Here is an 895,366-nt window from a genome sequence, read left to right as displayed (position 1 = left end):
AGTGCCCTTGATTCCTCAGCAGGCCACTGTTGACCCCCGCCTCTGCAGGAAACTGCTGGACACTCACAGGCAAGTCTGGCTCAGTCTCTTGTGGGGACACTGCGCCTTTCTCCTTGCTCCTGGTACACACAAGGTTTTATTTGTGCCCTCCAAGAGTCTGCTTCCCCAGTCCTGTGGACGTTCTATCATCAAATCTCACTGGTCTCCAAAATCAAATTTCCTGGGGATTCTCAGTCCCTTTGCTGGATCCCCAGGTTGAAAAATCTGTTGTGGGTCCTAGAACTTTCTTAATTAACAACGTGAGAATTTCTTTGGTATAATTGTTCTGCAATTTGTAGGTTATCTGCTTGGCGGCTTTATGGTGGGGCTCATGGTAACCTCCTCCAAGAGGGCTTATGCCCTCTTATGCTACATGTCCCAGGTCTGCTTCAGCCAGAGCCCCTGTACCCACAGCAGGCCAGTGCTGACCTGAGCCTCCACAGGAGACACACAAACACTCAAAGGCAGGTTTATCTCAGTCTCTGTTGGTTTCCTGGGTCCTAGTGCACACAAGGCCTTGTTTGAGCCCTCCAAGCATCTCTGACAGGTGTGGGGTTTGATTCTAAACGTGATTTCACCCCTCCAACTGTCTTCTCCTTTGCCCTTGGATGTGGGGTATCTTTTTTTGGAGGGATCCAACATTCTCCTCTTGATGGTTGTTCAGCAGTGAGTTGCAATTTTGGAGTTCTTGCAGGAAAAGATGAGTGCATGTCCTCCTGTTCTGCCAAAGATTCAAAGGATTAGACTTGATAGACAGAGTGCCTGAAGAACTATGGACAGAGGTTCCTAACACTGTACAGGAGGTGGTGATCAAGACTATTCCCAAGAAAAATAAATGCAAAAAGGCAAAATGATTGTCTGAGGAGGCCTTACAAATAGTTGAGAAAAGAAGAGAAGGGAAAGGCAAAGAAGAAAAGGAAAGATATATCCATTTGAATGCAGAGTTCCAAAGAATAGCAAGGAGAGATAACAATGCCTTCTTCAGTGATCAGTGCAAAGAAATAGAGGAAAACAATAGAATGGGAAAGACTAGAGATCTCTTCAAGAAAAATAGAGATACCAAGGGAACATTTCATGCTTAGGTGGGCACAAAAAAGAACATAAACGGTATGGACCTAACAGAAGCAGAAGATATTAAGAAGAGGTGGCAAGAATACACAGAAGAACTATACAAGAAAGATCTTCATGACCCAGATAGTCAAGAAGGTGTGTTCACTCATCTGGAGCCATACATCCTGGAATGTGAAATCAAGTGGAACTTAGAAAGCATTGCTATGAACAAGGCTAGTGGAGGTGATGGAATTCCAGTTGAGCTATTTCAAATTCGAAAAGGTGATGCTGTGAAAGTGCTGCACTCAATATGCCAACAAATCTGGAAAACTCAGCAATGTCCACAGGACTGGAAAATGTTAGTTTTCATTCCAGTCCCAAAGAAAGGCAATGCCAAAGAATGTTCAAACTACCACACAGTTGCACTCATCTCACATGCTAGCAAAGTAATATTCAAAATTCTCCAAACGAGGCTTCAACAATACATGACCGAGAACTTCCAGATGTTCAAGCTGGATTTAGAAAAGGCAGAGGAACCAGTGATCAAATTGCCAACATCTCTTGGATCATAGAATAAGCAAGAAAGTTCCAGGAAAACATCTACTTCTGCTTTATTGGGGCTTCCCCTTGTGGCTCAGCTGGTAAAGAATCCACCTGCAATGCGGGAGACCTGGGTTCGATCCCTGGACTGGGAAGATCCCCTGGGAAGTCTACCCACTCCAGTATTCTGCCCTGGAGAATTCCATGTGCTGTATAGTCCATGAGGTAGAAAAGAGTCGGACATGACTGAGTGACTTTCACTTTCTGCTTTATTGACTACTCCAAAGCCTTTGACTGTGTGAATCACAACAAACTGTGGAAAATTCTTAAAGAGATGGGAATACCAGACCACCTTAACTGCCTCCTGAGAAATCTGTATGCAGGTCAAGAAGCAACAGTTAGAACTGGACATGGAACAATGGACTGGTTCCAAGTTGGGAAAGGAGTATGTCAAGGCTGTATATTGTCACCCTGCTTATTTAACTTATATGCAGAGTGTATCATGCAAAATCCTAAACTGGATGAAGCTCAAGCTGGAATCAAGATTACCGGGAGAAATAGCAATAACCTCAGATATGAAGATAACACCACCTTAATGGCAGAAAGCAAAGAGGAACTAAAGAGCCTCTTGATGAAATGAAAAAGGAGAGTGAAAAAGCTGACTTAAAACTCAACATTCAAAAAATGAAGATCATGGCATCTGGTCCCACCACTTCATGGCAAATAGATGGGGAAACAATGGAAACAATGACAGAATTTATTTTCCTGGGCTCCAAAATCACTGCAGATGGTGACTGCAGCCGTGAAATTAAAAAACACTTGCTCCTTGGAAGGAAAGCTGTGACAAACCTAGACAGTGTATTAAAAACCAGAGACATTACTTTGCCAACAAAGGTCTGTATAGTGAAAGCTCTTGTTTTTCCAGTAGTCATGAATGGAGGTGAGAGCTGGAGCATAAAGAAAGCTGAGCACCAAAGAATTGATGCTTTTGAACTGTGGTGTTGGAGAAGACTCTTGAGAGTCCCTTGGACTGCAAGGAGATCCAACCAGTCCATCCTAAAGGAAATCAGTTCTGAATATTCATTAGAAGGACTGATGTTGAAGCTGAAACTCCAGCACTTTGGCCACCTGATGTGAAGAACTGACCCATTTGAAAAGACCCTGATTCTGGGAAAGATTGAAGGCGGGAGGAGAAGGGGACGACAGAGGATGAGATGGTTGGATGGCATCACTGACTCAATGGACATGAATTTTGAGTGAGCTCTGGGAGTTGGTGATGGACAGGGAAGCCTGGCGTGCTGCAATTCTTGGGATCTCAAAGGGTCAGACATGACTGCGCAACTCAACTGAACTGAACTGACTGAAAAACATGAGAAGGGACACCTAACCAGACATCAAAGCTCAGGAAAGTATAAAGGAAGTGGTATACAAAATGTGACCTGAAGGAGAAGTAAGAAAAAGTGGCAAAGGCGGAAAGAGTCTCTAGACAGAAGAAACAGCATGTACTAAGGCCCAGAGGAAAAAGCTTGCATATTTGGAAGACTTCATGTAGCTGAGTAGGGCTAAAATATATATACAGCAAGAGAAAAAGTGATGTAATATGAAGGACTTTATGGACACTATTAGGATCATCCTAAGAGTAATGGGACATCATAGAAAATAGATTTTGCAAAGAGGGGGTACAAGATCAGAAGCTGAGAGACCAGAAATTATTGCAATATCTCATCAAAAAATGATCTTGCCCAGGAGTTGGCAATTACAGACCAAAGGCCAAAGGCCTATTTTTGTGTGGTACACAAAATAAGAATTTTTTACATTTAAAACTTTTTAAAATAATAATATTTCATGACACATTAAATTCAACTCTCAGTGTTCATAAATAAATCTTATTGGAACACAGTCACACGATCATTTATGAATTTATATAATCTTTTTTATTACTTCAGGAGATTTGAGTAGTTGTGACCTGCAAAGCCTGAAATATTTACTAACTGGCCTCTTACATTAACAAATTTGCTGACTCTTGATCTTGGGCATAAAGCTAAGGAGGTGTCAATGAGGGAGAAGAGATATTTGGAGACTGAATCAATAGAACTTGATGAAAGATGGAATGTGAGAATAAGGGACAGTCACAGGTGATATCCAAGTTCTCTTATTTTGCCAACAATAATGACAAACACTTTCATCACCTTATCATGTGCCAGGCACTGATCGAAGTCATTTAAGTATATTAACTTGTTAACCTGTTTAACATCTTTATGAGATAATTGCTATTTTTATCATCCCCATTTTGCTTATGGGGAAGCTGAGGCACAGAGGTCCAGTAATTTTTTCAAGGTCACACAATTAATGTGAGGTGAGAATTGAATCCCGGTTGTCTGGTTCCACAGCCTCTACTCTTCATCTATAAATTCAGAATAGGGAACTCAGTAGGTAAAATTAGTGTGGAGGGAAATGATAAATGCAGGTTTTGGACATTTACAGTTGCTATGAAACATCCAAATGAAATGTCCAGTAGGCAGTTAGATGAGTCTGGTGCTCCAGGTATGGGAGGGAGGGATCTGGATATAGATATAAACCTGGCAGTCAGCTGGCAAAAGCAATCATGGGAGAGACAGAAATTACCCAGGGGAAATAAGAAGAGAAAAAGGCTAAGAATGAAACCTTGAGGACCACCAATATTTAAACAAAGAGCAGAGAAGAGCATCTCACAAAAAAGACTGAGAAGGAGTAGTTACAGAGGTCAGCAGCAAACTGGAAAATTTTTTCATTTTTAGTGAAGTGGTGTATGTAAGTGTCTAGTATACTAACCAGCATACGGTAGGCATCACAAATGGTAGCTCCTTTTACTACTGAAGTCTTATTTGAAAGGGCCAGCTCTTTCTTAGCTGTGGAATAGGGCTGTCTGTTCCAAATCTTTTCCACATTCTCGTGTCTTTAAACTCCAATCTCACCTTGCAGTTCTTAGCAGACCTCACCTCTCTACTTTAAGGAGAAATTCGAGATCTTTTTCTTGTCTGCATCAAAATAGTCCATAATTCCTCATCTTTTATCCTTGCCTTCTGTTTCTGGCTTCCTCCAAGAATTTGTCCCATGGTTTTCCCGAATCTTATTAAATACTTCTTAAGCCTTCCATCCCTCATTGCTACGTTCCTCAGTTCTGTCTAACTGGGGCATATGTTTCAAAAACCATCTTTCAGACCACTTTTCTCTCTTCCTCTGATCTGTCAAACTTTTCGTAGAATTCAACCTTATTTCAATTTTTTTCATCTCTTTGGATCAGATTTCTGTCTCCACCATTTACTGAAGCTATATTCTTCAAAACCACAGAGGGCCCCTACTGTTTGACTCATGTATTGTCCAATCACTACTTTCAACCATGCTATATTAAATTGGCCTTTCTTGTCCTTGTATTACATGTTCTGTAGAGTCCATAACTTTCTGGTTAATAAAGCCTGCTGCTGCTGCTGCTAAGTCACTTCAGTCATGTCCGACTCTGTATGATCCCATAGACGGAAGCCCACCAGGCTCCCCCTTCCCTAGGGTTCTCCAGGCAAGAACACTGGAGTGGGTTGCCATTTCCTTCTCCAATGTGTCAAAGTGAAAAGTGAAAGTGAAGTCGCTCAGTCGTGTCCGACCCTTAGCAACCCCACAGACTGCAGCCCACCAGGCTCCTCCATCCATGGGGTTTTCTAGGCAAGAGTACTGGAGTGGCTTGCCATTGCCTTCTCTGTAATAAAGCCTAGTGTAGTTTAAAACTTTGAATCAAGGGTAGGTTTGGATGAAATCACAGAAAATCTAAAATAAGAATTTTTAAACAACATAGGTATCTACTTCTTTCATGTTTTTTTAAAGAAAAAGTCCAGAGGCAGGACTTGCACAGTTAGCATGGTAGTTCCACTGTCATCAGGGACTCGGTCTTTATCTTTATACACCACCATCCAAAAACATCTACCTTCAAGACTGTCTTTTAGTACAAGATAGCCTCTGAAGTTTCAGCATTTCAGACAACAGTAAGGAGAAAGGGAAAACAAAAGGGCCTACCTTCCATCTGAGTCAGCACCTTCTAAGAAATTTCCAGTTTTAAGCAGTCCACATAACACTTCTTTTACAGTTCTTTGACCATAACTTAATCACTTTACCATGCCCAATGGGAAAAGAGCCTATAAAAACAGGCTTTTAGTAGATACATGAACTTGCCAAGCAAAATGGAAGTTCTAACATCAAGGAAGAAGGAGAGGATAGACTTTGGATGGCAACTAGTAGTTTCAACCACAAACTATAATCTGAAAATATTTTAAAATCTCATCTCTTCTTTTCCCTTCTCTCAAGATCTAGCTCTTCTGATGTGTTGGTACAAACAGGAGAGGAAGAGGAACTAGGGCAGTAGCACACTTAGAACCAGACTAGAAGGAGCCACTCTGGGGAAGACTCTCCTTCTTTCAGGTAGAGGGGTCCACAAAGCCAAAGAGATTTGCCCAAGAGCTTAAGAAGTGGTCAAGGGACAGCAGTTGGTAATAGAGGTGGGAGGTTTGAGTTGAGGTGAAAAAACTCAAGGTTAGGAACTTTGAAGAATGAGGAAGAATCAGAGTAAGAGAAGGGAGGTGGGCCAGGAGCCATAGTTGGAAGACCAACTCTGCCTGTGCTGCCACATTCTGGTGTGAAACTCCAAAGACTTCAAAAATTCTAAATTCCAACCAGTCCATTCTAAAGGAGACCAATCCTGGGTGTTCATTGGAAGGACTGATTCTAAAGCTGAAACTCCAATACTTTGGCCACCTCATGCGAAGAGTTGACTCACTGGAAAAGAGTCTGATGCTGGGAGGGATTGGGGGTGCGAGGAGACGGGGACGGCAGAGAATGAGGTGGCTGGATGGCATCACCGACTCGATGGACATGAGTTTGAGTGAACTCCAGGGGTTGGTGATGGACAGGGAGGCCTGGCGTGCTGTGATTCATGGGGTCGCAAAGAGTTGGACACGACTGAGCGACTGAACTGAACTGAACTGAACCCTGTCTTACATGTTGTTTTGAAAATATGTTCATCACAGTAGGAGGATAAAACATATATCGTTTAAAAGTTTGCTAGTTTGATTTATAACGTGTAAATATTTAGAGCTATGGTATGTAAGCTGCCATTGTACACTTGTCCTGGGCCCTGCAAATGGTTGGGGTGGGTCTCAACAATTGTCTGCCCAACTGGGAAAGATCACAGTTCTTGCCCTTATGGTTACCTCTGCTTCTTTGGAATTACTCATTCTTGTTATGAAAAATGATGGAAATTCAGACTACTCCATAGCCTGCTAAGTCACTAAAGTAGTGTCCGACTCTTTGCGACAGCATGGAAGGGGTTGCCATTTCCTACTCCAGGGGATCTTCCCAACCTAGGGATCAGCCCACGTCTCATGTCTCATGCATTGGCAGGTGGATTCTTTACCACTATAGCCACATGGGAAGCCCCCATAGCCTACCTCCAATGCCCATTTGACATCTCTCTTCAGTTCCTTTCCCTTCGCTTCCATCACGTCTCCTACTCAAAAATACATTCAACAGGAAATCAGCTTCCCTTTCCCACATAACCACGACTCCAAACTCACTTGGTGGTGAGAATAGAGGAAAAGCATTGCTTCCCTGGGAGAACAAAAATCCTCTTGCTATAAACACACAACCTGGAGTGGGTTGCCATTTCCTCCTCCAGGGGATCTCCCAGACCCAGGGATTAAACTGGACTCTCCTCTGTCTCCTCCATTGCCAAGAGGATTCTTTACCACTGAGTTACCCGGGAATTCCGATTAATTAAGGTACTATGTTAAATATACTTCGGTCACTGTCCTAAGTGATAGAAGAAAAATAAAAATATGGGTACAGTCCTTACCCTCATGTGCCTCTACAGTAGAGTTGGAGAGACTGACAAAACTGAAATTAATCAAACATTCACACAAAGAAATATAACAACTTTGATAATTACAAATAAAAATAAATGGTATAAGAGATAAAACAGAAGAATTCAACTTAAAGAAGTCATGGAAGGCTTCTCTAAGGAAGTGTCAAATTGAAATGTAAGGATGAGTAGACTTCAACCACTGAAAAGAGAACAGATGCACCTTTACCCAGTGAAGGCAAAGACCTTGCAGAAGGAGAAACATGGTGACGTTGAAGAGTTGGTAGAAGAATCATTTGGCTGGAGCAGAGAGGTTGGGGGATGTACTAGATGAGTCACAGAGGTTGGTAGGATCTATGCCATGCAGGGTCTTATAGACAGTGTTAAGAATGCTTGTCTTTACCATATGAACACTGAGAATCCATTGAAGTGTTTAGATTTGAGAATGGCATAATCCTGAAATCTTTGCTTAAGGATGGATTAACTCAATAAGTAATTCTTCGATCAGATTTCTGCTCTTCCCCATTTATATTCTCCTCTGGGCAAACCACCCACTTTCAAGTCATGAGTAACTGCACAAAGACTGAAAACAAGTGGTCAATGATACAAGAGGAAAATTAGGAGTATGCGATGTCAAAGAAGCCAAGAGAATTTTTCAAGAAGGAGGAAGTAAAGAAGAAGAGAGTGATCATTAGTAGTCAAAGCTACTGAGAGTAAAATGTAAATTTAATATGTCCATCACTTCCAAATGCTGATGGCATAAAGCCTGAATTTCTTACTCTGGTAGAAGGCCCACAACAATTACCTTTCCATTATTTTTCCCATGACAATGCTAAAATGAGCCTTTTAGATAAGGTGCCCTTCAGATAAGGTGCCAAATTTTCTTTTTAACCTAAAACAGATAGTATACTCTGCCTAAAAATCACCATTTGCTATATCTTCTGCCCATCACTACTTATCTAAGTACTGCCTATTTTCTAGGCCCTGACCCTATCTTACCTCTCCTATGAAGATTGCTGTGGAGGTCATTAGAATATACTTCTCAGATCTCTGATTGCAGTGAGTATAATTGACTGAGGGCACTAGCTACTGACCTTTGAAATTCATCACTGTTTGCAACTTGTCCAACTGTACTTAGAACTTAGAACTGCACTGGGGTGTAAGATGCTTACACTCAATCTTCCTTCCCTCATCCTTTCACTCAGAGTCAGACTTGTTTTGTAATCTGATGGCTGATGGCTCTTCCAGCATCCCCTTTTTTTTTTTAAACTCCCTATTTTCTCTACAGTCGTTTCCTCCCGTACATTTCTTGCATGATTAGTCTTGTTTTGCATCATTTCTCAGTGACCTGAACTTACACAAGTGGTACCAGAAGTGGTCCAAGAAAACAGGCAGTAAGATAAGAACTTGGACTGGCTTATCTACTGTCTATTCAAAGGCACACCAAGCTGGTTTGTAGGTGGAACCTAGGTAGTAGCTCAACTGCTAAAGATTCTACCATTGTTAACCCGGGGAAATGGTGCAATGGATGGAAATGCTGTGGCAGATGTGATGACACAAGCATTTTAAAACGTGGGAGTAGGATGGGGGGCACTTCCCTGGCAGTCCAGTGGCTAAGACACCACACTTGCAATGCAAGGTGCACAGGTTTGATACTTGGTTGGGGAACTAAGATCCTGCATGCCATGTGGCATGGCCAAAATAAATAAATAAATAAAAACATGGGAAGGAATAATGCTTACAAAGTAAAACTGAGTGGTTACTACCAAGTTGTATTTATGCCTGCAGAGAAATCGTGAGAAATAGAAGGCCATTAACAACAAGCAATTTTTGGTTAAGCAAGAAGTCATAGGCCTTTGGGATAACTTACAAAGAGACCTTTATGTCCATCAGGGGAAGGGAATACACAGCTGAGTTGCAGGATGAAGACCTAATTGTTAGAGTACCAGAGCTCCAGAGACGTTGGAATGCTCAGCTAAGGCAGGTCTGCAGTGGCCTCCAAGGGCAACAAGTTACAGCATAGAGTTTGGTGGATGGGGTGCCCATCTGATTTAACACATACAAGACACAGTGTATGTGTTAAAGCAGAGATCTCTAAATGGTGCTATGTCCTCATTAGGAAAGATACACGGGTCTAGGAACCAAGAGATAGAAGCAGAAGTGACCTCGCTTGCTATCACACCCAATGTCCCACCAAGGAGTTTTGTGCTTCCTGGACCCATCGCACTTTTTTTTTCCTAATTTACCTGGCTGTGTCTGGTCTTAGTTGTGGCACATGGGATCTTCAGCATGTGGGCTCTTATTTGTAGCGTGTGGGATCTAGTGCCCTGACCGGGGATTGAACCCAAGGCCCCTTGCTTTGATAGTGCAGAGTCTTAACGCTGGATCACCAGGGAAGCCCCTAGACCCACAACTCTTAACTCTGCAGGTTAGACATCCAAGTCCCCAAACAGGGCACACTTTTGCCAGAAGATATAATGAGGACCCCTTTAAACTACAAGCTGCAACTGCTGCCATGGCTCTTTGAGTTCTGTGCGTCCAGGACCACAGGTGAGAGGAATCACTATCCAGCAAGGGTAATTGACTCTGTTTAGCTGGGTGGGGGTGGGGTGGGGTGGGGACATGGCTTTTACATAATGGGGACAAGGAGGAAACATGTGGAAGCCAAGTGATCCACTTAGGTGCCTCCTGGTATTGTTGTAGCCATAGAATGCAATGTGGCCTGAGAAAGGTTCAGACTCTCCCAGGATGAGAGTTTGGGTCACATCACCAGTTAAGTCAATAAGACCTGCCAAGGTGATTGCTGAGGGTGAGGGGACTTGAGAATGGGTGGTGAGGGATGGAGAGGATGAACACCAGTTGTGGCTCTGAGAGTAACTGCAGCCACAGAGGCTATAGCTTGTGCTGCTAAATGCCCTTGTTTGAGTTTCCTCTCAGAAAGAAAGGCCCACAGGAACAGGGAGGAACTGCTTCCTAAACCTACGGGAAGAGGCAGATCTGTGTGGGGGTGGAGGGTAGACTGTGGTGGCCCTGAGGATATACCTTTCAGATCTCCAACTTCAAGGAATATAACTGACCAAGGGCCTCACAGCTGCTCTCCGAATTCCCTGGCTGGATTTTCTCCAAGGCTGTACATCCTGTAGGCTGCTCCTAGTCCATGACTGAGCGTGGCAGGGAAACTGAAGTTCCTGGGAGATGCGGGGCTTATCAGGTGGATGACTTTGCTCAAGGACTTCTGGATGGTCTGGCTCCACTTTCCTTAACCTACTCTGCAGTTTAAGATGCTTCCACCTAGGACTTCTCTCGGAGAAGGCGATGGCACCCCACTCCAGTACTGTTGCCTGGAATATCCCATGATGGAGGAACCTGGTAGGCTGCAGTCCACGGGGTCACTAAGAGTTGGACACGACTGAGCGACTTCACTTTCACTTTTCACTTTCATGCATTGGAGAAGGAAATGGCAACCCACTCCAGTGTTCTTGCCTGGAGAATCCCAGGGACAGCAGAGCCTGATGGGTTGCCGTCTATGGGGTCGCACAGAGTCGGACACGACTGAAGTGACTTAGCAGCAGCAGCAGCAGCAGGACTTCTCTGGAGGTCCACTGGTTAAGATTCTGAGCGTCCACTGCAGGCGGTGCAGTTTCAGTGCCTGGTCAGGGAACTAAGATCCCGTATGATGCGCAACACAGGCAAAAATAAAAAGATGCTTCCACTCGGATCACTTCTCACATTCTCCTTCACTCAGGGTCAAGTTTACCTTATACTCATAGTCTAGAGTCTCTCTCAGACTCCCCTGGCTCCCGCTGCATTTTCTCTCACTGCTGTGCTCTGCTCTGCTTAGTCACTCAGTTGTGTCCAACTCTTTGAGACTATGTGAGTAATGCGACTATGTGGTGAGCCTATAGCTCACCAGGCTCCCCAGTCCAAAGGGATTCTCCAGGCAAGAATACTGGAGTGGGTTGCCATGCTCTCCTCCAGGGGATCTTCCCAACCCATGGATCAAACCCAGGTTTCCCACATTGCCGGTGTCTTTACCTTCTGAGCCACCAGGGAAGCCCTTTCTCTCACAAGCATTTACCTTAATACATTTCTTATAAATTCAGTCGTGTCTGGGTGTCAGTTTTTTGGAGGACCTGGACTAAACACCTGCTCTAAGCCCTCAGCAGTCAGGGACAACTTCCTATTTTGAACTTTTATGGCACTTACCTGCACCACATACTTGATACTTCCCAAGTGCTACCTAAGAAAACAAAACTTATTTCTCTATATACATTCACATCTTCCCAGTAGTTTAGAAATCTCATGGAGATAGCTACCATTATGTCACCCTTGTCAACCTCTGCACTTCACCAAGTGCCCTACACAGAAGGAATTCAGTGCGACAGTCATAGGAAAGAGGTTGTCAAGGACGCTGCATTTTTCAGACTATCCTGCACCCCAGGATTGATGTTCCCCATTTACTTCCACTTCCTGGTGTACTATCTCTTTCCCCACTCTTCAATCCCCTACTCAAAGAGTTCCCCATCTTTTCAGGTTGCTTTCATCTTTACTTCCCTGATCCCCAACCCCACACACTTTACCACATATATTGATTCAGAAGAGGATGTGGCATAGGCAGCATATTGGCAACCACACTTTTGCGATTCCCTTTCTGTGGTGTGGAGTCATTGCTAGAAAGTGGCTGGCCAGTCAGGGATCACATGGCCATGCTTGCTCCTGTATCCAGGGATAGCTGGAATATTCAAGAAGCAGGACTCCTCTTCACTTGTCTTCTTCCCTATTCTCCAGTTGAATACAGAGGACTCTGGGGATAGTGAGGCCACAAGATGGAAGATACCTCGGCCCCTGAAACACCATGTGGAGGAAAGCTGCCCACCATGTAAGGAACACCTATACTGGAATGCTGGATGAGTGAACAATAAGCTTCTATTATGTTAGGTCACTGAAATTTGGGGGTTGGTTCATTACAGTTGCTAGCATTATTCTGAATAATACAGAAATCATTTGTCCTTTTCTTGGCTACTCACCATTATAACTCCCTTTTATTTAGAAGGAGTCTCCTTTCATGGGACTCTTGACAAATGGATTAGATCGTTTTCATGCTAGAGTGTGGGCATTTCACTTAGTCTCTGACAATCTGACACATTCCCACTCAAAACTCCAAATGTGGGAGTAACACAAAGATACATAACAGTATCAAAACCATTCACAGTAGTGGTATGGCCTTGAGAATCCAGGGGCAGTGCCAGCATGGCCTGGCAACAGTGTTTTTTAGGTCACTGTTCTAAGCAGACTATTCTTGTGGCATGACCTTGGCTCTGTTTTCCTACTTCCAAATTCACTTACTTTTTGACTTTTCTTCAGACTTCTTGACAATTCCTTCCTTGCAATATTAGCTATCTTATGCAGAGCTACAGAATTGGTTTCATCTATACTATCCTTCCTATCTAATTGGCCTCTCTTCCCAAGCTACAGTCAATGAGATTAATGTTTATTAAGCACCTAGAGCATACCCAGCACCATGAAAGGCACTTCTAAATATGCTGTCACACTTAATTTAATCCTTCCATCTCTTCTATAGAGTCAATATTAATATTGCTGTTAATAAATGGGAAAACTGCAGCTCAAAGAGATTAACTGAGTTTTTTCAGTGCTGTGTTACTTGAAATTCCATTTTTATGGCATCAAAGCATGTTTTTTCATTGTGCCAGAAACCCTTCACTAACTCCTAACTACTGCAGTGCTCCTCTCTAGGGCCTCTTGTAGCCTGTAATCATCTGATTCTGGAAGTATGAAATACATCAATATTTACTTGATCCTTTCCTACATATAAAAGAGGTTCTAGAGAAAATTCTCCTATTGTATCTGCTTTCTAAGCTTTCAAACAATGTGTTTTTCATTTCCTTTCTAGCCCTTCCCTGCTCTTCCATATCTTCCTTTCTCTTTCATCTTTCCTTGTTTTCTCTTTCTTTCTCCTTCCGCGCTCCCTCCATTCCTTCTTTCATTTTTCCCTTCCTTCCTTAACAAAATAACATATCATGTGGGACAGCAGATGGCACTTGGTGGCATCACATCATTCAACTCCCCTGCTGACTTTCCTTAGAATGCACTGCCTTTTCCCAAACCTCCTTCCTTCTTTCTCTCATTCGCTTAGGGTCATTCACACTTGCATCAGTCATAAGATTGGATGAACCATGCCCTAAAGGAAAACGGCTATCTTTATTACTTTTGATATTCCCCAGGAAGTATGTCTAAAACATCAAAAACACCATTGGGAAACTGTATAGGCTTCCCATGCTCCATGAGAAAGAAGTTTCTTTTTTTTAAAATTTTTTTAATTGAAGGATAATGGCTTTACAGAATTGTGTTGTTTTCTGTCAAACCTCAACATTAATCAGCCATAGGTATGTATATATATCACCTGCCTTTTGAATCTCCCTTCCCATCCCACCCCTCTAGGTTGATACAGAGCCCCTGTTTGACTTTCCTGAGCCATACAGCAAATTCCTGTTGGCTAACTATTTTACATATGGTAATGTAAGTTTCCATGTTACTCTTTCCATACATCTCACCCTCTCCTCTCCTTTCATGTACATAAATCCATTCTCTATGTCCATTTCTCCATTGCTGCCCTGTAAATAAATTCTTCAGTACCATTTTTCTAGATTGTGTATATGTGCATTAGAATACGACATTTATCTTTCTCTGACTCACTTTACTCTGTATAATAGGTTCTAAGTTCATCCACATCATCAGAACTGACTCAAATGCGTTCCTTTTTATGACTGAGTAATACTCCATCATGTGTATATACCACTACTTCTTTATCCATTCATCTGTAGATGGACATCTAGATTGCCTCCATGTTCTAGCTATTGTAAATAGTGCTGCGATGAACAATGGGATACATGTGTCTCTTTCAATTTTGGTTTCCTCAGGGTAGATGCCTAGGAGTGGGATTGCTGGGTCATATGGTGGTTTTATTCTAAGTTTTTAAAGGAATCTCCATACCATCTTCTATAATGACTGTATCAATATACATTCCCACCAACAGTGCAAGAGTGTTTCCTTTTCCCCACTCCCTCTCCAGCATTTATTGTTTGTAGACTTTTTGATGATGGCCATTCTGACCGGTGTGAGGTGATGTCTCATTGTGGTTTTTATTTGCATTTCTCTAATAAGGAGTGATGTTGAGCATCTTTTCATGTGTTTGTTAGTCAATGGTATCTCTTCCTTGGAGAAATGTCTGTTTAGGTCTTTTTCCCACTTTTTGATTGGGTTGTTTGTTTTTCTAGCTTTGAATTGTATGAGCTGCTTGTGTATTTTGGAAATTAATCTCTTGTCAATTGTTTCATTTGCTATTATTTTCTCCCACTCTGAGGGTTGTCTTTTCACCTTCCTTATAGTTTCCTCTGCTATGCAAAAGTTTTTAAGTTTAATCAGGTCCCACCTGTTTACTTTTGTTTCTATTTCCATTACTCTAGGATGTGGGTCATAGAGAATCTCGCTTTATGTCATCGAGTGTTCTGCCTATGTTTTCCTCTAAGAGTTTTATAGTTTCTGGTCTTACATTTACGTCTTTAATCCATTTTGAGTTTATCTTTATGTATGGTGTTAGGAAGTGTTCTAATTTCAGTCTTTTACATGTAGCTGTCCAGTTTTCCCAGCACCAATTATTGAAGAGGCTGTCTTTGCCCCATTATATATTCTTGCCTTCTTTGTCAAAAATAAGGTACCCATACATGTGTGGGTTTATTTTTGGGCTTTCTATCTTGTTCCATGGGTTCATATTTCTGTTTTTGTGCCAGTAGCATACTGTCTTAATGACTGTAGCTTTGTGGTATAAGCTGAAGTCAAGAAGGTTGATTCCTCCAGATCCATTCTTCTTTCTCAGGACTGCTTTGGCTATTCAGGGGCTTTTGTGTTTCCATATGAATTGTGAAATCTTTTGTTCTAGTTCTGTGAAAAATGCCATTGGTAATTTGATAGGGATCACACTGAATCTGTAGATTGCCTTTGGTAGTATAGTCATTTTCACAATATTGATTCTTCCTACCCAGGAACAACATGGAATTTCTCTCCATCTGTTTATGTCGTCTTTGATTTCTTCCATCAGTGTTTTATAATTTTCTGTGTACAGTTCTTTTGTCTCCTTCGGTTCAGTTCAGTCACTCAGTCGTGTCCGACTCTTTGCCACCCCATGAATTACAGCACGCCAGGCCTCCCTGTCCATCACCAACTCCCGGAGTTCACTCAAACTCATGTCCATCGAGTCGGTGATGCCATCCAGCCATCTCATTCTCTGTCCCCTTCTCCTCCTGCCCCCAATCCCTCCCAGCATCAGAGTCTTTTCCAGTGAGTCAACTCTTTGCATGAGGTGGCCAAAGTATTGGAGTTTCAGTTTCAGCATCATTCCTTCCAGTGAACACCCAGGACTGATCCCCTTTAGAATGGACTGGTTGGATTTCCTTGCAGTCCAAGAGACTCTCAAGAGTCTTCTCCAACACCACATTTCAAAAGTATCAATCTTCGACAATCAGCTTTCTTCATAATCCAACTCTCACATCCACACACGACCACTGGAAAAACCATAGCTTTGACTAGACGGAGCTTGGTTGGCAAAGTAATGTCTCTGCTTTTTAATATGCTATCTAGGCTGGTCATAACTTTCCTTCCAAGGAGTAAGCGTCTTTTAATTTCATGGCTGCAATCAGCATCCGCAGTGATTTTGGAGCCTAAAAAATAAAGTCTGACACTGTTTCCCCATCTATTTGCTATGAAGTGATGGGACCAGATGCCATGATCTTAGTTTTCTGAATGTTGAGCTTCAAGCCAACTTTTTTACTCTCCTCTTTCACTTTCATCAAGAGGCTTTTTAGTTCCTCTTCACTTTCTGCCATAAGGGTGGTGTCATCTGCATATCTGAGGTTATTGATATTTCTCCTGGCAATCTTGATTCCAGCCTGTGCTTCTTCCAGCCCAGCATTCCTTATGATGTACTCTGCATATAAGTTAAATAAGCAGGGTGACAATATACAACCTTGATGTACTCCTTTTCCTATTTGGAACCAGTCTGTTCTCTATGCTCTTAGCTACTTTGAAATATGAAATACAGTATTATTAACTATAGTCACTAACCTGTACATTACAGTCTCCATGACATATTTAGTACTGGAAGTTTGTACCGGTGCTGGAAACCACTAATCTGAGCACTTTTTAAAAATTCCACATATAAGTGAGATTATACAGTATTTGTCTTCCTCTGCCTGACTTATTTCACTTAGCATAATACCCTCAAGGTCCACCCATGATGTCACAAATGGCAAGATTTCATTTTTCCTCATGGGTGAATAATATTCAAATTATATTATTTACCCATTCATCCATTGGTGGACACAGGCAGTTTCCATTTCTTGGCTATTGTAAATAAAGCTGCAGTGAACATGGTGGTACATATACCTTTTCAAATTAGTGTTCTCATTTTCTTTGGACAAATACCCAGAAGTGGATTGCTAGATCATATGGTAGTTCTGTCTTTAGTTTTTTGAGGACCTCTATAATATTTTCCATAATGGCTGTGTCAATTTACATTCATACCAACAGTGAACAAGTGTTCCCTTTTTTCCCACATCATCACTAACAGTTGTTATTGCTTGACTTTTGGTAATAGCCATTTTAACAGGTGTGAGACTAATACCTCATTGTGGTTTTGATTTGCATTTCTCTGATGATGAGTGATATTGAACATCTTTTCATATAACCATTAGCCATTTGTGTGTGTTCTTTGAAATGATGTCTATTCAGATCCTCTGTCCATTTTTAAATCAGATTATTATTATTTTATTGTTGAGTATGTGAAGCCGAAGAATTGATGCTTTTGAACTGTGGTGTTGGAGAAGGCTCTTGAGAGTCCCTTGTACCGCAAGGAGATCCAACCAGTCCATTCTAAGGGAGATCGATCCTGGGTGTTCATTGGAAGGACTGATGCTAAAGCTGAAACTGCAATACTTTGGCCACCTCATGCGACGAGTTGACTCACTGGAAAAGACTCTGATGCTGGGAAAGGTTGGGGGCGGGAGGAGAAGGGGACGACCGAGAATGAGATGGCTGGATGGCATCTCTGTGGACATGAGTTTGGGTGGACTCCGGGAGTTGGTGATGGACAGGGAGGCCTGGCGTGCTGTGATTCATGGGGTCGCGGAGAGTCGGACACGACTGAGCGACTGAACTGAACTGAACTGATAGTTAGTTTATCGGAGAAGGCAATGGCAAGCCACTCCAGTACTCTTGCCTGGAAAATCCCATGGACGAAGGAGCCTGGTGGGCTGCAGTCCATGGGGTCGCTATGGGTCGGACATGACTGAGTGACTTCACTTTCAATTTTCACTTTCACACATTGGAGAAGGAAATGGCAACCCACTCCAGTGTTCTTGCCTGGAGAATCCCAGGGACGGGGGAGCCTGGTTGGCTTCCGTCTGTGGGGTCACACAGAGTCGGACACGACTGAAGTGACTTAGCAGCAGCAGCAGCATAGTTAGTTTATAATGTGTTTAATTTGTGCTATATAGCAAAGTGACTTAGTTATATATATATTATTTTCCATTATAAATTATCACAGGATAGTGAATATAATTCCCTGTGCTATACAGTTGATGCTGCTGCTGCTGCTAAGTCACTTCAGTCGTGTCTGACTCTGTGTGACCCCACAGACGGAAGCCCACCAGGCTCCCCCGTCCCTGGGATTCTCCAGGCAAGAACACTGGAGTGGGTTGCCATTTCCTTCTCCAATGTGTGACAGTGAAAAGTGAAAGTGAAGTCGCTCAGTCGTGTCCGACCCTTAGCGACCCCACGGACTGCAGCCTACCAGGCTCCTCCATCCATGGGATTTTCTAGGCAAGAGTACTGGAGTGGCTTGCCATTGCCTTCTCCGGTGCTATACAGTAGGACCTTATTATTTATCCATCCTATATAATAGTTTCCGTTCCGTTCCGTTCAGTCACTCAGTCGTGTCCGAGTCTTTGCGACCCCGTGGACTGTAGCCCACCAGGCTTCTCCGTCCATGGGATTCTCCAGGCAAGAATACTGGAGTGGGTTACCATTTCCTTCTCCAGGGGATCTTCCCGACCCAGGGATCGAACCCGGATCTCCCGCATTGGAGGCAGACGCTTTAACCTCTGAGCCACCAGGGAAGCCCATATAATAGTTTGCATCTGCTAATTTCAAACTCTCAATCCTTCCCTACCCCACCCCCACCTTTGGGAACCACAAGTCTGTTTTCCATATTGTGGGTTTGTTTAGTAGATATGTTCAGGCTTTCCTGGTGGCTTAGAGGTTAAAGTATCCGCCTGCAATGAGGGAGACCTGGGTTCGATCCCTGGGTTGGGAAGATCCCCTGGAGAAGGAAATGGCAACCCACTCCAGTATTCTTACCTGGAGAATCCCATGGACGGAGGAGCCTGGTGGGCTACAGTCCATGGGGTCACAAAGAGTCGGACACAACTGAGTGACTTCACTTAGTAGACATGTTCATTTGGGTCATAACTTATTTTATTTTAAAATTTTAATTAATTTATTTACTTTTGGCTGTGCTGGGTCTTCGTTGGTTTGCATGTGCTTTCTCTAGTTGCAGCACGCAGGCGCTACTTTTCACTGCAGAGCACAGGCTTCTCCTTGTGGTAGCTTCTGTTGTTTCGGAGCATAGCTGTAGGGCATGTGGGCTTCAGTAGTTGCTACATGGGGACTCAGTACCTGTGACTTGCAGAGCATGGGCCCAATAGTTGTGGCACAAGGGTTTAATTGTGCCACAGCATGTGGAATCTTCCTAAACCAGGGATTGAACTTGTGTCCCTGCATTGATAGGTGGATTCTTATCCACTGCAGCACCAGAGAAGTCCTTGTGCCATAGTTTAGATTCCACATATAAGTGATATCACATGGTATTTGTCTTTCTCTTTCCCACTTATTTACTATAATAATTTCTAGGTCTGTCCTTGTAACTGTAAAGAGTATTATTTCATTCTTTTTAATGACTAAGCAAAAAGTCCATTGTCCACATATTCTTTTTCCATTCATCTCTCACTAAATATTTTGGTTGTCTCCATGTCTTGGCTGTTATAAATAGTGCTGCTATGAACATAGAGGTACATGTATATTTTTATAGTTTTGTCTGGGTATACGCCCAGGAGTGGGATTGTGGGGTCATATGGCAATTCTATTTTTAATTTTTTGAGGAACCTCCAAACTGTTCTCCATAGTGACTGCAATAACTTACATTTCCATCAACAGTGTGAAAGGGTTTCTTTTTCTCTACACCCTTTCCAGCACTTGTTATTTGTAGACATTTTAATGGTGGCCATTCTGACTGATGTGAGGTAAGAGTTCACTGCTGTTTTGAGTCAATTCTTTTAAAAAACCTCTTTGTGTGTCTTTCTCTGTCTCCATCTATTGCCTAATAATTCTATTTCTTTGGAGAACCCTAATCCTGACTAGTATAGTATGGAAGATGGAAAATGTGAGCCTGACATAGACATTGTAAGAGAAGGAAGAGGAGATATGTTGAGGAGGTCAGGGAATGCTGAAAGGTGGTATCAACAGATAGCAAAAACTTCAAAAGAACAGCAGCCCATCAAACATGGAAGAGAGGCCTGGAAGTGCCTCTGGAAAAAAGGATAAGCTCTGTTCATTTCCCACAGAGCCCAAGGAGTCAGAAAAGATGAAGATTTTCCAAGATGACTTGAAAAATGTGTGGACTGGGGAAAACCAGGTTCCACATCTTAATAACAATTTTAACTGGAATTTAAACCAGGGGTCTTGTGACCCAATCTCAGTAGTCAAAGAAACATGGTCTAGAAAAAAACAAAAAGTGAATTTAAAGTACTTTCCCCCTTCACTTAAAAAAAATAGAACACTGAGGGATAAGTGCATTCATAATTTATCAGTTCAGTCGCTCAGTCGTATCTGACTCTTTGCGACCCCGTGACTCACAGCACACCAGGCCTCCCTGTCCATCATCAACTCCTGGAGTTCACTCAAACTCATGTCCATCGAGTCGGTGATGCCATCCAGCCATCTCATCCTCTGTCATCCCCTTCATAATGTGCAAGAAACATTTAAAAAATCCTCTGTTCCCACATGGATGGCAGCTGCTTGCCAAAATTTCCTCTAACACCCTTTCGTCCTACCTTCTCTAATCCAGAGAGGATACCAGTATTTCACTAATCCTAACTGACAGAGAGCCCCTGGCTTCATTCCTTAATTAACTGCTGAACTTGCCCCGAGGCCACGCCTCTCACAGTCCCTTAAAATGGCACATTACTCTAAAATGCTCATAGTTGCCCTTCTTTCTTTTCTTCCTCTTTGACTGGGGGTCAGACTGAACTGCAATGTGACTGATGGGTCTTCCAGCCTCTCCCAGGTGCTGTCCCATTTTCTCTTATAGGCGATTACCCTAATTGATTTCTTCCATGTTTAATTCCTCTCTTGGCAGCTGCTTTTCTGAAGATTCTGACTAACCCACTCCCCCAAATATGCCACCTCTTCCAAATTTACTCCTTCCATTTCACGCATCTTTGCTGACAGTGGTCACTGACAAGCATAGAATGGCCAGATCAAGGTGACTCCTGTCTTGAAGTGAAGAAATAACTCAAACAGCCCAGAGGATGCGAGGATTCCAAAGGGCAATTGTTGAGTACTTAAATCTTCCTCCTCCTTCTCCCACCTCCCTAGGCTTACATCTGAAGTAGGAGAAATAACATGATAGATCTTCAGAATTCTGTACAGTATTGAGTAGCCAGGGTGGGTTACTAGAACAGTGACGAGGAAGACTGGGAGGAGAAAGAAAGGAAGGGAAAGAGAACTACCTGGACAGGGCTCTTAACAACTCTTAATAGCTGTTTATGGATCCCTCCTGTGCTGTGCTTTCTGTTAAACACACGTTGCTGCTGCTGCTGCTGCTGCTAAGTCACTTCAGTCGTGTCCGACTCTGTGTGACCCCATAGACGGAAGCCCACCAGGCTCCCCCGTCCCTGGGATTCTCCAGGCAAGAACACTGGAGTGGGTTGCCATTTCCTCCTCCAATGTGTGAAAGTGAAAAGTGAAAGTGAAGTCGCTCAGTCGTGTCCGACCCTTAGTGACCCCACGGACTGCAGCCTACCAGGCTCCTCCATCCATGGGATTTTCTAGGCAATAGTACTGGAGTGGCTTGCCATTGCCTTCTCCGTAAACACACGTTACTCAAAGTTAAATAAGAAAAACAAACGTCTTTGCTGCCAGAGGGACCAATAGTCTCCCTAACTCAGGTAGAGGGAGGATCAGGGTAGACTGCCTGAGGAGGTGATACCTGAGCAGAGCCTGGAAAGATGTACAGGTCTAGGAGAAAATCTCCTGAACCACATGCTGTTGCCTAAAGCTCAATTCAATTCCACAAATAACATTCTGAAGGCCTATTTGTTTTAGGTCTTCTTCTAGGTGCAGGGGTCACAGCGATGAGCAAGCTGCCATGGTCCCTGCTCTCTGGCTTGGGAATCTCACTGGGAAGAGAGCTAAACACAGATTGAAATGTTAACACAGTGTGAAATGAGCCACAGGAGAGGGATCTGCAAAGGACCTTAGGACAAAGGTGTCCCAATACCCCAAGGCAAATCAAGTCCCAGTTTCAGAATATGGCAAAATTCTTCACACTATAATTTACCACCGTTCTCCCTAAAGCTGGGAACACAATCATGTATATGAATCTGGACAGGCCATTACTCCTGGAATGCAGTTACCTTCTTAGAGATTAACTCCCCTTGACACACTCAGCCTTGCCCAAGTTCTTCCCTGTGCTACCAGGCTGGTCCTTAGTCTGCCTCTCTAGGTTGACTGTGCATGCACGCTCAGCTGTGTGCTCAGTCGTGTCCAGCTCTTCTCGACCGCCAAGGAACTGCAGCCCACCAGGTTCTTCTCTTCATGGAATTTTCCAGTCCAGAATACTGGAAGGTTACCATTTCCTTCTCCAGGGTATCTTTCTGATCCAGGGATCGAATTTGTGTCTTTTGTGTCCTCTGCATTGGCAAGTGGATTCTTTACCATTGTCCCACCCAGGAGGGACCCAAATGCAGGGCCAAGAGCATCTATTAATATTATGGAGTCAGAGATCTGCAGGTGGGTTTGTCCAGTCATTTGACTTCAGGCCTAAAATCCTCAGCTTCCCTGCATATCTAGGTGAACATTCACACTCCAGGAAAGCAGTAAGTACTGGTGGTTTGTTCTTGGCAGATAGCAACTGCTCAAAAACATTTGCTGAATAGAGCTGTATTAACACTGAAATCTCAGGCCACAGTTTGGACTTTATGAATGCCCTGGCTGTGAGCTCAGTGTGATTAATGATCAACTTCAGCAGTTTCCTGGGGCGAAGAATATAAAATGTACACCTTATTCTTTTCTTTGAAGAGCCGACTGTTAGCTGGGGAACCAGACAAGTTCCCAACAGTTCAGTTCTAAAGCCCTAGAGTAGTGGTTCTCAAACTCAGAGCAAGTACTGAAATCACCTAGAGGTCATCTGTTGAAACAGATTGCTGGCCAAACCCCCAGAATTCCTGATTCAGTAGGTCTGGGATGGAATCTGAGAATTTGAAAGTTTGCATTTCCCTACTGGCCTTCAGGTGATGTTGACGCCAGGTGCTCAATAAGTCGTACATAATAATCTCTGTGTTTGAATCCTGGTTCCATTTCTGTACTCCATGCTGGAGTACAGCTTTACCTCTCTTAATTTGCCTCATCAGTAAAATCAGGATAATAGCTAATACAGGAAATGCTTAAAGTGACACTTGGTACAATGTTCCATAAAGGTAATTATTGTTGTTCAGCCACTCAGTTGTGTCCAACTCTTTGTGACTGCATGGACTGCAGCACACCAGGCTTCTGTGTCCCTCACCATCTCCTGGAGTTTGCCTAAGTTCATGTTCATTGCATTGGTGATGCTGTCCAGCTATCTCATCTTCTGACACCCTCTTCTTCTGCCCTCAATTTTTTCCAGCATCAGGAACTTTTCCAATGAGTCATCTGTTTGCATTAGATGACCAAAATACTGAAGCTTCAGCATCAGTCCTTCCAGTTAATATTCAGGTTCAGTTCAGTTCAGTTCAGTCGCTCAGTCATGTCTGACTCTCTGCGACCCCATGAATCACAGCACGCCAGGCCTCCCTGTCCAACACCAACTCCGAGAGTTCACTCAAACTCATGTCCACGGAGTCGGTGATGCCATCCAGCTATCTCATTCTCGGTCGTCCCCTTCTCCTCCTGCCCCCAACCTTTCCCAGCATCAGAGTCTTTTCCAGTGAGTCGATCTCCCTTAAGATTGACTGGTTTGATCTCCTTCCTGTCAAAGGCACTTTCAGGAGTTTTCTCCAGCACCACAGTTCCAAGGCATCAATTCTTTGGCTTTCTGCCTTCTTTATGGTCCAGGTCTCACAAAACGTGACCACTGGCAAGGCCATAGCCTTGACTATATGTACCTTTATTGGCAGAGTAATGTCTCTGCTTTTCAACACAGTCTAGGTTTATCATCGATTTTTTACCAAGAAGCAATTGTCTTCTGATTTCATGGCTGCAGTCACCATAAGCAGTGATTCTGCAGCCCAAGAAGAGGAAATTTGTCACTACTTCCACTTTTCCCCCTTCTATTTGCCATGAAGTAATGGGGCCGGATGCCTTGATCTTAGTTTTTCTAACATTTAGTCTCAAGCCAGCTCTTTCACTCTCTTCCTTCACCCTGGTCAAGAAGCCCTTTAGTTCCTCTTCACTTTCTGCCATTAGAATGGTATTACCGTATATCTGAAGTTTTTGATGTTTCTCCCGTCTGTCTTGATTCCATCTTGTAACTCATCCAGCCCAGCATTTCGCATGATGTGCTCAGCATATAGATTAAACAAACAGGGTGACATCAGACAGCTTTGTCATACTCTTTTCTCGATCTTGAACCAATCAGTTGTTCCATACAGGGTTCTAACTGTTGCTTCATGGCCCCCACACAGGTTTCTCAGGTCTGGAATTCCCGTATCTCTAAGCGCTTTCCACAGTTTGTCTTGATCCACACAAGGTTTTAGTGTAGTCACTGAAACACAGATGTTTTTCTGAAATTCCCTTGCTTTCTCTATAATCCAGCGAATGCTGGTAATTTGACCTCTAGTTCCTCTTTTCTAAATCCAGTTTGGACAGCTGGAAGTTCTTGGTTGCTACGTGAGGACACAACTACTGCTGCTAAGTCGCGTCAGTTGTGTCCAACGCTGTGAGACCCCATAGACTGCAGCCCACCAGGCTCTCCCGCCCCTGGGATTCTCCAGGCAAGAATACTGGACTAGTGGTCTAGGTAGCCACAAAAAGCAAAGGCTAAGTCCCTCTTTTGTGCAACCTGGAGGGCACAACACAGACTGATCCATCCCACACGTCTTCTCAGGGTGACGCTCTAGCGCAGCCTCAGGACTCCAAGGCCTTTCTCCCAAAAGCCTTCGGTATTCCAGCCCACAAGCTCCCTACGTCCCGCCCATGCTGCGCAGGCGCAGACACCACAGAGCGCCCACTTGAGGCACATGCGCACTCCGGTTCGCTGCAAGAGCAAAAATGGCTGCAGCAATGCGCGTGGCGGTGGCCGGGGCCAGGCTCAGTGTTGTAGTGAGAAGTCTCCGGGGCGGGGTGCGCAGCTTGTGCACCCAGCCCGTATCGGTTAACGAACGCATCGAGAACAAGCGGCAAGCTGCACTGCTGGGAGGAGGGCAGCGCCGCATTGACGCGCAGCACAAGCGAGTGAGTCGTGAGGGGGTCCAGTCCAGCCAGCCCGCCCCCAGCGGTTGCGACCTATCACAGCGAGTGCGGCTCGCTGCGTAAGAGGCCTCCCAGCCAATCGACGCGAAGTCTTGAGGGCTGGGCGGGGCCGAGGATGTTCACCTTGTGAACCTGATGCCTTTAACTGGGCAGGTAAAACCAGGACAAGCACCATTGTGCTTTGTCACTGTCTGCTTTCTTTTCGGAATTTTAGACGAGCCTGGCTGGGCTCCTGCAGCTCACCAGTTGGACAAGTTACTTATTCCCCCGGAGTCAGTTTATTCTTAACAGAAAATGGCAATAATTCTCCCCTCATAATCTTAGTGGAATAAGATAATGAAACAATGATAGGCACGGGGGGTGGGCGGGATCTTGCTCTTCTCATGCCCGGTTTAAGAGTGATAGGAGCTTCTTGCCCCATTATGCAAGCAGGAAAATCAAGACATTTGGCAGGGGAAGTTACATGGTCAAACTTTCCTTCACTTGGGTAGGCGTGTGGTTTGTGTAGGAAACTCGTGGAAACTCTCCCCCCAGTGCCAGCTGAAACTCTTACGGGTCTCAGAGTACATCGACCTGCTTGCTGGGTAGGAAGGGCACCCTAGGAAGCAGGGGTTTGGGTTTTTCTTTTTTTCCTGGGGTTGCTCGGGTCAGTTTGGGTGTTTGGTTGAAGTGAACAGCTGAAGCACTGCCACCCACTGCCCACGGTGCTTCTGTGGATCATATTAGTAGCAGGAAAAAAAAACTGAGGCCTAGATCAGTGACCTGGGACTTGAAACGAGGCTCACCCAGTGGGTCCTGGACACTTGTGAGTCTGGATTGGTGTGCTGGAATAGTTAAATAACCAACCTGGAAGGCACAAAAATGAAATTCTTAAGAGATGAAGGACACTGAGGCATAAACTCACAAACAAGGGGGAGGTGGGGTCTTCAGTGAGGAGATTTGTACTAGCCCTTTATTAAGTTTAAATTGAATGTTGATTTAGGTGTTGTAAATACCCACTTGATAAGGGCCTGAAGGTGACAGTTCCTTTTTGCCTTTTGGGAGTGAGATGTAAAGTTGGTTGATAATGTGTGGTGCCAGGAGTGCCCCTCAACCCCAGTGGCTGTGTTTGTGAGGGAACTTCAGATCGTCCTCTGCAAAGGCCTGTCGGTGGGCTGTGCACTCTTTCTGTTGGGGTCCATGACCCAGTCCCTCCCTGGATCATCACCCCAACCATTTCCAAGTGATCCTACTGGCTTTAGATGTAACCCCCAGAAACTGTTTTTCTTTTGCCAAAGCTGACTTAGTCAGGAGGCTGACTTGGTTTAAACCTCTCACTCCACCCCCTTTTACACAATTTTTGGACTACTTCCATAGGGTAGATTTCCAGAAGTGGAATTACTAGGTCAAAAGATCTGAATGTTTTTCGACACTGATATATATTGCCCAATTGCTTTCCTGAAAACTTATTTTACACAGTAATGTGGAGGATTGCCTTTTTGTGTTAATATGCAGTGCTAGCTTTGGTCTCTTTCTTAAGGGGAAAATATAGCTAGTTAGAGGTGTTTTTTGTGTTGTTTTCTTTTCTTTAATAGCGGTGGTGGGGTTCCCTATAGGAAGTCTGTGAACCTGGGGGTGTAGCCTCAGATGCTTTGCAAAGCCTGCTTTAGTTTTCTACCTCCTGCTTCTCCATTCTTCTTTTTATTGACCCTTGGGTCTCCAGTAAATGTTTGTGGAACTAGTTATCTTGTTGCAGGGTCAGGCTCTCCTTACCCCCTCATTTGTCCTCTCCACCTTTTCCTCCTACTCTTTATTTGTTTTCACAGTGGCTCCTGGAGCAGCTGGTTTGCCCCGATTGCCTTACTGGCTGAATTCTACTGATAACACCTGTCTCTTGGGCAGGTTGATGGAATAGACAGAGGGCTTTCATGTGGAGTGAAGGCAAACCCAGTCCTCCTGGCCCTCCCATGAACACTCCTTGCCTACTGATGTCATGACACTGCTGAGTGATTTTTGTTGCCTTTTAGGGAAAGCTGACGGCCAGAGAGCGGATCAGTCTCTTGCTGGACCCTGGCAGTTTTGTTGAGAGCGACATGTTTGTGGAACACCGATGTGCAGATTTTGGAATGGCTGCTGATAAGAATAAGGTATCTTTTCACAATGGTGCAGGCCTCCAAGTTGCATTCACCAGCTGTGGCCCTGCTGATCTACTACTAGATAATAAAGTCCTGCCGGAACTCAGAATACATTGAAAATTTTCAAGTATCAGGTTCTGGAATTGCAGAAGTGCCTCTTGAAAAGCACTGTTGGGGCCTCCAGGTTCCCCACTCACCTTTGTCTGCAATTGGAGGAATGTGGGTGCAGTGCTCATGCCTTGTGCAAGGTGACTGGCCTAGCTCCCAGGGCTCTGGTGTGGTTTCCCAGTTCTCGAAAGTGTAGAATGACAAACTTAGAAGGAAAGTTGAGAATGTCTTTTGAATGGGTTCTGTTCTGCCTAGGTACCAGGGACCCCTAAAGGCTAACCAGTCACCTCTTTGACATATTTTAAGTTTATGCTTTGGAGTTTTGGAGGTCAGAGTCACCGACACCTATTCTTTCGACTGGGTGTTCTCCAAGGTGCACGGAGTTCTTTGGACTCACTGGGTCCTTTTTCTTCAGGTCTGTGATCAAAGATTTGTAACCTTGGCAATAAACTAGCCAGCTCCATTTGATTCATTATGAACCACACAGTGACTATCAGAATTCCAAGCAAAATGCTAGGTTTACCTTAAGGTTTGAGGGGTGGTATGTGGCTTTGCAGAAATTGCCATGTTTCTTTGTATGTCCTCTTCTTTCCTCTGAGCCCTCAGTAGTGACAGCCCTAGGCGGGGGTCTCCTGATTATTCTACTTCTTGGAAGGATACAGTGCTTTTCATTTCTGGTGATGAAGCAGGAGCCCAGTGCTTGCTGTTTCAGAGCTGAGGCGGGGAGTGGGGGATTCCTTCATGTTCTGTATTTATACTGAATTTTAAGGGATTTGGGGTGGAGTTTTTTTTCTTTTTTAGGGTGGGATCTTTCATTGGGGCATAATTACTAGATTCATGAGAGAAGTATTTGGATTTTTTAACCTTTATTTTTCTGTTTTTCTGGAAGTTTCCTGGAGACAGTGTGGTCACTGGACGAGGACGAATCAATGGAAGACTGGTTTATGTCTTCAGTCAGGTATTTTCTACTCTAATTGGCTGAGCTTCCCTTGAGGGCAGAGCCAGGAGCAAAATGTTCTTTTCTTTGAAAAGAAAACAGTTCTGGGGAAAGAATGCTTACCTATAGTTGGGGCTGGTGAGGGAATTATTTTTATTATTTTTTTAGTACATATGTCCAGAGTATTATACTAAGTGTTTTTTTTTTCCTTAGGGAGAAAGAGTCCTTAATCTGTTTGGGGGAGGATCATAGGGCAGTAGTCTTGTAAGCGGTCTTGGAAGACAGGACTTTATCCAAGTGAGTGAGATTCCCCTTGGCAGACTGGGTGTATACTGGGAGGGCTGCCGTGGTCTGGGCAGTGGCTGCATTTGGGCAGAGGGGAGTTGACTCTCAGAACCATGGGCCCTTTTAGACTTTCATGAATATGTTCAAGCAAGTTTTGTTAGGCTGTATCAAGACAGTTTCTTCACATGGAGACTGTAGAAGAATGTGGTAGACAGAATAGTGACACAAAATCCTAATCCCTGAAACCCATGAATATGTAATTTTACCTGGAAAGTAGAATTAAGCTTGCAGATGGAAAGTAGAATTAAGCTTGCAGATGGAATAAATATTACTAAATCAGTTGACTTTAAAATAGAACAGCTTGGGTTATTTAGGTGGGCCCAGTGTAAGCACAAGGGTCCTTAGAAGTGGGAGAGAGAGGCAGAAGGGGATGTTGGAGTAAGGCTATGTGAGAAGGACTCCGCCTGCCGTTGCTGCCTCAGAAGAGGGCAGACAGAGGTCGTGAGGGGAGGAAAGCAAATAGATGGTCTCTAGAAGTTGGAAAAGATAAGACAAGAGATTCTCCCCTGGAACCTCCAGGAAGGAGCATAGGCCTGCTAACCGTGATTTTAGCCCAATGAGACCCACGTAGGACTTCTGAATTACAGAAGGTAATGAATATGTATTGTCTCAAGCCACTGAATTTGTGGTAATTTGTTACAACGGCAATGAAAACTAATGCAAAGAACATGCTGTATACTATTTTTTTGACTTTTTTTTCCCCCTCCACTAAGAGATGGGAATATATATATATATAATTGTAAATATTCTGTAAATTGTTTTACAGATCTTAAAAGTAGAGAGCTTGTTTAGGAACCTAGAATGTTTTCTGGGTTTGGTAGTAAAATAATTATACTTGATTATACTTGATTATTTTAAAATTTAAACCATACTAATTTGCGAATAGGATTACTTTTGAAATATTTTTTAAAACTTTTTTATAAATGAGTCTACCAAATGCCTGACTAGAAGGAATCATATCTTTTTTTTGTCATTTAGGAGAGCTCGGCAAAAAATTGTACAGAAGGAACTATTAGTAAGATAGCTAGAACAAAGAAGGTTATTGTGCTTTTTGGGCACAGTGTTCTCTGAACTTTAAGCAGATACAAAAACTCATTGAATTGCTACTTTGAGCGCCTTTTCTGCTCCTGTTTGGTGGGAGTGTGGTGGAGGTGGAGATGATGAGACAGTTCTTGTCCTGAAGAAGCTAATCATTTTGTTGATGGAGTGGGGCAGAACAGGAATGGCTACATCTGCAGTGAGGTTCCGGGCTAGCTCTCAGGACACAGAAAGATTACATTTGGATCCAGGAAAGCTTTAGGGAACATGGGGCATGTGAAACAGGCCCTGAAAGATACTGAGGGGGAGAATGATGAGCTAGCTTTTTTGTAGTGATCACCCAGATGTTCGTGTCTGCAGGTCTTTTTTCTGGAAGGAGCATTCATTTTTCCAGAGAAGCAGTCACAGCCTTTTGCACGATAATTGGCTGTAGATGTGTTCCTGGTGGAGGGAGGTCAGCATTGGTTCATCATTCACTGTACAGATTGGAAATCTCACCTGTTTTCAGCCTCATCTTTGCTGCCTATAGTGGCGGGGGTTGTGACAACAGCCCTCTGGTTAGGTTTCTTTAGGGCATAAACATCCTTTCTCCTCTCCAGGTAAAGAAGAGGCCCTGTGGGGTCTAAGTGCTCTCAACCCAGACTTTCTGTTAGCCACTTCCCACCACACTTTCTGTGGTTCCTGGGCTGTCCCCTCCTGAGGTTACTCCCTACACAGGTGTAGAGGCTTCCACTTGCTCCAAGTTAGATATTCTTGTGCTTTCAGTTCGCTCACTTGTTCACTCCCTCCTCTGCTGCTGTTTGCTCTTCCTTTTTTGTCCTCTTGGGCTGAATCTGTTAGTAATTCTCTACTATCTTTTTGAGGGGGTTTTAGGAAGGAGGTCATTCCTACAGAAAACTTTTTATATCAGGAGGTAATGAAAATCTAGAGGCAAGAAGCAGCAGTGAGGACTGTCATTCACTTTTTTCACCTCTTTTGTCAAAACAGCAAATATATCCTCGTAATAGAAGTGCCTGTTTGACCTCCATAGAATCTGATTTTAGGGGTTAATTCTGCATGAAAACTTTTCCTTTCCTCAGAGCTACAAATCTTTTTTGTAGACAAAACCTAGGTCTTTTGCTCTTTACATTACATGAACCCCTTTTAAGATATTTTATTCACTACTTATTCTATGGAATAGTTTAGAAGTCAGACTTTTCCCCCAATCTTTTCAACTTTTGAAAATGCTTTAAAAACTTTAAAATCTGTCAATTTTTCATTTCCTCCTCCTAGTGGGTCTTTGTCCCTGCCTAGTCATTACATATTTTTTGATTTAATTGTTTTCTTTTTAGGATTTTACAGTTTTTGGAGGTAGCCTGTCTGGAGCACATGCCCAAAAGATCTGCAAAGTAAGTAAGGTTGCAAAACAAACTCAGTACTTTCATCAGTTAAACAGGGTGGGTCAGAGGTGTGCAGGATGTGGTGCTGACCTGAAGGTTCCTTCAGTCCAGGGCAGGAGTTCTTAACATTTTTTTGTAACATGGATCTCTTTGGCAGTCTTGTGAAGCCTGGACCCACATTTTTACACATGCATAAAATAAAATATGTAGGATTAGAAGGGATTAAAAATATTAAAAATCACATATGTAATATATATGTGATTTAGCAGTGGATACACTCTGGTTTCAAAGTAGGTATGAATGAAAACAGTATTTTGAGATTATCTGCAGGAATTTTAAGGGGACGTAAAAATCTGTGACTTCTATTTATGACAAAAATCACAGGTATTTCTGATACTTCTGTGGTTAATAAAGATGTAAGATTTTCCTCTCCAAGTTCATAGGCTCCTTGCTCTAAGGGTCCAAGTTCACAAGCCACTTTGGGTTCTTGGGACCCCAAGTAAAGAACCCGTGGTCTAGGTGGAGAGTTCAGTTGCTAAAAGAACAGTGCAGGGATTACATGATGGTATTTAAAAACCTCTGCTAGAGATTCGATGCTCTGAAAGTGAGTAATAGTGTAGATCACATTGGGAGAGTTTTGGAATTAAAGGTGCTGTGCTTAGTTGCTCAGTTGTGTCCTACTCTTTGCGACTCCATGGACTGTAGTGCGCCAGGCTCCTCTGTCCTTGGGGATTCTCCAGGCAGGAAAACTGGAGTGGGTTGCCATGTCCTCCTGGGGATCTTCCCTACCCAGGTATCAAACCCAGGTCTCCCGCATTGTGGGCAGATTCTTTACTGTCTGAGCCACTAGGGAAGCCCAAAGGGAACTATGGCCCGTACTAGGATTGAACCTGCATCCTTGGCGTTACTAGTACCACGCTCTAACCAGCTGATCTAAAGGTAGACATTACTTAATAGCTGGGGGGGTTTCCCTGTGTAACAGAACACCTGGCTTCTCGATGTGGTCCTGTCATGTGTGACTCCTGAGACCTTGGGCCAATCACTTCACTTTTAAACCTTCCTAATTTTTGTTTTCTTACTGCCTTTGTTATGATGGTTAAATGAGGTAATGGAAGTGAAAGTACTTTGTAAATTCTCTAGCACTGTTAAAAATGTTGCTCATTAGACTGTCAACTACTGACCTGTGAGAAAAATCTGTGTTGTTGGAAGTAGAAGGCCTGAGCCTGGGTTCTGCTTAATAGATGGGTCCACATTTACTTTCACAAAAATACTGCTTTGGGGGACTTCCCTGGTGGTCCAGTGGCTAAGACTCCACGCTCTTGATGCAGGAGGCCTAGATTCGATCCGTAGTTAGGGAACTAGATCCCATATGCCACAACTAAGACCCAGTGCAGCCGAATAAATACGTAAACAGTAAAAGAAAAATGTTACTTTACCATTCTGTCTTCTATCAGTTCTTTCAAAAGAGTAATCGGAAGCAAAACTGACTATTGAAAAAATATTACAGCCCGGGCCTCTGGCTCTGGAAAGTGCCATGAATAGTCTTAGCCTCTGCTAATGGGAAGTTCTTTGGCTCTGGGCTGCTTGGGGGTTTTTAATTAGCCCTTTAAATATTTGATTCTCTGTCTTCCATGAAGGTACCCAGTCACCAAGGGGAATGAAGCCAGTGTTACCAACTCCTGTTTTGAAAAGTACATTCAAAACGTTTTCTAGAAAACCACTGTGGTACTTTGTAAATATGGTTTTTCATAGCAAGATCAGTTGCCTCACAAAAAATTTCTCTGCTGTCTCAGATCATGGACCAAGCCCTCACAGTGGGGGCTCCAGTGATTGGACTGAATGACTCTGGGGGTGCACGGATTCAAGAGGGAGTGGAGTCTTTGGCTGGCTACGCAGACATCTTTCTGGTGAGAAACTGTTCAAAGATAATCAAAGAGTACAGGGCTGAGTTCTCTAACCTGTGTGCTGGTTAGAGCTTCCCCATCTCACCTCCTTGTGTCCTGTGGCTCCTTCCTGTGTCACTGGGGGTGGCATGAGGGCTGGATGAAAAGAAGAGAGATGGGAGTTCCCTAGATGCCTAGTGGTTAGGACCCTGCCATATTCCGGGTTTAATCCCTGGTTGGGGGAACTGAGATTTCGCAAGCAGAGTGCTGTGACAAGGGGAAAAAAAAGCAAGAGAAGTACAACGGGGAGGATTTTCTTCCTTTTTTACTTGTAGAGGCCTCATACTTACTAGGGAAAAACAAAATTAAAGATCATTTAGAAGCAAAACTCACTTAAATATTTTTTTTCAAAAGCAAGGAGGAAGGAATCTGAAAGGTTAAAATGAACTGACTTGCTGGAATTAGGAATTTTCTTATTATAATTTTTTTTAACTTTTAATTTTATATTGGAGTATAGTTGATTAACAATGCTATGTTAGCTTCAGATGTACAGTGTAGTGATTCGGTTATATGTATACATGTATCTATAGGATTGGAAATTTTAATAAAGCAGTGCTTTTTTTTTTTTGGTTAAGACATTACAAGATCATTACACAGTACAAAGTTCAAGCTGTAGTGCAAAGAAGAAAGAAATCTCCCTTCCCCCAGACCTCACCATTCAGGAACATTTGGTGAACATCATTTCAGATGTCTTTCTGCTTTCTTACAGACTGAAATTAAAGGGAAAGAAATAAAAAAGAAACACAAAAATAAATTAAATGTGTTTTTTGTAGTGGGAAGTGTATTGTGAGAGTATAGTAAGGGAGGCTGGGGTGAGGGAGAGATCCTGCCAAATGGAAACTTAAGAGACGGGACAGGTCAGCATTTCCAGGGAAGGGAGGAGAGATAGGTCAGAGACAGGCAGCCATTGTTTCTAATCAGGCCAGCTGTTCTTGTTGTCCTATGGCCTGCAGGCTTATGGGGGTTTTTATTCCTGGCCACTGCCCTCTGTGATCAGACAGAAAAATGTGTGTTTACTTTGTGTATGATACTCAGCTAGTTGTGGGAGCACTTGGGTGCACTGAGAAGCCACTTTGTAGATCTTAAACCTACTTTTTAATCTAAAACTTGAGCTCTAGGGATAGCCCTCTAGGGAGTAAAGGAACTCCTGTATATCGTTTACCCACATTCACCAGTTTACATTTTGCCTGTTTGCTCTTATCATTTTCTCTCTCTCTATGCATATTTGCATGTTGTACTTTTTGGAAACATTTGAGAATAGATTGGAGATTGTGCACCCTTTATCTCCTAAATCCTTCACTGTTTTCTAAGAACAAGGACATCCTTGTGTAAACAGAGTACCATAGTTAGGAAAGTTAATATTGACTCATCAATGTTATTCATAGGTTTTTATTCATATTCCATCAAATGATCCTAATAAAGACCTTTAAGTTACTCTCCACTCCCTGGGCGCAACCCAAAAGGAAATGGCAACTCACTCCAGTACTCTTGCCTGGAAAATCCCATGGACGGAGGAGCCTGGAAGGCTGCAGTTCATGGGGTCGCAAAGAGTCAGACAGGACTGAGTGACTTCACTTTCACTTTCTTAGTTGTCATATCTCTTTAATCTCCTTTAATATGGAACATTTCCTCAGATTTTCTTTGTCTTCCATGACTTCTGATATTTTTAAATACAGCTTTATTGAGGTATAATTTACAAGTCATAAAATCCATCCATTGCATACAATTCAACAGTTTTTTAAATATAGTTAGAGTTATGCAACCATTACCACAATCTACAGTTTAGAATCTTTCCTTCCATAAAGATCCTTTTTCATCTGACTCTCTTCACTTAGCATAATGTTTTTGAAGTTCATTCATATTGTACTGTTTATCAGTGGTTTGTGTTTATTGCTGAATAGTATTATATAGATATACCACATTTTGTTTATCTAATTGATGGACATTTGTATTTCTACTTTGACTATTATAAATAATGCTGCAATGTACATTTGTGTATAACTCATTGTGTGGACATATGTTTTCATAACCCTTGAATATATTCCTAAGAGTAGAATTATTGCATCAAATTGTTGAACCCAAGTTTGTGTGCCAGATGCACAGTGAGACCAAACAAAGCTAAAATGTTGGAGTTTGGAGTGGAGAAAGGGCCAAGGAAAGATCTGAACTCCTGGATGGGTTTCAGGGAAGAGTTTTTGGGAAGGTTAGGGAGGGGAGTAGCAGTGTGTATGACCTTCCTCTATCTGGTTGATGGTGAGATAACATGGTGGTGTTCCAGGAATCTCACTCATCAGCATTCTGGTTCCAGCCAGGCTGGGGTCCAGTGCTTGTGCTTAGTCTCAAGTTACCATCCCCCACCTTGGTGGTAGAGGACCTTAGTTTCTGTAGAATTCAGAGATATGTGTCAAATTGTTAGGCACATCCCCTGAGGAGGAACAAACCCAGGCCCCATTCACTCCCTTAACTAGTAACTGTTTGAATCTGCCCTTTGGAACTCAGGGAAGGTCTAGGAGGCTGAACCATTTTTCCTACAAACAAGAATTGGGGGACACAGTAAGATTTTTGTACTTGGGAAGATCTTACAAGATCCTGCTTGACTTCATTGTGATAAGTTTATATGTAACTTTATAAGAAACTGCCAAAATTTTTTCCAAAGTGGCTGTAATTGAGGGTTTCAGGTTCTTACCATCCTTGTTGACACTTAGCCTTGTCATCCTTTTTCATTATAGCCATTTCAGTGATAGGTAGTGGTATCTAAGGTTTTAATGTGTATTTTCCTGCTAACAAATCCTGTTGAGTATTTTTTAATGTACATAGTAGTCATTTGTATATTTTATTTGCTGAAGTGTTTATTCAGATCTTTTGCTCATTTTAAAATTGGATCTTGAGTTGGTGAGAGTTCTTTATATACTCTGGATATAAGTCCTCTATCAGGTACAATTTACAAATATATTTTTCTAGTCTATAGCTTTTTGTTTCTTAATGGCTTTTGAAGTACAAAATTTAAAATTTTAAAGTCCAGTTTATCAGTTTTTTCTATTGTGAATCATGCTTTATTTGTCATATGCAAGAACCCTGCCCAATATATCAAGAAGTCGTGAAGATTTTATCCAGTGTTTTGTTTTTTTTAAATGGAGTTTTATAGGTTTTGGCTTTCATATGAGGTCTGTGATCCCTTTTGAGTTAATTTTTGAGTATGGTGTGAGGTCAGGGTCCAAATTCATCCTTGTCTCACCACCATTTACTGACATGATCATTCTTTCTCTCTTGCATTGTCCTGGCACTTTGGTGGAAAGAAAATCAATTGACATAAATGTAGGGGTTTCTTTCTGGACTCAGTTCTTTTCCATTGATCTATGTGCTTATCTTCACATCAGAAGTACACTCTCTCCTGGTATTCGGATATGGTGTTTGTTGGTTCATTTGATGTTTTTCCACAGTTCCCTCAGTCTCTAACCTTTTTTTTTTTTTTTTTCCTTTTCCGCTGTTCCTCAGAGTGAATAGTTTCAGTTGTCTTGTATTCAAGTTCTCTCAGGTTCTTCTGCTTGCTAAAATCTGTTAAACCCCTTTAGTCATCTTTTTGTTTCAGTTATTGTACATTTTAACTCCAGAATTTATGCTTGGTTTCTCTCTATAATTTCTATTTCTTTACTGTCCTTCTAATTTTGTTCACGCATTGTTTTCCTGATTCCCTATAGCTCACTGAACATATTTAAGACAGTGAATATAACATCTTTGACTTATAACTCCATTGTCTAGGCTTCCCAGCAGTAGTTTTTCTCAGGTTCTTTTTTTCCCTGTAAATAGACTATACTAGGCTGTTTCTTTGTGTGTTTGGTAATTTTTTATGTACTAGACATTGAATTATGTTTGGTAATGTTGGAAATTAATTCTCCCACTTTTTAGATTGCTGATTTTTGCTTATTGGGGGCTGAAAAGTGAAAGTGTTAGTTGCTCAGTCGTGTTTGACTCTTTGTGAACCCATGGACTGTAGCCCACCAGGCTCCTCTGTCCATGGGATTTTCCAGGCAAGAACACAAGAGTGAGGTGCCATTCACTTCTCCAGGGGATCTTCCTGGCTCAGGGATTGAACCTGGGTCTCTTGCATTGCAGGCAGATTTTTTTACCATCTGAGCCACCAGGGGCTTCCATTTGTGACTTTTCCAACTTAGTTTTGTAAAATGTTTTCCATTTTTGTGGCCACTGAAGTTTTAATTCTGTTGCAGGAAGGGGAACCCCTTCCAGGGCCTGAAAGTGGGCTCTTGTCAAACACTCACTGAGGGACACACTTGCTAACAAAGCAAGAGATTTTATTGGGAAAGGGGTACCTGGGTGGAGAGCAGCAGGGTAAGGAAACCCAGGAGAACTTCTCTGCCACGTGCTTTGCAGTCTCAGGTTTTATGGTGATGGGATTAGTTTCCAAGTTGTCTTTGGCCAATTTTTCTGTTTCCTGATGGCACACACATTTCTCAGCCAAGATGGATGCCAGCGAGAAGGATTCTGGGAGGTGGTAGGACACCTGGCACCTCCTTTTGACTTTTCCTGAACTCTTCTGGTTGATGGTGGCTTATTAGTTTCATGTTCTTTACCAGGACCTCCTTCATAAAATAACTCATGCAAATAGTTACTATGGTGCCTGGCCAGGGTGGGCAGTTTCAGTCAGTGTGCTTCCCCTAACAGTTCCATTTCTCTACAGTCACCTGGTGACCTGACAAAGATTTCTTTAAGTATCTGGCTCCTAGGAGATGAGAAGCCCCTTTAAATCCCATCTCAGCTGGGAAGTGGCTTTAGCCAGTCAGGGGTAAAACTGGGCTAGCCTCTGTGCTGGCCTCCCATTGATCAAAACCCGTGATCAGTAACCAAACCCACGAACCTGATTTTTGGAGGACAAAGCCCTTGTTACCCACCCTGACACCAGCTAGCCACTCTAGGAACCCAGGCTGCCACACGGTTGTAGGCTGTGGGAAGGTAGCTACTGAGATCTGGGACTCTTTACTGAAGTGCTGCAATGCTTGTACCTGGACACACCTTGAGCAACAAAATACAGAGAAACTATATGGCACTAAAAATAACTTCATGCATGGGCAGTCAGGACAAATCCTGGACAAAAGATGCAAAGAAACCAGAAACGCAACTGCTAATTCTAAGGAGCCTGGAGCAAAAGCAGGGTACTGTGTGTGCCCTCTGCACAGAACACTATCTAGGGGGTGGGCAAACCACCTAAGCCACTCCTCTGGTCTGACACCTGGACACACCCCTACCCTCACCCAATATAATGAACAAGCTCACTACCTGCCCTGCCTCCCAATTTGGGGAACCAGCAACCAAAGGAAACTTGTTTATTCTTGCTCCTCCCTGCTGAGCATGGGTTTCCCCCTCCCCCTGCCCACCCCAAGCCTCCCCTGAATTTCTTGTCTGGTCTCTAGTCAATTTCTGCTAATTAAGGAGGCCAAGAACTCTGTTGCAAGACTACTATGCTAAGTGTGAAAATTGACTGAAATTTGCCTACCTCTTTAGGAAGTCTTTCCTGGAAGCTACAAGTGTTCCCCTAGATTCCAGAGTTTCAAAAGAGTTGCTTCAGACAGTTCGGGCCAACTCCGTAGTTATTTTGGTGGTGGGATGGATTCCTTTTCTATAATCTTCTTTGATGTCACTCAAATATTAATGTCAAACACATATTTTTAAATGTACCTTTTCAGTTCCTCTAAACTTTTGGTACTGTATGAGTTTTTTAAGTGGTTACTCTTGTTGAAACTCAGCCTCTCTTCACAGGTGCCAAGTAGAAACACAGAGACAGAGTTTTGGGTGAAGTAGAAAAGACTCGCTTTTATTGCTTTTTCAGGCAAAGGGGCCAGAGTGGGCTAATGCCCTGAAGACTGTGTGACCCACCCATGGAAGTGGTAGTGAGGAGTTTTGTAGTGTTCAAGGAGCAGGGCGTGATCAGCTCGTGGACAGTTCTTGGATTGTTTGGCATCAAGGTGAAGTTTCTAGCATCATCAACAGTGGGGAAATTAACAAGATGGCTCCAATCAGGCTCTCTCATGCCATATTCTCACACCCTCTCACCCTATGTTCTGTGAATAATGTCTTTTCAGGGTTATGTAACAGCTGAGATCAAGTATAGCAATAATCCTGCCCACCACGAGGTCCTCGCTTGGCCACCAGCTACTGTTGGTCTATAAGTATATATAAGCTTCACCTGAAAAGCCCTGGCTGCTGGGGCGGCATCATGGTTATGTTATGTGAGATAATGTGATGACTTGGTTATGGCTATGTTGTGGCTGCTGCTACAGCTGCTGTGTCAGCTAGGAGAGAGGCTGTGTTATGGCTGCCGTGCCAGCCAAGAGAGCATAAACATGTCTGCAGTTCCTGTGGCTCCTCGTGTCTTCTTCCAGCCTCTTAACTTGCCTACCCTGGGTTCAGTGAACAGTGTGAACAGCAAAACAATTGGCATCATGAACAGGATCAGCAATACAGTCAACCTTCTGGTTTCAACCAGTCCAGGGTCTATGTTCCAGTGGTCAGCAGTTTTCATCTGGAGGGGGTCTGCTTCCTGTAAAAACAACTTAGGAATGTGTGTCAGGCGTTTATATCTTTCAGGAAACTGGCAGTTTGATGATTGTGTTATGTGGCAGAATTATAGTCTAAATTGTTACCAGTTCCTTAGCCCAACAGCTATTCTTTTTTTCTACATCTTCACATTTCCCACTTATTAACTCTTGAGTCAGCATTTTACTTCAAAAGACAAGGACATGGGGCTTGTACATGGTTTCAACTCTAAGGGTAATATGTAAGTTTATCTATTTCAAATTGATCCTGACTTAATTCTGGTAAAATATAGGAACTGCTCCAACAGAGCTCCATTTTTATCTTCCTTTCTTTGTGCTGTTATTGTTATAAGTCTATGTTTTATGCACCCTTGTTGTTTTAAAAGTACTAAGAGAGAGAACTATGTTTATGCAGTATTGTATATTTAACCGCAAATTTACTAGTTTTAGTGTTCTTACTTCTTGTGGATTTGAATTACCATCTGGTGGTGTTTTCTTTCACCCTGAAGGACATCCTGAGCTTGTGTGGGCAATGATAGAGCCTTGGTTAAGAATGCCTTAGATTCCCACTGTTCTTATCGTACAGTCAGCAGTTTTTCATTAGTAGACACGCCTCTGTTAATGTTTGGTTCAGTTTTAGAGCCCTGAAATGTTTTTGACAATTTAGTGATATTTTATAGTTGGTTTTTGGGGAGAGAGTTTTCTGAACTCTTCACTTTGTCATAACTGGAAACCTGTTCACCCAGCTTGATATTTTCTGCAGAATATGGACAGCTTTTCTTCATCTTTTTAAAATAATTGTGGTAAAATATACATAATAGAAAACTTGCTAAATTTAAACATTCATAATGTACAGTTCAGTGGTCTTGAATACATTCATGATTTTATGCACCTGTTATCATTGTCCATCTCCATAACTTTTAGTCTTTCAAAACTGAAAACCCATTAAACAATTACTCTCTGTTATCCCCTTCCCCAACCCCTGGTAATCACCGTTCTACTCTGTCTCTATTATTTTGACTAAATAGCTTATTTAAGGAAAATTGTACATCATTTTTTTGTGACTGGCTGAATAATATTCCACTGTATACACATACATTTTGTGTATCCATTCATCTGTTGATGGGCATTTGGGTTGATCCCACTTTTAGCTATTGTGAGAAATACTGCTATGTATGTGGGTGTAAAATTCTCTCTTTGAGATGCTGTTTTGCATTCTATGCAGTATATCCCCAGAAGTAGATATTGTGGGTTGGAAAAGAATTTCCTGACATGAGACAGACTGAGAGGAGGATTGAGTTTATTAGAGTGGGAGATGCTGTTATAACAGCGGCTGGCTCAAGCGAGAGCCCATGCTTTTTGTGGACTAGTAGCCAATAAGGAAATTGCACCCCACTCCAGTACTCTTGCCTGGAAAATCCCATGGACGGAGGAGCCTGGTAGGCTGCAGTCCATGGGGTCGCTAGGAGCCAGACACAACTGAGCGACTTCACTTTCACTTTCATGCATTGGAGAAGGAAATGGCAACCGACTCCAGTGTTCTTGCCTGGAGAATCCCAGGGATGGGGGAGCCTGGTGGAATGCTGTCTATGGGGTCGCATAGAGTAGGACATGACTGAAGTGACTTAGCAGCAGCAGCAGCAGCCAATATTTGTAACTTCACGACAAAGAAAATTCCTGCTGGAAGGGTGGCATTAGGTGATTGGTGAGGATGCTGTCAGGTGGTGAACAAGGTGGATATTTTTATCTTACATGCTGTCAGAGAACATGCCAGTTTAGATCGGAGTGGCTCTCGGCAGCAGTTGTTATGGGGCTCGGTCAATTCTGGAGATGACCTTGGTTGTGGGGCTCCACATCTATGGCCTTGGTACAAGGCCTTGCACCTGTGACCTTGCATAGGGCTCCACAGTAGACTTTCTGGATTGTGTGATAATTCTGTTTTAAAACTTTTGAGGAACCACCATGCTGTTTTTTGCAGCAGCTGTACCATTTTACATTCCCACCAGCAGTGCACAAGGGGCCCAATTTCTCCTCATCCTTACTGACACTACTTGTTTTCTATTTATTTTTAATAGTTGCTATCCTAATGCGTGTGATGTGGCATCTCATTCTAGGTTTGATTTGCCCTCATGCAAGTGATTCTGAGCTGGAGGGAGGGGCTTGCAACAATGAAGTGAAGTGCAACAACAATGGCTGCCTAACTTCCTAATTGCACCTCTGGTTAGAATCAGCAACTGACCATCAGAGCATAGGTTTCCAGTATTTGGAGGACAGAGTCCTTTTTGCCTTCGTCTGGGTAAACTGTTCCAGGAAAACATGCATAGGTACATGTGCCTCATGGCTCGGGGTAGGGGCTGGGTAGCTGCTGTGCTAAGAGCTGAAATTGAAATGAACCACAATTTGCCTTATTAATCTTCCTCTGGAAGTTAATAACCTTCAGTAGGGTCTGGAGTTCCACAAAGTTACATGAGGCAGATTCTGCCAGTGCAGTTTTTGTCTAGGTGGGGTGTCAGATTCCTGGTGCTTCCCACTCAACTATCTTCCCAGAATCCTCTCTATAGATCCTTTTTGTGCTGTCCTGAGCTATGTCCTATGAGTTACAAAAATTGGGCTCAGACCCAGGGCAGGGCTAAAAACGGACATACTTCTCTTAAGCTGACATGGCTCAGGGAAGGATAGAAGCTGGTCATTGGCCTCATATCTTGTCTGGGTCCTCCAGCCCCCTGGGAAATCATGTTTTTCCCAAAAGATGTCCTGAGGGTTGGCTCTTCACAGCACCGTTGTCCCTGTGGAGCCCTTCTGGCTCCTGCTGCCTCCTTATTGCCCATTTGCTTTGTCTAGGGGAGGGCAGACATTGAAGACTCAGGGTAAAGTAGCACTTAACCTCTTTATCTTACCCTATAACTATTAGGTATCCTCTGTGTGGAGTGGGAAGGGGCTCCAAGTAGAAGTCAAGGGTCTAGGATAAGTGTTGGCCCTGTGTATTATGCCTAAGGTTTCCATTCATTCTTCCAGCCAGCATTGTACAGACAGAGGCTCTGGCCTGAGGTGTGTTTAGAGGTGGGGTGAGAGTGGTGGGGTCCTCTCTGAGTTCATGTCCGGGTGGAGCTTTTTGGGGAATGAATGCCCTGCCAAGGAGAGAAGACGTTATTTGGTCCAGAAAGTAATATGTCAACCCTCTCACCAGTTATGGGGAGAAGATCCCATATACAGTTTTGGAAGAAACTGTACAGATGAGTTCTCTTGGATAGAATTTCTCTGAATAAAAGCCAAATGTACTTTCATTGTTGCCTCTGTCTTTCTGCAGATAATGCCTTGAACACCTCTGTAACCAGATACCTTTGCTTTCTCTTTTGGCAGAGGAATGTCACGGCATCTGGAGTCATCCCTCAGATTTCTCTGATCATGGGCCCTTGTGCTGGTGGGGCTGTCTACTCCCCAGCCTTAACAGATTTCACGTTCATGGTGAAGGTAAGAAAGAAATGCCTGGTTCTCCTGCTCTTTGAGAGTTATGCAGCACCTCACCTGCAATAGCAATCATTCCTGGCCCAGATCTGGGTTGTTATCTATACAGTTGTATTAACTTTCAATGTAGTGATGATAAAATCTTGGTAGGGAGAAAGTTTTGGCATGAAAACTGCAGCTTGTGTGGATTCAGTGGCAGAACGTGCTTGTGTGCTTCATTGGTGGGTGATTTTACTTGCTGATATAAATTGCAGATGATTTTAGGTAATCGAAGGATTCTGTCCTCTGCCCAGACAGGTGATTATTTACTGGATTCTATTAGAAAGTTTCTCATGGAAAACTTTTCTGTAATCTGTTTCATTGAGAAGTTGTTTCTTATGTTCTGCCTTTATTTCTTCAGCTCTTTGCCATTCTATTATATTTTGTCTATAATGGTAATGTTAAAATCTGATTTCTAGCTTCATTGTGCAAGTTACATATCTTTATTACTGATTTAGATGACTTGATATTTTAAAATGATTTTGGGGGACTTCCCTGGCAGTTTAGTGGTTAAGACTTTGCATTCCAATGCAGGGAGTTTGGGTTTGACCCTTGGGTCAGGCAGATCCCCTAGAGAAGGGAATGACAACCCACTCCAGTATTCTTGTCTGGAGAATTCCATGGACAGAAGAGCCTGGTGGGCTGTAGTCCATGGGGTATAAAAGAGTCAGACATGACTGAGCGACTAACATACTTTTCTGGGAGCTAAGCTCCCATAGTCCTCATGGCCAAAAAACCAAAACATAAACAACAGAAGCAATATTGTAACAAATTCAGGAAAGACTTTAAAAATGGTCCACATTATAAAAAAAAGTCATATAAATGGAATCATACAATATGTAGCCTTTGAAAAAAATAAGCCTATTTGAAATCATATGTGTGTAATAACCCTTACCCTGATACTTAAAAAAGTCTTTTCTCTTAAAATATTTTTAAACATAATGAGCAATAAATGTCAAGACAAATTAGTGTGCAAAATGAAAGAGAATCATCCAAGATGAAAACAGTGTAAACACAGGGAGCATACATAGGAAACACTTTTCTCTTTGGCATTAGGAATTAAGGTTTAGCAGAGTCCTTACCCCTTAACTATTTTTTCTTAGTGATGGATTAAAAACAACCTAAAAGTTCAATGTTCAGTTTAGGGCTTTAAAAATTAAGATGACCATTTCCCTTACTTCCTGAACAAAGTGGGATTCCTTGAACTTTGCCCACTAAATCTGTGTATGCCATACCTACCTGGTGCTATCCTAATTGTCTTCCTGCGTGGTAGGAATGGAGGTGTGGGGTCAGTTCCTCTGGCTAAAAACCTCCTTACTTACATGATGGGATTTTAAAACATTTTCCCCTGTTTTATTGAGATATAATTGACATATAACATTGTTCTGGTTTAAGGTGTACATGTTGATTTGATACTTACATATTGCAAAATGATTACCCCAATCCAGTGCCATTCCAATTTTGTGATGATAACATTTAAGATCTACTCTCTCAGCAATTTTCCAGTATATGATATGATATTTACTGCTAGCTAACCACATGTTGTACAGTAAATCCCTGGAACTTATTCATCTTATAATTGGAAGGTTGTATCTTTTGATTAACATGCCCCCCCCCAACTTGGTAACCACCATTCTTTTTCTACTAGTTCAGCTGTTTTAGAGTCCACATATAAATAAGATCATACAGCATTTCTCTTTCTCTGACTCATTTTACTTAGCAGATGCTAAGCAAAGTGCCCTGAGGTTCTATTTGTGTCACAAATGGTAGGATTTCCTTTTTTATCATGGCTTAATATTTCTCTGGGTGTGGTTGTGTTTATGTATGTGTCACATTTTCTTTATTGATATGCATATCCAATGGATAATGCTGTGTATATATGTATGTGTGTCACATTTTTTTTAATCCATTCATCCATTGGTGGGCACTTAGGTTGTTTCCGTATTTTGGTTATTGTGAATAATGCTGTATTGAACATGGAAATGCAGATATTTCTTTGAGGTCCTGATTTGATTTCCGTTGGATATATACCCAGAAGTGAGGTTGCTGGATCATTTTATAGTTCTGTTTTTAGCTTTTTGAGGGATCTTTCCATATTTTTTCTACAATGGCTGTATAAATTTACATTCCTACCAATGTGCACGAGTGTTCCATTTTTTCCCACATCCTCATTAACACTTGTCATTTCTTGACTTTTTGGTAATTGCCATTCTAACAGGTGTGGTTTTGTTTTGCATTTCCCTGATGATGAGTGATATTGAGCATCTTTTCATGTACCCATTTTTATATTCTCTTTGAAAAAATACCCGTTCAGATCCTTTGCCCATTTTTTAATCAAAAAAATTTTGCTGTTGCTTGAGTTCTCTATATATTTTGAATATTAACTCCTTATTAGATATATGATTTGCAGATACTTTGTCCCATTCAGTAGGTTGCCGTTTCATTTTGTTGATTGTTTCTTTGCTCTGTAGAAGCTTTTTAGTTTGATATAGTCCCACTTACTAATTTGTTTTTAAAAATTCATTTATTTATGGCTGTGCTGGGTCTTTATTGCTGTTCTAGGTGCGAGGGCTTCCGTAATTGCAATGTGTGGGCTCTAGAGTGCTGGCTCAGTAGATGTGGTGCATGGCCTTAGTTGCTTGGTGGCATGTGTGATCTTCCCAGACCAAGGATCAAACCTGTGTCTCCTGAACTAGCAGGTGGTTTGTTTGTCACTGAGCCACTTATTTTGCCTCTGTTGCATCCCCTTTTGGTGTCATACATAAAATTATTGTCAAGAACAGTGTTAGGGAATATTTCCCCTGTGTTTTTTTCTAGAAGTTTTACAGCTTCAGGTTTTTAAGTTGTTAATTCATTTTAAGTTAGGTGTAAGATATGGGTCCAAGTCCAGTTTCACCTTCTGCGTGTGGTTATCCAGTTTTCCCATAGTAAATTTATTGAAGAGACTACCTTTTCCTCACTGAGTATTCTTGATTCACTTGTCAAGGATTGATTGACTGTATATGTGAGTGCTTGTTTCTGGGCTCTTGATTCTGTTCCATTAGTCTGTGTTTCTCTTTTTATGCCATGACAGACTTCTGTTGAAAAATGCCATTGCAGTTTTGATAGGAGTTGCATTGAATTTATAGATGGCTTTGGGTAGTATGAACATTTTGACAATATTTTTATCCGCAAACATGGGTTCCCTGCCCCCATTAATTTGTGTTGTCTTTGGTGTTTTTCATCAAAGTCCAATAGTTTTCAATTTCTTGGTTAAATTAATCCCTAGGTATTGTAATGTTCGATTGTGAATCAAACTATTGTGAATAGGCTGGTTTTATTTCTTTCTCAGACATTTTGTATATAGTGTATATTTTGTATATAGTATGTAGAAGTATAGCTGATTTCTGTGTTGACTTTGTATGCTTTGTCTTTTATTCCTGTGTTTTCATCCTAAGTAATTCCATTCTTCACTGGTAAAACTTTAATACCTACGTATTAGCACCATCTCCTCTTTCTCATCCTCCACAACTAATCATTAAGCCTTAACCAGTCTGCATCTTAAACTGCCCATGTGTTTAATGAGAGTACAGTAAAAATGCTAGCAGATTCTCTTTTAAAGGACTCAGTTCAGTTCAGTCGCTCAGTCATGTCCGACTCTTTGCGACCCCATGAATCACAACACTCCAGGCCTCCCTGTCCATCACCAACTCCCGGAGTTCACTCAAACTCATATCCACAGAGTCGGTGATGCCATCCAGCCATCTCATTCTCTGTCGTCCCCTTCTCCTCCTGCCCCCAATCCCTCCCAGCATCAGACTCTTTTCCAGTGAGTCAACTCGTCACATGAGGTGGCCAAAGTATTGCAGTTTCAGCATTAGCATCAGTCCTTCCAATGGACACCCAGGACTGATCTCCTATAGAATGGAGTGGTTGGATCTCCTTGCAGTCCAAGAGACTCTCAAGAGTCTTTTCCAATACCACAGTTCAAAAGCATCGATTCTTCGGCGATCAGCTTTCTTCACAGTCCAACTCTCACATCCATACATGACCACTGGAAAAACTATAGCCTTGACTAGACGGACCTTTGTTGGCAACGTAATGTCTCTGCTTTTTAATAGACTATCTAGGTTGGTCATAACTTTCCTTCCAAGGAGCATCTGCAGTGATTCTGGAGCCCAAAAAACTAAAGTCTGGCACTGTTTCCACTGTTTCCCCATCTATTTCCCATACATTTATATACTTGTGCAACCATTACTACCAGAAATTTTTCATATCTACCACAGCTGAAACTCTGTACTCATTAAATGTCAGTTCCTCATTCCCCACTCCCAGTCCCTTTCTATATCAGAATTTTTGGACTCATACAATATTTGTCTTTTTGTGACTGGCATATTGCGGTTAGTATGTCTTCCCAGCTCATGCATATGGTAGCATGTGTCAACCTTCCTTTATAAGAGTGATTGTATTCCTTTGTATCTACTGCTATATTTTGTTGATTGATCTGCCAGTGAACATGTGTGCTGTTTCCACTTTTTGGCTATTGTGAATAATTCTGTAAAAAACATCAGTGTATATATATCTGTTTCAATCCCTGATTTCAATTCTTATGGACGTATATTTAGGAGTGGAGTTCATGGGTTCAGTTTGGTTCAGTCGCTCAGTTGTGTCCAACTCTTTGTGACCCCATGGACTGTAGCACGCCAGGCCTCCCTGTCTATCACCAACTCATGGAGTTTACTCAAACTCCTGTCCATTGAGTTGGTGATGCCATCCAACCATCTCATCCTCTGTCGTCCACTTCTCCTCCTGCCATCAATCTTTTCCAGCATCAGGGTCTTTTCAAATGAGTCAGTTCTTCGCGTGAGGTGGCCAAAATATTGGAGCTTCAGCTTCAGCATCAGTCCTTCCAATGATTATTCAGGACTGATCTCCTTTAGAATGGACTGGTTGGATCTCCTGGCAGTCCAAGGGACTCTCAAGAGTCTTCTCCAACACCACAGTTCAAAAGCATCAATTCTTGGGTGCTCAGCTTTCTTTATAGTCCAACTCTCATGTCCATACATGACTACTGGAAAAACCATAGCTTTGACTAGACAGACCTTTGTTGGCAAAGTAATGTCTCTGCTTTTTAATATGATGTCTAGATTGGTCATAACTTTTCTTTCAAGGAGCAAGCGTCTTTTAAATTCATGGTTGCAGTCACCATCTGCAGTGATTTTGGAGCCCCCCAAAATAAGGTCTCTCACTGTTTCCACTGTTTCCCCATCTATTTCCCATGAAGTGATGGGACCAGATGCCATGATCTTTGTTTTCTGAATGTTGAGTTTTAAGTCAACTTTTTCACTTTCCTCTTTCACTTTCATCAAGAGGCTCTTTAGTTCTTCTTCCCTTTCTGCCATAAAGGTGGTGTCATCTGCATATCTGAGGTTATTGATATTTCTCCCAGCAATCTTGATTCCAGCTTGTGTTTCATCCAGCCCAGCATTTCTCTTGCTGTACTCTGCGTATAAGTTAAATAAGCTGGATGACAATATACAGCCTTGATGTACTCCTTTTCCTATTTGGAACCAGTCTGTTGTTCCATGTCCAGTTCTAACTGTTGCTTCCTGACCTGCATGCAGATTTCTCAAGAGGCAGGTCAGGTGGTCTGGTATTCCCATCTCTTGAAGAATTTTCCACAATTTATTGTGATCCACACAGTCAAAGGCTTTGGCATAGTCAATAAAGCAGAAATAGATGTTTTTCTGGAACTCTCTTGCTTTTTCAGTGATCCAACGGATTTTGCCAATTTGATCTGTGGTTCCTCTGCCTTTTCTAAAACCAGCTTGAACATCGGGAAGTTCACAGTTCACATACCATTGAAGCCTGGCTTTAAGAATTTTGAGTATTACTCTACTAGTGTGTGAGATGAGTGTAATTGTGTGGTAGTTTGAGCATTCTTTGGCATTGCCGTTCTTTGAGATTAGAATGAAAACTGATCTTTTCTAGTCCTGTGGCCACTGCTGAGTTTTCCAAATTTGGTGGCATATTGAGTGCAGCACTTTCACAGCATCATCTTTTAGGATTTGAAATAGCTCAACTAGAATACCATCACTTCCACGAGCTTTGTTCATAGTGATGCTTCCTAAGGCCTACTTCAGTTCGCATTCCAGGATGCCTGGCTCTAGGTGAGTGATCTTAGCATCGTAATTATCTGGGTCATGAAGATCTTTTTTGTATAGTTCCTCTGTGTATTCTTGCCACCTCTTCTTAAAATCTTCTACTTCTTAGGTCCTTTCCATTTCTGTCTTTTATTGAGCCCATCTTTGCATGAAATGTTCCCTTGGTATCTCTAATTTTCTTGAAGAGATCTCTAGTCTTTCCCATTCTATTGTTTTGCTCTATTTCTTTTCACTGATCACTGAAGAAGGCTTTCTTATCTCCCCTTGCTATTCTTTGGAACTCTGCATGCAAATGGGTATATCTTTTCTTTTCTCCTTTGCCTTTACCTTCTTTTTTCAGCTATTTGTAAGGCCTCCTCAGACAACCATTTTGCTTTTTTGTGTTTCTTTTTATTGGGGATGGTCTTGATTCCTATCTCCTGTACAATGTCATGAACCTCCATATATAGTTCTTCAGATACTCTATCAGATCTAATCTCTTGATTCTATTTCTCACTTCCACTGTATAATCATAAGGGATTTGATTTAGGTCATACCTGAATGGTCTAGTTGTTTTCCCTACTTTCTTCAATCTAAGTCTGAATTTGGCGATAAGGAGTTCATGATCTGAGCCACAGTCAGCTCAAGTCTTGTTTTTGCTGACTGTATAGAGCTTCTCCATCTTTGGCGGCAAATCATATAATCAATCTGATTTTGTTATTGATCATCTGGTGATATCCACATGTAGAGTCTTCTCTTGTGTTGGTGGAAGAGGGTGTTTGCTATGACCAGTGCATTCTCTTGGCAAAATCCTATTAGCCTTTGCCATGCTTCATTCTGTACTCCAAGGCCAAATGTGCCTGTTACTCCGGGTGTTTCTTGACTTTCTACTTTTGCATTCCAGTCCCCTATAATGAAAAGGACATCTTTTTTGGGTGTTAGTTCTAGAAGGTCTTGTAGGTCTTCATGGAAGTGGTCAACTTCAGCTCCTTCAACATTACTGGTCGGGGCATAGACTTGGATTATCATGATGTTGAATGGTTTGCCTTGGAAACGAACAGAGATCATTCTGTTGTTTTTGAGATTGCATCCAAGTACTGTATTTCAGACTCTTTTGTTGACTGTGATGGCTACTCCATTTCTTCTAAGGGATTCCTGCCCACAGTAGTAGATGTAATGGTCATCTGAGTTAAATTCACCCATTCCAGTCCATCTTAGTTTGCTGAATCCTAGAATGTCGATGTTCACCCTTGCCATCTCCTCTTTGACCACTCCAATTTGCCTTGATTAATGGATGTAACATTCCAGGTTCCTATGCAATATTGCGCTTTACAGCATTGGACTTTGCTTCTGTCACCAGTCATACCCGTAACTGGATGTTTTTGTTTTGGCTCTGTCTCTTCATTCTTTCTGGAGTTATTTCTCCACTGATCTCCAGTAGCATACTGGGCACCTACCGACCTGTGGCGTTCATCTTTCAGTGTCCTATCTTTTTGCCTTTTCATACTTTTCAACAAAATGGTAATTCTGTTTAATATTTTGAGGGAACATCACACTGGTTTTGCACAGTGGCTGTACCATTTTACATTCCCACCAACAATGCACAGAAGTTCCATCTTCTCCACATTGTTGCCAGCACTTGTTTTCTGTTTTGATGATAGCTATCTTAGTTTGTGTGAAGTGATATCTCATTGTGGTTTTCATTTGTATTTCCTAATATAATTAGTGATGTTGAGCCTCTTTTCATATTATTTGCCATTGGTAGGGGCTTCCCTGGTAGCTCATTCGGTGAAGAACATGCCTGCAGTGCAGGAGATGTGGGTTTGATCCCTGGGTTGGGAAGATCCCCTGGAGAAGGAAATGGCAAGCCACTCCAGTATCCTTGCCTGGAAAATCTCACGACATAGGGGCCTTGTGGGCTGCAGTTCATGGGGTCGCAAAGAGTTGGGAATGACTGAGCAACTGATACGTTCACTTTCACATATCTTTTTTGGAGATGTCTGTGTCTTCTTGATTGGATATTTTTTTGAGTTATAGAAGTTCTTTGCATATTCTGATATTACTGCTTAACAGATACATCTTTGAAAATATTTTCTCCTGTTCTGTGGTCTGCTTTTTTAGTGTTTTTTGCACAAAAGATTTTAATTTTGATGAAGTCTGTGTACTTTTGTTATCTCTGCTTTTGTTGTCATACGTGAGAAATCTTGCCAAATCCAGTGTCACAAGAGTTTCCCCTTTTTCTTTTCTGAGTTGTATAGTTGTATAGTTTTAGCTCTTATGTTTTGAATTAATTTTTGTATATGATATAACCTAAGGTCCAATTTCATGTTTTTGTATGTGGATATCCAGTTTTCCCAGCAATATTTTTTTTCATTATAGTTTATTGTAGGATATTGAATTTAGTTTCCTGTGCTCTACAGTAGGTCCTTGCTGTCCTGTTTTATATATAGTAGTGTGTATCTGTCTGTCCCAAACTCCAAATTTTTTCCTCTCCCTACTCCTTCCCCTTTGGTAACGATAGGCTTGCTTTTTGTTTCTAGGGGTCTGTTTCTGTTTTGTAAATAAGTTCATTTGTATCATATTTTAGGTTCCACATATAAGTAATATCAGATGATATTTGTCTTTCTCTTAATCCCTGGTGACTCAGATGGTAAAGAATCTGCCTGCAGTGTAGGAGACCCAGGTTTGATTCCCGGGTTGGGAAGATCCCCTGGAAAAGGAAATGGCAACCCACTCCAGTATTCTTGCTTGGAGAATTCTAATGACAGAGGAGACTGGCAGGCTACAGTTCATGGGGTTTCAAAGAGTTGGACTCGATGAGTAACTAACTTTCATTTTCTTTGGTTCACTTGGTATGATAATATCTACATACATCCATGTTGCTGTAAATGGCAATTATTTTATTCTTTTATTTATTATTTATTTTTAGTAAAAAAAATTTTGGCCATACTAAGTGGCATGTGGGATCTTAGTTCTCCATCAGGGATTGAACCTGTGCCTTTTGCAGTGGAAGCATGGAGTCTTAATCACTGGATCACCAGGGATGTCTTTCATGCTTTTTTTATGGCTGAGTAGTACTTGCCCTGGAGAATCCCAGGGACGGGGAAGCCTGGTGAGCTGCCGTCTATGGGGTCGCACAGAGTCGGACACGACTGAAGCGACTTAGCAGCAGCAGCAGCAGCAGTATTTTATTGTATATATGTAGTACATCTTCTTTATCCAGTCATCTCTTGATGGACATTTAGGTTGCTTCCATGTCTTGCCTGTTGTTAATAGTGCTATTATAAATACTGGAGTGCATGTATTTTTTCTGAATTAGAGTTTTATCTGAATATATGCCCAGGATTCCAGCATAATGTTGGATTCCAGCACCATTTGTTGGAAAGACTGTTCTTTCTCCATTGAATGGTCTAAGGATCATTGTTGAAAACCACTTAACCAAGTATGGAAGGGTTTATTTCTGGGCTAATTATTCTGTTCCATTGGTCTGTATGTCTGCTTTTATGCCAGTTCCACACTTTTGATTTTTATAACTTTGTAGTAGGTTTTGAAATCAGAAAGTGTGAGATCTCCAACTTAGTTCTTTTTAAAAATTGTTTGACTGTCATTCTTTTATTGCATCAATTGAGATGGTTTGGTTTTTTTTTTTTCCTTCATTCTATTAAGGTGGCATATCACATTGATTAGTTTTTGTCTGTTGACCCATTCTCAAATTCCAGGAATAAATCCCATTTGATTATAGTGTATAAACCTTTTAATGTTCTCCTTTGGTTACTGCGTATTTTGTCCAGGATTCCTATGTCAATATTCGTTATGGATATTTGTAAGTAAAAAAATATATCTTGTTTGACTGCATGCAGAGTCTCTTGAGGCTCCACATCAAATTTAGGATGGATTTTTCTATTTCTTCAAAAATGTCATTGGGATTTTGATAGGGATGACATTGAATCTGTACATTCTTTCTGGTAGTTTTGACATCTTAACAATATTGAGTCTTTCAATCCACAAACAGTGGTCTTTTCCATTATGTTTTCTTTAATTTCTTTCAGAAATATTTTGTAATTTTCATTGTACAATTTTTCTTTTTTCTTTTTTTTTTGCCTTTTTGCCTTATTCCTAAGTGCTTTATTCTTTTAGAAGCTGTTGTAAATGAACTTGTTTTTGTAACTTCCTTTTCAGATTTTTCTTTGTTAGTGTACAGAAATGCAACTGATTTTGATGTGTTAATTTTGTATCCTGCAACTTAATCTGTTCATTCTAACTTTGTAATCTTTAAGATTTTCTGTATATAAAATCCATGTCATCTGCAAACAGATAATTTTATTCTTTCTTTCTAATTTAGATGCCTTTTTCTTTTTTTGGTTGTTTTGATTAGGTCTATGTTGAATAGAAGTGAGAAAACGGGCATCCTTACCTTGTACCTATTCTTAGAGGAAAGCTTCTAATCTTTTACCGTTGGGTATGTTAGATTTAGGTTTTCCGTATATGACCTTAATCATGTTGAAGTAGTTTCTTTCTAGTTTTCTGAGTATTTTTATCATTAAAGAGTGTTGAATTCTGTCATACTTTTTTTGCATTGAGATGATCATGTAATTTTTTTCTTTGTTTTTTGTTAATGCGGTGTATTACATTGATATTGGTGTGTTCAACCATCCTTATATTTCAGGAAAAAATTCTTCTTCGTTTTGGTGTGTAATTCCTTATAAAGTATTGTTGGATTAGGTCTGCTAGCATTTTGTTGAGTATTTTTACGTCAGTATTTATATGGGATATGGATCTGTACTTTTCTTGTAGTGTCTTTGTCTGCTTTGGTATTAAGGTAATGCTGGGTGTCATAGAATGAATTAGGAGATATTTCCTCCTCTTCAGTTTTTTGGAAAGAGTTTGAGGGGATTGGTGTTTAATCTTTCTTAATATTTGGTAGAATTCAGTGGTGAAACCACTTGGTCTTGAGCTTTTATTTGGGAGGTTTTTGATTACTGATTGAGTCTCCTTACTAGTTACAGGTCTATTCAGATTTTCTACTTTTTCATGATTCAATCTTGGTAGTAGGTTGTATGTTTCTAGGAATTTGTCCATATCATCTAGGCTATCCAATTTGTTGGTATAGAATTGTTCATAGGACTCTTATAATCTCTTTATTTCTGTAGAATTAGTAGTTATGTTTCCACTTTCATTTCTGTTTATTTTTTTTAAATTTTTTTCAATTTTATTAAAATATAAAGCACAATGCCAAAAACATTCAGTTCAGTTCAGTTCAGTTCAGTCGCTCAGTCGTGTCCGACTCTCCGCGACCCCATGAATCACAGCACGCCAGGCCTCCCTGTCCATCACCAACTCCCAGAGTACACTCAAACTCATGTCCACAGAGTCGGTGATGGCATCCAGCCATCTCATTCTCCGTCGTCCCCTTCTCCTCCCGCCCCCAACCTTTCCCAGCATCAGAGTCTTTTCCAGTGAGTCAACTCGTCGCATGAGGTGGCCAAAGTATTGCAGTTTCAGCTTTAGCATCAGTCCCTCCAATGAACATCCAGGATTGATCTCCTTTAGAATGGACTGGTTGGATCTCCTTGCAGTATAAGGGACTCTCAAGAGTCTTCTCCAACACCACAGTTCAAAAGCATCGATTCTTCGGCGATCAGCTTTCTTCACAGTCCAACTCTCACATCCATACATGACCACGGGAAAAACCATTGCCTTGACTAGATGGACGTTGGTTGGCAAAGTAATGTCTCTGCTTTTTAATATACTATCAAGGTTGGTCATAACTTTCCTTCCAAGGAACAAGCGTCTTTTAATTTCATGGCTGCAATCAGCATCCGCAGTGATTTTGGAGCCCAAAAAAATAAAGTCTGACACTGTTTCCACTGTTTTTCCATCTGTTTCCCATGAAGTGATGGGACCAGATGCCATGATCTTTGTTTTCTGAATGTTGGCAGTTAAAATTTCACCAAATGAAAAAATACTATAGAATACACAGTTGTAAAAAGCTACATTAAGTTATTTTACAACTGCCTCAACCACTCCAGTGTTCTTGCCTGGAGAATCCCAGGGACGGGGGAGCCTGGTGGGCTTCCGTCCATGGGGTCACACAGAGTTGGACACGACTGAAGTGACTTAGCAGCAGCAGCAGTAGCAGCAAGCTGCAAAAAAGAAAAAAAAACCCAGTGCCATACCTAGGTTATCCCTCTCTCAAAATAATGCCATTTATGTTATAAACCATGAGCACCCCATCAAAAGATGGGAACTGCTTTTGTTAATTCATATATATATATATATATATATGACTGTATCACTTTGCTACCTGAAACAAACACAACACTGTAAATAAAATGTAGTACAATATAAAATAAAAATAAGTAACAGACCTTTGGGGCTTTACACTGAGTTAGAGTTCCTATCAGAGGGATAACAGCACCACAGCTGTACTGAATCCTCATGAAAGAGGCACACAAATGACTGGATTACAAGAGTTACAGGAATGAGAGCTGCTCACTTCCCAGAAACTACAGCTCACAGAAAACCAACAAAGGCACGAGATACAGACCATTCACTTATGAATGTGTAAAACTCAAGAAAGTCCACATTATTCCTATAACATGTTGAAAGTGCTTCAGAATGTAAAAAAAAATTTTTTTTGTCTTGGGCAGCACTGGATATTCATTGCTGCATGTGGGCTTTCTCTAGTTGTAGTGAGGTGAATGGGGGCTACTCTCATTGTGATGGGTAGGCTTCTAATTGCAGTGGCTTCTCTTATTGAAGAGCACAGGGTCTAGAGTGTGCATGCTTCAGTAGTTGTGGCTTCTGGGCTCTAGAGTGTGGGGTCTATAATTGTGTCAGGGATCAAACCTGTGTCCCCTGCATTGGCAGGTGGATTCTTAACCACAGGACCACCAGGAAAGTCCCCCTACTTTCATTTCTGATTTTAGTAATTTGAGTCTCTTTTTGCTAAGTATTGCTAAATATTTGTCCATCTTGCTAAATATTTGTCAATTTTGTTGATGTTTTTGAAGAACCAACTTCTGGTTTTACTGATTTTTTTTTTCTCCATCTTTTTCTGTTTTTCACTTATCTCAGTTCTAATATTTATTTCCTTCCTTCTGCTCTTTAGGTTTAGTTCTTTTTCTCTGGTTAAGTTCCTTAAGGTGTAAAGTCAGGTTCAGAACTTTCTTAGTGTAAGTGTTTACAGCTTTAATTTCTCCTCTTAGCACTGTTTTTGCTGTATGTCATGAATTTTTGTATGTTTTCATTTCTTGATATTTTTTAATTTCCCTCGATTTCATCTTAGTCCATTGGTTGTTTAAAGAGTGTGAGGTTTAACTTCCATTTATTTGTAAGTTTCTAGTTTTCTTTCTGTTTCCAGTTTCATTCCATTGTGATTAAACAAGATAGTTTGTATGATTTCAGTTTTAAAAATTTATTAAGCTTGTTTTGCATATGACGGTGGGAGGAGACGGGGACGACAGAGAATGAGATGGCTGGATGGTATCACTGACTCGATGGACATGAGTTTGAGTGAACTCTGGGAGTTGGTGATGGACAGGGAGGCCTGGCGTGCTGTGATTCATGGGGTTGCAAAGAGTTGGACACGACTGAGCGACTGAACTGAACTGAACTGAACATGTAGTCCATCTGATGTAATACTTTTGTTTACCAAGCAGATTCCAGTTCAGTCAGTTGTCCCAAAAACTTCCTTTGTAGCATATTCTTTAGTACAGGATCCATTTCGGGATCTCGTATTGCATTTAGTTGTTATATTGCATTAATTTCCTTTACCCTGTGACAATTCCTCAGATTCTTTGTCATGACATTGAAGGCTGCAGAATGAATTATTTCATAGATGGTTGCTCAGTTTGGTTTTATCTGGCATTTCCGCATGATCAGATTCAGATTAGATATCCCAGTCTGTCTACTACATTAGTGATATTGTATCCTGCTTAGATGATCACATCTGGAGGCAAGTGGTGGCCATCTGCCCTTCATTGATGATATTAATTTGATTGTTGTTGAGGTGTTGTCTGGTTTCTCCACTGTGTAGTTACTGTTTTTCCTTTGTAGCTGATTCTCACTGGAAAGATGCTTTGAGGCCATATAACTGTTCCACGTTATACTTTTGCTCCTTGATTAATATCTATTGATTATTCCTGTCCAAACCAATCTTTACAAGATGGTTATTTTCCAGCTCCACCACTTGCTTCATATTAATTGACATTCTACTTTAAGGAAGCCCTGCATTTCTTGGGCATTTGTTCATTTCATTGACTTAATATAGGTTCATGGATTTCAGATTTTACTGAGTGGTTTATAACCGATTACTATCATTATTTTGATGCTCAAATCGTCCTTACCTTAGCCAGTGGGAGTCCCTGTAAGCTGGCTTCTGTGCCCTTTTGTTAGGAGAACCTGTGTCAAATGAATACTTTATGGATAGTGTGTTTAAGTTCTTGAACTTTTTCCAACCCTGAAGTCATGAAGATACTTTCTGTTTTCTAAAGGCTTTTTTTATTTTGTGTTTTATGTTTTCATCTAAAATTGAAGTGGCTTTTACACATAGAGGCTAGTGTGATTTATTAAAAATTTTTTTTTCCAATACAGGTACCTAGTTGACATAGAGCCTTATATTGAAAAGAACATTGTTTCCTGCTCTGTAATGTCATTTGTGTCACGAATCAAGTGTCCATATATCAAGAGTGTTTATTGCGCTTTCTCAATCCGTTTGCTTATCTCTGTGGCATTCAATGACAATGGCTTTATAACAAATGCTAATATCTAGTACAGCAAGTTGTTCCCCCTTATTTTCTTTAAGTTTTATGGATATGGGATATTCTTGACCCTTTGCATTTCCACATATTTTACAACTTTGAGATATAATCGATGTATGGTGAACTGCACACATTTAAGTTGTGTAATTAAGAGTTTTTTGATGCATGTTTATAGCCATGAAGCTATGACCACAATTAAGATAATGAATATAGCCATTACTTCCCAAAGTTTCTTCATGTATCATTGTAATTCATTCTTTCCTACCTCCCAGCCCTGTCCTCAGGCTCATATGCTTTTTATCACACTAGATTAATTTGCATTTTCTAGAATATTATGTTGATATAAACAGAATCATACAAAATGACATTTTACAAAATAACATTTTGTATGTACAAAACATATACCAAAAGTATGTACTTTTTTTTTCATTTACAGTTTTCTAAAATTTTATTTTATTTTATATTTGACTCCACTGAGTCTTTGTTGCTGTGCACGAGCTTTCTCTAGTTGCAACAGGCAGGGCCTATTCTAGTCATGGGTGTATGCTTCTCACTGTGGTGGTTCTCTTGTTGCAGAGCATGGGTTCTATGCACGTGGGTTTCAGCAGTCGTGGTGCACGGGCTTAGTTGCAGGACTAATCTTCCGGGACCAGGGATTGAACCTATGGCCCCTGCATTGGCAGGTGGACTCTTAACCACTGGACCACGAGGGAAGTCCACTATGTAGTCTCTTTTTGTTTGTTTTGTGGCATGGGGCTGGTTTCATTCACTTAGGATAATTATTTTGAGATTCACTTGTCGTTGGATTTGGGCTGTTACTAATTTTTGGCTGTTACAAGTTATGCTTTTATGAACATGTGTTTGAGTCCATGTGTAGAGTAGAGAAGATAGACCTCTCTAGCTAGGCCATTCTAGCAAGATTCCAAACCACGGAGCCATAAAATAAAGATTGATATACACAGGTAATTATCTAAGGACTAATGTCCTTTATATAAAAACATCTATCCAGTAAGAAAATGGGCAAAGAATATGAACAGTGAGTTGACAGATAATTGTAGTAAGATATTTATTGCAAGATTGCTTGCTATAGCAAAACTCTGGAAACAATCTAAAAGACCATCAGTAGGTGACATCAGTAAATATGTGAAACATATTTTGCTATACTGATGTGGAATAATCATTAGGAAGTTCCAGAACAGTGTGTGGGGTACTGTGCTAGAGAGAAAATAAGAAGGAAAAAAATATATAAATGCTCCCATATGCATGGATGACAGAGAAACTGACAGCGGTTGCCTTTGGGGGTGGAAATTGGAGGCCTGGAAATAAGGACTGGCATGTAGACTTACATTCCACCGTATCCCCTATTCTGATTAAATATTTTACAATATGTCTTTATTATCTTTAAGTTACAAACTAGAAATCAAAGCTTATCAGTCTCTCAAAACATTGATTATTATCATTATCTCCAGATGGCTTCACTTAAAGTGACTGGTTCATTTTAGGCAAGATGCCGGCCAGTGCCTTTCTTCGTCTATAAATAAGGTGATAATAGTACCTAGGCTTTAATGACATAGTCTGGTGAAGTGCTTAGGAAAGTTCTTAGTGCATAGCAAGGTCTGCGTCAGGGCCACCTCTTAGGGTGTGGCCCTGCAGATGAATGACCCTGAAATGTTAGCTACACTGCAGTTCATTTTACTGAGAGAGAACCAGGCAACGGAGATTTTTTGATGGCAAGGCAGGGAAAACATGGGTCTTTACTTTGGTTAGGCATCTGTGAACTGTATCCTAACCTGGTTCTGCCACTGTGTCACCACCTTCTCTGAGATTGAACTTTCTGGAATTCTCTGGTTTCAGGACACCTCCTACTTATTCATCACTGGCCCTGACGTTGTGAAGTCTGTCACCAATGAGGATGTTACTCAGGAGGAACTCGGGGGTGCCAGGACCCATACCACCATGTCAGGTGAGGGGCCTTGAGGCTCATGTCACGGTTGTCAGACAGTGAGAGGAGGCATTGCTAGAGCTGACAGTCTGTTACAAATATCGCTTCATCGACAGAGTTTATTTGAATAGACTGTAGTGTGATGTATTGTCTATAGACAGTAATAAATGTGGATTTATATCTCAAACTTGTTAACTAACAGGGTACTTCTAATGCTTTTGTAGTCTTTGAAAAAGTTGAGCTAACTAGAATGATGGCTATAAGAATTATGATTCATGTGAGTATGCTGCTGCTGCTGCTGCTAAGTCACTTCAGTCGTGTCCGACTCTGTGTGACCCCATAGATGGCAGCCCACCAGGCTCCCCCGTCGCTGGGATTCTCCAGGCAAGAGCACTGGAGTGGGTTGCCATTTCCTTCTCCAATGTGTGAAAGTGAAAAGCGAAAGTGAAGTCGCTCAGTCGTGTCCGACTCGTAGCGACCCCATGGACTGCAGCCCACCAGGCTCCTCCGTCCATGGGATTTTCTAGGCAAGAGTACTGGAGTGGCTTGCCATTGCCTTGTTGATCTTAAAAAATTGCATTTTGATGTGACTTTTTAAAAAGAAAATAATTATTTGACTGTTCTGAGTCTTAGTTGAGGCAAACAAGATCTTTAGTTGTGGCGTGTGGGATCTAGTTCCCTGATCAGGGATTGAATCTGGGTCTTCTGCATTGGGAGTGGGGAGTCAGCCACTGGACCACACCAGGGAAGTCCCTTGGTGTGGGACTTCTTTTACTCCAAAGTTGGGCTATGTTTTAAGAGTCAGTGGCATCTTACCAGTCACCGTTGGCCAGTGAGCACATGGTCAAGACCCGTGTGCTCGTGAACGTGGTCTTAGCTTTTCACCTCCTTAAGGTTAAGTGTCACATATGCTGGAAGATTATCCTTTGCGTTCACCATTGAAAGATGCTGTTTATACACAGAGGGATGTAATTGGGAGCAGAGCATGAATCTGATATTAGAGAAGACAGTTGTTGGAATAATGATTGGAATTCCATAATTCCTTGGCAAAAGACCTCAAGTTGTGAAAGGATTGAGCACCACACAGCAAGCAGTGTAACCGAGGACAGGAGAAATTGCCTCTTTGAGAGATTTCAGAGCATCGAGAGGCTGGTGGATGATCTGTGCACCTCGCTGTGTTGTGGTTAAGGCATTGGGTCATCATTTGATTGTCAGCATTTCTTTCTTAGTGTACGTATAGTCGAGGTATGTCTTAATGTCCGTGAGGTCTTAACATTTGATGAAATTTGGTTAAAAAATAAAAGTCAGATCTCTTGATTCCCCCAACCCACAGAAGTTGTTCCTCCCCTATCTTGGGTGGGGGTCACCTTGACACATCCCTTTCTCTCACCCCTCAGGTCCTTTCAGCTCTCTGGCCAGCACACTTCTCACTGCTGACCCACAACTTGTCACATTCCTATCTCAGGGCTCAATTGGCAGCAGTTTTTTTCTTCAGTTCAGTTCAGTCACTCAGTCGTGTCCGACTCTTTGCGACCCCATGAATCACAGCACGCCAGGCCTCCTTGTCCATCACCAACTCCCTGAGTTCACTCAAACTCATGTCCATCGAGTCGGTGATGCCATCCAGCCATCTCATGCTCTGTCGTCCCCGTCTCCTCCCACCCCCAATCCCTCCTAGCATCAGACTCTTTTCCAGTGAGTCAACTCGTCGCATGAGGTAGCCAAAGTATTGGAGTTTCAGCTTTAGCATCAGTCCTTCCAATGAACACCCAGGATTGATCTCCTTTAGAATGGACTGGTTGGGGAATATAAAATAATGTTGCGACTTTTTTTTCCCTTTGTTCGTAGTCTTGACTTTACTGTAGATTTATAGATCTGATTTTATAAACCACAGTGCAGAAGTTCTTAAATTAATACCATGATTGGAAACTGACCATAGTATTTTCAAAAATGTATATATTTAATTAGAATATAGTTTTATAATGTGTTCATTTCTGCTGTACAACAAAGTGAGTCTGCTATATGTATACATACATCCCCTCCATTTTGGACTTCCTTCCCATTTAAGTCACCACAGAGCACTGTGTAGAGTTCCCTGTGCTATACAGTAGGTTCTCATTGGTTATCTATTTTATATATAGTAGTGTCTATATGTCAGTTCCAATCTCACAATCCATCCCACCCTAAATAATGTTGAGTCTTGATGGAGTCTTAGATTTGATGAAATATGCAATTTTTTTTCCTGACTGCAGTAGTATTACATGTTTGTGGTAGACAATTTAGAAACTATAGGAATAAAAATCACTAGGAATTTTATTACCCAAAGATAAACACCATTCATTTTTTGGTTATACCTTGCAGTCTTTTTGTGCAGATGGATGTGAATATACAACTGCATACTCCAACATAGGTGTATAATGTTCATTTGTGGCCTGTTTTTTCATTTGGCAGCTTAATGTAATGAATGACTGTTTGTGACATTGTATTTTCTTCTATAACATCATTTTAGCTTTAAAAGCATCATTTGGTGTCCTGAACCTTAGGCTCTTGGGCTGTGTCTGATGCACTTAGCTCTGTAGTCTTAGAGTAAGACCCAAACGATGCTCTACATGCACACACATATATATTTATTTTAGTAATAGATTTATTGAGATATAATTCACATAGTGGGCTGTGTTTGGGAGAGGGGACAGGGGAAACCCCAGTGACTAGGTGATATTAAGGCAAAAACTTGTATAATATAAGCAGTGACCCCTGTAGGGGTGTGGATTCAGAGCAGAAGAAACAGGCTGCATACACAGAAGATCAGCCTGATGGTGTGTGGTGAGGTGCCATCCTCAGTGGAGGGGGGCAGCAGCAGGGCTGTCAGCCAGCCTGCCCTGGAAGGGGCAGGTGGGCACGAAGCTGCGTCTCTGGGCTGACAGGCAACCTGACTCATCACGTCCTCCCTGTCTCCTCAGGCGTGGCCCACAGGGCTTTTGAGAATGACGTTGATGCCTTGTGTAATCTCCGGGAGTTCTTCAACTACCTGCCTCTCAGCAATCAGGACCCAGCTCCTGTCCTTGAGTGCCATGACCCCAGGTGAGTTGCAGGTTGGAGTCCTCCTCTGGTCCCCCTGCTCTGCCTGGATCTCCAGGATCTGCCCTTGTGGGCAGCTGGGAGTAGATTGTGGAGTGGAGTCAGGTGTAGGCATGGTGTTGGCATGTCTGGGTACAGAAGCCAAGAAAGATATAATTTATTTATTAAAAATTTTTTTCTTTAAAAATTTTTTTTTGGCCATGCTGTGTGGCATGCGAGATGTTATTTCCCCAACCAGGGATCGAACCTGTGCTTCCTCCAGTGGGAATGTGTTGTCTTAACCACTGGACTGCCAGGGAAGTCCCAAAAGATTTTATTTTCTTTTTTCCTCTCTGCGTGCTGTGATTCATGGGGTCGCGGAGAGTCGGACACGACTGAGCGACTGAACTGAACTGAACTGAACTGAATACCTGACAAGTAGCTTGGGAATAAAAAAAATGGGGCCCCAAAATATTATTTCTGATAGTTTTAATTTGTTCGGAAATGAGATAGATTTTGTATTAACATGAAGTAAATCAGTGTGAACTGATACCCTTTAGGAAATGTGCTTATGCACACTTGCTTGTGCTCAGAAGCTAGGGCAGCCCTGGGGAAGGCCTTGTTGCTGGCCACCCTGTGAAGACTTCCTTCACTTTCCTTCTTGCTTATTTGGGCCACTGTCTGATGTGGCGGCACTCCACAGAGTAAACCAGAAGCCCAGCTGGGGAACCACTGCTCCAGGCCTCTGGAGGCTTTCTTCTCCACTTCGTTTCCTCTCTGATTTTGAAGCACTCACGTGACCTACACGACTTCTGCAGAAGGATTTGAAATTGTGTCCCTCGAGAAGAAGCCATTTTCAGACCCTCCCCTGTGGGTGGACCTTTTGGGCTGTGTCTGGGCCAGAGCTGCTCTGAAGAGTCATGTCCCCAGGACCTCTCCCTGTCTGCCTGTCTTACTCCTCAGGGGACCCAACCAGTGGCCCACTGTGTGTGGTCGTGAAAGGGAGAGTAGTCACAAGGCCCAGAGCAATGGGCACCGCCTCCCTTTCTGAGCCTCTGCACTGTGTGGGGGTTCTTGAAAAGTTTAGGACATCTTTGAAGGTATTATGGACCAAGGCCCTACACATGTCTGAATAGCCTGGTTTGGCCCAGCAATAGCTGCTCTCTCTTCAGTCCCAGGGAAGCTGTATGTGTCTGAGTAAACAGCGAATGAACAGTAGGGAGGCCTTTGTTACTGGGTGGGGTGATGCCCAAAACTGCAGTGTGGGAATTGTCTTGTTCCCACAAGACAAAATTGGATGGGCATTGTCTTGTTCACTACATGTCTTTTAGTGCCCTGTACAGTCCCTGGAATGTAAGACGTGTTCAGAGGATAAATGAAGGCATCACCACATTCAGGGAATAAGCTCATTTTTTTTTTCTCTAAATGAAAATGGGAAGATCTTCTGGGTTAATATCAAGCTCAGTTTCATTTTAATGTGGTGATAACATAGGAGTGTATCTTGGGGGACTGCTTTGCAATCCCGGCAGGGACAGAATCAGTCCAGCCCCTACACTCTGTCTCCCCTATTTCCCTCTCCTATGCTCCACCACCCACAGAAGGTAACGGGCTCTTCCATATTGATTAAATCTACTTCTTTTTCTACCCAAAGTGACCGTCTGGTTCCTGAGCTTGACACAATTGTCCCTTTGGAATCTACCAAAGCCTACAACATGGTGGACATCATACACGCTGTGAGTCCCACATCTGTTTGTCTGTCTGCTGGCTTGGCAGTGTGCATGTCCTTGTGCTTTGGCTCGGTGAGGAAGTGCGGGACCCACACGCCTTCATAGCAGGCACCTCAGGCAGGGCATGGAGTGGCACAGAACCAGGGCACTGAGGAACATGTTGTGGGAAGAGTTAGTGGCTGTGGTCACCCTTCTGGCTCAGATGGACCTGAGGGAGGGGCAGCATTTGGGCCGGCAGAGCCCAGAGGTCCTGAGCTGGCACTCTGGGGCCCATGGAGAAGGGACCATGTGTCCAGAGCCTGGAGCTGAGGTGGGTTGACTCTTCACACACTTCTGTTTGGGGTCTCATGCTTGGAGGGCGTTTTGTTTCTCTAGAGAAAGGAGAGTTCACGAGGCATCCTGTGACAGAGTTGAGGGATATGTGTGTAGGTCTGAGGAGCACAGGAGAGTCCTATGTACTTTTTCTTGATGTAGTGGGCTCCTGACTCATTAAGTGAAGAGGACAGTGTTGGAGTGAACTGGAGGCACCTGTCCATGGCCCTTGTCTCCCTCCTGCTTCCCTATGTGCACTGAGCTCTCAGCTCTTCTTGCTTAATTCAGCCCAGGCAGCTCTGTGGGGACAGCCTCTCCCAAGGCCCTGGCTCCCCCAGGGACCTGTTCCTTCTCCCCTGTGCTGTAGGAAGCCAGCATGAGTCAGCAGCTGATCCTTGTTGCCAGGATCATTACCTGCTGAGCACCATGTGCGCCCCCTTTCCAGCATGCCCTCCTCTGACCTTGGCCTTCACTACTCTCTGCACCTAGCACTTGTCCTGTCCATCTTTCACTGTTTCTGTCCTTCCCTTTCTTCCGGAGCCCTCAGGCCTTCTGGACACTTCCTTCCTGGCCCAGCTTGGACTCTAACATTGTGCTAGATTTTGGTAGCCAGGCACTGTTCTCACTGACAGCTCTGCCATTGTGCCAGATGTTAGTAGCCAGGCCCTGTTCTTAGTGACACTGTGATGGACAAAACCCCACCTTGGTGACCTCACCTCTGTGTAAGAGATTCAGAGAGCAAAAGCATACCCAGCATGGGTAACTTTAGGTCAAAAATTACAGTGAATAAGGTAAAATGGGGTCTTTGTCATCTGTGCCCTGATTCTCCTTTGATCCTATGGAGCGCCATCCCTGCTTCAAGGCTGCAGTCATCTGCCCATCCACCCAGGTGGCCAAAGTATTGGAGTTTCAGTTTTAGCATCAGTCCTTCCAATGAACACCCAGGATTGATCTCCTTTAGAATGAACTGGTTGGATCTTCTTGCAGCCCAAGGGACTCTCAAGAGTCTTCTCCAACACCACAGTTCAAAAGCATCAATTCTTCGGTGCTTAGCTTTCTTTATAGTCCAACTTTCACATCCATACATGACTACTGGAAAAACCGTAGCCTTGACTAGATGGACCTTCGTTGACCAAGTAATGTCTCTGCTTTTTAATCTGCTATCTAGGTTGGTCATAACTTTCCTTCCAAGGAGTAAGCGTCTTTTAATTTCATGGCTGCAGTCACCATCTGCAGTGATTTTGGAGCCCCCAAAATAAAATCTGTCACTGTTTCCACTGTTTCCCCATCTGTTTTCCATGAAGTGATGGGACTGGATGAAATGATCTTAGTTTTCTGAATGTTGAGCTTTAAGTCGACTTTTTCACTTTCCTCTTGCACTTTCATCAAGAGGCTCTTTGGTTCTTCTTCACTTTCTGCCATAAGGGTGGTGTCATCTCCGTATCTGAGGTTATTGAGGCACCTTTGGAAATTATGAAATGAAGGAAGAATGAAGAAAGAGATAAATTTATGTGTTTGCAAGATAAAAACAAAAATTTGAAGGTCTTAATACCCCTTTCCCTATCACTCTACTATCAAGACTCCCATTAACTAAATGGCACTTTGTTATACTGACAGAAGAGGGTGCTCTTGAACTGGGAATCTTGTTCACCATCCAAACTGCCAACCTTGTTCATTCAGATACAAGTAGTTTATCTATATAAAACTACTGAAATTAGAAAACCAAAAATGAGAATGGAAAACTTCAATTGACAAAACTCCTTTCAGAGTAAGAGTTCCTTCAGCAGATGATCACCCTGCAGTTGTGTTCAGTAGCCTCAAATCATTTGAACTGTGAAAAATTCAGAAACGAATAACAGAATAGACATAAAATAGGAAGAAGTAAAAGTTAGTGGTGACTGAATTAAAACGTGGGGAACAAAATCACATATCAGAAATGAAGACAATTATAAAGTGCTCTAGGGAGAAAATTTGAATGAAATTTAATAAGGAATGTTGAAGAAAGGGGAAAGACAACCAAGAATATAAAGAAAAGGGTAGAAAAAATCAGAAAACAAGTGATTAAAGTGGCAAAGAAGACTGAACATACATATAACTGGAGTGTCTGCCGAAGGACAAATAGGAATAGAACTGATGTGTAAAACTGTAATCCAAGAAAGCATTCAAGAAATAAGACCCCGAGCTACACTCCCACTGAGTATATGGGAAAATTAACCAAGAATGATGAAACTCTAGTTAATATTCACATATAACCATTAGATTAAAAAAATCCTCAGATCAGTCATGATTGAGCACAGAGCGCACATACAAACAGGATTTTAGGTCTAACTGTTCTATTATATCATTTAAAGATTGTGTTTCCTTGTTAATTTTCTGTTTAGTTGACCTATCCATAGATGTAAGTGGGGTGTTAAAATCTCACACTATTATTGTGTTATTGTTAATTTCCGCTTTCATACTTGTTAGTAATTGTCTTACATATTGTGGTGCTCCTATGTTAGGTGCATAAATATTTATAATTGTTATATCTTCTTCTTGGATTGATCCTTTGATCATTATGTAGTTTCCTTCTTTGTCTCGTTTCACAGCCTTTGTTTTAAAGTCTATTTTATTTGATATGAGTATTGCTACTCCTGCTTTCTTTTGGTCTCTATTTGCATGGACTATCTTTTTCCAGCCCTTCACTTTCAGTCTGTATGCATCCCTCGTTTTAAGGTGGGTCTCTTGTAGACAACATATATGGGGGTTTTGTTTTTGTATCCATTCAGCCAGCCTTTGTCTTTTGGTTGGGGCATTCAACCCATTTACGTTTAAGGTAATTATTGAAAAGTACGATCCCGTAGCCATTTTCTTTATTGCTTTGGGTTCAAGTTTATACACTCTTTCTGTGATTCCTGTCTAGAGAAGATCCTTAAGCATTTGTTGGAGAGCTGGTTTGGTGATGCTGAATTCCCTCAGCTTTTGCTTGTCTGTAAAGCTTTTGATTTCTCCTTCATATTTGAATGAGATCCTTGCTGGGTATAGTAATCTGGGCTGTAGGTTATTTTCTTTCATCACTTTAAGTATATCTTGCCACTCCCTTCTGGCCTGAAGAGTTTCTGTTGAAAGATCAGCTGTTATCCTTATGGGAATCCCCTTGAGTGTTATTTGCTGCTTTTCCCTTGCTGCTTTTAATATTTGTTCTTTGTGTTTGATCTTTGTTAATTTGATTAATATGTGTCTTGGAGTATTTCACCTTGGGTTTATCCTGTTGGGGACTCTCTGGATTTCTTGGACTTGGGTGATTATTTCTTTCCCCATTTTAGGGAAGTTTTCAACTATTATCTCCTCAAGTATTCTCTCATGGTCTTTCTTTTTGTCTTCTTCTTCTGGGACTCCTATGATTCGAATGTTGGAGCGTTTAACATTGTCCCAGAGGTCTCTAATATTGTCCTCATTTCTTTTAATTCCTCTCTGTTTCATTTATTTCTACAATTCTATCTTCTAGTTCGGTTATCCTGTCTTCTGCCTCTGTTATTCTACTGTTTGTTCCCTCCAGAGTGTTTCTGATCTCATCTATTGCATTATTCATTGTATATTGACTCTTTTTTATTTCTTCTAAGTCCTTATTAAATCTTTCTTCCATCTTCTCAATCCTTTTCTCCAGGTTATTTATCTGTAACTCCATTTTACTTTCAAGATTTTGAATCATTTTCACCATCAAAATTCGAAATTCTTTATCAGGTAGATTCCCTATATCTTCTTCTTTTGTTTGTGTTGGTGGGCAATTATCTTGTTCCTTTACTTGCTGGGTATTTCTCTGCCTCTTCATCTTGCTTATATTGTTTTGCTTGATATAATAGAACAGTTAGACCTAATAGATATCTATAGGACATTTCACCCCAAAACAATGAATTTCACCTTTTTCTCAAGCGCACACGGAACCTTTTCCAGGATAGATCACATCCTGGGCCATAAATCTAGCCTAGGCAAATTCAAAAAAATTGAAATCATTGCAAGCATCTTTTCTGACCACAATGCAGTAAGATTAGATCTCAATTACAGGAGAATAACTATTAAAAGTGCCAACATATGGAGACTGAACAACACGCTGCTGAATAATGAACAAATCGTAGAAGAAATCAAAAGAGACATCAAAATATGCATAGAAATGAATGAAAATGAAAACACAACAACCCAAAACCTCTGGGACACTGTAAAAGCAGTGCTAAGGGGGAAGTTCATAGCAATACAGGCACACCTCAAGAAACAAGAAAAAAGTCAACTAAATAACCTAACTCTACATCTAAAGCAACTAAAAAAGGAAGAAATGAAGAACCCCAGGGTCAGTAGAAGGAAAGACATCATAAAAATTAGGGCAGAGATAAATGCAAAAGAAACAAAAGAGACCATAGCAAAAATCAACAAAGCCAAAAGCTGGTTCTTTGAGAAGGTGAATAAAATTGACAAACCACTAGCCAGACTCATCAAGAAACAAAGGGAGAAGAACCAAATCAATAAAATTAGAAATGAAAATGGAGAGATCACAACTGACAACACAGAAATACAAAGGATTATTAGAGAATACTATCAGCAATTATATGGCAATAAAATGAATAACCTGGAAGAAATGGACAAATTCCTAGAAAAGTACAACTTTCCAAAACTGAACCAGGAAGAAATAGAAAATCTGAACAAACCCATCACAAGCACGGAAATTGAAACTGTAATCAAAAATCTCCCAGCAAACAAAAGCCCACATCCAGACGGCTTCACAGCTGAATTCTACCAAAAATTTAGAGAAGAGCTAACACCTATTCTACTCAAACTCTTCCAGAAAATAGCTGAGGAAGGGAAACTTCCAAACTCATTCTATGAGGCCACCATCACCCTAATCCCAAAACCTGGTAAAGACCCCACAAAAAAAGAAAACTATAGGCCAATATCACTGATGAACATAGATGCAAAAATCCTTAACAAAATTCTAGCAATCAGAATCCAACAACACATTAAGAAGATCATACATCATGACCAAGTGGGCTTTATCCCAGGAATGCAAGGATTCTTCAATATCCGTAAATCAATCAACGTAATACACCACATTAACAAACTGAAAAATAAAAATCATATGATTATCTCAATAGATGCAGAGAAAGCCTTCGACAAAATTCAACATCCATTTTTGATAAAAACCCTCCAGAAAGTGGGAATTGAAGGGACATACCTCAACATAATAAAAGCTATATATGACAAACCCACAGCAAACATTATCCTCAATGGTGAAAAACTGAAAGCATTTCCCCTAAAGTCAGGAACAAGACAAGGGTGCCCACTCTCACCACTACTATTCAACATAGTTCTGGAAGTTTTGGCCACAGCAATCAGAGCAGAAAAAGACATAAAAGGAATACAAATTGGAAAAGAAGAAGTAAAGCTTTCACTGTTCGCTGATGACATGATCCTCTACACAGAAAACCCTAAAGACTCTACCAGAAAACTACTAGAGCTAATCAATGATTACAGTAAAGTTGCAGGATATAAAATCAACACACAGAAATCCCTTGCATTCCTATACACTAATAATGAGAAAATAGAAAGAGAAATTAAGGAAACTATTCCATTCACTGTTGCAACGAAAACAATTAAATACTTAGGAATATATCTACCTAAGGAAACAAAAGACTTGTACATAGAAAACTATAAAACACTAGTGAAAGTAATCAAAGAGGACACTAATAGATGGAGAAATATACCGTGTTCGTGGATTGGAAGAATAAATATGTAAAAATGAGTATACTACCCAAAGTAATTTATAATTCAATGCAATCCCTATCAAGCTACCAACAATATTTTTCACAGAACTAGAACAAATAATCTCACAATTTGTATGGAAATACAAAAAACCTCGAATAGCCAAAGCAATTTTGAGGAAGAAGAATGGAACTGGGGGAATTAACCTGCCGGACTTCAGGCTCTATTACAAAGCCACAGTCATCAAGACAGTATGGTACTGGCATAAAGACAGAAATATAGATCAATGGAACAAAATAGAAAGCCCAGAGGTAAACCCACGCTCCTATGGACACCTTATCTTCGACAAAGGAGGCAAGAATATAAAATGGAGAAAAGACAGTCTCTTTAACAAGTGGTGCTGGGAAAACTGGTCAGCCACTTGTAAAAGAATGAAACTAGAATACTTCCTAACACCATACACCAAAATAAACTCAAAATGGATTAAAGATCTAAATGTAAGACCAGAAACTATAAAACTCCTAGAGGAGAACGTAGGCAAAACACTCTCCGACATAAATCACAGCAGGATCCTCCAAGACCCACCTCCCAGAATATTGGAAATAAAAGCAAAAATAAACAAATGGGACCTAATTAAAATCAAAAGCTTCTGCACAGCAAAGGAAACTCTAAGCAAGGTGAAAAGACAGCCTTCAGAATGGGAGAAAATAATAGCAAATGAAGCAACTGATAAAGGATTAATCTCCAAATTATACAAGCAGCTCCTGCAGCTTAATTCCAGAAAACTAAGTGACCCAATCAAAAAATGGGCCAAAGAACTAAACAGACATTTCTCCAAAGAAGACATAAAGATGGCTAACAAACACATGGAAAAATGCTCAACATCCCTCATCATCAGAGAAATGCAAATCAAAACCACAATGAGATACCATTTCACACCAGTCAGAATGGCTGCTATCCAAAAGTCTATATGCAATAAGTGCTGGAGAGGGTGTGGAGAGAAGGGAACCCTCTTACACTGTTGGTGGGAATGCAAACTAGTACAGCCACTATGGAGAACAGTGTGGAGATTCCTCAGAAAACTGGAAATAGAACTGCCATATGATCCAGCAATCGCACTCCTGGGCATACACACCGAGGAAACCAGAATTGAAAGAGACACATGTACTCCAATGTTCATTGCAGCACTGTTTATAATAGCCAGGACATGGAAGCAACCTAGATGTCCATCTGCAGATGACTGGATAAGAAAGCTTTGGTACATATACACAATGGAGTATTTCTCAGCCATCAAAAAGAATGCATTTGAATTAGTTTTAATGAGGTGGATGAAATTGGAGCCAATTATACAGAGTGAAGTAAGCCAGAAAGAAGAATATCAATACTGTATATTAACGCATATATATGGAATTTAGAAAAATGGTAACGTGAACCCTGTATAAGAGACTGCAAAAGAGACATAGGCATTTAGAACAGTCTTTGGGACTCTGTGGGAGAGGGTGAAGGTGGAATGATTGGGGAGAATGGAATTGTAGCATGTATATTATCATAAGTGACCAGTCCAGGTTCAATGCATAAATTTTCCTCTGTTCATTTCTTTGCATTTGTGCTTTTTTAATAAAAATACTTTTAACTGTAAAAAAAATAAAAAAAAAAACAACAAACAAACAGGATTTTGAGGCAAAAAGATGAAAACTTACACGGTTAGGAGGACTAGAGTAGCAGCAGATTTCTCAAAGGCAACAGCAAAGCAAGGCAACGATAGAAAAACACATCTGGAGACTCCAGGAAAGAGTATGGGACTGAGGATTTTATGTCTGACCAAGCTGATATTCATGTATGATGACTAAAGATAACTAGTTTTAAATAGGTAAAACTGAGGGAATTCTGTGTTCCCAGGTGTTTCTTGAAGCTACCAGAGGATGACATCCAACCAAGAGATAACTGGAGAAGTTTTAGCAAAGGGATTGATGCTGCTGCTGCTGCTAAGTCACGTCAGTCATGTCCGACTCTATGCAACCCCATAGACGGCAGCCCACCAGGCTCCCCCGTCCCTGGGATTCTCCAGGCAAGAACACTGGAGTGGGTTGCCATTTCCTCTCCAAGGGATTGATGGTACTTATTTAATTATAAGACTAAAACTGGTTTGGGAATGAGTGTTTCAATTGGAGAAAAAAATGCCACTGAAAGATGAAAGAGAAGGATGAGGGAAAGAGTATAACAATAAGTTCACTGATAGTTGTGGCTCAACAGATTTTAAAAGTAGACAGCTCAGTTAATAAAGATATTAAATGGGGAAACAGACTAAGAGCATTAAAAAGGTATAATTACAGTGGCAACCACTAGGTCAAAAATATATATCTTTTTAAATAACAACATAAAACATATCATTTAGAAGAGCAAATACAACATGATAAACAGAATAATTATAAGAATAAAAATCTGAAATACCAATAAATATGAATGGCTTAACTTATTAAATTCATCTCATTTACTAAAAGAAAAAGATGTTCAATATACCTCATAAAGCAAAACCAGCAATATGTGATGTACAGGAGACAAAGTGATTCTGAAAAGTTAAACATAAGGGATGGGCAAAGGTATGTCAGGAGAACAGAAATAGCAAGTATGTGTGAGCCTAATATTGGATGATGTAAAATTCAAATATTTACTGTGACAAGCAAAGACATTTTCAAATGTTAAAAGCCATAATTCACAGTAATGATAAAAAGGTCTATACCCTAGATGATACAACTACTCAGTCGAAAGTGAAAGTGAAGTCCCTCAGTCATGTCCGACTCTTTGCAACCCCGTGGACTGTAGCCTACTATGCTCCTCAGTCCATGGGATTTTCCAGGCAAGAGTACTGGAGTGAGTTGCCATTTCCTTCTCCAGAGGATCTTCCTGACCCAGGAATCAAACCCAGGTCTCCCGCACTGTAGGCAGACGCTTTACCGTCTGAGCCACCAGGGAAGTCCAAATGATACAGCTACAATCTTAGAAAAAGAAAAGCTATAGGATGTTCAAGTAGACATAGGTAGAAACAACTGAACACACCATAATTAGTACAATGTACAAAATAATTAATATATGGAAGACCTCAGTAACATCATAGATAGATATTATGAATGTGTTTCAGACTTTACAGCCTGGTAAAAGGCAATGAGGAGAAGGCAATGGCAACCCACTCCAGTACTCTTGCCTGGAAAATCCCATGGATGGGGGAGCCTGGTAGGCTACAGTCCATGGGGTCGCTAAGAGTTGGACATGACTGAGCAACTTCACTTTCACTTTTCACTTTCATGCATTGGAGAAGAAAATGGCAACCGACTTTAGTGTTCTTCCCTGGAGAATCCCAGGGACGGGGGAGCCTGGTGGGCTGCCATCTGTGGGGTCGCACAGAGTTGGACATGACTGGAGCTTCCCTGGTGGCTCAGAGGTTAAAGCGTCTGCCTCCAATGCGGGAGACCCGGGTTCGATCCCTGGGTCGGGAAGATCCCCTGGAGAAGGAAATGGTAACCCACTCCAGTATTCTTGCCTGGAGAATCCCATGGACGGAGAAGCCTGGTAGGCTACAGTCCACGGGGTCGCAAAGAGTCGGACACGACTGAGCGACAGAACGGAACGGAACAGAAGCGACTTAGCAGCAGCAGCAGCAAAAAGCAATGAATCTTATTCTCAAGTGCACATGGAACATTTACAAAAGTTGATCACATATTTGGTCAGAAAGCATCCTAGCAGCCCATAAAGCAAAAATATTATAAACAACACTGATCAAAACTAGAAATTTAGAGCTACAACAATAAATATACTCATTTGGAAATAAATTTTCTGTTAAACAATTCTTGGATAAAAGGAGAAAATAAAAGCCAAAATGACAGAATTATCAGGTGGTGCTAGTAATTAAGAACCCGCCTACAAGTGAAGGTAGATGTAAAAGATGTGGGTTTGAGCCTTGGGTCAGGAAGATCCCCTGGAGGAGGGCATGGCAACCCACTCCAGTGGTCTTGCCTGGAGAACCCCATGGACAGAGGAGCCTGGTGGGCTATAGTCCACATGGTCTCAAAGAGTTGGACACGACTGAAGCAACTTGCACACATGACAGAATTATAAGAGAATCAAGGTAATAAAAACACTTCATATCAATATCTACAGAATACTCTCTGTGAGAGGAGGAAAATTTATAGCCTTCAATGCTTAGTAAAAAATGAAAGAAGGAAAAGATACTAAATTCTGTACTCAAAAAGCTGGGGAAAAATAAAATATTCTAAAGAATTATAAGAATTTAATAATAAAGCAGAAATTTAAAGATTTAGAATATAGGAAAACAATTGTAGCTAATGGAATAGAATAACTACTAGACAAGTTAAAAAGACAAGTAAAAAGTGCAAAGGTAGAAATATAGATCAATGGAACAAAATAGCCCAGAGATAAATCCACACATCTATGGACACCTTATCTTTGACAAAGGAGGCAAGAATATACAATGGAGAAAAGACAATCCTTTAACACGTAGTTGTGGGAAAACTGGGCAACCACTTGTAAAAGAATGAAACTAGAACACTTTCTAACACCATACACAAAAATAAACTCAAAATGGATTAAAGATCTAAACGTTAAGACCAGAAACCATGAAACTCCTAGAGGAAAATAGGCAAAACACTCTCTGACATAAATCACAGCAGGATACTCTATGACCCACTTCCCAGAGTAATGGAAATAAAAGCAAAAATTAAACAAATGGGACCTAATTAAACTTAAAAGCTATTGCACAATAAAGGAAATTATAAGCAAGGTGAAAAGACAGGCTTCAGAATGCGTGAAAATAATAACAAATGAAACAACTGACAAAGAATTAATCTCAAAAATATATAAGCTGCTCATGCAGCTCAATTCCAGAAAAATAAATGGCCCAATCAAAAAATGGGCCAAAGAACTAAACAGACATTTCTCCAAAGAAGACATATGGATGGCTAACACACACATGGAAAGATGCTGAACATCACTCATTATCAGAGAAATGCAAATCAAAACCACAATGAGGCACCATCTCATGCCAGTCACAATGGCTGCTATCAAAAAGTCAACAAACAATAAATGCTGGAGAGGGTGTGGAGAAAAAGGAACCCTCTTACACTGTTGGTGGGAATGCAAACTAGTACAACCACTATGGAGAACAGTGTGGAGATTCCTTAAAAAGCTGGAAATAGAACTGCCATATGATGCAGCATTCCCACTGTTGGGCATACCAGAATTGAGGAATTGAGCATTTCTGGGCATAGCAGAATTGAGGAAACCAGAATTGAAAGAGGAAAGAATTGAAAGAGGAATTGAGCAGTTCTGGGCATACAGAATTGAGGAAACCAGAATTGAAAGAGACACGTGTACCCCAGTGTTCATCGCAGCACTGTTTACAATAGCCAGGACATGGAAGCAACCTAGATGTCCATCGGCAGACGAATAGATAAGAAAGCTGTGGTACGTATACACAATGGAATACTACTCAGCTATTAAAAAGAATCGTTTGAATCAGTTCTAATGAGGTGGATGAAACCGGAGCCTATTATACAGAGGGAAGTAATTCAGAAAGAAAAACACCAGTACAGTATATTAATGCATATATGTGGAATTTAGAAAGATGGTAACGATGACCCTATATGTGAGACAGCAAAAGAGACACAGATGTAAAGAACAGACTTTTGGACTCTGTGGGAGAAGGCAAGGGTGGGATGATTTGAGAGAATAACATTGAAACATGTATATCACCATATGTGAAACAGATCACCAGTCCAGGTTTGATGCATGAGACAGGGCACTCAGGGCTGGTGCACTGGGATGACCCTGAGGGATGGGATGGGGAGGGAGGTGGGAGGGGGGTTCAGGATGGGGGACACATGTACACCCATGGCTGATTCATGTCAATGTATGGCAGAAACCACCACAATATTGTAAAGTAATTAGCCTCCAATTAAGTAAATTAATTAAAAAAAGAAAAAAGTGCAAAGGAAATATAAGAAATTTCAAAATCACAAGAGGTTAGTTGAACTGGACATTTTATTTGGAAAATACATTTTACCAAAAACTGACCCTCTTAGAGATAGAAAGCCTCAGTTCAGTTCAGTCGCTCAGTCGTGTCCGACTCTTTGCGACCCAATGAATCACAGCACACCAGGCCTCCCTGTCCACCACCAACTCCTGGAGTTCACTCAAACTCATGTCCATCGAGTCAGTGATGCCATTCAGCCATCTCATTGTCTGTCGTCTCCTTTTCCTCCTGCCCGCAATCCCTTCCAGCGTCAGAGTCTTTTCCAGTGAGTCAACTCTTCGCATGAGGTGGTCAAAGTATTGGAGTTTCAGCTTTAGCATCAGTCCTTCCAATGAACACCCAGGACTGATCTCCTTTAGGATGGAGTGGTTGGATATCCTTGCAGTTCAACTAGACCCAATTACATAGTAGTTGTTTCACAAAAATAGCAGCAGGCCTAAATAGTTTCATGTGGGAATTCTATGAAACTTTCAAGACCAACGAGTGACAATGCTACATAAATTGTTTCAGAGACTAGACATTAAACACACACATACACACGCCCTTTACAAATTCTTTTCATGATGCAAATATGGCATTGATAATTGAACCTGATGTAGAGTAGAAAAATATTTCAGATTGGCATCACTTACCATCACTTGGCAAGAATACCAAATAAATGTTAACAGATTCCAATACCTTGTTAATATATACCATAAGGAAGTAGGATTTATTGGAATGCAAGATCAATCCTGGGTATTCATTGGAAGGACTGATGCTAAAGCTGAAACTGCAATACTTTGGCCACCTCATGCGACGAGTTGACTCACTGGAAAAGACTCTGATGCTAGGAAAGGTTGGGGGCGGGAGGAGAAGGGGATGACTGAGAATGAGATGGCTGGATGGCATCACCGACTCTGTGGACATGAGTTTGAGTGAACTCCGGGAGTTGGTGATGGACAGGGAGGCCTGGCGTGCTGTGATCCATGGGGTCGCGGAGAGTCGGACGCGACTGAACTGAACTGAAGGTTGGTCATATAGAAAATTTATGCTGTACTCTGTTAAAAGATGGAAGAAAGATCATGTAGTTGTTTTCATAGATATTGAGAAAAGATTTTTTAAAAAGTTCAACACTTAATACACACAAGAGACTAGGAATTGATGAACATTTAACATGATAGACATGTGGAAATACACTAAGATCTGGGATGCTGTCCATCTTCACTATTTTTTAACATTGTACTGGAGGTATCAGCCAATGCAATTCAGCAAAGAAGTCAATTAGAGGCAAAATGCTTTGGAAAGTTTAACCTATGCTTGTGGAGGACATAATATGCTAAAGATGCTAGAGAATGTGTGATAAATAGAATAAATAGGGAACAGGATATAAAATTCACCTAGGAATAGTGTTCATATACACAAACGATAACCAATTGTATATGGTAGTGTAAAAACTCCTTTTATATAGCAGTAAAGATAGAACTGGACATGGAACAACGGACACCTTTGCAAAACTGGAAAAGGTGTCGGTCAAGGCTATATATTGTGACCCTGCTTATTTAACTTTTATGCAGAGTACATCATGTGAAATGCTGGGCTGGATGAATCACAAGCTAGAATCAAGATTGCTGAGAAAAATATCAACAATCTAGATATGTAGATGATACCACTTTAATGGCAGAAAGAGAAGAGGAACTAAAGAGCCTCTTGATGAATGTGAAAGAGGAGAGTGAAAAAACTGGCTTAAAACTTAACATTTAAAAAACTAAGATCATGGTATCCGGTCCCATCACTTCATGGCAAATAGATGGTGAAAAAGTGGAAACAGTTGCAGACTTTTATTTTCTTGGGCTCCAAAATCAATGTGGACAGTGACTACAGCTATGAAATTAAAAGACACTCGCTTTTTGGAAGAAAAGCAATGACAAACTTAGGCAGTGTATTAAAAAGCAGAGACATTGCCTTGCCAACAAAGGTCCGTCTAGTCAAAGTTATGGTTTTTCCAGTATTCATGTACGGATATGAGAGTTGGACCTAAAGAAAGCTTTCAAATTGTGGTGTTACAGAAGACTCTTGAGAGTCCCTTAGACAGCAGGAAGATCAAGCCAGTCAATCCTAAAGGAAATCAATCCTGAATATTCACCGGAAGGACTGATAGTGAAGCCGAAGCTCTAGTACTTTGGCTACTTGATGCAAAGAGCAGACTCACTGGAAAAGACCTTGATGCTGGCAAAGATTGAGGGCAGGAAGAGAAGGGAGCCACAGAGAATGAGATAGTGGGATGGCATCACTGACTCAATGGGCATGAGTTAGAGCAAACTCTGGGAGATAGTGAAGGACAGGGAAGCCTGGAGGCTGCAGTTTATGAAGTCGCAAAGAGTCGGACACAACTTAGCAACTGAACAACAACAAAGATAAAATATTTAGTAATAAACTTATAAGGCAAATTTTAAAACTTCTGAAAAACATGAATATAGGCTTAAACAAATGCAGACATCCCTTGTTCCTGGATATTGAGTTAATATAAAAATGTCAAAACAGAAACTGGCCATATCCTTTTTAAAGCATGCTATAGTTAAAACAGTATAGTCTTGACACATAAATAGTGGAATAGAAGAGAAATACTAGAAGTTGATTCAAGTATGTATAGAGTTGAGGCACATATGATAAAGCTATTATGTCAAATTCTCGGGGCAAGATTAGCTTTTTAATGATGCTAAAGAATTTGCTGGCAGTTCAGTGGTTAGGACTCCACTCTCTCACTGCTGAGGGCCTGCATTCAGAAAAAGAAAATGGCCCTCCCCCCAAAAATAATGGTGCTAGGAGAAGGCAATGGCAAGCCACTCCAGTACTATTGCCTAGAAAATCCCATGGATGGAGGAGCCTGGTAGGCTGCAGTCCGTGGGGTCGCTAAGGGTCGGACACGACTGAGCGACTTCTTTCACTTTTCACTTTCCACTTTCACACATTGGAGAAGGAAATGGCAACCCACTCCAGTGTTCTTGCCTGGAGAATCCCAGGGATGGGGGAGCCTGGTGGGCTTCCGTCTATGGGGTCACACAGAGTCGGACATGACTGAAGTGACTTAGCAGCAGCAGCAGCAGGTGACTGGATATCTGGTTGCATGCTCAATCCCTAAGGTGTATTCTACTCTTTGCAACCCTGTGTACTGTAGCCCACCAAGCTCCTCTGTTCATAGGATTTCCCAGGCAAGAATACTGGAGTGTGTTGCCATTTCCTTCTCCAGGGAATCTTCCTGACCCAGGGATAAAACTTGCATTTCTGCATTGGCAGGTGGATTCTTTACCGCTGAACCACAAGGCAAGCCCAGATAGCTGGTTAGGAAAATATAAAATTATATTTTTAGTTCATACCATATACAAAAATAAACTACAAATCGATCAGAGAACTAAATATAATAAGTGAATTAGTACTAAACGAAATCATGGATCAATTTCTCTAGGAGAAGATAAAGGATTTTGAACTGATTTAAAATGCAGTTTAAGTTAAAAAATTGATAAATTTGACTGTGTAAACATTAAAAAATTCCACTCCACATAGTAAAAAGTACATATAGTTAAAATACATCCAGGAATGGGACTTCGCTGGTGGTCCAGTGGCAAAGACTCCACACTCCCAATGCAGGGGACCAGAGTTCAGTCCCTGGTCAGCGAACTAGATCCCACATGCAGGAATGGAAGAGTTTGCATGCTACAACTGAAAGATCCTGCATGCCACAGCAAAGATCAGAGATCCTACGTGCTGCAGCTAAGAGCCAGTGCAGCCAAATAAAAACATGAATATTAAAAAGACAACCAGGAATTCCTTAGTGGTCCATTGATTAGAACTCTGCTTCCACTGCAGAGGGCTGGAGTTCACTCCTTGGTCAGGGAACTGAGATCCCACACGCCCTGAGGTGTGGCACAAGAGAAAAAAAAAGACAGCAACCTGGGAGAAAATATTTGTGACATGTATCACAACTAAAGGACTGATAACGCTATATGTAAAGAACTTTTTTAAAAATTAAGAGAACAAAGACTAAAATTGATAAAAAGAAAAAAATTATGGATAGCTCACACACAAAAAAGATATGAAATGGACCTTAAACATCTTAGAAAGATGTTCAAGTTTACTCATAATGCTAGAAATGCAACTTAAAATTATACTGAATTGTTTTTCCTTTGTCAGATTGGCCAAAAACTAAACACTTGGAAATACTTTCTGTGGTAAGTCTGTGGGGAGTAGACACTCTGATATATCGCTGGTAAGGGTTATGGTGATATCTGAGAGTTTGCCCTTGCAGTCCCACCTCTATGGATTTACCTTGAAGATACACTTCCCACCATACAAAATTATAGATGAACAAGGTTACTACTGTTACATCATTATTTATGATTACAAAATATTCTAAGCAACTTGAATGTCAGTTTCACAATAATGTAAACAACACATAGGAGATTGATTGAATAAACTATGGTACATATACACAATGCAGTGCTATGCAGGAGTGAAAAAGAATGAGGTAGAGTCCTCTGAACTAATATGGAGTGATTCCCAGGAAATATTAGTTGAAGAAACCCAGAGTGCAAGAGAGAGTATTTCTCTGTCTAAGGTGGAAGGGGGATCACAATGTTATAAATGTATCTACTCATTTCTGTAATACACACACAAATCATAAATCGGAAAATGATGACATTCGTAACATGGTGAGTGGAAGAGATTGGGAATGACATTATTAAACTGTGTTAATGTTTACATATTAAAAAATAAAATCAATACTGAGTGGTTAACCTTTGAAATAAAAACGAACACGACTGTGTTTCAAGTGAATGACTTGAACACAGTATTTTGACTCTATACCTTTACTGTAATGACAGAAATAAGGAAATGGTGAGTTGAAGTTATATTTTCTGTGTGTGTATTTGGCGGTCATATGAATTCTGAAACGATTTCATTTTTATTTGCAGATTGACTAAATGTTTTGAGGTTAATGGAGTTAGATTCCCCTGTAGGAGAAAGAGGTATGGAAAGGGATGTACTAGAATGAACCCTGAAGTTGAACTAGAATGAAGGTATCAGTGTGAACTCCTGATTTTCATATTACTCACAGAAACGTGTATATGTGTGTGTCTGTGGACTTCCTATCTCTGTGCTCTGGAATAGCTTCTTGGAAGTAATTATTTATCCCACCTCTCCACCCCAGGGACCTGGGCTTCTTGGCAAAATGGCTGTTTATATGTTTAGGGCAGGAAAAAAATATGAGATGAACCTGAAAGTGAGATCATTCCAGAATGTAAGGTAGTGCTCAAAGAATGATGGATAAACATCAAAAGGGCATAGGGTCTATCCTGAATGAACTCTCACTGTCAAATATGGGAAAATTTGAACTTAAAGAGATATTGGTAAAGATTGTAATCCACATGATAAAATATAAATCTGTAGATTCACACTGTGGATTTTCCATTAGTAAATGGAAAAGGCAAAGACATTTCTAACAGTAGAATGCCAAGTAATAAGTGGAGGAGGAAAATGGAGTTAGAGAAATCATTTGACAGTTATTGTGGCAGTAATTTGGGTTCCCTGGTGGCTCAGAGGTAAAGAATCTGCTTGCCAGTGCTGGAGATGTGGGTTTCATCCCTTAGTTGGGAAGATCCCCTGGAGAAGGGAATGGTAACCCACTCTAGCAGTCTCGCCTGGGAAATCCTATGGGCAGAAGAGCCTGGCCAGCTACAGTCCATAGGGTTGCATAGAGTCGGACATGACTGAAGTGACTGAGCACTCATCCATAAATGCTAAGTAAACCTCCTGAGTAAAAACTTGATGAAGAATAGGATTTTTACTTAAGTTCAAAATACTTCCCCACAGAATACTAATTACAAGTGGAAAAATAATAACTTTACAGGAGAGAAACCTGGCATATCTCACCACTATTAATGGGCAAATTGGCTGTGCGTGCCTTTTGATGTGATGCACTTGAGAGGGTCACTTCTGTGATATTCTGCCAAAAATGCTTAGGCTGAAATAAAACATGAACAAACATGAAACCCAAATAACCAAATAACCGACCTGTTGTCTTCAAAGGTGTCATGAACATGAAAGACAAAGATGGAGGGGAAAAATTTAAGGGAGGCTAAAGAGACATTACCACTAAAAGTACCAGGTGACAGACTTTTGTTGCTGTAAGAGGTGTTATTGGAATTGCTGACAAAATGTGAATAAGATTTTATAATAGATGATAATCTTAATATTAGCATCCTTATTTTGACAGTATCATTGAAGTTACCTAGAAGACTGTCCTATTTTTAGGGGACAGACACTTAGGTACTTAGAGGTAAAGAAGGAGCATGTCTGTAATTCTCAAAACTCGGAAAAAAAAGATTGCTTGTATATACATACATAGTAGTAAATACAAATACACACTTATATACTTGAGAGACTAAGAGAAGAGCAAGGTAGTTAGATAGAGAGAGGGAATGATAAAGCTTAGATGGTAAAACGTTAATAACGGGGAATTTGGGTGAAGAATATTTAAATTTTTTGTACTATTCTGGAAATTTTTATGTAAGTTTGAAATTATTTCAAAATAAGGTAAAAAATGTGTTAAATATGCCAAGTTAAATAGAACCTTTAAAAAGAAGGGTGCACTTCTTTGTGGGAGATTTGTCTTCCCCCAACTGTGCACAAGGAGGAAGTACTACCTTTGCCCATTGTCCTGTTCACAGGGAGAGCCTGTGCTGGGGAGCAGCTGTCCTGCCTGTAAATCTGTAAATATCTGACTTTATGTAATGTGGTTATATCTTGTTTATCATTTTGAGCTCAGGAGTGAATTTATCCCTGCAGGTTGTTGATGAGCGAGAATTTTTTGAGATCATGCCCAGTTATGCCAAGAACATCATTGTCGGTTTTGCAAGAATGAACGGGAGGACAGTTGGAATTGTTGGCAACCAACCTAAGGTGGCTTCAGGTAGGAGGGAAATGCTCTAGATACAGACCTAAATCGGGGTAGGGGATGGATGGGGGCCAGGGCTGCCTGCGCCCACAGTGCCTATCTTCTGCCTTTTCCTCAGTCAAGGCCTTCTATGGCCAGAGAAACACAAATAGATGTTGCAAAAGCTCCTTTCTCTCTTAATTTCTCAAAATTAACATACGCATCTGAAAATGCTTCTTTCATGCTTCTCTAGTTTGTTTTTTTTTAATGTTTAAGGATTGCTTTTTAACTTTTAAGCTCTTTGCTTTTTTCAGAGGTTTGCCTTCTGTCCATCTGGTTATGCTATGACTAACCTACTGAACTGTGAGCTCCATGAGGCCAAGGGTGTTGGTGTCTTGTTCATAGTTTTATTGCTAGTGCCTTCAAGGGTGCCAGGTACAGAGTTATATGTGACAAGTTAACAGCATCCTGCTGTGCAGTTTTCTGGTGAGATGGCCACACTTGCATCCCAGCCGGGTTGATTGGGACTATTCCATGCTTGTGCTCAGGGTGGGGTTGGGGACTCTGCTTACCACTTCCCTCCTTACTATCTTCCTTCTTAGGTTTGAATCCCTGTGTGGGATGCATACACCTTCCCGTTTTGACCCAGTCTAATCTTTTGTTTCTGCCATGGCAATTTCTCCTTGTCTTTAGAAAAGGGTTTGTAAAAATGTTTTTTCTTGTGGTAAAATATATTAACATAAAATTTGCCATTTTAACCATTTTTTTGTGTTAGTGAACTATGGTTGATTTACAGTATTGTGTTTCAGGTGTACACCAAAGTGATATATATATGTGTGTGTGTGTGATATATGTCACTTCAGTTTAGTCGTTCAGTCATGTCCGACTCTTTGTGACCCCATGGACTGCAACATGCCACGCTTCCTTGTCCATCACCAACTCCTGGAGCTTATTCAGACTCATGTCCATCAAGTTGGTGATGCGATCCAGCTATCTCATCCTCTGTTGTCCCCTTCTCCTCCCACCTTCGATCTTTCCCAGCATCAGGGTCTTTTCAAATGAGTCAGTTCTTCGGATCAGGTGGCCAGAGTATTGGAGTTTCAACTTCAGCATTAGTCCTTCCAATGCATATTCAGGTCTGATTTCCTTTAGGATGGATCTCCTTGCAGTCCAAGGGACTCTCAAGAGTCTTCTCCAACACCACAGTTTGAAAGCATCAATTCTTCGACACTCAGCTTTCTTTGTAGTCCAACTCTCACATCCATTCAAGACTACTGGAAAAATTGTAGCTTTGACTAGACAGACCTTTGTTGGCAAAGTAATGTCTCTGTTTTTTAATATGCTGTTCAGGTTGATCATAGCTTTTCTTCCAAGGAGCAAGCGTCTTAATTTCATGGCTGCAATCACCATCTTCAATGATTTTGGAACCCAAGAAAATAGTCTGTCACTGTTTCCATTATTTCCCCATCTATTTGGCATGAAGTGATGGGACTGGATGCCATTATCTTAGTTTTCTGAATGTTGAGTTTTAAGCCAGATTTTTCACTCTCCTCTTTCATCAAGAGGCTCTTTAGTTCTTCACTTTCTACCATAAAGGTGGAGTCATCTGCGTATCTGAGGTTATTGACATTTCTCCCGGGAGTCTTGATTCCAGCTTGTCCTTCATCCAGCCCAGCATTTCACGTGATGTACTCTGCATAGAAGTTAAATAAGCAGGGTGACAATATACAGCCTTGACGTACTCCTTTTCCTATTTGGAACCAGTCTGTTGTTCCATGTCCAGTTCTCACTGTTGCTTCTTGACCTGCATACAGGTTTCTCAAGAGGCAGGTCAGGTTGTCTGGTATCTCATCTCTTGAAGAATTTTCCACAGTTTGTTGTGATCTACACAGTCTAAGGCTTTGGGATAGTCAGTAAAGCAGAAATAGATGTTTTTCTGGAACTCTTGCTTTTTCCATTATCCAGCAGATGTTGGCAATTTGATCTCTGTTTCTTCTACCTTTTCTAAATTGAGCTGGAACATTTGGAAGTTCATGGTTCACATACTGTTGAAGACGGTTGGAGAATTTTGAGCATTACTTTGCTAGCGTGTGAGGTGAGTGCAATTGTGTGGTAATTTGACAATCTTTAGCATTGCCTTTCTTTGGGATTGGAATGAAAATTGACCTTTTCCAGTCCTGTGGCCACTGCTGAGTTTTCCAAATTTGCTGGCATATTGAGTGCAGCACTTTCACAGCATCATCTTTCAGGATTTGAAATAGCTCAACTGGAATTCCATCACCTCCACTAGCTTTGTTCATAGTGATGCTTCCTAAGGCCCACTGCAGTTCTCATTCCAGGATGCCTGGCTCTAGGTGAGTGATCATACCATTATAATTATCTGGGTCATGAAGATCTTTTTTGTATAGTTCTTCTGTGTATTCTTGCCACCTCTTCTTAATATCTTCTGTTTCTGTTAGGTCCCTACCATTTCTGTCCTTTATTGAGCCCATCTTCGCATAAAATGTTCCATTGGAATCTCTAATTTTCTTGAAGAGATCTCTTGTCTTTCCCATTCAATTGTTTTCTTCTGTTTCTTTGCATTGATCATTGAAGAAGGCTTTCTTATCTCTCCTTGCTATTCTTTGAAACTCTGCATTCAAGCGGGTATATCTTTCCTTTTCTCCTTTGCCTTTCATTTCTCTTTTTTTCTCAGCTATTTGTAAGGCCTCCTCAGACAACCATTTTGCCTTTTTGCATTTCTTTTTCTTGGGGATGGTCTTGATCACTGCCCCCTGTACAATGTCACGAACCTCCATCCATAGTTCTTCAGGCACTCTATCTATTAGATCTAATCCCTTGAATCTATTGTCACTTCCACTGTATAATCATAAGGGATTTGATTTAGGTCATACCTGAATGGTCTAGTGGTTTTCCCTACTTTCTTCAATTTAAGTCTGAATTTGGCAATAAGGAGTTCATGATCTGAGCCATAGTCAGCTCCCAGTCTTTTTGCTGACTGTATAGAGCTTCTCCATCTTTGGCTGCAAAGAATATATTCAGTCCAATTTCAGTATTGACTATCCCATGGTGTCCAGATGGTTATAGGTTATTATAAGATATTGAATATAGTTCTCTGTGCTGTACAGTAAATCCTTGTTCTTTATCTATTTTATATATGATAGGGCATGTATATACTTGTTCTTTTGTCACTAAATTGTTTCTGTCTCTTTTGACAGACAGTGACCCCATAGACTGTAGCCCTCCAGGCTTCTCTGTCCATGGGATGTCCCAGGCAAGAATACTGGAATGGGTTGCCATTTCCTTTTACAGGGGATCTTCCAAACCCAGGGACTGAACCTGCATCTTGTGCATTGGCAGGCAGATTCTTTACCACTGAGCCACCAGGGAAGCCTCATACTACATTTTATTTAATCATTCTTCTGTTGATGGACACTTGGGTTGTTTCTGCCTTTTCTGTATTGTGAATAATGTCACAGTGAGCCCTGGTGTTTATGTCTGAAACCCCATTTTCAGTTCTTTGCATATATACCTATATTTTTACATATATTATGAGTTAGGGGTTCACTTTATTCTTTTTTTAAAAAATTAATTTACTGATTTCAGTTGGAGGCTAATTACTTTACAAATTGTGGTGTTTTCCAACATACATCAACATGAATTAGCCACGGGTGCACATGTGTTCCCCATTAGATCCCCTGTCCCACCTCCCTCCCCATCCCATTCCCAGGGTTATCCCAGTGCACCAGCCCTGAACCTGGACTGGCGATTAATTCACACATGATAATATACATGTTTCGACGCTACCCTCTCAAATCATCCCACTGTCACTGTTTCCCACAGAGTCCAAAAGACTGTTCTTTACATCTGTGTCTCTTTTGGTGTCTCGTATATAGGGTCATCCTTACCATCTTTCTAAATTCCATATGTATGCGTTAGTATACTAGATTGGTGTTTTTCTTTCTGACTTAGTTCACTCTGAATAATAGGCTCCAGTTTCACCCACCTCATTAGAACTGATTCAGATGCATTCTTTTTAATGGCTGAGTAATATTCCATTGTGTATATGTACCTCAGCTTTCTTATCCATTCGTCTGCCGATGGACGTCTAGGTTGCTTCCATGTCCTGGCTATTGTAAACAGTGCTGCGATGAACATTGGGGTACACGTATCTCTCAATTCTGGTTTCCTCAGCGTGTATGCCTAGCAGTGGGATTGCTGGGTCGTATGGCAGTTCTATTTCCAGTGTTTTAAGGAATCTCCACTCTGATCTCCATAGTGGCTGTACTAGTTTGCATTCCCACCAACAGTGTAAGAGGGTTCCTTTTTCTCCGCACCCTCTCCAGCATTTATTGTTTGTAAACTTTTTGATAGCAGCCATTCTGACTGACATGAGATAGTACCTGACTGTGGTTTTGATTTGCATTTCTCTGATGAGTGATGTTGAGCATGTTTTCATGTGTTTGATAGCCATATGTATGTCTTTGGAGAAATGTCTGTTTAGTTCTTTGGCCCATTTTTTGATTGGGTCGTTTATTTTTCTGGAATTGAGCTGCAGGAGCTGCTCATATATTTTTGAGATTAATTCTTTGTCAGTTGCTTCATTTGCTATTATTTCCTCCCATTGTGAAGGCTGTCTTTTCACCTTGCTTATAATTTCCTTTGTTGTGCAAAAGCTTTTAAGTTTAATTGGGTCCCCTTTGTTTCTTTTTGCTTTTATTTCCATTACTCTGGGAGGTGGGTCATAGAGGATCCTGTTGTGATTTATGTCAGAGAGTGTTTTGCTAATGTTTTCCTCTAGGAGTTTTATAGTTTCTGGTCTTACATTTAGATCTTTAATCCATTTTGAGTTTATTTTTGTGTATGGTGTCATTCTTTTACAAGTGGTTGCCCAGTTTTCCCACAACCACATGTTAAAGGATTGTCTTTTCTCCATTGTGTATTCTTGCCTCCTTTGTCAAAGATAAGGTGTCCATAGATGCGTGGATTTATCTCTTGGCTTTCTGTTTTGTTCCATTGATCTATATTTCTGTCTTTGTGCCAGCACCATACTGTCTTGATGACTGTAGCTTTATAGTATAGCCTGAAGTCAGGCAGGTTGATTCCTTCAGTTCCATTCTAGTTTCTCAAGATTGCTTTGGCTATTTGAGGTTTTTTTTGTATTTCCTTACAAACTGTGAAATTATTTGTTCTAGTTCTCTGAAAAATACCATTGGTAGCTTGATAGGGATTGCATTGAATCTATAGATTGCTTTGGATAGTATATTGATTTTCACTATATTGATTTTCCAATCCATGAACATGGTATATATCTCCATCTATTTGTGTCCTCTTTGATTTCTTTCATCAGTGTTTTATAGTTTCCTATATATAGGTCTTTTGTTTCTTTAGGTAGATATATTCATAAGTATTTTATTCTTTTCATTGCAATGGTGAATGGAATTGTTTCCTTAATTTCTCTTTCTGTTTTCTCATTGTTAGTGTATAGGAATACAAGGGATTTCTGTGTGTTAATTTTATATCTTGCAAGTTTACTATATTCACTGATTAGCTCTAGTAATTTTCTGGTAGAGTCTTTAGGGTTTTCTGTGTTGAGGATCATGTCATCTGCAAACAGTGAGAATATTACTTCATTTCCAATTTGAATTCCTTTTATGTCTTTTTCTGCTCTGATTGCTGTGGCCAAAACTTCCAAAACTATGTTGAATAGTAGTGGTGAGAGTGGGCACCCTTGTCTTGTTCCTGACTTTAGGGGAAATGCTTTAAAAAATGCTTTCAATTTTTCACCATTGAGGATAATGTTTGCTGTCGGTTTATCACATATGGCTTTTATTATGTTGAGGTATGTTCCTTATATTCTTGCTTTCTGGAGGATCTTTATCATAAATGGATGGTGAGTTTTGTCAAAGGCTTTCTCTGCATCTGTTGAGATAATCATATGGTTTTTATCTTTCAATTTGTTAATGTGGTGTATCACATTGATTTGCAGATATTAAAGAATCCTTGCATCCCTGGGATAAAGCCCACTTGGTCACGATGTATGATCTTTTAATATGTTGTTGGATTCTGTTTGCTAGAATTTTGTTAAAGATTTTTGCATCATCAGTGATATTGGCCTGTATGTTTTCTTTTTTTGTGACATCTCTGTCTGGTTTTGGTATTAGGGTGATGGTGCCTTCATAGAATGAGTTTGGAAGTTTACCTTTCTCTGCAATTTTCTGGAAGAGTTTGAGTAGATAGGTGTTAGCTCTTCTTTAAATTTTTGGTAGAATTCAGCTGTGGAGATGTCTGGTCCTGGGCTTTTGTTTGCTGGAAGATTTCTGATTACAGTTTTGATTTCCGTCCTTGTGATGCATCTTTTAAGATTTTCTGTTTCTTCCTAGTTCAGTTTTGGAAAGTTAAACTTTTCTAAGAATTTGTCCATTTCTTCCAAGTTGTCTATTTTATTGACATATAGTTGCTGATAGTAGTCTCTCATAAGAGTTTGTATTTCTGTGTTGTCTGTTGTGATTTCTCCATTTTCTTTTCTAATTTTGTTGATTTGATTCTTCTCCTTTTTTTTCTTGATGAGTCTGGCTAATGGTTTGTCTATTTTATTTATCTTCTCAAAGAACCAGCATTTACCTTTGTTGATTTTTGCTATGGTCTCCTTTGTTTCTTTTTCATTTATTTCTGCCCTAATTTTTAAGATTTCTTTCCTTCTACTAACCCTGGGGTTCTTCATTTCTTCCTTTTTAGTTGCTTTAGATGTTCAGTTCAGTTCAGTTCAGTTCAGTCGCTCAGTCATGTCCGACTCTCCGCGACCCCATGAATCACAGCACGCCAGGCCTCCCTGTCCATCACCAACTCCCGGAGTTCACTCAAACTCATGTCCACAGAGTCGGTGATGCCATCCAGCCATCTCATTCTCCGTCGTCCCCTTCTCCTCCCGCCCCCAACCTTTCCCAGCATCAGAGTCTTTTCCAGTGAGTCAACTCGTCGCATGAGGTGGCCAAAGTATTGCAGTTTCAGCTTTAGCATCAGTCCCTCCAATGAACATCCAGGATTGATCTCCTGTAGAATGGACTGGTTGGATCTCCTTGCAGTCCAAGGGACTCTCAAGAGTCTTCTCCGACACCACAGTTCAAAAGCATCGATTCTTCGGCGGTCAGCCTTCTTCACAGTCCAACTCTCACATCCATACATGACTACGGGAAAAACCATAGCCTTGACTAGACGGACCTTGGTTGGCAAAGTAATGTCTCTGCTTTTTAATATACTATCAAGGTTGGTCATAACTTTCCTTCCAAGGAGCAAGCGTCTTTTAATTTCATGGCTGCAGTCAGCATCTGCAGTGATTTTGGAGCCCAAAAAAACAAAGTCTGACACTGTTTCCACTGTTTTTCCATCTATTTCCCATGAAGTGATGGGACCAGATGCCATGATCTTTGTTTTCTGAATGTTGAGAGTTAGGTTATTTATTTGTCTTTTCTCTTGTTTCTTGAGGTAAGCTTGTATTGCTATGAACCTTTCCCTTAGCACTGCTTTTACTGAGTCCTATAGGTTTTGGGTTGTTGTGTTTTCATTTTCTATGCATATTTTGATTTCTTTTTTTATTTCTTCTGTGATTTGCTGGTTATTCTGATGTGTGTTGTTTAGCCTCGATGTGTTTATATTTTTAATAGTTTTTTCCTGTGGTTGACATCTAATTTTACTGCATTGTGATCAGAAAAGATGCTTGAGATGATTTCAATTTTTTGAATTTACCGATGCGCGATTTATGGCCCAGGATGTGATCTGTCCTGGAGAAAGTTCCGTGTGAGCTTGAGAAAAAGGTGAAATTCATTGTTTAGGGGTGGAATGGTCTATAGATACCAATTATGTCTAACTGGTCCATTCTGTCATTTTAAAGTTTGTGTTTCCTTGCTAATTTTCTGTTTAGTTGATCTATCCATAGGTGTGAGTGGGGTATTCAAGTCTCCCACTATTGTTGTGTTACTGTTAATTTCCCCTTCCATACTTCTTAGCATTTGCCTTACTTATTGAGGTGGTCCTATGTTGGGTGCATGTATGTTTATAATTGTTATATTTTCTTGGATTGACCCTTTGATCATTATGTAGTGTCCTTCTTTGTCTTGTTCCATGACCTTTATTTCAAAGTCTATTTTATCTGATATGAGTATCGCTACTTCTGCTTCTTTTGGTCTCCATTTGTGTGAAATATCTTTTTCCAGCCCTTAACTTTCAGCGTGTATGTGTCCCTTGTTTTGAGGCGGGTCTTTGTAGACAACATATATAAGGGTCTTGTTTTTCCATTCAGCCAGTGTTTGTCTTTTGGTTGGGGCATTCAACCCATTTATGTTTAAGGTAATTATTGATAAGTATGATCCTGTTGCCATTTACTTTGTTGTTTTGGGTTTGAGTTTATAAACCTTTTCTGTGTTTCCTGTCTAGAGAACATCTTTTAGCATTTGTTAAAGAGCTGGTTTGGTGGTGCTGAATTCTCTCAGCGTTTGCTTGTCTGTAAAACTTTTGATTTCTCCTTCATATTTGAATGAGATCCTTGCTGGGTACAGTAATCTGAGTTGTAGGTTTTTCTCTTTCATCACTTTAAGTATGTCCTGCCATTCCCTTCTGACCTGAAGAGTTTCTTTTGAAAGATCAGCTGTTATCCTTATAGGAATCACCTTGTGTGTTATTTGTTGTTTTCCCCTTGCTGCTTTTAGTATTTGTTCTTTGTGTTTTATTTTCATTAATTTGATTAATATGTATCTTGGGGTGTTTCACCTTGGGTTTATCTTGTTTGGGACTCTCTGGGTTTCTTGGACTTGGGTGGCTATTTCCTTCCCCATTTTAGGGAAGTTTTAAACTGTTATCTCCTCAAGTATTTTCTCATGACCTTTCTTTTTGTCTTCTTCTTCTGGGACTCCTATGATTTGAATGTTGGGGTGTTTTACATTGTCCCAGAGGTCTCTGAGTTTGTCCTCATTTCTTTTAATTCTTTTTTATTTTTTTCTCTCTGCTTCATTTATTTCCATCATTCTATCTTCCTCCTCACTTATCCTATCTTCTGCCTCTGTTATTCTACTGTTGGTTCCCTCCAGAATGTTTTCGATCTCAGTTATTGCATTATTCATTATTGATTGACTTTTTTATTTCTTCTAGGTCCTTGTTAAACATTTCTTGCATCTTCTCAATCCTTGTCTCCAGACTATCTGTAACTCCATTTTGTTTTCAAGATTTTGGATCATTTTTACTATCATTATTCTGAATTCTTTTTCAGGTAGTCTCCTTATCTCCTCCTCTTCTGTTTAGTTTTGTGGGCATTTATCATGTCCCTTTACCTATTGAATATTTCTCTGCCTTTTCATCTTGTTTAGATTGCTGTGTTTGGGGTGGCCTTTCTGTATGCTGGAATTTTGTGGTTCGTCTTTATTGAGGAGGTTCCTCCATGTGGGTGGGGTTGGACATGTGACTTGTCAAGGTTTACTGATTAGGGAAGCTTGCCTTGGTGTTCTGGTGGGTGGAGCTGGATCTCTTCTCTCTGGAGTGTAATGAAGTATCCAGTTGTGAGTTTTGAGGTGTCTATGGATTTGGTGTGACTTTGGGCAGTCCGTCTTTTAATGTTCAGGGATATGTTCCTGCATTGCTGGAGAATTATCGTGATATGTCTTTCTCTGGAACTTGTTGGATCTTGGTTGGAGCTTGGTTTCAGTGTAGGTAGGGAGGCTTTTGGATGAGCTCTTGTTGATTAATGTTCCCTGGAGTCAGGCGTTTTCTGGTGTTCTCAAGTTTTGGATTTAAACCTCCTGCCTCTTGTTTTCAGTCTTATACTTACAGTAGCCTCAAGACTTCTCCATCCATACTGCACTGATGATAAAACGTCTAGGTTAATGGAGAAAAGATTCTCCACAGTGAGGGACAGCCAGAGAGGTTCACAGAGTTACATGGAGAAAAGAAGAGGCAGGAGGGAGGTAGAGGTAACCAGGAGGGTAGAGGTAACCAGGAGGGAAGAGGGGGAGTCAAAAGGGGAGAAAGCAATCCAGCCAGTAATCAGTTCCCTATGTGCTCTCCACAGTCTGGAACACTCAGAGAGGTTCACAGAGTTACATAGAAGAGAGAAGAGGGAGGAAGGAGATAGAGGTGACCAGGAGGGAAGAGGGGGAGTCAAAAGGAGAGAGATTTAGCCAGTCATCAGTTCCCTAAGTGTTCTCCACAGCCCGGAATACACAAAGAGATTCAGAGAGTTGGGTAGAGAAGACAAGGATAGGGAGGAGATAGAGGTGACCTGGGAGAGAAAAAGGAGAGTCAAAAGGGAGAGAGGGCAATCAAGCCAGTAATCACACTCCTGAGTTAACATGGGTACTGAAGATTGGATTCTTAAAGGTACAAAATTGATAACAAATACCAAAAAGCAAAGATCAAAAATCTGGAGTAGAGGTTTAGTTCAGTTCAGTCGCTCAGTTGTGTCTGACTCTCCGCGACCCCATGAATCACAGCATGCCAGGCCTCCCTGTCCATCACCAACTCCCGGAGTTCACTCAAACTCATGTCCACAGAGTCGGTGATGCCATCCAGCCATCTCATTCTCGGTCGTCCCCTTCTCCTCCGCCCCCAACCCTTCCCAGCATCAGAGTCTTTTCCAGTGAGTCAACTCGTCACATGAGGTGGCCAGAGTATTGCAGTTTCAGCTTTAGCATCCGTCCTTCCAGTGAACACCCAGGATTGATCTCCTTTAGAATGGACTGGTTAGACTCTCAAAAATACAATATTAAAAAAATAAAACAAGATCAGAAAAATTATAAAAAATATGTATGAAATTTGCTTTAAAAATAGGGTTTTATTTCGGCAAGGTAATATTAGGTTATAAAAATGATAATTAATAGACTAATAAAGGAATTATAATTTAAAAATTAAAAAACATTTAAAAAGTAATAATACTAAAATGTACCTAGAAATTTCTCTGGAGCTGTTGCAAGCAGTGTGGGGTCAGTTCAGTTTCAGATAATTCCTTGTTCCGGCTTATACTTTTTCTCGAGGTCTGTAGGCCCCTTCCAATGTAGTTGGTCCTAACTACAGGGTTTTAATCTGTTGCACCTGTCACTTCCAAAGTGGTTCCATCTGTTTATTTTGGCTTCTTCTGTTTGCAAGTCTCTTCAGTGTCTAATTTCCTCCCTGACACAAGGGGGCAGAGGTGATCACTTGTTTAGGCTCACTTGTTCAGTCATGCTGTGGGAAGGGAGGAACACTGCAAACAAATATCATTGGCATGTGTGGGGAGTGTTCGCAGTGCCTGGGCCACACTGGGTTTGCACCCCTCACAGCGTGTGTGCTTTTCTGGTCTACCCTGCTCAGGCTCCAGGTTGCTCTGCAGGGGAACTGTCTAAAGTGGGCCTTGGGTTGCATGCACTTCCCAGGTTTAAGCCACTCAGGTTCAGATTCTTGGGTATGCCACAAAGGCACAGACTCAGTTGGTCCTGCGTTTTGTGCCCTTCCCAGGTCCAAGCAGCTCAGGCAACCAGGTGCTTGGTGAGCACACTCTCCCCAGGTGGGGCGGTGCATCTTATCCCTTCCCTGGTCCTAGCCACTTGGTTTCCTGGGTACGCCGTGGTAGCGCTGTTTCAGGTGTGCTGTGTGTCTCCTCTGGGAGCTGATCTCTGGCTGTGACCCTCCTGGTGGATGTCAACTGTCCATGATCCCAGGAAGACTTGGTTAGCAACTGGGGGCCTGCTCACAGTTTGGTGGAGGATACCGGTCTCTGGGGCAGAGATTGCCCCTTTCCTTCCAGCTCTGGCTGTTGCCCACCTGCCTCTCTGCCTCCGGTGGGGGATGGGCCAGTCCGCAGCCAGCTCGCTCTTCTCTGGTATTCGCTGAGTCCTTTGTTCTGTGAGTGGCCTGGCAGTGCCTTAGGTTAGAGCTTTTCCCGGGAAAGTTCTTTCTCTCTCTCTTTTTTTTTCCTCTCTAGCTATCCCACAGTTTGGGTTGCTGTCTCAGGTTAGCTCCCTCAGATTGTCCTTATGGCATTCAGGCCCAGTCCTTACCCTAAGTAATGCAGCCCACGCCTCCCTGTTCAGCCCCCGCTCACTGGTGGCAGAAGCAAGCATCTGGTCTACTTTTCCTCTGGGAGTTGCAGTTAGGTGTGTACTCTGTGGGTTTTATTTATTTATTTTTTCCTCCCAGTTTTGTTGCCCTCTGAGATTCTAAATCTTCCCACAGACCCGCCGGTGAGAGGGTTTCCTGGTGTTTGGAAACTTCTCCTCTTTCATGACTCCCTCCCTGGGATGGGTCTCTGTCCCTAACTCTTTTGTCTCTCTTTTTATCTTTTATATTTTGCCCTACCTCTTTTTGAAGACAATGGGCTGCCTTTCTGGGTGCCTGGTGTCCTCCGCCACCAAGTTCAGAAGTTGTTTTGTGGAATTTGCTCAGTGTTCAAATGATCTTTTGATGAATTTGTAGGGGAGAAGGTGGTCTCCCCGTCCTATTCCTCTGCCGTCTTATGACCACCCCCCCACTTTATTCTTTTGCATGTAGAAACTTAGTTATCCCAGCATCATTTGCTGAATAGACTATTCTTTTCCTATTGAATGGACTTGGCATTTTTGTCAGAAATCAGTGGTCTAGAGATGTATAAATCTATTTCTGGTTTTTCAATACCGTTCTTTTTGTCTGCATATCTGTCCATATGCTGCTATTACATTGTTCTGATTACTGTAGGTTTGTATTAAGTTTTAATATTGGGAAGTGTGAGTCTTCTTGTGCTGTTCTTTTTCAAGATTATTTTGTAGCCCCCTTGCAGTTCCCTATGAATTTGACTATTGATTGGCCTTTATATTTTTGCAAAAAAGGGTGTTGGAAGTTTGATGGTGATTGCAGTGAGTCTATTGATCACTTCGTGTAGTATTGACATTTTAACTATGTAAAGTCTTCTGACCCATGAACACAGGATGTCTTTCTATTTATTTTGGCCTTCTTTTATTTCTTCAGCAGTATTTTATAGTTTTTACTGCGTAAGTCTTTAAGTAACATCTTGGTCAAATTTACTCCTGTTTTATTCTTTTAGATGCTATTGTAAATGGAATTCCTTTCTCGGTTTCCCTTTCAGATTGTTTATTATTGGCATATAGAAAGCCAAGTATGCACCTGCTTTTGGTTTGCTGATCTTGTAACCTGCAACTTTGCTGAAATTATTAGCTTGAGTAGCTTTCTTCTATATTCTCTGGAATTTTCTATACATAGGATCATGTTTATGCAAATAAACATAGTTTTAGTTCTTCTCTCCAACTTGGATGCCTTTTTATCATTAATTGCTCTGGCTGGAACTCCCAGCACAGTGTTGAATAGCAGTGGTACTGGTGTGCATCCTTGTCTTGTTCCTGATCCTAGGGTGAGAATTTTGTGTTTCATTATTGAATAGGATGTTAGCTGTAGGTTTTTGTACATGGTCATGATGTTGGGGATGTTTCCTTCTGTTTGTAGTTTTCTGAGTGTTTTTCATGAAAGGTGATAGATTTTGCCAAATGCTTTTTTCTGTGTCAATTGAGATGATCATGTAGCTTTTGTCCTTTGTTGTATTAATGTGGTATATCATACTGATTGATTTTTTTGTATATTGAACCACTTTTGCATTTCTGTAGGTTTTGATAAATGTATAATGATATGTATCTACCATTTGCAGCACCATACTAAATGGTTTCACTTGCCCTAAAAATCCTCTGCCTATTCATCACTCCCTTAGCCATAACCCTGATAGCCTGACTGGCAGTCACTCATGCATCTATTGCTTCTATAGTTTTCCAAAATTTTGCAAAATACTGTGTAGTTAGAATCACACAGTATGTAGATTTTTTGAATCAGCCCCTTCCATCTAGTTATATGGGAGAAGCTGGCATGATAAAGCTGTTTACTCTGTGATTCAAGTTTCCCCCATGTCTTGTTATTGCTTAATATCTGATTTCTTTTTAGCGTTAATATTACATTGTCTGGTTATATTACAGTTCATTTTTCTGTTAACCTACTGAAGAATGTCTTTGCTGCTTTTAAGTTTTGGCAGTTATGAATAAAGCTGCTAAAAATACATATGCAAGTTTTTATGTGGACATGCATAAGTTTTCACCTCATTGGGTAAATATGGAGGAACATGATTGCTGGCTCAAAAAAGTAAGAGTGTGTTTAGCTTGTAAGTGAATTTGTAAGTATGTTTAGTTTGCCAAAGTGTCTTCTAGAGTGGATGCACTAATTTGCATCCCTACCAGCAATAAGAAGAGTTCCCTTGTTCTACATCTTTTTTCAGCATTTGGAGTGAGTGTTCTGAATTTTGGCTGTTCTGATAGGTGTGTAGTGAGTCGTATCTCATTATAATTTGCATTTCCTTGATGACGTATGATGTAGAACATATTTTCATATTCTTATTTGCCATGTCTGTGTTTTCTTTGGTAAGGGGTATGTTCAGGTCTTTTGCCTATTTTTTCAGTTGGGTTGTTTTCTTATTGTTGAGTTGTTTGACCGCAGTATAGAGGTAAACTGAAACAAGCTCAAGAAAATGAGTTTATTCAGGAATAGCAGAGGAACTGTAATTCAGGACAAGCAAACTGTAGCAAGTTACAGATAAGTCCGTTGAGGGTTTGGGGCAGGTTGTATTTATGGACAAGGAATGTAAAGAGGGGAGAGTTCAGTTAGAGTCAGTTAAACAACAAATGGAGATCAGCCTTGAAAACTTCCTGAGCAGATAAAAATCAATTTAGCCACAGAAACAAAACTCAGTTCAGCCCCCTCTTAGAGTCCAACCCAACCTGGGTCATCTCCTGTTTTTTAAACTTCCCGAAGTTTGATATGAGACAGCCCCTGGTCAACCCCCTGTCATCTGAGAAAATTTTGGCACTACTGGTGTTTAATAAATCAGGCATGTTAGAGAAATCAGTTTTTTAGTCTTTAAGTTTTGTCTCCCTGAGGACGAATGTATGAGATTCTCCATTTTATATCCTCTCCATTTTATATCCTATTTTAAACTGAAATTCTTTCACAAGTTTTAAGAGTTCTTTGTATATGTTAGATAGCAGGCTTTTGTCAGACTGTGTGTTTTGTAAGTATTTTCTCTCAGTCTGTGATTGTCTTCTCATAGTCTGGATAGTGTCTTTCACAGAGGAGAAATTTTAATTTTAAGTCCTGCATACCAATTATTTCTTTCATGGATCATGCCTTTGAAAGTAGTGTATCTAAAAAATTAAGTGCCATACCCAGGGTCACCTAAGTATTCTCCCATGTTGTCTTCTAGGAGTTTTATGGTTTTGTGTTTTACATTTAGATCTGTGAATCCATTTTGAGTTAATTTTTTGTGAAAGGTATGAGGTTTAGATCTACAGTTTTTTTGCGTAGGGATGTCTGGTTGGTCCAGCATCATTTGTTAAAAAGACTGTCTTTCTTCTACTGTATTACCTTTGATCCTTTGTCAAAGATTCAGTTCATTTCAGTCACTCAGTTGTGTCCAACTCTGCGACCCCATGAAGCACCCCAGGCCTTCCTGTCCATCACCAATTCCTGGAGTTTACTAAAACTCATATCCATCGAGTCGGTGATGCCATCCATTCATCTCATCCTCTGTTGTCCCCTTCTTCTGCCCCCAATCCCTCCCAGCATCAGGGTCTTTTCAAATGAGTCGACTCTTCACATGAGGTGGCCAAAGTATTGGAGTTTCAGCTTTAGCATCAGTCCTGCCAATGAACATCCAGGACTCATCTCCTTTAGAATGGAGTGGTTGGATCTCCTTGCAGTCCAAGGGACTCTCAAGAGTTTTCTGCAACACCACAGTTCAAAAGCATCAATTCTTCAGCGCTCAGCTTTCTTCACAGTCCAACTCTCACATCCATACGTGACCACTGGAAAAACCATAGCCTTGACTATACGGACCTTTGTTGGCAAAGTAATGTCTCTGCTTTTTAATATAACTTTCTTTCCAAGGAGTAAGCGTCTTTTAATTTAATGGCTACAGTCACCATCTGCAGTGATTTTGGAGCCCCCCAAAATTAGTTTATTTTATTTATGTAGGTCTGTTTCTGGACTCTGTTTTGTTCCATTGATTTATTTTACCAATACCATACCTCTTTTTGATATTGACTCTTTCTTTCCATGAACATGGAATCTCTCTTCACTTATTTAGCTTTTTCATTTTGTTCATAAGAGCTTTGTAATCCTCCTCATATAGATCTTGTATTTATTTTGTTAGATTTATGCCTACATATTTCTTTCTGGTGGAGGGGCATGTGTTAATGTAAATGGTATTGTGTTACTAATAGTTTCAAATTCATTGCTGGTATATAGAAAAGTGATTTACTTTAGTAAATTCACTTTGGATCCCACAACCTTGCTGTAATTATTAGTTTCAGCAGTATTTTTGTTCTATAGGATTTTCTGCATAGATAATCATGTCATCTGTAAACAAAGTTAGATTTCTTCCTTCCCAGTCTGTGTGGCTTCTATATATTTTCTTTTTGGTTTACTGTATTAACTAGGACTTCCAGTACAGTTTTTAAAAGGAGTAGTGAGAGGGCACATTCTTGCCTTTATACCTGATCTTAGTGGAAAAGTTTCTAGGTTTTCATCGTTACATATGATGTTAGCTGTGGGTTTTTGTGGATATTCTTTATCAAGTTAAGAATGTTCCCCTTTAGTTCTAGTTTGTTGGGAGTTTTTGATCATGAGATGCTGGATTTTGTGAATGCCTTTCTTCATCTGTTGATATACTCATGTAGTTTTTCTTCTTTAGGTGTTGATGTAGGGGAATATGTGAATTGTTTTCAGATAAATTATTTATTTGGCTGTGCTGGGTCTTAGTTGTGGTCCATGTGGTCTTCAGCCTTTGTTGCAGCATGAGGGACCTTCAGTTGTGGCATAAGAACTCTTAGTTGCAATGTGTGAGCTCTTAGTTGTGGCATGTGGGATCTAGTTCCCTGACCAGGGATCAAACCTAGTCTCCCTGGATTGGGAGCATGGAGTCTTAGCCATTGGACCACCAGGGAAGTATGTTTTTCAGATGTTGAATCAGCCTCGCATACCTGGGATAAATCCCACCTGGGAGTAGTGTATAATTATTTTTTTCTATTCCTGAGTTTGATTTGTTTAATATTTTATTGAGGATTCTTGCATTTATGTTTGTGAGAGACACTGGTCTGTAGTTTTCTTGTAATGTTGTTTTAGCATTAGGGTGATGATGGCCTCATAGAATGGGTTAGGAAATATTCTCTCTGATTGTATCTTCTAGAAGGGATCATAGAGAACTGGTGCAATTTCATTTTTAAAGGTTTTGTAGAATTCTCCACCAGTGAACCTTTTTGGAGTGAGTTTTTTGTTGTTGCTGTTTTGTTTTTTGGCTACACCACATGACTTATACAATCTTAGGTTCACTGACAAGGGGTTGAACATATTCCCTGGCAATGAAAATGTGGAGTCGTAACCACTGGACTGCCAGGGCATTCCCTGAATTTGTTTTTTAAATCATGTAAGAAATAAAAAGTGGCATTACAGTAATAATGCCAGAAATAATAACCAGAAATACAGTAATGATGACTTTCATATTTCCCCATGTAGTCATCTTTACTGGAGATCTTGATTTCTTTATATGGTTTTGTGATACCATCTGTTTTTTATTTCAACCTGGTGGGCTTGCTTTACCATTTCTTATAGGGCAGGCATAGTGGTAACAAACTCTTCAGCTTGTTTATCTAGAAACGTCTTAATTTGTCCTTCATTTTTGAAGGACAGCCTGCCAAGTATAGACTTCTTGGTTGAGATTTTACTTTTTCAGCACTTTGTCTCTTAAATTTTTAATTGAAGTATATAATTTGCTGTATGTTATAGTGTACAATATAGTAATTCACAAATTTTAAAGTTTATAATTTAGAAATATTTATAGTTGTATATATATTTATAGTTATAAAATATTGACTGTATTCACCATGTTATACAATGTATCCCATAGCTTACTTTATATCTTGTGCCTCTTACTCTCTTACCCCTATATTGTCCCTCCTGTCTTATTTCTCCCCATTGACAACCACTAGTTTGTTGTCTACATCTGTGTCTGATTCTTTTTGGTTGTATACACTAGTTTGTTATATTTTTTAGATTCGATATATAAGTGATATACAGTATTTGTCTTTCTCTGGCTTATTTCGCTTAGTATAATGCCCTCCAAGTCCTCCATATTGCCACAAATGGCAGAATTTCATTCTTTGTATGTCTGAGTAGTATTCCATTATGTGTATGAGTGTTAGTTACTCAGTCATGTCTGACTCTTTGTGACCCAGTGGACTGTAGCTGGCCAGGCTCCACTGTCCATGTTATTCTCCAGGCAAGAATACTGGAGGAGTAGTCATTCCCATTTTCAGGTGATCTTCCCGACCCAAGGATGAACCTGGGTCTCCCACATTGCAGGCAGATTCTTTACTGTGTGAGCCACCAGGGAAGCCCATTATATGTATATACCATTTTTCTCTATCTGTTCATCTGTTGATTGACACTTAGGTTGCTTACATATCTTGGCAATTATAAATAATGCTGCTATGAACATTGGAGTGCATGTATCTTTTTGAATTAGTGGTGGTTTTTTTTTTTTATATATATACCCAGGAGTGGAAATTACTAGGGAAGAAACACTGAACAGACATTTTTCCAGAGAAGAAATGCAAATGGCAAACATGCACATGAAAAGATCCTCAACCTTGCTAATCATCAGGGAAATGAAAAATCAAACCCACAATGAAATATCACCTCACACCTGTCAGAATAGCTATCATCAAAATGAACACAAATGTTGGCAAAGATGTGGAGAAAAAGGAGCCCTTGTATACTATTAGTGGGAATATATATTGGTACAGCCACTATGCAAAACAGTATGGAGGATTCTCAAAAAACTAAAAAATAAAACTACCATATTAAAAAAAAATAGGGAGAGCAAAGACTGCCGCCATGTTCTGCCTAGCAATCTGTCTGCTGCACACCCTGGTGTATCCCTCCAGGACCTCGCTTCAGAGAGGGGAGGTTAGAGTGATGAGTCTGTGGCTTGGAAGAGTTTCTTCACCTGACCACTCTGGGCACCTTAATCTCAGACTTTCAACTTCCAGCACAAGATCAAGCCCTGAGACTTTAGAGTGGGAGCACTGACTCCAAGACCATGGACTACCAGAGAACTAACCCTAGGGAGTATCAAATAGTGAGAACTCATGCAAAGGAAACCACTTGAATACAAGACCCAGCATCACCCAACAACCAGTAGCCCCTGTGCAGGATGCCTCATCTAAACAACAAACAAAAGAAAAATATAAACCCAATCATCAGCAGATAGGATTACCAACTCACTCAGCCTTGCCCATCAGAGGAAAAACAAACAAAAGCTCAGCACAAATCCCACCTATACCAAGCTTACACAAACCACTGACCCAACCTTGCTGCTGCTGCTGCTAAGTCATTTCAGTCTTGTCCGACTCTGTGTGACCCCAGGGCAGAAATCAAAAGGAAGAAAGAATTCAATCTTAAAGCCTGGGAAAAGGAAACCTCAAACACAATAAGTTAAAAAAAAAATAGTGAAAAGGCAGAGAAATATTACACAAATGAACAAACTAGAAACGCAGAAGTCCAAATAAATGAAGAGGAAATAGGCAAACCAGCTGAAAAAGAATTCAGAATAATGATAGTAAAGATGATCAAAAACCTTGAAAACAAAATGGAGAAAATGCAAGAATCAATTAACAAAGATCTAGAAGAATTAAAGAATAAATATACAGAGACAGAAAATACAATTACTGAAATTAAAAACACTCTAGAAAGAGTCAATAGCAGAATATCCGAAGCAGAAGAACAAATCAGTGAGATGGAAGATAAAATGGTGGAAATAACTTCTGAACAGCAGAATAAAGTAAAAAAAAAATGAAAAGAACTGAGGATTGTATCAGAGACCTCTGGGACAATATCAAATACACCAACATTCAAATTATAAGGGTCCCAGAAGAAGAGAAAAAGAAAGGGTATGGGAAAATTTTTGAAGACATTATCATTGAAAATTTCCCCAACAAGGAAAAGGAAATAGTCAATCAAGTCCAAGAGGCGCAAAGAGTTCGATACAGGATAAACCCAAGGAAAAACATGCCAAGACACATACTAATCAAACTAAACACAAAGAAAGAATATTAAAAGCAGCAAGGGAGAAGCAGCAAGTAGCATACAAGGGAAACCCCATATGCTTAACAGCTATCTTTCAGCAGAAACTCTGAAGGCTGGAAGGGAATGGCTGCTGCTGCTGCTGCTGCTAAGTTGCTTCAGTCGCGTCTGACTCTGTGCGACCCCATAGACGGAAGCCCACCAGGCTCCCCCGTCCCTGGGATTCTCCAGGCAAGAACACTGGAGTGGGCTGCCATTTCCTTCTCCAATGCATGAAAGTGAAAAGTGAAAGAGAAGTTGCTCAGTTGTGTCCGACTCTTAGAAACCCCATGGACTGCAGCCCACATTTAAAGTACTGAAAGGAAAAAAATCTACAACCAAGATTACTGTACCCTGCAAGGGTCTCATTCACAATTGATGGAGAAATCAAAAGCTTTTCAGACAAACAAAAGAGAATTCAGTATGACCAAACCAGCTTTACAACAAATGTTAAAGGGACTTATATAGCCAAGAAATACAAGAGAAGAATAAAGATCTACAAAATCAACCCCAAACAACTAAGAAAATGGCAATAGGAACATATGTAGCAGTAGTTACTTTAAATGGAAATAGATTAAATGCTCCAACCAAAAGACACAGACTGGCTAAATGGATACAAAAGAAGAGCCATACATATGCTGTCTACAAGAAACCCGCTTTATACCTAAAGACACATACAGACTGAAAGTGAGAGGATGGAAGAATATATTCCATGCAAATAGGAAGGAAAAGAAAGCTGGAGTAGCAGTCCTCATATCTGACAAAATAGACCTTAAAGTAAAGAATATTACAAGAGATAAGAAAGGACACTATATTATGTCAAGGGATCAATCCAAGAGGAAGACATAACAATTATAAATATTTATGCACCCAACACAGGAACACCTCAATATATAAGACAAACACTAACAGACATAAAAGGAGAAATGGACAGTAACACAATAATAGTAGGAGACTTTAACACCCTACTCACACCAATGGACAGATCATCAAAACAGAAAATTAATAAGGAAATACAAGTCTTAATGATGAGATGGATCTCATTGATATCTGCAGGACATTACATCCAAATGCAGAAGAATACACCTTCTTAAGTGCACATGGAACATTCTCCAGGATAGACCACATCTTGGATCACAAATCAAGCCTCAGTAAATTTAAGAATATTGAAATGGTATCAAGCATTTTCTCCGACCACAATGCTGTGAGACTAGATATCAATTATAAGAGAAAACTGTAAGAAAAACAAACACATAGAGATTAAACAACACGTTTGTAAATAATCAACAGGTTACTGAAGAAATCAAAAGGGAAATCAAAAAATTTCTAGAAACAAATAACAATGAAAACATGACAACTCAAAACCTATGGGATGCAGCAAAAGCAGTTCTAAGAGGAAAGTTTATAGCAATACAAGCCTACCTCAAGAAACAAGAAAAACATTGAATAGACAACCTAACTTTACACCCAAAACAAGTGGAAAAAGAAGAACAACCCCCCCTCAAAATCAGTAGAAGGAAAGAAATCATAAAGATCCTAGAAGAAATAAATGAAAAAGCAATGAAAGAAACAATAGTAAATCTTAATAAAACTAAAAGCTCATTCTTTGAGAAGATAAAACTGACAAACCTTTAGCCAGACTCATCAAGAAAAAAAAGGAAGAAGAATCTAATCAACAAAATTAGAAATTAAAAAGGAGAGATTACAACAGACAATGCAGAAATACAAAGGATTATAAGAGACTATTATGAACACTATATGGGAATAAAAAGGATAATCTGGAAGAAATGGACAGATTCTTAGAAAAGTTCAATCTTCCAAGACTGAACCAGGAAGAAATAGAAATTATGAACAACCCAATTACAAGCACTGAAATTGAAGCTGTGATAAAAAATCTCCCCCAAATCAAAAGCCCAGGACCAGATGGCTTCCTTCACAGGAGAATTCTATAGCACATTTAGAGAACAGCTAATGCCTATCCTTCTAAAACTCTTTCAAAAAATCACAGAGGAAGGAACACTCACTCCAAACTCACTCTATGAGGCCATCATCACCGTGATACCAAAAACAGACAAAGACAACACAAAAAGGAAAGCTACAGGTCAATATCACTGAAGAACATAGATGCAAAAATCCTCAACAAAATTTTAACAAACAGAATTCAGCAACACATTGAAAAGCTCATACACCATGATCAAGTTGGGTTTATTCCAGGAATGCAAGAATTCTTCAATATATGCCAATCAATCAATTTGATATACCATATTAACAGATTGAGAGATAAAAACCATATAATAATCTCAATAGATGGAGAAAAACCTTTGACAAAATTCAGCACCCATTTATGATTAAAACTCTTCGAAAAATGGGCATAGAAGAAACCTACCTCAACATAGTAAAGGCCAAATATGAGAAGCCTATAGCGAACATTATTCTCAACGGTGAAAAACTGAAAGCATTCCCCTTAAGAATAGGAACAAGACAAGGGTCTCCACTTTCACTGCTGTTATTCAACATAGTTCTGGAAGTCCTAGCTACAGCAATCAGAGACGAAAAAGAAGTAAAAGGAATCCAGATTGGAAAAGAAGAAATAACGTGCTCACAGTATGCAGATGACATGATACTGTACATAGAAAACCCTAAAGATAGTATCAGAAAATTACTAGAGCTAATCAGTGAATTTAGCAAAGTGCAGGATACAAAATCAATACACAGAAATCATTTGCATTTCTATATACTAGCAAGGAAATATCAGAAAGAGAAATTAAGGAATCAATCCTATTCACTGTTGCAACAAAAAGAATTAAATATCTAGGAATAAACTTACCTAAGGAGACAAGAGAACTAACTGTCCACAGGAAATTGTAAGCCACTGATGGAAGAAATCAAAGACGACATAAACAGATGGGGAGATATTCCATGTTCCTGGGTAGGAAGAATCAATATTGTGAAAATGACTATACTACCAAATGCAATCTACAGATTCAATATGATCCCTATCAAATCACCAATGGCATTTTTCACAGAACTAGAACAAAAAATTTCACAATTCATATGGAAACACAAAAGCCCCCGAATAGCCAAAGCAATCTTGAGAAAGAAGAATGGAGCTGGAGAAATCAAGCTTCCTGACTTCAGATTATACTACAAAGCTACAGACATCAAGAGAGTATGCTACTGGCACAAAAACAGAAATATGGACCCATGGAACAAGATAGAAAGCCCAGAAATAAACCCATAACCCATTGGTACCTTATTTTTGACAAAGAAGGCAAGAATATACAACGGGGCAAAGACAGCCTCTTCAATAAATGGTGCAGGGAAAATTGGACAGCTATGTGTAAAAGAAAGAAATTAGAACGCTTCCTAACACCACACACAAAAATAAACTCAAAATGGGTTAAAGACATAAATGTAAGGCCAGAAACTATAAAACTCTTAGAGGAAAACATAGGCAGAACACTGTATGACATAAATCAAAGCAAGATCCTCTATGACCCACCTCCTAGAGTAATGGGAATGGAAACAAAAGTAAACAGGTGGGACCTGATTAAACTTAAAAGCTTTTGCACAGCAGAGGAAACTAAGCCTGGTGAAAAGACAACCTTCAGAATGGGAGAAAATAATAGCAAATGAAACAATGACAAAGGATGGATTTCCAAAATATACAAGCAGCTCATAGAACTCAATGCCAGAAAAGCAAACAACCCAATCAAAAAGTGGGAAAAAGACCTAAACAGACATTTCTCCATAGAAGACATACCAATGACTAACAAGCACATGAAAAGATGCTCAACATAGCTCATTATTAGAGAAATGCAAATGAGAACTGCAATGAGATATTGCCTCACACTGGTCAGAATGGCCATCCTCAAAAAGTCTACAAACAATAAATGCTGGAGAGGGTGTGGAGAAAAGGGAACGCTCCTGCACTGTTGGTGGGAATGTAAATTGATACAGCCACTAGGGAAGATGGTATGGAGATTCCTTAAGAAACTAGGAATAAAACCACCATATGACCCAGCAATCCCACTCCTAGGCATCTACCCTGAGGAAATCAAAATTGAAAAAGACACATGTATCCCATTGTTCATTGCAGCAGTATTTACAATAGCTCAAACATGGAAGCAACCTAGATATCCATCTACAGATGAATGGATAAAGGAATTGTAAATATACACAATGGAATATTACTCAGCCATAAAAAGGAAAGCCTTTGAGTCAGTTCTGATGAGGTGGATGAACCTAGAACCTGTTATACAGAGTGAAGTGAGTCAGGAAGAGAAAGGTAAATATCATATTCTAACACATATATCGGAGAAGGCAATGGCAAGCCACTCCAGTACTCTTGCCTAGAAAATCCCATGGACAGAGGAGCCTGGTGGGCCACAGTCCATGGGGTCGCTACTAGTCGGACAAGGCTGAGCGACTTCACTTTCACTTTTCACTTTCACACATTGGAGAAGGAAATGGCAACCCACTCCAGTGTTCTTGCCTGGAGAATCCCAGGGATGGCGGAGCCTGGTGGGCTGCCATCTATGGGGTCGCACAGAGTCGGACACGACTGAAGCGACTTAGCAGTAACACATATATACGGAATCTAGAAAAATGGTACTGAAGAACTTATTTACAGGGCAGCAGTGGAGAAACAGACATAGAGAACAGACTTACAGATATGGGGAGAGGGGAGGAGAGGATGAAATGTATGGAGAGAGTAACATGGAAGCTTACATTACCGTATGTAAAATAGATAGCCAGTGGGAATTTGCTGTATGTTTCAAGAAACTCAAACAGGGGCTCTGTATCAGCCTAGAGGGGTGGAATGGGAAGGGAAGTGGGAGGAAGGTTCAAGAGGGAAGGACATAGGTATACCTATGGCTGATTCATGTTGAGGTTTGACAGAAAACAACAGAATTCTGTAAAGTAATTATCCTTCAATAAAAAAATAAATAAAAAATAGAACTTTCAGCACTTTAGATATGTATCCCATTGTCTTCTGGCCTCCATGGTTTCTACTGAGAAATCAATTTGTAATCTTATTGACGATTCTTTGTATTTGATTAATCACTTACTTTTGCTACTTTCAGGATTCTTTTTCTTTAAATAGTCTGACTGTAATGTGTCTCAGTGTGGATATGTGTGAGTTTAGTCTACTTAGGCTTACAGTTTCTTGCTTTTGTTTCTTCACATCTTGTGCCAAATTCGAGAGAAGTTTGGACATTATTTCTTCAAACAATGTCTCTACCCGTTTGTCCTCTGTCCTCCTTATGGTACTGACTTGCTGTATATATTGGTTTACTTTATGATATTCAGAGTCCATTAGTCTCTAATCACTTCAGTTTTTCTTTTCTTTCTGTTCCTTTGATTGGGTAATTTAAGTTTTTGTATTTTCAGGATTCCTCATCCTTCTTCCTATCTTCTCAATTCTGTTGAACCCCTGTAGCCATATTTTTGTTTCAGTTATTGTACTTTTTGGTAATAGAATTTGTTTGGTTCCTTTTTGTAATTTGTTTCTCCATTGATATTCTCATTTTGTCCGTACATTTTTCCCCCTGTTTTTTGTTTGTTTGTTTAGTTCTTCTTGTTTTTCTTTACCTCTGTAAGCATATTTAAAACAGTTGCTTTAAAATCTTTGTTTAGTAAATTTATTGTCTGCGCTTCCTTAAGGATGATTGTTTATATTTATTTTGTTCATTTGAATGGTTCTGCTTTCCTGTTTCTCTGTATGCTTTTTTTTATTGTTGTTGAAAACTGAACACTTGAATATTATAATGTATTAAACTCTGGAATCATATTCTCCCCCTTTTCCAGAGTTTGTTGTATTTTTGATTGTTGAATGCTGTAGTAGTCCATTTGTCTAGTGACTTTTCCTAACTGTTTTTGTAGAGGCTGTATTCCTTGTTCTCTTCCTTAGCTTGTGTCCAACTACTGTTTTTGACTGAGGTGCCAAAATAGATAAGAAAACATCTCTTTTAGTCTTTGCAATTTGGCTCTGTGTTGAGGCTTTCTTTCAACACTTGGCCAGACTTAAACAGAGTTTAGGAATCAGCCCAAGTTAAGCTCAAGATCCTGTCAGGTATTTTGTTTTGTAATGTTATGATTTCATTTTCATTCATCTCAAGGGATTTTCTTTTTTAGAAAAATTTTGTTCAAGTATAGTTAGATGGCATCATCGACTCAATGGACATGAGTTTGGGTAAACTCTGGGAGTTGGTGATGGATAGGGAGTCCTGGCATGCTTTGGTTCATGGGGTTGCAAAGAGTCGGACACGACTGAGTGACTGAACTGAACTGATAGTTGATTTACAGTTTTGTGTTAATTTCTGCTATACTGCATAGTCAGTTGCATTCTGATTTATCATAGGATGTTGAATATTTTTCCCTGTGCTATACATTAGGACCTTGTTGTTTATCCACTCTATATATAATAGATTGCACCTGCTAATAACCAAACTCCTAATTTTATTTCCCCCATACACCCTCCCCCTTGGCCACCATAAGTATGTTTGTTCTCTGTCTGTGAGTCTGTTTCTGTTTTGTACATATGTTCATTTGTGTCATATTCTGTATTCCACATATAAGTGATATATGGTGTTTGTCTTTCTGTTTCTGACTTACTTAATGTGATAATCTCTTGGTCTGTCCATATTGCTGCAAATGGCATTATTCCATTCTTTTTAATCGCTGAGTAATATTCCATTGTGTGTGTGTGTGTGTGTGTATACACCACACACATCATTCTGTTGCTGGACATTTAGGTTCTTTCCATGTCTTGGCTGTTGTAAATAGTGCTCTTATGAACAATAGGGATGCATGCATCTTTTCAAATTATTGTTTTGTCTGGGTATGTGCCTAGGAGTGAGATTGCTGTGTCATATTTCACCTCTATTTTTAGTTTTTTGAGGAACCTCCATACTGTCTTGTATTGAACTGCACTAATTTACATTCCCACCAACAGTGTAAGAAGATTCTCTTTTTTTTTACTCTCTGCTGCTGCTAAGTCACTTCAGTCGTGTCCGACTCTGTGTGACCCCATAGACGGAAGCCCACCAGGCTCCCCCATCCCTGGGATTCTCCAGGCAAGAACACCGGAGTGGATTGCCATTTCCTTCTCCAGTGTGTGAAAGTGAAAAGTGAAAGTGAAGTTGCTCAGTCGTGTCCAACCCTCAGCGACCCCACGGACTGCAGCCCACCAGGCTCCTCCATCCATGGGATTTTCTAGGCAAGAGTACTGGGAGTGGCTTGCCATTGCCTTCTCCGTTTCTACTCTCTAGCATTTATTATTTCTAGACTTTTTAATGTGGTCATTCTGACTGGTGTGGGGTGGTACCTCATTGTAGTTTTGATTTACATTTATTTAATAATTAGCAGTGGTGAGCATATTTTTGTGTGTCTATTGGCCATCAGTGTGTCTTTGGAGAAATGTCTGTTTAGGCCTTCTGACCATTTTTTGGTTGGTTATTTGCTTTTTTGTTATTGAATTGTAGAAGCTGTTTATATATTTAGGAAATTAAGCCTTTGCTGGTTGCATCTTTTGCAAATATCTTCTCTCAGTTGGAAGTTTGTCTTTTTCATTTTGTTTATGGATTCCTTTGCTGTTTGAAAGCTTATATGCTTGGTTGATCTCATTTGTTTATTTTTGCTTTTATTTCTGTTGCCATGAGAGACTGACTTATGAAAATATTGATGCGATATATGTCAGAATGTTTTGCCAATGTACTGTTCTTGGAGTTTTATGGTGTCTTGTCTTACATTTAAATTTTTCGGCCATTTTGAATTTCTTTTTGAGTATGCTCAGAGGGTGGTTTACATGTGGCTGCCCAACTTTCTTAACACCACTTGCTGAAAGACTGTTTTTTCCCGTTGTATACTATTGCCTTCTTTGTCGAAGATTGTCCTTAGCTCTGTGGGTTTATTTCTGGGCTCTCTGTTTTGTTTCACTGATCTATCCAAGGTACTTTCTAATTTTCCTTCTCAGACCTTTTCTGAGCATACATCTCGCTCTAGGCATATCTGCCTCTTTCTGAAGTCCCTTGTATATGCAGTTGCTCTTGAATGTCCAAATTCTGCCCCACCCCCGCCAAACCCCACTCTGCCTGTTTTTTTCCTCCCTGGCCTGAGGTGATCTCAACTGTAATCTTTTGCCCTAGATGTCTGTCAGTTCAGTTCAGTCGCTCAGTCGTGTCCGACTCTTCGCGACCCCATGAATCACAGCACGCCAGGCCTCCCTGTCCATCACCAACTCCCAGAGTTCACTCAAACTCATGTCCATCGAGTCGGTGATGCCATCCAGCCATCTCATTCTCTGTCGTTCCCTTCTCCTCCCACCCCCAACCTTTCCCAGCATCAGAGTCTTTTCCAGTGAGTCAACTCGTCACATGAGGTGGCCAAAGTATTGCAGTTTCAGCTTTAGCATCAGTCCTTCCAATGAACACCCAGGATTGATCTCCTTTGGAACGGACTGGTAGGATCTCCCTGCAGTACAAGGGACTCAAGAGTCTTCTCCAACACCACAGTTCATAAGCATCAATTCTTCGGCGGTCAGCTTTCTTCACAGTCCAACTCTCACATCCATACATGACCACGGGAAAAACCATAGCCTTGACTAGACGGACCTTGGTTTGCAAAGTAATGTCTCTGCTTTTTAATATATTATCAAGGTTGGTCACAGCTTTCCTTCCAAGGAGTAAGCGTCTTTTAATTTCATGGCTGCAGTCAGCATCTGCAGTGATTTTGGAGCCCAAAAAGTAAAGTCTGACACTGTTTCCACTGTTTTTCCATCTATTTCCCATGAAGTGATGGGACTAGATGCCATGATCTTTGTTTTCTGAATGTTGAGCTTCAAGCCAACCTTTTCACTCTCCTCTTTCACTTTCATCAAGAGGCTTTTGAGTTCCTCTTCACTTTCTGCCATAAGGGTAGTGTCATCTGCATATCTGAGGTTATTGATATTTCTCCCAGCAATCTTGATTCCAGCTTGTGCTTCTTCCAGCCCAGCGTTCCTCATGATGTATTCTGCATATAAGTTAAATAAGCAAGGTGACAATATACAGCCTTGACGCACTCCTTTTCCTATTTGGAACCAGTCTGTTGTTCCATGTCCAGTTCTAACTGTTGCTTCCTGGCCTGCATACAGGTTTCTCAAGAGGCAGGTCAGGTGGTCTGGTATTCCCATCTCTTTCAGAAATGTCAGTGGTTCTTTTTTCTCGCAGTGAGCAATGACTGCTACTTTTGTGGTCTGGGTGAGTTCTGAGTTAGATACAGAGATGAAAGGCTTGCATCATCTTTCAGGGCACCCTCACATAAGGTGGAACAGACCTACATGGTGATTTGTGTCTGAGGTCGTCTTTGCTTCCTCTACAACCTGGGAGAATGTGGGGCAAGTGTAATTCAAAATGCCACAAAACTTTTCTGCCATTTCTAAATTGCCTTTTTCCTGATTCAGCGTTTGCTTAGTTAACTTGCCTGTTTCAGAATTTTGACAAAGTTAGTTCTGACTGTTTCTGCTTGTTTTTTGATGTTTCTCTTTGAGGACAGGAGCTCCGTGCTGTCTGTCCCACCGTTTTGTTGTTTAGAAATCATGTTTACACACACTGAACGTGCGTTTTGTTCCTGTGGTAAGTTCTCCTCTGTTCACGTATTCTCGAGTTCCTCCTCCTCACTGTGTCTGTCCCTGGCGTGGACTTCACGTGATTTCCTGTGTCTGCACAAAGAGATTTCTTGTCCCGAGACCATGTCTGCAGGTTCTGGAACCCTCCAGTACAGGCACACTCTCACAAGCTCACTTTTGAAGAAACTGCTTGGCTTATTCTGGAAACTTTATCTTCAAATACCTAGACTTCTATCCCAGGGCCTTCCTGAGCCCTGACTTGGGTCTGAATACTTGGTTGCATTCCAGCTTCCCTCCTTCTGACCTTGTAATTTTCTTTGTGATGTTTATGGAGTGTCATAAAGTATCAGAGGCTCACAGAGGAGGCCTCTGTCATGGTTCTCATTTCTGTTCCTTTTTTATTGATGTAGTTGATTTACAGTGTTGTGTTAACTTCTGCTATACTTTTTCATGTTCATGATTAACCATGGGGTATTGAATATAGTTCCCCAGGCTCTATAGTAGGACCTTGTTGTTTATCCATCTTATGTATACTGGTTTGCATCTGCTAATCTCAAACTCGCACTTCTCCTCTCCCCTTTCTTGCCTCCCCCTTGGCACGGGTTCTTATTTCATCCTTGCAGAATTTGCCAGGGCTCATTGGACTCCCTGGGTGCCAGATGCTCTGACAGGCCTGGACTATGATGAGGAAGCCAAGCTCTTGGACCTAGGGCCCACTCTTGGCAGCTCAGGGTCACAGGTTTTCCATTTCTATTTTCAATTCCCTAATGATTTTATCTTGTTTTGGTTGTCATTGCTCATATTTTTCTTCTTTTTGATTTTTATTCTGACCTCTTTTCCATTTTGCGGTTTCTTAATTTAGAGTTGTCTTCACCCCAGGACTCATCATTCGCATTCTTTATTAACATAGATTTGGATAGAGAGGGAGGAGGGGAGATTTAAAACATTTTTGTTTTACTGAGTTATCATTTACAGACCATAAAATGCACAGCTTTTACATACTCATTTGGGTGGGTTTTGGCAAGTTGACAGTTCATGTGTGCTAAATCACTTCAGTCATGTCTGACTCTTTGTGACCCTATGGACCGTAGGCTCCATGGGATTCTGCAGGCAAGAAAACTAGAGTGGGTTGCCATGCCCTCCTCCAGGAATCTTCCCCACCCAGGGGGAAACTCTCAACCTGTAATCACCATCCAAAATAAGATATAGAACATTTCTATCATCTCAAAAAATGCATTTAGCAAGAGGGAAGCTTTGCCTATTGTTCTTACTTTTTGAGTTGTCTTTTTATTGTTGATTTCTAAGGTTCTTTATATATTCTGATGTGAACCCTTTGTCAGATATGTGTATTTTAAATATTTTTTTCCTGGTCTGTGACTTGTTTATTTGTTTAAGTCTTTTGACTCACATTATTTTTTAAAAGTGGTAAAATCCTTTTTATCAATGTTTTACTTCTGATTAGAGCTTTTTGTGTCCTGTCCAGGAACTCTTTGCCTACTGCAAGGTTTTGAAGATAGTCCAAATCACCTTCTTGGAACTTTGTGGTTGTGGGTTATGCCATTTTGGGTTGATTTTTGTGTGTAGAGTATGGAGTGAAACAGTATTACCATTTGTTAAGACTTGCTTTCCACATTGTTTTGGTGCCTGGTCTGAAATCAGTCCTGTGGGTCTATTTCTTCCCCTTCTGTTCTGTTTTGTTGCTGGTTTTGCCCACCTTTATGCCTCTTCCATCTTGTCCTGATTTCTGAAGCTTTATGGTTCTTGGTGGTTCTCAACTAGAGACAATTTCGATGTATTGGGAACATGTGGCTATATTGGAAACAATTTTGATCGTCACAGTCGGTGTGAGGGGTGGCGGGGGGCTCCTGACATCTGGTGTGTCTAACCCAGAGATGGCGGCTAAGTATTCTGCATGCAGAAGTCAAACCCCCATAGCAAAGAATCATTCGGTTCAAAATGTTGGTAGTGCCAAGATGGAGAATCCCTGCTTTTGTGAGTCTTCAGGTCAGCTAGTGGAAGTCTTCTGATACTGCTATTTTAAAAAAAATACCATTTGACTAGTCTGTCTCCTTCGTATTACCATATGAATTTTAGAATCTGCTCATCAGTTTCTGCAAAGGAATTTCCTATGATTTTGATAGGAATTGCTTGAAAATGCAAATTTGTCCAGCTATGCTAGCCTAGCTATTAAGCTTTAAATCTAAAATAATAGTATAAGTAATTAAGATTCAATATGATTAGAAGCTTAGTCTCTCACTTTCCCTAGTCATATTTCAGGTGTTCAGTAGCCACATGTGTCTAGTGGTTACTATGTCAACAAATAACAGAGCCAGAGAACATTTTCATCATAGAAAGTTCTCTTGGACAGCACTGGCATAGTTCAGTTTGGGAATTTATATATTCTTCTGATCCATGAGTATTTAAGTTTTTTATGGACATTCTTTATCAGATAGTAGAAGTTCCATTGCACTTATAGTTTACTGCTAGTTTTTAATTATGAATATTGGATTTTCTCAGATGTTTATATCTGTTGTGATGACCGTATTTTTTCCTTTAATAATTTCACTGCTTTTCACACATTAGATCAACTCAGGATTCTTGGGTTAAACTGCACTTGACTGTTTTTATAATATCTCAGGACTTTCTGCATCTGTGTTCATGAGGGATTTTACTCTGCATTTTCTTGTCCCAAAACAAGAAGTTTTGGTATCAGGATAATGCTGGCCTTATAGAATACTCTGCAGACTGTTCTGGGTGAGGGCATTTACTAGTAATTGAGCTTTTTCTATTGTGTGCCATTTTACCGATACCATCTCCTTTAATCCTTTCAAATATGGTGGGGCTTCCCTGGTGGCTCAGTTGGTAAAGAATCTGCCTGCAATGCAGGAGACTCCGGTTCGATCCCTGGGTCAGGAAGGATCCCCTGGAGAAGCAAATGGCAACCCACTCCAGGATTCTTGCCTGGAAAATTCCATGAACAGAGGAACCTGGCGAGCTATAGTCCATGAGGTCACAAGAGTTGGACACAACTTAGTGACTAACCCACCACCTCCATAGTAGGGCTAGTAACATCCCTCCTTTTCAGGTGGGGAATCTCAGACTCAGAAAGTAATTTCCCCAAACACATGGCTGTAGTTGATGGAGGCAGAATCCAATTCCAACTACACAGACTCTATAAGACCAGCCCTTGGATGAGGCCTCCCACTGTGGGCTCCAGGGGTGAGGTAGGCTGTGCCTCAGGTGACAGCTACCCTTCAGTTCACAAGACAAAGTCTGGATGTCTGTGCTGGGGTGTGGTGCCAGCCCTCGGGGCTGAGCCACTGCTGGGTCCTCTGGCCAGTGCCAGGTGGATTCTTCTGTCTCCCCTGTTTTTCTTGGAGTATGAAGCCCTCCTTTAGTTTCTCTGATGACGAAACTTTGGTACCCCTGTAGAAACCAGCTCTGAATGGTTGCCCGGTGTGGGTGGGACTGGAAGTGGCCTAGAAGCTCAGCACAGTGGTCTCCGTCTTTCTAGGATGCCTGGATATTAATTCATCCGTGAAAGGGGCTCGTTTCGTCCGATTCTGTGACTCCTTCAACATTCCCCTCATCACGTTTGTGGATGTCCCTGGCTTCCTGCCTGGTGAGTCCCTGGCGGAGGTGGGTCAGGAGAGGCGGCTTTGCCCAGTGAGCCGCCCACGTTATTTGGAGATCCTCGCACAGCTCCCTTAGGATTTGTGACGTTTCATCTTCTGGGTGTCTGGAGGGTGGGACTGGCTGGGGGTGGCCCTGTGGGGAAGGGGAAGCCCCCACAGCTGAGAGTGGGGGTTGACCCTGGGGAGATTCTGTGGGGATCCAGTAACTTGCTCGTGACACAGGCACTGCGCAGGAGTATGGGGGCATCATCCGCCACGGCGCCAAGCTGCTCTACGCGTTTGCAGAGGCCACTGTGCCCAAAGTGACGGTCATCACCAGGAAGGTGAGGAGCTCAGGCTGGAGGCTGGAGCCCACTCACCCTCAGCGGCGAGGCCTGGGGGTTGGGGGTCTGGCCGAGAGGGTCAGAAGTGCTGGAAGGAGTCTACGCCTCACTCCCCTTAACAAGTTCTCGAGGATGGCTCGGCGTGAATGGTCCTGCAGACACGTCCAGCAGACACATCCCTGCTCATCTGGGAACTGAGAGCAGCAGTGGGAAAAGTCCAGAAGACCGTGACTGTGAACTGTGAAAGCCTGTGGCTGCACCCTGGTATTCCCGGGCCTCCCAGCCCTGGGCCTTCAGGAACCCAAGAGGGCCAGTCTTGCTTTTCATCCTCATTTCACTTGGCTTCCTGGGGTCTTATAGGGACGTGATCTGGTTGACTCAGCCTCTAACATTTAGCATTTGGGACTGTTCTAGGCCTACGGTGGTGCCTATGATGTCATGAGCTCCAAGCACCTTTGTGGTGACACCAATTACGCCTGGCCCACGGCAGAGATTGCAGTCATGGGAGCAAAGGTAAGACCTTCCAGCTTTCCCTTCTCCTGGCTCCAGGGACTCGACTCTCCCCACACAGCTGGGAAGTGTTGGGAAAAGGCCTGGGCCTCTGGGGTCTAGACCCTGGCAATCCCCCTCCTGCACTTTCACTTCGGGCATGGACCCAGGTAGTAGGGGCCTCAAGTGGGTTCAGGGATTCAGTAGAAGGGAAAGGGCTGAGTCAGCTGAACTAGTTGTTGGAGGACTGGATGTTTCCCCAACCCCATCCCCAGCTCCCAAGAGGGCCTGGAGCCACTCCTGCAGCCCACGGAGGCCGAGGTGCAGTCCTGACCCTGCTGACTGTGGGCAGGGCACTTTCTGTTGCTTAGTCTACTCGCCACTCTTTTCCTGCTTTGAAATAGCTGTCGGGGTTGAACCAGGTATCTCCCAGGCCCCAACCTCCCCAAGCTGACTTTCAGGGGTTCTGCCAGGAAGGCTTCTCTCTCAGTCCTCATTTTTCTATGTTTGCATTTTAGTTTCTCTGCCTCTAGCCTTTGAGTTGTGTGCTCAGGGCTCAGGATAATGAAAAAGTGTAACAGCATTCTGCTTCCCTTGATAAGGGGACCTTGACTCTTAATAGTGGAAACTGGGCCAAATATCTTGGCCTCAGAGAAGGACAAATGCACTTGCAGAGATTAGGACAGAATCTAGGGACGCCAGTGATGCCTTGATCTGGGCCACCCATTGGAGCTGTGGCTGAGCATCCATTGCGGCTGTGGGGTTATGGCGGCCGCTCAGGCACCTGGTGTGGCCACGTCTCTCCAGCACACTTTGTTTACCAAGACATCTGCAATCACTTCCAGTGATGTTTAGAGGAGGGGGACCTACCTTGGTCTCTCCGGGGCCTCCAGGATGATCACCTACTCCTCTTGTGACAGGGTGCTGTGGAGATCATCTTCAAAGGGCATGAGAACGTGGAGGCTGCTCAGGCAGAGTACATCGAGAAGTTTGCCAACCCTTTTCCTGCAGCCGTGAGAGGTGGGTCTGTGGTGGGGAGAGCAGCTGGGCTCAGTTGTTGGGTTGCTTGATGCTTATTTTGCTCCAGAAGGCCTGCCTTTGCCCTTCCTGTTGAGTCTGGAAATTGGTGAGGGCTGGTTGGACCATGAGCCGTCATCACTTAAGGGCAGAGGGGCCTGTATGGGCCACTTTGTAACAGTGATCAAGAAAACATTACTGAAGTGGCTAAATCTCTCTTCGTGGTATTCTAGTTACCCAGTACTGTGAAAAATCTACTCAAAACAAAGTGGTCTAAAATAACCTCCCTGCACCTTCCCCTCATAGTTCTGAGTGTCAGCATTTGGTCTGGGCTGAGCTGGGTAAGTGGTTCTGCTGGGATCAGTCATGGAAGTATGTCATCTAGCTGCCTGACTGGGGCTGGATAGTCCATGGTGGCCCCACTCACATGGCTGGTGCTGGCTGTCAGCTGGACTCTCCTTCATGGGGTTGCTTATTCTTTGGGAGGTGAGTCCACGCTGCTCTTCAGGGTGTCCTGAGGGCAGCAAGAGGGTGAGAGGGGAAAGAAGGTGCTTTGAGGCCTAGGTGTGGAAGCTGCAATGTTACTCTTGCTGCATTCTATTGGCCAAGGCAATTTACAAGGCCAGGTGAAGAGGTACAGTCCACTTTCTGATGGGAAGAGTGGCAAAGTGGCAGGATGGACTTATGCACAGGATGGGACGAATGATTGTAGTGAGTTTTTAAAAATAAAAGTGTGTTTTCTTCCTTTTATTCCCTACTAGCTTCATCTTGACAGGAGGGAAGAGGGGTCACATTTTCCTTTTCTTGCTGAATGTTTCTGGGCCAGTTTGGGACCTGCCAGAGGAGCAGGGGGCTCCTGGGGTCATGAGGAGGTTCGCAGGACCGAGCCCCTCTTGTGTTGGCCTGGGCCCTATGCACACTGTTGGCCCTAGAAGGTGGTGCCCACACAGCACCCCGTGAGGGCTGGGTGGGCAGGAGGTGATCCGCTTCCTTTCCTGTGCTTCCCCAGGGTTTGTGGATGACATCATCCAGCCTTCCTCCACACGTGCCCGGATCTGCTGTGACCTGGATGTCCTGGCCAGCAAGAAGGTACAGCGCCCTTGGAGGAAACATGCGAATATTCCATTGTAAATGAATCAGGGAAAGATAAACCAGGAGCTAATTACTGCCTGGCCATTTGTATACGCCCCTGCCTTTGCAGTCATGAAACCTGGGAATCTAAATACCATTAATCACTTGAAATGGCTGTTTATTAAATTCTAGAAAGATTTCATTTGTGCCTTACTGTAAAATTATTTTATTAAAACTCTTAACTGATATATTTTGAGCTTTAGTTTCTTTCTTTTATTCTTTTCTTTGTGGTAGAAATCTGAAAAATGAAGAAAACTAGAAAGGAAACACTATAGTATTATCCCTTTGAGCCCTCTGAAGGTGAGATAATAAGCCTTTAGAGGGAACTACTTATCTGCTTCAGCTTCAGTTTTCTTACTTACAAATGATATAATATTTAAATGTATACTATCCTTCTGTTTCCTTCAGGAAATGTTGAGGATTAAAGGTATTTATAATTGTGTGGTATTTATAATTGTGTGGTATACATGTGTGTGTCTATCAGAATAGATGCTTAGGAAGCATATATTGTATAGTAATTGTTTACCTTATGTTAACTTCTTTCCAGAAATGTGTTCTCAGATTTTAAAAAACTTTTTTGGAAAATTTCAAACCTGTGGAAATGTGGCGGGAGTTGTATACTCTTTACCTAGATTCTCCAGTTCTTAACACTTTCTACATTTGCTTCATCTCCTACATAAGTGTATAATTACTACTTTTATTGACCTATTTGAGAGTAAGTTGCAGAATCATAACCCTTTGTCTCTCCAGATTTCAGTGTTTATTTCCTATGAAACAAGGCTCATGGTCTTACATGGTCTTTAATGAGACTGACATTTTTGAAGCATGTTTGTCAAATATTTTGTAGACAGTCGCTCAGTTTGGGTCTGTCTGATTGTTTACAGACATTTAGATCCAGGTAAGAATAATACACAAGAGTGTTCTTTTCTTATGTTAGGAAGCATATGTTTGTTTTTTCCCATTATTGATGAAATTGAATCTGATCACTTTATGATTAAGGTGACAGCTGCAAAGATGACAGCCTTTGTAATCTTCTCTTTGTAATTAATTAGTAATGAATCTGGGGGCATTTTGTAAGCCTGTCAGCACACTTCTGTCTAGTACTTGTAGTATGATTCTTGCCTCAATCAGCTGTTCTGTGTTGGTTGTAAAATACTATATTTCTGATCCTATCATTTTATCCATAAGGAAGGATGGAAGGAGTTTTCTCCTCTTCAAAGAAAAATTTTTAGTATCAATTTAGACATGTAAATTACTTTTTCATTTTTAAACAGTTTTCCTGAAGTAGTTTATTTTTCTTACTGTTTTCAGTTGTGTCTGACTCTGTGACCCCATGGACTGTATCCCGCTAGGCTCCTTTGTCCATGGAATTCTCCAGGCAAGAATTCTGGAGTGGGTTGCCGTTCTCCCAGTCCAGGGATCGAACCCGGGTGTCCTGCAATTGCAGGCAGACTTTTTACTGTCTGAGCCACTAAGGAAGCCTTTTCTTACTAGGCTAATCTATCACCCTATCAAATTTTCAAACACACGTTATACTAGTTTGTTACATTTTTCTCTCTGTCCCATACCTTCTTCACCCCAGGGTTTCTTTTTGTAAACAAATTTATTTATGATTTTTGGCTGGGCTGGGTCTTTTTTGTTGTGTGGGCTTTTCTCTAGTTGTGGCAAGTTGGGGCTGCTCTGTAGTTGCACTGCTCAGGCGTCTCGTTGCGGGGCATAGGCTCTAGGGCGTCTGGTTTCCCAGCAGTTGCGGCTCCCAGGCTCAGGAGCACAGGCTCAGTAGTTGTGCTGCACGGGCTTAGTTGCTCTGAGGCATGTGGGATCTAACCGGACCAGGGATCAAACCCGTGTCTCCTGCATTGGCAGGAGGAGTCTTTACCACTGAGCCACCAGGGAAGCCCCACCCTAGGCTTTCTCAAGATTGAGAATCATATTTCATAGCTGAAATCTGTGCTTGGTACATAATTTCATAAATGCTGGTTTTTAGTGAATGAGTATATTCAATCATGGGTTCTTTAAAGATTTAATGTTACTCATTTTGATGTTCAGAATTTCCTAATATGGCCAGAGGGGTGCTCTTTCAAGCTGGTTTCTTAGTCCTTTTGATGTATTACAGTAATTTTTTGTGCACTTGCTTATTTTTTGACACAGGATAATAGGTTCATCATTTTCCTTAGAGCCGTGGTTTCTTTTAGTAGATGAAATTTAGATGCAAACATTGACACTAGATTTTCACATTGATACTGGGTTGTCATTGCTTCTAGGTATTTTCAGCAGACTATGAAATATTTATCCCGGTATGTATGTGTGTGTGTGTATATATATATATATGGGGAACATATATACATGAAAATATATATTATGTATATTTTTGAAGTTTTGAGTTCATATTGAAACTTTTAATTCTAATATAATGTATAAGTTATTTGCCTTCCTTTTATTCCATAATTAGGTCTTCTACACTGATGAGATGGGCTCTTATTCAGTTTATACTTGACCCTTGAACACTGCGGGGTCAGGGGGGCCTGCCCTCCTGATGTTGAGAAGCCACGTAAAATATAGTTGGCTCTCCCTATATGCAGACCCAATCTGTGGTTCCATGTCCAGGATTCAGTCAACTGTGTGCCATGTAGTACTGTAGTAGTTACTGTTGAAAAACCTGTTGAAGTGGACTTGCCCTTGTTGAAACCTGTGTTGTTTAAGGGTATTTTACTCACTTGCTTAGTCCTACGATAAACACCAATTTCAGAGATACTACAGCTTTATCAACATCAAACCTTCTAAAGTAAAGTTCAAGACTTTTTTATAATTGTTTCAAAAAGAAGGTACATGGTTATTTGGATTAGTAACTTGGGTGGTTATCATTTTTAAAGAATCAGTCCTTTATGTTTATAGATTTTTTTCTCCCACCCTTGTTGATTTTATTTTTCTGAGTATATAAACTATTAAGTTAGACCAGAAATGGTGATTTTAAATGATTCCAACATGAAGATTTAAGTATGGGTGTGCTTCTCTGAGGTGAGAATTCTGAATCCTCCAATCCCTGATGGCTTTCTTTGTTCCAGACTCTTAGCTCCAAAGGTCTGTAAGCCCTGCTTGATTGTATCATTTAAACTCAACTAAACCTACATGTGACTATTATCATGGACTATCATCCACTTTTTCCATTTCCACCAGTCACCCCACCATTCTGGATAGATAGGTTTATGCCCCAGAGTTATTTTTCTTGAGCATCTTCCCTCTGTTGGAGAATGGGAATCTCCCACTCTAGTTGGATTCCGAGTTTGTTTTTTTAAATTTAATTGGAGGCTAATTACTTTATTGTATCGGTTTTGCCATACACTGACATGAATCTGCCCTGGGTGTACATGTGTTCCCCATCTTGAACCCCCCTCCCACCTTCCTCCCCATCCCATCCCTCTGGTTCATCCTAGTACACACACCAGCCCCGAGCATCCTGTATCATGCATCGAACCTGGACTGGCGATTCGTTTTACAAGTCTTCCCCCACCTCTTGCCCATCTCTGTGGCCTCCTGCTAAGCCAGAAATCTTGTTCTAAGACTCATTCCATGTCCAGATCTTGTTGCATTTCTAGCACTTCTAATGGATAGCACCCTGCTCTCCAGAGTCTGCAGCCCACACAGAAGGTTCTTATGTCCCTGTCCTGCCTCTAGTGAGTTCTGAGAATACTGTCTTGCTTCACGTAGCTCCAATCTGCTCATGCTCAAGGGCCTGACTTTCCCATTAGTTCATCGCAATTTGTATTGAGATGATTCTGCTCATAACATGTATTTTTTAAAGCAGCTTATGTTGTGTTCCTCACCCTCCTTCCTTTTTTAGACCAAAAACAGTTGTCTTCCAAGCTAGGTGATAAGTTCCTAGTGGGTAGAGATGTCTGGCCAGGGGTCCATTTCTCTTTGGCACCAGCAGTAAGATTAAGCTGTTGGAACTGGGAAAGGAGTGGTGGCAGATTCCTGGGTTTTTAGAGGCCTCCTGGCTAAGAAAGAATCATATAGGTTGGCTAGTGTGTGGCTCAATAGCTTGAAGTTGCCCAGCCAATCCAGTTTCTGAGGTCTGCCAATCTAGGATTTGGCCCATTTGAAAACCAAGCTGGTGATGAAGGAGACATGAGGCTGTAAGATCTTGGCAGCTTTGTCCAGTAGACCAGCCTCTGTGGGTTACAGAGTGGCATCGAGTTCTCAAAAGGCATGGTGTTTAGGCATGCCTTTCCCAACTGTGGTCTTTAGAGGAAAATGCTGAATCTTATAACCAGAGAGGACTTGAGTGTATTTAGTAGGTAGGCACTTCCCATGTCCCTACTGTCTTTGTGGTAATTTGTGTGTCTTGGGAGTAGAAAGCTATCCTTGACCTCTGCAGAGCAAGGCACTTAGGAGGGCAGGGATGAAACCTTACCTGAGTTTGGTCTGCTGTGAAGAACCTGAACAGGCACTAAGCCTTTGCTTCCTGTGAAGATCTGGCTCCTTGTTTGATTCTGAGAGCAGGGCCAACAGTCACAGCCAGGGTAGAATCACACCTGGGTAAAGCCCTGGTCTAATCTCATAAGCACAAACCTTCAAGATGAGCTGCTAGAGCCCCAACTTAATCACCTTCTGACTTTGGCTGCCCCAGAGTCCCCGCTGCCCATTTATCCCCTGCATTCCTGCTTCTCATGGACATCTCAGGCCATCTAATGAACACAGCCCAGAGAACACAGTGGGGCCCATAACGTGTAGCACATGATTTTGTGCAGTGACATCTGGCAGCAGTGTCAAGAGAAACCTTCACTTTGGCAGCCATGTAGAACACAAGTGGTCTTTAAAGGGTACAGTCATGCATAAGTGCTGGGTCTGGATCTCAGGTGGGGGAAGGTCCCAGGCTTCAGACCATTTGATAATCCATGAACGCCTCCTCCAACACTCGGAGACTTCCTCTTGAATGCCCACTTGGTGGTCTAACCAGTCTTTCCCTCTCTCCAAGGAAATCCAATGGATGAAAGAAAAGTGATGAGCTTCCTAAAATTCTACTTGCTTAAAAAAGTAAAGCCTCACTGATACAGTGATTTACTGTTGTTTTAACAAATTATCCTAAAGAGCAAATTCTCAGTTCTTGGTTAAAGAAAAATGAAAGCTTCATCATTCTGTTGAAGAGGACGAGAAATCACCTCTTTTAAGCTTTACCTAATAGGAACAATAGGATGACTACCACAAGCCTGATTTTGAATAGTTTATTAAAGGAAAGGTGAAGCATCAGTTTCAAATTGTACAAAAGGAAAAAAAACCTCATATTGCAAATGTACAATTTACAGAATTACTAGCAAAACCAATCAAGGAGACACTGAAAATACAAAAATTCGATTGACTTCAAACTAAACTGGAAACCCATTGGAGTAGATACTAAGCCTTTTCTGTCGTGTGGTTGTCTACGATTCTAAGTTGGCATTGGTTTTTCCACATGAAATTGTCCAGCAAAGGACCAATCCGTGCAGGTGCCAGGGCACTTCTCAGCCTGCTCCTCAGCCAGAGCCACAGGGGGCAGGGCTGGTATGGTGGACAGTCCAGTCATCCCTGCCCCTTCATGTCCAGTGAAATCCATATTTCTGGAAGAAAGCGATACCCCAGCCCCCAAAATGAGCCCAGGAATCGCTAAATTAGCAGATAAAACATTTTTGGTGACCAAGTTTTTTTCAGAACTGTACAAATGTTGAGAAGTTTGTTTACTAAAAGGATGAATAAAATAACCCATTTTCCTTTCCCACATAGTCACTGGGTGCACAGATTTGTTTTTTAAAAAATGCTTTTTTTTTTTTTTTTTGGTAAAAAGGGAAAGCAAAGCCTCATCATTCTGTTGCAGCTACTTTAATAACCAGCCAGCAAACAGCTGTGGTGGATTGGTTTGCAATTTCTGAGGCCTACTTTTAAAATCAGAAAGGAAGAAACTAAGTGGGCTTTTTAAAATAACAGTAGCAGCAAGTCATAAAAAATCTAAGCAGAATGTAACTAAACCATCAAAGGCTGTCCTGAAGATTCATAATTTCTTTCCCCCAAAGAATTATCCTTAATATGCACATTTAACACTGAAATGTAGCTGTATTTCAAGGTAAGCTTAAGAACTTCACCCTCTAAGCACAGACTTCTATGCAGCACATACTTCTATAATTGGTAAACTTAATTCACAAAATTAGTGCATAAGGGTATTAAGTGCATGGGAAGTAGACACGGTTATGTTACACTTAAAATTACGTTTGAATGGCAAAGGAGTTCATGATTATCTTTTTAAGAAAATGGAAGTCCATGTGACTTGAATTTGGCAGGGCATGAAATAAGTGATAAAAACAGCAAACTGATAACTTGAGAACCATTTTTGTTTTACTGAGAATACTTTATTTGCTGGTAGAAGTTGCTAAAAATGCACAGAACAAATACCAATAGAAAATGTACTGTATTTGAGTCTCCCTATTCTATATAAAATGAACGGTGTACAGCATCTGTTGGAAAAATGGCTGCATGGACATTTCTTATTTTATGCCCCCTTATAAATAAAAATAAACCTTTTTATTCAAGAGTATATAAAATCTGGGAATTCATATCCATGTCCACAGAGAGTGTGTGGTTTTTGGCAGAGATGCACTGTCAGAATTTCATCATAGCTTGTCAATATTCTGCTCCTCCATATTCCCGTAATTCCACATGGTCAACCAAATCCAGTGAGCTCCAAAAACACTCTTCGGCAATTAGGGTGAGCTGCTTACTCATAGGTTTAATAAAAATGGTTAGCTTTTAAAACATAAAAAGGCAAAATGTTAAAACGGTTTTTAAATTGTACAACAGGAAAATAAAGTTAAAAATATTTTTTTTTTACTCAATGCTGAGTTTTCATAAAACAGGTGTATTACAGTGTTTATCTTGACAGCTGTTTTAAAAATTTAAAATTTCTTCCTCCCTCCAGAAAAACACACACATCTGTACTGGGATAAGTCCAATAACAGGACACAAATGATTTTTCAGGTCAGTCTCTCTGAGGTGACATTCACCAACATTCCCTTGGGTAATTTACATGCACCTCTTCTGTCACTGCAAAAAGGGATTGACCTTAATCATTTGATTAAAAAACAAATCAGATCACATCAAAAGTGTTTTTTTCCCCATACAAGCTATCACAGTATATAGGCCTCTAGCTCTAAATAATAGAGTTCCAGATTTGTAAATTTTCTTCAGACTTCAGAACATAGGCATTCCAAATCCCTAGAAAAAATGAAACACAATTATTAACTTAATGCATAAACAAGACCCAGAAAACACAAGAAAGAACAGTAACAATTTAACATTTACTGAATCGTCTTCTATGATAGCTGCAGAATCAAAGAAATCTGGCCTCAACTCAGCTCTCTCTCGTCGATTTCTTGACGGGGGCTGGAAAGAGAAACCGATACTTAATTTTCTCCTGAGATACATTAAGACAAACTGTGATAATCAGCTAATACTTCTATGGTATCATTAATATAAATAACTGTTAAGTGTCACTTTGAAAGGAAGAGTCTGACTTATAGGAGCATACATTAAAGAAAAATCTAACTTTGGCTTTTATCACTTAGTTTATTTTTAAAAAGGCTTTCAAATTACAATGACTGTATAAAAGCATATAATTTGGGGGCTTATAAACAACACACCTTTCAATCATGGAATAATTATAAGATTATTATAATAATTATTATTATAATAATAATAATGACCAAACAGTAGGTGACAAAACTTCACTAAATTCGCTACCCCAAGTAGGTAGATGGAGAGCTACTGATGGGTGGGTTGAAGGAGGCTATAGACCGGATATGTCTCATTTACACTTCTTATCAGACCTTTTCATTATGTAAAATTCAAAACACATAAAGCATACTGTTATGAGCTAAATTATACCCCTCAAATTAATATATTTAAGTGCTAACCCCTAGACCACAGAATTTGACTGCATTTGGAGATAGGGTGTTTAAAAAAAGAGGTGAGTAAGGTAATAGGAGATCATATGAACGTGAACATGAAATTGCTCAGTCGTGTCTGACTCTTCGGGACACCATGGGCTATAGCCCGCTAGTCTCCTCTGTCCATGGGGATTCTCCAGGCAAGAATACTGGAGTAGGTTGCCATTTCCTTCTCCAGGGGATCTTCCCAACCCAGGGATCGAACCCTAGTCTCCTGCACTGCAGGCAGATTCTTTACCAACTGAGCTACCAGGGAAGCCCAGAGATCATATGGGTGGGTTCTAATTCAATGTGATCTATGTTCTTATAAGAAGAGGAGACACACACACAGGAAAATCATGTGAAGACAAGGGAGAAGATGGATGAAATCAACGTTGCTGACACCTTGCTCTTCTAACCTCCAGAACTGTGAGAAAATAAATTTGTTAAGCCACCCAGTCAGAGGTGTATTTGTATGGCAGTCTAGCAAATTAATACACAGAGGAAGCAGTATGATGAACCCCTGTGCACCTATCACCCAGCTTCAACAATTTTCAAACATTTGGCCAATCTTGTTTCATTGAATCGCCTGTTTTTTTTTTCTCTCATGTCATTTCACTTCTGACAACTTCAGCGTGTCTCTTAACAGATCTCTTTTTAAAAGAACATAACCACCATGTATTTCTGACAAAGTTAATCATTTCTTAGTATACCTACACTAAGTCCATATTCAGATTTCCTTATTTTAAACATGTCTCTCTGTACTGAATAGATAAGGTCCATATTCGGCAACTGGTTGCTACGCTGGGGCACAGTGTATATAGTCAGACTCCAATTTAAAGTAGGGGAGGCCAGATGCACATGCTGCACTGAAAGACAGATCTAGGGAAGCGGTTTTTCATGAATATAATAAGGAGCCAGTTCCTATTATTGCCAGAATTCAAAATCTGACTTGCTTTGAAAGCAGGTTTGAAAAACACAAACTCATCCAAATGCCACACCCACTGCTGGTCAATGTTACCTCCTTTTGTCCCTCACAGGGTTCTTAAAACAAGAGCATCATCTTACACCAACGCTTTCACATATTTTAACCAAAAAAAATGTATTGAACTTCCTTACCAGGTCAATAACCATGGTGTCTTCAAATTCTTCGTTCATATCTTCTAATTGGCTCCGGGATGACATCATCACATCTTCAAAGATGGGCTCAGCATCTTCCTCCATGAGACCCCGACTGATATGAAAAGATACAGTCAGAAAGCTGTTCAGATGCATAGAACCTGGGATCCTGACTCTTATATTGGGTTTGCGAACCAGTTAAAGCACCTTCCAATTGCAACCAACAGACTGCACAAATTGTGCTACTGAACTCAGGTAATTAAGGATCATTCATTTGGTTCACTCAAGATTTCATCTCAGTTCATCAGAAGGAAGTTAAATGCAATAACCATATTACTAGCTAACTATGTACACAAATTCCCACAGAACTCTGATTGGTACCATTATTATCCAAAATTTACAAAGGAGGAACTGGAAGCACAGAGGTTTTAGAGCTTACCCAAGACCACACAGCTGACAAAGGACAGCACTAGGATTTAAATGCTGAACGTGTTAAGAGCCCGTGCCCTCCATTCCTATTCTATGCTGCATAGCATATTTGAGTTAGGATTTTAACTCCTAAGACTAAACATCAGAGAAACCCAAGTCATTACACAAAACGACCATCATCACACAGTCATCATGGTCTCATGACACTTGATGGAGCACTTACACGGCGTGCCTTACTCCAGTTCTCACTTTCATGTAGTTCATTCCTGTCCTGTCCTTCCGATTTAAGTCTTCTAATTTCGGCTGGCCTAACCAAGAGATCTGCATCTGAGGACTAAGAGAGGGTAGTATTATTCATTTTGTGGCAGCAGAGGAGGGGTTTAGGTAATCAGTCTCATGATAAAAAGGCATGGTTGGCTGGTCTAATCCCCATGTAAGGGGAGTTAGCTAGATTTATTCCAGGGTCAAGGTTGAGATTGTTATCAAAGGACCTGTCTTGGCAGAAATGGTAGTAAGCTGGAGATCCCTAAGTCCCCAAGAGCTGTGGCAGCTAGTTGTTAGGTGTGAAGGCAATCGGAATATGTCATCCCCAAATATGCCTCTTTGAGACAGAAATTATTTTGAGCTGAAGGCAATTAATAAGCAGCAAAATACAAAAAAGAGTTCCCCTTTCATCCTAAAATTGTAGGAAATAAATTATCCTTTTACTAGAGACAGACTCTGATGAGCCCAGAGATGGCACCAGAGGAACCTGCAAACAAACCTTGCTAAAGAAATGCTCATTCTTCCTGGCTAAGGAAGATGAGGACTACTAGCCCTGGTGCCACCCCTAGTCCAAACTCATGTGTCTTGCTATTTCTTCACAAATGTATTGTTTCTTTGTCTAAAAGGCTTAAAAGCTTCCTACCCTGGTTACTTCTTCAGGTCTTCCTTCTCTTGTGAAGGCTCCCCTGTATGTGTAAAAATTTAATTTTATATACTTTCCCCTGTTAATTTGTCTTTGACAGTTTAATTTTTAGACCCAGACAGGGGCTCTAAGAGGGTTGAGGAAAACATTTTCCTCCCCTATTAGGTGCTTCAATTATCAGCTTAATTCCCCAAGTCCCTACTAAACAAGAATGCTTCTCAGACTTCTGTATCCAGCTGCTACCCTACTTACAAGTGTTCCTAGCTGGACACTCAGTCCCCTAAGGGACAGGAATGATGCTGACTTGGTGGCTCAGAGCTCTCCAGAGTCGAACAAGGAAGGGTAGACCACATTTTTTCTCAGTCCTTCTGAGGAAGTTTGGCGTCAGGTACATGCTGGGCCAAATCTTCACCTGCACTCTATCCTTCCTGAAACATGGACACTTGCATACATATGCTTCTTGAGAATTTTATAGGATGCAACCTTGGATGGGATGACTTTTTGGTAGCTAAAATCTGCCACATGACGTTCTCTCAAAGCAGCTGTCTTTGTATCATGTGAGGCTACCACCTTGATTGAACTTATAAAACTACAGCAGGAAAAAGATGACAGACCACAGCCAGGAGGGCCTGACATGGTATAAAGTCAGGAAAGCAAGGCAGGCTGCTCAAATAAGACTTCCCACAGCCCAAGGAAGTGAAGTAGGAATGTTGGTCATAAGGCAAACTCCCCTCTAAGACTTCTCAGTTATGCAGGAGCTGACAATAATTATCCTTTCAGCTTTGAAGACGGCAGATCTTCAGAGAAAAGATTCCTTATGAAAACCCAAGATCTGAATACTTCTAACACTTCTAACCTGTCTCTTTTCAACCTGCTAAGTTTGTTGAGTTTGAGTGAGAATTCTTTTATCCATCAGAATAACTCACAGAATTACTCTTAAATGAATAGAAACACAAGTGAGGAGCTTAAAGACTTTCAAATTTGAATGAAAAAATAACAAAGAAAAAGTTAAGGTTTTCATAGCAAAAGTCATGCCATCACCCTGACTTTTCCGTGATTTGCAGAGCCATGGTACCAGAAAACACTTTAATCTCTGGTGTGGGAAAAGGTAAGAGCTTGATTCTCTTTTACAGAAAGAGCAACTATTCTCAGAATTTATCACCACTTTAGAAGATATTATATATCTTCTAATAAAGTTATTTAATCTCTTGGTGGTTTTGTTTTCTCATGAATTGAGAAAAGAATATGCTCAGATGAAATAATTCTTCTTACTTAAACAGTTGAAGGTTTATGCCAAGAAAACTAGTTTTTACTACTCACTTGTGTAAAAAGTCGGGCTCGGAGCCATGTTCAGACTCAGGCTCCTGAATCTGCTCTCCCATGGGCCGGCTGTTCTCCCGCAGGACGGTGGAAGTGAGCTGTGGTGCGGGAAGGGGGCCAGGAGTCTGAATCATGGTGTCAGTCCTGTTCAGCCACGTATTATCCAGGCTTTCATCTGTAAAATTCCAGTCGGAGTCACAGAATGTCATGGGTGGAATGAACTCTGGTAGAAGTTACAGCATACATTCAAAGAGCATGGCTCTGGAGTAGACTGTGCAGGTTTGAATTCCAGTTATACCACTCACTTGTGTGACTTTGTATAAACTATTAAATTTCCAAAATTCAACCTCCTCATATACAAAATGGAATATCAGTAAATGCCCTCCCTATTGTAAGGATTAAATGAGGTGATGAATATAATCAGCAAATAAATGTTAGCTATCCTACATTATCATCTCTTCCAAGTCCCTCCACCTCCACAGAGAGGAAGAATGTAGCCAGCCAGAGACTCCCTCTCTATCTTCCTTTGCTCAAGCAATAAAGGGCCTATTTTCTGGGTCTTACAGAGGCCCCAGGCAGTAGCACTGCAAGTCTGGCTTCACTGAGAAATCAGCAAATCCTATTACACAATTAGGCTCTGGTCACCAGACAAGTAACTCTCTGCCAAGTTATACTTCCAGGGCTGGATTGAGGGTCTGTTTTCACACCTTTAACTTCGAATTCTTTAGGGAAGTCTTCCCCGGTCACCCTGCTTGGCCCCCACGTACCATTCTTTTTTAGCTTCTAGAGGAAACAGAATCATTCTTGCTCACTTAGGGCTTAATTTTATATACTGTCCTGGCAGTGATCTGTAATGTGCATTTGCTATCTCTGTAATCAGATTTAAGTTTCTTCAAGAGACCGGGAACTATTTTTTTCTTCTTCTAAAGATCATTCATAAAGAGTTGAACAGATTAAATCACTGTTTATAGCATCATTTGCATACCTAAAATGCATAGATAAAATACTATGTAATTATAAAGTTCTACCTATAAAATTTAAATTACAGTTGATCCTTGAACAATATATTCAACAAAATATTGAACAATATATGAACAATCCTTGAACTGTGTTGGGTCCATTTAAACATGGATTTAAAAAAATAAATATGTATTCCAGTGTTATATGCTTCATGGTTGGCTGAATACATGGATGCAGAACCATGTATATGGCCTGTAAAGTTAGATATGGATTTTCAGCTGTGTAGGTGGTTGCTCCCCCTCACCCCATGGGTTCAAAGTCAACTGCATTTTCTTGTGTCAGAAGAATTTTATCACAAGATGTATTACGAAGTTTTCCTCCTCCATTAAGTCACAGAGACCATGTACACGTGAGGCTTCTCTTTAGCCATCAAGCATTTCTGTCGCTCTCAGGTTTTCTAAAATTTTGTCAGGTGCACGTATGTTCTAGATAAGCTTTTTTGTTCCTGGAAATATCTATCTACTATCTGGTTAAGGTCATTCCACTGATCTGAAGCTCACTACCAAATCTAAGTCAGCCAAGATTACATCTTATATTCATATCACTTTCATTTAACTCAAAACTGTTATTCTCTGCTGCATTTAAAATTTGATGACCATAGGAATGGTTTCATTTAGGTTTTTTAACTTGGTAAACCAACTTTCAGCTTTCTACTACACGTTATCTCCAAAAAAATCTTCCGGGATCCATTAAGAAATTGGTCACTCCCTGTTTCCAGAGAACCTGTTTGGTCCATCAGAGCACTCACCCTGCTGAACTGAAACTGCCTGCTTCTGTCTCCCTTTCTGTAGTATGAACTCTTTTTTAATACCAAATCCCCAGCATCTAGCACAGTTCTTAGGATAGGGCTTGGTAAAAACTTACTGAATAAAATAATAACTTCAGGAAGAATGTATTCTTCTTGAAGAGATCCTCCTAACCCCTCAAGATTCCTCAATGAAAACACTTCATGCAAAGCTCTCTCATCTTCATCCCAAACTGATGAAACCCTATTGCTTAAGGGTTCTGGACATCTAATCTACCTTAGTCACTTGGTAAATCTGAAACTGATATGGAGAATGATTTTCTTTTTTGCAATTAAATGGTTACCAAACTGGGTTATCTGGTCACATATACCTCTCTGTACTGAGCACACTAATGACTAACTCTCCATTAGTGTGTAGGTAAGTGGGTATCTAAATTCTCTAGGCCTCTGTTTCTTCTCTGTAAAATCTGGGTAATAGTGCTGAACTCAGAACTGATTTATAAATCATCTACACAGCATTCATTATGTGCCAGGAACTGATGTAAGTGCTTTACTAACATTGGTCAAATAAATGATTAAGTGATAGAATGTAAGTACACAGCAAGGATTTGATGAATGCTGGCTCATAAATGCATACTACACCTAAGAAAAGCTGTGAGCAGAAAAAAAAAGTCCAGATAGGTGAATAGATGTGGGGTGCCCAGATAAAGACATTTTCAAGAGGAAATGACTGAAATCATTCTTTAGAGAAAAGTTGAGGATCCTATACTATAAAGATAGGGTTCTGTTATTTTCATTTTCTGGACCAAAAAGATGTTAAGTCCTAAAGTTGAAACTTGAAATCTTAAACTTTAACATTAATTTTGTAAATATTTTCAAATCTTTTTATTCTCTTTGAAATATATATTCAGCCTAATCCACTGACTAATGCTAGATGAGGGGCAATACTATGTGATGACAGCTAACATTTATCAAACGATGCCTTTGTGTCAAGCACTGTGATAGGTAATCACTGTCTGTGTACTAAGTTTTTTACTTAAGAGTATCTCATTTAATATTCACAATAGCCAACAGGACAAGTACTCAGATCATCCTTCATCTGCTCAGTGATTGAGGCTTACAGAAGTTCAGTAACATGCTCAAAGGTTATACAGCTGAAAAACAAGAAAGCCAGGTCTGTATTCTAGAACTCTGAATTCAGAGTTTGTGCTCTTCATCAATAGTTAATACCACCTCCTCAATGATGAAAGAAACATTAGACTTAAATTCTAATTAATTCTGCTACAGATTTCAGCAATGTCTTTGATGAGTCACTGTTTTTAAGGTAGCAGAAGTAAACAGAAATTTGTAAAAAGAAGCATGTTGCTGTCTTGGTTTGGAGAAATTTTATCAGGAGAATCATGGAGATGGAGGAAGATTATTTGAGGAAATAAGCATTTTTACTTTGCGTTTTCTCTTAGTTTAAGAATAATCCTTAAAAAAAAAAAAAGAATAATCCTTTGGGCTTCCCTGGTGGCTCAGATGGTGAAGAATCCTGCAATGCAGGAGACCTGGGTTTGATCGCTGGGTTGGGAAGATCCCCGGAAGAAAGGAAGGGTTACCCACTCAAGTATATTATGGCCTGGAGAATTCCACGGACAGAGGAGCCTGGCAGGCTACAGTCCATGGGGTCGCAAAGAATCGAACACAACTGAGCGACTTTCACACTTTTGTTTTAATAGCAATCTTTAGTCTTTTGGAATATAGGAATTCCTACTCTTGATCACATTTTCATGACAATTCAACTCCCTGTTCCCCATAGCCTATGAGTAATCTAGATCTAGGAGGTCTAGATCTAAAACTAGATCTGACCATCACTATTTTAATATACAAAAATAGATTTTCCAACAAAGCAGTGGAAATGGAAAGTTGTTTTGGTATATTCAAGGTGCTGCAGAGTTCTACCCTCAACTTACCAGAATCTCTCCTATATTAGGATGCATGTTGATAGAATAACATTATGACTGTCTTATTTTAAGTTTTAATGTATTAGAGGTCTAAGATAAGGGAATCATTTTGTAAACCTTCTGTTTCCTTTATTTCTCTGTGCTTATCTTTCTGTGTTCAATGCTTTTTCAACTTTTCTTTGACCCTCTTCTGCTCGACTTTTGTCTATTCTAACCTACATGCCTACACCTCTCTCAGTGTGTATGAAACACACAAGGAAATAATGTGCTTAACAGTATTATCTTGCTTCAACAGAGTATTCACCGCTTTATTTATCTTGACAGGCACATTATTTGCCTCACACCATAAAGGTACACTTACCTTCTACTCGTTTTTTGTGAAGTGGAGGTCGTCCTTTCTTATTCCTTACTGAGGAGGTTTTGCTGCTGCTACTTCCACTGTTCACAGACATTCTATCATCTTCACCGCCAGTGACTAAAGAATTTCTGTAGGAGATGAGTGGAAGCCATACATCCTCCCTCCTTTCCATCATTTGTTCCGTAAGGAATTTTTCTAGGTATGAGTGACTACAAACAGAACAGAAGCAGTAATTTTTATGGAAGCAGTTCATGCATCACTTATTTTTTTCATAACCTGAAGCTCTCTTCTCTCTCTGAATAATCCTTAAAGATACACTGTTGACAGTGGTTACCTCTAGAAAGACAAGGATTGAGAATTTAAGATTTTGCTTCACATTATCTCTGGAATAAGCAATGTATTACTAAGGGTGTGTGTTTCTTCCTTTATTCCTTTTTTTGTTTTTAAATACCAATGTTCAAAAAAAAAAAACAAAACAAATCAGAAGTTTGGCTCAAAAAGGATACTGATTCTCTTTTAAAATGTTCAAACAGGGAAGGATTTCTAAAATGGTGGAGTGCGGAGAGTGGCATACCCTGTCCCCAACAAAACCACCTTTTTGGTGGTAGACGTTGAGAGTGGGGGATGCTAGGGGGTCTATGGGATGGGAACTGTCTGTACCTTCCCCTCACATTTGCTATGAAGCTAAAACTGCTCTAAAAAAGTAAAGTTAAATAAAATAAATACTTTATATCACATGTTTCCCTCTTGGTCTAGAAGACTGTACACGGCCCAAGGCTGCCCTTCTCAGGAGCAATCAGGGAGGATAGCTTCTAAGCTGCTGGTCTCCTGACTGACCATGGGGCAAAGTAAACAATCTGAACTGTGACAGCAGCTTTTAAAAGCCACACACATATCCAACAGTAAAAGGTAAAAATCTAACTTGCTAAAGAGGTTTAAGCACAACCTTTGAGAGGCTAATACAGGTTAAATGATTGAAAAAACAAAGAACAAAGATCTGAGTAGGGACAGTAGAGGCTGTGTATTGCAAGGGAAACAGACCTCACACAGTTAGTTGATGCAAGCCTATAAACAAATAAACAACCAAGTAACCAATAACATCAATCTCTAGGGAGATAAAGAATGAACATCATGAGTAGATAAATTATTATCTCATGATATATCATATGTGCAATATGTTATCTAAAATGGTCACTTTTCAACTTATGAGACATGCAAAGAAATAGGGAAATGTAATCCATATATAGGAGGAAAAAAAGCAACTAACAGAAAACTTGGCCCAAAACAGTGCAAAGCAATTATTATACATGTATTCAAAGAACTAAAGAAAACAATGTCTAAAGAATTAAAAGTAAGTCCCATAATAACACTATTTCTCATTAAATAGAGAACATGAATAAGAAGACAGAAATGATAAAGAATCAAATGGAATTTTGGAGTACAACAATGGAAATTAAAAATTCATTAAAGGTGCTCAACAGATTTGAGCTGGCAAAAGAGAAGTCAATAATCTTGATCATATATCAATAGAGATTATGTAATCTGAAGAGCAGAGAGAAAAAAAGTGAAGAAAAATGAATAGTGCCTAAGAGAAATGTGGGATATCATTCAATACACTGACATGTGTAATGGGAGTACCAGGAGAAGGTGTAGAAGCAAATTTGAAGAAATATGGCTAATAACTTCAGAATTTGATAAAAGACAATCAACACATCCTCAAACCTCAACACTCTAAGCAGTATAAATACAAAGAGATCCACAAAGAGACGCATCACAATGAAAATGCTGAATGCCAAAGATTAAAAAAATCTAGAAAGTAGTTATAGAAAAGTAACTGATTACAAACAAGGGAACACCAATAAGTTTAAAAGCTGACTTCTCATCAGACACAGTAAAGGCCAGAAGGTAGCAGGATTACACAGTTAATATGCTGGAAGTAAAACACTATCAAACAAGAATCTTGTATCTAAAAAACTATACTTCAAAGGTAAAGAGGAAATAAAAACACTCTCAGATGAACAAAGTGTATAGAGAATTTGTTGGTGACTGACTTGCCTTACAAGAAATACTAAAGATCTTCAGGCTAAAAACAAATCACACCAGAAAGTAATCTGAATTTACATGAAAAAACTATGAGTGTGGAAGAGTAATTACCAGGTAGTCATAAAGAACAACATAACTGCCTACTTATCTTTTCATTGATTTAAAAAGCAACTGTATAAAACCATATGTACTACTGTGCTGTTGGGCCAATAACATAGAAATGTATATTTAACGATGTACACAAAAAAGTGGATAATGGCAAAGATGTATTGGAATAGGGAAATGTTGTGAGAGAGAGATGGTATTTCACATCCACAACTAAGGAAGAACTGAAAAATGTAATTAAGGACTGAAGGAATTAAAATGTTACACTAGAAAATACCTATTAATATCAAAGAAGGCAATAAAAGAGGGAAAAATCAAAGAGAGACATATAGAAAACAAAGTATCATGGCAGAGACTGTTTTAAAACAAATAACATGATCTAATAACAAACAGCATAACAAATAACCTCATTTTATTGTGCTTTGCTTTACTGCATTTTGCAGATACCTCAGTTTTTACAAATTGAAAGTTTGTAAATATAAGCCTGCATTGTCAGATGATGGTTAGTATTTTTAAGCAACATGTGTTTTTAAAATGAAGCTATGGACATTGTTTCATAATGCTATCACACACTTAATATACTACAGTAGAGTGTAAGTACAACTTTTCTATGCACTCACTGACAAACCAAAAAATTCATTTGACTTCATTTATCACAATATTTATTTTCCTGTGGTGGTGAGGAACTGAATCTGTAATATCTCTGAGGTATGCCTATATATGCTGTCTATAAGAAACGTACTTTAGATTCAAAGGCAAAAAAGGTAGAAAGTGAAAGGATGGGAAAGGAAAGCTATACTATGCAAACAGTAACTAAAATAGAGCTGGAGTGGTTACACACTAGTATCAGACAAAATAGACTTTAAGACAAAAATTTTCTAGGGACAGAGAAGGGGGTGGAGTTAACAGTCAATCCACCAGGGAGACATAACAATTATATATACAACCTAACAACAGAGTCCCAAAATACACATGAAGCAAAAACTAAGAACTGAGAACTGAGAGGAGAAATAACAATTCAACAAAAATAGTTGGAGACTTCAATACCCCACTTGCAGTAATGGACAGAACTAACAGAAAATAGAAGACTATTATGTTATGAAGAAAACTATAAGCCAACTGGACTTTGATTTTATGGAAACAAGTCAAATACAAAATAAAACTAAACTACAACTAATATAAAAGGAAAGAGGAAAGTGTTCCACAATGGTTAACCTAGTGTTAACCATTAAATAAGAGATCTTTGAATAAGAGAATAAGAAATCATTCCCACTTGCAAATTCTAGGGTACTGAAAGGTAAGCAAAGAAAAACTATATAAAAGTTTAAAAGAAAATTATAGTCCTTGAAACTATCAAAGCCTAAGTTATCAATTACATGATTAATTTCCTTCAAAAATTGTAACAGAATTATAATGTGAGTGAAGTTGCTCAGTCCTGTCAGACTCTTTGCGAACCCATGGATTGTAGCCTGCCAGGCTCCTCTGTCCATGGGAGTTTCCAGGCAAGAGTACTGGAGTGGGTTGCCATTTCCTTCTCCAAGAATTATAATGGTGTCATGATAAAAACCACTTATCCTGTAACGTGCAACTTACACAGTCTTTTTGTCTTGCCGAAGAAGCTTAGATGAAAATTCACTTAGTACTTCTAGGAAAGCCAGATTAGGAGGTGGGTATTCTTGTCCTTTCTGATTTTGGTATTTAAAGGCAAATTCTATGCCATCCCTGAAATAAAAGAAAATATTGTCTTATTTTTCCAAATAGCTAGTATAGTTCTTCAACAGGCTAGAATTAAAAAAAAAAAATAAGTGGGAAGGCAGCAAAATCATCACTGAAGGTAAAAATAAACTCAAATGGTAAAGTAATAATTTGCATGACATAACTGCACAATAATATTTAATTTTAGTATTTATAGTGGAAAACAACTTATGTTGTTAAGTTATATTTCAAAACTTAAATTGTAAAAAATAAAAAATAGCTATGCAGCCACAAAGCTAAATTTCTGTGTAGCTTTCAGAGGTCATAGAATACCCTGGAAAGATACAGAGATTGTCAGAAAATTTGGTTCTTAAGAGTTTTTATAAGGTACTTAAAAATTTTTTTTTATTATTCAGTTTTCAATTATGAAATGAGGATGCACAGTGTTTTTAAACTTATGTCTCCCACAACATTTTCTCACTGATAGCGTGACAAGAATATTTTGTTAAAACTTTCCTTGAAAAGTCTAACATTTGTTACTTTAAAATAATCGGTCAAATAATAGTTGTTTTTGGTAAGTTTCAGTAAACCAGATTGTGTATAACAGTGTTTATTTAGTTCACTCACTTGTGGAGTGTGGCAACTGCTTCTCGTGTCTTGATCTGGTCCAATCCGAATGTAAGGGCAAAGCGACGTGCCAATTCTTTAATGCCACTGACATGGGCAGATGTCCTATCTAGGTTAGGCCCTTGCTCTTGAACAAGTTCATTAAACAACTGGTAGAAAGAAAAAAAGAGGAAAAAGTTCATAGCTAAGAAATATTTATTTACTGTTAGAATAGGTAATACAATTTTAAAAATATTTAAAAGCCATATGGTACAATACGTATTTCCCTTCTTGTATTAACAGTAGCCACACTTTCCCCTTCTCCAAGTCATCTACTATTATCTACTATTTCTCGAGCTCATTTTCATGCTAGTTGTGTGATTACATGCAAACCAGAATTTATTTTTCTACCAAAAGGAATATATTTTGGGTTGGGGAAAATGTTTACAAAAATATACTATGTATTCTTTTTGTTGTTTTCACAGGAATGGCAATATATGAAACGCAGGGTTCAGAACTTTGTTTCTCACTCATTACATCTTAGACAAGAACATTATGTAAAAGAAGATCATTAAAATATATGAAATGTTTTTTCCCATCCAATGACAAAATACACAAAAAAGTTCTAAAACTGAGTGACAGGGTTTATAATAACATATACATTACATGTATTGCATCAAAATAACAGAATCAAAACTCTAGAATACTAAAGAATATAAATGACATCGTCATTCTGCCACCAAAGTTAGACACTTGTATCTGCCTCCTCTTCTATTATGAGAGAATGAATAGTCCAAGCTCTGATCTAAAGCTACTCCCTGCTTACGTACTGAATCTCACCGCCCTTTACCTACTTAGTGGTTTGGTCCTGTGTACTGCTTTTTCCTGAATCATTAACTATTCCCTCTCTGTTAGATGCATTCATCTTAAAATACAAACAACCTTAACTTCTTAATTCCATCTCCTCTGCCAATTACGGATGCATCTATCACATTCTCTTTACCCAACGATCCTGAGAAATACTGTTTATATTTGTTTTCTTTACTTCCTCACCTCCCAATCTCTCAATTCACTCTAAGCACACCATTTCATGGAAATAGCTCTTATCTTCTATTAATTATGTTGTCTACTTTTTTAGGTTTCTTTAGCAATAGACTGGCTTAAACTACTTACTCTGCCATGACTAGAAACAGCAGTTCTTCCAGAGATTCTCAAATTTATTCAAAGGCAATTGTTTATAAATTATTAAACTTTAAAATGTTTTCAGAGATAGCTGTACACAATAGCCTTAAACTCTAAAATTTACATTTAAAATAAATACAAAGAATATATTTCACTGTATAAAATTCAAGGAATATCAAAGTAAAATTCTCTTTTCTCTTTCAAATATCATTCTTCTCTCCAAAGGTAATCAATGTTAGGGTTAAAGTTTGAAAGTTTTTTAGACCAATTCAGACAGACACATTAATATATTACACATACATAAAGTTTTAATTTTTGTTTATATGGTATTGTACTATATTTTGTCCTGAAATTTGCTGTTTTTCACTTTTGTCTTACAATTTTTTTAGCTATTTCAGAATAAGTTTATTTTACTAGTCCTATGTTGATGAACATTTAGACTATTTAGAATCTTGCAATATTACATAGACTCTTGCAGTAAAACTATCTTTCATATACACGGTTTTGTGCATACCTGAATGTATCTATGCAGATAAGTAAGTAGGAAAAAACTGGTTCAAGAGGAATGTATATCTTAAACTTTGAAATATACTGCAAAATATATTCCAAGAAGGTAGGAGCAACTGCTTTCACAAGGGACCTTTTTCTTTCTGTATCTTTAACAATCATTGGTATATCTATCATTTTAATTCATGGCAGTCTATTTGGGAGTGATAAATATCTTCTTGTTTCAATTTGGATTATATTAATTATTAATGAAGTTATGTTTTTTCACATGTTTATTGCTTTTTAAGGAAAAGTTGCCTCTTCTGAAAAGTCGCTTTTTTCATTTGCTCACTTTTGTATGGGATTTGTTTACCTTTATTACAGATTTGTAGGATTTACTATGTATGATTAAAAATATTTTCCCATAATCTGTCATTGGTTTTTTAATTTTGTTCAGAGTGCTGGCTGATATATAAATCTGCTTAAGTTTATATATATAATCAATTTTTTACATTGTGGCTTCTCTCCTGGAGGACTTCCCTACTCCAATATATAAAAATATCCTTTTATATTCTTTTAAACTTTTAATTTTATATATATATATATATATATATATATATAGTCCACCTAGTAGTTATTTTGGCTACATGTTAGGTAGGGCTATTTATAGCCATTTCTCCAAATACATAGTCAATGGACCCATCACCTATTAAAAAGGAGCTGATCCTTTCCCCACTGACCTTTATCAAAGGCTAAATATATACCTACATACATACCTATAGCCACTATTACCCCTCATCTCTACTTTAATACTAGGCATTTATTAGGAATCTTCTTTAGGAAATACATGTGACATATTTTCTTATTTGAATACTACTGTTTCCCCTTCCCTTATTAAATACTTTTTAAATGTATTTTCATATTTGTTCTTTAAAAATGGTAACTTTTTAAATATCCAATTTGGCATTTCATCTGGCCTAAGAGTAGATCACCTTTAGGATTTCGCCCATTTGAAATGTAAACTATAGGACTGTCTTCCTAAAGAAAAGACACATAACACATCTTTGTACCAGTAAGTATCCATAGTAATGTATTAATATAATGATCTAATTTAAATGAGGTAAGATAACTAGCACATAATAATAAGCACATGCCAATACTCAATTATATTAATTCTACTCATTTCTTTTCCTTCAAATTTCTTACCTGCTGTAAACTGAGAATGAGGGTCTTGGCACACTGAATTTTATCAATTTGCCTAGTTTTACTCAATGTTTCCTTAATAATATCACCATAGTCATTGTAATACTGTAAGGAAAAGAAACACAGCTTTAAAACTTTTGATATTTCATGAGATAAAGAACAGGCTGGTGAAAAAAATGGAAAGGTGAGTAAAGACATGTAATTTTTCATGTTTGAAACCTAATGAGAGTTAAAAGATATTGTCTAATGTTAAACAATACACATTGGACATTTAAAATTATGAATTAAATAATAAAACTAGAGAAATGGGAAATTCAAAGAGGAGAAATGATATATGTGAGCAAAATTACTCATTCTTTACAACATGGATTCAACAGACACCACTTGTCCAGATCAAGAAACAGAACTCTGATAGAAACATCTTGAAGAACTAAAACCTAAACAGTCAAAATTGCTTACTTCTGTGGAGAGGGCCTAAACAAAGGAAGGGTAGATTACAATAACGGATTTAACTTTTCATTAAATACTTTTGTGTACCCATTTCCTCCTACAATGTCTGTATTTTACTATTATATATAATGTAAAAAATAAAAACAGTGATTTCTTCAACAATGATTGGGAAAAATTCAACTAATTTGATAATTCAATTTTTTGACACAGGATTTAAAGAGTTTTCCTTGTGAGTTAATAATTAGGAGAAACTCTGAGACTATTAAATCTGGATGTTATTCCCAAATTAAAGCCTAAAACCTATAACCTATGTAAAGAAATGAGTATATTAGCTTGACAATTGCATTTTATCTTCAAGAAGATGGGTATATTTCCATGATGGCAGGTGAAAAAAAAAAAAAAGGGAAAGCAAGAAAAGGGGAAAATATCTCAAAAGAATCATCTTTCAGTGCAATTAAAAATTATCTCAGTACAGATAAAAAGATATATGAGAACACTAAAGCAGTTCAACAGGTAGATCAACAAAAATTCAGATTTTTAATAATCACACAGAGAAATGAGGCAAAAAGCCAAACAGACAAGGATATATAAAGAATAGTAAACAGCAATTAAAATATTCATAAAAGATTAAAGCCTATAATGAATACAGGTGTGTAAAAACTGCTAAGGATGATAAAAGTTTGGATAAAGCCTATTTCTTGAACCCAAAACAGTACTGCTGAGGGACGACAAGGAAAACCATGGTAAGTCATATTCATCCAACCAAATCCTATTTAGATATTACTTTTGGAAGCCTGCCCTGGTTGCTCACTTAAGTGTCTATATATCTATGCTTGCTTTGTAATTTATACATCTATCACCACAATAATCATGCTGAGGTTTTACGTCTAATGGAAAGAATTAAGCTTTAAGTTAGAGAAACCAAATGTCAGTTTTTGCTACTTCAATAGTTGTGTGATCTTTGAAAGTTACTTTGACTCTCTGAGCCTTGATTTCCTTGTCTATAAATGATGATTTAATAAATCACAGTTACTGTAGTCAACAAAGATAATATAAAAGTCTTAGAGCAGTCTCTCGAACATAAATGGCATAGAACATAGGCAGCTATTCATTATTAGCATGTTATATAATGTTTACATTTCAGTTTCTCTGTAATCTATAACTGCCTTAGTACAGAAATTATGTCTCATTTAAACCTCTGGCTACCAACATAGTACTCATCACATTGGAGTTGTCTGCTGCTGCTGCTGCTAAGTCTAGCAAAATAGTTACTGTGTCATAACTAGAATGAAACTCAAACACGGACAAAGACACAAGTGAATCAATGGCATACACAATATTCTGAACATGGGCAAAATAAAACACCGTCTCTGACATAAAAACAAGGCAAAAATATGTACACCGATAAGTATGCCTGTTAGGTTTTATCATAAAGATTTTTGAGGACTGCTTTTTTTGAGTGTCAGAAACAAAATATGTGAGAGCACCCAGGAAGTCAGATACTTATCAGAATGGTGTAAAACCCTCGACATCTCCTTACCTCCTGCAGGAAAAAATCCCAAATTCTCACACAGCATATAAGGTCTAACCTCATTTAATATTTTTAAATCTTACCTCTAGCTCCATTCTCATAAGCAATCTATGTTGCTATATCAAATTACTTGCATTTTCCTCAATTTCCTTTGTCTTTATACAAGTAGTCCAATCTACCTGAAAGCCCTTTTACTAGTTCTTTGCTTGACTAATGAATGTTTCTCATCTCTGACTTAGTTCAAAAGGCATATCTAATGGTTTTCATTAACCCTCGTATTTCTTAAGAGTTTATCTATTTTATATATTTCCAGGAACCCCTACACATATCTCTCTACATTGCAGAAATGCAATTGTCTAATCACTTGACTGTCGCCAGTTTTATACCACTTTGGAGTAGGAATTTAAAAATCTTCATTAACTTTAGTGCCTGGCAGGTAGCATGGTAGGCACACATATAAACGTATCTGGAGAGATGTCATAGGGAAGACAGAGCGTTTTCTTCCATAAGAAGGGTCCATGGCCTTAAGAAAATAAAACAGCATTCTTTCTTATAAATGTAAGGAACTCCTACTTCATGGAATTAATATAATGGTATACAGTGATAAAAAACTCATAAAAAAGAGAAATTTTAAATATGTCAGAAAACCAACAATAATATTTAGGTAAAAGCTGTCAATTTTAGCTTGCTCACTACTTTTTCATTTTTAATTGCAAACTTCTAAGGCATTTAGGTCGAATAAGAAAAACAAGAATATGAAGCTACCATCTTAATCAATCAATCAATAAATGTCCTTGACCCATTAAAAAAAAAGACTATGAAACTATACCTTCATGTAGTGTTTAAAGATGTCTGCAGCTGCATGCATGTCAACAATATCATAGATGATAAGTTTGCTGAAGGCAGCAAGTAGATTCCTTCTCTTGTGTAAGGCCTCAATTTTATTAGCTTCATCTTCTTCATCACCCTCTAACCACAGAAAATAAATTAGTTATGAACTTTGGCCCTTTAGCCAAGGTAAAACATTGCAGACAATCTGTAGAACAAATAACTAGGCTATAACTTTACAAGTAGGTACAATTTAGTTTTAGATAGGATAAAAATTATTAGCTATACTGATTATTTTAGGGTGCTATATTTAACTCATATGCAGAGTATATCATGAGGAACGCTGGGCTGGAAGAAGCATAAGCTGGAATCAAGATTGCCGGGAGAAATACAGATATGCAGATGACAACACCCTTATGGCAGAAAGTGAAGAGGAACTCAAAAGCCTCTTGATGAAAGTGAAAGAGGAGAATGAAAAAGTTGGCTTGATGCTTAACATTCAGAAAACGAAGATCATGGCATCTGGTCCCATCACTTCACGGCAAATAGATGGGGAAACAGTGGAAACAGTGTCAGACTTTATTTTTGGGGGCTCCAAAATCACTGCGGATGCTGACTGCAGCCATGAAATTAAAAGACGCTTACTCCTTGGAAGGAAAGTTATGACCAACCTATTTATTTTTTTAATAAAAAAAACCTCTGCTTTTTTTTAATTAAAAAGCAGAGACATTACTTTGCCAACCAAGGTCCGTTTAGCAAGGGTATGGTTTTTCCCGTGGTCATGTATGGATGTGAGAGTTGGACTGTGAAGAAAGTTGATCACCAAAGAATTGATGCTTTTGAACTGTGGTGTTGGAGAAGACTCTTGAGAGTCCCTTGGACTGCAAGGAGATCCAACCAGTCCATTCTAAAGGAGATGAGTCCTGGGTTTTCATTGGAAGGACTGATGCTAAAGCTGAAATTCCAATACTTTGGTCACCTCATGCGACGAGTTGACTCACTGGAAAAGAGTCTGATGCTGTGAGGGATTGGGGGCAGGAGGAGAAGGGGATGATAGAGAATGAGATGGCTGGATGGCATCACCGACTCGATGGACATGAGTTTGAGTGAACTCTGGGAGTTGGTGATGGACAGGGAGGCCTGGCATGCTGTGATTCATGGGGTCGCAGAGAGTTGGACACGACTGAGCAACTGAACTGCACTGAACTGTTACTTAGTTACATATTTATTAAACACTAAGCACTAAGGTTCTAGGAGATTATCATAGCAAAGATTAGTTAGAGAAGCAAACCATATATAGATTTTTTTCTCATATTTTTTTCATAACACTACTGTTGTCCTTTTACCTTTAAAATGCTGCCTTTTATCGGAATATTCCTTATGTGCTAAGTGCTAATCTATTTCTACAGAGAAGAAATTTCCAGAAAAATTTAAGACATGGGGAAAAGTTTTCTTTTAGAAATATATATGGGGCGTAATGGAAATTACATGAAGGAGTAGTTTTCAGTTCTTATCTTAAACATGGTTACATTATAAGCTGAGAAATAAAGTATATTTTGCAAACCATGTTATGTACATACACATTTTTAAAAGCAAATCATTATCAAATGTTTCAAATAAGTAGTGTTTATTCCTCATTTTTTAGATTCTCAGGTTTATCTGTTTCTAATCCCCCTCTAAATATCTCCACAAGTCTCCAGACGATAAAAGTTGACACAGTTGTTTCAGGTTCTGTACTGACCCTCTCACGTCTTGGCCTGCCCTTGTTTAGGGACAGTGTTCTTTTTCTCTTCTTCACATGTATATTCATAAAATAACTTATTCTCAACTTCTCTCTTCCCTTTCTATTACCTGATCCTGCTGTGGAGCATCAATCCTTTTGGAAGTTGGAAATCTTTTTGCTTAGGACAAGTAGCAGGTAAATATTGTCTCTTGAAATTAACATGAACTCAGAGATCCTTTTACACAGTCTAGTATTTTCTAAAATGTTCTGTTAAATAAAGAACATTCCAATAGCACCAGGTAGATCTGTGGATTTGATATGCCACAGATCTTACTTAAGAAAGCTTAAATCATCTACTTCACAAATAACCTATTTTATATAGTATTTATTTATAATTATTTATATCCAGTCTTATTTTGCTAAGTTTTCATTCTGGAGGCTCAGAACAATTTTGACTGGTGAGGTTTCATAATATTCTTTTAGTATTTAGTATCTTAGAGTGACATTTTGTTAATTTAAGTAATATATGATCACTACTCAGGAACAGAAAGGAACTTAGATGCTCTCCTTTAGAAAATTGTGAGCCTGGATGCAGTTCTATTAGGAAAAAATCTATCTTAAACATACACTTCAAACATATGGGAACTGACAAATGTACACAATTATCCATTATAGTATAGCTTAGCATAGCAGAAGACTGGAAACTAGTCAAATATCAATCAATGTGAGATGAATAATATAAATTATGCTATATTTAAATAATAAAATACTGTGTAGCTATTAGAATTAGAATAAGGAACTCTCTGTACTTAGTGATGGGGAAAGATCTCTAAGGTACTACTATGTTAAAGGAGAGACACTTCACTGTGTATATTATTATTCTTGATTTCTGAATTATATGAATGTATTAGCTTTTGTTTAAAAGAGAGAAACTGCAATATTTTTTAGGACTGAATTGGAAATTCTTTCTTCAATCTCTTGAGGTTGTTAAGACAAGATCAATATTGACAAGATGACAGCTGCAAATACCCATGCTCTGGTTCTCCTCATCTTGGTCAATGAAAACATGATCCATCACAAAACTGAGGAGTTCAGACTGAAGTCCAGTATCTGGATTAAACACCAAAGGCTGAAGGCCCTCCCTGCCACCTGTCATTAACTGGTGGCTAAAAATCATCAAAAGATCACAGAGTAGCATGAAAGCCTGGAATGAAAAAGGAAATTCATCAGTAAAACATTGTACAGTAATAACTACAAATGACAATATACTAAATGAAATGCAGTTCAGTAATAGTACCATAATAGAAATGCTATGTATTCAAATTGCAGTTACTTAATTTTGATTTCCAAACATAATAAAATTACTTTTTCCTCATTATATTCTAGTCATATTTAAGACTCTTCACTTCCCCTAAATATAAACTATTTTTTTATTTGGCTGTATTAACTCAAAACGATTAAGAGATTTTTGACTTGAACTTATAAAAAATGAACTGAATTCAACTCTGGAAACACAAAATTGAATTACTATATTAATGACAGAGATTATAAATCAATCATATACTGCATAAGCAAAAAATAAACACAAATCTTAAGATAAGCTGTATAATTCAATCAATTACAATGTAGTACACTAAATCTGTAAGCTACCATTTTGGATTCTTCTTTTAATAATCTACTGCAAAACAAAATTTTGAACCGTAGGTTAAACTTGGATTTAAGATCATTCACATAAAAAACAGTGATGCAAAGCTTCCCAACAAATGTACTCACATACAGAACTTTCAATATATTTTCCCATAGAGAATACATTATGGTTATAATGCCAAATTTATCCTATTTAATGGATGGTACAAAATAAACTTGTGTCATCAATTTACTGTTATGGAATAACTGAGGGCTCTTAACCCTAAAACAATCCATTCACCCCCCTCTAAAAATTGACTTCTGTGGAAAACACAATTTTGGTATATATTTGGAGCTGGTTGTATACTTGGCTGTTTACATCCAGCAAGAATCATGGAAATTCATGGTCTAAGTACACTATCATGAAATACATAAATTTAGTCACTTGAAAAGAGGAGAGCATGAAAGGAATCTAGGGAAATGTATATTTTTAACTGAGGCCATACTTTTGCATGTCACCAAACAGTGATGATGCAGAAACACTGAATTTCTGACTTAAATGTCCTGAGTTAGGTACTTTTAGATAGCACTGGTCAAGTTCAGAAGATTTAGAGAATAAGGTTTAGGAAAGATAATCTGTGTTCCCATTTTAAGCTAGATGCTGATAATAAAGAAGAGACCTGTGATACCCTATTTATAAGATGAGATAGCACAGGGTAAGTACTATTGTATTCTTTAACTAGATATAGACTCTCTCCAGTTGAACATCATAATAAAAAAACAGCATGGAAAAGATATATCTTTTTTTTTTTTTTAAATAGAAGCTCTTCCTAGTAGAACAGTTTTAGTTTACAAAATCACTTTTTGAAAATGGTATTTGCTTGGGCTTCACTTTGACCGTCTTTGGTCTACACCCCTTGCGAAGGGGTGAGAAGTCTGTTGGCCCAATGGAATATGCCTATCAGCACCCCAACTTTAAATCTCTGTCCAGGGACAGGGATTCAGGAACTCCCTGCCCTTACAGACTGGATTCTGCTACGAGGGGCTGCATAGGCATCCTTCTGAGACACAAGGCATCTCCAGTGTGTACTCCTAGGCCCCAGGATAGTTAAGGAACTACTAGTTTAAGGAAGTGATGCTGATAGTATGGATATGTGGGCTAAACTGTTCACATGCATATGTGAGAAGTTCTATGTGGCGTGGGAAAGAGCTGAAGGTACGATGAGAAGAAAGAGGACACTAAGCCAGCTCCCATTCTGGTACAGAATCCTCAGGTTCTGGTATAGAATTCATAAGAATCAAGAATTCTAAATTTAAACCTGACCTCACTTGCCAAGGTACAAAGATGTATAACTAGTTTGTTAGCTTACTTTATAACTTAAATATTTAGACATCTATACTCTTGTCCCAGGTCCCATAAGGTAAACTACATGCTAAGAACTGCCATAAAAAATTACATCTTAAAAAAATTTACATCTTCTTATGCTTCTTCAACACATTTGAGTTATTTATATTGAGAGCTCTTAACTGACAATCTCTTACCTGTTCCTTCACTGGAGTATTAACATTAGATAGGCACTGCTGGCAAACAGCCAGAAAGGACTTCACTGTTTTCCTCAATACCAACAAGTCCTCCTGTAAGACACAAATTTGCAAGCATGAATTACAGTATTCTTGAAAACTGAAGAAACAATAAATGGAAAATAGCCAAACTAGTTTATGGTTAAGGAAATTCATAAAACCAAATTTATCACTGGGAACCAAATCATAATTTCCTAGTTATCCTAATGGAAGGGGCAGTGAAACTGATAATCTCAAATACTCTGTTCAATTTCACTTTGGAATGCTCAGTATGATTTCCTCCAACATATTTCCTTTATAAATATGGTTTACTTGGGCTGGTATTAAAATTGATAGTCATTCCTATAACAAATACTAGATGTAGTAAAATAAGGAAGTGCAGCAGCATTCTGAAAAAAAAACCAATTAAGCAATAAACATGTACTGAATTTTTCCCATATTCTCAGCACTCTGCAAAATGTCAAGGAGAAGAGATAACTTTAAAATAGTGTACATGTCCTCAAAGAGTTAATATTTTAGCAGGGAGTTAGACCAATCATAGAGTAACTAATTAATTTTTTGGTATCAATTCTAACTGTAGCAGACAGACGTGGCTGAGTTGGAGGTAGCTTCATAGAAAAATGAGCTTTAGTCCAAGATTGGATAGGTGAATAGGATTTAATCAGATGGCCATATTACAATATTCAACATGAAACACTAGAAAACTATAAAAGGAAATTTAAATTTATCAAGTCGTTATAAAGTGCCAGGCACTGGTAAGAGGGCTGTTGTATAATTTAATATTTATATTGATTATAAGTAGTAGTTATTATTAGCAAAGATTGAAAGCAGGACTGTCTGATATCAGAGCCCACATTCTTTTCACTGACTAATGAGCAAGATGCATGCAGATAAGTCAGTATTATATTTATATTTAAGATAGTAATGAAGAATAATTAAATGAGCTTAGGCTGGTATAGAAATCACTTTTAAAAAGTATTCTATGAAACCAAGATTCTTTAAGCTTTTCTATTTTGCCTAGTTGACAGTACTTATTCCTTTTTGGAATCTTCACATCCCAAATAATGATACTTCAAAAATTACATATATTTCCTTTTGCTAAAATGAGTGCAGTATTTAGAAGGAATAAGACCCTCTTGTGCAGAGTAGTAAAAAGGACACTGTCTCCAGAACCTTTAATGTTCCTATAGATTAACATCCAACAATCAAACCTCGACATTCCCTGATCTTTAATTTCAAAGACTCACAAAGCATTAGGGGAAAGAGACAAGAGAATAGGCAGTAACAAAAGAATGTAAGGAGTCCTTACATTGGAAAACTTAACCCAGAGTCAAGAGCAGTCACAGCAGGGTTGCCAAAGAAGAGTTCTGAACAACTGAAAATCATCGACCTATAAGGAAAGGTGTTCCAGAGGGCACAGAATGTTCAAAAGCCTGGAGGTGCTTTTGAGAGACTACTGTTAATTTATTGCAGTTGGGGGTGCAAATAGGAGAGTGGTGAGAGAAAACTGAAGAGAAAGAGGACCCATTTCCATTTAAATAGAATACAATTTAAAATGCCATGTTAAATTATTTGGCTATTATCCTGTCAGCAATAAGGAGCTAATGAATAAGGATTTTTATCATGAAGTTGCTAAAAATTTATGCTAAGGAATCATACTCTAAGGGAGAAAGATGTAAAATAATAAATAAAGTCTTAATGGTTCATTGGAAGGACTGATGCTAAAGCTGAAACTCCAATACTTTGGCCACCTCATGCGACGAGTTGACTCACTGGAAAAGAGTCTGATGCTAGCAGGGATTGGGGGCGGGAGGAGAAGGGGATGGCAGAGGATGAGGTGGCTGGATGGCATCACCGACTCAATGGACATGAGTTTGAGTGAACTTCGGGAGTTGGTGATGGACAGGGAGGCCTGGCGTGCTGTGATTCATGGGGTCGCAAAGAGTCGGACACGACTGAGCGACTGAACTGAACTGAATAGTATTAATAATAATTAGTCTTCTCTTGAGGGTTTATTATGTACCAAATGCTGTGTTCTAAGGGGAATGGTGAAGAGCAAGGAAGCTGCCATGCTGCAGTTCATGGAGTTGTAAAGAGTCGAACTGGCAACTGAATGAACGACAATGAATGGGCATAAATTTTTATTTAAGTCTCACAATCACCCTATGAAGTGATTAATATGCCTGTATTACAGAGGAGGAAACTGAGGTTCAAAGCACCTATAGATTCTAAGTGATAGAGTAAGGATCCATACCTAGTGCCATAGGACTCTAAAGCCTATGCTTCTAACCATCATCCTACAGTTCATCATATATTAACAGACACCACAGGAATAATGTGAAAATAAAATATTGGGCCTAAAAATAAAATGTCGGTAAAGATGTCAACAGAGTGTAGAGAAATTAAAGCAGAATTGATAGCATTTAGGAGCTAACAGGAACAGAGGATGTTGATGTGACTCCTAATTTCTAGGCAGTTGCCTACTAGATAGATTATGGTATAAGTCACCAAGATAGTTAATACAGGAACAAATGCTAAGGTAACAAGTTTGGCTTTAGGGATGCTGATCTGCAAACCCTGAAAGATATCGTTCAGTAGTGAGAATAGGAAAAAGGAGACCAAAATGGCGGGGGCTAAAAGACAAGGAAGGGAAAAGCCTGTGAAAATAGAACAAACGGAGAGAGGACCTTAGGTAAAACAAACAGCCCTCTAGGCTAGCCCAATTTACATAGGCCAGGTTCAGGGGGAGGAGAGAAAACATAAAGAGAGGAGCCAAAATTGAGCCTTGGGCTTTCCTTTTCTTGTCTTTTGGGTTGGACTGCCCTCACACCTTGAGGATGTATTTTCCTTTGCTTGCCAATAAAACTGAGCTATAACACTGGTCCATCCATCACTTCAAATTTTTACTGCGACTGAGGAAATTACATGGGGAATGCTTAAAATTCTCCAAGACAGGCTTCAGCAATACGTGAACCGTGAACTTCCAGATGTTCAAGCTGGTTTTTAGAAAAGGCAGAGGAACCAGAGATCAAATGGCCAACATCCGCTGGATCATGGAGAAAGCAGGAGAGTTCCAGAAAAATATCTATTTCTGCTTTATCGACTACGCCAAAGCCTTTGACTGTGTGGATCACAATAAACTCCGGAAAATTCGGAAAGAGATGGACATACCAGACCACCTGACCTGCCTCTTGAGAAACCTGTATGCAGGTCAGGAAGCAACAGTTAGAACTGGACATGGAACAACAGACTGGTTCCAAATAGGAAAAGGGGTATGTCAGGCTGTATATTGTCACCCTGCTTATTTAACTTATATGCAGAGTACATCATGAGAAACGGTGGGCTGGAGGAAGCAGAAGCTGGAATCAAGATTTCCGGGAGAAATATCCTCAGATATGCAGATGACACCACCCTTATGGCAGAAAGTGAAGAAGAACTAAAGAGCCTCTTGATGAAAGTGAAAGAGGAGAGTGAAAAAGGTTGGCTTAAATCTCAACATTCAGAAAACTAAGATCATGGCATCCAATCCCTTCACTTCATGGCAAATAGATGGGGAAACAGTGGAAACAGTGTCAGACTTTATTTTTTTGTCTCCAGAATCACTGCAGATGGTGATTACAGCCATGAAATTAAAAGACGCTTACTCCTTGGAAGGAAAGTTATGACTAACCTAGACAGCATATTAAAAAGTAGAGACATTACTTTGTCAACAAAGGTCCGTCTAGTCAAGGCTATGGTTTTTCCAGTGGTCATGTATGGATGTGAATGTTGGACTATAAAGAAAGCTGAGCACAGAAGAATTGATGCTTTTGAACTGTGGTGTTGGAGAAGACTCTTGAGAGTCCGTTGGACTGCAAGGAGATCCAACCAGTCCATCCTAAAAGAGACCAGTCCTGGGTGTTCATTGGAAGGACTGATGTTGAAGCTTAAACTCCAATACTCTGGCCACCTGATGCGAAGAGTTGACTCATTTGAAAAGACCCTGATGCTGGGAAAGATTGAGGGCAGGAGAAGAAGGGGATGACAGAGGATGAGATGGTTGGATGGCATCGGCAACTCAATGAACACGGGTTTGGGTGGACTCTGGGAGTTGGTGATGGACAGGGAGGCTTGGCGTGCTGTGGTTCACGGGGTCACAAAGAGTTGGACACGACTGAGCAACTGAATGGAACTGTAACACTGGTCTGCCCACTGCTTCCAATTTTTGTTGCGGTGAGACAGAACCGAGGAAACTACAGTCCCCTGACAATATCCTACTAAAAATGTCTAATAGGCAGCTGGATGAGTTCAAAGTCCACAGTTAAAAAATCTGAGAAAGAAGAGATTTGGGAGCCCTCAGCATTTAGAATCAATGGAAGCAGATGAGACCGTTAAAAAGAGAATATGTAAATAGGGCTGACAAAAGTACCCTGGGGAACACCAAAACGTAACAGATGGAGAAGAAAGAAAAGCATATGAAGAAATCTAAGAAATAGTCTGAGGAGTAGGAACAAAATCAGAATATGGCATTCCAGAGGAAAGAAAAGGAAACATTTAAAAATGAGTAGAATTGAGACTTCGCTGGTGGTCCAGTGCTTAAGAATACACCTTGAGCACTGTACCTTATATAAATCACTGCAGGGGATGTGAATTTGATCCCTGGTCAGGGAACTTGGATCCCATAGGCTGCAGGGAAACTAAGCCTCGTACCACAACTTAAGACAAGCCTAAGCACCACAACAAAAGATCCTGTGTGCTGGACTGAAGATCCCCCATATTGCAATGAAGATCGCACCTGCTGAAACTAATACCCAATACAGCTAAAAAATAAATAAATAAAAATATTAAACAGCAATAATGAATGGAATAGTTAAATGATGACAAATGTCACCAAGAAAAAAGAAAAGGACTTGAAAGTGTTGCAAGAATAAAGCAACAATGTTATGAGTGACCTCAGGGAGCACACATTCAAAGGGATTGTTGTTTAGTTGCTAAGTTGTGTTCAACTCTTTTGTGACTCTGTGGACTGCAGCACACCAGACTCTCTCCATGGGATTTCCCAGGCGAGAATACTGAAGTGGGTTGCCATTTCCTTTTCCAGGGGATCTTCTGACCCAGGACTCAAACCTGTTTCTCCTGCATTTACCACTGAGCCACCAGGAAAACTCTTCAAAATAATTTCGTTGTTGTTGTTCAGTTGCTAAGTGGTGTTTGACTCTTTGCGACCCCATGGACTGCAGCATGCGAGGCTTCATTGTCCTTCACTATCTCCTGGAGTTTGCTCAAATTCATGTCCATTGAGTCGGTGATGCTATCTAACCATCACCTGTCGTCCCCTTCTCCTGCTGCCCTCAATGTTTCCCAGCATCAGGGTCTTTTCCAATGAGTAGGCTCTTTGCATCATGTGGCCAAAGTACTGGAGCTTCAGCTTCAGCATCAGTCCTTCCAATGACTATTCAAAATTGATTTCCTTTAAGATTGACTGGTTTGATCTCCCTGCAGTCCAAGAGACTGTCAAGAGTCTTCTCCAGCATTACAATTCGAAGGGATCGATTCTTCCCATGTGGCATGAGAAGTAAAGAATCTGCCTGCCAATCCAGGAGTCACAAGAGATGCAGGTTCTCTCCTTGGGTCCGAAAGATCCCCTGGAGTAGGAAATGGTAACCCACTCCATTATTCTTGCTTGGAAAATCCCATGGATAGAGAAGCTTGGCAAGCTACAGTCCATAGGCTCACAAAGAGTCGGACATGACCAAGCACACACACTCATTCAAAGGAATTAAAAGGGCTTAATACTGCAATGGTAGAAAGGATAAGAAAGCAAGCAACTCTTTCAAAAAAGTCTGACTGTAAAGAGTGAGAGAAAAATCGGACAGCTACTAGAGAGGTCATTGGGGGTCTTTTGTTGTCCTTTTCAATAGAAAAGATTTGAGAATGTTTGCTGAATAAATAACTGAAAGAAAAACAAAATGCAGGCCATGCTATGGACCAGTTTAGACCTTAGAGAAACTGTATCTCAGTATTACAGATTTAAAAAAAATCTATAAACAAAAGCATTGAAATATGTATTCTCTGAGGTTCTATGGCATTCTGTGATTCTGCAGAATTAATCTAGGCACTCAAATGAGAACATACAGGTGCTAACTGGTAAACCTAGTATTCAAAGGATGAATGTTCACTGTTCCTGCTGGTACCTAGAACAGTGTTTGGCACATGGGCAGATGTTTAGTAAATACTTGCTGAATGATATCCAAGTACATATAAAACAGACAGCACAATCCAAGGGACAAATAAATGTGTTCATTTTACTACACAATAGTTAAAAATGAAGGTAGGAGGCATTAATGCTCCTTTATTCCCTTAAATTTCATGGTTACTGTGCAGTTTGAAGCAGTCTAGGGAATCAGCTATTGCTGGAGTTGGAGACAAAAGATTCCTTTAAAGGTCAATCATAAAGCAGATGTGCCTTATATAAAATGATTACTTGCCAATCCATCTGAGAAGTTGTAAATTTAACATCACAACTAGGTAAGCAACCTACAGATTGCTTACTAATCAGCAGTAGCATTTTAAGAATGTGGAAATGGAAAGCAACTAAGGAAATAGAAGCTTTATTTAGCAGTAGTTTAGCACAGATTGGGATAGAACTTCAGCATTCAGTGCTCAAGAAAGTTAACTTAATTGTAATCAGTTAGAACCTACTGAGAGAAGTCTAAGTACCAATAATTTTAGGTAAACAGGTACAGATACTGTATATTTAACAGAGGTAGCTAACCTCAAATTGTAAATTCCTCTGAATAGCTGAGAACAAAATTTTAGTTCTTTTGGATTTCAGAACACTGTGCTTTATTTATTCATCCTATAATTTTCCTACAAACCTCATTATGCCAGCATCTCACACTACATAAAGTTAACATCTATTGGCAGTTACTGTGTACTAAGCACTAATCTAAGCTTCTCACATATTAATTCAACTGTGACGGGTATAGACATTATTACTTTGATTCTACAAATGAAGAAACAGGCTCAGAAATGTTAAACGCAGACCCAAAGACAGAGTTAGTAAGTGAGGTAGTAAATTAACCAGAACAGTTTGCTTCCAGAGTCTAAAGTCTTAACCATTTTGCTATATAGTGACTTTCTATAATGCAGGAAAATTAATCTACTGAAGAAACAGGCAGCATTATGGAGGTAAGAAATATGAAACTCAAATTACTCAAATAAACTTATATATAAACAAAAACTCAGGTCAACCCAAAAGACACTGAAAAAGAACAACACATGAGCTAACTTATCTGTAATAGACTGTAATTTTAAGTGACTAAAATTTTTAGGGAATGCCTCTAACACTCTGAACATGACGGAATTCTATTTAAATTCTTTCTAGCCAGAGTACCTGCATTATAGTGATAAAAAGTGAAGCTAGAGTTAGAATAGTAATTTCTTCTCTCAGTCCATATAAGAGAATGTAGACTAAGAATACAGTGCTTCCTTATAAATGCTTTTCCCTAGATGAAACCAGTATTTTCTCTTATTTTCAGAAAGCAGCTTGGGGTTAAGAGCACTTTTCCTAAAGTAGTTATGGAAAGGAATTCAAAAGGGTCAAGTGAGAAGATGATACTGAGATTTAAATTAGAATATCTTGGCTATGTTCTTTTGTATGCATTTTGCAAGTTGCTTCACTAAGAGAAGCTTTTGCTTCCCTGTAGATTTAGTGGAACCAAGAATTAAAAGACTGAAACCCAATATGCTCAAATGTGAAAGGGCTAAAAGCGCTTTGGTTTTTCAGTGATTTATTGTTAAAAATAAAAGAAATCTCTCTTAATGAACTAACATGATGTTTTGAAAATATACCCTAGTCAGCAAAATCTCAACAAAGAAGAGCCCCAAATAAGGCTGGCACAATTAAGATGGTGAATTTATCATATAAACTATATTAGAAATTTTCTCAAAGGTACAAAGATTCAAACTTGACTTCCCCTAACATCTTGGGAAGAAAAAATGCAGATTTTCCTTTAAGAGCCAAGTATCTCAATATGATTATAGTCAGTGAGGAAAGATAAGGGTTTAATTCCTAAACACACAAAACATGCAGATCTTGACAGATTTTTTTTTTTTTTGTCATACCACAGGGCACGTGGGATCTTAATTCCCTGACCATGGATCAAACCTGCACCCCCTGCATTGGGAGGCAAAGTCTTATCCACTGAACTCCCTGGAAGACCCAAACAGGCAGATTTAAATGGGTGATTTCCTTTCATTTTTGCATCATAATTGTATGTGTCTACAGGAAGATTACATTTGGCTCTCCTTTTATCCACAACTATGAAATACCATTTAGATAATCATAGTAACTGAAGCCATGGAAAAACTAGCAATAAATATCTAAAACTAGTTCAACATTATCTGACAATTGTACATTTTCAGAGTATGCAGAAGTAAAACATGGGAAGTTGTGAAATAAGGACATAGATCAGGCCAAAGATCTTAGAATATGAGAATAAAGCCTGTTAAGAATTTAGTGAAACATTTTTGTGATTAAAAAATGGGGCACGAAACTAAGCTAGTTAAAAACAAGACCAAGGGGTTATTATACTAGGCCAGGTACTGGCAAACCTTTTGGGTAAAGGGTCAGATAATAAATATTTTAGGGTTTGTGGGTCATAATGTCTCTGTTACAACTACTTAACTGCCTTTGGAGCAAGAAAGCAGCACATAAATGAATGAGCATTATTGTGTTCCATTAAAACGTTCCTTACAAAAACAGGTGTATAGTCAGATCTGCCCCATGGGCTATAGTTTGTCTAGTCTGTATTGGGCTACAAAGCTCTTTGGACATATAAACTGTATTATACTTTTATGCACTTAGCATCATTACTAACATAAGGTTCATTAAATTATTTTTCAGCTCAACTAACTCATTATCCATAGTAAATATGACAGAAACATATTTAACTAGGTAATTTATTCACTTGGGACACATCAGTGGGCAAGAGACAAAAGCCTCACCATTGCTGTAGGGTAAACCCTATGGAATATCTTTGAAACTGCTTTCATGCACGAGTAACTGCTACTAGCTTCTCTTCTGAAGATAATGAGAGTGTGCCAATTTTGTGAATATACAGTAAAATACTGGATTTTAAAACCCCAAATGTAATACCTAGTTTTCAGTGTTGCTTTACTTCGTGATCTGAATCCCCACCTGCTGACTCCTGCCATTGCCTCAAGGGTAATCCACTTGATCTAGGAACCCTTAAGCTGCCTACTGTAGTTCCAAAACATCTTCTGATTTCTCTTTTCTGTGGTGTACAAAGATGCAGGAAGCTAAAGGAGGAGTCAGTGCGACAGGGGGAAAGTAGTGTCTGTTAGGAGCAAAGCGAGAGATGTGAATTCTCAAATTTTTCAAAATACAGATGGAGGACAAAATCTACCACGCTATATTCCAAACCTACACTAGACACTGAACATAACTTTATATAGCAGTTCATTTGGCATTAATTTTTGGTTTTTGCAGGGGAGAAGATTAGGAAAGCACAGGCTAGGACTGCAATTTAATGCAATCAAAGCAACAGTTATTGCTGATTAAAACATTTCTTTTAATTTAATCTTCCCAACAACCCTATCCAGCGATGAATATCACTTATTAGGAAACTAAAGTTCAAATGTGAAGTAATTTGTATACCTTTGTCACAGGTGATAAGAAATGGAGCCAAACTTCAAACTCAATTTAACGACAAAGGCCATGTTTCAACACAAAAAATGCTGGAAAGATATCCTATTTAAAAACTGAAAGTTTCCTATATATATATAAATTGGGTCAGCAAGAAGAAATCATTTAAACACATACCTAGTAATTACAAATGGCCACTGGAAAAAACATTTTCAAAATAAAAAACCTACTGCAGAAAGGAAAAGTGATTATCACTCAGGGAATATTAAATAATATAAAATACTTACATTCTTTTATTCAAATAAATGGCCTGACAGAAAAGTAAACTTCCTTTATCATTAATTTTGGTGGAGAAAGATCTCCAATTTCTGTACTGAAGAGTGGGAAGTGTTATGCTTTGTTTAAATATTATTTAAAAAAAAAATCTGGCCACACCACACAGCATTAAATATTGTTAACATTGCTTTCAGCCTCTAATAAACTCAGTTAAAACACATTTTTACATTATAATAATGGTTATTTAGAATAGATCTTCTCAGTCCTAGCTCATTGCTTAGATCCTGGGGTATTAAATAAATTAGGAGTTAAGAGTATTTATAAAGCGGTACTTTAAAGACCACTGTCCCTGTGCAAGTAAAAACAGCATCCAAATGGACAGGCTAGTGAAGCTGAGGAAGCCTTATGCTGTCCCTCAAGGGGTGGGAAGGCATTCCTTACCAGAAAGCAAGCTCCAAAAAGTAGAGGCCCAGGAACAGGGTTGCAAACACAGCATGGAATTCTTAATAAGATGTTGGAATCGTGAATTGTACATTCCTCTCTAAGTTGAACATATTTACTTCTGATTTCCAGAAATTTTTAGAATGTTAAAGTTGGATAAAATTTTGGACAAGCTGGGAGTTTAGTATAAACAGCCATCTACTTATGTATTCCAAATTAAAAAAAAAAATAACACCTCCAGGAGCTGAAAAAGAAAGTATAAAACAAGTCCCAGATCTTTCCCTCCTAACTTTCCTAGACCAGCCAATCAGGCACTTGAGACTGGACACAATATTAATAGAAACAAAGCTATCAAAAAATCACTCTGAAGTCATGGACCAGTCAAAAGAAAAGGCTTAAAACTAAAACCAAGTAGATAGTTATTGAGGATACACTTCTTAAGAAATAAAAAGGTAGGGGAGGGGAGATCTAGAAAAGAATGAAGCAAAATAGTTGTATACTTTGTTCCTAGAGGGATAGGTACTGTTGCCAGCTGTTGGCCTCATTGCCTTCCCCTTCAAAGCAGTGAACTCTGCAGACTGAGGTGTATTATCTGTATTTTGTTATTTTAAGAGTTAGGCGGCAAGGACCTGAGTGAGCTATCTCTTTCTTATTCACAGATATTAATACTCTATAGGACTTGGAAGGGAGAGCAAGAGGTCTAGAAACAAGACTGTGGATTTTTATACACAGCAAGGTTAAACATTTCTCCTCATGGGGCTTGGCCACCATCAGTCCCATCTTTACCTTAACTGTTTGGAGGTAAACAAGTTGAAATTTGCAGAGGAGAACCTTCAGTCAAGAGTGTAATGGAGGAACAAATTTCGAAATAAACATGCTATACTTCTCAGTAATAATTTGACTTGTAGCTCCCTGAGGGGTGTAGATTTTCTTTAATTTGAAGAATTAAGGATAAAGCCTGGGTCCAGAATACAGGGATGTTTCCCCCAGGCCATTCCTACTACTGTCTAGAATAGAAACATGCAGGGTAAGGCAGAGAGCACTACAAATTTAAGACTACAGAGAGTAGGACAGCTCCTCTCGGGAGGAAAGAAAAATTGAGGATAAATTCTAGATCCCCAGGCCAAAAAAGGCAACAGGGGCATGAGTTCAGCCCTAACACTTATTTACCTGGCTCTTTAAATGTCTCTGTATATGTCCAGAAGGAGCTGAAGGAAGAAGTGGGTTTTCTGCTACAGAGAAGAGCAACTGAAGGCTGCTTCTACAGGACCAGCACTAGGGGGCACTGGAGCAAAGAATACTGAGCATGACCTGTGAGACTGCCAAAGAGCTTCAACTCTGGAAATTAGGGGACAGAGGAAATAAGCATTGGTGAAACCCAGTGGACTTCCATTTCAAATAAAGATCTAATCCTGTTCTTGACACAGTCCTCTCATATACTTCATTTTATAGAATACTGTTCACTGTTAAGTTATAATTTGAATTTCAACTTCAAACATAACTACCATTCATAATCCCCCAAATGACAGTGTTCATGACAACAAAGAAAGAAGAAAAGTAAATTTTAGAAAGTACTCGCTAAAGAACAATTTGGCAATGTGTATTAAGCCTTAATACAATCTTTGACCAAGCAATTCCATTTCCAAGAATGTAAGATGAAAAAATGCAAAACACAGAACAAACTTTTGCACCAGAATGTCCATCATAGAATTAATTTTATTACTTAAAATGTGTAAACAATCTAAATATCCAAGAGAGCAGTAAAATAAATTATAAGCTACACTATGTTCTATCATGCATACATTAAAATATTGTCTATAAACATTCAATACCTGAAGAATATGTTATGTTAATTGAAGAGACACAAAATTATAAATACATCATAATCTTAATAAGACTGAAAAGTATGTAAGAAAAAGTACTGAAAGAAAATACATCAAAATATTAACAGGTAGTAAGATTTGGAAATTTCATTTTATGTATATAGTTTTTATAATGAACACGTAAGTAAGAAAACTCAAATTTATGAAAACCATTCTACCTTATATTTTACACCAAAACCAAACATGCATAATTTATTAAAATTATGAGAGACATTTTCAGAGGTTTAAATGAATTTCTATAAATATAACAAAAATGAGCAGAGAAAAACAGCATTCAGGTGGCCAGCTCCTCACTAAATAAATGGCTCATTCGATATTAACAGTTATTCAACAATAAAAAAAAAATTAATTCATGCCTTAAGACTTTCATGTTACCTCTACAAAATCAATATTACAAATGTTAAATATATAGACCCAAAAGGTTTGCTGTATTACATTTAAATTTCAGGAAACAAATTAAAGGGGGAAAAAAAAGGACAGAGAATTTCAGGTGCATCATTAGCAAAGTTTTCCATATACTTTAATTAAGCCACTGACACTATAAACTGAGCCATTTAAAAATAATGGTAACTTCTCAAGAAAGCTTTGGTACATATACACAATGGAGTATTACTCAGCCATTAAAAAGAATGCATTTGAATCAGTTCTAATGAGGTGGATGAAAATGGAGCCTATTATACAGAGTGAAGTAAGCCAGAAAGAAAAACACCAATACAGTATACTAACTCATATATATGGAATTTAGAAAGATGGTAATGATAACCCTGTATATGAGACAGCAAAAGAGACACAGGTGTATAGAATAGTCTTTTGGACTCTGTGGAAGAGGGCAAGGGTGGCATGATTTGGGAGAATGGCATTGAAACATGTATATTATCATATGTGAAACAAATCACCTGTTCAGGTTCAACCCATGATACAGGATGCTCAGGGCTGGTGCATGGGGATGACCCAGAGGGAGGATAAGGGGAGGAGGGAGGTGGGAGGGTGGTTCAGGAAGGGGAACTCATGTACACCCAGGGCGGATTCATGTCAATGTATGGCAAAACCAACCAATATAATATTGTAAAATAATTAGCCTCCAATAAAAAATTAAAAAAAAATCATGGTAACTTCTCATTTAAATACCTTGAGGGATACAGAATGACCACAGAAAACTGCCATGTGTCATACTTTTTCAATATACAACTGACAACTGATATTGTTCAGTGAGGAAATCAACCAATGTGTCCTTAGAAAATTCGCTTTAAAAAAAAAACAACTACAACAAAACTCCTTAAAAAGTAGTTGTATTAAAAGCTTAATAATACAAGATTTTAAGGAATAGTAACAGAAAGACAGTATGTTGAGATTCAAAGAGATTTGTGCTGTGTGATTTTAGACAACTCTCAATTTTTGTTAAGTATTAGGTTCCTTTTCTGTAAAAATGGGATTATAATATCCACAGGATTAATAATCCACAGGATTACTAAGCAGATTTAATTAAATTAGAACATTTATATTGATTAATAACATGTAAAATATAAACAAGGCAAAAATAACAATGTCCCCTTATAGGTTTCATCAAATTATTTTAAAATTCCTTTATAGCTTTAATATTATATTTATAAACAACAGAAGAATGCTGTAACAGCAAATAAGATACAGAATATACTATGTACTTTTTGAGTATTCATCTAAGTCCAAAAACTCAGTGAGTTATTTATGATAAACCAAAACTTAAGATTAGAAGATGGAGAATCAAAAAATTTTCATAGTAGTAGTTTTTTAAAATTAATTTTTAAGATACTAATATTCACTTTAAATATCAACAACAAAAATAATCCCTCAAAAAGTATCAAAAGGTATAAATGGAAAAGTAAATTTCTCTCCTTATATCTGCCCCCAAAGAATTTCTACTTCCCAGAGGTAATCATTGTTAAGATTCTTGTATATTTATCCAAACATCTTCAGTATAGCAGTTTTTAACTTTAGCATAGGTTGTAGAATTCTAAAGCTAGAAAAGATTGGCGCACAACTATAAACTTCATAACAAAGTAACCTGAGACACAGATAAGTGATTTTTCGGTTGTTACTAGAATATGGAAAATGATAAAATGCTTTGATATAAATTATTTATTTTAAAATTATTAAGTGACTTGACTCAAGATTATTTTCATAACAATGATGTTGCTGAGTCTACACTTAGGAATTTGATACCTTATCAAGTGGGATGTTACTAATACAGATTCATGTATAACAAAGCTTATATATGTGACTCGTACATTTTCAAAGATATCCTATATCATATAGAGGATTAGAAAGTTTGACAATTCCTGATCTTATTATTATAAATAAGAATCATTAAAATAACTATTTTAAAAGAAAAATATTAGCAATGGAAGATTAATTTTTCAAATTTGTGTGTATCCTAAAGATTCATGTTTTATACGGTTATCACTTTGAGCAAATCACTTCTAAACTACAGACACAACCAATATATGATCACTAAATATACTTTGGTTTACAAAAATTACCAACAACTTCAAAGTGAGAAGAAACATCCTGAGATACTGCTAAGGAAGGAGAATTTCACATGTGATATAAATGCACAAAAAACCAAAATGGAAATCAGTGAACACTACAGCATCTAAAAGATGCTAGGGCACTCTTTCTGGAATAAAGAAAACCAGTGTTGGCTACAAAATCTGCATTGCATTGTGGCAATAACAAAAACAAAATCAGTAGAATGACTAAAGACAAAAAGGAAGCTATTTTCATTAGGAGAATATATCAGACGAAAGTTAAACAGAAAGGCAAAGAATCTCAAAATAGCTCTGCTGCAACAGGATTAAAAAAAACCAAAATATTCTGGACTTCCCTGGTGGTCCAGTGGTTAAAATTCTGTGCTTTCCATGCAGTGGGGCATGGGTTCGATCTCTGGTCAGGGGTTAAAAAACAAAATATTCAAAGAAGGAAGTCCAAGAAAAGATTCTTACTCTAATTATGGAATTTTATTGTAAAGGGGCAAAATTTAAATGAAGGAAATAACCACTAATTATGCTAAAGTTTTAGGCTAGCGTATATTCCAAATTTACTAAAATGCAGTTATCATCATTCAGTTAAAATACAAATAACTCAGACAATGAAAATAATCTCAGTGGAAAAACAATATAAAAGTCAAATAAACTAAGTGAAAAATTCAAATAAACTAATTATGCATAACATATAAACTCTTGCTTTCAAATTTTAATTTATATATATATACACTCTCTGTTAATCTTTTCATGTAAAAGAATATTTCAAAAAACATGAATATGTTATATAGTTTTAAAGTGATTTTTATTTCCAATAAAAGAAGATTAACCTTGATTTTTGCTTTTCAAGACTAAAACTTTTAATAAAATAGAAAAAAAACCAAGAAGCCAACAAATTAATCAACCTCCTTCTAACTGAAAATGAACAAAACTCCCAATTACTTCCAAAGGCAAAGAAATCCTCCAATCATTCAACGGAAAAGACAAAAAAAAAAAAGTTTTTCTCCAAGAAAATAATACTCTGTATAAAGCAGTTGGTTCTATATGGAAATGTATTATTAACATTGTTACTGGTTGACTAGCTTCTGTTTTGTTAAGCTAAGGAGGATATATAAACAACATAGTCTCTTTATTTGGTTCTTTATCAAGTGTCTGCTCTTTGTGCATATGTTCTAGCCCCTTTGATTTCATAAAACAACTTCAATATATTTGTTTTGTATTTATGTCAGATAATTTCAATATATAAAATATTTTTTAGTCTGAATCTCTTCATGGTTTCTAGTCTTCTTTTTAGTAAAGTTGGTTTTTTAATATGAGCTCATTTTTCTTAAAACTCTGGAAAACTTGCTGAGGCAACTTCCTTCAGAAAGGATTTATATTTGATTCTCTTAGATGCTTGGGGATACTACCATTATATAACATTTTAAATCCAAATCTTATTTATTCCCTCATGAATGGAACTGGTATGAGTTTATTTCTAATTTACCCTTATGCTGGGAGTAGCTCTTTTTGGGATCCCAACTTTATCAAGGGACATGCTACCTATTAGACATTCCTCTTCAGGAGGGCTTTGGAACTTGTCTAGATTAGCAAATATCCTCAAGGCTAAGTAGGTGTTAGTACTCTGCTTAACTTTCTTGGATCTGAGTTTCACTTAACTTCTGGTTTGTATTTTCCCTTTGTTTTGCATGGCCATGGGTAAATTAAAAATTAAAATTTTATCCAATGATTTGAAATGTTCAAAAACAAGAGTGTTGTTTAGTTTGGGCCCCAAGGTGCCATAATGCCAGAACTACACACTACACACTATTGTCTTTCAATATTATTCTCTTTCTTACAGCATATCACCTATCAAAGCTCTTGTGGTTTCAAGTACAGTTATTTCTCAAAAGAATTTAAACTTCATGTATACATACAACTCTGTGGCTATTGCTTGAAAAACTGTTTATCTTTCAAAGGTGTAAAATATATATATATATATGTTTAGGATAAAACAAGAATTGATAACAATAATTATAAATAATATTATGAGTTAAGCAAGATTATTGTGCTTTAGTAATAATCCTTCTGCCTACGGAAACTCTTACTTACTTTGGAAGGAGAACCATCAGTAATTTTCACCAACTGCCAAAGAATCGAGTAATGGGAACACTGCAGTGCCTGTACGACTATCTGTATCAAATAAAAAATTCAAACAAATGAGACATAATTTACGTTTGTACAATATTAAGAGAACAATATTTATCATAGCTTTTATCTCACAATAAAGTTTCAAGTGCAAATAGTTGTAGAATTAATAAGAATGCACAAAATAATATTTAGTTAAAAAAGACAAACCAATCAATCTAGAGAATACAGATATAATGTATCTCAATAAATATGAACCCGAATACACTATGCTTTAAACAAAAATGCATTGTCATGAATACTCTACTCAGTCAAACTTTTAGGAAGAGATTGAAGAAATTGTTTTATCCAAATGCTACACTTAAATGATTACTTGTTTAAAGAGTTTTTAATATGAAATATAACACTCACACAGAAATGTGCATAAACATACATAAAACTTAATGACTGAAGTATATGAAGAAAATGCTGTCACAGATTAGTGTGTGTTTGTAGATAAATGTGGATATTCTTTGATACACCACCAAATACTTCAATCTGTACTTGTGAGAGAAAGCAAATGACATCTTTCTCTTTCATGAAAATAGTTTGACCTTATGAGCCTGCCTTGGAATCTCCCAGGCTCCCTGGGCCACATTTTGATAATCTCTGCTCTGAGAACAGGATTGCTGGGTATGTGTGTATTTAACTTTACAGGAGATAGTACCAAATTTTTGTCCAAAGTGGTTCTAGATAATATTCTTTGACAGTTCTTGTGGCTCCATGTTTTTATCTACATTTGATGTCATCACATGTTTTACATCTGGTGACTTTATGTATGAGTAGTATCTTAATGTGGTATTAATTTATATTTTTATAATTATCAACGGAGATGAGCACCTTTTCATTTTTTATTAGGGCTGAACCCCTATTCTGTAAAATATTTATCCATATATTTCAGCAAGGCAAACAGCAGAATTTAGGAAAATAAAAATTAAGAATCATAAAATTTCATTTTGGATAGGGCTTTTATTAACATTTTTGTTTGAATACATGATTAATCTCTACTGCAATAAAGCATACCAGATATGATACTCCATTATTATAGTGTCTATATTATTTTCCCCTCTAAATAGACTAAAAATCACAAGAATGAAAATATGTATAAGATAAGTCAAAAGAGAAATCAGTAAGTGGAATGCTTTAGGAAGCAGAAATCTGATTGGTTTTACTTTAAAAATTTCAGATCCAGTGCATCGTCTCAGCTCTGAAAATAACTCATCAGAATTAGAAGGATGAGTGGTGCTGCTTTTCATACAATACTAATAAGATGTCAAGGTTTTATTAAACATGATAATTAAATGCCTGATTTATGTCAGAATGCCAGAAATAAGACTTACTGAAACACCGTCAACTTATGAACATTAATGCTAAAGAAATCCTCTTACTACACTTAGAAGATACTCAATATGGTACACTTCTGGTCCTGAGACACCTTCTGATAACTTCTACCTTATAAAAAAAGTATTGAAGAGGTGTGTGTGATTTAAAACTTTTTCTTGAATTTGAAACTATCTGTATTGTTAGATTACTAGAAAAGCGATAAACAAAGAACATTAATCAATGGGAAATTAAGATAAGGAAAAAACTATTGTTGAAGATCTGCTTAATTTTGGTTATATCTATCCTAATCATTACAAATATCACTTCTTTTCATTCCACATTTCTATGACCTATATACTAGGAATTACTCAAAATGTATTTCAAAGTTGTGCATAAGTTTATTAGATTTAGAAGAGAGAAACAGGTCACTTCAATACCTATCTCCAATACAGCATCCCCATTTTAATTTTCAATACAATGGTATTCATCATATGTTTACTTCAGAAGGGCTCCACAGTATTATTTTAAAATAAAAAGCTCACTCTCATTGATTGGCAAACATTTTGCTTTCTAACAGTTATAATTATGTAACAATATAGTTGATCACACTTCAAAAGAAAATTCAGAACTCTTTCTTCCAGGCTTTACACCAGTCATATTGATTTTTATCTCCCATACTAGTAATGTTATCCTAAATCTGAAAGTCATTTTTATTTAGCAACTTCACCTTTTTGTAGTACAGGTAAAACAAGAAAGACAAGCAATTAAAAACTGAAAAAGCCGAAAGATAATTCTAACCTAGGAGCAGGACAGTCCTTCTGCCTTTTCTTGACTAAGACTGCTCTGACTCTGGAAAGGATCTTTTAATAATACCAAATAAATGGGGAAATAGTGGAAACAATAGCTGACTTTATTTTTTGGGGCTCCCAAATCACTGCAGATGGTGACTGCAGCCATAAAATTAAAAGATGCTTACTCCTTGGAAGGAAAGTTATGACCAACCTAGACAGCATATTAAAAAGCAGAGACCTTAGCCAACAAAGGTCCATTTAGTCAAGGCTATGGTTTTTCCAGTAGTCATGAATGGATGTCAGAGCTGGACTATAAAGAAGGCTCAATGCTGAAGAATTGATGCTTTTGAACTGTGGTGTTTGGAGAAGACTCTTGAGAGTCCCTTGAGCTGCAAGGAGATCCAACCATCCTAAAGGAGATCAGTCCTGAGTGTTCACTGGAAGGACTGATGCTGAAGCTGAAACTCCAATACTTTGGCCAACTGATGCAAAGAGCTGACTCATTTGAAACAACCCTGATGCTGGGAAAAATTGAAGGCAGGAGAAGAAGGAGATGACAGAGGATGAGTGGTTGGATGGCATCACCGACTCAATGGACATGAGTTTGGGTAAACTCCGGGAGTTGGTGATGGAGGGAGGCCTGGCGTGCTGCAGTCCATGAGGTTGCAAAGAGTCAGACATGACTGAGCAACTGAACTGAACTGAATTGAGTAATAGAATCTCTTCCAACCCTACTCTTCTGACCTCATTTTTGCACAAGGTAATGGGGTTCCCGGAAGGACATAGTAATGTATACTGCACACTTCTGGGCAAAAATTAGTTAAGAAGAAGGACTGCTTTCTTCATCCTTTCCTCCCCTATCTGCCAGCAGGATACCAACAATCCAGGAGACCGTGGGTCTCTGAATGACTTGGCTGTGCAGTGACACCTACTTCCCGTAATTGTGCTTTATGGTTATGTAAGTGAGGAATTACTTTTTATTGTGTTAAGCCACTGAGATACTAAGATTATCATAGCAGCTAGTATTACCATAACCAACATAAAAATTCTTATTAGCTCTTTTAAAAAAATAATTACTTTAATCTATTTAAAGGAGCTAGCTCTATCTTTGATTAGCAGATTGAATTAATGAGAATCATTCAACCTATAACTAATGATATATCTTGGAGATGAAGGTGAACTGTATTTATTACATGTAAGTAAAGACTAAGTATCAAGATTGCAGGGAGAAATATCAATAACCTCAGATATGCAGATGACACCACCCTTATGGCAGAAAGTGAAGAGGAACTCAAAGGCCTCTTGATGAAAGAGGAGAGTGAAAAGGTTGGCTTGAAGCTCAACATTCAGAAAACGAAGATCATGGCATCTGGTCCCATCACTTCATGGGAGATAGATGGGGAAACAGTGGAAACAGTGTCAGACTTTATTCTTTTGGGCTCCAAAATCACTGCGGATGCTGACTGCAGCCATGAAATTAAAAGACACTTACTCCTTGGAAGGAAAGTTATGACCAGCCTAGATAGCATATTAAAAAGCAGAGACATTACTTTGCCAACAAAGGTCCATCTAGTCAAGGCTATGGTTTTTCCCGTGGTCATGTATGGATGTGAGAGTTGGACTGTGAAGAAAGCTGAGCGCCGAAGAATTGATGCTTTTGAACTGTGGTATTGGAGAAGACTCTTGAGAGTCCCTTGGACTGCAAGGAGATCCAACCAGTCCATTCTGAAGGAGATCAATCCTGGGTGTTCATTGGAAGGACTGATGCTAAAGCTGAAACTCCAATACTTTGGCCACCTCATGCGACGAGTTGACTCACTGGAAAAGAGTATGATGCTAGAAGGGATTGGGGGTAGGAGGAGACGGGGACGACAGAGAATGAGATGGCTGGATGGTATCACCAACTCGATGGACATGAGTTTGAGTGAACTCCGGGAGTTGGTGATGGACAGGGAGGCCTGGCGTGCTGTGGTTCATGGGGTCGCAAAGAGTCAGACACGACTAAGCAACTGAACTGAACTGAAAGACTAAGAGAAAATCTTAGGAAGTTTAAAGTTTTGAAAAACTGAATCTGCCTGGAAAATAAAATCTGACAAGAGACTAATAATAGGAAAAATGATTATTACACTAAGAATGGGGAAAATGTTTATGTAATATATATGCATGTATAGATATATATCATCTACATATACGGGACATGTTTAAAATTCTGAAAACCTGGGGGCACAGTTCTTGAGGTTCTAGCCTTCTATATTCCCCCTTTGCCTGGCAAAGTAATAAAATTCTGAAAATCCACATAATGACTGGGATAAATTAAGACTCTTACTTTTTTTCTGTTTGTAAGATACTTTAAGGGGAAGGATGATCAAATATTTTTAGTGGACAAGTGCATGACAAAAGAATGAACTGAACTTAATACTAGTCTGCTTCTAATATCCAAAACTGGTCTTTTTATTTATCATATTTAGACTTGGTTAACATGAATAAAAAGAGCTTTAAGGTAAAAATTAATAACCAACATGGTTTCATCAAAATGGATATAAGGCTGGCAAATAAGTACATGTAAACATTCATTAGCATTAAGAAAACATACATTAAAAAACACAGTGAAACACCAATACATATCTACTCAGATGGCTAGAGTAAAAATTGCTGACGATATGAAGTGCTAATGAGAATTCAGAACAACTGGAACTTTCATACATTGCTGGCAGAAATACAGAATGGTACAGTTACTCTGGAAAATGATTTGGCAGTTTCTAATAAAGTTAAACATATACTTACCAGAAGACCTTGCAATTACACTCCTGGGAATTTACTTTAGAGAAATGAAAATTTATGTTCAAACAAAAGACTACACAAATATTTACAGTGCTTTTTATTGTGATAGCCAAAAGTTGAAAACAATCCAAATATTTTCAACTGAATGACTAAAAATAGTAATGCATACGTTGGTGCAAAAGTAACTGCAGTTTTGCACTGCTGAACTTTGCCATTTGATACTGGAATACATTCTTAAATAAATCGGTTATGCTGTACACCATTTTAATGCACATTTATTGCTTTATGTTTTTTTGCTAAAGACTTATTACTTGCTGTTTATTTTAGACTAGAGAAATCATGCTACTCAAAAAGCAAATTCGATTTTTTTATTCGAGTTCAAAATGTGTTGTAAAGCAGCAAAGACAACTTGCAATGCCAACAGTGCATGTGGCCCAGGAACTGCTAACGAACATACAGCATGTGGCAGTTCAAGAAGTTTTGCAAAGGAGAGAAGAGCCTTGAAGATGAGGAGCGCAGTGGCCAGCCATCGAAAGTTGACAACGACCAATTCAGAAGATCACTGAAGCTGATCCTCTTACAACTACATGAGAAGTTGCCCAAGAACTCAACATCAACCATTCTATGGTCATTTGGCATCTGAAGCAAATTGGAAAGGTTAAAAAGCTCCATAAATGGGTGCCTTATAAGCTGACTATAAATTTTAAAAAATCGTTGTTTTGAAGTGTTGTCTTCTCTTATTTTATGCAACAACAATAAACCATTTCTCTATTGGATTGTGATGTGTTACGAAAAGTGGATTTTATATGACAACTGGCAACAGCTAGCTCAGTGGCTGGACCAAGAAGAAGCCCCAAAGCACTTCCCAAAGCCAAACTTGCACCAAAAAGGGGTCATGGTCACTCCTTGGTGGTCTGCTACTAGTCTGATCCACTACAGTTTTCTGAATCCCAGTGATACCATTGCATCTGAGAAGCATGCTCAGCAAATCAATGAGATGCACTGAAAACTGCAAGAATCGCAACTGGCATTAGTCAACAGAAATGGGCCCAATTCTTTTCCATGACAATATCCGACCACATATCACACAATCAATGCTTCAAAAGTTGAACTAATTGGGCTATGCTGTTTTGCCTCATTCTCCATATTCACCTGACCTCTAGCTAACCGACTACCACTTCTTCAAGCATCTCTATAACTTTTGCAAGGAAAATGCTTCCACAACCAGCAGTAGGCAGAAAATGCTTTCCAAGAGTTCTTGAAACCCTGAAGCATGGATTTTTTATGTTACAGGAATAAACAAACTTATTTCTCATTGGCAAAAATCTGTTGATTGTAGTGGTCTCTATTTTGAATAATAAAGACTTATTTGAGCCTAGCTATAATGATTTAAAATTTATGGCTTGAAACTGCAATTACTTTTTCACCAACATAAATATCTACACAATGGACTAACAATGAGCAGTAAAAACAAACCAACTACTGACTCACACAATAACCTGGATTAATCTCAAAGGCATTATGCTCAGGGTTTATACTAAAAAATTTCATTTATTTGGAAATCTCAGAAAGACAAAACTATAGTGATGCAAAACAGATGAGTGATTTCCAGTAGTCGTATGTAGGTGGTGCAAGCATATGACTGTGAAGGGATAATATGAAGTTTTGGGGATGATGAAACTGTTCTGCATCCTGACTGTGGTGGTAACCACATAAATCTATACATATGTTAAAATTCTTCACATAGGAAGGAAGTCAAGTCAGTTTTACAGTATAACAATGAGTAAGAACCAATGTGGCAAAGAGTAGAGTTCACAGTAGTATTTTTGAGTAAATGCAAAAAAAGCACAAATATGGAAGCAAGTCATAGTGTCATAAACTAACAAAAATTATTAAATAAAAAGGAGAGATTCCTAAATCCTACATGTATTTTGGGAATGAGAGATCATCCACTGTTGCATTACCAATATGCATACTATATAAATTTTTTTTAAGACTGAAAAACTCAAGCAAAATATTCAAACAATAAAAGGGCTCAGTAGTAAAGAATCCGCCTGCCAATGCAAGAGACATGAGTTTGATCCCTGTTTCGGGAAGATTCCACATATGGAGGAGTAACTAAGCCCTTGCACATAACTGTTGAGCCAGAGCTCCAGAGCACAGTAACCACAGCTACGGAAGCCTGCACGTTCTAGGTCTATGGTCTATTTTGAGTTAAGTAAATGAACTCAGAGTCTTTTTTTTTGGCATATGGATATCCAGCCATTTCAGCATCACTTTTGAAAAGATCATCCTTTCTCCAAAGAACTGCCTTGACACTTTTTTCAAAAATCAATTGACCATATATGTGTGGGTCTATCTCTGGATTCTCTATACTGTTTCTTTGATTTATTTATGTCTATGGGGTCACAGAGAGTTGGATATGACTGAAGTGACTTAGCAGCAGCAGCATCCTCTCTTCAATGTCACACTAAAACTTTTTACAGTCTTGAAATCAAGGAGAGTGAATCTTCTTCATTCATTTTTAAAACATTCTTTTGGTTATTTTATTTCCTCTCCATATAAATTTTAGTATCAAGTTGTTATTTTCTACAAAAATATTTTGCTGAGATTTTAACTGGAATTGTGCTGGATCTAATAAAGTTTGGGGAGAACTGACATTTAAACAACACAGAGCTTTGTAATTCACAAACTCAATATATCTTCATTCATTAAAATCTTCTTTGATTTCTATCATTAGTGTTCTATAGTTTTCAGTATACATATCCTGCACATATTTTGTTGGATTTATACCTAAGTATTTTGCATCTTTTGGTGCTACTGTAAATGGCACATATTTCTAAAGTTTCATTTGCCAGTGTTTATCACTAAATAACTGGCTTTTATACACTGTTCAGTTCAGTTCAGTCGCTCAGTCGTGTCCAACTCTCCGCGACCCCATGAATCACAGCACGCCAGGCCTCCCTGTCCATCACCAACTCCCGGAGTTCACTCAAACTCATGTCCACAGAGTCGGTGATGCCATCCAGCCATCTCGTTCTCTGTCGTCCCCTTCTCCTCTTGTCCCCAACCTTTCCCAGCATCAGAGTCTTTTCCAGTGAGTCAACTCGTCGCATGAGGTGGCCAAAGTACTGCAGTTTCAGCTTTAGCATCAGTCCTTCCAATGAACACCCAGGACTGATCTCCTTTAGAATGGACTGGTTGGATCTCCTTGCAGTCCAAGGGACTCTCAAGAGTCTTCTCCAACACCACAGTTCAAAAGCATCAATTCTTTGGCGATCAGCTTTCTTCACAGTCCAACTCTCACATCCATACATGACCACGGGAAAAACCACAGCCTTGACTGGATGGACCTCTGTTGGCAGAGTAATGTCTCTGCTTTTTAATATACTAACTAGGTTGGGCATAACTTTCCTTCCAAGGAGTAAGCGTCTTTTAATTTCATGGCTGCAATCAGAATCTGCAGTGATTTTGGATCCCAAAAAAATAAAGTCTGACACTGTTTCCACTGTTTTTCCATCTATTTCCCATGAAGTGATGGGACCAGATGCCATGATCTTTTGTTTTCTGAATGTTGAGCTTCAAGCCAACCTTTTCACTCTCCTCTTTCATCAAGAAAAAGCCTTGAAAGCCTCCTTTCATCAAGAGGCTTTTTAGTTCCTCTTCACTTTCTGCCATAAGGGTGATGTCATCTGCATATATGAGGTTATTGACATTTCTCCCAGCAATCTTGATTCCAGCTTGTGCTTCTTCCAGCCCAGCGTTCCTCATGATGTACTTGTAGTTTGTATCAATTCCATACCCTTATCTTGCCCCTCCCCCATACCTTACCCTACTGGTCTTGAACAGCTGGTTTTTAAACTTACAAAGCAGTAAGTATAATGGTAAAATTTACAACAATATAATTTTGTTTTTATTTTTACTGAAGTATAGTTCATTTACAAAGTTGTGTTAGTTTCAGGTATATAGCAAAGTGATTCAGTAATATATACATGAGTGTGTGTGTATACAGATTTCTCAGATTCTTTTCCCTATAGGTTATTATGAAATACTGAGTATAGTATTCCCTGTGCTATACAGAAGGTCCTTGTTGGTTATCTGTTTTACACATAGTACTGTGTATATGTTAATCCCAAACTCCTAAATTACCTACCCCCTTAAAATTAAGTTTTTTGAGCACTACGAATCTCTAGTTTTCCACTGAGAAATCCATTGGTAAAGTCACTGTTAATTTCTTATGTATCATTCCAGAAATAGTCTGTCAATCAAAAGGTACATGTATATATAAATCTTATCATTCTTTTAAATTTACATTGTTCTGTTCCTTGCCTTTTTCATAAAATTTCTTCTCACAGAGAATGTTATAGAACAAATAATATCAACCCCACTCTTTTAATTATGACTACACAATATTACACAGAATCAAAACAGTCCTTCCATAGATAACCAGTTTTCTGTTGCTGGACATTTAAAACTATTTTAAGCTTTAAATTTTAAAGTAATTTTGCAATGAATATCTTTGTACCTATGTCCAAGTACATACCTGTAGTCTAAATTCCTCAAACTACTAACGCTCAATGTCCACTTTTAATTTTGATAAAGACTGACAAATAACCTTCCAAAAGGATCCCACTGATTTTTTCTCAGAACTGTATCTGAAAGTATGTCAGTATTAAAAAAACGAACAAACAAAAAACCCAACTCCATAACGTTTTGACACACACATATAGTTGAAAATTACTGGTATAGAACCCAGACTGGACAGAGGATGAAACTCAGGTTACTAAGACAAAATCGGCAGCTACTACTATAATCTGCAAGAGAAGATATGAAGGACGAAACTAAGGAAATGGCAGCAGGGCTAGAAGAATGATGACAGGAAGAGATACTAAGGAGGTAGAATTTTTAAAAAGATCAAAAGTCTCTTGAGGTTAAACACTGCTTCCAAGATACCCTTATACTTCCAGAACCTGACACTCAAACACATTTTTGGTCAATAAGGACCAGAGAATTAAGTAGATGTGTGTGGAAGGGTCGTGAAGATGTTCCAAAAAGTTCTGTTATGGCATGCCCAAAGAATAGTCAGAAGTTGGTAAGGGAAAACATTTCTGTAAGGATGTAGCCTTTCAAGGAAAGCATGACTACATCGATATACTTCGAGAGAAAACATGGTCCGATTATTTATATAATAAGCCTTATTATAATCATAAGCAATAACTTGACTAAAATTAAACTTAATCCCAAATACTGTGTTATGTCTAAAGAAATATGTTGAGGGCTTCCCTGGTGGCTCAGTGGTAAAGAATCCACCTACCAATGCAGGAGACAAGTTTGATCCCTGTTTCAGGAAGATCCCACATGTGCAGAAGCAACCAAGCCCATGCACATGACCATTGAGTCTGTGCTTGACAGTCCAGGAACTGCAACTACTGAAACCGTCTAGAAACTCATAGAGCCTGTGCTCTGCAAGAAGAGAATCCACCACAATGAAAAGTCCATGCACTGCAACTAGAGAACAGCTCTCTTCCACTCACTGCAACTACAGAAGCCTGTGCAGCAATGAAGATTCAGCATAGCCAAAGTTAAAAAAAGAAAAAGAAAGAAAAGTGTTGATTTTCAGTTCACAATGATAAAGTATCAGCATCTAATCTCTCCCCATAATTCTCACTAGAACAATACAAAAGAAGTTTGGAAAAAATATAAAAATGTAAAATAATAAGAGTTTGACATGGGACAAACATCAGAAGGCATGGAATACTATAAACAGTAGTAGCAAACTAGCAGTAGAAAATTTGAAAAGACAATGAAAATAATTTAAAAGCTTAGTTTAAGAAGGTATGAAGCAGTTATGAGGCTGTGGGGAAGTTAATGTCTATTTGCTTCAGTTTAATAATCAATAAAATGAGAATAACAATGTATATTCCATAGGGTTGTCAGGAGGCTTCAACAAATGTTGCATACAAAGACTTAAAATAGTACATGGTACATAATAAACACAAAACTAAAATTCTCTATTATTGATGGCTTGACAGGTCCAAAGTTACTGACATGATTAACTTCCTTTTTTATGTATTTAATCACACTATTTTTATATAGAAAATATTTACCAAAATAATTTATGAATTTTTCTTTATTGGCTTTCAATTTTTAGAATATGGAAAGATGATTCTTGGAACTATGTATTAAAGCAGAATTTTAATATTTAATTTTTCTTAGATGTTGCCTAAGAGGAGTTTTAGATAACTTACAGATATACTAACAAGAAATAGAAAACAGGATAAGAAGAATTTAAATATTTAAATTTTTTGCCTTCATTTTTTTTAACCAAATTAAAAATAGTATGAATACTACAATAAATTCTGAAATGCACACTCTATACAAGCCAATGACTACTGTGTCAAGGAGTTGCAGTAAGTTTCATGTTTTCCATAGGTTAAGAATTCATTAGCATGGTGCAGGGCCTAAACAGACCTTAGAACATATTCTTGAGCCAGAAAGTATGGTAATGCTCAAAAAGATATTTAAAGCACACAGGAGTAGGCTGGAAAGAAATTCCCTCTGGCTAAATCTACAACAACTTGAGCACCAAAATAAATAACAATAGTATTGTTTTAACCAGATGAATAGAATAGGAATAAAATAGGAAACCATAAGTCCATTATACTACTAAATTTTTAAAAATAAGTTTAAAATTTAAAAAGGTAAATTAATGAACAAATATATAAGTAAATAACTATTGGGAGTAAGGAAAAGCTCTTTCTTACAGCAGAGGACCAACTAATAAATATAAAATAAAAGAAAATCACCACTTCAGTTACCATTTTGTGACTATCATAGTAATAAACGAGTCAGGCAAAATCATAAATGAATGCTCAAATTATTATGTCAAAGTTTGATAGGAAACAGGATAATATACACAGTCTTAAGGAATCTTCCCAGATTACTTACGCATCAAAAAAGAACATGGCAACTCTACACAGGAGTTACTTGGTAGGCCTCACTTACTAAAGTGATCAAAATTAATTATTTCCAATACTGAACAAACTGCCATCATGTGCTTCCTGATGTGATTCACTGAAAACAGAGTATCATTTATGTAGCATTCCTGCCAAGAATGCATAATCTAAATCTAAACATGCAGATCAGACAAAACTAAATGGAGAACATTCTATAAAATAACTGGTCTGTACTCTTCAAAATGTCATAAAAGACAAGCCTGAATGACCATTAATATTTAAAGGAGACCAAAAAAAAAACCCTGAAGATATTACAAAAATGTAATGCATTATTATGACTTGGATCCAGGGCTGGAGAAAAATTCTAGAGTATTATTAATATTTTTACACATGCACATTATTATATGGGGAGGAAGAGAGAGAGAGGGAGAGAGCAAGTGCAAACGTGAGTGTGCAACTATGGGAAATAGACAACTGATGAACGGAAGGAAACAAGTTAATTTTTCTTTTATAACTTTTTTATAGTTCAACTTTAAAAACGTATTTTAAGAACAGCTAGATTTTTAAAAATTTGGTTTTACATATTGTACTATAATAGTTAAAACAGCACTGAAATGAGATCATGGAAAGAGGAAGGAAAAGAAGAACTCAGTGAATCCCAAAGAGTAGAACTGTAAAACTTCTCATTGAAATGGTTACCATAGAAAATGAACAGTCAAACATAAAAGGACAATACAGTTCCACAAAACAGTTGGTAAATAAATTTTAATCTACCTTCAAAATGTTAAGCATAACTGAAGTTTAATAATAGTACACATTGTGGTAGTTTTCTGATATATATTTTGGATTCTAAATGAAAGGAACAGAGTTGGAGTTTAAAAAAGCAAGCTTGCATGGCAATGGCTACACACTCCAGGATCCTCACCTGGAGAATTTCATGGGCAGAATGGACAGAATTCCATGGACAGAAGAGCCTGGCGAGCTACAGTTATGGGGTCGCAAAGAGTTGGACACAACTGAGCGACTAACACTTCTACTTTTTTATTTTCTTGGTCCTATGAAGAAATGACTGAATTCACGTTTTGGATTTTCAATACTGGGTATCTAAAGAGATGCTTCTAAGAGTTGCTAATGCTAAATAATCTCTAATTGCTAAAATGAATACAAGTACAACCTAGTAATGATGTACTCAAAATGCATACACATGATTAAAGTTTAAAGAATGTGCCTAAGAAGTTAACAAAGCTAAAGCAAATGTCACATAAATATGTCCTTTTACTCAAAGAAATCAAAATAAGATGGGGTAAAAAAATGCATACGTAGTACAAATAAATAACAGAAATCTAGCATAATCACCAAAAAATATTGGTGATACTATAACAAGTCAGGTCTAAAACAAAAAATTACACTGACTAAAAAGCAATTACATTCTTTAGAAAGACCACTGAGAAATGATGGTATTGAGAATTAAAAATAAATTTAGATATAATCTCCAGACAAAACAGCAAAGTGCTGTTCTTATTCTCTTCTTGAGGAAAATAAGTAGACCAAAAAAGAGATTATCTTAACTCTATCATTTCAAGTCTGAAGCACAGCTTAGAGTATCAGTGAATTGCATTTAGGCTACTGAGAAGTTTGAGATAAAAAGAGGATAAAAGTTGGAAGAGTCAACAATAAATGAAGAACAAACAAGGGGTCAAATACTCAATATTTTTGCACAAACTAATAAAACATCTAATACAATCAGGGACATTTGTTATTAAGAGTGCCTACAAAGTAGAGATCAAAGATATGAATTAAGGCAACTTAAGAGTTAATCATAGCAATAATAAAGCATTGTTTCTGCAATTAAGTTTTAATGTGAATTAATAATTTTGTTACATCTATTGACATTGTTATTGCTTTAGTATAATGAAATGTCATTTAAGCATCCCATATTACCAAAATAGGAATGGATGAACTCACCCTTAAACATCATCTGTACCTAACCACAGGGATAGTATTAAACCACAGGGATAGTATTAATATTTTGGTCTATATGAATAAGTGTCTGCAATGTACAAAATAACTCTTACTTCTTAACAACATATTGTTACTGTTAATTAGCAATAATTACAATTGCTAATTAATAACTCACAACTTAATTCTCACATAAAAATATTATATTCTTAATTCTCTGTATGATAACTGACAGAATCTCTTTCAGACTACAGAAACTTTTTCACTCCAACCTACATATGAATACAAAAGTCTAAAAATCTGCTAAAAGCCTCTAAACTTATTTAACTATGATTCTTCCACAAAAACTAAGCCATATCTAAGGCTTACTCTTATCAATACCTAGAACAGTGCCTGAAACACACATGATCAGAAATTTTCATTACATTAAATTGATCAAGTTGTGAAATTGCTTCTAGAGTAATTAATGGCATTTTTCCTAAAAGAGTAACAATACTTACTTCAAAATTAAAAATTCATATTAAACTTCTGCTACATTTTGGCAAACTTTTTCTATTTTTTTCTGTTCAAATCTGAAGGTAAAATATACCTATCTGTAACACTCAATCACTATGGTGATAATTCTCAAAGGAGGTGGCTGAATTTAAGAATTGTCAACTATGTTTCCATGAAAGGCTTTTGATAATCCTACACGATCTCAGAAAAGCTTCGCTTTCTAAAATGACACAGAAGGACTTTATTGGCGGTCCAGTGGGTAAGATTTTGTGCTCCCAATGCAGGAGGGCTGTGTTCGATCCCTGGTTGGGAAACTAAATCCCATATGCATCCTGCAATGGAGTTGCAAGCTGCAACTAAGACCCAGCACAGCCAAAATAAATAAATAAATAAAACGACATGGAAGGAATAACGATAAACTCCTACCTGTTCTGGCATAGCTCCATGTTCAATTCCAGTCTTCAATAATCTGTAGCAATTACCAAATAGATCCCATTTTGTGAGATCATGAGCGCTAAAATAAACAAAGATGCATTAACTTTATTCTAGAGTGGAAGAAAGTTTAAATTTGTTGAGCTCAGTTTCAATGGGGGAAAAATAACATAATTTCATTTTCTAGCAGAAGTATAAAAGTTCCATAAGGAAATGTTCAAATCTCCAAACTTAGAAGGAAAAAGAGAAAGAGGGGAAGAAACAGAGAGAGAAAAGAAAAAGAGGGAAGATGGGAATGAGGGAGAGAAGAGGACAGAGGTGGGCAGAGAAAGAGAGCAGAAGCTGATATTAGGAATTCATTAAGAGAAATCAATAATACTATGTTTAAGTGAAGGTTACCATTCTTTCTAGTATATTTTAAAGCATATTTAAACAAATTCATTTATAATTTCAAAGTATAAATACATTTTTGAAAGAGATCTGTAATCATCACAAGATGGAGACAACAAAAGACACGAAAGACAAAGTCAGGGTAAGGGAAACATGGCACAGTTCAAAAACTTTAGTGTAGCCGTCTACATGGGCTGAGGACTTCTGAGTGAGGTAAGACTGACACTGTAAATTCTCATGAGCTCTGCTACTAAAAACAGTATGATTACTGGCTGTCAACTTTTATTTTCAAGTGTCAAAATATTTTCTTGAAAAGCAGTTTTGACACTGGTTGTCAACTTTTATTTTCAGATGTCAAAATATTTTTTCAGATATGAGTCTATCTCTCCATGGAATTCCGAAAATATACTTGTGTATACAGAAAACGCTTAGATTTTAGACACTGCTTTTGAAATGACTCTGAAGTATTTATTAAAGTAAGAGCTATACCTAAATATTCTTTTTCACAACAAAATTCTTTACTTCCCCCTCTTCATGGAGACGATAAACATGTCTCATTACAAGGGATATGTAAAGTAGAATTTGAAAATGATACCTATTTCACTGATCTGAGCCTTTTTTCCTTACTCAAATCCAACTGTTCTATCTACACAGTAAGAACACAATAATAAACAGGCAAACAAGAACAATTCAGGGAAAAAAGCATATGGAAATAACTTTTATGGCTTTTGTCAAAATTGTGATTCTTATTTAGCAAGCTTTCTAAGACCTATGAACTGAAAATTATACCTACAAAACTCTAGCTTACAGAGTAAGCCCATCTAATTTGTTAATAAAACAAATTATCTTCAAGTTTTTACAATGTAGAGTGTACATTCACTATGCTGAAAGATAAATCTTATTCCATAAGTAATCAAATAATAACAAAAAACTCAATTTATCTTGAGAAAATCTGAATAAAAAATTTACATCTCAATATTTGTCTAAAATTTCCCATTGTTACACAGATGCTAAACATTACAATCAGTTTGTTTTATGTTAATGTAGGATATTCACTAAATCTACTTTAAATAAAATGACATACTTGTGAAAAGAGGTTAACCGCTTTAATGTAGAAAGAACATTGTAAATATCATCATCATCAGCTTCTTCTCCCTATAATCAGAAAGCAGATAGCACCTCACTACCATAAATTTACTCATCCTCAAATTCACATGAAAGTCTTTTAATACATACCATATAAAGAAAAATTCTTTTGAATTATACAAAGAGTACATATTCACTGCTGGTAAATGAGAAAGTACAAATAAGCAAAATACCAGAAAATAAACAACACCTGTTAAGTTCAAAATCCAGAGATGACCACTTTTGCATTTTAAACAATGTCATAAACATGACTTTGTATCCTTTTCTGATTAATACCTTAGGATAAATTCCTTGCAACTGCTGAGTGGAAGGATATATACTTTAAATATTTTAATGGTTATTTCAAAGATTTTACTCTCACTTACATGTTTAACTGTAAAATCACAGTAAAACTTTTAAAGTAGTTGAAAAAAATTAAAAGTTAAAATTAAAAATAGGGGAAAATTGATTATAGGGATTAAAAAGAAATCCTATGAGCCTGGCTGTCAGGACATACAAAGCTGTGGGAATTCCAGGTTGCCTTATATAGATTGAAGGAAGATGGCAAGACTCAGGAATCACAGAAATAATCATAAAAGTAAACAGTTGGAGGTGCTTGCTGCTTTCCTAGGCACACCACTGGTGAGCAGTCATTCGTTATTAGCACACTTTATTTTCATGTTCTATTCACTATTACATCATAATAGTTCAGTAATATTAAAATGCAATTTAGATTCCAGGAATAGAAAATGAAAAACATGAGTTAAAAAAGCTGGCTTAAAAAGATTTTCCTTAAAAGAAAAAAACAAAAAAACCTGCTTGTTATGAAACAGGTTTTTTAAAATAAAGTGTAACTAAGGCTGATCTTTATAAAATGAACTGCAATAATGCTGCCAAGCTGTGAAAACATTAGAGAATTCTACTAAATTTTATTTTAAAATGGAAAAAATTTACAAACTCAGCTACCTTGAAAATTATTAGCCAAAATTATTATATGTATACATTAACTTTAAAAACCAACCTCTTGCAATAGATCTTCCACAGAATGATTGAATCGATCTACAAACTCATCAATCAGTTGGCTTCGAGCTATGTCAACTCTGTTCTGGATGGTATACTCTTCACTGCATAAGATGCTATAGGTTTTACTGCAGGCTTCCAGAACATCTGATTCTACATGTTTCTCCACAACAAATTTAATCTGTTTTAATAAAGCATCTAGATGCTGCAGAGGAAAAAAAACTATGATATTTAGATTAATAACAAAAAACAAAACTAAGGATCTGTCATATAATAAGCCTATATATTACATGAAAATAAAATAATCCAGTTAATAAAACAGACTGTAATAGCAGAATTTCAATTTTACAGTTTCTTACCTTTTCCATTCTACCTGTGCTATAAATTTCTAGATCAAAATACTGTGGGATTTGAAGCAAGTTTGCTACCTTCTCTGCATCTGCAGAATACTAGAAGAAGAAGCAAAGAAAAAGATGTAACTACTTTAATAGTACAGTGTAGTAAGCAAATTTGGTGGCATACAATCACAAAACTGAAAATGGAAACTGTACCTTTGACAGCAACATAGGCAGTGTGATAATAAAATGCTCAGTCAACTTGTTTCTATCGTCAATTTGAGTTTTCCTTTCTTTGGCAGTTAGCACCTAGAAATAAATTTAAATGTGTAAAGAATAAGTGTCATGTACTAATTTATAAATCTAGAATGTTACAAAGATGATGAAGCACTGGCAGATAATATAACAGAATTTTCAGAAAAGTTTAACAAACTACTAAAATAAATGTATCTAGTTTTACTTAAATTACTAATAAACATGTACTCGTCCTTTATTAAATAGCAAATTATTACTTGTTTAGATTAAATCAAAAGAAAAACATTTCTAAAAAACCAGTTACAATATTTGAGACAGAGAGGTATAGCCTGTGGTCACTGAGCAGACTAGAGCCCATCACCTTAACCTGTACTCAACTAGTTAAACCATAGGTGGTTCCAAAAATAAAACATTAAAACGCAGGCTCAGTGAGGATAATTATTTCCCCCAAGTATTCTGCAGTTTGAAGAATTTACCACCATAATTTTGAATGATTTTACAGGACAGAAACATTCTGATATAAACTGCTACTTTGTAAATGTAAACCTCAATGTCTGATAACATATGAAAGAACAGGACGTCCTATATAAATGTTCTTTCAGGGGCTTTATTGCTTTTCAATAAAATCATGGTATCCGGTCCCATCACTTCACGGCAATTAGATGGGGAAACAATGTAGATAGTGACAGACTTTACTTTCCTGGGCTCCAAAATCACTGCAGATGGCGACTGCAGCCATGAAATTGAAAGACGCCTGCTCCTTGGAAGAAGAGCTACGACCAACCTAATCAGTGTATTAAAAAGCAGAGACATTTCTTTGCCAACAAAGGTCTGTACAGTCAAAGGTATGGTTTATCTGGTAGCCATGTATGGATGTGACAGTTAGACCAAAAAGAAGGCTGAGCATCCAAGAATTGATGCTTTTGAACTGTAGTGCTGGAGAACTCTTGAGAGTCCCTTGCACAGGGAGATCAAACCAGTCAATCTTAAAGGAAATCAACCCTGTATATTCAATGGAAGACTGATGCTGAAGCTGAAGCTCTTAATACTTTGGCTGCCTGATGTGAAGAGCAGACTTATTAGAAAAGACCAATGCTGGGAAAGATTGAAGGCAGGAGGAGAAGGGGACAACAGATGATGAGGTGGTTGGATGGCATCACTGACTCAATGGACATGAGTTTGAGTAAGCTCCAGGAGATGGTGAAGGACAGGGAACCCTGGCATGCTACAGTCCACGGGGTTGCAAAGAGTTGGACACGACTGAGCAGCTGAACAACAATTGTTCTTCAACCTCTTAAAACATAAACATTCTGGAATGATCTATCACCAAGTGTTTAGTTTAGCACAAGATAATTAAAGGGGCTACATATAAAAAGAAATGTTATGTATATAGAAATGTATTTATATGTCTTGAAATTCATTAAACAATGTATGAAAGGTCTAAGGATATTGATTTTAGGGTAATAGCTATTGTCAATTAAATGGTCATTGTGTCAGGCACTCTATGTACATGAACTCATTTAATCCTCATGGAATCTTTAATGGGAGAGCAAAAATGGCATAATACCTATGAAGGGGGAATTTGAAAATATCCAACAAAACTGTACACAATTTTTTTCTTTGCCCCAGCTACATTACTTTAGCAATCTACCCCACCAACACACTTGGCACAAATATGAAATGATACAGGATTATTCACCTCACATTATTGCCAGCAAAAGACTGGCAACAACCAAAAAGACTCTCAATAGTCTATCTGCAAAATGAATCCTATTCAGACATAAGAAAATACAAAAAATCTGCAAGTAAAGTTATGTAGTAATGCCCAGGATATACTGTCAAATGAAAATATAAGGTACAGAACACCATATAAAATATGCTATCTTTTGTAGGAGATAGGCGATTGAAAGGGAAGAGGATGGAGAATAAGAATACATGCCCCTGTATTTGTGTATGCATTTATCTACATTTGCAATATGAAACACTGAAGGAGAGAGAAAAAAACAAAGTTGGATACAAGGTAGAAAAGGGATACCCTTTAGGGAAGGATTTAAGAAAGACTTCTCTAAACATTCTGATTTTTTAACTAAGTAAATTCTTTATGTATTTCCAAAAAATAAAGATGCGAAACAAAATCAAAGAGGTAAAAACTCTGTTATGATAAATTTAAGTCAGAAATATTAATATGAATGCATCATTTAAGCACAATGTATATATACAAATATATGTATTTCTTAGCTCTACATACTAATGGTACCTAGCAGAAATGATAACCAGTTGACAATGAGTATTCTCAGTGAATCACAACAAACTGTGGAAAATTCTTCAACAGATGGGAATTCCAGACCACCTGACCTGCCTCCTGAGAAATCTATATGCAGGTCAAGAAGCAACAGTTTGAACTGGACATGGAACAGACTGGTTCCAAATCAGGAAAGGAATACGTCAAGGCTGTATTACTGTCACCCTGCTTATTTAACTTGTAGGCAGAATACATCATGAGAAATGCTGCACTGGATGAAGCACAAGCTGGAATCAAGATTGCTGGGAGAAATATCAATAACCTCAGATATGCAGATGACACCACCCTTATGGCAGAAAGTAAAAAACTAAAGAGCCTCTTGATGAAAGTGAAAGAGGAGAGTGGAAAAGCTGGCTTAAAACTCAACATTCAGAAAACTAAGATCATGGCATCTGGTTCCATCCCTTCATGGGAAATAGATGGGGAAACAGTGGAAACAGTGACAGACTTTATTTTTTGGACTCCAAAATCACCGCAGATGATTGTAGTCATGAAATTAAAAGAAACTTGCTCCTTGGAAGGAAAGCTATGACCAACCTAGATAGCATATTAAATAGAAGAGACATTACTTTGCCAAAAAAGGTCCGTCTAGTCAAAGCTATAGTTTTTCCAGTAGTCACGTATGGATGTGAGAGTTGGACTATGGCTGAGTGCCGAAGATCGATGCTTTTGAACTGTGGTGTTGGAGAAGACTCTTGAGAGTCCCTTGGACTGAAAGGAGATCCAACCAGTCCATCCTAAAGGAAATCAGACCTGAATATTCACTGGAAGGATTGATGTTGAAGCTGAAACTCCAATACTTTGGCCACCTGATGAACTGACTCATTTGAAAAGACCCTGATGCTGGGAAAGATTGAAGTCAGGATGAGAAGGGCATGACAGAGAATGAGATGGCTGGATGGCATCACCGACTCAACGGACATGGGTTTGAGTAAACTCCGGGAGTTGGTGATGGACAGGGAGGCATGGCATGCTGCAGTTCATGGGGTCGCAAAGCGTCAGACATGACTGAACGACTGAACTGAACTGATCCTTAGTGACAAGATTCTGATTTTTACATACTATTCTCTATCAAAAGGAACTAGTGCTTGTGGGAGATTTCTGTTCTAGGGTAATGTAGCCTACAGTGTAGCTCCCAAAAGACCACTGTCTCCTAGTATTCATGCCCTTAATAGAATCTCTTCCAAAAATGAATAAGGCTGACAAGTGTAACCTAAAGAATATTGTGAGAATGATGCTATATGACTTTTGAGGTCATAAAAGACATAGAAGTGTCCACTTTATTCTCTCTTGGATCATTCATTCTGGGGGAGGCTTGCAGCCTTGAAACAGTACTACTAAGAGGTCAACATGGTAAGGATATAAGGCTTCCTACCAACAATAAACACTAACTTAACAATCACATGACTGAACCATTATGGAAGTAGCAAATTTATTATCAAGACCTCAGAGGTTAAGGCCCTGGCTTAACTGTAACCCTATGAGAGAATCTAAAGTAAAAAACAGCTAAGTCATTCACAAATTTCTGACCTACAGAAAGTACAGGAGACAATGAATACATATTCCTTTAAGCCTCGAAGTTTGAAGTACAGTTGTCCCCGTTAACTGTGTGGGATATATTCCAAGATGCCCAGTAGATGTCTGAAATTGCTAATTGTCCTGAACCGTTGATATACTATGTTTTTTACCAACACGAACATGCCTATGATAAAAGTTAAATTGATAAATTAGGCATAGTGAGAGATTAACAACAGTAACTAACATAACAATTATAACAATATACTGCAATAAAATTTGAATATTTTCATTCAAAATATTTTAAAATATTTTTATATAAATATTTTATAAAAATTTAATTCCTTTCAAAATATTTTATATAAATTTAATTCCTTTTCCATCTTAACTAAGAATTCATCAAGTATTGTGGCCTTCACTTTTGCACTTTGATGTATCACAGCAAAACAAACAGGAGTTTCCTTTTCCTTCCTCACAATGTCACAGACAGAAATTTATTCTTAACAAACATCTTTGCAAACTCAGCACATATTTTTTTCTCTCCCTGTTTAGTCTAGAACTTTCACCTTTTCACTTAGAGGAAGCAGTTATGGCTTTTCTTTGACATATCCAAAACGCCAGCATCACTGCTCTTGTGCATTCAGGTCAATATTAAATACAATAAGGGAAACTTGAACACAATCACAGCAATACTATTATAGCAGATTTGATAACCTACAAGAGCTACGAAGTGTCTAACTGGTGGAGTACATTGGACAATGGTATGATTCACGTTCCAGGTAGGATGGAAAGAGACAAAGCTGGATGTGTGAGAATTTTTACCATGCTTCTCAGCATAGCATGCAACTTCAAACTTATCAACTATTTATTCTTGAATTTTCCATTTAATATTCTGGACCACAGTTGACTGGTAATTAAAACTTGAGAAGAGAAATGATGGATAAGGGACAACTACTGCAATTCTTTTTAATGTAGCAATAGAATGCTAGTATAAGTAGTAAAGGTAGAAAGTGAACCTGGAACATTTTGCTCTAAAAGAAAGCACCCAAAAAACAGCAGTATGTCAAAATGACAAGGAATTAGCCCAAAGGGGCTGTCAGTCAAAATTACATTCTGTCATTGTTTCATCAATTTCTCTAAGTTTATTTTTTTCCCATCTGTACTCTAGCCTGGAAAATCCCATGGATGGAGAAGCCTGGTGGGCTGCAGTCCATGGGGTCGCTAGGGGTCGGACACGACTGAGCGACTTCACTTTCACTTTTCACTTTCACACATTGGAGAAGGAAATGGCAACCCACTCCAGTGTTCTTGCCTGGAGAATCCCAGGGACGCGGGAGCCTGGTGGGCTTCCGTCTATGGGGTCACACAGAGTCGGACACGACTGAAGTGACTTAGCAGCAGCAGCAGCAGCATTTTAAGGCAAATTGCTGGTATATCATTTCACCCCTAATATTTAAGTACGTATTTAACAGATGAAGATGCAAGAACAGACTTTACATCTCCAATATTAAACAATAATCCCTTATTATCATTATGTACCCAGTCACTACTTTTCTCAATCTTTACTTTTTGGAATCTTTCCTATATTCATGTGGGTGTGCTAGGTCGCTTCAGTTGTGTCTGACTCTTTGCAACCCTATAGATTGTAGCCCTCCAGATTTCTTTGTCCATGGGATTCTCCAGGCAAGATACTGGAGTGGGTTGCCACGACCTCCTCCAGGGGACCTTCTTGATCCAAGGTTCAAACCTGTGTCTCTTAAGTCTCCCTCACTGGCATGCAGGTTCTTTACCACTAGCACCACCTGGGAAGCCCTAATGTTCACATTTAATGAAATTATTAATATGGTTAAATTTATATCAGCCACTAGGCTATTTGTTATCTATGTATCTTTTTTTCTCCCCTCTTTTCATTCTTTATTGTCTTCTTTGCAATTAAACATTCTTCAGCATGCAAATGTAACTTCTCTGTTGATTTTGTTCTTCTTTTTTAGGTAAGAGAAGTTGCTCCAGGGGTTACAATATATCAATAGCTCTTCAACTTATTACAAACAACCTCAAATTAATAGTGAATTAATTACAACAAAATACAGCAATTTCACTCCAAGAGAGTTCTATTTCCTTTACCCTTCTTTGTGCTATTGTCACACGTCTATGTATATTACAATCTTAACACTATAATGCTAGTACTATTGCTTTAAATAATCTCATGTCCCTTTAAAAATTAAAAAAAATATACAGCCATTTATACCCACCCACATATTTATCATTTTTAGTACTTTCTATTTCTTCCTGTGGATTATAGTTTCCATTCTTTACAACTTAAAGAATTTTTTTTTTAGTGTTTCTTCAAAGGCAGGTCTTTTAAACAATATGTCTCTCAATCTTTGTTTACATAGGAATATTTTCATTTCACCTTCATACTTGTAAAATAATTTTACTGAATTTAGAATTCTTGGTTGGCAATTTTGTTGTCTTTTGGTGACTGTCATTTTACTGTCTTCTGGCCTTAAATGTTTCTGATAAGTCAAACTATTAAACCAATTGCTGCTATCCTCCACATTAGTTCTTTTTTACTTGCTGCTTTCAAGATTTTTCATCTTTGTCTTTCAACAATGTAACTTGTGTTTATACTATTTTTTTTTTTTAATTTCTTGGATCTATGGATTAACATTTCTCACCAAATTTGGGAAGTCTCTGGAAATTATTAATATTCCTTTAAATGTTTTTCCTTCTTGTCTCTTTCTCTCATTCCTTTCTTTCTAGGACGCCATTACACAAATCTGGTGCACTTGACGTTGTTTCACACATTTCTTAAGCTCTATCATTTCTCTTCATCTTTTCCCCTGTTTTTTACAAAATGAATAATTTCTATTAATCTTTCATGTTCACTCTTTCTTCTGTCATCTAAAATCTGTTGAGCTCATCTAATAAATTATAAATTTCTGTTACTGTAATTTTCAACTCATAAATTAGCATTTGAAAAACTGAAATTACTCACTCCTTATTTCTTGTTACCATCAGTTCAGTTCAGTTCAGTCGCTCAGTCGTGTCCGACTCTCCGCGACCCCATGAATCACAGCACGCCAGGCTTCCCTGTCCATCACCAACTCCTGGAGTACACTCAAACTCATGTCCACAGAGTCGGTGATGCCATCCAGCCATCTCATTCTCCGTCGTCCCCTTCTCCTCCCGCCCCCAACCTTTCCCAGCATCAGAGTCTTTTCTTGTTACCATATTTTCCTATAATTCTCTGAACATATTTTCCTGTAACTCTTTGAATACATTTACAAAAAGGGCTCTTAAGTATCTGTTAAATCCAACAACTGGGCCTACTGAGAAGCCATTTCTTGTTTCTAAGCTTTTTCTTTTACATTTTAAATTAAAATTTTTTTAACCTGCCCTGGATCTTTATTGCTATACGTGGGCTTTCCCTGGTTGTAGTAAGTCTGGACTATTCTTCGTTGCCGTGCATGGGCTTCTCATTGTGGTGGCTTCTCTTGCTGCAGAGCACAGGCTCTAGGCATTCAGACTTCAGTAGTTGTGGCAGTATGGGCTTAGTTGCTCTGTGGCAGGTGGGATCTTCCCCGAACAGGGATCAAACTCGTATCCCCAGCACTGGCAAGTGGATTCTTAACCACTGGACCACCAGGGAAGCTCTTGAGAAATCATTTCTATTGTCTACTTTCCCCCCTGAGTATGGTCACACTTTACTGTTCATTTTTTTTTTTTTTGGCATGGCTTTAATTTTTCTAGAAAAGCAGACATTTTGGGATATCCTGTAACAGCTATGTATTCCAAAATTATTTTCCTAAGTTTCACTTTAACAAATAAATCTTTAATTGAGACTGTGTGTATCTTGTCTCTCACATGACGGATGGGTTTCTGTTAGCAATTTTATTCTTTTTTTTTACCTGTCTTTCTAGAAGTTTCCTCTGTGTTTCAACACATCACTGGTTAGCCAATGATTTGGCAGAGACTGTGTTCAAATGCTCCAAATATATAAGACTCCTCCTCTCTGAGACCTAATTTGCTGTGGGATAGGGAGCACATTCAAGGTTCAGTCAGTTTGTTAGTTTTCTTGATTTTTATTTTCTGTTGGGTTCTCTCAGGTTTCCCAATCAGCCAGGGATGTATTAAGAGTTTATTAAACCTTTTATGGCTTTCTCATTTCCAGTATTTTTATGGTTAGATTCTTGGCTGGTCCACTATTCTTATCAATTGCAGATACTATCTCTGAATGTCACAGGTGAAACTTTTTCTTATATGTGTTTCTTTCATTTCTAGTTGACAAAGTTGTGGACTTTTCCCCTCTTGTCCCATACTGAGTCTTTTCTCTCTGATAGCAATTGTATGCAGGTTTTTGCATACAGTGCCACTTTGGTAAAACTAGAGATGTCACCAATCAAACTTGTGGGTTGTGAGCATTGTAACCCTAGGCAAAAAGGCTGTAGACTCCTATAGCTTTAAACTGAAGCTTCAGCAGTTTTTCAAGAATATAAGCATACCTCATTATATTTTGCAGATACTGCATTTAAAAAAAAATATCCACCAAATTGGAACTCTGGAACAACCCTGTTTGAGCAAGTCTATTGGTGCCATTTTTCCAGTAGCATTTGCTCACTTTGTGTTTCTGGGTCACATTTTGGTTATTCTGGCACTATTTCAAACTTTTTCATCATTATTATTAGATTTGTTCTGGTGTGAACAACAATCTTTGATGTTACCACTTAATTTGTTTTGGGGTACCAGAAACCATGCCCATATAAAATGGGAAACTTACTCGATGAATGTTGTGTCTCACTGCTGCTCCGTCACCTAGCTGTCCTCCCATCTTTCTCCCTCTCCTCATGTTTCCCTAATCCCTGACTCAACAATACTGAAATTAATAACCCTGCTAACCCCAAATAAGCCTATTAAGTGTTCAGGTGAAAAGAAGCTTCATCACACATCTCTTACTTTAAATCAAAAGCTTGATGCAGGTGAAAGAGGAGAGTGAAAAGGCTAGCTTAAAACTCAACATTCAAAAAACGAGATAATGACATCTGGTAATATCACTTCATTGCAAATATATGGGGAAACAATGGAAACAGTGACAGACTATTTTCTTGGGCTCCAAAATCACTAAGGATATGGTGGCTGCAGCCAAGATTTTAAAAGATGCTTGTTCCTTGGAAGAAAAGCAATGAGAAACCTAGATAGCATATTAAAAAGCAGAGACGTCAGTTTGGTGACAAAGGTCCGAATAGTCAAAGCTCTGGGCTCTGGTTTTTTCAACAGTCATGTATAGATGTGAGAGTTGGATTATAAAGAAGTCTGAACATCGAAGAACTGATGTGTTTGAACTGTGTGCTGGAGAAGACTCTGAAAGTCCCTTGGATAGCAAAGGGGATCAAACCAGTCAATCCTAAGGAAATCAACCCTGAATATTCATTGGAAGGACTGATGCTGAAGCTCCGATACTTTGGTCACCTAATGCAAAGAGCTGACTCATTGGAAAGGACCCTGGGAAAGACTGAAGGCAGGAGGAGAAGGGGATGACAGAGGATGAGATGGTCAGATGGCATCACTGACTCAATGGATATGAGTTTGAGCAAACACACAGGGAAGACTGGTGTGCTACAGTCCATGGGGTCTCAAAGACTTGGACATGACTTAGCAACTGAATAACAAAAACTAGACATGATTAAGCTTAATGGGGAAGGAGTGTTGAAAGCTAAGACAGGTCAGAAACTAGGCCTCATGAGTCAAACAGTTAGCTAAGCTGTGAATGCAAAGGAAATGTTCTTGAAAGAAATTAAAAGTGCTACTCCAGTGAAAACATAAATAATAAGAATAAGAAAGTGAAACAACCTTATGGAGGATATGGAATCAGCTTTAGTGATTTGATAAAAGCAAACCAGGTATAACATTCCCTTATGTCAAAGTCTAATTCGAAGCAAGGCTCTCTCTTAAATTCTATCCTGAGAGAAGTGAGGAAGCTCCAAGAGAAAAGTCTGAACCTAGTTCATGAGATTTAAGAAAAGAAGCCATCTCCATAACATAAGACTTCAAGGTGAAGCAGCAAGTATTGATGCAGAAGTTGCAACAAATTATCTAGATCTAACTAAGACAAGTAATGAAGGTGGCTACGCTAAACAAAAGATTTGCAATGTAGATAAAATAGCATTATATTAAAAGAAGATGTCACCTAGGATTTTCATAGTTATACAGCTGGTGACTTTAAGCTGAAGCCAATGTTCATTTCCCTTTTTGAGAGTCCTAGGGCCCCTTGGTGGTGGTGGTTTAGTCGCTAAGTCATGTCTGACTCTTGAGACCCCATGGACTGTAGCTTGTCAGGCTCCTCTGTCCATGGGATTTTCCAGGCAAGAATACTGGAGTGGGTTGCCATCTCCTTCTCCAGGGAACCTTCTCAACCCAGGAAATGAACCCGGGTCTTCTGCACTGCAGGCAGATTCTTTACCAACTGAGCTACGAGCTGCCTATCACAATATTCATTTTGCAGCCTCATGGATCAAAGGCCCCTTGAATTATGCTAAATCTACCCTGCCTATGCTCTATCAATGTGGCAACAAAAGTCTGGGTGATAGTACATCTGTTTATAACATGGCTTTAGCTCAGTTCTGTTGTTCAGTTGTGTCCGACACTTTGCGACTCCATGGACTACAGCATGCCAGACTTCCCTGTCCATTACCAACTACTGGATCTGGTGATTTGGCAAGTATTTTAAGCCCACTGTTGAGATCTATGGTTCAAAAAACAGATCCCTTACAAAATATAACTGCTCACTGACGATGTATCTGGTCACCCAAGAGTTCTGATGGAGATTCACAAAGAGAATAATGTTGTTTTCATGCCGCCTAACACAATATTCATTTTGCAGCCCCATGGATCAAGGAGTAATTTCGACTTTTAAGTTTTACTAGCTAAGAAAAATTTTGTAAGGCTATAGCTGGCATAGACAGTGATTCCTCTGATGAATCTGAGCAAAGTCCACTGGAAACTTTCTAAAAAGGATTCAGCATTCCAGATGGCACTAAAAATATTCATGATTCAAGCAGAAGAGGTCAAAACATCAACATTAACAGGATTTTTGAAGAAGGTTACTTCAACTCTTATGAATGACTTTGAGAAGTACAAGGGGTTCTGTGGAGGAAGGAACTACAGATATGCTGGAAATAACAAGAGAAAGAATTCAAAGTGGAGTCTGAATATGTATAAACCTCATGACAAACACTTTAACAGATGAGTTGCTTCTTATGGGTGAGCAAAGAAAGTGGTTCCTAGAGATGTAATCTACTCATAGTGAAAATGCTGTGATGATTGTTGAAATGACAATAAAGGATTTAGAATATGACACATACTTAGTTGATAAACCAGTGGCAGGGTTTGAGAGGACTGACTCCAATTCTGAAAGACTTCTACTGTGGGTCAAATGCTATCAGACAGAATTACATGCTACTGAGAACCCGTTTTCAAAAGGAAAAGTCCATCAATGAGGTAAACTTTATCGTTGTCTAACTTTACAAAAAAAGATGTTCTTTTCATTATAGGGGACTGGAATGCAAAAGTAGGAAGCCAAGAAACACCTGGAGTAACAGGCAAATTTGGCCTTGGAGCACAAAATTAAGCAGGGCAAAGGCTAATAGAGTTTTGCCAAGAGAACACACTGGTCATAGCAAACACCCTCTTCCAACAACACAAGAGAAGAATCTACACATGGACGTCACCAGATGGTCAACACCGAAATCGGATTGATTATATTCTTTGCAGCCAAAGACAGAGAAGCTCTCTCTATACAGTTAGCAAAAACAAGACCAGGAGCTGACTGTGGCTCAGATCATGAACTCCTTATTGCCAAATTCAGACTTAAATTGAAGCAAGTAGGGGAAACAACTAGACCATTCAGATATGACCTAAATCAAATCCCTTATGATTATACAGTGGAAATGAGAAATAGATTTAAGGGACTAGATCTGATAGACACAGTGCCTGATGAACTATGGATGGAGGTTCGTGAACCTGTACAGGAGACAGGGACCAAGACCATCCCCATGGAAAAGAAATACAAAAATGCAAAATGGCTGTCTGAGGAGGCCTTACAAATAGCTGTGAAAAGAAGAGAAGCGAAAAGCAAAGGAGAAAAGGAAAGATATAAGCATCTGAATGCAGAGTTCCAAAGAATAGCAAGGAGAGATAAGAAAGCCTTCCTCAGTGATCAATGCAAAGAAATAGAGGAAAACAACAGAATAGGAAAAACAAGAGATCTCTTCAAGAATATTAGAGATACCAAGGGAACATTTCATGCAAAGATGGGCTCGATAAAGGACAGAAATGGTATGGACTTAACAGAAGCAGAAGATATTAAGAACAGGTGGCAAGAATACACAGAAGAACTGTACAAAAAAGATCTTCACGACGAAGATAATCACGATGGTGTGATCACTGACCTAGAGCCAGACATCTTGGAATGTGAAGTCAAGTGGGCCTAAGAGAGCATCACTACGAACAAAGCTAGTGGAGGTGATGGAATTCCAGTTGAGCTATTTCAAATCCTGAAAGATGATGCTGTGAAAGTGCTGCACTCAATATGCCAGCAAATTTGGAAAACTCAACAGTGGCCAGAGCACTGGAAAAGGTCAGTCTTCATTCCAATCCCAAAGAAAGGCAATGCCAAAGAATGCTCACACTACCGCACAATTGCACTCATCTCACACGCTAGTACAGTCATGCTCAAAATTCTCCAAGCCAGGCTTCAGCAATACATGAACCGTGAACTTCCAGATATTCAAGCAGGTTTTAGAAAAGGCTGAGGCACCAGAGATCAAATTGCCAACATCCGCTGGATCATGGAAAAAGCAAGAGAGTTCCAAAAAAACATCTATTTCTGCTTCACTGACTATGCCAAAGCCTTTACCTGTGAAGATCACAACAAAATGTGGAAAAACAGAAAGAGACGGGAATATCAGACCACCTGACCTGCCTCTTGAGAAACCTGTATGCAGATCAGGAAGCAACAGTTAGAACTGGACATGGAAAAACAGACTGGTTCCAAATAGGAAAAGGAGTACGTCAAGGTTGTATATTGTCACCCTGATTATTTAACTTGTATGAAGAGTACATTATGAGGAATGCTGGGCTGGAAGAAATACAAGCTGGAATCAATTTTGCCGGGAGAAATATCAATAACCTCAGATATGCAGATGACACCACCCTTATGGCAGAAAGTGAAGAGGAACTAAAAAGCATCTGATGAAAGTGAAAGAGGAGAGTGAAAAGGTTGGCTTGAAGCTCAACATTCAGAAAACAAAGATAACGGCATCTGGTCCCATCACTTCATGGGAAATAGATGGGGAAACAGTGGAAACAGTGTCAGACTTTATTTTTTTAGGCTCCAAAATCACTGCAGATGCTGATTGCAGCCATGAAATTAAAAGACGCTTACTCCTTGGAAAGAAAGTTAAGACCAACCTAGATAGTATATTAAAAAGCAGAGACATTACTTTGCCAACCAAGGTCCGTCTAGTCAAGGCTATGGTTTTTCCCGTGGTCATGTATGGATGTGAGAGTTGGACTGTGAAGAAAGCTGATCGCCGAAGAATTGATGCTTTTGAACTGTGGTGTTGGAGAAGACTCTTGAGAGTCCCTTGGAGTGCAAGGACATCCAACCAGTCCATTCTAAAGGAGATCAATCCTGGGTGTTCGTTGGAAGGACTGATGCTAAAGCTGCAACTCCAATACTTTGGCCACCTCATGCGACGAGTTGACTCACCGGAAAAGACTCTGATGCTGGGAGGGATTGGGGGTGGGAGGAGAATGGAATGACAGAGAATGAGATGACTGGATGGCATCACCGACTCGATGGACATGAGTTTGAGTGAACTCTGGGATTTGGTGATGGACAGGGAGGCCTGGTGTGCTGTGATTCATGGGGTCGCAAAGAGTCGGACATGACTGAGCAACTGAACTGAAACTGAACTGAACTTTAAGAAATTGCCACCAGCAAAAAGACTCTAAGTTTCTGAAGGCTCAGATGATAGTGCTTTTCTTTAAGTAATAAAGTATTTTTAAATTAAGGTATGTACATCATTTTTCTAGGCATAAGGCATTGTACACTTAATAGACTACTGTATAGTGTAAATACAACTTTTATATGCATTGGGAAAAGAAAAAAAATATATGTGCCTAGCTTACTGCAATATTTGCTTAATTGTAGTGGTCTGGAACTCAACCTACAATATCTCTAAGATATGCCTAGTAATAGTTCTCAATTTGTTTGTTTTTTTAAATCTGTGGTGAATTTCCAGAACCCTGACATGGGCTTTGATTTTTTTTTTCCAGTTTCATTCTTTTTTTTTGGGTAGGGGGTGAAGAGGAAGGGAAATTGCCTACTTCTTCATACTACCAGAGCTAGTCTTTCCATCTGTGATCATCTCAGTTCAGTTCAGTCGCTCAGTCGTGTCCGACTCTTTGCGACCCCATGAATCACAGCACGCTAGGCCTCCTTGTCCATCACCAACTCCCGGAGTTCACTCAAACTCATGTCCATCGAGTCAGTGATGCCATCCAGTTATCTCATTCTATGTTGTCCCCTTCTCCTCCCGCCCCCAATCCCTCCCAGCATCAGAGTCTTTTCCAGTGAGTCAACTCGTCGCATGAGGTGGCCAAAGTATTGGAGTTTCAACTTCAGCATCAGTCCTTCCAATGAACACCCTGGATTGATCTCCTTTAGAATGGACTGGTTGGATCTCCTTGCAGTCCAAGGGACTCTCAAGAGTCTTCTCCAGCACAAGGCAAACCATTCAATATTACAGTAATCCAAGCCTATGCTCCAACCAGTAATGCTGAAGAAGCCAAAGTTGAACGGTTCTATGAAGACCTACAAGACCTTTTAGAACTGCTGCTGCTGCTAAGTCGCTTCAGTTGTGTTTGACTCTGTGCGACCCCATAGACGGCAGCCCACCAGGCTCCCCCATCCCTGGGATTTAACACCCATAAAAAGATGTCCTTTTCATTATAGGGGATTGGAATGCAAAAGTAGGAAGTCAAGAAACACCTGGAGTAACAGGCAAATTTGGCCTTGGAGCACAAAATTAAGCAGGGCAAAGGCAAATAGAGTTTTGCCAAGAGAACGCACTGGTCATAGCAAACACCCTCTTCCAACAACACAAGAGAAGCCTCTACACATGGACATCACCAGATGGTCAACACCGAAATCAGACTGATTATATTCTTTGCAGCCAAAGATGGAGAAGCTCTATACAGTTAGGAAAAACAAGACCAGGAGCTGACTGTGGCTCAGATCATGAACTCCTTATTGCCAAATTCAGTCTTAAATTGAAGAAAGTAGGGAAAACCACTAGACCATTCAGATACGACCTAAATCAAATCCCTTATGATTATACAGTGAAAGTGAGAAATAGAGTTAAGGGACTAGATCTGATAGGTAGAGTGCCTGATGAACTATGCACGGAAGTTTGTGACATTGTGATCATCTCAATTCATCTGGAGTAACAATGAAAGATCTAATCCTTAGGTAGGTTGATAAGGAGTGTGGGGTCCTCAAGGAGGAAGGGGTCCAGAGCACTTGAGGAAGAAGGGGTCCGGGGCTCTCAAGGAGGAGTAAAGGACAAACTTTTTCTACATTGCTTTGTCTTAGTTAATGTAACAGTGTATCTTGCTTGAAGACATGTTTCTCCTTAATAAGAACCTTTTGACTAATCTTGTTATCTTAAGATGTATGTTGTAGGAGTGGATCTGGTAAGACCTTTCAATTGTTAGTTCTAATCCTGTTAAATTTCAGATGTATGTTGTGGGAGTGGGTCTGGTAAAAGTATATAAGGCCTTGATAAGAATAGTGAGGGGGGCACTCTTCATCCTCCTTCTGATGTCTATGTCAGAAGGTTTCTCTGTCCTTTTTCACTTTAATAAAACTCTGTTACACAGAAGCTCTTGAGTGATCAAGCCTGGACCCTGGTCCTGAAGCTAAATCCTCCTCAGAGATCACAAATCTGACATCATGCACTGTAAGCTATCCGCAATAACACCTGCATTATTAGCCTCATACTCTGGGTGAGCAAATTAACAAAGAAAATGGTCAACTGTCCAAAGATTACATAGATGCTAAATGGAAGAGTTTGCAAAACTACATAGTTTGCCTTCAGAGCCTTTCTGTACTTTAAACAAATATAAATGTGAAAATTCTTAGGATACTGAACTAGAAGCAGGCACAGGTGCATGCAGCATGGATGAAAAGAATCTACTTTTGGAAAATGAGTAGACAGGATATAAGATGAAGTACCACAGCATGTATCATTTACAAAAATTTCATGTTTTTAGGAATACATACGTCAGTAAGTATTCAAATATTTGAAAGAGTTGTTAATTTCTTTTTTTTTTTTTAAGATTTCTCACTAATATAACTTACTCTCTTGCCGGTACCCCTTCCCACTGGAGGATGTGCCTCAGCAGCTTGACGAATTGTACAAACCATTAGCTCTATAAGAGCACTCTCCTGACGGTCGGACATTGCTAAAGTCAAACAAAACACATTAGCATAAGTAGATAGTTTTATAATAGCCACATATCAAAAATGCACACAATTATTAAAAAAAACCTTCAACCTATTACTTAAAGACTAAGGTTAAGTTCTATTCTTTGTCCTTTTTATCTTTTCAATAATATGTATCTGTCATAAGTCAAATAAGAAAGAGGCACACAAAGTAAAGAAAAAAAGGATAACCTCTGGTTTCTTCTAATACCTAATTTCTTGTAATATCATACTTCTGAGTTGGGCAATGCCACAATTTTCCTTCTACATCATTTCAAAGTTTACACATCTTTTGCCTTTTTTAGTAAGAAAAAAATTAACAATAGATTTTGAATATCTTTCAAGTCATGACACATATGAATAATTACCTTAAATAATTACAAGTTATTACATAATTTGTGTTCCACAGTTTATTCAACCTTTTCTATTAACATTCACTCAAATTTTCCTCAAATTCTGGTCACGTTTATAAAAAATTCAATAACAAGTATCATAAATACACACATATTTATGTAACTAACACTTCTATTTCTTCAGAATAAATGTCAAGAGAGGGAGTAATAAGTCAAAGGTTAAAATCTTGGTACTGACAAATCAATAAGGTTACTTACTGCAATCCACACCTCCAAATGCAATGATGACAATGTTTGATTCCTCTTATGCCTGCCAACACTGGATGTTACAAGTTCCTTTAATTTTTGCCAATCCAATCACTGAAAGTGGTATTTCTTATTTTGCTCCTGCATAATTAGTGGAGTGCATTTTCTTGTATATTAGTTAAAAATTTTTTTTGGAGATTTTTGTTTATTCTCTGCTAATTTTTCTATTGTTATACACCTTTCTTGGACTCTTATATATTAGCAGCATTAACTTTGTCTTAAATGATGCAAATATTTTCTCATAGCTTGTTCTTTTGGTTTTAGACTCCTCATGGTATCTTTAGTCAGAAATAGTTCACTTTTACAGAGTCGTATCTATACTGATTTGTTTTATGACTTTCAGATTTCTCTCTTTGCTTTCCAGGATTTTTATTTATTTTTTGAGAGATAGCTGACATTCAATACCATACAGGTTTAAGTTGTACCACACAATGATTTAATTTACTTACATTGTGAAATAATTACCACAGTAAGTTTAGCTAATATCTATCATCTCATATAGATTAAAATAAAAGTCTTTTGGGTTTCTTGCATTGCTTTCAAAGAGCTCCTTTCTCCTAGAGATTAAAGAAGTATATTTTCTTCTCTGTCTCTGTTGCTTGCTTTTACATCTCTTATCTATCTGAAATTTATTCTGCTGATAGTATTAATATCAGGTATGGGTCTGTGTACTCCCACCAGATGAGCACTCAATGATGTCCCTACCACTGTTAAAGAAAATCAGCTTTCCTTGGTTTATTTGAAATGTCACCTTTTAACATGTTTTAGACGCGCCTATATACTTTGATGTATTAATATTTCTGGATTCTTTAGTTTCAGTGTTATAAAGCCATGCTGTTTTGATTATAGCAACTTTATAATGTCATAATATACCTTAATGTGTAACTTAATTCAACTAATTTGAATGTTCAGTGGAACAAATTTCCCTTATCTAATCCTTTTCCTAAAAAATTTCTAATTTCTAAAAAGCTAGTAGCAAACAATTTATTAAGTATTATCTATATGTAGGGCACAATTATAAATAACTTTTCAAAGCACTCAATTAATAATAGACCCAAGATATGAACCCAGGCAGTCTGACTTCAAGGTCTATGCTCTTAAGTACTAATTTATACTGTCTTTATAACATATGCATGAAATTCTGCATAAATTTTTTTATCGGAGTATAGTTGATTCACGGTGTTGTGTTAATTCAGGTGTACAGCAAAGTGAGCCATATATATATATTCTTTTTAGATTCTTTTCTCATATAGGCCACTAAAGAGTACTAAGTAGTTTCCTATGCTATACAGTAGGCCATTATTAGTTATCTATTTTATATATAGCAGTGTGTATATGCCAATCCCAGTCTTCCAATCTGCCTCAACTTTCTGGTAACCATGTTTGTTTTCTGCATATGTAACTCTATTTCTGTTTTGCAGATTGTTCATTTGTACCCTTTAAAAAAATATTCCACATATACCTAATATCATATATTTGTCTTCTCTGTTGGACTTACTTTACTCAGTCCATGTAAGTTTTAAAATCATTATACTTAGTTTATTTTCTCACCTCACCTTTCAGAACTCTCTCAAATGCACTGGAATTTGAACTGGTATTTTTAAGAAAATTATACATTATGTTGGAAAGAACTGATATTTTAATCATCTTTCCAGCCAGGAACATGATACAACTCTTCATTTATAAGATCGTATTCGACATTATTTAATGAAACATTATGATTTTCTTCACACTGATTCTGTACTTTCCTTATTGAATTCATTCCTATATACATAGTTTAGAACATTCTGAAACTAATTTTAATAGTTTAACTTTATCGTTGTGTCCTTCCTCGTGTTCTTTTCTCTGTATACTTGTTTATGCTAAAGATAAATTAAAAAAAAAAAGAGACCAATACATACGGGGATTATAGAGACAGAACTAGGCATAGAGAAAAAATAGTAAGAGCTTTGGAAGCTGATACATTTATAGATTATTTCAAAATAAACTGGGGCAACACCAACACAAAGGAAAGCAAAGACATTACATCTTATCCCTTCAGTTCAGTTCAGTCGCTCAGTCGTGTCTGACTCTTTGCGACCCCATGAATCACAGCACGCCAGGCCTCCCTGTCCATCACAACTCCCAGAGTTCACTCAAACTCATGTCCATCAAGTCAGTGATGCCATCTAGCCATCTTATTCTCTGTCGTTCCCTTCTCCTCCCACCCCCAACCCCTCCCAGCATCAGAGTCTTTTCCAGTGAGTCAACTCGTCGCATGAGGTGGCCAAAGTATTGGAGTTTCAGCTTATAATCAGTCCTTCCAATGATCACCCAGGATTGATCTCCTTTAGAATGGACTGGTTGGATCTCCTTGCAGTCCAAGGGACTCTCAAGAGTCTTATCCCTTATTCTATACCAAAATCATCCTGAACAGGAATATGTATGAACATCTTAATTCAATCATTTTTAACACTTTAACTGATAGGAAAAACACATGAACTTTCACAGAAACAGCTTCAGCTTTCCATTTATACTCTCTGATTCAATGCTTAATAATATGAAAAAACTTTCCATGCAATAAAACAATCAAAGTTTCTACTTTATGATTTAGAATTTCTTATTTTTTCACATTTGGCTGGGGATAAAGGAATGATCCCCTGGAGAAGGAAACGGTAACCCACTCCAGTATTCTTGCCTGGAGAATCCCATGGACGGAGAAGCCTGGTAGGCTACAGTCCAGGGGGTCGCAAAGAGTCGGACACGACTGAGCGACGAAACGGAACGGAACGGAAAGGAATGACAAGACTATGAACTATTGGGTCAGCTAAAAAGTTCATTTGGGTTTTTACAGAAAAACCCGAATGAACTCTCTGGCCAACCCAATAAATGCATTTTCTATTATTTATGAAAGAAATCTAGTTCTGTGGAAAGTGAGGACAAAGAAAACCTTATCAAATATAGAAATACCCTTCTATTATACACTAAAATCTATAGATTAGTGTTGAAGAATAACTCAACCTTAATACAGTGTCTAATGCCATCAGCTTTATTAGTGTATAATTTGAAACCATCCATTTTGATAAGGCAAATTCAAAACAACTGAAATTTAAAAGTGAAAACAAGCAAGCCTTAAGCCACAGTTGAGAGCCAAATAGTCACAATGGCAGAAAGGAATGCGTGCTGTTTGCTCTATGAATTATTAAATAACTGCACAACTTTTTAAGTTTTCAGAAACCTCTTTACACATCATCTCAATTTCCTCATTACTGATTTCAGTCTTATCACCTTAAACTCTGGCTTTTCTCCTTAATACCACTGAAAAGAAACACTAAAAAGTCACTGATGACCTAAATCTTCACTTAAAGCTGATGGTCTTTGCACAGTCCTTTTTCTCCTTCTCTGCAATATTTGATATCATTAACCATAGCTCTCTTGAACACCCTCTTTACTGGGCCTTCTATAGTGTACAGTTATCTCCTACCATCCTTTTTATATAGCTTGCTCTCACTCTTGCTCTTCCTGCTTTTGTCCCCTTCTTATCCACAATTTTAAAAACCCACATGGGTTTTTTATTTCTATAATTTATCTTCATCTTTTGTATTTTTATTATCATTTTCCATAGAGACCACTGCAACAGTTATCTAACTGATCTGCCTATTCCAAAAATGTTGACAAAAAGCATTTTTCTTAAAATATGAATGCGATCATATCACTTCCCTGTTTACAATCTTTCAGTGGCTTTCTGTTACACTTTATTATAAACTAACTAAATCCACTTATGAACTTAAATATTCTACATCATCAGGCCTCTGCCTCTATCTCATCTAGTGCCGCTGACCCACAGTGCTCCAGCTATTGCAGCTTCTGAAATATAACAATATCATTCATGCTATAGACACTCTGCAGTTACCATTTCCACTATCCAGACAGCTGTTTTTTCTAAAGGCTAGCCCCCATATCCTTTAGATTCCTGGCTCATGGATGGCATCCTTGGAATCTCCTTTTGATATTCAGTCTAACGATGGACACCTTATTATTATTATCACCTATCACAGGTACTTACTAACTTTTGAAATTATTCTGACCACTTAGTTTTGGTCTACCATCCCCACTTGAAATGTAAGCTCCGTATTGGCAGTCAGCTGTCCCTGCCTAAGACTATACTCACAATGCTTAGTATAACAGCACATAAAAGGTGGTCAACAAATATGTTCATATTATAACTGAATTAATGACTCCCTACCTAAGAATTCCACTTATCCACATTACGTCAGTCTCAACTGGATCACAGAATTCTAACCTTTAATGACCACAGAAGTTTATCTAATAAACAAGACTTTTCTTAATAAATGAAGAAGCTAAGACCCAGAGAAGTTAAATAACTTAGCTATGGCCCTGTTTTTGCCTGATTACCTGTTATCCAGACCTTTACATTACACTGAAAATTTTAACCAGCAATTTGATTTTGCTGTAGAATACACATATATCCCCACAAACAACCATCTCTTAAAAACACTGCAAAGTAGTCTTATAGAAGTTGTGATTTATTATTATTTTTCTTTTCCATTATGGTTTATTATAGGATATTGAATATATTAACAGTTCCCTGTGCTATACAATGGAACCTTGTTTATCCATTCTATATACAGTTGGGGTTCCCTGGTGGCTCAGATGGTAAAGAGTCTGCCTACAATGCAGAAGACCAGAGTTTGATCCCTAGGTCAGGAAGATCCCCTGGAGAAGGAAATGGGAACCCACTCCTGTATTCTTGCCTGGAAAACCCTATGGATGGAGGAGCATGGTGGGCTATGGTCCATGGAGTCACAAAGAGTTGGACACGACTGAGTGACTTCACCTTTATACAGCAGTGTCCATCTGCTAGTCCCAAACTCCCAATTCAACCCTTCGCCCAATCAGCAACCACAAGTCTGTTCTCTATGTCTGTGAGTTCATTTTTGTTTCATAGATAAGTTCATGTGGGTCATATTTTAGATTCCACATATAAGTGGTATCATATAGTATTTGTTTTCCTCTTTCTGACTTACTTCTCATAGTGTGATAATCTCTAGGTCCATCCATGTAGCTGCAAATGTCATTCATTCTTTTTTATGGCTGAGTAGTATTCCACTGCACATATGCACCACATCTTTTTCATCCATCCATCTGTTGATGAACATTAAAGCTGTTTCCACATCTTGGCTACTGGAAATAGTGTTGCTATGCACTCGGGGTGCATTTATCTTTTTGAGTGATAATTTTGTTTGAACATGTAGCAGTTATGATTTAAATTTCTATTGGTATTCTTTGATAACTATTTTGAAAAAAATTTAGTCCTATATTTCCAACTGCTGACTAGACTTTCACCCTCTAGAATATCTATCAAACTTCACTTACCTAAAGTACAACATAACTTCTAATTAGTCTTAAGAAAATAAGTTACTATGGCATTTTATTATATAAAATACAGCAAAATAGTAGCTCAGAATATTGATTTGGATGTCATTCCATACCAAAGCTTATATGTGGTACAGCATGCATACGGACAAATGTATGAAAAAAAGTTGAATCAGGATTTCAAAATAGTTCTGCACTTGTTATAAATAAATTCTCCATCCTTGCCTTTCCAGATTCAACCATACCCTAAAATTGTGGTTGATTTAAAAAATTTCCATTTTACAATCTGCTTTTCTAGTTAAAATCAAACCAAATCAAACCAAACCAAGCCAACTTGCTGAAAGTTAAATCCAATGTCAACTAAACTTAAACCACAAAGAAAATCTAATAATAATATATAGTTATTTTAAGAAGGCAGATCCATCTAGAACACCTTGATGACTAACAGTCATGGTAGTTATTTTCTAAATGACATGTTTTATATATTTAAATGAGAGTGAAAAGTTAACAATACCAAGGACTTCCCTGGTGGTCCGGTAGTTAAGAATTAGCATTTCCGCTTGGAAAGAACACTAAGAGATGGTCACTATTAAGTACAGATAATCTATTGCAGGTAATGGCTAATTCTGCTCTTATATACCCGAGAGCTGAACTACACAGAAAAGTAGGAAAAAAAAGAATAGAGAATCAATAGTAAACTATTTCATTTAATACTCACAATAGCTCTTTAAGAAAATAAGAAAAAGCATCTAGGTTTTAAAAAGTAATCTAAGGAACAGAAAAGACGATAAAAGTAACAAGGATAGTTAGATATCTGAATCTGTTTCTTTCAATTATAAAGTTCATTACAAGCCTCACTTACATCAAGGTATCATCTCCATTCTAGGAATTCATATAGATTACATGAAATAGTCATTTTTTAAACTACTGTTATGGGAAAAAACACTAGGCCATTCAGGTATGACTTAAATCAAATCTCTTATTATTATATAGCGTAGGTAACAAAGAGAATCAAAGATTAGATCTGGTAGGCAGAGTGCCTGAAGAACTATGGACAGAGGTCTGTAACACTGTACAGGAGGCAGTGACAAAAACCATCCCAAATAAAAAGAAATGCAAGAAGGTGAAGTATCCAACATCCGCTGAATCATAGAAAAAGCAAGGGAATTTCAGAAAAACATTTACTTCTGCTTCACTGACCATGATAAACCCTTTGACTATGTGGATCACAACAAACTGTGGAAAATTCTTAAAGAGATGGGGGATACCAGACCACCTTACCTGCCTCCTGGGAAACCTGTTTGCAGGCCAAGAAGCAACAGTTAAGAATTGGACATGGAACAACAGGCTGATTTCAAATTAGGAAAGGAGCACATCAAGGCTGTATAATGTCACCCTGCTTATTTAACTTACATGCAGAGTACATCATGATAAACACTGGGCTGGATGAAGCACAAGCTGGAATCAAGATTGCCAGGAGAAATATCAATAACCTTAGATATCCAGATGTCACCAACCTTATGGCAGAAAGTGAAGAGGAACTAAAGAGCCTCTTGATGAAACTGAAAGAGGAGAGTGGAAAAGCTGACTTAAAACTCAACATTCAAAAAACTAAGATCATGGCACCCTGTCCCATCACTTCATGACAAATGGATGGGGAAACAATGGAAACAGTGACAGACTTTATTTTCTTGGGCTCCAAAATCAGTGCAGACTGTGGCTGCAGCCATGAAATCATAAGACACTTGCTTCTTGGAAGAAAAGCTATGACAAACCTAGACAGTGTATTAAAAAGCAGAGACATCAGTTTGCTGACAAAAGTCTGTCTAGTCAAAGATATGGTTTTTCCGGTAGTCATTACGGATGTGAGAGTTGGACCATAGAGGCTGAGCGCTGAAGAATTGATGCTGTTGAATTGTGGTGCTGGAGAAGACTCTTGAGAGTCCCTTGGACAGCAGGGAGATCAAACCAGTCAATCCTAAAGGAAATCAGTCCTAAATATTCATTGGAAGGACTAAAGCTGAAACTGAAGCTCCAAAGCTTTGGCCACCTGATTCGATGAGTGGACTCACTGGAAAAGACCCTGATGCTGTGAAAGATTAAGGGCAGGAGGAGAAGCGGGTGACAGAGGATGAGATGGTTATATAGTATCACCAACTCGATGACGTGGGTTTGAGCAAGCTTCGGGAGATGATGAAGGAGAGGGAAGCCTGGTGTGCTGTAGTCCACAGGGTTGCGAAGAGTCAGATATGACTTATTGACTGAATAACAACATTCTGGGCTAGACTGAAAAACAAGCTATATGGAAGAGGCATTGCTAGCTTTAAGGAGCTAATATTCATATAAGCTTTTAGAAGATGAATGTTTTATTAAGTATACATATCCAGTCTGCTGTTCATGTTATTACACAAAGTGTAACATTAAGATGCATACTTCAGAAATTATCAGTATAGCAATTATTTCTCCGTATTTCTTCTTTTTCTTAATATTTATTTATTTGGCTGTGTTGGGTCTCAGTTGCAGCATGTGAACTCTTGGGTTCAGCATATGAAGTCTTGTTCCCCTTTGAGGGATCAAACCCAGGCCTCCTGCACTGGGAGTGTGGAGTTTTAGCCACTGGACCACCAGGGAAGTTCCCTCCCTATTTCTTGAACAGCTAAGTAAGTGACTTTACTGTTGGTTTCCTGATTTTAATGTTAAAAAAAAAATATAACGAAAGATGGGATGATTGTGGTCTAATTAAACCTTGTATGTGAAAGGCCAAGTACTAACATACAGCAAAAAGACTCTGGATGAACCTTTTTTTTTCTTTTTACGTTAAGTACGTCAGTATTTTGTATCTCGAATCAGCATAAAGAAAACCTTGAATGCTCCATGACGTTTATAGGGTTTTAAAAACTTGTGAGACATGCATGACTGTAGTCCTAATATAGAAAGAAGTTAGATACTATTAAGACACCTTTGCTTGTTACAGGAAACAAACTGTTCTCTTTGCAAAAAAGATACACAGTATACCTGCATATACTCATTTTTAAGAAGTCATTTATAGAGGATGGTATGATTATTAATATGAACCCAAAACAATATGTAAATCAACTTATCAAAATACTGTACCTTCTTCTCCTTGAACAGGTTCTTCTAACAGCAATTCTGTCATACATTCCCAGTCTTTCAACAGTTCTTGAGAGCTCTCCCACAAACTGTCCACCAAGTAGGCAGCATGTTCATGTAACTAAAAATAACAAATCAAATGTGACTGAAGACCATTTAATGAAGAAACTACTACTAATATATTGAGCTATTCAGCCATTTTGTTTATAATTAAAACTGTTGGCAATGTTTTCAAGAGCCACCTAGAGAATACACACACATACACACACTCTTGCTTTCCACTACTGATAATGGGGATACCATATATAGACTCAATCAATTTTTAAAAATAATAGTAAGGTTAAGGATCTCCTAGTCCAATGGCATGGTCTTTAATGAGTAAACTGAGAGGACAACTAGTTAACAGAACTCCTGAAGTTACATTTGGATTTATGCCACTATTCATTACTTTTGGTTTGTCTCTCTATATAACAACCTTTAAAAAAAAATCAATTACTTTCTCCCATAATTTCATTTGAAACATTGGTACCAGCCTTACTTTTTATCTGTTTTCTTGGTAAAGGTCAAACTGTAAGTTACTCCATATCTCTGCTTTTCCCCCTCTAATTTCCACTTAATTCAATGAATCTGTCATTTTACTACACCTTCACTCTTTGCTGCTTATTACTTGACTATTTTCTTTGGAATCCTTGTTCCCACAGTAAACAAATGCTCTCAAGTTCCTCATCAAACATTTCATGCTCAACTCTTTTCTGCTCGTCAGTCACTAAACTGTGAAGAATATTAATCTCTTTAGAAAAGGTAAGTGGAGGTGTTGGCCATGTTCTAGTTTCTGCTACTTAAAATTAACTTCTCTATCCTTGTATGAAAGTTCTACTACCTCTGAATCTCATGACAACCACTTTCTAGATCAGCATTTCTCAAACTTTAAGACTGCACTGGCTGTTATTATAACTTAATGTGTTGAGATCAAAGTTTTAAAAAAAGGAAACAGTAAAAAAGAGTGTATAGCACATAGAATGTTAAGTACTATTTTATACATCAGTCATATGTTCTTGTATTTGTGAGAGAAAATAGTTTTACATTATGAGAAGGGGTCTGAAAATGTGAAAGTCACCTTAGTAGACCTACTGGTTATCTACTGATATCCTGGTACATTTTGCAGGTGAGTTGCTTTTCTTCCTCATTCCTAATTCTATCATTATTCTTAACTTCTATGTAAATTTTGATGACCTATTTAAAACTGCCTCATTTCACCTCTTGAATTCTGTACTTCATTTCCACTGCATTTTAAATCTCACATTGTTTTCTGAAATGCCTCAGGAAACTATGTACACACTCATGCACACTCAACATCCACAGTTTTGTCAACCAGAGTAGATAATACTGATCAGCATCTCTGTTCAGAAAGAAGATGGGCAAAGGGTTGCAGCCAGATATAGTCAAACTTTCTAAATGACATATCCTAGGAAAATACACCTAGACAATCAGTAACATCATTCCAACAGTGACAGGCACAAGTACTGTGCACAACCTGGTATCAAAAATGAAAATTAGCAGCAGAAAACAGAAAAACCAGTAGCTTTTTAAATAGGCTACTAAGCCTATGCAGAAATGGAGTTACTATTTAGTGGGTATAGAGTTTCAATATAGGGAAGATTTTGAAAAAGTTCTAGAGATTGATGGTAGTGACACCTGGACATCCATGTGAATGCACTTAATGCCAATGAACAAGTACACTTGCTGCTGCTGCGTCACTTCAGTCGTGTCCGACTCTGTGTGACCCCATAGACAGAAGCCCACCAGGCTCCCCCGTCCCTGGGATTCTCCAGGCAAGAACACTGGAGTGGGTTGCCATTTCCTTCTCCAATGTGTGAAAGTGAAAAGTGAAAGTGAAGTCGCTCAGTCGTGTCCGACCCTTAGCGACCCCACGGACTGCAGTCTACCAGGCTCCTCAATCCATGGGATTTTCTAGGCAATAGTACTGGAGTGGCTTGCCATTGCCTTCTCCGACAAGTACACTTACTAGTAGCTAAAATGGTAAACTGTTTCACCAAAATTAAAAAAAATGCTGAGTAAACTTGAATTTATGCTTGGCATATTTAACCATATCTATAGAATAGGTATAAAAAATTCACAATTATATTTTTGGCAGATTATACGTTCAATACATATCCTCCCTGTCCCTTTTAGTTCTGAATTCTGGACTTATATATGACATTGCCCCTTCAGCTGTTCATAAGCATTTGTTAATTATATCCAGTATCTATCCAATTCATTTTCTGGTTTAATTTTTGATTAAGGTGTATTTGTAAACATTTAATCTCTTTATTTCAACCCTATATGATAACCTGCCTTTTAAATAAAGCATGTTAGTCCATTTACATTTATTGAGATTACAGATGTTGGCATCTGCTTCCCCTGTGCTCTACTAATGACATTTTCTTTTTTTTTTTTTGAAAATATGTGCTTCCTGCAGAGTTTTTTCCTAACTTGTTTTTTCCATCACCATGATCACCCAAATTTTAAAATTTTATTTGCCTTAAGCATAACAGCCATATTGTTTAGCTTGATTCCTAGACTTATTTGTTCACTAATATTTCTTATTTTCTTGTTATTGCATCAATTTTTCACTTTGCTAAAAAACTTCCTCAAGTAATACTTTGCATATAGGATACAAAGGTAGTAAACATTTTAACTACATATCCTTTGCTTAGTTCTCCCCCTTCATTCTCTGTTTTCTTTAGAGTTCCTACTAGAAAACATAATAAACTTTCTTAACCTGTACCCCCTATTTCTTAATTTCTCTCTCATATTTTTAATTTCTTTCCTCTTTTGAAAAAAATTTTTTCCTTTCTGGAAAAAAAAATCCCTTGATCTATAGCTAATCCTTGGTTATGTCAATTCAGGTCATTTAATGATCCCCCTTTTCCTCACATTTTGAAAATCATGTTAATTTCTAAGAACTCTCTTCTTCTTTCATAATTATTTCTTATTGTATTTGGGGGCATTAATAAAAAATTTGCATATGTCAGGCCTTGTGCTTCTTTTTCATGGTATTTTATTTTCAGGTTTCAGAGTTTCTTGGGTACCAGCATACATACATAAATATATTAATGAACCCAGACTGAAGAATACTAGTAGCTAGAATGCTTTTCTTAAGTCTGATCACGAGGTCCTAGCTTCCTTGGTTGTGAAGAAACTGGTAAGGGGGATATATAGTCAGGCAGGCTAATTGTAGGTATGCACTTTTATTTTGAGTGCACAAGTTCCCTGTCCCTACAGTTCAGTTCAGTTCAGTCGCTCAGTCGCGTCCGACTCTCCGCGACCCCATGAATCACAGCACGCCAGGCCTCCCTGTCCATCACCAACGCCCGGAGTTCACTCAAACTCATGTCCACAGAGTCGGTGATGCCATCCAGCCATCTCATTCTCTGTCGTCCCCTTCTCCTCCCGCCCCCAACCTTTCCCAGCATCAGAGTCTTTTCCAGTGAGTCAACTCGTCGCATGAGGTGGCCAAAGTAAGTATTCCAGTCTCAGCTTTAGCATCAGTCCTTCCAATGAACACCCAGGATTGATCTCCTTTAGAATGGACTGGTTGGATCTCCTTGCAGTCCAAGGGACTCTCAAGAGTCTTCTCCAACACCACAGTTCAAAAGCATCGATTCTTTGGTGCTCAGCTTTCTTCACAGTCCAACTCTCACATCCATACATGACCACGGGAAAAACCATAGCCTTGACTAGACGGACATTGGTTGGCAAAGTAATGTCTCTACTTTTTAATATACTATCAAGGTTGGTCATAACTTTCCTTCCAAGGAGTAAGCGTCTTTTAATTTCATAGCTGCAGTCAGCATCTGCAGTGATTTTGGAGCCCCCCAAAATAAAGTCTGACACTGTTTCCACTGTTTTTCCATCTATTTCCCATGAAGTGATGGGACCAGATGCCATGATCTTTGTTTTCTGAATGTTGAGCTTCAAGCCAACCTTTTCACTCTCCTCTTTCACTTTCATCAAGAGGCTTTTGAGTTCCTCTTCACTTTCTGCCATAAGGGTAGTGTCATCTGCATATCTGAGGTTATTGATATTTCTCCCGGCAATCTTGATTCCAGCTTGTGCTTCTTCCAGCCCAGCGTTCCTCATGATGTACTCTGCATAGAAGTTAAATAAGCAAGGTGACAATATACAGCCTTGACGTCCTCCTTTTCCTATTTGGAACCAGTCTGTTGTTCCATGTACAGTTCTGACTGTTGCTTCCTGACCTGCATACAGGTTTCTCAAGAGGCACGTCAGGTGGTCTGGTATTCCCATCTCTTACAGGTACCCACAAATTATTGGGGTATTTATTCACGACTTTGCTTCTCAGCCTAATGTCTATATCCCAATGCCTGGATCAGCATTTCTAAAGTGAGGAATAAGCTCCATTAAAGGGCAGTCACGTAATTATTACTGATAACTTATTCCTTTCACCATCCTTTGTTGCTCTCTCTTGTCTTTAACATAGTTCAGATTTCTACTAAAAAAGTCTCAAAAAAATTTTTTCCCTATTTTTGTCTTCTGTGAGGGAACGGGTTACTTAACTCTATTGCAATGAATTCATAATCATTTACTTTGCATTGTTCTGTCAACTGGTAATGTCTCATTCATTTTGACATTTTTAGCCTAAGGTTTTCAGTTGGATGAGTTGTTGGCAGAATTCAAGGCTTCAAATACTGTGATTCCCCTAGTATTGGCATTTTTAAGGATGATTTTTCTATGCCTTAAATGACAGCATATTAAAATTTAACTCAGGAATGTTGTCACTGTTCTGGAAATTTTTTTGTGTGTATATTCTCAATATAGATGCTAATGCCTTGGACCATTTCCTCTTTCTGAGTATAAGGTGGTGGCTTAGTAAAATGCATTCTGTTAACACCAATAACCTCTTGTTTCAAACTCAATGTGTACACCAGCAGGGCATGACAGTATGTTGGCCCATTTTTTTTATTAAAAATTTTAAGTTCAACAGTATTAGCAACAACAATCAGTACAACATAGTCTGTCAGGAACTGGTTTGACATAATATTCATGATACCATCTTACTGTCTTGGGGCATCTGTGATGGCCACATAACTTGCTACTCTCAACCTCTGCAAGAATACCAGGTAGACAGATCCATGATTGAGGAAAAAAAAATTTTTTATGTGGCCAATAGGGTAAAAGGTTACAATAGTCTTTCAGACAATTCATACCAAGGATCTTCTATTTTAAGTGAAAGATGAAGCTATTAACAAGAAAGATCTTGAGGCATTCTCAATGGCCATAAAGCAGCCCTGGGATTTAAAAGGATCTGGAACCCTAACAATGAAACAAAAATTTACTTTCTAAAAACACTTTTTGGTATCATAATTTTATAAAAACAGCATGAAAATCAGGTTGTGCAAGCATTCTTTGTATTCCTTTGAAACATGAACAAAAAAGGTTGCTCATTAATGGATAAAAAGTCATTGTACAGCAAAATAATCAGAATTATATTATATACATAAATTAAAATTACATTTATGTGGGGTGAATTTTACCCTTCTATATCTAAGCATAATTTTATAGCGTTTCCTCTAATCTTGTATATAACAAACTAATTTCATTTTCCTGGTGACTTTAATTAAAATTTTCTCAGTGTGTTCCCACTTGTCTTTAATTGGTTTCAAGGTTATTCATAAATATAGTACCTCATGTCAAATAGTTAACTCTTCTGTCAAACAGTTAATACTCTAAAGGAGCTCATGGTATAATGGAATCTTACACTTACTCCTTTTATGAAAAATCATTTACAGTGAAAATAACCATTCTAAATAATTAAGCCTAAATTTGTAAATACTCTTATACTGGGTTTATTCTCTGCTGAAACAGAGTCAGCTTTGGTAATCGTGAAGAACATATTAAAAAACTAAAACACAAGAAAAAGTTATTCTGGGGGGGATTTCCTGGTTGTTATATTCATAATATATCTATTAACTTTCTGTCTTAAATGACTGCCATAATTGGCCTTATCATTCTATATGCCTAGAAGTACAGTTATAATACTTCTAGATTATCCGGAAATGTTCTGGGTTATGATTAACTGCTTTGGAATAATTATTAACAGCATCTTCGTCACTCTGAAAAGCATCAGTTTAAAAAGTTTGTATAGTAAGTATCATGGTCACACTACCTACAGGGAAATCTGGACTTATCATACACAAGTACCATTTATCCTACTATTTGGCATGTATTTCAAACAACGACAATCTCAAATACACTAGGTATTTTTTCACTTGAAACCAATGACTGCTAAAAAAGTTGTGATGGCTTAAAAATGCCACTTTTTGGTATAAAAAGAAAGAAAAACTAACAGGTAGATCTCTTAATCTTGATTATTTCACCTATGCTGCTGCTGCTGTTACTAAGTCGCTTCAGTCGTGTCCGACTCTGTGCGACCCCATAGATGGCAGCCCGCCAGGGTCCCCCGTCCCTGGGATTCTCCAGGCAAGAACACTGGAGTGGGTTGCCATTTCCTTTTCCAATGCAGGAAAGTGAAAAGTGAAAGTGAAGTCACTCAGTCGTGTCCGACTCTTAGCGACCCCATGGAATGCAGCCCACCAGGCTCCTCCATCCATGGCATTTTCCAGGCAAGAGTACTGGAGTGGATTGCCATTGCCTTCTCCGTAATTCACCTATAATTCATATATAAAAGAGGAAAACCCTATGGACTGCAAACCTCTTTCAAATCAATATTTTATAATTCTATTATTAAAATGTTACTACTTAACATCCCAGGAAATTCCAGGGACAGAGGAGCCTGGCGGGCTACGGTCCATAGGGTTGCAAAGAGTTGGACAGGGCTTAGCAAGTAAAGAACGACAACATCATCCCAGTAAAACAAAGGAATAGGAAAGATAATCAGTTTAGTCAGTTCTTACTAACTGATTGATAATTCAACTATAAGCTAGACTTATTCTACTTTTATGATCTCTAAGGTTTCTTTCAATTCAACTTTTTACGAGCCTATGACTAAAATATTACTAAAACACACATTATAGCAAAATCAGAGGAATTCAGAGTAAGGTATAATCAGAATCCCACCATATTACAAGAATATGGGTTTAATAAGCATTCAACACCAGCTGTATGCTAGTATTACAAAATAAGAAGAGAGATTTTAACAAACAATGCTTCCTATGGAACAGGAGGTCATAAACACCAATATTATGATCATGAATCAACTAGAAACCCTTAAATATGATTTGCAGTTGTTTTTGCAGCTGACAAGAATGTCACAGAAGACAACTGGGAAATATATTTTAATGTTTTTGTAACATTTTAGTAAAGAGCAGCAAACACATAAAACAGCAATACCATTTCAAAAATAGAGCAGTAATACACATCACAAATTACTGCCATGAAGAGAGGATGAAACTGTAAAACTAAGTACTTAACTGCTTTATATATCAAAAAAGTAAAGTCTTTGTGCTTTCAGAGATCCAAAACACTTTCTTTCAATTACTAATCAAGTTCAACTAATCTGATCATCATATTCTCCAAACTTTTCAGCAGTTTAATAGTATATGTGTATCTCATCTCTATCAATTTTTGATACTACTGTTACGATTAAAGTCAAAATTTTAAATAGGAATTGATTATTGCAAAATACTTTTAATCTCATTTCTTTAAAACCTAAAGGGTTAAGGGTTTAATTTGAATAGTCTATCATAGGTATGATATTTACTGAGTAGTGTTTTTCCTTAATCATTCACAAGCATCTGTATTTCACTCCGTAATAATATCCACACTTGCTTTAAGAAAATAATGCTTTGGACTCTTGCTATCCAAGTGGTTCCTGGACTTCTGGTCCAGAAGCATAAACAAAAAGTAGTATCTCAGATTCCAAGTCAAGGGTAACTGAATTAGAACTGGCATTTTAAGAAGATCCCCACAAAATTTGTATACATATTTAATACACTGTTCTTAAACACATCCTTTACACAAATGCAACTCTCCAGTTGGTTTCATTTTGACTGTATTCTTTCTCTATCTGTTCCCAACTAACTTAAAAAATATCAGCAATTCCTTCACTTTTCTGGCTCTGCTTTGCCCTAACCCCACTCTTTCCACTAATCCTTACATCTCTCTCTGATCTTAATTCTTATAGACTACCTGTTTGTCTCTCAATTCCTCATTTCTACAGAGTATCTCCAGCACTTTCAAACGAGCAGTCAAACAGCCTTTTATGTTTCTCTTATTCCTAGACATTCCCATACACACCAAAAATACTCTTTCCCCAAGTAAAGTTCAGGGTCCTAGATTTCTAGATTTTTGCTACCTTTATTTGCAGCTCTGTTCCCACTCATTTCTAAGCCAACAAGTTTAATTCAGAGTTTCAGGTGTAAGTTTGCTATCCCTCCATGTTATACCAGCAGTAGGAAATACAGTTCTAACATTAAAGAACATTTAAATGGGCAAACTAAAGTTCATATGTGCAAACAGATTCTGATAGATAATATGTTATGGATGTTAACTGTTTGATAAACTGACATGGAAATGCTGCATGAGCTTGCACGACTACTAATTTACATTCAAATTCATATTTTTCCTTTTCCTTAAATAACTTTCAAACAAGATAGAACCAGTGGTTTTGACAGCTTGAAAATGTTCATATACTGTTTCAATAATATAATTTTTCTTTTTATTTTGGCCATACCACACAGCTTGTAGGATCTTAGTTTTCTGACTAAGGATTGAACCCAGGGCCTCTGCAGAGAATTCCCTGGTGAACCGCTGGATCACCAGGGAATTCCCTAAATAATATAATTGAAAAGCTACAGGTAAAAAGAAAAGTTGCAAAAAAAAAAAAACCAAAAAGCAACAAAAAAAAGTATGCTGTATTGCAATGCAGGACTATAAAACTTTAAAAGCTGCTAACCTATATTCAGTGTTAATCCATACCTGCACACATATTCTCAAAAAAGGTTGAGTACTGATCCCATTATCACGGAATCAAATTTATGGAGGTAAGGAATTTCCTGGTGGTCCAATGGTTAGGACATGGGCTTTCACTCAGGGATCTAACATCCCACAAGTTGCGCAGCATAGCCAAAAAATTTAAAATATCCATGAAGGCAACTCTGTAAAGTCTTGTCTTCATTTGATTAAAAAAAATCACTAATTGCAATGATTAAATGACAATTTTACTTAAAATGGAATTTAATACAACAAAATAAAGAGCTATGTTAAAAATTTACCTCACTTTCAAGAAAGAAAAGGACAAGCATCCTAATAAGGTTCCCATTCGGACTGTTTCTCCCCCTTCTCTTTGCTAATGCTTCTTCTGCTTGTGGGTCATGTCTGCTAAACAATCTGGAAATAAGTAACAAAATAAGAATATTACAAATTTACATGGATATGAATTTAAGTCTTCTCCTTCAGTATACAGATTTCAGTGTTTAGACTAAAAAATAGACTAAGTGCATGTGCACGTACATTTCGTAAAAAACAAACAAGAAAACCAAACTTGATCATGGAATTCTGAGTCTACTCTACAGTTTACTTAACAGATTTTAAAAGATCACAATATTAAATGGTAGGAAAATGCTAAAAAGATCATTCGCTTTTTCAAAAGTTTTCCAACTGAGTATTTCCAGGGCAGGGGAATAAACGATGCTTATGAAGTGAAGCTTTTGTCTGCATAGGAACTGACTCAATTTTCTCAAAGAAATAAAAAATAATGGAGGCTTACATTGGTAGATATTTTATAAAATGTTAAATTTAAAAATTTTCAGCAAATGTTTCAAATGTAGACAAATATAGTACAGATAAAGTTACATATATCCAAGGGCTCTTTCTGATTCCAATGTTGCCATTAATGGCCTCCATTTTGTAGATAATGAACCTTTTTAAATCTTTTTTTTGAAACTATAGAAGCAAAACATTCTTTCTAAAAATACAGAAGTAATAAATTCTTAATAAAATTCCTTTTGATAAGGTTAAAGAGACTAACTAGAATATAATAAAAAAAAGGAAGGGAAATTAAGACTACAACATACCCCTGATATTCACAACAGACAACACCTCAAGATAAATATGGAAATAGCACAATTCTATATTAGCCAATGAGTCAGAGTCACATCTTACTGTAAAAGTCATGCCTGAAAATTCTGACTTCTTCAATTTCATTAGCAGCATGCCCTACTAGCCAGTTTCCTTCTTAAATATTTTTTTACATAGAAATAGCTCTTTGTTGTTTTGAGAGGTATCACTGAGTAAAGAGGGGCTTCCTCAATGGCTCAGCTAGTAAAGAATCCACCTGCAATGCAGTAGACACAGGAGATCAGGTTTGATCCCTGGATCAAAAAGATCCCCTAGAGGAGGAAGCAGAAAACCACTCCAGTGTTCTTGTCTGGAAAATTTCATGGACAGAGGAACTTGGTAGACTGAGCACCCTCAGTCTTAGCCTACTTTGTAGCTGTCCACAGAGAAACAGGTTTAAAAAGAGACAGTGAGACAAATATATAAGTTATAAGCAAGAGTCCCTTTACCACTGAGTAAAGAGCATTTTGTGATTGCAGCACCACGATGCTGATTATCAAAGTTAATCACCCATGTACAACAGTTGCCCAGTGCATGATTTATATCTGTGCTTACCATAATCACACATAATTACAAATCATTACATGTAAAAGACCTCTGGGTTAACCTGTCAAAGTCACTAAGTTAAATCTATGAATAAAAACAAAAACACAGCAAAACATCCCCTTGCCCAAGAATATGCTTATATTTTAAGGATGAATTAATAAATTACAGAATATATATAGTAGAGACCATGTCAAAAACATATTTCATAAGCATGTTTAATTACATCAAAAAACTCTCATTAGCTCTATGCTTTGTCAAAAAATTGGATGAGATTTTGCTTTGAAATTAAACTGTAGCTGCATATATATTTCTACTATCATCACAGATTACTGACTAAAATAATCCTCCTACTAATAAGATGAAAAAAACCCTGAAAACTTGGGAGGTATTTTGAAGACAATTTTAGATTACCAGTGTTGAGAAGTTAAGATGAGAACACAGAATTTTAAAAGGGAAAACAATCTGATGAAATAAAATATCAATTACTCAGGTAAGTCTTTATAAACTTCAAGCACTTCTGCCATCTCCATTTACAAGGAGCTGACTAGCTGAGGACTGTCCTTTTAGATTTTAGATCAAAGGAATATATCACAAGGGACATCTTTCTCAGGGATGTGATTCATGATGTGTATGTAAGAATGTTACAGCCCACAGAATTTGCAGTGGCCACTTCTAGCACTATTTTCAGTAACTCTTTCTTTTACTAACTATAAAACAATAACAAAACAAAAACAGAAAAGTGGAACTTGTTTCATATAGAATTAACTCACTTTTTGTGAAGGAATTCTCCAGCTGCCACAGCAACAGGGCGATGTGCTGAGTACACCAAATGGTAAACATTTTCACAGTCTTCATTGGAAAGAGCTTCTTCACTTCCACTGAAAAATTCAGAAAAGTAAAACTGAGCCAAAAAAAGTATTTACTGTCAGTTCTACCTTTATCAAAATTTTGTATGGTTCTTTATAAAAGCTCAAGGTATACTGATTTTATTTTTCCACTCTTTTTAGTTGAGTTTGAAAATAATATTTTTCTTTACCTATAAATGGCACTTCAATTGTTATATAAAATTCAGAAAATACAGATAAAAAAAGAAAATAAAAGGTCCATATTTCTTCCCATACACACCTATAGACAACGACTCTTAATACCTTGGGATATATATTAGTCCAATTTAGCTCAGTTTCTTTAAACGTGCATAATTTTTTTTTGTTAACAGACATTAGTCATATATTCACCCGTTTCATAGTTAAATTGTTCTGTGCTATGTCACTCTTGCCAGAACTATTTTATGGTTTATCACAATATTTACAATACTATTTAGTCTTCCTTCTATATAAAATGGATTTATTAGTCATAATCACTCCTTTACTAATGAAAATTTGCTGTCTTTCTTTTCATGTAGTCTTAAAGTTTCAACCTTTTATTGGTTTGCTGGAATGTATCTTTAAGTATTTTTTTCCGAAAGAGGGAGTATCTATTTCCTGACTAATAACATGGTTAAAACATTTGAAAAGATTAAAGATTAATGACTGGATGGGGTACAGAATGTTTGGGCTGTACAGGTTCTTGACAAGATGTAGCAGTATAAACTCATTCCACAGAATTCAATTCTGGAGATGCCTCAGAGACTAGAAGGAGACTGAGGGATCTGTCAAATGAATATAAATTAGAATGACCTTTGCAGCAAAATAATGTAGTTGCATCACAGTGTAAGGGAGAAACTTTAGTTCTGAATGACAAAGAGCTAGATATCAAGGATGGGAGACAGATTAGAAGCAGTTTAATTTTAAAGTTCACTCTCTTCCCCTTTCAACAAGGCCTAAGTTTTAACCATTTAATTATATGTATATAAATCAGCTCAATGGACTAATGCCCTCAGGATGAAGTTAAACTCACAGGAAAAAAAAATTAAGATTTCTCAGTAACCCAAGCTCATAAGGGAAAGGAAATAATCCACACCAAAAGAAGAATAAACAGAGAAGAGAAAAAGAATTTAAAGATAGTACAACAGGATGTTAAAGGTGACTTTAACTTGTTATTTTGAGGAAGTTTTGGTAGACATCTCACAAGCCAAGAAAAATAAGGCCAGATTATTTCATGCAGTGCTATAAGAGACTGGAGAGTTAGTTTGTGAACCTCACCATATAAGTAGAAATCAGGACACAGAGCAATATAATGAGCAGAAATTCATACTTCCTCCAAGTTTCCTTTAGGCCACACATGAAATAATTAAAGAGATTCAGCCTGGATAGTTTTAAAAGACATGTTGCCCAACAAGGCCATATACAGGGCAAGTGACTCAAAGAGAGGAAACCGAAAGCCAGGTGCTGAATCACAAATAGCCAGAGGAAGCATCATTCACTGTGGGGAACCACTGTCATAAACACCCAAAGTGGGGATAAGACAGGAGGGAAAAGGGCAGGACACAAACGCTAGATAATGACGATGGGGAGCACATGCTGGCATGCTGGACAGGCTGGAGCCAGCTGAAACCACGGTGGCTTTGAGAATAGTACAGTTATTGACCTTTGGCTCATAATACCTTCACTGAAATACTAAAAAGCACTCCTTTCACACCATGTCAGTTCTGAAAAGGACCATAAAAGGCCAAAAAGAGGGGGCAGTGGCCCAATTCTTGGGAAATCCCCACCCTTCTCCAAAATAGCAAGAATATTTCTCCTACTCATTAGCCTATGAAATCACTTAACCCCAAAAAATTACGTCCCCATGCCCCTGGGCCTATTTCACTTTCCCAGAGGACCCTGTGCCCTGGGGTGGCTCTTGCCTTCTGATACAGACTGCATTCTGTCTATGGAATGTGTATCACTAAATAAACTTGCTTTCCCTTTACTATGGTTCCCTCCTAAATTCTTCCTGTGGGTTGCCAACGGCCCTCACTTGGAGGTCCATCCTAAGGACTTCTGTGGGTCTCAGGATGACATCCCCATCTCCTGCAACAGGGAGAGCTCTCTGAGGAATCCAGAAAAGGACCAAAGTTATCTAATGAATTAGATCATCTGACAGAGTTGGAGGGCCATAACTGTACTTTTTATATAAGATATGTTCTCCCATTATTTCCTCCAATGAAAACACAGAAAAGAATCTTAAAAATAGACTTTTGAAACTAGCCAAACTACCTTCTAAATTCAGGATAAAAGTATGATTTTTTTTTTTTAGCAAAACAAGGTATCAGATAGTTTGAAAAACACTCTTTAAAAAAGTAAACTAGCCAGAAAATATAATACTGGAGGAGCCTATGAGACACTACTATAAATAAGGCAGAGTGCCAAAGAATTAATGCCTTCAAAACTGTGGTGCTAGAGAAGACTCCTGAATGTCCCTTGGACAATAAGAGGATCAAACCAGTCAATCTTATGGGAAATCAACCCTGAATACTTGTTGGAGAGACAGGTACTGAAGCTGAGCATAGTGAAAGCCGCTCAGTCATGTCCGACTCTTTGGGACCCCAGGGACGGATACAGTCCATGGAATTCTCCAGGTAAGAATACTGGAGTGGGTAGCCTTTCCCTTCTCCAGGGAATCTCCCCAACCCAGGGATAGAACCCAGGTCTCCACATTGCAGGCAGATTCTTTCCCAGCTGAGCCACAGGGGAAGCCCAAAAATAGTGAAATGAGTACCCTATCCGTTCTCCAATGGATCCTGCTAACCCAGGAATCAAACCGGGGTCTCCTGCATTGCAAGCAGATTCTTTAACAACTGAGCTATTAGGGAAGCTGAAATTGAAGCTCCTTTATTTTGGTCATCTGATGCCAACAGCCGACTCCTTGGAAAAGTCCCTGACGCAGGGAAACATTGAGAGCAGAAGGAGAAGAGGGCGTCAGAAGATGAAATGGCTGGATGGCATCACCGATCCAATGGACATGAACTTGGCAAACTCTGGGGAATGGTGAGGGACAGGCAGGCCTGGCGTGTTGCACTCCATGGGGTAACAAAGAATGGGACATGACTGGACGACTAAACAACAACAACAAATGAGAGAATTACTCTTCCTTGAAGGTAAGGGAAGAAGTATTGAAAATATCAAAGCAGTTAACACCTGCCTGAATGAGCAAGTATTGAAACTAAATTTTAAAAAAAAGGGTAAAAAAGTAATCCTTAACAACAGATTTTAAACTCTAGACAATTTCAATGAAAAAGATGAGCGGGTGGAATGAGGTTACTTTTTGTTCAAGGGAAAGACATTGATAAGCTTGTAAGATTCACATGTAGATTATAATCTACTTGTCACAGTAGTCATAATCTTCATAAATGACAAAGAAGATATAATGATAAAGTAAATACTATCAGAAGATGTACAAATCATGAATAGAGAGGTACTGATCTATATACTCCAAAGTTTATCAAACAACAGTGTGTAAGAAAAGATAAGATAGTAGTTGAAGATTCTAACACATCCACCTGAAAAATAGGCAGAAAAAAAAGTAAAGTTATAGATAATTTGGATGACACTGAATAAATTCAAAGCAATGAATGTAAATACATAACTATATAAGCAACACAGGTAAGTACCGTTTTATACATATTTAGAAAATTCAGAAGATTGACCAAACTATGCAGAACACATTCTTAAATAATACAATAAAACAGAAAGAATAGCTTTAAACAATATGATCTAGGGAGAACATAAATTACTACTGAATAATCCATGATTAAACTGAAAGTCATAATAGTAATCAAAATATTTATCATTAACTGTCTATAAAAATATTTCATGTCCAAATTTTTAGGAGACTAGTAGTGAAATTGAAAGTAGTACTTAAAGGTATATTCATTACTTTAAACATGATTATTCAGAAACAATAAACAAATAGCTTAAAGAAGCTAATTCACTGAAAAGAACAGTAGAATGGACAAACCTCTGGCATGATTGATCAAGAAAAAGGGGATACAAATAAGATAAATGATGAAAAACAGAAATAACAAAAATAGCAAAGTTTTATGAATAAATATATCATAAACAATAAAACAATAAAGTTGAAAACTGTCACAAAACTGATATATTTTCAAAAGCTTATAAAAAGCCAAAATTAATATAAGAGGAAATAAAGATTAACTTCAGTTCAGTTCAGTTCAGTCGCTTAGTCGTGTCTGACTCTCTGTGACCCCATGAATCACAGCACGTCAGGCCTCTCTGTCCATCACCAACTCCCGGAGTTCACTCAAACTCACGTCCAGAGTCGGTGATGCCATCAAGCCATCCCATTCTCTGTCGTCCCCTTCTCCTCCCGCCCCCAACCTTTCCCAGCATCAGAGTCTTTTCCAGTGAGTCAACTCGTCGCATGAGGTGGCCAAAGTATTGCAGTCTCAGCTTTAGCATCAGTCCTTCCAATGAACACCCAGGATTGATCTCCTTTAGAATGGACTGGTTGGATCTCCTTGCAGTCCAAGGGACTCTCAAGAGTCTTCTCCAACACCACAGTTCAAAAGCATCAATTCTTCGGCGATCAGCTTTCTTCACAGTCCAACTCTCACATCCATACATGACCATGGGAAAAACCATAGCCTTGACTAGACGGACCTTGGTTGGCAAAGTAATGTCTCTGCTTTTTAATATACTATCAAGGTTGGTCATAACTTTCCTTCCAAGGAGTAAGTATCTTTTAATTTCATGGCTGCAATCAGCATCTGCAGTGATTTTGGAGCCCCAAAAATAAAGTCCGACACTGTTTCCACTGTTTTTCCATCTATTTCCCATGAAGTGATGGGACCAGATGCCATGATCTTTGTTTTCTGAATGTTGAGCTTCAAGCCAACCTTTTCACTCTCCTCTTTCAGATAACAGTTAAAGAAGTAGGAATGATGATCAAAGACCTCTCCTCAAAAGAAACTTAAAACTGATATGGCTTTAACAAGAGAATTCTCTCCAACTTTCAAGAAGAAATTAATCTTTGTCATAGAAAAGTTATTTCAGAACAGAAAAAGGGTGAGAAATTACTGATAATTTACAAAGAGTACACATATAACTCTGATTTCAAAGTTGGATGAAGAAAAGAAAAAAATGTCAAAGCTATATATAACACAACTGTGAAAATCCTAAATAAAACATAAAACTGTATTTAAGCAAATTACAGTGAAAACAAATATGTCACGTTCAAACAGGATTTAGTTTAGAAATGCACATGTGATTTGCCATTAGACAAATCTATCAGTTTCATTCACTCATCTATGTAAAAAAAACAAAATCCCAGAAAACTGAGAATACAAAAGAATATTTTTCATATCAAAAACCTATCTCAGTAACTGCAGAAACAAAAAACTTTAGATGCCTTCCCAGAAAAAGAACAAAAAAATCCACTATCAGGGATACTTTTCTAGGGCTCAATATCCTGGCTAATGGAATTAGACAAGAAAATGAAACAAAAGTTTTAAAATTAGAAAAGGAGAAGACAGAACTAAAATTGTCTTCACTTCATAAAATAATCTACATGGTAAATTCAAGAAAATCAAACCATCAACATGGATAAATGTTCTGATATGCTGCACATTAAAGACAAACATGAAATTTAAGGTTCCCTGTCTTAGCAATAATTCAGTAGAAAATATTTTAAAACTAAATATTAATCACATAACAAAAAACCATAAAGTATTTAAGAATTAACCCAGTAAACACTACTGCTACAAAACAAATTTAAACATTATACAAGACTTAATGAGATCTGAATAAAGGAGTATATCATTTTCATGTATAAATGATATATATAATTATAAAAAATTCCATTCTCTCCTAAATTTATCATAAAATTAAATGCAGTTATTTTTTTCTTTGGCCATGCCACTATAAGATCTTAGTTTCCCAGCCAGGGATCAAACACTTGTCCCTGTAGTGAAAGTGCAAAGTCTTAACCACTGGACTGCCAGGGAAGTTCCTAAACGCAGTTCTAATATTTAAACTCCCAACCAAAGTTTCTGAGGAATTAGACAAAAGTACCTTAAAAGTTCATAAAGAAAAAAGTAGTTAAGTGCATTTTAAAAAGAAAGGCAAAGAAGGTAGTGATCAATAAGAGGCCATATTTATAAACACACAACATCTAGTAGAATATAAAGCCACAATAATAAAGAATATGGTAGTACAGCAGAAAGAGGTAAAAAGAGACCAAAACAACAAGAGACCCTGGCATTCATGATATTTGGTATATGACAGATATAACATCACAAAATAGGGAGTGGAGGATTTGTAATGACTTTGTCAGGTCTTGCATTCTCTCATACAGATTCTTCCCGGTTTTTACTTAGTTCTATATATGAAACTATTCCTATTTTAAAATCTATATCATATTAATGACATAATTTAATCACCTTGCTTCCTTTCTTTTACTTCTGTACCATTCCAAAGAAGTCTATCTGAAAAACCTAACCCTTTGAGGTCTTTTCTTTCTCAATTTCTCTGTCTCTCTCTTTAAACAGAAGAACCCACCTGCCAATGCTGGAAATGTGGGTTCAATCCCTGGGTTGGGAAGATCCCTTGGAGAAGGAAATGGCAACCCACTCCAGTAATCTTGCCTGGGAAATCCCATGGACAGAGGAGCCTGGTGGGCTACAGTCCAAGGAGTTGGACATGATTTACAGATTAAACAATAACAACGTTACTTCATTGATACCTTTTCTGGATTGCATAAAATAACTTTTACATAGAGGAAATAGAAAATATTCTCAATAAAAAACAAAGAGAAAACATTTTGTTTCAAATTTAACCTTAAGAAAGCAAAACCGAAAGTGATAAGAATATACATTAGGATTATATATGTGAAGGGCACTAATAATGCTGGGAAACAACATTAATATTTTAACAGACTAAATTAAAATATTATACTTACTGAAGTATTAGTGTAACCAATCGAATAGCTTCAACAGCAACATCATATTCCTTATCAAGTGTCATTGATACAATGCGATCCTAAAGAAAAGTTAGAAGTCAAACCAACCATGAACAGAAAACAAGCTGAGAAAGATCTGAGGTAATGTTTTGGGGAGAGATGATGGAAGACTAATGATAGATTAGTCTAATGATGATTAGATTAGATGGAAAGTTTTCCTTTTCAAATCTTATCATCATGGTCCTATGCACACACAGGAGGTATTGTAAATGTTTATAATCTTTATCAACTAGCATTCTCTAAGAAAGAGACAAACCTTACCTTGCAAAATCAATATAACTGTAAAAAGACGTCCAGGAAAAAAATCTTATTTTAAGCAGGAGAGCTTTCCATTGAAGGTAATAAATAAGAACTCATGTTGGTAATATCTTTTATAAAGCAGAGATATTTAATACAGGTCTATTTAAAGAATATGTAGTAAAGAATATGAGCTACACTTGCTATGGTAATGCCATTTGCTAAGCTAGCTATAATAAGCATTTTTAAAGGGAAAAAGAAAAGAAGTTAAGCATTCTTACCTTGAATCGGTTAGTGAATAGCTCTAATTTGGGGAATAATTCTCTATTGGTATACAGACTTTGTAGAGCTTTCAAACACTTCAGTCTGACTTCTCCTTGCTTCAGAAATACAGACAAAACCAAAACACAAACAGTCAATTCCATGTCACAAAAGTTAGATTTTCACAAAAGTTACATTTTCAAGTCTATATGAAAACTAAAGTGATTATCAGCTTTACCATTCATTTTATACTGTAATTTGACATAAGAGAGAACCAAGTAATTATATTGTACTTACATTTAACTAAAAATGCACTAAAACCCCTTAGTTAGATGAGAGTAAGCCTACTCTTTTTTCAAATGTGTATCAATTCTGGTTCAACATGAAATATCTCCTACAATCATACTGTGGCACTGTGAGATAATTTTTAGTCTTTGATTTTAATTAAAGAAGGGTATGTTAATTTCTCCTTTCTGCAAAAAAAAAATCTAACTTCATAATAAAGTATTATCACTCATTTATTTAACAAATATTTACTAAATGTCTTTTATATTCCAGAAAGAGCAGTTAGGAAAACACGATAAGGGGAAGAATGTTTAAAATAAAGGCAAAATGATAGTCATGTGTCCTGGGGTTGCTCTTTACTAGGGAAATGTAATAAAATCATTAACTTGGAGTAGATGTTGGTAATCAAAATGCATTCAGGATCACATGGAAACTTAGCCAAATCAAATGATTCAAAAGAGAATGAAATTTCAATGTTCAAAAAGCAACATGTTACACAGTGGGTGTCCAAATTTTGGAATCAGACAAAGCTAGATTTCCAATTCTATATATTATTAAAGAGATGATAAGTACACTAAAACCATCCCCAAGAAAAAGAAATGCAAAAAGGTTGTCTGAGGAGGCCTTACAAACAGCTGAAAAGGGAAAGGCAAAGGAGAAATGGAAAGATGTATCTACCTGAATGTAGAGTTCCAAAGAACAGCAAGGGGACATAAGAAAGTCTTCCTCGGTGATCAATGCAAAGAAATAGAGGAAAACAATAGAATGGGAAAGACTAGAGATGTCTTCAAGAAAATTAGAAATACCAAGGGAACATTTCATGCAAAGATGGGCACAGAAAAGGACAGAAACGGTATGGACCTAACACGAAGCAGAAGATACTAAGATGTGGCAAGAATACACAGAAGAACTATACAAAAAAGATCTTCATGACTCAGATAACCATGATGGTGTGATCATTCAACTAAGAGTCAGACATCCTGGAGTGTGAAGTCAAGAGGGCCTTAGGAAGCAATACTATGAACAAAGCTAGTGGAGGTGATGAAATTTCAGCTAAGCTATTTCAAACCCTAAAAGATGATGTTGTTAAAGTGTTGCACTCAATATACCAGCAAATTTGGAAACTCATTAGTGGACACAGGACTGGAAAAGGTCAGTCCACACAATTGCACTCATCTCACACACTAGCAAAGTAATGCACAAAATTCTCCAAGCCAGTCTTCACTAGTACATGAATCAAGAACTTCCAAATGTTCAAGCTGGATTTAGAAAAGGGAGAGGAACCAGAGATTAAATTGCCAACACCTGTTGCATCATAGAAAAAGCAAGAGAATTCCAGAAAAACATCTCCTTCATTGACTGTGCTAAAGCCTTTGACTGTGTGAATCACAACAAACTGGAAATTTCTTAAAGAGATGGGAATACCAGACAACCTCACCCGCCTTTTAAGAAATTTGTATGCAGGTCAAGAAGCAACAGTTAGAATTGGACATGGAGTAACAGACTGGTTTCAAATTGAGAAAAGAGCACATCAAGGCTGTATATTGTCACCCTGCTTATTTAACTTATATGCAGAGTACATCATGAGAAGTGCTGGGCTGGATGAAGCACACGCTGGAATCAAGACTGCTGAGAGAAATATCAATAACCTCAGATATGCAGATGACACCACACTTATGGCAGAAAGTGAAGAAGAACTAAAGAGTCTTTTGATGAAAGTGAAAGAGAAGAGTGAAAAAGTTGACTTAAAACTCAACATTCAGAAAACTAAGATGATGACATCTGGTCCCATCACTGTGGCAAATAGATGGGGAAAAAATGGAAACAGTGACAGACTTTATTTTCTTGGGCTCCAAAATTACTGCAGATGGTGACTGCAGCCACGAAATTAAAAGATACTTTCTCCTTGGAAGAAAATCTATGACCAATCTAAACAGCATATTAAAAAGCAGAGACATTACTTTGTCGACAAAGGTCCATCTAGTCAAAGCTATGGTTTTTCCAGCAGTCATCTATGGATGTGAGAGCTGGACCATAAAGAAAACGGAGCGCCAAAGAACTGATGCTTTTGAACTGTGGTGCTGGAGCAGACTCTTTAGAGTCGCTTGGACTGCAATAGATCAAACCAGTTAATCCTGAAGGAAATTAGTCCTGAATATTCATTGGAAGGACTGAAGCTGAGGTTGAAGCTCCAATACTTGGGCCACCTGATGTGAAGAACTGATTCACTGGAGAAGATCCTGATGCTGGGAAAGAGTGAAGGCAGGAGAAGGGGAAGACAGAGGATGAGATGGTTAGATGGCATCAGCAACTTGATGGACATGAGTTTGAACAGGCTATGGGAGTTGGTGATGATGGACAGGGAGGCCTGGGGTGCTGCAGTACATGGGATTGCAAAGGGTTGGACGTGAGCAAGAGATTGAACTGAAGTACACTAATCATTCTGATACTAGTTTTCTCACTTACAGAATATGATTCTGACTTCATAAAGTTGTTTTAAAATTTTGCTGGTAAAAGTTTTTAACAATAAGCGCTGGGAATGGAGCCCTGAACTGTTCCATTTACAGATTTCTGTGATGTGATTACTCTCTCCACAGCCAATTTCAAGATACCAATCCTGAACTGAGATAAATGAATGGATGGGCACTGAACGCTGATTCAAGGTAGCTCAAGCACACCACTATGAGATATGCTTGTTGGTCAAGTCTCTAGCACAGAGAAGGTATCTGTGGAAGTTGCTGTTGATGACCTGCCCAGATGTCCAAATCCTAATATACACGGCTAATCTTCCCACTTCATTCTGTATTGACAGCTAATGGAGCTTATCTGCATTTTTCTCTGGAGAATTGACCATGGCTGGAAAGAACCACCTAGTACAGAGATTCCTATGCTCTATTTTGTCTTTGTCTCCTTCAGGATGAAGCTCATAGCCATTGGGGAATGATATAGGAGGGTAAAAGAGCCCAATCTCCTGTCTCAGGACAGGATGACCTCTGAGGTGCAATTTATTCTTCAAAGAAACCACATTTCTGTCAGTGTCTCCTACTTTATCCTATATTCCTCATTTACTTACAGGTTTCTCCTGAGAATATAAACTTCAATGTATTTCTAGCACAAAAATTTCTGACTGAGGCTGAGATTCTAGGGAATGTGACCTAAACACTTGGTAGCAAGAGTGGTCCTAACAAGCAAACTTCACTGATGGGATTCTGAAGATGGATCACTCGAAGGAAGAGCTACTATGAGGATGGATCCAATCACTGTTTGTAAGTGAAGTCAATGATAGTCTCTGACATAGAAGGGTAGCCGTTTGCTAATTCACTTGTACATGAAAGGAGATATGCACTTAGCTTGTACAACATGACAAGCATTTGAGGAATAACGTTGTAAATAAAGGACTACGGAATTGGGTGGCTGTCACTGAGAGTGCTGAAGAGAGAAAATGACAGACTAATTAATCACCAGTTTAAATTAACAAATGGCAACATTTAAGAGACTTTCATCTCCTGCAGATAAAGAGTTCATTATATTGAAGACTAGACTGAGAACTCAATTTTAAGGGTGGCAGAATTTATGAGACATTGATCTCAGGCAAGTCTAAGCCAAAATCATAGCCATATAGGAAAGAAGTGGGAGTTCAAAGACTAGCTGGCAGATGTAGATAGAACCATGAACTTGAAAATTTCCATGAACATGTGGGCCTGCAAATAAGTATCAAGTTCCCCTGTTAGAAGAGAGCATGCTTCTTCCACCTAACTATCCCCTTGAATATATGGAAACCTCAAGTGAAGCAACTACTTCAAGGACAATGCCAGTAGCTTTCCTCATGTTCTATACCAACCTTCCCTTGTGGCCACAAGCTAAGGTCAAATTTCAGTATGGCCCAAGTGGGGAAGTAATAGGTCTGCTAAAGGAAGAGGAAGATTATATTGCTGTAAGTGCTACAGGAATGGGCCAATTTGAACAAGTAAGAACCGAGAGTGGATGCTAAGGGTACTGGACTAGGAAATGGGAATATCAAACAAGATAAGAGAGTTTCTGGATATGGGGCACTCTTTCTTGCCTCAGGATTTAAGGCCCATGCAAATAGACTAACATTGCTGGATGACCTCTGGAAAAAGCAGTGGTGCATATTAAAGAAATAAGAGATCCAAGAATCATTGTGGCAGACTGTGAAGAAAGGCAATTAAAGCACAGTGAAGTAAGCAATATATAGGACCTACTGTATAAACTCAGAAGACCTACTGGATGGGTATGTTCCTCAGGAGGGCCTGGACAATACTGTTTATCAAGGCAATAAAGAAAAGACTGGGGGCCCAGGCATTACTGAGAAACTACAAAATGGCTGTGTTCTGGAGGGTAGAGCTGGCAACAGAACAGACTCAAAGAGAATTCAGTTTCCACTCCAACAACAAAAATGATAATGAGATAACAGAATAGCAGAAACAAGGTAGCATCACCAAACTAGTAGATGCAGGTGGACATGATAATTGTAATGGGCAGAGCAATGATGAAGAGCAGCCCAAGGGGTCTGTGGAAAATGGCTCATAAGATATGGCTTTCCTGGAAGGAAGATATATGAAAAGCCAACAAAAGTATCACTTAATATATATCCATGATCACAAGGGATCAACAACAGACAAGCAAAAGATTACATACAGCTGACCCAAAGTAAAATTATAACTCCAGATTTAAGAGAGCATGTAAGAAGTTTCTTTACCTCTAAATTTCAAAATAAGGCCAAAAAAGATGAAATTACTTTCACCCAATCAAGTTCACACAGCAAATTATACATAGAACAAAGACATTAATCAAGTTTTATCCACACCTTGTTTGGTGATGCTTCCTAATCAAGTACCTCTCATACAAAATCTTTGTTCTTTACCTATAACATGGCTTGCTTATATTACAGGAACTTAACTAAATAACTTTATCAATAACTTAAATGAAAAAGCCACCTGCAATTTTGGTAATTTTTCTCTTTTGGGACTCCATTATACTCTGAAGCTGCTGCTATCACAGAGCCTAAATGCTTTGTTGTTATTACACAAAATCTTATTCAGACCTGAGTGCTCTTTAACATAGTGCCTAACCCACTGTGTTGCTTGATAAATATTTTTTGATTAACTATATAAAAATGAGAAAACAAAAAAGAAACACAGAAAAATTTGTGTGGACTATAAAGACAACTGAGCACTTTTGAACTATGGCATTGGAGAAGACTCTTGAGAGTCCCTTGGACTGCAAGGAGATCCAAGAAGAGGGGGTGAGTTATTTGTCAGAGACACAAAAACGTTAAGATTTTTGCAAAATTATTTTTGAAAAAATGTCAAGAGCTACAAGAATAAAAAAAAAGATGGCATGATTTCATAATGGGTTGTATTTAAAGGGACAGTTTTCATACTTATAGGAGAAAATGTTAATTGTTATTAAAATGCATACATATAACATGAACACCTCAATGGGAATACTGTGAAAGAGTTCAGTTCAGTTAAGTCACACAGTCGTGTCCAACTCTTTGGGACCCCACGGACTGCAGCACGCCAGGCTTCCCTGTCCATAACCAAGTCCCAAAGCTTGCGCAAACTAATGTCCATCGAGTCAGTAATGCCATCTAGCCATCTCATCTTCTGTTGTTCCCTTCTCCTGCCTTCAATCTTCCCCAGCATCAGGGTCAGTTCTTGGCATCAGGTAGACAAATTTTGGAGTTTCATCATCAGTCCTTCCAATGAATATTCAGGACCAATTTCCTTTAGGATGGACTGGCTGGATCTCCTTGCAGTCCAAGGGACTCTCAAGAGTCTTCTCCAATGCCACAGTTCAAAAGTGCTCAGTTGTCTTTATAGTCCAACTCTCACACCCATACATGACTACTGAAAAAAACCACAGCTTTGACTAGACAGACCTTTGGTGGCAAAGTAATGTCTCTGCTTTTTAATATGCTGTCTAGGCTGCTCATAGCTTTGCTTCCAAAGAGCAAGCATCTTCTAATTTCATGGTTTCAGTCACCATCTGCAGTGATTTTGGAGCCCCCCCCAAATAAAAGTCTGTCACTGTTTTCATTGTTTCCCCATCTATTTGCCATGAAGTGATGGGACCGGATGGCATATTCTTAGTTTTCTGAATGCTTTCACTCTTCTTTTTCACTTTCATCAAAAGGCTCTTTAGTTCTTTGCTTCCTGCCATTAGTGTGGTGTCATCTGTGTATCTGAGGTTACTGATGTTTCTCCTGGCAACTTGATTCCAGCTTGTGCTTCAACCAGTCCAGCGTTTCACATGATGTACTCTACATATAAGTTAAATAAGCAGGGTGACACTATACATCCTTGACGTACATAGTAGCTCTGTGAATAAAGAAGTTACTCATAGAAGGCCATCCACATGTTTTTGTGGATGAGGCCCTTTAGACCATTTCAGGTGCTGATAATCTTATCACTGAGTAGTTCCTATCACTGAGTATATAATAGGGTATTAACATTTTGGCTGTATATAGTACTGACCACCACCACTGCCTCATAGGGTATGTACGACAAGGACAAATTCAAGCACAATGGGACAGGTGTGCTCCTAACCAACTCCAGAGCTGTCCAAATCATGGTACACTGTTCAACAAAAATACTAAATCTATGGTGGGGAAAAGGACATCATTCTGCTAATTCAAGATAATACAAGCAGTCCAATCTGGCCCAAAAGGAAGGCCTCCAGAGACTAGAGGTTGACAGATTACCAAAGGATAAACGTGGAAGTTTGAGCTTTTGCCCCAGCAGTTTCTGATATTATCACCATCACTGAGACAGTGCAACCCATATGTGAAACAAGCAAGCTGTGACTGATCTGGCTAAGGCTTTTTATTTGATCCCTTTGCAGAATGAGGTCATGACCAATTTTTGTTCACACTGAACAGCCTCCAGTATATTTCTACTGCACTCCTGCAGGGATACCTAAATCATTCTGCAATATGCTACCAGAAGGCAGGGTTTGATCTTCAGTAAGTCCAAGCGCCCACAGAAATTTTAGTCATCCCTTAATTAATGACATGGCTACAGTGCTGCTAATGACATGGAGGCTACAGTGCTGTACTGGGCCACTGACACTGAATGATTAGTGCCAATTTGACTATAAATCCAGATAAAGTCCAGGCCCTAGGCACAGCAGGTGCAATTTCTAAGGCTCAGGGTTCAAAAACGACATTATGGCATGGTTTACTGACAGCTCTATGAAACAAAGGCAGATAAGTCCTGCTAGGTTGCAGCCACCATCCGGAACAGTGGATGGCTATCTTTTGACTATCAGGTGTCAGCATTTCAATAGGCCAACCTCTGCACTATGGTAATAGCAGTGCAGGTCACCCCTACTACCATTCCTTGTAACATTTTTCACCAACAAGCAGGTTGTTGCCAATGACCAAGCCATCCGGTCAGGAAAATGGCAACTAAAAGACTGGATCCCCCATATGGGAAAAAGAACTATGGCAGCAGCTTGCTCCCTGGGAAGAAAAAAACATACGTCACTTATGTAGATACTCATGGAAAAGGATCTTCGCTTTATATTTATTGAAGTATAGTGGATTTACAATATTATATTAGTTATAGGTATACAACATACTGAGTCAATATTTTATAGATTTATCCTCCATTTAAAGTTATAAAACATTGGCTATATTTCCTGCTTTGTACAGTATATCCTTGTAGTTTGTGCCTCTTAATTTCCCACTCCTTCCTGGCCCTCTTCACTTCCCTCTCCCCACAGGTAAACACTAGTTTGTTCTCTATATCTGTAAGTTGGCTTGTTTTGTAATATTCATTCATTTTGTTTTTAGGTATGTATTAACATGCAGTATTTGTCTTTCTCTGACTTTTCACTAAGTATAGTACTCTCCAGATCCATCCACGTTTTTGCAAATGGCAAAATTTCATATTACTATACGGCTGAGTAATAGTCCATAGTATGTGTGTATATATGTATATATAACACATCTTCTTTATCCATTCATCTGTTGATGAACATGGGTTTCTTCCATATCTTGGTTACTGTAGATGATGCCATTATGAACATAGGAGTGCACATATCTTTTCAAATTAGTGTTTTTGTTTTCTTTGGACATAAATCTAGGAGTAGAACTGCTATATCACATATATTTTCAGTTTTTTTAGAAACTGTCATGTTGGTTTTCACAGTGGCATCTCCAATCCATTCCCATGAACACTGTAGGTAGGTTTCATTTTCTCAACATCCTTAACAACGTTTGTTACTTATTGTAGTTTTGATGACAGCCATTTTGACAGGTATGAGGTGATATGTCATTGTGGTTTTGATTTGCATTCCTATGGTGATTAGCAATGTTCAGCATCTTTTTATGTGCTTGTTTGTCATCTGTATGTCTTTGGAAAAATGACTATTCAGATCTTCTGTCCATTTAAAAATCAGGTTGCTTGGTTTTTTGATACTGAGTTGTATGAGCTGGTTTTAACCCCTTATCCATCATATCATTTGCAAATATTTTCTCCCATTCAGTAGGTTGTCTCTTCATTTTGTTGATGGTTTCCCTTTCAGGAGGTTGTCTTTTCATTTTGTAGATGGTTTCCTTTGGTAAAAGCTTTGCAAAACTTTTGAATTAGTTAGGTTCTATTTGATTATTTTTACATTTGTTTCTTTGGCCTTAGGAGACTGAGCCAAAAAAATACTGCTATAATTTATCTCAAAGAGTATCCTGCCTGTTTTCCTCTAGAAGTCTGTACTTTTGGATTACATTTAGGTCTTTTTTTTTTTTTTTTTTTAAGACAACCAACACTTTTATTTGCATTTATTTTTTGCGGCATTTATTCCCGGGCCATAAGTTTTTGTTTCTTCAGTTTCTTCTGAGATATCTTTTTCTTTTCTGCAACCTCCTCTTCTGATTTAGGAACAATCTGTTCTTTTTCAGTAAGGATCATCTCAATGTGGCAGGGAGAGCTCATGTAGGGGTTGATCCGACCGTGAGCTCTGTAAGTCCTGCGCCGCATCTTGGGGGCTTTGTTCACTTGGATGTGCTCAATGACCAGAGAATCCACATCTAAGCCTTTAAGTTCAGCATTACTCTCTGCATTTTTGAGCATGTGTAGTAAAAATTCAGCACTCTTTTTGGGCCACCGACCCTGCGTCCAGCCCCACTGTTTGGCCTGTGCACACCTACCAACTCCACCATTGTAACGACGGAATGGCACACATTGCTTCTTTAAAGTGACATCCTTCAGATACTTGGTGGCTTTTCGGATATGCATACCCTTTATGGCCTGGGCAGTTTCACGAGTGTTCTTAAGGTGAACACAAAGATTTGAACCTCTTGATTTGCATGATTTTGTGGGGTTTTCTGGGTCAAGTGAATAGCGCACCATTTTTAGGCTTCACCTCAGGCCGCTTACCGGAAAAAGTACATTTAGGTCTTTAATCTACTTTGAATTTATTTTTGTATATGGTGTGGAAAAATGCTATCATTTCATTTACATATAGCTGTCCATCTTTCCCCACACCAAATTTTAGAGACTGTATCTTATCCATTGCATAGTCTTGCCTACTTTGTTGTAGATTAATTGACTTTATTTTTGGGCTCTCTATTCTGTTCTATTTATCTATGTGTCTGTTTTAGTACCAGTACCATACTTTGATTATTGTAGCACTGTAGTGTCGGAGAAGGCAATGGCAAGCCACTCCAGTACTGTTGCCTAGAAAATCCCATGGATGGAGGAGCCTGGTAGGCTGCAGTCCGTGGGGTCGCTACGGGTCGGACACGACTGAGCGACTTCACTTTCACTTTTCACTTTCACACATTGGAGAGGGAAATGGCAACCCACTCCAGTGTTCTTGCCTGGAAAATCCCAGGGATGGGGGAGCCTGGTGGGCTTCCATCTATGGGGTCACACAGAGTCGGACACGACTGAAGTGACTTAGCAGCAGCAGCAGCAGCAGCAGCACTGTAGTGTAGTCTGAAGTCAGGGAACATGGTATCTCCAGCTTTGTTCTTTTCTGTAAAGGCTGCTCTGATTATTTAGGGTATTTTGTAATTCCACATACATTTTAGGATGACTGACTCTACTTATGTGATAAATGACATGAGTATTTTGATACAGACTGCAATCGGTAGATTGTTTTCAGTAGTATAACCATCTTAACAGTATTCTTTCAGTCTGAGACCAAAGAATATCTTTCCATTTTTTATATCATTTATGATCTTCAACAATATTTTATAATTTTCAGAGTACAGGTCTTAGCTGGAGTAACAGGCAAGTTTGGCCTTGGAGAACAAAATGAAGCAGGGCAAAGGCTAACAGAATTCTGCCAAGAGAATGCACTGGTCATAGCAAATACCCTTTTTCAACAACACAAGAGACGACTTTACACATGGCCAATACTGAAATCAAACTGGTTACATTCTTTGTAGCTGAAGATGGAGAAGCTGTACACAGTCAGCAAAAACAAGACCTGGAGCTGACTGTGGCTTAGATGATTAACTTCTCATAGCAAAATTTAGGCTTAAACTAAAGAACGTACTAAGCCGGCCAGGTATGACTTAAAGAGAAAGTAAAAGTCGCTCAGTCATGTCTGACTCTTTGTGACCCCATGGACTTAGTCCATGGAATTCTCCAGGACAAAATAATGGAGTGGATAGCCCTTCCCTTCTTCAGGGGATCTTCCCAGTCCAGGAATCGAACCAGGTCTCCCAGACTGCAGGCAGATTCTTTAACAGCTGTGACACAAGGGAACCACAATACTGGAGTGGGTAGCCCATGACTTCTCCAGGGGAAATTCCCAACCCATGAATTGAACTGGCGTCTCCTGTATTGCAGGCGGATTCTTTATCAACTGAGCTATGAGGGAAGGCCACAACTTAAATTAAGTCCCCTATGACTATGCAGTGGAGGTAACAAATAGATTCAAAGGATTAGAAATTGTAAACAGTGTACTTGAAGAACTATGGATGGAGGTCTGTAATATCGTACAGGAGGTAGCGAACAAAACCATCCCAAAGAAAAAGAAAGGCAAGAAGGCAAAGTGGTTATCTGAGGAGGCCTTACAAATAGCTAAAGAAAAGGAGAGATGTGAAAAGCAAGGGAAAAAGGGAAAGGACTATCCAACTAAATGTAGATTTCCAAAGAACAGCAAGGAGAGACAAGAAGACTTTCTTCAATGAATAGTGTATACAACAACAGAACGGGAAAGACTAGACATCTCTTCAGGAAAATTGCGGCTATCAAGGGAACATTTTGCCCAAAACTGGGCACATTAAAAGTCATAAATGGTAGATACCTAGTAGATGCTGAAGAGATCAAGAAGAGATGGAAAGAATATATTGAAGAACTGTACAAAAAAGATCCAAATGAACCTGATTACTATGATGGTGTGGTCAGCCACACAGAGTCTGGCATTCTGAAGACTGAAGTCAAGTGGGCCGTATGAAGCACTGCTGTTAATAAAGCTAGTGAATGCAAAGGAATTTCAGTAAAACTATTTAAAACATTAAAGGATGATGCCATCAAGGTGTTGCATTCAATATGTCAGCAAATCTGAAAGACCCAGCAGTGGCTACAGGACTGGAAAAAGTCAATTCTTATCCCATTTCCAAAGAAAGGCAGTAACTAAAGAATGTACTGACCACTGGACAATTGCAGTCATCTTCCATGCTAGTAAGGTCATGCTTAAAATCTTACACACTAGGCTTCAGCATTATGAGAACAAAGAACTTCCAGATGTCCAAGCTGGGTTTAGAAAAGGAAGAGGAACCAGAGATCAAACTGCCAAGATTTGCTGGATCACAGGGAAAGCTAGAGAATTCCAGAAAAACATCTACCTCTGTTGCATCAACTATGTCGGAGTCTTTGACTGTGAGGATCACAGTAAACTGTGGAAACCTCCTAAAAAAATGGGAATACCAGACCATCTTAAAACCTGTATGCAGTGAAGAAGCAACATGTAGCAGCCTGTATGGAACAACTGATTGGTTCAAGACTCAGAGAGAAGTATGACAGGGCTGTCTGCTGTCACCCTGTTTGCTTAACCTATACGTTGAGAACATCATGAGAAATGCCAGGCTGGATGAGTTACTAGCTGGAATCAAGATAAGCGGGAGAAACATCAACAACCTCAGATATGCAGATGATACCACTCTAATGGTAGAAAGTGAAGAGGAACTAAAGAGACTCATGAGGGTGAAGGAGGAGAGTGAAAGACCTGGTTTAAAACTAAATATTAAACTAAGATCATGGCATTTGGCCCCATTACTTCATAGTGAATAGGGAAAAGGTAGAAGTAGAGATAGATTTCCTCTTCTTGGGCTTTAAAATCACTGTGGACGGTGCCTGCAGTCATGAAATCAGAAGACATTTGCTTCTTGGCAGGAAAACTGACAAACCTAGACAGTGCACTGAAAAGCAGAGACATTACCCTGACAAACATTCATACAGTCAAGGCTATGGCCTTCCCAGTGGTCACATATGGTTGTGACAGCTGGACTGTAAAGAAGATGGAGAGCTGAAGAATTGCTGCCTTTGAACCATGGTGCTGGAGAAGACTCCTGAGAGTACCCTGGATAGCAATGAGAAAAAACCAGACAATCTGAAGGGAAATCAACCCTGACTAGTTGTTGGAAGGACTGAGGCTCCAGTATTATGGTCATCTGATGTGAACAGCTGACTCACTGGAAAAGTCCCTGATGATGAGAAAGACTGAGAGGAGAAGGAGAAGAAGGCGTGAGAGAGATGGCTGGATGGCATCACTATGCAATGGATATGAACTTGGGCAAACCTCAGGAGGTGGTGAGAGACAGAGAGGCCTGGTGTTTTGCAGTCCACGGGGTCGCCAAGAGTTGGACACGACTGGGTGAATGAACAACAGCAACAGGTCTTTCATCTCCTTGCTTAAGTTTATTCCTAGGTATCTTATTTTTTTGATGTAATTATAAAGTATAATTGATTTACAGTGTTTTGTTAGTTTCAGATGTAGAACAAAGTGAATCAGTTACAGATATACATACACCCACTCTTTTTCAGACTTTTCCCCATTACAGGCCATTACAAAGTATTGAGTAGAATTCTACATGCTCTACTATAGAGTTCTGTGCTTCTGAATAGATCGTTATTAGTTATCTGTTTTATATACAGTAATGTATATACATCAGTCCCAATGTTCCAATTTACTCTTCTTACCCCCTTACCCCCTTGTAATCATGTTTGGTTTCTATGCCTGCAATTATTTCAGTTTTGTAGATAAGTTCATTTGTACTAGTCAACAGTTTATTTTTAAAATTTATTAACTGAAGGATAATTACTTTACAATATTGTGATGGTTTCTGCCATACATCAACATGGATCAGTTGTATGTATACATAGGTCTCCTCCCTCTTGAGCCTCCCTCCTACGTCCCTCCCCATTCCACCCTTCTAGGTTGTCAGAGTCCTGACTTTGGGTTCCCTGCATTATACAGTAAATTAACACTGGCTATCTATTTTACAAACAGTAATATATATGTTTCAATGCTACTCTCTCAAATCATCCCACCCTCTCCTTCCTCCACTGTCTAAAGTCTGTCCTTATGTCTGCATCTCCTTCACTGTCCGGCAAATAGGATCAACCTTACCATTTTTCTAGATTCCATATATATGCATTAATATACCATATTGGTCTTTCTGACTTATTTCACTCTGTATAATAGGCTACAGGTTCATCCACTTCATTAGCATTGACTCAAACGTGTTCCCTTTTCACAGCTGAACAATATTCCATTGTGTATATGGACTACTACTTCCTTATCCATTCATCTCTTGATGGACATCTAGGTTGCTTCCATGTCTTAGCTAATGTAAATGTGCTGCAATTGACATGGGTGTACCCCCCTTTTAGACTCCATATATAAACAGTACCACAGGATATTTGTCTTTCTCTGATTTACTTCACTCTGTATGACAATCTCTAGGTCCATCCATGTTTCTGCAAATGGCATTTTTGCATTCTTTTTCATGGCTTAGTAATATTGCATTGTATACATGTACTACATCATCTTTATCCATTCCTCTGTTGATGAACACATAGCTTGCTCCCATGTCCTGCCTACTGTAAACACTGCTGCAATGAACACTGGGGTGCAAGTATCTTTTCAAATTATGTTTTTTTCTGGATATATGCCCAGGAGTTGGACTGTGGGATTATACGGTATCTCTATATATAGATATGCAGACTGTTTTCCACAGTGCATGTACCTGTTTACATTCCCACCAACAGTTAGGAGGGCTCCCTTTATTTCACACCTTCTCCCGCATTTACTGTTTGTTGATTTTTTGATGATAGCCATTCTAACTGGGGCTTCCCTTATAGCTCAGTTGGTAAAGAATCTGCCTGAAACACAGGAGACCCCAATTTGATTCCTGGGTTGGGAAGAACCGCTGGAGAAGGGATAGGCTACTCACTCCAGTATTCTTGGGCGTCCCCTGTGGCTCAGCTGGTCAAGAATCCACCTGCAGTGCGGGAGACCTGGATTCGATCCCTGGGTTGTGAAGATTCCCTGGAGAAGGGAAAGGCTACCCACTCCAGTATTCTGTCCTGGAGAATTCCATGGACTGTGTCGTCCATGGAGTCCCAAAGAGTTGGACACGACTGAGTGACATTCACTTTCATTCTGACTGGTGTGAAATGATACCTCACTGTAGTTTTGATTTGCACTTCTCTAATAATTATTAATTTTGTGCATCTTTTCATGTATTTTTTAGCCATCTGTATGTCTTCTTTAGAGAAATGTCTATTTAGATATTGTGCTGTATTTTTACTCTTTTTTTTTAGCTTTATGAGCTGTTTGTACGTTTTGGAGATTTATCCTTTGTCTGCTGCTTTGTTTACAAGTATTTTCTTCCATACTGAGAGTTGCCTTTTTATGTTTCCTTTGCTGTGCAGAAGCTTTTAAAATTAGGATTCATTTGTTTATTTTTATTTATATTACTCTCAAAGAGGTGAATTGAAAATATCTTGCTGAGTTTTATAGTATCCAGCTTTACATTTAGGTCTTCAATACATTTTATCTTTGCGTATGATGTTAAGAGAGTGTTCTAATTTCATTCATTTATACGTAGTTGTCCAGTTTTCCCTGTACTACTTACTGAAGACTTTCCTTCTTCCAGTTTATATTCTTGCCTTCTGTCATAGACTAGGTGTCTACAGGTGCATGGGTTTATCTCTGGACTTTCTATTCTGTCCATTTAATGCAGTTTTAAATGGTACTGCTTTCATGCCTTCTTTTCCTGATAGTTCATTATTAGTATATAGAAAAGCAACAGATTCTGGTATATTAATCTTGTGTCCTGCAACTTTACTAAATACACTTATTAGTTCTAATAGTACATTAGTGGACATTTTAAGGTTTTCCAAATACAGTATCATGCTATCTGCAAATAGACAGTTTTACCTTTTCCTTTCCAATTTAGATGCCGTTCATTTCTTTTCTTGTCTGATTCTTGTGGCAAGGACTTTCAATACCATGTTAAATGGAACTGGCAAAAGTGGGGCATTCTAGTCTTGTTCCTGATTTTTAGCAAATTTCCACCACGGAGGATGATGTCAGCTGTGGGTTTGTCATGTGTGTGTGTGCTAAGTCACTTCAGTTGTGTCCGACTTTTTGCGACCCTATGGACTGTAGCATGCCAGGCTCTTTTGTCCATGGGATTCTCCAGGCAAGAATACTGGAGTGGGTTGCCATGCCCTCCTCCAGGGAATTGTCCCAATCCAGGGATCAAACCCGTGTCTCTTACGTCTCCTGCACTTATGTTACCACTAGGGCCTCTTAGGTTTGTCATAAATAGGCCTTATTATTTGACATATGCTTTCTTGATATCAACCCTGATGAGAGCTGGTGAATTCTGTCAAATGTTTTTTCTGTGTCTACTGAAATGATGTGGTTATATTCGCCATTTTGTCAAAGTGGTGTATCACTGATTCATTTTCAGCTATTAAATTATCCTTACATCCATATAATAAATTCCAGTTGATCATGCTGTATGATCCTTCTCCTATATTGCTGAATTAGCTCCATTCATATTTTGTTGAGAATTTCTTCATTTTTATTTATCAGAGATGTTAGTCTCTAGTTTTCTTTTTCTGATAGCTCAGTTGGTAAAGAATCCGACTGCAATACAGGAGACCCCGGTTTGATTTCTAGGTCGGGAAGATCCCCTGGAAAAGGGATCGGCTACTCACTCCAGTATTCTTAGGCTTCTCTTGTGGCTCAGCTGGTAAAGAATCTGCCCACAATGTGGGAGACCTGGGTTTGATCCCTGGGTTGGGAAAATCCCCTGGAGAAGGGAAAGGCTACCTACTTCAGTATTCTGGCCTGGAGAATTCCATGGACTATATGGTACATGGGGTCGCAAAGAGTCGGACATGACTGAGTGACTTTCACTTTACTTTTTGAAGTATCGTTGTCTGGTTTTGGTATTGGGTCATTGGAAGGACCGATGCTAAAGCTGAAACTCCAATACTTTGACCACCTCATGCGAAGAGTTGACTCACTGGAGAAGACTCTGATGCTGGGAGGGATTGGGGGCAGGAGGAGAAGGGGATGACGGAGGAGATGGTCGGATGGCATCACCAACTCAATGCACATGAGTTTGAGTGAACTCCGGGAGTTGGTGATGGACAGGAAGGCCTGGCGTGCTGTGATTCATAGGGTCACAAAGAGTCGGATATGACTGAGCGACTGAACTAACTAACTAACTAACGGTGGCCTCATGGAATGAATCTGAAAGTGGTTTTCAATTCTTGGGAATAGTTTGAGAAGGACAGGTAGTACCTTTTCTTTATGTGTTTGGTAGAACTCCTCTGTGTAGCCATTGGATCTTGGACTTAAATGTGCTGGGAGTTTTCTGACCACTAATTCAGTTTTACTACTAGAGACTGTTCAGCTTAGATTATTTCTTCCAGAATCAGTCTTGAAAGATTGTAAGTTTCTAGAAATCTACCCATTTTTTTTCTGGGTTTCCAATCTGTTTGCATATACTGCTCATGGTACTCTCTTTTGAGTTTTTTGTATGTCTATGAGGTTGGTTATAGTTTCTCCTCTGTCATTTCTTATTTTGCACATTTGGGTTCTCTCTCTCTTTAACAAGCCTGGCTAAAGGCTTTTCCGTTCTGCTTATGTCTGCAAAAAAAAATCAGCTCAGCTTCACTGATCTTTCCTATTGCATCTTTTTTTTTGGGGGGGGTGGACGGGGGCCTTTATTTCATATATGTCGTCTCTGATCTTTATTATTTCTTTATTCCTGCTGACTTTGGGCTTTGTTCTAACTCCTTCAATTGGTAGGTTAGGTTGTATGGCTTGAGATTTTTCTTGTAGACGTGTATTGCTACAAACTTCCCTCTGAGAGCTGCTTTTCTATATCCCATGTATTTTGGCAAGTTATGTTTTTATTTCCATTTGTCTTGAGGTATTTTCTGATTTCCTCTTTAATTTCTTCACCGACTCACTGATTTTTTTTAACAGTAGCATTTTATTTTTCTTTTGTAAAGAACTAACATGCCTGAGTTTGCAAAGGACCTTTCAAAATACATATAAGGAATTCATGTGCCAATCAAATTTGTGCCCAGTAGGTTGCAACAGATGCCTGGGTCCATCTATAGGAAAAGGAGTCCACTTCAGATGCAAAAATGGGTCAGGGCTCAAAAGGTGACCTAGAAGTCTAAGGATGTAATAAAATCTTGTGATTCTCATTGACATACTTAAATCATCCAGAGAGAAGAACTGGGATACGTTAACCAAGGACTTGGACTTGCCTGAGTCTGGCAGATCATTCTCATCAAACCCCTGACCACCAGCCATAGGCAAGGATGATGCCTCATTGTCGTAAAGACTGGTCAGGCTATGGTATTACTATTCCAGTCGGGCATGTGGATGCCAAAACTATCCTAGCTGCCCTTGAATAAAACATACATCATATTTTTGGATACCCCACGTGACTTGACTCTGTCCAAGGAAAATCTTTCACTGCCCAAGCAAGACAACAATGGGCACACTCCTATGGACTATGGAGACTAAACACTCCAGTTCAAGGGAACAAGGCTCTGCAAGACATATTGGGAAATACTCAGTTTGATCGTGGTAGAAGTGAACTAGGCGGTCAGGTGATCACAGAATTAGGTGATGTCTGCAAAATCACAATCTCAACATGTCAATCATTATTTTTCTTTTTTTCCCTTGGAGTATACAACTTTGGGGTGGTCTGAGGTTCTGGGTACCAATGTATCCCAGATAGGGCTCCTTGACTCTAGTCTTGATGTGATGCTTCCCATGGGCACTTTCCTCCTATGGGATACCACAAAGGTGAGAGATGAAACCAAGCAGTACCAGGATGTTAGCTAGGATCCTTCTAGTAGTGCTGGCCTGTTGCTGACCACTCCAATCAGGTGGGTGATGTTATCACGCATGTGAAGTTTGTGCAGTCCTTCTTAGACTGGCAAATTGAAGCTAAAACCTTTGTGTTTTGCTTCAAGCAAAACAAGTATAATGCAAGAAAGCAGGAGAACTGTACACATAAGCTAAAAGTAAAAACACTATAGAGTCATATTTCCTAACTGGAAAGGACAGAGAAAGGCAACCTAGAGTCATGAGCATAAATACAAAAAGAGAGTAAGATATTTAGCCCAGGGCACAAGATTACTAAAGGTCTATTTAAATTAGATCTCTTCTGTGTCATTCTCAATGTTAGAATTAAAACGAATGGGTAGGAATTTGGAAATAAGTTTTGGCGGAGAGAAAGACAAATTTAATTTCTAACAACTCCTTTAGCTAAACTAGAAATTGTTTGTCTTTCTACTGGCCAAAACTTATACTTTAAAACTTACACAAACCAGCAGCATTATAAAAAACTTTGTCTTATTTTTAGGAGGGTAAACTATATAACAGTAATATCAGCCTGGCGTGCTGTGATTCATGGGGTCGCAAAAAGTCGGTCACGAATGAGCGACTGAACTGAACTGAATATAATAGTTATATAGCATTATAGTAATACAATATATATAGTATATAATATTCTAAAATAAAAACAGAATATCAAATTATTCTATACACCTTAAACCAAAACAATGATAAAGGCAATTATATTGCAATAAAAATGGAAAAATGCAATTGGTAATTAAAATGGAATCTTAAAAAAGAGAGAGAAGAAATTGTATCAGCTCATTAGAAAAGGCACAGGTTGGGTCTGAACACAGAAGCCATAGCCTATACAAAGAGCAGTTTCAACGAGATGATTAAATGGAGAGAAAGGAAATTACTTTGATCCTCAGAGGAAAAAAAAATACAAGGTGATGAAAAGGGAATAACAACAACAACAAAATGTTCAGAAATAAATATTTAACACTTATACCCTTTTCTACGTAAAGCAACTGGAGATCACACAAGAAGTTTTTAAAATCGTTCTATGGAAAACTCCTTAAATCATTATATCAACAATATAAAAGAGAAATCTACCTCTTTGACAGAAGATTTCTATAAACACAGTTTAGTGATTTATTTGAAAAGGGTGGTGATTTTTTGATAAGTAACATCAAATTGGTATTTTCCCCAGAATTTGTAGACATACATAAGTTCCGCTAAAACTAGTAAATGTTACTGTTACTGAAATTCAGTACAACACTCTACTAGGGAGATAAGGAAAGGAGGAAAACTGGTATGGTAGCAGTGGAGAATAAAAATGAAAGACTTTAAACTATTCCTACTAAGAGGTTGGTCTTTTCGGGTTTCATAGTGTAGATATGCCTGCATAATGGCACAGGGTGAAATCCTGTAATGTCTCATACTGTAGTAAAATTTAACTGGATGCACCTAAGATGAGGCTTAGACATGAAGGTCCCCAAAACCACATGAAGACTGGAAAACGAAAATGAAATCGAGCATGGGATTTATTAGTGAAGAGAAAAGAATCTGAATTGCTAGGGAAAATAAATATTCAGGAAAAAATTCGCTATGTACATTCCCCTCACATGAGGTAGGAAATAAGAACCATCTATTTCCATCTAACCTTCTAATCATCAAATAAAAAACAGTAATTGTGAAACTGACCAACCCATCTGTGATGCTCTGAAGTATCTCTTATAGCAAAAATGGCATTAGTAAATTCCATTGGGAACTGTCATTATAATTTAAGCAATTTTGTCATTTTCTATATATCTTTTATAATACTTAGCACACTACTATTAAAAAAACATGTCTGGGGGACTAGATCAATATGGCAGAGAAGTAGGAGGTGGAGCTCATCTTCCCACAGATACATCAAAAATACGTTTATGTGTGGAAAAACTCTCACAGAACATCTACTGAACGCTGGCAGAAGACTTCAGACTTCCAAAAGGGCATGAAAAGTGGGTAGGGCAAAAGAAAAACGAAGAAAAGAGAAAGGAATACAGATAAGACCTATGCCTCCAGGAGGGAGCTGTGAAAGAGGAATGCTTTCATCACACGAGCAAGTCCTCTCACTAGCAGGGACACAGGTGGAGCTTTGGAGCCTCAGAGAGCCCAGCAATAGGTGTGCAGAGGGCAAAGGAGAGTCAGGTCCTGACCACCCAGCACTCTGCAGCCTGAGATACCTGTCTGCCCACCGGGTGGAGATGGTGGGGGCTGGGTACTAAGGCTCAGGCTTCAGCAACCCTGGGGACTGGACTGGAGCTGGCTGCATGAAGACAGCCTGAGGGGCTAGAGTGCAATGCACTACAACCGAAGGAGTTTGGGAAGAAGCCTGGGCCTGCCAGAGAGCCATGTGACCATTGTTAGGAGGTATGTGAGGAGAGGGGTGGGCCAATGCTGCTTTCTCCATGCACTTGCAGGCAGCAGGGCTCTGCCTACAAATACTCCAGGGGAGGCTGTGAGCTGTGGCTGCCATCTTGGACTCCAGATGCAGGTGCAGACTGCTGCTGCTGCTGCCACCTTGCCAAGAATTCTGTGAGTGGGTGTCACTGGCCCCACTTCCCCAGAAGTCAGCATGGCCTCACTGCTGAGGGTCCTGTGATCCAGGACCAACATCCCCAGAAATGAGGATGGCCCACTGCTGCTAAAGAGGACCCTGTGACCTGGTACCAATCATTGCTCCCACCTCCCAGGGGTGCAGAACACACTGTCGCCACCTAGGGTCCCACGCTCAGTGGCCAACTTTCCTAAAGACTGGTGACTTGCTGCTGCCACTGCTAGGGACCCGCAACAGGAGGTAATAACTGATGTGCCTCCCTGGAAGCGAGCACCCGCACACCTCCTATCAAAGGGACAACAGCCAGCATAGGCTGAGGAAAGAGACAGCAAGCATCTAAACCAAAAACAGCCCTCAAGTCAAAAACAAAAATTGAATCCACACAAACTACACAGGGACATTGTTGTTCGGTCACTAATTGGTGTTTGACTCTTTGCGACCCCATGGATTGCAGCATTCCAGGCTTCCCTGTCCTTCACTATCTCAAGGAGTTGGTCAAACTCATGTCCATTGAGTCAATGTCGTCATCCAACCATCTAATCCTCTGTCACCTCCTTTTCCTCCTGCCCTCAATCTTTCCCAGTATCAGGGTCTTCTCAACGTCAGCTCTTCACATCAGGTGGCCAAAGTATTGGAGCTTCAGCTTCAGCATTAGTCTTTCCAATGAATATTCAGGGTTGATTTCCTTTAGGATGGACTAGTTTGATCTCCTAGCTATCCAAGGGACTCTCAAGAGTTTTCTCCAACACCACAGTACAAAGGCATCAATTCTTCAATGCTCAGTCTTCTTTATGGTACAACTCTCACATCTGTACATAACTACTGGAAAAACCAGAGCTTTGCCTAGACAGACCTTTGTTGGCAAAGTGATATATCTGCTTTTTAATACATTGCTTAGGTTTGTCAAAGCTTTTCTTCCAAGGAGCAAGCATCTTTTAATGTCATAGCTGCAGTCACCATATGCAGTGATTTTGGAGCCCAAGAAAATAAAGTTTGTTACTGCTTCCATTTTATTCCCATCTATTTCTCATGAAGTGATGGGACTGGATGCCACGATTTTAGTTTACTGAATGTTGATTTTTAGGCCAGCTTTATCACTCTCCTCTTTCACTTCATCAAGAGGCTCTTTACTTCCTCTTCACTTTCTGCATGAGGGTAGGTGTCATTTGCATAACTGAGGTTATTGATATTTATGCTGGCAATCTTGATTTCAGCTTGAGCTTCATCCAGCCAGGTATTTCTCATGATGTACTCTGTATATAAGTTAAATAAGCAGGGTGACAATATACAGCCTTGACATACTCCTTTCCCAGTTTGGAACCAGACTGTTGTTCCATGTCAGGTTTGAACTGTTGCTTCTCAACCTCCATACAGATTTCTCAGGAGACAGGTAAGTTCATCTGGTATTCCCATCTCTTGAAGAATTTTCCACAGTTTGTTGTGATCCACACAGCTAAAGGCTTTAGCAGAGTCAATGAAGCAGAAGTAGATGGTTTTCTGGAATTGCCTTGCTTTTGCTATGATGCAACGGGTATTGGCAATTTGATTTCTCGTTCCTCTGCCTTTTCTAAATACAGCTTGTACATATGGAAGTTCTTTGTTCACTTACTGCTAGAGCCTAGCTTGAAGGATTTTGAGCATTACCTATTAGCATGTGAAATGAGTGCAACTGAGCAGTAGTCTGAACATTCTTTGACATTGTCTTTCTTTGGGATTGGAATGAAAACTGACCTTTCCCAGTCCTGTGTCCGCTGCTGAGTTTTCCAAATTTGTTGGCATATTGTTTGTAGTGATGCTTACTAAGGCCCCCTTCACTTCGCACTCCAGGCTATCTGGCTCTAGGTGAGTGATCAGACCACTGCGGTTATCTGGGTCATTAGACCTATTTTGCACAGTTCTTCTGTGTATTCTTGCTACCTCTTCTTAATATTTGTGCTCCCGTTAGGTTCATACTGCTTCTGTCCTTTATTGTGTTCATCTTTGCATGAAATGTTTCCTTGGTATTTCTAATTTTCTTGAAGAGACTGCTAGCCTTTCCCATTTTATTGTTTTCCTCTATTCCTTTGCATTGTTCACTTAAGGCATTCTTATCTCTCCTTGCTATTCTTTGGAACTCTGCATTCAGATGGGTATATCATTCCTTTTCTCCTTTGCTTTTGCTTCTGTTCACTCCTGCTGATAAACAGCCTTCTAAGACCACAGTAGATAACTGTTCCTTCTAAACTCAGAGTAAGAGAAATATAAGAAAATGAAAAAGCAGAGGAACCACTTTCAGTTAAAAGATCAAGAAAATGCCCCTGAAGGAATAAACAATGTAACAGACCTCTTCAGTCTAACAGATAGGGCCTTCAAAAAGCAGGCATTGAAAATACTGAAGAAATTAATAAAGACTACTGATGAAAAAGCAGGTTTGGAAGTAGAAGCTACCAAGAAGTGCCAAGAAAAATTAGAAAATTCCTTTCCTGAGACAAAACCTGAGCTCAAGGCAATGAATAGCAGAACAAATGCAGAAAATAGACTGATAAAAACTACTGAATCAAAGCAGCAGACAGAATGCAAAAAAAAAAAAACAAACACCAACATAAAGAGACCTATGAGATAATATAAAGTGGGTTAATCTATGCATAATAGGAATTCCAGAAGAGGAAAAGGAGGACAGAGGATTAAAAACGTATTTGACGAAATTATGGCAGAAAATTTCCCAAACTTAAAGAAGGAAACAGATATCAAGATACAGAAAGCACAGAAGGTCCAAACAAGATGAACACAATCAGATCTACACAAACACATATTATAATAAAAAAGGCACAAGTTAAAAGGAGAGGATTCTAAAGGCAGGAAGAGAAAAAAGTTTTGTTTTTTTTTCCCCAAGCATTTCCCATAAGGCAGTCAGCTGATTTCTCTACAGAAATATTGCAGGCCAGAAGGGAGTGATGAAATATATTCAAAATCTTAAAAGAGAAAAATCTGCAACCTAGAATATTCTAGCCAGCAAGATTATCATTTAGAATAGGAGAAGAAATAAAGAATTTTTCAGAGAAGCAGAAATTAAAACAACACAGCAATACTAAAGTGAGTGAAGTAGCTCAGTCGTGTCCAACTCTTTGCGACCCCATGGACAGTAGCCTGCACCAGGCTCCTCAGTCCATGGGATTTTCTAGGAAAGAGTACTGGTGTGGGTTGCCATTTCCTATCCTAAAATAAATATTGAAAGGTCACTGCTAAATAAAAAAGAAGAAATAGGAAGGAGGAAATCACAACTGGCAAGTAAAGCACTTAAATTAGCCAGAATATGGATGAAAAGGAAAAAAAAAAGCCCTACTTGTGAAAGCGATGATAAACACAAGGAAAAGCAAAAGAATAAATATGAAGATATAAAAAGGGACATCAAAATCATAAAATGTAAGGAAGGAGAGTAAGAAAATGCAGATTCTTTTTCTTTCCTTTTTTTTTAAGAATGTATTTTTGAGCCCATATGAGTATCAGTATCAAGTGGATTAGGAAGGGGTTAACAGACTTGAAAAAACAGGGCAACAACAAATTAAAAACATACAAGAAATCCATAGATTTTAAAGCAAAGGCTGAAAGATAAAGGGCATTAACAATGATAAAAAGATCAATACAATAAGAGGATTTTACCCACTTCAACATATATGCACCTAATATATGAGCAATACTGTCAGACACAAGGGGAGAAATCAATATAAATACATTCACAGCAGGAGACTCTAGCATTCTACTCACACCAAGAGACAGATCTTCCATACAGAGAATCAATAAGGCAACGTAAGTCCTTAATGATACAACAGAATAGCTCAGCTTAATTGGTATTTTCAGGATACTACATCCAAAAAAGAAAACAAAAACACAAAACCCCAAATAAACATTCTTTTCAAGCGCACATGGAACATTCTCTAGGACTGACCACGTCCTGGGGCACAAAACTAACCTTAACAAATTTAATAGTACAGAAACTGTTTCAAGTATCTTCTCTGACCACAATGGTATGAAACTAGAAATCAACCACATGAAAAGAAATGAGAAAAAAATGATGACCTGGAGACTAAATAACATGCTACTGAAAAATGGGTCAATGAGGAAAAAAAAATACCTTGAGACCAATGACAATGAAAACACAATCAAAAAATCTGGATGCATCAAAAGCAGTTCTCAGAGGAATGTTCAGAGTGATACAGGCCTTGATCAAAAACCAAACAATTTCAAGTAAACACCCTAAGCTATCACTTAAAAGAATTAGAAAAAGGAGAAAAAACAATAACAAAAAATTAAAGTCGAAGGAGTGAAATAATAAAGATCAGGATGGAAAGAAAATAAAGATAAAAAACAACAACAACAACAAATCCAAGAGCTGGTTCTTTGAAAGGGCCAACAAAATTGACAAACCTCTGGCCAGGCTCACCAAGAAGAGATGACACCCAAATAAACAAAATGAGAAGTGAAAAAGGAGTAATTTCAATTGACAGTGCAGGGGGGGAAAAAATGGTAAGAGAATACTGCAATTATACAGCAACAAATTTGACAACTTAGAAGAAATGGACAACTTTGTAGAAACATATAGACAACCAAAATGGAATCAAGAAGAAATAAATAATTTGAAAAGACTGATCACTAAAAGTAAAATACAACCTGTAATTAAAAAACATCCTAAAAAAAATTCAGTCCAGGACCAGGTGGTTTAACAGACAAATTCTACAAATATACATACAAGAACGTATACTGATTCTTGTCAAACTCTTAGAAAAGACACAAGAGGAGGGAACACTCCCAAAGACAATCTATGAACCCCATCACCCTGATACCAAAATCAGACTAAGACATTACCAAAAATGAAAATGACATGTCAGTATCTTTGATGAATGTAGATGCAAAAATTCTCAACAAAATACTAGCAAACCGAATCTGCTGCTGCTGCTAAGTCACTTCAGTCGTGTCCGACTCTGTGTGATCCCAAAGACGGAAGCCCACCAGGCTCCCCCGTCCCTGGGATTCTCCAGGCAAGAACACTGGAGTGGGATGCCATTTCCTTCTCCAATGTGTGAAAGTGAAAAGTGAAAGTGAAGTCGCTCAGTCGTGTCCGACCCTCAGCGACCCCATGGACTGCAGCCTACCAGGCTCCTCCATCCATGGGATTTTCTAGTAACACATAAAAAAGACAATATACCATGACTATGTGAGATTATATCCCAGATTTATAAGGAATAGTTTAAAATATGCAAATAAATGAATGTAATAACATTACATTAACAAAAGAAAAGTAAAAATCACATGATCATCTCAATAGATGCAGAAAAAGCATTTGACAAAATTCAACATCCATTCATGATAAAAATTCTTACCAAAGTTGGAAAAGCGGGAACAAAGCTCAACATACTAAAAGTAATTTATCAGAAACCCACAGCCAATATAACACTCAATGAGGTAAAATGGACAGCCTTCGCAGTAAAGGCTGGAATAAGACAAGGATACCGACTGTCACCACTTCTATTTAATACAGTTTGGGAAGTTCTAGCCACATCAATCAAACAAGAAAAAGAAATAAAAGGTATCCAAACTGGAAGGTAAAATTTTTACTATATGTAGATGACAAGATACTATACACAGAAAATTCCAAGGACTCCACACGAAAACTAATAAGATATAAAAGTGAATTCAGGAAAGTAGCAGAATACAAGATTAACATTCAGAAATCTGTTGCATTCCTTTATACAAACAATGAAATATCAGAAAGGGAATGTAAAAAAAAAATACTATTTTTAAATGTAATTTTAAAAAATTACATCAAAAATAAAATACTTAGGTATAAACCTGGCCAAGGAGGTGAAAGACTTATATGCTAAGAACTACAAAACATTAATAAATTGAATAAAAATTTCAAAAAATGGAAAACTAACCCATGTTTTTGAATTCGAACAATTAACACTGTTAAAGAAGCAATACTAGCCAAAGTAATCCGCAGAGTTAACACCATCCTTATCAAAATACTCATGACATTATCCAAAGAACTATAACAAATTTATATTGAACCATAAAAGACCCAGAATTGCCAGAGCATTCTGAAAAGAAAAAAAAGAAATAAGCAAGCAGGAGGCATAACTCTCCCAGACTTCAGACAATACTACAAAGCTACAGTATTCCAAACAGTGCGGTACTGGTACAAAAATAGGCTTATGAATCAAAGGAATAGAGGGCCCAGAAATAAACCTATACAACCATGATAAATTAATCTTTGACAAAAGACCAGAATATACAATGGGAAAAAGAAAGTCTCTGCAGCTAGTGGTGCTAGGAAAGCTAGAGACCTGCATGTATCAATAAATCAATGAAGTTAGAAGACATCTTCACACAATGAACAAAAATAAACTTGAAATAGCTTAAAGACTAAACATAAGAAAAGACACCATAAAACTCCTAAAAAAAGCATAAGCAAAACACTCTCTGACATAAATTGTATCAATGTTTTCTTAGATCAGTCTCCCAAGACAATAGAAATAAAAAATAAACCAATGAGACATAATCAAATTTATATACTTCTGTATAGCAAAGGAAACCATTAAAAAAAAACACTGAAAAATCTGTGGAATGGGACAAAGCATCTGCAAATGATGTGTCAGAACAACTCAATACAATTTAACAACAAATAACCAAATAACCCAATCAAAACATGAGTAGACAACCTCAACAGACCTTTCTCCAAACAAGACATACAAAAGGCCACTAGGTACATGAAAAGATACTCAACATAACTAAATTATTAGAGAAATGCAAATGAAAACTATAGTGAGGTACCACCTCACACTGGTCAGAATGGTTTTCATTAATAAGTCTACAAGTGATAAATGCTATAGAGAATGTGGGAAAAAGGGAACTTTCCTACACCATTGGTGGGAAGGAACGTTTACACAGCCACTATGGAAAACAGAATAAAGGTTTCTCAGAAAACTATAAAAACAGGATTATTATATGATCCAGTAGTCCCACTGCTGGGAATATACCTGGACAAAACTGTAAGTCAAAAAGATATGTATACCCCTATATTCAGCAGAGACTGCTTAATATAGCAGCACTGTTCACAATAGCCAAAACACAGAAATGACGTAAATGTCCATTGACAGATGAATGGATTAAGATGTGGTAAATATAAACAATGAAATAGTACTCAGCCATAAAAAAAAAGAAATAATGCCACTTGCAGCAACATGGATGCATCATACTAAGTGAAGTTAAGTCAGAAAGACCAAGATAAATATCATGAGAACTTGTATGTGGAATCTAAAATATGCTACAAATGAACCTGACTACAAAATAGAAACAGACTCACTGACATACAGAACAGACTTGTGTTTGCCATGGGGAAGGAGGAGAGGGAGAGAGATGGACTGGGAGGCTCGTAGATGCAAACTATTACATTCAGAATGGATAAAAAACAAGGTACTAATACATAGCACAGGAAACTATACCGAATATCCAGTGATAAATCATATTGGAAAGGAATATTAAAAAAAGGAATATATGTATCTGTATAACAGAGTCATTTTCCTGTACTACAGAGATTGGATAATATAAATTAACTATTCTTCAATTTAAAAAAATTTAAACTTGCCAACCTATTAAAAAAATAAATTGCCCTGAGCTCTTTAAAAATAAAAAACTAAATATGACCTACAGGCTAATAATGGTAACATATAGAAAATAAGTCTTAATTGTGGACACAATGGAGAAAAGAGAGGGTAGGATGAAGGGAGAAAGTAGCATTGACAAATACATATTCAGTTCAGTTGCTCAGTTGTGTCTGACACTTTGAGACCCCATGGACAGCTGTACTTCAGGCCTCCCTGTCCATCACCAAGTCCCAAAGCTTGCTCAAACTCATGTCCATCGAGTTGGTGATGCCATCCAACCATGTCACCCTCTGTCATCCCCTTCTCCTCCTGCCTTCAATCTTGCCCAGCATCAGGGTCTTCTCCAATGAGTTAGTTCTTTGCATTGGTGGCCCAGGTACTGGAGCTTCAACTTCAGCTTCAGTTCTTCCAATGAATATTTAGGACTGATTTTCTTTAGGATGGACTGGATTGATCTCCTTACAGCCTAAGGGACTCTCAAGAGTCTTCTCCAATACCACAGTTCAAAAGCATCAATTCTTTGGCACTCAACTTTCTTTATGGTTCAACTCTCATATCCATACACGACTACTGGAAAAACCATAGCTTTGACTAGATGGACCTTTGTTGGCAAAGTAATGTCTCTGCTTAATATGCTATCTAGGTTGGTCATAGTTTTTCTTACAAAGAGCAAGCGTCTTTTAATTTCCTGGCTGCAGTCAATATTTCCAGTGATTTTGGAGCCCAAGAATAAGTCTCTTACTTTTTCCATTGTTTCCCCATCTACTTGCCATGAGGTGATGGGATTGGATGCCATGATCTTAGTTTTTTGAATGTTGAGTTTTAAACCACATTTTTCACTCTCTTCTTTCACTTTCATCAAGAGGTTCTTCAGTTCCTTCTTGCTTTCTGCCATAATGGTGGTGTCATCTGCATATCTGAAGTTATTGATATTTCTCCCGGCAATCCTGATTCCAGCTTGTGCTTCATCCAGCTCAGCATTGTGCATGATGTACTCTGCATGTACGTTAAATAAGCAGGGTGACATTAGACAGCCTTGATATACTCCTCTTCCTATTTGGAACCAGTCTGTCGTTCCATGTCTGCTTCTAACTGTTGCTTCTTGACCTGCATACAGATTTTATGAGGCAGGTAAGGTGGCCTGGTATTCCCATCTCTTTAAGAATTTTCCACAGTTTGTTGTGATTCACACAGTCAAAGGCTTTGGTGGAGTCAATAAAGCAGATGTTCCAGATTTTTTTCTGGAACTCTCTTGCATTTTCAAAGATCTAGTGGATGTTGGCAATTTGATCTCTGGTTCCTCTGCCTTTTCTAAATCCAGCTTAAATATCTGCAAGTTCTTGGTTCAGGTACTGTTGAAGCCTCACTTGGAGAATCTTGAGCATTATTTTTCTAGCATGTGAGATGAGTGCAGTTGTGTAGTACTTTGAACTTCTTTGGCACTGCCTTTCTTTGGGACTGGAAAGAAAACTGACCTTTTCCAGTTCAGTGGCCACTACTCAGTCTTCCAGATTTGCTAACATATTGAGTGCAGCACTTTCACAGAATCATCTTTTAGGATTTGAAATAGCTCAGCTGGAATTCCATCACCTCCTCTAGCTTTATTTCTTAGTGATACTTCCTAAGGCCCACTTGACTTCACATTCCAGGATGTTTGGCTCTTAGTTGAGTGATCACACCATTGTGGTTATCTGGGTCATGAAGATCTTTTTTGTATAATTCTTCTGTGTATTCTTGCCACCTCTTCCAATAGATTCTGCTTTTGTTAGGTCCATACTGTTTCTGTCCTTTATTGAGCCGATCTTTGCATGAAATGTTCCCTTGCTATCGCTGATTTTCTTCAAGACACCTCTAGTCTTTCCCATTCTACTGTTTTCCTCTATTTCTTTGCGTTGATCACTGAGGAAGGCTTTCTTATCTCTCCATGCTATTCTTTGGAACTCTGCATTTAAATGTGTATATATATTTTTTTCTCCTTTGCTTTTCGCTTCTCTTTTTTCTCAGCTATTTGTAAGACCTCCTCAGACAATCTTTCTGCCCTTTTGCATTTCTTTCTCTTGGGAATGGTCTTGATCACTGCCTCTTGCACAATGTCACGAACCTCGGTCCATAGTTCTTCTGGCACTCTGTCTATCAGGTCTAATCTCTTGAATCTGTTTGTCTATTCCACTGTATAACTGTAAAGGATTTGATTTAGGTCATACCTGAATGGTCTAGTGGTTTTCCCTACTTTCTTCAATTTAATTTTGCAATAAGGAGCTCATGATCTGAGCCACAGTCAGCCCCTGGTCTTGTTTTTCCTGACTGTAAGAGCTTCTCCATCTTCAGCTGCAAAGAATATAATCAATCTGATTTCAATGTTGACCATCTGGTGATGTCCATGTGTAGAATCATCTCTTGTGTTGTTGGAAGAGGGTGTCTGCTATAACCAGTGTGTTCTCTTGGCAAAATTCTGTAAGCCTCTGCCCCGCTTCATTTTGTACTTCAAGGCCAAACTTCAGCTATCTTGTGCCTTTCTACTTTTGCAATCCAGTCCCCTATGATGAGAAGGAATCTTCTTTTGGTGTTAGTTTTAGAAGGTCTTGTAGGTCTTCATAGAAACCAGTGAACTTCAGCTTCTTCAGCATTACTGGTTCAGGCATAGACTTGTATTACTGTGATACTGAATGGTTTGCCATGGAAACCAAAACAGATCAGTCTGTCGTTTGTGAGATTGTACCCAAGTACCACATTTGGACTCTTTTGTTGACTATGAGGGCTACTCCATTTCTTCTAAGGGATTCTTGCCTAAAGTAATAGAGATAATGGTCATCTGAATTAAATTCGCCCGTTCCAGTCCATTCTAGTTCACTGATTCCTAAAATGTCAGTGTTCATTTTTGCTATCTCCTGTTTGCCCACTTCTAATTTACTCTGATTCATGGACCTAACATTCCAGGTTCCTATGCAACATTGTTATTTACAGCAATGGACTTTATTTCCATCACTAGTCACATCCACAACTGGGCGCTGTTTTTGCTTTGACTCCGTCTCTTCATTCTTTCTAGAGTTATTTCTCCACTCTTCTCCAGTAGCCTATTGGGCACCTACCGACCTGGGGAGTTCATCTCTCAGGGTCCTATCTTTTTGCCTTTTCATACTGTTCGTGGGGTTCTGAAGGCAAGAATACTGAAGTGGTTTGCTATTCCCTTCTTCAGTCAACCATGTTTCGTCATAACTCTCTGCCATGACTCATCCATCTTGGTGCTGCTAAGCTGCTTCAGTCGTGTCCAACTCTGTGTGACCCCATAGATGGCAGCCCACCAGGCTCCCCTGTCCCTGGGATTCTCAAGGCAAGAACACTAGAGTGGGTTGCCATTTCCTTCTCCAATGCATGAAAGTGAAAAGTGAAAGTGAAGTCACTCAGTCATGTCTGACTCTTAGCGACCCCGTGGACTGCAGCGCACCAGGCTCCTCTGTCCATGGGATTTTCCAGGCAAGAGTACTGGAGTGGGGTGCCATTGCCTTCTCCATCTTGGGTGGCCCTAAATAGAATGGTTCATAGTTTCACTGAGTTAGACAAGGCTGTGGTCCATATGATTAGGTTGCTAGTTTTCTGTTATTGTGGATTTCATTCTGTCTGCCCTCTGGTGAATGAGGATAAGAGGCTTATGGAAGCTTCCTGATGTGAGAGCCTAAACTATCATGTAAAAATGGATAACTAGTGGAAAGCTGCTATATAACACAGGGAGCACAGCCTGGCTCTCTGTGATGACCTAGAGGGGTTGGATTTGAGCAGAGAAGGAGGCTCAAGAGGGAGGGGAAATGTATAAAATTATTTCTGATTCACATTGTTTCATGGCAGAAACCAACACAACATTGTAAAGCCATTATCCTCCAATTAACAAATTTAAAAAAACAGCATAAAAAAGAAAGTCAAAGAATATTATCAAAATTACCCTAAAAGTCTAAAAATCAAGTTGCACTCAAAAAGATAAAATGCTGCGCTTCCCTTGTGGCCCAGTGGCAAGGAATCCACCTGCCAATGAAGGAGATAAGGGTTCTAATCCCTGATCTAGGAAGATCCCGCATGCTACAGAACAACTAAGCCTATGTGCCACAACTCATGAGCCTGTGCTCTAGAGCTCAGAAAGTGCAACTACTGAAGCCACGTTCCCTAGAGCCTGTGCGCTGCAAAAAGAGAATCCACAACACTGAAAAGCCTACATACCATAACCAGAATGTAGCTCAAGCTTGCCACAATTAGAGAAAAGCTGGCACAGCAATGAAGACGAAGCACAGGCAAAAATAAATAAATAAACATAAATTTAAAGTGTTTTCTAATACCTATGATACTCGTAACAATTCAAATAATGGAATATAGCAACTTTTAAAGACTGTTGTGAGATTTAGTTTTTTTCTGTGAATATCTGGCAGTTCAAGTTATAGGAATCTAGGCTATTCAGTGTAAAAATTCCAGTGATTTCTCATTCCTATCCTTTGTTATTTTAAGGATTGCATACCTAGTATTCAATACTGTGGGATTCCTTTTATGTCAGAGCCTTTGCTAAGAGAGTGAAGTACAGAGAGAGTTTAAGATCAAATATTCTAAAATCCATCAAATCTATTCTGATAAAAGTTCTACTATAGACATGACCCTTGAGAATCAAAATAAGAAAGCTTATTTAGTTTCTATGTATTAAGAGAAACAAGGAATCTCTTTTGATTATTGACTAGAAAAAAACTGTAATTGTAATTAGCTTCTTAAGATACTATCTCCTCTTAAATTTACATGTACCAGGCTGTCAACGGTGGTTTAAGATAGCATTACAACCAAGTAAGACAAGAGTTCTGAGACATGTGCTGATGTCTCAAGTTTCATCATGGCCACAAGTAAACAGTATTCAGCTATATCATCTCAAATTTCATTATTATTACACTTTTTTGAAAAAAACCCAACAAATGCCATCTTAATTTCAAGCTTTTTACCGTTAATATTTGCACAAAGCATATCTTCTATCAAAGCTGAGAACAGAGTAACTTACCCTGTCATGAAGAGTCCAGCCAACATATTTTAGGTAACTGTCATTCAAAAAGGCATCACTATACATTTTCATCCATACTCCAATTTCTTCAATACAAATGGCTCTAATTTCAGCAATAGCATCACTAGAGAAGGAAAAAACAAAAGAAAAAACAAAGAAAGAAAAACCTCTGACTAATATTCAAAGGTAGAATGGACTTCGTACTCATTTTCAGCAAGCAATAAAAACACTATTATCCAAATACTGGGCTTCCCAGGTGGTGCTAGTGTCTAACAAGCCGCCTGCCAATGAAGGAGACATAAGAGATGCAGTTCGATCCCTGGGTTGGGAAGATCCACTGGAGAAGGAAATGGCAACCACTTCAGTATTCTTGCCTGGAGAATCTCATGGGCAGAGAAGCCTGGTGGGGTATTTCCACAGGGTCACAAGAGTTGGACACGACTGAACCAACTTCAGTTCAGTTCAGTCGCTCAGTCGTGTCTCAATCTTTGCGACCCCATGAATCACAGCACACCAGGCCTCCCTGTCCATCACCAACTCCCGGAGTTCACTCATACTCATGTCCATCGAGTCGGTGATGCCATCCAGCCATCTCATTCTCAGTCGTCCCCATCTCCTCCCGCCCCCAATCCTTCCCAGCATCAGAGTCTTTTCCAGTGAGTCAACTCGTTGCATGAGGTGGCCAAAGTATTGCAGTTTCAGCTTTAGCATCAGTCCTTCCAATGAACACTCAGGAAGCAACTTAGCACAATCCAAATACTGTTACTTAAACATGCACTCTCAAAGGTCTCCAACTTGAATATTTTCTACTTTTTATATGACCTCTATAAAAACTACCAATAGGAAACTGAAAAAAAAAAAAAAGGCTTCTGGAAATCATCTTATTTTGACTGAAGTGACGTATTTTCAGCAGACTCAGAAATGGCATTTGCAGATTTCTGAAAACCTCACAATTATGGGATCATTAAATATGTTAACACTTCTAAGGAACTAGAGTATCAATATCCAAATACAGAATAATGTACAATTCAAAAACTGTTTCTCTAAATAACTGTGAGTTATAAGCTAGTACATATCTAAAGAATTAACCAAAAATAATTTTCATGAACAAATTAGTATTTATGAGGCAAAATTTTAGAAGCTTGTATTATTTGAAAATTTATGAGCATGTGTGTTCAGTCGCATCTGACTCTGTGATCCTATGGACTGTAACCCACCAGGCACCTCTGTCCATGGAATTTTCCAGGCAAGAATACAGGATTGGGTTGCTATTTCCTTCAACAGGCTATCTTCCTGACCCAGAAATCAAACCTGTGTCTCCTGCATTAGTAGGCAGATTTTTTATTACTGTGCCACTCGGGAAGCCCTTGAAAATATAGCTTACAAAACCCAAGACCTTAATTCATGTTTAGTCACAAAAGAACAATCCAGGTGACTACAGTATGAAGTTGTAGGAGAAAAAACTGCAAAAGTCAAGGTCTCTGGCTCTGTGCCCAGACAACTTTTCACCTCACCATCAGCATCCACCTCAACCCTCTTGGGATTACTTCTATTCTAAAACCTGTGTACCACACACAAACACGATATTAATTTTTTACCTTATCTTTCAACAGGTTAATAATTCTGGCTAAGAACACTCCCAAATTATGCAATATGGTAAACCCTACCTTTCTTTTGTAGATAAATATTAAAGGTTTCTGAGCTGCCATACATGAATACATAGTTAAAACTTTAGGTAAGTTTTAACTATCAAGGTGCTTTTCTTGGTTTCTCTTTTGCCATGAGGGCTAGTATTCTAATATTTAATTCTCTGTTCTAATAAATTTTAGTTCCTTCTAAGTCCATGTCATTGCTTAAAAATAAAAATATGAAACACTCTCTCTCACAAGGATACTACCAATTACAGAGTTAAGGTCTTCCTACATTTTTGCTGTTGTTGCTGTTGTTAATATCTTTTTCTCTATAGCATGGAGGCGAATGACACAGACTTTGAAGCAAGACCTCTTGAGTGTAAATCCTAACTCTGCTATTTACTAGCTGCAAGTTACTTCCCTCTTTTTTAATTTCCTCATCAGTAAAACAAGAATAATAATGGAATCTAGACCTCATAGTTACTGTGAGAAGGTGTACCTGTGAGAAGGTCTGAGAGTAAAATAAAATATTTAGAAATGTGTTTGCGTGCAGTGTGCTCAGTCACTTCAGTTGTGTATGACTCTTTGTGATCCTATGGATTACAGACTGCCAGGCTCCTCTGTCCATGGGTATTCTCAAGGCAAAAATACTGGAGTGTCTTGCTATGTCGTGCTGCAGAGGATCTTTCCAACCCAGGGATCAAACCCATGTCTCTTATGTCTCATGCATTGGCAGGTGGGTTCTTTACCACTAGTGCCACCTGAGAAGCCCAGAACTGTGTTCTGTACCTTCTAAAACCTTCCATAAATGTTCATTATTATAATCTTTTAATTATCATCAATCTACACATTCACATCTAGATAAGACAATAACATAAAAAGCAGCTTAACAACTGTAAAAGAATTTCACTGACCAGTAAAATACTGAATGCAATAGATCAAGGGCATTTTCTAAGTATGAAACACTTATTTTTTTCTGAATATGAAACATTTCAGACATTACAAGGTTATTAAACTTTAACTTCATATTACATATTTTGAAACTTTATATGCATTATATCTTATAGGTATTGTCTCCAACTTGATTTTTTCACAAGTCAGGTTTTTCAATTATACATACTGATTCACATAACTTCAACTCCAATATATTAACTTTAACTGATGTTCAGCGATCTTTTCTACAAATAAATAACAAATTACTTATACATTCTCTCAGTAGCAGACCCTGGTTGTTTCCCAGTTTTGGTGTTATTAACAATGAATGTCATAAGAATTTTCTTACATGTCTCCTTAAGAACATATACCTATCAGCACATTATAAGCGGCACCCAAAAGTGTTTAGCACAGAAAACACTAAAGTGCTTCACACGGGGTGAGGCAAGTACTTTTTTCTTGGAACATCTGTGTACTTGATGTAGAACATGGTCAAAGCAGGAATCCGCCTACAATGTAGGAGACACAGGTTCGATTCCTGGGTTCGGAAGATCCTCTGGAGAAGGAAATGACAACCCACTCCAGTATTCCTGCCTGAAAAATCCCATGGACAGAGGAGCCTGGAGGTCTACAGTCCATGGGGTCGCAAGAGTCAGACACGAGTTAGGGACTAAACCATGGTCAATGAAGTCTATGAGACAGTGCTGTTATACTTAGAAATAGAATTTATTGGGTGAGAATGAATACACATCTTTACCTTAATTAGACATTAACAATTTTCTCCACATAGTGCTTAAATTCCTGCCTGACATTGTGTTCTACTATTTCAAATAAATTTCCACCTCTAAGAACTACAAGTACATATACTTTGCGTTCTACTGGAGTAAGTCAGAAACAAAACAAACAAGCAAACAACAAAACAGCTCCCCATCCAAAAACAAAACATAAACACAAAATACCCATTTCAGCTCTCCCAGTCCTACCAAGCAGTCACTCCCAGAGATCTATTACACTTATTCCCTGATGAATTACTTTTGTAAAGACTAATCCTAAAATAAAAATAAAAAGCAAAACAAACCCAAACCAGGCTGATTTTTTTTTTTTTTAACTACACAATCTCAGGGAAGTAGGCAAAGGACAAAATGAATAGGTATAGCATTGCGACTAAAACTATAGTAATTATGGGACTTCCCTCATGATCCAGTGGTTAAGAATCTGCCTTACATTGCAAGGGACATGCACTGGATCCCTAATCTGGGAGCTGGATCCCACATGCCATGGAGCAAGTAAACCCATGCATCCCAACTATTGAGTCTGTGAGCTTCAACTGGAGAGAAGCCCATTCGCTACAATGAAAGATCCCACGAGCAGCAACTAAGACCTGATGCAGACAAAAAAAAAAAATGAATAAATAAATAAATATTACAAGCAAACTTTATTGACTGTTAAGGATGGTAATTCATAATATATAGCTCAATCATTCTTCTACTCATTACTATTGGTATTATCCTTACTATTGGAATGGAGATTGTGGGTGGCTTATTTCCAAGGCTAGAGAATATAAAGGTTTAAATTTATTTCAATAGGAAAAACTGAAAATAGTGTTCAAAATCTTTTTTTATAAACATATCTATGTCTAACTCTAAACTTTAATGTCTTTTTTTAAAGTATTTTTTGGTTGAGTATAGTTGTTTTACAATGTTGTGCTATTTCCTGCTATATAGCAAACTGAATCAGCTATATGTATACATATTCTAACGCCATTTTGGCTCACTTATTAGACTCCCCAAAGCTCATGTTTTTGGAACACAGCTCTCCTCTGTATGTACTGCCAACATTTTGATTCAGCGTTTCTTCTTGGAATCCCAGCCCCTGTCTACTTCAGATGCTCATCTGACCCTTCCAACTTCACTTTAACTGTGTGTGATAAGATAGCTCATTTTATGACGATTAAAAGTCCCTTGGTGATTCTTCTCCAATTTGGGTTTTGGAGTGCTAATCTACTTTGCGTGCTGATTCCACCCTATTAACTGTTCTCTACATGTAATTATATTATGTAATCACAGATTACGGAGTAGAATTTTTTGGTGGTGGTCTTAAAATTTCCATAGATTTGGTCAGTATTTTCTATTGTGGAGGCACATGCCTCTTTTCTTGAATATAGGTGTCTTTATTGCTTCCTGTTACATGGCAAAGATAACCAATATCATTAGTTTTCATACTGTTCAAGATGAGGGTGAAAGACGACAGTGAAAAAGCTGGCTTAAAACTCAAAAGTCAAAAACTAAGATCATGGTAACTGGTCCTATCACTTCATGGCAACTAGATGGGGAAAAAGTGCAAAGTGACAAATTTTATTTTCATGAGCACCAAAATCACTGCAGACAGTGACTGTAGCCAGGAAATTAAAAGATGTTTGCTCCATGGAAGAAAAGCTATGACAAAACCTAAATAGCATATTAAAAAGAAGAGATACCTCTTTGCCAAAAAAGGTCTGCATAGTTAAAGATATGGTTTTTCCAGTAGTCATGTATGGATATGAGAGTTGGACCATAAAGAAGGTTGAGCACCAAAGAAATGATGCTTTCTAACTGTGGGGCTGGAGAAGAATCTTCAGAGTCCCATGGACTGCAAGGAGATCCAACCAGTCCATCTTAAAGGAAATCAACCCTGAATATTCACTGGAAGGACTGATGCTAAAGCTGAAGCTCCAATATTTTGGCCACCTGATGCGAAGAGCCGACACACTAGAAAAGATCCTGATGCTGGGGAAGATTGAGGACAGGAGGACAAGGAGAGGACAGAGGATGAGATGGTTGGATGGCATCACTGACACAATAGAAATGAGTCTGAGCAAGCTCCAGGAGATAAAGACGACAGGGAAGCCTGGTGTGCTGCAGTCCATGGGATCTCAAGGATTTGGAAAGGACTTAGTGACTGAGAAACCACAACTATTACTTTTACTATTGTTAAAGGCATTTACCAATTAAGCCATAACAAATTTTCTTCTAGTTTAGTCCGTGAATGAATTCTTTAGTCCAAATATCTCAACTATACAGACTACAGGACTGTGATCATTCCTCATGCACAATGCCCTCATTCCACTCAGATTATGTACAATGATTATTCTTTTAAATTCCAGTAAAGTCTCAGTTCTTTCACGATCCATGGCATGTCCTCTTATCAGAGAATGCTTTCTTGCTTTTTAGGAACTAACATTCTATTTAAGTATATGAAGTAGGAAATGAAAATTTAGTACACTTCTAAATATTCCCTGGTTTGATTACAGTATATCTTTTGATACACAGATATTTTTCTCATATAAGACTCTTTCAATCCTTGATTTTCATGCTAAATTTATTTTTAATGCCTTAATCTACTGCTGAAGACCTCACTCCATTTCAAAAGATAAAATTAAGCTGCAGGTATTTGGACGTTTCCAAAGTAAAGATTAAAGTGGGGGAGAAAAAACTTAGTAAGACAAAAGGAAAGGTATAAAGACAATAATATGAGGAACTAATTTCTATTAGTTCTACTACTGGGGTCTTGAAATGAACAACTAAAAATGAAGTCAGAATATACATTGTTGTTGATATTTAGTCAATAAGTCATGCCTGACTCTTCATTGTGACCCAATGAACTGCAGTCTGCCAGTCTCCTCTGTGCATGGGATTTCCCAGACAAGAATACTGGAGTGGGCTGCCATTTCATTCTCCAAGGGCTCTTCCTGACCCAGGGGTCAAACCAATGTCTCCTGCTTAGAAGTGGATTCTTTACCACTGAGCCAATTGGGAAGATCAGAACACACTTTACCTGCAAACTTAAAGAAAAAAACTAGAAACGAACAATTCTGTGGCAATTAATCCTTTGCTGTACCTCTTTTCCACAGTATAAAAGAATAATTATATTCATTTCTATGGAAAACTTCCAAACTTTATTGATCCTCACAGTTACTGTACCTTTAATTTAATATCTGGACTTAAGTTTTTGAAGTCCTTTCCTGGAAGATGAAATTTAAATTGCTTTCCGTTAATTAATTTTAATTAGATGTTTTGTAAACTACTCTTATAGATGCTTTCCCAGTAAGAAAGAATGCTAAATTGGCAAATAAACAAATTTCAGGACAAATTCTTAGTTAATATACATGTTTTGACACAGTTATCTCTCTTATACAAGAAATCTCATGAGAGCACTAGAGTAGGAAGTATAGTTACGAATGCTGAGAAGGTATGCTACCTAAATTGTACAACACAGTAAATTCATGTCTCAACCAATTTTGTCACTAATGTTTTGCTAAAAAATTTAAGTTTTTCAAAACAGCACAACTCTTATAAGGTGGACAAAAGCCTAAGGGAGAAAGGAATAGCTGAAGGAGTCACTAAAAAGTCATACTGTATGATTCACTGGACTGTGAACAATAACTATACTATACATAGCTTGCAGAAAATGATTAAAATGGTCACTAAGAGAGTGTTAAATGTTAATAAAGGGCAGTACAGGGAACACTGAACCATGTAAAATGATGGAGGGAAACAGAGGGTCAAAGAAGGCTTCTGAGAGGCAGTAATGTTTGTATAGACCCAAACAGCTGAAACTCCCCTGGTTTGCTTACTAAATCCAGATCTTCCACTAAACTATTTCAGTATGACCAGTGTTATTTAAAGCCGGGGCCCCGAACCTCTGGGATTTAATTCCTAATGAAATGAGGTGGAGATGAAGTAATAATAATACAAATGAAGGGCACAATATATGAATACTTGCAAAACCATTCCCCTTCACCTCTGGTCCATGAAAAAAATGTTTTCGATGAAACCAGAACCTGGTACCAAAAAGGTTGGGGACCACTGATTTTAAGTGCATCAGAAACATAATAAGCTTAGAGAAATTAAAAATACATTTCCTTTCTTTTGCTGTATTATCCATTAGAAAAAATCCTGGCAAAATACATGACAATGCATTATTTAACTAAAAGTCTCCCACAGAACAGGTGACATAGTTATCTGCTATCTTGAGAGCCCCTTATACTGCAAGGAGATCCAACCAGTCCATTCTAAAGGAGAGCAATCCTGGGTGTTCATTGGAGGGACTGATGCTAAAGCTGAAACTGCAATACTTTGGCCACCTCATGCGACGAGTTGACTCACTGGAAAAGACTCTGATGCTGGGAAAGGTTGGGGGCGGGAGGAGAAGGGGACGACCGAGAATGAGATGGCTGGATGGCATCACCGACTCTGTGGACATGAGTTTGAATGAACTCCGGGAGTTGGTGATGGACAGGGAGGCCTGGCGTGCTGTGATTCATGGGGTCGCAAAGATTCAGACACGACTGAGCGACTGAACTGAACTGAACTGATCTTGTATTACCCCTTAACATGTAACTATTAGCAGAAGTTTATGTATAAGATTTGGAGAAGGCAATGGCAAGCCACTCCAGTACTCTTGCCTGGGAAATCCCATGGACAGAGGAACCTGGTGGGCTACAGTCCATGGGGTAGCTACTAGTCAGACACAACTAAGCAACTTCACGTTCACTTTCACGCATTGGAGAAGGAAATGGCAACCCACTCCAGTGTTCTTGCCTGAAGAATCCCAGGGACGGGGGAGCCTGGTGGGCTGCTGTCTATGGGATCGCACAGAGTCAGACACGACTGAAGCGACTTAGCAGCAGCAGCATGTATAAGATTAAAAACTGAATGTCAAGGATACATTAACTTTCAAGGAAAAATATATTTAATTTAAATTTACATTGAAACTATGGATTTGACCCACATGTTTAGGTCAAGGATAAAATCTTAGGAAGTAAGGAGACTAAAGCAATAGAATGGCAGGTTTACTCATAATAAATCATATCATCTTATAGTATAAGAACAGTTCTGAAAATATGTTTGGAAATGTTCTGTTATAGTATTAACAAATGAAAGACTCAACAGGTCTTTCTCAATGGGTTAGCACTGAGCTACCAGGGAAGCACAAAAACTAATAACATTTAAATACTTTTACTAACATTAAAATAAGTCTTTCTTTTCTGATTGCTTTTAAGACTTTTTCTTGGTCTTTGATGTTTCATACTTTGACTGTGGTATTCATAGATGTGAAATATTTTTCTTAATCTACTTAACACTCTTTAATTTTTTCAATCCATTTTTCTAACCAATTTTTGAAATTTCAACAAATTTTATTATTACTTTCCAGTATGTCTCTCTTCCTTTGAAATATTAGATAAAGGATTACAAAGCCTCTCAAATGATTCCCTTTTTTTTTTCAGAAAAAAGACATTCTATTACATTCTATGTCTGCATAAATTTCTCGGTATTATATTCTAATCTACTGATAGTCTCTTCAACAGTCTAAAGTATATTTTCTTCACTAAATATATATCCATTAATAAGAGTTTTTATATCTGGTATTTCAAAATTGTATTTTTAAGTCTACTTGTTCGTACTATATGCCATTTAAATGTTGAGTAAACTGTTCATTTGGTATATGAATTCCCCACATTCTGGACTAAAATGATACCAAAAGGATTCAGTCAGACAGAATGATCTTTTATTTTCTGTATTTCCTAAAACTGGGAGTTAAATCTAGCAACGTATACATTAATATTTACTTTTTGTTTGAAGTTGGTGTGGCAGGCGAGACACAAAGCATCAACTGAAACTGGCATCTCTCCACGGAACTTCTATTTCTATGTACATGCAATAACATCTTTCTTTAACAAATAAAACAGATTAAGAGATACTTCTGGAAAATCAATAACTGGTATTCATGACTAATGACTTTGGCAAGAAGATCATACTCTTCCATTTTGAGGAACTGAAATTCAATGTATCAAAAATGAACTAGTTCTTCAGGCACTCTATCAGATCTAGTCCCTCGAATCTGTTCGTCACTTCCACTGTATAATCATAAGGAATTTGATTTAGGTCATACGGAAATGGTCTAGGGGTTTTCCCCACTTTCTTCATTTTAAGTCTGAATTTGGCAATAAAGGAGTTCATGATCTGAGCCACAGTCAGCTTCCAGTCTTGTCTTTGCTGACTGTATAGAGACTTCATTATCTTTGGCTGCAAAGAATATAATCAATCTGATTTCAGTGTTGACCATCTGGTGATGTCCATGTGTAGAGTCTTCTCTTGTGTTGTTGGAAGAGGGTGGTTGCTATCACCAGAGGGTTCTCTTGGCAAAACTCTATTAGCCTTTGCCCTGCTTCATTCCATATTCCAAAACCAAATTTGCCTGTTACTCCAGGTGTTTCTTGACTTCCTACTTTTGCATAATGAAAAGGACATCTTTTCTGGGTGTTAGTTATAGAAGGTCTAATAGGTCTTCAAAGAACTGTTCAACTTCAGCCTGTTCAGCATTACTGGTCGGGGCACAGACTTGGATTACCATGATACTGAATGGTTTGCCTTGGAAATGAACAGAGATCATTCTGTCATTTTTGAGACTGCATCCAAGCACTGCATTTTGGATTCTTTTGTTGAGTATGAGGGCTACTTGATTTCTTCTAAGGGATTCTTGCCCACAGTAGTAGATATAATGGTCATCTGCGATAAATTCACCCGTTCCAGTATATTTTAGTTTGCTGATTCCTAAAATGTTGACATTCACTCTTGCCATCTCCTCTTTTACCACTTCTAATTTGCTTTGATTCATGGAGCTAACATTCCAGGTTCCTACGCAATACTACTCTTTATAGCATCGGACCTTGTGTCCATCACCAGTCACATCCACAACTGGGTATTGTTTTTGCTTTGGCTACATCCCTTCATTCTTTCTGGAGTTATTTCTCCATTGATCTCCAGTAGCATATTAGGCACCTACCGACCTGGGGAGTTCATCTTTCAGGGTCTTATCTTTTAGCTTTTTCATACTGTTCATGGGGTTCTCAAAGCAAGAATACAGAAGTGGTTTGCCATTCCCTTCTCCAGGGGACCACATTTTGTCAGTACTCTCCACCATGACTCGTCCATCTTGGATGGCCCTACATGGCATAGTTCACAGTTTCATTGAGTTAGACAAGGCTGTGGTCCATGTGATTAGACCGGTTAGTTTTCTGTGACTGTGGTTTTCAGTCTGTCTACCTTCTGATGGAGAAGGATAAGAGGCTTATGGAAGCCTCCTGACGGGAGAGACTGATTGAGGGGGAAACTGGGTCTTGTTCTGATGGGCAGGGCCATGTTCAGTAAATCTTTAATCCAATTTTATGTTGATGGGTGGCACTGTGTTCCCTCCCTGCTATTTACCAGGGGCCAAACCATGGTGGAGGTAATGAGGAAAACAGCGACCTCCTTCAAAAGATCCTATGCATGTACTGCTACACTCAGTGCCCCCAACCCTGAGGCAGACTACCACAGACCCATGCCTCCACTGGAGATTCCTCTAAACTAACAGGAAAGTATGGGTCAGTCTCTTGTGGGGTCACTGCTCCTTTCTCCAGGGTCCTGGTGCATACAAGGTTCTGTTTGTGCCCTCCAAGAGTCTATTTCCCAGTCCTGTGTAAGTTCTGGAAGCTCTATGGTGAGGTGAGAGGAGACCTCCTCCAAGAGGGCTTATGCCACACGCAAGTCTGCCACACCCAGAGCTCCTGTCCCTGTGGAAGTCCACTGTTGACCGCACCGCCACAGGAGATGCTCAAACACAGTTCTGTCTCAGTCTCTGTGGGATACCTGGGTCCTGGTGTGCACAAGGTTTGTTTGAGCCCTCTGAGTGTCTCTGGCGGGAATGGGGCTTTATTCTGAATGCAAATTCACCCCTCGTCCAATCTTGCTGGGGCTTCTCCTTTGCCCTTGGGCATGGGGTGTCTCTTCAAAGCTGCTCCTAGACAGAATGCATGATGAACTATGGGTAGAGGTTTGTGACACTGTACAGGAGGCTGGGATCAAGACCTCCCCTAAGAAAAAGAAATCAAAAAAGCAAGAGAGTTCCAGAAAAACATCTATTTCTGCTTTATTGACTATGCCAAAGCCTTTGACTGTGTGGATCACAATAAACTCTGGAAAATTCTGAAAGAGATGGGAATACCAGAGCACCTAATCTGCTTCTTGAGAAATGTATATGCAGGTCAGGAAGCAACAGTTGGAACTGGATATGGAACAACTGACTGCTTCCAAATAGGAAAAGCAGTATGTCAAGGGTGTATATTGTCACCATGCTTATTTAACTTCTATGCAGAGTACATCATGAGAAACGCTGGGCTGGATGAAGCACAAGCTGGAATCAACATTGCCGGGAGAAATATCAATAACCTCAGATATGCAGATGACACCACCCTTATGGCAGAAAGTAAAGAAGAACTAAAGAGCCACTTGATGAAAGTGAAAGAGGAGAGTGAAAAAGTTGGCTCTAAGCTCAACATTCAGAAAACTAAGATCATGGCATCCAGACCCATCACTTCATGGCAAATAGATGGGGAAACAGTGGAAACAGTGGCTGACTTCATTTTGGGGGGCTCCAAAATCACTGCAGATGGTGATTGCAGCCATGAAATTAAAAGAAGCTTACTCCTTAAAAGAAAGTTATGACCAACAAGACAGCATAATAAAAGGCGGAGACATTACTTTGCCCACAAAGGTCCGTCTAGTCAAGGCTATGGTCTTTCCAGTATTCATGTATGGATGTGAGAGTTGGACTATAAAGAAAGTTGAGCGCAGAAGAATTGATGCTTTTGAACTGTGGTGTTCGAGAAGACTCTTGAGAGTCCCTTGGACTGTAAGGAGATCAAACCAGTATATTCTAAAGGAAATCAGTTCTGGGTGTTCATTGGAAGGACTCATGTTGAAGCTGAAACTCCAATATTTTGGCCTGCTGATGCGAAGAGCTGACTCATTTGAAAAGACCGTGATATTGGGAAAGACTGAAGGCAGGAGGAGAAGGGGAGAAAAGAGGATGAGATGGTTATATGACATCACCGACTCAATGGACATGAATCTGGGTAAACTCTGGGAGTTGGTGATGGACAGAGAGGCCTGGCGTGCTGCAGTTCATGGGGCTGCAAAGAGCAGGACACGACTGAGAGACTGAACTGTATTGAGAGGAAATTATTCAAAAACAAAATCTCCTACAATAGAACAAATTTCAGGGGTAAAATCAGAACCCAAATTTGCTATGATATATTTTGTAAAATAGTTTCTAACAAAAGTTGCATGACGTACATTGCAAAAGGGAATAGTTACACCTGGAAATTGAAACAGTCTAATGAAACTGTCTCTGAGTAGGCCCAGTGGTTAAATACAGCAACAATTTTAAAGCTGATATAACGAATAGAATCAATGCATTACAAGAAGCTATACTCAAAGAATCAGATGAGAACATGAGAAGGACACGAGTGGATTATGATGAAGAAACAGCAACTAGAAAATAGGACCAACTGAAAAGTACAACAAAAAACCCTAAAATCTCACCATACTTTCAGCAGTATATTTGAATTGACAGAAGAAAAAAAAAAACCACCACCAAACCTGAAGGTAACAGAAAATATCCAATTAATTGAGATGAAAAACACTGAGAAGGAAAAGTAAGAAAGAGTGAGGAAGAGAGGGAGAGGGAGTGTGATGAGAGAGAAAGAGAGAATGTGAGTAAGCGCCAAAACCCTAAAACACAGTGTCATGTGTACCAACATTTGTGAAAAAGGAGTTCAAACAAAGAGAAATAAGAAAAAAATATTAGAAGAATCCATGGCTAAAAGTTTATGAAACTGATGAAAATCATTAATCTACAGATCCAAGAAGGTCAAAAAAATCTCAGGATAAACACAAATAGGTCCATATCTAAACAGATAAACAAACTGTGGCACGCTAATAAAAATGGGAAAGAAAAAAAAATGAACAATACAAAAAAAGTGATTCATGAGGTACAGGGGAAAAGAAAGACTAACAACTGAGTTTTTATTCAGAAAATATGAAGTTCAGTAAGTGGCAGAAAGGCATAGAGTTATTGCACGGAAAATAAAACTGTCCACCAAGAATTCTATACCCAGCAAACCTATCTTTTAAAAATGATGATGAAATAAGGCAATTCCAGATAAAGAAAGACTGCTAGCATACTTGCCTTACAAGAAACAGGAAAGAAAGTCCTTCAAACTGAAAGGAAATATAACTCTATATAATAGCTCACATTCATAGAAGAAGATGAAGTATGTTAGAAATGCTAACAAGAGGGTAAACAGAGAAGACAGAATGAACATTTACTCGTTTAATTTCCTTGAATAGCCTAAGATTTTGATAGTGGATAATAGTTAAGATGGCACTGTTAAGACAATAACAGAGATAAAAGGTATATGAAATAACACTACAAAGGAAGAACAAGAAAATGGAGACATACGGAAGGAAAGAAACTGTATTTATGTGAAGTTAGTCACGCTAATGGCATGGAATTTCTGTAGCAACCATAAAGAAAATAAAGAGATTATTTAATGATTAAAACCCAATGTCCATCTCTAGGCTCTCCACAAGAGACATGTTTCATGTTCAAAGACACAAGCAAGTTGTAAGTAAAAGGATGAAAAAAATATGTCATACATCAAGCAAACAGAAAAGAGCTTTAGGTATGTTATTATCAGGCAAAGAAGTCTTTAAGAAAAAGACGTTTCATATTTTAAAAAGGACATTTCATAATAATAAAAAGGTCTACAGGAAGATGTAACAAAATAGAATATATTCTTTTATGCACATGGAGTGTATTTTTTGTAAGAGGGAATCTAGTAAATTTGTTGTCCCTCACAATTTTTATTCAATATTATACTGGAGAGTCAAGGTAAGTATTAAAAGTGTCTTTGCTCACAAAGGACATGATCCTGTATGTAGAAAATCTTAACGAATCTAAAAAAACAAAACACTGAAACTACGGAATTAATGAGAATATTTTATAATTTTTGAGGAAGAAATAAATTATATTTTTAACATATTGATAAGAAGGAGTCTAGAACAAAAATTAAGGAAACAACTCACATTTGTAACAAAATAAAAATGAAAACATATAGAAATAAATTTAATAAAAGCAATAAAGACATATACTGAAAATAATATAAATTGCTAAAATAAACTAAAGAATATCTAAGTACATGCAGATACAACCTATACTCACAGAATGAAAAATGCAATATAATGAGGAAGGCAATTCTCTCCATATTGAAGTACTGGTTGATTATATTCTCCATCAAAATTCCAGTAAGCTTTTATGTAAAGACTGACAATCTAATTATAGAATTTTATATTCTCACTTTTATGCAGAATCTAAAACAGTGAACTTACAGAAATACAGAGTACAAAGATATTTCCCAAATGCTAAGGGTGGGAGTAAAGTGGGGAGGTATTGATCAAAGAGAACAAAATTCTAGTTTAAGGTAAAAAGGATCTATGACCAACCTAGATAGCATATTAAAAAGGAGAGACATTACTTTGCCAACCAAGGTCCGTCTAGTCAAGGCTATGGTTTTTCCAGTGGTCATGTATGGATGTGAGAGTTGAACTGTGAAGAAAGTTGAGCACCGAAGAATTATGCTTTTGAACTGTGGTGTTGGAGAAGACTCTTCAGAGTCCCTTGGAGTGCAAGGACATCCAACCAGTCCATTCTAAAGGAGATCAGTCCTGGGTGTTCATTGGAAGGACTGATGCTGAAGCTGAAACTCCAATACTTTGGCCACTTCATGTGAAGAGTTGACTCACTGGAAAAGACTCTGATGCTGGGAGGGATTGGGGGCAGGAGGAGAAGGGGACGACAGAGAATGAGATGGCTAGATGGCATCACCAACTCGATGGACAAGAGTTTGAGTGAACTACAGGAGTTGGTGACAGACAGGGAGGCCTGGCATGTTGTGATTCATGGGGTCGCAAAGAGTGGGACACGACTGAGGGACTGAACTGAACTGAACTGAGGGGTCTAATGTACAGTACGGTGACAATTTTTAACCATATTGTATTACACAGTTGAGAGCTGCTAAGGGAGTAATTCTTAAATAGTACCACAACTATAAATTTAAAAAGGTGAGGTAATGGAGGTATTAACTAACCTTACTGGAGGTTAATCATTTCAAAATATATGTGTTTCAAAGGACTTTGTTGTACATCTTAAACGTACGTATTTTATATGTCAACTAGATCTCAATAAAGCTTTTTTAAAAAAATTTCTAAAGTACTGAGATCAATACAGGTGGTATGGGTATAAGAAAAGATTAAAAAATCCAAAAATAAAACTTTGCATTTATAGTAATTTGACTCCCAAGAAAAGCACTAAAGCACCTCAGTTGAAGAACGGCCTTCCACCAATGGTACTTCGAAAAATAAACACCTATATGCAAAAAGTGTACTTATACCCTTATATATACCATATACAAAAATTAACTTAAAAATGGTTTATATATTAAATGATCAAACCTCTAGAATATAACGCATAAGAATGGGTTAGGCAAAATGTTCACAGATATGACATCAAAAGCATGAACAAAGAAGGAAAATTTATAAATTACTATGTTGCATTTGAAAACTTTTGCTCTTCAAAAGGTACCACGAAGAAAGAAAATAAAGTCATAGGCTGGGGAAAATTATGAAAATCACTTATGTGATAACACACCAGAATTAAGAATACAAAAAGTACTCTTATAAAATCCCTCTTGATAATTGTTAGAATAAAAAGACAGAAGATCAGTAAGGACAGAAAAGACTTAACCAACCATCAACCAACTCTGACCTAACTGGCATGAAAACAAAAGCATGATACATACTGTTTTCCCACTCAAAAGGAAAGTTTATCACAACAGAACATACTGTGGTACATAAAACAAATCTTATTAAACTTAAAAACAGTTAAATCATACAAAGTATATTCTCTGACTAAAATGAAATTAAATTAGGAGAAAATAATAGAAAGTTTTGAAATATCTGCAAATACACACAAAACTTCTAAATAATTCATGGTTCAAAAAAATAAATCCAAAGGGAAATTAGAAAGTATTCTGAACTAAATGAAAATGGAAACACCACACATCCAAATCTAGGGAAAATAGGTATAGCACTGCTAAGAAAGGAAATTATACGAGTAAAAAAGCTCTAATACTTTGGCCACCTGATGCTAAGAGTAGAGTCATTGGAAAAGACCTTGATGCTGGGAATGATTGAAGGTAGGAGAAGAGGGTGACAGAAGATGAGATGGTTGGATGGCATCATCAACTCAAGGGACACTGTCTGACTCTTTGTGACCCCATGTACTGTAACCCACCATGTTCCTCTGTCCATGGGATTTTTCAGGCAAGATTAGTGGAGTGGGTTGATATTTCCTTCTCCAGGGGATCTTCCCAACCCAGGGATTGAACCCAGGTCTCTTTACCATCTGACCTACCAGCGAAGCCCAATGGACATGAGTCTGAGCAAACTTCGAGAAACTGAATGACGAGCAAGCCTGGTGTGCTGCAGCCAATGGGGTCACAAACATTTGAACACAACTAACTAACTGAACAACGAAAGAATTATAGCAGAAATAAAAACAAGGATTAAATCAATGATCTCCGTTTCCACCTTGAGAAACTAAGGACAAAGGAAGGAAACCTAAAGAAAGCAGAAGAAAGCAAATAATAATAAAAAAAGCAGTCCTCAAGTGAAAAAGAAAACAAAAACAGTGAAGAACCAAAATCTCGTTCTCTTAAGAAAAATAAGTATAACTGATTAGCTCTAGACAGAAGATATGTGAGAGAGACATATGTAACAACCAATATTATGAACAATTTTATTGATTCTTCAGGCTTCCCAGGTGGCTCAGTGGTAAAGAACCCACCTACTAAGCAGGAGACGCAAGTTTGATCCCTGGGTCAAGAAGATCCCCTGGAGAAGGAAATGGCAACTCATGCCAGCACGCTTCCCTGGGAAATCCCATGGACAGAGGAGCCTGGAGGGCTGCAATCCATTGGGTTACAAAGGATTGGACACAACTTAGCAACTGAATGCCAAACACATGTTGATACTTGTTGAATATACTTCAACAACTTAGATGAATGTATTTTTTTTTGTAAGACAAACTGAACAGGCTTAAAACTACTAAAAAAAATTAATCTGTAGTTTAAAACATTCCTAAACAGACAACTCCAGGACCCAATGGTTTAATTCCTATCAGAAGAAGAAATAATACTGAATTATTAAACTGATCCAGAAAATTAAAAAGGAGAATAATCACAACTCATTCTACAAAGCCAGCATCTCCCCGGTAACAAAAGCAGTCAGAGGCATCTGAATAAAATTTAAAAACTTATATAAATATATGTGTGTATATATATTCCTGTTAAATACAGATGGAAAAATTCCTAGGAAAATTTCAGCAAATGATATCGAACAATAATAATAATAAAAGAATAACAGAGAGAGGAGCAGCCAAGATGGTGGAGTAGAAGGATCTGAAACTTACCTCCTCTCATGAGCACATGAATATCAGAACAATGCACAGAACAACTATCAGTGAAGAGTAGAATCCATCAGAAAAGATTTTGTAAAACAAAAGATATAAAGAAGTAATACAGTAAGATAGGGAGGAGGGGCAGACTCACAATATAATCAAATTATATACCCCAGGTGGGCAATCCACCTACTGGAGAATAATTATATTAGAGGTTCTCTCATAGGAGTGAGAAGTATGAGTCTGACATCAGGCTGCCTAGGCTGAGTGTCCAACTTGGGAAGAGGAGTGCCCAGAGCACCTGGCTTTGAAGGACAGCAGGGCTTGACTACAGGAGTTCCACACGATTGGGAGAAAGACTTCAGTCTTAAAGGGTGCACACAAAATCACAAGTGTACTGGGACAAAGAGCAAAAGTAGTAATCTGACAGGAGCCAGACCTTCCTGCTTGTATTGGAGGGTCTTCTGGGGAGTTGGGGAGGGTGGCTATGGCTCATCCTGGGGACACAGACACTACATAGACATATCAGAGAGTATTCATCTGCACAGATGCTCAGGGAGGCTAACATTTTGCTTGGGTCATTAATACAAAGTGCTGGCCCCATCCAACAGCCTGCAGACTCTAGTAATGGAATGGCTCAGACCAAACAACTAACTGGGTGGGGATGTGTCACTAGACAGGCTGCCTAAGACTTCCTGAGCCCTCACTTTCACCTAAAGACAGGCCCATAGACATGGCCTTAATCACTGGAGGGTCAAGACTAATTCTGTACGTATATCATCATGTGCGACTTTCAGGTGATTTAACTAGGAACAGTATTTGTTGGAACTGTTTGGTTCTCTGGAAGGAGCTCATAATAGGATTCCTTTCCAATCCCACCATATATACAACATAACCTTCTTTAGAGGAAGAGTGGCCTTTGGTGTGGTTGGGGTTGGTTCATTTCACTTCCCTAAGATCTCTTCCATTCCATATTACCAAGATGTTGGAAATGATTTTCAATGCTTGATTTAGATATTTTGAGTATGTCAGCTATCTCCTGAACGGTATAACATTGATTGTTTTCAATTAACGTCTCAATTTGACTGCCATCGACTTCAACTGCTCTATCCAACCTTGGAGCATTTCCTGAAAGAAATCCCCAGCATGAAACTTTGCAAACCACTTTTGACATCTTTGATTAGTCACAGCACCTTCTCTACACAGTGCACAAATCTTCTGCCACTTTAACGGCAGAAAGTGAAGAGGAACTAAAGAGTCTCTTGATGAGGGTGAATGAGAAGAATGAAAAAGCTAGCTTAAAAGTCAACATTTAAGAAGTGAAAATCATGATATCTGGTCCCATCACCTAATGGCAAATATATGGGGGGAAGGTAGAAACAGTGAAAGATATTATTTTCTTGGGCTCCATAATCACTGCAGATAGTGACTGCAGCTACAAAATTAAAGGATGCTTGCCCCTTGGAAGAAAAGCTAAGACAAACCTAGACAGTGTATTAAAGGAAATCAACAGCGAATATTCACTGGAAGTTCTGATGCTGAGGCTCCAATACTTCGGCCACCTGATGGGATGAGCTGACTCACTGGAAAAGACCCTGATGCATGGAAAGACTAAGGGCAGGAAGAGAAGGGGGCAACAGAGGATGAGATGGTTGGACGGCATAACTGACTCAATGGATATGAGTTTGAGTAAATTCTGGGAAATAGTGAAAGACAGGGAAGACTGGCAAGCTGCAGTTCATGGGGCTACAAAGATCTGGACATGACTTAGCGAATGAACAACATGGCAAAAAAATCAGGAAAAACAATAATTTACGTTCATGTACAGTGAGTGCCCTCCACACAAACCTGCAAGTTGTGAAATTTCAAAGATGAGAACATGTGTTTGCATGTCCAATTTATGTAAGTTAGTTCACATATCCAGCATACATTGTCATGTGTGTGCATCCTCTACAAGTGGCTGTTCTTTTCTGTACTTTACTGTGCAATACTGTATACAGTACAGTAGTATAGGACCTTTATGTAAGTCCAAGATGTCTGGAAGTAAGCATAAGAGCAGCGGTGATATAAGTGGTACTGCTAAGAAGTGCCAGGAATTGGAAGCTCAGAGAAAAAACAAAGAAGAGAAAGAAGAAATAACTCAAAGACCAAAGAGATCCATGATGCGGGAAATGGCAAGGGGATTTTATTTGAGGAAGTCTTATTTGTTTGTAGGCACAGGACCTTAACATAGAATAGTACATGAAGCTTGGAGCAGCGGTTCAGAATGCAATCTAGTGGTACTGTGTCATCTACGGTAAGAAAAATACAGCTACTACCCACATATCATGGGATCATTTTTTTTCCCCACGAGAGTACACAGAACTGAATCCAGAAAGAAACCAGAAACTGTGCAATCATCATCAGGTGTAAGTGAAATTGCACCTTGCTCTCTGTCTCTTATTGCTGACAATCCTTCAGCTCTACCATCTCCCACCCTTCCTCCCTCCTAGAGTCAGCACCTCTTTTTGCTCATTCACTCAATGCCAACTCCTGTATGTCAGCTGCTGTAATACTGTACTTTTTACAATACTGTAAAGATTTAAAATATTTATTGTTTGTTTTTTGTGTATTACTCGTGTATAAAAGTATTATAAAACTATTACACTATGGTACTGTATTACATGGGTTTCGCCGGTGGCCCAGCTGGTAAATTCACCTGCAATGCAGGAGACCTGGGTTCAGTCCCTGAGCTGGAAAGACCCCCTGGAGGAGGGCATGGCAACCACTCCAGTATTCTTGCCTGGAGAATCCCCATGGACAGAGGAATTTGGTGGGCTACAGTCCACGGGGTTGCAAAGAGTTGGACATGACTGAGAGACTAAGTACAGTACTGTACTATATAGCCAACTGTGTTAGTTGGGGGTTCAGGATAAATTTGTTGGACTTTTCAACACACTGGACTTAAAAATTTGCTCTCAGGACAAAACTCATGCTTGTGTAGGGGACTTAAAGCATGTATGTGTGAATTTTTGTGTGTGTATATATCTGAGTCACTTGCTGTGTACCAGAAACATGATACTGTAAATCATTTGTACTGTAAAAAATAAAACTGAATTTAAAAACATTCAAATGAAGAAAAATAATACATCATGATTATGTGGGTTTTAACCCAAGAACTGAAGGTTCAGTTAACATATGAGAAATCAACCAAATTAACTCACCACATTAATAGTCTTAAAAAAGAAAAACCACAAAATGATCTCAAAAGATGGAGAAAAGTACTTGACAAAACTCAGCATTTATTCCTAATGAAGTCTCAGAAAACCAGGACAAGACACGAAACTTCCTGAACTCAACAAAGTTAATCTATGAAAAACTTACAGTTCCAGTCTTAAGGATGAAAGATTTTATTAGTGAAAGAAATCAGAAGGAGACAAGAACAAGAATCAGGAGTACAATATGTAAATTCTATTTCTATAAAATTTTAGATAATGTAGACAAATCAGTTAGCTGATCAACGATTGCTTAAGGATGGGGAAGGTGAAGAGTGGTAGGAAGGGAGGAATTACAAAGTGTTATGAGAAATCTTTTCAGGATATGGACATACCTTGCCTGTCACTTTTACAGGTATGTGTGTGTATGTGCCAAAACATCAAATTATGCATTTAAATGTACAATTTATTTTATGTTAATTATATTTATGTAAGTATGTACATGCTTAGTCGCTCACTCATGGGCGACTCTCTGTGACCCTTTGGACTGTAGCCTGCCAAGGTCCTCTGTCCATAGGATTTTTCAGACAAGAGTATTGGAGGGCGTTGTTGATTCCTTCTCCTGGAGATCTTCCTACCTTAGTAATTGAACCCACGTCTCCTGTGTCTCTTGCATTGCAGACAGATCCTTTAACCATTGAGCCACTGGGGAAGTCCAAAAAAACTCCACAGCAGGTATATGGAAATTATTGCATTTTTGAAAATTAATTTGTTGATAATTTATTATTTATTATTATGAAGTGAAGGTCACTCAGTCGTGTCTGTTCTTTGCGAACCCATGGACTATACAGTCCATGAAATTCTCCAGGCCAGAATATTGGAGTGGGTAGCCTTTTCCTTCTCCAGGGGATCTTCCCAACCCAGGCCTCCAGCATTGCAGGCAGATTCTTTACCAGCTGAGCCACCAGGAAAGTATATGCAAGGAAGAGCATGTGATTCTCCATTCAGAGAATCCACACTCAAAGTAAAAGCCTTGGTTCTATTTCAGAGCTTTATATTTTGAATGACATCAAAATGATTTAAAGTAAATTATCAAAGTTACAAATTTTCCTTAAAAAAAAAAAAGCCCTCTACTTTCTCCATTTTAATTAACTTTTAAAATTAACTGGCCCATCTCAAGTTTCGAATGTGTCTTAAAAAAACAGTCCTATTATCTGTATCTGTGTCTTATCTATGTAAACATCACGCCTAACTAACAGAAAGCAACAAGCATATGTATTAGATTCATTAATTCTATATGAACCACTCAAGTAATTAATATTTTAAAAGTTCGCAAGTTTTACAGAGAGACACTTGCAGGAGAGCATGACAAAAACACTTCAGGAATATTTTGCTCCTATTTTCATGTATATAGTTGAAGGTAAAGAAGAATGATAATACAGAGATGCTGCATGATTTGCAAAGGTGCCCTTTCCTGTACACATTTCTCCCATAGCAATTTTTAAAACACCGCTGGTTAATTTGATCATGCAGTAAGATACAATGGGGCATTAAGCATGGAATTTAATTCTTTCAAAAATGAAGATAATGAAATCATATTAAGGCCACATTAACTTACTGATAGCTTATTAATTAAAATAAAATTGGTACAAACACAAGTACATAGGAAGTCTCTTAACAGTATATATTCTGAATCTGGAAGAACTTGTCAATCATAGTTGTGGTACAATTTTGACCACAGTTAATAGCATGACATTTATTTAGCTTTCATATACAAAGGTGCTTTCCAGCTAACAAAACAAGTAATTAAAGAGTTTATGTTTTATAATTGAGTAGGACTACAAAGAAGCAACAAATTAAGTTAAAAATCTTCTAAATGATTTTTAAAATCCCTTACCGGTATCTATGAACAAATATACCCTTAAAAATAGAGTTCATCATATTTTCGATTTCATCCTGATTTTCTTGTAGCTGAAATGAGAAATAAATATAAATTAAAATACTAATAATTTTATTTGAAATAAAGAGTTCCAATTATTTTAAATTCATGATTATTCTCATTCTGTGTAATTTTCAATCTTTTTTCTTAAGTATTGTGCAACAGATGTCTTAAATTACCAGGATCCTTTCATTTTTTTCTACAGCTTTACTACACCGGCTTAGAACCTCTTTCTGTCTCTCTCAACATGTATTACTGGAGAAGTAAATGGCAACCCACTCCAATGTTCTTGCCTGGAGAATCCCAGGGACGGGGGAGCCTGGTGGGCTGCCTTCTATGGGGTCACACAGAGTTAGACACGACTGAAGTGACTTAGCAGCAGCAACATGTATTACACAATGACTAAAAAAGAGTGGTATGGTTTAAGTGTGACCAGATGACTATCACAAATATCATTTGCTTTGGGAATAGGCCTCAATTTCTATACCTCTCCTGTCCAAACCAGGTCCCCTGCTTGGTTTTCTCAATAACAGATAATTCTTGATTATTATATTTGCCATTGTACAGGAAAGTTCCTATTCCATCTAAAGTATCCAAATATTAGTCTACATCTAATTAGCCTCAAAGTGAGTGTAGGTCAAATTCCCAATATAGGAGGAATACAAGGCAGCAAGCATCTTAGCCACTAGTGATGAAATGCAGCAACAAAATGAATACTATAGAAAAGAGATAAATTTCAGGCATTATTTCTCATTGGAGTTAAAATCTGAGTTCAATTACTACTGAAAAGGAATAAAACCAGTGATACAAAAAGTACATTCAATACAGTGACAATAAAATACTTTCAGATCTCCTCTTTTGCTATACAGTTTTACTAAGTTTGGGAACCATTCAAATTATTGAAACTTACTTTAAATTTACTTTTGCTACCTTTATTACACAAAAACTTAATAATTTATATAAGAGGTATATTGTTTGGTTAGCAGGACTACTAAAGAACAATTCCAAAACTTATATACAATTATTTCTAGTATGGAATGTGCTATGACTTGTATTGTGTTCCTCAAAACTTCATATACAGAAGTCTTAACTCCTAGACCTCAAACCTTATTTGGAAATAGGGTTGTAGCAGATGTAATTAGTTAACCTGGAGTCATGATGGAGTATGATGAACCTCAAATCTAATATGACTGATGTCTCCTTTTTATAAAGAGAAACTTAGAGACATACACAGTGAGAAGGCCATGTGAAGACTAGAGTTATCTTCTTTCCAGCCTACACAACTGTGAGACAATAAATTTCTGTCCTAAAGAAAAATCAGTTTGTGGTATCTGCTATAGCAGCCTAGCCCTCCAATACATCATAGACTATGATTTAATCAATCGTAAGTTTGCTCCTTCTTATTGCCAGTTATAACCCAGTATTTGTTGACAGTGATGTGTTTATAGCACTGAGATCTTATTCTTTTTTCAAGGTAAAACAGAGATTAATACTGTACATCTAAAATTTTATTTCTGATTGGATGAAAAAATGTTGCCTATAAAAATCCAGTTTAAAATCATTTTCGACCCGTATATGAAACTTTGACCATAAAACTGGGCCAATCTTATTATTCACAGAAATGTCTCATACATCTACAAATATACAGTCTTTAGCTTTCTTGTGGAATGCAACTTTGTTGGCCCCTAGTTCTGATGTTAGTATTTACTGTGCTTTCTGGTTTCACAGCTTGATAATCTTTCTGAGTTATCTAACTCTCAGACTACCTTCTTTCTAAACAGGAATGTTTTGTGATACTCTCCTGCCATCACACTGCACTCAGATAACCACTGGCTGGAATCAAATGCCAGATTCATTTGAAAACTTTGAGATCAAAGAATCTAGCTTTAAAAAACAAATTGAAGAATCTCAGTTACTGTGAAACTTACCTCTTTACGTTTTTGAAGCAGTAACTCCAACCTTTCGTTGGCTCTCTTCCCAATCATTTTATTTCTCTCAGCTTCATATTGTCTCTGGGTATTATCCTGATGAATACTGAGGTTTAAGGCAACATTCACCAGAGCAGTCATGAGCTTCATGGCTATGAAATAAAGGAAGATTATATTCACCTGTGAATCAGAACTTCAAAAGTTTACAATTTTGTAACAGAAATGGATGATGGAAGGAAACTAGTCAACTTCTATGTTTTATAATCTAGGCATAATTAAAATAAAAAGAAAAATTATTTTATGGAAATAAAATCATCATTTTAGTCTACAAAAATTTTCTCTGTGTCAGTGGCCCTATAAGCTTAGCTTATTAATATTCCTATGAAAAATAGACTCATACTGGGCGTTCTCTGGTGGTGAAGTGGCTAGGAATTGGCACTTTCACTGCCATGGCCTTGAGTTCAATTCCTGGTTGGGGAACTAAGATCCTGCAAGCTGCATGGTGCAGACACAACCAAGTAATGATAACAACAACAAAAAAAAACCCAAATACAAACACCACCACCACCCCCGCAAGTGACTCATTCTAATTATCAGCATGAAGAACTTAAATAGCATCTTCAACAACTCCTTTCCCTCACCTTCAAACATACACAAATCTAAGTGTGGGCATGTGTGCTTTCACTTCAGTCATGTCCAGCTCTTTGCAAGCCTATGGATTGTAGCCCACCAGGCTCCTCTGTCCATGGGATTCTTCAGGCAAGAATACTAACCAAGCCTTTTAGACCTCATTTCTGGCTACCAGTTCTCTGTATACAATTGCTTCCTTAATACCTGTGCTTAGATGCCTCACAGGTGTCTCAGCTGTGTACAATCAATTCATGACTTTTATTCCCATAGATGGTTCATCCCCTGTGTTCCTCACCTCAGTGAATGGCATAAATTTTGATTCCTGAAAAATGGACTGAACCTATGAAAAACATTAAATTCATCAAAAACATATTTTGTGATTTTCTGATTGATCTATTTTCCCTAGTCACAGTGTTCATGTACTTTTAAACATTCACCTGTATTCATAAATCTATTTAAATATTTTCAAACTTCTGTTTCAAATCCTCTGAGGAACAGGTATGACACAATACTTAGTCTTTTGTCTATTCCTATTCAGTTTCATCATTGAGATGATGACAGTATAGGGAAATCTGTTAAAGGAACAGAAGAACTTGTGATGGAAAAATAATCTCCTCTTTTTTCCCTTTAGTTTACTTATCTGCAATATGAATGCTCAGTTACTACTGAGTGTTTTGGAAGAACCAATACAAACATATACAATAATTAAATGAGCCTCCATTTCTTTCAAAACTTCCAAACTTTCCTTTAATTACACATAAACATATATACATAATGCTGGATCTATATCTATCTATTCATCTACACACATACACACGTGTTATTCTGAAACTCTATGTTTCAGATACTATCAACTGATACTGCCCTCAAACCAAAAAATAAGACAAAAATCCTAAAAACAAAATGCATTTAAGTTAGTGAGCTGTTAGGAATGCATTTAAATTAAAATGTTTCTCTTTTCCTGAGATACAACATCTAAATATAATATATTGAGAAATCCTGTGTTTCAAAATATAGGCTAGTGATTTGACAGCATTTTACACACTGTCAGTAGAATACCTCTGAGAGCTAAAAGTACTTTTAAAATTAACCTGTATAAAAAAGAATAGCTCAAAGACAGAACTGATCAGGGGCATTCAAACTGCCTAAGTCAAGAATAACTTTTCTTTTAGGGATAATATTTTAAGGGAGTTTGTCCTAAGCATACAAAGTCATACCCAAATGGAGCTTAATTCCGTTTATACTTCTCAACTTCTAATATAAAATGACTTGAAGATCAAGGAGTTGGAAAGCATTTAAATTTACACCAATTCTGTCTGGAATTAATCAGTGGACGCTGAGACATTAATGCTCTTGAACTTAACCATTTTTTGTTTTGTTATACCGCCTTGTGAACCCAGATCCCAAACTCCCCATCTGTCAGTTGTGTAATGACCCTTCTCAAGATCTCAGTATATATCAACATACTAAAAACAGAAGAAATGTAAAATGATCACTATATTTTTAGAAATATATTAGATGTAATAATGCAGTATTTAATGTTTATGAATATGTGAAATTTAAACTTCATTGAAACTTTCACCTTAAATACCAACATACAAGCAAATACAGCTAGTGAAGAAGACTCCTAACTTAACAATATAGCTACAATATGGGGATTGTGACAGGAATGAGAGTCCCCTGAACAAAGATCCATTCCTGCATAAAGTGAGCATGAATTAAGATTTAATGTTATTATTAAAAGAATTTTATACATTAATAATCCTACAGGAATTCAACCTGGTCTATGATATGGACTTTGAAAGTGTCTTCTCTTTGTTTACCAAAGTGAATACTTCACTTAGCATTCACATTTTAAAGATTAGCTATGGAATGACAAACTCTTCTATTGCTGTAGTACTAAGAGTGTGCTCTGCAAATATGTGCAGAATACAAATGGCTTATTACCAGTTCAGTAAAGTATAAATCTGTTGTTAAATGATTTGGTTTGGCCTCTTGTACTTCTGTTAAAGTCATAACAAGAACATGCTCTGGGGAGCTGCTGATTCCAGAAGAGAGAAATTTTGAGCACATCTAATCGAAATTGCAGCTTGGAGTCAAAACACATTTGCAGCCTAGAGTCTAGCCAGCTAATCCCTATTTAGTTCAGAGACTTCCAAGAAAAACTATAAACTTATTTGTTAGAAAAATAAATGTTTCTTGCTGTAAAAAATAAAAGTATAAATTTGAAAGTAAGTTTTTAGAAATTTTTATAACAATATGACAGAATAATCTTATATATATTGAGTCTATTAACAAAATGACACTAAGCATGTAATGTAAAAACTAGTCTTTGGCCACAAAAAATACTTATTTAGTGCTTCCCACTTATCTGCCAATCCGGACTAAAGCACTGTTCCGAGTATTAGAAGCTAAAGTGAATGAGACAGTATCTTCTTCCATAAATTTACTGTCTAGTGAGGAGAAGGCAAAGCATCAATAGATAGTATAAAATAAAAAAATATATCAGTTAAATAAAAATAAAATGTGGTTAAGAAAAATAAAGTATGGTAAAAAGGACAGAACACAATTGCATTTGTTTCATATGCCAGCAAGGTAATGTGCAAAATCCTTTGACTATGCCAAAGCCTTTGACTCTGTGGATCATAATCAATTCTGGAAAATTCTCAAAGAGATGGGAATACCAGATCCTCTGGCCTGCCTCTTGAGAAACCTATACGCAGGTCATGAAGCAACAGTCAGAACTGGACATGGAACAACAGACTGGTTCCAAATTGGGAAAGGAGTACATCAAGGCTGTATATTGTCACCGTGCTTATTTAACTTACATGCAGAGAACATCATGAGAAATGCTGGGCTGGATGAAGCACAAGCTGGGATCAAGATTGCTGGGAGAAATATCAATAACCTCAGGTATGCAGATGACACTACCCTTATGGCAGAAACTGAAGAACTAAACAGCTTCTTGATGAAAGTGAAAGAGGAGAGTGAAAAAGTTGGCTTAAAGCTCAACAGTCAGAAAACAAAGATCATGGCATTTGGTCCCATCACCTCATGGCAAATAGAGAAACCATGGAAACAGTGGCAGACTTTATACTTTTTGGCTCCAAAATCACTGCAGATGGTGATTGCAGTCATGAAATAAAAAGACGCTTACTCCTTGAAGAAAAGTTATGACCAACCTAGACAGCATATTAAAAAGCAGAGACATTCCTTTGCCAACAAAGGTCCATCTAGTCAAGGCTACGGTTTTTCCAGTAGTCATGTATGGATGTGAGAGTTGGACTATAAAGAAAGCTGAGCACCGAAGAAATGATGCTTCTGAACTGTGGTGCTGGAGAAGACTCTTGAGAGTCCCTTGGATGCAAAGGGATCCAACCAGTCCATCCTAAAGGAGATCAGTCCTGGTTGTTCAGTGGAAGGACTGATGTTGAAGCAGAAACTCCAATACTTTGGCTACCTGATGTGAAGAGCTAACTCATTTGAAAAGACGCTGATGCTGGGAAAGATTGAAGGCATGAGGAGAAGGTGATGACAGAGGATGAGATGGTTGGATGGCATCACCAACTCAATGGACCTGAGTTTGAGTAAACTCCGGGAGTTGGTGATGGACCGGGAGGCCTGGTGTGCTGCAGTCCACGGGGTCGCAAAGAGTCGGACATGACTGAGCGACTGAAGATTCAACAGTACATAAACCAAGAAATTACAGAAAAAAAAATCTGGATTCAGAAAAGGCAAAGAAACCAGAGATCAAATTGACAACATTCACTGCATCATAGAAAAAGCAAGGGAATTTCAGAAAAAACATCTTCTACTTCATTGTCAATGCTAAAGCCTTTGACTGTGGATCACAGCAGACTGTGGAAAATTCTTAAAGAGATGGGAATACCAGACCACCTTACTTGCCTCCTGAGAAACCTGTATGCAGGTCAAGAAGCAACAGTTAGAACTGGACTAATCAGATTAGATTAGAATCAACAATTTTGAACTGACTAGTTCAAAATTGGTAAATGTGTCAAGGCTATATATTATCAGCCTACTTATTTAACTTTTATGCAAAGTATATCATGCAAAATGCTGAATGCACATTGTGCTGGATGAAGCACAAGTTGGAATCAAGATTGCCAGGAGAAGTATCAATAACCTCAGATATGTAGATGACACCATACTAATGGCAGCAAGTGAAGAGGAACTAAAGAGCCTCTTGATGAATTTGAAGGAGAGTGAAAAAGCTGGCTTAAAACTCAACATTCAAAAAACGAAGATCCAGTCCCATCACGTCATAGCAAATAGATGGGGAAAAATGGAATAGAAAAATAGTGACAGACTATTTTCTTGGGCTCCAAAATCACTATGGATGGTGACTGCAGACATGAAATTAAAAGACACTTGCTTCTTGGAAGAAAAAGTATGACAAACCTAGACAGTGTATTAAAGAACAGACACATCACTTTTCCAACTAAGGTATGTGTAGTCAAAGCTGTGGTTTTTCCAGTAGTCATGTATGGATGTGAGAGCTGGACCATAAAGAAGGCTGAGTGCCAAAGAACTGATGCTTTCAAACTGTGGTGCTAGAGAAGATTCCTGCGAGACCACTGGACAGCAAGGAGTTCAAACCAGTCAATCCTAAAGGAAATCAATCCTGAATATTCATTGAAAGGACGAATGCTGAAGCTCCAATACTGTGGCCACCTGACGTGAAGAGCCAATTCACTGGAAAAGACACTGATGCTGGGAAAGACTGAGGACAGGAGGAGAAGGGGACGACAGAGGATGAGATGGTTGGATGGCATCATCAATTCAATGAACATAAGTTTGAGCAAATTCCAGGAGACAGGAAAGGACAGGGAATCTAGTGTGCTGCAGTTCACGGGGTCACAAAGAGTTGGACATGACTGAGCAACTAAAAACAACAAAAAAGGACAGTTGAGCAAACAGGCTGGTTAGGCATCTCTGAAGAGCTCACAATTAAGCATAAACTGAGGCGATGAACATGATTCTATAACAGAAATGTGCCCCAGGGAGAAGGAATAAAAAGTGCAAAGGTTATGAGGTAAACTGTTCATAAAAAGAGCAACATATTTGGTGTAGCTGAAGCATAGAAATAGGCAAGAGACAAGGCTGAGGAGGAAATGATAAGGCCAGGTTACAAGAGTTTTACTAGGAACTAGTTAGAACACAAGAATGAACTCTAAATAAAATACGACTCACTGGAAATTTTGGTGTGGGAGAGAAATAGCCTGATTCATATTTTAAAATGCTGTGTGAACATTTATAGAAGAGTAAAAGTGGAAGAAGGAAGACCAAATAGAAGAACACTGAAAAAGAGCTGCACATATTTTGTCAAAACCTTATTAAGTTGATTCTCAAATTTTTGGCCTTAGGCAACTCAGTAAAGCAATCCTGGCTTTGATGAGAATGGCAGTAAGAGGCAGAGAGAAAATCAGATCCAAAACATATTTCCAAGGTAAAGTTGAAAGAATATGATAATATAGGAAATTAGAGAAACAGCAAATGCAAGGGAAATTAGAAAGTCTTGTGTTTATTAGGTATCTAAGTGGAAATGGGGCTTCCCAAGTGGTTCAGTGGTAAAGAACCCGCCTGCCAATGCAAAAGGTGCAGATTCTATCTCTCGGTCAGGAAGATCACCTGGAGAAGGAAATGGCAACATGTTCTAGTAGTCTTGCCTGAAAACCCCATGGACAGAGGAGCCTCCTGGGCCTCAGTCCATGGGACTGCAAAAGGAGTTGGACACGACTTAGCAGCTAAACAAGTGGAAATGGTAAACAGATATACATCATCATCAAAATACTGGTTTCTAAAGCCATTAAACTGGATGTCATATTGATTCAATGGACTACAATTTAGTCACTAGAAACAAATGAGGCATTATTTGTATACTGAAAAGAAGTCTACCAATACACTTGTTAATGGAGAAAAAAAAGATGATTGTCAGTGTGTATATTATATTATTATTTATGTATAAAGAAGGAATGCATTATTTATTATTACGTGCCAGTCAGTCTTCTAAGCTCTTTACACACTTATTCATTTGTACCTCACAACTCTATCAAGTACTACAATTATCTCTTTTTTATATAAGAGAAATCTGAGGCACAGAGTAGATAGAGTTTTGGAAATTACACAGCCAGTAGCTGACAGAGATATAATTTGATTGCAGCCATCATGCACCACAGTCTAAGCTTTTAACCACTATACCATACTGCCTCTCACTGAATATGCATTTGCTATCATATTCATAACATATCATTGGAAGATATATTAGAAACAGGAAACTTTGGATGGATTCAGAGAAGAGAATTCATTGCCTGAGAGCCACGGGTAGAAGAGTGACATTTCAGTATATAACATTTTTAAATCTGGAATTTTAAATCAAATGACAGCATTACTCTCCTACCATAATTATTTTTTTAGAAGAAATAATAAAAACATGGAATTTGTTTTCACTTTATTCATTGAGGAGTGAATAAAGGTATAAAAAAATTAAAAGATCTTCAGATTGAGTCCTGAGATAATTCAGTATTTACAGTTTAGCTTTCTAAGATCCATCAAAATAGCATTTTAAGAAGGAAGAAGTAGCTATGTCTTTCAAGAAAGAGAAAGGTAACAATGGAACTGCCCAGTGATTAGGACACTAAGAAGGTAACTGCCGACCTCAACAAGAGTAAAGACAAGGTAGAGATAAAAACCCTACTGGAGTGGGTTTAAAAAGAGTTAAGAGGAAAGTGAGTAGAGACAACAAACAGAAATAATTCTTTTGAGATTTGCTTTAAAGAAAAGGAGAAAATAGGACTGTAGCTAAGGAGCATGTGGAAACAAGGGATGGTGGGATGGTCAGTCTTAGGTATCAACTTGGCTAGGCAATCAGTTCAGTTCAGTCGCTCAGTCATGTCCAACTCTTTGCAACTCCATGGACTGCACCATGCTAGGCCTCCCTGTCTATCACCAACTCCTGGAGTCCACCCAAACCCATGTCCATTGAGTCAATGATGCCATCCAACCATCTCATCCTCTGTCATCCCCTTCTCCTCCTGCCCTCAATCTTTCCCAGCATCAGGGTCTTTTCAAATGAGTCAGCTCTTCGCATCAGGTGACCAAAGTATTGGAGTTTCTACTTCAACATCAGTCCTTCCAATGAATACTCAGGACTCATCTCCTTTAGGATGGACTGGTTGGATCTCTTTGCATCCAAGGGACTCCCAAGAGTCTTCTCCAACACCACAGTTCAAAAGCATCAATTCTTCGGTGATCAGCTTTCTTTACAGTCCCAACTCTCACATCCATACACAACAACTGGGAAAACCATAGCCTTGAGTAGACAGAGCTTTGTTGGCAAAGTAATGTCTCTGCTTTTTAATATGCTGTCTACGTTGGTCATAACTTTCCTACCAAGGAGTAAGCGTCTTTTAATTTCACGGCTGCAATCACCATCTGCAGTGATTTTGGAGCCCCCCCCCAAAATAAAGTCAGACACTGTTTTCTGGCTCAGCTATGGAATCCAGTTATTTAAACAAACAGTAATCCAGGTGTTACTGTGAAGCTATTTTGTAGATAAAATTAACATCTATAAATAAAGGAGACTGCCCCCAATAATGTGATGGCCTCATCCAATCAGCTGAATCCATTACGAGCAAAAACAGAGGGGTTCAGGAGAAGCAATTTCTCCTTCAAGACTGTACAACTCCTGCCTAAGTTTCTGACCTGCAGGTCTGCCCTACAATACTGGAGTTGGGGACATATAAAACAAAAACAGGGACAAAAGGTACCAGCAAATAGGATGGATGAAATTAAGATTATGGACACTGGCCATTTAATCACTATTCAACAATTTGCAATTATGTTTTCTTAAACATAAAAATGAAAACTAAAAATCTTCCCTTATATTTAGTGATACCTACTATACTTTTGAAAAATATTACTGCAAACTCTAAAACTGTTTCATAGTGGGACAAAACTAAATTTTAAAGAGAGATATGATTATCTTCCTCTTTTAAAAACTGAAGTATCATTGAGTTACCATGTTAGCTTCTAGTGTACAGAAAGTGATTCAGCTATGCACATGTATACATATTCTTTTCCATAATGTTTTATTTTTACATATAAAATATATTATTATGTATTTTTACATATATATTTTACATAATGTTTACAGGACAGTAAATATAATTCTCTGTGCTATACAGTACAACACTGTTGTTTTATCTGTTTTATATATGGTAGCTTGTATCTGAAAATCCCAAACTCCTAATTTATCCCCCACCCCATTCCCAATCATAAATTTCTTCTGTATGTGAGTCTGTTTCTGCTTTCTAAATAAGTTCATGTGCGTCACGTACCATATGTCTTTCTGATCACTAGGTCTACCCACGTTGCTGTAAATGGCATTACTTCATTATTTTTTAAGGCTGAAGAGTATTCCATTGTAATCATGTTTCTTTAGGTTAAAAAAAAAAAACTTACTTAAAAAAAAGGTTTACAAGTTTCCACTTTACAAAGAATATTTAATAAATCTTTTGTCTCTTAAAAACCCAACCAAAATAATGAGAAATCAATTTTTATCCCCAATAAATCCAGAAAAAAACTTGGAATGCCAAACCATAATATGTTAATATATATATATGAAAAGCAGATGGATGAAGTATTCAAATCAAACTAAATGGTCAAAAAAGGTTGACAACTCTATTTAAAGAAAAAAGACAAAAACAAAGCAGTTTCACTCTGTAGAACCCAGAAGCATTAAGGAATTGGAGAAGTACTGACTTTTAGAGAAGATGGAGTGAAGTAAGGTCTAAATAAGAGCATTTCCAAGTCTGTATAATAAGCAATTAAATCTCCACTTGAACCAAGGCAGTCGTGTAATTCCTCCAACACAAACTCATCTTGGAAGTTAAAAAAGTTTATTCCCTAAAGAACATAAACAAGAGATTTGGATTCATCAGAAACAGAGGAGGGATACATGTGAAGCGCAGAGTGCCCTGGGTTCTCCTTCACCCTGTATAACTCCCAAATGGTAGGCAGCAACCAAACCTGACACTGAAAGATCCTTTTGCAAAGGAGCTGGACTTCCCCAGGGACAATAATTATCAACACCAACCCTATATGGTTCATAACGAAAACGGTAAGTGACCACAGGACCACCCTACAACGATGGTCACCAAAAAGGTTAAAGTCATTGCCATTGCCTGTCAAACACAACACACACATACAGAGGTAATCAGTTTTTTAGTGGTTCATTGTTAGCAATGATTAGAGAGCCAACAGATACTTAAGGAAAGCTTCCCATGAAAGATACTGATAAAAGAGAACTGAAACAGAGGTCAGAAAGGGGCACCAAAAAAACAAAAACAAAATTCTGAGTAATAACGCTGCCAAAGAGATAAGAGAAAATGTTACATCCATAATAATGTTAAAAAATGACATGGAGAATGGAAAAGAACTCCTAGAATATTTAAAATGATAATGAAAATTACCTCAACAAAAGTTGAAGAAATACAAGCAAAGTGAACAAAGAGAGTAAGGAATGAAAACTAAAAGAGAAATAAGAAACTTAGGACTGATTCAACCAGTTAACATCCAAGCAAAATATATTCAGCAGAGAGTAATGAATGGGAAATTATATATCTATATATATCAGGATATATCACCATGATATTTCAAAAAATGAAGCTTCCACAGACAAGAAACAGGATCAGAATCAGAAGTTTGAAAATGTATTGGAATTCTCAACAGCAATGCTGGAAACAAGATTAAAAATTCTCAAGAAAATCTTCAATGATGAATTCTGTACTGGGCCAACTAAACATAAGAATATAATGTATTTTTAAGGCATGTAAAATCTAAAATATATACTTTTCCAATGTTCTTTTTCTCAAAAAGCTATCAAAAACCATGCTACCTAAAAAGAAAAGAAAAGAAAAAAAAAAAAAGCCTGATCCAACAGAAGACAAAAGATCCAAATAATGGCAAAAAAGCTACATTAGTTAAAGGACATCTAGATTTTAGAAGATGAGGCTCCTATATTAAACATAATTATAAAAATTAAAAGCACAGAAAATGCATTCCATAAAAATTGATTATAATATCTTATTATTTGTTTAAAAATAAAAAATCCTCATATATATGTATACAAGAAAAACCTAAAAGGAAACACCAACATGTCATGGCAAAATTCAGAAGTGGTATGATTATGGCTGATTTTACTTTTGTGCTTTTCCCCTTTTCTGAATTCGTTAAGCTGTATATGTAATTTTATATGTACAGAAAATGTTTACATATGTAATATGAAAGCATTAATGGAAAATCTACAAGATTTTCTCAGTTTCTCTGCCCTCTTTAGAGTCAAAACAAGCAAGCTTTGTCATACTATCATAATTATAACATCAGACACTCACTGAATGATTTGTATATGTGAAACATTTAATACAAATTATTTCATTTAAGCCACATAACACTCCTAATAAAATGGGACTATTCGTATCAATATTATACAGATGAGGAAAGCAAGGCACCAAAGTTATGTAACTTGCCCAAGGTCACTAAGTTGACATAGAAAGGACATGCTTATAAAATGATTTTAAAAATCATAACTTTATTACGAAAACTAGCTCCCAAAAGAAAACTAATTTTCATACCTGGTGATAGAAAATAAGAGATAATTCTAAGAGAAAATGATACTTCTTCATTACTCTATCTATATTTAGATTTGAAAAAGCAAATTACATTTTAAAAGTTTACTATATTTTATGTATACAGTTACATGATACACAGTGGCACTTGCAGATTTGGTCAATTACTGGGCACTAATCCTAGAATACCGGAAATCTACCATATAGAAATTCATATCCAATTTGGTTAAGAGTCATAAAATAGCTTCTGAATTTAATAAAGAGAATTTGGCATTGAAGAGCCAAAAGACAAATAAAATGAAAGTGCATACTGTTTTCCTAATATTAGTTTTTGAAAGATCCGTTTATTTACATGTTTGTTTCTGATTTCCCCATCTTTAATGTCTTCTGTTACTAAAATAGTAGGTGTTCAATAAATTCTGAGGAATAAAAGACATGAATGAAGGGAAACACTGCAAATATTACTGGCTCTTTTTGTAATTACAGAGTAATAGCACTAGTTTACTAAATGTAAGGGACCATTCAGGTTTTCCTAGTTTCTTTTAATGAGATAGTTATCAACATCCTTCCCATTTTGCATACGAAGAAAGTCAAAATTACCCCAATTCGTAAAATACACAAAAGGATATGTATTCAGACAATCTGGTTCAGAACCCATTCTATGAACCCTATACTATATGGTTTCAGCAACTGAAAGCCAAAGAAAAGATATCAATTTACTGAGACAAAATTATTTTTGGTCTATGACAGGAGAACAAAGAAATTTCATATAGCTTGTCTTGCCTCAGTAAAAGTCCAGAGATGCTGACTTGCTAAAAGTGCTAATCAATAACAAATTATACGTCAATATAAAAATCAATCATATACCAACATAATGATGTTCAACAATGAGATATAAAATAAATATTTACTTCCTCAAGAGTCTGAGAGGCACCCATTATTGTTAAATAGTGATAACCTTCCAGCATAATGAAGCCACCTATCATATGATGATTTTAACCATATTTTCTAATTTTCACATAATTCATTTTAGAAAAAAATAGAACAAAATCAATCATCATGTTGCTATTAATAAAATACTGTACTCTTAATCCCTCTTTGTTCAAATTAGCATTTTTACCTTAGAAGCGAGACACAGCCATTATTAATCTATTTCTAATGTAGAAAATTATGAAGGTGAGAAAAAAGCAAAAAATAAAAATGGTAAGCCAACATTATTCATCTTGTTTTCTAACAAAATTTTAAAGTCAATTTCTAAAGTATGGGCATAGATTATAACAGCAAATGACTGAGTATAATATAACTATAAATCTGAAAAATAGATCCTTTGAGAGTAGAATTATCTTTATAATACCAAAGAACAAAGTGGTGAAACAAAGGGAATCCTACTTATTTTTGACCTAGAGGAGAAAAACATTTTTTCATGAAAATTTCATGAAATTGGAGAAAGAAAATATGGCCAATCTCAGATTGTAAATCCACCAAAATATTACTTATATATATTAATTCCACAAACTATGTTCTAACATATCTTAACTATTTAGCTATCTATTTATCTATCTATGTAGCTTCACAACAAAGGCACTTAACTATGAAGATTGTTAATGAAAAGTTTACTACAAAGTAAAGCTTCTTTACTGACAAACAGGAGAGTATGCTTTACAAGTACAATTAAAAGAATAGAAAAAAATAAGGAAAATGTAATATAACATCTAATTGTTAACAGTCTGTTTCAATTTAATGGTAAAAGAATTCCAAAAATAAAAGGGAAAGTTCAGTTTATCGCTAATGGAAAATGAAACTACTTCTACCTGGAGAATAGACAAACCTGAAAAACTACAAAATGATGAAAAATTTTAATTAAAATGTGGAAAAAATATACAATTAAATGGAAGGCATAAACACTAACAAATTGGGACACACTATTAATTAACAAGAAAATGGGATATTGGTAAACAGATTAAAAACACTACTGATAAGACCACTCTGATGACTTATGAATCTCTAAAACTTATCTTGTCTGTACCCTAGAAAACAACTAACCTGATTGTCTCTCTTCTCAGCTAAGATATAAGCAATGTCAAGGAGCATTTTATTCCAAAGCCGATAATCATATCTGGCCATAACTGCCTTGTAACTGTCCATGCACATAGTCTTTGAAGCAGAGGATTAAATTTTCCTGCCCATTTTATCTAGTCCCCAAGACTCGTCCTGCAAAGTGAATAAAAACGATTATCTTTAAATCTATCCCTCACACATATACCATAAAAGAAAAATAAAAGGGTGGGGGGAGGAGAACCAGAGAAGAGATTAAAGATGAAAAGAAAATATTCCTCGAAAAGATGGAAATTATTATCCAGCCAGGAATTAAATTCTCAGAAAGATTTCCACACTTTGTTGAAGGGTAGGACTGGTGTCTCACTTTTTATGAAACTGAACTTTGGAAGAAATGATCAGTAATGTACACAGAGAAATTACCATAGTATTCTGAAGTAAATTTGAGAATAACTTGAAAAATAGGTTAGCTTTTGAAAAATAAGGATAAACATAACATAGACCTCCTATTTTTCTTGGTACAACGCATTTGAAAAACAGCTAAACAAATGGGAATTGCGGCACACAGAAGAATGATAGATAAAAAGTAAATAGAAAATATAAAGAAAAAAGTACATATAAAGGGCAGAAAATGATAAAAGTAACGAAATTAGAAAAAATATACAGTATCAGGTAACTTTTAAGTAATAAGTAATATATTTATAGTACCTTGTCAAAAAAGCTACAACTTGGTACAAAGACTCTCAAAACACAGAATAAAATGTGCTTGATGTTTGTTCTATACAGAAAATTTTTTCAACAATAAACTGTGATTTTGCCTTTATAAAAAAGATAAAATTCAGTAAAAGATCTGCCTCTTTACCTAATAAATAGGAAAGAGACACTCTCAAAAGCATAACTGTGTGTCATGCGTGTTCCATATAGAATTGCAACTAAGGGAGTAAGGGATACTAATAATACAGATTAATCACATTGAATAAGGAAGGAAAACAATTGAAAAAAAATTATAAAAAATGCAGATGATTCTATATAAAAGTATCAAATTGGCTTTAGCTAACAGGTTAAACAAGAAAATGATAAAACTTTAAATCCAGGATTTGTAATGTATACTGCCCAAAGTAACAGCATCAGCTAGAAATATGCTAAACTTGGGGGCTAGGCCACACAATCCAGTAAGGACTGGAGGTGATTCTGGTGAATGCTAAAATTTAAGAATCAATGTATTTAATAACTTACATAAATGAGAAATCTAAATTTAAATTCAAAATAAAATGCAATTAATTATATTAAATCTCATTTTTGTCATGATAATGTGTATAAGTTGAATATAGTCAGTTATTGCTACTAAAAGGGATGTAATTTGGGAATAGTTAAATATATGTTTATGCAAACATACAGTTTCTTTATAAACATACACATATATATAAGAGAAAAAGAACAGTCATTTAGTCATTTTAGGTAAACACAGTTAAAATCATTGAAAAATTCAAAACAGCTAAATTAACAAAATTATCTCGTTACAAGAAAACAAGGGGAAAATGAATATACTTGACTCAGAAGTTATATAGATAATTCTAAAACAGAAGTAAAAGGGAAACTGATAATCTATCAGTTCTTCAGGACTTATTCTACCTACTTGAACTGACATAGAAATATTACCTTTAAGTTATTATACCCCTAGGAATACAAAGAATCCTAGCTAGGTCACAATTACCTATTACAATTAGATGGGACTGTTTAAAAATATATATATATATAAACAAATATTTACACATTTATGTATAATAACAATGAAACCATGTAATTAAGTAGGAAAAAAAACCTGTGAATTTGGAATTTCAATTATTATTTGATTTTATCAAAGAATATGGCCTGCTGGATTCCTAAAACTTACTTGGTTATAAAATAAAAATGCAAGAAAATAACTATACATTCAGAAAGAGATTTGGTAACCTTCATCAGAAAATTTCAATTTTCATTCTGAAGACTAATAAATGTCAGTTATCAAAATGAGTACAAATTTTACTTCAACAGAGCATAAAACCATTCATGCAAATCTTGGAGAAATATTGTGTTGTTCAAGAGCAAAGTAATTAATTTAAATGAATATTTCATCTAAATAAAGCTTAACTAGAATGGAATATATTTATCAAAACTAAATGAAAAGGAAATAAAGTGTTAGTTACTTACCAGCAAGAGTACTTGTATGCCTAAAAGCTCTGACCTGGGAGTCTGACAAACCAGTCAAAAGCGAGATTACTGTGTCCATCATATACTCATCATAAATTATGCTATACTGACACTGTCGAATCAGGACTCCAATAAATTCACAAAAGTTTGAACGAAATTTTTTCCACTGAGGTCCAGGCATGGTAAGGGGATAATCACCACTGTCCTAAAAGGGATAAGAACAAAAAAGAACATATTAAATATGATATATGACATCCAGTTCGATTTCTTTTTTCCTCCTACTGGAAAAGGAACATTTTTTCTCAAAGTATATGTGGACAGATACCAAGAGGTACATGATAGCTTTCTCCTTTTTGCTTGCTTCGGTCTGCACCTGCTAAATAATTGTTAATGAGTTTAAAATTATTATTTACAACCAGTATTTAATTCACTATTCTAAGTCATTCATTCAAAATAACAGTTTAAGTTTTGTTGTACTTGGGAACTAGTTTAGATAATTTAAAGTAAAGAAGAGAGCAAAAAAAGAAAGAAGTTTAACTAGAAAGGATTATTTGCTACTGAATTCAGATCAAACTATTCATGATATGTGTGACAGCACCTTTTACACATATGACAGTTATGAATCTCAAGAGTATAACCAACTTCCCACATATGAAATTTCAACCCTATTTCTACTAACTACTATGAACTTTTATTTAACTCTATAGTTTATGTACTGAATTTATTAACTTTTCAAAGAAAAAGCCTACCATGGGCTCTTGGTATCACCAGATTGTGTCATCTAATTTAAATTACAAAACTGACAGCTGAATCAAGCAGAGGTTTGTCATTCCAGCCTAAAATATTTTGGTGGAAAAATGGAAATTCACAAGGCAGAGAGTGAGAAATTCTGTGAACTTCCTTATTTGATTATTCACAATCTGCGGCTATTTGCTTTTTCCAGGCCAAAATGTGGTTAGGAAAATTGGATACAAATGAGGTCTTGAACTCTGTTGGTGTCCCATGAAAGAGTAATAATACTTACAACAAAAAAGAATCTCAAGAGCCTGGAACAGAAAGAAGGGAAAAGCATGGCACTTAGTTAAATACCTCACAAAGATAGTTAATTTTGGTATTACATGAGTACTACATGGGATGCTAAGCTCGATCAGCTCAGTTCAGTCGTTCAGTTGTGTCCAACTCTTTGCGATCCCGTTAACTGCAGCACTCCAGGCCTCCCTGTCCATCACCAACTTCTGGAGTTTACTCAAACTCATATCCACTGAGTTGGTGATGCCATCCAACCATCTCATCCTCTGTTGTTCCCCTGTTGTCCCACCTTCGATCTTGCCCAGCATCAGGGTCTTTTCAAACGAGTCAGCTCTTCACATCAGGTGGCCAAAGTATTGGAGTTTCAGCTTCAACATCAGTCCTTCCAATTAACAACAAGGACTGCTCTCTTTTAGGATGGACTGGCTGGATCTCTCTGCATCCAAGGGACTCTCAAGAGTCTTCTCCAACACCACAGTTCAAAAGCATCAATTCTTCCGTGCTCAGTTTTCTTTATACTCCAACTCTCACATCCATACGTGACCACGGGAAAAACCTTGACTAGACAGACCTTTGTTGACAAATGTCTGCTTTTTAATATGCTGTCCAGGCTGGTCAATAACTTTACTGCCAAGGAGTAAGCATCTTTTAATTTCATGGCTGCACTCAATCTGCAGTGACTTTGGAGCCCCTCCCCCGCCAAAAAAAAAAAATAAAGTCTGCCACTGCTTCTCCATCTATCTGTCAGGAAGGGATGGGATCGGATGCCATGATCTTAGTTTTCTGAATGTTGAGCTTTAAGCCAACTTTTTCACTCTCCTCTTTCACTTTCATCAGAAGCTCTTTAGTTCTTCTTCACTTTCTGCCATAAGGGTGCTGTCATCTGCATATCTGAGGTTATTGATATTTCTCTTGGCAATATGATCCCAGCTTGTGCTTCTTCCAGCCCAGCGTTTCTCATGATGTACTCTGCATAAGTTAAGTAAGCAGGATGACAATATACAGCCTTGACACATTCCTTTTCCTATTTGGAACCAGTCTGTTGTTCCATGTCCAGTTCTATCTGTTGCTTCCTGACCTGCATACAGGTTTCTCAAGAGGCAGGTCAGGTGATCTGGTATGCCCATCTCTTTCAGAATTTTCCACAGTTTACTGTGATCCACACACTCAAAAATTTTGGCATAGTCAATAAAGCAGAAATAGATGTTTATCTGGAACTCTCCTGCTTTTTTGATGATTCAGTGGATGTTGGCAATTTGATCTCTGGTTCCTCTGCCTTTTCTAAAACCAGCTTGAACATTGGAAGTTCATGATTCACGTACTGTTGAAGCCTGGCTTGGAGAATTTTGAGCATTACTTTACTAGAGTGTGAGATAAGTGCGATTGTGCGGTAGTTTGAGCATTCTTTGGTATTGTCTTTCTTAGGGATTGGACTGAAAGCTGACCTTTTCCAGTCCTGTGGCCACTGCTGAGTTTTCCAAATTTGCTGGCATATTGAGTGCAGCACTTTCACAGCATCATCTTTCAGGATTTGAAATAGCTCAACTGGAATTCCATCACCTCCACTAGCTTTGTTTGTTGTGATGCTTCCTAAGGCCCACTTAACTTCATGTTCCAGGATATCTGGCTCTAGGTGAGTGATCACATCATTGTGATTATCTGGGTTGTGAAGATCTGTTTTGTATAGTTCTTCTGTGTATTCTTGCCACCTCTTCTTAATATCTTCTGCTTCTGTTAGGTCCATACCATTTCTTTTATTGAGTCCATCTTTACATGAAATGTTCCTTTGGTATCTCTAATTTTCTTGAAGAGATCTCTAGTCTTTTCCATTGTATTGTTTTTCTCTATTTCTTGGCATTTATCACTGAGGAGGGGCTTCCCTGGTGGCTCAGAGGTTAAAGCATCTGCCTCCAACGCGGGAGACCCGGGTTCGATCCCTGGGTCGGGAAGATCCCCTGGAGAAGGAAATGGTAACCCACTCCAGTATTCTTGCCTGGAGAATCCCATGGACGGAGAAGCCTGGTAGGCTACAGTCCATGGGGTCACAAAGAGTCGGACATGACTGAGCGACGGAATGGAATGGAATGGATCACTGAGGAAGGCTTTCTTATCTCTCCTTGCTATTCTTTGGAACTCTGCATTCAAATGGGTATATCTTTCCTTTTCTCTTTTGCTTTTGGCTTCTTCTTTTCACAGCTATTTGTAAGGTCTCCTCAGATAGCCTTAAAGCTCTATAGGCTCCATATAAGCTCTCCTAAGCTCTATGCTGCTGCTGCGTCGCTTCAGTCGTGTCCGACTCTGTGCGACCCCATAGATGGCAGCCCACCAGTCTCCCCTGTCCCTGGGATTCTCTATGCAAGAACATTGGAGTGGGTTGTCATTTCCTTCTCCCAAAAAGGAACTGAAGGGGCGGTCTGAAACTTCCCAGCTCTTTAAACTGGGGATGTGGAAACACAGATTGTAGAGGGTAGCAGGATGGAAAGGTAACGTATTTCTCAAAGGTATCTCTGAAGTCTGCCTGCTGCTTCTATTTCACAAAAGCCTACCAGGCAAGAGTTTCTTTTGCCTTGTACCAACTGTGAAAGTCAACCACTGAGAGCTTTTAACCTGACCTGGGCCCCAAGGAAACAGAAAGAAAATAACCTTTCTGTTCAGGTCCAACAGCAAGAAGAAAGGAAGCCCAAAAAATCAGCATTTAGGAAAATCTAAATAAAAAATAAGTATACCTCAAAGATTCAAATGTAGCATAAAACAAAGAAAAAACTCTAGAGAACTTATATATATCTATATATTTGTACTTTTTGAAGTATAATTTATATATAACATTAGTTCCAAGTATAAAATATGATTCAATATCTCCATATATTTTTTAAAAAATCACCACAATAAGTGTAGTTGATACCTGTTACCATGAACAGTTAAAAAACTTTTTGTTTTTCTTGTGGTAAGAACTATTAAGATCTATTCTCTTAGCAACTTTTCAATATGCAATGAAGTAGTAACAAGTATAGTCACCATGCTTTACATCCCCAGGACTTACTTCATTATTGGAAAATTTGTATCTTTCGACCCCCCTTCACCCATTTTGAACATTTTGCACATAGCTCCACAATGACAAACACTAACATGTTCTCTGTATCTATGAGCTCAGCCTTCCTCTGTGTTGCCATTTTTCTTTTTCACAAATAAGTGGGATCATATGGTATCTGTCCTTCTCTGACTTATTTCACTTAGTGTAACAACCTCAAGGACCACCCATGTTGTCACAAATTCCAAGATTTCCTTTTTTTAACTACTGAAAACTATTTCTTGGGTGTGTGTGTACATACCACACTTTCTTTACCCATTCATCCATTGATGGACACTTAGGTTGTTTCCATATCTGGCTACTGTAAATAATGCCGCAATTAACATGAGGTTGCATATATCTAAAATACTTTATTTCTTTAGGAACTCAATTGATGAACCGAAGGAAAGGATGGTCACTGACAGAAGTTACACTTGTAGCCTAGAAAATAATTCCCTAGATGGGACTTGTGGAAAAAATCTTTTAAAATGGAAAAAGTAGGTTACTATGACCTCTTCAACCTTTGCCCTTTCCTTTTTGACTGGATTTGGTACTGATATTCAAAAGTCATTTTGTAACCATGAGGGGACATGGATAAAGATTCCTAGAGAGAAAGATGGAAAAAGTACAGGTTTTTGCTCTGTTAAGGTGTAGTATTAACCATGCTTTGTCTACTTGCAGATTTATTTTGTGTGAGACAAACGCCTGTGAATTTGAGCCACTACTAATCAGATTTTCTGTTACAAATTCATTTCTGTTACAGCAGAATTATGAGCAGTGGGGAAAGATAACTCAATAAACAATTTTTGTACAATACAACTTGTTTTTTATTAGAAAAACATTAGATATCACTATACCTTATACAAAATTAAATTTCCAATGAAATAAAAATACTCAACAAAAAGAGAAATAGAAGAAAATATGGGAGAATATTCTCAAAGTGGGTCTTTTCTTCAAACATATTTTAAAAAGTCAGAAGTTATAAAGAATCAACAAATTAAAAAAAAAAAGAAGAACCAACAAATTAAATCAACATAAAAGTAATTTTCTGCATTAAAAAAACACAACACTAAAAGCAAAATCAAAAGAGTAACAATAGTGTTTAGCTTCCACTTAGAATATAAATGCTACAAACAATGAAAATAGCTTAATCAACATAAAAAAATTATAGTTTTTCTTAATCCCATCTTGAGCTGAAGTAACTTGAACTTCAAAGAATAAGCTTTCCAAGAAAAGATGAGCCACAGAAACTCTACTGCCTGTGGCACAACCCAGGAAGAAAAGGTTCCGAGATAAAAAGAGATAAGAAATCATGCAAAATGCTAACAAATGTCAAAGACCAAGTGTGGGCCAACTTGTCAGCTCGAAATGACAAGGAATTCACACTCACTCCAAATCTCTTTTTATCAGTTGACCACAGGTTTCAACCAGGTAACAAAAGCCTGAGACAGCAGAAAAGACAGAACCTATTTTGATGCAGGCCTACAGAGGGTGATCCTCAACTGCTATGGGAAAGGTAAGACATACAGCTCACTTCTCTAGACCTTTCTCCACTAAAAGCAAGAAAACTTAATCTTGTTGGGGAGGGTCATGATGAAAGATTCATCATCATGGTGCAGGAAAAACCCACTATAGCTAGCAGAAGGGTAGAAAAAAGAATCCAACATACAAAGATGAGAAAAATAAGTTCTAAAGAACCTGTCCCAGATCACACAGCCACAAGTCTCCTCTGGTTCTGGGTTTGTAAAATCCATGTATTCTCAATTCTACAATGGAGCTTCACCTGGTTTTCTCCAGGAGCATTGGAGGACAGAATAACTGTCTAGTGAATACTCTTCCAAAGGAGAAAAACTCTCTTTTTGCTGCCAAACGGAGAGACAAAAAACTAATGAAAAGGCGTATTTTGGAAGTTCTGGGAACACTTCTGGGTGTGGGTAGGTAAGGCTGTCAAGCTTCAGAGACAAGAGTCAACAATAAGCACTAGAAGACTGTGAGCTTCAAATTGGGATTAAAATAGGAATCTTAAAAGATAAGAGGTCCACTGCAAGGCAGAATTCATGCAGCTAGCAGAGGTGGAAGGCTAACTGTCTAATTCCCAAGAATCATATTTGGGAACTCAATGTGGTCACAAATTACAAATATTTAAAGAATTAAAACATTTTCTAAGAATAAATTTAAGACATTTGATTTTTAACCCAGCTGATGGACATTGTTATAAAAAAGTTACCTATTTTTGGTAAAACGTGGTTTTTGCTTACCTAATTTCAACAGACTTTGCCCGAGGATATATATCACTATTGCTTAAATCAATGATTTGCAAACAACTCTTTGGAGAAACTATCCATCCACCCACTCATTTATCTATTCATACCATTTATTAAGTAACAAATAAGCTCTGGCACTATACCAGGTCCTCAGGCATAAAAACATGAGCAGAACAAGGATATTTTTCTAAGAATTTCTACTCTGTATTCTTTTTACAGTTTTACTGAGATATAATTGATATATCACACTGTAAGTTTAAGTTATACAACACGTTGATTTAAAACACATATATTGCAAAACTTCAGTTCAGTTCAGTTGCTTAGTCGTGTCTGACTCTTTGCAGGCCAGGCCTCCCTGTCCATCACCAAGTCCCGGAGTTCATTCAAAATCATGTCCATCGAGTCGGTGATGCCATCCGCCATCTCATTCTCTGTCGTCACCTTCTCCTCCTACACCCAATCCCTCCCAGCATCAGAGTCTTTTCCAATGAGTCAACTCTTTGCATGAGGTGGCCAAAGTATTGGAGTTTCAGCTTTAGCATCAGTCCTTCCAATGAACACCCAGGACTGATCTCCTTTAGGATGGACTGGTTGGATCTCCTTGCAGTCCAAGGGACTCTCAAGAGTCTTCTCCAGCACCACAGTTCAAAAGCATCAATTCTTTAGCGATCATCTTTCTTCACAGTCCAACTCTCACATCCATACATGACTACTGGAAAAACCATAGCCTTGACTAGACGGATCTTTCTTGGTAAAGTAATGTCTGTGCTTTTTAATATGCTATCTAGGTTGGTCATAACTTTCCTTCAAAGGAGTAAGCGTCTTTGAATTATAGCTTATCACCACTCAATTAGGTAACACCTCCAGCCCATTACTTTTTGTATGTGTGACATAAGATTTAAGATCTTCTCTCTTAGCAAGTTTTAAGTATGTAACACGTACTATTCAGTTCAGTTCAGTCGCTCAGTCGTGTCCGACTCTTTGAGACCCCATGAATCACAGCACGCCAGGCCTCCTTGTCCATCACCAACTCCCGGAGTTCAATCAAACTCAGTCCATCGAGTCAGTGATGCCATCCTACCATCTCATTCTCTATCGTCTCCGTCTCCTCCCGCTCCCAATCACTCCCAGCATCAGAGTCTTTTCCATGAGTCAACTCCTCGCATGAGGTGGCCAAAGTATTGGAGTTTCAGCTTTAGCATCAATCCTTCCAGTGAACACCCAGGATTCATCTCCTTTAGAATGGACTGGTTGGATCTCTATTGCTGTACTTTAAATCATTAGAACTTATTCATCCTGTAACTGGAAGTTTAAACTTTTATCAACTTCTCCCCATTTCTCCAATCCCCAAAAGAAACTAATTTCATTGATAAGATGAACACATTTAAAAAAATGTAAAAGAATTAAATACAATAATAGGAACTTGACAAGGGTATGTAGTACTTAGAAAGGAATGTCAATTCTCTGCAAAAGCAGTTGGACAGGGAAAACAGGGTCAACACCTTTTCGGGGCAATAACAATAGTGAAGGCCTATAAACAAAAGTACAACAATGGGAGTATAGAATGGGAGTATGCATTACATTTGGAATCTAAACCAGATTCGGTAACTAAGAAGAAAGATGGAGCTGGATCAAAGAAAGGTAAGGAAGCCAAACTTTACTTTGGAGAAAACAGGTGGTCACTGAATTAAAAAGCAGAGACATTACTTTGCCAACAAAGGTCCATCTAGTCAAACCTATGGTTTTTCCAGTAGTCATGTATGGATGTGAGAGACTGTAAAAAAAAGCTGAGCGCTGAAGAACTGATGCTGTTGAACTGCGTTGCTGGAGAAGACTCTTGAGAGTCCCTTGGACTGCAAGGAGATCCAACCAGTCCATCCTAAAGGAAATCAGTCCTGAATATTCATTGGAAGGACTGATGGTGAGGCTGACTCCAATACTTTGGCCACCTGATGCGAAAAGCTGACTCATTTGAAAAGACCCTGATGCTGGGAAAGGCTGAAGGCAGGAGGTGAAGGGGACATCAGAGGATGAGACGGTTAGATGGCATCTCCGGCTCAACGGATGTGAATAAACTCTGGGAGTTGGTGATGGACAGGGAGGACTGGCCTGCTGCAGTACATGGGGTCGCAAAGAGTTGGACACAACTGAGCAACTGAACTGAACTAAACTGAAGGATGTTCATCAACAGCTATGAGCTTTAAAAATGTATTTTTGGTTCCAATGTGAAAACTAGAGGAAAAGGTGAAGGAAATGGAGAAAAGGTGACTCTCCACTGCAGTCAATCCAAAACCAAAAGTGTGAGAGGAGAGACCGTTTAATATAGTAACAATAATGACAGAGAAAATGGGAGCGATGTGATGAATATTCGAAAATTAAAGAAATAAAATCTACTGAAGTAAAGTGAGTAATGGACAAAAATTGTTTTCTGTTTCTGGGTGGAACTTGTTTCCTTACAACAGGAAACAAAGAATTCTTTACTCCCTGACTCCTGCAGAAGGCATAACACTTTTAAGAATGCCTAACTAGTATATCCCATAAGCAGAGATTAACATCCTCTAATTTATAAATGATAGAGAATATCCTATTTTTAGACATCACACCACACTGGTATCTATAGTCAAAATAAATACAAAATTTCTGGAACACACTGTCAATGGATGCTAAAACCATTAAGAGGCAAGCTGACATAAGCAGAAGGTTAATAAAGTGCCAAATAATTTGAGACTTGAAAAGGGGAAAGTAGTTTCACAAAAAGATTCAACAGTTATTACCTTAAATCAAACAAGTGCTCAATCAGAATAAGCGGGCAACGTGACATTATGAGCTACCTACTGTGACAAAACATGAAGTATAGAGCATCACCTATGAAATTATCTTTCCATAGAATGTAAATATTATTTAACGAAGTCACTAGACCTAAGTTTCAGTTACAAAATAGAGGCTATGTTTTAGGAGGCTATACTATAGGAATAAATTAAATGATGCCATGGAGGGAAAACAAATAAAAATGTGAGTTATGTTTTTTAGTTGTCATCTAAAAGCTAATGTGATGCAAATAACAAAAAAAGTGGAGGAACTATTTCATATTTAAAAAGTCCTGAGAACACAACAATCAAGTGCAGTATGTAAATCAGTGTGTTTACTTCACTATTGTCTAATATTCTACTTATGCTTCTATCAACGGGCCATTTGCCATTGTTTTCTCGTCCCCCAGATATTTGCCTGGATGCTCCATCACCTCCTTCAAGTCTTTATTTAACGTTCTTCTGACTGTCCTCTTTAAAATAATCCTTCCCGTCCTAATTTCTTCAGTCTTCTGATTTATTATTCTGCATAGCATTTATTATCACTTGTTACACTCTTTTGGCTAATATACAGCCATTCACTAGCTTTTCCCCTGAATAAAATGAAAATTCCAATGATGACTGGGATTTTGGTTTATTCAGTGCTATATCTTCCATTTTTGGCATGGTTAATAGACAGTCAAATATTTCTTGGTAGAACAAACGAATTACCTCAAAAATAATACTGTCAAAATGGGCCTAAAATAATGGTTCACTTCAGCTCAGTTTCTCAGTCGTGGCTGACTCTTTGTGACCCCATGAATCGCAGCACACCAGGCCTCACTGTCCATCACCAACTCCCGGAGTTCACTCAAACTCATGTCCATGGATTCGGTGATGCCATCCAGCCATCTCATCCTCTGTCGTTACCTTCTCCTCTGCCCCTGATCCCTCCCAGCATCAGGGTCTTTTCCAATGAGTTAGCTCTTCGCATGTGGTGGGCAAAATATTGTAGTTTCAGCTTCAGCATCAGTCCTTCCAATGAACACCCAGGACTGATCTCCCTCAGGATGAACTGGTTGGATTTCCTTGCAGTCCAAGGGAGTCTCAAGAGTCTTTTCCAACACCACAGTTCAAAAGGACCAATTCTTCGGCGCTCAGCTTTCTTCACAGTCCAACTCTCATATCCATAAACGTATCTAAATGATCCCTAGCAATATTTTCCTTAATCATAAACTTTGCTAACTTTTGTTTCTTTAGGCATAGACAGAAATGAGGAAAATTACATAGTCAAAGCAGTAATGGGAGTACCAATATCGCTCCTTTTAAATTATGTCCTGCTCCACACTGATATCAGTTATTTAAGTGGTGTGCTACCAAATGTCTGGCCTCTACTCCTATCCTTACATCTTCACAAACATTTCATGAGGAGTGGTAAATGATTAATGGGTTTGTAAGAAAAAAAAATGCTTACAAACTTCAAGACATTGATTACCTCTGATGAGAAGCATTTTAGCAGTATTAATAGTTCAGTTCTTAAGATGAGGGTGGGAGATTTACATATCTTACACATTAAGTATATTTTTTGGTATGTACAGAGTGACATGCAATTTCTTTAGGTGGATGCATTAAAAAGTGTTTGAAACTATCCACATCAACATCTTTGAGTTCCTAAAATCACTAGAAGAAATCCCAAATTCTGGGGTATCATTATCTAAATTATCACAATGTCACAGTCTGTGTTTAACATCTGTGAATTTACATATCACATTGATCAGTAGAGTTCTTCATTTTAATTTTCCCTCAGAATGTCAAAAGGCATAAATAACTGTGTGTCATGGGAACAAAGAAAAGGATATATTTCTTATCTTTGGAAAGATCAGTAGAAAACATTTTTACAAAACAAAACTGAGTATTTTACATTTTATCATTAATATTTTATTATTAAATATATCCTTTGAACTTTTGTATTTAAATTATACTATACATTTAAAAACAACAAAAGTAACTATAAAAATTATTTACAGGAGAGATTTTGTGGCTGTCTGTCATGATGCACAAAAGAGAAATTGCTCTTTACTATCAGACCTCTGCTAAGTAAGCTGAAACTAACTCTTCCAAATTTGGCAAACCCTCAGACTTCTGAAGTATCAGTAAATTCATATGCCCATAGAAATATATGTACACTAATTAAGAAACAATATAAAAATACATTTGGAAAGAACAACTTTACAAGTCAATGCAACAAAAGTGTTATTATAATCTTACTCATCTCTGTATCTCTAGGATCTAGGACACTGTATCATGTGCTTAGGAGGACAACAATGTTTAGGACATGACTTATTTATTAGTACTAAATACAATGTCCTTAGTCTAATCTACAAGGCTATTTTCACTCTTTCCAGCTCTGTATCTCACTATCTCCGCCTCTACAGGCTAAACATCATCTTCTCTATAAGCTCTTTCCAGGTTTTACGACTAAACTTCTATTTATCTTTGGAAATCTAATTTTAATGGTTAAATAATCATTATCTGATGTATGGAGCATTCACACCTCACATAATGAATTTATCCTTTGGGTGTTCATGGGTCTTATATTTTTTAACTATTGAAGTTGTCAGTGTATTACTGCTATTAGTTTACAAAGCTCTTTCATCATTTAAACATAAATTCACTGTTGAGAGCTATAACTTTGTGATCTCTATAGTTTCTATCCAAAAGTTGGACATACATTAAGTGTTATTACTGAACAAATACAAAATTACATTAATACCACAGAAATAAGTTTGAAAGATCAAACAGTTCATTTAACACTTGTAAAAATAAAATTATCCCTAAAATAAATGTGCATCATTTATGTCACTCATCAATTACATCATGATTTTATAGGTATATTTTAAAACTGAAGGATATAATGCTTGAAATTACCACAAAGGAATAACCTCAATATACAGCTGATTATGATTAATGCAGATAGGGAGTTAATCCATTTCCCAGCAATACAAGTATTACTGTTGAGTCATACTTTGGTTTATGATTATTTCATTTAAGCATTTCTCATAATGAGAGTGTCTCAAAAAACTCAATCTAATTAAAGATTTAATATAAATCAATAGAATATAATTGATCTTTTAAGAAAAACTAGCTAAATTCCACGATTTATTCAGTTAGTCCTAGTTCAGTTCAGTCGCTCAGTCATGTCCAACTCTTTGCAACCCCATGAATCGCAGCATCCCAGGCCTCCCTGTCCATCACCAACTCCCGGAGTTCACCCAAACTCATATGCATCAAGTCAGTGATGCCATCCAGCCATCTCATTCTCTGTCGTACCCTTCTCATCCTGCCCCCAATCCTTCCCAGCATCAGTCTTTTCCAATGAGTCAACTCTTCGCATGAGGTGGCCAAAGTATTGGAGTTTCAGCTTTAGCATCAGTCCTTCCAATGAACACCCAGGACTGATCTCCGTTAGGATGGACTGGTTTGATCTCTTTGCAGTCCAAGGGACTCTAAAGACTCTTATCCAACACCACAATTCAAAAGCATCAATTCTTCGGTGATCAGCTTTCTTCACAGTCCAACTCTCACATCCATACACGACCACTGGAAAAACCATAGCCTTGACTAGACGGACCTTGGTTGGCAAAGTAATCTCTCTGCTTTTTAATATGCTGTCTAGGTTGGTCATACCTTTCCTTCCAAGGAGTAAGCGTCTTTTAATTTCATGGCTGCAATCACCATCTACAGTGATTTTGGAGCCCCCAAAAATAGTTAGCCACTGTTTCCCCATCTATTTCCCATGAAATGATGGGACCAGATGCCATGATCTTAGTTTTCTGAATGTTGAGCTTCAAGCCAACTTTTTCACTCTCCTCTTTCACTTTCATCAACAGACTTTTTAGTTCCTCTTCACTTTCTGCCATAAGGGTAGTGTCATCGGTATATCTGAGGTTACTGATATTTCTCCTCGCAATCTTGATTCCAGCTTGTGATTCTTCCAGCCCAGCGTTTCTCATGATGTACTCTGCATATAAGTTCAATAAGCAGGGTGACAATGTACAGCCTTGATGTACTCCTTTTCCTGTTTGGAACCAGTCTGTTGTTCCATGTCCAGTTCTAATTGTTGCTTCCTGACCTGCATACAGGTTTCTCAAGAGGCAGGTCAGGTGGTCTGGTATTCCCATCTCTTTAAGACACACGTAATAAAACCCACCAGAAAGTTATCATCTGGCTGAAGGTGTAACTATTACTTGTACCCATCTCCAGTTACTTCAGATTATACACTTAGAGTTACATATTAGGCAGAATACAGTAGTGGCTACCTATATGAACTTAGGAGCTAAATGATCTGGGTTCAGTTCCTGGCTTTGCCATTTACTAGTTTTGTGACCTCAGAGAAGCTTCTCTACCTTTATGGCCTCAATATTATCATCTGTGAAAAGGAGATACAGAAAACCTACCTCATGAAAATGTCAAGATTACATTTTTATGAAAAATACTTACAATGGTGCATGGTAGAGAATAGGTATGGTATCTGTATCTGCTAGTATTATTTTTCAACATGTTTCATTATGTCTTCAATAATTATACTTCAAGGTTCATAGGTATAATATTATTCCCAGTCTGAAACTTTTCCACAGTACAAATTGGATACAACTTCTTGAGTCTGTACTACTTTCCTACTCGATTATTCCTTTGTTTTGGCATTTCTTATATCCAACTCTGCTTCCTTTCTTTAATATTCTGTTTACCGTCCTCAACTTGGAGTAGTCTCCAAAGTAATACAGACAACACAAACTGAACAATGCACTGCAACAAAATAAAACTTTTTGTTTTTATCTAAAAAAAAGAATTTACTATAAATATTTAAAATAATGAATAAGATTGGTATGTCCTCACTAGGTCCATATTTCAGATTGTTCTGTGTCACAGATAGTATTTGAGGTATCCTATATGAGGTATTCTAGGAGAACAAAAATAGTTCAATGCTCTAAAGTATTGACACGAGAAATGGAATTCTTCACAGGTTGTTCATAAGTTACTTATTATCATTGCAATGGAGTTATGATTTATACTATGTTTAACTCTTCACAAAATGGAAATCCAACAATTTCTGGAGAAAACAGACACAAAAACAAAAATCTATAATCACAAGTGAATAACAAGAAACATGGAGGCACTGACACTTCCTGCACAAGCTCTCCTTTAAACTAATATAAAACTTAAAACCATGATGACAAGCTAATGACATTCATCACTAGAAACTCACCAGTAATTACCCTTCAGTTAAAAATAAATTAAAAAGAAACTGACCTAATAGTACAAGCATTTAATTTTATAAATAAATATATGCTTTAACAAACACTAAATATAATAAACAATAAATACACAGACTACTGACATGAGGATAAAAGAAAACAACTTCCTATTTTTATTTATTAGACTTAGTTCAGAACTAAGAAAATCTGCAACAATTAACTTTTTAAGCAATTTCCTTACAAGATAAGAACTACAGCCTTCTGAGAAGTGTGGGGAAGACATGGGCAGAATAATTTCATGTATAAAATTAGCCTTTTCATAAGTTTTATTACTAGAAATTTAGGTTAAAAATGTTTCACTGATAGAATATACAATCAAAAATACTTAGAGACTTTAAATTCAGTTTTCTATCATGTTTTGGCATCTCTTCACATTTTCTCAGTTTGTACTACTTAAACATTTTTACATTTCATAATATTATTAATCATTTGTTTAATAACTGCTCAAATGGATAAGCAAAAGGTACTATAAGTTTAAATTAACAAATTCACAGAAGCACATATGATTAGAAATGAGAAGAAAAAAAACCTAGAAGTCCTAATCACTATAAAGAACACAATAAACAACATTTAGAATTATGAGCAGAGCAATACAAAACAACACACATACAAATGAAAGGCAGTAAGTGAATACAGCACCCGTGAACAACACGGGTTTGAACTATGCAAATCCACACAGTTTTTCAAGTTTAAATAAATTGGGAAAGTTTTTTATAGATTTGCAAAAACTTGAAAATTAACTGGCAAACCACATAGCTTGTCAACCAAAAAACTTTAAGAAAAATAGAAATATCATAAATGCTTAAAATAACGGTATCAATTATTTTGTCACTACCATAAAATATACATAAATCTACTATAAAAAATTAAAATATATCAAAACTTATCCACACAAACACTTACAGACTGTCACATGGCGCCATTTGCAGTTGGGAGAAATGTAAACAAATGTAAAGATGCAATATTAAAACATAACTGCATAAAATTAACTATAGTACATAATGTATTACTGTCATAATTTTGTAGCTACTTCCTGTTGCTCTTTTAGTGAGTACTGGTTTAATATGCTGTGTAACACTAATCATCTCCATGTGAGCACTTTGTTTCTTTAGTAAACTGCACAGTTACAGTAAAATGGAATCTCTTGCTATTCTTTCATATTTAACATCATATTTAGTGCAATACCATGAGAAACCTTCAATAATACCATGAGACCCACAGGAAGTGCTACTAGTGACGCTGGAAGTGATCCTCTAAAGCAGAGAAAAGATGCTTGATATGTATGAAAGATTGAGGTCTGCAGCTGTGGCTGCCAACCATTTCAAAATAAATGAAATCCAGCATTAAAGATCATTTAAAAAGAAAAGGAAATTCATGAAATGATCACTGTAGCTATTTCAGCAGGCATGAAAACCTTGCACTTTTCATGATTTCTTTTTATTTCATATTGAATGCAGTTCTTATATTGGTATAGGACTGCTTCAAGAAAGGCATACCTATGACTTCTAATATAAGTGGAGAAAATATAGTCATTATATGAAAACATAAAGCGAAGAAAGGTGAAACATCTAAAGCTGGAGAATTTAAAGCCTGAAAAGGATTGTTCGATAATTTTAGAAAAAGTGTTTGCCTTAACAAACATCAAGATAACAGGCAAAGAAAATTCTGCTGACCAAGAGGCAGCAGACAAATTCCAAGTCTTCATTAAGACAATCACTAAGGAGAAAGGACAACGGCCTAAAAAAAAATTTTTTAACTTTAATTGAAATACAGTTGATTTACAATGTTGTATTCGTTTCAAGTGTACACCAAAGTTATTTAGGTGTGTACGTATATATATTTCTTTACTAACATTCTCTTCCATTATATGTTACTACAAGATACCGAGTCTAGTTTCCTGTGCTATAACTCTTAGGTACTTGCTGCTTATATATGTTATAATAGTAATGTATGTCTTTTGGAACCAAACCCCTTGTGCCTTTCAGTAAACCAAAAATTTGTTTTCTATGTCTGTATTTGTTTTCTACATAAGTTCATTTGTATCACTTTTATTAAATTTCACTTATAAATGATATATGATATCTGTCTTTCTGTTTGATTTACATCACTTAGTATGATAATCTCCTAGGTCCAACCATATTGCTGTAAGTGAGATTTCATTGTTCTTCTTTTTGTTTTAATGGCTAAGTAATGTTTCACGACACACACACACAGCACTCTTCTTTATCCATTCATCTGTCAATGGACACTTACAGAGCTTCCATGTCTTGACTGTTATCAATAGTGCTGCTGTAGACATTGTGGTGTATGTATCTTTTCCAACTATGCTTTTTTTTTCAGGATATGTTTTTTTCACAAGCCCAGGAGTGGGACTGCAGGATCATATGGTAGCTCAATTTTTACTATTTTAAGGAAGCTCCATAATGTTCTCCAAAGTGGCAGTCCCAATATATATTACTACCAACAATGTAGGAGGGTTCCCTTCTCTCCATACCTTCTCCAGCATTTATTATTTATAGACTTTTTGATGTAGGTCATTCTGACTGGTATGACGTGGTATCTTATTATAGTTTTGATTTGCATTTCTCCAATAACTAGTAATGTTGAACATCTTTTTGTGTGCCTGTTGGTAATCTGTATGCTTCTCTATCTCTTCTGCCCATTTTTTATTTTTTGACATTGAGTTGCTTAAGCTCTTTATTTCAGAGATTACTCCCATTTCAGTTGCATCATTTGCAAATATATTCTCCTATTCTATAGGTTATCTTTTTGTTTTTTAAATTATGTCCCATTTTTAAATTTGTTTTTGTTTCTACAACTCTAGGAGATGGATCCAAAAAGATATTCCAATGATTTATGTTAAAGAATGTTCTATGTTTCCATACAGGAGTTTTATACTATCTAGTCTTCATGTTTGGTCTAATCTATTTTCTGTTCGTGCATGGTGTGAAAGAAAGTTCTAATCTTATTTTCTTACATGTAGTTTTTAGAATTCCTGGCAACACTTACTGAAGAGATTTTCTACTCTCCATTGTGTATTCCTGCATCATTTGTCAACTTAATTGACCATAAGTGCATGGTTTTATTTCTGAGTTTTGTATCATGTTCTGTATGTTTGTTTGTGCCAGTACCATACCATTTTGATGACTGTAGCTTTGTGATATAGTCTGAACATGGGGTGCCTGCTTTCTCCAGAATCAGTTTTCTTTCTTAACATTGCTTTGGCTGTTTGTGGTCTTTTGTGGTTCCACACAAATTCTGTGAAAAGTCTAGTTCTGTGAAAAGTGCCACTGGCAATTTGATAGGAATTACACTGAGTCTGTAGATTGTCTTCAGTAGAATAGTCACTTTGACAATGTTGATTCCGCCAATCCAAAACTATTGTAATCTTCCCATCTAACTGTATCATCTTCAATTTCTTTCATATTTTACAGTGTTTGGAGTATAGGTTGTTTACCTCATTTTCTAGGATTACTCCTAGGTATTCTTCCCTTTGATACAATGCTAAATTGGATTTTTCTTTAACTTTCTGAATTCTCATTGATAATGTATAGAAATACAACAGATTTCTGTGTATTAACTTCATATACTTTAATTTTATGAAACTCATTGATGAGTTTCAGCAGATTTCTAGTACTATATTTAGCATTTTCTATAGGCAGTATCATCTGCAAACAATAAAAGTATTGTTTTCTTTATCAATTTGGATTTTTTTATTTCTCTTACTACCTAGACTAGGACTTCCTAAAGTGGCGAGAACAGACAACCTTATCTTGAATTACTGATCTTATAGGAAGTCCTTTCAGCTTTTCACCACTGAGTATGATGGTAGCTATGCATTTGTTCATGTATGGCCTCTATTATATTGAGCTCTGTTCTATGTCTGCTTTCTGGAAAATTTTTAAATATAAATGAATGTTGAATTTTATCAAAAGCATTTTTCTGAATCAATTAAGAGGACCATATGGCTTTTGTTTTCCAACTTGCTAATGCAATGTATCACACTTACTGATTTGCAGATATAGGAAAGTCCTTGCATTTCTGAGATAAATCACACCTGATCACAGTTTATGCTCTTGATACCATATTTGGTTTGCTTGTATTGTCTTAAAGAACTTTGTACCTATGTGCATCAGTGAAACTGGCCTATGATATATACAAATATATACATAATTTTTTTTCTTGCATATCGCGTGGTATCACACTGATGTTGGTCTCACAGAATGACCCTGGACATGCTCTTTCCTCTGCAATTTTTTGCAATTTTTTGAAATAGTTTTATAAGGATAGGTATTTTAGTTCTCTTCTAAGTATCTGATTGGAGAAGGAAATGGCAACCCACTCCAGTGTTCTTGCCTGGAGAATCCCAGGGATGGGGGAGCCTGGTGGGCTTCCGTCTATGGGGTCACACAGAGTCGGACACGACTGAAGTGACTTAGCAGCAGTAGCAGTAGCAAGTATCTGATAGAATTCAACTGTGAAATTATTTGGTTACTTTTGTTTGTTGGGCGTTTTTTAGTCTCACATTCAATTTCAGTACTTATAACTGGCCTAGTCTTCTTTTCTATTTCTTCCTAGTTCCAGCTTAGGGGACTAAATTTCTAAGAATTCTTCCACTTCTTATAGATTGTCGATTTTATTGGCATACAGCTGCTCATAGTAGTCTCTTAAGGTCCTTTCTATTTCTGTAATATCAGTTTTAGCTTTTCTTTTTAATTTCTAATTTTATTGATTTGGGCCATTTCCCTTTTTTTTTCTTGATGAGTCTGGCTAAAGCTTTACCATTCTTTAAATCTTTCAATCTTTCAAGGAATTAACTTTTACTTACATTGATCCTTTCTATTCTTGCTTAGCCTCTGTTGCATTCATTTCTACTTTGACGTTTGTATTTTCTTTCCATCTACTAAACTAGGGGTTTTCCTTGTTCTTCTTAATTGCATTTTGTGGATAGTAAGGATGTTTATTTGAGATTGCTCTTGTTTCCTAAGGTAAGAATGTATTGCTAGAAACTTTCCTCACAGAACTGCTTTTGCAGCATCTCACTGATTTTGAATCTTCATCTTTTCACTTTCATTTGTCTCTATGTCTTTACTGATTTCCTCTTTGACTTCTTCAATGATCCATTGGTTGTTTCCTAGAATACATGAAGTCTCCCTGTGTTCGTGCCATGTGCACACTTTTTAATTCCTGTAGTTAATTATTAACCTTATGTTGTGACTGGAAGAGTTGCTTAAGAAAATTTCAACATTCTTAAATGTACTGAGGCTTGCATTGTACCCGAGCATGTGATCTATCCTGGTGAATGTTCCACATATAGTTGAAAAGAATCTGTACTCTGCAGCACTAGGATGGAATTCTCTATGAATATCAATTAAGTCCATCTGGTCTAATGTGTCATTTCAAGTCCATGTTTCCTTTTTTTCTATTCAGATGATCTGGCCATTGATTTATGAGAAATGTTAAAGGAACCCTTATTATTGTGTTACTGTGAATCTCTCATTTTATGTCCATTAACATTTGCCTTGTACATTGAGGTGCTTTTATGTTGGATGCATTCCTTTACAGCTGTGATATCATTTTGGATTAGTCATTGTACAATACCCTTGTTCAGTTCAGTTCAGTCGCTCAGTCGTGTCCGACTCCTTGCAACCCCATGAATCACAGCACAACAGGCCTCCCTGTCCATCACCAACTCCCGGAGTTCACTCAAACTCATGTCCATCGAGTCGGTGATGTCATCCAGCCATCTCATTCTCTGTAATACCCTTGTTAGCCTCTTATACTACTCTTTTTTTTTTTTTTTAGTTTATGTTGTCAGATATGAGTCTTGTTACTTCCAGCTTCATTTTGACTTCCATTTGCAAGAAATATGTTCTTCTATCTTCTCCCTTTCATTCTGTATATAACTATAGATCTAAAGGGGTTCTCTTGTTGACAGCACATATACGGGTCTTTTTTTATATTCATTCACCCAGTCTGTGTCTTGCGGCTGAAGAACTTAACCCATTTAAATTTAAGGCAATTTTCAATATGTATGTTCTTACTACTATTTTGGTAATAGTTTTGGATTTATTTCTATAGCTCTTTTTCTCCCTTCATCTTCTGTTCTCTTATGATTTGATGATTTTCTTTAGTGTTCTGTTTGGATTGTATTTTCTTATATGTGTGTATATCTATTACAGCTTTTCCCACTGCGGTCACCATGAGTGTTTGATACAGTAGTCTGTACATACACATGAATGTTTTCAATTGCTGCTCTCTAGATTTCAAATGTATTTTGAACATCCTGCATTTATACACTTCTCCTTTCACAATTATTGGTATAGATACAATTTATGTGTGTGGATGATTTCCTATCTTTATTGAATGTTTGCTTTTCCTGGTGAACTTTCCTGCTTTGTAATTTTCCTCCTTCTAAAAAGTGGGCCTTTCTGCCTATAGAATTTCCATTAGTTCTATATCTGGTTGGGTGGGGCTGGATTCTCATAACTTCTCCTTGTCTGTAAAGCTTTTGATTTCTTCACTGAATCTAAACAAGAGACTTGGATAGTGAATTCTTGGTTGTAGGTTTTTCCCATTCCTCACTTTAAAGGTACTATGCCAACCCTTTCTTGTCACAAATTTTCTGCTGAAAATTCAGCTGATAACACTATACGGATTTAGTTTTATGTTATTCGTGGTTTTCCCCTTCATGTTTTTTTTTTTTTTAATATTTTCAATTTATCTTTTTGCCAATCTGATACTGTGAGTCTTGGTATGTTTCCCCTTGGTTTCATCCCATATGCTACTATCTATACTTAGTAAACTTAGTTACTGTTTCCTTTTCCATGCTGCAGATATTTTAAGCTATTACCTCATCAAATGTCTTCTCAGGCCCTCTCTCTCCCTTCTCTTATTAGGACTCCTATAATGCGAATGATGGTACATTTGACACAGTCCAAAAGATCACTTAAAATACTCCTGTTTCGAGAGAGGGCGGCATATGGGTCTGAGCAATCACAGATTTTGTTTCTGTAAATGGGGAAATGAGATTGAAGCAGACTGCTAACCGTCTATGGGACAGCGAGACAAACATGATGCATAAGCTGTACCCTTTGAGGTCACTGTCTCTCTCACCTGTACAGGAAGGTTGTGGAGGTCAAACCCTAAACCTTTGGAGTTGGAGCACTGACTCCAAGATCTTAGACTACCAGAGACTAAGCAGAGTGAGTATCAAAGATAGAGAAGCTCGATAGAGTCAGCAAAAACAAGACCAGGAGCTGACTGTGGCTCAGATCATGAACTCCTTATTGCCAAATTCAGACTTGAAGACAGTGGAGAAAACCACTAGACCATTCAGATATGATCTAAGTCAAATTCCTTATGATTATACAGTGGAAGTGAGAAATAGATTTAAGGGACTAGATCTGATAGTCAGAGTGCCTGATGAAGTATGGACAGAAGTTCATGACACTGCACAGGAGACAAGGATCAAGACCACCCCCAAGAAAAAGAAACGCCAAAAAAAAAAAACAACCACCAAAATAGCTGTCTGAGGAGGCCTTCCAAATGGCTGTGAAAAGAAGGGGAAGCTAAAAGCAAAGGAGAAAAGGAAAGATATACCTATTTGAATGCAGAGTTCCAAAGAATTACAAAGAGAGATAAGAAAGCCTTCCTCAGAAATCAGGGCAAAGACATAGAGGAAAACAATACAATGGAAAAGACTAGAGATCTCTTCAAGAAAATTAGAGATACCAAGGGACCATTTCATGCAAAGATGGGCCCGATAAAGGACAGAAATGGTATGGACCTAACAGAAGCAGAAGATATTAAGAAGAGGTGGCAAGAATACACAGAAGAACTGTACAAAAAAGATCTTCATGACCAAGATAATCATGATGGTGTGATCACTCACCTAGAGCCAGACACCTTGGAATGTGAAGTCAAGTGGGCCCTTAGAAAGGATCACTACGAACAAAGCTAGTGGAGGTGATGGAATTCCAGTTGAGCTATTTCAAAACCTGAAATATGATGCTGTGAAAGTGTTGCACCCAATACGCCAGCAAATTTGGAAAACTCAGCAGTGGCCACAGGACTGGAAAAGGTCAGCTTTCATTCCATTCCCAAAGAAAGGCAATGCTAAAGAATGTTCAAACAACCGCACAGTTGCTCTCATCTGACACGCTAGTAAAGTAGTGCTCAAAATTCTCCAAGCCAGGCTTCAACAATATGTGAATCGTAGATTTCCAGATGTTCAAGCTGGTTTTAGAAAAGGCAGAGGAACCAGGTATCAAATTGCCAACATCCGCTGAACCACTGAAAAAGAGAGTTCCAAAAAAACATCTATTTCTGCTTTATTGACTGTGCCAAAGCATTCGACTGTGTGGATCAACAAACTGTGGAAAATTCTGAAAGAGATGGAAATAGCAGACCACCTGACCTGCCTCTTGAGAAACCTGTATGCAGGTCAGGAAGCAACAGTTAGAACTGGACGTGGAAAAACAGACTGGTTCCAAATAGAAAAGGAGTACATCAACGCTGTCTATTGTCACCCTGCTTACTTAACATATGTAGAATACATCATGAGAAACACTGAGTTGGATGAATCACAAGCTGGAATCAAGATTGCCAAGAGAAATATCAATAACCTCAGGTATACAGATGACATCACCCATATGACAGAAAGTGAAAAAGAACTGAAGCGCCACTTGATGAAAGTGAAAGAGGAGAGTGAAAAAGTTGGCTTAAAGCTCAACATTCACAAAACTTAGATCATGGCATTTGGTCCCATCCCTTCATGGCAAATATATGGGGAATCAGTGGCAGACTTTATTTTCTGTGGGCTTCAAAATCACTGCAGATGGTTGAGTGCAGCCATGAAATTAAAAGATGCTTACTCCTTGGAAGGGAAGTTATGACCAACCTAGACAGCATATTAAAAAGCAGAGACATTACTCTGCCAACAAAGTAATCTAGTTAAGTCTACAGTTTTTCCACTAGTCATGTATGGATGTGAGAGGTAGACTATAAAGAAAGCTGAGTCCAGAAGAATCAATGATTTTGAACTGTGGTGCTGGAGAAGACTCTTGGGAGTCCCTTGGACTGCAAGGATATCCAACCAGTCCATTCTAAAGGAGATCAGTCCTGGGTGTTCATTGGAAGGACTGATTTTAAGCTGAAACTCCAGTATTTTGGACACCTGATGGAAAGAGTTGACTCACTGGAAAACACCCTGATGCTGGGAAAGATTGAGGGCAGGATGAGAAGGGGACGACAGTGGGTGAGATGGTTGGATGGCATCACTGACTCAATGGACATGAGTTCGGGTGAACTACAGGAGCTGGTGATGGACAGGGAGGCCGGGGGTGCTGTGGTTCATGGGTTTGTAAAAGTTAAACACGACTGAGTGAGTGAACTGAACATACAAAGCAAACAACCTGAATACAAGACCCAGCATCACACAACCACCAGTAGCACCCTGTGCAGGATGCCTCATCTAAACAACAAACAAAATAAAATACAAACCAAATAATCAGCAGAGATGATTACCATCTCACTCAGCCTTGGCCATCAGGGGGAAAAGAAACAAACAAACAAAAACTCAGCACAAATCTCACCCTATATGAAGCTTAAAGGAATCAACGGAGCAGCCTCAAGAGGGCAGAAACCAAAAGGAAGAAAGAATTCAACTTTCAAGCATAAGAAAAGGAGACCTCAAACACAGTAAGTTAAAAAAAAAAAAATGGAAAGGCAGAGAAATACTACACAAATTAAGGAACAAACTAGAAACACAGAAATGCAAATAAATGAAGAGGAAACAGGCAAATTATCTGAAAAAAGAATTCAGAATAATGATAGTAAATATAATAAAAAATCATTGAAAACAAAATGGAGAAGTTGCAAGAATCAATTAACAAAGACCTAGAAGAATTAAAGAATAAACATTCAGAGACAAACAACACAATTACTGAAATAAAGAATACTCTAGAAGCAAGTGACAGCAGAATATCTGAAGCAGAAGAACAAATCAGCGAGTTGGAAGATAAAATGATGGAAATAACTTCTGAAGAGCAGTATAAAGTAAAAAAAAAAAAATTAAAGAACTGAGGATTGTCTCAGAGACCTCTAGGACAATATCAAATGCACCAACATTCGAACTGCAGAGGTCCCAAAAGAAGAAGAGAAAATTAAATAATATGAGAAGATTTTTGAAGGGATTATAGTTCAAAATTTCCCCAACATGGAAAAGGAAATAGACAATCAAGTCCTGGAGGCACAAAGAGTCCCATATAGGATAAACCGGAGGAGAAACATGCCAAGACACATACTAAACTAACTAATCAAGACTAAACACAAAGAAACAATATTAAGAGAAGCAAAGGAGAAGTGACCAGTAACATACAAGGAAAATCCCATATGCTTAATAGCTGATCTTTCAGCAGAAATTCTGCAGGTCAGAAGGAAATTGCAGTAAAGTACTGAAAGGGAAAAATCTGTAACCAAGATTACTGTACCTGGCAAGGATCTCATTCAAAATTGATGGAGAAATAAAAGCTTTTCAGACAAACAAAAGTTAAGAGAATTCAGTACCACCAAGCCAACTTTATAACAAATACTAAAGGGACTTATATTGTCACAGAATGCAAAAGAGAAAAGATCTACAAAATCAACCCCAAACAATTAAAAAAATGGCAACTAGAACATGTATATCAATAATTACTTTAAATATAAATGGATTAAATACTCCAAACAGAAGACACAGAAGGGCTGAATGGATACAAAAAACAAGACCCATATATATGCTGTCTACAAAAAACTCACTTCAGACCTAAAGACACATATAGACTGAAAGTGAGAGGATGGAAAAAAAAATATTCCATGCAAATGGGAATCAAAAGAAAGCTGGAATAGCAATCTTCATATCAGACAGATTAGACCACAAAATAAAGAATATTACAAGAGATAAGGAAGGACACTACATTATTATCAAGGGATCAGCCTAAGAGGAAGACATAACAATGGTAAACATCTATGTACCCAACATAGGAGCACCTCAGTACATAAGACAAACACTAGCAGACATAAAAGGAGATATGGACAGAAACACAATAATAGTAGGAGAATTTAACACCCCATTCACACCAATGGACAGATCATCAAAACAAAAAATTAATAAGGAAATACATATCTCAAACGATACATTAGATGAGATGGATCTCACTGATATCTTCAGGACATTCCAATCAAATGCAGAAGAATACACCTTCTTCTCAAGTGCACGTGGAACATTCTCCAGGATGGACCACATCTTGGGTCACAAATCTAACCTCAGTAAATTTAAGAAAATTGAAATCATATCCAGCATCTTCTCTGACCACAACACTATGAAACTAGATATCAATTACAAGAAAACAACCGTAAGAAACACAAACACATGGAGATTAAACAACACGTTTCTAAATAACCAACAGGTTACTGAAGAAATCAAAAGGGAAATCAAAAAATTTCTAGAAACAAATGACAATGAAAACACAACTCAAAACCTATAGGATACAGCAAAAGCAGTTCTAAGAGGGAAGTTTACAGAAATATAATCCTACCTTAAGAAACAAGAAAAACATCAAACAGACAACCTAACTTTACACCTAAAAGAACTGGAAAAAGAAGAACAAAAAAACCCCAAAATTAGTAGAAGGAAAGAACTCATAAAGATCCTAGCAGAAATAAATGAAAAAGAAATGAAAGAAACAATAGTAAAAATTAATAAAATGAAAAGATGGTTCTTTGAGAAGGTAAACAGAATTGACAAACCTTTAGCCAGACTCATCAAGGAAAAAAGAATCAAATCAACAATATTAGAATGAAAAAGGAGAGGTTACAACAGACAACACAGAAATACAAAGGATTATAAGAGACTATTATGAGCAATATATGGCAATAAAATGGAAAATATGGAAGAAATGGACATTCTTAGAAAAGTTCAATCTTCCAAGACTACCAGGAAGAAACAGAAATTACGAACAACCCTACTACAAGCACTGAAATTGAAGCTTTCACCAAAAATCTCCCAATAAACAAAAGCCCGGGAGCACATGGCTTCACAGCAGAAATCTATCAAACATTTAGAGAAGAGCTAATGCCTATCCTTCTAAAACTCCTGCAAAAAATTGCAGAGGAACGGACACTTCCAATCTCATTCCATGAGGCCACCATTACCCTGATATCAAAAACAGACAAAGAAAACTACAGGCCAATATCACTGATGAACACAGACGCAAAAATCCTCAATAGAATTTCAGCAAACAGAATTCAGCAACACATCAAAACACTCATACACAATGATCAAGTCGGTTTATTCTGGAGATATAAGGATTCTTCAATAAATGCAAATCAATCAATGTGATACACCATATTAACAAATTGAAAATAAAAACCAAAAATCTGAACAGACCCATCACAAGCACGGAAATTGAAACTGTAATCAAAAATCTCCCAGCAAACAAAACCCCAGGTCCAGACGACTTCACAGCTGAATTCTACCAAAAATTTAGAGAAGAGCTAACACCTATTCTACTCAAACTCTTCCAGAAAATTGCTGAGGAAGGGAAACTTCCAAACTCATTTATGAGGCCACCATCACCCTAATCCCAAAACCTGGTAAAGACCCCACAAAAAAAGAAAACTACAGGCCAATATCACTGATGAACATAGATGCAAAAATCCTTAACAAAATTCTAGCAATCAGAATCCAACAGCATATTAAGAAGATCATACATCATGACCAAGTGGGCTTTATCCCAGGAATGCAAGGATTCTTCAATATCCGCAAATCAGTCAACGTAATACACCACATTAACAAACTGAAAAATAAAAATCATATGATTATCTCAATAGATGCAGAGAAAGCCTTTGACAAAATTCAACATCCATTTATGATAAAAACCCTCCAGAAAGTGGGAAAAGAAGCGACATACCTCAACATAATAAAAGCTATATATGACAAACCCACAGCAAACATTATCCTCAATGGTGAAAAACTGAAAGCATTTCCCCTAAAGTCAGGAACAAGACAAGGGTGCCCACTCTCACCACTACTATTCAACATAGTTCTGGAAGTTTTGGCCACAGCAATCAGAGCAGAAAAAGACATAAAAGGAATACAAATTGGAAAAGAAGAAGTAAAACTTTCACTGTTCGCTGATGACATGATCCTCTACACAGAAAACCCTAGAGACTCTACCAGAAAACTACTAGAGCTAATCAATGATTACAGTAAAGTTGCAGGATATAAAATCAACACACAGAAATCCCTTGCATTCCTATACACTAATAATGAGAAAATAGAAAGAGAAATTAAGGAAACTATTCCATTCACTGTTGCAACGAAAAGAATTAAATACTTAGGAATATATCTACCTAAGGAAACAAAAGACTTGTACATAGAAAACTATAAAACACTACTGAAAGCAATCAAAGAGGACACTAATAGATGGAGAAATATACCATGTTCATGGATTGGAAGAATAAATATTGTGAAAATGAGTATACTACCCCAAATAATTTATACATTCAATGCAATCCCTATCAAGCTACCAAAGATATTTTTCACAGAACTAGAACAAATAATCTCACAATTTGTATGGAAATACAAAAAACCTCGAATAGCCAAAGCAATATTGAGGAAGAAGAATGGAACTGGGGGAATTAACCTGCCGGACTTCAGGCTCTACTACAAAGCCACAGTCATCAAGACAGTATGGTACTGGCATAAAGACAGAAATATAGATCAATGGAACAAAATAGAAAGCCCAGAGATAAATCCACGCATCTATGGACACCTCATCTTTGACAAAGGAGGCAAGAATATAAAATGGAGAAAAGACAGTCTCTTTAACAAGTGGTGCTGGGAAAACTGGTCAGCCACTTGTAAAAGAATGAAACTAGAACACTTCCTAACACCATACACCAAAATAAACTCAAAATGGATTAGAGAGCTAAATGTAAGACCAGAAACTATAAAACTCCTAGAGGAGAACGTAGGCAAAACACTCTCCGACATAAATCACAGCAGGATCCTCCATGACCCACCTCCCAGAATATTGGAAATAAAAGCAAAAATAAACAAATGGGACCTAATTAAAATCAAAAGCTTCTGCACAGCAAAGGAAACTCTAAGCAAGGTGAAAAGACAGCCTTCAGAATGGGAGAAAATAATAGCAAATGAAGCAACTGATAAAGGATTAATCTCCAAATTATACAAGCAGCTCCTGCAGCTCAATTCCAGAAAAATAAATGACCCAATCAAAAAATGGGCCAAAGAACTAAACAGACATTTCTCCAAAGAAGACATAAAGATGGCTAACAAACACATGAAAAAATGCTCAACATCCCTCATAATCAGAGAAATGCAAATCAAAACCACAATGAGATACCATTTCACACCAGTCAGAATGGCTGCTATCCAAAAGTCTACATGCAATAAATGCTGGAGAGGATGTGGAGAGAAAGGAACCCTCTTACACTGTTGGTGGGAATGCAAACTAGTACAGCCACTATGGAGAACAGTGTGGAGATTCCTCAAAAAACTGGAAATAGAACTGCCATATGATCCAGCAATTGCACTCCTGGGCATACACACCGAGGAAACCAGAATTGAAAGAGATACGTGTACTCCAATGTTCATTGCAGCACTGTTTATAATAGCCAGGACATGGAAGCAACCTAGATGTCCATCTGCAGACGAATGGATAAGAAAGCTTTGGTACATATACACAATGGAGTATTATTCAGCCATTAAAAAGAATACATTTGAATCAGTTCTAATGAGGTGGATGAAACTGGAGCCTATTATACAGAGTGAAGTAAGCCTGAAAGAAAAACACCAATACAGTATACTAACACATATATATGGAATTTAGAAAGATGCAAATGATAACCCTGTATACGAGACAGCAAAAGAGACACAGATGTATAGAACAGTCTTTGGGACTCTATGGGAGAGGGTGAGGGTGGGATGATTTGGGAGAATGGCATTGAAACACGTATGTTGTCATATGTGAAACGAATCACTAGTTCAGGGTCAATGCATGTTATAGGATGCTCGGGGCTGGCATGCGGGGATGACCCAGAGGGAGGATAAAGGGAGGAGGGAGGTGGGAGGGGGGTTCAGGAGGGGGAACTTATGTAAACCCGGGGCAGATTCATATCAATGTATGGCAAAACCAACCAATATAATATTGTAAAATAATTTGCCTCCAATAAAAAAAAATTAAAAAAAAAAAAAAGAAAAACCAGATGATCATCTCAATAGATGCTGTAAAAACCTCTGACAAAATTCTGCACCCATTTATGATTAAAACTCTTCAAAAAATGGGCACAGATGGAACCTACCTCAACATAGTATAGGCCATATATGAGAAGCCTACAGCAAACATTATTCTCAGTGTTGAAAAACTGAAAGCATTCCCCTTAAGAATAGGAACAAGACAAGGGTGTCCACTTTCACTACTATTATTCAACATAGTTCTGGAAGTCCTAGTTACAGCAATCAGAGAAGAAAAAGAAATAAAAGGAATCCAGATCAGAAAAGAATAAGTAAAGCACTCACTGTATACAGATGACATGTAACTGTACATAGAAAACCCTAAGGACAGTATAAGAAAACTACTAGAGCTCATCAGTGAATTTAGCAAAGTTGCAGGAAACAAAATCAATACACAGAAATCACTCGCATTTCTATATACTAACAATAAAAAAATAAGAAAGACAAGGAATCAATCCCATTCACCATTGAAACAAAAAGAATTAAATATCTAGGAATAAACTTACTTAAGGAGACAAAAGAACTGCACACAAAAATTATAAGACATTGATGAAAGAAATCAAAGATGAGAAAAACAGATGGAGAGATATTCCATGTTCTGGGGTAGGAAGAGTCAATATTGTAAAAATGACTATAATACCAAATGTAATCTACAGATTCAATGTGATCCCTATCAAATTACCAGTGGCATTTTTAGCAGAACTAGAACAAAAAATTTCACAATTCATATGGAAACACAAAGACCCCAAATAGCCAAGGTAGTCGAGAAAGAAGAATGGAGCTGGAGGAATCAACCTTCCTGACTTCAGATTATACTACAAAGTTAAAGTCATCAAGACAGTATGCTACTGGCGCAAAAACAGAAATATAGAGCAATGGAACAAGGTAGAAAGCCCTGAAATAAACCCATGCACCTATGGGTACCTTATTTTTGACAAACAAATATACAATGTGGCAAAGACGCCTCTTCAATAAATGGTGTTGGGAAAACTGGACAGCTACATGTAAAAGAATGAAATTAGAACACTGCCTAACACCATACCAAAAGATAAACTCAAAATGGATCAAAGACCTAAATGTAAGACCAAAAACTATAAAACTGTTAGAGGAAAATATAGGCAGAACACTGAATGACATAAATCAAGCAAGATCCTATATGATCCACCTCCTACAATAAAGGAAATAAAAACAAACGTAAACAAGTGGGACCTGATTAAACTTAAAAACTTTTACACAGCAAAGGAAAGCATAAGGAAGGTGAAAAGACATCCATCAGAATGGGAGAAAATAATAGCAAATGAAACAATGACAAAGGATTAATTTCTAAAATATATAAGCAGTTCTTACAACTCAATGCCAGAAACACAAACAACCCAATCAAAAAGTGGGGAAAAGATCTAAACAGGCATTCCTCCAAAGAAGACATACAGATGGCTAACAAACACATGAAGAGATGCTCAACATCGCTCATTATTAGAGAAATGCAAATCAAAACCACAATGAGATTACCACCTCACACCAGTCAGACTGGCCATCATCAAAAAGTCTACAAACAATAAATGCTGGAGAGGGTGTGGAGAAAAGGGAATGTTCTTGCACTCTTGGTGGGAATGTAAATTGATACAGCCACTATGGAAGACGGTATGGAGATTCCTTAAGAAACTAGGAATAAAACCACCATATGACCCAGCAATCCCACTCCTAGGCATCTACCCCAAGGAAAGCAAAATTGAAAAGGCACATGTATCCCACTGTTCATTGAAGCACTACTTAAAATAGCTAGAATATGGAAGCAACCTAGATGTCCATCAAGAGATGAATGGACAAAGAAATTGTGGTACATATACACAATGGAATATTGCTGCTGCTGCTGCTGCTAAGTCGCTTCAGTCGTGTCCGACTGTGCGACCCCATAGACGGCAGCCCACCAGGCTCCCCCGTCCCTGGGATTCTCCAGGCAAGAACACTGGAGTGGGTTGCCATTTCCTTCTCCACAATGGAATACTACTCAGCCATAAAAAGGAACACATTATTGTATTCTAACGCACATATATGGAATCTAGGAAAATAGTACTGAAGAATTTATTTACAGGGCAGCACTGGAGAAACAAACATAGAGGATTCACTTATGGACATGGGGAGAAGGGAGGAAACGATGAAATGTATGGAAAGAGTAACATGGAAACTTACATTACCATATGTAAAATAGATAGCCAACAGGAAATTGCTGTATGGCTCAGGATACTCAAACAGGGGCTTCATATCAACCTAAAGGGATGGGATGGGGAGGGAGATTCAAAAGAGGGGATATATATATATATCTACGGCTGATTTATTTTGAAGTTTGACAGAAAACAAGAAAATTCTATAAAGCAATTATCCTTCAACAAAAAAAAGAAAAGAAAATACTGTTGTTTCTTTCCATTGTTTTTCCTTTATTCTAAACCACAATGGTGGTTTAGATAAACCACTATGCTGTCTACCAGTACCCTTATTTGGCCTTCCGCTTTATTTATTTAATGGTTCCTTCCACTGTTTCAGTTTTTGTATTCTCTAAATTTTTTCTTTATTTGATTTTTGGCTGTACTGGATCTTCAATGCTATGTACAGGCTTTCTCTAGTATGGCAAGCAGGGGACACTTTCTGGTTTCAGTGTGCAGGCTTCTCATTGCAGTGGCAGCTTCTCTTGTTGCAAAGCATGGTCTCTAGGGTGTGTGGGCTTCAGTAGCTGCAGCACGCAGGCTCAGGAGCTGTGACACATGGGCCGAGTTGTCCTACTTCAAGTGGGATCTTCCTGGATCAGGGATCAAACCCATGTACCGTTCATTGCAGGAGGATTCGTCACCAGTGGACTACCAGGAAGTCCTCGATACTGCATTCTTTATTTTTCTAATCCTTGTTAAAAAATTCTTTTAACTTATTCCTCTGTGTATCCATTCTCTTCCTAAATGTTTGCATCATGTTTCCAATCATTACTTTCTACTCTTTCTCATGTAGTTACCTATCTCCACATCATTTAGTTGTTTTGGAACTTAATTTTGTTCCTTTATCTGGAACATGTTCTTCTGTCATTTCATTTTGTCTAAAGTTCTATTTTTGGAGTACATGTGTCTCTTTCAATTCTGGTTTCCTCAGTGTGTATGCCCAGGAGTGCAATTGCTGGATCATATGGCAGCTCTATTTCCAGTTTTTTGAGGAATCTCCACACTGTTCTCCATAGTGGCTGTACTAGTTTGCATTCCCACCAACAGTGTAAGAGGGTTCCCTTCTCTCCACACCCTCTCCGGCATTTATTGCATGTAGACTTTTGGATAGCAGCCATTCTGACTGGTGTGAAATGGTATCTCATTGTGGTTTTGATTTGCATTTCTCTGATTATGAGGGATGTTGAGCATTTTTTCATGTGTTTGTTAGCCATCTTTATGTCTTCTTTGGAAAAATGTCTGTTTAGTTCTTTGGCCCATTTTTTGATTGGGTCACTTAGTTTTCTGGAATTGAGCTGAAGGAGCTGCTTGTATATTTTGGAGATTAATCCTTTATCAGTTGCTTCATTTGCTATTATTTTCTCCCATTCTGAAGGCTGTCTTTTCACCTTGCTTATAGTTTCCTTTGCTGTGCAGAAGCTTTTGATTTTAATTAGGTCCCATTTGTTTATTTTTGCTTTTATTTCCAATATTCTGGGAGGTGGGTCTTGGAGGATCCTGCTGTGATTTATGTCAGAGTGTTGTGCCTACGTTCTCCTCTAGGAGTTTTATAGTTTCTGGTCTTACATTTAGCTCTCTAATCCATTTTGAGTTTATTTTGGTGTATGGTGTTAGGAAGTGTTCTAGTTTCATTCTTTTACAAGTGGCTGACCAGTTTTCCCAGCACCACTTGTTAAAGAGACTGTCTTTTCTCCATGGCACTGAAACATGTATATTATCATATGTGAAACGAATCACCAGTTCAGGGTCAATGCATGTTACAGGATGCTCGGGGCTGGTATGCGGGGATGACCCAGAGGGAGGATAAGGGGAGGAGGGAGGTGGGAGGGGGGTTCGGGAGGGGGAACTCATGTACACCTGGGGCGGATTCATGTCAATGTATGGCAAAACCAACCAATATAATATTGTAAAATAATTAGCCTCCAATAAAAATAAAAAATTAAAAAAAAAAACAGTAAAAAAAAAAGTTCTATTTTTATTTTACGTATGTGTAAAAGTTATTATTCTTGACTTTGAAAAAGAAGCCCTCTGTTGAGTATGTCCTATGTGTTCTGGCAGTACAATTCCTTCTCATAATGCAATGGTCAGGTACCAGCTGGTCCCATTGTAATTTCTGACCTGTTTGTAGACTCAACTCCACAGGGTGTAAGACTGTATGTTTTTTGCTTCAGCTGTCTGCTCCCTGGTAGGTAAGGCTGGTCTAGAGTCTTGTGGAACTTTCCTGGTGGAAGAACATGGTGGGTAGAATTGGATCTTGGCTCTTTGGTAGACAGGGCTTTGTCAAAAGGTGTGCCAAGAGGTGGCTGTGGGATCAGGAAGTCTTTAGGCAGCCTCTTTATTGACGGGTGGGACTGTGTTCCAGTCCTGTTGCTTACTTGGTCTGAGGTATTCCAGGACTGGAACCTACAGGTTGTTGGGTGGTCCCAGGTCTTCGTGCTAATGTCCCAAGCAAGATGTCAACCTTCAGACAATTTCTTATGGATATGTTCACCGCCGACTTTTATGATCCAATAGAGCGCCACAGCCACATTCTCCCTCCCAGGAAGCCCTCTCTAAGAGCAGGATTAACTCCAGCCCAGGCTCCTGTGAAGGCACTGCTTTCCCTGTGAGTCCTGGCGCTCACACAACCTCATGTGCATCATCCAAGACTGGAGTCTCTGTCTTCCCCAGTCCTGTGGAGCTCCTGTGAGCAAAAGCTGCTGGAGTGAGAAGCCAAATAAATGCTCTGGAGGCTCTTCCTCCTGATGCCAGACCCACAGGCTAGGGATCCTAATGTGGGGCTCAGAGCTCTCACTCCCATTGGAAAATTTCTGTGATGGAATTATTTTCCAGTTTCTGGGTCTCTCAAGATGTACAGGGTTTGATTATATCACAAATGTGCTCTACCTATCACCTTGTGATTTCTTGTCTTTGGATGGAGAGTACCTTTTTGGAAGGTTTCAGTCTTTTTTATTTATGGCTGTACAGCAGTTAGTTGTAGTTATGATATTCTTATGGGAGGAAGTGAGCTTAGCCATATTGTTTTCTCTCCTGGCCAGCTAAGGATGGGGCACCTGCAGGAACTGGCAAGAGCCACAGACCCTTGCTTAGTGTCAACAGTGCTAGAAACTGCTCTTCAGCATAACAGATACCTCGCTGTTCACAGCTGGGTGTGTTTCTACATATCTCAGTGGCAGGAGAGTAGCTCAGCTTTTCTGGACTAGTGATCTCAGCTGCAGCTACTGTCTCTGGACTGAGCAGAAAGTTCCAACCACCCTGTCCTAGTCAACAAAACTTCTTGGAAAAACTTTTTTCCCTTCCAGCTTGGATCCAGTAGAGAGGGCCTGAATATTAACTGACAACCAACAGACTAAATGGAGAAAAGACAAAGTTTATTTACAACTGCACATGCTCAGTGGTATGTAAGTATGCCTGAACAAGTGTTTTGCAGATGAAAGTGCCCTTTTGTGAAAAAAAAAAAAAAATTATCATAAAGAACATTATTGATAAGGAAGAGAAGTGAGCACCAGCCCATAAGGCAAGAAGGTATATGTTAACTCTACTTTTTGTATACATGGAAGTCAGGTTTATCATCTGATAAGTCACTTCAGTCGTGTCCGACTCTGTGCGACCCCATAGACGGCAGCCCACCAGGCTCCCCCGTCCCTGGGATACTCCAGGCAAGAGTACTGGAGTGGGTTGCCATTTCCTTCTCCAATCATCTAGACTCCACTTAACTAAAAAACTACAAACTCCTCAGCCTTGAAGTGGAAAAGATGAACACTGGCTACCAGACTTTTGGTTGTACAATAAGAATGCATGGACAATGAGAACCCTTTTTCTGGACTGATTCCATTAATGCTTAGTCACTGAAGTTAGGAAGTACCTTGCCAGTAAGAGACTGAGTTTTAAAATTCTCTTCATAATGAACAATGCCCCCAATTACCCAGAACCCTATGAATTCAACACTGAAGGTGTCAAAGTAATCAAACTTTTCTCAAATAAAACATCTCTAATTCAGTCTTTAGATCAGGAAGTCACAGTTGTTGCTGTTCTGTTCCTAAGTTGTGTGCAACTCTTTGCAGTCCCATGGTCTACAGCATGCCAGGCTCACCTATCTTTCACTATCTCCTGAAGCCTGCTGAAATTAATTTCCATTGAGTCCGTGATGCTATCTAACTGTCTCATCCTCTGCCACCTTCTTCTCCTTTTGCCCTCAACCTTTCCGAGCACCAGGGTCTTCTCTAATGAGTTGGCTCTTCACATCATATGGCCAAAGTATTGGAGCTTCAGCATCAGTATTTCCAATGAATATTCACAGCTTATTTCCTCTAGGATTGACTCTCTGCAGTTCAAGGGACTCTCAAAAATCTCCAAAAGCACAATTCAAAAGCATAAATTCTTCGGTGTTTAGCCTTCTTTACGGTCCAACTTTCACATCCATACATGACTACTGGAAAAACCATAGCTTTGACTGTATGTACCTTTGTCGGCAAAGTGATGTCTCAGCTTTTTCATATATGGTTGAGATTTGTCATAAGCTTTCCTTTCAAGAAGCGTCTTTTAATTTCATGGTTGCGGTCACTGTTCACAGTGATTTTGGATCCCAAGAAAATAAAATCTGTCACTATTTCCACTTTTTCCCCTTCAATTTGCCATAAAGTGATGAGACTGGATGCCATGGTTTTCTTAGTCTTTGAATGTTGAGTTTCAAGCCAACCTTTTCACTCTCCTCTTTCACCCATACCAAGTTCTACAGTTCCTTTTCAACTACTGTCATTGGAGTGGCATCATCTGTGTATTTGAGGTTGAAATTGATATTTCTCCCAGAAACCTTGATTCCAACTTGTGATTCATCCAGCCTGGCATTTCACATAATGTATTCTGCATATAGGAACTTCCCAGGTGGCATTAGTGGTAAAGAACTTGCCTGCCAATGCAGGTAGATGTAAGAGACTCAGGTTTGATCCCTGGATTGGGAAGATGCCCTGGAGTAGAAAATGGCAATGTACTCCAGTACTGACTGGAGAATCCCATGGACAGATAAGCCTGGTAGATTAAAGTGACAGGGTTGCAGAGAGTCAGACACCACTGAAGTGACTCAGCATGCGAACACACACTCTGCACATAAGTTAAATGAGTAGGGTGACAATGTATATAGTACTGTTGTACTCCTTTCCCAATTTTGAACCAATCAGTTGTTCCATGTCTGGTTTTAACTGTTGCTTCTTGACTTGAATACAGGTTTCTCAGGAGGCAGGTAAGGTGGTCTAGTACTCTTATCTCTTGAAGAAATTTCCATAATTTGTTATGATCCACACAGTCCAAGGTTTTCACATAGTCAATGAAATAAGTTTTTCTGGAATTCCTTTGCTTTCTCTATGATCCAATGGATGTTGGCAATCTGATCTCTGGTTCCTCTGCCTCTTCGAAACCCAGCTTGTACATTTGGAAGTTCTTGGTACATTTGGAAGTTCACATACTGCTGAAGCCTAGGTTGAAGGATTTTGAGCATTACCTTGCTAGCACGTGGAATGAGCACAAATGTATGGTAGTTTGAACATTGGCACTGCCCTTCTTTGGGATTGGAATGAAAACTGACCTTTTTCAGTCCTACAGCTGAGTTTTCAAAGTTTGCTGACGTACTAAGTGTAGCTCTCAGGATTTTAAATAGCTCAGGAGGAATTCCATCACCTCCACTAGCTTTGTTCATAGTAATTCTTTCCTAAGGCCCACTTGACCTCACAATCCAATATGTCTGGTTCCAAGTGAGTGACCACATCATTGCGATTATCTGTATCATTAAGAACTTTTCTGTATAGTTCTTCTGTGTATTCTTGCCACCTCTTCTTAATGTCTTCTGCTTCTGTTAGGTCCTTAACGTTTCTGTCCTTTACTGTGCCCGATCATTGAATAAAATGTTCACATAAGGGCCTCATGATACACAGTAATCGATGGAAAGGATTGTCTCTGTACTATGGAAGATAGAACATCACAAGTCTGGAAGAACTTCACCACTGAAGTTGCCATTGTTGCTACAGAAAAAGTCATGAAAGCTATCAGACCTGAAATAATAAATTCCCACTGGAGATAAATTTTGCCCTGATGTTTTCCATCACTTCAGAGGACTTAGGAGAGAGCCTATCAAAGGAATCATGAAAGAGACTATGAATATGGCGTAAAATGGGGTGTGGTGAAGTGTTTTAAGATACAAATCTTGGAGAAATCAAGAGCTAATAGACACTACACCAAAGGAATTATGAGAAAATGACTTGATAGAGATGAGTGCTTCCAAACCAGTACTGTACAATGAGGAAGAACATATAGAAGAAACAATTCCAGAAAACAAATAACATTAGATAATCTTACTCAAACACTACTTTTAACTTCTTTTACAACAAGGACCCTTTTAATATAGGGCACTGCAACTAAAGCGAATGGTGGAAGGTTTGGTATTATATAGAAGCATTTTTATACAGATGAAAAAGCAAAATTCAGAGAGAAATCATGATATATTTGCATAAAATTACACTGAATATGCCTGTTTTCCTGCCTACTGTTCCACATCCTCCACATTTGCCATCTCTGAAACAGCAAGACCGAACTCTCCTCTTCCTCAGCATACTCAATGTAAAGATAATGAGGAAGAAGACTTTTATGATAATTCACTTCCACTTAAGGAACAGCAAATAATCACCATGCCATATACTTAATAAATGTATCTGCTGTATATGCATGTGTCTCAATGGAAAATATCCCACATAGCTCAGTAGGTAAAGCATCTGCCTGCAATGCGGGAGACCTGGGTTCAATTCCTGGATCGGGAACTTCCCCTGGAGAAGGAAATCAGAACCCACTCCAGTATTCTTGCCTGGAGAATCCCATGGACAGAGGAGCCTGGCAGGCTACAGTTCATGGGATCACAAGAGTCAGACAAACCTTACCACTAGCTTTATCTTTTTATGGCAAGAACTGTATGAGTTCTTGTGCCACCATCACTGCTTAAGTGTTCAATTATGGTTTTTGTGCAAGATATCACAAGCATAAGGTGCGTGATATTTTTTACACAGTGTTCTGTAATTTTACTTTCAAAGAGTTACATTACTATATAACACTATTTCTCATATAGCTAGAGAAACTATGTATCAGCATATCTTGTATCAGCTATATATGAGCTGAAACTATGTATCAGCATGATTGAAAAAATTGTTTCCAATAGTATATTATAAATATGACAGTAATACTATATGCTGTAAAAATTTTATAACAATTCATTCATTAGTGTAAAGGCAAGGCTACTATGAAACAATTTTATTAGTTACGCTAGGCTAATATAAAGCAACTATATTGTTGTCTTCTTCATCATCACCCATAAATCATCATAATTATAAATCAATATGAATTATTCACATTATCTTTTCATTTCTGACATCTAGTGTTAGTTATATATGTAACATCTACTATAGTCTTTTGTATCATATAAGAAAGTACTGATATAGGTACTAACAGATGATTCACCTTGTAAACTGATGACATTAACTTACAGTAATGATAAACATAGTATACAATACTGTAAATTTACTTTCCCCTTTTAATGATTTTAATGACATTTTATTTTCTCTAGGTTACTTTATTGTAAGAATATAGCATATACTACATATAAAACACAAAATACATGGTAATTGACTGTCAATATTATTGGTAAAGTTTCCAGTCAACAGTAGGTATTAGTAGTTAACTTGTGGGAGTGTCAAAAGTTATATTGACAATTTTCAGCTACAGAGGCATTACAGAAACCAATACCCATGTTGTTCAAGCGTCAGCTGACTATGAAACACGTTGTGTTGCAAAGATTCCCCAACATCAATGTCTTACTTAAATATCTGAAAACTACACAAACTGACCTTTGAGAAACTGTATCTAAGAATTTATATATGGAGATCTGATTCTAATAATCTCAGGAAGAAATACAATCACATTTTGCTTTAACTCATGACAACTGACTCCACCAGGAATCAAATATATCTACTGACCTTGAAGAGTTATAGACTGCTTTGGAAATTAACATATTTCTAAATTAGGTTGTTATTACAATTATAAGAGACTTTTGGCCTGGTAGAGATTTGTAGGGCTTTCAAAAAAGGTCATGTAATAACTGGGTATGACTAGTTTATAATAAGGAATAGAAGCTACAGCATACTATTTTTTCAGGCAATAACATACTTTTGACCACCTTTTTCAATTTAAACAGTTTTAATCGAAATGACTTCTACCTCATTTCACCTTTACTTCACTTCGCTATAATACAACATATTCAGTCATTCATTCAACAGAAGTTTAGTGGCTTTTCCCTATTAACTAGGTGTTTTTCTAGGATCTTGGGATCTCATGACTCCTTTCATCAGATATTTCAGAATTTTATCATGAATCATAATTTAAAAACTAACCTCTTTCCACTCCCAAGGAATTAAATGACCTATTTTAGTATTTAAGAAAAAAAAATGTGTATTTAATAATATGCAAGCATTTAAATGCATTCTCAAGTATATACACAGTAGCAAAAGATCAATATCTTTCTAAAGAACTGAAGATAAGAATTTTTGCTATCTGCATCTGAATTATAATTTCATTGAATTCATTACAGTGAACAATGTGTGATTCACTCCCACTTATGCTTATTATGTACTAAGCTCATAAGTCTTACCACTCTGCATCATCAATGACTTTTGCAAATACATAGTCTGTCCCTCCAAAACACAATACCACCTTTTAAACAGAATTTCCACTTGTTCTTGCTTCATTAAATCTTGTCATACTTGCAGACAATTATCATTGTCAGGTCTGGCACATCTTGTTCACTAATATCATCTCTGGAAATTTTGTGTATTTGTTTGTGTGTTTATTTATTTATTCATTATTCTGAGTTCAAATTTTTATTTTTCAAATTGTTTATACAAGAAAATCTCAAGCAAATAAGATCCTATTTTTTAAATGACATTGTTTTAAGCCACCTAATTAAAAGTATTATATATTTAAAATTGAAACTTGAAATATTTATTAAAATTTCTAATCATCACAATTATATTTATTTACTTATACATAGCCCTAGGAAATACCTAATTCTGCTTTAAGTTAATATATTTTAATAACAATAAAAATAATATTAGAACAGAATTGTTCTCAAACAGAATGCTGATTTTTAAAAGTCTTTGATTAGGTCAATAATCTCAAATATTCAGACAAAATGTTTAAGAATATGAAACATGCATTCTGAATAATTTCATTTGTTACACTGTATTCATTTTTGTTTTCCCCTCAGCCTGTTTTCATATATGAAGAGTTCTTATAACTTAAATCTTGGATTCCTCTTTTCACTTACCTTAGAATAATAGTTCTCAATAGTTGTTCTATGTTATAATCATCTGGTGAGCTTTTTAAAAAAAAATCCCTATGCCAAGGTCACATGCCTTCCAAATTAATCAAATGTCTAGGGCATGTTTAAGGGAGCCAGCCATCAGTATCCCAGTGAGACATTAATTTGCAGCTCAAATTTAGTTTGGGAAGTACTGTCTTAAAATAATCATTCCATTATGTGTCAGTCCTGGGAAGGTCCAAGACATATACCACTTTTAAATCTATAATCTGAATCACCTGTATTGCAGGCCACGCATGGGAGAATAGTAGCTGGTGAGTAAACCTACTACTTGCACCTTAACTGTATGTTACCTGGCTTTAACTTCTAACATAAAAACTCGTGTATTTACAACAACAAAAATATGTTTTACTGAACAGCAGCCCCACAGAAATTTCAGAATCTAGGGTTTTTTAATTTTAAAAGTGAACTTGGTGCATAACCTTATATTTCATCATACCCCAATAAAACCTGGTGTAGCACTCTGTAATTAAGAATATTAATATTTAACAGCAATGCATATATATATATATATATATATATATATACACCCCCCGGCAAACTGACTATGAGAAATAAAAATTGACTGTAAATAGTCTCATGTTAGTTGAGGATAAGTGGCCTTAGAGCCAAACCTGAGAGTTTGGATTAGGAACTGTCAGAGCTTTTTGAGATTACAGAAATTAAGGCAAGTGATTCTGAAATATTATGTCCATAGGTTACAATTCAAGGTCTTCCCTATGTCCCATAAATTCTGATTACACAGTCTGAAAGCCAGTGACAGAATGTTTATCTAGAAAGATGCACATTAAAACATTTTGATACTGCTGCTAAAGGTGAACAACTGATGAGAAAAACAAATTGAGCAGCCTACGCTTGAATATTTAGTATGTATTTCTAGTACTTTTTTCAATTAAAAAGAAATACTACTGCTACTATTAATAAAAAACCTAAACCCATCTTACTAAAAGAGTGGACTTATAAGAAAACCAATCCTTGTGGCTAGTGTTGAAGGTCAAAACAAAGGAACACCTATCAGAAAACATAAAATAATACCAAAGGCAGAATGTTAAAACAGGAACTGATGCTGGCCTAAAGCATGACATGAATTGAGTTCACTATAAAGAAATAAAACTGTTAAAGTGTCTCAAAAATAAATATTTGTGACCAGTATAAAACTACTTGAGAGAATATTTAAGTCTTAAAATGGAAAATCATGCATGATTAACTCGTGAAGACTAGCAAAGAAAACTCGTACTCTAAATAGAAATCAGATTATCTCAAGTAGAATGTTCCAAGTGGAAGTACTATACACACACACAGAAAATGGAAATGGGGCGGGGGAGGGCAGAGGGACACATGTCAGTGGCAGGGATACATATAAAATAATTTGGGGAATTACGGATTAAATTTAGGAAATTTTTCACTGTTAGGATTTCTAATAACCTTAAATAAGATAATGTGCTTGAGCTTTGACAATCTCTAAGGTAGGTATAATAGCCAGCCTTCTGACACTTCTTTGACCTCCAAACCCTTTTTTCTTTAAAACATTTAAGAGAACTAGTATTCCACAGAATATTAAACTGTTGGAGGTGCATTTATAAATTCAGGATTTTAGATGGTCTTCAAGAATGAATGTCAAGAATCAACTCATACTTCATACCACTAATTTTCCAACCATTATCAGCCATCAGTCATTATTCAGTGCTACTATCTCCATGAAATGTAATAAAATTTCCAAAGATGATTCACTTTGGAATTAACAGCATGGATTATCACATAAATAAGAAAATAGTATAACTTCTCTTATACTTAGTACCAAGCCAAAACATAACTTAAAATAATCAACATATTCACCATTTACAAGTACAAGCAGGCAATTTATATAAACAGTGAAATGCTATACCTCATCAAATTCTTCAGTCATTTTTCTGATGATTTCTGCATTCTGCATATTTCGAAACATCTCTATTCTCACAGTACCTGTGGAACAACAGATTCTATAGTTAATTTTTCCTCTCCATGCTAAAAGTTAAATTTAACTTGACTACTATTTGGAAAGCTTTATATGAAAGTGATTGAGTGTTTCTTTCTTCCACACACTTTTATTTTAAAGGAATCCCTTAAGAATTTAAAAATTCTTTAAACATTGAAAAAAAAAAAACACCTGAATAACCTATGAATTAGATAAGTCTAAGGAAAAATGTTGAGAAAAGTACTAAAGAAGGAAAAGACAAATAAAACAATGAATTTATGTAGTACAGAGGGCCCTAAAGATGACTTATGATAACCAGATATATGAGACTTCCCTGGTGGCAGATGATGAAGAATTGGCCCGCAAAGCAGGAGACCTAGGTTCGATCCCTGGGCCAAGAAAATCCCAGCTGGCTACCTTAGGCCAAAAAACATCCAAGTATAGAGAATTTTATATCCCTTCAAGGCACCCTCTGTTGTTGTTTTTTTTTTTTTTTGGATCATCAGAATATTCTCCTTTTATTTAAAACTAACTGTTCCTTAACTTAACAATACTTTCAGTCAAATCTGTTTTCTCTGAAGATGCCAGGAACTTCTACATAAGGATCAAACAAAGAAAAAGCTGTAAACCCCCTTTCATTCCTTCATACTTCTACCTTACTTTACTTTTATCTCAAATATGGCAATGTAAGTATTATCACTCTTATAAGAATGAGTGGTTTACACTGAAAATCTATGTTAAAAATAACAGAATTTAAAGAAAACTGAAACAAGCTTCAAAATTAATTTAGATACAAAGAATTCTGACATAATAATTAAAGGAGTTTCTGTTTTAGTTGGATAGATGTGTTGGACGCTAAGCCGTGTCTGACTCTTGTGACCCCATGGACTGTAGCCCACCAGGCTTCTCTGTCCATGGAAATTTCTCAGGCAAGAATACTGGGGTCAGTTGCCATTTTCTGATCCAGGAGATCTTCCTGATGCAGGGATCCTGCATTGGCAGGCGGATTCTTTACCACTGAGTCACCTGGGAAGCTCAGTAATTAAATGAGGTTCAGTTTCAACTGCATAAATGTAAAGTATTCAAGTTAAAAATCACAAGAATAATACTCAATAAACTGTAGGAAAATAATTAATTTATAACTTCTGATAGGCTCCTTGCAAATGATTAATATCAGCTCTATCTGAAGTCACAATTAGGAATGGAGGCAGGTCGAGTCTCTGAGTTGTACTATATGAAACAGCATAGAGCAATGAATTTGCCATTAAAGTCAAACCGTGATCTAGAATCAGAGTCTTAAAAAAACAGCAGTGGCATATTTAGCTCTTATTTAACTTAATTTTACTAATCTTAAAATGAGAAAAATTGTATTTGTCCTATCTTTAAATCAGAACCATTTTACAGCACATTTTATTTATTGATACATAGCTCTTATTAATTGTCAACAGGTATTCCAAATATTCAACTGTAGAAATGATAGGTTGGAATGAGAATGAAAAGGAAAAATGTTTTTAAATAGTTCTTCCCCTTAAAAGTTCTTAAAAACTTCCAATAATTTCTGGAAATATGCAATTTCCAAAAAAAAAAAAAAAGGAGAAAAATTTTACTATGATTTAAAATTTTATGAGAAAAAGAGTAATGCAGAGTATTCAGCAGCATTGAAAATAGGCTGTTTATGTACTATAGAACAGTCTATATTTTCAGAGGATTGAAAAAAATTATATAAAACAAAAATTTGCTAAACTGGTAAGTGAGCTCAAATAAAAATAACTTTCTGTTAGATATTCTTAAAAATCACTGAATTACATAAAATTGTTTATATTTAACTTTGCATGGGTCATGAAATATTGCACCAAACTGAAATAGATTTCCATAGATAAAAAGTAAGTCATTTCAGGAGTTAATTCATGGTACTCTTGATAAGTGGAAGGACTCATGCTGAAGCTAAAGTTTTAATATTTTGGCCACCTGATGCGAAGAGCTGACTCACTGGAAAAGACCCTGATGCTGGGAAAGATTGAGAGCAGAAAGAGAAGGGAGCGACAGAGGATGAGATAGCTGGATGGCATCACCCACTCAATGGACGTGAATCTGAGCAAAATCAGGGAGGTAGTGAAGAACACAGAAGTCTGGCGTACTGCAGTTCATGGGGTCACAAAGAGTTGGATATGACTTAGCAACTGAACAACAACAACATTTGATAAGTAAAATTACATTCATCTGTACTTATAAAGCAAAAGAAATAAAATTAGATGTTAAAATTATTAAACATGAGAAAAACTGTTCTTAGGGGGACAGAAATATTTTAGATCTTGAATAGAGTGTCATCAATATGGCTGTATGCATTTGTCAAAAGCTATCTATCTATATACTCTGGTGACTTTTAACGCATGGAAATTAGATGGTGGTAAAGTTGAGTCTTTAAAAATTTAAGAAAAAGGACAAAGCTAACCCTACTTCTTCAGTAATGAGTTGCACATATCACTGTTAAAATATTTCCAATGTAAATAATGCTCAACTACTCAATTTCCATAATTGACAAGGCAGTTTTCACATAGTGTGGAGTTTTAAATATATTTTCAATAAAATAGCTATGTTAGTTCATAAAGGGAGGACTATTTCACGGCATCAATTTAATGTGGTGAAGGGAAAGGCAACAAAACAGCAACCTGTATTAAAAGCAATATAAAAAACTTTAAAGATGACTATAATATACAAAAAACAATTACTAACAAAATAAAATCAGATGTTTAAAAGTCATACTTTTTAAAATGAACAGAAGCTTTGCATTGATATTTTTTAAGAAAGAAATTACCTTTGCTGCCATAATGACTGTGCCAAAGATGACCTCATTTACTTATCTTCCTCCTGTTCATTCTTCTCCAACTGAGTCCCACAATTCTACTGAAACTGCTTCCTCACACCGGTTATCTCTGAACTGCTACATCAAACAATCTTAGTAATAATCTATCTATTCTATTAAAAGCATTTGTTTATTTCATTGGTTCTTATAGAATTATATATTTGTGCTATATTTTCTGTTGATTTGTTTTGATTTCTTTCACTTACTTTTAGGCATTTAACATGTATTTAAAATACAGGTATTTTCTAAAGCTCCATTCAAGCATTCTTTGTCCATTTTTAAATTTTCTAGCCTGGAAACGGCCTCCATCTAGCTCTCCCAATAGAAAAAAGTATAGCTGGGACCACTATTTACTGATCTTTTTATTTTTCCATGAGCCTTGAAAACTTTCTGACATCTTAAGTTCCTCTGTCCTATTTTCTTTGATAATAACAATGAAGAATATTCAAGACTAATTTTCAAAATACATTAAAAAGCTAACCTCAGTTCATTTTTGGACTCTTCGTTCTTAAATATGAATATTTCTAATGGATTATCCTAAGATTATAGAGAATAAAGCTAAATAAATCTGAAATAATTCAGATTTATTGAAACAAAACTATACGAAAATATAGAATAAAAAAGAGTAAAGATCATCTTTCAAGCCCTTAAATACTAGCAAGTTACCTAAGAGAATCCTAAAAGAATAAGCCACCAATTTACATATTTTATGAAAGGTTGTTTCAGCAGGCTCTCCAGACAGGATTGTAGTTTTAATAAAGAAAAAGGAAGAACTTTGAAAATTGTCATTTTAAACTATGAATAATTTTAGAAACAGAAGTAAAATCAGAAATCTACCTGCAAATTCTTGATCATTTAAATTATGTCAAACACTGATGACAGCAGAAATTGATACAATCCCTGTGGGATGTGATTTCACAAATGTCTACAAAAATTACAAATTTATATTCCTTTTTGCCTTGATATTGTACTTGTTGCGAAGTATTCATAAAATCACATGTGTGCAAAATAATGAATACACAAGGTTATGCCCTGAAGCATAGTTTGCAACAATAAAGGTAAACACCCCATTTCCCCATAAATAAGAATCTGATTAAGTAAAAACGGTGATGGTAATGACAATGGTGGCAGGCAACATTTGGCTGCTCACTACCAACTAGGCACTGTATTAAAAAGTGCTTAAACTTCACAACAACCTTATTCAGAATATTTTTCTTCCATTTACAGATGAGAAACTTGAGACACTTAAGAGATTTAGCAACTTGTTGAAGGCTTTTCCAGCAGCAGATCCACGGCCTATATGTAGGTAGACTGGCAATAGATCCATGGAAGCCACTACTATTAAACGGCTCTTAAAGTCAACGGAAGCCATGGATATAAAATACAAAATTATCTATGACTGATATAAAAAGATCTGTAGAATATATTCATACACAAAGAAGAGAGGTATAGGTTCTAGTTCAAGATGGCAACACAGGAAGATCCTGAACTCACCCTCTCCCATGGAGATAGTCAACAATTACATATGCAAAGACTTCCTCTTAAAGAAAACCTGAAGGTTGGCTGAATGATGATTATGTATCCGGCAAAAGAAGAAAATCCCATCAAAGCAGCAAGACAGGCTGGCACTAAATATCATCAAATGTGGCACAAGATAAAACCAATCTACACTGCAGTGACCTACAACTTGGAGGGAACTCAAAACCAGAGCTTCTCCCTGAGGAGTGAAGGGCTCAAACCCCACATCAGGCATGCCAAATTTTAAGATACACCCTTGAGAGATGAACCCCATCCAAAAAAATCTACTTTTGAAAATCAACAAGGATCGCATCTTGAGACCCATAAAACAGCATCGAGCAGGAAGTTCTAAAAGGGCCTGTACAACTTGAACTCTTCCACCCAGGGCTCAGCTCAGAGGTAGGTTAAGGTAACTAAAACTTAAAGCAAATAAGCATCACGTGCTTATATTAAAACCATGGCCTAAGAGGCAGGCACATAATTTAACACATGCACATCTAGGAGCCTGCTGGAACATTCTCTGGGGTCAGAGAGTAGTGGGCACCATTTTTATACTTTCCCTTTGCCATGCTCTGGAGCACCAATATCTCCTGGAAAGGGGCCTACATGTGCCTGATGTCCTAATTTTTGCAGCTGCTGCCGACAATGTAATTCTTGATTACCTGGATCTGGAGGTCAGGGCAGTTTGCATTCCTGATCACATGGAACTGTAACAATCAGTGTCACCAGAACGGAGCTCCTATCCACCCGGTGCCATGATTTTTGTGACTGCTGCTAGGGGGACACCTTTGTTTCACTTGACTTTAGAGACCAGTGGGACTTAAAATTGTAGATCTCTCAACACCTTAGCCATTGAAGAAAGAGTTCTAAATCAGCAACCACTTCCAGTGAATAGGAAGAGGCAACAGATCCAAGAGTTTAATCTTTCTGTGAAAGAGATCTATTAGCTAGTAATTACGATTGTGACCGGAGGGGCAGGGTTCTCTTTAAACAAATATCTAGGGACTGAGCATTCCTTGTTCAATGATTTCAGACAGACGGCACTATATTCACCCTCACTCTCTGAAGTGTTCTAGAGCACCAGAGTCTACTGGGAGGAACGTTTACATGTATCTGGTGCCCTGTTTTTTTGTGTTTAACACCTGAGATTTTACAAATGGAACTCATGGCTACCTGATCACCTTGTCTGACAGAAGGGGCTGGGGTACCTGGGTGATGGACTGTGGCAGTTAGAGGGATGATTCTGGGCAGGTTAACACGCATAGACCACTGCACAAATAGTTGCCTGAAAGACATTTCCAGTCTATGAAAGAGGCTACTTTACTTCTCTCGGACCTTTGGATTGACAAAAAGGCTTAGGATTTGACACACATGTAGCAGCATATATGGAGCGGCTCTGTAGTCTGTAGACTGTGGATGTCATTTTGATGCTATCTTTGGCCTTGTCCAATTCGCCATAATCATCTACAAAGAAGTTATACACTCATCTGAAGCCTTGATTTTTGTGATTGCTCTCCAAGATATACTTTCAGATTGCCTGGCTCTGGTAACTGGTGGGTCTTATGCTTGCAGTCTTTTAGGACTGTATATATTATATCTACATATTTTTAAAAGCTGTTAGCTGATGGCCTGGCTTCTAGTCACCCTGAATGGAGGGGTGAAATATTCCACTTTGAGCCAGTGACAGGCATTGGCACATACTCAACTACTGAAAGCTATTAAAAATATGTTAGGCTGCTTCGACAACAAACAGAGGTTTGACAGATAACAAATAGTTAGGGAAAGGTTGAAAAAAAGGTTCATCTCCTACACGAGGCTACTCTCTCATATCTACAAGGGATGGTTATTTCACCCACTGTATAGCAACCAACAGTTGAGCAAAAGGAAGAAGCAGAGGAGTATGTTCCAAATGGAAGAACTACATTTTACCTTGTAAAGTAAAACTCATAAAGATATTCACTGAAATGGGGAGAATATGGGATAAATAATTGAGAACTTCAACAAGAGATGGAAAATATAAAAAGGTAACCAATACAACCACAGAGATGAAGAAGACAGCAACAGAATTGATAAGTACACTAAACTGGTGTAAGAGAAGACAAATGAAATTGAAGAAAGATTGATCAACTCAAAAACAAAACACTGGAACTTAAACAATGAACTGGAACTTCATCACAGCAGCAAAAATAAAAAACAATGAAAATAGCTTAAGTGATTTATGTTCAGTTCAGTTGCTCAGTCATGTCCGACTCTGTGACCCAATGAACCGCAGCATGCCAGGACTCCCTGTTCATCACCAACTCCCGGAGTCCACCCAAACCCATGTCCACTGAGTTGGTGATGCCATCCAACCATCTCATCCTCTATCATCCCCTTCTCTCCTGCCCTCGATCTTTCCCAGCATCAGAGTCTTTTCAAATGAGTCAGCTCTTTGCATCAGGTGTTCAAAGTATTGGAGTTTCAGCTTCAACATCAGTCCTTTCAATGAACACTCAGGACTAATTTCCTTTAGGATGGACTGGTTGAATCTCTTTGCAGTCCAAGGGACTCTCAAGAGTCTTCCCCAACACCACAGTTCAAAGCATCAATTCGTCGGTGCTTAGCTTTCCTTACTGTCCAACTCTCACATCCATATATGACCACTGGAAAAACCACAGCCTTGACTAGATGGACCTTTGTTGACAAAGCAATGTCTCTGCTTTTTAATATGCTGTCTAGGTTGGTCATGACTTTGCTTCTAAGGAGTTACTGTCTTTTAATTTCATGGCTTCTATCACCATCTGCAGTGATTCTGGAGCCCAGAAAAATAAAGTTGGTCACTGTTTCCACTGTTTCCCCATCTACTTGCCATGAAGTGATGGGACCGAATGCCATGATCTTAGTTTTCTGAATGTTGAGCTTCAAGCCAACTTTTTGACTCTCCTCTTTCACTTTCATCAAGAGGCTCTTTAATTCTGCTTCACTTTCTCCCATAACGGTGGTGTCATCTGCATATCTGAGGTTATTGATATTTCTCCCAGCAACCTTGATTATGGGATGGTACCCAATATACTAACATTCACATTTTAGGTCTCCCAGGAGAAGAGGGCAAGAAAGGAGCAAAATTCAGACATCCAAGTCCTAGAAGCCCAGAGAATACCAAATAAGATGAATTGAAAATGGCTCAAAGGAAGGCACATTATAAAATGTTAAAAGTTAAAGACAAAAGAATAATGCTAAAAACAACAGGAGAAAAGCAACTGGCTATACACAAAGACTTCCCATGAGACTTTGAACACACTTTTCAGAAAAAACTCTACAGGCCAGAAGGGAATGCATGATATATTCAAAGTGGTAGAAAAAAAAGTGGTTTGTAACCAAGCAAACTCCACCTGGAAGAGTTCTAATTCACAAATGAAGATGGGGGTGTTTTCTAGGCAAGCAAAAGCTAAAGGAATCTATACCATTAAATCAGTCTACAAGAAATGTTTAACGGACATCTTTAAGATGAAAGGAAACAACACTACTTAGTTATCAGAACACATATGAAATAATAAATCTCACTGAAAAGCAAATACTTAGTAAATTAGTAGATTAATAACTTGCATGTAAATAATTAGTTAAGAAATACATAAGCTTTTCAAAATGTTAAGTATAACATCACAAATATAAAACATGGAGTGTGAGGACAGAATAGACATACTGAGCCTTAAAATAGGATGAAACATAAGTTATTATCCACTTAAAATGCTGTTATAAATCTCATGGTAATCCAAAGCAAAAACCTATACTATAAATACACAGAAAATAAAGAAATACACACCTACCACTAGAAAAAGTTATCAAACTACAAAGGAGATGCAGAGAAGAAGAAAGAAACAGATAACTACAAGAACAGCTAGGAAACAAGAAAAAGGCAGTAAGAAAAAATCTATCAGTAACTACTTTTAGTGTAAGTGGACTAAATTCTCCAACCAAAAGACATGGAGTAGCTGAGTAAATTAAAAACCAAGTTCCTTCTTCGTGCTGCTGACATAAGACACACTAGATGTAAAGACACACAGATTGAAGTAAAGGTACACAAACACTATGCCATGTAAATAAAAACTAAAATAAAGCTGGGATAGATATTCACACATCACACAATACAGACTTAAGTAGAAGACAATTAATGGAGACAATTAAGTAAGAGACAATATAATAAAAATATAATTTAATGTGCAAAATAATGGTAAAGAGGTCATCCAACAAAAAATATAACACCTGAAAATATTTATGCATGAAAGAATTAAAGCAACTAATAAAAGAAACAAAGTGAGAAAGAGAAAGTGATATATAACAGAAGACTTTCATAACTTAAGAAAATAATTGCCATAAATGAAGTATTAGAGCAGATGGACTTAACAGATATACGTGGAACATTCCATCCAAAATCAACATTTTTTTCTAGTGCACAGGAAACATATTCTTAGATCATATGTTAGGCCATAAAACAAGTTTTATTAAATTCAAATGATTCATGGGGTCGCAAAGAGTCGGACAGGACGAAGTAACTGAACTGAACTGAACTGAAAGTTGTCTGGAAAGTTGGCAGAGAAGATGGGTTTCCCTGTTGGCTCAGATGGTAAAGAATCCACCTGCAATGCAGGAGATCTGGGCTGGGAAGATCCCCTGGAGTAGGGCAGGGCAACCCTCTCCAGTATTCTTACCTGGAGAATTCCCACGGACAGAGGAGCCTGGCTGGCTACAGTCCATGGGGTCACAAAGAGTTGTATACAACCGAGCAACTAAAAACACAGCACAATGTTGTGTGGAAAATTGGCATAGTAGATGAACATGACCTCACCCTTTCTGACAAAAACACTATAATCACAACTAAATCCTGAATAACCATGGTGGAGGGGCAGGAGCATGCTGGAAGCTACAAAAAACATACCTGAGATTCAAATAAAAAGAAGAAATGACAATGACACAGTAGGAGGGGTGGAATCACAATAAAATCAAATCCCATACTTGCCAGATTGATGAGCCACAAAGTGGTAAATAATTATACCCACAGAAGTTCCCCCTTGGTAGTGAAAGCCCTGGGTCCAGGTCAAACTTCCAAGGTTTGGGGTCTGGCAACAAGGCGAAGGGCCCCCAGAGAATCTGGCATTGAAGGTCAGTGGGGTAAGATCACAGAGTTTTCATAGGAATGTAGAAAACAAACTCCACTCTTGGAGGGTGCACACACGGTCCCACACACAACAGCACATAGGAAAAAAAAGCAGTGACCACATAAGAGTCTGGGCTAGACCTACCTTTTAGAATTGGATGGTCTTCTGCAGGGGTGGCATGGGGCGGGGGGGTGGTGGCTGTTGCTGACTGCAGGGATAAACACACTGGCAGTTTTGGCAAATATTCACTCATATAAGCCCTCCAGGAAACCATCATGTTCTCCCCAAGACCTAGCCTAACCCAACAGCCTGTAGGCTTCAGTGCTGGAAGGCCTCAGGCCACATAACCAGCAGAGCCCCACCCAACAAAAGACAGGCTGCTTAGGTCTTCCTGAGCACAGTGCTGCCCATCAGAAGAACAGGACTCAGCTCCATCCACCAGCGAAAGCAGGAATAAACCCTCCCACAAAGAAGCCTGCACAAGCATCTCAGACAGCCTCATCCAGCAAAAGGCAAAAACAGAAGGAGAAAGAAACTACAATTTTGTAGCCTGTGAAACAGAAACTGTAATAAAAGAAAAGCAGACAAAATGAGATGGTAGAGGAATATACTGCCAATGAAGAACATGACAAAACCTCAGGAAAGTAATGAAGTGAAGTCCAAATAGGAAATCTACTGGAGAAAGAATACAGAGTAAAGAAAAGGCAAGATTTCATGAAAAAAAAAAATGGAGGCAAAGATTAAGCAAATGCAAGAAATGTTTCAGTTCAGTTCAGTTCAGCTCAGTCGTGTCTGACTCTTTGTGACCCCATGAAGCACAGCACGCCAGGCCTCCCTGTCCATCACCAACTCCCGGAGTTCACTCAAACTCATGTCCACCGAGCCGGTGATGACATCCAGCCATCTTATTCTCTGTCGTCCCCGTCGCCTCCCACCCCCAATCCCTCCCACCATCAAAGTCTTCTCCAGTGAGTCAACTCGTCACATGAGGTGGCCGAAGTATTGGAGTTTCAGCTTTAGCATCAGTGCTTCCAACGAACACCCAGGACTGATCTCCCCTAGAATGGACTGGTTGGATCTCCTTGAAGTCCAAGGGACTCTTAAGAGTCTTCTCCAGGTTCAAAAGCATCAATGCTTCAGCGATCAGCTTTCTTCACAGTCCAACTCTCACATCCATACATGACCACGGGAAAAACCATAGCCTTGACTAGATGGACCTTGGTTGGTAAAGTAGTGTCTCTGCTTTTTAATATGCTATCAAGGTTGGTCATAACTTTCCTTCCAAGGAGTAAGCGTCTTTTAATTTTATGGCTGAAATCAGCATGCGCAGTGATTTTGGAGCCCTAAAAAATAAAGTCTGACACTGTTTCCACTATTAACAAAGACCTAACAGAACAAAAGAGAGAAGAACAATACAATAACTGAAATAAAAAAGACAACAGAAGAAACCAACAGCAGAATAACTGAATCAGAAGAACAGACAAATAAGCTGCAAGAAAAGAATGGTGGAAATCACATTTGCAGAACAGAATAAATTTTAAAAAAAAGAATGAAAACAGCCTCAGAAGCTCTGGGACACCATTAAATGCACTAATTTGCATTACAGGAGTCCTAGAAGAAGAGAGAGTGAGGACCTAAGAGAATATTTGAAGAGATACAAGAAAACTCCCTTAACATGGGAACAGAAACAGTCATCCGAGTTCAGGAAGTGCAGCAAGTTCCAGGCAGGATAAACCCAAAAAGGAATACACTGAGACACAGTAATCAGACAAAAATCAAATATAGAAAAAATATTTTTTTAAAAAACATAAGAAAAGCAAGAAGTAACATATAAGGGATATCCCTCCCATTAGGGTATCAGCTGATTTCTTAGCAGAAACTCTGCAGACAAGAAGGGAGTGGAATGATATATTTAAAGAGATGAATGGGTAAAACCTACAACCAAGAATTTCTTGTCTTGCAAGGCTCTCATTCAGATTCAACAAAAAATAAAATAAAAAACTTTACAGACAAGCAAAAACTAAGAGAATTCAGCATCATGAAACCACCTTTGCAAAAAAAGCTATGAGAACTTACCTAAGTGAAAAACAAAAGACCACTACCAGAAACAAGACCACTACTATGAATGGAAAAATTCACTGGTAAAGCCAAATATAAAATAAAGGTAGGAATTCATCTGCATACACATAGGATAACAAAACCACCAACTGTGAGGAGAGCAACAAATGCAGAATATCAGAAAGGCAACTGAATTTAAAAGGCAGCAACTTAGAATATTCTTGTTTTAGATTGCTATATCAAAACCTCACAGGAACTTCCCTGGTGGTCCAGTGGTTAAGACTCCATGATCCCAAAGCAGGGGACACGGAACTGATCCCTAGTCAAGGAGCTAGGATCCCCACATGCTGAACAGCAGGGCCAAAACAAAAATATCCCCCACTCCATCCTTTGGGCCTTCCCACTAATTAGGATTCTTCCTTCCAACGCATGGGATGCATGTTGGATCTCCGATCAAGGAGCTAAGATCATAAACGTGTCATGGCCAAAAAAAAAATCAAAACAGAAAACAAAAAAAATGCTATGAAAAATTCAATAAAAAATTTAAAAATGCTACACATAAAAGCTAAAACAAACCGTCACAATAAACACAAATAGAAACTCTAACAGATAAATAGACACACACAGAGAGAAATCCAAATACAACACTAAAGTTAACTATCATATCAGTAGAGAAGAGAACAAAACAGGGAGGGAAGAAAAGAAAGACCTACAAAAACAAATCCAAAGCAATCAACAAAATGGAAATAGTAACATACATTGAGATACCTACCTTAAATGAAAATGGATTAAATGCTTCAACCAAAAGACACAGACTGGATAAATAGATACAAAATCAAAACTTGTACATATACTGTCTACAAAAGACACACTTCAAATCTAGGGACATACAGTCTGAAAGTGAGGGATGGAAAAAAGTATTTTGTGCAAATGGAAATCAAAAGAAAGTTGGAATAGCAACACATATCAGACAAAGGACACTTTGAAATAAAGACTATTACAAGAGACAAACACTATATAATGATCAAGGGAAAAATTCAAGAAAAATACATTACAACTACAAACATATATGCACCCAGCATAGGAACACCCCAACATATAATAGAAATATTAAGAGCCATAAAAGGAAAAATTGGCATTAACGCAATAACAGAGGGTTAAGACCCCACTTTCGTCAATGTACAGATCATCCAGACAGAAGATCAATAAAGAAACACAGGTCTTAAATGGCATGTTAGACCAGATTGTCTTCACTGATATTTATGGAGCATATAATTCAAAAGCCACAGAAAGACATTCTTCTGAAGTGCTCATGGAATATTTTCTAGGACTGATCACATGCTGGGCCACAAAACAAACCTTGGTAAATTTAAGAAAATTGAAATCATATCCAGTATCTTTTCTGACCACAATGCTCATGAGATTAGAAACCAAGGATAGCAAAAAACTATAAAATACACAAACAAGTGGAGGCAAAACATGCTACTAAATATGGATCCTAGGTGGCAATAGTGGTAAAGAATCCACCTGCCAATGAAGGAGACACAAGACACATGGGTTCAATCCCCAGGTCAGGAAGATTCCCTGAAGTAAGAAATAGCAAACCACTCTAGTATTCTTGCCTGGAAAATATCCTGGGCAGAGTAGCTTATTGGGTTTCAGTTCATGGGGTTGAAAAGAGTTGGACATGACTGAGCAACTGAGCATAGCATAGTAATTACGAAGCTGTGAAAAACCAAAGAAATTTAAAAATATCTAGAGACAAATGATAATGGAAACACAAATATCTAAAACCTATGGGGTACCATAAAAGCTGTTCTAAGAGGGGATCACAATAAACTGTGGAAAATTCTAAAAGAGATGGGAATACCAGACCACCTGACCTGCCTCTTGAGAAACCTATATGCAGGTCAGGAAGCAACAGTTAGAACTGGACATGAACAACAGACTGGTTCCAAATAGGAAAAGGAGTACGTCAAGGTTGTGTATTGTCACCCTTCTTATTTAACTTATATGCAGAGTACATCATGAGGAATGCTGGGCTGGAAGAAGCACAAGTTTGAATCAAGATCGCTGGGAGAAATATCAATAACCTCAGATATGCAGATGACACTACCCTTATGGCAGAAAGTGAAGAGGAACTAAAAAGCCTCTTGATGAAAATGAAAGAGGAGAGTGAAAAAGTTGGCTTGAAGCTCAACATTCAGAAAACTAAGATCATTGCATCTGGTCCCATCTCTTCATGGGAAATAGATGGGGAAACAGTGGAAACAGTGTCAGACTTTATTTTTGGGGGCTCGAAAATCACTGCGGAAGGTGACTGCAGCCATGAAATTAAAAGACACTTACTCCTTGAAAGGAAAGTTGTGACCAACCTAGACAGCATTATTAAAAAGCAGAGACATTACTTTGCCAACAAAGGTCCGTCTAGTCAAGGCTATGTTTTTTTTTTCTTTCTAGCTTTTTTTTTTTAATTTATTTTATTGGAGGCAAATTACCTTACATTAATATATGGGTTGTTTTGCCATACACTGACATGAATCTGCTCCGGGGGTACATGTGTTCTCTTTCTTGAACCCCCCTCCCACCTCCCTCTTCCCCATATCCTCCCTCCATGTCATCCCCGTGCACCAGCCCCAAGCATCCTGTACCATGTGTCGAACCTGGACTGGTCACTTATGATAATATACATGCTACAATGCCGTTCTCCCCAATCATCCCACCTTCACCCTCTCCCACAGAATCCCAAAGACTGTTCTATATGCCTATGTCTCTTTTGCAGTCTCGGAAACAGGGTTCAGGTTACCATCTTTCTAAATTCCATATATATGCGTTAGTATACTGTATTTATGTTTTTCTTTCTGGCTTACTTCACTCTGTATAATTGGCTCCAATTTCATCCACCTCATTAAAACTGATTCAAATGCATTCTTTTTGATGGCTGAATAATACTCCATTGTGTATATGTACCAAAGCTTTCTTATCCATTCGTCTGCAGATGGACATCTAGGTTGCTTCCAAGTCCTGGCTATTATAAACAGTGCTGCAATGAACATTGGAGTACATGTGTCTCTTTCAATTCTGGTTTCCTCGGTGTGTAGCCCAGGAGTGCGATTGCTGGATCATATGGCAGATCTATTTCCAGTATTTTGAGGAATCTCCACACTGTTCTCTATAGTGGCTGTACTAGTTTGCATTCCCACCAACAGTGTAAGAGGGTTCCCTTCTCTCCACACCCTCTCCAGCATTTATTGCATGTAGACTTTTGGATAGCAGCCATTCTGACTGGTGTGAAATGGTATCTCATTGTGGTTTTGATTTGCATTTCTCTGATTATGAGGGATGTTGAGCATTTTTTCATGTGTTTGTTAGCCATCTTTATGTCTTCTTTGGAGAAATGTCTGTTTATTTCTTTGGCCCATTTTTTGATTGGGTCACTTAGTTTTCTGGAATTGACCTGAAGGAGCTGCTTGTATATTTTGGAGATTAATTCTTTATCAGTTGCTTCATTTGCTATTATTTTCTCCCATTCTGAAGGCTGTCTTTTCACCTTGCTTATAGTTTCCTTTGCTGTGCAGAAGTTTTTGATTTTAATTAGGTCCCATTTGTTTATTTTTGCTTTTATCTCCAATATTCTGGGAGGTGGGTCTTGGAGGATCCTGCTGTGATTTATGTCAGAGAGTGTTTTGCATACGTTCTCCTCTAGGAGTTTTATAGAATCTGGTCTTACATTTAGCTCTCTAATCCATTTTGAGTTTATTTTGGTGTATGGTGTTAGGAAGTGTTCTAGTTTCATTCTTTTACAAGTGGCTGACCAGTTTCCCCAGCATCACTTGTTAAAGAGATTGTCTTTTCTCCACTGAATATTCTTGCTTCCTTTGTCGAAGATAAGGTGTCCATAGGTGCGTGGATTTATCTCTGGGCTTTCTATTTTGTTCCATTGATCTATATTTCTGTCTTTATGCCAGTACCATACTGTCTCGATGACTGTGGCTTTGTAGTAGAGCCTGAAGTATGGCAGGTTAATTCCTCCAGTTCCATTTTTCTTCTTCAAGATTGCTTTGGCTATTCGAGGTTTTTTGTATTTCTATACAAATTGTGAGATTATTTGTTCTAGTTCTGTGAAAAATATCGTTGGTAGCTTGATAGGGATTGCATTGAATGTATAAATTACTTTGGGTAGTATACTCATTTTCACAATATTTATTCTTCCAATCCACAAACACGGTATATTTCTCCATCTATTAGTGTCCTCTTTGATTACTTTCACTAGTGTTTTATAGTTTTCTATGTACAAGTCTTTTGTTTCCTTAGGTAGATATATTCCTAAGTATTTAATTCTTTTCGTTGCAACAGTGAATGGAATAGTTTCCTTAATTTCTCTTTCTATTTTCTCATTATTAGTGTATAGGAATGCAAGGGATTTCTGTGTGTTGATTTTATATCCTGCAACTTAACTTTTAGTTGATTAGCTCTAGTAGTTTTCTGGTAGAGTCTTTAGGGTTTTCTCTGTAGAGGATCATGTCATCAGCGAACAGTGAAAGTTTTACTTCTTCTTTTCCAATTTGTATTCCTTTTATGTCTTTTTCTGCTCTGATTGCTGTAGCCAAAACTTCCAGAACTATGTTGAATAGTAGTGGTGAGAGTGGGCACCCTTGTCTTGTTCCTGACTTTAGGGGAAATGCTTTCAGTTTTTCACCATTGAGGATAATGTTTGCTGTGGGTGTGTCGTATATAGCTTTTATTATGTTGAGATATGTCCCTTCTATTCCCACTTTCTGGAGAGTTTTTATCATAAATGGATGTTGTATTTTGTCAAAGGCTTTCTCTGCATCTATTGAGGTACTCTTATGATTTTTATTTTTCAGTTTATTAATGTGGTGTATTATGTTGATTGATTTGGGGATATTAAAGAATCCTTGCATTCCTGGGATAAAGCCCACTTGGTCATGATGTATGATCTTCTTAATGTGTTGTTGGATTCTGATTGCTAGAATTTTGTTAAGGATTTTTGTATCTACGTTCATCAGTGATATTGGCCTGTAGTTTTCTTTTTTTGTGGGATCTTTACCAGGTTTTGGGATTAGGGTGATAGTGGCCTCATAGAATGAGTTTGGAAGTTTTCCTTCCTCAGCAATTTTCTGGAAGAGTTTGAGTAGAATAGGTGTTAACTCTTCACAAAAGTTTTGGTAGAATTCAGCTGTGAAGCCGTCTGGACCTGGGCTTTTGTTTGCTGGAAGCTTTCCGATTACTTCCTCTATTTCCGTGCTTGTGATGGGTTTGTTCAGATTTTCTATTTCTTCCTGGTTCAGTTTTGGAAAGTTGTACTTTTCTAGGAATTTGTCCATTTCTTCCAGGTTATTCATTTTATTGCCATATAATTGCTGATAGTATTCTCTAATAATCCTTTGTATTTCTGTGTTGTCAGTTGTGATCTCTCCATTTTCATTTCTAATTTTATTGATTTGGTTCTTCTCCCTTTCTTTCTTGATGAGTCTGGATAGTGGTTTGTCAATTTTATTTACCTTCTCAAAGAACCAGCTTTTGGCTTTATTGATTTTTGCTATGGTCTCTTTTGTTTCTTTTGCATGTACCTCTGCCCTAATTTTTACGATTTCTTTCCTTCTGCTAAGCCTGGGGTTCTTCATTTCTTCCTTTTCTAGTTTCTTTAGATGTAGAATTAGGTTATTTAGTTGACTTTTTTCTTGTTTCTTGAGGTGTGCCTGTATTGCTAAGAACTTCCCCCTTAGCACTACTTTTACAGTGTCCCAGAGGTTTTGGGTTGTTGTGTTTTCATTTTCATTCATTTCTATGCATATTTTGATTTTTCTTTTGATTTCTTCTATGATTTGTTCATTATTCAGCAGCGTGTTGTTCAGCCTCCATATGTTGGCATTTTTAATAGTTTTTCTCCTGTAATTGAGATCTAATCTTATGCATTGTGGTCAGAAAAGATGCTTGGAATGATTTAAATTTTTTTGAATTTACCAAGGCTAGATTTATGGCCCAGGATGTGATCTATCCTGGAAAAGGTTCCGTGTGCACTTGAGAAAAAGGTGAAATTCATTGTTTTGGGGTGAAATGTCCTATAGAGATCTATTAGGTCTAACTGGTCTATTGTATCATTTAAAGTTTGTGTTTCCTTGTTAATTTTCTGTTTAGTTGATCTATCCACAGATGTAAGTGGGGTATTAAAGTCTCCCACTATTATTGTGTTATTCTTAATTTCCCCTTTCATACTTGTTAGTAATAGTCTTACATATTGCAGTGCTCCTATGTTGGGTGCATAAATATTTATAACTGTTATATCTTCTTCTTGGATTGATCCTTTGATCATTATGTAGTTTCCTTCTTTGTCTCTTTTCACAGCCTTTGTTTTAAAATCTATTTCATCTGATATGAGTATTGCTACTCCTGCTTTCTTTTGGTCTCTATTTGCGTGGAATATCTTTTTCCAGCTCTTCACTTTCAGTCTGTATGTGTCCCTCAATTTGAGGCGGGTCTCTTGTAGACAACATATATGGGGGTCTTGTTTTTGTATCCATTCAGCCAGCCTTTGTCTTTTGGTTGGGGCATTCAACCCATTTACGTTTAAGGTGATTATTGATAAGTATGATCCCGTTGCCATTTTCTTTATTGTTTTGGGTTCGAGTTTATATACCCTTTCTGTGTTTAAAGTCTAAAGAAGATCCTTCAGTATTTGCTGGAGAGCTGGTTTGGTGATGCTGAATTCTCTCAGCTTTTGCTTGTCTGTAAAGCTTTTGATTTCTCCTTCATATTTGAATGAGATCCTTGCTGGGTACAGTAATCTGGGCTGTAGGTTATTTTCTTTCATCACTTTAAGTATGTCTTGCCATTCCCTCCTGGCCTGAAGAGTTTCTGCTGAAAAATCAGCTGTTATCCTTATGGGGATCCCCTTGTGTGTTATTTGTTGTTTTTCCCTTGCTGCTTTTAATATTTGTTCTTTGTGTTTGATGTTTGTTAATTTGATTAATATGTGCCTTGGGGTATTTCGCCTTGGGTTTATCCTGTTAGGAACTCTCTGTGTTTCTTGGACTTGGGTGATTATTTCCTTCCCCATTTTAGGGAAATTTTCAACTATTATCTCCTCAAGTATTCTCTCATGGTCTTTCTTTTCGTCTTCTTCTTCTGGGACTCCTATGATTTGAATGTTGCAATGGCAAGCCACTCCAGTACTATTGCCTAGAAAATCCCATGGATGGAGGAGCCTGGTAGGCTACAATCCTTGGGGTCGCTAAGGGTCGGACACAACTGAGCGACTTCACTTTCACTTTTCACTTTCACACATTGGAGAAGGAAATGGCAGCCCACTCCAGTGTTCTTGCCTGGAGAATCCCAGGGATGGAGGAGCCTGGTGGGCTTCCGTCTATGGGGTCACACAGAGTCGGACACGACAGAAGTGACTTAGCAGCAGTAGCAGCATATGTCTCTAATATTGTCCTCATTTTTTAAAATTCTTTTTCTGTCTCTGTTTCATTTATTTCTACAATTCTATCTTCTAGCTCGCTTATCCTGTCTTCTGCCTCCGTTATTCTACTGTTTGTGTCCTCGAGAGTGTTTCTGATCTCATCTATTGTATTATTCATTGTATATTGACTCTTTTTTATTTCCTCTAATTCCTTATTGAACATTTCTTCCATCTTCTCAATCCTTTTCTCCAGTTTATTTTTCTGTAACTCCATTTTGCTTTCCAGATTTTGAATCATTTTCACAATTAAAATTTGAAATTCTTTATCGGGCAGGTTCCCTATATCTTCCTCTTTTGTTTGTGTTGGTGGGCATTTATCCTGTTCCTTTACTTGTTGGGTATTTCTCTGCCTCTTCATCTTGCTTATATTGCTGTGTTCGGGGTGGCCTTTCTGTCTTCTGACAGTCTGTGGAGTTCTCCTTATTATGTAGTTACCTCATTGTGTGTGGGGTTGGACGGGTGACTTGCAAGGTTCCCTGGTTAGGGAAGCTTGAGTTGATGTTCTGGTGGGTGGAGCTGGGTTTCTTCTCTCTGGAGTGCAATGAAGGTCCAGTAAGGAGTTTGAGATGTCAGTGGGTTTGGGGTGGCTTTGAGCAGCCTGTATATTGAAGCTCAGTGCTATTCTCCTGTGTTGCTGGATAGCTTGCGTAGTATGTCTTTCACTGAAACTTGATGACCCTTGGGTGGGGCCTAGTTTCAGTGTATGTATGGAGGCATTTGATGAGTACCTATCAATTAACGTTCTCTGGAACAGGAGATCTCTGGTGTTCTCAGGATTTGGCCTTAAGCCTCTGCCTCTGGTTTTCAGTCTTATTCTTGCGGGAGGCTCAAGGCTTCTCCCTCTGTTACTTCCAAGGCAGTTCCTTCTGTTGAAAAAGCTCTACTGTTTTCTGGTCTCCTCAGTGTCTAATTCCCATCCTGACACCAGGATGCGGTGGTGGACACTTCCCCCTCCCACCCCCCGCCGGCTCTCCTATTCAGTCCTGCTATGGGGAGGGAGGAACAGCTAACAAATATCCCTGGTGTCTGTGGTAAGTGCTCACGGTGTCTCAGCTACACTGGGAATGCTCCCACTCGAGGCGTGTGTGCTTTCCCTGTTTATGCTGCTTAGGCTTTAGTTTGCTCTGCTGCGAGCTGTCCGTGGCTGGCGCTGGGTTGCATGCACTTCCCAGGTCTGAGCGGCTCAGGTTCAGGTCCTCGGGTACTCGACAAAGGAGCAGACTTGGCTGGGCCTGCATTTTGTGCCTTCCCCGGTCCTAGCAGCTCAGGTGACCAGGCGTTTGGCGAGCGCGGTCGCTGGGACTTATCGCCTTCCCGGTCCCTGCCACTCAGTTTTCTGGGAGTACAACCAGCGCACTTTCTCAGGCAGATATCGACCAGCCCGAACCCAAGAAGTCCTGGCCAGCAAGGAAGCCTACCTGCAGCTTGGCACGGGACGGCGGCTGCCCCCGCCCAGGTGCAGGGTGCCCTCCCCGTCGGTGTCGGTGGGGGCTGGGAGATGGGCCGCCCGCTGCCTGCTCGCTCTGCTCAGTGCCAGGTTCTGTGGGCGGGGCTGGCTTGGGGCTTTTTCACAGGCTTTTTCCAGCCCTCTCGCCCTTCAGCTGCAACCTCTGCTCTGGTATCTTAAGTTCAAGCCCTCAGTTTGCCCTGGAGCGTTCAAGCCGCGTTCTCCCTCAAAGCACAGCCACCAGTTCTCCCTCTAAGCGCCGCCTCCGGTTCTCCCTCTAACTCCGCCGGTTCTCCCTCTAAGCGCCGCTGCTGGCGCCTCCCTGCGCAGCCCCCGCTTGCTAGTGAGGGGCGCGGGCATCTGCGCTGCTTCTCCGCTGAGAGTTTCCTCTGGGCACTTAGTCTGTGAGTTTTAATTATTTATGTCTTTTGTCTCCCAGTTATGCGGCCCTCTGAGGTTCCACTCGCCAGTGTTTCCAGGTGTTTGGAAACTTCTCTTTTTTTTTTAAGCCTCCCTTCCCGGGACGGAGCTCCGTCCCTCCCTCTTTTGTCTCTCTTTTTATCTTTTTATCTATTTCCTACCTCCTTTCTCGTCGATTATGGGCTGCTTTTCTGAGTGCCTGATGTCCTCTGCCGGTATTCAGAAGTTTTTTTGTGGGATTTACTCAGCGTTCAAATGTTCTTTTGTTGATTTTGTGGGAGAGAAAGTGGCCGCCCCATCCTATTCCTCCGCCATCTTCCCGTGCTCCCCAAGGCTATGGTTTTAACCATGGTCATGTATGGATGTGAGAGTTGGACTGTGAAGAAAGCTGAGCGCCGAAGAATTGATGCTTCTGAACTCTGGTGTTGAAGACTCTTGAGATTCCCGTGGACTACAAGGAGATCCAATCAGTCCATTCTAAAGGAGATCAATCCTGGGTGTTCACTGGAAGGACTGATGCTAAAGCTGAAACTCCAATACTTTGGCCACCTCATGCGAAGAGTTGACTCACTGGAAAAGACTCTGATGCTGGGCGGGATTGGGGGCGGGAGGAGAAGGGGACGGCAGAGAACAAGATGGCTGGATGGTATCACCAACTCGATGGACATTATTTTGAGTGAAAACCGGGAGTTGATGATGGACAGGGAGGTCTGGTGTGCTGTGATTCATGCGGTCGCAGAGTCAGACACGACTGAGCAACTGAACTGAACTGAGAGAATAGTTAACACCTATCCTTCTGAAATGATTCTTTAAAAATAACTGCAGAGGAAGAAATATGCTGAAACCATTCTATGAGGCCATGATCACCCTGATACTAAACATTACAAAGATATCACACACAGAAAAAAGAAAACCACATGCCAGTATCAGTGATGAATGTAGACACAAAAATCATCAACAAAATGCTAGCAATCCAAATTGAACAAATGCCACATTAAAAGGATCATACACTAATGATCAACTGGAATTTTACTTTAGGAATGCAAAGATTTTTCAGTATCTCCAGAAATCAATAAATGGGATACACCACATCAACAAACTGAATAAAAAGCACATGATTATCTCAATAGATTCATAAAAAGCTTCTGACAAACTTCAACACCTACTTATAATTTAAAAAAAAAGTCTCTGCTCAAAATGGGCACAGAGGGATCATATATCAATATAATAAATACCTTCTATGATAAACCGACAGCTAACATCATACTCAATGGTGAAAATCTGAAAGCATTTCATATAAGATCAGAAATGCGAAAGGATGTCCACTTTTCCCACTTTATTTCAGAATAGTTTTGGCAGTCCTAGCCAGGGCAATCAGAGAAGAAAAAAAATAAACAAACAGAATCCAGATTGCAAAAGAAGTCTTAAAACTCTAACTGTCTGAACTTCCCTGGTGGTTCAGTGGTTAAAAATTCATGTGCCAAGGCAGGGAAGAAGGGTTTGATCTCTGGTTCGAGGACAACCGGTGCCATGCGACAACTAAGCCCATGCGCCACAAGTCCTGGGCCCAAGTAGCACAACTACTGAAGCCTGCATGCTCTAGAACCTGTGCTCCACAACTAGAGAAGCCACCACAATGAAAAGCCCGTGCACCACAACTGGAAGAGCACCTGCTCATCCCAACTAGAGAAAGCCTGTGGGAAGCAGTGAAGATCCAATGCAGCCAAAAATAAATAAATGAGTAAACAAATTTAAAAAAAGTTTGCAAATGAAATGATATTTAGTATACAGAGAAAATTCTAAAGATGCTACCAGAAATCTACTAGAGTTCATCAGTGAATTTGGTAAAGCTGTAGCATGCAAAATCAATACACAGAAATTTGTTCCATTTCCACATGCTAACAACAAAAGATAAATTAAAGAAACAATCCCAGACTACTCTGTTGGTCCAGTGGTTGGGAGTCTATGGGCCGATGCAGGGGACACGGGTTCAATCTCTGGTCCAGGAAGACTCGACATACTGAGGGGCAACTAAGTTCGTGCACCACGACAACTGAGTCTAGGCTCTTGATTCTGCAAGGTACAACTACTATGACTGTACAAAGGGACGACTGAAGCCCGTCCACTCTAGGGCCTGTGTGCCACAACTCCTGAACCTTTGCACTGAAGCCACAGAAGCCTATGCACCTAGAATCAATGCTCTGCAACAAGAAGTCGCCGCAATGGGAAGGCTGTACACTACAACAAAGAATAGCCTCCACTCATTGGAACTAGAGAAAACCCCCACATTTCAGCGAACACCCAGCACAGTCAAAAATAAATATGATTTTCAATAAAGAAATAAAATTTGATTTCAAAAAATTTTAAATAATAAACAATACCATTTATCATCACATCAAAAAGAATAAAATATCTAGAAAAAACTCCCTTAAGGAAACAAAAGTCCTGTACACAGAAACATGTAAGACACTGAAGATAGAAATTAAAAACGACAGAAACACATGGAAAAGATATACAATATTCTTGGACTGGAAGACTCAATATTGTCAAAATGACCGAAGCCAATCGATATATTTAATGTAATTCCTGTCAAATTACCAATGGCATTTTTCACAGAACTATTAATATAACAAGAAAAAAAAATCTTAAATTTGCATGAAGACACAAAAGATCCTGAAGCCAAATCAATCTTGAAAAACAAAACAGACCTGGAGGAATCAGGCTCCCTACCTCAAGGCTACACTATAAAGCTAAAGTCAATATCGAAACAGTATGGCATGGGCACAAACATACAAATATAAATCAATGGAACAGGACAGAAAGGCTAAACTCATCCACCTATAGTCACGCAATCTGACAAAGCAGATAAGAACACACAAAGGACCGAAGACAGTCTCTTCAATAAGTGGAGCTGGGAAAATTGTAAAGCTACATGTAAAAGAATAAAATTAGAACGTTCTCTAATACCATATACAAAATCAAACCAGACTAGAGATCTAATGTAAGACCAAATAGTATAAAACTACTAGAAGAAAACATAAGCAGAACACTCTTTGACATAAATCACAGCAGGATCTTCTCCAACCCATTTTCTAAAGTAATGGAAAACAAATAAACAAACAAGTGCGACCTAATTAAACTCAAAAGCTTTTGCACAGCAAAGGAAACCATAAACAGAACAGAAAGTCAAACCACAGAATGGGAGAGAATATTTGCACAGGATTCAACTAACAACGGAGTAGTCTCCAAAATTCACAAAACAGTTCATGCGGCTCAGTATTTAAAAAAAAAAAAAGGAACCCAATCAAAAAATGGGCAGAAGACCCAAACAGGCATTTCTTTCTCCAAAAAAGACACATCACCAACAGGCACATGAAGCGATGCTCAACATTTTTACTTATTAGAAAAATGCAAATAAAAACTACAGTGGGAAGTCACCTCACACCAGTGAGAATTGCCATCCTTAAAACCCTACAGTGAATGTTGGAGAAGGTGTGGAAAAAATGGAACCCTCCTACAGCATTGGTGGGAAGGTAAATTGGTACAGTCATTATGCAGAACTGTATGGCGGTTCCTTAAGAAACTAAAGACTACCATATGATTGTTAAGACCTACCTTAAGACCTGGTTCCTTAAGACCTACCATATGATCCAGAAATTCCAATCCTGGGCATGTATCTGCAGAAAAACATGGTTTGAAAGGATACTGGCATACCAACATTCATAGCAGTGCTGTTAACAATAGCCAAGACATAAAACAACCTAAATGCCCACTGACAGATAAAGAGATAAAGAAGATGTGGTACCAAAACACAAATTATTCAGTCATTAAAAAGAATGAAATAATACCATTTGCCACAACATGGACAGATGTGGACATTATCAGATAAGTGAAGTCAGAAAGAGAAAGACAAGTATCAAATAATATTGTATGTTGAATCTAAAAAAATAGGATACAAATGAACTATCTAAAAAACAGAAACAGACTCACAGACTTAAAAGAATGACCTTCTGGTTCCCAGCAGGGAAGGGTGGGAGAGGGACAGAAATGGGAGTTTGGGACTCAGATGTACACACCGCTATATTTAAAACAGATAACAAAGACCTACTGCATAACACAGGGAACACTGTTCAATATTCTGTAAAAATCTAAATGGGAAAGAACTTGAAAAAGTATGGGCTTCCCTGGGGGTTCAGAAGTAAAATATCTGCCTGCAATGTGGGAGACCTGGGTTCAAGCCCTGGATCACGAAGATCCCCTGGAGAAGGAAATGGCAGCCCACTGCAGTATTCTTGCCTGGAAAATGCCATGGACAGAGGAGCCTGGTGGGCTACATGGAGTTGCAAAGAGTCGGACATGATTGAGCAGCTAACACATACATTCATTGAGAAAGTATAGATACATGAACAATATACATAACCTATATGGTATACCTGAAACTAATACAACATTCTTAACAATTATGCTCTAATATAAAATAAAAATTGCAAGAAAACTTAAGAGGACTGAAATCATATTAAGCATACTTCGTGACCACAATGGTATAAAGTAGAAATCAGTTACATGTAAAAAACTGGAAATTTTACCATTTGCAGAGATTAAACCACATATGATATTAAATAAATAATGCATCAAAGAAATTTAAAGAAGTAAAAAATACCTTGAGGCAAGTGAAAATAGATATGCAACATGTCAAAATTTATGAGATACAGCAAAAGCAGTTTTAGGTGGGAAGTTTACTGAGATAAATGCTTACCTCAAGAAACAAGAAACCAATCTAACTTTATACCTAAATGAATTAGAAAGAGTAGAAAGAAATGAAGCCAAAAGTTAGTAGATGGAAGGAAATAATAAAGATTGGGACAGTAATGAGACAGAGACTAAAAGGAGAGTAAGGAAGATTAATGAAACGAAGAGGTGAATCTTTGAAAAATGAAACTGAGAAGTGTTTTGGCTAGACTCACCAAAAGGGGAAAAAAAGAGGATTCAAAAAAAGATATGAAAGAGGTGTTCTATCTGATTTTACAGAAACACCAAGGATCATAAGAAACTACTATAACCAAAGACATGCCAACAAACTGGACAACCTAGAAGAAATGGATAAATTACCTAGAAACAACCTATCTAAATAGTCAATCAAGTCAAAATAGAATATCTGAATAGATTACTAAAGAGATACAAGTAATCAAAGCTCTCCCAACAAACAAAATCCAAAACCTAATGCTTCATTGGTGAATTCTATCAACTATTCAAAGAAGTATTAATTCCAAACATTCTGAAACTCTTCCAAAAACCAGAATTGGGGGCAGGGGGAAGGGAACTCTTTCAAACACATTTCACAAGACCAGCATTATCCTCATACTAAAATCGGACAAAGATGACACAAAGAAAAAATTGCAGACCAATATCCCTGATGAACACAGATGTAAAACTCATCGAACAACAAGGCAAATCAAAGACCCTGCATGCTGCAATTAAGACCTGGCACAGCTAAATAAATAAATGAATAAATAAACAAATAAATACAAAATTAAACATCCATAAATGATAAATATTCTCAACTTAGCAGTTATAAAGGGAACTTATTGCAACACAGTATAGGCCATATATGACAAGCCTATGGGATTCCCAGGTGGCACTAGTTGGTAAACAATCTGCCTGCCAATACAGGAGATATAAGAGAGGCAGGTTCCATCCCTGGGTGGGTAAGATCCTCTGGGGTAGGACACGGCAACCCACTCCAGTATCCTTGTCTAGAGAATCCCCATGGAAAGAGGAGCCTGGCAGGCTACAGTCCACATTGTCGCACATAGTTGGAATATGACTGAAGCAACTTAGCATGCACGAATGCGTGACAAGCCTACAGCTACCATTATACTTCATTGTGCACAGCTGAAGCCTTTTCACTAAGATCAATCGGAACAAGACAACAAGGCTCACTATTGTCATTTTTATTTAACATAGTACTGAAAATCCTAGTCAGAACAATTAATCAAAAATGAACACATAAATAAAAGGCATCCAAATTGAAAACGGAGAAGTAGCACTATCACTATTTGCAAATGACATGATCTTATGCATAGAGAAAACCCTAAAGATTCTAACAAAAACGTGTACTACTAAACGAACTTAAAAAAATTGTTAAACTAAGGACAGGAACTAAAAGAGACAATAAACATAAAGTACTTAGCACAGTATCTGCAGGATATAAGATGTTCAGTTACTATTATACTCTCTTACTTTAAGCATTCATTTTTGAATAGATTATTCTGCAATTTCGGAGGCAAGCTAAGAGCCCTGATTTCTTACCTGACTTCTACTGGACTCCAGATTCCTACTTGTGCATGTTGCAGGTTAATGCTCTTTGGAGAATGAGATCATTCACCTCTTTTATTCCAGAATCGTGGAAAGTCATCCCAGCAACTTTCCCATCATCCAGACCTTTAGCTTCCACGTCCAGAGTGGAGCTGATCAAATACAACAGCAATAAACACCTGTGCCCCAAAAGCCTAGAACCTGTCACACGGAAAAACTATGGCCATAAAGAATTCATTCTTCAAGAAGTCAAGCAGGAACCAGCAAACTGTCTTATTCTTATATGTATGAATTCATGGCTTAAGGAACATCTCATCTTATCTTCTTCAATCTTTTCAATTCTATCTCTCCACTAGTTTATGATACCAGACAGACAGGAACATTAGCCTTCTCTGTATCTTTCCAACAAGATAAGCAGTTAGAAATGAAGAATGAAAAACAATCTATCTAAAAATAACAAAATATTTGTAGCTTTTATGACATAGTAACATTACAGCTCACTCAAAATTAAACCAGGGAGTTGGGATTTCATGGGTGTAGGACACTAACATTGCCTGGGAGTACTTAACAGCCTTCCAATCAGTAAATGTTTTCTAAGTAACTGGTCTGTGTATTTAAAAACTTTTAAGACTGTTTTTTTGCAGAGTGGATTCAGTTCAGTTCAGTCACTCAGTCGTGTCTGACTCTTTGCGACCCCATGAATCACAGCACGCCAGGCCTCCCTGTCCATCACCAACTCCCGGAGATCACTCAAACTCATGTCCATCGAGTCGGTGATGCCATCTCATTCTCTGTCGTCCCCTTCTCCTCCCGCCCCCAATCCCTCCCAGCATCAGACTATTTTCCAGTGAGTCAACTCTTTGCATGAGGTGGCCAAAGTATTGGAGTTTCAGCTTTAGCATCAGTCCTTCCAATGAACACCCAGGATTGATCTCCCCTAGAATGGACTGGTTGGATCTCCTTGCAGTCCAAGGGACTCTCAAGAGTCTTCTCCAGGTTCAAAAGCATCAATTCTTCGGCGATCAGCTTTCTTCACAGTCCCAACTCTCACATCCATACATGACCAAGGGAAAAACCATAGCCTTGACTAGACGGACTTTGGTTGACAAAGTAATGTCTCTGCTTTTTATTATACTATCTAGGTTGGTCATAACTTTCCTTCCAAGGAGTAAGCGTCTTTTAATTTCATGGCTGCAATCAGCATGCGCAGTGATTTTGGAGCCCCAAAAAATAAAGTCTGACACCGTTTCCACTGTTTTTCCATATATTTCCCATGAAGTGATGGGACCAGAGTGGATTACAGAGTCCAGATAAGTAAAATCTAATCTGATGAGGGACCAGAGAATCCAAGTATGTAACAGGATGGTTTGGTTGTCTTTTATTTTTTGTCTCATTTTATGTTACCTAATATGCAGCAGACTATAAATCAAACTAAAATGGAGAAAGAACTGTGGTAGTCCAGTGGTTAAGAATCTGCCTGCGAATGCAGGGGACACAGGTTTCATCCCTGGTCATGGACGATTCCACTGTCTCAGGGCAACTAAGCCTGTGCGCTGCAACTACTGAGCACACACTCTAGGGCTGGAGAACTACTGAAGCCTGTGCTCCACAACAAGAGAAGCCACTGTAAGGAGAAGCCCACACACTGCAAATAGAAAGTAGCCCCCACTCCACACAACCAGAGAAAGCCTGTTCACAGAAACAAAGAACCAGTGCAGCCAAAAATAAATTAATTAAATAAAATGAAAAAAATTGAAGATAAACATGGTTAAATTTACTAGAGAAAATCTGAGTCAAAAGAGGAGAAATAATGCTGAGGCTACTAAAACTGAGGAGTCACTAAAGGAACATTTGCATACCAAAAATGTAGAATGTAACAGAAACCTAGGATTCCAATGACCATATGCAAAGGTCTTTTTCAAGATTTAAAAGTGAGTGGGGAAAAGGTAGAGAGAGAGAGATATTTTAATTTCCTATTAATAAGCATTTCAAGCTTAATTATAAAAATCTTAGGATGTATTTGGTCTAATATATGAAAATATGGAAAAATTAACTCACAAGTTATTATAAATAAATATGTAGTTTCAGAAACATAAATCTTTTTAAATTGCATAAAAATAAAACTTGCTGTGATGTCTCCAGTGACACTCTGTCTCTAGATGGCAGCCTGTACTTCGCAACATTCTTTGTTAAGGGGAAAAAAAGTTAATATACTTCTTCCTCTGTAAATATAGAAGGGGAACAACAAAATAAATGCTCAAAAAGTAAAATCAAACATTGGCATATTATATGATGAGTACCAAGTCTTTCAAAACTGAATACAGTATATTTCATCAATATCAAGAACAGATAATTTTACTAAAATATTAGAATTTGAAATTTTGGAGCTTGTTTGAGCCATGCTAGTACAGCACAGGGCCAAAGCAATGTCCCACAGCTAAATATTTCAAACTATTTTCACCAAATCTTCAACAATATTATAATATCTTCATCTTCAGTGCTAGTGCTGTTCATACAGACAAGAATTAGAATAAAGAAAAGTGAGGAAAATAAACATGTTTAAACTGCCTGTCTGCCACCTGAGGCTCTATTAGTATTGCTAACGTAATTCGAGACAGACAGGCTTTCTTAATCCGTAGCACATGGATTCTTAAGTATCTATGAACCTTTAGAAACTATATGAAAATTTGGCTCTATGTACTTCTGTAGAGAAAAGTCCAAACTTTTCAGGACATTATTACAGGAATTTGAGAAATCAAAAAAAGTAAAAACTATCCATTGCAGAAAAAATACTAAAGATTTTTCTTCTTTGAAAAATAAACAGAGAAATAAAACTGTGACAGTAAAGAATAGCTCTAGAGAAGATTCACCCTGCATAATATGGTACAGAAAAGCAAAGACTGGAGTTTAAAATGGAGAGAAAAAAAGGCTGAACTCTTTCCCATCCTAATAAATCAAGCCATGAGTGAAATGGTACTGTTTAAAGAGAACCCCTATCATCTCTAAATGGAAAAGGAAAAAGCACAAGGGAATTTGCACATTAGATTAATCCATAAAAAGTGAAAATGTTATTTACCAACTATCCAATTTACAGAAAACACTACATATTTCACTCCAACTACATAATATAATTTAAGATTTAAATATTTGAGATTATGTAGGATTATCTGGCAGTTTCTTACCAAACTTCATGTAAATAACCAAGTCCTGTTTGTTTAGCCTATGTTTCAAAGCTTTATCAATAGAAGGTCCTAAATACTCTCAAGCATAGTTTTGTAAAATCGCTCTCATAAAATTTTTATGAGCCATTAAAACTTTCTCAACTTATCTCAACTATCTAAAAGGCCTTTTTTCTATTTTATCAAACTTAGGTATGTGATCAAAGAGAAAAAGAACTAACTGGTTTTAATAAGAGTCTCAAAAAGTTTTTCTTAAAGTGAATTCCCCAGTATTTTCTTAAAATATACATTTTATTTCAGAATAGTTTAGGCTGACAGAAAAGTTATGAACACAGTACACAGGTTGTCATATAAACCACAACCAGTTTCTCCTACTGTTAGAATGTGACATTAGTATCGCATACCTGAAACAACAAGCCAATATTGATAACATTACTATTTTCTGACTGACATTATTTTATTGAGAAATAATTAACATATATCACTGCATGTAAGTTTAACACATATAGCATGATGATTTGACATATATACACATTGAAATGATTACAATAGGTTCAGTTAACATCCATCATCTCATATTGTTACAATAAAAAGAAAAAACTCCTTGCGATGAGAACACTTAGGATTTCTGCTGAGCTTTCTTATTGGAGAATACAATTAAAAACCAAGATTTGGTCTACATGTGTCCATTGGGACTGGCTCACTATTAGTAGAATGTCATTTCCCCTAAACCCTCTCCACTGAAGTAACAAGGAAACACTTACGTGGGGCTTCCCTAGTGGCTCAGTCCCTAAAGAATCTGTCTGAAATGCAGGAAATGGCCTGCAGCACAGGAGACCTGGGTTCTGGAAGACCCCCTGCAGAAGGAAACAGCAACCCAACACACTTCAGCATTCTTGCCTAGGAAAGCCCATGGACATAGGAGCCTGGTGGGCTACAGTCCCTGCCTGCATGCTTATTCGTATCTGACTCTTTGTGACCTGTTGGAATTAGCCTGTCAGGCTCCCCTGCCCATGGGGTTTTCCAGGCAAGAATATTGGAGTGCGCTACCACTTCCTTCTCCAAGGGATCTTCCCGACCCAGGGATCGAACCTGCGTACCCTGTGTCTCCAGCATTGCAGGCAGATTCTTTACCGACTGTGCCATCGGGGAAGCTCAGTGCACAGGGTTACAAAAGCCAGATACAGCTTAGTGACTAAACCACCACCACCATACAAACATACCAATAAATATTTTCATGTGTAATAACATATATATATATTATGCTATATAAGTTATACTAATACCATCAACAGAATTACCAAATGGATTATTCTAATATCCTCCCCTGGCTTATCTATAATCTCTTCCTTCAAAGGCAAAAAACCCAGTTCCCAACATGAATCATATATTTAGTGAATTTTCCAACCTAAGCACACCTCAGAATTGGTAACTGACACTCCCATGGGAAACAACTTGCTATTTAAAGTACAGTGCTTATATACAGTTCCTTTTTTAAAAAAAACTGAAGTATAGCTGATTTATGGCAGAAAGTGAAGAATAAATAAAAGAGCCTCTTGATGAAAGTGAAAGAGGAGAGTAAAAAAGTTGGTTTAAAGGTCAACATTCAGAAAACTAAGATCACGGCATCTGGTCCCATCACTTCATGGGAAATAGATGAGGAAACAGTGGAAACAATGACTTTATTTTTTTGGGCGCCACAATCACCGCAGATGGTGACTGCAGCCAGGAAATTATAAGACGCTTACTCCTTGGAAGGAAAGCTACGACCAACCTAGACAGCATATTAAAAAGCAGAGACATTACTTTGCCAACAAAGGTCCGTCTAGTCAAGGCTATGGTTTTTCCAGTGGTCATGTGTGGATGTGAGAGTTGGACTATAAAAAAAGCTTAGCACCAAAGAATTAATGCTTCTGAACTGTGGTGCTGGAGAAGACTTTTGAGAATCCCTTGACTGTAAAGAGATACAATCAGTCCATCCTAAAGAAGATGAGTCCTGGGTGTTCATTGGAAGGACTGATGCTAAAGCTGAAACTCCAATACTTTGGCCACCTGATGCGAAGAGCCGACTCATCTGAAAAGACCCTGATGCTGGGAAAGATGGAGGGCAGGAGGAGAGAAAGAGGATGAAATGGTTGGATGGTATCACCGACTCTATGGACATGGGTTTGGGTGTCAGACTCCAGGAGGGTGACGGACAGGGATGCCTGGTGTGCTGAGATTCATGGGGTTGCAAAGAGTCGGACACGACTGAGCGAAGGCACTGAACTGATTTATGATATTGTGTTACTTTTGGGTGTACCTCAACGTGATTTCAGTTACTGAAATGCCCACATTCTTTTCTTTTATATTTTATTCAGTTCAGTTCAGTTCAGTCGCTCAGTCGTGTCCGACTCTCCGCGACCCCATGAATCACAGCACGCCAGGCCTCCCTGTCCATCACCAACTCCCGGAGTTCACTCAAACTCATGTCCACAGAGTCGGTGATGCCATCCAGCCATCTCATTCTCCGTCGTCCCCTTCTCCTCCCGCCCCCAACCTTTCCCAGCATCACAGTCTTTTCCAGTGAGTCAACTCGCCACATGAGGTGGCCAAAGTATTGCAGTTTCAGCTTTAGCATCATATTCTGTCTGTTCAGTCACTCAGTCGTGTCCGACTCTTTGCGACCCCGTGGACTGTAGCCTACCAGGCTTCTCCATCCATGGGATTCTCCAGACAAGAATACTGGAGTGGGTTACCATTTCCTTCTCCAGGGGATCTTCCCGACCCAGGGATCGAACCCAGGTCTCCCGCATTGGAGGCAGACGCGTTAACCTCTGAGCCACCAGGGAAGCATCATATTACAAGATACTAAATATAGTTCTCTGAGCTATATAGTAGATACTTCTTGTTTATCACATACAGTTCCTTTTGTCATTAATTATGAGCGTTCACTCACTTCTTGAGTTATTAAAACACTGTTTTCCCACATCCATTCAGTGAGGCTGAAAGTGAAAGTATTAGTCAGTCATTTCCGACTGTTTGCAACCCCAGGGACTGTAGCCTGCCAGGTTCCTCTGTCCAAGTAATTCTCCAGGCAAGAATAATGGAGCGGGTTGCCATTGTTTTCTCCAGGGGATCTTCCCAACCCAGGGATCAAACCCAGTTCTCCAGCACTACAGGCAGATTCTTTCCCACTGAGCCAACTGGGAAGCCAAACAAAAAGTTTTTTAAAAAGATACATGAAATACCCTGCAGTAAGTTTATTCCATGTATTTTTTTTTAATACAGTTAGATCCTTTATCCTTTTGTAATAGTCTGCATTCATCCTGGGATAACCTGATAGGTATTATTTTTAATTGTCATGCACTGATTTTTATTATTTGTGCTATAAACTTCTAGGGGCTTTGAAAAATGCATAATGCCCACATATCCACCATTACATTATCATAAACCATAGTTTCATCCCCTATTCAACCGTAATTCTTCCCCAAAATTCTGATGCTGATATGTTTACCATCTTTACAGTTTGCCTTTTCCAGAACGCCACATAAACTTAATTAACACATTATGAAGGCTTTTCAAACTGATCTCTTTCACTCAATAATACGCATTAAGATTGCTCTGTTTTTGCATGTCATGGGAACTCAATTCCTATTCATCAAGAAGGATTCATTGTATGGATGCACCGCAGATTATCCACTTCATCTTCTGAAAGACATCTTGGTTGTTTCCAGTTTTAGCAATTATAATTATTATGAAGGGCTTCCCTAGTGGCTTAGCTGGTAAAGAATCCGGATGCCAAAGCAGGAGACACAAGACTCAGGTTTGATACATTCAGGTATTTGTAGGCATATTAAGTTTCAAATCAGTTAGGTAAATACCTAAGAGCATGACTATTGGATTTATAGTAAAGCTGTGTTTGGTTTTATAAGAAACGCTTAGCTGTCTTCCAAAATGACTATGCCACTTTGTATTCCTACCAGTACTGAATTCTTTTTCTTCACATTCTTGGCAATAATTGATTTTATAGGCTTTTCTTGAATTTAGACTTTCTAATGGCTTATAAAGTGAAAGTCACTCAGTCGTGTCTGACTCTTTGTGATCCCAAGGACTGTACCGTTCATGGGATTCTCCAGGCCAGAATACTGGAGTGGGTAGCCTTTTCCTTCTCCAGTGGATCTTCCCAACCCATATATCAAACCGGGCTCTCCTGAATTGCAGGTAGACTCTTTACCAACTGACTTGCCAGGGGAAGAGCTTATATAATGGTATTTTAATTTGCATTGTGCTAATGGCAAATGACATGGAGTGTCTTTTCTCATGCTCATTTACCATCTGTATATTTTATTTGGTGAGATGCCTGTTAAGATCTTTTACCCACTTTTAATACAACTGTTTAATTTGTTATTATTGATTTTTAAGGGGTATCTGTATATTCTGGATACAAATGATTTATCATATACGTGTTTTTCAAATATTTCCTCTATGACACTTGTTTAAAAATAATTTGTTTTTTATCTATTTATTTTATTTTTGACTGAGATGGGTCTTCACTGCTGCGCTGACTTCCCTCTAGTTGTGGTGGACAAGCTTCCCATTGTGGTGGATTCTGTTTTTATGGAACACAGCTCTAGGGATGTGGGCCCAGTAGTTGTGACTTGTGGGCTCTAGAGCACTGGCACAATAGCTGTGATGGCATGTGGGATATTACTGGATCAGGGATTGAACCCATGTTCCCTGCATTGATGAGCAGATTCTTTACCATGAACCAAAAGGGAAGCCCTGTGATTTGCTTTTTGCTTTTCTAACCATTATCTTCTACAGAATGAAAAAAGTCTTTTAGTGTAATCCAACTTGCCAAATTTTTCCTTCCAGGGATTACATTCTTCATGCTGCTGCTGCTACGTCACTTCAGCCGTGTCCGACTCTGTGTGACCCCATAGACAGAAGCCCACAAGGGTCCCCCGTCCCTGGGATTCTCCAGGCAAGAACACCGGAGTGGGTTGCCATTTCCTTCTCCAATGTGTGAAAGTGAAAAGTGAAAGTGAAGTCGCTCAGTCGTGTCCGACCCTTAGCGACCCCACAGACTGCAGCCCACCAGGCTCCTCCATCCATGGGATTTTCCAGGCAAGAGTACTGGAGTGGCTTGCCATTGCGTTCTCCACACATTCTTCATGGTTACATCTAAAAAACTCATCGCTTAACCAAAGTTCATGGAGATGATCTTAAATGCTTCCTTTTACAAGTTTACAGTTTTGTATTTTAGAGGATTGATTTTGGCTATTTTAGTGTAAAGGAGTAAGCTCTGAGTTAAAATTCACTTTTTACATATAAACATCCAGTTGCTCTAGCACCATTTACTGAAAAGATATTTCTCCATTTAACTCTGTTTGCATCTTTATATAAATCAGTTGAATACATTTGGGTGATTTCTGTAATATTTTAAAAGAATAATTAAGAGGTATAAAAATTTGATACCTCATATCCAGGAAGCCAATGGAAACGAAAGGCAAATATATAACAAAATATTTCAGGTTCCATTCTATCCATATTTTAATAATGTTTATCCTGTTCACTTCATATCCAACAGTTTCTCATCAACAATAAACCTGTCAGAATTATCTGTGATTTCAAAAGCACTGTCTCCAATATATTACCTGCATAAGTCTATATTCAAAAGCTCTTTCAAAAACATGAAAATAGTAATGAGTTTAGACTTATAATTAGTCCCAAGAGATTCTAAAGTACATAAAAGTAGAAATTAATTTACAACAAAAGATGCATATATAAAATATGTCCAAACTGTGAAAATTTTTAAAATTTCAGTTATATTTATATATACACACACTTATCATTGTCCAAGGAAAGAATATACTTTTAATTGACATATACAAATTCTGATTATGTGCTATTTTAAATAATATTAGTAATAGGAATCTTTTAAATGCTACCAAAAATGTGTAAAACATTCAAAAAGCATCTGAAATATTACAAAGTTGTAAAAAAAAAAATTACTATGATAAATAACTAAAAGTTGAAACCCAAAATAAGGAAGAAACACCCTTTCTCTGATAACACTTTATGAATTCAGGACTCTAAAGTGAAACGTCAGGAGAAATAATTCTTTCATGAAGTGGGGGCTCAAAGAATTTAACCTCTAGATTCAGGTTAAACTAGCAGTATACCCCCCCTTCAAAGATCACTTCCGTCATTGCAAAGGGACTTGCCAGTAACTTGAAGCCATGATCCACGCTGTTTACAGCCATTGAAGACAAACGGGTCATTTGCCGTGAGAACTTCAAGAAATCCATTAAAAAACAACAATATATGACACCAAAAGATGAGTACCATGGGTCTGAAGGTATCCAATATGCTACTGGGGAACAGCGGAGTGCAACTACTAATAGCCACCAAAAGAATGAAGTGGCTGGGACAAAGCAGAAACAATGCTCAGTTGTGGATGTGTCTGGTGATAGAAGTAAAATTTGACGTTACAAAGACCAGAATTGCATAGGAACCTGGAAACAGGTCCACGAATCAAGGTAAATTCTTTAAGTCATTTTGTCTCTGCCCAAGTAAACAAGCTACAGAGTGAACTGCTAGTATAACAAGGATATACAGAACTACTTGCGGCTGGGGAAAATATCTATCACTCACCCTTAGACCGGAGAAGACAATGGCAAGCCACTCCAGTACTCTTGCCTAAAAAATCCCATGGATGGAGGAGCCTGGTAGGCTGCAGTCCGTGGGGTCACTAAGGGTCGGACACGACTGAGCAACTTCACTTTCACTTTTCACTTTCACACACTGGAGAAGGAAATGGCAACCCACTCCAGTGTTCTTGCCTGGAGAATCCCAGGGACAGGAGAGCCTGGTGGGCTTCCGTCTATGGGGTCACTGAGTCGGACATGACTGAAGTGACTTAGCAGCAGCAGCAGCACCCTTAGACGGGCACTGCCATAAGAACTCTGAGGCTTGACACTAGCAGGGGTGGGGAGAGGCCCAACATCCGGTGCTATACCAGCTCAGGAGGAAGTAGCCAGAGAAGACCTCAATGCTCCTATTCCCAAAGAATTGGGCCTCCTATCTCTTGAGTGGGGAATGTTAGGTACTTAGAATAGGAAGGAGTCCAAAATGGGGGTGACTACAAGATAAAGAAAGGAAAAAGCCTATGAAAATGGACAAAAAAAGACAATCCACGGACGACAGTGAAAACCTTAGGTGAACCAAACACAACTCTTCCTGGCTATCCCAATTTGCATAGGGAAGGCTCAAAGGAGGGGGTAGGCAGAAACAAAACATAAAAAGAGGAAGCATAGAAGACTCTACACATGGACGTCACCAGATGGTCCACATGGAAATTAGAATGATTATATTATTTGCAGCAAAAGATGGAAAAGCTCTATACAGTCAGCAAAAACAAGACCGGGAGCTGACTGTGGCTCAGATCATGAACTCCTTATTGCCAAATTCAGACTTAAATTGAAGAAAGTACTAGGCTATTCAGGTATGACCTAAATCAATCACTAACGATTATACAGTGGAAGTGAGAAATAGACTTAATGGACTAGATCTGATAGACAGAGAGTCTGATGAACTATGGACAGAGGTACATGACATTGTACAGGAGACACAGGGAGCAAGACCATCCCCAAGAAAAAGAAATGCAAAAAAGCAAAACGGTTGTCTGAGGAGGCCTTACAAATAGCTGGGAAAAGAAGAGAAGCAAAAAGCAAAGGAGAAAAGGAAAGATATGCCCATTCGAATGCAGAGTTCCAAAGAATAGCAAAGAGAGATAAGAATGCCTTCCTCAGTGATCAATGCAAAGAAATAGAGGAAAACAATAGAATGGGAAAGACTAGAGACCTCTTCAAGAAAATTAGAGATACCAAGGGAACATTTCATGCAAAGATGGGCTCAGTAAAGGACAGAAATGATATGGACCTAACAGAAGCAGAAGATATTAAGACGTCGCAAGAATACCCAGAAGAACTGTTCAAAAAAGATCTTCACAACCCTGATAATCACAATGATGTGATCGCTTACCTAGAGCCAGACATCCTGGAATGTGAAGTCCAGTTGGCTTTAGGAAGCATTACTACAAACAAAGCTAGTGGAGGTGATGGAATTCCAGTTGAGCTATATCAAATCCTTAAAGATGATGCTGTCAAAGTGCTGCACTCAATATGCCAGCAAATTTGGAAAACTCAGCAGTGGCCACAGGACTGGAAAAGGTCAGTTTTCATTCCAATCCCTAAGAAAGGCCATGCCAAAGAATGCTCAGACTACCACACAATTGCACTCATATCACACACTAGCAAAGTAATGCTCAAAATTCTCCAAGCCAGGCTTCAACAAAACTTGAACTGCAAACTTCCAGATGTTCAAGCTGGTTTTAGAAAAGGCAGAGGAACCAGAGATCAAACTGCCAACATCTTCTGGAGCAGTGAAAAAGCAAGAGAGTTCCAGAAAAATATCTATTTCTGCTTTATAGACTATGCCAAAGCCATTGACTGAGTGGATCACAATAAACTCTGGAAAATTCTGAGAGATGGGAATTATAGACCACCTGACCTGCCTCTTGAGAAACCTGTATGCAGGTCAGGAAACAACAGTTAGAACTGGACATGGAACAACAGACTGGTTCCAAATAGGAAAAGGAGTACGTCAAGGCTGTATGTTGTCACGCTGCTTATTTAACTTATATGCAGAGTAGTACATCATGAGGAATGCTGGGCTGGAAGAAGCACAAGCTGGAATCAAGACTGCCGGAAGAAATATCAATAACCTCAGGTATGCAGATGACACCACCCTTATGGCAGAAAGTAAAGAGGAACTGAAGAACGTCTTGATGGAAGTGAAAGAGGAGAGTGAAAAAGTTGGTTTAAAGCTCAACAGTCAGAAAACAAAGATCATGGCATCCGGTCCCATCACTTCATGGCAAATAGATGGGAAAACCGTGGAAACAGTGGCAGACTTTATTTCTAGGGGCTCCAAAACCACTGCAGATGGTGACTGCAGCCGTGAAACTAAAAGACGCTTACTCCTTGGAAGGAAAGTTATGACCAGACTAGACAGCATATTAAAAAGCAGAGACATTACTTTGCCAACCAAGGTCTGTCTTGTCAAGGCTATGGTTTTTCCAGTGATCATGTATGGATGTGAGAGTTTATAAAGAAAGCTGAGCGCCCAAGAATTGATGCTTTGAACTGTGGTGTTGGAGAAGACTCAAGAGTCCCGTGGACTGCAAGAAGATCCAACCAGTCCATCCTAAGGAAATTAGTACTGAATGTTCACTGGAAGAACTGATGTTGAAGCTGAAACTCCTATACGCTGGCCAACTCATGCGAAGAACTGACTCATTTGAAAATCCCCTGATGCTGGGAAAGATTGAACGGGGGAGAGGAATGGGACAACAGAGGATGAGATGGTTGGATGGCATCACCAATTCAATGGACATGAGTTTGAGTAAACTCTGGGAGTTGGTGATGGACAGGGAGGCCTGGCATGCTGCAGTCCATGGGGTCACAAAGAGTCAGACACAAGTGAGTGACTAAACTGAACATATTTTGTGGAACTTGTAGATGTCACAGCTGGGTTTAGAAAAGGAAGAGGAACCAGAGGCACCTTTGTTGTGAGGATCATAATCAACTGTGGAAACCTCTTAAAGAAATGGGAATACCAGACCATCTTACCTGTCTCCAGAGAAACCTGTATGTGGGTGAGGAAGCAACACGTAGCAGCCTGTATGGAACAACTGATTGGTTCAAGACTGAGAAAGGAGTTTGACACGGCTGTCTGCTGTCACCCTGTTTGTTTAATCTATACACTGAGCACATTGTGAGACACGCTGGACTGGATGAGTTACAAGCTGGAATGAAGATAAGCAGGAGAAACACCAACAACCTCAGATATGCAAATGGTACCACTCTCTAATGGCAGAATGCAAAGAGGCTCATGATGAGGGCAAGGAGGAGAGTGAAACAGCCAACTTAAAAGTATATATTTAAAAAACCAAGGTTGTGGAATCTGACCCATTACTTCATGGTAATAGAGGGGGAAAAGATATAAGGAGCAACAGATTTCCTCTTCTTGGGCTCTAAAATCACTGTGGATCGTGACTGCAGCTATGAAATCTGAAGATGACAGCTTCTTAGCAGCAAAGCTATGACAAACCTCGACAGTGCATTCAGAAGCAGAGACATTACTCTGCCAACAAAGGTTTGTACAGTCAAAGGCTATGGTCTTACCAGTGCTCACATACGGTAGTGAGAGCTGGACTGTAAAGAAGACAGAGTGCTGAAGAATTGATGCCTGGGAACCGTGGTGATGGAGAAGTCTCCTGGGATTCCCGTGGACAGCAAGATTAAACCAGGCAGTCTTAAGTGAAATCAACCCTGAGTATTCACTGGAAAGACTGATGCTGAAGCTGAAACTCTGGTGTTCTGGTTATATGATGTGAACTGCTGACTGACTGGAAAAGACTGAACACAGAAGAGGGCATCAGAGGATGATGTGGATAGATGGCATCATCGATGCACTGGACATGAACTTGGGCAAACTTTGTGAGACAGTGAAGGTCAGAGAGGCCTGGCATGCTGCAGTCCATGGGGTTGCAAAGAGTCGGATGAGAGTGGGTGACAGAAAAACAACAGAAATAGTGAATCTACGAATTTGGGGAGGGCCAAAAAAAACGTTTTTCTAGTGGGGGTTTTTTGTTGTTGTTTGTTTTCTTTGGTACTAAGTAGAAGGAGGTAAATGTGCCTGGAACATTTACCAATGTGGTAATCAAAAACTGGTCTTCTCACAAGGATCCTGAATTCACACAAACCAAACCAGAAAACTTCAAAGTGAACTTAGTGGCAAATGTTCCTAGATTGGTAATAGCGCTGGGCATTTGTCAGGTAAATGATAAATTCTCACTAGTATCTTTATCCTAGACTTAAATTTGAGAGAAAATACGGAGCTTGAAATAAAAGGTTAACTATATATATATCAAAAAGAAGAGTAACAGGAAAAAGGACAAGCACAAAAGAAAAAGACCAAAAAATACATGGAAATATTAGAATTAATAAAACCAGCTCTTTTGCCTCTTTCCTTTTTAACCATTTCTTCCCCAGCTAACCTAAAAAATGTAATTATAGAAATGAGATCATTAAGCAATTGAAACTAATTCCTGACATATTCTTTCTTGAATACACACTATGTCTTTCCTAACATGATAATTCTTGGCCCAGATACAAAGTAGTAAGAATCAACAATTTCGTAGTTAAAGAATGATAAGCCCTCTACTGCCAACAGTCCCCCTAAGGAATACTATAGGCAGATCCTAACTCAATGGTTCACTGAGATCTTTTCCTCTCCATTTCTCACTTTAAAAACTGTCATGGCTGAGCAGAATCTTTGAAGCTTGTCTTCGGACACAAGTTGACCATCTGCTCAGATCACTAGCTTTTCCAGTTAAAGCATCTTTCATTTGTACTGACACTTACCTCTCGAATCACTAGCTTATGAGCAGCAAGCAGTTAACTCTTGACTTTGGAAACATTATCAGATACAAATTATATGTTAGAATTATACTTAAATAGTAGAATTATCAGATACAGATTATAAATAAAGTAAATTTACTTGTTAAAAAAGGATAATAAACCACTGAATATAGACGGAGAACAAACTGAACTTCTTTTTCTTTAACAAAAGCCAAGTAGCTATAATGTTTAGAAATGGGTGAAAAGTAAATACAATAGGTTGGCACAATGGAAAAAAAGTACTTGAAGTGTAAGAGAGGGGGAAAGTTACACAGAGAACAGAACAAAAATTTAAAGATACAGAAATGAAAACAGAAGACAGTATGTAAAGAAGTTCAAAGACTGTTACCAAGGGAGAAGTGGAATAAAAGGAGAAGAAGCAATATTTTAAAAGACTGAAGAAAGATGAGCGCGGAAGAATTGATGCTTTTGAACTGTGGTGGTGAATACTCTTGAGAGTCCCTTGGATTGCAAGGAGATCCAACCAGTCCATTCTAAAGGAGATCAATCCTGGGTGTTCATTGGAAGGACTGATGCTAAAGCTGAAACTCCAATACTTTGGCCACCTCATGCGACGAGTTGACTCACTGGAAAAGACCCTGATGCTGGGAAAGACTGAAGGTGAGAGGAGAAGGGGATGGCAAAGGATGAGATGGTTGGAATGACATCACTGATTCAGTGGACATGAGTTTGAATAAGCTCCAGGAGTTGGTGATGGATAGGAAAGCCTGGAGTACTGCAGTCCATAGGGTCACAGAGTTGGACACTAGTGAGCAACTGAACTGACTACTGAAAATAAGCAAATGGAACAAAAAAGCTCTGTATCTAGAATATAATGTAGTCAAAATGTAGAAAATGGGAAACAAAAGGAAATCCTACACTTTAGGGAAAAAATTATTGAAAATGAGGGAAATGATTATTCCAAGTTCTCAAAAATAACGCAAGCCAGAACAGACTGGATTCTTCAGTGCTCTGAAGGGAAATATTAATTTATATACCCATTAAAATATATTTTAAGAAATAAAGACAAGTTAAACATATATCAGACAAAGTTCAACGAAGTCTACAGAATCACAAGAGACCTTGAAGGAAATTTCTAAATGATGACCAGCAGGCAGAAGTGATCCCAGATACATATGAAGAAAAAAATATATATGATATGGCATACACATGGATGAAACTAATAATAATTTTACTTAAAAAAATAATAATGTTTGAAATTATTTTGATTTTCTTAAATGTACCAAACTTGCTGTGTGGCCTACATTGTGATCAATTGTAGAAACTATCCCATGTGCACTTGATAAAAATGGGTAGTATGCTGCTTTTGGATGGAATTCTCTATAAATATCAATTAAGTCCAACTCATCTAGAGTGTCATTTAAGGCCTGCATTTCCTTATTGATATTCTGTCTGGATGATCTATTGATGAAAGTAGGGTACTGAAATAATACCAACCATCTTTTCTAATCACACTCTATGAAATTAGAAATAAACTACAAGAAAAAATTCTTAAGAAACACAAACGTGTGGCGGTTAAACAATACACTACTAAACAACCACTGACTGGATCACTGAAGAAATCAAAAAAGAAATTAAAAAAATACCTAGACACAAATGAAAATGAAAGAACAATGGTTCAAAATTTATGGGATGTAGGAAATGCCTTTGACTTTGTGGATCACAACAACTGTGGAAAATTCTTAAGGAGATGGGAATACCACACCACCTTATCTGCCTCCTGAGAAAACTATATGCAGGTCAAAAAGCAACAGTTAGACCTGGACATGGAACAACAGACTGCTTCCAAATTGGGAAAGGAATATGTCAAGGCTGTATATTGTCACCCTGCTTATTTAACTTAATGCAAAATACATCATGTGAAATACCAGTCTGGATGAAGCACAAGTTAGAATCAAAATTGCTGGAAGAAATATCAATAATCTCAGATATGCAAATGAAACCACCGTTATGGAAGAAAGCGAAGAGGAACTAAAGAGCCTCTTGATGAAAGTGAAAGAGGCGAGTAAAAAAGCTGGCTTAAAATTCAATATTCAAAAGTGAAGATAATGGCATCTGGTCCCATCACTTAATGGTAAAAAGATGGGAAAACAATGGAAACAGTGACAGACTTAATTTCTTGGGCTCCAAAATCACTGCAGATGGTGTCTGTAACCATGAAATTAAACGACACTTGCTCCTTGGAAGAAAAACTATGACCAACCTACACAGCATATTAAAAATGGAGACGTTACTTTGCCATCAAAGGTCCATCTAGTCAAAGCTATGGTTTTTCCATTAGTCATCTATCTTTGTGAGAGTTGGACTATAAAGAAAGCTGAGCGCTGAATAATTTATGAATAATTTTGAACTGTGGTGCTGGAGAAGACTCCTGAGAGTCCCTTGGACTACAAGGAGAGCCAACCAGTCCATCCTAAAGATCAGTCCTGGGTGTTCATTGGAAGGACTGATGTTGAAGCTGAAACTCGAATACTTTCACCACCTAATGCTAAGAGCTGACTAATTTGCAAAGACCCTGATGTTGGGAAAGATTGAAGTGGGGAGAAGAAGGGGACGACAGAGAATGAGATGGTTGGATGACATCACTAACTCAATGAACATGAGTTTTAGTAAACTCTGTGAATCTGTGATGGACAGGGAGGCCTGGTGTGCTGTAGTCCACAGGGTTGCAGAGTTGGGCATGACTGAACTGAACTGAACCCCATTTGAATGCAGAGTTGCAAGGAAAAGCAAGGAGAGATAAGAAAGCCTTCTTCAGTGATCAATGCAAAGAAATAGAGGAAAACAATGAAATGGGAAAGACTACAGATCTCTTCAGGAAAATTAGAGATACCAAGGACAGTCCTAAGGCACTGTGAAAAAAGTCAAGGAGTAGGCCCAATTTCTGGAAATCTCCACCTCTTCCCCAATATAGTTGGAAATATCCTCCCAGTAATTAGCATATTAAATTACCCAGTCTATAATAACTAACCAGGCCACATTTCATAGCCGCACTCGCCCTGGGGAATGGCCCACACTCTATCTGTGAAGTATGTTTCTCTCTGAATCTGAATAAATCTACTTCTTATCCATCAGTTTGTCTCACTGAATTCTTTCAGAGATGAGACATCCAGAACCTGAGCTTCATTAGGTCCTAAAACCAGGTACCATGGATATTGGGTGGGTTAGATTTCCAGTCTTATGGGTTCAAGTCCCAAACAGGGTTTTGGCCAGGTTCCAGTCTAACCACGTGGGTTCAAATCCTAAGATGGGTTTTGGCTGCGTTTGAGTGCACATGGGTTCAAGTCCCAATCCAAGGTAAATGGCTTCAAGAGTTCTCCAAAAGGCCTCCATCTCAACACTGTCAACTACAAACCAGCACTTGCCTGTCAACTACAAACTGGTACTTCCCAAAAGCATTTGGCAGCAAGTGAACAACAACAAGGGTTTTTGTCATCTGCTTCATGGTGACTGAACCCTGTCTGTGCTGTTGCAGCTGCTGACCTTCAATACCTCCTGAGGGGCATTCAGGGTGAAGAATGAGGCACTCTGCTTCAGGGAAACTGGTGAAACAGGTGTTCAGATAGTTAGATATTTTCAGAAACTACTTCAAGATCCCAGTGCTTGCCTCTTTCACATCTAGAAAATCACTAAATCCCTTCATGATGACATCAGCTCCTTGTGACTAGTAGAAAACCTTTTGTAAAGTAGGCACTTGATTGCACTTAACTTCCCTTCACCAAAATCTTATATATTCCCCACAGCCTCTTTGGAGCAGTCTATCAGAGCTGTCTGAGGTGCTATCTCCCAGGCTGCTATACTCATTCTTCCCCAAATGAAATTTAATTTGGAACTCTCACATTGTACATCATTTTATTTGACAACACTAAAACCTGGTTCCACTGAAGGGCCAGCAAGCTCCAGTGCTGGACTTCTCATGCCAATCAACTAGCAAAACTGGAACAGAACCCCACCCACTAACAGACAGGCTGTGTAAACACATACTAAACTCACAGACTCCCCAAAACACACAGGGGAGGCAGCACTGCCCATCAGAAAGAGAAGATCTTGATCTACCCAACGGAACACAGGCACCAGACCCCTCACTAGGAAGACTACACAAGGCACTGGTCCAAACCCAACCCACTGGACCGAGATGCTTTAAGTTAAGATAAACTATGACCCTGAAGCTTGTGGAAAGGGGACCCTAAATTCAGTAAGTTAAACAAAATGAGAAGATAGAGAAATATGGAGAAGATGAAGGAGAAAGATAAAAACCAACAAGACCCAAAAAAATGAAGAGGAAATAGGCAGTCTATCTGAGAAAAAACTTAGAGTAATGATAGTAAAGATGATCTAAAATCTGGGAAACAGAAGGAAGGCACTGATAACAGAATGGAGATCTGATAGGGAAGATACAAGAAATGTTTAACAAGAATTTAGAAGTACTAAAGAACAGACAATCAGCGATGAATGACTCAAAAACTGAAATAAATACTACACTAGAGGGAACTAACGGAGAAGGCAATGGCAAGCCACTCCAGTACTCTTGCCTGGAAAATCCCATGGATGGAGGAGCCTGGTAGGCTGCAGTCTGTGGGGTCGCTAAGGGTCGGACACGACTGAGGGACTTCACTTTCATTTTTCACTTTCACACATTGGAGAAGGAAATGGCAACCCACTCCAGTGTTCTTGCCTGGAGAATCCCAGGGATGGGGGAGCCTGGTGGGCTTCCGTCTATGGGGTCACACAGAGTCGGATACGACTGAAGTGACTTAACAGCAGCAGCAGCAGAGGGAACTAACAGCAAAATAACTGAGGCAGAAGAACAAGTAACTAAGCTACAAGATAGAATGATGGAAATAACTGAAGCATAGCAGAATAAAGAAAAAAGAATGAAAAGAAATGAGGACAGTTACAGAGACCTCTGGGACAACGTTAAACACACAAGCATATAAATTACAGGGGCCTCAGAAGAAGAAAAAAAGAAAGGATATGAGAGAATATTTGAGGAGATTATAATTGGAAACTTCCCTAACACAGGGAATAGCCACCCAAGTACTGGATACCCAGAGAGTCTCAAACAGGATAGACCAAATGAGAAACACAACAAGTGAAGTGAAGTGAAAGTCGCTCAGTCGTGTCTGACTCTTTGCGACCCCATGGACTGGATAGTCCCTGGAATTCTCCAGGCCAGAATACAGAAGTGGGTAGCCTTCCCTTCTCCAAGGGATCTTCCCACCTCAGGGATCGAACCCAGGTCTCCCGCATTGCAGGCGGATTCTTTACCAGCTGGGCTACAAGGGACTACAAGACACATATCAATCAAACTAACAAAAATTAACACAAAGAAAAATTATTGAAAGCAGCAAGGGAAAAGCAACAGATAACATACAAAGTGATGCCAATAAGATTAACAACTAAAGGAACTAAAAAAGAACGAAAAACCCCCAAAGTCAGTAGGAGGAACAGAATCATGAAAATTACAGCAGAAAGAAGTGAAGAAAACAACAGCAAAGATCAATAAAACTAAAACCAGGTTCTTTGAGAAGATAAATGAAATTCATAAACCATTAGCTAGACTCATCAAGAAAAATGGGAGCAGACTCAAATCTATAAAATTAGCAATGAAAAAAGAGAACTAATAATACACAACACAGAAAAACCAAGGATCTTAGAGACTACTTATAAGCATCTAATTGCAAATAAAATGACAACCTGCAAGAAATTGGAAAACTGTTAGAAAAGTATAACCTTCCAAGACTGAACCAGGAAGAAACAGAAAATATGAACAGATCAATCACAAATACAGAAATGAAAACTGTGATCAAAAATATTCCAAAAAATAAAAGCCCAGGGCCAGATGGCTTCACAGGAGAATTCTATCAAATGGTTAGAGAAGAGCTAACCACCTATCTTGCTCAAACTCTTCCAAAAATTGAGACGATGGAACACTTCCAAACTCATTTTACGAGGCCACCCTGATATCAAAACCGGACAATGACATCACACAAAAAAGAAAATTACAGGCCAATATTAGTGATGAACATACATGCAAATATCCTCAACAAAATACTAACAGAATGGAACAACACACTGAAAGGATCATATACTATGATCAAGTTGGGTTAATCCCAGGTATGAAAGGATTTTTCAATATACACAAATGAATCAATTTGATATACCAAATAAAGACACTGAACAATAAAAACCATATGATCATCTCAAACAAAACAAAATACCAATTTATGACAAAAACCTTCCAGAAAGTGAGGATATAGGGAACCTACCTCAACATAATAAAGGCCATATATGACAAACCCACAATAAACATTATTCTCAATGGTGAAAAACTGAAGGCATTTCCTGTATGACTGGCAACAAGCCAAGGGTACATACTCTCGCCACTATTATCCAATATAGTTTTTGGGAAGTTCTGGTCAAGGCAATCAGATAAGAAAAAGAAAAAAAAATCCAGATTGGAAAAGAAGTAAAACTGTCTCTCTTTGCAGATGACGTAATACTATATACATAGAAAACCCTAAAGATGCCACCAGAAAATTACTAGAGGTAATCAGTGAATTCAGTAGTCACAGCATACAAAATTAAAAAGAAATCTTTTGCAATCCTGTAAACTTATAATGAAAAATCAGTCAAATTAAGAAAACAATCCCACTCATCACTGCAAGAAAAACTTTAAAACACTGATGAAAGAAATCAAAGATGACACAAACAGATGGAAAGATATACCATGTTTTTGGATGGGAATGCTATACTACCCAAAGCAATCTACAGATTCAATGCATTCCCTATCATATTACCAATGGCATTTTTCACAGAACTAGAAGAAAAAATATCACAGTTGTATGAAAACACCAAAGACTCCAAATAGTCAAAGCAATCTTGAGAAAGAAAATGGAGCTGGAGGAATCAACCTTCCTGACTTCAGACTATACTACCAAGGAATAGTAATCAAGACAGTGTGGTACTGACCAAAAAAAAAAAAAAATATATATATATATATATAGATGAATGGAACAAGAAAGTCTAGAGATTAACTCACACACTGATGGGCACCGTATCTTTGACAAAGGAGGGAAGAATATACAACAGAGAAAAGATAGTCTCTTCTGTAAGTGGTGCTGGAAAAATTGGACAGCTATGAGTAAAAGAATGAAATTATAACAATACCATACACAAAAATAAACTCAAAATGGATTAAAGACCAACATATAAGTTCAGAAACCATAAATTATAAAACATAGGCAGAACACTCTGACATAAATCACAGCGCGATTCTGTTTGACCCACCTCCTAGAGTAAAGGGAATTAAAAAAAAAAAAGGGATCTAATTGAACTTAAAAGCTTTTGCACAGCAAAGAAAGTATAAGCAAGGTGAAAAGACAACCTTAAGAATGGGAGAAAATAACTGCAAGTAAAGCAACAAAAAAGTTCCGAAATAAACAAGCAACTCATGCAGCTAATTGTCAGAAAAACAAACAACCCAATCCCATAAAGGGCAGAAGACCTAACTAGATATTTCTTCAAAGAAGACATACAGATGGCCAATAAACACATGAAAAGAAGCTCAGGACTGTTCATTATTAGAGAGATGCAAATCAAAACTACAATGAGGTACCACCTCACACCAGTCAGAATGGCCATCATTAAAAAATCTACAAACAATAATTGCTGTAGAGGATGGGGAGAAAAGGGAATCTTCTTGCACTGTTGGTGGCAATGTAAATTGATACAGTGACTATGGAGAACAGTATGGAGAGTCCTTAAAAACTAGGGCTAAAACCACCCTCTGACTCAGCAATCTCACTATTGGGCACAGACCTGGGAAAACCATAATTTTTACACATGTACCCCAATGTTCACTGCAGGACTATGTTCACTAGCCAGGACATGGGAACCACCTAGCTGTCCATCAACATATGAACAATAAAGAAGGTGTGGTATGTATACACAATGGAATATTACTCAGCCATAAACAAACAAATGTGAGTCAGATGAACAGAGGTGGATGAAACTAAAGTCTGTTACACAGAGTAAAGTAAGTCAGAAAGAGAAAAATAAATACTGTATATTAATGCACATGTATGGAATCAAGATAAAACAGTACCGATGAACCTATTTGTAGAGCAGGAATAGAAACACAAGATGTAGAGAATGAACTTGTGGTAGAAGGAGAGGGTGGGACTAACATATACAGAGTAGCACTGACATATACATACTACTGTGTTTAAAACAGGTATCTAGTGGGAAGCTGTTATATAACACATGGACGTCAGTCAGGGTTCTGTTATGACCTAGAGGGGTGGGATGCAGTGGGGTGGGAGGGAGGTCCAAATGGAGGGGTTATATATAATTATGGATGATGTGAGTTTTTGTACAGTAGAAACCAACACAATACTGTAAAGCAATTATCCTCCAATTATCCCCCAATTAAAAACCAAGACAAAATAAAATACTAATACTTGGTTTTTGGTGCAAAAACTCCTATATATCCTGGGTCCTCCCTTATCTGTTTGGAGTAGTCCCTTTGAGCTATCTCATAGGCTATGTTTTAGGGTTAGGTCCTCAGCAAGTCCACAAGATAAAACATGAGAATCAACATTTATGTTGTGCATGTTTTTCAGTGGACAAACCCTAATGTCAACTAAGGACTTTAGTTAATAACGTATCAATACTGTTTCATCAATTTTAACAAATGTACAAGATGTTAACAAGTGAAAGTGAGGGGAGAAGAGGGTATATGGGAACTGTGTAATTTTTGCTTAATTTTTTTGTAAACCTCAACCTCCTATAAAAAATAAAGTCTACTTCAGAAAAAATGAAGACTCTACTTATAATGATTTCATTTATTTTTTTTCTTTTTCTTATTTTTTTTTATTGGAGGCTAATTATTTTACAATATTATATTGGTTGGTTTAGACATACATTGACATGAATCCACCCCGGGTGTATATGAGTTCCCCTTTCTGAACCCCCTCCCACCTCCCTCCTCCTCTCCTTATCCTCCCTCTGGGTCATCCCCGCACACCAGCACCAAGCATCCTGTATCATACCTAAAGTTCAGAAATAAAAATAAAAAACACAAATATAAGACTTTTTTATTCATGTACACAAATTTGGTGAGATGCATCAAAAACTGGAATGCCTGAAGCCAGTACTGGTCAACAGAAAGAGCCCGATTCTTCTCCACGACAATGCTTGACCACAGGTCACACAACCAACATTTCAAAAGTTGAATAAATTGGGCTACAAAGTTTTGCCTCATCAGCCATATTCACCTGACCTCTCACGGGTATCAACTACCTCTTCTTCAAGCATCTCGGCAAACTCTTGCAAGGAAAATGTTTCCATAACCAGCAGGACACAGAAAATGCTTTCCAAGAGTTCACCGAATCCCAAAGCACGGATATTTATGCTATAGGAATAAACTTACTTTTCACTGGCAAAAAATGTGTTGACTGTAATGGTTCCTCTTTTGTTTAATAAAGATGTGTTTGTGCCTCATTATAATGATTTAAAATTCCCCTCTGAAACCGCTATTACTTTTGCACTAACCTAAAAGCTGTGTGTCTGTCATCCTTACACCTTATTATACTGCCATATATCCTCCATACCAAGTTTGATGTTTCCCAGATAACTCAGTTGGTAAAGAATCCACCTACAATGCGGAAGACCTGGGTTCAATCCCTGGGTTGGGAAGATCACCTGCAGAAGGGAAAGGCTACCCACTCCAGTATTCCGATCTAGAGAATTCCGTAGTCCATGGGGTCACAGAGTCAGACATGACTAAGTGACTTTCATGTTTGATGAGAGTTTTTATCATGAATGAATGAATGCTGAATTTTGTCTACTGAAATGATTGTGTAATTTTATTCTTTTTATGAATGTGCTGTATTGATTTATGAATGCTGAACCATCCCTGCATCCCTGTATAAAACCAATTTAATCATGATGTATGATCCTTCTGATTGCTGAATTCTGATCTTAGTGTATGATCCTTTTGATGATTGCTGAATTTGGTTTTCTAATATTTTCTTGAGATTTCTGTAGCTATATTCATCAGAGATATTGGCTTGTATTTGGGGTGGGGGCAGTCTTTGTGTATTAGTGGCCTTACAGAATGAACTCAGGAAAGTTTCCTCCTCTTCAACTTTTTGGAAAAGTTTGAGAAGGACAGGTAGTAGATATTCTTAATATGTTTGGTAGAATTCTCCTGTGAAGCCATCCAGTCTTGGACTGCCCTCACTCTGTTCCGACATAAGATCGAGTCTGAGCTAGCTCCAAATCTCCAAGTCGTCACCCTATTGGCATTGGCAACCTTCACCCTAGAAGACTACGGTGTTAGAGGAAGGGTGCCGGAGCAAGTACCCAGTGCAAGCTAGAGTGTGCAATGGGACAGTTGCAGGAAATCAGTCTGAGTCTCAGGTCATTTTAAATCTGCTTCCTCCACCTTGTTCCCAAGGGGAAACAGTGTTTGTATGCAACCATCATAAGTGGAATTTTGGTTTTGTATAGCCATATTTACCATATGGCTTACTGGATTTCAAACCTGTTAAGGGGACTCATCTTCTTGGTTCACTTCAGTTCTTGATAATGGGCCCCAAATCTGGGTTGCCAAATATGGAACTCAAATGTCTCAAACCCTAGGAAGAATCCTCGTGCTTGTGATATGCTCTCCTTGCTAGGGGTGCAAGTCCAGAACTGATCATTTCTCTTCTCTTCCTACTCAACTCTGTGTGAATCTTCCTTTGCAGTCTTGGTTACAGAAAGGCTGTTCTATCAGTGTACAGTTTGTTTCAGTAACAGTAGCCACACGTGTACTGTATTTCTGAGATGTCCATCAGGGAGAAGGGAGCTCAGCATCCTCATACTCTGCCATTTTGATCTCTTTCAGAATTATTATATTGTTTTTACTAGTTTTGCAAACTGTTCCTCTTGAAATTTCTCAACTTTCAATATTACTCTCAAATAGTGATCATACATACTTCACTTTACTGGCTTCACCACAAACATGCTGGCTTATATGGCTAATATTAACTGGCAGTTGTGAAAATGGGCATCTCTGTCTTGTTTGACTTCAGTGAAAATTATTCTACTAGATTCCCTTCAGCATGATGTTGACTTTGGGGTTAAAAGGATTTTTCATCCTTCCATTTTTCACTTTCCAGAATTTACAAAAAAGTTGTAAGAAAAGTGCACGGGATTCTGAATATCCATCGCCAAATTCTCAGATGTGAACATTTTACCTTTTTTATCCTTTCCTTCTTCACATATCCCTTTATTTATCAATACTCCTGTATATATTTCCCAAAGCAAACAAAAATCTAATACAACTACAGAATAATGATCAGAATGCTGAAATTAACAATATATGTTCTAATTCAAAGAACTGATTTTGGAATTTAGTATTTGTTGCAATAATGCTCTCTGTGTCAAAAGAAAAATCTAAGATCATGTATTGCATTAAGTCCTGGAACAGTTTTCTTAGTCATTTCTATTTCATGACATGGACAGTCTTACAGAGTACAGGATAGTTATTATGGAAAATATACCTCAACTTGAGCTTGCCCACTGTTTTCTCATGAGCAGTTTCAGGCTCTGTACTATAAGCTAAAATAATACAAAAATAAGGCTGAGTTCTCATAAGTGCCTACCATGAAGCACATGCTATCAACTGGTTCAATAACTGTTTGCACTGTTTGCTTTCATCATTTGTTTACAGTGGTGTCTATTAACTTTGTACAGGTAAAGTACCATTTTATTTATAATACGTATCTTGTAAGGAGACAATTTGAGGAGGTAAATATTATGTTTTTCACTTTCCTCCACTAGTTTTGGAGTATAAGCACTGTGTTCAAATTTTAGTTAGTACTTTTTATACTCTTCAGCATGTGTTATTTATGTATGATTCAGCTATTCTGAGTGCATCCAAGTCGTGGATTTTCCATCCATCTTCACTGATTTTTCTTTTTTTCTGAGTATATGAAACATGAAGATAACTCCCAAAGTCAAGACTGTTCAAAAAGTATATTCCAGTAAGTATCTTCCCTCCACCCCAAATCCCTGTAAGTTTTCCACTCCATTTACATACACACATACCCTACAGGGGTCTTCCCTGGTGGCTCAGACAGTAAAGCGTCTGCCTACAATGCAGGAGACCCGGGTTCAATCACTGGGTAGGAAAGATCTCCTGGAGAAGGAAATGGCAACCCACTCCGGTGTTCTTGCCTGGAAAATCCCATGGATGGAGGAGCCTGGTAAGCTACAGTCCATGGGGTCGCAAAGAGTTGGACACAACTGAGCGACTTCACTTTTACTATACCCTACAGGTAGGCAATCATTATTCTGTGTCTTATCTTTCCTTTGTTTCTTTATGGTCAAGTGACCAGATACATGTGTATATTCTATTATTTCCCTTCTTTCCTCTAAAAAAAGCTGAATACTTTTAGACCCTCTTTCTGATGCTGGGAGGGACTGGGGGCGGGAGGATACGGGGGACGACAGAGAATGAGATGGATGGATGGCATCACCGACTCGATGGACATGAGTTTGAGTGAACTCCGGGAGTTGGTGATGGACAGGGAGGCCTGGCGTGCTGTGATTCATGGGGTCGCAAAGAGTCGGACACGACTGAGCGACTGAACTGACCTGAACTGAACTTGCACTTAAAAAAATAAATGTATCCTGAAAATCTCCCTCATTAGCCCACACAGTTTTTCCTCATAATTTTTTGCCATGCCAAAAAGCTCCATTGAGTAAGTTTTGCCACAATTTATTCAATCACTGTACTATACACTGGCATTTAGGTTGTTTCCAATATTTCACAACTACAAATAATATGTTACTGAAAAACCCTGTGCATTTATTTTTGTAAAATGGAAATACATCTTCATGGCAAAATTCCAGAAACAGTATGGCTAGGTCAAAAGATAAGAACATATGTAGTTTTGGTGAAAGTGAAAGTCGCTCAGTCGTGTCCAACTCTTTGCGACCCCATGGACTGTATAGGCCAGAATACTGGAGTGGGTAGCCTTTCCCTTCTCCAGGGATCTTGCGAACCCAGATACTGAACCCAGGTATCTGCATTGCAAGCAGATTCTTTACCAGCTGAGGCACAAGGGAAGCCCAAGAATACTGGATTGGGTAGCCTATGCCTTCTCCAGAAGATCTTCCCGAACCAGGAATCGAACCAGGGTCTCCTGCATTGCAGGCGGATTCTTTACCAACTGAGCTATGAGGGAGTTTTGGCAGGTAATGTCAAATTTCTATTTATGAGATATGTATCCACTTTTATTCCAACAAATAATGGAAGAGTGTCTGTTTCCTCACAGCCTTAACAACAGAGATTATAACTTACAATTTTTTCAATCTGATACATGAAAAATGGTCTATTATATAGTTGTATCTTACAGCTGTCTTTTTTCATATGTGCCATAATATCTGCTTACTACAGGTTCACAGGTACTTGAATCTATTTTAGATTTTTATTACATTGCACTAGTATGAGAGACAGTGAGCTTTCTCTTTTAAACATGTTAAGAAAATATGCATCTCAGTCTAATATACTAAAATGTTTTAAAATCTGTTTTGTCAAATGCCTTTTCAGGAACTATGAAGACAGCTGAAAGGAAAAATAGCAACAGATATGAACAGAAAACTGAAGAAAAAAAAAAGGCTCTCAAGTCACACACATAAGAGAAATACAAATTAAAATCATCCAAATACAAAACTTAACCATGGATCAATGACCTACACATAAGATCTAAAACTATAAAACTATTAGAAGAAAATATGGAGGTAAACCTTCATGCTCTTAGAACTGGCAATGGATTCATAGATTTGACACCACAAGCATAAGCAAAAGAAATGAAAAAAAAGTTGGACTTCACAAACATTTAAAACTTCTGTCCATCAAAGGACATCTTTAATAAAGGGAAAAGACAACCTACAGTGTGGGAGTTGTTGCAAGTTAAAAACAGTTCCATATTATATATCTGATAAAAGATTTAATATCAAGAATATACAAAGAATCTAATACAATAAATCACAGCAAAACTAAAACCCATCTAATTTCAAAATAAGCAAAGGACTCAAATACACATTTCTTCAAAAAAGACATACACATTGCAAAAACACAAAAAGTTGCCCAAGTCACAGGTAATAAAGAAAATGCAAATCAAAACCATAAAAAAATACCACTTCATACCCCCTAGGACATTAAAATTTTAAAACTGGAAAGTAAAAGTGTTTTAGAGGATGTGGAGAAATAAGAGTCTTCATACATTTCTGGAATTTAAAATGGTGCAGCTGCTGTGAAAACAATTTGGCAGTTCCTCAAAAACTTAAAATAGAATTACCATATGATCCAGCAATTTCACTCCTAGGTATTTACACCGAAGAATTAAAAAATAAGTACTTAAACAGATACCTGACCATAAATATTCATAGTAGCAATATTCACAACAACCAAAAAGTGCAAGTCCAAGTGTCCATCAATGGATGAATGGATAAATAAATTATAATATATACATACAATGAAATGAATTTTATCAATATATGCTACTACTTGGAGAAATATAAAAGATATGCTAAATTAAAGAGATCAGATACAAAAGGTCACATACTGTACAATCTCCTTTTACATAAAATGACTAGAACATAGGAGCAGACAGCAGATTAGAGGTAGCCAAAGACTGCAGGGAAGAGGCTAATGTGGAGTGACTAGTTAATGATAAGTATTCTTCTGGGGTGATAACAAAAAAGTTTTGATACCAGAAAGAGGTGGTTGTACAACACTATTAATGTGCTAAAAACTACTAAACCACCCACTTTAAATGGTTAACTGTGTAAGTGTATTTCACCTCAATTAAAAAAAAAAAAATCATACAATGTATTTTTAAATCATTCATAAGACCAATAAAAAAATTTGATAAAAACACTTTGTTGAAAAGACCAAATAGAAACAGGTATTTTCATGTATTACTGATAGGAGTAAAATTGATAAAATTCCCGTAACAGGAAATTTGGCAATATCTAATATAATTAAAAATATAATAACATACAGACATCCATTCTGCCACAAAGAACAAATGAGGTACACACAAAAGTACTCATTGTAAGAGCAAAAGATAACAGATAGTAGTCAATGCACTGTTAACATACAACATACAACTAGTTAAATAAATTGTTGTACATACATAAAAAGGAATACTTTGATGGTGGAAAAGAGGGAGAGGGAAGGGAGGAAATGGAGAGGAGGGAAGAAAGGGAAGAAAAGGAAGGGAAAGGGAGGAAGGGGAGAAATGTGAGGGAAGGGAGGGAAGGCAGGAAACCAATAAATTTCTCTATACACCAGTATCTTTTGTGTGAGAGGGGTGAGGAAGAAATGAGCATACATTTCCTACTCATACAGACAGACAGATGGATATACAACAAAGGAGTTAAGAAGTAACTCTGTGGAGACAGATGGGAAGGCAAGAAGTAGTAAAGGGTTTTTGATATACGTTTCTCTTCTTGTGTTTTTTTTTTTTTTTTAAACCATAGGAATAATTTACAAAAGCAAAAAATTTTAAGACTAACATTTGTTTTAAAATCGAAAATCATTCTAACAGGACACTTACATAGATTAGACAAAACCACATATGTAAAGCACTTCACCCAGTACTTGCCTTTCCCAGTTTAAGACTGTAAAATTAACAAACTCACTTTCCTTCAAATAAACTAATCCCTTGCCAATCCTCACCTAACTCTATGCTCCAGGTTGCTGCCACAAACTCTATGAACTAGAACGTGCTGTACTTTCTCTTCTTCTGAAATTTTTACACCAACTGTCAACTTGGACCTTTCTCTTCCACCCTAATTTACTCTTACTCAACACCTCAGTTCCAGTATCAAGTTTGTTCCTTTGAGATGCACTTTCTTACAAATATCCCCATATTCACACATACACAGAAACACACAGCCTAGGTTGAATCAGAAGCTCCTCCTGGTCATTCCTACACTACGTCTTATGATTAGACATGGAGACTCCAAATAGCGACAAGCCTGAATCTAAATCATGAATTCGGCACTTAAAACCTGAATGATGTCCAAAATCTAACCTAAGCCCTGAAGCCTTAGTTTCTTGAATGACAGAATAAAAATCATATCTGACTGATAGAAGTGTCAAACCAATATCAAATGAGCTAATGAATGTAAAGCACACAGCCTGGCACATACACTGCCAAGATGAAACAGTCATTAAATCGTAACCAATTTTATTACTCTCCTGGTAATGAGCAGTTCAGTGAACCACTGGTTTATTTTCCTCTTTTTCTTTGCAAAAATCCTTCTTTAAAAATTCAACAGGGACTTTCATGGTGGTCCAGTGATCAAGACTTCACACTATCACTGCAGTAGGCAACAGACTGGATTCCCAGATGGAGAATTAAGATGTTGCATGCTGCATGGCATGGCCAAATAAATAAAAAGCAAATAAACTCAAAGTAGAAAGGACATTAAAAAAAATCAGAGCAGAAATTATAACAAATAAAAATTAAAATTAAACATATTCTAACAGTTACTGGGGCAGGGATTGTCTTGATAGTATATATATATACTTTGGAACAATAACCTAGGTACTTTGTAAATACTTGATAAAATTCTTATGTTAATATGGTGAGTGATAACTTGTTCAGAAATAAGAAAGCCTTCAAGAAATCAATTTGATCAGTGACCTCAATAGAAGATCACCTTTCTGCACTGATAAGCAAAGAAAGCTGTTTACCAACTGATTTATCCCATATAGTACAATTTAACCTGTTAACATTTATTCTAGAGAAAAAAGGTCTCTATAAGTTACCTACAAATATGATAAAAATAACTTCACTTTTTAACAAATTGTCTGTGGATTCCAAATGACTGTAAACTTAAACCTGATTTTCATATTTATGTTACCTTCAAACATTTAACCTTCAAGTACTTCATCTACAAGATGAGGACTCAAAATAATGAATGTTAGCAACTGGCACATTTCACAATATAGAGCACAATACAAATAATATTAGTAAACATTAATTATAAAATCCTGTGATCCAAAAGGCCAATTCACAAACTCCTTAATTTCAGATTTCCTTCAAAACACTAAAATTTCAGAAATCTGTTACGAGTAAAATTGAACTAGGAAAAAGGAAAATATTTTTAAATAAAATAATTTTACCACAAAAGACTAGCAATTAATTCCAGAATGAATTATAAAATGATTAACACAAGGTAAAGTAAATTTGCTGGACTGACAAAGTCTCAGTGTAAATCATTTATTCCAACATTCTGTACCTCGACATCCTGAACACTGGATAAAAAAGTTGATTAAATCCAGAAGTGCAATGTCCCTGTCTTGTTTATATGATTCAATCCAGTCATCGACCACAGACTGTGGGGGAAAAAAAAAAAAAGAAAGAAATTTTAATTGATATTACAGCAAATGAATTTTTCATAAATTATTGGTTTTCTATGTATAGCTATTTAAATAAGAAAACTATTTAATTAAATCACATATATAATATTATACGTATTAATATAAAATTAAGACCATATATAATAAAATACATTTTTCCCAGGAACACAAGGATGATTCAATACGAGGAACTCAATTCAATTAATCAACAATGCAATGAAAACAATCAATGATTATAATACCAGATCTCAAAAGGTATCTGATAAAAATTCTGGAGCCATGCTTAATAAAAACATGTTTAGAAATACTGGGGTTATGTGATATGTTGGTAAACAACATAAAGACAAAGGTCAAAACATATTTCTTATGGAAACTTTAACACTTTTCAGCTTTAAGAAGAATGAGGTAAGGATGCATCCCAACACATTTAACACATATTTTAAAGATTTTAGTTTATGCAAAAATTAGTAAAATATCAATAAGGACAATTCTCCTTTTTTACTGAGTCTCTACTAATACAATTTAAAGATTAATAAAAAATTTGACAACTGACAAAACATAAAAGGACTAAATCAAATTTGAACATTAACAATATTATGAAATATAAATGGATTGAGAAGGCTACTCACAACTAAAATTATCTAAAAACAAATTAAAGGACTATATAAATTTTAATGAAGAACATTATAAAAACACCTTTAGGTTATAGAAAATGACTTAAATAAGTTCCATATTAAAAAGGCTTCATGCTGTATCAAGAAAGTCTTTCCAAATTGTTAGATAAATTTAATGTAATTCCATTTAGCATACTACCAGGCATAACTATTGAGAGTTTTGCTGGGGGTGAAGGGGAACCAGAAGAAATAGATAAAAATCACTTTTTTTAAAGTTTTAAACAAACTTTTATTTCTGTACTTAGCTACAACTATGTATAATTAATGCAGAAATCTTAAGGTATTCCTTAATGAAAGTTTACATATAAATGCACCTGTGTAACCATAACCAAAATGCAAATATAAAAAACCTTTCCAGAACTAAAACAGGCTGCCTCATGTTCCCTTCCAGTTAGTAACCATTCGGCAAGCAAATAGCTTAATTATTATTCCTTAACAATAGATATGCTTTTTAAATTCATATAAATACTATTATGTTTTGTGTTTGATTTATTTCAATGTTTTATCAGTGAGATTTGGTCATATTACTATGTGTTATTAGTAATTCCTTGTTTGTACTGCTGGACAGTGTTTCATTGACTTAACATACTTTATCTTATAACCCAATTTACTACTGATGTACGTGAGAGTTGTTTCCATTTTAGGGCTACTTCAAATAAAATTATTATGAACACAACTATACACATATTCTCACATAAACACTTTTTCTGCTGTATACATACCTAGTAGCAGACTTATTAACAAACAATATATATATATAGAGGTTTAGTACACAATGTCATACTATTTTCCAAAACAGCTGTATTAAATTATACTTCCTCCAGCAACATACGATATTGATATTCAGTGCTCCACATATCACTAATTCTAGATCTCATCAGCCCTTTTATTTTATCCCATTCTGATTGAACATTTCTCTTCTTTAGTGATCTGAGGAGCAATCATTTCCTTCTATGTTTAAGGGGAAGACCCTTTATTAAAAGCTGGTGTATATAACCCTCTCTCAACACATCAGCATCTGGCAGATTTTGTTTTTAAAGTATAAAGAAAATACAATGGTAGTGGCAGTTGCTCAGTTGTGTTTGAGTATTTGCAATCCCATGGAATGCAGCACACCAGGCTTCCCTATTCTTCACTATCTCCAAGAGCCTATTCATGTTCATTGAGTTGATGATGCCGTCCAATCATCTCATTCTCTGTCGTCCCCTTCTCCTCATGCTTTCAATTTTTCCCAGCATCAGGATCTTAAGCAGTGAGTTGAAAGCTGATCGCCGAAGAATTGATGCTTTTGAACTGTGGTGTTGGAGAAGACTCTTGAGAATCCCTTGTACCGCACGGAGATCCAACCAGTCCATTCTAAGGGAGATCAATCCCGGGTGTTCATTGGAAGGACTGATGCTAAAGCTGAAACTGCAATACTTTGGCCACCTCATGCAACGAGCTGACTCACTGGAAAAGACTCTGATGCTGGGAAAGGTTGGGGGCGGGAGGAGAAGGGGACGACCGAGAATGAGATGGATGGATGGCATCACCAACTCTGTGGACATGAGTCTGAGTGAACTCCGGGAGTTGGTGATGGACAGGGAGGCCTGGCGTGCTGTGATTCATGGGGTCACAGAGAGTCGGACACGACTGAGCGACTGAACTGAACTGGCTCTTCCCATCAGGGGGCCAAAGTATTTGAGCTTCAGCATCAGTCCTTCCAATGAATAATCAGGGCTGATTTCCTTTAGGATTGACTGGTTTGATCTCCTTGCTGATCAAGGGACTCTCAACAGTCTTCTCCAACACCACAATTCAAAAGCATCAATTCTTCTGTGCCCAGCCTTCATTATGGTCCAACTCTCACATTTGTACATTATTTCTGTTCAGTCACTCAGTCGTGTCCAACTCTTTGTGACCCCATGGACTGCAGCAGGCTAGGCTTCCTTGTCCTTCACCGTCTCCTGGAACTTGCTCAAACTCATGTCCATTGAGTCGTCCGTGATGCCATCCAACCATCTTGTCCTCTGTGGTCCCCTTCTCCTCTGCCTTCAATCTTTCCTAGCATTAGGGTCTTTTCTAATGAGGCAGCACTTTGCATCAAGTGGCCAAAGTATTAGAGCTTCAGCTTTACCATCAGTCCTTCCCGTGAATATTTAGGGTTGATTTCCTTTAGGATTAACTGGTCTGATCTCCTTGCAGTCCAAGACACTTTCAAGAGTCCTCTCCAATACCACAGTTCAAAAGTTCATTCATACAGGGCTACTAGAAAAACCATAGCTTTGACCAGATGCACCTTTGCTGGAAAAGTGATGTCTCTGATTGTTAATACGCTGTCTAGGTTGGTCACTGCTTTGCTTCCAAGGAACAAACCTCTTTAATTTAATGGCCTGCAGTCACCATCCACAGTGATTTGGGAGACTAAGATTAACAAAATGTTTCCATTTTTTTCCCCATCTATTTGTCATGAAGTGATGAAACCGGATGCTGTTAGTATTTTCAAAGTTGAGTTTTAAGCCAGCTTTTTCACTCTCCTCTTTAACCTTCATCAAGAGCCAGTTTAGTTCCTCTTCGCTTTCTGCCATTAGAGTGGTGTCATCTGCATATCTGAGGTTATTGATATTTTTCCCAGCAATCTTGAATACAGCTTGTGCTTCATTCAGCCAACATCTTGTATGATGCACTCTGCATATAAGTTAAATAAGGAGGTTGACAACACATAGCCTTGAAGTACTCCTTTCCCTATTTTGAACCAGTCCATTGTTTCATGTCCAGTTGAAATGGCTGTTTCTCAACCTGCATACAGGTTTCTCAGGAGACAGGTAAGGTGGTCTGGTACTCCCATCTCTAAGAATTTTCCAGTTTGTTGTGACCCAAACAGTCATAGGCTTTAGCATAAACAATGAAGCAGAAGTAGATGTTTTTCTGGAATTCTCTTGCTTTTTCTATGATCCAACGGATGTTGGCAATTTGATCTCTGATTCCTCTGCCTTTTAAAGATCCAGTTTGTATATCTGGAAGTTATCGGTTCATGTTGATTCTGAGTATTACCTTGCTAGCATTTGAAATAAGCACAACTATGTGGTAGTTTGAACATTCTTTGGCATTGCCCTCTTTATGAATGGAATGAAAACTGACCTCTTTTAGTCATGTGGCACTGCTGAGTTTTCCTAATTTCATGGCATATTGAGTGCAGCATTTTGCCAACATCATCTTTTAGGATTTGAAATGGCTCAGGTAGAATTCCATCACCTCCACTAGTTTTATTTGTACTAATTCCTCCTAAGGCCCACATGACCTCACACTCCAGAATGTTTGGTCTAAGTGAGTGACCATACTATCATGGTAATCTGTGTCGTTGAAGTCTTTTTTGTACAGTTCTTCCGTGTATTCCTGCCACCTCTTCTTAACATCTTCTGCTTCTGTCAAGTCCATACTGCTTCTGTCCTTTATTGTGCCCCATTTTTGCAAGAAATGTTCTCTTGGTATCTCCAATTTTTTTTGAAAAGATCTCTAGTCTTTCTCATTCTACTGCTTTCCTCCATTTCTTTGCATTGTTCACTTAAGAAGGCTTTCTTATCTCTCCTTGCTATTCTCTGGAATTCTGCATTCAGTTAGGCATATCTTTCCCTTTCTCCTTTGCCTTTCACTTGGGTCTTGTTTTCTCAGATCATTTTAAGGCCTCCTCAGACAACCATTTTGCTTTGCTGCATTTCTTTTTCTTGGATGGTAGTAGAGGGTAAAAAGAAAATGAGTAAGAATGAACAGCTTAGTATCTATTCAAGGGTCAGCTCTGTTGCATATTGTGTTTGGGTCTGTTGGCTAAGTTGGTGAGGCCTAAGAATGGATAAAGCAGGTCAACAGTGACTTTGAGACTCAGGAGTAAAGCAGAAATGCTTTGTGACCCAGGTAACCAACTATGGCACAAAGAACAGAGGGAGGCCATTTCCCCACTTCTACATGGGACCTGGCATTGTGAATGCACTCAATACTGTGACTAAATTTCTTTAGCTCCCAATGTATAATACAAATGTAAATTTATAATCCCACCAGTTATATATGAAGAGCCCAAAACATTCTGAATAAGTAACACTAGTGAGGAGGGAATTGCATTAGAATATTAGAAGAAATACAAGAATACTGAAAACAATGTAGATTGAAAGCAACATAGGACTAGAAAAGTAATATAAGACAATAGAGCACAGAAACAGATACAGGTATATTTGAAACTTAGGCTATAATAGAGGAGACATTTCAATTTTAGATGCAAAAGAGTGGTTCACTTAATACATGATACTGATATAACTGATTTTTCATCTGGAAGGAAACAAAGTTATACATTTTAAAAGTTATAAGAGTGTAGGAACCAAAGAATCTAAACAGTTAACTCCAAAAAGATAAGCCTTTCTTAGACTGGCAGACTGATAACTGTTAGAGACATTACCAAGTATGGACACAAGCACGTGGATGATACAACTTGTCATGATTTACAGGGCCTTGGCTGATAGGTGAAGAGGAGGATAAAATAAAAAACTTCATAATGTGCATCAAAACCAAATAGCTGGGAACATTTAATAAAGAGGGAAAAAAATCCATAGAGTACATACATGAGTTAAAAGGATAAGATATATGGCACATTTCTCACAGAAAATAATAAAAGCCAGTGAATAATGGAATGATATATTTAAAGAAAGAAAGAAAAAATGCCTATTGGTTGGATTAAAACCTAGCTTTTCCATCATCCCGTAAAAATCAATGTCTGGAGCTTCCCTGGTGGTCTAGTGGTTAAGAATTCTCCTGCCAAAGCAGGGGACATGGATTCCATCCCAGGCTGAGGAACAAAGATTCCATATGCTGCGGAGCAAGTAAGCCCATATGCTGCAATTACAGAGCCCATGCTCTACAAGAAAAGCTACAGCAATGAGAAGCACACGTACCCCAATGAAAAGCAGCCCCTGCTTGCTGCAACTAGAGAAAGTCCTCAAGCAGCAAGGTAGACCTAGTGCAGCTACATATAAATAACTAAATCTTTTTTTAAAAAACAAACAAACAAACAAACCAATGACTGAACAGCTATCCAAGAACAAAAAAAGATCCAGGAGATCTCTATAGTCCACTTAATGAAGTTTTAAGAACAACAAAACTGAGAACATTCACATTACAAGAAAAGGAAGGTTAACTTCATTTTCCCTGCATCATCCCATCCCCCAAACTGGCACCCTTCAGTGATAAGAAGAAATTTTTCACAGCTAAAAAGAACTCTTCTTGACAAGAAAAGGAATGTAGGGTGACTGATCAGCTTCCCCAGCTTCACAGTGGATTGTACAGGGGTTCTGCTTTGGTTTCATCCCACCAAGCCCAGCAACCTGAGATGTTACTGACCCAGCTATGAACGAGGAATAAAAGCAGAAGTGATATTATTAACAGAGAAGCAGCCAGAGGGATCACAGTTCACAGAGAACGGCTCTTCAGACAAACTCAGAGAATTTCACCAACGAGAAAGCCAAAGGCCAGCATAGTCACTGTAGACCCCTACAGATCTTGCCAGCTTTTCCCCCACAGGTATTTGTGTTTGTGTTCATTGATGCCAACTGCCTGAGTCCCTCTCTGTACCCTTTTCCCACCAATACTGAACCTACACTGTAGCCACTACAGTGGCTATTTTATAAATAAGGATATTTTATATTTTATAAATATATAAAATAAAGAAATAAACACACATACACACAATGGAAGAGAGGAGGAAAGATTATAATATGTTATAACTCTCTACAGCTGTGAGAGTTTAAGATGCCAGCCCCCTGAATCTCTACCCACCAAGGAGCCAGACAGCCACACCTGCAGCCAACTGGGGCTGCTGCAGCTGCACAAATGCAAAATACCAGCCTAACACCACCGCCCCACAATGAACCAGACCCTTGTGTTCATGCTCAGGGATTGTCCCTCCAACTGTGCACTAACAGACTGACATCCATCACTGGCCTCCACTGCAGTGAGCATGCACAGAAGGGATGGGAGGGATATGCAGCCACCAGTGAGAGCACCTACAACGAAGGCACCACAGAGCTTCCTGTGGGCCCAGATAAGGCCCTGCCTCCCGTCACTGGCCAGTACCAACAAGTCCACCTATACTTAGCCACTCCAAGCTGTGCACTGCACAACCCAGCCCAATGACCTCTGCCAGCCTTCAAAGCAGTGTGCACATGTGGACAGAGTGTGTGCAACCACAGATGACACTGATGGCCAGGAACTCCAGTTTGGCCAATGAGACCATAATTAGCACCAATCCTTGCTGTCTGCAGTGGTCCTCATCACTGTATGTATGCCTGTAACTTGCCTCTACAACAGCCTGCCTTGGTCCCTAGGTGATAAATCCCTAGTGAAGGCACTGCTTAGAACTACTACAGGGCTCTTCTCAGTGCTGAGCAAGAACCACACAGCTGTCAATGGTGTGTAGCCCAGTGGCCAGAGCTAACTACACATCATGTCTACAGGGATCCAAACTACCACACATTCCCCACATTGTCATCCTGCCACTATACCCAGGGTCACAGCATGTTCCAGAGTACTCTCACTCACAGGTAAAAAGCTGACCCTTATCAAATTCAGTATCTAAATTCTGGAAGAGGTTAACTGCTTCTTCAAATGAACAGACACGAAAACAAAGCAACTGGGATTATGAAGAATTGGGGAAATATATCTCTACCGAAGAACATAGTAAGCCTACAATAACTGGCTGATCCAGGAAATCTTTGCCTGACAAGGAGATTCAAAATAATTACAATGCAGATGGTCAGAGAGCTATAAGAGAACACAGATAAAAAACTAATATATCAGGAAAAAAATACAAAAACAAAATGAGTTCAACAAAGAAACAAAAAACAAAGGAGCCAAACAAATTTTGAAAATGAAGAATACAATGACTATACTGAAGAATTCAATACAGAATATATTAAAGAGATATACTTTTACTGGTATAAATAAATAGAAATTTGTTATCTATTACTGTATCTTTGATTACAGACCTTACTGCATTCACATTTAAAGTAATTATTGATATGTATGTATGACTGCCGGAGAAAGCAATGGCAAGCCACTCCAGTACTCTTGCCTGGAAAATCCCATGGACGGAGGAGCCTGGTAGGCTGCAGTCCATGGGGTGGCTATGAGTCAGACATGACTGAGCCACTTCACTTTCACTTTTCACTTTCACACATTGGAGAAGGAAATGGCAACCCACTCCAGTGTTCTTGCCTGGAGAATCCCAGGAACGGGGGAGCCTGGTGGGCTGCCGTCTATGGGGTCACACAGAGTCGGACATGACTGAAGTGACTTAGCAGCAGCAGCAGCAGCATGTATGATTGCCACCTTATTAATTGCTTTCAGGCTGCTTTTGTAGTTCCTCTCTATTGTTTTCTCCTTCTCTTGGGAAAAATGAAAATGGAAATATAACATACCAAAATTTATGGGATACAGCAAAAGCAGTTCTAAGAAGGAAGTTTACTGCAATAAACACCCATCTCAAGAGACAAGAAAAATCTCAAATTAACAACCTAATTTTATACTTCAAAAAACTTGAAATTAGTGGAGAGACGGAAATATAATAATAAAGATTCAAGCAGAAATTAAAAACTGGTTCTCTGAAAAAGTAAACAAAACTGACAAAACCTTTATCTAGACTCACCAAGAAAAAAAGAAGACTGAAATAAACAAACTCAGAAATAAAAGAGGTATTACAGTTGATTCCACAAAAATGCAAGGATAATGAAAGACTACTGTGAATAATCATAGGCCAACAAATTAGAGAACCTAGGGGAAAAAATTACTAAATTTCAGGACTTCCCCAGAGGTACAGTGGTTAAGATTCTGCTCTCCAACAAAGGGGGTGTGGGTTCAATCCCTGGTCAGGGAACTAAGATCCCACATGCTGCAAGCGTGGGACCAAATATTTAAATAAATAAATAAACCTGATTTTAAAAAATGAGTAATTCCTAGAAACATACAACCTAGTAAGACTATCTCATGATGAAACAGAAAATCTGAACTAGCCAGTTACTAGCAAGGAGATTGAATCAGTAATTAAAAACCTCGCAACAAAGTCCAGGACCAGAAGGCTTCACTGATGACTTCTAACAAACATTCTAGGAAGATGGTGGAGGTCTTCCAAACACATTTTATGAGGCCAATATTACTCTGATACCAAAGCCTGACAAAAAAATACCACAAGAAAACACCAATATTCCTGATGAACACAGATGCAAAAATCCTGTACGAATATTAGCAAATCAAACTCAACAATATATTAAAAGGATCATATACCTTGAGTAAGCAGGATTTGTTCCAGTGATGCAAGGATTGTGCAAGATGCAAAAATAAATGTAATACACCACATGAATAGAATAAAAGATTAAAAGTGCACTCTTACCACCACTTCTATTCAACTCTCCTAGCCAGAGCAATCAGTCAAGAAAAAGAAAATGTATTTTAAAACATTAAAGGTATCCAAATAGAAAAGGAAGCAAAAAAAATGTTTTTGCAGATAATGACCTTCCATACAGAAAATCTTCAAGACTCCATGAAAAAACAAGTCAACAAGTTGCAGGATGCAACAAGTAAGTTACAGGATACAAAACCAACATACGGAAAACAGCTGCATTTCTATACAATGTAAAACTGCATTTCTATATTAAATCAAATTAATAAATCACTAACTTTAATAGAAAACAATCCAATTAAAAATTGGCAAAGAATCTGAATAGTTTTACACAGAAGACATACAAATGGCTAAGAAATACATGAAAAGACACTCATCATCATTTAATCATCAAGAAAATGCAAATTAAAACCACAATGAGATATTAATGTCACACCAGTTTGGAATGGCTATTATCAAAAAGATAAGACATAACATGTGTTGGTGAGAGTGTGCACTGTTAGTGCGAATGTCAACTAGTACAGCCACTACATAAAACAGTACAGATGTTCATCATAAAATTGAAAACTGAAACCACCACATAATCCAGAAATCCCACTTATAGGTATATATATAAAGGAAATAAAATCAGGATTTTATTGAAATATATGCACTCTTATGTTCACTGCATTCACAATGGTCAAAATATGGAAATAACTTCAGTATCTTTTCTTAAAATTTTCTTAAAATTCCACATGTAAGTGTTACACAGTGTTTGTCTTTCTCTGATGTACTTCACCTAGTACAACAGCCTCAAGGTTCATCTAAGTTGTTGCAAATAGCAGGATTTCCTCCTCTCTCATGGATGAATTAGTATTCCTCTCCCCCCAACACACACATATAGTGTATCTCAATAAAGGTGGAGAAAATAAAGAAAAAACTGCCTGTCTAGAATTTTGTATATGGCAAAAAGATACCTTCAAACAAAAGCAACATAAAAACTTCACAAAGAAAACTAAAAACCAAACAAATAGACTAATAAAGATTACTCCGTAAAAACAGACAATGCAGACTGAAAAAAAATCAATCACGTGATATTTATAAGAGACACACTTGGAATAAAACAGCACATATAGGTTACAATAAAACGGAGAATAAATGTATACCATGCAAACTTTAACTATGAAAAACTATAAAATGCTGTTATGATTGTTACATTAAACAAAGAAATCAAGACAAAGAATATTATAAAGATTTTTTAAAAACTTTATAATAATAAAGTGGTAAATAATCAGGAAGATAAAATGATTACAAATTTTTATATACCAAATAATGAGTCCCCAAATACATAAAGCAAAATGTGAACTACAAGGAAAAATATAAAAATAGACAACCATATGTGAGATTTTTACTACACCTCTATTGGTAACTGAGGGAAGAAGCAAACACAAAAATTGTAAACATATAGAAGATTTGAACAGCACTGCTAATAAACATGATCTAATCAACATACAATCACAACACCAATTACAGAATACACACTCCTTTTAGCTACACACTGAATATTCACCAAAAGACCGAAGAGCAAGCCTCTATGAATTCTTAAGGACCAAAAAACACAGGGAAAATTCTCAGAATATTATGGATTTAAATTAGACATCAGCAACAAAAATGTTATCTGAAATATCCTAAATGTTTTGGTAATTAGGCAATATTTTGAAATGAATGATAATGAAAGTACAACATATCAAAATTTGTAGAATGCAGGTAAAACTGTGCTTAGAGGGAAATTTATACCTTCACATACTTTATAATAAAAGAAAGTTCTAAACCAATGATTTAAGCTTCCACCTTAAGAAACACACATTACATTTAAATGTTGGTTGCCCTCCGTTAAGGAACAGAGAAAGATATTACTCCAAGATTACAAGAAAAAACATTTCTAATAACACGCCTACCATCTCTCAGGGAGAAGAACATATAAAATACAAGTCACACAATCATTCTGGAAGCTAAGGTGACAGAGGCTCTATCATCCTCTAGCACTTTATAAGGTCATATAAGGTCATCCTCTATAAGAGGCTTCCAAAGTTGATCATGAGGAGTCCAAAGCCAGCTAATGGAAGAAAAAACATAGAGAAGCATGGCAGATTTTTATAATTCAGCTTTGGAAGTAGTATATAACACTCTGTCTAATACTTCATTAGCAAGAACGTGTAAACTAGCCACATCTAGATAAATGGGAAGCATGAAGTCTGTTTTAGCCAGTACCTTCCTGGAACTTTATCCACTATGAAAAAGGAAAAATAAATTTGGTAAGTGGCTAGTCATGTCTGCCAAAATCTGCCTCTTGTCTATAAATATTTATATATTTCTTCTTCCAACATAGAAAAAATACTCACCTGTCTGGATACTTTAAGTACTGCTTACTGGGGCAAAAATATCAATCTAAAATATTTATAAAAGAACGTTTCACAAAATTACATTATATGTGTACAGAATAAAATATAACTAAACAAACGAGCTATATCAATATGTTAGCACTAACAATATAAAGTTATTTGTGACATGCTAAGTGAAAAGAGAACTGTATGATTCTACTCTTAGATGATATCACACACATGCATTTTTAGTAGCATAGAAAAAGATATGCAAAAATTCAAACTGTGACACTGACAGGCTTGTCCTCAATTCATTACAAAAAGTTTAAATCTAAGACTTAACTAAAATGATAATCTCTGAGAAGTTACAGATCCTCAAAGAAAATACCATAAGCCAGCACATGAATCACAGATAACAGTGAAGTGACAAAAATCATGACATTTGCTATATGTTTTAATATTCTACAAATATGCTGCTGCTGCTAAGTCACTTGAGTCGTGTCCGACTCTGTGTGACCCCATAGACGGAAGCCCACCAGGCTCCTCCATCCCTGGGATTCTCCAGGCAAGAACACCGGGGCGGGCTGCCATTTCCTTCTCCAATGTGTGAAAGTGAAAAGTGAAAGTGAAGTCACTCAGTCGTGTCCGACCCTTAGCGACCCCACGGACTGCAGCCTACCAGGCTCCTCCATCCATGGGATTTCTAGGCATAGGACAGTATAATAAATTTATAGTAGTTAGAAGTATAGCTTAAAAATTGAGAAAGAAAAAATGGCAAGGATAAGAACAGAAAACAGAAAAAATGTGGAACAGAACAGTCAATATCATAGTTTAAAATGAGCTTTAGATTTGCCTCTAAGCATCCTAAAGTAAACCTAAAAGAAAGATTTTAGATATTTTTTCAACATTTTTTACTAATATCACATACATGTTTTCTCTGAATGCAAGTAAAAAAATACATACGACATAGGCAGACTGAGAAGTGTTTTTATTATTCCATGAAACTAGACCGTTATTTTAACCTCGGAAATAAGCTAAAATATTCATCTTTTCAGAGTTCTCTAAAGGCTACTCCTTGTTGTTGATTTTTGTGTTAATTTCATTTTCCGGCCAATCTAATCACCTTATCACTATCCTTTTACCCAACTGTATTATTGCTTAGAGAAATTTGTTTTTAAACTCAGATAAATGCTGTGACCCATCACGTGACAGTGTAGATTTTACTCCAGAGTTAGGAATGGAATCAAATTTTGTAATATCACTTCAATGTCATTTTTCAGAAAAATAAACCACTTTCATACTTTTACTTGACACTAATCTTGTTCTGTTTTTCTTTTGTTTTGTATTATTCAGCTTTTGAAATAGAAAGCACTTTCAACAAGTATACTTTTCAGTTTAACATGATACCCTAACTAGGTCTGAAGTTGAGTACTATAATAGTGATAAGTAAGTAAAACGGTACAAATATGTTAAAAATTATATTTTAAATATCTGTTCTCTTAATGGAAAGTTTTTATATTCCTGGCCTCACAGGAACTACAGGGAACTATTACTATAAAGTGAGTTGCCTCCTACTCCTAAAGCTGGGAAAACACTATCCAGTTAATAGAACTACTGGTTAGTGTGATATTCACAGGAATGGAGGCCACGGCAACACCCATTATTCATGAATTTCTGGCAATGGAAGGATCCTAAAAATTGGATTTGACCACCCAAATTAAAACGAGCCGAGCCTTAAGAAGTCAAAGCAAAATAATATGCCTAAAACACTCAGCAATCAAGAAGGAAAAAAGAAAATTGGGTATATATGAAACGGATGGAAGATTTAAATCATAAAAAGACTTTCTAAAAGTTTAAAAAAAAAAAAGACTATCAAATTTAAATATTCATTGGACCAATTTAAGAATAATCACTGTAAAGAATAAATTTAAAATCCTGGAAGGTGAATGGGGAAACAAATCTCAACACAAAAATATAAAAATGGAATTCATGAGGAAAAGGGTAAAGTTGAGATAAAATCTTATATCAGAAAGCCTACACAAACACCACTTCTACATACAGAGCATCCAACCCGCCTCTCTCTTAAGAAAGCAAAGAGCTGCCAACACCAGACATTTAAGGAAATCTTCATCAGTTACCAGTTTACTGTGCCTCAACTCCAAAGTTACCCTTCAGTTTTCTGCTCTGTACTAATGAGCAGATACTTCTCTCACAGTAAGCACTATTTAAGCTTTACTTGCATATAGCTCTGGAAGAACACTGCAGTAGGAAAGGGATCTCTCTTCCTTTTCATATGTCAGTCAAGTTATTCTTGCTCTTAATGCATAGTCCACTAGCAGCAATGATATAAAAGGAAATCCAGTGGTGTTTATCCCAGGCTCATGACAAGAGTGTGCAGTCCTTTGGCAACCTTATACCCTAGCCTGGGATTAGTGATTACCCTTGTGATGCAGGCCTACTGACACAGACATTGGCATCCTTCAGATCTCATGCTGGCAGCAGTGCCCCATCTTTCATGTACCATGTCTACCATGCTTAACACGGCTATAACTCAGTATTGTTTTCTGCTGCCCAATAGCTGTGAACCAGCTCTGGTTAAGGCAATCCAGTGAACTTCTCTGTTATTTAATAGGCTCTAACTCCACTTTCTCCTATAAGGTCTGAACTCCTGCCTAGGGAACCCTCTCTTCCAAGGCTGTCTTTCCTTGAGAAATCTCCTTCAGCCCTAGAAGATTTAGTGTTATCTTTACATCTTTATAGTTACTCTTCTATCATAGTTTAGTAATTATGTATACAATACATTTTACCAATTCAAATTACTCTGTTGTTTCCAACTCCCAACTGAATCCAGAAACGTACCGAAATAGTCCTGGGAATGGTTCCAAATGATAAACCAGTAAAGATGAGATTTGGGGACTGGTTTGGTCATATCCTGGGGATTAAACACAGGGCTGAGATCTTGGCCAAGCAAATGGGATGCTAGTAATATATGACACAGAGCAGTTTCAGAAAACCAGTGAACCTTTCAGCAGTGTTTCATGGTGATGAAGTGTCAACTCAAGAACATGCCTTTGGAACTTAACTGGATACTATATTTGCCACTGGGTTTCCCCAGTGATGCTAATGGTAAAGAATTGGCCTCCCAATGCAGGAAACATAATAGACCTGAGTTCAATATCTGGGTCGGGAAGATCCCCTGGAAGAGGGCATGCAGCACACTCCAGTATTCTTGCCTGGAGAATCCCACAGACAAGAGAAGTCTGGTGGGCTACAGTCCACAGGGTCACAAAGAGTCTGACATGACTGAATGACTTCACAGCACAGGATACGTCCCATTATGGTAGTAATGATGACAACTGAGCACTTAGAAAATGAAAACCTCAAGTCCATTAACTCTCAGCTTATGTCACATTGTGAGAACCAGAGAGCTGACAGTGCTGAAAGTCAAACTAAAAATTTAATTTTGTACACTCCTGAATTACAAAAATCAGCTAAATTCAGTCTCAAGTTTCTCATTTGAAAATTAAAACCTTAATGGGGAAAGAGTAAGATCCTGAAATTCGAATGGAGCATCTCAGTTCAGTTCAGTCGCTCAGTTGTGTCCGACTCTCCGCAACCCACGAATCACAGCACGCCAGGCCTCCCTGTCCATCACCAACTCCCGGAGTTCACTCAAACTCATGTCCACAGAGTCGGTGATGCCATCCAGCCATCTCATTCTCTGTCGTCCCCTTCTCCTCCTGCCCCCAACCTTTCCTAGCATCAGAGTCTTTTCCAGTGAGTCAACTCATCGCATGAGGTGGCCAAAGTACTGCAGTTTCAGCTTTAGCATCAGTCCTTCCAATGAACATCCAGGATTGATCTCCTTTAGAATGGAGCATCTAGTTAGTCTTAAATGAAAATAACAATTTTGACCCCTTCCCTACTCTGTAACCCTCCACTAGTAATTAGGAGCCTTCCATACAGGTGGAAATAGCTTGCTTTCCAGTGTCTAAGAACACTAGCCCTCTTTGGCTTAAAAATTTTCTGATAATCTCACAAGGAAAAATTCATGAAGGGTTATGCTCATTTTCCTAAAGACCCGCCACAGCCAACTCCTTTGGCCATTAGATTTAAAACTAGAGTCAAAACTCAGCATGATCCAGGGGGGACAGGTACACACTATGACCCAAGATGAAATAGCTTACATACCCAGAAGAAACTAGAGAACCATGTGTAGAGTGGATTCCTGAAGTATTTGACCACAGAGGGTAAAATATAATGCCACATCAGGACAAATTAATCGACATGGGTACACTTAGCAGAGAGAACAGATTTAATACACTAGTTCACGTAGCTGAAAGTGATGACCATTATTATCTAATTGGTACACCAAAAGCTGGATTTAAAGGCTGAGATGTCAGAGCTTTCTTGGCATTGATATGGAAGAAAGGAGGAAAGAATGTAATGATTGAGGGAGCTGAACTGGACTTATCATGTGAGAATTTCATACTGCCACTGCTCATCTATGTTACACAAGAGAGCCCAGAGAGCATTAGTGCAGGGAGGAACGACATCTACCATCCTTAAAAAAGGACTATGATTACTCTCCTTTGTAAGCCTGGTAAGAACAGGGAATGTGGTCATCAAGAAGAGCTTCCAGGCTTCAATGGAGATGATGAGAGCCAAGGAAACACAGTCCAAGAGGATATACTTAAACACCAAAGATAAGGTGGGTACATTACCTGTACAGAGCATCAGGGATGTACTTATCATCAGAATAATTTGGCAGCAGCTAAATGGTTACAGTGCCCCCAGGAACAAAACAGGTGTGCAGTCCATGTTTAATTTATATAACAGGAAAAATGCTAGATCTTGTAGCCAGAAGTCTGTCACCAACACATAGTGCAGAGTTAAAGCCTTCTCATCAAGTTAACTTCTCATCAAGAACTTAAAGCCTTCTCACTTGCCAAATCTGAGTTAGCTCACAGATGCAGAGTTGGCTGAATTAAGTGGAAACCAGGTCCCTTGCAAAAGGACCTAGCAGAAGTTAAGTCACACCACATACCCTCCTCTTAACCTTCCCCAGAGACTTGCAGCCACTAATTAGAGGTATTATATATTGTAAAAATCAAATAGTTATTAATAAACATTGTCTCTGAACAGCCTTTAATTCCTGGCACTGTGGTTCAGAAGTTAATTTAAGAAAGAGGTTTATGGTGATAGAGGATACATGAGTCAGGTGCTATACATGGAGTTGTTAACTCCAGCCTGACCAAGAATGAGGCCAAATGGTCCAGGAATTCACCCTGTGGTTATTTCCTTGGTTCCTGAATATATACTTGGAACAGACATACTTGGCAACTGGAAGAAACCCACATTAACTTTCTGACCTGTGGAATAAGAGGCATTACGGTAGGAATGTCTGAAGAGAGTTCATGGAACTTTCTTTCCTTACCAAGATAATAAACTAGGAGCAATACAACATTCCTGGGGGATTTACAGAATTTAACCAAAGACTTCACAGAGGGAGAGGTAGAGAAATCTATCTTATCCCTACTAAACTCATCAGGTTGGCCAACACTGAAGTCAGACGGAAACGGGAGAACAACTATGGATCACTGTAAACTTAATCAAGTGGTGACCTTCATGGCACCTGCTGCTGCTGCTGCTAAGTCACTTCAGTCGTGTCTGACTCTGTGTGACCCCATAGACGGAAGCCCACCAGGCTCCCCCGTCCCTGGGATTCTCCAGGCAAGAACACTGGAGTGGGTTGCCAGTGGCACCTGCAGACCCTGTCAATTGATATGCAGCTACCAACCTGGTTGCGCTACCCAGGCGGGCTCAGTGGTAAAGAATCTGCCTGCCAATGCAGGAGATGCCAGAAACATGGGTTTGATCCCTGGGTGAGAAAGATACTCTAGAGGAGGAAATGGCAACCCACTCTAATGTTCTTGCTTGGAAATCCAATGAACAAAGGAGTTTGGTGGATTACAGTTGATGGGGTTGCAAAGAGGTGGACATGACTGAGTATACACACACACAATCTAATGTCTTTTTTCCTTATTTACAAGGAACACTCAAAGTGAGTTTTTTTAATCTGGAGTGGACAAGAAAGTTCAACTTTCACAGTGTTGCCTCAGCACTATGTTAATTTTCCTGCTGTCATAAACAGCTTCATGGTTACCTACATCTCCCAATCTTTGAGAGTCAGGAATCTAGATACAACTCAGCTGAATCTTCTCATAGGGTCTCACCAGGCTGCAATCAAGGTATTTCCTATCCTACATTATCACTTGGAGGTGCAAATGAGAAAGAATCTACTACTAAGCTCACTTATGTTGTTGGGAGCATTTATTTCTTTGTGGTTGGTTAAAGAATTGAGGACCTTGACTGCCTGCTGGCTATTTGCTGGAAACAAGTTCCCCACAGTTTCTTGCCACATGGACTTCTCCAATATGATCAATTACTTTGTTAACCAACAATCGGAATCCTTAGACCAAATCGCCTAGCAAGACAGAATCTCGTATAACAAATGAAATTTAAGAATTGCACTCCCATCACCCTTGCTATAACTGACGTTCAGAAGCAAGTCACAGGTCTCAACACAGTCAATGGGACAAGTCAAGAGCATGAATACCAAGAAGGGGCAACACTTGACTCTACCGCCAAAGCAGTCCACAGCAATCTTGATCATCTTAACATTCCACAAAACATCACATTAGTTCACTATTTTCAGGACATGCCCCAAGCACTGAATGCCCAAATACTTAACTAACATGGCCATGGGGCCCCTAATGTTTTAAGGTTACTGCCCTCTATTTTGCATATATCTAAGGTTTGCTTCTACTTAACACCTTCTGTCCATCATAGTCAATGCTATCAAAAAAATAGTAATTATGTTGAATAAATCAGAAGAGAATGTTGAAAGAAATGAAAATATTTTGAGAAGCAGGACTGGGAGTAAGTAGGTAAAGTCATGACAATTATGCTCCCTGTACTCTTCAATTTCTCTAAAAAATCATGTTCATACATATAAAACAATTCACTTACAAAAGGAAGAAAATGAAGATATGGATGAGAAATACTAGGTGAATAAATAAAAACAGATATGCTGAGTGGAAATATAAACATTAAACTGGAATTTAAATTAGAAACACTAAACAGAAAATAGATATTATATAATTCTAAAAGGTTAAATACTAAAGACATTTAAACAAGTACAACGTTTGCTTTAAGTTTGCTTTCAGAATTCTCAATCCAATTATTTTTCATATAATTTTTTCTAATTGTTTTATGACATCACTGTGCATACTTAATTCTATAATACATTTTTAAAAATTATTTATTTATTTTTGGCTGTGCCAGTCTTCCTTGCTCTGTGCAGGCTTCTGGTTCTGGTGGGTTCTCTTGTCCCAGAACATGGGTTCCAGAGCATGCAGGCTCAGCTGCATTTGGAATCTTCCCAGACTAAGGATGGAACCAGTGTTCCATGCACTGGCAGACAGACTCCTGACCACTGGACCACCAAAAATACACTCTACTCATTAAGACTTTGGTGCATTATAGGAGATAAAGTTCTGCATTTTTTTTCAAGTTGTTAATAAAGTGACAACTATGAAGAGAAACAAATAGGTAGGGTACAATTTTTAACAAATTATTATATATACTTAGGTCTGTTTGTGTTTAACTGATCCATTTTCCAGTTGTTCAGACAATCACCAACATTAATATTTTCTGTAGTTTTATAGTCTACAAAATGGCAGACAAAGTCCCCTGCTACTCTTTGTTTTGAGAATTTTCTTGGCCACTTAAGTGTAATTTGTTCTTTTCAATCACTTCAGCAATTTCAAAATCAATGCCTAAAATTCTGAATGGTGTTGCATTATAAAAATAAATTAATTTTAAAAGACTTTTAAAGGAAATATTAATGAACAAAACTATTTCCGGAAAAAACTAATTTACGTTAAGTAAAGAAACAAAATCCTGGGGATTCAAAGTTCCACCATTTAAACACACTTTTTTAACTGATGTATACTTGATTTAGCATAAAGCTGATTTAGTATAATCTGATGTATAGTTGATTTAGTATATAGTTTATATTTCTTTATAAAAATATAGTATAAAGTATAAAGAAATATCGGAAAAGGCAATGGCAACCCACTCCAATACTCTTGCCTGGAAAATCCCATGGACATAGGAGCCTGGTAGGCTGCAGTCCATGGGGTTGCAAAGAGTTGGACATGACTGAGCGACTTCACTTTCACTTTTCACTTTCACGCACTGGAGAAGGAAATGGCAACCCACTCCAGTGTTCTTGCCTGGAGAATCCCAGGGATGGCAGAGCCTGGTGGGCTGCCGTCAATGGGGTCGCACAGAGTCAGAAACGACTGAAGTAACTTAGCAGTAGCAGCATAATGAAATTTACTTTTTCTTTATAAAGAAAAACTATATGGTATAAAGAAAGCTGAGCACCAAAGAATTGATGCTTTTGAACTGTGGTGTTGGAGAAGACTCTTGAGAGTTCCTTGAACTGCAAGGAGATCCAACCAGTCCATCCGAAAGGAAATCAGTCATGAATATTCATTGGAAGGACTGATGCTGAAGCTGAAATTCAATACTTTGCCACTTGATGTGAAGAACTGACTCACTGGAAAAGACCCTGATGCTAGCAAAGACTGAAGGCCAGAGAAGGGGACGACAGAGGATGAGATGGTTGGATGGCATCACCAACTTGATGGACATGAGATTGAGTAAGCTCAGGCAGTTGGTGATGGACAGGGAGGCCTGGTGTGCTGCAGTCCATGGGGTCACAATGAGTCAAGACACGACTGAGCGACTGAACTGATAGTTGATTTACAATATTGTGTTAGTTTCAGGTGTACAGCATAGTGATTCAGCTTTTCTTTTCCAAACTATATTCCACTATAGGCTAATACAAGATACTTGATATAATTCTCAGTGCTATACAGTAAATTTATGTTGCTTAATTATTTTATGTATAGTAGTTTGTATCTGTTAGTCCCATACTCCTAATCTGTCCCTCCGCTACTACTTCTGTCCTTTGAGGGTAACTGTAAGTTTGTTTTCTACATCTGTGAAACGGTTTCTGTTTTGTACACAAATTCATTTGTATTATTTAAAATCTTTTACTGAAATACAGGTGATTTAAAATATCACATTAGTTTCAAGTATACAGCATAGTGATTCAGTACTTTTACAAATATCTTCATTAAAAGTTGTAATAATAAGATAATGGCTATAATTCCCTGTGGGCTTCCCTTGTGGCTCAGCTGGTAAAGAATCCGCCTGCAATGCAGGAGACCTGGGTTCAATCCCTGGGCTGAGAAGATCCTCTGCAGATGGGAAAGGATAACCACTTCAGTATTCTGGCCTGGAAAATTCGATTGACAGTACAGTTCATGGGGTCACAAAGAGGAGGACACAACTAAGCAACTTGCACAATTCCCTCTGCTATACAATATACTCTTCTTATTGATTTTATATGTAGTAGTTTGTATGTCTTAATCACACAGCCAATCTAACCTAGACAGCATATTAAAAAGCAGAGACATTATTGTGCCAACAAAGGTCCATCTAGTCAAAGCTATGATTTTTCTTTTTTTTTTTTTTGCAGTTGACACCTGCTTTATAGTATAGCAGTAAAAAGGAGGGTCCATTACAGTAGAAAGAGCCTAAAGACAATGCAATATTCTTTTCAGCACTGGACAAGGGCCCCGCCAGAGAAGGAGTCCTGAGCATCCCGTCTGGGCCGTGACTCAGCCTCCTCACCTGTGGTCAGTGCAGATGAAGGGCCTGACAGGGCAAGTGCACACGCCATCATTGTACCTCCAAAGGAGGGAGTGCTTGGCAATGTCCACAAAACTTACACTCCCACTGTCACAATCAAGGAACACCCCAACCCTGCCCAAAGGTCTCTCTGTGCACAGAGGTGTGGTGGGGGCAGTGGTCCAGAGTTGGTAATGGTCATCCTGCTTTACACACATAAGGAGAAAGTTGTCCCTGTTGGACTCGTCCAGTATGCCTTTGTCCTTCCTTATCCAGGAATCCTTACAGATGCCTACAGCCCAGTCCCAAGAGCTGTCCATGAGCAGCATCTCCCAGTACTGTTTGCCGGAGGTGAAGCTCTGGGCTCCCCATGAAGCAAAACACTTTGATGTTCCACCATCCAAAGACGCATGGAGGCTGTCATGTTTATACTTCAGATTTCTTAGATCATCGAACAGCCTGATGTGCTGACTGCTTACTTCATTATTGAGTGAAAAAGTTACCCGGAAGTGGTTGAGCCAGTCCATCAGCTCAGCCGTGGGTCGCGCAGGGAGTTCTGGGAGCAGAGGCTGAGGCACGTGCAGCTGTGCTGACTCACTCCATTTCAGTTTGTCTCCCAATTCCTGGAGCAGCTCCACATTTGGTTTGTAGGACATTTTCTTGAAATCTTTGTGTACTACTTTGAGATCGGTCTTCTTTCCACTCAGTTCCTTGTCTCTTTCTGATCTGCTTACAAATCCTTTGGCCTTCTTTTGTAATAAACCCTTTGGGGTAATTTTCTCCCTCCTGAATAATTGGAGTTACCATCTGATAAGTTTTCTTAATCATGTCTCCGTATCCATTCACGTAAAACTGAGAAGTTCCTCCTGAGGTCCTGAGTCCCGGGTGTGGAGTCGTCCACGTCCCGTCCTGTGCCTCCATCTCAGCACTTGTGCCATGCTCTTCTGATGGATCTTTTGCTGTACTTCCTGATCCGTTAGATTCCAAAGCCCAAGAGGCTTGGGAATGCAGGTTGAAATGGTACATGGAATATTATTCTAAATATTGTTCAACCCATTCTCTGAATTTTTTAGCACATGATTATTTCACCTCAAACTATTAAGGGATAAGTTTCTAGCATGTCTGCCGCAATCTTTTTCAAAGAGAAATTCATTCTCCTATTTACCATCCAAGCGTCAGTTCCTTCACCAAGTTTTCTGAGGTTTCTTTCAACATCTTGTATCTTTTCCCAGAAAGATCTAATTTGGTTTGCCAGCTTCTTCTATAAAAGAATTGAATTTTAGCACCAGAAAAGATTGAGGTTTCAGACCCCAAGCGAGGGAGTGTGCTAGGGAAGGTCAGGTACAGGAACTGGAGGAAGACTAGCAAGGCCATAACAGGTCACCCCATTTCCCTGTTCTTCCTCACTAATGATCAATTTCAGGAGATTCCGCACCACAGAACCACACCCAGGGAATCATCCATTTAGGGAAGGGAATGAGGTTTTGTTGAAGATAGCTAATTTTCAGATACTGTGGCATCTTGTATCAGAGTTTGATTCTAGTGATGCTTATCCCCTGTTAATTCCAGTGTACTGTATCTTCCTTCTTTGTCCAGGGTTAGGAAACCAGGATCCAGCGGAAAAGACTTTTTATGCTTGTAGATTTTGGAGTCAAAGACTTTTTCTCAAAATGAAGGCTTTACAGAGCCTTGAGCATAATAACGTGTCATCCAAATAATCATGGGGGCTTCCTGGTGGCTCAGCAGTAAAGAATCCACATGCCAATGCAGGACATGTGGGTTCAACCCCTGGGTCAGAAAGATCCCCTGAAGAAGGAAATGGCAAGCCACTCCAGTATTCTTGCTTGGGAAATGCCATGGACTGAGGAGCCTGGTGGCTACAGTCCATGAGGTCACAAAGAGTCAGACATGACTTTACAACAAGTTGACTTCATAACGAAGTCAGTGGATACAAGTTCCATAAAGGCTGGTGTGCTATGGCATTTTCTTCACAGCTTTATCACTGCTAACTAGATTTGTACAGGCACTCAGTAAAGGGAAGGTTTATCTCTTCATCATCTCTTCATGATGATGAAGATCATCATCATGATCATAATATCCTTTTAGTCTCTTAGGTGTACCATCCCCAAGCTTCCTAAGTGCTCTCAGAGGCATCACTCACCCAGGATTCCTCAGCAGCCTCTTCAGCGGGACAGTGTCTGTGAGTCTTGTGCTCCTGACCTTGAGAGCAGACCAAACAGAGCAAGCTCTTGTCGGCTTCACGGAAGATCTTCTTTGTCTGCTTGTGGGTCCCACACAGGTGTTCCTCACACTTCAGGAATTGCCTGAGATTGGCTTTTCTGACAGTGGACACCAGATTCTTCAGAAGAAAACTGGTTTGGAGGTTTGTCTGTTCTGATTGTTGTCTGCACACCGGACAACTGGCAGGGACTTCGGCTTGTTCCGAGAAAAGACAAAGACAGGACCTGCAGAAGCTTTGCCCACAGTCCATGGTGACTGGGGCTAGAAGAAAGTTCAGGCAGACAAGGCGGGTGAGCTCCTTCTGGAAGGCTTCTGGGATTTCTGAGTCCATTTTCCTAAGGAGATGTAGAAACAGTTCACCCTGGAGAATAATGTAAAGTTGGCTTAGGGATCAAGAGTTCCAATGTGGTCGTGATAGCTTTCCAAAGTCTCAAGATCCAGGTGAGCTCCAAACACCCCCTCTCAGTACTGGAGAAAGCTATGATTTTTCCAGTAGTCATGTGTGGATGTGAGAATTGGACTATAAAGAAGGTTGAGTGCCGAAGAATTGATGCTTTTGAACTGTGATGCTGGAGAAGACTCTTGAAGGTCCCTTGGGCAGCAAGGAGATCCAACCAGTCCATCCTAAAGGAAATCAGTCCTGGGTGTTCACTGGAATGACTGATGCTGAAACTGATACTCCAATACTTTGGCTACCTGATGCGAAGAACTGACTCTTTTGAAAAGACCCCGATGCTGGGAAAGATTGAAGGTGGGAAGAGAAGGGGACGACAGAGGATGAGATGGTTGGATGGCATCACTGACTCAATGGATATGAGTCCAAGTAAACTCCGGGAGTTGGTGATGGACAGGGAGGCCTGGCATGCTGCTGCAGTCTATGGGGTCGCAAAGAGTTGGACACGACTTAGCGATTGAACTGAACTGAATGCCATAGCCCAACTTTTCCCCTCCCCACAGGATAAGTACTAGTTTGTTTTCTATATCTGAGTCTGCTTATTTTTGAATATACCTTCATTTGTATTATTTTTTATATTCTGCATGTGATATCATACAGTATTATCTTTCTTTGACTTATTGCACTAAGCATAATATTCTCTACGACCATCCACATTATTCCAAGTAGCAAGATTTCACTCTTTTTGAGGCTGAGTAATATTCCATTGTGTGTACACACACACACACACACACCACACACACCCCCACGTTTTCTTTATCCATTCAACAGTTGGGTATTTGGGTTGCTTTCACATCTTGGCTATTGTAAACAGTGCTGCTGAGAACAATGAGACGCATGTATCTTTTCAAGTTCGTGTTTCCATTTCTTTCAGATATACTGCGGAGACTGGATTTCTTGGGATTATATAGTAGTTCTATTTTTAGCTTTTTAAGAAATTCCACACTATTTCTCACAGTGCCTGTACCAATTTACATTCCCAACAATGGTGTGTAAGGGTTTCCTTTTCTCCACATCCTCTCCAACACTTGCTATTTGTAGACTTTCAGAGGACAGCCATTCTGACTGGTGTGAGGTCACTGTCAACTATTTACTAAATGTTGAATATATGCATTTTACTGTGGAAGGTGGTATAGTAGATACAAAAAGTGCTTGTCATAGTTGCTGATATTCAAAAACACTTAATCTTGAGGGTTTTTGGAGGGAGGGGCATGGGGGCAGGGAGGGACACAAACATATCATAAGTGTGTTGCTAGTATCTGGTATGAGAGAAGTTCATGCATTAAACTTGACTGGAAGAAGCTGTATACACTTTAAAGAAAGCTAAGGGAGTTTGCCTCACATTGAACAGATGTTTTTAAAATAGCAGTTAACTGTGACCACCTGTTTTTCAGTAAGCCATCAGAAGGAGCTGATAATGGAAAACGGAAGAGAAAATATAGCCTACTATTCAGTTGGCCAGAAGTTCATTCAGGTTTTTCTATACCATCTTATGGAAAAACCCAAATGAACTATTTGGCCAACCCAATGCTTACCAATAATGTCAGAGTTTAAGTTAAACTAGTGATTCAAGATGTTTTTATTTCATGAACCAGCAAGTCTATATATGATCTGAGAGATAAGCAAAGAGGTGGCAACAACAGTAAAATAATGAACAACAAAATATGAGAAAGACCGTTGATACTTGCCTTTCTCTTCTGAATGAATTACTTTCAAAGAGTTAATGGAACTATTCTGAACTGTTATGTTGCTTTGCATACTCACAACAGTCCTTTACTAGAAGAGATACTGATATCAAAACAACTAAAAACGTCCAAATGAGTTATTTCTTTATTAACCTCAGCATTTTATTCTAAGTAGCATTTTATTAGAGTACATTATCTTATACACATTTCAAAAGAAATGATTAATCAGTATTCTTGCCTGGAGAATCCCATGGATGGAGAAGCCTGGTAGGCTACAGTCCACGGGGTCGCATAGAGTCGGACACGACTGAGCGACGGAACGGAATGGAACGGAACTGACATTACACATGCTTGGCGAGGTCTGCCTTAGCTTAAAACTTGACCTCTCAGAATCCTTTTCTTTATAATTTCTCCAGCTTTAACCAAAACTTTAGCATGATGCCTTCTAAAATTCCCCTATAATATCTACAAATACAAGCCCCCCAAAAATCAAAACCACATTAAGTCTCACTGAAAGGTGAGCTTTCAATTTTATCATAAACCAAGTATGACTAAAATATTTTGTATCACAACAGACTGCCATAAATTAGTCTTATTTATTCTCACAAAGAGCCTAATGTGCACAATATCAATCACTGATATGGAAACTATAGGTAAAAGATGTTTAGTGACTCTCAAGGCCATCTCAACTGAATAATGAAAATTTTGTCTTCTAGTAGTGCAGCATTTTCCCCACTATTGTCTAATAAAGCTCAGTTTTAGGTCAATCAAAGCTAAAACTACCTAGAGAACTGAATGCACTGAATTTTCAAATCATCTTAACCCACGTTTATTCTGAATACTAAAGTTGGTAAATCTCTTAAAATGACTACATAACCTGTATCATTTATAAACATTAACACCACTTAGCCCACTTTTATCCTGCTCTAGAATACTACACAGTTTTTGGTTTCTTTCTCTTAATTCACTCTCCAACTGATTTTCCTTCCAACTATTTTCTCTGAAAACATCCAGAACTAGCAGTTCACTGTAAAATTCCTCTACACATTTAAAAAATTCAATGTCTCTATATTCTTGATGCAATCTGAAACTTGGCTGTTCTCCCTAATGGCTTCAGAATACTACATACTTCCTTTTTTGTGCTTTATGATAGCTGGCTTGAATTTCATACCCAAGCCACCCTATTTCTATCAGCATTCAAAACTCATCAGCCTTTAAGATCCTTGCCAGATGGCTTACCTTCCTACTACCCACCCTTTTTATGATACACTAATTATCCCCCAGGGTCACCCCCCACCCTCTCTCTCCCTGACATAACTGAACTTTTGTTTCTTGGTCAAGGTCTTCCCTTCCACCCCAATTAAAGCATTCCGAGTCAATTCTAAAATGTTAATAAAGATATATCCAATATCTTAAGATACATAATTTTTACTTCTGATCATCTGAAGAACCACCAACATTTTAAATTCAAATCCCCCAAATACATCTAAGACATTAAGGAACTACTTCCCCTTTGAAATCATTAAATTTCCATACTACCTGGCATGATCTCTGTTCATCAGACACAACGTTTTATAGCCACACTGAGCCTTTTGAGCCTCATCAATAAACTTCACTCTTGTAACTTCTTTATCTTCAGTTAATTTCTTTACCAATTATTGGAGTGCCATTACAATTTATCATACAAACTAGAAAAACTTAAAGGGTGAAAGGGGGTGCTATTAATTACAACAGAAAAGACTGTCCTAAATCTTTTCAGTCTCTGGCCAGGATTCTCAATTTGTGCTGCTGAGGCTGGCTTCAACCAGTAACACAAGGTTATTCTGGAATTAAATGTTCAAGTTAGTAGAAAAGTGGAGTTAAAGTCACCCTATTTTTTTCTCTTCCATTTTACTCTGGGATCGATTGAGTCCTTCTACAATTTATTAAATGAGTAAATATCATTTCATAAACCAAACAGTTCTAAAAGGATTTTTTAAATAACACCTTTAAAAAAAATCTTGCCAGTCCTTAGTATCACTTAAGAATAACCTACTATTGTATCAGTATGTAGAAAAAGTGTGAAATGGCTGGCTATAAATGACCAGGAAGTGATATCACAGCAGAAAAATCTAAGATATATGTGTGGATATGATGACATGATTATTAAAACTGATGATTGTAGTGAAAATATACCTGTCTTGCAGTTAATGCATGAGATGTTGTCATAAAGTTGGCAACAACATTTTCCAAGTATTGAATATATGTGTATAATGTACCTTCTAAAATCAAAACGACTAAATTATGAAGTACAGGTACTTCAAAACCAAAGTTATGCTATGGATATTATACACAAATGATTTCCTATCATATCTACTAGAAAAACCCAGTTAATCACACTCTTCTCCGTTAAAATATAGGATCTTAGTAAAAATACAGATTAATATTTGTCAGACCAACTTAAAATGGACAGGAAGAAAAGACCTAAGCACAACCAAGTTTAATGTCATAAGACATCAAAGTTCACAAGGAAAACCTAACAAGAAATATATCTAGACAAGCATCTCTGAATGATAAGTGAAAGTTGGAGTTTTCCTAGAGCATATGAAATATGTGACTTTCTTGAAAGTCTGTATTCATACACTACAGAATTTCTGTGGTAAGAAAACATTCATATTTGAGCACAAAGATGCTGCAAACAACAAAGCATATATACATACTTTTTAAAACTGTTAATGTCAGATTAGTTTGCACTGTTTCAAGTGATCAGAACCCTCAAAGAACTACAACTATTGAAAAGGAGTCGCTGGCACAAATCACATGGAATATATTTTTCCATTTTCTCACTTTCAGTCTATATGAGTCTTCAGGTCTGAAATGAGTTTCTTGTAGACAGCATATATATGGGTCTTCTTTGTGTATCCATTCAGCCAGTCTGTGTCTTTTGGTTGGAGCATTTAATCCATTTACATTTAAAGTAATTATTGATATATATGTGCCTACTGCCATTTTCTTAATTGTTAGGGGTTTGCTTTTGTAGATCTTTTTCTTCTCTTGTATTTCATGACTACTTAAGTCCCTTTAACATTTGCTGTAAAGCTGATTTGGTGGTACTGAATTTTCTTAACTTTTGCTTGCTTGAAAAGCTTTTGATTTCACCGTCAATATTGAATGAGATCCTTACCAGGTATAGTAATTTTGGTTGTACATTTTTCCCTTTCAGTATTTTAAATATATTCTGCCATTCCCTTCTGACCTGTAGAGTTTCTGCTGAAAGATCAGCTGTTAAACATATGGGGTTTCCCTTGTATGTTACTCATTGATTTTCCCTTGTGCTTTTAATATTCTTTCTTTGCGTTTAGTCTTTGTTCAGTTCAGTTGCTCAGTCATGTCCGACTCTCCGCGACCCCATGAATCACAGCACGCCAGGCCTCCCTGTCCATCACCAATTCCCGGAGTTCACTCAAACTCATGTCCATTGAGTCGGTGATGCCATCCAGCCATCTCATTCTCTGTCGTCCCCTTCTCCTCCTGCCCTCAATCCCTCCCAGCATCAGAGTCTTTTCCAGTGAGTCAACTCGTCGAATGAGGTGGCAAAGTATTGGAGTTTCAGCTTCAGCATCAGTCCTTCCAATGAACACCCAGGACTGATCTCCTTTAGAATGGACTGGCTGGATCTCCTTGCAGTCCTAGGGACTCTCAAAAGTCTTCTCCAACACCACAGTTAAAAAGCATCTTTGTTAGTTTGATTAGTATGTGTCTTGGTGTGTTTCTCCTAGGTTTTATCTTGTATGGGACTCTTTGTGTCTCTTGAAATTTATTGACTAATTTCCTTTTCCATGTTGGGGAAATTTTTTACTATAATCTCTTCAAAATTTTTCTCATAACATTTCGTTTTCTATTCTTCTGGGACCCCTATAATTCGAATGTTGGTGGGTTTGATATTGTCCGTGAGGACTCTTGACAGTATCCTCAGTTCTTTTCTTTTACTTTACTCTGCTCTTCAGAAGTTATTTACACTATTTTATCTTCCAGATCACTGATTCTCTCTTCTGCCTTAGATATTCTGCTACTGATTTCTTCTAGAGTGTATTTAATTCAGTAATTGTATTGTTTGTATGTTTATTCTTTAATTCTTCCAGATCTTTGCTAACTGATTCTTGAATTTTCTTCATTTTTCTTTCACGGTTTTTGATCATCTTTACTATCATTATTCTGAATTCTTTTTCAGGTAATTTGCCTGTTTCTTCTTCATTTATTTGGACTTCTGTGTTTCTAGTTTGTTCCTTCATTTGTGTAGCATTTCTCTGCCTTTCTTCTTCTTATTTTTTTAACTTACTGTCTTTGAGGTCTCCTTTTCCCAGGCTTGAATGTTAATTCTTCCTTTTGGTTTCTGCCCTCCTAAGGCTGGACCAGTGGTTTGTGTAAGCTTCATATAGGGTGAGATTTGTGCTGAGATTTTTGTTGCTGTTGTTTCATTGTCCAGTTATGAGCAAGTGAGATGGTAATCCTGTCTGCTGATGATTGGGTTTATATTTTTGTTTTGTTTCTTGTTTAGATGAGACATCCTGCACAGGGTGCTACTGGTGGTTGGGTGATGCTGGGTCTTCAAGTGGTTTCCTTTGTGTCAGTTCACACTATTTGATATTCCCTAGGGTTAGTTCTTTGGTAGTCTAGGGTCTTGGAATTAGTGCTCCAACTTAAAAGGCTCAAGGCTTGATCTCTTTTTGGCCACTCTGTGTAACAGGATGTTAGTTCCCCAACCAGGGATCAAACCCATGTCCCCTGATATTCTTTTGGAAGAGAAGCCATTGGAACGAAATTGATGTTCCAAAGCTTCTGTGAGCAGCATAGAAAGATATGACCACCACTATTTCTTCTCCATGCACTTACTTTTTCAAAATCAATTTCAAATATGTTACCACTCTCTTCATCTCTGTTCATGCTTATCAAAAATTCTAGTTTTGACTCCAGGTTAAGAAATCCTGTAATAGATCAAAACTCCTCAACAGGAGGAAAATCCTTTTTCTCTCCCATTTTCAAAGGCTTGGGTGTCCCATGAGGCTCAGCAAGTAAAGAATCCACTTGTCATGCAAAATCCCTGGGTTGGGAAGATCCCCTGGAGAAGGGAAAGGCTACCCACTCCAGTATTCTGGCCTGGAGAATTCCACAGACTGTATAGGCAACGGGGTCGCAAAGAGTCAGACATGACTAAGCAACTTCCACTTTCACTTTTTCAAAGGTTTAGGACTAAAGCCCAGAAAATAATCAGGAATATTATCAACATATATATAATTTTCTTAAACAGTTTAGAAAAAAATCGTGGAAATATTTTTTGAAAGGTTCTGCTTTATACATGATTAGTTAGTATATACAGTAAAAATCTACAAGAGCATATAATCCAAATTTATTGAGGTGGACAAAAGAAGAAATGCCAAGAAATCTCATTTATACCTCAATACATCTTTATTTATGCTTCCCTAAGGGCACAGCCGGAGAAGGCAATGGCAAGCCACTCCAGTACTCTCGCCTGGAGAATCCCATGGACAGAGGAGCCTGGTAGGCTGCAGTCCGTGGGGTCGCTAAGGGTCGGACACGACTGAGCAACTTCACTTTCACTTTTCACTTTCACACATTGGAGAAGGAAATGGCAACCCACTCCAGTGTTCTTGCCTGGAGAATCCCAGGGACGGGGGAGCCTGGTGGGCTTCCGTCTATGGGGTCACACAGAGTCGGACATGACTGAAGTGACTTACCAGCAGTAGCAGCAAGGGCACAGCATCAAAGAATCTGCCTGCCAATGCAGAAATACCGGTTCGATGCCTGGGTAGGGAAGATCCCCTGGATAAGGAAATTGCAACCCACTCAAGAATTCTTCTGTTTTTAAATTTATTTTTTATTTGATGGACCACTGCTTTACAATTTTGTGGTGGTAATGAATCCATGGAATTCTCCAGGCAAGAATACTGGAGTGGATTGACATTCCATTCTCCAAAGGATCTTCCTGACCCAGGGATTAAATCTGGATCTCCTTCATTCTAAGCAGATTCTTTACCTTCTGAGCCACCAGAGAAGCCCTAAGAATTAGACAGACTCAGGGAAGAATAAGAAACTTAACGTTAGTATCTTTCCTCCTGAAAATATTGACATTGCTCAACAAATAGCAGAACAAGATTGTCTTCTCTTGCTCATTTTTCCACTGTGGTTGGTAAACAGTTCAGTTCAGTTCAGTCGCTTAGTCGTGTCCGACTCTCCGTGACCCCACGCCAGGCCTCCCTGTCCATCACCAACTCCCGGAATACACTCAAACTCATGTCCACAGAGTTGATGATGCCATCCAGCCATCTCATTCTCTGTCATCCCCTTCTCCTCCTGCCCCCAACCTTTCCCAGCATCAGAGACTTTTCCAGTGAGTCAACTCGTCGCATGAGGTGGCCAAAGTATTGGAATTTCAGCTTTAGCATCAGTCCTTCCAATGAACACTCAGGATTGATCTCTTTTAGAATGGACTGGTTGGATCTCCTTTCTGTCCAAGGGACTCTCAAGAGTCTTCTCCAGCACCACAGTTCAAAAGCATCAATTCTTCGGCGATCAGCCTTCTTCACAGTCCAACTCTCAATGTATCTTTGAGAAACAGTAAACAATGCTAATACTTCAAAATCTATGCAACACAAAAACTGCAAGTTATACAGTTTATGTCTGGAACTTTGTTACAACTGCTGTCAAATAACCTAAGCATCTTAAGGCACTAAACTGATTATGAAATAGTCTGGAACAGTTCCAAACATCAGTTTAACACAGGCACAGAATAATGATATGTGACCATGAATCGTAAACAATAAAGGAGCTGAAAACTAACCCAAATATCTGAAATGGATTGACAATGATTACTGCATAAAAATTTAATCATTTATGGGAAAAACCTTGAGTTATAAAATCGGATCATTTCTGAAGTTAAAATTAAGTTACTATGATTCTAAGGTGTGTACCTAGTATGTTAATACCATGACTAAAGTAACTATTTCATTTATCCAATTACTATTTGGAGTTCTATTTAAAACATCTTCCTCTTATGTAAAACCTAACACAGGATAAAAATATATATATATAGGTTTATTTTCTTTTATTGGCATAATTCTGCTGCAAGTTCAAACTCTCTCGTTATATGTCTTCTTATTAAGAAAGTCACAAAAAATACTAGTAACAAAGTATATACAAATATTTTAATATAATGAAACATTACTAATATCAGCTATAATAGACATAAGCTGAAGAATAAACCCTGACATTTTCTGGACAGTCTTTTGCAAAAAAATTAAAATGTCTTTAGGCAACTAAATAAATATTCCCTTTTAAATGAGAAGCATATGTGTTAGTGGTCTGGCCACAGTGATACGGCCATTATGAAAGCCCAAATGAAGCCAAATTTTCCTCTCATCAATAAGCAGTACTATCAGATAATTCCGGAGAAGGCAATGGCAAGCCACTCTAGTACTCTTGCCTAGAAAATCCCAAGGATGGAGGAGCCTGGTAGGCTGCAGTCCGTGGGGTCGCTAACTGAGCGACTTCACTTTCACTTTTCACTTTCACACATTGGAGAAGGAAATGGCAACCCCCTCCAGTGTTCTTGCCTGGAGAATCCCAGGGACGGGGGAGCCTGGTGGGCTTCCATCTATGGGGTCGCACAGAGTCGGACACGACTGAAGTGACTTAGCAGTGACATATTCAGCTGATAAAGAATCTGCCTGCAATGCAGGAGACCTGGGTTAGATCCCTGGGTTGGAAAGATTCCCTGGAGAAGGGAAAGGCTACCCACTCCAGTATTCTGGCCTAGAGAATTCCATGGACTGTATAATCCATGGGGTCACACAGAGTTGGCATGGCTTAACTTTGACTTTTAGGGCTTCCCTGATAGTGCAGATGGTAAAGAATCCACCTGCAATGCAGGAGACCCTGGTTCGATTCCTGAATCAGGAAAATCCGCTGGAGAAGGGATAGGCTACCCAGTCGGACACGACTGAAGTGACTTAGCAGCAGCAGCAGCAGCAAATTCAGGATGAGGATGATACTTCTCTCTTTGTAATGCAATGAGAAACAGCTGTTTGTCAACTAAATTCACCCAAGCCTTCAAAAAGTATTCCATCACTTAAATGATTCTAGAATGTAATCCTAACCTTTTATTTCAGACATAATCAAAGATGACATTAATTTGTCTGCCTTTAGAGAATCAGATTTCTTATCCTTGGACTGAGTTCAGTTCAGTCGCTCAGTCATGTTAAGACTCTTTGCAAACCCATGAGATGTAGCAGACAAGGCTTCCCTGCCCATTACCAACTCCTGGAGCTTGCTCAAACTCATGTCCCTCAAGTTGGTGGTGCCATCCAACCATCTCATCCTCTGTCGACCCCTTCGCCTCCTCCCCTCAATTTTTCCCAGAATAAGGGTCTTTTCATAGAGTCAGTATTTCACATCAATCAGGTTGCCATGGTATTGAAGCGTCAGCATCAGTCCTTTCACTGAATATTCAGGACTGATTTCCTTTAGGATTGACTGCTTTGATCTGCTTGGTGTCCAAGGGACTCTCAACAGCCTTCTCCAATACCACAGTTCAAAGCTTTCTTCAAGGTCCAACTCTCACATCCATACATGACTACTAGAAAAATCATAGCTATGACTAGATAGACCTCTGTTGGCAAAGTAGTATCTCTGCTTTTTACCATGCTGTCTAGGTTTGTCATAGCTTTTCTTCCAAGGAGCAAGCATCTAATTTAATGGCTACAGTCACCAACTGCAGTGATTTTGGAGCCCAGAAAAAGAGTCTGTCATTGTTTCCATTCTTATCCCGTCTATATGCCAAGAAGTGATGGGACCAGATGCCATGATCTTCATTTTCTCAGAGTTAAGTTTTAAGCCAGCATTTTCATTCTCCTGTTTCACTTTCACCAAGAGGCTCTTTAGTTCCTTTTCGCTTTATGCCATAAAGGTGGTTTCATCTGCATATCTGTGATTACTGATATTTTCCCCTGCTATCTTGATTTCAGCTTGTGCTTCATCCAGCTCAGTATTTCACGTAATGTACACTCTGTATATAAGTTAAATAAGCAAGGTGCCAATATACGGTCTTGACTTACTCCTTTCCCAATTTGGAACCAGTCCATTGTTTCATGTACAGTTCTGTTGCTTCTTGACCTGCATACAGATTTCTCAAGAGGAAGGTCAGGTGGTCTGGTGTTCCCATCTAAGAATTTTCCACAGTTTTGTTGCTATCCACACAGTCAAAGGCTTTGGCATAGTCAATGATGCAGAAGTAGATGTTTTTTTCTGGAATTCTCTTGCATTTTCTATGATCCAACGGATGTTGGCAATTTGATCTCTGGTTCCTCTGCCTTTTCTGAATCCAGCTTGAACATCTGGAATTTCACGGTTCACATACTGTTGAAGCCTAGCTTGGGAGAATTCTGAGCATTACTTTCCTAGTATGTGAGATAAGTACATCGTGCAGTAGCTTGAACATTCTTTGGAATTGCCTTTCTTTGGGATTGGAATGAAAACTGACATTTTCTATTCCTGTGGCCATGCTGGGTATTCCAAACTTGCTGGCATATTGAGTGCAGCACTTTCACCAAGTCATCTTATAGGATTTGAAATAAATCAGCTAGAATTCCATCACCTCCACAAGCTTTGTTCCTAGTGATGGTGCTTCCTAAGGTCCACTTGGCTTCACACTCCAGGATATCTGGCTCAAGGTGAGTGATTACATCATCATGGCTATCTGGGTCATTAAGGTCTTTTTGTATAGTTCTTCTGTGTATTCTTGCCACCTTTTCTTAGTATATTCTGCTTCTGTTAGGTACATACCATTTCTCTCTTTTATTGTGACTATCTTTGCGTGAAATGTTCCCTTGGTTTCTCTAATTTTCTTAAAGACATCTCTAGTCTTTCCCATTCTATTGTTTTCCTCTATTTCTTTGCACTGATTTACTTATGAAGGCTTTCTTATTTCTCCTTGCTATTCTTTGGAACTCTGCATTCATATATATCTTTCTTTTTCTCCTTTGTCTTTTGTTTCTCTTCTTTTCTCAGCTATCTGTAAGGCCTCCTCAGGCAACCATTTTGCCTTTATGCGTTTCTTCTTAATTAATCTTAACCTTTTATTTTAAGCACAATCAAAGATGACATTATTGTGTCTGCTTTTACAGAATCAGATTTCTTATTCAAGGACTAAGAATAAGAAGGCATATTAGAAATGGGTCTTCAAAAGAGGTTGGGACACAAAGCCAGAAAGAAAGACAGTCCTAGGAAAAGAACTGTTAGGATGGAGACAAGTAGGTGAGAAGAACGGGATGGTGGTGAAGAAAGTACAATATTTGCCTTGAGTCAAGAATCAAATTCCACCCCGAAGTGGTCTGAGCACTGTTCTCTGACTGTCTCCACTATAAACATATGCTGGGGTGTACATTCAGTTTCCCAGTCCTGGACTCCTGCCTTCTTGTACTTCCCAACTCCCTCCTGATGTTGATCAGCAGGACTGCAATGCTAACAACCATGGCCAGCAGGACCATCACAGTGACTGGAACTAGCTGTCAAAGTTTCATGGGGGTTGGGTTGGATTTCTTATCCATGTAGAGATTACCAGCAGGGGACTTCCACGTAACTGCACAGTGAGATTTCTAGACCCAGAAGAGTAATTCAACCCTACCCTTGTCTCAAAATAGGCAGAGCGAAGAATGTCCATCTCATCTAGGAGCTTCTAAAAAGTGCTCTGTTGCTGCTTAATATAGATGGCGGAATGCCTGTAGTGCCAGCATGTAGCTGGAATTTAGCCAGCAGCAGTCACAAAAGAATCACTGCAGCTCAACTTCCCAGTCTGAGTTTAAAAGCCACAGACATCCTTACAGTGATGTTTTTGCAATAGGGTGTTTTGTTGAAGACTCAGATCTTCTTTTTCCAACTCACCGATGCCACTCAGGTTCACCAACATGATTACATCTAGTTGCACTGGTAGGCCTTCAAACAACATTTCCGTCTCATTTGCAGCTCTGCAGGCAATCAGTGTCCACAAAGGTATGCTTGCTAGGCCTTACTTACCAGGCTTTGACCATTCTTGTGGCAATTCATACATGGTTTATCTACAGGAGCTAAGAGGTTTAAAATGAAGCAGTTCATCTCAAGAGCCCAGTGCCTGGCACCAGGAGGACTTCCTCCCTCACCCCATTCCTAAAATATCAACTTATTCATGGAAAATGTAACGTGTAATGTGGCTAGCTGTCATCATTAGTAGAAATATTAGGTCCACAAGGGTCAAGACAGAGGAATGAGAAATAGGATTGAAAAGATAATCACCAGATTTAAAATAGGACCCAATATCTGCTATCTTGGGTAGAGACTACAATTGTGCTGCTGTGACAACTTTCTATTATGTAATATTCATTTTTTATAAATATAAAAATGTATAGCTGTTATAGTTATGATTACATATTCCTTAATGATTATTAAAGTATTAAAATATACCAACAATTTTGATGCTCTGTCAGTCTACCTACTGCCATTGCAAAGATCACCTATATACATTACATGTAAGAGAAATAGAAATAAACTATTATTTAAACAATGGCTATTTTCAGTTTTCTACATTTACCATCACCTAAACTTAATCTCTGAACTGAACTGAACTGAAACTTAATCTCAGTCGTGTCTGACTCTTTGCGATGGCAACCCACTCCAGTGTTCTTGCCTGGAAAATCCCATGGGCAGAGGAGCCTGGTAGGCTGCAGTCCATGGGGTCACAAAGAGTCGGACACAACTGAAGCAACTTAGCAGCAGTAGCAGCAAACTTAATCTAAATGTTTTATGTTTAGATGTTTTATTATGATACTGTTAAAAATCAGAATAAATCTTTTTTTTTTCATGATTTTTAAGTCCTATACCCCAATATCCTGTCACTGTAGTGTTTGTACTGATAAGCAGGTATTTCTTATATTACACTCAAATATTGATCCTATTCAAGTACTTATGTATGTATTTGCTTAATTTTATAAGGTTTCACTCCTCATCACCATTGTAGTATTTCCTTCTCTATTTCCTGACCATCTTTGTTATAAAGTTTCATTTCACGCAATAGTTCTAATTCTCCTAATAGTGATTGTCTCCTAAGGTTTGTTTCATTACCAATTCTTCTATAATTACACTTCTTACGACATTCTTCAGTTTTTTTTTCTTTTTTCAGTTCAGTCGCTCAGTTGTGTCCGACTCTTTGCGACCCCATGAACCGCAGCACGCCAGGCCTCCCTGTCCATCACCAACTTCTGGAGTCCACCCAAACCCATGTCCATCGAGTTGGTGATGCCATCCACCCATCTCATCCTCTGTTGTCCCCTTCTCCTCCTGCCCTCAATCTTTCCCAGCATCAGGGTCTTTTCAAATGAGTCAGCTCTTCACATCAAGTGGCCAAAGTATTGGAGTTTCAACTTCAAAAACAGTCCCTCCAATGAACACCCAGGACTGATCTTTAGGATGAATGATGGACTGACTGGTTGAATCTCCTTGCAGTCCAAGGGACTCTCAAGAGTCAGCTATTTTAATACTTCTTAAAACTTTTAAGCTTTTAATGAACATTCAGAAATTTAAAAACTATTATGGACATATTTATCCATTCAATTAACAGCTCAGGAAAGTATTCAATTCTCATACAGTCACTACCTAACAGTCAGTTCAAACACAAGTTAACAGGTGTGATTTTAATAAACTCATAAGTGCCGTTTTACTTTCCTTGGTGTCGTCATAAAGTAAGTAAAACTCACCTACACAAATCTTGGGGGAGAACTCCCCTGCATTTGATACCTTGAGATCTGGCATCTAACCCATTTGTAAGTTGGGTACTAGAAGAAACGAATGTCCTGTAAAAGTTTATACTTTTTTTTTTTTTCAGAACAAAGTTTCCTCCCTAAAAGAAAGAGAATGACTAATCACAGACTAACACCCTAAGATACCTGTGTCTTTCCCAATCACAACTTCAGCAGACAAAATCAGTTTTATCTTCATAGTCATCTGTCTAAAGCAAACAGGAAACCAACCTGTTCCACTGAGTTCAGTTCAGTTCAGTTCAGTCGCTCAGTCGTGTCCGACTCTCCGCGACCCCATGAATCACAGCACGCCAGGCCTCCCTGTCCATCACCAACTCCCGGAGTACACTCAAACTCATGTCCACAGAGTCGGTGATGCCATCCAGCCATCTCATTCTCCGTCGTCCCCTTCTCCTCCCGCCCCCAACCTTTCCCAGCATCAGAGTCTTTTCCAGCGAGTCAACTCGTCGCATGAGGTGGCCAAAGTATTGCAGTTTCAGCTTTAGCATCAGTCCCTCCAATGAACATCCAGGATTGATCTCCTTTAGAATGGACTGGTTGGATCTCCTTGCAGTATAAGGGACTCTCAAGAGTCTTCTCCAACACCACAGTTCAAAAGCATCGATTCGCCATTTATAGGCTTAATCCACTGCCTTATTCACAAAATTTATGATATCTATACATTAAGACCAAATGGAGTGCTCCTAGCATTAATCAACAGTTTGTAATGGTATATTAACAGACCATTTGACTTTTATGCAGAATTTCCTCTCCCATCTATGGTTAGTAAGTCTACGAAGGGAAGGGTCAGACAAGCTTAGTTCATACTGTATCTCTTGTATCTAATCCAATGCCTTAAACAAGAGCTCTCAATGAATTTCCATTGAATGAATCAACTGCAGCCCAACTTTTTAAGATGAAGTCTGGAGTACAAAATGCAAATGCCAATGGATTATAGAAATTCATTAAAATACTACTTCATAACTACTAAAGCAACAAATAACAGAATAATAGCTTGAATGTTCCAAAATTCAGTATGTAGTCAATGTCACGCACCTAAATGGCAAAATGTCCAAACCAAACTATTCCCACACCCATCACTAACACCTATATTCTTACAAATTTCCTTTCAGTGAATATCCCCAAGTCAAACAAACAGGAATTACTTGAGATTCTGTCCTCTTTCTCATCTTTCAGAAGCATCTTGCAGCCTTAATCTTTATAGAATCAGTCCCTTTCTCTTCCTCTTCCCCTTTACTGACACTATAAATTCAAACTTTCATTACTTACAAATTGGATTTAAAAAAAAAGCCTCCTAACTAGTCTCTCTGCTTCCAGCCTCACACATCCCAAATCATCACCTAAACTGTTTCCAGAAAAGTACTTCTAAAAATGTTAATATGATCATGTCATTTTCTTACTAAAATGCCATCAATTTCACAAAAAACTCACTGTTTAGACTCTAGCCTCTTTTAGCTCTATTTTTACTGGACGTCTTATGGCTTCCATTGTAGGGGTAGAGATTTTCTCTTTGTGTGTCACATTTCTGCTATTAAGAAGCTCCCTCTGCTACTGCCTAACTAACTCCTTTTCATCCTTCAAGTCTCAGGTCAAATTTCAGTTATACAGGCAAGACTTCCATAATAACCCTGTCCTCTCAGTTCAGTTCAGTTCAGTCGCTCAGTCGTGTCCGACTCTTAGCGACCCCATGAATCACAGCACGCCAGGCCTCCCTGTCCATCACCAACTCCCGGAGTTCACTCAAACTCATGTCCACAGAGTCGGTGATGCGATCCAGCCACCTCATTCTCTGTCGTCCCCGTCTCCTCCTACCCCCAATCCCTCCCAGCATCAGAGTCTTTTCCAGTGAGTCAACTCGTCACATGAGGTGGCCAAAGTATTGGAGTTTCAGCTTCAGCATCAGTCCTTCCAAAGAACACCCAGGATTGATCTCCTCTAGAATGGACTGGTTGGATCTCCTTGCAGTCCAAGGGACTCTCAAGAGTCTTCTCCAGCACCACAGTTCAAAAGCATCAATTCTTTGGCGCTCAGCTTTCTTCACAGTCCAACTCTCACATCCATACATGACCACAGGAAAAACCATAGCCTTGACTAGAAGGACCCCAATTGAATTTTCAGTGTTTTCAACCTATTCTATATATCTGTTTTATTATTCTGTGATACCTGTTTCCCATGAGAAAAAAACTGTGGTTTTATTTCTATACATTCAGGAACTATCTAGCACAACATCCAATTACAGGAGGTATGTAACAAGCATTAAGCCAGGAAAGTTGATTTTTCACAATTCCAGTCAGTAGAAAAGACTAAAATACAAAATGGTCATAAATAGTTGTAGGAATCAAAGGTTTGTGGAATGCCAGATAAATAAAAGAAACTAGGGTCTTTAAAACGAATCTTACCAAAGCCTTCACATGTCACTTCTCCAAAAGGGAAGGGATACAATCATTTTTCAAATATACTGGCAATATAAGTGCTTCTTTTGGGAAACATTTCAGAAATACTATCACTTTTATTTCAAATAATAAGATAGATAAGAAGGTCTAGACCATCCAGTTTCAACAACAGTTAATATTTTACATCCATATTTGTTTCTTTCTGCTTCTTTTTTCAGTTATTGCTATAGTAGTCCAAATACACTTGTCTGATCCCTTTAGGTATGTGTTTATATAAGTAGTATTATATATTATATATCATTTTGCAGCTTGCTTTGTCCCTTAAAATGCACTTCTAAAATCTGTCCATAATTACCTAAAGCTCTAGTTCACACTAGTTTTAACTGCTATAGAAAATTTAACTGTCTGAATATACCACATTAATATTTATCAGTTGTTCTGTTCACAGACTTTTACTTGGTCTTTCTTTTCACCATTGCTGCTGCTGCTGCTAAGTCATTTCAGTCGTGTCCGACTCTGTGTGACCCCATAGACGGAAGCCCACCAGGCTCCCCCGTCCCTGGGATTCTCCAGGCAAGAACACTGGAGTGGGTTGCCATTTCCTTCTCCATTTCACCATTACAAACTAACAATAAAAATTACTGTATGAGCCTCATCTGTAAAACTACACAAAAATCTCTCTAGAAGGTATACCTAGGAATTAAATTCCCTTTCTTCAAAGTATCCCAGTTAAAAAGAGAAAGACATAAGAAAGGTGTTTCCCACAGTGTAGAAGGTGAAGGTGAAGTCGCTCAGTTGAGTCTGACGCTTTGCGACCCCGTAGACTGTAGCCTACCAGGCTTCTCCGTCCATGGGATTCTCCAGGCAAGAATACTGGAGTGGGTTACCATTTCCTTCTCCAGGGGATCTTCCCGACCCAGGGATCAAACCCGGGTCTCCCGCATTGGAGGCCGACGCTTTAACCTCTGAGCCACCGGGGAAGCCCACAGTGTAGGAACTCATTAAACAGTTGCTAAATGAAGGAAAAATGAACAGATCATTTAACTTTTCTTAATACTGTCAAATTTTTCTCTAAAGGGGTTATACAGATTTGTATTCTCACTAGCTGGTACTCTACATCCTTACTGACTTTTAGTACTTTCCAGATATTTTTATGTTACTCAAATGAAGAGTATGAAACAGAATTTTATTCTATTTCACACCAAATTTTATTCATCCTTCCTTACTATTTTCTTAAATGGCCTACTGTTTCCTCTAACGTGTTTTGTTTATTACTACTTTACAGAATGCTGATTTTTTTTATAGTGTTAATTTTCTCTCTAGGAGTTTTATTGAATACTCATTAGTCTAATAGTCTAGGTCATGTTGAAATTCCTACATAGACAATTGTATATTCTGCAAATACGGATAATTTTATATTTTCAACTATTATACTCTAGTGCTTATTCCTGGGAATACCTTTACATTTCCCTATTAAAAATGGTGTGACGTGAGCTACAAGGTTTTTGTGTAATAACCTTTACCAAGCTATGGAACTTCCCTCTTGATGGTTCACTCACAAAGAGTTATTGTTCTCTGTGAGTATCAGCTATTATTTTATCAAATGATATTTATAAACATTCTACATCAATTTTCCCCTTGATATGATATCTGCTATATAATAGTAGAAGACTTTCTAACATTAAGCCACCCTTGCATTCCTAAGATAAAATCTGTTTTAAGTGTATTGAACTCAAATTGCCAATATTTTGAATCAGTAGACCTTTCTATGATTTCTTTTTCTACTTAATTTCCATTTCTACTTTTTTTATTCCTTTCTTCCTAATTACTTTAGATTTGCTATTTTTCTTTCTCTAAATTGATACTATTTTTGCTAATTAGTGCTTCTGCTGATATTACTTTTATTAACATTCACATTTCAACTGATTATTTAACTCTTTACTACATGAAATAATTTAAAGTGCCTTTCCAGATTTGTGACCATGAGGTAATGTAGAAAGGGAATTTATTTTGTATATTTCAATCTTACTTGCATTGTAGTCAGTGAAAAGGTTCAGGCAATCCTCAATGAAATATTTCAAGACTTTCTTTCAAGCCTCAATATTCTAGTTACACTGTGCAGGCACACCTTAGACCTATTAAGGATTTGGTTTCAGACCACTGCATGATAGCAAATATTACAACACGGTGAGTCACATGAATTTTTGGTTTCTTAGTTTATATAAAAGTTATGTTCACACCATATTATATTAAGTGTGCAGAAACATTTATGTCTAAACAATCATTGTACATACCTTAATTAAAAGATAATGCTGTTGGAAAAATGGTGCTTATAGACTTCTTTGATGAAGGGTTGCCATAAGCCTTCAATTTGTGAAAAATGCAGTATCTGCGAAGCGCAGAAGAAAAAAAAAAAAAAACAAACAGAAGGAATGCCTGTGTAATGATTTTCACTTATTTTACTTACTCCTGACAACAAACTCTAGATCCGAGGAAATGTGACTGAAAATTTCTACAAGACTACCTCTTCAAAACCTATGTCTCTTCTATTCCCTTGGAATTCTTCCCCTGCATATTTTGGAACCCTTTCAATCCACATCAAAGTCACTCAACTGCTCTTTCATATTTACTTTTTTATTTCTGGACTACATTCTGAATGACTGCGTAATGAATGCCAATTCTTGAATTCTTCCTTTGATGGCATCTAATGCGGCTTTTTAACCTCAGAAAAACCTATTTACTAAGTTTATTTCCTTTTTAGTATTAGGCAGAATTTCTTTCATCTCTATGGAAACTTAAACATACTTGTTTCTTTTATTTTTTACCCCTTCCTATGTTTTTGAGGTTATCTCTGCTCCATCTACTCACTTCATGGAGAACTAGATCATACACTGGGCTTAAAAAGAACTTCCTGCTCTAAGATGATACAGGAGATTTTTAAAAACCCCCTCACCAACCAAGAAAGTAGTCATTTTAATTCAGGTCCTGATTATAAGGACTATGTCTGTCCTCTCCTTTCCTTCATCTCACAATTTCCAAAAAGTAGGGTTTTAGCATAAGCCAGTATCCAAACTAGGGCCATCCTGAGTAGTAAAGACATCTCTATTAGTTAACTACATGTATAAGCACAAAGCACAGTCTCAAAGATAACCTAAGATATTTATTAAAAGATCCCCTTAAACACAAGCCTTAGCCTATGCAGCAGTTATCAGTGGCTTTCTTCCATCTCCTTTCCAGGTATGGGGTCTCATATTAGGCCCTGGCTTCATGTATTTTAAGCCTAATTTTATTCATACATGCTTCATGAAGCACCTTACATCCTTTTAACATACGAGATCCAAACTCTTGGCTACAAGTATCTACTTCTGCTGCCTTAAACCTAATGCTGACCACTAGGCAGTTTTTTTCTCTATATAAACTACAAAAACATTTAGTTTCCAAACCCATTAATGTCTACCCTCTATTTACTTTGTCTTTCATTACTTTATATTTGAAATGAAGGGATAATAAACACTGAAATTAGTGTGCCAGCTTCATTAAAAGACCTGCATTAATTTTTTAAACATGAATTTTTAAGCATTCCTTTCGCTCAGTGACCACTTTCAGGAATTTACATTGCAAAGGATTCCTACAGGCAATATTTATTAGGGATATATAAAGAGCTTCAAAGAAGTACTATTTTTAACACAATAAAACTACTCTTAAATAGTTATCTTAAATATACTTATTCTTCTTAATAAAGCAGTCCAACAGAAAACTAATAAGATAAATCATGCCTCAGCCATGTTATAGTATATAAACGTTAAAAACTGTAAGGTTAATCCACTGGAAAAAAACACCCACAACAGAATGCTGAATAAAATGGAAAAAAATTACAGCAGTTCGTAGATTAATATGAATACAGCTAGGAAACAAAAACATAAAAGAATAATAAAAAATTACAGCAAAGTAGAATATGGATAGGGTCACTTTCAATAGAAGAATAGTGAGAAAAAGTTGAAAAAATGAGTTAAAACCAAATTCTGGAAGGGACCAAGGTTGTGACTAATCTTTACCCTTTATAAAATACGAATCCAAAATAATTTAAAAAGAGAATAAAGTCTGAAAACAGCAATAGGGAAGAGTAATGTAGATGAAGAATACATCACACAGTGGGTGAAAAAGAAAAAAATCTTATACTCATCACCGAGTGAGTGAGTGCCGAGTGAGTGAGTGAAGTCGCTCAGTCGTGTCCGACTCTCTGCGACCCCGTGGACTGCAGCCCACCAGGCTCCATCGTCCATGGGATTCTCCAGGCAAGAACACTGAAGTAGGTTGCCATTTCCTTCTCCAGGGGATCTTCCCGACCCAGGGATCGAACCCAGGTCTCCTGCATTGCAGGAAGACGCTTTAACCTCTAAGCCACCAGGGAAACCCTGTGTATATCAAAATCAAATGACTAGATTTTGTTCACAATAAATACTGAAGATTTTATTTATATTAAATGAAAGCTGGAAAAATAAACTTTTGCATAAAAAAAGAAAGCAAAATAATGAAATGCAATTTTTAAATTTAATTTCCTTGATTTTCTGCTTGTGTCTCTACCTACAGATGGGAGGCAATAAATAGATTTTGATTAGAATTTCTATAGCCTGTTAACAATTTTTCTATTGCAGTTTGTATCTGTAATAGAAACTATCAAGCTTAATGGCTAAAAATCACTTAATATATTTCAAAATTTTATACTTTAATGTTGCCCACTGCTTTGGATAACTGGGAATTCAGTATTTCTTTCACCATTTAGCATCATCCCACCACTCCAACACCCTCCCCTTCGCATACAAATTCCAAAATTCCTGAACAAATCAATCCGGTAACATAAACTAAACCCCATTAAGGAATTAAAAAAGAAATACATGTAAAAAATAAAAGGTATACTAATGAAAAGTTGCCTGCTTTGGTTCTATATCTGTTTCATGAATTACCCAACTTTCACACTTAAATTGAAAATGAAGTATCAAAAATGAGCAAATACAAAATAGAAACATTCAACATACAATCATTAGTAATTAAAAAATGGAAATTAAAATAATGAATTAGTTTTATCTATATTGCCAAATAATTCTTAAATATAAAATATCCAATTTCTAGCAACACTTCTGGGGAAGGAAATGGCAACCCACTCCCGTGTTCTTGCTTGGAGAATCCCAGGGACGGCAGAGCCTGGTGGGCTGCCGTCTATGGGGCTGCACAGAGTCGGACACGACTGAAGCGACTTAGCAGCAGCAGCAGCAGCAACAATTCTGGTGAAAGATAAACTAGTACAAATTCTGGAGAATAAAATGGTATTTATTACTACATAGTTAAGAAATACTCTTAAAATAATTTTACCTCCAGTCCTTTAAAATGAAAAGATGTAAGGAACTAAATACAAATGATTAATAAGTTTTAAAATATTCTAAAAATGTAAACACACACTAAAGGAATCATAATACTTATAGTTTATCCTTAAAATGAATTAGTCAGAAGCCAATAAAGATGTGCTCTTCAAGACTATTTAATGACACTTGCTGAGTGAATGAGGGTAGAAAAAACAATGTAAGAAGTTATAAAAGATCACACAAACACAAATAACCATAAAATGTTAACTGTGGTTATTTCTAATTCATTACTTAAGCATTTTTCTACACCCTTTCTTCTTTCAAATATTCTTCAATACACATATGTTACTTACATTAAGTCAAATTCTAAAAATACACACAATTGAGGCAATACAAATTCTCAGGCAGTTCCTACTATATGCAAATTATTTTATTCAACATAATGTAATTTAAAATTTGTAATGTTAACTTACTATTAAACAATATGCTTTTCCTGACACTTTTACAAAAGCAAAGAAAAACCCTTAATAAATTTGACTACACAATCAACAATTGCATAAAAATGTCAAAATACACACTAACAGGTTTTACATGTTATTGACCCTATATTGCTTTATTAGTAAGATAGAAACACTTAAAATTTACCTGCATTGCACTTTTCCCCAGTTTCACCACTTCAAATAACGTGACAGGTTCCCCTTCACCATTCTGTTGAGGGTGCCCATTAGCTCGTCCACGGCCTGTTCCTCTAACTCCAGCTTCAATTCTACTCTTCTCTCCTGGTGATTTTCGAGGTTTCTTATTTGTAGACTGAATAAAAAAAGAGGAAAAGCAAAATTAAATGCAGGTATATTTGCCTTATGGAGAGTGATCTCAAATTATGTTTGAGCCTGTGAAAGGGAAGTTAGCACTGCTATAGGTAAGAGATAATTTCAAAAGAAGTTTTACAATGTTTGTATTGATTTTAAAAAAAGTGCAAACAGCAAAGTACAAGTTAATTTATACAAGGTATGAAAAGAAAAAGATTTACTATTTTGTACAATAATGACAATACTGTAACCCTGTCCTCAAATACGACCCCGTCTTGATATTTTCTTATTACCAACCTCAAGACTAGACTTCCTCAGAAATTATGTTCAACAAAATGCTACTTGAACAAACAGCATGTTCAACTTCTCCTTCAACTTAAGTACTAAAATATTTCTTATTCAGCCATGCAACAAACATATATTGACAATTTTGGGAACCATCCCAAGTACTAAAAATATGGCAGATATTCTGGCCTTGAAGTTGTTTTTCAGTCAGCTCAGTTCAATTGCTCTGTCGTGTCCGACTCTTTGCCACCCCATGGACTGCAGCACGACAGGCTTCCCTGTCGATCACCAACTCCCGGAGCTTGCTCAAACACGTCCATTGAGTCAGTGATGCCATACAACCATCTCATCCTCTGTTGTCACCTTCTTCTCCCTGCTTTAATCTTTGCCAGCATCAGGGTCTTTTCCAGTGAGTCATTTCTTTGCATCAGATGGCCAAAGTATTGGAGTTTCAGCTTCAACATCAATCCTGCCAATGAATATTTAGCACTGATTTCCTTTAAGATTGACTGGTTTGATATCCCTGCTGTCCAATGGACTCTCAAGAGTCCTCTCCAACTCCACAGTTCAAAAGCATCAGTTCTTTGGCACTCAGCTTTCTTTATGGTCCAACTCGCACATCCATACATGACTGCTGGAAAATCCACAGCTTTGACTAGATGGACCTTTGTTGGAAAAATAATGTCTCTGTTTTTAATATGTTGTCTAGGTTTGTCAGAGCTTTCATTCAAAGGAGCTAGCATCTTTTAATTTCATAGTGCAGTCACCATTTGCAGTGATTTTGGAGCCCAAAAAATGAAGCCTGTGTTTCCATTGTTTCCCCATGTATTTGCCATGAAGTGATGGAACCAGATGCCATGATCTTAGTTTACTGAATGTTGAGTTTTAAGCCAGCTTTTTCACTCTCCTCTTTCACTTTAATCAGAAGGCTTAGTTCCTCTTCGCTTTCTGCCACAAGAGTGGTATCAGTTGCATATCTGAGATTACTAATATTTCTCTCAAGAAACTTGATTCCAGCTTGTGCTTCATCCAGCCCAGTATTTCACATGATGCACTCTGCACAGAAGTTAATTAAGCAGGGTGACAAAAGACAGCCCTGACCTACTCTTTTCCCAATTTAGAACCAGTCCGTGATTTCATGTATGGTTCTAACTGTTGCTTCTTGACCTGCATACGGATTTCTCAGGAGGCAGGTAAGGTGGTCTGGTATTCCCATCTCTTTAAGAATTTTCCACAGTGTGCTGTGATGCACACAGTCACAGCTTTTGGAATAGTCAATAAAGCAGAAGTTTTTCTGGAATTCTCTTGCTTTTTCAATGATCCAATGTATGTTGGCAATCTGATCTCTGGTTCCTCTGCCTTTTCTTAATCCAGCTTGAACATCTGTACTGTTCATTTATTGTTGAACCCTAGCCTAGAGAATTTGGGGATTACTTTGCTAGAGTGTGAGATGAGTGCAACTGTGTGGTAGTCTGAACTTTTTTAGCATTACTTTTCTCTGGGATTGGGATGAAAACTGACATTTTCCATTCCTGTGGCCATTCTGAGTTTTCCAAATTTGCTGGCATATTGAGTGCAGCACTTTAACACCATCATCTTTTAGGATTTGAAATAACTCAGCTGCAATTCCATCATCTCCACTAACATTGCTCCTAGTGATGCTTCCTAAGGCCCACATGGCTTCACATTCCAGAATGTCTGGCTTGAGGTGAGTGATCACATCACTGTGGTTATCTGGGTCATTAAGATCTTTTTGTATAGTTCTTCTGTGTATTCTTGTCACCAATTCTTAGTATATTCTGCTTCTATCAGGTCCATACTATTTCTGTCCTTTATTGTGCCCATCTTTGCAAGAAATGTTCCCTCAGTATCTCTACTCTTCTTCAAGAGATCTCTAGTCTTTCCCATTCTGTTGTTTTCCTCTATTTCTCTGCATTGATCACTAAGGAAGGCTTTCTTTTATCTCCGTGCTGTTTTTGGAATTCAGATGGATGTATCTTTCCTTTTCTCCTTTGCCTTTCACTTCTCTTCTTTTCTCAAATATTTCTAAGGCCTCCTCAAACAACCATTTTTCCTTTCTGTATTGCTTTTTCTTAGGGATGGTTTTGATCAACACCTCCTGGACAATGTCACGAACCGCTGTCCATAGTTCTTCGGGCACTCTATCAGATCGAATCCCTTGAATTTATTTGTCCCTTCCACTGTATAATCTTAAGGGATTTGATTTAGGTCATACCTGAACGGCCTAGTGGTTTTCCCTACTTTCTTTAAGTCCGAATTTGGCAATAAGGAGTTCATGATCTGAACCACAGTCAGCTCCTGGTCTTCTTTTTGCTGACTGTATAGAGCTTCTCCAGCTTGTGCTGCAAAGAATATAATCAATCTGATTTTGGTATTGACCATCTAGTGATGTCCACGTGTAGATTCAGCACTTGTCTTGTTGGAAGCGGGTGGTTGCTATGACCAGTGCGTTCTCTTGGCAAAACTCTGTTAGTCTTTGCCCTGCTTCATTTTGTACTTCAAGGCCAAACATGCCTGTTACTCCAGGTATCTCTTGACTTTCTACTTTTGCATTCCAGTCTGCTATGATGCAAATGACATCTTTTTGGGTGTTAGTTCTAGAAGATCTTATAGGACTTCACAGAACCATTCAACCTCAGCTTCTTCAGTATTACTGGTTGGGGTATAGACTTGGGTTACTGTGATACTGAAATGTTTGCCGTAGAAAGCAACAAAGATCATTCTGTTGTTTTTGAGATTGCAGCTAAGTACGGCATTTCAGACTCCTCTGTTGACTTATGATGGCTACTCCATTTCTTCCAATGGTTTCTTGCCCACAGTAGTAGATGTAACTGTCGTCTGAATTAAATTTGCCCATTCTGGTCCATTTTAGTTCCCTGATTCCTAAAATGTCAAAGTTCACTCTTTCCATCTCCTGTTTGATCACTTCCAATTTACCTGGATTCACGGACCTAACATTCCAGGTGCCTATGCAACACTGTTCTTTACAGCATCATACTTTACTTCCATTACCAGTCGGTTCACAACTGGGTTTTTATTTTTGCTTTGGCTCTGTCTCTTCATTCTTTCTGAAGTATTTCTCCACTCTTCTCATAGCATATTGAGCACCTATCGACCTGGGGAGTTCATCTTCCAGTGTCCTATCTTTTTGCCTTTTCACACTTTTCATGGGGTTCTCAAGGCAAGAATACTGAAGTGGTTTATCATTCAGTTCTCTAGTGGACCACCTTTTGCCAGAACTCTTCACCATGACCAATCCAACCTGGGTGGCCCTACAGGGCATGGGTCACAGTTTCATTGAGTTAGACAAGGCACATTCTTCAATTAACAACCCATCCCACGTCCCCAACTTACAAAGAAAAGTCAACACCTGCTATCACCTTATCTATGTCTCACCTTTAGAGTCAAGATAGAGTAGCTTGCAGACACTATTGTTGTTCTCATTCCCATAAATTTCACTTATACATAAACTCATTAGAGTTACTGACCAAACTCACCAGTAAAATTAATGTTACTAAATTTAACAGACATTTTTTGCAACTCTCCCAGCAAGCCACATTATCCCTATGTGTTTCAGATATCTCTTCCCTCCCTATATTCCTTCCCCGTCAGTGTTACCTTCAGTTCAGTTCAGTTGCTCAGTCATGTCCAACTCTTTGCGACCCCATGAATCACAGCACGCCAGGCCTCCCTGTCCATCACCAACTCCCGGAGTCCACTCAAACTCATGTCCATCGAGTTGGTGATGCCATCCAGCCATCTCATTCTCTATCGTCCCCTTCTCCTCCCGCCCCGAATCCTTCCCAGCATCAGAGTCTCTTCCAGTGAGTCAACTCTTCACATGAGGTGACCGAAGTATTGGATCACAGAAAACTAGTCGATCTGTTACCTTAGGTCTCTAAGCATATTCTCAATCTTCATACGCTTTCTTGAGTGGTTTAGTTCTCTCTCATACCAGCCTGTTTTGGTTATCAATTTACTGTTCTCCAAATATACTCTATTTTGCCCCACTTTGTGATGCTGGAACTGGATTCAGTAAACATTTCTCCTGTCATCTGCTGCAATGGTAGGATTTATAACTCAAATGCCTTGGAGGAACACTACAAAACACAGCATAGTGGGGCTTCTCTTCCTGCTCTCAGGACACACTCCCATCATTCTCTATTCTTGTATTCTCCAAAGTACTCCTTCACTCCTCTTGATATTATAGTTAACAGCCTGACCTCTATTTGTGTGTGTGGATTAATACATAATAAATTTACTGCTTATTTTCAAATAAAGTATTTTTAGAACAGTGTTAGCTATACAAAATCAAGTTGTGAAGACAGTACAAGGAACCCCCACACATATTGTATCTAATTAGACCTATTATTAACACATTATTATCTGTATGACATATGTTACAATTAATGAGCCACTATTGACACATTAACAAAAGTCCATATTTAATTCAGATTTTCCTAGTTTTTTAAAAAAATGATCTGTCCCAGAAGCCCACCCAAGGGCTCTTAGACATGGTCACATCATGTCTCCCTAAGCTCCTCTTGGTTCCAACAGTTTTTACTCTTTCCTGGTTTATGGTGACCTTGAAAATTTTAAGGAATCCTGGACAAGTATTTTATGTTGTACAGGTATTTTATACAACGTTCCTCAACTGGGGTTTGTCTGATGTTTTTCTCATGATCAGACTGGAATTGTGGGTTTGGAGAGGAAGATATGAGAGAGAAAGTGTCATTTTTGTCACCTCACAATCAAGGGTATAGTCTAACACATGACTTATCACTCTTAATGCTGACCTGTTAATTAGTTGGCAGAGGTGATATTTGTCAGGTTTTCCACTGTAAAGTTACTTTTACTCTCCTCTCCACACTTCACCGCTTGGAAGAAAGTCACTATGTGCATTCCACATTGAAGGGTGAGGAGCTATGCTCCACCTCCTTGGAGGTTGAGCATTTACACATACTATTTGATATTCTTTCAGCATGGGAGATTTCGCTATTCTCTCTCATTCATTCAATCATTTATACTAATGTAGACCCATCAACATTTATTTTGGAGTACAATATTTTTTATTTTGTTGCTCAACTTGTTTCGGCTTTGGCCATTGAGAGATCTTTCAGTTTTGTCTCCTGTGTTCTTTTGACATATTATTGTGGGATAAACACACACATACGCCATTGTGTGTAATTTTTATTTAGTACTTGGTTACTTTCTGGCAGCAAAACATTCTCCATGATCATATTGTATATTCTGTTTTCCAGTTTTAGAATCAGGTAATAGTCCTGGTTCCTTTTATTAGAGACTTTTATTAGGAATGAAGATCTGGGCACTAGGTTTTGCTCCTTGATACCGAGTGCCCTTGCTTCTAGGCCCTTAAGTGGGCAAAACAATGAAATGTATTTCCAGATGTATACGCATAACTACAAATATTTCTGTATGCAATGATCTGTTATCTATATTAAGTTAAGCAAATTTTTTTTTGTAACTGGTATCTCCAACTCTAATCCATAAGCATATGGATGCTTCTTCCCCTTACTCATCTACAAACTCCCACTCCAATAGTGAGAAATCTGGCTCTCAACAGTGTGCTTATATAGCAATATTTTAAGCCCTATCCCACGGGAAACAATTTTTTGAACTAGACTGCAGTTCTTTTATGCACTGTGTACAGCAGTTTTCTTTGACTTTAGTCTTACAGACTCATTTCCAAAGTTACTAAAGTCAGCAGCAGAGTTACAGGATATTGATACATTCTACATTCCATCCTGGTATTCCCCCAACGTTATAAATGATTTTTTAAACATGTGAATTAATAAAATTCACTTTTTATGAAAAGCTCAATGATTTTTGACAAACACATAGTGTCATGTATGCACAATTATGGTATAACAGAAAAAAGTTTCACTACCTTAAAAAAATGCCTGTGCTTCACATTTAACCCTCCTACTTTCCCTTGGCAAACTCCAAAAATATTTTTTAATCACCACTACTGTTTTGTCTTTTACACAGTCATATAATTGTAGTCACACAGCATATATTTTCATGTTGGTATTTTTTCATCCTAACAAAACGAATTAAAGATTAATCCATGTCTTTCAGTGGTTGAATAGCTTATTTCTGTTTATCTGTAAACAATATTCCACTGCATGCACGTATCATGTTTTGTCACCCATTTACCTAACAGTGGACATCTTGCCCACCATTTTTGGCAATTAGGAATAAAACTCCTATAAGAATTTACATGCAGAGTTTTGTATAAACAAAACTTCCAAATCCACTGGGCAAACACCTAGGATTACCAGATCATACGGTAAAACTATGTTTAGCTTAGTACAAAACTTTCACAGTCTTCCAAAGTAGCAACACCATTTCACATTCTAACCAGCAATGAGCTCCAGCTTCTTTTGCTTCATATTCGTGCCAGGAAATTGGTATTGCCAGGTTCTTAGATTTCAGCCGCTCTAACAGGGAGATAGTTGTCTTAATTCACAATCCTTGAATGATAAATGATTAAAGAATTTTCTACAAATGATAATTCCTCACATTACATTTTTCTGTTAGAATTACTGGTGAAGATTTGTCTCCTGATTAGACTCTCCAACCTTGTACAATCCAACATCATAACCTCTATCCTCACAAAGCTATTAGGCTGGTGCGAAAGTAATGTGGTTTTGCATTGTTGAACTTTGCTGTTTGATATTGGAATAAACTATTAAATACATGTGATTATCATATGCATCATTTGAATGTACATTTCTCACTTTTTTTCCTAATGACTTAACACTTGCTCTTTATTTTATATTTCTTTTAGACAGAAAGCAAATATGAGCGATTTTTTTAAAATTTCAAAATGGGTCATAAAGCAGCAGACACAACTCACAACATCAACAATGCATCTGGCCCAGGAACTGCTAAGGAACATACAATGCAGTGGTGGTTCAAGAAGTTTTGCAAACTACACAAGAGCCTTGAAGATGAGGAGCATAGTGGCCAACCATCAGAAACAGACAACAACTGAGAGTAATCATGAAGCCAATCCTCTTAAAACTACACATGAAGTTGTCGAAGAACTGAATATCAACCATTCTACAGTCATTAGGCATTTGAAGCAAATTGGAAAGGTGGAAAGGCTTGGTAAGTGGGTGCCTCATAAGCTGACCGCAGATCATAAAAAACTGTCATTTTGAAGTGTTGTCTTTTATTCTACACAACAACCACAAACCATCTCTCGACTGAATTGTGATGTGCAAGGACAAGTAAATTGTATGGAATAACTGATAACAACCAGTTCAGTGGCTGGACCGAGAAAAAGCTCCGAAATACTTTCCAAGGCTAAAGTTGCACCCAAAAAGGTAACAACCACTGTTCAGTGGTCTGCTGCCAGTCTGATCCACCACAGCTTTCTGAATCTTGGCAAAACCATTAAATCTGAGAATTATGCTCAGCAAACCGATGAGATGCATTGAAAAGTGCAATGCCTGCAGTCAGCATTAGTAAACAGAATGAGCCAATTCTTCTCCACAAAGATGCCCAAACGCACATAACACAACTAAAACTTCAAAAGTTGAATGAACTGGGTGACAAAGTTCTATTTTATCTGCCATAACATCTGACCTCTCGCCAACCAATTACCACTTCTTGAAGCATCTTCACAAATTTTTGCAGGGAAAACGCTTCCACAACCAGCAAGACACAGAAACTGTTTTCCAAGAATTCACTGAATCCCAAAGCACTGACTTTTATGCTACAGGAATAAACAAACTTACTACTCATTGGCAAAAATGTGCTGATTGAAATGGTTCCTATTTTGATTAATAAAGATGTATTTGAGACTAGCTATAATGATTTTAAAATTCATGATCTGACATCATAATTACTTTTGTACAACTTAATATTTCAAACGGTAATTATATATACATTACCTTTTAGTTTCTTGTAACTTTTCAGACTCCCTTGGCCACATATTTTTGATATAAAGTTTAGGACACCTGTAAAAGTAGTCTCATTCCTGGACAAGAAATCATGGTGCTCTCAAATGAAAGAAACGGGTGATGGTCTGTATCAAACTTGCTTGACTGGTCCAGTTTCCAGTGGTGGCATCTTAAGAACTGAGTCATACTGACCAGTATAAAATAATATCTCATCTGTGGCTTTGATTTGCATTTCTCTAACAATTAGCAATGAGCATCTTTTCATGTGCCTATTGACCATCTATATGCTTTCTTTGGGAAAAGTATCTATTCTGGTCTTCTGGTCCCCCCTTTTTTGACTGTTTGTTTTCATAATATTGAGTTGCATGAGCTGTCTGTATATTCTGGTTATTAACCCCCTGTCAGTCATATCATTTAAAAATATTTTCTCCCATTCCTAGGTTGCCTTTTCTTTTATTGATGGTTTCCTTTGTGCAAAAGCTTTTAAGTTTAATGAAGCCCCACTTCTTTATCTTTTATCTCTTTTGCCATGGGAAACTACTTGAAGAAAATATTGCTACCATTTGTGTCAGAGAATGTCTAGCCTATTTTCTCTTCTAGGAGATAATATAGTGTCAAGTCTTTAGGTCATTAAAGCATTTTTTAGTTTATTCATGTACATAGTACATGGGAATGTTCTAATTTCATTGCTTAACATACAGCTGTCCAGCTTTCCCAACACAACTGACTGAAGAGGGTGTTTCTTTTCTTTTTCCCATTGTATATTCCTGCCTCCTTTGTCATAGATTACTTGACCATGAACACATGGGTTTATTTCTGGGCTCTCTATTCTGTTCCATTGATCTATTTTTCATGCCAATATCACACTGTTTCGGTTACTATACCTTTGTAGTATAGTCTGAAGACTGGAAGGGTTACCCCTCCAGTTTGTTCTGTTCCCTCAGTATTGCTTTGGCAATTCTGGGTTCCATATAAATTTCAGGGCTATTTGGTCTAGTTCTATGAAAATGTATGGGCATTTTCATATAGATTGCATTAAACCTGTGGACTCCTTTGGGTACTATGGATATTTTAACTAATAACTCTTCCAATTTAGGAGCATAGGATATCTTTCAATTTATTTAAATCATTTTCAGTTTCCTTTATCAATGTATTATCATTTTCAGGTTTATTCTTAGGTAATTTTTGACACAACTTTAAATGGGATTTCGCTTTAGTTTTCTCTTTCAGATATTTCATTTTACTATAAAATGCAACAGAACATCTCACACTGGTCAGAACAGCTATTATCAACAAGCCTAGAAATAAATGCTGAAGAGGGTCTGGAGAAAAGGAACCCTCCTACACTGTTGATGTTTATATAAACTGATACAGTCACATGGTATAGTATGGAGGTTCCTTAAAAACAAACAAACAAACAAAAAATCTAAAAATGAAGCTACCATATGATCCAGCAAATCCACTCTTGGGTATAAATCAGGAGAAAAATGAAAACCCCAATTCAAAAAGATACATCCATCCCAATGTTCACAGCAGCACTAAATACAAAAGTCAAGACATGGAAACAACCCAAGTGTCCCTAACAGTCAACTGGCTTAATATGTTCCACATATATATAAAATGTAGTATTACTCAAGCACAACAAAAAATATTACCATTTGTAGCAACACATATGTACCTAGAGCATATTATATTTAATTAAGAAAGACAGAGAAAAACAAATATTATATATCACTCATAAGTGGAATCTAAAAATTATATATAAAAGTATCTATATACAAAACAGAAACATACTCACAAGATGTAGAAAACAAATATGGTTACCAAAGGGGAAAGGATAAATTAGAAAATGGAATTAATAGATACAACTAAAACAGATAAGCAACAAGGATTTACTGTAAGCACAAAGAAATATACTCAATATCTTATAATAACCTATAATGGAAAATAATCTGAAGTATATAATCTGAACCACTTTGTTGCATACCTGAAACTAACAATATTACAGATCAATTATGCTTCAATTTAAATAAGTTAATAGAAAAACAAACAAAAAAAACTGAGTCTTTGCCTTAATTGGGAAGTTACTAATGCCTTAGAAACCTAGCCAGTAACTCAGTTCCCTGGAGTTAGAGTCCTATCCATTATCAGTTTGTCTCAGGGAGGGACTGAAATTCTATCCTTGAATCCCAGGTCACTGGGTGGGGCCCTCATAACAGGCTGTCAGGCAATACAGGTGCTAGCTCTAGATCAGATGTACCTTATGATCCCAGAGATACAGTTTCCCTGGTACAAGATGATCAGCTTACTCCATTTATCCCAGCTATTACCTGTCTAGTAAATTTTTCTTCCACTAATGGAAAGTGGACCTCCTTCCAAATATGTGCCTCAACCGAGTATGCATGGCTAGCTTCTAACGTCATATCTCACAGAGGCTCATTTATTCTACCTCTAAGAATGTATGCTTAATAGCCCAAGTGACAGTAAGTGGTAATATTATAAAATATACATAACATGAATTTAATCATGAGCAGAGACATGCTCAAATTGATTCAATCTAAGTGGCTCAGAGGTTAAAGCGTCTGCCTCCAATGTGGGAGACCCGGGTTCGATCCCTGGGTCGGGAAGATCCCCTGGAGAAGGAGATGGTAACCCACTCCAGTATTCTTGCCTGGAGAATCCCATGGACGGAGAAGCCTGGTAGGCTACAGTCCACGGGGTCGCAGAGAGTCAGACACGACTGAGCGACTGAACGGAACGGAAAGAATATACAGAACATAAGATATTAGACAATTTCTTCCACTCATTCAACACAATTTTTCTTTCTATATTCATTGTCCAGTTACTATGTGCCAAAAATATTAAGTACTTGATCCTTCTATATAGCAGCACACATACCTTTCAAAAAACTCACAGTGTTTAAAATGTATTTTTCAACATCCTAATACAATTCTGTCATTTGGTGGTGGAGAAGGGACACTGAAACTTCAAATCCCATAAACCATAGTGCAAGTGAGATATCTATGGTACACAGGGTTCAGGTATTCACTGCTATAGGTAATTCAAGGGACACTGTGGGGAAAAAAGATATGAATGAATATCTGGGGGGGGGGTAGAACTTCCTAAAACAAACCCTGACTCAATGTATAAAGTAATGAATTTTCTGGAAAACAGACTCAGGAATTCAAAAAGCTATATACATCCTTCACTTTGTGAAAATGATGCAATTTAATGTCAGAGTGTACTCTTGCCTGGAGAATCCCATGGATGGAGGAGCCTGGTATGCTATAGTCTATGGGATCAATAAGAGACAGACACAACTGAGCGACTTCACTTTCACGTTTCACTTTCATGCACTGGAGAAAGAGACGACAACCCACTCCAGTGTTCTGGGCTGCAGACTCCCAGAGACGGGGGAGCCTGGTGGGCAGCCGTCTATGGGGTTACACAGAGTCGGACATGACTAAAGTGCCTTAGTAGCAGCAGCAGACCAATCTTTAGAACAAATGCTTTACTACAACTCTATACTACTTAATTTAAATGTAAAGCCATACTTCTGGTAAACTATTTTAAGTTGGCATAGTTAGACAAGAAGATTTTCCAAAACTATTCTATCCCAAAAGTTCTTTACAGGATAAATTGCAGTCCACATGTACAATAACTTTTCTACAAACTTTAAGAAACAGAGAGATAAACTGACTTTTCATTCATTGTGCCTAACCTAAATTTATTCATGAGGAATGAATGTAAAGTAATCCCCATCCTTTCACAAATAATGAATATCAACATATGTGGGGTAGCTTAATGTAAAATCTTTAGAAATTAACAACTGAAACAGAAACACAAATAACTACAGTAAACTATACTATATTTAAAAAAAAAAAAGACTTTTCACAGAAACTTGCTTTAAGATAAGTATTGGAAGGGTTCTAAGAAAAGGAAAATAACTTCCACTGACTGATAATCAGGGAAAACATCACACAAGAGATAAGCATAACTGAGACTTGGTCAATTAAATAAGATTAATAAAATTAGATTAGCATGAACAGAATTTAGGAAACAAAGATTTCAAAAAGAAAATAAACACCATGAGCTAAGGTTCAGTTCAGTCGCTCAGTCATGTCTGACTCTTTACGACCCCATGAACTGCAGCACTCAAGGCCTCCCTGTCCATCACCAACTCCCTGAGTCCACCCAAACCCATGTCCATCGAGTCAGTGATGCCATCCAACCATCTCATACTCTGTCATCCCCTTCTCCTCCTTGCCCTCAATATTTCCCAGCATCAGGGTCTTTTCAAATGAGTCAGCTCTTCGCATCAGGTGGCCAAAGTATTGGAGCTTCAGCTTCAACATCAGTTCTTCCAATGAACACCCAGGAATAAGTGAAAAACCACAAGCTATATACAGAAGGACCAAAGATACGTATTTGACTGAATAAAAGGTTATGCGTTTACAAACACAATAAAATAAGTTAGAAGAACATGCTCCCCAATAAAAAGGTGCTTCTTAATATTCGAACAAGTTAAAAAAAAAAGAGGGTCAACTTGGCAGTGATTAAAAAAATAGGATGGAAAAGAGAAAAGTTTAAAAACAGGAAGGTAACAGTACAAAGTCCTTTAAAGTGAAGCCTAAAGAAAGGAACATTGGAAATGTAACAAAAGGGACAGATGTATAAGACATTATGAAACAAAAATTCATGAGACTTGGAATCTCCTTAGATATACGATGGAGGGGAAGGGATTTGGGATGAGGAAATTAAATGGTGACTGCTGTTTTAATTCTAGATTCCTGGAAAAATTATGGTATCCTTTAGCATAATTAAGGAAGCCAGAACTAAATGTTAGTCTATAGAAGAAATGTTCAATGAAAAAACTTTCAAAATAAAACAACAAAGCTGATTTGACAAAGAGGAGATAGATACAAATTCAACTGATAATTACATTTCCAAAACCGATCATAAACGTATGTAGGCTTAAGCTACAAAAGCTATTTTAAAAAGATATTTCAATTGCTTAGAAAATTAAAAATAGAAAAAGTGGTATGGAAAAGGACCAATAAGCAATTCAGAAAAGAAACACAAATAACCACTATTGCAGAACATATTGATGAAATGTTACAATACTTAAAAATTAGAAAAGATTTAATAATCAGTATACTCAAAAGTAAGATAGGTAATGCCATATATTTTGTTGTGTGAAAAGTAACCCAGTAACATACATCAAAAACTTTCAAAATATATAGCATATCTTTTGAGTAATAAATTCTTCTTTTAAGAATCTAGACTAAAAAGTATCTATGGCTCAGAACAAAATTTATTCTTGAGATATAAGCTTATGTCTGTATGGTTTAAATTAGTAAGCAAATTTTAACATATATTCAAGAATAGGGAATCAATTAGATAATTACATGCAGAATACTATGCAGTGATTTAAATTTATAAAATATCATAAAATTCATACCATTATAAATAAAAGTACCAAGGAATTTAGAATATCCGATTTTCAAAAATATATTCACCTGTTGACCTTTACTTCTGATACTCATTGCTAATATTTTGTTGTATATGCTATGCTAACTTTTCTATGCGTATGAATATATGGACAGAAAAGTGAAAATTTTCCTACTTAGCCTATGCAAATATGAAAGTTAAATAATGTTAAGAATATAAGTACTGGTTCTCACTTAAATAGAATGGAGAACAAAAAACATAATAAAACATTAAACCAGAGACTAAAGACAAGTGAGGTTACAGTTATGTTGATTTACATGACAACTAAAAGCAACATGAAATTCTGGATTGGATCATGAACCAAGGGGAAAAAAACTGTTTTATTTAGGGCATTATTTGAATATCAGGCAAAATCTGAATGAAATTTATGTACATAAGGTTAGTATTATACAAATATTGTTTTCGTGATTTTTCAAACATGTTCTGTGGCTGTGAAGAATATATCTGATTTAAAGAAAATGTATACTAAATAAAGTGCTAGGAGCAAAGTGGCATCATGTCAACAAAGTACTCTCAAAGAAAATACATACTTACATTTATGCATCTGTGTGTGTGTGTGTATATATATATATATAGAGAGAAAATATTATAAAGCAAACGTTGTAACATGTTAACATTTGGACGATATGCATGAAGAATCTGCACAGGAATTCTTTGTAGAATTCTTAGAATTCATCTGTGACTGAAATTATCTCAAAATTTAAAAAATTTTAAACACTAAGGAAAAAAAAGAGTGATGATTTAACAAAATTAAACACCATTCATTAACTCAATAGTCAATGAAGTCAAACACTAGTATACAGCAGTAAACAAACCAGACAAAAATCCACTACAAGCAGCTTACCTTCTAATAGGGGGAGACAGACAATGAATAAATAAATAAAGGATATACTATGTTAGATAGCAGTTAAGTACTACAGAGAAAGGGGAGAACACATACACACACACAGAGAAGATGAGGACAAAAAGGGGAGCACACACATACACGATGAGGACAAAAAGTCCCTTGCAGTAGGAGGGAAGATATGCAATTCCAGATACCATCCATAAGGGAGGCCCCACTGAAAAGATGACACAGGACTCTGAGGCAAGGAGCACACATGATAGGTCTCAACAAAAGCACATGATGGTGGCTTAACTCAGCATTACAGTAAAAAATGACTGATGCAATTTGCAAATCAATTAGACAACACATGTTGATAGTTTAGATATAGGCTGGGAAAGAAAGATTCAAGACTACATGGTTTACAGCTGAGTAACTAGAAGCACAAAGCTGCCACTATGGGAAAAGGGCTGAGCAGGGATAGGAAGCAAGAAAGTTTGTTTTTTTTTAATTATCTTGGGACCATTAAACAGCTAAATGATGATTCTCAATGGATACTAGATGTGGTCTGGAATCCAGAGTAAAGTCCAAGCTGGAAACATATATCTGGGTGACATTAGCTTAGAGATGGTGTAGACAGAGAAAACGATGTCCATTAATTCTTAACGTAATCACAGGGGTAGAATAAACCTGATACTATATAGTGTTTGTTTGGAGATCAATAATTATTTGAATTACTGTTGTCCAGTTGCCCAGTCATGTCCAATACTTAGGAACCCCATGGACTGTAGTACACCAGGCCTCCCTGTCCCTCACCATCACCCAAGTTCATGTCCACTGCATCGGTGACACCATCCAGCCATCTCTTCTTCTGATGACGACTTCTCCCTCTGCCCTCAATCTTTCCCATCATCAAGGACTTTTCCAATGAGTCAGCTGTTCACATCAGGTGACCAAACACTGAAGCTTCAGCTTCAGTCCTTTCAAGGAATATTCAGGTTTGATTTCCCTTAAGATTAACTGGTTTAATCTCCTTGCAGTCCAAGAGACTCTCAAGAGTCTTCTCCAGCACCACAGTTTGAAGGCATCACTTCTTTGGTGTTCTGCCTTTTTTATGTCCCACTCACAACCCTAAGTGACCACTGGGAAGACAAGAGCCTTGAATATACGGACCTTTGTCAGCAGAGTAATGATTCTGCTTTTCAACACATTGTCTAGGTTTGTCATAACTTTCTTTCTTTCGTCAGCAGAGTAATGTCTCTGCTTTTCAACACACTGTCTAGGTTTGTCATAACTTTCCTGCCCAGAAGCAAACATCTTCTTATTTCATGGCTACAGTCACCATCTGCAGTGATTTTAGAATCCAAGAAGAGGAACTCTGTCACTACTTCCACCTTTTCCCCTTGTATTTGCCATGAAGTAATGGGGGCCGGATGCCATGATCTTAGTTTTTTAATACTTAGTTCTAAGCCAGTTCTTTTACTCTCCTCCTTTACCCTCATCAAGCAGCTCTTTGATTCCTCTTAGTTTTCTGCCATCAGAGTGGTATCATCTGCATATCTGAGATTGCTGATGTTTCTACTGTCTATTTTGATTCCAGACTGTAAATCATTCAGTCCGGCATTTCTCATAACGTGCTCAGTGTTTAAACAAACATGGTGACAGCAGACAGCCCTGTCATATTCCTTTCTCAATCCTGAACCAATCAGTTATTCTATACAGGGTGTGAACTGCTGCTTATTGATTCACATACAGGTTTCTCAGGAGACAGGTAAGATGGTCAGGAATTTCCACCTCTTTAAGAGCTTTCCACAGTTTGTTAAACTCCACACAGTAAAAGGCTTTAGCACAGTCAATGAAACAGCTGTTTTTTTCTGATATTCCCTTGCTTTCTCTACTATCCAGCAGATGTTGGCAATTTGATCTCTGGTTCCTCTGCCTTTTCTAAACCCAGCATGGACTTCTGGAAGTTCTTGGTTCACATAATGCTGAAGCTTAGCAGGCAAGATTTTAAGCATGACCTTACTAGCAAGGGAGATGACAACAACTGTCCTATGATTTGAACATTCTTTAGTACTACCCGTCTTGGGAAGTGGGATGAGGATTGACCTTTTCTAGTCCTATGGCCACTGCTGGGTGTTCCAGATCATATGACATATTGAGTGCAACTCTTGGATAGCATCATCCTTTCAGAGCCACAATAATAACAAGTACGAATTAGGACATCTGCAAAGTAACAGTTCAGTAAGAAAAGTCTCTGAAATAATAACATACTGGAAAGAAACACCAAAAATGAGATGTCTCCTAAGAATTTAGAAATAAGGGAAATAATGCTGCCCAAAGCAGAAGTCCATATACAATTTGTTTTCATTTCACTGAGTCAACTAGTAAAATCAAAGATCCATCAAGTCCTTTTAACAAGAATGAACGGTAACAAAGAGTTTATGAACCAAAACTTAGAATTGTTCAAAATGGAGCCAGTTGATGGAAAGTGCCCAAGACATCTTCAGAACAGGTACTGTGGCATAACTCAAATATGATCATTCTGACAATTACACCTCTTAATTTTAATTAACATCTTGGTGTTTTGGCATTCTTGAGGGAAAGAGTTTGGAAGGTAGGTTATGAATTTAAATCCTAGCTTTGGTTCTTATACAACAATATATGTGACCTCAGCCACTTTCTTTTTTGTTTTCTACTTTGTAAAGTGCATCAGTTCAGTTCAGTTCAGTCGCTCAGTCGTGTCCGACTCTCCGCGACCCCATGAATCACAGCACACCAGGCCTCCCTGTCCATCACCAACTCCCGGAGTTCACTCAAACTCCTGTCCACAGAGTCGGTGACGCCATCCAGCCATCTCATTCTCCGTCGTCCCCTTCTCCTACCGCCCCCAACCTTTCCCAGCATCAGAGTCTTTTCCAGTGAGTCAACTCGTCGTATGAGGTGGCCAAGTATTGCAGTTTCAGCTTTAGCATCAGTCCCTCCAATGAACATCCAGGATTGATCTCCTGTAGAATGGACTGGTTGGATCTCCTTGCAGTATAAGGGACTCTCAAGAGTCTTCTCCAACACCACAGTTCAAAAGCATCGATTCTTCGGCGATCAGCTTTCTTCACAGTCCAACTCTCACATCCATACATGACCACGGGAAAAACCATTGCCTTGACTAGACGGACCTTGGTACAAGACGTATTTAACAGTACTGGTGTTAAGATTAAATGACACAAAAAACATCAGTGCAGTACAAACCCCAGAGTAGAAACTCAGGCAGCTCTTTTGTTTCCAAGGTTAAGAAATGGGTCTGAGTCAGGTAAAAATATAAAAAAGCTATGTGACTAACAAGTGTGAATATAAGGACTAGAGTCTAACACATGTCTCTAAAATGCTACTATCCTATGATGGTTGACAGTTTTTCCATTCTAGAAACATGGGATGAACATGTACTATTTACATGTTAGATTATGTAGTAGCAGTTTCACTAAAGTCAGTGCTAGTCTTTAAGTCGTGTCGGACTCTTTGCAAACTCATGGACAGTAGCCCACAGGGCTCCTCTCCCTATGGAATGCTCCAGGCAAGAATAATGGAGTGGGTAGTCATTCCCTGTCCAGAAGATCTTCCCTACCCACAGACACAACCCCAGTCTCCTGCACTGTAGACAGATTCTTTACAGCCTGAGCCACCAGGGAAGCCAATTTCACTAAAAAATAAAATCTTACTTCTAACCACAAAAGATCTAAGCATTTGGATACACAGACTCCTTTTCATCAGGAAATCAAAACATTGCGTGAATATAGCTGTAGACAAGTCAAAACTAAATAGGTTATAAAAAATAATACAACAGACTGCTGAAGGGGTGATAAATTCTGTTTACGAAAATAAATAAATAAAGTTCTTGAAGAAGACAGCACTTAACCTGAATCATTCAGTAAAGAATTCTAATTGGAGGGGTACAAATTCAAGAAAGCAATCATGTTTGCAGTTTATTCTATTTTCAAGCAACTTTAGTCTTATTTCAAAATGTGTACTTATAAACAATGAATCTGAGAGAAAGCAATGTGACTTACCAATAGTCTTAGAAAAACCATACAGTAGTAAGACAAACTAAAACAGTCTACTGCTTCTAGGTACAAGACTCTCACTTTGCCCAAAATGTTTTTTAAAGGAATACCATAGCATCAAATACTTCTACAAAATTAAGGATTATAAAGAGTGCCTATAATATATGTCTTTCCCTCCATTATTTTTCTACTTTACATAAAGGCGAAGGATAAAATCAAGTGTAAAGAAAACTGTAGACGTCATCCTTCTATCCCTTTCTTTGTTGTTGTTAAGGCTGTCTTGCAAAGTAAAAGCTATGGAGTTTCACTGAATCTAATAAAAAACTGTGGCAAACAGATAAATACTGACAGAACAAAATTAACATAAAAACATTTTTAAGTCACTACTAAGGACATACATATATAATAACTGGTTAAATAACACAGCCACTGATTGCAATAGGTAGATCAGGAGTCAAACTAACAAACTAATTTTTAAAAGATAATATTTCTGAGATGATTATAAACTTTAAATGTGTTATTGGTGATTTTACTAAAATACTGTCATCTTGCATTATGAGAATGATATTGGCTGCTGTTGTTTAGTTGCTAAGTCATGGAGTGATGTTTAAATAAGAGAGAAAGGAAGCCCTTATCTTTTAGATACATTCTGAAATATTCAAAGATGGAATGCTATCTAGAATGACCTTCAAAAATAACACAGGAAAGAAAGACTGGCAACGACTTGATAACTGCTGTAACTTAGATTTATATGGAGGGTTTATTATACTATTATGACTTCCATAGAAGGAGGCTAAATTTTTCCATAATAAGAGCTTTTATAAAATAAAATGTTAAACCTGCAGTAACAAAGTCAACTCATCTTTATACTCATAAAAGCGAGCATAAAATAATACAAGCCTTAACCCACTGATACCACTGACACTATGGTCTCTGACAGCACTACTTTCAAGTAAATGACAGTACTTACGGGACATAAAGATATCACACAGGAAGAGCACACAGAGCTTTTCTAAACCTCGCAATCATGTGTAAATGAGAACATATTCTGAGACTGAAAGCAAATATTACAAAAATGCGTAAAGAGTTCACAAGAAATCAGAGCTGCATCTAAAAATAAAAAGCAAGGAAATCATAACTACACCTCATTCCATATCGATCAGCTTCCCGATCCCTTCACATGGACTACCATTTATTTATAAGAGGCATGGAAAGCAAAAAGGATACTATAATTAATTTTCTTTTTCAAACCACTGCTAAGAATATTTATGAAGCAAAGTCTCCAAACATTTTAATGTGTCAGTGAGATTTTTAAAAGTATTAACAGTATTATAAGAACCTTTACTTGGTAACCATTATAGAAACAAAGATGACAAGTAAATACATACTGGAGGCCGGCCAGGTCGACCTCTTTTTCTTTTTCCTTTGACCTCTGTCTCTTCAAGTTCGCTGCCAGCATCAGAATGGGCAGTAGTCTCATTAGTTGAATCTCTAGAAAATATGATACATTATTTCAGTGAACAAATTAATAAATATATACCAATTAATAACACAATGCAGCTCTATTCCTCTAGTTTTCTTACCATTTGCTGTATATACACATATAGCTGATTAGAAGTGGTTTATACTTTCACGTTCAGAAAAAATCTTTAGCAAATTCAAAATATTACCTTCCCTGGTTAATATTATATAACAATGAAGAAAATGATTTTCCAAACAGAAATACAGACAAGGAAATGACTGTGGAAATGGCAGCTGCTATAGAAAATATAAAAAAATTAAAGGCTTGGGAGGAACTTTACTCATTTCATAAAATAATCAAAGTGTGTTAGTAAATGTTTAACAATGGCACTTCAAAAAATCTATGCACATAAATTATTAGAAACTGTACCAATATAAAGGAAGTAGAGCACACAACTTACAAACAATAATAAAATGCACAATACACTTTATCATAAATTCTATCTAGTTAAGTTCAGTCGCTCATTCAGGTCCGACTCTTTGCGACCACATGAACCGCAGCACGCCAGGCCTCCCTGTCCATCACCAACTCCCTGAGTCCACCCAAACCCATGTCCATTGAGTCAATGATGCCATCCAACCAACTCATCCTCTGTCGTCCCCATCTCCTCCTGCCTTCAATCTTTCCCAGCATCAGGGTCTTTTCAAATGAGTCAACTCTTCGCATCAGGTGGCCAAAGTACTGGAGTTTCAGCTTCAATATCAGTCTTTCCAATGAACACCCAGGATTGATCTCCTTTAGAATGGACTGGTTGGATCTCCTTGCAGTCCAAGGGACTCTCAAGTGTTCTCCAACACCACAGTTCAAAAGCATCAAATCTTCGGTGCTCAGCTTTCTTTATAGCCCAACTCTCACATCCATACATGACCACGGGAAAAACCATAGCCTTGACTAGACGGACCTTTGTTAACAAAGTAATGTCTCTGCTTTTTAATATGCTGTCTAGGTTGGTCATAACTTTCCTTCCAAGGAGTAAGCGTCTTTTAATTTCATGGCTGCAATCAGCATCTGCAGTGATTTTGGAGCCCAAAAACATAAAGTCTGACACTGTTTCCACTGTTTCCCCATCTATTTCCCATGAAGTGATGGGACCAGATGCCATGATCTTCGTTTTCTGAATGTTGAGCTTTAAGAAAACTTTTTCACTCTCCTCCTTCACCTTCATCAAGAGGCTCTTTAGTTCTTCTTCACTTTCTGCCATAAGGGTGGTGTCATCTGCATATCTGAGGTTATTGATATTTCTCCCAGCAATCTAGATTCCAGCTTGTGCTTCCTCCAGCCCAGTGTTTCTCATGATGTACTCTCCATATAAGTTAAATAAGCAGGGTGACAATAGACAGCCTTGACATACTCCTTTTCCTATTTGGAACCAGCCTGTTGTTCCATGTCCAGGTCTAACTGTTGCTTCCTGACCTGCATACAGGTTTCTCAAGAGGCAGGTCAGGTGGTCTGGTATTCCCATCTCTTTCAGAATTTTCCACAGTTTATTGTGATCCACACAAAGGCTTTGGCATAGTCAATAAAGCAGAAATAGGATGTTTTTCTGGAACTCTCTTGCTTTTTCCATGATCCAGCAGATGTTGGCAATTGGATCTCTGGTTCCTCTGCCTTTCTTAAAATCAGCTTGAACATCTGGAAGTTCACGGTTCCCGTATTCCTGAAGCCTGGCTTGGAGAATTTTGAGCATCTATCTAGTTAACAGATTCATATAAAATGATTTTGATAATTTTGTGAAACTCTTATATCCCTAGCTAACCTATGGTTTCAACTTATGAGTGAAAAGGCTTTTGACATGAAAGACAGTTGATACCTTTGTGCACTTTAATGAACAGAATGCAAAAGAAATGACAAAGCCATCTGTTGCAACTTCACTCATTGTTCAACGTTGTGAGCGTCTTCTTTACTGAATTGTATATGTTAATAGTTCTCGAACACTAGAAGGATATGTCCTCAAATTTTTGTGGTATCATAATATAATGACTAAAGACCTGATACATCTTTAAGTTTAATCTGCATTATTAACAATTTTTCCATCACTTTATTGAGTCCACAAACAGTGAAACAATAAACTGAGTCCTGATTTGTAGTGTTTTCTGATTTTCATAAAGTGAATACTCTTATCACAACCAAATTCAAACTACCAAAGTGACATCACCAAATACAGAGCTGAGAAGTAATTAACAATAGTAGTACACTACTACAAAGTATTTCCACCATACACGGCATAGGTGTAAATAAAAACCCTGAGAGCATAGAAAATAGTAAGATGTAAAATAATTAAAAGTGATGAGTTTTGAAAATTTACTTTTATTTTTAATAGGATTTATTTAATTTTAAGCTTGCATAATTTAACTTTCCATAATAGCTATGTTATATATGGGCTTCCCAGGGGTGCTAGTGAAAAAGAATCCACCTGCAATGCAGGAGACATAAGAGACATGGGTTTTATCCCTGGGTAGGGAAGACACCCTGGAGGTGGGAGTGGCAATCCACTCCAGTCTTCAGGCCTGGAGAATCCCATGGACTGAAGAGTCTGGAAGGCTACAGTGATCCATAGGGTTGCAAAGAGTTGGATACAACTGAAGCAACTTAGCACGCACACATGCATGCATGTTATATTTAACAAGGTCACAAAATTCCTGCAAATTTAATATTCAGCTCTCCAGGCCAATACAGACTGGCCCGAGCATGGCATTGGGATGAACCAGAGGGATGGGATGGGGAGGGAGGTGGGAGGGGGGTTCAAGATGGGGAACAGATGTACACCTGGGGCAGATTCATGTCAATGTATGGCAAAACCAATATAATAATGTAATTAGCCTCCAACTGAAATAAATAAATTAAAAAAAAAACACATGGATAATATTAACAAAAATATCTTCACTGAATTCTACATTACTTAATCTATATAAAACTGCAAATAAGAGGAAGGGTACAAAGCAAATGGTAAACTCAACTCACAACTTAAAATTTCTGAAACTGCTCCACCGAAGGTTCTTAGTTCCATCCTCTTTGTTTTGATCCCTTAAATTTCATCTTATTAGTATCTGTTCTTCTCCCTTTAAACTAACCTCTCTTGGAGATCTCATCCAGTTGATGTGGAACTTTTATGCAACTTTTATGCAAATGACTTCAGTATATTATCACTAGACCTATCTGTAATTCAAGATTTTCAACTGCATGTGTAACGTACTTCTTTTCATACCATCGCAAATTTACCACATAACACACATAAAATTAAGCCCAATCATAACTTATTTCTAGCTCTCTACTCACAGCAATATCACTAAATAATTTATTAATACCAAAATTTGCACTGTTTTATAAACTTATTATTGTCACCATTACCCTGTCTTACTCAAACCTACAATCACATCAGTCTTCCTCTTAGGCCATCAGTTAAAAATCCTCCTGAGTCGTCCTCTATATACTAATTCCGTCTCTCATTCTTTTAATGATTACTACCATAATCACAACTTTTTAAATTAATCACAGCTTATCTCTCTGCTTCTAACATTTCCCTGTCCAAGCCACTCTACACACTACTGTCATTAATATTCTCATATCATGTTCCTTCTTTGTTTGCAAACCTTCAAAGGCAATTTGGTATTTAAAACTGTAAATAAATATCTAGTCCAAGTGTCAGCAAACATTTTCTTTAAGGGCTATACAGTAAATATTTTAGGCTGAATGGTATGAAGTTCTCTGTATCTGATATTCAACATGGGGACAATAGCATGAATATGACCATTCATAATACATAAGTGAGCAGATATTGCTGTGGTCCAATAATATTTATAAAAACAGGTTTCTGAAACAGTATCAGTAGTCTTTCAATCAATGATTTAATTGAGAATAATAAATCATACTGCTTTTTCTCCTCACTATAATCCAAATAGACCATTTAGTCTATACTGTGCCGGTTTATAGACGTTACTTATGCACAAAACCTTATTAAGACAACATACTGATGTCTCACTTTTACAGATGAGGAAATGAAAGATCTGAAAACCTGATAATCCTGTTCATATTCACACAACTATTAAGTGGTAGGGTCCACTTAGATCTCAAGGTAAATGTGAATTCTCTATCTCCATGACAGGATAGCAGAATGCAAATATTATGTTCAGTATTTCTCTTATGTGGACAGAATACACTAGTACTTTTGAAGCTTATAAAAATCTCCAGGCAACTACAAAAGCAAATTTGTTCCAAGGATACAAAATGTGAGATTAATTTATCCTTCAGCAATAGTTCACTGACAACAGAAAAAAGTTCAATTGTTTTTTAATTCTTCACACTTCAGCCAGATTATAAGATGAAAGCTATTACCAACCAAACAACTAACATACTTCAATCAGTATATGTATTTTTTATTAGAATACATGATATATAAATATGTTTTTTAATTTCAAGCAAGATATAAGAATACAAGGAAGAGTTTCATTTCACTATACCCTAACTATGAATTACAATCTGCAGAACAAGATTATTAAGTTTTATCAGTACTGTCATAAATACTTATGTTCTGGCATATATATATATAAATGCAAAGCAATGTCTATATTTTAATTTTTTAAACTTAAATTAATAGGAATTTTCCTACAAATACAAAGGATTCCTAAATGTTACTCTATAATATGTTCCATATCTGTGAGTACTTAGACTGTCTCCAGTTTTTAATACTACAAACAGAGGTGAAACAACTATCCTTGCACCTTAACTCTTACTACACATCAACAAATACCTCTCTAGAACAGACACAGAAAGCTGGACCAAGGGCTATGCAAATTCAAACTTCAACCAAACTGCTCTACCAAAAAGCCTGCAAATGACTACTGGACATAAATAAAGAGAATAGAAAAATAATATTCAACCTTATAAAGTCATTCTTTTTAATTCCCTGAAAACTCTCTAAATTCTGTCTTACTCTCTCCATTTTCACTGTAATCATTTTAGCTCAAGTTGTTATTATCTCTGGCCTGGACACTGCAACACCTTTCTCCTGGTAAGACTCCTCGTTTCTTTTGTTGCCTTTTCCAATCAAATCACTATACTGTGTATTAAGAATGATTTTCAAAGTATATACCTTATTCTATCTCTCTCATGATTAAAACTCTATGATGATTTCCTTCTACTTCCAGGGGAAAACAACCTCAAAATTTTTAATTTAAGACTTAGCAGGTCCTATACAATACAGTCCTACTCCACTTGAAGCCACATCTCACCCCACTCTCCATCTTTAATCCTGAAAAAAGAAAAATCACAGCTTTCAGTCCCTCAAACACACTGTGATTCTGCCTATCACGATTCCTCCTACCTCACTACACTTCTTCCTCAGAAAAGTAGAGTAACTCAAGGCATGTATTAAAATTCTAATAAAATCCTTTAGCTTACCTTCAAAGTACCAATGGCAGTTTAAATCTATATGGTGGTGATTATTTGATTAATATCTATCTATATAAGCTTCATGGCAGCAAAGACAGAGTGAGTTTTTTCAACATGCTCTTTCTCCTCAAAGCCTGCTGCTGCTGCTAAGTCGCTCCAGTTGTGTTCGACTCTCTGCAACCCCATAAACGGCGGCCCACCAGGCTCCCCCATTCCTGGGCTTCTCCAGGCAAGAGTACTGGAGTGGGGTGCCACTGCCTTCTCCCCCTCAAAGCCTACCATAGCTCTAATACAACATTTGGTGGAATAAATATTATGTTGTAATTGGCAATATTTAATAATGTTTAATTAATAGTAAAGCTTGCCAGGTGGCTCAGACAGTAAAGAATCTCCCTGCAATGCAAGAGACCAGGGTTTGATCCCTGGGTCAGGAAGATCCCCTGGAGAAGGGAATGGCTGGCCACTCCAGTATTCTTGCCTGCAGAATCCCCTAGACAGAGGAGCCTGGAGGGTTACAGAGTCGGATAGAACTGAGGAATTAACACTTTCCTATTTAGACAAATGAAGTAGGGTAGGTATTGATGGCTTTTAGTATGTAAAGTAATTTGGATAGCATCTGTCTTAAAACTCTGGAGGAAAAATGGAAGGATAGGAGACCAACTGGAAGAAGACTACAATTTCTTAGAAAAAACACATATAAATGATCTGGAACTATAAAAACATATAAATAATTATGTAAACTGTTGGTCACTTTCATTATATCTAAACCACGATTATCATACACGATCAGAGTATATAGATTCCTACATTGGAGCTTAATGAAACATACAAAGGGAAAAGTATTTGCCATTACATGATCATATTTCCCAGAGAATTCGAAAATAAGATCAAATTCTAGATGTGTCCTATAACTCCAACAAAATCTAATTAGGTGCCACCAGAAATGCCAAGAAGGACTCATCAATTACAATCTCAGTCTCAAGGAAAAGAAGTTCTGGCATGGGGTGAGAGGGTGATATGAGATAGAGGTCTACAAACTCTTACCTATAAATAGTCAAACAAAATATTTCTGCTTTCAGGTAAATTTTTTCTCTAGCACATAAGCAATTCTGCAAAGGAGTCAGTGAGATTTGTTTCATTAGCACTTTATTTACAAAAGAAGTTGGCATGTCAAACCAGCCCATGGTCATAGTTTCTGCTGAATCCTAAAATAAGACAGTAACTTTTTTGTTCAGTAACATGGACATTACATACTGACATTACAATGCAAAGGCTATAAATGGATATAATAATTATACCCTCTAATAGTTTTTTTACTTCAGACATATTGCCCAACTATCAAAGAAGACATTTCATGTCTCATTAATAAAAGTATTTTGATAAACTGTTACATGCATTTAAAAAAATGAAAAGCTGTAATACTTACTGTAACACTGGTAACTCTGAAGTAATCATTGCTGCAAAGATCTTTCCACAATGCAGCAAAAGAATCAAGTGCTGTACAACTCAAAATAACCTCAAAGGTAATCCTGTTAATTAGAAAAGAAAGAAAGAAATTATTTTTCCAGTTTACTGATGTATAGTTGACAAACTGTAAGACAGTTACAGCAAGATAATTTGATATATGGACACACACTGAAGGGCTTCCCTCATTGAGTTAATTAATACATCCATCATCTCACATATCTTCATTTTTTTTGGCCCAAACATTTAATAAATTCTACTCTCTTAGCAAATTTCAATTATACAAGAAAGTGTTATCAACTACAGTCACCTTATTACACATTAGATTTCAGACCCTATTCATTTAGAACGAAGTTTGTACCCTTTAACCAATCGCTCCCTATTTCTACCACTTTGCCCTTGGCAACTACTTTTTCCACTATTATGAATCTTCCTGCTCTATAGATTTCACATATAAATGATTTCATGTGATATCTGTCTTTCTCTGTGGTGCTAGTTTCATTAGTATAATTCCCTCCAGGCTAATCCAAGTTGTCTAATGATCAGCGTTTTTTTTTTTTTTAAAAGACTGAGTAATATTCCACTGTGTGTACACAGAGATAACCAGGTTTTCTCTATTTGTTAAGTACATGGACACATAAAGCTGTTTCCATATTTTGGTTATGGTAAATAATGCTGCTGTAGTTCAGTTCAGTTCAGCTGCTCCGCCGTGTCCGACTCTTTGCAACCCCATGAACCGCAGCATGCCAGGCCTCCCTGTCCATTACCAACTCCCGGAGTTTACCCAAACCCATGTCATCGAGTCAGTGATGCCATCCAACCATCTCATCCTCTGTCATCCCCTTCTCCTCTTGCCCTCAATCTTTCCCAGCATCAGGGTCTTTTCAAATGAGTCAGTTTTTTGCATCAGGTGGCCAAAGTGTTGGGAGTTTCAGCTTCAGCATCAGTCCTTCCAATGAACACTCAGGACTGATCTCCTTTAGGATGGACTGGTTGGATCTCCTTGCAGTACAAGGGACTCTCAAGAGTCTTCTCCAACACCACAGTTCAAAAGCACCAATTCTTCAGCGCTCAGCTTTCTTTACAGTCCAACTCTCACATCCATACATGACCACTAGAAAAACCATAGCCTTGACCAGACGGACCTTTGTTGACAAAGTAACGTCTCTGCTTTTTAATATGCACAGCCAAGAGGAGCTACCCCACGTCCGAGGTCAGGAGCGGTGGCTGAGAGGAGCTACCCCACACCCGTGGTCAGGGGTGGGGGCCGAGAGGAGCTACCCATGTCCAAGGTAAGGAGCGGCAGCTGTGCTTTGCTGGCGCAGCCAAGAAGAGATTCCCCATGTCCAAGGTAAGAGAAACCCAAGTAAAATGGTAGGCACTGAGAGAGGGCATCAGAGGGCAGACAGACTGAAACCACAATCACAGACAATTAGCCAATCTGATCACACAGACCACAGCCTTGTCTAACTCAATGAAACTAAGCCATGCTGTGTGCGGCCACCCAAGACGGACGGGTCATGGTGGAGAGGTCTGACAGAATGTGGTCCACTGGAGAAGGGAATGGCAAACCACTTCAGCATTCTTGCTTTGAGAACCCCAAGAACAGTATGAAAAGGCAAAAAGATAGGACAGTGAAAGATGAACTCCCCAGGTCGGTAGATACCCAATATGCTACTGTAGATCAATGGAGAAATAACTCCAGAAAGAATGAAGGGATGGAACCAAAGCAAAAACAACACCCAGTTGTGAATGGGACTGGTGATAGAAGCAAGGTTCAGTGTTGCAAAGAGCAATATTGCATAGGAACTTGGAATGTTAGGTCCATGAATCAAGGTAAACTGGAATGCTGCTGTAAGAATGGGATAAATACATCCATGTGTTTGGGATAATGATTTCATTTATTGTGTATATATACTGAGAAGTGGGATTGCTATATAATATTATATATAATACCTAATACAACAGTCTTATTTTTAATTATTTGTTTTCTAGAGATTGTACCAAATTACATTTCCAACAACTGTGAACAAGACTTCTGTTCTGTCCGTATCCTCAACCAGAATCTCTCTCTAATCTTTTTGATCAAAGACATCCTCACATAGGTGTGAAGGAATACCTCATTACCTGATTTTCATTTCCCTGAAGATTAGTGATGTTGAGTACCTGTTCATGTAGATTTTATCTGTGTATATTCTTCAGAAAAATGTCTATTTAGGTCCTCTGAAAATTACTTTAAAAAAAATGAGTATGCCAGAATACACAGACTACAATCAACAGTACTACCAACTACCAGTACTACCAACAATCACACTCCTCTGTATTTACCCAAATGAATTGAAAATTCATTATTACTTAACACTTAAAAGTAATGTGCTATCAAACCAGGAAAGGACATGGAGGAAGCTCAAATACATGTTACTAACTAAAAGAAGGCAATGTGAAATAGCTACACCTTATATGATTTGAATGACATGGCATTCTGGAAAAGGTAAAACTATGAGGACAGGAAAAATATCAGATATGGCCAAACTTTATGGGATAGCAAAGATGAACAAGTGAGACCAAAAGATTTTTAGGGCACAGAATCTATTTTGTATGATGCTAGAAACATGGGTACATCTAAACTGTACATTTAAAACAAAACCCATAGAACATATAACACAAAGAGTGAACCCTAACGTAAACTACAAACGTTGGGTGAAAATGACATGTCAATGTAGGTTCACTGATTTTAACAGATGGATCACTGTGATGTGGGATGTTAATAGTGGAAGAGGTTATATGTATGTGGGAACAAGAAGTATGGGAGATCTCTCTAACTTCTATTCAATTCTGCTGTGAACCTAAAACTTATCTTAAAGCTAAAGTTTATTAAAAAAAAAAAAAAAGTAGCAGAGTGAGACAAAACAGAGCATCCAAGACAGGCCATGACACAACACCTAACAGAGTAACACTAACTAGAATTCAGACGGAGAGAGAAACATCAAGGCAAAAACAAACATTTGAAGAGGTAGCAAAGAGCTTTCCAAAAGTAATTTGAGATTTTAAAATACAGAAGAAAGATCAGAGAATTCACACGAATATTCTAAAATATAAATGTTGGTAAATATGAAGAAAATTCAAAAGGAAACAAAAGAAACATAATTCCTCACATACAGAGAAACAAACAATTCTGATCAGACTTCTCGGTAGAAACTATGCAAGCTGATTAAACAAGTCCATTCTAAAAGAAATCAATCCTGAATATTCAGTGGAAGGACTAATGCTGAAGCTAAAGCTCCAATTCTTTGGCCACCTGATGCAAAGCCAACTCACTGGAAAAGATCCTGATGCTAGGAAAGAGAGAAGGCAGGAGAAGGGGGCAATAGAGGATGTGATGATTGGATGGCATCACTGACTCAACAGACATGAGTCTGAGCAAACTTCAGGAGATGGTGAAAGACAGGGAAGCCTGGAGTCTTGGGGTCCATGGGATCAGTCACTCAGTTTTGTCTCTCTGCAATCCCATGGACTGCAGCACGCTAGGTTTCCCTGTCCATCACCAACTCCAACAATGTAAGCTGAAAGACAGATAAGCACTATTTGAAATGTGAAGTGGAAAAATCATGAAAATTGAATTATCAATCTTTCAAAAACGAAAGAAATGATGTCATGGAAAATGGAGCACTAGGGAACCTCAAAAATTAGGCCCTCCAGTAAAGGAACTTTTGTTGTTTTTTTAGTTATTAAGTCAATCCAACTTTTTGGGGACCCCATGTACTGTAGTCCACCAGGCTCCTCTGTCCATGGGATTTCCCAAGCAAGAATACTGGAGTGGGTTGCCATTTCCTTCTGCAGAGGAATCTTCCTGTCCCAGGGATCAAACCCACATCTTCTATATTGGTAGGTGGATTCTTTACCATTGAACCACCAGGGAAGCCAGAAGCAACTCTTAGTTTGGCCAAAAAAACAACAAAGCTCATCTCTTATGAACATCTGGAATCTAATAAAAGTTTATGATAAAGAGAGGAGTGCCTAAAAGATGTCTATTATATTTGATAAGAGAGCACAGTAGTATTTTTGCTTACTCATATGCCATCTACATAGCCCACAAGGACAGCAGACCAAGTTACTGGTGTGGCTTGCTAGTGCCCAAGAGAACACCATGGATCTGTTCTCTAAAACTGTAGCAGAGTGTTTTGAAGAGCTTCCTTTTTCTTTTTTTTGGAAAACTATCATCTTTCAAAAGCATTTAAACACACAGTGATACAAGTAGCTGTCTGGGGCAAGAGAGTGGAGTGCATAAGTATTAAACAATCTAAAAAGCCTCAAATTTAAAAAGGGGGAGGAGAAAGATATTTGGGGAATAAGTACTTTAAAGGGGTATCACATATGCAAGGAAATGGAGAGTATTATATGAATGCCCAGGGCTGGATGGACTCTTAGAGAAGAACTAAGAAGTACAGGCTTTCAATTCTAGGTGGTCTTTGCTCTCCGTGCAAGCACAAAGTGAATACTAAGGCAAAGCTGTAGGCAGCCAGCCTAATTTTTGAAGAAGTACCTCAGCTAATAGACAATCTGCAAAAAAAAAAGCAGAAATTAGTTGTTTCCATTAGCAAAAGAAATCTCGAAGATCACTGCTGAACAAGACAACAAAATTTTAGGACCCACACATGACAAAGAATACAGTCCTTGCAAAAACAGGTTAGCAAAGTAAATAAAGAGATGACTGTAGCCCTCGAAAAGACAACAGTAAACCATGGGGAGGAGAGAAGAACCTAGCGTGCAATGTTATAACACTGGACATATTGAAAATGTCCAGTTTTTAATAACATCAAAAATTCAAACGGCATACAAAAAAATATGAAATGATGGCCCATTAACAGGAAAAAAAAAATTCACAGAAATCATCTCCATCTAAGGCCAGATACTGAACTTAGACTTCCAAAAGTAGATAAACAATGAGAGACAAGAAAGAATATCTGAAGATACACAGCAAAAACTTAACCTATTTTAAATATAAAAATCCACACAATTAGTAAGACAAAGAACTCCAAGAAGGAGAAATTCAAAAGAGAGTCACACAGAGATAAAAACTATTAATAGTAGTTACCAATGGGAAGGGTGAAGGGTGGTAATATAGGGATGGGGGAGTGGGAGAAACAAACTACTGGGTGTAAGATATGTTTAAACATGTATTAAAAAACATGAGGAATATTGCTAACATTTTATAATAACTAAATAGAAAGTAATCTTTTTAAAGTCACACAGATACAAACTATAGTTGGCTCCTGAACAACAAGATTAGGGGAACTGACTTCCTGCACATTCAAAAATTTCATATATAACTTCACAGTTGGCTGGCCCATATCCATGATTCTGTATCAGTGCTCAACCAACCAGATGGTGAAGTACTTTAGTATTTACTGAAAAACATCTGTTTAATTAAGAGTGAACAAGTACAGTTCAAACCTACTTGATTCAGAAGTCAATTGTACAAACTGTAAAAGACAGATTAATCAAAGTATCTTAAAGAACAAAAACAAACAAGCTGACCACATACAAATAATCCACAGAATCCACAATAAGACTAACATTCGATTTCTCATTGAATACAGAAGCCAGAAGGAATTAGAATGACATATCTAAAATGTTAAAAGAAAACTGCCAAAACAAGAATTCTATACCCAGCAAACTATCACTCAAGAATGACAGAGAAACAAAGACTTTCCTAGAAAAATAAAAACTGAAGAAGCTTGTTGCTAGACCTGCAATGCCCTACAAGAAATAATAAAGGAAGTCCCTTATGCAGAAATGAAAGAACAATAAACAGTAACTTGAAGCCACACACACACACAAACAGAAAACACTGGAAAAATGAATTAAAAGGCAAATACAGAAGCCAACATCATTTATTTTTGGTTTGTAATTCCCATGTTTGTTTCCTTTATGATTTCAAAGAAAAATAATAAAATAGCATTTATGTATCTATGTTAATGAATACACAATGTATAAAGATATAGTTGACTTTCTAATTGAAGCATAATTGATTTACAATACCATGTTTGTTTCAGGTATACAGCAAGTGACTCAATTATACCATTTTACCAGATTATTTTTCGTAATAGGTAAAATATTATAGCTTTGTAGTAGAGTCTGAACTTTGAAAGGGCTAGGCTTTGTTCTTTTTCCTCAGGATTGTTTCAGCCAATTCTGGGTCTTTTGCAGTTCCATATAAATTTTAGGACAACTTTTTCTAGTTTTATGAAAACTGCCATGGATATTTTCATACAAGTTGCATTAAATCTGTAGACTGCTTTGTCCAAAATGTATGGACATTTTAACAATATAAATTCTTCCAATCCAAGATTATGGAATATCTAATTTTTGAATGAAAAGATACAACAATAATATAAGTGAGGGATGGGGACAGAAGCAAGATTTTACAAGTTATTACAGGTATACCTCATTTTATTGCACTTTGATTTATGCATTTTGAAGATACTGCATTTTTTTCCCACTAATTTAAGGTTTTGTGGAAACCCTGAGAGTCTATCACTGCTATTCTTCCAACAGCAGTTGTTATGTCTCTGTGTCACATTGTGGTAATTCTCACAATACTTCAAACTTCTGATTCTTATCATCATGTGTTATGGTGATCTGTGATCACCAAGGTTACTATCGTAATTGCTTTCAGGTGCTGTGAATGACACCCACATAAGCCAAAGAACATAGTCAATGAATAGTGTGTATATTATGACTACTCTACTGAACAGCCGTTCCTCTGTCTCTCTCCCTCTCTGTGGACCTATTCCTTGATATGTAATAATACTGAAATTAGACCAATTAATAAACCTACAAGAGCCACTATGTGTTCAACTCAAAGGAAGAATTGTATGTCTCTCAGTTCCAATCAAAACCTAGTTGTGATTAAGCTTAACAAAGAAGGAATGTTGAAAGCTCAGAGTGATCAAAAGCAAGGTCTCTTGCACCAAGCAGTTAGTCAAATTGTGAACTCAAAGAAAAGGTTCTTGAAGAAAATTGAAAATGCTATCCTAGAAAACACAAGAAAGATAAGGAAACAAAACACCCTACTGGTGATAGAAAGTCTTAGTGATCTCGATAAAAGATCAAACCAGTTACAACTTTCTCTTAAGCCAAGTCTAATCCAAAAAAGGCCCTAACTCTTAATTCTATAAAGGCTAAGAGAATTGAAGAAGCTGCAATAGAAAAGTGTGAAGCTAGCAGAGATTGGTACATGACACTTAAGGAAAGAAGCTGTCTCCTTAACATAAAAGTGCAAGGTAAAGCCGCAAATACTGATGCAGAAGTTGCACCAAATTAACTAGAAGATCTAGTTAAAATAATTAAGGTATTTACACTAAACTGAACTTCAAAGTCAAACTCCCTGGGGGTTCTCAGTCCCTTTGCCAGATCCCCAGGTGGAGAAATCTGTTGTGGGGCCTAGAACATTCGCAACAGTTCAAGAACTTCTTTGGTATATTTGTTCTCCAGTTTCTGGGTCGCCTGCTCTGTGGCTCTGTAGCAGGAACAATGGTGATCTCCTCCAAGAGAACTTATGCCACTCACAGCACCTCCCAGAATGATCCCAACAGCTGGCCACTTCTGACGCAAGCCTCCGCAAAAGACACACAGAAAGGCAGGTCCAGATCAGCCTCTTGTGGAGATCACAGCTCCTTTCCCTGGTCCTGGGGCACACAGTGTTTTGTTTGCACAAGAGTCTCTGGATGGTATGAGGTTTGATTTTAAATGTAACTGCACCCTTCTACCATCTTGTTGTGGCATCCTTTGCCCTTGTACATGGGGTATCTTTTTGGGGGGGTTCCGACATTCTCCTGTAGATGGTTGTTCAGCAGCTAATACACAGAGTGCCTGAAGAACTTTGGATGGAGGCTCGAATGTTCTACAGGAGGCGGTGATCAAAATCATCCCCAAGAAAAAGAAATGCAAAAAGGCAAAATGGTTCTCTGAGAAGGCCTTACAAATAGCTGAGAAGAGAAGAAAAGCAAAAGGCCAAATAGCTGAGAAAAGAAGAGAAGCAAAAGGCAAAGGAGAAAAGCAAAGATATATCCATCTGAATGCAGAGTTCCAAAGAACAGCACCAAAACATAAGAAAGCTTTCCTAAGTGATCAATGCAAGGAAATACAGGAAAACAATATAGGAAAGACTAAAAATCGCTTCAAGAAAATTAGAGATAACAAGGGAATATTTCATGCAAAGACAGGCACAATAAAGGAAAGAAACAGTATAAATGCAACAGACGCAGAAGATATTAAGAAGATGGTGGCAAGGATACACAGAAGAACTACACACAAAAAAAGTTCTTAATGATCCAGATAACCACAATGGTGTGATCTATCACTCATCTGCAGCCAGACCTCCTGCAGTGTGAAGTCAACTGGGCCTTAGGAAGCATTACTACGAAAAAAAAAAGCTAGTATAGGTGATAGAATTCAAGAAGAGCTACTGCAAATCCTAAAAGATTATGCTGTCAAAGTGACACACTCAATATCCCAGCAAATTTGGAAAACTCAGCAGTAGCCACAGGACTTGAAAAGGATAGTTTTCATTCCAATCCCAAAAGAAGGCAATGCGAAAGAATGTTCAAACTACCAAACAACTGCATTCTTTTCACATGCTTGCAAATTAATGCTCAAAATTCTTCAAACTACCCTTCAACAGTATTTGAACCAAGAGCTTCCAGATGTACAAGCTGGGTTTTGAAAAGGCAGAGGAACCAGAGATCGAATTGCAAACATCCACTGCATCATAGAAAAAGCAAGAGAATTCCAGAAAAAACATCTACTTGTGCTTCATTGACTACACCAAAGCCTTTGACTGTTTGGAACACAATAAACTGTGGAAAATTCTGAAAGAGATGGGAATACCAGACCACCTTACCTGCCTCCTGAGAAATCTGTATTCAGGTCAGGAAGCAATAGTCAGAACCGGACATGAAACAACGGACTGGTTTCAAATTGGGAAAGGAGTATGTGAAGGCTGTCTATTGTCACCCTGCTTATTTAACTTAATGGAAAGTACATCATGCGAAATGCCGGGCTGGATGATGCACAAGCTGGAATCAAGACTGCCAGGAAAAATATAAATAAACTCAGATATGTAGCACAAAGCAAAGAGGAACTAAAGAGCCTCTTGAGGAGGGTGAAAGAGAAGAGTGATAAAGCTGACTTAAAACTCAACATTCAAAAAACAAAGATCATGGAATCTTGTCTCATCACTTCATGGCAAATAGATGGGGAATCAATGGAAACAGTGACAAACTTTACTTTCTTGGGCTCCAAAATCACTGCAGACAGTGACTGCAGCCATGAATTAAAAGAGGCTTGCTCCTTAAAAGAAAAGCTATGACAAACCTAGACAATATATTAAAGAGCAGAGACATCAATCTGTCAACAAAGGCACAGCTAGCCAAATCTATAGTTTTTCCAGTAGTCATGTATGGATATGAGAGCTAGACCATAAAGAAGGCTGTGCACCAAAGAATTGATACTTTTGAACTGTGGTGCTGAAGAAGACTCTTGAGAGTCCCTTGGACTGCAAGGAGATCCAACCAGTGCATCCTAAAGGAGATCAGTCCTGGGTGTTCATTGGAAGGACTGATGCTGAGGCTGAAACTCCAATACTTTGGCCACCTGATGTGTAAAACTGACTCATTGGAAAAGACCAGGATGCTGGGAAAGATTGAAGGCGGGAGGAGAAGGGGATGACAGGATGAGATGATTGGATGGCATCACCGACTCGACAGACATGAATTTGAATAAACTCCAGAAGTTGGTGATGGACAGGGAGGCCTGGCATGCTGCAGTCCACGGCGTTGCAAAGAGGTGGACATGACTGAACGACTGAACTGATCTGGAAAAAACCACAGCTTCGACTATACAGACCTTCGTCTGCAAAGTAGTATCTCTGCTTTTTAATACACTGTCTAGGTTTGTCACAGCTTTCTTTATAAGGAGTAAAAGCTTTTTAATTTCGTGGCTGCAGTCACTGTCCACAGTGATTTTGGAGCCCAGTGGAAAATGTCACTATTTCCACTTTTCTCTCCATCTATTTGAGATGAAGTGATGGGACCAGATGCTGTGATCTTAGCCTTTTGCATGCTGAGTTTTAAGCCAGGTTTTTCACTCTCTTTTTTCACCTACATCAAAAGGCCCCTTAGTTCTTCTCTGCTTTCTGCCATTAGATTAGTATCATCTGCATATCTAAGATAACTGGTATTTTTCCTGGCAATCTTAATTCCGGCTTGTGATTCCTCCAGTCCTGAATTTCACATGATTACTCTGCAACTAAGAGATGGAGAAATATACCGTGTTCATGGATTGGAAGAATAAATATTGTGAAAACGTATATATTAACCAAAGTAATTTATAGATTCAATGCAATCCCTATCAAGCTACCAAGGGTGTTTTTCACAGAGCTAGAACAAATAATTTCACAATTTGTATGGAAATACAAAAAACCTTGACTAGCCAAAGCAATCTTGAGAAAGAAGAATGGAATTGGGGGAATCAACCTGCCGGACTTCAGGCTCTACTACAAAGCCACAGTCATCAAGACAGTATGGTACTGGCATAAAAACAGAAATATAGATCAATGGAACAAAACAGAAAGCCAAGAGACAAATCCATGCACCTATGGACACCTTATCTTTGACAAAGGAAGCAAGAATATTCAGTGGAGAAAAGACAATCTCTTTAACAAGTGGTGCTGGGAAAATTGGTCAGCCACTTGTAAAAGAATGAAACTAGAACACTCCCTAACACCATACACAAAAATAAACTCAAAATGGATTAAAGATCTAAATATAAACCAGAAACTATAAAACTCCTAGAGGAGAACATAGGCAAAACACTCTCCGACATAAATCACAGCAGGATCCTCCATGATCCACCTCCTAGAATATTGGAAATAAAAGCAAAAATAAACAAATGGGACCTAATTAAATTTAAAAGCTTCTGCACAGCAAAGGAAACTATAAGCAAGGTGAAAAGACAGCCTTCAGAATGGGAGAAAATAATAGCAAATGAAGCAACTGACAAAGAATTAATCTCAAAAATATACAAGCAACTCCTGCAACTCAATTCCAGAAAAATAAACAACCCAATCAAAAAATGGGCCAAAGAACTAAACAAGACACTTCTCCAAAGAAGACATGCAGATGGCTAACAAACACATGAAAAGAGGCTCAACATCATTTATTATCAGAGAAATGCAAATCAAAACCACAGTGAGGTACCATTTCACGCCAGTCAGAATAGCTGCTATCCAAAAGTCTACATGCAATAAATGCTGGAGAGGGTGTGGAGAAAAGGGAATCCTCTTACACTGTTGGTGGGAATGCAAACTACTACAACCACTATGGAGAACAGTGTGGAGATTCCTTAAAAAACTGGAAATAGAACTGCCATTCGACCCAGCAATCGCACTCCTGGGCATACACACGGAGGAAGCCAGAATCGAAAGAGACACATGTACTCCAATGTTCATCGCAGCACTATTTATAATAGCCAGGACATGGAAGCAACCTAGATGTCCATCTGCAGACGAATGGATAAGAAAGCTGTGGTACATATACATAATGGAGTTATTACTCAGCAATTATAAAGAATACATTTAATTCAGTTCTAATGAAGTGGATGAAACTGGAACCTATTATACAGAGTGAAGTAAGCCAGAAAGAAAAACACCAGTGCAGTATACTAACGCATATATATGGAATTTAGAAAGATGGTAATGATAACGCTGTATGCTGCTGCTGCTAAGTCACTTCAGTCGTGTCCAGCTCTGTGCGACCCCATAGACAGCAGCCCACCAGGCTCCCCCATACCTGGGATTCTCCAGGCAAGAATACTGGAGTGGGCTGCCATTTCCTTCTCCAATGCATGAAAGTGGAAAGTGAAAGGGAAGTCGCTCAATCATCAGCGACCCCATGGACTGCAGCCTACCAAGCTCCTCCATCCATGGGATTTACGAGATAGCAAAAGAGACACAGATGTATAGAACAATCTTTTGGACTCTGTGGGAGAAGGCGAGGGTGAGATGATTTGGGAGAATGGCATTGAAACATGTATATTATCATATGTGAAACAAATCGCCAGTCCAGGTTCAATGGATGATACAGGATGCTCGGGGCTGGTGCACTGGGATGACTCAGAGGGATCGGATGGGGAGGAAGGTGGGAGGGGGGTTCAAGATGGGGAACACATGTACACCCAGGGCAGATTCATGTCAATGTATGGCAAAATCAATACAATATTGTAAAGTAATTAGCCTCCAATTAAAATAAATTAATTTAAAAATAAAATAAAAAAGCAGGGTGACAACATATAGCCTTGAGGTACTCCCTGCCCCATTTTGAACCAGCCAAGATATGGAGGCAATGAGGAATGGACAAAATGTGGTGTGTGTGCGTACACACACACACACACTACATATATACATATATATATATACACACACACACACAATGTACTATTACTAGCCATTAAAAAGAATGAAATAACACCATTTGCAACAACATGGATGGACCTACAAAGTGTCATACTGAGTGAACTAAGTCACACAGAAATACTATATAACATTCCTTACATGTGGAATCTAAAAAGAAATGATACAACTGAACTAACTTACAAAACAGATACTCACAGAGTACAAATTTCTCATTGCCAGAGTGGGGATGGGAGAAAGGGATAATTACGGAGTTTGGGATGGACATATACACACTGCTGTATTTAAAATGCATAACCAACAAGAACCTACTGTATAGCACATGGAACTCTACTACATGTTATGTGCCAGCTTGGATGGGAGGGGGTTTTGGGGGAGAATGGAAACATGTATATGTATGGCTAAGTCCCTTTGCTGTTCACCTGAAAATATCACACTATTGTTTGTTAATCAGCTATACCCCAATACAAAGTTAAAGAAAAATGAAGATATAAGACAAGCAGGAAAGAAAAAAAAAGCAAAGTGTCAAAAGTCTTTCCTTATCAAACGTTCAGGCTCAGTCACTCATTTGTGTCGGACTCTTTGCAACCCCATGGACTGTGGCCACAGTTGGTGATTTCAATACACCACTTTCCAAAAAAACAAAAAAACCAAGATCCAGATATAAGATTAATAAGGCAATAGAGGACTTGAACAACAGACACCATAAATCAAACAGACCTAATAGACACGTAAGGAACACTCCACCCAAAAACAAAATATATCTTTTTCTCAAGTGCACATACAACATTCTACAGCATAGCTGATTAGGCCACAAAAAAGTCCCAGCAACTTTCAAAAGCTTGAAATCATAGAAACTGTATTCTTAGAGCAGAAAGAAAAGGAAGCAGAAATCAGTAACAGGAGAGAAACTGGAAAATTTGCAAATATGTGGAAACTAAACAACATACTCTTAAATTACTGAGTTAAAAAAGAAATGACAAATTAGAATACTATGAGACTAGTGAAAACAAAGACACTATATGTCAAAGTTTATGAGACACAACAAAAGCAGTACTCAAAGGGAAATGTAACTGTAAACACCCACTTTTTAAAAAAAATGTATCAATTCAATAACCTAACTCTCTACCTTAAAGAAGAGCAAATTAAACCTGTGTGCGTGCTATGTCACTGCAGTCATGTCTGACTCTATGCGACCCAATGGACTGTAGTCTGCCAGGCTCCTCTGTCCATGAGATTTTACAGGCAAGAATACTAGAGTGGGTTGCCATGCCCTGCTCCAGAGGATCTTCCTGACCCAGGCACCAACCTGCATCTCTCACGTCACCTGCATTGGCTGGCAGGTTCTAGCGCCATCTGGGAAGCCCAAATTAAACCTGAAGGCAGCAAAAGTTATGAAATAATAAAAATAAAAGGAGAAATAAACAAGAGTAGAGAAATTACAGAATTTATAAGGCTAAAATTTGAACTTTTTTTAAATGTATTGACATTATTGACAAACTTTCAGACTCAGTTAGTAAAAAAGAGAGAAGATTCAAATAACCACACTCATAAATTAAAGCAGGAATATTACTATCAACCTTGCAGAGAAGTCAGTAGTCGGTTGCCGCGGCAAGCCACTGCTGATCCATGCTCCAACCTCTCCAACACTAGTAGTTCCCTCACCAGGGATTGAACCCATGGCCCTGGCAGTGGAAATGTGGAACTCTAACCACTGTATCACCAGAGAATTCCCTCTAATGGAACATTTCATATCAAGTATTTCAAATTAATGAAGTTCTAAATTCATGAAAGTGTGTGTACTGTCAAAGCTGTCATCATGCAGCCGGTGTGTAGAACACTAAATGGAACGTAGTGTTGAACTGAACTGAATTCAACCTACATGAAGACTTGACATCAGGACCTCTACCTGTCTTTGAGCCTACAGGAGCCACCCTGCCATCCTGGTCTAAGCCCCACGCCAACTGGCTCCTAAGCCCTGTGCAGCTGCCCTGGATGAAGAGATAGGAGCTCCTCCCACAGTTACATGGTCTTTGTTCAGATGACTGAAGCAGACAAGCAGATGGTAAAACATCTGAGGCGGGACAAGACGTGCTGATATGATGCTCATTCTCTGTCTGCCTCTGAGGGCAAGTTGGGACCAGTAAGACCCAACCCTGGATAGGCCATTGATGCTGGAGACTGTGGCTTGGAAGCACTGAATACTCCTAGGGGTTCTGCTCCTGAGGGCTGAGGGGACCAGGTCTCCACTTAGGGAATACTAGGCAATGGCACCCCACTCCAATGCTCTCGCCTGGAAAACCCCAGGGACGGAGCAGCCTGGTGGGCTGCAGTCCGTGGGGTCGCTGAGGGTCGGACATGACTGAGCGACTTCACTTTAACTTTTCATTTTCACACATTGGAGAAGGAAATGGCAACCCACTCCAGTGTTCTTGCCTGGAGAATCCCAGGGACGGGGGAGCCTGGTGGGCTTCCGTCTATGGGGTCACACAGAGTCGGACACGACTGAAGTGACTTAGCAGCAGCAGCAGCAACATTCAGCGGAAAAGGCAATGGCACCCCACTCCAGTACCCTTGCCTGGAAAATCCCACGGATGGAGGAGCCTGGTAAGCTGCAGTCCATTGGGTTGCTGAGTCGGACACGACTAAGCGACTTCACTTCCACTTTTCACTTGCATGCACTGGAGAAGAAAATGGCAACCCACTCCAGTGTTCTTGCCTGGAAAATCCCAGGGACGGGGGAGCCTGGTGCGCTGCCGTCTATGGGGTTGCACAGAGTTGGACACAACTGAAGCAACTTAGCAGCAGCAGCAGGAACATTCAGGAAAGCCCTGCACTGGGGTTTTTCAAACTTTGGTGTGCATCAGAATTACCCAAAAGTCTTACTGAAATACAACTGCTGGATCCCATCCCCAGGGTTTGATTCAGAAGGTATGGAGTATAACTCAAGAATCTATATTTCTTTTTTTTTTTTAGCAACGCCATGCAGTTTGCTGCATCTGTTCCCTGACCAGGGATTGAATCCATGCCACTGGCAGTGAGAGCACAGAGTCCTAACCACTGGACTTTCAGGGAATTCCCAAGAATCTGCATTTCTAACTGTTCCCAGGTGATACATTGCTGGTGGGGAATCATAGTTTGAGAACTATTGCTATAGAGCCTGCAAGTGTTTCCTAACAGGATCTGATTAAAGGAATATTAAATTTATATATTTATTTATTTATAAATTCCCACCTTTCTTAAATTTCTAGAATTAAAAACCTTACAGAAATAAAAAAGGTTATAAGAGAATAGGAAAAAATTATATGCCAATAAACTGCATAACCTATATTAAATGGCTCAAGGAAAAGTAAAAGATTAGAACAAACCTATAACATTCAAAGAGAATCAGCTATCAAAACCTCCCAACAAAAAGTCCAGGATCAGATGGTTACACCAGTGCAGTCTACAAGCAATTTAAATAAATAACGGTGATCATTCTCAAAGTCTTCCTAAAAATATACGAGGAAGATTTCCTAACTCAATCTATGAAGCCAGCATTTCTTCTATATAAAAGCCAAAGACAGCACCCCCTCCCCCCAAAAAAAACCTACAGAACAATTTCTCCTATTAATATAAATGCAAAAATTTTCAAATAGAAAACATACAACTACATATTAAACATAATATATACCATGGGCAAGGGGGGCTTACCCAGGAATGCCAAAGTTGTTCAACATTAGAAAATCAATGTAATAAGATACATTATTAGAAAGGAAAAAAGAAACCACAAAATCATCTCAAATTAAGACAAAAAGCATTTCACAAAATCTCAAGGGACACCAAAGAGCCAAAACATTCCTTCATGATAAAAACATTCAAAAACCTAGGAAACTGAATGGAACTTTCTTAATATAATAAAGAGCATTTATGAAAAACACGTAACTAATTTCATACTCTGTTGAATGACTAAAATAAAAGCTATCCCCCCTAAAATCAAGAAGTCAACAATGTCCATTTTTACCATGGTTTTCAACAAATTAGTGTATGTTGAAGCAGAACAATTATGCAAGAAAGAGACATAAATCACATCCAAGTAGGAAAAGAAGTGAAACTATCTTTATTCCGTTCCGTTCCGTCGCTCAGTCGTGTCCGACTCTTTGCGACCCCATGGACTGTAGCCTACCAGGCGTCTCCGTCCATGGGATTCTCCAGGCAAGAATACTGGAGTGGGTTACCGTTTCCTTCTCCAGGGGATCTTCCCGACCCAGGGATCGAACCCGGGTCTCCCACATTGGAGGCAGACGCTTTAACCTCTGAGCCACCAGAGATGACATAATCCTTTATACATAGGAAATCTTAAAGAATCGACAATAGCCAAATACTAGTTGAAAACGGCATCAATGACTCAATGGACATGAGTTTGAGCAACCTCCTGGAGATAGTGAACGATAGGGAAGCCTGGTGGGCTGCAGCCCATGGGGTTGCAAAGAGTTGGACACAACTAAGCAACTGAACAAGTTGGAAAAAACTTGTAGGTGGAAGACAACATACAAAAATGAATTGTTTCTTTTTTAAAACTAGTAAGTTTAACAATGTTAGAGGATAAAAAATCAACCACAAAACAGTTTTTGTATAGTGACCATTAAAAAAAATGAAAGGGAACAAGATTACATTTACAGTTGCATTAGAATAAATGAAACGTTTAAAAAAGAAATTTAGTCAAGGTAAACGATTTGTTCACAGGCGGGAAGACAATATTACAAGGATGTCACTAGGTATTCAAAACAATCTATAGATTCAATACTGTAATTATCAAAATTTAATTCTTTTATACAGATAATCTCATCCAAAATACTTATGGAATCTCATGGAAAGGACCTTTAAAGCCAAAATGATCTTGGAAAGAGAGACCAAAGTTGGAAGTTTCACACTTCTGGAGTTCAAAATTCACCACAAAGTGACAGTAATCAAAACACTGTGATACAAGTATACAGACAAACATACAAACCAAAAGAAAAGCGCTTCCAGAAATAAATCTTCACATATTTGGTCAAATGGATTCTGGCAAGCAAACCAAGATCATGCAAATGAGGGAAACACGTTCTTTTCAAAAAAATGGTGCTGGGAAAATAGATATTCACATACAGGAAAAAAAGAAATTGAACCCTGGTCTTACATCATACACAAAAATCAATTGAAAATGGATTAAACATCTAAGTGTAAAAAAATTATAAAACTTCTTAAAGAAAAACTAGTGCAAAAGCATATGATAGTAGATTTGGAAATTATATCTTGGCTGTGACACCAAAGGCACAGGCAACAAAAGAAAAAATAAGATAGATTTCATCAAAATAAAAAAAACTTTTCTGCATCAAAGGACTTTATCAACAGAATCAGAAGGCAACCAAGGGATAATTTTTTAAAAATTGCAAATGATTTATCTGATAAGAATCACGTATCCAGAATACAAAGATGACCCTTGAACAACACAGGGATTGCAAGGTTCAACCACCCATACAGTTGAAAAATTACATATAACTTCACAGATGGCCCTCTACATCCACAGTTAGGCAGCTACAGATTCAACCAACTGTAGACTGTTTAGTACTATAGGATGCATTTATTGAAAAAATTCCATGTTTAAGTGGATTCACATAATCCATATTCATGCTGTTCAAGAGTCCACTGTAATTTCTTACTATCCAATTACAATAAGAAAATTTTAAAAAACAACAACAATTAAAAAGAAATTGTCAGAACTTCTCTGGAAGTTTAGTGGTTGGCAGTCCACCTGCCGATGCAGGGGACCTAGGTTCATCCCTGGTCCTGGAAGATCCCACATGCCTTGGAGCAACTAGGCGTCTGCACCACAATTACTGAGCCTGTGCTCTGGAGCCTGTGAGCTGCAACTACTGCACCCGTGAAGCTGAAGGCCATGCTCCACAACAAGACAAGCCCGGATGATGAGCAGCCCACGCACCGCAACACAGAGGAGCGTCAGCAAACCACACCCAGATAACACAGCCCGCACCAACAAAGACCCACCACAACCAAAATACAGAATAGCTTTTTAAAAATGGTCAAAGGACTCAAACAGACGCTTCTCCAAAAAAGATACATTATTGGCCAATAAGCACATCAAGAGTTTAGGTTCAACTTGCTGGGGAAATGCACATCAAAACCACAATGCAATAACATTTCGCAGTTTTGAGGATGGCTATAATCACAAAATGGAATATAACAAATATGAGAAAATCTTTGTCATCTCTGGTTAGGTAATGAGTTCTTACATGTTGACACTAAAAGGATCATTTATAAAAAGAAACAAAAAAGAGATTAACTCGACTTAATCTTTATTCTCTGTAAAAGACATTTGAGAGATTTTAAAAAGGCACACACTAAGAGAAAATACTTCCAAATCATGTAATTGAAAAAGAACTTACAGGAAGAAAATTTTAAACCTCAAATATAAGACAGAAAACAGGTCCGTTTTTTCCCCACAGGTGAAAGATTTGAACAGACACTTCAACAAAGAAAATAAAAGGGTGACATATATTCCAGGGGATGCTCTTTACCATTGTTTTGCTGTTTTAGTCTATTAAGTTGTATCCAAATCTTTTGTGATCCCATGGCCTATAGCTCGTCAGGCTCCTCTGTCCATGGGATTTCACAGACAAGAATACTGGAGTGGGTAGTATTTCCTTCTCCAGATGATCTTCCCATTAGGAAAATGGAAACTAGAAGTGAAATGAGATACTACTACATAGATATTAGCATGACTAAAATTAAGAAGACCATTTCAAGTGTTGGTAAGGCGTCAGAACAACTGGAAAACTCATACATAGCTGGAAGGAATGGAAAAATAGCACAATCCTTTGAAAAACAGTTCAGTAACCAGACACTAACTATTAATATATGACTAAGCAGCTAAAGTTGAACGGTTCTATGAAGACCTACAAGACCTTTTAGAATTAACAGCCAAAAAAGATGTCCTTTTCATTATATGGGAATGAAATGCAAAAGTAGGAAGTCAAGAAACACCTGGAGTAACAGGCAAATTTGGCCTTGCAGTACAGAATAAAGCAGGACAAAGACTAAGAGAGTTCTGCCAAGGGAATGCACTGGGCATAGCAAACACCCTCTTCCAACAGCCCAAGAGAAGACTTTACACGTGGATATCATCAGATGTTCAACACCAAAATCAGACTGATTATATTCGTTGCAGCTAAAGATGGAGAAGCTCTATACAGTCAGCAAAAAGAAGACCAGGAGCTGACTGTGGCTCAGAACATGAACTCCTTATTGCCAAATTCAGACTGAAATTGAAGGAAGTGGGGAAAACCACTAGACCATTGAGGTATAAATCAAATCCATTATGATTATACACAGAAAGTGAGAAAAAGACTTAAGGGACTAGATCTGACAGAGTGCCTGATGAACTATGGACGGAAGTTTGTGATATTGTACAGGAGACAGGAATCAAGACCATCCCCAAGAAAAAGAAATGATAAAAAGCAAAACGGCTGTCGGAGGACGCTTACAAATAGCTCTGAAAAGAGAAGCGAAAGGGAAAGGAGAAAAGGAAAGATACACCCGTTTGAATGCAGAGTTCCAAAGAATAGCAAGGAGAGATAAGAAAGCCCTCCGCAGCCATCAATGCGAAGAAATAGAAGGTGAAAAACTAGAGATCTCTACAGAGAAGTAGAGATACTAAGGGTGTTGGAGAAGACTCTTGAGCGTCCCTTGGACTGCAAGGAGATCCAATCAGTCCATTCTAAAGGAGATCAGTCCTGGGTGTTCATTGGAAGGACTGATGCTAAAGCTGAATCTCCAATACTCTGTCCATCTCATGTGAAGAGTTGATCACTGGAAAAGACTCTGATGCTGGGAGGGACTGGGGGCAGGAGGAGAAGGGGACGACAGAGAATGTGATGGCTGGATGGCATCACTGAATCGATGGACATGAGTTTGAGCAAACTCCGGGAGTTGGTGATGGACAGGGAGGCCTGGCTTGCTGTGATTCATGGGGTGGCAAAGAGTCGGACATGACTGAGCGACTGAACTGAACTGAACTGAAGGGAACATTTCATGCAAAGATGGGCTCCACAAAGGACAGAAATGGTAGGGACCTAACAGAAGCAGAAGATATTCTGAAGAGGTGGCAAGAATACACAGAAGAACTGTACAAAAAAGATCTTCATGACCCAGATAATCACAATGGTGTGATCACTAAAGAAGAGCCAGACATCCTGGAATGTAAAGTCAAGTGGGCCTTAGGAAGCATCACCATGAACAAAGCTAGTGGAGGTGATGGGATTCTAGTTCAGCTATTTCAAACCCTGAAAGATGCGCTGCACTCAATATGTCAGCAAATTTGGAAAACTCAGCAGTGGCCACAGGACTGGAAAAGGTCAGTTTTTATTCCAAAATCAAAAAGGCAATGCCAAAGAATGCCCAAACTACCGCACAATTGCACTCATCTCACATGCTTGTAAAGTAATGCTCAAAATTCTCCAAGCCAAGCTTCAGCAATACGTGAACCATGAACTTCCAGATGTTCAAGCTGGATTGAGAAAAGACAGAGGAACCAGAGATCAAATTGCCAATAGCAGCTGGATCACGGAAAAAGCAAGAGAGTTCCAGAAAAACATCTATTTCTGCTTCATTGACTATGCCAAAGCCTTTGACTGTGTGGATCACAATAAACTCTGGAAAATTCTTCAAGAGATGGGAATATGAGACCACCTGACCTGCCTCTTTAGAAACCTATATGCAGGTCAGGAAGCAACAGTTAGAACTGGACATGGAACAACAGACTGGTTCCAAATAGGAGAAGGAGCATGTCAAAGATGTATATTGTCACCATGCTTATTTAACTTAGATGCAGAGTACATCATGAGAAAGGCTGGGCTGGAGGAAGCAGAAGCTGGAATCAAGACTGCCAGGAGAAATATCAATAAACTCAGATATGCAGATGACACCACCCTCATGGCAGAAAGTGAAGAACTAAAGAGCCTCTTGATAAAAGTGAAAGAGGAGAGTGAAAAAGTTGGCTTAAAGCTCAACATTCAGAAAATTAAGATCATGGCTTCTGGATCCATCACTTCATGGCAAATAGATGGGGAAACAGTGGAAACAGTGGCAGACTATTTTTTTGAGCTCCAAAATCACTGCAGATGGTGACTGCAGCCATGAAATTAAAAGACGCTTACTCCTTTGGAAGGTGAGTTATGACCAACCTAGATAGCATATGAAAAAGCAGAGACATTACTTTGCCAACCAAGGTCCGTCTAGTCAAGGCTGTGGTTTTTCCAGTAGTCATGTATGGATGTGAGAGTTGGACTATAAAGAAAGCTGACTGCCAAAGAATTGATGCTTTTGAACTGTGGTGTTGGAGAAGACTCTTTAGAGTCCCGTGCACTGCAAGGAGATCGAACCAGTCCATCCTAAAGGAAATCAACCCTGAATATTCATTGGAAGGACTGATGTTGAAGCTGAAATTCCAATACTTTGGCCACCTGATGCAAAGAGCTGACTCATTTGAAAAGACCCTGATGGCGGGAAAGATTGAAGACAGGAGGAGAAGGGGACGACAGAGGATGAGAAGGCTGGATGACATCACTGACTCAATGGACATTTGAGTTTGGGTAAATTCCGGGAGTTGGTGATGGACAGGGAGGCCTGACGTGCTGCGGTTCGTGGGGTAGTAAAGAGTCGGACACGACTGAGCGACTGGACTGAACGGAACTGAAAGCAATGCCTTTCCAAGGTATTTACCAAGTGCAAAGAAAGCTCATGTTCTTACAAAAAAAAAGTACATTAATAATTAAATGCTTGTAGTAATTTATTCATAAATGCTAGACACTGTAAACATCCCCAAAGTGAAAGTGAAGTCGTTCAGTTGTGTCCAACTCTTTGCGACCCCATGGCCTGTAGCCTACCAGGCTTCTCGGTCCATGAGATTTTCCAGGCAAGAATACTGGAGTGGGTTACCATTTCCTTCTCCAGGAGATCTTCCAGATCCAGGGATTGAACCTGGGTTTCCCACATTGTAGGCACACAGTTTACCATCTGAGCCACCAGGGAAGTCCAAACATCCCCAAAACTATCCTTAATTAAAAGATTATAAATATACGATTAGCACATTCACAAGATGGAATACTATTCAACAATTAAATGAGTCTCAAGTACACAGACTATGTACTTACTGTAGAATTCCACTTACAAGACATTGTGAGAAAACCAGAGAACAGAACAGACCAGTGGTTGTTAGAAACTGGGGTAAAAGAGGACTGACTAGAAAGCGACAGCATAATAGAATCTGGGGGTTGAACAACATATCCAAATTACAACTTAACTTTTAAATCCAACCAGGATCTTCTGCAGAAACTCATTTAATTCTCAAATAATATCTCAAATAACTGAGATAATTCTCAAAACAAAAAGGAACTAAAATGAGTAACTACAATATTTTGAAAAAGAAAAAAGTGAGAAGAAACAAAATATCTGATGCCTATAAGTATACAAACTTACACAAGTTTAATAAGAAATACAAATATGGAATGCTTTACATGTTTATATGCAATTTACATTTTTTTACTTGGAAAAAGCACTGTGGAAATTCTACACCATTTGTTAATACTTATGTGTCATAAGTGTATTTAACCCATTCCTTAGGTTAAATACAGATCCTTAAGGATCTGTCTTCCTTAATCAGACAAACATTTTAATATATACTTTAAACTTACATAAACACAGTATGGGGCTTCCCTGGTAGTTCAGCTGTTAAAGAATCCGCGTGCAATGTAGGAGACCTGCGTTCGATCCCTGGGTGGGGAAGATCCCCGGAGAACAGAATGGCAACCCATTTCAGTATTCTTGTCTGGGAAACCCCATGGACAGAGGAGCCTGGAGGGCTACAGTCCGTGGGGTTACAAGAGTCAGACACGACTGAGCAGCTAAGCATAAACCTACTATAGTTTTAGTTTTATACCAATACAACTTTAAAAGTCAGAACACTCAGCTTACCTTCCTGCATTTAATATTCTTGCTCAGAAAATAAAGTCCACTGCTAGGTTTTTTTCCCTTAGGGGCTTCCCAGGTGGCACTAATAGTAAAGAACCCGCATGCCAATGCAGGAGACATAAGAGATATGAGTTCAATCCTTGAGTCAGGAAAATCTCCTGGAGGAGGGCAAGGCAACCCACTCCAGTCTTCTTGCCTGGACAGAGCAGCCTGATGGGTTATGGTCCATTGAGCTGCAGAGTCAGACACAACTGAAGCGACTTAGCACATATGAACACCAGGTTTTGGGATCAAAAAACAAGAAGTCTAGTGATGGTTTCAGGACAATTTTGAGCATCTCATTTTATGAGTACTTTACTTAAGTAAAATAATCCGGTGCACTCTTCTTCTCTATTCCCCATTTTTAATTAAGTCTCATTTTATTAAAAACAACCAACTTTGTCTCAGAAACCTATACATTTGGCTCTCTACAGCTCTAAAAAAATTTCCCTTGGTGGAGAAGGTATATAAAAATGATGCATACCAATCTTTCACTTAACATTTTACCACCCCTTAATCTTATTTCTGTTCTAATCATAGCTTTAAAACTTGTGTTTTCCATGATGGCGACTACCATGAAGAAAGCTGCAGAAGAAGTCAATGTCACTTTTGAAGATCAACAAAAGATAAACAAATTTGCACGGAATACAAGTAGAATCACAGAGCTGAAGGAAGAAACAGAAGTAAAAAAGAAACAACTCCAAAATTTAGAAGATGCCTATGAGGACATCATGCTTGCAGATGACGACTGCTTAATGATACCTTATCAGATTGGAGATGTTTTCATTAGTCATTCTCAAAAAGAAACACAAGAAATGTTAGAAGAAGCCAAGAAAAATTTGCAAGAAGAAACTGACGCCTTAGAATCCAGAGTGGAATCAATTCAGTGGGTGTTAGCAGATTTGAAAGTTCAGTTCAGTCACTCAGTCATGTTCGACTCTTTGCAACCCCATGAACCACAGCACGCCAGGTCTCCCTGTCCATCACCAACTCCCGGAGTCTATCCAAACCCATGTCCATTGAGTCGGTGATACCATCCAACCATCTCATTCTCTGTCAGTTACATGCAAAATTTGGGAGTAACATAAACCTTAAAGCTGATGAAAGTTAAACATTTTATATAATTTTTTGTAATTTAATAAACTTGAATATTATTTAAAATGATAATTTCCCCTCTTCAAATGAAATGGAAAGCAAAACTTTAAAAAAATTTTTTCATTTATTTAATGCAAACTTGCCTATTTTCACATCTTGTTTATTTATTTTATATTTTTAAATGAAGGCAGTATTCATCTATGTATTTTGCATAACAATTATATCAAGTGTAGGTGCTTTATGTCATGTTATTAAAATCAGTTAAGCAATCAAAAAAAAAAACTCTTGTTTGTACTTACTGCATTTTTCATAAGCCATTCTAAACACTTCTCTTATCATTCCAGCAATCTTCTAAATTTATCAGTGGTCATATAGTCTTCTATTTCGTTTTTATAGGTAGTCACCCATAAATTGGTATCACTCTATAACTAACTTACTATTATTGCTTTTTCTCTTTACTGAGAACATCCAACACTCATTAAAGCACCTACCTACATGCTAGACACTGTGCTAAATTTTACTTTCAATAAAGAAAATTCCCCATTCTTTCTGAATTATGTTGGTTTTAAAGATGCATGCATGCTCAGCCATGTCTAATTTTTTGCGACCCAACTATAGCCCATGAGGCTCATCTGTGTATGGGATTTTTTCCAGGCAAAAATACTGGACTAAGTTGCCTTGCCCTCCTCCAAGGATCTTCCTGACCTAGGAATCAAATGCGAATCTCCTGCACTGGCAGGCAGTCTCTACCACTGAGCGACCTGGAAAGATACTACACCTGAAAGAGCATATATAAATATATCTCTATCTCACTCTAAAGGTACATTTCTCTTCATTCCCAAGGTTATCTTCTAAGCTGAGCTGATTACTTCTCAGGGCTAACTCTTTCACTTCTCCCATGTTCTCACACTCAAAACAGAATGTAAAAGAGTTGTTCCTCTCATTTTGTCAAACTTCTGAGAGATAAAGAATGGCAACAAAAATAGTAAAAAGCAGGTAGAAAATCAATAAAGACACAAGTGAACTCTATGACATGATCAATCAACTGTATTTAATTGACATCTATAATTGTTTCATTCAACAACAGCAGAATTCACATTTCTCTCAAGCTTACATGAAACATTCATCAGAACAGATAACAAATTTGAAAAAGCAGAAATCATACAATGCATGCTCTCAGGCTACAATGGAATTAAATTAGAAATCATTAATAGATAGTTGGAAAAATCACAAAACACCTGGAAATTAAACAACATGCTTCTAAATAGCAGGAGTCAAAGGAGAAATCTCAACAGAAATTTAAAAATATTTCAGCTGAGTGAATATGAAAATAAAACTCATCAAAATTTTTAGGATGCAGCCAAAGCAGCTTGAAGAGAATTTATAGCACTGTCTGCATGTAGCAGAAAAGAAGAAAATCTAAAATTAATCGTCTAAGCTTCCAACCTAAGAAACTGGGGCGGGGGAGACACAGCAAAGTAAATAAAAACTAAGCATTAGAAAAGAAATAATAAAAACTAGAGCAAAAGGCAAAGAAGTTATAAAATAGTAAATCAACAACATGATGGAAGTGACTAAAATCAATTACTGCTTCTTTGAAAATATCAATAAAAATCAATAAACATCCACCTAGGCTAACTAAGAAAAAAGGACACAATATCAGAAATAAAAAACGAAATATCATTAGAGAAAACAATAACACAAAAAGGGTAACAACAGAATACTATGAGCATACTCACAAGATGTGAAACAGAGATGAAATTGACCCAATATTTTAAATATAAAATATGCCAAAACTCACAAGAAACAAGCAATAAAAACTGGCATATATCTATAAAAGAAACTGCATCAGTATTTTAAAACCTGCCATGACATAAAGAAGCAAACCCAGACAGGTTCACTGGTAAATTCTAACAAACATTTAAAGAAGCAGCCATAACCAGTTCTCTAACATATCTTCCAGAAGATGAAAGGAGAGGAGATACTTCCCACCTCATTTTATGAGACAGTATTAACATCAAATTTAGACAAACACACTGCAAGAAAATTATAGACCACTATCTCTCATCAACACAGATATAAAACCCTCAACAAAATAATAGCAATCAAAAATTTTAAATCTATTTAAAAAATTATGGACCAAAATCATGAGATTTATCCCAGGTACAGTTCAGTTCAGTTCAGTTGCTCAGTCATGAGCAACCCCATGAACTATAGCACTCCAGGGTTCCCTGTCCATCACCAACTCTCAAAGCTTCCTCAAACTCATGCCCATTGATTCAGTAATGCCATCCAACCATCTCATCCTCTGTCAGAACTTCTCCTGCCTTCAATCTTTCCCAGCATCAAGGTCTTTCCCAACGAGCCAGTTCTTCACACCAGGTAGCAAATATTGAAGCTTCAGTTTCAGTATCAGTCCTTCCAATGAAAATTCAGGACTGATTTCCTTTAGGATGGAATGGCTTGCCCTCCCTGCAGTCCAAGGGACTCTCAAGAGTTTTCTCCAACACCACAGGTCAAAAGCATCAATTCTTTGGCGCTCGGCTTTCTTTACTGTCCAACTCTCACAGCTACACATGACTACTGGAAAAAACATTGCTCTGACTAGAAGGACCTTTTTTGGCAAAGTAATGTCTTTGCTTTTTAATATGATGTCTAAGTTGGCCATAGCTTTTCTTCCAAGGAACAAGTGTCTTTTAATTTCATGGCTGCAGCCACTGTTTAGATATAGTTTCCCCATCTGTTGGCCATTAAGTGATGGGACCAGATGCCATGATCTTAGTTTTCTGAATGTTGAGCTTCAAGCCAACTTTTTCACTCTCCTCTTTCACTTTTGTCAAGAGGCTCTTTAGTTCTTCTTCACTTTCTGCCATAAGGGTGGTGTCATCTGCATATCTGAGGTTATTGATATCTATCCTGGCAATCTTGATTCTAGTTTGTACTTCATCCAATCCAGCATTTCACATGATGTACTCTGCATGTAAGTTAAGTAAGTAGAGTGACAACATACAACCTTGACATACTTCCTTCCCAATTTGGAATCAGTCTGTTTTTCTATGTCTGGTACTAACTATTGCTTCTTGACCCGCACACAGGTTTCTGAGGAGGCAGGCAAGGTGATCTGGTATTCCCATCTCTTTAAGAATTTTCCATAGCTTGTTGTGATCCACAAAGTCTAAGGCTTTGGTGTGGTCAATAAAGCAGATGTTCCAGATCTTTCTCTGGAACTCTCTTGCTTTTTCAATGATCCAACCGATGTTGGCAATTTGACCTCTGGTTCCTCTGCCTTTTCTAAATCCAGCTTGAATATCTGTAAGTTCTCTATTCACATACCGTTGAAGCCTCACTTGGAGAATTTTGAGCTTTGCGATCATGTGAAAAGAGTGCAACTGTGTGGTAGTTTGAACATTCTTTGGCACTGCCCCTTTTTTGGATTGGAATGAAAACTGATCTTTTCCACTCCTGTGGCCACTGCTGAGTTTTCCAAATTTGCTGGCATACTGAGTGCAGCACTTTCACAGCATCATCATTTAGGATTTGAAATAGCTCATCTGGAATTCCATCAACACCACTACCTTTGCTTGTAGTGATGCTTCCTAAGGACCACTTGACTTCACACTCCAGGATGTCTGGCTCAAGGTGAGTGATCATATCATCGTGGTTATCTGGGTCATTAATATCTTTATGTATAGTTTTTCTTTGTACTCTTGTCACTTTTTTTTAATATCTTCTGTTTCTGTTAGGTCCATACCATATACCTTTATTATGCCCATATTTGCATGAAATGCTCCAGTTATCTCTATAATTTTCTTTAAGAGATCTCTAGTCTTTCCCATTCTACTGTTTTCCTCTATTTTTTTGCACTGATCAATAAGGAAGGCTTTCTTAACTCTCCCTGCTAGTCTTTAACTATGCATTCAGATGGGTGTATCTTTCCTTCTCTCCTTTGCCTTTAGTTTCTCCTCTTTTCTCAGTATTTGTACAGACTCCTCAGGCAACCATTTTGCCTGTTTGCATGTTTTTTTCTAGGGGATGGTTTTGATCACTGCCTACTGAACAATGTCACAAAACTCTGTTCATAGTTCTTCAGGAACTCTATCAGAGCTAACCCAGTGAATCTCTTTGTCACTTCCACTGTATAACTGTAAGATATTTGACTTAGGTCTACCTGAATGGTCTAGTGGTTTTCCCTACTTTCTTCAATTTAAGTCTGAATTTTTCAATAAGGTGTTCATGATCTGAGCCAAATTCAGCTCCCAGTCCTGCTTTTGTGGACTGTATAGAATTTCTCTGTCTTCGGCTGCAAAGAATATAATCAATCTGATTTCAGTACTGACCATCTGCTGATGTACATGTGTAGAGTCGTCTCGTGTTGTTGGCAAAGGATGTTTCTATGACCAGTGCATTCTTATGGCAAAACTCTGTTAGCCTTTGCCCTGCTTTATTTTGTACTCCAAAGCCAAACTTGCCTATTACTCCGGGTATCTTTTGACTTAATACTTTTGCATTCTAGTCCCCTATGATGAAAATGGCATTTTTTTTTTTTTTTGGTGTTAGTTCTAGAAGGTCTTTTAGGTCATCATAGAACTGTTCAACTTCAGCTTCTTCATCATCAGTGATTGGGGCATAGACTTGGATTACTGTGATACTGAATGGTTTGTCTTGGAAACGAACACCATGAACAGCCTTCCAGGTTCCTCTGTCCATGGGATTTTCCAGGCAAGAATACTGGATTGGGTGGCCATTTTCTTCTCCAAGGAACCTTCCCGACCTAGGAATAGAACCCTGGTCTCCAGCATTGCAGGCAGATTCTTTACCATCTGAGCCACCATTAAAGTCCTTTATCCCAGGTACACATGTCTAATTAAAATTTGAAAATCAAATAATGGAACCCCTCACAACAAGAGGCAAAGAAGTAAAGCCACACAGTCATATCAGGAAATTCAGGAAAAACATTTTATAAAATCCAACACAAATTCATAATTTTTAAAAGAACTTTCACTAAATTAAAATGAATGGGAATTTCCTGAACTTACACCTAACACATACATAATGGGAAGAACTAGCCCTCTTAAAAACAAAGCAAACATATCTTTTACCACTCCTTTTGAACATTGTACTAGAAATTCAAGCTAAAGCAATAAGAAAAGGAAATAGGTATACAGACCGGGAAGGAAGAAATCAAACTTTCTTTGTATGCAGTTCACATGACTGTCTATATAGAAAAACTGAAAAGCCATTTTTCATATATAAAATGGACAAATGAAATTTGAAATTAATACATCATTTACATTGTTCAGTCGCTATGTCCTGTCTGACTCTTTGCAACCCCAAGGACTGCAGCACACCAGGCTGGCTCCTCTGTCCTCCACTATCTACCAGAGTTTGCTCAAATTCACGTCTATTGATTTAGTGATGTCGTCTATCCATCTAACCATTTACATCAGCACCAGAAAAGAGAAATATTTGGATATAAATCCAAAACAATATGGACAAGACCTAGACAAGGAAAATTCCAAAATTTCAATGAAAAATCTAAGAACTAAATATGTACTCAGTTGCATCTTAATTCTTTGTGATCCCATGGACTATAGCCCGCCAGGCTCCTCTGTCCATGAAATTTTTCAGACAAGAATATTGGACCAGGTTACCATTACCTACTCCAGGGGGATCTTCCCAACCCAGGGATAGAACCTGTGTCCTTTGAATCTCCTGCACTGGCAAGTGGATTCTTTACCACTGCACCACCTGAGAAGCCCAAGAACTAAATAAGCAGATAGCTATTCCTGGTTCAGATAAGAAGACTCAATATTGTCAAGATGTCAGTCCCATCTTGGTCCGTAGATTCAACACATTCCCTGCTGACTGCCTAACAAGTTAATTTCTATATATTGAAACCTGGTGCTAAAGTTGATTTGGAGGGCAAAAGATCTAGAATAGCCAGAACAATATTCAAAAAAGAACAAATTAGAAGACAAATTAAATATCTGAATTTAAGATTTGCTTTAACATGTCTAGAGCAATCAACACTGTGATAGTGGCAAAAAGAATAGACAACAAGATTACTAAAATAATACAGAGAGCCCAGAAGTTGACCCACCCAAATATAGTCAATTGATCTTTGACAACCGAACAAAAGTGATATAATGGAGAAAACATCATCTTTTCAACATATGATATTAAAATTGGATATCCATGTGGGAAGAAAAAGAAGAATCCAAACACAGATCTTATACCCTTCAAAAAATTAACTCAAAATGGATCAAAGAACTAAATATAAACTCAGAAGTAAAACTCTTAAGATAACATATGGGAAAATCCAGATGACCTTGGGTATGGTGATGACTTTTTAGTCATATGATGATGACTTTTTAGATACAACAGCAAAGACACGAACTATGAGGGAAAAATGATTGTTAAACTGGACTTACTAGAATTAAAAACTTCTGCTCAGCAAAGGACTATCAAGAAAATGAAAAGCCAACTCACAGACAGGGAAATAATATTTCTCTAGACATTTTTGTTTAATATTTTCAATATATTTTTAATCTTTTAATACCTTAAGTATCCAAAATATACAAAGAAGTCTTAAAATTCAATAAGAAAACATGCTTAAAATACGGGTATAAGACTCAAACACCTCACAAAGGAAACTACACAGTTGGCATATAAGCATATGAAAAGATACTTAACATCTCATGTCATTAGAGAACTGCAAATTAAAAAACAGTAAGATACTTCTACACTCAGAATGGTGAAAAGCCAAAAGATTGACAAAACCAAATGCTGACAAGTAAATGGAACAACAGAAATTCACTGCTGGCAGGAAAGCAAAATGGTATAGCAACTTTGGATGACAGTCTAGCAGTTTCTTACAAACTCCATATATTCTTACCATATGTTCCAGCAATCATGCTCCAAAGTATATATCCAAAGGAAGTAAAACCTCATCTCCACACATAAACCTACATAAAGATGTTTAGTAGTTTTATTCAAAATTGTGAAAAACATGGAAGAAACCATGATGTTCTTCAGGAGGTGAATGGATAAATAAACTGAGGTACACGCAGACAATGGAATATTACTCAGTACTAACAGGAACAAGTCACCAAGTCATGAAAAGACACAGAGGAAAGTTATATGCATATTAGTAACTGAAAGAAGTCAAACTGAAACTGCTACATACTCCATGATTTCAACTACACTGCATTCTTGACAAGGCAAAACTATGAGACATTAAAAATACCAGTGGTTGCCAGGGATTACAGGGCAGAAGAGATAACAGGTGGAACACAGGAGGTTTTTACAGCAGTAAAACTTTTTGTATGATACTATAATGATGGACACATGTAATGATATAGTTATAAAAAGTTATAGTTCATACACCACCAAAAGTAAACAGTAATGTTCCACTATGGACTCTGGGTGATAAGGACATGTCAGTATAGGTTCATCAATTAAACTCACGTTTGTACCGCTATGGTACAAGATAGTGGAAGAGACTGTATGTACATGGGGACAAGGAATATATGGGATAGTCTCAGTATATTCCATTCAATTTTGCTGTGATCCTAAAATTGCTCTTAAAAATAAAGTCTTTTTTTAGAAATAGTAAATAACTTATTAGCTGATTAAAGTTTTCCATGCAGTTAATTTATATCCTTGGTCAATTTTCTGATCTCACATGGATTTAAGCACATGTGTACACACACAGATACAGAGGCATAATGCCCCATCTACCTAAATATGCAGTGCCCCAATCTGCTTGCCAGGCACTGTGCCAAAGATGATGAGAGGAAGAAAAATAAAATTCAGAATATAATGATCAGTCTGTATCTTGCCTAAATAACACCCAGTTCTATAAACTCTCATTAACTTATTAAAGAACAAGGGTTAAAAAGCAGTATCTAACGCACAGCTTATTTCCAATTACAGGCAGTATCACCTGTGGAGTACAAAGTTCTAGTCTTTAATCAGAGGAATTCACTCTCCAGGCAGACTTACAATCTAATTAATTCAGGCCCCTATGTTATCATTCCTAAAATTTTATCTGAGCTGTCTTAAGAGAATCTTTTAGCAGTGAAGATGTATATACATACACATGTGGGTAGATGGTAGTGGGTGGCACATGATTTGCAAAGCAAAACAATAATTAAAATCGTGTTTCTGAAACTGTGGACTTTCCCAGTGATCCAGAGATTAAGAATCCACCCTGCAATGCAGGGGACAAGGATTCAATCCCTGGTTAGCAAACTAGGATCCCACATGCTGTAGGGCAACTGAGCCCTCACACAACTAGAGAGCCCATGCGCTTTTCGCAACGAAGATCCTGAATGCTGCAGGTAGGATCTGAAGTACTACTCTGTACCAACATAGAAGTGTTATACTCGTTTACTCTTTTAACTAGAATTATGATTGTTACCTATGTTCATGATAGCAAATTAAACATATTAAGAGAAAAAAAGTTTTCCAATACATAAATGTATGTCATAAAGATTTTAAGTAGATTTCAATCAAGAAAACAAAGTACCAATCTCTTTTCTAAGCAGCCTACAAATGAGAAAATTTTTCTAGTTCTTTTAGTGAATAAAAAGAATGCCAAAATAGAATTCAAACCTCCAAGTTACACAGCAATTCCTACTACAAGATGATGCAAATAGGAAAAGGCACTATTATGACACAGGAAATGGAGAAGTAATAAAATTTAGAAAACATTAATCCTCAAAATCTCAAATATTAAAGAGACAAGACAACTTACACCAAAATTGAATTACATGCTCAATGGGACAGTTCACTGGTAACAGCAAGCTGACTCGTTCATTAGTCCTCTTTTTCTATTCAAATATTCTAAAAAAGTATCCCCTTCTTTTACTATCTCCAGGTAACAAAGCCTTAAAAGGAAATATAGCAGAGGGCTTCAAGAATTTGGGCCCTGAATCCAGATCATCTGGGCCTTAAGCTTTCTAACTCTGTAACTCACTATGCCTCAGTATTCCCACCTCTCAAACAGGAATAATAATACTGAAAAAAAAAAGCTTCATATGGTCGCTGAGAGAAATAATTGGAAGAATGCCTATAACTTTAAAAAATATTAAGACCAAGTTACAAAAAGAAGTATATAAAAACATAAAGCTTTGCAGTCCCAAGTATCTGTTCTTTCTGCTCACTGTTACACTCTTAATGGGGCTTCCCAGGTGGCACTGGCAGTAAAGAACATGTCTGTCAATGCAGAAGACGCGAGTTCAATCCCTGGGTCGGGAATATCCCCTGGAGGAGGGCATGGCAGCCCACTCCAGTATTCTTGCCTGGAGAATCCCATGGACAGAGAGGAGCCTGGAGAGGCTACAGTCCACAGGGTTGCACAGAGTCAGATATGACTGAAGCGAATTAGCACACAGGAAAGCATACTCTTAATGCCTGAAACCTCGTAAAAATTTGTTCAATTAAAGTATGTGTCCATGCATGTATATTATGTAAACACATTTTTAAAAGCAGTAGTTTCAAAACTGAACATGAGAATTCTCAGATAGTTAACAAACCAAAATCAGCAGCATTTTCTTTAAAAGCAAACACAAAAATAGTTGACAGTAGTATTCTCAGTAACTGACTTATCTAGCAGTGACACTAAGATGTTGGGCAGATGAAGGTGGGAAGACAAGCAAGGGGGTTAAGGGATAAGATGGAGGAACAGAGCATATGAGAAATGGAAGAAAGTTGTTTGAAAAAGCCCCCCACAAGTGATCTTATATACACATACGACTCTACCACACAGATTAATGTCCTGGCACTAAGGGAAAATGACAAGCCAAGATAAGACTCCTGTCATATCCAGACAGCTTTGAATTTTTTTCTGTTTTGACCAAACTGTGCAAAGCTTTACATGTTTGCCTTGGAAAATGCAGTTCCGTGATAAAACATCCTCAAACTATTTCCCAAATTCTTCCTTCTTATCCTCTTCACATCTAGTCACATTTTCCCTTTACTTTTTATATTCCCATTACTTTATGTTCTTATAACTCTAAAACCAAGAGATAACAGCAAGAAACTTAAAACTCTCCTACGATCACAACTGTCACTGCTCCTCTCCCATTCAATTCAGTTCAGTCGCTCAGTCGTGTCCGACTCTCCGCAACCCCATGAATCACAGCACGCCAGGCCTCCCTGTCCATCACCAACTCCCGGAGTTCACTCAAACTCATGTCCACAGAGTCGGTGATGCCATCCAGCCATCTCATTTTCTGTCGTCCCCTTCTCCTCCCGCCCCCAACCTTTCCTAGCATCAGAGTCTTTTCCAGTGAGTCAACTCGTCCCATTACTCTACTCTTAATTCCATATTTCTTGACAAAACCAATTATCTTCTGCTTCTGTGCATGTGCAAATACTACCTCATGCCCAATAAAACCCTACTCCTCCTGAAGCAAATCCGAAAGCTCTGAACGTCTTAAAATATAGGCAGGGTTAAGAATCACACTTATAATAAGCTTTCATACCACGTTGTACATGCCACTCAGAGTACCTTTTGCTGCACACTATGTGTGTGTCTGTGTGAACATGTATTATTTTGTAAGTAATAGTTCCACAAATTTCTTTCAGTTCCTTACTTCTGTCACTCCACTGTTTTTTTCATTTTTTTAAATTTATTTTTTAATTGAAGGATAACTGTTTTACAGAATTTTGTTTTCTGTCTAATTTCAACATGAATCAGCCATAGGTATACATATATTCCCTCCCTCGTGAACCTCCTCCCCATCTCCCTACCCATCCCACCCCTCTAAGTTGATACAGAGCCCCTGACTGAGTTTCCTAGGGCAGTTTTAAGTTCACAGCAATTCACCACACAATTTTAGTAATTCATTTGCATTTCTAGCTCTATAGGAGATTTTATGATCTTCTAGGGAGAAATGTCTTCTCATCTTGCTCCTTAAGGAAATGTCTAGTACCTGGCACCCAGAAAGGTGGTTTACTAGCAAATGTAAAACATTAATAAAGTGGTAAGTGAAAGTGTTAGTCGCTCAATCGTGCCCCAACTCTTTCCAACTCCACGGTCTGCCCATGGAATTCTCTAGGCAAAAGACTAGAGTGGATTGTCATTCCCTTCTCCAGAAGACCTCCCCAATCCAGGGATCAAACTGCATCTCTTGCATCTCCTGCATTGGCAAGTGGATTCTTTACCACTGAGCCACCAGGAAAGCTCACTAAAGTGCTAAGTAAATTGCTAGTTCATTTATAAGTCTGTTTGAAATATTTATTTATGTGGCTAGTTCATTTATAAGTCTGTTTGAAATATTTATTTATGTGGCTTTAGTTGCACCATGTGAGATCTTTTTTTTAAAAAAAAAAAAAGAAGAAAACTGCAGTAGGTGAACTCTTAGTGCCAGCCGGTGGGATCTAGTTCCCTAACCAAGGATCAAACCCAGGCCCCCTGAACTGGCAGTGTGGAGCCTTAGCTAACGGACCACAAGGGAAGTTTTTAAAGCTATTGTGCATGGAATCTTTTTCTCACTATAATTTCTAACCAGTTACACAGCTGTCATAAAAACTGCCTTTTAGTTTGACTGAGATTTCTCATTTCTGGAACTCTGTACAGCACCAAAACTACAAAAGGGAATCAGAGTACAGTAAACTTCACCCCTGGTTTCTCTCTAGAGAAGGCTGAAGCCTCCTGAGTTAAGTTTCAAGAGTTTGACAGGCAGGTGTACTAGGTGAAAAATGTAGAAAAATAAAAAAGCATCAGTTGAACAGAGCCAAACCAGAGTTTTGATAAGGAACAAGAATCCAAAGTCAGATGCAAAACGACAAATCTAACAAACAGGAGTAAAATTACAAACACAAAATGGAACTAAGAGAAAAGAATCTTACATAAATTATTACATCAAGACCAGAGTAGACTGGAAACAAATAACAAAACTTCAAAGACTGCATGAATATGATACATGGATTTGTTGCAGAGTCAAGACATTTGCTCATCTTTATTATTAATCTAACTTAATCAAAATTTTAAGAAAGCATTACAAATATGTATCAATTATCATTTTAAGAAAAAAATTAAACTTAAATTTAAATATATAGCCCTCTAAAATGATCTTTAAAAATATTAAATTATACAACTAACCAACTACAAATATGTTATTGATTGGTCTGCTCTAAATTTAAATAGCATTAAAAATGCCATCAAACTTTAAGATAGCTAATAAGTAAAAATGAACACCAAGGAAATTAAGTTCCTTACATTGAATATCCTATACTAAGTATACAAGAAAGAATACAACTGCAAACACTTAACTGACATACTTGTCTGTGAAAATTTCCACAATATTCTTTTATTTACAATTCACTGTTTATCAGCTTGTACAATATTAATTTGCAAAACTAACTTTCTAACAGTAATACTAATTTTCAAAATAAAAACAATATAATAAACTTTTCTCACTGCAGAATGCATACTTCTGTTCTCTGGTTTAAGGATGAATGTGTAGTCTCCAGGAGACATTCTGGAACAGTTTTCTATATGCTTAGCTTCACAGGGGAATAAACCCACAAACTTAAAAAGACAAGACTATATTCTTCTAGAGCCCTCCATTCCATATCCCCAGTGGCATTTAAATGCCCGCAATGGTATTTGATCTATTAAATGCAAGGCAATGTTAGAAAATGTTGGTATCAAAAAATGTTTAAATTACGGTGCTTCCCATGGTCAAGTAGGGTTTATCCCATGGATGCAAGGATCCTTCAGTATACACAAATCAATCAATGTGACACACCGTATTAACAAAAGGAAAGACCATATGACATCCTCAATAGATGCAGAGAAAGCCTTTGACAAAATTCAGTACCCATTTATGATAAAAAAAAAAATTCAAAAAATGGGCATAGAAGGAATCTACCTCAACATAATAAAGGCCATATATGATAAACCCAGAGTAAACATTATTCTCAATGGAAAAACTGAAAGCATTACCTCTAAGATCAGGAACAAGACAAAGGTACCCACTCTCAACACTCATTTTTTGGAAGTCCTACCTATGGCAATCAGAGAAGAAAAGGAAATAAAAGGAATCCAGATTAGAAAAGAAGTAAAACTCTCACTGTTTGCAGACAACATGATACATGGAGCCCTAAAGACTATCAGAAAATTACTAGAGCTAATCAGTGAATTTAGCAACATTGAAGGATAAAAAATAATGACACAGGAATCACTTGCATTTCTATACACTAACAATGAAAACTCAGAGAGAAATTAAGGAATCAATCACATTCACCACTGAAACAAGAAGACTAAACTATCCAGGAATAAACCTACCTAAGGAGACAAAAGAGCTATATACAGAAAAATATAAGTCACTGGTAAAGGAATCAAAGATGACATAAACAGATGGAGAGATACTCCATGTTTCTGAGGTAGAAGAATCAATATTGTGAAAATGACTAAAATACCAAATGCAATCTACAGATTCAATGTGATCCCTATCAAATTACCAATGGCAGTTTTCAGAGAACTAGAACAAAAGAAATCTCACAATTCATATGGAAACAAGAAGGACCCAGAATAATCAAAACAATCTTGAGAAAGAAGAATGGAGCTGGAGGAATCAACCTTCCTAACTTCAGACTATACTACTACAGTCATCAAGATAATCTGATACTGGCACAAAAATAAAAATATAGACCAATGGAACAAGACAGAAAGCCCAGAGATAAGCCCAAGCAACTATGGACACCTTATTTTTGACAAAGGAGGCAAGAATATACAATGGGGCAAAGATAGTCTCTTCAGTAAGTGCTGCTGGGAAAACTGGACAGCTACATGTAGAAGTATGAAATTAGAACGCTTCCTAATACCATATACAAAGAAAAACTCAAAATGGATTAAAGACATAAATGTAAGACCAGAAACTACAAAACTCTTAGAGGAAAACATAGGCAGAACACTCTGTAACATAAACCACAGCAAGATCCTCTGTGACTCACCTCCTAGAATAATGGAAATAAAAACAAAAGTAAACAAGTGGGACCTAATTAAACGTAAAAGCTTTTGCACAGCAAAGGAAACTGTAAGCAAGGTGAAAAGACAACCCTTAGAATGGGAGAAAATAATAGCAATTGAAACAACTGACAAAGGATTAATTGCAAAAATATACAAGAAGCTCACACAACTCAATGAACAAACCATCTACTCAACAACTGGGCAAAAGACCTAAACAGACATTTCTCCAAAGAAGACATAGAAATGGCTGATAAACACATGAAAAGATGCTCAACATCATTCATTATTAGAGAAATTCAAGTCAAAACTACAATGAGGTATCACCTCACACCAGTCAGAATGGCCGTCATCAAAAAAATCCACAAACAGTAAGTGCCGGAGAGGGTGTGGAGAAAAGGGAACCCTCTTGTACTGTTGGTAGAAACGTAAATTGATACACCCATTATGGAAGACAGTACGGAGATTTCTTTTAAAACTAGGAATAAAACCACCATCAGTTCAGTTCAGTCGCTCAGTCGTGTCCGACTCTCTGCGACCCCATGAATCACAGCACGCCAGGCCTCCCTGTCCATCACCAACTACCAGAGATCACTCAAACTCATATCCATAGAGTCGGTGATGCCATCTAGCCATCTCATTCTCGGTCGTCCCCTTCTCCTCCCGCCCCCAACCTTTCCCAGCATCAGAGTCTTTTCCAGTGAGTCAACTCGTCGCATGAGGTGGCCAAAGTATTGGAGTTTCAGCTTTAGCATCAGTCCTTTCAATGAACACACAGGATTAAGGAATACGTCAAGGCTGTATATTGTCACCCTGCTTATTTAACTTATATGCAGAGTACATCATGAGGAACACTGGGCTGGAAGAAGCACAAGCTGGAATCAAGATTGCTGGGAGAAATATCAATAACCTCAGATATGCAGATGACACCACCCTTATGGCAGAAAGTGAAGAGGAACTCAAAAGCCTCTTGATGAAAGTGAAAGAGGAGAGTGAAAAGGTTGGCTTGAAGCTCAACATTCGGAAAACAAAGATCATGGCATCTGGTCCTATCACTTCATGGGAAACAGACGGAAAAACAGTGGAGACAGTGTCAGACTTTATTTTTTTGGGCTCCAAAATCACTGCAGATGCTGACTGCAGCCATGAAATTAAAAGACGCTTACTCCTTGGAAGGAAAGTTATGACCAACCTTGATAGTATATTAAAAAGCAGAGACATTACTTTGCCAACCAAGGTTCGTCTAGTCAAGGATATGGTTCTTCCCGTGGTCATGTATGGATGTGAGAGTTGGACTGTGAAGAAAGCTGATCACCGAAGAATTGATGCTTTTGAACTGTGGTGCTGGAGAAGACTCTTGAGAGTCCCTTGTACCGCAAAGGAGATGCAACCAGTCCATTCTAAAGGAGATCAAAACCACCATACGACCCAGCAATTGCACTATTAGCCATATGCCCTGAGGAAACCAAAATTGAAAACGACACCTGTACTCCAATGTTCACTGCGGTACTATATACAACAGCTAGGATATGGAAGCAACCTAGATGTCCATTGACAGATGAACAGATAAAAAAAGCTGTGATACATATACACAATGGACTATTACTCAGACATAACAAGGAATGCATTTGAGCCATATCTAATGAGATGGATGAACCTAGAGCCTATTACACAGAACAAAGGAAGTCAGGAAAAGAAAAACAAATACTATAAACTAACGCATATTTTGGAAAAGGCAATGGCAAGCCACTCCAGTACTCTTGCCTAGAAAATCACATGGACAGAGGAGCCTGGTGGGCTGCAAGTCCATGGGGTCGCTACGAGTCAGACACGACTGAGCGACTTCACTTTCACTTTTCACTTTCACACATTGGAGAAGGAAATGGCAACCCACTCCAGTGTTCTTGCCTGGAGAATCCCAGGGTCGGCGGAGCCTGGTCATCTGCCGTCTATGGGGTCGCACAGAGTCGGACACGACTAAAGCGACTTAGCAGCAGCAGCAACGCATATTTATGGCATCTAGAAAGATGGTACTGATGAACTATTTGCAGGGCAGCAATGGAGACACAGAGAACAGACTTATTGACATGGGCGGGGGGGAAAGGAGAGGGTGGGATCTATGAAGAAAGTTAACATGGAAAAACATATTGCCATATGAAAAACAGATAGCCAAGGGGAAGTTGCTGTATGACTTAGGGAACTCAAACCTGGGCTCTGTAACAACCTAGAGGGGTGGGGTGGGGAGGGATGAGGGAGGCAGGATCAAGAGGCAGGGGACAACAGATAGGAAGATATGGGTTAAGAAGATATTGGCATTTGGGGAAGCTAGGTGAAGGATGCAGACAATAAATCTCTATATAAATTTCGGGACTTAATTGACATTATCTTGGGAGGTAAAGAGAAAAATCCAAAATAACTCCCAAACTGTACACTAAATACACTTCTATTATAAGATCCAAGAACATAAAGAAAGAAACAGTTGATTTTATCAACTGATAATTCTACTTTCCCCCAAAGGTTGAAAACACTGCTTCATTCTTGTTCTGTTTTGTCACTAAATCATGTCCAACTCTTTTGTACCCCACAGACTGTAGTCCGCCAGGCTCCTCTGTCCATGGAATTTCAAAGGCAAGAATACTGGAGTTCTATGGGACTGTTCAGTTCAGTTGCTCAGTGGTGTCTGACTCTTTGCAACCCCATGAACTGCAGCACGCCAGTCCTCCCTTTCCATCACCAACTCCTGGAGTTTCTCAAACTCATGCCCATTGAGTCGATGATGCCATCCAACCATGTCATCTTCTGTCTTCACCTTCTTCTCCCGCCTCCAATCTTTCCCGGCATCACAGTCTTTACAAATGAGTCAGCTCTTCACATCAGGTGGCAAAGTACTGGAGTTTCAGCTTCAGCATCAGTCCTTCCAATGAATATTCAGGACTGATTTCCTTTAGGATGGACTGGTTGGATCTCCTTGCAGTCCAAGGGACTCTCAAGAGTCTTCTCCAACACCACAGTTCAAAAGCACCAATTCTTCGGCGCTCAGCTTTCTTTATAGGCCAACTCTCACATTCATACAAAACTACTGGAAAAACCATAGCCTTGACTAGACGGACCTTTGTTGGCAAAGTAATGTCTCTGTTTTTTAACATGCCGTCTAGATTGGTCACAACTTTTCTTCCAAGGAGTAAGCGTCTTTTAATCTCATGGCTGCAATTACCATGTGCAGTGATTTTGGAGCTCAAAAAACTAAAGTCTGCACTGTTTCCACTGTTTCCCTGATAATTTGCCATAAAGTGATGGGACCGGATGCCATAATTTTGAGTTATCTGAATCTTGGGCTTTAAGTCAAGTTTTTCACTCTCCTCTTTCACTTTTATCAAGAGGCTCTTTAGTTCTTCACTTTCTGCCATAAGGGTGGTGTCATCTGCATATCTGAGGTTATTGATATTTCTCCCAGCATTCTTGATTCCAGCTTGTGCTTCTTAAAGCCCAGCATTTTCCATGATGTACTCTGCATACATGTTAAATAAGCAGGGTGACAATATACAGCCTTGACGTACTCCTTTTCCTATTTGGAACCAGTCTGTTGTTACATATCCAATTATCACTATTGCTTCCTGACCTGAATACAGGTTTCTCAAGAGACAGGTCAGGTGGTCTGGTACTCCCATCTTTCAGAATTTTCCACAGTTTATTATGATCCACAAAGTCAAAGGCTTTGGCATAGTCAATAAAGCAGAAAGAGGTGCTTTTCGGGAACTCTCTTGCTTTTTCGATGATTCAGTGGATGTTGGCAATTTGATCTCTGGTTCCGCTACCTTTTCTAAAACCAGCTTGAACATCTGGAAGTTCACGGTTCACGTATTGCTGAAGCCTGGCTTGAAGAATTCTGAGCATTACTTTAGTAGCGTCTGAGATGAGTGTAACTGTGTGGTCGTTTGAGCATTCTTTGACCATCAGACTGTGCCATGCAACAAATGGAATTTCAATAAATCCTTAAAGGGGGAAAAATGTATTTCTGATAAAAACAATAATATTTTTACATGCCTCAAAATGAAATAATGTTCAATCCCACTAAGAAAATTACTAACAAAAGAGTGTTAAAAGCCAGAAGCTAGAACAATAGTAAATTCTTTCATCTTTTATGCTTATATTTTACACTTCCAAGGTTCCTAGAGCTGCTATAACAATGTGTCATAAACTGGGTGGCTTTAAAGACCATTCCCATGGAAAAGAAATGCAAAAAAGCAAAATGGCTGTCTGAGGAGGCCTTACAAATAGCTGTGAAGAGAAGAGAAGAAAAAAGCAAAGGAGAAAAGGAAAGATATAAGCATCTGAATGCAGAGTTCCAAAGAATACCAAGGAGAGATAAGAAACCTTCCTCAGTGATTAATGCAAATAAATAGAGGAAAACCACAGAATGGGAAAGACTAGCGATCTCTTTAAGAAAATGAGAGGTATCAAGGGAACATTTCATGCAAAGATGGGTACAATAAAGGACAGAAATGGTAGGTACTTAACAGAAGCAGAAGATATTATGAAAAGGTGGCAAGAATACACAGAAGAACTGTACAAAAAAGATCTTCACGAACCAGATAATCACGATGGTGTGATCACTCACCTAGAGCCAGACATCCTGGAATGTGAAGTCAAGTGGGCCTTAGAAAGCATCACCATGAACAAAGCTAGTGGAGGTGATGGAATTCCAGTTGAGCTATTTCCAATCCTCAAAGATGATGCTGTGAAAGCGTTGCACTCAATACGCCAGCAAATTTGGAAAACTCAGCAGTGGTCACAGGACTGGAAAAGGTCAGTCTTCATTCCAATCCCAAAGAAAGGCAATGCCAAAGAATGCTCAAACTACAGCACAATTGCACTCATTTCACACGCTAGTAAAGTCATGCTCAAAATTCTCCAAGCCAGGCTTCAGCAATACATGAACTGTGAACTTCCAGATGTTCAAGCTGTTTTTAGAAGAGGCACAGGAACCAGAAATCCAATTGCCAATATCATCTGGATCATGGAAAAAGCAAGAGAGTTCCGGAAAAACATCTATTTCTGCTTTATTTACAATGCCAAAGCCTTTGACTTTGTGGATCGCAATAAACTGTGGAAAATTCTGAAAGAGATGGGAATACCAGACCACCTGACCTGCCTCTTGAGAAACCTGTATGCACGTCAGGAAGCAACAGTTAGAACTGGACATGGAACACCACGCTGGTTCTAAATAGGAAAAGGAGTACGTCAAGGCTGTATATTGTCACCCTGCTTATTTAACTTATATGCAGAGCATTGGCCTGGAGGAAGCACAAGCTGGAATCAAGATTGCTGGGAGGAATATCAATAACCTCAGATATGCAGATGACACCACCCTTATGGCAGAAAGTGAAGAGGAACTAAAAAGCCTCATGATGAAAGTGAAAGAGGAAAGTCAAAAAGTTGGCTTAAAGCTCAACGTTCAGAAAACAAAGATCATGGCATCTGGTCCCATCACTTCATGGGAAATAGATGGAAAAACAGTGTCAGACTTTTATTTTTCTGGGCTCCAAAATCACTGCAGCCATGATTGTAGCCATGAAATTAAAAGACGCTTACTCCTTGGAAGGAAAGTTATGACCACCCTAGACAGCATATTAAAAAGCAGAGACATTACTTTGCCAACAAAGGTCCGTCTAGTCAAGGCTATGGTTTTTCCAGTGGTCATGTATGGATGTGAGCGTTGCACTATGAAGAAAGCTGAGCGCCGAAGAACTGATGCTTTTGAACTGTGGTGTTGGAGAAGACTCTTGAGAGTCCCTTGGACTGCAAGGAGATCCAACCAGTCCATTCTAATGGAGATCAGTCCTGGGTGTTCATTGGAAGGACTGATGCTAAAGTTGAAGCTTCCATACTTTGGCCATCGGATGCGAAAATTGACTCATTGGAAAAGACTTCGATGCTGGGAAAGACTGAAGGTAGGGGGAGAAGGGGACAACAGAGGATCAAATGGTTGGATGGCATCACAGACTCGACGGACATGAGTTTGAGCAAACTCCAGGAGATGATGAAGGACAGGGAAGCCTTTCATGCTGCAGTCCATGGGGTTGCAAAGAGTCAGATATGACTGAGGACTGAACAACAAGAGAATATTACTGTCCATGCCATTCATGGCACCTATTTATAAACTTGCCTCCTTTTATATTTATACATGACTATTTTGAGTTTTACGAGTAAGGCCAAGATCTTGGACATCTTCATATTGAAACATCTCAGCTATGTAGAACTCAGCTGAAAAGTAGGACAAATATTTTCCTATAAACAGAATTTTCTTCGTTACCTACAGCCTCTCCTAAACCATTACCACTCCTGCCCTCCCAGTATGTACAGGCTCTAATCTTCCTCAACAGTGGCATTCATCTACTCATTTCCTGGTCACCTACCCTACTCTTCATATTCACTGAATAAGTTTATATCTTAGTCAGAATTTTGCCTTTGTAAATTCTACCACCATGAGCAACACCTATCTAAAATCGAATACTCAAGACCTGAACCTTTTCAATTCCAAAGACCTTCACACACAGCCTTTGACTTCATCTACCAATTTTATACTGAACACTTAGCTAATCTGACCCAATCTTCCAATATTCAAAACTCCCTCATGCCCACACTATCCTTATCTCTGCTCCTCAACTTTATACACAAAGCCTAGCACTAACCACTGTCTACCTAGTCCCTTTGTCATCTTCTTTCCTTGTGTGGTGTGGTTTCATCGCTAAGACATGTCTGACTCTTGCAACCCCAGGGGCTCTATGTAGCCTGCCAGGCTCCTCTGTCCATGAGATTTCCCAGGCAAGAAGACTGGAGTGGGTTGCCATTTCCTTCTCCAGGGGATCTTCCTGACCCAGGAATTGAACCCAGGTCTAATGCATTGCAGGTAGATTCTTTACTGAGCTATGAGGGAAGCCAGTAACCCTACATGTGAACGATCTCTTAAACCACTTCCTCAACAACACGTTTTTACTATTTACTTTTCTTACTACTACTTCTTTAAGATCTGTCATGCAAAAGTCCAAGCCTAAGACAATCCCACATAGTACCTTCTCTTAAATATCTACTTAATATTCTGTTGTTGTGCTTAAGCTACTGAGCAGCTGGAAAAAGGATCAGACATGAAAATTAATACCACGCTAAACTGCAGTCTACAATTTCACAGGGAATCTTAATTCCACTGAAGCAATATTTTTATTTAACCCTGGTAGGTGCCCTTTCTTATTCTCTTTAACAACTACTTCAAAGTTTAATCTTAAGACCCTTTCCCTTGGCCAACTCCACCCTCCCTGAAGTTTATTTAAAAAAATAAGTCAGTGATTAAATCTGCCCAACTCTTAGCCTCTCCTTCACTCACTGTCTCTATTTCAGAACATAATTCTTTCTCTTGTTTTTGCTCTATCCCCTCATGTCATTACTTCATTCTCTACTTCTCTTTCTCGAAGTCTACAAACCACTCAAGTGTCCCCTTATCACTTAAAACAGAAAGACTGCAGCTCCTTATCCTTGGTAGGTACCACAGTATCTGTTTTCCTTCTTAGAAAAGTAAGTTATATTCACTGATTCCATCTCCCTGCTTCTCATTCCCACTTGCAGGTTTTTTATATCTGATTTTAGCCTTAATTTTCTGCTGAATTATACTTTCAAAACAATCACTAGGAAATATTTTTAGATTATGAAATTATCAATATTTTAAATGTTTCTTAAGGTCATTATCTTTTATAAATACATACTGAAATATTTACAGATGAAATGGTATGTCACAGATTTGCCTCAAATGAATATAGAATTGGAGATACACAGATGAAACACTATTAGCTATGAGTTGGAGCTGGGTTCATTACATACGGGTTTACTATACAATTCTATGTATTTCTATACATGGAATCTTCCTTAATAAAACGTTTATAATAATAAAGAACACAGATCTATATATTATAGTATTCTTTTCAACTAGACCATAATTTTTAACCACCACAGAATCCTTGAATCATCAACCTCCCCAAAATCCCCCAATCCTTGTCATCATGGGATGTTATATATCCTTCAGGTGTGTTGGAAAGGTTTAAATGTTGATTATATCAATTTTTGAAGCACCTGATCACTCCAAAATCTTATTTCAGATTTAACTACTTCTTCCTGTATACATTTCTTTAACTGAAAAATATTGACTTTCAGTTATTATGACAGTCCATAAATTGAGCATCTCTTCTCAATAGTACTTCTTGTCTTTCAAAAAAAACTAATAAAATTAAAATTTAAAATTCTGTTTTTCCTTCAAATTACTCATCTCATCTCACAGAGTTCATCCTGTCACCCAAGCTGAAAATCAGAATCCCTGAAATCAGCCTTGATTCCTCCTTAAAATCTTGCCCATTTTACCAGCAAAATGTATCTTAAATTAACTTTTAATCTCTCTAATCCTCCTCACACTGCCCTAATAAAGGCCCTCGTTGTCCCCCTGCGTAACTCAATAGTTTCCTACTCTTTATGTTTCCTTCAATTCAATAAACCATCCCAGAGCCAGACTGGTTTGTTTAAATATTAATCATCAGATCAGTTTAAAATCTTTCAAATAGATCCCTATCACTTCTAGGGTGAAACTCAAGTTCCTAAGCATAGCAAACAAAAATTGTAATGATCTGGTTCCTTCCTAGATTCACTTCCAATCTTTCCCTGACATTTTATAATACTACTCTGATAACACTAAATTACTTGCAGTTTCAATGCAAATACTTTTCTGTTTTATACTTTCATGAGTTTGTTCATGCTATTTACTCCCTCAAACGTTCTATTTACCATTTTGTTTGTGTGTTAAGAGTCCAGTGTGAGTTAATAAAGACTTTAATAAGGAAGCTAATGAACCAGGGCAAAATGAATAACTTGTTTTTATACCCAAAAAAGGTGAATAAAAATAATAAAAACTAGAATTTCAAAGTCCATAACAACACAAAAATTCTAAGTTATATATAGGATTTCCTGAAATGACAACCCACTCCACTATCCTTGCCCGGGAAATCCCAGGAACAGAGGAGTCTGGCAGGCTACATATAGTCTGCTGCTACTGCTGCTAAGTCGCTTCAGTCATGTCCGACTCTGTGCGACCCCATAGACGGAAGCCCACCAGGCTCCTCCATCCCTGGGATTTTCCAGGCAAGAATGCTGGAGTGGGTTGCCATTTCCTTCTCCAATGCATGAAAGTGAAAAGTGAAAGTGAGGTCGCTCAGTCGTGTCTGACTCTTAGCGACCCCATGGACTGCAGCCTACCAGGCTCCTCCATCCATGGGATTCTCCAGGCAAGAGTACTGGAGTGGGGTGCCAATGCCTTCTCCACATATAGTCTATGGGGTCGCAAAAGAGTCAGACACGACTTGGCAACTAAACAACAGCAGCAGCAACACAGGACTCCCTTATGGCACAGTGGATAAGAATCCGCCACCAAGGCAGGTAACACAAGTTTAATCCGTGGTCTGGGAAGACTCCACATGCCTTGAAGCAACTAAGCCTGTGCAGTACAACTCCTGTACTTATGATCTGGGGTCTGTGTTCTGCAACAGGAGAAGCTACTGTACTAAACCTGTGTACCACAAGAGTAGCTGTCGCTCACCACAACAAGAGAAAGCCCACGTGCAGCAACAAAGATCTATCACAGCCAATAAGCAAAAAATTTTAAGGTATGTATAAACTTATCAAAACACACAAGATATATATAAAACACTCAACTCTTACGAAGTTCATTTTAAAAGACTTGACTAATGATTATCTCTATTTAGTGAGGTTATGAACAACTTTTATTCCCTGTTTATGCTTCTCTGTACTTACTATAACCAACTAATATATACACGATAAAAGAGTTATGATTTTTAATTGAAATATAGTTAATTTACAAAGTTAACTATACTTCAATTAAAAAAACAATGTATTAGTTTCAGGTGTACAGCCAAGTGATTCAGATATATACCTTTCTCTCTCTCTCATATATATAAGCTCACATCTCAGTTCCAAATCTGCAACAATCCCTGAGGTACCTCCATAAAATCTGGACCTCTACAGAAACTAACAGTGAGGGGAAGAGCCTGTGAGGGAGGAGAGTGAATATTTATGACCACCTTCAATCCCAGCACTTCAAGAGAGGTAACACCCAAAATCAGGTGAGTGATTCAGAAAAAAAGGGAACGGATTGAAAAGAACACCGCCCCTTTAACCAGGAAAACATCACAGATATAAGCAGAAAGATCACAGGAAGGCCTCAGAAGAAAACAGCAGCAGGCATAAAAACAGTAAACTATCTTAATAAGGAAAATAGGTAGATTTGACTTGATGCAAATCAAAACTCTACACATCAAATAAAAACAAGCTAGCTAGGAAACAAACCATAAAAAACCAGTGTTCAAATTAAGAGTTGTCAACTTACAGAAACAGTGAAACTAGTAACAGGCAAGCAAACTGGTAAAGGATAAAACTACAGAGGAAATCTGGCTAATGCACTTGCAAAAAAATTCTTGGTATCACCAGTGAAAGAGATTTCATTATTCCTTTAAATTATTATATTTCTTTTGACTAATAGTGTGAAGTTAAATATTCTCCCCTCAAAAATATACTTTAAGTATTAATACTCGACAATGGCAAGTTAAAATCAGACTCATATTTCTGGTGTTACTTTACAATAAGAAACTTTAAACTCATTCAATAAAGTTGGGAGGACTACAAACATGCCCACTGTCACCGATAGTATTTAACCATGGTAAAGGTCCTGGCCAATGCCAGATGAAAAGAGATAAAGGAGAGAGGGAGGAATGAAGAAAGAGTGAGAAAATACAAAGCAAGAGACCAGATCATCAACACAGACAAATAATTAGAATCTACAGAATTTAAAGAGTCCAGCAGTATTGCCAGAGAATTCCAAAAAACATCTACATCTACTTTATTGACTACACCAGAGTCTTTGACTGTGTGGATCACAACAAACTGTAGAAAATTATTAAAGAGATGGGAATACCAGACCACCTTACCTGCCACCTGAGAAATCCGCATGCAGGTCAAGAAGCAGAACCAACCGGACATAGAACAACAGACTGGTTCCAAATTGGGAAATGAGTATGTCAAGGCTGTATATTGTCACCCTGCTTATTTAACTTATATGCAGAGTACATCATGAGGAATGCTGGACTGGAAGAAGCACAAGCTGGAATCAAGACTGCCGGGAGAAATATCAATAACCTCAGATATGCAGATGACACCACCCTTATGGAAGAAAGACAAGAGGAAATAAAGAGCCTCTTGACGAAAGTAAAAGAGGAGAGTGAAAAAGCTGGCTTAAAACTCAACATTCAAAAAACAAAGATCATGGTATCCGGTCCCATCACTTCATGGCAAATAGATGGGGAAACAGTGGAAACAGTGGCTGACTACTTTTTTGGGCTCCAAAATCACTGCAAATGGTGACTTACAGCCATGAAATTAAAAGACACTTGCTCCTTGAAAGAAAAGTTATGATCAATCTAGATAGCATATTAAAAATGCAGAGGTATTACTTTGCGTACAAAGGTTGGTCTAGTCAAAGCTATGGTTTTTCCAGTGGTCATGTATGGATGTTAAAGTGGGACTATAAAGAAAGTTAAGCACTGAAGAATTCATGCTTTTGAACTGTGGTGTTGGAGAAGACTCTTGAGAGTCCCTTGGACTGCAAGGAGATCCAACCAGCCCATCCTAAAGGAGATCAGTCCTGGGTGTTCACTAGAAAGACTGATGCTGAAGCTCCAATATTTGGCCACCTGATGCAAAGAACTAACTGCTTAGAAAAGACCCTGATGCTGGGAAAGATTGAAGCCGGGAAGAGAAGGGGATGACAGAGAATGAGATGGTTCGATGCCATCACCGACTCAATGGACATGAATCTGAACAAGAAAGCCTGGTGTACTGCAGTCCATGGAGTCACAAAGATTCAGACACAACTGAGCAACTGAACTGAACTGAACTGGTATTGCCAGATACAAGGTAACAGAAAATCCATACCATTTCCAACTAAAAAATAAAAAACACAATTTACAATGGAAACAACAAAAAACGTATATCTACCCTGGGTTTCTTAACTCACCATTTCCTGACATATGGAGCTAGATGACCGTTGTTGTGGGTGCTAGTGTGTGCACTGTAAGATGTTTAGCAACATCCCTGTCTTCTATCCACGAGATGCAGAAGCATCTCCCAAATTATCTCCAAGACAAACAAAAATGTCTCCAGACAAGGCAAATGGTCCCGGGGAATACAAAATGACCTTGATTAAAAATTAGTAATCAAAAATAATGAATACTAAGGAGAAACAAAATAAAATCTAATTTTAGTAAGATACATGAAAAATTCTGATCAATGGAGAGTCACTCCACACTCTTGGATGCATCAAATATACCAATTCAGTGGAATTCCCTTCTATATTCTAGCTGGATTTCCTTACTTTGGTAACAGTAAGCCACTTAATATAGAATCTAGTCTGTGCCAGCCCTAATATAACACTACACACATATTCACAAATTTAATTCTCAAAAGGGCAGGAAATTTCCCTTAACTTCATTTCACAAATTACAAAACTGAACCAGCCAGTTGTTAAGCAAGCCCAGGGTCACAGAATTACTACCTGAGACAACCAGGATTCACCCCAAGCTGACTGGGTCCAAAATGCACACTCTTAACCACTTCACTATCCTACCTGGCAAAACAACACAAAAACAACGCTAGAAAGACTGAAATGAAATGCCTGGAAAACAAGTACACTCCTAGAACCTGGAAGCAACTGGCTGTTTCCTACTAATATTGAATAAACTGACCATATCAGGAATTTATCTATAGTGGAAAAACCAGAATTCTCATGAACTCCTGGTGGGAGTACACACTAACACAATTATTCATAAGAGTAATCTGGCTTTAGTGAAACTGAGTATATACACACATAAACCAGGAATCCAAATCTTGAAAATATATCCATAAGTGGACATGTATCAGTTCAGTCACTCAGTCGTGTCCAACTCTTTGCAACCCCATGAACTTCAGCATGCCAGGCCTCCCTGTCCATCATCAACTCCAGGAGTTTACAAAACTCATGTCCATTGACTCAGTGATGCCATCTAACAATCTCATCCTCTGTCATCCCCTTCTCCTCCTGTCCCCAATCTTTCCCAGCATCAGGGTCTTTTCAAATGAGTCAGCTCTTCGCATCAGGTGGCCAAAATATTGAAGTTTCCACTTCAACATCCTTCCAATGAACACCCAGGACTGATCTCCTTTAGGATGGACCGGCTGGATCTCCTTGCAGTCCAAGGGACTCTAAAGAGTCTTCTCCAGCACCACAGTTCAAAAGCATCAATTCTTCTGGACTCAGCTTTCTTTATAGACTACCTCTCACATCCATCCATGACCACTGTAAAAACCATAGCATTGACTTGACCGACGCTTGTTGGCAAAGTAATGTCTCTGTTTTTTAATATGCTGTCTAGGATGGTCATAACTTTCCTTCCAAGGAGTGTCTTTTAATTTCATGGCTGCAATCACCATCTGCAGTGATTTTGGAGCCCAGAAAAATAAAGTCTGACACAGTTTCCACTGTTTCCCCATCTATTTGCCATGAAGTGATGGGACTAGATGTCATGATCTTAGTTTTCTGAATGTTGAGCTTTAAGCCAACTCTTCCATTCTCCTCTTTCACTTGCATCAAGAGACTCTGTAGTTCTTCACTTTCTGCCATAAGGGTAGTGTCATCTGCATATCTGAGGTTATTGATATTATTCCCGGCAATCTTGATTCCAGCTTGTGCTTCTTCCAGCCCAGCGTTCCTCATGATGTACTCTGCATAGAAGTTAAATAAGCAAGGTGACAATATACAGCCTTGACGCACTCCTTTTCCTATTTGGAACCAGTCTGTTGTTCCATGTCCAGTTCTGACTGTTGCTTCCTGACCTGCATACAGGTTTCTCAAGAGGCAGGTCAGGTGGTCTGGTATTCCCATCTCTTTCAGAATGTTCCACAGTTTATTGTGATCCACACAGTCAAAGGCTTTGGCATAGTCAATGAAGCAGAAATAGATGCTCTTCTGGAACTCTCTTCTTTTCTCCATGATCCAGCGGATGTTGGCAATTTGATATCTGGTGCCTCTGCCTTTTCTAAAACCTGCTTGAACATCTGGGAGTTCACGGTTCGCATACTGCTGAAGCCTGGCTTGGAGAATTTTGAGCATGACTATACTAGCGTGTGAGATGAGTGCAACTGTGCGGTAGTTTGAGCATTCTTTGGCATTGCCTTTCTTTGGGATTGGAATGAAGACTCACCTTTTCCAGTCCTGTGGCCACTGCTGAGTTTTCCAAATTTGCTGGCATATTGAGTGCAGCACTTTCACAGCATCATCTTTCAAGATTTGAAATAGCTCAACTGGAATTCCATCACCACCACTAGCTTTGTTCCTAGTGATGCTTTCTAAGGCCCACTTGACTTCACATTCCAAGATGTCTGGCTCTAGGTCAGTGATCACGTTATCGTGACTATCTTGGTCATGAAGATCTTTTTTGTACAGTTCTTCTGTGTATTCTTGCCACCTCTTCTTAATATCTTCTGCTTCTGTTAGGTCCATACCATTTCTGTCCTTTATCGAGCCCATCTTTGCATGAAATGTTCCCTTGGAATCTCTAATTTTCTTGAAGAGATCTCTTGTTTTTCCTTTTCTCTTGTTTTCCTCTATTTCTTTGCACTGATCACTGAGGAAGGCTTTCTTATCTCTCCTTGCTATTCTTTGGAACTCTGCATTCAGATGCTTATATCTTTCCTTTTCTCCTTTGCTTTTCGCTTCTCTTCTTTTCACAGCTATTTGTAAGGCCTCCTCTGACAGCCATTTTGCTTTTTTGCATTTCTTTTCCAAGGGGATGGTCTTGGTCCCTGTCTCCTTTACAATGTCATGAACCTCCATCCAGAGTTCATCAGGCACTCTATCTATCAGATCTAGTCCCTTAAATCTATTCCTCACTTCTTCTGTATAATCATAAGGGATTTGATTTAGGTCATATCTGAATGGTCTAAAAGGAAATAAATTAAATGAGAGTAAGACCTTAAATGAGTCAGTAATTACCCTGTGCCATGAAGTGAGGAGACTATTAATTCTACATTCCGCACTTGGGATCCAACAAGTAAATTTAAAGTAACTTCAAAGTAGGAAAAAAAAATGGAAAAAAAAAATTCTCCTAGAAAGCAACTAACATATTAAGACCTTTAAAATATCAGTAATCTTTGACTTACTGTTATTTTCTGAATCTATCTTAAATTTATTTTTACACATACAAATTTTTACACACTGTCCTGAAACATTTATAATAGGAAAAAAAAAACTGGAAACTATGCCCTATAAATGGACAGCAGTATATTTCATAAAACCATTAAAATAATGACTGTGAAATATTAAATGTGAAATGTTAATGAAACTTTATGGAAGGAAAATATATGAAGAGTGACTTGCACACATGTTTACAAACACAGAAAACTGAAAAGGAGATGCACTAAGATGCACTAAAATGTTAATGGGTGATTATCTGTGAGCTACATACAAATCTGTTCATGATTTCCAGAACTTTTCTTTAAATTTCCTAGTATTAAACACAAAACAGAAGTGCCATTTAATATTTTCATTTAAGTAACAGAATAATAATAATAATTCACTACTACCAGAATGCCCTAGGCAGACCAGGATCTAGGGTCACCAGATCCCCCAGATCACATGTCATTATCATTTAAAAACAAGTAATATTCTAAAATATTTCCAAATATCATACTGATGATGGGCATACAGGTTTAGTGTTTAGAAGTCATTTGTTGAACTTCCAAAGTGTTTTGTCAAAAAATTAATGGGGGTACCCCACACTTCTATGCAGTCTCTTATGAAAAGTTCTTTAATATCATAAAGGATTTCCTTAATAAGTGAAATACCAAAGGTAATTTAGGGTGTTACCAAATCCTAATTAATTTTTTATCATGCGTTAGTTTTGCTAGTAAAATAAGAAAATCTAATATAACCATACATACCAACAGTTACTCCTTAGTGTATCAATTTCAGCACCAGCACCATAATCAACTTTTTTAAAGCCTAACATAAAGTAGAAACAGCAGTCACTTAAATTAGTATAACTGCCCTCATTCTAACATCATAGCTACAAAAGAGATGGTAGGTAGATACTGAGAAAAATTCCATCATTTAAGTAGATATAACTGTGCCAATCTGCATGGCTCAATTTATTTTTACTATGGTAGTTCCTAATTAGACTTGATTTTACTTAATAGGCCTCAAAAGCCAAACTACACACCACCACCTCCCTTTTCACACCATTCCTATACCCCTAAGACAGACAGGTTCATGGGACTACAGAAAGAATCCAATGACAGCAGACTCTTAACTCAGGTAAATAGAGTCGATTTAAACTTCATTTTTTACCATTCTTTCTGAGCCTGCACAATTAGTAACCTTTCCATGTTTCAATCTGATTAACTCCTCTGAGGTAGGTGCTACGCACAGTAGAATATGGAATGTAACTGACAGTTTTGAGTGTTTCTTTAAACAACAGTAAATGAAGGAAAGTGACAACACAAGCTTCCAGCATTCTTAAAAGGGTTCAGAAAATTATTTTTCCAAAAATGTTTCCTGTCTTTCATTATTCATAAAACTAGTAAATTGTTTAAACAGTGTTATACATGTTAAAATTCTGTGTGTTAGTCTGTTAAACTTCAAGAGGTTTAAGAGGATGCCTTCAAAACCCTCTTTCATTTGCTCAATTCTCTTCTCAAGCATATTAGACTCCATTAACAGCCAATCATGTAAGCTGAGCTGCAAGTGACCCGAGAGTTGCCATAGCAACAGCTGCTTTCAGAAATACGTGTTATGCATTTTAAAAGCTCTCGCAGAGAGGATACCACATCTATCAATTAACAACCTAAGCTCAACACAGCACATTACCCTAATGAAAGGAGAAACTCAACTACCTTTAACAGGGCAACTACTTTGTAACAAAAGGGATATTTGATACTCTTGAATCAAAACGTTATCATGTTCTATAAATTTCAAAATTGAGCTTATAATTAATAACACAGAATATAAAGAATAGATGCAGAGCTTTTTATAAATTCACAAAACTGATACAGGAAAGGAGATTAAAATAATCAGAACTATATTTAGCAATGGACCATCAAAGGTAATAAACATAATATGCTATAATAAAAACTGCCAAATTTTCATGCAATTTTACTAATGAAAAAATTCGCCCTAATGTGGTACATTAAAATGTTTTCCAATGCACATATGGCGTGTGCACGTGTGTGTGTCACACACACTTCACAGATAAAAGATGTGCAGACAAGTAGTAAATACAAAAGACACTTCACTATTTTTAAGAAAAACTATACTTCTGGCAACTCATCAGAGATAAGACATCTTTTCTTCAAAGGCAATACTGATGAAATTCCTTCTCATGAAGAGATACACAGCTAGTCAGGGTTAACCAATGAAGTCATTTGAATAGTATGCAATTCTGCAATAAAAAACTTTCAAAAACAAATTTGTATCTGTAAATAACTTCAAATGTCTAATGCATTTACATGATTAAGGAAAAAAAAGTAAACAAAACTTAGAAGTCTTAAAAATATATATATCTAAAGCTATACTCAAAACATATAATCCATATAAAAAAACCACGTATAACAAGTATAACCCAAAGTGTCCAGGAAAAAGCTGCTACAACTAGGATAACTAGTTAAACTACCCTGAAATTACTAAAAATCTAATACTTTTGAAAATGTGATACTCAAAAACTATAAAGAAAAATATTATGAGTAACTACTCTAAAAGGAAACAATAAGTTAATGTAAAACTGTATGTCATACATATTTTAACTTTAAATTTTGTACAACTTGAAAGGAAAATAAGTTTCTAATAGGAGCTAGGGGAGGAAGGAAAAGGAGTTTGAGATTAGGAGAGGCAAACTATTACATATAGAATGGATAAACAAAGGTCTTACTGTATATAGTTCACAAGGAACTATATTCCAATATCTCATGATAACCATAATTGAAAAGAATATGGGGGTCAAAATATATATTTATATATCTGAGTGACTCTGCTCCACAGAAGAAATTAATAAAACATCACAAATCAACCATACCTCAATAAAACATAAATAAATAGGGGCTAATTACTGTTAACTACTAAAGGAGAAACTTTTTTAATAAGATATAACAAAGATGACGGAGAAGCAATGGCAAGCCACTCCAGTACTCTTGCCTAGAAAATCCCATGGATGGAGGAGCCTGGTAGGCTGCAGTCCGTGGGTCGCTAAGGGTCGGACACGACTGAGCGACTTCACTTTCACTTTTCACTTTCACACATTGGAGAAGGAAATGGCAACCCACTCCGGTGTTCCTGCCTGGAGAATCCCAGGGACGGGGGAGCCTGGTGGGCTTCCGTCTATGGGGTCACACAGAGTCGGACACAACTGAAGTGACTTGGCAGCAGCAACAAAGATGAAAAAGAAATGTTTGAATGGATATTAAATGAGACAATTAGCAACAATGACTAGGTGTGGCTCCAAACACATAGGAACAATCCTAGAAGGCCCAATGACAGAAGTATTATTTGTATTAATAAAATACTCATTAATTTCAATTAATTCCTTTGTTCCAAATGCTATCTCATCTCTAAAGAGTAGAAAAAAGTACATTTCTCCTTTCACTACAAAAACCTCACCCTTTTTACAACTCTATACTCCTTACACTTTTTAACCCTAAACACCATCAAACAAAATTCAAAACTCTAGCAACATATCAAAACTACTAATAATTAAGCTCTTCCAAGCAATTTTTATGTGTTAATTCATGGGATCTTCACAATAATCTTTATTATCTCCACTTTACAGACGATGAAACTAAGGTACAGAAAAGTAACTTACACCAAGTCACATAGCCAGTAAATAAGTCGTGGAATCAATGTTCTAACCCAGACAATCCGACTCGATATCCCTTACCTTTACCTATATATATGACACTGAAGTAAGTGAATATGGTTTACAACCTTCAACCCATCAGCCTAACTGATGTTTCTCCAGTTATTTCTTACCCTTGCTATCCTTAATTTAGTTAACTCATTCTTAGCTATGTCAATTACCCGGCTTAATAATTCCACCAAAGCAAAATTGAATTTGATTTTTTAAAATAAAAATCAAGTAGGCTGAAAACCCCCACAAAAGGAGGAATTTGCTCAAATATGAAACCTAGATTAAAAACAATGTTCAAGACGATAAAACAAAATGCCATTTCCTTCTTCTTATGCAAAAAAAACATGTATGTATAGATGAATATGGTTATGACAGGGACACAGACAAGTAACAATCAAATGCTTACTACATGTCACAAAAGTGAAGTGAAGGTCATTCAGTCATATCTGACTCTTTGTGACCCCATGAACTATATACAGTGCATGGAATTCTCCCAGCCAGAATACTGGAGTGTTGGTAAGCCTTTCCCTTCTCCAGGGGATCTTCCCAACACAAGGATCGAACCCAGATTCTTTACCAGCTGAGCCATCAGGGAAGCCCAAGAATACTGGAGTGAGTAGCCTATCCCGTCTCCAGCGGATCTTCCTGATTCAGGAATCAAACCAGGGTCTCCTGAATTGCAGGTGGGTTCTTTACTATCTGCGCTATCAGGGAAGCCCTAAAAGTCAAAGTTAAGCCGCACCAACTCTGTGTGACCCCATGGATTATAGAGTCCATGGAATTCTCTAGGCCAGAATACTGGAGTGGGTAGCCTTTCCCTTCTCCAGGGAATCTTTCCAACCCAGGGATCGAACCCAGGTCTCCTGTATTGCAGGCAGATTCTTTATCAGCTGCATATGTCACTGCTAAGTCACTTCAGTCGTGTCCGACTCTGTGCGACCCCATAGATGGAAGCCCACCAGGCTCCCCCGTCCCTGGGATTCTCCAGGCAAGAACACTGGAGTGGGTTGCCATTTCCTTCTCCAATGTGTGAAAGTGAAAAGTGAAAGTGAATTTGCTCAGTCGTGTCCAACCTTTAGCAACCCCACGGACTGCAGCCTACCAGGCTCCTCCATCCATGGGATTTTCTAGGCAAGAGTACTGGAGTGGCTTGCCATTGCCTTCTCCAGAATATGTCACTAGTACTGTCCTAAAAGTTTTTTTTTTTTAATATACTCTAAATTCTAATGATCACAACAACCCTAAGAAGTACATATTACTACTCTTACTTTAGAATAAGCAAACAAGTAGAGAGAAATGAGGTAATCTGCCCAAAGGTACAGAGCTAGTAAGTGGCAAAACTGGAATTCAAAAACCTCTGGCATCTTCATCATAGACAGCTTAACTCTTAATTATGACCCAACCAACCACTTAGCCCTGGTGAAATGGGGAATCAAAAGATTTTACAGGTTGATATGTCACACAGTCAGTCAACATAAACATTCCTAAAAGTAATCATGGCTATGCATGCAGATTTAACCATCATAAACTCGCAGAAAAATTGGAAAACACATCGCACAGTTGTGTCTGACTCTTTGAACCACAAAGACTGTAGCCCACCAGGCTTCTCTGTCCATGGAATTCTCCAGGCAAGAATACTAGACTGGGTTACCATTTCCTTCTCCAGGGGATCTTACCAACCGAGGGATTGAACCCAAGTCTCCTGCATTAGAGGCAGATTCTTTACTGTCCGAGCCAACAGGGTAGCCCAGTGTTAAATAAACTAAAGAACTTCCAATTCAAGATGGCAGACTGAACACACAAAGGTGCCTTTAAGAAAATACATCATAAACACATGGAAGAAAAAATCAGATCAGAAATTTTGGATAATACCTAGAAAAAAAAATTCAGATTAAGAAAACGTGAACAAAGGGAAATGAAACCAAGATAAGCACTTTGGGTCTTCCCAACAAAGTCAGAGCGGCTCCAAGCTGAAAATACTGGGTTGGCCAAAAAGCTCGTTCAGGATTTTCTGTAAGATCCCAATAAAAAGAGCAGGAGGTAAGGGTGGGATGTCATCCAGAATATAAATCAGTATATCAGTAATAAAAGAACTGCATTCCAAATAATTACTCAACTCTCCGTGCTTAAAGAAAGCTGAGAGCAGTGGTTCTTCATCTTACAATTAAGCCCAGGCACTAAAGTCCCCTTCAAACTATGCTGCTGTGCTCAGTTGCTGTCCAGCTGTACAGATCTGGGCAACCCCACAGACTGTAGCCAGCCAGGCTCCTCTGTCCATGGGAATCTCCAGACAAGAATAATGGAGCAGGCTGCCATTTCCTACTCGAGAGGATTCCTGAGCCAGGGACTGAACCCACATCTCCTGCATCTCCTGCACTGGCATGCAGACTCTTTACCACTGCACCATCTGGGAAGACCCTATTCAAACTACAGGTCTGAAAGATTGGTTACAGCTAGTAATTTTAACAGCCAGAATGAATAGTACAGAAAATGCAAAGTGAGAGTATACACTATTTCATGGAACTTTTGCTCAGTTATCAATCTATAAATTTATGTATGTGTATATGTACTAAGTTTCAATGAAAATATCAGAAGACTATTACTCAAATTAAAGTGTACAGGCCTGTGGAAGGCTCCTAGGGTGGGTGTTGAAGCATGAAAAAAAAGCAAAGCAGCAGCTGAGACACTCTCCACATAAGCTATGATGAGTTTGACAATTGTGGAAACCTAACAGTCTGCCTCCTCCTCAACTAAATACCTTAAAGCACTTTTTCCACCTTTGTTTCCAATATTTACCCACTAAGGAGCTTTTTTAACAATTTCACCCTGATTGCCATTTCCGTGCAATTGTAGTGGCACAGACATACTGTTAATTTGTGTACTACTGATACATGTATATCTGTGGTTTATACTTAAAAAGAGCCACTTTTTTTAAAACTCCATAACTGAAAGTGAAAGAGGAGTGAAAAGGCTGGCTTGAAGTTCAACATTCAGAAAACAAAGATCATGGCATCTGGTCCCATCACTTCATGGGAAATAGATGGGGAAACAGTGAAAACAGTGTCAGACTTTATTTTTCTGGGCTCCAAAATCACTGCAGATGGTGATTGCAGCCATGAAATTAAAAGACGCTTACTCCTTGGAAGGAAAGTTATGACCAACTTAGATAGTACATTAAAAAGCAGAGACATTACTTTGCCAACAAAGGTCCGTCTAGTCAAGGCTATGGATTTTCCAGTGGTCATGTATGGATGTGAGAGTTGGACTGTGAAGAAAGCTGAGCACCAAAGAATTGATGCTTTTGAACTGTGGTGCTAGAGAAGACTCTTGAGAGTCCCTTGGACTGCAAGGAGATCCAACCAGTCCATTCTAAAGGAGATCAATCCTGGGTGTTCATTGGAAGGACTGATGCTAAAGCTGAAACTCCAATACTTTGGCCACCTCATGCAAAGAGTTGACTCACTGGAAAAGACTCTGATGCTGGGAGGGATTGGGGGCGGGAGGAGAAGGGGACGACAAAGAGTGAGATGACTGGATGGCATCACTGACTCGATGGACATGAGTTTGAGTGAACTCCGGGAGTTGGTGATGGACAGGGAGGCCTGGCGTGCTGTGATTCATGGGGTGGCAAAGAGTCGGACACAACTGAGCGACTGAACTGAACTGAACCAATTTTTACCCCTTTAAGAATTAATGCCTAAGAGTAAATAAAGAAGCCTACCATAGTATAGGAAGGAATCTATTATTAAAACAAACCTGCAGCAGAGAAACTCACTTACCAACTTAGTCCTTTTTCCATAAGTATGAACAGACAACCAAGAGTTACTAGATATAAGGAAAGATAAAAGATGAAAAACCAAACAATAAAAATACCCAAAGAGGGCAGAGATGCAAGACCAGAGGGCAAAGGTCCCAACTGCAGAGGATTATTCACTCCCAGGCCTTAAAATCCACTGGTAATTCCCCAACTGTTTTTTTTTTTAATTACTTTATTTTAATTGGAGGCTAATTACTTTACAATATTGTAAAGTATTGTGGTTTTTGCCACACATTGACATAAATCAGCCATGGGTGTACATGCTTCCCCCCATTCCAACTGGTTTTTTAAAAGTTACTTGGTACTTGTGACTAATTTTTCTTTCCATTTTCTCCCTTTTGAACTGAAAAATCTAATAACTATCATCTTAATGCTGTCCCACCACTGTATTTTTGGGATGGATAACTACCTCGTTAGTTTCGTATGGCCACAGACAGAGAGCTTCACCCATACTTGAATTCAATAATTTAGACACAAAATTTAAGACTTCTAAGCTGATGATACTTAGAACTCCAAATTGATACTCTAAGAAGGATGAGGCCTTTGGGGATCTTGAGACAGGGTTAATGCATTTTTACATGTGAGACAGACGTGGATCACAGAAGCCAGAGGGAGGACTGTATTAGGCCAAAATTTTGGCCACCATGATCTCCACTCCCTGCAGTTACTTCTTTAAACATCTCACTACATGAGAAATTAGTTAGGGCCTTTTAAACAAGGAGATTATCACAGAGCAAGAGTCAGACAGGACTTAGGGACTAAACCACCACTACCACCATACAGGTAGACTATACAGACTATACAGGATTTAGAAAAGGCAGAGGAACCAGAGATCAAATTGCCAGCATCTCTTGGATCATCAAAAAACCAAGAGAGTTCCAGAAAAAATTCTACTCCTGCTTTACTGACTACACCAAAGTCTTTGACTATGCAGATCACAACAAACTGTGGAAAATTCTTAAAGAGATGGGAATACCAGACTACCATACCTGCCTCCTGAGAAATCTGTATCAGGTCAGAAAGCAACAGTCAGAACCAGATGCGGAACAACAGACTGGTTCCAAATTAGGAAAGGGATACATCAAGGCTATATATTCTCACCCTGCTTATTTAACTTATAAGCAAAGTACATTATCCAAAATACCAGGCTGGATGAAGCACAAGCTGGAATCAAGATTTCCGGGAGAAATATCAATAACCTAAGATACGCAGATGACACCACCCTTATGGCAGAAAGCAAAGAGGAACTAAAGAGTCTCTTGACGAAAGTGGAAGAGGAGAACGAAAAAGTTGGCTTAAAACTCAACATTCAAAAAACTATGATCACAGCATCCAGTCCCATCATTTCATAGCAAACAGATGTGGAAACAGTGGCAGACTTTATTTTGGGGGGCTCCAAAATCTCTGCAGATGGTGACTGCAGCCATGATATTAAAAGGCGCTTGCTCCTTGGAAGAAAAGCTATGACCAACCTAGACAGCATATTAAAAAGCAGAGACATTACGTTGCCGACAAAGATCTGTCAAGTCAAGGTTATGGTTTTTCCAGTAGTCATGTACGGATGTGAGAGTTGGATTATAAAGAAAGCTGAGCACTGAAGAATCGATGCTTTCGAACTGTTGTGTTGGAGAAGACTCTTGAGAGTCCCTTGGACTGCAAGGAGGTTAAGCCAGTCCATCCTAAAGGAAATCAGTCCGGAATATTCATTGGAAGGACTGATCCAATATGCTGGCCACCTGATGCTAAGAGCTGACTCATTTGAAAAGCCCCAGATGCTAGGAAACGTTGAAGGCCGGAGGAGAAGGGGACAACAGAGGATGAGATGGCTGGATGGCATCACCAACTCGATGAACATGAGTTTGAGTTAGCTCCGGGAGTTGGTGATGGACAGGGAAGTCTGGCGTGCTACAGCCCATGGGGTCACAGTCGGACACAACTGAACAACCAAATTGAACTGATACAGGTAGGTTCAAGTAATCACAAGCAAAGATGAAGGGAGAAGATCAAGGATCAGCAGAAGAGGCAGGAGAGATTTAAACCTTGAGAGGAACTCAACCCTCCATTGCTGTTTCTAACATGAAGGGGACCAAAACAAAAAGAACATGACAGGCCTCTAAATGCTGAGACTGACTCTTCTCCCCAAAGCCAGCCAAGAGGAAAAGAGACCTCAGCCCTAAAACAACTTCTATAAATTCTGCCAACAATCTGCATGATCAAGGAAATAGTTTCTCTCCTAAAGCGTCCAGAAAGGAACCAGTCCTGCCAACAGATTTTGGACTTGGGAAACTACAGACGATCAGCCTAGCCCACTGAATCTAACCTATGGAAAATGTAAGATGCCAAGCCCATGGTAATTTCTCAGTTGTTAATCGAAAGTCAATATAACTGATATCAGATGGATTCTACCCTTGCAGTCGAAGATGGGAAAGTTCTATCCAGTCAGCAAACACAAGACCTGGAGCTGACTGTGACTCAGATCATGAGCTCCTTACTGCAAAATTCAGACTGAAATTTAAGAAAGGAGGGAAAACACTAGGCCATTCAGGTATGACCTAAATCAAACCCTTATGATTATACAGTGGAAGTGACAAATAATTTCAAGGGATTAGATTTGATAAGGTGCCTTTAGAACCCTGAACAAAGTTCAAGTTCGTAACACTGTACAGGAGACTGTACAGGAGACAGTGGTCAAAACCATCCCGAAGAAAAAGAAATGCAAGAAGGCAAAGTGGTTGTCTGAGGTCTTATAAATAACTGAGAACAGAAGTGGAAGGCAAAGGAGAAAGGGAAAGATATACCAATCTGAATGCAGAGTTCCAAAGGATAGCAAAGAGAGATAATAAAGCCTTCTAAAGAGAACAAAAGAAAGAAAGTAAGGGAATGTTTTAAAAATAATGTCGATCAAACATAGTGTTCATAGGCTGGCCAATTAAATTTAAGTTGTTGTAACTTAATGTACGGAGAAGGCAATGGCAAGCCACTCCAGTACTCTTGCCTAGAAAATCCCATGGATGGAGGAGCCTGGTAGGCTGCAGTCCGTGGGGTCGCTAAGGGTCGGACACGACTGAGCGACTTCACTTTTCACTTTCACACATTGGAGAAGGAAATGGCAACCCACTCCAGTGTTCTTGCCTGGAGAATCCCAGGGATGGGGGAGCCTGGTGGGCTTCCGTCTATGGGGTCACACAGAGCCGGACACGACTGAAGTGACTTAGCAGTTAGCAGCAGCAAAGAGAACAATGCAAAGAAACAGGAAAACAATAGAATGGGAAAGACCGGAAATCTCTTCAAGAAAATCACAGATACGGAGAGAACATTTCATGCAAAGATGGGCACAAAAAAGGCAAAGACCTAACAAAAGGAGAACATATTAGAAAGACGTATCAAGAATACACAGAACTGTACAAAAAAGGTCTTCAGTTCAGTTCAGTCGCTCAGTCGTGTCCGACTCCTGCAACCCCATGAATCACAGCACGCCAGGCCTCCCTGTCCATCACCAACTCCCGGAGTTCACTCAAACTCATGTCGATTAAAAAAGGTCTTAATGACCCAGATAACCACGATGGTGTGGTTAGAGCCAGACTTAGAGCCAGACATCCTGGAGTGTGAAGTCAAGTGGGCCTTAGGAAGCATTACTACGAAAAAAACTAGTGACAGAATTCGAGGTGAGCTATAATCCTAAAAGATGATGCTATTAAAGTACTGCACTGTATACGCCAGTAACTTTGGAAAACTCAGCAATGGCCACAGGACTGGAAAAGGTAAGTTTTCACTCCAATCCCAAAGAAGGGCAATGCCAAAAAATGCTCAAACTACCGCACAATTATTCTCATTTCACATGCTAGCAAGGTAATACTCAAAATCCTTCAAGCTAGGCTTCAACAGTACGTGACCCAAGAACTTCCAGATGCACAAGCTGGATTTAGAAAAGGCAGAGGAACCAGAGATCAAATTGCAGACATACACTGGATCATAAAAAGCAAATGAATTCCAGAAAAACATCTATTTCTGCCTCTTGGCCTATGCTAAAGCCTTTGATTGTGTGGATCACAACAAACTGTGGAAAATTCTTAAAGAGATGGGAATACTAGACCACCTTATCTGCCTCCTGAGAAACCTGTATGTACGTCAAGAAGCAAGTTAGAACAGACATCAAACACTCAACTGGTTCAGAACTGGGAAAGGAGTACATCAAGGCTGTATATTGTCACACTGTTTATTTAACTTATATGCAGAGTTCATCATGTGAAATGCCAGGCTGGATGAATCCATAAGCTGGAATCAAGTTTACCGGGAAAAATATCAACAACCTCAGAAATGCAGATGATACCAGCCTAATGGCAGAAAGCAAAGAGGAACTAAAGAACCCCTTGATGAAGGTGAAGGAGAAGAGTGGAAAAGCTGGTTTCAAACTAAACGTTCAAAAAACTAAGATTATGACATCCAGTCCCATCACCTCATGCAAATAAATGGGGAAACAATGTAAACAGTCGCAGACTTTATTTTCTTGGGCTCTGAAATCACTGTAGATGGTGACAGGGGCTATGAAATTAAAAACCACGTGCTCCTTGGAAGAAAAGCTATGACAAACCTAGAAAGCATATTAAGAAGTAGAGACACCACTTTGCCAACAAAGGTCCATCTAGTCAAAGCTATGGTTTTCCAAAGTCATGTACAGATATGAGAGTTGTACCATAAAGAAGTGGTACTGAGTGACACAGAATTGATGCTTTCAAACTGTGGTACTGGAGAAGACTCTTGAGAGTCCCTTGGACTGCAAGGAGATCAAACCAATCCATCCTAAAGGAAATCAGTCCTGAATATTCACTGGAAGGACTGATAATGAAGTAAATGTTAACAATACTTGGGCCACCTGATGTGAAGAGCCAACTCACTGGATAAAACCCTGATACTGGGAAAAATTGAGAGCAGGAAAAGAAGGGAGGAAGAGAGGATGAGATGGTTGGATAGCATCATTGACTCAATGGTCATGAGTTTATGCAGACTCCAGGAGATAGTGAAGGACAGGGAAGACTGGAATGCTGCTTCCATGGGGTTGCAAAGATTCAGATTTGACATCATTGACTCAATGGTCATGAGTTTATGCAGACTCCAGGAGATAGTGAAGGACAGGGAAGACTGGAATGCTGCTTCCATGGGGTTGCAAAGATTCAGATTTGACATAGCAACTGAACAACACATGAACTTTGCAGATCAGAATTTTTTAGCTGAGAGCTTAAGTAACTTGCTCAATATCACATTACCATAACTACTGATATTCAGATTTAACCATAAGTAGTGTGAAATGTGTTCTTAACCACTGGAGAAAACAACATGAGCAAGAAGGAACAGAGATAGCTGGGCATCCAGAATGAAACTTGAAGACTTTCTCTGGCAGAAGCTAAAATATACAGAATTACACTCCTCCTTTATAGTTTCAACAAATCACTTGGTTCACAACTAAATTTTACAATTATAAAATAGCAGACACTATTGTTTAAAATCTATTTTTAAAGTCAACTGCTGGTCAAAACACAGTATAAATTACAGATTTTATAACTACGTATAAACAAAACTTTGATGAGGTAAAAATAACATCACAAGTTAACAAAAATTAAAAGAGAAGGAGGAATTATAAAAGGAATGTTAGATATACTAACTCCCTGGTCTTTCAAAACAGTAAGATAACATACTACCTAAAGTTGACAAATCCAAAAATAATAAGTTAGAGTATGACACTGGTATAAAAATTAACTTGTGAAGATTGTTTTCTGAGAGTTTTGGAGAAGGAGTAGATATTTTACTTTTCATTTTGTGCATTTCTCTGCTTTTTTAGAACCAAGCACATATATTACATCTATAACACTGAAAAAGATTTAGTAAACCTTACACACCTGGATGTGAGTCAAGTCAGCTTCTCTGGGAATCAGACCCGACATGCAGTTAGAAGTTAAAGAAATTCATTATGAGAAATGCCTATGAAGAATGAAGGGGAGGGACTTCCCTGGTAGAGTGGTTAAGACTCTAGGCTTGCAAAGCAGGGGACACAGGTTCCATCCCTGGTCCAAGAACTAATATAAGATACCACATGCCATGCAGCCAAAATGAAGAAGAAAAAAAAAAAAGAATGAAGGAGAGGAAGAAGAGCAGAAGCAGAAGCTGATAGGCAGAGAAACTGTTCAGGCTGTAACGCAGGTCTGAGTACTGTATGAGCCTCAGACCAGTGCAGCTCTGGTCTGCCAGCACAACAGGGAGCTTAGGTGCAAAAGATAAAGACAGTGCTAGGTCGTGTCCGACTCTTGTGATCCCATGAACTGTAACCTGCCAGGCTCCTCTGTCCATGGGATTCTCCAGGCAAGAATACTGTAGTGGGTTGCCATTTCCTTCTCCAGGGGAACTTCCAGATCCCCAAAGAACTGCCTTAAAAAGAACCCATGTTGGGAAGAAATGGAGAGACATTAGTATCCTGCTATACTCAGTTACTGGCAGACAGGTGCCTGGGAAGAACATGGCCACGCCTCAGTGCTGCAGCAAATCCTAAAGGCTCTGTTGCCTGAAGGCTGTCATCTAACACTTCTTAAGGTAGGTTTCTTCCAAGGGAGAGCTAAGCAGAATACCTATAGGGCTATTACAGATGCCATATAAAGGAATATACTCTGTAGCCACTAAAAATGTATGTTAGTTCTAATCTTCAATTACACTTCCTAAAGTTCTTGAGAGGTATCTCCAAGGCAGATTATTCAGGCTAGGGAAAAAAAACCAAATACTGAAGCTTTGTATTTCCATCCTATTTTCAACAAAGCAGCTCCATTGTTATCTATTTACTACATTTTCCCCTAAAATTAGTTTGAACTAATGGCTGCAATGCTAAAAAGAACTCAGAAACATCTCTGCCACAAAAAATAAATTCTAATTGAAAAAATTAACAAATTGTGTTTAGAATTATTCTTGTGCTTGTGTGTAAGCCTGTAACAGAAACATAAAAGACTATAAGGATAAATGTTATAGTCTTTTAAACATCAAGATGATATAACCTACTCAGTGGTGAGATTATAACTTTTTAATTTTTTTTGCTTACTTGTATTTTCTGTACTTTTTACAATTCCCATTACAACATCTGGCCAATCAGGGAAAGTAAACTCTATTAAAATTTAAAGCCCTGAACTGACAAACTGCCTCTTTCCACAACTTCAGATCTATATATTACTTCAAAAAATTACTTGGCATCTTATTAATAACAGAAAAAAAAATCACATTTACAAAGCCAAAGACAAAATCCCTTATATGTGGAATCTAAAGAAAAAAAATAAGTACAAATAAACTTATATACAGAAAAAAACTAGATCCACAGACTTAGAAAACAAACTTATGGTTACCAAAGGGGAAGATGAGGAAGATAAATTAGGAGTTTGGAATTAACATATACACACTAACATATTTAAAACAGATAACCAACAAGGACCTAACTATGTAGCACAGGGAACTATATTCAGTATTTTATAATAACCTATAAGGAAAAAGAATCTGAAAAAAACAGATATATACATATATTCATAACTGAATCACTCTGCTATATATCTAAAACTCACACATTGTAAATCAACTATATTTCCACTAAAAAAAAAAAGGAAGAAAGCAACATACTCATCCCCCGCCAAAAAAAGTCACATTACCAGTTATAACATTCACTTCAAAGAGCACTCTACCCATTAAGGAACAAGACCTGAATTTAATTATTCTAAACAACATACTTATATTCAACTAATGAAATCATGGCACTTACTATTTATAGCAGCACACAAATAACTAACACATATTACATAATTTTCAGGAAATTTTCAATGATTTGAATATATGTGTCAGGAACAACTTAAGTCAAATTACTCACCATTTCAATTTCACAGACTCCTTCAACATTATCAGCAATGTATGTAGTAAAAAGCACATAATTTCACATTTCTCTTTTGATTTTTCCAACCCTGTAGCCAAAACAGCTTCCAGTATTCCCCTTTAATAAATGCAGAATTTGATGTATGAGTCCAAGGTCGCAAGCAAGTAAGTGGCAAAGCCAGGGAAAAACACTGATTCACAACTGATTTTTAGACTACACTAGTAAGGCTCTTGCAAAACTCACCCATTCTCTCAGAACTCTTATTTACCAGAATAAAAAAATACATTCACTTTAAAGAAAAGAGCTAGAATTCTAGATTTTTTTAATTAACTTGAACTTTGAAGAAAAATAATGCATCCCAGTACATGCTGGGATAAATATTAAGTGACACTACCAAGAGTTTCAATAATGGATGAATTTTCCAGCTCATGGTGAACTGTTTTTGTTTTGCATCTATAAAGACTGTGCCAAAAACAACACAAAAACAAAGAGGCTCAATTTTTTAATGAGCTTTTATTCTCTTTAAAATAAATTGACCAATATGTGTATAAATCTTACAGCTCATGTTCTTTTCTCTTCCAAATGCTTTATAAACCTGTAACAGATACTATCTCATACTCTGTTTGGGTCTCAATACAGCCTTACTATTATCTTCGCAAACGCAGGCTAATAGGAAGCAAAGGAGAAAGCTAATGTCTGGATCCAGCATCTCTCTAGATAACTCCTTTGACAACATCAAGAAAAATATTGTTGTTGTAGGTGTTCAGTCACTAAGTCATGTCCAACTCTGCTGCCGTATGGAGTGCAGCATGCCAGGCTTCCCTGTCCTTCACTATCTCCTACTAGAGTTTGCTCAAACTCGTGTCCACTGAGTCGGTGATGTTATCCAACCATATCATCCTCTGTCATCCCCTTCTCTTCCTGTCCTCAATCTCCCAGCACCAAAGTTTTTGCTAATGAGTTGGCTCTTTGTATCAGATGGCCAAAGTATTGGAGCTTCAGCATCAGTCTTTCCAATGAATATTCAGGACTGATTTCCTTTAGGATAGACTGATTTGATCTCCCTGTTGTCCAAGGGACTCTCAGGAGTCTTCTCCAGCACCACAATTCGAAAGCATCAATTCTTCGGCGCTCAGCCTTCTTTATGGTCCAATTCTCACATCCTTATATGACTACTGGAAAAACCACAGCTTTCACTAGATGGACCTTTGTTGGCAAAGTGATGTCCCTGCTTTTTAATACACTAAGTTGGTCATAGCTTTCCTTCCAAGGAGCAAGGGTCTTTTAATTTTGTGGCTGCAGTCACTGTCTGCAGTGATTTTGAAGCCCAAGAAAATAAAATCTGCCACTGTTTTTCCCCATCTATTTGCCATAAAGTGATGGGATGGGTTGCCATGATCTTAGTTTTTCAACATTGAGTTTTCAGCCAGGTTTTTCACCCTCAAATAAACTAAGAAATACTTGAAAAATACTTGAAGAAGAATTTTAATAAAAATGCAATATACTGAAACGATGACCAGATACAAATGAACAGATACAAATAATGTAAGTGCAGAACCAACAAGGAATAAATTAACATTCTCATCTTTTGTGATTTATGAGGTAGCAGGAAGCTGAGCTGCTGAAACATGAGCTAAGTCAAATAAACCATTCAATAATAAAGCATATTTCTACAATTTCACTCAAATAAATATCCAGAAACACTCCTCTGTTTTGTTGCTGTTGCTGCTGCTGCTAAGTCACTTCAGTCGTGTCCGACTCTGTGTGACCCCATAGACGGAAGCCCACGAGGCTCCCCCTTCCCTGGGATTCTCCAGGCAAGAACACTGGAGTGGGTTGCCATTTCCTTTTCCATGTTGCTGTAGCTCCTTAACATGGAGCTAGCATTCTAGCCAACATATATGAGCCTAACTAGAATATAGAAATGTCATCAGAATTCAGATTAGCCCGCAAAAATGAAGCCCACAAACTGAAAATTACCGCTCCTGCTAAACGTATCAGTTAAGATGGAAACAGCATTTTTAATGGATGTATGTACACACAGAGATATGTGAGCTTCATTACAACAGAAGATCTTAAATCTGGGGATAAGTAAATAAGGATACATAATGAAAAGTAAGACTCCTACAACTCCTTATCCCAGAGCAACTAGACCCACCAGTGTAACCAATTGTGTCTGTATCTTTTCAGCTGTATTACATACCTAAACAAACATATATGCATATATGTGTACATTTTTAAAGTAATCCACTTTAGAGAAAGAAAAAGACTAAGACAAAGTTTTGCTATTTTGTATTTTTGACATCCACATATTTTCATTAAAATTTTACCACAAAACATAGAAATTAACAAAGTGATTTTTACCAAGATGTAAAAATCAACTAGAGAACCTGGAATAAAGTTATCACTGAGTAAATTTACCAACCACTCCACTCCATGCAAACACACACACATACCCCCCCAAGTCAAAAGAAGAAAAAAAAAAGAATTAGTACAGCTTCAGATTTTGAATACAAGATTTTGAATGCAAGAATACTGTTAGACAAAGGGCACAATAAAGAGACTGACTAAACTGCTGCTAAGTCACTTCAGTCGTGTCCAACTCTATGTGACCCCATAGACGGAAGCCCACCAGGCTTACCCGTCCCTGGGATTCTCCAGGCAAGAACACTGGAGTGGGTTGCCATTTCCTTCTCCAATGTGTGAAAGTGAAAAGTGAAAGTGAAGTCGCTCAGTCGTGTCTGACCCTCAGCGACCCCACAGACTGCAGCCTACCAGGCTCCTCCATCCATGGGATTTTCTAGGCAATAGTACTGGAGTGGCTTGCCATATAAGGGAAAAGAGACTGCAGAGCACATACCAACACAGATACTCAGGTCATGTGAACTGAAAATTGTCTAAAACCCTTCATTAATTTATGATTAAACCTTTTTTCGCATAGTTTAAAAGTAACATCGTGTACCTTCTATGTTCCTGCTGAAGTGTGAACATAAATTCAATTTTTTTCCACTGTGAGTGATGATGAATCTGATCATTTATTTAATGAAATGGTAAGATTTACCAATCTTTCCCTTTGCAATTTGTGGAGTGATATTGTTGCCCAGAATATCTTTCATGTAATGAATGGCATTAGAATTCACTGATGATCTTTATCTGAATCAGTTATTTCACTCGTGATTGCAAGATGGTAATTTTCTAATTCTTTTGTTTCTTTCACATTTACTCACTGGCATTTTTCTATTACAAAAAAAAAAAAAACACACACACCTTCCCCTTACAAGTGAGAGTAAACCATAGATCACCTAAAAATGCAGCAGAAATGCTCAATTCTTTACCTTTACTTAACCGTATTTTCAGAAGGGAGAGTTCATCCAACGTACATTTCTACTGTAGCAAGTCAGTTTCTCATTTTGTCTTATTGAGTACCCTTATGTATTCACAGTTCTTACATTTTCTATAATCAATTATAGTTATTCTTTTTGATGTCAAAATAGTTCAAAATTTAGCCAGTGGGGTTTTTATCATGCACAGGGAAAACAAAATTGGAGACCAAGGACTGTGTCATCTAATGGGCAGGCATAGAAATGAAAAACTTCCCCTTTCTCTTTAGACATTAGTTATGAAAAAGGGATTAAAATATTGAGGTAGTAACACTGTAGCATATATATACAACTTGAAATAGGGGTTGTTGGATTGTTATATTACAGTTTTCTAATCCCTACATCAAGTGGTCATTTCTGATTACCTAAATTCATCTTTGTTAAGCTTACTACTCCTTTTAGATTTAACAACTCAGGTGTTCTAATATATTACATAATATATTATCTAATAATTATATAATTATAATATATTATGAACATTTCCCTGGTGGCTCAGATGATAAAGCGTCTGCCTACAATGCAGGAGACCTGGGTTCGATCCCTGGGTCGGGAAGATCCCCTGGAGAAGGAAATGGCAACCTACTCCAGCATTCTTGCCTTGAAAATCCCGCGGACGGAGGAGCCTAGTAGGCTACAGTCCACGGGGTCGCAAAGAGTTGGACACGACTGAGCGACTTCACTTCACTATTATAACTAGTACAATTTTTCCTTCCAAAAACGAAATAATAAATGAAATGTCTATTCATCCTGGGCTCAGAACATACTTAACGTTATCAGAGAGTGAAGAGACTTTATGGTAAAAACTAGTTATAACTAAAAAGTTTTCAGCAAACACAGTCATTCAATGTTTTCAGTTCACAAGGAATACAGAAGACAAAGGAATAAGTTAAAGAATACCTCTGAAACAATTAAATTAAAAAAAAACGATTGAGACATTTTAAAAATAAGCAGTCTTGTCTAGTAAAAAGTCAGTATCTTACAAGGAAAAGAGCATGAGTTATTCTAGATTCAGTTCAGTTCAGTTCAGTTCAGTCGCTCAGTCGTGTCCGACTCTCCGCGACCCCATGAATCACAGCACGCCAGGCCTCCCTGTCCATCACCAACTCCCGGAGTACACTCAAACTCATGTCCACAGAGTCGGTGATGCCATCCAGCCATCTCATTCTCCGTCGTCCCCTTCTCCTCCCGCCCCCAACCTTTCCCAGCATCAGAGTCTTTTCCAGTGAGTCAACTCGTCTCATGAGGTGGCCAAAGTATTGGAGTTTCAGCTTTAGCATCAGTCCCTCCAATGAACATCCAGGATTGATCTCCTTTAGAATGGACTGGTTGGATCTCCTTGCAGTATAAGGGACTCTCAAGAGTCTTCTCCAACACCACAGTTCAAAAGCATCGATTCTTCGGCGATCAGCTTTCTTCACAGTCCAACTCTCACATCCATACATGACCACGGGAAAAACCATTGCCTTGACTAGACGGACCTTGGTCGGCAAAGTAATGTCTCTGCTTTTTAATATACTATCAAGGTTGGTCATAACTTTCCTTCCAAGGAGCAAGCGTCTTTTAATTTCATGGCTGCAATCAGCATCTGCAGTGATTTTGGAGCCCAAAAAAACAAAGTCTGACACTGTTTCCACTGTTTTTCCATCTATTTCCCATGAAGTGATGGGACCAGATGCCATGATCTTTGTTTTCTGAATGTTGAGCTTCAAGCCAACCTTTTCACTCTCCTCTTTCACTTTCATCAAGAGGCTTTTGAGTTCCTCTTCACTTTCTGCCATAAGGGTAGTGTCATCTGCATATCTGAGGTTATTGATATTCTAGATTACAAGAGAACAAAGACATAACCATAGGCCTTGATGCAGTGGGTTACCCATACACACAAGGGAAGGAAAAGATACTATGAAAGACCTTTGAAATCAACTAGGTAAATTTGAACAAAGCATTATATTATTATAAAAAACAGATCACTGGTATTTTTCTCAGACATGATAAAGTAGTCATATAAAAGAAACGACATTTTTAGACAATGTGGACTGAAATTATCTATGGAAATGAAAACTTACATCCACACAGACTTCTACACAAATGTTGGAGAAGAATTTATTTCTACTGGGTTAGCCAAAAATGTTCCTTTGGTTTTAAAGTAAAAACAAAAGACACACTTTTCATTTTCACCAAGAATTCTACTGAACAATGTATTCACCATGCATTTTGTTTCACTATCTTCTGCAATTTTTCAGGCAACTTCATAATTCCATCTTCCCAAACTTTTCATCTTTTTGAGCAAAGAACTGTATCAGGTGCCTTTTACAATCTTCCAGGGAATTAACACTTTTTTCCATTAAAATAATTTTGTAAAGATCAAAATAAATGGAAATCTGAAGGTTTAATCTCTGGTAAATACAGCAGATGAATCAGAACTTCCCAGCCAAGCTGTAACAGTTTTTGCCTGGTCAACAAAGAAACAGGCAGTCTTGGATTATCCTGATATAAGATTATGCATTTTCTGTTGACCAATTCAGATGCTTTTCATCAAGTGCTGCTTTCAGCTGGTCTAACTGAGAGCTGCACTTGTTGGAATTAATCGTTTGGTTCTCCAGAATAAGCTCATAAGAGAGGACCCCTTCTAATCCCAGCATGTACACAACATCACCTTCTTTGGATCAAGACTGGTGTTTGGTGTGGTTGGTAGTGGTTCATTTCACTAGTCCCATGATCTCTTCTGTACCACATTACTTACACTATCCAGTTTTCATCACTCCTCATAGTGTTTTAAAAACAGAACATTTTTGTTACATTTAAGTAGACAATCACATGCAGAAATAGAGACAAGAAGGTTTCTTCCACTTTACTTAGGTGGATCCCAAATAACAAAGCAATTAACAAACCCAAGCAGGTGCCAATGATTCTCAACGGCCGATTTAGATATTTTGAGTATGATGGGAATCTCTCAAGTGATAGAACATTAACTGTTTTCAATTAAGGTCTCAATCTGATTGCTATCAATTTCAACTGGTCTACCCAACCATGGAGCATCATCCTCTGAGAAATATCCAGCATGAAACTTTGCGCATTACTTTTGAGATCTTTTATCATTCACAGCACACACCTTCTCCATACACTGTACAAATACTTTTTAAAATTTCAGTTGAGTCTCTACCTTTGTTGAAATGCTAAAGCATAATATGCCAAAAATGTTGCTTTTTTTTCTTCCATCTTCAATATTATAATGTCTACACAAAAATGCACCAGTTCTGGTAAGTATTTTTTAAATCACAGTTGTCCCAAAACAATCTAACAAAATGCTTTTGAATTAAGTTTAAGATAACTAAGTGCTATAGAGCCATCATTGGAAAAAATTGAACAAACTTTTTGGACACACCAGTAACAGCCAAAAATGTCAACAAGGGACTAGACAAGTTGAATTCATTCAAACAACAGAATGCTTTGCATCAATAAAAAAGAAAAATACTGATACATACAACAACATGAAAGTGAAAGTCACTGAGTTGTATCCGACTCTTCACAACCCCATGGACTATACAGTACTAGAATTCTCCAGGCCACAATACTACAGTGGGCCACCTATCCTTTCTCCAGGAGATCTTCCCAACCCACGGATCGAACCCAGGCCTCCTGCGTTACAGCCGGATTCTTTACCAGCTGAGCCACAAGGGAAGCCCAAGAATACTGGAGTGGGACGCCTATCCCTTCTCCAGCAGATCTTCCCGATGCAGGAATCAAACTAGGGTCTCCTGAATTGCAGGTGACTTGTTGCTGCTGCTGCTGCTAAGGCATTTCAGTCGTGTCCAACTCTGTGCAAACCCATAGACGGCAGCCCACCAGGCTCCTCTATCCCTAGGATTCTCCAGGGAAGATTACTGGAGTGGGTTGCCATTTCCTTCTTCAATGCACGAAAGTGAAAAGTGAAAGTGAAGTCGCTCAGTTGTGTCCAACTCTTAGTGACCTCATGGACTGTACCCTACCAGGCTCCTCTGTCCATGGGATTTTCCAGACAAGAGTACTGGAGTGCCACTGCCTTCTCCGGCATTGCATGTGGATTCTTTACCAACTGAGCTATGAGGGAAGCCCTATACAACAACATATATAACTTTTAAAACGCACTGCCTCACCAAAAGAAGCCAAAAGCAAAACTATATACACTTATTGATTCCATCTGTTCTATTGAAATATTCGATCACATACAGTGTAACTGTAGCTGCCTGAGACAACGTACTGAAGGAAACACAAGGAAATTCTCTTGGACTGCTGAAAATGGTTTCATCTTGATTATGGTGGTAGTGGTTACAAAAACCTATACAATTGTCAAAACTAAAACCATATACTTAAAATTCAAACATAAACACCATCCCCAAAAAAGTTGATTTTAAGAAGAAACAAAAAAAATCCTATTCACAATTGCATCAAAAAGAATAAAATTCCTAGGAATAAATTTAATGGAGAAGAAAGAAGTACATTTTAAATTCAGTTCAGTTCAGTTGAGTCGCTCAGTCGTGTCCAACTCTTTGTGACCCCATGAATCACACCACGCCAGGCCTCCCTGTCCATCACCAACTACCGGAGTTCACTCAAACTCATGTCCATAGAGTTGGTGATGCCATCCAGCCAGCTCATTCTCTGTCGTCCCCGTCTCCTCCCGCCCCCAATCCCTCCCAGCAAAGACACCTATGAAAAAAAAAAAAAAAAAAAAACTGAAAATGACAGAAATAAATGGATATACCATGCTCATGAATTTAAAAAATTAATGCTTTATATATGCATATACTACTCAAAACAGATCAACAGATTCAATGAAATCCGTATCAAAATTCCAACAGCATTTTTCACAGAAACAGAACAATCCCAAAATTTGTATGGAACCATAGGAGACCATGAATAGCCAAAGAAATCTTGAGAAAGAATAACAAACCTGGATGCATCACATTTCCTAATTTCAGAACAGTATTATATTAGCAATGAAACAGGAACATAGATCAATGAAACAAAATACAGAGCCCAGAAATAAAATCAAGACTATACAGTCAATTAATTTATGACAAATGAGCCAAAAATATACAAAAGAACAATCTCAATAAACATTGTAGGGAAAACTGGACAGCCACATGCAAAAGAAAGAAATCGGACCACCATCTAACATCATGCACAAAAATTTATTCAAAATGATTTAAAGATTTGAATTTAAGACCTGAAGTCATAAAACTCCTAAAAGAAACTACAGGTGCTAAGACCCTTGACATTAGTCTTGTTAATGATTTTTTGAATCTGATACCACAGCAAAGGCAACAAAAGAAAAAACAAACAAGTGGAACAATATCAAATTAAAAATTTTCTACACAGCAAAGGAAACCATAAACAAAGTAAAAAGGCAACATACTGTATGGGAGAAAATATTTCTAAGCCATATACCTGATAAGGGATTAATATCAAAAATACATAAAGAACTCTCACAACAGCAAAAAAAAATCCAATTTAAAAACTAGTAGAAAATATGAATAGATATTGTTTTCAAAGGCATACTTATGGCCAATAGGTACATGAAGACACTCAATATAACTAACCATCAGGAAAATGCAAATCAAACCAAAATGAGTTACCACTTCACATGTTATTAGAATTTTGTTGTTCAATTGCTAAGTCGTGTCCAACTCATTGGCTATAATCAAAAAAAGAAAAAAATAAGTCTTGGTGAGAATATGGATTTGAAATAGCTCAACTGCAATTCCATCACCTCCACTAGCTTTGTTCACAGTGTTGCTCTCTAAGGCCCACTTGACTTCACATTGCAAGATGTCTGGCTCTAGGTGAGTGATCACACCATCGTGATTATCTGGGTCGTGAACATATTTTTTGTACAGTTCTTCTGTGTATTCTTGCCACCTCTTCTTAGTATCTTCTGCTTCTGCTACATACATACATTCCTGTCCTTTACTGAGCCCATCTTTGCATGAAGTGTTCCCTTGGTATCTCTAATTTTCTTGAAGAGATCGTTAGTCTTTCCCATTCTGTTGTTTCCCTCTATTTCTTTGCATTGATCGCTGAGGAAGGCTTTCTTATCTCTCCTTGCTATTCTTTGGAACTCTACATTCAGATGTTTATATCTTTCCTTTTCTCCCTTGCTTTTCACTTCTCTTCTTTTCACTGGTATTTGTAAGTCCTTCTCAACCAACCTAGACAGCATAATAAAAAGCAGAGACATTACTTTGCCAACCAAGGTCCATCTAGTCAAGGCTATGGTTTTTCCCGTGGTTATGTATGGATGTGAGAGTTGGACTGTGAAGAAAGCTGAGCACCAAAGAATTGATGCTTTTGAACTGTGGTGTTGGAGAAGACTCTTGAGAGTCCCTTGGACTGCAAGGAGATCCAACCAGTCCATTCTAAAGGAGATCAGTCCTGGGTGTTCACTGGAAGGACTAATGCTAAAGCTGAAACTCCAATACTTTGGCCACATCATGCGAACAGCTGACTCACTGGAAAAGACTCTGATGCTGGGAGGGATTGGGGGTGGGAGGAGAAGGGGACGACAGAGAGTGAGATGACTGGATGGCATCACCGACTCGATGGACATGAGTTTGAGTGAACTCCGGGAGTTGGTGATGGACAGGGAGGCCTGGCGTGCTGTGATACATGGCGTTGCAAAGAGTCAGACACAACCAAGCGACTGAACTGACTGACTGACTGAGAATATGGAGAAAAGGGACCACGTGTACACTGTCAATGGAAATATAAATTGGTGTAACCACCACGGAAAACAGTATGAAAGTTCCCCAAATATTAAAAATAGAACTACTACATGATCCAGCACTTCCACTTCTCAGCATCTGTCCAAAGGAAATGAAAACATTATCTCAAAGAGATGTGTATTCTCATGTTCAGTGCAGCATTATTCACAATAGCCAAAACATGGCAGGAAGCAATTTAGATTGCATGTTACATTTCATACACATACATGTGCATGTGTGTGCACACGCATGTACAAACACCTATATATGTAGCTATATATATATATATATATATACAATTAAATATTATCCACCTATAAAAAAGAAAGACAATCTTGTTATTTGTGAAAAATGGATGGAACATGGGGGCATTATGATAAGTCAGACAGAGAAAAAGAAATACTACATATTCTCTTAAATGTGGAATCTAAAAAATTTAAAACAAAGCAGAACACCAACTCATAAATACAGAGGGCACTGGTAGTTCTCAGAGGCAGGAGGTCAGGTCGGGAAAATGGGTGAAGGTAACCAAAAGGGACAAACTTCCAGTTATAAAATAAGTCCAAGGGATGTAACATACAGCATGGTGACTACAATTAGTAATGTTGTATTATATATTTTAAAGTTACTGACAGTATTAAAAGTTCTTATCACAAGAAAAAAAATCTGTAACTGTGTATTGATGGACATTTACTAGACTTACTGTGGGGACCACTGTGCAATACATACAAATATCAAATCATTATGTTGTATACCTGAAACTATTATAATGTTACACATCAATTATTATCGCAATAAAAAAGAGAGGCACTAACCAAAAAAAGTTTCTTAACTGCAGTGATGGATGTTTTCACAAGTGTATACCTATGTCAAAACTTAATAGTACAATTTAAAGTGTACAATTTAAACATGTACACTTTATTGTATGTAAATTCTAATTCAATAAACCTATTAAATACAAAGCTAAAGGGAGTCCTGAATAATTAGTTCCCTATTCCCCACTTGTAAATAAACAAGTGCTATGAACAACCCGTGAAATTGCAGGGAACTTTAAAAGAAAAAAAACTAAGGGAACTAGAAAAAAAAATTGAATATAACTGTGACTACAAAATTAACGAGTGTCTTTTTTAACTGTGAAACGTTAAATGACATTAGTTTAAATAAGGATCTAGACGGGAAAGCTCATGTGCCACAAACTTTGTGATACAAATCTCACTCCCCACCATCTTTTCACCCACCAACTTCCAGCCAAAAGGGACCATTTAACAAGGTCTAGCCTTGAGAAGGCAATGGCAAGCCACTCCAGTACTCTTGCCTGGAGAATCCCATGGATGGAGGAGTCTAGTGGGCTGCAGTCCATGGGGTCGCTAGGAGTCGGACACGACTGAGCGACTTCACTTTCGCTTTCACACATTGGAGAAGGAGATGGCAACCCACTCCAGTGTTCTTGCCTGGAGAATCCCAGGGACGGGGCGGCCTGGTGGGCTGCCGTCTATGGGGTCACATAGAGTCGGACACGACTGAAGTGACTTAGCAGCAGCAGCAGCAGCAGCAGCCTTGAGATTTGAAGACTACTTTGGAGTTACTGATAAAATCACTGTTGCTTCCCCTTCCTCTATCTTCCTGTGCTTGGTACCTTATCAACCACATGCAAACATGAAAAAGAAGTCAAGAATAAACTACGGAGCAAGAATTAATTATCTGTTCTGCTATCACTGTATCAGTGAAGCAATACAAAGGACAATTGTGTAAGAAAAATGAAGTTATCTTTTATCGAGCTGAGGTTTTCTGGTTTTCTGTTTCCTAACACCAAATTCAATGCTGAGTAATACAAATAAAAAGTCACCATTTCTGTTTAAACACTGAGATATAATTCACACATAAAATTCAATCTTATATACTTTAAGCAAACAATTCAGTAGCTTTCAGTTTCTTCACAACGTTGTATAACCATCACCACTATCTACTTCCAGAACATTTTCATCATCCCCAAAAGATACCCTACACCCACTGGTAGTAATTTCTCATTTCTCCTACCTATAGCCCCTGACAAATACTAATCTACTTTCTGTATCACTGCATTTGCCTATTTTGAACATTTTCATATAAATGGAATCATACACTATATGAACTTCTGGTTTTGACTCTTTTTACTTAGCATAATGCTTTCAAGGTTCATCTATCGTATCTAAAGCACAAATCGACACTTGGTTCCTCTTTATGGCTAAATATTGCTTTGTTGTATACCACATTGTTTTTAATCCATTTACCAGCCAATGGCTGGAAAAAAGAGCAATATACAAAAATCAATAGTTTTTGCGCTGAAGGAAGAACAACCTTAAAGTCAGAAGAATAAAATGTTTTCATTAAAAAAAGCAAAAAGATCTATAAAATACTTTTAAATAAATAATTTGGCAAAATATATAAAGAAAGCATACATTATTATTAAAAAATATAAACATTATCATATATTCAGAAAGCACTATCATAGACATGTCATTATCCATTATGCTAATGAATTTCATGGAATTCAAATTAGAACCTAAATGGCTTTTACAAACTGTTTTTAAGGAAAAAACGATCATATTTATATATAAGAACTAATGCTGCAAGCCAAAGATGAAAAAGGTTAAGCTGGAACCAGCATCTAATATGAAGACATATCACTGTTAGAAAAAACTACTCAGTATTTATACAGAAACATAATAGCATCAATAAAATAACAAACTGAGAGAAAGAGTGCCATAAAACTGAAAATTTTTAATAAATAAGGGCATTCCCTCAAGTTAGAGGAAAATGGATGGCTTCATTTCAGTTCAGTACAGTCCAGTTACTCAGTCGTGTCTGACTCTTTGCAACCCAATGGACTGCAGCACGCCAGGCCTCCCTGACCATCAACAACTTGCAAAGTTTACCCAAACTCATGTCCATCGAGTCGGTGATGCCATCCAGCCATCTCATCCTCTGCCGTCCCCTTCTCCTCCTGCCCCCAATCCCCTCAGCATTAGGGTTTTTTCAAATGAGTCAACTCTTCACATCAGGTGGCCAAAGTACTGGAGTTTCAGCCTCAGCATCAGTCCTTCTAATGAACACCCAGGACTGGTCTCCTTTAGGATGGATTGGTTGGAAGTCCAAGGGACTTGCAAGAGTCTTCTCCAACACCACAATTCAAAAGCATCAATTCTTCGGCGCTCAGCTTTCTTCACAGTCCAACTCTCACATCCATACATGACCACGGGAAAAACCATAGCCTTGACTAGACGGACCTTGGTTGGCAAAGTAATGTCTCTGCTTTTTAATATGCTATCCAGGTTGGTCATAACTTTCCTTCCAAGGAGGGAGCGTCTCTTAATTTCATGGCTGCAATCACCATCTGCAGTGATTTTGGGGCCCAGAAAAATAAAGTCTGACACTGTTCCCACTGTTTCCCCATCTATTTCCCATGAAGTGATGACTGGATGCCATGATCTTTGTTTTCTGAATGTTGAGCTTTAAGCCAACATTTTCACTCTCCTCTTTCACTTTCATCAAGAGGCTCTTTAGTTCTTCTTCACTTTCTGCCACAAGGGTGGTGTCAGCTGCATATCTGAGGTTACTGACATTTCTCCCAGCAATCTTGATTCCAGCTTGTGCTTCATCCAGTCCGACATTTCTCATGATGTACTCTGCATATAAGTTAAATAAGCAGGGTGACAATATACAGCCTTGATGTACTCCTTTTCCTATTTGGAACCAGTCTCTTGTTCCGTGCCCAGTTCTAACTGTTGCTTCCTGACCTGCATACAGACTTCTCAAGAGGCAGGTCAGGTGATCTGGTACTCCCATCTCTTTCAGAATTTTCCACAGTTTATTGTGATCCACACATTCAAAGGCTTTGGCATAGTCAATAAGGCAGAAGTAGAAGTTTTTCTGGACCTCTCTTGCTTTTCTGATGATTCAACGGATGTTGGCAATTTGATCTCTGGTTCCTCCGCTTTTTCTAAATCTAGCTTGAAGATCTGGAAGTTCTCAGTTCACGTACTGTTGAAGCCTGGCTTGGAGAATTTTGAGCATGACTTTACTAGCATGTGAGATGAGTGCAATTGTGTGGTAGTTTGAGTATTCTTTGGCATTGCCTTTCTTTGAGATTGGAATGAAGACTGACCTTTTCCAGTCCTGTGGCCACTGCTGAGTTTTCCAGAGTTGCTGGCACACTGAGTGCAACACTTTCACAGCATTATCTTTTAGGACTGGCAATGGCTCAACTGGAATTCCATCACCTCCACTAGCTTTGTTCATAGTGATGCTTCCTTAGGCTCACTCGACTTCGCACTCCAGGATGCCTGGCTCTAGGTGAGTGATCGATCACACCATCGTGATTATCTGGGTCATGAAGATCTTTTTGGTATAGTTCTTCTCTGTATTCTTGCCACCTCTTTTTAATATCTTCTGCTTCTGTTAGGTCCATACCATTTCTGTCCTTTATTGAGCCTATCTTTGCATGAAATGTTCCCATGTTATCTCTAATTTTCTTTAAGAGATCTCTAATCTTTCCCATTGTATTGTTTTCCTCTATTTCTTTGCAATGATCACTGAGGAAGGCTTTCTTATCTCTCCTTGCTATTCTCTGTAACTCTGCATTCAAATGAATATATCTTTCCTTTTCTCCTTTGCTTTTCGATTCTCTTCTTTTCACAGCTATTAGTAAGGCCTCCTCAGACAACCATTTTGCTTTTTTGGATTTCTTTTTCTTGGGGATGGTCTTGATCCCTGCCTCCTGGACAATGTCATAATGGTTTAATTAATTTTTTTAAAGTGTTGGTAATCTTGAAGAAAAAGTGGGTACTCTAATGTTGTAAGACATACAAAAATACACTCAACCAAACGTGAAGTGCAAAAAAAGGAAAAATCTTTCACGAAAAAAAAAACTGGGAAACATCTTATTCACAATTCAAAACTAAAAAGTATAAAGGGATTCACAAAAGCTTTTTGTACCTGGGGAGAAATAAAAACATCTGCAACAGAGGCAATGCATTAATGTAATATGACACAGTTAGCTCTTACAATATGGAAAAGAAAAACAACCCAAACAGAATTATTGCAAAAAGGATATCAAAAGAACAATTCACAAAAGAGGAAAATCAAATGCTCACAAAAAAAAAAAAAAAAGATGTCCAAACTCATTAGTACTCAGGGAAATTAAAATTAGAAATAACAATGAAATGAACATTACACCAACTAGACTGGCAAAGGCTTAAAAAGCTATAGCCCCAATTCCTGGCAGAGGTGTAGGACAAAAAGTATTACCACACACTGCTAATGGAAATTTTTGGTAAAAAGCAATTTGGCAACATCTACTTAAATAAAAAATATAAAAACCCTTCAACCCAGCAGTTCTACTTCTGGAAATCTATCCCAAAGAAATAAAATCATTTGGAAGAGAGGACATATTCAAAGACGTAATATTGTTTAAAATGACAATGAACTAGAAAGACTATTTCCATAAATGTGGGAATGTTTAAATCAATTTTACACAACACACAATTAAGCATTCTTTTGAAGTCACAAAAACAATGATTTAGAGTTACACTTCAAATGGACAGCAAAGTTACCCTTTAGATAGGGGATTTCTCTAAGTTACTGTTAATGAAAACAGAAAGGATGTAGAAAGTATATATAATGATCCTACCTTTTAAATGATCCTACCATTGACATCACAGAAAGTCTATATATGTAACTGGGAATACAAATACCTGTATAAGATAATATGAAGAGAGATAAATATGAAGCAATAGATACTATGCTATTTATACAGAATGAAGGAAAAGTTGAGAGCTAAGCCAAAAAGAATAGCAACAGGCGGATAAATTCTCATGTCTTTATGTAAAAACTATATGAATATTTTTAATTTTAAGCAGATATATCAGGATGCAAATTTTGTCCAATATAAGGATTAAAGAATTATACATAATAAAACTAAATTAAGCATTGCCTATTGTAACACAAAAATTTGATTTTTTGCATGCTAAAAATATATAAATATGAATAACTATCAACTGAATTATACAGAAGAAAATAAAATCATTCAAACTCCTGAAGATAGAAAAGGACAGGGAAGTCTGGCACGCTGCAGTCTATGGGGTTGCAGAGTCAGACACGACTTGGCGACTGAAGAACAAAAATTATAGTATCTCTTTGACTTAAAACATATTAATCTGAGAATTACAGTTCAGAACATTACAAAATAGCAACATATCTATGCCCTAATTGTGAAATATGCCTCTTTTATACTAGAACTGAAAACTGTATCAAACTCACCAATATTTAACTGTATGACTTAAATAAGCATCTTTCATATGTGAAATTCTCTTGGTAGCCTTAGGGGAAGCAACATACTCCCTTAAATTAGGTATAATCCAAGCAAGGCATTGTATAAACATGAGGTCAAAAATAAGAACTCAAATACCACACTATACAAACTCTGTATAAAATGAACACAGCATTGTCATTTACTATCATTATATAAACAAAAATAACTTTATTTTTTAAAATGTTTCAAGATTGAGCTAAACAATAGCATACTGAGAGAATTATACCCCTTAAGCAAATGGGATTTATTCCGAGAAAGCAAGGATGGATCAACATACTGAAATCCATCAATGTACTACACAGCACGTTAATGAACAAAGGGGAAAAAATTACATAATCATCTCAAGCAATAGAGAAAAAGCACTTTACAAAATGTGACACCATTTCAGATTAAAAACAACAAACTAGGAATAGAAGGAAATCATCTTTTTAATGATAAAGGCAATATATGAAAAATTCACAGCTAATATCATACCTAATAGTGAAAGGTTGAAAGCTTTTCTCTAAAATCTGGAAGGAGCTAAGGATGCCTACTTTCACCACTTCTTTTCAACACAGTATTCGAAACCACAACAATCAGGCAAGAAAAAGAAAGAAATGGCATCCAAATAGGAAAAGAAATAAAACTATCTGTAGATCATATAATATTACATGCAGAAAACCCTAAAGATTACACACACAGAGAAAAAGTTTAGCAATAATTTTAAAAATTTAGCAAACTTATATGATTAAAAAATAAACAAATATAAGCTATTTCCATATAATAAATATAAACAATCTGAAAATGAACAATTCCATTTATAATGTCATCAAAAATAAAATACTTAATTCTTAAAAAATTAGGAACAGAGTTAACATATGATCCTGCAACCCCACTTCTGGGCATACATCCAAAGGAAAACATAATTTGAAAAGAAACACACACTCCAATATCTATTGCAGCACCATTTATAATAACTAAGACATGGAAATAACCTCACTGTCCATCAACAAATGAATGGATGTTTATGTATCCCCATTCTACCTCCATACAAACACAATGGAATATTACTCAGCCATAAAAAAGAATGAAATGCCATCTGCAGCAACATGGATGAACCTATAGATTATTATAAGTAAGCCAGACAAATATCATGTAACACTGCTTACATGTGGAATCTAAAAAAAATGATACAAACGAATTTACAAAACAGACTCACAAAGAAAACAAACTTACGGTTACCAAAGTAAGGGATAAATTAGGAGTTTTGGATTAAAATATACACACTTCTATATATCAAATAGATGATCAACAAGGACCTATTGTGTAAACATAGAGAACTATACTCAATATACTATAATAACCTATAATGGAAGAGAACGTAAAAAATAAATATATATATTTATGTGTATGTGTGTGTATATTTTTTTAACTGAATCACTTTGCTATATACCAGAAACTAACACAACACTGTAAATCAACCATAAGTCAATAAAATAAAAAATAAAATTGAAAAATTGAAAATAAAATACTTTAAGAACAAATACAACAAAGAAAGCAAAAGCCTTATATACTAAAAACTACAAAGAGTTGTTTAAAGAAATTAAAGAAGAAATGAATGATCCAGTAATTCCACTTCTGAGTGTATACCAAAAACAATTAAAAACAGGACTTCAAGGAGATATATGTATATCCACATTCAGAACAGCATTATTCAGAATAGCACCTGGAAGCAATCCAAGTGTACACTGATGGCTGAATGGATAAAAAAAATTATACATACATGTAATTATACATTATACATATAATTCAGCCTTAAAAGAGATGAAAATCCTGACACACATTATAACACGGATGAACCCTGAGGTCATCATGCTAAGTGAAATAGACTAGCCACAAAAAGACAAATAGCGTTTGATTCCACTTATAAGGTACCTGGAGTAGTCAAATTCATAGACACAGAAAGTAAAATGGTGGCTGCCAAGGGCTATGAAGAGTGAGAAATACAAAGTTGTTTAACCAGTATGGAGTTTCAGTTTTGCAAGATGGAAAGAATTCTAATATTCACTGTACAATATGAAAGTACTAAACACTACTGAAATGTGCACTTAAAAATCAAGGTGGTACATTTTATGTTATGTGTCCGTCCGTTCCGTCGCTCAGTCGTGTCCGACTCTATGCGACCCCGTGGACTGTAGCCTACCAGGCTTCTCCATCCATGGGATTCTCCAGGCAAGAATACTGGAGTGGGTTACCATTTCCTTGAACACAATTTAAAAAAAAACCTGCAGCTAATTTCATTCCTTAATGTTCAGAAGACAGAAGCCTTCCCACTAAGATCAGGAACAAGTCAAAGATATCCCATCATCACTGTGGCTAATGCAGTTAAACATGGAAAGGAAATAAGAGGTATATGGATCGGAAAAGATGAAATAAAACTGCCTTTATTCACAGATGACATCACTGTCTATGCAGAAAATCTAAATGAATAGACAAAAAAATTCCTATATATTCATTTAGATTTTCTGCATAGACAGTCATGTCATCTGTGAATAAAGGCAGTTTTATTTCATCTTTTCCGATCCATATACCTCTTATTTCCTTTCCATGTTTAACTGCATTAGCCACAGTGATGATGAACATTCTGAAAGAGATGGGAATACCAGACCACCTGACCTGCCTCTTGAGAAACCTGTATGCAGATCAGGAAGCAACAGTCAGAACTGTACATGGAACAACAGACTGGTTCCAAATAGGAAAAGGAGTACGTCAAGGCTGTATATTGTCACCTTGCTTATTTAACTTCTATGCAGAGTACATCATGAGGAACGCTGGGCTGGAAGAAGCACAAGCTGGAATCAAGATTGCTGGGAAAAATATCAATAACCTCAGATATGCAGATGACACCACCCTTATGGCAGAAAGTGAAGAGGAACTCAAAAGCCTCTTGATGAAAGTGAAAGAGGAGAGTGGAAAGGTTGGCTTGAAGTTCAACATTCAAAAAACAAAGATCATGGCATCTGGTCCCATCACTTCATGGGAAATAGATGGAAAAACAGTGGAAACAGTGGCAGACTTTATTTTTTGGGCTCCAAAATCACTGCAGATGCTGATTGCAGCCAGGAAATTAAAAGACGCTTACTCCTTGGAAGGAAAGTTATGACTAATCTTGATAGTATATTAAAAAGCAGAGACATTACTTTGCCAACCAAGGTCCGTCTAGTCAAGGCTATGGTTTTTCCCATGGTCATGTATGGATGTGAGAGTTGGACTGTGAAGAAAGCTGATCGCCGAAGAATTGATGCTTTTGAACTGCGGTGCTGGAGAAGACTCCTGAGAGTCCCTTGGACTGCAAGGAGATCCAACCAGTCCATTCTAAAGGAGATCAATCCTGGGTGTTCATTGGAAGGACTGATGCTAAAGCTGAAACTGCAATACTTTGGCCACCTCATGCGACGAGCTGACCCACTGGAAAAGACTCTGATGCTGGGAAAGGTTGGGGGCAGGAGGAGAAGGGGACGACCGAGGATGAGATGGCTGGATGGCATCACCGACTCTGTGGACATGAGTTTGGGTGAACTCCGGGAGTTGGTGATGGACAGGGAGGCCTGGCGTGCTGTGATTCACGGGGTCGCGGAGAGTCGGACATGACTGAGCGACTGAACTGAACTGAACTGAAGCAATTATAGCAAGGTTGCAGGATACAAGGTTAACATGCGGAAGTCAATTGCTTTCCTATATTTCAGCAATGAGCAAGTGCAATCTGTGTCAACACCAAAAAACGAAATACTTAAGCTAAATCTAAAAAGTTATATGTCAGATCTATACGAGGAAAACTAATAATAATGAAACTGGTGAAAGAAACCCAAGAACTAAGTAAATAGAGAGCTATTCCATGTTCATGAATAGAAAATATTGTCAAAATGTCAGTTCCTCCCAAGTGGAGCTAGATTCAACACAATTCCAATCAAAATCAACAAGTTACATTATGTACAACACAAACTGGTTCTAAAGCTTATCAGTTCAGTTCAGTCGCTCAGTCGTGACCGAATCTTTGCGACCCCATGAATCACAGCACGCCAGGCCTCCTTGTCCATCACCAACTCCCAGAGTTCACTCAAACTCATGTCCATCGAGTCGGTGATGCCATCCAGCCATCTCATTCTCTGTCGTCCCCTTCTCCTCCTGCCCCCAATCCTTCCCAGCATCAGAGTCTTTTCCAGTGAGTCAACTCGTCGCATGAGGTAGCCAAAGTATTGGAGTTTCAGCTTTAGCATCAGACCTTCCAATGAACACCCAGGATTGATCTCCTTTAGAATGGACTGGTTGGATCTCCTTGCAGTCCAAGGGACTCTCAAGAGTCTTCTCCAGCACCACAGTTCAAAAGCATCTAAAGCTTATACAGGTAGGCAAAAGACAGAAAAACCAACACAATATTTTTTAGCTTTTAATTGTAAGATAACTGCTTTACAATTTTGTGTTGGTTCCTGCCATACAACGTGAATCAGTCATAAGTATACATATGACTCCCTCTTAAACCTCTCTCCCACCGCTGACACCATCCCACCCCTCTAAATTGTCAGAGCACTGGATTGAGCTCCCTGTGTTGTACAGCAACCTCCCACTAGCTATCTAGTTTAAATATGGTAATGTATATACTTCCATGCTACTCTCTCAACTCGAACCACCCTCTCCTTCCCCTGCTGTGGCCACAAGTGTGTTCTTTATGTTGGTGCCTCTATTCCTGCCCTGCAAATACATTCATCAGTACCATTTTTCTGGATTCCACATGTACACATTAACGTACAATATTAGTTTTTCTCTTTCTAACTAACTTTATGTAACAGGCTCTAGGTCCATCCACCTCACTAGAACTGACTCAAACTTCCTGCTTTTTATGTCTGAGTAATATTCCATTGTATATTTATATGTCACAACTTCTTTATCCATTCATCTGTTGGTAAGATATCTGGGTTGCTTCCATGTCCTAGCTATTGTTAAACAGTGCTGCAATGAACACTGGGGAATACGTGTGTTTCCCAATTATGAACCAACACAATATTAAAAAAATTCAGGGGGAATGAAACCACTCAACTTTAAAACTTTCTTTGAATCTATAGTAATCAAAGCAGTGTGATAGTGGCAAAAGACCCAGACAACTAGATTAAGAAAATATTACAGAGAGCCCAGAAATAGACCCACACCAATTTAGTCAACTGATCTTTGACAAAGGAGCAAGGGGTGATACAACGGAGAAGAAAGTAAACATTTTCAACAAAGGGTACTGGAACAAAGAGACACTCACATGCAAAAAAAAAAAAATCTAGATGAAGATTTTACATTCTTCACAAAAATGAATATAAAATAGATGACAGGCCTATATCTAAAATGCATAAAAATCTTAGAGGATAACAGAGGAGAAAAATCCAGATGATCTTGGGTCTGGATAGAATTTTTTAGATACCACATCAAAGGCACGATTCATAAAAGGAAAAAAATTAGGTTGGACTTTGATAAATTAAAAACCTCTCCTCTGTAAAAGACACTGCCAAGAGAATAAGCAAATTCACAGACTAGGGGAAAAATGTATATAAACAATATATCTAATAATGACTTATCTAAAATATACAAAGGACTCTCAGCACTTAACAGTAAGACAGACAACTCAATTTATAAAAGGGCAAAAGACCTAAATATCTCACCAAAGAAGATACTCAGATGGCATATAAAAAGATACTCAACAACACACATCTATCAAAATGGTCAGTCTGGAACACTGACAATATCAGATGCTGATGAGGATGTAGAGCATCAGGAACTCTCTTATACTGCTGGCAGCTATAACCACTTGGAAGACAGTTGCAGAGTTTCTTACAAAACTAACGTACCTTTACCATACAATCCAGCAGCTCCACTCCTTGAATGTTATCTAAATGAATTAACAACTTGTGCTCACATAAAAATATACACACAGATGTTTAGAGCAGTTTTATTCCTAATTGCTAAAACTTAGAAGCAACCAAGATGTCCTTCAGCATGTAAATGAATAAACTGTGGTGTTATTGAGTGATAAAAAGAAAATGAGTTATCAAGTCATGAAATGACATGGAGAAAGTTTAAATGCATATTTTTAAGTGATGTAGCCAATCTGAATATACTACATACTGTATGATTACAACTAAATGGCATTCTGAAAAAGGCTAAACCATGGAGGACAGTAAAAAGTAGCTGCCAGGGATTAAGGGGCTAGAAGGGATAAACAGGCAAAACACATTTTTTAGGGCAGTGAAACTATTTTAGGTAATACTATAATGGTCGATACATGTCACTACATTTTTGTCAAACTCAAAAAATAAACAATAAAATGAACCCTAATGTAAACTATGGACTTTGGGTAATAATGACATTATCGATGTAGATTCATTGATTATAACTAGTGAACCACTCTGTTGTTAATCAGGTTGGCTGAGAATGGGGGGGTCGTGGCTATTCAAGTATTCTCTACGCTTTCAGCTTAATTTTGCTGGAAACCTAAAATGCTCTTAGAAAAAGAAAGAAAGAAATGGAAGTATTGATAAATGCAACAACATGGATGAATCTCAAATGCATTCTGCTTAGTGAAAGAAACCAGAATAGGTGATTTCATTTATATGACATTCTTAAAGAGGCAGAACTGTAAGATGAGAAAGGAGATCAGTGGCTGCCAAGGTATGGGGTTGAAGAAACAGGCTGACTACACAGTGGCATGAGAGAATTATTACAACTCTTCTATATTTCGATTCTGATAGTTTCACAGTTGATGCATTTGTCAAAACTCAGGAAAGAGTAACTTCTACTTTATGTAAATTCCACCTCAATAAACCTGACATGAGAGAGAAAAATTTGCTTTCTTTAACATCAGAGGATATTCTTTTTGAGGAGGAAATGGCAACCCACTCCAGTATTCTTGCCAGGAAAACCCCATGGACAGAGGAACCTAGCGGGCCACAGTCTGTGGGGTTGCAAAGAGTCAGACATGACTGAGCAACTGAGCACACACACACATTATTAATAATATCTGGGATTTTTTCATTTCATCTAAAAACTTTAAAGGTTTAATACTTATGAATATAATGAATACAGTAATAATCTTTCTCCTTTACAAATTAAAATACAGAGTTTACCACATAACACTTTTTAATTTGAAATTTATAATAATTCCTATGTTCCTTATCGACTAAACTTCTTCATTTAATATTGCATATCCTCGAAAACAAGTAGTTCGTAACCTAAGAGTACAGTTCTCAAAGTGTAGTCCCTGGACTGGCATCAGTACCACTTGAGAACTTATTAGAACTGCAAAATATCAGGCCCCAAACTTAACCAGCTGAATCACAAATTCTCAGTTCGGGATCTAACAAACTCAGAAGAGCCCTAAAGGTAATTCTAACATTGTTTTAAGAACCCCTAACCACAGAGAATGAGATGGCTGGATGGCATCACCGACTCGATGGACATGAGTTTGAGTGAACTCCGGGAGTTGGTGATGGACAGAGAGGCCTGGCGTGCTGCGATTCGTGGGGTCACAAAGAGTCAGACATGACTGAGAGACTGAACTGAACTGAACCACAACTCAAGATGCATTAAATCAGATTTTCTGGGGGTGGGGTCCAGTCAACTGTAATTTTTTTTAATCTCCCCAGGTAATTCCAATGTACAACTAAGGTTTATTTTGATTCAGTAAGACTTGGGTTGGAATCAGAGGTCAGATTTTTAATAGCACTCCAGTCATTTCTAATGTTAGTAGCCTAAGGATCCACAATTTTTAAAAAAAATCATTCATCACAAATAATGACTACAACCCATTACCACAATGTACTGTACTTTTTTTTATTACTGCTAAAACTCGTCGACTTGAACATTCTGAAATCAGACACAATCCAGACATTTTAAAATCTGGAGTTATGCAGCAAAGAGAAATAGAAAATAAAGAGAACAAAATTTCCTCATCCTGACTGCATCCCCAAGATCTGTATCTTGTTTAATAGAAGAGCTAAAGTATATATTTATAGAAGCTAGACTATACAACAAATACTTAAGCAAATAAATATGAGGTACATTTGGCACAAGTGAGATATCCACAATCACATTTTTCAAAGAAATACACATTACAACTATAGAAGATCCGATGATTATTAAACTTTAGCACGAATACAGGCTCTGCTTGTTAAAGATTAATTTTATACACTTGAAGAAAAATAATGAATAAAAATAAATGACAGGTGAGCCAACTGTTAACTTTTGGCTATTAAAAACTCATTTTAGCACTAAATACTCTTTGTAAAACTTAAAGATAAATTTTTATTGGGTTTTAATATTATAAGACTCAACTTTTTGACATTTCTTTTCCTTTTTCCCCACTTTCCCCTGGCTTTCCATTTACAATCTTTAACAAAACATACACACACACACACACACACACACATATATATATAGATAGATCTAACAGTTTACTATTAACTTTTAGATACATTCTCTCAGTCCCATTAATAAGAAGCATTATCAATTTACAGAACAGGAAACTGTGACTAAAGGAGGTATTTATCCCAAAAAATCAAGTAAGTCAAGACATAAACCTATATTCTCCTGCCTTTCAATGCTATTTTATTCATTGCTAAAGACCAGTGATTGAACCCCACTTTAAGATCCACTGATTCCTGAAACAAACAGTTGCAAAGTAATTCTCCTTAAGATGATCCCTTACTTCCTGAACATGTCGTTTTGTCTTCCTGGAATTCTGTTTCATATCAAAAAGCAGTACACAAGTTTGTGGAGAACACACTTTCTTGTTTTCATGTTATTTTAATCTATATAAAAAGATAGGCAATCACTGCTTAAGGAATGTAAAGTTTCCTATAAAACTGGGGTTGCTGCTGCTGCTAAGTCACTTCAGTCGTGTCCGACTCTGTGTGACCCCATAGACGGAAGCCCACCAGGCTCCCCCTTCCCTGGGATTCTCCAGGCAAGAACACTGGAGTGGGTTGCCATTTCCTTCTCCAATGTGTACTCTTTGTAAAAATCTTCTGTGATTTACCTTCTAAAATCTAAATTCATTTTAGAAGGTATGAGAATAAATCCTGGCAGAATGTTGTTCCCATGGAGACTCTTAAGCAAAAATCTTCCATTTCTGGGATTCTGTATCTAACAATTCAACCATACTTGCTTCATAGTCAAGAATCAAAATAGTTTCCTATTTTGCTCACACTGAAAATACTTTGATACTAGTGCTATTTGCTAACCAGCTGTCTAACTGGCAAGATCAAATCATCTTCTTTGCTCCTATTAAAAATGTCTCCTTTTAATGTCTCACTAGCCTACTTAATTTTATAGGGAGATAATGTCTCTGCTGAGATAACTGTTTATTCATATACTTAAGGCACTCTGTGTCCGATTGCTTATCCACTGTTGTACTCTACTTTGTAAGACGAGGGTCAGACTTTTAAACCCTATCCCCTGACCTCCAAGGAAGGGAGAAAAGAAAGGATGGAGAATAATTAATCACCAATGATTAATGATTTATCAATTATGCCTGTGCAATGAAATCTCCAAAGGAAGCTCAGAGAGCTTCTGAGTTGGGAACTCATGGAGGTGGGGATGCCATGCCTCTTCTCCCACACCTGGCTCTATACCTCCTCTTCCATCAGGTGTTCCTGAGTTGTATCCTTTTATAATAAACCCATACTTTAGTAATCCTGAGTTTCATGAGCCATTAGAGCAAACTAATCAAACCCAAGGAGGAAAGTGTAGGAATCTCCACTGACAGCCAGTTGGTCAGAAGCACAAGTAACAACTTGGGTTAGTTACTGGTATCTGAAGATACGTGAATGTGCGTCTGTATGTCTGTGGGAGGAGAGGTGGTAAGCTGTGGTCCTGTGGGATTAAGTCTTTTACTTGTGTGATCTGATGCTGCTGCTAAGTCACTTCAGTCGTGTACGACTCTGTGCGACCCCATAGACGGCAGCCCACCAGGCTTCCCCGTCCCTGGGATTCTCCAGGCAAGAACACTGGAGTGGGTTGCCATTTCCTTCTCCCCAGGTAAAATGTCAGAATTGACTAAAATTATGGGATACCCAGCTAGTGACATGGAATTGCTTGATGTTTGGATAACCAACACATCTGGGCAGTGAGTCTTCAATATTGTAGCAGAGAAGAGAAGAAATACAAGAGTGTTTTTCTTTTCACCTACATAACCAAAAATTGTTCCAAATTAGAAAATCAGTCAACTGCATTTTCTCATCATCACTTGCTTATACTGGCCTGGTGCTCTTCATTGCCTTCAAAGTTTTCAAGGGTCCCTCATAACTATGATCACAGCAAAAAAACCAAAAAACCAAGAACTCTTTCATTCCTAAATGATGTTTACTTGCCTCATCATGTGCCATTTCCTTAGTGTTGTTCAGCTTTTCTTAACGTTATGACAATATGTCATTTTTCATCGTAATTCCTCTGGCCAAGTGTAAGAAAAAGTAAACTGAAGATTAAAAGCTTTTCAAAAATTGAACAAAATTCACAAAATTTATATTCTGAATTAAATGACTATATTAGAACAGTAACTTAAGACAGAGCACACTGAATCTGGGCCATCTTTCACAGACCTATGAATCAACAGACATCATAACAGTAGAAGACTTAGTTAAGAGAAAAACCAAAGGGATCAATCAAATCTTCAGTGTTGGAAGAGGTAGTTAATATAGGAGTTTCTTGATTAAGTAACTCATTTCCTTATTTCAGAATGGGGATCAATCTGCAATCTAATTCACTAGTCATATTTTCTGTTTATGACAACAGGAGCAATAAGTCTTTCTCCTTTAATTATCTTCATCTAAATAACCTAAGATGCTCTGAATATATTTAATTTCAATCATTAAAATCATCATGATGATTTGATTTTCATAATATCAGTTCAGCTCAATTCACTTCAGTTGCTCAGTCACGTCCGACTCTTTGTGACCCCATGAATCACAGCACGCCAGGCCTCCCTGTCCATCACCAACTCCCGGAGTTCACTCAAACTCATGTCCATCGAGCTGGTGATGCCATCCAGCCATCTCATTCTGTGTCATCCCCTTCTCCTCCTGCCCCAAATCCCTCCCAGCATCAGAGTCTTTTCCATTGAGTCAACTCTTCGCATGAGGTGGCCAAAGTATTGGTGTTTCAGTTTAAGCATCGGTCCTTCCAATGAACACCCAGGACTGATCTCCTTTAGGATGGACTGGTTGGATTTCCTTGCAGTCCAAGGGACTCTCAGGAGTCTTCTCCAGCACCACAGTTCAAAAGCATCAATTCTTCGGCGCTCAGCTTTCTTCACAGTCCAACTCTCACATCCATACATGACCACGGGAAAAACATAGCCTTGACTAGGCGGACCTTGGTTGGCAAAGTAATGTCTCTGCTTTTTAATATGCTATCTAGGTTGGTCATAACTTTCCTTCCAAGGAGTAATCGTCTTTTAATTTCCTGGCTGCAATCAGCATCTGCAGTGATTTTGGAGCCCCAAAAAATAAAGTCTGACACTGTTTCCACTGTTTCCCCATCTATTTCCCATGAAGTGATGGGACCAGATGCCATGATCTTTGTTTTCTGAATGTTGAGCTTTAAGCCAACCTTTTCACTCTCCTCTTTTACTTTCATCAAGAGGCTTTTGAGGTCCTCTTCACTTTCTGCCATAAGGGTGGTGTCATCTGCATATCTGAGGTTATTGATATTTCTCCCGGCAATCTTGATTTCAGCTTGTGGTTCTTCCAGCCCAGCATTTCTCATGATGTACTCTGCATAGAAGTTAAATAAGCAGGGTGACAATATACAGCCTTGATGTACTCCTTTTCCTATTTGGAACCAGTCTCTTGTTCCACGTCCAGTTCTAACTGTTGCTTCCTGACCTGCGTACAGGTTTCTCAAGAGGCAGGTCAGGTGGTCTGGTATTCCCATCTCTTTCAGAATTTTCCACAGTTTATTGTGATCCACAAAGTTAGAGGCTTTGGCATAGTCAATGAAATAGAAATAGATGTTTTTCTGGAACTCTCTCTTTCATAACATACAGGATTCTTATTATGAAAGACCAATGTCATGCTTTACATGAAACACAAACAAAGAAAAATGAAATGAATCTAGGAATAGGGCTCAAAGAAGAGTGGTGTGAGAAGTTGTACCAAGAACTCATGATTTTAAGTGGTGAGAATTACATACAGTTCAACCTAGATAGCATATTAAAAAGCAGAGACATTACTTTGCCAACCAAGGTCCGCCTAGTCAAGGCTATGGTTTTTCCCGTGGTCATGTATGGATGTGAGAGTTGGACTGTGAAGAAAGCTGAGCGCCGAAGAATTGATGCTTTTGAACTGTGGTGCTGGAGAAGACTCTTGAGAGTCCCTTGGACTGCAAGGAGATCCAACCAGTCCATTCTAAAGGAGATCAGTCCTGGGTGTTCACTGGAAGGACCGATGCTTAAACTGAAACACCAATACTTTGGCCACCTCACGCGAAGAGTTGACTCACTGGAAAAGACTCTGATGCTGGGAGGGATTGGGGGCAGGAGGAGACGAGGACGACAGAGGATGAGATGGCTGGATGGCATCACCAGCTCGATGGACATGAGTTTGAGTGAACTCCAGGAGTTGGTGATGGACAGGGAGGCCTGGCGTGCTGTGATTCATGGGGTGGCAAAGAGTCGGACACGACTTAGCGACTGGACTGAACTGAACTGAACTGATAACAAAAGTGGTTTTCTACAACTTACAAACTACCAGATTTTTGTGAGTTAAACAATTTCATTATATGCAGGCTTATGTTTACAAGATTCTACTTTTGTCTTCAAAGGTTACAAAGCCGCCTCCCTTAACTCTGCCCTCCCTTCTTTTTCAGCATTTTATGTTATGTTAGGCTTATTATTACCTTTGATTAAACTAATAAAGGAAGATAACTGTCAACGGCAAACAAAAGAAGATTATACATTTGTCTCTTAAAATATACTTCAAGTTTATTATACTTAGCTATTTTCTTTTAAACAATGGGTATCATTTTTAGGCAGCTTTACAAATGGCTGAGCATAACAAAATATTTAATTCACTAGCAACTAGAGGACAGCAAAACAAAACAATATACTAATTTTTACCCATAAGATAAGATAGAGATTCTTAATATTCAGTGTTAGTGTAAGCAATGCTCAAACTGAAGATGGGAATATAGATTAAAACAATCTTTTAGGAGGGCATATTTGACCTTCTAAATCTTCTGGAAATTTGACAGAAACATACAGCTCCTGAAGAAGGATAGATTTTGTTCTTTTACAACAATTGCATTTTATTTCCGTATGCTCAATCTACTATGCTCACCACAAAGGCTCTACAGGAAAATTCTTCCCTGCCTCCTCCAGTTTCTGCTGGTTCCTAGTGTTCCTTGGCTTGTGGATTAAACCTCTGCTTCCATCTTCACATCACCTTCTCCCCATACTTGTTGACTTCACATGTCTGCTTCTGTGTCTTCTCTTCTCTTCTAAGGATATTTATTACTGGGATTTAAATTCCACCCTAATCAAAGATGATCTTGCCTCAGGATCCTTAATAATATCTGCAAAGACCCTTTCTTTCAAAGTCACATTCACAGGTTCCACAATACTTTGGCCACCTCATGCAACGAGTTGACTCACTGGAAAAGAGTCTGATGCTAGCAGGGATTGGGGGTGGGAGGAGATGGGGACGACAGAGAATGAGATGGCTGGATGGCATCACCGACTCGATGGACATGAGTTTGAGTGAACTCTGGGAGTTGGTGATGGACAGGGAGGCCTGGCGTGCTGTGATTCACGGAGTCGCAAAGAGACACGACTGAGCGACTGAACTTAACTGATATAGATATATATAAAATTGTGTGTGTGTATATATATAAGAACATATATTTCTAAATAGCTAGAAAAAAGGTATGAAAGGATACAGAGAAAACTATTAACAGCAGTTACCTCTGAGGAAAGGAGGTAGATAAAAAAGTCAATGGTAATTATCATATCCTACTTTATACACTTCTGAAAAAAATTAAATAATGAGCACTTTATTTCCCACTGTCCTAGACAACTATTTTACACACACCCACACTAAATCTCTCTTCAATCCTACAACATGATGTTTCCCATCTTTGCTCAGCTTCCCCTTTCACAGAAAAAAACTGAAATTATCAGGAAACTTCCACAAACCAAAAACCCTTCATTTACCCACTCACTGGCACCTATGCCCACAGACTTGCCTCCGTCCAGTGAACTTGTCAAGGATATATTACCACAATTTCTCAAATTTTTTCCAACATCAATTTTTCACATACTAACTGATCATTCACCTCAGCACAGAAATAAATTTGCATTTTCTTTTAAACACCTCCACCAGGGATCTCCCAGGTGGTCTGGTGATTAAGACTTTTCCTTCTAATGCAGGGAATGTGGGCTGGTTCCCTGGTCATGGAACTAAGATCCTACATGCCTCAGGGTCAAAAGTATCATCAAATAAAAGAGAAACAATATTGTAACAAACTCAAGAAAGACTTAAAAAGAGTCCACAACAAAAAAAAAATTTAATAATAAAAATATCTGGAGCCCATTTTAATTACCTGTACTTGCTATTTCCAACGTTGCTCATTCCGTTGTTTCTTAAACTCATTTTTCTGTAACTTTTCCTCCACTACACCATCAAAAGAGCTAGCCGAAGTCACCAGTAACTCCTTTTTGCTAAACCTAACAGTCAATATTCAGTCTTCATCTTAACATGACCTATCAGCAGCACAAAAAATTAATTTAAAACATTTGTTGACTTCTGGATTACCTTACTTTTCTAGCTGTTCTTCTTTGCTGGTAACAACTTTACTGGATCCTCCTCTCCTTCCCTGGCTTCCCATGTGACTCAGTGGTGAAAGAATCTGCCTGACAATGCAGGAGACACAGGACGCAGTTCAATCCCTGGGTCTGGAAGCTCCCCTTGAGGAAAGGCAACCCACTTCAGCATTTTTGCCTGGGAAATTCCATGGGCAGAGAAACCTGGTGGGCTAGTTCACAGAGTCACAAAGAATCAAACACTACCGGGCACGCACACACATCTCTCCTCCCCAACCACTTGAGTACATACCTCAAAAACAACCCTAAGGCTCTTCCCTATCTATGATCAGTCTCTGCAGATGTAATTTTACAGATGTAAAGATCTAAACTATCTCAATTTTATATTTCTAGTATAGAAATCTTTCCCAAACTCCTGGTTTGTTTTATGCAACTTCCTACACTGACATCTTTCCTTTTCTCCTTTGCCTTTAGCTTCCCTTTTCTCAGATATTCATAAGACCCTCAGACAACCTTTTTGCATTTTTTTTCTTGGGGATGGTTTTGATCACCGCCTCCTGTACAATGTCACAAACCTCCATCCACAGTTCTTACAGCACTCTATCAGATCTAATCCCTTGAATCTATTTGTCCCTTCCACTGTATAATCGTAAGGGATTTGATTTAGGTCATACCTGAATGGTCTAGTGGTTTTCCCTACTTTCTTCAATTTAAGTCTGAATTTTACAATAAGGAGCTCATGATCTGAGCCACAGTCAGCTCCCAGTCTTGTTTTTGTTGACTGTATAGAGATTCTCCATCTTCGGCTGCAAAGAATATAATCAATCTCATTTCAGTATTGATAATCCAATGATGGACAAGTGTAGAGTCATCTCCTGTGTTGTTGGAAGAGGGTGTCTGTTATGACCAGTGCGTTCTCTTGGCAAAACTCTGTTGGCCTTTGCCCTGTTACATTTTGTACTCCAAGGCCAAGTTACTGTTACTCCAGGTATCTCTTAACTTTCTACTTTTGCATTTCAGTCCCCTATGAGGAAAAGGACATCTTTTTTTGGTTTTAGTTCTAAAAGGTCTTGATCATCACAGAACTGTTCAACTTCAGCTTCTTCAGCATTAGTGGTTGGGGCACAGACTTGGATTACTATGGTATCAAAAGGTTTGCCTTGGAAATGAACAGAGATCATTCTCTCATTTTTAAGATTGTACCAAGTACTGCATTTTGGACTCTTTTGCTGACTCTGAAGGCTATTCCATTTCTTGCCCACAGTAATAGACATAATGGTCATCTGAATCTAATTTGCCCATTCCAGTCCATTTTAGTTCACTGATTCCTAAAATGTTGATGCTCACTCTTGCCATCGCCTATTTGACCACTTGCAATTTACCTTGTTTCATGGACCTAACATTCCAGGTTCCTATGCAATATTGTTCTTTACAGCATCAGACTTTACTTTCATCACCCGTCACATCCAAAACGGGGCGTTTTTTTCACTTTGGCTACCGACCTGGGGAGTTCATCTTTCAGTGTCATATCTTTTGGCCTTTTCATACTGTTCATGAATGCAGAGTTCCAAATAACAAGGAGAGAAAAGAAAGCCTTCCTCAGGGATCAATGCAAAGAAACAGAGGAAGATAATAGAATGGGAAAGACTATATATCTCTTCAAGAAAATTAAAGATACCAAGGGAACATTTCATGCAAAGATGGGCTCGATAAAGGATAGAAATGGTATGGACCTAACAGAAGCAGAAGATATTAAGAGGTGACAAGAATAACAGAACTAGAGAAAAAAGATCTTCATGATCCAGATAACCACAATAGTGTGATCACTACCTATAGCCAGACATCCTGGAATGTGAAGTCAAGTGGGCCTTAGGAAGCATCACTACGAACAAAGTTAATGGAGGTGATGGAATTCCAGTCGAGCTATTTCAAATCCTAAAAGATGATGCTGTGAAAGTGCTGCACTCAATATGCCAGCAAATTTGAAAAACTCAGCAGTGACCACAGGACTGGAAAAGGTCAGTTTTCATCCTAAAACCAAAGAAAGGCAATGCCAAAGACAGTTCAAACTATCACACACCTGCACTCATCTCACACACTAGCAAAGTAATGATCAAAATTCTCCAAGTGAGGCTTGCAACAGTATGTGAACCAAGAACTTCCAGACGTTCAAGCCGGATTTAGAAAAGGCAGACGAAACAGAGATCAAATTGCCAACATTTGTGGGATAATAGAAAAAAGCAAGAGAGTTCCAGAAAAACATATACTTCAGCTTCACTGACTACAACAAAGACTTTAACTGTGTGGATCACAATAAACTGTGGAAAATTCTTAAAGAAATGGGAATACCAGACCACCTTACCCACCTCCTGAGAAATCTGTATGCAGGTCAAGAAGCAACAGTTAGAACCAGACATGGAATTAGAACCAGACATGGAACAAGGGACTGGTTCCAAATTGGGAAAGGAGTATATCAAGGTTGTATATTGTTACTCAGTTTATTTAACTTCTATGCAGAGTACATCATGAGAAATGTCTGACTGGATGAAGTACAAGCTAGAATCAAGATTGCCAGGAGAAATACAAATAACCTCAGATATGAAGATCGGAGAAGGCAATGGCAAGCCACTCCAGTACTCTTGCCTAGAAAATCCCATGGATGGAGGAGCCTGGTAGGCTGCAGTCCATGGGGTAGCTAAGGGTCGGACACGACTGAGCGACTTCACTTTCACTTTTCACTTTCACACATTGGAGAAGGAAATGGCAATCCACTCCAGTGTTCTTGCCTGGAGAATCCCAGGGACAGGGGAGCCTGGTGGGCTTCCGTCTATGGGGTCACACAGAGTCGGACACGACTGAAGTGACTTAGCAGCAGCAGCAGCAGCATGAAGAAGATACCATCCTTATGGCAGAAAGTAAAGAGGAAATAAAGAGCCTCTTGATGAAAGTGAAAGAGGAGAGTGAAAAAGCTGGCTGAAAACTCAACATTCAAAAACTAAGACTATGGCATCCAGTCATCGCTTCATGGCAAAGAGATGGGGAATCATGAAAACACTTAAGACTTTATTTTCTTGGGCTCCAAAATCACTGCAGATGGTGACTGCAGCCATGAAATTAAAAGACGTTTGCTCCGTGAAAGAAAAGCTATGACCAACCTAGACAGCATATTAAAAAGGAGAAACATTACTTTGCCGACAAAGGTCCATCTAATCAAAGCTACGGTTTTTCCAATAGTCATGTATGGATATGAGAGTTGGACCATAAAGAAAGCTGAGTGCCAAAGAATTGATGCTTTTGAACTGTGGTGTTGGAGAAGACTCTTCAGAGTCCTTTGGACTGCAAGGAGAACCAACCAGTCCATCTTAAAGGAAATCAGTCCTGAATATTCACTGAAATGCTGAAACTGAAACTCCAATCCTTTGGTCACCTGATGTGAAGAACTGATTCACTGGAAAAGACCCTAATGCTGGCAAAGATTGAAGGCAGGAGAAGGGGGTGACAGAAGACGAGATGGTTGGATGGCATCACCGACTCGATGGACATGAGTTTGAGCAAGCTCTGGGAGTTGGTTATGGACAAGGAAGCCTTGTTTGCTGCAATCCGTGGGGTGTCAAAGAGTTGGACACAACTGAGCGACTGAACTGAACACTGACATCACCACCAAGTATCTGCAAAGTTAACTTTCCCTACCATTAAATATCTACACCAGATTATTTATGTCTTCTGGTCTCTGGTTCTCAACAGTTTTACTCTTACCATCCTAATACAAATTTCAACATTCCACCTCTTAACACTCTCAATCACCCTACTCTGCTCTACTTTTTTCTCTTAGGAGAGTACTTACCACTTAATCTTTTTACTTATGTTCAGCTATTGTTTACACTGTGCCCTCCTCCTCAAATTGAAATGTAACTTTCTTTATGATAGGGATCTTTGTCATCTTTGTTCACTGATTTATCTATAACAGAGCCTGTCACATGATAAACACGCTTATTTGCTAAACTGATTTTTTAACTAAATAAAAAATGTAAATAAGAGAGTAATATGGAAGCATATACACTACCATTTGTATACTGGATAGGCATCAAAAATTTGCTATATGACTCAGGGAATTCGAACTGGGACTCAGTAACAATCTACAGGGGTGGGAAATGCTGGGAGGTGGGAGTCGACATTCATACATGTGTGGCTGATTTACATTGATGCATGGCCGAAATCAAACCAATATTGTAGAGCAATTATCCTTCAATTAAGAATAAATAAGCTTTTTTAAAATGTAAATTAAAAAGACATTCTTTATTCTGCTAATATATGTAGTTCACTTGGTCCCCAAATTTCACTTGTCTGTGATTTGCTCTGAACTCTTCTAATTGTGTTTCTAAAGATAACTGAAGAACTCTTCCTCTGTGACACATCACTCTGTGTCATATCTCCTGTTCAAAACATCAATTCAGTTTCAGTATTAACATATTCAGTTGAATAAACATATTTTAAAACTCATCCTTATTTTAAAGCTCTATCAACTCCAAATTCAGACCTCTCCAAATTCGTGTCTTTGACTGAAGATTTTAACATTTTCAACCCTCTTTTCAGAGAGAAGGTAGGAGGCTGATGCAGAATACTCACGTGGGTAGCTATTCCCAGATATAAATAGTATCTTCCTCTCTACTCTGACCCTACATTTGTACATTCTGATTTACCAAGGAGAATCATAAATAGATATATACTTTCCAAAAAGCTTCCCTAGACACTTCTAATGTTATATAACCCCAAACACTACATTGACAATCACTGAATTAAAATATACAAGGCTGTGTGATTCATAGTCTTTAAGTCTTCACATCTGGGATTCTCAAAGAAAAGTACTTTCAAAGGAACAAGAAGTGAATAGTTAAATTAATAGATTAATCAATAGATTTGATCAATAATAAGAAAGAAGGAGGGACCTACTAAGTAGCCACATTTGTCTACATATGACCACCTTCAAAATTCTTTGCTTGTTACCATACAACAGGCCTCCAATTCTTCCTCTTGTCTGCTAATATCTATAAATTTACTTTAGAAGATTCAAAACGGCCTAATTGTTGAAAAAGAATAGTTTATTCTTCCCTTTTTTTTATATTCTTCTACATGATTAAAATGTGACAATGTCCTTCCACCTTCTCTCCTTATTGGCATACCTCCCAAACTTTTTTTTTCCTCCCTGTCTAGAAAGCTTTGCCTAGAATTGGCAATTACAGAAAATGATTTCTAGATGCTCATGCTATCTTCCATTCCTAATCTTGAGCAATTAAGCACCAAGGGAACACAAAGAAAATGTATCACAAAACTGGGTCTCTCTCTGGAGTAGGAAATGGCAACCCATTCCAGTATTCTTGCTGGAAAATTCCATGGACAGAGGAGCCTAGTGGGCTACAGTCCATGGGGTCACAAACAGTTGGACATGACTAAGCACACAGACACAAACTGGGTTTCTCATCTTAATAACTTTCAAACTCAGTTTCCTCATCTGATAAACGGACACACAGAAGTAGATTACTTCAAAAATCCCTTCCAATTACAGGATATATGATTTAATGATTCTGTTACTTATAAAGGCATTGCTAGCAAGAAATCAACACAAGGTCTCGCAAAAACAATTTAAAAGGACATAAATATGCTTTCTCAAGTATTTTAAGTAAACATAATATTCCCTATCTTGAGTTACTGCATCTTCAAAAACCCTTATATATATTTTTTTAAATATCCAATTTCTCTAAAATATATTAAAAGCTTTTTTAAAATAAAAACCTGACTTCTAATCCTTGAATAGTTTAGTTCCTGATTAAATTTTAACCCCTAGCTGACACACCACCACCACTACTCTATCCTCAAATATCTACACGTGTACACAGCTATAAAACTCTTATTAAGAAAGAATCTTCTATTGAATTTATGGTTGCCAGGGCAGAAGGATGTGGGAAGAGAGGGAGTCTGGAATGGACATGTACACACTGCTATATTTAAAATGCATAATTAACAAGGACCTACTGTATAGCACGTGGATCTCTATTCAGTGTTATGTGGCAGCCTGGATGGGAGGGGAGTTTGGGGAGAAAGGATACAAGTATATGTATGGCTCAGTCCCTTGCCTGTTCACCTGAAACTATCACAATATTGTTAATCGGCTATACTTCGTACAAAACAAAAGGTTTAAAAAAAAAAAAAAGACCCTCTTCTTCAATGAATACATCAATGCCCCATACCTCATTATAGGAAATCTCTCCAAAGTAGTATTCTTTCTTTCTACTTTTTCAGGTAAGTCCTAGAAGTCACTGTATCCCATAATTAAAAGCAGCTCAGTAAAATAGCCAGAGGACCTGAACATGCCTCCAACCTTTGCCACTTAATAGCTGGTACTGGCCACCCCACTGTGTACATATACCTAACCACTCTGAGCATCAACTGTCTCCAACTGAAAAGATAAATACCTATCTTATGAGGAGGATGCTCTGAGGATTAAAATGGGTCATATAGTGCAACTTTCAGTGTCCTAGGAATACAGCAATTGCTCAATGAAAGGTGACTATTACTTTTGTGGGACTCATTTAACTAATCAATTCTATCTACTGAAAACTTCAAATGAAGTCAGCTAATGAACATCATAAAATATGAATACTTCTTTGACCCCCCCGTTTTACTACACAAATTAATGAGATTTTAATTATTGATTCAAACCTACTTTGACTATTCTTTTACATTTTTTAAATGAAAATCACTACTTGTTAAAATTATTTCCAACCAATAATGGCCAACATTAAATTAATTTAAATTATTAAATTAAATTAATAAATGTAACTTTATAAATTCACTTTAATTAAACTTATAATTCATTTCAACTATCCAGGTTCATTTACTGATTTTAGGTCAAAAATATTGATAATGATTATAAGCAAGCAAGAAAGCCCAGAAAAACACATGCAAATATTGAGAACAGAATGGAGAAACAGATGATAATAGTTGTGAAGACTCTAAAATTCTGCTTTAAAAAACAGCTGGAACAGCCAGACAGAAGATCAATAAGAAAATAAAGTACACAAACAATACTATAAGTCAACTAGATGTAACAGACATACACAGAACATTCCACCTACCAGAAGAACATATACTCTTCTCAAGTATACATGGAACATTCTGTGATATGCCACATGTTGAGGTTTCAAAACAATCCTTGATAAATTTAAACAGACTGAAATATACAATATATCTTCTTGGAGCGGAAATGGCAACCCACTCCAGTGTTCTTGCCTGGAGAATCCCAGGGACAGGGGAGCCTGGTGGGCTGCCATCTCTGGGTTGCACAGAGTCGGACACGACTGAAGTGACTTAGCAGCAGCAGAAATCAGTATCAGAAGGAAAACCGGAAAATTAGCAATATAAACCCACCTTTAAACAAGAAACAAGTCAAAGAATAGATCACAAAGAAAATCAGAAAATATTCCGAGACTAATGCCAAAGCCTTGACTGTGTGGACCACAATAAACTGTGGAAAACTCTGAAAGAGATGGGAATACCAGACCACCTGACCTGCCTCTTGAGAAACCTGTACGCAGGTCAGGAAGCAACAGTTACAACTGGACATGGAACAACAGACTGGTTCCAAATAGGAAAAGAAGTACGTCAAGGCTGTACATTGTCACCCTGCTTATTTAACTTATATGCAGAGTACATCATGAGAAACGCTGGGCTGGAGGAAGCACAAGCTGCAATCAAGATTGCCAGGAGAAATATCAATAACCTCAGATATGCAGATGACACCACCCTTATGGCAGAAAGGGAAGAAGAACTAAAAAGCCTCTTGATGAAAGTGAAAGAGGAGAGTGAAAAAGTTGGCTTAAAGCTCAACATTCAGAAAACTAAGGTCATGGCATCTGGTCCCATCACTTCATGGGAAATAGATGGGGCAACAGTGGCAACAGTGTCAGACTTTATTTTGGGGGGATCCAAAATCACTGCAGATGGTGATTGCAGCCATGAAATTAAGAGACGCCTCCTCCTTGGAAGGAAAGTTATGACCAACCTGGATAGCATATTAAAAAGCAGAGATATTACTTTGCCCACAAAGGTCTGTCTAGTCAAGGCTATGGTTTTTCCAGTGGTCATGTATGGATGTGAGAGTTGGACTGTGAAGAAAGCTGAGCGCCGAAGAATTGATGCTTTTGAACTGTGGTGCTGGAGAAGACTCTTGAGAGTCCCTTGGACTGCGAGGAGATCCAACCAGTCCATCCTAAACAAGACCAGTCCTGGGGGTTTTTTGGAAGGACTGATGCTGTGGCTGAAACTCCAATACTTTGGCCACCTCATGAGAAGAACTGACTCATTGGAAAATACCCTGATGCTGGGAGGGATTGGGGGCAGGAGGAGAAGGGGACGACAGAGGACAAGATGGCTGGATGGCATCACCGACTCGATGGACATGAGTTTGGGTGAACTCCAGGAGTTGGTGATGGACAGGGAGGCCTGGCGTGCTGCAATTCAGGAGGTCGCAGAGTCGGACACGACTGAGCGACTAAACTGAACTGAATGAAAATGAAATTACAAGTTACCAAAACCTCTATATAGCAAAGGCAGTGCTCAGAAAGTAATTTATAGCATCTATAAACTTCTACATTAAAAAACAGTATTTCAAATCAGTAACCTAACTTTATACCTTAAGGAAATAGGAAAAGAAGAGCAAACAAAACCCAAAGCCAGCAAAAAGGAAGAAAGACTAGAGCAGAGATAAATGAAATATAGAAAACAGAAAAACAACTTACAGAAATCAACAAACTTGACAAATCTTTACCTAGATTAAGAACAAACATCAAAACACAAATAATTAAAATCAGAAATGAAAGTGAGGGTATTGCTACCAATAACACAGAAAATAAAAGGACTATAAGAGAACACTATGAACAACTGTACACCAACAAATTAGATAATGTAAATGAAACAGACCAAAACTAACTCAAGAAGAAAATCAATATATTTCTAACAAGAGAATCAATCATCAAAAGCCTCCAGATAAAGAAAAGCCAGCTTCACTGGTGAATTCTACCAAACATTTTAAAAGAAATAACGCCCATACTATCAAACTCCTCCAAAAATTACAAGAAATACTTCCTAACACATTCTATGAGGGCAGTATTACCCTGACACCAAAGCTAGACAAAAGTACAAGGGGAAAAAAAAAGAAACACTACACAACAATATTCTTTATGAATATACACGCAAAAACCCACACAGAATATCACCAAACTACATACAACAGCACATTAAAAGGATTATATACCATGACCATATGAGAATTATCCTGGAATGGCTCACACAATTTCATCAGTGTAATAAATCATATTAATAGAACTTGGGGGGGAGACCATACGATAATATTAATAGACATACATACAAAAAGCATCTGACGAAGTTCAACAGCCTTTCGTGCTAAAAACAATATTCAGTTCAGTTGGCAAACCACTTCAGTATACTTGCCTTGAGAACCCCATGAACAGTATCAAGGGCAAAATGATAGGCTACTGAATGAGGAATTCCCCAGGTCGGTAGGTGCCCAGTATGCTACTGGAGATCAGTGGAGAAATAACTCTAGAAGGAATAAAGGGATGGAGCAAAAGCAAAACCAACACCCAGTTGTGGATGTGACCAGTGATAGAAGCAAGGTCCAGTGCTGTAAAGAGCAATATTGCATAGGAACCTGGAATGTTAGGTCCATGAATCAAGGCAAATTGGAAGTGGTCAAACAGGAGATGGCAAGAGTGAACGTAGGCATTCTAGGAATCAGTGAATTAAAATGGACTGGAATGGGTGAATTTAACTCAGATGACCATTATATCTACTACTGTGGGCAAGAATCCCTTAGAAGAAATGGAGTAGCCATCATGGTCAACAAAAGAGTCCAAAATGCAGTACTTGGATGCAATCTTAAAAACGACAGAATGATTTCTGTTCGTTTCCAAGGCAAACCATTCAATATTACAGTAATCCAGGCCTATGCCACAACCAGTAACGCTGAAGAAGCCGAAGTTGAATGGTTCTATGAAGACCTACAAGACCTTTTAGAACTAACACCCAAAAAAGATGTCCTTTTCATTACAGGGGACTGGAATGCAAACGTAGGAAGTCAAGAAACACCTGGAGTAACAGGCAAATTTGGCCTTGGAGCACGAAATGAAGCAGGGCAAAGGCTAATAGTTTTGTCAAGAGAATGCACTGGTCATAGCAAACACCCTCTTCCAACAACACAAGAGAAGACTCTACACATGGACATCACCAGATGGTCAACACCGAAATCAGATTGATTATATTCTTTGCAGCCAAAGATGGAGAAGCTGTATACAGTTAGCAAAAACAAGACCAGGAGCTGACTGTGGCTCAGATCATGAACTCCTTATTGCCAAATTCAGACTTAAATTGAAGAAAGTAGGGAAAACCACCAGACCATTCAGATATGACCTAAATCAAACCCCTTATGATTATACAGTGGAAGTAAGAAATAGATTTAAGGGACTAGATCTGATAGATAGAGTGCCTTTTGAACTCTGGACGGAGGTTCATGACATTGTACAGGAGACAGGAACCAAGACCATCCCCATAGAAAAGAAATGCAAAAAAAAAAAAAATACTCAGAAAACTAGGAATAGAAGGAAGCTTCCCTAACATAATAAATGAAATTTATGAAAAATCAATAGTTAACACTGAAGCTTTTCCCCTAAGATCAAAAACAAGATAAGGAAGCCCACTGCTATTTAACATTGTACTGGCAAGTTAAATTAGGCAAGATTTAGGCAAGAAAAAATTAAAGGGCATCCATGATGCTGAAGCTGAAGCTCCAATACTTGGACCACCTGATCCAAAGAGCCAACTCACCAGAAAAGACTGATGCTAGGGAAAATTGACAGCAGAAGGGGATGACAGAAGATGAGATGGTTGGATGGCATCACCGACAACGGACATGAGTTTGACCAAACTCCAGGAGATAGTGAAGGACAGGAAAGCCTGGCGTGCTGCAGTTCATGGGGTTGCAAAAAGTCGGATACAACCTAGTGACTGAACACACTGTAGAAAGGAAGAACTACTTCTAGTTGTACAGAACAGGATCAGATAGATATACAAACTATACCAAAGAATCCACAAAAAAGTTACTAAGCTAATAAAATAAGCCAAGTTGCAGGATGTAAGATCAACATACATAAATCGTGTGTTTTCTATTCACAATGAACAATACAAAAAGGAAATAAAGATAACTCCATTTATAACAACATCCAAAAAATAAAACAACCCGAACTAAGTTTAACCAAGGAGGTTAAAGACCTTTAAACTAAAAACGAAAAGAATACTGTTGAGAGAAATTAAGAAGACCTAATGAAATGGAAAAGCATCCCATATTCACAGACTGAAAGAGTATTTAATATTGCTAAAGTGGCACTACTCCTCAAAGTGATCTACAGATTCAAGATAATCCCTTTCAAAATTCTCATGGCTTTTGCAGAAATAGAAAAATCAACTCCTAAATTAATATGAAATTATAAAGGGCCCTGAACAGTCAAATCAATACTGAAAAAGAAAAACAAAGTTGGACAGTTCACATGTCCTAAAAGCTACTAAATCAGAACAGTGTTGTACTGGTACAAAGACAGACATAAACCAAGAGAATCCAGAAATAAACATAATTCTAGGGTCAACTGATTTTTTACAAGGATGCAAGACAATTTAATGACAAAGAAACAAATCTCTTCAAGAAAACATGTTGGGGTAATTTGATATCCACATGAAACAGAATGAAGTTGGACTCTTACCCCACACCATATAAAAGTTAACACAAAATGGATCAAAGACCTAAATATAAAGGCTAAAACCATAACATTCTTATAAGAAAATACAGAGGTAAGCTATGGACTCGCAGTTGGCCATGACTTCTTAGAGATAACACCAGAAATACAAGAACTTCATGGACAAAATAAACTGTACCTCATCAAACTTAACTTTGGACTCTATCAAGTGATTTAAAAGACAGTTCACAGACTTCAAGAAAATACACGCGAATCATACATCTGATAGGGAAGCCCTGGTGGCTCAGACGGTGAAGTGTCTGCCTGCAATGTGGGAGACCAGGGTTCGATCCCTCGGCCAGGAAGATTCCCTGAAGAATGAAATGGCAACCCACTCCAGTCCTCTTGCCTGGAAAATTCCATGGATGGAGGAGTCTGGTGGGCTACAGTCCATGGGGTCACAGAGTTGGACATGACTGAGCGACTGAACTGAACAAGAATGTAGACTAATAGGAAGCCTACAATGCTGGTGAAAATGTACAATGGTGCAGCCACAGTCAAGAAAAGTTTGGCAGTCCCTCTAAAAGCTAAACACTTATCTGGCATATGATAACTATGTGATCTGGCAATTTCACTCCCAGGTACATACCCAAAAGAAAACACAGGTTCACACAGAAATTCATACACAAATATTTATAGCAGCATTACTGACAATCAGCCAAAATGTGCATCAGATGAACGAACAAGCTGTGGTACAACTGTCCCTTGGTATTCCCAAGGGATTGGTTCCAAGACCCCATCACAGATACTAAAATTCACAGATGCTTTAGTCCCTTATATAAAAAGGCATACATACAATGGAATTATCATTCAGTCATAAAAAGGATTAAGCTACAACTTGGATAAACTTTGAAACCACTATGCTAAGTGAAAGCCATATATTAAATGATTCCATTTATATGAAATACCATAAATAAATCCATAGAGATTTGCTGAGGGTGGATTTCTAAAAAGTGTAGGGGGCAGTGGGGAGTGATTCCTTAATGGATATGCTGTATGTTGTTCTGGTGTTATGAAAATGTTTTAAAACTGGAAAGGTGTGGTTGCACAAAACTACGCACTAAATGTTACTTTAAAATAGTTAACTGGATGTTATATGAATTTTTCAATTTAAGAAAAAAAGGTTAATGGAAAACCAATATGAATTATGAAATACTAACTTGAAATAAACAGTTTCATTGCTTACTAATAGTAGTATTTATATCATTTAGGTGCCTAGTTCAATCCTCCAACGCTCCCAAATATAATGTGTAGTAAAAGTCACAGAATCTTTGAAATGTGTGGTACATTCTTACAATTATTTAAGCATGTGTATATTTACTAGTACCTACTTTATAACCAACCCTGATGTAGAATTTATGATATAGGAAAGTCAGATTACAGTATGATTTACATAAATGATGTATGGTTATTTGTCAGTGTAAATGAACTTTGCCCTAATTAAGGAAGAATTTGAGAACACCAGATAAGTCCCACAGAATTTACTCATAAAACATAATACATTTTCTGGTCTATTTACCCCTGGAAATATCCTTCCTTTCTGGATATTGTTTGTAAGGGCTAGGAAAGTTCAGTTCAGTTCACTTCAGTTGCTCAGTCGTGTCTGACTCTTTGCGACCCCACGGACTGCAGCACACAAGGCTTCCCTGTCCATCACCAACTCCCAGAGCTTGCTCAAATTCATGTCCGTCGAGTCAGTGATGCCATCCAACCATCTCATCCTCTGTTGTCCCCTTCTCCTCCTGCCTTCAGTCTTTCCCAGCACCAGGGTCTTTTCCAATGAGTCAGTTCTTTGCGTCAGGTGGCCAATGTATTGGAGCTTCATCTTCTGAACTGAACCGAACTGGCCTATCTACCCCAAAAAATATGTGGGTTTCGTTCTTTTTCCTTCCTTTCTGGGTATTGTTTTTAAGGTGTAGGAAAGTTCACCCACACAAAATTCCAATGCATAAGTTTTTATTAACTGAAGATCAGTCTTCCCACAGTACTGAAATCTGAATTCATAATGACTTTCCAAAAACAAATAAGCAGTTCAAGTATTATTTTATTATTCCATTCTCTAGGGTATTTTACTTTACCATTGTTCTCTGATACTTTTCTCTCTTACACTCTATTCCAGTGCTCCAGTTCCAGAGTTCCTGTCTAATGTTTTCTCTCACACACATACACCACTATGCAGAATTAAACCTACACTGTATACACTTTCCTTTCCACAGTCACAGAATTTCAAAATATCTTTCTATACTTCACAGTCATTGCAACCAAGGTTGGAATTTGCATAATGTACTTCACTTTAATGTTTATTTAGGTCATAGTCCTACCCTATTATAACCAGGGACCAGAAGAAATGATTTAATGCAAAGTAGAATTTGACAAGAAGAAAAATCTAAAACTAAAAAAAAAGTAAATATACCATTTAATTTAAGCAACTATTTTCGTAACTAGCTTAAAATTGTAAATGCAAAGAAAGGTCAAATGCCAAAAAAAAGAAAAAAGTCTATTCAACCATACTGGATTAAAGTGAAATGGTCATGTGTATGTATTTTTATCACAACACACAATAATCACTTTGTCTACCTTCTTTGAAAGCAAATGGAAAATACCATTATTAGAAGCAGTTACTTTGTGTAGTATCTGGAACCTGTCAGGCTTTAGAAATGCTTAAGATGCTTTGGGCAATTTGGCTTAGAAGTAGAACAAAATTCTGTTCACAAAAAATTTTGCTATAAAACTCCTGATTTAAAAAAAAAAAAACTCCTGATTAAAATATCCCAATTTCTGTGAGCTTACCAAAAAATTAAAGAGTACTTATAATAGCATTTTAAAAAACCAAATATCTAATAATAAATCTAACAAAAGATATGCATAACTTCTACCCAGAAAGCTATAAAGGACGTCATTTCTCCCCACCCCAAAACTGATTTAAAGCAACAATGCAATTCCAATCAAAACGCCAACAGGTTCTGGAGTTTTGTTTTTTTTTAATGGGGTGTGGGTGAGGGAAGACCTGACAGGATAGTTCTAAATTACACATGAAATGCAAAAATTAGACTAAAAAGTCTTGAGGGAAAAAATAAGGTAGGAAGACTTGCTTTGTAGAAAAGTCTGAGTCAACATTAAACTCAATAAATAAGGTAATGATATTAGTGCAAAGATAGACAAATAGATTGATGTAACAAGATGGAGGCACAGAGACAAAGCATGCATGTATGAACACGAATTATAAAAAGACGACACTGCAGAGCAATAGGAAAGGTTTCTGATGTCTTGTTTGTTTCTAAATGGTGCCAGGACAACTGGATATCTATATCAAAAAATATTAAAATATGACTTAAAATATGACTTAAAATACATATACAAAAGTCATTTCCAGGTAAAGTACACTCCTAAATAAGAAAAGCAAATAAAGCTTCTAAATGATTTAAAATAGTAACTTCGTAACATCCAAGTAAGGAATTTTTTTTAAACAGGACACAAAAAGCACTAAGCAGAAAGGAAAAAACTGCTAAATATAACTATATAAAACAACTCTGCACCAAAAGATACCAGTTTAAATGGCACCTTAGGCAACTACAGAATGGAAAATAGTAGGGATCTATTTAAACTGACAAAGGACTCAATATTAAGAACCTCCACTAATCAAAACAGAGACAATCCAACAGAAAAATGGACAAGTGATAAGAACAATCACTTCACAAAATAGCTTATAAAAAGAGCCAAAAGTGAGATTCTTAACAGCATTAGTATCCAGTGAAAATACAAACTTAAACCATCAAAAGTGGCTAAAACTTTAAAACACTAGGAGTAAGTGCTGAGGAGAACTATAAATGAAGGAAAGGGAATTCTCATATACTGCTAGTAGAAATAAAATACAGAAAAACAAAACTACTTTGGGAAACAACTTGGCATTTTTGGATGACATACATTAGGACCAGAAGATCTGACTCCAAGATACAGATCCAAGAGAAATGGCATTAAAAACATATAAAGGATTGTTCTTAGAAGCATTATTCATAATGGCCCTGACCTGAAAATAATCTAATGGACATCAACGGTAGAATGGATAAACTGTGGCATAATCACACAACTGAGTACTTATTAAAAATGAACTATGTCTTCACAACCTGTATGAATTTCACAAATACAGTACTGACTGAAAGAAGCAAGACATAAAAAAAACAGTGTGATTCTGTCCACGTGAAACTATAGACAAAGCCAAGCTATATATATTTAGGAATAAAGACTTGGGAGGTAGAAATATTTTTTAAAAAAAAGAGAAATTCTAACCAAGAAAAATCAGGATAATGATTCCTTTAGGGTAAAGGGATGGGGCTGTAATGCAAATGGGCATGCAGCGGAGGAGATTCTCCAGTGCAGACAATGTCCTGGTTCATGACCAAATCAGTTTCACAATGTTTACTTTATAATAATTAAGCAGTACATTTATGTTTGATGCACTTAATGCGCTTTATTTCACAGTTGAAAGTTCTTTTTGAAAGGCAAATAAATAGAGAAAGTCTGCTAAACATCTTAGTCAATTACTATAGCTAAAAAAGGAATATATAAAAGGTACACATAAATTGACATGAATCATTTCTAATGGCTCACATCACAGATAAAGAAGTCACTTTGGGCCCGGTCGCAAATGGTTTCTGCTCTGGTCTTGCTCTTGCTTAGTATGAATGCCTGCACCTTCCTTAGCTCAATTTTTCTCTATCAGCTTATCTTACCTTGAAAAAAGATAAAACTCTTTAGGGTTAAATCTTTCAAATCTGAGTTTTCTCCAATGAGTGCTATGCAAATCACCAGTGGCAAAGGAAGAGTTCCCGGTGCAACACTAAACAAGTTTTTAATCTAAAACAGGAAAATGGCAAAACTGCTGACATTTGTACCTGAAAAACTGAAGTTCTGTAAACACTTGTGATGACCCATTGCTTTGACCATGTGCTTTCAGGATGGTTATTCTAAAACCCAATTCAGCCATGTAGGTAACAGAAAACAACGCAAGTTTTACTTTTTTGTAAAGTCACCTAAGTATATTACTAACAAGTATGGTTTTATTACAAATATTTGAATTAACTAACTGGCCAAAGTAACTTTTAACATTATAATACTTAAGACAAAAAAAAAAAAAAAGAGTAAAAATGTGCATTATCTCCCTGGTGTGCAACAGCCCACAGTAGAAAGAAGCATAAACTTTCAAATTAAAGCTGCCCTAGACTGAAATTCTGACATTAAATAGTTGAAGGATTTTTGCAAATTACTACACTTTTGCAAGCCTTAGATTCCTCACTCATAAAGTGAAGATAACATACACATTTTGCAAAACACTTCACATTTCTGAGCTTTGATTTAGAATGAAGATAATAATACACATATCTTTCCAGCATTGTTGTAACAAGCAAGCAGGAATTTATGTAAATAAATGACCACAATGAGTTGTATCTAACAGGCACTTAATAGCTGCCCTCTGTTGGTTTTCCATTTCTCCTTGCTCTGCTCTGTAAATGCATGACGTGTAACACCATATGGTATTATTAACCCTGTACAATATCCATACTCCCAAAAATATTCACTTGCATCTACTAAACCTTTTCATTTTACTCTTTAGTAAATCTGAAAGCCCAGACTTACCATAATGTTACCAGTGACTTTGATATTACAGGCATTTTGGTATTAATAAGAAATCAATTCTGTGTACCAGGAAAAGAAAAACTGTACTCTTTTCAGAAAACAAAACAAAAAACAGACCATGAATCTGGGAGTATCCAGAGGATCTATAATGCTGATCAGAAATCACGTTATAGAAAGTTGTGTGCTGTGCTTAATCACTCAGTCGTGTCCGACTCTCTGGAACCCCATGGACTGTGGCCCACCAGGTTCCTCTGTCCATGGGGATTCTCCAGGCAAAAATATTGGAGTGGGTTGCCATGCTCTCCTCCAGGGGATCTTCCCAACCCAGGGATCAAACCCAGGTCTCCTGCATTGCAGGTGGATGCTTTACCATCTGAACCACCAGGGAAGACCAAAACTCAGGAAGTCAATTATGAATGTAAATTTTAAAAATTTCCCTAAAACTGCAATAAAGTAAATTCCAATGAGAAATGGCAAATTCCTTCTAACCTAACCTCATGTTTCAAAGATACTTCAGTCACTCAGTCGTGTCCGATTCTTTGAGACCCATGGATTGCAGCACTTCCCTGTCCAACACCAACTTTCAGAGCCTGTTCAAACTTATATCCATTGAGTCTGTGATGCCACCCAACCATCTCATCCTCTGTTATCCCCTTCTCCTCCTGCCTTCGATCTTTCCCAGTATCAAGGTCTTTTCTAATAAGTCAGTTCTTCGCATCAGGTGGCCAAAGTATTGGAGCTTCAGCATCAGTCCTTCCAATGAATATTCAGGACTGATTTCCTTCAGGATGGACTGGTTTGATCTCCTTGTTATCCAAGGGACTCTCAAGAGTCTTCTCCAACACCACAGTTGAAAAGCATCAGTTCTTCGGCGCTCAGCTTTCTTTATAGTCAAACTCTCATCCATATGTGACTGCTGGAAAAACCATAGCTCTGACTAGAAGGACCTTTGTCAGTAATGTCTCTAGAAGTTAAATAAACAGAGCGACAATAGACAGCCTTGACATATTCCTTTCCCAGTTTTGAACCAGTTCATTGTTTCATGTCTGGCTCTAATTGTTGCTTCTTGACCCACACACAGGTTTCTCTGGAAGCAGGTAAGGTGGTCTGGTATTCCCATCTCTTTAAGAATTTTCCACAGTTTGTTGTGATCCACATAGTCAAAGGCTTTAGCGTAGTCAATGGAGCAGAAGTAGATACTTATCCTCATGTAAATAGACCACAGAAAGCACAATCCCATTCTCTACACCCTCTAAACTTTGGGAGGAGAGGAAAATATAGAACTAAAAAACGCATAAAGAGACATTTCTTTAAAACACAGACACACACTCCAACTCCTGAGTTACAAATCTATTTTTAAGTATTAATATTTTCATTTTTAATAGCAGACATAATTAAAATTTTCTTTCTGCATCTCACTATTCTAAAGCAATAAATTCTTAGTAAAGGATTATTACTAATAGCATCAGGCATGATAATGGCTTTATCTTTAAGATGTCTAGGATTTGCTTCAAAATAATATCGGGGAAAAGGGAACAGATATGGCTATAGATGAAACAATACTGGACATGATAACAATTTTGAAACTGGGTAATGAGTATGTGAGTATTCACTGAACTATCCTGTCATCACCTACATATTTTAGGTTTTTCTGTAATTAAGAGCTAATTTTAATTAAAGTAACAAATTCTTCCCACAGTTTTATAGAATGTTTTGTCTTAATTTTTCAAATAATTACATTCACCTAATTGAAATTTAGGTTTTTAAACATATAGAACTATATTTTTACATTTTGTAATTTAGATTTTTTTTCTAGCTTTAGAAATAAAATCCTGTAATGTTATGATTTTTGTTTGCTGATAGCAACGAATATCATATATGATATTAAAATCCAATCAAAGAGACATCTAAAACATTCAGAAACCCTCACACACTGATAAGCAGAAACGTAAAGTGGTATAGCCAGTTTGGAAAATAGTTTGGCAATTTTTAAAATGTTAAATATAAATTTAACAACAATTCTACTCCAAGTTATCAATGGAAAAGAAATAAAAATATGTCTTCACCAAGGCTTTTACACAAACTTTTAACATCACTGTTCACAACAGCCAACAAATGGAAATCCAAATGATCATCAACTGGTCAATTTATCAACAAAATCAATATTCTTCAACAATAAAAGAGTAAGTACTGAAACATGCTATAATATAGATCATCCTTCAAAACCATTTAAATGAAAGAAAGAAACACAGAAGACCACATATTTTATAATTCCACTTATATGAATTATCCAAAAAGGGCAAATGAATAAATACAGAAAATAAATTAGTAGTTGCCTAAGTTTAGGGGTGAAAATGTGAAGTGACTGCAAATGGTTATGGAATTTCTTTGGGGACGACAGAAATATTCTAAAATTAGACTGTGGTGATTGTTGTACAGCTTTGTAAGTTAACTAAATATCACTGAATCATACACTTTAAGAGTATTTATGTTACATGAATTATACCTCAGTATAATGGTAAAGGAGGGGAAGACGGAGCAGAGGGACTGAAGTGCCTCTGAGATGATGAATCAATGGACAGGTTGATCTAAGTAACCTGACCAAAAATCTCAGCTAAACAGATGTCAGAACCAATACTGAGATCCCAACTTGACTACAAAATCCTTATTCGTCCTACATCCAGAAGTAAGGGTACACCCAAAGCAGTACTACTCAACTCTGCAAGGATAAATTCAATCCACTACTGAAGCAGTATATGGGACACAAAGAAAAAGGTCCCTTTAAAACTGAGGTAAAGTCAGAATGATAGAGAATCAAACATAAGAAATAAATCATCTGTAGAATGAAAAAAAGTAAATACATAAAATACAAATAAGGCAGCAAGGGAAGCAGAACCCAGCTCTTGTCCATGACTACATGAAAGCAGAAACCAAATTAACTGAATACTGAAGAGTGCTGAAACAAATTAAATCTGGCAGTTTGTCTCCAACACTGACTCTGGATAATGTTCTGACCCAGATCTGCTGCACTGCAGACATATATATAAGGCTATCACAGTTCAATAATACTGACAACTAAGATGACTGAACTTCCTTTGGGTTCATTCTAGGTTTACTAGTCGTTCTTCAGATTATAATCTGTGTCTGATACAGGTCTTCGGCAAGGAGCAGAATAAAATGACTAATGAACACAGACAGTCCGTTTCATTTGAAAGTTACATTTCTCAATGTACATCAATAGCCTGACACCCTGACTTACACCTCAGACTTCACCCGAAACCTAAATCACTCCTACACTTAAATAATAAATTGAATTTCTAAACATATCAATTCTGAGAACCAGAGTATGGTACATAGTTCATCAGTTCCTGCCACACTTAAGAACTGATTCATCAGACAGTCAGCCTTCCCTGGAGACACTCTACCGCTCTGCTGCATGCCTCTGACAACTGCAACTTGTATTTTGTTTGTTTAATAAACTAGACGAATGCTGCTCAGAAATCTGCAAATGTACAAAATGTACCCTCAAAAGACAACTTTACATATTCATTTTACATAGTTTATAGAGCACTGTTACTAACATCCTCTGAGATAACAAGGACATACATTCTTATCCCTAACATCAGTAAGGCTTATCCCTAAAAGTTATTCACAAAAAGACATGCTGCTAATAAACAGACTAGCTTGGATTAGAATCCAGATCTCTGGTCTCCAAATTCAGTTGTTCCTTCCACTTTAGACAATGCAAGTGTCTATAAAGCAAACCCAATAAAACCAAGAAAGCTTATGCTTCTACTAAAAAAAACAATGACTATTTTCTGCAGCCTTAAGAGCAGTCAGAGAAATCCATTAATAATAAGATAATCTTACAGGGATCAGGATGAACTATAATAGAAAGAAATGGTAAAATTTGAATAAAGGTAGGAAATTTATAAATAAAGACTTATAAACAACACTGTTTATAAACAAAAACAGCAGAAACAAAAATAGTTCCATCTGGAGCCAAATGAAGAATTTTAATCTTATATGTAAATGAAAAACAAAAAAAGTGCCTTTTCTCAGAGTCCTGTTAGATAGTCTAATGCTCTTTTTGTATTCTTTACCAAAAGGAATGACATTGCTTATAGACAGCGGTACACATGGACATCATCAAATGGTCAATTCCTAAATAAGACTGATTATATTCTTTGCAGCCGAAGATGGAGAAGCTCTATACAGTCAGCAAAAACAAGACTGGGAGTTGACTATGGCTCAGATCATGAACTCCTTATTGCCAAATTCAGACTGAAATTGATGAAAGTATGGAAAACCACTAGACCATTCAGGTATGACCTGAATCAAATCCCTTATGATTATAAAGTGGAAGGGACAAATAGATTCAAGGGATTAGATCTGATAGTGTGCATGAAGAACTATGGGTGGAGGTTCATGACATTGTACAGGAAGTAGTAACCAAGACCATTCCCAAGAAAAAGAAATGCAAAAAGGCTAAATGGTTGACTGAGGAGGTCTACAAATAACTGAGAAAAGAAGAAAAGCTAAAGGTAAAGGAGAAAAGGAAAGTTATTCCCATCTGAATGCAGAGTTCCAAAGAATAGCAAGGAGAGCTAAGAAAGCCTTCCTCAGCGATCAATACGAAGAAATAGAAGAACACAACAGAATGGGAAAGACTAGAGATCTCTTCAAGAAAATTAGAGACACCAAGGAAACATTTCATGCAAACGAGCCCAATAAAGGACAGAAATGATATGAACCTAACAGAGGCAGAATATATTCAGAAAAGATGGCAATACACCGAGAAACTATACAAAAAAGATCTTCATGACCCAGATAACCACGATGGTGTGATCACTTAACTAGAGCCAGACATCCTGGAATGCGAAGTCAAGGGGAACTTAGGAAGCATCACTACGGACAAAGTTAGTGGAGGTGATGAAATTTCATTTGGGTTATTTCAAATCCTAAAAGATGATGCTGTGAAAGTGCTGCACCCAATACACCAGCAAATCTGGAAAACTCAGCAGTGGCCACAGGTCTGGAAGAGGTCAGTTTTCATCCCAATCCCAAAGAAAGGCAATGCCAAAGAATGTTCAAACTACCCCACAATTGCACTCATCTCACACACTACCAAAGTAATGTTCAAATTTCTCCAAGCCAGGCTTCAACAGTATGTGAACCGTGAACTTCCAGATGTTCAAGCTGGACTTAGAAAAGGCAGAAGAACTAGAGATCAAGTCGCCAACATCCAAGGATCATCAAAAAAGCAAGAGAGTTCCAGAGAAACATCTACTTTTGCTTTACCGACTACACCAAAGTCTTTGATGGTGTGGATCACAACTATGGAAAAGTCTTAAAGAGATGGGAATATCAGACCATCTGACCTGTCTCCTGAGAAATCTGTATGCAGGTCCGGAACCAACAGTTAAACTGGATGTGGAACAACACACTGCTTCCAAATCAGGAAAGGAGGACGTCAAGAACGTCAGGTATATTGTCACCCTGCTTATTTAACTTATATGGACAGTACATCATGCGAAATGCTGGACTGGATGAAGCACAAGCTGGAATCAAGATTGCCAGGAGAAATATCAGTAACCTCAGATATGCAGATGACACCACACTTATGACAGAAAGTGAAGAGGAACTAAAGAGCCTCTTGTTCAAAGTGAAAGACGAGAGTGAAAAAGTTGGCTAAAAACTCAACATTCAGAAAACTAAGATCATGGCATCTGGTCCCATCACTTCATGGGAAATAGATGGAGAAACAAGGGAAACACTGACAGATTTTATTTTCTTGGGCTCCAAAATCACTGCAGATGGTATCTACAGCCATGAATTAAAAGAAACTTGCTCCGTGGAAGAAAAGCTATGACCAACCTAGACAGCACATTAAAAAGCAGAAACATTACTTTGCCAACAAAGGTCCGTCTAGTCAAAGCTATGGTTTTTCCAGTACTCATGTATGGATGTGAGAGTTGGACTGTAAAGAAAGCTGAGGGCCGAGGAATTGATGCTTTTGAACTGTAGTATTGGAGAAGACTCTTGAGAGCCCCTTGGACTGCTAGGAGATCAAACCAGTCCATCCTAAAGGAAATCAGTCCCGAATATTCACTGGAAGGACTGACGCTGAAGCTGAAACTCCAGTACTTTGGCCACCTGATTAGAACTGACTCATTTGAAAAGCCCCTGATGCTGGGAAAGATTAAAGAAGGGAGGAGAAGGGGGCGACAGAGGATGAGATGGTTGGATGGCATCACCAACTCGATGGACATGAGTCTGAGTAAGCTCTAGAAGTTGGTGACGGACAGGGAAGCCTGGTACACCGCAGTCCATGGGGTCACAAAGAGTCGGACATAGCCTAGCAACTGAACTGAACTGAAAGTTAATGATTTGGTTCCATTACAAAAAAGGCACTGACTGAGCTACCTGGGAAGCCCAAGAGGCATTGAAAAGTATACTAATCCAGCAATTCCACTCGAGGTATATGTATCCAAAAAAATTAAGAGCATATGTTCACCAAGAAACTTGTACAAGACTGTTCACAGCAACTTTAATAGCCAAAAACTGAAAACAATCCAAATGCCCACATACACACAAAAAAATGTATACATTTTGGTATATTCATACAGTAGAATTCTATATGGCAATAAAAAAAGAACTGTGGGTACATGCCACAATATGGATGAATCTCACAAACATCATATAAAGCAAAGGAACTCAGACAAAGTACAATTAAATGATAGCTACAAAAGTTGGAACAGTTTGGGGGAGGAGAGGGAGAAATAACTAAGAGAAGCTTTTGGGGTGCTGGAATTGTTTTAGATCTTTGATCTGGGAAGTGGTTACACGGTAAAAATTCATCAAACTTATGGGCAGTGTTCTTTACGTATTAACATGTTATACTTCAGTTGTAAAAGATGGCACAAGATATTTATTTGGAACCTTTAACACAACGCAGAAGAATGGTTTTAATCTTAAATTTCAAAACATAAAACTACTCCAAGAATGTAATTATAATTGAAGTGATTTTATACTAAAATCAGCTCACAGTAGATTCAACCAAAAGTATTACAAAGATAAATAGTTAAAATTTTGCTCTAAAATTTCTATCTTAGTTTGGTGTATGCCTCCAAGGGCTGGGCTTAGCAAATGTCAGGGTAATCTCTACCGAGCCTCATTTCAACATATTCCGGAAATAAAAGAGTAATTAAACCCAAGTTTATCAATGAATAGACATGATCATCTACTGAGAAAGAGGGTAAGTGGTTAAGTAAGGGGGTTACAGGAGAGTAAAAATTTTTTAATAACTGCTATGACAAGTGAAAAAGAACTAACTAGGCAAAAAAGAATTACTGGGTAATGGTGATGGTCCAATTAAGACTGGTAAGCACAAATAATTTAGTAGTGCCAGTCAGCGAACTTATGGTTTTTTCCAGATGTGCTCAGCAGGTCGGAGCCAGGTACATAGAAATCAGTAACTGATCTGTGGCTGAGTATTGACTGAAAAGATACAATGAAGAGACAAAAAAAGGAAAGCAGCACAACATATTTCAAAAGTTAAATAAGATTCCAAGCTACATAAGATAATTAAAGCAGGAGGGAGACAAGAGAGGTGTCAAAGGACTAAGGCTCTGGACTGAAAAGAAACTGTCAATGACTGTGTTCAAAAAAAAAAATTCAAAAATTCAACATATACAGAAATTCATGAACAGGTTTTTGATACAAAGTGCCATTTTTTTCTCACTATTTTAGAAAATGAAATGCTCCTAACAATTAAACAATTTCCTTTTTTAAGGGAACTAAGAAAGGTTACAAATGGAAAAGGTTAAATGTCTGAAGTATTATAATTACAAATTTATATTTTCCTCAACATTCTATGTAAATCCAAAAGTTTTCCAATAATATTTTGAATTAACTAAAGAAGCATCCAAATTTCTTGGTCAATCAATGAACCTTTACCATCTTTATCAAAAAATCTAACGTAAGCAAACAGGTCAATGCATACATCAATACACCCTTCTTTAATTGTGTGGGTATCCGTTTAAAGTCATATGACAAAAGAATTATTTCCCATTTCCAAGCTCTGTTCAGCTTGACCTTAAAAGTGAAACTGGTCAGTAACAACATGCAATGAATGAATGAAGTGTAAGTAGACAGGAAAAAGGTGGCTGAAAAGATGTAGGAACAAATAGCATAATAGAGGAATTAATCTCAGTAAAGAATGATTTTTCAGCTTATCTAAAGCTAAATGCAATAATCTCTAATAAAAAGATTTAAAGTATAACAATTAAGCTTAGTATATAATATGAATCTAAATTATTCAATATGGCTGAATTAAGCAGTATTTATTGTCTATTATTTTGCCCAGCAATGTGCTTGCTCCACTGCTATAAGGCACACATGCAAAAAACATGCCCCTACCCTGAAAGACACTTTATAGTATAGAAAACCATATGTGAATTATTACAGTCTATCACAATACAAACAATATTTTAAGTGCCAAACAAGTTAAGATAAGGTCATAGCAGGGTATTTGCAACTTAACCAATATGGTTATTTCGGGGGGTGGAATAATATCACTATCAGATCTCACAGGAGTACCTGATGTTTCTGACCGGCCTGGCTATGGTATGGTTTGGACTAAAGAACCACAGCTGCATTCACACTGAAGAATGGCAGCAGTAAGAGATTTGGGTTTTGTGTGTCACAGAAACATTACTAACATACACACATATGCACACACCATTTATACACAAAGGAACTTTGTTTTGGTTAATAAACATTCAGTATCTGTTTTACCTTTTAATATAATGCACCAAAACTATTAGCAAACTGCTTTCCAAAGCTATGTAAGTTAAACTATTAACAGAAATTATAATGCAGTGTATGTGTGTGGGGGGAGGGGAGCCAGCTAGGTTTTCTAACTAACCAAAATTAAGATGTATTTGCCTATACATCCACTCTGTAAAACTGTGCAGCTAGTATAGGCACACAGCCTCAAAAATCACATACACATGGAATTTCATTGCTTTAATTTCATCCTTTAGCTTCTACAATACTGCCTTAGAGTGATTTCTTGTCACCCTCTGTATCCATTCTTTCAACAAATTTTACTGTCTGATCAGCTCTTTGCAAATCCAAGTTTTCACCTGCCAGTGATCTTTAAAAAGTGAGTTTCCATACACAGAATCCATTTACATTATTAACACAAGTACTATCAGTAGTGCTATTAATCCATTTCAACATATCATACGTTAAATGGACTGGTATGGGATGTTTCTGACCACCTACTGTATTTCACATTTTCCCCCTATTTTAACATCTCTGAGATAAAGATGTATCTCACAATTAAAGGCATTTTATAAATGTGCTGAACAGACAGTAATTAAACACAGCGGCCACTGTTCACCCATGAACTCAAGCATAATTGTTGACTGACCTTGTCATCAATTGAATTGTCTGCACTGTCAGTTTCATGCATGTTGAGCTTAACTACATGCTAAATGTCTTATAACATTACTCCGCAATTTAATATTGAAATGAAAATTTACCATGCACAGAGTTACAAAAATTGAGATTAGTAAATAAAATTTCATTATTGCTAATAACAGTCCCAATTTCATGTTTTCCTGCAAAGCAACAAAGCGACTTATGGGATATGAGAACAGCCACAAGTAGAGGAAACTGTATTATGTTTTGCTACTGAGATACATGCTAAAGGACAGCCTATCACATGCCAAGCAATGGAAATGAAGGCAGAAGTTGTCAAATCTCTGGAAATAGATAAAAGGTTTGCAAGCAATGAGTGGCTGGTATGACCAATTATAGAATGCACAAGCATACAGCATTTTTTTTCTTACTGTCCATAAAATAGTGCTGTGTCATCTTTTAATGGCAACTCAGGTTCCATGAAATAAGATTTAAAAAATTAGAACTCATCATTCTTGGTCTTTCCCAAGGTGGGGCCAGGATGGCACTATCATTCACTCAGTTACTAAAGTCAGAAACCTGGAGATCATTCTTGACTCATCATTTCCAAAACATAAAAACAATTACATTGCTCATTATTACCTCTACTGCAACCATGGTGCAGGTACCATCACCTGGACAATGCATCAACATAACTTTTCCTTCTTCTATTCCAACTCTCAGCACAATTCAATATTCACAGAGCAGCTAAAGCAGAAGTTCTCAACTTTGGCACTAGTGATGCTTTGGACCAACAATCCTTTGCTGGCGGGGACTTACTGAAGAATGTTTAGCAGCATCCCTGGTCTCTACCCACTAATGCCAGTAGCACACATCATCACTCCCCAGTCATGACAATCAAAAATGTCTGCAGATTGCCAAATGTCCCCTGTAAAGCAAGATATACAGCCTTGACGTACTCCTTTTCCTATTTGGAACCAGTCCGTTGTTCCATGTCCAGTTCTGTTGCTTCCTGACCTGCATACAGGTTTCTCAAGAGGCAGGTCAGGTGGTCTGGTATTCCCATCTCTTTCAGAGTTTTCCACTGGCGTGCTATGATTCATGGGGTCGCAAAGAGTCGGATACGACTGAGCGACTGAACTGAACTGAAAGCAAGATAAAAGCCACAGTTGAGAATCACTGAACTAGAGGGAGGGATGTTGTTAAAATGCTTCCCTGCTTAAAACTCAATGGTTTTTCATTTTACATATAATAAAATCTGCACTCCTTACAATCCCTGCTAACTCAAACATTATCATACATAAGCCAGACTCTGGCCTACCCTTCAAGCCTCAGGTGAAGCCACTACACTGTTCCAGTATTATGCTCGCTCAATCCATTATCACCTCTCAGTTCCTAAAATACAACAGCCATTTCTGCTACAGAGCTTTTGCACCGGCTCTTCCTTGTGCCTGGACCATTCCCATCAGGTTTTGTGCAAGCTCAGCTTAAATTTAACATCCTCAAAGATGCCTTTCCTGACTGTATGTATCTCATTATTACCAATCACGGTACCCCAATCATTCCCTTCACAGCTTTTAACACAGTGCATGGTTATTCTGTTTACCTGATTATTGACTGTCTCTCACATGAAGACAAATACCTTGTCTGCCTTATTTTCAACATCGAGGCAAAATGAAATGAATGAACTTATCAGCTGGAGAACCTTAAGTACTAGATAAGCTGGTATCAATAACCTCAGCAAAACTCCCCTCTCATTCCCCACCTGTATTTATGACCATTCTCTTGAAGTGGAGAGGGGAAAGCTGAGAGGAGAGGAAGAGACTAACAAAGCCCTCATCCATAAAGTATCCTTGTCATCATCATGTTCTCTGAGGGATTGGGTGCAGATTAAATGACATATGTAATGAATCTAAAGCACTGGAAGGGTGTGAAAAACAGCCTGTACTTAATAAATGACGGCTTTATATGTAAAGCCTCAAGCACAATGCCTATACAGATAACTGCAAAATGACAGTTCTCTTGCCCCTTTTAATATCACTCTACCAACAGCTCACCCAGAATGGAGCAGGAATGGAATTTTGTACCTCAGAGATATACCTCTCCCCTTCCAGGCCTCCAGGAACCCAACATACCATACTAGATGTAACATAGGTTGGTTAGTCACATGTGCATACTGACTAAGGAAAGCCAAGTATCTATTAACCAAAGGCAACTCATCACAAAACAGCTTCAGAATTATATTTCAGTTAGCTTCAGTAAAGAAAATTACCACATGAATATTCAGTTTCTGAACCCAGCTTTAAATTAAACTCAGGAAAAGTATAAATTACTGTTTAACAATATCAGTGTTGGTTACTAAAAATATCTAATAAATCTAAGACAAATTTATTTACAGGAAATAAACGAGTAAGCTCTGCACAACTTTTAGCTAATAGTATGGATGTGAGAGTTGGACTGTGAAGAAAGTTGATCACCGAAGAATTGATGCTTTTGAACTGTGGCGCTGGAGAAGACTCTTGAGAGTCCCTTGGACTGCAAGGAGATCCAACCAGTCCATTCTAAAGGAGATCAATCCTGGGTGTTCATTGGAGGTACTGATGCTAACGCTGAAAATACTCTGGCCACCTCATGCGACCAGTTGACTCACTGGAAAAGACTCTGATGCTGGGAAGGATTGGGGGCAGGAGGAGAAGGGGATGACAGAGAATGAGATGGCTGGATGGCATCACCAACTCGATGGACATGAATTTGAGTGAACTCCAGGAGTTGGTGATGGACAGGGAGGCCTGGCGTGCTGTGATTCATGGGGTCGCAAAGAGTCGGACACGAATGAGCAACTGAACTGAACTGAGAGCAAAATGAGTGATCTTAAATTCCTTTTTAAAATATTGCTTCTGACAGCATTCTGTATATGCATGGGGGGGGGCGGTGGCAGGGGGTGGGGTGGGTAGGAATCTGAGGAAAGTGATTAAAGGAATACATTAAAAAGGGAACATAAAGGAAGCCAGACTGCCAGGGTCTGAATCCCCAGTTCTGCTAATTACTAGCTATGTGAACTCTGGAAAATCACTTAACTTCTCCATGTTTCAGTTTATCTGTAAACTGAAACTTAAAAAGTGTTCACCTCATGGGGTTGTTGTATGGATCCCATAAATTAATATATATAAAATGCTTAGGTAGTACTGCTATCAACATTATTATATTGCTGTTATCGTTATTTCGATTCTTTGCGTTATTATGGTTAATAGATGCCATACTGGATAGCACATAAAACATTTCTCTCACTGCAGAAAGTTCTATTAAATAACATTGTATCAGATTACCAGATAGAATGCCTGATGAGATAATGCATATATCTCCTCTAATTTTTCAGAAAGTGCTTTAAAAAAGGCACTCCAAACCCAAGTAGCCTTTAATAACTTTGACAAGTAAAAAGAACTTGGGTTTTAGTCCAATTTAACAGTCCACCTCATGTGACGAGTTGACTCACTGGAAAAGACTCTGATGCTGGGAAGGATTGGGGGCGGGAGGAGAAGGGGATGACAGAGAATGAGATGGCTAGATGGCTGGATGGCATCACCAACTCGAGGGACAGGAGTTTGAGTGAACTCCGGGAGTTGGTGATGGACAGGGAGGCCTGGCATGCTGTGATTCGTGGGGTCGCAAAGAGTCGGACACGACTGAGCGACTGAACTGAACTGAACCGTCAAAGAAAAGAGAAGTGGTGAAGGAAAGAGAGACTGTCTTCTATAAGGATCTCAATTCTACAAGATAACAAAAGTCTGTCCACCTTACCCTACTAAACTCTCTCAGCAAAGACTATTATCTAGAAAAGGAATTCATTGTTAATTATATTAAATATAATTATCAACATATTAAGAAAACAAATTTGTGATACAGTATTATATGTGCTTCTTTAACACAATAAATAAAAGATCTACAGATGGATCTAACAGCCCGATTTTAAAGCACTGCTTGGGATAAAAGATATTTTGAGATATCTGCAACATCTGTAATTTAATATGAAAATATTTCTGATTTCTATTGGTAAGAAAGCTACAGTATTGCTCACACAACTGTGATTTGTTACCTACATTCAAAATTAAAGAAAATGCGAAATCTCTCTTAGAGATTAGGGAAAATGAAAATATGATTATTTTCCCCTCTAAGTTTATGAATCCCAGGTTAAAAAATGTTGCCTAAGAGATTTATTATAGAGTTTATTTCTTAAGATTTTATTATAGAGTTATAAAAACTTGGACTCAAACCTACCACTTCTTAGCTAGGGAAAGTGGTAACCTCTCTACCTCATCTGTGAAATGTAATACCTACGTAAGATTGTGGTGTTATTTATCATCATGCTACTGGACAAAGTATTTGACACATTCTCAATAAACACATATTCTATTATAATCAGTAACCAAGTTGTCAGGGCCCTCTGTGCATCAGAAAGTCAGAGACTGGATGTCAGTTGGTCTGCGGTAGATACCAACCATTCTTTAGTTTATTTTCTTTTTTTTTAAACTTCTTCTATTTATTTTTAATTTTTTGGTTGTACTGGGTCTTCATCACTGCGGGCAATCTTTCTCTAGTTGCAGCTACCGGGGACTACTCTTCATTGCAGTGGCTTCTCTTGTTGGCGAGCACAGGCTCTAGGTGCACAGGCTTCAGTAGTTGCAGCACATGGGCTCAGTAGTTTTGGCTTGAGGGCTCTAGAGCACAGGCTCAGAAGTTGTGGTTCACAGGCACAGTTGCCCCACGGCATGTGAAATCTTCCCAGACCAGGGATTGAATCAGTGTCCCCTGCATTGGCAGGCAGACTCCCACCCACTGAGACACTGCTGCTGCTTCTAAGTCGCTTCAGTTGTGTCCAACTCTGTGCGACCCCATACACAGCAGCCCACTAGGCTCCTCTGTCCCTGGGATTCTCCAGGCAAGAATACTGGAGTGGGTTGCCATTTCCTTCTCCAATGCATGAAAGTGAAGTCGCTCAGTCGTGCCCAACTCTTAGAGACCCCACGGACTGCAGCCTACCAGGCTCCTCCATCCATGGGATTTTCCAGGCAAGAGTACTGGAGTAGGGTGACACTGCCTTCTCCGACTGAGCCACTAGGAAATCCCATTCTTTAGCTTATCTTTAAAGCTCCCAGGTGATTCTAATGTGCAGTCACTGGCCAAAGGACAAAGTTCTAACTCTACTTTGGCACACAAGGTGCTTTGGTCACTACTTACAGCTCTATATTTTAATCTCTCTCTATAGGTAACCCCAAGCCTCTTCACACACACTCAAACTAATGCTTCCTCAATAAGTGGGCTACAGCATCAGAATCACCAGAAAGACCTGTTAAAACACAAACTGCTGGCCTCTGCCTCAAAAATTTCTTGATACAGTTGGACTAGGGTGAGGGCCAAGAACCTGTATTTCAAACAAGTTCATGAACAGGTAATGTTAATACTACTGGTGCAGGGAGCACAATTTAAGAACCACTGAGTTCTAGACCAGATCACTACATTATCCTTCTGTATTTACCTGGAAAGCCATTCCATCTCCATCATCCCACTCTTGCCTGGTTAACTTCTACTCTTCTTTCAAAACTTACATAAGAATTTGTTTTCAGGAAGCACGTGCTCCTTCAACAAACCACTTCAAGGCATGTTATTACCTACTATAAAACTTATCTGCCCAAAAAAACACACTATAGAAAGTTCTTAATGGTACAATTATGTACAGGGTAGATATCTGCTACCATATGCAAGTTCTTTTCTAAGAACTGGGGGAAAGGGCCTCTGGGTAGGTGATTAGAAAATCATGAAAAAAGCAAACAGATAGTTGGTCAAGAAGAGTGAAATCTGGATTTCAGCCCTGACCAAGCCCCTTGGCTGGAGCACCTTTATGCAGAGCACCACCAATTCCACAGCCAATCATGGCACCCCAGCACAGCATACCACTAAAAGACAAAGGAATAGCACTGACCAATCCTGGATTTGAGAAAGGGAGAAACAGTGGGAGGAAGGAGCAATAAGGCTATTGGAAAGGATTTTTGGAACTTATCACACCTAAGTTCTGAGTCTTGAATTCTCTGCACATCAGGAAGACAAGAACTGTGCTTTCATGTCTTTATAACCAGAGTGTAAGGCACACTACAGATGTTCAATAAATGTCTGAAATAAATGAAAACTCAAAATGACTAAAATTATATGAAGACACTTGCTAATCTTTTTTACACCAAATCAAGACGTAAACACCCATAGCTAAAACCAAAAACTGTTAAGTACTATCTAAATATTAACGTATTTGGCCTGTACACTAATCACCTAGAGGAAAGCACGAATTATTCTAACCACCTGTTAGAAGATGAGACAAAGGAGCCTGCTGAAAACACACTCAGACTTAACTAAAGTCTTTAAAGTCAAAAACTTTGCATTACCTGATTCAGAGTTGATTTCCTCAATAGAGACTAAAAATTTTACAGGAATCTTGAAAACTAAGTCCAAGTCACAAATTTTACAACAAAGAAACTGAGGTTCAGAGAAGTACTGATTCAAAGACACACAGCTAATTAGTGGTAAAGCTGCGATTAAAACTCTTCTCTGCTGCTGCTGCTAAGTCACTTCAGTCGCGTCCGACTCTGTGTGACCCCATAGACGGAAGCCCACCAGGCTCCCCCGTCCCTGGGATTCTCCAGGCAAGAACACTGGAGTGGGTTGCCATTTCCTTCTCCAATGTGTGAAAGTGAAGTCATTCAGTCGTGTCCGATCCCACGGACTGTAGCCTACCAGGCTCCTCCATCCATGGGATTTTCTAGGCAAGAGTAGTGGAGTGGCTTGCCATTGCCTTCTCCGAAAACTCTTCTCTAGCCCTACACTAATTTTTCTTATATTGCATTCTCTTCACATTTATAAATTATTAAATATCCAAAACTTTTTTAAAAGCTCAGATTAACCCAGGTTTTGCTTCCTGTACCCCATTTTTACGACAGGAAAAGCAGCCATCTGACCATCTTACTTTAAGAACCTACACAAAGAAGTAACTTTCAAAATTATGTTTTGCTTTTGGTAAAGATTCATGCATAGTCTCTTTGCGAAATTATACACGCAAAGCTATTTTTATTTTTTTATAAATAAAAATCTTGATACAACCATCATATCTTCTCAATTACCAAGGAAGCATTACAATGGATTTCCAAGATGTATTACTTTCTAGAGTAAAAAAAAAAAAGAGTCTGATTTTTAAAATATATTTAACAATAAGCACAAAACTCTGGCTATAACCCTCATCTCTCTGTTAACCTGAGAACCTCGCCCTTGACCTCCCTCATTAACAGAACCTACTGCTGACCTAGCTTCACGTGCTAAGAAGAATCAGCTGGCGCTATGTGCTGCTGCTGCTGCTGCTAATTCACTTCAGTCGTGTCCGACTCTGTGTGACCCCATAGACGGAAGCCCACCAGGCTCCCCCGTCCCTGGGATTCTCCAGGCAAGAACACTGGAGTGGGTGGCCATTTCCTTCTCCAATGTATGAAAGAGAAAAGTGAAAGTAAAGTCACTCAGTCGTGTCCAACCCTTAGGGACCCCACGGACTGCAGCCCACCAGGCTCCTCCATCCATGGGATTTTCGGCGCTATGTGCTGGTAAGAACCAATTAATAGTCCTTGCTTCTGGAATATAATCTTATGATTTACCTGGATTTTAACTTTATTCACCTTTTAAATTTAACACTAATGTATTTACATACAAAACAGCATAGTCGAACAGTTAAAAGTTAACTTTTTAACTGATATATTAATCCATGAGGCATTAGTGACATTACACAGGTGAGAAAACTGAGGTTTAGAGAGGTTAAAGACTCTGCCCATGTTTACAAACCTAGGAAGGAGATGAATTAGAATCTGACACCAGGAGTGTGACTCAGGCCAGGAAATCTCTCGGACAACAGACAACGGCTTTCTTAGCCCTTCATTACATGACAGTGCTTCCCCCATCAGTGAACGCACAAACTTTTTAACTATCCCCACAGTACAAAGCATGCACCAGGGCATTTTCTTCCTGAAAATTAATTTAGGCTTTTACAATTAAGCAGAACATAGCTTAAGACATTCTTCAGCTTCTCTATCTTGCACTCTGTCATAAGAATTTCTGCACACATACTACTTTGTATTGTCTCTACTAGAGAACAGAGAAAGCCTACCTCTCAGTACTCTAAACGAGATACGAAAAAAAATAATAATAACCTAATAGAATTGACAGAGCTTCAGGATAACTTCAGGGAAGATAACGTCAGGATAGCTTCAGGGAATCAGTTACCTCAAAAGAGGCAATCGGGTCATATTCATGCTTGACTATGTATAAAACACTTTTTTTTTTTGCCTAAGACTGAGGAAACAAGCAGTGGCATCTCAAACCTCTACCTGAACCTTTAGACCAACTCAACAATTATGAAGAGAAATCTTGCCAGAGGCTAAAAACAGTACAGGTAATACTTAACTACCAAAGTCAAGGAAAGTGAAAGGGAAGTCGCTCAGTCATGTCCGACTCTTTGCGACCCCGTGGACTGTAGCCCACCAGGCTCCTCCATCCATGGGATTCTCCAGGCAAGAATACTGGAGTGGGGTGCCATTTCCTTCTCCAGGGGATCTTCCCCACCCAGGGATCAATCCTAGGTCTTCCACATTACAGGCAGATGCTTTAACCTCTGAGCCACCAGGGAAGCCCAAAGTCAAGGAACTACCCTGAAAAACTCTTCTAACTCTTCCTGATACATTAAAAATGATCTACTTTGGGGGAGGGGGAGTGACAACGAGAGGGGCATGTCCTCTTACCTCTGTACTTTATGCTTCCAAAGTATCCTGAACCTAATACTCTCACAACTTCCATGTATATCCCTATTAGCTTGGTTTGTTGCTTAGGGGAGTTTGGTTTTTAAATCTCTCTCAATAGAACAGAAGCTGTTTAAAAGCAAAGTCTATGTATTAAACAACTTTGTGTACTCACTACTAGTCATGGAGTGAAAGTGAAGTCACTCAGTAGTGTCCAACTCTTTGCGACCCCATGGACTGTAGCCTACCAGGCTCCTCCGTCCAAGGAATTTTCCAGGCAAGAATACTGGAATGGGTTGCCATTTCCTTCTCCAGGGGATCTTCCCCACCCAGGGATTGAAACCGGTCTCCCATTGTAGGCAGACGCTTTACTGTCTGAACCAAGTAGGCACTTGTAAATATTTATTGAAAGACTCTTAACTGGATTCCCATCACAGACATAAGACAACTGAGGCCTCTCGAAATCAAATGTTCTACTCAAGAGTTCAGTTCAGTTCAGCTCAGCTGCTAGGTCGTGACCGACTCTTTGCAACCCCATGAATCACAGCACGCCAGGCCTCCCTGTCGATCACCAACTCCCGGAGTTCACTCAAACTCATGTCCATCGAGCTGGTGATGCCATCCAGCCATCTCATTCTCTGTCATCCCCTTCTCCTCCCACCCCCAATCCCTCCCAGCATCAGAGTCTTCTCCAGTGAGTCAACTCTTCGCATGAGGTGGCCAAAGTATTGCAGTTTCAGCATTAGCATCAGTCCTTCCAATGAACACCCAGAGTCGATCTCCTTTAGAATGGACTGGTTGGATCTCTGTGCAGTCCAAGGGACTCTCAAGAGTCTTCTCCAGCACCACAGTTCAAAAGCATCAATTCTTCGGCGATCAGCTTTCTTCACAGTCCAACTCTCACATCCATACATGACCACTGGAAAAACCATAGCCTTGACTAGACGGACCTCTGTTGACAAAGTAATGTCTCTGCTATTCAATACACTATCTAGGTTGGTCATAACTTTCCTTCCAAGGAGTAAACGTCTTTTAATTTCATGGCTGCAATCAGCATCTGCAGTGATTTTGGAGCCCAAAAAAATAAAGTCTGACACTGTCTCCACTGTTTCCCCATCTATTTTCCATGAAGTGATGGGACCAGATGCCATGATCTTTGTTTTCTGTTATGTGATGGAAAAGGAAAGAAAACCAAATCTCTGTAAGATAAAACTTCAAAATGCAAAAGATTTCAAACAGCATAAATAAGGCTGAGATTAAAATGCCCTTTTAAGAGATTTAACTTGTGGGTTCTGAAAGTAAGCCTGAGTTTAAATCCTGACTCTCTCATTTATTAGCTGTGTGGCCTTGCAACAAGTCGTCTACAAAATACCATGCCTTATGAACCCCACCATTACCAAACATTATTGTGCCAATAATATATCTGCAATTAATGAAAATATAAAGAGGGTGAAGATATCAGGAAGACCTGAAATAGATTCTACAGCTGTGTTTATTTCCTTTTTCTGTTTTTCCTTTCTTTGTGAGATATATCAATTATATAGCATAATACATAAAATCTAAATAATAGTTTAAAGAATTATAAAGTGAGCACTCCATGTAAATACCACTAACATCAAGAAATCAAAGGATTCTCTATAATGTGTCCCTCCCTCATCACAAACATGAGACTTAATCAAACCTAATAAACTTATCTACTTAATTTAAGATTAAATAAATTTAACCTAACCTTTAAAACAGACAATAGCAATATAACTTCTTCACAGGGTTATTGCAAAATATTTATTGGTACACAGTAAATACTCAATGAGTGTTCCTTACACATACATTATACACCAGAACAAAGACATGAGGGACATGGAATAAAGTATGAAATCAATCTAGTGAGAGCATAAAACCCAGGGAGAAGTACAGTGCAGAGACAGAGCTAGAAAGCTAGGCTGGGGCCATCTAAGAAAGAAAAGAAAAATCTAAGCTACATAGGGGAAATTGAGAAAATTCACTGGGCAGTTTTGAAAGAATTTTCCATGGGTTTCCTGTTTTTCTGCCTATCTTAAAAACAGAGACACCAACTGTCTTTGATCCAATGTTTTCAAGTGTATTTGTAGAGTGAATTATTTTGGGAAAGAGAAACAGCATCTCCCTCAGAGAAAAGGAGATGTATGCTTACAACCCATTATAAAGATACAAGTTTCTCTAACCTTGGGATTCCTCTCCTCTAACACAACCCAATACACATGTGGGTGTCACATCTTCACTCTACCATGTACAAAGTGGGGCTCCAAGATCTCACACTAATGCTGATGCTGTGGCTACTGTTACTGCTGTAGTGCACTGTTCATCTCTAACCAAGGAGTCCCATGACTTCATTAAACTGTAGCAGGTTAACTTGTTAGCAAGTTAAATCTCAGTAAAATCTTAGAATTTCCACATTTTTAGACAGGCATTAGTACATAATCAATGTTCAATTAAACTGAAAGATGCCACTTCCATACTGTCAGAATGGATTAAAAAAAAAAAACTCAACTATACACTGCCTTCAAGAGGGACATTTTAAATACAAAGAAAAATTTAAAGTAACTGGATAGAAAAAAATACTACAGAAACAGTAAGCTCAAGAAAATTAGAGTGGCTGTATTAAATGAATGTGCCCAGTAAGAGCTTCAAAGTACAGACGCAAAAAGCAACAAAATTAAGGGAGAAATAGGTAATTCCACAGTCACAGATATTTTAACATCCTTCTCAGCAATTGATATAACTAGACCAAAAAAAAAACAAACAACAAAGTAGACACAAATGATTTGAAAAATGCTACCAAAACATCTGAATCTAACTGATATTTACAGAATAGTACACCATACAACTGCAGAACACGTATTTTTTTTCAAATGTGAAAAGTATATTTATCAAGATAAACCACATGATGAACCATAACTCAAGGTTCTACACATTTGAAAAGATTAAAACAAGCCTCAAAATGAAATTGTTAGAAATCAAAAACAAGATATCTAAAATAATGCCAAATATTTGAAAATTAAACAAAACCCTTTTTAAATAATCCCTGGGTCAACAAAGAAATCATAAAGCAAGTTAGAAACTATTCCAAAGTAAATGATAATAAGAATATCAAAATCTACCTCATTAGAACTGATTCAAATGCATTCTTTTTGATGGCTGAAAAATACTCCATCGTGTATATGTACCAAAGCTTTCTTATCCATTCATCTGCAGATGAACATCTAGGTTGCTTCCATGTCCTGGTTATTATAAACAGTGCTGCAATGAACATTGGAGTACATGTGTCTCTTTCAATTCTGGTTTCCTCGGTGTGTATGCCCAGGAGTGCGATTGCTGGATCGTATGGCAGCTCTATTTCCAGTTTTTTGAGGAATCTCCACACTGTTCTCCATTGTGGCTGCACTAGTTTGCATTCCCACCAACAGTGTAAGAGGGTTCCCTTTTCTCCACACCCTCTCCAGCATTTATTGCATGTAGACTTTTGGATAGCAGCCATTCTGACTGGTGTGAAATGGTATCTCACTGTGGTTTTGATTTGCATTTCTCTGATTATGAGGGATGTTGAGCATTTTTTCATGTGTTTGTTAGCCATCTTTATGTCTTCTTTGGAGAAATGGTCTGTTTAGTTCTTTGGCCCATTTTTTGATTGGGTCATTTATTTTTCTGGAATTGAGCTGCAGGAGCTGCTTGTATATTTTGGAGATTAATCCTTTATCAGTTGCTTCATTTGCTACTATTTTCTCCCCTTCTAAAGGCTATCTTTTCACCTTGCTTACAGTTTCCTTTGCTGTGCAGAAGTTTTTGATTTTAATTAGGTCCCATTTGTTTATTTTTGCTTTTATTTCCAATATTCTGGGAGGTGGGTCTTGGAGGATCCTGCTGTGATTTATGTCGGAGAGTGTTTTGCCTACATTCTCCTCTCGGAATTTTATAGAATCTGGTCTTACATTTAGCTCTCTAATCCATTTTGAGTTTATTTTGGTGTATGGTGTTAGGAAGTGTTCTAGTTTCATTCTTTTACAAGTGGCTGACCAGTTTTCCCAGCACCAGTTGTTAAAGAGACTGTCTTTTCTCCATTTTATATTCTTGCCTCCTTTGTCAAAGATAAGGTGTCCACAGGTGCGTGGATTTATCTCTGGGCTTTCTATTTTGTTCCACTGATCTCTATTTCTGTCTTTATGCCAGTACCATACTGTCTTGATGACTGTGGCTTTGTAGTAGAGCCTGAAGTCCGGCAGGTTAATTCCTCCAGTTCCATTCTTCTTCTTCAAGATTGCTTTGGCTATTCGAGGTTTTTTGTAATTTCATACAAATTGTGAGATTTGAATCAGTTCTAATGAGGTGGATGATACTGGAGCCTATTATACAGAGTGAAGTAAGCCAGAAAGAAAAACATCAATACAGTATACTAACACATATATATGGAATTTAGAAAGATGGTAACCTTAACCCTGTATACAAGACTGCAAAAGAGACATAGGTATATAGAACAGTCTTTGGGACTCTGTGGGAGAGGGTGAAGGTGGGATGATTTGGGAGAATGGATTTGTAGCATGTATATTATCATATGTGAAATGAATCACCAGTCCAGGTTCAATGCATGATACAGGATGCTCGGGGATGGTGCACGGGGATGACCTAGAGGGAGGATATGGGGAAGAGGGAGGTGGGAGGAGGGTTTAAGAAAGGGAACACAAGTACACCCAGGGCGGATTCGTGTCAATGTATGGCAAAACCAACCAATATATTAATGTAAGGTAATTTGCCTCCAATAAAATTAAAAAATAAATTAAAGAAAAATAATATCAAAATCTGTAAGCAACTGCGGTGCTTGGAAGAAAATCTAGACCTTTGTGTATTTAAATGAGAAAACAAGAAATGTCTGAAATCTCTGACCACTTTAAGAAGCTAGAAAAGGAAAAGCAAAATACATGGGGAAAAGAAAATTATAAACAACGGGAAAAAAATGAGAGAGAAAAGACAAACGGAGAAAACCAGCATGTTACTTTTGAAAAGATATACAGATAAACTAAGAATTAGACTGGTCAAGAAAAAAAAGAAAGCACACATTAATAACATCAGAAATTAAAGAGAGATCGATACAAATCCTACAAACATCCTAAAGATGACAAGGGAATTGTATAAAAGTTAATGTCAACAAACTTCTTTAAAAATACACCAAAACTGACATAAGATGAAACAAAATCTATGTCCAATTAAAAACAAAAAAGAATTTGAACTTACCAAAAGTCTCTCTACAAAAAAAAGAAAAAAATTTAAGTTCAAATGGTATCACTGATGAATTCTACCAGTCACGGAATATTGAACAAGGTCTTTCAGTAAGTAGAGGGAACACCTCCCGTAATTTTGAGAATATCATAATCCAAATACCGAAACCGACAAAAACATTACAACCAAAGAAAACTACAAAATAATATTCCTGATGAAAAAGTATCCCCAAATTCTAGCAAAACATTAAATATAAAAGAGATAATACACTGTGACCAAGTGAGGTTATCCTACAAATCAAGATTATTTTATTATTTGAAAATCACCACTGGGATTTGAAAAACAGTGGTAGAATGGATGAACACTTTGTTGCTAAATTTTGGCTATTGCAAACACTTTTTTTTCACATATTCCAGCATACAAGAATTTCTCTCATTAGGAATAAAAAGACAAAAACATAATTACTAGGTTCAGTTCAGTTCAGTTCAGTCGCTCAGTCGTGTCCGACTCTCCGCGACCCCATGAATCACAGCACGCCAGGCCTCCCTGTCCATTACCAACTCCCGGAGTTCACTCAAACTCATGTCCACAGAGTCGGTGATGCCATCCAGCCATCTCATTCTCTGTCATCCCCTTCTCCTCCCGCCCCCAACCTTTCCCAGCATCAGAGTCTTTTCCAGTGAGTCAACTCGTCACATGAGGTGGCCAAAGTATTGCAGTTTCAGCTTTAGCATCAGTCCTTCCAATAAATACCCAGGATTGATCTCCTTTAGAATGGACTGATTGGATCTCCTTGCAGTACAAGGGACTCTCAAGAGTCTTCTCCAACACCACAGTTCAAAAGCATCTTCAACGATCAGCTTTCTTTTCTGTAGACACATCCTTATTCCCACTTCAAGAATCATCTCTTTCCTAGGCTTATGCAAGAGCTTCCTCTTAGTTCTCTGCTTCCTTCTTTTCCCTACAGCGTCACAGTAGCAAGGATCATATAAATTATAGAGACTTATATTTTAATTCAGCTAACAAAGATCTACCAAGCCCTTACTTCATCACCTTTCTATTAAGAAATTTAGCTGTATCTCCTGAACAATTTTAACTCCTGGTTACAGTCTCTAAATCTTATTCTTAACTAAAACTGTCCTAATTGCCTTCTTTTGAAGATACTTTGCTTCTTAGACTGTGAAACCTCCAATATACCATGACCAATTTTTGCTCCCCTCTTTGTCCACCAATTGACCTGGGTTCGATCCCTGGTAGGGAAGATCCCCTGGAGAAGGAAATGGCAACCCACTCCAGTATTCAAGCCTGGAGATTTCCATGAACAGAGGAGCCTGGTGGGCTTCAGTCCACGGGGTTGCAAAGAGTACGACATGGTTGAGCAACTAACACCTTTCAGTATCTGTACTCCATTTTAAATAATTATTCTTTCTCATAATTCTCTCTTCAAAAGTAACTGAATCATACCACAGCAACTGTCTGATGTAGTAACTTTATCAATCTAACTGCCACTTTAATAGGAGAGTGATCTTAGTCACTTGAATTTAACTTCCCTTAGATTCAATCTCATTCCTAAAATGAGTAAAACAACAGGTATCAATCAATAATGAGAATTACATTATCTCTACTGCTTTTTTTATGCCTTTCTACTTAACTTTTTAATTTTTATTTTAATTTCCTCTATACGCAATAAAATCTTTCTACACAGGGAGGCACTTCAACTGAGGTACCAGGAAATACAAAAAGGAAAAAGCAGAAAGACAAAACAAGTATGAGTAAACTTATCAAGTGGGGTTACTACTTTGCCTAAGTGGTCTTTTTGCACATAAAGATTCTAAATTGTAAAGATACTTCTGTCCCCATGGCAAGCAAAATTCTAACAAACCACAGTGACTCACACTCATAAGCAACCCTCCAGTGTGGGAGAGACCTGTAATTATAATGGGATATCACTCCTGTGATTGTTATATGGCAAATAGGTTTTTACATATGTACTTAAGGTCCCTAATCAGTTGAGTTCATCAAAAAGATCATCCTGAATAGGTCTGATCTAATTAGATCAGCTTTAAAAAGGAGTCTCCTAAGACAGTCCAGAGGACAAAGACAGAGGAAGCCAGAGCAACTTACTCTTGCTCGCCTGGATGAAAGCAAAAAGTCATGACGTGAAAATGCCTATATGAACATGTGGTAAGGAACTGAGAAAGCCTTGCCAACAGCTAGAAAGAAGATGGTGACTCCAGTCATACAGCCACAAGGAAATTCTGCCAACAAGTAGTGAGCATGGAAGAAGGTCCTAAGCCTCAGATAAGAACTGACTCAACACAGCCAACATCTTGATTTTAGCCAGGTGAGATGTTGAACAGAAAGCCCCACTACAAAGTACCCAGATTTCTCACCTATATAAAGTGTGAGATAATATATTAACAGGTGATGTTGAAGGTGCTAAATGTACTCTGAATTTAACTTATATGCAGAGTACATCAAGATAAACACTGGGCTGGATGAAGCATGAGCTGGAATCAAGATTGCCGGGAGAAACATCAATAACCTCAGATATGCAGATAATACCACCCTTATGGCAGAAAGTGAAGAACTAAAGAACCTCTCGATGAAAGTGAAAGAGCAGAGTGAAAAAGTAGGCTTAAAGCTCAACATTCAGAAAACTAAGATCATGGCATCCAGTTCCAACACTTTATGACAAAAAGATGGGGAGACAGTGGAAACAGTGGCTGACTTTATTTTTCTGGGCTCCAAAATCACTGCAGAAGGTGATTTCAGCCATGAAATTAAAAGACTCTTGGAAGGAAAGTTATGACCAACCTAGACAGCAAATTAAAAAGCAGAGACATTACTGTCAACAAAGGTCCATCTAGTCAAGACTATGGTTTTTCCAGTAGTCATGTATGGATGTGAGAGTTGGACTCTAAAGAAAGCTGAGCACAGAAGAATTGATGCTTTTGAACTGTGGTGCTGGAGAAGACTCTTGAGAGTCCCTTGGACTGCAAGGAGACCCAACCAGTGCATTCTAAAGGAGATCAGTCCTGGGTGTTCATTGGAAGGACTGATGTTGATGTTGAAGCTGAAACTCCAATCCTTTGGGCACCTGATGCGAAGAGCTGACTCATTTGAAAAGACCCTGATGCTGGGAAAGATTGAAGGCAGGAGGAGAAGGGGACGACAGAGGATGAAATGGTTGGATGGCATCACCGACTCAACGGACATGAGTTGGTGACGGACAGGGAGGCCTGGCATGCTGCGGTTCACAGAGTCACAGAGTCGGACACGACTGAGCAACTGAACTGAAGCTACTAAATTTGTACCTCACTATACATAAAAAGAAAACTAATACAATGCAAAAATTTTCATTTTAATGATGAGAAAAGTAAGGCTCGAAGAGTGACACCCCAAAAGTCAAAAACCTAGGAAAAGTTTAACTTCAGTCCTGGGCTTTCTTCCTACCACAGCCCCCTTAAGGCTTTAAGACAGTCATTCAAATCAACAGTACTTGTATACTGTGTTCAAACAAGGCAACTCTAGAAACACTTTCCATATGGAAAATAACAATTTTCCATATTTCACATCTATTTAAATACCCCTAAGTTTTGCCAGAATATCAAAACTAAACTGTATATTGAGGAATTTCCAATCAAAGTAGATTGGTTGTTAAAATGACCATTGATAGACCACCGGAGTAAACTTAATGTACGTTTTGAAATATAAAGAAAAAATTGCAGCGAAACTCTTTGTCGGTTTTTCTAGTACTTTATTTAGATAGCAAACTACTTGTGTTATAACTATTCTCAAAGACTGAAAGCAAGTAAACAACCTTCCCGAACTTTTCTCTATTTCCCTGGAGCAAATTTTTTTAGCCTGAATTTTTCGTACAGTTATGAGTACAAGGTACACTATTCAATACAAAAGTTGTTTTTATTTTCACTGTTCTGAATCTCTATTTTCCTAAGTGCTTCACCATCAGAATTTGCAATTTTCTTAAAAAGGCACAGGAAAATCTAAAAGATGGAGTCAAATACCACCTAAGTCACAAATCACACAACTTTCTTTATGCCATGTCAAATACTTTCATAAACACTACGTTCGCGAAGAGATGGAAAAAACAACTCCTTTCTAGTCACAACCACGGGGATAAACTATACACATCATCTTAACATCGACTAACAGCAAATAATGCGCTATCATCGCATACAAACAGCATTGTTTTGAATCTATAAGTGTCCAAAACCACCCCCTGATTTACACTCCCGGGGCACGATTCTATGCAATATGAAGAGAATCGGTAACATTTCAAATGTTGGTAGAAGAGGTGACGTGACAATCCTAAAACCTGAAAATTTCTTAGTCCCCACAGCACACAAGCAGCACCCAGTTTGGACTCTCCAATCGAGGCCCAGGTTCAACTCCAAGCACTCCCGTTTCCCAGCTCTTCACCCCGCCCCCACCTCGAGAAAGGAGGGAAAACAACTTTTATTGGCCTCGTCTCCCGGGGGGCTGGAAAACTAACGGGGCAGTGCTCCGGCCTGGACACGTTTCACAAGGAGGCCTCCGTCGGGGGCGGGGAAGGCAGATAGCGGGAAAGCCCGGCTTTGACGTCCCCTCTGCCCCAGGCGCCAGGCCCCCGCTCCTCCCCACTGAAAAGAGGCCTGGGCCGGCCGCATCGCCGAGCGACCCCCAGGCCCCTCAGCCGAGGCGAGCTCGTTGTCATGTGACGCCGCCGCCGCCGCTAACACACCGCAGAAACGCAGGGCGGCGGATGGCATTCGCACCAGCCCGCCTCGGCCCGGCCCCGCCGGGCGCGGGCGAGTCCCGAGAGTCCGGGCGGGGGGGGCGGAGGGCGGGCTTGGCGGCGGGCCCGAGCGCGCCACAAAGGCTTCCGCGCCCGTCGCCGTAGTGCCCGAGCGGGCGGGGGCACAATTTTCGGGGCCCGCGGGAGGGGTGCGGAGCGACTAGGGTTCCGGGGTGTCCGCCGCGCCCACAGCCGTCCCCGCCGGCGCCCGGACGGCCGGCGACCGCCGCGCCCCGCACAGGCCTGCGCGGCCTCCCTCCCCCGCGCGGGGCCCGCGCCCGGCCCGCCCGCTCTCCGCTCGCGCTCTCTCGCTCTCGCCCGGCCTCCATCTTGGATCGGCGCTTCCAGCCCCCGCGCCGCTGCCGCCGCATTCCCCCTCTTTCCCGCCCCCCGCCGCCGTCGCCGCCGCCCGCGCTCACCTCAGCTGCCCATCCGGGCACCGCCGGCCGTCGACCTAGTTTCCCCCCAAAAGTCTCCGGTGTGTTATTCCCGATGTGGGGGGGTTGTTACGGGGTGGTCGCCGGGGGTTCGGGAGCGGGGGCCGCGCCTTCAACGGAGCTGCAATCCTAACCCGCCATCTGGTGGCATTTTCCACACGCCAATGGCGCCGCTGCAGACTTGGGTCCGGACCGCCCTCTGCTGGCCGCGGTGCTTACTGCCTCGCTGACGGGACGGGCCTGCCCGGAAAGGGGAGGGAGCTGAGGCGCGAGCTGGGGGCCGCGGCGGGGACGCGCGCGAACGCTTTCCTGTGGGGATTGCGCGCACGCGCACCAGCGGGGCGGGAAACGTGGCCGCTGCGTGGCGGCCCGGCCCCCGCACGGAGCGCTGGCCCAGCTCAGCCAATCGCAGGCGGCGGATACCTCTCCGTGAGGGGGCTGTGGACGGTTCGTGGGCCGCCTGAGGCGGGCGGAAGGATGGCGGCGGTGGCGCCTGCGCGCCCCGCCGGCTGAGTTGCCGCCCGCCATTTTTGGAGCTTTTCCGAGACCTGGGAGGGAAACCCGCCCCTGGCCCCTTCACCGCGGCCCCTCCCCAGGTCGCGGGACTGGCGCACCCCCGCAGCCCCGCCCGGCCCTGCTTCTCCCATCCCCCGCCTCTGCGGAAAAGCGCAGGGGTGGCAGCGCAAAACCACGCTCCCGCCTCTGCTGGTGTTAACCAGGCCTCGGAGCTTAGCATTGTACGAGCGATTTATTGTCTACTGTTGACGAGGTGCTTTCCCGGGCGAGGGTGAAAAGGTTTAGAGAGCTGTTTGGGACCTCCCTCGCCGTGCATCTAGACGCAACACTGCGCGCCCCAGGCCGATTGGCGTCGTCGCTGCCTTTAAAGCAGATCCTTTCGGTGGTGCCGGCTTTGCATAAGGCGGCAGCATTGGCTAGTTAGTGAGAAAAGAATGTGAGTAGATTGAGAAAATATAGCCTCCGCTCTGGAATCAGATTTCTCCTTCCACAGCCTAGGACTACTTTCAGTAGCTCCGAAATGGACGGGAGAATCCTAGCCGTTTAGCTGCCAAAAGAGAAACAATTGACTAGCGTGAGATCATGACCAAAATATGTCTTTGAATGTCGCCTTTTCCCTACTCTTCCCCACTCCCCGCCCGTCTCTGCCTGATCGTGGCTCCTACCTTTCACCCACTCAAAACTTTCAATACAAAAGTGAATCCTTAATCTCCCAGGTCATCGGCCCCATTTATGAGTAAATTCTCTTGTTACTGTAGCCAGCCAGCTCTATTTCTGTATTGCCTTAGAATCGTTCGACTCCTTTATAGTCTTAAGGGCCAGTCTCCGATAAATTATCCCTATTTCTGATTTCTCTCTCAAAGGTCACACTGTGTGGTTTTTCACTGGAGGAAGCCCCAGTTGGCTATGAAGTCGTGACTGCACTCCCACTTTATGTGTGTATATATATAAACTCATCTTTGGATGAATTCCTATCGTATTCTCTACAGACTGTTTCTCATTTTCCTTGTTAAGGTGCCGGTCCCGATCCGTACTAATAGATAAAATCATCTGGTTAACAGGGATCAGAGCCATGGAATTCTATATTAAAATATTTGTTGACACGCGTGTTCATGACCTTTCAAATTCTCACCAAATTAACCCATTCTCCCCCTCCCCTTCTCCCCAGAATCAATGCTTCTTCCAGGACTACCTATGTCGTCCATTCCTATTTCCTCTTTCCACCACTACTTTCCTAGGATCTTATATCTTCAGTATCTTAGCCATTGGCTTCTTTCTGTTTTTCAACAGTTTCCAAGGGCTTTTTAAAAATTTGTACTACTACCCCCAGTTAACTGTAATATCAACCTTCTTTTCACTGTCACCATTCTTAAAAGAAGTAGTCTCCTGCTTTCACTTCCACCTTACTCCTTACCTTTTATCAATCTAACCCATAATGCAAACTGAATTTACACTTTAAAGTCACACAAGTTCTAACTTCCAACCATTTTCTCATCCTCTTTTTCTTGGCACACCCAATCCTTATCCCCTTCTTGAAACCCTGTGACCTCCCCCCTTTTTAAGACAATTCCTGGGATCTATAACCTACCTGGTTTTCTGGTCTTTGTATTCCTTTGCTAGTGCCTCCTCTTTCTTCCAACCCATAGGTCAACTCTTAGCCCTCCGTGGTGGTCTCTACTACATTGTTGCCCTTCAAAAGTCTCTTAAAATTACTATCTGTTCCTGATTTTCCCTTAGCATTCCTCATTTTCAGCTTTCTTGCCAGGAAGCTCCAGTGCAAAATTCAACAGTTAAAAGAATGCATCTGTCTTACTCAAGTTTCTGATTCCTCTTCGTAGCTTTGTAATATCAGGTACACTCAACTTTTATCTATTTGATAAGATAAAGTAAAAGTGGGTCAGTCATCTGACCCCATGGACTGTAGTCCATGGAATTCTCCAGGCCAGAATACTGGAGTGGGTAGCCTTTCCCTTTTCCAGGGGATCTTCCCAACCCAAGGGTGGAACCCAGGTCTCCCGCATTGCAGGCAGATTGTTTACCAGCTGAGCCACAAGGGAACCCCAAGAACACTGGAGTGGGTAGCCTATCCCTTCTCCAGCGGATCTTCCCAACCCAGGAGTCAAACCAGGGTCTCCTTCATTGCAGGCAGATTCTTCACCAACTGAGCTATCAGGGAAGCCCAAGATAAAGTAGAAAGTTTAAGTTTAGTCGCTTAGTCGTGTCCAACTCTTTGCAACCCCATGAACTGTAGCCTGCCAGGCTCTTCCATCCATGGGATTTTCCAGGCAAGAGTACTGGTGTGGGTTGCCATTTCCTTCTCCAGAGGATCTTCCCGACCCAGGGATCGAACCTGGGTCTCCCATATTGTAGGCAGATGTTTTACCATCTGAGCCACCAGAGAAGTCTATAGGTCCTATAACAAGTTGACTTTGTTGCAGAACCATATGTTTCCCAGGGAGCCTCTGCTTTCATGAAATTCTTAACCAAGAGTCCAAAGATCTCGTCAACAGCTTTCAAACACCACAATTTTCATTAACAGCTTCAAGTTAGAGGCATGAACAAAAATGTCAAAAAGAATACCTGGAACTAGTGTGGATAGAGCTAAGGATTCTTAAGTATTATTTGAGGTAGGGAGTAAAGTATCAATAGAACAAACATTTTCTTAGTACAAGTTTCTTGGTGCCCTTTGGAATTTCTACCTCATCGTTAATTTCAAATGACCTGAAATGAGACTTGACCCACTTTGAAGATTCAGGTTGATAGGTTAGTTGTCTAAAGAAGAAGCACATGCCTATTAGACTTTTGTTTCAACTCAATCTCTTAGCCAGTCTGGTCCAAAAGTATATAATACAGAAAAGACTAAATTTGAAAGTTTTATTATATAAATTTTAATAGCATTACAGAATTACATGTAAATGTAATAATGCTTCACAGAATAAATTGTTAACATTTATTAACCAACAATGTGAAGAACTTTGCCTTATAAAAAGCTAACTTGTGGCTGTTTAGATGGCAGAACTCCTTTTAAATTTTGGCTGAACTTACATCTTTTTCCTTTCTGGATAATTTTAGCATGAAGAAGATTTCAAAGTTATTCCATTGACCTTAGAGTCCTGCTTAAAGTAAAAGACATTCAGCCAACTTGCTTCATGGCAGTAATGATTGCATTCCTTTTACGGAAACCTTTTTTTTTTTAGACTTTTTTTTAGAGCACTGTTAGGTTCACAACAAAATTGAGCCTGCACACGTGTATAGCCTCCCCTGTAATCAACATCATTCACCAGAATGACACAGTTGTTACTGAGGATAAACCTATATTGACACATTATAATCACTCAAAGTCCACAGGCAATTCCCTAGGGTTCACTCTTAGTATTGTACTTTCTATGAGTTTGGACAAATGTGTAGTGACATATGTCCATCATTATAATAGTTTTTTCATTGCCCTAAAAATCCTCCATGCTCTGTGTATTCATCCCTCCTCTTCCCTCATCCCTGGCAGTCACTAATTTTTATTGTCATATAGATAGGTAGCCTTTTCAGTGGCATCTCTCACTTTGTAATATGCATTTTAGCCACTTCCGTGCCTCTTCCATGTCTTTTGATGGTTTAATGGCTAATTTCTTTTTAGAGAATAATTCATTGTCCAGATATACCGCAGTCTTATTTATTTATTCACTCACACACACATACTGAGGGAACTGTTGTTTGCTTCCAAGTTTTGGCAATTATGAATAAAGTTCCTGTGGACTTCCCCAGTGGCTAAGTGGTAAAGAATCTACCTGCCAATGCAGGAGATGCAGGTTCAATTCCTGGGTCAGAAAGACCCCCTGGAGAAGGAAAAGACAACTCACTCCAATATCATTGCCTGAGAAATCCCATGGACAGAGGAGCCTGGTGGGCTACAGTCCAAGGGTCGCAAAGAATCGGGCACAACTGAGTCACTAAACAACAACAAACATTACTATATAGGTCTTTGTGAAGACATAAGTTTTCAACTCCTTTGAGTAAATACCAAGGAGTGTGATTGCTGAAACATATGATAAGATAGTTTTGTGAGACACTGCCAAACTGTCTTCCAAAGTGGCAGTACTATTTTGCATTCCCACCAGCAATGTAAGAGAGTTCCTGTTGCTCCATATCCTCATCAGCATTTGGTGTTGAAAGTGTTCCAGATTCTGGCCATTCTAATTAGTATGTTGTGATATCTCATTGTTGCTTTAATTTGCACTTCTCTGATAGCACATTATGTAGAACATCTTTTCCTATGCATATTTGCCATTGGGTATCTTCTTTGGTGACAAGTCTGTTAAGGTCTTTGGCTCATTTTTAAATTGGGTTGTTTCTTTTCTTATAGCTGAGTTTTAAGAGTTATTTGTATAACAGTCTTTTATCAGATATGCCTTTTGCAAATATTTTTTCCCAGTATGTGGCTTGCCTTCTGATTCTCTTGGCATTGTCTTCTCCAGGGCAGAACTTTTTAACTTTATGAAAGTCCAGCTTATCAATTATTGCTTTCATGGATTGTGTCTTTAGAGTTGGGTCATACATAAAAGGGTATCACCCTACCTATGGTCATTTCGATTTTCTCCTGTTATCATCTAGGAGTTTCATAGTCTTGCATTTTACGTTTAGGCCTATGATCCATTCTGAATTAATTTTTATGAAGGATCTAAGACCTGTGTCTAGATTCTTTTGGGGGGATGTGGGTATGCACTTCTTCCAGCAACATTTAATGAAAAAATTATCTTTACTCCACTGTATTACCTTATCTCCTGTGTCAAAGATCAGTTGATTATATTTATAGGAGTCTACTTCAGGGCTCTCTGTTCTCTTCCATTGATCTATTTGTCTATTCTTTCATGAGGACCACAGCTGTCTTGATTACTGTAACTTAATATTAAGTCTTGAAGTCAGGTAGTGTGTCCTCCACCTTTGTTCCTCTCCTTCAATATTATGCTGGCTGTTCTGGGTCTTTTGCCTCTTGATATAAACTTCAGAATCAATTTGTTGATATTCATAAAATAACTTGCTGGGGTTTTTATTTGTATTGCATTGAATCTAAGATCAATTTGGAAAGAACTGACATCTTGATGATATTGAGTCTTCCTAGCCATCTCTTCATTTATTTCGTTCTTTTCTGATTGTGTTCATCAGAATTTTATAGTTTTCCTCATATAGATCTTGTAAGAAAAACTGTTTAAAGTAACATTTGATTCATGATTCTCCCCTCTCCCATACCTTATAACAGAGTTCCAGACACACCTCTTGATATTTAGACTAAAGAAAAGTCTTCTGATTATACTTTGTCATACTTCACTTTGACTACCTCCACAAACCATGTGGATATCTGTAACATAGTATTTTAGGGACCATGACCACTGTCTCAATTTACTCTTCCCAAATCAAGTATTCTTCCTTTGCATTTTTCACTTGGCTGCAGGATATTTCCTGTTGCTTGTCAGCTAGACTTCTGCAAAAATCATAAATGGTTTCTACTCTTCTTTTCTACTCTTGCAATTAATGTGTGCTGCCAACTGGTGGCAGTAGTGTGCCATAGTGGCCTACCTATCAGATTAAACTGTGACTTTTTCCATTCCATTTTTTAAAACATTTTAATTTATTTATTTTTAATTGAAGGGCAATTGCCTTACAATATTGTATTGGTTTCTGCCATACATCAGCATAAATCAGCCATAGGTATACATATGTCCCCTCCCTCTGGAACCTCCCTCCCACCTCCCACCTCATCCCACCCCTCTTTTTTCCCAACTCCTTCTAAACATGAAAAATCAATTCTGTCCCAAGACCAGAAGTCCTCCCCTTTCAGAATCAGTAAAACTGGGTTTTACTGTCCCCCCAAAAACTGAGGAAAAGAACTACTCAGACACTTTAAAAAAGAAATCTCCTAAGCAGAGTGCTGGAGCTAGTAACGGTAGAATTCAGTTCAGTTCAGTCACTCAGTTCTGTCCAACTCTTTGCCAGGAAACAACGGTAGAATTAAGGACTCATGTATGGATGTGAGAGTTGGACTGTGAAGAAAGCTGATCGCCAAAGAATTGATGCTTTTGAACTGTGGTGCTGGAGAAGACTCTTGAGAGTCCCTTGGACTGCAAGGAGATCCAACCAGTCCATTCTAAAGGAGATCAATCCTGGGTGTTCATTGGAAGGACTGATGCTAAAGCTGAAACTCTAATACTTTGGCCACCTCATGCGAAAAGTTGACTCACTGGAAAACATTCTGGTGCTGGGAGGGATTGGGGGCAGGAGGAGAAGGGGACGACAGAGAATGAGATGGCTGGATGGCATCACCGACTCGATGGACATGAGTTGGAGTGAACTCTGGAAGTTGGTGATGGACAGGGAGGCCTGGCATGCTGTGATTCATGGGGTCGCAAAGAGTCAGACACGACTGAGCGACTGAACTGAACTGAACTGAAATGTCATTTAGGCTTCTGTGATATCTCATATGGTAAAGAATCTGCCTGTAATTCAGGAGACCTGAGTTTGACCCCTGGGTTTAGAAGACCCCCTGGAGAAGGGAATGACTATCCACTCCAGTATTCTTGCCTGGAGAATCCCATGGACAGAGTAACCTGGCAGGTTACAAATCCATGGGGTCACAAAGAGTCAGACGTGACTGAGAAACTAAGTAAATATCATTTAGGGTAAAGAGTAAAGTATCAATAGAACAGCCATTTGCTTAGTCCAAGTATCTTGGTGTCCTTGGAATTTCATTTTAAAAGTTCTGAAAGGAGGCCTGACATATTTCAGGGAGTCAACTTTGATAAAGGTAGATGTCTAAAATATTGTTTCCATATAAACCGAGCAACCAGTCTCTAATGTTTTTTTCAATCAAAGAAGTGTACAAATGGCAACAAATGAAACAAATTATACTGTAACAAATCAAACTGCACAAAAGAATTTATGATGAAAAGCAACAAATCTCATGCTAATCCTTTCTACCTCTAGGCCTATTCACCAGGGACAACCTATTTTACATGCTTTTGTTTGTGATTACTTCAGTATTTCTAAATATGCTCATATCGGTTTTAGACAGTATGTCAGACTTTATTTTTGGGGGCTCCAAAATCACTGCAGATGCTGATTGCAGCCATGAAATTAAAAGACGCTTACTCCTTGGAAGGAAAGTTATGACCAACCTTGATAGTATATTAAAAAGCAGAGACATTACTTTGCCAACAAAGGTCCATCTAGTCAAGGCTATGGTTTTTCCCGTGGTCATGTATGGATGTGAGAGTTGGACTGTGAAGAAAGCTGATCGCTGAAGAATTGATGCTTTTGAACTGTGGTGTTGGAGAAGACTCTTGAGAGTCCCTTGTACCGCAAGGAGATCTAACCAGTCCGTTCTAAAGGAGATCAATCCTGAATGTTCATTGGAAGGACTGATGCTAAAGCTGAAACTGCAATACTTTGGCCACCTCATGCGACAGGTTGACTCACTGGAAAAGACTCTGATGCTGGGAAAGGTTGGGGGCGGGAGGAGAAGGGGACGACGGAGAATGAGATGGCTGGATGGCATCACCGACTCTGTGGACATGAGTTTGAGTGAACTCCGGGAGTTGGTGATGGACAGGGAGGCCTGGCGTGCTGTGATTCATAGGGTCGCAGAGAGTCAGACACGACTGAGCGACTGAACTGAACTGAACTGAAGAACATACTCATAGAACACTCATAGAACACTCATAGAACATAAGGATTGTGTTAACAACCAGTCTTCTGATACTTCAGTTCAGTTCAGTCTCTCAGTCGTGTCTGACTCTTTGCAACCCCATGAACCACAGCACACCAGGCCTCCCAGTCCATCACCAACTCCTGAAGTCTGACACCCAAACCCATGTCCATCGAGTCGGTGATGCCATCCAACCATCTCATCCTCTGTCATCCCCTTCTCCTCCTGCTCTCAATCTTTCCCAGCATCAGGGTCTTTTCAAATGAATCAGCTCTTCGCATCAGGTGGCCAAAGTATTGGAGTTTCAGCTTCAACATCAGTCCTTCCAATGAACACCTAGGACTGATCTCCTTTAGGATGCACTGTTTGGATCTCCTTGCAGTCCAAGGGACTCTCAAGAGTCTTTTCCAACACCGCAGTTCAAAAGCATCAATTCTTCTGTGCTCACAGAGTCGGAGACGACTGAAAGCGACTTAGCAGCATCAGCTTTCCTTAAAAGTTACATTAATTTCAGCTCTTTTGTTGGTTATCTTTGTAACTTTTAACAGAACACTGTGAAACTCTAGATAATACTTCAATCTAAGACAATATTTCATGCGGACGAGTTGACTCACTGGAAAAGACTCTGATGCTGGGAAGGATTGGGGGCAGGAGGAGAAGGGGACGACAGAGAATGAGATGGCTGGATGGCATCACCGACTCAATGGACATGAGTTTGAATGAACTCCGGGAGTTGGTGATGGACAGGGAGGCCTGGCGTGCTGTGATTCATGGGGTCGCAAAGAGTCGGACACGACTGAGCGACTGAACTGAGACAATATTTCAATTCTAGTATTAATACCACCATTCTTCCTTCCCACCTTCTACTCACCTCTTAAACACAGTCAATATCATTTGTGTTTTGTCTGTTAGTTGATTCTAAATTAACAGCCAACTTCCAAGCTATAAAAATTCTGGGATTACATTTTATTCTCTAGGCTACCCACTCCAGTATTCTTGGGCTTCCCTTGTTGTTCAGCTGGTAAAGAATCCACCTGCAATGCGGGAGACCTGGGTTGGGAAGATCCCCTGGAGAAAGGAAAGACTACCCACTCCAGTATTCTGGCCTGGAGAATTCCATGGACAGTCCATGGGGTCGCAAGGAGTCAGAGCCAACTGAGCGACTTTCACTTTCTCTTTCTCTTTAAGATCTCTGTCACAACCACTAGAAAGCCACTCAAAACATGTAGAGCATCAGGATCAAATAAACTGTCTCCCCTTATTATCCATTGCCCAAATATGTGTGCAATACTTGAACCATAAGCTGCTTGTTTGGCTTTTTTGCTTCTAGAGCTTCAAACTGTACTTTTTTTCCTGGGTGATTTACATAGTTTATCTAATCAAGTTTTTCCGTTTTCTCTATCCTTTTACAGAGATGATCTCTTTCTTTTGTCCTCTGGTGATGACACCTGATTGACCTTTGGCCTTCTGACCCTACTTTGCCTAGCTGATCTTAAACTCTGTTGTACTGCTAAGAGCCTCCCTTTACTCTGCTCCAAAGTTGGAGCTACTCTTCTAGAATCTTGGTCTATGTTCTTGGTTAATCTTCTTGTTTTTCAGAAGAATATCTTCAGTTGCTGCTGCTGCTGCTGCTAAGTCACTTCAGTCGTGTCCGACTCTGTGTGACCCCATAGACGGAAGCCCACCAGGCTCCCCCATCCCTGGGATTCTCCAGGCAAGAACACTGGAGTGGGTTGCCATTTCAGGAAGTAATGCTGTCAATATAACTGAATTTACTTTCCCTTAAAACTCTTAAAGCATTGTCTAGTGTATTCTGGTATTCAGTGATACTGATAAACTGGGTGGAAGTGTGGTCTTAATGAATGACTAGTTGTTCAATTTCATCATCATCACCAGAAGCTTACACATGTTTAATTTGCTTTATTTGCTATAAATCATCACTGGGTAAAATATTTTATGGAAACACATTCAAATCAATTCCTGTGATTTTTTACTGAGTTTTTTAAATATCAAATTTTTTCTTAAAAATAACTTTTTTTACTGGTTTCTTACTAATTTTATCAAACTTTCATAAGTGATTTCTCAACTATGAGATGAACTGGAATCTAATATTAATTTTCTATTGCTACTGTAACACTGCCGAAAACATGTGGTTTTACAGCAATACAAGTTTATTATCTTACAGTTCTAGAGTCAGAAGCTCTAAGTAGTGTCCACAGGACTGAGTTCTGTTGGGAGTCTCAAGGTGAGAATCTACTTCCTTGCCTCTAGCTTCTAGAGGTTGCCCACATTCCTTGGCTCATGGCTGCTTCCTTAGATCACTCTTCTCTCCTCTATAATTTGCCCTTCTCTATTACACTGAGAAGAAGAACCTCTTAATATAAATACTACATGCATGTGACCAATTTTAAAAGTTACCTATCTTTTCCCCCTAGCCTCTTAGTTCTTTCAAGAAGCAGCCACTATTACCCAGTTCCAGAAGCTTTTGGACTATTTCTTTAATCTTAGTGTTATGACATTTCTAGGGATCAAATTTCAATAAAAAGTTACCAGGACCTTAGAGTTTTTCCTGAAACCATGGAAACAATCAATGAATATATGCATCTTCTTTCAATGATGTTTAGGTAGATGTGCATTGAGTACTTACTAGTATATATGGCAGATACTTGGTATTTTTTGTTTGTTTTGTGGGTTTAGTTTTATTTTTTACAGTTATATTGCGGTGTGATTGATATATAATAAGCTGCACATATTTAAGTATATGATCTACTAATCTGTAACCTACATAAACCCATGGAACCATCACCATAATCAAGGTAATATATCCATCAACTCTAAAAGTTGCCTCATATCCCTTTGTAATCCATCCCTCTCTGCCTTTATTGGGGTTTCCCTGATAGCTCAGTTGGTAAAGAATCCGCTTGCAATGCAGGAGGCCCCAGTTTGATTCTTGGTTTGGGAAGATCCGCTGGAGAAGGGAAAAAGCTACCCACTCGAGTATTCTGGCCTGGAGGACTCCATATCCATGGAGTCACAGAGAGTCAAACAGGACTGCGTCACTTTCACTTTTTTGGACTTCCCTCCTGACTCAGCCGGTAAGGAGTCTGCCTGCAATGCAGGACACCCAGGTTCGATCCCTGGGTTGGAAAGATCCTCTGGAGAAGGAAATGGCAACCCACTCCAGTATTCTTGCCTGATAAATCCCATGGACAGAGAAACCTTGCAGGCTACAGTTCATGGGGTCACAAAGAGTTGGACATAACTGAATGACTTCACCTCCTTCCTCTCTCTGCCTTTATTCATCCATTCAGGCAACTACTCGTCTGCTTTCTGTCACCATAGATTAACTGCATTTTCTAGAAGTTTATATAAACTGAATAATATATTGAAATGGAAAATGTTAGTTGCTCAGTCATGTGTGAGTCTCTGCAAGCCTATGGATTTGTAGCCTGCCAGGCTACCCTATCCATGGGATTCTCCTGGCAAGAATACTGGAGTGGGTAGTCATTCCCTTCTCTGGATGATCTTCCTGGCCCAGGGATTGTACCCGGGTCTCCTGCATTGCCAACAGATTCTTTACCATCTGAGCCACCAGGGAAGCCCTGAATAATACATTATGTACTTTTTAAAAATTTCTTTACTTGGTACAATTATTTTGAGATTCATCCACATTGTTGTGAATAGAAATTATTCATTCCTCTTTGGCACTGCTGTAGTGTTCCATTAGGAGAAGGCAATGGCACCCCACTCCAGTACTCTTGCCTAGAAAATCCCATGGACGGAGGAGCCTGGTAGGCTGCAGTCCATGGGGTCGTGAAGAGTCGGACGCAACTGAGCTACTTCACTTTCACTTTTCACTTTCACACATTGGAGAAGGAAATGGCAACCCACTCCAGTGTTCTTGCCTGGAGAATCCCAGGGAAGGGGGAGCCTGGTGGGCTGCCGTCTATGGGGTCACACAGAGTCGGACATGACTGAAGTGACTTCGCAGCAGCAGTAGCAGCAGCAGCAAGAATACACAGAAGAACTATACAGGAAAAGTTGTAATGACCCTGATAACTGTGATGGTTTAGTTGCCAGATATCCTGGAGTGTGGGGTCAAAAGGGCCTTAGGAAGCATTTCGATGAACAAAACTAGTGTAGGTGACAAATCTATAGCTGCGCTATTTCAAATACTAGAAAATGATGCTGTTAAAGAACTGCACTAAATATGTCAGCAAATTTGGAGAACTCAGCAGTGACCTGAGCTAAAAACTCAGCAAATCTGGAAAACTCAGAAAGTAGGGAAAACCACTAGACCATTCAGGTGTGACCTAAATCAAATCCTTTAAGATTATACAATGGAAGTGACAGATTCAAGGGATTAGATCTGACAGAGTGACTGAAGAACAATGGACAGAGGTTAGTGACATCGTACAGGAAGCAGTGATCAAGACCATCCCCAAGAAAGAGAAATGTAAAAAGGCAAAATGGTTGTCTGTCAAGGCCTTACAAATAGCTGAGAAAAGAAGAGAAGGTAAAGACAAAGGAGAAAACGAAAGATATACCCATCTGAATGCAAAATTCCAAACAATAGCAAGGAGAGATAAGAGAGCCTTCCTCAGTGATCAATGCAAAGAAATAGAAGAAAATAATAGAATGGGAAAGACAAGAGATCTCTTCAAGAAAATTAAAGATACCAAGGGAACATTTCATGGAAAAATGGGCACAATAAAGGACAGAAATGGTATGGTTCTAACTGAAACAGAAGATATTGGGCTTCCCTGGTGGCTCAAAGGTTAAAGTGTCTGCCTGCAATGCGGGAGACCTGGGTTCAATCCCTGGGTCAGGAAGATGCCCTGGAGAAGGAAATGGCAATCCACTCCAGTATTCTTGCCTGGAGAATCCCATGGATGGAGGAGCAAAAATACACAGAAGAGCTATACAAAAAAGATATTTCTTCATGACCCAGATAACCACAATGGTGTGATCACTCACCTAGAGCCAGACATCCTGGAATGTGAAGTCAAGTGGGCCTTAGGAAGCATCACTATGAACAAAACTAGTGGGGGTGATGGACTATTGAACTATTTCAAATCCTGAAAGATGATGCTGTGAAAGTGCTGCACTCACTATGCCAGCAAATTTGAAAAACTTAGCAGTGGCTACAGGACTAGAAAAGGTCAGTTTTCATTCCAATCTCAAAGAAAGGCAATGCCAATGAATGTTCAGACTACTATACAATTGTGCTCATTTCACACACTAGCAAAATAATGCTCAAAATTCTCAAAGCAAGGGTTCAACAGTACATGAACTGTGAACTTCCAGATGTTCAAGCTGCATTTAGAAAACTCAGAGGAACAAGAGATCAAGTTGCAAACATCCATTGGATCATAGAAAAAGCAAGAGAGTTACAGAAAAATATCTACATTTGCTTTATTGACTATGCCAAAGCCTTTGACTGTGTGGATCACAAGAAACTGGGAAATTCTTCAAAGGATGGGAATACCAGACCACCTGACGTGCCACCTGAGAAATCTGTGTGCAGGTCAAGAAGCAACAGTTCAAACTGGACATGGAACAACAGCCTGGTTCCAAATTGGGAAAGGAGTACGTCAAGGCTGTATATTGTCACCTAGCTTATTTAACTTATATGCAGAGTACATCATGTGTAATGCCAGGCTGGATGAAGCACAAGCTGGAATCAAGAATCAGTTCAGTTCAGTTCAGTCGCTCAGTCGTGTCCAACTCTTTGCGACCCCATGAATCACAGCACGCCAGGCCTCCCTGTCTATCACCAACTCCCGGAGTTCACTCAAACTCATGTCCATCGAGTCGGTGATGCCATCCAGCCATCTCATTCTCTGCCATCCCCTTCTCCTCCCACCCCCAATCCTTCCCAGCATCAGAGTCTTTTCCAGTGAGTCAACTCGTCGCATGAGGTGGCCAAAGTATTGGAGTTTCAGCTTCAGCATCAGTCCTTCCAATGAACACCCAGGATTGATCTCCTTTACAATGGACTGGTTGGATCTCCTTGCAGTCCAAGGTACTCTCAAGAGTCTTCTCCAGCACCACATACTGGGACAAATATCAATAATCTAAGATACGCAGATGACACCACCCTTATGGCAGAAAGTGAAGAAGAACTAAAGAGCCTCTTGATGAAAGTGAAAGAGAAGAGTGAAAAAGCTGGCTTAAAACTAAACATTCAAAAAACTAAGATTATGGCATCCAGTCCCATCACTTAATGGCAGACAGTTGGGGAAACAATGGAAACAGTGAGACAGACTTTATTTTCTTGTACTCCAAAATCACTGCAGATGGTGACTACAGTCATGAAATTAAAAGATGCTTACTCCTTGGAAGAAAAGCTAGGACAAACACAGACAGCATATTAAAAAAGCAGAGACATATATTGCTGACAAAGGTCCATCTAGTCAAAGCTTTGGTTTTTCCAGTAGTCATGTATGGATGGGAGAGTTGGACTATGAAGAAAGCTGAGTGCCAAAGAATTGATGCTTTTGAACTGTGTTGTTGGAGAAGACTTTTGGGAGGCCCTTAGTCTGCAAAGAGATCCAACCAGTCCATCCTAAAGGAAATCAGTCCTGAATATTCACTGGAGAGACTGATGCTGAAATTGAAACTCCAGACTTTGGCCACCTGATTCAAAGAACTGACTCATTGGGAAAGACCCTGATGCTGGGAAAGATTGAGGGCAGGAAGAGAAGGGGACGACAGAGGATGAGATGGTTGGATGACATCATTGACTCGATGGACCTGAATTTGAGCAAGCTCCGGGAGTTGGTGATGGACAGGGAAGCCTGGCATGCTGCAGTCCATGGGGTCTCAAAGAGTTGGACACCTGAGCTAAACTGAGTGGTGACCACAATTGGAAATGGTCAGTTTTCATTCCAATCCCAAAGAAAGGCAATGCCAAGGAATATTCAAGCTACGTACAATTGTGCTCATTTCTCATTTTGTTTTCAGTCACTCAGTCATGTCCAGCTCTTTGCAACCCCATGGACTGCAGCATGCCAGCCTTCCCTGTCCTTTACTATCTCCTGAAGTTTGCTCAAACTCATGTCCATTGAATTGATGATGCCATCCAACCATCATCCTCTGTCACCCCCTTCCTCCCATGCAGGTAAGGTTATGCTCAAAATCCTTAAAGCTACGCTTCAGCAGTATGTGAACTGACAACTTCCAGATGTACACACTGAGTTTAGAAAAGGCAGAGGAACCAGAGGTCAAATTGCTGATATTCGTTGGATCATGGAGAAGGGAAGGGAGTTCCAGAAAAATATCTACTTCTGCTTCATTGGCTACACTAAAGCCTTTGACTGTGCCAGACCACCTTACCTGTCCCCTGAGAAACCTGTATGGGGGTCAAGAATCAAAAGTTAGAACTGGACATGGAACAACTGACTGGTTCCAAATTGGAAAAGGAATACAATAAGGCTGTATATTGTAACCCTGTTTATTTAACTTATATGCAGAGTATATCATGCAAAATGCCAGGCTGGACGAAGCACAAGCTGGAATCAACATTTCCAGGAGAAATACCAACAACCTAAGATACACAGATGATACTACTCTAATAGCAAAAAGTGAAAAGGAACTAAAGAGCCTTTTTATGACAGTCAAACAGGAGGGTGAAAAAGCTGACTTGAAACTCAACATTCAAAAAACTAAGACTGTGGCATCTGGTCCCATCACTTCATGACAAATAGAAGGGGGAAAAGTGGAAGCATTGACAGATTTTATTTTCTTGGGCTCCAAAATCACTGCAGACAGTGACTGCAGCTGTGAAATTAAAAATTGCTTGCTCCTTGAAAGGAAAGCTATGTCAAACCTAGACAGTGTATTAAAAAGCAGAGACATCACTTTGCTGCTGACAAATGTCCACATAGTCAAAGCTATGATTTTTCCAGTAGTCATGTATGGATGTGAGAGTTGAACCATAAAGAAGGCTGAGTGCTGAAGAATTGATGGTTTCAAATTGTGGTGCTGTAGTAGACTCTTCAGAGTCTCCTGGACTGCAAGGAGATCAAACCAGTCAATCCTAAAGGAACTCAATCCTGAATATTCATTGGAAGGACTGATGCTGAAGCTGAAGCTCCAGTGCTTTGGTCACTTGATGTGAAGAGCCTACTCACTGGAAAAGACCCTGAAGCTGAGAAAGATTAAAGGCAAAAGAAGGAGCGGGCAACAGAGGATGAGATGGTTAGAAAGCATTTCTACTCAGTGGCCATTAATGTGAGCAAACTCTGAAAGATAGCAGACAACAGAGGAGCCTGGCATGCTACAGTCCACAGGGTTGCAAAGAGTCAGATGACTTAGTGACTGAACGACAACAACATGGACTGAATTGTGTCCTGTTCCCTCAAATTCATCAGTTGAAGTCCTAACCCCTCAAGTGATTGCCTTTGAAAATAGGGCTTTTAGAAGGTAATAATTAAGGTTAAATAAAATCTTATAGGGCTTCCCTGATGGCTCCGTGGTAAAGAATCTGCCTGCAATGTGGGAGACACAGATGCAGTTTTGATCCCTGGGTAGGGAAGATCCCCTGGAGGAGGACATGGTAACCCACTCCAGTATTCTTGCCTGGAGGATCCCATGGACTGAGGAGCCTGGTGGGCTACAGTCCATAGGGTCTCAAAGAGTTGGACATGACTGAAGTGACTGAGCACACATTCACAAAGCCTTATGAATAGGATCCTGATCTGATAGAATTGGTGGTCTTATAATTAAGAGGAAGTGACCTCTCTTTCTCCCTGTCTCCTTCACATTCCCCTCCCTTCCACCTCTTCTTCCCACTCTCCCCACCACACACAGGGAAGGAAAGGTCATGTGAAGATGTAGCCATAAGGCTGCTGTCTGTATACCAAGAAGAAAAGGTTTATTGGGAAGCAAATCAGCTGGCAGGCACCTTGATCTCTTCCTAGAACACTGAGAAGTAAATTTCAGGTGTTTAAGTCACCTAGCCTATGGTGTTTTGTTATGGCAGTCTGAGCTGACTAAAGCAGGTGGCTATTCCTTAGCTAGATTGATGCACTGTAAAAAGATAATGATAAGCTAATTGATTAATCACCAACCGAAAGCTAAAATGAAGACTATAGTACTTTGGTAGTGCACAAAGTAGCTGTCATCTCCTACAGTGGGAGACCAAAATAAACTCAAAGTGGCTAAGCTCCAAAAATTAAATTTTTAGTCAAGACAGATATATTAAGCCAGGTCAGGGCCCTGGTTGGAAAAGAATGGGGCTTAACACAGTAGATGAAGATATTCCCAGTAGTGGCCCACCCTCTGCTGAGACCTATTCCTTTCCCATTATTCAGAGATGGTACAAAGACTTCTTCCCATCAGCACAAGTGCCCTCCCTCTCAAGATTTGTTTGTATCCTGTCCAAGAGGCCTTAACTGAAGGTACGTCTCAATGTGCTGGATCTAATAGTGTAGAAAAATAATTATATTCCAAAGGAGCTTCAATATCTAGTCAGCATAAACTGAGAGAGTATGTGTAGAATTGAATTTTGAGGCTGCTTGATGAACAGCAAGGGAATGTGAGGATGGATAAGGATGAAATTAGATTTGAGAGCATCCTCCTAGTAGTTAGGATTTAACATCATAATTAAACCTCCAGGAGACAGTGTGAATTTGCTACTAGAATGATTTCTAGAAGCATAGAAAAAGCAATGATCCATACAAAGTTGGTTTAAAATCCGTAACTGCCCTGACAGACAATGGAAGAATTTAAAAAATCAATTGATTATACTGCAGACCATATACTATACACAGATGAAAAACCCACCAGATGATCAGATTACAGAAGGCTAGGAAGCTACATCATATAAAGACACAAGAAATGTAGCATTGTGAGGACACAAATATGATTAAGAGGCTCCATGGTGACTTTTTATCAGCCAGACTGATGGTAAAAGAAGCCGTTAAGGAGCTAATTTTATTGATAGCAACAGAGACAATAAGACCCCCAAATGATAGAGGTCAGGTTGTGGTGTTTAATGGTCAGAACCCAAGTTGGACAATTGTTGTCATATAAATTTAGAGGAGCAATTGGGGGAAATGACTTACAAGAATTTTGGAGACACCTGTATGCAGGTCAGGAAGCAACAGTCAGAACTGTACACGGAACATCAGACTGGTTCTAAATAGGAAAAAGAGTACATCAAGGTTGTATATTGTCACCCTGCTTATTTAACTTATATGCAGAGTACATCTTGAGGAATGCTGGGCGGGAGGAAGCACAAGCTGGAATCAAGATTGCTGGGAGAAATATCAATACCTTAGATATGCAGATGACACCACCCTTATGGCAGAAAGTGAAGAGGAACTAAAAAGCCTCTTGAGGAAAGTGAAAGAGGAGAGTGAAAAGGTTGGCTTGAAGCTCAACATTCAGAAAACGAAGATCATGGCATCTGGTCCCATCACTTCATGGCAAATAGATGGGGAAACAGTAGAAACAGTGTCAGACTTTATTTTTTGGGGCTCCAAAATCACTGTGGATGCTGATTGCAGCCATGAAATTAAAAGACGCTTACTCCTTGGAAGGAAAGTTATGACCAACCTAGATAGCATATTAAAAAGCAGAGACATTACTTTGCCAACCAAGGTCCATCTAGTCAAGGCTATGGTTTTTCCAGCGGTCATGTATGGATGTGCGAGTTGGACTGTGAAGAAAGCTGATCGCCGAAGAATTGATGCTTTTGAACCATGGTGCTGGAGAAGACTCTTGAGAGTCCCTTGGACTGCAAGGAGATCCAACCAGTCCATTCTAAAGGAGATCAATCCTGGGTGTTCATTGGAAGGACTGATGCTAAAGCTGAAACTCCAATACTTTGGCCACCTCATGCGACAAGTTGACTCACTGGAAAAGACTCTGATGCTGGGAAGGATTGGGGGTGGGAGGAGAAGGGGACGACAGAGAATGAGATGGCTGGATGGCATCACCGACTCGATGGACATGAGTTTGAGTGAACTCCGGGAGTTGGTGGTGGACAGGGAGGCCTGGCGTGCTGTGATTCATGGGGTTGCAGAGAGTCAGACACGACTGAGCAACTGAACTGAACTGAGGGGAAAAAATAGATGAGTGGTCAATAAAGGTGCCACTCAGTTTGTATCATCAGTTGAATTCAAAATTGATAGTCAGGAGACTAAGGCAATTGTCCCAATTAAAAGCAGGATTCCTTGCCAAGTTTTAAAACATGAATCTGTGTTTAGACCTGGAGTTCCACTAACTTAAGAAGGAGGAAGGAACCTGTAACTCATTGCAGATGTATTCAGTAATGATTCCCTCAATTTTTCACCAAAGTTTGGTCCAGAGCCCTTGGGCCTAAGGCTATTTACTCAGGTAAATGTGCAACTGGGAAAATGAGAATATATAAATTTTTCAAGGACTATTGATTATAGAGTCTGAATTGACATTGATACTTGGAGACCCAGGGAATCATCACGGCCTCCTTTTCAGAGTAAGTGCATACAGGGGCCATATAATAAGTGAAGTCCTATCCAAGTCACAGGTCAGGTCACAGTGGCCCCAGTGGCCTATAAAGTTACATGTTAGTCATGTCTTCAGTACTCACATATGTCATCAAAAGAGATATTTTTCACAGTGGGCACAACTCCCACACTGAGTCCTTGATCTATGAAGTAACAGGTATCATAATGGGGCAGGCCAACTGGAAACCTCTGAAACTGCCCTCTCCCTTAGCTAAGACATACATTTTGAAAAGTATTGCTGAGGAAAATGATGGCAATTCGTGCCACTCCTAAAGATCTACAGGATGTAAGGATGATGATCCCCATCATTCCTCCATTTTATTCACCAGTTTGGTCCCTGCAAAAACCAGACTGATTATGGAAAAAGATACAAAATATGATTATTTGCTAGAGTAGAATAACATAGGTTCTTTTCCATCTCTCTCAGAAACAAGCATCAGAAACAGTTCTCATTTACCTGTACTAGATAACAATATACATTAACATTTCTGCCCCAGGGCTGTAATTCTCCCACCCTTAGTAATAACACAGTTGTCAAGAACTGTAAAAGGTTTTGAGATTTTACCCAATTTGCAATCTGACAAGTTGGCCTGCCACTACTGTAGATGCTGGTAGAAGACATGAGACTCCTGGGTCAGAGTCAGTAGACTTTACTGTTCACAGCACAGCAAGCAATATGAGACTTACATTTGCACTGGTTTCCCTTGTTCCCCAAGAACCATGAGTAAGAAGTGGAGTGGTCTAGATACAGCTGTACATAGATACAGCAGTATCATGGCTGACATACTCTGAGTTTAGAGAAACTTATCAAACAACTTGCTCAAACTTTTCCCTGGATGCATTATCTTTATTATATTGAACAGTAAACAAAGCTGTCTTCTGCAAATGTCATAAGATATCACTTATACAGGGAGTGAAAAAAAATGACATAAATGAACTTATTTACAAAATAGAAATAGACTCACAAACGTAGGAAACATATTTACGGTTACCAAAAGGGAAAGCCGGGGGAAGGATAAATTAGGAGTTTGGGATTAGTGGATACACACTACTATACGTAAAATAGAGAAACAATAAGGATCTACTGTACAGCACAGGGAGCTATTTTTAGTATCTTGTAATAACCCATATGGAAAAGAATCTGAAAACAATATATATATGTATATAACATATATGGGTTTCCCAGGTGGCACTAATGGTAAAGAACCCACCTGCCAATGCAGGAGACATAGTGATACAAGTTTGATCCCTGGGTCGAGATGATCCCCAGGAAGAGGGCATGGCAACCCGCACCAGTATTCTTGCCTGGATAATCCAATGGACAGAGAAGCCTGATGGGCTACAGTCATGGGGTCTCAGAGTCAGACACAACTGAAGTGACTTAGCACAAAAGCCTCATAGCATATATATAAATGAATCCCTTTGCTGGATACCAGAAACTAACATATCATTGTAAATCAACTATATTTCAATTTTCTAAAAAACTTTGTCTTTTGTTCTGAAGAGAGACACCATTTCTATCTTCTAAAGTTGCTCCTGTACAAACATCCTTGAAAAGATAGCTCAGAACAAAAGCTGTTGGTTTCCTCAGGGAGGATCAACAGAAACAGATCCAGCAGAAAATTGCCTCCCAGGTCTGCAGAGTTGGAGGTACAGGTCTCCAAAGGCAACACAGTTTTACCAGCGAACACAGCAAGACTTCCACTGAGCTACAAGCTAGGCTGCTAACCTAAGCTCTTTGGGTTCTTTGACTGCAGGGACCAACAGGCATCAGTTTCTGAAAAACGACTCAAAGGATCTGGCTCAGAAGATTTTATATAGCCCTTGAGGAGGAACTAAAAGTCCTTAACTTTGCTTTGGAAGTGTTAGTCACTCAGATGTGTCCAACTCTTTGCGACCCCATAAACTGTAGCCCGCCAGGTTCCTCTGTCCATGGAATTCTCCAGGCAAGAATACTGCAGTGGGTCGTCATTCCCTTCTCCAGTGGATATTCCCAACCCAAGGACCAAACCCAGGTCTCCTGCATTTCTGATGGATTCTTTACCATCTGAGCCACTAGGGAGGCCCTAACTTTGCTTTATGGCTAAACTATTATTATTTTGTCTTGCTTGACTCTTTACCTTTGTTTCTGCATTTTCTTACTTCTCTCATTAAACTTGCTCTTTGGAACTTGGGGTAGGCCTAGGAGGTTAAAGCATTTCTATGGATGAGAGGTGGAGGACTGGGGAGGCTGTCTCTAGAAAGGCCCTGCTGGGTCCTGCTTGGTTTCAGCTGCAGTAGACACTGTGATATGCTGCCCAGATTCCTATTCAGTGGAGGATTTGTTACCCTGACTTCTGGGAATGCTATTAGCTCCTTCAGAGATGGTCTTCTCTGCAAAGAGGTGTGTCCGTTCCCAGAATGGCCCATATCCAATGACCTGGCAATGCCAGAGTATGAAAGGCCTGGCGTCTCAGTCTCAGTCAGTTCAGTTCAGTCGCTCTGTCGTGTCTGACTCTGCGACCCCATGAATCACAGCACGCCAGGCCTCCCTGTCCATCACCAACTCCCGGAGTTCACTCAAACTCATGTCCATCGAGTCGGTGATGCCATCCAGCCATCTCATTCTCTGTCTAATTTGGGATAATTCTTGGGGGCAGGGGATAGCATTTCAGCACCAGAATTCTTTGTGAGGTCAGCTGAGGCTCTCATTGGGCTTGCATCCCAATTTAACTTCTCTCTTCTAATTCTGCTTCCTTCTCCTTCCTCCCATAGATTTTGATACCAAAGTCACTCCTTAATACATATCCTGCCTATTAAAATTCAACTCAGAGTCTGCTCCCCAGGGGACCCAGCCTGAGGCAGGCATTTATAGTATTACCTCTTAATAGATTCTGTTCTGTTCTGTTCAGTCGCTCAGTCGTGTCCGACTCTGCGACCCTGTGGACTGTAGCCTACCAGGCTTCTCCATCCATGGGATTCTCCAGGCAAGAATACTGGAGTGGGTTACCATTTCCTTCTCCAGGGTCTTAATAGATTACTATGTACTTATTAAAAAGATACTGTACCTCCATAAGATGTGTTGGCTTGGAAAGAAACATTAAGTTAAATGAAATCAGGTTCAGTTCAGTTCAGTCGCTCAGTCGTGTCCGACTCTCCGCAACCCCATGAATCACAGCACGCCAGGCCTCCCTGTCCATCACCAACTCCCGGAGTACACTCAAACTCATGTCCACAGAGTCGGTGATGCCATCCAGCCATCTCATTCTCTGTCATCCCCTTCTCCTCCCGCCCCCAACCTTTCCCAGCATCAGAGTCTTTTCCAGTGAGTCAACTCGTCGCATGAGGTGGCCAAAGTATTGGAGTTTCAGCTTTAGCATCAGTCCTTCCAATGAACACCCAGGATTGATCTCCTTTAGAATGGACTGGTTGGATCTCCTTGCAGTATAAGGGACTCTCAAGAGTCTTCTCCAACACCACAGTTCAAAAGCATCGATTCTTCGGCGATCAGCTTTCTTCACAGCCCGACTCTCACATCCATACATGACCACGGGAAAAACCATTGCCTTGACTAGACGGACCTTGGTTGGCAAAGTAATGTCTCTGCTTTTTAACATACTATCAAGGTTGGTCATAACTTTCCTTCCAAGGAGCAAGCGTCTTTTAATTTCATGGCTGCAATCAGTATCTGCAGTGATTTTGGAGCCCCAAAAAATAAAGTCTGACACTGTTTCCACTGTTTTTCCATCTATTTCCCATGAGGTTAATATATAGTAAGAAAAAAATCTAGATGTATACCTTGGTGTTAATTATATTGATAGTAATTTTTCTTTTCCTTTTTACTATTTTCCTGCATTTTCTGAATATGTATGTTTATTTTTAATCAAAATGTGCAACAAAGCTATTTTAATTTTGGAAAATTAACTTTGTCATAAATAGACAATCTCTTCCACACCTAAGGCAGTAAACTGGTGTAAACAATCTGAAAATTAATTTAAATGTACATATATAGACCCTTAATTCCCAGTAATTCTATTTTGAGGAATTCATTCTTTGAGTATAATTTTAAATAGGATTAAATAAATTAATGAGGAATTGAATATACACAAAGATATTTATCACAGCTTTACTTCAATTACTCAGAAAAAATACACAACATAAATGATTCACATATATGCATGATATATGAAAAGTGAAAGTGAAAGTCACTCAGTTGTGTCTAACTCTTTGCAACTCAGTGGACTATAGAGTCCATGTTCTCTATGCCAGAATACTGGAGTGGGCAGCCTTTCCCTCCTCCAGGGGATCTTCCCAACCCAGGGATCAAACCCAGGTCTCCCACATTGCAGCTGGATCCTATACCAGCTGAACCACAAGGGAAACCCATACATGATATATGTGTGTGCATAAATTTTATAACTTCTCAAAATATTGTTTGTTTTCAAAGAATATTCATTAACATAAAATATTACACTATAATACTAGTAAATGGCAGAAATTAATATATAGAGTTATAGATACAGATTGATAATTAATAATCCCCATTACCTTGGGGATTGGGGATTGTTTCTTACCACCATATACACATAGATGCATATGTCTCCACACACATACATATACTCTCACAAAGGAAAAGACAGAGAAAGTATATCAAAATGTTAACAACAAATATTTCTGAAAATTGGAATTTCAGCTCCTTTTAAAAACCTTTAATTTTTCTTATTAAATAATATAATATAATGCTCATGATTATTAAAATAGAAAATTATATTGCAAAAAAGTATATGCAAGGGAAAATAAACCTTCCTAACACTTCAGAACAATATTCCTCCCCAGAGGAACCAGTTCTATAAATCAAAAGAAATATTTTTGTGCCCATATTGCCCTTTTTACGTTTTTAATTTTTTTACACAGATGAGTGCATACTATTAACATTGTCCCACATCATCCATTTTCTCTAACAACTGAAAGAGAAATAAGACATCTACTTTCTTTCTAATGACTGAACAGTATTTCACTGTGTAAATGTACCATATGGACATTTAGGTTACTTTTAATCATTTACTGTTGAAACAGTCTTATACATTTTTATCTTTTCATGCTCATGGAGTGTTCAGTTCAGTTCAGTTCAGTCGCTCAGTCGTGTCCGACTCTCCGCGACCCCATGAATCACAGCACGCCAGGCCTCACTGTCCATCACCAACTCCCGGAGTTCACTCAAACTCATGTCCACAGAGTCGGTGTGTACCTGGAAAATAAATAGAATTGCTAAGTCAAAGGGTATATGGATTTTAAATTTGTATCATTAATTTTAATTTCCCTTCAAAGAGAGAGTACCAATTTGTACCCACAATCTACCAGAAAACACAGGCAGGATATAAAACTAAAAATGCCTATAATTTCATTTTTCTAAAAAATTGAACTATATGATATTAATAACAAAAGCACTATCAGTAACTACACGAAAATGTTAATGGTTTATTTCTAAGGTATTAGAATTAAAGGTGATATTTATTTTCTTCTCTGTTTTTGTGAATGTTCCAAATTTTCTATAGTAAATATAGACTGTTATAGTCAGAGAAAAATGATGTCTTTAAAGTTAAACAATGTTAAGTGTATTATTCATTTTTATGTATTAATTTCTAGAAACTGAGTAGTGTTACAAACATAATTTTGTTTGCTACTTCTGAAGCTATAAAATAATATGGTATGCAACATATCATAAAGGAAAATGACTTATTAAACATTCATATTAGTGTTTAAATAATGAAAGAACCATTATAATAACTGTATCTAATTTTCACAACTGAAAAGATTCTTTTAACTTAGGGCCAAAGCACTGAATAACTCTTGGATGAATGGCTTCTGAGTACATGCATCATAAGCAGACATCTAGAACTAGAAAGAAACATGAAATCCAAGTCCAGGTGACCTTCCATTGGAAACAGAGAGGCCTAGGTATCTGCGTGTGCCTCTCAGAGGCTGAAACCAAGACGTATTTTGAGTCTTAAAGAGATTTCCCTTCTAACAGAAGGCTGGGAGAATCTGAGAATGAAGCAGTTCTCATTCATTTACCAAATATATTTGAGTACCTATTATAGTATATAAAGCCCCATGTTAGGTGTTGGGGAGACAATGATGAACAAGACAGACACAGTCCTAACCCTCTTAGAGATTAACATTCTAGCAGAGGATAAAAGCATTAAACAGCTAATTATATAATAACTAGGGACTAGATCTGCTAGGCAGAGAGCCTGATGAACTATGGATGGAGGTTTGTGACATTGTACAGGAGACAGGAATCAAGACCATCCCCAAGAAAAGGAAATCCAAAAAAGCAAAATGGCTGTCTGAGGAGGCCTTAAAAATAGCTGTGAAAAGAAGGGAAGCAAAAAGCAAAGGAGAAAGGAAAGATATACCCATTTGAATGCAGAGTTCCAAAGAATAGGAGAGATAAGAAAGCCTTCCTCAGCGATCAGTGCAAAGAAATAGAGGGAAACAATAGAATGGGAAAGACTAAAGATCTCTTCAAAAAAATTAGAGATACCAAGGGAACATTTCATGCAAAGATGTGCTTGATAAAGGGCAGAAATGGTAGGGACCTAACAGAAGCAGAAGATATTAAGAGGTGGCAAGAACACACAGAAGAACTGTACAAAAAAGATCTTCACGACCCAGATAATCACGATGGTGTGATCACTCACCTAGAGCCAGACATCCTGGAATGTGAAGTCAAGTGGGCCTTAGAAAGCATCACTACGAACAAAGCTAGTGGAGGTGATGGAATTCCAGGTGAGCTATTTCAAATCCTGAAAGATGACGCTGTGAAAGTGCTGCACTCAGTATGCCAGCAAATCTGGAAAACTCAGCAGTGGCCACAGGACTGGAAAAGGTCAGATTTCATTCCAATCCCAAAGAAAGGCAATGCCAAGAATGTTCAAACTACCGCACAATTGCACTCATCTCACATGCTAGTAAAATAATGCTTAAAATTCCAAGCCAGACTTCAGTAATACATGAACCGTGAACTTCCAGATGTTCAAGCTGGTTTTAGAAAAGGCAGAGGAACCAGAGATCAAATTGCCAACATCTGCTGGATCATCGAAAAACAAGAACGTTCCAGAAAATCATCTATTTCTGTTTTATTGACTATGCCAAAGCCTTTGACTGTGTGGGTCATAATAAACTGTGGAAAATTCTGAAAGAGATGGGAATATCAGACCACCTGACCTGCCTCTTGAGTAACATGTACGCAGGTCAGGAAGCAACAGTTAGAACTGCACGTGGAACAACAGACTGGTTCTAAATAGGAAAAGGAGTACATCAAGGCTGTATATTGTCACCCTGCTTATTTAACTTAAATGCAGAGTGCATTATGAGAAACGCTGGGCTGGAAGAAGCACAAGCTGGAATCAAGATTGCCGGGAGAAATATCAGTAACCTCAGATATGCAGATGACACCACCCTTATGGCAGAAAGTGAAGAAGAACTAAAGAGCCTCTTGATGAAAGTGAAAGAGGAGAGTGAAAAAGTAGGCTTAAAGCTCAACATTCAGAAAACTAAGATCATGGCATCTGGTCCCATCACTTCATGGGAGATAGATGGGGAAACAGTGGAAACCGTGTCAGACTTTATTTTTCTGGGCTCCACAATCACTGCAGATGGTGACTGCAGCCATGAAATTAAGAGACACTTGCTCCTTGGAAGGAAAGTTATGACCAACCTAGACAGCATATTAAAAAGCAGAGACATTACTTTGCCGACAAAGGTCAGTCTAGTCAATGCTATGGTTTTTCCCGTGGTCATGTATGGATGTGAGAGTTGGACTGTGAAGAAAGCTGAGTGCCGAAGAATTGATGCTTTTGAACTGTGGTGTTGGAGAAGACTCTTGAGAGTCCCTTGGATTGCAAGCAGATCCAACCAGTCCATCCTAAAGATCAGTCCTGGGTGTTCATTGGAAGGTCTGATGTTGAAGCTGAAACTCTAATACTTTGGCCACCTGATGGGAAGACTGACTCATTTGAAAAGACCGTGATGCTGGGAAATATTGAGGGCAATTCAATTTCAAACATGTATGAATTTTGAAAGAATTGTATAATGAAGAGTATACTTTAGTATATTGACCCCAGCTTCAGAAATATAGTGTATATACCCCTATATAGTTTTCCAACAAACCTTCTTTTAAGCAGATCAAAGAACTCTGAAACTGAACTATTTTTTTTAGTTTGAGAACAGGTCATTTTATGCAAAACCATCTCCTCATTGCCTTACTCTTTGTATATGACTCCTTAGTGAGTAGCCCCACCCTCCCCGCTGGAAATGCAGCTTGGCTCCTCCTCTTAATCTTTCACTGGCCAGTTGATAGTCTAGCTGGTCCTGCCTCCTACATACTATTCCTCTCCATTCCCTTTGTCATGGTCTTGGTCCAGGCTTTTGCATTTCTGGAGCCTGACACTTGAGATTTGGGACACTTCTTAGACAACCAGCATTAGGAGTTTAGTGTGTTTATTATTTATCTATTGCTGTGTACAAATTACCCCAAAATTTAGTGGCTTTAAACCATACACGTATATCATATTACAGTTCCAGTAGGTCACAAATCTGGGCAGAGCTGAGCTGGGTTCTCTACTTTACAGTCTTTCACAAGGCTGGGATCATGGTTTTAGCCCAGAGTCTATGACCTGATCTGAAGGTTCAACTGGGAAAGAATCAAATTCCAAGCCAACAACTCACTGGCTGTTGCACAGAGGACTTCAGTTCCTTGTTGCCTATTAGCTAAAACAGAGGTTCCCAACCCCTGGGACATAGACAGGTACTACTCCATGGCCTGTTAGGGACTGGGCGGCACAGCAGGAGGTGAGTGGTAGGCAAGTGAAGAAAGCTTCATCTGTATTTACAGCCACTCCCCATCACTTGCATTACCACCTGAGCTCCACCTCTTGTCAGATCAGCAGCAACATTAGATTCTCATAGAAGCAAGAACCCTATTGTGATCTGCACATGTGAGAGATCTAGGTTGCATGCTCCTTGAGAATCTAATGCCTGATAATCTGATCTGAATTATGGTGAGTTGTATAATAATTTCATTATATATCACAATGCAATAATAATAAAAATATAGTGCACAATAAACATAATGCACTAGAATCATCCTGAAACCATTCCTCCCTACCCTGGTCCATGGAAAAATTGTCTTCCACAAAACCAGTCTTTGGTGCCAAAAAGGCTGGTGACCACTGAGCTAGAAGCTCCCCTCAGTTCTTCGCCACACAGTCCTCTACTACATGAATTGCTGACTTCCTCAAAATGTTCAAGTCCAGAGACAATAGAGAGCATCTACTAGCAAGACAGAAGTTATAATACTTTATAACTTAGTCATCAAAATGACATCCCATAACTTATTCCATAGAATCAACTCAATAGGTCTAGCCCATACTCAAGGGGAGGGAATTATGCAAGGGTATGAATACTAGGAGTTGGAGAATCGTAAGAAGCCACCTTAGAAGTCTACCTACCACAGTGATACAGGAGGGAGCCTTTTACAATGGCCAGAGAGCAAAACTGAAAAGAAAGCTGAGGCCCGGGGAGACTTTGTGGTCCCCACATGTCTATGTTGGGCTTGAGGCCCAAACTCCAGCATATATTAATAGAAACTCACAGTAAAACACCGGTGAACAAGAACGAGCAACATAGAGTTCTACAGTAAAATACAGTGCAAGATGAAGTTATGTTTGGGACTTCTCTGGTAGTTCAGTGGTTAAAACTTCAGCTCCCAATGCAGGGACTATGGGTTCAATCCCTGGTCAGGAAGCTAAGAGCCTACATGCCTCACGGCCAAAGAAGAACCAAAATATAAAACAGAAGCAATACTGTAACAAATTCAATAAAGGACCTACATAAAAAATCTTTAAAAATATAGTTACATTTGCTATAAGTTTTTTTGTCAGTATAAATATTGGCTGCCAGGTATATTTATAATGCATTTTTCACAGGGAAGCCGTTTATATGTCATTAAAATACAGAATCATCTCTTGGCTTTTCTCATTGACCATTGTGCTTCAAGGGCTCACTTTCCTTGGTCACCTCTGAAATGTGAACATTATCCAGGATTAAGAACTGTGCTCTCTCTCTCTCTTTTTTTTTTTTGTGGTTACCTCTCATTTCTCTCCCTCACAACTCCTTCACTCACACACCATTAACAATTCAGAAAAAATTCCAGATCTACCTCATTAGTTCTCACTTCTCCAACTGCCTATTTAAAATGACCGGCTGTTCTTGGAACATTGCCACCAAGATATAACATCATAATCCTCCACTTAATGTGTCTCAAGCTAGAGTCATAATCTCTCTCTCAAAATTAATCCTTCAAATTCACACAGAGGAAATCATTAACCACAGATACTGATTAACTGTGGGGTAAGGGATGATGACTTCAGAATGGGGAGGTTCTTACTTTTCATGTTAATGATACATTTACTTTTCAGAAGGAGCACGTTCAATATAAAAATAAAATAAAAAGTAAATTATATTTTAAACCCAGTCGTCTCTTCCTCCTGACTTAAGCTGTTATGTTTCTGGTCATGGTTCCCCATTCCTGGTCATCCAGACTCTGCCTCCTCCTTGGTCCTCTCTCTTTCAGGGTCTATTCAAGTGTCTGAGGTGATAGGTACAGGTGTCACTTCATATTGTGACAAGAGTGAGTGATGATTAGAATGCAAACCAGAGAGACTCAAGGGAAAACCCATAATAAACCTGAATGTGGTGGGACTGTGGATAGGAACACAGGGAAGAAATTCTTGAAGTAGTTATTGTTATGGCAGAATTTTACATTGATTTCAGGGTATGAGACCAGAAAATTAGGTAGCCACTAGAAGTGGGCAGAGATTCCTAGGTGGCTCAGTGGTAGAGAATCCACCTGTCAATGCAGGAGCCACAGGTGATGCAGGTTTGATCCTTGGGTCAGGAAGAGCCCCTGGAAGAGGAATTGGCAACTCACTCCAGTATTCTTGCCTGGAAAATTCCATGGATAGAAGGTCCTGGTCGGTCAGAGGACCATGTGGTGATTCATGGTTGGTGTTAGAGTCAAGGCTGTCATAGAGGCAGAGGCAGGTTTATAGTGAAATCATTAAAACTTAAGCTCCAGGGTTATTGACATGCACGTAATTCTTTCAAAGCTCAAGAGAGAACCTAAGAACATTCTAATAGTGGTATATTTTTGTAAACTTTGCGAAAATAAGAAATTTATTTCCACTTAAATTTCTCCTGTGTCACACTTCTTGAGTTGTGCAGCATTGGAATAGCCATGAGCATTTTGGAAATCTGGCTAAGGAGAAGTTGAGTTGGAAAAACTATTAGTTTGGATTTAGTGAAGTATATTTATGTACTTGGGCTTACCTGGTGGTTCGGATGGTAAAGAATCCACCTGGAATGCAGGAAATCTGGGTTTGATCCCTGGGTTGGGAAGATCCCCTGGAGAAGGGAATGGTTACCCACTCCAGTATTCTTGCCTGGAGAATTCCATGGACAGAGGAGACTGGTGAGCTGTAGTCCATCAGTCATTTCTATATGTAGTAATTTATTGCTTACTTCCCTGGGTTAGAAATGTCTTCCAGGAGAACTCCTGTAAGTTATAACTCCCAGTATAACTCCCATTATACTGATTTACCTGGGATCATGACATTAAGGCATGAGTTAGAGGATGAATTGCCTTATGAAGTTGTCCACAGAACCTGACAATTGAAGTATATGGGGAGTGGAAACATAGTTTGAAATATATAGATCCAGATGTTACTCTGTGGAATATTTTAGCAATCACTACACATAATAATTATAAGCATGTAATTCTATTCTCATTCATGACTTTGAGAATATACTTAGTAACACAACATTTATAACTATAAATACTTAATACATACCTAAACCTTTTTGATGGAATTTCTATGAACTAAAATTTGTCAAAATTTCTGTGTTTAACTTTATGGTTAATTTGATACCACATACTGATATGGATAGACTTCTCTGGTAGCTCAGCCGGTAAAGAATCTGCCTGCAATGCAGGAGACCCCAGTTCGATTCCTGGGTTGGGAAGTTCCTCTGGAGAAGGGAATGGCTACCCACTCCAGTATTCTTGCCTGGAGAAGCCCCAATGACAGAGGTGCCTAGTGGGCTACAGTCCATGGGGTCACAAAGAGTTGAACACTACTGAGCAACAAAGTATAGCACAGCAGCGTTGATATGGACAAAGACAATATAAAACTGAAAATGTAGCACTACAACTGGAACACTGACAATGTACCAATGAGTGAGCCTCATCAGTTCAAAAAATGCTTAAGATTAGTCCTTGTGTTAGACAGAAATTAATTTTCTAACAGTTCTGGTGGCTAACAGTCCAAGATCAAGGTGTCAGCAAAGTTTTTCTTCTGAAATCTCTCAACTTGGTTTGTAGACGGCCATAAATGGAGGAAGAGTATTTGACAAAATCCAACGCCAATCATGACAAAAACTCTCAACAAATCAAGAACAGAGGAAAACTTTGTTAATCTGACAAAGAATGTCTATAAAAAATTTACACATGATATCATACTTAATGGTAAGAAAATAAAAGCATTCCTATTATGACTGGAAACAAAGCAAGGATATTCCTTTTTATCACTGTTTTTTATCATACTTGAATTCCTGGCTAGTGCAATAAGACAAGAAAATAGAACATATATAACTTGGAAAAGAAACTATATACATTTTAACAAAGACATCCATCTTTGTTCACAGAGGAAATGGTCATCTATGTAGAAAATCTGAAATAATTGGCTAATAAGCAATTATAGAAAGTTTGCAGGATACTAAATTAGTATCTTGTAAATAAAAAAATCAATCATTTTCCTATATATTAATGATGATGATGAACAGGTCAAATTTGAAATTAAAAACACAATACTATTTACACTAACTTTCAACAAATTAACTAACTATAAATCTAATAAAATATGGACAATATTTATATGAGGAAAACTATAACACTCTGATGAAAGAAATACAGAAAGAACTAAACAAATGGAGAGCTACTCCATGTTCATGGATAGGAACACTCAATATTGTCAAGATGTCAGTTCTTCCCAACTTCATCTATAAGTTCAATACAATCCTAATCACATTCCAGAAAGTTATTTTGTGGATATTTATAAGCTGATTCCCAATTGTGTATGGGGTGATGTCACCAAGATGACAGTGCAGGAGGCTCCAGTCTTGTCCTCCCACAACAGTTGACAATTAGAAGGTCATCCAAAACAAAAACAGCTCTGGGAGAGCTGAAGATTCCACTTAAGAAATTTCAGCCACACAGTAGGGAAAAAAACCTGAGAATAACTCACAAAAAGGAAAAATTAACGGTTTCATTTTGCCTGCATCATCCTATCCCCTAGGCCAACACTGCTCAGCTCCAAGAGAAAATTTTCCAGCTAGAAAGAATTCCCCTCATCAGTAATGGGAGAGCAGGATGAATAACCAGACTTTAGGGGAAATACTCAAGGGACCCAGTTCAGTTTCACCCCACCCAGAGACAAGCAAAGCTGAGATATACAGAAGTATATAGATATACAGAGATATATAGACATGTAGAGACAACCAGGAAGAAGTTCTCCCATTATCAGCCATGCAGTAGGAGGCACTGCACTTTCCAGTGATCAGCTATGTAGGGGACCCCAGCAGATTTTGCCACTGATGAAACCAAAGGCCAGCACAGCCACCAAGGACCCTCTACAGATTTCAATGGTTTTCACTCCACCAATTTTCACACTGGAAGACACCAGCTGTCTAAATCCCTCCCAGCTCCTTCTTTAGTCTCTTTCCCTCCTACCACTCCAGCCCAAGATCCATAAAAGCAGCCAGCCCCTGCCTCTACACCTGCATAAGTGAAAATGCCAACTTAGCCCCATGGGCTAACCTCCATAGTATTGCATGTGCCTGCAGTGAGATCCTGTAGCCACAAGAACACACACCAACAGCCAGAGCCCCCACGGTTGCTTCTGGATCCCAATCCAGCCCTGTCTCCTATCACTGGCCTGCACTGGTGAACTCAATTGCAGCTAGCCCCTTCAGCTGTGCACCTGTACCCTGTTGACCTGCATACTGTCACCAGCCTTTACTGCCATGCACTTGTTTCAAGATTTTGCAGTTGCACAAGTCCAGGCCAACAGCCAGAGGCCCCATGACTGCTTTTTGGCACAAATAAAGCCACTGTTTTGTCAATGGCTTGCACTGCTGATCTCACCTGCAGCCCTTCAATCTGTGAAATTTGCACACCCTGGCACAACTCCTGTCATTGTGTGCATTCTCATAGATTCTGTGGCCATAGGAGTACACTTGCATAGCCAGCATACATAGATGCCATTGTCCCTGAAGTTGGCCCTGGTCTTTAGTTCTGGCCCTAGTTGTCACCACTGAGTGTGTCAGCAACCATCCCCTACCACTAAAGAGGCACCTGCAGCTGGCTCCCACAGTCAAATGTGTGCACACAACTAGCTCCAGCCACCACCAGTACCTGCAATGATCTCCATAACCTGGAAGCACCCAACAGCCCTTATAGCCATTGTGGACTCCCCACAGTACTCACAAAAGACCACATAGTTGTCAATGCTGTGGACCTCAGCAGCCTGAGCCATTGTCATCACACACATCACGGATCTGGAGCTGCCACACATCCCTTCACATGACACCCTACACCACTAGACTTTGGGTCACAGCATGCTCTTGTGTACCCCACCCACAGGTGACTATCTTTCTTTACCAAAGTCAGTTCATAAAATCTGGAAGAGGTGACTTCTTTCTCAGAGGTGTAGACACCTGTAAAATGCTACAAAGATCACAAAGAATCAGGGAAACATGATACCACTAAAGGAATACAGTAAATCTCTAGTACCTGAACATAAAGAAATGGAAACATGTGAATTTTCTGACAAAGAATTAAAAATAATTGGTATAAAGATGTCCAAGAGCTACAAGAGAAAACAGATAATTTAATGAGATCAGGAAAACAACATAAGAATAAAATGGGAAGTTTAACAAAGAGATAGATAATAAAAAGGAGCCAAGTGGAAATTTTAAAGAATTAAATAACTAAACTGAAGAGTTCAATAGGGAGCTTCCACAGTAGACTGGATCAAGTGGAATAAAGAATTAGTGCACTTGAAGACAGATTATTTGAAAATATTCAGAGGAAAAAAGAATGGAAAGAAATGAAGAAATCCCATGGGATTTGTGGAACGCCATTAAGATAAACAATCTATGCATCATTGGAGTTCCAAAAGGAAAAGAGAGGGAGAAAGAGGTAGAAAGTTTATACAAAGAAATAATGACTGAAAACTTTCCAAATCTGGGGAGAAATTTGGAAATCCAAGTCCATGAAGCTAATTTCATGTTTCAATTCAAAACAAACCTCCCCAAGACAAATTATAGTAGAACAGTCTAAAATCAAAGACAAAGAGAAAATTTTTAAAGCAGCAAGAGAAAAAAGTCTCTCTCATACAAGAGAATCTCCAGAAGGTTATCCATGAATTTCTCAACAGAAACCATGCAGGCCAGGAGAGAGGGGCATGATACATTTAAAGTGCTGAAAGGAAACAAACAAAAAAAAAAACAACTGTCATCAAGAATATCTTACCTGGCAGAAATGAAAGTAAGATAGAGACTTTTTCAAACAAAAAAAAGTTCAGAATTCATCATCACTAGTCCTCCCTTACAGGAAATGATGAAAACAATCCATCAAACTGAAAAAAAAGACACTAATTCGTAACACGAAAAACAACACATCTGAAAATAATACTCAAGGCAATTCTGTGGAAGTTCAGTGGTTAGGACTTAGCACTTTCACTGCTATGTGCCTTGGTTCAATTCTTGGCTGGGGAACTAAGAGAATATTCCATCCAACAGCAAGAGAATATTGTTCTTCTCAAAAGAACATGGAACATTTTCCAGGACAAGTCATACGTTAGGCCACAAAACAAATCTTATCAAGTTTAAAAAGACTAAAAATGCACCAGTTATCATTTCTGACCACAATGGTATGAAACTACAAATAGAAAACAAGAGGAAAACTGGAAAATTCACAAACACGTGGAAATTAACACACTCCCAAACAACTAATAGGTAAAAAATGAAATAAAATAATATCTTGAGACAAATGAAAATGAGGGGGCTTCCCTGGTGGTCCAGTGGTTAAATATCCACCTTGCAATGCAGGAGACACAGGTTTAATTCCTAGTCGGGGAACTAATAAGATCCCATATGACACAGAGCAAGTAAGCCCATATGCCACAATTACTGAGCTCATGCACAACAACAAGACGGTTTGTGTGCTGTGGCAAATGATCTTGCACAATGCAATGAAGAAGATCTCGTGTGCCATAACTAAGACCTGACACAGCCAAACAAATAACTATTAAAATTTAAAAAGTGAAAATGGAGATACAACACACTAAAACATACAGAATGCAGCAAAAGCTGTGGTAAGAGGAAACTGTATAGTGATACATGCCTACATTCAGAAAAAAAAGAAAGCTCTCAAGCAAACCACCTAATTTTACACCTTGAGCAATTAGAAAAAGAAAAGCAAACTAAGCCAAAAGTTATCAGAAAAGAGGTAACAAAGATCAGAGTACATTGACATGAATCCGCCCCGGGTGTACATAAGTTCCCCCTCCTGAACCCCCCGGATTCATGTCAATGTATGGCAAAACCAACCAATATAATATTGTAAAATAATTAGCCTCCAATAAAAAATAAATTAATTAATAAAAAAACAAAGATCAGAGTAAAAATAAATGAAATAGAGAATAGAAGAAACAAAAATAGAAAGGATCAATGAGACTAAAAGTTGACTTTTGAAAAGACAAGCAATAAATAAATTTTTATCTAGATTTACCAAGAAAAACAGAGACAGAATTCAAATAAATAAAATTATAAATGAAAGAGGAAGCATTGCAATTGATATCACAGAAATAAAAAGGATCATAAAAGGCTATTAAGAACAATTATATGTCAACAAACTGGGAAACCTAGAACAAATGGATAAATCCCTAGAAACATTCAACCTACCAAAACTGAATCATGAAGAAATGGAAAATCAGACCAGCAACAAGTAAGGAGTCTGATCAGCAATCAAATCCTACCAACCAAGAAAAATCCAGGTGGCTTCATTGCTGAATACAACAATATATTAAAAGAATGAATTCCTTTCCTTCTTAAATACTTCCAAAAAACTGAAGAGGAAGGAACACTCTTAAATGCATTTTACAAGGCCAGCATTATCTTTTTAACACAGCCAGATAAGGATACTATAAGAAAAGAGAACTACAAGACAATATCCCAGATGAATATAGATGAACTAAATGAAAAATTAACTATATGAAAAAGAAATAAAGAAAACAATTCTATTTACAATAACATCAAAAACAATAAACTACACAGGAATAAATTTAACCAAGGAAGTAAAGGGTCTATACATAAAAAATTATTAGATATTAGATATTCTTGGGCTCCAAAATCACTGAAGGTGGTGACTGCATCCATGAAATTAAAAGATGCTTGCCCCTTGGAAGGAAAGCTATGACCAAACTAGACAGTATGTTAAAAATCGGAGACATTACTTTGCTGACAAAGGTCCGTCTAGTCAAAGCTATGGTTTTTCCAGTAGTGTGAGAGTTGGAGTATAAAGAAAGCTGAGTGCTGAAGAATTGATGCTTTTGAACTGTGGTGCTGGAGAAGACTCTTGAGACTTCCTTGGACTGCAAGGAGATTCAGTCACTCCATCCTAAAGGAAATCAGTCCTGAATATTCATTGAAAGGACTGATGCTAAATCTGAAGCTCCAATACTTTGGCCACCAATGTGAAGAACTGATTCATTGGAAAAGACCCTGATGCTGGAAAAGATTGAAGGCAGGAGGAGAAGGGGACCACAGAGGATGAGATGGTTGGATGGCATCACCAACTCAATGGGAGCAAGCTTGAGTTTGCTTGCTCCTGGAGTTGGTAATGGACAGGGAAGCCTGGCATGCTGCAGTCCACGGGGTTGCAAAGAATCGGACATGACTGAGTGACTGAATTGAACTGATTGAGGGGAAAACTTGAAGAAGATACAAATAAATGGAAAGATGTCTAATGTTCATGGATTAGAAGAGTTAATATTGTTAGTGTCCACACTATTCTAAGCCATCTATAGATTCAAAGCAGTCCCTATTAAAATTCCAATATCATTTTTTTTCAGAAATAGGAAAAACAATCCTAAAATTCATTTGTAATCACAAAGACCCCAAATAGGCAAAGCCATTTTGAAGTAACAGAGCCTGAGATATCATGCTTCCTGATTTCACATTATATTACGAAGCTATGGTAATCAAAACAGCATGGTACTGGCACAGAAGCATACACAAAGACAAATGGAAGAGAATTGAGATCATAGAAGTAAACCCACACATATGTAGTCAACTAATATGCAATAGGGAAAATATATTCTCTTCAATAAATGATGTTGGGAAAATAAGATGTTCATACAAAAAAGAATGAAACTGGATCCCTGTCTTACACCATTCACAAAAACTAACCTACAATGAATTAAAGACTTAAACATAAGACTTGAAAATATAAAATTTCTAGAAGAAAACAAGGGAAAGCACATGGGTATCAGTCGTGGCAAAAGTTTTTTGGATGTGACACTAAAAGTACAAGCAACAAAAGCAAAAATAAATGAGTGGGACTATGATTAGCTAAAAATCACATCAAAAGAATCAATCAACAAAATGAAAAGATGACTTAGGAAGGGGAGAAAATATTTATAAACCATATATCTGTTAAGGGGTTCCAAAATACATAAGGAACTTATACTACTCAATAGAGGAAAAACAAATAATCCAATCAGAAAATGGGTAAAGGGTCTGAATACACATTTTCCCAAAGAAAACATACATATGGTCAACAAATACACGAAAAGCACTCAAAATCACTAATCATCACTGAAATGAAAATCAAAATCACGATGTGATACCACCTCACACCTGTTAGAATGGCTATCATAAAAAAAAAAGATAACAGAGACTAGTGAGAATGTGGAGAAAAGGGAACTTTGGTGATTTGTTGGTGAGAATGTAAACTGGTGCAGCCACTATGTAAAACAGTATGGAAGTTTTCTTTAAAACTTGAAAATAGAACTGCATATGATCTGGCATTCCCATTTCTGGGTATATAGCCAAAGGAACTGATACCATTATCTTGAAGAGATATCTGCATACTCATGTTCACTGCAGTATTATCCACAGTAGCCATGACAAGAAAGCAAACTAAGTGTCCATCAGTGGTTGAAGGGCTAAAGAAAATGTGTTACTATGTGTGTGTGTATATATATATATATATATATATATAACTGCATGAAATATTAGTCAGTTAGAAAAAACTCTTTCCATTTGTAACAACATGAATGAATCTAGAAGGCATTATGCTAAGTGAAATACACAAGACAGAGAAAGACAAATATTGTATGATCTAACTTATACATGGAATCTAAAAGTATTGATGTCAGAGAAATAAAGAGCAGACTGATGGTTATCAGGGAATAAGGGGTAGGGAAAATGTCTGCCAAAGGGTGCAAAGTTTCAATTGTAAGGTGAATACGTTCCAGGGATCTAATGTACAGCATGGTGGCTATAGTTAACAATACTGTGTACTTGAAAGTTGCTATGAGAGTAAATCTTAAGTGCTCTCACCATAAGATGAACAGCACAAATGGTAATTATGTGAGATGAAGGATGTGTTAACTAACCTTATTGTGACAAACACTTCACAATATACACATATATCAAATCATTACTTGTACACCTTATGGTTACATGATGTTTTTATCAATTACATCACAATGAAGCAGAGGAAAATAAAATTAAGAATTTTAAATAATAAATAAAGTTTACATTGAAAGGCAAAAAATCCAGAGTGACCAATATAATACTGAAGGAGGAGGACAAAGTAGAGGATTGACATTATTCAGATTTAAGACTTAACTATAAAGCCACAGTAATCAAGATGGTGCAATAGAGGGAAAAGAATAGACAAATAGATCAATGGAATAGAATTGAGAGTTCAGAAATAGACTCCCATAAATATAATCAACTCATCTTTTTATTTATTTATCTAAAATTTATTTATTTTTTAATTGAAAGATAATTGCTTTACAGAATTTTGTTGTTTTCTGTCAAAACTCAGCCTGAATCAGCCATAGGTATACATATATCCCCTCCCTCTTGAACTTCCTCCCCAGCCCCCTCCCCTCCCCACCCCTCTAGGTTGATACAGAGCCCCTGTTTGAGTTTCCTGAGACACACAGCAAATTCCCGTTGGCTATCTATTTTACATATGGTGATGTAAGTTTCCATGTTACTCTCTCCATACATTTCACCCTCTCCTCTTTCCCCATGTCCTAATCAACTCATCTTTGACAAAGGAGCAAAGATGATACAATGGAAAAAATACAATATCTTCAACAAATGGTGCTGGAACAATTGGATATCCACACACAGAAAAAAAAATTTAGACACAGATCTTATTTTCTTCCAAACAAATTAACTCAAAATGGATCATAGACCTAAGCATAAAACACAAAGCTTATTATGAAACTCTTAGGTGATAATACAAAAGAGAAGCTAGATGACTTTGGGTAAGATGATACCGTTTTAGCAACAGCAACGAAGACACAATCCATGAAAGAAATAATTGATAAAGTGAACTCTGGTAAAATTAAAAACTTCTTCTCTGCAAAAGACAATGCTAAGAGAATCAGAAGACAAGCCACAGACTGGGAGAAAATATTTACAAAAAACTCATCTGATAAAGGACCGTTCGTTATCCAAAAGAACTCTTAAAACTCAACCATTAAGAAAACAACACAATTTAAAAATGGGCCAAAGACCTTAACAGACTTGTCACCAAAGAAGACACACAATGTCAAATATGCATATGAAAAGATGCTCTACAGCACATGCCATCAGAGAAGTGCAAATTAAAGCAACAATGAGATATCACAACATACTGATTAGAATGGCCAGAATCTGGAACACTTTCAACATAAAATGCTGATGAGGATATGGAGCAACAGGAACTCTCTTACATTGCTGGTGGGAATGCAAAATAGTACTGCCACTTTGGAAGACAGTTTGGCAGTGTGTTACAAAACTAAAAATACCTCTTACCATATGATCCAGCAATCACACTCCTTGGTATTTATTCAAAAGAGTTGAAAATGTATGTCCACACGAAGATCTGCATGGGAATGTTTACAGCAGCTTTATTCACGATTGCCAAAACTTGGCAACCAACATGTCCCCCTGTAGGTGAATGGACAAATAAACTGTGGTCCATCTGGACAGTGAATTATTATTCAGCCCTAAAACGAAATGAGCCACCAAGTCATGAAAAGACTTGGAAGAAACTTACTTGTATACTACTAAGTGAGAGAAGTCAATCTGAAAAGGCTACCTACTGTATGCCTTCAACTACATGACAGTTTGGAAAAGGCAAAGCTAAAGAAGCATTAAAAAATCACTGGTTTCCAGGAATAAAGGAAGGTGGGAGGGGGACTCCCTTAACCAATGCCTTGCAATGCAGCAAAATTGACCAGAAGTTACAAAGATTTCTCACATAACTCCCTGCCCATCACACACACAGCCTCCTCTGGTATCAAAATCCCATATCAGATGACTCAATACATGTGTCCCTTGCAATGCAGGGCAATGCAATGTTAACCCTAACCCTTGCAATGCAGGAGACATGGGTATTGGGGGAGCTAAGATCCCACATGCCACAGAGCAACTAAGTCTGCTTTGCCGCAGATTCTGAACCTGTGTGCTCTGGAGCCCATGTGCCCCACAACTAGAAAGTCTGTACCTGGCAACAAAAGATCCTACATGATGAAGATCCTGCCTGCCCACATTTTAAGAGTTGTTTTGCATAACTAAGACCTGATGAAGCCAAATGAATAAATAAAAAAGGAAGGAAGGAGGGATGAATAGGCAGAGCACAGAGCTTTTAGGGCAATGGAACTACTCTGTAGGACACCGTAATAGTTGATACATACCACAATGAACTTGTCAAAACCTATAGAACCCAGTGGGCTTCCCTGGTGGCTCAGATGGTAAAGAATCTACCAGCAAGGCAGGAGACCCAGGTTCAATCCCTGAGTTGGGAAGATCCCCTGGAGAAGGGAATGGCTGTCCACTCCAGTATTCTTGCCTGGAGAATCCCATGGACAGAGGAGCCTGGTGAGCTATAGTCTATTGGGTCGCAAAGAGTTGGACAGGACTGAGTGACTAATAGACACACACACACAGAGAACTCTAATGGGGCTTCCCTGGTGGCTCAGCAGTAAAGAATCCTCCGGCCAGTGTAGGAGACAAGAGACACAGGTTTGGTCGCCGGGTGGAGAAGATCCCTTGGAGTAGGGAACAGCAACTTGCTTCAGTATTTTTGTCTGGAAAATTCCTTAGACAGAGGAGCCTGGTGGGCTACACTTCACCAGGTCTCAAAGAGTCGAACATGACTGTGTGACTAAGGACAGCACAGCACATAGTACTCTAATATAAACTATGAACTTTGGGTGATAATGATGTGTCAATGTAGGTTTATCAGTTGTAACAAATGACTCACTTTGATGTGGGATTTTGATATTGGGGGAGGCTGTGTGTGTGATAGGCAGGGAGTTCTGTGAGAAATCTTTTTACCTTCTGCTCAGTTTTTCTGTAACCCTAAACCTGCTCTAAAAATCATCTAAAGGTTGAAAAAATATTGAAACAATTTATCTCAAATTATATTCTCCAATAAGCAGATTGAAAATGGAGTTTAGTGTGCTGGCTGTTTATGGGAAAGTGCGCTCAGAATCAACCCTTGCTGAAGATAGGGGAAAGAAGCAGGAGTTGACAGAGTGAGAAACCAAACTCTAGTGCAAGGCCAACAGTAGCCTTGGCCCCTCAAACGGAGTATAAGAGTGAGAATGGCCCTTCAAAGTTTTCCCAAGTTGGACTGAGGTGGCTAGGTCTTGATTTCCTGCATCTTTCTTCATTGAATATGGCCTGCCCTGAAAGACGAACCTTAGGTGAAGCAAATCTCTACAGACAAGACAACCTCTGAAGGAACTGAAGGCCAAAGGCTGTCTGCTAACAGCACTCCCAGTAGCTGGGACAGCAATCCTGCAATGAAGGGGATCTGAAACGACAGGTTACCATGTATAAAATATTTACCAAAGAGACACTCACCACAGCCGAGTGGCCTGGCTGCCAGGATGGAAGGAGGTAGTCTTCGATGTTGTATTTCAGAAAAGTAAAAATACAGTTGGAGAATCCTAACTTCAAACTTTAAAAGTTCATTTTAAATTTCTGATTCATCACTGACTAGTCCCACAAAAGCATTGCTAATCCTTGGAGGATATGTTTTCAAAATAACATTTTCAAGCTTTCAAATATGGAGAAGGGGAGAGGAATCACTCCAAGGTTGGACAACTAGTCAGTTGCTTGAAACCTTATAGTCTCTTTAAGTTTGGATTTTATCATTTTAAAAAAGTTGGTGTTTTCTCTTGCCTTTTTGACTCTGGCACTATCTTTGTTCACTTCCAGAAATTCATCAGCGCTTAATTCTTCAGTCTTCTTGTCTGACAGCAACAAAGAGCAGTGGAGTATATGTTTCATATTCCTTAATGAGATCTTCTTCTGGCCCTCAGCCTGCTGGCTTCTTGAAATGCAAGAAACACAGAGCCAACAGAGGCCAAGGGTGATGCAGCCCAGCCTGCATTCGCAGTGTGCAGCGGAGTCTCCAGGAAGGGCCTCTCTCAGTTTGCATGTAACCAGGAGGCAGAACTGATAGGTCAGCACAGAAGCCAGCCCTCCTCCTGTCCCAGTTCTTTTTTGAGTGGAACATTCAGTCACTCTGAGTCTCCAGGGAGAAATGACACAGGGCACAGAACTTGGTGACTTCCAGGGCTGGTGGAAGGCTCAAAGGATATCTTAGATGTGAAAATGTTTCATAAATTGGAATACACTGAATAATCACCAGGCAGGGTTTCTTTTTGTGTTTCTCCTAACAGTGTGACCTTGTAAAAATAAATACTCTTCCCTTGGCAAAAGGATTTTAGTCCCTTCCAAGGGCTAGGACAGCCTGGTGACCTGAACATGCCCTCAATTTCAGTCATGAGGTTTGGATTCCAATCCCCAATTTTCCACCACCTTAAACTCACTTAATCTCTCCTCTGAAGTAAGAGAATTGGACTCCATGACTACTGAGTCCCCTCCCAGCTGGGTTAAGCTGATGTGTGCTGAAGGGAACGGAACATATCAGGGTGGAGGACACATTGGTATACAGAGGAAAAAACACCAACTAGGATTTAGGAGACTGGAGCTCTGCTTCATTCTTGTATTAACTAGCTGGTGACCCTGGCCATAACACTAAAATTCTCTCAATCTTCCAAGAAAAGTGGATATAATATACTACTTTATAATAATATGTCAAGACTTACTATGAGGATTAAACAAAATAATTTATGTAAATGAATTACCTACCAGTGTCTGAGGGCCTTCTTACTTAACTATCTCATGGTCTGGTTGTGGCAGAAAGCAGGTAATTGGCACTGCTTTGCCGTTAGGCTCCAAAACTCAGCACCTGTTATAGGTAGGATCCACCAGCCTTGCAAGACTTGAGACATGAACTTGAAGAATGATGATTTTAGTATGGACCCTGAAGAGAATGGAAGTTCATGTTTCCAGCAGAGCCTGATGACAGCTGGGATACTGTGAGGCCTGATGCACAAAGCTGAGCCCACAACACAGGTCCTGCTATGAACTGAGGGGAAGGCCAAGGAAATTTCAATACATGTAGAAAGATGGTAATAGCATTACTTGGCTGGAATATTCCAGGAATTGTTAGTGGACATGTTAGTGAGCTGTAGTCACAATAATTCTGTGTAGCAAATGATCCCAGACTCATTTATTTTTGCTTGTGTATCAGAGAGTTGACTGATCTAGACTGGATTTGGTTAACTGGCTCTGCTTCAAGCTGTGGGTTCACCTGTGTTTGGCTCTTCATTGAAAATAGGGCTCAGATATGCTCCATATGTGTTCTCTCTAAGGCTCAGGCTGCAAGAGAAATTGTTTCTTAGGACAGTTCTCATGGTGACAGCCGAGATGCAAGAGGGCAAGCTGAATTGCACGAACAGACTTTAAGCTTTCCCATGCATAGTGTCCAATAATATCCTCTTGACCAAAGAGAATCACAAAGCTTTACACACAATAAGGAGAAATATATTCTGCCTCTAATGAAAGGAACAATAAAGTCACATGGCAAAAGGTGTGTTTGCAGGCAAAGGTGAAGAACTGGTGCCAATAAATCCATCTACCATACTGTCTAAATAATACACATCTGTTTAATGGGCCACAGAGATGTAATAGGCGTATTGTCTCATAATTCAGAGAGGTCTGGTCATAGAACAGGACGTTATTTGAGTTACCTTATGTGAAGGGTATATTATTGTAAGAGGTCAATGAACAATGTCTTAAGCATCTGAGGGCAGGAAACGAGGCTGCACTGGTGAGATGGGACTCAAACTAGGAAGTCAGGATGAGAAGCTGTTGCAGAGAAGAAGCCAAGCCAGACTTCATGTTGGAACTGTTTCTTTGACTTGCTTTTCATTGCTTTTATTATTCAGTTCAGTTCAGTTCAGTTCAGTTGCTCAGTCGTGTCCGACTCTCCGCGACCCCATGAATCACAGCACGCCAGGCCTCCCTGTCCATCACCAACTCCCGGAGTTCACTCAAACTCATGTCCACAGAGTCGGTGATGCCATCCAGCCAGTCATGTATAATGGCCTGCCTCAGAGGACCCTGTCCCTCTGCCTGACTGTAAACTACAATGCCTTTGTTCAGCTCATGGAGAGATAATCTGACCCTGCCCACCTGTGAAAAGCTATAACGAAAGGAAGAGATTAACACACCACTTCCAAAGGCTGGTCAATCCTTTGGAGATGTTATGCGACACTGAAGACCCTTTCACTTTATTTCCCTTCTCAATCCTGCTCTCCCTCTCTATTCTGCCTTTTGACTTTAGTTCCTCATTGCTTCTTTCTCTGACCCTACAAAAGAAATGCATCCAGACCCTGACAAGATGGTTACTTTGAGACACTAGTCCGCCTTCTTTTTGGTCAGCCAGCTTTCGGAATAAGTCCTTTTCCTTGCCTCAACTTTGTCTCGGATTCATTGGCCTGTCGCACAGTGAACAGAGTGAGCTTGGACTCAGTAACAAAGCTACCCCTGCAGTTCTCACAAAGTGGTATGGCTCTTGGTTTCTGCTTCTTTTGCATTTGCTTTATTAACCTGTTTCTCTGTGAGGACCAGTTTCTTCTTTCTTCTCAAGGTGACCCTTCTTTCTTTATTTTTGTTTCCTGTTAGCTGTGGTGCTGACTTGTTCCTGTGCTGATTTAGGCTCACTCTCTATGGTTTTTTATTAAAATATCCATCAGAGTTAATCACTTGCCTTTTCAGCTTAGAGTAATCAGAGAATTTGGTTGCCTTTGGATTGACTTCCATAGGTTCTAATAAACTGTGGCCAGAGGAGACAGGACTCCAGAGTGATCAGGAACTATGCAAGGGATCATGTCCATGGGTGGGTGGGGAGGTTGATTTAGAGGTAACAGTGAACATATCCATTTCACAGTTGCAGGAGATCTAGAAAAGGGAGAAAGTGCCACCCAGAGATATTCCACTACACTAATTCCCTAAAGGAATTTATGCAAAGTCTTACTGACACAGGTTCAAAACCTCTTCTTCAGTTTAGATTCTTGTTTCTCTGACCTCCTAGCATCCTCCATGAGTGTTTCTTCTTTGGTTCCCTCTTTAAATATTTATGCCCGCGGGACTCAGCTTTTATACTTTGCCCAGCTGAACATCACCTATGTCCAAGGCTACCTGTTGTTTATACAGCTGGTTGTGAGACAGTGTCATCAGGATTCTGTTTCTCTATATTCCTCTACACCAGCTCTCTGCTTGTTTCCTTCCTCTTCTTTATCTTTCTTCCCTCTCCCCCTTCCATGTTTCTCCTAAGAGCACACCCTGTCTTTCTTACCTCTGAATTCTTGCCTCAGGTTCTTCATCTAGGGAACCTCATCTAAGACACGTGCACATTTCTGAGTCAGTTACTGGTAGTTAAAGGGAGAGATTATGCTAAGAAATAACCAAGGTCACATGCCTGCCTATACCACATAAACCTGAATTCCCAAATAGCTTTCATTAAGAACTTTGAATTGTTCACTGCTGTGGCTCCTAGGTCCAGAATAGCATAGTGAAAGCACCTAATAAGTACTACTTAAATAAATTAAAAAGGGACTTCCCTAGTGGTCCAGTGGCTAAAACTCTGGGGTTCCATCCTTGGTCAGAAAACTAGAACAAATATTCCACAGCTAAGAGTTCTCATGCTGTAACTGTCAGGCGAGTGTATGCTCCTCGGTTCTGTGTCTCGTCACAACAAAGATTTGGGACATTAAAGCCCCCTTGGCATGTCACAGCTCTCAGGTCTTGGACAGACTGTGTTATAGCTCTCAGGTCTCGAACGGACCATGTTATAGCTCTTAGACAAATCAGTGTTACAGTTCAGTGTTACAGCTCTATTTTATTTAGAAGATAGCGGGAAAATCCATTTTTGAGGCATGAGGGCACGTTGATCCAAAGAAGCAGAGAGAAGAGGGCCCCAGCACGTGGGAGAGAGAGAGAGAGAGAGCCCTTTGGCTCCTCTTTTTATGTTTTTTTTCTTCTCCCTGGACCCGTCCTATGCAAATTGGGCTTAGTCAGGAGTGCTGTTCTACCTGCAGTCCTCACTCCAGTCCTCGGACCTTCCTTTGAGCTTCCTCTGTTCTATTTTCACGGCTTTTCCCTTCCCTGTCTTTTAGTGAAAGTGAAGCCACTCAGTCGTGTCTGATTCTTTGCGACCCCGTGGACTGTAGCCCACCAGGCTCCTCCATCCATGGGATTCTCCAGGCAAGAATACTGGAGTGGGTTTCCATTTCCTTCCCCAGGGGATCTTCCCAACCCAGGGATCGAACCCAGGTCTCCCGCATTGCAGGCAGACACTTTAACCTCTGAGCCACCTGGGAAGGCCTCCTTGTCTTTTAGCCACCGCCATTTTGGACTCCTTTTCCCCATTCTACCTACCTAACATAACTAAAGATCCTGCATGCCGCAACTAAGACCCAGTGCAGCCAAATAATAAAAATAAATAAATAAAGATAAATTTAAAAATAATAAAATGAAGAGTGAACTGAGTATGTATTTATTGATTTCCCCCAAAATTGGGAAGGGGAGATAACTACATACTATAAAGACGAACAAGCAGAACTAGACTTAAAAAACCAAAACCTCTTTCATGCTGCCAAAGGCCAATTTTCTCACAAAGACCAGAAACACCAAGTAGCTGTGACCCTAAGCAGTCCTTTAGGACTTAAAACACATTCCAGGAAATGTGTTTGTTGCTTACTTGCCATCTGGTGAGTTATGGAATTATTTCAAGTAGATAATAAGTATGTGCTTTTTGTTTAATATAGAAATTGTGGAGAGTAGCAACTAAATCCTGAAAACAGGTTTCTCGCTGAGTCATTCACCCTTGCTCAAGACAAGCTTTCACTTTGCATTGAATTTTAATGTGATGATTCCTCATTGTGCCCTCCCCCTCTCCCGGAGTCCCAGAGTCAGCTAATCAGTAATCTCTCTGTAGCTGAAGTAACAGCTGAGTAACAGTAACAGTTGACCTGACCCTCCCAGGCACTTCCAGGGACCCCCACACCTTTGCACTTCCCAGGACCCATTCATGATCTTTTCCCCAAGGGCCCTTGTGTGACCTCTTTGCAAACCACAGCATGGGACTGGAAAAAAAATACATTTGTTTTCCCAAAATTGATTAATTAAACCAAGCATGCTGGTACAATTCTAGCCCAAATTCAAGCGGTTTTGAGTTCCTTTGTTTTACTTGCTTGAGTAAAAGTGGGATCTCCATTGAGTTTTTGTAATAATGAAAATATTGGGAGTCACTGAAGAATCTTACTTCGGGGATATAGAAGTTTACAAAGATCATAATGGGTTGGACGGGAGCAAAAGTCCAGCCAGGGAGAGCCACCAAAAGGCTGTTTTGGTAGGCCAAGAGGAAGACTTGTTAATTTTTAAAAAAATATAAAAAATGCACTTTGGAATTGATCACCTCCCAGTGTCTGGGTTTACTTTGTGAAGAGGGAACCTGTACTGTGGAAACTGGAACTAACAAGGTTCTCACAGCCACTGTCTTCAGCATCTCATCTGAATCATCTACAATCTTTGCAGCTGTCACCAGGTGACAGGTGCTGGGAGCCTCAATCTTGGTGTGTAGCCTTCATGATTAGACCATGGACATGATTAGCCATGGACAAGTGGCAGTCCATATGATTTGGCCCATAAATACACACCTTATCATTGATATGAATTAACCAACTATTCATTATTAGTAGGGCTGAATTATTACTTTCATGAGCCTTGGCATTTTTAATTTGTATGCCTTTTTTTCCATTAATTTTTTTAAAAAATTGTATTTTATGATTGTTGGTATAAAGATGAATACAGTCCAGGCTGCATTCACTTTTTTTTAGTGTGTTATTATGCATCACAGAAAATTCACCATTTTAAGTGTACAGTTCATTGGCATTAAGTATACTGGATTCGTTTTTATATAGTCACTGTATTTATTTTTATTCTGATTTTTAAAAATTTTTTTTAATATGGACCATTTTTAAAGTCTTTATTGAATTTGTTCCAATACTGTTTCCATTTTTTGGCCCTGAGGCATATGGGATCTTAGCTCCCCAACCAGGGATCAAACTTGCAACCCCTGCTTTTGAAAGATGAAGTCTTAACTACTGGACCACTAGGGAAATCCACATTCTGATTTTCCAAAAAAAAAAAAATTGGTGGTCCCTTTCAAGTGTCACAGATCCTAAATGCTGTGCTTGCTATGCCTAACAGATAAGTTGGCCCTGACTATGAGAGGGCAAAAAGGATGAGAAAGACCAAAACTGAAATGTACTCAAACTCACTTTATAGTTCACATTCAAAATCAATATTCAAACCTGCGTTCCCACTCTGCAGGAGATATTAATCCTGGGAAGCAGTGTGTCTGAGTGGACAGAACACAGGACTCAGGCAGACTGAGATCAAGGGCTATTTTTACCCTGTCACACCAGTACAGGTGGGGCTCAGACAGGCTCCAAGAGGAGCCCAGGGGTGGGGAGCAGTGCCAGCAGACTCAGATATAGCACCAGCTTCAGGATGAGAGGTCTGGGCTGGGCTCCAGATGAAGCCCAAGACAGCCTCCAGGAGTCCAATGGGGAGAACCCAGAGTTCAGAAAAGGACATACATCTCAGTCACAGCTGCAAACTAAGGAACTAAATAAATAAGCAAACAGGAGACTGAGGGGAGAGGAGCAAATGCCAGTCAGGCCGCCTCAGAGCTGCTTTTCTCGAGCTTGCTCTGAGCTCCTTGTTCTTGATACAAATATCACGGGTTCCCTGAAACTCTGTGCCCTTCAGTACTTGTCTTCTCAAGCCTCAGTTTCCCCATCTATGCCATTAGGAATTGGACTAATGACTCCTCAGGTCCGATGAACCATTTGCCTCTTTTCTGCCTCCTGATATCTCCACCATCTTTCCTGTTCTAGTTCTGGATTGTTGAAATTCAGAGCTTAATGTCTACTTTCCGAGCACAGATTGCACCTTGGTAGATGCTGGACCAAATCCACTCCACAAATGAGCTTTGTTTGGCCTGCTCACTGTCTTTAAACTTTGAATTAATTGCCAACATCCCCAGACCAGGAAATGGCTCATAAAGCTCTGAACTTCTGCCTCCTCTTGTGAAGTGGCAGCTCTCCCTTTCTTGGGCCCACGTTGCCACATGGTCTTGGCTGGAGCTGCGTGGGAGTTGCCCCTTCTAGATGAGGCACACCTGCTCCAGGGTACCAGTCTCCGTCAGCCCACTTCACTCTTGCATGGTCCCTGTAGGCAGTTGGATTTCCTAACCCTGAAGGTAAAGATCACAACCTTATCTTATTTGCTGAATTTCATTTCTCCCACGCCTTGGCACTGTCCTTTGTGAGTCGGCTCAAAGCTGACTTTCATGCCTTCCAATCCTTGTGGTTCATTCTGAACAAAACCTCTGAGCACTGAGCCACCCACAGCTCATCTCCCCAAGGGGACCTTGATTCAAAGGGCAATTTTCCTGTTACCTACCCACCCCTTCTCTCGCTGATAATTGTCCTGAATCTGGAGATATTGGGATCCATCTGACTAAGGGTCGTTTTGCCTTTTCAGGGCATTGACTAAATAGACCAGAGGTGTCTGCTTCTGAGGAGTCAGTCAATTAAAGGCTGGAGGACTAAAGATGGACAGTGCTGGCTGGAAGCTTTGAGAGAGTTAGAGAGAGGAACCAAGAGAACATGGGAGCTACCAAGAGTTATGGAGCTAACATCGGCTACATGCCCACCTACCACTGCCATGTTACTGCCTGTGTTCACTCTGCATTTCCTCACAAATGGGTTCTGTGCTTTTTTTTTCCCCTTTGCTACAATTACAGAGGAAACTGTAACTGTTAATCTCAGTTACAACTGGACTAGAACAGAATGAACTTTTAAAGCAGTTCTTCAGAGATTTACTCATATCAGTTTGAGACAATTCAAGGATAAATTCAAGTCAAAATGATACAGATTCTACAAAGACATTCAAGTGTCATGTTCTAGACTGTTTTCCTGAACCAGCTGGAACATTATCCATACTGCAGTTTTCTCTTCCCTTCCCCTCCACATCACTGAACACCATCCTTCCTACAAGCTAATTATCCCTGGAACCTCTGCACTCCCTCCTGAGAGCCTTTGCTTTGGTTCAAGTAGCCTGGCCTCCTGGCAGCTCCCTACTGGCTCTGATCATCTCCTTGCAGCTGTCAGGGTGAAGATTCTAAACAGAAATCCAAGTATCCTACTTTCAAGCTTAAAATCTCAGAGGACTTCTCTCACAACTCCAGGGTAAAAGCTAAGTTTCTTCAGTAGCTGCTGGAATCCTACTGAGCCCTGATCCCTCTCCAGCCTCCTCCAAAGCCCATAGTCTCCAGTCACATAAAATCACCCACAAATGCTCAAGCAGTCTCATAAGTGTTCTACCTCTCAGTCTTTGCTCTGGCTATTATTATTATTATTTTGGCTGTGCTTGCTCTTCATTGTGGGGCGAGGGCTCGCTAGTTGTGGTGTGTGGGCTTAGTTGCTCTGAGGCAGGTGGGCTCTTAGTTCCCTGACCAGGGATGGAACCCACCTACCCTGCATTACAAAGCAGATTCCTAATCACTGAACCACCAGGGAGGACCCTGCTCTTGCTATTTCTTTCTACATTTTTCTTCATTGTGAAACTCTCCCTGGCAAACTCATACCCATCCTTTAAATCCCAGATCAACAAAGCCTCCCCTGGGCTATCCCTCAAGGGATTAGGATGGGACAGGATGCCAAGGTGACAGTTCCTTAGAGGCTGAGAACCAGAAAGGGGTGCTCTCTTGTGCTCAGTCATGGCCGACTCTTTGTGACCCCATGGACTGTAGCCCACCAGGCTTCTCTGTCCATGGGATTCTCCAGGCGAGAATACTGAGTGGGTTGCCATTTCTCTCACCAGGGGATCTTCCTGACCCAGGAATCAAATCTGGGTCTCTTGCATTGAAAGTGAGGCTCTGGCTATGAGCGGGGAACAAAGAAATAGACCACTTGTAATGAATCAGATTGCCAGTGCAGGAGACACCAGTTTGATCCCTGGTTCGAGAAGATCCAATGTGCCACGGAGCAGTGAAGCCCTTGAGACACAACTGAGCCTGTGCTCTAGAGACCCGGGAGCTGCAACAACTATAGCCCCTACGCCTATAGTTCCTGCTCTGCAACAAGAGAAGCCACTTCAGCCTGCGAACTGCAGCTAGAGAGTAGCCTACTCACTGCAACTGGAGAAAAGCTCCTGAAGCAACAAAGACCCAGCAGAGTCAAAAAATAAATAAATAAGAAACAGACCAGTGATCACAAGCTGGCAACTTCCCAGTCTATATTCTGTCTCCAGAAGTGTTTTCTTTGTCAGTTATAGGCTTTCATGTTTTTGAGGTTGAGCATTTGTTCTTTAGTTCTCTGTCCCCGAAGACCTCTGGGTAAATGAATGAAAGGCCTGTGGATGAAGAGCTGGAAAGGATGCAAAAGGGAGAGGTTTCTCTTTTATCTATGAGGAGTTGGCCACATGAGGTGGCCTGAGTGTCAAGAACCCTCACCCAACCTGATTCCACACCAGCAGCAGTGGCTAGACATTCAAGTTCAATAGAAGCCTTGCCCACATTTATTTCTTCTCTCTGCTCTCTACTCTCTAAGGATGGGCATATACCATGAAAGGCAAAGTTAAGAGTTGTCTGTATGGTCCTGGACCCCCATGTGCACTTGTCTAACTCACAGCAAGCCTGAAAAGCAGCAGAAGGTAGAGAACTTGGACTTTAAATTCAGACTGAGTTCACATCTCAGTGTTTTGTAGAATGTGGTGCTGAGAGCAGGTTATTTCACCTCTATGCCTTTATTGCCTTATCAGTACAATGGAGACACTGCTGCTTCTGCTGCTTAGTTGCTTCAGTCATGTCCCACTCTGTGCAACCCCCTATGGACTCTAGCCTGCCAGGCTTCTCTGTCCATGGGGATTCTCCAGGCCAGAATGCTGGAGTGGGTTGTCATACCCTTCTCCAGGGGATCTTCCCAACCCAGGGACTGAACCCAGGTCTCCTACATTGTAGGCAGATTCTTTACCACTGAGCCACCAGGGAATACCACAATGGGAATGCATGCTCAGTCGCTTCAGTCATGTCCGACTCTTACGATCCTATGGACTATTGCCCACCAGGCTCCTCTGTCCATGGGGATTCTCCAGGCAAGAATACTGGAGTGGGTTGTCATGCCCTCCTCCAGGGGATCTTCCCAACCAGGGACTGAATCCGAGTCTCCTGCATTGCAGGCAGATTCTTTACCCACGGAACCACCTGGGAAATCCACAGTGGGGATAGTCATATCTATAAAGTTGTGTGTATTAGATGAATTCACTGTGTAAACAGTGTTAGAGTTTTTACACAGAAAGGTCTATGTAAGTGTTTGCTATTCTTGGTTTTTGGGCAGTACTCTCCCTCCAGTTCACAAGGAAGAGTGCGGGGCTGGCACTTTATAGTATACGTAGGGTTTCTTATTAGTTTGACTGAAGGTGCCCCTGAGAGTAGCCATGTTAAAAGCGGATGCAACAGACAGAGCCTCCTCAGCAGGTCTGCTTCTTGCTGCCTGGGCTGCAAGAGTCAGGGATCAGTGCTCACAGATGGCCACCTGTGGGCACAAGCCTTGCCACCCAAGTTCTATTCCTTTCATCTTTCTGTCATCTCTGTGTAATAAGGTAAGGCTGGTGTGGCATGTTGAAAAAGAGAGAAGGTAGGGGGAATTTGATTTGCATCCTGCTGGTAAGGTCCTGTATCTTTTTCTGTATCCAAATAATTCAGAAACAAGGCAAAAATTTACAGAAAGCTTCCTGGGGAGCTCAACTACATTTCTGCAGCTTCTCCCTCCCTCTAACACTTGGTCCCTTCTGTCCTTGGTACAGGCTTCAGTCATAGCACAGGGCACAGCAGTATACCAAATTTTTTCAGTTCTAAGAAGTTACAGATTGTAAGACATCTTTTAATCTATTAACTTAGTAATAGATATCTGGGTCTATATCTATTACTAATAGGGATAAGCCATGTGGTAAATGTACTCATCCATTGACATATCTGATTTCAGAAGCTTTAAAATGTTTTTAAAAAGCATCTTTTTAACACAATGATTTTTTAAAATACTCTCTCTATCCAATAGACTTGTGAACTTGGTGGGGTCAGGGACAGTGGATTTTTGTCCCTCTCCCCACCCCCTCCTCCCACCAGGCCATGCCTGTTGATGCCCTGAATGAATGTTTCATTTGGAAAAATTTCCAGAACTTCCCTTAGTTACCATGGTAACCCAAAATTGGTTTCACAGTCCTGTGTACCAAGGGGAGCCCTGCTGAGGAAGGCTGCCTGCTGACCTGGACTCTGAACCATGCTGCAAATGCTGGCCTCCCTTCCCTTGCAAGCAGAACAATGATGGAAATGAAACATTTGAATGAAAACCTCAGGGATGCCCTTGCTAATATAAAACAGTTTGTTTAAAATAATTCTATCGTCAACTGTCAGATTTTCTTATCAATACAAAAAAAATCTGTCTCTCAAAGTCTCTTCTCAGTGAGCCCTAAATAATTTGAACAAAGAACTCTCAGTAGAGAGTTAGAAAATCTATTTTCATGGTTCAGTAATTTGTTGAACTTCTGTTGAATCCAGTTATTCTCTGAAAGTTTAGAGATTCTAGCTAAAAAAGAATGCCTATAAAAACAATAATAGCTTATATATATGTGTATATCCTAGGCTTCTGATAATGCTCCTGGCACTTTCCATGCATTTTTTTGTAAACACTTTATCACTTACTGTGTGCCAGGCACTGCTCTAAGCACTTTGCACATATTAATTCATTTAATCCTCATGGGAAACCTATGAGGCATCTTCTATTGTTATCCCCATTTTACAGATGAAGAACTTGAGATACAGAGATGTTCTAGTGACTTGCCCAAGGTCTCATAACTAGTAAGCTAGAGAGAGAAATTTCAAGCCAAGAACAGCCTAACTCCAGGATCTGTGTTTCTAACCAAGTTGCTATGCTGCCTTTTTTGATACTTTGAATAATTGTATAAAGGTGTTGGAGAAGACTCTTGAGAGTCCCTTATACTGCAAGGAGATCCAACCAGTCCATTCTAAAGGAGATCAATCCTGGATGTTCATTGGAGGGACTGATGCTAAAGCTGAAACTCCAATACTTTGGCCACCTCATGCGACAAGTTGACTCACTGGAAAAGACTCTGATGCTGGGAAAGGTTGGGGGCGGGAGGAGAAGGGGACGACGGAGAATGAGATGGCTGGATGGCATCACCGACTCTGTGGACATGAGTTTGAGTGAACTCCGGGAGTTGGTGATGGACAGGGAGGCCTGGCGTGCTGTAATTCATGGGGTCGCGGAGAGTCGGACACGACTGAGCGACTGAACTGAACTGAACTGATCATGCTTACTGGATTGGATACTGAAGCTCAGTCAGGTAACACATCTCTATGGCTTCTTCACTCCTGATCACATTCTGACCTTGAGAAATTCTGGAAACACTTCAATGACTTAGACTCAACGTTACATCTTCCACCTCCCCCCACACACATTCATACAGTCTCAGCAAATTTATAATGCTCTTCTCAAAATTATATTTAGGAGATTACAAACCCCAATCTTTGCAGATCAATTATTTTGAAGTGATCTGATGCTGGGGAGGATTGGGGGCGGGAGGAGACGGGGACGACAGAGAATGAGATGGCTGGATGGCATCACCGACTCTGTGGACATGAGTTTGAGTGAACTCGGGGAGTTGGTGATGGACAGGGAGGCCTGGCGTGCTGTGGTTCATGGGGTCGCTAAGAGTCGGACATGACTGAGCAACTGAACTGAACTGAACTGAACTGAAGGGATGCACTGGCAGGAGTTGAATATGCAAGCTTAATGAGTTTAATTAATTAGAAAAGAATATTCCTTTTAAGATCACAAAGGAACTGCTCTTTGAAGTGTGACTTGATAATTGGGAATACAGTAGCTTAAAGGGTTACAGCATTTGAATTGTATTACCTAAGAAAGGGCTCTAAGAACACAGAAGAGTGATTATCTCCCACAGGTGAGAGGTGGTCTTTAGGAAGAAAGACTCTAACACCCTAAAGTTGGGGTTGCTTTTCCCAAACCACATGGTGAATTCCTTGAACACAGAATAGTGAAGTGACCAACTACCCTGGTTGACCTGGGACTGTTCTGATTTTATTGCTCAAAGTCCCTCATTCTGAGGAAATCTTTCAGTCCTGGGAATACTGGGATGGTTGGTCATGTTAATAAACGACCAGTTATGAATGACAGTTTGAGGGAGAAATTCCCTGTTGGATGGAGAAGGGGATCTGAGGGGAGAGTTGAGGAGCATCCCAGGCAGAAGGAGAAGTTTGAGCAAAGGCCTGAGGTACAGAATGAGATGGTGGTTTGGGGAGGAGTTGTAAGGATCCCATGTGAGAGGGGGGCCAAGTGGAAAATGAGGCAAAAGGAGGGGGTTGGCCAAATAGGAAGTTGGTGGAATCTGAAGTAGCAGATAGAACTTTATGAGCCTGGCTCAATGCTAAGAAGTTTATCCTCAGTGATAAGGAGCATTATCAGGACTGGGAACCCTTTTATGGCGATGGTTAACTTAAAACAAAATAAAACAGTCGTAACTCAGTGGGCTTCAAACATTTTTGCTCTTATGTTCCCTAAAATAATTTGAAAACTATATATATTGTGCATTTTTTGCATATTTTTAAGTTGAACTTTAACATGTTTTTCATTAAGTTTAATCATGGCAAAGGATATACTTTCTGGCGCTTTATAAATATTGGCATTTTAAAATAAACTGTCATATCACTCTTTTAAATGAATCCAGTAGAATTTAAATACCAAAGCAATGCAGTACCATCCTCCAACCAATATCCATTTAAAACATACACGAACAGCATTTTTTTCAGTAGAAAATTTTGTACTGCAAAATTTCATTGCATCTTTTTTTCTCCTTGACCTTATATTTCCATTTCACTTCCTTCACAGAATTATATTTTTATGCTTGTCAGTCCTTTATTGATCACACTATCATACTTCTTTATGATAAAATTGTGTATATAAATTGAAATGGAATTTTAAAACATTTGCTATGACCATTAGCCTACATTAGACTAATTATTTAAATACTTTTTCTGGATTGAGTTATCATTAAAATTAATATGAAAGTGAAAGAGGAGAGTGAAAAAGTTGGCTTGAAGCTCAACATTCAGAAAACTAAGATCATGGCATCTGGTCCCATCACTTCATGGCAAATAGATGGGGAAACAGTGGAAACAGTGTCAGACTCTATTTTGGGGGGCTCCAAAATCACTGCAGATGCTGATTGCAGCCATGAAAAAGCAGAGACATTACTTTGCCAACAAAGGTCCGTCTAGTCAAGGCTATGTTTTTTCCAGCGGTCATGTATGGATATGAGAGTTGGACTGTGAAGAAAGCTGATCACTGAAGAATTGATGCTTTTGAACTGTGGTGTTGGAGAAGACTCTTGAGAGTCTCTTGGACTGCAAGGAGATCCAACCAGTCCATCCTAAAGGAGATCAGTCCTGGGTGTTCATTGGAAGGACTGATGCTAAAGCTGAAACTCCAATACTTTGGCCACTTCATGCGACGAGTTGACTCACTGGAAAAGAGTCTGATGCTGGGAAAGGTTGGGGGCAGGAGGAGAAGGGGATGACAGAGAATGAGACGGCTGGATGGCATCACCGACTCAATGGAGGTGGGTTTGAGTGAACTCCGGGAGTTGGTGCTGGACAGGGAGGCCTGGCATGCTGTGATTCATGGGTCGCAAAGAGTCAGACATGACTGAGCGACTGAACTGAACTGAACTTATTTGATTAAAGTAATATAAATATACCCCAAGTTTTGATAAGTAATACTAAACATCAAGATTAAAATTAATTGGAGTAAGTTTATTAATGAAGTGCAGGGCTATTTTAAAAATTAGTTCATGAATACATGGATGAAAATTATTTACTGCTGGAACAAGATAGCATCAGTAGCAACCATATTTCTTTTTTGTTTGCTTATATATGTGTGAGCCCTGAGAAATCTTATTTATATGAATAAGATGATGGAAATGGAAGGCATTTTGTTATAAATAAATGTCACTCAGGGCTTCAAACTCCTTTAAGTTATGTGCCACAAAATAATAGAATTATATATTATAAAAATTTATTTTCTTTGAGCTGTCAGCTGATAACTTGATTAGGTCCTCCTTCAATTTGGTGAAGAAATAATAGGAAACACCTTGCGTACAAAAAGTTTTGTAATCCAGTGATTCACCTCAGCACCAACACAAAATTATCAAATTCCTCCACCCCAATATACTCATACCCTTTTTTGGTACACCATAGTAAGATTCAGCCCACTCCAGTGTTCTTGCCACGAGAATCCCAGGGACAGCAGAGCCCGGTGGGCTGCCGTCTATGGGGTCGCACAGAATCGGACACAACTGAAGCGACTTAGCAGCAGCAGCAGCAGCAATAAGATTCAGGATGAGTGACAGGTGTGACTCTCTTTTGTAAAGAAGGAGAAGGAAAACTGTAAAACAATAGGTAGCTGCTGCTGCTGCTGCCAAGTCACTTCAGTCGTGTCCGACTCTGTGTGACCCCATAGACGGAAGCCCACCAGGCTCCCCCGTCCCTGGGATTCTCCAGGCAAGAACACTGGAGTGGGTTGCCATTTCCTTCTCCAATGTGTGAAAGTGGAAAGTGAAAGTGAAGTCGCTCAGTCGTGTCCGACCCTTAGCGACCCCACGGACTGCAGCCTACCAGGCTCCTCCATCCATGGGATTTTCTAGGCAATAGTACTGGAGTGGCTTGCCATTGCCTTCTCCGAACAATAGGTAGAACAGGATGTAAACCCACATCAGTCATTTAGCAGAAAAGAAATAAGAAAATCTTCATGTGCCTCTAGAGCTCTACAAGCCTCAGGTCAAAGGCCACTGTTGTGGGAGATGTTGTTGGCCCATATGAGATCTAAGATGGGAATGTCTTCCTCCTCAGTCCATAACCAACTTTTGAAATAAGAATTTTCTAAGAAAAAAGAGATCCCCTTCTCGTGTCTTGCCAAGTTGGCCTTTGTCTTGAAGATGCTTACCTTAGGAGGGCTCCTGCACCTTGAGCTTTCTGTCTGTAACATGACCCTCCTTCAGTTCTGCTTCTTAACCGTGGGCACTCCATTGGTGGCTGTCATCCATAGATGAAAAATACCAGGGGATGTCTTTCCTATCTTTATCCTGGTTCACAGGCGCTGACCCCAGGAAAAGACTCACTATCTTTGGAGGAGTCATTATCTTGTTTTGAACCTACAGAAAAGGAGATGGGAAAGGACCCAGAAAGCTGGGGTCCTTGACAGAGTTTTCCTCATGAACATCCTTCTAGAGTCCTTCTCTCTCTCATAACCTGCTCCCCACCCCCCACCACACACACACACACAAGCATGTGACAAAAACTGGAGATGCTTTAAACAGCAGGAAATCTATTTGGCAGGAGTGTGAAGAATACATTGAATGGGTCAAGACTAAAGGTAGTGAGATGACTTAGGAGACCATTATAGTTCATGCAAGAAATGCTAATGGCCTGAACTGAGGCAGGAACAGAGGCTCCTGGACAGAGGAAGCTGGTGGGTTGCAGCCCATGGAGTTGCAAAGATTCAGACATGACTGAGTGACTGAGCAACATTGCCCCATCAATGCCACTACCTGCACCCCCTGTTTCTTTCCTTCCTCTAAAAGCTAAACTTCTGACAAGAGTTTTCCATTTCTGTCTCTAATTCCTCAGGTTGCTTCTGCCTTTTCCATTTGACAGATCTAGATCTCTCAGGAATCTTCCGGCTATCTGATCAATGGCCTTTTCTCATCGTAGTCTTTTGTAGATGATGCCAGGAAGCAACAGTAGGGAAAGTGAGAAAGAAAAAGGAACACAGGCAATAAATGGTATCCTATCAAGTCAGTTACCTCTGTGATTAGAACTTAATGCTGCACAGGAACTCTGGGAGTCAGTGCAGAACATGGGCTCAAAATTATCCTAAGGGGTGTGGAATCTGGGGTATTTATACACCAACTCTAGTTAGTCATTGACTAAGGGCTGTTGCGCTGCAGCAAGGATAGGAAAGCACTAATTTCCTAGCACTTTTTTTTCTTTTTTAAAAAAAAGTACTTATTTTTAATTGGAGGGTAATTGCTTTACAATATACTGTTAGTTTCTGCCATACATCAACATGATTCAGCTATAGGTAAACATATGTCCTCTCCTTCTTGAACCTCCCTCTCATCTCCTGCCCCATCCAACTCCTCTAGGTTGTCACAGAGCACTGGGTTTGAGCTCCCTGCATCATACAGCAAATTCCCACTGACTGTCTATTTTACCTATGGTAAAGTATGTTTCCATGCTACTCTCTCAATTCGTCCCACCCTCTCCTTCCCCCAGTGTGTCCACAAGTCTTTTTCTATGTTTGTGTCTCCATTGCTGCCCTGCAAATAGGTTAATCAGTACCATCTTCCTAGATTCCATGTATGTGTGTTAATATGCTATATTTGTTTTTCTCTTTCTGACTTATTTCACTCTGTATAATAGGCTCTAGGTTCATCCACTTCATTAGAACTGACTCAAATACATTCTTTTTATGGCTGAGTAATATTCCTTCACATATATGTACCACAATTCCTTTATCTGTCAATGGGCATCTAGGCTGCTTCCATGTCTTTGCTATTGTAAAGAGTGCTGCAGTAAACACGGGGATACATGTGTCATTTTCAGTTATGATTTTCTCAGGGAACATGCACAGTGGTGGGATTGTTAGGTCATGTGGTAGCTTTATTCCTAGATTTTTAAGGAATCTCCGTACTGTTCTCCATAATGGTGATATCAGTTTACAGTCCCAACAACAGTGCAAGCAACCACACCCTTGCCAGCATCTCTTGTTTGTAGATTTTTTGATGATGGCCATTTTTTTGTGGGGTGATACCTCATTGTAGTTTTTATTTGTATTTCTCTAATAATGAGTGGTGCTGAAGTTTTTTTTTTTTTTTTTTTCTTGTATTTCTGTCCTGGCACCCTAAGCAAGTTCTAATTTCCATCTTTGTCCTGTCTTCTTAATAGCTGGTTTTCTTTCTTCTACCTCTTAAATAAGAGGTGGAACACCGCAAGATGGAACTCCAGTCTTTAGTCCTCTGTTCTTTCTTCCTTTTCACACTTACTTGATTGTTTTTCTATCCTCATTAACTTAACTCTTGCTTCTATGCAGATTACTCCCACTGTGTTGAATGTAACTATGTTCAATGGCTTTGCTGTTGAGATCAAGATTTATTTAAAGGTCTTCAGGAAAAAAAGACTTTGAATATCTTTTATAACTTAACAGACTGAAAAATCTATAAATGTCTGCTGGGAGTCATTCAGGAATTACACTTCCCACTGACGGTGTGAGAAGCAGATTCAATATATGACTCAGCTTGCAATCAATGGAGCATTATGCTTCAAGGAAATCGGAACGTCTCACACCAATTTAGAATTTGTCACTAAATCTAGTCTGACTCTTTGTCCAAAAAGAAGTGCAGCTCCCTACTGTCAAGGCCTGAGCTCCTGGGATCTTTGCCTATTTCCTGGGCAGAGCCATAATTAACAATTTTTGCTATCAAGAAAAGCAGCATGATGCATGTCCTCAAATTAAGCTAGTGTATGTATGTCTGTGTGTGGGTGAGAGAGAGAGAGGGTGGTAGCAGTGAATAATGAAAGGTTGGGTGAAGTCTGAGGGAAAAGTAAAGGGATGGCTGGCAGGCAGGTCCTTAGCTCTGGCTCCATCCATCCTACTGGCTGCTCAGGATGTAGTGGAGAGGGGACTGAGTTTTAGACTCTTAAACGGGACTTGGTCTTCTACTATCATCATTTATAATTTTCTTTTGTCCTCAGTCTTTGACTTATATTTAAGAGTAGAGCACTGAAGGGAATCTCCTGGTGGTCCTATGTTTAAGGCTCTGCACTTTCACTGCTGTGGCCTGGGTTCAATCCCTAGTTGGGGAGCTGAGATCCTGCAAGCCCTGTGGCATGACCACAAAAGGAAGAGTCAAGCACTGAAAATTTAGCTGGAACTGCCGAGCACACTGCAGGGGCTTTGTTCAAGAAGTCCCAGGAATTCTAATTCTTGATTGACTGATCAGTTATTAAAGTATATTTGATGTGCAATATTATATAAGTTACAAAAGAGTGACTCACAGTTTTTAAAGGTTATACTCCATTTATGGTTATTATAAAATATTGGCTTATGCTTCCCATGTTGTACAATATATCCTTGTAGCTTATTTTCTAAACAATAGTTTGACTCTCTTATACCCCTACCCCTGTATTTCCTCTCCCCCTTTCCCTCTCCCCAGTGGTAACTGCTAGTTTGTTCCATACACTTGTCAGTCTGCTTTTTTTGTTATATTCATTAGTTTTCTGTATTAGACTCCACACACAAGTGATATCATATGATATTTCTCTATGTGACTTATTTCACTTAGCATAATTCCCTGCAAGTCCATTCATGTTGCTGCAAATGGAAAAATCCCATTCTTTTTATGGTTGAGTAGTATTCCACATCTTCTTTATCCATTCATCTGTTGATGGACATTTAGGTTGCCTTCATGTCTTGACTATTGTAAATAATGCTGCTCTGAACATTGGGGTGCATGTATCTTTTTTAATTAGTGCTTTTGGTTTTTGGATGTGTACCCAGGAGAAAAATTGCTGGCTCATGTGGTAATTCTCTCAGTGGGAATGTAAATTCATGCAGTCACTGTGACAAACAGTGTGGAGGTTTTTCACAGTGGCTGCACCAATTTACATTCCCACCAACAGTGTACAATAGCGTTCCCTTTGCTCAATATCCTTGCCAACATTTGTTATTTGTGTTCTTTTTGATGATAGCCATTGTGACAGGTGTGAAGTGACATCTCGTTGTGGTTTTGATTTGCATTTTTCTGACACCTAGTGATATTGAACACCTTTTCATGTGCTCGCTGGCCATCTGCATTTCCTTTTTGAAAAAAATGTCTATTTAGTTCTTCTACCCACTTTTTAAATTGGGTGGTTTGTTTTTTTGATGTTGAGGTGTATGAGTTGTTTGTACATGTTGGATATTAACTCTTTACTGGTCATATCATTTGCAAATATTTTCTCTTATTCAGTAGGCTATCTTTTCATTTGTCAGTGATTTTCCTTGATGTGCAAAAGCTTTTAAGTTTAATTAGGTCCTATTTGTCTACTTTTGCTTTTACTTCCTTTGCTTTAGGAGATGAATCAAAAAAAATATTGCTGTGATTTACGTCAAAGAGTGTTCTGCCTATGTTTTTCCCCAGGATGTCTATGGTTTCTGGTCTTACATATAGGTCTTTAACCCATTTTGAGTTTATTTTTGTATGTGGTGTTAGAGAGTGTTCTAATTGAATTTTTAAACATGGGGCTGTCTAGTTTTCCCATCACCACTTATAAAGAGTTTGTCTTTTCTCTATTGTATATTCTTGCTTCCTTTGTCATAGAGATTAATTGGCCATAAGGGCATGATTTACTTCTGGGATCTCTATTCTGTTCTATCGATCTGTCTCTGCTTTTGTGCCAGTATCATACTATTTTGATAACTGTATCTTTGTAGCATAGTTTGAAGACATGGAGCATGATGCCTCTAGCTCTGTTTTTCTTTTTCAAGATTGTTTTGGCTATATGAGGTCTTTTGTGTTTCCATGCACATTTTAAAATTATTTGTTCTACTTTTGTAAAAAAATGTCATTGGTATTTTGGTAGGGATTGCATTGAATCTGCAGATTGCTTTGGGTAGTATGGTCATTTTAATATTAACTCTTCCAATCCAAGAACATGGGGTATCTTTCTGTTTGTGTCATTTTCAAGTTTTTATATATTCTATCAAAATATTTTTCATTTTTATTTTCCTTCTAGAAGTTTGAAGATGTTCTGCTTGTCCCTGTGTGTGTGTGTGTTTGCTTAGTCATGTCAGACTCTTTGTGACCCCATGGACTATAGCCTGCCTCTTCTGTCCATGGGACTTCCAGGCAAGAATACTGGAGTGGGTTGCCACTTCCTTCTCCAAGGCATCTTCCCGACCAAGGGATAAAACCTGCATCTCTTGCGTCTCCTGCTTTGGCAGGCAGATTCTTTACTAACCATGCCACATGGTAACTCCCAAGGGTTATGAAATTTCATTAAGATATGCTTTCATGTGGGCCTATTTTAGAGAGCCATGTTGGGTACTATATAGGCTCTTTCAATTTGCAAACTCTAGGATATTATCCTGAATCATTTCAAGGATTATTTCCTCACCTCTGTTTTCTCTGTTCTATTTTTCTGGACTCTTTATTTGAATGTTGTACTTCCAGAATAGGTCTTCCCATTGTCTTACATTTTCTATCCAATATTCCATCCTCTTGTCCTTTTGTTTCACATCATGGGGCACTATTCTTTTCCATCTCTTTTCTAACTTTAGAAAAAAAAGCTTTCAGGATTTCTGTGGTGGCACAGTGGATAAGAATCCAACTGCCAATGCATGGTCCATGGGTTTGATCCCTGGTCCAGAAAGATCCCACAAGCCTCGGAGTAACAAAACCTGTGTGCCATAATTACTGATCCTGAGTTCTAGAGCCTGTGCTCTACAGCAGGAGATGCCACCTCAATGACAAGCCCACACACCTAGAGAGTAGCCCCCGATTGCCACAACTAGAGAAAACCCCGGAACAGCAATGAAGACCCAACACAACCAAAAATATATAAATAATGATTTAAAAAAACTTTACTACTATGTTTTAAATTTTCAAAGGCTCCCTTTGTGTTCTATGAGCATTCTTTTTTATAAATATACTTTCTTTCTTTAATTGATGTAATATCCTGCTTTCTGAGAATTTGGGTTATTTAAAAAAAATTTTTTTTTCTCCCTGGATAGATTCTGTTTCCTCAAAATTACCTCTGTTTGTTCTGGTCTCTCTGAGGCTTTCCTCAGATGTGTGGTGATCTTTGACCTCTGCTCATATTTAAGGATAGAGCATAAAAAGCTGATTAGATGCTCTCAGAGCATAGATTGTGGCCTGTCAGTTGTTTATTTCACTGTGCAGAGGTCTAGGATTGCCAATGGCTAGCAAATCCCTATGTCAGAATTTTGAAGTCTCTCTCTTGAGCATCCGAATACTCAGAGAAGGCTCCTCCAGGGTCTTGGATGGTACAGGCCTGGCTGCCATTATTCTGGGAGTTATCATGTAGAAGAGGGCCAGTGGTTTTAACATTCAGTATGTGAACATTCACACCCTCCTGCTTTCCATGTGACTCTCCCTACCCTCAGTTAGGCCCAATGTCCTCCAGTTCAAGGACCCTCAGATTTCCCTTCTCCAGAGAGCACACCTCTTTGTTCTCAGAGGGAAGGCCTCTAGTCTTCCACTATGGTGGGGAAGAGATAATTTCCTTGCTGTGTGAATTGGGAGGGGAATCTGGGCAACTGACAACTTCTTAAAAGAACCTTAAATCAATCCATTTTATCTCCATCCCTTACTTTAGCCCCACTTTCCTGATACCTAGTGCTGCCAGTTCATGAGCTTTGGGGTTTTGCAGTGTAAATTGGGCTGCTTCTTATTTTCCACCATCACTGATTTAGGATTCTTTTTACTAGAGTCTTTGAAACCAGTTACTGCTCGTTTAAGCATTTTCTAACTTCCTGAATTCAGATAAAATTCAGTTGTTGTCCCCTCATCTTTTATCTTGGTCCTCGTAGATACATATCTTAAAAAAAAAAAAACAAACCTTTCCTGAACTTCCCTGGTGGTCCAGTGGTTAAGTATTTGCCAGCCAAGGCAGGGGGCACAGGTTCAATACCTGGTTCGCTCCCTAGTCCAGGAGGATTCCACATGCTGCAGAACACATGTTTGAGCCCCACAACTACTGAGTCCGTGCACCTGGAGGCCATACTGAGCAACAAGAAAAGTAACTGCAGTGAGAAGCCCGAACACCGCAACTGGAGTAGCCCACTCACTGCTGCTGCTGCTGCTAAGTCCCTTCAGTCGTGTCCGACTCTGTGTGACCCCACAGATGGAAGCCCACCAGGCTCCCCGGTCCCTGGGATTCTCCAGGCAAGAACACCAACTAGACAAAGCCTGTAAGCAGCAATGATGACCCAGCACAGCCAAAAATAAATACAAACAAAACAAAAACTCTTTCCTACTTGTTTTAGTGAGATTTTTGAGAGGGAGCGGCGGTTACCTCAAGCTTTCCAATTGTCATCCTAATTTAGGTGTCATGGGACAATACCTTGGATGTTTCCCCCCTAGTTAGGGCCCTCCTCTAGGAAATAGACACGGAGGGAGAGAGCACTGGGTCCCTGGAGAAGCTTCAGAAGAAGGGAATCCTATGTATCCAGAATACTCAACCTCTCCCCAGGCCAAAGGGGATGGGGAGTTAAACGCACACAGAGGCTGTGAGGGTGTTCTCTGAGGCTCACTAGAGACTCAGGAAGGTCAGGACCTGCACAGGAGCTTTTCCTCCACCATCTTCATCACCTTGCGGTACCCTGTCCACACCCCACCTCTTCCTTAATCCCTTCAGCCTGATTGAGTGTTTCTTAGTGATCTTTCCTATTATAGAAAAAAGAAGAACTCTTTATTGGTAACTTCTCATTTGTGACCTGTTAAAAACAAAATCAATTTCTTTGAACATTTTAGAATGCTGCAGGTGAAGAGAGCTTAGAGAACATTAAGTTTAATCATGCTCTTTAGAGCTAAGAAACTGGTAGGTCTAGAGGGGTTAATTGATTTGCTCAAGGTCACACAGTTGCAGGGCAGCAGAGCTAACAATAGAGCTCGAGCCATCCTCCCCCCGCCAGTTGGGAGCTCGTGCCCAACGCCACCTGCTGTGTGGGCAGACTGCCAGTCTGCATGTCCACGTCTCCTTAAAGATCATTAAAGTGTTTCATAAACTACCTCACAGCTGAAGCTAAGTTTGCTCTAATTTTTATCACGTTGGTTATTATTACATATGATATTAAATACCCTGTGTGAGCAGTTATATCTCCAGTTTTAAAGTGAAAAAGTCTTTGAGGATTAATGGAGCGAGAAGAGAGGTTATTTTGCATATAGAAAATTTGGTGACAGGCTGGTTATTGTTCTTCACCTGTGTTTAGAGAGGGCTCAGAGGGGAGAAAAAGTGAAATGGCAGGGGGGCAAAGGCAGGAAGCCCGGGGTGAGCCCCCTTCACCCCCAGTACTGCCGTTGGACTTGGGTCCTGGGGACCCTCTCCCAACAGACTGTTTCTTTTTTTTGTATTTTCATAGTCAAATTGAAGCAGAAAGACCCATATATTACAGATATTATTAATATTATACATAATAATAAGTGATGTGATAAAAATTAGAGCAAACTCTGTTCAGTTGTGAGGTGATTTATGAACAATTTTAATGATTTTTAAGGCAATGTGGACATATAGACTGGCAGCTTGCCCATATAGCCAGGGGTATTGGGCAAAGGCTCCTGTTTCTCATAAAGCCCCAAGGAAGGGTTCAAAGTCCTAGGGCAAGGACAGAGACTGAAGACAGAAGGGGTCCAGGACCCCTAGGAAATCGGTAAATTTTGGTGTATCAAGTGCAGACACTAGGATATTATTTTAAAAGAAATTTCCCTGAGCAAGAAGCAGGAGACAAAAAGGATCTGTACTATGAGGAAGAGTTGCTACGATTAGGTTGTTTCTGTTTTACAATTTTTAAAAAAAATTATTTAGTTTGATAAATGCTTGTTGAGCAGTAAGTCAAATCAAATCTGGTAGACACTGGAGGTAGCCTATATCACTATCATCGGTCACCCAATACATGTTTCCCTTTTTCCTGGTTAATGATATCTAATGCTTATTCCCATGATCCATGGGCTTCAGGGGAACTTGATGTCCATCTTCTGCTTTAGGGATGGAATATTTCACATGGGATGTGGTATTTAACTTAAGCTAAAAGGTATCATCTCAATCACCACAATGACTGGATCAGGGAAGGACAAATACAACCCTGGCTAAGCTCAAGATTTTGGTTCAAAAGTGGAAGAGGGAATGTGCTCTTCTTTCCTGCAAGTGAACAAGAAAGCCTGTGGGTCCTGGAGACTCAGACAGTCTCCTGGAGCTTCTTGAAACCATGAGGGGAGAAACCTGACAAAAATGGAGCCAACAAAGAACATGTAGATTTGAGAAACAGAGAGAAACTGAGTACTAATTTCATTTCAGCATTTGGTTAAAGCCTGGCCTGACTCTGGACTGTTCAGTTATATGAACGATTATATCTCTTTATTGCCTAAATCAGTACATTTAATTTAATTTAAAAAAACACACAGAGGAAAAGTCAAGATGGCAGAATAGGAGGACATAGAACTCCTTTCTTCTCACAACTACATCAACAGTTCAGTTCAGTCACTCAGTCGTGTCCGACTCTGTGTGACCCCATGGGCTGCAGCATGCCAGCCTTCTCTGTCATCACTGACTCCTGGAGCTTGCTTTAACTCAAGTGCATCGAGTCAGTGATGCCATCCAACCATGTCATCTTCTGTCATCCCCTTCTCCTGCTTTCAGTCTTTCCCAGCATCATGGTCTTTTCTAGTGAGTCAGTTCTTCGCATCAGGTGGCCAAAGTATTAGAGCTTCAGCTTCAGCATGTCTTTCCAATGAATATTCAGGATTGATTTCCTTTAGGATTAACTTGTTTGATCTCCTTGCAGTCCAAGGGAATCTCAAGAGTCTTCTCCAACACCACAGTACAAAAGCACCAATTCTTCAGTGGTCCATTCTTTATGGTTCGATTCTCACATCCATGTATGTCTACTGAAAAAACCATAGCTTTCAGCAAAGTAATGTCTCTGCTTTTTAATATGCTCTCTAGGTTTGTCACAGATTTTCTTCCAAGAACTCTACACATGGACATCACCAGATGGTCTTTACCAAAATCAGATTGATTATATTCTTTGCAGCTGAAGATGGAGAAGCTCTACACAGTCAGCAAAAACAAGACCAGGAGCTGACTGTGACTCAGATCATGAACTCCTTATTGCCAAATTCAGACTGAAATTGAAGAAAGTGGGGAAAACCACTAGACCATTCAGGTATGACCTGAATCAAATCCCTTACGATTATACAGTAGAAGGGACAAATAGATTCAAGGGATTAGATCTGATAGACAGAGTGCCTGAAGAACTATGGGTGGAGGTTCGTGACATTGTACAGGAGGCAGTGACCAAGACCATCCCCAATTAAAAGAAATGCAAAAAGGCTAAATGGTTGTCTGAGAAGCCCTTACAAATAGCTGAGAAAAGAAGAGAAGCTAAAGGTAAAGGAGAAAAGGAAAGTTATTCCCATCTGAATGCAGAGTTCGAAAGAATAGCAAGGAGAGATAAGAAAGCCTTCCTCAGTGATCAATGCAAAGAAATAGAGGAAAATAATAGAATGGGGAAGACTAGAGATCTCTTCAAGAAAATTAGAGATACCAAAGGAACATTTCACGCAAAGATGGGCACAATAAAGGACAGAAATGGTATGGACCTAACAGAAGCAGAAGATATTAAGAAGAGGTGGCAAGAATACACAGAAGAACTATAAAAACAAGATCTTTCTTTGTGACCCAGATAACCACGATGGTGTGATCACTCACCTAGAGCCAGACATCCTGGAATACAAAGTCAAGTGGGCCTTAGGAAGCATCACTGCAAACAAAGCTAATAGAGATGATGGAATTCCAGTTGAGCTGTTTCCAGTCCTAAAAGAGGATGCTGTGAAAGTGTTGCACTCAACATGCCAGCAAATTTGGAAAACCCAGCAGTGGCCATAGGACTGGAAAAGGTCAGTTTTCATTCCAATCCCAAAGAAAGGCAATGTCAGAGAATATTCAGACTATCGATATTGAAAGTACATCTACAAATGGAACAGTTCTCCCAGAGCACCTGTTGAACATTAGTGGAAGACTTCAGGCCCCTAAAAGGACAAGAAAAATCTCTTCACAACTAGATAGGAAAAGGGAAAAAGGAAAGCAGGAATCAAAAAATGGACCAACAACTCTGGCAGGAAGCTGAAAGTGAGAAGAGATTTTCCCAATCAGAAAAACCCCTCATGGTGGGGAAATCAGCTAAGACAGAAAGGGATGTTTGGTGGATTGAAGGAGAACATAGTGGATGGTCTGTGGAAGGCAGGACAGGGTAAGAACTGTGCACAAGGTCCATGCCACAGCCCTGCCCACCCTGGCCTGAGTAGTGTGTCTCACTGCAGGGGGGGCTGGGTGCTGCAAAGTGAAGGTCTGGAGCACAGACTCAGGGAGGAGCCAGCTGTTGGTTGTGAAAAGATAGCTTGAAGGGACAGGAGTAAAATAATATACAATGTGTTCTTCTCTTTTCCATTTCCATGTATGTGATCTTCTCTCTAGTCCTTCAAAGTTACCTACTAACCATGAGGGTGGGGATTATTAGGACTCCTGAAAAAGGAATTTAATGAGGAAAAAAATAGTCAAAGTTCAGTTTGCTACTTGAGTGCAGAAAGAAGAAAGTGAGAGTAAGAGTAAAGAGGTAGACTCTTGTGTTGATGACCTTAGTCTTCCAAGCAGAGATTCCAAGGTTATGGGGAAGCCAAGAGTAGAAAGAGCTTCAGTTCCACTCCTGATGTGAATGAGGGAGGAGGAAGCCTCACAGGTGGGCTTTGCACCAACACAGGATGGCAAAGCCGAGGGAAAGTGAGTGTGAGTCAAGGCAGAAAATTGGGGCTGAGGTGACACTCCCGACTCTCCTCATACTCTCGTAGAGTGTGGAAGGGATCCAGAGGTTCTTGCCTGCACTGTGAGGGATATGGAAAGTAGCTGATCGTGCAAGTTTGTCTGAGCAGAAGGTCACCACGGTGGCAGCAAAGTGACCTTGTAGCCAAAAGATGTTTGCAGTTTTTTCGGGCTAGAAATCCTCTGGAAATCACAGCCAGACATCAAGGGGATCCGTAGTGCCAGCAAGAAGCAATCAAGACCAGAGATGACTTCCCTGCTGCATCTGCTTGACTCTCCCTATTGATGATTCCTCATGTGATTTTTAACTTTTTGTTTGTTAACATCTTTTCCTCTGCAGGTTCTATGACTTGTGATTATGGATGAGTTTGACAGAGTGTTTATGTATTTGCACTTGAAACTGCAATACTTTGGCCACCTCATGCGACGAGTTGACTCACTGGAAAAGACTCTGATGCTGGGAAAGGTTGGGGGCGGGAGGAGACGGGGACGACAGAGAATGAGATGGCTGGATGGCATCACCGACTCTGTGGACATGAGTTTGAGTGAACTCCGGGAGTTGGTGATGGACAGGGAGGCCTGGCGTGCTGTGATTCGTGGGGTCGCGGAGAGTCGGACACGACTGAGCAACTGAACTGAACTAAACTGAACTTTTAAAAAATTATGGCAAATATTCATAACATACATTTACCATTTTAACTATTTTAAAGTGTACATATCTATTCGTGGTTAGGGAACTAAGATTCTACATGCCATGGAGCAACTAAGCCTGTGTGCCACAACTACTGAACCCACGCGCTTTGGAGCCCACATCAAAACTAGAGAAAAGCCTGAGTGCCACAATGAAAGATCCCACATGCTGCAATTAAGACTCATTGCAGCAAAATAAAAAAAGTTAAAAATAAAAAAAATAAAGTGTATGATTCTGCTTTGGCAGACATTCTCTGATACAAATCGTACCAATGTTTTCTTTGGTCAGTCTCCCAAAGCATTAGAAATAAAAATGAAAATAAACAAATGGGACCTAATCAAGGGTACAAGCTTCTACACAGCAAAGGAAATCATAAGAAAGAGAAATGAACAAAGATAATATACAGAATGGGAGAAAATATTTGCAAGTGATGTGACCGACAAGGACTTAATTTCCGAAATATGCAAACAATCATACAACTCGACAACAAAGAAACAACCCAATCAAAACATGGGCAGAAGACCTAAAGAGAAATTCTCCAAAGAAGGAATGCAGATAGCCAATAGGCACATGAAAATGTACTCATTGCTAATTATTAAAGAATTGCAAGTCAAAACTGCAATGAAGCCCTGTCACAAGAAGGGAGACCCTTCCAGGGCCCAAGGGTGGGCTCTTTTCTAATGCTCAGAAATGACTTGTGTGAAGAGAAACACACTGACAAAGCAAGAGACTTTATTGGGAAGGGGTGCCTGGGTAGAGAGCAGCAGGTTAAGAGAACACAAGAGAACTGCTCTGCCACAAAGCTTACAGTCTCAGGGTTTATGGTGATGGGTTAGTTTCCAGGTTGTCTCTGGCCAATCTTTCTGACTCAGAGTTCTTCCTGGTGGCACATGCATCATTCATCAAAGATGGATTCCAGTAAGGAGAATTCTGGGAGGTTTGTAGGACATAGGAACTGGTGCCCTCTCTTCTTTTGACCTTTCCAGAATTCTTCCTGTTGGTGGTAGCTTGCTAGTTCTGAGTTCCTTACCAGGACCTCCTGTTGTAAGATAACTTCTATAAGAAGTTACTATCTTGCCTGACCAGGGTGGGCCAGTCAGTGGTTTCCCTAACAGTATCATCTCATGCCAGTCAGAATGGTCATCATTAAAAAGTCAACAAATAACCAATGCTGGAGATGGTGTGGAGAAAAGGGAACCCTCTTACACTGTTGGTGGGACTGTAAGTTGATGCAGCCACAGTGGAAAACAGTATGGAGGTTCCTCAGAAAACTATAAATAGAATTACCATATGATCCAGTAATCCGAATGAATAATGAAAATGTGGTACATATATACCATGGAATATTACTCTGCCATAAAAAAGAGTGAAATTGGGTAATTTGTAGAGACATGGATGGACCTAGGGCTTCCTTGATAGCTCAGTTGGTAAAGAATCCGCCTGCAATGCAGGAGACCCCAGTTTGATTCCTGGGTTGGAAAGATCCACTGGATAATGGATAGGGTACCCACTCCAATACTCTTGGGCTTCCCTTGTGGCTCAGCTGATAAAGAATCTGCCTGCAATACGGGAGACCTGGGTTCCATCCCTGGGTTGGGAAGATCCCCTGGAAAAGGGAAAGGCTACCCACTCAGTATTTTGGCCTGGAGAATTCCATGGACTGTATAGTCTGTGGGGTTGCAAAGAGACGGACACGACTGAGTGACTTTCATTTTCACGGATGGACCTAAAGATGGTCTTACAGACTGAAGAAAGTCAGAAAGAGAAAAGCAGATGTCATATATTAATGTATATATGTGGAATCTGAAAAAAAAAATGGTATAGACAGTCTTATTCACAAAGCAGAAATAGAGACACAGACATAGAGAATAAATGTATGGATACCAAGGGGGAATTCTCCAACCTATGCTTCAACAATATGTGAACCATGAACTTCCAGATGTTCAAGCTGGTTTTAGAAAAGGCAGAGGAACCAGAGATCAAATTGCCAATATCTGCTGGATCATCAGAAAAGCAAGAGAGTTCAAAAAAAAAATCTATGTCTGCTTTATTGACTAAGCCAAAGCCTTTGACTGTGGATCACTGTGGAAAATTCTTCAAGAGATGGGAATACCAGACCACCTGACCTGCCTCTTGAGAAACCTGTATGCAGGTCAAGAAGCAACAGTTAGAACTAGACATGGAACAACAGACTGGTTCCAAATAGGAAAAGGAGTATGTCAAGGCTGTATATTGTCACCATGCTTATTTAACTTATCTGCAGAGTACATCATGAGAAACGCTGGACTGGATGAAGTGCAAGCTGGAATCAAGATTGCCAGGAGAAATATCGATAACCTCGGATAGGCAGATGACACCACCATTATGGCAGAAAGTGAAGAAAAATTAATGAGCCTCTTGATGAAAGTGAAAGAAGAAAGTGAAAAAGTTGGCTTTAAGCTCAACATTCAGGAAACAAAGATTGTGGCATCTGGTCCCATCACTTCATGGGAAATAGATGGGGAAACAGTGGAAACAGTGGCAGACTTTATTTTGGGGGGCTTCAAGATCACTGCAGATGGTGATTGCAGCCATGAAATTAAAAGATGCTTGCTCCTTGGAAGAAAAGTTATGACCAACCTAGACAGCACATGAAAAAGCAGAGACATTACTTTGCCAACAAAGGTCCGTCTAGTCAAGGCTATGGTTTTTCCAGTAGTCATGTATGGATGTGAGAGTAGGACTATAAAGAAAGCTGAGCACTGAAAAACTGATGCTTTTGAACTGTGGTGTTGGAGAAGAATCTTGAGAATCCCTTGGACTGCAAGGAGATTCAACTAGTCCATCCTAAAGGAAATCAGTTCTAAATATTCATTGGAAGGACTGATGCTGAAGATGAAACTCTAATACTTTGGTCACCTGATGCAAAGAGCTGACTCATTTGAAAAGCAGCTGATGCTGGGAAAGATTGAAGGAGGGAGGAGAAGGGGATGACAGAGGATAAGATGTTTGGATGGCATCACCAACTCAATGGACATGAGTTTGAGTAAACTCCAGGAGTTGGTGATGGACAGGGAGGCCTGGCATGCTGCAGTCCATGGGGTCGTGAAGAGTCAGACACGACTGAGCAACTGAACTGAACCAAGGGGGAAAGGGGTGGTGGTGAAATGAATTGGGAGATTGGAATTGATAAATATACACTATTGATACTATGTATAAAATAGATAACTAAGGAGAACCTACTATATAGCACAAGGAATGCTCTGCAGTGACCTAAATGGGAAAGACAACCAAACAAGAGGAGATATATGTGTGTGTGTATATATGTACACACACACACATATGTTTAGCTGATTCATACTGCTGTATGGTAGAAACTAACACAACGTTGTAAAACACCTATACTCCAATAAATTTTTTTTAAACATACAGGTACCCCTGTGTTCATAGCAGCACTACTTTCAATAACCAAGACCTAAATGTCCATTGACAGATAGATGAAGAAAGTATGGTAGATATATACAATGGAATATTTTGTGTGGGTGACCCTCTTAACAGTGAACTCCAGGTAACAACACAGTAACTGTCAGTTCAGCTACACCAGTGTTTCTGAAGACAAGAGCTTCTCCACCAAAGCAGGTTGTAAATAAATTTTGAATGGAACCTAGTATCACCCTGAAGGAATTCTAACTCCACAGTGCTGGGGTAGTTCACCAAAATGGCTTCAGAGTAGACTAACCTTACACAGTGCATTTTTAAAAAGACACATTTATTTCAGCATTATGATCAGACTATTACATTTAGCAATCGACAACTTGGGTGCAAAAGAAAAAAAATCTACATTAAAATCTTTTATTGGAATGCTTTACACTTTGCACAGAACAGAAACTAAAACAACCTGTTATACAATTAGTTACAAATACAGCCCTTTTTTGCCCATACACATGAGTATTTTTGCCCATACACATGAGTATTGTCTAAAACATGCTTTCTTTGTAGCAGCTAGGCCCTGCCACCATTGTGCTTGCCTGAAAGTTCACAAATCAGTGTAACCTGTAGCCTCCCTGTCACTTCTCTGGCTCTCCTCTCCTGCTAACCTTTGTTTCCTGGCAATAATTAAAACTTTCTGTCACTGCCATGGTTACTCGTGGTTTGGCAAAATATTGGCCTCCACCACCATTGGGGCCAGGACTTTTGCCTCCAAAGTTTCCTCTTTTCACGGGTCCAAAATTTGAAGATCAATTGTCATAACTGCCAAGATCACTGTAGTAGCTTCCACCACCTCCAAAATTGCTTACATCATTACCAAACCCATTATAGCCATCCCCACTGTCACCATATCCACAACCACACAGCTCCCACCAAAGCCACTTCGACAACTGAAGCTTCCTCCACAACCAAGGTTGTCATTTCCATCAAAACCACCTCCATGACCGCCACCAAAGTTTCCAGAACCACGTCGACCTCTTTGGCTGGATGAAGCACTAGCCATCTCTTGCTAAGATAGGGCTTTTTTACTTCACAGTTGTGGCCATTCACAGTGTGGTGTTTCTGAATGACAATCCTGTCTATGGAGTCAGGGTCATCAAAGGTTACAAAAGCCTCTCTCTTTTTGTCACTGCCTTGGTCAGCTGTGATTTCAATCACTTAAATTTTCCCATGCTATTTAAAATAATCTCTTACGTGATATTCTTCAGTGTCTTCTTTAATGCCACCAACAAAAATCTTTTTCCCAGTTAAGTGGGCATCAGGTCTTTGACAATCTTCTTTTGAGATGGCCTACTTTGGTTCCAAAAACTCTTTCATCCACCTTGTGTGGCCTTGCATTCATGGCTGCATCCACCTCCTCCACAGCAACGTACCTGACAAACTGGAAGCCTCTGGAGCGCTTGGGGTTTGGATCCCTCATTCCCACACAGTCTGTAAGCATTCCCTGTTGTTCAAAATGGCTCTTCAGACTCTCACTGTTTGTTTCAAAGCTCAGTCCTCTGATGAAGAGCTACTACAGATGTTCGGGCTCTTTGGGAGACTCAGATTTAGACATGACATCAGTGGAAGACGGTACACTTCAATGATGATTTTTCTGCAGCATCCATGAGCAGAAAAGAAAAGCCATAATTTTTTTAAATATCAAGATTTCTGGGAATTGTTTGGTGGTCCAGTGGTTAGGACTTGATGTTTTCACTGCTATGGACCAGGGTTCCATCCCCGATGGGGAAACTAAGATCCATCAAGCGTTGTGGTAAAACTGAAAATAAATCAAGATTTCTACCTCATATTTAAAAAAATAGAGGATCTTTCAGCACTGGATTTGAATTTCCTTAAGGTCTCTGAAGCTGAATGAACATCTACTCTCCCTATACAGCATTCTCTTTAGACATGATCTCCACAGATTTTTTTTTTCACATGTTTTATTTATGGAGAGGGATGTATTTTTGGGCCCCTGTAATCATAAAAGCAAACATTAATTTAGTGCTTATTGAGTGCCCAACACTGTCCTCCTCAACACTTTACACGTATTAATTAATTTAATTCTCATAACATCCCTGTGTAGTAGATTATCATTGTCCCTTTTTCTGATAAGGAATCTGAAGCACAGAGCTAGTAAATGGTGTAGTCAGCAAATGTGGTGAGGTGAAAATCGCTCAGTTGTATCTGACTCTTTGTGACCCCATGGGCTATACAGTCCATGGAATTCTCCAGGCCAGAATACTAGAGTGGGTAGCTTTTCCCTTCTCCAGGGGATCTTCCCAACCTGGGGATTGAACCCAGGTCTCCTGCACTGCAGGTAGATTCTTCACCAGATGAGCCACAAGCAAATGTGGTAATAGGGAACTAAATGATAAGGAAGAAAGAATTGATTGAGGGGAAAACAGACAGCTCTGCATATTGTTGGTGTCCTTTGTTTTGTACACAATTTGAAGGCTAAAGCAAGTGCATGATCTTTGAGACAGCAAGCTGTCTCATGTATTTCAAGGTTTGTGGTGGTGTGCCAGGTATTTGGGGCTTTCCTGGTGGCTCAATTGGTAAAGAATCTGCCTGCAATGCAGGAGACCCAGGTTGGATCCCTGGGTCAGGAAGATCCCCTGGAGAAGGAAATGGCAACCAATTCCAGTATTCTTACCTGGAGATTTCCCATACAGAGGAGCATTTGAGTTAATGAAAATCTGAATGCTCCTGAAATGGGTTGTTACTGTGTGTCACCCTGTGTGGATATGCAAACCAATTCTTAGCTGTTTAGCCCAGAGTGCTACAAGTATTGGACTTTGTGTCTAATCCCAAGAGTGAAGTTGTGGTGGCACTGATGGGGGAAACATGTATTTTCACAATGGCAATCAGGAACTCTAGCAACTTCTTCAGGCTTTCAGGAATTTGAACCATTTCCTGGGATCAGAAAAGAGGCCTTTAAATAAAGGCTGTATGTATATGGAAACTCAGCACAAAAATACATTTAAAAACTCTTTTCTGGCACCTCTTTCTGTACGAACAGCAAGATAGTTCACTATATTTTTTTAGTTGAAAGAACATTTCAGCTGCCATGCTTCTCATGCCAACATGATGTCATTTTCAAAAGAAACGCAATTCTAATATTAAAAACTTGAAAAGCAAACCTAAATCTTAACTGAAGTTTCTTTGAGAAGAAGTTGTAGTGGACATGTTCTATTTTCCACCTGCCTATCACTTTACAGTTTTTTTTCTGATAATAGAACCTCGATTTTCCTTTGGAGAATGACTCATCCCCTATTCTTTGTCCTCTGGACTAAAGCATATGGTTAAGTATATAATCCAGAGTTTGCTAATGAGAATAAGATTTTATCGGAACTACTAGGAAATATGTACTTTGTTTCTACTGGAATGATTAGCTATAAGGATGATATAGGTTTAACACTGGGGAAAGGTGAAGAGGTGGGGAAAAATCACTGCATGAAAATAAACACTTTGACGGCAACAGAGAGGGAAGGACCATATTTGATAACATTGTTTGCACCCTGGATCCAGCCATACATGCAGCTATCTATTTATAATTTTTTTTCAGTTAAATCAGTTTGCATTTTTGACACTTGCTGGAAAAAGTTCTCGATATTATAGCACAAAAGAAGAATTCCACTTAATACGCATAACAAAATATCTAAAAATCCTTTTTCCTGTTTCTTTGTACCTCTCAGTATCATTCAGAATGGCAGCTGTGCTAAATTTCTAGTTTTACTGTCTCAAATCTCCCAGAAACCTCTCTGAAACTCAGATTACTCTCTATCTTCATTTTTCTCACTCTGATTCTCAAAACTTTGGAGGTTCTCTTCCTCCCCCACTTCCTTCAGGAGAAACATAAGCTCTAGCTGAGTTTTGGGCATCAGTCTAGCCTTCTGAGGCTCCTTTTGCTTCTATACCCCTACTTCTTACCTAGATCAGCACAGTTAGTGCCCAGGGCGCTTTCTGAACAACAAAGGATCCTACCTCTTCAAATTGATGAAAGGCCAAAAATACATGTTTAATTTTCTGTTCTGGCCTCATTTGTATTCAGTACAAATAGTGAACATTAATTCTGTTTGCAAACAGCTACTCCTGGGGTTACCTTTCAGTAAATTTTGTCAGGATAATGCCTCAGTGTTTTGTTTTGTCTGTATGATTTGTTTAAGAGGGTGGGGTGGGGTGAGGAAAAATTAAGTTAGTTAAACCAGTTTAATTGTCCTTACAAGTCAGAGGAATGGTCAGGAAACCCAGCTAACATGAGTGCTATGGGCAATTGCTACTCACTATTCCCTTTCATTTCTCCCTCTTCGGGAACATTCTTTGGGTTTTTTACAGAAAGAGCTGGAGACTCTCATTGACAATTGCCTCACTCAGCAGCTCCTTCTTAAACACATTTTTTCAGACACTGTGCCCAAGACTCTTTAAGTGTTCCAAGGATTTTGACTCATTCAAAAGCAGCCCAGCTGCAGTTGGAAGGGCACCAGCTCTTGCTCCATAAAGGTCTAGATTGTCTCTACATTAAGAGGCATCCAAAAGTTCTGCTATGTTGTACACTCAGATGAACCCCAGCCCTTTTGTGAACACACTGAATGTGAGTAGTCTGAACCACATTCTTGGGTCTACTCAAACTGTCTTTGATGCCCTCAGGCTGGGGAACCCAGTGGGGAGACCACTATGATGACTGCGCAGAGCCTGAGAACTATCAGGATGAGTCTGGGAGACATCTCACCTTTTAAAAGTCCCATCTTTCTTTGACACTTTTTTTTTTTTTAACGAGTCTTCCCAGCCACAGTAAAGTCAAAGTCCATTATAGTATCTTGGAATGGTAGGAAAAAGGTGGGAAGATAACGATGGCATGGCACATCCAGGGGATAGTTGAGAATTTAACGAAGGGACTATTTAAAAAGATGTGGGCAGGGTTAAAGGAAACTTCTGGGAACCATAGGCTTCCCAGGTGGCTCAATGGTAAAGAATACACTTGCCAATGCAGAAGACTTGGGTTCCATTCCTGGGTTGGGAAGATCCCCTGGAGGAGGGCACCACAACCCACTCCAATATTCTTGCCTGGAGAATCCCATGGATAGAGGTGCCTGGTGGGCTATAGTCCATAGTGTCACAAAGAGTCAGACACCACAGATCCACTGAGCATGCACGTACTGGGAGCCATAACTAGCCCCAGGTCTGTCGGGGCAGCAGCAGCAGGTGGTAAACAGAACTAAGAGAGAACTGTAGATGCCCACAGGGTTGGAGAAATGGTGGTCAGATAAAGAATGCAGACACAGCTAACAGAGTGGCCCTCTGATGCTGCAAGGGGGAGGTCCTGAATAACATCCTGCCTTGTGATCCATCAGTGGCTCAGTGATAAAGAATCTGTCTGCAGAGCAGGAGCCGTAGGAGACCCGAGTTGGATCTCTGGGTCAGGAAGATCCCCTGGGGAAGGAAATGGCAACCCATTCAAATATTCTCGCCTAGAGAATCCACATGGTCAGAGGAGCCTGGCTGGCTACAGTCCATTGGGTCACAAAGAGTGGGACACGACTGAAGCCACTTAGCGTGTAAGCACTGTGATCCATCTCCTGCAGGTGCCTTCCATTGGTCAACACCAGGCAAAAAGCCAGAGGACAGTTGATGTCATCCCTAAAAGTCAGTCCTGAGTCACAGAGCAGGGCTGAATGGGTCTGGAAGGACGCAGGGAAAACCAGCAGTCACTTCCTATCTTTTCCCGCAGCTGGCACCTTGGTTCAGGCATCACCCTTGCTTGTCTGGCCTGTGATGCTGGCCTTCTTGCCCGTCCTCTTGACCCATCTAGTCCATTGCTTTGATAACCAGGTCTGTTTCCAAGAAGCTGTATTCATTCAGCACAGGATTGGGGTGCATAGACCTCTGTTGAGGAGCCAGCTCTGGAGCATCAAGACCTTCCCCCCAGAAACCTCATGGGTAAAACTTCCCGTGGAGTCCGGGATGCCCGAAGACCTTTCCGGACCATGATTTACTGATGCTAGACATATTTTCTGTTCTGTTCTGTTCAGTCGCTCAGTCGTGTCCGACTCTTTGCGACCCCATGGACTGTAGCCTACCAGGCTTCTCCATCCATGGGATTCTCCAGGTAGGAATACTGGAGTGGGTTATTTTAAATACACCTTAAACACAAACAGAAGGGTCGAAATGGATTGAGGCTGCCTCCCTGCCCCCTTCCAGAAAACCAAGTCACTAGGGCTGTCTGGCGATTGCTTCAAACCAGGTCTCTCCAAGGGCGCGTTTCTGAGGGCGTAGGCTGTGGTGGTCCGGGAAGGCAGTCTCCCGGCTCCTGGGCCCTCCCACCGTGCGGGTAGGGGAAGTCCCTCAGTCCCGGCACGAATACCCGGCGCCCCAAGTGGTCTTCCCCTGGGGCACCTGCGGGTGAGGGACCCGGGGAGCCGCAGAGAGCGCAGGCGCAGTGTCCGCGCGGGCGACGCCCCTCTCCCCGCCCAGCCCCGCGGCCTCCGCCGCCCTGGCCGCGGTTTTCCTGGCGAAGCCCGCGGTGGCCTCAGCGGGCTCAGAGCCTGGACCAGGCGCGCGGCAGCGGGCAGCCCCCGCCGGAGCACCGGTTCGCGCCTTCCTCGCCGCGACACGCAGGTAACCCGGCCGCCGGTCAGCACAGCAGACTGGGGACTTGACCCTGCCTGCCGGGCGAGCCCCCACCCATAAGGAATGGGGGAAGCCCACACACTCACTTTCAGCCGAGGCACCTCTGAGTCCCTCTCTGGGGCTGGGGCCGACCCGGGTGACGCGCCCCGTCCCCTTCACACCCTTTCTCCGGGGCTCTGCTCGACGCCTGAGGGTCCGCGGGGCCCCCACTTCCCAGCACTGCTCCCTTGGAAAACCTGGACACGGGTTCGGTAGGGTCAGCATCAGCTATGGCCTCTGCGCCCCCGTTTCCTGCCACCGTCGCGTGTATGTGTACTTCTCTGATAAAGGCCAGGGACTCTTGCTTTCCTCACGCTCAGGAGCCCACCCAAACCAGGATGAGTCCCTGTGGCGCCATGGCGTCAATTTCAAACTTTTTAAGAATGCTGGGTGGTTTTAGAAATAAGGCTAAGCGTATTTTCCTTTACTCTATTGCCGATTCTTGGACGCCTGTCTGCATGGTTTGAGATTTTCGCGGAGAATAAACGGTATAGCGCGATCCTTCCCACAGTGAAAGGCAAGGGCAAGAAGTAGTGGAGGAAGGGCCAGGCCGCGGCCGAGTGTGGTGGCTAGAGGCGCAGGGCAAGTCCACGCAGCCTCCCCCAGCTCCGAGGAGGAAAGTACCACCCCTCCCTGACCCGCCTTTGGGCCGTAGGGTTTCTACGCCACGTGCGCCCGTGTGGCCTCTTTGGAGAGAGGAGGATGGAGGGGTGGCGCGGGCCACAAGGAAGGGCGAGTAGGGGGCCTGCGCAGACTCGCATCTCTGTTCAGGCGTTTGCCGGGCTTGGCGGGGGAGCGGGATGAAAAGCTGGCGACTGAGTGACGATTGAGGGCCCAGAGACAGTGACGCACTGGGCGGAGGGGGCTGGGAGCGCTTGGGGAAGGGGAGGTGTCGGCTGACTTTAGGCTCTAAAGGACCTGATTGGGGTTGCCCGTGTCCGTGGTGCTGAAGTACCTCCAGCGCCTTCGTCGTCGGCTTAGCTCCCTGGAGGCGGCCTGACTTGCGGTTCTACCCAGCACCTTTGCCAGAAATAGCCGGCCTCCAAGGCAGGCGGCCAGAGTAGCGCCCGCTAGACAGTGAAACCCTTTTCGGATGAGTTGATGCTTGTTGCCTGAAGATAACCTGAAGGCAAATGTGGCTTATCCTGGGGGTGCAGATAAAGCATACGCCTAACAGGCTTGATTTACCTACATGGGAAGGCACAGGGTGAGCATAAACAAGAACTCTCACATATGCAAATACATAGCATATGTAGGATGCATGTGTGAGTATATACAAACATTACACACATGTAAATACACTTACTGGTTTTCAGCGCCATCACACACTACAAATTACACATGTTTTCTAGAACTTTTTTATAATCTATCTTTATTTTTTGACACCTTTAGTATTTCTGAACTCTGCAGAACCATTAACTTTCATAATCATCTGTTTCCAAGTCACAGAACCTGTGAATTAAAGTGTTTGGTATTTGGCTGAGCAAGAAAGTATTTACGCATGTTTTAAAATTATTTATTTATTTTACGAGGGCCTACTGTATAGCATGGTGCTTCCCTGGTAGCTCAGTGGTAAAGAATCCACCTTCCAGTGCAAGAGATGCAGATTTGGTCCCTGGGTCAGGAAGATCCCCTAGAGATGGAAATGGAAACCCACTACAGTATTCTTGCCTGGAGAATCGCATGGACAGAGGAGCCTGGCAGGCTACAGTCCATGGGGTCACAAAGGGTTGGACATGACTTAGTGACTGAGCACATTGAGCACCATATGGAAATCTGTTCAATGTTATGTGGCAGCCTGGATGGGACAGGAATTTAGGGGAGAGTGGATACATGTGTATGTATGGCTTAGTCCCTTTGCTGTTCACCTGAAACTATCACAGCATTGTTAATCAGTTATACCCCAAAACAAGATAAAAAGTTTAAAGTATAAGAAAATACACATATTTTAATTACAGAACAAATATAGTCTATAAAGAGGTAAAATTGATATTAATACAAGAAAGATGTTCCTAAACGAAGTTTAAACAAAAAGAATTAATGACAAATTTAATGGGAAACAATAGCTAGCCAACAATCTTATGGAAAGTTATAACCTGAAGAAAATAATGACTAAGATGTATCATAATGCCGATAATCTCAATTATACTGGTGGGATACGCTTTGTGAACTCTGTAAAGACTACATATACGCTCTTCAAAATGTTGAATAGCTGTGGTTTTTCTCTAATAAAATGTATACTCATTGTTAAGAAATTTGGGTAATAGGGCAATACATAAAACCAGAGAAAAACATTTGTAAATAGATTTTTAAAAAATTGAATTATAGTTGACTTACAATATTGTGTGAGTGCAGCAAGTGATTCGGTTATACATATATGCATTATATTCTTTTTTTCTGATTCTTTTCCATTATAGTTTATTATATGATATTGAGTATAGTTCCCTGTGCTATACAGTAAATCTTTGTTATTTATCCATTTTGTATTTGGTAGTGTGCATCTGTTAATCCCATATTCCAACTTATGCCACCCTTTCCTTTTGGTAACCATGTTTGTTTCTTATGTCTGTGAATCTGTTTCTGTTTTGTAAATAAGTTCATTTGTATTATTTTTTAGATTCCACATATAAGTGATGTAATATTTGTCTTTCTCTGACTTACTTCACTTAGTATGTTAATCTCTCAGTCCATTCATATTGCTGCAAATGACATTATTTCATTCTTTTATGGCTGAGTAATATTCCCTTGTATATATATACCACATCTTCTTTATGCATTCATCTGCTGATGGACACTTAGGTTGCTTCAGCATCTTGGGTATTGTAAACAGCGCCTCTATGAACATTAGGGTACATATATCTTTTTGAATTAGAGCTTTCATCTTTTTTGGATGTATGTCCAAGAGTGAGATTCCTGGATCACTATGGTAATTCTATTTTTAGTTTTTAGGACACCTCTATACTCAAACAGATTTTCTTTTAAATAAATCCACATGTATTTTAAATGAACCAATCTTCTGTTGGTTGCATTTTCACTGTATAATTTATCACTAATGTCTTTCAAATCAATATATATAAAACTAGGTCATCATTATTAAGTGTTGTGTAATATTGTACTATGTCAGCAGAGCAATTTATTTAAATAATCTCATAATAAAGAACATTTATTTATTTCTGATTTTTGCTGTTATTATACCATTCTGCAAATAGTGTTTTTGAGTAAATATTTGTGCACTTGATTATATCCTTGGAAAAAATTCCTAGAAGTGAAATTTATGGTTCAATGGATATATACGTTTTATTTTTGATGCATTTATTTCTTTAATTATTTATTATCTCCTCCCTTGTCTGTTTTACTCTTTACTATGTCCTTAGCATCTACACAATGTCAGATATATGTGTATTTAAGAAATGTTTGTTGGAAGAATGATATTTCTAGATTGTGCTACAGAAAATATATACCAGTATAAAAACTGAACTAGAATGTCAGAATCCCCACACTATTACCAAAATAATGTTTTTTTGTCAATTGGATAGGCAGTAAAGAGCATCTTTTTACATACTTACTGGTTATACTTATTTTTGTTTTGTGAGTTCCCAGCTCATAGCTTTATTTTTCTGTTGGTATGCTTATAGGCTTTTTCTTATTTGTGAAAATTCCTCAGATGCTAAAGATTTGGTTGCATATGTTGCAACTTTTTTTCTTTTAAAAAATTTTTAAACTTTATTATATTTTCTGCTGTGTAGAAAATTTCATTTTATATAGTCAAATCTATCTTTTTACCCTTTATAATATCTGACGTTTACATTTGGTTGTTCAGTTCAGTCGCTCAGTTGTGTCCGACTCTTTGCAACCCCATGAACCGCAGCACAGCAGGCCTCCCTGTCCATCACCAACTCCATCCTTCTATAATAAGTTAATCTACTATGTTTCATGATATTATAAAAAGATTACATTTTAAATTCTAGGTTTATACTCCCTTTTTCCTTTTTAAATTCATTTCATTCCTAGATGTAAAATTCTATTGAAGATGGCTTTGTGAGAAGTAATTGCTTATTTTAACCCACATGTACATAGGCTTGTCTTCTATGAGGAGTAACATGTTAATCAGTTTGAACCTTTTAATACTTATTCAGTTTCTAAATATTTAATGATTCAAAAAGATACATGCACCCCCATGTTCATTGCAGCAATATTTACAATAACCAGGACAAGGAAGTAACCTAGATGTCTGTCAACAGATGAATGGATAAAGAAGTTATGGCATATATACACAATGGAATATTACTCAGCCATAAAAAGGAACGAAACTGTGCCATTTGCAGAGATGAGGATGGACCTAGAGACTGTCATACAGAGTGAAGTAAGTCAGAAAGAGAAAAACAAATATCATATAGTGTCACTTATATGTGGAATCTAGAAAAATGGTACAGATGAACTTATCTGTAAAGCAGAAATAGAAGCATCAATGTAGAAAATAAATGTATGGATATCAAGGAGGTGAGGAGATGGAATGAATTGGAAGATTGGGATTGACATATCTACACAATTATGTATAAAACAGATAACTAATGAGAACCTACTGTATAGCAAAAGGAACTCTATACTCAGTGCTCTGTGGTGGCCTAAATAGGAAGAAAATCCAAAAGAGAGGGGATATGTGTATATGTATAAATGGTTCATTTTGCTGAACAGCAGGAACTAACGACATTGCAAAGCAACTACACTCCAATAAAAATTAATAAAAAATGCTTAGTGTTTTTACTTAAATGAAAGTGTTTTTACTTAAATGCCATTTAGTCTGTCATATTTTCAAACTGTTACTCTCTAATCTTTAAAAAAAGAAGCTATTCTTTAGAGTATTTTTTGTAGATGAAAGAAAATATGACCAACCCAGATAGTATATTAAAAAGCAGAGACATTACTTTGCCAACAAAGGTCCATCTAGTCAAGGCTATGGTTTTTCCAGTGGTCATGTATGGATGTGAGAGTTGGACCGTGAAGAAAGCTGATCACCGAAGAATTGATGCTTTTGAACTGTGGTGCTGGAGAAGACTCTTGAGAGTCCCTTGGACTGCAAGGAGATCCAACCAGTCCATTCTAAGGGAGATCAATCCTGGGTGTTCATTGGAAGGACTGATGCTAAAGCTGAAACTCCAATACTTTGGCCACCTCATGCGAAGAGCTGACTCACTGGAAAAGACTCTGATGCTGGGAAGGATTGGGGGTGGGAGGAGTAGGGGACGACAGAGAATGAGATGGCTGGATGGCATCACCGACTCAATGGACATGAGTTTGAGTGAACTCCGGGAGTTGGTGATGGACAGGGAGGCCTGGTGTGCTGTGATTTATGGGGTTGCAAAGAGTTGGACACGACTGAGTGACTGAACTGAACTGAACTGAGAGGAATCTTTGCCTCCTGGTGAAACGACTGAGTGACTGAACTGAACTGAACTGAGAGGAATCTTTGCCTCCTGGTGAACTGAATAGCAATTTAATTTTCCAGTTTGAGGTTGGAATTTGTTGATGGGGAAAATAATGATGGTATTAATCGTATTCTAACCAAACTGTCTTTTTTGAGCACTTTCGAACGTTTCATTGGTGATGAGCGTCTTGTCTCATTTTCCTTGTGGAGGTCACTTTGCCTCTGCCAGCAAATATGGATGATATTCTTAAATACTCCAGTAAGTCACAGTTCCAGGATGTTATGTGCCACTGCTCTTTCTTATTTCATGTTTCTCTGGCATTATTTTTATTATAAAATCAGGCACAGTAACCTTTTCCACCACCACACTTGTTTTTCTTTTGCCATTCTGTCCTTAACAGTTGATTCTCTAAGTAACCAAAGTATTGTTTAAAAGTCACTGTGTGCTGATCACTGGCTTGGGTGTCGGAAGGAGAATGATACCCACTTCAGTGCCTCTCCCTTCTCACTTTTCATCCATTTACCTTCTATTCTGGACACAGGAAATCCCCATCTACTTAGGGAAATGACAGAGATGAGCTGAGATCATTGAGTTTTTTCTTTCTGTGGACCAAAACTGTACTTTGCCCTATAAATGTTTATATATATATATATATATATATAAAGCCTAAAAATTTTGGCCCTTTATGAGCTTCCCTGATAGCTCATAAAGGTGGTAAAGACTCCACCTGCAATGCAGGAGACCCCAGTTTGATTCCTGGGTTGGGAAGATCTGCTGGAGAAGGGATTTGGCTACCCACTCCAGCATTCTTGGGCTTCCCTTGTGACTCAGCTAGTAAAGAATCCACCTGCAATGTGGGAGACCTGGGTTCGATCCCTGGGTTAGGAAGATCCCCTGGAGAAGGGAAAGGCTACCCACTCCAGTATTCTGGCCTGGAGAATTCCATGGACTACAGTCCATGGGGACACAAAGAATCAGAAACAACTGAGCAACTTTCACTTTCACTATATAACATTATACATGGTAAATACTTACTACTCTGATTTCTCTTATAGTCACTGCTGTAGCTGAATTATGTATGATCAATGGGTATATGTAATAATTTATGTGCACTTAACACTATTTCATGTATTGAATTTTATATTAATTCAATCCACATGTGTGTCATCATTACTTAGGTTCATTTAGTCATTTCCTGACTTCTCAAAATCACTTTTCTCTTTCCTTGTAGTTAAGGCCCCAGAGTATCAGCAACTTTATTGAACCTTGACTTTTACTTTGAAAACTTGAAGGAAAGTAAAGCTATTAGGTAATCTAATTTCCCATTTATTTTGCCTCTGGGCTCTGTGTAACTCTGGCTGAGACATTGATCTAAATGGGGGTGAGAGACTTGCTTGGTGGTCCAGTGGTTCAGAATTCACCTGCCAATGCAGGGAACACAGGTTGCATTCCTGGTCCATGAAAGTCCCACTTGCTTCGGGGCAACTATGCACCACAACTATTGAGTCCTTGTGCCCTTGTTGCTTTGCAACGAGAAGCCACTACAATGAGAAGCAGCACACCACAACTAGATAGTATCCCCTACTTGACACAATTACAGAAAGCCCACACATTGCAACAAAGACCCGGTGGAGCCAAAAATAAATAAAATTAAAAAATAATAAATGGGAGTGAGGATCCCAAAGATGAATGAGGCTGCTGAGGGTGGGATGGACTGAAGCCAGATACTCACAATTACTTCTTGGATGATTCCCTTAATTTAGAGCTGAGACAGAAGATAGTGTTAGATTGTAGAATTGTCACAACCAAAGCTCTGCACAACAAATGAGACCCAGAATTAGAGGTCTCTGGTTAAACGGGTGACTTTCTTCAAAGCAGGCAAGCTATACCATGCTCTCAGCATTTGTTGAGTCTGGCAATGCCTTAGGGTATGGGGATGCCATGAAGAAGATAAGGAGGACATAATCTCTGTTCTTGGAGCAGTAACACTTTATCAGGAGTAAGTGTTACATAAACAATTCACAGTGATACCTTATGCCAAGGATTGTAACAGAGTTCTGTAGAAAGTGTTCTTGAACCCAGAGGAGGAACAGGTGAGAGATTTCTCCCAAGTAGTTCAATGGCAAGCCACTCCAGTACTCTTGCCTAGAAAATTCCATGACGGAGGAGCCTGGTAGGCTGCAGTCCATGGGGTCGCCAAGAGTCAGACACGACTGAGCGACTTCACTTTCACTTTTCACTTTCATGCATTGGAGAAGGAAATGGCAACCCACTTCAGTGTTTTCGCCTGGAGAATCCCAGGGATGGGGGAGCCCGGTGGGCTGCCGTCTATGGGGTCGCAAAGAGTCGGACATGACTGAAGCAACTTAGCAGCAGCATCTGCAGCAGTTCTCCAGGAAGGTTGTGGGAATCTGGGTGGGAGTTTGCTGGATATTGCTTCATTGGGCAGTAAGTAGTTGATGACTTCAAGTTGGACTGGAAGATGACAGTGAATTTGAAGGCTGGCTGCCATATGCAGCTCTGTAACCTTGGGCAAGTCACTGAAGCTTGTTGATCTTCACTTGATTTGTTTTTAAAGAGGGACTAATTTTAGTGCCTACCTTGTTGGGGTTGTTGTGGGATTTAGTAAAACAGTACATGTGAAGCACTAGGTGCATAGTAGTCTAGTCAATTTATTTCTTGTCTCTCTATAAACAATCTGGACAAGTGTTTATTGATCATATTGCCACAGGTCAAAAGGATAAAAATATAAACTTTTTGTGTCTTCTGAATCGATGCATAATCCTCCTAATCTGGAAATTCCTCTCTTAGTTAGTTAGTTCAGTCGCTCAGTCGTGTCGGACTCTCCGCGACCCCATGAATCACAGCACGCCAGGCCTCCCTGTCCATCACCAACACCCGGAGTTCACTCAAACTCATGTCCACAGAGTCGGTGATGCCATCCAGCCATCTCATTCTCTGTCGTCCCCTTCTCCTCCCGCCCCCAACCTTTCCCAGCATCAGAGTCTGTTCCAGTGAGTCAACTCATCGCATGAGGTGGCCAAAGTATTGCAGTTTCAACTTCAGCATCAGTCCTTCCAATGAACACCCAGGATCGATCTCCCTTAGAATGGACTGGTTGGATCTCCTTGCGGTACAAGGGACTCTCAAGAGTCTTCTCCAACACCACAGTTCAAAAGCATCAATTCTTCGGCGATCAGCTTTCTTCACAGTCCAACTCTCACATCCATACATGACCACGGGAAAAACCATAGCCTTGACTAGACGGACCTTTGTTGGCAAAGTAATGTCTCTGCTTTTTAATATATTATCAAGGTTGGTCATAACTTTCCTTTCAAGGAGTAAGAGTCTTTTAATTTCATGGCTGCAGTCAGCATCTGCAGTGATTTTGGAGCCCAAAAAAATAAAGTCTGACACTGTTTCCACTGTTTTTCCATCTATTTCCCATGAAGTGATGGGACCAGATGCCATGGTCTTTGTTTTCTGAATGTTGAACTTCAAGCCAACCTTTTCACTCTCCTCTTTCACTTTCATCAAGAGACTTTTGAGTTCCTCTTCACTTTCTGCCATAAGGGTAGTGTCATCTGCATATCTGAGATTATTGATATTTCTTGCAGCAATCTTGATTCCAGCTTGTGCTTCTTCCAGCCCAGCATTCCTCATGATGTACTCTGCATATAAGTTAAATAAGCAAGGTGACAATATACAGCCTTGACGTACTCCTTTTCCTATTTGGAACCAGTCTGTTGTTCCATGTACTGAATGAGGAATTCCCCAGGTCGGTAGGTGCCCAGTATGCTACTGGAGATCAGTGGAGAAGTAACCCTAGAAGGAATAAAGGGATGGAGCAAAAGCAAAACCAATACCCAGTTGTGGATGTGACCAGTGATAGAAGCAAGGTCCGGTGCTGTAAAGAGCAGTATTGCATAGGAACCTGAAATGTTAGGTCCATGAATCAAGGCAAATTGGAAGTGGTCAAACAGGAGATGGCAAGAGTGAACATAGACATTCTAGGAATCAGTGAATTAAAATGGACTGGAATGGGTGAATTTAACTCAGATGACCATTATATCTACTACTGTGGGCAGGAATCCCTTAGAAGAAATGGAGTAGCCATCGTGGTCAACAAAAGAGTCCGAAATGCAGTACTTGGATGCAATCTTAAAAACGACAGAATGATTTCTGTTCATTTCCAAGGCAAACCATTCAATATTACAGTAATCCAGGCCTATGCCCCAACGAGTAACGCTGAAGAAGCTGAAGTTGAATGGTTCTATGAAGACCTATAAGACCTTTTAGAACTAACACCCAAGAAAGATGTCCTTTTCATTATAGGGGACTGGAATGCCAAAGTAGGAAGTCAAAAAACACCTGGAGTAACAGGCAAATTTGGCCTTGGAGCATGGAATGAAGCAGGGCAAAGGCTAATAGAGTTTTGTCAAGAGAACGCACTGGTCATAGCAAACATCCTCTTCCAACAACACAAGAGAAGACTCTACACATGGACATCACCAGATGGTCAACACCGAAATCAGATTGATTATATTCTTTGCAGCCAAAGATGGAGAAGCTGTATACAGTTAGCAAAAACAAGACCAGGAACTGACTGTGGCTCAGATCATGAACTCCTTATTGCCAAATTCAGACTTAAATTGAAGAAAGTAGGGAAAACCACCAGACCATTCAGATATGACCTAAATCAAACCCCTTATGATTATACAGTGGAAGTGAGGAATAGATTTAAGGGACTAGATCTGATTGATAGAGTGCCTGATGAACTCTGGACGGAGGTTCGTGACATTGTACAGGAGACAGGGACCAAGACCATCCCCATGGAAAAGAAATGCATAAAAGCAAAATGGCTGTCTGAGGAGGCCTTACAAATAGCTGTGAAAAGAAGAGAAGTGAAAAGCAAAGGAGAAAAGGAAAGATATAAGCATCTGAATGCAGAGTTCCAAAGAATAGCAAGGAGAGATAAGAAAGCCTTCCTCAGTGATCAATGCAAAGAAATAGAGGAAAACAACAGAATAGGAAAAACAAGAGACCTCTTCAAGAAAATTAGAGATTCCAAGGGAACATTTCATGCAAAGATGGGCTCGATAAAGGACAGAAATGGTATGGACCTAACAGAAGCAGAAGATATTAAGAAGAGGTGGCAAGAATACACAGAAGAACTGTACAAAAAAGATCTTCACGACCAAGATAGTCACGATAACGTGATCACTGACCTAGAGCCAGACATTTTGGAATGTGAAGTCAAGTGGGCCTTAGAAAGCATCACTAGGAACAAAGCTAGTGGAGGTGATGGAATTCCAGTTGAGCTATTTCAAATCTTGAAAGATGATGCTGTGACAATGCTGCACTCAATATGCCAGCAAATTTGGAAAACTCAGCAGTGGCCACAGGACTGGAAAAGGTCAGTCTTCATCCCAATTCCAAAGAAAGGGAATGCCAAAGAATGCTCAAACTACTGCACAATTGCACTCATCTCACACGCTAGTAAAGTTATGCTCAAAATTCTCCAAGCCAGGCTTCAACAATATGTGAACCGCGAACTCCCAGATGTTCAAGTAGGTTTTAGAAAAGGCAGAGGCACCAGAGATCAAATTGCCAACATCCGCTGGATCATGGAGAAAAGAAGAGAGTTCCAGAAGAGCATCTATTTCTGCTTCATTGACTATGCCAAAGCCTTTGACTGTGTGGATCACAATAAACTGTGGAAAATTCTGAAAGAGATGGGAATCCCAGACCACCTGACCTGCCTCTTGAGAAACCTGTATGCAGGTCAGGAAGCAACAGTCAGAACTGTACATGGAACAACAGACTGGTTCCTCTCTTAATGTTGCTTAAATCCCACGCTTCCTGCTTTTTACCAATTCTCATGCTATCCCAAACCAAAATAGGTCTAGTCTGAAACTGTCATTACTTTTTATTTGTTCTCTAGTACTGTGTTACAGCAAATACATACTTAACTGTATAATTTCCTTCTTTTAACATACACAGCACTTGTGTCTATTTTTGGTACTTATTAGCATATTTCTTTTCTCCCAAATGAATGTGTAAGTTCTTTAAGAGAAAGCATATGTTTTCTTAATTTTATCTCTCACAGTATCTTAGCACAGTGCCTTCCACACCATAGGCATTTAGTAAATATTGACTGAAGGAAAAACCATAAATGTGTGAGGATGCCAGAATAGCTGGTGTGATCTCAGGCTCCCTTCATAGAAATAGAGTCTCCTGAATAGGAGAGATCATAGAAACTGGAGTGGTTAATACGGGGAGATGAAAACCATGATTATATGTGGAGTAACTGAAAAAAGAGGAAATTTTCAGTCTGGAGAAGAGAAAACTCATGATGGGAGACTTGGGATGGGGAGGGTAGAAAAGTTCTTGATACTGAAATTTCCTGTGGAAGAGAAATAATTAGTGATGCCACACTAATATGTAGGAACAGACTCTGGAAATTATAGATAGAGAGGTTCTGACTGAATGTTACAAAACAATTTTCTAACAACCAGAATGATTCCCAGGTGACTGCTTTCAAAAGGAATAAGTAGGTTCAAACAGAAATTGTACTATTTGTTGCAGATGCTATAGAAGTTACAGTTGCTGTTAAAAGAATTGGAGTAGATGACCCCCAAAGACTTTTTCAACTCTCATGGTCATTAATTCTATGTGTATTATTATAATGTTGTATATGACTGCTGCTGCTGCTGCTAAGTCACTTCAGTCGTGTCCGACTCTGTGTGACCCCATAGACGGAAGCCCACCAGGCTCCCCCGTCCCTGGGATTCTCCAGGCAAGACTACCTTATAGTAAATATATAATGTTAATGTATATATTGCATATGGATAAAGACATATAATGTATGTATGTACAGATCATATAATCTCATTATCACTATATTGCCTAAGTTAGTGAAAGATGAAAATGACTTTTCAAAAGCTTGATCTTGATTATTTAAAATATTTTACTAACATCTTTTTTTATTTGAGGACAACAGTTTATAAAATATTGTCCTACATGTACACTGTGTGCTTAGATTTCAATAACAAGTTTAGTGATGGTTTTAGCATCTCAAATGCAAATAAGTGTTCTTTCAATCTCAAAATTAAATCTGAAAAGAGAAAACAAATAAGTGAGCCAGAGTCAACTTGTTCTGATTCAGATGAGTTGTGGTGTAAAGTTCAGGTATTCATTACTACTACCAATTTTATCCCTGATATTTATTTAACATTTACTGTGTACCTTGTTGTTGTTGTTTAGTTGCTAAATTGTGTTTGACTCTTTGCAACCCATGAACCAGGCTTCCTTGTCCTTCTTTATCTCCCGGAGTTTGCTCAAACTCATGTCCATTGAGTCAGTGATGCCATCCAAAAATCTCTGTTGCTCCCTTCTTCCCTCGCCCTCAACCTTTCCCAGCATCAGGGGTCTTTTCCAAAGAGTTGGCTTTTCACATCAGGTGGCCAAAATATTGGAACTTCAGCTTCAGCATCGGTCTCTCCAATGAATATTCAGGGTTGATTTCCTTTAGGATTAACTGGTTTAATTTCTGTGCTGTCCATGGGACTCTCAAGAGTCTTCTCCAGCACCACAGTTCAAAAGCATCAATTCTTCAACGCTCAGCCTTCTTCACAGGTACTGTATACCTAGCTATGTTTTAAGCACCTCATATGTATTAACTCATGTACTTCTTCCAAAAACTCTTATGTTATCCCCAATATATTTTTTCATATTTTATTTAGAAATAATTTCAAATTTATAGTAAAGTTTCATGCATAGTCCAACAAACTCTTGAGGTGAAAGCTAATTCTCATGTATACTTCACCCCAAGTTCTCCAATGATAAACATTTTTCAATGTTTTCTTTGTCATTCACTCAGATACTTTCTTTTTTTTTCTGAACCAATTGAAAATAAGTTGCAAATGTGATGCCTAATTACCCCTACTTAAATGTCTAGTCAAGGCTATGGTTTTTCCAGTGGTCATGTGTGGATGTGAGAGTTGGACTGTGAAGAAAGCTGATCGTCGAAGAATTGATGCTTTTCAACTGTGGTGCTGGAGAAGACTCTTGAGAGTCCCTTGGACTGCAAGGAGATCCAACCAGTCCATTCTAAAGGAGATCAGTCCTGGGTGTTCATTGGAAGGACTGATGCTAAAGCTGAAACTCCAATCCTTTGGCCACCTCATGCAATGAGTTGACTCACTGGAAAAGACTCTGATGCTGGGAGGCATTGGGGGCCGGAGGAGACGGGGACGACAGAGAATGAGATGGCTGGATGGCATCACCGACTCGATGGACATGAGTTTGAGTGAACTCCCAGTGTTCATGATGGACAGGGAGGCCTGGTGTGCTGTGATTCATGGGGTCGGACACGACTGAGCGACTGAACTGAACTGAAATGTCTTCCTTAAAGACCAGACACTCTCCTGTATAACCACAGAATTATCACCAAAATGAGGAACTTAACACATAATTCTGCATTGAATCCACAGATCTCATTCAGTATTTGTCCCTAATTCAGTATTTGTTCACTAATTTCCTTTTTGGAAAAATATTTTTAATTTCTTGTCTAGAATCAAATCCAGGGTTGTAATTGCATTTAGTTATGTCCCTTTATTTTATTTTTTAAATTATTTAATTGGAGGCTAATTACTTTACATTATTGTAAGAAAATCACCAATATAGTATACTAATGCATATATATGGAATTTAGAAAGATGATAACAATAACCCTATATATGAGACAGCAAAAGAGACACAGATGTACAGAACAGTCCTTCGGACTCTGTGGGAGAGGGCGAGGGTGGGATGATTTGGGAGAATGGCATTGAAACATGTATCATCATATGTGAAACAAATCGCTAGTCCAGGTTCAGTGCATGATACAGTTATGTCCCTTTAATCTTTACTTTGTGTTAGTTCTTAATTTCTTCCTTGTTGTTAGTGACTTTGACATTTTTGGAAGTTCAGACCATTCATTTGGTAGAATGTTCCTCATTTAGGTTTATTTAGGTTTGTCTGAGGCAAGTAAAATTAAAAGACGCTTACTCCTTGGAAGGAAAGTTATGACCAACCTAGATAGCATATTAAAAAGCAGAGACATTACTTTGCCAACCAAGGTCCGTCTAGTCAAGGCTATGGTTTTTCCTGTGGTCATGTATGGATGTGAGAGTTGGACTGTGAAGAAAGCTGATCGCCGAAGAATTGATGCTTTTGAACTGTGGTGTTGGAGAAGACTCTTGAGAGTCCCTTGTACCGCAAGGAGATCCAACCAGTCCATTCTGGATGTTCACCCAGATCAATCCTGGGTGTTCATTGGAAGGACTGATGCTAAAGCTGAAACTGCAATACTTTGGCCATCTCATGCGACGAGTTGACTCACTGGAAAAGACTGATGCTGGGAAGGGTTGGGGGCGGGAGGCGAAGGGGACGACCGAGAATGAGATGGCTGGATGGCATCACCGACTCTGTGGACATGAGTTTGAGTGAACTCCGGGAGTTGGTGATGGATAGGGAGGCCTGGCGTGCTGTGATTCATGGGGTCGCGGAGAGTAGGACACGACTGAGCGACTGAACTGAACTGAACTGAGGCAAGTTATGCATTTTTGGCATAGTTATACATTTTTGGCAGGAAAATGATAGATGTGATATTGTGTGTTTTCAGTGGATCTTATTAAGAGACACAATATTGATTTGTCTTTTTTTTTTTTTTGTCATTTCAAGTGAATTCATTTAATTCCAAGTAGTACAGAATTCAATATAGAACAAAGACTTAAGAGCACACTTCAGCAGGATTCTGGGTTCGATTTATGCAGGTCTCATAGCTAAGGTAAAAATGGCTAAGAACTAAAGAGGAGCTACTCTATGATTACCTACTAATTTACACAAACATTTGTTCTTAAATGTACGAGGTTCTAATACAACACCTCATTCTAGCTGTAGATGGCAACAGATGTTACAGCAGGAAATCCAGATGTTTAAACATGAATGGAATTAAGGATCATCATTGCCTCAGGCACAAGGAAGCTTCCTGTTTGCCAGATTTTTTAATTCCATTTGTGTCCATGGGGCCTTTCCCCGTGGTCTTCACTTTTAGCTCCTTGAGTTTCTTCTGCTCCTCGTTTTTCTGCTTGAATGCCTTATCTTCCTCGTCCATCTTTTTGTCTTGCTTCTTGGACTGCTTCAGGGGCTTCTTCTTGTACCTTTGCTGCCCAATATGGTGCCTGCCGCCCCTTCCCCAGTGATTGGTCTTTTTGCTGCTGATGAGAACTTCGAAGACTTGGTAAAGGTGATGACTTCTCCACTGTCAAGTTGTTATTTTTCCTTTTGTAATTTTTAAAAGATAATTTTATTTATTTATTTTTGGTTATGTTGGGTCTTCATTGCCGCAAGGGCTTTTCTCTAGTTGTGGAGAGTGGGAGTTACTCTTCATTTGTGGTGCTTAGGCTTCTCATTGCAATGGCACCTATAGACTCAAGGGTGCACAAGCTTCAGTAGTTGTGGCTCCTTGGTTCCAGAGCACAGGCTCAATAGTTGTGGCACACAGGCTTAGTTGCTCTGCAGCATGTGGAATCTTCCCAGACCAGGGATCAAATCGGTGTCTCCTATATTGGCAGGCGGATTCTTTACCACTGAGCCATGAAGGAAGCCCTCCCTTTGTAATTAATAAGCATTTTGTGGGGAGATACTTCAAGACTATGTCATCCTATTCTTCAGCAAACTTTCAGTCACTCATGATGATTCTTGCTTAAATAATTACTATGATGATTGCTAAATGGCAATTTTTCCAATTCCAATATTCATTTTACCTTTTTTGTTTTCTTTGGCCATGCCATGTGGCTTGTGGGGGCTTAACTCCTCGACACCAGAGATTGAACCCCAGGTGGAGTTCTAACCACATGACCATCAGGGAATTCCCCATTTATTTTACTTTTACTAGTTGGTATTCTATTGTAAGGGAGTTTTCTCTTTATTTATGTATTCATTTATTTACATCAATTTGGCTTGTGGATTTCTATTGTGTTCAGTGGATTACTCTCATTATTGACTTTGATACTGAAATTGTTACAGATTTGGTCATTTGAATCCCATCAAGTTGTTTCTTGTGTTGCTTTGAAATCTCTATTATTATCCGAGTACTTTCTAGTGTCAGATGTTTCAGATTCATCTTGTACTTTTCCTGTCCCTGCCATTTCAGTCATTTCAAAAGATATTTTTCCAAAGAGCCCTGCTTTCTTTCAGGAGAGAATGCAAGATCTGGGTGCTAGGTGTGGTCATTGCTACTGGAGTATCATTACTTTAGGCTACTTTAGGGCCATCCTGGGGTTCCCTGGTGGTTCAGCAGTAAAGAATCCCACCTGCCAATGAAGGAGAAAGATCCCATGAAGAAGGGAATGGCTACCCACTCTAGAATTCTTGCCTGGGAAATTCCATGGACAGAGGAACCTGGTGGGCTACAGTCCATGGGGTCACAGAGCTGGACAGGATTTATCGACTAAATAACAACAACAACAAGAACAATAAGAACAATGGCCATTTTAGCTGACAGAACTGGGGAACTCATAAGTACATATACACATCTAAAAAAGGTGAAGACTAGAATTAACACTGTGGTATTGGAGTGCAGTTTAAGATATTAAACTAATTTTAATATAAACAGATATTTATTAATCTATTAATAAAGTCTTCACCTTTTCTTTCTATCTTCCTTCTCTGATGGTGAGAAATCTGGTTCCCATTATCTTCAATATATTTAACCGTAATATTTGTTTATTCTGTCTTTATATAACCAATATCCTGACCTCATGGGCGATCTCCTTGGCCACAATACTTCCTCATGCTCAGTTTTGCTGCCTCTACCAGCCTCTTCACAGCCTTAAGTTACACAGCTAGGAAGTGGTGAAGCAGGAAAAAATGTGCAAAGTTGCTTAATTGCTTGACTGCAAGTTCTCCAACCCAAGAGTGTCTTTTGTGAAGTTGCTGCTGTGAAGATATACTCAAGGAAAAGGGACCCTTTGGCTAATGAGATGAAGATTTAAGCAGGGAGAGTGGCAGCTTTCAGGACTGTGCCTTCCATGGGAAACTTGGAGAATGAAGGATGGAGGCAGCCGAATGGTGCTACCTGCCAAGAACCACAGTGAGGGGATTCTCCAAAACTAGTGCAGTTCAATGATCAGTCAGCCAGCACCTCCACTGCAACAGGTCTCCACTATGTTTTGTTTCTGTATCAAGAGCACATTCCATTAAGACAAACATATTGCTGTGCTTTTATTTCTAAAGAGGGAGTGTTGCTTTTATTAGCAGTTCCTTAAATTAAAATGCTAGGAGCTGCATGATGGTGTCTGCTGTTGTAGTGCTGACTTCATTTCCTGGTCCAGAAGATCAGAAATCTGTTCATGTTTTAGAAAACAGCATGAGATCCATCTGTTCAGGTCAGATTTTTCCACATTAACATGGAGATTTATAGAGTGGTAACTTATGTAAGAAAAACCAATGATGATTATATTCTTTGCTGCTATTTGGAATCAACGTTATTTTGTCAGTCATGAAAATATAGTGATACATGTATACATGCACAATGAATTAATTCTTTTGAACACTGTGTATAATAAAGGCATCCACTTAGTTTATGTAGTATTTCACCTCTGTTTTGGTTTGGGTTCTAGACACCATTTATCCAGTTTCCCTTTGTAATATGGTCTGTTCATATGCAGTTTTCCTTGTAACAGAAGGCACAGAAATTTAAGAGCTACATTTGGCTTCCTGGGTGACTTCTGGTCTGACTGAAACACGGAATACTGATTATTTTTGCTCTGATGAAAGTAGCTTTTTTTTCCCCCCTGATTTTAAAGTAGATGCATGGCTTATATGAAAAATAAAACTAAAAAGTAAATAGAAGAAAGTGTTGAATAATTGAAATGTCACCATCCAAAGTCTAGATACAAATTGTTTTCTATAGGGTCATAGGATGAATGCTTTTTTATATCTTTTGTACCTTTCTTTTTACTTAGCATTGTGACATGAAGGGGCTTTCTAGGTGGCACTAGGGCTTCCCAAGTGGTGCTGGTGATAAAGAACCTGCCTGTCAATGCAGGAAACACAGGAGACGTGAGTTTGAGGTTTGATCCCTGGGTTGGAAAGATTTCCTGGAGGAGGGTATGGCAACCCGCTCCCCTATTCTTGCCTGGAGAATCCCATGGACCAAGGAGCCTGGCAGGCTACAGTCCATAGGGTGGCAAAGAACTGGACATGACTGAAGCAACTTAGCATGCATCCAGGTGACATGAAGATTTTTTATGTTAATATATGTGTACAGATATATTATCTTTTTTGATGACTGCATAATGCAATGCAATAGCATTGACTTTTTTGTTTAACAGGTCCCTCATTAAAGGATAATAATTTTCCATTTTTCACTGTGTAAAGAAAGCCGTGATGAGTGTCCTGGCTTGCCATCTTTATGTACTTTACTAGTGATCTCCTTTGGATATATTCTTGGAAATAGGACTGCTGGGTCAAAGACTTCACACACTCTAAATTTTCATACATGCTGCTGGTAAAATTAACTCTTGATGAGATGGATTATACTATGCTTTTCTTTCATATACAGTGTCCCTGCCAATGATGGGACTTTATAAAGTCTCTTTTCAGCTTTGTAGTAGCATCGTATATTTGTGTGCATTCTCTAAATGACATTAAAGGAGTGGAACAACTTTATTTATAAAAATATTTATTTATTTAGCTGGGTTGGGCCTTAGTTGTAGCATGCAGGATCTTCATCGCATCAGGATCATTCATTGCAGCACACAGACTCTTTAGTTGTGGCATGTGGGCTTCAGTAGTTGCAGTGTGCAGGCTTAGCTGCATGTGGAATCTTAGTTCCTGTATCAGAGGTAGAACCCACGTCCCATGCATTGCAAGGCACATTCCGTAAGCACTGGACCAACAGAGAAGTCCCCTGAAATAACTTTGATAAATCTATGTATGCCATCTAAGCAACTAGATGTTGTCAAGTTTCATTCAAAATCTGACATAGTTTGGTCTGAAATAAGATGGCATCTGGTCACCATCTTTTCTATTGCTTTATGTTGTTTCAGTTTAATAAGATGTATGGAAAGATGTGATAGAGTTGTAATGTCATCAAGTGGTGCCTATAGCATGAAGAATCAGTTAAATGAAATCAAATGTGTAAAATTTTGAACTGATTCATTTGGCATTTCTGTAAGTCTTGGCTTCAAGAGAAAACTCGGGCTTGGCTTTCTCATGGGTAAACAGCAGCAAGAACAGAGCAGGTAGTATATGTAATGTTTGTGGGATCTGAGAGTAGACTGTTGATCCTGGGTGTTCCTTTTTTGTTCAGGGACCTGGGGAGTTGGTAGCTTTCTTTGTACTCAGTTGGGCTATTTGATCATCTCTCATAAGAGTTAGGTAAAGAATAAACGACTGACAAGTACAACTTTAACAAGATATCAGAACAGCTATTTGATCATCTCTTATAAGAGTTAGGTAAAGAATAAACAACCGACAAGTACAACTTTAACAAGATATCAGAACAGCACGGTAATCTATTGTACATTTAATTAACATCTAACCTACTTGGTAATTTAACCACTTAAATACATTCAAAAAATGATGGAAACAGAAAAAGATCATGTTATTCCTTTCCCTCCCCCTTCCAGCAATGGCTTCCTGCCACTCTTGACAGATTCACCCAGCATGGCTGAATTTAAAGGTGCTGATTCACTGCAAACTAATTCTGTTTTGTTTTTGTTATTTTTTTTAAAGACAGTAGGAAAGTACGTGGTAGATGATAAATATGTGTTCATTGAGAATGGCAGATTTTATGCAAATTAATAAGTCCACTGCTTCAGAGATGAGACAGGCTCTTTCCTAGAAGCTGGGAGTGTCGATTATAAATGGTGAGAGACTTTGCATTTCAGCAAGTTCTTAGCTAGCTGCCAGCCGACACATTCATCACAGTGTGCCAGAATGGATTTTAAAACAGTACAACATATATTGCTCTTTTCCAGATCAGGCATCATCACCTTCACACAAGCCAAGTCAACCTGCTTGTTTGAAAACTGCCACATTAGGCTGTTTTTCAGGTTAATCTCAGTTAACCTTTTCCTTTCCTGATATACACAGTTCATTAGAATCTACCCAAGTCATTTGAGTACAGAAGAGACAGGCTTCTCACTTCAATTTTGCCTACACAGCAACTGAATGCCCAGAAGTTCCAAGCTGATGGGCAAAATAGAATGTTTAGCCCAGCTCTAAAACCAGACTGATCTGCAGGAGGAAATGGCAACCCACTCCAGTATTCTTACCTGGGAAATCCCATTCACAGAAGAGCCTGGCAGGCTATAGTCCATGTGGGTCACAAAGAGTCAGACACGACAGAAGTGACTTAGCACACACATAGCCAGACTGCTAGCTCTCATCCTCACCTCCCCTTTTTCACCCCTTTCCCTTTCCCACAGTTTGCACCTCTACATTTAATTATTTCTTTTTTCTCAGTCTTTTCCCCTCCCAGAGTTGACTCCTGGCAGCTCCTGCACAGCTGACAGCCCCTGGCTATCTCTTAGCTAACTTTCTGCCCTAGAACAGTCAGCTGAATCTGCAGCTCAAACTAGTGCTAGGCTTCCTGTTTGGTGCATCCTACCTCTCCTGACCCCATATCCACCCTGCTAGATCTCTCTCCCCACCTCACCTTAACTCCAAGCCCTTTAGCTGTAATTGTCTCCTCTCTATAACCCAGACTGACACAGGGTTAACCCAAACATCTTCAGGCCTTGCTCTAGTTTTCTCATAGCCCAGCAGAGCGCAGTACTTCTTAGATCACTGAGACCAGGGGTCCCCAACCTTCTGGGCACCAGGAGAAGGGTTCCTCAGGGATCTGGAACAAATATTTCTAACACAGAAAGTCAGAACTGTAGCCAAGTGGCAAAGATAACAGTGTGAGGACAATCTCAAAGGTGAAACCAGGAGAGAAATGAGAGACTGAAGAGCAGAACCTGTGAAAACTGATAGCAGACTGGGACAGAGTTCAAGGAGCAGTTATAGAATGTAGTTCAGAACTGAGTATTTTTGTTCAACCTGCATTTGTTCAATGTGTTTTGTGTGCTATGAATACAAATATGGATGAGAACTCTTGCTTTCATGGAACTTACAGACTACAAAGGAGATTGTGACTTGGCAAGTTCCCTTTAAATAGTGCCGGGATCTGTTGAGAAAGTGGACGTGGTAGATTAAAGGAGCTACATTGGGCTGTGCACAACCCAGAAAACTTGAGATGTACTGACAAGTCCTGCCTAGCATGGATGTGGGAGGAGATGGAGTCATACTGTGATGACTTCTGACTTCTCTGTGTCTCTGAGTCCTCTCAGAAATAGCTCTTTTTAAAAAATCAGAGGATTGAGTAACTTTTAATACTTGCCTGAAATTTGCTAGCTGGGCCTACAAGAAGATTTGAGAAGTGGTTGACAGAATGTGTAAGGAAGTTGTAAGAAACTCACTTTGATAATTGCATTTACAGAGAATTATTAAGTAGTCCACATTAAATTTCAAAGGTTTCTAACAACAGTGGAAGATGGATTGAAGGAATTTTTCGGATTCTGTCCTAATTAGCAGTTCTAAATTCTTATTTACCACAATTAACGTGTATTTCTGCAGTAGGAGCTCAAAGTGCTGTCTACCCATCTTTATGAAAATCTTATGTTATTATTACTCCACACCAATCCTGGTTGATTCTTTAAAAAATCTGTTCTAGCTTTCTTGATAAATTGTAGGCCATTTTCCCCAAAAAATAACTACATGAGGAACAGAATGTTAGGTAATTGTCTACCATGAATTATTGTTGTTCACCACCCTGTCTCATCAAGTAAAGAGTTAATGGCAATTCAAGATTATTGGAAGGGATCACCAGCATTATCTTCAGTCTTGGGTTCGTTAAACTGGCATTATGTATGAGTGAATACTCTTCCATAAATTCCAAAATATTAATGCTTTGTTAGCATCTATGTTGTTAAAAGCAGAATAAGCAGAAGAGGTTCCTTGACTGACAGGATTCAATTTTACATATCACATGGTGTAATACACAGTGCATCTGTGTATCTGGCAGGGTGTACCTACAGATAACAAAAATCACTCTAGCTCTTTGAATCATTAAGAGATATAACACAAGGGATCAGAAGCCTCTAAAATCATTGAAAGGGCTGGAGGAGCAGATTTCAATCTGGGCCTCCAGGCACATTTCCTGGAATGAATGTTTATATCCTTTAAAAAAAAGTTCCAAATTTAGAAATTTATAAACTATATGTAAGCCTTCTTGCAATAAAAACAGATCACAGAGGAAAATAAGCATTTCCTCTCTGCTGGTAAAAAAAAAAAAACATTCACAGCATTTCAGTAACATGAAGGAAGTAAGCTAATAGTTATTGGCTGCTATGTGCCAGGAATTGTTGTAGATGCTTAAAAAAAATTTTTTTTTAATTAAAAAAATTTTTGTTTGTTTTTGGTTGTGACAGGTCTTTGTTGCTGTGTGCCAGCTTTCTCTAGTGGCAGTGTGTGGGCTTCTCACTTTGGTGGCTTCTCTTGTCACCAGAGCACAGGCTCTATGCAAATGGACTTCACTAGTTGCAGCATGCAGGCTCAGTATTTGTGGTTTACTGGCTCTAGATCACAGGCTTAGTAATTGTGGCGCACAGGCTCAGTTGCTTTGCGGCATGTGGAATCTTCCTGGACCAGGGATTGAACTCATGTCCCTGCATTGGCAGGCAGATTCCTATCCACTGCACCACCAGGGAATTCCTTGTTCTAGATGCTTCAGGATCTATCTTTTTATTAAGTCCTTATTAAAAACATTTCCAAGGGTAATATCAGCCCATCTTGATGAAAAAATGGATGTTTAGAAAGATTACATTATATATGCACAGGTAGAAAGTGATAGAGGTAGAATTCAGGTTCAGATCTTCTGCCTCAAGAATTGGTAGACCTGTTGTCCAGCATTGTTTATTACTCCAAAGTCCTATCTGTGGTATCCAACCAAAGTTCTAACTCAGTATTTAATGACTATATCCAACAAGGCAGTTTACTCAGCCCTTGAGAGATGTTTTATAATTCACTTTTTTTCCTAGATGATCCATGAGGATGTGGTTCTTAAAAGCAAATGTCTCAAACAGTGTCACAGGAGTAAGCAAGCCATGGTAGTAAATAGATAGTAGATATTTTTTCTATCTCAGGTTAAAATAATCTTGTCCATGTCACTTGACCCAGAACTTTGCAGTCTCATCCAACACTTTTCTAGATCTTAAGAATTCTTTTCTGGGGAAAATCATGGATTTACATGCAAGAAGTAGCAACTGAACAACAACTAGTGTGTGGGTCTTCTCTCTAAGAATACAAATCTGATCTTTAGATATTCACAAAATGATGGTGTATGAGTTTTCTGTGTGCTGCTGTAACAAAGTACCACAAACTTGGTATCTTAAAACAACATGAATTTATTATCTGGCCGTTCTGTGAGTCAGAGGTCCAGTTCAGGTGTCACTGGGCTTAACCCAGGTGTTGGCAGGGTGTATCCCTTTCTGGATGTTCTAGGGAAGGGTTTACTTCCTTGCCTTTTCTAGCTTCTAGAGGCTACCCACATCTCTTGGTTCATGATTGCCTTCTGTCTCCAATGTTAGCAACAGCAGGCTGAGTCCTCACATTGCATCACTCTGACTTTGCCTCTGTTGACACATCTTCTCTGTCTCCCACTTTTAAGGACACTTGTGATTACAATGGGCCCAACTAGATAATCCAGGATGGTCTCCCTATTTTGAGGTCAATTGATTAACAAGTTTAACTCCATCTGCAACCTTAATTCCCCTTTGTCATATAAGGTAATGTTCTGGCAGTTAGGATGAGGTGGGGGGCATTACTCTGCCTACCATGAATGGTTACTTAATAGAGTAACATAGAAGAAAGGGCTTGGGAAGGCAGACCTTGATATGAATCTTATCTCTAGCATTAACTAGTTATGTCACCCACTAACTGGCAAATTATCCAGTCTCTCAGAACCTATTTCCTTATGTACAGAATAGAGATTATAACCTACGTCACATAATTTATTTGACCTTTAAATCGTAAAGTTCTTAGTATATGCCTGCCACAGAACAGAGGCTAAAAAAACATATCCTTATAATTAGAGAACCTAAGAAAGCTGATCGCCGAAGAATTGATGCTTTTGAACTGTGGTGTTGCAGAAGACTTTTGAGAGTCCCTTGGACTGCAAGGAGATCCAACCAGTCCATTCTAAAGGAGCTCAATCCTGGGTGTTCATTGGAAGGACTGATGCTAAAGCTGAAACTCCAATACTTTGGCCACCTCACGCGACGAGCTGACTCACTGGAAAAGACTCTGATGCTGGGAGGGATTGGGGGCAGGAGGAGAAGGGGACAACAGAGAATGAGATGGCTGGATGGCATCACTGACTCGATGGACTTGAGTTTGAGTGAACTCTGGGAGTTGGTGATGGACAGGGAGGCCTGGCCTGCTGTGATTCATGGGGTTGCAAAGAGTTGGACATGACTGAGTGACTGAACTGAACTGAACTGAGAACTATATTCAGGACTAAGCAATCCAAGAGAGTACTTCCCAGATGCTTGGAAGCACCTGTGCTTGATTTCCTGTGATTTCATTTTTCCTTTAACTCTACTTGGATGGTTACCTCAAAGTTTTTCAAAACCAAACAGTGTATTGATCCTGCTGCTGCTGCTGCTAAGTCGCTTCAGTCGTGTCCGACTCTGTGCGACCCCATAGACGGCAGCCCACCAGGCTCCGCCATCCCTGGGACTCTCCAGGCAAGAACACTGGAGTGGGTTGCCATTTCCTTCTCCAGTATTGATCCTAAATAAACACAAAAAATGAATGAAGACACACTTTGTTTCACTACTTGTCTCAGCCCGTTTCTCTCCTTAGATGACATCTGAACAAGGAACAAAGAGAGAAACATGAATCCTCTTGACTTATCTCCTATTTATTCTTTCACAATCTTTCCCTGGTCATCAAAAACTGTTTCCTCATTTACATTCAGTGAGAAAACTTCAACATTGTTATCTGTGCCTTTTCCTGGGATGGTTATAGATCAATCACTGCATAAAAGATCAGCGGCAGTTGGTCATATCATTTGCCTTTTAGCTGTCATAAAGCTGAAGTTAATGACTGACCTGTTGTGTTCAGAGCCCAATATTGGGTACATAGTAACTGGCCATTAAAAATGATATTTAATGACATGGAAAAATGTTTACAATGTATTAATAAGTAAGGGGGAAGTTATAAAATAGGATATAGTGTTTGATACCACTTTTGTTCCCAGGTGGCATTAGTGGTAAAGTGAAAGTGAAGTGAGCGAAAGTTGCTCAGTCGTGTCCAACTCTTTGTGACCCCATGGACTGTCCATGGAATTCTCCAGACCAGAACACTGGAGTGGGTAGCTTTTCCCTTCTCCAGGGGATCTTCCCAACCCAGGGATCGAACCCAGGTCTCCCGTACTACCGGAGGATTCTTTATCAGCTAAGCCACAAGGGAAGTCCAGTGGTAAAGAACTCACCTATGAATGCAGGCGACATAGGAGATGCAGGAGACCGGGGTTTGATCCCTGGGTTGGGACGATCCCCTGGAGTAGGAAACAGCAGCTTGCTCCAGTATTCTTGCCTGGGAAATCCCATGGACAGAGGAGCCTGGAGGGCTACAGTCCATTGGGTCACAAAGAGTCGGATATGTATGCTGCTGCTGCTAAGTCACTTCAGTCGTGTCTGACTCTGTGTGACCCCATAGACGGCCTCCTACCAGGTTCCCCTGTCCCTGGGATTCTCCAGGCAAGAACACTGGAGTGGGTTGCCATTTCCTTCTCCAATGCATGAAAGTGAACAGTGAAAGTGAAATTGTTCAGTCATGTCCGACTCTTAGCAACCTCATGGACTGCAGCCTACCAGGCTCCTCCGCCCATGGGATTTTCCAGGCAAGAGTACTGGAGTGGGGTGCCATTGCCTTCTCCTGGATATGTATGAGTGAGTATTTATATTGAATTACATCGGGGAAAAAATGTTCACAAATAGAAAAAAGCCTGGGGGGGGTCAGTAGTTATCTCTGGGTGGTAGGATTATGAGTTGTTTTCATTTTCTTTGCTTCCTCACATTTCTCAATTTTCTACAATAAATATGTTGCTTTTGAAATAGGAATAAACAAAATGTGGTGTTTTTTTTTTTCTTAAAGATCTGATGGTGGTGAACAGCTTCTGAGTGAAGCTTGTCCTGAGCAAGTCCAGGGAACTCTGTTAAGGAACTGTTGTGGTCTTGTTGGAGGGATTTACTTGACTGGGCCAAACTGTGACACATGTTCTGGAAAGCAGGGAGATAGCAACTGAAGTTCAGTCTGGTGGCGCTAAAAGATTTATATCTCTACACCCTTCCTAACTGGTTAATAATGGTTTAATTAAGAAAAGTAGATACATATTATTTAAGGGACAGATCTCGTTATGCCTGGATAATTTAATATTAAAGAAAATATGGGAGACCTAGCAGCAGAAATAGAATCAGAGGCAGAGAAGCTAAATACACACATTCTCTTAATAGCCAAACTTCTCACAATGTTTTATCATTCTCGAAATGTTATTAAGGACTTTAAAGTACTTTAATGATAAGGCCCCTTATTTGAGTTACTTGCCATTTAAATCCATTTGTTTATGTTACTTATGGGCTTCCCTGGTGGCTCAGTGGTAAATAATCTACCTGCAAGTCAGGAGCCATAGGATATACGGGTTTGACCCTGGGTTGAGAAGATCCTCTGGAGGAGGGCATGGCAACCCACTCCGGTATTCTTGCCTGGAGAATCCCATGGACAGAGGAGCCTGGCAGGCTACAGTCCATAGGGTCACAAAGAGATGGACACAACTGAAGCGACTTAGCATGCACGCATGCATGTTACTAATATTTTCTACTTAACAAAATTTGCTTCATTAAAAATAATCCATTCATTCACTCATTCATTCATTCAACAAACACTTACTAAACACCCATCTCATGCCAAGCACTGAGCTAGGTGCTGCAAACATAAAAGTCAGTAATATCTAATTTTAATACCTGTGGCGTTAAACCCCTCACAGGTCTAGCAGAAGAGAAAGACAAAAATATAGTTATAATTCAATGCATTCAATACATTCTATGATTGAAGCACTTTGGTGGGCATCTAACTCAGAGTGGGGGTGGGAAGTGGGCCTAGTGAAGATCTCCAGAGATGGGCCTTAAAAAATAAGCAGGAATTTACCAGGTGAAAAAGCAGGAAAAGAGTAATCCATAAAGAAGGAACAGCATATATAAAAATCCATAATCATGAGAAAGCATGACATATTCAGAGAATTTCCTGCAGTTTGCAATAGCCAGAACTTTTGTGCATATGAAGGACAAGCAGTGGTTGAGACTGTGATATTTCATTTTATGTGTCAACTTGACTGGTCAAAGATGATGTTGATATTGCTTACAATAGCCAGGACATGGAAGCAGCCTAGATGTCCACTGGCAGATGAATGGATAAGAGAGCTGTGGTACATATACACATGAAATATTACTCAGCCATTAAAAAGAATGCATTTGACTCAGTTCTAATGAGGTGGATGAAACTGGAGCATATTATACAGAGTGAAGTAAGTCAGAACGAAAAACACCAATACAGTATATTAAAGCATATATATGGAATTTAGAAAGATGGTAATAATGACCCTATATGCAAGACAGCAAAAGAGACATAGAGATAAAAGACTTTTGGACTCTGTGGGAGAAGACGAGGGTGGGATGATTTGAGAGAATAGCATTGAAACATACATATTACCATATATGAAATAGATTGCCAGTCCAGGTTCGATGCATGAGACAGGGCACTCAGGACTGGTGCACTACAATGACCTGAGGGATGGGATGGGGAGGCAGGTGAGAGGGGGGTTCAGGATGGGGAACACATGTACACCCATGGCTGATTCATGTCAATGTATGGCCAAAACCACCACAATGTTGTAAAGTAATTAGCTTCCAATTAAAATAAATAAAATAATTTTTTAAAAAGATGAAGCTGATGTTTCTGCAAGGGTGTTTTTTGATAAGCTGCTGCTGCTGCTAAGTCATTTCGGTTGTGTCCGGCTCTGTGCAACCCCATAGACGGCAGCCCACCAGCCTCCCCAGTCCCTGGGATTCTCCAGGCAAGAATACTGGAGTGGGTTGCCATTTCCTTCTCAAGTGCATGAAAGTAAAAAGTGAAAGCAAAGTTGCTCAGTCACGTCCGACTCTTCGCGACCCCTGGTAGTAGCCTACCAGGCTCCTCTGTCCATGGGATATTCCAGGCAAGAGTACTGGAGTGGGTTGCCATTGCCTTCTCCTTTTTGATAAGAGTTATATTTAAATCGGTGGATTTGAGTAAAGCAGATTGCTCTCCATAAGAAGGGTGGGCCTCAGCCAATCAGCTGAAGGCCTTAATAGAAAAAATCTGACAGCTCCTGAGGAGAAGGGAATTCTGCCAGCAGACTCTTTTGGACTTAAACTGCAACTGTTTCCTGGATCTGCAGCCTGCTGGGGTATTCTGAAGACTTTAGATTTGCCAGGATGCATAATTGGATGAGCCAATTCCTTAAAATTATTTTTTTCTTGTAACTGTATTTATACACATCATATTAATTTTGTTTCTCTGGAGAACTCTGACTAGTAAAGAGGGTAAAGGCAGAGGACAGGGAGACTTCTTCTGAATAGTCTTTAGTTTGAATGATCATGGGAAACTTCAGGTTTTCAGTTACCTACTGTTGATTGAACAGTGATGTAAGAGAGCAGCAGTGGGTCTATAAGATCCTATAGAGATGTCAGTCGTCAACTTCATTCCTCATTCTTTTCCATGTCGTCCACTTCTCGGTTTTCAAATCCATTCCATTCCATCCAACAGACATTTACTTCATGCCAGTATGTGCCAGAGATAATGGTGCACAAAGATTGGAGAGACCAGTTAAGACTTTGCAAAGGAGGAAGTAACACTTGAGCAAACCACTGAAGCACAAATGTGAGCTCTGCAGGCAGATAGGAGCAGAAAGGGGGAGGACCATGTCATTCCAGGCAGATGGAATCATGTGAAAAAAGAGCTAAATTTATTGAGCAATTGCTGGGTGCCATATTCTAGGTGTTTTGTATGTATTAAGTGATTTAATATTTTTATTCTACCCTATGAGTAGAATCTTATTGAAATTTTCAGAAGAGGTTAAGTAAGTACCCAAGGTCACATATTTAATAAGTTCTATTACTTAGACTCAAGTCCAGACAGTCTGGCTTCAATGATCACTTTAAAAAAAATCTCCATCCCTGTCTTCCTCAATCATGCAGTAGCCATAGATTGATTAAATCTTAAAGCCAGACGGGTCCCTAGATAATTTAGTTGAGTGGTTCTTGTACAAGAAAATTATAGATTAGGATCACTGAGGAGGTTTTTAAAAATACCAATGCCTATCATTGCCTTCCTTTATCCCCCAACTGGAGGAATCACAACACCACCACCTCCCCCCGCCCCGCACACACACACCTTTCTTTTCTTTTTTCCCCTATTTAAAAAAATTGCATTAAAATAGAAATAAAGCAAAACCTACCATTTTAACACTTTAAAAATATTCAACTCAATTACATTAATTACATTCGCAACATTGTACAACCACCACCACTATCTATTTCCAAAAGTTTTTGATTACCCAAAACAGAAACCTTGTAGCCATAACTCCCATTCATAACTCCCTCTTCCCCCAGCCCCCAGGAATCTCAAATTGATTTTCTATTTTTATGAATGTGCCTATTCTAAATACCACACATAAGTGGAATTATGCAGTATTTGTCCTTTTAGGTATGACTTATTTCAGTTAGCCGACTGTCTTCAAGGTTCATCCATGATGTAGCATGTGTTGAAACTTCATTCCTTTCTATGGATGAGTAATATTCAATTGTATGGATATACTGTATTTTCTTTATCCATTCATTTGTAAGGGCACTTAGGTTGTCCCTCTTTCCGCAAAGACATACTGAGGATCCACTGCTTTTTAAACTTAACAATGTCATACACAAAGAGAATAAAATGACAAAAGGAGGCAAGGTCTAAGTACCAGATAGGACAGGAAAAAGACCCAGAGTAGAGATATGTATACATTTTGGTTTGGATGGTAAGAGGCTAGTTTTTAGGGTAGGACCAACCAGTCCATTCTAAAGGAGATCAGTCCTGGGTGTTCACTGGAAGGACTGATGCTAAAGCTGAAACTCCAATACTCTGGCCATCTCATGGGAAGAGTTGACTCACTGGAAAAGACTCTGATGCTGGGAGGGATTGGGGGCAGGAGGAGAAGGGGACGACAGAGAATGAGATGGCTGGATGGCATCACCGACTCGATGGACATGAGTTTGAGTGAACTCCGGGAGTTGGTGATGGACAGGGAGGCCTGGCGTGCTGTGATTCATGGGGTGGCAAAGAGTCGGACACGACTTAGTGACTGAACTGCACTGAACTGAACTAGTGTCAGGGGTGCTCACGTGACTGAGGCTTTTATCCTACTTTTTGCATAGATATTTTGGATATTTTGTCATCATCACTCCTGTATCCTGTCAGAGAACTTATAATTTCAGGAAAATGAAAAGAGTTTATTCAGTTATGAAAGTGGAATGTGACTCTGACAGTGATAATGGCTTGTCCTTTTAGGCAATAGAATAAATATAATTTTTTTCCTGAAACTATTTGCATGAACAAGTGGTAGTTACTTTGGGGCTAGAACGTCAGACCAGGTTGTATCTGTGGGTGGCAGGAATAAAGCTAAGAAGGTAAGATGGGGAAAGAGTGAGTAGATTGGGAAGAGGAAAGGATGACAGAAGAGCGGGGAGGAGAGACTAATTTGGGGTGACCTATGACAAAGTTACAGACAAAACTCTGGGACAAATTTTCTTCAACAATAGAAGCTACTGACCTGCTCCACATGGACTACCTGGTGCCCTCCACATAGAGGGTGTTCAACAATATGTGCCAAATTAGTTTCCTAAAGTGAGTACCTTTCTTTTAAGTTCTTTCTGTTCAAAGTGAAGTAGGCCATTAGTTTTCTCCATTTTGGGGGGGTTTGTTTTCCACCCTTCCCCAATGTTCCACTCCACAATCTCCTACGATTTCATTTTCTCTCAAAGCCGAGTTGACCCATGTTTAGTGTTTAGCACATTGTCTGTACAAATGTAAATATCAATATATCTGTCTACTGACAGTATTACTATTGACTTCTTCCATATTTACTTGTTTTCATTGGATTTGAGAGTCATCAGTTGTGCCTTTCTTTTTTCTATGTTTTCCCATTCTTGCTTTTATAATTCTGATTGTTTCCATTAGAGCTGAAAAAGTTGTCATGTTCTCTGGCTAAATCAAGATCTTGTCTCCTTAGTCTCTTTCTGATAGCTATTGCAAGTATGCTTTAATCTAAGTGCTACAAAGGAGAAATTGATAACATGCCTTATTTTTTGCTTTTCTCAGATTGATGTAGATGTACTGTTTGTCAGGCAATAATCTGATGCAGTAGGAGTGCTATTAGAGTCCCTTGTACTGCAAGGAGATCCAACCAGTCCATTCTAAGGGAGATCGATCCTGGGTGTTCATTGGAAGGACTGATGCTAAAGCTGAAACTGCAATACTTTGGCCACCTCATGCGACGAGTTGACTCACTGGAAAAGACTCTGATGCTGGGAAAGGTTGGGGGCGGGAGGAGAAGGGGACGACGGAGAATGAGATGGCTGGATGGCATCACCGACTCTGTGGACATGAGTTTGAGTGAACTCCGGGAGTTGGTGATGGACAGGGAGGCCTGGTGTGCTGTGATTCATGGGGTCGTGGAGAGTCGGACACAACTGAGCGACTGAACTGAACTGAACTGAACTGAATATTTTAATTGCAGTTTCAGTAATTATATATAGTCAGTACTCAATGCTCAGTTGCTTAGTTGTATCTGATTCTTTGTGACCCTAGGGAATGTAGCATGCCAGGCTCCTCTGTCTGTGGGACTTTTCAGGCAAGAATATTGGGGTGACACAAAAATAAGCTCAAAATGGATTAAATTGCTAAATGTGAGACCAGCACTATAAAACTTCTAGAGGAAAACATAGACAGAACTCTGACAAATCACAGCAACATCTTTTTTGATCCATCTCCCAGAATAATGGAGATAAGAACAAAAATAAACAAATGAGACCTACTTAAGCTCAGCAACTTTTGCATAGTAAAGGAAACAATAAACAAGATGAGAAGACAACCCACAGATTGGGAGAAAATATTTACAAATAATATGACCGATAAGGGGTTAGTCTCCAAAATTTACAAACACTTAAATGATGCTTAACATCATCAAAACAAGCAGTCTACGCAAAAAATGGGCAGAAGATCCAGACATTTCTCCAAAGAGAATATACAGATGACCAACAGTCATATGAAAAGATGTTCAACACCGCTAGTTATTAGAGAAATGTAAATCAAAACCACAATGAGACACCTCACATCAGTCAGAATGCCTATCATTAAAAAATTCACAAACAAATGCTGGAAAGGGTGTGGAGAGAAAGGAACCCTCCTACACTGTTGTTGGGAATGTAAATTAATACAGCCATTATGGAGAGCAGGATGGAGGTTTCTTAAAAATAAAACTAAAAATAGAGCTACCATATGACCTTGCAATCCCACTCCTGAGCATATATCCAGAGAAAAGCATGATCTGAAAGGATATAAGCACCCCGATATTCATGACAGCACTGTTTACAATAGCCAAGACATGGAAGCAAACTAAATGTCCCATCGACAGAGAAATGGATAAAGAAAATGTGGTACATTTGTACAATGGAATATTCCTCAGTCATTAAAAAGAATGAAATAATGCCATTTGCAGCAACATGGATGGACCTAGAGAGTGTCATACTGAGTGAAATAAGTTAGATAAAGAAGGAGAAATATTGTATGACATCCCTTATATGTGGAATCTAAAAATAAATGATACAAATGAACTTGCTTACAAAACAGAAACTCACAGACTTAGAAAACAAACTTATGGTTGCCAGTGGGGAAGGGATAGTTAGGGAGTTTGGGAAGGTCATGTACACACTGCTATATTCAAAATGTATAACCAACAAGGATATATTTTATAGCACATGGAACTCTACCCAATGTTATGTGTCAGCTTGGATGGGATGGGGGTTTGGGAGGGAACGGATACATATATATGTATGGCTGAGTCCCTTCACTGTTCACCTGAAACTGCCACAACTGTTAATGAGTTATACCTCAATACAAAGTAAAAAGTTTAAAGTTTGAAAGAAAGAACACTGGAATGGGATGCCATTTCCTCCTCCAGGAGATCTTCCTGGCTCAGGGATCTGTCTTAAGTAATATATTTGAGTTAGAATGATTCTGCCAGGTTCTTTGAAATTTCTTTCTATATTTTTATAGAGATTCAGTGCACCCATTTCGCATGCTAGCAATGTTCAAAATCCTTCAAGATAGGCTTCAACAGTACATGAACTGAGAACTTCTAGATATACAAGCTGGATTTAGAGAAGGCAGAGGTACCAGAGATCAATCCAACATCTGTTGGATCATAGAAAAAGTAAGAGACTTCCAGAAAAACATCTACTTCTGCTTCATTGACAACACTAAAGCCTTTGACTATGTGGATCACAATAAACTGTGGAAAATTCTTAAAAAGAAGGAAATACCAGGCTACCTTACCTGCCTCCTGAGAGGAGAAACCTGTATGCAGGTAGCAACAGTTAGAACAGGACATGGTATAATAGACTGGTTCAAAATTGGGAAAGGAGTACATCAAGGCCATATATTGTCACTCTGCTTATTTAACTTAAATGCAGAGTACATCATGCTAAATGCCAGACTGGATGAATCACAAGCTGGAATCAAGATTGCTGGGAGAAATATCAATAACCTCAGATATGCAGATGATACCTCCCTAATGGCAGAAAGTGAAAAGGAACTAAAGATCCTCTTGATGAAACTGAAAGAGGAGAGTGAAAAATCTGGCTTAAAATTCAACATTCAAAAAACAAAGACCATGGCATCCAGACCTATCACTTCATGGCAAATAGATGGGGAAAAGGTGTAAACAGTGGCAGATTTTTTTTTCTTGGGCTCCAAGAAAATTTCTACATGACTATAAGCCATGAAATTAAAAGATCTTGATCAGTGGAAGAAAAATTATGCAAACCTAGAGAGTATATTAAAAAGCAGAGACATTACTTTGCTAACAAAGGTCTGTTATGGTTTTTCCAGTAGTCATGTATGGATGTGAGAGTTGGACCATAAAGAAGGCTGAGTGCCAAAGAATTGATGCCTTCAAATTGTGGTGCTGCAAAAGGCTGTTGAGAGTCCCTTGGACAGCAAGGAGAACTAACCAGTCAGTCCTAAAGTAATCAGTCCTGAATATTCATTGGAAATACTGATGCTGAAGCTGAAACTCCAATACTTTGGCCATTTGATGTGAAGAGTTAACTCAATGGAAAAGACCCTGATGCTGGGAAAGATTGAGGGAAGGAGGAGAAGGGGGCAACAGAGTATGAGATGGTTGGATGGCATCACAGACTCAAGGGACTTGAGTTTGAGCAAACTCTAGGAGATAGTGAAGGACAGGAAAGCCTGGTGTGCTGCAGTCTGTGGAGTTTGAAAGAGTTGAATGGGACTTAGTGACCAGACACAACAAGAGATTCAGTTGGTTTACCATAGGAGACTCCTAGGTTGTATGTCTCTTCTTTTTCCCCTCTTTAGTTGAATTTACTTATGTTGGTTCTTTTATAATCTGAGTATTTGAAATCTTATACAGTTAACTTTTCTTGTAGCCCCCCATTTACATCTTCATAAAAGTGTTCAGTTTCATGATTTGTTTACAGACTTAATTCATTTTGATCATTTACTACTTACACGCAATGTGAATATTATCACACCTTCTAAGAAGGGCAGACATTTACTTCTTCATGGTAAATCCCTCACTTCCTAAGTGTGACTGGTTTAAGAAAGGGCATGTTCTTTACTTTCTACTCTGTCATTTCTCACTTATCATTCTTGTCTTTCAAATTCTACTTTGTTAGTTTATTTAAGAACTAATTTTCTAGTTCCAGAGGTTAGAGCTTCAAGGAGGTTCTTTTCCCACTAAAACAGTAGGCACAAAAAGATATAGACTCAAAGAGTATTAATAAAATATAAGCAGACTTAAATGATGCCTCTAATTCTTCTGATCCTCATGGGTTGCAGTGGAGAAGAGAGAGAATCCAAAGAGGGGTGTTAAAGGTTATGCTAGGCAGAGTTCAGCACAAGGATTGGGTAGACTCATGCTCACAGCCTTTGGAGCATCAGAATATGGTCCCCTTTTTCATCAGTTTGGAGGGAGAATGGCTTCTCTCAGTAGGTCTCAGAAGCTATGTTTAATAGCACAAATCCTATGCATATCGTGATGTCTCACAATATCCTGGAAAGATGGTTGTTGAGTCTTCCCTTTCAGGTGACCAGTTAGGTATGGTCTTTTTATTTTCATTCAGGGGCAAGACTGTCCAAAGGTACCAGGGTAATAAGGTTTCTCAGGACTTGGCTTCTCAGGTATAAGGTAGTAACCTATCAGCTTATGATAAATATTTAGTTCAAAGCCAGTCTGACTCATGAGTGTCAAATATAACATCAGTGCCTACATTTAAATCACTATCTTATAATCAAGTTGCACTAGCTAGCTTTATATCTAAGACTTTTTACTATTTTAGGGTAACTAAAGAAAAAAGTTCTTATTACCAAGTGCCATTTGCCTCAGGCACCATAAGGGTTATGTCTAAGGATTCCCACTAAAACATAGGGATGCAGTGTTAATATTTTCAACTTTAGAACAGAAGTGATCTTGGGCCTTATGTTGTGGGATGTAGCTTAGGAAAGACCTCTTTTGGATACAAATACTGCTTTCAGGCTTGAATTGTGCCCATTGTTCAAGCAGACACCAACTATGTATCCTTTTAATCCATTTATGCCCAGCCTTTCAAGTGGATACATTTGTTCCTGGGGAGGCTAGTCTTCTGGTCCTGTTGTTTCACATTCCTTCTGCTCAGGGGAGTTGCTTTACACAGCTGAAATGGACATTTCTGCCTGGGAGGGGGACATCATACAAAGTCAGGGGCCCTGGAGCCATGAAATTAGTTCAGATTTCTCATCTCTGTAAAGAAGGAGGAGACGTTGAGTTGGCACATTGGTCAGAATAACTCAGAGCAGGTAGTAGAAAGTTGTGATCATTGAATTGCATGGTGATCCCTCATGGGAGGGATATCAAAACACTAGATATGTGAAATCATTAAACTGACAAACTGATTTTGAAGAGAGTTGAGTTGAAAGATCCCAATTATCATCTAAAACTCTTATCTTAAAATAGACATAATTATTGCTCTATTAGGTGGCAGAGCTAGAACTCAAAATCAACATATCTGGCTCCTAAATTTTTTATTTCTAGAAAAAAATTTTTGGTTTTTCTCTTTCTCCTCTTTTTTTCTTTATAGTTTACATATACTTAAAGCCCCAGTTCAGGCATCCTTTCCACCTGGAAATCTGCAAAGATCCTCCGTGTTTGGGTTTAGATGCCTTTTGTATGTGCCCTTTCCTGTATTCAAGTAGTTACTTGCATTACTGACTTTTAAAAATATTAAATTTGAATTACTTGCTGTCTCTTCCACTAGTTTTATTTATCTTTCTATTTATAGAGCCTGGAGTGGTGCTGGGGACATGGTACCTCATTATTTACTGAAATGTTCATAGGTTGAATGACTTAAATGTGCACAAATGTAAGTATTAGTCAGGATTCCATATTCTCTTCAAGAATTATACTCATAAAGCCTGAAATTAAATGAAAACTAGAGAGAATGAATAAGATCTTGAGACTTCCCTGGTGGTCCAGTTGTTAAGGCTCCATGCTCCCAATGCAGGGGGCATAGGTTCGATCCCTGGTAAGGGAAGATCTCACGTGTTGAATGTGCAGCCAAAAAAAAAAACAGAAAATCTTTACATATCCCTTTAGTATAAGATTGACTTCTGTATCAGTGGGATACAATATAATATTAAAGGTGTTGAGATATACCTGGAAGATATCAGGTATAGACTAATCCAGTGACAGAAAAGAAAAAGATGACACAGTTCAAATAATACTTTAAAATATGCAGTTGGACTAGGATTAAATACACTAATCTGTGCCTAACAGGATGCTGAATAAAATTTTCTTCTTCATTCATATATATGTATGTATACATATATACATCTCAAAGTGATTCAGTTATATACATGTGCATATATATGTATATACATATTAATAAAATTATTTTGCTGTACACCAGAAACTAACACATTGTAAATCAACTATACTTATTTGAAAACAAAACAAAACAAAAAACTTCCCTCTCACCTCAGAATTAGAATCCAGGATCTCACAACAAGGGACAAAATGTCCGACTTTCAAAAGCCAATCAATCTGGTCCAAATACAAGAGGCCTTTAATCTATCATTAAGACCATTCCTCCTTCCCATTCCTTAAAATCCTGGGAAAGGAAATAGGGTGTTCCAGTTATTTATTGCAGGTAACAAGTCACTCCAAAGCTTTAGTAGCTTAAAATGACAACACTCATTTTACTATCTGTCATGGTTTCTAAGATCAGGAATTTGGACCTTGGAAGGGCAGTTCTGACTCAGGGTCTCGTATAAAGTCAGATGAGTGGCTGGACTTGGAAGAGCAGGGGGCTGGAGCACCTGGGGGCTGACCAGGAATTTCTCTCTGTTCAGTCTCAGGACCTCTCCATGTGGTTTCTTTACATGGCTCATTTGAGCTTATTCACAGCATGGTGGCTTCTGAGCAACTGACCTGGTAGCTCAGAGCTCCAAGCACAAGTGTTGCAGCTAGGAAGGCATAGTTATATTTATGACTTAATTTCAGAAGTCATAACGGGTCACTTCTGCCATACCCTACTGGTGAAATAGTCACAAAAGTGGAGCTACTTTTAGAGGGAAGGAGCATAGACCCTACTCTATTTAATACTGTCAAACTCACATTTAAAAAAAACTAGACTTGTAGTATGGGGGCTACTAGATTGGTGGCTCTCTTTGGAAAACACAGTCTGTCAGTGGGATCATATCTGTTATGGGTCCTTGGTCCAAGAACAGTGTTGTGTTTTTTCCTAATGTGGAGGGGAGAGGGATATTCCCCTTTAAAATCTACTGAGGGTGAAGGTTACCAAATCATTATTTACAATGATTGGGTGTGCTTTCTTCTACCAACTGAAAGTCTGCTTAGACAGCACATTTTAATTTACTCTTTACTTGCTCGAGCAAAGAGTAGTAAGATTGGAGAGAAGGGGGCAGTGGTGAGTAGCTGATATAATACTCACTGGAGTGGTAAGGATATATGACTTTCCTGGGGTCAAGTGAATACTGTTGGTGTCTCACTAAGAGAACTTTCCAACAGGCAAGAGAAGCCAAAGAACAAAAACCTGTGGCCCATAGCAGCCTACATCAAGGATTTGTGCACTGGGGAGACTAAATAATTGATGCAAGATAGTCCGCATTTGGATGTCTACAACCTAGAGACTATCAATGGCCTTTTAGAGTTAGTACAGAAACAAAGACAACAATCAAAGACAGAATTTCACCATGTATTAGAGTCAGGGTTCAACCTGAGACACAGAACCAGTAGGATATTAATTATAAGGAATTGGCTAATGTAATTGTCAGGGGTGAATAACGAAATCTGTGGTCTGTAGGGCAGGCAATAAAAAAGAAAAGATCAGGAGCATGTTGGAAACCATGAGAACAGGCCAAAGCTTCTTGTCCACAGGTAGTAAGGAAGGAAGGTCATGAGAAGGCTGGAACCCTAATGACATGAACTATTTGGAATTTCTGAGCTCATGGAAAGCCTAATCTCTTTTTCACTTGTTTAGGTCAGAGGTTAACCCACTTCAGTATTCTTGCCTGGGAAATCCTATGGACAGAGGAGCCTGATGGGCTACAGTCCATGGGGTTGCAAAGAGTCAGACACAACTGAGTGACTTTCACTTCACTTCACCCAGGATAATCTTTCTTTTATTAACTTAAAGTCAGCTGATTAGGAACTTCTGTCACATCCGCAAAAACCTTCATAGGAACACATAGATTAGTGTTAAATAACTCGGGAATGTAGTTTAGCCTAGCCAAGTTTATATATCCAAAAGCCATCACACAGCAGCAATCAATGTCTGAGATATGTGTCCTTTCCCTTCCTCCCTGTGCCAATACACCAAAGAAGCTGGAGCCTAGCTCCTTTCTCTCAGAAGGAGTAAAACAGCAGAATGTGTCCTTCCCCTATTCATGCTCCTGGGACTAGAAATCTGGCTGCAGTGGGAAGGGGAAAGCTTTGATGGATATAAGCCACAATTTTAACAATTTTAAGCAAATAGGAATTTATGAAATGTCATTAAGATCCTTGCTGGGGAAAAAAAAAAAGATACTTGCTGACTAGCAAGGAAAGGCAATTTAACAGCAAATTTGGGTACAATGAAGGATTGCAGATAAAATTCCATTGAGTTGATACAAGTAAATAACAAAGTGATGAGATTACAAAAATTAGAAGAACTATTGCAGATGTTAAATAAGGAAGAAAAAAAAGTGACTAGAGTGGTCAGGGAAGGCTTGTTTCTAAAAGGCAGGATTTGGACTGGGCCTTCTTAAAAGATGAGCACTTTATAAAGTGGGAGCAGAGGGGAAACTAGTAGGAATAAAGACTTAAGAGAAACATGTAATGTGGGGTGTCAGGACAGGGAGAATACTGATGTCTCTGTGTTAAGGAGCTAAGTATTGATAGGGGCAAGCCTAGGCAGGGTCTTGAGAGCTAGGCAGAGGAGTTGAGACTCGGTGAGGTAGTTGGTAGGAAATAGTGCGTGTTCTTGAATGGGGAAAGTTTGAGGGAAGTTTTTTGTTTTGTTTGAATCTTTTAAAGGCATTAATGTGTCAGTAGTATAATATAGTTGGATTTTAGAAGAGAAGGACTAGGATTCAGGGGGACTAGTTAGGATGCTGTTGCAATATGCTAGAAAAATCTGATCCAGACTCAAAAGGTAAAATAAATTGGAGGAGAAAGGAAAAGTCTGAGAAATATTTCAGAGATAAAAACAATAAAATTGATGACCAAATGGAGTGTGATGGCAGAAAGAATAACTGAGTGTTCCTTGGTTTCTGGCTTGGGGAACTAGAAAGATGGTGGTATTTCAAACATAAATGAGGAATTTAGGGACAGAAAATCTATTTGGGAGACCAAGACTGTTAATTCAGTTTGTGACTAAAGCTAATGATTCAAAGTGGAAATATCCTGATAAAAGTTGAAAAAAAGAGAACATCCAGATTAGTTTAATAGCATTATGCATGAAGTACTGCAAGTTGGAGATCCAGGGCAGGAACTGAAGGGCTTGGAGGCACAGGTGGTGTTTTTTAAAATGACTCTTACAACTGAAGGTAGTGTCATTTAGAAGAGAAACGAATAAATAGGAACAGTTGGTTTACCCAGATGGTGTTAAAGAACAAAATGGGATTTGATTTCTGGACCGTGGTTTAAGATCCTGGAACTGATGAGTTTTTGGCAATGAAGACAAAAAATATAAAGGTTTCCTTTTTAAATTTTTTTTGTTTTTGGGGGAAGAAATCATTGGGAAGGAAATAGCAAATTGTTCTTGGGGAGAGGGGAAAGAACTAAAGAGGACTGAATGAACAAATACTCGTCTCAAAGAAAGAATAACATTGTAGAAGACACCCAGTGTTTCAAGAGTTAATTATAGGTGAAAGGAAGCTGAATTTATTCATATTCTTTGAGATTTTACTATATGCCAGCACCATGGCAAATCCTTCATACTACATGGACATCTTTCTACATCAGTAAAGATCAGCATTATTATTTTAAACGGAGGCATAGTGTAATACGGAGGATCATTCTGGTACGCTGCAATGAAGTCTCCTGTTCATACATTTTCCCACCCTTTTTATGTGCTCTCTTTTCTCAGTACCAGATGAACTTTTAAAAAAAAATTTAAACAATTATCATGATTCAAATAATATATTAAAAAGTATACAAAATGTTTTCTATTCTTATTTCCTGTCCCACCTCAAAGATTATTAGTTTCCTTTGTATGTTAGGTAGGTAAAAAGCATCTTGTGTTCATCTCTTTAGGGTAAAGTCTTAGATGTGTTATTGCTGAATTGAAGGGTAGTTGCAGTTAGAATCTTAAACCCATTGCCCAGTTGCTCATCAGAAAAGTTGTATATAGCAACAGTGGATGAATGTCACAAAATCAAAGAGAAAATTTTATTTTCTAGTTTCAGTATTCCATATATCTGAAGATGTATGGGAATCCAAAATAAATGTTTAAAAAAATCACGATAATTCATAATACTAGTTTTGGTATCATACAGAAGTGATTCTCCAAAAGAATCTGAACTTAATAACTTATAGACAAATGGACACAATCGGAAGGAAAGGTTTTCTCTACCTTGTTATTTATTTTTCTGTGTTTATCTTACTGGGTTGATAGGTAGGAATGAAAAAATGGAAAAAATCAGTTATTTATTATTTAAAGAAATACAGTTTAATGAGACAAAAAATAATCATGATGAGAAATTGGGGCTGACTTAGGATGAGAGTGAAAAAAGGGAAGACAATTTCATTGGAGCTTGTATACTGATAAGGCATATCGTCAGATCATCTCTTCCTATTACTTTAGAAAAAAAAAAAACTCCTGTTACAATCTCTGCTTTCTATTGTTGAATTGATGCATGAGATTATAATGGAATTTAAAACTATAATTCAACTGATGAACATGTACATTTGTCCTTTTTTATTTCTTAAATAGAATTGATTGCCTGGAGAAATGGATACTTCTCCCTCCAAAAAATATCCAGTTAAAAAACGGGTGAAAATACATCCAAACACAGTCATGGTGAAATATACATCTCATTATCCTCAGCCTGGGGATGGTGGATATGAAGAAATCAATGAAGACTATGGAAGTTTTATGGAAGAAAATCCAAAGAAAGGCCTGCTGAGTGAAATGAAAAGAAAAGGAAGAACCTTCTTTGGAACCACGGATACCTGCCCTCCAACAGAAGACCCAGTGACCAATGAGATTGGACAGTTCCAAAGCTTTGCAGAAAAAAATATTTTTCAATCCAGAAAAATGTGGATAGTGCTGTTTGGATCTGCTTTGGCTCATGGATGTGTCGCTCTTATCACTAGGCTTGTTTCCGATCGTTCCAAAGTTCCATCTCTAGAACTGATTTTTATCCGTTCTGTTTTGCAGGTCTTATCTGTGTTAGTTGTGTGTTACTACCAGGAAGCCCCCTTTGGACCAAGTGGATACAGACTGCGACTTTTCTTTTATGGTGTGTGCAATGTCATCTCTATCACCTGTGCTTATACATCATTTTCAATAGTTCCTCCCAGCAACGGGACCACTATGTGGAGAGCCACAACTACCGTCTTCAGTGCCATTTTGGCTTTTTTACTTGTAGATGAGAAAATGGCTTATGTTGACATGGCTACAGTTGTTTGCAGCATCTTTGGTGTTTGTCTTGTCATGATTCCCAACATTGTTGATGAAGACAATTCTTTGTTAAATGCCTGGAAAGAAGCCTTTGGGTACACTATGACTGTGATGGCTGGACTGACCACTGCTCTTTCCATGATAGTATACAGATCCATTAAGGAGAAGATCAGCATGTGGACTGCACTGTTTACATTTGGCTGGACTGGGACAGTCTGGGGAATATCTACTATGTTTGTTCTTCAAGAACCCATCATCCCATTAGATGGAGAAACCTGGAGTTATCTAATTGCTATATGCATTTGCTCTACTGCAGCCTTTTTGGGAGTTTATTATGCCTTAGACAAATTCCATCCAGCTTTGGTCAGCACAGTACAACATCTGGAGATTGTGGTAGCAATGGTGTTGCAGCTTCTAGTGTTACATATATTTCCTAGCGTCTATGATGTCTTTGGAGGGGTAATCATTATGATTAGTGTTTTTGTCCTTGCTGGCTATAAACTTTACTGGAGGAATTTAAGAAGGCAGGATTATCAGGAAATACTAGACTCTCCCATTAAATGAGTAATGAATACTTGATTATTATCTTGTTAATGTTCAGTTACTAATAGGTACACTGCCATTTTAATGTTCACTTTTTTGTGTGTATAACTGACAGAGTGCTAAATATAATTAATATATGCAGATGTAGAAAAATTTATTCTAGTCTTCTAAATATTAAATTATGTGGAATATCATGAATCTTGTCTCTTTGCTGTTAACAATAAGAGGTAATTTTTACTATAAAATTATTATTTATTATAAATAATAAAAGGTGGTAGAGAATGTCAACTTTTAGCACTAAAGAACACAAGACTTGAAGAAATGATTCCTTTCCAGTGGAAATTCAGCAGTCCTAAAGATTAAGAAGTTAGAAAAAATGTTCATGTCCAATGTTCTATAAGTGTTCAACAAAAATCCTTGAATATTCAGAACTCTATAAGATGAAATGCTGAATACCAAGCCCTGTTTTTGTCATCTGTTTGCAATAGGGAACTAGAGATGACTGGGCTGGGTAAAGTAGCTGCAGCTGAGGCAAGAAAGAGGAAACAAAGGAAAGGACTTGGTTTTTCACTGGCAATGGTGGTCGTCCTACCTTAGGAGAGCAAACTGTCTTCCCCTTGCTCCGGCCATACTAGGCAATGCATAGGAAATGGAGGTAGGGAGAATATGGATTCCTGCCAGCTCTACTTAGTCTATGCCATTTTGTGCCGTATGGTGTGAGACTGAATGCTGCAGGAGGGTCTACTCATCCTCAGTTATGCTGATCTCTTCCAAACGTGCCCTTGTTTATGATTTGTAGCAAGTACATGTGTGAGCTGCAGTAAAGGTACTCCATACTCCTGGAAAAGACACTAACAGTAATCATAGCACAGCAGAAAACTGAAAACTTCATGTACTGGATTCTTTTCAAAAGAGCTGCTGCCGCCACTAAGTTGCTTCAGTTGTGTCCAACTCTGTGCGACCCCACAGACGGCAGCCCACCAGGCTCCCCCGTCCCTGGGATTCTCCAGGCAGGAACACTGGAGTGGGTTGCCATTTCCTTCTTCAATGCGTGAAAGTGAAAAGTGAAAGCGATGTCGCTCAGTCCTGTCCAACTCGTAGCGACCCCATGGACTGCAGCCTACCAGGCTCCTCCATCCATGGGATTTTCCAGGCAAGAGTACTAGAGTGGGTTGCCATTGCCTTCTCCTTTCAAAAGAGCTAAAAGTCTATAAAATTGCATAAGGTAGCATTAATTTGGATCCAATTTGGGAAGTTTTTACTAATTTAGGACAAACAAATGTTGATATGCTACTGGTTATTAAGTTATTGTTCTTGAGCTATCTTAACTTCAGATATACTCATCTATAACTTACCTATGTGATGCTATGGCTCAGACCCTGCAAACTACATTTTTCCTATGCCAGCTGGTGTCTCGCTAGGTTAGAGGTGATAGCTGCTCTCTGTAGTTACCACATCTAGGCTACTTCAGTGTTCCCTTTTTGCTTTTCCAGTCCATCAACACCCAGTAGTAAGTTCTCTGTTGTAATATCTTTTGATTTCTGTTCTCTTGACTAACATGCCTTTGGACAATACCCCAAAGGAACCCACAGCCATTTGTAGGGTGTTTGTGTTTTTGGGAAAATGTTAACATTCAGATTTTCCAGGAATTACTGGCTCTCAATAGAAATTATGCAAGTTGAAGCAAAGAAACAAAAAGATCTGAAAAAAAATGAACAGATCTTGGAATGATCTCTACTAAGGAGTAAGAAATTTAGCATAAATATGAGTGTAGTCACAGAGAAAGAGAGAATGGCAGAAAAAAATACTTGAAGAAATGCTGGCCAAGAGTCTTCCAAATTCAATATAAAGATGCAATAACCAGCAATCCACACATTCAGGGAAATAAGTGAACCCCCCAGTAGCATAAATACAAAGAAAACCACACCTAGAAACATAGTGTAACTGCTGATAAACTCAGATAAAGAAACAAACCTTAAAAGCAGCCTGACCTACAGAAAATGATAAGAATTACAGCCAGCTTCTCATCAGAAACAGTGGAGGCAAGAAAGCAACAGAATGACGGTTTAAAGTACTGTTAAGAAGATGGGGAACACATGTACACCCAGGGCAGATTCATGTCAATGCATGGCAAAATCAATACAATGATGTAAAGTAATTAGCCTCCAATTAAAATAAATAAATTAAAAAATAAGAAAAAAAAAGAAAACCCTTTGATGGCTTCTCATTGCCTATAGTATAAAAACAAAGGCCCTTAACTTGCATAACCCACTCTTGCTTACACTTTGTCGTCTTTTGCTCTAGCAATGTTTTACTGTTCCTTCCTTTTTAAAAAAACTAAAAAAAAATTTTTTTATGGCGACCCCTCTATGTGAAAAGCCCTTCTCTTCTTTGCCTGCTTATTTACCTTGACTAGCCTGACCACACACACACCTCCCCTCGCATTGTGGCCTAATGTCTCCCTGTAGACGTCTATTGCTGTATTTACTATACTAAGTATCATTTTAAATTTCATTCTCTGACATTGGATGGAGCTCCTTTAAGACTGATTTTTAGATCTCTGGTATGTATTGTAGTGCTTAACACAGAGTGAACTCAATAAATTTTTGTTTAACTAATTCCCATAAAAGAGTAATAATACTCAACCCAGAAAGTGAATTTAGCTACCAGGGTTCACTAATTTCTACACTGCACAGTCAAGCCTGTGATTACTGACTTCTTACTGATTTAGTAGGTAGGATTTTGTTTTTGTTTGTTTTGTCTTATATAGTCCTTACAGTGATATTAAACCAGATCATTCTCTCTAATCACTTCTAACTACAAGTCCTCAATAGTTTCCTGGGAAAGGTCTTGAGACACGGAGGCTCATTTTTCCTTTGCTTGTCTTCCCAAATTCTTTCCTCTGGGATGAATGAAGTGAACTACCTATATGTTCTTATCCTAGATTGATTAGCTACCTGTATCTGAAACCCCATTTCTAGTCCATAGGTCGTAAGTTTTGACCTACATGTTGTTGCCTGATTCTGGCTAGTCTACTCAGAACTAATTAGCAGGGTTGATCCCCATTTTTGGTTTGAGTTCCGCTAAAAGAGAGGAAGAAGAAGTCAAGCACATGTTTCTATTTGGAAGTTGGGGAGACAGTGTGAAAGGTCTCTGGGAACCCACCCCTTAACAAACATGGGCTCCATACTTCTAAGTACACTCTAGGGGAATTTCATGCATGACTTCCTGTCTATCTACCCCAGTACTTTCCTCTCATTGCTGTTTCCTTATTTTTATTCTTCAATTCCTTCTCTATTTTTTGAGTTTTTTCTTTCTTTCTTTCTTAAGAGTTCCTGGTAAGAATAGGGTGATGAGGGAACATTTAAAGAAAAGTTAAAAGGAAAACACGTACTTACAGGAAACTAAAATCCTTTTATGAAAAAATTTTCTCCCTTATTTCTTCTATTACTTAAACAGATGGCACACAGTAGTTAAGAGATCTGGATCAAAATCTCACAGTCTGTTCAGATCATTGACCCATTCAAAATACATAATCCCTTACAAAATAAAATCTAAAGTTACGACTTCAGCATTTTTTTTCTGGGTTTATTTTCCCCATTTATGGAAGTGGTCTAAGCTACCTGATAGCAAGGACTATTTTACCTGTTATATTTGTATTTACATTCCCCTAATTCCATCACATGTTAAAAAACTAAAGTTGAACCGAGCCAGGTGTAGCTAAGTTTGTTATGAGGCAGGTGTACCTAACAGTTTGTTGTGTGAAACTATTTTGGAGAAATAGTTTCAACCTCTGGACAATGGGTTTATACAGCTTCAAAAATGAATGAAATATCTCAATCCATAAACTTTATAAAGTGTATCAACAAATAAAACTATTGGGTTAGACAGAGCTATAACAATAGTGTGGGCTGCTATAACAAAATGCCATAGCCTGGGTGGCTTAAACAACAACAATTAAACTTCTCACTGTTTTGGAGATTGGAAGTCCCACGTCTGGATGCCAGCATAGTTAGTTTCTGGTGAACGCTCTCTTCCTGGTTTGCACATGGCTGCCTTCTGTGTCTTCTAGTTGTGAGGACAGACAGCAAGACAGTGTCTATGTCTCTGCTGCTGCTGCTGCTGCTAAGTCACTTCAGTCGTGTCCGACTCTGTGTGACCCCATAGACGGAAGCCCACCAGGCTCCCCCGTCCCTGGGATTCTCCAGGCAAGAACACTGGAGTGGGTTGCCATTTCCTTCTCCAATGTGTGAAAGTGGAAAGTGAAAAGTGAAAGTGAAGTCGCTCAGTCGTGTCCGACCCTTAGCGACCCCACGGACTGCAGCCTACCAGGCTGCTCCATCCATGGGATTTTCTAGGCAATAGTACTGGAGTGGCTTGCCATTGCCTTCTCCGCTATGTCTCTGCAGTCACTTCTTATAAAGGACACTAATTCTATAGGATTAGGGCCCCGCTCTTATCATCTCAGTTAACCTAAATTATCTCTGAAAGGCCTTGTCTCCAAATACAGTCACATTGGGGGGTTAGAGATTCAGCATATGAATTTTGAGAGGGGACACAATTCAGTCCATAAAAGCCATGATAAAATATACAAAGGTATTTAGATCCTTAGAATAAATTCAAAATCCACTTACATTATTGACTTTAGATCCTAATTACAGATATAGATGGAGTTGCTGCCCAGATTTTCCTGGTCCACTTGCCCTGTCAAACTTGAGGCCAGGAAGGGGCCACAGGTGATTTATGCTTGACCATGTGATCCTATACATGGCAAGTGAACCATATTCCTCTATTAGGATCCAAATGAATAATTCTTAAGTTAAAATACAGAAAAGCAGAAACGAATGAAATTGGGAATCGAAGTTGTACTAATGCCTTAAACAATACTTACTGACGATCTACCATGTGCTAGAATTTGCCTGCAAAGTGGGAGACCTGGGTTCGACCCCCGGGTTGGGAAGATCCCCTGGAGAAGGAAATGGCAACCCACTCCAGTTACTATTCTTGCCTGGACAATTCCATATGTTACAGTCCATGGGGTCGCAAAGCGTCAGACATGACTAAGTGCCTAACACTACCATGTGCTAGGTACTGGGGAAAAACAGTCCTGACAAGATTCCTTATTTTACAATCCAGGTAGAGGTAGGGAGTAAAGAGTCCCCTTGCCAGTGCAGGAGACGCTGGTTGGATCCCTAGGAAATGGCAAAAGGCTCCAGTATTCTTGCTTGGCAAATTCCATGGAGAGAGGAGCCTGGCGGGCTTCAGATCCAGGGAATCACAAAAAGTCTGGCTCTTTCAGCAGGTGGATGGGGGAAACACCTGTGCACTACCAGGCTTCCCTGGGCGGGAAACGCCTAAGCAGAGCCACAGAGATGGCTGGGGAGGAAGAGGCAGGTGATGGGGTCTGAAGCTCCGGCGTGGGAAGAACCAACTTACTGATGGCAGTTGTCTGGGGCTGGGCCGCTAAGAAAGGACAGACCTGGCACCGAAAGTCACTGTCCTCACAGCAAGGCTACCGCAGCCAAGAATGGAAGCTACCCACGCACCAGGGCGCTTTGAAGGCCCTCAGACTCAGCTTATTTTGATTTGCGGTTCAAACTAAGGACACGTCTTACATTTTTCTCACAGGACCCCACGTTCAGCCCTTTTTGTTTGCTTTTCATTTTCGCTCCCAGTCCCTAAGAACTTTCCGCTGGTAAGACCTTCTTCAGGCGCAGAAACCAGAAGGAAGCTCACAGAGCAGTCGGGGCTTAACTCGGAAAGCAGTCAGTTTTGCTGTGGAATCTCTTGTGGCGCTGAGGAGGAAGGCCCCAGAATAATCAGCCAGAGACACAAAAGCAACAAAATCCAGGGACAGGCAGGGCGCTTCGGTCTCTCTCACTCCCTCCCGGCGGAGCAGCCTCAGCTCTACACCCAGCACAGCAATTGATTGACAGGCGGGCTAGCCCAATCCCAGGGCGGGAAAGACTGCCCTCGCGTCAGTGATAGGAGGGGAGGGGAAGACTGAACCTATCAGATTGGGCAGGGAGGGGGGTTTCCTGTCCGCGCGGCTCCTCCCAGGGCCTCGCGACCAGTCGGCGCTGCAGCCCCGCCCTCCCGCCGCGCGCGCCCCGCCCCTCTCCCCAGAGCTACGCGGCGGCAGAGCGGAGGCCTCGTGCCGTAACGGCCATCGCGGCGGCCGTGGCGGCGTCCTTGCCCACCTCAAGTGAGCTGGCGCCGCCCGGGCTCGGCAGAGGGGAGGTGAGACGGTCCTGCCGGCAGGCAGACGCACAGACAGCCTTTTCTCGTCCGGGGAATCCACATAGCCCGTTACTTGCCGCGGTGCTTCCTCTTCCCTGCCGAAGTTAGCTCCCGGGGCGCCGTCTGCCGGCCCGGAGCTAAGCCGGAGGGGGCGGGGAGGCCGCTGGGTCGGGCCTGGGCTTTTTGCCTCGCGGCTCCGCGCGACCCTCCGGCCACTGCCCTGGGCGGCGCAGCCCTACGACCTTCCTGTCCATCCCTGGAGCGTCGGGTCCGGGTGAGCGCTGCGGCCGGCCGCCCCCGGAGGCTGGGAGGTCGAGTGTGTGGCGTGCACCCTTCTCCTTTTCTTTTCCTCTCTAAAAGTCCTGACGGCTGTTGTGGCGCATTCCGAGGCCGCGGAGGTAGGGACGCGGTGGTGGTGGGGGCGCTCACCTCTAGGAGTGGGAGGGAGCCGTTCCGGGTGCGGAGGATGGACATCCTCGGGATGCGCCTCCCGCCCCTCCCCCCACCCCGCCCCCAGCCGTTTCCCTCGTCGGGAAATCTGGGTTATTTTAATATTATGGATGCGTACGTGAGTTACTTGGGCTTTTGACTTGAGTTGTAATATATCTGGGGAAAAAAATGTATCTTGATAGTTGATTTTGTAACCTTTCTTACGTGTGTCCATGAAAGTTTGCCATTAGAAGCTCGGAAAGCTGAATTTTGTGCGGGACTGAGAACCCTTACTTTATAGACGCCCAGTTTAGTGTCACACTAATGAACTAGTCACTTAAAAATAATTCTGCCTGTTAACTTTGGCAAGAAACCATGGGAGTTAGGAAAGGATGAGTTGAAGGAGAAGTTTCTATCCCCATCTTGGGTGGTGAGCAAAAAAAATCTCACTGTCCAGTCAGGACGAGTATGTGTTGCAAGTGGTATTCATTTCCAAAAATCTTATTTTGGTAGATGTAAGAAAGACCAACCGTACAGTTTATTAAGCAGATGGAAAGCGCTGTATCTCAACCTTCAGGGCGTTTACAGAGTAAATGAGGAAATTATCCAAGAAGAAGGTTCTGTTTGTCTGGTAATTGTCAGTAATGTTCAGTTCTTAAATAGGTATCCCACTCATAGTTTGATAGAAACTCGTGAACTATGCATTGGTTGATTAATAGTTTTATTTCATTTTCATTGCAAACTTTACCATTTTCTTCTTTGGAAAAATTGTGAACAGTTTCCAGAATGTTCAAGATTTCTCAGCTGTGCTTGTTCATATATTAAATTTTAAACTTGTTTGTTCTGTTTTTCTTAATAGTCTGGATTTTACTAGTGCTTTCAGGTCCTTGAAAATAAAACTTGAAACATACATGGTATGTTTTGTTAGATATTGAAATATATTTTAGGCCACTGGATTTTTGCACCTTTGAGAACTTCCCTGCTCAAGGTAGATTTGATGCAAATGTTATAATTCACTTGTCAGGAAGACTTAATAAATACATGTCCTGTCTATTTTATTCTTTTATAGTTTAACAATTTTTGCAGTTTATTTACCTTGTTAATATGGAAAAATACCAGATATTTTTCTGCCTACACCAGAAGACTAAATGATTTTCTTATTTAGTCAATAAGTAGAGTTGGAGGAAACTCTTGAAATCACTAAGCATTTAACAAATTCTCTGTCAATACTTTGCTGTGCTGTTTTAGGAAGACAACTGACAGAGCCAAAAATGACATTTAAAGATTATTTAATAAGGCAACAATTCTGTCTGGATGTTCCTCACTTTATTTGAAAGATATAATTTATAGTCTTCTTTCAAAAATGATTCCATATGCTGACTTTCTGTTGGTGATATTTATCATGCTTTAGACTACCCAGGCTTAAGCCCTGGTTTTATCTTAGACTTCCTCTCACCACATAACATTGGCCAATTTTTGTCAGCCATTTTCTGCAATTTCTTTCGGATATCTGTTCTTCCCACTCGTTTTCTTCTTTCCCCCAGTAGCTTTTAACCGGATTTTCTGCCTCTTTTCTCCCTGCTTAGTATGTTCTGGCTTCTGCCTTGTTCTAAAATATTGCTTCCACCGCTCTCACTGTTAAACGAGCATTAGTTCGTTGTTATTTATAGTTCAGAATTCCCAGCCTTCTAACAGTCTGCTCAGAACCTGTTTTTTCTAATGATAGCAATAATTCTGTATAGGAGCTGTCCATCCTAACACAAACCAATCTCTTGTTCTCATCTAGATTGTGTATTTTTCTGCCTTCATGTCTGTGGACACTTTGACTGCCTGTTTATTGCTAATATTCTTTAACAGAAATTTTCCTCCTTAAATTAAGTGGCCAAGTAAAGTCAGATTTTGTTGACATTTCATATTTGGTCCTTCCACAGAGCCTTCTAGATCTTTCTGTTCCCTGTGTTGTTGCTTTCCTTTGAACCCACAACCCTTACTGTTTTAGGTTTTTAATATGTGGACTTGTATTATAATACTATGGAACAATATTGTGGGAATGTTGGAATCCATCCTTCCATTTTATACATAGGGAAAATGTAATAGATACAGACTAAGTTCACTGAAATTCACCTAGTGACCCTGGCAGAGCTGACTTAAACCTTAATTTCCTACTTGATTTCCTAACTCAAGTTCTGTATATTAAAAAAATTTACGTGTATATTCTTATGAAGCTATACTTCTTTTCATCTCTTGCAATGTCATTTTGTATTGTTTGCTTCACATTACTTTGCATTTTGTGTATTAATTAGATTCAGAACTTCTGTATGAGGGGAGGGGAACCTTTATGACCTGAATTGTTTGAATCATTGAAACAGTGATTTAAAGTCTACATGAAGTTTCTCTAGCTTGTTGGGTATATTAATAGCATTAACTAAAATAATATTGGTGTGTCCACTGTTGAGTCCTATGACCCATTAAAAATGAATCTCTTAACAAGTTTTACTGTTGGATTTTAGTTTGAATCTCTTGTAAAAGAGAAACTCTTTGGAAGCCTTGAAAGTAAATGTGAACGATGTATTACTTGTAAGGCATCTGAGTTTATTGATCTAACTAAATGCTCTTTTTGATGGAACAGAAAACTTTTGCTATTTTTTCATTTTGTTCTGTCAAGAACCAGATTATTGATCAATTTATTTATTGAGCAGAACATTCTGAAAATCATTTGTTCCACTTGGAAAGTTGGAGAGCTTTTGTATGTTTGTTCTTCACACTCTGCCCCCCCCCACCAAAGTTTCTTTTAAAACCAGCAGCATAGAGTTTCCTTGGTATTTTTCTTAATATTTATGTAACAAGACAAGTAGCACAGAAAAATTAGGTGAAATATCTCAGGAGGGTATGCTTGACATTTTTGGCTTGAAACAAATTAGAAGCTATTTTTGTTTTATTTTTTGGTTGTTTGTGAATGGCTTATTTTTATTTGTTTAAATAAATTTTCTGCTAAAATAAACTGTTGAAACACTAATTCTCTTGTTCTTTATTCCTGAAATTGTACTCAAGAAGTGCTAAATTGGATAAGTGTGCTATGCGTAATTTCTGTTCAAACAGACCAGTTGAATAAAGCAGTGAGAGTATGGCTTGGGGAAATCTTTTTAAAAAATGAATGCATCTAAAGGGTTTTTTTTTTTTTTTTTGGTGAACCAGCCTTCCAAAAGTCTCAGTACATGCTTCAAAATCATGTTGCACTTAGATCAGTTCAGATAATAAATATAACAGAATTTAATATTCCTTGTACTTTATGCCTATTCCAGGTAGATTATGAAAACATTTTATTAATTAAACAGTGCATTGGAAAATTTTTGGAAATGCTTGATCACTTCCAGATACAGTATGTTTTTAAGTAACGTTATTTTTAGGTACATTTAGAATACCTCCTGTACCACCTCTCAATTTGCTGCCTGGGAAGTCAGTTAAATTTTTTTTTTTCTTTTTTTTTTTTTTCACGTGTTCTTAGAAAGCCCTTCGGAGAAGGCAGTGGCAACCCACTCCAGTACTCTTGCCTGGAAAATCCCATGGGCGGAAGAGTCTGGAAGGCTGCAGTCCATGGGGTTGCTATGAGTAGGACAGGACTGAGTGACTTCACTTAAACTTTCACACATTGGAGAAGGAAATGGCAACCCACTCCAGTGTTCTTGCCTGGAGAATCCCAGAGACTGGGGAGCCTGGTGGGCTGCCATCTATGGGGTCGCACAGAGTCAGACACGACCGAAGTGACTTAGCAGCAGAAAGCCCTGTGAAATTTTCCATGATTTAGCTTTTGCCAGCTTTTATCTGCATCTCTTGTCATTATCTTTTTCCTTTAGGGTGCTCTTTGGGCCTTGAATAACCAAGCTCCTTTTTCCCTTGTAGCCTGTCTGGCAGATGGCTTCCTTAGGGTAATAAGTATTAAGTTTGGCTGTAAGTAATAAAAGCACATCAAATAATTATTTCTCTCCTGTGCCAGAGAAATCCAGAGTTTGCATGGCACTCGTTTTTTAAGTGTTATTCCTAGTTTGTTTGTTTTTTTTCCTATTAGAAATAACTTTGAAATAAAGATCTTTGCCTTAGAAAATTTTCCTTTTGGTTAGTTCCTGTTGTGGGATCCAATTGAAAAGTCCATTAATTTCTTTAAAAACTTGTTTAGAGACAGTATTGTTATATTTTTTTTAATTGTAAGGTGCCCAAATTTCAGTATATCCATAATGAATTTTTCCATTTGTAGGCATCGTATTACCCGTCATCCAGGTCAAAGTAAAGAACGTTCCCAGTGCTCCAGAAGGCTCTCCCATGCTTCCTCCCAATCTGTGCCTCTTGGTTCCCAAAGTAATCACCGTTTTCACCTGTATTACCATAGATTATTTTACTTGTTCTTGAACTTAATGTAAGTGGAACCATACTGTATATACTCTTTTGTGGCTGCTTTTACTTAACTTTGTGTTTGTGGATTCACCCCATGATGTTGGGTGCAGAAGTAGTTGGTCTTATTCACTGATGACTATATTTTGTCGGATGAATAGGTATGAAAAAAAATCACCATTAATGAATATTTATTTCCATTTTTTTTAAAGCAGTTGTGAATAAAGCAGCAGTGAACATTTACTTCCAACTCTTTTAGTGGACATACACCCTTATTTCTTTTGAGCATATATATATGTTGGAGTAGAATTGCTGTTTTTGTCTACCAGTTTTTGCACTTGATCAAACTAGTTCTTTAGCGGGTCTACAGTAGTTTCCTGGGATTTCCCCCATTACCATAAAACTATTCCCTTTGCCTTAAATTTCTTATTTTCTGTGAATCATAATTTTTTTTATTGATTTGACCCCTCCTCCTTTTGATAGGTTATACCCACAGTAGATTCCTGTGAAAAGTTGAGATCTGCATTAATAAATCCTCCTTTATTTATGTAGGTCTTCCCACTGATTTGGTTGGTTGAATAATGTAGGTTGGAAATAATTTCCCTTAGAAATTCTGAAGGCATCTCTCCATTGTTTTCTCGTTTGTAACTGTTTTGGGAATTCTGAAGACATTCTGATTCCTAATCCTAATGCTTTTGGCCATTTTGGAATTTTTATTTCTTGAGACTGTGACTCTCATGAAATACATCTAGTTTTGTGTGTTTCCCTAGATGTTATTCACTGTCCATCCAAATCTACCAAATTATGTTCATCAGTTCTGGTAATTTTTCTTTAATTTCTTAATTGATGGTTAGATTAATTGCCTACGACTGCCATAACAAAATACCACAGACTGTGTTTTAAATAACAGGTCCTAATTTTCTCACAGTTCTGGAGGCTGGAAGTCTGAGATCAAGGTGCCATCCCAATTGGTTTCTGATGAGTTTGCTTCTTGGTTTGTAGACAGTGCCTTTTCACTGTGTCCTTACAGGGCCTTCTGTGGAAAGAACTGTATCTTTCCTCCTCTTAGGAGGATACCAATCCTGTTCGATTAGGGCCCCACCCTTGTGACCTCTCTTAACCATCCATTCCGTTCCGTCGCTCAGTCGTGTCTGACTTTGCGACCCCGTGGATTGTAGCCTACCAGGCATCTCCGTCCATGGGATTCTCCAGGGAAGAATACTGGAGTGGGTTACCGTTTCCTTCTCCACTCTTAACCATCAGTTCAGTTCAGTTCAGTCGCTCAGTCGTGTCCAACTCTCCGCGACCCCATGAATCACAGTACACCAGGCCTCCCTGTCCATCACCAACTCCCGGAGTTCACTCAAACTCATGTCCACAGAGTTGGTGATGCCATCCAGCCATCTCATTCTTGGTCGTCCCCCTCTCCTCCCGCCCCCAACCTTTCTCAGCATCAGAGTCTTTTCCAGTGAGTCAACTCATCGCATGAGGTGGCCAAAGTATTGCAGTTTCAGCTTTAGCATCAGTCCTTCCAATGAACACCCAGGATCGATCTCCCTTAGAATGGACTGGTTGGATCTCCTTGCAGTCCAAGGGACTCTCAAGAGTCTTCTCCAACACCACAGTTCAAAAGCATCAATTGTTCGGCGATCAGTTTTCTTCACAGTCCAACTCTCACATCCATACGTGACCACGGGAAAAACCATAGCCTTGACTAGACGGACCTTGGTTGGCAAAGTAATGTCTCTGCTTTTTAATATATTATCAAGGTTGGTCATAACTTTCCTTCCAAGGAGTAAGCGTCTTTTAATTTCATGGCTGCAATCAGCATCTGCAGTGATTTTGGAGCCCAAAAAAATAAAGTCTGACACTGTTTCCACTGTTTTTCCATCTATTTCCCATGAAGTGATGGGACCAGATGCCATGATCTTTGTTTTCTGAATGTTGAGCTTCAAGCCAACCTTTTCACTCTCCTCTTTCACTTTCATCCTAAAGGTCGTATTTCCAAATACAGTCATGTTGGGGGATAGGGCTTCAACATACGAATTTTGACAGAACACAGTTCAGTTCGTAACAATGGTTTTCTCTTCTCCTGTTTGTATCTCCTCTCTCTATGAAATTTCTGTTGTTTGGATCTCAGACTAGTCCTCTAATACTTCCTTTTTCTTTTGCTTTTCACCTCCTAGTCTCTTTGCTTTGTTTTATCTGGGAGTCTTTGTTAACTTGATTTCCTAAGCCTGGTGTTGAATTTTCCTTTTTTGTTGTGAAGATTTTTATTTTCCAAGAGTTGTTTTTCTCTTAAAACTTCTCTTTTATAGAGCACATCTTGTGCTTGTGTCATGGATGCCTTGTCTTTAATTTCTGAGTATAATTTAAAAAAATTTTTTTTTTTCTTTTTACAGCCTCTTTGCTTCTAAATTCGTCTCCAGCTCTTCTGTTGGAGGCTTACTTAAGTGTCAGTAATCCTTGGATGTTATCTAGAGAGTGAAAGTCTGAATTGATGGGGACTTAAAGACTTGATGGTGGCCTAAGTGAGCCATTTTTAAAGAAAACCCTGATTGATGTCCAGGAGGTGTTTTCCTCTTGAGTGTGGATTGTGAAGGAAAACGCAAATCTGCTTGAGGGCTGAAAGTTTTGCTGCTAGTTTTTTTTGGTGTGAGGGGCTGGATTTCTCAATCCCCTACTTTTGGTAGGGTATGTCAGTCTTTAATTATTTCTGGTGAGAGTGGGGAAGCCAACCATCTGAATGATACTACATTTTTAAAGGGTTGTAAAAAAGAGAATAATATGTAATGGAGACTATGTGTGGCCCATAAAGACTAAAACGTTTGCTATTTGGCCCTGTACAGAAAAGTGTGTACCTTGTTCTTGTTGTAATGGTTCTGATTTCCTTTAATAAAGATTCTAGACTATAACTACTTTTAGTCCTACTTAGGCTTAAGTTTACAATCTTGGAACTTCCTGAAGCTCTTTGTTTTAATTTAGTCTAATGCATAACATGGAAGTTATGACTAGGAATCGGTAGGATATACTCTATTCAGAGATACTAGATACTTTTAATTTAAAATCTCAAAAAGTAGACACAAAATATTGAAGAAATAAATCACAACACATAATGAGTGTACGCGTGCATTGTTCTTTGTCTTGTTACCTAAGTGCAGAACATGAGTACATACACTTTGAAAAATGGCAGAGGGGCAGTTGTATTAAGAACAAGCCCAAGTCATATTTTAAATGAGCCACTTTCAACTACTCTCTTGTAGTCGGTAAATCATAACTGGTAGAATAAATCGGCTCTAGACAGGAAGCTGTTGTGGGCAGTAATATATGTATATGTGTGTGTGTGTGTGTACGCGCTTGTCTTTTTCCACCTGATATCAGTCAGAAATGAGAGAATTAATGTAAGCTATGTGGCAGAATGGGAGAAACAGGAATTACATTGTTACAGGAAATAAATGTCCTATCCTTTAAATCCTAGCTGCCGAAAAAGTAAGTTATGTTTCGCCTTAATTATGAGAGCAGTCTCATCACAGGTTTCTGTATAATGATATTTTTTTTTCCTCCAAATGATAACTGTCTTTAGTGTTTATGTGTTTTTCTCTTTTTGGCTGCACCATGTGGCATGTGGGGTCTTAGTTCCCTGATCAGGGATCACACCCATGTACCCTGCTCTGGGAGCATGGAATCTTAACCACTGGACTGCTAGGGAAGTCTCTGTTGTCTTTTGACATGTATATTCCATAGTTGTTTCTATGAATATATAAACTCACGCTAACTTAAAAATAGGATCACATGCTACATCTTGTTTTCTAACTTGTTTCATATAAACGTCCTTTTAAGTCAGTATGAAAGTGAAAAGTGAAAGTGAAAGTCACTCAGTCGTTCATGTCCAACTCTTTGTGACCCCATGGACTAGTCCATGGAATTCTCCAGGCCAGGATACTGGAGCGGGTAGCCTTTCCCTTCTCCAAGGGATCTTCCCAACCCATGGATCAAATCCAGGTCTCCTGCATTGCAGGCAGATTCTTTACCAGCTGAGCCACAAGGGAAGCCCAAGAATACTGGAGTGGGTAGCCTATCCCTTCTCCAGCAGATCTTCCCAACCCAGGAATTGAACCAGGGTCTCCTGCCTTGCAGGCGGATTCTTTACCAACTGAGCTATCAGGGAAGCCCTGAGTCAGTATATATAAGTTTAAAGATTCTAGAGTCAGGCAACTTAAATTCCAGTATAGGTAGACTTCATCACTATTTGTTTGGGCTTAAGCCTTTTTTTAAGCTTATTCTTCAGAAGATTATTATAAGGTTTATATGATAAAGTTGGCTTAAAACTCAACATTCAGAAAACTAAGATCATGGCATCTGGTCCCATCACTTCATGGGAAATAGATGGGGAAACAGTGGCAGACTTCATTTTTTTGGGCTCCAAAATCACTGCAGATCGTGACTTCAGCTGTGATGTTAAAAGACGTTTACCCCTTGGAAGAACAGTTATGACCAACCTAGACAGCATGTTAAAAAGAAGAAACATTACTTTGCCAACAAAGGTCTTTCTGGTCAAAGCTGTGGTTTTCCAGTAGTCATGTATGGATGTGAAAGTTGGACTATAAAGAAAGCCGAGCACTGAAGAATTGATGCTTTTGAACTGTGATGTTGGAGAAGATGCTTGAGAGTCCCTTGGACTGCAAGGAGATCCAACCAGTCCATCCTAAAGGAAATCAGTCCTGAATTATTCTTTGGAAGGACTGATGCTGAAGATGAAACTCCAATACTTTGGCCACCTGATGTGAAGAACTGACTCACTGGAAAAGACCCTGATGCTGGGAAAGATTGAAGGCCGGAGGAGAAGGGGATGACAGAGGATGAGATGGTTGGATGGCATCACTGACTCAGTGAACATGAGAACAACTACATACTCTTAGATTATTATACAAAGGACTTCTCTGTAAAGATGAATGAGTGAAAGATGCATTAACTTTTACTCCCCTCCAAAGCCTACCAAGATTATCATATAGAATTCTTTTTTTATAGATTTGAACTGTACAGGTAAAGAAAATGGAAGAACCAATGAAATTTGGAAGCTGGAAAGCAACAGACTGATAGAAACATCTTCAGTTCAGTTGCTCAGTCGTGTCCGAATCTTTGCGACCCCATGAACCACAGCACGCCAGGCCTCCCTGTCTATTCATTACCAACTCCTGGAGTCCACCGAAACCTATGTCCATTGAGTCGGTGATGCCATCCAACCATCTCATCCTCTGTCGTCCCCTTCTCCTCCTGCCCTCAATCTTTCCCAGCATCAGGGTCTTTTCAGATGAGTCAGCTCTTTGCATCAGGCGGCCAAAGTATTGGAGTTTCAGCTTCAACATCAGTCCTTCCAATGAACACCCAGGACTGATCTCCTTTAGGATGGACTGGTTGGATCTCCTTGAAGTCCAAGGGACTCTCAGGAGTCTTCGCCAACACCACAGTTCAAAAGCTCAATTCTTCGGCACTTGGCTTTCTTTATAGTCCACTCTCACATCCATACATGACTACTGGAAAAACCATAGCCTTGACTAGACGGATCTTTGTTGACAAAGTATTGTCTCTGCTTTTTAATATGCTATCTAGGTTGGTCTAAGAAACATCTTAGTAGACTTAAAAATGTTCTGTTCTAAACTGGAAGTGGGAAAAATGGAAAAGAATCCTCAGGCTCAGGAATTCTTAGCATCAGGTATTCTTGTGGAAGAAGTAGGCGAGAGTGGTGCTAAAAATAGGATTGTTTGAAAGCCTGTTTAAGGAGCCAGCTCAGTCAATTCTAATAGCCAAAAAAGTAGAAACAGCCCAAGTGATTTACTGATAAATGGTAAATGTATATTATAATAAAAGTTGTGAGGGACTCATACATGTTGTAACATGAATGAATCTTAACTATATGCTTATGTGAGGGAAGCCAGTCACAAATGACCACATATTATGTGATTCTCTTTTGTATGAAATGTCTTGAAAATACGTATCTATAGACATCAGTTCAGTTCAGTCGCTCAGTTGTGTCCAACTCTTTGCGACCCCATGAATCACAGCACGCCAGGCCTCCCTGTCCATCACCAACTCCTGGAGTTCACTCAAACTCATGTCCATCGAGTTGGTGATGCCATCCAGCCATTTCACTCTCTATCGTCCCCTTCTCCTCCTGCCCCCAATCTTTCCCAGCATCAGAGTCTTTTCCAGTGAGTCAACTCTTTGCATGAGGTGGCCAAAGTATTGGAGGGAGTAATTAGTGGTGGCCTAGAGCTGGGAATTGGGGCGATAAGAGGGAGATGGGAAATGACTGCTCAAGGGTACAGATTTCTTCTTGGTGTAATGAAAATGTTCTAAAATTATGATTGTTACACAACTGAATATACTAAAATCATTGAATTGTATACTTTAAATTGATCGCTTGTGTTTGAGTTACATCTCAGTAAGCTCTTATTTAAAAAAAAAGAAGCATGAGCCTAGATATTTTTGTCAGTTTGTATAGCTAAGTGACTGCCTTCTTTACTACCTCTGCAGAAGACTGAAGGTTTATCCTCTGCAGTGGATAAAATGCAGTGTCTCTGAGAGAGGGATAGTTATTAGATATAATTGAAGATGAGGTATCCTACAGAGAACACTTGGATTATGTAAATGTGCTCAGTGTTAGAACCTTATTGAAGTCTCTTCTCTGGGGGACCAGAGTCTTGACAATCAAGTAGGAACTTAGATCAGGGGTCCCAAGCCTCTCGGATCTAATGCTTGATGTTTTGAGGTGAAGCTGATATAATAATTATAGGAAGAAAGTGCACAATAAATGTAATGCACTTAAATAATCCTGAAACTATACCTGATCCATGGAAAATAGTCTTCCATGAAACCAGTCCCTGGTGCTAAAAAAGTTGGGGATCGCTGTCTTAGAGGATGATTCTCGGTAGAACCAAGAAGAAAAGCTCTTTAAATTATACACAGTCAGTTTTTAGGGCCCAGCTTTTAAATATGAGCAAATCAAGGATCACCAGGTTGATGAGAAAAGCTTTTTTAATACAGGAAATCAAAACAAATAGAAAAAAAGAATTTGGAGCAGTCAGAGGGGAAAGAAAAAAAAAGCTCTTGAAAATTAGAGGGTAGTAGCAAGAAGAAAATACTCTAGAAGAATAGAAGTTAAAGTAGAAGCAAGTGCAAGTGTTAGTCAGTCGTGTCTGACTCTTTGCGACCCCATGGACTGTCCAGCTCTTCTGTACGTGGGGATTCTCTAGGCAAGAATACTGAAGTGGATTGTATACCCTCTTCCAGAGGATCGTCCTGACATAGGGATTGAACCCAACTTTCCCTCATTGCAGGCGGATTCTGTACTGTCAGCCACCAGGGAAGCCCTAGAGTAGACCTTGGATAAAGTAGAGGAAAAGATGGAAAACAAGTTAAAAGAAAACAGCAGTACAATTCAAAAGTCAGTCCAGGAGATCAACTTCCAAGTAACAAAAATGCTGGTAAGAGAACAGTGTAGAGAAGAAATATTCATGAACTGTTAAAAACACCCAGAGAGTTCAGGAACATCATTTTGCATATTGAGAGGTCCTCTGAATACTCAAGGAAAATGAATGAAAAAAGATAAATGTACTTGGAATCACTGTCTAGTCAGGAAAATGAAGACCATACTACTTAGGATAGAATTTTATAATACAAAGAATTATTTAGCCATATGTAATGGGTTAAGTTGTATCCCTGCAAAATAATATTTGAAGTCCAACCTGCAGTACCTCAGAATGTGTCCTTACTTGAAAAGATTCTTTTCAGAGGTAATCAAGTTAAAGTAACAAGATAAGTTCATAGAGTGTCCTTTAAGCCAGTATGACTGGTATTAAGATTTTTTTTTTTTGGATTTGGACTATTTTAAAGTCTATTGAATTTGTTACAATATTGCTTATGTTTTATGTTTTGGTTTTTTTGGCTGCAAAGCATTTGGAATCTTAGTTCCCTGACCATGGATTGAACCAGTACCCCTACACTGGAAGGCAAAGTCTTAACCACTGGACTGCCAGGGAAGTCCCAAGTGGTGTTCTTTAAAAACAGTTGGGGAATTTAGACATAAATCTGGACACAGGTATGCACAGAGGGAAGATGGCCATCTACAAGCCAAGGAATGCCTGCCTTGTAGAAGCTAGGAGAGAGTCCTGAAACAGATCCTTATTAGTACATTGAGACAGAGCATGGCCAATACTTTGAGTTTAGACTTGTGGCCTCTACAACTGTGAGACGTTGGAATCCAGTCTAGTTTGTGTTACTTTGTTACAGCAGCCCTCAGAAACTAATAGACTAGGTAAATAGAGGACTGAAAAGGCAATAAGGGAACTCTCAGGTATCACAAAGATAATTAACCGTAGGAAGTAATTTCTAGCCGCCCTTAGGTTTAGGAGAACAAAGAGAAGAGATTGGAATTATAAGAAATATTGAAGAGTGGCCCTGAGGCACTGGAACGCAAACTTCTAAGAAGTTGCTGTGTGCTCAGGAAGTAGAAGTATTTTAGGAGACCTGATGAGGCTGATCTGGGAATGGCAGGAGAAACACAAAAGTTGTTAACGGAAACCAGTTGCTGATACTAGAATAATTGCTATTACCAGAGTGAAGGTTGCCTGTTGATACTGAGCTGAAGGAGTGTCTCCCTGTTTCTTCCTTCAGTCTTCCAGTGTCTTGCTAGTGTCCCCTTGGGCAGAGTCTAACAGGAAGCCAGCTAGCAAAGAAATGTGGTTTGCAGGGTTCCAGCCCCTACAGCAGAGAAGGCAATGGCAACCCACTCCAGTGTTCCTGCCTGGAGAGTCCCAGGGATGGCGGAGCCTGGTGGACTGCCATCTGTGGGGTCGCACGGAGTTGGACACAACTGAAGTGACTTAGCAGCAGCAGCCCCTACAGAACAGTGACGAGTAGGTTTGAACTCTGGGACAATAGCTTACTAACCAACAGACACTGAAATATGTTATTGTAAAAGTTTAGAATACATGGGCCAATGAATATCTATAAACTTCCAGAGGGGGAGAAATGAGTCTCTCAACTTTAGAGATTGAGTATTCTCAACTGCAACCTCTCAAGCCGGAAGACTGAGCAATACCCTCAAATTCTGGAGGAAAATGATTTCCAATCTAGAATTCTCTACCCAGCCAAATTATTACGCACAAGTATAGAATGTAGACATTTTAAGTCATGCAAGGTTTCTAAATATTTCTCTTCCTCACTAATGCTATTGTGTGATTTGCTCCACCTACCAAAAGGAAGGAGTAAACGTCAGTGAGAGAAGAAGATGAGTGATATAGAAGCAGGAAATAGAATTCTAAAGAGACAGGATCCTTGAGGTAATAAAGAGGATTCCCTTAATGCTGCTGCTCCTAAGTCGCTTCAGTCTTGTCTGACTGTGCGACCCCGTAGATTGCAGCCCACCAGGCTCTCCCGTCCCTGGGATTCTCCAGGCAAGAACACTGGAGTGGGTTGCCATTTCCTTCTCCAGTGCGTGAAAGTGAAGTTGCTCAGTCATGTCCGACTCTTAGTGACCCCATGGACTGTAGCCCACCAGGCTCCTCCGTCCATGGGATTTTCCAGGCAAGAGTACTGGAGTGGGGTGCCATTGCCTTCTCCTTTAATGCTAACTGATTGCTAAGTGAAAGAGCAGTGAGTCTGGATTTGAATAGGTGAAAAGGCCCTTGTAGTTTTATGACAATGAAACTATTAGAATACCTTGTGTCTGTATCTCTTAATTTAGGCAATCAGCAAAGAGTTTCAAAAGCCACTCCATAACTGAGTGGTTTAAAATAATGATCATTTTATTTTGTTCATAGGTCCACATTTAGGCAGGACTTGGGTAGAGATGGCTTGTATCTGTTCCATGAGGTGTCATCTAAAGGTGGCTTACTCATGTTGCTGACAAGTTATTAATATTTGGTTGGGAGTTCTGTGGCTGGCTGTGGGTTGGGGACCTTGTTTCCTCTCCTGTAGATCTCTACCTAGGGCTGCTTGGGCTTTATCATAGCATGATGGCTGGACTCCAAGAACAGGCATTTTTAGAGTGTCCAGCAGAAACTGGAAATTTTTATTATGACAGTCTTGGAAGTCGGGTATTTTCACTTTTGCATAGTAATAAGCATACCAGTGTTCAAAGCTGGGGAAATTGACGGTCTCCTCCTCACTTCCCCCCCATTCAGAGGTGGTGTCTAAATCATAGAGAATCATGCAGTATTGAAGATACTGTTTCAGCCATATTTGGAAAATACAGTATGCCACATATATCAAACTGTTTCCTTTATATTGCCACTTGTATATCTTAGAGATTTTGAACTTAAAACAATCAAAATGAATTCTTGATTTCTTAGTCTTAAACTGCACCCTTTCCCCTCTTTCCTCCATTAGTCCATTTTTCAGTCTTTCTCATTTCGTTAAATGGTATTGCCATTTACCCAGTAGCTTGCTTTCTTTACTTCCCATACGTGTAGTCAATCCTGTCTCTTCGAACTCCAAATACATCTTGAATTCTTCTATTCACTATCTACACAGTCACCGTAACATTCAAGTCCAGGCTACCAAGCCACCATCATCATTTCACTTGGACTTTTGTCAGTATTTATTTGAGGTTAACATTTTATTAGTTTCAGGTATGCCATGTAATGATTCAAGTCTTTTTAAAAAATTGTGGTAAAATACGCATAACATAAAATTTACCTTTCTAGCCAGTTTTAAGTGTATATAGTTCAGTATTGTTACGTAAATTCACATTGTTGTGCAGCCATCTCCAGAACTTTTCTGCCTTGCAAAAACGAAACACTGCACTCACTTAACTTGCCATTCTCCCATTCCCCCAATGTGTGGCACCCACCATTCTCCTTTCGGGTTCTTTTTGTTTCTGTTTGTTTGCTCTGGATACTTCGTGTAAGTGGAATCACTGGCATTTGCTTTTTTATGGCTGCGTTATTTCACTTAGCATAGTCTTCATGTGCAAAATTTTCTTCCTTTTTAAGGCTGATAATATTCCATTAAATATATATACCACATATTGTTTATCCATGTGTTGATGGACACTTAGTTTGCTTCCACTTTCGGCTATTATGAATAATGCTGCTATGAACATGAATGTACAAATGCCTGTTCAAGTCTCTTTTCAGAAATTGCTGGACCACATGATAATTCTCTGATTTTTTGAGGAACTGCAGTACTTTCTTTTGAGGAACTATCACTCCTCCCTCCCTTCCTTCACTCCTTTCTTGATAGTAGCTATCCTAATGGATATGAGGTGATATCTCATTGTGGTTTTGAGTGTTGCTTTCCTAATGATTCATGATGTTGAGCACATTTTCATGTGCTTGTTGGTAATTTGTATCTCTTTAGTTGTTGTCGTTAAGTCGCTAAGACCTGTCTGACTCTTTGCGACCCCATGCCATGTACTCCACTATGCCAGGCTCCCTCTGTCCTTCACTGTCTTCCTGAGTTTGTTCAAATTCATGTCCATTGAGTCAGGGATGCTGTTTAACCATCTCATTCTCAGTCTCTCTCTTCTTTTATCTTTAGAGAAATGTCTGTATAAGTATTGTATTTAAAATTTTTGTTGTTGAGTCTTAGTCTAATGGACCAGTTTATATTTCTACTATTTTATTTTTTCCTTTAATTCTTTCAGTAGTCAAAGAATGGGTTTTAAGATTTCTGTATTAATTGTGATGTGCTATGGCGAGCCACTCCAGTACTCTTGCCTAGAAAATCCCATGGATGGAGGAGCCTGGTAGGCTGCAGTCTGTGGGATCGCTAACGGTCGGACACGACTGAGCGACTTCACTTTCACTTTTCACTTTCACACATTGGAGAAGGAAATGGCAATCCACTCCAGTGTTCTTGCCTGGAGAATCCCAGGGACGGGGGAGCCTGGTGGGCTTCCGTCTATGGGGTCACACAGAGTCAGACACGACTGAAGTGACTCAGCAGCAGCAGCAGCAGCAACAGCTCTATTAAGCAACAAATCTTAAGTGGCTTAACATGATGGAAGTTGATGTTACTTTCTCATGTCAGTCTACTGTATATGTATTTTGGAGGAGTAGTTACTAAATCATGTCCGACTCTTGCGATCCCATGGACTGTAGCCTGCCAGGCTCCTCTGTCCATGGGATTTCCCAGGCAAGAATACTGTTGCCATTTCCTTCTCCAAGGGATCTTCCCGACCAAAGACTCAAACCCGTATTTCCTGCATTGGCAGGTGAATTCTCTACCACTGAGCCACTAGGGAATCCCTTGTGAATAGAGTAGGAGTGGGGCTACCTCTATTCTATGCAGTAATTCAGAGGCGTAGACTCCTCTATCTTTTTAAGTTATCACTGTCACATAACAGTGTAGCTTTTGAGATGGTCTTGAAAAGGGAAGCAAGTATGGAGGAAGATTCTGGGGTCTGCTCAGAAAGTGGCATATATATATCACTTTCACCTACATTTCATTGGTCAGAACTGAGTCCCATGACTGCGCCTAACTACAGAGGCCACTGAAAAATGTTGTATAGCAGTTGTACTAATGAGAAAACACAGATATTCATAGATAGCTCTAGTAGTCTCTGTCACAGTGTGTATTAGATTGGAACTCGCCTGATTAAGGGCTTCCCAGGTGGCTCACTGGTAAAGGATCCAGCTGCCAGTATAGGAAATGCAGGTTCAATCCCTGAGTCTGGAAGATCCCTTAGAGTAGGAAATGGCAACCCACTCCAGTATTCTTGCCTGGAAAATCCCATGGACAGAGGAGCCTGGCGGGCTTCAGTTCACGGGGTTGCAGAGTCAGACATAACTGATTACAGCACAGCACAGCCCCAATTAAAACCCTTTAATAACTTTTTATTACCAATAGAATAAAATTAGCCTTTATCTGTTCCAGCCTTATTTTGTACCACTTCCCCCTTATTATTCTCAAGTTATATTAGATCATTTTCCATAATATGCCAAACATTTTTCCTGCTGGAACCTATGTGTTTTGCAGTTTCCTTTGCTTGAAGCACTTTTAATATTTAGATAACTTCCTCATTTCCATCTTCGTTATCAGCTTAAAATCCATTTCTAACTAAAATCCCAAACAAAAATAGCTCTTCTATTCTCTATATTTTAGGACAGCACTATGTTTATATATGTACAGCATTTACCACAGTCCTTAATTTTATTTGAAAAAAAAGTTTGTTTGCTCTAAGTAAAGCAAGAGATGTCTTTCTCACTTTTATACCCCTGCAATACCCAGCCAGTGCTTCACACACTCTATAGTCATTCCGTAAATGAGTTGTATGAATGAATGCCCATTATACTGAACAGACTGAAATGGAGAGGTTGGAGTGAATTAATTATAACGAACACTTCTAATGGTAGTTTAGGTGAATTGCTGAGGGCTTGGGTTTTAGTGGTGGCAGTGCCAATGGAACAGAAAAGGATGGACAAGAAAGGAAAAATGAATGCAAATTGCTGTGTGACTAAAGTGGGGAGTCTGGGTAAAGGGAATGATAATGGTTTGTAATTTACAGATGAGTAAAGAAGATAGAGGAGCCTGGTGGGCTACAGTCCATGGGGTGGCAAAAAGTTGGACATGACTCAGCACAAAGAGGATAGAAGAGTTGGCATTTTAGAGTTAACGATGAGTTGGGATTGATACGTGTTGAGTTTGACGTGATAGCAATACTTTCATGTAGAAATACTGAGGAACAGTGGCTTGGATTAGAGCTGCTGCTAAGTCACTTCAGTCATGTCCGACTCTGTGTGACCCCATAGACGGAAGCCCACCAGGCTCCCCCGTCCCTGGGATTCTCCAGGCAAGAACACTGGAGTGGGTTGCCATTTCCTTCTCCAATGTGTGAAAGTGAAAGTGAAGTCGCTCAGTTGTGTCCGACCCTTAGCGACCCCACGGACTGCAGCCTACCAGGCTCCTCCATCCATGGGATTTTCCAGGCAGAGTACTGGAGTGGCTTGCCATTGCCTTCTCCGGGAATCAGTTGACTAAGGTGGTAAGAAGCAGCCATGAAAATGGATGATCTACTGAGAGTGTATATACTGATAAGAGCAAGGGGAGAATAAAAAAAAGAGAAGCCAGATATGGAAATAAGGAGTAGGTAGAGAGGAGGAGAACCAACTTAATACAGGGTTAAGGAAGCCAAGGCATTTCAGGAAAGAAGGAAGTTTAACTTGACTGCTGCTAGTATGGCTATTCCTTGTGATGGCAATGTTAATGTCTGCTTCATAAGGTCACTGTGGGGATTATTAACATATTATATTAAAAGCACTTAGTGTACTTGCTCTTTTCCTTAAGTGCCCAGTAAATGTTTTGAAGTGAAATTCAATAAGACAATACAATTGAGCATCAAGGAGACATTAAGTAGTTTGTAGAGGAAAAAAAGACTTACCGGTTTGCTGTAGGATCTTTTCTTTAGATATACATTCTTTTTAAATGTTGTAGATAACATTTATGAATTTATTTTGAAGTGTTTTTAGTAGGAATTTTCTGACCTGAAAGTATGCAGAATCATAGCAGTACAGTGACAGTTCATCTGTTCATGCTTCTTAACCACATCCTTTTACTGAATCTTACTCCAGATGCATTTATAATGCAGGTGCTTCTTTGAAAGGCATTGTCCTTTAAACTGGGTTGAGATTAAATTCTTATTTAACATTGAAATTAAATGAAGGTATATTTAAAATGGAAGCATAGTTTAATATGTCAAATTGTATTAACTTCGAAGAGCACTTGACTTTTGGTAGCGGAACTTAGAGGTAGTGTGACGAAATTCCAGTTCCTTTTGTGTTGCTGCCACAAGATTCTGTCTCCAGATAATCAAGTAAGAGAGCCCCACGAGGAAAGGTGTGGGAGCTTTCCTGCGTTCATTTTCATTATTGTCTTTTTGTTTAGGGTTTTTTTGGCAGGTTAGCTGCCAAAAAACAGTTTGATTGTTCCATAGCTTGCCTGACCAGTTTCTCTTTTTTTCTTTTCTTATCTTCACATGTATTATTATGAGAAAAATAAATTATTGTTGCCTTTTCATGATCAATAGCAATCTTTAAGTAAGAGTAGTAGTTTGAAATAAAGGGTAAGGTAAAAAGTCAGGGAGGCAAGGAAAGACATGTATAAAGTGAAGGAGGGGAAGAGAAAAGGAAGCTGAGAGATAATTGGTGAATGACGCTTCTAAAGGTTATCTTTTGCTTTGCCTCAGGTTTCAACTTGCAGTGAATTAGCAGTTGAAAATTGTGTTGCCAGTAGCATATAATTGATGACTTTTAGGTCATTTGTTACCTGGAATGGACATCATTTCCTTATGAAATTCAGATATGACTGTCATTAAGTTAGGTGGGAGGATAGGGCAGGAAAGGATGATTATGTAGCAGACACTGTACTGTTTTACATATTACTTTGTTTAATCTTCGTAACAGCTCTGTAAGTAGATGTTATCAAAGCACAGAGAGTTTAAGTAAATTGCACATGGTCACATACTTAATAAGTGTCAGAGCAAGAGTTCAAGCTGTGATGTCTCTGTTTTCTTGTAGTTAAATCTTTTATTCATCCCTTTGCTTCATTCTATAGTCCCAGTCAGTCCTGGGCCCTGTTGACATTTAAAAAAAAAAAAAAAAGAAGCTTACTGAGATATAGTTCCCATACATACAGTTCATATACCATTCTGAAATCAACCACAAAAAGAGAAAATAAGAAAAAAAATGATTAAATGGAGACTTAACAACATGCTACTAAACAACCAATGGATCACCAATGAAATCAAAGAGGAAATCAAAAAGATACCTAGGGATAAAGTGTCCAATTCAGTCACTTTTAGTACTTTCACAGTTTTGTAGCCATTACCACATAGAACATTTATACCACCCCTGAAAAGAAACCCGACTCCTGTTGTCACCATCTGACCAACTCTACCCCCAGTCCTCCATTAATCCACTTCCTGTCTCTAGATTTGTTCATTCTGGGAATTTCATATAAATGGAATCATAATATGTGGTCCTTTGTGGCTGGCTTCTTCCCTTAGCATAATGTTTTTACGTTTCATCCATGTTATAACATGTATTTAGTACTTTGTTAATTCATTAGTACTTTACTATTTTTATTACTGAATAATATTCTGTTGTATGGATATAGAATATATGTTGTACAGATTTATCCTTTTTCATCAGTTGATGGACATTTGAATTGTTTCTCCCTTTTGACTATTAGATAATACTGTTAGAAACATTCATGTATGAATTTTTTAATTGTGGTTAAAATATACATAACATAGAATTTAACCATTTTAACCATTTTTAAGTATTGTTGTTTGGCTTGAAGTAGATTCACAGTGTTGTGCAACCATCACCACCAGCTAGTTCCAGAACTTTTTCATCTTCCTCAGCTGAAGCTTGGTATCCATTAAACACTTAACTTCTCATTCTCCCATTCTTTCTGCCCCTGGTGAAGTGAAAGTGAAAGTCGCTCAGTTGTGTCCGACTCTTTGCGACCCCATGGACTATACAGTCCATGGAATTCTCCAGGCCAGAATACTGAAGTGGGTAGCCTTTCCCTTCTCCAGGGGATCTTCCCAACCCAGGGATCGAACCCAGGTCTCCCACATTGCAGGCAGATTCTTTGCCAGCTGAGCCACAAGAGAATAACCACCATATTTTGTCTCTATGTATTTGACCTAGAAACCTTACGGTTTCCTTTTGTGATTGGCTTATTTCACTTAGCATAATGTCTTCACATGGTAGCACATCATTTTTAAGTCTGGTAATATTCCATTGATTGTATATATCATATTTTATTTACCCATTCATCTGTTGATGGACTCTGGTAGCTTCCACTTTTTGGTTATTGTGAATAGTGCTATGTGAATATGTGTGTACAAATATCTATTGTGCTATTATTTCTTTTGAGTATCTGGAGAAGTAGAGTTGTTTGATTATATTTTCAATTTTTAAGGGACTCCAAACTTTTCTGCAGTGGCTGTACCATTTCACTTTCCTACCAGTAATGCACAAGGGTTCTAAATTCTCCATGTCTTCACCAATACTTGTTATTTTCTGTTTTTTGATAGGATTAGCATCCTAATGAGTGTGAGGTGATATCTCGTTCGGTCACTAAGTTATGTATGACTCTTTGTGACCCAGTGGACTGCAGCACACTGGACATTCCTGTCCTTCACTATATCCCAGAGTCTGTTGCCCCTTCTCCTCCTGCCCTTGGTCTTTCCCATCATCAAAGGCTTTTCCAGAGAGTCAGCTTTACACATCAGGTGGCCAAAGTTTTGGAGCTTCAGCATCAGACCTTCCGATAAATACTCAGAGTTGATTTCCTTTAGGATTGATTGGTTTGATCTCCTTACTGTCCACGTGATTCTCAAGAGTCTTCTCCAGCACCACAGTTCAAAAGCATCAATTCTTCAGCACTCAGCCTTCTTTATGGTACAACTCTCACATCCGTACATGACTGCTGGAAAAACTATAGCTTTGACTATTTGGACCTTTGTTGGCAAGGTGATGTCTCTGCTTTTTAATATGCTGTCTAGGTTTGTCATAGCTTGTCTTTCAAGGAGCAAGCGTCTTTTAATTTCATGGCTGCAGTCACTGTCTGCAGTGGTTTTAGAACCGAAGAAAATAGTATCTGCCACTGTTTATATTTTTTCCCCCATTTATTTGCCATCAAGTGATGGGACCTGATGCTATGATCTGAGTTTTTTGAATGTTGAGTTTTAAGCCAGTGGCAGATTTTATTTGATTTGCATTTTCCTAATGGAGAAGACTCTTGAGAGTCCCTTGGACTGCAAGGAAATCCAGCCAGTCCATTCTAAAGGAGATCAATCCTGGGTGTTCATTGGAAGGACTTATGCTAAAGCTGAAACTCCAATACTTTGGCCACCTCATGCGACGAGTTGACTCACTGGAAAAGAGTCTGATGCTAGGAGGGATTGGGGGTAGGAGGAGACGGGGATGACAGAGAATGAGATGGCTAGATGTCATCACCGACTTGATGGACATGAGTTTGAGTGAATTCCGGGAGTTGGTGATGGACAGGGAGGCCTGGTGTGCTGTGGTTCATGGGGTCGCAAAGAGTCGGACACGACTAAGCAACTGAACTGAACTGAATGATTAGTGATGTTGAGCTTCTTTTCTTATGCTTGTTGGCATTTGTATATATTCTTTGCTGCTGCTGCTAAGTCGCTTCAGTCGTGTCCGACTCTGTGCGACCCCATAGAGAAGTGTCTATTCAGATTCTTTGCACATTTTTAAATTGGGTTTCGTTGTTTTGTTATTCAGTTATAAGAGTTCTTTATATATTCTGGATATCAATTCCTTATCAGATATGTGACTTGCAAATATCATCTCCCATGCCAGGATGGATTCCTTTGATGCTTAAAAGAATTTAGTTTTATTAAAGTCCAGTTTGTCAACTTTTCCTTGTGTTGTTGTGCTTTACGTGTTAGATCCAAGAAATTGTTGCCATGTCTAATGTGAAACTTTTGTCCTGTTTTCTTCTAAGGGTTTTATGGTTTTAGTTCTTCCATTTAGGTCTTTGATCCATTTTGGGTTCTTTTGTGTATATTGTGTAAGGTAAGGCTTCAACTTCATTGTATAAATTTTATGTGAATATAGATTGGGGTTTGTAACTAGGAATGGAATTCTTGGGTTATATGCTAACTATGTTTAGCTTTTCAGGGAGCTGTCAAAACTATTTTCCAAAGTGGCTATATAAGGGTTCTAATTTTTCCATGGCTTCTTGAATTCACACTTTATTACCTTCTGACTGGCTTGTTTCAGTGTTTTCTAGGCTGGCCTCTTTGGTATAATTTCTCAGTTCTGACTATCTACTGTCCCCTTTCACTAATCCATAATGTTGTTTGTTGTAGCATAAAAGTTTCGAGCTGAAAGGAATTACAGAGAATCATGGAAGTCAATTAATTCATTTACAGGTGATAAAACAGAGAAATTAGAAATTTGAGTCCAAGTTATACAGTGGTAATCTCAACACTTGACACCCTCCTTTATGCATAGTTTTTGTTTCCCTTTCTGTGTCTAAAACTCTGTACCTGACTGACTGCCTTAACCAGATCTCTTCCTCATCCTCTCCCCTAGAACAATCTAAAAGCAGAGTTGCATGTAGGTTGTAAGAGTATGTTATTGAATTATTAAGCGCTGTGACAGTTAGGACTCAATCCCAGTGGAAACTTCTGAGGATCTTGATGCTTCTCAGTTTGTCGATTCAGGGATGGTCAGGAGTGAACTGTATCACACCATCTGTCCTGTTCTCCACCAGCAGACCGTTGCCTCAGTGGGGAGTAAATTCTTTCTCCTTCCCTCCCCTATTTTAGGGCTGCACACAAGAGCCTGCTAAGTGGTGTCTCACTTCATGGCTTTAAAGAAGCCTCGGGGCACAAAGAAAATGAATCACAGTGAATGTTGTGGGGGAAGTAAGTCAGAACCTACCTGTAACTATTAGCCTTGGCTTATGCCTAGTGTGGTAGGCAGAATAATGGTCTCCCAAAGATATATACATCCTAATCTTCTAAACCTGTGAATATGTTACGTTGCATGGCAGAAGGAACTCTGGATATAGGTTGAGTTTTCTGGATTATCTGGGTGAACTCAGTGTCAATCACAGGGATCCTTATAAGAGGAAGCAGGAGTGTCAGTTTTAGAAAGAAAAAAAATGGAAAAACTATAAAATATTTAAAAAAGTGAAATAAAATTTATATAAAGGTTAAACATTTTAGAAACAACATATTGAGTATACATTTTGAAGAATTTCAATAAACTTTCATTTTAAAAAATAAGGATGACAGTGGAGACAGAGGTCATCACAATGATCTGGCTAGGAGCCAAGGAATATGGGAAGCTTCTAGAAGTTGGAATGGACAAGAATGGATTTTCCCCTTAAATCTTTTGAAGAAATATGGACTTTGATTTCAGCTCTGTAAAACTTATTTTGGACTTATCTCCACAACTTTAAATTGGTATTGTTTTAAGCCACTAAATGTATGGCAGTTTGTTTACATGGCATTAGGAAAATTAATACTTAGAATCAAAGGAGAACTGGACTGCATGAAGATGAAAATTTTTCTGATAGACTCTACACTTTGCTTCCAGCCTCACCTTCAATTCTAGCTGTTTTAGGCTCTTGCTGTGTAACAAATGACCATAAATGTCCCTCTTGCTCTGCTCAGATCTGATTGTTGTTCAGTTACTAAGTTGTGTCCATCTCTTTGCCACATGATAGACTGCAGCCCTCCAGTTTTTTAGTTCCATGTGTTCTTGAAAATAATTATATCCTTATATTTTTGTTTAGTGGAAAGTTCTCTATATAACCATTAGATTAAACTCATTAATTTTGTGGATCTATTCTATATACTTATTCTGATTTATCAGTTTTTAATACAAGTAAATTAGCAGTTCATGCAGTGGTTGAAGAGTGATTTTTTTCTTATAATTATATTAGTTTTGCCTTACTTAAGTGAGGTGTGAATAAAGTTTTAATGCATTTTATTAGTTTATTTATGCTTTTTTTTTTTTTTTTTGCCACCCTGCGCATTTTGTGAATCTTAGTTCCCTGACCAGAGATTGAACCCAGGCCCTGATAGTGCTGAAAGTGCTGAATCCTAACCACTGGACATCCAGGGAATTCCTGTTTATTTATACTTCTTTTACTGTGTATCATACCTCTTAATCATTCAGTTCAGTTCAGTCACTCAGTGGTGTCTGACTCTTTGTGACCCCATGAATCACAGCACTTCAGGCCTCCCTGTCCAACGAGATCTCCTGGAGTTCACTCAAACTCATGTCCATCGAGTCAGTGATGCCATCCAGCCATCTCATTCTCTGTCGTCCCCTTCTCCTCCTGCCCCCAATCCTTCCCAGCATCAGAGTCTTTTCCAGTGAGTCAACTCTTCGCATGAGGTGGCCAAAGTATTGGGGTTTCAGCTTTAGCATCAGTCCTTCCAGTGAACACCCAGGACTGATCTCCTTTAGGATGCACTCGTTGGATCTCCTTGCAGTCCAAGGGACCCTCAAGAGTCTTCTCCAACACCACAGTTCAGAAGCATCAATTCTTCGGCGATCAGCTTTCTTCACAGTCCATCTCTCACATCCACACATGATCAGTGGAAAAACCATAGCCTTGACCTTTGTTGGCAAAATAATGTCTCTGCTTTTTAATATGCTATTCTAGGTTGGTCATAACTTTCCTTCCAAAGAGTAAGCGTCTTTTAATTTCATGGCTGCATTCACCATCCGCAATGATTTTGGAGCCCAGAAAAATAAAGTCAACCACTGTTTCCCCATCTATTTCCCATGAAGTGATGGGACCAGATGTCATGATCTTCGTTTTCTGAATGTTGAGCTTTAAGCCAACTTTTTCACTCTCCTCTTTCACTTTCATCAAGAGGCTCTTCAGTTCCTCTTCACTTTCTGCCATAAGGGTGGTGTCATCTGCATATCTGAGGTTACTGATATTTCTCCCAGCAATCTTGATTCCAGTTGTGCTTCTTCCAGCCCAGAGTTCCTCATGATGTAGTCTGCATTAAATAAGCAGGGTGACAATATACAGCCTTGATGTACTCCTTTTCCTATTTGGAACCAGTCTGTTGTTCCATGTCCAGTTCTAACTGTTGCTTCCTGACCTGCATACAGGTTTCTCAAGAGGCAGGTCAGGTGGTCTGGGATTCCCATCTCTTTCAGAATGTTCCACAGTTTATTGTGATCCACACAGTCAAAGGCTTTGGCATAGTCAATGAAGCAGAAATAGATGTTTTTCTGGAACTCTCTTGCTTTCTCCATGATCCAGCGGATGTTGGCAATTTGATCTCTGGTTCCTCTGCCTTTTCTAAAACCAGCTTGAACACATGGAAGTTCACGGTTCATGTATTGCTGAATCATTAACCACCTATTAATGTTGTCATAATATTATTTTGTCTGATATATTAGGATTTCTACATCATCTTTTTTCTGTGTTGGTGTTTGCCAAAATATTTTAAAATTTATTTTCAGCCTATTTCTCTTATAAACAACTTTTAGTAGAATTTTGTATTTTATTTTTATATCAAATTTGATAACTTCTTACAAATGAACTAAACACATTTACATCTAGTAGACTGATTTTTTCTTTGATTTGTTTACCACTTTTACTTCTCTTTTTTCTGTCTTTGATGAGCTGATAATTGAATACTGCTTATAACTCAGTTTATAACAAAGTGGGAATATAGAATTACCTATTGACCTCATTGCTTCAGATACCAAATCCTTATGTGGCATCATCCTCAGCCAGTAGATCCTTGTGTACCTAATATGCTAGGGAACTGGGTGATAACAGTGGTAAATACTGATTTATTTCAGTATTGATGGTATTTCTGAAAGTAGATTTGGAAGCTTTTGCCCTTCAAAACTGCAAAAGAAGAAAAGGGAGGGAATAAGGAAGGAAAGAAAAACAGTTGATAAGATGTTTGTATTTAGCATGTGTTTTTTTTTTAATAACAAAATAAGTACACGCATATCCTATATAGCCTCTTGGCTTTACCATACTAACATTTTTTCACCAGTATCTGCAGGGACCCATATAGTTTTAATAACTGGTTGGATTAAGTTTTTAGAATGGGTAATATATGCCTGGTCTATAAAACTAATGATAGATAAAATAGAATTTTAAAAGATAAAGCCTTGTTTGAAAAAGTGAGATAAATTTATATGTGGGAGTAAGTAGTAGATTAGAAGTAAGACTTGCAAAGTGGGGTTGAAGCCTTGGCTGTGCCAGGATTTAGATATGGAAATAGTTGAGGTGGTCCTGAATTCATGTCCTGTAAGATCATAGAGGCTGAGAGTCACGCTTGATACTGGAGACCAGAGCTAAGGATACCGAGTAAAACCAGACATAGGGGTGGGTTGCCTTACTTGTTATGGGAGGCACACTACAACTGCCTGCTACTTGAGAGTAAAACTTACATGGTCACAGCTAACTCCAAATTTACATTATATTTTTTACTGGGGTTGCCATGTGCTGAGCTCAGTTGGGGACTTCTGTTATTTAGGAAGAAGAAAACAAATAAAAAGGCAGACAACTTAATGGTTCCTGCCATATGGAGGTACGGAAATTGTAAGAACTGTGTACAAGAGGATTTCAGATTCAGTGGGATAAGTATATATAGAGAAGAAGTTAGGTAGATGCATAGTGAAGGGATTGACTAACTCTGCTCAGAGATGTATGGGGAAATAATGGGAAAAAAAGACATAAATGAGATCATAAAGGATATTCAGGAGTTTGCTGAGTGAGGAAGGGCACTTGTATTGAGGAATGGAATACCATATGAAGGAAGCTTAAAGTTATGATGTTGATTCTGTAAATTTAATTATCACACACATGGTATTCTGTTAAGGTACCAAGAATACAAAGTGAAATGAGACTTTGTCTAGTTCATCTAAGAACTTGCTGGTGGGGAGATACTATTTAAGCTGCCTGTTTCAGTGACAGGACACTCAGCGCCTTAATAAATAAAAAGTGGTGTAAGAGCACAGTGGCCTGCCTGGTGCGCATGCTCAGTCGTGTCCAACTTTTTGCAACCCCCATGGACTTCAGAGGGATAACAGGCAGGAAGGCCCAGGGGTCTCCAAACGGAGGAAATAGGCTGCAAGTGTCAGACATTTCTTATCTCTCCCTTAAGAGGCAGGAGGAAACAAACTACAAGTGTCAGATTTTTTTTTTCCTTCTCCATACAAAATTAAAAGGAGGTTTCTCTATGGAAATGTTTTTCTTAAGCTATGTTAATGAAACTATGTATTTGCTTTGGAATTTGCCTTTCTTCAAAATGGCTCCACCTAAGACTAACTTTTTCTTTTCTCAAGCCTTGGGCTAATAATAGCTCAACAAACCAGTATTCATATCAATTGTTTTATGGCTGGGGGATGATACACCTCATGCCATCCTATCTCAAAAATGCATATTGTGGGAGAGTAGCCTGGTGAAACACTGTCAGCCTTGAGGTGTCTCTCTTATCTGATTAATAACTTTCTAACAGACATGAAACAGCTTGCTAAAACTAGCAAGAGGCGGCACTTTCCATCCCCCTTCTGATGTCTTATGTCAGAAGCTTTCTCTGTCCCTTTTTATACTTTAATGAAACTCTGCTATACAAAAGCAGAATGATCAAGGCTGGTCCCTGGTCCCAAAGTTAAATCTTCGGAGATCACAAATCTGACACCGTTCACCGTAAAGCTGTCAGACTGTAGCCCACTAGGCCTCTCTGTCCAAGGAATTTTCCAGACAAGAATACTGGAGCAGGTTGCCATTTCCTGCTCCAGGGAATCTTTCCAACCGAAGGATTGAACCTGTGTACTGCTTTGGCAGGCAGATTCCCACTGTGCCACCTGGGAGCACAGTGGAGAGGCACCTAAATCAGCCTTATCTGATGGTAAGAGAAATGACTCTTGAATTTAGGTTCCAAAGAAGGAGCAATGCAGAGACAAACATCTTTCAGTTCAGTTCAGTTCAGTCGCTCAGTGGTGTCTGACTCTTTGCGACCCCATGAATCGCAGCACGCCAGGCCTCCCTGTCCATCACCAACTCGCGGAGTTCACTCAAACTCACCTCCATCGAGTCGGTGATGCCATCCAGCCATCTCATTCTCTGTTGTCCCCTTCTCCTCCTGCCCCCAATCCCTCCTAGCATCAGAGTCTTTTCCAGTGAGTCAACTCGTCGCATGAGGTGGCCAAAGTATTGGAGTTTTAGCTTTAGCATCAGTCCTTCCAATGAATACCCAGGATTGATCTCCTTTAGAATGGACTAGTTGGATCTCCTTGATGCCATATTGGGGTAGCAGAACATGGATCTTTATGATGGAGCATAGGTGGGAATATGGAAAGATAGGTTTATATGAAGGTGGTTTTATTCTGAGAGCTAGGAGGAACCATTGAAGGGTTTTGAGTAGGGGACTTTAAAGCTCAGATTAATGTGGCTGTAGCATGGAGACTAGGTCATTTACAATTTAATAATTAAACAGAAAATGATTAAAAAGGGAAACATTAGACCTAGGAAGTTTAAATCTATTGGGTTGACCAAAAAGTTTGGTTTTTCCACAACATTTTACGGAAAAACCTGAATGAACTTTCTGGCCAGCCCAATGTGGTGCTGGAGAAGACTCTTGAGAGTCCCTTGTACTGCAAGGAGATCCAACCAGTCCATTCTAAAGGAGATCAATCCTGGGTGTTCATTGGAAGGACTGATGCTGAAGCTGAAACTCCAATACTTTGGCCACCTCATGTGACGAGTTGACTCACTGGAAAAGACTCTGATGCTGGGAAAGGTTGGGGGCGGGAGGAGAAGGGGACGACAGAGAATGAGATGGCTGGATGGCATCTCCGACTCTGTGGACATGAGTTTGAGTGAACTCCGGGAGTTGGTGACGGACAGGGAGGCCTGGCGTGCTGTGATTCATGGGGTCGTGGAGAGTCGGCCACGACTGAGCGACTGAACTGAGCTGAACTGAATATATACCTTTCCCTAACATTTTTAATATTGTACTATAATACATATAATACAAAATTTACCATCCTAAACTTTCTTCCCAGTTTTATTGAGATATAATTGAAATCGAGTGCTGTTAAGGTGTACAACATAGTGATTTGACTTACATATATCATGAGATGATTAGCAGAGTAGGTTTAGTGAATATCCATCATCTCATATAGATACAACATTAAAAAATAGAAAAAAATTTTCCTTTGTGATGAGAGCTCTTAGATTTACTGTCTTAACAGTGTTCATCTATAACTTGCAGCAGTGTTAATTATCTTTATCCTGTTTTACATTATGTCCCTAAAAGTGAAAGTGAAGTCCCTCAGTCGTGTCCGACTTTTTATGACCCCATGGTCTTTAACCTACCAGGCTCCTCCCTCCATAGGATTCTCCAGGCAAGAGTACTGGAGTGGGTTGCCATTTCCTTCTCCAGGGCATCTTCCTGACCCAGGGATCGAACCGGGTCTCCTGCATTCCAGGCAGACGCTTTAACCTCTGAGCCACCAGGGAAGCCCTACATTATTATGTCCCTAGTACTTACTTATCTTGTAACTGAAAGTTTGTACCTTTTGACTGCCTTCATCCAATTCCCTCTCCCCCAACCCCTCTGGTAGCCACAAAACTGGTCTCTTTTTCTATGAGTTTGTTTGTTTTTGAAGTCTAATTGACCTGCAACACTTATGTCTCTGATATACAGCATAGTGATTCATATTTCTGTATATTTCAAAATGATCATGATAAGTCGTCGTCATCTGCCACCATACCAAGGTATTACATTAATTATTGACATTTCCCATACTGTATATTTCATATCTGTGACTCCTTTATTTTGTAACTGAGAGTTTATACCTCTTAATCTCCCTCACTTACTTCTCCTGTTCCCCCGACCCCTCCCCTCTGGCAACCACGTTTGCTTTCTGTATCTTTCTGTTGTTATGTTGATTCTTTTGTTTTCTAGAGTCTGCATATAAGTGAAATCATTCAGTATTTGTCTTTCTCTGTCTGAGCATTGTACCCTCTTAGGTCCATTCATGTTGTTGCAAATGCAGGATTTCATCTTTTATATGGCTGAGTAATATTCTTGTGTGTGTGTGTGTGTGTGTGTGTGTGTGTACACATACATATATACCACATCTTCTTTATCCACTCACCTGTTGGTCACTTTGTTTCCATATCTTGGCTCTTGTAAATAATGCTGCAGTCAACATAGAGATGCATATATCTTTCTAAGTTAGTGTTTTGATTTACTTCAGGTAAATACCCAGTAGTCAAAATGCTGGGTCATATAGTAGTTCTGTATGTAGGTTTTTGAGGAACCGTGATACTGTTTTCTGTAGTGGCTGTACCAATTTACATTTCCACCAACAAGTGCATAAGGTTTCCATTTTCTCCGCATTTTCACCAGTACTTATTTGTCCTTTTGATAATAGCCATTCTTGCAAATGTGAGGTGACCTCTGAGTGAAGTCCTAAATCTATTTTTGAATGAAAATTACACTTGGAGGCCTTGAGGGGAAAGTAGAATTAAGTGCAGCAGTTAATGTGAAAGATGCCCAAATGTTATGATTAATTGCATGTTAAATAGGCTGGAATTTCAGGTGACCACGAGTTTGGTGTATGTCAGGAGAATATGGTTGGTAAATTTTACCATAAATATAGTAAAAGTGATGATGCAATCTAAACCTTATTTATACTGTACATTCCCCTGTCCTGGAAGTTTCGTACTCTTTTGGAAATATGTACAACTTCAAGTGACACTTTTAAGATGTACAATAATTAGAGTATACTAAAGAGTAAGGAGTGGAATAGTGAGGTGGTTAATATAATGAAAAAGAATTAAAAACATAAGATAAATATGGTCTTGTTTAGGCCATAAAATTTAAGGGGAAACTTAGATCATAATTTTGATGCTCAAAAAAAGACTTTGATTTTATCTTATTCAGTTCCCTTATTTTACAGATAAGGAAATGGATTCCTGGAGGTTGATGTGACATTCCCTGAGTCATAATGACTGAGCAATGTTTAGAACCCAAGTGTGTGGTTGAAAAGGAAATTGAATGTATCATAAGCATGTTTTATTCAAGGGGCAGTCAAGCAGGACTGGAACTATGGTGAGACAAGCAACAAAGTTGCCTAGGATACAGAATTGAAGGAAGTACTTTTCTTAGGTGCAGACCTTGCGCTTACAAGATCCTTATTTATCAGCGTAATATATGAACGTGATTTAAAATGTCAAATAAGACGAAGAGGTACCTCCCAGCCCAATACATTAGGGATAGCCTGAGGAAGCTAGGTGGGGTGATGGTAGAAGAGAATTGTCCCTTAAGCCCTAGCCCTCTGTGTGCAGTTATCTAACAGTTTGTGAGCACTTGTGGAACCTTGCTTCAGCCTCTGAGAACAGTGTAGGGTGTACTGTTGTCAGACTGGGACTGTTTCCTATTCTTTTTCCCTGAATCAGAGAATGTAGATTTTCCTTTATGCTTCTAAAGTTGGGTTCACCTACACAACCACCTGGGATTCTCTCAAGCTTGGCTGAAGAGTTAGAGAATCTATAGATAATCCTCATTTCTTCTGCGTTACAGCGCACATACCAATGTGGAGAAAATTGAGAGATAACTGTAAAAAAGACGTAAGATAAATCGGTGTTTTACTGTCATAGTCAAGTAAAACTGGTCTCTTTCTGACTCCTCTTTTGTTTTTGAGGGTGGAGTCGCCTAGTTTAGCTCCATTCTTCTTGGAAAAAGAACATGTTCCTTTTTGAGAGTCCTTTCACCCAGCAGTTAGGGGTTAGAGGCAGACAAGGCCAAGTAAAATGCCTCCTTCCATGTCTCAGGAAGATAGTTTGTTTTTACCAGCACCTCCAGGATGGATGACTCATGGAGTAGAAAAGCTCTCCTCCAACTAGTAGTAGTTTCCTTTTTCACATTACCCTGTGTGAGGAGAATGAAGCCAGAATATACAGCCTCTGTCTTAGAACTAGTAAGTATAAACTTGTTACGCTGCTCTTCTGGATCTGTCCTGTTTTCACCTGATACCAAACTTGCCTTTTAGGACCATTATATTTTTTGTTTTTTAGGCCTTTGGAATTCAAGGTTTTTATATTTTAAAGTAGGTGTGTCCTGGCAGCTAAGAGTTTATAAAGTGAAAAGAGAGGCTAAATCACCATGGATGTCCAGATAAATGTATAAACAGTGGCAACACACTGGACCTAATTTGCGCATGCAGTTGGCATAATTTGTTATACTGATTGGAAGTGAAATGTGTTTAAGATAAAGTCAGCATTATAGGTAGAATAAAAGTAACAAGAAGTAAAACTTTTCCCACTAGTCTATAAGCTCTTCCAGGACAGCTTTAGTTTTGTAGGCTGGTTCACTGACACTGTGCTTGGCACCTAGTAGGACCTCAAAAAAAAAAAACAACAACAACCAGTAAACATACAAGTGAAAGCTTGGTAAAATCAGTGATTTGGTTGTTTATAAGCACCACATAGTGTTCAGTGTTAGCTTTCATTAACCTATTGTAGTGTGTTTATATGTACATGTACAGGCACACATACACACAAAATTGTTAAATCTGAAAGTTTCTATACTTGCTAGTGTTAGAGTTTCCTTAATCCTCATCTAGCTTTTTATATTCTTGTTTTTTTCATTTTTCTTCCATCTGAAGTCTTCTTATACTATTCTTTTCTTGTTTGAATTTAATACTTTTTTTTTTCCAGTCAGTTCAAATGCCTATCATTCTTGTATGTTGACCCTTTTAGTTTGTTTTTAACAGAAAGGTAGTTTTTCGCTTGTGAAATGAAAAATTCAGAGATAGATCCTAGATAGAAGAATGATTAAGTTTAGAGGCTCAAAAAATGAAATCTAATCTTTATTTGCCTCTCAGCTTCATTGCCAGGTTCCACGTGCTGATGGTTACTCTGAGTATACATGTTCTCAGGCTTTAGTCTTTTGGGAAAAGGGTATCATCCCAGTAACCCCCCTAGACATACTGGGAGTCTTTCAGGATGAGCATATTGAAGTTAGTTATTTGGGGATTTCCCCTTCTTCATTGTTTACTGAGAGATCTGTAGCCCAACCTAACTTCCGGAGCCAGTCACTTGGGTATTGTCACTCTGCTGATTTTTATCAGAAACAGGAAGTTGTCAAGTTATGTACTAAAGTACAGTAGATTTCTAAAATTGCATTTGTATTAGCATGGGAGATTTCCCTTTAGAATCACTAGCTGGTTCTTTACTTTTTCCTTGGAATATAATAACTGGCTTCCCCCAAATGGTCATATTTATCATGATCTATATACATAGCAAGAAGCTTCCCAGGTGGCGCTAGTGGTAAAGAATCCGCTTCCCTGTGGTGGAGACAAAAGAGACACGGGTTCAGTCCCTGGGTACAGAAGACCCCCTGGAGCACGGCACGGCAACCCACTCCAGTATTGTTGCCTGTAAAATCTCATGGACAGAGGAGCCTGGCAGGCCACAGTCCATGGGGTTGCAAAGATGGGATACGACTGAAGTGACTGAGCACCCAAACATATGTAGCAAATATTACCCTTTCTCATTGTGTGCATATCCTCCATAGTATGAAGATGATTGTTAACATGACTTAGTGTCATTAATATATAGATACACCTAATAAATTTATAAAAGTAGGTTGGAAAGAACGTAGGTGTGTGGCTTGATGTTATTCCCACATTTAGGTAAGCAGTTCTCTAAAGGAGCTTCCCTGGTGGCTCAGTGGCAAAGAACCCAGAGGAGCCTGGTGGGCTACAGTCTATGGGGTGGCAAAGAGTCAGACATGACTTAGCAACTGAGCAACAGTAACAACAACAACAATGTTCCTAAAGTGGACCTTTTAGGGAGTTCATAAGGCCCAAACTGTTTTCATTAGACTGAGATGCTCAGTTTCTGTTTCCACTCTGAAATTACCAGAGACTGCTTGAAATGCAGTGTTACAAAGATGTCAGCATTTGGAAGATCTGCAAAACTTGGTGACTGTATATTGAGTGATGATACAATACCATATCTGAGTAAAAATAGTTACATTTAAGGCCAACCAATGAATGTTTTCTGCTGTATATTTAGTTTACATACAGTAGGATTCACACTTTGGGGTATGAGATTTGACACATACTTGGAGTGATGTAATCACAGTGTTGTAACACCAGTGTTAGTACAGAACAGTTCCTTCACTTGCTCAAGAAAAAAAAAAAAATTTCCTTCTTGCTTTGTAGTCATACTTTCTTCCCACCATTAACTTGTGAAAGCCACTGATCTCGTCTTTGTTCGCATTAGTTTTGCCTTTTCCAGAATGTCACATGTAGCCTTTGGAGTCTGACTCAGTGAGATAGCTGAGTCCTACATAAGTTATGTTTAATTCTGTAAGAAGCTGCTAGACTGTTTCCATAGTGGCTGTGCTGTTTTGCATTCCTGCAGCCTCATTCACACCTATTATTGTCAGTTTTTGTGTTTCCTTCTTTCTCCTCTATTTCACTTGCTTTCCTTGCTCCATTTTTCCCTCTTTTTTTCCTTCCTTCCTTCTTTACCTTCTTTCTCTTTTTAAGCCATTTAATAGCTGTGTAGTGATAGCGTTTTGTGGGTTTAATTTGCATTTCTGTAATAACTAGTGACATTGAAAATCTTTTCATATGCTTATATGCTCTCTATATGTCTTCTTTGGTGAAGTATCTGTTCAAATATTTGTCTGTTCTGGAACTTTCTGGTGGTCCAGTGGTTAAGATTCCATGTTTCCAATGCTGGGGGCACGGGTTCAATCCCTGTTTAGGAACTAAGAGCCCACATACTGTACAGTGTGGCCAGAAAGAAAAAAGAATATTTTAAAAAATTGCCCATTTAAATATTAAATATATAACATTTAATTAAATATATTAATTTAATAATCAGTGGCAAAGCATTTATTATTAAATGATAATTTAGTGTATGAAATCTCACATACTAGTGGTTCTACTGGCCTGGCCCCCATGACTTTGGGCTGGGAGTCTTTGTCAGGCCTGTTGAAATGCAGGTAATAGCCTCCTCTTTGGAAACTGGGGAGGCAGCCTTCATGATTTCAGAGTCGCCTTTGTGGTCCTTGTTCTCATGTCTTGAAGAATATCCCGAGTTCCCAACTGAATAGGTTTGTGGTCCCATCCTGTAAAAGTCTTCTAAGAAAACTGACAATCTTTCTTCTTCTTCCAGTTCAGATTGGCTGTTTCCTGCTTGGGTGTCTAATTAAGTCTAATTTTACAGCTGTACTAATCTCTTTATACAGGGGTACTTGGCCACAACCTTAGTGTTCTGAACATAGTGCTTTCTCATTTTTTCCAGTATATATTGGCAGAGAGTTTTTCAACTTAATATTTAAATTTCTGTTTACCATGTGACAAGATAACAATTCTATCTTTATTTCTCTACTTGCATTTTAGTATTAGCATTCAAGAGAAGCCATACTGCTGCTTCTGCACATTGTTTGGAAATAGCCTCAGCCAAATAGTTCAATTTCATCCTCAAAAGTTCTGCCTTCCACTGAACAATAAGACACGAACAAGTTGTCTTCTTGGTCATTCTTGCTAGAGAGTTAGCAATTTTCTTGATCATTTCAAATAACATCCTTTTGGTTTCAGAGTAAGTAAGTGTTAGTCACTCAGTCATTATCTGACTCTTTGTGACCTCGTGGACTGTAGCCCGCCAGACTCCTCTGTCCATGGGTTCTCCAGGCAAGAATACTAGAGTGGGTTTCCATTTCCTCCTCCAGGGGGATCTTCCTGATACAGGGATTGAACCCAAGTCTCCCACATTCATTTATGTTTTGTTTCAGTTTCATTGATTTCTGATCATTATTAAGTTCTTTTTCCTTTGGGTTTAGTGTGTTCTTCTTTTTCTAGTTTCTTAGGGTGGAAGCATGTATTATTGATTTGAGATCTTCTTTTCATACATCATGTAATAGCATTTTAATGCTGTAAATTTCCTTCCAAGCAGTGCTTTAGCTTCATCCAGCAAATTTTCATTTGCTGTGTTTTCATTTTCTTTCAATTCAGAATATTTTCTGGTTTCTTTTGAGAAGACCCTTTGGTGCATGAATTATTTAGAATTGTGTTGTTTAATTTCCAAATATTTAGAGATTTTCCAGTTACCTTTCTGTTCCTGATTTCTAGTTTAATTCCTTCATGGTCAGAGAACATATGCTGTGTGATTTCAGTTATTTTACATTTATTAAGGTTTGTTTTATGGTCCAGAATATGGTCTGTTTTGGTGTACTTGAAAGATTTGTACATATGTTGTTGTTGTTGAGTATAATTTTCAATTAGATTCAGAGGGCAGATATTTAGATCTTCTGTATCTTTGCTGCTTTTCTGTCTACTTGTTTTATGTATTATCAAGAGTAATGTTACAGTCCCCAAGAACAATGGTGAATTTCTTTACTTCTTTCAGTTTTGGTAGTTTTAGCTTCATGTATTTTGGAACTCTTGTTTTGCTGTTGTTCAATTGCTAAGTGGTGTCCGACTCTTTGTGACCCCATGGACTGTAGCACTCCCGGCTTCCCTGTCCTTCACCATCTCCTGAAGCTTGTTCAGATTTATGTCCATTGAGTCAGTGATGCCATCTAACCAACTCATCCTCTGCCACCTTCTTCTCCTTTTGCCATCAGTCTTTTCCCAGCATCAGGGTCTTTTCCGGTGAGTCATCTCTTCGCATCAAGTGGCCAAACTATTGGAATTTCAGCTTCCTCATCCGTCCTTCCAATGAATATTCAGGGTTGATTTCCTTTAGAATTGACTGGTTTAATCTTGCAGTCAGTCCAAGGGACTCTCAAGAGTCTTCCCCAGCACCACAGCTGGAAGGAATCAGTTCTTCAGCACTCAGCCTTCTTTATGGTCCAACTCTCACATATATACATGACTGGAAAAACCATAGCTTTGACTATACAGACCTTTGTTGGCAAAGTGATGTCTTTGCTTTTTAGTATGCTGTGTAGGTTTGTCATAGCTTTTTTTCAAAGGAGCAAGTGTCTTAATTTCATGGCTGCAGTCACTGTTCATAGTGATTTTGTTTGGAGCCCAAGAAAATAAACTCTGTCACTGTTTCTGTTGTTTCCCCATCTATTTGTCATGCGTGATGGGACTGGATGCCATGATCTTTTTTTGAGTGTTGAGTTTTAAGCTAGCTTTTTCACTCTTTTTCTTCAACTCTCATCAAGAGGCTCTTTAGTTCCTTTTCGCTGTCTGCCCTTAGAGTAGTATTATCTACATATCTGAGGTTATTGATACTTTTCCCAGCAATCTTGATTCCAACTTGTGATTCATCCAGCCCAGCATTTTACTTGATGTACTCTGCATGTAAGTTAAATAAGTAGGGTGTCAGCCGTGTCTTACTCCTATCCCAATTTTGAACCAGTCTGTTGTTCAGTGTCTGGTTGTAACTGTTGCTTCTTGACCTGCATACAGGTTTCTCAGGAGACAGGTAAGATGGTCTGGTATTCCCATCTCTTTAAGAATTTTCCGTGGTTGGTTGAGATCCACACAGTCAAAGACTTTAGCATAGTCAGTGAAGCAGAAATAGATGTATTTCTGGAATTCCCTTGCTTTCTCTGTGACCCAGTGAATGTTGGCAGTTTGATCTCTGGTTCCTCTGTCTCTTTGAAATCTAGCTTATACATCTGGAATTTCTCAGTTCATGTACTGTTGAAGCCTAGCTTGAAGGATTTTGAGCATAACCTTACTAGCATGTGAAATAATAGTTGTGTGGTAGTTTGTACATTCTTTGGTACTGCCCTTCTTTGGGATTAGAATGAAAACTGACCTTTTCCAGTCCTGTGGTCACTGCTGGATTTTCCAAATTTGCTGACATGTTGAGTGCAGCACTTTAACATCATCATCTTTTAGGGTTTGAAATGGCTCAGCTGGAATTCTATCACCTCCACTAGCATGGTTTGTCGTACAGCTTCCTAAGGCCCACTTGACTTCAGACACCAGGATGTCAGGCTTTAGGTGAGTGACCTTATCATTGTGGTTATCTGGGTCATTAAGACCTTTTTTATATAGTTCTTCTGTGTATTCTTGCCACATCTTTTTAATCACTTCTACTTCTGTTAGTTCCTTACCGTTTCTGTCCTTTATCATGCCCATCCTTGCATGAGTTGTTCCCTTCCCTTAATATTTCCAGTTTTCTTGAAGAGATCTCTAGTTTTTCCCATTCTGTTGTTTTCTTCTACTTGTTTGTACTATTCATTTAAGAAGGCTTTCTTATCTCTTGGCTGTTCTCAACCCATTCAGTTGGGTATATCTTTCCCTGTCTCCCTCGCTTTTTCTTTTCTTTCCTCAACTGTGTGTAAAGCCTACTCAGACAACCATTTTGCCTTCAATGAATTTCTTTTTCTTTGGGATGGTTTTGGTCACTGAGTCCTGTGCAGTGTTACGAATCTCTGTCCATAGTTCTTCAGGCACTCTGTCTACCAGATCTACAGAATATTAGAGTGGGTTCCCATTTCTTTCTCCAGGGTGTCTTCCAGACCCAGGGATCGAACCCACATCTGCATTGGCAGGTGAATTCTTTGCCTCTGAGCTACCTGGGAAGCCCCTGCTAATTTTCATTCTGAAATCTATGTGGTTAGATATTAATATAGCCACTACAGCTTTCTTTTGAAATAATATATGCTTGATCCTTTTACTTTTAATCTATACAGCATCATATTTAAAATGGATTTTTGGTAACAGTTGGGTCTTATTTGTTAATTTAAACTTGTAGGTGATTTATATAATTATTGATACATTTGAGTTTTATTATTTGTTATTGTTTGTTTCTTGTGTTTTTTGTTCTCATTTTCCCTTTTCCTTCTTTTGGATTGAGTGTTTTTTTTAATATGTTTTAATGTATCAGTTTTTGGCTATATCTCTTTGTCCCTCTTTTTAGTAGTGCTCTAGACTTTATAGTAGTATGCTCTAAATAATGTGCCATATATTTAATATTTAATTTTCCCCATATTATTAAATATAAATATAGTATATTAAATGAAACATTATATTTCCCCGGTGGCTCAGTTGGTAAGGAATCTACCTGCAGTGCAAGAGACCCACATGGGTCAGGAAGATCCTCCAGTATTCTTACCTGGAGAATTCCATGGACGGAGGAGCCTGGTGGGCTACAGTTCATGGTGTTGCAGACTTGAATGCAACTGAGTGATTAACACTTTCACCCCTTCTTCCCACCACCCCCACCCTCCCACCTCCCTGTGTATCCTTTAAGTTTATATTTTACAACTTAAGCTAGAACATAAAGCCTTAACAACTGTTTAGGTTCCATTGCCCTATCCACTTACATGATAATTGTCATATGAATTGTATATATATAGGTTGAAAACTCCCCCCATGTAAATGTTATAATATTCCCTTTCAAGAGCTGTGTATATTTTGAAGATCTTCGGTTCAGTTCAGTTCAGTCGCTCAGTCGTAAGATCTTAAGAGATGAAAATTAATCTTCTTATATTCACCCAGATATTTCCCATTTTTATTGCTCCTCCATCATTGCTGAAGTTTCATTTCCCTCTGATACAAAATTTTTTTAACTAGTTTTAGCCTTGAAACTTCCTTTACATTTCTTTTAGAGCTAGAGTGTTGGCAACAAAATGACATAATTTTGCTTCATCTGAAAATATCTTTATTTCATTTCATTCCTGAAGGATATTTTCACTGAATATAGAATTCTGAATTTTCAGTTGTTTTCTTCCAGCATTTTTAGATATGGTTCATGTTTTCTGTTGAAAAGTCATTTCATTCAAATTGCTCCCTATATCAGGATTTTTCAACTTTAGTACTTTGGACAGGATAATTTCTTGTTGTGGAGTTGTATCGTGTTCATCATAGGATGTTTAGCAGTATCTCTAGCCTATACCCATTAGCACCCCCCACCCCTGCCCCGCCACCCACGCAGTGATAATTAAAAGTGACTCTGGACATTGTAACATATCCCCAGGGATGTAAAATAATCCCCAGTTGAGAACCACTGACTTGTATGTAATATGTTGTTTTTCTCTGGCTGCTTTGAAGATTTTTCTTTTATTTATTGTTTTTAGCAGTTAGATTATGATGGGCTTGGACATGATTTGAATTTATCCTGTTTGGGTTTGCTTATTTTCTTGAATCTATAAGTTCTTGACTTTTGCTAACTTTTAGAAAGTTTCAGCTACTGTTTCTTCCAAGTATTTTTTTCTGAACCAATAGCTTTTCTTTAGGGTTTCCAAAGAGATGAATTGCTTTTTTGATATTGTCCCATTGGTCCCTGAAGCCCTGTTTTTTTCTTTTTCAAAAATATTTTCCCCTCTCCGTTCTTCAGGTTGGATAATTTTTATTGATCTGTCTTCAGGTTTATGTAGTTTTCCCTTTGTGGTATTTTGCTGAATGGGACCCTTCAAAAAGATATGTTCATTCCCTAATCTCTGGAATTTGTGAATATTACCTTATGTGGTAAACCGGTGTGATTAATTAATTTGAGGATTTTGAGAGGAGGATAAATTCCTGGATTATCTGGTAAACTGTAAATCCCATGACAAGTATGCTTATAAGAGTGAGGCAGAGGGAGATTTGCTAGACAGAAGAGGAGGAGGCATTATAACCGCAGGGGCAGAGTGATGCAGTCACAAGGAATGTTTACAGCCACCAAAAACTGAAAGAGGCAAAGTACAGGTTGTTCCCTAGAGCCTTCAGAGATAGTACAGCTCTGTCAGCACCTTGATTTCAGACTTTTTGATTGTATCCTTGATTGAGACCTTCAGATCTGTGACAGAATAAATTTGTTTTTTTTTTAAACCACCCAGTTTGTTACAGCAGTCATAGAAAATGAATACATCTGCCATCTTGATTCTGCGTTCTATCCAGTGAAGTTTTTATTTCAAATATTGTGATTTTTTTCATTCTAAAATTTGCATTTGATTCTATTTAATAGCAGCTTCTCAGATTTATTTTTCCATTTGAGTGTTTACCTTTACTAATGGGACACGGTTATATTGGCTACTTTAAGAGTTTTCATAAATCCAACATCTGGGTTATTTATTGGTTGGCATCTATTGGTTGCCCTTTTCTGCCAATTTTCAGCCAAATTTTCCTGCTTCTTGGTATGTTGGCTAAGTTGGGGTTATATACTGGACATTTGGAGTATTATGTTGTGAGAATTTGGATCCTGTTAAAATTCTTTGGGGAATTTGCTGTTGTTTAAGCAGGCGTCAATCTGGTTAGATTCAGAGAAGTTTTTACTTGGTTTTTATGGACAATAGTTCCAATATTAGTTTCAGTTTCTAAACCTTTGCTGTACTGATTGCATCTGTTTGCTGTATGCACTGGTCAGGGATGGACTGGGCTTGGGTGGCATTTATTTTGTATTTCATTTCTCAGTGCTTTTGTAATACTTCTTTGGAAATTCCATGAATGTCCAACTTGCTGGAGGTTTAGTACTTATGTTGGTTCATAACTAGAATTATAGATATTAAAGATTCACAAGCTCAATACTAGTTGAAGTGTTATGGATAGCTTTTATTCAATAAATATTACAGTAGGGAAAAGAGAATTCAACTTTGTTCAAAACAAAAGGCAGGAGGCTTTTTAAAAACTGGAGTGTGCTAAGGGAAAGGCATCAAGTGGTGTTGAAGTGAGGTTGGTCCATATACCTAGGGGAGAATTGTTACTTATCCAGAGGAGCAATAAACTTCTCTTTATAACAGAGGCAGTGGTGCAGGTTTTAGAGCTAAGTGAAAAGTCTCTCAGTTGTGTTCGACTCTTTGCGACCCTTTGGACTGTAGCCCACCAGGCTCCTCTGTCCATGGAATTCTCCAGGCCAGAGTACTGGAGTGGGCCACCAGGGAAGCCCAAGTTAGAGCAAGGCACCCACCAAAGTTAAATCCCTATATTCCTACAGGGTCTGGGAACAAGAATGAAAATTATCTTCTTGAATGTTTGTATTTTAAACAGATTGCTCTACGGTCCTTGAAAAGGCAGTTTTAGGTGGTAGACAATTATTATCTCAAGGGGGCAGAGGAAGTATTTATAATTGCAAGCTTTCTAAAGTAACTGCTCTAAGAGGGATTTCAGGGGCCTGTCATCAAGTTTTAGCTGGAACAGACAGTAAATTCTTCTGGCAACATTGAACTTTCTCAGGCAGGAAATTAAGGGGGCTGGAGGAGTCATCTTAGGGATGGAGCCATTAAGTTGTTGGAAACTATCCTGGTTGTTCACGTCTGTGTGAGAAGTCATTTATGGCAAAGCATTTATGCTGAGAGTCTGCAGTTTTTATAGATCAAGTTTGAGGCCTGGTCAAGAAGAGGGTTCAGAGGAGCCTGACTAGAATTTGGTCAAGAAGAAGTCTTTGTCATAGATTACATTCTCCTGCTCTTGTTCACGTGCGTGTTCCCCATATTCTCCAGTTCCTATAACCAGAAAAGTTGGGTTCTCTTACTAGACGTCTGAGCACTGAAGAATTGATGCTTTCGAATTGTGATGCTGGAGAAGACTCTTGAGAGTCTTTTGGACAGCAAGGAGATCAAACCATTCAATCCTTAAGGAAATCAACCCTGAATATTCATTGGAAGGAGTGATGCTGAAGCTCTAATACTTTGACCACCAGATGTGAAGAGCTGACTTACTGGAAAACACCCTGATGCTGTGAAAGATTGAAGGCAAGAGGAGACAGGAATGAGAGAGGATAAGATGGTTGGCATCACCGACTCAGTGGACATGAGTTTGAATAAACTCAGGGAGACAGAGAAGGGGACAGGGAAGCCTGGTGTGCTGCAGTCCATGGGGCCTCAGAGAGTTGGACACGACTTAGTGACTGAACAACAACACATACAGTTTCAGTCTCCCATGTTGTTGCTCAGTTTTGGGCACAACTATGCCTGCCTTCAGGGTGAAGTGGTTAGAGAAAGCATAGGTGTCCCTTTGGGTTCTTTTTTAAGAAGAATTATTTATCTTTTGGTTGTGCCACACAGCATGTGGGAAGCTCCTTCCATGACCAGGACTCAAACCCACATTCCCTACGTTGGGAGCACAGAGTCTTAACCTCTGGGCTGCCAGGGAAGTCTCCTCTCGCAATCTTAATGTATATGCTATCTCCACGACTGTGGCAGTAATGCAGATCCACCGTTGCTGGCCTTGGGTGGAAAAGAGGAGGAAAAGAGGAAAACAACCTCAGGGACTTAACTTACCCATTCTGGCTTTCAAGAGCCTTTTCCCCCAGTGCTTTGGCCAGGTGAGCTTCTCTTCCATATGAGGTTTTTCCTTACTGTACCTGCTACACAATTTCCTGTTCTACTTAGTTTTAGGTCAAAGCTAAGAAATAAAGTATGTGTGTATGGTGGGGTGACCAAAAGGAAATTTACTGTTCAGTCAAATTTCAAAGGAAATGTGTGTATTCAAAGAGAAATTTATGTATTGATCTTTTTTTCAAGTTGATTTTCCTCTTCAAGCTACCTATTGTATACTTCCCAGAGTCCTTAGGTAGCTGATTCTTTGCATTTTTTTCATGGAGGTTTTAGTTGTGATCAGTTGGAGAGAGGGTTTGCAGCAGGCTTATTTACACTCATCATTCCTGAAATTAAAAATATTTGGGCCAATGATTTTTAATATTTAAAACAGTATGGAAAAGTTCACTGATAAAGTTTTAGATTCCATATTAGAAACTAGTCTTTAAGAAACTGTGTTGCTTGTCATGTTTTGGTATAATACCAAAATAGAATCCACAGTTATCTGAAAACACTTTTAAAATACTCTTTCCCTTTTTCCAGCTATGAATTTATGTGAAACCAGGTTTTCTTTTCAGCCAAAACAATATTGGTGGTGGTTTAGTTGCTAAGTTGTGTCCGACTCTTGCAACCCCATGGACTGTAGCCCATCAGGCTCCTCTGTCCATGGGATTTTCCAGGCAAGAATACTGGAGTGGATTGCCATTTCCTTCTCCAGGGTATCTTCCCGACCCAGGAATCGAACCCAGGTCTCCCGCATTGCAGGCAGATTCTTTATTGACTGAGCTATGAGAGAAGCCCAAAACAATGTTGCAATACAGTAAATGCAGAAACAGATATGAGAATCTACCTTCTATTAAATAGTCAGACGTTAAAAATATATGCAAAAAATGTAAAATAATTCTACTCTTTTCATTAATGTTTTGTTTTAGAAAATATAATTTTCATTTAAAATATGTTAAAACATTGGCTTAAATGTGATTATATTTATTTGAATTAAAAATACCCCAACATTTTCTTACCTTTAATTTCCGTGGTAAATATTGATAGAACCAACATAAAAAAGCTCTTTAAGTCTTCAGGTTTTAAGTATGTGAAGGGATTTTGAAATCAAATAGTTTGAGAATTGTTGATTTAGTAGGTAATTGGTTTCCATGTATTTATAACTTGTATATTCCTCTTCTGTTCCTTACGAGTCAGCAGTAATCAAAAGTACATAAACTCAGGGTGAGGGGAGTGAAAAGAACATGTATTTGACTCCAATTTGACTCCCAGTTTCCACTGCTTATTTTCACAGGTTGAAAAGCCATTTTATTCCTTAATATCTGTATTATAAAATAATGATTATACTTTAAATGATTGTTGTGAGGGAAATGCTAGGATATGCCTGAATCATAGACCTTCAGTAAATGTTCCTTGGTGTATAGAGTTACATATTTTTAACAACTCTCAGCCTTTGTGAGTGTGTAAAACCTTTCATTTTAAGCCAGTAGGTGTTCTCTAACTCAGTCCGTTGATCTCTTTTCAGTTAGAATGAAGGGTATAATTTATGAAGATTTCTAGAACAGTAAATTTCATATTGTCTTTAGTGACATATTGAAATGCTTGAGTTAACTCCAACTTGGTTCTGTTCTTGTGGTAACCAGATTAGTGTGTGTGTGAAGATCCAGTTTGGGAATGAGATTGGAAGTGAATTTGAAAAACAAACTAAGATGAGGAAATATAAGCCCAGGAAAAAAAGACAAGCAGGATATGGGTACTATAAAGTGAGAATGATGTCAAGTGCGAGGTCCATGATGTTTATATGATGAGAGCAGGGCAGGCAATCAGTGCGGATTAGTGAACAGCTTTGTAATGGAAATCCAACACTCAATGTCAGGGAGGAATTGGACACTGTTTGGTGAGGCTCTTCGGTTTAGGTGTTAGGTTCAAGGTCAGAGACAAAAGGATAGGAATCTCATTCCTGAAAGCAAGAATGGAGGCAGAGAACATCCCAATGCAAATAGTGTAGTTGGAAATATGGAGCTGAAGCTTTTGTAGGAGAGTGTGGGATGTTAACTGACAGTCTTGACAACCAGCCCTCTGGGTTGGATCAAAGAAAGTGCAGTGGAGTCACTACATTTTAAATTTAGGTCATTTAAACTAAGCTTGGATAAAAGAGAGCAAGAGAGAAATGGCTGTTCAAATAGTGCAAATGTTACTCCTTGTAATTCTCTGAGCGTCTGTTCCAGGGCAAGCAGGAGACGGGAAACATTTGCTTTTGTTTTCTCAGTTTTCCTCAGTTGCTGTCCCTCTGATAGTGTCATGTCATTTCACTTTGTGATTTGTTTTCAAAGATGCAGAGTTTTCCCCACTATCCGAACTCTAAAGTTAGCTCTTTTATCTGGTCCTTAACTGAGAGACGGTTATCAGAGGAAAGCCAGATTATAGTGGGTTTTGTTTGTGTGTTAGAATGTAATTGTTTAAATTTTGAATGTAATTCTGCGGGAAAGCAGATTGCATTTTGTATCAACTTAACTACTCTTACATTTCTTTTTTTATCTTACTTGCCCCATGTTCCTCATCCATATTTTGTGTTTTGGATGCCTGTTCTGATTAGCAGGCTTTCAATTGGTTTTCTCTCTTTTTATAGTACATTTAAAAAATCAAGTAATATGAATGAAAAATAGTCATACCACACATAGATGTGGAGTGTAGAGAGGGAAATGAAAGTCTTACCACTCACAGATGCTACCACTGTACGGTTTGATGTGTATCCCCCTTGAACTTTTAATGTAGTAGGATTTTTTTCAAAATATCATTGTCATATTGTTTTTAATTTGATGGTGTGATCACTCACCTAGAGCCAGACATCCTGGAATGCGAAGTCAAGTGGGCCCTAGGAAGCATCCCTGCAGACAAAGCTAGTGAAGGTGATGGAATTCAGTTGAACTATTTCAAATCCTAAAAGATGATGCTGTGAAAGTGCTGCACTCAGTATGCCAGCAAATTTGGAAAACTCAGCAGTGTCCACAGGACTGAAAAATGTCAGTTTTCATTCTAATCCCAAGGAAAAGCAATGCCAAACAATGTTCAAACTACCGCACAATTGTGCTCATCTCACATGCAAGTAAAGTAATGCTCAATATTCTCCAAGCCAGGCTTCAACAGTACGTGAACCTTGAACTTAGAGATGTTCAAGTTGGCTTTAGAAAAGGCAGAGGAACCAGAGATCAAATTGCCAACATCCATTGGATCATCGAAAAAGCAAGAGGGTTCCAGAAAAACATCTATTTCTGCTTTATTGACTCTGTCAAAGCCTTTGACACTGTGGAGCACAATAAACTGTGGAAAATTCTGAAAGAGATGGGAATACCAGACTACCTGACGTGGCTCTTGAGAAATCTGTATGCAGGTCAAGAAGCAACAGTTAGAACTAGACATGGAACAACATGAAACATGGTTCCAAATTGGGAAAGGAGTACGTCAAGGCTGTATATTGTCACTGTGCTTATTTAACTTATATGCAGAGTACATAATGAGAAATGCTGGGCTGGATGAGGCACAAGCTGTAATCAAGATTCCTGGGAGAAGTATCAGTAACCTCAGATATGCAGATGACACCAACCTTATGGCAGAAAGTGAAGAAGCAAAGAGCCTCTTGATGAAAGTGAAAGAGGAGAGTGAAAAAGTTGGCTTAAAACTCAATATTCAAAAAACTAAGATCATGCATCTGGTCCTATCACTTCCTGGTAAATAGATGGGGAAACAGTGAGAGACTTTATTTTTTGGGGCTCCAAAATCACTGGAGATGGTGACTGCAGCCATGAAATTAAAAAATGCTTACTCCTTGGAAGAAAAGCTATGACCAACCTAGACAGCATATTAAAAAACAGAGACATTACTTTGTCAACAAAGGTCCATCTAGTCAAAGCTATGGTTTTTCCACTAGTCATGTATGGATGTGAGAGTTGGACTATAAAGAAAGCCGAGCACCGAAGAGTGTTGGAGAGGACTCTTGAGAGTCCCTTGAACTGCAAGGAGATCCAACCAGTCCATTCTGAAGGAAATCAGTCCTGATGCTGAAGCTGAAACTCCAGTACTTTGGCGACCTGATGAGAAGAACTGACTCATTTGAAAAGACCCTAATGCTGGGAAAGATTGAAGGCAGGAGGAGGAGGGGATGACAGAGGATGAGATGGTTGGATGGCATCACCGACTCAATGGACATGAGTTTGAGTAAACTCCGGGAGTTGGCGTTGGACAGGGAGGCCTGGCGTGCTGCAGTCCATGAGGTTGCAAAGAATCGGACATGACTGAATGACTGAACTGACCATACTTGAGTCATTATTTTAGAAGACTGGTAGGTTTTGAGGCCTTTGCAATAACCCCCCAAAAGGTATCTTCCTTGTAGATACAGTTGAATGCTAGGGGTTGTTGAATTCTAAATTAAAATGCATTTCTCTGAATATGCTGAATATTACTTCTTTGTTGAGGAAACAGAATGCTATTCAATAAGCAGAAGCTGAATTTATTTGCTTGCTAAACCAGGGGTAGCTATTTATTTATAGTAATCTCTCTGAAGAAAGTAGAGAGCTAATCTAGGTTCAGGAGTGACTTAAGTTTGCAACGTTTCCTCTCTTTATTCTGAAAGAGTTTGTGTAAGTTGGAATTATTTGTTCCCTTTTTTGTTGTTATTCTTTGAATTTTAATAGAATTTGCCTGTGAAACCATCTGACCCTGGTGTTTTCATTTATGGGAAGATTTCTTAATGACTAATTCAGTTTTACTACTTCTGTTACTTTAATTTTTCTATAAATTTGTACATTTACTTTTTCTCATATCTATTGATAAAGATTTTAATATTGCTGTGGCTTTTGAATGCTGCTGCTGCTGCTGCTAAGTCACTTCAGTCGTGTCCGACTCTGTGTGACCCCATAGACGGAAGCCCACCAGGCTCCCCCGTCCCTGGGATTCTCCAGGCAAGAACACTGGAGTGGGTTGCCATTTCCTTCTCCAACGTGTGAAAGTGAAGTCGCTCAGTCGTGTCCGACCTTTAGCGACCCCACGGACTGCAGCCTACCAGGCTCCTCCATCCATGGGATTTTCTAGGCAAGAGTACTGGAGTGGCTTAGCATCTATAATTATACCTCCTTTTTTATTTATATTTGGGTGTACTTTTTCCTTGTTTTCATTTAAAAGAAATTGTTGAAGTATAGTTGATTTACAAGGTTGTGTTAATTTCTGCTGTACAGCAAAGTGGTTCAGTTTTATATATATTCTTTTTCATATTCTTTTCCATTATGGTTTATCACAGGATATTGAATATAGATCCCTGTGTTATACAGTAGGTCCTTGTTTATCTATTCAATACATAGTAGTTTGCTAATCCCAAACTCCCTCTCACATGTGCCCCTACCCTCGACAGCCTCGACAATTTTTCCTCTGTGTCTGTCAGTCTATTTTGTAGATAATTTCATTTATGTCATTTTATTTTTAAATAATTTTATTTTGGCTGTGCTGGATCTTCATTGCGGTGCATGAGGCTCTTTGTTGTAGCACATGGGCTTTCTCTAGTTGCAGTGAGTGGGGGCTATTCTCCAGTTGTGGTGCACGGGTTTCTCATTGCTGTGGTTTCTCTTGTTGTGTCATGGGTACATGGGCTTCAGTAGTTCTGGCACATGGGCTCAGTTGCCCTGCAACGTGTTGGATCTTATTTCCCAGTCCAGGGTTCAAACCCTTGTTCCTTGTGCTGGCAAGTGGACTCCCAACCACTAGATCACCAGGGAAGTCTCGATGTGTTATATTTTAATAAGTGATGTCATATGGTATTTGTCTTTCTCTTTCTGATTTACTTCACTTAGTATAATAGTCTATAGGTCTAATCATGTTGCTATACATGACATTATTTCACTCTCTTTATGGCTGACTAGTATTCCACTGTGTATATATACCACATCTTCTTTATCCATTCCTGTTTCCATGGATGTTTAGGCTATTTCCATGTCTTGGCTATTGTATGTAATGCTGCAGTGAACATTAAGGTATGTTTATCTTTTTTATTTATGGTTTTGTCTGGATATAAGCTTAGGAGTGGGATTGCAGCCTCATATAACAGCTCTATTTTTAGTTTTTTCTGTTTTTTATTTTGTTTTGAGGAAACTTTATCCTGTTTTTCATGGTGGCTGCACCAATTTACATTCCCACCAACAGTATAGGATGGTTCCCTTTTCTCCACACCTTCTCTGGCATTTGTTATTTGTAGACCTTTCAATGATTGCCATTCTGACCAAGGTGAGATAGTGCTTCACTATGGTTTTGATTTGCATTTTTCTAATAATTAGTGATGTTGAGCATCTTTTCATGTGCATGTTGGCCATCTGTATGTCTTCTTTGGAGAAATCCATGTGGGTCTTCTGCCCATTTTTTGATTGGGTTTGGTTTTTTTTTGTTTTTTTTTTACTGAGTTTTATGAGATGTTTGTATATTTTGGAAATTAAGCACCTGTCAGTCACATCATTTGCAGATGTTTTCTCCCAGTTCATAGGTTATCTTTTCGTTCTGCTTGTGGTATCCTTTGCTGTATAAAAGCTTGTAAGTTTGATTAGGTCCTATTTGCTTTTATTTCCATTGCCTTGGTAGACTGACCTAAGAAAATATTGGTACGATTTATGTCAGAGAATATCTTGCTTATATTCTAAGAGTTTTATGGTGTCATATCTTATGTTTAAGTCTTTAAGTTATTTTGAGTTTATTTTTATGTATGGTATTATGAGAGTGTGTTCTAACTTCATTGATTTACAGGTAGCTGTCCAGCTTTCCCAACACCACTTGCTGATGAGACTATCTTTCTCCATTGTATAGTCTTCCCTCCTTTGTTTAAGATTAATTGATCATAGATGTGTGGGTTTATTTCTGGGCTCTCTATTCCTTTTTTCATTTTTTAGTCTTGTCAGAACTATGTCAGTTTTTTAGTCATGACATCTAACTTTGTTTTGATCCTTTCTTCTTTGTCTTTGCTTTCTGTTTCATTAAATTCTGCTTTTATTTGTATTATTTCCTTTTATCTGCTTTTCTTTATGTTCTTTTGTAACTGAAGACAGATGATCCGTTCATGAATTTATTTTTAACTTTCCTTATTTTTTTGATGTAACTATAATTACAGATCTCTTTTTTATATACTCCTTTTGCTGCATCACACAAAGTTATTTGTAAAGTCTTTAATTTTACTTATAAGTATTTTCAAAATTCTTTTAAGATTTCTTCTCTGACTCACCAGTGTTTGTTCTTATTGTTTTGCTCAGTCATGTCTGACTTGGTGACCCCATGGACCTACCAGGTTCCTCTGTTCTTGGGATTCTCCAGGCAAGAATACTGGAGTGGGTTGCCATTTCCTTCTCCACATCAGTTTTTAGAAGTTTCTAAACCTATAAGATTTTTTAAAACCTATCTTTTTGTTATGATTGTCAGAGAATATGATTTAGGATACCAAGTACATGAAAAATGTATAGAGATTTTTATGGCATTTGATTGGATTTTGTACATACTCTTGTTTGTGTTCTTCTGTTTGGAAGTTATATTGGTATATGTTTATTGCATCAAACTTAATAGTTATGATGTCAGTTCTTCTTTAACCTTTCTAATTTTTTGTCTTAATTTACTACTGAGATAAATATGTTAAAAGTTAAACCTCTATGACAATGGATTTGTCAGTTTTTTCTTGTTGTGTCAATCTATTTTGGACCTATGTTAGTAGGTACACATAAGCTTAGCTGTTATATATATTGAATAAAACCTTTTATCAGGATGTAATGACTTTCCTTATCACTAATGATAGCTTTGCCTTAAAGTCCTTTTTTGTGTTATTAATATATCTATACCAGTTTTGTATTGATTAGTATTTGCCTGGTATTTTAATTTTTTTCCCTATGTTTATTTCTTAACCATTCACTATTCCTAGGTTCTTAGGTGTGCTTCTCTTGACAAGCATGTAGACAACTTCTCAACCTTATATAAAATATTTTCTGTGTGGTTACAGTGCAGAAGGTGCTGAAAAATGGCAGAGGAAGTGGTAGTAGTAGCCAAGTTTGATTATGTGGCCCAACAAGAACAAGAGCTGGACATCAAGAAGAATGAGAGATTGTGGCTTCTGGATGATTCTAAGTCCTGGTGGCGAGTTCGAAATTCCATGAATAAAACGGGTTTTGTGCCTTCTAACTATGTGGAAAGGAAAAACAGTGCCCGGAAAGCATCTATTGTAAAAAACCTAAAAGATACCTTAGGTAAGTTATTTTTGTTTTAAAACAAGAACAGCGGTAGTTTTTTTTAATGAATGCTAGAAATTCGTTCTTTGTGCAGAATTTTAGTATCAGTGGGCAGAACTGACTAGAACATCCCAAGCTGGGATTTCAGTTAGGCAAGGTAAGTTTGGCTCATAGCAAGTGTATTCAAGTCAGGTGTGTTCAAAAAGACCAGTGAAGGTCATTTTCTGTAAATCTAGCTAGTGGAACTGACTCTGATTTTCTGTCAGGGGCTTCTTGAACCGTAGGTACCTATTGAAGTTTAGACAGATTCTCCGTATAATTGAGATGGGGATAAATGAATGAGATGCAGAATATCCTCCTTGTCATTAAGGTCACTTATTTTACAGGATACATTGATGGGTTTTACATCTAATGGCTTACATTTTGATATTTGCTTTTAAAAACTCATTTTGTTTATATTTGATAAAAGAGTTTTAAGTTGTGGATCGTTACCATATATTACCATCTACAAAGCTTATCTTTCTTATTTTGTTTCTCTTTCTTCCTGTAACTGTAAATTTTGTTTCTACTGACCTTCCCTTAGGGCCATAAATAGGAGAATCTACTTCATGTTGGGTTTGGCCAAGCTGTGATAGGAAGGAAATATGCGCAGATGAGAACCAGTGTGTCTCTCTCTCTCTTTTTAAAAAATTCTCCTTAGCTGACAGGAAGGAATTGGGAGGGATGTAGTTTCCGTCAGGTATTTAGGCAAGCATGCTGTTACTTAATAGTTCTTGGTATATATGTAGAAGAAAAAGTATAATTTCTCCTTGAAAAAGATAGTTTGAGAATAATGTGACTTTTGAGAATAATGTGACATGATTGAACATGGAGTATTATTGACTGCTTTACATTAATTTTTATTTCTTACTCAGCATTATTGTTATTCTATTCTAAAGGTAATTTAATAAATGAAGTTATTAACCATACATTTAAATGCTTTAACTAGGCTTACCATTTTGGTGTTGTTTTTTTTTTTTTGAGATTTTTGAGATCATTGTTCTTAGTTAATATTATTTAATTATTTAATATTAGTTTTTAAATGGAAGACAGTTGGAAAGAGATTGTCCTTGAATGGTTGAAGAGATCAAACTTAGAACCAGGAATACTTATGATTTTGTAAAATTAGGGGTGTTTGGGAAAATTAAGGTGACTTCTGTCAAAATATGTTTTATAGTGATGAAGGAACAGAAAGGATTAGGGACACACCTAGATAAACTTTTATGTCCTTTTAAAAAGGGTAGTGGTATCCTGAGATTGTAGCAGATGTGACAGTAATTAATAAAAGACAGTGAAAAAACTAATATAGAGCAAGGAGAAAAAAATCCAAGTTTTAGATACAACTTCATATACATTTTAAAAGCTTTCTTAAATACAGTTTTTGTTATTAATACTCCTGGAAACCCTCCATATTATTTTCTGATATTATTGAGACAGTTTTAGCTGTCTCAGGACTGTATCTTTTTTAACTCTCTCGAGACTATATTATTGAGACTGTTACCTATTTAAGTTCTAGGCTATCATTTTATTATATTACAATTATTGCTGTCTATTCCAAAGTACTTGGAAACGTTCTGTTTTAAGGTAGTGACCTACAGTTAGCCTGTATAATGATGTAAATCCAGCTTTGCCTTGGGTGGACAGCCTTCTCCCCTTTCTCAAGGTTTCTGAATCCTGTTTTGGTAACTTAAATGTTACATATAACTAATGGATTTCTTTCACAATGATTGTGCTGATGGAGATATTGTTTGAAGGTTAAGAAAGAAAAGGAGAAAACAAAGGAAAGAATGAATAGAGGATGGAAAATAGAAAAAGAGTGCAGATGAACGTAGTTCCAGGGCGGGAATAGAGATTCAGACATACAGAACTCTGGGAGAAAGGGTTAGGAAAGGGGATGGTGGGATGAACTGGGAGATTAGGTTTGACAGAAATACACTAACACGTGTGAAACAGATATGGGAACCAGCGGTGCAGCACAGGGAGCTCGGCTTAGTGCTCTGTGATGACATCGATGGGTGGGTTGGGGGTGTAGGATGCAAGGGAGATCCAAGAGGAAGGGGATATACATATTGCTGATTCACTTTGTTGTACAACAGAAACTAACACAACATTGTAAAGTAATTCCACTCCAATTAAAAAAGAATGAATACATGAATATATTTTCAACTACTGGAAAAAAGTATGCTTTAAATATGTGCTTTAAAACTTCTTCCAAAATAAATCTGAATAGTAAGGTCATATTTGTGGCCATCACGATATTCTTGTTTTATAAGTTCTGTTAGCGTTCAGGGAAAAAATGTTTTGGCAAGAGAAAAGCCTTAGGAAAACTTTCTATTGCCTGGGTGTGGGCCAAGTCACATGGATGGGGTGTGGGGAGTTTCAGTGTTGCCGAACCAGGAAGTTCACTGAAAATTATCCTGAGCTGTGTTAACAAACTGACGAAAGAGAACACGGGATTTTTTTCCAAAATGGATTGGCTAAAGGTGTTTAAAGATTTTTTCAGTAAGTTAATCTGTTTATTATATCTATAGCTTTCTTGTTTTTGAATTAGAATTTTCAGTTTGTGAATTGAAAGGAAAACTGTAAGGAGAGAACATGGTGGGTTTATACAGGTTTATGTTTGTGAATCATACGCTAAGTAATACATCAGATATTAACAGCTTTGACTTGATAAGTAAAATAATTGCAAAAATTTTAATATCAATATTTAAATAACAAATAGAAAAAGTATACATGATTTGACTTTGATGTAGTTAGTTGTCTGAACTTAGCATAAACATTTGAAATGAACTAAATTGTAAACATTGGGAGGAGAAAAAGGATTTAAGTGAGCAAGTACCTTCATCCTTAGCATTTACTGTAACATGATACTGTTATTGCTTTTTACTTAAACTTTAGAGGACTGATGTAGAAGATAATGCTTAATGAAAGCACCGGTATAGAGAGTATTTTAATTTAATCAGTGTCATATTGCTAGAAATTGCTGTTTTGGTTAATGTGAGATTTGATAGTTTGAAATGAATTGTGAGGGCAGCTGCATACAAAGAATCTGAAAACATTGACAGAAAATAGTGAACTCTTGGATTGCTTTGAGTCGAGATTGCTTTAAAGTGATTCTGATACTAACAAAGAACCTAAACTGTGGATCTGCTAATAGACTCTTTATACTCCTGTGATAGTGAACTTGGTTTGGTTTCTTTGAACAGTTGCTCAGTGGTTCTAGAAAAATGAACAGAGAAATTGTTGTAGAACTCTCTTGTGTGTAAGGAGTCTAAAGAAACAGAGTAACCTGTCAGAAGATTTTGGGGCAAAGAGCAGAATGGAAAGGGATCAGGCACTTCATTGGCAAAAATGCTGTAATTGTAATATTAAGACTCATTCATTTTTTTTTGGTAACTTTGGTGACCAAATGAATCCTTCTGGAATATGTCTCTCTTGGTTACTTTTTGGGGAGTTGTTAAAATTTTAGATCCATTTTTGGGAGTTAATTTTCCTTTTAAAAGAGTTTATTCATTCATTCATTCATTTATCAACATTTTTATTGAGAACCTACCTACTGCAAGCCAGATAAAAACTAATTGTCACAGAACTTAGATTCTGATGGGGAGGTAGGTGATAGTTGTTATTTATTGTTAATATTTCTTAAGTTTGATTTTAAGTGATACTGACCATAAACCAACTAGAAGTGATATAAAAAGGATATACTGTATCACTGATATAGTGGTTTAATATATACCATCAATATAATATAAAATTATCATTCTATTGAATCTTAGAAAGTTGATAGTTATTCTTAAATACATTTGTAGACTTAGAGTCAGGATTTGAGATTGATAACTAAAATACTCATTTCCTCACTGCTTACAGTAAGCCGAAATTTTTACTCATTTAGTTTTATAGCTTGTTAGAATAGAAATAGGCTGTTCACCCACTGTTTCCCTGAACGGACTTGAAACATAGAGAAAACAATATTTGTGCTCCTTGTGTGGTAGGCAACTAGAACCCTTGAGAACAGAAATGGCATTGTTTCAGATAAAGCAGAGAATAATAAAAAGCAGTAATTTATCTTATTTCATATAAATCAGGTAAACTGATAAAAATACAAAAAAATTAGAAACCTCTATTGGAAAGAACATCATTTATAATATTTAGAATTCCTTCATTCTCCTCCCAGATATACCACTTATTAGCCATGTGGCCAAGGGTGTATAACTTTCCTGATTTCCTGTTTCTTACTTGTAAAGGAGAGAGTTGGGCAACACCAGATGATCTTGGAAATTCCCTCCTGACTCTGAAAGTCTTATACTCCTGGTACACAGCTGATGAGCCTTACATGTGTCATAGAAATCAGGGGAAAATCCATAAGGGAGAAACTGGTTTTGAAGAAACAGGAACATAACAGAATTATAGTTCCCTAAAGAATTAGCAAGGACCAGTATTATTCTTTTATTTTTGCTGCACTGGGTCTTCATTGTGGCACACAGGCTTCTCTTGTTGCAGAGCCGCGGGGCCCAGTAGTTGAGGCATGTGGGCTTAACTGCACACCGCATATGGGATTTTCATTCACTGACCAGGGATTGGACCCGCCTCCCCTACATTGGAAGGGGGATTCTTAACCACCGCACCACCACGGAAGTGCCCGGCCGTCAGACTCATTCTGTTGAACATTCATTTACTGTGTGATTTAGATGGAGGGGAAATGACATCCTTAAAGACCTAATGAGGAAAGTGTAGCTAGTACATTGAGTTCAGAAATACATTTGAAAGCTAAAAACTGAGAAACAGATTAATAGAGACAGACATTAATGTAAAAGTCTACATTAACTTTTCAAAAGGGATTGAAAAATTGCTGAGTATCTGTCCTGGCAGTGGTTTACATGAAAAAGACATAGTAGGAGCTGCTGTGATAATGTATGTGCTAAAAAAACTCTCAACATGTTACATGATGGTATTGATTCAAATTTATGAGGCGCTCAGGTGAAGGGCTGCAGTGTGCTGGCCAAATAAAACATGACATAGTCTATTCATTTTGGGGAGCTATACTTTTAACAGTGGTTTTGAGAAACTCAGGTGCTTCCAAATACTGGCATCAGGTTTATCAAAGGATTTGGAAACCAGGTTACATAACGAATAGTTAATGGGTACAAAGATTTGGCTTAACTATCCTATAGGAGAGGACAACTGTTTTATAAAGATGGAATATTCACAGTGCTTCATTCACTAGATTCTTAAAAACTTTTGAGGAGTTAATAGTACATTGTTTTGGTCAAGAAACGGTGCTATAGGAAGAAAGAAGTAAGATTAGTGGAGTGGAGTGGAAGGGGAAGAGTGTGAGTGAGAGGAAGATTGAAAGCTATACTAATGCTTTTGGTTTTTTAAACAAAGCTAATGATAAAAATGACTACCTCAGAGTTAGGCACATCCTGAGTTTATAGACCTGAGTATTTCCCTTCCAACCCTGGCCACGTCCAGCTATTTCATGCTGTAGTGAAAAAATAAAATAGTAAAAAAAAAAAAAAAAAGTATAGTAAAAAAAAATGCTTATTTTTGAAAAAATAAATTCTGGAAGCACTAGGAGGTAGGAAAATATCAATAATCATCACCATTGATTGAGTGCCTGCTGTGTGCTATGTACTGTGCTGAGTGCTTTCCATATAAACTTTTAAAAATTCATTACAAAATTTTTCTGAGATAGGTAGTTACTATGCACCACATTTCACAAACAAGGAAACTGGAGTTTAAAGAAGGTTAAATAACTTGACCAAGCTCTGATTAATCTGTAAGTAGCACCATTGAAATTTAAATTTAGGGTCTCTTGTTAAAAGAGTTTTCCTAGTGCACACATTACATTTATGACTATAGCATTAGAGTCAGATAAGTAATGGATTGGCAGGATTTGCTGCAAAAGGGTCTGATTAAAATTAGGATTGTGGTGAACCAGCTGAAGTTGAGAAAAATTTAGAAAAGATTATACATTAATCTGAGGGAGCCTGCTTGTTGATGTGATGTGATGTGATGTGAAAGTCACTCAGTCGTGTCTGACTCTTTGCAACCCCATGGACTATACAGTCCATGGAATTCTCCAGGCTAAAATACTGGAGTGGGTAGCCTTTCCCTTCTCCAGGGGATCTTCCCAACCCACGTCTCCTGCAATGCAAGTGGATTATTTACCAGCTGAGCCACAAGGGAAGCCCAAGAATACCGGAGTGGGTAGCCTATCCCTTCTCCAGCGGATCTTCTTGACCCAGGAATCGAACCGGGGTCTCCTGCATTGCAGGCACATTGTTTACCAACTGAGCTATCTAGGAAGCCTCGTGTTGTTGGAATGATCTAATTGTTGTTGATTATAACATACTTGAGAAATTGAGATACTAATACTTTACATTTGTATAATATTGTAAAGTGCATTTGCATCTACTCTCTCATTGATTAAACGTGAGATTAGAAGGACTGTTTTTAAGCAGTGAAAACAAATAAACAAGCCCTTCCTAAAGATTTGTAAGCAGGGGAAAAAGCAAACCCCAGGACTTTGTGTTGCACTGCTGCTGCTGCTGAGTCACTTCAGTCGTATCCGACTCTGTGTGACCCCATAGACGGAAGCCCACCCGGCTCCCCCGTCCCTGGGATTCTCCAGGCAAGAACACTGGAGTAGGTTGCCATTTCCTTCTCCAATGTGTGAAAGTGAAGTCGCTCATTCGTGTCCGACCCTTAGCGACCCCATGGACTGCAGACTACCAGGCTCCTCCATCCATGGGATTTTCTAGGCAAGAGTACTGGAGTGGCTTGCCATTGCCTTCTCCAGAAAACAGATATTCTAAGTTTATATTTTCTGTGAACTATTTCTGGTCTCTAAGATTAAAATAAGTTGTTTTGATTGTTTCCCACTTGGGATTTAATTGTTAGGTCTGTCTAGAAATTCTTCATTCTTTTTTTGGACAAGGTATAATTAGTCTTAGACCATTATCTTTTTCAAAATCAAAAAAATAGTTTAGAACTAGTCTTCATTTTCAGGTTTAAATTTTGCATTTGCTTATATCAATATTCAATTTAATCTAATAAACCCATTGATCATCTTCCATCTGTACAGTTATAAATAGTATATAGGAAATGCAAAAGATCAGTGAGATAGTAAAAGGATCCTCTCTGAAAGCTTATATTCTAGTAGATAGGGTTAAAAGATAAACAGAGGAAATGCTAGCATACAAGTACCTCAGAAATACAGAATACTAAAAAATACTTTAAAAAAAAAGGAGAGCTTATATATCATGGGAGGTGAGGATGGAGAATGAAGGATGTTGAAAAACACAAAGCAGGAAGATAAAATAACGAAGTTATTTGAAATTACACTTCTTGAATGGGTAGATTCTTTAAAAGACAGTATTTTTAATAAGGTTTTGGAAAAAAACTAGCAAACGAGGTAAACTAAGTCATGAATTAGATATTTCCACATTTTTATTAAACTTTAGAGTAGTTTCAATGCAGAGCGTTACAAAGATGCTTTTATTTAACATATACCTCTGGGTACTGTGCTATTACTTTCAGTTCTGTTCAGTTCAGTCCCTCAGTCATGTCCGACTCTTTGCGACCCCATAAATTGCAGCACACCAGGCTTCCCTGTCCATCACCAACTCCTGGAGCTTGTTTAAACTCATGTCCATCAAGTTGGTGATGCCATCCAGCCTCCATCTCATCCTCGTTCCCTCCTCCTCCCGCCTTCAGTCTTTCCCAGCATCAGGATCTTTTCCAGTGAGTCAGTTTTTCACATCAGGTGGCTAAAGTATTGGAGCTTCAGCATCAGTCCTTCCAATGAATATTCAGGACTGATTTCCTTTGGGATTGACTGGTTTGATCTCCTTGCAGTCCAGAGGACTCTCAAGAGTCTTCTCCAGCACCACAGTTTGAAGGCATCAATTCTTCAGTGCTCAGTCTTCTTTATAGTCCAACTCTCACATCCATACTTGACTACTGGAAAAAAACCATAGCTTTGACGAGACGGACCTTTATTGGTAAAGTAATGTCTCTGCTTTTTAATATACTGTCTGGGTTGGTCATAGCTTTTCTTCAGGGAACAAGCATCTTTTAATTTCATGGCTGCATTCATAGTGATTTTGGAGCCAAGAAAATAAAGTCTGTCGCTGTTTCCATTGTTTCCCCATCTGTTTGCCATGAAGTGATGGGACTGGATGCCATGATCTTTGTTTTTTGAATGTTGAGTTTTAAGCCAGCCTTTTCACTCTTATGTTTCACTTTCAAGAGGCTCTTTAGTTCCTCTTCGCTTTTTGCCATAAGGGTGTTGTCATCTGCGTTTCTGAGGTTATTGATATTTCTCGCTGCAATCTTGATTCCAGCTTGTGCTACAATAGGTCATGTAATTATAGCTGTAATATAAAGTTAGACTGAATGATGCGGGTGATGGGTTGACATGAGATAGACTGGATTAGTAAAAGAAAAAGGAAAAGAAAACTAGAGGGTAGTGATGGCTCAAGCACAACATGAGCCTGAGCTAGAACAAGCTGCTGCTGCTAAGTCATATCAGTCGTGTCCGACTCTGTGTGACCCCATATACGGAAGTCCACCAGGCTCCCCCGTCCCTGGGATTCTCCAGGCAAGAACACTGGAGCGGGCTGCCATTTCCTTCTCCAGTGTGTGAAAGTGAAAAGTGGAAGTGAAGTCGCTCAGTCATGTCTGACCCTTAGCGACCCTACGGACTACAGCCTACCAGGCTCCTCCATCCATGGGATTTTCCAGGCAAGAGTACTGGAGTGGCTTGCCATTGCCTTCTCCGAGCTAGAACAAGAATAGTAGAAATAGAAAATTTTGGCAGAAAGGACATATGATGACTTTAAGTAGTTGACATGGGAATCTTTTAAGAAAGTAATTTTTATGATGTAAAGTTCATGAAGTTAACCATTTTAAAGTGTATAATTCAGCGTTAATTAGTCCATTAACAGTGTTGTGCAACCATCACATCTGTCTAATTCCAAACTATTTTCATCACTCCAAAAGGAAACCCTATTCCCATTCAACAGTTGCTCCCATTACTCCTTCCCTTCAGCCCCTGGCAGCCACTAAATCGACTTTCTGTCTGTACAGAGTTACCAACTCTGGCTATGTTGTATAGTATGTAATCATTATATGACATAACCAGAGTAGGTAATATGGAATCATACAATATTAACCTTTTGTGTCTACTTTCTTTCACTGTTTTTGAGGTTCATCCATGTTGTAGCATGTATCACTACTTCATCCCTTTTATGGCTGAATAATATTGCCTTTAGGATGGACTGGTTGGATCTCCTTGCAGTCCAAGGGACTCTCAAGAGTCTTCTCCAACACCACAGTTCAAAAGCATCAATTATTCGGTGCTCATCTTTCTCCACAGTCCAACTCTCATATCCATACATGACCACTGGAAAAACCATAGCTTTGATTAGACGGACCTTGGTTGGCAAAGTAATGTCTCTGCTTTTTAATATGCTGTCTAGGTTGGTCATAACTTTCCTTCCAAGGAGTAAGCGTTTTTTAATTTCATGGCTGCAGTCACCATCTACAGTGATTTTGGAGCCCCCCAAAATAAAGTCTGACATCATTTCCCCATCTATTTGCCATGAAATGATGAGACCAGATGCCATGATCTTAAGTTTTCTGAATGTTGAGCTTTAAGCCAGCTTTTTCACTCTCCTCTTTCACTTTCATCAAGACCATCCTAAAGGAGATAAGTCCTGGATGTTCATTGGAAGGACTGATGCTGAAGCTGAAACTCCAATATTTGGCCACCTCATGCGAAGAGTTGACTCATTGGAAAAGACCCTGATGCTGGGAGGGATTGGGGGCAGGAGGAGAAGGGAACGACAGAGGATAAGATGGCTAGATGGCATCACCGACTCGATGGACATGAGTTTGGTAAAGTCTGGGAGTCGGTGATGGATAGGGAGGCCTGGTGTGCTGTGATTCATGGGGTCGCAAAGAGTCAGACACGACTGAGCGACTGAACTAAACTGAATATTGCCTTACATGGATATTTACCACGTTTTTGTTTATCCATTCATCTGTTGATGTACATTTGGGTTGTTTCTATCTTTTAATTATTGTGACTAGGAACACACAAGTATTTGTTTTAATTCCTATTTTCAGTTCTTTTGAGTATATACCTAGGAGTGGAATTATGGTAGTTCTGTGTTTAACATTTGAGGAACCATCACCTGGTTCCCTTGGCATTTGTACCATTTTACTTTTTGACCAGTAGTGTAAAAGGGGTTCCAGTTTCTACATATCCTCATCAACACTTATTTTCCTTTTTTTTTTTTGGTTTGGTTTAATTTGGTTTTATTATAGCCATCCTAGTAAGATGTAAAATGGTATTTCGTTGTTATTTTGATTGGCATTTCTGTAATGACTAATGCTACTGAGCATCTTTTCAAGTGCTTTTGAGGTATTTGTATACCTTCTTTGGAGAATTACTTATTCAAGTCTGTTGTCCATTTTTGAGATAAGATTTTCTTTTTGTTGTTGGGTTCTGAAAGTGCATTATATTTTCTGGATTTAGATTCTTATCAGAATTATATTTGCAAGTATTCTTTTCTAATTCTGTGGGTTGTCTTTTCATTTTCTTGATCGTGTCCTTTGCACAAGTTTTTTTTTTTAATGAAGTATAGTTTATTATTATTATTTGCTGTCAAATCTGAGAATCTGTTGCTAAATCCAACGTCAGAAAGACTTTTCCATAAGTTTTCTTCTGAGAGTTTTTAAGTTGTAACTCTTTTATTTGCATCATCTGTTTTGAGTTGATACTTGTATGTGGTATGAAGTAGGAATCGGTTTCATTCTTTTGCATGTGGATATCCAGTTGTCCCAGCATCATTTGTTAAAGAGACTATTCTTTCCTGTATTAAATGGTCTTGGCACCCTTCTCGTGGTCAGAGTCAAAAATCATTGACCATAGATGTTTGGTTTTGTTTCACTGCTCTCAATTCTGTTCCACTGGTCTATTTTTCATTCCTTTTGTGCCAGTACTACACTGTTTTGATTTGTAGTAAATTTTGAAATTGGGAAGTATGAGTCTTCCAACTTTATTTTCCATTTTTAAGATTTTCTTTTGGCTATTTGGGGTCTTTTACACTTTCATATGAATTTTAGGGTCAGCTTTTTCCATTTCTGAAAAAAAAGGGGGGTACTTTGATAAGGATTACACTGAATCTGTGCATCACTTTCGATAGTATAGTCATCCCTTGGTATCTGCTAGATTTTGGTTCCAGTATCCCCTGCAAATACCAAAACTTAAGGATAATCCTTAATTCAGACTTAAATTGAAGAAAGTAGGGAAAACGACTAAACCATTCAGATATGACCTAAATCAAATCCCTTATGATTATACAGTGGAAGTGAGGAATAGATTTAAGGGACTAGATCTGGATAGATAGAGTGCCTGATGAACTCTGGACGAAGATTCATGACATTGTACAGGAGACAGGGACCAAGACCATCCCCATGGAAAAGAAATGCAAAAAAGCAAAATGGCTGTCTGAGGAGGCCTTACAAATAGCTGTGAAAAGAAGAGAAGTGAAAAGGAAAGATATAAGCATCTGAATGCAGAGTTCCAAAGAATAGCAAGGAGAGATAAGAAAGCCTTCCTCAGTGATCAATGCAAAGAAATAGAGGAAAACAACAGAATAGGAAAAACAAAAGATCTCTTCAAGAAAATTAGAGATTCCAAGGGAACATTTCATGCAAAGATGGGCTCGATAAAGGACAGAAATGGTATGGATCTAACAGAAGCAGAAGATATTAAGAAGAGGTGGCAAGAATACACAGAAGAACTGTACAAAAAAGATCTTCACGACCAAGATAGTCACGATAACGTGATCACTGACCTAGAGCCAGACATCTTGGAATGTGAAGTCAAGTGGGTCTTAGAAAGCATCACTACGAACAAAGCTAGTGGAGGTGATGGAATTCCAGTGGAGCTGTTTCAAATCTTGAAAGATGACGCTGTGAAAGTGCTGCACTCAATATGCCAACAAATTTGGAAAACTCAGCAGTGGCCACAGGACTGGAAAAGGTCAGTCTTCATTTCAATCCCAAAGAAAGGGAATGCCAAAGAATGCTCAAACTACCGCCCAGTTGCACTCATCTCACACGCTAGTAAGTGAAGTCGCTTAGTCGTGTCCGACTCTTTGCGATCTCGTGGACTGTAGCCTACCAGGCTCCTCCGTCCGTGGGATTCTCCAGGCAAGAGTACTGAAGTGGGCTGCCATTTAAGTCATGCTCAAAATTCTCCAAGCCAGGCTTCAGTAATATGTGAACCGTGAACTCCCAGATGTTCAAGCAGGTTTTAGAAAAGGCCGAGGCACCAGAGATCAAATTGCCAACATCTGCTGGATCATGGAGAAAGCAAGAGAATTCCAGAAAAACATCTATTTCTGCTTCATTGACTATGCCAAAGCCTTTGACTGTGTGGATCACAATAAACTGTGGAACATTCTGAAAGAGATGGGAATACCAGACCACCTGACCTGCCTCTTGAGAAACCTGTATGCAAGTCAGGAAGCAACAGTCAGAACTGTACATGGAACAACAGACTGGTTCCAAATAGGAAAAGGAGTACGTCAAGGCTGTATATTGTCACCCTGCTTATTTAACTTATATGCAGAGTACATCATGAGGAACGCTGGGCTGGAAGAAGCACAAGCTGGAATCAAGATTGCTGGGAGAAATATCAATAACCTCAGATATGCAGATGACACCACCCTTAAGGCAGAAAGTGAAGAGGAACTCAAAAGCCTCTTGATGAAAGTGAAAGAGGAGAGTGAAAAGGTTGGCTTGAAGCTCAACATTCAGAAAACAAAGATCATGGCATCTGGTCCCATCACTTCATGGGAAATAGATGGAAAAACAGTGGAAACAGTGTCAGACTTCATTTTTTTGGGCTCCAGAATCACTGCAGATGCTGATTGCAGCCATGAAATTAAAAGACGCTTACTCCTTGGAAGGAAAGTTATGACCAACCTAGATAGTATATTAAAAAGCAGAGACATTACTTTGCCAACAAAGGTCCGTCTAGTCAAGGCTGTGGTTTTTCCTGTGGTCATGTATGGATGTGAGAGTTGGACTGTGAAGAAAACTGATCGCCGAAGAATTGATGCTTTTGAACTGTGGTGCTGGAGAAGACTCTTGAGAGTCCCTTGGACTGCAAGGAGATCCAACCAGTCCATTCTAAGGGAGGTCAATCCTGGGTGTTCATTGGAAGGACTGATGCTGAAGCTGAAACTGCAATACTTTGGCCACGTCATGCGACGAATTGACTCATTGGAAAAGACTCTGATGCTGGGAAAGTTTGGGGGCGGGAGGAGACGGGGACGACAGAGAATGAGATGGCTGGATGGCATCACCGACTCTGTGGACATGAGTTTGAGTGAACTCCCGGAGTTGGTGATGGACAGGGAGGCCTGGCGTGCTGTGATTCATGGGGTTGTGGAGAGTCGGACACGACTGAGCGACTGAACTGAACTGAACTGAAGGATAATCCTTGCACAAACAGCGTAGTAGTTTCATATACTCTACACATACTCTCCCATATATGTTAAATCATCTCTAGGTTACTTGCAATACCTAATACAACGTAAATTCTATGTAAATTGTTGCTGATGATGGCATGTGCAAGTTTTCCTTTTTGAAACTTTCTAAAATTTTTTTCTCAATTTTTTTCTTAATTTAAGATTTTTATGTTTTTTACCTCAGGCTGATGCATCAGTTAAATAATTTCAGCAGAAAACACCCTAACCCTGAAAATGCTCCAAGTCAGGTGAAAGCAAGGCAAGCTACTGTGCCAGTCTTTCAGGTAGCTCCCTGAGAGGTTGAAACCCATAATTACAATTCTTTGTGAGAAAGATCTTTACTCTCTCTGACATTATTAGTTTAGGTTGCTGTCCTCATAGACACAGCAGATTTGGAATTAAGAGATACTTAGGCAGACAACTTGGAGAAGACAATGGCACCCCACTCCAGTACTCTTGCCTGGAAAATCCCATGGACAGAGGAGCCTGGTCGGCTCCAGTCCATGGGGTCGCTTTGAGTTGTAAGCGACTGAGTGGCTTCGCTTTCACTTTTGGCTTTCATGCATTGGAGAAGGAAATGGCAACCCACTCCAGTGTTCTTGCCTGGAGAATCCCAGGGATGGCGGAGCCTGGTGGCTGCCGTCTATGGGGTCACACAGAGTCGGACACGACTGAAGTGACTTAGCAGCAGCAGCAGCAGGCAGACAACTTAAAATGCTCTTACCATGCTCTTACTACACAGCAGCAGCTTCTTCGTTAAGCCTTGCCCTAGTTATTGTAAGTTTCTTACTGGATTCTAGAGTTCCACAGAAATTGATTTTGACAGTATTCACGAGCTCATTAATTAATTACTCTTTTGGATGGATGGAACACTAGAGTTCCCTACAGTGCCAGAAATCCCTGATGTACAAATTTTTCATAATCATGATATATCGTTAGCCAGAAGGAAGGAAATTAGGAGGGGAAGGAGTTAGTTGATTTATGGATATTAGAGAGATTTTTTTTCATTTGGACATGGCGGTTGTATTTGAGGTGCTCATGGTGCCTTCTGTAGATGACTAGTGGCAATTGGAATTGTAATGTGTAAGTTCCAGCTTGGAGCAGCAAAAAGACCTTGGAATCTTCTCTTTGGAAGTTACAGAAAATGAAAGTGATTTCCTTGAAGTAGAGGCTAAGTCCAAGCATGGCATCTTGGGAAATACTTTGAACTAAGGAATCATTCACTTACTCTCTCAGCAGACATTCCCTTTGCTCCTGCTACTAGTATAGATACTGCTAAGTGCTGGAGAGACAAGGTAGTAAAATCCAGTTTACTGCCCCAGGAAACTCACTGTTTTATTAAGATGGACAAGTAAGCAAGTAAAAATTCAGTTTTTATAACAAGGTTTACAGGAGCCCAGAGAGAGGAACACAAGAATATTTAAACAGATCTTTGGGGAAAACAGCATACTCTCCGGGAAATTAAAGGAGAAAATGTTGTAGAGAGTAATCTGTGATCTTGGTTCTGTATAGAGAGTTTGAAAAGACTGAGGACTCTAAAATGGTCTGATTTGCAGTGAAGATGACAGTTGTAATTGAGTAGTTTTGGTGGAGATGAAGAACCAGATTATAAGGAGTTAGAAGTGAGTGAGTGGTAAAAGAGTTGAAGGAAAAAGGGAAGACAACCTTTTAAGAATGATGTAGTTAAAAAACAATAGCAGAGTTGTGTAACTCTATTTCTGAATAGAAGTGATCTAAGTGTTTTTCTAGACTTTGGGAGTGAGTGGGAGGAAAACACATCTGGATGGCCAAGAGTCCCAAAAAAAGGCAGGAAAGATGGTATTAAGAGTCCAGAAGGATTAGAGGTTGGGAACTTGGCAGAAGAAAAAGAGTAAGGGTAATGAGAAAGAATTTTGAGATAGAAAGTATTTGAAAAATTTTACCTAAGGATGCCTTAGTTTTTTCAGTAAAAGGAGAACACAAACTCACATGCTAAAGTTGCTGTAGCATACATTTACGATGATAGTACTATTTGGTTATTTTTTTCATTCTTTTAACAAATACATATTAAGCATCTCCTGTGTACTAAGGCACTATGTGAGATCCTTGGGATTGTATCCATGAACAAAGTCAGCAAAGATCTCTGCTGTTTTGGAGCTTATTTATATGTGAATTGGGTGAAGACAGATAAGCAAGTAAATAGTATATTATTGTGAAATAAGCTTGAAATAAATAGAGCAATCTGAGTCTTGGAAACTAAGAAAGCAAATGGGAGGATTACCCAGACATAACTAGAATTTCATATTGCATATCAAATTGTAATTTAAGTTACTATTTAATTTCTATACAGCTAGAACTTGGGTTTGCCGGAGCCTTTATGTTTTTAGATTGTAGATATGTGGAAAATAATTTGATATTTACATTTAAGAGACAGTTTATTAATTTTAGGGCAACTTTAGAATGATGCTATACAGTTACTTCAGGGTCTTTAACATAAGAAAAGAGAATTTATGAGGGGGGTCAAAAGTAACAAACTTCCAGTTATATAAGAAAGAAGAAGAGTGACATGGAGAGGAGGGAGGAGGGTAAAAAACCTTAGTTATTGAGTTGAAAATCCTTTTGTAATGAATGAATTGGTGTTTTTTGTTTTTCATTGTTTTATATTCTCATTACCCTTTTTTATTTAAACAGGCATTGGAAAAGTGAAAAGAAAACCTAGTGTGCCAGATTCTGCATCTCCTGCTGATGATAGCTTTGTTGACCCAGGGGAACGTCTCTATGACCTGAACATGCCTGCTTATGTAAAATTTAACTATATGGCAGAGAGAGAGGATGAATTATCATTGATAAAAGGGACGAAGGTGATCGTTATGGAGAAATGCAGTGATGGGTGGTGGCGGGGTAGCTACAATGGACAAGTTGGATGGTTCCCTTCAAACTATGTGACTGAGGAAGGTGATAGTCCTTTGGGTGACCATGTGGGTTCTTTGTCAGAGAAGTTAGCAGCAGTCGTCAATAACCTAAATACTGGGCAAGTGTTACATGTGGTTCAGGCTCTTTACCCATTCAGCTCATCCAATGATGAAGAACTCAATTTTGAGAAAGGAGATATAATGGATGTTATTGAAAAACCTGAAAATGACCCTGAGTGGTGGAAATGCAGGAAGATCAATGGAATGGTTGGTCTGGTGCCAAAAAACTATGTTACCATTATGCAGAATAATCCATTAACATCAGGTTTGGAACCATCACCTCCACAGTGTGATTACATTAGGCCTTCACTCACTGGAAAGTTTGCTGGCAATCCATGGTATTATGGGAAAGTCACCAGGCACCAAGCAGAAATGGCATTAAATGAAAGAGGGCATGAAGGTGATTTCCTCATTCGTGATAGTGAATCTTCGGTAAGTTGATTGTCAAAGGTAAATGGAAATAGAGCCTTGGATATTAAAAAAAAATAAATGGAAGACCAGAGAGGTTTAGTGGCTTCCGTAAAATTAACCAGGTAGTATGTTTGTTAACATGTGAAGTTTCTGAGTAAAGTCAATGTTCTTTCCAACTATATTTATTTTTAGTAAAATATAACCTTAAATAGGATTATTTGGCCTTGTCTAGTTCTGTTGGTTTTGCCTTCCTGAAATATTTTTGTGGCATTAAACTGAAAAATGGAGAAAACTAAAAACTTTTTCACTGAGAACAAAGCAATAGATTAAACTGGAAAAACATTTCTTAAATATCATAATGGGTACACTGTCATCCTTATAATAAAGGAAATCCCTGAATTTAGAAAAAAATCTATATTTGTTTCTATATAAATTACTTGTTTGGAAGTTGAAATACACTTTTAGGTACCTCAAAAACCCATTTGAACATGTACCATATTTGGAGGGCATTTACAATAATGATAAATTCTGTTCCCATTGTAGTAAAACAATAAAATTGTAAAACTATAAAAATTGAATAAGAAAATAGTTAGGTGGGCTCTTTTGCATACTGTATAGGATTTTAGAATTTAACAATACTCATTTCCTTTAAAAATGACCTTTATTTTTCCTTGATAAAGAATATCACTACTTTTCCATGATTTGTATTAGCTTTGTGTGTATATATTTGTACAAAAAGTTTATGTGTGATTGTACAAAAGGTTGAAAGAAAAACCTATCTGGTGTGTGTGTGTGCGCGCGCACGCACATGTGTGTGCATATGTGTAAGGGGTGGGGGAAGAGAGAGCAAGATTGAAATTAATTGAACCGCCTGCTGTGAAGCTCAGGAAATTGGGGTCTGTATGTAACCCTGCAGGAAGAGCAGGTGGTTGGTGATAGGGAAGAGTAATGGATTTGTTTTCTGTTAGATGCCTGACCTGGCCCTGGTTTCCAGGACAAGCAGCGGGCCGAAGGGCTAGGAAGGGAATGACCCTGGAGTTGGGTGGTAAATTACCATAAGATGTTTTCAAGAAACCCACTGTTTGAAACTTTGACAGTAACTGCATAAGAGGGTGATATAGACTATTCAAAAGAGTGTTAGATTTAAAAAAAGAAAAAAACCTAAGAAAGTAGCTTGATTGCAGAATACCTTGTATTTTCTTGTAGGTAATTGAGCATAGATATTAGCAAAAATATACCATTATTTTTAGTAGTAGAAGTTTTAAAGTAGAGATCTCAGATAAGCGTATTTTGTTTGACTTGCACAGTGTTTTTAATCATTTGAATTCATTGTCAGTATTTAAATATTGGGAGGTTTCAAATAAAAATTTAGACATCAGACTTACCTTTTAAAATTGGAAGACCTGTTGCAGCTGAGTGGCCATGCACTGTTGTGCCCCCTATATAACCACCGTGGCCCTTGTTTATATTTCTTTCTTACCCCTTATTTTGATTTTATGACCTCTTAGAGTTTACATTAGTTCTCATTTTTGTGTCCTTCGTCTTTGAGAATTCAGAGTATATATCAGCTATTCTGTAAGACAGCTGATGGGGTGGATGTCTTGGATTTTCTGCTGTGTTTCTCCAGTAGCTTGAATGAAAAGAAGATCTTACACATCAAATGTTAAGGATTTGCCATGGCATTAAGGAGATTTTGGTGTCTAACTGGTTCAGTATTGAATCCTGACTCTTTTAACTAGATAGATGATCTTGGGCAACTCAGCTTCTCTTCAGCCTTTATTTTTTCATCTGTAAAATTGGTTTGTTTTGAGGCATAAAGGAGATAATTCATGTAAATAATTTAGCATTGTACCTGGTGTTTAAAGTGCTCACATTTTAGCTGTTATTAGTTTATATAAAAATGCTAATAGATGTCTTTCAAAAATGTTTTTTTCTCTTCTAGCCAAATGATTTCTCAGTATCACTAAAAGCACAAGGGAAAAACAAGCATTTTAAAGTACAACTAAAAGAGACTGTCTACTGCATTGGGCAGCGTAAATTCAGTACCATGGAAGAACTTGTAGAACATTACAAAAAGGCACCAATTTTTACAAGTGAACAAGGAGAAAAATTATATCTTATCAAGCATTTATCATGATACTGCTGACCGAAGTGAATTGCTGTACAGTTGTAATTCGTCATGTAATTGAAGACTGAGAAAGTGTCAGTCCAGTCATGTTTGATTGGAAATTGCTGTTTCTAACTCTATACGAGAATTGACTATAATACATAAAATATTTTTATTATAACTCAGCCCATATATATATATATATATATATATATACTACATACAGCAAGTATCTGCATAGAGCAGTTCCTTATCCTTGGTCTTCTGTTTTATTGTTTTCTTTGCTCTTCTCTTGCTTCTAATATTAAGGTTTTATATTTTGAAAAAATGATGCAAATCAAAAAGTCTTTATATGAAAGAATTTCTTTATTGCGTTTCCTTTATTTTCTTGTAAGGGCACCACCTTAGTTACTTCTGCAGTGGTTTCTATTCATGTAAAATTATTATATCTATTATATCAACATATACCATATGCTAAAATAAATTTCTTGGAGAGTTAATCTTTTCTGTGACTAAATAGCAATAATAAATGGAAAATTAGACGTTATTTTCAGCTATTATATTTGTCACAAACCATTGTAAAAACCAAATATGTCGTGTCTGTCATTTTTCAGAATTCATTTGTTTTCAGTTTAAAGCAAATCATATGGGACATAGGTTAGAAAATATATATCCTGTACAATTTAAATTTACAGCTGTTGGAAGCAAAAATCTCGAAATTCCTGTGAAGTTTTCCCCCCACTTCTCTCTCATCTAGTTATTCAAGAGAAAAAAGCATTCTCAAGATATTTAGCTTTTAACTGTAAATGGATACTCTAGTGTTATTTTTTTCCCCTAGTGTTATTTTTGGAGAAGGAAATGGCAACCCACTCCAGTGTTCTTGCCTGGAGAATCCCAGGGACAGGGGAGCCTGGTGGGCTGCTGTCTATGGGGTCGCACAGGGTCAGACATGACTGAAGCGACTTAGCAGCAGTAGCAGTGTTATTTTACCAAAGCGTCTAGTTTTTGAGTATGTTATATCTTGTCACTGTGAAAAAAAGCTATGGCCAAATTTTGAAGAAGTAGGTGACAATGAGATACTTGGTTCTCTCCCTACCACCCCTACCCCCCAAAAAATCAGTAATAATCAGGCTTAGTAGTTGTAGTATTTTTATTTTCTTCATTCAACTTTTAATTTTATTGACCAGGACACTAAAATTGATATATACTTGAGGAAAAGATGTGATGTGCTAATAATGCTTTGAGAAAATTTTTAGGATCTTCTTTTTGCAGATGCTTCTATTACATTTTTATCTAGCAGAAGTTTGGGTGTATGGATAAGAGGATGAGTCTACTGTAGAGAATTTAATCTATGTCTGTACATCACAGAAGAAAACCAGTTACATTTTATGGCCACAACTCCCCTCCCCCCACACACACACCATTATAAATTCTGGAGATTTAAGGAAAGTACCTTCAATATTTTAATAGAAAATACTTGCTAAAACAATTTAGTAATTAGGAGAAAGTCATGAGATTTTTTAAAAAATTTCACCAATGCTGCCTAGGCAAGTGAATGTTTCCATTCTTTAATATATTATAAACAGACATTTAAGACACAAAATTACTGATTCTAAAATTGAAGTTGTCTAATTCATGAATTTCTTGATTTTGGTGGTTTTAGATTTATTTTGTGCTTTTATTCTCTAAATCTTCAAATCATTTAAAGACCTAAATTGCCACTGGGTGGCAGCCCTGACTTCTCCCTCGAAGCAACAGGAGTTAGCAAATATAAACATTTTACAATTTTTTTTATCTTTATTACATCTGCTTTTAAAACCTTTTAGTTTATATTTCATTATCTTTCTCAGCCCCACTTTATTTATTAAGGTAATTATGAGTAGGCAAGTTTAATGGAAACAAAAGTCACACACTTACCTTTTTGGCTGTAAAATCACTTGAATATAAATTGAAAATAGTTTTAAAGTAGTTGTAAAATGACTTTTTAATTTTAAACAAACATTTGATGATGCTTTCTTTTTATTCTCTACCTCTTTGTGGTCTCTTCCCCCCCCCCCCAACAATCCAGTCTTCCTTACTTAAAAAAATGGATGTTTGTTTAAAAAAAGAAAGGAGGAGATGGGTTCAATTACTACTTTGTATCAGAGACATGAGCTATTTATAGCAAACTCTGCTGAGCTGATGTCAAGCATTTTGACAAAGTAGCTAGGAATGGAGTAGCACTGGAAACAGAATGCATATTTCTGTGCTATAATTAGATTTATAATAACTAGAGAATTCCTAGGAGATCCATGTGTGCCAATAATAGCTATTGTGTGCTCTTACTATATGATGGAATTCTCACTGGGAACTACTTAACTTTGTATTTCAACATTTTATCAATTTTTTTAAAGTCTTAAAACCAATGTTTACATCAGTGACTTTTTTTTTAAACATGAATTTTCTTAAGAACTGGAACCATTTTCAAAAACATCTACATAGCTAGCTAGCAGCAGGACTTGTGTTAGAAACCACGTTTCCTCATTCCTTGCCTATACACTGGTCTTGTGACACATTGGCCTCATTGTGCCTGTTTTTAGACTAGGAGGAAAGTCCTGGAAAGAGCAATATTACAGAAATTTTCTTTGGTCTGTGAGGAGATGCTTAGCTTTCAGTTTAAATATTCATAACACACATAACTCTGCCCCCCAACCAACTTCTACAAATAACTTCAGATTCTTGGAAAAAGGATTTTCAGAACTTTATGTAAGCTCAGTGACAGAAAGCTATTGCTGCTGTATCTGTTATTTAATCAGAAGTCCTTAAGTTCAGCTGAATACATATTCACACATTTTACACACCTCGAACTATACACAGTAATACCTGGCATATCACTTAGCAAAATCAGAAGGCTTTAGTGCAATCCATTGTAATTGCTGTAAGAATAAAATGCCTAGCTTTGGTTGGTGGAACGATGTCTTCATGGATATGTGGATAGAGTAATGACCCATAACTTATGTCTCCAGCTATAATGCTTTAATTTTGTCATCTAATCTGGAGATTGCAAGAAGCAGGGCCACTGCTGTAGGTACATTTGTGAGAATTGCCAACAGGCACTTCTTTCCCTGGCAAGACAGCCACTTTTGTTGCTGTTGATAAGTCCAAAACTCACTATCACCACCCTTCCCCCATCTTGCAAGATAACCCATTTCAGGATACAACCAAACAGGAATACAGTTCAACTTACAATGCTTAAAAAAATAATTGTTAACATTTTTTAATGGGGGGGAGGGGTTTATATAAACAGTTTTGGTTTCCCTTGAAAAATGAGAAGCTGGTAACACTGGATTTGAATTCTTACAAGGCATTGGATAGTGTGGATGCTCCCCTTATTTTTACCAATACATTAAAGATTAACAGCATAAAACAGTGTTTCCCAACATTTATCCTCCTAGTTCAAATCTCAAAATGCAGTTACTGTTACTCCGTGGTTTTCGTGTAACTTCGAGTTTTGATTTGGAATCTGGAAACTTACCATTTTGCAGAAACATTTCAGTTGCAATGTCCAAATTAATAAGAATAAATATTACAACATGCTTTAATTTTTCCACTTTAGTATTTTGCTAGAAGAAAAAGAGATCCTTTGTAGTCTTATTTAACTGGATTCTTTAAATGTTTTTGAATGGTTTCACAATTGAAGTCACTTCTAACAAAGCAAATTTGATACAGCACAAATGACATCCTCATTTTATGTTTTGAACAGCATCCAATGGACTTTTTGAAAATGCCATATTACTACTTCAATCTGTTGTATTCTATTGCAAGGCAAGGTAGGAAAGCTCCTTTCTTCTGAAAAACTGGTTCGATTGGCTTTTAACAAATTTATATGACTTAACTGTCATCTTCTAAACTCTTCACAGACCAGCACACTATGCATACTCCACACCCTAGTTTCTTGCTGTTAAATGACCTAAAACCAGTGACCAAAGAACTGAAATACATTTTTCTTGTTTACTGTGAGGGGTTCTTTTGATTTGGAAGTACTAGTAAATATAGTTTGCTGAGACTTTTTAATAACATAAATTGGGCTTAGTGAGGCTTTGAAGAGCAAGAGTTTTCGTTATCACTGGCTGTGATAACAGAGATAAACCACCATGTCTTTGAGAGTGTGTATGTTTGAGCACTTACATTATCTCGGATACTTCAGAATTGGCCTGATGCCTACAAAGGATTCACACAAACATTTAGTTTACCTAGCAGATTTTTTAAATGTTTCCTCAAGGACTTTTTAAGCTGCTTTTAAGGCTCCAGGGAAAGCTGGTCTCAGTATTTTGAAATAATGTTGCAAATTTTATTTGTGGTTACAGAAGATAAAAAGTACTCAATTTCCTCTCTCCATGTATTACTGTGACTTTTGAACAGGAAGACAGACTTATAAGTAGACAAGAATAGAACTCTAAAGTAGTTTAGATATTGCTTTAAATAGATCTCTGGACTCAGAAAATATATTAAACTCTGTAGAACATTTGAAGATAGCTTTTGGGAAATTGTGGAGACAGGTGTATTCCAGAATGAGACTACAGAATCTGTTAAATACTGGAATGGTTATAATTTATGTTTTTTGAGCATTTGTAGAAGAAATTAGTGATCCCTGAATAAATGTCTTTTCTTGGAACAAGTAATGCAAACACACTTTTACTTGTTTTGATATGTTTTAGACTATAGGTAAGGGGGATGGTGTAGAAGACAGTTTCATCAGGGCATATGCTAATCACTTGGTGTCAAGATGAGAAAAATACTTCTTGGACAGTTATATCTATGTGTATAGTTTTGTGTCTGCTTAGGTTTTAGAGATACTTATCCATCAACCAACCGTCCAGCCACCTCACCTCAAATAATTTGATTGCGTAGGTGCCAGACCATTCTAACCTAGCAATATGAGAGTGAAGAAAAGGGACACGTTTGTCCAAAAGTTGTACATTTCTCATGGTGTCTAATGGAGAAGTTCTATGAAGAAAAACAGAGCAAGATGAGAGTGAGAGTGGGGTGTTAATTTATGTAGGATGGTCAAAGGAGATCTCATAAAATTGTCCTTGAGTGTACTGTGTGCTTATTAACTTAATCTCTGGTGACTAGCTTTAAACCAGTGAATGAGTGAAAATACAGCAGACAAAATCATTCGAAAAATTATGTTAAGATCTTCACTGTTACACAGCATTGTTTCTGATTTTCAAATTGTAAAATTGAATAAAAAGATACTTGTTTTATTTAGACATGGAACTTTTAACTGCAAAGTTCTATTTTGAATAAGGCCTGATTTTCCATCTTAAGAGGAGTTGTTGGGGACTGTCACATAGAAAAGAATCAGTTGTAACTACAGGAAGGAGGACAGTTTGTTGACAGACTTGAAGGTTTTAATTCACACCCAAAGGAAAGAATTGAGGTTAACATTCCTGATGTTCTGCACTGTGGCCAGACAATAAATAAGGCAGGAAATTGAAAAAGTAAAGTATTTTCAGAGGAGGTTGAAAAGGGGCTGCAAGAATCCTGAAAACGAGAGCTGGAAAGTGTGTCAAAGTTACATCTGGAGCAGACTCAGTGGAAGCAGGAGTAAAAAAAAATCTACGACAAGGCAAATTCTACTGTTTTAATACCTACTGTGTTACTTGCAGAAGAAAAAAAAATAATGAGACTGGATTACAATGAAATGTCAGATGTGCTGAAACACAGGACATAGACATATTCCTTTGGTTAAAGGGAAGAGAACTATTTTGTGCTAAGTAGAGCAGGGAAGCATTATTGCAGTTAATTGACCTCATGGTCTGTGCCAGAGCACCAGGACCTACCCTGAGTTTGCACAACCTTAAGAGTTAGTGCCTCAAATTTTGTTCCCTGGTGCCTCCCTTGCTTCGGTTTAATCCCAGCCCTTATGGGGCTCAGAGGGCTTAGGAGTTTCTTCCTTGAGCATCAATTCCCTTTTCCCTCCCAACTCTCTTGCCTTTCCATAAAATATCTCCTTGCTTTTCCTTCCATAATCATTCAAGTGGCAAATAGTGTAATAGGAAAACTAATTCCTATTTGTAGACTGTACTTATGATAGGAAATAGCTTTCTTCTTCCAGTGGTTCATCTTCAGACATAGATGACTGATCATCTTCAACTCTGGAATGCTGTGGGAATCTGAGAAGTCCTGGGAGCAGGTTAGAGGATAGTTCGGTTTTGACAGGTTGCATAGACCAACCAACCAATAGATCACAACCAACTGATAAGGTATAGAGAGGGAAGTTCCTCAAAGTCAGAAGAAAAAGGCATGGTCAGAGTCAGGTATGTCCAGGCAAGGGTAGCAGCTAGCAGGTGAGGCATGGCCCTCCAGAAATTCTCAACCGGTGGCATGGCCCATGCAGAGGTTGATGGTCTGAGCTCCTCGTTGATTCAAGGGCCAGTCCTGAGATGAATTGTCATTCAAAAGTATTGGTAGCATTCAATTGGTAGCTTGTGACAGCCAGGTAGCATTACTCTTCAGTGCCCCAGGAGTCTGCTGAGCAGAGTTCAGAGTCCTTGCAGTGGATTGTGAAGGATTGGCAGGCAGTACTGCCTTGTCAACATAGCAGTGGAGGGCAGGGGATCTTGACAGGGACTCATGTCTAGACTGAGCTAAATATCTTAAGACTCAAAGTCTGGCGAACAACTCCTTCCCCTGCTGCTGCTGAGTCACTTCAGTTGCGTCCGACTCTGTGCGACCCCATAGACGGAAGCCCACCAGGCTCCCCCGTCCCTGGGATTCTCCAGGCAAGAACACTGGAGTGGGCTGCCATCTCCTTCCCCGGCAGCATAACTAAATGAGTCTTGTTCTTTCTCCCATTTTCTGTTTACTTACCTTTTCATCCTCAGGCTGTTTTCCTTCAACTTTTCCATCCTTGAGCCTTGCTCATGCCATCCTCTCAGTTGGAATGCTTAACTGCAAGCGTGTATCCTATCCAAATCTGAGTGGGTACATCCTTGAAATGCCATACTAAGAACTGTCTGTTCTCTAAAGCCCTTTCTAATCTCCTAGATCATTCACTGTTTTATGTCCCTCGTACACACTGTGAGCCCTCTTTTGGTACTAATTGGGAGGCAGTAAGGTGAGTGAAAAGAACTTGGAGTTAGGCAGATCTCTGTCAAAATTCCTCTGGGGGTCTACAGTAAATTTTCAGATGTGTCCTCATCTGAAAAGTTGGGAATCAAATCTTAACTTGAAAGACTTAAATCGTGTATATACTATATATATAATGTGGGGATCAAGGAGATGATGCAGCAAGTGTTCTTGACCATTATGTGGTTAAAAGATACAGCTAATGCTTATTGTGTACTTAATTTGCCAGATCCTGTCCTGAATGTGCTGGCTCATACAATCCTCACAACAGCCCTATGAATTAGGTACTATTACAATTTTTTCCAATTTGCAAAGGAGGACATTAAAACAGATTGCTTAAAAGAGCTGGCTAAAAAAAACACAACTAGTAAATAGTGAAGCCCAAACGCCAACCCAGACAGTCTGGCTCCAGAATCCATGCTTTCATGATCCCCTTAACAGGTGTCACCAACTGGAAGCCTTTCTTTGCTGATCCAGGGTCCAAACTGAGAGATGGGCAGCCTACAAAGGTCCAGCCAGTAAGAGCAAATAATCCCTAATGTATTTATTGTTATTACAACAAATGGTTAATAAACCATTTGTGAAGATGTGTTGTGTTCCTGGCACTGTGCTAATGTGCTTTGTCTGCATTCTTTAATTCCCACAACTATTATGCAAGACATCGTTGTTTTATAAAAGTGAGGCTCATGGAGTTGCTATCTTCCCCTTCACGTCAAGAGAGCACTACTTTTTCCAATCCACTCCTCGGCCTACAACGGTCTAACTTCTGATCGATGTTCTCCACTGAACTCTTACTGAGATTACAAATGACCTAGGTGACATGAATCTTGGAGACATTTTTTGATGATCAAGTGACTTTCTTCTGCATTCCCCCTTGGTGACCACCCCTTCCCTCATTGTTTCCAGGACCATAGTTTGTTCCAGAACCACCTTTCTGACCTATTTATTTCCCCTTATCTTTCTATGCCATTTTTCTTTTGTCAGTTCATTCTTAAATGCTGATCAAGAGCATATCCACCCACCTCCTTAATCTACATAGCCTCCCTGAATGTTCTCACTACTTCTAGTCTCAGCTACCACTGAAATGCTGAAGGTAGGGGAAATGGTGCCATACCCTGACACTCATAAACTGAGACAAAGATTGTTTACATTTGGAAGACTCCCCAAGTCCTTAGCAGCACCTCAAGTTCAAGTGTATCAAACAACACGTGCACACTTTTTCTATACCATCCCCAACCCTGACTACCTTGCTGCCACCCCACCCTCCTTAACATTATTTAGGTTAAGCTGCTGTCACCACCTAGTTACTCAAACCTAGGACCTGAAAATCATGTTTGCCTCCTCTTCCAATCCACTCAGTGTCTGCTGCTGCTGCTAAGTCACTTCAGTCGTGTCCGACTCTGTGCGACCCCATAGATGGCAGCCCACCAGGCTCCTCCGTCCCTGGGATTCTCCAGGCAAGAACAATGGAGTGGGTTGCCATTTCCTTCTCCAATGTATGAAAGTGAAAAGTGAAAGTGAAGTCGCTCAGTTGTGTCCGACCCTCCGCGACCCCATGGACTGCAGCCTTCCAGGCTCCTCTGTCCATGGGATTTTCCAGGCAAGAGTACTGGAGTGGGGTGCCATTGCCTTCCCCACCACTCAATGTCTAGGAGCTGTCGATTCTACCTCCATGTTTTGAATTTATTTGCTTCTCTCTCGAGACATGGGAAAACCTAGTGGAAGCCAACATCTTTCACCTGACTGACCAAAATACCTCCCTCCTCACCTACCAGCCTCCAGTCTGGCCGCTTCCACTGTTTTCTCCACCTTAGTCATAAACTTTCTCAAACTCAAATACAGAGGATGGTGTGATCAGATTGGAGCTCCTTTAACCCTCATTGCCTCAGGATAAACTCAGTGCTCCTCAACAAGGCATTCAAAGCTCTCTCAAATTCTGTTTTTGTCTGCCTTTGAGCCCCATTTCTTGCTACTCCAACCTTGTTCTCTAGTTGCACCAAGCTTCTTGTGGTTTCCTAAACACACTATAGCTGGCTGATTTTTTTTTTTTTAGCATTTAATACTCAGCCCTAAAGTCACCTCCTCCAGGAAGTCTTCTCTGATCCCCTAGGCTGGGTTAGGTGTTTCTGTTTAATGCTCCTATATTCCTTTGATGACATTTCTGTCACTTCATTTCCAATATTGATTTGTGATTATTCTCATGTCCATTTTCTCCACTAGTTGGGAAGTTTGTGGTTGAGGGCAGGAACTATTAATTTCCACTATCTAGCGCGTATAAGCCCTTAGTGAATGGCAGTTGAATGAATAAATAGCTTTCCTAAGGTTATATTGCAAATAATTCCTGACACTGTAACTAAAATGTTGCACTCTAAAATTCACATTCTTTTTACTAATGCATTTGCACATGTAGAGTGTTTAGAGACTTTAAAAAGCTGACATTTTAAGGGGCCAAACCTTTTTAAATTTCCTTCCAATTAAAAAAAAATGTTCAATAGTACAGTCACATGGTTCAGTAGTCAAGCAATGTAAAAAGATACACAGCACCCACAAGAGTTGAAAGCGGAATCTCAGGATATTTGTACATCTGTGTCAGAGCAGCATTATAGTCACAGTAACTAAGATGTGGAAGCAACTCAAGTGTCAGTGAATGGATAAGCATAATGTGGTATATGGAACATAATTCAGCCTTAAAAAGAAAGGGATTCTATAATAGGCTACAAAATGGGCGAATCTTGAGGACATAATACTGTTATTTGAAATAAGCAAGTCACAGGAAGACAAGTATTACAGGATTCCACTTACACGAGGTACTTGGAGTAGTCAAAATTGTGAAGACAGGAAATATGGTGATTTCCAGGGGGAGGGGGAATGGGGGAGTTACTGTTTAATGAGTATAAAGATGAAAAGGATTATGGGGATGGATGGTGGTAATGGTTGTATAACAATTTGGATGTATTTAATACCACTGGCTGTATATGGAAAAATGGTTAAGATGGTAAATTTTATGTGTATTTTACCACAATAAAAAGAGTTTTTAAAATTCCCCAAACAAACAAAAGTTACTGGAAAGAGTCTGGCTCCCATTTTTCTCCTCCATCTTCCCAATTCCCATTCCCTTTGCCCCAAGATAAACAACCTTCGTAGTTTCTCTGTCTCCTTCCAGGTTTTTTTTGGCAAATGCAAACAAATATGAAGCTATATATTCTTCATCTCCTGACTCTTAAAAAGATATTTAAAAAAAATTTTTAAAAAACATCTCTATTTCTGAAGTGGAGATGTAGCAAAAAGTACCCACCTCCAATGAACTCACAAGAGGGAGCCTTGTGAAAGAGAACAGCTATTTGATGAGAGGGTCAGATAATCTTGCCTGCTACTGCCAAGGAGACCTCGAGAGGTCTTATCGAGGGTCTCCCAGGTTAGAGCCTGTGATCCAGGCAGATTTTTTAGTTTTTAAAAAAAGATAACAGTAACAATAGCTTTATTTACATGCAGGATCTTAGTTCCCCAACTAGGGATTGAATCTGTGCCCCCTGCAGTGGAAGCACAGAGTCCTAACCACTGGACACCAGGGAATTCCCCCCACCACGCTGATTCTTAAGCTTCCCAGGTACCTTTTCTCTGGAACTCTCCTAGGCCACTCCCCCTTGACGCAATATCTAGGTTTAGGCAGAAAGGAGGGTGCTGCACAGCCCGCCTCTTCAGAGCTGTCTGGGCTGGCTCCTCTTTCCAGAACAATTCAGGCTTTACAGCAACTCAGACTCAGCTCCAACATCTGTGTCCCGAAGCAAGGATGGCTGAGATGGAAACCTTGCTTCGTTCTGGAAGGAAACAACATTCCAGGTCAAGCTGAGTCTGCCAAACACCGACCCTCAAAATGGTTCTAGAAGAAATCAAGATAAATCTTATCATGTGGTTTTCCTACGCCTTGATTCCTTGTTTGTTTGTGGGTAAGTATTAATTAGAATACGGCCAATAGTCTGGGATTCAACTATAGGTTAAGAAACTGAAAAATGCTTTCCCAGGGTTTGGGGTTGTAATATATGCATAGATCACCTTATGTCTGTTTTTAAAAAGGTTTTTCACTTCCTAATCAATCCCCACAAAGAAAAGGCCCGTGTTCTATTAAGAAACCACTCTTAAATTCCACAGAGCAATCTAGAAAGATAAAGCATCAGAACAAATAGTTTAAAGGTGAGCAGAGATCCATATGCATTTTATTATTCATTTCATTATTGAGTTTTAAAAGCCACAACACAGTATTATCTCAGTCTTTCTGTGTGTGCCTCAGAGATGTTCTCTGTAAGGAGAGGTTTAAGTAAAATAAAGATTCTAACAAAACACAGGTGAATAAGAAGACATACTTTGCAACCTTAATATTGGGTCCAAGACTTATGAAAATTGGATCCCTCTCTACTATGTAACATTTTAAAAAGTATTTGGTTTGGAGCATTTTGCCTCCCAGTTAAGATTACATAATTTTCTCTGTTCCATTTCTGGCTGCTTGCATCTACATGTTTTATTGTTATGAAATCACAGCTCTTTTGCTTTTGATGTTTCTTCCTGTCAGCATTTAAGAGAAATTTCTAATTTGAATACACCAAGGTACTAGACCCTTTGCACTGTTGATGGGTGTATTGAATACTTTCTTTTTCATACTTTCTCTTTTTTGGGTAACATTGAGAACTAATCATCCAGTTAGTTTAAATCAGGTAACAAATCAGTGCCAAGGTGATTAGCAGATGTTTGGAGCTGACTTAAACATCAAATTTATGCCTGTGTAGCTCAGAGCCCTTCACAGCTCTGCGTCTCAGCACGTGATATGTAAATTTGCTCTTTGTTTTGTGACCCACTGTATTTAGACCCCAGTCCTCTTTCTCACAGCTCCTTGTAAACAAGTATAGGCCACAGGCAGCTGTTGTCTTCACAGCTGACATGTAACCCCCTCATTTCCTCCTCCTGGAAGAAATCTCAATCTCTAGTTCCTTACCCCACCCCCAAACCCATCGTACCATCGTCATTCCAGGTGGGACCCTGCTCCTGCAGATCCTTCCCAGACCCCTCTCCTTTGACTCTTGACCCCATGTACTCTATTTCAGTGGGTTGTTTCTGTTTCCTACACTGTCCTGAAGGCAGGGCCTAGGCATCTTTCCTGGTGTCCCCATGGCCCCTAGCATAGGCTAAGTGTGTTAGTTGATTGGTTAGTTGATCAATTGATTAGTTGGTGGGACAAACAAGTTGCCAGGAAACTACTCCACTAAGCCAAAGGGAGAAGATGGGGAGGCTGAATGAGAAGCGGAAAAGCCAGCATATTTTTCCTAATTTTTTTTTAACAGGAAATTTATGTTTTTTTGATCCCCTTGACCCATTTATTAATTTGACATTTTCTTCAATGAGGCAGTCCAGCCTTTTAAGGAAAACTATTTTAAACAGACCTGGAGGTGAGTACTCTTCTGATACCTGTAAACTTACACAGAAAAACAAAGAAACAGAAACAGCCACCACTATCCTTGTCTCTCCCTGCTCCCCCCCGCCAAAAAAAAAAAAACCAGTGGTAGAAGCCACAAGGATGTCAGAGTGAGAAGGACCTATGGGTGAGTCGATTTTTATCACTTGCTAGTTCAGTGAATGTATCACATCACTTCAATTTCCTTGTCTGTAAAATGGTCGATATAGCTACCTTGTGGTTGGGAGGTGTCAAACGAGATTATGCAAACAAAGCCACTCTGAAGATGTCAGGGTGCCCACCCCATGTTACTTACCATCTGTTGGTTATGCAAACTGGTGGTGGTGTCAGCAAATATTTGCTTTAGCTGAGGTTACCTTTATGCGATTTTGATCGTTTCCTCTGAATTGTGTAGAAGACTGAAATGATTTCATCAACATCTAAATGAACTATTATTTACTCTAGATCCTTGGGACAGATGGGTAGAGTTCTTGCTCTCTTCTATAGAATTATTTTGCCTTGCCCTGTCCCTTTCAAGTAATTTGTGTGATTCAAGAAACTGATTCCCACTACCAATAATAATAGTAATAAAAATAGCAACAACAGTGACCATCAAGACTGCCATTGAGGAGCACACACTGTGCTAGATTAGTAAAAACATTCTCTTGACATCTCACATCAGTCATGCAAAGGAGGTGATATAATCCCCATTTATACACTAGGAAACAGAGAGGTTCAGTTAGTTACACATATATACATCTAGCAAGTTGGAGAACTGGGATTTGATCCTGGTTTGGGTGCCTACAGAGCCTGTGCCCTTTTGGTTCTCTGCAGAAGAAGCTGGCACATAAGCAGGACAGGAAAATGTTGGAGGGACAAGTAATAAAGAAGATGTTTCTACTTTTTCTGACACATTTGCCAGAAGGGCTATTGAGGTAAAAGTGACAGAAGAGGATCCAAATGAGGGGAATTGATGGCAGACCCCATGAGAAGAAAGCCAGTATGGAGTCATGCAAGGAAGAAGATGCAAGGTTTTCTGCTGGGGAAATTTGCCTGAGGACTTTGTGGTGGGCATAAACCTCAGAGGGGCACAAAGGTCTAACGTGAGATAGGAACTGTTGTTCAGTTGATCAGCCATGTTTGACTCTTCGCGACCCCATGGACTGCAGAACATCAAGCTTCCGTGTCTTTCACTACTTCCCAGGATTTTCTCAAACTCATGTCCATTGAGTCAGTGATGCCATCCAACCATCTCATCCTCTGTTGTACCCTTCTCCTCCTGCCTTCAATCTTTCCTAGCATCAGGGTCTTTTCCAGTGAGTTGGCTCTTCGCATCACATGGCCAAAGTATTGGAGCTTCAGCTTCAGCATCAGTCCTTCCTGTGAATATTCAGTGTTGAATTCAAATCAGACTTGGAATCCTTTAGATTTGACTGGTTTTTTCTCCCTGCTGTCCAAGGGACCTCAAGAGTCTTCTCTAGCACCACAATTCAACAGTATCAATTCTTCAGCACTCAGCCTTCTTTATGGTCCATCTCTCACATCCATTTATGACTACTGGAAAAAACATAGCTTTGACTATATGGACCTTTATCTACAAGGTAATGTCTCTGCTTTTTAATATCCTGTCTAAGTTTGTCATAGCTTTTCTTCAAAGGAGCAAGCATCTTTTAATTTTACGGCTAGAGTCACCATCTGCAGTGATTTTGGAGCCCCCAAAAATAAAGTCTGTCACTGTTTCTATTGTTTCCCATCTATCTGCCATGAAGTGATTGGACTGGATGCCATGATCTTAGTTTTTTAAATGTTGAGTTTTAAGCCAACTTTTTCACTCTCCTCTTTCACCTTCATCAAGAGGCTCTTTAGTTCCTCTCTGCTTTCTGCCATTAGGGAGGTATCATCTACATATCTGAGGTTATTTATATTTCTCCTGGCCATTTTGATTCCAGCTTCTACTTCATCCAGTTTGGCATTTTGCATGATGTACTCTGTATATAAGTTAAATAAGCAGGGTGACAATATACAGCCTTGACATATTCCTTTCCCAATTTGGAACCAATCTGTTGTTCCATGTCCAGTTCTAACTGCTGCTTCTTGACCTGCATATAGATTTCTCAAGAGGCAGGTCAGGTGGTCTGGTATTCCCATCTCTTGAAGAATTTTCCACAGTTTGTTGTGATCCACACAGTCAAAAGCTTTGGTGTAGTCAGTGAAGCAGAAGTAGATGTTTTTGTGGAATTCTCCTGCTTTTTCTGTGATCCAACAGATGTTGGCAATTTGATCTCTGGTACGTCTGCTGCTGCTGCTAAGTCGCTTCAGTCGTGTCCGACTTTGTGCGACCCCATAGACGGCAGCCCACCAGGCTCCCCCGTCCCTGGGATCCTCCAGGAAAGAAAACGAGTGGGTTGCCATTTCCTTCTCCAATGCAGAAAAGTGAAAAGTGAAAGTGAAGTCACTCAGTCGTGTCTGACTCTTAGCGACCCCATGGACTGCAGCCCACCAGGCTCCTCCGTCCATGGGATTTTCCAGGCAAGAGTACTGGAGTGGGGTGCCATTGCCTTCTCCACTGGTACCTCTACCTTTTCTAAATCCAGCTTGTACATCTGGAAGTTCTCAGTTCACATATTGTTGAAGCCTAGCTTGAATGATTTAAGTATTACCTTGTTAGCGTGTGAAATGAGTACAGTTGTGTGGTAGTTTGAACATTGTTTGGCATTGCCTTTCTTTGGGATTGCAATGAAAACTGACCTTTTCCAGTCCTGTGGCCATTGCTGAGTTTCACAAATTTGCTGACATATTGAGGGCAGCACTTTCACAGCATCATCTTTTAGGATTTGAAATAGCTCAGCTGGAATTCCATCACCTCCACTAGATTTGTTTGTAGTGATGCTTCCTCAGATCCCCTTGACTTCATACGCCAGGGTGTCTGGTTCCAAGTGAGTGATCACACCATTGTGGTTATCTGGGTCATTAAGAACTTTTTGGTTAGTTCTGTGTATTCCTGCCACCTCTTCTTACTATCTTCTGCTTCTGTTATGTCCATACCATTTCTGCCCTTTATTGTGCCCATCTATGCATGAAATGTTCCCTTGTTATCTCTAAGTTTCTTGATGAGGTCTCTAGTCTTTCCCATTCTATTGTTTTCCTCTGTCTCTTTTCATTGTTCACTTTAAAAAGGCTTTCTTATCTCTCCTTGCTATTCTTTGGAACTATGCATTCAAATAGGTATCTTTCCTTTTCTATGCTTTTCGCTTCTCTTCTTTTCTCAGCTATTTGTAAGGCCACCTCAGACAACCATATTGCCTTTTTGCATTTCTTTTTTGGGGGGATGATTTTGATCACCTCCTCCTATACAATGTTATGAACTTCTGTACATAGTTTTTCAGGCAGTCTATCAGATCTAATTCCTTGAATCTGTTTGTCACTTCCCCTGTATAATCATAAGGGATTTGATTTAGATCCTACCTGAATGGTCTAGTGGTTTTCCCTACTTTCTCCAATTGAAGTCTAAATTTTGCAATAAGGAGTTCATGATCTGAACCACAGTTGTCCACTTTTGTTTTCACTGACTGTACAGAACTTCTCCATCTTTGTCTGCAAAGAATATAATCAATCTGATTTCAGTATTGACCATCTGGTGATGTTCCTGTGTAGTGTCATCTCTTGTGTTGTTGGAGGAGGGTATTTGCCATGACCAGTGCATCCTCTTGGCAAAACTGTTAGCCTTTGCCCTGCTTCATTTTGTACTCCAAGGCCAAATTTGCCTGTTACTCCAGATATCTCTTGACTTCCTACTTTTGCATTGCAGCCCCCTATGATGAAAAGGACATCTTTTTTGGTGTTAGTTCTAGAAGGTCTTGTACGTCATCATGGTACCATTCAACTTCAGCTTCTTTGGCATTACTGGTTAGGGCAGACTTGGATTGCTGTGATATAGAATTGTTTACATTGGAAATGAACCGAGATCATTCTGTCGTTTTTGAGATTGCACCCAAGTACTGCATTTCTGATTCTTTTGTTGACTATGATGGCTACTCCATTTCTTCTAAGGTGTTCTTGCCCACAGTAGTAGATATAATGGTCATCTGAATTAGATAAGAATCAGAGGAGAAAAAAATTCAGGCTGAGGCCAATTTCACTGAGCCAAGATTTGATTCACATATTTTGTTTTCATTCATTCTAAATTTCTGAGCACCCACTATGTTCTAGTTTCTGGATTAGGTGCTGATTAAAGATGAACAAAACAGAGTCTGCTGTCTTCAGGGAACATAAGAGCCTACTGGGAAATACATTCAAGTCTTTAGGGATTTATCATTCATACTTTTTTTAAATTGAAATATAGTTGATTTATAATTTTGTGTTAATTATTCCTGTACAGCACAGTGATTCAGTTATGCATATATGTATGTACATTCTTTTAAAATATTCTTTTCTTTTATGGTTTATCACAGTATATTAAATATAGTTCACTGTGCTATGCAGTAGGGCCTTGTTGCTTATCCATTCTATCTATAAAACCTTACATCTGCTAACCCCAGACTCCTACTCCTACCCCTTCCCCCATCCCCTCCCCCTTGGCAACCAACATTCTATTCTATGTACGTGATTCTGTTTCTGTTTCATAGACAGGTTCTTTTATGTTGTATTTTAGATTCCATGTAAAAGTGATATCATATATCATTCATAGTTTTAACTATCTTTCAGGCTCCAGAAGTAAGGTCTAGGTCAGTGGTTCTCAATCTCAAGTGCACGTTGGAATCACCTGGAATGCTTTTAAAAATACAAATGCCAGGATTTCAGAGCCAGAAATCTGACTTAATTAATCTATGGTGCTGCCTTGGCTCTGGGATTTTTAAAAACTTCCTGGGTCAGACTCCTTAGAGAAGGGATTTATTCCAAAATTGGGAAGAGAAAATACAAGTTTGGAGCATCTTGTGGTAACGAAGGAAGTGCTCAAGAAAGGATGGGGGCCAAGATGCCACAAGTATCCTGGATTGGAACCTGGGATGGAAAAAGAGTATCAGTGGGAAATTTGGCAAAATCCAAATAAAGTTTGGAGTTTAATTAAAAGTAATGTACCAATGTTAGTTTCTTAGTTTTGACAAGTATAACATGACTATAATAGATGTTAGCATCAGGGGAAGTTGAGTGAAGGGTTTACAAGAACCCTGTACTTACTATCTGTACTTTTCCCTATAAATCTAAAATTATTCTAAAAATTAAAAGTCTATTAATGAAAATAACATGAAAAAAAGAGAACTGAGAGATAAAAGTAAGTCAAAAGCACACAAAATCCAAAATAGCTCCCAATAACCGAAGATGGAACAATTTGAGTAACATAATCAACATTGATAGAATAAAATACATTTCTATGAGTCCACACTGATATATTACAAATCTCCACAAATGGTAGAGCGGGAAGAACTCTTCCTTACAAAATTCCAATTAACACATACAAAACCACTACTAGAACATCATAGCAATGATTGTTGCAAGTAAATCCACCAATAAATACAAAAATTAATGGGTGAAAGTTTGAGGAGAAAGAATATTTGCACAGTAGCACAGTATTTCCCCTAAATTATTAATTATAAAGGGGAAAATGGTAATTTTATAGTGAAGACACTGCCTTAACCAAGTGGTCAAGGGTAACTCCACCAGTCATAAGATATGTTATCATCATACAGTCCCTGTGAGTATGTGGTAAACATGTATAACCTTAATCAAATCATGAAAAAATGTTAGACAAACCCAAGCTGAGGAATATCGTACAAAACAACTGACCTGTACCTGTCAAAAATGTCAAGGAAAGACTGAGGACAGACTGGAGAAGACTAAGTAGATATGATAACTAAATGTAGGATCCTGGATTGGTTCCTGAAAAAAGAAAAAAGGAAGGACGGAGGGGAGAGAGGAAGGAAGGGAGGAAGAGAGAAAGAAAGAAAGGGATGTAGGGGAAATTTTGGTGAAATTCAGATAAAGACTGAGGCTTCATCATGGATATTGGGCCAATGTTAATATCTTCCTTTTCATATTTGTTCTCTGGTTATGTACATGTGGAAAGCTGACTGCAGGGTATATGGGAGCTCTCTGTACTATTTTGCAACTCTTCTGTTAAGTCTGAAATTATTTCAAAATAAAACTTTAAAAAAAAGCCTCTTTCCTAGTGATTCTAATGGGCAGCCAAGATTGAGAACGGTTATTTTAACCTCAATATACCAGTGCTTCTCAAACTTTAATGGTTATGAATTACCTGGTGGGGGGGGTGTCTTGTTAAAATGCAGGTTCTGGTTCAGTAAGGCATAGGTTGCAGGGTTTTGTGCTGCTGCTGCTGATCCAGACCATACCTCAAGATCCTGAAACAATAGACCACTTTCCTGAGGCATGAACTGGTTTGCATACCTTTTGAAACTGGGATGTGGGCTCTAGTTACTAGGCAAACCCAAACACAAGTGATCTCAGCAACTTGTTTAGCAGCCATGTCCTAGCTCAGCCTTCCTCTTTTGTTCAGGGCACATACAAGGGGATTCTCTTGAAATAATCTACTGTAACTGAGAGACATGTCATGTCAGTTTATAGTACCAGTATCCCCTTAAGTGCCAGCCCCTTTAGGGTGGTGGTAGTCAAAATGATGGTCCCCCAGTGATATCCACATTCTTTTTCAAAAAACACTGTGTAGCTTGTGGGTTCTTAGTTCCCTGACCAGGAATTGAACCCCTACCCCCTGCATTGGGAGCACAGAGTCTTAACCACTGGACCACCAGGGGAATTCAAGATGTCCATACTCTAATTCCTAGAAACTGTGGATATGTTACCTCCTGTGGAGAAAGGGATTTTTTTTCCACATTAAGATGCGATTAATGTTTTGGGATTTTGAAATTAGGAGATTATCCTGGATTATTGGATGGGCCCAATCTAATCATATGAGTCCTTCAAAGCTGAGAAGCTTTCCTGGATCCAGGGAGAGACGGATGGGAGGACAAAAAAAGAGGCAGGAAATATTTGAAACATGAAAGGGACTTAACTAGCCATTGTTGGCTTTGAAGATGGAGGAAAGAGGGGCTGTGCGCAAGAAGGTGGGGCCTTATCCCAGCAACTGGAAATGGCAAGAAAACAGTCTTCCCTGGAGCCTGCTCTTCTGTCAACGCCTTGATTTTAGCTCAGACCTGATTCAGATTCCTGACCTATGGAACTGGAAAATAATAAATCTGTGTTGTTTTAAGATACTGCCTTTGTGGGAATTTATTACAGTGCAATAGAAAAGGAACAGGCCACAAGAAAAAGGGATCAGCTTTGTGAATGCAACTCTGTGCAAAAAATGTTGCTTAGCTAGTTTTGCCACACTGAGCACCAAAATCTTAATAGTCAGGTCACAGTCACCCAGCTCAAATCTTTGTTGAAAACACCATCCAAGAGGCTCCACCCCATGGGCCTTCTTGAGATACTGAGTCAGACAGCTAGAACAGAGTAATTCTCTATAGTGACAAGAGCATAACTATTCAGAGGAACCAAATAATCATAGAGAAGATACTTCAACATCTCATTCCAACTCCAGTGAGAATTCTCCTCCAGTGTGGCTGAGGAAAAAACTTCCCCATTTTGCACCTTCCTCCCTGTGGCTAATGTGTCTTTCCCATTCACACTACAGGCTTACTCTCCCCTTCCCCCTTGACTGTATTTTTTTTTTAAAGTCTTTTTAAAAAGTCTTCATTGAATTTGTTACAATATTACTTTTGTCTTACATTTTGTGTTTTTTGGCTGTGAGAGCTGTGGGATGTTAGCTTCCCAACCAGGGATGGAACCTGCACCCCTGGCCTTGGACAGTGAAGTCTTAACCACTGGATCACCAGGGAAGTCCCTTAACTGTATTCTTTGTTTTTGTATTTGCTTATTTACATCAGGGAGAGTGTCTATTAACTGGTTACTTGACTTCAATACATATTACTCCTGGTTCTTAGATGACATTTCTTGTTAGTGAGATTACTGGGTAGATGACAAAGTTTTCTTTTTCTCCACTGAATTGCATTCTAAGGACCACCGTGTGCATTCTCAAACAATTGGAGGGGATTTTAAAACCTTTCATAGGTGAAAGGAGTCACTCTCACTTAGAGTTGAGCTGAAACTAGAGTTCCCTATTTAGTGTCCTAGCATAAAACAGATCCTTCCTCATGTAGTGCCACCTTAGTTTTTTTTTTTTTTAATTTTGGCTCCATGGCATGTGGGATCTTAGTGCCCAGACCAAGGACTGAACCCGTGCTCCCTACCTTGGAAGGCAGATTCTTAACCACTGGACCATCAGGGAAGTCCTCTGTCATACTTTCTATGTAACCCAATTAAAACATACCCTGGCATCAGTAGTTCACTGGCATTACTGATTTTCCATCTCATTCCCAATGTGTGTGTGTGCTACATAAACTACAGTGAAATAAAGATAGAATTTGGAATATACTATACAAGTGTCAGGTATTCATCAGAAGGACTGATGCTGAAGCTGAAACTCCGATACTTTGGCCACCTCATGCGAAGAGTTGACTCATTGGAAAAGACCCTGATGCTGGGAGGGATTGGGGGCAGGAGGAGAAGGGGACGACAGAGGATGAGATGGCTGGATGGCATCACCGACTCAATGGACATGAGTTTGGGTAAACTCTGGGGGTTGGTGATGGACAGGGAGGCCTGGCGTGCTGCGATTCATGGGGTCGCAAAGAGTCAGACATGACTGAGCGACTGAACTGAACTGATACAAGTGGCATAAAGATATTGACGCTGTTGCTTATAGGGCTCAGAAAGAAGCAGTAATTTTCATTTTAATATAGGAATGAGACAGTATTTTGCCCATAGTGGAGTTAGATTTGGAACTTCAGAGCTAGGTGAAGACAGTTACACAAGTGTAAACTGTTGGATAGCATAATGGATGTTGTCCTGCCTGTGTGCCCTTCATGAAGAAAGACATACCCAGAAATTCAACCTCAGAGTGTCTTCCTTAAAGCCTTGGTGAGTGCCCTAATCACTGGGACAGCTAATCACTAGGTCTCCCTCCCTAAACAGGTCTCCCTCGCTGATTAAATTGACTGCACTTAATTCTACAACTTTTTTCCTAGATGCATTTCATCCTGTTTGAGTTTATTTTCTATCATGGTCTTTAAAAATGTATCCTGTCATTCAGATAATCAGAATTAATGTTAATTTTTTTAGGTGTGATGACACTGTATTTTTTAACTGAAATTTTGTTGTAATTCTAGATTTTTATGCAGTTATAAGAAATAAGTGGGCTTTCCTGGTGGCTCAGATGGTGAAGAATCTGCCTGCAATGCAGGAGACCCTGGTTCAATCCTTGGGTCAGTAAGATCCCCTGGAGTAGGAAATGGCAACCCAATCCAGTATTCTTGCCTGGAGAATTCCATGGACAGAGGAGCCTGCAGGCTACAGGCCATGGGGTAGCAAAGAACAGGACGTGACTGAGCAACTAATGCTTTCACACTTTTCATAAGATATAGCACAGAGGGACTTTTCAGTGTTCCAGTGGCTAAGACTCCACCCCCACAATGCAGGGGGCCCTGGGTTTGATCCCTGGTCAGGGAACTAGATCTCACATGCCACAACTAACAGTTTGAATGCCACAACTGAAAAAAAAAAAAAAATCCTGCATGCTGCAACTAAAAAAGATCCCTCATGCCCAACTAAGACTTGGTGTAACCAAATAAATTTTAAAAAAAGAAATAATATGAAAACCCAGTTTCCCCAATGGTATTTTGCAAAACAGTAGTATAATACTACAACTAGGATATTGAAATCTTAGGTATTGACAAAATCCACACATCATGTTCAGGTTTCCCCAGCTTTACTTGCATTTGTTTGAGAATGTGTATGTGTGTGTGTGTGTGTGTGTGTGTGTGTGAAGGTTTATATATTTATCACCAGTCAAGATACTGAACCTTTCCAATATCACAATGATGTGTCTTGTTTCCTTTTTTATTACTTCACCCATCTCTCACTACTGTGCCTTTCCCCACTCTTCCTAACTCCTGGCAACCATTAATCTGTCAAAATCTAAAATTTTGTCATTTTACAATGTTATAAAAATAGAATTATACAGTATGTAACTGGGGTTTGGCTTCTTTCAGTTGTTATAATTCCCTGGAGATTCATCCAGATTGTTTTGTGTAGTTTGTTCCTTTTTATTGGATATACCATATTTGTTTAACCATTCACCTGCGGGTATCTGGGCTGATTCCATTTTGTTTATGGACATTTGTTGTGCAGACTTTGTGTGATATAAATTTTCATTACCTTGGGATAAATGCCCAAGAGTGTCCTTGCTGGGTTGTGTAGTAATTTACAAGTTTAGTTCTGCAAGAAACTGCTGAACTATCTTCCAGTGTGGTAGAACCACTTTATGTTCCCACCCGGTGATGTATGAGGGATCCACTTTCTCTGCATCCTCACCAGGGCTTGGTTTTGTCACTTTAAGAATTTTTAGTCATTGTGATAGCTGTGTGGCACTCTCTCATGGAAGTTTTAATTTGCATTTCCCTAATAGCTAATGATATTGAACACATTTTCATGCGCTGATTTGCCATCTGTGTGTGCTTTTCTGGTGAAATGACTCTTCACGTCTTTTACTCATTTTCTAATTGAATTGCTTGATTTTTCACTGTTGGGTTTTGAGTATTCTTTATATATATATTCTAGATATAAACCCTTTGTGAGATATATTATTTGCAAATGTTTTCTCCTAGTCTGTATCTTGTCTTTTCATTCTCTTAACAGGGTCTTTGTAGTGCAAGAGATTTTAATTTTGATGATGCCTGTTTATAAATTTTTCCTTTCATGGATCATGCTTTGGATGTCAAGTGTAAGAAATCTTTGTCTGGCCCTGAAGACTTTCTCCTATGTTTTTTCCTAAAAGTTTTAGACTTTCACATTTTACATCAAGTCCACGGTCTACTGTGAGTTAAGTTTTGCTAACTTGTGAGATGTAGGTTGAGGTTTTTTGTTTGCCTGCAAATATCCAATTGCTCTAATGTTGTTTGTTGAAAAGGCTCCCCTTCCTTCAGTGAATTGCTTTTGTACCTTTGCCAAAAATCAGCTGAGCATATTTGTGTGGGTCTATTTCTGGGATGTCGATATTGTTTCATCAACCTATGTGTCTATTTCTTTGTCAATGCCATACAGTCTTAATTATTGTAAGTTTTAAAATTGGGTAGATTGAGTTCTCTTACCTTTTGCTTTTTCAAAATTGTTTTATTCTTGTTCCTTTGCCTTTTCTCATATATTTTTAGAAAAAGCTTGCCTAACTCCACAAAAAACCTTGCTGGGTTGTTGATAGGAACGCTGTTAAACGTATATATCAATTTGGGGAGAATTACCATTTTAACTATGTTAAGTTGTCCAATCCATGAGCACAGTATGCCTCTCCATCTATTTAGATTTTCTTTGAAAGTTTTTCACTGGCATTGTGGTATTTTCCCCATAGAAATCTTAGGTAAGTTTCGTTAGATTTACACCGGAGTTTTTCTTTTGGAGAAGGGCAATGATTGCAAGTCATATTTTAAGTTTCTGCATATAAGTGTTCATTGCTAGTATTTAGAGATACAACTAATTTTTTTTAAGTTTATCTTGTATCCCATGAACTTGCCAAACTCACTATTAAATAGAGGCTTTTTTGGTAGATTCTGTGGGATTTCCTACATAGCCTAACACGTCATCTGGAAATAGAGTGAGATTTATCACTTATTTTCGAAGCTATAATGTCTTTCCTTTGTTTGCCTTATTACTTACAGTTGCTAGAACTTCTAGTACAATGTCGAATAAAAGTGATAAGTGTGGGCATCCTTGCCTCATTCTTGATACAGGGAAAAAGCATCCCGTCTTTTACCATTGGACAAGATGTTAGCTGTAGGTTTTTTTTTTTTTTTGGCTATGCTGGGTCTTCACTGATTTGCAAGGGCTTTCTTTAGGTGCAGTGGGCAGGGGCTACTCTTCATTGCAGTGCTTCTCACTGCGGTGGTTCTCTTACTGTGGGGCACAGATTTCAGTAGTTGTGGCTGGCAGGCTCTAGAACTTGGGCTCAGTAGTTGTGCTGTATGGGCTTAGTTGTTCCACGGCATGTGGGATCTTCCCGGATCAGAGATCAAACCTGTGTCTCCTGCATTGGCAGGCAGATTTTTATCCACTGTGCCACCAGGAAAATCCAGCTGTAGGTTTTTTATAGATGGTCATTATCATATTGAGATAATTCCTGTTGTTCATAATTCAAAGAAACGGTTTCTGTTTTCTTTTTGTTTTAAAATTATGAACAGGTGTTGAATTTTATAAATGCTTTCTTGGTGTCAGTTGAAACAATTATATGATTTTTCTTCTTTATCTTGTTGATGTGGTGGATTACATTACATTAATTGATTTTCAAATACTGAAGCAGCCTTTCATACCTGGAATAAATCTCATTTGATCAGGGTGTACAGTCTTATGCAACACCAAATCTGGATTGTATTTGTCAAAGATTTTTGCATCTAAGTGCCTGAGATATATTGATCTGTAGTCTTTTGCTTTTTAAAAAATATACATAATCTTTGTCTGATTTTGGTATCAGGGTAATACTGACCCCGTAAAGTAAGTTATTTTCCTCTTTCATTTCTGGAAGATATTGTATAAAATTGGTACTACTTTCTCTTTAACTATTTCATAGTTTTTGTTGTTGTTCAGTTGATAAGTAGTATCCCACTCTTTGTGACCACGTGGATTGCAGCATGCCAGGCTTCCCTGTCCTTCAGTATCTCCCAAAGTTTGCTCAGACTCACGTCCATTGAGCTGATGATGCCATCCAACCATCTTATCTTCTGTTCCCCCCTTCTCCTCATGCCCTAAATCTTTCCCGGCATCAGACACTTTTCCAGTGAGTCAGCTCCTCACATCAGGTGGCCAAAGTACTGGAGCTTCAACTTCAGCATCAGTCCTTCCAATGAATATTCAGGACTAATTTCCTTTAGGATGGACTGGTTGGATCTCCTTGCTGTCCAAGGGATTCTCAAGAGTCTTCTCCAGCCCCACAGTTCGAAACCATCAATTCTTCAGTGCTCAGCTTTCTTTACGGTCCAACTCTCACATCTCACATTCATATTCTCCGGAATAATTATCTGGGCCAGGAGATTTCATTTTTGAGAGCTTTAGAATTATGAATTCAGGCTTTATAGTTTTAAAATCCCCACATATCTGAGTAGAGAAATGTTTTGTCTCCTTCAGCAGAGGAAACATGTCAGAGGGGACTATGCCCTGCCCTCCTGTGCTATCTTACTGCAGCTGGCTCTTTTCCCTTTCTTCCCTTGGATGACGACAAGTAAAAGGGTGGGGAGGGCAGGAAGCCTCCCTTGAGGGCACCCCAGGTGTTTCCTCACAGGCCAGGCCCTGGATGCTGAGAGTGAGATTGGGCTGCATCACCAGGGTCCTACATTAGTGCCCACAAGGGCACTAAGTGCGATGTTCCTGACAGCCCCCATCCCCTCATGGTCACAGGACTTGATAACGAACAGCAGGTGCCAGTTTGGAGACAGACACAGAGATGAAAAGTCCCAGGCGAGGGTTCCAGCCTCATACACACTGTGCTGTTGATGTTATCACTGCAACTGTAACAGCAAAAGGAGGCAGGTGTTGGGCATTAAAAGAGGAGTGTGTCAAAGTCAGAGGCGAAGGCCACAGTAGAAGATCTGGACTGGGGCTGCGAAGTCCTTATACGGGATCAGCTTCACAGCTGATTCTGTGAAGAATCACAAGAATCACAGATCAGCTTTGATTCTGTGTGCAAGCTGTAGACACACTGTGTGCACACTCTGGGCACACAGCTATGTGAGCAGATGCTTGAGTCTCATCCGGCTCAGAGGCCTGCAGGCTGTCTGGGCGGAGTCTCCAAACTGGCTTGGTGCTCTTCTGTACTAGACTTCTTCCATGGCAGGCCTGAGCCTGCACTTCCCAAATAGCAGCGGTGCCCCGTTTAGCCATTTTGGGAATACAAAGGAATTGCTTTGATACCTGAGGATGGCAGTAGCAAGAGAGGGTGGTGATGAGAAGCTGGCAGGAGCCAATATGGGTTTGCCATGTAGAGGCGGGGAGCTCAGGTTTATGCAATGTGTTTACGGTCACAAAGTCAATGGCAATGTCCAAACAAAGTCCAGGCCTGCATCGCGGCCAATGTGACGCAAGGGTTATACATAATGTGCTTCAGTTTTCTCACATGTTCAACAGAGAACCTGATAGTCCTTACATCCCAGTATGGTCATGAGAATTAAATGAGATAATCATGTGATAACCGAGCACATGGCATAGATGGAGCTTGGTAAGTGCTCAGTAATGTTGCTGTTGTTCAGTTGCCCAGTCATGTCCGACTCTTTGTGACCCCATGGACTGCAGCACGCCAGGCCTCCCTGTCCCTCACCATCTCCCGAAGTTTGCCCAAGTTCATGTCCATCGCATCAGTGATGCCATCCAGTCGTCTCATCTTCTGATGCCCTTTTCTCCTTCTGCCTTCAATCTTCCCCAGCATCAGGGACCTTTCCAATGAGCTGACTGCATCAGGTGACCAAAATTACTAACCATTATTAATTTCAATAATATTAGCTATTATTATTAACTGGGTTTTCCAGATGGCTCAGTGGTAAAGATTCAGCCTGCAATGCAGGAGATGCAGGGGATGTGGGTTTGATCCTTGGGTCAGGAAGATCCCCATGGAGGAGGGCATGGCAACCCACCCCAGTATTCTTGCCTCATGGACAGAGGAGCCTGGCAGGTTATATTCCATAGGGTCACAAAGAGTTGGTCACAACTAAGCACCCATCCACATACATATTATTATTAATGTTAATATGCTATTCTATCACCAAAGGGAGAATGACAATGATGATAGCAAATTTAGCATGAACACAAATATGGTAAAATTAGAGTTGCTTTTAGTTCCAACCAGTCCATCCTAAAGGAGATCAGTCCTGGGTGTTCATTGGAAGGACTGATGTTAAAGCTGAAACTCCAATAATTTGGCCACCTGATGTAAAGAGCTGGCTCATTTGAAAAGACCCTGATGCTAGGAAAGATTGAGGACGGGAGGAGAAGGGGACGACAGAGGATGAGATGGTTGGATGGCATCACTGACTCAATGGACATGAGTTTGGGTAAATTCTGGGAGTTGGTGATGGACAGGGAGGTCTGGTGTGCTGTGGTTCATGGGGTCACAAAGAGTTGGACACGACTGAGCGACTGAACTGACTGACTGACTAGTTCCTAAGCATGTTTGACTTTTCATTAGAAACTAACTTGAAGCTGTGACATTCCCTGAGGTGAACTCATCTTGTCAGCTTGTCTGTCTCCTTTGGTCCCAGATGGAGTGGCTGTTCTACCTGCTCCTCAGAACCTCTCTGTACAATCAACCAACATGAAGCATGTCTTGACCTGGAGCCCAGTGATTGTGCCTGAAGAAATAATACACTATTCTGTTGAGTACCAGGGGTGAGTTTTTGTTGTTGTTGTTGCTGTTGTTTTGTTTTTTAGTTTCTTTCCTTTAGGCAGTAGTTGATTCCTGGAGGCACAGCCTTCATTCCAGAGCTCAAGAAGGCTTTGTGAGCCCAGAGAAAGATGATTTCCTATGGTCTGCCTCCTCTGTCTTCATGGGCCCTAAGAGAACAGAAGCAACAAGGGAAATTGTCCCATGGATTTGACAGTGAACTTTCTGGGAACACAAACATATATAAACACATTTTTGTGAAGTTTCTTTCCAACAGTGAGTCAGTTGTCTAAAGCTGAAGAAAATCTTAAGATGAAATCAGTTTGCCTCTGACTTGAAGAGAAATTATTTGGAGACTCAGATCTTTTAGGGGTTGGGGAGACCTCAGTTTTCCTGACAGTACGCTTGCCCCCAGGAGCCAACACAAATTGTGACCCTATAGGTCAGCTGGTCCTTGTCCAGGTGTCCAGGCCCTCAGAGCTGTCAAGGAGTGACAGGGATGCAGAAGGTACTCAGTAAAGCTCATTAACAATTCATACAAACCAAGCAGCTACATGCGTAGACATTCTCCTACAGCTCAGGGGTACAGACCACAAAGTTTCCAGGCAGAAGAAGATTACATTTAGAGGAGGAGACAGTAAAAAAGAAATAAGTACACTAGGGCGACACTGTCCAACGTGGTAGCCACTAGACACGGACAGCTATTTATACTTATATTAATCAAAATCAAATTCAAAAGTCTGTTTCCCAGTCATATGAGCCACATTTCAAGTTCTTAATAGCCATCTATGGCTACTGGCTACCATTTAAAACATGAATACAGAAGGTTTTCACCATCACAGGAAGTTCTATCAGGCAGCCCTGCTGTAGGTAAGTTCAGATAGAAATCAGTTCTAGGAGCTAAAATCCATTGCAACAGTGAGTTGGCTCTGTGGCAGCTTTTTATCTGATGGTTAGGGAAGGCCTGTCTGAGGATGTGATATTTAAGCCAACATCTGAAGGACAGGAGCAGGCAACCAGTGTGAATGCTGGGGCAGGACACTGAGACACGGCAAGCATCTTGCCAAGTTGGAGGAACGGTGAGGAGGCCTGTGTGGAGGCAGCATTGCCTTTAAGGGCAGAGCAAGAAGGCCAGAGAGTCTTGTCAGCCAGGGGAGAGTATGCATTCCATTCTAGGCTCTTTGGAAGTCACTAAGGAGAAAAATGCTCTGCTCTGCTGAGTGACAACGGTTTGAAGACTAGCATGAAGGGAAGTAGGAAAATCTGCCTGGAGACACAGCAAGGCAAGGGGTGACAGTAGCTGAGACTCGGGTGGTGACCGTGCAGATGGAGAGACCAGGACGGAGCGGGATTGACGCCTGGGTCTCCCTTGTCTTTGGAGAAGGAGTCTGGAAGAAAGGATGGTTGGTGATGGAGGAGAGGGGAGGAACGGAATGTGGAGCAAATACTTGTTTTCCTGGCCCGTAAAAAGTTAGAGGAGGAGGCGTTTACTTGAAACCGTCATTGAGCCGGGGTGAAAGGGCCGGGTGTGACGCTGTTCCCTCCTCTCTTTGGCCAGGGAGTATGAGAGCCTGTACATGAGCCACATCTGGATCCCCAGCAGCTGGTGCTCACCTACGCAAAGGCCTGAGTGTGACATCACGGAGGACATCACCGCTACTGTGTCGTACAGCCTCCGGGTCAGGGCCACCCTGGGCTCGCTGACCTCGGCCTGGAGCACCCTGAAGCATTGCTTTAACCAAAACTCAAGTAAGGCCCTTCTCTCCTTACTCCCCCACCCCCAGCAGCCTCCCCTTCAGCAGCCGTGCTCATTGAGACTGTTGGGATTCTTTTCAGCATCAAACGAGTCTTACAAAGTCAGAATGATGCAAACTTAGACAACCCTAACTGATCTGTTGAAAACATAGACAGCTGCTTCCTCTCTTTTGAAATGAGACTTTGGAAGTTATTCCTGACTGTCTCTGGAAGGAAGAGTGCTCTGGAAGGGGGTAGAGGCACTAGGACGGCCTCTCCCTACCATGATCACACATCATTAACTCTTAACACTGCCTCCCATCTGAGGCCTCACTGTCCCCATCTTTGTTGCCTGTGTGATCATCTTCTTTGGCAATAGGGTATATACATGATCAGAGTGACCAAAAACAGCTCTTTGGAAAGAAATAACTTTTCTATAGCAATGGAACCTGGCAAATGTATTGAGATAGAAGTAAGGGAAGAATCTGGATTGGTGACCAAAATGGCAGAGTGCAAACAATGCCCAGTGAGTAGAAGGGTGTGAGGGGAAAGAGCAGGAGCAGGGTCTGGATGGCTGGGGGCGAGGAAGCAGCTGGTCACATGGTGAAGGGCTTCGACATGAAGTCTCATCAGATCAATAGAGGAGAGTCATGGAAGAAGAGGGATCTGGTCCAGGTCTGTCTACAGAACAATTGCTCTGGCTGTTGGAGAAGGCAATGGCACGCCACTCCAGTACTCTTGCCTAGAAAATCCCATGGATGGAGGAGCCTGGTGGGCTGCCGTCTATGGGGTCACACAGAGTCGGACACGACTGAAGTGACTTAGCAGCAGTAGCAGCAGTGGTGTGGAAAGTGAACTGGAGTAGGACAGACCTGCAGGCCGTGGGAAGAGTGAAGAGAGGGCTGTAACATTCCAGTTGAAACAAGCTGGATCGTGATCCTAGAGGAGGGGCAGGGATGGGAAGAAGGGGACAAATTCTAGAGACATGGTTGAGTTAGAAAGGACAGAGCTCGGTGACCAGTTCCCGTGAGACAGAGTTGGGGGAGATGGTGATGGCACCCAGCTTCCAGATGGGGTTAGTAGGAATGCCATCCAAGGAAGAGAACCCAGGAGGAGCAGCTGGTCTGAGGAATAAGAGATGCTGCTGGCTTTGGGCTCTTTGAGGTTGAGATTCCTATCAGACATCATCCCATGGAAGTCTGATTGGCAGTTGGGAATCAGGCCCTGGGACTCAGACAGGTCACAGACGCACAAAATGAAATTAATAGTTAATGGCTTGAGAGCAGGTGAGGGTGTCCAGGGACAAGATATGAGGACAAATAGAACCAGGCTAGGATTCTGGGGAAACCTAGGGTTTGAAGAGAATGGACGGGAGGGCACCAGTAGTGCTAGACAGGGAGAGAGTCAGAAAAGGGAGAACAGACGAGCCGCTGCTGGGCCGAGGGAGGCCCCCAAATAGGTCCTCTTGAAAGTGGTTTCATGGAGCAGGAGGAGGGGGGATGCTGGGCAGGCTTCCGACTGGGGGATTGAGTGGAGGTGGAAAGACAGCTGTGGGCGATGATGTGACCCCCTGGGACACACAGGAAAGGCAAATGAAAGGTCTTCGGGGACCTGTATTCTCTGTGTGACAGGTGACCCTCTGCTGGGAGTGAGGACACAGGGAGGTCGGGGCAGCCTCTAAATTAATGGAGTGAGTCAGAACTTCCTGAGGAGCATGGGAGTTGGGAGAAACCAGGAGGGTTAGAAGGTGAGGGAGCTCCTACTGGAGGAAGTTGAGGAAGGTGAAGGTAGATCTGAGAGAGAACTTGGTCCTCCAGAGTCAGACAGATGGGGGTTCAAATCCCGGCTCAGCCACTTGAGTGGGAGGGGCAATGGCTTGCCTCAGTGGGTGACTGGGGGTGAGATGAAAAGTGTAAATGCTCAGGGCAGTGCTGCCTTGTAATAGCACTCAGCTATTCGTATTATTATTATTACCCTAGGGATATGCCCAGAATTGAGAGCCAGCGAGCAGAGGAAGATGGGAAGAGCTAGGGGCAGGAGTGGGACCATTGGAATAGATGTGTGTGTGTGTGTTAGTCGCTCAGTCATGTCCGACTCTTTGCGACCCCACGAACTGTAGCCCATCAGGCTTCTCTGTCCATGGAATTCTCCAGGCAAGAATACTGGAGTGGATTACCTTTCCTTTCTTCAGAGGATCTTCCTGACTCAGGGATCGAACCCTGGTCTCTTGCATCACAGGCAGATTCTTTGCTGTTTGAGCTACAGGGAAGTCTTTTTGGAATGGATACCAGTAAGAATTTTGGTGCAGAATGTGGGCTCCTCTGCCTGCCCTCTCTCCCATGGCACTGGCAGGACATGGTGGAAGCAGTGGGATCCCAGTGCCAGGCCCTGGGGGAGCCAGACGGGCACTGGAGGCTGCTGTAGCTCTGCCTCCACCCACAATGTCTTGGCAGCACCAGCACCACCTCCCTCTGGCTCCTGGAAGCACAGGAGATCATCTCTGGAGGCTGGCAGCTGTTGTTGGAAAGGCAGGCACGGGGCATTTGGAGATAAGGAAGTGTCTACACAGCTCTGAGGGTGGGTGTGTGCAGTGGCAACTTGTGCTTGAGAAGGCCGGTATAAACGGGAAAAGGGCTCGCTGCCAAGGAGCTGAGGAAAGGTGTCTCCGTACCTGCCCCAGAAGCAGAGGATGAGGGTCCTCACGCAGGTGGACCCAGCTGCAGAGCTGGGAGGAAATTGAGACTCCTCAGGGCATGACGTCTGCTTTTTGGCCTTTGTAAAACCCCAGCCCAACTTCTCCTCAGACATGAAAAATTTGGTTTTAAGGCTGTCTTGGAAAGGATCCCCAGTTCTTAAAGGGAAGACTGTTGAGAGCAGAGATTCTTAACCTCAATACAAGTCACTGGAGAGCTTTAGAACCCCTGATCTCCAGGACCCATCCCTAAAGTCTGATTTAAGTGATCTAAGTGCATCCTGATCCTTGGGAGTTAAAAAACACCCCCCACAACAGAGTCTCAGTTCAGTTCAGTTCAGTCGCTCAGTCGTGTCCGACTCTCCGCGACCCCATGAATCACAGCACGCCAGGTCTCCCTGTCCATCACCAACTCCCGGAGTTCACTCAGACTCAAGTCCACAGAGTCGGTGATGCCACCCAGCCATCTCATCCTCGGTCGTCCCCTTCTCCTCCCGCCCCCAACCTTTCCCAGCATCAGAGTCTTTTCCAGTGAGTCAACTCATTGCATGAGGTGGCCAAAGTATTGCAGTCTCAGCTTTAGCATCAGTCCTTCCAATGAACACCCAGGATCGATCTCCCTTAGAATGGACTGGTTGGATCTCCTTGCAGTACAAGGGACTCTCAAGAGTCTTCAACACCACAGTTCAAAAGCATCAATTCTTCAGCGATCAGCTTTCTTCACAGTCCAACTCTCACATCCATACATGACCACGGGAAAAACCATAGCCTTGACCAGACGGACCTTGGTTGGCAAAGTAATGTCTCTGCTTTTTAATATATTATCAAGGTTGGTCATAACTTTCCTTCCAAGGAGTAAGCGTCTTTTAATTTCATGGCTGCAATCAGCATCTGCAGTGATTTTGGAGCCCAAAAAAATAAAGTCTGACACTGTGTCCACTGTTTTTCCATCTATTTCCCATGAAGTGATGGGACCAGATGCCATGATCTTTGTTTTCTGAATGTTGAGTTTCAAGCCAACCTTTCACTCTCCTCTTTCACTTTCATCAAGAGGCTTTTGAGTTCCTCTTCACTTTCTGCCATAAGGGTAGTGTCATCTGCATATCTGAGATTATTGATATTTCTCCCAGCAATCTTGATTCCAGCTTGTGCTTCTTCCAGCCCAGCGTTCCTCATGATGTACTCTGCATATAAGTTAAATAAGCAAGGTGACAATATACAGCCTTGACGCACTCCTTTTCCTATTTGGAAGCAATCTGTTGTTCCATGTACAGTTCTGACTGTTGCTTCCTGACCTGCATACAGGTTTCTCAAGAGGCAGGTCAGGTGGTCTGGTATTCCCATCTCTTTCAGAATTCTCCACAGTTTACTGTGATCCACAACAGAGTCTAGAAATGTGGAAAGACATGAGCTCAAAGTCTGGCCATTTACCAGGTGACTCTGGGAATGTCACTTAACCTCTCTGAGGCTCTGCTATGTCATCTGTAAATAGAAGTAGTATTTACTTTCTGAAGCGTGCTGGTTGGATTAAATGAGATGAGTACATATAGTACATAGGAGAGAAGTTCCTGCCCCAACATTGTCAGAAAATCATCTGAACCGAAATGACATGTGGTCTTTTTGTCTAATTCTATTCTCCACATAGATGGAGATCAGGGGATCCAATTCTAATCATGTTTAACTTAAAAGTGGATGAGTCAAACATCTCCTTTCTTACTGGAGGTGTTTCAGAGGCAGTTCTAGTGGTGCTCTGTGCTCATATGAAGCCTCTGATCTGGGTATGTTTTGCACAGTTGGCCCCTGACTTCCCAAGTCCTCCTGTTCCCTTTCCAGGCAGCTCTTTAGATGCCAGGAAATACTTTGTTCTCTGAAAACTCCCTGCAGGAACTGCCTTTCTGTTGAGTGTCCACTGACCCCAGTGCAGGAGGATTTAGTCAGAACACACTCCCAAGCCACAGCCCACAATTAGGGTGGCCCTTCTGGTCTTGCAGTGTCTGGATCTGAGAGGAAGGTCTGGATCCATCATTAGTAGGCAGGGACTGAAGACTGCCTGTGTGGGCCCTTTGGTTCCTGGTCTACTAAGTGGAAAGTATCCATGGGGCCTGCGGGTCTCTCTGTTTCAGATCCAATATCATGAAAGATGGTGTTTGTGCTTAGGCTGTAATTACTAGAGATGATTCTTGGAATTTGTAAAACCCTCTGACTTTCCAACATCTCCCATAAGGCTATGAGATGAAGACTCCTTGGACTGGGAATAGAAAGGCCAACCCATCCACAGGCTGCTGATCTGCTCATGTTTAAAAGTTAGCAGCAGATGGTATATACATCACTGATGTATGTGAATTGTACTAAATGGTTGTTGTTTGTTTTTTCCATTTGCTCATCATTCACAAAGAGTTTACTAAGCACCTGCTGAGTACAACGCCTGCTTCTGTGTGCTGTGAAGCCACATCAAAACCCCTCCCCTCCCATGAGCCTGGTGTGTTTCCACTGACAGTTCGGTCATGGCCTCCCTGGACAGAAATCAGTCCTGTCTGGGACTGGCTTTGACTCTCCCCTTGTCTTGTCAACAGCCATCCTCACCCCGCCTGGGATGGAGATCACCATGGATGGCTTCCACCTGCTTATTAAGCTGGAAGACCTGGGGCCCCATTTTGAGTTCTTCGTGTCCTACTGGAGAAGGGAGCCCGGTGCCAAGGTGAGACTTGCAGCCTGGGCCTTTGAGTTAGACTTTGGAGGAGCTCTGAGAGCCGGATGAGGAAGGCCGGACCCTACAGTGCCTGCTGTCTGGTATGACCGGAGGATGAGCAGGCCTGGGTGAAATGAGGGAACACAGAGATGGGTGTAGGCTGACAATGCTGGCAGCATCAAACTCAAAGTACTGCCTTGGTCCCACCCAGACTTTGGCTGGGAGCCATCTCAGGACACATTCACTGAAGTAGGGGGGCCACCTCCTTGCCTTAAACTCTGTCGTAATTGGATCCACAATACCTGTGCAATGCATTTCATCTCTCCCATCAGCATGTCTTCTCAGCCATTCTTCCCACTGCTTAGGGGCAGCAGACAGGGCTGTTCCAGATCAATTGGATGATTTCATAAGTGTACGAGGCCGGTCCCAGCTTCTTGAGGGTGTGCATATGGGCTGGGTGCAGAATTAGGAGCAGAAAGCCAGGAGCTAGCTTATAAACAACCCTAATTATGAGCCAATGGGCCACCCAGAATGCCTAGATGGGGCGCGGCCCCTCCCTGTGGGGTGGGTGCTGCAGGCCAGGCTGGGTGGGAGGTCAGCTTTCTCAAAGGGAGTGGCTGTGCTGCAGCAGCAGAAGGCATGAAGCGTGGGTGCACCTGTGGAGCCCTGTCCAAGCTGAAACGGTGATAAAACCCACTCAGATCAGCACAAGGAAAAGTAGGCTCTGTCACAAGGATTGTTGTTGTTTAGTCACTCAGTTGTGTCTGACTCTTTGCGACCCCATGAAATATAGCCCATCAGGTCAGGTTCCTCTGTCCATGGGATTTCCCAGGCAAAAACACTGGACTGTGTTGTCATTTCCTTCTCCAGGGGATCTTTCTGACCCAGGGATCGAACTTGTGTTTCCTGCATTGGCAGGAGGATTCTTTACCACTGAGTCACCAGAGAAGCCCTGTCACAAGGATTAACGTGGTACTGTCAGGGGCTCTCACAGAATCCGTGACTGGAGCAGGCCCAGAGCCAGGCTGCTGCACAGCCTCACTCACACAGAGGCCCCTGTCCGCCTGGGGAGCCCTTGCTTCCCCCTGGGGGTCCTCTCTATGCACTCTGTCCGTGGCCCTTGCCCCTGACCCCTCATCACTCCTTCCTGTGAGTGCCTGTGGTTGTGACTGACTCCCCTCACCGTATCCTCTCCCCTTGGTCCCTGCTTCTGGTTGCAGGTATTCAGGTCCTCAATACCAGTTCCCAGGACAAGAAATCTGACTGGTCCTGCTGATTTTATCAGGCCATGCATAGGGGTTGCCAGATGCTGGCTGGCCTTTGATAGACCCTTCTGCGGCCAAGGGTACCCCTGAGCTAATGCCAGAACACGTACCCCACCACACTCCCCTGGAAGGGGAGTAACCATGGTTTCTAGCATTTATGCCTGCTGGGTCAGGGCCCAGTGGTAGGGCCTGGCACTGCGAGTCGGGCGGATGCAGTCATGTGGGAGCAGATCAGGGCCTGGGCTGCAGGGAACAGGCAGGTCCCTCAGGTTCTTTGGGAGAGGAGTGCCTGCCCTGAGTCACCTGGGCTTGGCCCAGACAAGCCTCCGCAGGTCTCAGGGGTTGGCAGAGGTGGAGGGCTGTGCAGATGGACGGACAGACAGTGGATGGTTGGATGCGTGAGGAGGCACTGCCCACTGGTTGCAGTGCTCCTCTTCACTGACCCTCTGGAAGTCGTGGCCGGGCCAAGCACCCAGTCAGCTTTCCGTCCAAGTATAAGCCTATCGAGAGGCCTCCCTGAGCCACTCTGCTGGTGCCTCCTCGTCACTCTCTACCTGCTTGGCCTGCTGCATGATTCCTCGTAACCCTCCTCACCACCTGATGTGTGTTATCAATGGTCTGGCTTCCTCATATATGACATAAGCTCTGCAAGGGCAGAACTTTTAGTTTTGTTCAGTGCTGGGTGTCCCTGTTTTGTTCAGTGCTTACAACTGTGCCTGGCACACAGTAGGTGCTAAGTAAATAAGTCATTTTTATAAAATGAATGAATGAATGAGTGAGTGGAACATTCCGTATGCATGCTGGAAAGGAAATATTGACAGCTTTCCTTCCCTCCTCCTCTCCCTTTCCTGTCCTGCTTCGCTCAGGGTGTGACTGTTTTCTGGTTTCCTAAAGGAACACGTCAAAGTGGTGAGGCCTGGGGTCCTTCCTGTGTACCTGGAGACGGTGGAGCCCGGGGCGGCATACTGTGTGAAGGCCCGGACGTTCGTGAAGGCCATTGGGCGGCACAGTGCCTTCAGCCAGACAGAATGTGTCAAGGTGCAAGGTAAGACAGCCTGTCTGCCCCTCCCGGGGGTACACGGTGCCTGCTGCTTCCTCTAGCTCTGAGTCTCCCCTTGGTTTCCCTGACCTGCTCCCCCAGGCTACACGGGTTCTGGTGGTGAAAGTGTGCTGTGTTCTAATCCTACCCTAACCCTGAGGTGAAAGTCCACCCTCGGGCTGGGTGGGGGTCCCTTGGCAGCTGTCTGGCACACTTTCCCCCTGAAAGCTTCTGAGGCCTGAGGACAGACTTTGCAAAGCTGGTTGACCAGATGGCCGCTGCCTGTGAATCAGGGGCCAGTGCAGGTGAGGCAGCTGGAGCCTCTGAAGGTCAGACCTTGTAAGGGGGTGCCTACTGTGTAGCACAGCTCTCAGCTGGGAGGGGCCTGATGGAAAGTCTGTAGAATCCTCTTCTTTAATTTTTTTCCCTTAAATTTTTTATGGTCTACAAACCTACAATGAAAAGAAACAAAATGAAACCCCACATCCTATGATTCTGCCATACAGACACCGCTAGTGACATTTGTGTATAGTTTTTTAGTTTTTAAAATATAATTTTGAATAATTGGTACATATATATTTCAAAAAATATGATAAGAATTTAGAATTGGCTTCCTTCTCCTCTTCCTCATCCATGTCATTCCTACCCATGCACCCATAGGGGTTAGCTCTTTGTATATCTTTCTGAAAACTTCCCAATACATTTACAAGTAAATGGGAATAAATTATTATATATTTTTCTTCTTTTTAGCACAAATGGTAGCATATTCCATGCACTGTTCTGGATCTTTTTATAGATCTTCTGGATCTATAAAGTCTTTTTCACTTTATACATATTATAGATTTTTCCATACCTAAAAAGAATTTCCTTATCCTTCTTTTACTAACTACCTAGTACATTCAGAAAACAAAGATCATGGCATCTGGTCCCATCACTTCATGGGAAATAGATGGAAAAACAGTGGAAACAGTGTCAGACTTTATTTTTTTGGGCTCCAAAATCACTGCAGATGCTGATTGCAGCCATGAAATTAAAAGACGCTTGCTCCTTGGAAGGAAAGTTATGACCAACCTTGATAGTATATTAAAAAGCAGAGACATTACTTTGCCAACCAAGGTCTGTCTAGTCAAGGCAATGGTTTTTCCCGTGGTCATGTATGGATGTGAGAGTTGGACTGTGAAGAAAGCTGATCGCCGAAGAATCGATGCTTTTGAACTGTGGTGTTGGAGAAGACTCTTGAGAGTCCCTTATACTGCAAGGAGATCCAACCAGTCTATTCTAAAGGAGATCAATCCTGGATGTTCATTGGAGGGACTGATGCTAAAGCTGAAACTGAAATACTTTGGCCACCTCATGCGACGAGTTGACTCACTGGAAAAGACTCTGATTCTGGGAAAGGTTGGGGGCGGGAGGAGAAGGGGACGACCGAGAATGAGATGGCTGGATGGCATCACCGACTCTGTGGACGTGGGTTTGATTGTACTCCGGGAGTTGGTGATAGACGGGGAGGCCTGGCTTGCTGTGATTCATGGGGTCGCGGAGAGTCGGACACGACTGAGCGACTGAACTGAACTGAACTGAACTGAGTATTCCACTGTGGGTTGTGTATCTATAACTAATTTAACTACCCCTCTATTGAGGGGTGGGCTTCCCCGGCGGCACAGCAGCAAAGAATCTGCCTGCAAGGCAGAAGACACAGGATTTGATCCCTGAGTTGGGAAGATCCCCTGGAGGAGGGCATGGCAACCCAATCCAGTATTCTTGCCTGGAGAATCCCATGGACAGAGGAGCCTGCCAGACTATAGTCCATAGAATCGCAAAGACTTGGAGATGACTGAAGCAACTGAGCACACACCCACGGTAATGAGAGGTATTTAGGTTTTTTCCTGATATTTTGCTATTATAGCCAAAGCTCTCATTAGTTACCTTGTACATAGATCATTTCCTGGTGTATGTGAAGGATAAATTCCTGGCAGCAGAGTTGCTGGGTCGAAGGGATACGCATTTGAATTTTGACTGCTGTTTCCAAATTATCCTCTAAAGGGTTGTTATTCTTCATGTAGACATATGTTCCAGTTGTATTATACATATGTTTTGTGTCTGCTTTTTCACAAATATATCAAAAACATTTTTCATGAAGACTTTCTGATTACCATTTTATACTATTTTTAAAAACAATGTAGGTCAAGCTTGTTAAAAAAAATTCAAACAACAGAGAAATATGTAGAGTGAGAAGTGTGCTTATGTGTGTGTGAGCTCAGCTGCTCAGTTGTGTCTGACTCTTTTGTGAGCCCATGGACCATAGCCCACCAGGCTCCTCTGTCCATGGAATTTTCAAGGCAAGAATCCTGGAGTGGGTTGCCATTTCCGCCTCCAGGGGATCTCCTGATCTAAGTTTTCCATTCTCCCCACACCCTTGAGGAGGTTTCCTTTGGCAAGTGTGGTGTTTAATTTTGCAGTCATCGTGTGAGGCCAGAAGTCACAAGCACAGTTGGGACTGTACTGTGCTTACTGCTCTGTACCACCCTCACCTTCACTTGGTATTGCTGTTGTGAGCACCTGTTCATGTCAGTACAGATGGATCTACCTCATTTTTAAAGATGCGTAATAAGCCAATGTGTGGATGTGTCAAAATACATGTAACAGAACCCCGTAACTAGGTATATTCTGTGCTTTCCAGTGTTTTGTGACTACCAGCCATGCTGCAGCGAACAAGCTTGTGTATGTTATGTATCCTAATTCTCATTTTAATAGCTGACCTCCTGACCTGCCATGCTGATATTTGATCATGTAGTAAATCATCGTCTACTTGAGGATATTTAGGTCATTTCCATCTGCTTTTTAAAAAAAATTATTTAGTTTTGTCTGTGCTGGATCTTCCTTGCTGCATGTGGGATTTCTCTGTGCGCCAAGCAGGGGCTGTGCTCTGTGTGTAGTGCTCAGGCTTCCCTTTGCAGTGGCTTCTCTTGTTGCAGAGCACGGGGGCTTCAATAGTTGCTGCTCGTGGGCTCTAGAGCACAGGCTCAGTAGTTGTGGCACATGGGCTTAATGGTTCAGTGTCATATAGGATCTTCCCAGACTGGGGATCAAACCCACGTCCCCTGCATTGGCAGGTGGATTCCTAACCACTGGACTCCTCCCAGAAGTACCCATTTCCATCTGCTTTTGAAGATGATTTTCATGGAGAAGGTAATGGCAACCCACTCCAGTATCCTTGCCTGGAGAATCCCATGGACAGAGGACCCTGGTGGGCTACAGTCCATAGGATCGCAAGGAGTCAGACATGACTGAAGCAACTTGGCACGCACATGAGTCCTTCCAGGGAATTATCAAACCTGAGAAAGCTCATGGAAACCCCAGATCAGAGGCCAGTTGATCAGAAGTATAGGTAGAGCATTGAAGAATTGATGCCTTTGAACTGTGGCGCTGGAGAAGACTCCTGAGAGTCCCTTGGATAGCACGGAGATCAAACCAGTCAATCTTTAGGGAAATCAAACCAGAATACCCATTCGAAGGACTGATGTTGAAGCTGAAAATCCAGTATTTTGGTCATTTGATGCGAATAGCTGACTCATTGGAAAAGTCCCTGAAACTGGGAAAGATTGAGGGCAGAAGGAGAAGTGGGCATCAGAGGATGAGATGGCTGGATGGCATCACTTATGCAAAGGACATGAACTTGGGCAAATTTTGGGCTATGGTGAGGGACAGACAGGCCTGGAATGCTGCAGTCCATGGGAGTCACAAAGAGTCAGACGTGACTGAGTGACTAAACAACAACAAACAAGTAACCTACGGATCCAACATGCAACTAGCATCTAAAGTAAGGGTGAGCTTGTTGGGGATCATATTCTTAAACCTGCAGATTCTATTAGTAACACTAGTGCCAGGTGGTTGGCATCAGAATTGAATTATATTTCTGTACAACAATTGGTGTCAGAATATAGAATCTCTTTTATTCATTGTTGTATTATAAGAATATCAGATAAATCAGGTTTGACTGAAGATGTGAGGAATACTGATGCTTCTATTTTTGTTAGAGTAAAAATACTTTAATTGTCTTTGAATTGGACATGTATTGCCTTTACTTACAATTAATATCTTCTTTCAAAGAATAGATTACTAATTGATATGGCCTTGAAATTCAAGGAAAAGTAGAAACGTGAAACATAACAAGTAGCTGAATCTAGATTATAAAAATAAGCTACAGTAAGTGGAAATATTTGTCGAATAAAAATAACCATTAGAATACAGGCTTAAATAGAGTACAATGCAAATTATTAAAACACAAAAAATAAATGCAAATCAAAACCACAGTGAAATATCACTCCATACTTGTTAGAATGGCTATTATCAAAAAGAAAGTAAATAACAATTATTTGTGAAGATTTACAGAAAAGGAAAACCTTGTGCATGATTAGTGTGGATATAAATTGATGTAGTCACTGTGGAAAATAATATGAAGTTTCTCAAAAAATTAAAAAAATTAAACTACAATAAGACTCACACACACACAAAAAAGATGATGTTCGTTCACTGATTCATTCACTCGTTCAGTGAATAATTACTGAGCAGTCACTGGGATATAGCAGACCAGTCCCTGCCCTCACTGAGCTTACCTTCTAGTTGAGTAGACGGACCATAAACAAGTAAGCAAATGAAACGGTTTCCCTTGGTGGCTCGTGCTGTGAGGGAACACACCAGAGTATGCTGGGGCGGAGGGAGGTGTGGGTGTGCTGCTTTGGGCTCAGTGGACAGCTGGTAATGAGGCTGTGGCTCTAATCTAGATGTTGCTGTGAATTGCTTTATGTGTATGCTTTATCTTCTTTGGAATTATTCTTTGGAATCTACTCACAGGAGCGGATGAAAGAGTCTGAACATTTGTGTATCTCCTGATGCGTGCTCTGTGCTCAGTCACTCAGTCATGTTTGACTCTTTTGAAACCCCGTGGACTATACCCCACCAGGCTCCTCTTTTCATGGGGTTTTCTAGGCAAGAATACTGGAGTGGGCTGCCATTTCCTTCTCCAGGGGGTCTTCCTGACCCACGGATTGAACCCATGTCTTCTGCATTGGCAGGCAGAATCTTTACCACTGAGCCTCCTGGGAAGCCCCATCTCTTGATATGTACTGCCTAAATAGTTTCCAAAAGCGTTGAGGAGAGCCTCCCAGCTTCTCTGCAGCTGCACCGGCTGTGCCACCCTTCACACTGTGGGTGAGCGGCCTAGCTCGGAGGGGCTACACGAATAGCACAGAGAGATGGTGCTCTGACTTGGCACCTTCTGATACATCACTTAGTAGCATTTGGAGCACAGCCTTCCCTGTGTGACCTGGGGTAAGTCACTTAACCATTGCCAGGACTTGATACATCAGAGTTATTATGTGACTGTGTACTGAATTCAGTATTTTCCTCTATAATACGGATCAATGCCAAGAGAAAATTGTGAAACACAGTTTTCAGTTACCACCCAGCTCCCTTCTGGGCTGTGCTCTTGGGCACCACCCCCTCATCCTGCGTGGGGGCCTGGCTCTCTGCCTTCTTCCTTCTGGCAGTGGTGCCAAGGTGCGTGCAAACACAGCTAGTGCTTAATACACGAGGCTCCTCCCTTTTCCTTCCCAAGAAAAAGACTGTAATGTTCCTTGGCTTTCTGGAAACCAATCTGGATTCTAGAAAAACGATTGAATGGTGGTCACTCTTGTCTCTGGGGCATATGTCAGATCTCAGGGTGCTGGAGTCTGCTGTCTTGATCCGTCTGCAGAGCCAACCCCAGGAAGGCCAGGGAGGCCCAGCACTGGCGAGCGAGCTGGTCTTCACGGCTGTTTCCTAAGCCGGTTCCTGTCTTTCTGTTTCCAGGAGAGGCCCTGCCTCTGGCGCTGGCCCTGTTCGCCTTCGTGGGCTTCGTGCTGATCCTGGGGGTGGCGCTGCTCTCCGTCTGGAAGATGGGCCAGCTGCTCCGGCACTCCTGCTGCCCCGTGGTGATGCTTCCCGACACCTTGGTAACTGCTCTTCTTCCTTTCTGCATGATGCGCTGTCCAGATGTCTGGGCCTGAGCGGGGCATAGACCTCCGCTTCGTGGGTTTAAAAGCATTTGCACCAAGAAGGGAGAAGGACCTCCCTTCTAATCAGAGGGGCTGGGAGACCGCCCTTCCGGGTTGGGGGCGTGGCCTCCCCCAGGCTCCCATCAGGCCTCTGCTGCTTGCCCCTAGGGCCTGGCACAGCCAAGGCAGCAGGAGTGTAGCCCAGCCCAGGAGCCTGGCGTTCCAGGAATCATGCACAGTCTTACCCTGAAGACCAGCCTGCTGGGCCTTCTTGGCCCCCTCCCATCATTATAACAGGAGCTACATCCAGAAACATGTTCCAACACAACAGAGTCAATTCATACACCAAGAGCATCCTAGGTTCTTGGGGTGAGGCACACGTGTGTGAGTGTGGGGCATGTGGAAGTGCTTTGCCTTTGGGGCATGGGAACTATCCAGACCTGCCCAGTCAGTGACTACCCAAGGTGAGGGGTCCCCACAGCTCACAAGCCAGGAGGACCCTGGGCCATCGATCTGAGTCTCCCAGTGGGGGCAGGCCCCGTGTGCTTTGCAGGGGTGGGGGGAAATGCAAAAGCAGGCCCCTAGAGCTCCATCCGTGTTGCATCTGTACAGAACTTCAGGAGCACAAGGAAAGCCCTCAAATGACAAGAGCTCCTAGGAATCCTACTGCATTCTCTTCTTGCTGTGGTTCAGTCTCTAAGTCATTTCTCTTTGCCACCCCATGGACTGCAACACACCAGGCTCCTCTGTCCGCCACTATCTCCTGGAGTTTGCTCAAATTCGTGTCCATTGAGTCAGTAATACTATCGAACCGTCTCATCCTCTGCCACCTCTTTGGCCTTCTGCCTTCAATCTTTCCCAGCATTGGGTCTTTTCCAATGAATCGGCTCTTCACATCAGGTGGCCAAAGTATTGGAGCTTTGGCTTCAGCATCAGTCCTTTCAATGAATATTCAGGGTTGATTTCCTTTAGGATTGACTGATTTGATCTTCTTTCAGTCCAAGGGACTCTCAAGCTTCTGGGAAAATCCAAGCAGGTGAGACCAGAGACAAGAGATTCTGTGAGAGAATGTCCACTTTGGTCTATGAAAGATAAATGCCATGATCCTTGACCCCCTTTTGCTCCTCTGTTCTCCTTACCATCCTTCCTACATCGTTCCAATAGAAAACAATTTCTATTGTTTTCCCCCAGATTTTAACATGGACGATTTCTCTGAGTATATGCATTTCCCGCAGTGCTGTGTGAGAAATAGATCGCTGCTGCTGTTGCTGTGTCACTTCAGTCGTGTCCGACTCTGTGTGACCCCGTAGACAGAAGCCCACCAGGGTCCCCCGTCCCTGGGATTCTCCAGGCAAGAACACTGGAGTGGGTTAAATAGATCGCTAGTGTCCATCAAACCCCAAACACGTTCTGGAGCTGCACACCTCCACTGCCATCTCTCCCCATCCTCAGCCTCAACTTTAGTACAGGCTAGCTGCACTTCATCATTGGCCTTAGTCATAGATAATCCTCCAAACTATTAAAAAGCAGCGTCCGGTCAACCTTGCAGAGTCCATTCATCTTTCCAACTAAACCATGGAAAATTACCAAGTGGAAATCCTTGAGAAGCTTCAAAAAGCCCTGTTGAGCCTGTACGTGTTTCATCTGTTTGGATTAAACATTTCATGTCTACATCTGTAATTTTGCAGTTGGAGATGGTTGCACTTTGAAATATACCATTAAGAATGTCTTTCCATTCAAGTTGATATCACTAAGGAACAGTCTAAAGCAAAAATATATATGCAAGGAGAATTATATTAAGACTGCTCAGTGTGTGTTCCCGATTCTAAAATATCATGTGTTTTCCTTGTCTTTTATCCATAATTGCTTCATGGAGATGGCGGCTTTGGTGCTAAAGGCCTTACTTTCCTTCTGTCACTCACTTTATTCTTTCTCTTCTTGCGGTCACATTCCACTGTAAATGTGGGCAGCAAACATCAAGATGGCCCCAAGTTAGTCACCTCCAAATTAAGACATGCTTCAATGGACTATCCCAAGTCTGACTTTGTGTGCTTCATAGAAAGTGGAGTCTGTGAACAGAAACAGACTCAGAGACTTAAAGAATGGACTTATGGTTGCCAGGGGGATGTGATACTTCAGGAGTTTGGGATGGACAGGTACACACTGCTATACTTAAAATGGGTAACTGACAAGGACCTACTGTGTAGCACATGGAACTCCACTCAATGTTATGTGGCAGCCCGACTAAGAGGGGAGTTTGGGGGAGAATGGATAAGTGTATATGTATGGCTGAGTTCCTTTGCTGCCCACCAGAAGCTATCACAACATTGTTAATTCTGTGCTGTGCTAAGTCACTTCAGTCATGTCCGACTCTTTGTGACCCTATAGCCCACCAGGCTCCTGTGTCCATGGGATTCTCCAGGCATGAATAATAATCGACTCTACCCCAATACAAAATAAAAAGTTAAAAACAAAAAAAGAAAGTGAAGTTTGTGAACTCAAATGCCTCGAGGGGCCCAGACAGGTACAGAAGAAAAAAAGGGTCCAGAAAAAAAAAAGAGTGTACAGTGCAATAAATGTGACTTAGTAGGGAGAGACGGATATGGGGACCAAGGCGCACATGCCCCAGCAAAGAAAGCATCTGCTTCTCAGTTCAAGCAGGTTGCTACCAAGAAGAGATGTGAGCTGGTGCTCCCTGGGCTCCACGTTTGAAACGAGAAATCAGAAATCCATACTTTATAATAAATCTCCTGATTTTTGAACGTTAAGAACCAATTCAAGTTTATATATATATTAGCTAAACTTTGCTTGAAAGTTTGTTCAAATCTATGGGATGACAGTTTTGTACCTTCTGAAATTCTGAGGTTATGCTGTTTCACTTTAACATTCTAGAACTACACTGTCCAAAACAGTAGCTGCTAGCGTATGTGATTATTAAGCACTTGAAATGTGACTGGTCCAAATTGAGATATTCTGTAACTATAAAATACACAATAGATTTTGAAGGCAGTACAAGGAGAGTGTAAAATAGTTTATTAATATTTTATATTGATTATATATTGAAATAACATTAAAAAATAAAGTATATGATTAATTAATTCTACCTATTTCTTTTTTGTTTATAAAATGTGCTACTAGAGGATTTTTAATTGCACATGTAGCTCCCAGTACATTTCCGTTGGACAGCGCTGCTGTAGAGTTTAAGAAACCATCAGGTATAAGCAGTGCAGATGTAGGTAGCCAGCGTCCCGAGAATGAGTGGACCATCGGTGTGAATTGATGGCGGGCTCCACACTGACATCCTGTTTAGTGAGCCCTGCTTGTACACTGTCCTTGCCCATTATTTGCCTGTGGACACAGGAGTGAGCCCTGAAGCCACTTCTTTACAAACAAGATCCAGAGCAACTGCCTTGATGAAGCTGTGGTCTCCTGGGCACTGGGGTGGAGGAAACCATTGGTGCTCACCTGCCCGTGCCCATGTTCCACTCTGCAGAGTAGTGATGAGCAGAGCTTCGGGAGAAGCTGTTTAAGAGTTGGCTGAGTCTGTTGGAAGTGACTGAGTTAGCAACAGTGGAGAGTTGCCCTGAAAGGAAGACACCTGCGTTTTTACCATCGTTATGATGGTGTGGCAGTGGCACCCACTCCAGTGCTCTTGCCTGGAGAATCCCATGGAGGGAGGAGCCTGGTGGGCTGCAGTCCATGGGTCGTGAAGAGTGGGACACGACTGAGCGACTTCACTTTCACTTTTCACTTTCATGCATTGGAGAAGGAAATGGCAGCCCACTCCAGTGTTCCTGCCTGGAGAATCCCAGGGACGGGGGAGCCTAGTGGGCTGCCATCTGTGGGGCCGCACAGAGTCAGACACGACTGAAGTGACTTAGCAGCAGTAGCAGCAGCATGATGATATATTGGCGTCACTGGGAGAAGATGGCAAGAAAGTGAAATACGAGTAGGAAGGGACTTCTGTTTGTGGATCACCATCCCTGGAGCGGACACCCTGCAGGTGCCTTCTGTAGAGCGCCTTGGACCAGGTCACTATTCTCAGAGCTCTCTGGTGGAAGAAGGCTAGATTTTTGGAACCAGCACTACAGGCTGGACACTTGTGGGGCAGGGTCCCTGAGGAGGCAGGGCCCCAGGAGATCCTCTGGTCAGTGACCTGGGAGATGATCTCAGTAAAGTGGCAAACCCATGTTCTAGGGGTTAGAATTGTCTTTTTATTTTTTTAAGTTTATTTATTTGATGGCATCGGTCTTGTTGCAGTACGTGGGATTTTTGCTGTGGCTCAGAGACTAACTGTGGCTCATTCCAGACTGTGTGGGTTCAGTAGTTGTGAGGCATGGGCTTAGTGGCTCTGAGGCACATAAAATCTTACTTCCCTGATCAGGGACTGAACCTGTGTCTCCTGCATTGGAAGGCAGATTCTTAACTACTGGACCACTAGGGAAGTCTCTTTGGGCTTTTTTGCTGAAAGTTAATGAGTCAAATAGTTGGGATTTTTGGTGATATTCTCTTCAACTCTGACTATGACTGTTAACCTAATGAATATGAATGAAAATTGTCTTTCAGAAAATAACAAATTCACCCCAGAAGTTAATCAGCTGCAGAAAAGAAGAGGTAGAAGCCTGTGTAACTTCAGGGCTCTCTTCTGAGGAGCTCCTCAAGGCTTGGATCTAGCAGATGAAGCCAAGAAATCTGGGCTGCGGGACGCTGAAACCATGAGGGGAAAGGCTGCACTTGTTTCCTTCAAGGACAAAAGACAAGAGGCCTGCTACGTCCACGTCTAGAAGCAACTGTCAGAGGCAGGGTGGTATGGCTGATGGAGTGCTAAGAGGAGGTCAGGGGATGTGACCTCCAACACTGGATCTCTGCCATCTACTAGCAGGATGACCTTGGGGGGAAATGACTTTGTCTCTCTGCCCCTCAGTTTTCTCATCTGTACAATGGTTAACTACTTGACCATTAAACTGTATGTGTATATATATCCATATTATCTCTCTGCCACTTGCAGAGCTGTCGGGAAATTGGCAACATTGTACACTGTGATTAGTTCTGCTTTTCTGAAGAGCAGCAGGTCCATGGGTAACAAGGATGATCAGAGACTACACAAGCAATGGCCACTTTCCTGGAGGAAACTTTGAAGACGAAAGGAAGGGTCGATAAACGAGGTTGATTTCACTTCAAGCCAAATGCCTGTGCATGCATGTGGGCTAAGTCACTTCAGTCATGTCTGACTCTTTGTGACTCTATGGACTGTAGCCTGCCTGTGCAGAGGTGACTGAATCGCTCAGCCGGCAATAAGATCTGTGGCCTAGAGGGAGACTACAGCCCCACTGAAAATGGGCTGCGCATGGATGCTGCTGACCTGTGAAATGCTGTGCAGGGTGAGTAGGGTGTGCACGCTGAGGACAGCAGCTGAAATGAGTGTGTATGATGAGATGAGACTGCAGAAGGCTGTCGATCGTAAGTGTAATGAAGTGTTCCTTTTTCCTGTGGAGTTGATACAGTACAGCTTTTTATGAAAAATAAAAAGAGGTCACCTTGGGTAATCATTTTGGTTTCTTCCAAAACAGTGGTCTTTAGGGTTTGAGCTACATCATCAATCTTGAGTCCAGGCTGCATGAAGGCCACCTTTGGTTAAGATGCTGGGGGTAAGCCCAGGTAGGGGATGGAGCAGGGGTACAGTGGGGGACAGCATCTGACTGCATGGGGGCTCTGACTGAGGCAAGGTGCTCCTGGGTATTCCTGGGGGCCTCACACTACAGGAAATCCCTTGGGGAACTCTTTTCTTTAAGATAGCCCCTCAGGGTGTCCTTAATTCTCCCGGCATGTTCATCCTGGACCCATGACTGAAGCCTCTTCCTGACCCTCTCGCCCACCAGGTGAGGAAGAGGCAGGGTCAGAGAAGGGATGGAGGGGGAGTCTCTTGAAGGCTGAAGCAATTGTTGGGCAGAGCTGGGTCTCCCTTCATAGACCCCACCCTTCCCAGCTCTGGAGCCTCTGAGCTGGTTTGTTTCTACCCCCACTTCCTGGGCCCCTTCCAGCCAGCCTTGAGGTGGAGACAATCTAACTGCTTCAGTCAGGTGTTTCCCCTGTAAGGCAGAGGCCCCCAGCCCTCTCTCCACCTGGGCAGGGCTTTCAAGGGGCCAGTGGAGGGGCTCTCTAAGATGAGATCACTGGAGATATTCTCTTTTGTACTATTTTGTATGCTTCTGCATTGTTCGATTCTTTTATGAAGAGTGTATGTTTATTTTACCTTTGGCCAAACTGAAATCATATTTTCAGTTTGCAGGAAAAAAGACTCTACTACTCCACCAGTCATGACCTCCTCCTTCTCCCCTGCCCTTCATTCTTGGGCCACAGTTGCCCTGTCAGCTGTCCAGACCCAGAACTCAGAAATGACCCCTGACTTCCCTCTGCTTGCATCCCTCTCACAGCTAGTTCCCTTGCCCATCACCTTGCAGGTTCATACAGGTATCCAGACATTTCCCTCAATTATCCTATTGTCCTTCCATGTCCCCAGAATCATTTATGGAAGTCTGACCATGCACCAAACATTTAGGCTGGTCCTTGAGAGTAGAGTAGAGACATTACTTTGCCAACCAAGGTCCGTCTAGTCAAGGCTATGGTTTTTCCCGTGGTCATGTATGGATGTGAGAGTTGGACTATGAAGAAGGCTGATCGCCGAAGAATTGATGCTTTTGAACTGTGGTGCTGGAGAAGACTCTTGAGAGTCCCTTGTACTGCAAGGAGATCCAACCAGTCCATCCTAAAGGAGATCAGTCCTGGGTGTTCATTGGAGGGACTGATGCTAATGCTGAAACTGCAATACTTTGGCCACCTCATGTGGCGAGTTGACTCACTGGAAAAGACTCTGATGCTGGGAAAGGTTGGGGGCGGGAGGAGAAGGGGACGACAGAGAATGAGATGGCTGGATGGCATCACCGACTCTGTGGACATGAGTTTGAGTGAACTCCAGGAGTTGGTGATAGACAGGGAGGCCTGGCATGCTGTGATTCATGGGGTCGCGGAGAGTTGGACATGACTGAGCGACTGAACTGAACTGAACTGAAAGTAGAGGGGCGACCTCCCCCATAGCTGGCCATTCCATCTGTCCTGGAGTACTGGTATTTCGACTCCCTGGCCTCTCCTCCAATTGATTTACTCCTATCACCTGGATTTTTCAATGAGTGAAAGGGGTGTGATTAGTAACTACAACAGGAGTCCTTGATGATGGTCAACGAGCAGACACCCCTGACCCGAGTCAAGCACATTTTTCTTAGTCCTGCCTTCAGATGCTGCCAGGGTCCAAGGAACAAAATCCTGGTTCTATGAGGCTTACCTTTGGATGGTGGGGCTGGGGGGAGGAATAATAATAAAATAATAACAGTATTTGTCATTATTAAGTGAATTATCTAGAATATTGGGAGTGTGTAAGTCCTATGGAAGATGACAAGATGGAGCAGAAAATGGAGGGGTAGGGTGAGGGCAGATTGCAGCTTCCTCTGAATGAAAGTAAATAGAAACAGGAGAACCACAATGCTAGTTAAGTCCTTCCACAGTGTGGGGGACTAGGCGTGTGTGTGTGCTAACTCACGTCAGTCGTGTCCTGAAGTGCAGGACCCTATGGACTGTAGCCCTCCAGGCTCCTTTGTCCATGGGATTCTCCAGGCAAGAATACTGGAGTGGGTTGCCATGTCCTCCTCCAGGGGCTCTTTCTGACCCAGGAATTAGAACCCACATTTGCCACATTGTGGGTGGAATCTTTACTGCTGAGCCACTGGGGAAACTCAGATTAAGTATGACTCTAGAGCAAATGGTTTGGCAACAAGTCCTTAGGACTGTGCCGCCTAAAACAGGAACTTCACTCACTATTTCTACTGTCTCTACTGACAGTGTATTGTTGTTGTTGTTTTTTGAGCTATTCTCGTAAGCTGTCACAGCAAGTAAATAATTGTTTATTTGGATAGGAAACTCGATTTCAGGATTAGTGAAAGGGAAGGTCAGTGGTGTGCTCAATTGTTTGAGTAGGAGCAGTGTGCTACCAGGACTGAATTGAGTGTGTCAATATGAAGCCAGGCCTTTATAAAACATCACATTAGAAGCAGATTTCCTTTTGGGCTTTTTGCCACCGGAGTGACCTAGTTGCAATGTACCCTATATTTTGCTTTTTTTTTTTTTTTTGCTATTTTTCTCTCAAAAGGAGCCAGGGTTTCTTGGAGCAGTGTCTGATTCCATACTTGGTCTGGGGGTAGAAATGAGCAAGATAATAATGCCAGGACACTTACACCTTGTTGGGCCAGAAGCAAAAAGCTTTAAATAATTGGGTCATTCAAAATTATGCAAGGAATCCATCTAAAAGAGGTAAATTTGTCTCAGCCAAAGTTCGGACAATGTGAACATCAAAAGGAGAATACTGGCTGATATCAATGGACACAATACAGTTGCAAAGTCGTGGGTCCATAACACTACACGAAAAGAGCAAATGTTAATACAATGAATTCTCAAAGAAGATGAATAAAATGTATTTCTCCTGAGTCTTGTTATTGAGTCCTGTTGGGTTTGTCGACTCACTGTATCTAAGAAGCATACCTGTAAATATAAACTGGTAAATATAGCTACATCAGTCAGAAGGCGTTTTTCTCCACCACCCTTCCCTGGCCCAGGCCATGACCTGCTGAATGCCTGCAACAGCCTCCCCTTCTTGTCTCTCTGCACTTGCCCATCTCCTGTCTTTCCAGGTTTTTCCTGGCAAAACTCTTTTTTAAGTTCCTTTTACAGACTGTAGACTCTGTTTCGCTTCAGTGCTACCCTTCCCCATCTCTTAGATAATTTTTCTTATTTTTCTGTGTGCCCTGTTTTTTCCTTTGGCTAACTTCCTGTGGGTGCTCAGAGTTCTCAGTTTCCTTGGAATCTGACCTGACTGGGTCCCTTTAGGGACCAGCTTCTGAACCCACCTGGAGTGGGGACCTCATCACGTCCACGGGTGTCTGGCGCCACCTTGTGTTGAGTGCTGGAAATTCCTTCTTTTGTTCCCATTTGCCTTCAAGTGCCCTGGGCTTCCTGGAGAGAGAAAAGGAAAACTCAGGTGAATTTCCTAGAATGAGAACTGCGGAACTTCCATGGGCTGGGTCTCTGGCAAACCTCCACCATCATCAGTGGATTTAGCATTTAGCAGACACCATATCCCCACTCGTGCTCGGTCTGCCCCTGGCACACCATGAGGGCTCTGCTGGGTGCCCCCGTGCCCCTCCCTCCTTGTTGGACCTTGGCCGCTGCCTCCGGCCTCTGTCCACCAGTCTTTCCTCTGTGCTGCCCTTCCCTGCCTCTTCAAAAAACAGTTTTTGATATTTTCTCCTGTATTCTATAAACTATCCCAGGGTTTAACTGACTTTTTTGGGGAGAGGGGTTGTTGTTTCCATGACAGGGGTGTCATGTTAAACCATTTTGGCACCCAGACTGTGTGACATTTAGAACTGGCACACAAGAGGTGAACCCAAATTACAGTTTTCTCTTGCTGGCTGTCAGGTCCTCAAGGATCAAACAAAAAAGCCCGGAAAATCTATCTTCCCTGGAGGTGGGAGCACACACAGGTAGGAACAGGAGGGAAGACACAGCCCTTTCCACCTCCTTCAGTGAGGGGCCACCGGCGCAGGAGCAGCAGTGAAACCCCATGAAGGACCTTGGAGGAAAAATGGAGAAGCCTTGTCAGGTACCTGCAAAAAGCCCCCAAAGCCAAAGGACAAACTCTCCTATGGGAGGAGGTTCGTGTCCCCGGTCCCTCCATTGGAGCCCACTGGGGAAATTTTAAAAAACAACCTTAAAAAACCTGACTGTTGAAAAAAAATAAGTGCCTGTGTAAACCGAAGTAACTTCTACATTTGCTCCTTAGTGCTTTCAAATCACCCATCTACAAGGTGGCCACATATCTCCAAATTTCCTGGAGATGCCAGTAAGTCTTCTGCCAAACTGTCTACTGATGTTACTACAGGTTTCTAGCCTTAGGAGATCACACCCCAGAGCTGGGGCCCCTGATGCCATCCCACCTACATTACCCACACTGAAGGGCTTTCCCAGGTGATGCCTGTTTCACTGAAGACTTTGGAATCCTGCACTTAGAAACAGGTCAAAATGAAATAGCCCTCAGGTGAAGCCCAGGTTGGGCTTCTCTGGTAGCTCAGGTGGTAAAGAATCTGCCTGCAGTGTGGAAGACCAGGGTACACTCTCTGGGTTGGGAAGATCCCTGGAGAAGGGAATGGCTACCTATTCCAGTATTCTTACCTGGAGAATTCCATGGACAGAGGAGTCTGGCGGGCTACAGTCCATGAAGTTGCAAAGAGTCAGTCATGACTGAGCGACTAACACACTTAAGCCTAGGTTATGGAGGGCCAGTGGGGTGGAAGAATTACTGTATTTCAAATGAGGAGTTTTAATTTAGCAGATGGCAGCAAGTAGATGCTAAAATTTTAATATGGGTAACTGTAAGCAGCTCAGTTTTAATTTATGAGATAATCTCTTTGTCTGAGAAGAGGATTTGTCTCCTTTCTCCCTCCTCCTTTCCTCTCTTCCTTTTCCCCTCCTGCCTTTCCTTCCTTTATCCCTACTTCCTCTCTTTCTCCTTTCCTTCCCCTCCCCCTTTCCTTCCTTTTTCTCTTTATTTCCTTTTCTAACAAAGTTTTAAACTCTGAAGGAGAATTTTCACTTGGGGTTGGCAAAGACTTTCAGGTTGAAGAACTGATAAGAAGTTTGGGTCTGAGGTGTGGTTCTAAATGTGTTGCCTAAAAGCCAAAAGCCCAGGTCCTAGAGATGGATATGGTATTGGAGGTGGCCACGAACATGCAGGGTGTGGGTCTGGACTTCCCACCTACCCCAGTGGGCAGCGCTCACACCCCTCTCCTTTCCACTCTTACCCTACGTGGTTGTTAGAGCTTCAAGACTTGGGGGGATCAGCCAAGGCCAAGCTGGGATCTGGGATGAAGGTGCAGCCCCTGGAGGGAACAGAAGCCCAGTGAGTAGCACGCTGGAGGCCGAGAGCTTATTGAGTCTGAAGGAGGAGCAGCCTGACCTCTGTGTTATCAGCGTTTGCACCTGAGATTTTATCTGAACGTCCTGAGGCCCCTCCTCAAGTTTCTTACATGAGGAGGAGGGCTTGGGGAGGCCTCTGGAACTGTGACTCTCCAGGACATCACTCCGGCCTGCCCTGTGTCAGCTCCTGTGAGGAAGTGACCACTCTTCTTGGTAGGACAGGACAGGAGAGGATAAGATTTCTGCTTTAGTCACTAATAAGAAAACTCCTCCTATCACTGAGGGAAAGTGCTCCCACTTTGGAAATGGGCCGGACCACTCAGTGAAGACTGAGATTGTTGCAAAAACCTTGGCTCTCTGCTCACTAATGCCAAACAGAATACGGAGACAGAGTTATGGAAGAGAAAGAGAGTGGCTTTATTACTTGGCCAGGTAAAGGGGAAAAACAGGAAACTGGTGCTTCAAGAACTGTGCCCCCCATCCTGGTGAGTAGGGAAGGTTATATAGTCAGGCAGGAGATTGTGATAAGGATCAAGACAGTACCAGGCGGCACTAGTGGTAAAGAATCCGCCTGCCAACGCGGGAGACCTAAGAGATGTGGGTTCAATCCCTGGGTTGGGACAATCCTCCGGAGAGGGCATGACAACCCACTCTATCTTGCCTGGATAATCCCATGGGCAGAGGAGCCTAGCAGGCTATATTATAGTCCATGGGGTTGCCAAGAGTTGGGCACGACTGAAGTGACTTAGCACGTATATTCTTCTTTCTTCTGCAGTTTCAAAAGGGTGGGTTGCTGACAAGATTAGGGCATGTGTAGGGTCCTAGGAGAAGGCAATGGTACTCCAGTACTCTTGCCTGGAGAATCCCATGGATGGAGGAGCCTGGTAGGCTGCAGTCCGTGGGGTCGCTAAGAGTCAGACATGACTGTGCGACTTCACTTTCACGCATTGGAGAAGGCAGTGGCAGCCCACTCCAGTGTTCTTGCCTGGAGAGTCCCAGGGATGGGGGAGCCTGGTGGGCTGCCGTCTATGGGGTCGCACAGAGTCGGACACGACTGAAGCGACTTAGCAGCAGCAGCAGCAGGGTCCTGGATAGTCCTCTCCTAATACTGATGAGGTGGTTTCATTGCTGAGTCTCCTTTGATTAGCAACTGTTCTGCCCTTTGGAACTCAGAGAAGGTCTTGGAGTCTGGAGTCTGGGCTACAAGGAATGGGGAACAAAAAGGCCTCCATGCCCAGGAGTCCCACAAGGCCCTGCTTGGCATCAATGACTAGGTCTGGGACATGTGTCTTCTTTTTTTAAAAAAAAAATTTATTTATGTGACCGTGTCAGGTCTTAGTTGCAGCAAGCAGGTTCTCTAGTTGTGACACGCAGGCTCTAGAGCACGGGCTCAGCAGTTGTGGCACACTGGCCCAGCTGCCCTGTTGTAAGTGGGATCCCAGTTCCCTAACCAGGGATCAAACCTGAGTCCCCTGCAGTATATGGCAGACTCTTATCCACTGGACCACCAAGGGAGTCCCTGGGGCATGCTTCTTGCTTGTCTAGCTCAGTAGTATCTGAGACATGCCTGGAAGACCTTGATCAAAATGGTGGAGTGAGCACACATCAAATCCTCTCTGTGACGTCCAAATTCACACACACACACACACACAATAAATCAGTGAATCAATCAATCTTTGTGGACTAATAATGAAGAATAAGCCTACTGCATAGGCTGGTGAAATGTAGGCCAAGGGTAGAAGGTACTGTGTATTCTGTCCATAGGGTGGGCCTCAAGACTCGTGTGAGAACAGAGGTGAGTGCACCCCATGCTTGGCAGGACAGTGGACCTGTGCTCGCTGCATGAAACTGAGGAAGGGGCTGGTTGTCTTGCCTATCCAGTGGATGGGGACTGAAAAAACTCCAGAAATGTGCTGTATGCCCATGCTGCAGGAAGATAGAGAGGCATTTTTGTTAAATTGAGGAACTGGGCTGGTCGAGCAAGGGATGCAGCACCTGGGATCCTGTTGGCTGAGAGCAAACGTCTGAAAGTCCATAACTTAAGACCCAGTCCTGAGTGTGCAAACCAGGAAGAATGGTCTAAGCCAGCTGCAAAAGTGCTTACCAAGCAAGGACTTTTTCATGGAAAAAACCTGGCAGAACAAGCTGAGGAAAAAAAGTGGCAAAGAACATTGGGAGGCACACTTTACAGACTCAACAAATAAGAATTCATAACAGAAGGGATGGAAATAATAGATAACTTGAAAATCTAAAACTCATGGAATCTCTCCCACCCTTTCTTAAATTTAGTGATGGCATTTTTTTCCCCTGCCAATTGAGACTATTTTGCTTAATTCTGGACAACTGAAAGCTCTACAGTCATTTTAACTAGGAGTTTGCATTCATAATTAAAGTTTCCTCTCCCCAGATAGTAATAAAAACTTTGAACTCTCTCAGGAGGTATAAAGCTTCTTTTGTCTTTGGCAGGTGGCTTCCTTCAGGGAAGGGTGCGGTCAGTTTCTATCTCTTAAACCTCCTTCTCCTTCACCTGCTGCCATTGTGGATGTCTGAGATTGGAGTTCAAGAAGGGGAGATGGAAAAGGGGGGTCAGGAAGGGTCTTACTTCATTGTAACAGTGAAAATCTGGATTTGGGATTCCTGAGACCGGCTGAGATTTAAAGCTGATTCTCCTGTGAGTAGTTTTGTGAGTTCTTTGTAAGGTTTCCCTGCTGAAACTCTCGGACTTTGAGCCCCAGACAGATGATGAATTTTGTTTTTCCAATTTTTGATGGTTAACTTGGCTGGGCCATGGAGTGCCCAGATATTTGGATGAACATGATTCTGGGTGTGCCTGTGGGGGTGTTTCTGGATGAGATTAATGTTTGAGTTGGTAGACTGGATAAAGCACATTGCTCTTCCCATGGTAGGTGGGCCTCCTCCAGTCCAATGATAGCCTGGGTAGAATAAAAAGGCAGAGTAAGAAAGGAACAAAATTGTGTCATTTGCAGAGACATGGAATCAGAGAAATGGAAGGACCTAGATACTGACAGTGAAGTAAGTCAGAAAGAGAAAAACAAATATTACATGTTAATGCATATATGTGGAGTTTAGAAAAATGTTATAGATGACCTTATTTGCATAGCAGATACAGAGAACAAATGTATAGATACCAAGGGGGAAAGGGAGGTGGTGGGATGAATTGGAGATTGAGATTGACATATATATACTATTGATACTATGTATAGACAACTAATGAGAACTGACTATATAGCACAAAAAACTCAACTCAGTGCTCTGTGGTGACCTAAATGGGAAGGAAATTCAAAAAGAAAGGATATATGTGTATGTAGGTGGCTCACTGGTAAAGACTCTTCCTGCAATGCAGGAGATGTGGGTTTAATCCCTGGATTGGGAAGATTCCCTGGAGTAGGAAATGGCAACTCACTCCAGTATTTTCACTTGGAAAATTCCATTGACCGAGGAGTCTGGCAGGCTACAGTCCATGGATTCACAGAGTCGTAGACAACTGAGCAACTGAGCATGCGTGCACATGCCTGATTGACTTTACCGAAAGCAGAAACTGATCCAGCAATGTAAAGCAACTATACTTCAAATAAATAAATAAATAAAAACTACTTTAAAAAAAAGAATTCTCTCTTCTCTGTCCAGCTGTTTTCCAAGTGGGGCATCAGATTTCTGTCTTCAGACTCAAACTTGGACTGGAATTTATACCATTGGTTTTTGTGGTTCTCAGGCCTCCAGGCTCAACAGGAACTATACCATTGGCGCCCCTGCAAAATCTACTGGGCCAACTGCAGATTTTGGGACTTGTCAGCCAAATCATGTGAGCCAACATAATAAATCTCTGTCTTTCTCCCACTGGGAGGGTCCAGAAGACATACCTTAATTTTTATTTTATTTTATTCTATTTTATTTTTAAAATTGAATTATAGTTGACTGTATTAGTTTCAGGTGTACAATACAATATTTTGCAATTCAGTATTTTTATAGATTATACTCCATTTAAAGTTATAAAATATTGGCTATGTTCCCTGTACTGCACATTGTATCCTTGTATGTTATTTATTTATGTTTGTTTTCCTGTAAATCATTTACTTATTATTTAAACTGATAATTTTGTATTGGGGGCTAGCCAGTTGACAATGTTATGATCATTTCAGGTGAACAGCAGAGGGACTCAACCATACGTATACTTGTATCCATTCTCCCCCAAACTCCTCTCCTATCCAGGCTGCCACATAACACTGAGCAGAATTCCATGTGCTGTACAGTAGGTCCTTGTTGGTTATCCATTTTAAATTTTGTGTTACTTATTTTCGACCTACTCGTTTGTATCTCTTAACCTCCTTCACCTATCTTGCCCCTCCTCCTACTACTCTCCCCACTGGAACCTCTGGTTTGTTCTCTGTATCTGTGAGTCTGTTTTGTTATCTTCTTTATTTTTTTAGTTTTTGGATTTCACATTTAAGTGAGATCTTTCACCACCACTGTGAGAAATAAGTGTGAGAGGGGAGTCCTGGCATCCTTGAAGAGCAATGTGATCACCCTTCTCTGCAGGTCACATCTCACAGTGGGAGCTGAGACCTAAATGCAATGGGAGTAATCTCATCCAGGGGTGTCAGGAGCCAAATGGTGGCAATCAACCACCAAAGCAAGGTGGATGTGGTTAGTGTAATGGACAGCAGAATAAAGGCAGCGATCAGGATAGTCTGACTCACATAGACCTGGGGCATTGGCTGCTGCTGCTGCTAAGTCACTTCAGTCGTGTCCGACTCTGCGTGACCCCATAGACGGAAGCCCACCAGGCTCCCCCGTCCCTAGGATTCTCCAGGCAAGAACACTGGAGTGGGCTGCCATTTCCTTCTCCAATTGGCTAGTTGATCACAATTCTCCTAGAAGTGAAATAGATAGGAAGCCTCCTTACTCCACCTGTAGAAACAGAAAAATTCTAGATCAAGGGAAAAAAGGTCTAACATAAGTAATAAAAACAGAGAACTATGTGTTGCAGCACCATTTAGCCAAGACACGGAAGCAACCTAAATGTCCTTCAATGGATGAATGGATAAAGAAGATGTGGCACATATATATAAGTGGAATATTAGCCATAAAGAAGAATGAGATAATGCCATTTGCAGCAATATGGATGGAACTGGAAATGATCACATAAGTGAAATAAGTCAGAGAAAGACAAATATCATATCACTCGTGTGTAATCTAATTAAAAATGATATAAATGAACTTATTTATAAAACAGAAATAGACTCACAGATTTCAAAAACAAACTTATAGTTACCAAAGGGGAAATGTGGGTGAGAGGGATAAATTAGGAGCTTGGGATTAACATATACACATATATAAAATAGATAACCAAAAAGGACCTAGGGACTCCACTCAGTATTTTGTAATATCCTATAAGGGAAAAGAATCCGAAAAAGTATGAATATATATATACCTGAATCACTTTGCTGTAACCCTGAAACTCATACAACATTGTAAATCAACTATACCCCAACAAAATTAAAAAGAAGAAGAGGAAAAAGGAGAAAATACCAGAAGACTATGGCCTCCCAGTCAATCCCCAGACCTGAGTTTATAGACCCAGTTTATAGACCCAGAATGAAGGAGGGTGGTGGCTGGTGCCCTTAGGAAGGATGCTGGAACATTATCAAACATGGTACTGTTACTCTTCCTCTCATTTTTCCTGAAGGGACTGACTTACAGCCTTTTTCCAGGGTAACTGCATTGGGGAAAAGGAAATAATCAGGCATTCTGGGGATGACTGGACACTGACTCTGAACTAACAGTGATTTGGGTAGACCCAGCATGTCACTGTGGTCCACCAAAAGTGACTTTGGGGAAGTCAGGGACTTTTGAAGGTCAAATGATCAATGGGCTTAATTCAGGTCTGTGTCAGAGTGGACCAGTGGGTCCCTGAGCACATTCTGTGGCTATTTCCCTGGTTCTGGAGAGCAAAAGTGGAAGAGCTACACCTGCTGGCTGGCAGAATCCCCACACTGGCTCTCTGACCTGTGGAGTGAGAGCTATCATGGTGAGAAAGGCCGAGTGGAAGCTGCTAAAGCTGCTGCTGCCTAGGAAACTAGTAACTCAAAGGCAGTACTACATTCCCGGGGGGACTGCAGAAATTAGTACCACTATCAAGGACTTGAAAGATACAGGAGTAGATTCCTACCCCACCCACTCCACCTCACCTATTTGGCCTCTGTTGGAGAAGGGTGGATCCTGGAGAATGACAGTGCATCATGGAATATTATAAGCTTAACCAGGTGGTGTTCTTTCTAAGATTAAAAAAATTATTTATTTTTGGCTGCACTGGGTCTTCACTGCTGTGCACGGGGTTACTCTAGTTGTGGCGAGTAGGGGCTACAGGCTTCTCATTGCGTTGGTTTCTCTTGTTGCTAAGCACAGGCTCTAGAGCATGTAGGCTCAGTAGTTGTGGTACATGGGCTCAGTTGCCCCATGGCATGTGGGATCCTCCTGGACTAGGATCAAACCTGCATTGGCAGGTGGACTCAACCACTGGACCACTAGGGAAGAGCCCAGGTGGTATTTTTAATTGCAGTTGCTGTACCAGACATGATTCCATCGCTTAAGCAACTCAACATATCCCCTGGTATGCAGTTATTGACCTGGAAATTGCTTTGTTCTCATTATCTGTTGGTAAAAGTCACCAGAAATAGTTTTCTTTCAGTTAACAAGGTCAGCAATAGACCCTCCCTGTCCTGCCTCAGGGGTATATCAGCTCTCCAGCCCCTATGTTATCATTTAGTTCACAGGGATCTTGATCACCTTTCCCTTCTATAAGATATCACACTGGCCCATTACATTGATGACATTATGCTGACCAGACATACTGAGCAAGAAGTAGCAAATTATTGGTATTTTAATGTTAAAGGATGGGAAATAAATCTAACAAAAATGCAGGGACCCTCTACCTTAGTGAAACTTCTAGGGCTCAAGTGGTGTGGGCATGTCAAAATATTGTATCTAAGGTAAAGAATAAGTTGTTGCTCAGGCCCCTCTAACAACCAAAATTGTGGCACAACACCCAGTGAGTCTATCTGCATTTTGGGGATAATATATTCCTCACATGATGTGTTTCTCCTGCCCATTTACTGACTGATCTGAAAAGGTGCTAATTTTGAGTGTGGCTCAGAACAAGAGAGGACTTCACTGCTGGCTCAGACAGTAAAGAGTCTGTGTGCAGTGCAGGAGACTTGGGTTCTATCCCTGGGTCGGGAAGATCCCCTGGAGAAGGAAATGGCAACCCATTCCAGTATCCTTGCCTGGAAAATTCCATGGATGAAGGAGCCTGGCAGGCTACAGTTCATGGGGTCGCAAAGAGTCTGACACGACTGAGCGACTTCACTTTCAGAACAAGAGAAGGCTCTGCATTGGCCCAGGCTGCCATGCAAGCTGCTCTGCCATTTGGGCCACAGGACCCCGGAGGTCCAAAGGGTTTTAGACTTTCCTGGCAGACAGGGATGCTGCTTAAAACATTTGGTGGCCCCTGTAGGTGAAGCACGAGTTGGGCCCTTAGGGTTTCTCTGGAGAACCCAGACTAGTCCACAACTCAGCTTTCCTCCTTAGCCTCTGGTTTCCCCAGACACTGCCGCCTCCTCTGTATTCACAGGCCCTTGGCCTCCTCCCAGTGAGCCAGGCACCCAGCCACTTTTTGTCTCCAACAGCAGGGAATACACATTGGGCTCTGTGCATGGGACCCCCAAGTTTGGGGTTAAAAGATAAACTGCCCTTCAATCCCAATGTCCTTTGCCGGGGTTCAGTGACACTCAGAGCACTCCAACACTCTCTCCATAGGTACCCACCCTCTTCACACATCCTTGAAATGTCCAACAACTCAATCCTTTTTATGTCCTCTCAATAGGTGTTGAGTACAATATTTGGATATTGCTTTCTTTCGGCTGTGCTGGGTCTTCATTGCAGCATGTGAGCTTCTAGTTGTGATGTGTAGGCTCAGTAGTTCCAGTGTGGGGGCTTCTCTCGTGGTACACAGGCTCAGTTTCCCTGTGGCATGCAGGAAGACTGGAAGCTGCCCATCAGTGAGCCATGTTGATTTGGGGCTTCCCAGGTGGTGCTAGTGGTAAAGAACCCACTTGCCAATGCAGGAGACTCGGTTTTGATCCCTGGGTTGGGAAGATCCCCTGGAGGAGGGTACGGCAACCCACTCTGTTACTTTTGCCTAGAGATTCCCATGGACAGAGGCTGGCGGGCCAAGGTCCATGGGGTCGCAGAGTCAGACACAGCTGAAGCAACTTAGCACGAATGCATGCCAAGCTGTCTTCCTAAGATCTGCATGCCACAGGGAAACTAAGACTGTGCATCATGAGAGGAGCCCCCACACTGGAAGTACTGAGCCCACACATCACAACTAGAAGCCCACACACTGCAATGAAGACCCAGCACAGCCAAATGTTCCCTAACCAGGGATCGCAGATTCTTAACCACTGGACCATCAGGGAAGTCCCTGGATATTACTTTCGAGTTTAACGTCATGTTATGTACTGAAGAGGTAAGGATAGAAGAGGACCTCTGCAAGGAGATCAGGAGATGATTAAATGGAAACAGGCAGTTATGCAAAATATTGCTCTTGGTAATAAAGACTCCA

The 895,366-nt window shown here is 39.1% G+C and overlaps 5 protein-coding genes and 3 pseudogenes across 14 annotated transcripts; 5 read left to right on the top strand and 3 right to left on the bottom strand.

Moving 5' to 3' along the window:
- Positions 1-25,068: 25,068 nt before the first annotated feature.
- PCCB (propionyl-CoA carboxylase subunit beta) lies at positions 25,069-120,389 on the top strand. The gene is made up of 15 exons (XM_055413258.2): positions 25,069-25,291; positions 27,316-27,435; positions 28,421-28,489; positions 31,183-31,239; positions 33,024-33,137; positions 43,082-43,192; positions 59,964-60,072; positions 63,012-63,132; positions 64,760-64,841; positions 83,743-83,866; positions 117,121-117,228; positions 117,464-117,564; positions 117,979-118,077; positions 118,974-119,073; positions 120,080-120,389. The coding sequence occupies exons 1-15, from the start codon at positions 25,109-25,111 to the stop codon at positions 120,199-120,201; spliced, it is 1,620 nt and encodes a 539-aa protein (XP_055269233.2). The 5' UTR covers positions 25,069-25,108; the 3' UTR covers positions 120,202-120,389.
- Positions 120,390-125,410: 5,021 nt separating this feature from the next.
- On the bottom strand, positions 125,411-628,719 carry STAG1 (STAG1 cohesin complex component). Its single transcript, XM_055413256.2, has 34 exons — positions 628,409-628,719; positions 481,529-481,631; positions 474,581-474,683; positions 454,400-454,564; positions 407,441-407,537; positions 348,104-348,180; positions 304,841-305,045; positions 289,320-289,471; positions 287,350-287,423; positions 264,317-264,440; positions 230,421-230,519; positions 229,843-229,922; positions 222,777-222,884; positions 220,617-220,731; positions 211,363-211,480; positions 202,091-202,194; positions 185,811-185,903; positions 185,619-185,708; positions 185,261-185,464; positions 184,199-184,269; positions 182,719-182,806; positions 167,913-167,993; positions 151,018-151,110; positions 148,879-149,053; positions 146,128-146,267; positions 143,321-143,422; positions 140,468-140,616; positions 139,739-139,867; positions 136,001-136,206; positions 131,929-132,103; positions 129,925-130,035; positions 129,273-129,387; positions 127,531-127,611; positions 125,411-127,443 (listed from the first exon to the last, which is right to left on the bottom strand). Exons 2-34 carry the CDS (start codon positions 481,555-481,557, stop codon positions 127,420-127,422), a joined length of 3,777 nt encoding a protein of 1,258 aa, XP_055269231.1. The 5' UTR covers positions 481,558-481,631; positions 628,409-628,719; the 3' UTR covers positions 125,411-127,419.
- On the bottom strand, positions 417,840-446,230 carry LOC148778879 (tripartite motif-containing protein 43-like; annotated as a pseudogene).
- Positions 505,642-506,107, top strand: LOC129552173 (prefoldin subunit 4 pseudogene; annotated as a pseudogene).
- A 75,722-nt stretch (positions 628,720-704,441) lies between the features above and the next one.
- On the bottom strand, positions 704,442-705,418 carry LOC129552163 (heterogeneous nuclear ribonucleoprotein A1-like 3; annotated as a pseudogene).
- A 4,932-nt stretch (positions 705,419-710,350) lies between these two features.
- SLC35G2 (solute carrier family 35 member G2) lies at positions 710,351-754,262 on the top strand. Of its 2 annotated transcripts, none has more exons than XM_055413254.2 (2): positions 710,351-710,460; positions 752,891-754,262. In XM_055413254.2, exon 2 carries the CDS (start codon positions 752,909-752,911, stop codon positions 754,142-754,144), a length of 1,236 nt encoding a protein of 411 aa, XP_055269229.2. In that variant the 5' UTR covers positions 710,351-710,460; positions 752,891-752,908; the 3' UTR covers positions 754,145-754,262. The 2 variants fall into 2 exon arrangements, with proteins under 2 accessions (XP_055269229.2, XP_088696523.1); XM_088840397.1 differs by lacking the exon at positions 710,351-710,460 and adding an exon at positions 747,232-747,817.
- Positions 754,263-760,212: 5,950 nt separating this feature from the next.
- On the top strand, positions 760,213-832,432 carry NCK1 (NCK adaptor protein 1). 5 transcript variants are annotated; one of them, XM_055413224.2, is made up of 4 exons: positions 760,213-760,363; positions 812,917-813,160; positions 829,405-830,117; positions 832,039-832,432. In XM_055413224.2, exons 2-4 carry the CDS (start codon positions 812,935-812,937, stop codon positions 832,231-832,233), a joined length of 1,134 nt encoding a protein of 377 aa, XP_055269199.1. In that variant the 5' UTR covers positions 760,213-760,363; positions 812,917-812,934; the 3' UTR covers positions 832,234-832,432. The 5 variants fall into 5 exon arrangements, with proteins under 5 accessions (XP_055269199.1, XP_055269192.1, XP_055269210.1 ...); XM_055413217.2 differs by having other exon boundaries at positions 760,245-760,637; XM_055413235.2 differs by lacking the exon at positions 760,213-760,363 and adding an exon at positions 760,645-760,761.
- A 10,081-nt stretch (positions 832,433-842,513) lies between these two features.
- On the top strand, positions 842,514-881,246 carry IL20RB (interleukin 20 receptor subunit beta). Of its 5 annotated transcripts, XM_055413249.2 has the most exons (8): positions 842,514-843,263; positions 844,650-844,754; positions 860,125-860,251; positions 861,805-861,995; positions 867,246-867,370; positions 869,521-869,671; positions 875,516-875,658; positions 880,267-881,246. In XM_055413249.2, exons 1-8 carry the CDS (start codon positions 843,191-843,193, stop codon positions 880,372-880,374), a joined length of 1,023 nt encoding a protein of 340 aa, XP_055269224.2. In that variant the 5' UTR covers positions 842,514-843,190; the 3' UTR covers positions 880,375-881,246. The 5 variants fall into 5 exon arrangements, with proteins under 5 accessions (XP_055269224.2, XP_055269226.2, XP_055269225.2 ...); XM_055413251.2 differs by lacking the exon at positions 844,650-844,754; XM_055413250.2 differs by lacking the exon at positions 844,650-844,754 and having other exon boundaries at positions 860,101-860,251.
- The last annotated feature ends 14,120 nt before the right edge of the window (positions 881,247-895,366 follow it).

This window comes from Moschus berezovskii, chromosome 1 (genome assembly GCF_049115385.1).
Source record: "Moschus berezovskii isolate FMDL1 chromosome 1, NW_MosBer_1.0, whole genome shotgun sequence".
Classification (NCBI taxonomy): domain Eukaryota; kingdom Metazoa; phylum Chordata; class Mammalia; order Artiodactyla; family Moschidae; genus Moschus; species Moschus berezovskii.
The sequence above is the reverse complement of the archived record's forward strand: the minus strand, read 5'-3'. Positions and strand labels throughout refer to the sequence as shown.

What these genes read in the sequence shown, in the direction of transcription:
- PCCB (XM_055413258.2), top strand. Translation starts at nt 25,109, where the DNA reads ATGGCTGCAGCAATGCGCGTGGCGGTGGCCGGGGCCAGGCTCAGTGTT. An exon ending in TGGCTGCTGATAAGAATAAG is followed by an intron (nt 27,436 to 28,420) that starts GTATCTTTTCAC and finishes TTTTTCTGGAAG; the next exon opens with TTTCCTGGAGACAGTGTGGT. An exon ending in TGACGGTCATCACCAGGAAG is followed by an intron (nt 117,565 to 117,978) that starts GTGAGGAGCTCA and finishes GGACTGTTCTAG; the next exon opens with GCCTACGGTGGTGCCTATGA.
- STAG1 (XM_055413256.2), bottom strand. Translation starts at nt 481,557, where the DNA reads ATGATTACTTCAGAGTTACCAGTGTTACA. An exon ending in TTTTCTTTCTTGAAAGTGAG is followed by an intron (nt 211,481 to 220,616) that starts GTAAATTTTTAA and finishes TGTTATTTTTAG; the next exon opens with TTACATGAACATGCTGCCTA. An exon ending in CTGATGGTTCTCCTTCCAAA is followed by an intron (nt 151,111 to 167,912) that starts GTAAGTAAGAGT and finishes TGTGTCTTACAG; the next exon opens with GAGGACTTGTTGGTATTGAG.
- SLC35G2 (XM_055413254.2), top strand. Translation starts at nt 752,909, where the DNA reads ATGGATACTTCTCCCTCCAAAAAATATCCAGTTAAAAAACGGGTGAAA.
- NCK1 (XM_055413224.2), top strand. Translation starts at nt 812,935, where the DNA reads ATGGCAGAGGAAGTGGTAGTAGTAGCCAAGTTTGATTATGTGGCCCAA. An exon ending in AAACCTAAAAGATACCTTAG is followed by an intron (nt 813,161 to 829,404) that starts GTAAGTTATTTT and finishes TTATTTAAACAG; the next exon opens with GCATTGGAAAAGTGAAAAGA. An exon ending in TTCGTGATAGTGAATCTTCG is followed by an intron (nt 830,118 to 832,038) that starts GTAAGTTGATTG and finishes TTTCTCTTCTAG; the next exon opens with CCAAATGATTTCTCAGTATC.
- IL20RB (XM_055413249.2), top strand. Translation starts at nt 843,191, where the DNA reads ATGGTTCTAGAAGAAATCAAGATAAATCTTATCATGTGGTTTTCCTAC. An exon ending in TATTTTAAACAGACCTGGAG is followed by an intron (nt 844,755 to 860,124) that starts GTGAGTACTCTT and finishes CTTTGGTCCCAG; the next exon opens with ATGGAGTGGCTGTTCTACCT. An exon ending in GAAGGGAGCCCGGTGCCAAG is followed by an intron (nt 867,371 to 869,520) that starts GTGAGACTTGCA and finishes GGTTTCCTAAAG; the next exon opens with GAACACGTCAAAGTGGTGAG.